The sequence below is a fragment of the Macaca fascicularis genome, chromosome 9 (assembly GCF_037993035.2).
Source record: "Macaca fascicularis isolate 582-1 chromosome 9, T2T-MFA8v1.1".
Classification (NCBI taxonomy): domain Eukaryota; kingdom Metazoa; phylum Chordata; class Mammalia; order Primates; family Cercopithecidae; genus Macaca; species Macaca fascicularis.
In genome coordinates, this window is record NC_088383.1 from 14360553 (window position 1) to 15423626 (window position 1063074).

Here is a 1063074-nt window from a genome sequence, read left to right on the forward strand (position 1 = left end):
TAACCAGTCCGCTCTTGCTGGGCAAAGAGGAGAGAGGGCATCCTGAACATGTTTTCACCAGGGCCTGAAATCTTAACAGCCTGACATCACAAGGCTTAGATTCCAGTGGAAAGATGGGTGATAAACACACACAGAAATAAGCAAGATAATTTCAGCAAGAGGCAAGCGACGTGAAGGGTCAGAGACCGTGACTTGATTGAGCCTGGCTTGGGAAAGTTGCGAATCCTTCTTGGATGATGAAGTGTAGCTGAGACCTGAGTTATGAGGAATGAATGGTGCTTGAAATCCTGGCTGGTTTGGGAGAAAGCTCCTGTTTCAGCTCTCTCTCTGGTAAGATTGTTCAGGAGCACAAGGTGCTGCTCCTTTCAGGGTTCCGCCATCTGTCCGTTTTCTTGTGACATTGTCTGAGGCGAGTTCTGCAAGACTAGGGACTTTGGGTCACCGCTGCACTCCCACCCGGCAGAACAGTGCAGAGCCCACCACAAGTACCTGTGGAATGAATGAATGAATGAATGAATGAATGAATGGAGTAACTCACCTGTCTCCTCCAAATCGTCACACCTTGTGTTCCTTATCTTAGTGACACCCACCCTGGTTCCCCAGCAAGAAACCTGGTGTCAGCTTTGTCACATTCTCCCTCCTCTGGGCTGATTCTTTCTCAGGCGTGACTTTGTGGGTTCATGGGATCCCGTGTCTTCGGCCCGCCCCCTCCTGCGAATGCTCCCTGCTTCAGCCAGGCGGATCGACCTAAGACAGGACTCCCATCAAGACCTTTCCCTTCAGATGCTCCGCGGCTGCCCGCGTCGTCCCAGCCCCTCGGGATGGTGCAAGCCTGGCACAGTTTAGTGCCAGGACGTGCCCCTGCCTCCCCTCTCGCCCTCTTTTCTCTTTTATCCCCAAACCGGTCGCCCTAAACACCCACAGTGTCTGCCCAGTTGGTGTTCAGTAAAATGGTGCAGCTGAACTCGGGTGCTGCTGGGAAATGAGCCAGCTGTGTCCTCAGATCCTTGGGGAGGGGGGTTTGGGGGGTGGAGGATAGGAGCGGTGACAACTGAGGCAGGTGTGCAAGCGTCTTCCAGGGGAGCCTCCTGTGGCGAAATGGGGTCCCCTGGCCATTGGGTTAGAGAGGTCTTCGGGCTGTTCTGCCAGGATATCTACAAAGCACTCATCCCTGCCAGCCCTGTGGGATCAAGGGCATCCCAGAGGCCTTGGGCCAAAAGATATGATGTGGGGGCCTGACACAAGGGACCCCAGGAAGCTGGGGGCATCAGGGCGGAGGCGAGGACTGGAGCCTGACTCCAGCTTCAGAGCAGCGTGGACGCCTGCAAGACGCAGGGGCTGGAGTCCACATGTTTTTGCAACAGCTCTCCCTGAGGCTCCCTGCCCAGGTGCGCGTGCCTTCCTAGGCAGCAGCTCCTGCCCCTACTCACCCGCCTCTCCTCACAGCTGTCCCAGGCCCCTCTAAAAGCAGGCACCCAGAGTCAAGACTCTGAATTGAACCTCTGATGGAGCTGGATTCCAGCCCGCGGGTGAGGCCCGCTCAGAGCAGGGGGCGGAGCACGCCCGCGGGAGGCGGCGGGGGTAAGTGCCCGGCGAGGAGTGGCGCCCCCCTGTGTTCAAAGAGGGGAAACGAACGATTCTGCAGCTGCAGCCGCTCTGCATCGGAGGAGATTGATTTGTCCGTGTGATGTGTTGTTTCCATAGAAGCAGGGCTTAACCTTTTAAGTGAAGATTATAAAGCTACCTAATTCATTTAAAATTAGGCTTCAAGCATCTCAGTACTTAACGCTCAAGTGCTTCTGTGGGACTTGCTGTAGCCATTGATCTAACAGCCAGACACTGCCTTTCCAGCGTCTGAAGGCTTTCACTCTGGCAGCAATCTAGGTGATTTCTTTATTTTTTAAAATTAACTTCATCAGGAGATATAACTTCTGTGGGAGATCATCAGAGTATTAATAATACCTTTTAATTAATGAACAGCACTGACTTCTCTTCATAAACACAGGAAGACCGGCACACAGGCAAGATCAGCACGCATGCTCAATTAAAGTAATTTATTGTATTCTTCCAGATCAGACATAAAGAGCATCTTGGGAATTGATATCACAAGACAATGTTATACACCATTTTCACAACCAGGCTTGCATTGAATTCTTTTTTAAAGAACATAGTAATTTAAAAAAATCTAAATATTTACATATTAATAAAACATATATACAGAAGATTGAGATGTTATCCATAGATATGGATTTTTTTTTTTGCTAAGAAAGCCTATAAAAAGGATTTCTGAATAAAGTCTGAACAGTAGTCACAGTAAGTAAACACAATTTTAATTTACAAAATATGATTTTACTGTTGCAGTTTTGATACGTATTTCCAATGTGTGGATCCATTCATTGCACATATCTTTGGGTTGAACAAGCCCCGCCCGTCCTCAAGTGCTGAATACTCCAAGCCGTGGCCCTCCCTTGGAAGGCAGTGCTTCCGAAGGCTCCCAGCGAATCTCTAACAGACCACATTTGGAAGTTAGCGTTTCTGCCTTTACCAGCAACATACTCATCCTAACAGAGCGAAAGGTCACTAATTAATCTTTTCCCTTCCCTTGGGTAATAGTTCGTTGTGGGAGGCACAGGACAGATTTTAAAACCCATGGTGCAAAAAACACAAGAGCCGCAGTTCGCAGTACATCAGACCACTTGATAAAACAAAGGGGCTGTTTTCAGGAAAGGGATTACTTACGGGCCAGAAGTGGAAAAAGGCTAACGAAAAGGTATGATGGAAATAATTTCTCCAGACCTTCCTTGTAGCTCCGCAAAAAAAGAAAAAGAAACCACACATATACGAGATGTAACTTGTCTAGTAGTTAGACTGACTCCACAAGCCACACTTAAAGCCAGCTTTTTGTCACAGTGCAGGGATGCCTTCTCTCATCTTTGATGACTGGCTGGTCTTTGGTGGAACAGGGATTTTTCCCAGAGCCCCCCTCCTATCTCTAGGTTTAGTGTTTCAGTGTGATGTGACAGGAGTACCTTGGACAGGGTAGTCAGCAAATTTGGGTTCTAGGCAGGGCCCTGGCCACAGAGGGGTTAACAGGCTCTGGGCAACCGCTTACCCTCATTCATCCTCAGTTTCCTCACCGGCAGAATGAGGGGTGGGACTGAATAGCCTCTACAGTAACTTTTAGCTCTTAACATTCTGTGCTTTGCTAAATCCAGGGCTAGGGGAAGGCATTGGAACTGCTGGTGGACAGGTGTGAACCCCGCGTTTGGTCATCTGTAGTCAAAATTGGTTTCATGCCAATTTTTGGCCTTTGGATCAAGTGGCAAAGATTCAATGCAATTTGCTTTATACAATAAATGAAGTGTAGATGCAGTGTTTCTAAATAACATAGTGTTTTAAATTCACCATCTTATTAGAGAAAGAAATCTGGAGGTAAATATTTCTATAAAACAAATACCTTCATGGCAATATATCTTTTTAAAATAAATCTAGATTTTCATATATTAGTTTTATATAAAGCAGAGGGCAACTATACTAGGAACCAGATAAACGATATAATATTAAGTACATTTTTAGCCAGTTGCCACATGGTGCCAAAACCCTGTACCTCTCAGTTAAGACCATCTGTTAAAATGGCTGTTAGGTATCATGTAGATAAATGATTGATTTTCTCACCTTTTAATTAGTTATTTTGTCATTGTGTTGACGCAACTTAGGTGAAAGGTTTTTCTTTCCTAAGAACTCATAGGTCATTGGCACTTACTCAGTTACAAATGGCTATTTGGGGGGTACCGATGTCATGAATGATTTCATCTAATAGGTCAGAGCTATCCTGTCTCCCAAAACAGCTTTTTCATCTTCTAAGACGATGAAGGTCTAATTAATTTTGGCCTTCACAACTGCTCTCTCAGCACTGGAAAGAGCCATGCTCCTTTATAGTTGCATCTAAGCAGTTTACATTAAAATAAATACGTCTCACAGCTCTATATTCACACTGAGGTTTTGAATGAAAACAGGGAAGAGAGAACCACTTCTTTATAATGGACAATGAACTAACTGAATCAAATGCTGGACTTTTAAAGGGTAACAAATCAACCCTAAAAGTGATTTTAAAAATCTTATACCAGATTGGAGGCTTGGTTATCACACATTACAAAGAAAGTATATGAAACTATTCAAACATGACAGGTAAACTTCACAGAACACCCACACTTTGCAGGCACCTGAAATGCTACGTGGATCTTTGTGGAAATTCAAACGGAAGTTACATATGCCACTGAACAATGTCACTAAAATCAAAGTCTAGGCAGTGAAACCTGGTTCTGTATCCTCCGTGTTTCCTCTCCTGGTGTCAAATATATTACCTACAACAGAGACAAGAAAATGAAGGCGGAGAGCCACTTCTTTAAGGAAGAGTTGTACATGTTTCTGTGACATGGCTGGAGGTGGGTGTTCCGGACGAGTAAAGAATTTACTGGGGAGGTGTCTGTGTTTCACAGTTAAGTTGCTAAGTTTTTAGCCAAGGCTTTAGTTGTCCTCCATGAGCAATTGTAGAAATCTGAAATTTGTAATGATTTTTTATGAGAAAGGCCATGAATGTGTATTACCATTAGAGTATATCCACACATTGACCAGTCATAGAAAATGGCCCAAAAGATAATTTACCTGCAAAACAGAATATCATGCAGCTATTAAAAGAATGCATATGAAGATTTGCCATACAGTGGGAAAATGCTTGTTAGGTAAAAATTAAAAAAAAAAAACATAGTAGGAAACAAAATTTTACATGTTTGATCTCCACCGTATAGATAAATAAAATGGAGAACCATTTGAGAAAAATCATCTAATAATGGTTGTCTGTGGGTGGTAAAAGCAATTGAAATGTTCTTCCTTACACTTTTGTTTATTAATTTAAAAGTATGTAAAATGCCAATTTATGACAATTGCTAAGTCTAGATGAACATCCCCATTTCAAATTTGGAAGCTCCATTTTAAATTTTAGAAAGCACTGTTTTGATTTCACTTTCTCTATACTTTTTTTTTTTTTTAATGCAAACTGTCCCCAGCTCCTGGGTGGCTTTTCTTGAGCCCCAGGCCCTCTCCACACTTCTGCGCTGTAGCATTTATGTAATTCCTTCTGCCTCTCACACTAGTCTGAGGGCATTTTATACCAGCATCCAACACAGGGCTGATTCTTGGTAGTTGCTCAAAAAGGATTAGTGAATAGGGTTAAGGGAAAATAAAATGGATGCATTATAGAGGGTGAATCCATTTCTGTTAAAACCTGATGAATAGAAGGTTGCTTAAATGTAATGCATCCAAACAAATGTCATTTGACCTGCCTGTAACCCTACCCTAGTCACTTCTGGTTCATAGAAACACTTAAGGATTTACACCCCTTTCCCTGCCCTTGCCCCAAACACACAAGTTTGGAAGGAAGAAAAAAGACCTTAAAAAAGTAATAAAAGCATTGCTGAATCTTTAAAAAGAACTCATGGTTGCTAGCTCAGATAAATGGGATCGTGAGAGTCTGTATCAGAGCCGTTGGTCGATCCTGTGGTTTTGACCAGTGAGGCTCAAGTTCAAGGATGAAACCACATGTGCAAGAAAGGTGGAGTTCTTAAAGCGCACATGTGAGGAGGGCTGTTAGGAGTAGCACTGCATTCAAAGAAGCCAACCAGAATGGGATTTTACTCTGGAGGCAATCAAGAGACATGCTATCAAGGTGAATATCAACATTACTTAATGTTATTACTGCAAAATTTGAGCACCAATCTGATACTTCTTTTCCTCTTTATTTTTATTTTTATTTTTTGAGACGGAGTCTCGCTCTGTCACCCAGGCTGGAGTGCAGTGGCGTGATCTCAGCTCACTGCAAGTTCCACCTCCCGGGTTCACGCCATTCTCCTGCCTCAACCTCCAGAGTAGATGGGACCACAGGCTCCCGCCACCTCGCCTGGCTAATTTTTTGTATATTTTTTAGTAGAGACGGGGTTCCACCGTGTTAGTCAGGAGGGTCTCGATCTCCTGACCTCGTGATCCGCCCACCTCGGCCTTCCAAAGTGCTGGGATTACAGGCGTGAGCCACCGCGCCCGGCCTCTTTTCTAAATGATAAACGTTTTTATTTATCATGCTGCTTAGCGATTTGTATCAAATATCTATCAACAGTTTAGTGAAAAGACCTGCAGGTGTGTGATACTATTTTCTTCATTATGACCTCAGAGCCTTGGGTAAAGTTTGAGAATAGACTGGAAGGAATGAGTTTCAGCTGCAGTGAACCGGGCTGACGGATGACGAACATTGTAATTGTGAAGACTGAGACAGTGAAGAGGACTCCTAAAGGGATTAGCACATCCATCATCTCTTAGGATCTTTAGGAAACATGCAGAGGAAAGCTGGCTTTGGCTTAGGTGTGAGAAAGCTATACAGTATCATGGCTGGGAGTCGAGGGACCTGGGTTCCCACCAGGCCGTCAACCAGCTGTGAGGCTGTGGGAAAGCCACTTAATGTTTCTGGGCCTCAGGCTTTTTTTCCTGTAAAATAAAAGGACTGGATAAAAAGAAGGGATTGGACTAGAGGATCTCTCAAGTTCCTTCTCATTCTCAGATTCCTTGACATTTTTTTTCAGTTCCATGAGACTCTCCTAGCACCCTGTGGGCTCAGTTTTCTCACTGGAAAGGTATCTCCAACTTCAGATAGGAAAATACAAAGGCATTCCATACTCACCACTTGGAGGTGAATATAAACTTCAAGGGGAGTGGTTTTCAAATAATAAAAGCTCACTGTGTCACATGACGCAGGAGGACAGGCAGTGGAGATGCCCTGGGTGGGAGGGCACTTGGGAAGCACAGCTAGAAAGGCATGGTGCTACCCTGAAGGGCCTTTTGAAGGCTAGGTCTATTATGATTAGGATTTCATGGATCTGCTGGGACTGGCCCGGGTGATAAGAATGAGGCTGATAAGGGTGCCCTGATAGTCAGAGAATGACAAATTGGGAAGGAACAACAGAGATCACGTCTTTCAATTCTCTTAATTCACAAATGTGAAAACACAGCCAAATAAGAGAAATCCCTTTTATATAATGACTCTACATGGGAAGAACTTGATGTAGGCAGGTCTTTTTGCACTATGTAGCTCATTTCATTTATCTGTCCATGGATCTGGTGCTTAGCTATTCAGTGGCAGAGAAAGCAATGTGTCACTTACACCGCTCAATTTTCCTGTTGCTCTGAAGCTCTGAAGTTCACTAGCACAGACCCATCCTACACCTGTGAACGTGGCTTTCCTTGCCATTTTGGGATACGTGCTGTCAATGAATACATGGCCTAGTCTAGTTCCTACACAGCCTAGAGACTCCACTAATGTTTGCTGAATTTAATGAACACAGACCACCCCAAATCTAGAGGAAAAAACATTCGGTTGAGCTTTTTCAGTAACGGGGTTTTTGGGTGTGCCTGGGTTTTGTGGGCAGAGAATCTTCAGGTATCCTTTGGAGGGCAGTCAGTAGAGTCCTGTGACCAATGGAGGGGATAAATTGTTTTCCACAAGGCTCATTGATCAGACACCCGCCCCTCTGGCTCTCAGATATGAACCTATACACAGGTAGGAAGCCAGGGTCAGAAGCATTACTTGAGAGTCAAATAATATGAAGTTAGAATTATGTCTATGGCTCAACACAACAGTGTGCAGCAAATGCTTCCATGGAAGGGGGCCTTCAGCTGATCTGCTCCTGGCGTTAGGAACGTGCCACTCACGCCGGATGGCTGGGCTTGTTCAAATTGCTCAGTTAAAACACAGTGTTCATTGGGTGTCCACTGACTGATTGATTGCTCAAGGCTCCAAGGCCGTTTGGAGGAGGTGGGAGAGGACAGCCTAACCATGAATTTGATCACACAAAATTAGTGGTTCCCGTTTTAAAGTGAAATCTCATTTCATGTTAAAAATAGTTTGTAATGTCCAAAGGTTTGGGGAGGCAAAATGTTGTGATACTTAGTTCTTAGGATTTGCTCTTCTGAGATGCTTATGAAAATAAGAGTATGAGAAAAATGTTTTTCTATTCAATGTGAAAAACATCTCTGAGCACGGGGCCTTGAGCAGCTCCGATGACCAGGGCCTGGGTCCACTGCAGAAGCAGTTTGCTCAAGTGTGTGCATGTCTAATGTCAAAATCATTTTCAATGCAGATATTTTTGTGGGCTGTATTTTCCAGGGGGTGATGAAAATGTAAATGCATTTTATTTACCTGTTGGTGGTAGAGAAATGCCATCCAGTCTTTCATCACTGTCCGTGATCTCTGCTGGTTACAAATATAAAACACAAATCTCATTAGTTTCAGGGAGCACATTCATTCTACTGAAAACAGTGATGTAATCTTAAAAACTCGAGTATGCATAAGTTTTCACCATTCTTTTCCCTTTTCAGCTATCATTGGTTCATATTACAGATGTTAGTATCGTTATTTGAGTATTTTTTGATGATAGTGATCTAAAACCAACTTTCCCGTATTAAAAATTTTAAAAATCTTACCAGCCTCATTCTATTGATCACTGATGATTTCTGTTTATTTTCACTTATTTACAGAGGCTTAAATATCGAACCAGCATGGGGGGTGAATTGTTGAAATAGGGTCATCAGGGGAACGTGTCAGTGAATTCCTGCTGCAGAATTGCACTTGGCATCGCCAGAACTACTCCTGGGGGGCAGCTTAGGAAATCCTGAGAATGAACCTTTCTTTGGAGATGACTGATGCAGATCCTAGAGCTGCCAATCTAACTCTGGCACCAACGTGGTCATGAAGAAGGTATAGGCGTTGCTTCAGAAGATTCTCCATTGCTACGTTTTAAAATGCAAACCTTTGCTCGTCTCTGATAAATGTATCCATCTCCTTGGGAGTTTTCCAAAGGTAGATCCTTCAGTCACAAAAAACCTTCTGTTAAATGCAAAAAAAAAGGTGCTCATGTGTCTCTTGGTAAGGGATGGGTTTGTTAGTTTCCCGTAACACGTGGGGATGGGAAAACATCACATTATGGCCCCTGGGATAGTTTTGGTGGTGCCCTCCGTGGCCCAGGGCCTGTGGTCCCCATAGGAAGGCCCCTGCTGACTGCATAATGTGTGTGGGCAGCCCTTGTGAGGCTGTTGAATGAGGTCAGCCTTGGCACCACGCTGTAACACTGAGTCGGCAGAAGCCTAAACTAGTACTACGTACTTGTTTTTATTGTTGCTTTAAACATAATCAGGGCTTAGCTATGGCTAGAAACATTGTAAGGCTCCCCCATCTCCTTCATCCTCCAGCATCTTGTCCTCAGATGAACACTCACTGGCATTAGTGAAAGACGCCTTGTCTGCTGACCTGCTAGATCCACCACAAACAGCAATCACTGAGAAGGGACGAGATATGCAAGACCAATCTAGGTTGGGGAAGACTAGCAACCACTAAAATGATGTTGTAGATGAATATTTAATAACATAAAAATATTCAGTCAAACCATGGGATACATGGTCTGATTAAAATTCTGGAAACAGGTTTAGAGAAAAAAGACAGCACATGCTAAATGTGAACTGTGTTTCCCTCTGGATGAAAGGCTTTAGGTATTTTCAATTTTGTTCTATGGCTTTTAGAAATTATTTTACATATGAAAAATAACGAACATATGTTATGTTTATATTTAGAAGACATTATTTTCTTCTAATTGGTTTGAGTGAGTTGGAATAGACAGATGGTCTTCATGGTAGTTCTCTCATTGCCTAGGATTTTAAAAATCCTTCAATAATAATAACGATGATAATCTCCAGCATTTATTAAATGCTCACTGGGCACCTGACATGCAATGTGTCAGTGAACCCGTAGGAAACTCTACAAGGTGGGTCTGTTGTTCTGCCCATCTGAACAAACGAGGAAAGTGAGACAGAGGTTAGGAAACTCACTCCAGGTAACACAGCTAGTAAGTAACAATGCCCAGGACATGAAGCAGGTTAATGTCTGGGCTATGCATCTCTTTGCTATTAATAGTCCAAACATACCATAAGCATCATTATGAGCTAATTTCTTAAGTCTTCTAGTTCTAGTTCATTTTATATTTTAGCAACTTTCTTTACATCTATAATTGCTTTTCATTTAGTTATAACAAGGTCAGTTCTGGGTATAAACTGATCTTCCTTTTGTAATTCAGCTATCCTCCCTTTGAAAAACAGGCCTATGCAATTATGTGCTTTAGTAAGAACAGAACACATATAACCAAAAAATATATAGATGATTATATATAAATCAGAACATGCTAGTTGCATGAATAGGGGCTGAGAGTCAAGGATGAAGACACTGTTGTGTTACTCAAATTTAATTATAACATCTATCTGCAACAACAAGCTCACACTCTTTCTTCCCCGGTGACAATCAAGTTGGTAAATTTGGAAAACATTGAGCAAGTCCAATAAACATTTAACAGCAGTGGCATCTTTACTCTGAGATCTAACACGATATATTGTGATTTCAGCTCTGAGAAAATCATGTAATGAAAATGATAAAAATGCACACCAGGAAAGGAATCACTGGAGTTACAGAATAAAAATTATCTCATGTGACGACAGCCCCAAATGAATTTCTATCTGGATTTGCATAACGGCCTTTCAAATCTGTGTGGGGCATTTCTTTTTTTTCTAGAGGCAGTGCAGGCTTCCTTCAGCGGTAGCCAATTAGCTTGTGGAGTCAGAGTCTCTACCTCATTCCAGGAATGGAGCCAGATATGATAAATAAGGTTGAAGTTGTGCAATCTCTATGCGACACTGTTTGTATTATCATTTAGACTGAAAATTATCAAGACAAAAAGCGTGAGAGCGGGTAATATTATTGATCCAGACCCCTCAGTTCCTACTGGCATCATGGAAGGAAATACAAGTGGCTCTAGTTTCGATTTGCTGGAGCCCCACTTCTGTGCCCTAGAGGAGAATGATGTGGAACAGGATTTGACAAAATGGGAAGACAAAACTGCATTTGGCAGGTCATTGCTGCTGTGCTATCATTTGGGTCTGCTTGTCAGGGTTGGTTTTATCTTACAGCCACTTTCTACTTCTCAGTTGCTAGTAGAACCTGCTAGGAACGCAGAAGAGAAGGGCCAAGGGAGCCAATCATAAGTATCTGGGCAGATCATCTAAGCCAGTGGTCAAAAGTTACAATGTCCGACATCAAATATTCTGATGCCTAAGGGGCAGGAATGGGCAAGTGAGTGGAGGCTCCTCGAGGAGGGGAGGGGTGGGGAGCAGGATGTGGCTTGGGCCTCATCCTGTAGAAGTGGGCAAACCTGGGGGGAAAATGGGCGTTTGTGATATGAATTATCAACAGAAATGAGGCATGGTTAGGGGATGTGTTCTCTGTCCAGTCTGCTTGTGGGAAAGAGAAGAGGGATGTGGCGGCACATCTCTACTGGCTGCGTGTCTGCTTGCTGGTGGGACAGGGGAAGGGAAGAGAGACCAGAGCTCATAATAATCGGTCTCAGCATCTGACGATAGAAGGAAAAGAAGGTGTGTTTATGTCTAAAATGTGCAGCATGGGGAAGGCACCAGAACGCCATTTAAACTGTGTTTCTTAGTCACATGATCCACTGCCAGCAAGGCCTTTCTGGGTCCCTGAGAGAAGCCTTCTACAGAATTTCCCCACTTTTTTTTTTTTTTTTTAAAGAAACAGGGTCTCGCTCTGTCACCCAGACTGCAGTGCAGTGGCCAATCACAGCTCACTGCAGCCTCAAACTCCTGGGCTCAAGTGATCCTCCTATCTTAGCCTCCCAAGTCAGTGGGACAACAGGTGCGTGCCATCTTGCCTGGCTAATTTTTAAGGTTTGTGTGTGTGTGTGTGTGTGTGTGTGTGTGTGTAGCTAGGGTCTCCACAAAACATCTGGAGATGTTGCCCAGGCTGGTCTGGAACTCCTGGGCTCAAGCAATCCTCCTGCCTCAGCCTCCCAACTATTTTTAGTTTTTCTGGAACCTCCATACTGCTTTCCATAATGGCTACACTAACATATATGAAATTAAAAAATCTTATCTAGAGATGTGTGGCCTCCTAGAGATAGTTACTCTTATTTGATGGGAGAAAGCTGACTACCCAGGGATTCTTCACTAGGAAATTGGCCCCCACCGTCACCTTGGGCAAGCAGAGACTTCAATGACCAAATCTGAACAGGTGTAATTCTCCTGGTGCTCACTTTTCCTGGAGGAATAATCCCAGAATCTCCAAGCCCAGAATTTAAAACCCACACACACAACCCATGCATGCATGCGTGTGCACACACATCCCCCACTCAAAATCCCTTTTACTTGATGTGGTGTTGCTGGTAGAAGAGTTTTTTTTTTCTTCTTTTTTTTAACATTAAGCAACTTGTACTTTCATAAAGTCACGCAGATCCAAACAAATAAAAATCAACAGGTAAACAGAAGCAAACCATCAAAGAGACCCAGTTTTCATATATAAGAGCATTAGACCACAAATGAGATTAGCAGTCTTTTTCACTTGTACTCTTCAAAGCAAGTGGCCTGACATAATTTTTACTATTTAGTCCGAAGGTAAGTTTCAAAATTCACTCTAATAAGACTTTAAGAGAGCAAATCACAGCAGATTATACACAGTCTCTCCTTCAAAAGACAAGACGCTGAAATAACCTAGAGGCAAGTATTGTACTTTATAAAGTCTAAGAATTCCTAAGCGCTTCTCCAGTTATTTTTTCTGCACCTTAGTCATACCTGAGCCTCTTTTTAACCTTCTTCTGGCCAGTTTAATTTGATCCTGTAGAATCTGTACCCAGTCTCTTGGGCCAGGAAGCTTATCCACATGGTGAGCTGTACAGTACTTTTCTGTGAAGACTGAAAGAAAATGTAAAATCTTGTTGAATACCTTAAGTAACATATGCAGATCTGAAACAGATACATATTCTACAAAGGAAAAAAAGTGTATTTCTTTTTTTTTTTTTTTTTTTTTTGAGGCAGAGTTTCACTCTTGTTGCCCAGGCTGGAGTGCAATGGCACGATCTCAGCTCACCGCAACCTCCGCCTCCCAGGTTCAAGCAATTCTCCTGCCTCAGCCTCCCTAGTAGCTGGGATTATAGGCATGTGCCACCAGGCCCAGCTAATTTTGTATTTTTAGTAGAGACGCGGTTTCTCCATGTTGGTCAGGCTGGTCTCAAACTTCCGACCTCAGGTGATCCGCCTGCCTTGGCCTCCCAAAGTGCTGGGATTACAGGCATGAGCCACTGCGCCTGGTCTAAAAAAAAGTGTATTTCTAAAGGACGTCAGTTCTGTATCTTCAGTATCTGGATTATATTTCTTTGTCAGAGATGGAGATTGACAGGTCCTGGCTAGGTCCAGTGCACTGTGCTTCAAAATGAAACTGGCGATACTCACTAAGTAGTCTGCATGGAAGCTGCTCTTCCTACTGGCTCCACATCCATCTGTATGTATCTTATAGGCAGAGAAGAAAATGCTCCCTAAGGGTCTACTGACCTTATGGCAAGGTTTTGCAAATATATTAAAAGAGTTCAGTTTTTTGTTGTCAATTCAAAATTGAATGCAAAATTAACACGAAAAGATGGTCTCTCTCCTGGTGATTTCTACCAACTCAGTCAGTACTCAAATAATAATGCAGTTGGTGTCATGATGAAAGTTCCAGTTCTACTTCAAGTCAACCCCTTGCACATCACATGAGCGCCCAGGAAAGAACTACCCGATTAAGCACAAAGGGAACTAAGAAGAACCCCAAGGCAGGACACAAGGCAGGCGGGACAGTGATGGTGGGAGGGCTGTGCACAGTGTGTGGCCGCACACGTGGCGCTGGGGTTGACGTTTCCGCCTCACACTCACTCCTGAGCACTTTGAAACTCATCTTTTCAACCTGTCCTTCATAAGGTCAAGATCTGGTAGGCCATGACATCCCATTGCCTCCTTGGTATTTAAAATATTGGTAATTTCGATATTTTGAAAGGTTTCTCTTAAAAAAAAAAGACAAAAAGAAAATATTGACAGATTCAGCTACGGAAAAAGGTAAAATTTCTATTGAATGAAAAATAAGGCATTTCATCAGAATGAGAAAAGCTAGTTGTACTAAATGTGACCGAAAAGGTTCACGATCTACCGTCAGATAAAGAGCTCATTTACATAAACGAGTAACCTCGAAAGTCCCCATAGAGAAATGGGCAAAAAATATTTAACAAAAAATATTAGGAAAAATGTTCAATTAATATGTAAACCAAAGAACTGCAAAACACACTTTATACCTACTAAAATTAGAAAAACAACGTTAGAAAGCTAATACTTGATACTGATAAAACTGGCACATTCAAACATTACTGTTAGTGCAAACAGGGAAAACCCTTTGGAGAAATCAGTAGTATTTAATGGGAGACATAAAACTGTTGTACCTTTGGACTGGTAATCTTACTCCTGGAAATTTATCCTAAGGAAATAATTTGAAAGAGAAAAGCAGCTATATGTGATCTCTACTGTCAACTACATGGCGACAATCCAATTGTGCAGGACGAGATCAATGTCAATAGCATGGTTGACACATTTCAGGGAGCCCAGAGCGAAGCAGGGAGTTCCCCTTCAGGAAGCTACTGCGAAAGCCTGAGCTAGAGACGCATCTAGGGCCTCTCAGAGAACTGCCATTGTTTGGTTCATCACATGATGCGGTAAAAAGAGAAGAAAGGCAACGTGTGTGAGCTGCAAGGACATCACAGGCTTGGTTTGGAGCATGCTGAGTTTGGGGTGTTTGTGGAGCACCCATGTGGAGATGGCAGAGACAGTCCTGGTTCCAGGACCCCCAGCAGATCCCAGAGTCTGCAGATGTTCAGGTCCCTGATATAGGCCAGGCATGGTGGGTCATGCCTGTAATTTCAACACTTTAGGAGGCTAAGGCGGGAGGGTTGCTTGAGGCCAGGAGTTTGAGACCAGCCTGGGCAACACAGTGAGACCCTGTCTCAATCAATCAATCAATCAATCAATCAATCAATAATCCGGGAGTGGTGGTGCAAGCCTGTGGTTCCAGCTACTCAGGAGGCTGAGGCAAGAGGATCACTTGAGTCTAGGAGTTCGAGGCTGCAGCGAGCTATGATCACACCATTACACTCCAGCCTGGACAATCGAGTGAGACCTTAGGCAACTTGTGCAACTGTGCCCTGAGACACCGGAGCATACAACAGCAGTGGAGGGGCACCCAGCCTATTTGCATGATTTTTAATTGTTGCATTGAATTTTTTTTTTTTTCTGAATATTTTCAATCTGTAACTGGTTGAATCTGTGGATGTGGAACCTGCAGACAAGGAGGCCAAGTGTATTTAGACAGAGAAATTTAGACAGTTCAGAGAAGAGGCCAAGCTGAACACACTGGTTTAAGAGGCACAGACATACATGTGGTGGTTAAAACAGTGAGAGAGGCCGGGCATGGTGGCTCATGCCTGTAATCCCAGTACTCTGGGAGGCCAAGGTGGGTGGATCACTTGAGGTTAGGAGTTCGAGACCAGCCTGGCCAACATGGTGAAACCCCATCTTTACTAAAAATAAAAACACTGGCTGGGAATGGTGGCACGTGCCTGCAGTCCCAGCTACTCAGAAGGCAGAGGTAGGAGAATCGCTTGAACCTGACAGACAGAGGTTGCAGTGAGCCGAGATCGCACCACTGTATTCTAGCCTGGGTGACAGAGCAAGACTCTGACTCAAAAACAAACAGACAAAACCGTGAGAGAGAGAGAACGTCCACCAGAGAGAACATGGACAGTGGAAAGGGCACAGGCTGGGTTGGGAGCCCGGGGGAATGCCAGGCTGCCAAAGAGAAGGTGGAGGCAGAAGAGCACAGGAAGGGGCCCAAGCGTGGCTGGACAGGCAGGAGGGATGGGGAGAGTGGTGGGAGGGCCGGTGAGTGGTCCTAATAAAAAGGAGGGACCAGCAGGCTGCAGTGCAGAAGAAGGACAGAAGGGGTGGCTTGGTGCCCTCTGAAGGTCAGCGAGGGCCGGGGAGGGTGGTCACTCTCAGGACACCTGGCCCAGAGGGGAGGGTGGAAGAAGAGGGGAGACAGGAGGGCTGAGGGACAGGGACGTGGGTGTGGTGTGCAGGCTGAGGGAGCAGTGGTGTGGCAGGAGAGAACAGCATTCAGGGAGAAGCAGGAGATAGTCAAAGGCATGACCCTAGGGGGCTGGGGCTGATGGATCTGGAATAGAAATGGAGAGGCTGCCTCCAACAAAAGGAGGGAAACATCCTCTTCGGAACCCATAGGAAGGGAAGATGGTCGATTCAGAAGTGGTTCTAGGCTGGAGCAAACACTCCTGAGCCCTCAGTGAGCTCAGGGGTGAGGGGCTCTGGAGGATGGAGGGTGTAGAGGAGGTGTGGGATCATCTCTCAGAAGAATCAGAGAGGAAGCAGATCGCAGACAACTAATGCCGCTGCCAAGCCGCAGACGGGCTACGTGGTAGGGCTATGCAGCGCGGTGAGAGTCTACAGGCTCTCCACCTCAGTCCCTGCAGCTCCTTTAGAACACCGGATGGTAGGGCTGGTCTAGGCTCAGGGTTTTGCTGGAGAGTTTTGGCAGAACAGGGATATAAGCCCTTGAAGATGCTGAAGGTGTGACCGGGCATGAATGAACTCATCTCTCCACTCCTCCCCTCCCCTTCACCCCCCCAAATCTAGGAAGGACGTGAACACAGAAAAAGGATCATGGGCTTGGAGCTATCTATAGAGATCAGGGAATGCAGATGTCAATGGGTTGGCAAGCAGGAGTCATGGAGCTAGAAGAATTGTTCCCCAAGATACCAGAGAATACAGCAGCAGCTGAGGAGCAGCTGCGTGTGAGGATGCTAAGGTGTGGCCAACAGTACGGGGCTGAAATGCAGTAGAGGTGAATGTCACCGTGGATGAGGTCCAGCCACTACATAGGCTAGGCCATCAGTCATGTGGACAGACAAGTGATCAGGATGACAGTGGGACCAGGGAGCAAGAGGAAGTCTTAGTGGAAAGGTTCCATCAGAGCCCCACCTGGGGAGAGGGGCAGTGATGCTTAGAAAGCACAATTAATGACTGGGGAGAAAATCAACCAGGCTGCCCAATGTATGATATGGGGGGACCGGGAGAGCAAGGTGGGGAGGTGCAGAGGATAGGCTATCCCCGGGGGTGCACATACTTTCAAATCTCTGCCACTAGATTCTAAGCAACTTCAGTGTCTTTATCTCTTTTGTCTCCCTCAAAGCACCTACCATAGTGCGTTTTTCTGAAGAAGAACTCAAGCATTTGATAAATAAGCCAACATGTTTTCCAGTTTTGTTTCTAATGGAAGCAAATACATTAGCTTACAAATTTAGGCTAATTGAGGGAAAATGGTCTATCTGAATTAGCAGGAAGTCTTTAATTAATAGGCTCTATTTAAAGAAGCAAGGTCTTATTGCCTTCAAATACCCACAAGAACATTTACTAATCAGATAATTTCCAAAAGGTTCTTGAAGTCCTGTTTTAATAAATAGAACAAAATATTTCTGTTTAGCATCCTATTCGTTTATGCAAAAATGTGTACTACAAAAATGACTGAATCCACTGTCACAGCAGGTAAACATCTCCCCCCTTGTAATATTATTTATACAGTTAATTTCCATAGCAACCCCTCTTTTCTCGGGTTGTGAAATGCATGTGTCCAAATTAGCACACATTAGAAAGTCATGGCTCCAAATTAACAAAGTGGATTTGGACTACACCACATTGAATGACTCCCATGTGTGCGGACAAGCAAGTTCAAGATAAGCCAAAGGAGACTGTGGACTCTGTTCCCACATCGTGAGTGGGTTCAGATCAGACCCTTCTAGTCCAACCTTGAGCTCAAATATTCTCTCAGTCACTAAAAGGGCAGCTGTGTCTAGTTATTTTTTTCTAGTTTCAATGAAAACTTATTTGGTTTCAATAGAAAGAAGCCAAGAAAATCACTGTCTCCTGGGTCTGTGTCTAAGATCTCTGAAGGTGCAGCAATAGGCTTTTCAAAAAATACCTACACAAATAAATATTTCTACTGGGCACATTATTGACACGCTAGTTCATGGATTACGTCTAAACTTAAAAGAGACTTTTAACTAGAATTTACTTACTGAAGACGAAATCCTATTCTCTCCCTTACGATAGCAGATGAGGCCTCAAGGACAAGGCCAAAAGACTTTGTCATTGCATTGATCTGCAAACAGTCAATACGCTATGTGAATAGAGTTATTGGGGAGACAGAATGCATTTTTGCTCCCTGAATCTATAGCTAAAGGTCAAGCTATTATCCTGGTAACAGTTCCATTAGGAGTAATGATGTGAAAAGGGGTATTGCATTAATGCACTGAGTTTTCTACTATGTTAACAGTGGGTCATTAAGAACCATAGTGGAATCATCTGCATTCATCTTTAGAATGCAATAGGTTCTAAAAAGAAATTTTCCTCCGTTCCTATTTTAATATATGAAGCAGCAGCAAGGGCTACCTTTAAACGAGCCCAGATAATCTGAAAAAGTGAAATAAGATCAACAATTAAAGTAAATAAAAGAGTTAAAGCATCTCTTCTGCTTAATATAATTTGAGTCCCAAGGCACAGGGCATATGTGAAGTCACTAGAGAAATGACAAATGCTCAATCTGATCCGTCCATGAGTAATGCCTTTTCCCAGATGCTAGCATTCATTTGAACCCTGCCCTTTAATTGTATATAAATAATGAATCAGCTGCTGGTGGCCGGGCAGACCCTTCCTTCAGAATGCTGCTCCTCATGTCATCATCAAGTGAAGGCGGCAGCGCGTGGCGTGTCTGACATGCTGAATGCGCCACTCTGTGAACAGGGCAGACTGGCCGTGTTCCCCAAACAGCAATCTATCCACACTGTCGTTCTCCTGAGGGACTTTTAATTTGGGTTTTTCTGGCTGGTTGTGCTGGGAAAAGCAGAATGTGGCATGGACTTTGAAAGGAAGTCACTGTGTCTAGCAGACACTTCAAGAAACAGGGGTCGGTGGGAAGAGCCTTCAGGTCGCTGTGAAATCCTCTAAGAACTCTGGCCAGCAGTCACAGCCCAGCTTCAGATTTGATGACTCAGTTTTAACTTGTGGTCAAATCAAGGTTTATATCATGCAAGGAAATCAAGGTTTACAGCACGCAGAACTGAAAACCGGGTCCTCATTAGATCTGCCAAACTCCTACAGCTTGCAAAGGGGCGAGGGACAACAGTCTCTGCTGTCGGGTCCCAGGGGACAAGCAGAGGGGACCCAAATGGGGACCACTTGCAGCCAGGGATGTACAGAGGGAGAGGGAGTCATGGGAGGCAGCCCGCCGGCACATCTGAGTGAGTGGACCACAACCAGGGTCTCTCCCACTCTCTTTCCTCTCACTGTCTTAAAGCTATCATTTGAGACTCCCCACGTGCGAGGCAGTTTATACACATCTCATTTAATCCTGCAATAACCAGTGGGGATAGGTATTGTGATCCTAAATTACCAATGACAAAATCCAAGTATGGGCAGCTTAAATGACTGGCCTGAGACTGCACAGCTAACAGGAGTTATTTTCCACATAAATGACTTAATGTTTACAGTTGTATCTGAGCACACAGTGACTGTAAAAGAAAAATGGTTGAATGGTAAACAAACAAAGCCATAGCTAAGTGCATCCTCCCATGTTAAACTTGAGAATGCTGGGTGTTACTTTCCACCTCACAAAACAGAAGCATGGTGGCCAGCTGGGGAGAGGAAGAGGGCAGAGGCTGGTGGATTACCTGTCCCCAGGAGGCCAGGTGAGTGCGCAGCAGGGGAGCTGTGCCTGGAAACTGGGCTGTGGGTAAGATGGATATACACATACTTTGAACTCTGAGATCTGATGACTGTGGCTCAAATTTTATCTGGATCTAATAGGGTACATCTTTTCTCCAATAATATTTAGCGCATCATTTTCCATTTTCAAGGAGAAAGTGGAAACATAAAATTGTAGTCTTGATATCCACTGTATTAAAATAACAGTAACTGTGGCATGTAAAACACTATGAGAGGTGGGGAAAGAGCTAGAATCAAGGGTGGCTATTCAGGCAGGGCCTGATGGTCCTCCACATCTTGGTGGAATTGTCTTGGAATGGGTTCTCAGCATGCAGGCTCAGAAATCTGATTTTAGCTGACCACCCAGAAAATTCAGACCTAAACCTAAACTTACACACAATACTTGGTTGATACACCAACTAGAATGACAATTAAGTGATATGCAATGCAGGGGTGAGGGATTCTTTCTGTATCTGAAACATTTGATGTCATAACCCAGTACTTTACTTGTTGGGGTCAAGGGGCTAGAAACGGGGGACCAACCAAACAGAAGATTGACTGGTACACGCGGAGAAAGATCAGGATGTTCACAGGAAACTGCCCACTTCTCGCCCCTGCTGCCCAAATGGGCAGGACTGCTTTGTCCCAGTGCCCTGTAAGCCACAGCTTGGCTGCAGGATGATGCACCCTTGACCTAAGGGGAGCCAAGCCGCAGATATGTCAAGTGATGAGCTGGGCCCTCTCTGTCTTCCTCCTGAGAATGGCAGGCAATGAGGGAACGAGGGGTTCAGCAGGAGCCGGCGATGCCAAAATGTCACAATGCGAGTAGCATGATGCGCCTACTGTGTGCAAACCAGAACTGTGAGGAGCCAGCAAGCAAAAGGAGGAGGTCAGCCAGCAGGGAGGGGAGGATGAAGCGGACGTGCAAAGAGAAGCGGCGACCGGAGACACAGAGACAACGCTCGTGGAGAGGGATGCAGAGTCTAGGCCTTACAGCAGCCCTGTTCCTGGCCACTTCCACCGGCAGCCCCACGAGACATCTTTTCCTTAAGGGAACCGAGTGACATTCCATTCTAGAAACCAAAGAGCGTTCTAGAAGACAGCATTTTATACAGGTTGGAGTAAAGCCTGGCTCTCTCTTTTAAAGACAGGGATCTCGCTGTGTTGCCCAGGCTGGCCTTGGACTCCTGGCCTCAAGCAATTCTTCTGCCTCAGCCTCCTGAGTAGCTGGGATGCCCACCAAGCCTGACTCTTCATGCGCCCTCAATGGCATACGATCCCCGTGTTTGGATGTCCCTCAGCCTCAGCACACTGAGTAGGCAACACTGGCCTCTGTGCACCCACAAATCTTAGAGGCACGTCACGGGACACACAGTTACAAGTGCTCTCTTGAGATGTGATCTATTTCAGCATATGGTTTTTCTCACATTTTTGTTGATTCTTACTAAGTGCAACTATGGTGAAGATGATGTTCTCTGATCCTGTATACAAACTTGGCAGGGGTGGGGGGGGGGGCTTACAAATCTGGGACTTAAACCTCATTGTGACCTTATTACAAAAATAAAATGCATTAATTCAAGACATATTTATCTACCACACATAATGTGCCAGGACTATGCTAGGTGTTACTGAACAAATGGTCTCTTGTCCCCAAAAAGCCTGCAGTGAAGTGGAAGATAAAGGCAGTAAGAAGTAAAGGACTGCCCAGAGCACACCTGTGATTACACAAGCCAGGCACCAGGTATATACCAAGGGGCACCTCACCCATTATTGGGTGGGAGTGGGCAGCAGGGAAGCTTTCAGATAAAGTGATGGCTGAGCTGAAACCAAAGGAAAAGGTGGAGGTGAGCTGAAGAAAGGAGAAAGAAGGTAGAGAATGCTCCAGCCACAAGAAAGGGCATGTGCATTCCAAAGGCACAGCCTGCGACTGTTCTGAGGCAGGCAGGGGAGAGGCAGTCTCACATGAAGCTCAGGTTTCTACACTCACAGGGCAAGGGCAAGGGCAAGGGCAAGGAGGTCTCGGGCCTATGTGAGTGGGGAGCTGGAGCGAAAGCCTCTGGTGAGGCTGTGAAGGGCAAGGGTCTACCCCCGAGTACAGGGAGGCAACGAGCAAGCTCTGTCCAGACTTTGAGGGAGAAAAAGAAAGTTTCTTAGAAAACTCTAAATGCGGCCAGGCATGGTGGCTCTCACCTGTAATCCCAGCATTTAGGGAGGCCGAGGTGGGCAGATTCACTCTAAGTTAGGAGTTTGAGACCAGCCTGGCCAACATGGCCAAACCCCATCTCTACTGAAAATACAAAAATTAGCCAGGCGTGGTGGTGCACACCTGTAATCCCAGCTACTTGGGAGACTGGGGCAGGAAAATCGCTTGAACCTGGGAGGCAGAGGTTGCAATGAGCCAAGATCATGCCACTGCACTCTGGCCTGGGAGACAGAGCGAGACTCCATCTAAAAAAAAAAAAAAAATTAAATGCTTGGCCTGCACCTCACAGAGGTTTGGAATCCGAGGTTGTACCAATGCATAAAACTGTAAGTGAGCAGCAGCATTGCTGTTGACACTCCTGGGCTCCAGAGAGAGGGAAATGCAGAATGAGTTTGAAAGGATGCCTTGAAACCTGGGCCATGACAGATTCTCACAGAAAAAAGAAAAGAAAAGAAAAGAAAAACAGGCCTGCTAGAGATGAGCTCATATTTAAAATAATGAAATACATACAATGACCCAGCAAATACCAGAGGCAGCGGACTCAGGAGCTGCAGGGTGAGACGCCCCTTGCGGATGGCAATGGACAGCAAAGTAAGTGTGCTTAAAATGAACAAGGAAAAATTCAATGCACCAGGAAAGTAACAGGCTGATTTCAAAAAGAACCAAATAGAACTTACAGAAATTAAACAGATAGTATCTTGTATTAGTCTGTTCTCATACTGCTAATAAAGACATACCTGAGACTGGGTAATTTATAAAGGAAACAGGTTTATTGGACTCACAGTTTCACATGGCTGGGGAGGCCTCACAATCATATTTTGGGGCAGGGAAGAGAGAAGAGAGAGAATGGAAGGGAGAGGAACATCTTGATTCTTAAAATAGAGTGGGGGTACGAAGTAAATTATTGATAATAGCTGTTTTAAATCTTAGGGGAAGGCAGAGAAAACAAAATCTTGGCACATGTCTTTACCACATTCAAGATGAAGAGGAACACTATTATTTCAACATTTTAACCTAAAGACTACTGCTAATGGGGACAAATGTCATTCTTCAGTCTGTGAACAAATCAGAAAATCTCTCCTAGGGCTATGCCACAGAAATGTCAATGCTGACTAGATTTCAATTATACTCCTTACACACACACTCTTTTGGGATAAGCACCAAAAGCTATCTTTAAAAGGGAGCTGGCAGAAGACTCAGTAATTTGCCTTCGGGGAATAACAGAGAAGACAGCAGTACATCTCATCCTTCAGGTCTCAACTGAGACGTGACCTTCCCCGATAAGGCCTGCCTGAGTTCGTTAACCAGTGATTTTTTAAAATAATAATGTCCAGTGTTCATCAAGACTGCAAGCTCAAAGCAAGGGCAGAGATCACATCTTCTGTTCACTGCTGGCACATAATAGGCAGGTATGAATGTATGGTTGGTGAAAGAATAAATCTGAGAAAGTTTTTTCTCTGGTCTGTTACTTCACTTGAAGGAACTGAAGGAAGCACTTCTTCAGTAAATAGCCAGAGGTCTCATACTGAGCCCTGAAGTTCATTTCAGATTCAGTTTGACAATCAGAATTTAGCACAGTCCATCAACTAATGCACCTAAAAATGATGCCTTCAAATTAAGGAAAAAAAGTATTGCAGACAAAGTATTTACAGATGAAACGAGAATATCCTACTGAGTTACAGACATGAGACCTTAGCAGGAGCTGGCCTGCGGGGCAGTCAGATGTACAGACACAAAAGTCAAGGACTGCAAAAGCTGGCCGTGAGGACCGTCTCATCTTAGCGCTGACCGCTACTGTATGGGGCTGTTATTTTCAGTTGGCTGATGTAATGAAAAGGGCCCTAGATATCCGCAAAATTGATTCCCAGCCATATTTATCTGGTTCTTCAGGTTTACTTCTGAGAATTTGGACTATCATCTCTGAACCACAGAATCTCTGACCCGGAGGCTTTATTATTTTAACTGGAGACTTTAAAAGTTAGTGAAGCCATACTTTTTTTCTGGAGAAAGTGATGGTTCAAGAGCTTGAATGACAGTCAGGAGTGAACCTACATCCCACAGTGCTCCCTTCATTATCCCCACACTGGTGGGGCTCTGAGGCTTGAAGAGTCTTGTTGAATCCCAGTGATTCTCACCGATTTGAGGCCAGAGCGCGCTCTCTCTCTTTTTCTCTGTGTGTGTGTGTGGTGGCGGGGTGGGGGATAGACAACAATATCCCTTGTCCTCCTTCATTCAGTTTTGCTACTATGACATTTCTGTCCAAAAGGAAGTGCCAAAAAGTGCTGATAGTGGTTTCTCAAATTAAACAAGGTTATTTTTAATTTCTATCAATTTAAGGAGGCACCCATTTATAATACAACTGTTGGGAAACAAGAATTATTCTCCTTTGGTGAGTTGTGCCATGCCTTTGTTTAACATGGCTGGTGTATTTCAATGGTTACATCATATTTACTAAGTATTAAGATCTGGGTAATAACAAGCTTTAGTGTAGTGATGTTTGTTGAATCCATTTTTTTTTTATTAGCAAAGAAAAATGTTTCAAAATTATGGATTTAATAGGCTGGGCGCAGTGGCTCATGCCTGTAATCCCACCACTTTGGGAGGCTGAAGCAGGCGGATCACCTGGGGTCAGGAGTACAAGACCAGCCTGGTCAACATGCCGAAACCCCCTCTCTATTAGAAATTCAAAATTAGCTGGGCGTGGTGGCACACACCTGTAGTCCCAGCTACTCGGGAGGCTGAGACATGAGAATTGCTTGAGCCTGGAAGGCGGAGGTTGCAGTGAGCCAAGATCACACCACTGCACTCCAGCCTGGTTGACAGGTCAGAAACTGTCTCAAAAAATAATAATAATAATAATTAGGGATTTATAGAAATTCTACTTGGAAGGTGCATTATGTTTCATATAACTCGTTTATTTATTTTATAGAATGAATGCTGAGGCTCAAGCAACACAAAATTTAGAAGATTGGCAATCACCAGCTCAGAGGCCTTAGGCAAGTGGCATAAAACACATGCGTTCCCTCCACACATTACTGGGCTTGACCGTTCTTTAGACAAATGAATGAGGAAAAAGTCGTGAGTTTTTCTGTTTCTAAAGTGAAGGTTTCTCAGTATATGAACTTTGAAAGTCATTCCACGAGGTGCTGAGTTTACCCCCTCGCCAGGAGGTATGGAATGAATGCCTCCAGTGTCAGGGTAAATTATAACATGGGCGGGAGGCTCAGGTCAGACCCCAACCCAGAGGTGACAGAGGCTGGGAGAAGGAAGGGTGAGGGGCTGGGGAGGTGGGCGCGGGGCGGGGGTCTCACCCATCAGTGGAGGTTTATGCACTGTCCCACCGTGGACACTGGGGCGTTAGGACAGGGCCTGTGCCTCAGAGGTAGAATTCAATTTCCTGTTCTTTTTTACACGGTGGCAACTCCCTTCTCATTGGGATCAGCTGTAGGAAAATTTGGGGTTTACATTCTGAGGCTGACAGGAGTTCTCAGACTTTTATCTGATCTTCACTCTTTCGGGCACCAAGCTGCGAGGACAAAGGCTAACATATACCTGGAGGGGAAGTATACGGATGCGTCAAGGAGTCTTCAGGGAGGAAAACTAGGAAACGGCACATTTAGCCTAACTATGGATTCCGTTACTAGGTTTACTTAAACCAAAATCCCACAATAAAATGATTACACTTCATCTTTTGAGGATGATTCCCTGTAGTATGAAGGAAAGCGCGACATACCACACTTCCCACGTGGCATCCCGTGGAGGTTTCTCTTCGATATTTAACAGTGATCAATGCTTTCACAGCCCCCATTAAATACAAACTTAGCTTTTTTATTTTAGATTACCTTGATGTTTTTGATCGACAAGATTACACTATCCTTGATTCCTATCCGCCACTTGATCTGTCTGTGGCTGCTGTTTCTTCTAATCTTCAAACTTATACTCCACTTCCTTGAATTTCAGCTGCCCTTTTCCAACTTGTCATGGAGAAGTTGTGTAGTTATCTTGTTATTCATGCCCTGTACGCATCCAATGTGGGAGTACTGTTTTGATTTTTAAGAAACCACCTTTTTCAGAGAAGATAAATGGACTGTTTTGATGTATTCCTTCCCTCTTTCCTTCCTTCCTATATTTATTGATCATTAGTTATGTGAGTGGTGCTGTTTCACGGGACAAGGAATATACAAAGCAAACATAAAACATGATCTCTGCCCACAGGAGCGTATAGTCTTGTTGGGAAGACAAGATGCCCTAATATAAACAGCATGACCGTACATCCCGATCTGCCCAGGAAAGTTCAAGTTTAAAGCGCCTGTTTTCCCAGTGAGATAATTAACAGCACCATACCGACTCTAGAGAGTGTCCCAGTGTGCACAGTAAATGACATGCTCATCCTCCATCGAAGTCATCAACAGCAAGGCAGAGAGTTAAGATGCCCTGCTAAGCCGTCTAAGGCAGTAAGGGCTACTGGTACTCAGAGAAAGGGGCAATCAGTACAGGTTAGGGCATGTGAAAAAGTCTCACGGTACAGGGGATGAGACTTGGGGTAAACCAGGAAGAATGAGTCAGGCTTGTCTATATAGAGAGGGGAGAGAAGGGCACTGCGGCCCTGTGAACAGCATAACAGAGTCCACAATGAATGAGTGGTGCTTGAGGAACAGTGTCGGCGCTGGGCTGGCTCACCTGGGAGGAAGCGCCGGGAAATATGTTCACAAGGAGAGAGAAATTCAAGTTACAGAGTGCTTGGAAAAGGCCAGAGTTTGGATTGAATAGGCCAAGGGGAAGAAAGTAGGAAAACAACATCCTGAGATTTGGTTTTATGGGTGTTACTAGGCTGTTAGGATACAGTAGTATGAACTGGAAGGAGAAAGGAGGGTTAGGGAGGACATTTCAAGAGTGTTTTTGCAGAATTTCAAGGACAGAGTGATGCACAGCTGGACCAGGATGCTGTCAAAGAAGCCAAAGGGCGCTGAATGAGAGAGGAGGGACAAAAGGAGTTGATAGGGCCAGGTAGTTAAGCAGGGTGAGTCGCAAAGAAAAAAAGGCATTCAAGGTGTTTCTGAGTTTTCAAACTTGAAGAGTTAGTTGATGCCTCTGCTAAAAATAATGTAGTCGCAAGCGGGTATCAGTGTTAGGTGGCCCATGCCACCACCAAGGTGACTGCTGTGTGGGTAAGCAGGGCTACCGCTGACTCTTCAGAAAGAGGCCAGCACAGGCCCCATGCCCTGCAGGAAACTTGAATGTCCTATATATCTCCTGGTCTCCACTGTCCTGCCTTCATTTCTAATTGAGATTTGCCCCCATGTAGTTGTACCTGGCTAAGTGGATTCAAAATGGTATGTGCAGTGATAAAGAGGTGTTGGGAGGAAGGTGGTTAAAATAATGAAGATTGGATTTACCCTCTGATCCAAGGGGCAGGGCTGATAGAAGGATACTAGGGTTGAGTATAAAAGGGTTTCTGAGGAATACTATCAGCTGACCATGGAGAGGTGTCAAAATCCAACCAAGAGTAGGATGCAAGAAACATGAGTTGGAAACACAGTCCATACAGCAGAAGACTTGACTGGAGGGAGCAGTCAGAGGGAAGACCTGATTAATTCCAAAAAGGAGCGCCTCTCTCTCTGCTAAGCGTTTTTTACAGACAGGTATAGCCGTGCTTTGCTCTTATACAAAAATGTCTGACAGGCAGCCAAAATCGATTACAGCTTTCCGTTAATTTTAAATGAAGGTTATAGAATTATTATTATTATTATTTTTGAGATGGATTCTCACTCTGTCACCAGGCTGGACAGCAGTGGCGTGATCTCGGCTCACTACAACCTCCACCTCCTGGCTTCTCCTGCCTCAGCCTCCCGGCTTCTCCTGCCTCAGCCTCCCGAGCAGCTGGGACTACAGGCACGTGCCCCCATGGCCAGCTAATTTTTCTATTTTTAGTAGAGACGGGGTTTCACCATGTTGGCCAGGATGGTCTCAATCTCTTGACCTCATGATCTGCCCACCTCAGTCTCCCAAAGTGCTGGGATTACAGGCGTGAGCCACCGTGCCTGGCCAAAATTTATGAATTTTTAAGGGGTTTTCTTATTGTAAGCTTGCATACACTCTTAGTTTTTTTGTGAGTATTCCATGATCATTTGCAATGCACTTTTAGGGCAGAAATACTAGCAAATACCAATTCCTGAGTCTTTCAGATTTTTGATGCACACCTTGTAGGAGATAGTCAATACTTGCTATGGAACCGAATTGAAACATTTGCTAGATTACTGACACCAATTGTAGGTCCAGAAGAAAAGCTACCAGGAATGCGATCTGACTGATTCTGAACTTATTAAGCAATTCTGCTTCCCCACAAGAGGAGAGAAAACAGGAGGATGTGGCATTACCTTAGGATGCTGGTGAGCAACTTCGATGAGCCAAACAATTCAGGGAGTTAAATAAAGAAGAGATGGGCTACGCAGAAAACATTGCTTTCTATTTTCAGGGCCACAGCTGGCCCATGTGGAGGCATTGTTCAGATTAAAAAGGTGTCTTTCCGCAAGACACTGTACTTTCAGCTGCAGGAAAACTGTCACAATAAATATACAAATCGAAAGTGTCCACAACGGCAACGGTGCCCACAATGTTGTGCAATGCACATTCTACTGCAGTGGCCCTGTTTATGCTCCAGAAACATATCTCTTTTGACAGGAGGCTGTTTTTGTCAATCCTAGTGGTGGTGGTAAAATGCCAGGTTTTGTAAGAATTCAGTAACTGGGAGTTGGAGTTGAATCCTTGCAAGAGAATCCACAACTGGTTCCTGCCCATTATCTGACAGGCTGAAGAAAGATCAATAAGAGACACACCCTTCTTAACAAGTTTCTCCACATTTCCATTTGCTCGTTATGTAGTAAACGTATGAATTCACAGTTCTGAGGAGATGAGATCCCTTTTTTGAGCTTATGGAAGGCCGGTGTTGAAGCAGTGGTGAAGCATAGCCTCACTGTGGCCCCAACCGCAGGGATCTGAATTCATCAGGTCTGCGATGGGGCCGAGGTAGCTTTCAGAAGCAACTTTAAGAAGCACAGCTCTGGCTGAAAATGCTTGGAGGTAAACTATATCTGAGTCCATTTCACTGGCATTATATTCATGAAGTCAAACATACTAAGGTAAACAGGTTGCTGAGGACTTAAGATCCACCAGTGAGCATGAGCCTTAAACAGTTCTGGAGGCAAAAGGCTTTCACCCAATGTTTTACTGAATTTAAGTTTCATTAAACATGTTCTGTAGTTAACCTTTTCTATTCTCTCTGCATTTGATATACTTCTCTTCATTCAAGGCCTAGTTCAGACATCATCGATTCTGTGAGGTCTTCCCCTAGTGAGATTTATATCCTCTGTGCTTTCTCCTTCCCCCATCAGGTAACAGACATTTGTCATTTATTTTATTCTGTCTGCAGCATGGCTCTGTTGACATGTCTTACTAGACTGCACATTCCCTAACATCAGGGCCATGCCTTAGTCAGTCACTGGCTTGGGACAGTAAATACATTGTTAGTAGAAATTTCACACCTGCTGATGATTTCTAGGTTTATGATATCAATGAAAATATTGCAAAGATTCTAGTGTTCTCATGACTTAATCTAGTATTTGAAAAGCAGCAAAAATCATGTCTTCTGTAACACACTGTTTGGGGAAATGTCAGCTGAAAAAGTGTTTCAAATATGTAATCAAGGAGACTTTGGCCAAGAGCTTGCCAAGAAGAGATTCTCCATTTTCTTCAAGACTGTCGTCATGACAAAGTCATATGGAAAATGAAATGGCATTTGTTTAGTGATCCGTAAGTAAGATCTATGCTGGAGTCTGGAAGTGCCTTCTTCCACCTTGGTGATGTGGGTGGCTATTCCGTCTAGTCCTGGTGAGGCACTGTAGCCATGTCTGAAACCTGGACCCTTGTGTCACATAACACACAAAAAAAGAGTTAAATGCCCAAGGTTCAAAGAATGAGGGCAGCTGAGACAAGGCTACCTTCCTTCTCACTGATTCCAGGAGAGGTGGAGCAGCCTTCAGAAAACTCGGTGACGGTGAGAAACAGCTGAAGGAGTCCAGGCTTCACAGGGGTTGTTGTGTATAGTTGATACCCATTAACCCCATCATCGCTGTTAGCCTCGGGGCTGACACCCATCATCGCTCCGATACCTGTCATTGCTGTTGGCTTGGGGGCCGACACCCGTCATCGCTGTTAGCCTCGGGGCCGACACCCGTCATCGCTGTTGGCCTCGGGGCCGACACCCGTCATCGCTGTTGGCCTCGGGGCCGACACCCGTCATCGCTGTTGGCCTCGGGGCCGACACCCGTCATCGCTGTTGGCCTCGGGGCCGATACCCGTCATCGCTGTTGGCCTCGGGGCCGATATCCGTCATCGCTGTTGGCCTGGGGGCCGATATCCGTCATCGCTGTTGGCCTGGGGGCCGATATCCGTCATCGCTGTTGGCCTGGGGGCCGATATCCGTCATCGCTGTTGGCCTCGGGGCCGATACCCGTCATCGCTGTTGGCCTCGGGGCCGATACCCGTCATCGCTGTTAGCCTCAGGGCTGATACCTGTCATCGCTGTTAGCCTCGGGGCCGATACCCGTTAGCCTCGGGGCCGATACCCGTCATCACTGTTAGCCTCGGGGCCAATACCCATCATCACTGTAGGGCCGATCCCGTCATCACTGTCAGCCTTGGGGCCGATCCCGTCATCACTGTCAGCCTTGGGGCCGATACCATCATCACTGTCAGCCTTGGGGCCGATACCCATCATCGGTGTTGGGCTCGGGGCCGATACCCGTCATCGCTGTTGGGCTTGGGGCCGATACCCGTCATCGCTGTTGGGCTCGGGTCGATACCCGTCATAGCTGTTGGGCTTGGGTCGATACCCGTCATCCTGTTAGACTCAGGTTGATACCTGTCATCACTGATGGATTCGGGAGCTCTGATTGTAGGGGCTGCTGCTCCCAGGCGCATCTGAAAGCCATCGGAATCCCCTGTGGCTGTGTGTTCAAAATGCAGATTTCTGGGACTACCCTAAACCTACTGAATCTATCTCTGAGCATGGGACCCAGAAGTCTGAATTTCAAACCAACGCTCCAGGAAATTCTGATGCACACTAAAATATGAGAACCACCGTGGAAGGGGCTGGAAGTAGAGGGCTACACACAGAGAACAGCCAAGATTCCACATGACCTCTTTGTCACTGGGCCTTCATAAAACGTGGGAAAATACAAACGACAACAACAACTAGGTGAGAGTTACAAACACAGCCGAGAGGCAAGCAATATTTCTGATGTAATTATACTGATGTTATGTATCATGTAATTATATCCTGTTTTAAGCAGATCAGATGTGAAAATATGAACAAGTAAATTAACAGGTGATTAGTCATCTTCCCAAAGATTCTTTCAGCATCCATCACTTTGGTTCTGACTGCCAAACATTTAAACTAGAATTTGATTTACATACAACTTTGGAACACAAGCTATATCAAATGTTTACTCCCAAACTCTTTCCTTGTGGTTCTATGTACTGAAGAGTCTCAGAAGTATCTCTTTTTTGACGGAAGGGATCAGACTTCTTTTTTCCTCCCAAGCACAATGGAGCTGATTCTCACTATCTTCAAGAAAAGACCTGCCCTGACACTAGTAAAAAAACTGATGTATAGCTATATTTTAAAAAGAAAATCACTTTGAATATGCTTTGCATAAACAACTGACTGGTCATCTGAAATCATTTATATGTCCTAGCGGAATTTATAAAGAATCCAAAATGCTAGAGTTTAAGATAGAAATTAAAAACTGAGAAATCTTTCTTTCCTTTCATATACTCCTTTCAGAAAGACTAAAGTGTTTAGCGTGCTGCAAAATGGCATGGGAGTCAGACAGGCCTTGGGTGAAGTCCTGATTCTACTACTTACTAGCTGTTTAAATTAAATGGGGTTACTTAATTTCCCATGGCCTCAGTGTCCTCTCCTATAAATGGAAATAAAATAATCAACATTGGAGGGGTACTCAAATCCAAGCTAATGTTTTAACCTTGTTCTTATAAGGAGTTCTGAGAACACAGATAAGTTACTATCAAGAAATAAATAAATCGGATGCAAATTCCACCCCAACCATATTAATTTAAATCTACGTGAGATCAAATAGAAAACAGCTATTCACTTTTTTTGATTAAATCCTAATGGAAACAGAGATACTATAAAATGACAAATATGGACCCTACAGGTATCTAGAGTCACAAGAATAAAACAAGAGGTTTTGGTGGTCATTTCTGCAGAGCCTGTGAAAGTGTGACAGCAAAAGTGGCCAGGCACCCACTCTAATCTTGTAAGAGGCACAGTTATTTTTTTGGAGGGCTACCAAGGAGTGCTCCCTCCCAGAGAAGTTTTGATACCTGTGGCTGTCCAGACAGACTATCAAGGCTGGCCTCTCAGGAGAGTGGCAGTTTGTGCTGCGTGTAGTGAACTAAGAACCCCCGGCAAGGTCTTCACTTGACATGCATATGTAATTTCCACTGAATGCAAGAAGATTCAAGACTCCAGGACAGTTTAATAGTAATAAAACTTTCTCAACTCATCACTATGAAGTTGAATTAAAAATCCTACAATGGGGGCTCTAAAAATTGCTTCATTGCAACTGTATTTTCTGAAGATCATTCAGGGATTCAAAGATTCTATCATATTTAGACAACTCTAACCATGTTAATCTGCATGGTCTACTGAGTATATCACAGCAAGAACTAGATGTGGACCAATTCTAGCCTCAGCAGGTAAGGAAAACATACTTGGGTACTAACCTCCACTCTGGCTATAAAATCAATTCTGAATCAAATTCAAGAGCTTTATCCCCAGCACTAAAACCTAAGACGCTACTTAGTAGGATCATAAGTTGTTTCTTCTTAGTTACATTCATAATGCTCAGGTGAACGTTTCTAATTAAAAACTCTTTCATCAGCAATACCTTGAGTCATACTTATCAATACATTTTTAAAAAATTATCATTAAGTGTTAGTCACCATAATACAGATGAGATTATGTAAAAACTATGATCTCTACAAAAGAGGCTTATATTTTATTTTTAAGATACTGTCATGGGGACTATTAATTACCGGTACAAAAAGCTTTGTCAATAATCCCCAAAACAAACTTTTTTTCAGTCCATTTCTGTTCCTACTTATAAGCATTTTATAGATTTTCATTCATCTTTTTTCCCATTGTTGTTTTAACCAATCTAATCATCACTTTTGTTTGAAACAAAATTGAACTCCTACTGTTATTTTCATTTCTGAGATTTTGTAAAATTAACCAGTCTTCATATGTTCCTAGAAAATAGGACTTTTCAAATTAATACACTATTGGGACATTATCCCACAAGAGATCGAGTAAGAAAGACTGTATATTTAATATTTACAAAATCGTTTCCAAGGGGTGGTAGACAGTAATAATAGCAAGGATAGCCTTCGCACTATTATGCCTAAAGAAACCATTTTATCACTTCCTCATAGTACTCAGATTCAAAAGACTCAGGTTAGGGAATTTTTTTTTTTTTTTTTGCTATTGGTAGAGATTTTTTTAAAAAAGAAAAGACGTTCAATTAATAGCTACTTCTGAAAATCACTTTGTATTGTAATATGTGAGTTAACCCACTTTTAACTAAGGAAAATATAGTAAAGAAAAAATGTATTAGGAAGTTAAGAGAGTTGCATTCAAATTTATATTCAATTTTGGTTTCTATGTTTTAGCTTTCATTGGCATTTTATTAACTGGTAGAAATTTACAACAATGTTTCAATGTCAGTCATTCCAGATTAGTTATTCAAGAAGATGTGAGGATGGATGTTTAGTACTAGACCCAGTATGTCAATAAATTAACATCAAAGTCAAGATGAAAAATAAAAACCTATGCCTCTTCACTCATCCCACGTGCATTTATGGAAATCCTGGTCTGTGGGAAGCTCTCAACAATGTGTGCAGGGTAGGGAAGACTTTCCTTCTACCTTCTGAGGGTTCAGTCGAGTCTATGAAATAAAACCAATAGCGGGTAAGTTAACAGGAGAAAAGTACACAGGGGCCCCGCAGGAAAGAAGAGTGAGATCTAGAAGCATACATACCCTCTTTATAGGGAGAGGGGAGGGAGGATGGAGCAGACAAATTAGGGGAGAGTAAATGGTTTTGGGGAATGATGAATGGGCCCTCAGAAGAACAGGTGACAGCCCGTGACAAAGTCTCTCTGGGTGTGGTGTCACCTCCAGTGTCCTCTCCTGTGATGAGAGTTAATTCCCCCTGGTTCATGACACTTCCAGGGAGGGAGTCCACAACTGAGTTCCCTTTGGAGGATCAGTCTTTGGGCAGATAAGGGAGTTCAGAGACAGCCCCTCCCTGCATCTGCTGTTCCCCAGGTGCCTACAATTTGAAATAATCTGCATACCAAAGCAGCATTTCTTAAGGAAGCATCTCCTGAGCTCTTTCAAGAGCAACAGGTAATAGAAATATATTTGAGACAAAGCGTGTCCTTAAGAAACTTACAAAAAATTATCAGAATAAGTCATGTAGAAATGTTGACTAGCCAGAATGAATGGAATGTTTTTATAAAAGAGTCCAATCTGACACCACATTCACATTTGAATAAAAATGGTAAGAATGTACGCCATAATCTTGGAGGAGTGAAATTAGGGTGGCCTTTTTGTTTTCTATACATTTTAAATCATTTCTATTTTAAAATAAATATTATTTTTGTAATCAGGAAAAAAATCAAAATCAAAATATATGTCCATGAATAAACACTGCAAATAAAAACACTGCAAATAAATAAATGTAAACTATTTGTTGATTTAGGTTGTTGGTGGCTTATGGGATTTCCATCTGTTTTAAAGTGACTGGGTTGTTATTACAGAATTTTAATAGATTTAATTCAATAACAAAAGTGTATGGAAATTTTAAGTTCTTCAACTGGAATAATCTACTTTATTATATATTAGGAGCAAAGACCTCATTGCCATTTTTATAGAGTAGAGCAGTGAAGGAAATGAAGGTGTGTCCTCTATTTGTAATATACTTTTTCTTTTTTTTTTGAGACCAAGTCTGGCTCTGTTGCCCAGGCTGGAGTGCAGTGGTACGATCTTGGCTTACTGAAACCTCCGCTTCCCAGGTTCAAGTGATTCTCCTGCCTCAGCTTCCCAAGTAGCTGGGACTACAGGTGTGCACCACCACGCCTGGCTAATTTTTTTATATTCTTAGTAGAGACAGGGTTTCACCATGTTGGCCAGGCTGGTCTTGAACTCCTGACCTGCGGTGATCCACCCGCCTCAGCCTCCCAAAGTGCAGGGATTACAGGTGTGAGCCACCACGCCTGGCCTGTAATACGTTTTTTCAAACTCTTGCATGATGTCCAGTCTAGACGGAAAATGGCAGAAGAAACCCACATCGATCCACTTGTCACGATCTACTTTGTTACCATCTATTATTAGGATAACTCTTCTACCGTCATTAAAATGGACTATGGTCACTTATGGCTCCCTAATTTCCAAATGCTTTCATAATATTAATATGCTGCCCTGGGGGAAAAAAAGAAAATTAAAACAATTCCTGGCTGTATTTCAGAAAAGCATCAGTAGCCTTGACCTTCCTGTTTTGAGAAGGGTCCTTTCTTCACTTCAGGAAGTCCTACTTACATCACTGACCATTTTTCAAATTTTGTCACGTTGTTTATAGTGTCACTTCAGGCTGAATCATTCTTTTTCAGAAATGGCACAGTTTGTCGTATCTCTGTAGCTTTTCGTATTTAATACAACTCAACTGTCACTTTAAGTGAAAAAATTCTGATGGAGCACGAGAAATTCTCTGTTAATGAAGGCTTATGTCCTTCTGGCCACGAACAAAGGGTGCCTGGTACTTGCTAGTTCCATTTAAATACCGTATTATTTTATAAAGTTAATTGTGGATTTTCAAGCATCCTTCAAACACTATTGAATTCATTTACTCATTTTGCCAGATAATGGGGAACAGAAGGGGGCAGAGAAGGCCCCTCTGAGTCAGTCCCACTTCACAACTGAACAATGCAGGAACTGAGCTACGAAGCACAGCACCCCTATCGTTATTCCAGTTTTAAGCAAGGCCTGATTCAGAGTTTCATTTTCATGGAGTTGTGTTTAGATTTGAGACTTGGTTTATGTTCTTTTTGGTAAGAACTAAGTACTTCTATTTCCTAAAGTTATATTCATCCGATTGCTGAATATGGACGTTTTAAAGTTAAGAGAAGTAGGTTTAGGATGTGGCACTGCATATAAAGGCAGAGGTGCTCCCACGTGCCCCTTTTTCTTCCCACATGCGTGGTCACCATAGTGCAGTGGAATACAGACGCATGCTCAAAGGAGGTAAGAGGGAGAGACCCACGGTGGTCTCTGCATGGAGCTGGTATGACTCCATGGCACAAAACAAGAGGGAGAAGAGCAGGTCAAGCACATGTGGGGATGCACAGGGTTTGATGTCACAGTAAGGTCACTTAGATTTAAAATGTCTTTAGAAGCAACAACCTGGTAAACAACTCTAAACTTTGGGGAGAACCATTTTACTTTATCTTTTTTTTTTTTTTTAAAGCATCATAGCTTTATTCTCATAACTAAAAATTGAAGTTGAAGTCATATTTTGAGGAAGCTCTTAGTTAGAAATTACAAATTACCTGCATTTTAAAAGTCAAGAAAAAACTTATTTTTGGTTCTGCAGCAGATCAAACTGGCTCTTAATTATCTTAACAAATTAACATTACCTTGAATAATGAATTCTAGTGGTATTTGGGGTGGTGAATTACAGAGCTCAACCCCGAAAGCCATGTGAATGGCTAAATTGCCAATGGCAAATGAAATTGGCCACTAGTCAGTTTACTACAGTTTCAGCTGCATCGTTATGGAATGAAGGCAAAGCTCAACAAAGAACCCACAAAATGAAATGATGCAGACCAACCTTTTATTGCACCCACAATATTTTGGTCTAGTCCTTTCCGGTTGTCATTGAGTCCTCTTTTCCTCTTCCCATTGGGTAAGGAGTTAGCCAAAGTCTTGTCATCAAAAAACGCACACACCAGTTTTCTAAACAGAAGGCTTCCTGAGCGAGTGTAGTTTGACAATATAGAGTCCAGCTGAGATTTAGGCATAAACACATCAAAGCCTTCAGCAAGTTGTACTTCTGGCTACCAAAAGAACATAAATATTTCATTAAAAGCAAGATTTGAAGCATTTGACTTTGGGTACATGAGCAACAAAAAAACATCACTAGCTACTGAAATGTACATCTCCTACAAATGAAAACACGCTTGGCTTTCTTTGTGTGCCAGTGTCTGCTATTTATAAAACCAAGGACTAGTTATAACTTACAAAACAAGATGCTTTAATTGCAATACTGAGCCTCGTCAAAAGCAATGGAAAGAAAATAGCCACGAGAAGGCTGGAAAACCACAAAATCCTATCATTCTAGAGCTAACAGGGAGTTGAGACTTCTGAATGAAACATCCTCATTTTATAAACAAAGGAACTAAAGCCCAAAGAGATCATAAAAAAATGATTGAGAAATAATTCAAATGCGCTCAGTGCAGTACGGTTATAGATCACTTTCTCATGCACTAAATAATTTCTTTCACCTAAGGACACAAATACGAGGATACCCCAGAAGACCCCTGGTTCCTTCTACTATGCCAGTGGCTTTTAGCTGCGGAGCTATTTTTTTCCCCCAGTGAAAACTTTTGTAAACTAATACATAAAATAAGTAAAAATGATGAGCAGGTTTCCCGGGCCGTTTAAATCCACTCGCCATCCCTAATTTTGGGAGGAAAATGTGACACTATGTCCCAGACCACCCTTGGAAAACCAAGGTGCTAGCACACTGCTTCCCTGGCAGGGACTTCCTGACTGGGATAAGGAAGCAGAAGACATCCAAGGCGCCTTTCAACTTGGACGCTACTGCACACGCTTGGCGCTCAGAACGCCTTCTCCAACAGCATGCCATGAGGTTGACAACTCGCCTTTGAATCTTTCAACCCAGTTCATACCTTTTCCTTTGCAAAGCCTTCCAAATGAACTGATCTCCTAACTCCTTGCTGCCCATGGAGGTGGCTACAACTGTGTTCCTGCTGTTCATTTAGCAGACATATGATTCTATTTCTTACACTGTAGTAGAATTATTTATTAGTTTGCAGCCCTTCCTGATCCCAAAGCTCAGACTTTATAGCTCTAGGATCTGGCATACAGCAGGCACTCAGTAACTTCTTGTGGAATAGACTAAAGTTCATTAGTCATAACCTGCACTACTAAGTCATTTAGTTTATTGTTGGTTATGACCTGGTAGCTGTAAAATAATAACTTTAATATGAAGAAATGCAACTGGTGAACTGTTACTAGGAAAAAAGTCAGACGAAAACCTCACTGAATTAAGATGCTATCGAAGCTGATTCTTAGATCTCCTATTCGTCACTTTACAAAACTGGCCCTGCTTTACAGTTTCTAAATCACATCAGAAATGTGAGGATCCGGGATTAATTTCTCTCCTGGATAGTAAGAATGGTTATCTTTGGTTTTGTCCTATCGCTTTTCAACATGCCACCCCACCTATGGTTAAAGTAAACAGGGCGCAGAGCGTGGCTTAAATTCTTTGGATGACACAGGAAGGAGTTTGGGCCTGGTCCCTCCAAAACAGAACTCTTAACTGGAATATCCAGAAAGTCATCTCACGGCTCTGCTTCACTTTGCCATTCCATGTTTGGTCTCTGAATGTGTGGTGAATATCACTATACGAGCTATGCTGTCAGGCTTTCCCTCGACTTCTGCGTTTTGCTGCTTGCTGGTTCCAGGTCTCCAGAGGAGGTGGTCTGAGCTGGAGGCTACATCCCTAGTTCCCAGAACAGAGGTGGTACATAACAGGCACTCAATAAGTCTTTGTTGAATGATTCAGTGCAGACAATATTAGGATTGAGAGAATTTTACCATCATAATCTAAGATGAAGTTTTATTCATAACCAGAGTTTTATTTTGCATATCCTGTGCTGCATGTAGAATTTTTGTTCTAAGTGAACTCATCTTGGATTTTTGCTAAGTGCTCCTGTATCATTTGAAAGCCATTTAAAAAAAAAATCCAAGTTTATCTTACAGAAGCAGCTACTCACAGCTATTTGAGGGTCTAGGGTGGTTCAGATGCTCTTAATGGCAAGACAGGAAGGGGAAGGACAGTAGTTACTCATATAATCTCAGGTTGATTCTGATACCATTAAACAGGTACTTAAAACGCTGACCTCTGAGACATTCCCTTTGATTCATCCTGTGAACGTGGACCCCAGTTTGAGAAACACTGACCTGAATGAGCTACCAGGCGGCACTGGCCACTCCCTTCTTCACGCGCTCATACTATTTTCTAAGAACTCTGTTTACAGCACTTTTCATGCAGCATTTGCTTAGCTGGGAGTCTGCATTTTTCATTGGGATGAGGACTCTTGTATCTGGAGTGTCAAGCACCCAATGAGTGCCCAATAGATATTTGTCAGAATAAACAAAACAGTATGTAAGAATTCATTTAAAATGACTGGTGTTGATTCAGATATCTTTTATCCCTGTATGAAGAAAGTGGGTTTGAAACTTTGCCATGATGTGCTCAGCACACCCGTGTCTTCTAATCGTTCATGTGGTACCTTCAGGAGTTGGGTGACCTGGATAACACTGACCCAGCTGTTTCAATACCTACTCACTGAGCCCCCTCCATGTGTAGGAATCTGAAGGTTCGCTCTGCAGGCGAGACATATGCACAAATACCTATCCTATAAAGTCGAACGTGGTAAAACATGAGAGAGAACAGAGCAAGCGCTGTCTGAGACAGCATCATGCAGGACTTGGCTGCTAGGGGTGCGGGAGGAAGGGGGCTTTTGGGGCTCAGGAGGGTAAAGGACAGTGTTTTAACAGGACCCTGAAGGTAGGATTCAGGAGACAGGTACAGCCGCTGTTTCTGGTATCTGCCACAACTCCTAACAACTAAGCATCTGGAGGTTTCTGCAGAGCTAAGAGACTTCCAATGCAGACGCTGTCACTGCTTCCCATTCCACTTTCTACTGCCAAATACTGTTATTTTGAACTGTTCTTTCCAGATCAAGGAACATGAACTCACCCCCTTGCAAGCACGTTACAAAGGAGGAAGTAGTCTGACTAGTGGAGGCGGTGGTGGCAGCGGCAGCCAGGGCACAGGTGACTGGGCTCTGTCCTTCCTGTTCTTCTCAGCCTGTCTCCTATTCAGATTTCTGAGCCAGGAGTGAACGAGCACCAAAGCTATCTACGTGTGCCAGGTGCCGCAAGGCAACAACGCCTTAAAAGAACAAAAGAGGGCAGCTTTGTTTTCTGAAACACGAAGAAAAGATGACGTTCACTAATGTCACATTTTCACTATGAAATCTTTCTATTTCCTCCATTTGATAAGTACAACCACAGTGGATTACTATCATATAATGATCCACATCTTTGTACATATATTTAAAAACAGGATAAAGCTCTTTCTTTAATTGTATCATTGAATCTCTTAGTTTACTGGCTCTGGTTTAAATGAGATCTCTCTGCTTACTGATAGCTATGACAGAAACCAACACTCTTCCAAATGAATATCGTTTTGAAAACTACACTTCTCTTGACAGAGTCACAATTTGATACTCAAGCCAAAATAGAAAGCGAGTATGTTAATTTACAGATTTAGTGATTACTGAAGTAACACGATTTTTAAATGATGACGTCTAAACGAACAGTTCAAAATAACAATCTGAAGTTGGGGCAGGATTTATGACACTTACAGTCATCATTTTAGGAGCTGGGAGTCTGAATTCCCACTATAAATGTGGATTTCCATCTATGTCCTGCCTATTTTAGGTACCTTGGCCACTTAGGACAACAACGTATCAAATGCTGACTTTTCCTTTTTCATCTCGCACTGGGTGAAGTTCTGGAGGCAAACACTGCATACACAGTCATCATCACTCTTGAAAATGTCCCAGAGCCAGGCCTGCGGACTTGCACGAATTTGTTTTTTGCATTTCAGCTGTGGTCTCCCTTTGCTTAGACGTAGCTGGGGTTGAGATCTAGTTTGGCTGGATCTCCTAACTAGGTAAATGAAAATGCTCCTTCCCCACCCCTCTGCCCCGTTACGCTCCCAAGTCCCCATGAGCACATCACGGGACTCCCCTGTATAATCGAAAGAATACAAAGACAGACAGTTTTTAGGAGACCATGCTAGTTAACCACCGAGGGAATATTTCTAACATAGGCTACTTTATCTAAGGTATTAGTAAGGTATTAATAAGTAAATTACAGTAAGACACATAAAAAGCTCCATGTGGTCACTGGTTAAAAGAAGCGCACAAATAATCATACTGGGCATTAACCCCAGATGTTCAGTGGCAGATTAATAGGGTGCAGATTCTGTGTATTACATAGGGTCACCTTTGCAGGCACGTGCACAGGGCTGTTTGGACGAGGTCATATGCTGGTGGGGATTTGGGGGGCTGGGCTGGCTGGTCAGTCTCAGGCCGGCTCAGGACCAAAAGCTGAAAGAAAACTGTAGACAAAGAGGCAGGATCCTGCTGAACAAGACTAACTGATTTGGGACTGAAAAGCTTGTAACAGGATTCATAAGAGTGCTTAAAGGATGTGAATTTAGTCTATGTCCACACTACCGTATACAATGATCTTTTGTTCTTGTGTTTATTTTGCAGTATATTAGATGTATTTTGAGGAAAATGTGCTTCAGTTTAAGAAAAGAAATTTTACAACACAAACCTCCCCCATAATTGATTTAATTTTGCTCATAAATGTCATATGCTTCTGTCTGATAAAAACTACATGTTCCTGGGATGGGGGGGGGAGGGATTGCATTGGGAGTTATACCTGATGTAAATGACGAGTTGATGGGTGCTGACGAGTTGATGGGTGCAGCACACCAACATGGCACAAGTATACATATGTAACAAACCTGCACGTTATGCACATGTACCCTAGAACTTAAACTATAATAATAATTAAAAAAATTTTTTTTTCCATCTCCACTTTATTAAAGCTGGAAAATTGGGATTCATGCTTTTGGCATATGATTTATATAAATACAAAAAAAAAAAAAGTAAAAAAAAAAAAACAAAAACCAAACAAACAAAAAACTACATGTTCCTGTAACTCAGGTCTGCCCCAGGTGGACATAGCAAGAATCATTGTTACCATTTATTTTCTATTTTTAAATTTTATTTTTATTTTTTAGAGACAGGATCTCAACCTGGTGCCCAAGGTGGGGTACAAGTGGGGGGATCACAGCTCATTGCAGCCTCCAACTCCTGGGTTGAAATGATTCTCTCACCTCAACCTCCTGAGTAGCTTGGGCTACAAGTGTGTGGCCAGTTAATTTAAATAAAAATTTTTTTTGTAGAGACAGAGTCTCACTACGTTGCCCAGGCTGGTCTTCAATTCCTGGCCTCCAGTGATCCTCCCTCCTCAGTCTCCCAAAGTGCTGAGATTACAGGCATGTGCTACCATGCCCAGCAAATTTTTAAAATGTATGTATTTATGTATTTTGTAGTGAGGGGGGTCTCGCTTTGCTGCCCAGGCTGGTCTCAAACTCTTGGCCTCAAGCAATGCTCCTGCCTTGGCCTCCCAAAGGGATTACAGGCAGGAGCCAACATGCGCAGCCTGTCATTTATTAAATGCTATGCTAAGAACACAGCCCACGAGGAGGGTAGCCACAAGAGCGTGTGGGACTGGTTGCTCACCAGCATGGCTGTTCCTGTTGAGCAGCTCAGAACAGAGGTGGCCTGGGGACGTAGCAGGCCTGAGCCGCAGTGTAGATGGGGCGGAAGCATGCGCATGTCCTACGTCAAGTCTCATAGTGGAAGGTGGCTGCCCTCTTTCCATTAAGCAAAGAATGCTCAGCCAAAAGTCCTATCCAAAAGTAGGCGTAATTTACACGATAGCCTATAGTGAATGTTGAATAGGATAAAAATGACAAGAAGTCATCCAACAGCCAATTCTTTATAGACATTTTTAGTTGACAATATTTTGGTAGAACTAAGCATTTAATTTTAGAAGAGAATACAATTTGGTCCCTTGAAATTTTCTCCATGTACTTGCATAATGAGACATTCCGGTCTTTTAGAGATGCTTTTAGCTTTTTCCTTCTTCGGGTAATAAATTAATGACTCTGAAGACTAGGGCTTGATTTATGCTAAAGATATTTGAGCCAAAATGTACAATATGTAAGAGTCTAACCACTGCAATTTAGCTTCTTCTCTCCTAAGGCCCTGAAATGGCTCCTCCAAGAGGTCCACTCTGAGAGGCTATCCAGGTTCCCAGGTGACCTGACTGCCTGCGCCACAGCTGACGTCCTACGCTATTATAATTACTGTTTGTGAATTTTTCTTCATGTGCCCCTTCAAGGGCAGGGACTGTTTCACATACTTCAGTATTGCCTGGAAAAAAGCGATATAATTAACATTTATTTGGTACTTACTATATTCCAGGCCCTAGGCTAACACATATCACACAGATTTTTTCAAATTTGATTTTCACCCTATGAAATGGCTTCTATTATTATCCCCAATTTGCAGATGCAAAAACTACGGCTCAGAGAATTAAAGTAACTTGTTTAAGATTATCCAGCTAATACATGGTGAAGTGAAGATCTGAACTCCTGCAGCCTGCGCTGGAACTTACACTCCAGGCATACACGGCCTCAATTTCAATGTGTCAATGAGTAAATTTAAAAAATCACTTGCTTGGTTTTACTTTACTTGATCCCAGTGGATCACTTTATCTACTGGGCCAAGAAGGTGTTAAGAAAACAGATTTCAAGGCCAGGCACGGTGGCTTACGCCTGTAATCCTAGCACTTTGGGAGGGTGAGGTGGATGGATCACTTGAGGCCAGGAGTTCGAGACCAGCCTGGCCAACCTGGCGAAACCCTGTCTCTACTTAAAACACAAAAATCATCTGGGCATGGTGGCATGCACCTGTAGTCCCAGCTACTGCGGAGGCTGAGGCAGGAGAATTGCCTGAACTCAGGAGGTGGAAGTTGCAGTGAGCCGAGATCACGCCACTGCACTCCAGCCTGGATGACAGAGCAAGACTCTGTCTCCATAAAAAAAAGAAAGAAAGCAGATTTCCAATACAGATATTCTGATGAGTATCCACAATTTATCTTCTGAAAACTTTTAAACTGGCATAATCTGGGATTATTGGAGACTATTTATTTATAGTAACTACAACAAATAGAAAACATTTCCTATTATTACAAATTATTTTAAAATATTGTTAAAAACTAGTCTGATTGTTTCACCAAAGCTGAAAAACAAGAAACGAAAAGCAACAACAACAAAACAAACTTAGGCCATGTATATCTGCTCTGAAAAACACAAATCAATATATGCAATCTTGAAAAACAGTGACCATAAGAAATTAACAACTGTCTTCTTTCAATATTGGTAGAGTATTAGGTTGTGAACTCATGAAGAAAGAATTAAATACTGTATTTTCTTTCTTTCTTTTTTTTTTTTTTGAGATGGAGTCTCGCTCTGTTGTCAGGCTGGAGTGCAGTGGCGTGATCTCGGCTCACTGCAATCTTCAACTCCCGGGTTCATGCGATTCTCCTGCCTCAGCCTCCCCAGTAGCTGGGATTACAGGCACGCACCACTGTGCCCAGCTAATTTTTAAATTTTTAGTAGAGACAGGGTTTCACCGTGTTGGCCAGTATGGTCTCAATCTCCTGACCTCCTGATCCGCTCGCCTTGGCCTCCCAAAGTGCTGGGATTACAGGCATGAGCCACCAAGCCTGGCCTAAATACTGTATTTAAATCTGAAATTTAGTTTTGGGTTTCTGCTTCTGCTTCTGTGTAATTGAGGTTCGAATTTTATTTAATGTGCTGCTTTTAAAAGGGTCAAATAATCCTGCCCAAAAGAGAAGTATTTCAGGCTATTCCCTTTCTAAGAACACTATTTGTTCACATGTATTTGTTCACTGATAGACAAAGTTTTATTTTAAAATATTTATTCCCATAAAGATACTGAGGTAAGAATGCTAAGGTTAAAAAAAGAACTAATATTTATTGAGTGCTTAAAACGAGCCAGGCCTTGTTCTAAGTGCTCCACGGGGATGACTTCATCTAATTCCTCCCATGGGCCAATTTCAGGAGGGAAGCACTTGCTATCCCCATTCTACAGAGAGAAATGGAGTGGGGAGGGGTCAGGTTCGCTTGCTCAGGGTCACACAGCTGAGAGTCGAACCCAGGCAGTCTGACCTCAGAGCCTGCTCCCTGACCCGTGAAGTTCTCCCCAAGAAACTTCCAAGTAAACAGAATCAACAGCCACAGCTGAAGCTTGCAGTTCTTTCATATGATAATCATCCCCTCAACAGTGACTTAGTCTTCGTCACGCACGGGCATCGGGCTAGAATGGGCACCCACAAGTCCTCTGCACAGCGGACAAGGGCAGATGACAGACCTGGGTTGGGGGACACACTCCACTTTTCTTGGCTGTGTGAACTTGTGCAAGCTGCCCATAGAAAGCGGATAAGAAGAACACCTCAAAGATGGCGCATGATGAATACTATTACTATTACTATTATTCTCAATCATAGTTTCTGCTCTTGAGAAGCTGGGGTGGAAGGATGTATTGACATGTCAATAATTACCAAACAATATAGGAAGTTCTATCCAGGAGGATCGTTCAGATCACAGTAGAGGCCTGAAGGGGAGTGGGTGGGTACAGAGAGGAGGAACAGGAAAAAACAAGTAAACTGCAGTGAAATTGAGGAGGGGGCTCTCCTTAAAGCTAAGTCCTAGACATAATATTTCCTAAGTTTATTTTGTATACTGTGCTTAATGCAAATGCAGATGCTTCCTCCTTCGCAGATTAAACAAATAACATTTATTGAGTACCTTTTATGTGCCAGGCATTGCTACAGGATTTTCCCCTATACTATATCTCATTTGATGCTCACAACACTCTGCCGTTTTGACATTTCGGTTGGTTCTGATTAGAACTTAGTGTTTTTCTGCATCTGAGTAGGGACTATTGTTATCAGTTTGAAGACAGTGGCTGACCTGCCATGATTGACAGCCCCTTGTGGGCCCTTATATTTGTGTTTGTGCCATGGGTATACACATTGGCATTTGGGTGACACTACGAGTCACAATGCAAAAAGGGAACTCTATACACTGCACGTTCTTTATCTTTACAAAAGCGATAAAGCATGGGTTTCCAGTGTCACTTTTCGGCGTTTCTAGTGCTAATCTTTCTCCTGTGCTCGAGGTGTCTAGTGAACGTGTTGAGGATATGAAATTCACTTTTCCTTCCCATCCAGAGCTGAAAGCCTGCGCTGCTCTTGCTCTCCGTATCTCAGTTGAAGTCCCAGCTGCAGCTGTAACCCAGCAAGTTTCCCAGATGGGAATCCAGGGCTCACTTCCCACTCAGTCCCCGCGTCCCTCCTGAACGGCTCTCCCTGCTCCTCCTCTCCAGGCTCACTGTTCCTGTCCAGCCCTCCTGATCTCCTGCCTGGCGGGCTGCATGCATCTTCCTCCCGCTCTCTCTCTCTCTGTCTCTCTGTCAGCCGCATGCTGTTCTAGCTATAGTTCTAAGATACAGGCACAATTCTTCCTTTACTGGAGACTTGCAATGGCTCCCTCCTGCCCACAGATAAAGGCTGAAGGCCTCACCTGGACTTTTCCTCTCTCCCCCCACCCTACTTTTACCAATGCCAGCCAGACAGCTGCTCCAGCAACACTGGGCCACCTGCCCAATCCTGATTTTGTTCTTTTGTTTTTGTTTTTTTTGAGACAGAATCTCCCTGTGTCACCTAGGCTGGAGTGCAGTGGTGTAATCTTAGTTCACTGCAACCTCTGCCTCCTGGGTTCAAGCGATTCTCATGCCTCACCCTCCTGAGTAGCTGGGACTACAGGCATGTGCCACCACGTCTGGCTAATTTTTGTATTTTTAGTAGAGACAGGTTTCGCCATGTTGGCCAGGCTGGTCTCAAGCTCTTGACCTCAGGTGATCTGCCCACCTTGGCCTCTCAAAGTGCTGGGATTACAAGCGTAAGCCACAGTGCCTGGCCTCACTTTTCTTTTACTTTTTTTTTTTTTTTTGAGACGGAGTCTCATTCTGTCACCTAGGCTGGAGTGCAGTGGCACGATCTCAGCTCACTGCAAGCTCCGCCTCCCGGGTTCACGCCATTCTCCTGCCTCAGCCTCCCGAGTAGCTGGGACTACAGGTGCACGTTGCCACACCTGGCTAATTTTTGTATTTTTAGTAGAGACAGGGTTTCACCGTGTTAACCAGGATGGTCTCAATCTCCTGACCTTGGGATCCGCCTGCCTCAGCCTCTCAAAGTGCTGGGATTACAGGCATGAGCCACCGCGACCGGCCCTCACTTTTCTTTAGAAGCATGTTACTCTTCCAAGACAATCAACAGCTAACTGAGTTCTCATTAGCCGGGCGTCATGGCAAGTGCCTGCAATCCCAGCTACTCAGGAGGCTGAGGTATGAGAACTGCTTGAACCCGAGAGGCAGAGGTTGCAGTGAGCGGAGATCATGCCACTACACTCCAGCCTGGGCGACAGAGTGAGACTCTATCTCAAAAAATAGCTTAGAAAATTTAAGGACTGAATGTACTTTGTGTTGAGGAATAATTTACCTCTGTTTCCGAATATGGGGTTTGACTCAGGGCCCTAGTTGCAATAGCAATATGATATCACTGCATGAGCTGACTGGTCCAGAATAGAACATCATCATCATAAATTATGTTTTAAAATTAAATTTTTAGTCTAGAGGAACTTCTTAACAATTGTAGCAAGTGTTTATAGATTTCAAAAAAAAAAAAAAAAAAACCTTTAACATTGAGAATTGGGTAAAAGTTCCAATAACTTTCCAATTTAAAAAAATCACAAGATGATTACTATTGTCCCTTCCCTTTGTTAAAAACCCAATGTGGATATACCCTAGCAAACTGTCTTCCCACAACTTCTTTCAAAAATGTTCAAACACTTTTTAAAAAAGCAATTTGTTTCCCACTTAAAGTTTAAAAGGAACGGCCAACCTCCAGTCCTATACAGGCCTGCGGGAGTTCGCAGCAGGATTCTCATCCTGTGCAATCTGATAGTAACAGATCCCCCATTCTTGTTTAAGAACTCTCCCAAGAAGTTAAGGTTCACAACACAAACATACTCAGAGAAAGGCATTGTAAACAGAAACGCAATTGCAAATATGGTGCAGAATTAAACAAATTCGTTTATGGTCCTATGAATGTAAAACAGCAAGTCAGATGGTTATCTCAGATGTCATCCAACATTCTGGACTGCAGCAACATTCTGGCTATGATATTAAAATAGAAAAACCTTTGCAGAGCGTTAACCTATCATTACACGGAGTAAATGGCATGGCACTGCCACCTAATTAGCAGTGTGGCTTGCATCTATAAAATAGAATTAGCACGACTGCTCCTTTTTTATTATTAGTTTGTGTTTCCAGAAAGGTGTGACCTTATCTGTATGGTTCTGTTCATTTACGCCCATCTACAAAGGATTTAATTATATTCTTTTAGGTCTCGTACACTAAGGAAATTGAAAACTGCCACTGCAAAATTAAAAATGCAAAAGAAATTAGTGAGCAGATTATTTACGCCATCACCCTCCTCCTTTTGGAGACAAAGACTGGAAACCTGTCTAAATAAATAAGACATAAAATTTTCAGAAAAGAAAACTCCAGACAAGAAAATTATTACCATTCTTCTTTTCTTCTTTCCCACATATATTCTGCAAGTTTCTCTAGTTGTCAAAAGGGAGATCTATAAATACTATAAAATTCCTGAAAGTTACATAGCATTAGAGTCAGCAGCCAGAAAATAGCAACTTACATCTGAGGAAGGTGATTCCAGAACAATGCCGAATCCTAGAACGCGGCTCTCCTCCGGGGAGGTGTGCTCGGCTGCCTGGAGAGCAGATACCTCAGAGGCCACCGCTGCCTTCTTCTCCATCTCTGACCCACTGGGCTTCTGTTTCACAGTAAGAGGTTCCACAGTCTTTGGGGGCACTTTTTTCTTTTTATTTCTCTTTCGTGAGACAGCAGTTCGCTGGGAGCATATAAGGGAAATTGGGGGTTGTTGTCTGTTTTGAGTTCCAACTGCGAATAATAAACAAAAATATGGTACAGGCACGTGTGTCTGACTGAGGAAAACTTATTTCCGGTCTATCCATGTGATCTACAACTGAAACCGAAACGAGGAAAACTCCAGGATGAAGCACACTAAATAAATCTCCCACTGGACCTAATGGTTACCAAACACAGGCTCTGAAGCACTTTCAGGTCCTAAAGGCAGAACAATACTCAGGAGAAAGCGTTACTGCAGGTGAATCGTGATTAGCATACTGCTGTTGGGTTCGATGCTGGGAAAGCATCGTGAGCTGTGAGAAAACAGAGAGCATGGCTTTATAAATCATAGGACGGTTTTAAACAAATGAGAACTTCGGAACTTGAATTTAGGTGGCGATGGCTGTGCTTCCTGGTCAGCCTGTTTCAGGACTATTCCAACTGTCGTTTGGGGTTAGACTGATCAATTTCTAATAATCTACAGGTGCCAGAACTGACAAAGATGAGACAGCGATGATCATTTGGGAGAGACTGATCAAAAGTGGCAGTCTGGGATGATTCTACAATAGGGACCAGTAAACATGTGGGAAAAGCCTGTTAGTTACTTAATTAGGACCAGTGAATCCTTCCTCACCAAACAAATATTCTCCACACATCAGCCACCTCCAGAGCACCCTGCTACATGGCCTCAGACCAGGCCACTTCTTTAGACCTCGGTTTCACATAATTGAAGGAGTGATAATATCATTCTGTACAAGTCAAGCAAGTCAGTGAAATCCAGACACAGTTCCAAAGATGAAAAGCACAGTGCAGGAACCAAGTATCCAACCTGATTCTATACTTAAAGAAATCCAGGATGGTAAATTATAGTTCTCACAGGTGCACTCTGAGAAGTAATGTCTGCTAGCCATTTAAACATACTCTCTTGGAAAGTGTCATTGGAAAATATGGAATCATTGTTTAAATCCTCAAGTATTAATATAGCTTCCTAAATATGACCATAGGATGTCTCTGCTTTTCAACAGGAATGAACCTATAAGACAAGTGTAAACTAAAGGTCTTTAAAGGCACATAAACATGGATCACCTCCTCTTATCTCTTATCAGTCCGAAAATGAAGAATATTTACACTTTGATCCTGATATTTTTGTCTCCAAACTCAAAAGCAATTCATAAATATTAGAAGCAAACTAATTGCACTACATAAGAGCACAGAAGCTTTTAAACCGGTAATTAGTCTAGCTCACTGGCCTCTCGACCTTGGCTGTACATTAGAATCACTCGAGTTTAAAAAAACTGAGATGCTGGGCCAGGCATGGTGGCTTACTCCTGTAATCCCAGCACTTTGGGAGGCCAAGGCGGGCGGATCACGAGGTCGAGAGATCGACACCATCCTGGCCAACATGGTGAAACCCCGTCTCTACTAAAACACAAAAATTAGCTGGGCGTGGTGGTGGGTACCTGTAGCCTCAGCTACTCGAGAGGCTGAGGCAGGAGAATCACTTGAACCTGGGAGGTGGAGGTTGCAGTGAGCCGAGATCGCGCCACTGCACTCCAGCCTGGTGACAGAGCGAGACTCCGTCTTAAAACAAAAACAAAAATAAACAAAAAAACTGAAATGCCTCAGCCCCACCCCAAACTAAATGAACTGACACTTCCAGACATGCCGCCTGGGAACCAGCATTGTCTGAAAGGTCTTCCAGTGATTCTGCTGTGCAGCCAGAGTTGGCAACTTCTCTTTGCTCTATTTGCATTCCCCCTCAAGGGTGGGTCTGTACCCTCAGAATAAAAGGGACCCCGAAGAATGATCACGATGGCCTAGGCCCCAGGCCTCGCTGAGCCTCATGATTCTAAATTAAAAATGAAAATGTTTTGGTTTAAGGAACATGGGGACTATCTGAGTTTTTCTTCTTTGGCAAATCTAGACACAGCCCGAGTCTCTGGCATACAGATCTTACCTCTAGGTCTTATTCCTTGTCTTCTTAAAAGAAAGGTGAAACTTTCTAAATGTAATTTAAATCTAAGTCTTCAGGCATTAAACCTTAAGTAAATCTACCCACGACACAGATTTTTAAGTTTAAGAAAATTAAAGGAGAGTAATTTATTCAGTTTATCCTTTGTGCCATCCTACAGCTTTGGAATCGTTTACCTCCCTAATCTGCAAAGGTTCAGGAAAGAAAACACAGCGACAAAGTGGCATTTACTTAATAGATTCTAAAAAGGCTTCCATCAAGGATTTAAATGGTTGCAATTTGTAGTTTGCCATTTCAGTAGTAAGGAGCTTAAGTGACAAAACAAATCATTACAATTTCATATGCATATTTTCTTAAGTGCGAACAAATTCCTCCTTGGAGAAAAGAAACCGAACATCATGAAGTAACCTTTCTTTCTGAGCTCCTTATTTAGGAGATGTTAACCTCTGCCAGGTTAATAAGAACACAGATTATCGTAGTGGAACAAGGTGAGTCCAACGCTTACTGACCTGAGCAAAATGCTTCCTTAGGGTAAAACCAAATTCAGTGCTTAAAAAGATGCTGTTTTTCAGAAAGTAGCTCACATTACTTCAATGTGATCTTGGGTGACTGATAAATCTAAGTATTAAGCTTTTTATATCAAAACCACATCACTGAATATTAAAATTATGTTAGAATTCACTAAATGGCATCCTGAACAGCCTCTGAGTGACGACCTTCCGGACTACCATTCTGAGGAAAGGGCAGGAAAGCTAGTCACGACATGGCTAAGAGCAAGTGGTGATGTCCCTTGACAAGAGGGAAAACTTAATACAATGATTTATTTCTTGTACCTGTGACAAAAACAATTCTGTTTTCCTTCAGTTGTGAAGATCAGAAAATACAGCTGCTATAATGAAGACCTAGACTTCCAGACTTCCATAGAACGCTCCATGGACTTAAAGGCCACGCTAATGAAACAGCTTAGGCTTGTACCATGCCTTATTAAGTTCATTTACAACCACTACATCATTCTATTTTGACAACAGCCCTGTGAGTTCGACATGAATTCTCCATTTACAGACAAGAAACAGGAAGCTCAGACACGCCACACAGCATCAAGAGCAGAAATTGGCGTCCAATCCCAAATTATAAATCCACCGCTCTTCCATCCCTCAACTTGCCTGACGGCAGTGAAAACAAAAAGGAGTAACATAAACAAAGACGACAGAACAGGAGGATCTCTGAGCTTCCACATCCTGAACAGGAGAGAAAAGCCACAAAGCACAGCCTGGGGCTCCACATTTCTTATCTGCTTAGTCCTTGAACACTGAAGCCCATGCTTCCTCCAGGGCTCCTCCATACACAATTGTTCCCAAATTTAATTAACTGACATTTGTGAAATACTAGGAGATCATGGAATGAAGTCTATTGAGTACATACACATAATTATATGAGCTGTATCAGTTGCAAGACAAAATATGTTTGATTTGCTAAAGGAAAAACGGATTGTAGAGAAAGCTGAAAAAACAGATACTTGAAAAGGCACAGCAAGACAGCAAGGTGAGAAGAAGGCTTTAATAAAAGCACAATGAACATTCCAATGGAAGATGTCAGATATGCATTAAAAATCAAAGGACTCATTCCGAGGCCTGATCCTTGTACCTGCTTGAATTTGCATTAATTTCCTCATGGTCTTGAGTTCTTGCAGAATGGCCTGCAACGTTGACTGGCAGTTACAAGTACAGCAGTTTGATCCAGCTGATGAATTCACCACTGGAAGTTCTCCTGAGCATGAAAGAAAAGAATGACTACTCCAAACAAACCAAAAAAAAAAAAAAAAAAAAAAAAAAAAAAAAAAAAAAAAATCATAAAGGGGTGGGGAGAAAAAAGAAAGTCTCTTGGCAGGATTTTGAAGCATGTGCAATTATGATGAAGCTGTGCCTAAGGAAAACGTACCCACTAATTATCACAAGCTAAATCTGGGGGTCTGACTTTATCTAATTATCCAGGCTCCCATACTGTAAGGTGCGTGCTGTGGCGCGGTGTGGGAGCCTGCATGCACACACGCACACAATGAGTGGGCACAGCAGGCCTCCCTGTTGTCAGAGCCGTTCATCTCAAATAACAATACCTCAAAAACTCACTCGAAACACACTCACGCTAGTTCACACAAAAAGCAAGCCCCGAGAACAGCCTTGCAAAAAAAATTTGGTAGCTGTGTTTAAGAGTTCATATTAAAAATTAAAGGAGTTCTATTGAAAATAGTTTTGATATTAAGCACATTATTTCAAAAACAAAGAACTGTGCACCCATGAAAAGTTTTAGAATACTCTCTGGGTGTGGCGTTTGGGGTGGGGAAGCACAGAGGAGCAGGGATGGGAGGATATATTCGAACTGGATGGGTTTGAGGGTACTGGTGGGCTGGCTGGTTTTTCTTCAACTTAATCAAGAAAATCTTTCTACCTCTTTTCTCCATTCCCATGTCTTATCTTTCCCTTGCCATAGCCTCTTTCGCACTGTTTACATTTAATGCCTTTTCCTTAGTAAACCTATCTTATTCTGTTTCTCTCATAGGTAAGCAAGTATCTTCCATTGTCCTTAGAATAAAATGGGACATTTGGACACTGCTCTTACAGTGGGTTCCCTCCAGCACCTGTTCACCTGACCACCATAAAATGGAGCAGTTTAGAGACTTCCAGCGCTTACATTTTCTCACAGGCCAGCAAGGTAAGTTCCATGGTTTTGTTCCAATTATATGTTTTATTATACTTTATATACCTTAAATCCTGTAATAGGCATTATTTGGGAATACTATAGAAAAATTCGCCAGAGCAAAACCATGAAATACTTCAAGATAACTTAGTGACTGTAGTGGTACAATTATTTACATTCAAAATTGTAGCAAGATTGTAATGTTACAACTTTAAAATTGTAAATAATCCCAATTAAATACCAAAGTAGTCACAGTTATATGTAATGTATTTCTTTCTTTTTTTTTTTTTGAGACAGGGTCTCAGTCTGTTGCACAGGCTGGAGTGCAGTGGCATGATCCTGGCTCACTGCAACCTCCCCCTCCCAGGCTCAAGCGATTCTCACGCCTCAGCCTCCCAAGTAGCTGGGACTACAGGCATGCGCTGCCACGCCCGGCTTTGTATTTTTTAGTAGTGATAGGGTTTCGCCACGTTGGCCAGGCTGGTCTTGAACTCCTGGCCTCAAGCAATCCACTCATCTCAGCCTCCCAAAATGTTAGGACTATAGGCGTAAGCCACCACGCCTAGCCATATTTCTACAGAAAACATAAAATCAGTATCTATTTTCAAACTGATATGGGGGAATTTATGTTTGCAACTTTTACTAACTTGATACTTTTCAAGGTAAATCCACTGTTGCTGCTGTATACTGGGAAACTGAACACTGTTTACCCAAAACTTACTGATGTGGGGTTTATTAACTTCACACATACCTAAGGGTATTTTATTTCTCTTATTGTCTCTTCCATGGTAGTAGAGTTAGGAAGGTCTTAAAGAATATTTCTAGTCACTATTCTAAGTACCATCTTCATCATTTTTAGAGGACAAAACCAACCCTTTTCAGCTGGTTATAAATCATTTTCTAATTTTAAAGAGAACTGACTTTTTATTTTTATGGAGGAGACTTTAAAGAGCTGTGTCCCTCTAACCTGGATGCATGCCAGCGTGGGAACTTTGATACTGGCTTATGTAATATTGAGAGAAAGAGAAGACACCCATACATCTCTGGGGTCCTTCGCTGTCTCATCAATGTCTCAGGATGGCTTTTCACGCCTCTGAACCGCAAATTGCGGTTTTAAAAAAAGTCAAAACAGTTCTCTTTTTCTTGAACGATATTGTGAAATGAAAACGAATGGAAAAAAATCCTTAACTTCTTTAGGAAACTGAAAATGCTTTCTTACCTTTTTCTTGTTCTCTTTGTGAAAACAGAGATCTGCACATCTCTACATAGTTTTAGAACAAATATTATAGCATCCAATGTGGCTGGATAGAAAACTAATATGACCACAAAAAGCATCAGGTTTTTTTCTTAAGCTTTGAAAAAAAAAATTGTCATTTGATTCTTTTCTTAACAATTAGGAAACTTAAATTGAGAAAATTTTACTTTAAAGGAATACTTTCCATTGCTAATGAAGCACGTTATAAAATATGGATCACGGGGTTCAGTACTGGTGTGGGATGCTGGATTATCACTGACCCTCCCCCGCCCTTGCCTTTATCTGGGACTCTTCTGATAATGAGAAAGGTGAAGGAGTAACCAAGAGGATATGTTAGTAACACACCATAGGACCAGGAAGCTTCTTTTAAAGACAATGGGGAGCTCTTTCTGCCCTAATGTTTGTTTTTTTTGTGACAGTAATATCTGTATATGGGCACAAAATGATCGCTTTTACTTCTTAAAGGGCTAAAATCTCTACCAGGAAATCTTCACTTATAATATAGAACCCCCTGTCTTTCCTAATTCTCAATTCTGTTTTTTAATAGTCTTCAACTCTTTCCTTTGTGTCTCCCTGTCTTTTAAAGTAACTCAGCAAAGGCAGGTAATTATGGGAGGGTTTAATAAATTGAACTCAACACACTGAATATTTAGAAATAAAACACAATGGTACAAACCCCCATGAGAGCCTTCTGAATGTTTGTTGACAACCATACCATTGGAGCTTGCAGCAGGGTGGGGCTGGCTTTGGAAGGTTCTAGAACGGGTGCCATACTGCCCTGAGAACTGTCCACTCTGGGGCGGTAGCTCATTCCACACACCACGTGAAGACAGGTGGAGGCTCTGTGGGGCCTCAGCAGAGGAGTTCAAACGCGGAGGCCAGACTAAATCCAGGTCCTGGGGCTCTTCTTTTAGTTTCTCTCCTTCTTTGCCAACTCGCTGATAGATCCGCCCAGTGCTGTCGTTCAGCAATCTTCTCATCCCTGTAATTTGCTTTTTTATTTCCATGCTTTCATCTCCTAATGGAAACAGGGCCAAAGTTAGCACTCTAAATTAGTGAAAAAGAAAAACAGTTCACTAACCAAAAACAAGAGAAAGAAAAAACAACCCTTCTTTGGAAATAAGATGACTGATTCGATACACTTAATCTGTAAAATGCAAAGGCAGGAAAACTGACTACGGTCTGAAAAAACCCACCATATTCCTGGTGCCTCTCATTTTAATCTCTGCAAGTCTCCTATGATAAAAGAGGTTTCTTGAGAGTGTGTCATCAGGAACAAACATCACATTCCCTCTTTGGAAGCATTTTCTGAGTGAGAAGGTGATGAGGAAACAGGCTGAGACAGAAGGTCAAGGATAGAACTGGACAGCGGAACCCCTCTACTCTGATGTGCCACAGCCACCCGTGAGGAACGGGCAGGTCACTAACGCGCTCTGCTGTCTTGTCAGCTTCAGCAGGCGGGGCGAGGACAAGGAAGCAAGCCTGGACTGGCAGGGATGCAGGGCTTCACTACTGACACAATGTCCTCCAGGATGACACGCTGCTGCCGCTGGAGACATCACCTTCAGAGAGGATGGCCGAGGAGAGAGAGAGGCGCTGAGTGTGGCAGCATGGCGAGCAAGGGGGCTTTGTCTTTCTGGCACCGATTCCCATCACATCAACCTGGTGATGACCGAGGGGTCCCTGCCACTCGAGGTCACTGGCAGTACCAGCACTGGAAGGGCGGAAGTGCAGCCTCCCCACCCCGCCCTCCCCCCAATGCCAAACGCACTGCCACCTCCCCTGCAGCGTAACTACGTGTGAGAGGTCACAGGCAACTGTGAAATCCCACCTCACCTACACTGACTTCTTTTTTTAAAGATTTTTCTCCCAACTCAGGAATTTTTTTTTAAATTAAAGAACTTCTATATTGCACTGGGAGTACTTAATAAATATTACTTAAAGATGTCTATAATATTGTACAGATAGAAAATATTTTCGGCCGGGCGCGGTGGCTCATGCCTGTAATCCCAGCACTTTGGGAGGCCGAGGCGGGTAGATCACCAGAGGTAGGGAGTTCGAGACCAGCCTAACCAACATGGAGAAACCCTGTCTCTACTAAAAATGGAAAATTAGCCGGGCATGGTGGTGCATGCCTGTAATCTCAGCTACTCAGGAGGCTGAGCCAGGAGAACCCAGCTCACCCTGCGGGGAGGAGGTTGTGGTGAGGTGAGATCGCGCCACTGCACTCCAGCCTGGGCAACAAGAGCAAAACTCCATCTCCAAAAAAAAAAAAAAAAAAAGAAAGAAAATCTTTTCTATCAATAATAATATCAAAGGATAATGATATCTATTAGGAGCTATTTCAAACACATTATCTTCTTAAACTGTGCGTCAGCCAATATCTTCATGAAGATGAAGAGAAAAGGATTTTTTTCCCTCAAACCCAGAAGATAAAATAAAATATTAGGCCACTGCTGGGCATGGTGGCTCACATGTGTGATTCCAGCACTTTGGGAGGCTGAGATGGGCAGATCACTTGAGCTCAGGAGTTTGTGACCAGCCTGGCCAATATGGAGAAACCCCGTCTCTACAAAAAGGACAAAAGTTAGCCCAGCGTGGTGGTGTGTGCCTGCGGTCCCAGCTACTTGGAGGCTGAGACAGAAGGATTGCTTGAGCCCTGGAGGCAGAGGTTGCAGTGAGCCGAGATCATGCCACTGCACTTCAGCCTGGGTGACAGAGGCAGACCCCGTCTCAAAAAAAAAAAAAAAAAAAAAAAATCTTAGGCCAGGGTATGTGCGTGTAAACATTCATGCAGTTACTCTAATAAATGCTTGAAATTTAAACTGTAAGAAAAAGAAAAGGCTAACAGACAGCATCTGTTAAGAAAAATACAGCTCCTACAAATAAATACAGCACATTCAATATAATGATGTTTTAATGCACTTAGGATCATATAAGCGAAGTTTCGCTGTAGAACTGGTAACTGCACAATAACCTAGCCATTTTGTGCTTTCAAGTTAGATATTTAGCTTATTAATACATGTGTTATGTTACTAAATAAGGAAGGTTATTTTGAATTTACTGTTCACCATTTTGAAGTAAATATCTTTAGTTTTTTAAAATGATACTAAAAACATTACAGAATATATTAATTCTGTCTAACTGAACATGGGTAAACACAGAAATAACACAGATTTCCAAATTTACAATATTGCTATGTGTTGTTGGCATATGCTTGAGAGGAGACATATTCTAATTTGAGAAAAAACTATTTCTACTTCAAACCCCTGTGAAATTTACAATATATAAACAATAAATCATATTCCGGACTTTATGAGAATGAATGACCAAGTGAAATTTAAATAATGCAGAGTCAGCAAAATTTACTACTCTCTCAAGAGGCTATGGAACAGGGTGTGTCTGGAAGAGGTCCCAGAGGAATCCTGAAAGATAAGCCCACAGGCAAATGCGGCATTAATTTCAGCAACCAGACACATATATTCCCGGCTAGTTAACACCACAATTCAAGCAAAAGGAGGTATCTTTTCCGTGTGGTTTCCACTCACAGCCCTCCCCATCAGGCCAGGCGCACCTGCATTGAGGGCTGTGCAGAGCCTTCGCTGACACAGGTTGGTGGCCGCCTCCCCCGACCCCAGGTTCCCTGAAAAGAGCAGTCATAGCCAGAACACATGGGGCAGACACCCATCCTGGCTCTCGAGTCCAAGCCAGCTTGCTTCTCCACGCTAACTGACACATCACAGGAGAACGGATGTGTCTCCTGTCAAAGGTCCTGCCTCCGCTCTGTAGATAGAATGCTAGGATACAGTGCTACCATTAGGAACAGGCAGGTGTCATAAAGATTCTGGAACCTTCCGACGGCAAATCTGCTTTGTCATGACCTCAGTTTCAGAGTTCCAGAACTTTTGCCTATGAAAAGTACATGGCTGAAAATACAACCTGAGTTTTCCGTAACTTTGTATTTTCATTTTGACAACCAGCACCCTAAGCTGCAGGTGGTGATGGGGGAGGAAGGAGGCAGGTGTGAGCGGTTCTGACAGTGGGCCGCCCCTGCCGTGTGCAGAAACATGTCTCCCACAGGCAAAACAAAATGAAACAAATACACAAAAAATCAGGACGTGGGGGTACTGAGGAGGAAGAAACAGTGCTGAAAGGAAGAGGGCAGGAGGCCAGAAGCAGGTCCGTCCTCAGAGGAAGTAAGCTCATGGCTTAGCTCACTGTGGCACATTTTAAAGGATGGAACACAGGGCCGGGCACAGTGGCTCATACCTGTAATCCCAGCACTTTGGGAGGCTGAGATGGGCGCATCACCTGAGATCCGGAGTTTGAGACAAGCCTGGCCAACACAGTGAAAGCCCACCTCTACTAAAAATAGAAAAATTAGCCGGGCATGGCAGAGCGCGCCTGTAGTTCCAGCTACTCGGGAGGCTGAGGCAGGAGAATCACTTGAACCTGGGAGGTGGAGGTTGCAGTGAGCCAAGGTTGCACCACTGCACTCCAGCCTGGGCGACAGGGTGAGACTCCATCTCAAAAAACAAACAAACAAAAACCTAACAACAACTAAAAGGATGGAACACAGAAAACTACAGTAACTGCAGAAGTCTGTGCTGAGAGGAGAGCGGAGAGGTGAGCGGAGAGGAGAACTGAGCGGAGAGGAGAACTGAGCGGAGAGAACTGAGCGGAGAGGAGAACTGAGCGGAGAGAACTGAGCGGAGAGGAGAGTTGAGAGGTGAGCGGAGAGGAGAACTGAGAGGAGAGGAGAGCTGAGAGGTGAGCGGAGAGGAGAGTTGAGAGGTGAGCGGAGAGGAGAGTTGAGAGGTGAGCGGAGAGGAGAGTTGAGAGGTGAGCGGAGAGGAGAACTGAGCGGAGAGGAGAGCTGAGAGGTGAGCTGAGAGGTGAGCGGAGAGGAGAGTTGAGAGGTGAGCGGAGAGGAGAGTTGAGAGGTGAGCGGAGAGGAGAGTTAAGAGGTGAGCGGAGAGGTGAGCTGAGAGGTGAGCGGAGAGGAGAGTTGAGAGGTGAGCGGAGAGGAGAGTTGAGAGGTGAGCGGAGAGGTGAGCGGAGAGGAGAGTTGAGAGGTGAGTGGAGAGGTGAGCGGAGAGGAGAGTTGAGAGGTGAGCGGAGAGGAGAGTTGAGAGGTGAGCGGAGAGGAGAGTTGAGAGGTGAGCGGAGAGGTGAGCGGAGAGGAGAGTTGAGAGGTGAGCGGAGAGGAGAGTTGAGAGGTGAGCGGAGAGGAGAGTTGAGAGGTGAGCGGAGAGGAGAGTTGAGAGGTGAGCTGAGAGGTGAGCGGAGAGGAGAGTTGAGAGGTGAGCGGAGAGGTGAGCGGAGAGGAGAGTTGAGAGGTGAGCGGAGAGGAGAGTTGAGAGGTGAGCGGAGAGGTGAGCGGAGAGGTGAGCGGAGAGGTGAGCGGAGAGGAGAGTTGAGAGGTGAGCAGAGAGGTGAGCGGAGAGGTGAGCAGAGAGGTGAGCGGAGAGGAGAGTTGAGAGGTGAGCGGAGAGGAGAGTTGAGAGGTGAGCGGAGAGGAGAGTTGAGAGGTGAGCGGAGAGGAGAGTTGAGAGGTGAGCGGAGAGGTGAGCGGAGAGGAGAGCTGAGAGGTGAGCGGAGAGGAGAGTTGAGAGGTGAGCGGAGAGGTGAGTGGAGAGGAGAGTTGAGAGGTGAGCGGAGAGGTGAGCGGAGAGGAGAGTTGAGAGGTGAGCGGAGAGGTGAGCGGAGAGGAGAGTTGAGAGGTGAGCGGAGAGGAGAGTTGAGAGGTGAGCGGAGAGGAGAGTTGAGAGGTGAGCGGAGAGGAGAGTTGAGAGGTGAGCGGAGAGGAGAGTTGAGAGGTGAGCGGAGAGGTGAGCGGAGAGGTGAGCGGAGAGGAGAGTTGAGAGGTGAGCGGAAAGGAGAGTTGAGAGGTGAGCGGAGAGTTGAGAGGTGAGCGGAGAGGAGAGTTGAGAGGTGAGCGGAGAGGTGAGCGGAGAGGAGAGTTGAGAGGTGAGCGGAGAGGTGAGCGGAGAGGAGAGCGGAGAGGAGAGCGGAGAGGTGAGCGGAGAGGTGAGCGGAGAGGAGAGTTGAGAGGTGAGCGGAGAGGTGAGCGGAGAGGAGAGTTGAGAGGTGAGCGGAGAGGTGAGCGGAGAGGAGAGTTGAGAGGTGAGCGGAGAGGAGAGTTGAGAGGTGAGCGGAGAGGAGAGTTGAGAGGTGAGCGGAGAGGTGAGCGGAGAGGAGAGTTGAGAGGTGAGCGGAGAGGAGAGCGGAGAGGAGAGCTGAGAGGTGAGCGGAGAGGAGAGTTGAGAGGTGAGCGGAGAGGAGAGCGGAGAGGAGAGTTGAGAGGTGAGCGGAGAGGAGAGTTGAGGGGTGAGCGGAGAGGAGAGTTGAGAGGTGAGCGGAGAGGAGAGTTGAGAGGTGAGCGGAGAGGTGAGCGGAGAGGAGAGTTGAGAGGTGAGCGGAGAGAAGAGCGGAGAAGAGAGCTGAGAGGTGAGCGGAGAGGAGAGTTGAGAGGTGAGCGGAGAGGAGAGCGGAGAGGAGAGTTGAGGGGTGAGCAGAGAGGAGAGTTGAGAGGTGAGCGGAGAGGAGAGCGGAGAGGAGAGTTGAGAGTTGAGCGGAGAGGAGAGTTGAGAGGTGAGCGGAGAGGTGAGCGGAGAGGAGAGTTGAGAGGTGAGCGGAGAGGAGCGTTGAGAGGTGAGCGGAGAGGAGAGTTGAGAGGTGAGCGGAGAGGTGAGCGGAGAGGAGAGCGGAGAGGTGAGCGGAGAGGTGAGCGGAGAGGAGAGTTGAGAGGTGAGCGGAGAGGAGAGTTGAGAGGTGAGCGGAGAGGAGAGTTGAGAGGTGAGCGGAGAGGAGAGTTGAGAGGTGAGCGGAGAGGAGAGTTGAGAGGTGAGCGGAGAGGAGGGCGGAGAGGAGAGTTGAGAGGTGAGCGGAGAGGAGAGTTGAGAGGTGAGCGGAGAGGTGAGCGGAGAGGAGAGTTGAGAGGTGAGCGGAGAGGTGAGCGGAGAGGAGAGTTGAGAGGTGAGCGGAGAGGAGAGTTGAGAGGTGAGCGGAGAGGAGAGTTGAGAGGTGAGCGGAGAGGAGAGTTGAGAGGTGAGCGGCGAGGTGAGCGGAGAGGAGAGTTGAGAGGTGAGCGGAGAGGTGAGCGGAGAGGAGAGTTGAGAGGTGAGCGGAGAGGAGAGTTGAGAGGTGAGCGGAGAGGTGAGCGGAGAGGAGAGTTGAGAGGTGAGCGGAGAGGTGAGCAGAGAGGTGAGCGGAGAGGAGAGTTGAGAGGTGAGCGGAGAGGAGAGTTGAGAGGTGAGCGGAGAGGAGAGTTGAGAGGTGAGCGGAGAGGAGAGTTGAGAGGTGAGCGGAGAGGAGAGTTGAGAGGTGAGCGGAGAGGAGAGTTGAGAGGTGAGCGGAGAGGAGAGTTGAGAGGTGAGCGGAGAGGTGAGCGGAGAGGAGAGTTGAGAGGTGAGCGGAGAGGTGAGCGGAGAGGAGAGTTGAGAGGTGAGCGGAGAGGTGAGCGGAGAGGAGAGTTGAGAGGTGAGTGGAGAGGTGAGCGGAGAGGAGAGTTGAGAGGTGAGCGGAGAGGAGAGTTGAGAGGTGAGCGGAGAGGAGAGTTGAGAGGTGAGCGGAGAGGTGAGCGGAGAGGAGAGTTGAGAGGTGAGCGGAGAGGAGAGTTGAGAGGTGAGCGGAGAGGAGAGTTGAGAGGTGAGCGGAGAGGAGAGTTGAGAGGTGAGCGGAGAGGAGAGTTGAGAGGTGAGCGGAGAGGTGAGCGGAGAGGAGAGTTGAGAGGTGAGCGGAGAGGAGAGCGGAGAGGAGAGCTGAGAGGTGAGCGGAGAGGAGAGTTGAGAGGTGAGCGGAGAGGAGAGCGGAGAGGAGAGTTGAGAGGTGAGCGGAGAGGAGAGTTGAGAGGTGAGCGGAGAGGAGAGCGGAGAGGAGAGTTGAGAGGTGAGCGGAGAGGTGAGTGGAGAGGAGAGTTGAGAGGTGAGCGGAGAGGAGAGCTGAGAGGTGAGCGGAGAGGAGAGTTGAGAGGTGATCGGAGAGGAGAGCGGAGAGGAGAGTTGAGAGGTGAGCGGAGAGGAGAGTTGAGAGGTGAGCGGAGAGGTGAGCGGAGAGGAGAGTTGAGAGGTGAGCGGAGAGGTGAGCGGAGAGGTGAGTTGAGAGGTGAGCAGAGAGGTGAGCGGAGAGGAGAGCTGAGAGGTGAGCGGAGAGGTGAGCGGAGAGGAGAGTTGAGAGGTGAGCGGAGAGGAGAGTTGAGAGGTGAGCGGAGAGGTGAGCGGAGAGGAGAGTTGAGAGGTGAGCTGATAGGTGAGCGGAGAGGAGAGTTGAGAGGTGAGCGGAGAGGTGAGCGGAGAGGAGAGTTGAGAGGTGAGCTGATAGGTGAGCGGAGAGGAGAGTTGAGAGGTGAGCGGAGAGGCGGCAGGGGAGGCTGAAGAAGGGCAGAGTGGGGAAAGTTTCTTAGGGGGGATGACAGGACGTTCAGGAATGGTCTCTGGGGTTTACTGAATCGCACTCTCTTCACCAAGCAGCTGGAGCAGCGGAGCAGGTCACCCCTGCAGCTGCTGCCTAGGAGGAGGGAGTCCCAGGGCTCCACCCCACAGCAGGGGATGATGAGTGACAGGCTTTGGCAGACAGGAAGAAAGAGGTTTCCTTGCACATTTGGGGCAGATGGGGTAGAGGATCAGAAACGAGGCCTGAAGACTCAAAGTGCCAATGACAAAAAACCTGAGTCAACCTAAATAAACTGGGGACAGTGGGTGCTGGGAGCAGACGAGCAGGCCGAACTGTGGAAGCTCAGTTGAGTGTGGTGCAGTGTTAGTGGGGGAAAGGACAGGCCGGGCTATTACACCTACACTTGGACTCGCCTCCTAAGTACCCCCACCTTCTACTGGATACGAGACAGGTCGCTGAATATTCTCTAGTTTCCTAAATCCTAAAGCAACGGTCTGAACCATAACCCGGGGGGCACATGGTAGTCCAGGAGGGGCACAGGATTTTCATCGTCACCGAAGTGTTAACCAAGCACTTCGTGGCTCTAGAAGTCACGTGCGTCCTTTTCAGAAGATGGGCTGCTTCTATCATAGTGGAACCCAAGTTCTTTGATAAATTAAAAAAAAAAAAAAAAAAAATTGGTGAGTACATAGGAGATTGAGATTGGAAGTATTCATTGACTTCTATTGGCATTTCCAGTTATAATTAGTCAATGACTTCTCCAGGTACAGATACCAGGAAAAGGAAGCTCTTTGAAGCAATGAGCTCTCTAGCGAAACAGGACGCTATAAGGAAACCCGTGCATTTTTTCCCGATCTCTTTCCAAGAAGCTGAATCCTTTTCAGAAAAACTAACAAAAAGAAATCTGACTAAAATGGATCCATGCCACGTGGCTACCTTACTGGCAACCGGAAATCCTTTGGAGAGTTTAGTAACTATACTTCTTGGACCAGATCTAAAAAGACTATATGCGGGATTCTCCCCCTCACTAAATATCAAGACTCTACTAGATCACGTTTCTTTACACACAGAATTTATGACACACAGTCTTGCAGGATCTGATAAACGTGAGGGCAACACAGAAGTCATCACCCAAGGTCTCCCTTAACTTGGCTAAGAGAGAAGGATCCACTACGTGGAACATGATTATTCACAGGTAATCACGATAAAAGATGGTAACAAACAAACAGAGAGTGCGGCGAATGCTCATAATTTTATGTTGCCTTGGCATTCATTTTAAATATAAGTGGGAGTTTTTCATTCCAGAAGCAAGGCTCTGTCACCTTTGACAGTTTCCAGTTCTATTCGCTGCACCCCCGGTTCCTCAATGTGGTCGATCCAGACATCTGCTTTATACAACTGCTGCCTGGTGACCAACTCCCTATAGGACAGCCAGATGCAGCCTGCTGGCCCTTGCACCCCATGTGGACTGTGCAGATATGCCACAGTGACTCCCTCTCAGTCACTGCATGACCTCCTGCAACCCCTGCCTTCTTGCTTTCAACTCATGAATTACAGCTCCCTACGGGAAACCTGTGTGGGTAACGCTCTGGACCCAATAAAGGTACTGGCCACGGGTTCTTCTCTCTCCACTGCCTGCGCGCTCTGGCCTGCATGTGTGTGGCCTCCAGGGGTGTGCTATATCCCCTGGGGTCTGTAAGTACTAAAACTTCTTAAACTCTCACACTGTGCTAGTGTCATTAAAGGCCCACAATCGGACTCCTGACTGGGAGCCGGCCCCAAAGGGACCCGTGCTTGTAGATCTCTTGCTGGCACTTGTCTGGGCCTCTGGTGGTTGCTGGGGACCATGTGATCAGTTAAGTTAATAATGAAACTCAAAGAGTTCCATCTAAAACAAAGCAGTTGCACGTGTGCCCATCTATATGTCTCCTTATTAGGAAAACTCCTGGTAACAGTCACCCTATCTGTGCCCTACAAATGTACCAGTGCTGATGTACAGCAGGCATTCCATAAATCTTTCTTAAGTAATTGAAAAAAACTGGCTTACTGAAAACAGAATGAAGTCCAGAATGTAACACTAAGGTAGTAAACAAATAACAGGAAAGAATGAGAATGTATCAGAAATAAATTATTTGACAAATATTTATCAAGCACCTCCTAGGCTCCAGAGATACAAAGATCATCGGGTACAAATTGGAAGGTACCCCAACTTTCTCAACATCTCTTACCTGAATCCCTTTATATTGATTTCTTGCTCCCAACAATGGTCCTGGTATTCCTGGCCCGCTGACCTCTGCCTCTTTTAACTGTGTGCCCTGGAACTCTACTTGGTAAACTGCCTCCCTGGTTGCAGACCGCACGCTCTGCTTCCTTGCTAGAGCTAGACCCGCCTCTTTCCTGTGGATCCTGCCTTCCCTGTGGCCCCCACACAAAAATTATTCATTCTCCCTTCCCTTGAGGCTGCGGAGGAGACTCGGCTTTCCTCTTGCTCCCCGAAACATTGCTCTTTTAACCCCTGGAAGAAGCTCACAGAGGTGTATGACCTTGTATCCCTCTTCCCAAGCAGCAGTTCCACGAGACAGGAGTTTAAGATTCATAGGAGATGAGGCAGGCAATGGAGCTGGAGTGCATAGTGAGGCCACCCCACTAGGGCAGCACGTGCAGGGTGAAGGGAGAAGAATTGCACACGGGAGCCAATGGGTTATCAGGCTGGGTAACTTAAGATTCAGGTCTCTTTTCATATAAGGATAGCAAATAATCAGATATATCCTATACAAAAACAATTCTGGCAAAATTATGGTGAAACTGGTATGGTATAGAGGAACCTGGCTAGAATGTTATCACAGAAGGCTCTGTGAATGGCAACATCAGTCTATCAGGATTTTCAGGGTGGAAATGGAGAGAGATGGAGAGAGAGAGAAACACTGAAGAAGTTTAATCAAACGGGCTTGGGATTAGCTGGATTTGCGGGGGGTGGAGGCGGGAAGAATCCATGAACGATAACCCCAAGGTTTCCAGCTTGGGTCACTGAATAGAGATAAACACCAGTAGGAGAACTGGAAAAAGATGCGTGCAAGGGAGTGGGGATATGGAGTCTAGTTTTGATGACAAAAATCTGGACAAAAGCAGGCAACAGGAAACGCAGCTAGCAGGTGCATGAGGTTGAGCATGAAGCCATATTTCGGTTCTATCTATTAGTAGGCTGGCCCCTCTGGACTGAGTAAGCCCCTGAGGGTCACGGATAATTTGGGGGATGGAGGACATCTTATAGAGAGATACTAGATCTTCTACTAACCTAGCATGTAGAGAACTCAAAACATTGATTTATTAGTAAATATTTAAAAAGATATGACTTCCTATGATTCCAAGCTGGTAAGGTGAGTCAAACCTATCCCTCCTGAATTCCCACCCCCTGAGGCAACTGTCCTCTTGATCAGAACTGACTGACTCTCTCTCCCTGCGCCAGTCTCAAACCCATCACTCAGGGGTGCCATGTTCGGCCTCTTACCTGAGCAGAATGGACTGAGGGCATCTGAAAGAAGTGGGGTCCAATCCGACCGCTACACTGAGTATTACACTATCATGTCCCGTTTTGTCCTATGTTAAAGAGGCCATTGAGAAACTTGAGGAGATAATGAAAAAGCCAATTGAACAGATTAAAGGAACAAGGAAAGACAGAGTGGGGGTTGGGTTCTTTCACTAATAAATAAATGACTACTGAGTGACTTAATTATCTCTAAATATACTAGGCAGTATTATGGGTAGGACATTGTTCTTTATCAACAAGAAAAACAATGAACTGAAAATGCAGCTTCCAGCCTGGAGGTGGGGCCACAGATGGTCTTAAAGAGCTGGCCTTTCCAGTTCGTAAATACTAGAAGCAGTGCAGAAGCATCTGCAGGAGAGGTGACAATGAGGATGCGTCTCTGTTTGTGGTGATGAAAAAGCTCTGGAGATGGTTGCACAACACGGTGAACATATTTTAAAGAAAAATACTTTTAAAACTCCTTGCATTTTTTAGGGGAGGGGTAATGGCATGTTAAAGAGAAAAAGCTTATCAGTGAGAAATAATAAGATGACCAGGTTTACACTATATGGTCCAAAATATTTCCTCTTAAAAACTCGTAGAGGTTGGCATGGAGCCATGCTGTGGATAGACTGATGGGCAGCCTGTCAAATGGGAGATGGGTAGGAGCACGGAGCTGGGCCCTTCAGGCCTGCGGGCAGCTCTCCACACAACCTCCACAAGTGAGCTGAAAGAAGAGGAATCTGAAGCGGACCCTGTGCTTTGAGGACCTAAGGCTGGCACCTCTTTCCAGACCCCATTAACATGCAGATGCTATCAAGGTCCCAGCTGGCAGCCTGCAGGGACAATCGCCATGTTTACGAGGGACACACAAGACTGGGAGTCGAACTCAGCAAACCACCACGTGAAAAGCAAGTCTACGGAACAGGGCAACGGTTTTCGGAACAAGCCCTTTTTCTTCCAAGTGCAATCTAAAGTGGAACCCCAATAAATACAGAAGAGCAAAGCTCTGCTGAGGAGACTGTGCCAGAATCCGATTCCTGAAGCCACCCTTGGAGGATGCTCAAGAACTCCAAGGGCTCCACACTGCATAGGCTGAATGCCACAGAAAAGGAAAGGCCAAAGAGTGGCCATAGAATCATTTAATTGGATGAATCCAATACTATGAAAAGGAGTATCTAGACACAAATATATCTACATGTGCTTGAGGGTCCTGTTCAGCTGAGAACTACAGGTAGAAAATAATTAAGCCACCCAATGTATACATGCCATTTACATTTAAAGGATAGCTAAGATCCTTTCAAATCTGTTGAGATACTATCAAGTTTACTCATCCACTTAATAAATATTTACCGTACTACTACTAAATATGAGACACAACGTAACAAAAAAATATATATAATACACAGTCTCTTCCCTTCAGGAGTTGATAGCCTAGCACAGGAGACAAAAGAGTATGTACACAGCTCTAAGAGTACAATGGCACTCTTCTGATGGACAGGCAGGTCTAAGCGGCACAGGGGTCACCCACAGCCAGGGGGCAGGAGCACCTTGTAATCATGGCTGAAGATGTGAAGCCAGGACAGGTACCAAGAAGGAACACCAAGGATCCTAGTTGGAAAACAGGCACTGAAAGCCAAAAAGGCACAAAGGGCTTGAGATGGGCATTTAGGGTCAAAGAGAGCAAAGAAATACCAGGAAATGAAGCAACAAACAGCTGTGCAAAATGAGCTATCACACAGCTTCTCAAACTCTTCCCTCAAAGAACACAGAAAGCCAAAGGAGAGTAAGTATCTATGAGAAGTTTGGGGGCAGAGTCCTAGGAGGGGAATAAGGAACAAACAATTTTCTTAGATGTCCTTATGTTTTCTCTTAAAAAGTAAATGCAAGTCCTGTCCTACACTCTCCGTGTTTTTGCATTTAATTTTAAAACAATCTTCTACCCACCAAGATGTGCAGCTTCCTACGGACCCTGGACCCCAGCACTGGGCACCCACGGTTACATGTTTGCCAGCTGATAAGCAAGGCTAGGGGTGGGTGGGCTGGTCCATCCCAGGGGCAAGGGCTGGTGCCTGCGAGTCAGGCTCTTCAGCATCGCCAGCTGCACCTCCTAGAAGCACAGGTACGGTGTCCATGACTGGACAAAACTAAGGGGACGCATGATCAATGCCTTAGAAATCGTGTAAGTGACAAGTGTTTCAGGAATTACAGAGAGAAACAGATCATTTTACCCTGGGAGGACTACACCTCACAAAGATGGCAAGACTGGAGGTGGTCAATAAACACCACTAGCATTTCCATGGCACTTTGGGGAGGAGAAAAGAGAATGGCACTGAACAAAGCTTGAGGGCAAGAGAGAATTGAAGTGGGCAATGGCGAATCAGCGAACTTAGCTGGAGTTAAGGCAATGAATGGGGCAAAGTCAAAAACAAAAGGATTCTGACACTGACTTTATCCTCAAAGTGACAGGAGATCAATGAAGGTTTTTGTAAGAGCGATAGGACACAGAACTACCCAGTGAATTCAAAGACTTTTGTCTACTTATTTCTCCTCCAAATGTTCTTACATCATGGAAAGCAAAGTTTTATTTTATAATCAATATAGCATGGCTGTCCAGTGTTCCCTGATGAGTGATTGCATATAACATTAAGCAACTAGGTCTGAAACCACCACTTTGAGTAATATTCAAGAATGATCAAGTCAAAGAGTTAAATCTCAAATGCATGGAAGAGGTCTTATAAATCAATAAAGAAGATGATGAATACTAATGATGCTGGGCAAAGGACATGAACGTGTAATTCACATGAGAGAAAATGATCAATAAATATTTTAAGTATCTTATCTCCCTAATTATTAATGTAATGAAAATTAACATAAAATTCTTTTCCTTTTTATGTAATTATAGATTCAAAAAGGCCATTTTTGGTGATAATTTAGGGTCACAGTAACTCTCATATGCTGTTGGTAGGGATGTAATTTGATAAAACCTTTTTGGGGTAGAATATGGCAATTCCACTTACCAAAATTTATCCTACATAAATATTCCAACAAGTACCTGTGAATATTCACTACAGCATCATTTTACAAGGGAAATATTGGGAACAATGTAAACATTTATCAACAGAACATTAGATAAGTGAATTATGGTACAGCAGTAGAATGAAATTGGATCATTTCATATCTGTAAAGAGTGAAACAGACCCTTCCAGAGTCATTTGGAAGTATGTGAAAGACAAATTATTAGCTTCAAGAAAGCTGAGATCACGATCATCTCATTCACTACAGGATAACTTGGGGCTAAATCTGCCTGGCTCCAAATAGGCAGTCAATATGGGTGAAATAAATGAAGATTAGGTTAGGTGAAAAGAGTTGCAACACGTTATATAGCATAATTCTATTTTCTTTTTCTGTGACACACACACATATTTCACACACACCTCTATTGGTAATAGGGGTTACCACTGGAGAGTGTGACTGGGACGAGATTTTTAAAATTTTTAATTAAAAAAAAAATAGTCAAGGGCTGGACAGGGTGGCTCATGCCTACAGTCCCAGCACTTTGGGAGGCCGAGGTGGACGGATCCCTTGAGGTCAGGAATTCAAGGCCAGCCTGGTCAACATGGTGAAACCCCGTCCCTACTAAAAAAATAAGACAATTAGCTGGGTGTGGTGGTGGGCGCCTGTAATCCCAGCCACTCGGGAGGCTGAGGCAGGAGAATCGCTTGAACCCGGAAGGCGGAGGTTGCAGTGAGCTGAGCTCATGCCACTACACTCCAGCCTGGGCAACAGAGTGAGACTCCGTCTCAAAAAAAAAAAAAAAAAAAAAACCCACCCCCAAACCCCAAATAACTAGTCAAGTGTATTAGTGAGAAGGGGGAAACAGTAGAAGGAGTTTGACCTACAACTCACCATGAACAATCAACTGAGGTAACTCGCTCACTTCAGACCAGCTGGGATCTTTTACTTTTTGTTTTCAGCTTTATAAATTGTTTAAAAAATTGTTTCAAAATGAATATATATGACTGTTTTAGAGGAAAAATAATCTAGAATTATTATTTACAAACTTTTCCTTGTGGTATTCCCAAGCTGGGTATAAGGCAACTGGTAGATGCAGCTGTGGACCTGAAAACATCACAGTGAAACTGGGCAGGAACGACTGACCCACCAGCAGCTAGACGGCAGCAAGAAAAGTCAAGCAGGGAGGTGCTGGGGTGTGGTATGTGTTGTAATCCCTGGAATACATGCTAAGGCCACTTTCTCTTGAAATTCATTACAAGTCCCGTATCCTTAAAAGGAATTTGGATGTATTTAAGGGAAAGAGTGTTAAAGCTATTAATATCACTTACAGAGCACTTAGTATGTACCAGGCCTCTGGCAAGCACCCTGTCTACATTGAATCCTGACACCAAGCTAAGAGGTTCGAGCACTGACGTACACATTTTACCCAGGAGACGCAGAGACTGTGAGGTCAGAGATCTGCATTGGATGCATCAGGCTTCTGGGTCCCTATGCTGCACTGCTCTACTAAGCTGCTCAAGGAACTAGCTGAATGGCAGGAAGGGCTCCATTCATGAGACCATCAAGCCAGTGTCCAAGGAGCTGTCACAACAAGCTGTGGGTGCCGTGTGAACTAGCTGGTACCTTAACTACCTAGGAATGTTAGCACACATGGTGGAAACAAGGAAATCACTGGACCAAACCATCTTTACAGATTCTGACTTAGTTGCACTGCTCCAAACTAAGAAGAATGAGGCTGATATTTCCTTTTAAATTGGAAATTCGTACTTGTGAGGCTGAGGCAGGAGATCACTTGAGCCCAGGAGTTTAAGGCTGCAGTATGCTATAACCACACCTGTGAACAGCCTCTGCACTCCAGCCTGGACAACATAGCGAGATCCTGTCTCTTAGAAAAAAACAAACTGGAAACGTGGTCCATGTGAAGCCTGTTAGTTCTACAAAAGCCAAAGATGAAAACTTCAGAAAAGTGAAATAAAAGTTTGTGTTCACGATTCTATGAAACATACAGCAAAAGTCTCCAAAGGCTGACAATACACCTAGGAAAAATAGAACAAGATTGTAGATTAAGAGCTGCTTCTGAATTCCTACAGTAACACAAGTCTTGCCTTCATTTGACAAGAAAATGTTCATAATTTACTATTTGCAAAGACGCGCCCTTTTCAATATAAGTCGAAACACTGATCCTCTGCTCTCCTGTACAGAAAACTTCTAAGAGAGTCTTGACACAGAAATGCAAATATCCCTTCCTTCCTGAGATGTTAATTCCACATCTACCTCATGGATCAGTTAAGTATGAACATCATTAAGTACCGTCTGGATTATATTTCTTCAGTCATTTAAACTTTTAAAATATTCAGAGTTAAACACACATGCTGTTGCACAATTTCATTTTCAATGCAAATATTATTAATAATGATGACAAACAGATCACACTCACAATGGCTTTTTCTTTCAAGGATCTCAAGGGATTTGGATAACTTGGGGCCCAAGGGACCTGGAGAATGGCAGCCTTCCCTGAGTGAGTCTCGTGGGAAATCTCTGGGGCTAAGGCAACAGTAACTTAAATCAGTGGCTTCCAAACTTTTCTGACCATGGTTCATAGCAAGAAATACATTTTTCATGATGACCTAGAACACACATACAGATAGGTATACCATGCACACAACTCTTTTTTTTTTTTTTTTTTTTTTGAGACGGAGTCTCGCTGTGTCTCCCAGGCTGGAGTGCAGTGGCGTGATCTCGGCTCACTGCAAGCTCCGCCTCCGGGGTTCACGCCATTCTCCCGCCTCAGCCTCCCAAGTAGCTGAGACTACAGGCGCCCGCCACCACGCCTGGCTAGTTTTTTGTATTTTTAGTAGAGACGGGGTTTCACCATGTTAGCCAGGATAGAATGCACACAACTCTTAACGACAGTGTCAGGAATTTACCTTCCCTGCATGCAGTATACTTTGATGTTTTCTATTCTACTCTATTTCTCTCTTCTTCTTCTTATTGCTATTGTTACTGTTGTAGTGTCGGTGACAATTCACTAAATTGATATCATGACCTACTTACAGGTCACAACCACTGGTGCGCAAAACATTGCCTTCAGTGCCCAGTTTTAGGACACTGGCCTAGGCAGTCTTCTCGCCCTCCATGCTCTTCCTGGATCCACCCGTCCTCTCTCCTGGCTCCACTGACTATCCGTACAAGAGGACTCCAGCCCAGATTCCACCTCAAGGCTCCAGAGCCATACATCCAATTGCTTACCAGATAGCCTCACTTGGACATCTCAAAAGCAACCTTCACATCATGTCTAAAAAGGTTATTTTATCACGACCATCCCCCAGCCTTAGTAAATGGGCCAACTCAGCTGTCCGAGCCAAAAACCTAGGAGTTATTCCTCTTTCCTTCCCTCCCACAGCCGATTAGTCACCAAGTCCTGCTTCTTACAACTTCTAAATTACTTTAGAATCCTACCGCTTCTCCCCACCACCACCCCATTCTTGGTATCACTCCATGGGGCTACTGCCACAAGCCTTCAGGACTGCTCCCCTCCCATTCTATTCCACCCTGAAGCTAGAGTGATCTTTCAAAAACGCAAATCGAGTTACACTGCGGACCTCCATGGAGTGCCACTATCCCCAGGATGGAGCTGCAGCTCCCTGAGAGGCCGGGCCTCCTTGCCGCTGCTCCAGCCCTGGCTCCTGCCACATTTCTCCTATTCTACGGTGGTGTCTGGCTCTAGGGTCTGGCTGCACGTGAGAACCACTGGGGCAACTTTTAAAAAATAAAAGTGCCCAGGCCTCCCTTCAGAACAATTCAATCGGAATCCAAGAAGCGACTGTCCGTGCAGCTCTGGCCCTGCCCAAGGCCTTTTCCTGTGTCTCACAAGCTGGTCCCCACATGCTGCCCCTTCCGTGTCCTCAGCCCCAACACCAGATTGGCCCTTCAGGTCTCCGTTTCAAGGTCATTTTCTCAAGGGCCGTATTCCTTAATTCCCCAGGCCTGGGAGGACTCATGTTCCCACAGAATCCTTAATTTCTCTTATCACAACCTAGTGGGTTCTATAACCTCCCAGCCTGGCATGGTGGCTTCAATAAATATCTACAATATGAATATATTAACGTCAATTCTAATAACAGATATGACGAGAAGACATGGTTGAGGAAAGCTGATGGAAAAACACCACCACTGATGTGCAAGAGATAAACCCACATCGGAGGCATCTGTGCAGTTCTCCTTCTTTCTGTAGAGTGTGCAGCGGGGTGGCAAGCAGAGGCCATTTGGTGCCGAAATCCGGCCACATATTCCCATGAAAGCCTTCCCCGAGGGACATGTCTCATCTCCATCTTCTTCCTGGTTCATCGCAGATAATGGGTGGGAAATTCAGTTTCCCCTGCCTCAACAAATGGGAAGTAAAAGCTGCCTGTCCAGAATGATCAAGTAAACCAGGGAAGCTAGGTCGGACCTGGGCCACCCTGCTCTACTGTGTGCCGGCACCAGGCTCTCCCTCCCAGTGGAGAGTTGAAAAGAGGAACACTGAACTTGTAGAGAAATGCTAAAGCTAATATTCCTGTAGCAACTCTTCAGCCACATTTCATGCTGTGCATATTAAGGTACCCATTAAAGTCTTGCTAGTAATCGAAAAAATTATCTATGTGCAATGAGAATGAGTTAATGCAACAGAGGAACCTTAACTTTTGCATCTCCTGACTTTTCACCTTTAAGAGGTACCTGAACCTTGCATTTTTGTGGGGTTCTTTACATTTCCTATGTAGGTGTAAAGTCATACTTGAGAGATATAATTCCATTCACCACACAAGCAACTTCATAGTCTATTCTATTGCATCAACTTTTTCTGTAAAAATAAATTGTTAAGGATATTATTCCTGGAACAGAATAAATTCTTGGAATTACTGAGTAACTCATGTAGCGTACCACTGTTCCAAGAACACATCACTTATTTTATCATGACAATGTAAAGGTATTAATCTTTTGGCTTCCATTTCAACAATGAGAAATGCTGCGAGAGACACAGACACCTGCATTACATTTCAGCTCAAGTTTATATCATCCATAAACATCTCTGTTTTGGACACCTCGGCCAAACAAATGCTCACAGAATACTCTATGTAGCATTTGATTTTATGGAACTATAAAAGTTCCTTGCTGTTAATTACAGAGACAAATGTCTCATCACACATTTGGTTACCAGATAGCAGCATAATTAGTTTTCTCCATTAACCTTTCAGATATAAAATTTGATTTCAAGTAAAAAACATTGTAAACCCCTTGGAATCTGAATAACACGGTATATTTCTGCATGTTTGAAAAAAATGCAACACTAAGAAAACAATTTTATGGATTCTTATTTACAAGGATATTGGTTGTATGGAATACTGAAAGAAAATCTGTCTAAACTTTGTGATGATTCGAAAATATATTATCAAATATGCGTGCGATAAGCTATCCTTTGTAGAGAAATGAGGCACAGTCACCTGACCACCAGTGGAATGTGCCCTTTGACCTCTCTCTCCTAACTATGGTCATGCGGCCAAATTGTTCAGCACAGCCTCTCATCTGCTCCCACTTCATCCTGGTATCTGTGAGACAATGGATGAGGGAGGTGCGTTCAGTTGATGGCAATGGAATAGTTTTTTTCCTGTTTAAAGCCAAATTGCCTTCAGAATGACTGATCCCACAACCCTGGCCTGCTAAGGACCATGCTGTAGCTTACATTCGCAGAGGGCGCGTTTGATGGGTTCAATGTGTAGATGGGGTGCTATCAACATTGACGTACGTTTACGCTGCCGATGTGGAGGGTGGGATGAAGACCTCCTGTGTCGCATGGGACAATCCTGCACAAGGAAACGGCCTCACCTCAGTCGTCCCACTCTGACCTACTGATAACTGGAGGCACATTACCTTTTAATATGTTTTAACATGGAACTCATGTATTCAAAAATAGTTACTAAGAGTCTACTCTGTGCCAAGGAATACTACAGTAGGAATACAGCATTGAACACTCAGAGTCTTGCCCTGAAGGAATTCAAGCTGAGACTGGAAGGACAATTAAAAGATCATGGAGGCAAGGGTAGCCGAGGTCACTCCAGGCAAAGAGGCCGGCAGAGCACATGCCAGGGCCCCAGTGTTGCAAGATTCCAGGGGTGCTGTCCCTTGTGCCATGTGAGTCTGCGAGGCCCGGGGAGACGGGTGGCACGGAGACTGGTGACACACAGGGGCACAGAAGGGCATCCTACTTCAGAGTTAGACTTTAAAGGATGGAGACTTTTACCTAATAAAATAGAAAACAGGCTGGGCGTGGTGGCTCATGCCGGTAATTCCAGCAGTTTGGGAAGCCAAGGCGGGCAGATCACTTGAGGTCAGGAGTTCAAGACCTGCCTGGCCAAAATGGTGAAACCCCGTCTCTACTAAAAATACAAAAACTAGCCAGGCGTGGTGGCACGCACCTATAGTGCCAGCTACTCGGCAGGCTGAGGCAGGAGAATCACTTGAATCAGAGGTGAAGGATGCAGTGAGCCGAGATTGCACCACTGTACTCCAGCCTGGGCAACACAGCGAGACTCTAACTCAAAGGAAAAAAAAGTTTATTTAACAAATACTTATGATATTTCCTAGAATGTGCCAGACATTGTTCTGCAAACAAAAATGCAAAGATATCAGGCTAGATGATAGCAGGATACATACAGGCTTGGAAGAGTTGATACCAAAGGAAGCTTTTGGATTTCTAGTGCCAAAGGCCATTATATTTTAGGGTTCAAGTAAAAGACTGTATTTCTCAGTGTCCATTGAAGATATATGTGACCATACAAAAAATAAGTGTTGACTGGAATATCTGGTTATATTCTTTAAGAAGCAAGTGGAACAAATAAATTAAGCAAGCACTTGTTGCCCTATTGGGATTTTCTTGTGGTTTTCTTTTTTTTTTTTGGAGATAGGATCTCACTTGTTGCCCAGGCTGGAGTGCAATGGTGCTCTCTCAGCTCACTGCAACTTCCACCCCTGGGGCTCAACTGATCCTCCCACCTCAGCCTCATGAGTAGTTGGGACTACAGGTATGCACCATTACACCCGGCTACTTTTTGTAATTTTTTGTAGAATTTTTTTTTTTTTTTGCAGAAGAGTGGTAAGCATATCAATGATGTGAGGAAGTGCACAGTCTAAAATGTAAGGAAGGAGAGCTGCTGCAGGAATGAAAAGTGGTGTGGTATGGCTGCTGTACATGGAGGCAAGAGGGGAGTGTCAGGAATCAGCTGGAAGAAGTAGACGGGGGCAGTTCCTGCAGGGTCTCAGCTGTCATGCTAGGGAGTTTGGGTACACTTAGATGACAAAGAATTTCAAGCATCACACCTACAACCCCAGCACTGTGGGAGGCCAAGGCTGGAGGATCGCTTGAGGCCAGGAGTTTAAGACCAACTAGTGCAACAGAGGGAGACGCCGTCTCTACAAAAAATAAAAAAATTAGCTGGGCATGGTGGTACATGCCTGAAGTCCCAGCTACTTGGAAGGCTGAGTAGCTTGAGCCCAGGAGTTGGAGGCTTCAGTGAGCTATGATCATACCATGCACTCCAGCCAGGGCAACAGAGTGAGACCCTGTCTCTGAAAAATGGAAAAGAATTGCAGGCAGAGGGGCAGCCCAAGTTGCACACAATACTCTCAGGACCCGAAAGGCACCATGTGGATCGCAATGGCTGCAGGTTCAGGTTTCTGCCCTTCGCCAACCCCACTCCCCTGCTACTGCTGGGGCACTGCTGTCCAGGTCACTTTCTCTCCGATAATCTGCTACTTATCAGGATAACAGACTTCCTGCGCCAACATCCCAGGTCTATTTTTAACTTTGAGATGCAGAACACACTGGTTCAAAATCCTTACTTCACCGTATAGATGGCCATATGATTTTCCTCCGAAAATAAAATCAGAGAGAGGCTGAATTGTCAACATGTTTCCTTAGATTCTACCCTTCATGACTTTATTATTATTTTTTCAATGATTTGGTCATGACCAGTGTAAGAAAAGTAAAAGACCACAATATATCACACTTTTCATTTACAGGGCAGTTGCTGAACCACAACGAGCCTTCCTGAGAAACAGAAAGAGGTGGTTTTTCCTTAGGACAGCTGCTGCCCCCACGCGGGCCGTGGCGAGCAGGCTGCAGGCTGCATGTTAGCCCCACTGGCCCCTCACAGGGCCCCCTTGGGCAGATACAACTTGGGTGGCTGTGTGCAGGGGCCCAACTCCTTCAGAAACCCGACAGGCACCAAGGTTTGTGGGTGTGATCTTTAATACATGGCTGTATGTCCTTAAATTAAGGTAGAAAAGCTTGCTTCATGTGGAATCTGAGAAGTCAACAATGTCAACATCGGTTTACAGACGGGCCAGTGCTATCTTAAGCACCTTTCTAAAGCTGTACCTGTGTTACAGCAGAATAAGGAACAAGTAGAACAAATGTGATTTTCCAATTTTGGTTTCCAACATGTCACTGGCTTTCATATGTGAGTTCTCCTTTTCAGTTTCTTCTAGATTTGAAAAAAGAAGTTGTATCTCACAAATCAACATCAGAAATCCCAAATTTCTACTCTAGTATGTTACAGAAGCTTAAAGTTAAATGAGGCATCTTTTAGTTTGGCTCACTAAATGTCTCTACAATCTCAATATAGCAGTATACTTTACAATAAATCTTCAGAGTCCTAACGACAGTGTCCAATATATTCATGCATTTAAATCACATATCTGAAGACCTATCAGCAGAGTACCTATTGCGGATACAGCATTGTGCTAGGTTCTCAAAGGATCCAAAATGAATTCAGGTCACACTTGCCCTCTAGGATCTGACAGTTTACATTAGGAGCGATTAGAAGAGTCCTGCAAATAAACAACTCCATTTCAATGTGGCAGCTGTTAAGGTTCGGGGGAGTATCTGCTGGGTGACTTGAGCACAATAAAGCCACACACAAAAATAAGTAAATATTAGGCATCACATGGTGAGTGCCAGAGAAGAGTACTGTTACTACTTAGTGCCCAAGTATCAGAAGAAAAGATAACTTCTAGGCCGGGCGCGGTGGCCCACGCCTGCCATCCCAGCACTTTGGGAGGCCGAGGTGGGCGGATCATGAGGTCAGGAGATCGAGACCATCCTGGCTAACACGGTGAAACCCCGTCTCTACTAAAAATACAAACACATTAGCCGGGTGTGGTGGCGGGCGCCTGGAGTCCCAGCTACTCGGGAGGCTGAGGCAGGAGAATGGCGTGAACCCGGGAGACGGGGCCTGCAGTGAACCGAGATGGCGCCACTGCACTCCAGCCTAGGCGACACAGCGAGACTCTGTCTCAAAAAAATAAAAGGTAATTCCTAAATCTGGGAGAAGGAGGAAGAATGGGGTAATAAAAACACAAACACAGTGTTTTCCAGTTTGAAAAAGCATTTTACCATACAGGATCTCCCATGTGCGTCAGGAGGGCCAACATTATTCTTCTATTACAGAAGATGAGGAAAGCCCTCAAGAGTGTTCTCCAAGGTGTTACAGCTGGAGCCTGAGATTCGAAGCAAGGTTTTCTGACTCTAAATCCGACTTCTCTCTACTATGCTATGTAAACTGAGAAGGCTTACAGGCCAAGGTAATATTTGAATTGGGCTTTAAAAAGCGATGGGAGAGACAGGATTTTAGGGGAAGGAGTTTGGAAATGGGGTAAGGCATGGTAGGAGGCTAGGATGGAGAAGGAGCCACTGTGAAACGGCGGAGATGAGAACGGGAAGGTGCTTTAAGGAGGGAATGATGTGGCCGGTTTGACAACAGCACATGTTTTCAGTGAGGGTGAAGAGCAAGAGAAGGCTGGAAAGGTGGGTTAGAAACAGACAGCGAACTGAACGAGGGGGAGAGCGGGGCCTCACTCCTCCACGGCAGCGTGTTACAGTGAAAGACTGCGGCCAGGCCATGTCCAAATTCCAGATCCAGGCTCTTGTCTCCTAGCTCTATGACCTTACATACACTAACAATTCTAAAGGCCCATTTTTCTCATATAAAAGGAGAAATGACAATACCTTCTCAGAGCTGGTCTCAGTGTTAAATGAGATAAAGTTCGGAAGTGCCTAGCATACACGGGAGACAGTAAACAAGCCCTAGCTCCTTTCTTCCCAGGGGCTTTCCCAGGCCGCAGCTCCTGGCCACCTCATTCCTTCTCTCTGTGGAGCCCCCTCTGCACCTGGAAGTCCTGCTTTAGGAAGCCGGCTGGCTCAACGGACGGTGGTTGCATGAAAGCTGGAGACAGGGAGATGCAGATGCGGTCGGGTCACACTACGCATACTAAACACTCAGTGAAGGGCTTTGCCTTGATTCTAGAACCCATGACAAGGCAGCTGAAGTCTCTAAGCAGGAGAGAGGGTGAGAAGTTACGTATTGAGATCAGCCTATGTGAGCAGATTGGAGCAAGGAGTGGTGGCAGCTCTGACAAGGTGAAGAGCGCAGAAGTGGATGTCAGGAGACCCGAATGCAAAGTGTGGTCAGCTACTAATGACCATGTAGCCTTGGGCAAATCACTTTCACCCCTGAGTTGAGGTTCCCATTTGTAGAACATGAGGCCAACCCAACACCAACCTCACAGTGTAGCTGCAATAAAAACTAAGTGAGAAATGGAGGGCCCGTATGGCCTCAATACAAATGCCTCCCAGACTTCAGGCAACAAGTCATACGTGAGAACGACAAAGTTCTGCATCCACAGCTACTGAAACACATGTATATGTGCACATAAATTGAAAGAAGCTATCAGTATTTAAGTCTTCTCAAGAGGCTCTCCAAACTTTGACTTCGCTTGCAATTGTTTTTGAAGCCATTTTTTGGTCCTAGAGTATAATCAGACATATCAGGTGCTGTATGAAGCCTTGGGAACAGTCTAGACCAGGGGTTTTAAAATAGTGACTGGGGGTGCCCTAACATTCTGCAGAGGCCCACAGAGGAATGTGGAACGCACATAAGGCGCTCTGGGTCTCCTCGACCTTTCTTCAAGCAGCTCTGCTCCCCTTTGATCTGCTGGACACGCCGGGGGTTCCGCTTGGGAGCGCGTTTGAACACAGCCTGCCATGCGGTTAAGGGCTTGCTTTGGAGACAGGCAGACCCTGGCTTGCGTCCTGGCTCTGGCACTGAGTAACTCTGTGAACTCCTCAAATTCTTCATCCATCAAGAGGGAAAAACAACACGTTTCTTGGGACAATTAATGGGATAACATTTACAAAGTCCTTTACATAGTGCCTGGCACACAGCAAGCTCTGGGTAAATGACACTATTACCGGCCACACACTTAACCCCAGGAGACACTCCTGGTTGTCTGTCCCGTTCATTCCACCACCAAAAAAGGAGAGGCCTGACATGAAAGAGCACAGGGACACAAGGACACAGTGGGGCCAGCGTGCTGAAGATGGAGCTTTGACGGGGAGGAACAGAGTCGGGAAGCACTTGCTTCGAAATGCTGGGATTTCGGGGTTCTACTTTTCCCTCTTGGCCCTTCATTTCCCCTAAGTTTGCAACTCCTGCCCCAGATATGGTGACACACTAGATCCTTCTTCCTCTTGGGAGCAGGGGCTCAGCTCCTAAGCCTTTTGAAACCAACCAAGAACCAGGGTGGGACCCAGGCCACCTGACTCCAGGTGAAGACCTCCTCCGTCTTACAAACAGACCTGCCCAGTCCTCCGGGAGGAGAGCGACGTCGTGGCTGGGAGATAACTCTCTAACTTGTAAAAGCGCACAGGAATTTTTCGAGTGTGTCCTCTTTGGGGAGATTCTGGGGACTCTAGTGGGGGCAGCTGTCATCAAGAAAGCCACTGAAAAGAGATTTCAGGGTTTCAGAGATGTCGATCCTGCTCACCTGGCATGGCAGCCACACTGTGTGCTTCATCTATGGAAAGCTGAATAACTGAACTGAATACTAAAAAGAGTAACTAGAACAGGGCTTGGCATGGATGTAAGAGGAGCACAGTGAATTTCTGTTGAATGAATAAACGAATCAGACTGAACACCTGACAAACATGTTTCAAATGTACATACTATGATAAATGTAACCCAAAATCCAATGTGTGAAGAGACTTCATTTTATATTTGTATTAGTGCTATGAATAATAAATTAATTGTCTCATAAAAATCCTTCTATAAGTGCCCTGCTAGCAGCTAAGGCCTCCTCCATGAGCCTTGGCTTTGCCTGGCTCCACAGGGCAGAGGGGAAAGATCTTTGAGAGGAGGCCTGGGTTTACTCTGGTCTCTGCTATTAATGAGCAGGTCAGGTAACTGAGCTTTGGTTCCCATCATGATAGGAATCATTATATCTACCCTAAGTACCCCACAGGTATATGGTAAAAATCCCGAGAAAACAGATGTGAAAGAACTTTCTAAGCCATAAGGTGCAACACTCATGGTCGAGCTATAATGATGCTTACTGCCGGCTCCCTCCCCCTTCCCACCTGGAATCTTCTCCAGGGAGGAGAAATACAGGAGCGAATCTTTCCTGTAGTTCAACATCTCTGCTTTATAGAGTCCTCCTCTCTACCCCTTCCAACTCTGCATCTGCTGTTGCCCTGACCGTTCACATTTGTCGTTTAATTACTGTTCACAGGGAGGCGGTTAAGTACAGTGTTCAAAGCTCAGGCAGACCTGCACTGGAACCCCACCTGTGGCACTTCCTACTTGAGAGACCTTGGGCAGGTCACCTTGACATCTCTAGGCTCATCTACAGAATGGGGATGACGATAACTCGTACAGACATTCTGCGAAGAGCCACTCAGGTCTTTCATGTAAAGTGCTCAATGTGCTGCCTTGCACACAGTAAGTGCTTAAACAACTGCAGCTCTTACGATTGCTGAATACTGCGCCCTGTTTCCTGAATTTGTCCTGTCTCCTCTCCAACTGGATCTGAATCTCCGAGAACAAGGTCCCTGTCTCTATCCATTTCTGTGACTATCTTTGACCCCACTCCCATTCCAGAAAAGTGCTGAGTTCGGAGTATTTTCTCATAAAGACACTGGGTGAATCGACGTAAGGGAACCGTTTTCCTTCAAACAGTGCTTAAATCTTCATTGTAGTCCCATCACAGCCAGCTTGAGAAAGTCAGTGTCCACAGGGTAAAATAACGTCTTCTGACCCTATTATCCAATTAAAAATATGTAATTCCTAAAGCTCTCGGCCAAGCCATTTACACTACTGAGCTACCCGACCATGTGAGATGCACTATGTTTGTTAACAGCCTAAAAATGTTCCACAGAAGGAGACCTGATATGGGAACCTCTGCCACATTCTGGAAGACTCTTTTTCACCTAGGACATAAACTTGGATCTTATAGATGCAGATAGTACTAAAGGGAACACATATGTTTGAATGTAGAAAATCCTATAGAATATCCCTGGGACAGTGTGTCAGTACTTTGTTATAGGAGAAAGAGTTCTAGTATTTTGGTACCAAACCCCCTTGGATGTCATAAGCTTCCCATAGAATTCTACATCTTTATGGACAGGCTTTAGCAACTTATAAAGTAAACATAATTGAAATATTTAAATCTATGTTTTGAAAAGTGTAACTATAAAACTATAAACTATAACACTGTCAACAAAAAATTCCTACTTTCAGATGCCATCAGGAACTATTCTCAATTGTTCCAGAAATCATGTTTTCTGTGACAATTTCTGTTATTTTTTCCGAACTGACCTAGAGATCACAAAATCACAATTTCTGTTATTTTTTCCTAACTGACCTAGAGATCCCAAAGTTGTATTTGGGAACCAACTACATCGTGACCTCAGAATGAACACAAGATTGAGAATAACCCACAGCACATTCCCAGGCTGTTCCATCTTTTGTCTCTTGATATTGAAGGCCTTCTTGAGCAACCACTTTGAAAGTGTATCTATCTCAAGCCTGGTCTTTCATTGGAATTCTTGTATCTTCCTCAACTTGGACCAGGAAGAAGAAAATCAACAACGTCTATCATCTTCGGGAGTTTCCAGCTTACTGAATCCTGGGCACTAGCATCCTGTTGCTCTTCAGCTTCCCCTCTCTTATCCTTACAATTCACTTTCCTCATAGTGACTTTACCACTTTTCTAGTACACAGCAGAAAGCGCGGGAAAGCCTGCCTTGCTGGAGAAGAACTAAATCAAGGACATGATGTTCCATTTGTATGGTGAACGTAAATTTTCTACTAAAGGGCAAATTCGTTATTTCAAATGGCTTATAGAGTGGTACTTTGATAATACAGAATTCCAACTGACCAGCCAGGCGCGGTGGCTCATGCCTGTAATCCCAGCACTTTGGGAGGCCGAGGTGGGTGGATCACCTAAGGTCAGGAGTTCGAGACCAGCCTGGCCAACATGGTGAAACTCTGTCTCCACTAAAAATACAAAAAATTAGCCAGGTGTGGTGGCGGGCGCCTGTAATCCCAGCTACTCGGGAGGCTGAGGCAGGAGAATCACTTGAACCCAGGAGGCAGGGGCTGCAGTGAGCCGAGATCATGCCATTGCACTCCAGCCTGGATAACAAGAGCGAAACTCTGTCTAAAAAACAAAACAAAACAAAACAGAATTCCAACTGACCAAGTTTAGGGGACTGGAAAGACTGAAATCCAAGAATATTCTCTTTCTGGGCCACAGCATTTCACTTGATTATTAACCTTTTGGCTCCTAGCTCTCTTTAACAGTAAACAGGTACTGGGAGCAGTGCTGGCACCAGTGCTATTCTTTCCCTTAGCAAAAAGATCCACGTGCCATCAATGAATGCTCATGTAAGAAATGCTGACATTTCCCTCCTATTTTTCCTCTTAAAGTATATATTAATATTTGACTTCTTCCCAATGCATCCCGACCCACCCTTTCTATTCCTCAAAGCAAAACCAGGGAGATCCCGGTGAGAGCTTCGTTTGAAGGCTGACCCACACTGGGTCTGGGCAGCAGTCCTGCTACCTGAAGTCCCCTTTGATGGGGTAATTGTGGCTTTGATGGTAATCGCTCTCGCTCTGATCCCTCTCATGTTCTGCTTCCTTGCTGTGCAGTGCTGGGCCCTCACCCTGCTACCTGGGATTGCAGAGGTCTCAGATGGGCAAGGTTGAAGCCAAAGGCCACACCATCTACTCTCCACTCTGACCTTATGGGTACTTCACTCTTAGAGGCAAAATCCTACATGGTTGCATTTTTGGCAGATGGTGTGCAAATAAAAAACTGCACATCCAAAGTCTTTCCTGTATAGCATGTGCGCCAACACTGCACATGGAAAAGGTGGCAATGTTTGTGGCTACCCACCCACTCATCATGCAGCTACACTTGCTGGAAAGTCTCGGAGATGCTGCTTTAGCTCTGCTTGTCCCTGATGTGAGCTGGGAACAAGGATGGTAAGAGGAAAGCATGCTGTTCCCCCTGCCCCAAAATGCTGGTGTGAAAGGAGCACAAAGCCAGGAAAATGAGGAGCTCCTTGATGATAACTAGCACTATCAAGAGCTGTTTAGGCAGCCAATCACACTTTTATTTTCCTTATGCTTTTTGACTGTAGATTTAATTTAATTTCGTCATGGCAGGATTAGCAACTGGGCCACAGAGGTGAAGGGACATTATAATAAGACAGCACATTAATCCTCTATCCCACCCAAGGCAGAAGCAAAACCAAACAAATAGCAGCTTCCTGGAAATTGAATTTCTGTTATCCAGATGTCAAAGATGTAATACCCCAATTACACAAACTATTGCCAGTGAAGCATGCCAGCGAATATGCAATGTAAATGGGGTGAGCGCAGAGCCACAAAACTGCACAGTCAGCATCTGGCTCTGTGAGTGAGTGATAATTAGCACTGTGTGTAGACACTAATAAACATTTATGTCTGAAATTACAACTTTTAGCAATGTTAATAAGGGATATATTGGCAATCTGTAAAATAAAAGGTCTTGAAAAGAATGTCATACATTAAGCAATGGCAGACATTTCCCGTTCCTGAACAATTTCCTTTTTCCCCCTAATTGCAAATGGCCATGATGTTTTGCTGAGAAATTAATTGACATAGGAACCTACCTAAAAAAATGGGTTGTGTCTCTTTGGCCTCCCCATTAACATCGTTGCTGAATTCTGGGATCTTATACACCTCATGGTGATAATCTGGCATGAGAAAACAACCAAAAATTAGAATCCTAATGACCTCAACATAGGAATAAGCACTCAAGTCTAGAATCTCATTCTATTTAGTATGTATAATCTATAATTTATAAATAAACTTTTTGAGAACTGAATTAATCACAGAATTTGTAGTCGATAATAATTCCTAAAACTTTGCTTATTCTGGAGTATGCAAACTGGAAAGATTACTTTGGCTTTAGAAGACAGCTTTGCTTGATCACACCATTTTCATGGTAAATTATGCCTACAGGTGCCAATTTTTAGGCTTTTTTTTTTTTTTAATTTGAGGTGGCAAGTACGTTTGCCCAATCATAGAGCAGGAGAGGTTTCCAAATTTCTCTTCACAACCCATTTTCACCAGCATATCAACAGTATGCTTTAAAGTTAGCCAGCACTCTAGTTTTCTCAGTTTACCCAGAAAATCTCAGCCTTTAAGCAGCTTAAAGGCAAGCACACATGAAAAATACTGATTTGTTATTTCAAATGTAGTATGATTTGGATAAGAAAGCAAGATTTTCATCTTTCACACAAGTGACACTTTCGCTTTCAGCTACTGCACTTTATTTAATATGCAAGTTTATTTTCTAAAACTGCACCTGCAGAGAGAGAGAAGAATCAGACCTATAATTAAAAAAAAAAAAAAAAAAGAAAAAAGGAAAAACTTGCTATGTCAGTCAAAGTTTAAAATACAATATTTTACAAGCTTCTCTATGGAGGCTACTGCACTTTGGCTTCTATTTTTGAAAAGTAGGGTCACTTAGGCATGAAGACAGAGGTTCCTCCTTAACACCTACTCCCCTTCCTCTGGCCTTAGATCTCCCAGGACCAAGTCAACAAAACTACTCTCACTTTTAAGATAAAGCAGTTAAGTTCTCTGAGGTCATCAATAAGAAAGCAGCCTACATTCCTGAATGAATCAGATAGCACCATCAGGGCAGTCACCCAGACAGAGACTTTTAAAAGTCCAAGTAACTGAGTAATCAACACGGATGTGGAAAAAAAAATTTACTCAGAAAGTGGGAAGAGCCAAGTATTTTGAATGCGTGAAACTATTTCAGGCCTCTTTCATTAAACAGTGTCCAAACTAAATTAGGGGAGGCAGATAAGAATGGATCTGCAAAATGCCTATAATCAAACTATTTTCAGATGAACCAAATCCACATCTTAGCTAGCTTTGCTCAGTTTGAAAAATTCGATTACTTGTAATTGTCCACGATTTTTCACTAATTTTCATCAGTTTACACGTGACTTCTGCAGGTCGTTGAAGAGTTTCTACCCTGATGCCAATGCTAGAGAAAACGACAGAGGAAAAGCGGACAGGTTCTGTGGTGTGGCTTTGACCTCAACTTGATTAAAAGACGACATTTAAACAGAGCGGGTCTAAACTCAATATGAGGACTTGTGACATTACAATGAACAAAGTCACCTGCCCCTAATTAAAGATGACAATGCATTTTGAGATATATTTTCACGATGGCTCTTACCTTGAGTTATCATTAAAAAAAAAAAAAAAGTCAAATCAGGAAGATAAAGACTCTTAACAAGTAACTGAACACAGATAAGACTGTATTCCACTTTCCCCTCCCTGACCAAATACAAACCCCGAGAGAGTGGTGTACACCTGTTAATTTGTCAGGAACTATCTGGATTTTTTTTTTCTTCCTTTTTTTGTTTTAAAGGATACTTATCTGACTGCTACGTGATCTAGTCTAAAACACCTTTCCAACCCAAATCAGCTAGCTAGAGATGTTGGATGTCAACAATTCCGCCTTGGGCTTGGACACGGCGTGAGCTTCTTTCTCCTTCTTAAAAGGAACAACAACGGTCATCCTTTTTCCTCCTTCTCTCGGCGGGGGGAAGGGGGAAGACCCCAGAAAACAAAAACAGCAAATCTCAGGTCGGATGGTCAACGCTCGGCCTGATGGCCAGGCAGGTCCGCGGCCGCCCCAGCCCAGCCCCGGAGGCGCCCCGAGGAGGGCTCGGGCCCCCCGGTGTCATTGTTTGCTAATTTCCTGAGCTGCCCTCCGACTTGTTTACGTTAAATAACACCCCGGCTCCCCCCGCGCAACTTTCCCCGCCGCCCGGCGTGTGCGGCCGCGGCCCTGCCTGCCAGCCCCGCGGAGGCACCGGGGGACCAGGAAGGACCGGGGGCTCCGGGAGGGCGCGCCCCCCAGCGTGGACCCCCGCGGGCGGCCGAGGGCGCGGCGCCCGCTGCCTGCCCCCGCCGCCCCGGCGGCCGCTTACCTCGGCTCACCAGTTTGAAGCTCTGGGATTTCCTGCTTCTTTTCCTCTCGGAGAACTCCATGGTGCGGGGAAGGCGGCGGCGGGGGCTGAGGAGGCGGCGGCGGCGGCGGCGGCAGCGGCGGCGCGGGCTCGTGTCACCGCCGCGGAGCCGCCGGGACCAAGGTCCGCGCCTGGAGTCGGCGGGGGGAGGCCGCGGGACGAGAGGAACCACCGCGAGCCCGCTCGGGGCTGCAGGCGCGGGGCCCCGCGGCGCGGGCTCCCGGGCGAAGTTGCCCCCGCGCGGCGCCGCCTCCCGGTGCCCTAGGCGCCCCCGCGGCCCCCGCTCATGCCGGCCCGCGGGTTCCAGACGCCGCCCGCCGCAGCCCAACTTTCCGTTGGGAGCGGGCCGGGCGGGGGCGCGGCGGCGGCGGCGGCGGCGGCGGGGGGCGGCTCGGGGCGGCCGGCCCGCCTGGGCTCAGCTGCGGACGCGGCGGCGGCGGCGGTGGCCCCGGAGACACGGCTGGCGGGCGGGCTGCGGGGAGGGCGGCGGCGGGTGCAGAGCCGGCCGGGGCGCTGACCGCCCCCGCGGGAGGAGGGGCGCCGGCGGAGGGGGCGGCGCCGCCGGGACCCCGGGGCCACCTGCTGGCGGAGCCCGGCCGCCGCCATCCCCGGGGGCCGCCGTCGCCGTCGCCGCCGCCGGCCTGGCCGCGCGGCGCCCCGAGGAGGCGCGGAGGCCGCGGCGCAGCGCCCTGGCCCGGGCCCGGCCGGCCTGCCTGCCCCCGGGGACGCCGCCACCCGGGCCTCCGCTCACAGACCCCGCTGGCCGGCCTCCCTCCGCCGCTTGCTGAGCCGAGCTCCTCTTTGCACCTCGCCGTGGGGGCGCGGACCGCCCCGGCGGCCACCTCCCAGCCCTCACATCCAGGGCTCCTCGGGGCCCGACGCGCTGATTTTAGGCAAGTTTTAGGGGGGAAAAAACTTACCCATCTGCGCTCTCTCTACAAGGACAGACAGGAGGTTTTAGAATATTGTGGAGAAGAGTATAGTAGAGAGAGCTCCCATTCCCTAACCCAGGCTGGGCGGACTGTGGGAAGAGCCGAGTCACATTCAAGGAGAGCACTTGGAATGGGGGGCTTGGTGGCCCTGGGGACTCTCAGGAGGCCATGGTCAAGGCAGGTGCAGGGGACTCTGCTTCTCCAGGTCATATGTCGGAATCATGGACCCAAACACAAAGCGCTTACTGGTTTTGTGTAATATTCTTATCGGGGAAGCAGAGAGAGTACTCCAGGCACCATTTCTTTCTCACATCTTTCGAGTGGGCCAGGAAAATAATTCACACCATCTGGGAATGGTAGGACAGGAACGTGATGGGACGTGCGTGAAAGTATCCGCCAAACCCAACCAGGAAGAGGGTAAAGAGTCGGAGGGGCGGGGGTCTACCTCTCCAGCACGGGGCAAAGGCCAGTGGCCCCCAAAGAGAAAGGAAAATGGGGAGGTTGCCAAATGTGATGAGTGTCACGTGGGTCCCACCCAAATGAGGCGGCCGCTGAGGAACCGCTCTTCAGGGACACAGAGTAGGACAAGTGCCGAGGAAGAGGGACGTTGAGGCAGCTTGCAGAAGCACGCATGGAGAAACAGAACCAAAGAGCAGGGTAACCAGCAGACCAGGCAATAGAGGCAGGGATGGTTACCCATCCCAAGGTCTTGGATGGTACCAAAGGCGGCACACCTGGAAGGCTGTCATGGAGGGGAGAGGGAGAACTGTTTCTTCCGTTCGATAAAGCAAACCTTCAACAAGAGGTTGTTAACCTTTTTGGTCACTGTTTCCTTTGAGATTATGTTCAAAGCTCAAGGGCCCTTTTTCCCAGAAAACATGTATGGGACACATAAAATTTAGTATACATTTATTGGAGTTCTTAGACGCGCCTTGCTGCTCTCAGAAAATTAGTGGTAACAGTGATTAAAGCAATACCCTATTTGGGTTTCTTCCTTCCCTGCCACCCTTTCTTTAAAACCAGGCATAAAAACCTGAAGATGTTTTGGATTTTTTTTTTTTTTTTTTTTGAGACAGAGTCTCATTCTGTCGCCCAGGATGGAGTGCAGTGGTGTGATCTCAGCTTACTGCAACCTCCATCTCCTGGGTTCAAGCGATTCTCCTGCCTCAGCCTCCCAAGTAGCTGGGATTACAGGCATGGGCCACCACGCCCAGCTAATTTTTTGTATTTTTAGTAGAGATGGGGCTTTGCCATGTTGGCCGGGCTGGTTTCAAACTCCTGACCTCAAGTGATCAGCCGCCTAGACCTCCCAAAGTGCTGGTGTTACAGGCGTGAGCCACCACGCCCGGCTGTTTTGGATGTTTTTAAAGAAACAAAGCATACAATTTTGTTCCTCAGGCTGGGATCCATTCTTTCTTTATGTAATGCCTTTTAAAATGTTATTCTCAAAGCCGTAAGGCTAAGTTCTACACTGACTAAGGAACTTCCCGGATCCTTCATGCCTTGGAGCATATAATGAGATTTTATTATGCTTAAACTATGATGAAGTCAGTGAAGGTGTCATCCCAAGAAGTAAATCCCTGGAGAAGGTATTAACAACTTAGCATTTTCAGTTCAAGTGGGAATGCAAATTCCATTTACTGAAGAGAATATTTTTGATAGAGTTAAGAATAAAATATTTGAGTAAGAATATTTTTAAATAGTAGTCATTTCTCCTTGACCCTTTTTAACCTGGCTTTCCAGAGATGGTGTATGAGTGAGTTGGCCTGCAGAGGACACAGGCTGGGCCTGTCTTATTAAGTTTTAGAGAAAATAAATGTCTATTTACTCTGCATTTTGTGCAAATCACTATGCTCTTATCTAACAAAAATATATATCACATTTAGTATTAAGATTAATTATAATATTTAATTAAAATGAGATTGCTTGGGGTCAGGTGTGGTGTTTCACACCTGTAATCCCAACATTTTGGGATTCAGAAGGATTGCTTAAGGCCAGGAATTCAAGACCAACCTGGATAACATCATGAGACCCAGTCTCTACCAAAAAATAGAAATATAAAGTAAAACATGAAGTGAGATTGCTTTAAGTGGCAGGTATCCGTATAGTAGCCACTCTTTATCCTTGGGGAATATGTCCAAGACCTTCAGGGGATGTCTGAACCTGAGGATAGTACCGAACCCCGTATGTACTATGTTAGCATCAAACCCCATATATACTGTGTTGTTTTTGTTTTATGTTTCCTAATAACCAACCAACTACCAAGAATACGCTGGGCTAAAGAATGATTCCCATTCCAGGTCAGAAGGAGTGGGTTGGCTAAAGATTTCATCATGCCGCTCAAAATGGGGCACAATTTTAAACTGATGAATTGTTTATTTCTGGAAGTTTGCATTCAATATTTGCAGGCCATAGGTGACTGCAAGTAACCGAAATCATGGATAAAGGGGGACTACTGTATTAGCCTGCTCGGGCTATTGTAACAAATACCACATACTGGGTGACTTAACAGCAATTTCTTTTCTTACCATTCTAAAGGCTGCAAGTTTCAGACCTAGGTGTGGCAGGATCAGTTTCTGGTGAGGGCTCCTTCCTTAGCTTGCGCACCGCTACCCTTACATGGCATAGGGAGACAGCAGTCTTTCTCTCCCTCTTCTTATAAGGCCACCAATCTTATCAAATTAGGGCTCCGCCTTTATGACCTCTTTTAACCTTAGTTACCTTCTATTAAAGGTTCAATCTCCAGATACAGTCACGTTAGGAGTTAGGGATTCAGCATACGAGTTTGTGGGGGACCCAAATCAGTCTGTAGCCATCTTGTTTTCATTCAAACATAGTGTTTGTATTGGGGGTTCCTGGAAAGTTTTCTAGGGGATCTACTGAGGTCATTTCTTTGCCTCATTCTTTCCAATTTTAGTCTATGTGCTGCCGAAGTGAGCACTCTTTGCCTCGTTCCTAAAGGCCCCCTAAAGTTCCAGAACCACAGGTTTATGTGTTACTGGAGATCAGAGATAATCGGTCAAATATTCAATGACATCACACGGGGCAAACATTTTATTATATGGCCATGGTTAAACCCACTTGATTATAAAGATTTCATGTTGGTTTCAATCTTTGACAAAGCCAGATAATTTGGCCAGAAAACATGAAGTAACCTTAACCCTGATACTTAAAATTCTCTTCCTGAAAACTGTCCTAAGAGGAATAGCATTATGAAATGTTTCATCTTTATTTAGAGCTCTGCTGTCGAATAGAAATACAATGCAAGCTATATATGTAATTTCAAATGTCCTATTAGCCACACTGAAAAAAGTAAAAATAAACAGATGAAATTCATTTTAATAATTTATCTTATTTAACTGAATACATTAAAATACTATTATTTTGACACATAATCAATATGAGAATATTATTATTGAGATAGTTTATATGCTTTTTATTGTACAAAGTTTTGAAATTGGTATGCATCTTAACCTTAGATTACAAATCAGTTCAAACTAGCCGAATTTCAAATTGTCCATAGTCACATGTAGTTGGTGGTGACCACATTGGGCATCTCAGATTTAGAAGGAATGTCTGATTTGAATCACGCTATGTACGTAGATGTAGTATGTCTACAACGTGATTGTTGTTTAACTGTTTTATTAATACCCCCTCAGAAAGAAGATGAGCAGAATGGGATTATTGGGTTTCAGTCTTTTTATAATCTTTGATTGGATTTTCTGGAATTGAATATCCTGTCATTAAATAGATTCTGGGAATCCTTCAGGAAGATTTAATACGTATAAATATCCACTTTTCAACATCAGGACAATCACACATCAGACAGTCATGGAAGGAATAGACGCCCTCCTTTTAGCCGCCGGTTCCGAAGTGTTGCTGACCTAATGCAGTTTCTACACTCGTTGACTTCATTGGTTTTGGTGATTGTAATTTAAGAGAAAGGAGGCAGTATTTATAAGAGATTACATAAGTGAAATTGAGAGTTGGAATGTTCCAGAAATAATATTACCTTATATTTATATAGGGCTTCTTTTATAGCTCAAGCATATGTATGCATTATCTAACTCTTAATAGCTCTGTGAGATTGGTATATATTAATATTCCAATTTTGCAAATGAGAAAAATCCATTCTGAAGACCATTTTTGAGTGAAACTAGAATGGTCTGCTGTTTCCTGACTGTTAAATATGATGCATTAACCTTAATTTTTTTTAACTTGGTTCTTTAAAATACATTTTTTTGTTCTTTTTAAGATCTACCTTATATATGATAAATAATACACACCTTAAGTGGATATCTCAATTAATTTGTTTTACTTATATACACATCCATGTATCCCCCACCCTGATGAAGATTTAGATCTTCTCCAGCATACCAGTAGGCTTCCTTGAGGCCCCTCAAAGTAGATACCCCCCCAAGGAAACCACATTTCTAACCTCTCTCACAATAGCTTGGGTTTGCCTGCTCTTGAACTTCATATAAATGGAGGCATACAGTGTGTACTATTTTGTGTCTGACTTCTTTTGCTTAATGTTATGCCTGTGAGATTCATTCATGATGCTGGCTATAGTAGTAGTTCATCACTTTTCATTGCTGCACATTATTTCATTATAAGAATGTAGCACAATTTTAATCTACTGTTGATGGATATTCTTGTACATTTTTGTTCATGCTTTTTGGTGCACATAAGCACACTTTATCTCATATATCCATGAATAGGATTGCTGTATTATAGTATATACATTTGTTTAGATGTAGTAGACTACTATTAAAATAGTTTTTCTAAGTAATTCTTTTTTTTCTTTTTTTGAGACTCAATCTTGTTCTGTCACCCAGGCTGGAGTGCAGTGGTGTGATCTTGGCTCACTGCAGCCTTCACCTCCTGGGTTCAAGCAACTCTCCTGCCTCAGCCTCCCTAGTAGCTGGGATTACAGGTGCGTGCCACCACACCCAGCTAATTTTTTGTATTTTTAGTAGAGACAGGGTTTCACTGTGTTGGCCAGGCTGGTCTTGAACTCCTGGCCTCAAGTGATCCACCCACCTCAGCCTCCCAAAGTGCTGGGATTACAGGCATGAGCCACTGCACCCAGCCATTTTTCTAAGTAATTCTATCCATTTATACGCCCACCTACAGTGTATGAGAGTCCTAGTTATTTCATGTCTTCACCAACACTTGATATTATCAGTCCTGTTAATTTTAGCCATCATGAGAGGGTGTAGTGGTACCTCATCTCACTGGGATTTTAATTTGCATTCCCCAATTGTCCAATGACATTAAGCACATTTTCTTATGCATATTGGTCATTTGGACATCCTCTTTTGTGATAAGCATGTTCAATCTTTTGCCTATTCAAAATTTTTTGAGCTGTTGGTCTTTTGAAAATTATTAGGTTGGGCTGGGCATGGTGGCTAACGCCTGTAATCCCAGCACTTTGGGAGGCTAAGGCAGGCGGATCACCTGAGGTCAGGAGTTCGAGACCAGCCTGGCCAGCATGGTGAGATCCCATCTCCACTAAAAATACAAAAATTAGCCAGGCGTGGTGGCAGGCACCTGTAATCCCAGCTACTTGGGAGGCTGAGGCAGGAGAATCGCTTGAACCCAGGAGGCGGAAGTTATAGTGAGCTGAGACCGTGACATTTGCAATCCAGCCTGGGGAACAAGAGGGAGACTTCATCTCAAAAAAAAAAAAAAAAAAAAAAAAAAAATTAGGTTGGTGCAAAAGTAGTTGCAGTTTTGCCATTTGAAGTTCTTTTTATATTCTAGATATTTGTTTTGGAGGATATTTGTATTACAAAAGTCTTCTCACGATCTGTGGCTCATGCTTTCATCTTAATGTTCTTAATTTTAATGAAGCTGAGTTTACAAATGTTTTTACGTTAAGAAATTGTCTTCTATCTGTATAAACTTTTCTCTTAAGCTTGAATTTGTCAGTGTATCAGTTTGCTGAGGCTGCTATAACAAATGACTACAAACTTGGTGGCTTAAAACAATAAAAATTTGCTATTTCACCATTGTAGAGGCTGGAAGGGTGAAATCAGTAGCACTGGCCTGAAATCAAGGCATCCTCGAGGCTGAGGTCCATCCAGAGGCTCTTGAGGAAAGTTGTGCCTCACCTCTTCTTGTTCTTTCCTCTTCCAGCTTCTGCAGGATGCTGGCATTCCTTGGATTATGGCCGCATCACTCTAATCTCTGCATTGCTCTCTCTGTCTTCACATCACCATCTCCTGTTCCTGCGTGTGCAAGTCTCCTCGTCATCTCTTATAAGGACACTTATAATGACATTTAGGCCGTACTCAGATAATCCAGGATAATCTCCCTTCACAAGATCCTTAACTAATCACACCTGCAAACCACCCTCACCCCCTACCCCTGCTTCCCGCCCCCCCCCCCCCGGCCCCAAATAAGGCACCATTCACAGTTCCAAGGATTAGGATGTAGAGATCTTTCAGAGATTCCTTTCTCCTCCTCCCAGTCAAATTGACTCTGGAGCAACTAACCCCCAAGACAAGACAGTGATATTATAGATGAAATTCTGGCAGGGTTTAGGGAGACTTGCTTACCACTCACCATGCAAGTTTCTATTATTTGTAAGCTTCAGTTTCTTTATCTATAGAAAGAATAACATGTGCCTTATCAACTCCGCCAAGTTGTTTGCAGGTGAAATCCTGCATGTGAAAGTGATTTGAAAAATTCAAATTTAGGGTCATATGGCATTAGTCCATGCCATACCTGAGATGAAATTGAGCACCTTACAATGATATTGCAATTCTCACTGTTGCAATTGAATGAAACTCTTAGGTAAGTAAATACCTCCTGCAGCATTAGAAGTATTCAGACTGCAGGCAGTGTTAACCCGAGTTTTATCCCAAACATTTGTGACAGTATAGCATAGAAGTTTGTGGCATATACTCTGGAGACTTCCTGGGTTTGAAACCCAGGTTTATCACTTCATGGTGGTAGAACCGTGGTCAGTTCTGTATCTGATACGCTGCATTACCCTACCTGTGCTATATCTAGGGAAAATTTAATGTAAATAATTGTTAACTCTTAGAAGATGGTTAGTTACTAAAAGAGGTAATAGAGGCGTCTAGGGGCTACAGAAGTAGCAGGTGCACAGAAGCAGCCACTGTATCTTGCTGAGGGAGAGGGAACGCTAAAGGAAGGAGGGAGGAGGAGGGTCCCTCCACCCCCAGTCAGGGATTCAGTCTTATTTTTTAAGAGCACGCAGCCTGCTGTAGGCAAATGGCTTTCCAGAAGGCGAGGGACAGAGCTAGTCTGCAGAAGCAGCTACCTGTAAGAACACCGTGGCCTGAGCATGCGACTGGAGCTCTGCCAAGCTGGCCCCTGAGCTCCCACACTGGAACAATGGAGGACCAGATCCTGCATGGGAAGGGGCTTCCTGAGGCTGTGGCCCTGCAGTGTCCCTCTGGTGCCCTCTGTTGACAAGACCTAATGTGCCGCCAGCTCCAGGGTCACAAAGTAGGGGGGCTCTGGAGCTGAGAGGCAAGCCATTGAGGACTGGCAGTTCTATATTCTCTTATGCCTTATTTTCTTCACCTGGAAACTGGGATACTAATTGTACCTCTCACATGTCGTGAAGAGTGAATGAACTGATGCATGTTAAGTGCTTACCCCAGGGCCTAGTGTGATCTATGTCAGCTCTTCCAATGGCTCTTCTTCATTCATGATACCAGGCCCGTGTGATGAGCTAATATAAAAAGACAAGCAAGACGCGGCCTATGCCTTCATGGAGCCTCATCTCTAGTGCTTTTAAGAAGATTGTCAGATCTGGCTGGACACAGTGGCTCACGTCTGTAATCCTGGCACTTTGGGAGGCCGAGGCGGGTGGATCACTTGAGGTCAGGAGTTCGAGACCAGCTTGGCTAACGTGGTGAAACCCCACCTCTACCAAAAATACAAAAATTAGCCTTGTATGGTGGTGCATGCCTGTAGTCCCAGCTACTCAGAAGGCTGAGTCCGGAGAATCGCTTGAACCCTGGAGGCAGAAGAAGTTGCAGTGAGCCAAGATCGCACCACTGTACTCCAGCCTGGGTGACAGAGAGAGACCCTGTCTCAAAAAAATTAGGGATTAATACGATCTCAAAGCCTGCCATTAGGAATTTAAATAACTTCTTCCCACAGTATGATAAGTTTTTGTTTTCTTGTCTAGCTCTTAAAAGCAAAGAAGTATGCATATCTTTGATTCCTTAGAGAATCGGTGCCAAGTAAATGAATTCATTCCTTCAGCCAATATCTGTTGACTAGCTGGGATGAGCCAGGCAGTCTTCTACACTTGGGGGGCTCAGAAGTGAACAACACAAAATACGTTTTCTGTCCTCGTGGAGTTTAAATTCTCCACGAGGTGGGAAGCTGGGGGAGATAGACAGTAAATAAACTAAAAATGTGGGATCAGTGATAAATACTGTGAAGAAAAAACTGGGAACAGAGATGGACTTGACTCTTTCCCAAGCCTCGCTGTCACAGGCATGTGAATCAGAGCGACTCCATCTTGAATGGAAGCTGGGTAGAATGAGGCTGAGACCTGCTGGGCTGCATTCCCAGACGGTTAAGGCATTCCAAGTCACAGGATGAGATAGGAGGTCGGCACAAGATAGAGGTCACAAACACCTTGCTGATAACACAGTTTGCAGTAAAGAAACTGGCCCAAGATGGCCCCAAGAGTGACCTCTGGTCACCCTCACTGCTACATTTCAGCCCCAGGACAGTTTACAAATGCCATGGTAACGTCAGGAAGTTACCTTATATGGTCTAAAAAGGGGAGGCATGGCTGGGCGCTGTGGCCCACGCCTGTAATCCCAGCACTTTTGGAGGCCAAGGTGGGCAGATCACGAGGTCAGGAAATTGAGACTATCCTGGCTAACCAGGTGAAACCCCATCTCTACTAAAAATACAAAAAAATTAGCCAGTCGTGGTGGCGGGCGCCTGTAATCCCAGCTACTCAGGAGGCTGAGGCAGGAGAATGGTGTGAACCCAGGAGGTGGGTGGACCTTGTGGTGAGCCGAGATTGCACCATTGCACTACAGCCTGGGTGACTGAGTGAGACTCCGTCTCAAAAGAAAAAAAAAAAGAAAAAAAGAAAAAAAAAGGAGGAGGCATAAATAATCCACCCCTTGTTTAACATATAATTGAGAAATAACCATGAAAATAGGCAACCAGCAGACCCTGGGGCTGCTCTACCTATGGAGTAGCCTTTCTTTTATTCCTTTACTTTCCTAATAAACTTTCACTTTATGGACTCACCCTGAATTCTTCCTTGCGTGAGATCCAAGAACCCTCTTCTGGCGTCTGGATGCAGACCCCTTTCTTGTAACATCATTACGGAAAAAGAATGTGGGGGGGTGGTGGTGGTGGTGGTGGTGGTGGTGATGGTGGTGGTGGTGGTAGTTGTGTGTGTGTGTGTTTCAGTGCCAGCTCCATGTCTGTAATTCTCCATCAGTGTGGAAGTCAGAAATTCCAGAATCCCAGGAGAGCCTGTGCTGGGAAGTTTTTCTTTTGCACATTGAGATTTTGGTTAAATTGGAGGGAGGTTCTCCTTTTTAAAAACCTTTCCTTCATATTATAAACATGTTCAGTCCTTCAGCGTATTCAGATGCATTATCAAATACCTGGTGGGGGATGAAGTCCTCTCCCAATGGACAGTCTTTATTCTCTCCTGACTGCCCAACTAAGGCAATTATATCTGATGCGCTGCTAAACCCACTGCAACCTCCGCCTCCCAGTTCAAACGATTCTCCTGCCTCAGCCTCCTGATAAACCCAATCTTTTTCACCTGTGCCGACATCGCCTTCAATCTGAATAGGTCCTCCATGTTACATTCTCTTTTTAACATTCTTCCTTTTTAAAATGTGAATATATTTATATCAGGAATGGCCAGTCTCCAACCTATGAAGTAAAGTTAGAAGTTTTAGACTAATCTCTTTCATTTAATTCCCCCATTCCAAAGACCTTGGAAACAGGTCTGAAATCATAGGAACCACAAATTTAAAAAGTGTTAGTTTGATATGTCTGAAATTAATGCCTTAATTTATTCACCACAGAATGTCTTCACACATCGCTGTTTTCTGTAATTTATACCATATACTGTCTACTCAAGTTAATGTGGGAAGCACAGTTAAATTATACCTAAAAAGGAATATGAAAATTATCTACAAGACGGTGACGGGAAGAGGGTCTAACTAGGAGTAATGGGGCAACATTTAAATGAGACAAATTGAAATAGAAGTTATTTCAGCCTAACTGGAATAAGCTCCTCGGAAATAGGCTTCCAGACATTTAGAGTACTGGGAATGGAATGGACAGAGTTCTAGAAAATATTTCTGTAGGGAACGTGTAAGTGTCCATGTGGCCTCAAAACCAGAGTAGATAATCAAATAACCTTTTTATTTATTTATTTGTTTTTGAGAGGGAGTCTTGCTCTGTTACCCAGCCTGGAATGCAATGGCATGATCTCGACTCACCGCAACCTCTGCCTCCCGGGTTCAAGTGATTCTCCTGCCTCAGCCTCCAGAGTAACTTGGACTACAGGCATGTGCCACCACCACGCCCAGCTAATTTTGTATTTTTAGTAAAGACTGAGTTTCTCCATGTTGGTCAGGCCGGTCTTGAACTCCCAACCTCAGGTGATCTGCCCGCCTCGGCCTCCCAAAGTGCTGGGATTACAGGTTCAAATGACCCTTTATGTGTCTCATATCTTCAATTTTCAGTCTTTGGTTAATCATGTCAAGGAAGGTTTGGGATAAAGATCAAATGAACAATTCTAGAGAAAAGAGAGACACATTTTGTCAATACGATTTCATTTTGTTCTTTTTCCTGATGTGTATAGCATGCTGGTACTTTGGTTCATTTTCTTATGGCTAATTTAACTCTAGTGGAGGTTGCCAAACTGATAACTCAGGAGACTGAAGTCTATTATACACTTTCCTGACTTTGCACTTCAGTCTCATCCTAAAGGAGTCTGTGTGAGAACCGTCAAGGCAGGAGGATCTCTGTGATTCCATTCTGTTTTATTTTTGAGAGCAAATCATATTATACTAATTAGTATTTTTATTTTTATTTTTTGAGACAGGGTCTTGCTATATTGCCCAGGCTGGGGTGCAGTGGCGTGATCTCCGCAACCTCTGCCTCCCAGGCTCGGGTGATCCTCCTGTCTCAGCCTCCAGAGTAGCTGGCACTACACGCGTGCACCACTATACCTGGCTAATTTTTGTATTTTTAGTAGAGATGGGGTTTCACCATGTTGGCCGGGCTGGTCTCGAACTCCTGACCTCAAGCTATCCGCCCAACTCGGCCTCCCAAAGTGCTAGGATTACAGGTGTGAGCCACCACGCCCAGCCGCTAATTAGTATTTTTAAATGTTAGCAATTTGGAGGTTGCATTCATTAATTCACTCTCAATGCCTACTTATGCCCACAGCACTTTGTTCTAGGTTCCAGCCCCTGTAGGAAATGAGGGTATTTAAGAGACCACTTTGGCATTCAGTGAGTACACAGGTTAGCAGGCTGTTAAGATGAGAAGGACCTGCTGTGTTTCACATCAGACACCACATCAGAAACACTAAAAGCAACACGGAATGGAATTCAGACAGGTCAGTGTTTGAGGGTGGGGAGAGGGGACACGCAGGAAGAGGTTGCCAGGTTGGGTGAGTCTAGGTTTATTTTCCTCGATGACGTTTAACAGACTTGCTTTAACTCCGCAGTCATATTTCAGCAGAATAGCATTCTTTTCAAACAGAGAGTTGAAGATGCGAAATAATTTTTGGAATTCTTCAGTGAAACAGAAGCTGGCTAGTCCCTCACATGCTCCTGCCTGAACCTTCACCCTGAAGCCCCACCCTGCCCCACTTCTCTGAACACACCCGAAATGCCTCTCCTTGTTTCTCTGCTCTGATCTCTGAGATGCTCCGAGTTCACTCAGGCTCCATCTCATCATTGACCCAAACTCCCCGTTGGGGGCCGCATACTATTCAGGCAATGGGGAATGACTGTGCGCTTCCTTGCACCATGGTGACCGCTGTTGAACTGAACAAGCGCACTCCTTAGTCTGGACTCACTGCGGACACCAAACAGTGTCTCATTCTCACTGTGTCACCCAGGCTGGAGTGCGGTGGCACAATCTCAGCTCCCTGCAACCTCCACCTCGCAGGTTCAAGTGATTCTCCTGCCTCAGCCTCCGGAGTAGCTGGAACTACAAGCACGCACCACCACGCCCAGCTAATTTTTGTATTGTTAATAGAGATGGGGTGTCACCATGTTGACCAGGCTGGTCTTGAACTCCTGACCTTAAGTGATCCACCCGCCTCAGCCTCCCAAAGTGCTGGGATTACAGATGTGAGCCACCGTGCCTGGCGAATGTTTTAAAATCGGAAGGAAATCTACATTGCCAAATTGAGAAAACTTAAAGACCAAAGATACTACAATAAAGCAAACTACACTGGCCAGAAAAATTTAAAGAGTGATGGCGGTAGGTATCACAAAAGTGCTCAAAAGCTCATGGTTTTTTTTTTCCTGAAATATCTAATACAGACTGAGTAGAAAAGTGGACATTCAAAGTGATAAATACAGTCTAATGTGGCTAACTCACTTTCTTATCTTCAATCCTGATCATTCTTAGAAAAAAAAGAGAAAAGGACTCTCATCGCAATTCTCAGCAGATATTGAAACTACAGCAGTGTAACTTCATGTGACTAAATCATTATTTAAAAGCTAAATGGGGCTGAGCAAGGTAGCTCACTCCTTTAATCCCAACAGTTTGGGATGCCCGGGTGGGTGGATCATCTGAGGGCAAGAGTTCGAGACCAACCTGGCTAACATGGTGAAGTCTCATCTCTACTAAAAATACAAAAATTAGCCAGTCATGGTGGCATGTGCCTGTAATCCCAGCTATTCAGGAGGCTAAGGCAGGAGAAATCACTTTAACAGGGGAGGCGGAGGTTACCACAAGCCAAGATCGTGCCACTGTACTCCAGCCTGGGCAACAGAGCAAGACTTCATTTCAAAAAATAATTAATAAAATAAAACATTCCTGCAAGTGTTTTGCTTTGAAATTCCCAACGCCTTTTCCAGGAAATGAGAAGAGACTTTGAACTCATCTGTACGAGTAATGCTGACAAGTAAATTTTCACAGGGCTACAACCTCATCTATTCTTTAAGGACAAGCTAACTTGGTCTCCAGTAGTACACCAATAAAACACTTGCAGCTACCTAAGCATCTTCATGCTTCAGACTGCCTCTGTCTGACCTACTGTACTTAGAGGCTGACTTTTAAATAATCTGATGTTTTAGGTATATTTTTATGGGCAACTGAAGAGGCACCATAAACCTGAGAATTCTCATTTTAAGCATTAGGTATTCCTGGTTGATATTCTTTCACCAAATGTCATAAATTAGGGTTACCAGATCTGGGCAGAGGAAGGGGAGAATCAAACAGGAACACCCAGTTAAATTTGAATTCCACACAATGAATACTTTTTAAAAAAGTGTAAGTATGTCTCATGCAACATTTGGTTCATGCTTTATACTAATAAATTATGCATTCAAATTGAACTAGGTGTCTTGGATTTTATTTGACAACCCTATCGTAAATGGGAATTTCTACTCCTGCAGCTTGCTCACCCTTCATTTCCCAGAACTTCACCCAGGGCTCAGAGTTCAGAGTGGGATGGCGTTGGGGAATAGAAGAGAGGATACTTGACATTCATTGCCAGGTCCTTGGCAATTTCCAGGCCTATGAAATTGTTGCTGAGATGTCAGGTCCAACGAGGGGGACCCCAGGAATGAGGTAGCCCCAGTGATGAGATAGCTCTGAATTGGACGAGATACCCATCCATTTAAATCAATACCAGTTTATCCAGATCTGCAGCAATATGTATCAGTGAATAGCTGGTCCCTCAGCTGTTCATCTGGAGTCAGGCCATGGTGTATTTTTTTTTCTTGCTTTGTTGCCCAGGCTAGAGTGCAGTGGTGCCATCATGGCTCACTGCAACCTCCGCCTCCCGGGTTCAAATGATTCTCCTGCCTCAGCCTCCCGAGTAACTGGCACTACAAGTGCACACCACCATGCCCAGCTAATTTTTATATTTTTATACTTTTAGTAGAGATGGAGTTTCACCATGTTGGTAAGGCTGATCTTGAACTCCTGATGTCAAGTGATCTGCCTGCCTCAGCCTCGCAAAGTGCTGGAATTATATGCGTGAGTCACCACACTGGGCCTAAACCATGGTGTATTTTATGATACCCTAACTATAGAGATATAGATGAGGTTACCCATAATCCTACTACTATTTAGGGAAATATAATTCCGTGTGTAAGATGTTGTTATGACAACATATACATATGTATATGTATATGTGCCTAAGGATTCCAGGTTCTCCCACTCGTTGCCTTGAAAAAGAGAATTCTGTTGTCACCCATGCTGTGTTCCTGGGTCCAGAATTGTACAGGACTGGGTTAATGAAAGAAGGAGGGAATTAAATGAAGTCAAGGCCAGATGAGTTGATACAGAAAAGGCAGCAAGCTAGTCATCCAGGAGAAAAGAACAGATTCAGAAGATGAGATGGGTAGCACAGAAAGAAGGACACGGTGGGGTGTATGGGGGAAGGGGCGTGGGCGGGAGAGGGGTAGAGAGAGGGATTATGGAAGAATAGGAAGAGAAAGAAGGGGATGTCCTGCTGGGCTCTGTGCCACATCAGAGAGAAGGCAAAGGTGAAATCAGCTTTTCAAGAACTTCTGCTGTGGGTTGGAAGATTCATCTCCGTTTTGACATTCTTTTCAGAGACTGTGTTTATATTTATTTCAATAACATTTTTTTCTTTTTGCTATCACATTGATGTTTCCTCTGAATGTGAATGACGCTGAGCTGCTCTTACATGCAACCCCCTTCAAGCCCTTGACTTAAAGTGAGGGAGGAGGAAAACAGGGCAGCAAGGGTTTATTAAAGTCGAACCAAACCAATGTTGGGCAGTGAAACTGTAAAAGTAGTGCCTTATTTATTTCATCATTCGAACATTCCCGAGGAAGAGCTAAAGTGGGTGATATGGTTTGGCTATGTTCCCCCCACCAAATCTCAAGATATTACAATCTTGAATTGTAATATCCCCATGTGTCAAGGGCGAGGCCAGGTGGAGATAATTGAACCATGGGGCAGTTTCCTCCAGACTGTTCTGGTGATAGTGAATAAGTCTCAGGAGATCCGATGGTTTTATAAATGGGAGTTCCCCTGTACACGCTGTCTTGCCTGCGGCCATGTAAAACATGCCTTTGCTTCTCTTTTGCCTTGCACCATGACTGTGAGGCCTCCCCAGCCATGTGGAACTGTGAGTCCATTAAACCTCTTTCCTTTATAAATTACCAAGTCTCGGATATGTTTTTATCAGCAGCATGAGAATGGACTAATACAGTAGGTATTCCCAACAGGAACATTAACAAAGAAATTGATGTTATTTATTCGTGCTTTTATGATGTTATGGACTTTCTCTTCATCTCTTTTCCTCCCTTTCTCTTCATAAAGTTAAATGCATGTGTGATATGATATGTGATCATGAGATGAATAAACTTATGTTTTTGTCATGCAACGTAGAATTTGCACTCCAAATTAGTGGGGTTTTTATTTCTTCTAAAGGTGTGTCACCATGGATGCTGAAGTCTTTGTATCAACACCTCATTGCATTACATGGCATTTGAGCACTGCATTGTTAAAAAACAATGCAATCTCCTGTTTTGGAATCACCTTCAGAGTCTATGTAAAATTATTTTTATTATTCTTAGTAATGGAAAAACATTCGTCCTTAATGATGCATTTGATTTTTGGAAACAGCCAAAGATAATTTGGAATATAGTCTGATAGATAAAATACATGATCATAATAGATAATATTTTAGGATAAAAACAAAATAGGAAAGCTAATGAAACTTTCTTATGGTTTATAAACTGAAAATAATTATAAAAATAAGACATTCTAAGTTATTTTTGGGCAATGGACTGAGTTGCATAGACTCTTAAATAATTATTTTGAAATAGTCGCTTGTTTGGAACTGTGTTTTTTCTTTGGTTTACTCTTTCATTAGTTCAACAAACATGCCTTGAGGACCTACTAACTCTTAGACACTGGCTCTGAGAATACCAAGATAAAAAGACTTAGTTCTTGTCTTCAGAAAACTTCTAATTCCACTGAAAAATAGATATACGAATGTATGATTATAGTGTACATGTCTTATCTGAAAACCTTTGGTAGGTTTTGGAATCCAGAATTGTTCACATCTTAAGGTAAGATCATGGTATTCTAGTTACTATGACTGCATAACAATTACCCCAAAACTTAGTGGGTTTTAATAAAACAACAAAGACATTCACTTTTCTCATGAATCTGCATTTTGGGCAGGTCTTGGTGGCACCAGCTTTTTTTTGCTCCATTTGGCCAACAGGTGGGATGCTTGTATGCCCAGGGCAGGGGTCACATTAAGGTTTGTTTGCTGGCATGTCCAGTGGTTGGTGTTGGCTGGTGGTTGAAACCTTAGCAGAGACTGTGGGTCAGAACATCTCCACGTGACCTCACCGTGTGGCCTGGGACATGGTGACCAGGTTTCAAGGGCAGGAAGTTCAAGAGAAAAAGGAAGACAGGCAGAAGCCATATGACCTTCGAAGATCTGGCATTGGAAGTCAAGCAGTGTCTATTCCACTGCTTTTTATTCATCAAGGCAGGCATAAAATCCCATTTTCAACGGGAAGAAGAAACAGGCCTCACGTCTTGATGAGAAGTGAACGTTTTGGAAGAATTTGTGGGATGAGAAGTATTGCAGTGGCCATTTTTGGAGTGGGGCCACAGATACACAAACTCTACGTGTACAAGCTTGTGCATCTGTAGCCCCAGTCCAAAAATGAGCTACGTAATACCATTTGTGGGGCCCGAGGCTCCACTCTGTAATGGAACCCATTAATATATCTGCAACAGAATTAACCAATATTCACACAAAATAGAAGCCATTGAGATTATAAACGTACATATAAATAGTTCAATTCAGGTTTTGCCAGCAAATGAGTTACTCAAAAAATATTTTAGTATTCCCTGGGAAGAGCTAAAAGAGCAATTCCCAACAGCAACATTAAAAAGTAAATTGACATTATCTATCTATGCCTTGATGACATTATGGATTTTCTCTTTATCTCTTTTCCTCCCCTTCTCTTCATAAAGTTAAATATGTGTGCAATATGATGTGTGGCCATCAGATGAATAAACTTATATTTTTGTCATGCAAAAGATACCCAGAGATTTTCTGGATTTCAGAATTTCTCATAAGTGATTTTTGAACTGTTATATAATCCATGCTGATGAAGGCTGTTGGTATCCACAATGTATCTGGAAGAAGAGACTGTAGAAGGACTGGGGAGTAAGAAAACTTCAAAAAAGAGGTAGAAGGGATTAGGAGGGAAGTTCCACCCCAGAGAAACAGTATGTGCAAAAGAATGGAGGTCTGAGAGAGCGTGGAGTGTCTAGAGAAAAGCAAGATTTTCGGAATGGCTGGAATAATACTTAAGAGAGTGTCAGGGGTCAAACCAGGAAGGGTCTTGGATGCCATGTTAAGGAATTTAGAATTTATCCTACAGAAGTAAAATTAGAGTTCCATTAGGCATTTTAAGCACAATAAGGATGTGATCATATTTGTCCTTCAGAGAGATTATTTTGGTGGCAGATAGATGGCAGACTAAGGGGAATGAGAATGGGATTCACTCTTTAGTAGGCAGCTAGAATGGATGATCACCAGAAATTAGAGCTACCATTTTGTTTTGCACTGTAGGTCAGAGTGAATAAAAAAAAAAGTATGATGTGCTGGGCGTGGTGGCTCACGCCTGTAATCTTAGCACTTTGGGAGGCCGAGGTGGATGGATCACAAGGTCAGGAGTTCGAGACCAGCCTGGCCAATATGGTGAAACCCTGTCTCTATTAAAAATATGAAAATTAGCAGGGCGTGGTGGCAGGCGCCTGTAGTTCCAGCTACTCAGAAGGCTGAGGCAGGAGAATGTGAACCCGGGAGGCAGAGGTTGCAGTGAGCTAAGATCGTGCCACTGCACTCCAGCCTGGGTGACAGAGCAAGACTCCATCTCAAAAAACAGAAACAAAACAAAAAGCATGATGTGAAGGCAAGTTGTCGACTTGTCTCTTCTTTAATTTTTTAATCCATGTGGTACATCTTCTTTACAATGTAAAAATAGCACAAGGCATAGAATAACAATGTACCCTGTACCACACCTCCTCACTCCTATTCTGGTTTCCTGAAGGCTACCGGTTTCACCCCTTTAAACCATTCCTTCTGGGATTTACCTCCTTGATCAAAATGAGCCATGTCTGTTACATGTAACAGAAAAAGCAACTGAAAATGACTTAAATAATATTTATTCTCACACAACAAGAAATCTAGGTTGGATAGGTTTCAGCCACTGTGTTTGCCTCCATCTCAGCTAGCTCCTTTCATCATCACAAGAATCATGCTTTTGTTCCAAGAGTCATGCAAAAATAAACAACAACAACGAATTCAGTGGAAGAAGAAGAGGGACTGTTCTTGTGAGTCTTTTTGTATTGTTCAGTTTATTAGCAACTAAGTCTTTTCCAGAATCTCTCCAGCTCCCTTCCCCTCATGTTCCTTTGGCTAATTTGGGTCCCATGCCTTGTGTTGGATTACCTGTTGTCAGTTCAGTATCGACACTACCCCTTCTAAGTTGTCCTCTGCTTTGAAGAGGAGAAGCCTGGAACTATGTTTGCCATAATCCCCTTTGTCATATGGTTCCAGGGTGGAATGTAACAATGAGAGGCACCCTTGAGCCATAGTGATGAAGAGATCATTCTCTAGAGTCAGTTGCGGTCAGAGGTATGAATGGGTGTGATATTGCTAAAAACGTCAAGGTGAGTTCTAAGAACCACTTGCTTTGAGTGCTTCAGGTTGAGAAAGTCAGTGGTAGTGTATTAGTCCGTTCTTGCTATAAAGAACTACCTGAGACTGGGTAATTTATTTTTTTAAAAAAGAGGTTTAATTGGCTCAGAGTTCCACAGGCTATACAGGAAGCTTGGCTGGGGAGGCCTCAGGAGACTTACAATCACGGTGGAAGGGGAAACAGGCACATCTTACATGTCTGGGACAGGAGGAAGAGAGCAAGGGAGAAGTGCTACACACTTTTAAACAACCAGATCTCGTGAGAACAGCAAGGGAAATGTCTGCCCCCATGATCCAGTTACCTCCCACCAGGCCCATTCTCCAACATGGGGATTACAATTGAACATGAAATTTGGGTGGAGAAGCAAATCCAAACCATATCAGGTAGCTTCTGTTACCAATGCTCCCTTAGGTTTTTTTTCAGGGGGAACTATGAGGGGTAAACCACAAATTCCCTATAGTAAAACCCTTAATATCTAGGCTACATAGAGTAGCTTCTGGTTTCCTGATTAATATATGAACCTTCCTAAACATGACTGATGCAAGGGCAATAAATTATAACAACTGACAGCCTAATCACGACCTACCCCCGAAGATATGTGGGAAGATTAACATTTGAGTGAAAACTGATGTTCTAACACAAAGAAAAATTGGGTAGGGGTAGGGGACATGATTCCAGTATGGAGCAAAATATAAGATCAGGAATTTGGCTTCTGGTAATAATTATGTAACTTGGCGGGACTAACCTTCCCACAGATGACAATGATAAAGTCTGGATGAAAGTATTAAAAATCACCTATTGGAAGATACCAGACAGAGACTGAAAGCAGGCAAAAATTGGAGAAAAGTCTACCTTAAAAGGTTGGAACTATATCAGTGTGATTTTTGAGTTTGCAGTGTTTGCCCTAAGATGTTCACTAATCCAGTAGGTGGCTCAGGATGAAGAAAGTTGCAGCCTTACTGGACTGTGGTGTCAGAGTACAGTGTTCAGGATTGAAAAGCAGCTAGGAAGCTGGGGATAAGTCTAAAAGGGAGGGCTGCATAGAGGCAACAAGCCCCAAAATCTGCATATACTTTGCTCAGATTCTTGTCTGAAAACTGAAATACGCAAATTAAAGTTAATTCTCTACTGGAACAGAAATCAATGCTCTTCTTAGCAATGTAACAGAATCCAGAGTCTCTACACTGTATCATTCATTATGTCTAGTATAAGTTAAGAAATGACTAAACACATGAGTAACAAGAAAATATGATACATACCCAAAAGAAGAAAAGAAAAACCCCAGTCAATGAGAACCAAACCTTAGGTGGTACTTAGCAGACAAGAATTTTAAGGCAGCTATTATAAGACTGTTCAAGGACTTACAGGAAAATATGTATAATGAATGAACAGATGGAGAATCTTAGCAACAAAATGGAAACAATGAAAAAACTCAAACGAAAAATTTAGATGAAAAATACAGTAAATAAAATGAAAAATTTACTAGATATATTTAATGGCAGATTGGAGGTGGCACAATAGTCAGTGAATTTGAAAATAATGGAAATTATCCAAATTCAAGAAAAGAGGAGGAAAAGATAGAAGATACATGAATAGATACTTGGGGACTATAATATAATACCAAGCCGTCGAACACATGAAACTGGACTTCTAGAATTAGAGAAGAGGGAGAGAAGAGGGAAGAAAAACAATTTTGAAGAAATAATGGCCAAAGCCTCCCAAATTTAGTAAAAACATAAACTTATGGATCCAAAAGGTTAGTTAACCACAGCAGAAGAAATGCAAGGAAAACTATACTAAGGACGTTGCAGGGGCCTTTGAAAACAGTATGCTGAGAATAGATAGGGCTCAAGGACAGTATCTCCAATTGAACTTTTAATGAACTCCCATAGGCGCCAAGAAGGCAGGCAGATAAGGAAGAGCATAGAAACAAGGAACTGAGTAGAAGGTTACATCTGGGAAAAGAAAGTTTGTTTTGTTTTGCATTGCATTCTTTCTGCTGACGTGGGGTTTATGGGGTATAAATAAAGTGAGGCGGAGGCTCTGAGCACGGCCGCCATGTTCTCTGTGTGTCTTTGTCTTTTGTGTGTTCTTTCATTCTCCACCACCCCCGGCACGGACCCCAACAGGACGTGGCAGACTGCTGAATTCCAAAGACAGAAATAAAGGAGCCAAGAAAAAAAAAAAAACAAAACCTCTAAACACTACATAAGGAGAAACAACAACACAAATGACGGCAGACTTCTCATCAGAAGCAATGGGGCCAGAAGACTATGATGCACACCCAGGAAACCTTCAGTGAAAAACTTGTTGCCCCAACTGTGAAGAGTGGTGTTAGTAGATAACTTTCATCTGTTTGCTTCTTTAAGAATTGCCTCAGTTGTCGAGAATGGCCTCACTCTAGGTCATACCCCTTCCTGAGGTGCCTACAGTCAGGGATCAGTCAATTGAGCCTGACCATCTTGGTCCAAGGCAAGACGTATCCGAAGGGCCCTTCTTGCTCCAGATCTTCCCAGGTGGTCAGCTCAGACCAGATCTTCCCAGGTGGTCAGCTCAGACTGTTTTTTTTTTTTTTTGAGACGGAGTCTCGCTCTGTCACCCAGGCTGGAGTGCAGTGGCCGGATCTCAGCTCACTGCAAGCTCCGCCTCCCGGGTTCACGCCATTCTGCCTCAGCCTCCCGAGTAGCTGGGACTACAGGCACCCGCCACCTCGCCCGGCTAGTTTTTTGTATTTTTTTAGTAGAGACGGAGTTTCACCGTGTTAACCAGGATGGTCTCGATCTCCCAACCTCGTGATCCGCCTGTCTCGGCCTCCCAAAGTGCTGGGATTACAGGCTTGAGCCACCACGCCTGGCCTAGCTCAGACTGTTACAGGGCATGCATCACAGATGAACTTTTACTTCTGACTACTCTTACTTTCTTCTTTTTCCCACAGGTTTTGATGCCAAGGAAATTCCCTCGTAAACATCTATTGGATAAACTCCATCTTGGAGTCTGTCTCCTAGGGAACTGAACCCATGACAACAATTGTATGACATCTTTAAGTACTAAAACCTAAATGCCAACCGAGAATTCTGTATGCAGCAAGATTTTCTTGCAAAAAGGAAAGCAAAATAAAGATATTTTCAGATAAAAGCTGAGAACATGTGTCACCAGCAGACTTGTGCTATAGGAAATGCTAAAGGGAATTTTTCAAGCTGGAAGGGAACAACACTAGATGGTAACTTGGATCCAGTGAAAATAATAAGGACACAGAAAATGGTATTTGGGTAAATATAAGAGGATATATATTTTGATTTTCTGAATTTCTTTAAAAAATCATGGGATTGTTTAATGGAAAATTGTAACACTGTATTATGGGGTTTATAACATAAGTAGATGTACTATGACAAAAATCTCACAAAGTTTGAGGGAGTGGTAAATAAAACTACAGTATTAGAAGGTTCCTATATTTTATGTGAAGTAGTATAGTATAAACCCTTAGCAGATTGTGACAAATTAGAGATCTGTATTGAAATCCTTAAAACAACTACTAAAAAATGTAAAAGGCATAGCAAAAAAGTCAGCAGAAAAATAAAAATGGAATACTACAAAATATTTGAAAAATCCAAAATAAGGCAAGAAAGGAGGAAGAGAGGAACAAAAACTGGAAAAATAGAAGGCAAATAGCAAAATGTACACCCAAATCCAACCCTATAAAGAATTACATTAAATGTACATGGAAGAAAAACTCCAGTTAAAAGGCAGAAATTATCAGACCCACTGAAAAAGCATGACTTAACTCTGTCTACAAGAGGCACACTTTCACACTTTAAGTACAAAGACACCAATAGGTTGAAAGTCAAAGGATGGGCCAGGCACAGTGGCTCATGCCTGTAATCCCAGCACTTTGGGAGGCCAAGGCAGGTGGATCACCTGAGGTCAGGAGTTCGAGACCAGCCCAGCCAACATGGAGAAACCCTGTCTCTACTAAACATACAAAAATTAACTGGGCATGGTAGCATGAACCTGTAGTCTCAGCTACTCGGGAAGCTGAGGCAGGAGAATTTCTTGAACCCAGGAGGCAGAGGTTGCAGTGAGCTGAGATCGCACCACTGTACTCCAGCCTGGGTAACAGAGTAAGACTGCTTCTCAAAAAAATAAATACATAAATTAATTAATTAAAAAAAAAAAAAGAAAGTCAAAGGACGGAAAAATCAATCAGCACAAAAAATCTGGAGTGGCTGTATTTATATCAAACAAAATAGAATTCAAGAAAAGGAGCATTAGCAGAGAAGAAAAGAGACATTTCATAATGACAAGAGTGTAAATACATCAGGAGGACCAAACAATTATGAATGACTATGTGCTAAATAACCAAGCTTCAGAATACATGAAATACCAACTGTCAGGATTACAGCAATAAAAAAATAGACAAATCCACAATCATTGCTGGAGATTTTAATATATCTCTGTCAGTAACTGATAGAACTAGGAGACAAAATCCATAAGGCTATGGAAGATCTAAACCGTACCATTAATCACTTTGACCTAAATGACACCTTTGGAACACTATGCCCAAGTGGAAAATTCACATTTCTTCCAAGTGCGAATAGAATGTTCACTTAGATGGACTAAATGCTGGGTCATCAAACAAGTCTCAGTAAATTGTTGATAAAGATTGGATTCTGAAAGAGTATGTTTTCTGACCACAATGGAATTCAATTAGCAATCAGTAACAGTAAGATAGCTAGGAAATTCCCAAATATTTGAAAATTAAGCAACATACTTTTAAGGAACACACGAGGCAAAAAATAAATCATAAGGGAAATGAGAAAATACTACAAAGTTAATGAAAATACAACATAAAAATTTTGTGGGTTGCATTTACATCTTTAAATGCTAATATGAGACAGCAAGAAAAGCTTAACATAAATTATCTAAGATTCCAGTTTAAGAACCTACAAAAAGACAAGCAAGTTAAACCTAAAGCAAGAAGGAAATAGTAAAAAGCAGATATCAATGGGAAAAAAAAATCCAGAAGCAATCTATAGAGAAAATTATAAGAAAGCCAGAGGTCATTATTTGAAAAGATTAATAAAATAGATAAAATTCTAGCAAGATCTATTAAGAAAAAAAGGGAGAAAACATACATTTTCAGTGTCAGGAATGAAAGAGGGTATGGATTTCACTACAGATCTTATTGGCATTGAAGGATAAGAAAATACTGTCAACTACCACCTTGGGTTGATATATTAACAATTTAGATAAAATGGCCAAGTTCCTTAAAAAATAAAACTTAAGTTGGCACAATATGAAATAAAAAATTGAAACAACGCTTTTTAAATACATTGAATTTATTATGAAAAATATTTTCACAGGCTGAGCATGGTGGCTCATGTCTGAAATCCCAGCACTTTGGGAGGCTGAGGCAGGAAGATCACTTGAAGCCAGGAGTTCAAGACCAGGCTAGGCAATAAAGGCAGACCCTATCTCTAAAATAAAGAAAGGTTGGGCGTGGTGGCTCATGCTGGTAATCCCAGCACTTTGGGAGGCCGAGGTGGATGGATCACTTGAGGTCAGGAGTCCAAGACCAGACCAGCCTGGGCAACATGGTGAAACCTCATCTCTACTAAAAACACAAAAAAAGCCAGGCGTGGTGGTGGGTGCCTGTATTGCCAGCTACTCAGGAGGCTGAGTCAGGAGAATCGCTTGAACCCAGGAGGAATTAATAAATAAGTATATTGGCCGGGTGCAGAGGTTGCAGTGAGCTGAGATCGTGCCACTGCACTCCAGTCTGGGCAACAGAGTGAGGCTCTGTCTCAATACATAAAATAAAGGACAAAGAAAGAATTTCTGATTTTTTCCTTTCTATTCAGTTGGAAGTTCATCACAATAATGCAAGACAAATAAAAGACATAAAAATAGGAGAAGTAGTAAAACTTTCTGTTCACAGACAACATGATTGTTAATGTAAAACTTCTAAGGAATCAATAATAACAGCAAAACTGCTGGAATTAGTGAATGAGTGTACAAAGTCTTAGGATACAAAGTCAGTATGAAAAAATCAATTGCATGTCTATGTACTAACAGCAAACAATTAGAAAATAAAAACAAATTTCGTAAGCTAAGGGGAAAAGTCAAGCTGGGAACTGCTTAGGGCAAACCTACCTCCCATTCTATTCGAAGTCATCTCTCTGCTCACTGAGATAAATGCATATCTCATTGCCTCCCTTGGAAAGGCTGGTCAGAAACTCAAAAGGATGTAACCATTTGTCTCTTATCTACCTATGACCTGGAAGCCCCCTCCCAGCTTTGAGTTGTCCCGCCTTTCTGGACTGAACCAATATTCATCTTATATATGTTGATTGATGACTCATGTCTCCCTAAAATGTATAAAACCAAGCTGTGCTTGGACCACCTTGGGTACATGTCCTCAGGACCTTCTGGGACTGTGTCACATGCACAAGACCTTAACTTTGGCAAAATAAACTTCCTAATTTGACTGAGACCAATCTCAGCTATTTTGTCTTCAGAAAAGCATGCAAAAATATTTACTAATACATTTTTAAAAAGACGTTCAAGATCTTTACACTGAAAATTATTAAATGTTTTGGGAAATATTTAAGAGACTCAAATAAATGCTACAGTTATGGCGGTATGGAGGACGTGGAGAGGACGGTATGGAGAAGGGCAGCAGCAATGGTGACTGGACATTAGCTACATATATGGAGATAAATAAGTATATTGACCAAGCATGGTAGCTGATGCCTGTAATACCAGCACTTCGGGAGGCCAAGGTCACAGGATTGCTTGAACCCAGGAATCTGCGACCAGCCTGGGCCACATCATGGCCTATCTCTACAAAAAATAAAAACTACCCTATCTCTACAAAAAATAAAAACTTAGCCAGCTCTGATGGTGTGCACCCATACTCTCAGCTACCAGGAAGACTGAGGTGGGAGGATCACTGAGCCTGGGAGGTTGAGGCTGCAGTGAGCCATTATCATGTCACTGCACTCCAGCCTGTGCAACAGAGCAAGACCCTGTCTAAATAAATAAATAAGAATATTAATGACAGTGGAGGCCAGCTTTCTCTTTGTCAGAGAAGGGAATTACAAACATGGAAAGCAGAAAGCAAGAGTGAACCAGTAATGCTGGAATTGGTGTGAATTCATGGCTTTATAGAAAGATATATATACGCATACATGTAATTTCTAGTTCTGCTCACTGACAAGACTTGAAAATGTCAACACCCCGTTAGTATTGAGCACACCTAAAGATCCAATCTTGATTTCTGAAAACCATTCTCCACCAAACAACAACAACAACAACAACAAAAAACCCGAGGCTTTTTGTTGAAATTAATAATTTGCAGACTGGGCAGGGGATGTACAAAATGAGCCTGGAAAGTTTTGTGCAAGAAAAGAAGGAAGTCCCCAAAATAATGATGGGGCTCTGTTAAAGGGCATAGAAACCAACTGGAATGGGCTCCCGCTGGTCAAATCTGGGACAAACGACATCAAAATTAGTAGTAATCATAACAAATTATAGCCAAGCACGGTGGCTCATGTCTGTAATCCCAGCACTTTGGGAGGCCAAGGCAGGCAGATCATTTGAGGCCAGGAGGTCGAGACCAGCTTGACCAACATGGTGAAACCCTGTCTCTACTAAAAATACAAAAATTAGCCAGTTGTGGTGGCACATGCCTGTAGTCCCAGCTATTCGGGAGACTGAGGCAGGAGAATCGCTTCAACCTGGGAGGCAGAGATTGGGTGAGCCGAGATTGCACCACTGCACTCCAACCTGGGTGATACGGAGTGAGACTCCTTCTCAAAAAAAAAAGTAATTGTAACAAATTATAACTCATCAAATAAAACAGGAATCTGTGAGTCCACATTTGGTATAAAGAAATGTGTGAATGAATTGTAAGTGAAATGAGGAACAGATATTTACATAGATTTACTTTACCTCTTCAAAAACTAATATTAATTCCAAAGGGAAAGCCACTTTACAGTGGAGAATCATGGCCAACACCTTCTTAATCAAATGAATAAACATAATACTGACGCAGAACAGGCAAGCCCCAACATTGAGGCTTAGCCCAGGAGGGTTCTTGGCTTTGCCTGGAGAAGAATTCAAGGGTGAGCCGGTGGTGTTAAACAGCAACTTGGCAGGTGTACAGCAGCAGGAAAGGTACAGCTCCTTGTGAAGCAGGGTTACCCCAAAGGCAGTGTGCCCAGAGAAGCAGCTCAGAGGTGCTTCTGCACTAATATTTATACCTGTTTTAACTATATGCAAATTAAGGGGTGGTTTATGCAGAAATGTCTAGGATGAGGGTGGTAACTTCCAGGTCATCAGGTCATTGCCATGGAAAGGACTTGTAATGTCCAGGTGTTGCCATGGCAATGGTAAACTGATATGGCATACAGGTGGGTGTGTCTTATGGAAAGCTGCTTCCCCTGGGAACCTGTTTTAGCTAGTCCTCAATTTGGTCCGGAATCTGAGCCCTGTCTCTGGAGTCAAGTTTTGCCTCCTACCTCAGTATCACTGGTAATAGGACAAATAGACATCAGAACCCCCTGATAGAATGCCATGAGAACACAGCATCACTTCCGTGATATTCCTGTCAAAGATTCACAACCCAAATCTAGTCATGAGAAAACACTGGAAAAACCAAAATGGTGGGATATTCATCAAAATAACTGTTCTATAGTCATCAGAATTGTCAAGGTCATGAAAATCAAGGAAAGAGTGAAGAACGATTTCAGACTGAAGGAGTCTAAAGAGATATGACAAATAAATGCAATGTATAATTGTGGACTAGCTCCTTTTGCACTAAAGAGATTATTGGGACAACTGGAAATTTAAATGGGTAAAAGGATTAAGTAGTGGTAATGTATTAATGTCAACTTCCTGGTTTTGATGGCAGTGTTTTGACTGTGCAGGAAATCTGCAGGAAATATACACAAAAGAATTCGCTAACAAAGCTGTAGGTTTTTGGCTTTCTCCTGTCTGCTAAGTAACTTACCACTCCATCATCTCTTTTCCACTTTCCTAAATTTTATTTTATTGATTTATTTATTTTGTTAATAATCCTCATCTGTTATTTCCCTCCCATTCATTCTTTTTATGTTTATGTGTTTTTTAATTACTCAATATCATTTTTGTTTGGTTTCAGGAGTGAGCAAACAAAAATGCTTCTGTTTTATCTACCATGAAAAACTGGAAGTCTCTCCAAGCGATCGTAAATCACATCATTGTGTGATTCATAGAAGTAGAAAGTGAAAGGGAAGGTATCCTAACTGGAAAAAAAGGCAGCAGGTGGAGAGAGGGGACAAATACAAAAGATATTTAGATATCTTTATTTATTTATTGAGATGGACTTTCATTCTTGTTGCCCAGGAGTGAATGCAGTGGCATAGTCTTGGCTCACTGCAACCTCCACCTTCCAGGTTCAAGCGATTCTCCTGCCTCAGCCTCCCAAGTAGCTGGGATTACAGGCATGCCCTATCATGCCCGGCTAATTTTTTTTTGTATTTTTGGTAGAGACAGGGTTTCATCATGTTGGCCAGGCTGGTCTTGAACTCTTGACCTCAGGTGATCTGCTCACCTCGACCTCCCAAAAGTGCTGGGATTACAGGCCTGAACCACTGCTCCCAGTCAGATATCATTATTTAAACAAAACTCTACTATTTTATATTCTTGTATACATAGTCCTAAAGAACATGCTTGTTTAACCATTCTGCTATACAGAGAATGCAAAAAATTGTTTTGCACAAACCCATGTGAATTTTTATAAAATAATATGTTTTATTGCTGCTTAAATGTCAGTCCTCCTCAACAAAATATTAGCAAATCAAATTCAACAATGTATAAAAAAGTATATACTAGGACTAAGAGGGATTTGTTTCAGGTAGGGGAGGCTAGTTCAACATTTGAAAACTGATTGCTGTAATCTATCACATCAACAGGCTAAAGAAGAAGAATCCCATGATCCTATCAGCAGATGCAGAAAAATAATTTGACAAAATCCAACACTCATTTATGAAAAATCTTTCAATAAACTAGAAATAGAAGGGAACTTCTTCAACTTGATAAAGAATATCTATTTAAAAAATCCCTAGAGCTGGCATCATGCTTAGTGGTGAGAAACTAGATGCTTTCTTGCTAAGATCAGGAACATGGCAAGGATGTCTGCTCTCACCACTCCTATTCAACATTGTACTGGAACTCCTAGATAATGCAATAAGACAAGAAAATGACATAAAAGGTGTATAGATTGGTAAGGGAGAAATACAACTGTCTTTGTTTGCAGATGACATGACTGTCCACATAGAAATCCCAAAGAAGCAACAAGAGCTGGCTAATAAGTGATTATAGTAAGGTTGCAGGATACAAGGTTAATATACAAAAGTCAAATGCATTCTTATATAACAGCAATGAACAAATGGAATTTGAAATAAAATACATAAAACCATTGACACTAGTACTCACAAATTAAATACTTAGGTGTAAATCTAACAAAATATATGTAAGAGCTATAAGAAAAACTACAAAACTCTGATGAAAGAAATCAAAGAAGCTCTAAATAAATGGAAAGATATTCCATGCACGAAGATAGGAAAACTCAGTATTGTCAAGCTGTCATTTCTTTCCAATTTGATCTACAGACTCAGTGCATTCCATGTACACAACTGTTCCATAGTGTGTGTGTGTATGCATGGGTTGCTTAATGATGGGAATACATTCTGAAAAATGCTTAATTAGGCCATTTCATGGCTGTGCAAACATCACAGAGTGTACTTACATACGAAGATGGTATAGCCTATTACATACGTAGACTAGATGGTATAGTCTATTGCTCCTAGGCGATAAACCTGTACAGAATTTTACTGTACTAAATACTGTAGGCAATTGTAACACAATGGTATTTGTGTACTTAAGCATACCTAAACATAAAAACTACAGTAAAAACCTGGTATGAAAGATAAAAAACAATATGCCTATGTAAGACACCACGAATAGTGCTGGCAGGACTGGAAATTGCTCTGGGTGGGTCAGTGAGTGAGTGGTGGGTGAATGTGAAGGCCTAGAACGTTACCGTACACTATCACAGACTTTATAAGCCCCATACCCTTAGGCTACACTAAGTTTATTTTTAAAATATGGTAATTGCTCCATGATCTTATGACTTTTTTTTTTTTTTTTTTTTTTTGAGACGGAGTCTCGCTCTGCCGCCCAGGCTGGAGTGCAGTGGCCGGATCTCAGCTCACTGCAAGCTCCGCCTCCCGGGTTCACGCCATTCTCCTGCCTCAGCCTCCCGAGTAGCTGGGACTACAGGCGCCCGCCACCTCGCCCGGCTAGTTTTCTGTATTTTTTAGTAGAGACGGGGTTTCACCGTGTCGGCCAGGATGGTCTCGATCTCCTGACCTCGTGATCCGCCCGTCTCGGCCTCCCAAAGTGCTGGGATTACAGGCTTGAGCCACCGCGCCCGGCCGATCTTATGACATTTACAATGTCATTTGGTGGCAGAAATTTTTCAGCTCCATTATAATCTTATGGGACCACTGTTGCATATGTGGTCTACTGTTGACTGAAACACCATGATGCTGCACATGACTCTCTGTGTGTGTGTGTGTGTGTGTTTGTATGTGTGTGTTTATCCAGAAAAACCTGACTAGTACAGTGGCTAATTGTCTACTACCAGCTCTACTATCCTTCTTGCCTCCTTCTTGTCTTCAACCTGAATCAGCTTTCAGCTAACCTCAATTTACAGAGAAGCAGATAATTAACATTGAGGTATTGTTGTATGAAGTTGATAGGGTCCATATATCTTTTACTTTTTTTTTTTTTTTTTTTTTTGAGACAGAGTCTTGCTCTGTTGCCAGGCTGGAGTGCAGTGACACGATCTTGGCTCACTGCAACCTCCACCTCCTGGGTTCAAGCGATTCTTCTGCCTTAGCCTCCTGAGTAGCAGGGATTAAAGGTGCCCACTACCACACCCAGCTAATTTTTATATTTTTAGTTGAGATGGGGTTTCACCATGTTGGCCAGGCTGGTCTCGAACTCCTGACCTCAGGTAATTTGCCCACCTTGGCCTCCCAAAGTGCTGGGATTACAGGCACGAGCCACCGCACCCAGACCTCTATGTATCTTTTAACAATAATAATGTCTTCCAACCAAAAGAAAGGAATGCTAAAAATAAAAGTTTATTCCACCAGGTTGGTGGACTGTATCATACATACGTATTTGATTCTGTATACATAGATATGTGTTTTTATTTATTTTGGTTTTGGTTGAAGGGTCATAGCTCCAACCAAAAAGATATGTGATTTTATTTATTTTGTTTTTGGTTGGAGGGTCATTCTGGATGTCAGTCTCTGCCTGCTACAGATAGTGGGCACCTACCTTAGCAGGCTGTCTCTTGCAGACTCTGGTTTTTTCTCAGATTAAGAACCCAGGCCCACTAGCTGTAGACTTAGTCTGTGGCCCTAAAACAGACATTTAATATTGATGATTCCTTCCAACCTGACTTTGTATAAGCCTGCTTGCAGCTTGCAGGCTGCGACCTTCCCTAGCTTATACAACCGGGCTTCAGCCCTGGTTCCTTGTTTGCACTTTAGCAATCTGGTAGTTCTGGAGCCATGACACAAGCCTAGGCCCATTTGGCTAGACTGTGATTTCCTGTCTAGCTTTTGCCAGCTTCTGTGCCCAGGGTGTCTGATACTATTCATTCTACTTCTGTTTCAACTTGAATAGACTTCTATTGGACTCTGATTCTGGTTCTGCATGACTAGGTTGCTGCCACTACTCAGTGACTGTGGAAGCTGTGCCCTCACTTAGCAAGAGAGACCTCCTGGGTGGATCCAACTTGAACTGTGCCCAAGTTTCTCTTGCTCTGGTGGATACTGTGACATGCATCCTGGGACTCAATGTTGTTTCTGGGTTGGTTCCAGTCTCCCTGTTTCCAGTTAATTCCCTGGTCCCTGATGGGGAGATTCTGGGGTCCAACATGCAAATAAAATATGCACCCTGATTTAATCAAGTGGTAACAGTAATTGTGTGATAGAATTATGTATGACTTTATTTTCTCTATTTTCTAAATTCTTATAATATGGTTATATTAGTTTTAAACATCCTGTGATTCTAACTTCCTATTTAGAGTAATTCTACCTCTAATTTAAGTGATCATTTTGATAAATTTATTGGTGCCCTCATATATCCTAGGTCCTGGAATGAACTTTGAGAGAGGGTAAACAGCCATTTTGAGAAAGTCATGTTGTTTGTTTGTTTTTTTTCATCAAGGGCCAAGCCAAACCTGCCTTTAGCAGTTGAGGCCCTTGATTAAAACAAACAAACAAACAAAAACAAATAACAAAACATTGTTTTCCAGGCAGCCCACGAAGACCTACTTACTGCAAACTTATGCATTGGATTTATGTTGATTTCTAGCATAGTTGGGTCCCAGCTGCCTCCCAGGCCACTAGGTGCCCATACTCTGTACTCATTTTCCCTTCCTCTGGGGGCTACAATAGGAGCTAATGTTAAGATCAACAAGCCCTAACCACAACTGGCATATTTTTTCCGCTTAATACTGCTTGTTTTCCATCTCTACCTTGAGGCGGTATTAACTTAGTTGATAAGATCATGGACAGACCTGGTTTGAAGTTCTGGGTCTTCTGCTCATAGGTGTGTGATCGTGGGCAAGTTACTTGACCATGTGTGTCTCCATCAGCTCAGGGTATGATATTGCTACCTTGCAGGATTGTGGAATGATTGTAAGGAGGCCCAGGAAGAGCTATCAGTAGAGCTATTTTGCCATCATTCAACCTCACCAAGTTGCTGCTGAGGGAGAAGGGTGCTGGCCTCTGAGTGGATCCTGTATCTCCATTTGGCGGAGGTCAGGACAGGACTGTGCACAAAGACCCTTTATGTTACAACTTGACATGTTCTGAAATGCCGCCTGCATTCATGACTCTCCTGGGACAGTTTGATGTTACTGTCATCAAGCATCTAGATGCTCTTACGCAGCTACAGAATTTATTGAGGTAAATGTACAATGATTTTCAGATGAGGCTGGAAACATAGCATTCTTCGTATGGCAAAGATGAACGTGTCTTAGTCCATTTATGTTGCTATAAAAGACCACCTGACTCTGGATAATTTACAAAGAAAAATTTATTTGGCTCGCAGTTCTCTAGGCTGTACAAGAAGCATGGTGCCAGCATCTGCTTCTGGTGAGGCCTCAGGAAGCTTCCACTTACTGCAGGAGGGGAAGGGGAGCCAGCATGTGGTCACATGGTGAGAGAGAAAGCAGGACAGAGAAGGAGGTGCCAGACACTTTTTAACAACCAGCTCTCATGTGAACCAATAGAGCAAGAACTCTCTCATTACTGGGAGGATGCACCAAGCCGTTCATGAGGGATCCACCCCTGTAACTCAATCACCTCCCATTAGGCCCCACCTCCAATGTTGGGGATCAAATTTCAACGTGAGGTTTGGGCAACAAACATCTAAACCATAGCAAACAGGTAAGTGGGAAGTTCAGAAATAACTATCGAGTTTATAGATAACGGGTCTCTGAGCCCATCTCCCCTGAATACTCCCTTCTGGGAGCCTGTGGCCAGGCTGATCTTGAACTCCTGACCTCGTGATCCACCTGCCTCTGCCTCCCAAAGTGCTGGGATTACAGGTGTGAGCCACCGCACTAGGCCTGGTGCCTGCCTTTTTTTTTTTTTTTAATGAGACGGAGTCTGACTGTCACCCAGGCTGGAGTGCAGTAGCGTGATCTCAGCTCACTGTAACCTCCACCCCCCTGGGTTCAAGCGATTCTCCTGCCTCAGCCTCCCGAGTAGCTGGAATTAGAGGTGCCTGCACCACACCCGGCTAATTTTTGTGTTTTTAGTAGAGACAAGATTTCACCATGTTGGCCAGGCTGGTCTCGATCTCCTGACCTTATGATCCGCCCACCTCAGCCTCCCAAAGTGCTGGGATTATAGGCATGAGCCACTGTGCCTGGCTGGTGCCTGCATTTTTTAACCTGTTTCCCCTCTCTCTGTCACTGACTCTAACATGTCCCCTCTTGGCTGGATCCATGAACTTGCAGGCTATTCTTCTTGGCTTATCTCTTCCACTTGGATTTTTTTTTTTTTTTTTTGAGACAAGGACTCACTTTGCCACCTAGACTAGAGTGCAGTGGTGCAATCATGGCTTACTGCAGCCTTGACCTCCTGGCTCAAGTGATCCTCCCACCTCAGCCTTCCAAGTAGCTGGGACTGCAGACATGCATCACCACACACCTGGTTAACTTTTAAGTATTTTGTAAAGAAGCAGTCTCGCTCTGTTACCCAGGCTGGTCTTGAACTCCTGATCGCATACAGTCCTCTTGCTTCAGTCTCTGAAAGTACTGAGATCACAGGCATGAGTCACTGCACACAGACTGTTTGGCATTTTGACAATGGCCCAAATTCTCTATTGCCTGCCCGTCACTAACCCTCCTTGTGCAGTATGGAAGACACGCATGGGTCTTCCTCCTCACCTTGTCCAGTTCTCACCTGACCACTTCACCAAAGCTGACGAGAAACTGCTCCTCAGCACCCAGCTTCCTCCCACAGGCAATAGAGATCTTTCAACAGGGCTGATATCCACTATGGGAATTCAGAAGAAAGCTGGGCAAGTGATAGGATAAGGGAATGAAGCCAAGAGGTAGTAGAAAGTGGGAAAGTGAAAACATCAGGGAAGGATCATGGAGGGAGAGGAAGAATAGTAAAGTTGTTCAGGTCACTGTTGGTGGATGATATGGTTTGTGGAAGGGTTGAAGAAGGAAGAAAGAAGCACACAAAGTGGCTCAACAGTCAAAGATAAGTTTATTTTAAAGAATAAGCCTGAGAGGGGCTTCTGGCAGAGTTAGGTCAGGAGCACTCTCTCTTACAGACTAAGAGTTTGTAAGACTTCAGAGCAGGAGAGCTTATCACAGGCTGTGTCTCTTTGTCTTGCTTATCTGGGAGGGAGAGTTTTGTGTCTGTTCCCATACATCTTCCTGCAGCTACAGGCATACCCACTGAATCTGCTTTTAGCTTCCCTAGCTTAGTGCATCTAAAGGGAAAAGAATGTGCTTATTAGGGCCACTGTTTTCCTGGGGCCCATTGTATGAGTGTGAAGTTTAGTGGTTACCCAAGAGACTTTCCCCACTCCTTCTGGGCCCGAACTGTCTTATCTGTGTTTTACTATCTGCTCTTTCTGGCTTCTTCTTGTTAGAAGTGATTTCCTTGAAGCGCATGAGGTTAGAAAGGGAGCTAGAACTTAAAATGGCAGTGTTTTTCCAAGATCATGGTGCTCCTGCTCTGTCAGTTTTGATCTGCATCCCTACCAAATCTCATGTTGAATTATAATCCCCAGGGTTGGAGGTGGGGCCTGGTAGGAGGTGACTGTAACATAGGGACAGATTTCTCACGAATACTTTAGCACAATCCCCCTTGATGCTGTCATCAAGATAGTGAGTTCTTGTGAGATCTAGTTGTTTAAAAGTGTGTGGTGCCCACCCCTACCCCCTGCTCCTGCTCAGGCCATTTAAGACTCACCTGCTCCCCCTTTGCCTTCTGCCCTGATTGGAAGCTTCCTGAGGCCTCCCCAGGAGCCGAGCAGATGCCAGCATCATGCTTCCTGTACAGCCTGCAGAACCATAAGCCAATTAAACCTGTTTTCTTCATAAATTACCCAGTCTCAGGTGTTTCTTTATAGTGATGCAAGAACAGTCAAATACAGGGGATAAAACATTAGAAAGAATGAGGATGAATGGTAAATGGAGATCTATGATGAAGAAAAATAAAGCGTGTGGAGGTTACAGTTGAAAATAAAAAAAGAGGCTGGGCGCGGTGGCTCAAGCCTGTAATCCCAGCACTTTGGGAGGCCGAGACGGGCGGATCACAAGGTCAGGAGATCGAGACCATCCTGGTTAACACGGTGAAACCCCGTCTCTGCTAAAAAAATACAAAAAACTAGCCGGCCGAGGTGGCGGACGCCTGTAGTCCCAGCTACTCGGGAGGCGGAGGCAGGAGAATGGTGTGAACCCGGGAGGCGGAGCTTGCAGTGAGCTGAGATCCGGCCACTGCACTCCAGCCTGGGTGACAGCGCGAGACTCCGTCTCAAAAAAAAAAAAAAAAAAAAGAAAAGAAAAAAAGAAAATGGGTGTAATGTTTGGAGGGGAGGCGTGCAGTGGAGGTGAAGGTGGAAAGATGGGCTATGGGGCCATTTCAAGGCAGGATTATAAGGTGGGCACCTGAGACAGTCAGCTAATGACTGCCATTAGAGGGGCTGTAATAGCTCTTGCCTTCAAGAAAGACGGGATTCAAAAGATGGCTTAAATAAATACAAAAATATATAAAATAAAGTAGACTATTGAACACAATAAGAGAAGTACAAATAAAGCATGGAGGGATCACACAAAAAGGATGTCATGGCATTCAACATTCTGTCCCTTATCTCTGAAGAATTTTGCGACTGAAATTTGGGGGGTTCTTTTTCTTTCTTTTCTTTTCTTTCTGTCTTTTTTTTTTTTTTTTCTGAGATGGAGTCTTGCTCTGTCATGCAATGGCGCGATCTCGGCTCACTGCAACCTCTGCCTCCGGGTTCAAGCAATTCTCCTGCCTCAGCCTTCTGAGTAGCTGGGATTACAGGCGCCTGCCACCACGCCTGGCTAATTTTTGTATTTTTAGTAGAGACGGGGTTTCACCACGTTGGACAGGATGGTCTTGAACTCCTGACCTTGTGATCCATCCGCCTCGGCCTCCCAAAGTGCTGGGACTATAGGCATGAGCCACCGCGCCCAGCCTTGGGGGTTCTTTAGTAGAAAGTTACCATGTAAATATATTAAATTACTAAACATCTTCAGCAATCAAAAGGAACTCGTATAATGTTTGATAGCAGAAACTTACCCTGATTTAGGGTCTATTTATAATATTAAATTTATACATTTCGAAACACTTTATCTCATTTTTTTTGCCTCGAAATCTCTGTTGGTTAAGTAAAGTATGATCTTTATTTTGCAAATGACTGGCCTAATATTATACCTCTTTAAATGACAAAGTCATTTTCTATTTCTCTTTTTTTCAGTCTTGTGTGTTTTTCTAAATTATTGTTGGCAGGCTAAAATCTGGTGTTTTCTATGATGAATCAGTAGCTTTTTTTATTGTAAAGAGTAGAAACTCTGGTCTTATTTTAACTAATGTTTTCAGTGGTAGGAGGATGAAACAGAAATAAAATATATTGAGGAGGGTAAGTAGGAATTATAAGGAATTGGCATTTGGCACTGGTCGTTCTAAGGAGATTAAAAAGGCATAAACATTAACGAAATGCAATGAACTATTCAGCTCCTAGCATCGTAAATGCTAAATAAATGTTTGTTGAAATAATGAAAGAACGGATGGATGAACTGTAAAACACAGAAATGAATATAATGATACCTAAAATTATTGAGTATTTACCATATGCCAGGCACTGTTTTAGCCCACTATATGTATCTCATTTTAATCAACACACTAATTCTCTTACGTAGGTACTACTATTATTTCCCATTCTGCAGATGAAGAAACTGAAGTACAGAAAGATTAAGTAATTATAGTACTGAGGCCCTGTCCCATTTATAACACTGCAGCAAGTTCCTGATTTCATAAGAGCCCTGTGGCAAGTTACCTAATTTCATAACGCAATTAGCCAGCCACACTCTTCCTAAGCCAGCCAAGCCCAAGCCCATCAATTGGTTGTTTCTGTTTGTGCTGCCACTTGCGGCTGAAGGGACCTGCTCTTGTTCCCTTACCCTTCCACCATTCTTTCAGCTCTGTTTGTGACTTATTCCAAAGGCTGTTAGCACCACTTGCCAACACACCTCTTCAGCCCTAACTGGAAATAAGAATAGGTGGGAATGGGGCTATTAATTTCAAACATAACATGGAGATCCAGGGCTTGAGTTCCAGGCCTCCAGTTCTGCCTTGACTCTCACCTCTGCTCTCTTACCTTAGAAAGCCAAAGCAAAATTCTCTGCATCTTCTGGCCAGCCATGCCATATTTTATTGACTCTGTGACAGCCATTCATTCGGAGATTCTGATGTAATTGCTCTGGTATATAAAAAAAAGCGCACCCTGCTCACAATAGCAAAGACTTGGAACCAACTCAAATGCCCAACAATGATAGACTGGATTTTAAAAATGTGGCACACATACACCATGGAATACTATGCAGCTATAAAGAAGAGTGAGTTCATGTCCTTTGCAGGGACATGGGTGATGCTGGAAATCATCATTCTCAGCAAACTAACACAAGAACAGAAAACCAAACACCGCATGTTCTCACTCATAAGTGGGAGTTGAACAATGAGAACACATGGACACAGGGAGGGGAACATCATACACCAGGGCCTGTCAGAGGGTGGGGGGCTAGGGGACGGGTAGCATTAGGAGAAATACCTAATGTAGATGACAGGTCGATGGGTGCAGCAACCACCATGGCACGTGTATACCTATGTAACAAACCTGCACGTTCTGCAAATGTACCCCAGAACTTAAAGTATAATAAAAAAAAGTGCATCTTAAAAAAATTCACCACTAAAAAGGAAAACATCATTCCCAATTATAACTGCGTGATGTCATCAATTGAAAAAAAAGTGTCCCCTTTTCAGAGAAGTTAAAATCTGAAAAAAAAAAAAGCCACGTTAAACTGGGTGAAATGTGGTCTATAACGGTGTCTTGATAGATATTTCTAACATTTGGGGGACATTCACAGCCAGTTTTTCCCATGGCCATTACTACTGCCACTTGCAATGGCAGTAGTAATGTTCTGTCCCTCCTTTTGGAAAAGTTTTGTCGAAAGTTCTCAACGTTCTGTCCCTCCTTTTGGAAAGTGCTCTGAGTCGTAGCAGCTGTAGTTATAAACAGTGCTTTTTTTTCTTTTTTGAGATGGGGTCTCTCTCTGTCGCCCAGTCTGGAGTGCAGTGGGATGATCTCGGTTCACTGCAACTTCTGCTTCCTGGGTTCAAGCAATTCTCCTGTCTCAGCCTCCTGAGTAGCTGGGACTACAGGTGCACGCCACCATGCCTAGCTAATTTTTGTATTTTTAGTAGAGACGGGGTTTCACCATATTGGTCAGGCAGGTCTCGAACTCCTGACCTCAGGTGATCCACCCACCTCGGCCTCCCAAAGTGCTGGGATTACAGGCTTGAGCCACTGCACCTGGCCAACAGTGCTCTTTTTGATGCAAACCTGTGAAGATTGTATATTTTGGATGTGATGGCTAACACAGAAGGGTGCAGTGGCAGACGATGCTAAAGTGTGGATACAACAGGAAGAGTATGGAATATATTAGAGGATATGATGTTTAGGGAGGGGGTGCATGTGTCTCTTTAACTACTATGATATAGAAATATTTCCATTTCCCTCTTCCTCCAAAAAATGCTCCTTCATGACCCTCTGCAGTCAATTCCCAGCCCAAGCCCCAGCTCCTGGCAGTCACTAATCTTTCTATCACTGTATTTTTAATGCTTCTAAAATTTCATATAAATGGAATCATGTAATATATAGTATTCTGTGTCTGGAATACTTCACTTGACATACTGTTTTGGGACTTTTCCATGTTGTTGCATATATCAGCTGTTCATTCCTTCTTTATTTCAGAATACAATCCCTTGAATGAATGATGCTACAGTGCATTTATCCATTCATTAGTTGATATATGTATTTGGGTTGTTGCTCCAATGCAACAAGGAAACATTCAGTCTTTCACTATCACATATGATGGTGACTGTAGGTTTTTGGTAAATGCTCTTTCCTACTTTGCTGCAAGTTTTTATCATGAATAAGTGTAGGATTTTTGTCAAATGCTTTTTGTGTGTGTGTCAATTAAGATGGTCACATGTTAGCCAGTTGGTATAGTGGATTACATTGATTAATTTTTAATGAATCAATTTTTGTTTGTTGAACCACTCTTGCATATCTGGAACAAGTTCTACTTTACGTCCCTGAATAACCAAAGCAATTCTAAGCAAAAAGAACAAATCTGAAAGCATTACATTACCTGATTTCAAATTATACTACAAGGCTATGCTAAACATAATGGCATGATACTGGTATGAAGGTAGATACATAGACCAATGGAACAGAGTAGAGAAATCAGAAGCACAGCCAAATTCTTACAACCAACTGGTCTTTAACAAAGTATACAAAAACATAAATTGGGGAAAGGACAACCTATTCAACAGATGGGGCTGGGAAAACTGGATAGCCACATATAGAAGAATAAAACTGGATCCCTGTCTCTCACCATATAAAAAAATCAACTCAAGATGGATCAAAGACTTTAAGACCTGAAACCATAAAAATGCTAGAAGAAAACCTAGGAAAACCCCTTCTGGACATTGGCCTAGGAAAAGAATTTGTGACTAAGACCCCAAAAGCAAATGCAATAAATAAATAAATAAATAAATAAATAAATAAATAAATAGGACCGAATTGAAAAAGCTTCTGCACAGCAAAAGAAATAATCATCAGAGTAAGCAGACAACCCACAGAATGGGAGAAAATATTTGTAAATGATGCATCCAACAGAGGACCAATATCCAGAATCTACAAGGAACTCAAACAAACCAGCCAGAAAAATAAATAATCCCGTCAAAAAGTAGGCAAATGACATGAATAGACATTTCTCAAAAGAAGATATACAAATGGCCAACAAATATATGAAGAAATGCTCAACATTACTAATCATCAGGGAAAAGCAAATTAAAATCACAAAGAGATACCATCTTGCTCCAGCCAGACTGCCATTATTAAAAAGTCAGAAAACAGGCTGGGTGCAGTGGCTCATGCCTATAATCTCAGCACTTTGGGAGGCTGAGGCGGGCAGATCACCTGATGTCAGGGGTTCGAGACTAGCCTGCCCGACATGGCGAAACCCCGTCTGTACTAAAAATACAAAAAATTAGCCAGATGTGGTGGCGGGCACCTGTAATCCCAGCTACTCTGGAGGTTGAGGCAAGAGAATCACTTGAACCCAGGAGGCAGAGATTGCAATGAGCTGAGATTGTGCCACTGCACTCCAGCCTGGGCGACAAGAGCGAAACTCTGTCTCAAAAAAAAAAAAAAAAAAAAAAAAAAAAGCCAAAATCAGAAAACAATAGATGTTGGCACAGATATGCTGAGAAAGGAAGGTGGGAATGTAAGTTAGTACAACCTCTATCAAAAATGGAATGGAGATTTCTTAAGGAACAAAAGTAGATCTACCATGTGATTCAGCAATCCCGCTACTGGGTATCTACCCAAAGGAAAAGAAGTCATTCTCTCAAGAAGACACCTGCATGCATATATTTATCACAGCACAATTCACAATTGCAAAGCTATGGAATCAACCAAAGTGCCCATCAACCGATGAATGGGTAAAGAAAATGTGGTACATATACACCATAGAATCTACTCAGCTGTAAAAAAAAATGAAGTAATGTCTTTTGCAGCAACTTGGATGAAGCTGAAGGCCATTGTTCCAAGGGAAGTAACTCAGGAATGGAAAATCAAATACAGTATATTCTCACTTGTAAGTGGGAGCTAAGCTATAAGTATGCAAAGGCATGCACAGTGGTATAACAGACTTTAGAGATTCAGAAGGAAGGAGGGTGGGAGGGTGGTGAGGGATAAAAAACTACATGTTGAGTACAATGTACAGGACTTGGGTGACAGGTACACTAAAACCTTAGACTTCACCACTCTACAATTCATCTGTGTAACCAAAAACCACTTGTACTCCAAAAGCTATGGAAAGAAAAAAATCCTACCTTTTCATGGTGTATAATGCTTTGTATACATTGTTGGATTCAATTTGCTAACATTTGGTTGAGGAATTTTGTGTCTAAGTTCATAAGTGGTATTGGTGTATTGTTTTATTTTTCTGTAATGTATTTGTTTGGTTTTGGTTTCTGGGAAACTGGCCTCATGAAAATTAGTTGGGAAGTACTCCCTCTTATATTTTCTGGAAGAACTGCAAAATTGGTGTTACTACTTTAAATATATGGTAAGTCTCCAGTGAAACTCTCAGGACCTGGAGATTTTTATTTCCACCCCATAGGGTTTTGTTTGTTTGTTTGAGACGGAGTCTCTCTCTGGTGCCCAGGCTGGAGTACAGTGATGCAATCTCAGCTCACTGAAACCTCCGCCTCCCAGGTTCAAGTGATTCTCCCACCTCAGTCTCCCGAGTAGCTGGGACAAGTGTGTACTACTGTGCTTAGCTTAGTTCAAAATACTTATTAATTTCCAGCCTGGGCAACGTGACAAAACCCTATCTCTACAAAAAATAAAAACAAAATTAGCCGAGTGTGGTGGCACACGCCCGTGGCACCAGCTATTTTGAGGACTAAGGTGTGAGGATCACTTGATCTCAGGAGGTGGAGGCTGCAGCAAGCCATGATCATGCCACTGCACTCCAGCCTTGGTGACAGCAAGACCCTGTCTAAAAAAACGAAACTTACTAATTTCCCTTGTCATTACTTTTTTGACCTTATGGATTATTTATAACCATATTGTTTAATTTCCAAATATGGGAGTTTTCTAGATGTTTTTTGTTATTTCTAGTTTAATTCATTGTCAAAGAACATACCCTGAATACTTTTAATTATTTGAAATTTATTGAGAATTGTTTAATGCTTCAGAATATGATCTTAGTGCTTGTTCCAAATGGACTTTAAAAAGAGTACGTATTCTGATGTTTGGGGCAGAATGTTATATAAATTTTAATTGGGTCATGCTAATTGATAGTGTACACGTCTTATATATCCTTGCTGATTTTCTGTCCACTTGTTCTCTCAATTACTGATAGTGATGTGTGGAAATCTCCACCTATAACTGTAGACTTGTTTACTTGTCCTTTGAGATCGAACTTTTTTGCTTCATGCATTTTGACGCTATGTTATTAGGTGCATACTCATTTGAGATTGTTATGTCCTCTTGGTGCAGTGACATTTTTATCATTTTGAAATGTTCTTCTTTCTCCCTATTAATATTCCTTATTCTGAATTCTGCTTTGTCTAACTAACATAGCCACTGCTATGGTCTGAATGTTGGTAGTCTCTCCAAATTCATATGTTGAAACTTAACCCCTAAAGTGATGGTATTAATAAGGGGGGCCTTTGGGAGGTGATATTTTTTTGTTTGAAAGAACTCTGCCCTCATGAATAGGATCAGTGCCTTTATAAAAGGCTTGATCCTTATAAAAGAGGCCAGGCTTATGCCTTTTGCTATGTGAGGACACAGCACAAAGGTGTCATCTATGAGGAACCGGCTCTCATCAGGCACCAAATCTGCTGGCATCTTGATCTTGGACTTCCCAGCCTCAGAACTATAAACTGTTGTTTGTAAGTCACCCATCCTAAGATCTTTCTTATGGTAACTCAACCAGACTAAGACAGGTAGTCTCATTTGTTTTTATTAATGGTTGCACGGGAATATAATTTCCCATCCTTTAACTTTATACTTAAAGTGAGATTCCTGCAGTGAGCCGAGATTGTGCCACTGCACTCCAGCCTGGGCGAAGAGCAAGACTCTGTTTCAAAAAACCAATGAGACAACATATAGTTGGTTTGTTTTTTAAAATCCAGTCTAATAATTTCTGCCTTTCAGTTGTACTGTTTAGTCAATTTACACTTAATGCAATTATTATTATTATTATTTTATGTATTTGTTTTTTTGAGACGGAGTCTCACTCTGTCACTCAGGCTGGAGTACAGTGGCACAATCTCAGCTCACTGCAATCTCCACCTCCCAGGCTCAAGCGATTCTCCTGCCTCAGCCTCCGGAGTAGCTGGGATTACAGGCGTGTGCCACCACACCCAGCTAACTTTTGTATTTTTAATAGAGACACGGTTTTACCATGTTGACCAGGCTGGTCTTGAATTCCTGACCTCAGGTGATCTGCCCGCTTCGGCCTCCCAAAGTGCTGGGATTACAGGTGTGAGCCACTGTGCCCAGCCACTTAATGCAATTATTGATTTAAATAGTCTATTACTTTTTTAAAAAAAGATATTAAAAATGAGAAGCCTTTCATATTTATCCACATGTTTAGCAATTCTACATTTTTCTTTCCTTTTTATTTTGCATGATTTTTCTTCAGAATGAAGAACTTTCTTTGGTACTCTTTATAGTACAGGTTTACTGGTGATGAATTCTCTCAACCTTTGTCTGAAAAAAACCTTCAGTTTACTTTCATTTTTGATATTTTTGCAGAGTATAGAATCCTAGGTTGACAGTTTTTGTCCCCTAGTACTTAAAAAATGTCACTTCTTTGTCTCTGGCCTGCGTGGTTTCTGACAGGAAATGTGTAGTCATTCTTTTCTTTGTTTTTCTTTATATAATAATTTTTGGGAGCAGCTTTTAACATTTAACACATGTTCTTTAGTCACTGCTTCTCAGAAATTTGATTATGATCTACCTTGGTGCAGTTTTCTGCCGGCGTCCATGAACTTTTGGGATCTGAGTGTCTTCTAGTTTTTGTCAAACTTGAGAAATATTTGGCCGTTAATTATTGACGTTAATTATTCTGGGCTCCATTACAGACACGTTAGACTGCTTGATACTATTCATGGGTCACTGATGCTGGCTTCACGTTAAAAAATCTGTCTCTCTCTTTCTTCAAATCATTTTTACTAAGTACCCAAGTTCACCAATATTTTCTTCTGCTGTGCCTTATCTGCTGTTAATGCTGTCTAGAGTATTCTTTATTTCAGATATTGTGTTTTTCATCTCTAGAGGTTCCATTTGGGTTTTGTTTTCTTCCATCTCTCTCTTAATTATGTTTATGTGTATTCACGTTAAACATAAAACACTATGTGTATCATTTATTATCTAGAGACTGTATTCTCTGCATTCTTTTCTTTCCCTCCCTCCCTCCATTCCTTCCTTCCTTCTTTCCTTCCTTCCTTTCTTCCTTCCTTCCTTCCTTCCTTCCTTCCTTCCTTCCTTCCTTCCTTCCCTCCCTCTCTTTCTCCCTCCCTCCCTCCCTCCCTTCCTTCCTTCCTCCCTCCCTCCCTTCCTTCCTTCTTCCCTCCCTCCCTCCCTCCCTCCCTCCCTCCCTCCCTCCCTCCCTCCCTTCCTTCCTTCCTTCCTTCGTTTCCTCCCTCCCTCTTTCCTTCCTTCCCTCCTTCCTCCCTTCCTCTCTTTCTCTCTTACCTTTTTGAGAAAGTGTCTTGCTTTGTCACCCGGACTGGAGTGCAGGGGCATGATCATGGCTCACTGCAGCCTCAACCTCCCAGGCTTAAGCAATCCTCCCACTTCAACCTCCAGAGTAGCATGCATCACCATGCCTGGCTAATTTCTTTGTACTTTTTGTAGAGATGGGATTTTGCTATGTTGCCTAGACTGGTCTCCAACTCCTGGGCTCAAGTGTTCTCTGCATTCTTGAGCATCTGGAGCACAATAGCTGCTTTAAAGGTTTTTACTATTTCATCGTCTCTGTCATTTCTAGGTTTATTTCTTTTGATTGGCTTTTCTGTTGGGTATAGATTATATTTTCGTGCAGACCTGGTGATTTTGTTTGGGTCTCAGGGTACTATGAATTTTTACATTGTTGGGTGCTACATTCTGCTGTGTTCTTTTAAAAATATTTGCCTTTGGTCTGACATGTAGTTAAGTCACTGGGAATTAGTTTGATCCTTTTGAAGCTTGCCTTTCAACTTTGTTAGGATGAGTTAGAGCAGCAATTTAGTCTAAGGATAATTTAGTCCCATTACTTGGGTAATTCCCTTTGGAGGACTCTGTCCTATGCCTTGTATATGCCCATTCCTAGGTGAGCTCTGGGCACGGTATGTCCCACTGCTGAATTATAGTCCTTGATCTGGTCTTTGGAGTTTCACCCAAACATGTGCATCTCAGGATTCAGTGAATGATTTGAAGGGACCCCACTGGAGATCCCTGGAGATCTTCCTCTGTGCCTCTCTCTCCTTTCCAGTATTCTGCCCCATGGATTTCACCTCTTCAATCTCCCAGAACTGCAATTTCTTTTTCCTTTACTCAATGAGACAAGTGGGTTCTGTTGGGGTTTCTTCTCCCTGTGCTGTATCCTGGAAACAGAATTCCAAGAATCCAGGAATCTGTGAGGTAGGGCTCACCTTATGTGTTTTCTCTTCTCTCTGTGAAGAGAAGAGAAGCCCTTTGCTGCTGGTTATCAAATGTCTGAAAAATAGTTGTTTTACATATTTTGTCTGTTTTGTTTTTTGTAGTTGTTTATGGTAGGAGAGCAGTTATTATAGCAGTTAGCCTTCTAGCTCAGAAGCAAAAACTCACTATGCTTTTCTATAATTTGTATGACTGTCATTGGAAAGGTATACTTCTATATGATCTTGAAGACCAGTTTCTTCTATTACAAAACCCTGTACCATAAGAATTATAAGTGAAACATGGACTCTCTATATTACTTTTTGGAAATTTGACTTTATGTTATTTTGCCTCCTTAGGCAATAATATGTTTTGCTATTCCTTTACTTGGGTGTTGCTTTATATCCTTCAATAACACTTTATAAATCTTTCCCCATGTAGGCTGTGTGCAGTGGCTCATGCCTGTAATCCCAGCACTTTGGGAGGCCGAGGCGGGCAGATCACTTGAGGTCAGGAGTTCGAGACCAGCCTGGCCAACATAGTGAAACCCTGTCTCTACTAAAAATACAAAAATTAGCTGGGCGTGCTGACAGGCACAAGTAATTCCATCTACTCGGGAGGCTGAGGGAGGAGAATCATTTGAACCTGGGAGGCGAAGTTTGCAGTGGGCCGAGATTATGCCACTGCATTCCAGCCTGGGTGACAGAGTGAGAGTCCATCTCAAAAAAAAAAAAGGAATTATAACTGAAACATGGACTGTCTATATTACTTTTTGGAAATTTGACTTTATGTTATTTTGCCTCCTTAGCCAGTAACATATTTTACCGTTCCTTTATCTGGGTGTTGCTTTATGTCCTTCAGTAACGTTTTATAAATCTTTCCCCATGTAATCTGGACTTTTTTGTTCTTTATTTCTAAGATTTTATACTTTTAAAACGTAACATTTTCCTATTTCCACCTCTATCTCATTATTGCATACACAGAAAAAACATCAATTTTAAACTTATTTTGAATACAGCTATATTACATTTCCTTGTTAATTCTAGTTTTTAAAACGTCAATGGCTTGTAGGGGTTTCTTGGAAAATGATTGAATCATTGGCAGAATGCAATAACGTTATCTCCGTTTTTCCAATATTTATACTTACTCTTATTTTTTTCTTATTTCTCTCATAGAACATCCAAAACAAGATTGAATTATTATGGTGACAGTGATGATCCACATCTCATTGTTTTAGTATTTCACCATTTAGAATGGAGTCTACTATTGAATATTATTAAGTAATCTTATCATATTTAAATAATTTCCCTATATTTATTTTACTGAGAGTTTTTATTATTATTATTATTAATGACCCCTAAATTGTATTAAATGCCTTCTCGGGATTTTAAAAAAATATAATTCTTTATTTTTTCTCTAGTAATTTGTTGATATAGTTTTAGGTAGATTTCCTTGGAATAAACCCTACTTAGTGATAGTGTGTGTGTGTGTGTGTGTGTGTGTGTGTGTTTCGAGATGGAGTCTCATTCTGTTGCCCAGGCTGGAGTGCAGTGGTACAATCTCAGCTCACTGCAACCTCTGCCTCCCAGGTTCAAGTGATTCTCCTGCCTCTGCCTCCTGAGTAACTGGGACTACAGGTGCACGCTACCAAGCCCGGGTAATTTTTTGTATTTTTAGTAGAGATGAGGTTTCACTGTGTTAGCCAGGAGGGTCTCGAACTCCTGACCTCAAGTGATCCGCCCGCCTCGGCCTCCCAAAGTGCTGGGATTACAGGTGTGAGCCACCGTGTCCGGCCCATAGTGTGTTTTCCAATGCACTGCTAAATTCTATTTGCTAATATTGTAGGCACAAGTTTTCAATCTATGTTCATAAATGCAATGAGGGTGTACATATGTTTTTTCATTGGTCCTCTATCAGGCTTCAGTGTGAAGTTTATCATGGCTTCATAAAATGCCCTGGAGAGCTTTCCAAATTTTTCTGTAGTCTAGAATAATTTTAGAGCGGCAGTTCTCACAAGTGTGGTCCATTGAGGGGATTGGTGAGGTCAAAGCTATTTTTACAATAACGCTAACATTATTCGCCCTTTTCACTATGTTGACATTTGCACTGGAGATAGAAAAACAACAGCCAGTGTGCTGGTAACATTAGCATGAACCAAAATACCAGCACAAAACCTTACCAGCCATCATAGTCTTCACTGCCATATGACCACGAAAAAAAAAAAAAAAAAAAAAAAAAGGCCAATTTCACTTAAAGATGCTTTCAATAAAGCAGTAGAAATTATTAATTTTATTAAATCTTGACACTTGAATAAGCATCTTTTTAATATTCTATGTGATGAAACAGGAATCACGCAGAAAGCACCCCTGCTGCATACAGAAGTATGATGGTTGGCTTTAGAAAAAGCATTGTGCATTGAATTGCAAACTGAACTAGCTTTTTTTCCCATGGAATATTGCTTTTACTAGAAAGAATAAGCAATAGACAAACTGGTTATTTAGAGTTGGGTATCTGGCGGACATTTTTTTTCTTTTTATGACATCTCACGTGTGTGTGTGTTTTTCTTTTTTTTTTATACTTTAAGTTCTGGGATACATGTGCAGAACGTGCAGGTTTGTTACATAGGTATACACGTGCCATGGTGGTTTGCTGCACCCATCAACCCATCACCTACATTAGGTATTTCTCCTAATGTTATCCCTGCCCCAGCCCCCTACCCCCCGTAGGCTCCGGTGTGTGATGTTCCCCTCCCTGTATCCATGTGTTCTCATTGTTCAACTCCCACTTATGAGTGAGAACATGTGGTGTTTAGTTTTCTGATCTTGTGATAGCTTGCTGAGAATGAGGGTTTCCAGCTTCATCCATGTCCCTGCAAAGGACGTGAACTCATACTTTTTTATGACTGCATAGTATTCCATGGTGTATATGTGCCACATTTTCTTAATCCAGTCTATCATTGATAGGCATTTGGGTTGGTTCCAAGTCTTTGCTATTGTGAACAGTGCTGCAATAAATAGACATGCACATGTGTCTTTATTGTAGAATGATTTATAATCCTTTGGGTATATGCCCAGTAATGGGATTGCTGAGTCAAATGGTATTCCTAGTTCTGGATACTTGAAGAATTGCCACACTGTTTTCCACAATAGTTGAACTACTTTTTACTCTCTGGTGGACATTTTTTTGCAAATGAACAAAGTGAGTCTGTCATTTGAGGAAAACACCAGACAATATTTGTTGCTAGTGATAAAAGTGAGCTTTCAGTAAAAATTAGCATTTTGGAAAGTTGCATCTGTCACCATGAGCTTGATGTCTTCCCAGGGATTAAAAGACTTTTCTGGCCAGGCATGGTGGCTCATGCCTGTAATCCTAGCACTTTGGGAGGCCGAGGCAGGCGGATCACTTGAGGTCAGGAGTTTGAAACCTGTCTAGCCAACATGATGAAACTTGGTCTCTATTAAAAATACAAAAATTAGCTGGGCGTGGTGACATGCACCTGTAATGCCAGCTATTTGGGAGGTTGAGGCAGGAGAATCGCTTGATCCCAAAGGGTGGAGGTTGCAGTGAGCCAGGGTTACTCCAGCCTGATAACAGGGCAAGACTTTGTCTCAAAACAAAACAACAAAAAAGGCGTTTTTTTTGTTTGTTTGTTTGTTTTTTGATGAGACAAAGGAGGCGGTATTAATGAATGTGATTTTTAAAATACTGTGTAATAAAATGTGTCAACATTTGAAAGATCTGTATACAGCACTGAACTCATATTTTCCAAATGACCAATGGATTCTGTTACAAAATCATGTGTGAGTAAAAGATCCATCCAAAATTCAAGATAGACTGGTGGATTTTAATGTTTCAGATTCCACATTGCAACTAATTCTTAAAAATGACTGCTAGTCAAGCTTGGATGTAATATCAAAGAAGAATTTCCATGATAATCTAATTAAGATACTTTTCTCTATTCCATCTACATATCTCTGTGAGGCTAGATTTTCTTTATATACTTCAACCAAAATAATATACCGCAACAGATCGAATGGAGAAGTAGATAGGAGAATCCTGTGTTCTTCCACTAAGCTAGACATTAAGGAAGTTTGCAATAATGTAAAATAATGCCACTTTTCTCATTAAAATTTTTGCAACTAACTATGCTTTTCACAAAAACATGTTGTTTGTATTAATACATAATGTGTTCATTATATGATTTTAAATGAATTAATTTTTTAAAATTTCTGGTTTTATTTCTAGCATGACAAATATCAAGAGCTATAACCCAGGCAAAGCCTTTTTGGGGTCCTCCAGAGTTTTTAAGAATGGAAAGGGGTTCTGAGACCAAAAAGTTTGAGAACAACTTGCTCAAACCATGTTAGAAGTATTTGTTCTTCAAAGGCTGCATAGATCTCAACAGTAAAACATCTGGATCTGGAGCCTTTATAAATGGGGGTCTATAATCACATTGCTTTCTCTCTGTTCTATTTGCTTATTTAAGTTTTCTACTCTTTCTTGGTTAATTGTGATAACTTAGATTTTTGCTAAGAAATCATCCATTTCTTCTAGGGTTTCAAGTTTATTGCCATTGAGTTGTAGGCAGTATTTCTCACATTTCCTTCAAGTACTTTTGCATTCTTGGTTATTTCTTCTTTCTTTCTTTCTTTCTTTCTTTCTTTCTTTTTTTTTTTTTTGAAACAGAGTCTCATTCTATCACCCAGGCTGGAGTGTAGTGGCGCGATCTTGGCTCACTGCAACCTCTGCCTCCTGGGTTCAAGTGATTCTCCTGCCTCAGCCTCCCGAGTAGCTGGGATTACAGGTACGTGCCACCACACCAGCTAATTTTTGTATTTTTAGTAGAGACGTTGGCCAGGATGGTCTCAATCTTCTGTCCTCAAGTGACCTGCCCATCTTGGCCTCCCAAAGTGATGAGATTACAGGTGTGAGCCATGGCACCCAGCCTCCTTTCTTAATCTAATCTCTTTTTATTCTCTTTTTTAATTTATTCTCTTTTTCTCTTGACCTCCCTCTTTACTTTGTTTTATTTCAAATATACCACTAATAAAATGGTATAAAAGATTTGGGAGAAAGAGAATAGAAAGACAGATAACAGCAGATAAGAAATGGCACAGAACAAGAAAAGGGCACTGGCTATGGTATATGGGCTACCCCCCATCTGATCACTGTGAGTGTTCAAGAAAAAACGATGGCACTGGGGGTTGTCAGCTGGTGTCAGTCTCAGCCTGGGCATCATAGGGCTGACTGATATTTGCAGATCTACCAGGATCCAAGATCTTCTCACCTTTAACATTCTTTTCTGTTTTTTTTTTTTTTTTTTTTTTTTGAGATAGTTTCACTCTTGTCACCCAGGCTGGAGTGCAGCAGCGCGATCTCGGCTCACTGCAACCTCCACCTCCTGGGTTCAAGCCATTATCCTGCCTCAGCCTTCCGAGTAGCTGGCATTACAGGTGCCCGTCACCACACCTGGTTAATTTTTGTATTTTTAGTAGAGACGGGGCTTCACCATGTTGGCCAGGCTGGTCTTGAACTCCTGACCTCAGGTGATCCACCCACCTAGGCCTCCCAAAGTATTGGGATTATGGGCATGAGCTACTGTGCCCGGTTCAAATTTTAACATTCTTACATTCAATTCTGTTGGCGTTACCAGACTTGGACCAGGCCAGGGAGTAACTCTCATTAGCTATATCCACAAAAATAACTGATGTAAAAACTAGAATGCCAGTTTAATAATTCCCTACCAAATGGACAAGCATATCCATGAGTCCAGAACAAAGCATTTCTTTATGTTGCGAGCGAACGGTTGTGTTTCTTTGGGAATCCTCTTGGAGATGCATCTGTAAGGAAATGAGGAAGGCTGGGTTTGGCAGAGGGAGAAGCTGGACTGCAAAGAAGTTGCAACTGAGACCTTCTGTCATGCTCCAGGGGCGCTCGCTGGAGCTAGATAGAATGACCCTTTAGAGTAGAGGTGAGGCAGTGGAGTCAGGCTTTTGAATCTCCACATCAGTCATTGGTTGTGGATGCCCCTTGGAGCTGTGGTAACCTTGGCTGAGGTGGGTCCCTGCAGCTGAGACTGGTCCTTGCCGCCTGGGGTCATGCCAGTGCAGGGTGTAGCTGTGTGCCCTCAGCAACCCTTGTTCCCAGCAGATGGGGGACAGGTGCATTGGCCTGAAGAGAATATCTGAATCACTATGGTGGTTGTAACATATTGGTTGTAAGATGCATCCTGAATTCAGAAACATTAAAATATAGAAAAAAAAAAAGAGCACCTTAAAAATGCCAAAATATGGTAGAAGGATTCAGTGGTATTTTTTGGGACCGGGATACAAACCAGACTCTAGGAAGAACCAGATTAGAGAATTGGAGATCCACGGGGGAGGGCCCAGGGATTATTCTTCATGGTTTACTCTTCATGTGTCTTCTTGCAAATCTATTTCACTCTTTTTTCTTGATATTCCAAGTTTCTTTGCTAAACAATTTTCTGGTAACCAACCAATATGGGAGGTGGATCATGGTCAGTGCTGTGCTGGACATATTTAAAATATGGCCTCTTGGGGGAAAAAAAAGGTGTGCACATATATTCATATAATTTTTACTGACATAAAGCATGCAGAGGACACAGTTTATAAATGATAATAAACTGCACAATACTCTTTATTGTAAATTCTGTATAGCCCATTGATTCTCCCAGAACGCTGTCATTGATTTTCACAACACTCCTGCATCCCTAGCCAACCTATGGTTATAACTGATGAACACATCCAGCTCTCTCTGACATGAATGCTGGCTGATATTTTGGCTTCAATCAATGTATAAGACAAAAGTGAAACAACGAAGATGTATGTCAGAACTTCACTTGTTTGTCAATGACAGGAGTGACTCAGTTGAATCAGATGATAGTTTTCAAATACTAGAAGACTATTTCCTCATTTTTTTGGTCCTATTTACTAAGTAATGGCTACAGACACAATACTTTTACATTTAATTTTTCTTTGGGAGACCGAGGCCGACAGATCACTTGAGGCCAGGAATTCAAGACCAGCCTGGCCAACATGGTGAAACCCCATCTCTACTAAAAATATAAAAATTAGCCAGGTGTGGTGGCGCATGCTTGCAGTCCCATCTACTCGGGAGGCTGAGGCACAAGAATCGCTTGAGCCCAGGAGGTGGAGGTTGCAGTGAGCCGAGATTGTGCCACTGCACTGTAGCCTGGGTGACAGAGGGAAACTCTGTCTCAATAAATAAGTAGATAAATTTAATTTTTTATCAGTGGTTCTCCACTAGAGAGAGATTTGGTTTCTCAAAGGACATTTGATGATCTAGAGATTTTTTTTTTTTTTTTTTTTTTTTTGGTTGTCACAACTAGGGAAAGGATGTGACTGGTGTCTAATGACATGAGGCCAGGGGCATCCCTCAGTAAGGAATTATGGGGTCCAAGGTTGAAAAACCCTGATCTGTATTGTGAACATTTTCTCTATAAACTTTAAAGTTTAGACAGCCAGCAAAAAAATAGATCAACAGTTTGCCAGTTTCTGTGGTGTAAATACTGCCAGTGTGATGGTTAACTTTCTGTGTCAACTTGACGGGCCTAAGGGATGTCCACCCAGATGCCCAGTAAAACATTATTTCTGGGTGTGTTTGTGAACGTGTCTCTGGCAGAGATTAGCATTTGAGTTGGTGGACTGAGTAATGAGTGGGCATCATCCAATTTGTTGACGGCCAGGAGAGAAGAAGAAGGGGGAATTCTATCTCTCTTTTATTTATTTATTAATTTTTTTTTTTTAGCGATGGGGTCTTGCTATGTTGCCCAGGCTGGTCTTGAACACCTGGCCTCAACAAAGCCTCCTGCCTTAGCCTCCCAAAGTGTTGGGATTACAGGCATGACCCACCATGCCTGACCTGTCTCTCTCTTCTTGAGCTGGACATAGCCTTTTACTCCCCTTGGACATCAGAATTCCGGTTCTTGGGCCTTCAGACTCTGGGACTTATGCTAGCCCAGTCAGCTCAACCTCCCACCTTCCTGTTCTCAGGCCCTCAGACTCCAACTGAATTATACCCCTGGCCTTCCCAGTTCTTCACCTTGCGGATGGCAGATTGTGGGACTTCACAGCTTCCATAATTGCATGCACCAATTCCCATAATAAATCTCTTCTGATAAATACCTATATATCCTAGTGGCTGTTTCTCTGGAGAACCCTGAGTAATACAGTCACTATGGCTGATTTCCAGCTACCAAGGTGGGGTCCTCAAGCCTGGAACTGGGAGGAGGTTGCAGGAGCCACCATTTTATAGTATTTCAACCACAAAGATACAAGTCATAAATAACTCCAAGAGCATAATAGTAAAAATGTAGTAAAATAAGAATTAGGTTCTGTGTATTTATTACCTTCATTTATATTATCATTTACTTGATTACAAGTAAACTCATTTGATATTTAATAATGGCTATGTTTGACAACTGACACAGAATTCTCAAAAATATAACAATTGGCTCTTGTGGGACAGTAGGCACAAGCCCAGTTGAAGTGAAGTGGCTATCACTCTGGAATTAACATTTTAAATATCCTGAGTCTTGGAAGAATCCACTCCATTGCAATTTTAGTTTTCTGGGGAAGGGACTCTGATTGTCCCAGATTGGATCAGTCATTCTCTGTGGTCTAACCCTACAAAGCAGTTTTGTAGAGGTGGCTGGATCCGGAGGGAGCCTGACCCCTTGCCATTAGGAAATTCCCAGAAGCAGCATTACTGGGAGTGGACGGGCGCCCTCCGAGGTGCCTGTGACCGTGCTGCAGATACCACCCACCCAGCCTTCCTGCTCTGCTCTGATTCTCAAGACTCGTGCAGACTGCATTTCAGACTGCAAATGCACTTTTTCCCCCCCAGGGGATGACAAAATAATGTATTAGGTCAGCAGTTCTCAAAATGAGGTCCCTGGATCAACAGCATCCATGTTCCTTGGGAGTTTGTTCAAAAAGCAAATTCTTGGGTCCTACCCCAAGCCTAGGGAAAGATAGTTTCTGGGGTTGGGGACCAGCTGTCTGTGTTTCAAAAAGTCCTCCAGGTTATCTTGAAGCATGTTAAGGATTGAGAGCCACCGTATTGAATCACAGAGCTTTTCTTTGCTGTTTAAGTTACATTTCATCTTTTAGGGCAACAACAAAACAAATCCAGGTGATCCTGATTCAATCTGGCATTTCCCTCCAGTCTCCAGAAATGACACATAATTTCCTAGGATGAGTTACCTCTACAGAGGAATAGCTCATCAGTCCTATACTGATTTTTACTTTTTTCTTTTAGAAGATGACTGATTTTTAATTTCTGCAATTATAACCACATATACACTATTAAATATTACATAATTTAACTTTTTAACTTTTCAAGATCTATTTCTCGATTCCCCAACTAGCTGGCTATCTCTTTGTGGGCAGGGTCTATGTTTTGGTTTAGGTCACAGAAGCTAATGTAGTACAGAGCTCATATATTAGATATTTAAATATTGGATGGAATAACTATGGAAATTTTAAAAATTCTTTGTCTGATCCTTTGCTTTCTTTTATAGGTATTCTTCAAAATGTACCATATACAATGTTTAAAGTAGACATGCTAGAAAATTTATAAATAGTCTAAATAATAATTAAACAGAAAAAGACTGATACCTGAATTTTCCCCCCCATATTATGAGATTTGTACCAAATTGTGGTATAAAGCAGAAAATAAGAATCTCCAATTGTTCTACTGTCCAGATAAAAACTTGATGTTTTGGTACGTTTCCTTCCAATCAATGTTTTATTATGTCTATATGTTTTTGTTAAAAAGCATATGTGTATGCTTTTGTTAAAAAGCAGAGACTATAAGCTATAAAGTTTCATCATTCTACTTTTGGACTGAATATTGTGTCATGGGCATTCCCACTGAATTTTTAAAAACATGGTTTTTAATGATGCCATGTGATTTGGTTGTATGTATAAACCATATTTTATTTAACTGTTCCTACATTTAGAACACTTGGATTGTTTCTAATTTTTCATTTTTATTTGTTATTTATTTATTTTTGTTTTAGAGATAGTGTCTCACTCTGTCACTCAGGCTGGAGTGCAGCGGTGCGATCAATGCTCACCGTAGCCTTGAACTCCTGGGCTCAAGTGATCTTCCTGCCTCGGCTTCCCAAAGTGCTGGGATTACAAGTGTGAGCCTCTGTACCAAGTTCCAATATTTCACTTTTTAAATAACGATTGTGATGAAATGGGATGCATTTTTTTTTTTTTAAATGAATATGGTCTCTCTTAGGGTCAGGGTGATTTGTTCTTTAAAGTATTTCTTTTCTTTTCTTTTCTTTCTTTCTTTTATTTTTTTTTTGAGACAGAGTCTTACCCTGTTGCCCAGGCTGGAGTGCAGTGGCACGATCTTGGCTCACTGCAACCTCTGCCTCCCAGGTTCAAGCGATTTTCCTGCCTCAGCCTCCTGAGTAGCTGGGACTACAGGCACATGCCAACACGCCCGGCTAATTTTTGTGGTAGTGACAGGGTTTCACCATGTTGGCTAGGATGGTTTCGATCTGCTGATCTTGTGATCTGCCCGCCTTGGCCTCCCAAAGTGCTCAGATTGCAGGCGTGAGCCACTGCGCCCGGCCTCTTTTAAGTATTTCTAAATGCTCCTGGATATCTTTTCCCCTCCCTTTTGAATTGAAAAGCTTGCTTGTCAGTTGCTTGTTCAAGTATTTCTCTCTACCACTCTTTGATCTCAGGCCTTAATCAGGATTGAGTGCACATGTTTACATAAACATAGAAATCAACGAAAGTCTAAAATGTAAGAGGAGGCTGTTAACTGTAGCTGGTACCTTCTCTGGTTTGCACTGATAGTTTCCCAGCTGGCCAGCCATCGTGTTCTCTGTAAACCTCCATTGCTGTTACTGTCATCTGTCCTAACCCTTTAGGTTTTTTTTGTGTCTAAGAATCCCTAATCCCTAAATCAGGAAAATGCTAATAAATTATTATTTGCTCATTGAATTAGTGACCTGGGAAACCCATATTCATACAGGAGTGTTGCCATATTTAGTTCAAGGACATTTTCCTATGTTGGCTTATTTCTGGCAAAAGTCAGGTATATTTTATTTTATTTTGTTTTGTTTTTGAGACGGGGTCTTGCTCTGTTACCCAGGCTGGACTGCAGTGGCACGAGCCCCACGCACTGCAACTTCCACTTCCCCGGTTCAAGCAATTCTCCTGCCTCAGTCTCCTGAGTAGCTGGGACTTCAGGCACCTGCCACCACATCTGGCTAATTTTTGTATTTTTAGTAGAGACGGGGTTTCACCATGTTTGCCAGGCTTGTCTCAAACTCCTGACCTCAGGTGATCTGCCCACCTCGGCCTCCCAAAGTGCTGGGATTATAGGGGTGAGCCACCACATCCGGCCTCAGATATCTTTTAGATGAAGTATCACCGACACCCCCCCACCTCCGCCGCCCCGCAAGACTTTCTAAATTGAAAGGAACAATTCAATTGTTCATTTTTTTTGTTTTGTAAAGCATTTTACCCCTTATCAGTTGACCGAACAGAATGATATTTCTTACCTTTTTTGAGTAAGAAAAACAAAACGTCAAATATTGTTCAATTATGATTTAACAAAAACAATTTTTAAACGTGCTTCAATGACATGAAACAAAAAATAAGTCCACTGTAAACAAATGTTAGGGACTTAAAAAATCTCTGACATAATTTTCCTCTTCAATTTAACTTTTTTTCCCTTGGGTTGGACTTAAAAAAAAAAAAAAGGAATTTCTGATTACCTCTCCAATCATGTCACTGAAAAAAATCTTGATTGCTGAACACGTGACCAAAAAAGTGATTAGTCAGCTTGAGGTAAATGCTCAATTATCACCAAGATTGGTAAGCAATCTAAAACAGAGGGAGTGGAGATAAATTGACTTCCAAACTGCCTTAAATGGATGTAGTCGTTTAAGTTCACAGGAAATTTAACAGGGTAGTAATGAACACTGCTCTTTGACTCTATTGTTACAAGTTAGTATTATTATTAAGATTTTTCTCATCCTTTAGTACACTAATTTTGCAAGCAAGTAACTTCAGAAACCCTAATGTAAATTTCCAGTTAATAAAGATCTTGATTTAACTGGCATTATTGAGGTGTTCTTCGAGAAGGCTTTTGGAACGGAACTAGCAGGTCCAGAGGGTACTATTAAGACCCGGGTTTCAGTCCACGTTCACGTAAACCTCTCTACGAGGGCAAACTACAGGCGCCCTGCCGGAGGGCGCCGCCAGGGGGCACTCACACACAGCCGCTTTGGCCACCACAGGCGCCCCGGGGCGCTCTCTTCCCTCCTCTCGCTCATCCCAACTTCCGCCGGAAGCGGCCCTGTCAGTTGTTGTCTTCAGGTGTTTGGGCTTGTTGTACTGTATACTCAGTGGGTTCGCGGCCGCCGGCCGAGTGAGGCTGGGTTCGAGGAGCTGGAGCGGGAAACTGGAGCTTAAATTCTGGCGGTGAGATGGACATTCTGAAATCAGAGATCCTTCGGAAGCGGCAGCTGGTGGAGGACAGGAACCTGCTGGTGGTGAGGACCCTGTGGTCGTGGGGGTCGGGATGGGAGAGTGAGTGTGTGTGTGTCGGGGTTTTGGGGTGAGGGTGACGATACTCAGAGGATTCGGGGCGGGGAAGGGGCTTAGCGAGTGTCCTGCCACTATCCCTGGGAGGCCCCCTTTAGATCCAACCCTAGGCGTCTCACTCTGAGGCTGGAGAATAGAGTCTGGGGCCAGGGAACTTGAGTCCCATTCGTTCTGACTTCCTAAAGCTGGATCAAAAGGAAAACACCTGGGTCTGGGGGCGGGAACCCGAGGCCAATTAACGCCCACGTCCAAAAGCCAAACCAAGAGGAAAATCCTCATCTTCCCATCACTGAGTAGCAGTAGCTCCAGGCTGCTGCTCTCCCCGCATCCTTCCCTTCCCACCGCCTCCCGGATGGGAACGGAACGTGCCGTGCATTGGCCGCGGACCAAACACGGGCCATCCTTTCATCATAGGGCGCCAATTCACCTGTCTTTAGCCACAGGACCAAACCCTTCATCCGGATAAGGGGTAACTGTTAGGGACCTCAGAAGGAGTACCTAAAACCCAGAAAACTTTGTAACCGGGGCCTCGAGCCGGGCCCACTCGCACCCTATGGAGTGCTATCTCACGTTAATAAGTCCCTGCTTTTGCTGCTTCATTCTTGTGTTTTGTTACTTTCTTTGTGCGTTTTGTCCAATTCTTTGTTCAAAACGCCAAGGACCAGGACAACATACACTCACAGCCTTCCTTCCGGTAACTACTCGGGAGCCTTAGGGATGCAAGTGTGGGAACTGCAGGAAAACCTGAGGCTTTGGCTATTTCCCCCCGAGTGACCCTGTTCCCCTCCAGTTTACCTAATTGACCCCTATCCCCACTCCCACCTGTCAGCATTCTTCGGACGTGCCTCAGTTCTCCTGAGAGTTCCCTTCTGTCGCCTTACGTAGGGTTTGTGCCCAATTGAAGCATGGAACGCTGAAATCCCAGCACTTTGGGAAGCTGAGGTGGGCAGACCACCTGAGGTCAGGAGTTCGAAACCAGCCTGGCAAACATGGTGAAACCCCGTCTCTACTAAAAATTCAAAAATTAACTGGGCGTGGTGGTGCGCGCCTGTAATCCCAGCTACTCAGGAGGCTGAGACAGGAGAATCACTTGAACCTGGGAGGCGGAGGTTGCAGTGAGCCGACATTGCACTACAGCACTCCTGCCTGGGAGACAGAGTGAGATACCGTCTCAAAAAACAAAACAAAACAAAAAAAAACGAACAGAAAACAAAAACATTCCTTCTAGCCAGGTGTGGTGGTGTGCACGTCTAGTCCCAGCTGCTTGGGAGACCAAGTCGGGAGGATCGCTTGAGCCCAGGAGTTCAGGCTGCAGTAAGCTATCATCGTGCCACTGCACTCCAGCCTGGGTGAGAGAGCGAGTCCTTGTCTCAAAAAAAAAAAAAAAAAAAAAAAAAAAAAAAAAAAAAAAATTAAGTAAGTAATAGAAGTTCCTTTCTAATAGTAAATCCCAATTTTTAAATTCTATTTCTCCTTCTTTCCTCTTCTTCAACACATGAAAAGTCTGTAGGCCTGCTCTTCACTGATGGGAATGCTAAGACTCTTTTGAAAAGGTACTAAAAAGGGGGAAAAAGAATTACATGATTTAGGAACTTCCTGAAGATGATCTCCCTTACTTTATGGTGTAACAGTGGCGGTTTAAAGCCACTGCCTTGATTCTTGCTAAGGCTTTAGCAAATTTACCATTGCTTTTCACCTACAGTGCAGATGCGAGCAGCAGGCAGATCCGAGCGAGCAGGCAGATAATGCCTTGCTATAGAAAACAGTTTTGACTTCATGAGTCCTCTCAGAGGGTCTTCAGGACCCATAGAAATCTGTGCATCACAGAACATCTGACTTAGATATTTGGACGTTGTGTACAATTGATGTATATGATGTAGTGTAAGTAAATTAAAGTTCTTAGCTTGGTCGATGGCAAATTTCACGATCATTGGAACTTTAAAAACAATTAGAAAGGTGGAGGTAATAGAATGCTGTTTGGTAGGTATGGGGAAAAGCTTGTTCATATTTGTACATTAATGTTTTTATGTCTACTTTAGGGACCTTTTGCTGAGTGGTTGGGAGTATTTTAGGTATTGGAATGCACAGTTGATGTTAGGAAGGGCCGGGGTGTTGAAATCTAAGTGCTTTAAAGGGAAAAGTGAATCACAAAATATTCAGCCCACCCTCAGGGTTCACAACATGAATATTTGTATAATCATGTTCTTCGTCATTGAAGTGGACCAATCTGTAAAAATGATCATTTAAAAAAAATCCTTATATTCTTCAGGGTCATTTATAATTTATATAAACTTTTCCTGGGTGTGTTTCATTTTTTAATTTGGTAGTTGGTTGAATTATCACATAATTCCAGCCAGAAGATAAGATTGATTTTTCCAAGCACAGAGCAGTTCAGACCAACAAAGGGCGTCATGAAATGGGAATTAAAATACTGACATTCAGCCGGGTGCGGTGGCTCACACCTGTAATCCCAGCACTTTGGGAGGCTGAGATGTGTGGATCACAAGATCCAGACCATCCTGGCTAACACGGTGAAACCCTGTCTCTACCAAAAAAAAAAAAAAAAAAAAATAACTGGGCATGGTGGTGGGTGTCTGTGGTCCCACCTACTTGGGAGGCTGAGGCAGGAGAATGGCGTGAACCCGGGAGGCAGAGCTTGCAGTGAGCTGATATTGTGCCACTGCACTGCAGCCTGGGCGACAGAGCGAGACTCTGTCTCAAAAAAAAAAAAAAAACACGAAAAACTGACATTCGTAGTTTCTATTAACAGTAATGTTAGGCATCATGCAACGAATGTTTTCTAATTTAACTTGTACAACAAGTTACCATTATTCCCATTTACAGATGAGGAAACGAAGCTAAGAGAAGTTACATGACTATGAGATTATGCAGCTAGCAAGAGATAGAGCCTGGATTTGAACCCTGGTCTGTTCCTACTTCAAAGCCTGCTCTGTTATCCTGTACAAATAGAATGGATATTTATTCACCTTACAAACATAGAACTAGTTTTGATAGGGCTAATGTAAGAAAGCAGTGGAAAAAGATTAACATGTGATTTATATTTTTCAAAGTGCTATATGCTATCTAATTTGAGCTTCACAACTGTTAATTAGTGCACAAGGCAATGCTGTTTTCATGGATGATGAAATTGAGACTTAGAGGGTTACATGATCTTCTCATACTCCTTTGGCCTGCCAGGATAGATCTCAAGTCTTAGACCAACTTGAGGGTGAGTGCTCTTGCATGATGTAAGGGAACACACACAACTAGGCATCTTTTCTCTTGTGTCCATGGGAAGACAGTCTTTAGATCTGCAGCTCTATCATTTCATGCAAAATAGTTGCTTCATATCTTTTATCTTTCTGCATCATAGTGCCTGTCAGTAACTTTCAGACTTTTTCACTGCCGCGTTCATGGTAATGCATTTATATATATTGATCTGATACGTATGTGAAAAAAGTTTTATGAAATCTTACCACAACCGCAAATGATTTTATCATGTTTTATTCAGTCCTCCTTTTTTTAATCAGTTATTTAATTAGGTTCTTCTTAAGAAATGTAGAACACCAATTTGTGGGGATAAATTCCATGAGTCAGAGCAAACACAGATCGCAGGTGGCCCTGGAGCTGAGGAATAGCTTTGATTTTTGGTAAAATTTGTGAGTCCACAGCTTTCTGATCAATCTCATATTTCTCTTTTTCTGTACTGAAAATCTCAGCTTCCTTGTGTCTGGGCTTCTGTAGCTGCTGCTGCTTGAATAAGCATCAGTGGGATGTTTTGGGATTTTTACATTGCTGATCACAATTTTGGTTGAGGTGGCAATGACAAATTTCTGGTGTTTTCTTGGTAGAGGAACTCGATTGAGGACCAGAGGTTCAGTCACTAGGAACAAGCCACTAGCCAGCTGCTTCAGGAAAACCACCCTCTTGCCTCTGTGGAATCCAGTGAGGATGGTCAGAATGGTCCTGGTGGTAATGCTGGCTCTCAGTTTTCTCACTTGTCAACTGAGGGTTTTGTTTTTTTTTTTTTTTGCCGTGGCTCAACAACTTTTGAGGCACATTTTCAGTAGGAAAATATCTAGGCATTTTATGAAGTTTAACCACCTGGGTACTACCATTCTTGTCACCACCAACCTGTTTTGTAACAGTTGCAAGAACCTTCTTTTTCTTTTCAACCTTAGGCTTAGCGGCTGAGTACTTCCTCTTATACCCGGCCTTTCTGGAATACATAGCAGATGGGGAATACCTGCCAATTCCTCTGACAAGGACAGGATTGCGCTGCAATGGGGTTTCCCCTTCTTGGGCTTCTTAGCTTTGAGGTGACCGTTTTTCACCTTGCCACCAGCCTCAGCCTTCTTGGCTTCGGGTTTCTTCTCTTTAGTATCTGGCTTCTCAACTTTTTCACCCACCATCTTGCAAGATGGGAAAGAACAAGTCCCTTTAATTTTTTAGAAAACACTGGTTGGGGATCAGTAGATTGTTGTCATTACCGCATCTGCAGCTGGAAAACAGTTGTCTGTGTGGTATTGTTCTTCCAGAAAGAAGAGACACCTCATCTTTGGTCATTTCAAGTGGTGTCCCAGCTTTTTGTGGTTAATCCGTGATAGTTGAAACAATCAGTACTTAGCTTGTGAGTGCCTCTTTGTCAAACTGCAGAGAAGTGACTGAGATATCCTCTTACCACCTGTCCTAAAATGCCCTGCCTGGTATAACCACCCTGAGGTAAATGTGGTATCTGCATTGCTAGAACACCAGTGTTTTGGAGCCTAGAATTGGTGAGTCTTCATTTAATGCAAAAACCTCGTGGAAAACCAGGCTGCTTTAGAAACTTAATGGGGAGTAATTAGTAGTTTTACTAGTTGTAGTTATTAGGATGAGCTATGTGTAGAATTTTAGCTTTTTTTTCCTTCCAGTATTTACTGCATCTTTCCTGTATGCAAGATACTACAGTGTGCTGCAATAATAATGCTACAATAATCAAAACAGCATAGTGCTGGCATAAAGACCAACAATTACATCACTAGAATATAACAGAGCACCCAGAATGGAGCCACCCTTACACAATTGTTTGAGTTTTCACAAAGACACCAAAACCAAATGGAAGGAAAGATATTTTCCATAAATGATGCTGAACAACTGGATATCCATACGGAAAGAATAAGCAATAACCCCTAACCCACATTATACAAAATATTCTGAAATGAAGGACCAACAGAAGGAATGGCAGGAGCCAATATGGGAGACATTGGAAAGTAAAATTAGTAAGGAGAACTATATACTAGTTCTAATACATTGGAAAATCTAAGTGAAGTAAATGGCTAAAAAGTACAAAAAAATACAAGAAATAGAAAATCTGAGCAAACCAGTAAGTGAGGAAGACATAAGAAGAATCTGTCAGCTAAGAGAAGACAGTTACTGAAGAAGGAAGGAATGAGCAGTTAAATTGAAGACTGAATGAGATCAGTCAGAGAAGTCCCTTTGGATTTGTACCTTAGACATTATTTATGATCCCAGGGAGGTTTTTTCAGTGAAACAGACTGGATGGCCATATGCTGTGGGGCTGCAAAGAGAAATAGAGGTAAGGAAGTGGACGCGGATTAAACAGTTTAATGTGGTTCTGCTGTAAATGATACCCAGGGCAGAGTCTTGAGCATACTTAAATGATAATTGTCAAGAGCCAGTAGAGAGGGGAAGGATGAATATGTGAAGGAGAAAACAGCATTGATGATGAGAAGTCCCTGAGGAACTGAGGTCTGGAGTAATTGGGAAGGGATTTGCCCTAGACAAAGGAGGGTTTTCTGTTCCTCTGTGAAATGAAAGGACCAAAGCAGATCCAGGTCAGGACTGGAGTTGGGAGGAATTTGGAGGAGTTCCTGACTGGTCACTTCCGTAAAGTGAGATGGTTTAGTCATCCGCTGAAAATGAGGGGAGAATGAAAGGATGGGAAGTTCATGAGAATGGAGACAGTGGAATGGTCAGTGTAGACAATAGGAAAGAAAATGAAATGGATGAATACCCTAGGACCAATAGGCAATGTTGAGGCCCAAGTGGTTTTTGCCAGCATTGTTTTGAGCATGCTGTAGGCGTGGAGAATGCCAAGTGGACTTAAACTTACTGGTCTCAGGTCTCATTCTCAATTATTGATAGCCCCAGAGAGCTTTTATTTACATAGGATACATTTATTGATAATTACTATATTAGAAATTAAAGCCAGGAAATTAAAAAATGTATGTTCCATGTAGAAATGCAATAAACCCATAGTATGCTAACAAATATTTTTATGACAAGACGATATTTGCAAAAACAAACACTTTAGTGAGAAAAGTGACATTGTTTTAGAAATCTCTGGCATATTAGACAGTTGGATTCTATTTCTTCCTCCAATCTGTTGCTGTATGTTGTTTTTGTTCAAGTACATGAAGAAAATTCATCCACAGATAAGTAGTTGGGAAAAGGAGTATTTTAATAGCCTTTTCAGATTTGTGGATATTCTTCTTGATACGACACCAAAACTACACAAGTGGTTTCTTAAAGGGCACTTACAATGTGGATTCTGAAATCATTTCAATGAATTTTTCATCCATTAAAGCCTGCTGATCTATTTTGCTCTTCGATTGGATCTTTTTACCTACATGTGATTTTGTAACATCTTGATTTTGTAATGTCATGGTTCAGTGAGTTATGCGGATCTTCTTAATGTTGACATTTTCATTAGATAATATTTAAAAATCACATTTATTAATATCACCACTGATTTCATTGGAAAAGGCTTCAAGTATTGGGAAGCTATTAAATAGCTCATGGTGCTGGGTACAAGTTGTCCACTTTTCCAGTTCTCAGTTGACACCTGGAATTTTATCATTGGTGGTAAATTCCATCATTGTTTTCTTTTAACTTTAAGCTTCTTTTGTTCAATTCTGAGAAAATGTCTACCAAACACCCAAATCTGACTAATCAAACGATTGCACAAGTGCTTTTCTTTGAGAAAACCATTCTACTTTAGTAAGTAACAGAAGTGCTTTATACATTTTATTTTTTCATGCTGATTATTAAAAGGCTGTGTACTCAAAGGTTGAGATTTAGGAAAATTACACTTTGTCAAGGACGTTCTTAAGAGAAACTAGACTTTATTTTCTTGCAAGTGCATGTTGGTGAAGAATACAGTGACTACTGGTACAGTTTGAAGGCATCGCCTTTATTTATGCTGATGCCAGTAGTCTGCCTTCCCAAATCCTCCCCCCATGTTGCTTTTGGACTGTCAGTGCAAATCTGAGCGCAATGAAAAAGGGGCACATAATGTCTTAGTATATCATGAAAATAAATTTGACCTTGCAAAACCTTTGAAAGAGCCTCTGTGGACCACATTTTGAGATGTTCTAGGCTTGAGATTTTGTTAGGTGTGTTCAATGGAATTGAGACATGGTCATCACAGGTAACATAGTCAAAAAGACTGGACCATGGCCTCCGGCCTGGAGATTTTTTCCTTTCTTTCTACATATCAGCCTTTTCTGAAAGGATACCAATGTGTGTTTGCCAACTTATTTGAAATATGACAATTATATACTACCTAGTCAAAAACAATTTTAGATGCCGAAATAATATTTTGGGAGTGAAGAACTGTAGGTTGGAAGACTAGATCAGAACCAAGGGTTTAAGGACCAGAGTTCTAGCTGCTACTACTCATTCTTGCTGAGTTCTGGGAATGTCACCTAACCTAATTCTCGGCTTTCTCACCTCTAAAAAGGGGTTAATACTATTTGCCCCCACCGTACTCAGGGTAGTTTTGATGTTCAGATGATACCATCGGTTCCTTACCCCAGATAATATCTTCATCTTTATTTCTGTAAAGCTGTGCTTGTTGTGTGGTAGATAAGTCTGGAAATGTTTATTGAGTTAACGGATGAACTTTTAGAAAAACTTTATCCTGAAAGTTTTAAACATAACACAAAAATAAATAAAATTTTATGATGAGCCTCTGCATATCCTTTCCCTGAAACATGCAGCTCTAGAAAATGACGTGTTCTTTTAAAACCAAAATATGATCACACCCAACAAAATTAAAATTAGTTTGTTAATTTTATCAAATACTCTTCTCACATTCATATATTTTCCAATTGAATTAAAATACCTACATACATTTGCTTTTACAGTTGGTTTTTCAGTCAGGTCAACATGAAGTTCGATCCTTGAATTTGCTTATTATGAATCTTGGTTTCTTTTAATGAAGAACATTGTCATTTTCTCAACTTCGCCGATTTTTTCCATGCCATTGACTTGCCGGAGAAACTGGGGCTAGTTTTGTAAAATGTCTTTGACTTGTCTGATTGCTTCCTGGCATATTGACACCTAGTTAATTCTTCTGTTCCCTACATTTAACAAGAACACTTCCTAGACGATGGCTGGGTAATTCCTGTAGTATAACATAGGTGATACATAATCTCTTACTGATGTCAAGCTTGAACATTGGGTTCAAATGGTGGCAGGCTGATCTTTCCATTGTCACCAGCGGCTTTTTTCATAAGGTTTTAGCATCCATTGATGATCACTGCCTGAGTGAATGAGCTTTGGAACTATGAGGTGCTAAATACTTGTGTGGAGGTAGTACAGAGGTACTATTATATCATTACTGTTAATACAGTAGGGGGCAGTATCTTTATTTGAACAAAGCCATCAGTGGAATAATATCCAAGAGGCAGAGCTGAGATAGCAACAAGCCTCCAAATTATGGACTGTAGATGTAACAATAAGGATAATTTTGTGTATAATGTGGAAAGGACTGACATCTTTTTAGCCACAGAGAAGACTTAGAGCTTGTCTCTTTACATCAAATCATATCAAAACAAATACCTTGTGAGAGGATCATTTGAGCCCAGGGAGTTGAAGTTGTGGCCTTGATTGTGCCACTGCACTCCAGCCTGCGTGACAGAGAGATACCCTGTCTCCAAAACAAACAAAAAACCAGAAAAAGGCACAAAACCCCCAAATATCCTTAAATCATTTTTTTAAATAAAAAGGTTCACCAAGACCACCCTATATCTAGATTATTTTAGGAACTGACTGATACAATAAGGTTCCAGGTAACAAGAAAGAACTTACACTACTGGAATTCCCTTGTTAGGTGGGATTTCAAATGTAGGCTATATATGTCATAATTTTGTTTCTATTAGGAAAAAATAATTGAGATACACCATTTTATGTGGTTCATAATGAATCCATTTGAATAAATTATCATTGAACTCAAACATTAAGAAATCAAAACATTTGGAAAATATTCTTGGTCTCCTCTTTGCGGATGAACCTGCCTACTGATTGATACTGCAAGAAAAATACTTGAACTTATCACACATCGGTGCCCTTAGTCATAGTGGAGGGTTGGTGATGTGTTTGGGGAATCAATGTATTCATCTCTGGAACCAAAAAATATTCATTTTATCAAATTCTTGAAAAACTGAAGAGTGTTTTCAAAAGGTTTCTAAAGGTACTTGTTGACTATGGGACATGAACTTTTGCCCAAGGATTTATTATTGACATAATTTTTTTTTCTTGAATAGGAAAATAAAAAATATTTCAAGCGTAGTGAGCTCGCCAAAAAAGAAGAGGAAGCATATTTTGAAAGATGTGGGTACAAGGTATGAATGTCTGCTTTTATGTTAAATTGTATATTTCTGAGTTTAAATTTATACAGCTGTTGTTAAATGACAATCATTGATCTCTATTCAATTTATCAATGTTATACGTTAGCCTATAAATGAGAAGCCATCTGGAGAGGTATGAGTTTTTGTTTTTGCATTTTAAAAAAAATCTTGAATTCAGGAAAATACATGCATGACTTTTGGCTTGGAATGGTTTGGCTTTTTGTGGATGGCATGAAGTGGCTTGAGATCAAAGCTTGAATTTTTTTTTTTTTTTTTTAAATTAAGTCCTGAATCTGAGACTGCCTTATTTTCAACTCCACCACCACTCCTCTCCCCTACCTCTCCCAATAAAACAGTCCATTTGGAAAGAGTTCAAAACATTTATTCATCTAACCACAGTAATATTAGTGGTGGTAATTTCCCTGCCTTCTCCGGAATATTTTAAGCCATCGATTTTATGTTTGCATTGTTAATACTTACTTTCGGGTCTTAAGAACCTCCGCCTAAAGTATAAAGCTGTATATATTTATATGCCTTTGTGGTAATAAGGTATCACATTTCAAACACTGTTTAGTCTATTGGATAGAAAGTGTCATCTTGAAATATTTCTTAGAAACAAATGAGTTGTCTGGAAGGCTTTGCTTGTATATTTTAGAAGAAATTAGTTGATAATGTGTTGTGGTTTTATTGGGAGGGGTTAAAGGGTATAAGGTGGAGAAGTTATGTTTAAATTATTTTAAAAGAAGACTATATCTAGCTTAATTTTTAACTCAAAGCTCAGAGGTTCTATTGAAATACTTTTGCCAAATCATAAACTTGTAATTAACCTTTTGCTTGTGAAATATCAATATAAGATAATACTTTTGTGCATGTAATGGGGAAAGTTCTGGAAATGGATTTATCCTGCATAGCATTTTTAGAAGGAAGCATGAGGAATGCACATGGTATGTATATGCATTTGGTTTGATTTTGTAGTGCTGGGAGAAGACAAGTATTAAAGAAAAATGTAGTTTTCAAAAGATACCAAGAAGTGACTTAAAAAATATTTTAAAATGTAATTATATTTCTGACATGTTTTTAAAATATGGGAAAGTTTATACTTGTATTTTGATTTTTTTCCGTAAAGGTATTTATTTGCTTAATTAGGAAATGAAAATAAGTTTTAAGTTAATAACCATTGAGTAGATAGATATTCAGAAAGGAACTCTCATTTTTGCCTTGCCCAGTGTTGTCTTACACACACTTGGTCTGGAATAAGAATCACTTACATAGGTTTACTCTGCTGGCTTGTGGCATTCCCAGATTCCTAAATTTGAACGTTTTCAGCTATTTTATAAGGTAGGAAAGTAACTTAATATAGTGGCAGTTTTTACTTTTGTTTAGTGTGCTTTTTTTTTGTTTGTTTGTTTATATAGAGGAAAGCCCTGAAGCAAAAAAATTACTGTAAAGATAATTGTTTATAACTTTGAGTCCAGCTGACGAAATGACTTAGATCTTTTCCCCAGAGCTATTAACTGCCATTGTATAATTAAATGTGTTTTTAATCTTGAGATTTTTAGAGAAATACGTTTTCTTGAAACGTATTTGAAAAGTAAAGCACAGGTGTTTCTTTCTAAAGATTTTTAAAGATTTCCGTCTTGGTAGTAATGACATAGTATTCATTACTTTTATTCTTTTGTAGAAATGAGTTAGCATTTTTTAAGGCTTGATGCTGATTTGACCTGTGAAAATAGAAAGGCTTAGTTTGTTACCTTAATTTTACCTCAATATCAATTAGTTATGGTAAACATAAGCTTGAACTGTAAGCTAAAGAATCATGAATTATGTAATTTTCACCATATTGCCTTTCTTAACGTGAGTTTCTTCCTTAATGTTGATCTTCTTTTATGTTCTTTTGATCTTACTCCCACTTTCAGCATTGTGGATTTATCTTATGGTCAGATGGGAAACCACGTTTCAGTATCTTTTTACAGACTCCACAAAGGGGCTTGTAAATTGCTGAATTCAGTTTTCCTAAACTGAGACTTGAGCAACAAATTTGAGAAAATATGTGAAGAGATTGTTTTTCCTACAGGTTCATATGAACAGGAATGCCCACTCTTTCCCTGGGTGGCATTAATAGAGAGGTGCTTTTTTCCTTACATTTCTACAAGGTTGGTACCTCAGTTTGTGGACCAACTCTGTGTAGCATTAGGAATTTTTCTGTATGTCCAACAGTGATTTTCATACACTTGGAATAATACGTTTTGAAAAGCAGGATAGGAAAAGCTAGAGCTTGAAGCTTCACAGGTTGCTGTTGGAAAGAAATTCTTTTCTTTTGTCTTCACTTTGAAGCTGAGCAAGAATCAAATAACCCTGCAAGACAATTTAAAGAAGAAGAGCAAGTTGATTGTTTTTCAGGAAAAAGTACAGTCTTTAGAATCTGGGGAGAAAGAAAGTGCAAATTTCAGCCCTGTTAAATTTGGATTTTGGAAATCATGACAGTCGTCTCACTCTTTTTTTTTTTTTTTTTTTTTTGAGATGGAGTCCTGCTCATCGCCCAGGCTGGAGTGCAGTGGCGTGATCTTGGCTCACTGCAAGCTCAGCCTCCCGGGTTCACGCCATTCTCCTGTCTCAGCCTCCCAAGTAGCTGGGAGTACAGGCGCCCGCCACTACCCCTGGCTAGTTTTTTTGTATTTTTAGCAGAGACAGGGTTTCACCACGTTAGGCAGGATGGTCTCGATCTCCTGACCTCGTGATCCACCCGCCTCGGCCTCCCAAAGTGCTGGGATTACAGGCGTGAGTCGTGTCACTCTTTTATAGCAAGGATGCTGATTCCTCTGTGCATGCTCTGGACTTGTGATGCCCCTGACGTGAATATGTTTGACTCTCTTTTACAAGCATGCACGTTTATTATGAGCTCTTTGCTCAGAGGAATATTAGAAAATCTTCAGTGTTGAAAACATATTTAATTTCGGTGAATAGCTAAGGTAATAGAATGATAAATATCAACTATATTTTTAAAGCTGAATTTCATTTCTTTTGGCTATTAATATAGATACAGCCAAAAGAGGAGGACCAGAAACCATTAACTTCATCGAATCCAGTGTTAGAACTTGAACTGGCAGAGGAAAAATTACCTATGACGCTTTCTAGGCAAGAGGTAAGTTTATTTGTGATTGTTTCATGAGAATCTGATCTCCACGGTGTTTACATTTATCTCCAGCTTTTCCGATAAGTTAAATGTCATTCTTTCCTGTGTAAAATGACTTACCTAAAAATGCTGTGCAGTTAGTTTTCTTCATGAAGTTCTAAATTACTCACTGCTTCTTTTCTTGATATTATTATCTTTTTTAGAGCTTATCCTTCTGAACTTTAAAAAATAAACATGAATATATTCAAAAATAAGTGTAATTAAATGTACTTATGCTAAATATTTGTACTTAAATTATTTTAATTATTATAGTATTTTGTAACATACTTCCCTTTCCCTTATTTAATAATACATCTCTCCAGATTAAAATATGGAGATCGACATAATTTTGAATGAGTGTGTCATTTCCCATTGCTTGTTTGCTCCATAATGTTTGTTTGTTTATTTATTTATTTTTGAGGCAGAGTCTCACTGTGTCACCCAGGCTGGAGTGCAGTGGTGCAATCTTGGTTCACTGCAATCTCTGCCTCCAGGGTTCAAGCGATTCTCCTGCCTTGGCCTCCTGAGTAACGGATTACAAGCATGCGCCACCACACCAACCTAATTTTTTGTGTGTGTTTTTAGTAGAGATGGGGTTTCATCATGTTGGCCAGGCTGGTCTCAAACTCCTGACCTCAAGTGATCCTCTGCCTCGGTCTCCCAAAGTGTTGGGATTACAGGTGTGAACCCCCGCGCCTGGCCACACCATAATATTTAAAAAATCATCTATTGATGATCATTTAGAATACTTATTATAAATAATACTAAGATGAACATGCTATGTAGACATCATTGCATACATTATAATGTGTGATTATTTCCTTTGGAAACATTTCTAGAAGCATGATTTTTAGGTCAAAGACTATGTGTGTGTGTGTATATATATATTTTAAGACTATGTATATTTTTAAGACTTGATACATATTACCAGATAGCTCTGTAGGTATTAGCCATGTTGTGCCACTTTATACTCCTAGCTGTGGTGTTTATAGTGTCCGTCTATACCTTGATCAGTATCAACTATTATTTTACTTAAAAAAATCATGCAATTTAAAGACATTCATGTGATATAACGAAATCAAATGAATACAGAAGGCTGTAAAACAAACATTTCTTCCCTTTTTCTTATCTTCCATGTTCCCCCACTTCCCCTCTGCCCCCATCAGTCCTTCTCCTACGCATTTCTTCACTTGTACAAGCATCAGTGTGTATGTGTATACCTTTTTTCCCCTTTCACACAAATGAGATTACATGCATTTGTACCTTAGTCTTTTCACTTAAAAATACATTTTGAAGGCCATTTTATGTTGGGGGATGTGTGTGTATGAACATTTTTCACAGTAAATGTGGTTTTGGCAGGTTACCTGGTCTGTTTCTGGATTTCCATATGTCTGAATGAGGGTAACAATTGGGTCTACCTCAGGAGACTTTCATGATAAAATAAGGTAATACATGAAGAGAACAGTACTTAATCATGAGTTACTCAACAAATTTAGGTGTTGTTTTTAGTAGTAGTTCTGCAATTTATTACAATTAGCTCTTTACTGATAAATTACTTCCAGTTGTTTGCCTTTACATACAGTGCTGAGGTGAACTTCCTTATACATATGTCTTGATATTTGTATGAGTTTATCAGTTGGGTAATTTCCTAGGAAAAGAATTTCTGGTCAGAGAGTGTGTCTATGTAATTTTCGATGGTGTGTGGAATTGTCCTACAAAGAAGCTGTGCCAATTTACATTCCAACTGTAAGTATATCAGACTTCCTAGCATTTCTGTCAACTGTTTATTTTAAAAATGTTGCAGCCTTGCCAATCTGAAAGCAGTATTATTCCTTTAAATTTTTGCCAAACTGATGGGTGAAATAGGTACCTTGTGTTAACGTGAAACTTTCTGTTAGTGATGATTAGAATTGAACATGTTGTCATATGTTCAGTGGTCATTAATGTCTCTTCGTTTGTGGAATTGCTGTTTTTATATTGTGAAATTTGTCTTTACTGATTTGCAGATCAACATGTTTATATGTTAAGGGTGTTAACCTGTGTTCACAGTGTGTATGTATCAGATGTACATAGCATATATATATATTTATCAGTGTATCATTTGTTTTTTGCCATGCAGAAGTTTTACATTTTTATGCTGTGACGTCAGTCTTTTTCATTATGGTGTTTTTTTTTTTTTTTTGTCTTGGGCATCATGCTTAGAAAGGTTTCCTCTATTCCTAAGAGTTAAAAAAAGATATGTTAATGTTTTTTTCCCACTACCTTTATGAACTCATTCTTTAGATATAAAAAATATAATTTTCTTTATATTTTAATTTTGTATCTTAAGTGAGCATGTATTAACTTCATAGTCAGAAAAATACTTGAAATTTCATGTCACTTGTATTTTTTAGAATTCTGTTACTTTTTGATTTTTCAAGACAAAGTTTCGCTGTGTCTCCCAGGCTGGAGTGCACTGGCATGATCTAGGCTCACTGCAACCTCCACCTCCTGGGTTCAAGAGATTCTCAAGCCTAAGCCTCCTGAGTAGCTGGGACTACCGGTATGTGCCACCAGGCCTGGCTAATTTTTGTATTTTTGGTAGAGACGAGGTTTTGCCATGTTGGCCGGGCTGGTCTTGAACTCCTGACTCAGGTGATCTGCTCACCTCCACCTCCGAAAGTGCTGGGATTACCGGCAAGGGCCACCGCACCTGGCGTAGAATTTACTTTATCTTTAAACATTGAAAAGCTTGAGTTAAAAGACGAAGTAGTTTTAAGAAGTTGTTCTTTTTGTGAGATCCATCATTATTAAACCATTGTTACTGATTAATAGTGGTACATCAGTTAAGTACTAGACATGATGTGGGGAAGAAGTTCCTGCCTTTGCTCAGGGAGCATGTATTGAAATAGTAAAAGAGGACTCAGAGGCTTAAGTTCTTTCAGTGATGTCCGTTTAGTCTCTGTGTCATTTTTGTGGGGAGGTGGTGGTGGTGGTGGTGTATTTCAGCTTCTTTATTTAAAAAATTTGAATAATAGAATTCTTGCACCGAAAGAAACTTTGAAGTCAGGTAGTTTATTACCTTGCCTTTAGACAGAACCATTGTTATATAATTCCAGATAGATGAGAGTTAGCTATTTAAACTGATAACCAGAAAAATATTATGCACTCCTCACAACGTGGCCTAAGGTATAGCACCCAATCTTAAGCAGTGTTTTGCAGTAATAACTAGCTCACATTCCCTTTCTTTTTTTCTGTTTAGGTTCTTTTTGTCTTTGACTGACTTAGGGTCATCTTTCATCTTTGAGTCCTGAGTAGTCTCTTCCTGTTCTACCTCTGTAGTTGTGGATAGGGCTGAATGTAAGTCATAGAAATGCAGTGTCTAGATCAAAGGCTTATGTATTCTGTCCTTCTCACAGGTTGACATGTTTGCAGTATTATTTTTTAGTTCTACATTACCACATGCTTATGACAGACATTGCACAAGAGGAAACTTTCAGGGGAATGATGACTGACTCTAGAAACCATCATGTGAAGATGAGGTGAAGGAATTGAGAATACTGAGGCTGGAGAGAAGAATTACTAGAGATATCTTTAGAAATCCAATGAAAGTAGCTCTGATTTTGGAAAATCGGAATATTCTCTGTAGTTTCATAAAGTGGAACTGGGATAAATGGGTAGAAGTTTGAGGGAAGTAGGTATCAGTTTTGAGAAGCAAAACATACCTGTCCAAACAATGGGATGGGATGTTTCACGAAGAAATGTGATTCGTGTCGTTTGTCAGACAGGACCTGACAAGGGTGTTTGTGAGGTCATTTCTGCATTGATTGGAGATAGTGCTAGATGACCTGTTAAATTTGTTTTAATATCAAATTTCTGTTAATCCAGTGAGAGCCCTCCCAATGGATTTTGGGTGTGATGCTGTTTATGCTCCCAGGTAAAGCTCTTGGTGTTTCTTATTACTGCTTTTAAAAAAAATTTGGACTAATCTTTATTACATTTTCTGTTTCTTTCTTCCTTTTTAAAATGACATATAGCATGTATATAAAGTGTATGAAACACATTAGGGCAATATATGTTACACATGTATGAATCATTATGAATAATTACAAAATAAATATTCATATAACCATCACCCAAGTTTGGAAATAGATTTTCAGCATCTTAAAAGCTCTGCATATGCAGATTATAACTCTCTCTTTTCTGAGGGAGAAGTTTTTGGTTTGATGGTGGTATTACAATGCGGACTCTCCATTATGGTAGTTATCACCTGGCTTCAGATTTGATTTTCCTTCCTCTATAAATGCTGTCATTCCCTCCTATCTTAGTGTTTTCCTGTGTGTCCTGCTGCACAGATTGGTCCTATCGAAGCACTGAGCTAAACGACTTAAACTTCCTGGTTACTTAAGGTGTGATGATAATACAGTATATCTATTCATGGAAAATTAAAGAATAAACAGCTTACTTTTTGCATCTACATTTCAAAACAAGTGTTTGATCACCAAGAATATGCTGGCGTAGGGATTACTATTTGTCTTTCCATTGTTTTTAAAAGAAGACTAAGAACAGTTACAATGATGTAAAATGAGGGCTACATACATGCCCCTTTTCTTATAAAAAAGAATTTTGTTTTAATCTCACAGTGGAAGAGTTGGTTTATATGAGGGGCAGGTGGTTTATATGAGGGGCTTTCTTTAGACTTGAATTGTAGAGTCAGAGGTCAGATCGCTTTCTAGGAGCTATTTGGTAATAAAATTAATAACAGTGACTTTTGAGTCAAAATAGATTTTTAACTAAAGTACTTGATTTTCTGTTTGATTTGGAAACAACTTTGTTTAGCTTAATTGAAATGATTTAAAATATTCGAAGGAATTTATACTTTACACAGAAGCATGTATTTGGGTAATTAGCTTTGTTAAACACCAGGCTTGGCTTTTAAGGTATAATATACAAATTGTTTTTGAGATGTTTAGTTTTTTCCTCTCTCAAAAGTTAAATAGCTGGATACAGTAGCACATGCCTGTAATCCCAGCACTTTGGGAGCCCGAGGCAGGTGGATCACAAGGGCAGGAGATTGAGACCATCCTGGCCAACATGGTGAAACCCCGTTTCTACTAAAAATACAAAAATAAGCTGGGTGTGCTGGCGTGTGCCTGTAGTCCCAGATACTCGGGAGGCTGAGGCAGGAGAATTGCTTGAACCCGAGAGGTGGAGGTTGCAGTGAGCCAAGATTACGCCACCGCACTCCAGTCTGGGTGGTAAAGTGAGACTGTCTCAAAAAAAAAAAAAAAAGTTAAATAATTTACTGGGTATCTGTTTCACTTTGTAGGTAATCAGAAGATTGAGAGAAAGAGGAGAACCAATCAGACTATTTGGAGAAACTGATTATGATGCTTTTCAGCGTTTAAGGAAAATAGAGATCCTCACACCAGAAGTTAACAAGGTAAGAGGACAGAACAAAGCTAGAAAAATACGACTGTACTGCATTCACTAGAATAGAGTTTGACTAATTGCATTATTGTAGGCAACAATGGGAAAATAAAGTGGGCAGATTATTGCTGCTGAATGGAAGTTTTCATTAATTTTTTGAAAAGCACATATCTTAAGTATAACATTTAATGCATTTTGACAAATACATACAAGCATATAACCACTGCCCTTATAAAGAAATAGAACAATTTTGTCACCAAAGAAATTCCCCCGAAAGCATCAGGAACAATAGCGAATGGATGCTAGGCTTATTACCTGGGTGATGGGACGATCTGTGCAGTAAACCACCATGACACACATTTCCCTATGTAACAAACCTGTTCATCTTGCACCTGTACCCCTGAACTTAAAAGTTGAGAAAAAAGGAAAAAAGGAAATTTCCCCAGTACCCCTTCTCAGCCAATCCCCATATTTCTCCTCGTCCCCTCCTGGGCAGCCACCATTTGAATTTTGGCATCATGGATAAATTTTGCTTGTTCTCATATTTCATACAGATAGACTCATAGATTGTGTGTCTGGCTCCTTATGCTCAGCATAACAGTTTAGGTTCATCCATGTTATTGCAGATACCACTAGTTTCCTTTTCATTTTCCAGTGATACTCAGTTGTATGAATATATCAAACTTTGTTTCCAGCTTTGGGCTATTAGAAATAAAACTGCTGACTGGGCGTGGTGGCACACGCCTATAATCCCAGCACTGTGGGAGGCCGAGGTGGGTGGATCACAAGGTCAAGAGATCGAGACCATCCTGGCCAACATGGTGAAACCCCGCCTCTACTAAAAATACAAAAATTATCTGGGTGTAGTGGCGTGTACCTATAGTCCCAGCTACTCGGGAGGCTGAGGCAAGAGAATCACTTGAACCCACGAGGATGGTGGTTGCAGTGAACTGAGATTGCGCCATTGCACTCCAGCTTGGCGACAGAGCGAGACTCTATCTCAAAAAAAAAAAAAAAAAAAAAAAAGGAATAAAACTGCTAGACCATTCTTATGCAAATCTTTTTTTGGAACTATGTTATTTTTCTTGGGTAAATATGTTACGACTCTTGGGGAGATACCTAGAAGTAGAATTGCTGGATAGTAAGAGTAGATGTATGCTTAACTTCATAAGAATTGCCAGTCATTTCCAAACCCCAGCATGTGGTATTGTTAGTCTTTTTAATTTTAACCATTCTCTTGTGTATCTGGTAGTAGCTCATTGTGGCTTTAATCACATTGCCTGATGACTAAAGATGAGGAGCATCTTTTCATAGACTTGTCTTCATTTGTGTAGTGTCTATTGAAGTCTCTCCTTATTTATTTATTTTTGAGGCAGGGTCTCACTCTGTCACTGCTGGAATGCAGTGGCATAATCATGGCTCATGGCAGCCGCAACCTCCTGGGCTTAAGCAGTCTTCCCACCTCAGCCTCCCAAGTAGCTGGGATTACAAGCGCCTTTTGTTCATTTTAAAAATAAACTTGTCTTTTTGTTAATGGATTATAGGAATTCTTTATATATTCTGGATAGAAGTTCTTTGTCAGATATACGAATATTTTTCTTTTTTCTTTTTTTTTTTTTTTTTGAGAGGGAGTCTCGCGCTGTCGCCCAGGCTGGAGTGCAGTGGATGGATCTCAGCTCACTGCAAGCTCCGCCTCCCGGGTTTGCGCCATTCTCCTGCCTCAGCCTCCCTATAGCTGGGACTACAGGCGCCCGTCACCTCGCCCGGCTATTTTTTTGTATTTTTTAGTAGAGACGGGGTTTCACTGTGTTAGCCAGGATGGTCTTGATCTCCTGACCTCGTGATCCGCCCATCTCGGCCTCCCAAAGTGCTGGGATTACAGGCTTGAGCCACCGCACCCGGCCACGAATGTTTTTCGTGACTAGTTTTTTGTAGTTTATGGCTTACCTGTTCTCTTAATTGAATCTTTTGCTGAACAGAAGGGGCTGTGTGTGTGTGTGTGTGTGTGTGTGTGTGTATATATATACACACACACATGCTTTTTGTTAATGGATTATAGGAATTCTTTATATATTCTGGATAGAAGTTCTTTGTCAGATATACGAATATTTTTCGTGACTAGTTTTTTGTAGTTTATGGCTTACCTGTTCTCTTAATTGAATCTTTTGCTGAACAGAAGGGTGTGTGTGTGTGTGTGTGTGTGTGTGTGTGTACGCACACATGCTTTTTGAGTCAGGGTCTCACTCTCACCCAGGCTGGAGTTCAGCATGGTCATGGCTCATTGCAGCCTCTAGCTCCTGGGCTTAAGCGATCTCCCACCTCAGCCTTCCAAGTACCTGAGACCACAGGTGTGCGCCACTAAGCCCGGCTGATTTTTTAACTTTTGTAGAGGTGGGGCCGCTTCATGTTGCCCAGGCTGATCTTGAACTCCTGGACTCAAGGGATCCTCCCGCCTTGGCCTCCCAAAGTGCCCGGCCCAGAAGTTTTTTATTTTGATGAAGTCCAATTTATTGATTTTTCCTTTTATGGTCATTGCTTTTTGTGTCCTGCTTAAGAAATCTTTGCCTATCCCAAGGTTTCAAATAGATATTCTTTATTTTCTTCTAGAAGCTTAGTATTATAGTTTTTGCTTTTACATTTAAGGCTCTGATCTTGTTTTATGGCTTAGCATATGGTTTATTCCACAGGCTCTTGAAAAAAGTATTGTTTTGCTTTCATGATACAGTTCTACAAATGCCAATGATGATAGTGTTGTGCAGATCTTCTGTGGCCTTGCTAACTTTTTATCTACTTGCTTTCTGAATTATTGAGAAACAGGTGTGGTTATCTATGACTATGTAACAGACTACTCCAAAACTTTCTAGTGTTTGTTTATTGTAAAGAATTTATTATTACAGAATCTGTTTTTGGTGACTAACAAGCCACCCTGAAACCTGGTAGCTTAAGATAATTTCTTATTGTCTTAATTACCAGTTCTGTGGTTTGATTGGGCTGGATTGGATAGTATCTTGCTTGGGGTCTTTCTTGTGATTGCAGGGAGATGAAGGCTGTGGCTGAAGTCATCTGAGGCCTCTCCTGGACTGGTCTTCTAAGCTGATATCTTGCCCCTTTCCTGGCATCTCAGTTGAATGGCGGGAATAGCTGGGGCTGGCCAGGCCCGCTCCCCGACCTGCTCCCTCTTTGCTAGCCTGGGCTGTCTCACTGCTTTCTTCGTTGCCAAACCACTTTCCTGCTTCACTTCCCAGCATTGCCATTCCAGCCCCACAACACTAGCAGTTGCCTTCAGTCCGCTGTGTCTGTAATGATCATTTTTCCTTTGCTTGCTGTGTTTCTGTCTTGTATGCTCTGGTTGAAATCTTGTTTTTATACTTTCACATGCAATTCAATGACCACATCTTTTCTCGGAATCTATTTTTGATCCCAGTCAGAATTAATTGTTTCCTTCTCCATGCGCCTATGAGTAAACCTTTGTTAGGGTACTTACTGTTTTTTTACTATTATTAGAGTTATGTGCATATTTATTTCTTCCTGGTGGGCAAAGGCTGTTTTACCTTTGTATGCCAAGTCTTGTGCCGTGCATCTAGAGGTTTTGAGGAGAAAGCACAGGAGCACAAGGTCTGGATTCCATTCCTGGATTATAATCATCAATTATGTGACCGTTGGCAAGTCTTTTAATCTGTTTGAGCCTTGGAATCCTCATTGGTAAAACAGAGGCAGTGATACTTGGCTCACCGGGATGCGCTGAGAATTCAACGAGGTGACCTCTGGGAACGCCTGGCGTCATACTTTATACACAGCAGGTGATCAGTCAGTGCTTGAGAAATTATAAGTGTTTTGAGTTGAATGTTTCTCTTCTGTGTTTATGAAGGGACAGTAGACAATGATCAGATGCTTTCCGTGTAAGAACGTTAGGAGTTAACATTGGTTGAATGTGCACTGTGCTCCAGTAACTGTTAAAAGCACATCATCCATTTCTTAGTTTACTTATTTGAGTTGATGTTTGCGAGGTTCTGGAACAGCCTCATCACATAGTAACTGTTCACTGAAATAAAAAATAGCATCCTCATGACAGCCCTACATAGTAGATGGTGCCGTTACTCCTATTCTGTAGGTGAGGCTACTGAGGCATACAGGGGTTAAGCAAACTGTTGAAGAGCTGTTTAATAGTATGTGGCAAGGATTTGAACCCAGATAGCCTTCACTCTCAACCTACCCTATAGCCGCCTCACGGCCATGTTTCCTTGGCTCTTAAACCTTGCAGCTGATTCTCATTCATTTTTAGGAAGATGAGGCTTCCATTTTTCATTAAATGGTCATGAACCATACGTGCATAAAATGTGAATTTGCTGGTTTGCTAGAAACATAGCTGAGAACCTGGGATATAGATGAGGCACCAATTTTATTACACTGACATTTCTGAATGTTTTGGGAGTTCACGGTAGTTGAGGTTAGACATTGTAAATGAGCTGGGCAAATGGCTTGGGGACTCTAATGGAGACCTGCCACTTTCACTAAGCCTCATTAGAAAATTACAGCATTTATGAAGATTCTTATTTGGATTCGTCACTCACGTGTATTTTTTTTCTGACCAGCAGACTGGCCATTGTTCATGCATTGTTTTAATTTAAATATGTCCATAAGAATTAACTTTAGGCCGGGCGCGGTGGCTCAAGCCTGTAATCCCAGCACTTTGGGAGGCCGAGGCGGGCGGATCACAAGGTCAGGAGATCGAGACCACAGTGAAACCCCGTCTCTACTAAAAATACAAAAAATTAGCCGGGCGTGGTGGCGGGCGCCTGTAGTCCCAGCTACTCAGGAGGCTGAGGCAGGAGAATGGCGGGAACCCGGGAGGCGGAGCTTGCAGTGAGCCGAGATCGCGCCACTGCACTCCAGCCTGGGCAACAGCGTGAGACTCCGTCTCAAAAAAAAAAAAAAAAAAAAAAAAAAAAAAAAAAAAAAGTTAACTTTAAACGAACAGTAATGATACTTGTGTGATAAATTGATGTCATTTGAGTTCCTGCTTTTGCTGAACTCTTAACTTCTTGTGGGGGGAAAAATACTTGCAGTTATTAATGAAAAATCAAAGGTGAAACAACAGTGAAATTTTGTAACAGTTGTTCTTCCTTTTTTACTTTTCTTAGGGATTGAGGAATGATCTGAAAGCAGCCTTGGACAAGATTGATCAGCAGTACCTCAATGAAATCGTCGGTGGTCAGGAGCCTGGAGAGGAAGACACACAGAATGATCTGAAAGTTCATGAGGAAAATACCACAATTGAAGAGTTAGAGGTAATCTCTATACCAAGCCCAGCACATCGCTGGCACTCTTCTTTCCTGTAGAGCAGATGGCCGAGTCGGGCAGATTGTTGAGTGCAGAGCACACTGTCATCTTTGGTCTTTGTTTATTTACTCCCCTTTTTCTCATCCTCCACTCACATTCCCCTACTTCCTGCCTTCAAAAGGAACCCATTCTAATATGTTGGATGCACATCCTTCTGTTTGTTGCTGCTTTTGTGACCTGCAGTGTTTTGTGAGCATGTATTTTTGATTTACAGAAATGATGTTATGCTGTGACATTCTTTATTCTGTTTTTTACTTGTCTTTTTTTCATTTAGCGCTATGTTTTTAAGAGCCATCCTTGATGCTATATGTACATTGAATCCTTTGCCTTTAATTGCTACATAGGATTCCATGTGTTATGCCATTCACTGCATTTGACTTTTTGTTCTCCTGTAATGATGGACAGCTAGATTGTTCCCAGCTCCCTCCTACCACAGACAGCTTTCTGATGAACAGTCTTGTGCATAACCATGATGGCCTAACAAAATGGGACTGTGGGATTTATATATGTATATTTAACTTGTCGAAGTACTGCCAAGTTGCTCTCTGGAATGGCTGTCCTAGTCTACACCCAGCAGTGTGAGGCCCTCGTGTCTTTTAAGCCCTGCTAATGCTTGGCAATATCTTGCTGTCTAATTTTTGCCACAGTGCTGCTTGTGGAGTGTTAATGTATAATCTTAATGAAAAAGCAATTTTGTATCATGTAAGTGTCTAACATGTAAAATAAATATGGGTTAAAGTTCTTAATGCTTAGGGAAACATAAACTGTTATTTTTATGTTTCCTTTAATTCCTGGCTCTTGCACGTGTAGCTGTCCCTCTGAATGAGATCATAGTTGAGGAAGATGTCATTTTAATCCCCTCCTTCCTCCAATACCTGTCTATGGTCCCTAAATTTTACTAAAATAATTGGTATGGGCAACCAGTTGTGTGCTTTTCCCCCCATTGGTGTATTTATTTATTTTTAAAAAACAGCTTTATTGAGATATTGACATACCATACAATTGACCAATGCAACATATACAAATCAGTGGTTTTTAGTATATTCACATGGTGGTGCAACCATCATCACAATCTAATTTTAGAACATTTTTGTTCCCCCACCCGAAAAGAAATCTCACATTCATTACCACCTCTTGACTTTTCATAAAAGATAACATGCTCTCCAAGTTTAAGTGGCAAATCCATGTTTTTTGGTTTTGATTTCTTATCTAGAAATTCCATCAGGTTTTTAAGTAAAAATTGAACAGCATGTGTGACCAACAGCCATGTTTAGACTGGTGTTGGTAATATATATGTGTAGTTGTTGCTTTGTATTAATGAACAGAAGTATTGTTTGTTTTTCTTCAGGCGCTGGGAGAGTCCTTAGGGAAAGGCGATGATCATAAAGACATGGACATCATCACCAAATTCCTCAAGGTGCGTGTCTTAGGCCAGGGGAGGAGGATGCCTTGGATCCTTACGAACTATTCTTATATTTTTGGATTACCAAGGGTTAAAGGCTGGAACGGGAAAACCTCAATACACATTTCTCGCACATACATGATGTTTATGATATCGCTATGCACTAGATATAGCAGTTAGTGAGAGAAAATGCATATTTACTTGTGGCTTTTTTTTTTTTTTTTTTTTTACACAGAGTCTCGCTCTTGTCTCCCAAGCTGGAGTGCAATAGAGTAATCTCAGCTCACTGCAACCTCCACCTCCTGGGTTCAAGTGATTCTCCTGCCTCAGTCGCCTGAGTAGCTGGGATTACAGGCGCCCACCACCATGCTCGGCTAATTTTTGTATTTTTAGTAGAGATGGGGTTTCACCATGTTGGCCACGCTGGTCTTGAACTCCTGACCTCAGGAGGTCCACCCACCTCAGCCTCCCAAAGTGTTGGGATTACAGGTGTGAGCCACTGTGCCTGGCCTACTTTTCTTGTGGCATGTTTTTTAAAGCTGGCTCATTAATGTAAACACATAGAAAAGAATCACAACAGCAGAATTAATAAGAAGTTGGTAGAGTTTCTTATTTTTTTCTTGAGACAGAATCTTGCTCTGTTGCCCAGGCTGGAATGCAGTGGCACAATCTCGGCTTGCTGCAACCACTGCTCCCCGAATTCAAGCAATTCTCCTGCCTCAGCCTCCCGAGTAGCATGCCACCACACCTGACTAATTTTTGTATGTATATATATATGTTTTTTTCAGTAGAGACAGGGTTTCACCCTATTGGCCAGACTGGTCTTGAACTCCTGACCACAAGTGATCTCCCTGCCTTGGCCTCCCAAAGTCCTGGGATTACAGGTGTGAACCACAGTGTCCAGCTGAATTTCTTATTTTTTTTAGATAACCTAAGGAAGAAGAGGGGTCTAGCTTTTTTTTTTTTTTTTTTTCTTGCGAAAGGGTCTTTCTCTGGTGCCCAGACTGGAGTGCAGTGGTGTCATCATAACTCGCTGTAACCTTGAAATCCTGGGCTCATCAACCTCCCGAGTAGTAGGGCATGTACCACTACGCCCAGCTAATTGTTTAGTTTTTTTTTGTAACCTTTCAGAGAGTGTGCATTTCTTCATTTCTACAGATAACTGCCTGTTTTTGCTATGACTTGCTGATTCCAACTTTCTTCTCAACATTTCTCTCTTTAGTGGTCTAGGTAGAGTGTGAACAAATCCCAGATATTTTAATGTTTATTCACAAACTGTGTTCAGACCAAGAGATTTACATGCAATGAATGCTTTTTCTTGTATGTACAGTTTAGATACAACATATTAGTCATCAAGATTCTGAATATATTGAGGATACGGCATGGAACTCGATAGGGCATAGGAACTAGTATGAACTAGAATTTCCTCTTTGAATGATGGCCTCTTCTTTTATAGGATATGCATAGATGATGTGCCTAGAGGAAAACATCCTCGTCAGGCTTCTCTGTTTCCTACTCCCAGAAAGGGTGCCCTTTATACAGTTAAACCCGAGGGCCACGAGGTAGTTCTCTAGGGGTGGAGGTGGGAATGCTGGGTCTTGGCTTCTGTATTTCTGTTTCTCTTTCTCCTTCCTCTCCTTTAGTCAGGTGCTTGAGTGGTTTTTAAACTTAATCATGGTCTCTACAGCATATGTAGAAAGTCCAGTTTTTTTGTAACTTGTAACTTGTTGAATTTTATGTATGTAATACAAATACAAATACAAGTTTATTTCCTGTCAAATAGTTAACTGTGAAACTTGATAGTTCTTTTTTGAGAGAAGGAAATTACCTTGAGCTGGGAAGAGATGTAGACTAGGGAAATTAGTGACTTGCCAAAGGTACTACTTCAAAGCATTATCATGATGAATAAGCAGAACTAGCTTATTAATTCTATATTGTTTGGTGGCATTTTAATCAAGACATTTACTTTAAGGATGATTGTATTCTGTCTTTGTGTGCTAGAGAGCATTTAAATTTACTGAACCACTGGGTGGCATTGTAGTCTAAACTTACCCATCCTTTCAACAGTTTCTTCTTGGCGTTTGGGCTAAAGAATTGAATGCCAGAGAAGATTATGTGAAACGCAGTGTGCAGGGTAAACTGAACAGTGCGACCCAGAAACAGACCGAGTCCTACCTCAGACCACTTTTCAGAAAGCTACGGAAAAGGGTGAGGTTTCTTGGAAAATACTTTTTTTAACTGACTTAAAAAATACAGTATAAATTGAGAATAAATGCATTCTGTTTTTTCACTATACATAGTAGCTTCTAAAATTTCTTCTTATTTTTTTTTTTCAGAATCTTCCTGCTGATATTAAAGAATCAATAACGGATATTATTAAATTCATGTTGCAGAGAGAATATGTGAAGGTACATTCCCATGCTGTTCTTTGAAATTGTTAAGAGTATATCTAGGTTATGTACATAATATAATGCTCATTTGGGATAGGAGGATTTTACATAGTAGATTTAAGAATAAATATGAGATGAGTTAGTAGTAAAAAGCGTTTTATTTTCTGTTGTATTTGCCAGCTTTACTGTTAGGTATTGAATAACAAACCTGACTAAGGAAATACAGACCTCATCTGTATGCTCTTAGTCATTTTGAAAGTAGGCCTAAAGGTTCTTCGGAGCATGAACTGTATATAGGCAGCGTTCATTTTATGAATGGGATTGAATTTCAAAGTTTTGTAAATGGCTGATTATGTTTTTCCCATAAAAACAACGTTGTATAGATGAGTTTCCCAGGATGGCTATAAAAGCCCCTTTAATCTGTAATATAGCTGAAGTGTTGTACTGATGGTACAGTGGAATTTAACCACTCTTTGTAATTGTTTCTCTGGGGAAATGGTTCAAGCAAGGCTTCCAGGACTCATCTCTCCCATTTCAGTGCTGCAGACCCGTGCAGGGGAAGACTCCCCTCCCTCGCCCCAATGTCTATACTCCTGAATGGGCTCTGGGAGGTGGTGGTGAGGGGAAGGGTGCTGGTGTCCAGGGCTCCCTGAGGTAGAGTTTAGAAAGGGGTGAGAGGAGGACTGTCAGTTGGTACAGGGGAACAAGAAGAGAAGGGCCCAATGCACCAGTAGTGGAGATGAGGAAAGGACAGAGTTTGAGGGAGGCTTCTTGTGGCTGTGCCTCCCAAGACACTAGGAGTAGAGCATTTCAGTGCAGCAACCCCACTGACAGTGCCAGAGTGGTAGGGAACTCGGAATGACATTGCTTATTCGGTGCTGTATCTGTGTACTCACGTAACAGGGGACTTCTGGTGTTCCCGAGTGACCGCATGATTTACTTGATTAGAGCCTTAGTCTAATGAGGTTCCTGCAGTGATTTTACTCTTTTTAAGAGCCAGCCAGTTTTCTTAAAGGAAATATTTTTGCCTTACAGTTATAAATTTCTTCTTAGTTTCTGTCAGTTGCATGATTCTTACTTAGGATGGTTGCATTGGTGTGGATGGATAAGGTCACTGTCACTGCAGGAAGAATGCACATCACTGCCTGCTAGAATGGATGCCTTTCTTCTTACTGCCTTTTCTTGTGATCACATATCAGAACTAAGTGCAAGTGCAAGCTTGTTTCGTATAAACTACAGAAAGAACCAAGAAGCTTTAATAACCTGTTTAGACAATTTCTTTGGAATTTGGGGGAAACTAAATATTGAAATTTTTATCAGTTAAGATCCAATGTTAAAATTTATACACATGAAAATTAGTGATAAAAATGTACATATGCCCTTTTAAAATTAAGCTTTATAAAATCCTTTGAGCAGAGCAAGTTCAAATTTATCTTTAGGGTAGAAAATGATCTTCCAGCTATCCTGTCTGTAGTATCTGATTTAAAAAAATATTAACTCTGCCTATCAATCTCATAGGTGTCTGATTTTTTAAAATTAAAATCTCCTTGAGGCCTGGCTTTATAAGCTTCTCTTAAACCTGGAGGTCTTTTAGAATTTATTTGCTTTCTGTGTTTCTCGTTCTTCCTCACAGCTAGCCAGCTTGGTTAGGAAAAAGAGCCATTTGTCTTCATTGGTTTCTATCTTCATTTTTTGGGGGCTCTTCTTTAAAGGTTCTTGCAGGTGGGAGGTTGGGTGAGGGGCAAAGTGGAGCGATCTCATCTTTCAGCTATTCGACTGGAGGACCAGCGTTTCCTCTCTGTTTACACATGTTATAGACCCGGTGTGGTGGTCCCCACATACCGAGCCCCCACTGCCTTCGGGGAGCCACGATGCTGTGTAGGGAGTGGATATTGTATAGGGTTGGATGATAAAAAAACTACTTAGCCCCTGTCTTCTACATAACCACCTATGGAGAAGACTAAGGAGACCAAAACTAGAATTTTCATCAGTGCATCGAAGTGCCTACTTGGTAATTCCAGATCTGAGATGTATTAATTTCCAGCACACAAAGGTTGCAAAGGAATGTTTGCCTTTTTTTTTTTTACTCACAACGTACCTTTGGTTTCTGTTTTTCCATGGACATTGGTGGTCCTGGGCAGGGCAGTCTGTTACCCTATATTTTAATCTGTTTTGTTTGAATAACAGTAATGGTAATATTTTCGATGTGCCCAAAAGGTGGATGAAAATTACATCATAAAGGGCTGTGAAATACTTTCAATAAGAATTTGAGCCAATACATTTCTGCCTTTCTGATTTCTTCTTACACTTTCCTTTCAGGCAAATGATGCTTATCTTCAGATGGCCATTGGAAATGCGCCTTGGCCCATCGGTGTCACTATGGTTGGTATCCATGCTAGAACTGGCAGAGAAAAGATTTTTTCCAAGCATGTTGCACATGTTTTAAATGACGAAACTCAGCGGAAATATATTCAGGTAAGCAATGTGGAGGGCTGGGAATTGCCCTGGAAGTGAATATTCTCTAATTCCCAAAACTCTAAGTCTGGAAATCAGGCAGAGAATTACAGCAGATAGAACACAGCATGATAGGATGGAAGTCCCCTCTTGATCAGCAGTGACATTGAAGCCACCTTCACTGAATAAAGTAAAAACTTTTCAACTTTCATATATGTTGGAAGACAGGGTGAAGTATTGTGCTTTAATTACCTTAGCGCTGAAATAAAACTATCGCAGTTTGCTTTTTTTTTTTTTTTTTTTAAAAGACATGTATTAGCAAGTAAAAGTTGAGCTCGTCAGCGAAATTTGGGAATATACTGAAGGGCAACAAACTTAGAGTATTTCACAATAAATCCTTCTTTGTTGCTTTCAAGGTAAATCTAACATCTGCTGGGTTCAAAATGTATGGAGAGTAAAGACTTGACTTTAATGCATGTAGCATATAACAACACTTCTCTAGTCATGTGAATAGGTCTAAAGTGCTGATGGTTTATTTTCTTCAAGTTGTACATGCTTCACATAAACTTGTTGGTACTGTTGTTGGGCTAAACTTTTCTCCTTAGTGGGAAGAAAATCAACTATAATGTAGTGTTTGCCAAATTGTCATAAATCCCAGATTGTGTCTGTAAAATGACTTGCTGGGTGATAGTTCTAAAACTTGACAATGATACTCTGGAAGTTTACTTAAAATTTGAAGTTCACTTAAAATGCATAAAGTGCTTTCAGATTTTGTGCCAGAGAACAGTCATTACCATATTCATGAATTATCTTTTTGTTTTTATTTCACTTCCAAGTGCTGAATGTTAATTTGTGTCATCTTTATGCCTTAGTCACATATAATAGCTTTTTAAAATATGATTTCAATCGGACTCCCTCATGAGAACTGTATACTTTACAGAGTTCAAATATACTTCTGGAAATTCAAAAACATTTCCATTTTTTAATAACCACCAGCGAGTGTATTAAAGGCAGAAGCTTTTAGTTGAAAAAAAAAAAAAGTTGCTTAGCTTTAACAATAGCGAACAGGTTCCAAAGATTCAATTTGCTAATTGTGTTCATCTATACTGTGGCCAAAGGTATAGTGTATAAAAGTTCATATGATTAAATCATTTGCCTGAAAGACAACATTTCTTATAAACAGTGATGTGATTTTCACCTCCCCAAAGAGTGATTTTTTTTTTAAGTATACCTAGCATTTATTCAAGAATTCTGGTTTATTTTGGAAGCTATGTAATGACCTGTCCTTACTCCATTGTTCTTCCTTTTTATCTGTTCTCTTCCCATTAAAAAAAATTCTTCTTTTGCCCACTAGGTGATTAGAGAATATCGGTGAGCATACTGTATCTGAAATTTAGCAAGGGGTTTGATGTAGACCCAGTGATATTCTTGTGGATAGGGCAAATCAGGTTGGACTCATAGCTCACTGAGAGAGGGAAGCCACGGAGCATTAAATAATGGACTCATGTCTCTTAGGGTAGATGCTAGAGATGTATGTCAGGGGTCTTAGGGACCTCAGTGCTGTCCTGTTCAACCTTTTAATGACTGACTTGGATGGGTTTATCAGGTTTGCAGACAACAAGAAACTAGAAGGGATAGAGTGTATGTTAAGGTGGAAAAGAAACTGCTATTCTAGAAGTTCTTGACAGACTAGAGAGAAGGGAAGAGTCTAAAAATACAGTGTTTAGTAAGGAAGGATTAGCATTAAGAAAATTGGATCCATATACCCATTTGCTTAAGCTTATAATTTGGGCAGTGGATATAAAAAAGAATTAGAGCCTGAGCATGGTGGCTCACACCTGTAATCCCAACACTTCGAGAGGCTGTGGTGGAAAGATTGCCTGAGGCCAGGAGTTTAAGACCAGCATGGCAACATAGTGAGACCCCGTTTCTACAAAAAATAAAAACTAGCCAGGCATGGTTGTGTGTGCCTGTAGTCCTTGCTACTCGGGAGGTTGAGGCAGGAGGAACTCTTCAGCCTGGGAGTTCAAGGTTGCAGTGAGTTGTGATTGCATCTCTTCAGCATCAGTGGCAGAGCAAGACCCTGTCAAAAAAGAAAAAATAGAATTTAGTGGACTAAATTTAGTGTAATAAAATTGGTAGTATGATATGGCCACCTAATAACTTAGTGTAGGTTCTCCAGGGCAAGAACATAGTTCAGTGTTGTACCCCTAGAATCTAGAACAGTATCTGACTCATGGTGGGTGCTCAGTAAGTATTGGCTAATTGAATGAATTCATGATACAGCAAGAGAGGTGATAATAATTGTTCTTTTTCTAGTCCTTGGGAAAGGAGACTCTTGGTGAGAATCTGGGCAGGAGTTCTAGATCGGCGGTCCCTGACATCTTTGGCACCAGGGACTGGTTTCATGGAAGACAATTTTTCCACGGATCGAGGAGGTCAGGGGGATGGTTTCAGGATGAAACTGTTCCATCTCAGATCATCAGGCGTTAGTTAGTAAGGAGCATGCAACCTGGATCTCTCACATGTGCTGTTCAAAGTAGGGTTTGCGCTCCTGTGAGAATCTGATGCCACATGGATCTGACAGGAGGCAGAGCTCAGGTGCTAATTCTCTCGCCTGCTGCTGTGTGGCCCATTTCCGGACTGGCCACGGACTAGTGCCGGCCTGAGGCCCAGGGATTGGGGACTTCCTGCTATAGAAAATGGCAGAACTTTCTGATGGAAGAGGATTAAACTCGTTTTATGAAACTGGACAGATTTTTAGTCAGTGTAAGACAAAGCTTTTTCAGAAAACATTTTTATTTTGAAATAATTATAGACTCACAAGAAGTTGCAAAAAATAGTAAAAAGCTTTTTAATAGGCAGAATTGTCCCAAGGTGGGAGATAGAGGAAGACACCCACCTCTTGATATCTGGAGGCTTAAACTGTTGCCCTTTTTGGCCCTTCGGGCCAGATTCCTCTCATTCTTTTCTGCCATTTTCCCTAGAGGCCATTGCTTAAATCTCAAGTTTCAACTCATGTGCCTAAGAGTCACTAAGATAAAGAGTGAGCTGAGTGTTAAAGAAATCTCTGCCTCTGTCTGTCTTCCACTTTCCTACTCCTTATGTAGGTGCAACTAGAAGCCGCATTTCATTTTCTTCTCAACTGTGCTGTAAGAGAAATGAATGATGCAGAAGCGATACTGAGTGTCAGTGATGCTTGGCCTCTCTGTTGATGAAGTCACTTGAGCTCATTGTTACCTTGTAGGAATATGATCCCAGTGTTGCTGGATCTTCCATTTATTTTTTTAATGAGAAGCAAAATGTTGGTTTTTGAAAAAAAAAAAAAAAACTCTCCTATTTTTAAATGTTGGCATCAGCTAAAAAAAAAATTAACTTTGTGTAAGTCTAAACAGAATGCCAGTTTGTGATCTGTGTCTTAAACCCATAGTGTAACTCAAGCAGAAGAATGTGGCCACCCTATGTTAGAGTTTTGTAAAATTCTTGGTTGCAATTTACTGAGTAATTTACTAAGCTGTCTAAAGAATCTTCCTCTTGTTACTTTGGTATCTGAATGAGATTAATTTGAATTCTCCTAGAAAAAAGAGAATTTATTATGTGAAGTTTAAGTCAAGGGTTGGCAAAATTTTTCTTAAAGGATCAGATAGTAAATATCTTGGGCTTTGTACTTCTTGCCATCTCTAACTACTCACCCATGCAGCTAAGGCACAAAAGCAGCCGGTGGCTGTGTTCCAGTAAAACTGTGTAGAAAAGAGGCAAATGGGCTGACAACCACAGTTTGCTGCCTAGTAAATGTATGAACCCCAAACCTTTTTTACCTTAAGATATTTGCTGAGGAGGCAATTAGGAAAATCATTTAATAATTATTTCTTTTTAAATTGCGGTATAAAATGCCTCAACAAACATTGTAGTGCTTGAAGTCTACTAACCTTAATGGCATAGCCCAATAATTCTTGATAACATGTCATCTATGTCAAGCTATAAAACAAGATCTGGAGTTAGAGCATTTCCAGCAGGTTCCTTCATGCCTGTTGCCAGCCTGAATCCTCCTCCTCCTATCAGAAGTAAGCATTATTCTAACATGTACCATTATTGGTTAGTTTTGCTTGTTTTTGGACATCATGTAAATGGAAACTTATAATGTGTGAGATAATTTTTTATTTAGAAATACTGGTGAAAAATATGTTTTATGAAATATGATAGAAAATAATTCAAGGGGCTGTTTCACTGGAACATAGATTTCATCTTTTGGTTTTATGCAAACCTTTATGGAACTTAAACAATGAAAGTTATTTGAAGTACTCTATTTCTCACAAAAATTAAATATACCACAGGGAGGGTTCTCTCCAGGCAGATGAAAGGAAAGTTCTATAGCTTATTAGCTTGCTTCAAGTCTAGGGTTAGATAGAAATTGGTGGTAGTAGCTTTAAGGCCTTTGTTCATTCTTCCAAATAGAGATGTAACCGCTGGCCCAGACTTTGGGTAAAGCTTCTTTTATATAGGTTATAGGAAGCTCTTGATTATTTAGAGACTTTAAAATTCAGTCATTCCCAGATAGCTCTTGAAGAAGTTCACATCTTGGGCATTCTTTATTTGTCAAAAATGAGGGCAGGAAGCTAGACAGGAGAAAAAGATGAGGTGAAATGCAAGTCAGAGAGCCGTTGCCCTACCAGAGCCACTCTTATCCTTCCTCACTGTGTTCCCTGCAAACGTGACTTTTACTAGCGACACTGATAGGCACTCTTGCCCTGTGGCTTCTGACTGGAGCAGACGATGAGAGGGACTAGAAGGCATTTTGTTGGTTGGAGAAGAATGAGTTTAGGGTATTGATTTTCCCAGCTTCCTCCCTGGAGGGGCCCCTAGGGTGACTGCATCCCTCTGCCTGAGGCTGTCGCTTCTCTCGGGTGACTGTCTCCGTACAGCTACCCTCCCTAGGTTCCAGTGGCACTCTCCTCCTTTGCTTTCAGAACTCGGGCTAGCCACAGCGTCCCAGGATTGTCAGCACTAGGATGCTGTACTGTGTCTTGTTTGGTCCTAAGTCCAGCCCACTCCTTTGTAACATCCTCAAAACTACTATCATCACATTACCAGTTCTCCTGCTGGCATCCTCCTCGACATGTGTAGATGAATTGATCTGTGCATTGTGTGACAGATTCCTTTGGAGGTTAGAAGATTAAGGAATAATAATCTTCTAAATAATTTCTGTGAAGCTTTTGCTATTACAAAAGGTAAATATCCTATAATATTATTCCCTGGCACGTTGTTTTCAGTAAGCTTACGTTTATACAGTTCCTAGTAAAGACATCATTCCAATATTTTATGTCAGTTATTTCAATCCATATTTCAGGTTTTGGCATATTTCATCTATACTAGCATTTGCCAAATTTATTTGTCCATGGAACATTTGTGAGTTTGTAGTGTGTTCACGTATTACCAAAACTGGTACAACAGAAACATTCATTACTGCAATAAGTGATCACAGCTTGATGTGTATGTTGCACACACTATCATAGCTGTTGGTGAACACTCCCATGCCTTAGTGCTCTAATATATGCCACAGACTTGTGGGTCAAGTGGCTTCATGCCACAGCCTGGCATTCTGGGCTATGATAAGCTGTTTCCCAAAGGCGAGTTGTTGCATGTTGACAGCTGTCTACCTCCTTAATCTTCCTGGCATATTAAAAGAGTACATTTTTAGAGAAAAATACTGCTAGTATTTATGTTTTACATAGTAATACCTTTTAATGTTACAGAACACTAGTGTGTTTTGGAAACAGATTTGGGGAAATGCTGATCTAAACTGGGCCATGCTGCTTTCTAGCTGGCAGCTTAGTTGATGGTAAAGGGGCATTTTATTGTAGGGTATTAAATCTTAAATTTCTCAACCACATCATTGGAAGAAAAGCCAGACCAGTCTCTATTGTGAAAGCCTGTTATGCACATAAATGAAATCTTCCCTCAAATTAATCATTTGGAGTACATTTTTACTTAATTTTTGAGTTGTTGTTTGTAATTTTGTGTTAACTTTCTGCGAAATGAACCTCTGCACTGGAAACTTGTTCTCGTATAGAAAACAAAAATACAGAGAAGTAAAACACAAGAGCAGCAGAGTCTGTTTCTTACCGTAAACTATGCGGGCAGTTTGAGTTAGTCCCAAGCTATCTGTTTCCTTTAGTTTTTTGGTAAGTCCTCCAGATACTGAAGTTTTTGTATGTTTAATACTTACAGTGGGCTTCTTAGAACCAACATACAGTTGCCCTTATCTGCTCTCATTCCCAGTGGCTGAACCCAGATCAGTAACTTAAAAGTCCAGAATGAGTTGTTTGGATGAATTCAATTTTAACAATATATTTGTGTGAAAAGAGTTCCCATAGGCCAAGTACGGTGGCTCACACCTGTAATCCCAGCACTTCGGGAGGCTGAGGCGGGTGGATCACGAGGTCAGGAGATCAAGACCATCCTGGCTAACACGGTGAAACCCCATCTCTACTAAAAAAAAAAAAAAAAAAAAAAAAAAAAAAATTAGCCGGGCATGGTGGTGGGCGCCTGTAGTCCCAGCTACTTGGGAGGCTGAGGCAGGAGAATGGTGTGAACCCGGAAGGCAGAGGTTGCAGTGAGCTGAGGTCACGCCACTGCACTCCAACCAGGGCGACAGAGCAAGACTCTGTCCCAAAAAAAGAAGAAGGGAAAAAAACAAGTTCCCATAGACAGTATTTGAAGTATTGGCCTTTTAATGCATTACTACAGATGTTAGTTGAAATGATAGAAATGTACTTACTAAGTACACATTTTTTGAACATCACATTTCAGGTCAAAAGAGCATTCCTGTAGTATGAAGTTAGGATTAATTTTTAACTTAAGTATTGCATATTAATTTATTACTCTATTAGAACGTTTGCAGTTTATGACAGAATTTTAAATAGCTGGGTGGAAAATGTCACTCATCTTATTTTTATATTCCTCACATTCTTAGGATGCACCACTAAATGGATCTGTGCTTTCCTCTTTAAGTCTTTGTCTCATAGTGTAGACTAGCGAAAGGTACAGAAATAATTGATTTAACAGAATGTCTTTATACTTAAATATAAAGATTACTTATAAACAAAATATCTTCCTCAAGTTCTAATGATATATTAAAGAGGCAAATCAAGGCAAATAATTGTGATTTTAGTTTGGTTTGGTTTAAATAGTTTTTGTTTTCTGCAATAATAAAAAAATTGCTAATCTTTTTATAGTGGGTGCAGGTTCATTGTTTTAATGGTTTATTGATTTCTCTGGATATAAAGAACTTTCATTATCCAGGATATATCCTATATCATACTATGATTAACCAAACTGTATCTGTAGCAGATATTTGTATATCATATCTGGAACATTCTATATTACTTCTATTTAGACTTAAAAATTGTGACATATATGAAATTTACCATCTTAATCATTTTTATGTACAGTTCACCAATTAGACATTTATTTATTTATTTATTTGAGACAGGGTCTTATTCTATCACCCAGGCTGGAATGCAGTGGCATGATCTTGGCTCATTGCAACTTCATCCCCCAGGTTCAAACACTTATCATGCCTCAGCCTCCTGAGTAGCGGGGTGTGTGCCGCCATGCCTGGCTAATTTTTTTTATCTTTTTGTAGGGACAGGGTTTTGCCATGTTGGCCAGGCTGATATTGAACTCCTGACCTCAAGTGATCCGCCCACCTTGGCCTCCCAGAGTGCTGGAATTACAAACGTGAGCCACCGCACCTGGCCTCACCAATTAGGCTTTTAAATGCAGAACATTTTCCTATAAATATAATGATATTTGAAAAATGAATATAGCTAAATATTGTATGGGAGGCAGTCATTAAGGAACCAATCAGTTCCCACTGTAGAAACTAGAAAAGCTCGGGACATGGGGGATATTAGGCACTTCTCAAAGGCCAGGCCATGGGAGAAGGCTGAAAAGAAGGAGTGGTTTTAAATTAGAATAAGTAGTCCAGAGGTTCCCTGCCCAAGTGGAGCTCCCCGCCTTCCTCCCACTCTAGCAGAAAATTGGGTTACTTTTGGATGGATATGTACTGCTCAGGAAGGGTAAGATGCCATACTGAAAACAGGAAAATTAAGTGGAAGTATGTAATATTGACAAATGGCACTTTTAATTCCTGGTTTCCTCTGATGCGGGCAGCCAGGCTTTTACCCCTCAGTAAGTTGGAGGATTCTGCTCTGTGAAACTGACCCAAGAGAAAGGATCTAAGTTACTAACACTTAAGTGTTCCTTCAGTGAAAAAAGCAGCTTGCTGCCCTGTCATCTGAAAATGCAGTCCTATGGGCAAGCCCCACCCATTCAGGGAGTTTTTCCATTCAGCTCTGTAGTGCGTTACTCATCAGCATGAATGTTCACCTAAGATCCATCAGACATTTGGAGAAATTCCCCAACATGAAAACAGAGAAGGCCGGGCGTGGTGATTCAAGCCTGTAATCCCAGCACTTTGGGAGGCCGAGGTGGGTGGATCACGAGGTCAGGAGATCGAGACCATCCTGGCTAACACAGTGAAACCCCGTCTCTACTAAAAATACAAAAAACTAGCGGGGCGTGGTGGCGGGCGCCTGTAGTCCCAGCTACTCGGAGGCTGAGGCGGGAGAATGGCATGAACCCGGGAGGTGGAGCTTGCAGTGAGCCGAGATCGGGCCACTGCACTCCAGCCTGGGCCACACAGTGAGACTCCGTCTCAAAAAAAAAAAAAAAAAAAAAAAAAAGAAAACAGAGAACAAAACACACACACAGAAGAAAAGATCTTCAGAGAAACAGAATTATAGAGAACAGAAAAAAACTTCAATGAGAATAATTAATATCCTTAGAAGTCAAGTGTGGTGGCTCATGCCTGTAATCCCACCACTTTGGGAGGCTGAGGTGGGAGGAGTGCTTGAGACCAGGAGTTCTAGACCAGCCTGTGCAAAATAGTGAGATCGCTTCTCTACAAAAAATAAAAAAGTTAGTGGGGCATGGTGGTGCATGCCTGTTGTCTCAGCTATTCAGGAGGCCGAGGTAGGAGGATTGCTTAGGCTACAAAAAAAAGTCTGAGAATCAAAATGAACTCTTAAAAATCAGCAAAAAATTTTATCAGCAAAAATTTAATAATTAGTGGGTTAGAAGATAAAGTAGAGGAAATATGAAAAGCAGAAAAGATAAGAAAATCAGAGTCAATCTATAAGGTTTGTAGCCATTCCAACAGAAATGGAAAGATAGGAAATAAAGAATTAATGCAAGAAAATGTCCCAGATCTGAAGGACATGAGTTTGTAGAATGAAAAGAATTCACTTAACACAGAGCAAATGAATAGGAAGAGTTCACATCAAGGCACAAAAGAATGCAGTGTCGGAAGGCCAAGGCTAAAGAGAAGACTTCAAAGACTTCAGAGAAAAGGTCACTTACAAAGGTGCAGGGATTAAAATACTATCATACTTCTCACTAATAGCACTAGAAGCTAGAAGACAGTAGAGCAGTATCTTTGCAATAGCTAGGGAAATAATGTCCAACTCAGAATTCTCTCTTTTTTTTTTTTTTTTTTTTGAGATGGAGTCTCACTCTGTCACCAGGCTGGAGTGCAGTGGTGTGATCTCGGCTCACTGCAACCTCTGCTTCCCAGGTTCAAGAGATTCTCCTGCCTTAGCCTCCCAAGTAGCTGGGATTACAGGTGCCCACCACCATACCCAGCTAATTTTTGTTATTTTTAGTAGAGACGGGGTTTCACCATGTTGGTTGGCCAGGATGGTCTTGATCTCTTGACCTTGTGATCTGCCCACCTTGGCCTCCCAAAGTGCTGGGATTACAGGCGTGAGCTACCGCGCCTGGCTGTCTTCCTTTCTGAACCATCAAGTGAAGGATAAGTACAGGCTAATGACATCTCCCATGCACACATTCTCTGCAGTCATTATCGTCATAGCTGACACTTACGTAGTGCTTACTCTCCGCTTCCCTTCAGCACTTTACAGCAACAATATGAGATGGACACTAACATTTCCCTGTTTTGTAAGTGGGGAAGCAGGCATCGAGAAGTGAGTTCTCAAGGTCACACGGCTAGTCAGTGGTAGAATTGGGATTGGAATGTGGGCAGTCTTGACTCTACCTGAGGATGTCCTCCACCCAAACGAAAAGATCCAAGAGCTGAGATGAAGCACAGAGCAAGGCTAGAGGAATCCCCAGGCTGGAGGTGCAGGGATGTCATGCTCCAGGATGGTAGCAGTACAGGTGGGTCCAGGTTAGAGTAGAGGGATGAAGGACTCCGGGAAGAAATGGAAGAGCTTATATTCCCTGGTGTGTCTGATCAGGTACCGAGTGATGTTTGGGCATGTGAGGGTTGGAGAATGGATTAGAAAAGCAAAACAAAAAGAGGAAAAAAACTTATGAGAGGAGAGGTCATCATCATCATATGTTATGTGGGTTTGCTTTGAACGATATTTGTGTAGCCTTTATTAAAAAAAAAAAAAACCAAAAACCTGAATATTGATTTCACTAAGAATTGTGGTTTGGGGAGGATGGGGGAGAAAGTGCTTTTTAGGCGTGTTCGTGCATATGTGAGGCCAGTGGACAATAGTGTAATAGTGAGATCCTCTGCTTCATAGTACGAAGTCAGGAGATATCAATAGTATTTGAGATGGAAAAACCAAGCACTATCAGTATAGTATTTAGAAATATGGCAGTAAATACCAGAGGAAACACTTAAAAGGTTTGAAAAGGGTTGCTGGAGAGCTGGAATTAGGATTTGGAAAGAGTGAGGTAGGGGACTGCTATTATTCAATGCAAGAATTGTGTGATTTATTTATTTTTTCTCAAACAACATACACACAAAACCTGGAATTATCCTTGACTTTTTTCTTCCTATCACAACCCATATCTGATTCATGTCAAAGCTTGATGGTTCTAGATTCAAAGTATGTCTGGAGGCTGATCCCTTCTCACCACCTTTCCTGCTGCCACTGGGTCCAGCCACCACTTCTCATCTGGATTATTCTAGTGTCTTCTCTCTGGTCCCTGAGCTTCTCTTATTGCCCCTCTCCAGTTTCTTAGCAGCAGTCCCCAGACTGATCCCGTTCACATATAGTCAGATTGTGTTGCTCTCTTGTTCAGAGCCCTGCAGTGGCTTCCTAGTTCACAAAGTCCAAGCCAAAGTCCTTCAGGTTGCACCACACATCCACATACCCCATTTCTCTGCTTTATTTTCTCCAAAGCACTTAGCATCGTTGAAATGTTTTTTTTTATGAATTTATTTTGTTTCTTACCTGGCTCCCCTTACCACAATTCAATCTCAGGAGGGTGGGATTTTTTCTGACTTCTTCGCTGCTGTATTTCCAGAGCCTAGAACAGCCTAGAATAGTAGGCACTGAATAAACATTTGTTAGATAAGGGTATTGCCTTTATAAAAATAAAAGCCAGTTAAAAATACCGCGAGTTTTTAAGCCATTTGCCATAAGCTAAGCTAAGCAGCTCATTGTTTTACTGGCTTAAGCATCCATAAGCAGTTTGAAACTGAAATCTTGAGGGGTCTCATTGAAAATATTTGTTTCCATTTGGAAAATAACCATATGCTGTCCTGAGATTACACACCTATCTCTGCCATGCACTCTCAAACTTGTTTACAAAAATTTATCATAGTGCTCTGTGGTAACTACTTATGACTAGAACGATTGATTTTCACAACCTGTGGCAGCTAAGATTTCAAGGAGAACACTAGTATATGTTTTTAAACCATAGAATCTGCTTAGTGGGTATAAATAGGCATCACACATGTCTTCTGTAAGGAGCACACACCTAAGATTCTAATTCTTCTAACATGGGGAAAACCACCTCCAAGGCAAACCATCAGTTTGCCTTCTGCTTGCTCATAACAATCCTTGCCATGCTTTGCTGCTGAGTGCAGCTCTTTGTATTTCATCAGGGTGTTCTCTTGCCTGACTTTGCCCTTCTCCTCACCTATGCCTTCAGGAACCTTAAGATGCCAAATTAGTGCTATCACCTGTATTTCCATGGCTACCAATCACAGTTCTGCAGACACATGATTAGAATTTGTAGCAGGAGAAGCTGGACTATGTGACGGAATGGTCTTTATCCCAAAGCAAATACCTGATTACATAGGGAACAACAACAACAACAACAACAACAAAAGAGCAAAGTGAATTACGTGTGCAAAAACCCTTCTTGTGAATCAGTTAAAAGATAACTCCACACCCCTAATTCCTAAATCTCATAATATGGGCAATCCTTGAATCTACCAAGGACTTTATATACTTCACAGTCCTGTTTCTTTGATGTGGAATCTGTTAGATTATGGCTCCATTCATAGAAGTATGTCAGTTGTCCCTTAATATCCTCAGGGATTGGTTCCAGGACCTTGCAGATACCAAAATCTGGATGCTCAAGTCCCTGATAGAAAATGACGTAGTATTTGCATATAATCTACGTACATCCTCCTGTGTACTTTAAATCATCTCTAGATTACTTACAATACCTAACACAATGTAAATGCTATTTAAATAGTTATTATATGATATTTATTTGTATTATTTTTTATTTTTTTGCTGCCGTTTTTTTCTGAATATTTTTTAGCCAGGGTTGATTGAATCCATGGACACATAACACATGGATACTGACTATGATTAATATTTGTGTTGTCTGCTTACTATGGGACCAATGAGATTTTGCAGGGATTTTTGTGGTGTTGTTTGTTTTGGTGATTTTACTGAGCTTAACAGGTGTTAAGTTACATAGATTTGAGTAAGACCTTTGGCAAAGTCTTTTCTTGTAAACAAGGAAATGTGTGTGTTAATGGATGGCACAGTGAATAGGATTCATTGCTGGTTACAGACTGTTCCCAAGATCGTTTTGGAGAGAGCTCGATCGCGGGGTGTCTCAGGTCTCTGCCCTTGCCCTGGCCTGTTTGTACAGGGTATTGAATATTTGGATAATGACTTAGAGGACATGTTTACTGAGTGGTGGATGAGAAAGCTAAGAAGAATAACTAAAGCTAACTGACCAAGGATTTTAAAAGATCACAGACCGAAGCATGAGTTGAAAGAGACAGGATGAAATTGAATAGTGACAGTTGTTGTCATCAGCTTAAAATATCACTGGAGAACTGGCCAAACTGCTGTAGAGACAGAAGGTACTTGAATTTTGTGAGATCAGTGGGAATTAGGTGTGTGTCTTGTAGTTGTATAAAAACAGCCAAGGGTCTTGGTTACAGTTGCCAAGATACACAACAAAAGTAGTGCAGTCACTGCTTCTAGTGAATCCTGCAAGAATGGCCAGGTCACACTTGGAATGTCGTACTCAGTTTTTACTGACATAATTAAAATGATTTTATTGTGTAATATTTGGTGCATACAAAAGAATACATGTAAAACACGAGTTATGAAGTAAGTAATAAAATGAATGTCTAAAAGCCTTATTCCCAGTTTAAGAACTAGAACATTCTGAAAACCATTGAAACGGTATTTTCCTTCCATACTCCGGAAGTAACCGCTACCTTGCACTTAAGTTTGTCATTTCCTTTCTTGTTGAAAAACGGTTCTACCATGTTACGTGTGTATTTCTAAGCAATACATATTTTTACTTGTTTTGGAATTTTATGAGAAGGGTGTCACTGAACTTAGTAACACTTCATGCCCCTTGCTTTTTACTTTCAATATTGCTTCTAAGATTCATATGCATCAGCCTTTCCCAGCCAGAGCCCCTCATCTTGACCACAGAACACACAAAATAATTTGAGTGTATTTTCTGAGTCCTCCAAACATGATACATAAATAGTCTCCCAAAGTTTAGATGCATAAGGGAGAAGTTCTCATTACATACAATGGATGCCTTAGGCTGGGCAGTTAGAGCTTAATTCTCTATTGGAACCTGGTTGAGACTGGCTGAATTGTTACATGTAGCTAGAGTTAATTCATTTTTACTGCTGTAAGATATCCCATTTGTGAGCACACTAAAGTATTTTTCATATGTCCTTCTATGGGCAGAAATTTGAGTTTCCAGTTTTTCGGTTTTGTTACTATGAACAGTTCTCTGATGAACTTTCTTGTGCAGATCTGCAGGTGCACAGGAAAAATTTCTCTAGGCGTACATCTGAGTGAAATTGCTTTGGTCTGCTGTGCTTTAATGGGGGCATTGACAAACTGATGTGAGTTCAGAGGAAGGCAGGTAAGAATAATTTAACCATGTCATAACCAACCTTTGTTTTCCTTACTTTCTTAGGGATTGAAGAGGTTAATGACCATTTGCCAGAAACACTTTCCTACAGACCCATCCAAATGTGTGGAGTACAATGCACTGTGAGATCTGTGCATGGTGTGTTAATAACAGTAAGAAACGTACAGAAGCAGGCTGTGGACTTCTGGAATTACCAACAGGAATGAGGAAAGAAGAAAACTGGAGTTTCCAATCTCTGAGTTCTCCTTGATGTAACTCTTGATTGGTTTTAAGAACTGTGTTGGCCTTCATTTCATAACTGACTGCAAGCTGATTTTTCTTTCTTGCTTTCATTTAATTAGTCCAAAATTAAGTTTTAAAGACTTTTCCTCACAATTTAAATCTGTAGACAACAGAAGGGGGTTTAAAATGACCTTTTTTTCAGTTGACCCAAAAGTTGTGGTTAGATTAAAAAGAAACATTTGAAGATGGACTTAATTATTTCAGTAAAATACTATAATTTTCATATGTCTTTTGTGTAATATTTATATAAAATATTTTTATATATTTCAAAAACATGGGACCATTAAATGAAACTTTATAGTCCTTAAATGTTGCTGAACTTTTGCTGTCTTGCAATAGAATTTGAATGTAAATATTATTACTGGTATAATTCGAATGTTGTTTCTTTTTTTTTTTATACTTTACGTTCTAGGGTACATGTGCACAACGTGCAAGTTTGTTAAATATGTATACATGTGCCATGTTGGTGTGCTGCACCCATTAACCTGTCATTTACATTAGGTATATCTCCTAATGCTATCCCTCCTCCCCCTCCCACAATAGGACCCGGTGTGTGGTGATCCCCTTCCTGTGTCCAAATGATCTCATTGTTCAATTCCCACCTATGAGTGAGAACATGCGGTATTTGGTTTTCTGTTCTTGAGATAGTTTGCGGAGAATGATGGTTTCTGACTGCATCCATGTCCCTACAAAGGACACGAACTCATCCTTTTTTATGGCTGCATAGTATTCCATGGTGTATATGTGCCACATTTTCTTAATCCAGTCTGTCACTGATGGACATTTGGGTTGATTCCAAGTCTTTGCTATTGTGAATAGTGCCACAATAAACATACGTGTGCATGTGTCTTTATAGGAGCATGACTTATAATCCTTTGGGTATATCCCCAGTAGTGGGATGGCTGGGTCAAATGGTATTTCTAGTTCTAGATCCTTGAGGAATCGCCACACTGTTTTCCACAATGGTTGAACTAGTTTACAGTCCCACCAACAGTGTAAAAGTGTTCTTATTTCTCCACATCCTCTCCAGCACCTGATGTTTCCTGACTTTTTAATGATCGCCATTCTAACTGGTGTGAGATGGTATCTCATTGTGGTTTTGATTTGCATTTCTCTGATGGCGAGTGATGATGAGCATTTTTTCATGTGTCTGTTGACTGTATGAATGTCTTCTTTTGAGAAGTGTCTGTTTGTATCCTTTGCCCACTTTTTGATATGGTTGTTTGTTTTTTTCTTGTAAATTTGATTGAGTTCTTTATAGGTTCTGGATATTGGCCCTTTGTCAGATGAGTAGATTGAAAAAATGTTCTCCCATTCTGTAGGTTGCTTGTTCACTCTGACTGTAGTTTCTTTTGCTGTGCAGAAGCTCTTTAATGAGATCCCATTTGTCAATTTTGGCTTTTGTTGCCATTGCTTTTGGTGTTTTAGACCTGAAGTCCTTGCCCATGCCTATGTCCTGAATGGCATTACCTACGTTTTCTTCTAGGGTTTTTATGGTTTTAGATCTAACATTTAAGTCTCTAATCCCTCTTGAATTACTTTTCGTATAAGGAGTAAGGTAAGGATCCAGTTTCAGCTTTCTACTTATGCCTAGCCAATTTTCCCAGTACCATTTATTAAATAGAGAATCCTTTCCCCATTTCTTGTTTTTGTCAGGTTTGTCAAAGATCAGATGGCTGTAGATGTGTGGTATTATTTCTGAGGGCTCTGTTCTGTTCCATTGGTCTATATCTCTCTTTTGGTACCAGTACCATGCTGTTTTGGTTACTGTAGCCTTGTAGTATAGTTTGAAGTCAGGTAGCGTGATGCCTCCAGCTTTGTTCTTTTGGCTTAGGATTGTCTTGGCAATGCAGGGTCTTTTTTGGTTCCATATGAACTTTAAAGCAGTTTTTTCCAATTCTGTGAAGAAAGTCATTGGTAGCTTAATGGGGATGGCATTGAATCTATAAATTACCTTGGGCAGTATGGCCATTTTCACAATATTGATTCTTCCTATCCACAAGCATGGTATGTTCTTCCATTTGTTTGTGTCCTCTTTTATTTCGCTGAGCAGTGGTTTGTAGTTCTCCTTGAAGAGGTCCTTTACATCCCTTGTTAGTTGGATTCCTAGGTATTTTATTCTCTTTGAAGCTATTGTGAATGGGAGTTCATTCATGATTTGGCTCTCTGTCTGTTACTGGTGTATAAGAATGCTTGTGATTTTTGCACGTTGATTTTGTATCCTGAGACTTTGCTAAAGTTGCTTATCAGCTTAAGGAGATTTTGGGCTGAGACAACGGGGTTTTCTAAATATACAATCATGTCATCTGCAAACAGGGACAATTTGACTTCTTCTTTTCCTAACTGAATACACTTTATTTCTTTCTCTTGCCTGATTGCCCTAGTCAGAACTTCCAACACTATGTTGAATAGGAGTGGTGAGAGAGGGCATCCCTGTCTTGTGCCAGTTTTCAAAGGGAATGCTTCCAGTTTTTGCCCATTCAGTATGATATTGGCTGTGGGTTTGTCATAAATAGCTCTTATGATTTTGAGATACTTTCCATCAATACCGAATTTATTGAGAGTTTTTAGCATGAAGGGCTGTTGAATTTTGTCAAAGGCCTTTTCTGCATCTATTGAGATAATCATGTGATTTTTGTCTTTGGTTCTGTTTATATGCTGGATTACGTTTATTGATTTGCGTATGTTGAACCAGCCTTGCATCCCAGGGATGAAGCCCACTTGATCATGGTGGATAAGCTTTTTGATGTGCTGCTGGATTCGGTTTGCCAGTATTTTATTGAGGATTTTTGCATCAATGTTCATCAGGAATATTGCTCTAAAATTCTTTTTTTGTTGTGTCTCTGTCAGGCTTTGGTATCAGGATGATGTTGGCCTCATAAAATGAGTTAGGGAGGATTCCCTCTTTTTCTATTGACTGGAATAGTTTCAGAAGGAATGGTACCAACTCCTCCTTGTACCTCTGGTAGAATTCGGCTGTGAATCCATCTGGTCCTGGACTTTTTTTGGTTGGTAGGCTATTAATTATTGCCTCAATTTCAGAGCCTGCTATTGGTCTATTCAGGGATTCAACTTCTTCCTGGTTTAGTCTTGGGAGAGTGTAAGTGTCCAGGAAGTTATCCATTTCTTCTAGGTTTGTAGTTTATTTGTGTAGAGGTGTTTATAGTATTCTCTGATGGTAGTTTGTATTTCTGTGGGGTCGGTGGTGATATCCCCTTTATCATTTTTTATTGCGTCTGTTTGATTCTTCTCTCTTTTCTTCTTTATTAGTCTTGCTAGCAGTCTATCGATTTTGTTGATCTTTTCAAAAAACCAGCTCCCGGATTCATTGATTTTTTGGAGGGTTTTTTGTGTCTCTATCTCCTTCAGTTCTGCTCTGATCTTAGTTATTTCTTGCCTTCTGCTAGCTTTTGAATGTGTTGGCTCTTGCTTCTCTAGTTCTTTTAATTGTGATGTTAGAGTGTCAATTTTAGATCTTTCCTGCTTTCTCTTGTGGGCATTTAGTGCTATAAATTTCCCTCTACACACTGCTTTAAATGTGTCCCAGAGATTCTGGTGTGTTGTATCTTTGTTCTCATTGGTTTCAAAGAACACCTTTATTTCTGCCTTCATTTCGTTATGTACCCAGTAGTCATTCAGGAGCAGGTTGTTCAGTTTCCATGTAGTTGAGCAGTTTTGATTGAGTTTCTTAGTCTTGAGTTCTAGTTTGATTACACTGTGGTCTGAGAGACAGTTTGTTATAATTTCTGTTCTTTTACATTTGCTGAGAAGTGCTTTACTTCCAACTATGTGGTCAATTTTGGAATAGGTGCGATGTGGTGCTGAGAAGAATGTATATTCTGTTGCTTTGGGGTGGAGAGTTCTGTAGACGTCTATTAGGTCTGCTTGGTGCAGAGCTGAGTTCAATTCCTGGATATCCTTGTTAACTTTCTGTCTCGTTGATCTATCTAATGTTGACAGTGGGGTGTTAAAGTCTCCCGTTATTATTGTATGGGAGTCTAAGTCTCTTTGTAAGTCTCTAAGGACTTGCTTTATGAATCTGGGTGCTCCTGTATTGGGTGCATATATATTTAGGATAGTTAGCTCTTCTGATGAATTGATCCCTTTACCATTATGTAATGGCCTTCTTTGTCTCTTTTGATCTTTGATGGTTTAAAGTCTGTTTTATCAGAGACTAGGATTGCAACCCCTGCTTTTTTCTGTTTTCCGTTTGCTTGGTAGATCTTCCTCCATCCCTTTATTTTGAGCCTATGTGTGTATCTGCATGTGAGATGGGTCTCCTGAATACAGCAAACTGGTGGGTCTTGACTCTTTATCCAATTTGCCAGTCTGTGTCTTTTAATTGGACCATTTAGTCCATTTACATTTAAGGTTAATATTGTTGTGTGTGAACTTGATCCTGCCATTATGATATTAGCTGGTTATTTTGCTCGCTAGTTGATGCAGTTTCTTCCTAGCATCGATGGACTTTACATTTTGACATGTTTTTGCAATGGCTGGTACCTGTTGTTCCTTTCCATGTTTAGTGCTTCCTTCAGGATCTCTTGTAAGGCAGGCCTGGTGGTGACAAAATCTTTAAGCATTTGCTTATCTGTAAAGGATTTTATTTCTCCTTCACTTATGAAACTTAGTTTGGCTGGATATGAAATTCTGGGTTGAAAATTCTTTTCTTTAAGAATGTTGAATATTGGCCCCCACTCTCTTCTGGCTTGGAGAGTGTCTGCCGAGAGATCTGCTGTTAGTCTGATGGGCTTCCCTTTGTGGGTAACCCGACCTTTCTCTCTGGCTGCCCTTAACAGTTTTTCCTTCATTTCAACTTTGGTGAATCTGACAATTATGTGTCTTGGATTGCTCTTCTCGAGGAGTATCTTTGTGGCGTTCTTGGTATTTCCTGAATTTGAATGTTGGCCCGCCTTACTAGGTTGGGGAAGTTCTCCTGGATGATATCCTGCAGAGTGTTTTCCAACTTGGTTCCATTTTCCCCGTCACTTTCAGGCACACCAATCAGATGTGGATTTGGTCTTTTCACATAATCCCATATTTCTTGGAGGCTTTGTTCATTTCTTGTTATTCTTTTTTCTCTACACTTCTCGCTTCATTTCATTCATTTGATCTTCAATTACTGATATTCTTCCAGTTGATCGAGTCGGTTACTGAAGCTTGTGCATTTGTCATGTAGTTCTCGTGTCATGGTTTTCATCTCTATCAGTTCTTTTAAGGTCTTCTCTGCATTGATTATTCTAGTTATCCATTCATCCATTCTTTTTTCAAGGTTTTTAGTTTCTTTGCACTGGTTATGTAGTTCCTCCTTTAGCTCTGAGAAGTTTGATCGACTGAAGCCTTCTTCTCTCAACTGGTCACAGTCATTCTCCATCCAACTTTGTTCCGTTGCTGGTGATGAGCTGCGTTCCTTTGGAGGGGGAGATGTGCTCTGATTTTTTGAATTTCCAGCTTTTCTGCACTGCTTTTTCCTCATCTTTGTGGTTTTATCTGCCTTTGGTCTTTGATGATGGTGACGTACTGATGGGGTTTTGGTGTGGGTGTCCTTTCTGTTTGTTAGTTTTCCTTCTAACAGTCAGGACCCTCAGCTGTAGGTCTGTTGGAGTTTGCTTGAGGTCCACTCCAGACCCTGTTTGCCTGGGTATCAGCAGTGGAGGCTGCAGAAGATAGAATACTGCTGAACAGGGAGTGTTGCTGTCTGATTCTTGCTCCGGAAGCTTTGTCTCAGGGGTGTGCCCTGCCGTGTGAGGTGTGAGGTGTTGGTCTGTACATAGTGGGGGATGTCTCCCACTTAGGCTACTCAGGGGTTAGGGACCCACTTGAGCAGGCGTGTGTCTGTTCTCAGATCTCAGCCCCCGTGCTGGAAGATCTACTGCTCTCTTCAAAGCTGTCAGACTGGGGCATTTACCTCTGCCAAGGTTTCTGCTGCTTTCTGTTTAGCTATGCCCTGTCTCCAGAGGAGGAGTCTACAGAGGCAGGCCGGCCTCCTTGAGCTGTGGTGGGCTGCACCCAAATCGAGCTTCCTGGTGGCTTTGTTTACCTACTTAAGCCTCTGCAATGGTGGGCGCCCCTCCCCCAGCCTCGCTGCTGCCTTGCAGTTAGAATCTCAGACTGCTGTGCTAGCAATGAGTTAGGCTCCGTGGGCGTGGGACCCTCTGGGCCAGGTGTGGGATATAATCTCCTGGTGTGCCCTTTGCTAAGACCCTTGGTAAAGTGCAGTATTAGGGTGGGAGTTACCCGATTTTCCAGGTGCTGTGTGTCTCAATTTCCTTGGCTAGGAAAAGGAATTCCCTTCCCTCTTGCACTTCCCAGGTGAGGCAATGCCTCGCCCTGCTTCAGCTGTCACTGCTTGGGCTGCACCCGTGGACCAGCGCCAACTGTCCGACATGCCCCAGTGAGATGAACCCAGTACCTCAGATGAAAATGCAGAAATCACCTGTCTTCTGTGTCACTCACGCTGGGAGCTGGAGGCTGGAGCTGTTCCTATTCGGCCGTCTGGGATTCTGTAAAATCCAAATGTTGTTTTTCTTACATTTCAGAGCTTGCTTTTGTCTTCTAAGAGTATAAATTTTAGTATTTGTCATCTCTCAGGACAGATGCAATTAACAGGAAATAGAAGTTTGAAGAAACAGAGATGGCGTATCATAGCAAACTAAGTTCAAAACGAAATAACCCCAGTGCATCAAGGTTAAGTTGGGACAGTGGTTTGTGGTGCCTGGGAGAGTGGGGAAATTGTGATGATGCTGGTAGACCTGGGCGGACTATGTTTCCAGTCACACCCGCCACCAGAGGAGGAAGGTGCTGGTACTGATGTCCCCACCCCAGAGTCTGTGCTGGCCTTGGTTTTCCACAGTGAGGGCTCGTTCTAATGTTGTACAATGTCATACTCGGATATCACTGTGACCTGTTACTATGCTTTAGAACCTGAGAGGCCTCCATTCACGTGGCAGCATGGGTGAGTGGATGCTTCCGGAGCAGGTGGAGTGGTGGTGCTGGATGGAGGTAAGAGCGGGGGCTTCAAAGTCAGAACTTCCAGCTTCAGGTCTCAGCTCAGCACCTGCTCGCTATATGATGTTAGCAAGCAACTAGATCTTTCTAAGCCTCAGCTTCCTCGTCTTTGATGGTAGTTGGTAATAATAGGTTCATGCTTCGTAGCATCACTGTTTTGTTCAAGCAGAATGCTCAGCATACTGGCAAATAATAAGAGCTCATAAATATTAGTTGTGTCACTGTTATCACTAAAGGGGAGCCAGAGTCCCTTTTGGGAGCCTTGTGTTTAGGGGCAATGTGTACTCACAAAACAATAACAGTAATAGTGATGGTGTTAGCAGCAACAGCAGTAATCATGGAAACGTAGATTAAGCATTTACTGTGTCTGAACCCTGTGGCTGTTCCTGCTTTCAGCCAGTTCTGCATTGAGAAGGGCCGGGGATGTGTTGGGGCTAGATGCTGCCAAGTAGGTGGGTGTAGATTCACAGCGGTCTATTCTGGCCCCTCTTGGGAAGGTTCAAAAGCCAGTTTTGGCCACTTGTGGTCTTCTGCTGTGCCTAGACAGGATTGTTTCTGCTGGTTACGTGCATGGTGGTGGCTGAGGTCCATTGTCTGGAATTGAATTGGGGTTCCCTGCCTCCCACTCCCTCATTTGGAAACCTTTTCTTGTTGTTAAATCAGTTAGAGCTGGCCGTGCGTGGTGGCTCACGCCTGTAATCCCAGCACTGTGGGAGGCAGGCAGATCACAAGGTGAGGAGATTGAGACCATCCTGGCTAACACTGTGAAACCCTGTCTCTACTAAAAATACCAAAAATGAGCCAGGCGTGGTGGCGGGCACCTGGAGTCCCAGCTACTCAGGAGGCAGGAGAATGGTGTGGACCCAGGAGGCAGAGCTTGCAGTGAGCCGAGATTGCGCCAGTGCACTCCACCCTGGGCAACAGAGCGAGACTGTGTCCCCCCTCCCCCCCCCAAAAAAAAGATCAGTTAGAGCTTAGTGTAACTTACCAGTACAAGTGAGAGGCAGACTTTCGTAAGATATGACAGCAATCTAGATTTTCGTCTTGTGGTCTTATATGGGACCTATTTATAAATATTGTTGAATAAGTACTCCCCAAATTACTTTTTCTGTATTCACTGTCAGGTCACATAGTAGAGTAGTTCATTAATTTCTTGTTGTTTTCCGTTTTGCAGTTAATGTTCCACATAAAGAAGAAACCGTCATGTGACACCAGTACCTCCTAAAATTGGTCAGTGTGGTTAGATGGTTTAGAGAAAAAAGGAACCTGTTCCACAGGGCTGTGACTGACCATTTTGGGCTGCCATGGAGGGAAGCACATTCAAAGATGTAGATCCCCTCAGAGAAGTTTTCCATTCCCCTGAAATTAAAGATCTTCAGATGACTGCAAATAACATGAGGATATGTAGAAAAATGCCCTTCCCCAGTTTCCAAATCGTGAAAATTTGGCTCAGCAGACACTACATATTTCTGTTTGTAGTTGTTTATAAAACAATAAAGACATACCTTTTAAAATCAATCACAGTCCTTAGATAAATTTCTCCCATTCTTCCTCCCCAGACTCCTATCCATTCAGAGTTATGTCTCTGAATTCAAATTTAATAAAACACTGAGTTCCCCTCAGAAGTAAATAGTGCATTTCCTAGGAGTGTCATTGCCAATTGCAAAGGCAGAGCAGTAGTTTTCAGTGTTGCAACACAGAGCCTGGAGCAATCTGGAGGCTGTGGCTGTGATTTCAGTCTTTGGGGGACAATTAGGAAAGTAAAGCTGAGGCCAAAGATAATTGACACGTAGAAAGAAACAGAGGACTGTCCAGATCTCGTAGGAGGATGGGAGCGGTCCTGAGAGACCAGAGCTAGGCAGGCAGCTGTCGCTGAGAATGGAACTTAGTGATCTGCCTTGGGGCCAGAGTGCTCGGTGAGAACTCAGAGGACTCGGAAACAGGCTTGATAGCAGTATGACTTTTAATGCTAATCTCTGCCTTCTGGTGATTTCCTGACCTACCAGCACTTTAGAGCACTCTAGGGTTTGATCTCAGTAAATAACTTGGAAATGCAACCATCTTTTTGTTAGAAAGTAATTATTATGTATCCGGAAAGAAAGCAGGTTGGAAAACACTAGTGTTTCCACGTCTTTGATAGATTTGAGTTCAGGGATTCATCTCATTGGCTCCTTTTCAGCCACATGTGCCTGCCTTCGCATCTCCACCCCACCCCAGCCCACCCCACCCCGTGAGGTTAATGCTTCACACAGAAGGATGGTAGAACGAAGTGGGGCAGTTTCAATGAAAGGGAGCATTAAGCAGAGCTCTGCCTCTTTCCTTTGTGTACATATCTGGTAGAACATAACTTAATGGATTGTGCCTCCTCCTTCCCTCAGTGTTCTCCCATGAAGTCCCTAAAGAATAAGTTTATCCCATAGCAATCTATGGTATGGTGTCATATTGGGAGTCTTGAGCCGAAAAGCACTTTCTCACGGTGTATTGATGTAAGAGCTTCCAGCTGTCCAGAGCGCAAGAGCCAGCGCCAGTCCCCAGAGGGTTGCTATGGGAACACTGTTATGGCAACTGGTTTTCATCACAGACTCTGCAGTTCCATTGGCTGAACCATAACCACACGCTAGTCCTTTAATGGTTAACAGTAACCTTAAAATCATTTGAAATTTAAAAATAATTTCTGGTGGTGTGGAATAGCTAGGGAGGGCAGTGTGGCCAGCCGTGCAGCTGTGGTGTGAGCTGACCCCATTCAGAATATTAGAAACGTGCTCATTTAAACAAACAATGTATTTTTACGTTGACCAGAACAATTTATCATGAAAGCACTGATTGTTTATTTTCCCCCATTGTAAACTTTATACAGCTTGCTTAAACGAATCCTCGTGTTGCCTCTAATGGTCACTCTCACTGGCCACTTCCTTCTGAGTCTCTTCTTCCCTGTCTGTAAGCACCAACTTCCTCAACTTTTTCTCACAGTGTTCGAGTTTAACACATAATTTTACCGACGAGAGCAGCTGAGAAGTTTCAAGCTGCCTTTTGGTGATCTCAGACTCATTCGCTGAGCTTCAGGCCGGGACAGTCAAGAGTCACTCCTGCAACCGCTGTCCTGGCCTTTCTCAACTCCCAGTTTTACAACTTGCCAAAACTAAATTGCCCTTGCTGTCAACTGCTTTTCCTTTCAGACTTAGGCGATGTTAGGACCCATGAGCGTTGCAGTCTGAGCCTGCGTTTCTAAGTTTGGCCATCCTAGGAAGTAGAAGTGTAAAAGATGTAGAATTTGAAACTTTTGGACCACAACTCAAAACAAGTGTGTGGAGAACCAGTATTACATGTACACAGGCACATCTACCTGAAACAAAGCCTCCGGCCGTACCTTGTGCAAGGCACATTCTTATGTTTTCTAACCTGTTGTGTTTCTTTTAAAAAATATGCTGGTGGTTATCCTCAGAATTGGTTGACAGGTCATTCATGTATGGTGGTCAGCAGTTTGAAAACCACTGATCTTTTTTTTTTAAATTTCAAACTTTTATGTTAATTTCAGGGGTACATGTGCAGGATGTGTGGGTTTATTACATAGGTAAACATATTCCATGGTGGTTTGCTGCACAGATCATCCCATTACCCAGGTATGAAGCCCGGCATCCACTAGCTATTCTTCCTGATCCTCTCCCTCCTCCCACCTGCCATCCTCCAACAGGCCCCAGTGTGTGTTGTTTCCCCTGAGTGTCCACGTGTTCTCATTGTTCAGCTCCTACTTAGAGGTGAGAACACGTGGTATTTGCTTTGCTGTTTCTGCGTTAGTTTGATAATGGCCTCCAGTTCCATCCAAGTCCCTGCAAAGGACATGATCTCATTCCTTTTTACGGCTGTGTAGTATTCCATGGTGTATATGCACCCCATTTTCTTTATCCAGTCTATCATTGGTGGGCATTTGGGTTGATTCCATGTCTTTGCTATTGTGAATTGTGTTGCAGTGAACATACACGTGCATGTGTTTTTATAATAGAGTGATTTATATTCTTTTGGTTGTATAACCGGGAATGGGGTTGTTGGATTGAATGGTATTTCTGTCTCTAGGTCTTTGAAGAATTGCCACACTGTCTTCCACAATGGTTAAACTAATTTACACTCCCACCAATAGTATAAAAGCGTTCCTTTCTTCTCTGCAACCTCGCCAGCGTCTATCACTTTTTAATTCTTTGATGATAGCCATTCTGACTGGTGTGAGATGGTAGCTCATTGTGGTTTTGATGTGCGTTTCTGTAATAATCGGTGATGTTGAGCTTTTTTTCTTACGTTTGTTGGCTGCATGTATGTCTTCTTTTGTGAAGTGTCTGTTCGTGTCCTTTGCCCACTTTTTAATGGAGTTGTTTGAAAAACCACTGATTAAAGCAATTATCAGTAGAATTAAAGAAGGAAATGACCTGTTAGATGAATCTGGGACAAAAGGACTATAGTTCTTTTTTGATTTTTTTTTAATATGGACATAACACTCTCAAGGTTAGTGTGAAATTTAGCAGATTATAGAACCTTAAGTACTTCCAAATGCTCAATACTTCTGCAGTAATATGTAATTCTTAAGTTTAAAATGAGGAGACGTCCATGGAAGAATCGAGAAAAGCAACTCGTAAGCCATCTGTTAGAAAATTGGCAGTATGTATAGGTGATCACTTTGGGTTGGTTGCACATTGTTGGATAAAGCAAGATTAAACGAGGTATTACAAAATAAATGGGAGGTCAGTTAAAGTACAAGATAGGTTTGGCTGGGTGTGGTGGCTCACACCTATAATGTCAGCACTCTGCGAAGCCAAGGTGGGCAGATCGCTTGAGCTCAAGAGTTTGAGGCCAGCCTGGGCAACAGGGTGAGACCTCATCTCTACAAAAAATACAAAAATTAGCCGGGTGTGGTGGCGCGCACGTGTTGTCCCGGCTACTTGGGTTGAAGTGGAAGAATTGTGTGAGCCCAGGAGGTCGAGGCTGTAGTGAGCAGTGATCACACCGCTGCGTTCCAGCCTGAATGACAGACTGAGACCCTGTCCCAAAAATAATTAAGTAATTAATTAAGTATGAGATAGGTTTGGGGCAAGAAGAGTTGCAAGGAGTCTAGTGTTATGCATCAAGTGTCTGTTGAGAGGACAGTGGTTTGGCCCTTTGAAAATTATTTCCTAAGACTCAGTGGTAAATTACATTTCTTTGAATGTAAATTTTCTTATTGGCAGTATAACACACATACAGAAAATCACTAGAGTACCACATCATGATAGGTTTTTCACAAAGTAAACAAAGTAACTAGCACCCAAATCAGAAAAGGTAACTGTTATTAACTTCCCAGAAATCTCTTCATGCCCTCTTCTAGTCACAGCCATGGTCCTAATTTCTAACATCATAATTTAAAAAAAAATCTTTACAGACGTGTAAGTCCCATACCATTAGTTGTACCCATTTAATGTGTACAAAAGTTTTTAGTATATTCAGAGTTATACAACCATCACCACAGTCTTAGGATACTTTCATCATTCCAAAAAAAGAACCTCGTTTGCCTGTGTTTAAAAATTTGCCTGTCTCCCTGTCTCTACTAAAAAATACAAAAAAAAAAACTAGCCGGGTGAGGCGGCGGGCGCCTGTAGTCCCAGCTACTCGGGAGGCTGAGGCAGGAGAATGGCGTAAACCCGGGAGGCGGAGCTTGCAGTGAGCCGAGATCTGGCCACTGCACTCTAGCCTGGGCGGCAGAGCGAGACTCCGTCTCCAAAAAAAAAAAAAATTTGCCTGTCTATAAATGGAATCAAACAGTATGTGCTTGACTTCTTTGACCCAGCGTAGGGGTTCTGATACTTATTCATCCCCACTATGTGTAGTTATGGTCTCTCACAATTTATTCTACTGTTGATGGACACATGAGTTGTTTCTGGTTTTTGCATGTATGTTTTATATGTGTTTCTTGGTGAATATAAATTTCTATATTTCTGTTCACAAGAATATATACCAAGGTATGAAATTTCTGGGACATAGGGTATGTATAAACTTGGCCATTAGAGTTACTGTCAAAGAGTTTTCCAAAGGGCTTATACCAGTATACATAGTCCCACAGCAGGATTTGAGAGTTGCAGTTACTCTGCCTCCTTGCCACACTTGATATATCCTCTGTCATTTTCATTTTAGCCCTTCTGGTAGTCAGAATGCTGTCACATTGTGGCTTAATTTGCATTTCTCTAATGACTAATATAGTCGAGTACCTTCTTTATATGCTTAATGGCCATTTGGATATTATCTTTTGTGAAGTTCCTGTTCAATACTTAACTTTTGTCCATTTTTCCCCTACTGAATTGCCTGCTTTTTTCTCACTGGTATGATACTTTCTGATTTGAATACTTTCTGTATTCTGGCTAGATATCTGTATTGCAAATAAACCTCTCCCTCGGTGGCCTCCCTTTGTGCCAGGTTACTTTTTATGCATTGGAGAAATAATCTTATGACTGACTCAGATACTGACATAACCTTTGCCAACTATCTTTGCCTGATAGATTTTAAAAATCAAATCATATGTCAAGCTTAAATAACAATTCTTTCTCTTGTTCTCTTGTTTAATGATGTCATCATAGTGGCATGTTTAAGAGTGTAAGATTTGTGAGAAGAGGAAATTATGTGAATGTTTGCTCTTTTTTTGTTAAATGTTGTATTGGATTATTTCGTTTGAGACATGGCTACTTTTGTTTTGCTTCTTTTGTTGTGCAAGTTCATGTTCTATATGTGTGGTGTAGACACTGCTAGTTGCTTACCCAACTTTCATTCTCTCTCCTTCTCTACTAACAGAGCCCTAACTTGTTTAGAACTGTAATATGCACAGTTAAAACAACTTGTCCTCCCAGGACCTTTTGCAGTTAGGGTTGGTCATGTGACGTGGTCCTGCCAAGAAGATACAGATACAAGTCAGTGGGTGAGTGGGACTTCCTGGAAACCTGTTGCTTTTCTTTGTTTTTTTTTTTTTTTTTTTTTTTTTTTTTTTTTTTTTGAGACGGAGTCTCGCTACCGCCCAGGCTGGAGTGCAGTGGCCGGATCTCAGCTCACTGCAAGCTCCGCCTCCCGGGTTTACGCCATTCTCCTGCCTCAGCCTCCCGAGCAGTTGGGACTACAGGCGCCTGCCACCGCACCCGGCTAGTTTTTTGTATTTTTTTAGTAGAGACGGGGTTTCACCGTGTTAGCCAGGATGGTCTCGATCTCCTGACCTCGTGATCCGCCCGTCTCGGCCTCCCAAAGTGCTGGGACTACAGGCTTGAGCCACCGCGCCCGGCCACCTGTTGCTTTTCTAAGAGAAAGACTTAGCTGACATACATATTTTGTCCTTTGCCTGTGATCATGATGCGTAGATGCTTGCTGGCCATCCTGCAATCTTGACAGTGAAGACGTGCTAAAGATGGCAGAGCAGAAGATAAAGCTTGTTTTTTTTTTTTTTTTTTTTTTAATGGCATCATGAAATCTTTTTGTATAAAACGTGAACTGCTCTTTTAAGGTTCTACAGAAAAACAGAAGAGATAGGTGATAGGGAGAAAGAAAGTTGTTGTGGGGAAGGGAGAGAGATTTATTATAAGGAATTGGTTGATATAGTTATGGAGGCTGAGAAGTCCAGTGATCTGCACCCTGCAAGCTGGAGACCCAGGAAAGCTTGTGGTGTAGCTCCCATCTGAATCCAAAGGCCTGAGAACCAAGAGAGTCAATGGTGTAAGTTCTAGTCTAAGTCCAAAGGCCTGAGAACCAGGAGATCTGATGGTGTAATTCCAGTCTGCAGGCGGACTGGAGTGTAGAGAGAGCTAATTCTCCTTTACCCCACCTTTTTGATCTATTCAGGCCATCAATGGATTGAATGATGCCGGTGTGCACGAGGAGGGCCGTCTGTTTACTCAGTCTACCAATTCAAATGTTAATCTCATCCAAAAACACCCTCCCAGATACGTTTGGGAGGTTTCACCAAATATTTGGGTACCATATTCCCCAGTCAAGTTGACACAAAATTAACCATCACAGCTGCCTTCCTCTGGGCCTCATGTTATATGAGAACAGTATTGGGTAAGCTCCTACAGTTGGATTTCCCTTATATTTTGCTGAACTCAGTCCCTAAGCAATATATGCATTACTCAAACTTACTGACTTTCAAAATCAGTAAGTCAAACTTACTAACTTTCAAAGTCACTTTCAAAAGTGACTTGTGGCAAGTGTGCCATGGTGCTGAGGTCTTTGTTCATTTCGACTGGAATAAAATCGGACTTTGCCACATCCTCCTAAGATAAAATAGGTATGATAGCATTTACTTGAATTGGTTCTGTGGATGTTGGTACATTGTGATTTCAGTTACAGAAAAGCCACAGATGGAACTGATGTTAAAAGCACCTCAAGGACAACCAGGGACTAGAGCAGATGCCAAAAGGAGTTCTTCTGCTCTGTCATCAAGATTCTGAATCACTCAATTTATTGGACAAAAGCATTTAGCTCTGATTCCTTTTGCGTTCTCTCTAAATCTCCATCAGAATAAGAAGAGACTTTGAGAGAATTAAACTGTCTTCTGAATATCTGTTATAGATGTGAAAGATACTTGAGAAAATACATGACTGTGATTTCATCATTTTGGGAAAAGCAGTTTGATATGCTTTGACTTGTGTTATTACTACAATTCCTTCTGAGATAGCAACTCACGTTACGCTAACATGGGCCAAAAAAAAAGTGCTTGTGTTTTTGTCCTTAGTAGAGTTTTTTAAAAATTAAAAAGCTACAAATTAGTTTGTTTTAAATAGTATAGCAGTAGATTTTAGAGGTCTGAGATTTTAGAGCCTGTTCATCCCTTAATTAGGAATTTCTAGCCAGGACTCAGAGAGGATAAGGGCCCAATTTCTGGTCAGTAGGGGTGCTGGTTGTGAGGCTGTTGTCTCAGCTCCAAACATATCTTCACACTCTGCTTTGTCATGAGACTCTGCAAACCACATCTGTCCTTTGCTGGAGAGCTTTTTGTTAGGGTCCACCAGGATTGGACACGAGGGACTGGAACCTGGAGGCGGGAAGAAGGGAGCTCCCCCTCTCTGTTTGCTTTCTGTTTCTAACAACGATGGCACAGCCGTGGTTCTCCAGAAGCTAAGCAGTGGCTGTTCACTCCTGGAGGAATAGTGGGTTCCAGGGTGCAGTTTTCCACACTCGTAGAACAGCGTCATCGCTCCACTCGAAGATCACAGCACCATCAGCCGGTGCCCCTCCTCAGACGTTTGAATCCGAGCTCTGTGGAGTCCCCACATTTCTGAGGTGCCAGTACCAGGAGAGTGGTGTCCGCTCCTGAGACGTTTCACTCCCAGCTCCTGGAAGAGCTTCCACATTTGAATGATCCCAGACTTGCCTCTGGTTCCCAGCCCTAAGCGTGGTGACTTCCTACTGCGGTTCTCTCTGTGATACCTGAGAGTCCCCTTTTTGCCTCCCACCTCTTGACTATCTGGTTGACGGTTTTTTCAATCATCTCCCTTAGAATAATTGCTGTGGTCTTGGTTCGAGATAGAACAGGCACCCAGATTTATCAGCTCCTGGAAAACAGCCATGAGACCCAGGTCCTCTTCTATGCAATCCCAAGCTCAGGTGAAATTTTCCACTAGCTTTCCTCGACACAACATAGGGATCCCTCCCTAGATGATGTGATTCACCCCCATGGGCATAGCTGCAAGATTAGGGGAAACTAATGTTTTACCTAGACCCTGGTCATAAAGACCTCCCCTTGCTCCCTCCTTCACTCCCACCCTGCTGTTCCTCAGTCTCCTCGAGACCTCTGTCCATTCAGTCTGTTTTCTCCTATTTAATAGCACCTTCTCAGCTTCCCTTTTCTCTTTATAAAGTCAGTCTGGATCTCATTACCATCATTTCAGTCACCCTCCAGTCCCTTTTGCTCTCACATGCTTTTGTTGTCCTGCCACACCCGATGATAGCACCCAAGCCAGAATCATTCCAACCTCTCTCCTCCCGTGCTCTGACATGACGGTAACTGCTCTGGAGAAAATTCACAATCTAAGCGTCCGATGTCAGCCAGATCCTGCCTGCCATAGCTCTCCTGATACCTCTGCTCTCTCCTGATCCTACCCTGCTGCCTCCTTTTCATCTCACTTGGAGGGTGGCCTCACCTACCCTTCTCATACAACTTGAATATGGAGGCAATCTTAAGGGTCTATTTCTACCTCCAAACCTACCAGCATCTTGTCTTACTTGATTTGGAGAAAAAGCTGTTCCTCCTTCTGTCATAGGCTAAATCTTCCACTGGCCTGCTTTCTTATCTATTATGTTATCTAATTTACTCTCTATTGGCCCCCTCCACTTCCAATGTAATTTAAGTCTTATAAGGGCAGGGAATTTGCATCTGTTTTGTTTGTGCAGATGTGAGGTGTGGGGAAAGGAAAGCTGATGAAAAAGAAAGCTTGAATGATTCCAAGAGTTTTGACCTGAGCACTGGAAGGCCTAGAGTTGCCTGTAACTAAGCTGGGGAGGGCCATTCATGGTGAGGTTTGGAGGGGACAGTCAGGAGTTTAGTTCAAGACATGTTAGCACATTAGACATCCACGTGGGGATGTTGTGTAGGCAATGGGATGTGCAACTTTTAGAGAGGTCTAGGATATAGGGATAAATATAGGTGTCATCATTGTAAAGATGGCATTTAAAGCCATGAGACTAGATGGGAACTTTAAGGAGTAGTTGTCAATAATAAAGGGAAGGAGTCTAAGGACTGAGCCCCGGGGACACTCCAATGTTAAGAAGCCAGGGAAGAAAAACTACCAAGGAGATTGAAAAGGAGAGCCCTGGACTGCGAAACCAGGTGGAAAACCAGGACAATGTGGCATCCTGACATCTCAGTGAAGAAAGTGTTTCAATGAAGTGTCCCACTTCTTCACACTCCAGAAAGTGTTGCTGGCAAGTGATATTAAATGAGAACAGCGAGTGAACCATTGGATTTGGCATTGCAGGGAGTTGTCATTGACCTTGGCAAGAGTGGGTTTAGTAGAGTGGGGAGGGGATGAAAACATAATTGGAGTGGGTTTAAGAGAAAATGGATAAATGAAGGAGAAAATAATTAGCTTGTGAGGATAAAAATTTATGAAGATAGAAATGTGTTTCTGGGCCGGGCGCGGTGGCTCAAGCCTGTAATCCCAGCACTTTGGGAGGCCGAGACGGGCGGATCACAAGGTCAGGAGATCGAGACCATCCTGGCTAACACGGTGAAACCCCGTCTCTGCTAAAAAATACAAAAAACTAGCCGGGCGCGGTGGCGGGCGCCTGTAGTCCCAACTACTCGGGAGGCTGAGGCAGGAGAATGGCGTGAACCCGGGAGGCGGAGCTTGCAGTGAGCTGAGATCCGGCCACTGCACTCCAGCCTGGGCGGCAGAGCCAGACTCTGTCTCAAAAAAAAAAAAAAAAAAAAAAAAAGAAATGTGTTTCTGATTTAAAAAATCAATCTTGGTGCCATTATAATCCTATGGACTCTTGAGATTACTCTCCACATTGTTTTATTCTTCCGAATGCAGTGCAGGTTCTTCAGCTGTTGCCGAAGTAGATACTGACTTTGCTGGGAGCATGACTTTGTGCAAGGCATAAAGGTTATACCTCTGCAGCTCTTCTACTTTTTCCCTGCCATCTCTGACCACTCAACTCAGGTAACCAATGAGAGATGCCCTGTTGATCTCTTATCCTTGGGAATAATTTTAATCTCTTCCTCCTGTTTAATGTTAGTGTCCTCCTTTCCCCATATATGTGGTTGTGTGCCTGTTTGTTTCATCCATGAGAGGAAGCTTTTAAGAACTGGAACTCTGCACCAAATGTGCGATGAAATGACTTTGTTGGAGACCCATTGTCTGCCTGCTGGCTCTCTTCAGTGATGACTTCACACTGCCATATTTAGAGAGTTTTACATAGAGCCTTTCTGAACTGGTATTCTGGGAAAATAAAGAGCTGGCTGTTTGCAATATGTTCTACCAGAAGTGGGGTGTTCACTTTGTGTTCTCTAATAATCAACTGTTTGGAATCACTTTTTTTTGGCACAGTGACAGGGGAGCTAGATAAACAGATTGATAGATGAAGAGGTGAAAAGTAGGAAGGAATGGGAAAGAAATGGGAAGAGGATCTTCCTAACTACCAGTTGCTTTCATGTGGTAGAGCTTAATGAGAAGATAATAGGTTAATTTACTGAGCTGTGACATATTTACATGTAAAAGACTTACATGAGGTCCCTTTCCCTTTTTTCAAGTGTAGATGATTTTGAGATGACCTGGTTGCTTCCCCAAGGAGAGGGGCTTCTGGCTCTCCAACGGGCAGTTTTTAGGGTGTAGGAAGTAGAGAACACTCTCTTGGTGGGCTTACATCCAGATGTGATTCTCAGTGGATTGTTTTCCTTTTTGGCAGCATCAACTGGCTCTAGCGGCCAAGGCTTCTGCAAGGCTTCCCATCCAGGAGCTTTTCATCCAGGGATGCTATTGGAGGCCAGACTTCCAGTTTTGCTAGGAAGAGATGCCTATTAAGTTAGGGGGCCAGGGATTTGATTGCAGCAGTCGCTATTCAAGTCAGCCAGTCATCATTTCATCCATAAGTCAGGGACTCTGTACTTGCAGTCCCAGTAGGCCCTTGCTCTGGTGATGTGATTTAGAGAGTCAGTGGCAGGGTTTGAGCTGCAGTGTGAGCGCAGAGGGTTAATTTAGTCACAGAGAGCCTGAGCAGCCTGTGAGAGTGACCCTCTGCATCCTACATGGAACGAGGGACAACACGGAGAGACTAAAGACGATCCCTCAAAGCCTAGCTTCCTTCATTGCTCCTTCTGCTGTGGACTGTCCTGTGGGGACAGTACACATGCTGGAACATATTACAACATGGGCAGCTGTTTGCAGTGAACAGTGATGCAAAAGCTGAGATAGTATCCTCATAAAGACCTCTAACCTCAAGTCTTTTTTTGTAGTAGGAGGAATACATAATTTAGACAATATTATCTTGTACAGTTAACAAAAGGAAACTAGAATAAGAGGGAATTCGCCTCTGCTGAACAAACCAAGCTTCTCTCTATCATCTAGCAAGGCCATAAAAATACCATCTACAGATTGACTTTAGTAAAGGAGCCCACTGAGGACACAAGCACCTGAATTACAGATTCCCGGAGCACACACAGGCATTTATCGCTGACAGACAAACAAAATCTCCAGGAGGCAACTGGGATCTTTTCATTTTGAAAATGCTTTAATAAGTGTTGACAACACTGTTTTGCAAAATGTAAAGGTACTATACAAATTCTTAATACAAAAAGAATAAATTAAAAGCAGATTTCTTTTTTAATTCTGCAACTTTGTCTACAACGTACATCTTTTTCATTGATTACAGTTGAACAGAATCCAGTAAAATCATTTTACATGCTCTACAGTCAGTTTCAGGAGCAACCTAATCTTTTTTCCCCCATTATTAAACTAGACTCCATTTTACACAACTTGTAATAAACTATTGACATTAATGTATATGTAAAACTTTACACCTAGTTAACTAAGCAGTAACTGGTCGTCTGATAGCACCTGGATGGGGTTTGCTATATTTAGAACTAAACTAATAATGAAAACAAATTGGAATTTTAACAGTTTCAACACTCACCTGCATATAATAAAATAAAAAATCAACCTGGCTCACAACATAAGTCTGATGTATGAGTTTTCACCAGTCTTCTGGCTGAAACAGGCCATTTCTTTTACGCATCCGAAGAATCCAATAGGGGCTTTATATCAGACCAGGGACTTCATATTTCACCTTATTTTGTTTTAAAGGAATAGGGATAGAGAGTTTGCAAGTGCTTGTGTACAATAACTACATCATTTCCCACCACACTGATCATTAATCATGTCAGTCTCAAAGGACTAACGTTTTATGTACATTTTGTATTAACTGAACTCAGCTAAACAGTAAAACCTGTTTTACTTAATCTCTGTCTTGACTACCAGACTATCATGATGTTTGCTGGAACTGTAATTCCTGTTCCCACTCCATTTCTCTCTGTCCCCCGAATTGAAAACATAACCCAAGTCTTTAGAATTTTTGCCTCTCATTCTTTGCAACTCAAGTGGGCTAGAATCTTGATCCGGTTTTCTCCAGACTAGATTTCAAGCTACTCTGCATGGTGTAGAACCTGTAACCACATAACCTCATCACCTTCCTTTTCCCTTTTGACTTTTCCTGTTGCACACAGTTCAGTCTGACTCTTCATGAATCTTCTTTGGGAGAAAGAAAAATGGCCCTATGTATCATGTTTCTGAATGGGGAAGGGAGAAAAAAAAATCACTGCTCTTTGTAGCTCTAACCATGAAAATAAAAGCAAAAAAAATATCCCCCAATGAATCCCTAGAATCATTTAATAATATCATAACCGGTTTCTATTTGTCCTGCAGGTGTACACTTAAAGCATTCTGGGAATATTAATCCCTTCTGCATGCTGGAATCACCAGTCTAGCCATGCATGGAGCTGGGGAAAGCAGGCCCTGAATCGTCTACAGAGAGTTGGTGGAGGAGGCCACGGCCCGCCTTGTCCCAGCCAGGTGTGTGCGCCCCAGCTCGACTCTCGGTGGTCTCCAGGCTGCAGCAGCAGGAATACCTTGGTATTTATTTCGTTTTAGTATCCATCCTTACCCTCCTGGTCTGGTACAGCCTATGGTTATTCTTGGATTCCACATACATGAAAAGCGAAGATTTTTCTTTTCTTTTTATGCTTAAGCTAACTTCAGTTCTGCTTTCCCACAAAACTACTCCCACCCTGGCTCCTGTCACTGGCTGTCAATGTCTTTCCAATAGGAAGTCATTAGAGTGAGAAAAAAATTCCACCCCCACCCCCCACCCCCCAACCACTTGCGCCCAAAGCACAGCAACACCACCTCTGCGGAAACCTTTTTGTGCCATCTTGAATAACCCAACTAAAGTTGTGCACTTGTTATTATAAAAGTATTTTTGAGGCCTTTGAAGATTGATGGCTTTCCAGTTGTGTTTGAAGTGTAGCTTAAAACACATGTAAACGTGCAGCTCCCACACATTAATTTTTGTCTTCTTTCCTCTTTTGGTATCTGCACACAAATGTGGTGCATGACAGTAAGTGATGATGTGGACACATGGGCCCTTTGGGAGCTGGTATTTTTTTCAACCCTGCTCTGCCTGTTGGCTAGTAGACACATGAGTCAAATCTTTCTACCTAAGGGCATAGTTGGGTTCTTGGAATAAGTGACACATGGGAGAAGTCGGATCTGAGCTCTTTTGTCACACAAGTGCTAATGAACAGAAAATGAGCCACAACAGTTAAACACTGAATGGATCGCAATGTGCTTTTCCCTTGGTTTCCCATAAAAAAGAAAATGAAACACCTTGTGCAAAAAAATAGGATATGCTTTTACTGGTTTGTTTTAATGAGAGAGAACCACTTTTGGCCATTATCACCTTATGTTACTACAAATCCTGAAAGGAAAGCAGCGTTGAGTCTTGGGCTTGGCTGAACCCCCTGCATGGACCGGGGCTAACAGTGCCCTCCATGACTCCTGCGGGTCTCTCTTCCTTTGTGTCCAGATGGATGGCGGCTGTGAGTCGGCAATGCCAGCCAAGACTCCCTCGTCTTCACCGTGGCATTGGGGCAGTTTCTCAGGCCCTCTACGGAGAGAGACGTGGGCCAGTAAGGGAGAGGGCTAGAGAAAGGACACCAGTTTACACAGGGTTGACTTACACTTATGTGTAGTAGTAGTTCAGAATTTAAACGAAATTTCCTTGCAGAAAGAATGTCTTCCTCTTGGCCCCTCTTAATTTTTTATGTTTTTATTTATTTTTAATCTTTGGCAGCATAGAACTGATCGTGGTCCTCCGATGCATCTCTGGTGTCGAGAGCTTCCTTTCTCATCTTCCCCTTCCCCCACAGCCACTCCCCACAAGCTGTCCCATCGAGGAATATTTCAGGTGTAAACTGAATATGCCACGAGGCCTCTTCTTCATGAAGTGCTTGATTGGCCTACTTACGGGTGGCAGGCTGGACACAGCTGACCGTCTTTCTGGTCACCCTGTAACTCAAGTCCCCTTTCTTGTTCTCTCCCAATGCTACTTGTCCGCAGGAATTGGATGCCAGCCGGCCCCCCTGACGGTTCCTGGCCTAGGGGCTGTCATGACAGAGGGAAGCCACCAAGGTGCCATTGAGGATTGGTGTCTGGCTCTCCATGGGCAAGAGCGCCAGGGGACACACAGTGGGACCGGAACCTTCCAGAGTGTCTCCTCAGTCAGGTTTTCGAGGGGGAGGGAATGCGGAGACAGGAGAAAAAAAGTGCTGAGGGCCGAAGCTGGTGCAGGGTGACGGTGCGTCTGGGTAAGGCAAATGAGAGGCAGTGAGGTGATCTCAGAATGGCGTTGAGGCGGTCAGATTAGGCCGGGCTGGCTCACACGAGGGTCCCGGGCTTGGCTTTTTCCTGCCCGTACCACTGGACATCAGCTAGTTCTGGATAGAGGGAGGAATCCAGGAAACAGCTATCATTGTAGCCCCTGTGGGAGGCCCAAGAAAGGAGATGAGACAGTTAGTGGAGGAGGACGGGCTCAGCCAGGCCTAGACTGAGAAGGATGTGTTCACCTTGACAGGGCCCTGTGCTAATCACGAGTCTTTCCTGTTCAGAGCAGTGAGGCCTGAGACCCTCAACAGTGCTGCGTGTACAGAAGGCCCCAGAATCCACACAAAGGGGCCGCCTGAAACCTAGAGCATTTGTGAAGGAGGAAAACGTAAGGTAACGCTTACTCAGTGCGCTGGTTCTTCAACGTAGCTGCATCCAGGGAGCACCTGGGAACTCTCAGAAATACTCATGCCTGGGCCCCGCCTCGGGAGACAATGGCCTAATTGGTTTGGGGTGTGTTTGAGCGCTGGGAGCTGCCAAAGCTCCCACCAGGTGATCCTCATATGCAGCCGAAGCCAGACCCTCCGGGCTGTCCTCAGGGGACTTTTCCCACGGGACAGCTGCTGGGGTTGTCCTCCGTGAGACCCCAGGGCTAACCAGATGTCACTAGGACATTTTCATTCTGTCCGGAAAGAACATTCGAAATGTGAGGTTTCCCTTTAGTGAAACTGTGGTGGTATTTTGAATTGTGTTTTAAAAGTTTGAAAAAAATGGTGACGTTGCTTTATTCTAAATAACATGTATTGTTTTGTGATTATAAAAGTGTGTTCATTTAAAATATACAGGAAAGTCTATAGAAGAAAATAAAAGGCTTTTTTTTTCTTTTTTTAAGTATTTTAGGTAGGTATCACCATTTAGGTTGGGTAGAAGTAATTCTTAAATCTCGAGAAGCAATCATAGATAGGTGGAAGCCGATAGTCATTACTAGGGATCATGATTAGGAAAAACAGCCTCTCTCCAATGATCCTGAATGAGCCCGTTGAATTCGTCTCCTGCAACTGATCTCCCCGTGGGGAGTGCTAGGGGAGTGGTGAGGGATGGGTGACAGGAGGGGACCCTAACCCAATGTAGTTCGGAGCAGGTGAGTTTTAGGAGCATTTCAGTACCAAACACAGCTTCACGACTGAGAATCAGCAGTCATCCCCAGCTTTGTTTCATTTGCTAACCTCTCTAGGAACAACTGGATGTTGTAAATGTTTCTCATCTGGCCTGAAAATCCACGAAAGCTGGAAAATCCCAAGGCATCTGTGCACATACTGGTGGATTTTAATGAGAGTCCTGTGCTTGGAGCACCAGAAATAAACCAGCTTCAGAAGTAAAGTAAGAAAAGGCCCTTGATTATGACACTGGCCACGGGTATTACTATATGTAGGTGGTAAGTGGACGTTTCTGGGATACCTGTCCTGCAAACTTTCTTTCCACCCTGAGCTGACTTTTGAAATTGTGCCTGACTGAAAAACTTCTAAGGGGAGAGGTGGTTGGGCCCTCCAGGAGTCCTGTGTTTCTCTTAGGGGGACAATCTCTCCCTAATTCCATGTGGTCCTGGTGGTGTTCTCCACCATGCTGCCATCCTCACTCCCGGGGGGACCAGGGGACAAGGAACCCAGTGGGGCCGGGCCAATGAGTCCCCCGATCACAATCCCTGGTTCAAAGATGGCCATGTGCCTGAGCAGCTTTGAAACCACAGAGATGTCATTTCCTCTTGAGAACGAAGTTAACAGGAGGAGGAAGCAGAGCTAGAGATGGAATGAGACCCAGCCAGCCCAGGCTCCAGTGACATCAGCCGGTACATGCTCTTGTTTGCTTACGCTTGTTAAACTGAGTTTTTCATATGTAACTAATGAATACTGGCACATGTAAGTAGTTTCTTAAACTGTTGATGAAATGTTTGTTTCTAACACGAACATGATCTGGCTCTGTTTGGGACAAAACTTCCCTAAGGGGCTTCATGAGATCTAAGGAACCACTGTAGCCAGTGTTTCCCAAAGTAGTCCTGTGAGTTGCTCTGAGGGGAAAAAAAAGGTTCCATGGATAAATACATTTGAGGAGTCTGCCTTTCAGAGGCCTGAAATGTAAATGTATATATTAAAGGTTCTGAGAAGGATTACTGTTTGCCCCAGAACTTCTGGAACAGTATCACCTATGAAGATCCATAGAACACACTTTGAAAAACACTCTTAAATAGGCTAATATTATAAAATGAGGTTGACTTATCTTGTATGTTGGATCCTGAACAGTTTCTGGTTCAAACTATTACTGTTAAAGTTGAGTAATAATTGTGACAATATAACCTGCTTCACAGGGACTAAAAGTCCACTATGTATTGATCATAAAGGCTCAAGGAGAGACCACCGAGTTCAAAGCAGTGACTGGATAAGGCAGTAGATGAGGTTAAGGGTTCCTGTGGTGGTTTATTCGGTATGTGAAGAGCCTAACCCTTAGCCTAACCCTGTGCTGTTCTCCTTCTGGGTCACAGAACCCATACATGACAGGGCATTGGGATCTGGATGATGGGGTGGGAGATGCTGGATCGGTGGTTTGGTTCTCAGGTGGCTCCCCGAGGGGCCACAGTATGGAAACCCTGGCCTGCTCCTGCCTCTGAGGAAACTAGAGCTGGAGGAAAAGAGGTAAAGATGTATTTTTCCAAAATTGTGATGTCTTACACGGAATCTTTCTTAGTGCTTCCCCATCATTACTGAAGTATGTAAGGTAGTTTTAAAGCTATAAATGTTGCTTCATGTATTGGTCTCTTATTCTCAAGTTTATTCTCAAGTTGGGGGAAGAGACCCTTGTTCTGGCTGCTCAGCTAAGCCTTTCAGTACAAATTCAATTTTAGGGTAATAGTCAAGGAATGCCATGTGCTACGAAAGCAAAATTAATGAGAGAGACCATTTAGGAAGCATTTATTCTTCATGAATAATACAAATGGGGCCACTAAATAGTTGCCCTAGTAAAGTCAAGTCAGTCATTCACTGGAATATGAGCTGGGGCAGGATGAAGATGTAGCTGTGCTCTCTAAACTGTGACCCAGCAGAGCAGCTTAGCACTGGGCAGTCTGGGTCACAGAAGTGACAACGTCAGAATCTGTGAGGGCCAGTGCCTGTGGGGGCTTTCCACAGGAAGAATGCGCTTTCCCAGAACTATGCTCAGAGACGTGTGGCCTGCAAAGTGTACTGGCCAGGGGCCCTCTGATACCAGACAGATGGCAAATTCACCCACATCTCACAGGATTGTGTGGTTTTTAAGTGCTTGGCATAGGGAGGTGGGGCTGCTGGGAGGGAGGAATTTCAAACTGAATTATTTTTGTAAATGTATAACTTACAAAACAACTGGTAGCACATACTTGGGTTGTTGAATAGTCCTGCAATTGGGGACCAGGCCCTCTAGAGGCATCCTGTCTCACCTGGTCTGGGAAGGTGCTGTTGCTCAGTATATGTAGGTGTGTCCCTGCATGTGCACACATGTATGCATGTAGATATTTCAAGCAGATGTGCTTACATTTCCACAGCAGCTCTTTCAAACCTGGTTAGTTCTAGTTCTGGCTATCATCCCAACCTCCATCACCTTTAACAGATGAGATGATCGGCCCTTCCATACTGGGGGAGAAAAAGGCCATTCTTCCTACTTCAAAAATACTGCTCTCATGACATCATCCTATCTTAAAATCTCTTCTTTTTTCTGGCACTGGCCAGGGGGTGGTCTACCTTCCTTCCAAAGCCTAAGTCCCTGTCCCCCGATTCCCCATCTGCCAACTTGGCAATATTGTCCGAGCTTGTTCTCTTCAGGAAACAAGACTCTCTGTTAACCACCCCTCACGCTTGTCTGTGCATCCGTGTTTTTGCACTTGGAATGGTCTCTCCCTGTCTCAACCCCCTCCTCCCACTGCAGGCTTCTGAGCCAGGCTCACATAACATCTCTGTGAACTCAAAAGTGACCCTCTCATTTCTGAATCCTCTCAGCGTTTTGTTTCTAAGTCTTAGAGCACTGAATACATAAGTGTGGCAGTTTCTCATGCTCCTCGTATATCTCCTGATAGACTGTAAGGGTCCTGGAGCTAGGAACCAGACCAGGTGTTTTCTGCCCCTGTGCTTTGCAAATTTCGACATGCATTTTATTCACTCAGGAATCTTGTTAAATGCACACTAGGTTCAGTAGGCCAGGGTGGTGCCCAGGAGTCTAACTTTCTAACAAGCTCCCGGGTGATGGTGGTAGCAATAAAAATGCTGGCTTATGGACATTTCGAAAAGCAGTGCTCATAGCCTTTGGTACTCAGCACAGCTGTTAAGAATGCTGGGATGAAATGATGGGGGTGCTTCTGGATCAACTCAGTCTGCCCTTGGTGCTTTGAAACTTACATTGCAGTGATGCTGTTCTTTTCAGGAACAGTAAAATGTCTACAAATATTTGAATATAGGTAGAACATGGTGAGTCTAAAACATACTTTGGGGCCAGGCGCACAGATCACTTAAGGTCAGGAGTTCGAGACTAGCCTGGCCAACATGGCGAAACCCCGTGTCTACTAAAAATACAAAAATTAGCCACGTGTGTACCTGTAGCTACTAGGGAGGCAGGAGAATCGCTTGAACCCGGGAGGCAGAGGTTTCAGTGAGCCAAGATCATGCCACTGCACTCCAGCCTGGGCAACAGAACAAGACTCTGTCTCAAAACATACTCTGGGGGTCTTTTCTGGGAAGCAGTGTTGGGAATATCTAACATCTGATGTAAGAACCTCCATCTAAAAACATATAGTTCGCCACGTATCTGGAAATAAGGCATAAATACAGCACTCAGATGTATCCTTGTGGAAACGGTGACACGGAGAAAAGCAACACACATGCAGCACATGTGGGACCACAGACTCATGGGCAGTAGGAACAAAACTCCTCTTACGGTACCTCTATTCATCAGTACTTTGGTGAGGTGGAGACTCAGACCCATCCAGAATGGGTGAGTTTTCTGTTGCTTCTCTGAACAAAGGAAAGCAGGAGGAGGAAGAGAAGAGAGGTCATGTTACAGAGAGAAACTGACACAGACACGATTAGCAGCTTAGTAATACATCCGAAAGGCCCACCGATTAGATACCTGAGTTAGCAACAGATCATACAAGTCATGCAGTACTTTCAGTCCCCATAATTGAGTCAAAGACGTAATTTGTTAGGAGGGATGGGCCCTCTTTGGCACTTTTTACCCATGGCCTCATTTCGTGTCACATCATAGCAAAGAGTTTACGCAAGAACCAAAATAGCTGTTTTGTTTCAGATTTGTCTTGAGTCCTCACTAGTTGTACATGGTGAAATAGGCAAGATTCAAGACCATCTTATATGCGTAGGACCCTGAGGAGTGCTTGTACATTTCAGAGCCTGTTGCCAAATACAATCATATATTTGGATCGGGTGAGACTGGGCATGATTCAGAAAAGATCTACAGAGGGATCTTAAGTTTCTTGTTTAGTCACTGGAGGTATGTATTATATATATGAAAGATGTGTCATTCTTTTATGAGCTAATCTTGGTGAGACTCTTAGACCCTAAACCTTGCAGAGGCTGCCTGGCCACACAGGTGAGAGCTGGGGTGTGGGTGGTACGTGAGTAGGTGTTAATGATCTAGAGTTAAGGACAGAGGGGCAGCTACTGCCTGACAGACAGCCCAAGAAGTAGGAGTAGACACAGGAACAGCGAGTTGGGGCTCCAGTTTCCCTTATTTTAAAAGGAATTAGAGGCAGCATGGGATTGGTCAGTGATGGTCAAACTTGAGTGTGTGTCAGCATCACCTGGAAGGCTTATCAGAAAGCAGCCTGCTGGGCTCCACCCCCAGAGTTATGGATGTTTTTAGGTTACAGGTGAGCCTGAGAATTTGCATTTCTGATCCTGGGTGAGGCTCTCACGTGCTGCTGCTTTGGGACCACACTTAACTACCGGTATAGTGGGAAAAGACAGGGTTTGGGGTCACAGAGGGCAGAGCTAGGATTCCAGCTCCCTCCAGCTGTCAGACTTTGGGCCAGGCACTTAGTTCCTCTGAGCCTCATCTATGAAACTAAAACGTCTGGGTATTTCTGTTGCCAGGGGACGATAAGGATTATATGAGCTGTGTGTTAGAAGCTGCTCCCAGCCTTTGAGTACACAGCAAGCACTCAGTGTTAGAACCCTTTCTCTCTTACCAAAAATGAAGGCTCCAGAAAACCTTGTGTAAAAAATTACTACAGATAAACCTGCTACAGATAAACCTGAAGGAACAAAAATGCCGGCCAGTGCCTGTAATCCCAGCACTTTGGGAAGCCGAGGTGGGCAGATCACCTAAGGTCAGGAGTTCGAGACCAGCCTGGCCAACGTGGTGAAACCCTGTCTCTACTAGAAATTTGCCAGGTGTGGTGATGCACACTAGTAATGCCAGCTACTAGGGAGGCTGAGGCAGGAGAATCACTTGAACCGTGGAGGTTGCAGAGAGCTGATATTGTACCACTGCACTGCAGTCTGGGCAACAGAGTGAGACTCCATCTCAAAAAAAAAAAAAACGGCCAAGTATGAGAGCCTGAAAGGCAGGCATTAGAGCCAATTCTGGAATTGTGCTTTTCTCATGATTCAACTCACAGCCAGTTGTCAGATTTTCCCAGACATCCCCCTGATGCTCCACCAAACCAGGAACCAGACAAACCGAGGAAGGGGACTCCTTACTCCTCTAACCAACAGATGTTGACAGAACCTAACATCTACTTAGAGTGATGTCTCAGGGGCAACAGAAGAGGCAGGTGCTGTAGGGCCAGGTGGGTTACCTGTGTCTGCCAGACCCTCCACTAGGTCAGAACAGCCTCACTGGCCCCGAGATGATAATGCTGTAGGCGAACTCGTCAGGCTATCAAAAGAGCCGCCTGTCGGTTTCATTTATTTTGCTGTGTACAGCTTCCGCTGAAGGCTTCAGGGCGCCTGATCTCCTTTGTGTGTTGATAAAGAGCAAGTGCTTGGCCACGACATAGCCTTTTTTCTTGCATCCTGAGACATCCTAAGACAGTGGCCGTTTCACCTGCCTCTCAGGGTATTTGCTGTCTTCAGCTCTCTTTCTCCCCCTGACATTCGTGCCTGGGTACAATCCCAACTGAAATCAAATGCTGTCTGGAAATCTGACCAAAGCAGCACAGTCCCACTTCCTGCTTCCATCTCCCCACATCCCAAGGACCACCGTCTACTTTAAGAGAACACAGACAATTCACCTCTATAAAGGCACAGCCAGGGAAAGGAGTAGGCAGAGATGACAGCGGATCATGGGACTTCTCTTGAAGACACTTCCCAGTGACGAACGCTCATCGTCCATTTACTGACTTATCCTTATGTCACTAGGATCTGAATATCTACAACACTCTTTCGAGCTGACACAGTGAAGAACATGGAAGGAGAACTCACCCAGTCTGCCAGGTTAGGATGTGGTGGGGGCTGCTTGGGGGAGTGGCTCCAATTTCACTTGACGGTGTTGAGCTTCTCTGGCTTTGAGGTAAGGCAGCTATATGCAGGTGGTGCAAGAAAGGCAGAGAGCAGACAGGGATCAGACATAGGTGGAGGAGCTTGTGACCTGTTGGCCGACACCAACCCAGTGGCCAGAGGTCACCATTTCCAGGGATACTGGAAAGGACCCCAGGGCAGGGTCTTGGCATCCCTATGGCATGGTCACAGTGGGGAACCATCTCTGCATCCCACCAATTCTATTTTCTCCCCACTACCATGCACCTTCATTCTGAGTCAAGTTGACCTGGGATCCTAGGTCCCCACTTTGCCACCAGGAAGTGGCCATAGGGATGGTGACAGCTTCAACAGCAGCAAAGAACCTGATGTCCACATAGTCCTTTGAGTGAGACCTGAGCAGGGCTCATACAGGGATGACATATTTCTCTGGCCCCAGGGCATTTTCAGTGTAGCCCCATTGTGAAATTGTTTCTCTCCATTGTGAAGAGAGGGCATCCACAAAGGTTCTCAGAGCCTGTTCTCTCTGCTGTTTCAGGCTTATCATTGCTACTGTAGTACAGTTTGAAGGGAGCAGGGCTTTTAGGGCTTTTAATAGCTCATCCAAACCTGAGCACTAGGCATTTATTGATGTAGGCAGTATGGAAGTCCAGTTGGAAAGATTTAGTAGGAAGTCAATCCTACTTAAATGCATCCTTTGCTTTTTTGGTAATGGAATGTTTTCCATCAGTAAACCTCAAATACAGCTTCTTAAAAATTTTAGTCTAAAATATGTTCCAAAAGATCTACCTAATCTCTTTACATAAAGCAAATCTACTAGACAAGTGCTGCAATTTTGATAGAACATGAACCCTCCTGTTTGGAGATATTTACAACACATTGGTTCTTAATCTAATAGGGTCACAGATGATCATACTCAAGATCTTCCTGGGGAGTCAATGGCAAATTTCACTGGGCTATTTTACAGGTGAAGAAGGAGCATAAAGAAGGTTCTAGGACCTTGAAGTCCACGGAACACCCACTATTGCCTGATCTCTGGAGCTTGTCATTTGGCCAATGGACCCTAATAAACATGTCCACCAGGATGTGGGGATAGAATGCCGGAGCCTGGCTCACCTGGGCAGCCAGGTTCTTCCTCTTTGCCCTGCTGTCTCCAGGCACCAAGAATTTCCTCCAGTTCCCCAAAGATGAACCCCCCCATTATCTCAGGTCACTGTTTCCCCTGATCTTTGCCAAATTCCTGACTCAGAGTTCCTCCCATTTGCTTCTGACTCTCATTTTATTCTTACAATGTTTACCATTTCTGTTCTTCTCAGTGTCCCTCTCTGAGTGGTAAGAATATGTTAATAAGCCAGTGCTGTAACCAGAGCACAAGGCAATTGCTCATGTTGGTCAGTGTCACTGTTATTAAATGTAACTTAAAGGAATGGGTGGTTTCTTCCATTTTTTTTTTAAACTTGATTCAATACCACCCAATGCTCTTGACTACAAGAATATGAGGGAAATTTTCAGACATACCATCAAGGATATTAAAGACACTTAACAAAAATATAGTTTGTGGCTGTGGCGTATCATCATCGAAAAGGGAAAGCCAGGAGCAGTCAAGAATTCTGTCAAACGCCCAGCTCTGGCACTCTGGTTATTAGCCAGTCTGCCCCCATCTGGGGAGACACTGGCCAAATCTTTAGACTTGACCCAAGCCCATCCCCAACCCAGTTTCCTTTGCAAGCTGCAGCTGTGGGCTTTCACTGGAATACTCTCCTCACTAGGGTAAAAGACTCACCTTTGGTTGGATAAACCCGGAGACATTACCTAAGTTTCTTAGATTTCTGTCCTTACAAGGAGAAATGGGGGGGCTGGCCCAGTGTACTCTGGAGGATCAAGTGCACCCTTACATGCAAGATTAGGGTAAGAACAGGGCGGGGGCGGGGTGGGGGGTCAACAAAGGCCTGAAAGACCTCAAGTCTCCCGCATCTGACAGCAGGGTTCCCAGAATTAATGACACTCGTTCCTCACTGCACCCAATTCTAAGGGTACCTCCCGGCAGCAGCCCTTGACACCAGCGAGCAGTTCGCCCCCAGGCCTTCCCACGTGCGCCCGGCCGCCCCTTCTCACCTGACGTGGCCTTGCACATCTGGGGCATCCTGGTGACCCTGCTGTGCGCCACGAAGGTGCTCTGGGAGGAGGTGCTGTACTGCGAGCCGCTGTCTGAGGAGGTGGAGCTGGTGTGCGACAGGCGGCTGTGCTCCTTGTGCGAGGCGGTGGAACGCTGGTACCACTGGCGCAGCTCGTCTGAGACGGCAGCACGGCCCGCGCCCTTGTCGTGGGCACCCTCGCGGCCCAGCGACGGAGTCCGCAGGATCTGCGATCGCGACGGCGTCAGGCGGCCCGTGTCGCCTTCGTCGCCGCCGCCGCCACCGCGCCAGCTCTCCTTGAACAGGCCGCCCGCCGTGTAGGAGTTGGAGGTCTTGAACTGAGCCTTGACGCTGTAGTGGCCCTCCTGGTCGCTCTCCAGGCTGCGCACCACCACGGGCGTGGCGCCGCCCTCGATGTACAGCGGGTACTCCTTGATGCGGTACTGCGAGCTGGGCTGGCTCTGGCTGTGCAGGTACACACCGCCCCCGGCGCCCCCTGCGCCCCCCGCGCCCCCGCGTGCCGCCAGGTTGGGCATGCTGCCCGAGCTGGCCGAGCCCAGTGCGCCCGCCGCCCGCTGTCGCTGCCTCTGCCTCTGGCGCGCCTTGGACGGCGAGTCCTCGGCCAGCGTGGAGTAGTTGGCGTTCATCTGCGCCGGGTAGTAGTGCTCCGAGCTCGAGTGGCTGGTGCACGACGAGCAGTCGTCCATGGGGTCTGAGCCATTGCTGCTACGAGTCCGCGGGGTGTAGAAGTCGGGGCTCCCGGTGTCGTTCTCCGAGCCCAGGAGCTTGCCCTGGGACTCCAGGCTGGAGCTCCGGTGCCTAAAGTGCAGTGCAAGGCTGTGCAGTCGCGTGGGGCTGATGTCCACCGACCTGCCAGGAGACGGCCCGGGTTGGTCTGGGGGTGGGGGGTGGGCCCAAGGAGGGGTGCTCCGGGGAGGAGGGGGACCTGAGGAGGGCACTGAGGGCCTCCACCCAGGCTCAGGCCCCAGCCCAGCAAACCAGAGTCTCACTCAGCAGGGCTGCCCCGGGGATCTGGGAACTGCCTGTTGTTTCCAGCGAATGAAACTGCCGGTTGTGACCGGAGGCGAACCTGGCGTCTCCACCTTGATTCCCAGTGGGAAGCGGGACTGAAGCTAGGACTCACAGAAGGGTTTCGATTTTTGTTTTTTGTTTTTTTTTTTTTTAAGTGTAAAATGATTCTATAGACACAAAGAGAACCACAGAATCATTACTCTAGTATTATGGTTAAACCAGATAGGGCTGGGCACGGTGGTCCACGCCTATAATCCCAGTGCTTCAGGAGGCTGAAGAATTGCTTGAGCCTGGGAATTTGAGACCACGCTCTGCAACACAGTTAAGACCTCATCTCTTACAAAAAAATTAGAAAATTAGCTGGGTGTAGTGTTGTACACCCATGGTTCCAGCTAGTCAGGAGGCTGAGGAGGTAGGATCACTTGAGGATGCAGTAAGCTGTGATCAAACCACTGCATTCCAGCCTGGGCAACAGGGCAAGACCCTGTCTCTCTTGGAAAAAAAAAAAAAAAAAAAAAAAAGACAAAACACAAACCAGATGAAATGTCCATATTTACAGATCAGATCAAAAAGCAGTCCTACAGAGGCCCTTCATATAATTTAACCAAATACTATCACATAATCCATATAAATAGACTCCCCTTTCCTGTGAAAACTGGGAAATAGAAGGTTGGTGGCAAATGAGGTAATTAAAGAATGATGCAAATACTCACCACACCATTACTTTATCTATAATTCATTCTGCTCGTGTGAGTCCACTCAGGGCTTAGGGAAGTACGTTTGCGAAACACTATCACATGGCAGATGATGTTGCCTGATGCTGGGACTGCATGTGAAATTCACAGGGGCCCCACTGGCCAAGCACAGGAAGAGGTGAGTCCCACCCACTTCCAACTGCCTCTCAGAAGGGGGTTGAAAGTCTCCATCACGTGGCCCTCTGTGATCTGGTTTGCTTCTTTTTAGAAAAAGAAGGTGTGGCTAGGAGTGGTAGCTCACGCCTCTGATCCCAGCACGTTGGGAGGCCAAGGCGGGTGGATCACCTGAGGTCAGGAGTTCAAGGCCAGCCTGGCCAACACGGTGAAACCCCGTCTCTACTAAAAAATAAAAAAATTAGCCAGGCGTGGTGGTAGGTGCCTATAATTCCATCTACTCAGGAGGCTGAGGCAGGAGAATCGCTTGAACCCAGGAGGCAGAGGTTGCAGTGAGCCGAGATCGCACCACTGTACTCCAGCCGGGGTGACAGCGTGACTCCATTTCAAGAAAAAAAAAAAAAAAAAAACCAAACAAACAAAAAAGAAGGTGTGATTCACTGAAGCCTCATTTATGCCTAGCTCTTTTGCTCTTTATGAATTTACATTTTGAGGCACTAAAGGAAGTCCAGTATAAATTTAGGCCTCAGTAGAAAGATGTAAGAGCTCTTCCCATGCTAACCCAGCCAGCCTCTGCTGCCTCTGCTTCGATGAGGAAACTTTTCATGCTCCCTGTCTCCAGGAGCCCAGGGATTCTCTGGCTGGCTCCAAGTGCCCTCTGCATGGGTCTCATGGCTAATGGGGGTTGACTGCCGCCAGCTTGGTTTTTTTATTCTGCTTCATTTATCCTCCCGGGTTCAGGTCTGACTGTAGCTCCTCCATTATTTGGGCCAGCTTGGGGCTGGCAATGCCCAATTTTAAAAAGGAAGGCCTGGTCTGAGCAGGGAGGTGGCCCAAAGGCCGGGCAGACTCACCTCGTGGAATGGACGTAGTGGGGACTCCGGACCCGCAGGTCTGGTGTGGACGGCATGCTGGACTGGGAGTTCCAGTGCGGGAGGCCGCGGATGGGGCTGTTCTGCAAGGAGTTGCTTCCTCCGCCTGCTTCCGCACAGCTTCCCGTGCTGGGGAAGCGCTTGTGGCTGCTGCAAAGCCAAGGAGGCCATGTAGTCACCGCCAGACAGACAGCACCTTTCCTGGGGGGCTGGCTAGTTCAGGACATCGATCCCAGCATGTGGGGAAGCTCGCCCGTGACTCCCACCTTGCTTGGTCAGACCTCTACTGTGGTTCTCAGGCTTTCCCCAGCAGTGGGTAGAGTCCTGGTCCCTGAACACCCTCCCCACTCCCTACCTAGGCAATACGAGACAAAAATCCTGGTCAGCCTTCTCTGTAGCAGGCAGTGTGACGGTCCTGCCCTTACAGTTTTTGTTTTCCAAGAAACAAATATTTACCTGTCCTGGCACCCCCTTGGAGCTTGGTAGGGTGATTAAAGGAAATGAGAAAAACAGAGCAGCAGACCCAAATGCCTTCCAAAAAAAAACCTCCCTACAAGGTCAGGCCGGTAATGAGCTGATAATACACAGCTTGGATTTCAGCTGCTTGGCTGGAGAATTCTGCTGGATGAGGGGGTGGAGTTCTGAACCACTGCAATTGCTCCGAGTGGACTTTCACTTGCCATTTCAGAATAGCGCTGCCTGAGATTTCCTAATTAATTCCTCTGGAATTTAACAGCATTCAAACCATCTGTCATCACGTGGATTGTGGGCCAAAGCCCCAATTTCTGAGTCACAAAAATGTACCTCAATAGGGTGGGCAGCAGAGGGCGCTGTGAGCACAGCCCCGTGAAAGGCAAACCCCAGGGGGAGGAACTAGGTTGACGTGGGTTTTGTCATCGTGGATGCTACTTGGGACAGCCCTTTGATTGTGGAAGCAATCACAGAGCGTGGACGGTGGCCTCATTTGGCGTCATTCACGACGCAGCTCACCTGGAATGGCTGTGAGAGGAGCGCTTCTTGACCTTCTCATAGGGTTCATCTAAAGAGGACTCACTCCACATTTTGGGCTTGATGGGAGACCTGTCATAGTCGCTGCGGTGACAGTGCGTCTGTCGGAGTCCCTCCAGGGACTGGGGAGGAGGAGGCCTGTTGTGCGACGGTGGCCGAGGAGGGAGTCCCTTGTGAGGAGAATGTAGGGGGGATATTGTGCTGGTAACCTGACAGTCTTCTGCACAAAGACAGGAAGAGAGGAACTGAGCCCCGGCCATCCTTCCCACAGGCTGAGCCAGAGCCCCCACCCCCACCCACCCGCACCTTGGAGCCATGCAGCCAAACCCACACCTTCACCCCTGTAATGAGAAACCCTGAGACTCTTCCCTGGTTGCCAAGACAAGTCAAGACGAGTCAAACCAAACCAGGGCAAGCCAAACCTCCACTGCAGGCGGGACTGCATGGGAAGAGACGCGTCGCTTTGGATGAGACACGAATGGAGTGAAGTCTGACCGTCATTAAATACCACCAACAAATGACTGCTTCACGCCAAACAGCAAAATGTAGTTACTGCTCTAGTGTTGTCTTTCAACAGACGCTAAGCATCTAATTCACTTTGGGAGGGTCTGAGTTCCTGGAGAGTTTTGTCTGTTTCATTTGCTGCTAGATCCTCAGCTAACACATAGTAGCTGCTTGATAAACATTGGTTGGAGAAAAAAAAAATGAATGAGGGTCTATATGTCCATTGTAAATACCTGCTGGGTGGATCGGGTGTCTACTCTTTGCTTTTTTTTCCCCAGAGCTGTGTTTATTCTCTTTTCATTCTGTATATTTTAAGTTTGAAACTGCCTTAACTTCTTTAAGGAGATGAGCTACAAAGATTATGTATTAATAAATGATTCCCTGCCTCCAGGATAGGAATGATCTAACACGTCAGTGTGCTAGGGGACTTTCAGAAAAAGCAAATTCAGTGAGTCTAGGAGGTGCTGTGGGAGAGGCTGGTCTTGAAGGGACTTGGGCAGGCAAAGAGGAGAAGGAAGGAAGGGCTTGAACCAAAGTGTGGAGGCCCTGAGGGCAGGGTACCAGCTGCAGGCACATCTGGCCGGGCAGGGGCTGGTGAGGTGGGGCAGGCGGAGTGAGGGAGGAGCTCTGGTCAGCACAGCCACCTTCTGTGTGCACATGTGAGCCAAGAGCCTGACTGATGGGGGCCTGGAATTCTGAGCTAAGGAGCTGAGATTTTGAAAAGTCACAGGAAAACTTTGCAACATCTTAAGCACGGATGCATCAAGGTGAAAAATCCTGTTTTAGAACTATTCACCTGGCAGCGTTCTAAAACTAGAGACCGAAGAGGGGGATGAATGAAGACTTCAGGCTGGGGCAGGTCAGCATTGAGAAGAGAGAGGAGGGAACGATTCAGGCTTCACGGGGAAGGCAGAGACGGGAGGTGGAGGGGGAAAAAAGCACAGAAGCAAACCTTACAAACAACCAACTACCATTCACTTGCCCCTAAATCCATTTCCAGCCACTCGTTTCACAGCCTAATTCTCAGTCCCCCAGCCATGGACACCCAGTATGTACCCACTCCTCCTTTGCCCTCAAATCAGTGAAGGAAGAGTCCCTAGAAAGACAGCCTGCAGTGGGACCGTGGCATGCAAAACGATGTGCTGACACCTGTGAGGAAGTCCAGGGTCTGCATCTGGAACACGGGGAAGCAGCCGGAATCACAAAAATTACCCACTGATATTACCCACTCAAAATTACCCACTGACATTACCTATTGCTACAGGCACCCCTCTATTACCAAGGAATCTCTCTCAATTTTTCTTGTTCCGTTTCCAGGAGAGACTGGGGTACTCAGAGGCCAACCACAGGGCTGGGATCTCTGATGCTCAAGCCCCCCATTTCCTTGTAGCCCAATGGCCTCCCCCGTGTGTAATGAAGCAGACAAATATATTCCAGTCTGATTTCTAATAGCACAGCCAAGGTGACTGGGTAAATAACCCGCCAGACTTTCCCCACATCAAGAGCAATCATTATTATTATTGCAATTATCATTATTACTATGACTAGTGTGGACCTTTTATGTTTCCCATCTGAACAGCCACTTATCACTGCCTGCCTGAGGTTTCCTTACAGGACAAAAAAATTAACTGCCACTTAATATATTTCCATATAATTAATGCACCCGCCTCCCAGTGTGATGGTTAAACATCCACTGGAGTATTCTCACATGGTTCTGGGTTTGGTATTCTTACTTCCCCTACGTATGATGGTGGTGGGGGTTGGGGGAGGGACGAGTTCTGTTTTTTTAAGAATTTCCCAAGAAAATATCCTGCTAACTACCAGGTTTTAACAGTTCAATGGGAAATAATAAGACAGTTTTCCAGCCTGTGCGTGTGTCTACCAGGATACCTCCCCTCTTGCTTTCACTACTGCCTTGGGAAGCAACAGTAGGTTTGTTCCATTTCTTCTCACGATCTTTAGACTCTCCTAGTGAGTTTCAATCTTTGACTTGTGATCTAAATCAATTTCTACCTTTTCCTCTAGATACTATGAATACTCAAAAGGAAGCTATACCTAGTGTGTAGATTCTCTGTCTAGTTAACAATGTAGTTTTGGACTGGGTATGGTAGCTCCTGCCTATAATCCTCCTAGCACTTTGGGAGGCTGAGGTGGGTGGGTCGTTTGAACCCAGGAACAACATGGCAAACCCAGTCTCTACGAAAAAAATACAAACATTAGCCAGCTGTGGCGGCACACTGTAGTCCCAGCTCCTAGGGAGGCTGAGGTAGAAGAGTCACTTGAGCCTAGGAGGCAGAGGTTGTAGTGAGCCGAGATCATGCCATTGCACTCCAGCCTGGGCAATAGTGTGAGACCCTGCCTTAAAAAAAAAAAAGTTTTTGGTTTCTAAAAAAGTAAAGCACCACTGATGAAAAGCTCTAATACACATGGGTTTATGCAGCACCTACCCACTCCCAACCAAATAGGTGAATACTGGGAAATGAGAGAGCTTGCAGGGAGCCCAGCTGTCTTTTGGCCTGGCTCTTGCCTTTACACAAGGCAATCCCCAGACTACATACAAATTCATCTCTGTTTACTCTGAGCTCCAGGTTTGTAAGCAGGAAATGCATAAACCTACCATCCTCAAGAACAAGGGCATCTGAGAGGGAGCTGTCTTCACTGGCAATGTTTCCATCTGAGAAGACAAAAAGCAATAGCCTATGAGTTCAGCACATTCCTTCAACAAAGCCCTATCTGTAAAAACAGTGTGTCTACCGCCACCTCATACCTTTCTCTTCCTAACCAGAAAGAACCCACCAGATACAATACAAATGCTGCTGGGTGTTTGACAGTCCCTGTGGCGGGTCATTGGCTCAGCTCCCCACCCCGACACTGCCATGTGCCCTAGCCTTTGTTTGTGCCCTGGTTTCATAGAATACTGCAATGCAGAGTGGCTTCATATCGAATATAAAGGCTGCCCCAGCCCGATTAAACCACATCATTGTCCCTGCACAAACCCAGGGCATGTACCAGCGAAACCAAAGGACGCAAACTGCTTTTTATTCTACAAATGTGAAACTAGGGTAGGCACTTTGCTTTGCTTCTGTGGCAATAAACGGCTTCTCAATAAACTTTGTAAGTCATTAGTAGAGAAAACAAGCGTGCTAAATACAGGCTCCATCTCTCCAAAGCTTATTTTTATAGATGCCATTCAATTAACCAGGAGAACACGCCCAAAAGGGAGAGAGTAAAATAATCCTCCCTGTTTCACTGCTGGGGAAACTGAGGGGTAGGAAGGGAAGAGCGGTTTGTCTGAGGTGGTTTTGCTCTCCGGCAACGCAAGCAAAGGTCCTAAGTCTTCAGGTTCCAAGTTTGGTGTTTTACCTCTTAAAATAATATGCTAAGGAACTAGCAAGAACGTTAATCACTCCTCTAGTTCAAGTGCGCCCTTGGATGTTTCTGTAGGAAACATCCTTCTGTTGGGAACCCCTAACTGCCTTGGAGGGCGTAGAGGATCTCAAATGGAGCATCAGAAAGAAGCTGAGGGAGCTTTACTAGGTGGCGGGGGAAAAGTTGTGTGGCCTTGGCCAAGGACAACAGGATGAGATAGGGAAAGATGGTTATTCCAAATTTCCTAGAGCAAAGGAGTTTCTAAAACTTCTCTTTTTAACTAGGAATTCACTTTATTCTTGTTGCATGATGGACTCTGAGCAACCAGGAGCTCTGACTTCAGCATCTTGGAATCTTCAGCACATCATTGCTACCCTAAGATGCCCACGAGTTTAGGCTGCAAATCTGTATCTGTCTATATCCATCTATGTAATTGTAGTGAAATATATATAACATCACATTTGCCATGTTAACATTTTTTTTTTTTTTTTCAGAGATGGAGTCTTACTATATTGCCCAGGCTGGAATGCATGGTTACTCATAGGCATAATCATAGCAGACTACAGTCTCAAACTTCCGGCTCAAGCGATCCTTCTGCCTCAGGCTCCTGAGTAGCTGGGACTACAGGTGCATGCCAACATGCCCAGATTAACTGTTTTTCTTTTTTTTTCTTTTTTGAGACAGAGTATTGCTCTTGCTGCCAAGGCTGGAGTGCAATGGCACGAGCACCATCTCAGCTCACTGCAACCTCCGCCCCCCGTGTTCACGTGATTTTCCTGCCTTGGCCTCCTGAGTAGCTGGGATTACAGGTATGCACCACCACACCTGGCTAATTTTTGTATTTTTAGTAGAGACAGGGTTTCTCCATGTTTGTCAGGCTGGTCTTGAACACCCGACCTCAGGTGATCCGCCCGCCTTGACCTCCTGAAGTGTTGGGATTACAGGTGTGAGCCACTGCGCCCAGCCCCAGCTTAACTATTTTTTTTTTTTTTTTTTTTTGAGACGGAGGCTTGCTCTGTCGCCCAGGCTGGAGTGCAGTGGCCGGATCTCAGCTCACTGCAAGCTCCGCCTCCCGGGTTTACGCCGTTCTCCTGCCTCAGCCTCCCGAGTAGCTGGGACTACAGGCGCCCGCCACCTTGCCCGGTTAGTTTTTTGTATTTTTTAGTAGAGATGGGGTTTCACCATGTTAGCCAGGATGGTCTCGATCTCATGACCTTGTGATCCGCCCGTCTCGGCCTCCCAAAGGGCTGGGATTACAGGCTTCAGCCACTGCGCCCGGCCAACTATTTTTAAGTGTACAGTTCATTGACATTAACTACATTCACACTGTTGTGCAACCATCACCACCATCCATCTTCTGTTTGAATAATATTTTCATTTTTCCAGACTGAAACTCTGTATCCATTAAGCATTAACTCCTCATTCGCCTGTGCCCTCATCCCCATAGTAACCACTATTCAACTTTCTGTCTTTCTAGAGCAAAGGTAGTTTAAATATGCATACACTTGGAGGAAAGCTTGATTTATATTTTCAATAATTCACTGACTTAGACAAGAAGGATTCTAACAGTTTAGGGGATTTGATGCTTTGTGGGTGGATATTGGGGGATTTCCTTCTACAGTTTACCAAAGGTCATCACCCAAATTCCCTGCCCCTGACTGGAGCTCAGGGTTCCAGACAATCAGATGGTCCAGTCTCCCCAAGCCTCAGCTCTTGGGATAGGAGGCCCCTGGAAGTACAGGGGCCAGCGGGTTGGCAGAGGCTGCTCGAAGAGAGGGATCACTGCTGCTGTGCACCCCAGCCCCACCTGTCCTTCCAGATTGAGTAGGGGCGCTCAGGTCCCTGAGTGTCAGAGCCTGGGCTAGCCTAGTCAACTCAGCTCAGTTCACAGTGAGGGCTGAGAAGAATGCTAGCTCCTGGCTGCAGGTTCTCCCAGGGAGGAAGCCAACAGTGATACCAACAGTTTGATTCATACAATCCCTTCATCTGCGTCTGCATCCACTTGGTTTCTCTCACGTGGGATCAGGCCTTACTCGCTTCATTTTATGGATGGACAAATGAAGGCAGTGGGCAGTTAGGTGGCTGCTCAGGTCATGCAGGGGCCACTCGTGGGACCTGGCGTCTGGTTCCCGGGGCCCGGGCGTGGGAGTGGGGTGGGGACAGCCCAGTTGGCACTGACCGTCTATGATCAGCGAAGCCCTCTGGGTGGGTTTCTTTCCAGACTTGATGCGGTTCTCATTGATCGCATTTTCAATCTCTTGCAGTTTCTTCAGTGCATTCAGATATGAGGTTTTCCTTTGTTTCTTCAGTTTTTTGCTGACGTTGGGATCACTGGCTAGGCGGCGGGCAGCCTCTGTAATCTGGGACTGAATGGCAAACTCTCGTTCCAGGCGTTCCAGCTCAGCTTCCTGTGGGAGGGAAAGCACCGGTTTGTGTTACTGGGGATGCTGAGCAGGGAGACACTCATCCTTCCCTCCCCAAGGTCCCTGTCCTCTCCCCAAGGCAAGCTCAGTTCCTTGGGAGACACTCTTAAAAGTAGCTCCACTCCTAAAATCTTCATCCACTGAAGTCCCCAGACACACCCACTGTTATAACCCTTGCTCCTGTTACTTTCCGGAGATAAGTGTTGGTCTGAACACTGTCACCATCACTGAGAACAGAGTTCCCACACGGCAGGTCTAGGGATCGCTTGGCTGTGTTTGACTGTCTCCAGCAAGGTTCATTAAGACAAACCAAAGCCTTTGTGGAGAGTCACAGCCCATGTGGTTGCCACTTCCTTTCCATTTTGGATGTAGGATGCAGCATGATTTTTAGTTTCTTTATGCCATTCTTCTCTGTGGACTTGCTACCAAGGAACTCACACACATGAAGCTAATGCACGGGCCTCTGACTCACACATCTTGTCTTTCCCCGTATCCCCACTCACCCGCGTGTCTTTCGGGAGCTCTTTTTTTTTTAGATGGATCCTGCTCTGTCACCCAGGCTGGAGTGCAGTGGTGCAATCTCTGCTCATTGTAACCTCCACCTCCCAGGTTCAAACGATTCTCCTGCCTCAGCCTCCCAAGTGGATGAGATTACAGGCACCTGCCACCATACCCAGCTAATTTTTCTATTTTTAGTAGAGATGGGGTTTCACCATGTTGGCCAGGCTGGTCTCAAACTCCTGACCTCAGGCTATCCTTCCGCCTTGGCCTCCCAAAGTGCTGGGATTACAGGTGTGAGCCACCACGCCCGGCCTTGGGAGCTCATTTTGCAAGCTCTGACTGTCCCTTCCCCATCTGCCTATTCATGGATACTCTGCTGGGCTACACCTGGGCCCTTCAAGGGGCATGGATGGACAGTGGGTGGTGGTGGTGGCAGTCCCCCTCCCACCCACCCCCACCCCCGCCCAGCTCATTAATGTCCTTCCCCTCTTTTTATTGTAGCTCCCTCCCACCTCCATCCTTCCTTTTGCCAAGAAGTACAGATGGATGAGATTCTCCTCAGAGTTTGGGGACTGGGAAGAATGAAGCTGTGGCTGTCAAAAATGCCTGGTGGACCTAGCGGATGACACCTAGACAGCATGTTTGCTGTTGTCCCCTGTGCTGACCAAGCCTCTCCTCTGCAGATGCATGTACACCAGCTGCTGAGGGATGGGGCGAGGCAGCTCGTGCACGTGTGCGTGAGGATTTGGGGGGTGAATGTAGAATCTCCTGCAAAGTGTCAGATTGTTCATTTTTCTATTTCCTCTCTTCCCTAGTAAAACCCCTCTGGATGACAGCTAGCTCTACACAGCACCTTGTTGGTTGAGATTTTGAGCAGTGAGCTGTCTCACTGACAGGGTCCTGCAAGGTGGGCATACTTGGGAGCCTGCAGGAGAGGTAGAATGTTTGCCTAACCCCACAGCTAGTAAACCCAGGACAAATGCATCGGCAGCTTCTCAAGGCCAGGGAGAGAGCACACATCTTGCCCTAGGAAATTCACAGACACGCTGACATTTGATGGGAACTGATCTAGCCAAATAGGAGGAGATCAACTGTTGGCTAGAATCAACAGATCTTCCTGTTTGGTGGCTCAGTAAAATATCCTTGCCTCCTGGCACAATGCACCATGCTGGAGACTGCCATCAAGGAGAAGTTCTTTGCCTGATCTCATTGACTTTTGAGCACTTTAAGCCTAAAGGGAGTGGGAACAAGCAGCGAGAGGAAAAGGTGAAGGTTAAAGGGAACTATTTTGGAGTTAATAAACTCCTGAATCCTGCCAAGGCTGGCTGCACTGTTCTCTCAGAGGGAGAAGAATATCGACATGGACTCCTGCCTGGGGTCTTGAAATAGGCAAGTCACCAAGGGACAAAGATTGTTCTGTGAGTTTGGGCTCCCCGGGGCAGCTGTTCCTGAGCTGTTACAATGGCCCTGGCGCCAGACACTGATTCAGAGTTTTGTGGGGGAGCCCAGGACAAATTCTCACTATTTAAACTAAGACAAGTCCAAGGCTGAATGCCCTGTCCATGCAAATGTCTGCCTGTTACATGAACAGGGAAGCAAAGTGCATTTCCAGGAGCCGCAGCAGAGACCAGGTGACCGTCTCATGCTTCTCAGAGGAACCTTGCAGAACGCCAGCTGCTCCTGTGCTGGTTCTTTTTACGAACTTAGGAAAGATCATGTGTGGGGACAGGCAAGGAAGCACGTGGCTAGGGCATTCTCAGGGAGCTAAAGTCACGCGGTACTGAGAAGCGTGGAAGGTGTGGTGGGACTCTGGGAAGACCAAGGAGGGTGTTGGGGGAACTACCTAAAAGCGGGGTCCCTTTTTAAAGCTTAAGGGCCAAGTATCTGCCCAGCAACAGGGGGAGCTGAAGTTCCTCCCTAGGGCGGCTCTGATGACCAGCAGGATTTGGAAATGCCTGACCTCAATCCCATCCTCCGTCCCCCACAGTTCCCGCAGCACCCCTCCTTTGAGATTTCATCTCCCCTACAAGCAACTGCTGAGCATCACAAGTGCCAAATCCTGAGCGGCGTGTTTTACATACACTGGCTCATTCAATCCTAGGGACACCCAAAGAAGTAAGGGCTACAAGCTCCATTTTACAGACCAGGAACTGCCTAGCTGAGCTTTAATTTTTTGTTGTTTTTGTTTGTTTTTGAGACAGGGTCTCAGTCTGTCACCCAGGCTGGAGTACAGTGGTGCAACCTTGGCTCACTGCGACCTCCATCTCCTGGGTTCAAGCGATTCTTGCCTAAGCCTCTGAGTAGCTGGGACTACAGGCACACACCACCAAGCCTGGCTAATGTTTGTATTTTTTTGGTAGAGATGGGGTTTGCACCATGTTGGCCAGGCTGGTCTCGAACTCCTGACCTCAAGTGATCTGCCCACCCTGGCCTCCCAAAGTGCTGGAATTTTGCAGCAAAGGGCGTGAGCCACCACGCCCGGCTACAAGACCTTTAGTTTTCATTGAAGCAGACTGGTGTGTCTACCAGTGTCCCAGGGACCTGCCACTGCAGATCTCAGGATATTCCTCTAACACTTAGATGGGGCCACAAGCACTTGGGTCCCTCTCTGATTTCACCCTCACCCTAATCCTACCTACCCCAGGTGTCCGTTTCTCCCAATCACTTTCTCAAAAGACTAAAAATATACAGCATTCCTCTTTCCCCTGGCTTTAAGTCTGACCTTTTAAGGCCTCTGTTCAAGAGCATGTTAATTAGTAACTTCGTTCAGAAGAAATCTGGGAAAGCATTTCCTGGGCAGGGGCCCAGGGCCTGAGGGTATACCTGGCCTTTACTTTCTCTTGGCCTGAGGCTGGATTCTCATTAACCAGCCGGAGATTCAAGTCTTTTTTTTTTTTTTCTGTGACATGTTTTATTTTCTCTTAAAATACTATATATATATATTTTTTATTATTATTATACTTTAAGTTCTAGGGTACATGTGCATAACGTGCACGTTTGTTACATATGTATACTTGTGCCATGTTGCTGTGCTGCACCCATCAACTTGTCAGCACCCATCAACTCGTCAGCACCCATCAACTTGTCAGCACCCATCAACTCGTCATTTACTGTTTTTTTGTTTGTTTGTTTTCTCCCCAAATCTGAAGTCTCCAGCCCCAACTTCGCCCGTGTTCAGTCCAAAGGATGGACGTAGCTTCTCCAAACACAGACAAACAAGGCCAGGGCCGCCCAAGCATCCTGCACACATTCTTGGAGGGACGTGAGTAGCCAGGGGAGGCTACGACCACGGGGCGGTGGACCCTACTGATCTCTCCCCAGTCAACCTACCCTTGCACCTGATGCCATGGCCTAAGTTTTCCTTCTCTTGGCAGCTTTTCTTCCACAGATCAGGCATCAAGCTTGGCTCTGAGTCACTGAGGGCTGAGAGGCCATTACAAAGCCAAATACACGTGAATGCTACTGGAATGTTCTCCCCAAGCTCAACGTGGCTGCTTGCACTAGGCCCACAAGGTCAGACAAGCAACTTCGACAGACACCCAGATGCCTGCGAATGCAAGCAAACTACTCCTAGCAAGGGGAAGCACATACCGACCAGCCAGCTCACTCAAGAAAACATATGAGCGAAAATACTGGCATTGGGCGGAAATGAAGAAATTGTTAGGGAAAACCTGGGAGGCCTCACCAAGGGGAAAAGGAAGGATAACGTGAGAGAATCCAACAACAGAAAGGACGGACGCACCTCTCCTTTGGGCAGGATTTTCTGTTCATCCAGCTTGAAAGCTGTTCCTATTCTTCTCCGAACAATGGGTGGTTCCTCCCCTGGATCCAGGGGATATTCAACTGGCAGCTTGCCCGTGAGCTCCTGCATATGTGACATGGCATTTGGAGTGAGCATAAATCAGAGTGGGGCGGGTCTGTTTTCTAGAACACACACACACACGCGCGCGCTCATACGCACATACCAATGCATGCATGCACTTTGGTACAGGTCAACGCCTATGCTAGAAATATTCACATTAAGCACTTTGCCCAAATAAGATTTCCAGAAATGAAATTTCATTTCTCTAACAATGTCTTTTATGTAGAATAGTTGCACTTCCAAAGTTTTTTCCAAAGTAAGTTTCTGTGAAGTAAACATAATTGCCATTTTGGCTTTCATGATAAAACTTGAATTGCATTCATTCATTAATTGAACAAATATTTCCTGCCTGCTCCTCTGCACCAGGCAAGGTCACCCAGCCAGTGAGGAGCAGCGTCAACGTGAGTTCTCGGGTCTCTCTAACTGCAAATCCCGTGCTCTTGACACTGCGTCAAATACTCCCGCTCAAATACCTAAGTTTAAAGTTTCCTTCAAATGAATTTTCACAAGAGGAGTGGTATCTACATGGCAAATCTCAGAAAAGTGCATATATGAATGATTGAGAAACCAAGTAAGGGTAGTAACCTACTCTGGCCAGATGCTACAGGAATAGGCTGTGTGTAAAAGACATTCAATTGTTTGGTTTAAAAGTTTTAGTAGAATGGCCGGGCATGGTGGCTCATGTCTGTAATCCTAGCACTTTGGGAGGCCGAGGTGGGCAGATCTTTTGAGATCAGGAGTTTGAGATCAGCCTGGCCAACGTGGTGAAACCCTGTCTCTACTAAAAGTAGAAAAATTAGCTGGGCGTGGTGGTGAGCACCTGTAATCCCAGCTATGGGAGGCTGAGGCAGAAGAATCTCTTGAACCCTGGAGGCGGAGGTTGCAGTGAACTGAGATCATGCCACTGCACTCCAGCCTGGGCGACAGATAGAGACTGTTTATTACAAAAAAAAAAAAAAAAGTATAGTAGAAATTGAACATATAATCCAAGTCATTGACAAGGCTACTAAAAAAACCACCTGTTTTGTATATTTTGGGCCCTGGAAATCTAATTGTTGTGGGTAAAAGGACGGTGAATTTAGTTGACAGACTTTCATGGTGACAGTGATCCTGGTGAAAGGCTAAGGATCTGGGGGTGATTTCAAGATTAGAATCAGGCTCTCTGTGCGTGAGTTGTATCAGGGCTGAACAATGATCAAATCAGAGTCAGCGGCTGCCCCGCGCTGCAGAGGCCAGGCATCAAATGCAAGAAGTCACTTCCAGAGACCAGAAAAAGCTGTGGGACCAACTGTGCATCTGTCGCCAGTGGCACAGTGGGCACTTCCAGGCCAAGCCCAGCTCTGGCTTTCTATCCCAAATTAACGCAGAACCTGCACAAAGACTCGAGGCGCTGCTCTGACAAGGAAGTTCAGAAGGCTCTTCTCAGGAATATCCATCATCCACACAGAAAGCTTTTGCGCACGGCAGTCCAGGGCTGAGTGCCCAGCAGGCGGGAAAATCGAAATCATGAGAGTGATTCTGGCCTCTCTTCCCCAACTGCTGTGTGCTGAGTGTGCATGTGTGCATGTGTGCACGCGTGTGTACGTGTGTGCGTCCGTGTGTGTGTGCATGTGACATGAGCATAAGCACGCATACTCCCTCACTCGCCTGCTTCTCCCTCGCTGTGTTCAGATCACCGGGAAATGACCCCGTGGACTATATATTCCTCATTGTAAGCATTTCAGAGCACAATGGCCAACTATTTGAGTATCAAACTCTCTGCAATTTTCTTCCCTGCTTTTTTTCTTTAAAAAAAAAAAAAAATGTGGTTCAAATGTCTCCAAAGTAGGTAAGTGTTTATCCTGCAACTTTTTTTTAATCTGCTTCCCTAAAAGTCTATCTATAAATAACACAACTATTGGGGGTTTTATATTGTCAGGACTTGATTTTTTTTTTTTTTTTTTTAACCTAGAAACTTCCAAAAAGGAGGGAAAAGTTGTTAAAATTGCCATGGATTTATAACTCTAAACTGTTTGTGGTTTTAAAATGTAGTTTAAAAAATGAGGCTACTGATTTTTTTCCACCATCCACTTGAAGGTATTTGAGTCAAAGTCTTGATTCTCCAGATATTTAATCTGATTTCGTGTGTAACCAGAGCTGCATAGCGAAGAAGTAATTTAACACTCTGCAGTGGGGCCTCAGCTTAGTGCCTCCCTATATCCTGCCAAATGCTCTCCCCCTCCCTCATTTTAGCTGCCCCCCTCCCCAGGGGTCAAACAGCGCTTCTTGATACTCTGAGCTGAGGGGAGAGATACAGGAACAGCACAGATTTACCAAGACTTCCCCCCAGCCCTTGACTACACATGCATCAAGAGGCTATGGTGGGACTAACTATAGGGAATGATCACAGGAGAAATCTACCTGCAACTGACTTCTTGTTGGGTTATTTATTCCACTCAATTACATTTTCTGGTGTTAACATTATAAGAAGTGGCAGCTTTGTTTTCCTTCTTTTGCTTTTGTTTTTAAGAGCGATGGTGAGATTTTTTAATAACGCATGCTCATCTTGCCCTGACACGTTCCTTACATTTTCCAAACATGCATTCCCTGCCGGGTTTAGGGACTTTTTATTAGAAACAAAACAAGGCTTTCCAAATTATTAAAGGCAGACATCAAAACTCCTTTTTTCCCAATCCTTCAAGCATCTTCTTTCTAAAAACGTTGCTAATATTAACAGTATCACATAGCACATTCTCCAGCCAGGCCCACTGCTTTCCTAAGATTTGCAATGGATTTGGACTAATGTGGTTCTGCTTTGAGCAGGCTCCAGTCTAAATCAATCCAGACCATAATTAGGCCAAGTTGAAATGTAATGTGATCTCACTCTACAGCCCCTTGTTTCAATCTTCCTGCTGCAAGGCCTTAGTGTTTGGGGGAGGGGTATACGTCTCTTTGACTTACTTTGGGAACCTCTTTTGACTTCCCATTCTCAACTGTTTACCAGCAAAGCTCTTTGTAAGGTTAGGTGGTGCATAGTCACTCCCGCCTTGGAGAGCTCCCACCCCATTGTGCCCATGTGCACAATGCACACACACACGCGCGCGCACACACACACACACACACAGTCAAGTGTGTTGCATTAAAACATGAAGCCTTCAAACACTTCTAACAGTCATGAAATAAACAGAAGAAGGTGGAAATGGATATTTAAATAAATATAGACAGCAGCTTGCAGCAACTTCTGTGAGACTAGCACATACATAGGGTCGAGAAAGCATTGCTTTGCTTTGCTTTTTTTTTTTTTTTTTTTGAGACAAGGTCTTGCTCTGTCATCCAATCTGGAGTGCAATGGCATGATCATCGCTTACTGCAGCCTCAACCTTCCAGGTGCAGGTGATCCTCCTGCCTTACTCTCCTGAGTAGCTGGGACTACAGACACACACCACCACCTCTGGCTATCTGGCTATTTTTTTGTAGAGACAGGGTCTCACTATGTTGCCCAGGCTACTCTCTCGTCTCCACTGATCCTCTTGCCTCAGCCTCCCAAAGTGCTAGTATTACAGTAATGAGTAACTGTGCCCAGCCTGCATAAAATTTAAAAATGTCATTAGGCTAAGATTTCATTTTTTAAAATGAAAAGTTAAACACCAGATCACAGGGTCTAAAGGTGATGATATATCAAGTGAGATCGTGGTTTCCTTGTTGACCACCAGCTGCTCAATAGGATGTCCAAAGACAAGTCTGAAATACCCTTAAGAACAAAAGCCACAACAATAAACTCAGGCACAAAATCTTGGGAAGATGGTGGCCAGCCCTTATAACCAATGAGGCACTGTCATGGGAGGAGATGCTTTATGAACTACCATGCAAGTATGAGGGATCATCATTAGGACTTGTCACTGGGACTCCCATGGGGTCTTATTTGGGATTCATACTGGTTGTCATAGTTCTTCGTCAACTAATTCTTTGATGGGTTTAGGGACTTTTTATTTTATTGAAAACAAAACTAGGTTTTCCAAATAATTAAAGGCAGACACCAAAACCCATATTTTCCCCAACCCTTTAAGCATATTCTTTATAAAAAGTCACTAATATTAACAGTACCACATAGCGCATTCCCCAGCCACGCCAAACTGCTTTCGTAAGATTTGCAATGGATTTGGACTAATGTGGTTCTGCTCCAATTCTTTCTCTGATAAAGCACACGAGAGAGGTTTGGATGTTTCCAACATTTGTGTTTCAGGAGAGTGCTCGCCACCCAGATAGGCTCTCTTTTTATCACTAACCTTGCCTTCCATCAAAACGATCAAATGACATCAGTCAAATGACATCAAAAAGATCAAATGACATCAGAAAGATCAATGACATCACAAGACAACACCAATCTCAATGGGATGAGCTAGGAAAGGCTTACAGCTTCTCGGAGACACAGCTTCTTCAGTTCCTCCAGCCTCTGACGCAGGGTTTCCTCCAGAGCTTCCTGCCTGGACTTCAAGGCAGCCAGCATGTCCTTCTTGGCCGACTGCGAGCTATCTGATTCCTGAGAACCTGTCAATAAACAGTGGGGTTACTTGGCCAGCTGACAGGGGACACACATCTGGACCACTAATGAATTTAACTGGAGCCCACGCTGTGGAGATGGGATTTACCCCAGGAACCAAGGGAGTGTGAAATAAAACAGGTGCTCAGCGCTTTAACTGTGAGAAGCACATTCCAGCACTGCATGGAATTTATAGCTAGTCAGAAGAAATGGCAGGAAGATGGACCCTCCTGAAAAAGAAGTTTATCTTTCTCGATTATCTTAAGATATGTCACATACCTGCTTTAATTTTACTAGCAAATTCTAATAGACTTTACACAAGAAAGGGGGAAAGAAAAGCTCACGCCAGCAATTTTAATACATATTGAGTTATTTATCTTTGTTTTTTTTTCTTTTTTTGATACAGTCTCACTGTCACCCAGGCTAGAGTACAGTGGCATGATCTCGGCTCACTGCAACCTCCGCCTCTCAGCTTCAAGCGATTCTCATGCCTCAGCCTCCCGAGTAGCTGGGGTTACAGGCACCTGCCACCACACCACGCTAGCAGAGATGGGGTTTCGCCACGTTGGCCAGGCTGGTCTCGAACTCCTGACCTCAAGAGATCTGCCTGCCTCGGCCTCCCAAAGTGCTGGGATTCCAGGTGTGAGCCACTGTGCCCAGCCCTAAAACATATTTAATATGTTATTTTGTTCACTTAAAAATACTTATTATTTTTGCTTAATGCAAACATAATGCGTGTTTATCATAAAAACCCTGAAAATGTAGACACATGTAAAAAATAGTCCGTTAACTAATCACCCAGAAATAACCATTGCTGTGCATTTTCTTTTGGCCTCTTTTCCTAAGCACATATATTTAAAAAATAAAACTAGAATGTTATTGTATTTTTTAACTTCATGTTTTGTATTGAGCAAATTCTCCTAATAAAAGTGATACATATTTTAACATGCTTTTCCTGGTTAAAACATGATGATTCAAATAGCAGAGTGCTAGATAGGAAGCCTTTGTGGAAGGCAAACTTCAAACCAAACAAAAGGAAAATAAGCTGAAATGCCAACTGGAGGAATTTAGGTTAGACCAAAGGAGTAATTTCTGGGCTGCCAGTGTTTGGATTCTGAAATAAGTTTCCTGCAGTGAAGCTATTATGCTTTTTCTACCTTGATGGGTTAGAAAAGGAACATTGACTCTCTACAAAGGGAAAAGCTGATTATAACTTTTCTTTGCAAGCCCATCGTGAGCAGAAGTGTTAGAAATGGACAGGTGTTAGTCGGTGTGCATTCAAGGGGCTCACACCATGCCACTGACAACTGCATCAAAGAACTTCAAATACCTAGGGAGATTAATCTAATTAAAGATGAGCAAGATCTCTACTGCAAAAACTATCCCACTCTGCTGAGAAAAATTAAAGACCTAAATAAAGAGAGAGATACACTGTGGTCAAGGATTAGAAGCTTGATGTTGCAAAGACGTCCATTCTCCATGAATTAAACAACAGAATCAATGCAATCCCAGTAAAACCTTGGTAGGACTTTTGGTAGGAAGGAGAAGAAATTGTATTTCCATAGGAAACAATTGAATTTTTGGATAATTTTATAAACGGATGAGAGAATAATCCAATCAGAATTCCCAGAATCAACAGTTCTGTTTCTTCCAATGGTAGAAAAGGCATTGCAGCATCATAAGGCTAGAAAGAACTTTTGTCCCGTGACATCAAACAGCTCTGCTTCACTTAAATTGTCCCCATAAATATACTATTCTTCTATTTAACATCTCTGAGTAGAAAACCCTGTATTTCATCAATTTCCATACGTACAGGCTCTTACAACCCCAATCATCAAGAACTCTCAATGTCTAAGAACATTCTGACTCTGACATGGGTTTTGTTCTTTCCCTTGCTTACTCAGTTCGAGCTTGAAATAGAGAATATATCTGTCACCGCAGAAACATACTATCTTTATGCCTCCAAAGCAGCTAACAAATATTAGCTTGAATGAGCAACCAAATAAATGTTCACAGTCATATACTTGGATGCTGTAATTCAGTTGTATCTCCTCTTCATAACAAAAATCTAACACCTGTAAGTTGTTCCATTATGGAACCTACCTTCCACGCTCTGAATTGTTTGTAGCTCTTCCCTGGATTTTGACATACTTCAGTTGCAGGTCTCCGAATGCAACTGGACACAAGAAAGCTTCATCCATGACCTCATGGTTCTCAAATACTAAATCCATAGAGTGTCACATTCATACAGCACATCGCTGGACATTATTGTAGGTTCCCCTTTTGGAAATGGTTTAGGTTTGCTCCCTCCATAAGCCAATCACCCTGTGCTTACCAATCCTAAATGATCTCCAGTGTATGTCCCTCCAAGGTTACATGGCTAAATCATTGTGACTCTTAATCTGGTTCTGTTAGTAATAGTCGCCAATCACATTTGAAGACTCAGGAACATTTACTGAAGTACTCTCTGTTTCATCATTGAAAGAATTAATAAGAATGTAAAACAATACTGGAAGGAAGGCAGACTTTAGATTTAAAAAACAGGCCTAGAGAAACTTGAGTCCAAGAAGATTAAAGGATTTCTAGCTCAAGTGAAAAATTCGTTGTTTTCCCTGTCACCCCTGCCTAACCTCTCAAAAGGAAATAATGATTTATTAAGTCCAATCTAAGAATTAACTGTGTTCAAGAATGGCACAAATCACAACAATATGAAACTCAAGGGAGGTAAAGCACACCATTTTTAGATGATCATGTTGCTAGTTATGGGATTAGTTAAGATATGGCCCTGAGTTCCAGGGCTCATTAATGCTACCCAAATTATCATCATTTACAATAATTAGCCTAGATACCAAGCCACAGAAAACAGGCAAGAAAGTGTTGGCAGACTCGATGGCTCAAGAGCCCCTCTCTGTATCCGCTAATGCTGGTTGGCTCCGCTAATGCTGGTTGGCTCCGCTAATGCTGGTTGGCTCCGTTTCATGCCATTAACCTGGGAGTTACTTCAGGGCGAAGATGGTGTCTGGGTACCAAGTTAAGTCCCTGCAAAGTCACTGAGCCAGCCTACCCTGGACATGCAGATTTCCACTGTAGTATTAACTGGATGGCGGATAAAGGGTAAAACAGATCTGGGTTAGATAAAGTCAAAACCACTTACTGGATGTGTGGCCTTGGGTGTTACCTGCCCTCCTTAATTCATAAAGGGCTGAATGAGATAACACACCTGCAGCACTTTGTACTGAGCCTGTAACAGGTCAACCCTCAAACTAGGGCAGGTCGAACGTGTGTGTGTGTGTGTGTGTGCGCGCGCACACACCACCCCCCGCGCCCGGTAGAATTAGAAAGACAGAAATCATTGCAACTGCCTGTTCACTGTTGCTCAATGAAGTATCAGTCAAAGAAAAGAGCTTCATACCCAATTCAGTGGAACACTTGAGGTCCAAAGCTTACCTTTAGAAAGGAGCAATACAGAACTAGGCAGTGTTTTCTTTAAAAATTATTTTTAATTGACACATAATAATTGTATGTATTTATGGGGTACACAGTGATGTTTTGGTACATTTCAGGTTAATTAGCATATCCATCATCCAAACATTGATCATTTTTTGGGTTGGAAATACTCAATATCCTCCCTCTAGCTATTTGAAGCTATACAATACCCTGTGGTTAACTATTATCCTACAGTGCTATAGGACACTCAAACACATTCCTCCTACCTCGCTGTAATTTCTGTCCTTCAGCAAATCTCCCCCATCTCCTACTCTCTCTACCTTTCCCAGCCTCTAGAAACTTCTGTTCTACTTTATACTTCTATGAGATCCACTTTTTAAAAATACACAGTGTTATGGCGCGGCCGCGGTGGCTCACGCTTGTAATCCCAGCACTTTGGGAGGTGGAGGCAGGTGGATCATGAGGTCAGGAGATTGAGACCAGCTTGATCAAGATGGTTAAACCCCGTCTCTACTAAAAATACAAAAACAAAATTAGGCATGGTGGTGGGCACCTGTAATCCCAGCCACTCGGGAGGCTGAGGCAGAGAATTGCTTGAACCCAGGAGGCGGAGGTTGCAGTGAGCTGAGATTGGTCCACTGCACCACAGCCTGGGCGACAGAGCGAGATTCTGTCTCAAAAAAACAAACAAACAAAAAAAAACCAAAAAAAACAAACAAACAAAAAACCAGTGTTCACAAATGATGTTTCCTGAGTCCCTGGGTTTGCAGCTATGTCTTTGGGGCAGCTATGGATGGAGGTGGGGTCAAGGTGGTTCCGTGGCTGTTCTTATACTATTGTACTCCACGTTCCTCAAAATAAAGCAGCCCCCTGTGAACCTGCTGCATGAATTCAGGCTGCCGTATTGTAACGAAAAGGGTTCCCACTGCCTTTTTTGTCTTTAAAGGAAATCCACTGTTCTGGGGCAAGGGCTCGGAGCTCTCATGGCTTGTGTGATCTCAGAGCTTGTGTGATCTGAGCCTGTGGGCTGCTACCTGCAACTAGGCAAACGTGGCCACTAAGGCAAGAGGTGGCTGAGTGCCCAGTGACACGGACACACCAGGAACATTCCATGGAAGCAGCTCAAAGGGCATCAGGAGAGGGAGTCCAAAATGCCCTCTGATGTTGATCTGCTTTCCCACCTCCTCCACAAATGCCCACTAGGCATCCCCCAACCCAGCAGGGTGGTTTTAAAAGGGAAGAAAGAAAGAAGCTACAAGACAGGGAGAAATCAGGAGGCGGAGGTTCACTCTCGCTGCCCGCCTTGATGCCCTCAAGTGACAGAATGACTCCAGGAAGAAACTGAGTCAGGGCAGAGGCTTAGGGCTCAGGGAAATGGGACTCTCGAAAACTAAAAGCTGGGCGCGGCGGCTCACACCCGTAATCCCAGCACTTTGGGAGCCAAGGAGGGAGCATCCCTTGAAGTCAGGAGTGTGAGACCAGCCTGGGTAACATGGTGAGACTCCATCTCTACAAAAACAAAACCAGCCGGGCGCGGTGGCTCAAGCCTGTAATCCCAGCACTTTGGGAGGCCGAGACGGGCGGATCACGAGGTCAGGAGATCGAGACCATCCTGGCTACCACGGTGAAACCCCATCTCTACTAAAAATACAAAAAAACTAGCCGGGCGAGGTGGCGGGCGCCTGTAGTCCCAGCTACTCAGGAGGCTGAGGCAGGAGAATGGCGTGAATCCGGGAGGCGGAGCTCGCAGTGAGCTGAGATCCGGTCACTGCACTCCAGCCTGGGCCACAGAGCGAGACTCCGTCTCAAACAAAACAAAACAAAACAAAACAAAACAAAACCTAAAATTCAAATTTCAAATCAGCACCTAGGCTTATGCTGATTTATCCATTTCCAGTTATTTGAACACATACACGCTTTTGCAAGTGCAAACCCCTCTGAGGTTGTGTTTAGCCCCTTAGAAATTTAAAAAAAAGGGCTGGGCGCCGTGGCTCACGCCTGTAATCCCAGCACTTTGGGAGGCCAAGGTGGGCGGATCACGAGGTCAGGAGTTTCACAGCAGCCTGGTCAACATGGCGAAACCTTGTCTCTATGCTTTAAAAGTACAATAATTAGCTGGGCGTTGTGGCACGCGCCTATAATCCCAGCTACTCGGGGGGCTGAGAGAGGAGAATCACTTGAACCTGGAAGGTGGAGGTTGCGGCGAGCTGAGATGGCACCACTGCACTCCAGCCTGGGTGACAGACCGAGACTCCATTTCAAAAAAACAAAATAAATAAATAAATAAAAAGGATATAGGCTGGGCGCAGTGGCTCATACCTGTAATCCCACTGTAATCCCAGCACTTTGGGAGGCTGAGGTGGGAGGGCTGCTTGACGCCAGGAGTTCAAGACCAGCTTGGCCAACATAGTGAGACCTGTTCTCTATTAAAAAAAAATTAAATGATCTAAATCTGCTATCACGGAGAGGGGGGTGACTGGTGGGAAAGACACTGGATTTTCATCACACATCTGCCATTAAATGGTGTAAGCCCTTGAGTTACTAACCTCATGGCCCCGTCTATAAAATGACCAATTGACCAATCTCTAAGATTCCTCAAACTGAAGACACTATTACTCAATAAAGAACTTACTCAGAGTTCCTGTCAGGCCTGTGAGCCCAAGCTAAGCCAACATATCCCCAGTGACCTGCACGTACACATCCAGATGGCCCGAAGCAACTGAAGACCCACAGAAGTGAAAATAGCCTTAACTGATGACATTCCACCACTGTGATTTGTTTCTGCCCCACCCTAACTCATCAATGTACTTTGTAATCTCCTCCACCTTAAAAAGGTTCTTTATAATTCTCCCCACCCTTGAGAATGTACTTTGTGAGATCCACCCCCTGGCCCCAAAACATTGCTCTTAACTCCACCGCGGATCCCAAAACCTATAAGAACTAATGATAATCCACCACCCTTTGCTGACTCCTTTTTCGGACTCAGCCCGCTTGCACCCAGGTGAAATAAACAGCCTTGTTGCTCACACAAAGCTTGTTTGGTGGTCTCTTCACATGGACAGGCGTGAGACAGTTCCCTCTTGCTGCTAGCAGTCACTTTTGCAATTTTTACAACAGAAATCCTATACACAGTGCAATCTTCCCTCCCCCTTTTCTCTACCTTCCCAACTTCTAGCCTTCTGCCAACTCTGCTCTCATTTCATTTACTGCTACAGCCTCTCCCGGGCTAGAAGGGTGTGTCTCATTATTAACCAGGGCCTAAAGGATTTACTGCTTCATCTTATCAACAGACCGAAGCAAATATTTGTAAACTCAAATGCTAAACAGAGTTTAATCTGAGCTGTCTTTGGAATTAATGAAGTAGAAGATGGATGGAACCTCTTTATTCTAGGTAGAAGGGTGAGATTTCAAATTTTATTGATTGAAAAAACAGTAGCTAAGTGCTACCTGGAAAGGGCTGTCCAAGCATAAGAAGTTGGTGTAGGAGTCAAAGGAAAAACAGAGGTGATCTCAACACGTTTTTTAAAAGATACGCGTAATGCACAAATATCTACATATATATACATATATATATAGATACATACATATATATATATATATTTCGGTAAAGTTTCAGACAACACTCAGATTTATGAGTATTCTGAATATTCTTTAGAAAACACAAACTGGTACATAGTCTCCTCTAAAGCAAAAGCCCACACCAGTGGTTTTGAGTTAACAGGCCTGGGTGTGTGTTCCAGCACTGCCGTTTACCAGCTGTGGGGACTTGGGAAGGTTGTGCAATCTCTTGAAGTCTGTTTCCTCCCCTATAAAATGGGAATGGAAATAGCACGTCTTCAAAAGTGGGGAGAATTAAAAGGGATAAACGCTTAGAAGATGTTTAGAAGAGAGGTGAGAATACATTAAGTGTTACGTGAATACTAGTTACTCTTTCTATTAAAAAGTGAGGCTGGGGTGGTGGCTCACACCTAGAGTCCCAGCACTTCTGGGAGGCCAAAATGGGATGACTGCTTCAGGCCAGGAGTTTGAGACCAGCTTGGGCAACAGAGCCAGACCTTGTGTCTACAAAAATTAAAACAACAATTAGTAAGGCAGGGTAGTGCATGCCTGTGGTCTCAGCTACTCTGGAGGCTGAGGTGGGAGAACTGCTCTAGCCGAGGTGTGGAAGCTACTGTGAGCTGTGATTGCACTACTGCACTCCAGCCCGGGCAACAAAGCAACGCCCCATCTGAAACCCACCACTATTTCTAGCCTTTATTAGGAGTCTGCATCCCAATTCGGAGAGCTCCAAAATGTAGATGAGAAAGTCTATTTAGTGGACAAGCAAGGAAACGTGGAATGCTTGCAGACGTACCACCCACCATGGCCACATCAATTCAGGAAGCTCACGAGAAGGGTAAGGAAATGAATTTTTACAGAACTCCTAAACAGGAGCTTCCTACCCACTGTACTTCACCGAATCCTCACAGAGACATTATCCCATTTTCTTTTTCTTTTCTTTTCTTTTTTTTTTTTTTGAGATGGAGTCTTGCTCTGTCACCCAAGCTGGAGTGCAGTGGCATGATCTCGACTCACTGCAACCTCCACCTCCTGGGTTCAAGTGATTCTCCTGCCTCAGCCTCCTGAGTAGCTGGGACTACAGGCGCACGCCACCATGCCTGGCTAATTTTTCTATTTTTAGTAGAGATGGGGTTTCACCATATTGGTCAGGCTGGTCTTGAACTCCTGACCTCGTGATCCACCTGCCTCGGCCTCCCAAAGTGCTGGGATTACAGGCGTGAATCACCGCGCCCGGTCTCCCATTTTCATAGAGAAGGTCAGAGTCAGAGGGAGGCTGAACTGGGAGTCTAATTCTGCTGTTCTGTCTTTTGCCTCTTGCATAAAAGCTCAACACGGGTAGGAGCTTTCTGTCTTGATCGCAGCTGGGTTGCCCTAGTAAACCTGTGTAGAAGGCAGTCACATTGCCTCCCAAGCCGGGGCTCCTTGCATGACAGTGCAAGCATCAAAACCTAAGAGCAGGAAGCAGGGCAGGGGCTCTTTGGATCACCCAGGCTGGAGTGCAGTGGTGTGATCTCAGCTCATTGCAACCTCCGCCTCCTGGGTTCAAGTGATTCTCCTGCCTCAGCCTACCGAGTAGCTGGGATTATAGTATGCCACCACGCCTGACTAATTTTTCTATTTTTAGTAGAGACGAGGTTTCACCATGTTGGCCAGGCTGGTCTCCAACTGCTGACCTCAAGTGATCTGCCCGCCTTGACTCCCAAAGTGCTGGGATTACAGGCGTCAGCCACTGCGCCCAGCTGGGTGAGTTTTTTTATTGTCTCTCTGAGAAGGTTAAGCCTGTCTCTGAAATATTGTCAAGAAAACACAGTGTCAGGTCAGTTCTCCAGCAAAAAATCTTTCCTCCCAGTCATCGGGAGGAAAATATCTACTTGAATGATACTAGATTAAAAATAGAACCTGTTGTTTTCGGCGACCTTACGACATTTCAATCCTAATCCAAAGGATTTTTATTGAACTAGGTCACTAATAATCTGGCCAACGAGGAAGATAAAAAGAGCTGACCCTACAGAGACAATTCCCATCCAAGCAGAGAGAGAGATGGAGTGACTCATGCCAAGTCAGAAAGCCATTTTCGGGGGTATTTGGAAATCTATGGAGTGAATTTCCCAATGCTGTGGACATTGTTTGAGACCCTGGAGACACTGCCTGTGTCACTGTGAGTTTCCCAGCTTCCAGCCGGGGAACTCCAGACTCCAGCTGGGGACAGCTGGGTGTGGAGGGGCGGATGTGGAGGGAATGCCAGCAGCACAAACAGCAGCTCTTCTCCCGGCTGGCGGACACATGGAAGGACAGCCTCATTCAGCCGCGAGCCAGAAATGCTCCGATTGTTCAGAAGACCCCGGGCGACTCAGCACCGGATATGAGCATACATTCTGCCCGGAGGACGCTGTCAGGAGCCACGCGTGGCTCATCTGTTTTTGACACAGAGGAGATATTGACGACCAGCCACTGATTTCAGAAGACAGAGAAGGGGTGCTTTCCTCTCTGGAAGGAGGGGAGAATTCGAAGCCAACGGTGCTCCAAAGAAGAAAGGAATCTGTTGTTCCAGAACTAAAGAAGGGAAATGACAATCCGTCTCTTTAGACCTTTAGAGAAAAAAAAAAAAATGAAGAAGGCATATTCCCAGCAGATCAGTAGAAGCTGTAAGGAAAAGTTTTGGCAGACACCCCAGGAATAAACACGAGGAAGAGGTTAGAATTCTTCTTTATGATAAAAAGATACTTATTTCCTTGACAAATCCTCAGTGATGAATTCCTTACATAAAATATGTCCCAGGAGACCACGGGAAATAATGCCACTTTGCAGACTGCGCGATAAATGTGTCATCTCTGGGGACCGTTATAGAGAATTAAATGTGATTTTTAACATGAAAAAATGCATGCTTGGAGAACTTTTCATCAGGCTTAGAAATTTCAGAAATAAAATAGTTCATTTCAGAGAGCACTGAAATTGAAGCTCTTTGAAAAGCAAGCGCCTTTTGATGGTGGCTGGAAGTCTCTGGAAGAGCTTTGCTTTCTGGCTAGACTCCATGGCTCACTGAACCTTGGTGAAGAGTGCAAATGTAATTTAACAGAGAGAGGAGAGGGAAAAAAAAAACAAAACAAAACTGAACATTCAGTTACAAAAATTAGCAGCATCCAGTAAAATACCCAGTTGAAACTATGGTTTGTAAATCCTACAGTTTCCATTTCTTAGGCTGTGAAATGAGGGAGCTGTCCCATCTTCTGGCTCCAAGCTTGTTAGGCTACTGCAATACCAATGTTTGCAGATTAACTGAATTTCAGTCATCCTTGTTCTGTGCTCCCAGCAAAGGAGTACTGGAACAGAGGGCTGGCCCCAAATGGGAACAGAGAAATGCTTGTGGGAAGTGATAGTGATATCTCTTTTTCAATATTTAAATTTCATCACAGTCCTACCCAGTCAGAAGGCTGAGGCAGGAGGATCCCTTAAGCCCAGGAGTTTGAGGCTGGAGTGAGTTAGCATTGCGCCACTGCACTCAGGGCGACAGAGCGAGACCCTGTCTCAAAAAAAAAAAATTTTATCATTGGAAAGTCATTCATTTAGGTTCCACATTGTCATTCGGTCCTGGTTCTCTTCAGTGGGCAAATATTCCTTTATTAGTAACACCTGAGGGCATACATATAGCTGTGTAAATGACTGTTTTTATTTCCCCCAAAATAAGGGCAGAAAGGGATAACGATTCTGTCTCCCTCTCAATTTTGACTCAGGCCAGTCCTGCTCAAACACGTCCAGAACCATCCATTCCCCAGAAAGAGATTTCGCAGCTCTCCCCGGGCACACAGTCCAGCATAAACAAACTCTGGCACAGTCTGACTTTGGCTGCGCCCTGCGGCAGAGCAGAGGCTATGACCAAAATTAAGGCCCCTGGAATCCTGTCCATTGTTAGACCTAAAAGGAGAGGCCACAGGCCATGGGTAACGGAGAACTTTAAAAGGCCAGGAAGAGAGATATAGGGAGGAGAAGGAGGAAGGGCAAAAGAGAAGGGATGAAGACAAAACTGAAAAATGTCGTGTGATTTATACCAGCGCAAGGCAGTGAACTTTGAGCTGAACACAGCCGCCATCATGATGTTGGCAGAGCCTATCGGCTCCCCTCTCTGTTTGGAGAGATGTCAGATAGCTGGCACCCTCATTGTTACATTAGTTATTAATAAACTTCCTTAACAATGGGAGGAAGTGCTAGCATTCAGAGAATGGGAGTGTGTCAACAGCTGAGGACTGAATGTGGACGGATCCCAGGCAATGCCGGGCCCACGTTTAACACAACCTATTTTCTCCCGGAACGGAAAGTATCAGAGCCAGGGTACAATGACAGACTGCAGGTTTTGGTTCATTTTCTAGTTTTTAAACCCAAGATCCATCATCAGATTCTTCCCAATCTTGCTGACCACACTGCAGATGACTCAATGGACATCTCAGTAATCACATAGCCAAATTCCTATTTGAAAACACAACATATCCCTTAGTTTTGTAGAGAATGGGTCATTTATGGCCCTAGACTTCCAGTCAAGAAGCCGAGAGCAGCCTCATCATCCCATTTAATAAAGGTTGTTGTCCCATTTTTTCGTTTGGGTGGTTAATGCAACAAGCTACACGTCCCTGTAGCACACTGGGTATTTCCTAAGTCGGTTTGTGCTATTTTCTTTAAAAAGCCTGAGAACAAAAACTAACTCTCCTAACCCCCACTGAAACTGGAACTGTTCTCTGATGGCTGGGCCAGGTGTGGTGGCTCACGCCTATAATCCCAGCATTTTGGGAGGCCGAGGCAGGCAGCTCACTTGAGCTGGAGTTCAAGACCATCCTGGTCATCATGAACATTTCTACTAAAAATACAAAAATTAGCCAAATGTGGTGGTGCACACCTGTAGTCTCAGCTACTCAGGAGGCTGAGGCAGGAGAATAGCAGAGAACCTGGGAGGCAGAGGTTGCACCAAGCCGAGATCATGCCACTGCACTCCAGACTGGGCAACAGAGCGAGACTCCGTCTCAAAAAATTGAATGAATGAATGAGCTGTTTTCTGATGGCAAATCCCCAAAACAACACTTAGAACAAATCTTAGGCTCTTTCCCACTTTCAGACAAGCTATGAAGGGGCCATGTGTCTTCACCTACAATGATACACCCAATTATTGCTGCTTTTGTTGTTATTCCTTTTTTTCTCCCCTCCCATATTTTCTGGAATTTCAAGTAATACAAGATGGGAAGGAAGGAATAAACCCATTCAAGTTCCTACAACATGGATTTTGGATTCTTTAAAAAAAAAAAAAAAAAAAAAAAAAAAACCCTGAACATGTCTTAACCAGATGGTTTGAATTCATAGTTGTCCTCCCAAACTGTACCTGAACCTTCTGGAAATGTGTTACCTGAAGACCTAGGAGCAAAAGCAATAGACGCAGCTACAAATGTGGAAGCAATCACGGGACTGTCACAGGGCAGAGTGAATCCAATGCGCCCTGCCTACTCCCCTCCAATGGTCAATAACAGAGGCACTGAGCCCCTGCGCAAATGGATTCAGGACGTGAGTTCCACGACCTTCCTCCCATCTGAATGCCAGTCAGTGCTGGAGGAGGCGGGGATTTCATTCCTTTTCTTCCATCACAGGCTTACAGCTCTGACTCAGATGGTTCACCATCTCTAAGGGTCTCCACTTAAATACAGGTCTAAAGGGTCTCACAGGGGACAGCTCCACCTATCACTACTGCAGGATTCAGGGCCCCGATCTCAAGCCTTAATCAATTGCTTTAAGTTGAAATCATCGCCGTTGAGTCACCTGCAATGTGATCAGCAGGACTGTCAAGAATCTGGTGATGGATCTCGGCTTTAAACAATAAAAATGAAGCAAAATCTACAGTCAACTATGTTGACTTTTTTATTTGAAATGCTAATCCGTGGCTCAGGACATTGGTAGATATGGATATTGGCTTCTTTATTTTTTATTTATTTACTTATTTTTGAGACAGAGTCTTGCTCTGTCTCCCAGGCTGGAATGCAGTGGTGGAATTTCAGCTCGCTGTAACCTCTGCCTCCTAGGCTCAAGCAACTCTCCTGCCTCAGCCTCCCAAGTGTCTGGGATTACGGGTGTGTAATTACACACCCGGCTAATTTTTATATTTTTGGTACAGACGGGGTTTCGCCATGTTGGCCAGGCTAGTCTCCAACTCCTGCCCGCCTTGGCCTCCCAAAGTGCTGGGATTACAGGCCTGAGCCATTGTGGCTGGCCTGGCTTCTTTAATAGGTATCAATGACATTCTTCATTTCTTTAGCATCTGAGGCCTCAGATACCAAGTACTAGACTTCAGTAATTTTAAAGGTAATTATGTGTCCTTAAATAGGCAAACCACCTTCAAAGTTACTAACAGTTTATCAACATTTTATGTCTTTTTTTTTTTTTTCATCAATAAGCAGTACACAAACTCTTTGCAGGGACGGGGGCTGTAACTTCTTAAAATGCTGTGTATAGTACCTGGCAGAGTTGGGAGCTAGCAGAAATGTTTATACCACAGAACTCTTGCAGTGTTGTGACATGGCTCAGACACACTATGATTTGGGTACAGATGAGGGTCGGAGGAATGAAAGATAACAAGGATGGACACTACTGCAGGAGGAGACTGACGCGACACAAACTTTAAAGGTCGCATACTAGTGTGATAAAGGCTTACAGTAGAATTTGGGAAAAAATACTGGAGGCAGATCCTATGGGAGGTACCAGCAAGGCCCAAGGTACTGTACACTCTAGGAACATAGAAGATTAGAAGATTCTTTCTCTCTTTTTTCTTTTTCTTTTCTTTTTTTTTTTTTTTTAGAGACAGGGTCTCACTCTGTCACCTAGGCTTTAGTATAGTGATGCCATCATAGCTCACTACAGCCTTGAACTCCTGGGCTCGCGTGATCCTCCAGCCTCAGCCTCCCAAGTAGTGGGAAATACAAGTACGCACCACCATGTCCAGCCATATTAAAAAGATTTTTTTTTTTTTTGTTACAGATGGGGTCTTGCCATGTTGCCAAGGCTGGTCTAGAACTCCTGGCTTCAAGTGATACCCACATCATCCCTCCCACCACCTCCGCCGGCCTCGGCCTCCCAAATAGGTGTGAGCCGCTGTGCTGGGCTGAAGATTCCTAAAGCACAGCACATGCAGGAGTCTTACTAGTATCCTTCACAATTTATTTTAATTTCATTAACTGTGCATCAAACACAGTTTTTGGTGTTGGGTACTGGGCAAGTGCTAGAAAAGAAAATTCTGAAATGGTGACTAGTTTCTCAAAATGCTTTTAAGGAACAATTATTAGATACTATCTAATGAGGAGGTGAAAGAGAGAAAACAGTTGACCAAACTGGATACTGGGTTATATGTATCACCTTTTCTGAATGAACATCAGAAAATAAAATCCGGCAAGTGCCGTAAGAAGAGTGGTAACAATCAGAGCTGTCCTGGAATTGCAAGCAGTGGGGCTTGTCCCCTTTGTGGGAACACATTCTAGGCAAGAGGGCAGAAAGGTAGGAAGAAGCAGGTGGAGATGAGCCAGCCACCTCGATCTTCAGGCCAACACTGGATTTCCCCATTGCAAGGGATGTGAATCAGCCCCTTCCAGATGGCACTGCCAATGCTTTCATCGGGGAAAGCTTTATCCTCCTGGTGCAGGGAAACACGGGCTGCCGTCAGCCTTCCTAGTGGGAGGGAGAACAAGATCTAGGGGTGCTAGAAATTCCCTTTGTTCCCTGATGGAATGTTTCCCGTTTGCGGTGTGTTCCTCCACTGTCTTGGCTCTCCTAAGTCACAGGAGGTGGGTGTGGGGCACCCCAAGGAGCCTCCACCCTGGCATTAAAGGATGTTTTTCAGGCTCAAACTTGCAGGGCTGGTAAGAGTGGGACCTGCCCTCGGCTTGAGTCATGGGGCTCTCTCACCCTCTCGCCAGGGTTTCTTCTTGCTCAGCTGTGCAGCTGCAGAAAGGGCTGAGGGCACTGAAGCTGACAATGGGAGCCGCTCTGCAAGTGGCCCCAGCTGCTGCTACTAACTTCTAATCACCTTAGCCTGGGGCCCCAGTGCTGAATGATGAAGCGTTTGAAGATCACTTCAATGGCTTGGTATACCCATGCTTATCTATTAGGTGTACAGGTGGATTAGGCAGGAAGATTTTCTTAGGATTTCTCTTCTAGCCCACCAGGTTGATTAGCAATGTCCAGCCTGTGGGCATAGAGACGTACTGCTTTCGAGTCTTAAAGACGCTTGGATTTCATTTCTCTCTTTCTGTGTGTGTGTGTTTGAGGCAGAGTCTCGCTCTGTTGCCCAGGCTGGAGTACAGTGGCATGATCTCAGCTCACTGCAACCTCTGCCTCCCGAGTTCAAGTGATTCTCCTGCCTCAGCCTCGAAAATAACTGGGATTACAGGTGTGCACCACCATGCTGGCTAAGTTTTGTATTTTTAGTAGAGATGGGCTTTCACCATGTTGGCCAGGCTGGTCTCAAACTCCTGGCCTGAAGCGATCCACCTGCCTTGGCCTCCCCAAGTATTGGGATTACAGGCGTGAGCCACCACGCCCAGCCAGATTTCATTTCTGATGAGTGCATGACGTCAATTTCATTTCAGGAGGTTTGGGGCTCCTGTTCACAGCCTCATCTATAGCTGCTATTAAGGTAAATTGTTGCCTTGGTGCCCCCTGGAGTCTGCCAGATACAAGGGGGCCGGTGCAGATGGACCAGGACACGGGCTTAAAACTGGACATACTTGGGTTCTATGATCCTGCACAACACACCCACTTCAAGCCTGTCTCTTCCTCAGCAACAAGAGTCTCTCCAATTCAAGTGTCTAGACCGGCAGCATCAGCCTCACTTGGAAGCTTGTTACAGGTGTAAATTCTCAGGCTCTCGCCAGACCCTCAGAATCAGGAGCTCCAGAGGTGTTTTCACAAGCCCTCTAAGCGTTTCCGATGCACGCCGAAGTTTGAGAACCACTGAGCTTCAAGAATCCAAGCTGAAGTCAGCCGGATTCCCTGTGCTAGGGGGAAGGTGGGCTGAGAGATGCAGCCTCTCTAATCTGACACTGGGTTTTCCCGGGGTTAGGAAAAAACGACTGTAGGTTGTGTTTAAAACACAAACAAGGTGTTGGCTCTGACTCTGCTCTGGGTCATTCAGCAGGAGACTGGGAGCGGCTGTAATTCGAGGTAGGGGTCTTGGGCTTTGAATTTCATTCTCTTTGATCCCTGAGGACAACATTCTCTGCAGTCTTCATGGCAAACTCCCAAGCCTCAGAAAGAATGAGCGTTAAGCCCACTTTTTTGGATGTCACATTTTCGAAGAACCTAAGGCAGGGAGGGGCTGACAGTGAACCCCAGGTGATGTGGCAGAGGCAGATCTAGGTTTATGGGGCTTGAAGCTTATATAATTTTAATGGTTTTTTTTTTTTTTTTTTTTTTTGAGGCAGAGTCTTGCTCTGTCGCCCAGGCTAGAGTGCAGTGGCACAATCTCTGCTCACTGCAACCTCTGCCTCCTGGGTTCAAGTGTTTCTCCTGCCTCAGCCTCCTGAGTAGTGGAATTACAGGTGCGCACCACTGCACTCAGATAATTTTTGTATTTTTAGTAGAGATGAGGTTTCACTATGTTGGCCAGATAGGTCTCTAACTCCTGACCTCAGGTGATCCACCTGCCTCGGCCTCCCAAAGTGCTGAGATTACAGGCGTGAGCCACCGCACCGGCCTTTATCGGTTCTATTTAAGAAAAATAATACAAAATGTATTATGTTCACAGATTTTATGAAAACACATGACTGTGTGAACACACTGCTAAGGTCCCCTCAGGGCCTCAGCCTGTCCAAGGAGGGGCCCTGAACTTAATGCTCCACTCACCAGAACAGTAACCTCGCCTCTCAGTCCAGGAAGGATGTCTGTCCTCTCTCTGGTCCTTTAAACTTTTTCCTGGCTATGATTGGATCACACCAGCCCAGAAGCTAATGAGACAATTTTTAGCTCCTCTCCCTCTCCTGTCTTTTCCTTTTTGTTATTGTTTACAGCCACTATATATAGTAATATAAATTACCAGGGAAGGCTTCTTGCCTTCTTCGCATGGCTCAGAGACAGCTGCACGGTTCCTACATCAATCAGGTTTTTTCTCATGTTGCACTTTTCTTTTTGTTTTGTTTTTTGAGACAGGCTCTCACTCCGTCACCCAGGCTGGAGTGCAGTGCATTGCTCACTGCAGCCTCAACCTCCAGGGCTCAGCGCTCCTCCCTACTTAGCTTCCCAAGCAGCTGGAACTATGGGTGATGTGCCACCACACCTTTTTTTTTTTTTGGTAGAGATGGGGTCTCACTATGTTGCCCAGGCTGGTCTTAAACTCCTTGGCCTCAAGTGATTCTCCAGCGTCGGCCTCCCATAGTGCCCAGATTACAGGTGTGAACCACCATGCCTGGCCACAATGCACTTTTCTAACATTTCTAAACCACAGCTGCCTCCCTCCCTCCCTCCTTCCTTCAAACCCACTCCTCCTCCTGCCATTTCAGTGAATGGCACCCCCCTTTTTAAGTCAGCCAGATCCAGGACCTTGGAACTCCTCTGTCCCTCCCAACATCAAAAGACAAAATGACTTGGCCAAAGCTGGCGGAAGCGGACGGCGGAACCAGATCTCTGACTCGCAATTTCAAAAGGCCCTGAATGGAGAAACCACGCCCTGTGACACGGTGGACAGAGTATTCTGCATTTGTAAAAGCCGGAGAAACCCACCTGGGAGTAGAATGCAGTGTCTCCTGGCACCAGATCCTGAAATTCACAACACACGAGTGGGTACATGAGCGGACTCCACTTGTCCACCCTTGGACCTGACATTCCCGACAGCTTGCCATTGGCATTCTGAAAGGCTCTGGGGGGTACCTGAAGACACTTAAGTGTGACCAGCAGGCCTTCCTGCACTGCGTGGTTCTACTGATTTTTTTTTCCCCCTTCCATTATTTGATGCTTCGGAGCAGTTTTCTCAGATTCGCATTTGGATCCCAACCTTGGTCTGGAAAGCAGAGCCAGCTTTGGAGCAGCTCGTCCAGCAGTCTCCCCTGCTGCAGCTCTCCCCACCTTCCTGGGTCTCCTCTGGGGTCCCAGCCATGCTCAGGGGGGCATCCCTCCAGCTGGCCTCTGCCTACCTGAGGACAGCAAGCTGCCGCTGCTGCCGCTGATGATCTTCCCCTTGCTGCCCATGTTGGCCAGCTTCGAAGTCTTCAGCGTCCCCGTCTCGGTCAGGTCGATGGCGATCTCACTCAGGCTGCGTGCCGCATGGATTTTGGACTGGAATGGAAAGGGAAGCAGGTCAAAGAAGCGACGCTCACCTTGCGGAGGGGACAGTCATCCCTCGCCTGCCCCTGCTCACCGTCTTGACATTCCACAAAGGGACTTATCTCCCTGACTGACGTGCAGCATTTTTGTTTGCGTCCCTTGGCCTAATCATTAATCACCAAAACTCTCTGCAAAGAGCAGAAGCAGCTCGAGAGCTGCACCGAGGGAGGCTGTTCTAAGCCTCTGATTCTGTAGGCTGCACTGCGGTGTGCTTAAGACTATGTCCTGATTTAGGAAAAGTGACAGTCTCATTGAACCTTATTATTCCCAGCCACAAAACAGGGTAGATGCCACACAGCACCCAGGGGTTGGTTCGGGTCAAAGGAGAGAAAGTGTGGGAAGGGTGTTCCTCCCCTCTCAACTCCCCTGTCCTCCCTTCTTCCTCCTTGTCTTCCTGGCACACAGCTCTCAATAAACACCGTGGTTATAATTATTTGGTGCTTAAACGAGGAGGATAAAATGGTTTTCAGTGTTGTGAAAGACATAAACTAAGCCTCTTAAATGGTTTGCCATGTGGTCACAGAAAGTTTAGCTGATGGAGAAGTGACAGTGGTTCTCCAGCTTGGGCAACATAGCAGGATCCCATCTCTACAAAAAATAAAAAAATTAGCCAGGTGTGGTGGTGCATGCCTGTAGTCCCAGCTACTTGGGAGACTGAGACAGGAGGACTGCTTGAGCCCAGGAGTTGGAGGCTGCAGTGAGCTGTGATTGCACCATTGCACCCCAGCCTGGGCAACAAAGTGAGACCCTGTCTCTTAAAAAAAAAGAGAGAGAAATGACAATGACAGCTCTTTAGACTTGCAATCACAGGGTGCATGATTGTGGAAAAACTGCTCATTTGGATTCTGGGGTCCCACCAATGAATGTGTGACATGGTGCTTTGCCTGTATTTTGACACCTAAGTGCGTGTGCCCGACACTCCCTTTAATCCACGTTGATTGGCTCTATTTGGTTAAAAGTCACAGCAGGAGAGAATAATTAGAAAAAAGGTCTGTGTTCGCATTTACATTCCTAAAAGCAGTGGTTTTTAAATTTATTTTATTTTATTTTTGGAGACAGAGTCTCGGTCACCCAGGCTGGAGTGCGGTGGCCCAGTCTTGGCTCACTGCAACCTCCGCCTCCTGGGTTCAAGTGGTTCTCCTGCCTCAGTCTCCTAAGTAGTTGGGATTACAGGTGTCCACCACCACGCCCAGCTAATTTTTGTGTTTTTAGAAGAGACGGGGTTTTGCCGTGTTGGCCAGGTTGGTCTCAAACTCCTGACCTCAAGTGATCTGCCTGCTGCAGCAGCCCAAAGTGCTGGAATTATAGGCATGAGCCACTGCGCCCAGCCAAAGCAGTGGTTAAAGCAGTGGTTTTTATAAGGCTACCTGCTCCAGTTTCCACCTTCGGTAGTGACGACGTGTTTGCATTTCCCACACGTGTGTCAAATGTCTGCTTGTTTTCTTCTTCAGGAAATCAACTTTTTGTGAGTGTGCTTGGGCAACAGGCTTTGCCAGTATGCCGAACTTCATGACAACAACTAGAAATGGTCACTTGCTCATCTGTCCTTTCTGTGGCCACCGTCTACAGCACACGCATGGGTGGAACTGGGTGAGGTTGATCATTGTAGCTTCCTGCCAGGCCTGTGGAACGCAAGGTCGTTCCCACACAGGAGAAAGCAGGTGTGGGGGCAGTAGCGAAGACCATGGAGGGGTGTGGACCCACCGCTCCTAGATGCCCTGTGTACAGCCTTCCTTCCGCGCCCAGGGGCCCTTACTGTCCAGCCAGGGCTGTCTGACTGCCTGCAGCTCTGCGCTTCCTCTGCCCTCGATGTTGCTGTCCACACTGGCAAGGACAACTTCCGACCTCATGTTAACATGATGGAAGTCCGTGGGCGGGAGGAAACGCTGAGACATGGTGCTTGTTTTCTTCACCTAGTGTGAACTGTCTTCTTCCTCCTCCTCCTCCCCACCCCATGAGCCTTTCCTCGACTTATGCTTCCTTCCTAACCTCAACGTTTTTCCTTGCATTCAGACCCAAGACGACTTCCTCAGGTGAGTTTTCTTGTTCATAAAACAATCCTGGCTGCCAGGCCCTTGAAGGATTTTGGCTTGCCGCAGAAGGAAGGAAAAGGGCCTTTGATTTCAATTTGACACAGCCTATCAATTGCACCCATCTGGTTGAGTTTTACCCTCTAAGCAAGCATGGCCAGTACAATCCATGACTTCCTTTCTTACTGCACCACTCTGTTACGGAGACCCAGGTTCTAATAAAAAGTAGCCCACTCCCAAACGGTGATGTAACAATAACTCACGAAGGCCTAGACCAATTCAGCGCTGGGCGAAGGGTCTGGGCTCTGAAGTCAGAATGACCTGAGTTAGAGCCGGGCATGGTGGCTCAAGCCTGTAATCCCAGCACTTTGGGTAGGCCGAGGTGGGTGGATCACTTGAGGCCAGGTATTTGAGACCAGCCTGGCCAATATGGCAAAACGCTGTCTCTACTAAAAATACGAAAATAAGCCGTGCGTGGTGGTGCACGCCTGTAATCCCAGCTACTTGGAAGGCTGAGGCAGAAGAATCTCTTGAACCCAGGAGGCGGAGGTTGCAGTGAGCCGAGATCACGCCACTGCCTGATCTCATTCCAGTTTGGGTGCTAGAGTGAGACTCTGTCTCAAAAAAAGACCTGAATTAGAACCTTGGCTCTTCCCAGTGAATCACTATCGGACTTTGACCCTTCACCTTCCTGATCCTCAGATATGCATTTGTAAAATGGAGGTCTTAAAATCCACATCCCAGAGTTGAGATAACTAAAGTAGATAATTTATGTAAAGGCCATTGCAGTAAGAATAGGATCTGCATTAGGGCCTGGCTGTAATTTGCTAACCGAGGTTAGACTGATAGCCCAACCAGATGTTTTGAGGACTTCATAAATCACATGAAAAACTTGTCCCCCTTGTCATACCAGAACTCTTGCCACACATCATTCTTAAAACAAAAATATGGAAACAAAAGGCATCCTTCCTAAAAGAGACTAGATTCCTGGAAGCTTTAGGAAGCCACTGGATTTTTTTTTTTTTTTTTTTTTTTGAGACAGAGTCTTACTCTGTTGCCCAGCTGGAGTGCAGTGGCGCGATCTCTGCCTCCCGGGTTCAAGCAATTCTCCTGCCTCAGCCTCCCGAGTAGCTGGGACTACACGTGTGGGACACCACGCCTGGCTCATTTTTGTATTTTTAGTAGATACGGGGTTTTGCCATGTTGGCCAGGCTCGTGTCAAACCCCTGACCTCAGGTGATCCGCCCGACTCAGCGTCCCAAAGTGCTGGGATCACAGCCATGAGCCACTGTGCCCGGCCTGGATTCTTTCTAGAATGGAAATATCACAGTGACATAACAGACTCAGGGGAGAGGACCGGGAGGACATGGGCATTGTCGGGGAGAGTCTCTCTTTGCAAAGGCAGGTCTCTGGGCCGACCTTAAGGAGTCCCCAGACTCCAGAACATTTTGCTCTGGAAGTCTTGCCTGATACATGTGACTCAGTCTTCTGACTGACACTGTGGGAACAAAACTTCAATGTCCCTGTCCCCCTTGGACCCTAAATAAAATGGAGAACTGCATCAGGGAGAAACAAAAAAGACTAGGAAGAAGGAAAGACGTTTGGATTGGGGGCCAATTCAAGAAGTCCCCACTCTGAGTTCAGAGGGAAAAGTGTCTAATGTTGACTCTAAACATTTTGAGCTTTCAAATATTTTCCTGCAAAGTCTCTAAGACATTCCTTGGCTCTGGGCTTCAGAGGCTGCTGGGATCTAGCAGACAACATTTCTGATCTCTGGGGTCAGCATAGAAGTTACCAATTACAATTGGTGCCTGTGCAGCTTCTCATTCTGAAGGAGCTACAAATAACCAACCAGCACAGCCTCCCTTCGCCCTGTCTTAGATGGTAGAATGGTTTCTTGATGCATATGCATGGAGAGCTGATGGAGGGAGGAAGGGCGGCGGGGGGAGAGACAGGCAGAGAGAAAGGAGGAGAGATTTCCTTAAATGATTTGCACAGTGACCCTGAAAGAAGAAAATAACCGAGTGTCAGGGAAGCCCCTGAACGCTCATGGCTCCCCACCCTTGCACTGGTCTCTCTGGGGTTGATAAACACCATTTAGGGGGCCTGGGCTTTGCTGAAGCTCTTCAGAGAAAGGAATGGTTGGCACGTCCCAGTATAGTAGAGTGTGAGCAGTGACCAGGATGCCAGCCAGAACTGGCTGCCTAGAAATATTACGAAGCTCTCTGTCCCAGCCCTGTCGGCCATCACTCACCCAGAGGCCGTGCTGCCCATCAGAGATGAATCACATCACTGTTCTATAAAGAACATTCCGGAAACAAAAAGGTGTTGTAATGTAATTCCCAAAGGGTATGTCATCATCTCTGATTTAATTTGCGGACCTTTTAGAGAATTTAAACTTCAAGCAAGTGTTGGCCAGGGATAGTATGCTAGATTAACAATGACATTAGTAAAAGATGGCACGTATTTCCTCAAGCAAGTTCACAAACGTGGTGCCATTTGACCAATCACTAGTTGAGGTCAGGAATTTCCTTTGCTGCTAATTGGGGAAGGAAAGCACCAATGATGAAAGACCCACCCGGGGTCCCAGAGCTGGAAAAGAGGCCTCCAGTTCCCACGTAGAGGGTCGCGATCCTCACCTATCACTACAGGCTGGGGAACCGGGTCCTGTGAGAAGTGTGAGGGCTCTAGGGCATATGTGAGCATGCCAGGCTTCCTGGGAAATGTTCTCCTTGTCCTCCTGGGAGCGTGGGCATTTTCTTCAGTCCCCAAGGGTTACTTTTACAAAAGGGACAGCTGAAACATTCCTGATGCTATGGGCATTTGGTTTTGCCTCCTAAAAGACACGTCTTGTTACTAAGTCATCTACAATAATTATTTTTTCTTTTTTCTTTTTTGAGATGGAGTCTCACTCTGTCAACCAGGCTGGAGTGCAGTATTGTGATCTCAGCTCACTGCAACCTCTGCCTCCCGGGTTCAAGCAATTCTCCTGCCTCAGCCTCCCCAGTAGCTGAGATTACAGGTGCCTGCCACGATGCTCGACTATTTTTTTTTTTTTTTGTACTTTTACTAAAGATGGGGTTTCCTCATGTTTGCCAGGCTGGTCTCGAACTCCTGACCTCAAGTGATCAGCCCTCCTCGGCCTCCCAAAGTACTGGGATTACAGGCATGAGCCATGGCGCCTGGCCAATCATTTCTCTTTAAGATGTACTTGCTGTGTCAGTGAGTTGACCTGTTAGCCTGTTGAATAACAAGGCTTGCCAACTGCAGGAGACCGTCTTCCAGGGTGTGGTGGGAAAGCCATAAAACAAGCTTCTTGAGATGCTCAAGAGACCCCCTATGCAAAAACCAGAGCAGAGGGGAGGAGCTTGAACAGCCAACGCTGTGCTATCCTCAAGGCGAGATATGCGTTTTCCTCCGTCCACACTGTGGTAGTGAGTGGGGGGTCTGCCCTCAAGGGGAATTGGCAGTGGGGTTCAGGAGCATTGCCCAATCCCCTAACCTGCAGCATCCATCACCCAACCACAGAGGATGAAATTAATGTTCTCAGGTGTCCACCTCCAACTCTTGCCCCTGGACAGCAAAACCCTGACACGCACCCACTGTGTCAATATCAAGCATGAGTCAAAAACCTTTGGCCGCATTTCTTTGGATCTAATCGAACTTCAAATTCTTGTGCTAGGACTAGGACCCATCAATGCCAGGAGAGCTGTGGAGAATACTCTCATTATTCCTAACAACAGAAATTCTCTGTCCTGCACTCATTCATCCCAGAAAATGACCAAAAAGGGGGTCAGAAAGAAGTAGAGGACAAAATATTTTACAAAGGAGAAAATGATGGCTGCAGGGGACAGACCCCGATTTAAAACTGAATTATAACTAAAAGGATTGTTTCATTTCTTCCTGTTCTCTTTTTTTTCTTTTAGTAGAGACGAGGGTCTCACTATGTTGCCCAGGCTTGTCTCAAATTCCTGAGCTCAAGTGATCCTCCTGCCTTGGCCTCCCGAAGTGCTGGGACTAGAGATGTGAGCCACTGTGCCCAGCCCTGTCCTCTTTTCTATCTTTCTCTTATCACCTCCCCCTTGATCCCCAACTCGCTCACTCTCCTCTTCCCCAGAAAAAGAGAAACCCCTTAAAATATGGATAAGATGGCAAAAGAGAAAGAACCCGAGAGGGCACCGATGCAGTGACCCTTGTGCCCAGTAAGTGGAGCGTCCTGCCACCTTCTCCCAACAACTCACACAATGGAGGGAAATCCTCAGTAACTGCTAGAAATCACTAGCCCGGGGCCCAGGGTGACCTCAGTCTGTATTCCCCAAGCCAAAGCCAGCAGGATCTTGACAGAAGCTGCAGGGCCATCTTGGCAGGGCTCTTCCCGAGGGAGAATGAATGGGAGCTGCTTGTGGGGGGCTGACAGGGGAGTCTGGGGAGACAGGGCTGGAGGAAGAGGGGGCAGAGTGTTGATATAAGCCCCGTGTGAACCAAGGAGACGTCATCCTCTCACCCACCAGAAAACGCAGCTGCGTGCCCAGAGCCGGGGGTGGTGACATCTCCTTGGAGGAGGACTGTTTACCAAGGCCCCAGGCTCTAGGTCTACCTTAGGGAAACAGGGCGGTTGCTTTTTTTTTTTTTTTTTTAACATTTCCAGTTTTGCATTTAAAAAAAAAAAAAAAAAAAAAGGACTTGGCAGTTGGAACCGCCTGCGGGTTTTCACAGCAATTACCCTAAACAGTTAGGTGGTGTCTATTCCTTGAGAACGATTACTTTTTTCTTTTCAAAACGAAGATAGTACAGCACTGTTTAAACACCAAAAAGGGCTTGCCTTCACACTGCTAGGGGAGTCTCCCGAGGGCCAAAAGCACAGTGGGAATTCCTCAAAAGGGGCCTAGCTGGCTGTAGTCAGCAGCTTGAGCCGCTCGATGGTGGTCAGAGCCCCCTAGACCAAGCTGCATGGAATGTGCCCTCTGGAAGAGCTGGTCTCAACCCTCCCACCTGTAACCCTAAGAGGCAAGCCTGTACCTGTGCAAGGTACGGACCCGGGCAAGGGACATGGTACCTCCCCAACCCGTCCGATTCTCATTCCTAAACCGAGAGAGGCAGACAATGGCCCGGTTGCTCTTAAGCTGGCTGAGGGCTTGGTGAGAGGTCTGGTCACTCACCTTACTCTGCTTCCTGTCCAGATAGAACTGATGTTGGCTTATGGCCATAGCCCAGATGGACTTGATCAATGCTGGACATGCATACCACGTGTGCACTGCAATGCCGCTGTGCCCAAACGTCCTCCTTGTCACTGAAGCCCTGGGGAAGCAAGAATCACAAGGTTCAAACCCATTTCTGTTGAGAGAAACCATTTCTCAGTCAACAGCTTCTGTAGAGAACCCACTGGGTCCTAGAAGCCCTGGCTGAAAGGTGACAGCTGAGCTCTCACACATACCTAGACACGCGCACACACACGCACACACACTCAGGCACACACACTCTCACACACACCTCAGAGACACTGGCTGGCAAAGGCCACCTTCTGATTTTCTGACTCCCTAGAGTTGAGAATTTGGCCAAGTCTTGGCCTTGTCTGGGATAAGATGGGTCATTCTAGGTCACTGGATGGTCCTTTTTCGATCCTGGACGTGGCACTGGGCCCAGACAAACTTCGCAGACAGGAAAACCTTCAGTGATGCTCCCTGTGAGACAGGAAATGTGCCAGCGGTGGGGATGAGTAAATTATTTTCTAATCACCACAGGCTACAGTGTCCCAGGGAATCGGGACTTCTTACATAACTAACCCAATGTTCCTTGAAGATTTGGTGATCAATTTCTAATCTATTCAGAGGGCAGGGAGGGTACAAACAATCAGGAGAGGAAAGGCAGAGAGAAATGTGCCCACCCCGAATTCCCCCAACTTCTGTCTATACTTTTTTTTTTTTCTCTCTCTTCCAGACGGAGTCTTGCTCTGTTGCCCAGGCTGAAGTGTGGTGGCACGATCTCGGCTCACTGCAACCTCCGCCTCCACCTCCCAGGTTCAAGCGATTCTCCTGCCTCCGCCTCCTAAGTAGCTGGGATGACAGGTGTCCACGCCACGCTGGGCTAATTTTTTGTAGTTTTAGTAGAGACAGGGTTTCATCAGGCTGGTCTGGAACTCCTGGCCTCAGGTGATCCACCTGCCTTGGCCTCCCAAAGTGCTCGAATTACAGGCGTGAGCCACTGTGCCTGGCCTTCTCTATACATTTTTAAACCTAAATGGAGTAATCAGACTTTAAAAGTGAAAACAGGAACTGCTGATCTCCATGTAATCCACCACATTCATGGAGTTAGGAGGACTTATATGGTCATGCTCTTAGTGAAGTATATTTTATAGGATAGGCAGATTATTTTGCAAATGAAATCTTAGAATGTGTGTTTGCATGTGTGTGTGTGCGCGCAAATGTGTGACAAGTTGATGGGAAGGTGGGCTGGGATTTGGGGCCTTTTACCTGGACATCAGAAACAAAATGTGTGTTCTCAAGACTAACGTATCTAATTTGGAAGAAACCTGGGGGTGATCAGCACTTGCAAATAGTAACATTTTCTTTCATGGCTAATTTTCCCTTAAAGAAAACAAAGCTGCCAGGCAATATCTTACTTTGGGGGAGCTAAAGATTTAAAGTGGAGTCTTCTTCACCCTCACTTTTAAGGAGAAATTCAAATCTGGTGGGTAATGACACTGAGTCTACACAGGTTTTTTTCTCCCTTCGGTTCAAACAAAAGTGAAGAAAAAAAAAAAGCCAGCACGTGAAAGAGCGCACAGTTGAAAATAATTGAAAAAATGAGCCAGTGAGAGTGAGGGGGGAATCCCTCCCCGGTCTCACTAAATTTAAAAGAAAACAGGGATCTGTGCTCCCAGCTTGGCTTCCATAGCAGTTGCTGCTCTTGGAAATAAATGAATGGCTTTTTTCCCCCTCAGAAAAGCTGAATGAGACAAGAAAAGTATCTTGAAAGGCGGTGCAAGGCTAGGTACCTCCATTTCTCAGGTACCAGGAGGGCAGAAGAGGTAAGTGGCTGGTCAGGTCCGGGTAGTTCCCCAGAGCGTCTAAATCAGATACTCAGAGTTCTTCTCCTGCTCTATTACTACTTTATCTCCTCTCCTCATCTTTCGCTTCAGGCCCTTCCTATTTTGCCCAAACCTTAGAAGTGAAATGTTGGCCCAGCCTGGAGAAGCTCAGGAATGAAGCTAAGCATTGAGTTAGGATGCCCAGGGGGAGAAAGTGCCCAGTGTTTGGTACGCCACAGGGAATGGTGCAATCACACCTGAGCCCATCGGCCCAGAAAGCAGCCTCTGCCCTCAATGATTCCCATCAATTCCATCTTCATTAAATGACTGCATCTGGCGCTGCCCATCCTATTACTGCGGTTCTGACTCCCTGCCTGGCTTGGGGGAGGGGCTGAGCCCGGAACACCAAACTAACATGAGGCCAATCACATTCCTCTTCCCTAACCTCAAATAAGCAAGGCCACAAGCAATAGGACGACACATTCAACTTAAAAAGCACCACAAGTTTCATTTCAAAGTAACTGGAAGAGAGGACGTGCAGTGATACCAACGTAAAAATAGTCAACACTGAGGCGGGCGGATCACAAGGTCAAGAGATCGAGACCATCCTGGCCAACATGGTGAAATCCCGTCTCTACTAAAAATACAAAAATTAGCTGGGCGTGGTGGCGCACACCTGTAGTCTCAGCTACTTGGGAGGCTGAGGAAGGAGAATTGCTTGAACTTGGAAGGTGGAGGGTGCAGTGAACCGAGATCGCACCACTGCACTCCAGCCTGGGGACAGAGTGAGACTCCGTCTCAAAAGAAAAAAAAAAAGTAAACACTCAAGGCCATAGATACCCTACATACCCTGCCTTGATCATTCCATGTTCTATGCGTGTAACACACTCACACGTGGCTCATGAATACGTGAAATACAAGAGAAAATTACCAATACAAGAGAAAAAAGGCACCACTAGGATGTGAAAAAGAGAACTGAGTGCAAGAAAGACCTTACAGCTCATAGCTCTGGCTCTGCCACCATGCCAAGTGACTGACCTGAAGCCATTTCCTTTTCTTGTGTGTCTTTAATGCTGAAGTCATCCTGGGTCTCCACCTCCGGCCTCCCTGGGCCTCTCCCCCATTCCTACCTGTCTGCAGGCTAACTCGGTGTACTCAGAGCGAGTGTGCCTGGGAGGAGACAGATCTGCTCCTTCCTCCAGCCAGACCCTCCCTCATTTCTTTATCCTAATTGAGAAGCTCCCACCTGACATTTATATCACCCTGAGGGCCCACCACATGGCTTTAATCCTAGTTACCCCTCCAGGTCCCACTCAGACCTCTCCTTCCTGGCAAGCCTCTCCCTTCCTGACCAGCCAGGCCTCTGGCGACCCTGTCCTTCACCCTTCATGGCCCACGATAGCTGGCCCTTCTGTACAGTAGAGAAAGTGCATGAGCTCCGGGCCAGACCTCCTAGGTTCAAATCCTGCCTCTCCTGTATACTAGCTACTTGTCCTCTAGAGCAGGTTCCTTTGTTTCTTGTGACATTCCAAGAGTTCCTTCTTCTCGGCAGGTTCCAGGCAGTGGCTCACGCCCATAATCCCAGCACTTTGGGATGCCAAGATGGGAGGATCGTTTTAGCTCAGGAGTTTGAGACCAGCCTGGGCAACACTGTGAGACCCAGTCTCTCAAAAAAAAAAAAAAAAAAAAAAAATGCTGGATATAGTGGTGTGTGGTTGTAGTCCCAGCTATTCGGGAGGCTGAGGTGGGAGAACTGCTTGAGCCTGGGAGGTGGAGGCTGCAGTGAGCTATGATCGCACCACTGCATTCCAGCGTGGGTGACAGAATGAGACCCTGTCTCAACAACAACAGAAAAGTTCCTTCTTCTGCCTGTCTTCTCAGCTATACTAGAAGATCGCTAAGGAAGAAGACCCTGCTTCCGACTTCCTTCCTTCCCTGCCACGGCTGACACAGCGCCTGAACAGGACACAGAAGCTTCGCAAGAAACATGACATTGATCACTGCTGTCTACGAGGCGACAGACCCACTGAAGAGTCACATGTGAGGTCTAGATTCTTTCCTATATCCCTGGGCCTTGGGAAGGAGAATTTAGCAGTGCTCACCGACAGGGTGACAGACGCAGAGAGAACACGAACATACATGCGAAGATAGACGCATGCGTGGTTAAAGGATTTGTCCAAGGTGCCTGGGTGTTCACTGAATTCCCAGCAGAGCACAGGCATGGAGGAGGGTCTATTCCCTGCGCTCAGCCCCTTAGATTACCCAGCCCCTCATTTTCATCCTATGGAGCATCCCCTTTCTGCATCTGACCCATTGTGGCAAAGTTCATTTCACTCTTTTTGTACTTAAATTTCCCCTGCTCTTATATGCCTAAGAAAATGGTCCGATTCAGTTCCCCTGAAAAATGAACAGTGAGTTTCTTCTTGGCTGGAATATTATTTTTGAAATCTCCCTGCCTGCCCTGCTTGGCCTGCACAGATGGATCTGTGCTCTGTGGACTGGGACTTCTGGCCATGAAACCCCTTGCAGGTCCCTGAGAAACACTGGATAAAATATGTTTCTGTTAAAGGCTACCATCTTCACCTGACTGCAGAGATGCAGAGGCTCTCAGCTGCTCTCCACTAACTATTCCTGTAGTAACTGTGGTGCTGAGATAGGCTTTTCCCCTACACAGGAGTGGCTGTTTCAGGAAGATTACCCTGGAGGGCAAGCACGGCTTCATTCCTGCCGGGTTATCATGGGCTGCAGGAACAGGGGCTACTGCACAGGTCCAAGCCCTCGCCCTGGGCGGGGTACTCCCCGTCTCCCTCCTGTCCAGAGCTCATGGGGAGGTACCACGGCTTGTTTTGAGTGTCAGAAGCCATGTGTGAGCTGGAATTGGTGCCAAGTCCTCTTTCCAAGCCCAGAGCTGGAGCGTCAACAGCGCCTAAAATCCACTTTCGTTCCTCTGCAGAGTCTGATGTGTTCTGCGTCTGCCCGGGGCTACCTTCTTATTGTAAATGTTTCTGGCCTCACAGAAAGCGATTTCTTAGTTGTCAGGCCTGGTTTTAGGGAATTATGCTGCTGTTTTTGGGATGCCTATAACTTTAGGTCCAGCGGGAGAAAAAGAGAGGAAAACAGTGGGTATGAGCTGCCCAGACCCCAGTCACTCGGGGCTCCCTGCATTCCAACCTGGGGCCGCACTGTCTCACATCTAAGAGTACAGGGACTTTTTACAACCCTGGTGCTGTCTGGGGTACAATTTTGGGTGGAGGGAAAAATAATTTTATTTCTTTCACATCCACCCATGATACTAACATCCTAAAATTACAGCTCCTGGAATAAAACAATGTAGCACAACTGCTTTGGTGACAGATTCATTTTCACATGGACTGTCCTGCCTGAAACACTTGTAGAAGCTCTAAGGAGTGATTCTTCAGACTCTTCTGTAGCAAAGGTTTCCTATGGGGACTTACTGGTGTGTGTTACAAAGTGCTATAAAGCTTCCCTCCAGTGCAGGTAAAACACACACACTGACACACACACACACACGAGCCAGGGACACATGTGGCCAGATGAGACGGTCAGGGATTGCTACTTACACACACACACACACACACACACACACGTGCGAACCCACTGCATTTATCAAGACATGTAATCCAAAAGAAAGTTTCACTGCCTGATTGGAGCTCCATTCCCCGGGAGACCGCCCCCCTCCACTCCAAACTGACCATGAACAACAAGAGCCCCAAAATAATAAGATCAATAACATGCCCGGCCGAGAGCCACGCCGTCCCGCAAGAAAAGGACTTTTCAAGCTTACCTGCGTGGGTCATGAACTTCCACGGAAAACTTCTTTTCTCTGAAGTACAGGTTTTCCAACTGTCTCCACTGGAATATCTGGACAGAAAACAGCGAAGTTTAAAACTCAGGAGGGGCTGGTTCCTGGGCCATCTTCCCCCGTCTGCTGGTTAACTTTCCACAGCTGGCAGTCTCCTTATCAAAGCAGAGACCGTGGTTTGTGCCTCCTCCGCCTCTTGCTTGACTGACACACACACACACACACACACTCTCGCAGCTCTCCAGTTCAAAACCAGGCAACGTGGGTGTGGATTTTCCTGCAGGTTCCTTAACTGGAACAAAACAAGTTCTTTTCAAGTTCTCTGCCTTTGGTCGGCCTTTGTTGGTTTGGTCGTGGCAGTCCCCAGCTTGGCAGACTTTTCCCTTCCAGGAGAGGGAGGAGAGGTGGAGACGGGGGAGAGGGACCCAGCAGGGAAGGCGGCGGGTGAGGGGAGAGGAGCGAGCGCTCAGGAGGGAGCGGTAGCCATCTGCGTGGAGTGCTGAACTGAGCTTCCTCCCCTCCAGTGCTGAAATGGGAAGGCGTTCAAATTCCCAGCCTCCCATCGGGACTCCACTTCCTGCTCACTAATGTGTAAGAGCCTTGCAAAGGGCGGAGGAGGCTGGGACCTTATTTCGGGGGCAGGCAACTCAAGATCACAGTGTGAGCCTGTCAAGCCCATTCTTCTTGCTGCAGCACAAAGAAAACCAAGAGTTCTGTCGCCCGGAAGGACGCTGCAGCCAGTCTCTCCCTCAGGCTTGGCCAGGGAGGGTGAGAAGTGGAATGAAGGGGCCCTGGCAGTCATTCCTCCTTCGGACCAGTGAGCTCATTAACTAAGAAGCCGACTGTAATGTTTGGAAGTAATTAGGGCTGCATCCACTTGCTGCAGGAAGGGGGTTCCTTTCATTGGATGAAAAAGAAAGTTACTTTAACCCTCTGGGAAATGTCACAGGAGGTTCAACTTGTGTGCACACGCATTTGCATTCATATTTGATGGTTACTGCATCTCCTTCCATATACTTGGAATTTCTGTTTATTTAGCAGAAAGAAGGGGTAAAGCAGGAATCTTGTTCTTGTCTTTTTGCAGGGAACAGCTTCCCTAGACTCCCCTCTTTCTCTGGCCACTGACTTAAATGATTTTCAGGGTCTTGCCCAGAGTCCTTGGACCGGAGGCTCCCGACCCTCTGACCCGCTCATGTTCTGTCCACCTTAGAGACGTGATGGCCATTTTCTGTATCCGACCCACCCTGTCTTCCCGGGCTGGGGACACTGCCAGTCAGCAGTTGGGCCAGTGGACCCAGAACCCCAAATAAAACTGAGCTGGAATAAAAAGTGCTTCTGGAATATCCGCATTCTTTTATCTTCACAATCTACTCTCTGGAATTTTACAATTATTTTCCTGTGTAAATACTGGGAAGCAGAATATCTATTCTCTCTTATTACAGAGCTGCCTCTTTTGTCCCCGGCTCAGAGTGCATTTCACTCTGAAGCCCAAGGAAATTGTATTTTTCTTTCTTGTTAAGCATCAACTCCAGGTGGGTTGAGAGATACTGCAAGGAAAGCAAATGGCCCAAAGGCCTGTGCGGGCTGACAGCTTCGTGTCAGAGACTCAACAGCGCCTTAGTGGAGTCTGTTACTAAAATACACAGACCCAGGTCTCATGCTCCTGTCTGATGCTTGGCCACTATAAATCCATCCATGAAAACACCCAAATTTCCTCTCTGGTCCCCAGGTGTTATATATTCAGATACATTCTACCTGAACTTAGCCAGAGCTACAAAAATACCAGAATGAACAGGTTACACGACCTTGGCCTCATAACCTGGGGGCAGTACACTGAGCAAAGCGGTCAGGCGGGCAGGTTTTGTGGTCTGACTACATCTGTTTGAATCCAAGCTCCACTACCTTTTTTTTTTTTTGAGACAGACTCTCGCTGTGTCCCCCAGGCTGGAGTGGTGTCAAGATCTCGGCTCACTGCAACCTCTGCCTCTCGGGTTCAAGTGATTCTTGTGCCTCAGCCTTCTGAGTGGCTGGGATTACAGGAGTATGCCACCACACCTGGATAATTTTTGTATTTTTTAGTAGAGACGGGGTTTTGCTATGTTGGGCAGGCTGGTCTCCAACTCCTGGCCTCAAGTGATCTGCCCGCCTTGGCCTCCCAAAATTTTGGGATTACAGGCGTGAGCCACCGTGCCCAACTCCGGCTCTAAGCTGCTGGACCCGACACAAGTTACAGCATTTCCTTTAGCCTCAGTTTTCCCCTCTGTAAAATGGCAAAAATGACCACTCTAAGGTAGATCTCAGCAGCCACAGATCGTAGCACAGTACTGGCACAAAGTGACCTTAGATCTTACTATGAATCCCAAATGTTCTTACTTCTCCCAAATCCCGGCAGATTAAAAGAGAGTTACTCCAGAACAACCAGAATCATTCTGTTCTTAGATTTCCTTTTCTTAGATTCCAAGCCCTGACTTTTGGGTTTTAAAAAAATTATGTGTGTGCTGCAAATCCCTAAACACAGAGAATATTTCTCCCAGTGCCCCTCCCTTCCTCTCAAGTAAGGGATGTGGATGGTACTTCAATGAAAGGGTCCTGTTGGCTGTATCCCACGGGGTCCCTCAGCCCCTGTCCTGCACCCGCCTTGCTCAAGCAAAGTGAAGTCTTGAACAGGATCGGCCTTCTGGGTATGCGACCTGAGGGCCCTTTGCTCAGAAGGTCCTTGGCTTGGTTTCATGCTCTGCTGTTGACATCTTGAAATTCCTAATAGGTTTCCTTCCTCCCCTCCCCCTCCTCCTCCCCCTCCTCCTTCTCCTTCTCCTTCTCCTCTCCTTTCCTTTCTTTGTTGCTATATGCTTTTAAAAAATTAATTTCCATAGGTTTTTGGGGAACAGGCGGTATTTGGTTGAGTAAGTTCCTTAGTGGTGATCTGTGAGATTTTGGTGTGCCCATCCCCCGAGCAGTGGACACTGAACCCACCTAATGGGCTTGATCAAGGGGCCCAGCATTTCCATTTTGCACTGGGCCCTGCTCATTGTGGACTTGATCCTGGCCTTAGGTCCTGGCGTGTACTGGTCCTGGCAGGCTCTGTGGGGTAAGGTGCCTACCAGCCTAATGGGCAGGCCCGGGAGGTGGGACCCTCAGGCCCTCCAAGAGAAGGAAAGAAAGCAGAACCAGGTGTGAGCATGCTTGAGAACCCCCCTGTGCCTTTCATGGGAAGCCCCCTCCCCGCCTGATGAAGAACCCCAGAGCAGAACGCTCCGAGGGATTGTTTCCCTGGCAACTCCTCTCTCCCCCATTCCATGCAAAATAAAACACAAACCAAGCTTTGCTTTAAGTGCTCCCTGATGCGGTTCGGCATGGAGAACCATGTGTCTGCCAAAGGGCCCAAACAAAACCATCTGGACTCTGCTGCATGGCCCTGTCTGTGGCTGCTGTGGCTGCTGTGGCTGCTGTAGCTGCCTGAGGTTAGGCCCTGCCTCCAGCTTCTGCCCTTGGCTGTGAACCATGGAGTCCTGGCTCCCAGGCATATCCCCGGGATGATGCATTTTTGTAGCAGGGTGCAGAACAATGGATTCCCCCTGATGCTTGCTTTAAGCATGAATTTTTGTTTTGTAAATGCAATCCTGGGAAGGAAGGGTAAGAGTGAGGTGAAGGGATGGGTGGTTTTTAGGATCAGATTATTGCATTGAGACATTAGAAGGGTCCAGGAACAGGCTGGGAATGGTGGTTTTGCCTGCAATTCCAGCACTTTGGGAGACTGAGGCGGGCAGATGTCTTGAAGTCAGGAGTTCAAGATCAGCCTGGGCCAACATGGCAAAACTCCGTCTCTGCGAAAAATACAAAAATTAGCTGGGTGTAGCGGTGGGCGCCTGTAGTCCCAGCTACTTGGGAGGCTGAGGCAAGAGAATCACTAGAACCCGGGAGGCAGAGGTTGTAGTGAGGCAGGATCGCGCCACTGTACTGCAGCCTGGGCGACAGAGCAAGACACCTTCTTAAACACAAAAGCAAAATGGTCCCGGGAACAGAAGAGGAGGTGTGCATGTCAGAACAGTAGCCTGATCCTTTTCTCTTCACTCAGGAGGGAGGGGGTGAGCTGGGGACAGGAATATGGAGGCAGGAGGGACCAGGAGGGTGGAAGCCACTGCCCCTTGCCCAGTGCCGGGGTGCAGCTGGCTGGAAAGGCATCATGCTATTCATGGGGTCTGAGGCATTTCTGCCCACGTGTCCTTGTGCCCATGGCTTAGAGGCCCCATTAAATACCTCACTCTGAGGCCGGCAGAACAAACACTACAATCAAATCAACAAACAGGAGATGCTCCACCTTGCCTCCCCTTTGTAAACAGGGTAAGGTGGGCTCTGACTGAGCTGGTTTCGGGGCAGCCCCGATGGTCTGTGCCACCTCAGGGGAGCCTCCCGAGCTTGCGCTGGCTCGGTGCAGCCGTCATAACCCCCCCCCCCACGTAAAGCTGCCAACTCCCTCTGCCCCTCCGTCTAAAGACACAGCAGGCACCCATAATGATCATCGGGATGGCTGGGCGGCTTCCCTTCCCATAGTAATGCCTATGGCCAATTATACCCAAGGAGCTAATTAAAAAGCTAAAATACGTAGTTCTACCAATAATCAAAGAATGTATTAATTCATACCTATTAAATCAAGGGGTTTCTAGTGCATGTCATTTAGGCATCTTTAAAAAGCCCTGCACACATCGTTCCTTTGATCTTTTGGCATCCCTCAAGAAGAGTAAGTGGGAAATTTACTTCTTGGGGAAAACAAGGCCCAGAGAAATTAAGGAAAACTGCCTAAGGCCACACAGCAAGTAAGTGAAGGAACCAGAAATAGAAGTCAAGGGCACCTGGGCCATTACACTAACCTCTAACTATGTTGCTTTCCCCAGGAGTCCACCAATTAGTGGGAACAGCTCTTACTGACTAATGGATGGTTAACTTTACAAGTGGAATGATTTTTACAAATGAGCTACAATATGACTGTAGGTAGAAAGTAAAATAGCAAATCTTTTTCGTCCTACACCATGGCCTGGCTTTCCTTTTATATGGTAAATGATAACAAGTATTCTTTCTTTCTATCCTTGGAGTCCTGGCTTCCTCTAGTTTTCTATACAGCAATGCTTCAATACTCAGTAGCTTTCATCCAAAGACTAAAACACAACAATTGTGATGAAGGACAGCCTGGGCCAGGTGTGGTGGCTCACGCCTGTAATCTCGATACTTTGGGAGGCCAATGTTGGGTAATCACTCGAGGTCAAGAGTTCGAGACCAGCCTTGTCAACATGGCGAAATCCTGTCTCTACTAAAAATTAGCCAGGCGTAGTGGCACATGCCTGTAATCCTAGCTACTCGGGAGGCTGAGGCAGGAGAATTGCTTGTACCCAGGAGATAGAGGTTGCAGTGAGCCGAGATCTTACCACTGCACTCCAGCCTGGGTAACACAGTGAGACTCCATTTCAAACAAAACAAAACAAAACAAACAGCCTGGATGATCTGGGCTCGCACGGAACAAAACTTGGAACCACCAAGATGTGGCTTCCTTTAGACTATATCTGTCCCTGTTGTTGGGACTGGCTGATACTGGATGTGGATTCTTAGTTTCTGACCTAGACTTGCTGTGATTCCCAATGCGATCGTAGGTCCTCCACTTTCCCGTTCTGGGACTCAGTATCTTCATGTATGAAAATAGGAGGTGGGAAACATTTATCCACGGAGTGCAAACAAGAGTGGGTCATAAATATTGCCTTTGAGCCCTGAACGCAACAGGGTCCTCTCTAAGTACTTAATGAGCAGGGACGAGTTACTGGTTTCTATTAGCTGGCCTGCTGGATTCCCACTTCCTGTGTTTGGCTGAAGGTTGGGGCAGAGGAAGGGGCTTTGGCTCCACTGGACTTCCTCCCCAGCCAGCATTTATGGAGAGCTGGGACTGCATGTGGAGTAGTGGGCGAGCTCCCAGGACGATGCGGAAATAGACGCTTGAGAGGAAGCTCCGTCTAGTGGCTCTGATGCTTGACCAGGACTTTGGAGAACCTCGTCTTCCCCCGCTGTCCCTGAGGCTGAGTCACCAAGCTTCTTAATGACCTCCCTATGAGTAACTTCCTGCTTCATCCAGGGGGCCTATTACACAGAATCACAGCAGCCATCTGGTCCACCTCCTCCTTGCACAGATAAAGTAACCTCAGGAGAGAGAGGTTAAGGGATTGGCAGAGGTTAAATAAGTAATTGATGTCGGGACCCACATCTTGTGACTTCTGGTCCTGGACTCTTTCTAACACACCATGAAGCTCTGACAATGAATGAGAACAAAGTTGTTTCAAGCTTCTTGTTCTGGGTCTCTATATAAGAAGAATTAGGTCTAATTCTTCTTACATAGAGCATGGACATGAAGAATCTCCAAGCTCAGAAGGAAACATACAAACTGAAAAACTCACTTCCTTATTTCATTTCTGCCCTTTTTACTTTGTGCAGCAGACGGGCACTTGCAAATCTTTGGGTGGATTTACATTTTCAGCAAATACAAATGAGTTGTTACACATCTAGAGGGCTGCAGGGCAACAGAAAGGAGTCACTGAACCTGAATCAGATGGAATTTAAAATGTGAGAGCACCCAGAAAGCCCCAAGCCTGTGCTCTCAGAGGACTGGATCCCATGCGCCCTGGTAAGGTTTTGCTATTGGAGCACAGCCGGTTCTAAGAAGGAACAGAAGTAGGTATATATATATATACACACACACATACACATCTATAATATATACATATATACATATATATTATATATATATATTTGGAGACAGAGTCTCACTGTATCTTCTAGGCTGGAGTGCAGTGGCATGATCTTGGCTCACTGCAACCTCTGCTGCCTCCCGGGTTCAAGCGATTCTCCTGCCTCAGCCTCCCGAGTAGCTAGGGTTACAGGCGCCCGCCCCCATGCCTGGCTAATTTTTGTATTTTTAGTAGAGACGGGGTTTCACCATGTTGGCCAGGCTGGTCTCGAACTCCTGACCTCACATGATCCACCCACCTCAGTCTCCCAAAGTGCTGGGATTATAGGCGTGAGCCACCGCGCCCAGCCCAGGTATATGTTTTTAGTGGGTTGAAATCATGTGTCAGAGGTTTTTTTTTTTCTATCAGTTCTATAGGCATTCAGTATATTTCACTTTTTACAAAAAAAGAAGACAGAGGCAAGGCCCTTGGGTTTTAGGAGCATCAAATTCCCATTCCCTTTCCAACCATTCATGTAGTAGTCATCTACTTTGTACTGGCCTGTTCTAATAGGCAAGAGGAAACACGTGGTGCTTAATACACGTTTATATTTGTAGGGAGCTTACAATCTACTTGGGAAGACAAGACATACCTCAAGTAGCTTGTATTCATGCTACAGGAATCCATGATGGAGCTTAAAACCATCTCTGGTTTCTGTATCAGCCTTTGAAAACTCTACAGAAGTGCTGTGTGTGGTGGCTCACACCTGTAATCCCAGCACCTGGGGAGGCCGAGTGGGGGGGGGCGTCCCATCATGAGGTCAGAAGTTCGAGACCAGGCTGACCAACATGGTGAAACCCCGTCTCTACTAAAAATACAAAACATTAGCCGGGCATGGTGGCACATGCCCGTAATCCCAGCTACTTGGGAGGCTGAGGCAGGAGAATCAGTTGAACCCAGGAGGTGGAGGTTGCAGTGAGCGGAGATGGTGCCACTGCACTCCAGCCTGGGTGACAGAGCAAGACTCTGCCTCAAAAATAAAAAATAAAAAAAATAGTGCCGCGCTGCCTCATTCACATATATCTCATGCTTTTGTCTCAAATAATCAGTACTCATGACTGTTGTTTACTCCTGATTGTTGTGATTTTCATTTTTAGGAGCAAGAACCCTGGGTGGGAGGCCAAGAGCCCTCAGTTCTAGCTATGACTTTGTAAGGCCCTCTCCATCAGGGCTTCATCCTCTCTAAAACGAGGGGGTGTGTGGGCATTCTTACATTCTGTGCATGGGCTGAAGGTCAGCATTGTAAATCCAGAGAATGTCAAGCTGCAATTCTTTGGAATTGAAAAATAAAGTAGCTTGATTTAAACATTTCCTACCGATGGGAGACAATACAGAAGATCATGGATTAGAAGCATGGTTTTCAACGTCATACTGTCTGCTGCTTACCGGCTGTGTATTCTCAGCAATTGAATTTGTGTCTTTGTTTTTTTCATATTTGAAATGACAGGAATAATAGCACTTTTCTCATAGGGCTGCTGTATTAACGAATTAATATATATTAAATGCTTAAAATGGTGCCTGGTACATAGTGCTCGATAAATAATATGAGACTGGTACAGTGGCTCATGCCTGTAATCCCAGCACTTTGGGAGGCTGATGCAGGTGGATCATCTGAGGTCAGGAGTTTGAGACCAACCTGGCCAACATGGTGAAACCCCGTCTCTACCAAAAATACAAAAATTAGCAAGACATGGTGGCATGCGTCTGTAATCCCAGCTATTCAGGAGGCTGAGGCAGCAGAATTGCTTGAATTCGGGAGGCGGAGGTTGCAGTGAGCTGAGATGCGTCACTGCCCTCTGGCCTGGGTGACAGAGAGAGACTCCATCTCAAAAAAAAAAAAAAAAAAAGAAAAAGAAAAAAAAGAAATACTATGATTGTATGCATTCCCCTCCGTCAATTACATGCCAATATTATTCTTAACGTAAAACATAAGTTATGAATACTTTGAACACATATCAGCACAAAGTACAGGTCTGTGTAATTTTTTTTGAAAGACAACTCACATGGTGTCATGAGCATTGCAAAAACTGTTTCCTGTCAAATTGGATTGTTTACAGTGCAAGCACAAGCCGGACCCAGGGCCCCCATTCATTCATGTGTGCTGGAGTTTACTGTATTCTCTTTGGGGTTGTTTATTCCTAATCTTATTGGCCAATTCCTCCATCCACTGCAATCTTGACCAGAGTCAGTTTTGACCATTTTCCTGTGAAGACTTCTAATCTCAAAGCCTTCACCCTGCGAAAGAAGTATCCCACTGTAAGATGACTCGGTCTTATACAGAACAGAGTGGGCTATAATGGGAACGTATCAGGCCCTCCCGAATACCCAAACAAGGACAGCGGATCATTGGCCTCCTAAATGGGTCTGAGGATGTCCTCCATCGCCTGCACTGAAAGAAGCATCTCTTTTCTTCAGAGACGGCCACACACCCAGCACAGCAGACAATGGCTGATTTTTCTCTGCAGCCAGGCCTAATGGAATCAAGATGTTCTTCCGGCCAATTGCGTCTTCCTCCTTGTCAGACAAGCGAGCTCTAAATTGATTTTGTTCCTTCGGTGACAGATACCCAGAGCACCGGGCCTTGACCCCTTAATGGATGGCCTCTTTTTAACCCATCAAAAACCTCTTAGCTTCCTTTGGCTTAAGAGTCATTACTAGGGGAAAAGAGAGAAAGAGGTTAACAAGTACTTAACAAGCCCATTGAGACGCAGGCCATTTTGTTTTTCACCATTGGACTTGATTTCCTCTCCCTAGAGGCCTCTCTCTGTATTATTTTCTTTGTGTGTATTTTGCCTTTTCTTGCAGAAAGACTTTACCATAAAGCTTTGGTGAATGTAAATACTTTCAAGAGAAGCTGGAATTGTTTTTCCTTTCCTATCCTCTGCCCCCTGATGTAATTCCTTCCCTGCTCAGAGTGCCCTGAGGGACTGGCTGGGGTCAGTGGGTTGATAGGCTGAGGTTGCCCAGTGATTTGGAATATCTGGGTCTAGCTTTGGTTTTTCTAGCAATGAGCACTGTGACCCAGTGATGTGTGGCTTAACCTCTCTGTGCTCCAGTCTTTCCTTGAAAAAAAAGCTAAGGCTAATTATGCCTGCTATGACAGACCTCACTGGGATGCTTCAAAGGGGAATAAATCAATCTGAGAAATACTTCGTACATCTGGGGAGAAAACGATGGTAGGCCATTTCACCTGCTTTGGCCAAGACCTCTCTTTCCAGACTGGTGTAAAGTTATCTTTTTAAATTTTTTTATTTTTGAGATGGAGTCTTGCTCTGTTGCCCAGGCTGGAGTGCAGTGGCATAATCTCGGTTCAGAGCAACCTCTACTTCCCGGGTTCAAGCAATTCTCCCGCCTCAGCCTCCCGAGTAGCTGGGATTACAGACATGAGTCACCATGCCTGGCTAATTTTTGTATTTTTAGTAGAGACGGGGTTTTACTATGTTGACCAGGCTGGTCTCGAACTACTGACCTCAAGTGATCTGCCTGCCTCGGCCTCCTAAAGTGCTGGGATTACAGGCGTGGGCCACCATGCCCGGCTCAGGTTTTGACTACTTTGGAGGGCAGGCTTTAGGGAGAAACCTGTTGTTCTTGTTTTGTTTTTTTTTTTCCCAGGGGTGGCGGGGAGGTTGGCAGTTGGCATTTCTCTTATGCCTGGTCCAGAGATGTGGCATCATACAGACATCCGGATTTCCTCTGTGGAGGTCATCGGACTGAATGGAAGGTGGGGATGGGATGAAGAAAATAGACTGGCAACCAGCTCTGCGGGGAAATACAGGCATACACTCACAACTAACACCGTGCTTTATCACGCATAACAAAAAGAAAAATAAATGTCAATACTCTACCCTAGCGATATCTGTGTGAGGCAAAGAAAGAAAAAAGCAAGCAAGCAAACCAGCAAGGGCTTTGGCTTTTGGGAACAATAATTTAAAAGCAGCTTGTTTGCACTTTGGAACACCTTGTGCTTCCAGAGCCGGCCCATCCTGCTGGGGAGGGGAGAGGTCCCAGCGCTGTTGTCTGGCAGACTTTGGTTTCGGTGGGCACCAGAAGCGAGGCAGATCGCCTGGTGCTGTGACTTCATGTGTGAGCTCCAGGTTCCCCTGGTTGGAAGGTGCCAGGGAGTGAGGCGGGTGAGTGGGCATCAGGCCAGGGGTTTGGGGTTTGCTTTTCAAGTCAGGCTGCTGCTGGGAGAAGGAAGGCTTGCGGTCTCGCCAGCTGCTCTGCAATTGTGGCAGCAGCCAGCAGAGATGGGAGGCGGTGGGCCTGCCCCGCTGCAGCCTGGACTTCCGCTTGGAGGGCGTGACTTTTCAGCTTGACCTGAGGCATGCAGGGGGCTGTGGCCGGGCCACGGTATCTGCAGCTGGGGCCTTTCTCTCTATGGATCCTCTTGCGGGAGAATTTGGTATCTGCTCCGCGAGGTCTCCTTCCAGAAAGAAGTGAGGACTTCAGATCTAGACTTTCTGTCTTTCCAGGAGGGCTGGTCCTATTTAGAGCTCTGCTCTTTCCCCCAGAGGGCTTCTGCAGTGCGCAGACTGACTTGGGGAGACTGAATTGCGGGGAAAAGGAGGGGCGGAAGCAGAGGAGGAAGCTGAGGCTTGTACTCCGCGCAGCCTGCCTTAAACAACTTTGTTTTCACCAGGGCTGTCCCAAGCCTCCCAAAATTCCCAGCCCTGGTCTGGGCCAGCTCTCCCAGATATTCATACACATACGTCAGCCAAAGCAATGCTCATTTGGCGCTGTAATGGTTTTTTTTTGCTCTAATGTCTTCCTCAACCAGACTTACATTACATTTCCTTGAGTATGTTTTCCTGGCACCTAGCATGTACCTGGGGGCATATGAGGCACTCAATAGTTGTCTGTTGAGTGAAGGAATGAATGAATGAATGAATGAATGAAGAGCTTTTTGAGATATTAGATATTATGACAACTGAAGTTCAGAGAGATTAAGTCACCTTCTCAAGGTCACACAGATGACACATGGTGGGAGGTGATACTTGAGCCCTCCTCTGTCTGCTCAACTCCATGCTATTCTCACCATGTGAGGAACCTCCAGTGGCTGAACCCAAATATCTTGTTAAAGATACATTTCTAAACTGCGATACACAATAATGGGGAAATGGCAGTTAGGGTGAGCTCAGGGAGGGACGATGGTAAGAGCCACAGCCGAGGAGCCGTAGCCCTTCTTTCTGGCTGCTCTGTTGGAACTCTGCTCTTCCGAGGTGAACTGGGGAAGTCTATGATTCCAGCAGCTCACGATCTCAAACCGGAAGCCTACTCCCAACCTAGAGATCAGATCTTTACAAATCACGTTGCCTAGAAGTTGTCTGTTTGCTTGAGACGGTCAAGAATGACCCCGGGCAGGTAGGACCCTGGCTGTAACACCCTTGAACCCCACCTGCAGGTGCCGATGCAGAGCCCGAGGCGGGCAGGCAGAGTTGGGCACAGCACGTTCTGGCTGTGTAAGGTTTGGTGTTAAACAGATTTACATTTTCCGGAAGGTCAGTCCAGCGTGGGCTTCCCCTCTGAATCAAACTCATTAAGAAGAAGAACGGAAAAAAAAAAAAACCAAAAAAAAGCCTTACACAGCTTCCTAAGTATTGGCTGGTTCAGCAGAAACAAGCTGTTAGGACTGGCCAAGACAAAGAGGTTACTAGAAGTCGACAAGCAGGGTTTCCCAACTGAACAGATCCTTAGAAGAAAGAAGGAAGTCTAGATTAACCAGAATTATTCAAGGGTCTGCAGTACTCCAGCAATTCACTCACGATATCCTCATTATTCTGTGTTTTTTTGGTGCTACAGACAAAAATAAAATCAAAGGAAAGCCCAGATGGGAGCAATTTTTTTATGCTTTTCATTTTTTCGTCAGCAAACCTAAGCTGTTTAAAAAGTCAGTCCCTCTCCTCCATTCTCCTCCCAACTGTCCTGCTCGCTATGTGGAGCTCTCTGCAACCCTTCCTTAGATGAGTTATGTTCTTTTTTGAGACAGAGTCTTGCTCTGTCACCCAGGCTGCAGTACAGTGGTGCGATCTTGGCTCATTGCAACCTCTGCCTTCTGGGTTTAAGCAATTCTCCTGCCTCAGCCTCCCAAGTAGCTCAGACTACAGGTGCGTGCCACCAAGCCCAACTAATTTTTGTATTTTTAGTAGAGACAGGGTTTCACCATGTTGGCCAGACTGGTCTCAAACTCCTGACCTCAGGTGATCCGCCTACCTCAGCCTCCCAAAGTGCTGGGATTACAGGCGCGACCCACTGCACCTGGCCCCAGTTATGTTCTTAATGCATCAACCTATGAGGCCACTATCCACAGACGTATGGAGGAGTCTGTAAAATTAGCAGTGGGTGGCAACAAGTGATTAGATATTCTGCTCCGGTGACTTTTATCCATTCAACAACCACGTGTTGGGTATCTACCATGAACCCGGCACTGCGTCAGGCACTGAGGATACAGCAGTGTATCCTGTACATTCTTATGAAGGGGAGAGGTGGGCAAATAAATAAGAAATAAATAAGAAAACGACATGGTACATACAGTAAGTTAGAGGATAACAGGTTTGAAGCACAAATGTGAACCAGGGAAGGATAGGGCAGGGTTTCTCATTGTTAACAAGGTAGCCAGGGAAGGCCTTGGTAAAGTGACATCGAGTCAATATCAGAAAGAAACCAGGGGCAAAGCTGGGCAGGTATGTGAGGGAAAAGCATGACTGCAGATACAGAAGTCAGGGGCATCATTTGTGCGTCTGTGTTTGCTGTACAAGTGTAGAAAATGCTGAAATAAACATCAGAGGACAATGGAATATTATGCAGCCCTAAAAAAGGAATACAGTACTAATGCATGCTGCAACAGGGATGAACCTTGCAAACGTTTGCTAAGTGAAAGAAGTCAGACATGAATGGCCACATGCTATATGGTTCCATTTCTAGGAAATGTCCAGAATAGGCAAATCCATAGGGACACAGAGTAGATGAGTGGGTGCCTTGGGCTTTGGGGGATGGGGAGAAATGGACAGTGACAAGGTGCTCCTCTTGTGGCCTTCTGCTCTTTTGCCTACTGAATCCTAGTCTAGATTAATCACAGATCACAAGACAGTCTTTGATTAAAACTCAATGAAACTCTGGCTAGGCCCGGTGGCTCATGCCTGTAATCCCAGAAATTTGGGAGGCTTAGGTGGGCAGATCACTTGAGGTCAGGAGTTCGAGACCAGCCTGTCCAACATGGTGAAACCCCATCTCTACTAAAAATACAAAAATTAGCCAGGCGTGGTGGCAGGCACCTGTAGTCCCAGCTACTCAGGGGGCTGAGGCAGGAGAATCACTTGAATTCAGGAGGCAGAGATTGCAGTGAGCCGAGATTGCGCCGCTGCACTCTAGCCTGGGTGATAGAGCGAAACTCTGTCTCAAGAGAAAAAGAACTCAATAAGACTCATTATTTAAAAGGAGCTAGCAGTGCAGGATAAAACAGAGGATCCCTAATTTTTAGTGGCATCCCTTGTCCATGAAAAGCTCCCCCACCCTTGTCAGATGGCTCTCCCACTAGGGCCATCTTCTCACATCTGCTCTGGGGGTCACTACAGAGGGCAACTCACTTCTTCCAGCCTGTCAGCACCAGGGCAGCTGGGGCAGCGGCACCTTAGGGTGCTGTTCTTCTCCCTTGGGGATGGGCAAGCACTCTCTCACAGATCTGGCCAGAGATCCATTTTTTAAATGGGTTTTCAAACCTTAAACATAAACTCAATTATGTACTTAAAAATACACAGGTGCATGCCTAAAAATACACACACACATACAGAGGAAATTCACTCTACTGTGACTTCTAATGCTCATTAAAGGTAGGGCTGGGGTTTGGTTTCCAGTCAAACATGAGGACCGGGAGAGGCTGCAGGGCAGAGCTCCTCTGGCTCTTGACCTTCCTGTTCAAAGGCCAGAGAAGAGACACCCAAGACAAGGCTGTGCTCACTCCAGGGGGTACAGGGACCCCATTCAGTGCAGCAGATGCCAGTGTATACCTTCCAGAAAGATTATAAGCATTGGTGAAGAGATCTGCAAAATCCTGTGCAGCCAGCAGAAACATCTGTTAGAAAAGCTAGAGAGAAAGAATTGGGTGGTTGGATGAACTATTTCACTGGCCAGGGCTTTTTGTTTGTTTTGTTTTCTGACTTGGGGTCTTGTTCTGTTGCCCAGGCTGGCGTGCAGTGATGTGATCACAGCTCACTGCAGCCTCGAATTCGTGGGCTCAAGCAATCCCCCCACCTCTGCCTCACAAGTAGCTGGGACTACAAGCATGCACCACCATACTCAGCTAATTTAAAAAAATTTTCTTTTTTTTTTTGTAGAGTCGAGGGTCTCTCTATGTTGTCCAGGCTGGTCTTGAACTCCTTGCCTCAAGCAATCCTCCTGCCTCAATTTCCCAAAATGTTGAGATTACAGGCATGAGCCACTGTGGCTGGCCTCACTGGGGTTCTTTGAAGTCTCCCCAGTCACTGGTTTGATTCTCACCTGCACAGGTTTGTCATGAATTATGCTGTCTGTGAGTAACTTCACCGCTGCCTAACTAGAGTCACAGGATAACTGGAAGTCCCAGCTGACACTTTATGATGAGCAGTATCACTAGAGAGGGCCATGAGCAGACCATTCCATAGGAGAAGTTTTTTAAAAAGCGAGGGGCCAAGAGCTGGTTAGCTAGGTCACCATGCTGATTAACTAGGTCTCCATGCTGGTTAGATAGATCTCCATGCTGGTTAGCTAGGTCACCATGCTGGTTAGACAGATCTCCATGCTGGTTAGCTAGGTCACCATGCTGGTTAGACAGATCTCCATGCTGGTTAGCTAGGTCACCATGCTGGTTAGCTAGGTCCCTGTGTTGGTTAGCTAGGTCTCCATGCTGGTTAGATAGGTTTTTATGTTGGTTAGCTAGGTCACCATGCTGGTTAGCTACATCCCTATGCTGGTTAGCTAGGTCATCATGTGCCTTTGTTTGCCAGTAACAGCCCTGGTTTGTTTGCTATCATGGGGTAATTATTCACTAATGCCCCTCTTCATTTGTAGTGCTATCTTGGTTTGGATATTAAAACCCTATGGTTACTAAAAGACGAATAACTTTGATTCCACTTACATGAGTGTTCAAACTCACAGAAACAGAAAGTAGAATGATGGTTCCCAGCAGATGGGGGAGAGGAAAGAGGAGTTATTGTTTCATGGGTCAAGTTTCAGCTTTGCAAGATGACAAGAGTTCTGAAGATCTGTTGCACAATGATGGGAATATACCTTACTGAAGTGGCCACTGAAAAATGGTTAAAATGATAGATTTTATGTTGTGTGCATTTTATCACAATTTGAAAAAAATCTTCTGGTTAGATGACCCCAAAAATCCCTTACCCACAATTGGGGCATAAAATGTTTAGGAGGGTGGAAACTGAGAGGTCATTTTTAGAGAGGTTCTTGAGAGGGAGATGTTCTGTGAACTCTCTGCTACCCACAGGGAGAAGGTGGAAGATGGACCGTTCTCCTTGAACCTGGAAAGAGAGGGTTCATTAGGGTTACCTGGAGAGTTTAATAGGTGTCCCCTGACATCAGATGAACCGAAGCGGGGATGGAGCTCAGATGGGAGAACGGAGAGATTTAACTTTACAGCAACTTTACAGCAAGTTTGAAGCTCTGATTGTCATAAAGAACTGGACACTCTAATTTCTTAATAAAAGCTTATTTTGCTATTTAAAATGACTGGTTGACTCTGTAATACCCGGGAGGGATCAGAAAAGTCATCAGACCGCCTGTGTTTTTACCGAGAGACAAGGGAAGAACACGTTCAAAGGAACAGTGGGAGATAAAAGAGATTTGTCTTTCGAGTCCCAGGTGGTCGATGTTCTTATTATACTAGCAAATCTTCTGTTTTTCAGCCAGAGAAACCAGATCTGTTCATAAGTCACGACTGGTTCATGGCTTCTTTTGGAGCGAGTGAGGCTATTGGATGCTCCTCTGCAGTGGTTTGGGATCCAACCATAGCATTTGGTTTTGATTTGCTTCTTCAAATTGCATCCAAGGTCAACGGGGCTCCCTGAGTAGTGGGAATCTGCATCTGTAGAGTTGTTTAGAAGCCAGCCAGTCTCAGGGCAGCTGCTACGTCATCTGACTGGGTGTTTATTTGCATGTTATAAATACTAAGTGTTGTGTTTGACTCCTACTGTCCACACAATCAACGTGGCTGTTTATATGACCTTTCTTAGTGCTGGTCCACGTGCCTTTTCGGGGGCAGGAAGAACAGCAAGTCGAGGAGACCAGGCATTGTGTGGGAAGCAGATGAATCCTGAGAGACCACATATCCCCAAAGGCATATCAGCTGCAGTAGAAAAACTGCTTTCGGTTATTTAATTAGATCTAGCTTGAGCATTGGCTCCACAGGAGCCAAGGACAGACGAGGGGTTACCTACCTAGAAATCGGCATTTTCCCCTCCTACCGCTTTCTTCTGGAAAACTGTTGATTTTCATCCTTTCTTTTATTCATGACTCCCCTCTGGCTTTAAAATGAGCTTGCTTTATTTACCTTGTTTTATTTCTCTTTGTTTCTAGTTTTAAGATTCCTTCAACCTCAAGATTCCTGATCATCCCATCAACCAACTTAAGAAAACTGAGGCCCAGGGAAGTGACTCACAATTGTGTAGAATTGTGAGATGTCTTGACTACTGGGTCAGATATCCTGAAAATAATGGCAGGGGGCAGGGGGCAGGCATGTGGCACCCCAAGGGTATGTCAGGCCTGGAGACTGACCTCAGGGACAACTTGGGGAAATTCTTGGAGCTTGAATGTACCCCTTCCAGGAGGTGCCTCCAAGCAAGTCACCCTGGGAGAGATTTAGACCTGCCCCTCTTTAGGGGATACTTAACATTCCTCCCCTCCTGTAACTTTCCAGATTAATTACTCTCATGCAATAGATGCTCTCTAAGAATTATTCACCTGGACAGGGCAATGCTTTTTTTTTTTTTTTCTGTTCATAGACAGGTCAACCTTCCTCAAAGGTGACAGTCTGACACCAGCATGGGCTTCAACAAGAACACAAGAAGATACAGGCTGGTGCCCTTGGAAGCTTGGCTTACTCAGACCAGGCTCAGGATGGCCTTCCCAGGACCCTGTGGGAACCGAGGAACCCTGGCTTCCCAGATCCAGTGACCAAGAAAAAAATTAACCCTCTTCACAAAGAGGCGTTATTTGCTTTTCAAGGCCATGCCGCCTCTTGTTTTCAGCATAAGCGACTGTAACAATATTTGCGACATCAAGGCCAATGCCACTTCTATCCTGGGGACCGAGAAACTCTGTGACAAGTAAACTTACTCGAGATGGGTAAAATTAGACTACATCCATTCTGTGTCTCTTAGTCCCCACTTCACAGATACAAAAAGAGAGGCACAGAGAGGTTAAATAAATTGCTAATCACGACTTTCTAAAATATGGAAGTGAGTTAGTGTCAAAATTCTTTGGTCAAGAAAATTCTTCTTTGGGGGCCTGGGCAACATGGCAAAACCCTGTCTCTGCAAAAAACTACAAAAATTAGCTGAGTGTGTGGCACACGCCTATAGCCTCAGCTACTAGGGAGGCTGAGGTGGGAGGATTGCTTGGGCCTGGGAGGTCAAGGCTGCAGTGAGGTGTGACTGCACCACTGCATTCCAGCCTGGGAGACAGAGTGAGACCCTCTCCCCCCCCCCCAAAAAAAAAAGAAAAAAGAAAATTCTGCTTTGGGCCTTGGAGTGGATATGGAGGTCATGAATTTATAAAACGTCTCTCTCTTTTTGTTTAAAAGTGTAACTGCTCTAGGAAAGAATTTGATTTTAACTCAGACTAAAATGTCTTCATAACAACAAAACAACGAAGCAGGATCCCATAGAAAGGTCCTCGTTAACTGCCTGTATGCAGAGCAGTGGGCCTTGAGCTTCACTGCCTGTGCTCAAGTCACCTTCAGGGCTTGTGGAATTAGACTGCAGAGTCCCATCCTCAGAGTTTCTGAGTTCATAAGTCTCAGGCGGGAATCCTTAGTTTGCATTTCTTTGTTTTGTTGAGATGGAGTCTTGCTACGTTGCCCAGGCTGGAGTGTAGTGGCGTGATCTTGGCTCACTGCAGCCTCAACCTCCTCAAGGCTCCGGAGTAGCTGGGACTAATCCTTTGTACTTTTGTATTTTGTATGTGTATTATGTGCAGAGATGAGGTCTCGTTATGTTGCCTAGGCTGGTCTCCAACTCCTATCATCCTCCTGCCTCAGCCTTCCAAAGTGCTGGAATTACAGGTGTGAGCCACCTAGCCTGGCCGTTAGTTTGCTTTTTTTTTTTTTTTTTGAGACAGGGTCCCACTCTGTCGCCCAGGCTGGAGTGCAATGGCATGATCTTGGCTCACTGCAACCTCTGCCTCCCAGGTTCAAGTGATTCTACTGCCTCAGCCTCCCTAGTAGCTGGGATTACAGGCGCACGTCACCACGCTCATCTAATTTTGTATTTTTAGTAGAGTTGGGGCTTCACTATGTTGGCCAGGCTGGTCTCGAATTCCTAACCTCAAGTGATCCACCTGCCTCAGCCTCCCAAAGTGCTGGGATTATACGTGTGAGCCACCTCACCTGGCTAGAGTTTGCATTTCTAACGCATTTCCACATGATGAAGATGCTGCTGGTCCAAGGACCACACTGAGAACCACTGCTGTAGAAGATACCATGCAGCACTGACCAGCCTCTTTCTCCCTGCAGGATTAAAGGACATATGCCCTCTCCTGGAATTTGTCTCAGCTACAGAGCTGAGGTCAGCTACAGACCTTGTCCAAGGTTTACACCCTCTCGCCAAGGGGGTCACTTGGATCTAACGATTGGTTAATGCTGAGGGGTAAGGCTTGGCCCCCAGCCTCAACAGCGATGGCAATGGCTCCAAGGGTTGTTCTAGCTTCAGAGTTTCGTCTAGGTTGAGGGATGCCATGTTGGGACTGCATCACAGCTCAGCTTCTCTCTCTGCCTGGTTCTGCTTCCTTTACTTTCCCATTTGTTGTTAGTCCCAGAGCACACCCCAGTAAACTTCCTGCATGCGAGTCCATCTCAGACTGCTTCCCAGGGAATCATATGTACAACGCTTAGGAGTAGAGAGTCACCGAAATGGTCCTAGCTCTGAGAGACCCCTCCTGACCATCCATCACCCCTCCCACTCTTCCTTACTCTGATTTATTGTCTTCATAGCATTCAACTCTCTGGCCTATGGCCATACCACCCTGAATGCACCTGATCTTGTCTGATTTCGGAAGCGAAGCAGGGTCGGGCCTGGTTAGTACTTGGATAAGAGAATTTAGCGCTCGAACACTATTGCTGTCGATTTCTTTAATAAATAAATTTGACCACCTTCCCCACTAGATTATAAGCTCTGTGCATGCAGGGACCTAGTCTCTCTTGTTCACTCTCTACAGTATCTACAGAGCCAAGAGCAGGACCTGGTACCCAACAGGCACTCAGACAACATTTACTGAACAAGTGAATGAACTTCCAGGCAGGAAGAGTCACGCATCCTCACCAACAACTCCTAGAGTTTTAGAGAACTGGGAAGTCTAGGAATACAGAGGATGCTTTCAAAAGTGTTGTCTGCAATTGAAAATGCCTTATGTTTGTTTAGTGCTTCAGTTTTATTTTTTAAAGCAGTTCATTCAATATTGATAGCAACCCATATTATCATAAACCCCCCTGTGGTGGGCGGGATAGAGGGTTGCTTTGAAGCACTGGGAAAAGAGAAACCGGCCTTGGTGCATTGAGTCTCTTGCTCAGCCAGGCCCACAAGGAAATGCTGGTATCCTGCCTCCTGGACTCATGGTCCTGTCTCTGTATCATCAGCAGAGGCAAACTCAAGTCAGTTTCCACTGAAACTCACTAAGTCTGACTTTCCCCCAGGAAAACTCATATGGGGGCCATTTTATTGGAGAGGATTTCATATTCAACACCCTGTACTGAAGTTCTAAGTGCCAGCTCAGGGCTTTCAGGTGATTACCTTTTTTTTTTTTTTTTTTTTTTGATGTGGAGTCTTGCTGTCGCCCAGGCTAGAGTGCACTGGCGTGATCTCGGCTCACTGCAACCTCTGCCTCCTGGGTTCAAGCAATTCTCACATCTCAGCCTCCTGAGTGGCTGGAATTACAGGCATATATCACCACGCCCAGCTAATTTTTGTATTTTTTAGTAGAGACAGGGTTTTGTCATGTTGGCCAGGCTGGTCTTGAACTCCTGACCTTAAGTGATCCACCCGTCTCGGCCTCCTAAAATGCTAGGATTACAGGCGTGAGCCACCATGCCCAGCCGATGACTGTTCTTAAGAGTTTGGGATTACTCTTCCAAATGGAGATGATTCAGCCATGTCTGATATTGGTGATTTGAGAATGGGGATGTCTAGGACTGATGCTTTGAGAAGAAGATCTCAATTTTCTTAGAATATGATTCCTTTTTTCCCTGGAGAGTTATTTTTAAGGAGCAGATTCTGGGAACTCGCCATGCCCTCCACCTCCTACTCCCAAATTTCCCCATCTCTGAGCCCGCCCCGCCCCCCACAAGTAGGCCTGGTCTGCAGCTTTGGGGCCAGTCTCTCTAGATGCCCAAGGCCAGGACCTGTCACCCACAGGCATCGAAAGCTTCCAGATTGACTCAGTGCTGTGCTGCGATCTGAAGGACTGATAACATACCAGGAGAAGGGCCTTTGGTAGTACACCGGGAATGAGTAAGGGGCAGCTGCAAAATGCTAAGAATGCTGAGTGCATTAAGTGAAGTGTTTCTCCCAGGTGTGCACAGGGTGTGGTTTCCAACGGGAATGCAGATGCTGGAATGAGGGAGGCAGCCACCCAGGCTGGCCAAGTCAGAGGCCCAGCAAGGAGAAAGCGAGCCAGGCAGACGCCGACAGAAGAGAACGATAAATCCGCGGCGCACTAGGCAGAACGTCCGCCGCACCGCATAATTTAGCAGGGCAATGCCGCCGGGAGTCCACACCAAGTTAATGGAATATTTCCTGTAAATATTATTTTCCTTTCCTGCCTCATCATCTCATTTCATTCAAAAATCTTTACTAATCCGGGGGAGGGAAAGTAATGCATCAATTCCCAGAGCCAATGCGCCTGCTTCCGAAATACCCTTAGAAATCACAGGAAGCCACACTGGCTGCTTGGGGACAGGGGGCAGGCCATTTACTCTGGTTCCTTCTCCTAATGTCTCAGAGGGGACCCCATAGTGCTCCTAATTGTGCATCTAAGTGTACATAAAAGCCCCCCTAATTGCACATCAAATAAATAAGTAAATGCTGTCTGCTGAATATGTAACAAGGACTGACGTTGCTATTTCTTCCCAGGGGGGAGATGTCATTAAATCTGGGCTGCATTTCTAAGGATGATTTACAGATATTGAATATTCTTTACAAGGGAGGGTTTTTTGGAGTCACATGCTTCACAATATTTGCTGTCTAATGCTTAAAGCCTCAGATACAGCCTGCTGGAGGACTCTTTATTCTAACTCTTAGTGTCCATTTGGAAAGTCTTTTCTGCTTTCATGTGTAATGGCTCCCGATGATCAGATGGCTGGTTTGTCTGCAGGTCTGAGGACTGTGTGAGCCCCTGGTCTCCCCATGCCTCAGTTACTGATGCTGCAAACAAGGGCAGATTGTTTCAGAGATTAGAGCTCTCAGGCTTTCTCGGGCTTCAATCAATCTAAGGAATGTAACGACCCCTCCACTAAAGAGGGAGCCGGATGTGAGACAGATTCTGTCCAGACTTACTTATGTCTGCCCCGTGGGACCCCGATTCTGCAAGATTTAATAAACAATGCCTCAATAGATAGCATTTAATTTTCATTCAAACATTTCCAGGGAAGAAAGAGGTAAAACTCTTGCTTGTACCAGCACAACTGCCCGAAACCCGTGGGATACCTAGTCTGAGACATGTTGCTATTGACGCTCACTTCACACAGCTGGCAGTTTTTTCTTTTTCGATGGCCTGGCTCTCTTTACTCAACCATAAATGCAAACTAAGAGGAAACTTGGGATTTACCTCCAGTGCCTAAATGCCAACCTGACACTGTCTCATTGTCTCCTGAGGTCAGTAGGACCGTAATTTGTGAAATACAGAGCCTCTCACCTCAGCAGCGCTTCTTTCTATTCCCACACATATGCACATGCTAAAATGGGATGCGGTAACTAGCATAAAATAGGGTAAAACAATTGCTGCAAGATTTGTTTTTTTGGCTGGGTGCGGTGGCTCACGTCTGTAATCCCATCACTTTGGGAGGCCGAGGTGGGTGGATCATTTGAGGTCAGGAGTCTGAGATCAGCCTGACCAACATGGTGAAACCCTGTCTCTATTAAAAATACAAAAAAAAAAAAAAAAATTAGCCACGCATGGTGACACACGCCTGTAGTCCCAGATACTCAGGAGGCTGAGGCAGGAGAATTGCTTAAACCCGGGAGGCAGAGGTTGCAGTGAGCCAAGATCATGCCACTGCACCCCAGCCTGGGAGACAGAGCGAGACTCCATCTCAAAAAAAAAAAAAAATTTTTTTTTTTTTTTGCTACTGTGATTTTTCTACTTCTCTCACCATTGCTGAGCCAAGACAGATATGTAACATCCCGTCAGCACTGTACTTGGATGCTACATTCACAACTGTGCAGAAAGACTTCCAACCGTAGCCATGGCAAAGGAGAGAGGAGAGCTACAAAGCACTCAAAGGCATGTCCCCAAGTGTCATGTGGCGTTTGAGTGTGAACAGAAGCTCAGAAGTGGGGAGGAAGGCAAAGAGGGAGGGAGAAACATCACTGTGTGAAGGACTGAAGTAGATTTACTGAGAGCTGATGAGGCGATATTGAATGTCCTATAGAAAATTCTACATCTTGGCTGGACGCAGTGGCTCAGGCCTGTAATCCCAGCACTTTGGGAGGCCAAGGTAGGGGGAATCCCCTGAGGTGAGGAGTTCAAGACCGGCCTGGCTAACATGGTGAAACCCCATCTCTACTAAAAATACAAAAATTAGCCGGGTGTGGTGGCGCATGCCTGTAATCCCAGTTACTCGGGAGGCTGAGGCACGAGAATTGCTTGAACCCGGGAGGTGGAGGCTGCAGTGAGCCAAGATCGCACCACACACCATTGCACTCCAGCCTGGGTGACAGACTGAGAGTTTATCTCAAAAAAAAAAAAAAAAAAAAAAAAAAAAAAAAAAATATATATATATATATATATATATATATTCTACATCCTATCCTTAGATAGTATTTAGGGTTCTGCCTGACCTCTTAAAAAGAACTTATATATGCAAGCAAGGGCTGATACTCTGGGGGATGTGCAGGCATTGTAGATTCTGATTTTTCTTCGTCTTGTTTGCTGCTTTTTAAAGGGTATTCTGGGAGCTGTTCTTCCATCTATGTTGTTCCAAAATACTACCGAAGTTGGCCTTCAGAAGTTCAACATCTGTGAACTCTTCTGAACATGCACAAAAGCCGAAATTCAGTCTGCAGGGTGTCCCCACATGTTTAGCTCTTCCTGACACGTGTACCCTGCAGGCAATGAAGCTGTGATTTTTGGTTTTTTGACAAACTCCAGCAGCTTGCATTGAGGGCTGTGCTTCCGAAGGCCAGGAGGCTGTCTCTTTAGAAGATCCAGGTAGCAGAGTGTGGGGGTTAAATGTCCTCTGCTCTCGGAGCCACCGGTGAGGTCCCGTGCGTTTTACTCCACCCCTCAAGAGCCTCTAAGCTCCAGAGTAGTGATTAAGTGACTGAGGGCAGACTCTGAAACTAGGATGGCAAACTGCTTGCAACTGGAGAATGAGGGATAGGCTACTGTTGTGCTCCTTTGTGGACAGTCATCAGCCACTCTTTCACGATGCCTTTTTTGTTTGGGCTTTTTTGTGGGGGATGAGGGGTAGGTCATATGGAAATACTTAAGTGGATTCTCCAGGCGGCTGCTGAGCTGACGGGTTGATGATGCTGTTGGAGCTGTGCAGGCAGTGGACGCCTCTGAGTTCTGCAAAGGAGAGGGAGCAGACTCACCCCTGCCACTGCCTCTACTTAAACACAGGCTCTTCTTGTGTTGGTGCAACGTGACAGAGCTGCTGGAACTGGGTCAGAGTGTCAGGGAGGGCCTCTGTCTGCCGCCGGGCGGGAGCAGCTGCCTGGGCTGGAGATGCAGCTGTTGTTGCAGAAGCCTCCAGGTGCACAGTGCAGAGTGCCACTCCCTTGCCTGAGCATCCCTGGAGGCTCGAGGTGGCAGAGATGTGCCAGGCACCAGAGCCAGGAGGGAGCGGCATCCCCTAGAGTACTGCCCCTCCCAGATGGCTCACCCAGTCATGAGGCCTGCGTGGGGGACCTCCCCTGCCCTCGGTGTACAGGGACACTACTGGCCACACCAGTGAGCCTGGCTGACCTTCCCCACGTCTGAATTTTCAAAGCACAGAGGGCTGCCAGCGGTGGTCCTTGTCTCCAGGCATACATCAGAATCCCTGTGGGGCTTCTTCTAGGCTCAGTGGCCTGGTCGGAGGTGCAGGTCAGTAGGCCTGCAGGGGGCTGTGGCGAGACATCCCAGTGGCTTCAGATGAGTTCCTGATGTACAGTGGAGGTTAAGAGCTACTGGTCCAGAGGCACTGAAGACAGACTTTTGGCTTAGGTGTGGACTTGCATCGATATGCATTCACATGTGTGTGCATCTTTTTAGATTCTGAGACCTGGGATCAGGGTGTGGGCTTTTTGTAGTCCCAGAAACTGATATGTCCCTTAAACATAACAGAGATGGCCTTTTTACAATGGTGATGAGGTTGGCAATGCAAGAAAAGGAAATAGGCGCCCCGTTTAGGTCTTCTTGTAGTTGAGCCTTCTTACCAATGGCTCCAGTTAGTCCACGGCCTTGCCTTTAAGTTCCATCTGACATCTTAGCGGGGTGGGGTGGCACCCCTAGAAGCTAAGTTAACCGAGCTGTTTTCCTTTCCCTCAGGGCTTTTCAAAGGCCCCCCCCCTTTTTTTTTTTGGAGACGGAGTCTCTTTCTGTTGCCCAGGCTGGAGTGCAGTGGCATAGTCTCAGCTCACTGCAACCTTTGCCTCCCGGGTTCAAGTGATTCTCCTGCCTCAGCCTCCTGAGTAGCTGGGATTGTAGATGCCCCCCCAGCAGGCCTGGCTAATTTTTGTATTTTTAGTAGAGATGGGGTTTCATCATGTTGGCCAGCTGGTCTTGAACCCCTGACCTCAGGTGATCTGTCTGCCTCGGCCTCCCAAATTTCTGGGATTACAGGTGTGAGCCACCTTGCCCGGCCAAACCCCTGTTCTTAATTTTATATTCAGATTGTACATTCATTTCTTAAGGAGGGCCCCAAATTATGTAAGCTTCAGGGCCCGTGCAACGGAAGCTGCCTCTGCATCTCACCGTGATCGTCGTGATTGGGAAATGAACTCTTCACTCCTAGCTCCTGGTGTGCCAACTGCCAATCCAACCTCCTCCCTCTGTCCAGTCTCTAGTTCAGTGATGCTTTGGAAATTCTTGCTACTCCTGAGCTCCAATTGAATGCCCAACGGCCTACTAGTCACAGCCACCTGGATGTCCCATCAAGCCTGCAGCGTTGCATGTCCTGAGCTGCACTCATCCCTCATCTGTCACTCCCAGACCTCCTCTTCTCTCAGCGTCCACACTCTGGTGGATCCTGAAGCCTGGGAGTCATTCTGCATTGCCCCCCTCCTCTCTTGGCCTCCCGCTTCTGCCTACAGGTGATCAGTAACACACGCCTTCTCAACATCTTGGTTCCCCTTCTCCATCCTCAAGCCCCGCCAGGTGTGACCTGCCCTACCCTCATCATGTCCTGGTTTCTCAGTCTTGTCCTGGGTTTTTCCTATCCATCCTCCAAGCAGTTTCCAGAGGGTGCTTCTACAGCAATGGAAATCTGACACTATACTCCTCGGCTTCAAACAGACCGCAGCCACCACTCCCTATAGAGGAGGCAGTCCTCTTCGCAGAGCCTCCAAGCCTCCAGGAGCCTGCGAGCCCCAACCTCCTCGCCAACTCCTTGCTTCTCACTTGATGTTCCAGAATGAAGGGCGCTGTGTCCCCTACCCCTGTCACTGGGATTTCAGGCACACTGGCCTCTCCTGCACGTCTCCCCACCCCATTCCTCCATCTGCAAAACTCTTTGCATCCTTGAAGACCCCACTGACTCTCTGTTTCCTCTGTGAGGACTTCTCTTCTCCTTATGCCTAGTTGACGACTGTCTTCTGGAATCATCCCTGACCCTCACACAGAGTCCTATTACACCAGTCAGACACTGGCTCAATTATCACACATATTGGAGGACAGGATTCATGTCTCATCTCAGTGCCCAGTGATGGGCTTGGCACCTAAGAGGTATGCAATAACTGTTCTGTTTTTGTTTTTGTTTTTGAGACGGAGTCTGGCTCTGTCACCCAGGCTGGAGTGCAATGGCATGATCTCGGCTCACTACAACCTCTGCCTCCCAGGTTCAAGTAATTCTCCTGCCTCAGCCTCCCCAGTAGCTGGGATTACAGGCATGTGCCACCACGGCTGGCTAATTTTGTATTTTTAGTAGAAATGGAGTTTCACCATTTTGGCCAGGCTGGTTTTAAACTCCTGACCTCAAGTGATCCGCCCGCCTCGGGCTCCAAAAGCGCTGGGATTACAGGCATGAGCCACTGTGCCTGGCCGCAATAACTGTTTTTTTTAGCGAATGAATGAATGATGGCTCTGACAGCTTGGTAGTCTGTCCTTAAATTAGGAATGGGCTGGAAAATTCTGACTGTTTCCTCAAAGGCCACAGAAACCCAAGTGATTTTCAATAAAACCCAGTCTGGGTTAGAGCCAATGGCCTGGAAAACTATATTGACCTTTTAACATTTTTAATTCATGGACCTGGATAAGTTCCATTCATTATTGTAAATTCTCTTATTCGATGCCTGATTTTTCATGCCTTTGGCTTCTTACTTTTCCTTATCTTGAAGCCTGTTCTAGCATATTACAATAATAGTTAGAATTGATTGAGCCCTAAATATGCAACCTTTCCTGTGTTTTACATACATCAAGTGCTAGCTCATCACCTCTTCACTCTTCATTAGAGCCTCAATTAGAGAAATAAAGAAAGCTTAAACATTTTAATAAATTGAACCAAACAAGTATGAATGCTTATTAGCATGTCTTCTAAAAATCTTAGAGGGAGAAGAGATTTCAACCGCTGGATTTTAATGATCTCTGCTGTAGATCTCAATTATGCACGTCGGCCTTGGTCTTCTGCCACTGTGGGCAAGAGAGAGCTCAATGTATTGCAGCCAGAATTTTGTTAAAGGCTTTAGGGAGTATTCTTGGCTTTTGCAAGCAGCAAAAACAGTCAGGCAAGTTGAAAAGAGAAAAGTCAGGCCAGGTGCGGTGGCTCATACCTGTAATCCCAGCACTTTGGGAGACTAAGGAGGGCAGATCGCTTGAGGTCAGGAGTTTGAGACAGGCCTGGCCAACATGGTGAAACCCTATCTCTACTAAAAATACAAAAATCAGCCAGGCATGGTGGCAGGTGCCTGTAATCCAGCTACTGGGGAGGCTGAGGCATGAGAATCGCTTGAACCCAGGAAGCAAAGGTTGCAGTGAGCCAAGAGCGTGCCACTGCACTCCAGCCTGGGAGACAGAGCAAGACTCTGTCTCAAACAAACAAACAAATAAACAAACAAACAAACAAAAAAAAACAAAAAGAGAATGGTGGTTCTAAAAAGAAAGAGGGAAGAGAGAACTCAGGAAGAAAAGGCACAGAAAATTAAAAAGGCCACGTGGGAAAAAGGCACAGGGAAAACAGGAAGAAAAATACAGGGAGGAAGAGGTATAGATCCCACAATTGAGGAAAACAAAGTCAGAAAAGGTAAGAACAGAGGATCCAGTTAATTTCTTGTTGCATTTAAATGGATAAGGAAAGGCTTTAGAGATAGCCGCAAAACACTCCCTCCACCCACTAAAGAGCCAGGTTCTTCCTGAGTTGTTCCCAGTCAGTAATTCCCCCACCATTTGCTCAGCATCTTGTCTTAGAACTTAACCACCTTACTGATCAATGGAGTGAAAATCCTCCCAACATGGGAACATTTTTTCTTCTATCAATTTAATAAAGAAGCTGGCCAAGGACAGATGTTAACTGGAGAGCCTACAATCCACTCAGATATGTAGTGTGGGTTTCAATCCTATTCGTAGATAAAACAGCTTGGAAAGCAATCTGGAATGACATAATGGTCCAATATTGCTTTCTCTCTGCTAAAGCAAGTGTGGTTTTCATAGGTTTTTAATATGTATTTCAGGGTTTGAACTGCATACCATCTCTCTGTTACTCTCCGCCAGGGGACCTGAATGACAGCACTCGCCTCTAAGATATTTTTCCATTATAATTTTCCAATTTGTTCAGGTCTGAAAAGTGTGTGTAAATGAAAACAGAGAAAATTCAAATGCTGTATCCCTTTCAAACATTCCATTTTGGGTTTACAAGGACTTTGCAAACCGTTCTCTGTTTCTCTCCCTCTTCAGCAAATAACCTTATTTTCTGATCACCTTTATTGAGCCAGAAAAATATGTGCTGGATTTCCAGGAACCCTTCTCTCTCTTATTTTTCAGCTTTTTCTTTTTTTGTTTTGAGACAGAGTCTTGCTCTGTCAGCCAGGCTGGAGTGCAGCAGGGCAATCTCAGCTCACTACAACCTCCACCTCCCGGGCTCCAGTGATTCTCATGCCTCAGCCTCCCAAGTAGCTGGGATTATAGGCATCCACCACCGTGCCCAGCTAATTTTTGTATTTTTAGTAGAGACAGGGTTCTATCATGTTGGCCAGGCTGGTTAGAACTCCTGGTCTTAAGCGATCCGCCCGCCTCGGGCTCCCAAAATGCTGGGATTGCAGGCGTGAGCCAGCGTGCCCAGCCTTTCAGCTCTTTTTGACCTGCAATCTCTTCTTTCAGCTCTCCCGCCTGCCCTGATTCCTGTCCCAGAAACCTTTGGGAGAACTCAGACTGGCCTCAGGATTCAAGAGAAATGTTACATCATTTTCCCAAAGAACACAGCCCCGCCCGAAATTAAGGAACACGACTGTCCCTCAAAAGTCTCTTTGCCTATCGGCTCTGGGGAGAACTGAGCCAGTCGTCTCACCTTAAGTAATTATAACAGCTTAGGTTTCCTCAGAGACAGGGAGAAAAAAAATGAAAAACGATTTACCCGGGGAACTCAGATGGGATTGCTGTGGAGTAATTTGTATACACTAAAATGGGCAGGGGATTGGGGAGCCTTTAGGCTGCATGGCCTTAGCCAAGTAAAACAGACCTTTACGCCTTTTCCTCTCCGGATCTGAGAGGCGTTAAACCCACACAGGAGACCGCCCTTACCTTTCTTGGCTTCACTTTATCATGGTAGTCATACTGGAAGATCCCTTTGTAGCTCAGGCCCAGCCACCATGGTATGCCCTGCTTGTCCTAGGATATCAAACAAAGTTCGGGTGAATATGGGGCTGGAGGAAGTAAACACACACTAAGTGGAGATTTCCTGGCTCGGGGGCAGATGAGGGAAAGTGCCATTTCCTGGGAAGGGATGGAGCCCACCTGTCTACTTTGTTTATTAACAGATGCGCCCATCATTGAAGGATGCTCTGTTATGTAAAGAGGGTGACATGGGGAATGTTGGGGCTGGGGGCCTGGTTCTGCTAATCAGCTGGACAGCTGAGATCCTTTCCCTTTATATATAAGGAGTGAATGCCCTGATCTCTCTCTTTCTCTCTCTCTCTCTCTTTTTTTTCCTTCTAAGAATTTAGGCATTCCATGCTGGGACACCCTCTCACCACAGCTGAAAATCTGTGAGATGTCACACCTAATGAAAGGATCTTCTGGGCTGAGAAACTGTCATCGATGGTCAGAGCCAGAGGAGCTGTGGAGACTATGGAAAGTGACTCCTCTCCTTTTAACAACAAATCACAGCAAAGAGTTGGTCCAGCTTTACCCAGGACCTTCCCCAGCCCCGGGAAACACAGACCGGAAGGTGTCACCCTGAGGTCCTGCTCACCCAAGATGACAGCTGGGTGCCAGGCAGGGTTTCAGGACTCATGCTGTTGGACAGGGTAGCAAAACGGAAGCCGAAACCGTCTCAGGACTGAATTAGAAATACCAAGTCCGCTTATTGCCTTTTTTTTTTTTTTTTTTGAGATGGAGTCTCACTCTGTTACCCAGGCTGGAATGCACTGGCACAATCTTGGCTCACTGCAACCTCTGCCTCCCAGGTTCACGGAATTCGCCCACCTCAGCCTTCCGAGTAGCTGGGATTACAGGCACGTGCCACCACGTCTGGCTAATTTTTGTATTTTTAGTAGAGATGGGGTTTCACCATGTTGGCCAGGCTGGTCTCAAACTCCTGACCTCAGGTGATCCACCCGTCTCGGCCTCCCAAAGCGCTGGGATTACAGGCATGAGCCACTGCACCTGCCCAGCCCCCCACCATTTATTAACAAAGACTTCTTGTCACCTGAGTGTAAGTTGCAATTCTATATTCAAATAGGATGATTGAGTTAATTAGAGCCCTCAGAAGCTAGGATGTTATAATGAGCATATCAAGCAGCTTTTCCCTAGCTATGCCCTAATTGCCAAGTTTCTAAAAAACCTAATACACCCTCATGGTGGGTGTCTGGAAAACTCGAAACTGGCACATCATGGTTTTGAAATATTTGTGGGGCGTGAGTGATTTCAAGATGAGCAAAAAGATAAAAGGCAAAAGAGATACATTTTGAAATTTATTTTCAAGCTTCAGGGTATATGGTTTCTTAAAAACAAACTTTAAAGGTAGTATAAAATCCTCGTATTAAACCCCTGCCTCTGGGAAGTAGCTGTGCGCACTGCAATGGTTTCAGAGAACAGAACAAGAGGAAACCCAATGCCACTGCAACAGCAGATTGACCAGGTAAGAGCTGTCATCACACCATAAAATGGCATCAGTGAGATCACAAGGCCCCCGGACAGGGAGCCTGATGCAGCTGGGCCAGGCTTCCTGCATTCGTGCTCTTTTCCAAATAAGCAGCTAAGCCATTGCTTATGCTTTGAGGTTCTAAGTGGCAAACACCCATACTTCTTTGGCACTTTGAAAATCCCAAGTCTTTACCACACTGAAATAAAGAGCACAGGTTTGAAGTTTTCTTGGAAGGCAGAAAGCATATATATCAGAGACAGCCTTTCTGTTAAGTTCTAGGGCTGACAAAGAAATGGACCACAGGCTGAAACACATTGAAAGACCGCGTGAAGTTTCCTGTATTGGAAATCGTCTTTCCCCAGCATGCAATCTTCCTGACCAAGTCTTCTGAGACCTCCATTCCCACCAGGAGTTATAAAGAAAAAAATAATGAGGGCCGGGCGCGGTGGCTCACGCCTGTAATCTCAGCACTTTGGGAGGCCGAGGCAGGTAGATCACCTGAGGTCAGGAGTTCAAGACCAGCCTGGTCAACATGGCGAAAACCCGTCTCTACTAAATATACAAAAATGAGATGGGTTTGGTGGCGCATGCCTGTAATCCCAGCTACTCGGGAGGCTGAGGTAGGAGAATTGCTTGAACCCGGGAGGTGGAGGTTGCAGTGAGCCGAGATCGCGCCACTGCACTCCAGCCTGGGCGACAGAGGGAGACTCCATCTCAAAAAGAAAAAAAAAAAAGAAAAGAAAAGAAAAAGAAAAAAATATATAATGAGAAGTTTTAATTTGTTTGTTTAGGGGCGGTTTGGCAATCTTCACCAAATGAGTGCACTCACCTTCACTGCATAATAGTGAACCCCATAGGTTGGGAGAGACTCCACGATGCTCATGTAGCTGGAACGACAAGAAGAAGATACATAAACACACACACACAATGCACACAAGGTTAGTTATTCAGCAGATCTGGTATCTCATATATATATTTGTGTATGTGTATGTGATAAAGTTCTCGGAGTGATTATTTACTTGAAAATTAAATTGCAACATACACCCCCTACTCTCAGATATGTCTTTGGAGAGGAACTGAACAATTCCGACATACGATATATTAACACACACAAACACCGTCCCCACGCAAGCTGGGAAGGGGCCACTTACTTCACGATTGCTTGACCTCTTGTCTGACCGTTCAGTTTCTTGTAGTGCTCAATAACTCTGTCTTCACTGCAATTAGAAGAAAAGAATGCTGTTATCAGAGTCCCTAAGTCAACAGCCAAGCTTCCTGCCAGTAAGATATTTCTCAGCCCCATCTCCTAAGAAGCTCCAGGGCACCAACAGCTCCTGGAAAAATGATTTGTCCTGGAGTGGCATTTCCAAACTCAGTCTGAGTGCTATCTATTTGGATGTAGATTTACTTAAAAAATAGTCTGTTTTCCCCTCAAAGGACTTACATTCTCTTTGTTTTGGATTTTTTTTTGTTTTGTTTTTGAGACAGAGTCTCGCTCTGTCACCCAGGCTAGAGTGCAATAGCGCGATCTTGGTTCACTGCAACCTCCACCTCCCGAGTTCAAGTGATTCTCGTGCCTCAGCCTCCCGAGTAAATGGGACTACAGATGCGTGCCACCATGCCTGACTGATTTTTGTATTTTCAGTAGAGACAGGGTTTCATCATGTTGGCCAGGCTGGTCTCAAACTCCTGACCTCAAGTGATCCACCCACCTTGGCCTCCCAATGTGCTGGGATTACAGGCATGAGCCACCATGACTGGCTTATCTTGGATTTCTAATCAAGAAATATAAGACTGGAGCTCAGGCTGGGTGCAGTGTGTCACCCCTGTAATCTCAATGTTTAGGGAGGCTGAGGTGGGTGGATCGCTTGAGACCAGGAGTTTGAGACCAGCCTGGGCAACACAGTGAGACCCTGTCTCTGCATAAAAATACAAAAATGAGCCAGGCATGGTGGAGTGTGCCTGTAGTCCCAGCTAGTTGGGAGGCTGAGGTGGGAGGATTGCTTGAGTCCAGGAGGTCAAGGTTGCAGTGAGCTAAGATTACACCACTGCATTCCAGCCTGGGTGACCGAGTGAGACCCTGGCTCAAAAACAAAAAACGAACAAAAAGACTGGAGCCCAGGTTTTGGGATCAGCTCCTTGGAAGCAATGGTACCAAGAGAATAAGAGGAAGCAGACAGCAGAGATGATGCGTGGATGCCCAGGCTGAACTCTCTGGGGTCCTTCTTATCCTCATCTTCCCAGTCCTGTCCACACAGGGCCTCATGGGGGGATGGCAGGCATTGACCTTAACCACACGCCCACAGCCTACCTGCTCTGAATGCGTATTCAGGGATGGAAGGCTTTCCAGGAGGATGGAACGTTCTGGAATTTGGGCCTGGTTAATATGAACCATGAGGCAACAAAAGCTCCATAGGAACACTTGGAGAACAACAGCAAACCAGCTACCAGAATTAGAAAGGCGCTCCCTCCCTTTTCGAAATCTTAGTGTTTTTTTTGTTTTTGAGACGCAGTCTCCCTTGTCACCCAGACTGGAGTGCTGTGGCGTGATCTTGGCTCACTGCAACCTCCGCCTCCCAGTTTCAAGCAATCCTTGTGCCTCAGCCTCCTGAGCAGCTGGGATTACAGTTGTGTGTCACCACACCTCGCTAATTTTTGTATTTTTAGTAGAGATGGGGTTTTGCATGTTAGCCAGGCTGGTCTCAAACTCCGGGCCTCAGGTCATCTGCCCACCCCTGCCTCCCCAAGTGCTGGGATTATAGGCATGAGCCGCCGCGCTCAGATGAAATCCTAGTTCTGATATAACAAGAGGTTAGGTGGCTCCTTGGCGGCAGTGGCAAGCCCGCCCCCTGAGAAGTGACTCTGATGCCCATGGGGTAGGAGATATGGCCGCTCCAACCCCTGCCTTCAGATGGGCGGAGCCAACCTTGGGAATCCCAGGGAAGCAGGTGCAGGCAGAAAGCCCCACCCCCACCTGCTGAGGTGTGGAGTCCAGACACCTCCGCCTCCCTGGTCTGGCCCCAGAGCTTTGGAACCTCAGTTCTCACTCTCCTGTCTTACTTCTCTTCACCCTTCCTGTCCTCCGTCAAAGCTCTGTGAGGGGAGGTGATTCCAGGGGTTTACCCTTGAGATCTCAATAGAGGATCTTTATTATCGATTATTATTGTTTTCGAGACAGGGTTTCACTCTCTTGCCCAGGCTGGAGTGCAGTGGCATGATCCTGACTCACTGCAAACTCCATCTCCTGGGTTCAAGTAATTCTCCTGCCTCAGTCTCCTGAGTAGCTGGGATTACAGGTGTGCACCACCACGTCCGGCTAATTTTTGTATTTTTAGTAGAGATGAGGTTTCACCACATTGGCCGGACTGGTCTCAAACTCCTGACCATCTGCCCACCTCGGTCTCCCGAAGTACTAGGATTACAGGTGTGAGCCACTACACGCAGCCCTATTATCTATTATTCATCACCCCAGGATCTACCTAAAGCCTTCTTTTACCCACCTTTTTCTGTTTGCATGTTTAGCACGGCCAGCGTTGGCGGGGTAACAGGTTCTACACATTCGTCACCTAGTCTTTGTGAGTAATTTATTTCTCTTTCAATGACTACCTTAACCTCCAACTAGTATCTTTTAATTTTAATATTCTGGAATTTGATGCATAGAGGACAGTGAGCAGTCTTGATAAAGAAGATCTTTATGAATACCCAGAATGAGGACCAGCCAGCTCCAGGGACCCTTGCCTCAGTTGGAGCGTCACTTCCGTGGGGTCTGGGCATCCTCTATTCAGAAAGGGGCAGACCCAGCCATCTCTCTCCTTGGCTCCCACGTGCCGAGGAAGTTCTATGTCAAGTGTGACAAAGTCATCTCCTGATAAACAATTCTCGAAAAGCATGCTCCCCAAGGGCAGGCCCAGCCTCACGAAACCTGCAGAGCTGTGTCAGGAGGTTCGGCGGCTCCACTTCTTTCCATCCCACTCACTAACTCAACAGCTGCCTTGGCGTGTTTCCTACCATGTGATCTGGGGTTTTGTGAGGTCGACTCCTAGATCCAGGGTCAAGCAACTCGGTGTAGATAGGGGCCTTTTTCCTTTGCAGCTCTAGGGAGAGAGGGTCCCTGGGGTGAGCTGAGGAGGTACAAGTCAACATAGCACTGTAGCCACGAACACACAGAAGGCTCAGGAGAAACACCAGTGAAAGAAAGTCAAAACCACTGTCAGAAAGCCACGCCGCTGTTTAACGACTACATGTCCTGACCACAGGGTTCTGGGTGGCTGACAGCTGCAGAAATCTTCGCCACCCCGTTTGCCCTGTAACTGCTGCTCTCTGAGACCATCTGTGAAGCCACAATAGTTGCCTTCTCCATCCTCAGTTTTTTCCTTCTCGTTTTGCCCCCTTAAACATGGTGGGCTCATCCTGGAATAACAGGCTCAATCCTTACTGAAAACCTATTCTGCTCCCAACCTGTCCCCACCTCTGCTCTGGAACTTTCCAGAGGGCTGACGTGCTCCGAGTTTTGCAGACAATTTTCCCAGACCCTAGATTTGTAGCAGGGACTCGAGGGGGTAACTAGCAGAAATCCAGGAGGCAGAGTAAGCACTGTCTGGATGACTCAGGGTTACATGGAGGAAAAAGGCAAATGACCAAAGCTGCCTGTGCCCGGGTCACTGGCTGGGTCATATTGTTAAGTCAAATGACCTCTCTGCAGACAAGGGGGTACAGAAAATGCATGGGTGATGGAAGGGGAAATAGGGATGGTGATATATGGTTCCCTGTCTCAGAGCAGCTGCTGGCCTGCTGTGCTCAGTGGTTTTGGGGTGAAAAACGATGTCCCTGCATACCTCACTGAGGTGGTAGGGGTGGTCAGGTGGTCCAGCATTTACAAACTGGGCCTGCGAGGGAGAATCCAGGTTAGGGTACTGATCCCTCCTTGTTCTGTGGCCCTGGGCACATCATTCTAACTTTCTGCCTCCATTGCCTCCTCAACAGGGAAATCGCATGGTGTGAAAAGTCCATGCTTGTTAAATGTGCGGGGAGCATTAGCAGAAAGGCTTCTTGCACCATGACTCAGCATTATTATGCTGCTTTCACTGCTTTTTAATGACAGGAGGTGACTATGTATTTCCTCTCTTAATTACTGTCTGAAGTAGGTTGGTGTGTGTCATCCCATTTTGCAGAGGAGAAACTGATGAAAGCTACCTGGCTAGTCACTGCGGAGGCTTGGCTGGGATGCTAAGACCCACTGCCTTGGTCACCAGGCTGCAGCCTGCAGGTTGCCCATCCAAAGTGTGAACTCCAGCGGGGGCAGGAGAGCCCCCGAAGAATGGTGAGTACACCTCCTTAGTTCAGGAATGATTAGGGGAACTGGACACTCTGGGCAACTGTGATGAGAGGGGTAAAAAGGTCTCCCCCACCGGTGAGGGGTCCTGGTTGACCTTGCTGAGTGTTGATTCTGAGACCCAGAGGGAAAAGCAGCGAACAAGCTGTGTGCACCTGCTCTCTCTTCATTCTCTATCTGTATGAAGCAGGGACAGCACTTATCCCTCTTCTTGCAGCTTTGCTTTTTAAAAATCTATCTATACATAGGGGTACAAAAATACAGTTAGATAGAAGGAATATGTTCTAGTATTTGATCATACAGTAGGGAAACTATCGTTAACAATAATTTGTTGCATATGTCAAAGTAGCCACAAGTGAAGATTTGTAATGTTCCCAACACAAAGAAAAGATAAATATTCGAGGCGATGGATAGCCCAGTTACCCTGATTTGATCACCGCACATTATGTACAGATATCAGAGTATATATACATGAAAAATATGTATAACTATTATGTATCAATAAGAATCAAAGTCCATATAAATAAGGTTGAAATATTAGAGCCAACACCAAGTAGCCAACCACGGTGAAATGAGGTGGAAGAATCTGTTGTGGTTGTGATTGTTGTTTTTCAGCAGGGTATTGTCAGGAGGGTCCCTGCCATTGACTTTTATACATCGTCTGGATTGTGATGCTGACTGAGTGGCACATGGCTCCCCCATCCTGCCACGCTCTTGGGACATTTAACACTGGCTTGGGCACTTATGGGTCTGAAGGAGTCTCAGGGAAAGTGCTGGCCTGGTCATGATGGTATGGGATGTTCTGCCAAGCCAGCTATAGGTGAAGATGTTTATACAGAGAAGAGACAGAGAGAGTGTGTGTGAAGGGCGAGGTGCCTGTGGGTTAGTAATCATGTGTGAGCACAGAGCAGATAATGGAGAAGGTGAAGGAAAAATCCAGAGACACAGGAAGGAGAGAAGAAATTCAAAACTCTCAGATGTGTATAGCGGTGTTCTAAGGTTTGGAAAGGAATGAATGGGTGACTGATGGACACAAAACAGGACAAGTCTCAGAGGCGAAGAGATTCCTCCCTGGTCCTCTCTAGTTACGTGCTCACACCCTCGGGGCCTTGACCATTGGAGTTTTGGAAGTGAACAGCCAGGAGGCTACAGAGGGATGAGGCCCAGTGGCACAAGGAATTAGGGAGGTGGGTAATAGGGTCCGTGAACAAGGAAAAGGGACCATCATTTTTGGGCATTCGGATTGCAAGTCTCAACATTTGGAAACTGATGCGTGCAAAATCCCTGCAGGTTAAACAGATTTTGCTCTTTGGGGGCAAGTTATAGTTAGAGAAAGTCATTATCTATTTACATTTATGTTTCCAAAAGAGGAGTGGCAATAAAACAGCTCTGGGAGATGAAATTAGGGATGCCAGACACGGAATGGAGCTCACAGCCTCGGGCCTGGGCGCCAGCTCCCTAGCGATGTGGTCTCTCAGAGAGATGTGATTTATGAGCCAGAGTTGTTTTTTGTTTTGTTTTTTGTTTGAGATGGAGTCTCACTCTGTCGCCAGGCTGGAGTGCAGTGGCACAATCTTGGTTCACTGCAACTTCCAACTCCTGAGTTCAAGGGATTCTCCTGCCTCAGCCTCCCAAGTAGCTGAGACTACAGGCACGTGCCACCATGTCCAGCTAATTTTTTTGTATTTTTAGTAGAGACAGGGTTTCCTCATGTTGGCCAGGATGGTCTCCATCTCCTGACCTCGTGATCTGCCCGCCTCGCCCTTCCAAAGTGCTGGAATTATGAGCCAGAGTTTAATGCTGCTAACGAACCCTGCATCAAGACATGCCCCACCCCAGCCAAAGGAATCTCTTAGCCACCCGAATCAATGAACAACTAGGTCACTGTCTGGATAAGTGTCCAGAGAAGATGAAATGCTCATAATCCGTATTTTTCAGAAACTGTCATCAAAAGCACTGACACAAGTCACGTGTTGTAGTTTATTAGAATTGACTTGGTCTGTGCTTTTTGTTTTGCTTTTAAATAAAAGGAGTTGCAATGATTTCTGTTAGGGAATCAGAAGGAACATCAGAGAGCGGTATTGCAGTTATCAAAGGGCAGTGGCCAGGGCTTAGGAACCCAGTGGGATTTCAAAACATTATCCAGGAATGCAAGCCCTGCTCAACTGTGGCCCAAACCACAATCTGGGAGCCTTTCAAATGCTGGAATCATTCAGAATCAGTCATTTAGGGCCCGACAGATGAGCTAAGGCATAATGTTACATAGTGGCTACATCAGGAGATATAAAACATCGAGGGAAAATAAAAGAATCAATCTCTCTCTTCTGAAAGAAAAAAGTCCTGTGGTTCTCCCACATCTCAAACCTCAACATGCTGTCATCAAATGACAGGTGTTCCAAAATGAAACTCTAGCAGCACACGAAAGGCTCTTCAAGGTGGCAAAGCTTCCAAAGTGAAATTTTAGAAGGTATTCTTTTTGAAAATTGAAAAAAAAAAAAAAAAAGAGAAGAAACAAAAAAGGAGAGGTCTCACGCACAATGCTTCACTTAAGTAAATGCAGAAAACGGGTGGGGTGTGGTGGCTCACACCTGTAATCCCAGCACTTCAGGAGGCCGAGGCGGCCGGATCACCTGAGGCCAGGAGTTCGAGACCAGCCTGGCCAACATGGTGAAAGCCCGTCTCTACTAAAAATACAAAAATTAGCCAGGTGTGGTAGTGTATGCCTGTAATCCCAGCTACTCAGGAGGCCGAGGCAAGAGAATCGCTTGAGGGACAGGTTGCCATGAGCTGAGATCATGCCACTGCATTCTAGCCTGGGTAACAGAGCGAGATCTGTCTCAAAAAAAAAAAAAAAAAAAAAATTAATTAATTAATTTAAAAAATAAATAAATGCAGAAAATGATTTCATGAAGACAGAAGGTACTTCATACAGCTGCGAGTCCAGGCTGGCACGTGGGAGCTGGTGGAGGGAGGGTATATTCAGTTGTCCTGTGTCCCCTCGCACTCCGAGAGGGGCTCGCTCCTGGGGAAGACGCCAGGGGTCTTACCAGTAGGCCAGGGAAGGGTGCTCCTTCAGGGCTTGGGTGGGAAGGGCTGGCAGCTTCTTCAAGTCACTCCTCACAACTTCATTGCTGAAAGAGATAATGGCCAGAAATGCACTCACCCTCTGAGGACATGACCGTACTCTCTGATACCACTTGGGCCGCTGCCTTGTCTGAGAGACCCCACATCTGCTTCCCTGTTAATCAAAAGCAGTGGGAGGAAGGGGCGCTCTCTTTTTACTCCCTTAATACAGATGTAAACGAAGGCAGAACACGCCAAGCCCAGTAACCACCTTTCACCGTGCAGAAAGCAGGACAAAACACCTCCAGATGGCCAGGGGTGTCTTCCCAAACCCTGCTCTCACAGACCGGCACAGAGTGAACGCCCCTGAGCAGCCCTCAGCAGAAATTCGGGGAGAAGAAGGGTCCCCAGGGGTCCCCCAGGGCAGGATCTTAGGAGAAGCTCCCCAGAACCCCGCCGTCAGGCTCACATTGCTCAGAGAATGGGCAATGGCACACTGTCTCCGTAACAGCGTTTGCTCTGCTAATACACAAAGCTGGTTTTCATGGTTTACGTTGACCAAATGCTGGAAACTGTTTTCTGAAATATGACAAATAAATACTGATGGAGTCTCCTTTATCTGAAATGCTCGAGAGCAAAAGCGTTTCCGATTCCAGATTTTTTTTCAGACGTTTGACTAGTTGCATTTATATACTTACTGGTTGAGCCTCACAAAACCTGAGCATCTGAAATCCGAAGGGCTCCAATGAGCATTTCCTTTGAGCATCATGTCGGCACTCAAAAAATTTCAGAGTTTGGAGCATGTTGGAGTTCGGATTTTCAGATTAGGGAGACTCAGCCTGTAACTTTTGCTTTTGAGGAGGCTCAGAAACTACTTAGAAAGTGTGAACTGCATTGTCTGGGCCAGGCTGAGCATCCCATATCCTAAAATCCCAAATCAGAAATGTGCCAAAATCTGAAACATTTTGAGTGCCAACATGACGCTCAAAGGAAATGCTTATTGGAGCACTTTGGATGTTGGATTTTCAGATTTGAGGATGCTCAACCAGTTGGTGTATAACACAAATATTTCAAAACCTGAAAGGAATCTGAAACACTTCTGCTCCCAAGCATTTGGGATGAGGGAGACTCAACCTGTACCATCAGGTGGTTTTATGCATCTGGTCCTGAAATCAGAAATTCTTTTCCCTGTAGACTCACACATGCTTAGGTTTGGAAGATGCTTTAAACTCCCCTAGCTTAACCAGCCTTCTTCAGGTGCCTGACTCCTCCCTAGACACTCAGCAGGTCTGCATCCCCTCTGGGCTGGACCATCTGTGGCGTCTGCACCCACCTACTACCTCCACAGTAACAAGCGGCAGCCACTTTGGGACAGTTTTGATACTGAAAGAGCGTTTCCCTATCCTGGTCCACCAAAGAGCCTTGGAAGCCTTAGCCGGGGTTGCAAAGGCACACATAGGAGAGTTCTGCCTTCGATTCGCAGTCCTGACTTGGGCTACGTGAGCAGCTTCGAGGTTGCTTATACTAACCAAGGCAAATATTGGCCACCAGGATACTGGGCAGTGCCATCTAAAAAGAAATGAAACAGGTACAACTGTTTCGTTTTTAGCAATGTTTTTCATTTTTAGCAATGTTTTTCATTGCTAAAAAGGAATGAAACAAGGTATAACTCTGAAGGAAGGAAGGAATTCCGCAGCCATAAAGGGGAACTCCTCAGGTGCTTGGATGGTGGACACTCCAGCACCCATGCTGTTAACTGGAGGATACAATGTTCCCTATGTCCCTGGCAAGAAATACAGCCAAGGGCAGTGCAATGAGCAGCATCACCAATGGATGCCCAGTACCACTGGGCAAAACCACACCAATACACCACTACATTACGTCTGTGCGTGGTGATAAAGAAACACATGGAGGTTTGGTGACATTACAGCGTTCCCAGAAAAAGCATTTTTCTGTTGCCCTAAGAAAGAACGAGGCCAGGCATGGTGGCTCATGCCTATAATCTCAGCATCTGGCGAGGCCGAAGTGGGAGGTTCACTTCAGTCCAGGAGTTCCAGATCGGCTTGGGCAACATAGTGGGACTCTGTCTCTACAAAAATTTAAAAAATTAGCCATGCACAGTGATGTATGCCTGTAGTCCTAGTTACCCGGGATGAGGCTGCAGTAAGCTGTGATTGCAACACTGCACTCCAGCCTGGGTGACAGAGGGAGACCCTCTCAAGAAAGAAAAGAAAAGAAAAGAGAAAGAGAGAGAGAGAAAGAAAGAGAGAAAGAGAAAGAAAGAGAGAGAGAAAGAGAGAAGGACAGAAGAAGAGAGAGAAAGAGAAGGAAAGGAAAGGAAAGCAAAGGAAAGCAAAAGAAAGGAAGAAAAGGAAGGGAAAGGAAAGAAGGAAGAAGGAAGAAGGAAGGAAGGAAGGAAGGAAAGAAAGAAAGAGAAAGAAAGAAAGAAAGAGAGAGAGAGAGAAAGAGAGAAAGAGAGGAAGAAAGACAATGACGATGGCCAGTGGTGTTGGTGAATCCTGGCTTCATATGACCAACTAGAGGGAAAAGCTCAAAGTGGAACTGTTTGAATCAATCCATCCAAGTACTTGAACTGTTAGAATCTAAATGGTAAGGCCAGGATAGATCAATTGATAATCAATAAGCTGAAGGTGTTTATGAAGCCTCTGCTATTACATGGAAAGAATTGTAGAGGATATAAAAAATGATGAGATATGGTCCTTAACCAGAAGGTGCCCACGATTTAGTTGGGAAGGCGAGAGGAACACCTACAAAGCTTACTGACCACAGGGGTGATGTGTGATCATGTCAATCCAAACAACAGACATGAAAGCTCAGAGGAAATAACGGCCCCCTTGGGCTCTGATGTAAGATTGGCTTTGGGGGAGGCTGTGCATGAATAAAAGGATAGGAATATCACTTTTATCCCGAGTGGAACACAGACAGACATGGGGGCCACATGAGCTGAAGAAATCCATTGTCAGGGGCAATACGCTGAAAAGGGCAGGTCAGGAAGAGAATTGTGAAACTTTAATGCCAGCTAAGAGGGTTCAGCCTCTTCTGGGTTTGATCCAGGAGGCAGACAGCAGGACAGCCCCTGGTGGTTTTCAAACGGGCAAACTCCTAGTGTTCAGGAAAATTCAATTCCAACCCCAAGTACAGTCGGTAATTTTTACGCGCATGCTATAAAGGCATAGTTTCAGCAAATATTCAATTCACCAAACATGTGAGGGCCCACATTGATGAATTTCCGGATCTTCTCTCCCGGCTTCACGGTACGTTCCCTGAGAAAAGGGATTTGATTTATTGGTCCATCAGCACACAGAGGGCTGGCTTCAATGTGAAAGGCACTTTTCTCAGATCAACTTTATTGGATGAAACCATGAGAAAGGCAATTAGTGACTCCCTGAAGGAGTTGAAACTTGAGTTTGGGTTTACTCACACCCATCACATCGAAAGTGTATTTGGGGAAGGAAGGAGCTCCAGGAGGAAGGGATCGTTTTACCCACCAAACCCTTGCTTGTTGGCAAACACGTTGCCCTGATGACAGCCACAGGTTTGATTTCCTCGCTGAAGCCTGCAGTGGGTTCTCTGGCTCTGCTCCAGGGCAAGGTTACACACAAAAAAATCTAACAAGAAATCACCAAGGCGTGAAGCCCGTCTAAATCCATTACATTCTGGAAGGGATCCATGGCCCTTCATCCTTCCCTGAGGACAAATCTGTAGAAATGTTCTGTTTGCTTTTCTGCTGTTTATAAACATCTGCAATAACTTAGGGGTGTCTAGCCCTGTCAATCCAGCCAAACTCTGTGGCTGAAAATCAGAAAGCTCCCCTAACAGGAAACTTGGTCACTCTACCCCCAGAGACTTGCAAGGCTGTGGCCTGACGAATGTTCTAGAAGTTCATACTTCCTCCCTCAATGTCTTCCACTTTGACGTTTTCCCCAGAGTTCATGGCATGTGATAAATGCCAACTTATAAAACAACTTAAGACAGTTCATTGTGGCTGCATTCCATTTTTAGAAAAATGCAAAAAAGAGCTGGATGTGGTGACTCATGCTTGTAATTCCAGCACTTTGGGAGGCCAAGGTGGGAGGACTGCTTGAGTCCAGGAGTTTGAGACCAGCCTGGGCAACATAGCGAGACTCCATCTCTACAAAAATAAAAATATAAAAAAATAGCCAGGTGTAGTGGTTTGCACTTGTAGTCCCAGCTGTTTGGGAGGCTGAAGTGGGAGGACTGCTTGAGCCCAGGAGTTTGACATTACAGTGAGTATGATCATGCCACTGTTCTCCAGCCTGGGCAACAGAGGAAGACCCTGTCTCAAAAACAAAAAGAATAGAAAAGAAAAAGAAAAATGCAAAAAGGTCTCTTGAAGAGCCAGTTGCTAAACTGAGAATAACATTTAAGGCTTCCTATCTTTAATATTAAGCAGCTTTTATTACAAACTCTCCAGCAGGTATGAATGTTGTCAGGACAAATGTGGTGTCCGTGCTGTGCTGGCCTTCGATGTAGTGGTTTTCTTGTTTGTTTGTTTTGTTTTTTCAGATGATGTGCCTGTCTTCTACAGCCTATACGCCTCATAAAACAAGGAAAGTTAGAATGAGCTACTGGGGAAAACCAAAGATTTCTAGCGATATCTCAAATAGAGAATTTGCCGCAGTGAACCACACCAAATTTAACCAAGATACCACAAAATGAAGGGAGCAAAAATTAAAACAGAGAGAAAGATGAGCAAAATCCACAATGTGTTTGCTTTTCTTTAAAAAAACCTGGAAATAACTTTTTCAAGAAACTCTCCTTGGGTCAAATGAGATATATGTAATTTGTGAGAGAAACTTTGGGCGAATCGAGTAGGCTTAGTGTGAAAGAATTCTTCCTAAAACCAGTTGTTTCTGTCTGCACTGGTACAAAAACAGCAGAGCACAAAACCCAGAACGTGATGCTAGCTTAACAGAAAGGAACAGCCTGCAATTCAGAAAGAGTAATATAATGCTAGCGTCGGCCTAACTCCTCCATATTTTATGGGCAGATCATGAAGGTCACGTTCTCGGGGGTGGGGTATTTCATAGGTAGAGTATTGCAGGTCCTTAATCGATTATCACAATTCCAAAATTCAAAAAGCTCTAAGAAACATTTCTTAACCCATCTGGCTGCAAACTTCATCTTTTTGCACGAGGGAACGATGGACCTTTCTATTTGCGCCCACTTGCTGGGCACATCCATGTTTTGTGCGGGAGGTGTCAATGTGTTTAATTCCAGGTGCTGCCTTAGGCCCTGCCCAGGGTGTGGTACAAGCCCTGAATTACCTGCCTAAATCCTGCCAAGTTCCGAATTCATAAACATTGAGATCCTAAAGTTCTAGATATGCATATGTGGCTCTGTGTTCCTTTATTTGATCATACAATGGACCTAGAAAACTGAGACAGATTAATGAGGGAAGTTATAGATTTTTATTCTTTGCTGATCTTTAAGAAAGCATGCAGGAAACAATCTTTCATTTCCCTTTCCTTCCTTCCTCCTCTTTTTTTTTTTTTTTGGTAAACCAAGGTGAAGTAGAGGTTACGACAAAGAAAAGGGAGCACCTGCCCATCTCTGCCTGATCCCATGCTTTTCCCCAAGTGTGTAGGAAAGAAATGTTGCAGGGGTTTTCCACCATTGGTTTGGGCCCCATCTGTCTGAGAAACTTCTTCTGCCATAGTGTGTGACCATTCACAGACAAAGGGAATCACCTGGAGGCCCCAGGAGGTTTCTCCAGCATGGGATTCTGAATTCTGGGCATGTATCATAGATATGTCACATGAATTACCAACTGTTTGTGGGGGGCAACATTTTTTTTTTTTTTTTTTTTTGAGACAGAGTCTCGCTTTGTCGCCCAGGCTGGAGTGCAGTGGTGCGATCTCGGCTCACTGCAAGCTCCGCCTCCCGGGTTCACACCATTCTCCTGCCTCAGCCTCAGAGTAGCTGGGACTATAGGCGCCCGCCACCTCGCCCGGCTAATTTTTTGTATTTTTAGTAGAGACGGGGTTTCACCGTGTTAGCCAGGATGGTCTCGATCTACTGACCTCATGATCTGCCCGCCTCGGCCTCCCAAAGTGCTGGGATTACAGGCGTGAGCCACCACACCCGGCTATGGGAGGCAACATTGTAAACACATTTATGAAATATGTGCCTTTCTATTTTTTATTTTATTTTATTTTGAGACAGGGTCTCGCTTTGTTGCCCAGGCCAGAGTGCAGTTTTGAGATCACGGCTCACTGTAGCCTCCACCTCCCAGGCTCAAGTGAACCACCTGCCTTAGCCTCCAAGCAGCTGTGACTACAGGTGCTTATCACTGCCACCTGGCTAATTTTTAAAATATTTTGTAGAGATGAGGTCTCACTATGTTGCCTAGGCTCGTCTTGAACTCCTGGACTCAAGCAATCCTCCTGCCTCGGCCTCCCAAAGTGCTGGGATTATAGGCATGAGCCACTGTGCCTGGCAGTCCCTTTATTTCTGTTGCTAATTGTTAAGTTATATAAGTAAAGATTTCTTCCTTGATTACTGAGTCTGGTTTTCTGGGGTGAAAGGAAAGTTTTATGAATTTCTAATTTATATTAGGTGTAAACATGTAAAATATAAAAACAAGTTTAAAAATTGTTTCATAAGTCTACAATTTCAGGCAAATAATTTTCTCAAAAAGCCCAAGAAGAAACGATTGATTAACTTATCAGTATCACTCTTTAGTTTGGGAATTTCCACTCTGAAAAACTGACAGAGTACCATAGCCATGAAACGTTTTGCTATTCACAGGTATAACTGAAAATATGATATTTTAATACATTAAATAAGTGCTTAACAAAAGAAGTAAGCTGTCATAATACAAAATTTCCTCCTTACTTGGCTTCTAAGCAATTACCATAGAATTCGAAGAATATCATCCCGCAAAAAAACAACAACAACAACAAAAAAACCACCCTGTCCCTATCCAAATACTTTTTTATGCTTTGAAAATGTGAATTACACACTTGAAAGCTCAATCAAATAGACTTTTGTGCATAAAACAAAGCTTTCTGTAACAATTTATAACTTTTCCACTTGAACATTTTGCTTCAAATTTTCACAGATTCTGTTCCTTTCAAAACTTTTGCTGGTGTGAAAGATTCCATCTGTGCTTCAATTACTCATGGCCCTTAAACTCATTTTTAAATCATGGGAAAATGCCACACACAATTCTTTCGTGTGTGCGTGTGTGTGTGTATGTGTGTGTGTGTAAAACAGTACATAAATAGTATATGAGAATTATATTAATTTCAATTCTTCCCATAGAAACTCTTCTTTGGGCTGTTAGGTGTGTTTCAAGTTTAACAGATTAACTTTTTTTTCCCTAGGATGTTTCCAATAGAAAAATTTGTAAGTTTAGATAGATATTATAGATACTGTTAAGTTACATAAGTTGTATTTCAAATAGTAACTATTTCAAACATAACTGAGTATTTTTTCACTAATTATCTAAAAATCTCAGCAAATCTATTTCTCCTACCATATGATCACATCAGCTGTTTATTTTCAAGCAGCCAGTTTAAAAACTGTAGGGAAATATGCCCCAAATGATCTAATAACGATTTGAAACCGAGCTTGCTTAGAGCTGTAGTAGTAAAACCACTTATGTATGTGCAAGGAAATAGTATTTGTATACTAGGAATTGTGATGTGCAGACTGCTGCTTTAGATTAATCAAGTCTCCATGTTGTAGCTGTCAAGAAAATAACTATGTCATCTTTTTAAAGATCACAATTGATATAAATGTTTATAGTACTAAAAAAAAGTCTTTTAGAAGAAAATGAGTTCTTCGTGTTCTTTTCCTCTTGATCATCTAAAACTCTTCCTTTCACCTATGACTTCCTAAAAGTCACCCTCTGGCCTGGCAAAAAAGACTTAAAAACCTGAAATTTTCTGATACCAGTAAGTTGAGTTCAGTTTATATTAATTCACAAATGGCTCTTTATAAAGGCAGAAGAGATTTCAAAGAAAGAAAGAAAAAAACCAAGGAGGCCCTTTTTTGGGGTCATAAAAATGTCTTTTTCTCCACACTAGTGAGCACACCATCCCATGGTTTATACAAGATAAAATACTAAAAGCTCTTTACATGTTTGCCTCTAATTGCTTTCCTGGGCACCTAATAACATGTGGTTTGTGGAAGTTAATGGGAATTTTTCAGCACTCCAATGCTCCAACTCCTCTTCTAAAATGGAGGGGAAAATCAATTTCCCTTGTTAATGAGGGACTGCTACTATTTGTCTTCATTGATTGGGTGATGCATTGTTCTATTTCTAAAAGCAAGCTGGTTTCCATTTTCTGTTTTAAAGAAACAGAAAGAGTAACTTGCAGATTGACACGGCAGGTGTACACCCAGATTTCTTAGCCGCCACTCACTGAGCTCTGAGAAGCTGATATTCTGGCACTTGGACTGGCATTTCACCTTGCACAGATGTCATATAAACTGACCCCCAAGTACTCAATCAAAACGTGAGTTCTTTTCCTTCGGTGGCTGTGTTTATTTGGAATGGCGAGCCTGTAGACACGGGGTGCCTTCCATCGCCCCTTAAGCATGTAATGGGCCCTGCTGAACAGAGCCAGGTAGGCAAAACGTGGCCCAAGAATCTTTCCACGGAATTTCCTTACTATCTGTCTTTTTCGGGTGCTGTTTGCTTTCTGGTCCTCATAAATCTCATGCTGGGAGAATCCTGTTTTAGTGATTAGCATCAGTATATCCAGTCCTCGGAAACAAAGATATTTCCAGGTCCCAGACGAGGGTCCAGAGTAACACAGCTTTACTGATCTGGTTTCAATAAATCTTGCTAATGAAAAATTCTATAGAACAGATGTTTTTTACTTGTCTCTGTTAATGTATGGACGATTCTTTATTTCAAAGGTAGTGTGATTTTGGCATTTGTGATTTGCGTTGTTTAGTGCAAAACATTTTAAAAGCACTTCAATATTGCAAAATGCTAAAGGTTAGTTTTTATTTTATTTTTGGAGACAGGGTCTCACTCTGTGACTCAGGCTGGAGTACAGTGGTGCAATCTCGACTCACTGCAGTGGCAGCCTCTGCCTCCCGGGATCAAACAATCCTCCCACCTCAGCCTCCCAAGTAGCTGGGACTACAGGCTGGGACTCACCACCATGCCTGGCTAATTGTTTTTGTATTTTTTAGTGGAGATGGGGTTTTGCCATGTTGCCCTGGTTGGTCTCGAACTCCTGGGCTCAAGCAATTCACCCGCCTCGGCCTCCCACCATGCTGAGATTACAGACGTGAGCCACCATGCTTTGCTTAAAATTATTATTTTAAGCAAATTTGCAGCACATTTTTAGAAAGATCAGAAGGGCTGGCAGAGGTGAAGTGATTCTCAAAATCAGGGTAAGGAGATTGGCTGATAAGGTTTTCAGTTAAGGTCCCCTTAGAGACAAAACCCCCAAAATCAAGTTTCTGTATGTAATATCTCCCTTAGTACAGTGTTGCAATAAAACTTCTGTTAAATTAAATTAGAATATAACTAGAGAATTGGATGTCCTATCAGTCGATTAAATGAGGTATTCTCTGCACTGATCTTTTTAAGGAAGAGAATATTAGTTTTTCTACCATCACCCAAGAGTTTTAAAAAAGCTTTGAAATGGAAAACATCAGTATTCCATTCCCAAACCCCTGAGGTGTTTCTGATGAATAAAATATGTAAGAATCATAGAATCATATGTAAGAATCTGTTAGTTAGTTGGCCAGTGGTCAACAGTGATCATCGAAAGATATTTTTTGTTGCTGTTTTTAAACTGCATCAGTTCTCCTCTTCCAAATATTTGGCCCACAGCTGCCTTTGTTAACAGCTCGGAGGCTACTGAATTGTTTTTAAACAGAAATGCCAACTCTACTGACTTCCTGACTGTCGACAGACATGAGGTTTTTTGTTTTACATGTATATACATCAGGAAATGAAACGAGATTACCACATGCTGTGCTAAGGAAAACAATAAAAGTGAAAAAATGTTATTTTTAGATAAGACTATTTCCTAAACCTTTAGAGGCATCGTACAAATTTATCCTCCGTTTGGTAGAATATGAACATGTGTGGTCTGTATCTCTTCCTATGGCAGGCGATACTAATTATCTATCTATATTACAGTCATTTTCTCTCAGCATGCTAAACCTGACATTTCAGCGTAAAGTCCAATAAGACAAGGAAGTGAGCTATTCTGTTAATGGGAAAGAAAAGAGTTATGTAAGAATAAGCCTTCAGGCATCTGCTGAGCAAAACAGAGAGTCCAAAAGAAGAAACGGAAGAGCAAGTGAGTTTCATGAGAAACAGTAGCTACAGTTCAGAGTTGACTTATATAGTTCTCTTTCCATTAAGGTGGATCAGCACTTTTGACTTCGTCTTTATTTTTTTTTTTTTTGTGAGAGGGAGTTTTGCTCTTGTCACCCAGGCTGGAGTGTAATGGCGCCATCTCGGCTCACTGCAACCTCCGCCAACTGGGTTCAAGCAATTCTCCTGCCTCAGCCTCCCGAGTAGCTGGGATCACAGGCGCACGCCACCACACCCGGCTACTTTTTGTATTTTTATTAGAGACAGGGTTTCACCATGTTGGCCAGGTTGGTCTTGAACTCCCGACCTCAGGCGATTTACCTGCCTTGGCCTCCTAAAGTGCTGGGATTACAGGCGTGAGCCAGTGCACCCAGCCCCTGACTTCTCTTTTGTAAAAGCAATCCCCTTTTCTCTTGTACCTCAAGGAAACTGCTCCTATAATTTATGGATTAATACTCATTCCACATAAATGTAATTTGGATATAGTCCCTGAAATGTAAATATCTAGGATAATAGTATCCTGAAGAAAATAGCCTTTTGGGAAGTTATGGATTCAGGACTTCTCAGGCTGTGAAAGAGTTACTTTATCTTTTGTGGATGGCCACTCATTTAAAAGGTTATTGAATCCTCTAGATTTTAGAAGATCTTAGAGTTTAGCCCTGGACCCTGTGTTATATCTAGAAAAGCCTTTTCTAGGGTTCTGTGTGTTCTAAGCTGGCTGGTATTTTATTAATGTTGTTCAGGAAAACTACAGTATGGAAATCAAAGCCATTCCTTTAAATAAAACTGAGGTTATATAGTCATGCATTTAATAACAGTGATAGATGCAGGAGGCATGCAGATGCAGATAAGGAAACCCACACAGGGTCTTGCCCGGGGGTGTGCCTACAAGGGACCGGGGCCCACATGTGCACTGGGAGAAGGGGGTGGAGCCACCAAGAATTCGTGCCTTATGTAGGGGAGAAGACTGATATTCAATCTGTGAGGTGGGAGCCTCTCCTTCTATGCTGAGAGCCTTCTTTTCACTTAATAATCCACTCTCCTCCCCCTTCCATTTGTCTATGTGCCTAATTTTTCCTGGTCGTGAGACAAGAAGCTGGATTTTAGTTGAACTAAGGAGCAAAAAATCCTGCATCAATAGCAAAAACAACTTTCTACAATAAATCACAAATAAGTTTGTTTATATAAATGACATAAGTTATGAGAATGGGACATCTAAAATACCTAATGTTTAGCCGCTGAACCAAGTGTGGTCAATTTTGATGTGCTGGGTATCTTCCCAGAAGTAGATGGGAAGGAATTTAGAATTACTTCTCTTACTCCAAAATGTTAGGCCACTCAAGTATACTAGTTTCTCTGGACCTCTGAAGATGGCTTTACTAGCATGGGCCTGCTACAGAAAAAGAGTGTTTAGCAGAGACTCCAATGTAACAGATCACCCCCACTGTCCATGGTGTAGGTTTTAGGCTGTGAGATAAACTGACCTTTTGGATAAGGTGTCTGACCTCTCCCCTCTCCTGACAGTGATTTCTCTTCCCAGACAGCTGCGCTTACAAACAAACTGCTAGGTAGCAGTAGCACTTTGACAAATGGAGCACAACCCAGATCCTTTGTTTCTTTGAATTCAGCCAACAAGCTAGCATTCCAGAAGCTCATTAGGGGGCCATGAATTACTGTGGAGGCCAAGCCTGCACTTCCTTCTCCCTGGCAATCCATGTGGCCACAGGTTCCCATGATCCATGGGGCCAAATCATGCTATTCCCAGTTCACATTCCATCCTGTCAGGGTACTCTCAAAATAAATAATATTTACAGCAGAGTTCAGAGCTGGCGAAAGAAATGTGGAAGGAAAAATGTGAGTAAGTAGACTAGACACTGGAATCCATTGGATTTGTGGTTTTTAAATCATTTTTTCATGGGACTTCAGAAATCTTTGTAAGTAGTTATGGACTGGCACTTATCAAAACCCCAAATTCCAAGGCCAAATTAATGTCATAAAAAAGTAACAAAGAAAAATTATAACAAGATTTAGTTTCTATAACCTGAAAACATTATGTTTAGCAAATTCAGTCAATGGTTACTGGCCACCTACAAAGTTCAAGGTCTCCAGCCAAAGCTAGTTACAGTCATTATCTATTTAAAAGTTTGACCAGCACTGCTTTATACCAAAAACTTGGAAAACTTAAATAAAAGGGGCCCGGAGGTCTCTTCATGCAAATATTCAAACAGAGCTGAAGAGATGGCATTTGAGATCAGAGTCAGCAACTATAACCCCCTGGACAAATCTAGTCCTCTGCTTATGTATTACTCATGAACTAAGGATGGCTTTGTCATTTTTAAATGATTAGAAAAAGAACTCAAAAGAAGAATATTTTGTGATACATGAACATTTATATGAAATTCAAATTTCTGTATCCATAAATAAAGTTTTATTGGAACATAATCAGGCTCATCCATTTACTTATCCTATTGGGCTGCTTTTGCACTTAGGAAGAGTGGTGTAATTGCAACAGAGATCGTGCTGCGTGCAAAACTCAAGATACTGACAATCTGGCCCTTAACAGAAAAAGCTTGCTCATCCTTGTTTTAGATTGTAAAATAATTTTTTGCTTTTGCTGAGATGTCTGACTGAGAACAGTCAACACAGTGAGAGCTCATATCTACAAAAAAAAAAAAAAAAAAGAAGAATTAGCCCGGTGCAGTGACTTATGCCTGTGGTCCCAGCTACTTGGGAGGCTGAGGCAGGAGGATCACTCGAGCCCAGGAGTTGGAGGTGACAGTGAGCCATGACTGCACTCCAGCCTGGGTAACAGAAGGAGACCCTGCCTCTGAAAAAATTTAAAAAATAATAATAGCAAAAAAGAAAGCCTGAGAAATGTACCAGGAGAGCAAGGAGAAAGCAGTTGAGACCTGAAAAACCGGTGACAAAGACAGCCAAGTACAGGTGGCCACTAACAGAAGTAGTTTTTGCTGCATTTACAGATGAAATCCCTCAAAGCATGGGGAAACAGACAGGTTCTTAGATGGAGCAGAGGTCCGATTTGTGTTTCTTTTTAATACCAATTTGCTAATTTCCTGTTGATGGGCCAGAACCTTATGCCTTCATGCTTTCCTTTCCTGTTCATATGGTTTACTGTTTGCCTCTAAACCTAGATTCTCCAGAACGGGTTACCCTGGCCTTTTCTTTTTTTTTCTTTTTCAGAGGAGCTTAATCAAACAGAATCCCAGGAATAACGTCTGCCTTTGAGCAGACAGCCCTGCTGGTGGCTGGCTACACTTTCTGCCCTGTTCCAGGTCTGGTGATGATCACGAGAGATTTCAGGGCAATTTCAGCCATACTGATCAACACACAGTGAGGATTGAAATAAATGACGAGTTTGCAGTTTTACAAGGCTATTAATGCCATTCACAGATTCCCAGTAGTTGTCTGTTTATGTTTTCTCCAACACAATATCCTAAGACAGAACCAAAGCAGAGGTGCGGTATTTTTATGTTGTAACACTTTCACGAATGAAATTTCCCTAGAAGACAGCATGTTGTCCCTTGAGGGGCAGGGACTACATTGAGAGAAAAAAAGATGTCCACCTACTTGTCAGGACTGACGAGTTATCTGCAACCATATTTACACCACAATGGTGATTCCAGTCTCTATGAGACATCTGAGCAGCCCGTCCAACCTCAGGACAATGGGCATGTGTGACGCCGGGCCCTAATGTCAGCTTTCCAGTAATCTCCGGGCTTTGCATGTAGTGGAGAACATCATCCTTGCTATTACTATGTTTTCTCTACCTGATCTATCTGTTTCAATGGACAAGTTGAGAGTTAGATCTCATCATTAACATACAACATGAATAAATTGTCCACCTGAAAAGGACATCCTGAATAGTTTCTTTTAATAGAGAAGCAAGGGTTTACATTTTAAACAACAACAACAAAAAATTGTAAACTCACCTAGAAAAATCTCCCTTTGCCTCCTGTAGAAGAAAAAATTCAACATCAGCGAAATACACTAAGCCAGTGTTAGAGACTCTAAAGTACATTCTACGATCATGAGAGTTTCTCTACTGAATGAGATGAGTTCAGCTTCCTGCAGTTATCCTATTTGCTGCAGGAATACAATTAAAACAGAATGCATACCTTTGCTATTTGAATATGAGACATGAAATTAAACTCTAGAAAGTTATAGACAAAGAAAGTGATTGATAATGACAAAATGTACATCTCCACCTCAAAGCCCGGGTCTGACATGTTCTAGTTTAAAGATTCTAAATATGAACATGTATCTGGATAGAACTGTCTATTTCTAGGGTCACTTTTTGTTTTGGTTTGTATTTTATGCTAGTCCCCAATTATACTGAAGACTCTGGAGGTAGGGACCAGGGAAACTTTAGTGAATCCAGTATAATGCCTTAAACATAGTAGTTGCTCAATAAATACTTATTGAAGGAATAAAGAAATGATATCATTTTAACTCGTCTTGCCACTATTAAGCTAATATTCTATAACACTTTTTTTTTTTTTTTTTTTTTTTGCATAACCTAAAGGGCTTTTCCTTGTCTTTCCAGGGGGCAGAACATGATTTTTTTGGCCACTAACTCTAGCTATTCACTTGGCTTTCTCCAGGGTGAAAGTACCAAACCCAAAGAAAATGGGGTCAGTAAATGACCTCAGTTTCTCCCAGGCTCAGGTTAAACACACAACTTTGCTTTACAGGGATTTGCTGTCTTACAATTTTGAAATACTACAAGCCCCCGTTTATTGCTCTAGTTTCCATCAGTGTCTCTAATAGCTCTATGCAGCTTATGGCTAAAAAAAGGTAAGATGACAAATAGTGAGTGGACACAGCTCCTGGCTATGCCTGGTCAGTCTTATTTCCTTTCTTCTGTGTATGGCCCTGGGACATACAGAGGAGGAGAAAAACAACTTACCTGTAAAATATAGGAAGCTAATTCAAACACCACTTCACTGTCAACGTCAATAAGCTCCTGAAAGGAAAAAGCAACAAAGGAAGACAAGTTTGGTATTTAACAACCACTTTTTTCTTTTTTTAAAAATGACAGCTCTTCTTCGGGAGGATTACTCAGCCCAGGAGTTTGAGACCAGCCTGGGCAACATAATGAGATCCCATCTCTACAGAAAATTAAAAAATTAGCCAGGCAGGGTGGTGCACGTCTATAGACTCAGGTGTTTTGGAGGCTGAGGTAGGAGGATCTCTTAGCCTGGGAGGTTGAGGTTGTAGTGAGCTGTGATAGCACCACTGCACTCCAGCCTGGGTAATGGGGTGAGACCCCAGCTAAAAAAAAAAAAAAAAAAAAAAAAAAGCTTCCTTTTCTGAAGATTTGCTCAGAATCTCCCATATTCATAGAACGTCTTGAGTCTCTGAGACCACTGCCCTGAATTGTTCAGTCCTAAACACTCCCAACATCCTTTTTGCTGCTCTTAGCTGGGATGGACTAGGGGGCCCGGGCCTACCAGATTATCTCAAAGGCCTCATCTTTAAATCTTTCAAGAAATTAAGAGGTGGACTAGGCCCCAGCATTTTACAAACCTGTTTGTTAATGTTATTAATCACTGGAATAGAGATGCTTGACAACAAAACGCATTTTCTGTATAAACTAAACTCAGAACTTTATTGAAAGAAAGGCTTTATTGAAAGGCTTTGTTTGAAAGGAGTGTTACAGTGGGATTGTGACTCCTTAAAATTAAATACAAGGTAGAAATATAGTTCCTCAGTTGTACTAGCCACATTTCTTTCATGTGCTCTACAGTTCATGTCGCTAGTGACTACCGTGTTGTCAGCTCAGATACAGAACATTTCAACCACTGTAGAAAGTTCTATCGGTCAGCGCTGTTACAGAGTGTAAGTTTCACAATGTTTCCGCCTAGTAGTTCTTCCCCCAAATACTTAATTGTGATCTAGGGACTTGGTCTTCAAAGCACTTAAACTTCTCGTTGGTTTTTGAAAAAATTCCTTTTCTCTCTCTCTCTTTATATTTTTGAAATTTATATTTCAAAATGTATATAGTTCATATTTTTTTAAACAGCCTTTTTCTTTTCTTTTTTTTTTTTGAGACAGAGTCTCGCTGTGTCACCCAAGAGGGAGTACAGTGGTGCAATCTTGGCTCAGTGCAACCTCTACCTCCCGGGTACAAGTGATTCTCCTGCCTCAGCCTCCTGAGTAGCTGGGACTACAGGCATGCACCACCACACCTGGCTAATTTTTTTGTATTTATAGAGATGGGGTTTCACCAGGTTGGCCAGGCTGATCTGGAACTCCTGGCATCAGATGATGTGCCTGCCTTGGCCTCCCAAAGTGTTGGGATGATTACAGGTGTGATCCCCCATACCCAGCCAAAACAGCTTTATTGAAGTATAACTAAAACACCTCAAAAACTGCATGTTTAATGTAAACAATTTTATGAGTTTGGACAGATGCATACACCCATGACACCATTACCACAATCAAGGTAATAAACATATCTATCATATCCAAAGATTTCCGTGTGTGTGTGTGTGTGTGTGTGTGTGCGTGTATGGTACAAACACTTAGCCTGGCATCGTGGCTCACGCCTATAATCCCAGCGCTTTGGGAGGCTGAGGTGGATGGATCACTTGAAGCCAGGAGTTCGAGACCAGCCTGGCCAACATGGCAAAACCCCATCTCTAGTAAAAATACAAAAATTAGCCTGGAATGGTGGTGCATGCCTATAGTCCCAGCTACTTGGGTGGGAGGGTCACCTGAGCCTGGAAAGGTTGAGGCTACAGTGGGTCATAATCATGCTACTACACTCCAGCCTGCTGACAGAGAGACCCTGCCTCAAACAAACAAACAAACAAACAAAACAACAAACCCACTAAACATGAAAACATGACCTACATTAATAAACTTCTTAGTGCACAGCACTGTCTCATTATACATAGCTCACATGTTAAAGACAAAGAGAAGCCTTGAGTTCATCAGCATGTGAGAATAATACACAATTTAATTGATATCCTATGTCTGGTGTCAAGCTTAAGCACAAATGTCCATCTTTATTTTCCTTTCCCTAATATCACTAGATCCCATAGTGGCTGACTGGATGACAGAGAGCTAGAGGTCAAAGAGATTTAGAGACCAGCCAGCTGACCCTGAGAATGGAATCCAAAAACATTCAAGGACTTTGGAAACCCACAGGGCCTTAATGGCACTTAAGGGGCCGGGAACAGACCCCCAACTACTTGTCCAGTATGTGACCTCCCTTAGGACTTACATTTCTCCTAAAATCAATAGAAACCCAGCTTCAGCCAACACATTCTCAGAACAACATTTATAACGCGAGTTCGCTTAGCAAGAGTTTCTATTCACTTGCATTACAAGCCAGACTCTGATTCAAGGATTTTTTTTTTGTTTTTTGTTTTTTTTTGGAGACACAGTCTCATTGTTGTTGCCTGGGCTGGAGTGCAATGGTGTGATCTTGGCTCACTGCAACCTCCGCCTCCCGGGTTCCAGCAATTCTCCTGCCTCAGCCTCCCAAGTAGCTGGGACTACAGGCACACACCACCATGCCTGGCTAATTTTTTTGTATTTTTAGTAGAGATGGGGTTTCACCATGTTGGCCAGGCTGGTCTCGAACTTCTGACCTCAGGTGATCCACCCACCTCGGCCTCCCAAAGTGCTGGGATTACAGGCATGATTCATGGATTTTCTAATTATTTTTTGAGATTCACGGATTTTCTAATTATTTTTTGAGAGGTCCAGAATTGGCTCCTGCAATTTAAAACAATGCATTCAGGCACACCTGGAACTTTTGAAGGAGAGATATCATTCAGGCTCCTTTGGGCCTGGGAATTTCAAAGCTGGATACTAATATTTGCCCTGGAACCACCTGAGAAGTATGGCTTAAAAGAACTCATGAGAGCCTATGGAAGAACTGGGGACAATAATTCCTTACGTTTAACCAGCTGAAAGAGCTTTCTGGCGGTTGGAATTGATAGAGGCTGTCAGTGCTGGGATGTGGAAGAATGTTTGGAATTGCAGTTCTGGGATTAGCAGGTCCCATCAGAATGTAAATCATTTAACAGTGTACAAATGGCTTCACAGAAACACTGTCCAGGGTTACCACAATAGATGGTTTCTACTCTCACTACGTGCATTTCCATTCCCACCTGAATGCCTTGGAGCGCACTTGTTAGTGTGCTGTTGTATGTGTGCTTTTCTGTCAAACATTTACACCTATGTTACAGCCAATGGTCGACTGCGGGCTAATATTTAACATCTGCTAAGGCTTATCTGATGCGCAGCTCAAAACCAACCATCAGAAAATAACACTTTTAAGTGCGAACATAGCTTTCAGTTTGCTGTTTGATTCATCTGATAAACAAAAATGTCTATACCTGCGTGGAGGCAGGGAAAATGAAGGAAGGTCTTTTATTCTATTTTACACAGCCCAGTATGTGGTTCCAGGAGAGTATCACTGGTGAACATTAACTGTAACGTAACTGTTATCCACAGGAAAGCTACCAAAAATGCACCATCGAATATCTAACCTGATTGATTCAACTTCTCTCTCACCATAGTTGTTCTCGGGGTAAGTGAGAACTGGCACCTTTAACTGTGGTGACTTTTCGGGTGAAAAGTCTGACCTTGACCATCTATCTCCCAGTGAAGATACCAAAAACAGGAAGAGTTGAAATGTGGCCAGTGGGAGGGGAAATGATTCAAGAATCAAGCGCCCCCGGCAATGCACATGCTTACACAATCTGATGGAAAGAGCCGTATTATTACTTCTGACCTCGCCTGTTTAACATGCATTGAGTTGAAGGATCATTTCACTGGATGTTCTCGGAGGACTCAACACAAAGACCGAAAGGGTGTGGGTAAGAACCAGTCTAGGGTGGTGGGAAGACATCCTGACAGTCTTTGCCCAATTCCCCAATGTCACTTGTTCATGATGCCTTTTCCCCCTTGTACACCTCACCCTTCCAGGTGGCTTTATCCTTAAGATTCTACTGCAATGGGGCAGAGCTCTAGACTTCTGGCTCACTCTGAAAATTTCCCATGGTACTGCAAAACCTGAAAGCCGGCCAGGCACGGTGGCTTAGGCCTGTAATCCCAGCACTTTGGGAGGCCGAGGCGGGCAGATCATTAGGTCAAGAGATCGAGACCATCCTGGCCAACATGGTGAAACCCCGTCTCTACTAAAAATACAAAAATTAGCTGGGTGTGGTGGCGCATGCCTGTAGTCCCAGCTATTCGGGAGGCTGAGGCAGGAGAATCGCTTGAACCCGGGAGGTGGAGGTTGCAGTGAGCCAAGATAGCGCCACTGCACTCCAGCCTGGTGACAGAGTGAGACTCCATTTCAAAAACAAAACAAAACAAAACAACTCTGAAAGCCAAGTTCCACAGAGAGGAGTTATTAGATGTTCCCAGGGGTCTTCCTAGCAGAAATGTGCTCCCACATAACACTAAGAAAATGATTCTCCCTTTTCCCTATCTGACTTTTACAGTGGTCCAGAGGTGGCTTTTCATTTATTTATTTATTTTTTTTGAGACAGGATCTCACTGTGTCACCCAGACTGGAATGCAGTGGTGCAATCTCGGCTCACTGCAACCTCTGCCTTCTGGGTTCCAGCAATTCTTGTGCCACAGCCTCCCAAGTAGCGAGGATTACAGGTGTGCGTCACCACGCCTGGCCAATTTTTTTTATTTTTAGTGGAAACAGGGTTTCACCATGTTGGCCAGGCTGGTCTCAAACTCCTGACCTTAAGTGATCCACCCACCTTGGCTTCCCAAAGTGCTGGGATTACAGGAGTGAGCCACCGCGCCTGGCCAGAGGCGGCTCCTTTCATGGGTTTCTGCTCAAGCAGAGGAACTACACTGACGGGGAGCACACAGTGTGTAAAAATCCCATTTTTTCCTGGGATTCTGGGCGTTCCCCTTAACTAAGGACAAGATGGGATCATAGGAGGAGCAGAAGACACTTCCAGGAGGCTTGAGGGTGGCGTCCGTCTGCCTTATGCAGGGGTGAGGTGTGACATTCCTCTGTGCTTATGCAATCCGCATCCCCGTGGTGAAGACCCCAGTGCTCTTGCAGCCATTGGAGGAGGGGATTCTGCAGGGTCGTTCACTGAGCCGGAATCTTGCCTGGGAATCTTGGGCTGTCTGGTGGGCATGGAATAACTTTACTCTGAGACTAGAGAAGCCCAGGGGGGCAACGCTGGCAGGAGGGAATGTAAGGTCCTTTGGTGACTGTGGCCACTGGGTGTATACTTTAGGCATCTGCTTTCCTTACTACTGAATAATGCATGCTGCTCCCTTTGATCTTTTGAGAAATGGTATGGAAAGACAAAGCGTGACCATCTGCAGGTGTGTGTGTGTGTGTGTGTGTGTGTGTGTGTGTGTCTGTGTTCGCACGTGCATACGTGCTCTGAGTAGGGGTGGGAAGGGCGGCCCCACTTCCTCCCACATTGTGTTGTTTTATCCCAGGTGACTGAACTGCCGAAGGAAGAGGTCTGAGGTCATTTATCAGCAGCACCATGGCTAACAATATTCTCAGAAAGAGTTCCCTCTGAGGGCCTCCAAGTGTTTCTAATAAGTGGCCATGTGGGAACCCCAAATGGCAGGTGTTACGGATGTTCTCCAAGTGTCCTGAGAGCCGGAGGGCCTCTTTGCTCGGGGGGACTGGGTGGTGGTCTTTACGCTCAACCAAGAATCTTAATGCAAAGCAGCCCACCATGGTCCGGAATTGCAGGAATTCCAACTCTGATGTAAGACAAATGAGATAATTCCATGAGAAAATGTAATTGACAACCATATGGTAGGTCGAGAAGATTTTGTCAAGGAAAATCTTTGCAAAGTCCACTCAGAACCACTTCTAGGGTTAGGAAAGCCACCAAGGGTTTTCCTAATGAATTCTCACCAGTTATCACCACGTTTACTCTTACCCACAAAACATCTAAAGATGATAGATAAGCCATTCTCCTTAAGATTATTTCTACTGTCCCCTGAAAGTCCCATATTCTGGTCTTAACCCCCCAATGCCGTGGGGACATGGACTGAACCACCTGACCTTCAGTTTGATTTTCCTTATCAGTAAAATGGGGATAACAATTTCCTTTCCAATTATTTTACTGGGTTTGGTGCGGCATAAATGGAGAAGTGACTTGGAAACGATAAAACACACTACAATTATTAGGTCTATATTATTTATTTCTGCTGATGAGTATCTATAGATAATCTGAACTCCACAGTTTTGTCTTTGTTCTTTAGTATATCTTAGCATTTATAGGAATCTTTACTAAGATTTTGTTTTAAAAGAGATGGGTAGTGTGTGTGTGTGTGTGTGTGTGTGTGTGTGTGTGTGTGTGTGTATGTATACTGGTCACCATGTCTGTGGTGTATTTTATGTGTCAACTTGACAGGCCAAGGGTTACCCATTATTTACTGATTTTTGAGACAGGGTCTTGCTGTGTCACCCAGGCTAGAGTGCGGTGACACCATCTCAGCTGACTGCAACCTCTGCCTCCTAGGTTCGAGTGATTCTCGTGCCTCAGCTTCCTGAGTAGCTGGGATTACAGGTGCCCATCACCACAACCGGCTAGCTTTTTGTATTTTTAGTAGAGATAGGGTTTCACCATGTTGCCCAGGGTGGTCTCGAACTCCTGGGCTCAAGTGATCCACCCATCTCAGCCTCCCAAAATGCTGGGATTATAGGCGTGAGCCACTGCATCCAGCCCCGAGTCGCACAGATTAAACAGTTTCTGGATGTGTCTATGAGGGTGTTTCTGGATGAGATCAGCATTTGAATCAGTGGACTCAATAGACCACCCTTCGCAGTGAGGGTGGACATCACCCAATCCTGGAAGGTTTGAACAGATCAAAAGATGGAGGATGGAGGAGCTCGCCCCTTTTTTCATTTTTCTTTCTTTCTGTCCCTTGCTTTTTGAGCTGGGACATCACATTTCATCTTCTCTTGTCCTTGGACTGGGACTTATACCACTGGCTCCCTGGTTCTCAGGTCTTTGGACTCAGCCAGTGGACTGACACCACTGGCTTTCCTGGGTCTCCAGCTTGCAGACAGCAGACTGTGGGATTTCTCAGCCCCCATGATCTTGTGAGCCAACTCCTCATAAGAAGTCTCCTTCTGATATCTGTATATCCATATATATCCTATTGGTTCTGTTCCTCTGACTAATACACCGTCTATCATTAAAGTGGGACACAATGCCCATATGTAGCCCAACTTTCTCTCTTCTTGTGGCTCTATGCCTCATTGCACAACTCATCATGACTACGCAAAGTTGCCCCCGGGGCAAACAGGGGCTGTGGTGCAGGATGAGGCTGATGCGATCTTGCACAATTGCTCATTATTAGCCCTCTGCCAGTTTTTCAGCATCAAGTCACTTCATGTTTGTCTAATGATCCAAGAGGTGAATGCCACTCGTGCTTAGCCACAGCCCTAATTCTGCCGCACTGGGATTTCTCACGCTGTCCACTCCACAGCAGACAGCCCATGTCAGGATCTCAAGGAATCACTCTTTATTAAGTTCTATTTTAAAAAATTTTTACTTTTACTTATTTATTTTTGTCGAGACAGGGTCTTGCTCTGTTGCCCAGGATGGAGTGCAGTGGCACCATTATAGTTCACTGCAGCCTTGAACTCCTGGGCTTAAGTGATCCTCCTGCCTCAGCCTCCTGGGTAGCTGGGACCACAGGCACACACCACCATGCTTAGCTAATTTTAATTTTTTTTTTTTTTGTAGAGATGGGGGTCTCACTATGTTTCTCAGGCTGGTCTTCAACTCCTGGGCTCAAGTGATCCTCCTGCCTTGGCCTCCCAAAGTGTTGGGATTACAGGTGTGAGCTACTACACCTGGCCTGTAATCATTCTTTTAGAGGTCATGGGCATAGCCAAGATGACAGATCCATGTAAGTTTGTTTCTTGAAAGTTGAAAAAGAAGGTACCTGTCTATCCTTCTCTCATTCCCCGTCTGTCCTACAAGGGCGCGCTCTAAACCTGCATCAATGAAACTAAGAGGTAAGGATGAGAGCTCTGTGAGTCTGAGGCTGATATTTATGTTGTCCTGTAGAAGGTGATTCTGGGCTTTGGCTTGGTTCTCCCACCTACAGATGAGATGATGTCATCTGATCATTAGCAACGCACGTTGAAGATACTGAATAAAAGACCATTTATTTCAATATCAACAAGAGAGAGAGCATTAAGACCTAAACTGCAAATGTGGCCCAAGGATGATTACCTAAACTACTTTTTTTTTTTTTTTTTTTTAAGAGAAGAGGTCTCTGCCATCCAGGCTGGAGTGCCCTAATGTGATCCTGGCTCACTTCAGCCTCGAACTCATGGGCTCAAGTGATCCTCCCATCTCAGCTTCCCAAGTAGTTGGGAATACAAGTGTGTGCCACCATGCCTGGCTAATTAAATACATCTTTTTTGTAGAGTTGTGGTCTTGCTATGTTGCCCAGGCTGATCTCAAACTCTTGGCCTCCCAAAGTTCTGGGATTATAGGTATGAGCCACCACACAGAGGCTCCTAGACTCATTTGAATAAGACTTGCACCCTCCCAAGAGCACCCAGAAAGCAGATATTTTAAACCTTTTCCTTTATGTCATGATTTGTTCTCAGTGCAATGCAGGCAACAATATTCAGTGATTTCTCAGGAAATATGCAAATCCTTGCTCCCTGGGATTGGAAATTAACCAATTAAAAAATAATTTTCTGAGCATCGGCTATGTGCCTAGAACAGTGATAGGCCATGGAAGATGAGCTTAAAAATCCACTCAGAAAAATGCTGGTACCAACTTCTCCTCCAGCCTAAAGAAGCATATTTCAGCCCATCTCCAGATGACAACCACAGTCCTGTTTCTTTGGTTATCACTGCTGGGGAAGGTTAGTGCTTTTAGACAAAGCATAACTGAAATGTGATGAATGTCCCTAAAGAGTGCATTGCCAGCTGGATGTGGTGACTCACATCTGTAATCTAAGCACTTTAGGAGGCCAAGGAAGGAGGATCACCGGAGCCCAGGAGTTTAAGACCAGCCTGGGCAACATGGTGAGACCCTGTTTCACTTGGAAGCAAAATAAAACAAAACACACGAAAAAAACAAATTAGCTGGGCATGGTGGCGCACGCCTGTAGTAGTCCCAGCTACTTGGGAGGCTGAGGCAAGAGAATTGCTTGAACCTGGGAGGCGGAGGTTGCAGTGAGCTGAGATTGCGTCACCGCACTCCAGCCTGGGCGACAGAGCGAGACTCTGCCTCATAAACAAATAAATAAATAGTTCATAGCCAATCCCTTCGGGCCAGGGCAAAATTATACAGATGAAATATTAGATTCCTGATGTGATCTTAGAGACCAGAATAGATGCCCCTTTATCAACTAGAGTAGACGCTAAGGTTAAGTTACCTACAGGTCGAGGGTTCAGGACAAGCTGGCCTAGCAAATTTCTCAGTTTCTGTGGCTAAACTCTCTACCAATAGGAGCTGTCAACTCTGGTTTACGACCCAGACCATTACAACTCTGCCTGGACAGGGGGCCAGCCTTACAAACATTCTCTTCTGAGGAACTACTGCAGACTTTAGGCTAATTTCAGCAGTTCACAGAGGCTGCACACAAACTGCCTTTGTGTCCTATAGTTGACCTTGTGAGGTAAACAGCCTCAAATTCCACCTCATTTTAGTGCTAAAAGCCACCCAGGAAGGAACCAGAGGTCATGATGTTAAGTAAAATAGGCCAGGCACAGAAAGACAAAGTTCGTGTTTTCTCACTTAATTGTGGAAGCTAAAAATGAAAACCATCAAACTCATAGAGACAGAGAACAGAGGGTGGTTACCAGAGGCGGGGAAGGGTGGGAGGAGTGGGGGAGACGGGGATGGTTAATGGGTTCAAAAAAATAGAAAGAATGAATAAGACCTAGTATTTGATAGCTCAACAGGGAAACTGTAGTCAATAATGATTGAATTGTACATTTTCATATAAGTAAAAGAGTAGAAGTGGATTGTTTATAACACAAAGGATAAATGCTTGAGGGGGTGGATACCCCATTTGCCCTGATGTGGTTATTACACATTGCATGCCTGTATCAAAATATCTCATGTACCCCATAAATATATATACCTGCTATGTACCCACAAAAATTAAAAATTTAAAAAACCAAGACAAAAACCCCATCCTAAAGTGAACATGGGACATATGTCACCTATATGTCTACCTGTGGCACACACACTCGACACTCCTTCATAACTATGCGTATCTTTTCCCCAAATCTGCTGAGTGTGTAGGACTCTATTATGTAATACGAACACCATGAGGCATAAAATCCAACCTGCCCTGCCCCTCTTCAAAAAGAGCACCTTCAGTCCACGCTGGAGACTTCGTCTTCTCAGTTTGCAAACTGGTGCTGCCAATACAGCCCTCCTTTCTCCTAGTTAGCCATCTGGTGGCCTTTCGGATGACACTGACGGTGCATCCAGTCATTCTGACAGCCACACATGCCACCTAACCTCAGTCGAGGAACTATCAAAGTACTTCTCTGAGGAAGTGAATGGAAAGGTCTTTCAATGTGAGCGCCAATTTTCTTTTCTCTCTGAAGGTTTGCATGTGGAGAAGACAGGGAGCTGGTGATTTCTTGATTTCTCTTATAACTGTAAGATGTATCATTTGTGGAAATCTTTCTGATAAAAAACTAAACAGACTCTGTCATTTCATGACCTCTGTTTGCAAAGCTTTCAGACATCACTGTGATGACTCATTTTTGATGGTGGATAATTTTCTTCTGTCAGTGCAGAACCCAGGATAGGCAGGATTCAATCCAGCCTGAAGGTGCGGGAAGAGCTGAGGGTCCACATCCTTGCCTCGCTCCCGTCTCGTGGGATAAGTCCGCTGCCTCCTGCAGGGGCTGATGGATGAACCCCTTCAGTTGGCTGTTGGAAGCCACACCGGAAGAGGGAGAGGAGCAGATGGAAAAGGCTTGGAGGGACAGCTGTGCCGTCTCATCGGTCTCTTTCCAGGGAACATACACCATTCCAGGTAGGCTTCCTGTGGGAGTTTCCCATGGAATGGGACACACATTTCTAAATGAGATGTATCCACGCCCTGGCCAATGTCCTCTCTATCACCCACCTGTCTCCTTAGTGAGTTCAAGCACATCAGAAACACTGTTGGACCATGTGGGAATCTCATTCCACACTTCTTCCCACTCCACCTGAAGCACACAATGACAGCCCCGCTGTCTCATATCCATATTTTAATTTTCTGCAACTTGGATAGATGATGACTACGTTTTCCTGCTCTATTGTATAAAGTAGAGGGGCGGAAGGGAAGAGAAAGTGAGAGGGGTGTCTGCTGTGGCCCTGCCTCCTGCCTGCTGGGAAAGAGAGCGGAAGGTAGGAAGGCAGTGTTCACAATCTGGGAAAAATAGCAAAACAAAGCCAAACACCTTTCCTCACCTTTCTGCTATTAGAGATGAGAGGTTCGTTCTCTGAAGAAGAACAGGAAGCAGGGATGAAGTGGACCGGAAGTGCAGGAATTACACAGAATTCTATACCTAGTATGGAGACTGTTCCCTCCAGATCCCTGGATGTGGGAGGACATGTCCCAGGCAGGAAGGGAAGGTTTTCTCTGGAGAGAATGGAGAGCCAGAGAGGAAAGACGTCCAGATACCAAGACACTGATATTCAGGGTTCCCCAGGGAAAGAACCAGCTTGCGATGGGAGCACGTCACAGGGACACCCACTGGGGGACCATTCCACCCTGAAATGGAGCATCTGCTTAGTTTCCAAGTGTGAAGCGACAGACCAGGGCCAGCAGACAACTGAGGAAGCCTCGTACAGGAAAGAGAGACCAATACAAATAAACTGGAAAAAAAGAGCTGGAAGGAAACACAGAATAATAGTGATAACTAATATTATCAGAGTGATAAGAGAGGATATTATGTTCCTGAAACAATAATAGCATAATATTTTAAAAATCAGATAATATAAAGAAACTCTTAGAAATTAAAACAAACAAACAAAAAACAAAACCATAATGGCAAAGGTGAGAAAGTCCAGAGAAGAGATTAAAGTAAATCCCTACAAAGCCTCCCAGAAAGTAGAATAAAAAGACAGAGACAGACAGCTGGAGAGACAAGGTATCAGAGCGGGAGGCCATGATGAGCACTTGATAAATAGGAATTCTGGAAAGAGAGGACACAGGCAAGAGGGGAGAAGATATCAAAGAAACAATCCAAAAAGAACCCCACAACTAAAAAAGAATGCACGTTGCATCTCCAGACTAAAAGTGCCCATTGAACACAGAGTACGATGGATTTACAAAGACCCACATCAGGGTACCCATCCTGAAATTTTAGATCAAAAGGAGCAAAAAAGAGTTCCCAAAGGATCCCATTGTTGGGGGCCCAAGGGGGTGTCACATACAATGGATAGGATGGTGGGCTTTTCCAGAGCAATGCCTTTGGTATTCCGAGAGAAAAAATTTTTGGTATATTTCTGTATCCAGTCAAACTATTCATTAGATATGAAGCTAGAATAAAGACTTTTTCAGATATGCCAGGATCCAAACATTTTACTTCCCGCGTGTGCTTTCTCTGGATTGACTGCAGGATGTTCTCCAGTGAAACAGTGGTGTAAAACAAAAAATAGGAAGTCTCCGGATCCACAAAACAGAGGACCCAATACACAGCGAGGGAGAAGGAAAGACCCTGATGGGGATGAGGCATCCCGGGTTGAGACTCTGCATGAGACCAAGTCCAGGCTGGAGCAGGAGGATAGAGGAGCGTAAGAGAGAGGTCCTAGAAAAACAACAGCAGTAGCAGCTACCACAGCAACCAAAATCAAACCAAAGAGGAATGAGAACTACCCGATGTAGCTGGAAATTAATATTGGTAGACATCTGGGAATCTGTAGGAACTTTTGGAGAAAAGTGAAGGGTATATAGAAACTAAACAAGTGAAAGCAAGGCAAGTATTCCCTTTGGGTAAAACAATGGGTTGTCTAAAAAAGGAGCTGCAACCACAGGATACTACTTGGATTAGTCACGATAATATCATGCTGATGACTCTCGCTTTAAGCCAGAATTGTGCTATCACCACATTGAGAAAATGGAAAAGGAAATAAAATGTGGGTGGTTATAATCTAAATCTACATCCTTTTTTTTTTTTTTTTTTTTTTTAAGACAAAGTCTCGCTCTATCCACCAGGCTGGAGTGCAGTAGTGTGATCTGGGCTCTTAGATTCACTGCAACCTCTACCTTTGGGGCTCAGATGATCCTCCCACCTCAGCCTCCAGAGAAGCTGGGACTACAGGCATGTGCCACCACACCCGACTAGTTTTTGTGTTTTTTGTAGACATGGAATCTCACTATGTTGCCCAGGCTGGTCTCAAGCTCCTAAGATCAAGTGATCCCCCGACCTCAGCCTCCCAAAGTGCTGGTATTTTACAGGCGTGAGCCACTGTGCCTGGCCATCTCCATCCATCTTAACAGGAATTCAATAAAATGAATCAATCTAGGAATAATACCCTGTGTCAATTATTTAGCTATATGGAGGCAAATACTAGAAGAAACAGCTAAAACTGTTGCAAGTGGCAGGAGTTGCGGGGAGGAGGCTGTTTGTCATAACAAGCCTTGTGGAACCGTTTGAGTTTTAAATGATGTCATATATTACTTTGATAGAAACCAATATTACTATTTTAAAAAGTGAATGAAATTGGCTGGGTGCCGTGGCTCACACCTGTAATCCCAGTGCTTAGGGAGGCCGAGGCGGGCGGATCACGAGGTCAGGAGATGGAGACCATCCTGGCTAACACGGTGAAACCCCGTCTCCACTAAAAATACAAAAAATTAGCCGGGCGTGGTGGTGGGTGTCTGTAGTCCCAGCTACTGGGGAGGCTGAGGCAGGAGAATGGCATGAACCTGGGAGGCAGAGCTTGCAATGAGTCGAGATTGCACCACTGCACTCCAGCCTGGGCGACAGAGCAAGACTCTGTCTCAAAAAAAAAAAAAAAAAAAAGTGAATGAAATTGAACTTTGAAAAAGCAAAATAAGCAGCTTATTTTACCTTGACAACTTAGATTTTAATATATGGTAGGAACCATTCCCCAAGAGACAGGGAGGGAGCAGATATTAAAACCACGCTGGATAAACCCAGGCATTTGTGTATCAGCATCAGGATGGGTTATCTGGGTCTAACACCACCCTCTGGGCTCTTCAAGGTCCCCAAAGCACCAGGGGGCTGTGTGGGTGGCACAAAGAGAATCACAGCCAAGAGAAAAAAACCTCGGGTCTAAATCCAACTAGCTAATCACATGCCTGGCATGAGACTAAGAACTTTGCATGCTTTATCTCACTGAATCTTCCCAAGAAGGTGGTGGTTAGACCTTATAACATCCTTACTCAATTAGAGAGGAAAGGGAAGCTTGGAGACGTTACAGGAGGTGCCCACATTTATTCCTTTTACCAAGGGGCAAGGCTGGGAAAAGATCCTGGGTCTGCCTGACAGCAAAATCTGAACTCTCAATCACTCAGCAGTGCCTATCATGATCTTTACATTGACACAGGTTACACAGGCTATCCAGCCATCCCCCAGTCCTTCGTCTCTGAGTCACTTAGACTCTCTCTCCCTACTTCCTCCTCTGGAAAGCTATTGATTCTCGCTCCATCTCACGCAGAGATGCTGAGGCTCAAATATCATACTATATAAAAGAAATTTAAAAATAAAATTTAAATGGCATTTTATACAAATGAGAAGATTATTCTTGCTCACGGGAAGGAGACAGGGGCCTTGGGATGCAACTTGGTCTCCTATATCAATTTGAAAGAAGCTGTCTCTTGGTCATTTGTGGTCATTTATGTGCCCAAGCCCAAGGAAAGATTTCGAGAAGAGAGAGCTGGGTTCTGGGGTGACATTCAGCATGTGGGCTGATGCTGTCAGGACCTTGATCCTAAATGTGGCTGGCTGCAAAGGTGTCGTCACCTCCACTCAGGGCACCTGTAGTATTCAGTTCTGAAATTTATTCTTTTTAATTTTCCCTGAATCGCAAAGTCCTAGGCGTACACGATGTTCAGAAGCCTTCAGTGCCAGCTCAGCATTTGGGACAAGACAGTACTGAACAACTGCTCTCCCTTTCCCCAAGCATCTGCCCAAGTAGGCTTTGGGTCAATTAATTTTTTTTTTTTTTTTTTTTTTTTTTTGAGACGGAGTCTCGCTCTGTCACCCAGGCTGGAGTGCAATGGTGCAATCTCAGCTTACTGCAACCTCAGCCTCCTGGGTTCGCTCAAGCAATTCTCCTGACTGAGCCTCCTGAGTAGCTGGGATTACAGGCGCCTGCCACCACGACTGGCTAATTTTTGTACTTTTAGTAGAGATGGCGTTTCACCATGTTGGTCAGGCTGGTCTCGAACTCCTGACCTCGTGATGCGCCCGCCTCGGCCTCCCAAAGTGCTGGGATTACAGGCGTGGGCCCGGGACAATTTTTTACTTGCCCTGCTCGAGAATGATTTCGTGGGTTCAGCCTTGCCATTCATTTACTTCGCTGCCCAAGGCTGCCACCTGGTGGAGACCGCTCACCTTTCGTTTCTTAACTTGGTTTCAAAGCGCTTTCACATTCATTTTAAAAAAAACACCAAATACTCTTACAACCTGTATGTAAGGTTAGTATTATTATTTCCACTTTATAATGAGAAAATGGGGTCTTAGAAGAAAGAATTTGAAGGTGCCTGGAACTGCATTTGGTATCTTTTTCCTCCATTCAGCAAAACCCCAAAATGCTGTCCTCTGAGTGTGCTGGGTTTGAGCCCAGTGTAAGTCCTGGCTCAGCAACCGTCCCGAAATGAGGTCTTTTCACAGAACTGAATTTGATCATTACCAGGCCCTCTGTTATTCTGAACATTTGTACTTGGTGGAACTATTCTGTGCAGTGAATGTGTTGAGGTACTTCCAGAAGGAAAGTGATGGCTGATACCATTCCAACTTGTGTGTGTGTGTGTGTGTGTGTGTGTGTGTGTGTGTGTGTGTGTGTTAAGGTTTAATGGGCTTTTGCAATCCCCAAGGCCTGAGCTTAATTAAATTTTAAAATCCAGGCAGCGGTAGCTCCCTAGACTCCTTTGAATCCATCCATTGAACACGTCACAGAGAAGTGTACGAGGAGAGCCTCCCTCCAGGGTGCACCATAGCCTGGCCATTCATTAGGTATGTGATCTCATCTTCATCACTGGGAAAACAGGGATAAAAAGCAACATCTATCTCTCGGGTTGATGGGTGCAGCAAACCATCATGGCACTTGTATACCTATGTAACAAACCTGCACATTCTGCATATGTATCCCGGAACTTAAAGTATAATAATAATAATAAAACTTTTAGAAAATTCAGGACACTCTGGGCTTTACATTTATTTATTTATTTATTTATTTATTTTTAAAAAGAATTGGCTGGGGGCAGTGGCTCATGTCTGTAGTCTCAGCACTTTGGGAGGCCGAGGTGGGCAGATCACGAGGTCAGGAGTTCAAGACCAGCCTGACCAACATGGTGAAACCCCGTCTCTATTAAAAACACAAAAATTAGCCAGGCGTGGTGGCTGGTGCCTGTAATCCCACCTACTCAGGAGGCTGAGGCAGGAGAATCGCTTGAACCCAGGAGGCAGAGGTTGCAGTGAGCTGAGATCTAGCCCGGGCGACAGAGTGAGACTCCATCTCAAGTGGGGGAGGGGGAAGACTTATTTAATCTTCCATCAACATCCTGATAATCTAGTGAAAATTCCTTACTGAGATCATAGGAATGGCTGAACCCATCAAATCTTCGTTGGAAAGTTCTCTGGTTTGTCCATCTGGAATCTGCCCTGACTGAATGCATTACCTTTACATTTCTTAGTAGACCTTTTATTCTAACTAATCCTCACACTTCAGGACTTCAGACGAGTCCCTGACATTTTACCCAGGTAAGAGGTAGAACTTAAGCTGTGAATTCAGAAAAAACATCTGTTAATTTGCTTTCTGTGGCCCTACATTAGTCAGTTGGTGTATACCTCAAACTCTTCTGCACCTTGTTAATTAAATTTTTAGAGTAAGGGGAAATCCTAGGTTTAGAATTATTTGATTTATTTCAAGGTAGAATGCATTTTGGATTCCAAGTTAATTACCATCAATAAACTTATGCAAAATTCACTCTCAAAGCGGTGTCTATCTCAAAAGGTGTTGTGAAGACTCAGACAATTCGCATAAAGCACTCAGCAACAAGCCCCTACATCATGTGAACTTTGAACGTTCTTGTCTATTACTGTTAAAGAGCAGCCCTGAGCGGGTGTGATGGAGGTTGCATTCATGAGACATTCACTGCCTTCATTATGTGCATGCAGGGGGTAGCCAGTGGAGTGGGTGTTTCTTTTTAAAAATGTTCTTTTAGGGCCAGGTGTGGTGGCTTACACTTGTAATCCCAGCACTTTGGGAGGCCAAGGTGACTGGATCACTTGAGGTGAGGAGTTCAAGACCAGCCTGGGCAACATGGCAAAACTCATCTCTACTAAAAATACAAAAACTAGCCGGGCGTGGTGGTGCACACCTGTAACCCCAGTTACTCGGGAGGCTGAGGAGGGAGAATCACTTGAACCTGGGAGGCGGAGGCTGCAGTGAGCCGAGATCGTGCCGTTGCACTCCAGCCTGGGTGACAGAGTGATACTGTGTCTCAAAAAAAAAAAAAAAAGTTCTTTTAGTCGCAGTTCCTAACCTCGGTGATATTCTGCAAGTCCGTCTTCCCAGGCAAGAGGTGTGTGCTGGAAAAGGGTGTAGGCATTTTGGGTTATCCCACAAAAGGAGACACTACAAGCTTATGGAGCAATTGGATACATGACAAGGGGCTGTCGCTCTCAATTAGGAATCATCGCTTGAACAGAATTTTTTCTAAAGAAGATACACAAATGACCAATAGCACATGGAAATAAGCTGAACATCACTAGTCATCAGGGAAATGCAAATCAAACCACCATGAGATACATCCCACACCCACTGGGATGGTTATTAATAAAACAAAATAGAAAATAACAAATGTTGGAGAGGATGTGGAGAAATTGGAACCGTTGGACACTGTTGGTAGAAATGTAAAATGGTACAGCTGCTATGGAAAACAGTAGGGATGGCTCCTAAAAAATTAAAAATAGAAGTACCCTATGATCTGGTAATACCACTTATAGGCATATACCCTGAACAACTGGGAGTCAGGTCTTGAGGAGATATTTAGACATCCATGTTCATAACAGCATTATTCATGATAGGCAAAAGGTGGAAATAACCCATTTTTGATGGGTTATTTCCCATCAAAATAACCCATGGATGAATGGATCAACAAAAGGTGATTTACACATACAATAAAATGTTACTTAGCCTTAAAAAGGAAGGCAGCCAAGCATGGTTGCCCACACCTGTTATCCCAGCATTTTGGAAGGCCAAGGCAGGCAGATCACCTGAGCCCACAAGTTCAAGATCAACCTGGGCAACAGGGCTACAAAAAAATACAAAAATTAGCTGGGTGTGGTGGCACACACCTGTAGTTCCAGCTACTTAGGAGGCTGAGGTGGGAGGATCGCCTGAGTCCGGGACTTGGAGGTTGCAGTAAGCCAAGATTGCACCACTGAACTCCAGCCTGGGTGAGAGAGGGACCCTGTCTTAAAAATGAAAAAAAAAAAAAAAAAAAAAAGGAAGGAAATTCTGACACATGTTACAACATGGGTGAACTTTTTTTTTTTTTTTTAAGATAGAGTCTCACTCTGTCACGCAGGCTGGAGTACAACGGCGCCATCTCAGCTCACTGCAACCTCCACCTCCCGGGTTCAAGCGATTCTTCTGTCTCAGCCTCTTAAGTAGCTGGGATTACAGGTGCACACCACCACACCTGGCTAAGTTTTGTATTTTTAATAGAGACGCGGTTTCACCACATTGGCCAGGCTGGTCTCAAACTCCTGATCTCAGGTGATCTGCCTGCCTTGGCCTCTCAAAGTGCTGAGATTACAGGCATGAGCCACCACACCTGGCCAACATGGATGAACCTTGAGGCCATTATGTTAAGTAAAGTAAGCCAGACACAAAAGGACAAATATGATACGATTCCATTTATGTGAAGTACCAGAGTGGTTAAATTCAGAGAGACAAAAAGTAGTGGTTGCCAGGGGCTGAGGAAAGCGGGGAAGAGTATAAGGTTTCAGTTCTGTAGATGAAAAAGGTTCTTGGGTGAACGATGGTGGTGATGGTTGTACAACCTTGTGAACGTACTTAATGCCACTGAACTGCACACTTAAAAATGGTTGAGACTACAAACTGAGTTCAGTGTATGCTGCTCGAGTGATGGGTGCACCAAATTCTCACACATCACCACTAAAGAACTTACTCATGTAACTAAATACCACCTGTTCCCCAAAAACCTACGGAGATAGAAAAAAATTTTCAAAAATGGTTGAGATAATAAATGTATGTGCATTTTACTACAATGCTTTAAAAAAGAAACTGTCTCACTTAAAGTGACAATAGCATCCCTTTGAAAGATGCTGCTAGACCATCTAAAAATGGTCAAATATACACATATTTGGTTATAAGAAGCTCATGTGTATCTGCAAGACCTGTCTAAGTTGACTAGTGTGTTTGTCATACTTGTTTAGGTTTTTCCCCTTTGTCTAAGTTGACAAAGAAACCTTTAAAATCAGGAAACTTTTAAAATAAGGTTAGGAAACATGTCCACAGAGCAGCCATGGATCAAAGGAATCACATCATTATTATTATTATTATTCCGTTTTTTTGTTTTTGAGATGGAGTCTCCCGCTGTCACCAGGCTGGAGTGCAGTGGTGCAATCTTGGCTCACTGCAACCTCCACCTCCCAGGTTCAAGTGATTCACCTGCCTCACCCTCCCAAGTAGCTGGCACTACAGGCACGCGCCACCACGCCCAGCTAATTTTTATATTTTTAGTAGAGACAGGGTTTCACCATGTTGACCAGGATAGTCTTGATCTCTTGACCTCGTGATCCACCCGCCTTGGCCTCCCGAAGTGTTGGGATTCCAGGCGTGAGCCACCGCGCCCGGTCAGGAATCACATTATTAAATAGTGCCATTAGCTTCATAACATTCCATTTATTTATAGTAATTAACTTATAAATGACTTCTCATCAATAAAATGGCCTAAGGGGCAACACTCTGGAATTTCCAGCTTCAAATGATACTTTCAAGTTTCAGAGGGAAACTGGGGAGAAGGAGTTCCTACCTTGTAGATGCAGGACTTCGCGTTCAGAAAGAAAAGCTCAATGGTAGCATTATCCTTCAGGTACGAAATGCTTTCAATATAAAACCTGAAAGAGAAAAGTGGTGCATGAACCACAGAAACAGCAGGCACAGAAAATAAAGTGGTCTCTTCAGCTACATGATTTGAGACGAAAGCTGGCACTCCCCATCCTAAACAAACAAAGGAGAAAGGCACCATCCATGGTTTTTCTATGACCCTATGGAGGACAAACAGTGTTTCTGCAGTTTGGATAGTGGGTTAGGACTGTCACGCCTAGTGGGCCTCACCATAGCCAAAGAACCGGGTCTGCCACCAACTCGTAAGAACGAATTCTCAAACTGGCCCTCTGCTTTCTTTGTCCTATCTGCTTTCTAATTTTACATAATGTTATTTGTTTTCAACACATTGCTTGTTTGTCCTAAACTGTCATTGAGTTGGATTTTCTTTCTTTCTTTTTTTTTTTTTTTTTTAGAGAGCCAGGGTCTTGCTCTGTTGTCCAGGCTGGAGTGCAGTGGTGTGATCATGGTGGTTCACTGCAGCCTTGACCTCCCAGGCTCAAGCAATCTTCCCATCTCAGCTTCCTGAGTAGCTGAGACTACACTTGCATACCACCACAACCGACTAATGTTTTTTTTTTTTTCGGTAGATGTGCAGTCTTGCTTTGTTGCTCAGGCTGGGCTCAAATTATCTGCCCACCTCAGCCTCCCGAAATGCTGGGGTTATAGATGTGGGCCACCGTGCCCAGCCAAGTTGCATTTTTAAAAGATAATTTCTTCTTCTTAATCACAGCTTTCTTTGAAATGGTTACTACTACTCCCGAAGGTGATAAAGTGTGATTTGATTTCTGCACATTCGGAGAGCTGAGCTAAGTGTTCTTAACACTGCGATATTAATGCATATTAAGCCAAATGAGAATCGGATTTCATCTAGATGGAGCTTATAGATATTTTCAAGATGAAACATGCTGATACTATTTAAGTTTACACTAAATGTGCCTTTATAATATTGACTTTGGAGTTTATTAAATTCTTTAATGAGATAATGTGCTTGTACTGTCTAATGACCAGCCGCACTGAAGGACTAGGAGTTGAAAGGAAGAAGAGAGAACGGTTGAAATGCAGCATCTTAGAGGGAAGAAGGTTCTGAGCAGGTGTGGCAACCCTTACGGTGGACTAGGAGGGTGCTGGGTACCTGGGGGCTCTTGGAAACTGGGTTCACCAAGAAGAGGCAGAAGATGAGGAAGGTGAAATGAGAAGAAACAAGTACTATGGTTTTCTAGAACAGTGTCATCATCTGATGGCCAGAATCCTCTGGAGGGAGTCAGAGAGCAGTGATGGAGTCCCCAGCTCTGTGTGACTCAGGGCAGTCACATCATCCTGCCAGGCTTCTGTTATTCAGACTGTAAAAGAAGAGGTGGTTCTCTACCTAAGAAGCCCACTGGTTTTCAATATTGGAAACTACCTCCCATTTAAATGACAACAACAGCAGCAAAAACGAGAAACCAACATCATATAAAGCAAACAAAATGATGCCCTTAGCTTCAAGAAGTTCTATTTATTTACAGTAATTCATTTAAAAATGACTTCTTCTAATCAACAAAATCACCTGAGGGGCAACAGCTTGGAATTTTCAGCTTCAAATGATACTTTCAGATTCCAGTGGGAAATGGAAGAGGAAGAGAGTTCCTACATTGTAGATACAGGACTTCATGTGTCTTTTCAGAAAGGAAAGCTCAATGGTAGCGTTACCCTTCAGGTATGGTAAAACATAAAAGGATTTATCCATAATTGGTCAGGTGCAGTGGCTCATACCTGTAATCCCAGCACTTTGGGAGGCCGAGGTCGGGGGAATCACCTGAGGTCAGGAGTTCAAAACCAGCCTGGCCAACATGGTGAAATCCCCGTCTCTACTAAAAATACAAAAATTAGCTAGGAGTGGTGGTGGGTGCCTGCAATCCTAGCTACTCGGGAGGCTGAAGTAGGAGAATTGCTTGAATCTAGGAGGGGGAGTTTGCAGTGAACTGAGATGGTGCCACTGCACTCCAGCCTAGACAACAGAGTGAGACTCTATCTCAAAATATATATATATCCTTTACCATCCCTGAAGGATAATGCTACTGTTGGAGAAACACGAAGATAAAAACCCATGTCTATAGGCTACATCAAGCCCATGGCCCACCAGCTTGCAACCTTTTGTCTATACACTAAATAAATAAATAATACTTTCTATCATTTTTCAAATGTGTGCAGAGGCTGCTGTGATGAATACAATTCAAGTTTTTTTAAATTGGTGAGTGAATTCGGAGTAACTTCAGACATAAGATTTTCTCAATCCACAGACATCATTAGTACAATTATTATCATCTCAGGTTCTATAAAATTTGGAGGAATTACACAGTGGTCCTCATACTTGTAAAGCCTGAAAATTAATGGACTGGCTGATCTCTGCCCATAACCCCTGCCCCTGCCAAGCACTTGCCCCCTGCTTCTGGAGCAGGTGTCTTAGATCACAGAGGAGACCTCCATGGTCTCAGAGGCACAGTAAAGTTAAACAACTTTTATTCTTTAAGAATGGGGAGCAGAATGGCAGTAGCAAATTTTACATCTCAAAGCAAAATAAATTTGATTTGATTTGATTTTCAAAAAATAAATCTATACGGTAGCTCATGCCTGTAATCCCAGCACTTTGGGAGGCGGAAGCACATGGATCAACTGAGGTGAGGAGTTCGAGACCAGCCTGGCCAAGGTGGTGAAACCCCGTCTCTACTAAAAATACAAAAATTAGCTGGGCATGGTGGCAGACACCTGTAATCCCAGCTACTCGGGAGGCTGAGGCAGGAGAATTGCTTGAACCTGGGAGGTGGAGGTTGCAGGGAGCTAAGATCGCACCGTTGCACTCCAGCCTGGGCAACAAGAGCGAAACTCTGTCTCAAAAATGAATAAATAAATCCACGTCCTTTGCAAAGGGCCTTTGGCAAAGGGTGGTCAGATTAACAAAAGAAACTAAAGGAAGGAAAATAAGGAAAAGGGAGGAAAGGGAGAGAAAGGGGAGGGAAGGAAGAGAGAAAGAAATCCTAATACTGGAATATTAGCAGAGGCCTCCTGAAGTTGATGGCGGCCTTCGTGCTCTAATAATGATTTTGAGTCTAAATTCGTATAAGGTCTGAAATAACTTAATTTTCAAAGTAATGCCATATGTTTCTTAAAAGAATCTCATTTGCTTTAGTTCTTAAAAATTAAAGAGTAAAGCATCCTGCCTCTTCCTCCCCAATTTTCTCCTGAATAGTGTATTAAGAAAATATAACGCTTCCCTTTTCGTTTCCACTCTCAAATGATGGAAAACAGAATTCAGGTGGCAAATTCTACATCTCCGCGACTGCCTTCATTTCCACCGAGCTCTATGTTGTCTGGCCATAAAAGGGGCAGAGAAGGTACAGGAAATAACACGCATATTCTGAGATGAAGAAAAAAATCACCTCCTCTCGACAGAAGTGGAAAGCAGTTTCCTGTTAACTTTTATCACCAAGACGACAGCCTGGAAAACCCGGTGAGTTCTGGGCCTGTCATATCATTGTTCTATTAGGGGAGGGTATGGAGCTCATCCCAAACTTTCCCTCCACGCCAGTGAACTGCTGAGTCAAAAATGCCGGCAGAGAAAAAGAGCTCAGACCTCTCCACCCACACGCCCAGAGAGGCACGGTGCACACCAGGGACACCAGGGACAAGAGCCTTTTGGGAAGATGGGGAGGGCTGATGGCTTGGATTCAAAGTCAAAATTTTCTTCTTCTTCTTCCTTCTTCTTCTCTCTTCTTCTTCCTCCTCTTCTTTCTTCTTCTTCTTCTTCCTTCTTTCTTCTCCTTCTTTCTTCTTCTCCTTCTTCTTCTTTTGAGATGGGGTCTTGCTCTGTCACTCAGGTTGGAGTGCAGTGTGCAACCACAGTTAACTGCAGCCTCGACCTCCTGAGCTCAAGTGACCGTTCTGCCTAAGCCTCCCAAATAGCTGGGACTACAGATATAAGCCACCATGCTGACTAATTTTTTATTTTCTGTCTAGATGGGGTCTTGCTATGTTGCCCAGGCTGGTTTGAACTCCTAAGCTCAAGTAATCGTCCCACCTTACCCTCCCAAAGTACTGGGATTACAGGCCAGCTTCTTCATTTATTTATTTATTTATTTATTTATTTTTTAAATCCAGTGTTTGGCCGGGCATAGTTTTTGGCCGGGCATGCCTGTAATCCCAGCACTTTGGGAGGCTGAGGCAGGCAGATCTGTCTCAAAAAAAAAAAAAAAAAAAAAAGGTAGGTTCTTTTTCTGATTTTCAGGAGAGCCTCAGCAGTAGGTGGCGATGTTGCATTTCCTTAACTACCAGCGTGGAGCAGGGAGTGCTTCCAAGGTTCACAAAGAACATTCCAGGTCTCTGGGTAACCAGGGAAATGAAGGCTGTTCAGATTCAGAGGGTCTGCATGGACAGTTCCGAGTCTGGCTGTGTACTGACCATGGCTTTGTGATGCTTGGATGTCTGCGGCTTTGCTGGGCCTGGAGGGACTGCTGGTGCCAGCGTTAGCCAATTTCCAGACCCCAAGACTTCCACATGTCACCATGGATCCAGGGTCCACCCCTCCCGCCACCTCTCGGCTCTCACACCCAGGGCCACTATTCCTCCACCCTCACCACCCCAGGGACATGCACCAGACAACCAGGGGCAGCTCCCATGCCACAGAGCCCGCTGAAATTATTTAAACTAGCCAATCCCAAGCCTGCTCTCCCAGCCTTACTTGTTCCTCCCCACAGAAACCACAAAAAATGCTCTTGCCAATTGTTCCCCGGCTCCCCTGCCTCCTGACTAACCCCAGTGCCTCCCACGTGGCCCTGCGTGGCACGGTGTGGCCCCTCCTCCCGGGAACTGAGTGACGATCTTTTCAACGTCTGTCCTCTCCTCATCGGCTGGCCTCGCCACAGCTGAATCATAATCAGACCTACATTTTAAACTGGTTTTTGGGGCACATTTAGCAGGACTGAATCTTGGGGCACATATGTGAGCTGAAAGGAACACTCTAGATGGAGCACAGACCTCGCTAAGAGGTTTCCTGACTCCACAAGCAACCGTCCACCCAAACTAGCTCAGATGATCCAGACCCGAGAATATTTTATCAGAGAGTCTGAAGGAGAAATAAATAGGTGCGCTGTGTTTATGTGTTTGAGCTTATTAAATATTAAACAGCCTCTAAAGCCTCGGGGAGTCCCGTCCCCTTCTTTGACAAGTGAAAGCCTCTGATTGCAACAGACTGAACACTGTCTAGTCAGATGGCAAGGGCCCAGCCAGATGACATCAGCCAGGTCTCTCCTCCATCCCCCCTTCTCTCCCTTTCCCTTCCCCATCCAGCCCTGGGCACTTGGGAATCACTGAATATTTACAGCAAGTGTTAATTAAATGGACCAGTGATTTCATTTTGTAATGAACACAAATGTCACATTTGAAATGCCTACTCTTGGTGGCAAATAAGAGCCATGATAATGAGAGCAATAAACTGTGAGTTTCTGTAGCCAAGCCTCTGATGCTTAGAATCTCAATGCCTCTAAAATCTTAACTGGGACACCTAGCTGAAATATAGCAAGCTCTGGTTAGCAGGAACCTCATTTTAGATCCACGCCATCATTGTTATTGCGAGTGACAGGAAGTAGCAGCTGCTGTCTCCATCAGCCAGAGAAGACACCAAGAATCCGGCCTGTGGACTTGGCTGTAAAATCCTTCCTCCCCGATCAGGCTTCTCCTCTCTTATTTTTTTTGCTGCTTGCTTCAGTTTATTGTCTGTGAAACTCAAAGTTTGAAGAGGCAAATCTAATCTCTGTTTATTTTCTTACAAGGAGTTTAGATGATCAGAGCTACAGTGATACTTGGTAGAAGGATATGTAATTAAAGAATAATCCAGATATGTAGGCTTCATTCTGAGCACAAGGTTGTGCCTATAAAAAGACTACACACACACACACACACACACACACACAACACACACACACACAACACAGACTTCCTTAGGTGTGTATATTTTCCTTATATTTTTTCTTTACCTATTTCTAAAGCTTGCCTGGTGAACAATATCAGAGAGCCATTGTTCCCAAGCCTTCTGGAACTAAACAATGGTTTGCAGTTGAAGGTGCTCCTGGTCATATATGGACCACTGCTGGCTGCTTATAACGTGTGTGTGTGTGTGTGTGTGTGTGTGTGTGTGTTATGTGGTGAGGGGAGTGAGAAGAGGTGGACAGTTAAGCAGAAGTCACATCATACAAGTCACGCTAAAGATGTCCTCTTCTGAGGATAATGGAAAGCTGAAAAAAAATTATGAGCAAGGATCAGAAGAGAATTCTAGAAAGATGCTCAGTGTCTTCATATAGGGGAGTTTGGAAGGGATCAAGACAACATGCAGAGATGAACAAGGAGATCTTGAGTCCAGGAGAGGTTTATGGAAGCTCTAATTACGATTAGGCTGTGTATGGAGAGTAAGGGATGGATAGGGAGCTGTTTAAGATGCAGGAATAACAGGGAGTAGTGACTGAGGGAACAGGAGGAGGCAGGTGGGAGGGAGCGGTGAGGTCAAGGTTGATTCCCAAGTCTCTGGTTTTGGGGGCCGCATGGGTAGTGGTGCCTATCACAAAGACAAGGAGGTGACACCGAAAGGGGAGCACATTTGGAGGCAGAAAGATGACAATGTCATTAGATTCCAGCTGCATCTGTGCGGAAATGCCAATCAGCGGAGACGGCCTGGAGCTCGGAAGAGAGGTCGGGACTGGGGCAGAGGATGGAGAGTCTCCAGCAAAGAGGCTGCACTGGCAGCTGTGGATGGGGGTGAAATCACACGAGGGGAAGGTGCAGGGAGAGAAGACAAGCAAGACGTGACCTCATGGACACCAGGGCTCGAGGGACAGCACAGCAGAACACGGAACCTGCCCTGAGCCAGGGACAGAGGGGACAAAGAGGAGGTGGCCCAGGAGAATGTAGTGCCACAGAGCAAGGGGGAACTGAAAGGCAGCATGTTCAAATGAGCCCAGAGCCACAGAGGCCACGTCGGAGCAGGGCAGAAGCACGCCTGTGGAGCCAGGGGCGAGAGACCTCCAGTGACCGGGGGTATGATAGCACTAGAAGCTGGACGGCCACAGAATGAGGAACGAGAGGCCTGTGGGGAAGGGGTGACAGCAAGGGCAGACCCATCTCTCGTGGCTGCTGCGTGCAGAGCAGAAGGGGTAGCAGAGGGCACTGGCTGGAGGTGGCTGTGCATCAGAGAGGGCGTTTTCTTCAGTTAGATTGGGACGTGGTCACGAAGGGGAGGAATCCACGGAGGAGATGCTTAAGATAGAGAAAAACAGAGGAAAGGCTCAAGGGAGAAGCTCTGTGAGGTGACAGAAGGGGCTAGGATTGAGGTACACATGGATCAGTGAGTGCTGGATGATGGGCTAAGGGTCTTCCTCTGAGATGCTCATGCATTTGCGTGTGTGCAGTGAGTGGGTTGGGAGGCCTCAAAAACCCCATTAAAGATACAATTTAGTTTGTGGGTAAAGAAGTAGGACTAGGAGCTCCCTGGTGCTGGCTTTGTTTTCTCTGCAGAAACATAAGCAGCAGCATCTTCTTAGAGCAAAAGCCTTGACTATCCAGGACCTGAAGCAAGAGGTAAAACCACAGTGGGGCACAGAGACCCTGAGCAGGCACCCCTGGCAGAACTGGCTAGAAATACTGAAGATCTGTGTGGGATTCATCACAATAACCATGAACCAACCTGAAGTTGCATGAACCTTTTCCTGACCACACCCAGAAGCTCGGGGGTAGAAATAAAAGGTGTGTGTGTGGTAGGACCAGTCCAACCCTGGGGGTGGGTGTGTGCATGAGAGAAAGGGAGAGACAGAGAAAGCGTGAGCAGCCAAGGGAGGTGTGGCCCAGGGTCAGGAAGTAGTTGGAAGGGTGCACAATGGATTTGCATTGAATTGGTAAAAAAAATAGGACAGGCAGGGCTGATAGGACCTCAGAAGCTGGAGCAAATGGACATGAAATTGCCTGAGGACAGGGTCTATCAGTTTTGTTCACTGCTCTGTCCTTGGCTCCTAGAGCAGTGCTTACGCCAAGGGACATCTCAAGGGACATCTGTGAGCCCATAAATGAAGGCGTGGCTGATGGCGCAGAAACAGCACAGGAGGAGCAGTGAGAAAGCTGCTGCATGCTACAGCTGGGATGATGGTGGACTTGGGCTTGTAAGTCTCGGGAGTGACACAGCTCAGGGTGATGACAAGGTGCGAGTGGACCCTGAAGTTTTCTCTCTAGGAGACAGAAAAGCACAATGCAACAAAGAACCCTTTTCCGCGGGTGTCCACGGTGTCAGAAAATGCAGAAAATGGCAAGACCTTCTCTAGTGGGACCAACAGCAAATGTCTCAGGTCCTGAAAATTCTTGCTTTACCATTTGAGACGGCTCTTCCTCCTCCAATGTGGCATTTCCAAGATATCCAGCGTATCCCTTCAGAGTGGCAGCCTGCCACTCGTGGTGGTATGCACCTGTCCTGAACACCATCTTTACAGGTGGACGCTGGTTCTGCAAACATGGCCGAGAGTGGGTCACAAGGAGGGCTGGGGTCACCGCCTTTGACTTGGCTGCTCCGGGCTCTGCCTACACAGGGAGCAGTGGAGAACTCTGGCCACAGGTCTTGGCAGGCTACCACACTGAAGGGATACACAGGATCTCCTGGAAATGCCACATGGGAGGAGGGTGTCACTTTTCCCCTGTGGAGACGGACGGCCTGCTGTAGGGGAGGACAGACACAAGGCTTGGAGTCACACCTGACCGAACAGATGAGATACCCATCTTGCCTTTGTAACTTGTGAGCCATGCTGGGGAAGAATTTACAGACCATCCTGGGCCCCCATCTCCCTCTCTTTAATTAGGAATAATCAGACTTGCTTCCAGGGTTGCTGCGAAGATTAACAATCAGCCTTAGCAATGGACAGGTGCTGAATAATGGATAGTTCCTGTCTCTCTGACCTTTATCCTTTTTGGGTAATTATATTGAGACCCTGAAGCCACCAGGGATCACTCCTGGTGATTTGTTGGATGAAAAACTGGAGGGACCAGGCCCCTCTTAGGCCGAATGACAGGTCAATGAAGGCAGGATCTGAGTCTTCCCTTCCACCATCCTGACAACGTCCTGCAACCTGATACTGGCCTCAGGGCCTCTGCAGAGGAAATGCTTATAGAAGAGACGCTGTCTGGCCTAGCGGATGGAGAGGGATTCTGAGTTCCAATTCGCATTATTTAATATATTTGGGTCTTATATTTCCTAATCTGTTGAATGGAGGGGATGATTCAGCCTGGTGTTTTGCATATGTATTATATCAGAATAATATATAAATCCCAAATAATAGCCCATCCTGGGGTACTCAGCCATACAGTGTTAATACCTCCATTCTCTGACTTTCTAAAACGTACCTTTGGGTACTTAGTTATCTTTTCCATGACCCTCTGTTTCTTTGTGTGTGTGTGTGAGATGGGGTCTTGCTCTGTTGCCCAGGCTGGAGTGCAGTGGCGCAATCTCCGCTCACTGCAACCTCTGCCTCCCAGGTTCAAGTGATTCTCCTGCCTCAGCCTTCCAACTAGCTGGGACTACAGGCACGCACCACCATGCCTGGCTAATTTTTGTATTTTTAGTAGAGATGGGGTTTCACCATGTTGGCCGGGCTGGTCTTGACCTCCTAACTTCAGGTGACCCGCCCACCTTGCCCTCCCAAAGTACAGGCATGCACCACCATGCCCAGCCTACCGTGGCCCTCTTTTATCAGGTGGTTCGATTCTGCTTTGCCACGAAGGCTACCTAGACATGTGGTATGCAGATGTAATATACAGACATTTATACCGAAGGAGAAAGGATGTGAGGAACCTGGGAGTCAGACTGCATCAAGATATGCAGGTGTCACGGCTGGAGGCTGGAGGCTGCTCAGAGTCCAACCGTGCTTCTGTTCAGAAACACACTGGAAAGGTACCCAGCTGGAGAGAAGCTCTTTTACGGACTCAAGCCTATTCCAAGTTCTGGGCTTTTGATGAAGCTGATTCTCTTACCACTCCTTTGCAGAAAACCGCCTGTGAGCATCGCTAGGCAGATGTCAGGTTATAAATAGAGGATTCTTCCCAGGATGAAAAGCAAGGTAAAGAGATGGAATTCACCTGTATCGAGAATCTGCCTCCTCTCTTGGAGAAAACAAATGATTGGTGTTTTGTTACTGCACTTCTCGGCCAGCTAAGAAGTGGGAACTCAGGGTGGTGAGGGTGCTGGTGACACCCCCCACCCCACCCTTGGAGGCTGCTGCAATAGGTCAACTGACTGGTGAGGGCCTGAGTTCAGGCAATGAGGAGGAGAGGGCAGTGCAGAGGGAGATTTTGGAAGCAGCAGCAGAGAATTAATGCACATAAAAATTCTAGGTTGGGAGGCCGAGGTGGATGGATCACCGGAGGTCAGGAATTCCAGAAAAGCCTGACCAACATGGTGAAACACCGTCTCTACTAAAAATACAAAAATTAGCTGGGTGTGGTGGTGGGTGCCTATAATCCCAGCTGCTCAGGAGGCTGAGGCAGGAGAATCTCTTGAACTTGGGAGGTGGAGGTTGCAGTGAGCCGAGATCATGCCATTGCAGTCCAGCCTGGGCGCCAGAGAGAGAATCCATCTCAAAATAAATAAATAAATAAATAAATAATTCCAGGAAGAGGACAGAAGACTTCAAGATGTGTAGCCTATGTGACTGAGTAGATGACGATGCCACAGATTTGATGGGACCATGGAAGGTTAAGGGAGGAGAGAGAAGGTCATAAATTTGGCTTTGGACCTGCTGAGTTTGGAGTACTCAGGTGGGGCTGCAGGAGGCAATTGGAATGTGACATTTCCAGAAAGATTCGCTTCCATAGGAGCTGGAGAAGGAGGAGCGCATTCTGCTAGGTGGCGTGTATAAAGACATAGTGGAGAATGGCGGTCCCTAAATGTGGATTTGGAAATTTTTCTCTCGAATGAATGTTCTTTGAGGTTCCTGCTTTGGCCGACTAGAAAAACAGGTGGTGATGGTGGAAGTGTCTGTCATGGCTGTGGATCAGAAGTGGATGTTATATCTCGGTCTTCAGCCATCCCATTCCCCAATTCTCTCTATTGCTAGCAACTATTTCACTTCTGCAATGCTGGGTTACCTGCTTTTATGCAGAGAAGACAGGCTTGGAGTGATTTGGAAAGACCTGTGTATCTTAGAGAATGACACATCCAGCATCAATGTCAAGGTGCCCCAAGCTCTCCTGCAAGGACCCCCACAAATTGGAATAAAACACTTACTAGGCAGCCAAGCCCAAGATTTTCTCCTCTTGGCTAACGTTGGTGAACATCACCAGGGAGGTGGGGAGAGCCTGATATATGGTAAATGCACTCATCCACCTGCGATGACAGGTTAATGACCTGCTTCCATGAAACTGGAGTCCTGCCTGATACCACCTGCCCCTCCCAGAGGAATTGTTACTATTTGCTTTATATGGTTGCTTTGCCATAAATCTGAGAAACTGTATATACCATTAAAGAGAATATGGCATTGAAATCATTCCCACCAATAATAGAAATAACTAAGATGAGCTTGGATATGTTCACAGCTGTTAAACAAATCAAAAACGCATTAAGCGCAAGTTGAAATTTACTCTGCCAGCTAAGGAAAAGTCATACACTCGAGCCTGCTAAGTGGACCCTTTAACTCTTGTTTGAAGCTCTTCTAATGCCTTGTGCAGCTTAAGGATGTCTATGTCTGAAACTGCATTCCTGATCGTGCTCTTTAGGAACGACAGAATTGCATATCATTTGTGTCTCGCTCCTGAATTTCTGTTAGTATATTTTAAAAGAACAGAGTGTATGGCCTGGGTGTTTAGTGTTAGTGTCCATGTAAAGACTGAGGCATCAGGACTTAATGCTTCTGTACTTGTGTTAGTCAAGGTTCTGGAGAGAAAGAACCTGGTGGCTCCACAGACTGAGTGTTTAGGAGCTGCTGGATTGGGGGCTCAGATTCTGACTTTGCTACCAATTCAGACTTTGCCCCTGAACCCCTGACCTGCCCAGCCTCCGGCTTCTCAGAACCTTTTGCAAACAGAAGTAGTAAGTCCTGTTGTCTTCATAAGACTGCTGCAAATATTAACTATTTAAATCACTATAGCCCACAAATAGTTCCCTTTGCAAGCACAAAACAAAATTTCTGAGACTAGATTTATGAATAGAAAAATGCCTATTGTTTCTGATATGTTATTAAACTATATCCTCCCTTGGCAGGAAATGCAGATGGGCCTGTGGTTTGCTGCTGGGTTTCGACTACTCCTATTTGGGATAAACTACCCAAGTTTCACGAGATTCAAGTGGCATCCCTTCTGAAAGGAAAGGATACAAAGGCTTTTGTTATGTAGTTTCAAATTGCACCCAAGAAAGAATCCCACGGCCTGTGCTATAAGAGACTCATTGTTTGAGATATATGACCCTCCCCAAAAAGGCAGAAAAAAGTTTTTCTCATCATTCCACACAAGCATCCTAGTGCAAATGCATAACACACATGTCCTTGCACACTCACGGGCACACTCACAGGCACGCCCTGCACCCTCGCACCCCGTATTTCCATCTATGAGGCACGCAGCTCTACTACAACTTTTATCCCTGGCGATGAACCAAGACAAACTTGAGCTCTCATTCCACGGAATCACTCTGCCCTCCCAGACTTTTCTGATAAAGAACACAAAGAAGCAAAAGTATAGACACCAGGTGTACATACCTGACACAAAAGTATAAAACCACAGGTCCCGACTTTTTAGGGAAGTCATGTTCCAATACTCTTCGATCTAGTTGAAGCCAGTTTAAGTGTCCCCTGAGGAAAATAGAGACAAATTGGTTAGGGATTTGCATTTTGCAGAATTTTCTTTTTTGGGTTGAAGGTATATATGGAGCAGATGTGCTGGATCGTAGATAAACTTCAATCTTCACCTTATTTTTAAATTTCTTTGTTTAAGTTTTATTTTTTATTTTTTTGAGACAAAGTCTTGCTCTGTGACCCAGGCTGGAGTGCAATGGCACGATCTTGGCTCACTGCAACCTCCGCCTCCTGGGTTCAAGCGATTCCCTGCCTCAGCCTTCTGAATAGCTAGGATTACAAGCATGAGCCACCACACCAGGTTAATTTTTGTATTTTTAGTAGAGACGGGGTTTCACCATGTTGGTCAGGCTGGTCTCAACTCCTGACCTCACATGATCCGCCCGCCTAAGCCTCCCAAAGCGCCGGGATTATAGGCGCGAGCCACTGTACCCGGCCACCTTCACCTTATTACTAGCTTTTCAGTACTGAAGAACCCAGTGGGATTATGTAGGGGATACCGAGTCAGCAGTGGATACTGTGTAGTGTGAGGGGGGAAAATAGGAACTGGAAAGTGAAGGGATTGAGACCTGCTGTTTCTCAGGGAAACACTGAAACGAAAATGTAATCAGAACTCTCCTTCTTGTCCTGAACTGCCTTTCCACCACACTCCCAACTGTCTTTTGTCCTGAAAGACTGAAAGCACACTTGAGAACATGTTAGCAATCCTCACCACATCTTGCTGGAGTGAAAAGCAAACCACACACAGTGTCTTAAAATGTTAAACTTACTGCCGGGGGCAGTGGCTCATGCCTTTAATCCCAGCACTTTGGAAGGCTGAGGCAAGAGATCCTCAGAAGGGAACCACTTTCCAGGCAGAAAGACCAGCCTGTGCAAAGGCCCTGTGGTGAGGGAGGACCCCAGCATCTTAGTGTCCTGTGAGTGGAAAGCCATGAGGCTAGGGAGAGCCCTGGGGGCCACGTCTGGGAGGTTGGTGTTGGAAGAGTGGGGCAAAGCCATGGAAAACCAAGCTGAAGAATTTACTCTTTCCTTTCCCTGCTCTCTGTATCCAACATCAGCCCATCGTCCTGGAGAAGACAGTCCTAGAATCACTTTATGGAGTAAATTCACATGGAACAGACCCAACTGACCCCACTGCATGTCCCTGGTGGCTGATGCCGTGTGACATGTGTGCTAAGGACTGTGGATAATGAGAAACAAAATCTGTATGCATCATTGTCTAAAAACGCTTGCTCCTCTCAGTACATGCTTAAACCCCCAACAAAGGAAAGAGAAAACACACAAGTGGCTTCCAACCCCTTTTTGAGGCTTCACTCAAACTGCACCTTTTGCACAAGAAAAAAAAAAAACCAAAAAAAATCTCTCTCCACAAAACCCACACCTGTGGCTACAGGGAAGCCTTTTGGACCTGCCTTAGAATAGTGACCACCTGAAGAACTTTGGCCTGTTTTTCCTCTTTCTAAGAATCTCCAGTTGGAAAAAAAATTGCATGAACTTTATCTTTTTATTACCTTGCTCTGAATATAGGAAAAGTAAAAAAAATAAAGGGTTGGGCGCAGTGGCTCAAGCCTGTAATCCCAGCACTTTGGGAGGTGAAGGCAAGCAGATCACTTGAGGTCTGGAGTTCCAAATCAGCCTCGCCAGCGTGGTGAAACTCCGTCTCTACGAAAAATACAAAAAATTAGCCAGACGCGGTGGCAGGTGTCTGTAATCCCAGCTACTCGGGAGGCTGAGGCAGGAGAATCGCTTGAACTCGGAAGGTGGAGGTTGCAGTGAGCTGAAATCGCACCATTGCCCTCCAGCCTAGGTGACAGAGAGAAACTCTGTCTCAAGAAAAAATAAACAAATAGGGCAGGCGTGGTGGCTCATGCCTGTAATCCCAGCACTTTGGGAGGCCAAGGTGGGCGGATCACAAGGTCAGGAAATCAAGACCATCCTGGCTAACACGGTGAAACCCCGTCTCTACTAAAAAATACGAAAAATTAGCCGGGCGTGGTGGCGGGAGCCTGTAGTCCCAGCTACTCAGGAGGCTGAGGCAGGAGAATGGCAGGAACCCAGGAGGCGGAGCTTGCAGTGAGCCGAGATCGTGCCACTGCACTCCAGCCTGGGCAACAGAGTGAGACTCCGTCTCACAAATAAGTAAATAAATAAAGGGAAGAGAGTATTGTAAGTAAAATAACAGGAGCAACTTCTTCCAGAAAGCTGGGATAAATTCTGTTCTGACTAGAACACAAGATCGGGAAACAGAAGGTCTGGGTGCCAATGTCATCTCTGCCCATGCCTGATAATGCCCCACAGGTACCACGATGTTTCAAACCTCTGTTCCTTGCTCATGCTGTTCCTTTGTCCCAGTATGTCCTTCCCTTCCTTCTTCCCCAGCCCATCCTGCAGGACTCAGTTCTCATGTCTCTACTCCAGAAAGTCTTCCCACACCACACACCAGGTAGGACGGGGGGTCCTCCTCCAACCCTTACGGCACCCACCCTGGGGGCTCACCCATGTCTGCACTTCCCAGTCTACAGAACTGGCTCTCTATGCATTCATTTTCCCCAGCTGACTTTCTTTTTTTTTTTTTTTTTTTGAGACAGAGTGTCACTCTGTCGCCCAGGCTGGAGTGCAGTGGTGTGATCTTGGCTCACTGCAACCTCCGCGCTCAGGGTTCAAGCAATTCTCCTGCTTCAGCCTCCTGAGTAGCTGGGACTACAGGCACATGCTGCCACGCCCAGCTATTCTTTTGTATTTTAGTAGAGACGGCATTTCACTGTGTTGCTCAGGCTGGTCACAAACTCCTGAACTCAGGCAATCCACCTGCCTCAGCCTTCCAAAGTCCTGGGATGACAGGCGTGAGCCACTGTGCCCGACACCAGTTGACTTTTTATATCTGGAAAATGCCACAAGATCTACCTCATGAGGAGAATGTGTGCATGTCTGGTCAACTGGAATGTGTCCAATTATCTTAAGCTGTAACCACTTCCTTCCTGCCTCTGAAAATGCCCCCAAACTCTGTGGGTCTTCTCTTGGGGCTCAGCCTCCTGCAAGCACACCATGTGTATGGCGTGTGCCTGGCCTTCACTCATGCTGCCTCTCCTCCTTGGAACTAGAGAACCCTCTCTCCATCCCTTTGTCTGAATGTTCAGCCATTGTCCAAGGCGGAGTTCAAGTCTTATTTTTGTGAAGTCTTCCTTGATTGCCTAAGTCTGGGGTTTCTTTCAAACTTCTCCAGGGCTTCTGGTTTATATCATCTTCAAAGCATCTGGCATAATCTTATACAATTAGTTATTTTTAAAAAACGTGACCTGGGCTGGGTGAGGTGGCTCACCGCCTGAAATCCTAGCACTTTGGGAGGCCGAGGCGGGCGGATCACGAGGTCAGGAGTTCGAGACCAGCCTGACCAACATGGTGAAACCCCATCCCTACTAAAAAAAATACAAAAATTAGCCAGGCGTGGTGGCACATGCCTGTAATCCCAGCTACTCAGGAGGCTGAGGCAGAAGAATTGCTTGAACCCAGGAGGCGGAGGTTGCAGTGAGCTGAGATGGCACGACTGCACTCCAGCCTGGGTGACAGAGTGAGACTCCATCTCAAAAAACAAAGCAAGCAAACAAAAAACATGACCTGTCTCTCAATAATCAGTTTTCAACATTTATAGAAATTATCCCCCAAAACCTAGCAGTGTCTAGCAACTGTTAGGTGCTCAAAAGAAGTATTTGCTCATTGATCTGAATGAATACCTATAAGAGCAAGCCATCCAATGACAATGTAGACTTAAATATTCATCTTTTTCCTTACCATATTTCATGATAAATAGTCTTATGGGGAAAAACCTTTTCATTATTCTTACAAGATAAGGCTTTGAATCACCCACAGACTGGAATGATACAAAAATACAGTGATTCTTCTCCAGCCACCAGCTCAAAGAATAAGGAGGACCTGAGAGAGAGAATATTCCACCTGTGGAATATTCAAGATTAGCCAATGGTCCAGGCTTGAGATATCCTCATCCCAACCCATTGGCACACGAGTGACCACACATGCTGCAAGAGATTAGACTTAGGTCCCTGGGGGTCACCATTCACATGTGATGAACTTCAAGGTGGGGACATGTCTCGTGAAGGGACGCAGATAGATGTCATTTGGATTCCAGTCTGTTGGGTTTACGCACTGCCAATTCTTCTTCATCCACAGAGGACAAACCGATGGATTCCCCTTCTAGAAACCTTTATTCCCCACATTAAACTTTTTAAAAGAATGACTTTTTAAGCAATGAATTTGACTGGCAATTCCTTTGTTCCCAGCCATCTATTGGTTTAACAATTATCAAGCAATTAAATAGACTAGAAAGGAAAGTAAGAAAATGGGCCAGGTGCAGTGGCTCACGCCTGTAATCCCAGCACTTTGGGAGGCCATGGTGGGTGGATCATGAGGTCAGATTGAGATTAACCTGGCCAAAATGCTGAAACCCCGTCTCTACCAAAAATACAAAAATTAGCCAGGTATGGTGGTGCATGCCTGTAGTCCCAGCTACTTGGGAGGCTGAGGCAGGAGAATCGCTTGAACCGGGGAGGCAGAGATTGCAGTGAGCCAAGAATGCACCACTGCACTCCAGCCTGACAACACAGTGGGGCTCTGTCTCAAAAAAGAAAAAAAAAAAAAAGGTCAGGAAGCAAAGAGAACATGGAAGCTGGAATGACTTCTACAAGATCCTACACAGAATAGTTGGCCTCTGAGGACAAATGACATTCCTTCCTCCACTTTCCCTGCTTGAACTCAAACACTCCAGTCCTGTGAGGGGATCACGATGTGTGGCCTTGCATGGCTCCAGTGGCCGGTGGAGAGGCAGACTGGAGTCCTCGGACCCTCAGGAGGAAGGAGGTCAGCTGCCTCCATTTTAAGGGCTTGTAAAAGTCTCTCACTGAAGGCTGCTTATAAAGGCAGACTGAAGGGACATGTGACCCATCCAAGGCCCTTATGAAAACTGCCCACTATTTGGGCAAAAACTGAAAGATGGATTAAAAAGTGAACTGGAAACCATAGTTCTGAGGCCACCACTTTTGGCTGCAGCACTTGTTAAAATGTTGTTTTCGGCCGGGCGCGGTGGCTCACGCCTGTAATCCCAGCACTTTGGGAGGCCGAGATGGGCGGATCATGAGGTCAGGAGATCAAGACCATCCTGGCTAACACGGTGAAACCCCGTCTCTACTAAAAATACAAAAAATTAGCCGGGCGAGGTGGCGGGCGCCTGTAGTTCCAGCTACTCGGGAGGCTGAGGCAGGAGAATGGCGTGAACCCAGGAGGTGAAGTTTGCAGTGAGCTGAGATCTCGCCAATGCACTCCAGCCTGGGTGACAGATGAGACTCTGTCACACACACATACAAAATGTTGTTTTCTGCTCATCTCGAAGTCACATTTCCTGTACTCTACAGGGTCAAGAATTCCACACTGCAAAAGCTTTTGCTTTCCTATTAAACCTTTCACAATCCTGACATCAAGTGCTTTCCTCAAACCTTTTATGATTCTTTTGCATTAGGATGGGATGGAACGCAAAGTGGTAAAGAGGCATTTCCTTTATTCAGTTTAACTAAGAGATGCCTGATAGCTTGGTTTTCATGATTCTCATTGATTTTTCATTTGAGAACTCACTTCATTGCCTTTGCCAATAATAACATACACACACACACACACACACACACACACACACACACACACACACACACACACACACAAAAGCATCCCAGCAGCCACTCAGAGTATTTTTGTTATTATGTGACTGATAACTATCTTTAAAGCTGAGCAAGATAACGCTCATTTGGTTTATGGTTGCAGTAGGTCAAACTGTCAGGTCAGTAATAAATATGCAATTGCTTCTGGGCAATAGAAATTGGATGCATTCATTTAACAGATTGCTTTTAGCTTCTACATATAAAACAAATAGATTTTTGGTTCAAGTGTTGGCACCTTCAATAGTGATGGCCTCAGGGAGAGCTTTGTTTATAGTTACTGGAGGGTGGAGGTGTGTGATAAGTCTATCTGAATCCGTCACTTTCCAGATCCAGGGAGAGAATGATACTGCCTGGCTTCTAGATGTTTTTATTGTAACAGGCAATTTCATATGGAATGATTTCTACAGAAAGCCAAAGAGAGAGTTCTTATATGTTTATCTATTTAGAGACAGGGTCTCACTCTGTTGCCCAGGTTGGAGGGCAGTGGCGCAATCATAGCTCACGGCAGCCTTGAACTCCTGGGCTCAGGTGATCCTCCTGCCTCAGCCTCTGGAATAGCTGGAACTACAGCCACATGCCACTGCACCTGGGTAATTTTAAAAAAGTTGTGTGTGTGGTTTTTTTTTTTTTTTTTTTTTTTGTAGAGACAGGGTCTCGCTATGTTGTCCAGGTTGGTCTCAAACTCCTGGCTTCAAGCAATCCTCCCACTTCAGCCTTCCGAAGTGCTGGGATCACAGGTGTTAGCCACCACACCTGGCCAAGTATATGAAATGCTTATAGATGTTGCTGGATGGAGGTGGGGAGAGGAGTTCTTCAAATGGAAGAATGTTGATGTATTTAGTATCCTTGTCTTGTAGTGTGTGTGTTCATCAAGGACAGACCAGGCACTTTGGGAGGTCGAGGTGGGCGCATCACCTGAAGCCAGGAGTTTGAGACCAGCCTGGCCAATATGGTGAAACCCTGTCTCTACTAAAAATACAAAAAATTAGCTGGGTGTGGTGGCAGATGCCTGTAATCCCAGCTACTAGGGAAGCTGAGGGATGAGAATCACTTGAACCTGGGAGACAGAGAATGCAGTGAACTGAGACTGTGCCACTGCACTCCAGCCTGGGTGACAGAACAAGACTCCATCTCAAAAAAAAAAAAAAAAAAGGACCCGACCAGTGATACTGATTTCACTATAAACCCTTAACAACACAGGAAGGTTAAAGTAGGGTGTATACTGGAGACACCAGATTACTAAATCCGGGGCTCTCTAGCCCAGGAGAAATTGTTGGCTCCACTAAGTTTTCTTAAGTCTATTCCAAATTTTCTTTTTAAAAATATTTTATTTTAGTTTTTTAGAGACAGAATCTCATTCTGTTGCCCAGGCTGGAGTGCAATGGTGCAGTCATAGCTCACTGCAGCCTTGAACCCCTGGGCTCAAGTGATCTTCCCATCTCAGCCTCCTGAATAGCTGGGACTACAGGTGCACACCACCACTCCTGGCTAATTAAAAACAATTTTTTTTTGTAAAGTAGGGGTTTTGCCATGATGCCCAGGTTGGCCTCAAACTTCTGGCCTCAAGCAATCTTCCCACCTCTGCCTCCCAAAGCACTGGGATGGCAGGCATGAGTCACTATACCCAGACCCCAATTTTCTTTTCTAGCAGCTTCTACACCATGTTTTGTGAATCACTTCCTAATCTACAAACACAAGCTCAACAAGGCGTCAAGGACCTGTGCTTTCTGGATCTCCAGTGGTCAACAGAAGATGCTAAATAAATATTTGTTAAGAGAACGAATATAGCAGCTTCACAATATGCCCCACAGATCCATATTCTTGTAGGTTCAGGGACTGCTGTATAGACACAGCTCCCATCCTAAGTAAACAGTCTCCATATTAAGAATTCACTCTGCTCACCTGTGCCAGGTTCCCAGCTCCCTCTGGTCATTTGCATCGGAAAGGAAAGGCGGGAGAAAGCCGCATCCCTAAGCTCTCCTTGGAGGGCACCGTTCTTTTTTTATTTATCTTACCTGTACACAGAAAGAGCTATATGCTCAAGCACTTCTCTGGTCACTAAATGTAAGGTACTGTTGTGTGTTTGCCGTTGTTTCCGACAACACAGCGTGGGTCGTCTGAGAGGTGGTAATGAACACTGAATGCTGTGCTCCCAGAAGCAGTTATTACAAGCCAGGCACGGAGGCTGCAGCCACTGACTTTCTCCTCTCTCACCATCCAGCAGATAATACGTGGAAATCCCAAACCTATTTCTAAATAAATTCCTTTCCCAGAGCTGTGTCTTGCGGTTGTTTCTTCTGCAACTGGAAAATTGCTTTTCTATTTTGTTTATTTTTAAATTGTAGATAAGCTTGTGGCCAGGAATACTGAACAACTGAACCCTTTTCAGAGGCCCTAGCCAATGCCAGTCACGGGTGAAGCAAACGCAAGGATGCAAGGACAGCACGGACCCGAGCTCACTCCCGTGCACCAGCGTTCCTGGCACTGGTTCTAAAGTTGCGTCTTCAATGAGTCAGGCCTTTTTCTTTTTCTTTCTTTCTTTTTTTTTTTTTTTTTTTGTTGAGACGGAGTCTTGCTCTGTTGCCAGGTGGGAGTGCGGTGGCACGATCTTGGTTCACTGCAATCTACTGCCTCAGCCTCCCAACTAGCTGGGATTACAGGCGCCTGCCACCAAGCCCAGCTAATTTTTTGTTTGTTTTTTGAGTAGAAATGGGGTTTCACCATGTTGGCCAGGATGGTCTTGATCTCTTGACCTTGTGATTTGCCCGTCTCGGCCTCCCAAAGTGTTAGGATTATAGGCATGAGCCACCGTGCCCAGCCAGGCCATTTTAACTTTAACAGTTTGAGTAAATCAGACTCCACAGACAGCACCAATCAGGTGATTCAATTAATTAGGATACAGTCTGCTGAAAGAAAAGATCCTTAATTGTTTGCCATCTAGGTTCTTAAACTAACATCCTGGCTACAGGATGTCTGTGAGCACTCTAAAATTTAAGCAAAAATTTATTTTGTATGTAAACTTTTATGAAGGAAAGGGAATATAACTTCAAATTTCTTTTTTTTTTTTTTTTTTTGAGACGGAGTCTCACTCTGTCGCCCGGGCTGGAGTGCAGTGGCCAGATCTCAGCTCACTGCAAGCTCTGCCCCCCGGGTTCACGCCATTCTCCTGCCTCAGCTGCCCGAGTAGCTGAGACTACAGGTGTCCGCCACCTCGCCCAGCCAGTTTTTTGTATTTTTTTAGTAGAGACGGGGTTTCACTGTGTTAGGCAGGATGGTCTCGATAACTTCAAATTTCAAAGGGGGCCGTGATGAAATGAGAGGTTAAAAGCTGCTTGTTTTCTTTTTTTTTTTTTTTTTTTTAAGAGATGGGGTCTGGGGTCTTGCTCTGTTGCCCAGGCAGGAGAGCAGTGGTGCAGTCATAGCTTGCTGTAGCCTCTAACTCTCGGGCTCAAGCAACTCTCCTGCCTCAGCCTCCCAACGTGTTGGGATTACAGGTGTGAGTCTCAAGCCCAGCCCATATTATTAACTGGTATGTGAAAATAAATTCTAACTATAACTGTCTTTTAAATTTGGAGTAATGGCTAACCAAGTTTCTTCTCTTTCTTCCTCATATTTCTAAACACTTTTTAAAGGCATTTAAAAAAAAACCCAAAACAAAAATCAACAACAAAAGACACTTAATTACAGCATTCAACAAGCAATTCTTAAAATTTATGACAGGAGATTCAAACTAAAATTTAAACAGATTATGACAATCATTACTTCAACTTGGGTGTGTTTGATTATTTCTGCTGAATAGCATAAAAGTTGTTTAGTTACAGGCTATAGCTTCTGATAATGGGATCTTCCATTCCCACCTCACCCCATAGCCCATAAGTTACTTCTTGATTTTAATTAGTTTTGTTGTTTTTGAGATGAGGTCTCACTCTGTCACCTGGGCTGGAGGGCGGTGGTACAATAGTAGGTCACTGCAGTCTTGAACTCCTGGGCTCAAGTGATCCTCCTGCCTCAGCCTCCTGAGTAGCTGGGACTACAAGTGCACCACCAAGGCTTGCTAATTTTTATTTATTTATTGTTAGACAGATTCTCACTCTGTCACCCAAGCTAGAGTGCGTGGTGTGATCTCGGCTCACTGCAACCGTGACCTCCTGGGTTCAAGCAATACTCGTGTGTCAGCCTCCCGAGTAGCTGGAATTACAGGCACACACCACCACACCCACTTAATTTCTATATTTTTAGTAGAGATGGGGTTTTACCATGTTGGGAAGGCTGGTCTCGAACTCCTGACATCAAGTGATCTGCCACCTTAACCTCCCAAAGTGCTGGGATTACAAGCGTGAGCAACAATTTTTTTTTTTTTTTTTTTGGTAGAGATGGGGTCTTGCTATTGCCCTGGCTGGTCTTGAACTCCTCCCAGCTTCAAGGAATCCTCCCACCTTGGACTCCCAAATTGCTGAAATTATAGGCATGAGCCACTGCACTCAACCCACAAGTGAAAAAAAAAAATTGAAATGTGGGTCTTAAAACAGCAATAGAAATATTTCAAAAATAAAATGTAAAAATGAGTTTCTCTAAGGGATGGATGCCAGTGTTTGATAAATGAAAATCTCAGTTACCCTATTTGTACACCTGGAAACATTAAACCTGAACTTCCGAGCTGGTTCTCATACTGTTAGGAATGGAAGTTAGAAGGGAGATAGTCTGTAACTTTACAGGCTCCTGGGATGAGTCGTTGCTAGCTCTCAACATTCAATGCTGAAGTACAATCAGCTTTTCTTCTTTGCTCTGGAGGGAGAGAGCAAAAGAAATACTGCAACATTCCCACTGTCTAGAATAGGGGTTTTCAAATTTGCCTGTACACTAGAATCAACTGAAGAAGCTTTGAAAATTAATGCTCAGGTCACACCCAGGCCGATTCCACTGGAATTTCTGGGGGGTAGGTCCTAGGCACTGGTATTTTATAAAGTGTCCCAGGTAATTCCAATGTGTAGCTAAGGTTGAGATCCATAACTCCAGCAAAATATAATTTTTTTTTTTTTATTTTTTGAGACAGAGTCTTGCTCTGTTGCCCAGGCTGGAGTGCAGTGGCATGATTTCGGCTCACTGCAACCTCTGCCTCCTGCATTCAGGTTCAGATTCTCCTGCCTCAACCTCCCAAGTCACTGGGATTACAGGCGTGTGACACCACGCCTGGATAATTTTTTGTATTTTTAGTAGAGACGGTTGGGGGCGGTTTCACTGTGTTAGCCAGGATGGTCTCGATCTCCTGACCTCGTGATCTGCCCACCTTGGCCTCCCAAGGTGCTGGGATTACAGGCATGAGCCATCGTGCCCAGCCAATAATTATTTTAACATCAGATTTATACCTGGCTCTTGGTTAGTTTCAGGATGTTTTAAAGGCTGCCAAAATGTCATTGTTTGCATATGTCACCATGATTCAGATAATTTATATAGATGACCACCTGTATCTCTTTTTATGAGGACAGAGTTAGTAAAAGTAAAAGGAGGCCAAATGCAAATGAATCCTGGTACAGAAGACAGCATTTGTAAAAAAAAAAACAAACAAACAAAAAAAAAACTGGGGAAATTGGAATCAGGTCTGTAGTTTAGTTAGTAATATAATACCAATGTTCATTTCTTAGTTTTGATTAAAGTAACATCATTTGCAAGATGTTGACATCTGTTGAAGTTGGGCGGAGGGTGTAAAGGAACTCTCTAATGATTGCAATTCTTCTTTAAGTCTATTTCAAAATTAAAGTTAAAAGATTAAAAAAAGAGAAAGCAGGCCTAGTATTAATGCTGCAAAACTGTTGACTGCTAACAATATTAAACATTCTTGGGCATAAGTTCTTCTACTGTGACTTAGATGCTTTATTAATGAATACAACTTATGGGGTGAGAGAAGCTTAGAGAAGTTTCCAATTTCCTGTCTACATTCTGCTTCATATATATTTTCTCCAGTTTCATCTGGATCCCACAAAATGTCAAAAGCAGTTAATTCTGAAAACGTCTGACAATATATGGCCTAGAGTCACACATTCTACTATTTAGAAATTCTTTTTTTTTTTTGGAGACAGAGTCTCACTGTGTTGGACTGGAGTGGAGGCTGGAAGTGCAGTGGAACAATCTCAGCTCACTGCAACTTCTGCCTCCCAGGTTCAAGCGATTCTCCTGCCTCAGTCTCCCAAAGAGCTAGGATTACGGGTGCATGCCACCACGCCTGACTGATTTTTGTATTTTTAGTAGAGATGGGGTTTCACCATGTTGGCCAGGCTGGTCTTGAACTCCTGACCTCAGGTGATCTTCTCGCCTCGGCCTCCCAAAGTGCTGGGATTACAGGTGTGAGCCACCGCGCCCAGCCCACTATTAGAAATTCTACTCTTAGTAATGATCATGCTGCTGGTAAGAGTATCGTGCACATATATGGCACTTTACAGTTTATAAGTGCTTTCCACGTGTTAGTCTTGTTTTATTTGCATTAGGAAATAGACAAGTACATGTGATACACCACAGGCTGTCACAAAGAATGGAACTACGATTGCATTTTACTATAAAACACACAGTGTAGCACCTGTATAAAGCAGACACACACACGCTCACAATACACATGTAGAATTAGAAAACACGATCATAAAACAATCTTGCTGTAGTGTCCCGTGATACAGAGCAAGGCTGGGGGAGGTAGTACTGTTAGGCTAGCGCTTACTACCTAGGAATCACCAAGCCAGAGCAGGTGACACCCAAGGGCACTATTTTGCAGGGGAAGTTTTTATTCTTCTTTCCTACCAGGTAAAGGAGAAAAGTTCAGACAACCAAAGAGACACTCACAATGTCTGTTGGCCCTGGCATTGTCCCGCCAGGACTGACAGCCCCTGAGTCGTGGCCTCCCTACTGCCCAGCCTTGAAGGCGCTAGCTCTTCACCTCCTCTGGGCTCCTGACACCTGCCCTTTCCCCTGATGCACCAGGCACATCTGCCAGTTCTTTTTCAGAAATATTTTGCCAGCTCCAGCGATTTTCCAGTGACCTCCTGCTGGCTGGCTGCCACTCCTTCTATGGCCGGAGAGACCCTCCCACCTAGACTCTGGGGCAGGTGATCGAAGTGGCTGCACTTTCTCTGGATCATGCCAGAAGGATGGCTCACTCCTTTTCATCACTGCCCCCCACAGAGCCTCCATGAAGCCAGCTCCACTACTAGACAGGGCAAGATACTTTTATCCAGCCTGGCTTCTATGCACGCATGCATGCACGCATGCACGCACGCACGCACGCACGCACATGCTTTCCTGGTCAGCACGGAGAGCCAGGAGAGCTGAGACCTGGAGTGTACCGGCTTAGCTGGATGGGGAAGCTGGACTTGGCTGTGTGCGGCCCCTGCTGTGATGTGTGGCTTTGGTGCTCTCAACCCTCCTGGGAGATGAGTGACTTTCTACCTAGGTCCATTCCTACCCATCAGTGCTGTTAGGGCAGTGATCCGAAATGTTCTGCAGACGCACATCATCTTCCCCTTCAGCCCAGGATCATGCGCTCATTTTTCAGTTCTTGTTTACTCAAAAGGAAAGCCTAATCGGGGCTCCTCTAGAGTTCACGGGATCTTTTAGTAAAAACTTACATGGGAAATGTGAACAATGGGGCTATGATTAATTGAAACTTAGGGTTTCCTTCTGATTAGTGAAAACAGTCTCAACAGCAATTTAAGTGGTTTACAGTGATTCTCAGGAGAAAGGGGAGAGAATAATCTACATTTGTAAAAGTAATTGTTCTACATGGGCATTTGTTGAAAAGCTTTTAAAAAATTGTAGTGCTGAGTCCTTCCCCTCACAGCCCTGAACTTTTCCCAGCTGGGCTTACTTGGCCCTGCCTGCGATTCCTCCTGCCCACTGACGGTCACTCACACCTGCGTTCCAGTTCCCTGCAGGCTCCAGGACAAGGGGCTGACCTTGCTCCTCCCAGCTTTCTTGAGGACGATATGGCTTTGCTCCTGCTGCCTGCTCTCTGAACACACCACAGCCTGAAATGTCCCTGATTGACAGGGTGACCAGATGGTCCAGCTTGCCCAAGACAGTCCCAATGACACCCCCTTTTGTTCAGTGTTTCAATTTGGATAATAAGTCATAGGACCACCCTGTCCACCTGCAGCTCGCCAAGGTCAAGTATAGCCACGTGCAGGGACATCTGGTCGCCTCCCTCACTGGCCCATGTGGATGCCCACCTGTTCTTGCTTCAATGGCACCACCTGATTCCCGGGGCCTGGGCTCCCCTGTACTGTCTTGCCCGGCCACTAACCTAACACTGATCTATTAATAGTTTAGGAAATCATCTCTGTAATTCTGAAGATCTGGAAGAGAGTGAGAGAGAGAGAGTGTGTGTGAGTGTGTGTGTGTGTGTGTGTGTGTGTGACTGTGTGTGTGTGCACAGAGGAAAGAGAATTATGAACTATTTTCTTAGAATACCTCATTTTTATCTAGAAATCTATACAGGTATCCACCATACTCTTTTGATAACAGTACACGAAAAAGAAAATGGAAATTTTAGTAAGGATTTTCCTTACTTGTATTACAAAACACCACTTTATAGAGCCAAACTGAAAAGACCCTTGAAAGCAAATATTCTTCTCATCAGATAAGTGATCTGAATTTTTAATTTTCATAGTTGCTCTATTTCAGTTTAGACACTGAAACTGCACAGCTTATTTTCATTTTGAATTTATCATCAAATTCACTTCCTGTTATTGTTATCCCAACAGTAGAGAGCAATGTTTCATTTCCAGAAGTTTTCATTTAACTTAAACAAAAAGCAAACCCACATAGATCCACTTAAAAAAATAAACATTTCAGTCTGAACACAAACCTGCTTGATTAGAAGAACCAGTTTACCTAATAATTTTATAATATTAGCATCACCCTAATTATATCCTTTGGCTGTACCAGGCATGACCACAAGGCCTTTGAAATTCGGATGATGAACTTGGACTGACCCCAGACCATGGGACCCAAGTGGCCTGCAGCTGATTCCGCCACTGATAGCTGGAGTGGAGGAGTTTCGGGTTCTGCACTGACTTCCCCTTCGGGCTGTGGGGGCTCAAGGCAGTACTTACGTTTCATCTGTGAATGCTATTCCAAAGTACTCCTTTTCCTTCAGATTGAAGTGAGAAGCCACAAGGTCAAGAAGCTCCTTGGCCAACAGCTTGGGCTGCAAGGAGAATACAATGGAATAAGGGTAAATGATGAGAAACTGCTTTTCCTAAAATATGCAATCTCAGGTTTCCATAATTTTTTCAATGAAATGTCCCAAAGCTCAAGTATTTTGAAGCAAATGATTTTTATAAACCCAAACAAATAGACAATGACACTGATGAGCACACAGCCAAGTCAAGGGTTATCAACAGATAGAGATCTTCTGTTTTATTATTTCCTAGAAGGTTTTTATATAAATATATTTATTTATTTACTTATTTATTTATTTATTTTTTAATTGAGATGCAGTCTTGCTCTGTCATCCAGGCTGGGGCGCAGTGGCATGATCTTTGCTCACTGCAACGTCTGCCTCCTGGATTCAAGCAATTCTCATGTCTCCACCTCTGAGATTATAGGCATATGCCAACACGCATGGCTAATTTCTTTTTTTTTTAATTTTTTTTTATTTTTAGGAAAGATGGGGTTTCACCATGTTAGCCTGGCTTCAAGTGATCCACCTGCCTCAGCCTCCCAAAGTGCTATGATTACAGACGTGTGCCACCATGCCTGGCTAATTTTTGTATTTTTAGTAATCCCAGCTACTTGGGAGGCTGAGGAAGGAGAATCGCTTGAACCCATGAGGCAGAGGTTGCAGTGAGCCAAGATCACGCCACTGCACGCCAACCTGGATGACAGAGCAAGACTCTGTCTCAAAAAAAAAAAAAAAAAGGTATCTGCCAGTCTAAAGAAGTACACCAGAGCATTAGGCATAAAGTCATGGTAGATGTTTGTATTGTTAACATGTTATTCACCTTGGTCTGTCACTACCGAAATGACCACAGAACACCAGGCACTGAAGTGTGGGAGGGAGGGAAAGGCTGTCTGATAGGGATACAGGGCTAGAAGAGAAGAGTTATTTCTATACTAGCTTCCAGGTCATGATTTGAAAATACATTGCCTTTATGAAAATTACTCCATTCCAAGCATACTCACCAGATATTAGGAAAGTTATTTCAGTATCTGTTGGGTTTTTTTTTTGTTTGGTTTTTTGTTTGTTTTTGTTTGTTTGTTTGTTTTGAGACGGAGTCTCGCTGTGTCACCAGGCTGGAGTGCAGTGGTGTGATCTTGGCTCATTGCAACCTCTGCCTCCCGGGTTCAAGTGATTCTCTTGCCTCAGCCTCTCGAGTAGCTGGGACCACAGGTGCACGCCATCATGCCCAACTAATCTTTGTATTTTTAGTAGAGACAGGGTTTCACCGTGTTGGCCAGGATGGTCTTGATCTCTTGACCTCGTGATCCACCTGCCTCAGCCTCCCAGTGTTGGAATTACAGGCGTGAGACACTGTACCTGGCCGACAGCTGGTTTCTTATTTCACTTTTTGGGTACTGCTATGGACGGAATTGTATCTCCCCAAAATACATGTGTTGAAGTCCTGGCATCCAGTGGCATCTGGAAATGGGACCTTTGGGGGCCAATTAGGTTTCAATGAGGTTATGAGGGTGGGCCCCCCCAAGAGGGGATTTGTGTCCTTATAAGAAGAGACACCAGAGAGCCTGCTTCCTCTCTCTGCCATGTGGGGCCAAAGTGAGAAGGCGGCCCTTACCAGGAGCTAACCATGCTGGCACCCTGATCTTGAAATGACTGTTTAATATAACAGACATTTATTTATTGAGTGCCTACTATGTACAGGGGGCACTGCCCACACGCTGTAGGAGACAGAAGAATAAGCAAGACACAGCACAGGCCCATAAGGACCTTAGACTTTGATCAGGGACACGGAGTATGAGCTAGCGCTAAGTTAAAAAAGCCAAAGAAGGTGCTCCACCCTTTTCTGCCTCACTCCTGGGCTCCTGGGTGGCAGCCTCAGGGCCTAGACGACCATCAATTCACTGATGAAAACCACTTAAACTGGAAGAGTGGGTTTGAAGCTTCCTCCCCAGCAGACAGGAATCGACAGGAGAATCCAACGTGATAAATCAACACCACCTCATAGTCTGTACTTCCATTCACACTGAACTTTGAAAACGTGAAAAAGCAATCTCTATAACCAACAGGGAATTCAAGGTGATACGTCAGACCCTCCTTCACTCCTGGTGGAACGTCTACTCTGGGAGAACGCAGTAGAGTAAACGCGGCACATCTCAGAACGTCGCTGATCAATTACAAAGTAGAATGCAAGACAGGTGCTCTTGAAGCTTCCAGTAAATGCTGCGTTTGCCATGGGCTGTGGCCAGCACTAGCTCCACCCCCAGTAAGTATTCGGCTGCCCAATAACAGAGGCTTTGCTGGATCACTTGTGACTATGAGGTAGTGCGGCTGCTTTTCAAATTGCAATGTATTGGCCGGGCGCCATGGCTCACGCCTGTAATCCCAACACTTCGGGAGGCCGAGGTGGGCAGATTGCGTGAGGTCAGGAGTTTGAGACCAGCCCAGCCAACATGGCAAAACCCTGTCTCTACTAAAAATAAAACAATTAGCCAGGCGTGGTGGCGCGTGCCTGTAATCCCAGCTACTCGGGAGGCGGAGGCAGGAGAACTCTTGAACCTGGGAGACAGAGGTTGCAGTGAGTAGAGATCATGTCACTGCACTCCAGCTTCAGCAACAGAGTGAGGCTGTCTCAAAATAAAAATAAATAAATGAATAATAAATAGCAATGTAGAGATGCTCCTTGACTTATGGTGGGGTTACATCGTGGTAAGCCCACTGGAAGTTGAAAATACTGTAAATCGAAAATACATTCAATACACCGCACCCAGCAAACATCATAGCTTAGCCTACCTACCTGAAAGGTGCTCTAAACACTGCCATTAGCCTCCTGTTGGGCAAAATCATCTAATGTCAAGCCTGTTTCATCATAGAGTGTTGAAGGGCTCATGTACTTTATTTAATTCAGTACACTGCAGACTAACAGCTGTTTACTCTTGTGACTGTACAGCTGAGCAGCCCTGCCAGAGCGTATTGTACCGCATACTGCTAGCCTGGGAAAAGATCAACATTCAAAATTGGAAGTTCAGTTTCCGCTAAAAGGGCATTGCTTTTGCACCAGCGTAAAGTAGAAAAATCGTAAGTCAGACCATCGTAGGTCAGGGACAGTCTGTGATATAATTTACCTGTCCAAATGATTGCTACCTCTTTCAAAGTAGTCGCCGTATTTATCTGATGCTTGCCATTTCTTAAAACATTTTTGATAATCTTTTGGGTTTGCCCTTGAAGCTTGTGTCAGATTTGTCAACGCGTTTTCACTGGTGATAAATCTTCTTGTGCTCGAGAATGGATTTGATTTTTTTTTCCAAATGCCAAAAGTCACTTAAAGTCAAGTTTAGTGAACACAGATAGAGGACAAGGAATGGGTGATTATGCCTGGCCAACCCAGTTTCATAAAATGAAGTGTAACTACCAAGTAATTATTGTGGGTTCTTGGGGATTATGGTGAGAGGTCTGGTCCAAACTTGAAAACAATAAAACTAAGATTTCGTTCTCTTTGATTTTAACTTTAAGACTGGGCACAGTGGCTCTTGCCTATAATCCCAGCACTTTGGGAGGCTGAGGCAAGAGGATGCCTTAGGCCCAGAGGTTTGATACCAGCCTGGGCAATATAGCAAGACCCCATCTCTACAAAAAAATTTTAAAAATTAGCCAGGCATAATGGCATGCACTTGGGACTAGTCTTAGCTATCCAGGAGGCTCGGACAGGAGGATCGCTTGAATCCAGGAAATTGAGGCTGCAGTGAGCTATGATCATGCCACTGCACTCCAGTCTGGGCAATAAAAAGAAAAAAGAAAGGGAAAGAGAGAGAGAGAGAGAGAGAGGGAGAGAGAGAAAGAAAGAGAGAGGAAAGAGAGAAAGAAAAAAAGAAAAGAGAGTTAAACTTTAAAGCCAACATCTCAACAGATTTGATCAGAGATACATAAATTTGCCCAGGAAGAGAGTGATTCCCAGTGCTGGTATGGTTTATCTAGAACATATATTCATCACTCTACAGAATGATTGGGCCTGAATGGAAGGGGGTGAGTGGAGGCAGGGTGGGAGGGGCAGTTGGGGAAGGGAGATGAACCCAGGAAGCAAACATGATCTTAGCCAATAGGTGTTGAATATTTGGGTCCCTTACCAGGTGGTTAGGCCTTTTACGTGGCAGAAATGGAGGCCTGGGGTTACTTTAGCTGATCATGTTACTTTGAACTCTCCTAATTCCATGCCTCCCAAGGAATAGCTACATCCTGGATATGTCCCTCATATATGATCTCATTATCAACCAGAATAGAGATTATTATTCTTTTGCCAAAGAAGATTCTGAGACTGAGAGATACCAGGCAGGCTGTCCTGGGTCTCACAGCCAAGCTGGGATTCAAAACAAGGTTCAGATACACCGCATGGAATATTATTTAGCCCTAAAAAGGAATGAAATTCTGACGTGGGTGGAACCTGAAGACATTATGCTAAGTGAAAGAAGTCAGACACAAAAGGACAAATATTGTATGATTGCACTTAGATGGGGTAATGAAACAGGCAAATTCATAGAGACAATAGAATAGAGGTTGCCACGGGCTGAGGTGGTGGCAGATGGGGGGTTATTGCTTAATGGTTACAGCATTTCTGTACTGGATGATGAAAAAGTTTTGGAAATATTAGTGACTGTTACATGACACTGTGGATGCATTTGATGCCACTGAATTGCACATACAAAAATGGTTAAAATGGTAAGTTTTACGTTACATACATTTTGACACAATTAAAAGGACAAATGGGGAAGAGAGGTCTGATAGTTTCAAAGCCCACATGCGTAATCCCTCTGCCACCCTACCTCTGTTGACCCTGCTTCCAGGGTGAGAGCCTAAGGATCATGCCTCAAGGGCCCTGGTTGAGTGAGGGCTATATGACTCACTTGAAACCAGTGCACAGACATTATGGATTTATACATCAGTACTTTGAACTTGGTTAATGTGAGTCTTCCCCTGAGAATGAAAAATCAGGTTTCTGAGTCTGCAGAATAAAGAGATAGCTTAACACACTGAAGAATCCACCAGAGTAATGGATCCCACCATGGAAGCCTTGTGGAGACTGAGTTTTTGCCTTACCATGGTGATATGTCTCTCTGGTTTAGCCTGTCACATTACAATAAGAAAACAACTTTTCTTGGTGACTCATAAACTGAAGTCAAGGAAAAGGCTCTGGGCAGTAGCTGCCTGGCTGGAACAAACTTCATTCTTTCAAATAAACTTTTTCAACAATTTTACCTTTCTGGATGTATATCTTTTGTTTAAAAATTTAAAAGGTCAGTCCCATTACTTTACACAACAGTTATTATAGACCATATGTATCAATTTCCAGGAAGAAAAGCCTACATTTATTACTTGCAATTTACAAATGGAGAAATAAAGGCCCTGAAGAGGGAGAAAATAGATCCCAGAAGATGTTGAGGTTACAACTCCTGAATCTTAGCTGCTTTTAAAGTCACACACTTTTTTTCTGCTGTTATGGTGGCGGGCAACAGCCCAGAAGGTGTATGCTCTGTCAATGAGAGTGAGAGCTGACGGATGGGCATGTAGTGGGAGTGAGAAATACATGTCATTGTTTCATTGTTTAAGTCACAGAGACTTTGGGGGTTGTTTGTCATTGCAGCATAACCTAGCCTATCCTGATTGATTCAGGCACTGAGTCTCATTTTCTGTACAGTTGATTTAAAACAATTTGTGCCATCAGCCCCTTGATTTCCTGATCTTGCAAATGAAGACAATATCCCCCTGCGATGTGACAGTGATTAATATACTACATTGTTCTGAAAGTTTGTTAAACTCCTTTAGAGAAAGTTGCTGGGCAAGCAGAAAGCAATCTGCTCTTATGTGCTTTGAAGGGATGTTTACAGAATCCCGCTGAGTATAATTTGCCAATTACTGGTGCTGTAAACATTTGTGGAGCTTTGCAGGGATGGGACTGGGAGCAAGGCCAGAAAGGCAGTTTGTAGCCCAATCACGTTCTATCGGACAACCTGGGCAGGAGCCCAAAGGCCACGTGAGCAAGGCAGCCCTGTGCTCCTTGGGTTTGCCAGAATTAGCCTCTTGTGGGCCATCAGCCGTCCTGGTCCTAAGAGGTCATTACATCTAAGACTGACTTTCTCTTAGCCCATAATTAACTTTGTTCACTCAAATAGTTCCTCTCTTTTCTTTTTCTTTTTGTATCTCAGACTCTTTTTCCATTGTCCCTCTAAGCTTTTATTTCTCCTGATACCTGACAAATAAAATCTCCTTGCAAACATCCCTCCTTAACATATACTTCTCAGGGCACCACTCACAGAGCTAATAGGATAGTCTTTCCAACACCAACTGGGCTTAGAAATCTGGGCTTCAGCCACGTGCTTTAGCAAGGAGAGGAAAGCACTGGTTCTAAATAATTAGGGAAGAAAGGAGAGGATCTCTCAGTCAGTGCTTTGTGGCTCCAGCACCCAGATCTGAGTTCTTGAGAATGCTGGATGATTCCAGTGGGAACTGTTCACATTGCCAGCATGTTACAGGGTTCCAGATCAGGTCCTGACTACTTCTTGGCCTGCCTTCTTCCAGGCGGGACACGACCAACTAGAAAGATCAAAACAGCACTTAACATGTTGCAGGGCTGTAAGGTGCTCTAGGCACACTGATATGGTTTGGCTGTGTCCTCACCCAAATCTCACCTTGAATTGTAATAATCTCCAGGTGTCAAGGGTGAGGCCAGGTGGAGATAACTGAATTGTGGGTGTGGGTCCCCCATCTGTTCTCATGGTAATGAATAAGTCTCACAAGATCTGATGGTTTTATAAACGGGAGTTCCCCTGCACAAGCTCTCTTGCTCACTGCCATGTAAGATGTGCCTTTGCTTCTCCTTCGCCTTCTGCCATGATTGTGAGAGGCCATGCAGAACTATGAGTTCACTAAACCTCTTTCCTTTATAAATTACCCAGTCTCAGGTACGTCTTTATTAGCAGCATGAGAACAGACTAATATACACAGCCACATGACAACATCCTTTCAGGAGACTTCCACGAGCCCTTCAGGTAAATTCTGGGGAAAGGAATTCAAGGATGAGGTAGTACCCAGGCACCTCACCAATTCCTCACAGACTAATATATTCCACAGTATACTATACCACAGTATACTATACTCCATATAGCATCAAGCTGTAAATGCTAGCCTGGTATTTACCATCACTTATATATTATGCCACCAACTTAAACTTGACATGTGTATATCCAGATGGATGATCTTGGACAAATTGTGCAAGCTCTCTGGGCCTCAGTTTTCTCATCTGTACAACGATGAACTACCGTAGATAAAATGAGTTCCTATCCTAAGACATTATTTATGTTATTATTATTATTATTTTTAGAGACAGGGACTTACTCTGTTGCCCAGGCTGGAGTGCGGTGGTGCCATCATATCTCATTGCACCCTCCAACTCCTGGGCACCAGTGATCCTCCAGCTTCAGCCTGCTGAGGAGGGGGGACTACAGGCATGTATCACCATGCCTGGCTAATTTTAAAAAAAGGTTTTTTTTGTAAAGATGGATTCTTGCTGTGTTGCCCAGGCTGGTCTTGAACTCCTGGCCTCAAGTGACCCTTTTTCTCTGGCTTCCCAAAGAGCTGGGGTGACAAGTGTGACCCACTGCACCCAGCCTTTATTCTTTATGTTATTATTAAATTTAGCTTCTTCCTTTCCTACAAACGATCCTGCCTTCCCAAGAGTCTTATTGACCCATTCGAAAAAAGTTAAACATCATCTGCATCCTTCCTGATCTCTTGAATCTAGTCAGTTAATATATCCTGTCTTTCTTATGTAATTTCAGGTAAGTTACTAAACCTCTCAGTGCCTTGGTTTCCTCTCAGGTATAAAATGAGGATAATGACTATACTCAGGTCACAGGGCTGTTTTGAGAATTAAATAAATTAGTCTGATCTATATGAAGTACTTAGAAGTACTTAGAACACTTAGATCTATACGAAGTACTGTATGAAGTACTGGCATGGAATGTTACATGTGTTCATGATTTCAGATCTTAATCATAAATTATTTAAAACATTCCATGTATGGCCAGGCACAGTGGCTCATACCTATAATCCCAGCACTTTTGGAGGCTGAGGCAGGCAGATCACCAGAGGCCGGGAGTTCGAGACTAGCCTGGCCAACGTGGTGAAACCCCGTCTCTACTAAAATTACAAAAAAATTAGTTGGGCGTGGTGGCACATGCCTGTAATCCCAGCTATTCGAGACACTGAGGCACGAGAATCGCTTGAATCTAGGAGATGGAGGTTGCAGTGAGCCAAGATCCCATCACTGCATTCCAGCCTGGGCGACAGAGTGAGACTCTGTCTCAAACAAAACAAAACAAAACAAAACCAAATTGGCACTCCATATAGCATCAAGTTCTAAATGCTAGCCTGGTATTTAACATCACCCTTTGAACCCAGCCCCAGTTTACCCATCCAACCTCACTTTTCCCCAGTTTCCTATAAAAATATCCATTTCTGTTCAATCTATTTGATTGAACTAAAGAAAACACCGATCTCATTTTTATTTCCAAATCTTTGTACATGCCATTCTCTCCTTCCCCCTTCCCATTTAAATTTTATCCTGCTCGAAGCCCACTTCCTCCATGAAGCCCACCCTGACCATCCTGCCTACAAATACTCTCTCCCTCCTTTGGATTCCTACAGCATTCAACACAGGCACCTCAGTCACACTTTGCACGTGTGCTCTTGTGTTGCGGTAAATTTTGTGTGATATGATTTGTTACACTCTATGGCGGGCTGAATGGTGGTCCCCAACAACGTATGTACCCATCCCAGTCCCTGGAGCCTGTGAGTATTACCTTTCATCACAAAAGACGTGATTCTTGGGAGGAGGAACTGATCCTAGTGGGCCCTAAATGCCATTATATTGTCTCTTTTTTTTTTTTTTTTTTCCTGAGACGGGGTCTGGAGTGCAGGCTGGAATACAGTGGCACGGTCTCAGGCTGGAGTGCAGTGGCATGATCTCAGCTCACTGCAACCTCCGCCTCCCAGGTTCAAGCGATTCTCACGCCTCAGTCACCCAAGTAGCTGGGATTATAGGCATGTGCCACCACACCCAGCTAATTTTTTTGTGTTTTTAGTAGAGATGACGTTTCACCATGTTGGCCAGGCTGGTCTCAAAGTCCTGAGCTCAAGGGATCCACCTGCCTCGGCCTCCCAAAGTACTGGGATATATTGTCTCCTTATAAGAGAGATACAGAGAGATTTTTTTAAACAGACATACAGGAGAGAAGACAGAGCCAGAGACCCGAGAGATGGGTGATGAAGACACAGGTGAGGAACCCCAGTCACTAGAAGCTGGAAGAGGTGGGGAAGCAATTCTCCCTTTCAGCTACCTCCAGAACCGTGGGAGAGTCAGTTTCTGTTATTTTCCAGCCATCAAGTTTGTGGTTATTTGTTACAGCAGAGACAGGAAACTCATACACCCTCAGATGGAAACCCTGAAGACCTCATTTCCCTGTAATTGAAGGGAACTCAGCCCTGGTTGGTTGTGATAGGAACGATCTCAGTGCGAAGCCTGCATTGGTATTGGTGTTCTCTCTCCACGGTCCCTGTGGCACTCTGGGCGGGGAAGGCGGGCAGGCCTGGGTCTCAGCCGACCCTGGGTCACTCCATGGTGAAGCGGGCCCCTCAGGTTTCTTCTTGCTATCCTCACAGATCCTCAGTCATCTCACAGATTCTAAGTCAAAGGAATTGCCACTTCTGAGTTAATAGCATCCAAAAATAAATAAATAAACAGCAAACAAACAGCAACCATCAAGTGACTCCCATCTGTGCTTTGGGAGGAATCACAGTCTCCTCTGAAGAGCGACCTTCTCAGCTCTTGCTCTTCACCAAGGGTGTTTTTGACAATTCCTTTGTCACCACAGAGCCCCCAGTGACCGCTGGGCTGCCAGGGTTTGGGCACACATGGCCGGATAGCACAGCCACAGCCGCTGCTCTGTGCCCAGCCCCGCCTGCCCATCCACTCTGCCTGGGACCCCGTGACCCGCTGGATGGGTGGCTCCCTGCCCTTTAGGAGTGGGTGCAGCTGTGGGAGGGCAGACAGGGGCTGTCTGGGAGTGAGTGTAAAACGTGGCCCGACTGCCCCCATCTCTCTGGACCGGAGGGGCTGGGGTTAGCTTTTCTGAAAACCCAGAGGCAGAGAGTGGGGAAAGGAGGGCCACTTTGAATAAATGAGCCTGAGCAAGCTGCCGGGTCTGAAGCCTGGGCTGTCACTGTGTGTCCCTCCCCATCCCCACGGGGGCTCTGAGCCCAGCAAGGGCTCAGCGGCTGCTCATTATTCCTGGGGAGGAGGAGCTGCTGCGGGGGGAGCATGAGGTGACTCTGTGCAGCTCTGTCCACTGTGTGGCCAGCAGGTCTGGGCGGAGACTCCCCTCCCCGTCACCCTGCTGATTAGCCGGGAAGGCCGGTTTCCTTCCTGCCTCTCCAGCACAGCCCTGGGTTCTGTGGCAGGGGACACAGGGGGGCTACTTCCTGTAGGCAGACGGGTGTGAAGAACAATGGAGTTGTACCGTCTTGGCTCTCAGGCACCCAGCACAGGTAGGGGAGACCCCAAAGCCAAGATCAGAGACCCACCTGCCAGAGGGGCCATCTCTACCCAGAGGTCCCTGCCCAGCCTGAACCGGGACCCATTGGTGCACATGAGGCAAATCCTTTACCTCTAGTCTAGGAGTGACAGTGGCATCACGTCGCTGCAGCAGAACAGCAAAGCTGCCAACAACAGTGCCACCTGTCCCTGCCGGCAGCTGCTGCTTCACACGAATTCACGCAGCCAGCCCTAGAAGCCAGAAACATCTGAAGTAGACACCAGGTTTGCCCCCATGTGACAGAGGGAACTGAGACACAGCCAGAGAAGCAACTTGTCAAATTCACACAGCGAATCAGTGGGAGAACTGAACCACAGCACACAGGTGGGCATGGGTCATCCGGGCTTAGAGAAAGAGGCAGACAGACCGTCTGCCGCGCCCTCTTCATTACAGCAGCAGAAAGGAAAGCCTAGGGGAGGCCAGAAACCTGTCCAGGACGAGGGCGGGCACCTTGGTTACACCAGCAAAGGTGAGGTGGCTCCCAAGTGCCCGCCACACCTCCGTCCTTTGTTCCCGCTAATGTTACACTTAGGGGACAGAGCAGGTCTCAAAGCTCTGAAGCAGGAAGGGAAGATACAAAAGTACATCAACGAAAGGGGTAAAAGTGGTCACTGACAGAAATGGAAACGAAGCTTGGGTCTAGATTTGCAGGTGCCCCTCTCGCAGTGCCAGCATCTTCTGCACAGCACCTGCGCTATAAGCTTTGCTTACATCATCTCATTTAATCTTCAAAGCAACCCTGCAACGGTCTGTTGATGGGACACTGAGGTTCTGAAATGTTACATGGTATGTCCGAGGTTCTAACCACAATGGGTGTGGGGCCTACGAGGGCTTCCTTCCAGTGCTGACTATAAAGCCTTGTTTTTTATTCAGCTAGATTAAATGCATTCATCAATTTATTTTTATTCTTAAAGTTTTAAAAAATTGACACAAAAAATATATTTCTTGTGCTGATTTTAAATACATAAATATCTGGCCGGGCACGGTGGCTCACACCTATAATCCCAGCACTTTGGGAGGCTGAGGCGGGTGGATCACCTGAGGTCAGAAGTTTGAAACCAGCCTGGCCAACATGGCGAAACCCTGTGTCTACTAAAAACTACAAAGAAATTAGTCCAGTATGGTGGTGCGCACCTGTAGTCCCAGCTACCTGGAAGGCTGAGGCAAGAGAATCGCTTGAACCTGGGAGGCAGAGGTTGCAGTGAGCTGAGATTGCATCACTGCACTCCAGCCTGAGTGATAGAGCAAGACTCCGTCTCAAAAAAAAAAAAAAAAAAAATATATATACACACACACACACACACACACACACACATATACACACACATAGATATATATGTATGTATCTACTTGTGATGTACGACATGATGTTTTCAGGTATATACACATGTGGGTTGACCAATCAAGCTAATAAATATACCCATCACCTATCATACTTACGATTTTTGTAGTGAGAACATTTCAAAACTACTCTCTTAGCAATTTTCAAGCATTTAAGACATTGTTATTAGCTACAATCACCACGATGTACAATAGGTCTCCTAAACAAAGCTTTGCTTGCTTTTAAACGCTGGGGTTCAGATCTAGCAAGTAACAGCCTCTCCTAAAGTCAAAAGCTAAGCCACCTTTTCTAAATGCAATCGAATTTTGCCAGACAGTAAGTTCCTGGAAGAGAGGGATCACATTTGATTGATATTTGTGGACCTACACCCCAATACAGTCCCTGACACACAGTAGGTGCCCCTAATGAAAGCTTCCTATTGGTAGAACAGGATAGAATAAAGGGTGGCGTATGCAGTTGTTCTAGCATGAGACAGGATGGAACCTGGATACCCTCTTGAGCTGGTTTGAAGGAGAGATCTGCCAGGCAGAGACTGCGGTGCTGCTCAGAGCCAGATGGGACCAGGTGTCGCGTGCTCACTGATGCCAGAAAGCTACTGGGTTTCAATCAGATCACACACCTCCAGGCAGCCATGAAGGGGCCTGTGACAGATACTTGTGTCCCCAGGAAAGGATATGTCATGTCCCTATTCCCAAACCCTATATCTGTACCCTCTTCTTCCTCACCCAGCTTCTCCCCAAACCAACGAGGTCACAGCTCCCTTTAATAGCTCCTTCTCTCTGCCCTGCTTCTCTCTCTCCTTCCAAGTGACTCCGCCATTTAACCCAAGGATGAGGTCTCCCTGGGAGCAATGCTTTTAGTTTCCCCATTTGTCCCTCTCCTTCCCCTCTATGCTTTTATTCCCTGGGTGTCGTCTTCTTATTTCCACATAGTTTCTTCCATATTTTCCTAAGATGCCGTCTGGTCCCTGTGTTGTCTGAAAAGTTGGGACTGATACCCATGTGGGAGGGAGGCTTTTCTCATCCATGCATTTGAATGATGCCCAATGGGAAGGCTTTGACAGGCGTACATAATGATTGCTCCTCTAGAAATGCAAAGTGCTTGCAAGTCAGCCAGCCGGCTGGGGAGCCTGCTCTATTCAGGATCCCTGGGGACTCTGGGAGGCGGGCAGGTGTTCATTAGGGAGGCTTCCTGATGAATAAAGCAACCCCAGACTCCAGCCTGCTCAGGGCAATGTCACCAGGACCGTGAGCCCAGTGTGGCTCCCCCTGGCAAGCCTCTCTGCATTAATGAAATGATAACTGTTTCGGTGAGGAGAAAACACAAAAAGACAGGCAGTGCTCAACTTGCCTCTGCCAGATAGGACTGCCAATTCCGCAGCCCAAATACTGAGATATTTATAGCAAATATGGGGATGATAAACGAAGCAACATCTCGGGATTCCAAGCTCCATCTTCCATGGCCATCTGGTCTGCCACTTCCATTTTCTTTTTGTTGTTGTTGTTAAAAAAAAAAAAAAAAAGGCCTGCCCTACAGACTCTGTGATGACCCCATCTTGTCCTGCAGTGACTAATAAATCACTATTTCAGATACAAACTGCCCGTGCATTCACTGGGAGGTGAGGTATGTTCTACAAGATCACATGACACATTGGCAGATTGGTACCTTTCACGGGGCCAAATGACACCAGGACCAGCTCAAACTAGGTATCTTCATGACACTGCACACTGAATTATTCCATTGGCTCAATGTTCAAGGAAGAGCAGAGAAGAGTGTCTGTCAACCAAGAACACAGGGATCAGCCACTTGCTACCTTTCCAGTGTAATGGACGGAAGAGGTGGCTCGTAGGACATCTGCTATCCTCGGCTGTGGCTGGCATTCGAAGACTGTGTCTCTATTGCCATCAGATTGGAAAGGGAAAGCTTGCCTTTTAGCAGGATGGTAGTGAGAGCCAAGTTCAGAGGGGGTTAAAAAATAATAATGTATCACTTCTAAGATTAAGTCACAGAAAAAATAATAGTATAGTCAACCCTTCGTATCCACAGGTTCTGCATCTGTAGATTCAACCAACCATGGATCAAAAAATACTTAAAAACAAAAAACAAAAAAACCAGGCTGAGTGTGGTGGCTCCTGCCTGTAATCCCAGCACTATGGTAGACTGAGGTGGGTGAATCATGAGGTCAGGAGTTCAAGATCAGCCTGGCCAACATGGTGAAACCCCATCTGTACTAAAAATACAACAACAACAAAAAATTAGCTGAGCATAGTGGCGTGCGCCTGTAATCCCAGCTACTTGGGAGGCTGAGGCAGGAGAATTGCTTGAACCCGGGAGGCGGAGGTTGCGGTGAGCTGAGATTGTGCCACTGCACTCCAGACTGGGTGACAGAGTAAGACTCTATCTCAAAACAAAAAATAATAAATACAAATAAAAATAAGAACCAATACACCAATAATAACACAAAAATATAGTATAACAACTATATAGCATTACATCACACTAAGTATTAAGAGTAATTGGCCGAGTGTGGTGGCTCACACCTGTAATCCCAGCCCTTTGGGAGGCCAAGGTATGTGCAACACTTGAGGTCATGAGTTTGAGACCAGCCTGGTCCGAATGGTGAAACCCCGTCTCTACTAAAAATACAAAAAAATTAGGCAGGCCTGGTGGTGCACACCTGTAATCCCAGCTACTCAGGAGGCTGAGGCAGGAGAATCGCTTGAACCCGGGAGGCAGAGGTTGTAGTGAGCTGAGACTGTGCCACTGCACTCCAGCCTGGGCAACAAAGCAAGACTCCGTTTCAAATAAAAAAAAAAGTAATCAAGAGATGATTTCAAGTATACAAGAGGATGTGTCTGGGTTACATGCAAATAACATCACACTTTGCAGTCGTTTTCCCCATATTCCTGGGGGATACATTCCAGGGACTCCCAGTAGATACCTGAAACCATGGGTAATACCAAACTCTATATATATTGGGTTTTTTTTTTCCTATACATACATACCTATGATAAAGTGTAATTTTTAAATTAGGCAGAATAAGAGATTAACAACCATAACTAATAATAAAATACAACAATTCTAACAAACACCAGCATCACTACACTTGCACTTGGAGACCATTATGAAATCAAATAAGGTTGACTTGAACACAAGTGCTGCCATCCTGAGACAGTTGATCAGATCACCGAGATGGCTACTAACTGACTAAAGGTGGGGAGTGTCTACACTAGGGGTCCCCCATCCCTGGGCTGTAGACCAGTACTGGTCCGTGGCCTGTTAGAAACCGGGCCGCACAGCAGTGGGCGAGCGAGCATTATCACCTGAGCTCTGCCTCCTATCAGGTAAGCAGCGGTATTAGGTTCTCCCAGGAACCCGAACCCTATTGTGAACTGCGCATGTGCGGGATCTAGGGTGTGCACTCCTTATGAGAATCTAACTAGTGCCTGATGATGTGAGGTGGAACAGACTCATCCTGAAACCAGCCTTGCCCCTCCCCACCCTGGTCCATGGAAAAACTGTCTTCCACAAAACTGGTCCCTTGTGCCAAAAAGCTTGGGGACTATCGGTCTATACAGTGTGGCAATGCCAGACAAAGGGATGATTCTTGTCCTGGGCAGGGTGGAGCAGGACAGCACAAGATCTCCTCACGCTACTCAGAACGGCACCCAATTTAAAACCTACAGATGGTTTAATTCTGGAATCCTGTATTGAATCATTTCAGGCTGTGGATAACTGATACGTGGAAAGTGGCACCACAGATAAGAAGGAACTACTGCATCGAAGGCACTTGAGCATCCGATGATTTTGGTATCGTAGCAGGGTCCTGCAACCAATGCCCTGTGGATGCCAAGGGATGACTGTGCTGTGACTTTCCTAAAACCTAAGTGCCTCTTTCATGGAATCTGGGTGGTGAATTTGTAGTCAGCCTTCAGGGCTCTGAAAGCCAGTTCTAGCCGACGTGTACCTTGATCAGCATCTGCCTCACTTTGAACATTGCAACAATAACCTCTACCCCCCCAAAGCTGTCGTTGAGGACTCAATAAATGATCATTCACAAGGGACCTGGTGCATGAGAGGTGCTCAGCAAAAGAGGGTTCCCCCTTTCTCCTTAATCAGTAACTGAATCCCTATTAAAATTATCCCCTCCTCACTTTGACAAAGACCTTCTCTGATCAGAATCTAAATACCCTTCGGGGTGAGCTGTCATCCTTCATCTCGGGAACCATGAATAAATCATCACTACATGGTGAGGGGAATAGAATGCAGGCCACTTCCCTTGGAATTAAACTTATTTGAGCAGCCCTACCCTACACAGCACACTTTCTTACTCTCCGTGTCCGCTCAGAAATACCCGCTGCATTCACTATAGGAGTTTTCCTCCTTGCACCTGTCCCTGCCTATTGGTTCTTTGGGGTTAAAATTGCATTTATTGGCCAGAAGTAAAAGAAGTCCCTCTCCAGCCCCAGTGATATGCCCGGAGACACGAAACTGGCTTTTCATTTCATTTGGAAGTTCCCTAAGTGCTCTCCCCTGGGAGTCCTCTCTCTAAAGCATTACCTCCCCATGGCTCTTGCGGATGACTGGCAGGTGCATGCTAGAAAGATACATTTTGCTCAGCTGATGATGTCATTTTCGATACAATTAAAAAGACACCCTCACTGGGCTAGGAGAGTAATGAAAAAGTACAGTGTAGCTACTGCTCTCCCGGGAGGCTAAAGAGGGAAGATCAACTCTGGGCTGAAAAATATTTATTCCTAAACAGCATTTTCATGAAAGTCAGGCGAGCAAGGATGTAAAAGCCACACAGCCCCCTCCCTCCTGGCATGTAATTAATGGATGAAAACAGACACGTGTCCTTGGGTCCAAAGAAAATTTGAGTCTGTAACATCATCCTGGACTGAAAATATTAATTTGTTCTATATTCTACGTACTTCTAAACGTTTAGCAGAGGTTTACAGAATTCAACATAGCACCAAATAGGGGGATTAGGAACTTAAGTAAGACAAAGTCCATTGAAGAGGGTGGGGCATTTATGAGACAAATGAATTTCTACTGCTGGGCACAAAATTGGACTCTGCAGAGGGAGATCTTGCGAGGTTACACAAGCTTCTTTAGCAGATAAAAGAAACGGTTCAGCCTTTTCCAAGAAGTACACATAAGGGATATTACACGGCTTCAACACAGTTTCTGAGAAAACCAGAGATGTGACTGGCATGAACTGTCTCATGGTCTAGCCCCAAAAAAGTCCAGCACACAAGCACGACGTGCGCCATTCCCACAGCCTGGAGAAGATTTCAAGCCCAACTCCTGAAACCCGACAGGATATTCTGGGTGAGACCTGATGCTAGATATTGACATAAGTGGATTTGGCCTGAAATTTTGGAGGCGATGTTTTATTAGGTTTTTAACGCATGCGAATGTTGGCCATTAGGCAGCTTGGCACTGACATCTTGTCTTGATTCTGAAGCCAAACCACATAATAAATATGAAGTCAGTCTCAATTCAGGCAAAGCGAAACAGCCTCCTGCAGACTGATAAGCCAAGAGGTAGGAATGTTCAGAAAATCACGGTCAAGAAAGCAAAAGCAGATGAGCTGAGCCAAGGGCCCTGGGATCTGAAAGATGGGTTTGGAGGTTCCGGCACAGTCTGAAAGTCTGCCAGGAATCAAGGAATGGGCTAGATCTCCAAGCACACCCCCAGGAGATTGCAGGGTGAGGCCTGCACACCAGGAGGGGTGGGAGACGAGGAGGGAAAAGGGGCCCCTCTGCTCCTGCCTGCTTCAGGGAGCCCTGCTCTTCAATGCTAGGCTCAACCACTGCCTGGCTGCTCCGAGTCCCTTGGCCTCAAAGCCCCTCCCCTGTCTCTACTGCCCAAATACCATTTATGCAAGACCCCGCTCTGTAGCCCCTCTGCAGAGAGAGCTGCCTTGCTCAGCAGCTCATGACGGGACTCTCAGAGTGCTCCAAGCTCCAGCAGGCCTCATCTGAGGCACTGTCCTACCACACTTCCATATTTGTTCCTAAATCCATGCGTTTTCAAGGATGACAGCATCTTGAAAGCAGGGACTGTATTATCCACATCTCTTTGTTTCTTATTTCTATACATTGAAGGGGTACAAGTGCAGTTCTGTTACATGGATATACTGTGCAGTGGCAGTCTGGGTTTTTAGTGTGTCCGTCACCCAAATAGCATCCATTCTACCCATTAGATAATTTATCATCCCTCACTCCCTCCCACACTTTCATGTCTCCAATGTCCATTATTCCACACTCCATGTCCACGTGTGTACTTTAAGCGAGAACATGTGTATTTGACTTTTTGTTTTTGAGCTATTTCACTTAAGATAATGACTTCCAGTTCCATCCATGTTGCACAAAAAACATCACTTCACTCTTTTTGATGGCTGAATACTATTCCATTGTATATGTATACCACATTTTCTTTTCTTTTCTTCTTTTTCGTTTTTTGTTTTTGAGACGGAGTTTCACTCTTGTTGCCCAGGCTGGAGAGCAATGGCACCATCTCGGCTCACTGCAACCTCCGCCTCCTGGGTTCAAGCGATTCTCCTGCCTCAGCCTCTTGAGTAGCTGGGATTATAGGTGTGTGCCACCACACCCGGCTGATTTTGTATTCTTAGTAGAGACAGGGTTTCTCCATGTTGGTCAGGCTGGTCTTGAACTTTTGACCTCTGGTGATCTGCCCGCCTTGGCCTCCCAAAGTGCTGGGATTACAGGTATGAGCCACTGCACCAGGTCACCACGTTTTCTTCATCCAAGTGTCCATTGATGGACACTTAAGTGGATTCCGTGTCTTAGCTATTGTGAATAGTACTGTGATAAACATACAAGTGCAGGTACCTTTTTGATATAATGATTTATCTCTCTTGGAGTAGATACCCAGTAGTGGGACTGCTGGGTCAAATGGTTCTTCGGTTTTCAGTTCTCTGAGAAATCTCCATACTGTTTTCCATAGACGTTGCATGAATTTGCATTCCCACCAACAGTGTATAACTATTCCCCTTTCTCCACATCCAAGCTTGACCCAGATGGTCAGTGTTAAATGACGGCCTGGATGGATCAATGAATGAAGGAGTGAATGGTGAGGTGGAATAGGATTTTAGCAGGAGAAGTTTTCACATTGATAAACAAAACCAAACCAAACAAAACAAAAAAACAGTGTTCCAGCAGGGCATGGTGGCTCACACCTGTAATCCCAGCACTTTGGGAGGCCGAGGCAGGAAGACTGCCTGAGGCCAGGAGTTCGAGACCAGCCTGGGCAACAAAGTGAGACCCCATCTCCACAAAAAATTAAAAAATTAGCTGGGTGTGGGTGCCATGTGCCTGTGGTCCCAGCACAGGAGTTTGAGGCTGCTGTGAACCATGATTGTGCCGCTGCACTCCAGCCTGGGCAACAGAGTGAGATCCCATCTCAAAAAAATGCAAAAAACAAAAACCACTGTTCCCCTGAGTTCTCTTCGCACGTCCAAGCCCTTCTCAATCTTCACAGGAGCCTGCAGTGACTTCATATGTCCTGCTGGTTCTAACTCCTGCTCAATTCAATGCCTCCTAATGCTAGGGATGCCTTCTCTCTCAGCAGATTTCAGGGCTGTCTTTCAAACCACTGGAGACCTGCACTTGTAGATATGGGTGCAGCCTAAGTCCATCACCGTCAGCCCCAACCACCCTTAGCAAGTGGAGCTGAGCAGGGAAGACCCATCCGTGGGAATTCAGGAGAGCCAGGAGAAAGCCATGGATCCCAGTCTTTGCTTCTGTCACCTGCCTGTCTGTTCTTGCCAAAAGTGTTTCATCAAAATAAATTGGGGGCCTGGCTGGGCCACTGGAAACACTGACCTTGAAGACTTTTCAGGAGATGATGTGCATGCAGTGCAGAGGACCTCTGACTCCTTCCTGTCGCTGGTACCTGATCAGATCCTGGCAGTGACCTCATCCGGGGATTTGACTGTGCTTCCCCACATGCCCTAGCTCACTCGCACGCTCTCTCTCTCTTTCTCTCTCTCTCTCTCTCTCAGCCTTACATGTTCTCTCTGGAGGAGTTAATGCACTTTCCATTCCTAATAGTGTGTCAGTCTACAGAGAGAGAAATCATCTAAGGCCACGACCCCACAGCAGCAAGTGTCACTGACTGCCAGGCGGAGCGTCCATTGGGCAGGGCGCTGTCCCTCCGCGCCCCTCCTTCCCTCCATTTGCAGGAGGAAGGGTCACTACCGTCCAGGTCACAGGCACAAAAGAGATTTTGTTGTCTGGGCTACTGCCTTTCCAGCCTCTCTGACAGACTCCGGAAGAAATCAAGGAATTGGGAGGGTGACAGCGTTAGAACAAGAAGGTGAAAAAATAGTAAGCATGCATCTTCCTCTCAGAGCTTCTCCCAGACCAAACTATAGACTCGGAATAAGCCCTGAGCCAAGATGAGAGGTCAAGGTTCTTGTCCTGACTCTATGGGCCACAGAATTCTATGGTTGTAACAGAAAGTGGGATCCATAGCCCGCTTCCAGTGGCTCCCTTTAACCAGTGCTGCCCCCTGCAGAACGAGCAGGAGGGAACACATTAATGTAACCCCAGTACTGCCATCGAAGGCTTTAAGGGAGGCCTTGCTCTACTTACCAGAGAAAGCAAAGCAGGAGGTGTAGAGAAATGGGAAGCTTGACCATGTATGTTCATGTTCCACGTCATGCAGCATCCCTGTGTCTGTGTATGTGTGCTCAGGAGTACATGGTATTGTAAGTTTTGCTTATTATTATTATTATTAGAGACAGAGTGTCGCTGTGTCACCCAGGCTAGAGTTCAATGGCACATTTTCGGCTCACTGCAGCCTCCACCTTCCGGGTAGGAGGTAGGATGCTCACTTCTACAGTCCCTGCGGGGTTTTAGACCAAACACAACGTCTCTGACCTTCTTTGGATGACATCAACCTTACTGGTCATCGTCTGCGGACCTGGGCAGCAAATCCCAGCCTGAAGAACCCAGCATTGGCCAGGTATGGTGGTGCATACCTGAGGTCTCAGCACTTTGGGAAGCTGAGGCAGGAGGATTGCTTGAGCCTAGAAGTTTGAGAGAAGTTTGAGAGCTGCAGTGAGCTATAACTGCACCACTGCACTCCAGCCTAGGTGACAGAGCAAGATCCTGTCTCTAAAACACATAAAATAAGAACCTAAGATTGCTGCTAGGAAACAAGAAGGCTTTGAAGTCACAGACTTGGATTGGCATTCAGGTTTCCTGAACTGTTGGGGGGTCAGGACCCAGTAGCTTCACTTCCCAGAGCTTCAGCTTCTTTTCTGTAAAGTGGACACAATATCTCCAACTTTCTGCACACCACAGAGTTAAAGAAGATGGTGTATGGGGCATGTAACTCAGCTCTTGACACATAGTTATTACTTACTGCTCGTTAATTCCTTCCACACGTCCACTGTGCATTTCCCTTCCCCATGCCAACCTCTTAACAACATCCTCATTACATCCTTATCCTGCTTCCTTTCTGGGTAGGAGATCTCCCAGCTGCCACTGTCTGGGAACACCCAGGCATTCACTGGGGGAGAGGCTGAGCTACTCCGGGACGGAGACTGTGCTGGGTGGACTCCTGCCTCTATCAAAATTCATCCAGGCCAAGAGCTCAGGGTTTTTGTAGCCAAACAACAGCAATCTCCTGTTGGCACGTAATCTTCAAGACTTTCACTTCCTCTGTCAGAGTGGAGGGAAAAATCAAACAGAACAAAAGCAAAATGAAAACCCTGGCCTGGACTTCCATGCTAATGCATATGAGTGAGGTGGGTTCTGATGATCAAGTACACAGGTAGAATCAATGAATTACACCGAGTTGCTGGCCCAGCTCCCTGGGGGTGAACTCAGACACGGCTTTTACTGCCTGCTTTCGGCTGCTCCCTCTCGGCAGCTCTTCCAAGCTGCATCCCAAGCTGTCCTTTCTAGCTGCTTGATTGAAGTGTCCTCCCTGCCTGTCCACAGCAATACCTGCATCAAGGATCATCCACTGTACTCTTTAGGATTCCTTCCTCCAAACAGACCCTCATGCTTTGTCCAGAGTGAGAGGTTTCAGAACAGGAAGCAGGAGGTCTGTGTAGAAATGTCACCTGGATCTTCTAAATTAGTGATTTCAGCCCTGGGAGCACATTAGAATCAGCAGGGCAGTTTAAAAAGCCAGAGATGACTGGGGCACCCTTGGGATTCTGACTTGATTGGTCTTGGGTGGGTCAAGGAATCTGTGGATTCTTTTTTCTTTATCTTTATTTAGAGAAAGGGTCTCACTCTGTCACTCAGGCTGGAGTACAGTGTGACAATTATAGCTCACAGCAACCTTGAACTCCTGGGCTCCTGCCAGGAAGCTGGGAATGGCCTAGGTCTCCAAGCACACCCCTAGGGACTGGTCTGCAGGCCAAGGGGTAGGTGGGAGTGATCCTCCCACTTCAGTCTCCCAAGTGGCTGGGACTAGAGGTGCAAGCCACCACACCTGGCTAATTTTTAAAATTTTTTGTAGAGACAGGGTCTTGCTATGTTGCCCAGGTTGGTCTTGAACTCCTGGCCTTAAGCAATCCTCCCGCCTCAGCCTCCCAAAGTGGGAATCTGTTGATTCTAATGAGTGCAACTAGGACTGAGCATCTGGAAAGAAAGAATCACTGTGTGGTGGGGGAAATGCGTATTTGTGAGGTAATTAGAATTCTGATGCCTTTCCATGTACAGTCTGCCTTCACACATATGTCTCCCTGGATTCAGAATAGTATTTATCGAGCACCCACTATGTGCTGGGTAGGGTGACGGGTGCATGGATCTGCCATAGGAAGCCACGGTCCCTGACTGTACTAGACTGTTCTCACACGGCCAATAAAGACATACCTGAGACTGACTAATTTATAAAGAAAAAGAGGTTTAATGAATTCACAGTTCCATATGGCTGGGGAGGCCTCACAATCATGGTGGAAGGGCAAGGGACGTCTTACATGGCGGCAGGCAAGAGAGAGGTTGTGCAGGGGAACTCCCATTTCTAAAAACCATCAGATCTCATGAGATTTACTTACTACTATAAGAACAGTATGGGGGAAACCGCCCCCTATGATTCAATTATCTCCACCTAGCCCTGTCTTTGACACGTGGGGATTATTACAATTCAAGGTGGGACTTGAGTGGGAACACAGCCAAACCATATCACCAACCTTCAGGAGCTCACAGAGTGGCCACACAACTCCTGACATTCATGGGGCACCTGCCCTGTGCCCGGTGGTTAAGAGCCCAGATTTGGGAGCTCCTTACTGGCTGTGTGGCTTCAGGCAGGTTAAATGAACCTGTCAATACAATACCAGTACCTGTCTCATTGGAGTGTTGTGAGGATCAAAGACCTTCTAACAGAGAAAGCCCTTAGAACGATGCCTAGCATCTCACAAGTCTTTACAAGAGCCCACTAATCGATACAGGACTGCAGTTAACCATCTCAACAACCCTATGAGGCATATGTTCTTGTTATGATCATTCCCACATTAAAAGTCACCTGGCTATGACATGGTGGAGCTGGGCCTCAAAGCCAGGTAGTCTGACCCAGAGGCAGGCTCTGGGTGCTTAAAAGTTAAATCCAAAGTGGGTGCAGAAGGAAAAGTCCTCCTCCCTGGGAATGTATAAGCTGATTTGAACAATACCAAGCAGGCCAGGACTTTGGGATGCCTAGGCGGGTGGATCATCTGAGATCAGGTATTCAAAACCAGCCTGGCCAACATGGCAAAACCCTGTCTCTACTAAAAATATAAAAAATAGCTGGGTACAGTGGTGTGTGCCTGTAATCCCAGCCACTCAGGAGGCTGAGGCAGGAGAATCGCTTGAACTTGAGAGGTGGAGGTTGCAGTGAGCTGAGATTACACCATTGTACTCTAGCCTGGGCGACAGAGTGAGACTCCGTCTCAGAAAACAACAAAACAAAACAAAGCAAAACAAAACAAAACAAAACAAAAACAAGCATCCAGGCAGCTTAATCAGTTCTCCTAAGAAACCAGTCTCCGGACACAAATTAGTCCCATCTTCCCTAAAATATAACCCGGCCTGCAGACACGAGCACAGTCCTTTGTGCTCTTCTCTGGGAGGAGGAAAAATGGGGAGGCATCAAGCCCCTGCCCCCGGAGGCTTCTTCCAGTTCCTCTAAGGATTAATCTCTGAATAGTCAAAGGATACCAGAATTTGAAAGCCTGACATTAGAAAGAAAACTTTTTGAAGAACTGACTTCACCCCTCGGGGCAGAGGGAAGACGAAATTGATGTGTCTGAAATTTCTGGTCCAGAGAGTCATCGTCAGCATTACAAAGCACACCCGGAGAACAAGGCATGGGGGCCCACAGGGGGTGAACAGGGAACTGAGATCAGCCTGTGTTACCATGGGACACGCTTCCAGGAAGGCTATTAACGGCAGGTGATTTAAATGAGCGAGAGACAGAGGCAAATGGCTTGTTAAGCTGACAGGGTTAACACTTCCCCTCTTGACTACACAAGACCTCATTCTTACCTCCGAAATTCTTCTCTGCCCAGTTTTTCCCTTTGTCCCACTTTAGCAAATGGACTTCCAGACAATCAGATAATTCCCCGTGATAGCAGCGTGCACAGAAAACATGTCATGATGATATCATCTATCTAAGACCCAAGAGTCAGGCTGCCAGGGGGCGGCCGGAGATGGAGGTCATTAGGATGCATAGAAAGAAATATGCTTTCTTATCCTTTTCAGAATGCATTCATTCAGCACAGCGGCAAGTGTAATGGTTAAGAGGAGGGCTTTGATAGCTGCCGAACTTGGCTTTGAGCCCAGTTACTTCACTCGTGGAGCTGTGTGAACCTCAGCAACCTACTTAACTCTTTGTGCCTCAGTTTCCTCAACAGTAGCAGGGAGATAACAACAGTTTATCCTACAGTTGTCCTCAAGAATTAGTGAAAACCTACAAGGGTAATGGTAGTACGCCCGGCATGTAAACAGTCATCATTTTACATGTGGTTATATACTTTTACATATAGTTCTATAGTCCTTATGTATTATTACTGGAATCAGCAACCCCCAGGGCCACAGACCAGTACAGGAACCGGGTCCCACGGCAGGAGGTGAGTGGCAGGAGAGTGAGTGAAGCTTAATCTGTATTTACAGCCGCTCCCCATCTCTTATTATCGCCTGAGTTCCACCTCCCATCAGATCAGTGGTGGCATTAGATAGTCATAGGAGCGTGAACCCTATTGTGAACTGTGCACGCGAGGGATCTAGGGTTGTGTGCTCCCTCAGGCGTCTAATGCCTGGTGATCTGTCACTGTCTCCCATCACCCCCAGATGGGACAGTCTAGTTGCAAGAAAATAAGCTCAGGGCTCCCATTGATATGACATTACGGTGAGTTGTAGAATTATTTCATCAGATACTACAATGTAATAATAGAAATAAAGTGCACAAGAAATGCAATGTGCTTGAATCATCCCCAAAACATCCCCTCTCCCCCTTCCACTGGTCTGGAAAAATTGTCTTCCATGAAACCGGTCCCTGGTGCCAAAAAGGTTGGGGACCATCGTATTATTATTTTTATTCATTAATTCACTATGTATTTAGAGAGTGCCTACTATGAGCCTGGCACTACACAGCTCAGTAGAGAATTCAAGATTTTGTTTTCGTTTTTGTTTTTGAGATGGAGTCTCACTCTGTTGCCCAGGCGGGAGTGCAGTGGCACGATCTCAGCTCACTGCAGCCTCCACCTCCCGGGTTCAAGGGATTCTCCTGCTTCAGCCTCCTGAGTAGCTGGGACTACATATGTGAGCCACCACACCCGGCTAATTTCTGTATTTGTAGTAAAGACAGGGTTTTGCCATGTTGGCCAGGCTGGTCTTGAACTCCTGACCTCAGGTGATCCACCTGCCTCGGCCTCCCAAAGTGCTGGGATTACAGGTGTGAGCCAATGTACTGGGCCAAGATTTTGGTTATTCTTTAGGGAATGGGCATCAGTCTGTCTTGGAAGAAACTCTTACAGCACTCGTCTGACATTTTGGTCACATCATAGCCCAAAGCATTTTTCTGTCATTTCCTTGATCTTGGTAGCTTTCCTGGGAAGGAAAAAGAGGTGGTATAGAAATTGACAATTTTTGGGGGGGCACGGGGGAGGAAACAGTGAAACGGAAACGTAAAGTGGCTTGTTTGGAGCCACCCGTTACCCCTAGTAGAGGTAGAAAAGGTCTCACATGGTCTTGGCAGAGTCCGTTATAGCACTTCCCAGAGCGTTAGTTGCATTGGGCCCTGGTTCCACCAAAACTGAAGAAGTCACAAACCCCAAAATAAGTTTATGGTCTAGGAGGGAGGGTTTTTCATGGCAAGCGGGGCCTGGAAAGACGGACTAACCAGGGGTCTTCACTCCAGGGTTCCTCAGTGGTTCTTAAGCAAATGTGCCCACATCTCACATGGGAATGCATCGCGAGGCATTTCCCAAACTTACTTGACACAGACCCCTCTCCAGCACATTTTTGGAAATATTGGCTCCAGAAATGCTTTCCTCAAGGGGGTTGCTCTTTGAGAGAACCACCCAAAATCACAAATACCAGTTTAAACTGCCCTAACTGCTGCCTTTCTCCCTCCCTTAATATGGTCAGTGAGCTGGAAAGAAACTTCTCCCAAAGCATATTGGGCTGAGCCCAGCAAGGTTCAGGGGTCCTGGCACTTGGATTCTGGAGTCCTGATTGGGCCTCGAGTGCTGGCCTCTCCCATGACAAGCCCTGAGAAGCCAAGAATTCCAGCCAAGATTCCTGACCTTGTTTAATGAAACTGTTTAGAGCTTTCCGCAGATCAGAAAGCTGGCAGTGGGGGAGCCTACAGCAGTTACAAAAGATCACAGGGTCACATTTGCAGCCACTGTACTTTTTCTAACAGTCGGCCAGATGAGGCAGCTTCTAATTTCTTATCCACTCAGGCAATGTCATTACTCAAGGTCCATCTCATCTCTTTGTAGGCACCAATATGTTCACAGGTATGTTGACTGACAGTGCAACCTTGCATTCGACAAGAAGATGCCCAGCTTTCCTCCATCCAATCCCAATCCCACTCCTCTTCTGCAAGTTGCACCCTTAACACACACGTCTGTGTGTGTTGGGAACTGTTAGGTTGGATATGTTCTATCTTCCCTTCATTTCCTCACTCTCTTCTTCCTGCTTCTTGTTCTGACGACATGACAGCAATCAGGAATCTGGTGGCGTCTATGGTGACCTGCCCTGTGAAGACCTCTTAAGGGGATGGAGGAAGAAAGCAGACTTAGCTCCTCTAGAACCTGCCTTTCCATGAAAAACAGGGCACACCTTTTCTTTTCTAATCATCTCCCTATTTAGCACATCACAGGAAAGATTGCTGAATTACAATGGGCTATCTATTTATTTAAAGTTATTTAGAGATAGGATCTTGCTCTGTTGCCCAGGCTGGAGTGCAGTGGCGTGATTGTAGCTCACGGAAGCCTCTACCTCCTGGGCTCAAGCAATCCTGCCTCAGGCTTCCCAGTAGCTGAGACTACATACATGCACCACCATGTAGAGCTAATTTTTTTTTTTTGAAACAGGGATCTCCCTGTGTTACCCAGGCTGGTCGCAAACTCATGGGCTCAAATGTTCCTCCTGCCTCGCCCTCCCAAAGTGTTGGGATTACAGGCATGAACTACCACGCCCAGCCACAAGGTGCCATTTCTGATCTCCTTTTGTAAACTCATCTCTTGCTGCTCTGCTTCTCAGCTGCATTGCTTCCTCTCTGTTCTGTTTTCTTTCCCTTTTTTTTTTTTTTTTTGAGACTGAGTCTCGCTCTGTTGCCCAGGCTGGAATGCAGAGGCACGATCTTGCCTTGCTGCAACCTCTGCCTCATGGGTTCAAGCAATTCTGGTGCCTCAGCCTCCCAAGTAGCTGGGATTACAGGCATGTGCCACCACACCCAGCTAATTTTTGTATTTGCAGTAGAGATGGGGTTTCACCACGTTGGCCAGGCTAGCCTCAGACTTCTAACCTCACGTGATATGCCCGCCCCAACCTCCCAACATGCTGAGATTACAGGCGTGAGCCACCGTGCCTGCCTCTGTTTTGTTTGCTACATACCTTACAACATGGCCCTTAGACTGGGAGATGTGGACGTTGCCTGTTTTCTTTATTATACAGTCTAAAATACTGACCTTAACCAGGACATTGAACAAAAACCATCCAATTATGATTAAGATAAATGCAATGATTAATGTAACTTTAGGCCTTGGCTGGAAAAATCATTTCCTTTTTTTTTTTTTTAGAGATAGGGTCTTGCTCCGTCATTCAGGCTGGAGTACAGTGGTGGATCTTGGTTTACTACAGCCTTGAACTCTTGAGCTCAAGTGATCCTCCTGCCTCAGTCTTCTTAGCAGCTGGGACTACAGGTGCACGCCACCACACCTAGCTAATTAAAATTTTTATTTGTTCATTTTTTTAGAGATGGGGTCTTGCTGTGCTGCCCAGGCTGCCCTTGAATTCTTGGCCTTCAGCAATCCTCCCACCTTGGCCTCCCAAAGTTCTAGAATTACAGGTGTGAGCCACCGCATCCAGCCAGACTCACCATTTCTAAAGGCATTTTGGGAAAATCACCATTTATTTAATCATCCACCTGAACAGGAGACTAAGGAAATTATAGTTTTTGAGTAAATGCTTTCTGAGTGACCCTCCTCTGTGGTCATCTCTGCCAATGGGATTCCTGCCATAAAATGTGCACCAGACTAATGCAGAGGGCATCTGTAGATGTAGTTGTAAAGTCCTAAGGTTCTCACTGAGACTCCAGTTAAGTTGGCTTTGGGTACCATTGGCGTCCTCCTGTTTTCTTTCTCCTTTAAGCTTGTACAACACTGACAGCTTAAGACACATGGCCTTTTCCAGATTGCCACATGGTCATGTGAAAGACGCTGGCTCCAGGCTCAGCAAACCAGGCCCACATCATAGCTCATGGCAGACAGGCTCCTGGTTCAGGAAAGGAAGGGGGCCTTGAGCCACTAGCCATGTCCCACAGCACTTGAGATTGGGAGGAGTGGACTCGTAACATCAGAGTGATGACTCAGGTCTGAGCTGGCATGTGCTGTCCCAGCCGGAGGCCTGACTTCCCCTGGAGAAACGCTGAGCCTGCTGTCTTCAGAGAAAGAGCAGAGCAGACCATTCCTGTGAAGCACGGACTTGCCAGGTGCAGAAAGCAGAGGCTCATCCCAGGCAGCACAGGGTGTCCCTACAAAAATGATGCAGTGAGGCCCATGGCTGTCTCAGGATGCTCTGTGGTGGGTGGCTTTGCACACATTGCTGCCTTAATACCTCACAATTGCTTAAAGAGGTCATTTGTTCAAGGTCACTGTTAGGGACTGAACTAGGTGCCTTCCTAAAATTCATTCCTAAAGTCCTAACCCCCAGCACACCTCAGAATGTGCTGCATTTGGAGACAGGGCCTTTGGGAGGATATTCAGGTTACCTGAGGTCATACGGGTGGGGCTGGGTCCTTATAGGACTGGGTCCTTCTGGGAAGAGGAAGAGAACCAGGGATACTTCAGCACAGACGAAAGGTCAAGTGAGGACACAGGGAGAAGGCGGATGTCTGCAAGCCAAGGAGAGAGGTCTCAGGAGACACCAAACCTGCTGAGACTCTGATCCTGGACTTCTAGCCTCAAGAACTGTGAGGAATAAATGTTGGTGTTTAAGCCACCCAGGCTATGAAATTTTGTTCTGGCAGCAGGAGCTGCCTAATATGGTGATAGTTGGCCTGGCGCGGTGGCTCACGCCTGTAATCCCAGCACTTTGGGAGGCCGAGGAGGGTGGATCACGAGGTCAGGAGATCGAGACCATCCCGGCTAACACAGTGAAACCCCGTCTCTACCAAAAATACAAAAAATTAGCCAGGCATGGTGGCGGGTGCCTGTAGTCCCAGCTACTCGGGAGGCTGAGGCAGGAGAATGGCATGAACCCGGGAGGCAGAGCTTGCAGTGAGCCGAGATGGCGCCACAGCACTCCAGCCTGGGAGACAGAGCCAGACTCTGTCTTAAAAAAAAAAAAAAATGATGATAGTTAAAAAGTAGTCTAAGGACCATGTGTGGTGGCTCACGTCTGCAATCCCAGCACTTTGGGAGGCTGAGGTGGGTGGATCACTTGAAGTCAGGAGTTCAAAACCAGCCTGACCAACATGGTAAAACCCATCTCTAGTAAAAATATGAAAATTAGCTGGTGTGGTGGCACATGCCTGTAATCCCAGCTACTAGGGAGGCTGAGGCATGGGAATCACTTGAACCCAGGAGGCGGAGGTTGCAGTGAGCTCAGATTACACCACTGCAATCCAGCCTGGGCAAAAAGAGTCAGACTCTGTCTCAAAAAAAAAAGGTGGTCTAGGGCCAGGTGCAGTGGCTCATGCCTATAATCCCAGCACTTTGGGAGGCCAGGGTGGGAGGATCACTTGAGCCAAGAGTTCAAGACGAGCCTGAGCAACACAGTGAGACCTCGTCTCTACAGAAAACAAAAAGTTAGCCAGGCATGGTGGTGCATGTCTGCAGTCCAAGCTACTAGGGAGGCTGAGGTGGGAGGATGGCTGGAGCCCAGGAGGTTGAGCCTGCAGTGAGCTGTGATCATGCCATTGCATTCTAGCCTGGGTGACAGAGTGAGACCCCCATCTAAATAAGTAAGTAAAGAGATGAAATTAAAAAGTGGTCTAATGTTACAGTTCATGCTTGGGAGCAGTAGAGACTTCATACATTGACTTTCATCTTGTTTCAACAATCTCAGGCCAAGGTTTAAGACTCTGGATGCCTGCATCATTAGCTACTATTGTAAAATAAATAATTTGATTGGCTTTTGTCCCTGATTTCGGAGAGGGAGACAGGAAATCCTTGGAATTTCCTGAGTAAAAGGATTATCTGTGTTATTCACGAGCCCTTTGGATCACCCCTGAGTTTACGCTAATGAGAATGACTTGGAATGGGGACTGATCAGCAGAAAGACCAAACATGTGATTGTACACTGGGCTTTGAGCCATGTGTGACCAGCTTGACCTCTTAACCTCTAGGGAGGAGAAGGAGACTGAAGATTGGGTCCAATCACATGGCCAAGGATTCAGTCAATCAAGCCTACATAATGAAACCCCAATAAAAACTCAGGATCCTGAGGTTCAGTGGAGTCTTTTCATTGGTGAAAAGAATCAATGTGCCAGGAGAGTGTTGGACTGTAACTCCATGAAGAGACAGCACAGATGCTCTGCATGTGGGACCCTCCCAGGCCTTATCCAATATGTCTCCTCATTTGGTGGGTCCTGGCTAGCCTCCTTTAAAATAAAACCTTTATCATGAGTATGGCACTTTCCTGAGTTCTGGTGAGTCATTCTAATAAATTATTGAGCTGGAGGAGGTCACAGGAACCCTCACATTTGCAGCTGGTTGGTCAAAGTAAAGGTAGTCTGGGGACCCCCAACCTCGTAGCTGGCATATACAGTGAGAGCTACCTTGTTGGGGACTGTGCTCTTAAACCTGTGAAGTCTGCATTAACTCCAGGTGGTTAGGGTCAGAATTGCATTGCAATATTACAACTATCCTTCCTCTTGCCCACCCACTCAGCACGTAACACTGCAATACCTTGTTCCTCTCACAAAAGGGCTTTGTCAGTCCCAGAGAGGCTATTATGCAGCTGGAGTCATTTTTGAATGATTCCAAACACTTCAAGGCAGAGGTGTTTGGGGTCAACAAACCCCCAAGCTTGGTTGAACTTTAGGAATCCAAACAATTATCCCAAGAACAATTTGGTAACCTTGTGATCCATTTCTACACTCTCCTTCCTGTCTTCTGGGTGTCATCTAGTCCATACACGTGTGTTTACTTAAAAATAGTCCAGCTGTCCCTTTCATCTCAAATAAATGAGGAAACAGATCATGAACTTTTGTCTCTGCTAGCCATTCATTCGTTCATGAGCCCAGTCAATGACACTGAGCCAGTCTTCTGATGGTCCCAGCCACCACTGATTGGACACCCATCTTCCAGAGATCAGGTGCTTGGTTTCCTTATCTCTAAATCTCACCAAAATCCTGCAAGGTAGTTATTATAATTCCCATTTTAGTAACAAGAAAGCTGAGGTTCATAAAGGTAAAGACATTTCCCAAGGCTACAGACCATCTATAAGAGAAGAGACAGACACAATTCAAACCATATCTGACTTTGCCCAAAGTGTGAGCTTTTCCCGCATTGGTGACTTTTAAGAGCTGGCACATTTTCCGTTGGTCGGTGGCGAAATGAGAAAAATAGGATAAATGTTACGTAAACTTTCAATAAAGCTAAATGTGTCTTATTTAAAAGACTGTCCTTATTCAAGGCTGCAGGGAGCTGTGATTGTGCCACTGCACTCTAGCCTGGGTGACGGAGCAAAACCCTGTCTCTGAAAATGAAAATAAAAATAAAAATAAAAGACAGCCCTTTATCCTGATTTCATATCCTTTTTGGTGTGGTTTTTCTTATGTAAACGAAGGCTAAAGTAGATGATTATATTTTTTCATATACTGACTTGGCAAATACAAAAAATGATGGCAACCCCACCTGCCTTTTATCTGTACATTTTCTGGTCCCTGAAATCAAAAAGTCTGGGAACCGCTGCATCACGCTGCCTCTACCTGGGAGCCTCCGAGGTAAGCTCCAGAAAGGTGTACAATCTGCATTCTCCTCTCTGTTCAATTGCTACAGCCTTAACCCACCGTGCAGTACCAAGTATGCAGGCTCCAGGCAGCCTGCGCTGCATCGGATTCTGGCTCCATCGCGGGGACCCACTCCCAGACTCCGACTCTGTGTATTGGGGGTGCCGACTGGGAACTTGCATTTCCACATCCCAAGTGATGCTGAGGCTGTTTGTCTAGGACCACACTTTGAGAACCACTGATTTCAATCAGTCACCTTGATTCTGCTCCCTGTGTGAGTGTGAGTGACTGCTTCAGACATGGGAATAATATGGACCAGCTGTAGTCTGGGGTGGAGTCCGGAATCGAGGAGCGGGGAGGGGCATCTGGGGAGCAATTTCCTCTATGATAAAAAGAGTCATGATGGGGAGAAACTCCCTTTTCTGCTTTTGTTTTGGAGATGGAGTCTCGCTCTGTCACCCAGGCTGGAGTTCAGTGGCATGATCTTGGCTCACTGCAACCTCCGCCTCCCGGGTTCAAGCAACTCTCCTGCTTCAGATTCCCGAATGGCTGGAATTAGAGTCAACCACCACCATGCCTGGCCAATTTTTGTATTTTTAGTAGAGACAGGATTTCACCATGTTGGCCAGGATGGTCTCGAACTCATGACCTCAGGTGATCCACCTGTCTCAACCTCCCAAAGTGCTGGGATTACAGGCATGAGCCACTGCGTCCAGCCCCTTTACTGCTTTTGAACATTATCGTGCAAGGAGGTGGTGCCTGGGCTGCTGGGGCATCCCAAGACCCGTGTAACCACTCCCTGCAGAGAGGACACAAGTCAAGGAGCCTCTAGAACTTACTTCAAATTAACTGCATTTAATTCCATCAATTAAAGTGAAACTGTGTGGAAAGGTTATCATTTTTTTCTTGCTCATGAATGTAATTTGGTGAGAATACTGTAGTTGACTAAGGGCTAAGGATTTAGAAATCTTTGTGAGATTTATGTATTTAATGTAGGAGCGTGTGTGTGTGTGTGTGTTATATGAATGTGTGAGTGTGTACGCAAGTGTGTGCATGTTTGCACATGTGTATGTGTGTACATGAGTATATGTATGTGAGTGTGTGTGCGTGTGTGTGGGTGAATATGTGAGTGTGTGTGGTTGCCAGACCCACTAAACTTAACATTGAAGGCTTTAGACATCACAGCAGTCATTAGTTTATATGTTATTAATCTCCAAAAGGTGAGTCAAAGTCAGTGATTTACCCACACTTCTCTAACTCTGTTACTCATCTGTAGTTAAATGAAATGGAGTACTGAGGTCATTATCCTTTTGGAGAATTACTACAGTTTTAAAACACCTTTGTATGAAATACGTATATGTTGGTCTATTGATATTTCTTGTTATTTATAAAAGATTGACACTATTTTAAGAAGAAGAAGGGCCAAAGTAAAGGAAGGCTGATAAAGAATTTTGATAATACCAACATCTGGCTCACTTTATTGTGGTAACATATCTTAGTATCTATCAACAACTTAAAATTTAAGAATCATTGTATTTACTGATCTATTGCTACCCTAAAAGGACTGCATGTGATATTTTAAAATCCTTTTCCCTAAAAGAAAGAAGTTCTTGATCAGTTTGAAGTGGCACTTAGGCATTTCCTGGAGAAAGTGGTTCTCCAGGGAATGGTCAAAGATCACTGGGATTCCAGCTGGCCCTGCTAGTTGCGTGCTCTTCTGAGCCTTGCATAGTTGACGAGAATATGCTTGAATGCCCCTAAACATGTGTCCCACCGTGCACTACAAAATCACACACTGCAATCTCTAGGAAGGATACAGCCCCTATTGGGAAGCAACAGTTAATACATGAACTTGTGGCAATTTCGTTTGTGAGCAATGGACTGGAAAGACCAATCACTGTCTTGTTGATAAGGGATAGAGTATGACTTCAGTACATACCTTCCCACAGATCAAAGCCAATATGATCCATTTGGATGTAATTGTGCTTCAGTATCATTTTCATGTGAAGCATTAAGGATGGGATCATTTATATGATACTGGGACGCAATCATTGAAATCATGTTTTCTATTTTATCCTCAAGAACAATGACTGATTTGACATCATTGGAGCACAAAACCTAGTCCACTCATTTAGATGGTAATCTGAACTCAGTATGAATACATGTGCATATATATTCTGCCTGTCATCCTATGACCTTGACATGTGAGTTATATATGGCGTTGGAGCGATGAGCAGTAATCACCAGTGTTCATGAAAAGATCGGGGAATGACGTGTTGGAAATCTGGAAGGTCGGGCAGTTAAGACATTTTCTGATGGACTGTCAACCAATCACTTGTCAAGTGAACTGATACTGAACTCTATGAATACTCCATGAAGCCTTGCACTAAACCGTATGGAAGACCAAATTATTAGGGATAATAGCATCATAAATTATGGAGCACTTAATACTCTCCTAAATGCTTTCCTCAAAAGCCAAGGTAGTTAACGTTCCCATTTTACACACAAGGTAGCAAAGGCCAGTGACTTGCCTGGGTTACCATAGCTACTAAGCGGTCTGGCCGAGGCCTGTGATCCTAGCCTAAGAGATGCCTGTGCTGTGCCAGACAGTCTTGGGGGCACTTCAGATGTTCTAGTGAATTTAACCCTAATCACAAGTCTATAAGGCAGGTACTAGTTTCAATTTACAGAGAAAATTAGAACAGGAAGACCAGAGGCAGCCAGTGTCCTCCATTTACAGATGAAGAAGCTGAAGGTTAAGGAGGTTGTGCAAATGGCCAAGGTCACGAAGCTGCCAGGCATCAGAGTCAGGTTTTGAAGTGAGCCCAACTGGCCCTAGAGCCTGTGCTCTCAGTGTGCTGGAACCTGCTGGTCCTCCGCAGCCAGGTGGCCTGGTTTTGAATCAGCTCTCTCCCATTTGCTGTGCAACTCTGAATAAGTTACTTAACTTCTCTGTGCCCCAATTTCCTCATCTGAAAAATGGGAATAATAACAGTTACCTACCTCATAGAGTTGTAGGGCTGAAAAGATGACTCGGCACATATTAAACGCTTAGAACAGAGCCTGGTACAGAAACAGGTGTTCAATTAGCTAATGTGATGATTAATCACTAAGCTATATAATTTCCCAAAGCGTTTGAAATATGGTGTATAAAATTCAGGCTCAATCTATTAGGTTGGTGCCAAAGTAATTGTGGTTTTTGCCATTACTTTTAATGCAATTATTTTTGCACCAACTAACTTTTCAGGAATGCTGTTTGCTTATTAGTATAAAGGATGCTTACCTTTTCTTTCATCTGGTTTCTACCTAAAGCAGAGATTTGCAAATCCATAGGAGTCTGCTGGGACCCTTCCAGAGCCTCCCTGTCAGTGAGCTTGGGGGGCAAGGTGATGGGGTTCAGACCCTCTCCATGTGCTTATATTGGACAAAGAATGTTGCAGCAAAAAGAAGTTTGAGAATCGTTGGTCTACAAAACTATGTAGTAGGGTCACATGGTGGCTTCTGTCCATTACTACGGACGCAACTCCCTGCAACTGTACAGTTCAAGGCCCCAGCTCTGCTGGGCAGACTGTGGCGACTGTAATGACATAGGGCTTGCCCAGAGAGTAGGTGGTTTGGGCACAACTGTACTCCTCACCTCTCTGATACACTGTCTCTCGTAAACAGCTCGCAGTCATATCATGCAAGAACTCGAGAGTCAAGAAGAGCAATTCAATAGGATGGGCTGTTGATGGCTCGTGAGCAGGGGTAAGTCACGAAGGAGCCTGGAAGGATGGATAATCTGGTTGTGTCATATAGGACAAATGGGGATGGCCAGGAACATGGAACTAGGCAGGGCGGTGAGGAGCTGCTCTGGTGACAAAGGGCACACAGAGGATGCTGAGTCCAGGGTGGCAAATGTCTACACTGGGGTAAGTATGTGAGAGGAGAAGGAAAGTTGTTCCCTTACCAGGGAAAAAACAGGCAAGACTTAAGGATGTCATTGAGGGGCACAGAAGAAAACTGCCTGGCTCCTACAGCCGGGCCGATTTAGAGAATTGTGGGCTTGCTTTCCAAGCAGGTGCAAGAACAAGATGACCCGTGCTGGAGGAGGAGTGGGAATGACGGGCTTCAGTTGCCATGAAGTGCTGGGGCCACCACCGAGGTGTTCAGTCACCTAGCGGGCAGCCTCAGGGGCGGGACAGGGGCTCTGTCTGGCAAGATATGGAAATCTTCCATATGGCTTTGACAGCTGAACTCTCAGCTCTGTGCTGGGCAAGCCAGGAAGCCAGAAACAGACATTCAAGGGCTATAGGGAAGGCCCGCTGGGGTAGAAGACTCAGAGAAAAATACAGAGCAGCTGAGACTTTCCCAGACCATTGGCTTCCTCCCTCCACCACCAGGGATACCTGGCCAGGCTGCGCTTCTCTCTCAGGGGAGGGGCTCCCTCCCTCTCTCCCTTCCTCCCTCCCTTCCTCCCTTCCACTGGATGGGACAAGTTTGCAGCAGAGGTTGCCAGATGAGTAAATCTGCCTCCTCGTGTCCTCCTGGATCCCCTTACAAGAAAGGACAGGGTCCAGTGGGTGGGATGTGTAGAGAAGGGAAGCCGTCCAAGGCACAGCAGAGCTGAGGAATAACACTCAGCCCGTTTTAGGAAATGGAAGAAGCAGCCACTCCTGGACTTGTAAAAAGTTCTGCAACCAAAATAATCATTCGCCACCTCTAGACAGGAACTCCTAACCCAAATAAAGGGATGCTTAGATCTGTGTAGCACGGTGGTAGACAAATAATAAATATTTACCAAACAAGCAAGTACTTGAATTAAGCAATGTGCCCAAAATCAAACTGTGAGTTATGGATTAATAAAAATGATGATAGCCACAGATTTGTTACCCCTCAGGTCCCTGTTACCCCATCCTTATACTCTACATAGAGGTGTGTGCACACGTGTGTGCCTTTCCCCTGTAAATACAATTGTTTGCATTTTGCTGAACTGCATTGTGAGTTGAGTTTGTTTTAATCTCCCCAATCCCTTCTTATCCCCCCTTGGCAGAGAGATAGAAACTAGGAGCATGTAGTTTAATGTCCTATCCTGAGACTCCCATCTGCACAGTCTCCTCTGGGGCTACCATAGGGAAGATGTGGAAAGGATTTTGTAAAGATATTACAGAACAACATAACTCAGTAGTAAAACGAACAACCCCCTGCAATGTTCTGGAGGGCTAAGTCTTCCCTCCCTTTTTTTCTCTCTCTCTTCACATTTGCTTTGAGCCACATGAAGCTGTCCTCTTAGTAGGACAAAGTCTGCCAAATATTGGCAATTTCAAATGGTTCCAATGAATACATTTTACGACAGGTTAAAATTGGCATCAAAGGGACAAGGGGGCACAGACATGCAGGTGGTCCAGGAAGAAGGGGGAGGGGGGCAGTGGTGCAAAGAAGGGGTGTTGCCAGGCAACCGGCAGCATGGACCCATTAAGCTGGGGAGATGGGGATGGTCTCTTCTCCTCTCCTCAACAAGCACGTGTGTGTGTGTGTGTGTGTGTGTGTGTGTGTGTGTGTGTGTGTATACGGGGTCGGGGGTTCCCTAGATGATCGCATCAATCTGCTGTATCCTGATGCTCAGCCTTCTCTCATAGCCTCTCAGTGAGACTGGAATTCCCCTTTGTTCTAACCAGGGCAAAAAGAGAGCTCACCAACTTTCCCACAAAGGCCTTGGCTGAAGAAGGAAGATGGGTCGTGTCTCCTCCCTCCTCACCAAGGGGGAAACAACTTACCTGCTTGTGCTTCCCAAGAGTCTATTTTATGGACTATTTCTTATTCCTCTACATCACCCAATGCGTTTTTGATTACAGATAGATTTACCATTGCGTTATCTGTCTGGGCTCTACATCTTAACACGTCTTTCTTCACCATGTGCTTTTCAAATGTTAAATATTATCAGCCACCCCCGGGGCCTGGGAAGACATCTGTTTTGCTCATTTGGTGAAGTGCCCAGCTTTGCAGAGAGGAGCCTAATAAATGATGATGGGATCACAGTGAGGTGTGAGGTCAGCCCAAAGTGGGGCTGCCTGAACCCCTTTGGCTCTTGTTTCAGGAGGTGGCCTGGTGGCCTGGGAGGTCCCGGACAGAAGGTTCATAACACCGAGTCCCTCCGTCTGCTCCCAGCTTCTGCATATGCCTTCCCAGCCCTTGGCTGTGACAGTAACTCCTGGTGGATTCAGACCAGACAGGAGCAGATGGCAGACCTGGAGCACGCCTTAGTAGATGGCCCAGCAGGCAGACCACATGAGCCCACCTGCCCACACTGCTCCGTTGGGAAGATATGGAATCAACTGTGTATTCTCTGCTTGGCAACATGCACTTTGGGGGGGATTCCCGCTTTACTTGGTAGAAAACAATCTCTTGCATTTTTTCTTTTTTTGAGATGGTGTTTCGCTCTTGTTGCCCAGCCTAGAGTGCAACGGTGCAATCTCGGCTCACTGCAACCTCCATCACCCAGGTTCAAGCGATTCTCCTGCCTCAGCCTCCTGAGTAGCTGGGATTACAGGCATGCACCACCATGCCTGGCTAATTTTGTATTTTTAGTAGACATGGGCTTTCACAGTTGGTCAGGCTGGTCTCGAACTCCCGACCTCAGGTGACCCACCCGCCTCAGCCTCCCAAAGTGTTGGGATTACAGGCATGAGCCACAGCACCTGGCCATCTCTTGCATTTTTGCAGAAGAATATCATTAACCACAGAAGTCGCTAAGGCTGGTTTATGAGGGTGAATATAAACATGGGTGTGCACCTGTGCATAGAGAATCCAAGTTTAGGCCTGTCGCGGTGGCTCATGCCTGTAATCCTAGCACTTTGGGAGGCCAAGGTGGGTAGATCACCTGAAGTCAGGAGATCGAGACCAGCCTGGCCAACATGGTAAAATCCTGCCTCTACTAAAAATAAAAAAAATAAACTGGGTGTGGTGGCAGGCACCTGTAATCCCAGCTACTCAGGAGGCTGAGGCAGGAGAATCGCTTGAACCCAGGAGGCTGAGGCAAAAGAATCGCTTGAATCCAGGAGGCAGAGGTTACAATAAGTCAAGTAAGCCGAGATCACACCACTGCACCCCAGCCTCAGTGACAGAACGAGACTCCATCTCAAAAAAAAAAGAGAGAACCCAAGTTTATTCATCTATTTTAGGTAGCACTATTACAGTTCTAGATTTTTAAAAAATCATACATGTTTTTTTTCTAGCCCATAATAGCCAGGCTATTTACTTGCCCTCAATGTTATTTTACTGACAGCCCATATTAATGTACTTGACCTTTGAGACGGGATATTACCCGCATTGCTGTCAGACAGAGGAAAGTGACAGGAAGGCAACCATTATTTCATCCACTGCTGTGGAAGTTTCTTTCGCACCCGCTAGCCCGAGGCTTATGCATGACACGGAAGTCCTTCATGACAATGTGTCACATGTTTCAGGCTTTGCCAGATAGGTTAGGTACTGAGTTCCAAGGAATGAAATGACCTGGGTAAGCCCATCTTCAGTTGCAGACCTGAGATAAGGTTCGAAGTCTTTAGTTGCCATCATGTATGGCTCTGGTGTCAGGGGCTGGCGGAGCAGCCATGTTCCAGGTGAACTACTAATAGATCATGTCTCGGGTTTTTATTACATATAGTGGTTACGGTGCAGTGAAAAGAGAATGGGCTATACTATCAGAGGATCTACACTCAAGCTACATATACTTAACTGGCTATGTGACCTTGAGCAAGTTATTTAATCTTTCTGAATTTCTGTTTGCTTGGCACCTACTTTACACAGTTACTGCGAGGATTAAATAAGATATGCTCCATATAAATTCTATAAAGAATTGTAGGCCAGGTGTAGTGGCTCACGCCTGTAATCCCAGCACTTTGGGAGGCCAAGGCGCGTGGATCACCTGAGATCAGAAGTTTAAGAGAAGCCTGGCCAACACACTGAAACCTCATCTCTACAAAAACACAAAAATTAGCCGGGCATGATGGCAGGTGCCTGTAATCCCAGCAACTCTGGAGGCTGAGGTGGGAGAATCACTTGAACCCGGAGGCTGCAGTGAGCCGAGATCACGTCACTGCACTCCAGCCTGGGTGACAGAGCGAGGCTCTGTCTCAAAACAAAACAAAACAAAACAAAACAAAAAGAAAAGGAAAAGAAAAAGAATTGTAAAACATAGTCGTTATTGTGCCAAACATCCAGTATTATATCCATGTAACCCCAAACAATTCTATTGCCTTCATAATATTTTCTCTAGCTTAAATTGTTTTCTATCTTCTATAGCAGGAATCCCCAATCCCTGGGCCATGGACTGATACCAGTCTATGGCCTGTCAGGAATGGGCCACACAGCAGGAGATGAACTGTGAGAGAAGTTTCAGCTGTATTTATAACCTCTCCCCATTGCTTGCATTACTGCCTGAGCCCCGCCTCCTGTCAGATTAGCAGCAGCTTTAGATTCTCGCAGGAGTGCAAACTCTACTGTGAACTATGCATGTGAGGGGTCTAGGTTGCACACTCCTTATAAGAATCTAGGCCAGGTGCGCTGGCTCACGCCTGTAATCCCAGCACTTTGGGAGGCCAAGGCGGGTGGATCATGAGGTCAGGAGATCAAGACCATCCTGGCCAACATGGTGAAACCCTGTCTCTACTAAAAATACAAAAAATTAGTCAGGCGTGTGGTGGCACGTGCCTGTAATCCCAGCCACTCAGGAGGCTGAGGCAGGAGAATCACTTGAACCCAGGAGGCAAAGGTTGCAGTGAGCTGAGATTGCACCACTGCACTGCAGACTGGTGACAAAGCAAGACTTTGTCTCAAATATTTACAAAAAAAAAAAAAAAAAAAAAAAGATTCTAATGCCTGATGCTCTGTCACTGTCTCCAGTCACTCACAGGTGGAATCATGTAGTTGCAGGAAAACAAGCTCAGGGCTCCCACTGATTTGACATTGTGGTGAGCTGTAGAATTATCTCATGATATGTCATAATGTGGTAATCATGGAAATAAAGTACACAATAAATGTAATATATTTGAATCATTCTGAAACCACCCCTACACCCCGTCTGTGGAAAAATTGTCTTTCATGAAACCAGTCCCTGGTGCCAAAAAGGAACATGAGCCACAAAAGTGAGCCCAATATAAGATATTAATTTTTTTTTTTTTTTAAGATGGAGTCTTGCTCTGGTGCCAGGCTGGAGTCCAGTGGCATGATCTCGACTCACTGCAACTTCCACCTCCTGGATTCAAACGATTCTCCTGCCTCAACCTCCTGAGTAGCTGGGACTACAGCCACACACCACCACGCCCGGCTAATTTTTTGTATTTTGGTACAAAAAATTTCACCATGTTGGCCAGGATGGTCTTGATCTCCTGACCTCATGATCTGCCCTCCTTGGCCTCCCAAAGTGCTGGGATTACAGGCATGAGCCACCACACCTGGCCAAGATTTTAATTTTTTAGCCATATTTAAAAGGTTAAAAGGTGAAATTTATTTTATTATATATTTATTTTATCTTAATATATCCAAAATATTATTTTAACATGGACTCACCAAGGCAAAAATCATTTACAAGACATTTTACTTAAGTTTCATAGGAAGTCTTCACAAGCCGGCATGTGATTTATACTTGCCCATAGCTGGCGTGTGATTTATGCTCGCACACATCTCAATTTGCACTGGCCACATTTTGCTCAATGGTCACATGTGGCTGGTGGCTACTGTACCATAAGGTGCAGCTTAGATCTTTCCAAGTGCTTCTGTCTTGGTTGCTTTTTCAGGATTCTGAGCCCAATACACAGCAATAATCTAACTGCTATCTTTAATTCCCTTAGAAAACACGGACTTGGCCGGGCGCGGTGGCTCACGCCTGTAATCCCAGCACTTTGGGAGGCCGAGACGGGCGGATCACGAGGTCAGGAGATCGAGACCATCCTGGCTAACACGGTGAAACCCCGTCTCTACTAAAAAATACAAAAAACTAGCCGGGCGAGGTGGCGGGCGCCTATAGTCCCAGCTACTCGGGAGGCTGAGGCAGGAGAATGGCGTGAACCCGGGAGGCGGAGCTTGCAGTGAGCTGAGATCCGGCCACCGCACTCCAGCCTGGGTGACAGAACGAGCCTCCGTCTCAAAAAAAAAAAAAAGAAAACACGGACTAGTCACAGTTTGCTCCACTTCTCAGAATCATAGGGACACTTTGTGCCTCTGTTTGCACACAGGGGACAGTTGTAAATGTCTTGCCAATGGCCACTAAGGGACTGGGTCAGAGGGGAGAGATGTGGAAATCCTAGGGCAGCTTGGAACTTGGAAAGGAGACGCACACCATGGGGCAGATCCCCTAGAGAAAGCAAGGCGCGAGGTTCATTGTGGCAGAATTGAGGGGATGGAGAGGACTCCTATGTGTAAAGCTCTATCATCAAAGGGAAGAAGGGCCGGGCGTGGTGGCTGTGGCTCACGCCTGCCATCTTAACACTTTGAGAAGGACTATGGCAGGAGGATCACTTGGGCTCTGGAGTTCGAGACCAGCCTGGGCCGCATAGGGAGGCCCTGTCTCTCTAAAAAATTTAAAAAATTAGCAGGGCGTGGTAATGCACATCTGTCAGCCCAGCTACTGGAGAGGCCGAGTTGGGAGGATCACTTCATCCCAGAAGGTTGAGGTTGCAGTGAGCTGTAATCGCGCCACTGCACCACAGCCTGGTTGATGGAGTGAGACCCTGCCTCAAAAAAAAGTGGGGGCCAGGTGCGGTTCGCTCATGCCTGTTATCTCAGCACTTTGCAGGAGGCTGCAGTGGGTAGGTCACCTGAGGTCAGCAATTCGAGACCAGCCTGGTCAACATGGCGAAACCCTGTCTCTACTAAAAATACAAAATTAGCCGGGCGTGGTGGTGCAGGCCTGTAGTCCCAGCCACTCGGGAGGCTGAGACAGGAGAATCATTTGAACCCAGGAAGCAGAGGTTGCAGTGAGCCAAGACTGCAACACTGCACTCCAGACTGGGTGATAGAGCAAGACTCTGTCTCAGAAAAAAAAAAAAAAAAAAAAAAAAAAAAAATGAGTGGGGGTGGGGAAGAAATTCAGCCAACCACTCATCTAAAGTGATGGGGAGAAGCACTGAAACGAAGCCTGCCTAGCAGTAGAAGGTCAGGTCAGTTTTTCTGGCGTTGGGCTGGCTCCCTGTGAGACAGGATATCTACAGTCTCACAAGCCTCAAGTGAACCAAATAAGGAAGGGCCACACCTCAGCCATTCCATTCTAGTGAAAATCCACTCTATTTTTATGAAGGTCAAGAGAAAGAGTCCAGAATTTTTCCTACTAACGGCTTCCTGTACCCCATCTAGCAACTCTCACTGTTCGGAAATTCTTACTTAAATCATTCTCACTATGGCTAAAGCACACGTCCCTTTCTCTGCTGTCAAAATGCTCCCCCAAATATACATTCGGGTCAGAAAATAAATGAAGAAAATAATTGTCGAGTAGCAAGGATATGACAACGAGACTTGGGGAGTTCAGCTGACCACAAAACATGCTCTGCCCCCCATATCTGGTTATAGCATCCTCCAGAAGAGGCAGCTCCAAGACTGAGATGAGGATGTCTCCTCTCATTTTGATGAAGGCTTTTTTTCTTTTTGAGACAAAGTCTTGCTCTGTTGTCCAGGCTGGCGTGCAGTGGTGTGATCTTGGCTCACTGCAACCTCCGCCTCCCAGGTTCAAGTGATTCTCCTACCTCATCTTCCCGAGGAGCTGGGATTACAGGTGTGCACCACCATACCGAGCTAAATTTTTTTTGTATTTTTAGTAGAGGCGGGGTTTCACCATGTTGGCCAGGCTGATCTCGAACTCCTGACCTCAAGTGATCCACTCTCGTTGGCCTCTGAAAGTGCTGGGATTACAGGTGTGCGTCACCGCATCTGGCCTGATGAAGGCTTTTTTAAAAGTACATTTCCAACTGGTGGAAACAATTTTGGAAGACAGAGCAGAAGATGCTCTCTGCGGGCTGAACTGGAGGGCAATCTGTCTATGCAACCTGCATGTATCCATAGCCAAGGCTGCAGGTATGCTCTCTGCCTAAATGCTCACGTCATCTTCTAGCTGCTTTTAAGTGGAATTTCAGGACTTAAGGAGCTACCTGGTAAAGATGTGGGTGTCAGGAAATTGCCTGTGCATTTAGGGATGAGCCTCTCGAATATTAATTCCTAGTACGTCACTCTTGACTGCCCTCCCCTACTGTGAGTAACGTGTGATATTCTCAGAGCAACAGAGGATTTGGAAGCACAGATTTCACTTGGTAATTTCAAAATGCTATATGGAATAAGCATGAAACATTAGGATGACAGTCATTTTTTTCTCTGCAACCCAGAGGAGGGAAATATGACGCTTGGAGTGGCCGAGTTTACAGTGCTGCCTGAAATTATCTGTGTGGTTGTCTGCTACTGCATCCTCCTGGCAAGAGGCAACTGGGGAGTCGGTTTGGATGCCATCAGCTTTCTTGACGAACATTGATGCCACAGAAGCTCCCCTGCTGCTGAAGATCTGAGGTGTAGCCTTTGATGAGCCTCCTATCCTAACAGTGGCTAAAAACTAACCTCCCCCATCCGCTCCATCTTATTAATACCTTTCAGTCAGTCACCCTCATGCAAACCCTTTTACTTATCTGGGGGAGAGAAACACTTGCTCTAAACCTGACTCGCCATGTTACAAACCTTGTCAGGTCAATGTAAGTGCCTTTTCCATCCATCCCCTCCCCCTACAGCTCCAGGTCAAAAGATCAGGAAAGGCATTACTTTGTCTAAGGCTTACTACAAATATTCTGAAATTATTCTTAACAATATTGGTCTCAGTGTTTAATATATTTTGATGACTAAAGTATAAATGAACCTGAAGGCTACCACTCTCTGAATGTACAATATGAAAGAGTTTAGGTCAAACATTTTATTAAAAACTTAGAGCTGGGTCCAAAAGAGCTACAGAATCCAGATTCCCTTTAGAGAGGATACCGCCCAACAGATAGAATCCCGGGCAACAGAATTTTGCAGAGGAGAAAAAAAGAGTGATAGATTCAAGCTGCCTTTCATTCACTAGTTTTAATGTTGTTTCTCCAAGTTTTGCTAAAGCCCATTCTGCAATTAAATTATAATCTTTCCATATATATAAATATAAATATATATATATGTATTTAGCTTAACACACATGAACACTATCTATCTATCTATCTATCTATCTATCTATCTATCTATCTATCTATACATAGATACACATACTATCAATACCTAGCCAAATAGTGTGTGTATCTATGTATAGGTAGTGTGTATATCTCTCAATGTACAGATAGTATGTGTATCTACAGATAGACAGGTGTGTGTGTGTGTGTGTGTGTGTGTGTGTGCATGAAGCTACATTCCCTATGAAGCAACTGGTACTCTGGCAAGAAGTCTTTGGGGGAAGTAGTGCCAAGGCATCTTAGGGTTTATCCATTCTTTCATTCAACAAGTCTTTACTTAGTGACGTTACGTGCCTGACCCTGGGCTAGGTACTGGGGATACACCATGATGCAGACACAGACCTAGCCCTCAAACTGTCGGGGGCTCCAGGAAGTGGTAACAAGTACACAACCAATGACAGCGAGGCGTGGCCATCTCATAAGAAAGGAACTCAGGACAGACTAGTCGGAGGGGGTCAGGGAAAGCATTGGTGGGGGGTATCTTCCAAGTTGTGAAATAAAGACCTAAGAGACACCAGCCAGGTCCAGGATGTGGGGGTGTTGGAAGGAGCATGTTCCAGGAAGAGAGAATAACACGGGAAGTCTGTTCTATAAAGCGGTGGGAAAAACATGAACTTCTCTCGTTTGTCTAATTCAACATTTTCTTGATTTTATAGGGTTGAGGGTAACTGTTCCCAAACTGCGCACATCAGTAATTAAATCTATTTCTTTCTCAAAGCAGGCTGGCCAAGAGATAGTTTTTGAACTGCCATTTGAGATCTCATTTCCTATCCCAGAAGGTGGCTTCTTTCTAAACCTCCAAGCTTCGATTCAGGAAAAGCATGTAAAATACAACAGACCACTCGCCTATAAACTCTTTACACTGACTCTTGGCAATTTGAAGCTTCGAATGTTTCTCAGTTAACGATTCTGCTAATTAATGAGATCTCACTCAATTTGATGGTTTCCCTTTATTGCCTCACTCTTCCAAATTCAAACCACAAATTTGACTTTTAATGACTTTAGGCCATGGAATCGAGCCTAAAACGGCCATAATCTAAAATGCAGGAGAACCCTGTATATAGGGATACGTTAATCACAGCATTTATTTGTAATAGTGGGAAAATTATTTTTTTAATCCCTTAAATATACTCAAATGGGGACATGATTAGATAATAATTGTATATCAATTTCTAGAATTTATGCAGCTGTTCCTGAAAATGACAATTTACAGTCACTTAGAAAATGTTAGTGAAAGACAATGGTAAGTGGAAAAATAAGATATGCAGAATTATACATATACATTTCTTGTATGATTACAGTCATGTGTAATAACAGTCATGACTGTAATCATACAAGAAATATAAATATGAAAAATGCTGGAAAGAAATCCACCAAAATGAGAACAGCACTTGAATTATTAGTGTTATGTGCTTATGAGCCTTTTTCCTATTTTCTGTTTCCTATATTGCATTTATAAAGCCTTTATCATTTGAATCCTATTAAAAGTATTAACGCAAAGTCCGCAGTTTGAACACTTTCAATTCCAAGCAGCATGTACAAGGTGACACGAGACAAAAGTGTCTACATGTGAATTTCCCCTTTGAAGTATCATCACTTCCCCCATGAGCAGGTGGCATCCTCTCAACCCACTGATAAATTGCAGCTCCTTCACAACTAAATGTGATCGAAAGTGAGACACAATGCCCTAGGACCCGGAGATAGACATCTAAGAACAAACAGCAAGCAAATGTAATAAAAATTGGCATTGAACAACAGATCTGGAATGGTAAACTTTTTAAGTCAGAGTTGGAGACACCATTCTTTAGAGCTTTGGGTCAAACAATGGTCTGTTTAAGAACAAGTTGAAAAAGACGAGGGTGTGTGATTCCAATTACTTCTCCAACTTTGCTGACACTGATGTGTTCTTAGTTGGAATTAATTGATTGATTTCCTGCATCTCAGTTTCTCCAGATGCTCACAAGTGATGCCAATGTCAACCTATGGGATGGGGTAAGAAGGGGGTTGCTTAGCACTTAGAAAGAGGACAGAGATTTTTCCTCTTTAATCTCAACTGGAAAAGAAAAGAAAAGAACAAATCTTTATGCCAGGCACGGTGGCTCACATCTATAATCCCAGCACTTTGGGAAGTCAAGGTGGGCAGATCACCTGAGGTCAGGAGTTCAAGACCAGCCTGACCAGCATGGAGAAACCCCGTCTCAACTAAAAATACAAAAAATTAGCAGGGCATGGTGACATATGCCTGTAATCCCAGCTACTCGGGAGGCTGACGCAGGAGAATCACTTGAACCCGGGAGGCGGAGGTTGCCGTGAGCCAAGATCGCCCCACTGTACTTCAGCCTGGGCAACAAGAGCGACACTCTGTCTCAAAACAAAACAAAACAAAACAAAAAAACAAAAAGAGCCAAACCTTTTTCTATTCCCTCTGAGCAAGGAAGACTAAATCAATTTTAGTTACAGCAAGAGCTATTTAGGTTACATTGTAGTTAACTCCTTCCAGGCAGAAAGAATAGCTAATGGCATTGTGGAATTTCCTTTTCTAGAAATTTGTAACAATAGGCTAGATGTACATCTGGCCTTGGATGCCTTAGGCTGGTGTACAGACACACCAAAATAGCACACACACAAAACACCCTGGTGTGTCCTAGTCATTCTCTCACAGATATTAACAGACAGAGATTTAAAAGCAGTTTACCATATCCCCCTTCATCCCCTGCTGGATCAAGGTCTGAAACCACATCAGTTGCCAAAGAAACTCAGAAAATTGACCAAAAGTGATTTACCTGTACTAGGAGTTCCAGCTTCCTGTCATCAAGAAGATGTACTTGACATCGGCGGCCCTCCGTCATCTAAGAGGGAAGAGAAATGGTAATCACTGAGAGTCTAGCAGCCAGACAAAGGGTTAGAGGGTTGCCGACGCTGCGCTCTGCTAGGCATATTCCTCCGGACAAAACTTCTTATGGGAGTCGGCACTGTATAATGCCAGGAATTGGAAATATCAGTTCGTTCAATCATTCCAGAATATCTATTGAGGCCGGGCGCGGTGGCTCATGCCTGTAATCCCAGTGGGTGGATCACCTGAGGTCGGGAGTTTGAGACCAGCCTGACCGACATGGAGAAACCCTGTCTCTACTAAAAATACAAAATAAGCCGGGCGTGGTGGTGGGCACCTGTAGTCCCAGCTACTCGGGAGGCTGAGGCAGGAGAATTGCTTGAACCCAGGAGGTGGAGGTTGCAGTGAGCTGAGATCATGCCACTGCACTCCAGCCTGGGCAACAAGAGTGAAACTCCGTCTCAAAAAAAAAAAAAAAAAAAAAAGAAGAAGAAGAAAATATCTATTGAGCACAGCCAGGCACTTTTCTGGGAGCTAGGTGTACTGCGGCACACGAGACAAAGTTCCCATCCTCATGAAGCTTATATTCTAATAAGGGAGATGTAAAACAAACTAGCAAATACATATATAACATATTCTCAGGGGTGGTAGGTGTTGTTCATTCTTTACTTAGTCTTCCATTCAATAATTGTACCCGCATGCATTAGGGACGGAGCTCAGGATCCAATCTCTGCCTCCTCCTCATTTATCCCACTTGCTGGTATCCAGAAAGCAGATGACCACCCACCTGGCAATGAATTTGATGTCTGTGTTAGTTAATCAGCCCCCTTCTTGCGCATGACCTGATTCCCTACAGTGCTGTCACCAATAACAGAAAAGCACTGGAGACAAGAGCCCACAGGCAAATCCAACCCCTGTCCCTTGTGCCTTTCAGGACTGAAATCTCTGAGTGGTATAACAGAAAGCCTGGGAGACCCAAGTCTAGTCTTGGCCCTGCTGGTTACAAGGGGCTGCAGGACTCCGGACAAGTCACCGTTCATCTCCATGCCCCTGTCTCATATACAAAAATAAATGGGCCGAGTCCAGTGGGGTACTGGTGAATGTTTAACAACTGGCTTTCTGGAAGGCAAAAGCCTGATTTGCAGCATTTGCTGGAGCCTGGCATCACCCTCCAAGGAAATCCTTTGAAGAACAAGGCTTCTCATGGATATCAACTGGTGACCGTTGTAACCATAAATTGTCTTGCTGCACTCTAAATACCTTCCCCATGTCTGATTTCAAGCTACTGTCATGACAACACTGCTAGGAATTCCAACATACAGATACAACAGACAAATATAACCTCAGCTCATAGAAAACAGGTAAGTGCCGTAAAAACAATTAGGAAGGGATAGTTTTTTTGTTTTTTGTTTTGTTTTGTTTTTTTGAGACAGAGTCTCGCTCTGTCGCCCAGGCTGGAGTTCAGTGGCGCGATCTCGGCTCACTGCAAGCTCTGCCTCCCAGGTTCACGCCATTCTCCTGCCTCAGCCTCCCGAGTAGCTGGGACTACAGGCGCCCGCCACCACGCCTGGCTCATTTTTTGTATTTTAATAGAGACAGGGTTTCACAGTGTTTGCCAGGATGGTCTCGATCTCCTGGCCTCGTGATCCGCCCGCCTCAGCCTCCCAAAGTGCTGGGATTACAGGCTTGAGCCACCACGCCTGGCCGGGATAGATTTTTATTACCTTTGTTTGTTAGTGCCATGTGTTTAAGCCTGTGTATAGAATTTCATTTTAACAATGGCTATGCTTTACAATTGGCACCCTGCATTCCTGAAAATGCAGCAGTTGGCTCTCACAGACTAGTATGAAATAGCTCCAACACGACTGTCTGGACCAGATGACACGTAAGTTTCCTTCCTTGTACTTCTTTAGAGGAAATCCTTTAGAGAACTCAACGCCTATTTTATATGACTCTAGAGTCCCCACTAAATACAAGTTCTTTTCCCCAGCTAACTGGCCACTTTAAGCAGATCTAAAGAAAGGATGCGCATGAGCAGATCCTGGCCTTGTCTCCTTGTCCAGCCACGAGGGTCCTTCTCATAAACCTTTCCTCCAGGAAAGATAAAAAAGACAGTCTCAGATGAGACACAGTCTTGCCTTTACACACTTAGCACAGTGCCTGGCCCTAAGGGAGCTCTTATTTTAATTTTTTTTTTAGACAGAGTCTTGCTCTGTTGTCTAGGTTGGGGTGCAGTGATGCAATCTCAACTCACTGTAACTTCCACTTCCCAGACTCAAGTGATACTCCCACCTCAGCCTCCTGAGTAGCTGGGACTACAGAACAGTCTCGTTTCTCTCATGCGCCACGGGACGTACCAACTCTCCAGGCTAAAAATAACCCTGACATTTCTCAAGGCCTGTTAGGTCTGGAGCTGCTATCCCGACGAAAATGAGCGTCTCTGCAAATGGAAGCAGGTGGCGGCACAGTCGCGGGCCGAGGGTGCCTACTGCACTCACCGCTCAGTCCCACCCAGTGGCCAGCCGGCCTGCGTCCTTCATGACCCTCTCCTTGACCCTCAGCTCCTGGTGACCGGGAGTTATGGACTGGATTGTGTTCCCCTAAAACTCATATGGTGAAGCCCTAACCCCCAATGTATTTGCAGGCAGGGCAAGATTAAATAAACAACAAAAAAAGACAGTCTCTTTTCTTCTGGTTCAACAGGGATTATTCACTAATTGTCAACATATCCAAAGCTGTCATGAAATCCTATGAGAAAATTATCTTATTCCCTCCTCTAAAGAAGTCATCCCATATTCCCATCAAGTCAGGTTACCCTTGTTTTGGGATCTAACTCAACACAGCATGTCCTGCTTACACGGGGGCTAATCTCAACGTCTCTTGATTCTGAGTTACAACAATTACTCAGCAGCCCCCAGCTCTGAGAAAAATCAAGAAAAGTTTCACATATTCATAAGCCCTCCAACGAACAGATTAAAAACAGAGGAAAAACTTCAACCCAAAGCCTTGCCATTCTGCACATATAAGTCAAAGCAGGCCACTGTGGACATTTGATGGGTCTATGCAAAGTCCTTACTCACCTGTTGAACCCTTAACTGCAGGTGTTAATTGCCTTAGCAGGAAAACGGGCTCAAGTCCTGTTAGAATCCATCAGCCTTGCACAGAGTAAGCATCTTCACTGATTGACTTAATTTTTAAAAACCCATCAGCTTCCTTTCAATCATTCCCTAAGTTCAATGAAAGCCATTACAATTTTAAATTAGACTGAAATAGGTGCTGCTATACCAACATGTATAAATGATTCCTTCTTCAAAAAAGTACATCAGAAATGTTAATTTCAAGTTTCAATAGGGCAGATAATAGCAATTGCACAGGTACTTTAGATAAAGTTTTCGAGCTACACTGATTCAGTTCTCATTAGAAAGAACCTAAGGTTAATAGAGTAAAAGTTTTAAGAAGGAAAATGGTATCACATCCAGAAAGTTCCATGAAATTCTTTTAAAACTTTAGTCATAGATTTGAGAAAAGTCTCGACTGAGAATAGGGCAGAGTTTTAAGGAAGAAATGCTGTTTGTTTTCTGCATTATAAAACAGTTTTGAGCTTCATTTTATCATAAAAGGTTAAGGGTGTAAACATGCTCTTGAGTTACTTAATCACAGTCTAATAAATTTTATGAAAACAAACTGGTATCTGAAAGACATTATTGGCTCAAATAAAGTTTTAATCGCAGTAATAAAGAAGATGAAACGTATCATTTTCTCGAAATATTTCCAAACTCACAAAGTTCACACTCACACTTAAAGGTCTTCCCTGAGGTTCTCATTTTCATCTGAAAAAAATAATCCTCATTACGTAAAACAATCTCACCTCATCTGCTCAGCAATTTAAGGAAGTAACTATGTATCATGATGTTGGTATCCACCCTAGGTCTTCCAATTTCTTTCCTCTTCCCAACAGTCATTCCTGGGAAATTTACAAACATACTCCATATTTTAATGCCTCCCTGTAGAAAGCAAAATGTCTCTGCAAAGAGTCAGCACAGAGAAGTGTCTCAACAGACTCACCTTTGAATCATCATGTTTTTGAAGGTACAACTTTCTTTTGACAGCACTGCTGCGGTTTATTTTTCAAAAGCGAGCACCTGCCTGTTGTTCCATACTCAAGTAAGGTTCGAGTATCTTGTTCTTATCATCAGTTCAGAGAAGCTTCACCATTCTGGGTGTGCACAAAGAATTGACATCTGTAGCTTTGTCTGACTTGCCAGGTACACTGAAATTTTCTTTTCAATACTAACAATTCTGAAATAATACTGCTTTCCCTTGTTTTGTTTTGTTTTGATTTTTTCCTTTCCAGCTGTTCAGACACTACTGGAGCCCTGGCATCACCCTCAAAGGAAATCCTTTAGAGAACAAGGTTTCTCATAGTTGTCAACTGGCGACCATTCCAATAACCAATTGCCTTGCTACAATACAATTCTAGCCCACGCAAAGGCCTGCCAAGTGCCCTGTGATTCTAAAGGAAATATGAAAAAGTGTTATTTTGAAAGTGAAGTGTCTGCCCCAATCTATCCAACTTTGCTGCTCAGGTACACTCTGACATGAAGACTGTGCAGAAACATGTAAACACATTTATGATACTAGCTTCAGTGACCGCAGCAGACTATCATTGATACGTATCCTGGCCCGGCGCGGTGGCTCATGCCTATAATCCTAGTCCTTTGGGAGGCCGAGGCAGGTGGATTACCTGAGCTCAGGAGTTAGAGACCAACCTAGGCAACATGGCAAAACCCCGTCTCTACTAAAAATACACACACACACACACACACACACACACACACACACACAAATTAGCCAGGCATGGTGGCACACACCTGTAGTCCCAGCTACTCGGGAGGCTGAGGCACGAGAATTGCTTGAACCCAGGAGGTGGCGGTTGCAGTGAGCCAAGATTGTGCCACTGTATTCTAGCCTGGGTGACAGAGTGAGACTCTGTCTCAAAAAAAATAAATAAATAAATAAATAAAAAAAATATATTTATGTATCCTAATTGTCATGCACGTGGACAGGGATTAAGAGGCAAAAACAAAAATATGGGAGTAGACATGCAACAGTATTAGGCTTCTGGGTGGTTTAGCCTACTCCACCTCATCCAAATATGACTTAACATGTTACTTTTATTTTTTTTTTCAGTTAAAAAAGTGTAAAAAAGAAATTTATCTAGAAAGATGAATGACCCTATTTGAGGTCAGGCATAGGAAATGGAGCACAAGCAGTTTCTTTCCCAGTAAATTTTGGATTGCCTATCTTTTTAACAAATAAAATTAAATGTTAACAGATAAATGAGAATGAGTTGTCATGTAAGCCAGAATACTTAAGATTGAACCCCTGACATATTCTCACACTGCAGACAGAATTAATGGTAAGCCAGGCCAGGCTCAGTGACTCATGACTGTCATCTCAACTCTTCGAGAGGCCAAGGAGGGAGGATCATTTGAGGCTAGGAGTTTGAGACCAGCCTGGGCAACAGAGCAAGACCCCATCTCTACAAAAAAATTAAAAAATGAGCCAGGCATGGGGTGCACACTTGTAGCCCCATCTACTCCAGAGGCTGAAACAGGAGGACTCCATGAGCCCAGGAGTTGGAGGCTGCAGTGAGCTATGATCCTGCCACTGCTCTCCAGCTTGGGCGACAGAGTGAGACCGTATCTCTAAAAAAAAAAAAAAAAAAGAATGGAAAGTCCATTTTGATCAGAAGTACTTTTGAGAGTGCAGATTTTGGAAAGAGGGATTTATAAATACATATTTTTGAGGGTATTGTCTGCAATAGCCTGATATATCATTAATGGCAGAAGGAATAATTGTTCATACGTACCAGGGGAGTCTCTGCTATGAGGCCTCACTAAAATAACTAACCAGCAATAACAAATGGTGATTTCAGGATGTCTTGTAATATGGAGAGGTGAAGGGTACCCAGAGCAGAGGTGAAATTGAATTTTTCTGGTTTAGGTTTAAATTGGAAACAGTCATAAAACAGCAACTTCGGAACATTCTGCTGCCCACACCACAACGGGACGTGGAAAGTAACAGAATTCAAGGTTTGGCAAAGTCTTCTCTCTCTCTCTTTCTCTCTCTTTGTGAGATGGAGCCTCATTTTATTGCTCAGGCTGGAGTGCAGTGGCGCGATCTCTGCTCACTGCAACCTCCGCCTCCTGGGTTCAAGCGATTCTCCTGCCTCAGCCTCCCAAGTAGCTGGGATTACAGGTGACCGCCACCACGCCTGGCTAATTTTTTGTATTTTTAGTAGAGATGGGGTTTCACCATGTTGGCCAGGCTGGTCTCGAACTCCTGACCTCAGGTGATCCACCCGCCCTGGCCTCCCAAAATGCTGGGATTACAGGCGTGAGCCACCGCACCTGGCCTGCAAAATAATTTCTATGCCATGGTATATGCCTGTGCAGGAGTTGCTGAGAAGAAAGAATCCTAGTTCCACTGTTTAGAAGGTTTTTGTTTCATTTTGGTTTTTATTTATTTTTTTAAGACAGGGTCTTGCTCTGTTGCCCAGGCTGGTGTGCAATGGTGTGATCTTGACTCACTGCAGCCTCAACCTCCTAGGCTCAATTGATCCTCCTGCCTTGGCCTCCCAGACAAATGCTGGAATTACAGGAGTGATCCACCACTCCCAGCTTACTTCATCTTTTTAAGCCTTGTTCCTTGTCTGTAGAAGAGGGATAGAATAGCTTCTACCTCATAGGAACTCTGCAATTATTAAATTAACTAATGTTTGGAAATTTCTTAGTGCTGTATCTGGTACAAAGTATATACTCATCACAATGTTAGCTGTTAATTATTATCAGTTGTATGGTTTTGGAAATACTTACTATGTGTTGAACCCATAGTCCTCGTACGACAAGAGGTAGGTATTATCAGGCTCATCTTGTTTTATGTTATTTTTATAGACAGGGTCTTGCTCTGTCTCCTAGGCTGGAGTATAGGGGCGCTATCATAGCTCACTGGAGCTTTAACCTCCCAGGCTCAAGCGATCCTCCCACCTCAGCCTCCTGAGTATCTGGGACTACAGGCTCGCACCAGCATGCCCAGCTAACTGTGTTTATTTTTTGTAGAGACACGTCTCACTATGTAAATTCTTGGACTTCAGTGACCTCCCCACCTTAGCCTCCCAAAGTGCTGGGATTACAAGCATAAGCCACCATGCCTGGCCTAAAGCATTTTTATAGAAATGTAATGCAGTTGTGCAAATTGATCCTGAACCCAGGAAAAAACATGTGTTTTTTAAAACAAAAACTAAAAAATAGTCAATTGACACATGTATTCTCTTAGTTTCCTGAGGCTAATTTACACTGAAACTATTACAGGGAAGACACTGTGGTGTGGGGCTGAAGGAGGGGATGGTGAGGGAGCAGAGCTGTTTAGTGAGATGTTCACAGACCTGCCAAAAAATTTTTTTAGTCTAGTTACCAATTGCCTACTCGTTGACGTCCCTGTGAAAAGCAAGCCATCAAGTTGTTTCTCATATTCATTCTTGAGACAATACATTTACAAGACAATAAAATAAGCAATATTAATGACTCACTAGAATTGCACAAAACAAAGAATTAACCTTCCAAGACACACTTCATTTAGGAAAATTACCAATACTCCCCAAACCACCTGAGATGCTATCCTTTAAAACTTAGTCATCAGACAGAAAATGTAGATTTCAAAAGCCAAGGCCCTACCAGTGACTTACTGCTGACAGCACGTCTTCCCCGAGTACAGTCCCTTAAACTTCAACCACAAGACACCCTGAGGATGTCGGATGCAGGACAGCAGCCCCTCGTGATCTGACCTCTGACCCAGGCCGTTGTGTGGCTCAGAAGGAAATTCCAAGGCCATGACTACAACTTCCCGGCATAAGTCATTGTTGGTGCCCCCGGGTACTGGGTCACCTCAAGAGCCACATCTTTCTCTCTACTTCAGTTTCCTTCACAGAAAAATGAAGACTCAAAGTCCAATCTAGGTACCCAAATGTTGCAAGACCACAAAATCTCAATAATCATAAAGCACATCTCTGCCAGGAGGAGAGGAATGAATGCCACGCGGCTACAGCAACCTCAAGAAATTCACAGGAAATATACACATGGAAAGAAAGGACTTCAGGCAATTTAAAATTTGTTAAAAATATTAATCCCTGCACTGTAATCACAACACTTTGGGAGGCCGAGGTGGGCAGATCACTTGAGGTCAAGACAGCCCAGCCAACATGGTGAAACCTGGTCTCTACTAAAAATACAAAAATTAGCCAGGTGTGTTGGCATGCACTCGTAATCCCAACTACTGGGGAGGATGAGGCAGGAGAATCACTGGAACCCGAGAGGCGGAGGTTGCAGTGAGCGGAGATCACGCCACTGCACTCCAGCCTGGGCAACAGAGCGAAACTCTGTCTCAAAAAACAAACAATCAAAAATATTAGATACATACAGATAGTGTAATGGTTACTACCGTGAAGTTGGTTAATATATCTATCATCTCACATGGTTACCTTTTTTGTGGGATGAGAGCAGCTAAACTCTATTTATGTAACAAAAAATCCTAACAATACAATTTTAACTTTAGTCCTCATGTTGTACATTACATCTCTAGACTCGTTCATCCTCCTTATCTACTGTGGTTCTGTATATATCTACACATCTATAGGTATCCAAGAGCATTATGATGTAAAGTTCGAATATATACAGTCATATATATTTTTTTGTTTGTTTTGTGTTTTTGAGACAGGGTCTCATTCTGTGGTCCCGGCTAGAGTTCAGTGGCACGATCACAGCTCACTGCAACCTCTGCCTTCCTGGGACTCAAGAGATTCTCCCACCTCAGCCTCCCGAGTAGCTGGGATTACAGACATGCACCTTCACACAGGGCTAATTTTTGTATTTTTGTAGATATGGGGACTTGCCATGTTGTCTGGGCTGGTCTTGAACTCCTGGGCTCAAGTAATCTTCCCACAACAGCCTCCCAAAATTCTGGGATTACAGATGCGAGCCACCACTTGCAGCCCATATTGGTATATATGTAATATATATATAATATATAATATGTTATATAATATAATATATAATATGTTATATAATATATAACATTATATAATATATAACAAATAATATACAATAAATAATATGTAACATATAATACACAATGAATATATAATATACAATTAACATATAATAAATAATATATGTTTATTAATTCATCTATCTGGGCATGGCGGCTCATCCCTGTAATCCCAGCTACCTAGGAGGCTAAGGCAGAAGGACTGCTTGAGCCCAGGAGTTCGAGACCAGCCTGGGCAACATAGTGAGACTCCATCTCAAAAATAAAATTCATCAATTCCCTGTCCACTCTTCACCTGCACCAGGAAAATAACACATATTACAACAGTGGGCAAGTGGGGGATCTGCCCAGAAACTTTAAAGGCCAAAGGCTAATTGTAATTTTTTAATAAAATGTTTAATACAAATTTTTATTTTATAAAAATTTTATATAATCATTTTTATTATCATTGTAATATGATTTTTATGATAATTATTCCCTCTGGTTTATCTGAAGCTTACTTTCGCTTGGTTCTCAAGTGATATCATACTGAAAGAAGATGACAATGCAAGGAAAGGAGACACAGGCACGAGACACCAGAAGTCTCATTCAGAGAGGATGACCTTGTTCCTGTGTTGCTCTATAACCTCTGGCAAATGATTCCACCTGTCTCTATTGTGACTCTCCTGGATCTAAAAGAACATACGCAGGTGTGGCCAGGCACGGAGGCTCACTCCTGTAATGCCAGCACTTTGGGAAGCAGAGGCAGGAGGATCCTTTGAGCTCAGGAGTTTGAGACCTGCCTGGGCAACACGGCAAAACCCAAAAACAAAAATATGAAAATTAGCAGGGCATGGTGGTGTGTGCCTGTAGTCCCAGCTACTTGGGAGGCTGAGGTGGGAGGATTGCCTGAGCCCAGGAAGCAGAAGTTGCAGTGAGCTGAAATCAGGCCTCTGCACTCTGGCCTGGGCAACCGAGTGAGATCCTGTCTCAAAAAACAAAAAACAAAACACAGGCAGGTGGGTCCTTCAGGCTCTTGGCTGCTGGATACAGTTGCAGCTCATACACCACATGGAAGTTATTAAGTGAGTGGCTCTATCAGAAACAAGTAAACATGACAATGTTGATGTAATAGAAGATGGAAATAGCGATGCATTCTTCAAAGCTCAACCCTCTGCGGGTTTGCACTTGAAGTTATAACCCAGGCTGGCGTTTTACTTCCGGATCTTTGAAAAGCAAATCCTAGTGACTCTGCTGCTGCTCCTGCAGAAAAAGGAAATTCGGTTTTCTCTGATAATGCAAAAGACAAGTCCTGGTATGGGGACCCAGTGGTCTATGTGATTCAAGCCGCAAGTCCTCCAGGCCGAGCAATTAGCCATCTCCACATGACGCTACAGGGCAGCGTGTCAGAAAATATTAATCATCAGTATCCGGGCCTAAAGTGTAGATGACGAGGCATGGACCCAGGCAGGTAAGAGGCTGGTACAACAGGGAGCTCTCCTGGGGGCGCTATGGCATCCTGCTGAAGAGGAACTCCTACCCACAGCTCAGTTGTGTGCTGTGGGGAGGTGGGGTGCTCCTTCCACCTGCCAATCAAACAAGCTAATGGTGCGGACAATGGACAGGTGCGATGGATGTGGAAGGCCAAGATTCTGCTGGGGCGGGTCCACAATCACCCTCCTCATGCCTGGCAGCCAACACTCTGACTACAATGACAAGGGCAGATGGACGCTGAAAGACGCAATGGCATGGGCCCCAGAGTTAGGTCCTGCACCATGGACACCATACTGGGGAGCACAGGGCAGAAGCCGCTCACAGGTGGCGGGCAGGTGCACAAAGTCGTACAGGCTCCTGGTGGGCGGCAGCGCTTTCTGGGTGACATCCAACTAGCTGGACCCCTAAAATTTGGAGGAACCTGTTTCCTCCTATGTTCTGCCACTGCTAGAGTGTCTTCTGAAAACAGGATTTTCTTTACCTCCATTTTGAGTACATGATCAGGATTTTAACCCACTATTCTACTGGAAATACATACACTTATGAAGACTTACTAGCAAGGCCTCATTTACAACACACCTGCAGATGTGTACTTTTCACTCAAGCCTGGAAATACAAGATATCTTTGGTTCTGCAACTGCAGCAACCAGAGTCTCTGAAGAGCCTCAGAGCCTTAATCCTACTGAGCACTGGATTGTATTGCTATTATTATTCATTATTATTAGGAGAGGGGCTGGGGAAGGGAATAGAGCCTAATCTTTACAAAGGAAAGGGAGCTGGAAATCTGGATCAGAGAGGGAGTGCTGTGCAGTCTGAACAGAGGCAGAGGCTAACGGAAACAGAGATGGGAGGCAGAGAGCAGCCCTTGAGCAGATCTGCACAGAGGCCTGAAGGCCTCGGAGGCCAGTCCTGATGTGGGTGCAGAGTGAGATTCTTTCTTCTTTACGTATTGCTGCTAGCATCTGTGAAAGGCAACTGTCTGAACATGGATAACAGGCTCTCTGACATTGGCCTCACCTCACCAGATCCCTTTTTTTTTCAAATACTCTCCTTCCCACTACTCCTCTCAGTTTCAAGACTGGGCCATCTGGGACTTCTAGAGTCTGTTCCTCCGAGGGCCACCCTCTCCCTGGCCATGGGGCCTGGCCTGTGCTGTTTCCTTTGCCTGGAGGCACATTTTTCACGCAAAGTCCAAAGCCCATCGCTGTGTCTCCTCTACGCCATGCATTCAGCCCGGTGCTGGGGACACAGGTGACCCAAGGAGCTGTGGTCCTGTTTCTTGCTGATTACTGGCTTGAGAGAAAAATGCCACAGACTCAGTGCCCTGCTGGGGATGCCAAGGGTGGGGAGGAGGCTCCAGGTACACATCCCACTCCTGTCCTCCAGCGACCTGGGGACCCAGAGGACTGAGCCACACACTGTGCCTCCCTCACTGCCCTCCCTGGACCACATCACCGGGGCTTACAGTGGGTCAGAGCCGAGCACCAGAGCTTGGCCACCCGGGGTTGTGGCTTATCCTGGTTTCACGACTTCCTAGCTGAATGTGATCCTCCAGAAGTTCACCAACTTGGCCTCCTTCCCTAATCTATAAAACGGAGATGACAGCAATACCTACCTCGTAGAGTTGTGAAGAGGAACAAGTAAGTAAAAACACATAAAAAGTGCAGAACGCTGAATGCTGAACCACTGACAGCTGCCTACACACAGTGGAGTCAGGCCCTGATCCAACGCGCTGCTCCCTGTTCCTATAGGAAGGCCCGGGGGCGCTGCAGGTCTCTGTCCCTTCATACCAGGTCCCCTGTGGCTCTGGATGGGTGAGGAGGCTAATTCTGGGCAGGTGGCATTGGGATGGCTGTCCTCAGGGACTGAGCCAGTGCCAGGCCTTCACAAAATGAAGCTCTGGCGGCACTGGTCATTTGTAGAGGAGGGCACTTCGTTCAAACAGGCGGCTTGGAAGCCCAGCTCTTTTTCCCAGTAACTGTGGTTCCCAGGGCCATCCTATGCCACCCGGCAATCATCGACAGAGAGCAAATGTAGGGAATACAGGAACTGGCCTAAGAAAGGAGGTTTAGGAATACCCATGTACGATGTGTGGGAAAATGTCCAGGTTCTTACACACGCACGTAATTCTTATTCATGTGTTCACAGCACATGTGTTCACACAGACGTTCTGCAAGGGCAGCTGGGTGAGGTGTAAACCCCAAAGAAACAGAACATGCAAGAAGCGGCCAGAACGTACACACCCACCTAACTAACATCCAACTGTTCCCTGGGGGAACCGTGAGGAAAGATGGAAAATAACACCTGTTCTCTGCCACGTGGAGCTCTGGCTTCAGTATGAGTGACAGAGGTTGTTTATATGTTTGTCTGTTTGTTTGGAGTAGAATGAGAGGCTTTTTTCAAAGGGAAAGGCAAATATCTACCTTTTCTTTTGTTTTGATGATTGTACTTGGAATTTTTAGAGTAGAAAAGGATAGTTAGATGGAGCCTGGATGCAGTGACTCACACCTGTAATCCCAGCACTTTGGGAGGTGGAGAGGGGCAGATCAGCTGAGGCCAGGAGTTCAAGACCAGCCCAGTCAACAGGGGAACGTCATCTCTATTAAAAATACAAAAATCAGCCGAGCATGGTGGTGAACACCTATAGTCCTAGCTACTTTGGAGGCTGAGGCAGAAGAATCACTTGAACCCAGGAGGTGGAAGTTGCAGTGAGCCTAGATCATGCCACTGCACTCCAGCCTGGGCAAAAAGAAAAGAGCGAGACTCTGTCTCAAAAAAAAAAAAAAGAAAAGAAAAGAAAGAAAGAACAAAAATAGAATAGTGAGATGGAGACCCCAGAAATACAGTTTTTAAAAGCCTAAAAAAAAGATAAGGCTGAAAAAAAGAAAAGATAAGTTTGACTCTCTGGAGTCAAACTTATATACTTATATACAAACATATAGTTTGTATGGGATGGTGACTTTAAATGGAAAATTTTGATCACATGATAAAAATAAAATTAAATGAGGAAGTGAAGATTGAGACGTGAAGAGCACGGGGAGTGTACTGGAGAACTTGCAAAGGAGGCTAGATTGTAGTAGAACAAAGTGTGGAGGGCACACAACGTAGGAGGAATATTTCCAGCATTTTTCTTGCACTGCAAGTTTACAGGGAGAGAGTAGGAAAGCTGACGTTGATATTTATTTATTTAAATTAATTTATTTATTTTTGAGACGGAGTCTTGCTCTGTCGCCCAGGCTGGAGTGCAGTGGTGCGATCTCAGCTCACTGCAACCTCTGTCTCCCAGGTTCAAGTGATTCTCGTGCCTCAGCCTCCCGAGTAGCTGGGATTACAGGCACCAGCCACCATGCCCCACTAATTTTTGTATTTTTAGTAGAGACGGAGTTCCACCATGTTGGCCAGGCTGGTCTAAAACTCCTGACCTCTGGTGATCTGTCCACCTTGGCCTCCCAAAGTGCTGAGATTACAGGCTGAGCCACTGTGCCTAGTCATGACACTGATATTTAAAACAAGGATAGTCTAAGGACAATAAAAGAACCTTTAAAGATATGTAGATGCTGGCTGGGTGTGGTGGCTCATGCCTGTAATCCTAGCACTGTGGGAGGCCAAGGCAGACAGATCACCAGAGGTCAGGAGTTTGAGACCAGCCTGGCCAACACGGTGAAACCCCGTCTCTACTAAAAATACAAAAATTAGCTGGGCTTGTTGGCACACTCCTGTAGTCCCAGCTGCTTGGGAGGTTGAGGCAGGAGAATCGCTTGAACCCACCAGGCAGAGGTTGTGGTGAGCCGAGATTGCACCACTGCATTCCAGCCTGGGCGACAGAGCAAGACGCTGTCTCAAAAAAAAACAAAAAACAAAAAACAAAAAACAACTCAGCTTCTGTTTGTTTCACTCTTCTCAATCAAGAGGGAAATGAAAGGAATATAAATGAACTGTACCCTTTCCCCAAAATAAATCCCAGGTGGTTTATAAAGTTAAATTTTAAAACCAGGTAGATGATTATCTATCATGCTTCTCTAAGCCTAAAAGCAATGAATGAGCCAAAAAGGAAAAAATGATAGATTTGACTACCATAAAAATCATTCTAAAAAATAAGTTATACTCCACAAGGCCCCATAAGCAAAAGTAAAAAGTTAATGTAAACTTCAGGAAGGCATTGTAACAACTATAATGGGAATTACTATATTAAAGATAAAACAGTTTAATTAGTAGATTATTACAGCTTAATGAAAAGACCACTAACAACTTCCAGGAAACAGCTAAAAAGTTCAGATCCTTGGGCTCTGTCATGTCTCTTCCAGGAATTTTCCCCATTGAAACAAGAGAAATAGAATAAAGAATTATTCGTAGTAATGTTCACCACAATGTGTTCACTCAAGTGCTAATGGCATCTTTATTCTGTGCCAGGGATCTTATTCGATATACAATGATGAATGTGATTTTGCTCCTATACTTCAGGAATTTCTATGTCCCATAGAGGAAATACCCAAGTTAACAGGCAGTTGCAGAGTGATCAGTGTGACTACAGGGGTGAGTATAAGATGCTATGGGATGGGCATGTGGGGACACCTTAACTCACACCTGGTGGATCCATCAATACCCCAGGGAAGGAGTGATATCTGCAGAACACAGCAACATGAGGTAAGAAGGGATGAAATGGGAGAGAACACAGAATGTTCTGGAAATGTCACCCAGGCAATGAGCTGAAGGACACAGTGGTGGATGAGGAGGAAGTAGTGAGAAATACAGCTGGACACCATCTTTATGAAGACAAAGAAGCGGGAGCCAATGGTCTGAGTGAGAATGGCTAAATTGTTTGAAATAGGAAATAGCCACTGAGCACTGTTTTCAAGTCAATTTCATCATGAGGCCAAAATGAGGGAGTCTGGAGATAGGGTTGCAACGGCAAAATCTGCAAGCACTTGGAAAACTGCAAAGTGATATTAAAGTAGAACTCGTCTTCCTCAATCCATGTATTCCCCCGAGTGATTGGTGAATGGACACAGAAGGCATGCATATCAAATTTACAGATGGCAAAGAGGTTCGGATGGAAGCTTCAAAATGTAAAAGTTGGGGTCATATTGTTTATGGTTTTGTGTCCTACTCCTCACACACGTGCTAGAAGCACAGCATCAGAATAAGGGAATTAAGAGGTGCCCTGCATCCTACGGTGGTTAAACCACTTTTGGAAATCTGTATTCACTTGTGGGTACCATATTTTACATAAGAAATGAAAGAAACAGGAGAAAGACCAAAGAAGGATAACTAGACCGGGTGAAGGTCCAGAAACCAGTACTTCCCAGGACTGAGGGAAAAGCTGCATCCGTGGTCTACATATCAAAAGCTCCAGTGGTAGTGTGACCATACAATCTACTGGCCATACCAGACACTTGTGAGTCAAAAGGGAGGCTATTATTGATTATATAGAGAGAACAGGTATAAACTAGGACTGTCCTGGGCTTACTCAAATGGAGGTTCAGGGGGACTTGCTAATCTCATATGTATAAAGTGAAGGCGGGTTAACTTTGCTTTGGTGGGCAAAAAGTAGAACCAATGAGTGGAAATTCCAGAAGATACATTCGGATTCAATAGAAGGAAGAACTTTTGAATGAGCATCATTGTTCAAAATGGAATGGGTTGCCCCGTTATCACTGCAAATCGTTAAGAAGGGACCAGAGACATTAGCAAGGGAAGTTATAGAAAGGATTACAGAACTCAGGAACAGACGGACTCTAAGATCCCTTCCCTCCCTCTCCAATAAGTTGTGACGTATAAGACATGGATATACAGGCACAGCTAGAAACAAAGAGTTCCAAGAAAATATATTCATTCTGATAGCTGATGCATTTACTTGTGATGTTTTCTTGGTACAATATTACATGTGGTTTGGTGCAACAAATTTTTACAACATTCACTCAGCGCTTCAGAGGGCTTACAAAAATTTCAGTACAGACTGACAGGCACAAACACATTTTTTTACTTTTTGATCCTACCAATTTTTCTCGTATAAACGTGCATTCGAACATCCTCTATTTAAAATGTAATTCTGTGCAGAAGAGTTACAGGCATCTGTTGCTGCTTTGGTAAAGAATTCATGTGCTCAGTAACCAAGAACCTTCATAACATTTTCTGGTAACATGAATTTGCCTACTTTGTTTCAGTGTCCAGTTTAATCTGTCGTTTTAAATGGAATTTTAAAAATTTTTGCTTATGTTGTGATCAATGGAAGGAAACACAATATTATTTACAACTATGGGTCTTATACAGTAAGTTTGCACAGTTGTAAACATTTTATTGATACTAAAACGATAATGTGCAATTAAAGTAGAATGATGTGACTGCCATAATAGGCACACAATAAGTATTTTATATGAATAATAAATATATATTTAAATAGCATATGTCTTTATATATCTATAATTTCAAGGGCAATTATGTAATATAGGTATTATACAACTTAATTTGCATTCAGTGAAATATGTTTTAATTTGCCTATTCTGTAGAAACATGCCCCCAAAGCCAGTCTCAGGAACACATGCATTATTTGTCATTCACATACCTATGTGACAAGCAGAATCAATGTCGATCTGCCCTCAGTGATGGGTGAAGCCACGTAGATAAGAGTTGGGGAATGGGCTCTCCTTGTGATAAACAATCTTCTTTGTGTATTACTATAGTCGTAATCTCCTTTGCCTCCCAGGGAGGTGTGGAGCAGAAAATAGCATTTTACACCGTCTGCAAGTTTTCCAAATTCCACCCTCGGGTCTTTGATGGCTCTTGACATGCAGTGGGAAAATGGCCACCTGTGAAGTGGGTATGGCCTGCCGGGCCACCCGCTTTGCTAAATCTGTGTTGGATACAAAGCACTCCTATACTAAGTGCCTGAGTCCAAGGGCCACATGCTCAGATGCCAAGTCCTGCCACGATTAGCAGGAAGCACCCCAGCTGACAGCTGACTCCAGCGACACCCTTAAATCAGATCACACTTCTAGTGGCATCACAGCAACAGGGACGCTCCAAAACTGGAGAACCACCAGTCCTACATGGAGGTCCCAGCTCCAGGAGGTCAAAAAGAAGTCCCCAACCCTCCCCATCCCAACGCAGAGCTGCAGGGAGAGCCTGGGGACCCGTAGTGCTTCCATGGGGGGAAGTTTCCACAGCGACTTTGACACCCACACTGGGCAGTCCATCTGGGCTGGAGGCTGCGCCTTTCTGTTTACATAACCAAGTACTTTGGAAAGGGTTCCGCTGGAATGTCGCTGGCAGGGACTTCTTGCTCTTGCATGAGCTGTGCTGGCAGATCCCTCCTTCCATTCTTCTTGGGGGAGGTTTTGACACTGGCTGGCTGCCCCATGAACTATCTCAGACACTTTATGGAGATCTGCCCCTGGACACCTGGTCTGGTGTCAGGACCTCCCAGGAGGGGGCAAGTCCTAGAGCTGCTCCCCATGTAAGCCTGGGTATGGAAGGTCAGGCCTGAGAGGGGTGGAAAGGGCGAGGGAGAGGACTCCCAAACCCAAAAGGCTCCCCACCCCCGTCCTCGTCAAGCCTCTTGGTGGAAATGCTGTCACAGACAATAACGTAGCACCTTACAATGCAATGGCCCCGGCAAATGAGAGTCTAAATATATCCAGGGTGCATATCATTAGTGAGTAGTTACAGAAATAAAGATGTTATGTTGTATCTGTTAGTCAAATCAAAAATTCTAATTGGACACAGAACAATTTCTCAAAGCTTTCAGCAGGAGGTAATTACTGTGTTGACTACTTGTAGCAAAAAAAAAAAAAAAAAAAAAAAAAAAAAAAAGGCTGACATGGAGCCTAGTGTTTGGGCTGTTTCCATGAAAGAAGGAAGGAGAAAGATGTTTTTGCCTGGATCTGAGCTGATTAAAAGCTGGCTGGGCTCCTGATCTTTGCACCTTCCTGGTTTAACCAGTGACACTGGTGGCAAGCAGCTCACCATGTCACACCAAACCCTTTGATAACCAAAGTGCAGTGTATTTTTAGCATAACCTTCAGAAAAGACCTGGAAATAAGGCTGGGAACGGTGGCTCACGCCTGTAATCCCAGCACTTTGGGAGGCCGAGGCAGGCAGATCACCTGAGGTCAGGAGTTTGAGACCAGCCTAGCCCACATGGCAAAACCTTGTCTCTACTAAAAACACAAAAATTAGCCAGGCAGGCTGGTGAGCACCTGTAATCCCAGCTACTCAGTAGGCTGAGGCAGAAGAATCGCTTGAACCTGGGAGACGGAGGTTGCAGTGAGCCGAGATCATGCTACTGTACTCCAGCCTGGGTGACAGAGCAAGACTCCATCATAAAAGGTAGAAAGAAAGAGAGAGAGAGAGAAAGGAAGGAGAAGGAAGGAAGGAAGGATGGAAGGGAGGGAGGGAGGAAAGGAAGAAAGGAAGGAAGGAAGGAAGGAAGGAAGGAAGGAAGGAAGGAAGGAAGGAAGGAAGGAAGGGAGGGAGGGAGGGAGGGAGGGAGGGAGGAAAAGAACGAACAGACCTGGAAATGAGTCTGTGACTAGATAACAGTATTGGAAAGCTAGAATTTTAAATCAGGACAGACAGATGAGGCAGGGACAGTGATGGCATTTTATATCCTTCCTCGTGTCTAGCCCTGAGCATCACATAAATGATTGACTAAAAGTATAAAAGTACAGAGTCACAATTCCTGATTGTGGTGATGGTTTCCCAGGTGTAGTCATATATCAAGATATATCCAACAGTATATTTTAAATATGTATAGTCTATTGTGTGTCAATGATATATTAATAAATCTATTTAAATATGAGAGTTAGCACTTTGTGAGGCCAAGGCTGGAGGACTGCTTGAAGCCAAGAGTTTGAGACCAGCCTGGGCAACACAGTGAGACCCCATCTCTAAAAAAAATACAAAAATTAGCCGGGTGTGGTGGTTCACGTCTGTAATCCCAGTGCTTTGGCCTGGAGTTCAAAACCAGCCTAGGTAACACAGCAAGACCCCATCTCTCCAGAAAAAAAAAAAAAAAAAAGCTTAAAACAAAATTAGCCAGGCATGGCGGCATGTGCCTGTAGTCCCTAAGCACTCAGTAGACTGAGTTGGGAGAACCACTTGCGCCCAGGAGTTTGAGTCTGCAGTGAGCCATGATGGCACCACTGTACTCCATCCTGGACAGCAGGGTGAAACCCCATCTCTCCACAAGTAAATAAAATAAAATAAGAGAGAGACATTTCTTTCACGTTATCAAAAACAGACCATCAGGAGCATGACATTAAGGGTTCAATTTGTACAACGGCACATCTCAACAGAATTCTTCACACATTGAGGAATTCTTTCTTTTCTTTCCTTCTTCCTCCTCCTCCTTTCTCTTTCTTTTGCTGCGCCTCCTCTTCCTTCCTCCTCCCTTCTCCCTCCTCCTCCTCCTCCTTCTCCTCCTCCTTCTCCGCCTCCTCCTCGTTCTTCTTCTCACTGTTACCCAGGCTGCTCTCAAACTCCTGGCCTCAAGCGATTCTCCCACCTCAGCCACCCAAGTTGCTGGGATTACAGGTGTGAGCCACCACGCTTGGCCATTCTTCTTTTTATTTGAAGTTTGGTGCTTACACGTTTTCCCAGATGTCATCATACTCAGTATTGAACCCTGGAGTTGGCGGTCTTTTGTGCTTTAAGTATCATTTGTACATGGGTGAGCTTCAACTCCGTGTCTCCACCATGGTGTCCCCTGACCCAGGTTGGTAGAGAATTACGCACAAAACTGCCCTCTCCACACCTCACTCGGTCCCTTGTGAAACATCCCAAGCTCAGCGAGCCCCAGATGGAATTCCTGATCTCACTTTTCCCCAAACCACAGCTTCCCCTCCCAAGTAACGGTAGCTCTGCCTTGTCATCTCCATTTTCTGCTCTTTTGGCCCCAAATCCCGGACTCTTCTCTTTATCACATATCCCACATTCGAACCCCCAGAAAATCCTGTTGTTTCTGTCTTCAAAATATCCAGAACCTGAATGCTTTTCATCACCACCATCATCATCATCACTTGTCTGGATTCTTGCAAATGTGCTTCTAACTCTGCCCACCTTGTAATCTCACCCACATGGCACCCAAACCATTTCTGCATGGCCTCCGTGGGACCAGGGGCTCCCCAGCTCCACACTGCCCCCCAGGGTAGAGCCTTAAAGGCCCGTGTGACTCCCACCAGTCCTCACTCTGCACCACACGGCTCTGCGACCTCTCCTGGGTGCAACCTCTCCTGTTCCCTGCCACACTGCTGCCACAGTGCCTTTGAAGAACTCTGCCCTCTGCTTGGAACACTCACCACCTCCAGACACCCACCTGGCTCACCTCCTCACGTATTTCAGTCTTTGCTCAATGATCACCATTCCTAAGGTCTACAAGACCCCTGCGTTTAAAAGAGCAACTTATCACACTACCCTTCCTCTGCTTTGTTTTTCTTTGTAGCAACTGCCAGCTTCTAGCATCCTCTGTCACTTAATTATTGATCATGTAGACTGTCTGCCCCTTCCTCTTCGAATGCAAGCTCCCCAGGGCAAGATTTGATTGGTTTTTCTCACTGCATTCCTGGAATGTACAAGGCATACCAATAGGTATGTGTTGAATGACTGAATGAATGAATGGATGAACTTGTGGCACTCAGATACTTTCTGCCATTTGCCAGCTGGGGTTTGCAGGGTAGCATTTTTATACTAAAAAAAAAAAAGAGGGCTGGGTATATGATGGCTCACACCTGTAATCCCAGAGCTTTGAGAGGCTGAAGTGGGAGGATCGCTTGAGGTCAGAGTTCAAGAGCAGCCAAGGCAATCTAGTGAGACCCCCATCTCTTAAATTAGCTGGGCATGGTGGTGCATGCTTGTAGTTCCAGGTACTGGGGAGGCCAAGGTGGGAGGATCACTTGAACTCAGGAGTTCGAGGCTGCAGTGAGCTTTGATTGTACCATTGTATTTCAGTCTGAGTGAAGAGCGAGAATGGGCCAGAGAGAGAGAGAGAAAGAGAGTTCTATCCTTATTCTCTTCCCCTTTGACATAGAAACAGGCAGAGAGACAAAGCAGAGCTGCCTAGCAGAGAGAAAAACTGACTGCAGGTAGGGGCCCTGGGCTGCAGCAAGAAATAGTCCCTAGAGATCTGTGCAGACAAGTCAAGAAAGGAGGAATCACAACATGACAATGAGTTCCTCAGTTACATTTCTGAGCACCACCAAATGCCAGGGATAACGCTGGGTGCTGTGCAGTCAACGATAAAGAAGATACGGTCCTACCCCTAAAAAGCGACAGTGGGAGGCATGTGAACAGGTCACTACTGTCCATAGGATCAAACTGCAACTGCCTTCCAGCATGGATGCTTCCGGAGAATAGAGGAGGGGAACTTGGCGCTGCTTGGAGGAACAGAAGCAGGGAACGCTGGAGGCTCCAAGTAAAGAATGAGTAGGTGTGTCCCAGGCAGGAAAGGGATGGGAGGCGAATGGTAATGTGAAGGGAGCAATTGCAAAGGCTGAAGTCCAGATGAGGTCAAATATGCTTGGGGAGAGGCAAGGGTGTGTGTGTGTGTGTGTGTGTGTGTGTGTGTGTGTGTGTGTGTGTGTGTGTGATGGTTAACATAAGAAAAGATGTTTAAGAAACAAGAAACCTCTAGATTGTGACGGGCTTTTTCTTCCACGCTAAGGACTGTGGTCTACAAAGAATGCAGGGCGCAGAGGTGGGGGCTATGGATGTGGTCAGGGGTATAGGAAGCTAGACAAAGGATAAGCTGTGATGATTTTATAATGACTCAGGAAAGAAAGCCCCTAAACTGTGACAATGGCAGTCAGCACCTCACCCTAAAAGAATGTGGGAAGACAACGTATGGACCGAGGCATTGGAGAAATTTGATTGGAAAGATTAGCTGCAGAAGAGCTGACTCCTAGCAACGTAGAAAGAGGAAGCTCGAGGCAGGCATGGTGAGTCACATCACGGGACAATGAGGTCTGAGCCTTGGAGGAAGAGGAAGAGGAGTAATGAGAAAACCACAGGTGGGACCAGTAATCACAAAGGGAAACAGCAAAGCATTTGTAAGCTCTGGAATCCTACCCAGTGAGGCTGCTTTGGGGAATAGTATTTAGGGAACACTGGTAAGTAGCCAAACCCAGAATCAGCCATTTCAAAGCCAGATGGACGGACAGGCTCCTTCAGGAAAGGTCTGCTGGGAAGGCACAGGGCAGATGCCATGTGCTCTCTTCATCCTCACTGCCCAGCCAGCAGGGCAAGCCACAGTGCTTGAGTTCCTCCACCCCATCTCTCCTACAAATGAACACTCGCATACTGACTTTTATCTACATCCAACACAAAACCAAAAGCCACAGTATAAAACTTACAGTTTATAGACTCTTTTTTTTTTTGGAGACATACTCTCACTGTCACCCAGGCTGGAGTGCAGTGGCTCTATCACTCTATCACGGCTCATGGCAACCTCTGCCTTCTGGGCTCAAGCGATCCTCCCACCTCAGTCTCCTGAGTAGCTGGGACTATGGGTGAACGCCACCACAATGGCTAATTTTTTAATTTTTTGTAGAGAAAATAAAACACGGGGTTTTGCCGTGTTGGCCAGGCTGGTCTCGAACTCCTGACCTCAAGTGATCCTCTTGCCTCGGTCGCCTAAAGTGCTGGGATTACAGGCATAAGCCACTGCACCCAGCCAGTTTATGGACTATTTTAGTTGAGTTTTGTCAGTTCTCTAGGAGCATGGTCAGTTTCACTGGCAAGAAGCAAAGGAGGATCTAGCTGCTTAAGAAACTAGCACTGGCCAGGCGTGGTGGCTCACGGCTGTAATCCTAGCACTTTGGGAGGCTGAGGCAGGCGGATAACCTGAGGTCAGGAGTTCAAGACCAGCCTGGCCAACATAGTGAAACCCCATCTTTACTAAAAATACAAAAAAATTAGCTGGGTGTAGTAGTGTGCAGCCGTAATCCCAGCTACTCAGGAGGCTAAGGCAGGAGAATTGCTTGAACCTGGGAGGAGAAGGTTGTGGGGAGTTGAGATTGCACCCCTGCACTCCATCCTGGGTGACAGAGCAAGACTTTGTCTCAAACAAAAACCAAACCAAAACAAAACAAAACAAAAAACCAAGAAACAAATCACTGTGTTTTTGGATAGTATTCTTGTATTCTCTGAGTATTTGGATATCTTTCCCACTTGGAAGTTGCAGATCTCTGTATGGTACAGAATCTCTATCGACTAGTTTACAACTTTAGGAACAGGAAGGTAAATGAACTAAATTGTTGTGGATGACAAAAGCCATATTTTCCACAATAAAGTAAGGAAGGAACCACAAACAAATACCAGCTTATAATTTCTCCATCAAATGACAGACACACTCCACCCTGTCTAGGCAAAAGACGGCCATAAGCTGTCCCTTAGGGCTCACCGAAAATATATCCTAGTCTTGGATGCAGATATAATGTTCTATAAATACTCTCCCTGTTTGCACATTTGCTTAATGTTTTTCTTCTGCTGTCTGTGTGTGCCTGTTTAATCAGTCTCCAGAAGACAGATGATCTCTCATTCTGACTTTATTTAACATTTAGAAGGTTATTAAATGCTTAAAATTTTTTTGATGAACATTATGCAAATTGACACCTTGACTTCTCGAACTACAAGGAAAACTATCCCAGTATTTTCACAGTGGTTGAGTGGTTGAGGCAATGGAAAAGAAAAAGAAAAACAAAACAAAACAAAACAAAAACACCAAAAGGCATCCCGTATACTCAGGATCTAGGCTTCTTTCTGCCATTAACTTGTTGCATTAATGACTTGGGTGGAGTATGACAAATAAATAGGAGTTGAAAATCTTCCCAATTAACGGCAATAAATGGGCAGTAGACAAAGAACATTATGGAGTGATTATCGTGTTGCCCTTTTTGTTCTGAAAAGGATGCAATTGCCATTCACTGACATAATCTTGGTAATTCTTACATCTTTTCTAGAATTTGTTCAAGATAAAAGCTTTCTATGATCATTTTTGAAAATTAAAGAATTTTAGAAATTCTTAGAAATTGGTGATATAATCCAATGGGTCAAAGGCAAAGTCATCTGTCTTTTCTTCCTTCGCCTCCCCCAACCGACCTTCTCTACCTTAATGTTCCAGGACTCCCTGGAGACTCAGATGTAGTAGAGCCCCTGGGCTCTCTCATCTGCTCCCAGTGATAGACCCTAATCCCTGTTCACAGCTAGAAGACTCAATTACATCCTGCCACCTGCCATTCTTCACAAACCTTCCCTGTTCCCAACAAGGTAAGAATGGCTAGGGTCATGACTTTATCTGCAGAACCCTTTCTGAAAGGCTAGGTAACACGAAATATCAGAGCTAACATTTGTCCACTTATACTACTTTATGTCTATAAAATTCATTTCAGTATTATAAGTGAGGATGCACCACTTATTTGAGCAGCACCTCCACTTCCATAGCCAGCTGGCTTCTTGCACCTTGATGGGATCACATCCCCGCAAAGTTAGCATCATTGAGCCTTCCAGTAATATAATTAAGCAAAGTTGGAGAGGGGGAAATACAAAGACAAAATCTCTTATTCTAGAAAAGTCTCCTTGCCAAATGCAGTAGTTTATGCCTATAATCCCAGGGCTTGGGGAGGCCAAGGCAGGAGGATCGTTTGAGACCAGGAGTTCGAGACCAGCCTGGGAAACATAGCAAGATCTCATCTCTTCAGAAAAAAGAGTCTCCCATACGTTTTGAGAGTAGGTGCTTCACAGATATTAACTAGTTTGCCACTCTGAATGTCAGTTATAAATAAAGCAACCAAGGTTCAGAGAGACTCAGTAATTCACCCAAGGCCACATAAGCAGTAGCAGAGCTGGTTAGACGACCAAACCCAGGGCAAGATGGCGCCCCCCTCCCCTCTCTGTTGGCCATACCAGGTTGCACCACGCAGATCCACGTCAGGAGGCAGGGACTCCAGCCTTGGTGCAGCAGCTGAGACCAGGGCGAGGTCCCTCAATGCCTGTAAGCTCTTCCTTATTTGCAAAAATGATCTAGATACTCCCTTTGATTCCTAAAGCACCATTTCTCTAAAATGTTTGATTGGCTGGATAACCCCCAGATCACACATGCATGTGGTTTGTAGACTGCACCAGGCATTGACTGTGATGGGCAGCCCTGCAGCCATGGCTGCAGCCCTTGCTAACAGTAGCCCTTGCTACAACTGCCTTCTGTACATGGTTCTCCCCTCCTGCCAAGACCTGCAGGCTACATCTGTGCTACTGGTCACTCTGCAGTTCTTCTGTTACAAAACACTCAAGCAGCCCAATAAAAGGGGATTGAGAAGGCCGAACACTGCTCCCCATTGTGCTCCATCAGTGTCTGCTTCATGTCCTCATCACCCTCCCCTCTCTCCTTCTCTCTCTCTTTGGGCAACAGAGAAATAAATATCAGATACTTATAGGGGCTGGCCAGTGGGAGTAGGGAGATGGGCAAGCCGGAGCTAGACTCTCCAGCTATTGGTAGGTATGTCGCCTAGCTCTGGAGGACCCACACTGTCTGGCTTCCTAGTTTGGGTTTGTCACATCTATATACTTCATCTATATACTTCTTCCCAGGCATGTGGCGAGAGCATAATTGTGCAGTTTCTGGTTATGAATGGCACAGCCCGGCAACTCGCCGATTATTATTTCCATTCCCTGTCACGCATTATCAATCTAATTCCCCATTACATGCCGTTTTTTCTTTTTTTCCCATGCATTACCCATACAGCAAGGACAAAGAAAGGCAAAAGCTCTGCAAAGAAGGCTGCATCACCAAAGAACAGGCTAATCCCACAGGAAATTGTGGAGTGATAGCTTCAAATGTGCAGGGAGAGGTTTTGGCTAATTTGAAGTGAAAAATATCATTAAAAGGTTTGGGATTCTGCATTAGGACCAGGACTCCAGACTTTAAGGTTGGTAATGTATTGCTAACTGAGGAAGAGGAGCCACACCACAGTACAGACTACGAAAAGTTTTGACACAGGTGGGCTTAACAAGTGACACTGCTTTAGACCACTGGGGTTTTCCAGATTTCTTTCTTTTTATCCTTTCCTTTTATTTTTTAGAGACAGGGTCTCCCTCTGTTGCCCAGGCTGGAGTGCAATGGTGCAATCATAGCTCACTGCAACCTTCAATTCCTGGACTCAAGCAATCCTCCCGTTTTAGCCTCCTGGAGTAGCTGGGACCACAGGCACGTGTCACCATGCTTGGCTGGTTTTTCAGGTTTCTGAAGTCTAAACAGATCCATGTTGAAATGTGGTCTGATACATTCACTTAGCGATTTGCTTATACAACCAGGGTCCGGGGAGTGCTCAACACGAGCAGCGGGTTAATGTAGTGAGTGTATGCAAACAAAACGTATGCAGTAGCCATGGATCGGCAGATAATTGCTGAGAAGGCAGGAGCAAAAAGGAACATGTGAATGTAAGTCGGAGTTTGAGGCAAAGAGTATGGATGTACCAACACTCTTGACCACAGACAGTAAGTTTTTTCTTGTATTGCATCATTGAATGGCCGGAGCTCCACCTTTAAAACAAAAAGCCAGAAAATACCACACAGCATAGAGATCGCCCTTCCTAAGAAGCTAGAGCCTACGAGCAACTTCTCTGATTTAGAATTAATTATGCTTGTACATCTGTAGGGAGGTTACTCATTTGGTTCAAACTGAGACTACCACTCATTTCTTCTTGATTATTTGGTAGTTAATAAGGCCACTGAACAGAACCCGATCCCCCATAGTCCTCCATTACTTTCCAACAATTGTGGCTTTTATTCTTAGCAGTGATTTCCATCTTCAAGTGGAATATGAAAAATGTTTATCTTTGGGAAGAAAATGCCCAATTTCCACTGATATAGTTAAGAACTGAGGCCGGGTGCAGTGGCTGATGCCTGTAATCCCAGCACTTTGGGAGGCTGAGGCAGGCGGATCACATGGTCAGGAGATCGAGACCATCCTGGCCAACATGGTGAAATCCTGTCTCTACTAAAAATACAAAAATTAGCTGGGCATAGTGGCACGTGCCTGTCATCCCAGCTACTCAGGAGGCTGAGGCAGGAGAATGGCTTGAACCAGGGAGGCGGGGGTTGCAGTGAGCCGAGATCGCACCACTGCACTCCAGCCTGGGTGACAGAGCAAGACTCCATCTCAAAACAAAACAAAAACAAAAAACAAACAAAAAAAAAGTGAACACACCCTCACACTCATTAGCTCCCCAAATAAGCATTAGTGCAGTGTACTAAACAGTAGCACCAGCTCTGATCATCTTCTGTAAAAGTAAGGAGGAACAGCGATAGGGATTTTTAGAATAATGCCACTGGCGGTAGAGCTGGTTACTTCCAATGTAAGGGTGTGTCTGAATCATTCCTTATAAGAGAAGGACGTGCTGATTCCATGGGACATCAGAAAGAGTGGCAGCTGATGGATTTAGGGAACTAAAATGAAACTGCTGTGGAGGGAATTTTTGATAAGCTGGATTTATGCTGATTCGGAAAACTTCTTGCAGAAGAGAGGGGTGAAACCGTCTGGCCTTTGTGTGCAATCATGACTCCGAAGCCCAAAGTTCCAAGGGCTATTGTACCACCTCTGGAGATGAAATGTTCTGGGAAAAACAAAAACTAAACAATGGAAAATACTACTGACGTACTCCAGCCTGATTACGGCTGGAATGAACACCTCAAGATAAAATCCAGCACGCCTTTCCCCACAAGATGAGATTTTTACTAGCCACTTTTCCAACATTCTCTGACTCTGATTTTGCTATTGGAGGAAAACCCCAGATGTCTACATACCCTCCACAACTGATGCGATGATCCCTTTACTTCCTTTTCTTAGTCAATGCCTAACTTTTCAGAGATGTCCAACATCTTTTTTTTTGTTGTTGTTCCTTTCACGGCATTTCCAGAGAGAAGCGGACAGTGCAGAATCAGAAATGGGCAAGGTGGGTGAACGGATAAAAATGCAGTGTCCTTGGGAGGTCATGAGGGCACATGGGCCTGAGTTACCTGCTGATCCTGTTAAGGTAAGAAAGCTCCCATTTTAGCTCAAGAGGAATATAGTTTAGCTCAAGAGGAATTAGGGCTTAGACTGAAGAATCATTAGAAGATCATTACTCTATTGCTGTCTTATTAGGTCCCAGAAATTGCTTCTAAGATGCTGAGATTTTTCACAACAAATAAACCAAACAAGAGAAATTCTGCCACAAATGTTATCATATCAGGTGCTATCCAAAAAATAAGACATATGAATGGAAGTCACTGCTGACCCCAGACTCAGACATTCTAATACTCTATGGAGAGTAGTTTAAAAGAACTTCATAAGCTGGTTAATTGTTAGTATGTCTATTTCTCATTTTGACATATTGAACTAGGAATTCTCCAAAAGGTACACTGTTCCTTTTTTTTAAATATGCAAAAATATCTAAGTACAAAGCTTTAGATTGTACATTGCCCATTATCCTTTCATTCAGTGTGATGCATCAGGCTAAACGCAAGTCTTATGAGGGGTAAGTATATGGCTTGCTGGACACGTGAATTGAACTACAAGCATGCTGCACGCACGTGCGGATGCAAACACACACACACACACACACCAGCATAAACAATGTGAACCCAGGTGATATATTTGTGCAGTAAAGGCAGTAACGATCTTTGATGCTGGTCTCACCTAACACTTACTTAAAGACAAAGGTAGCCTGGCAAGTCCCCTCAATGTGAGATCTCCTGAACCTTCCATATCCCTTTCTTTCACATCACAAACCAATTCCACTTTTTCCATCCACTCCTTAAGGTTAACTCAGGAGCTCTCTCCTTGGCAACTCTTGCATAACTGCTGTTCCACAGAGCTCTTTCCCCAAGTTCCAGAACCAAGCAAAGAATCACTGGGTGTCTTTGCCTTTGACCTCAGGCTATAACTTTGCTGTGACAATAACATCGAGCGCTGTGCACATCTGGGATGCTGTTCTCATGGATTATGAAAGCAGCAACTCACTGAACCTCAAGGGGGTCTCAGTTTCCCCAAATGACAAGATCATGCTAATGACACCAGCCACCTGCCAGGCTATCAGGGGACTTGATAACAATGTCTACAAATTACAAGGAGACTCTGTGCCATAAATATAAAGTCTTATTAATAAAATGACTTCAAGACAAATGCCAAAAACAATACAGCAACAGCAGCGGCAGATCACACTCGGTCAGAACAAAAGAGGGTGGAGAGATTTTCTGATCCTTATTCCTACTAAAACAATTCCCCTTTAATGAAAGAATAAAATTTAATTTTTCCTTCTACCCACACAACTTTATACACCAGTCATTACTTCTTTCCAACTTATCTGGAGGCAACATTGTATTCACTGGCTGGGTAATATAATGTTGATTGCAAAGCATGTCCAAATACTGCCTCCAATTTAATTAATTGCAGCTATTTAACTTCTGGGGACCAAGTGGATTCAAACCTATTTGCCACAGGGCCCTCATTCCTGCTGTATCCTAACTAAACCCAAACTTCATTTGCAACAGAATGGATCTAACAGAAGACAATGTACAAATTGGCTCATCTCCTAACCTTCTAGGTTGCAAGAGACAACACTTTGAGAACCAAACCAGATTTCTGTTGATTCCAGGCTTTGGTCTTCTGGCCCTGTCCAAGTCACACTTCAACAGAAATAGGGCTTAATGCTATGAATGGGCTTGATGCAATTTAAAGACCAAAAACAAAACAATGAAATGTGTCTTCCTCTCCCCAACTGCTGTCCCCCATGCAAAAGCACTTTGCTGCACATTTGAAGGATGGCATACACAGCGAAGTTTCATGAAGTCTAAGGGACAGGTTACTGTATCCAGTTCCTAAGGGACTTCCCCTAGGGCCAGCAGTGGCTTCCCGGGATGAAGTCAGCAGTTTGTCCCGGGCTGTCTGAGCGGTGCTTTCCCACAGATCAGTCATGCTGGTGAAGAGGACGACTTACGGATGTGGAGGTGGAAGGGGGGTACTGGCAGTTGAACCCTCAATCAGGTCAAGGCAGATGTATTCCCAATAGAACAGGCTGTCACCACTGACCGGCTCAGACTTAGAAATGTGCCTATCTAGGTTTTCAGAGCAAGCCCTTTCATCGCTATCTGTGAGGATTCAAACTGAAAGAAGCCAGAAACAGCAGTAGCAGCGTCTCCATTGGGATGCTCCATTCATAGGGGAGCCAGAGCCGCATCCATTCATGGTGGGGTCAGGGAGTCCTTTGCGGGCATTGGTTCTCATTTCTCAGCAAGCTGCACTTCCCGGGGGGGCTGCCATGGCTGCATCGTTCAGAATGAGGATGTCTATTAAGAAGCCACCGCCAGAGCCATTATTAGCACAGCCATCCCTTGGAAATTTCGCAGAATACGCCTGAATCTACGAGCACTTACTCTGTTAACAGGATACTGGAGAAAAAGGCACCAAGTCGCTCCTTACACACAGGCAGCCCACACAGCTTTCTCCGTGCAGCACCGGGAATCTTTTCTGAATTCAACGTGCACCAACATTTGAGCAGCTGCTTCCAATGTAGAAGCACTGCGCTTAGCCAATTTTAAATGAGCACGTACTAAAGGGGGTTCCCTTCTGTTCTCCTCCCCTTCCCAGCGTCCGTTTTCTCTGCATCAAACTTGCTGCAGCCATTTGGAACGTAAAAAGCAGTCCATCTCAGCAGCCCCGGGCAGCGGCAATCGGCTGCCGGCCCCCGCCACTCTTGTCTGAAACGCCCTGTCCTGCACCCAAAGGAAAGGGCTCCCCTGTCACTCTCAAAAAATGGTTTAAAAAAAAGCCCACCCAGCTCTGCCTAAAGCCATGTCCTTTCCTATCTCCCCGGGTAGATTCAGACAGCGTGGGACTGAGGTGTCTAAGGAAAGTATGTGTGTGCGCCGGGGGGAGGGTGGCAGAAGAACGCACAGTATGTGCCCCACGTGGGGTTTGTATTTAAAAACTGTAACATACGCGAAATAAACGATTCCAGGCCCCCAGTAAAGCAGCAGCGGCGCGTCCCTTTTCCCTGGCCCAATGTGAAAACACGGAAGGCGAAGGGCTGCCGTCAGTCGCCTCCCTGCCACCGCGACCGGGAAACAAAGACACATTACCTTTTATTTTTTGCGCTTCCAAGGGAGCCGAGGAACTTCAGGCTGGAAGCGGCTGGTCCCCCGGATCGGGCGTCCCATTCGCCCGGGCGCAGGCCCTTGGCCTACTAGGCGGCCTTGGCGCCCACAGCTGGCGCGCCCCCGCCCCGTCCCCGCCGCCGCCCCCGCCGCGGGGCCTCGGCGTCAGCCCATCGCCCGCTCGCGCCTCTCGCGCCGAGCCTGGCTGGGCGCCAGGGAGCCCCGCCGCCGGCCCGCCCCTCGCCCGCGCCCGGCCCGCCGCATGGTGCGCCCCGCGCGCCCCGGGCCAGCCCCCTGCGCGCCGCTAGGTCGGGTGCAAAGCGGGCACCGCTCGCCACCGCCGCGGCCACTGCCCGCCGCGGGGCCTCCGAGCGCCGCCCGATCCTGGACAACAATGCGCGCCCCCGCCCCCGTAGAAAGCCGGGGACGCCCTCAGTCGCCCCCAGAGCTGGCTCGGCTTCCCAGTCCGTCTCCGCGGCACCCGCAGGTGAGACAAAGTTCGCTCCCGGATGAGGCTACGCGCGTCCGAAGCGTGCGGGATGCCCAGCACGGAGGTCCCCAAGCGGGGGACCCCTGGTTACCCCACAAAACCCACCCAAAGCCAACGCGCGAGGCCCTTTCCTACCCTGAGAGCCCGGAGACAGCAGCTCCCTTGGCTGAAGGCGCAGCTCTTACCCCTCGATCTAGTCCAATTGTATTGAATTTTAATCTCCCCTCAACTCTTCAATGGAAGTTGCTGCAGGATAACCGAGGCATGGGGCTATTGTCAAGGCTTCGCGACAATGACTGGGAGAGGGAGACTTCCACTGGGAGAGACCCGGGGGAGGAAAACGGGCTGACACGTTCTCTTTCCAAAAAAAGAGAAACAAACTCTGGGAAGATTCCCCACCCAGAACAATAAGTCAATTCACAGGATATGTCTAAATGTTCATTGCTTGAGGAGCTCTATTTGCTCCTAGACACATTCTTTTTTTTTTTTTTTCTTCATGAATTGTCAAAACATGGTGATAAAATAAAAGGGGATGCTGGCAAGAGCCTCCACTTAGCAAAAGCCGACTTGTTTCTGGGGTAAAATCTTTCTCCAGAACCCGTGCGTCTCTAGAATTTCCAACCTGCACCCATCCTCTCTTCAGGGGAGAGACCACTTTTCCTCCCACCATGGTCGATCTAGTACTTGGTAGATCTAGAAACATCATTTCCAGGAGACCGGTCAGCTCTGAGGACTTACAAACTTTGTAATAAAAAGAAATTGCTCCCATCCTATCTTCCAGCTGACAGAAAATTTTACCTTTTTACTGTCATAGGTCCTGTGTTGTTTTCTAAACAACACTGGTAAAAATTTTTATCAGTTCAAAAGGCCTCACAATCAATAGAAAGGGAATTGGGCATACAGTTAGCATTGAAGAAAAAGTTGAACGCTGGTGTTAAGGAGTACCTGTGTTGTGTTTGTTTGTTTGTTATACAGACAGAGTTTCACTCTGTCACCCGGGCTGGAGTGTGGTAGTGTGATCACGGCTCATTGCAACCTCCCCCTCCTGGGCTCAAGTGATCCTCCTGCCTCAGCCTCCTAAGTAACTGGGACCACAGGCACACCCCACCACGCCCTGCTAATTTTTGTATTTTTTGTAGAGACAGGATTTTGTCATGTTGCCCAGGCTGGTCTTAACTACCTGTCTTATTTCAAGCTGACTGGAGACTTGATGCTCTGAAGCCAGGTTTGAATGGGATTCTCAGGTACCTCTCTCTAAAGTCTGTGAGGCTTATTCCAGTGCAAAACCCCATTTTTTGGTAATGCAATTGGAGCCCATCTCCTTGTGTTCTGAGGTCCTCAGAGGGAATATTGTTTCTTTGCACGCAGACTAGTTCTAGTCCTGATTTGTTTTGACTGCAATACTTAGTAATGGACAATGAGGAAATGTTCAGACCTACAACATTTTTTTTTGTTTGTTTTTTTGAGACAGAGTCCATCTCTGTCACTCAGGCTGCAGTGCAGTGGCACAATCTCGTCTCACTGCAACCTCCCCTCCTGGGTTCAAGCGATTCTTCTGCCTCAGCCTCCTGAGTAACTGGGATTACAGGCACCCGCCACCATGCCCAGCTAATTTTTTAGTATTTTTTAGTACAGGCAGGGTTTTGCCATGTTGGCCAGGCTGGTCTTGAACTCCTCACCTCAGGTGATCCACCCGCCTGGCCAAAGTGTTGGGATTATAGGCATGAGCCACCAACTCAGACATATATTTCTCTTCCAATATTTTGTTTTCAACCTTACAGAAGTGTTGAATTGTATCCACATCTACACCTACTGCTTTCTGCCTAGGCCACTTACATCTTCTGTATGTCCTGAACTGAACTTGCCTCACTGGCCAATCCTGCCTCTAGGCTCCCACTCTTAGTAAACAGCAGGCTCCCTCCTCCTCCCCAAAGCCAGAAACAGGGATAGAGATTTCCCTCCCTCCTTTCTCTCATTCCTCACGTTCACCAGATCACGAAGCCTGTCCTCATAACTACCTCTTGAAAGGTCATGAGGGCAGCCCCTTATCCCAACAGTGCCTGGAGCTGAGTGAGCAACTGCTGTCCCCAGGCACGCTCAGGCCACATCATCTTTCACCAGGATGTCTCTAGTAGCCTTGTGAATGGGTGCTGATCTTATCTCTCTCAGACGCATTCTCCACTCCAGCTGGAGCAATTCTCCTAAATCCCAGGTCTGATCCCGTAACTTCTGTTTCAAATCCGTTCAGGGCTTCCCTGGCTTTAGGGACAAAAAGCCCATATTCTGTCTGATGGCTATAAGGTCCTGAGTATCAGGCCACCCTGGCCATCCAGTCTTATCTTTCGCCACCCGGCCCCACCCAAAACCATGTCAGCCCCTACCCTCTGCCTACAGAACCTTCTTCCAGGGCTCTGTATGTTCCAGGTCACGCATCCACCCGTCACCCAGCAGCCCAGGCTGGAGAAGAGCTCAGATCACGTCACTGCTCTGCCTAACGACTGCGGGTGGCTTCTCACTGCTCCTGCCACATCCTCTTTGTCTTCATCACGTATTATTCACATTTCCTGCTTCCCCTGTCTGGAAGGCCAGGCCTTGCTCCCTACCCCACTCTTTGGGTAGCTGGCTCCTGGTCGTCTTTCAGGTTCTAGCAAAAACGCTGCCTCTTAGATAACCTTCGGTGATCAGCACATGGGGAGTGGTTTTCCCCCAGGTGCTTAAGGTATCACCATCCTCTATTTTTTTCTTAACACTTAGCCACCATCAGGATTCACTGCCCTGTGTGATGGACACAGACTGAGGTCATTCTGCCTGGGCTTGAATCTTGCCCGGGCCACCTACTAGCTGTGCAAGCTTAGGCAAGTTTCTTGACCTGTCTGTGCCTCAGTTGAGAACATTCATCTATGAAATGGGGACAATAATATTGCCTACCTTGTAGGGCCGTTATGAGGATTAAATAAGTTAATATATGTAAAGCACTTAGAACAGGGTCTGGCTGAATAAGAATAATCCCTGTGGGACTTTTTTTTTTTCACTTTTATTTAAGTTCAGGGGTACACGTGCAGGTTTGTTGCATAGGTAAACTAGTGTCATGGAGGTTTGTTGTACAAATTATTTTGTCATTGAGGTATTACCCATTAGTTATTTTTCCAGATCCTGTCCCTCCTCTTACCCTCCACCCTGTGATAAGCTGCATTGTGTGTTGTTCCCCTCTATGTGTCCATGTGTTCTCATCGTTTAGCTCCCACTTATAAATGAGAACATGCATAATTTGGTTTCCTCCTGTGTTAGTCTGCTAAGGATAATGGCCTCCAGCTCCATCCATGTCCCTGCAAAGGACATGATCTCATTCTTTTTTAAGGCTGCATAGTATTCTATGGTGTGTACGTGCCATGTTTTCACTGTATCCCCACAACCAGAACTAGTACCTGGCACGAGATCTCTTTACCCCTCCCAAAACCTTTTGTACTTGGGGGCCTGCACTGGAAATAAATAAGAATTGAGGGAAGAAAAGCTGTATTCGAAGAATTTGAAGTACTAACAGAAATATGTCATGGTGACTAAAACACCAAAAGCAACTGCAACAAAAGTCAAAATTGAGAAATGGGATCTAATTAAACTAAAGAACTTCTGCACAGCAAAAGAAACTGTCATCAGACTGAACAGGCAACCTACAGAATGGGAGAACATTTTTGCAATCTACCCATCTGACAAAGGTCCAATATCCAAAATCTACAAGGAACTTAAACAAATTTACAAGAAAAGAAACAAGTCCATCGGAAAGTGGGCAAAGGATATGAACAGACACTTTTCAAAAGAAGACATTTGTGCGGCCAAGAAACATGAAAAAAAAACTCATCATCACTGGTCATTAGAGAAATGCGAATCAAAACCACAATGAGATATCATCTCACACCAGTTAGAATGGCAATCATTAAAAAGTCAGGAAACAACAGGTGCTGGCGAGGCTGTGGAGAAATAGGAATGCTTTTACACTGTTGGTGGGGCTGTAAACTAGTTCAACCATTGTGGAAGACAGTGTGGTGATTCCTTAAGGATCTAGAACCAGAAATCCCGTTTGACCCAGCAATCCCATTACTGGGTATATACCCAAAGGATTATAAATCATTTTACTATAAAGATGCATACACATATATGTTTATTGCAGCACTATTTATAATAGCAAAGACTTGGAACCAACCCAAATGCCCATTGATGATAGACTGGATAAGGAAAATGTGGCACATATACACCATGGAATACTATGCAGCCATAAAAAAGAATGAGTTCATGTCCTTTGCAGGGACATGGATGAAGCTAGAAGCCATCACTCTCAGGAAACTAACACAGGAACAGAAAACCAAACACCGCATGTTCTCACTCAGAAGTGGGAGTTGAACAATGAGAACACATGGACACAGGGAGGGGAATGTCACACACTGCGGCCTGTCAGGGGCTGGTGGTCAAGGAGAGGGAGAGCATTAGGACAAATACCTAATGCATATGGGGCTTAAAACCTAGATGGTGGGTTAATAGGTGCAGCAAACCACCATGGCACATGTATACCTATGTAACAAACCTGCACGTTCTGCACATATGTCTCAGAACTTGAAGTTAAAAAAAAAAAAAAAAAAAAAAGAAATAGGTCATGGTAAAACTTGGTGAATAAAATAAAACTGAAACTTAAGTTACCTGGAAATGAAAACATAAAAGAAATAGATTCCCTGTTTCACCAGTGGTTATCCTTGGAATTGACATAAAAAGCTTTGCCAGTCAAAACTCCACAATGGTCTGTTCACCGAAGAGTGAACAGATTCTACTACTGAAAATTCAGGCAGCTACTTGCAAAGGTTTAACTCGTTTATGCCTGAGGTTGCAAATTTTTGAATTTGCGTGAAATTCATGTATATTACCTAGAAAAATTCAAGGAACAAGAATTTGAAGAGAGAAAAATGTTATTATGTCCTATTGTTGAGTTACATGGCATTCCAAAAACGGAACACTAGGCATAAGTGGCTATGAATCAAAGAATCTTTTGCAAAGTGTTGGTTCGCTGACCAGCCCTAACATGTAGTCGTGGCAAAGAATTTAGAGTGCTTCCATTTTCAGCTTGAGTTTAATACTTTTCGAAGAGTCTTTCTGAAAAGAGAAACATGGCAGGCTGGTTTACAGGCCTTTGCCTTGTGTTTTGCTGTCCTTGCTGGAGAAGAGGGAAGCAGTAGAAATACTTTTCTTTTTGTTCTTTCAGTGGGTCAGCAGGATTTGGAGAGATGAACACGTGGGGTAACTCTTGTTTCTTTTACACAGACTAAAGGAGCTTTATTTTGGAAAGGACCGAACTCTTAAAGAGAGGAGAGGTGCTCTGAGGTTTGGAAATGGAGGAGGTAGGAAGGAATGGAAAAGGGCTATAGCACTCCCAAAAGAAGCAATAGAGAACATCCGTACACGATGGGAAGATAACACGAGACCCTATGCCTGCTGAGTGCCTCAAGAAGGGGCAGACCACCTGATGGGACAGTGCATGGCCTGTGAGTTGCGGGCTAGATTCTAAGATATGTGCCTTACAATTTAAACACATAGGTGCAGTGGCTCATACCTGTAATCCCAGCACTTTGGGACGCCAAGGTGGGTGGATCACCTGAGGCCAGGAGTTCAAGACCAGCCTGGTTAACATGGTGAAACCCTGTCTCTACTAAAAATACAAAAAATTAGCCGGGTGTGGTGGCAGGTGTCTGTGATCCCAGCTATTTGGCAGGTTGAGGCAGGAGAATTGCTTGAACCCAGGAGGCAGAGGCTGCAGTGAGCCGAGATCCGCCATTGCACTCCAGCCTGGGTGACAGACAGAGACTCCAACTTGGAAAAAAAAAAAAGCTAAAAATGTGTCCCAGGCACAGCAAAGGATCCTGGAGTTCAGTCAAGAGGGTTGGAGTCTGGCTTCGAAAGGGACTGGCAGTCATTTTGCCCCAAGCACCTTAGTAACAGCTCTATTAGACTGATGACAAGAGGCTGGACATGGTGGCTCATGCCTGTAATCCCAGCACTTTGGGGGGCCGAGGTGGACGGATCACCTGAGGTCAGGAGTTTGAGACCAGCCTGGTCAACACAGTGAAAAACTGTCTCTACTAAAAATGTAAAAGTCAGCTGGGTGTGGTGGGGTGTGCCTGTAGTCCCAGCTGCTCGGGAGGCTGAGACAGAAGAATTGCTTGAACCCAGGAAGTGGAGGTTGTGGTGAGCCAAGACTGTGCCGCTGTACTCCAATCTGGGTGACAGAGCGACAGAGCGAGACTCCATCTCAAAAAAAAAAAAAAAATTGATGACAAGAGACCACTTCCCTGTTTGGAGGTCCAAGGTGACCTGAGAGAGGGAAGAGGACACAAATTCTTGTCATTCCAATGAGTGAGGATGTAGTCAAATTTAATTGGGTTTAGAGAAATAAATTAATGTGATTTTTTTGTGTGTATGCCCAAAGTGAGGGAGCAAAAATTCCGCCTTCTCCACTAATAACAAGTGCCAGGTTCTTAACTCCAGGATTGGAAGTCACGGCTTCTCTGACCAGGATACGGGGGAAAATTAAGAGATGATGGTTCAGCTCTGATCTTTGCTAGGGTCTCCCTGTTGGTGGAAAAGGTCTCTCTCACTCAAGCCTTTGTGTACCTGCTGAGCTGAGGACACGAGACAAGGTAAGGGAGGACCTGAGGCTGGGTTGTGTAATCGTGTCCTTGGAGCTAATCCCACTGGGCAGTCTCAGACTCCTTTTCCAGGGTAACCTTGAATGAGCCTTTTATTGAAGCTGTTTCGCACCTTTAAAATGAGCCTGGGAGCTGGGCACCATGGCTCACACCTGTAATCCCAGCTCTTTGGAGGGCCGAGGTGGGAGGATCACTTGAGGTTAGGAATTTGAGACCAGCCTGGGCTACGTAGGAAGACCCCTGTCTCTACAAAAAAATTTTAAAAATTAGCTGGGTTTAGTGGCATGCACCTGTAGTCTCAGCTACTTGGGGGGATGCAGTGGGAGGATCACTTGAGCCCAGAAGTTTGTGATTGCACCACTGCACTCCAACCTGGGTGACACAGCAATACCCTGTCTATAACATAAAATAAAATGAGCCTAATAATATCTATTTCCAGCCTTATGAAGACTATGGGTTCAACACATATTGTTTCCAAAACCACACAACTGATAATAATAAACAGCTCACATTGTGGTGAGTATGTACTCTGTATTAGGCAGTGCTAGAGCTTTCCAAACTTTAGTTAATTTAATCATCATGGGATTCCTATGAGGTAGAAACTGTTCTATCCCTTTTCTACAGACAAGGCACTTGGGATTTAAAAAGGTGAAGTGGGCCAGGTGTGGTGGCTCACACCTGTAATTCCAGCACTTTTTCTGGCAGGCTGAGGTGGGAGGATCGCTTCAGTCCAGCAGTTTTAAGGCTGCAGTGAGCTATGATCACACCACTACATTCCAGCCTGGGTGACAGACCTGTCTCTATAACAAAAAAGAAGATGAAGCCACGTGCCTGAGACGACTCTGCTGATCAGATTTGAACCCAGAGTCGTCCTTCGGAGGCTTGAGCTCTTATTGTCCATGCTTGCCTGCCACAGGCTGTACACATGAAATACACTGGCGGCCGCAGGCAGCATGGCCGCAGAATTACTTTGTATTCACTATTAACTGTGGATGGAGTTGCCAGTTACAGCGGAAGACACCTGGGAATTGATAGTCTCCTGTGTCGTTCCATCAGTTCCTAACCTGCACCATATGGACATAGGTTTACATTCCATTGTCTGTATTTCTAGTGAATAACACTGGCAACTTTTCCTTTCATACGTCAACCGGGTTTTAAAAATGGAGAGAGACCCCTCTGGGGCAGGTTAAAGTGCCTGGCTGGTTTCAAGTGAACCCCATTATATTTTTATACCCAATCCTCTTTGCTTCCTACTCCCAGGTCAATTAGAGGCCAATTCTGAACCACTTCAATCAAAAAGGAATAATTCTATCTCCTCTCATGCATGGCCTGCGATCAAGTACTTAAAACCAGCGTCCTCGGGGTGTAGGAAGAAATTATCCAATGGCTGTGTTTTATTTTGTTATTTTTTCACAAACAGCTCTGTCATTTTGAAATAACTAAGTTTTATAGTTTAGTTGGGTTCTCATTACATTAGATAGTTGTTTATTATTTTTCCTGGCTGGGAATCATGATTTAGACTGCAACTCATGGCAACCAAAACCCAGAGCAAGGCTTTCTGAAACACAGACAAGAGTCAATCAAAACATCACAAGCTAATTAATGTACCTTGGAGCCCCTGGGAGTACCTGCATTCCAGCGAGTACCATGGTGCAATATTGGTTAACATTCTAAGTACACTCGAGTACCTTTGGCTAGCTCTCTCCCAAGCCTTTTCTGTTTATTTACTCAGAAATATGTACTAATAAGAATAGGGCCAGGAGTTGTGGCTCATGCCTGTAATCCCAGGACTTTGGGAGGTTGAGGTGGGTGGATCAACTGAGGTCAGGAGTTTGAGACCAGCCTGGCCAACATGGTGAAACCCCATCTCTACTAAAAATACAAAAATTAGCCAGGCATGGTGGCAGGTGCCTGTAATCCCTGTTACTAAGGAGGCTGAGGCAGGAGAATCACTTGAGCATGGGAGGCAGAGGTTGCAGTGAGCCGAGATCACGCCACTGCACCCCAGCCTAAGCGACACAGTGAGACCCTGTCTCAAAAAAAAAGAAAGAAAGAAAGAGAAGAGAAATACCTATTAATAAGAAAGGTTGGCCAGGTGCAGTGGCTTATGCCTGTAATCCCAGCACTCTGGGAGGCGAGGCAGGCGGATCACGAGTTCAGGAGATTGAGACCATCGTGGCTAACATGGTGAAACCCTGTCTCTACTAAAAATACAAAAATAAAAAATTAGCCAGGCATGGTGGCAGGCGCCTGTAGTCCCAGCTACTCGGGAGGCTGATGCAGGAGAATGGCGTGAACCCAGGAGGTGGAGCTTTCAGTGAGCCGAGATCACGCCACTGCACTCCAGCCTGGGTGACAGAGCAAGACTCTGTCTCAAAAATAAAATAAAATAAAATAAAATAAAATAAAATAAAATAAAATAAAATAAAATAAAATAAAATAAAACAAAACAAAATAAAATAAGAAAGATTAAAACTCAGTTGGCATTTACCAAATGCCAGGTACTGATTATGTGCTTTACGTATAATAACTCAGTCTTTGCCCTCTGAGATGGGCACTATTGTTAACCGCATTTATAGGTGAGGGAATGGAAACACAGGGAGAGGTGTGATAAGCCATCTCAGATCCAACAGACAAGAAGCCGGCCACTGCCAGTTACCAAACTCAGGCAGTCTGATTCCGGAGCTGGTGTTCTCAACCCTCAGGTGTGTTCCTTAACCCTCAGGTGTGGTCGAGTACTAGGTGGTATTGCGTCCCTTCTCGTGCCTAGGACAAATAATTATAATTTATTTATTGGCCCATTGCTTCACTGCAAAAAGCAGCTAAGGCAGAAATATTTGTAAAATTGAATGGAGGCTGGGTGCGCTGGCTCACGCCTGTAATCCCAGCACTTTGGGAAGCCAAGGCAGGTGGATCTGCCTTAAACCTGAGGTCAGGAGTTTGAGACCAGCCTGGCCAACATGGTGAAACGTGTCTCTACAAAAAATACAAAAATTAGCTGGGCATGGTGGCGGGTGCCTGTAATTCCAGCTACTCAGGAGGCTGAGGCAGGAGAATCTCTTGAGCCGGAGATTGCAGTGAGCTGAGTTCATGCCACTGCACTCCAGCCTGAGCAACAGAGCGAGACTTCATCTTTTAAAAAAAAAGAATGGAAAAGATTTTCAGCAAATATTCCTTTTCCTATTGTAACATCGATTATTGTGAAGGTTTATGTACAAGTGACATGAATCTGCTAATGTCTCAAGTGAGCAACAGGACTGTATTGAAAGGATGGGCCAGAGCAGGAAGTAAGAGCCCCAGTACCTCCAGGCCCCAGGGAGAACAGGCAAGTCCGTTTCTCAGAGCTGGGACAGGGCAGGAAACTGGCCCCCAGTGATGACTTGGGAAGCGATGATTTCTCCTGCCACCCCATAAAAGTCAGGCCTACTCCAAATTATAATAGCAAATAATGTGTTATAAAGAATAATATGGTTCAGGCTATCAAATTTCTAGGATTCTGATTTCACTAAATAAGAAGATAGGCGATTTAATTTTTTGTTTGTTTTAGAGACAGGGTCTCACACTGTCATCCAGGCTGGAGTCCAGTGGTGTGATCATAGCTCACTGTAACCTTTAACTCCTGGGCTCAAGGGATCCTCCCATCTCAGCCTCCTGAGTAGCTGGGGCTACAGGCATGTACCACTACACCTGGCTAATTTTTATTTTAAATTTTTTTTGTAAAGATGGGGTCTTGCTATGTGGCCCAGGCTGGTCTTGAACTCAAGTAATCCTCATGTCTTGGCCTCCCAAAGTGTTGGGATCACAGGCATGAGCCACTGTGCCGACCTAGGCTTATTTGTTGAGATGGGATTGGGTACAAAGTTAAAATTTAAAGAGCTCTCTTTGAATGGAAAATAAAAAAGTTGGAGATATCTATTCATGGAGGGCATTTAGACTTATGGAAATTGATGGTTAGGCAAAATACTGGAGAGAGAGAAAGAGAGAGAGAGAGAGAAAAGTCAACTAAGCTAACATGAGAATCCCCTGGAAGACCAGTCAAAATAGATTCCTGGGCCGGGCACAGTGGCTCCCACCTGTAATCCCCGCACCTTGGGAGACTGAAGCAGGCGGATCACTTGAGGTCAGGAGTTCAAGACCAGCCTGGCCAACATGGCGAAATCACATCTTTACTAAAATACAAAAAGTAGCTGGGTGTGGTGGCACACACTTGTAATCCCAGCTACTTGGGAGGCTGAGGCAGGAGGACTGCTTGAACCCAGGAGGCGGAGATTGCAGTGAGCCAAGATCACGCCACTGCACTCCAGCCTGGGTGACAGAGTGAGATGCAGTCTCCAAAAAAAAAAAAATATTCTTGAGTGTTACCCCCACTCCCATTTCCAATCCAGGTCTCTGATTCTTAGCTTGGGTTAGGGTGTAATAATTTACATTTTTAACAGATTCCAAAGATATTGATCCTGCTGATTGGAGGCTACGCTCAGCACAATTTTCCTACCTCTTGGCTTTTACACTCTGCTCTGGGCACCCTGTTGTCTTCAGGCTTGTGCTAGCCCCAGGGCCTTTGCACTTCCCTCTGCTTGGAAGGTCCTCCTCCAGATACCAGCAGGAATCAAGCTCTCACCTTTTCAGGTCCCTGCTCAGATGTACCCTTATTAGTGAGATCTTTTCTAACCACCTTTCTTAAAAATAGCAACTCCTCCCACCTGCCCACCTCCTGTTCCCCCTGTTCCTAATCCCTTCCCTAGTTTATTTGTCTCCATTCTTTCTTTTGCCTTCTAACGGACTGTACAATTTATTTACTTAGCTGCTTGTTTTATTACCTGTCCTTCCCACGAGTGCAGGGATTTACGTCCATTTGGCTTTTTGCTAAATCTTCTGAGCCTAGAACAGTCTTTGGAACATACTAAACATTCAATAGATATTTGTTGAGTCCTCACATGGTGGCTTATGCCTGTAATTCCAGCACTTTGGAAGGCAAAGGCAGGAGGATCACTCTAGGCCAGGAGTTTGAGACCAGCCTGGACAACATAGCAAGACTCCAATTCTCCAAAAAATTTTTTAAAATAAAAATTAGCCAGGTGTTGTGATGCATGCCTGTAGTCTCAGCTACTCAGGAGGCTGAGGCATGAGGATCACTTGAGGCCAAGAGTTTGAGACCAGCCTGGGCAACATAGCAAAATCCTCATCTCTAAAAAAAAAAAAAGAAAAAAATAATTAGCCAGGTGTGGTAGTGACATGTGCCTGTGGTCCCAACTACTCTAGAGTGAGATAAGATCACGCCACTACACGCCAGCCTGGGTGACAGAGCAACAGCCTGTCTCTTAAAAAAAAAATTGTCTAATATGTGAATAAAATGAATGAATGAATATTCTTGGATGTAGAATTATAGTTTTAAGAACTTAATTCTGATGGAAATGCTTCCTAACTGATTGCCTCCCTATCTAAAGTGAAATATAATCATGTCGCTCTGCTTCTAAAATATCTAAATATCTCTCACACCCAGAGTGACGCCAAAGCTCCCTGGTATTTGTTCATCACCAGGCACTGGTGGGGGTTGGGACACGACAGTGAACAGATGCGGAAGTGGCCTTTGTCCCCTTTTGCCTGCAGTCCAGTTGAAAACAGGGCCCGCCTGTCTGGCTGGCCTCACCGACCACTATTTCCTGCTGGCGTTTCGCCTCCCAGCCAAGGAGAAGCTCCTACAGGCCCCTGTGCTTCTTGCCTTCTTGCTTTGGCACGGCTGTACATCTGCGCAGAAAACCCTCCCATCCTCCCTGACACCTGGTTAACTCCCACTCACTCTTCCAGCTCCGCTCAGACACCTCATTCCCCGGGAAGCCTTCCCCGAGGTTCCCCTCTCCCGTGCCCTAAATAACCCAGGCACATCTCTATGCTCCGCACGTTTTCATCCACCTTTGCGTATGTCTTTATACTGCTCTCCGTCAAGAATTCTTCAAAGGTAGGCATCACAGCAGTGCTTTTTGTTTTAATAATTTTATTGTATTCCAGATCCTCAAAATGTGTTCACCTGTACGCGGTGTACAGAATTTAATTTCACTTTATCACTTTCTTTTAGCCAAGCATTATGATCATAATCCAATATATTTTTTATAGTTAAATCCATCCTGCTAATAAAAAGCAGGGGAGTCAGTGATGGCAGAAAGCAGCATTTGTAATCCCAGCACTCTGGGAGGCCGAGGCAGGAGGATCACCTGAGGTCAGGAGTTTGAGACCAACCTGGCCAACATGGCGAAAACCCGTCTCTACTGAAAAATACAAAAATTAGCTGGCGTGGTGGTGGATGCCTACAATCCCAGCTACTCAGGAGGCTGAGGCAGGAGAATCACTTGAACCCGGGAGGCAGAGGTTGCAGTGAGCCGAGATCGTGCCACTGCACTCCAGCCTGGGTGACAGAGCGAGACTCTGTATCAAAAAACAAAACAAAACAAAACAAAACAAAACAAAAAACAGCATTTGACCAGTGTTAATAAGCAACTCCCGAAAACTGCTTTAAGGAAGGCAGCCTTCCTTAAAGTCTGGAACTGTGACGGCTTTTTCTTATAAATGAACAGGAACCAGTCGCAACACTGGCCCCAACACCGGCCCCAACACCAAAGCCCACTTTTTTGGGGATACCTGCAATGCATTTTGAAGACTCCTGAAAGCTTTTGAGGGGGCCTAATAAAAGGTCTTAATAATAGAGCAGGTCTAGTTTCTATCAGATCTTGAAATAAACATGCTTCCATCTCTCCCTAGTCTCGCTTTCATAAACTCTGAATTGTTTTCATGTTGGCTCTTAGAGATCTAAGGTTCTGCCTTTGTTTATATACTTTCAACTTCTTTGTGTGGTTTTGGGAAGGTAGGCACAGATTTTTTTCTCAAAAGTGAAATCAAGTTCTCAGCAGAAGAGGAAGTACGCAGTGAAGAGAAAGGAAAGTACCTTTCAAATCTTCAGAGAAAGGCTCTTGTGCTCTTTACAAAGGAAATTCCCTTGGAAATGGTTATAACCTAAACTGTTAATATGATCGGCTAATAATAACAGTGATAAGAATAATAATATCTATTACTTGTTCAGTGGTGCTGTGTATATTACATGCATTATCTGTAATCTTTGCAGCAACACCGTACAGTAGGTCTTGTTAATTACCATTGTATAGATTCAGAAATCGAGGCTCAGAAACACTAAGTAACTTGCCAAAAGTCTATACTTAGAAGGAGGCAGATTTGAATCCAAGTCAATTTTTAAGACCTCCAAAGTACATTCCGTTTTTTCCATCATGGTTTAATTTTGAGCAAAAGGAGGCATGGGTTGATAAAGGGCTTGCAGTGGGAAGAGTCTCAGACTGGTTTCTGGTAAAGCGGAGGGGAACCTTGAGGAAAGAATTGGAAGTTTAAGCACCAAAAATCATGTCCAGCCACAGAACATTTCTGCTACCCCTTGAAATCAGAATCACGGCCCTCCAGCACAGCTCTGCAGACACCTGGAGATGTTCCAGGTCAACAGGGCCGAGCCCCATGGTGGGGCATAGGCTGAGTCACTGCAGCCCCCAGTCTGTGACCCCGACATCCTTCTTGGTGTGTATTAGAATGCAGCTACTTATGGATTCTGTTGATTTTCAACGTAACCCTCATGGCAATCACAGTCACATCTCTGATTCTGCTCCTGCTCCCTGTGTGACTTTGAACAGGTCAGCCTGAATCTTCCAGAAGGGCCTTTTTTATCTGTCTACATAGCACGCTGAAACTGGTGTTTAATCCACTTTCCTGTCCAAAGACACAGGGGTGCAATAACACAGTGATCAGCAGTCAGGCTATGGTAGCCGACTCCTGAGGTCTGAACTACCGACCAACAGCTTACTAGTGGTGTAATCTTAGGCTAATGAGTTCTAAACTTTTCTTCATCTCAGTTCCATACTCACAGGCATGCTATGAGGATTGCATTGTGTAATGTATAAAGAGGGAGTTTTTGGCACAGAGTACATGTTAAATAAAATATATGCTATGGTATTATTTCCATTATCAGCATCTACTAAGGGTGTGAAATCTGTCAGCTTTTGTCTGTATACAATACTGTCTTCTCCACTGTGTTAGACGTCAATCCTTGGTTTAAGCCTCATAGGTAACCGCTGTGAGCTTTAATGAGACCCCGGGTGAATTACGTCTTTTAAGTTAATCATAGGAAACAGTCTTGTCCTAAATAATTGTGCCCTACATTCCAACTCCATCCCTGTCCTCCGAGTGCACCAAGTATACGATCCTTGCAGAGATGCTCACCCTGCTCATGCGTGAATAACTTAGGAGTGAATTCAAATGCATTTAAACAGCCCACAACCTTTCAGCAATTGAGGGTGCACTGTTTGCCTTCCCATGGGAATGTCCGTCAGTCACATCTAAAGGTGCTTGCTCTGAACTTCAGCATTGACCCCTGAGGTGTTGCTGTGTCTCATCCTCAACTGTGTGGCACAATATTATCCATGCGCATAGGTCAACTTCTGGTTCCTTCTACCTTCTCAGGCCCTTGCAGCCCTATGTCACTCAGTAAGTCAGTGACAACACTGCCGAAAAGTGATGGAGAGCCCGCTTCTTCCCATTTTTTTTGGAGTTAGGACTAAAATTCTATGTTACATCAGAAGGTAGTCTGTAGAAAGAAATAGAAAACGAGTCTGAGTTGTCTAAGTGTGTTCTTACAAAGGAAATTCTTTTGGAAATGGTTATAACCTAAACTATGATCAGCTAATAATAAGACTAAAAATAAGAATAATAATATCTATTATTTGTTGAGCGGTGCTGTGAATATTATGCACATAGTCTATAATTTTTGCAGCATGACTGCACAGTAGGTCTTGTTAATTTCCATTGTATAGATCCAGATACCGAGGCTCAGGAACATTAAGTAACTGCCAAAAGTCTATACCTAGAAAGTTGCAATGTTCAGTTCAAAGGGAAACCCACGGTGGATTCCAGATCAGACAAAATGAACTGCCACAGCCACTCATCCTTACAATACTTACAGGCACTATGTGGCTGCTGTCTTATTTATTGAGGGTTGAAAGCTTGTGTTAACACCTCCATCTGACAGATGAGGAAACAGGCAGTAAGTTCCTGGCCTGCCCAGTGGCTCCTGGTGACTCCGAGGGACATTCACAATGAATATAGACAACTTCTCACTTTAGGTTATGAGTGCTGTTCACTGAGAGCTGTCACCTGCCAGGATCAGTGGAAAATTGCTACTAGATCAAATATTTACACACTCATAAGTTGCTTCCTACTGTAGTGAGTTCCTCATAACACAAAAGTACCTAAAATTCTGGGTTTTTAAATTTTGAAGTCATAAAAAAAAAGCACAGATAAGTCAGGTGCAGTGACTCATGCCTGTAATCTCAGCACTTAGGCAGGCTGAGGCAGGCGGATCACCTGAGGTGAGGAGTTGGAGACCAGCCTGGCCAACATGGTAAAACCCCGTCTCTACTAACAATACAAAATTAACCAGGCGTGGTGGCATGTGCCTGTAATCCCAGCTACTCAGGGGGCTAAGGCAGGAGAATAGCTTGAACCCTGGAGGCAGAGGCTGCAGTGAGCCAAGATCGCACCACTGCACTCCAGCCTGGGCAAGAAGAGTGAAACTCCATCTCAAAAAAAAAAAAAAAAGCACAGATAATATATTAGACTGCTATATAACTACCATTAAGGTTAAACACTTTACCTCATTCGCTTATTGAAAGGCAAGAGAGAGAGAGGGAGAGAGAGAATGCTAAAGCCATGCCTCTTCCCCTTTTTCCTTCCCTCCCCAGAAGTTGACAGTCTCCTAAAGTAGGTCTCTAGCATTCCCTATTTGCTTTTGTCCTTGGCGTATGAATATAGCATCAGTGGTGTACACTGTTTTGTGTGTTTTTCAACCTGACAGAAATGCAGTCAGAACAGATTTATCTTTTCTCGACTTATTTTCCGTTCAACATCGTGTTTTTGGGTTTTATCAATATGAGTGTTTTTGGATTTCATCCATTTACTGGATTCCGTGGTGCAAATATACCACAGGATAAGTCTATGTTCTCCTGCTGAGGGACAAGTTACGTCTAAGTGTTCACTGTTTGCAAACAGCCAGGGTCTTTGCTCCTAGCGGTTCCTCTGCCTGCTGAGCTCCTCTTCCAGGAATTCATTCATTTGATGACCTTCTCAACATGTCCACTTAATTTGCTCCCTCTTCTTCCCATGTTTTTTCTCGGTTATCAGTAGCATTGCCAGAGAAAAGACAGGACATGCCGTTACATTTGAATTTCAGATCAAGTTCATGTGAAGTACAAGTATACCTGAAGTACTAAATGGGCTATACTTACCCTAACAAAAAAATCCACTGATTATCTAAAATTTATGTAGGAATCTTATATTTGTATTTATTAAATCGGTAACTCTAATTGTGACATTCTCAGTGAGGCCATCGCTGTACAGCCTATTTAAATTTTTAACCTCCTCCCCGACACTTCCTATTCTTTTTTACTCTTATTTTTTTCCACAGCCCTTATCATCAGTTTACCTGCAATATGTTTCCTTATTTATTTTGCTCATTATATGTCTTTTTCCTCTGGAATGTAAGCCCTTTGCAGGCAGGATTTTTGTTTTGTCTTCTGCTATGTGAGACACAGTATGTGCTTAATAAATACTTGCTGAGTAACTGAATAAATAAATGAAAGAGTGCAAGGACTGTCTTTGTACATGTCTCCTTTGTAGTGTGTGAGATTTTCTCTAGAATAAACATTTGGAAATAAAATTGCTTTTTTGTAGGGTGTGTATCTTTACTAGGTATTGCCAATTTGCTGTCTGAAGTAATTGAACTAATTTCCACTCCCATCAGTAATGTATAAAAGTTCCCATTTCTTAACACTTACGGGACTTTTCTTTCTTTACCTTTGAAAGTGCAATAATTTTGATTTTTGAGTCAACGGTTGAAACCAGCATGGAAACATGAGATAACCACAAGTGAATTCAAAATAACAGTAATTATTAATCCAAAAGGTGTCAGATGTTCTTAGGTGCTTATTTAAAAGACGAGTTAATTATTATGGATGTACGAACAATTCTAAACCATGGTGTCTCTTGTGTAATAAACAGAAATTGCCCAAACTTAACACTGTCTCAATGCCATCTAAAAACTCATAATAAAAAATTTTGAAGAAAAACCATTTTATTTATTTTGCAACTAAAAAGGAGGAAGTCTTGCCTAAGAAAAATAAAATGAAAACCCAAACACGAGTTGTGGTGTGTTCTTTAAGATCTGCTTCAGAATTGCCAGAAACATGCAACTCATGTCGAAAGAGAAAATTTGAAAAAGTCCTTTGTTATAGATATGGCCAGTCTTTTTTAAGTCCAAAAGACGAATTTGAGGTATATAAAAAAGCACTGTAATTAAGGGATACAACGACATGCCCTATTTTAATGTGTTATTAATACATTCTTGGCCATCCATGAAATAGGTTGTGAAACATTGCAAAAATGGCCACTATCTCTCACTCCTTCCTGTTTCACAGCTTTGTAATGTGACTATGAAGTGATATCTAGAAGTGAAATCTATTTTTCTTCCACTTGAATCTGGGCTGGTCTTCTGGTTTGTCTTGGCCAATAAAATGCAGGAGTGATAATATGCTAGTTCAAAATTTAGGTCTCCGAAGGACTTTCATGATTCAATTTGATCTCTTGGAACACTGCCTGGCTGCCATGTGAACAAGCCTGGGCTAACCTGCTGGAAGATGAGAGCAGGTGGATCAAAGCTGAGGCAGCCTAGTTATCTCAGCCCAGGCCTCAGAGAGGGGAGAGAGCCCAGCTGACATCAGCAATGTCATCCACTTGACTTGCAACTGACCACAGATGCATGAGGGAGAGCAGAACTGCCCCACCTGAATTACCAACATATGCAATCATGAGCTACATAAATGCTGGTTATTTTAAGCTATTATATTTTGCAATGGTTTGTTACTTAGCAATGGTTAACTGGGACACAGGCTAACTTGGTTCTTCACCCCACAGAAAGCAGATCTGTTAATTTCTTCATTTACTTCTCTTTTGCTAAATGTATGCTGATGAAAATTGTTGAATATGTTTTAATTTGCAAAGGATTTGATGGGAAAATAACTGATAAAGTTTTTTTTTTCCCACAAATATGTGAGTGTTTTATTGAGCACAATATCAACTGGAACCAATAAACAATTATGTACACAGCTGGCACCCAGCAATGACACACAGCTGCATCAGAACGTCTTGCCCCGTCCTGTGCATGTACCAGAAACCACGGCATCATTCACCAACACCATCCTGTTAAACCTCTGGGAGTTTCATGAAAAAAAAATCTAATGGTTTGAAAACTTGTCTTTTAAGGGAAATTATTAAGAAAATGAAAACTGCCTCTGAAATTTGACTTAAAAATCATATTCTGGGCATGTCCTTTTCCCTCTCAGCCAGGGAAAGTGCCATGTGGAGTTTTCAAATTCATAGATGAATTACTAGTTTTCTTCAAGGAGAACAAAGGTAAACAAACAAAAATCCTGACTACAGCTTTGAAAAATCCAAATAACATTAATCATGAAGAGTGGCTCACAAATTTTTTTTTAAAGCTGAATTTCCACAGTTAACCAGGGCAAAGGAAAGATAGGAATGTTTTTTCCTGCACATGGTAAGATCATTTCCAAAAAAGTAAAGCTCTGCAAATGAATGCAAATGTTGATGGTGAGCAATTAATCTTTTGTAACCCCAAGTTCAGTTCATGTTATGAAATTTATAGTGTTGGGGTATAAATATAGAAAAACAGCCTCCATTATCTCACTTCACTAAAATGGTTTTAGATTCCCAAGAATTTAAAAGAGATTGACTAGCAAGTCAGAGTTCATTCAGTTCACCACCTGCAAGAAAATGCATTTTTTTACATTTTCACCTGCAGAAGCCTAAAGGTGGGCCACAGTTTTGTTGCATCTCAAGGAATCTCTTTTTATTTTGGAGACAGAGTCTTGCTCTGTTGCCCAGGCTGGAATGCATGGCACAATCTCAGCTCACTGCAACCTCTGCCTCCTGGGTTCAAGCGATTCTCACGCCTCAGCCTCCTGAGTAGCTGGGACTACAGGTGTGAGCCACCTCACTAATTTTTTGTATTTTAGTAGAGACTGGGTTTCACTATGTTACCCAGGGTGGCCTCGAACTCCTGAGCTCAGGTAATCCGTCTGCCTCGGCCTCCCAAACTGCTAGGATTACAGGTATGAGTCACTGTGCCTGGCCTCAAGGAATCTCTTTAGTGATTCTGCTGGACAAGCATATAAACCAAAGAGAGAATCCTTTTACTCTGTGCCCACATATTTATGCAGTCTAGGTCCTCAAAATACTGAAGCGCCAAAACAGAGAAGAGAAAGTTTCTAGAAACTGAATCTGATAGCTCCAGCTTTCTTCCCTTTTCTTTAATGCTACCCAGTTTCCCAAAATGAATATGCACAATCCAAATGCTTCTCATTTTTGTCTTTCCTTTATTTTTCCTAACAGTAAATATTTTAACTTTGACAATGAACCCTTTATATTATAGAAAAGAATGCAAAGTTTACAAGGAATGTAAGATAAACAATGAGACTAAAAAGCAGCTTCCTACAGTAGCAGCACTGGGGACAACGGCAGGGATCTGGGCCCTTGTGCGCGGCCTGTGGGACTGTGACATGGTGCAGCTACTTTGGAAAACAGCCTGGCAGTTCCTCAAAATGTTAAACACAGAGGGACCATGTGGCCCATGCCTGGGTGTATAACCAAGAGAAATGAAAACATATATCCACAGAAACTTACATATGAAAGTTCATAGTAACATTACACATAATAGGCAAAAGGAGGAAGAAACTAAATGTCCATCTGCTGATGAACAGATGAGCAAAATGTGATGTATCCATATAATAGAATATTATTCCGCTGGGCGTGGTAGCTCACACCTGTAATCCCAGCGCCTTGGGAGGCCAAGACCGGTAGATCACCTGAGGTTGGGAGTTCGAGACCAGCCTGACCAACATGGTGAAACCCCGTCTCTACTAAAAATACAAAATTAGCTGGGTGTGGTGGTGTGTGCCTGTAATCCCAGCTACTCCGGAGGTTGAGGCAGGAGAACTGCTTGAACCCAGGAGGTGAAGTTTGTAGTGAGTTGAAGTCACACTATTGCACTGCAGCCTGGGTAACAAGAGCAAAACTCCGTTTCAAAAAAAAAAAAAAAAAGAATATTATTCAGAAAAGGCATGAAGTACTGATACATGCCACAACATGGATGAACTTTGAACACATTATGCTAACTGAAACAAATCACTTAGACCACATATTGTCTGAGTTTACTGACACAAAATGTGCAGAATAGACAAATCTACACATAGAAAAAGTAAATCAGTATTTTCATAGGGACAAAGGGATGGAGTTAATGTGTGTGGGGATGATAGCTTATGAGTACAGGATTTCTTTCTGGGGTGGCGAAAATGTAGTAAAACTGGGGCAATGGTTGCATGACTTGTGAATATACTGCAAATCACTGAATTGCATACTTTAATGGATGAATTGTATGGTATGTGAATTAGATCTCAACAATAACAATCAACGTAAGCATCCTGCTTTCATTAGGCCACCATCCTCAGGCTCCAGGCCACATCTTTTGATCTTCTCTGCCATTGGTGCTAAAGGGATTGGAGACATTCAAATAAGGGTCCAGCCACATCTCCTGAGGCACATGATCCCCCTTCATTCATATGACAAGTATCTACTGAGGTCCTGTGACATACCAGGACCTCAGTAGATGAGATATCCTTAATAACTGTATCCTTAGTACTAGTAGATGGGGTATCCTTAGTAAATGCGGTATCCTTAGTAACTATATCCTTAGTACTAGTAGACGGGTAGATGAGACATCCTTAGTAAATGAGGTATCCTTAAGTAACTGTATCCTTAGTACTAGTCCTAGTCCTTAGTACTAGTCCTAGTACTAAGGATACAGTGAGTGAAAAAAATAGACTCCCAAAGTCCCTGTCCCGCTGAAGTTGGCATTCTAGTGGGGGAGTTTGACAATGAACAAATAATAAATAAGTACATAGAATATTAGGTGGATACGAGCTGTAGCTCAGGACGGAGGAAGGGGAGAGGCAGAGGCCTCTAAGAGACAACCATAGTGACTGGGGGAGGAGCTGGGAGGTGAGCTTGGCTGGCAGGTGAGGCTTGACCGCCTGTGGACCAACACGCCTCCGCCTCCCTGGAAGGGAAGCAGCTGAGGTCAAAGCCCTGGGCAGTCACTCAGCTGTGGTCTCTGCTCAAGAAGAGGAAGGCGCAGGCAGACGACTTCTGTTGTCTAAAGCCAGGGGTGCATGTTGGCCTAATTTCCTTTTTGGGAGCATTACTGGGCAGAGTAAGCTGTGGTTTCAGCGAAACATTTTACAAAGTTTCTCATGATCTACTCAAGGTCAAGATGAAAATGTATACCCTTATCATAGGCAGACTTATAATGGGTAAAATAACCATATACAAAGAATGTCAATTTCTGAAATAATATATCAAGTTATGAATAACGTGTCCAATATGCTGCTGATGAGAACTAGCAGTAATACTACAACCAACACTATGATAAATTAATATTATTGATGAACAAGGTCAATAATCAGTGGCATTCAATATTATTAACAATAACAACAGCTGTAATCTAATAAGAGCTTCATCGATCTCTGTGACCCACGGCCTTTTATTTTTATGTACTGATAACTACTTTTATTATCCCTTGGTTGAATTTATAAAATCCAATTTTTAAAATGACAAAAACTTAGCTTAAAAGCAAGATTCAAACAGGTCAAAGTGAGACTGATGGATTTAACAATGTGGAATGAAGATTTAAACAAACCAACTACTTACATGTAGGAGGAGAAAAGCAGTTAGTATTAACAAAACAAAACGCGTACAACCTGAATGTTATTGACAGCAACCTGAATAGGAGGCTGAAGTGTGCTGTGGTGGACCCCAAAGCTCTTGCAATATTAGTATATGAAACAAACCACGAGACTGGGCAACAGAGCAAGACCCCGTCTCTACAAAAAATAAAAAAAAATTGGCTGTGCATGGCAGCCTGTGCCTGTAATCACAGCTATTCACGAAGCTGAGGCAGGAGGACTGCATGAGCCCATGAGTTGGAGGCTGCAGTGAGCTGGGAATGCACCACTGCACTCCAGCCTGGGTGACAGAGCGGGACCTGGCCTCAAAAACAAAAATAACAACAGCAACGACAGCAAACCACACACCACAGTGTTCTCACTGGGAGTTAATAGGACTGACATATTAACAACATTATATGGAGTACTATGTTCTGTTTCATGGCTACATTTTAAGACAGATGTTTGCAAATTTCATTAGTTCAGGTGAGAGCATTTAGGATGAGGAAGTGTTCAGGTCCGACTTCAATGACTGAAGGGAACGGTGATGTCTAGTCCCCAAAAGAACAGCTCTAGCAGTGGGAAGGCAGAGGCCAGTGACCTGGAGCATGGTTTTCTGTGAGATTATATGTGTTAAGTGCTGGTGCATGGAAGGAGGACCGCTAGGTGGAAAGGGTCAGGAAGGGGGGATTAAAAGCCGGCAAATTTTGCAGTGACTGCACAAAGGGCTTTGTGCCACTCAGAGCTACCACCCAAGGAGGTGGCTTTCTGGAAGCCGTGGGTGGGTGTCCTGTCCCTGGAGTGTTCCTACAGCGGCACGGCACCACCTGTGCTCCTGCTGCAGAGGGAATCCCTGCTGCCTGTGGGCGGTTGGCCTCCTGACCTCCAAGGTCCCTCTGGCTCTCAGAGTCAGGGACCAGGCACGGCGAACAAAGAGCTCCAGTTGGGGGGTTGGCTCAGGCACTGTGGTTTCCCAACACTAGTAATTTGTATTCAGAGAACAAACACAACATTGTCTGAATTCACCACTGCTGAAGGCACAGACTTGGAGAAGTAGCGATGATCTGCAATGGCACTGACGGCAGGTCAACTGGAACTGCAAAATCTCTCAAGATGGAAGCCAGCATTTCCTCTACGAGCCCTGCTATACACCCTGTGGCTGCCTGACTGTGGCTCTGGCTGTGAAGTCTGTAAGTTTCTTCCCCTGTTCCCCACCAGAGGTGGGTCTCAGGGAGCCCCTCTCAGCTTCATCATCTGCCGAGTCACCACTGCAGATTGCCGACTTTGGCTTTGCCTCCCATCCTCTTCCTTGAGTCTATGGCTGGTCCTCACACTCCGAGGCTCCTGGATCTCACTTTTCCTTTGCCTCCACATCTACGCTTGAGGCCCAGCCCTGCCCATTCCCCTTCTGGATTTTGGGGATCCCAGCTCAGGTCAAGGCCTTTATTGCCCTTCAGGGAAGGTCCAACTAGTGTGTAGTAACAGTGCCATTTATTGACTAATATATGCCAGATGTTGAACAGTCTCTATTTCACCTGGTTCCATGATGACATTTCAGAGCAGGTGTTATGCCCATTTTACAGAAGAGGAACCTGAGGCTCCAAGGCTCAGTAACTTGCCTGCGGCTCCCCAGTATGTGGTAGAGCTAGAATTCAAATCTCTCTTTGTAGATTCAATGTACAATGTAGAATTCAAATCTCTCTGTAGATTCAAATCTACGTTTTTCTCTAGTGTCTCATGTGATCATGCTGACGTCAGCACCTTACTAAAACCATGCCATATTTTCAGTAATTATGTATTGATTATTTCTTTTGTATTTGTTTTTTGTTTTTAGGAGAAGAAGGAAAACATTCTACTCATTTCCCCCCCCCCCAAAAAAAGAAAGAAACAGAAGAAAAAAATAATCTCACACGGCTTTGAAATAAACAGTGACTGAGCACATTTAAAACGAAAGCTTTGTGTGAGAGAAATCTGCTTTGAGGTTTTATACGTGGATTGTTCTAAGTAGGAAAAGAATTGTCTCTGTGTGCTCAATGAAGTTTTGGCTCTCGAAACAGAGTGTTAAAAACTTTCAGTACACCAGGGATGACGTACTTCCTGATAAAGACTCTCATCACCAAGAAGTGGCTTTAGTGTGATGAATACCGAGTCAGGTGCCAAATTATGCGGCTCCCTAGCTAGGGTGTGATTCGGATTGACAAACACAGGAGGGATAAGCATGTGGATATTAACATTGTTGGGAGAGTCTTTAATTCTACTCAATTCTTCTATGTGGTTCTATCTTAATACCCATCACAGATTTTTTTTTTTTTTTTTTTTTTTTTTGAGATGGAGTCTTGCTTTGTCGCCCAGTCTGGAGTGTAATGGTGCAATCTTGGCTCACTGCAACTGCAGCCTCCACCTCCTGGGTTCAAGCGATTCTCCTGCCTCAGCCTCCTGAGTAGCTGGGATTACAGTCGTGCACCACCATGCCCGATTAATTTTTATATTTTCAGTAGAGATGGGATTTCACCACGTTGGCCAGGCTGGTCTTGAACTCCTAGCCTCAAGCAATCCACCTGCCTTGGCCTCCCAAAGTGCTGGGATTACAGGCGTGAGCCACCGTGCCCGGCCCACAGATTTTATTTAATAATATACACACACTGTACTTTCATTCTCTCTAGGGGGTAAACAAACAAATCAAGGACTGTAAATATCAAACTCCAGAAAAGAGTAACCAAGCAGGACACAAACCCAGCAGCTCACCCTTTCTCATTCCCCAGTTGGCAGGGCTGGCACCGAAGGTCCCTCTCTTTGCAACACTCGGCAAAGGCGACAGGAAATCTGAGCCACAGGCGGGCACTGGCACTCATGAGGTGCACAGCCTTGGATGAACCCTTTAACCAGTTTCTGCTCCTCAGTTTTGTTGCTGATAGCATGGGGAGTATTAGGATCTCAAAGAGCTGCAGGAAAGTTCAGAGGAGGTGGTGCAGACAAGCGCACTGCCAACTGTAAAGCACTCTGCAAAAGGTGATCAGTATTACCCTAGTCAACAGGCATTTCCCAATGGGGAAAATTCAGCTGACCTGATGTTGAAAAGGAGATACTCCACCTAAAACTGCCTCCAACGCTTTCTCTTCCCCAGCCCTGATTTATTCTTCTCCTTTTTTATTACTGCCTATACTGTATGTTTATTTATTTGTCCATTGTCTGTTTCCCTGTATTAGAATGTGGGTTTCTTGCAGGCCTGGCTTTGTCTGTTTAGTTCTCTGTTGTAGCCCCAGAGCCTTGAACGGTGCCTGGAACATACTACGCTCAATACATCTTTGTTGGATTAATGAATGCTAAATGACGTCTCTAGACTAAATGACCCGCATCTTAGCCCCCAGCTCTGATATTGTGAACAAGCAGTAAAAAGTCATGTAGAATTTTAGAAACTTGAACTTTCAAATCAGGATGTTAGAGTGGTTCATTTATCTATTTATTCATTCCCTTAACTAATTTTCAGTCAAGTACTATGTGCAAAGCTCTGGACTCCGCTACATGTCTGTTATGAATATCAGTCAATACAATTTTTTTTTTTTTTTTTTGTCTCACTCTGTTGCCCAGGCTGGAGTGCAGTGGTATGATCTCAGCTCACTGCAACCTCTGCCTCCTGGATTCAAGTGATTCTCCTGCCTCAGCCTCCTGAGTAGCTGGAATTACAGGTGTGCACCACCACACCTGGCTAATTTTTGTATTTTTAGTAGAGATGGGGTTTTGCCACGTTGGTCAGGCTGGTCTGACCTCAGTGATCTGCCTTTCTCAGCCTGTTAAAGTGTTGGGATTACAGGCATGAGCCATCATGCCCGGCCAGTCAATACTATTAAAAAACAAAGCAAAATGGTTTTTTGTAAAAAAAAAAAAAAATTGCAGATACGTATTTAAATGACAAATGCCCCCCTAATTTCCTATTCATGCCTCAATCATTCTATCTGATGTCGTCACAGCTGATGTACAGGCATCTGTGCTCTGGTGGCTTCTTTCTAGAATTAGGAAGCTCATCTTAATTTCCAAAGTGACATCTAGTTGGATGCCTAGGGGAAGGTATTGTATGGTCCAATTTCTTCCACACTTGTTTCTAAACTCATTGTAAATGCTGGAGATGTGGGCTTCAGAGAGGGCATGAACGAGTACAGTGGATGTGCAGGAAAAAAAAAAACAAAAGTCCCTTAGCAGAAAAGGTGAAAAAGAAAACTCCTGCTCAAGCGCGATGAGTTTTAAACAAGCCAGTTGTCTGTGACTTTGTTTATACTGCAGTTGGGTATTGTTTTACTTAGGAAGCTGTTCAGTTATCGCGGTACTAATGAGTTAATAAGTAAGTAGACGCCTATGTTTTCCAATTACATGCCCCACTTTATTTCTGGGTAGTAACAGCGTGAACAATTTGGCAGGGCGGGTCCAAGAGAGAAAGAAAGCTTAGAAAAATCTTCAAATCTTCAGAAACATCACTGGACTTAGAGTGTAGAAAATAAAATGTATTTTATTTTATATATATGTACATATATAAATTAAAATGAACTTAATGTATATAAAATTAAATTATTTTTATTAATTTATATAGGATTAATTTTATATAAATTAAAATGCAGCAATTAAGTGGAAGAATCCCTATGTCAACATTCTAAGTAATTCAAAAAATTGGATTGAGGCCAGGCACGGTGGCTCAAACCTGTAATCCTAGCACTTTGGGAGGCCGAGGCGGGCAGAGCACTTGAGGTTAGGAGTTTGAGACCAGCCTGACCAACATGGTGAAACCCTGTCCTTACTAAAAGTACAAAAATTAGCCAGGCATGTGCCTGTAATCCCAGCTACTTGGGAGGCTGAGGCAGGAGGATTGCTTGAACCTAGGAGAGAGAGGTTGCAGTGAGCAGAGACTGCACCATTGTACTCCAGCCTGGGTGACAGAGTGAGACCCTGTCTCAATAAAAAAAAAAAAAAAAATTGCCTGTGCACCTGACCCAGCATACATAACACAGTAGGGATCATCAAAGAAGCCAATGAGAACTTCAGAAACTATCCCCAACCACAGCCTACATCTTTCCTGTCTCTTAGAAGGGGAGCAAGATTTTTAAAGTACTACAGGGTCTACGGCAATTGAGAAAAGCCATCAGGTGTAAAGCAATCACAGAGCCACTCCAAATCTTTATGAAACCAGTTAGATGGAACAAAAGGGTCCAGCAATCAACATTCCTCTGGCATGTAGGCACTTTTTTGGCAGAAGCATACCTTTGGAGGTACTGACTCAATGCCATCCTCCCCATCTCAGTGTTTTTGTTTCCTCAGTGTTTTGTTTCCTCAGTGTTTTTGTTTCCTTCTGCCTGTTCTCAAAAGCTATGATGAGGTTCTTGAACTGAATGCCTTTAAGGTGTCCTCTACATTCTGCCTGTCTTCACCCAATCCTCCCTGTGTATTTTGAGAGTGTATTAAATGCTTTCATCTAGAATGCAGACTTTTAAGGTGATCATAGGAATTCTTTCTAGGTAGTAAGAACCTACATTACCATACAACCTTTGGTCGCATACAAATTTGGGCATTGTGTTTTTGCAACCAAAATCCACAGCGTTTGAATTCCACTACAAACTTATAAGTGATTAGTGGAAAACCACTTATGTCTAAAGGGTATTTCTCTGTAATTACTGGGGTGTCAGAAATTTAACACTGTGTTCTCCCATGGGAGCATTCTTTTAAGACATGTGTCTTGCACTTGGCTTATAAAATCATTCACTATTATTCCAAAATTTTGCACACACGTCATGTTTGTTTGGGCTTGAAAGTCAATTTTTGTATTCAAATCTTTGCTTTTATTATTGTTTTTTAAATCCTTCCACTTAGCACGTGAGCGGTTATACACAGGTGCTTCAATAGTAGGGTGGTAACTAACATTGAATCAATTCTCAGTGTGCACCGGGCACTGCACCACACATGTTACCTATCTTAATTCACTTAATCCTATGACATTCCCATTTTACAGATGTCTTAGTCTGTTCAGGCTGTATAGCAAAATACCGTAGACTGGGTGCTATTATGAACAATAGCAATTTATTTTTCACAGTTCTGGAAGCTCAAGATCAGGGCACCAGCACCGTTGGGTTTTGGTGAGGGCTCCTCTTTCCCCTTGCAGACGGCTGCCTTCTGGTTGTGTGCTCACATGGTAGAAAGGACAAGGGACCTCTCTGGGGCTTCTTATTTTTCTCTCCCTCCCTTCCTTCCTTCCTTCCTTCCTTCCTTCCTTCCTTCCTTCCTTCCTTCCTTCCTTCCTTCCTTCCTATTTTTAAATTTTATTTATTTATTCATTTATTTTTTGAGACAGAGTCTCACTCTGTCACCCAGGCTGGAGTGGAGTGTGCAATCATGGCTCACTGAAGACTCGACCTCCTGGGCTCAAGTGATCTTCCCACTTCAGCCTCCTAAGTAGCTGGGACCACAGGCATGTGCCACCATGTTTGGCTAATTTTTGTATTTTTGTAGAGATCAGGTCTCAGAATATTGCCCAGGCTGATCTCAAACTCCTGGGCTAAAGTGATCCTCCTGCCTTGGCCTCCCAAAGTGTTGGAATTATAGGCGTGAGCCACCATGTCTGGCCTGGTGCCTCTTTTATAAGGGTACTAATACCATTCATGAGGGCTCAGAACATCCTCATAACCTACTGGCCTGTCCAAGGCTCCACCTTCTAATATCAGGACCTTGGGGGCTAGGTTTCAACAGATGAATTTTGGGGAACACAAACATTCAGGCCATAGCAGCAGATAAGGAATGGAGTCTTGGAATTAGTGAGAGACAGAACTGAAATTCAAACCCAGACAGTGTGGTTTCAGTGCTCTTACATTATAAGAAGCTCATACATGGCTTGTTGTGGCAAATTTTCTCTCCTTGTATATTAAGAATTTAGAAATGTTATATGGTGACTGCTAGGGACTAAATTATATTTCCCTCCCCCAAATTTGTATGTTGAAGTCCTAACCTCCAGTGTGATGGTTTTTGGAGATGAGGCCTTTGGTAGGTGATTAGGTGTAGGTAAGGTCTAAGGGTGGAGCCCACATGTTGGGACTAGTGCCCTTAGAAGAGGAAGAAGAGAGATCAGAGCTTTCTCTCTCTGCCACTTGAGGACACAGCAAGAAGGTGGCCGTCTGCAAGCCAGGAAGAGAGCCCTCACCAGGAATGGAATCTGCTGGCATCTTGATCTTGGACTTCCAGCCTGCAGCACAGTGAGAAATAAATGTCTGTTTGTTAAGCCACTCAGTCTATGGTATTTGTTATTACAGCCCCAGCTCATGATGACAGTGACAATTCATCTGTCTATCCCTTACATTGGTGATAATCAGTGAAGAATTTAAAAAAAAAAAAAAAAAAAGAAGAAGGTACTACGCAAATAAAGACAGGCAATGGTCTTTAAGATCAATGTCAGTACATGTATTATAGCAAGTATTAATTGATCTTATAGAGCTAGAAAATATATGTGGTCTAACCCTTTTATTTTATAGAAGAAAGTAAAACACAGAGAGGTTAAATGACTTGTTTAAGGTCATGTAGAAGTACATACAAGTAGTAGTCAGGTGGTTTATTTTATTAGATTAGAGGTGATTATTTTCTAGCTACAAGGTAAGTGGAATCTGCTCTAAAAATAAAAAGCTCTCATCCTACTCAAGCCTCTACTTAAACTAGAGGGCAAAATTCCTGCTTTATTATTCTAATGACAAGGTCATACTGCTTCTGACTAGAAAACGCCAAAACAGGAGACAAAACTAGCATCGTATAGTGCCAGTTAAAAATTATTTAGAAACCCACAAGTTCTGTGCTTTGTAAATTTTTTTCTCTCTCTCTAGGACATAGTAGAACTGAATCATTACAACGAGGCATGTGACAGAAATGTTGACTCTTTCTGCCATGTCTGTCTATTTATGACTTCTTCAGACTACAGGAATTGTCAGCAATAAATAGACTGTATTCAAACAGCAGGATTGATTTGCCATTCAGTATTATAACCAACTGAGAGTAGTTCACTCTTTGGTTAAATTATGCTTGTAAGAAGTGAGAAAACGGGAAGAGAAAAAAATGCACTCAGTCCATAATGATAACCTTGGGTAACCGTGTATTTTCCTGAAGGAAGTAATAAGGAACACACACATTGGACACACAACAAACAGCATGGTGGGAAACCCTAGAGTGGATGGTCTGTATTGAGTGAGGTTTTCCAGGGCAATTTTACTCAAAAATCTCTGTCTCTTTGTTCGAATTTTAGAAGCATCCATATATGTTTCCTTGAAGATGATGTTTAAGGCCATCCCTTTCATCTAAGGAGAATCTACAGTGTACATGTAAATAAACAGCTTTCTTCTTCAGGTGTCAACAAAACCCATGACCAAGTTATGATGTCAAGGAACCAAAGCACCCAGCCTCCATACAAGTGTTTCTGAGTGTGACATTTTCTATTTCCAAACTACTAGTACCACAACTTTAGACTTAGGCTCTGTGGGCCTAAGGAAACAATGCTTCTGCTCACACATGTGTGCACATACATACTCACACATAAGCCAGGTATGCCAGCACAGCATCATGTATACCATATGATGCATTTATTCTAATCGGCGAATGGCCCAAACCCATGTTGACCATAAGATTTCATTACTTTTTTAAAAAAATGGCTATATCACACTTAATGCCTCACACTGAGTTCAAGGTCTGCTAAAAATCAGACTTTTTTTTTTTTTAAAACCTGGACTACTGTAAAAGTAGGCCATGTTTATCTTACACATAAGCAGTTGATGTTTAAGATATTTCATCTTATTGGTGCTAGCTAGTCCTAACAGATTGGTAGACAATTCACTGATGCAAAGAAGCGCTGTTGAATCTCTATAACCTGCACGCCCTGGGGAGGAATGGTGAGGTGAATACGCCACCACTCTGTTTTCAAGGTTGGCACAGTATTGAAGGGGAGATAGATAAAGTAAACCTGCAAGTCACAAAGCAATGTAATGATAGAGGCAGCATGTGCCACATGTCAATGCCAGACCACGTGGGAAGGACCAACCATCAGGTTGGGGTGGGCTGCAGCTGGGGGAGAGGCAGTGGAGGCTGCAATTCAGCTGGGCATCAAAAGTTAAGAGGAAGCTTTTTAAGATCTTGAAGCTGTTATTCCCCAGTTGTATATTATCTGCACATCTCATGGACATGCTGTCTTGGTTGCACAATGAGGGAATGGCTAAAAACGACTCAGGCTGTGGAATGTGGCCTCCTTTAGTCTATTGTCTATGCCGTGGCCCGAGTAATCCTTTAAAATCACAAGCCAGATCACATTATGCTCCAGCTGAAGTTCCTCCAATGACTTCCCATCTAATTAAGAGTAAAAGCCAAAGTACATGGGCCAGCCTAAGAAATCAACATTATTTGGAAATCTCCTTTCTACCCCATCTCATCTCATTCCACTTTTCTTCTCTTTCCTTTCCTTGTTTCCAGTCATCAGACAAGCCATGCTTCCAGCTCCAGCCCACCACACTATGGTTCACCTCTGCCTGGGACTCTCTTCCCCCAGGTAGCATCTCTTGCCATAAAGGACTTCTCTCAGGGAGAAGCAGTCCCCAGCCACTCAGCTGAAACCACATTCTTTTCCCTGCCATTACTCTCCATCCTCCTAGATGACTTTATTTTTCTTTATGGTGTTGCTCGTCATCTGATATAGCACAGATTTATATTTGTTTATTTCCTGTCTACCCTGAGTCCTCTTAAAACGGAACTTCCCTGAGTGTGGGCACGGGCACGTTTTATTCTTGGTGTTATCCCTGATGTTTAGAGGAGTACCTGTCATAGTGTGTTCAGCAGACATCTGTTGAAAGAATGACTTTCAGCACTTTGGGAGGCTGAAGCGGGTGGATCACGAGGTCAGGAGTTCGAGACCAGCCTGGCCAACATGGTGAAACCCCGTCTCTACTAAAAATACGAAAAATTAGCTGGGTGTGGTGGCAGGCACCTGTAATCTCAGCTACTCGGGAGGCTGAGGCAGGAGAATCGCTTGAACCCAGAAGGCTGAGGTTGCAGTGAGCCGAGACTGCACCCCTGCACTCCAGCCTGGGCAACACAGCAAGACTCCATCTCAAAAAAAAAAAAAAAAGAATGACTTAATAGAGAATGCAACTGGAGTATTTCTTCATTAATACAGGCTGCAATTGTGGTGGCACGATAGGCAAGATCTGCAGTTACTTCTTTCAAGGAAGAGATATCACAGGGATGGTGGGGTCATCCCGTGCCTGATCAGAATTTAGATTCACTGACTACACCAAAGGTGGGACTTGATCCTGACCACTGGGACAAAACAGATGGAGATATACGTTAAACAAAGAATTCCTTCTAATCACCATTTCTATTATCAATCAAAAGTATTTGTATGTTTACTTTTATGTACAAAAATTCAGCCTCCTGAATCTGATCACTTTATCTTCTGCTCTTGGTCATTCAAACCATTTCCCCAGAAAAGTTTATTTGCACAAAAGGTAGCATGCAAATGCTCTTTTAGTTTCTGTTCCTTCTTTAAAATCCATTTTCAGTGTAACAGTGTCAGGCCCAGTGAAACTTTCTATTGCAGTGAAAGGCTTTTTTGTTGTTGTTTGTTTTTTTTGAGATGGAGTCTTGCTCTGTTGCCCAGGCTGGAGTGCAGTGGCGTGATCTCAGCTCACTGCAACCTCCACCTCCCAGGTTCAAGCAATTCTCCTGCCTCAGCCTCCTGAGTAGCTGGGACTACAGGCACGTGCCACCAAGCCTGACTAATTTTTTGTAATTTTAGTAGAGACGGGGTTTCACTGAGTTAGCCAGGATGGTCTCGATCTCCTGACCTTGTGATCTGCCCACCCCGGCCCCCCAAAGTGCTGAGATTACAGGGGTGAGCCACTGCACCTGAGTCTTTTTTTTTTTTAAGTATAAAATTTCCCTTTACCTCGTGCAATTTCATGTTATCAATCAGTGCATTTAAATAATTGATTGAATTTGGTGTGTACTAAAAATTTGCTGCTCAAGGAAATCAACTTTTTAATTCTCCTATTAGGTGTCTGTTCGTGGTGTGTGGTTCAAAGAGGAAATTCTAGGCTGCAGAGATTTGAAAACCACAGAGGAGGGGAATATATTCAACCCAATTTTGACCTGTTTCTGCTTCCGGATATTGTGCATTAACTAGAAGTGATGTGAAGAAATGGAACAGAAGAGAAAATGAGGCTGTGTATTGGAAAACATTTGTCAGCCTGCTGGCTGACTGTGAACACAGATTCGTAGAAGAACCAGTGAAAATCTCATCATTGGGGTCACTTGCAGCCAGACTGGCCCAGATATTTGAAATTTCACTGTAGGGAGTGATTGTTTCTGGACCCCTTAAGGCCTGGGAAAAGGAGGAGTGATGATGATCTCATTGTCTATTCCCTTTTGTGATGGGTATTGATTAGCGCCAAGCCAATACCCAAAGCAATTCCAGTCCATAATAAAAAGCAACACAACAGCAGTCCCCATGATCAGTCAGCGATTTGGAAGCCAAAGACAAAGATAAGAAGCCTGCTAGATATTTACATCTCCTTCAAACACTAGCAGAAAGCATGACATTTCCTTGGTCCATCACCTGCTGTTGAAAGAGAGTTTTGACTGTAGTAAGAGGGGACATTTGTCTCACTCAGGGCTCACTGACCATGCTGGTCTTCGTGTCTTCTACTTAGACAGTGTCCTTATACAAGCAAATAAGAAAAATGTGCCCTACATGACAATGTACAATACACAGAATGAGGAGAGCCAAGACACCCAAAAGACCCAGATACTTTTGGAGCAGAGAAATAAATTCCACCGAGGGTCACTTCTGGAATTTCTATCTTTATTCCTACTGATTGGATTTCCCACCTTTCCAAAGAAAGTAACATGGTCAAGTTCTTCCAAGTTCTAAGAGTTCAACCCAAACCTTCATTTAAGATTTTGGTTTAGAGGCCGGGTGTGTGGTGGCTCAAGTCTGTAATCCCAGCCCTTTGGGAGGCCGAGGTGGCTGGATCACTTGAGGTCAGGACTTCAAGACCAGCCTGGCCTGCATGGTGAAACCTCATCTCTACTAAAAATACAGAAAAAATTAGCTGGGGTTGGTGGCACACACCTGTAATCCCAGCTACTGGGGAGGCGGAGGCAGGAGAATCACTTGAACCCGGGAGGCAGAGGTTGGAGCCAAGATCATGCCACTGCACTATAGCCTGAGCGACAAAACAAGACTTCATCTCAAAAAAAAAAAAAAAAAAAAATTATGTTCAGAATGAAGCCCAGTGTCATCATTCACTCCCCTAACATGTAAAACCATCTATGTAGAAAAACTGATTCTACTATAATAGAAATGTTTCTAGAACCTAGACTTCCTCTAAACTCATGGCTGCCCATGAATTTCTGCTTGAAGATTGATTTTTACAGCTTACTGAATCAAATATTGGTATCTGATTTTTCTCACAGCACTCAAGAAGTTAAGAATTTTCTATTTCAATTGGATTCAAGTGGTTTCTGCCTTTTCTCTAGATACAAGTTCTACAAGGAGCCGGGAGATAATTTTAAAATAGCCAAAAAATACCCTTTGGGTGAGGAAATGATCAGAACAAGGGTCTAGTTATTTCCATTAGGCTGTTCTCTTCTACAAGTGATGCTACCATGATAGTAAATGCCAGAACCATAAATTCTATAAATGTGTAGAGACTGTCCATACAGAAGAGAAGGCCATAATTTCATAACAACATATGGAAAGTAAACACAACTTGATCGTTAGATTTTAAAGTAGTTGGCAGTGCTGGAAATTCAAGAAACTTGAGTTTATTTCGAGCATGTAAGTTAAGATGGAGCTCATAAGAAATGTAACAGATTTTTTTTCCTTGATATTATTTTTAGAGTCCATTTTCAGAATTCAACTGAATTGTAGTTAGAATTTAAAATTATAGCTCAATGATCCATTTTTAAAAAGCGAAATTGAGCTAGGAGGAAAAGGACGGTTATACTTAACATATCTTTTTAAAAATGTTTTATTTTTATTGTTATTATTTTTTGAACAGGGTCTCACTCTACTTCCAAGGCTGGAGTGCAGTAGTGCAATCTTGGCTCCTTGCAGTCTTGACCTCCCAGGCTCAAGCAATCCTCCTACCTCAGCCTCCCAAGTAGTTGGCACTACAGGTGCGTTCCACCATGCACAGCCAACTTTTTAAATTTTTTGTAGAGAAGAAGTCATGCTATGTTGCCTAGGCTCGTCTCAAACTCCCGGACTGAAGCAACATGCCCACCTCAGTCTCCCAAAGTGCTGAAAGGCCCAGCCTTACTTAACGTATCTTTAGCTGGATTTTTTTTTTTTTTAAGTGGAAGAGAAAAACAAACTCTGAACAAACCAAGTTTGTTTTTCTCTTCTATTTAAAGAAAAAATCCTAAACTCTGAATTCTAATCAATGAAAATAAAATTATTTGCACAAGTACTTGGATTGGCATTTATATCCTGGCAAATGGTCTAAATGCACATTTTTTAAAGCCGTGGGATTAAAAAGATAAAGACCCTTACTGGGAGACCAGCAGTTGGTTTTTTATTTTAGTGGATCCGTTTCATTTCTTTTTACACTCTGTGATAAATGGAGGTCATATATTCTCCTTAATGGCCTGTTCGTGATTTGGCATCGTGCTGAGGCTGGCTGGCGGTGGCTTTGAGGATATGAGGGGGTGCCCCTGGGCAGGAGAGGAGATACTGCTGAAAGTCATGCCCCATCCCCTTTCCCTCTGCCCCAGTGCTAGGGGCTGGCTGGGACACTCAGTCAGCACAGACGGCCCAGTGGACACAAGTTATGGCGGACTTCCTCCAGCTTCCTTTTTCCTCTCCCTTTCCGCCTGTTCAGAGACGTGCAACAGAATAATGAGAAGCAGGGGGCCTCCCTGGAATAATGTCACATGGAATTCTCGATTTAATAAGGCCTCCAGTTTGTTCCAGACATGCTTGAGCATTTGGTGGCATTTCAGAAATTGATCTGAAAGTAACCGGACATGCTTGGCACCCTTTTCTTCTTGTGCCAGACCATTTTGCTATTCTCACGTTTTATTTCCTTATTATTTGTAAGCGTGTTTGGCTGCACAGCAAGCCACACATTAGTTGTGGGATGGCAGCCTGCAGCGGTTTTTTATTTTTAAATTAAGTTGCCACTTGACATATAAAATGTAAATTTTCTATAATCATACCATCACAGTGACAGTTCTGTGTTTCATAAGTTGTGCAGGCCCCAATCTCTTTCCGCATGGGATACTTAGCAGCCAGTCTGGAGGACTTGCCATGTGTTTTCCAGACTGAGTTCTTGCTGAAGACCAGCCTGAGCTGGAGGTACAGCGTGCTGCCTGGACACCCTTCGTGCCCGCTTGGCAGGTGCACAGCTGCCTGCCTATGTGTTGGGTCACCTGCTCACCTGAGTGCTGCACCTTGAAGGTTTGCCGTGGTGGAGCCTGGTGGGGGAGCAGTGTTGTCCCTTCCAGAGTGAGAAACAACTTACGAAGATAACAACCAACATCACCTCTGGAAGGAAAATCCAAAACAACTGGTTTAACGCCTGGGATTTAGGCTTATTTTGCCACCTGAAAAAACTGGGGGGCAGTGGGGAGGGAATAGCACTCCCCAAAGCTGGAGGCCTAGTTTCTATTATTGGTTCTAAGTCATTCCCGAGTATTAGGCAAAATATTTATAACTTTCAGTTCTTCCATTCTCAGCAGGCAACAGGGCAGTAGGCTGTAGTGGTAGAGAAGGGATCTGGGGTCAGACTCTGTTGTGAGTTCAAATCTTGGCTGTGCTACTTACTGGCGCCATGATGGAGGCAAATTAACTTGAACTTCCTTTGTGTCAGTTTGCTCATCTATTAAATGGGCATAAATACTCTCATAGGGTCGTTGTGAAGATTACATTAGATATTCCATGCAAATCATACAGCAAAGAGCCAGGTATGTAATAAACATGCAATAAATATTAACCAAAAGGATTATAATCATTGTTATTCAGGACAGGGAGTGAGAATTAACCATTTCTCTCCAAGAAAAAAATACATTTAATTTCCAGACAGAAGGGATACATAACAATAACCCTCTATTTCAAACTTGGTGAGAAGATGGAGATGACTTCACTCATGCAGAGAACTATGTATTTGTGGAGCCCTTCCAGCTTACGATCCCCATAGGCTCAGCCAGGTCTGCACAGGACTGAATGAGGCTCTACCTTGTTCACTCACTACGCCCTGCTTTCATCAAAGGCATTCACTGCATTTGGTGGCTTGTGTGGTTTTGGCTCAGAACTGTAACAGAGAGGTGACGAGTGACAAGAGAGGGCTCCTGCTACTCTCTGGCTTCTCTGTTAAGCGTCTGATAATGCTGGTCTCTGCTACATAAGCCGCAGGGGTTACTTGTCCCGTGTGAGCCTTCCAAGGAATCAGAAAGGAAACCTCAGCTCTGCAGACCCACTGATGGCCGCGGAGGCTCAGGGACAGTCCTAGGGATTGTTTTTGAATGAGATATGGTTTGTTCCTGTGGTGTTGAAAATGATTCTCTCTAATCTACTGTAAAACCCAGTCCTATGCAAAGAGTGTCACTGCCAGACATTCCCGAAGGGTCTGGGGGGAAACAGACAGATACAGGGTTTGCAGCTTTAGGAGAAAACGTTGTTGAGGGAAAGAATGCTTAAATAGGAATATAACAGTGCAGCATTAAGAATAAAAAGGCAAAAGAACATTTAATTGCTATAGAATCCCAGAGCAGTGGTTCTTAACCTAAATTATACTGTTATTTGGAAAGATTTATACAATTTTAGCTTATTTGTTAATTTCTTTTTAGAGTTGGTGTCTTGCTCTGTTGCCCAGTTTGGAGTGCAGTGGTGCCATCACAGCTCACTGCAGCCCCCAAATCCTGGACTCAGAAGATCCTTCTCCCTCAGCCTCCTGCGTAGCTGGGACTACAGGTGCACACCACTATACCCAGCTAATGTTTAGAAACTTTCTGTATAGACGGGATCTCTCTATGTTGCCCAGGCTGGTCTCAAACTCCTAGCCTCAAACAATCCTCTCACCTCAGCCTCCCAAAGCCCTCAGCCTAAAATGTTAACTTCAGATCCCAGGTGTGATGGAGCCATAAAGAGGGCAGGGGGAAGAGGAGATTAGAGATGATTCAACCCACCAATATGTTTCCTGGAAAGGAAGCTGATTCTAAAGAGACTCGGTGAGTTGCCCAAACCCCCAGAGCTAAGTCAAGGCCAAGGCAGAACCAGAATCCACTGGCCTCCAGCTCTAGGGCTGTTATGTATCCCCCCACTTACCCCTTCTGGACTGTATGACTCTAGTCAGCGAGAGCTGCAGTTTTAGCACTGGCCAAATCCATTTTTTTCTAGGTCTCATCCATTGCTGTGCCCCCGAGGACCCTTGTACCAACGACCACGGTTTCTGAGGAGTTCCTTTGCATCCTCCATGTCTCAGAGTGGAGATTTCACTGTGTTCATTCCCCAGGAAAGGCCTTCCTGACTCCCAGGGGTAGGTTGGCTGCTCTTGCCCTGTGCTGTAAATCCTTTGCCCTATCCCCTATCCCTGCACATCTCACATGGGGTATAACTACCTTTTCTTGAGGGAGTTAAAAAACATGCAATTAAGGCTGGGTGTGACGGCTCATGCTTGTAATCCCAGCACTTTGGGAGGCCACGGTGGGCAGATCACCTAAGGTCAGGAGTTTAAGACCAGCCTGGCCAACATGGCAAAATCCCATCTTTACTAAAAAAAAAAAAAAAAATGGCCTGGTGTGGCTGTGTGTGCCTATAATCCCAGCTGCTTGGGAGGCTGAGGCAGGAGAATCGCTTGAACCCAGGAGGTGGAGGTTGCAATGAGCCACTATCACACCACTGCACTACAGCCTGGGCAATAGAGCAAGACTCTGTCTCAAAAACTAACCAACCAACCAACCAACCAACCAACCAACCAACCAACCCCCTTCTACACAATTAAATAGAAACATTAAGATGATGAATTAATAAACGATAAGGCAAATGGCCTCTTTTATTCCCACAGAATTGTAGAGATGTATTCCCAACCCAAATTCTATCGTTCCCTGAGAAAACGTTTTTGTCCAGACTCATTGACCAAGTCTAAGTTTTGCAGAAGCAATAACCTGGTCCTCTACTTTGTCCTTGGTTCCTTTAGAATCTAGCACAGTAAGTGGCTCATAGAAGGTGCTCAACAAATGTTTGTTCAATGAAAGTTGAATGAATACCTTAATGTTAGCTAACTGACATTAACATGGGGCATGTCCTCTCTGTGTCTTCTTCAGCTAAACATCTCCATTTTTTCTGTTTCTCATAGACAGTGTCTAGAGTCTTCATCTTCTGAAAGCCCCTCCCGGACAAACTCCAGGTTTCCAGATCTGTTCAGTGGCGACTTTGCAGATGCCACACCTTGTTCCATGAGGAGAAGGTGGGGCAGTCTCACTTGCTCCTCCTAGGAGTTGGTCTTTGTGTTTCTGAGGAAGTGACTTACAATTGTGTTGCCTTCCTTAATCACTGGCCAATACTCTTGGTTCATTTTCAACTTATACCCATTCAAGGCTACCCAGTATGTTTAGAAGGGACTACTCCCTGGGACTTACAGTCTGTTTGAGTAAGTTATAACAGTAATAACACCCATAATATGATAATGAATAATATGTCTTAATATACAGGTGTGTGATTACCCCAAAAAGTAATTGATTTTATTCATTGTAATTAAAAAATAGCCCAAGCCCAATAACCCAATGTGGGTTATTGTTGAGCTGATCAACATTTTCTTCCCCCTACAACCATGCTTGACTAGCTTAAAAAATATTTCTAAAAGGCTGGGTGCAGTGGCTCACACCTGTAATCCCAGCACAATGGGAGGCTGAGGCGGGCAGATCACCTGAGGTCAGGAGTTCGAGGCCATCCTGGCCAACATGGTGAAACCCGGTCTCTACTAAATATATAAAAATTAGCCGGGCGTGGTGGCAGGTGCCTGTAATCCCAGCTGCTCGGGAGGCTGAGGCAGGAGAATTGCTTGATCTCAGGAGGCAGAGGTTGCAGTGAACTGAGATCGTGCTATTGCACTATAGCCTGTATAACAAGAACGACACTCTGTCTCAGAAAAAAAAAAAAAAAAAAAATTCTTACTAAGGCAGGAAAATAGGGTCTGGAGGCAGGGAACATAAGGCAGATGAACACTTCAGCTATGACAGGAAATGTCCCTTTCATAGGGTGTACACTGAGTAAATGACTTTGTAATTTTACTTCATCCTCTTCATGTACATAGGGCATACACCAAGTAACCAATGGAATCCTCTAGAGGGTACTTAAACCCCTGCAAATTCTGTAACGAGGCCCTTGAGCTCCTATGCTTGTGCTGCTCCCACACTGTAGAGTATAATTTCATTTTCAATAAATCCCTTCATTCCTTCCTTGCTTATTAATGCATTTTGTCCCATTCTTTGTTCAAGATGCCAAGAACCTGGACATCCTCCACCAGTAACATTACTACAGTTGAAAGAGTGAAGGCTTTCAAAATTTTGTCCATGACAGGGGTCACTCTATCCCACTGGCATAGCAAGTGTGTCAGTAGAGGAACCAGATGTGTTTTACAGTCAGATTAATCCACATTCAAGCATTTCTTTTCCAGATTTTCAATGTAAGAAGTTTTGTTGCATTTTTCTTGATATTTTGGGTAGTGGTGGCCAATGTCTGTTGCCTCTCTCCTGTGTCTCTGCCCCTAGAGTCCCCTGAGACACAGATAAAAAGGAAGCAGCTTCCCCAAGGACTTGGACAGCAGACAAGCTGGCTAGGGAGTGGGGGGCAGGTGGTGAAACGGGGGAAAAGTTCATTTCTATGAACCATCAGGGAAGCTGAACTCTGGGCAAAATCTAGAAACATCCCCAGGATAACTGTAGGGAGATACAGCATCCTTGACAGCTCTGTGACTATTATGCAGAAAATAGCAACAGCCAGAATCAACTAAGGTTGTAAAGGAACATGAAAATCATTATGAATGGAAATCTAAAAGAAGCGATCAGAAAAGCACTACAGGATTTGGCAAGCACCTGCATGTGGGGTTAATTAAATTTTCACACTCTGGAAAAAATATAGGAGCTCTATGCCTAAAACACATTGACTATGACAGCCTTAAGGGTGGCGAGGAACATGGAAGGAGTCTTGGAAAGGGCAAGAAAGTGCTTTGTTTTAGGGACATATTTTTCTTAATTCTTACCATACCTCGCTCAAATGATGACTAGAACAGGAAACAGATTCTAGTAAGGTGTAGACAATCTAGTTTCTAATTGTTCTAGCCAGGAGAACAGACAGAACTATTCTTTTTCACATGAGGACATCAGAAATTAGAGAAAAGTCTGAATCTTTCCCTCCACAAATATCTAGGGATCCACTTTATTCATTGAATTCCTGCATAGACAAGCTTAATTTTATAGCTGGAAAAACAGAAGCTGAAAGTGTCCTAGTCATTCATTTTAAAACTTTTCCTTTCACATTCATTAACCAAAAGAAAAACAGAAGCAAACTTTGCAGGGCAATCCCACTTATATCTGTGTCGACAAAGACTGAAGGTTCCTTAGGGCCTAAGCTTTTTCACTCCACAATTGCTGCAGTAAAAATGGCTGGTCCTTTTGCTCTCAATCTCTTGCAGGGAGAGCAACATTTTTACGTAAATAGCATTACGTTAGAATGCTAAATCATATTTTGATTTTGTTTCCGATAAACTAGAAATGGAACACATGATAATACCTCGTAAAAAATTCAATATCAGGTTATGAAGAGAACCATGTGTTGTAGTCCCTTTAGACTTCGAAAAAACCTACCTTCAACTGGGTAATTTATAAACATTAGAAATCTGTTGCTATCAGTTCTGGGGGCTGGGAAGTCCAAGATCAAGGTGCTGGTAGATTTGGCATCTGGTGAGGCCTCTGTCTGCTTCATAAATGGCACCTTCTTGTATTCTTAAATGGTATAAGGGCAAGGTGGCTCTATAGGGCTCTCTTTTACAAGGGCACTCATCTCATTCATGAGGGCAGAATCTCATTCATGAATTTTGGGGGGACACAAACATTCAGGCCATAAAACCATGAAAATCCAAGATTAGAGCAGCAGCCCTCATTTTAGAAGTGACAACAAATGGGCTGGGCATGGTGGTTCATGCCTGTAATCCCAGCACTTTGGTAGGCCGAGCAGGCAGATCACCTCAGGTCAGGAGTTTGAGACCAGCCTGGCCAACATGATGAAACCCTGTCTCTACTAAAAATACAAAAACTAGCCAGGTATGGTGGTACACATCTGTAATCCCAGCTACTCAGGAGGCTGAGGCAGGAGAATTGCTTGAATCCGGGAGGAGGAGGTTGCAGTGTGCCAAGATTGTGCTATTACACTCTAGCCTGTGCAACAAGAGTGAAACTCTATCTCAAAAAAAAGAAAGAAAAAAAAAAAGGTGATACCAAATGATCAAGGATTTTCCAAAAATTCCCTGGACAATCTGCACCCAATATGTTAGGTAAAAATATTGTTGTATATGGTGTGCCCTGTGTTCCAGAAAATTGATAAAGACAAGTTTGTCATCTCTGATATTTATTTTTCAGTGATGACATGAAGCAAGGCTAGAAAGCAGGGAACAGCCTTTAGGAGCCCTTTTCTAAGCACCTGCTATGTGCCAGGGCTGTGTTGTGCTCTTTCCACTTATTCTCATGTTGGAGTCTCCTATCAGCCTTGGCAGCTTAGATACTCCTATCCTCCTTCCTACCAACAAGAAACTGAGGCTCAAAAAGCTACATTAATTCCCTCAAGACATGCCTTCTGCAAGTAGAAAAAGCAAGACTCAAACCCAAGCCTGTCTAACTGTAGAATCTGTGTGCTTTCCATTGCACCAGCTTGCCCTGACCAGGATGTGTCTCTCTCCTTTGTCCCCTTTCAGTTGCCAGGGGAGATTTGTGTAAGTAAAGGGAAATGTGTTTGGCACAAGAGGCATTTCTTTAGATTCTCCTTTGTCCCAGCCACTGAATCAGATATGGACTCAGTTACACTGAACAAGATATAAGACCGTATATTGAATAAAAGAAAGGAAAGTGGATATAATTCTTACCCTTTAGGTGCTGGCACACAAGTAACCATAAAACAGATGTGTATAATCCAGGAAAGCTTCCTGGAAGAGTTAGTGAATGATCTTAGGGGAAAGTAAAGAGCTTCAGCTGGACTCCTGGTTTCATGCAGCACAGTAGTCATCATTCTAAGTCATCAAGAGGTACTGGAGTGGCAAAAACGGCTAGAGTCTGAGCACCCCGTTCTGCTACCAAACTCTTCAGACCAGTCTCCTATTCATGTTGGGTGGACTGAAAAGAATGGCTCTTTGCTATAGGCTGAATGTGCTCCTCCAAAATTCCTATGTTGGAATCCGCAACCCCAAGGTGATGGTGTTAGGTGGAGAGACTTTGGGAGGTGATTAGATCATGAGGGTGAAGCCTCATGAATGAGATTGGTATCCTCATAAGATACAGACCCCAGAAATCTCCCTCACCCCTTCCGCCATGTGAGGACACAAAGAGAAGACTGCTGTCTATGAACCAAGAAGTGAGTCCCTTTCAGACACCAAACCTACCACCACCTTGATCTTGGACTTCACAGGCCCTGGAGCGGTAGGGAATGCATTTCTGTTGTTTATGAGGCATCTAGTCTATGGGATTCTATTATAGCAGCCTGAACAGATGAAGACTCTCTTCCTTGCAAATGAAGGGGTGAACCAAGGATGCTTGGGTTGCTTTGTGTCTCAGAGATTTCAGATTCTATATTCTACGTTGATTTTTTTTCTAAACGCTTCTCATTTTGTTACACTTTCATCACTTACACGGCACACTCGTGTTAACTAAGCTTTTCCCCTTAAATAAATTGTCTTGATATTTCTTTCTTTCACTTCTGATCCACTTAATAGAAGCTGCTGAGGTCTCGGCTGCCAGGAACAAGGCAGGCATGCATTGCCCTTCTGGCAGGGCTCGCCAAAGGAGCCGTGAGTTCTCAGCAACACGGAAACACTCCCAACGGAAAATGGAGGGTTGCAAAGGTTCTCTGGGAGTGACATTTCTGCAACCTTTTGTTGGGTAACCCCTTTTCTCCCCACAAAGCATCAAATGCATGCTATCCCCAGAAGCTACATGTCTTTGGAAAGAGGAAAGAATAACACTCATTCAATAACAGCAACTCTCAGGTGGGTGGCGAAGGACCTCACCCTCTAATTACAGAGGTGCTTCCTGGGAGACCTGAAATAACCGTCCCCATGGAGAAGTACTCAGAGAAGCAGAAAGGGATGAGGTAAGTCAGCAGATGAATTAAAAAACAACTTTATGAGCAGATACCTAAGAGTTAACACTTCATGCAGTAAAAGTCAAAACTACAACCCCCGTCACCAACCCAACGCCCAGCTTTTAAATGTTCTACCTATACTTAGAGGGTTGTTCCTTTAAATATGATCACTGATAAAGAGGGGTGCCTTTTAGGTTTAGACCTGCCTCAAATTGAGTAACAAATCAGCTGTTTCACACTCAGGCTGTGTTTTGGTTAACTGCAGCAGTGATGTTCATTATCCTTTGTGAGTGAGCCCTGAGGCTCTTTGGGCATTGGTGCTCATAAATTAATATTTATGATGGAGATTAATAAAACTGAAATGAAAAAAGGGGACTTAAAATTAAAATTTAAAAAGCTCTTCAATCTCTAAATCCATTTCCAGTGAGAGGGATGGAAGAACAGTTAGTACCACGTGTGTTCTCAAGCATTTATCAGTAGACAAATCTCTTAATTGTAACCATCATATTATGAATGATCCACTAATCCTTCAATTTCATTCTTCACTGTTTCTCATTTAAGCATATTCTTGCATTTTTTTCTATGCCTAGTTCTTCAGTTAAAGAAGGAAAATAAACTTCCTGAGAAACAAATTTACTTTTCCTTTGTATTCTTATATACCCACATGTTTTTCTGTTTATCCTTCGTGTTAAATATGAAAGAAACCAACAAAAAAGTCTGAAAAAGGAATTTAAGAGAAGTCTTTGCTATTTACTTGCCCCTAAACCACCACTACAGATAATCTTCTAATTTTTAAAGACCTTCAAAGAATAGAATAGCATTGAATGCATTTCATTATTAAGCACTCTCAGTATTAGAAGTTTTTCTTGTGTCCAGAAAGCACTCTTGTTGTGTTTTTGTTGTTGTTGTTGTTGTTTGTTTGTTTTGAGACAGTCTCACTCTGTCGCCCAGGCTGGAGTACAGTAGCATGATCTCAGCTCACTGTAACCTCTGCCCCCTGGGTTCAAGCAATTCTCATGCCTCAGCCTCCCATGTAGCTAGGACTATGAGTGCACACCACCATGCCTGGCTAATTTTTTGTATTTTTAGTAGAGATGGGGTTTTGCTATGTTGCCCAGGGTGGTCTCAAACTCCTGAGCTCAGGCAATCCATCTAACTCGGCCTCCCAAAGTGCTAGGACTATAGGCATGAGCCACCGTGCCCAGCCTCTTATTGTGGTTTTAATGAATTACTTTTTGCTCTGTTCTTATATTGCCTCAAGAGAGCATACTATTACATTTTTATCCAGCACAAATTTTAGGTTAAGTCCTGGCAAAGCTTTATACAGGGCGTGGAAGGGTTAATAGTAATCCTCCACTAGGGGTGATTTTGCACCCCTACTCTCCAGCCCACGGGGGACATTTGGCAACATCAGGAGATACCTTTGATTGCCACAACCTGGAAGGTGCTACCAGCATCGGTTGGTAGAGGCCAGGGATGCTGTTAAACATCCTAGAATTCCCAGAATAGCACCATCCTCCCCACCCTCCAGCAGAGAACAACCTGGCCCTAAATGTCAATAGTACCAAGATTGAGAAACCCATGGGTTAAGAGGAAGTGGCAGCTACACAGTAAGGCAAGACCACTGAAACAGCTGCAGGGAATTCAACGCCAGTACCAACCGTATGGTTCTCATTGTTCTGAGTCGCCTAGGATTAATCAATGTAGGGTGAGATTAGGGAGTGAAACCAACCTGGAGAGCATTTAAGGTTTTGAAAATTGTTAACCACATGATTTTAGTTCTATTTTGGATCTACTTTTTATTCTATGGTGAGATTACCAACGCAATTTGCCTCTATTTTTCATAAGGTAAAAGCTGTAATGCATTATTTGGGAATTCTAATTTTTCAGGAAGCATTTTAGCTTGGCCAGCATAACTGTCAATGCTTGACATGCTTCCCTGGCATAATGAGTGGGATTTATCTGTAATATAAACTTCTGGTTGGTTAGTTCCTGGCTCTTTAGAAACTGCCACATTTTTGAGGGTTGTACTTTCCCAACATTAATATGAGAGTTTGAAAGTTATTTTTTCCTCCAGAAAAATGTCCATATGTCAAAGGTCAATGATATAAAAGCATTCTAATTTAATAGCAGGCATGACTAAATATAGAATGGAACAAAATCCTGGAATTACTTTGCAGAGCCAACAACAACAAGAATAATCAGTACTGCACAGTGACCCCCTCTCGGACAACTTCTGGATGTGCCACATTTCTTTTCAACAGGGCGGCCACAGGGGAAGTCAGTATCTAGTCTTTGTTAAATCAGGTTTCCCATTCTGGCAGCAAAAAGGTTTTCCCATCTCATCACCTTAGTTGGAAAACAAAGCTCACTGTCCTGATAGTTGAAGTTGCTTTCTAAAGCACAAGGGGATACACATTTGTAGAGTATTTTAAGGTGTTAGTTTCCAATTATTTGGCCATGAAAACAGAGCAGCTCTTTGATTGAAATAAATGTGGGAAAACAACTTAATACTTGTTGAAGTCTGGTCCACCATGAGCCAATCGGCTTTATGCGTTAGGAAATGAGAAACATCGTTACAGCCCAGGGATATTTGGGGAAACTGAAGGAGTTTGTGCCCTTCAGTTTCCCCAAGTACCCATGGGGTGAAGTCATGTTTCTCAGCACGTGCTTTCTTGGGGGTCTGACAATGCTTCACTCAGAGCAGCGTCAACTTAGTCCAAGGTCATGGGTTGGCTTCTTCAAGGTCACAGGTTGACTTTTCCCATGGGCGGTCGACTTCTTGAAGGCCTGTGGCCAAAGCCAGCCCTCCTTTTCTTTCCTCACTCTCCATTTAGGAATATGTCAATTGTTGCGGTGTAAGGCGCTAGAGTCTGAGGTCTTTCCTACTGTCTACTTCCATGAGAGGACAGCAGTCAATGTAGTGTTGATTTCATACTCAAAAGACAGGAGTCTACATTTAATTAGATGCCATACATGTTATCATTTCTTGTGCTATTAAAAATATGATTTTGTATTAAAATTAGATTTCTGCATAATGCCTATGTAAAGGCCTGAGGGTATTTCTCCATCTCAACCTCCATGCTATGAGCCTGGAACAGGAATGGCTCTATCTCTGCTTCTTCACACAAAGTTAAGTCTCTTACTAAGTGGATTCTGAAAGGATTGAGGAATTGAGGCTGACCTGGGTAGTGATGGGATGAGAATGTCAAGAGAGGATGTCCTTGGGAGGACAACAGCATCTTGACAGAGTTTCCATTTTATCTTTCCAAGCAGCCCGATCCTGTTTTCTCATCTATAGACTCATGGAAAGTTACAGCTCAGAAATGTCTTTATGATTTCCTAGTCCAATCCTCCAGTAAACCATGGGCCAGAGTGGTTGTGTCAACCAATGATCACACAGCTGGTCAGTGACCAGGATGGAATTCGTTCTCTCCTCTCTGGTGCTACTGACTATAAAGGAAGAAGCAAGATGGGAGGATTCTAATGAACTCACAAGGAGGATGGGGAAAGAGAGCAAGGATGTGAAATTCCAGTATCCGAGAACCATGGTACTCAAAAGGGTCCAATTTAGTTAAATGCAAATCATGTGATATGGTTTGACTGTGTCCCCACCCAAATCTCATCTTGAATTGCAGCTCCCATAATTCCCAGGTGTCATGGGAGGGACCTGGTGGGAGATAATGGACTCATGGGGGCAGTTTCCCCCATACTATTCTCATGGTAGTGAATAAGTCTCACAAGATCTGATGGTTTTATAAGGGGAAACCCCTTTCGCTTGGCTCCCATTCTCTCTTGTCTGCTGCCATGTAAGACATGCCTTTTGCCTTCCACCATGATTGTGAGGTGTCCTCAGCCACTTGGAACTATGAGTCCATTAAACCTCTTTTTCTTTATAAGTTACCCAGTCTCAGATATGTCTTCATCAGCAGTGTGTAAACGGACTAATACAGCGTGTATGCAAAGCCAAACGTATAACCTTACTTTGTCAAAAAATGGCATCCCAAGGAACTATGAAGGCTCAAAAACTGAAGCAAAACAAAACAGGGTAAGAGAAGAATCTCAGATCGTAGACACCAGGCAGGTTAACTAGAGGAGCTTTGGTGCTACGTGGAGACTTGAGTTGATGGAATTACAGTTAGGATTTGTGCTTGCCCTTAGAGAGAAGGGCAGGCCAGGCCTGACTGGATTCCTATCATTTCAACAGTCTACAGGACACATGGCTGGCATTTTACTAAATAAGACTCCTAAAAAAAGGTGTGAATGGCTTTACATGAATCTCTGAATTTTGCCTAAAAACAGGAAGTCTTAGAGAGAAGGTGGTCACAAGCGCCTAGCTGACCCTGGAATAGAGCAAGGCCTCTCTTTTCTACTATATTGGTAAGATCAGTTTTATGTTATACCCTGGTCTGGAACTGCCCTGAGTCTGGGAGGTACCCATATGAGGGGGGTACATGCTGGACCACAGCAGAAAAGCCACAGGGTCTTCCAGAGCGGTCACTCCAGCTACCTCCCTTCGTGAGGGAAGGTGTGGTTTTCTGAAGACACCACACCCTGTTCCAGGCCCTTAATGGTATCAAGTTTTCATGGAGGTTTCTTTGTGATGGAGGAACCCTATCCTTTCTCATGTCTGAAAACTGCTCTGCCACAGGGTAAATGATTCAGATAGTTTGTGATTCAGCCACAAATGAAACTGGGGAATCCTCATTAAAGGCACTAATGAGCGCTCTCTTTCATCCCAGGCACTGTCTTGACATCTCCATAGATGTGTCTGCATGATGGGCCCTCCCTGTGCACTGCCCGGGAGAGCAGCCAGGGCGAACCTGCAATGGGGGTTGAGCTCTGGGAACAAAGGGAGCCTCTCTTCTGAAAGGCAAGCCCAAGTTGAAGTTGTCAGACAGAGATAACTGAGCTATGGGCCCCCAAGGCTACACCAGGGCAGGTCTGAGTCCAGCCTGGACTCTTGTCATTAGAACAGTCTACAGGACACATGGCTGGCATTTTGCTGACCAAGCCCCTAGAAAAGGTATGAATGAATTGTTTTACATAATTTTAAAAGGATCTGTGGATATTATGCAAAAACAGAAAGCCTTCTTTGCAATTAGCAAAGAAAAGTTTTAAAAAAAAGATCTGGCCAGGTGTGGTGGCTCATGCCTGTAATCCTAGTACTTTGGGAGGCCAAGGTGGGTGGATCACAAGGTCAAGAGATTGAGACCATCCTGGTCAATATGGTGAAACCCTGTCTGTACAAAAAATACAAAAATTAGCTGGGTGTGGTGGCACACATCTGTAGTCCCAGCTACTCAGGAGGCTGAGGCAGGAGAATCCCTTGAACCTGGGAGGTGGAGGTTGCAGTAAGCCGAGATTGTGCCACTGCACTCCGGCCTGGCGATAGAGCGAAACTCCATCTCAAAAAAGAAAAAATCCGTGTCTTTTGATTCTATTTTCCTTGAGAGAAGCAAGACGTCTTGTGGGTTGTGTCATAAAATATCTGATCATACAAAGGGGGAGGTGGTTCATGGATTATAAAATGCTGTCATTCTAAAACTGTGAGTTATACATTTCATATCACACATTTCAATTAGATTTGGGAAGAACCATGCTTTCTCACATGGCAAGATGTCCAGGACAAGAACACAAGAGGAACCTTAGGCAAGTCTGCCTAAGGTTCAAGGTGGGCATCTCCCATTCCAGTGGTAACCCCTCCGGCCTCTCCATCAGCAACGGTGCAGTGAGAGTAACAGAGAAATAGACCCAGGCCTGGAGGGAGGTTGGAAGGCAGCAAGTATAGATAATTGAGCAAAAATAGATAATTCGTTGAAAAGGAGACCCATATCGGCCTGGTCTGGGGACTCACACCTGTAATCTCAGTACTTTGAGAGGCTGAGGTGGATGGATCACAAGGTCAAAAGATCTAGACCATCCTGGTTAACATGGTGAAACCCCATCTCTACTAAAAATACAAAAATTAGCTGGGCGTGGTGGCACATGCCTGTAGTCCCAGCTACTTGGGAGGCTGAGACAGGAGAATCACTTGAACCCAGGAGGTGGAGGTTGCAGTGAGGTGAGATCACACCACTGCACTCCAGCCTGGCGACAGAGCAAGACTCTGTCTCAAAAAAAAAAAAAAAAAACGAGAAAAGAAAGAAACAAAAGTAGACCAACATCAAAGAGTGGTATCTTGCATGCAACTTTAAAGCACATGATTTTCCTTCTGTTTAGATAATGCAGAAACCAAATATTGATTATATCTTTAAAAATACTTGGTATGGAAATAGGTTGGTGTGGATTGGATAAATTGCTTTGGAAAGTCTGACTCAGATGAACTGGAGCAGAGTGACCCTGCTCAATGAGAAGAAAGGCACCCTCAAGGTGACAGTGTAAAAGATGAGACCATAAATAACTCAGGTCATCAGTAAGGGCACTCACTATGTTCCTACCATTCACAGACAACAGAATTAAAGAGTTGAACAAACCAAAAGAGACCATCTGTCCAGGCCTCTTCTCAGGCAGGTGAATACCAAAACCATCAGAGCTGTGTCTTTATTTCTTGGGGATCTTATATAACAGGGGTCCCCAAGCCCTGGGCCATGGACTGGCCGCACAGCAGGAGGCGAGCCGTGAGAGAGTGAAGCTTCATCTGTATTTACAGCCACTCCCTATTGCTCACATTACCACCTGAGCTCCGCCTCCCATCAGATCAGCAGCAGAATTAGATTCTCATAGGAGCATGAATGCTGTTCGTGAACTGTGCGTGCCAGGGATCTAGGTTGTATTCTCCTTATGAGAGAGAATTCAATGCCTGATGATCTGTCACTGATGATCCATCACCCTCAGATGCCTGATGATCCATCACCCTCAGATGGGACCGTCTAATAGCAGGAAAACAAGCTCAGGGTTCCCACGGATTCTACATTGTGGTGAACTGTAGAATTATTTCATTATATATTTCAATGTAATAATAATGAAATAAAGTGCACAATAAATGTAATGTGCTTAAATCTTCCCGAAACCATCCTCCCTACCTCAGTCCTGGGAAAAATTGTCTTCCATGAATCAGGGCCCTGGTGCCAAAAAAGTTGGGGACCACTGGGACCACGCACCCTTCAACAGAATATGACAGGTCTTTATAAGGTTCAAGGCATTTTCCCTGACGTTAGATAGAAAACTCTTCTGATTATATATTTGTAGCTATTTCTGCAGACTAATACTGCCTCATTTGCTGACTCATCGTTCTGAAAATTCCTTCCATAAAAAAGAAAGGCTTAAAAAATGCATTCTAGGCCGGGCGCGCTGGCTCAAGCCTGTAATCCCAGCACTTTGGGAGGCCGAGACGGGCGGATCACGAGGTCAGGAGATCGAGACCATCCTGGCTAACACGGTGAAACCCCGTCTCTACTAAAAAAATACAAAAAACTAGCCGGGCGAGGTGGCGGGCGCCTGTAGTCCCAGCTACTCGGGAGGCTGAGGCGGGAGAATGGCGTGAACCCGGGAGGCGGAGCTTGCAATGAGCTGAGATCCGGCCACTGCACTCCAGCCCGGGCGACAGAGCGAGACTCCGTCTCAAAAAAAAAAAAAAAAAAAAAAAATTCTAATGATACGTACCTTCTCTGTATACACAGCATCAAATAGAAAGCAATCTCTTATCCTTCCAATGAAGAACACTGAATAGCTGCGTCTTTGCCAGACACAGCCTGATGGGAACCCTGTGGGATGGCCCTCCTCAAGGGGAGTTAAGTGTGATCAGGTTGAGCCATGTTTATGTGATGTCACCTGGGCAGGAATTAACACTGGCTTTACGTGAGCATCTCCTATTCCAGTGGTCGCCCCTCCAGCCTCTCCACCAGCAACAGTGCAGTCGGAGTAACAGGGAAATAGACCCAGGCCTGGTGGGAGGTTGGAAGGCAGTAAGCCAGCCCGACTAGTGCCAAACTAAGAAACAAAAGGGAAGAAGTTGAGTGAATGAACAGGGGCATAAAAAGGAAGGAATTTCTTTGGTAGGTATGACAAAAACAGCCAAGTCCATATCTTAAATATTTTCTCTCCAGTGAAATTTTAATCTGTCACTTTGGGATAGGGTCTGTATGGTTAGTCTTCTTCTAAACCCGGGTCCAGCTGCTTGGTTTTGTCATGTGATTTTTTTTTTTTTTTTTTTTTTTTTTTAAGTAATGGTGAATTTTTAATAGGTTTCTTTCTTCTCTTTCTCTCCTATGACAGACCTGGAAAAGGGACTTACAACCAGAATGCTATCAAATCCTTTATGAAACATTTGGGGCTAATTACCCTCCTGGAAATCTCAGGATTTTTTTCCTTGCAGTTTTTTTTTTCCATTTTAATGGAACACAGTTCAAGTCTCATAAATGCTTAAATATGTAGTCGTAAAGTTTCAGATGTCTCATGGGTACTGCTGTCTGCAAATCTACCAGGCAGGGCTCTGCAGAGGTTCAAATTCGAACCAGTTTCTGCCTTTCACAAAGTGTGTTGTATAAGCTGGGCTGGGAGAATTTACATGCTCCATGCGGCCATTTAATAAAGCTTGCTCAATGATAGAGTCAGGGTCACCCCAGGAAATCTTGCCACCTCCCCATTTAAACAGTGAGAGGGAACTCTGCATTTGGCTGTTGTTGCTTTCTCCTGATCCAGTTATCCCCAGGAAGTGATCTTTCATTTCTTTGCTCACGACTCCAGGCTTTAAGGAAGAAGCCAGACCAGGCCAGGGTCAGAGACCCCAGTTTCACCTTCCTCTGGCTGCAAACAAAGCCATCAATCAGAGCCCAAGCGTTATTTACACATCCCCTAGGAGTTGCCTTCTTGTGTCTCAGAGCAATGCACCAGCACGTAGTTAGGGAAGTAAAACACAGGACTGCCCCTGTGTGGAATAATTATGGACTTCACAACTATGAGTTGGGATCAAAAGGGGGACAATCAAGGGACTCCACTGGTTTATGTCCCTTCCCTGACCCAGATGCCTGGGGAGAGCCAGTGAAGTCAGAGGCACATGCAAGTTCTTCCTGTACCTCACAGTTAGGAGAATGAACTCCGCTGGACTTTTTAGGCAGATGCTTCCCTGAACCCAGGAATCTTTCTGATGGGCTGAGGGCTAAGGCTAGAACCAGGAAGTTGAGAGGGGTGGTCGTTACTCAGAATCCCTGTCCTTACCTCAGCCGTCTTGTCAACCAAGTCAGCGAATGCTAGAGGCTTCGGGAGGAGGAGGGAGTGTTTACTCACCACAAAAAAACATTCTACGTGCTCCTGTGTCATCGTCACTTGTTTATTTACCTAACACAACTTTCCCAAGTCACGTACATGTGTCTTTTAGACACTGAACACATCCCACTCCCTTGGGTCAGTCTGGAAACTCTGGTGTAGACTCACATGTTAGTGGTCCTTTACCATGGGAAAATTGCCCAGTCTCTTCTTTTTTTCTCATCTTTGCTTTCACATCTTCCAAATTCCACTTCTGTTCTTTAACTCACCTTCTCCTTGCCAAGTGATTGATCCACTAATGGCCAGCCTATAAAGGTTGTAAAGATAGAACTGGCAAGGTAAGGTGTGTGTCAAATGGATGGTGTGTTCTGTCTGTCTGTGTGTGTGTGTCTGTCTGTCTCCATGTGTCTACCTCTCGATTCCCTTCCTATACCTGACTCAGTGCTCTGAGCTGGAGATGCTGCAGTAAACAGCAGGCCTGACCTCAGGGAGCTTATGGCACAAAGAGGAGGAAGACAGACATGAGACAAATGATTACAGACAAGAGGAGTGCTCATATGGGAAGCTTGGGAGGCTTCAGGAAGGCACCTGAGCTGTGGGACTTCAGAGAGGAGACTGTTATGGGTTATGTAGGGTCATCACAGAAGACTTCCATCAAGGCATCTGAAAGGCTGGGTAGGAATCTAACCACCTGAAAGGAAGAATTGCATTAGGCTCCAGCCTTCCAGGCTACAGACCATTCAGGGAGGAAAGCAGAGACCTGAGTGTCCCAGGGGTTTTGGGGACAAGGAATAGAGGAGTTGACTACGTGGACACTATGGATGCTCTAGGAGAAAGAGGCAAGTTTGGAGATATTAGCACTCCCTATGTACACTTCATCTTCACCAGACTGTTATCATCCCTAATTAAACAGACAAAGAAACTGAGGCACAGAAGCTGAATTAAGCAAAATCTCACAAACACTAAATAATTGAGTGGGATTTTAACCAAGGGGAGCTTGTTCCAGAGTCCACTGACTGAAAACCAGGGCACTCAGTTACCCCTCTTTGTGGTAAGATGGAATGGAGTTGGGAAGGTCTTGGATGACCAAACCAAGATCTGTGGTCATACAGGATGCCTAGGGGGTTCTGTCAAAACTGGATTTAGTCATCATTTTAAAAAGAGACACACATGCAACATGCACACACACACACGCACACACACACACACACACACACACTCTATCTATCTATCTATCTATCTATCTATCTATCTATCTGTCTATACCATGTCTACCATTTTCACTCAAATACGTGCCATAGCACAGCAGAGGCCTCGAGTGTTTAATCTGTGCTGCTCATCCTGCATGTCTTGGTAAACAACATAGATCCTTCTGCCATCACTTTGGATCTGTTTGAAACTTTCCCAAATGCCTCATTGGTTAGTTATTCTCCATGTCATCCAGAGTCAACAAGAGTAACTCTGTCCCGTCCTTTTCAAATATTCTGGCCTGTGCATGTCCACTCAAAAAAAACAAAAAATAAACAAAAAATAAAACAAACTTATCCGGCTGGGCATAGTGGCTGATACCTGTAATCCCAGCACTTTGAGAGGCCAAGGCGGGAAGATTACTTGAGGCCAGGGATTCAAGACCAGCCTGGGCAAAAATAGGGAGATCTTGCCTCTATAAAAAATAAAAAGTAAATTGAAAAAAAAAAAAGCCTTATCAGTGTGTTCCAGGATTTTCTTGTTATTGTGCAACCAAATATGGTTCTCATTAAATGGACTTGTAATAAATGTTATTCAGTTATGCTACTAAAATGTCATGTTGAAATATATATATATATATATTTAAGATACAGGATTCTCACTGTTGCCCAGGTTGGAGCGCAGTGGTGCAATCATAGCTTAATGCAGTGGTAGACACCTGGGCTCAAGCGATCCTCCTTAGCCTCCCAAAACTCTGGGATTACTGGTGTGAGCCACTGTGCCCAGCCTGAAATGTATTTTATATATTGGGAGTTCAGTATAGAATTCTGGCAAAGGTCTTTGCTGCTGAAATCTTTGGCCCTAAAATAGGTAACTAAGAGCCACTAAAGGCATTGATATCTTAGCAGACGAGTGACTTGTACAATGATAGATGAATGGACTGAAGGTGAAGATGACTGGATGAAGATGGGGAGGAGTTAGGAGCATTTTGCAGGCAGCTCTAAGGTACAGGATGGGCAAAAATTCCGAGCAGGGAGCAGGTGGTGGGGATGAGGAGAACTGATAAGCCCATGGAAGAGAGGATTTTTTTTTTTTTTTTTTTGAGGACAGAGTCTCACTCTGTCACCCAGGCTGGAGTGCAGTGGTGCAATCTCGGCTCACTGCAACCTCCGCCTCCTGGGTTCAAGCGATTCTCCTGCCTCAGCCTCCCGAGTAGCTGGGACGACAGGTGCGCACCACCACACCCAGCTAATTTTTGTATTTTTAGTAGAGACAGGGTTTCACTATGTTGGTCAGGATGGTCTCGATCTCTTGATATCGTGATCTGTTCACCTCAGCCTCCCAAAGTGTTGGGATTACAGGCGTGAACCACCGCACCCGGCTGAGAGGATTTTTAATAAGTTAAAAATGCAAACGATTTATTTGATCATTCAAATATTATGGCATTTGCAATCATGTTCAAGCCACCTAAAGTATGGGCAGTTGTGAGTGCTTAGGAACTGGAGTTTGTTTATTTTCATTGTTGATTAAATCTTTTATGGAATAAATACAATTCAGCACATGCCACTGGATGCTCTTCAGTGACTATGTAACCACTTGTAAAGGCCTTTCACTTTCAAGATCGATAAACTCAGTAAAGGCAGGTTCTACTATTGATAATCAGGGTGAAAGACGTTGTTGGCCCTGGTGTGGGTGAATTTGTGAGAGGAGCTCCCAAGTTCTAGGTTCTAGTGATTAAAAAAAAAAAATAGGATGGGGTAATGAGAGGTTTTCTACTTGCATTTTCTAAAAGTTAACTTTTCAAGTACAGCTTTGCTTACTTACACGAAGTTTAGTTCACACGGGAATTTAAACATGACTTCAAGTTGAGTTTTCTTTTAGTATTCATCTTCCAGATTTGGGAAATACATCATGGGTCTGAAAAACTCACATCTAGGGCCATATTTAATCAAATAGAACTCTGGGAATATTATGTTCTTATAGTTCCACATATTGAAGAACAGTATTGATATTGCCAAGACTTTTCAAAAGCTTGAGATTACTTGCATTTTGTAAGACCCTTTACGACTTACAAAGCAATTCCAAAAACTTTTAGTCTTCACATCAATACTATTGGAGAGATTTTATAAATCCTTACTTTATAGATGAGGACACTAAGACCCAGAGTGTGTAAGGGACATCACAAGTCACACAGTTAATAAATGCTACCAAGCTGACACTGGAACCTAGCTTTTCTGTCAAGGCTCAAGCTGCACCCTAAAGCATGGAGATTTCTCAGCGTCTTGCTTCAGAAGCACTGGGGTATGGAAAGAAGCACTCACATCTGTGTGTTTTTCTTTTTGGAATGCATGAAATAAGATGTTAGTCATTTTCCGTGTCATCAAGAATCAACACTTCTTATGAGAGATCACAACATCTCAGAAAATGTTTCTTTCATTAGCCACGTTACCGACTTACTTCACAACTCTTTGCTGGGGAAGGAGTCTTTGGGGTTAATTGGGTCTGACCTTAGCCAATGTTAGAATTCTCCTCCACCCACAGCTGGTCCTGTGGAGATGGAAAACATGCACACACCCTAAAATCCTGTCCCAGATGAGTAGCTTTAGGGGATGCTAAATTCCCAGGCAGGCGGAGGCAAAAAAGAAAGGGACATTTGGCCTTTGCCATGGTGACTAAATTTTACTGATGTTTCAGTGTGATGTTATTTTTGGCATCGTCTTGATCTGTAACTCAATACTAGTTTTAACTTGGGAATGTCTGAATCTTCATAGATTTCATTTCTGTCTTATCTCCTCCACTGACATTCAACTAATTTAACACTGTGTTGATCTAGCACTGGAGGGGATAGAAAAATAAGTAAGGCCTGATCTTCCCACTAAAGGTGCCTACGATAGGGTAGGAGATACAAGACATAATGTAAATAATTGTAAAAAAAAAATGCCATGACAAGGCAGAATGGACCAGGTAGGATAATAGAGGGAGCAAGTGAGGTGGGGACTTAACATTTCCTGGAGGAATCTGCCTTTCCAACCTCTCTCTCTTCCACTCTCCCCTTTACTCGCTATTCCCTAGCCACACTGTCTTCCCTCTCTTCCTACCATGTGTCACATTCGTTTCTGCCTCACAACATTTGCATGCTCTCTTCCCTTTTCCCTGTGTTCTTTCCAGAGAATTTTGCTTGGCTCATTCTTTTTCCTCATTTGGGTTTCAGCTCAGATGTCATCATGTCAAGAAGTTCTTCCCGATGACCTTATCCTGCTTATTTGTTTATCTTCTCCCTTGCCCAGGAGAATGGAAGCTTCCCTTGTGTTTGGGAGTTGTAGATAAGCTAAGACAAGAACATAACGCTGCTCAAAAAACACTGAGATTCGAAGGGAGTAGAGAGAGAGAAGAGGACAAGACTGAGAATTCCTGTTTGGGTTTATCCATTTAGGTGGGATGAAGAGCAAGAGACACTAGCAATGGGAAGGCTCAGAGAAGCAGGAAGAGGGGCAGGCTAGGGCAGGGAGAGAGAAGCCAAGGGTACTGGGAGATTCCACAGAAGGAGGTGATCAAAGCAACAGAAACATTGAGGCAGATGGGGCAATGGCACTGGGTGTGACAACGGAATGGCCATTGGTGATCTTTCAGGGAAGAAGGGACAGCAGGAGCAGAAGTCAAGGTTATGAGGCATATGGAGTCGGTGGTGAGCATGTGGGGCTCCAGGAAGAGTGTGTTGCACCTGACAGCCAGCAGGGAAGGAAGGAGAGAGGTAGTGCGCCATCTTGGGATCGTAGCAGGCTTGAAAGAACATATTTTCTAAGATTGATGGGAAGATCTAAGTTTGAATGCAGACTCAGAGGAAAACTACAGAGGGAGATACTGAAGATGAAGGAAGTGGGGAAAGTTGAAAGAGAAAGCTACTGAAAGAGGTGGAGCAGAAAGGATGGAGAGTACAGATGAAGGGATCCAACCAGCCATGTTTCAGGGAGGTGTGCTGATTGACAGGACAAATGTTAACATAATCAGGTATTACAATCTAAAATTTTGGCTGGGCATGGTGGCTCACACCTGTAATCCCAGCACTTTGGGAGGCTGAGGTGGGTGGATCACTTGAGGTCTGAAGTTCAAGATGAGCCTGGCCAACATGGTGAAACCCCATCTCTACTGAAAATACAAAGTTAGCTGGGCCTGGTGGTGGGCGCCTGTAATCCCAGCTACTTGGGTGGCTGAGGCAGGAGAATCGCTTGAACCCGGGAGGCGGAGTTTGCAGTGAGCTGAGATTGCATTACTGCACTGCAGCCTGGGCTACAGAGTGAGATTCCATCTCTAATAATAATAATAATAATAATAAAATAAATAAAACAATCTAAAATTTTACAGAGAAGTGGTTGGCGCAAAGTATCTGTTCTCTTTGCTTTTTCAAGTTTTGAAGTTCTTTTCTTAAGAAGTTCTTTAAGATATTCATCTTAAATTGGGAAGTGGTTTGCTTTAGAGCCAATTAAATCCAGTTTAATTTAAAATCTCCAAGATGAAGGAAGTGTGACTTTTTTCATGATGTGTGTGTGGTTTTTTTTTTTCCTTTTTATGCTCTTTCTTCTGATTTTTCTAGTAATATATGCTCATTTTTTTCCTTTTTTTTTTTAATGGAGTGGCTGGCTGGGCACAGTGACTCATGTCTGTAATCTCAGCCCTTTGGGAGACTGAGGCAGGACAACTGTTTGAGGCTAGAAGTTCAAGACTAGCCTGGGATACACAGCAAGACCCTATCTCTACAAAAAAATTTTAAAAAACGAGCCAGGTGTGGTCCCAGTAGCTTGGGAGGCTGAGGATAGAGGATCACTTGAGCCCAGGAGTTGGAGGCTGCAGTGAGCTAAGATGGCACCACTACATTCCAGCCCGGGTGACAGAGTGAGACCCTGTGGCTAAAAAAGAAAACAACAACAAAAAAGGAAACACCAAAAAGTGAAAGGAATTTAAAATGTTCCTGTAATTCCTACCCCAAAATAACTGCTATACGGCAAAGAGCACAAATTCTAGAAGCATGATGGTCCAAATCTGGCTCTGTCAGTTCTTACTGAGGGGTAGTTGCAAATTACGTAAACCTTATTTTTTAATTTTTATTTACTTATTTATTTTTAAAGATGGAGTCTCACTCTGTTACCCAGGCTGGAGTGCAGTGGCATAATCTCAGCTCATTGCAACCTCTGCCTCCCGGGCTCAAGCGATTCTCCTGCGTCAGCCTCCCAAGTAGCTGGGACTACAGGTGCCCACCACCAGGCCTGGCTAAATTTTTTTGTATTTTTAGTAGAGACGGGGTTTTACCATGTTGGCCAGGCTGGTCTACAAACTCCTGACCTCGGGTGATCCACCCACCTCAGCCTCCCGAAGTGCTGGGATTACAAGGTGTGAGCTACCCCACCCGACCCAAATTATGGAAACTTTAAAACTCAGGAGTTCTCTTCTGTAGGATGAGGATGGTGGTCATAGCTACTGCCTCACACCAGGTGATGTGAGGACTAAATTATCTCCAGAACCTGTAGCCCCTATGGAAGTACTCAAAGGCCCCTGCTTCTACGAGAATGCTGTTTTCCCCCCAGGCTCTTCCGTATAGATGCTCTTCCCCTTGTGAAACTGAGGCTGCTTTGTATGAACAGTTTTGTGTCCTGTTTTTGTTCTCACCTACCCTTAGCTCGTGAACATTTTCCCATAACGTCTACATTTTCCTTTTTATTCTAAAGGGAGCTATGGCATGATGCCCCCAAGAAAGTGATAACCACATACCACAGTCCCCCATTATCTAGAGTTTTGCTTTCCAAGGCGTTAGTTAACCATGGTTAACAGAAGTCCAAAGATGGTCAATGGGAAATTCCAGAAATAATAATTCATAAGTTTTAAATTGCATATCATTCTGAATAGCGTGAAAATATCTCACACCCTCCCACTCCATCCCTCCTGGGACATGGAGCCTCCCTTTGTCTAGCTTCTGCTGTCCACATTTCTCACCCACTAGTCACCTGGTAGCCATCTTGGTTCCCAGATCGACTGTCTTGAGATCATAGTGCTTGTATTCAAGTCACTCTTATTTTACTTAATAGTCTGAAGCACAAAAGCGATGAACCTGGCATATTGTTAGAATTGTTGTATTAGTTATAAGGGTCAATCTCTTACTATGCCTAATTTATAAATGAGACTTTATCCAAAGTAATGTATATATAGTATAGTATATATAGGGTTTGGTACTATTCAAGGTTTCAGGCACCCACTGAGGGTCTTGGAAGGGATTCCCCAAGGATAAGGGTGGACAACTGCATATTGTCATTACTCTTGCAGTATCAATTATTTTTACCTTTTTTCAAGTTTAAGAAGTCAGCATCATCATCATCATATTGGAAGTTCACTTTACAAAGAACCACCATAGGATAGCAGCCAGTACTTATTCCTTCTCTACAAAAACAAATCACAAGCAAAAACCAGGATCCAGCCCTGTGCTAGGACATCAAGGCAGAAACAGACCAAAGCCTGCACAGTGTTCACTGCTCCATTTAGTCTCTGCTGCTTCTCTACAGGTTGGGTTGTGTTTGTAAAGAAATAAACAAAAGGAGAGTCCCTCTTTCTAATCAGTTTCCTATTGCACTCGGTGACTATATTAGTCTATTCTCACACTGCTGATAAAGACATACCTGGGACTGGGTAATTTATAAAGAAAAAGAGGTTTAATGGACTCACAGTTTCACGTGGCTGGGGAGGCCTCACAATCATGGTGGAAGGCAAAAGGCATGTCTTACATGGCGGCAGGCAAGAGAGAGTGTGTGCAGGGGAACTCCCCTTTATAAAACCATCAGATCTCCTGAAACTTATCCACTATGATGAGAACAGCATGGGAAAGACCTTTCCCCATGATTCAGTAACCTCCCACCGGGTCCCTCTCATGACATATGGGAATTGTGGGAGCTACAATTCAAGATGAGATTTGGATGGGGACACAGCCAAACCCAATCAGTGGCTCCAGTGGCCCAAGTCATGGGAAGGGGAATTGAGATGAGAAATTCCCCTTCCAGCACCATCAGAGCCCTGCAGACCCTGGTGTCACCATCCATGCATGGCAGCACTGCTCCATGTTCTGTGGCTGGCAGCCTGTGTGAGTTATTGGGATCATCATAGCTCTGCCAAGGCAGTACCTGGAGTTCATCTCAGATCCACTGGCTTGGGTTCAAAATCCCATACCAAACCCTTTCAGAGTGCCGGTGTTCAATGCAAGGTCTTCCCTCAAACCCCTCTCTCGTTACACTTTTAACTTGCAATAGATTGTAAGTGGGCTGGAAATCATCGGTACATTATCTTTAAAAGCAATTTGGATTTTCTTCTAATGAAAGACATTCACTTCATTTATTTTAGCCATGGACACAATTTTCTTTCTTAGGGCCAATTTTTCAAATGTCACAGACTACTAACAAAGCATACATCATATTCAATTGTCTATGGTAAGGTAGTCTTCCAACTCTTCCAACCCCATGTTAATAATTCCGCTTTTTTTTTTTTTTTTTTTTTTGAGACAGAGTGTCACTCTGTCACCCAGGCTGGAGTGCAGTGGCTCAATCTCAGCTCACTGTAGCCTCCGACTCCTGGGTTCAAGCGATTCTTGTACCTCAGCCTCCGCAGTAGCTGGGACTACAGGTGCTCACCATCATGCCCAGCTAATTTTTGTATTTTTAGTAGAGACAGGATTTTGCCATGTTGGCCAGGCTGGTCTTGAACTCCTGACCTCAAGTTATCCGCCTGCCTCAGCCTCCCAAAGTGTTGGGATTACAGGCGTTAGCCACTACGCTTGGCCTAATTCTGCTCTTAAATGCCATTTGATGATGGGTGATCCATCGTACTCCTAATCCAAGTCACTGAAGTATCTGGTGGCTACGTGGACTACCAATACAGCGGGGTGGAGAAGATTCCCTCTGGCCCTGGGCACTTCTTTTCTGCAGATGAGCTGCAATACTAGTCCTCAGGCCTTTGCATGTGGCTAGAAACCAACCCTTGAAGTCTGGGGCTACAGTTCCCTCCTTAATTAAAAACACATTGTAATACCAGAAGTGGCGCCTGATGGCAAACTTATTTGCCAACGTGGAGCCAGTGTCCTGCCGGGGTCTACTTTGTTTTGGAATTTCTAGCATATTAAAGGCCCTAAAGGGAAACTGTGTTCCATATGTGGAGATAACCAGCCTTCCAGAAAAACACAATGAGAAGGAAGGTGGGGCTGAGGGGAAGAGAAGGACATTATTAGAATACATAAAGCAGCATGTACGAGGAATATTCCGGTATTTTCCGGTTTCTCCCATTCTTGGCTTGAAATTGGTTATGCATGTGAAAAACATCCAGGTGGCTTTTATTTTACCCCCTTTCAAATTCATCTCTAAAGTTGTTGCAAAGGGATCTTCCAAGAAAGGCGGATTCCCAGGAGTACTTCAATAGTGAGTGAAATATTAATAACGAAATACTACCATTATGGAGCATCTTGTTTGTGCTATACAGTGTGCTGAGTGATTTAGGTAGAATTTTTTTTTTTTTGACAGTCTCACTCTGTTACTGTGTCACCTTGGTTCACTGCAACTCTGCCTCCCAGGTTCAAGCAATTCTTGTGCCTCAGCCTCCTGAGTAGCTGGGACTACAGGCATGAGCCACCACACCCAGCTAATTTTGTATTTTTAGTAGAGATGGGGTTTTGCCATGTTGGCCAGGCTGGTCTTGGACCCCTGACCTCAAGTGATCTGCCTGCCTTGGCCTCCCAAAGTGCTGGGATTACAGGCATGAGTCACTGTGTCCAACCTTATGTAGGTTCTTCATCTTTAAGACAACCCTAGAAGAAACTGATTTTGACCCTGTTTAACAGAAGACAAAACTGAGGCTCAGGACAAGAAAGTTGCTTGCCAAGTCCATGCACGGGCAAATGGTGGAGCTGGAGTATGGACCTGTGTCAGTCTGACACTGAAGTCACCAAAGCTCATCTTGCGTACGCCATGATGCTAATCTAAAATTTCTAGCAAAGGAAAAATAAAATAATCATGGATGTACGACTGTGTATTTTTCTGAGCGGCAGAGAAAACTGTTAGTTTACTAGACAATTAGCAGTGAGTACTAAGATTCAAATGAATCAACTTGAATTTTCCAGCAGCATTAAGATTTCGTAAAACAGCAAGAGGTTGGATGAGAAAACCAAACAAATGGGCTACTCCCTGGTGTTGGCCCTTAGCAAAATCCTGGGAAGGGGGAAAGTGTAGACGTTGAGCATTTTTGAAAACTGAGATTCACAATAAGTTCCACATTTGTTCTGATCCTCCCTCCAGCCCCCACACTGGGCAATTCCTCAAGGCCTGAGAACTGGGTGTCTGCTTGTCCAGAACATTCTTGTTAAATAATTGGCTTAGAAAGTCGTGAAAGGCGTCAGTGGCTCTGAACCACAGGGAAACCCAAACAGTTTATGAAGAACAAGATCAGCCCGCCTTCTAGTGGATGGCCCTGACTCAGCAGAGCTGTGTGTGAAAAGGCAAAGCCGGCCTTGAAGCTGAAACTTTCAACAAACAGGCAGATACCTTAGGGAGGCTACAGTGCCCCAGTGTTTATGTTTCTGCATCTAACCCCTCCTTTTTGTTTTTTTTTCTGAGACAGAGTTTCACTCTCTTAGCCCAGACTAGAGTGCAGTGGTGCAATCTGGGCTCACTGCAATCTCTGCCTCCCAGGTTCAAACAAGTCTCTTGCCTCAGCCTCCCGTCTAGCTGGGACTACAGGCATGCGCCACCATGCCCGGCTAAATTTTGTATTTTTAATAGAGATGGGGTTTCACCATGTTGACCAGGCTGGTCTCGAACTTCTGACCTCAGGTGATCCGCCTGCCTCAGCCTCCCAAAGTGCTGGGATTATAGCCGTGAGCCACCGTGCCTGGCCATACCCCTCCTCTGTGATTAGCACTGTATCATAAACAGAGTCCAGAGAAAAAGGAGGAAGAGTAAAAATCCTCCTTCTCTGGGGAAAGCACATTGTCTCAAGATTTAGAATCTAGCTGGGAACTGGGAATCTTTGGTGTTATTTCTGCAAGCAATATGAATTCATAGGGTTGAACAAATTGCTAGCCCTTTTTGCATTTTCAGTTTTCCGTTCCATTTATTCTTTATTGTGTTCTTGTATCTTTTTGGCCCCTAAAACTTGCTCACTCACTCCTTTTCTTTCTCTCTGTTTGACTGTAAGCCACTTAGAAAGTTGATTACATATGGCGACTAGGAATCCACCGTTCTTTTCCCTACACCTTTCGTTTTGCTTGCCTTTTTTTCTTTTTCTGAAAACCCTCCCCTCTGTAAGAGCCTATATAAAGCCTGCCTGTTCTTCAACTTCCTCCCTAGATCCTGCTCTCAGCACAGCTTGCTTCTTCCTCTGAAATCCAGTGGTATTTCTTGTCAGAATTTCTCACCCAGCCTCTATACGCTACTGCAGTACATTGCTAGTTATCTCTTCCCTACTTACGTGACTGATTTACCTAGCTATTCTGAAAGTTACAGCAAAGACTGTATCCTATCCTTTTGTGTTTCTCTCTCGGTATCAGCATACCAACTGGCTTCTAACTCATTAAAGGTTGCATGATTGGAATGTAAAACAGTCGCGTGAACAACAGCCATGACCACCTTTTACGGAATGCTTACTTTTTTTTTTTTTTTTTCACTCTTATTCACTGGGCTGGAGTGCAGTGGCACGATCTTGGCTCACTGCAACCTCTACCTCCCGGGTTCAAACGATTCTCCGGCCTCAGCCTCCTGAGCAGCTGGGATTACAGGCGCCCACCACCACGCCTGGCTAATTTCATATTTTTAGTAGAGATGGGGTTTTTCCATGTTGGTCAGGCTGGTCTCGAACTCCTGACCTCAGGTGATCCACCTGCCTCGGCCTCCCACAATGCTGGGATTACAGGCGTGAGCCTCCGTGTCCGGCCCAGAATGCTTATTGTCTGTCAGAATGATGCTAAGAGTTTTACGTACAATATCCCATTCATCACAACAAAATGTTGAGGTCTTATTATCCCCATTTTACAGCAAAGGAAGCTGAAGTTACATAGCAGGATCGTGAACACACAGCTAGTAGCTGCTGAAACTAAGATTCACCTTCTGTGGACTGTGGTAGCTCATGCCTATAATCTCAGGACTTTGGGAGGCCAAGGCGGGCGGATCACTTGAGGCCAGGAGTTTGAGACCAGCCTGGTCAACATGATGAAACCCTGTCTCTACTAAAAATACAAAAATTAGCCGGACGTGGTGGTGCACACCTGTGGTCCCAGCCACTCAGGAGGCTGAGGCAGGAGAATCACTTGAACCTGGGAGGTGGAGGTTGCAGTAAGCTGAGATCAAACCACTGCACTCCAGCCTGGGTGACAGAGCAAGACTCTGACTCAAAAACAAAACAAAACAAACAATAACAAAACAAAAAACAGAGAAAGATTCAGTTCCAGAGCTATGGTATTCCAGTCACCATGCCTCCCCGTCCCCAATCGATTTGATGATTAAAATACCAATGAAATGAAAGGAGGATATTTGAAGTTCTGAGGAACATGACTGTAGAAATGGTGAGCAAGCAATGTCAGCCGAAAGAGGAAGGAGACGATGTGAGGATTCCACAAAAATATCTTGGTAGTCAGCAGGTTTCTCATACTGACCCCCTAGTATGGACAATATTGCCTGGTGCTTGAAACCCTGGACTCTGAAGTCAAACTGGGTTTGAATTCTTCTCTACAATCACTAGTTGAGTGATCTTCGGCAAATGATTTAAAGCTCCCTGTGACTCAGTTTCCTCATGTATAAAATTGGACAGTAAGGTTCCCCCTTATCTGGTTGCCTTGAGGATGAAACCTGTACATGTGAAGTGCGTGTGCATTGAGCATTAAATAAACGTCCGCTGTTATTCATCAAGAACTTCTTAGTCCAAAGCCATAGAATCTGATCTGAAAGGCTAAATGGGCTATTTCACAAGACTTCAGTGAGTGAGCAAGAGCTGTTTTTATCTTTCAATCCCAAACACGACAAAGAAACTGAAGATAGACAGTTTTAAACGACAAAAGAAGGCAACCAGCTGACTGTGTTTTAAGCATTATCAAATGCGCCAACACTATGCTGACCTCATCAGGACTGGACCGACACTGAGAGAGTCTTTGCCCAAATGGCTGCAAGGGTAAGGGAGGGAAAAAGGAAGGAACTCTGGTGGGAGGTGGTTAACACTATGGTAGGTGAATCAGTGTTTTGTACAATTACTACACACAGTGATTAACAGCCGGCTCAGATCTGGCCTCTCTGTGATCTTGGGGTGTGTGACCAAGCCTCCATTTTCCTATCCATAAAATGGGGTAATTAATCAGTTAATTGTGAATATTTACATACATACTAATTGGGAGAATGATTATGTATGTAAAGCACCTGAAACAGAACTAAATAAACACCATTTGTTTATTCTGCTTTTATTTGTTTGTTTTTGAGACGGAGCCTTGCTCTGTCGCCCAGGCTGGAGTGCAGTGGCGTGATCTTGGCTCCCTGCAACCTCCCCTTCCTGGGTTCAAGTGATTCTCCTGCCTCAGTCTCCCAAGTAGCTGGGATTACAGGCACACACCACCATGCCCAGCTAATTTTTTTGCATTTTTAGTAGAGACGAGGTTTCGCCATGTTGGCCAGGCTGGTCTTGAACTCCTGACCTCAGGTGATCCACCCACCTCGGCCTCCCAAAGTGCTGGGATTACAGGCACATGCCATTGTGCCCGGCCTGTTCTGCTTTTTACAATTATAACCAGTCTAGACTGGTAGTTTATTTGGATGGTTGAGATGTAGCCTTGATGGAAGAGAAGGGATTGCACTGGACTAAGTTAACAATTTTCCCCAGCACTCTATTTTATTCTATGAAATGGCTTAAAGGTGGGAATTTTATTGGACAGCCTTGGCTGGGATTCTCAGCAATGGGCACTTGCAATTATGAGAATCCCTTCTCAATAAAAGTCCCCTCTCCCTGCAACAATGATAATTAGAGAATGTCTATCCATACTCAAAAGCTGTGAGTGGGCTGTGTGCGGTGGCTCACATCTGTAATCCCAGCACTTTGGGAGGCTGAGGCAGGCGAATCTGAGGTCAGAAGTTCGAGAATAGCCCGGCCAATATGGTGAAACCCCGTGTCTACTATAAAATATAAAAATTAGCCGGGCAGGGTGGCATGCACCTGTAGCTCCAGCTACTTGGGAGGCTGAGGTAGAAGAATTGCTTGAACCTGGGAGGCAGAGGTTGCAGTGAGCTGAGATCATGCCATTGCACTCCACTCCAGGTGACAGAACAAGACTCTGTCTCACAAAAAAAAAAAAAAAAAAAAAAGCTGTGATTTTTTTTTTTTTTTTTTTTTTTTAGATTCGTAATCATCAGGTAACAGGTTCACTATTCTTCAAAGACCTTTTAGAGGAGGGTATTTTAGATAATGGCCAGGTTGTGTCATGATAGCTGAGCTCATTTTTTCATGGGTTTACCCGCTTCATGAGCTTGGGAGACAAACCAGATATAACACAGTCGTGAAAATGAGGCCACGCCAAGTTCATGCATGTACTCAGTTTCCACCCGGGGGCACTGTGGGAGCTGGCACTTACTGCCCTTCCGCTGCCATTCCTGGATCAGAGCCCTGCAATACTGGGTCAGCTGCAATTTGCCCCCCAGGGCTGAGTATCAACAGGCACTTCCCCTCGCTCTGCAAATGCTTGGGGGCGTCCTCGTGCTCTCTATTTGGCCAAGAGAGAACTTGAACCGCAGGTTATTTGGCCCAGACCAGTAGATGCTGTGGAAAAGGCACTGTGGCTGCCCCAGAACAGGGAAATCACAAAATGCTTGCCTTGGGAAGCATAAACAAAGCCGCATGGTGTAGGAGGGGCAGCCCCCGCCTTTGGATCCAGGACTGGAGGGAGGAGAGAATAGAGGCCTTTTTAGATTTCTAGGAACCACTAACAGTGTGAACTTCACTCTTCTATGAGCCCCAGGAGGTATCTGCTACCCAAGACGCCAACATTGCCTGCCTAGAATCTTTGGTGGCAGCTTGTTTCCTGACAAAATTGTTTGTCAAAAGCCTTCATTGAATTTCCCCTGGAAACTTAAAGGAAACTCACCACAGTTATGATAATAGTAAAAATCCTACACTTATTTTGGAAATGGACGCTTTTTTTGAGACATTAAGGAATATTGTTCTGTACTCATCATTTCTCAGGTGACACAGAAAGATCAAGCATCTCGAGATTTGCTTTGATTTGGTAGCCCGGGAATAAATTGATAACTGTGGCTAAACATTGATTGGACCTGTACTATTTCTCAGGTTCGGTCTACGTACTTTATATATATAGTCAGTCTCATTCATTCCTGAGGATAACACTATGTGGCAAATAATGTTATTGCCATGTTATAGATGAGATGATTTGGGCTTCAAAGGGGAAGTGATTTGTACTCAGACTTACCCTCTTGGAGTAGGGACTTATATATAATTCATGGACCTCAGGACATGTGCTTCTAACATCATGCTAGGCTGACTGTCTGGGATGGGCTGACTGGCAGCCCAACCCACCTGCACTTCCCAGTCTGTGTGGTAGTTGGGTATGTGGTCATGTGACCAAGTTCTGGCCAATGAGAAGAAGGGGAGCTCCACTTCTTCTTGGTCTGACCCGTAAAAATCTCTCACCAGAGCTCTTCCATTCTCTGCCCTCATTTTTTTTTTTTTTTAAGTGAAGAGGACACTGAGACCCAAAGGAGGGCAGAGTCACAAGATGACATCGAATGATCCTATGGAAGGCTGTCTACCTACCAGAGCACGTTTAACTTTTTATGAGTAAGAAATACATTTCTCTTGTGTTAAATCACTGAGATTTCCAAGTTATCCACTGCAGAAGCTAAGTTACTTTAACTGATGACCGCTATGGTAAAAATGGATTGAGCACAGTTAAAACATGATTGTAAGTGGATCCTTAGCCAGAATTTATGTCTCCTTCCAAAAGGTATGCTCTCTCTCAATCTGTAGAGGACATGGCCACAACTAGGAAATTCTCCTCCAACTTACAAAGATGAGAAAGACACCCCCATATCCTCTTTCCATTTTTCAAAGGGAGTTAACACGACATGAAAATACTCAGATTGCAGGACAGTCATTCACTGGAAACCCATCTGGTGTGGTGATGAGCTCATACTCTTGAGAATGAAGACAATTTGCATCTGAGGCTGGGTGGTGAGCCTTCCAAAACAGACCAGCTGGTTTTCAAAAGGGCCAGTGGTGGGTACGACAGTGCTTAGTAGAGAGGGCCAGTGGCCAAGCTGTATAGGCAACATCATTGTAAATGATTTTAAACACATGATGCTTATTAAATAAGGCCACCTGATGGTTCAGAGCTCTTGTCCTCCCATCTGTCATAGCAACTTAGGTTTGATACCAAATGTGACTTCTGCCTGTTCACCTCCCACCACCTCAGCCTAGTTAATTCCTACTTATCTTTAAGACCTCTGACCAAATAGTGCCCCTCAAATAGCTTTCCCCAACATCACAGAAAAGGCAAGGTCCCTCTTAGGTTACCAGGTGCCTTGTCCTCAAAGCATTGACCTCCAATTTTAATTTGACTTGAAACTGTCTAATCATTATATTAATGCTGCTGAGTAAATGATGTCAGATTTCCACCTTTATAAGAGTATGCAATCATATTTTTTTTCTTTTGGTTTACCATTATATCTCCAGAGCTTAGCTCAATGTCTGGCACATAGAGGGTGTTCATTAGTTATTTGTTAGATGACTGAACAAAGACATGAATGAATGAATGAATGAATGAATGAATGAATGAATGAATTTACCATTCTACCTCCAGAACTAAGCTCAATGTCTGGTACATAGAGGGTGTTCATTAATTATTTGTTACATGAATGAACAAACACATGAATGAATGAATGAATGAATGAATGAATCTTCATTTAATTAATGGAGAAGTAGAGGAACTTAGCCACTCAGCTTCTGCAGCCGCTACTAGCCATCTTCTTCCAAATGACTTTGTTGAAAGAGGCTACGCCAAATACACCATTTCTTCTGTAGCTGATCATTGCCCCAGAACAAATGTCTACAGTGTGGCTGTTGAGATCTCTCCCCAGAGGAGACCAGCCACTAACTTCTCTGAGTCTCGTTACGATACCGTTATTTATAAAAATGAAGATGACAGTACTTACCCGCAAGGGTATTGAGAATCAAAAATAATAAAATGCATTTGGAAATATACTCTGAACATTTCAAAAAGATATGCATCTATATAGTTTTTTTGGTGTCAAAACTTGTCTCTTACATGATGAAATTTTGAAAAGACACCCATTTGTGAAGACTAGAACCTTTTGAGAATGGTAAGCAAATAGACTCTCTATTTAGTGAAATATGCATTTTTTTCAAGGGAATAGCTTAGATTCCTGATCATCTCCATCAGTTCTACCACAGGAGACTCCAAAACAAACACAATTTAAGTAAAACCCTGGCTGTTCTCCTTTCAGTGGGATTACTATTCCTGAGCTCCACCTAAGTGGACCTTTAGAAGCCCTCAGTGTTCAAAGGTAGTTGGCTATTGATCAAAAGCTCAAATTTTGAGTTGATTCCCACAATGCTTTGGTGGTGGATTAGCATACGGCGGGAGAGACAGAACCCAAATTACTGGTGGCTGATGCAAAAACTGGCAGCTAATTGTAAACCCCCAAACAAAGTATTATTTACTCACTGGAACAAAGAAAAGTGCTTTCAAGGAGAATGAAAATATCCCCCATGTCATGTCAGATTCAAGAATATTTTATAAACAAAGTAAAAATTGAGCTGCTAGGTTGTTTGCAAATACTGTCCATATCAAGGAAGAACAATTTGCAAATGTAAGAAGTGAGAGTTTTGCTTTCCATCCTATTGCAAAAATATGTTTCTGTGTCAATTTAAGAAAGTACGCTTGCAAACGACAGGGTGAGTGAAATGGAAGCACACCGGTAGAAATGCAAACACATCTTCCTTTACTGACAGGCACCTAGGGCCTTAATGAATGCCTGAAAAAAACTAAAAACAAACAAATGTGCAGACTTGACAGAGAAATTTAATAGATTTGCTAAGGTGCAAGCCTCTTTTTTTTTTAACCACACATGTAGATCATCAGACAAAAGGCCAAGCCCACACCATATGTAGGCATTAAATAATATGCAGGGCATCACTCTTTAAAACATACATTGCCATAACGGAATGATGAAAGGGGAACAGCAAAAACAGCAAATTGAGAATCAAAGTCCAACTTTCCACATGTGGAAACGTTTGGTTGGGTCATGACAGATTCCATCAGTCCCAGATTGGTTGTATGAGTTGTTTGTGAAGATAAAAACGAATCATTGAAAACCCAATCTCATTTTAGAGGAATTGTTCTTTATTAGGAGAATGGATCATTGATGTCACTATAAGTAATCATGTGGACATTTAGAGATGCATTTTCAAAATCATTATTCTAGAATTTCTCAGTTTCAGAAGCATATTTTCTACAAAGAAGAAAACACACAAAGTGTTCTACGTAATTACAAACCCTACTCTAGGTTGGTAGGTGATCTCACATATTAGCTCACTTGTTTTTCTTACAGAGTGTGTGAGAAATTCAGTATCTCTAGGTCATTGCAGGCCTGGCTCTGTGGTCTCCAGACAGCCAGTGTTAAAGCATTAGGTTAGAACTGCTATGCAGATTAGGAAAAGGACCCTTCTCAAATTCCTAACACATGGATGTTCACTCTAGACACTGGTCCATATTTCCTTTCTAGAAGCAGCAGTGACGGGTAAACCACTGATAACTGTAAAACCATGTAACATTCAAGGGCATTCATGCTTGGAGGAAGGTGGGATGTACCCTGTGACCCTCAACACAGCCATCCCAGAACCAGGGAGAGGAGAGGACCAGGCGTGATATCTTGTTGGTGCTTTGTCAACAGGCATTAGAAAATAAAAAAACAGGAACAAAGTCCACAACTCTGATGACTCTGATGAAGGATGCAGTTTCTACAAATAGACCAAAAAAAAAAAAAAAAAAAAAAAAGCAAAACAAAACAAAAAACACCAAAAAAAAAAAAAAAAATGCAATCCACCTCCCCGTCAACCAACGAATGACTTCCAACTTAAAAAGAAAAATGTAAAACAGGTTTACATATGCCATACATATGTGTTTTACATCTTTGGGGCCAGAAGCAATTTATGGTAAGCCAATAATTCAGATTGTTGGTCTTATTTATTTTATTTTTCCTATAGTTTTACTGCACAGCCAGGAGCGGTGTGGAGCTGGAGGCAGGGTGGGGGTGGGTGGGGAGGCAATAGAGAGGACAGAACTCGATTTGTCATGAAACTAATGAAGCTTAAACTTCAGGGCTCCTCGTTTCATGGGATCTTGCAAGTCTCTGGGACGATTTCTAGCAAGATGTTCATGCATTCATTGTTTGCAAAACTGAGGTATTTTAATTGTCATCAGTTACAACTAATGCCTCTTTTTTTTTTTTTTTTTTTTTTGGAATTCAGCTAAGGAGAATGGTCAGGATAAATTCAGTTTGGGAGTCAGGAATATATGCGAGGTCCAGACACTGCCATCTGTAATCAAGTTACGGTGAGCTGCACCAGCGTAGAAATGGCTTCCAGCAAGAACCCTCACCCCTAAAAGCCGAATCACCCACCTTGTTCATGAAGGACTAGAGATCTTATCAAGATATGGCTGCATCTTATGGCGCCAGGCTGTGAAGGTATGTGGCTAGCAGAAGAGAAAGAAGATTTAAAATGCCAAGAGCCAGAAACCTATCTGTAGAGGAATCTTCCAATCCTCAGACTGATAAGATAGTAAGTGGAGAGTTCCATTCTCATACTTCCTGGTCACAGGCGGAAGTGTTTCCACTGTCAGGAGTATGTTTAATATATAGGACACAGAATTACAAAAGCCCCATACAATGTTTTCTTTACTGAAGGAACTAGAATATAATTGGATGTTCCTGCAATCCCTGTGTTTAGATGACATATACCTATAATCTTACTCTCAACAGCATGCTCTGCAATCGATCATATACAAAGAAACTTGTAAGAAGTTTTCCCACGTTCTTCAATAATTCTAAAACTCTGCACAGTGTTTCCAATGACAAGTTACGAATTGGAAAAAACCCGTTCTTTCTTTCAGTAATGAAAGGACAGATTTTGATCAGCCATAGCATGGGAAAGACAGACTTAGCTTTCTCTTCTCTCTCTGTAGAAGATGTTATAAAATCATTACCTTGTGAAGAAGAGATCAAAGAGTAGGCGACCAAAATAGGTAGGAAGAAGAGGATAATAGGGATGTTGGTAGGTTAATTAATAAACACACATTCCTTTTCTGAATTTTGTAATGCTCCTCATGATTGTCAGCCTTCTTACATTTATAACTTGTGATTTTTTCTTTCATATCTTGTATAATTTTTTTTTTGAGACACAGTTAAGTTCTTGTTGCCCAGATTGGAGTACAGTGGTGCCATCTCGGCTCACTGCAACCTCTCGAACTCCTGACCCCCTGGGTTCAAGCGATTCTCCTGCCTCAGCCTCCTCAGTAGCTGGGATTACAGGTGCCCGCCACCATGCCCGGCTAATTTTTTTTTTGTATTTTTAGTAGACACAGGGTTTCACCATGTCGGCCAAGCTGGTCTCGAACTCCTGACCTCAGGTGATCTGCCCATCTTGGCCTCCCAAAGTGTAAGTTTGTATAATTTTTAATGATTTTCCTTTTAAGTCTCCCTTACCCCAAATTAGGTTGGTGCAAAAGTAATTGCAGTTTTTGCTGTAATTAAAAGTAATGGCAAAAACTGCAATGCCTTTTGTACTAACCTAATAGAAGCTGCAGGCCCTACCATTAACCCTGGTTTGGGAGGGTAACGTGATAAAGAAGTCATATGTAAAAGACACTTGGAAAAACAACAGTCCCTGTTGAGAAGAGACTGGAGATGTGCAGGGGGCTGCCACTCACCCACAGCCATGGTTCTGGGAGTGAGATGGAAATCTGGATGGGACAGAAGTTTCCCTCCAGGGTTGGGGCTGAGTGCTGTTCAGAGAAGGGGACCCCTGTGCTGAGTAGCACACCACAGCCACATCCTGCCTCTGCGTGTGACCTGGAGTGATCACATTCTTTCTCATGATAATAAAAACAGAAGTCATTACACGAAAAATATACTTGCACACGCATGTTTATAGCAGCACAATTTGCAATTGTGAAAATGTGGAACCCACCCAAATGCCCATCAATCAATGAGTGGATAAAGAAACTGTGGTATATACATACGATGGAATGTTACTTAGCCATAAAAAGGAATGAATTAACGGCATTCTCAGCGATCTGGATGAGACTGGAGACTATTATTCTAAGTGAAGTAACTCAGGAATGGAAAACCAAACATGGTATGTTCTCACTCATGAGTGGGAGCTAAGCTATGAGTATGTGAAGGCATAAGAATGACCAATGGACTTTGGGGACTTGGGGAAATGGTGGGAAGTAGGTGAAGGATAATAGACTACAAATTGGGTGCAGTGTATACTGCTTGGGTGAGGGGTGCACCGAAATCTCACAAACCACCAGTAAAGAACTTACTCATGTAACTAACACCACGTGTTCCCCAATAACCTATGGAAATAAGAAATTAAAACAAAACAAAACAAACAAACAAACAAACAAAAGCTAACATGGATTGGTTGCCTCGGATAGGCCAAGCCATGGGCTTAATTTGAATGATCTGAGTCAGTCCTCATGGTCATCTTGTCAAGTCATTGCCACACCCTCGTTTGTCAGGTGCCACATACGACTTTTTGTCCTCTGTCATTAGTTCCTGCTAATATCAGGAATCACGTGTTAAGAATACACATTGTGTAGGCTGAGCGCAGTGGCTCACAGCTATAATCCCAGCACTTTGGGAGGATGGCACCGGCTGATGGCTTGAGCTCAGGAGTTTGACACCAGTCTGGACAACATGGCGAAACCCCATCTCTACAAAAAATAGGAAAATTAGCTGGGCTTGGTGGCGCATGCCTGTGGCCCCAACTCTTTGGGAGGCTGAGGTGGAAGATCCCCAGAGCCCAGGAGGTTGAGGCTGCAGTGAGCCACGATTGCACCACTGCACTTCAGCGGGGGTGCTTATGACGTTTTATACATATTTATAGCGTCTCCCCAGTGATCCTGATGCTGCCTTGTACTGTGTCCAGAATGAGGCCCCTTCAGCTCAGTCACTCCAGGTGGACAGCACGTTAGAATCCAAAACCCTTAGACCATCCCAACAACTAAGCCCCGGATCAACTAAATCAGAACAGCTGGGAGTCAGGACTGAGTATGGGTGTGTTTAAAAAGTGCCCCAGCTGAACTCATCCAGAGCCATCAGCCATCAGCCTTAGCCAATGGAGATACCGCAAACTGCAAAAAAGTACTGCTTAAAAAAATACATTAAAATGGCCATTAATCACCATATCACTAATAAATAAATACACTCAAGATGAGTCTTTCCCAAGATCAAAAACAGCAAAAATACAATATTTCAACAAAAGCAACAACATTTCACATTTGTATGTTTTTTAGTCTTTGCGACACACTTTCACATCCATCGCATTTTATTTATTTTATTTTATTTCATTTTATTTTATTTTTAAGATGGAGTCTCGCTCTTCTCACCCAGGCTGCAGTGCAATGGCCCGATCTCAGCTCACCACAACCTCCACCTCCCGGGTTCAAGCGAGTCTCCTGCCTCAGCTTCCCGAGTACCTGGGATTACAAGCATGTGCCACTATGCCCGACTAATTTTTTGTATTTTTAGTAGAGATGGGGTTTCTCCATGTTGGTCAGGCTGGTTTTGAACTCACGACCTCAGGTGATCCGCCCGCCTTGGCCTCCCAAACTGCTAGGATTACAGGCGTGAGCCACTGCACCCGGCTCCATCGCTTGTTTGAGCCCTACAACGCTATGAAGCTATCATTCCCATTCTGTAATGGAGAAAGCAAAGGCTAGGATGAACTGACAGATTTTTTTTTTTTTTTTTTTGAGGGGGCAGTGAAGTTTTTCCTGAGCAAAGGTAGCTGCTCTCTGCACTTTTCTCAAAGCCTCTATTTGTTGAATGCAATTCTTGTGTTCTTGGCTCTTTCCTGTGAGACCATCAAGAATGGGAAATGGCCCGTGTATCATTGCAGATGTGCCTCTAAAGCCGCCCTGCTTGACAGTAGAAAGGAGGGCTGGAGAAGGTGAATGCTGACCGTGGGCTGGTAATCTTGGACCTCCTGCAGACCACCCCAGCCTGGTCTTGCTCTGGGCCGCCTCTTCTTTTCCCAGCCCCCTCGGCCTGGCTCTGCAGGCTGCTAACCGGTCCTTGTCCACCGAGCCTCCCAGGTTGGTGAAGTGGTTTAGACTTGCCATCCTGGCTGCCTTCCAGACCCACCTGTGGGGATTACCTCCCAGCTGCCTGGGTTGGACATATCTGCCCCCAAGGGCCTGGCTTGGCCAGAGACCACAGAGAAGCACCAGGCGTGGTTAGCCTTTTAGTCCCAAACACCCACGACAGGGCCAGGCACCTATCTGCTGCTCAGGACCTGTCTGCGGAGTTGAACTGAGTCATGCTTGAGCAGGAAATGTATTCTTTCTCCAGGCCTGGTGGCCAATGATTCAGCACTCTCTTCAGTATACTTAGGATGTTAATGGAAATCCTGAAAAAGGCCCCTGAGGCGGGGCTAGCCCACCCTGCTTAGTTGATTTAAAAGACAAAGAGTGCCAGGTATGGGGGCTGACACCTGTAATCTCATTGCTTTGGGAGGCTTAGGCAGGAGGATCACTTGAGGACAGGAGTTCAAGACTGGCCTGGCCAACATAGTGAGACCCCTGTCTCTACAAACATTTTTTAAAAATTAGCTGGTCATGGTGACATGGTCCCAGCTACTTGGGAGGCTGAGGTGGGAGGATCGCCTGAGCCCAGGGAGGTCGAGGCTGCAGTGAGTTGTGGTTGCACCGCTTCACTCCAGCCTGGGTGACAGAGCAATACCCTGTTCCCTCCCCCACCAAAAAAAGAAAGAGATGAAAAGAAAGTGAGAGGTGGAGGCCGGAAGCCAGGGCTTCAAAACTCATTTGTAATCACTGCAAAGACAGCATCATCTTGACTAAGTAATTACCCCCACATACCCAGCTTGGGGACTTTGACTGTAAATCGCAGTTTCAGCAAAGCTTCAGATGGACAAACCAGCCACATTACTGCTTGAACCTCCCAGCTGGGGATTTCCCTCCCCCCAGGATTCTTTCAGATTCACAACATGTCATGGGAAATCTTATGTAAATTTTTCAGATGCTTGTCAAATTTGGAAGGAGTTCTCTGTAAGTTTCTTTTACATATGATCTATGACAGACACACTTGATGTTTAGAGTAAAGTTTTTAGGTACGTGTCCTTCAAGCACAAGAATTCTAGAAAAGTCTTCAGAAGCCATGTAAAGGGGTCTACCCCTCGCCTGCCCAGGGGCAGGTGAAGAAGCAGGAGCAGGGGTCCTGGGGGGCTGTTCCCACCTGACACCCTCGGGCACATCTTCCAGGGAGCCTCCCTTCCCTGAAAGTCCAGACATTCCAGGAGGAGGGGTGGAGCGAGGGGACGGGTGGTTTAGCCAGTGCGTTTTGTTAAGGGATTATAGACCACCAAATTACACCTAAAAATACGAAGGCCAGCTGTTACAAGTATTGTCATGAACCAGCTCATAGAGGGAGGGCCAAAACCACTCAAGTCGACTTAGTGAAATAAACTGGGTTACAAACACCCGTCAGAGGAGGAAAAACAAGCGACATCCCCCTTCAAGAGCCAGGCCAAGGGACATTCTTTCACTTGCTACACTGCCTGCACCCTCCACTCCCCGTGCAATCTGGGTTCTCTCAGGCAGGGCTGGGGCTGTCAGGACTGAAGTCTCCATGGCCAGCAGGGACATGGCTTAATGCCACCTAACTGGACTGATAGCTGGAGAAGGCAGACACTCTCGTCTCCCCTTTTTGAAGTGCTCTGCACCCACCGCCAGTTAACTGACTCAGAAGTGCCACTCTCCCTCAGGAAAGTTTCTCTCCTTTTCTCATATTTGGGTTGAGAGATGTGTGTGTGAATCCAGAGGCCACTATGTAAAGGAAAGCAGGCTCCGTGGTGGTGCCTGAGGATCTTCTCGTCTTGCCTCCTGTCCCACACACCACACTCCCCTTATCAGCTTGTCACCACCCCCAACACACAGTTTTACACACATAGGTACACTCACATACACACGCATGCACACATGCACACACATGCTCACACACATGCATACTCACAGGCACAGAGATGCACGCGCACATACACACACCGCATGCACGCACAGTTTGATAAATCATCCGTTGTGAGAGGAGCATGGACTTATGGAAAGAATATCCTTTGTCTTTGCGGCCAGGAAAACTTTGGTTGAAATCACCAGGCTCTGTCTGGGTGACTTTGAACAACTTACATCCTTCTCTGAGTTTCAATAACCCCATCTCAAAATGGTGACAATAATCATCAAGATGGTGACATGGGCACTTCCTCAATCGGGTGGCTTTGAAAGCTGAATTAAATCATGTCTACAGTGCACTTCACGCGGTGCCCCGTATGGCACGCTTGACACCTAGAAGATGAGGCTCTGTTCATGTTAACTGCTCCCTGTTAAATGTAACATGCTTCAGAGTCCCGAACTCATGTGACAATAGCTCATGCCCCCTCCCCCACCATTCACCGCCACTTTCCCATGCTTCAAAGAAACGCAAGAGGAGCTTCTGGTCCCACCTGATAGACGGCCCTGGAGATGCACCATGGTGTTAGCATCAGCTGCAGAACTCGAAGGTTACCCCCTTGGCAGGTCCTCAGCGCCCGGCAAGTCAGATTCCAGCTCCAAGGCGGGTCCTCAGAGCCAAGCAGCCCAGTGGCCATGCCAGTCCCAGACTCTGCCGCCACCCCTCTGGTCCCTGGCCCCACATCCAGGGCTGTGTTCTTTTAGTGACACAAAGTGCCAGTGTCAGTTAAGATTTAATCAGGCAAGGAAAAAATGCAGTCCAAATAACTCTGATTCCTCTGACTCTCCTCCCCCTACCTTCCCTCACCACCACCCTCGCTAATCCTCAGAGACTGCTTTCCTTCAAGGATAAGCAAAAGGCTCCGAACTCCCTCCTAAAATGCTTTCTCCCTGTCTCTGGGGACTCTCCGCGGCCAAGGTAAAAATAAACCTCAGCATGCGGATAACGGCACATCCCTGTTTCTCAGCGCACTGAGGCTGGCTCTTCCGCAGATCAAACAGAACCTAGGGAAGACCTCAGACCCAGAAGCATCACCGAGTCCGGGATCCCCTCCAGGGTAAGAAAGCTAAGAGCAGAGGGCTGCAGCCTTCCATGCACCATTCCCCAGACATGCCATCTCTTTTCTTAACTCTTTACAACTTGGAGAACCCACAAGCTTCCACATGGTCAAGCAAAAAGTCCCATTCTGTAGCAGCACTGGAGAAATTGCTACTTCTGTGGGCAATTTGTAAAAAGCCAGGCATTTTCTTTGGAAGCGTCCCAAGTTTAGATTGGGATTGAAATGGCTGGAAAGAATACTTATCTGATGGATTTCACACCAACATCCAAGATTTGGAGGAAAGCAGGGAAAAGGAGGTAAAGTCAAGCTATCCCATTTTGCTTTTTTTTCTCATGATGGGTTACTTCCTATAAACGGTCTTGCTACATTGGGTAAGCTACATGCATGCACGCATGTTGGGTAAGCTACAGGTAGAAATTAGCCCAAGGAAAGTCCTTCAATTAAACATGTCATAACCATTGGAATTTCATACATTGTTTTGATTGTTGATTATTTTAGAAGGGCATCTGCATCCTAATTCAATAAATTATATACCAAAAGGTGAGATTCCAAAGCTGGAAGGGAAAGAAGGGGGAGGGGAGAATGCAGCCACAGCCTAGCTGTACAATTAAGAGAAGAAGCATGTTTAATCTTTAATGTCATTTTGATTGTACAGTCCTGAAAAATCATGGTAAGTTACAAGGCATGTTTGCCTTCTCCGCATTCCATTTGTTTATTTATTATCTGTCTCTTCAATCCTAACTAATACCATCAGAAAAGTAGCAATGTAAAATGTACTAATCTACTAGAGCATCCTGCAGTCCCATGTAACCTCAGTTTGAATTTGGCTGTCATTTTCTGTGTGGCCTCGGACAAATTAATTAACTCCTCTGACTTATTTCTTGATCTGTCAGATGGAAATAGTACCTACCTCCCTAGGTTGTGAGGATTAAATGAGGTGACATACTTAAAGTGGATAATAAAGAGCATGGCATGTGGCTGATGTTTTTCCCTCTACTTATTATGATCTGGTAATTCAAAGACATTATCTACCACTGATAATATGAAACCCTTAGGATAAAAATTTGTGTTTCTCTAAACTATGTTCTTTTAATACCTTTTCTCCTTTTGCTTTGAATTTATGCATTGATTTGTTTAATTAATATAAGGCAGCCTTTATTTATTTATTTTTAGGGGAGTCTCTCTATATTGCCCAGGCTGATCTCAAGCTCCTGGCCTCCTGTGATCATCCTGCCTTGGCCTCCCAAAGTGCTGGGATTACAGGCATGAGCCACCTCACCTGGCCCATTTTAATTTAAACTCTTTTTTGAATAGCTCTATCATTTTTCCATGAATAATGACCCTAAGGCAAAACACGATGCATAATTTTATTCCTGTATACTATTTCTTTATTTTTACACCCCAGTAATGAAAAGCAGATGGGTACTACAGAATCTTGCCTTTCTGCAAAAACCCCATCACCAGAAAGTTTTATCTAAGAGGGAAGAGAAGGGAGGGGAGGGGAAGGAAGGTAGGATGATAGGAAGATAAGGAGAAAGAAAGGAAGGGAGGAAGGAAAGAGGGAGGCAGGGAGGGAGGATGAAAGCGAGGGAGAGTGAAAGGGAGGGAGGGTGAAGAAGAAATTAAATTAAAAAGCAAACAGTATGCAGAAAATGATGCTCCCAGACACATTAGCTAACTGCATCAGTATTTTCATGAAAAAACAAATGCAAGATATACCATAGTTAGTTTCAGTGTGTGTGCCCTGAACTAATGCTCTCCATCCTCTGGGGACTTTGGCTGTGAAACAGACTCTTATCCAAAGCATGTAATTATGGACTAGATAGGGACAGTTCTAAAGGCATTGTTTTATTCTATGATGAAATAATGTGACTTTAAAAATTAAAAAAGTTAAATATATATATTTAGCTTATGGTCTGGGAATCTTTTGAATATAAAGGTGCCATAATAAGCTCTTTTGAAAAATGACTGAATATAAACAAGAATTCATGAGAACAGCAGGACCTACTCAAGCTGCCCTGATATCTTTACCATTTGCGGGCACGAGTGGTGTTCCTTAGGGGGGCTTGCTCTGGAGTCTGGAATCGGAGCCTGGTGACACCAGTAGCAGACGCCTCTCTCTGTGCCCATGGAAGCTCTGTGCCCAGTGCTGTTGGACAGTGCTGCCTGATTTTGCTGGCCCTATATCTTCAATCATCTACATGATTCTGCCCTAGCCTTTATTGATTGACTGACTGATAGATGGATTGAGGCAATCTCGCTCTGTCACCCAGGCTGGAGTGCAATGACATGATCTCGGCTCACTGCAACCTCCACCTCTTGGGTTCAAATGATTCTCCTGCCTCAGCCTCCCGAGTATCTGGGATTACAGGTGCCCACCACCATGCCCGACTAATTTTTGTATTTTTAGTAGAGTTGGGGTTTCACCATGTTGGCCAGGCTAGTCTCGAACTCCTGACCTCAGGTGATCCACCCGCCTCGCTCTCCCAAAGTGCTGGGATTACAGGTGTGAGCCACTGTGCCTGGCTCTTCCCTAGCCTTTAAATCACTAATTCAGAGTTTCACAAGGCAGCTCCCCCATGGCCTCTGAGAGGCCATGCATGCAAGTGGCATGGCTGCCACTGAACACGATGCCCTTGCTTTTCAAAGGGATTTAGAAACCTCAGAGCAATTCACCATAGGTATGTGTGTGTCTGTGTGAGTGCATGTCTGTGTGTCTGTGTCTCTGAGTCTCTGTGTGTGTATGTATGTCCATGTGTGCCTGTGTGCACGTGTATGCCCGGCTCTGTCTCTATGTATGTGCCTGTGTGTGTGTGTCTACTGCGTGTCTGTGAATCTGTCTTTGTGAGTCTCTGTGTCTGTGTGGATATCTATCATATGTTAATGTGTGTGTGTGTATGTGTGTGCCTATCTCTGAGCCTCTGTGTGTCTGTGTGTGTCTACTGTGTATGTCTGTCTCTGTGTGTCTGTGCATATGTGTCTGTGCGTATGTGTGTCTCGTGTCTATGTGTCTGTTTATTATGTGTCTGTGTGTCATTGTGTGTCTGTGTGTGCATCTATGTGTGTGCTGTGTCTGTGTGTTTGTGTGGGTCATTATGTATCTATGTGTGCGTCTGTGTGTCTCTGTGAATCTCTGTGAATCTCTATGTGTGTGTCTGTCTCTTGTGTTTCTCTCTGTGTGTGTACACACCTTCATCTTACAGAAGAGGAGGTCCCAGCACAGCAGCCAGCCAGACCCCCTGCACACTGTGACGTAGCTGGAGCAAGTCACCAGAGCTCACCAGGCGAACATGTGACCTGGACTGGTCTAACTCCCAGCCTCTCTCCATCACTTTCCTTATTCTTTTCTCAAGAATTATAGAAAATAAGCATCTTCTAGGCAGTTTACCACTTAAACAGTTGATCGCAAAACCTAAAGAGTAATGGATGAGGACAGTGACCTCTTGGTGTCTAAAGGATAGGGAATACCACGTTAGACACCAGGAAGACAAAGTGAGGAACAGTCACTCTCTCACTCCTCCTTCCACGAGACTTTTGCTACTATGAGGGGTGAAAAGTGTCAAGTATTGAGTTGCTGGCCAGATGGGGTGAGTTGCTGAGTGTTTGCGTATTGTAAGTCCTGGGGAAACATCCCAAGGAGAAGCTGAGGTCTTGGTCCTGGGATTGCACATTGGGGAAGGGAACTTGGGCTGGAAGCCCTAACTCACTGGCTGACCTGAGGGGGAGGCAGGCATTGCTGGTGCCAGGAGTTCCCCTGCCCAAAGACAGAACAGAAGAGGAGGTGGGACCTTGGCATGGCAGGGATGACTGCTGGCCACGGACTCTCAGCCGCATCCCCTGCAGCTCCCACCTCCGTCCCGCTGGTTCATTATCTTCCCCGTCTCAGAGTTTCTGTGTTTTCTATCTCTGCTACCAGACCCTCGCTCACTGCTTCTGTAAAGACAGAGGAATTTTTTTTTTTTTTTTTTTTAAGCAACAAATGCATGTGTCTGGCTCTGGGAATGTTTTAAGATATAATTACTGCCTTGAAAAGGAATAGGAAAAACTCAGTTGCAAGTAATGTTAGTGCAATTATGAACAAAATTTGCAAATACGTAAATACACAGAAAACAGCGTACACATGGAGAAGTATATTTATAGCGACTAAAGAAATGTGTTCAGAAGTGCAAGCTAATGGAACTCATTTTAATCATTCAGGGATTATTTATCGCTATCTATTTGTAAAAATGTCAGCCATGAGATTGACTGAAGAACTCCTATCTCAGGTCAAAGTCAGCTACTAGTGTAAGTAGCATTTTAAAAAAGATTCTCTTGGAGGTATTTCGTTATCTTTTACTGATCTGATCTCAAGGTAAAGGACAATTTCTCCAATAGCAAAGCCCAGTACATTTGAGGCCTAATATCAAGAAACTTCAAGGAATTAATGCCTTAGCATAAGTCAAATCTGTTCTCTTGGAAGAACAAAGGAAGATCAACAGCCGATTTATTCCAAAGTGAGAAGGTGATAGGAAAGTAAATAAATCCACACGAGTGACAGGGAAAGGCAGAGATGCACTCAGAAATGCCCATCAACCATATTTTCTGGTTTTGTAGAAAACTGATTTCTTTTGTGCTTTGTGAGCACTTAGCTCTACTTCTGTGTCACATAAGGACTTTTCCAGGTCTTAACTACTAATCCGTGTTTTAATTCCACATTCCTTTCCTGCCTTCCAACACAAGACTCAACAAAATTCAAACTGAGGTTTAAATTTACTGCATATTTCTTTCTTTCCATCCACTGAATGCCGTTAAGCAATCTCCATGTATAATCAAAATGCTGGACAGGAGTAGTGTTGGAAGCTTTGTTCTTTAAATGAAGGTGGCCTATCACTCTTTGTCAGTGAAATGTAAAAATACCTCACTGAGATATAATTGATATACCATACACTTCAGTCATTTAAAATGTACGATTCAGTGGTTTGTTTGTTTAATCATAGGATTGTACAACCATTGCCACAATCTAATTTTAGAACGTTTTCATCCCCCAAAACAAAACCATACCCATTAGCTGTCATTGTCATTCCCCATTTCTCTTCACTCCCCCTAGCTACAGGCAGACTTTGATCTCCTTTCTGTCTCCAAAGATTTGCCTATTTTGGACATTTTATGTTAATGGGGTCTTTGCGCCTGACTTCTTTCACTTAGTGTAATGTTTTCAAGATTCATCCATATTGTAGCATGTGCCAGTACATTTTTTTTTCTTTGCTGAATAATATTTGATTATGTGGATAGCCCATATTTTATTTATCCATGCATCAGTTGATGGACATGTGGGTTGTTCCCACTTTCTGGCTATTATGAATGATGCTGCTATAAACACTTGTGTAAGCGTTTTTGTGAGGTGTATGTTTTTCTTGTCTCTTGGGCACATACCTAGGAGTGGAATTGCTGGGTCAGATAGTCATTCTTTGTTGAACCATTTGAGGAGTTGCCAGACAGTTTTCCAAAGCAGCTGTACCATTTTACATTTCCACTAGCAGTGTGTGAAGGTTCCAATTTCTCTACCTCCTTGCCAATCTTGTTTCTGATTACAGCCATCCTAGTGAGTGTGAAGTGGTGGCGTTCTTTGTTTTCTAGCTAGATTCTATGACATGGCCTTTGGGTAGGATAGGGTGGAGGCAGCAACAGAAAGGGCTGCTTTTAGGGGGCTGGTCTGTTGCCCCCCATGCTTTAGCCCCCAGCAGGCTGCAGCAGATGGAATCTGGGGAAAAGAGGCTGGAGTACAGAAGAGCCCAGAATGTTCTCTTCCTCTCTCAACAGCCCCTCCATACCACCTTCTTCTGCTCCTGACTCTCTCACACCCACCATGGGGGCAAAAGTCCAAATATTTTTGGAAGTTACCATTTGTCATTTTCTAATCCGGGTTCCAGTTCTTTGGGGGAAAAAAAAATGCTATTTAAAAATAGCACTGGTATGGCTAAGTGAGTGGGTGATATGCAAAACTCAAACCCAAACAGTCTTTCGAAATCCCAAGGCGTTTCAGGATTGCTCACTAACACATTTAATCCCATATTTGGGTCTGGAAAACGTCCCAGCTCCAACCAAGAGTCATCATGGCGTCATCGTTTCTCAACCTGAGAACCCAAAAAACCCATTTATATAAATGCTAGGAAACTCACTATGTTCATTTTGGGGACTGGAGAATAACCTTTTAAAAATGCTTTGCTGCGTATACAAAAATACTTTGGGTCCCTGGGAAAGTCCAGGAGAGGCAGGAGCTGCCCTCTGACTTCAGCACTCCCGAGCAGCAAGCCAAGAGCTATGTTTAGACATATTCCCCGCAAGCTCCACACATGATTATACGAGTGATCCTATGGCCATAAAAGTGATGTCATCTATCAATTGCCCGTTAGGAAAGTAAGTTCCCATATGCACACCAGGCCCCAGTAGAAATAAAATCAGAGCCGCCTGAATTAAATCAGTCCAGGCCATGAGTCGGAAATTAAATGCCCTCAGACCTTCTTTTCTTAATCTCCTGTTATTTGGTTTCCATGAAATTCATCCTTTCCCAAGGATGATTGTTGAGTAGGTACTTCGCAAGCATGCGTATGTGTAATCAAAGCCTTATGTGAAAAGAATACATATTTTGTTTTGTTTAGGGGTTACACACACTCAAAAGAACAATGGTCTGGGGCCTGGTGGGAGTGAAGTTGTAAAGTGGGGGTCCTGTTCATAATAAAAGGGGGTCTGCTTGCTTGAGAAAGGGGTCTCCAGAGAGAAGGGCAGGTGGGCCTAGAGTCACTTCCTTTTTGCAGAGGACGATTAAGCTGACTTAATGCTCATAGGAGGGTTGTTCTGGGAGATAATGAACACTTCCTTTCCAAAGAGGAATTAAGAGGTTAGAAAATGTGTTCTAGAAGCTGGGAAGAGGTTGGAGGATTGCTCAGTGAGGAGAAAGTCAGTGTCTTTTTCAGATATAAAGGAAGTCAAGTAGAATTTATAAGAGGCAAATAGAGCTAAGAACACTTTGTTTTAATCTATAACTTAAATTCCTTTGAACTCTTGACTCGTTGGGGGTATTATATTGTTCATAATAGCTATTAGAAGGGTTTTCAGTTTTCAATGCACTATTCATTTCTCATAAAATCTCTTTCCTCTCTAAAACTGGTCTTTCTAAATTAGCAGTCTTTCTTTTTTAAAAGTCTCTAGTGTCTTGTGTGTAATGGGCATGAAACGACTACAGAATGAATGAAACTATGTACGTTCTGTTAAAACACAGGCTGCGGCTTCTCTTGCTGCTCTTAGGTGGCCATGCCTACATAAAATCCACCCTGGTGCAGTTGAAACTCTCTAACAGGCAGGGCCATTGTTCTTCTCACGTTGGCTTCTCAAGAGCGGGTCTATGAGCACCCCATTCCCTTTCCTATTTGGAAAGAAAACAACACTCACCACGGCATTCACAATGCTAGGGACCTGATGAGTGGAAATGGAGAGGCCGCACTAAAGTAAGTGGGGTCAACATCCCTGCTGGAGGGCAGATGCAATTTTGGCAAGCTAATGACTGTGGGAATCCATTTTCTAGACTGCATTTTTCTCTTGCTTTCTTGGAATGCTTTTCTCAAGGGGAAAAAGAAAGCAGAGGTGTAAATGGTTATCTGGCCATTGGAAGAGCCTAGTCGGGAGACTGTCTGCTGACACGGCACTGTCTCTCCCCAGGGCCCAGTCCCACGGTGTCACTGAGTCCAGAGGTCGGGACTCCAACAAGACCTCCACATTCCAACATGACTGTGGTAAAAACAAACAAACAAACATCTGTTTTATTCTAGCCCATCACATTTTCTATATTTGCTAGATAAATCTCGATCGCTCTATAAATGATCGGTTAAAATTAAAAATATAGGCTGGGTACAGCAGCTTATGCCTGTAATCCCGATGCTTTGGGAGAGTGAGGCTGGAAGATCACTTGAGGCCAGGAGTTCAAGACCAGCCTGGGAAAAACAGAAAGACCCCATCTCTACAAAAATAAAAAAAATTATCTGGGGACCTAAGTCCCAGCTATTTGGGAAGCTGAGGCCAGAAGATTGCTGGACCCTGGGAATGGGAGGCTATAGTGAGCTATGATTGTACCACTGCACTCCAGCTTGGGCAACAGACTGAGACCCTGTCTCTAAAAATCAAATGAAATCAAATATTTAAAAAATTAAACAGGCCGGGCGCGGTGGCTCACGCCTGTAATCCCAGCACTTTGGGAGGCCGAGGCGGGCGGATCACAAGGTCAGGAGATCGAGACCACGGTGAAACCCCATCTCTACTAAAAATACAAAAAATGAGCCGGGTGCAGTGGCGGGCGCCTGTAGTCCCAGCTACTCGGGAGGCTGGGGCAGGAGAATGGCGTGAACCCAGGAGGCGGAGCTTGCAGTGAGCCAGGATCGCGCCACTGCACTCCAGCTTGGGCGACAGAGCGAGACTCCGTCTCAAAAAAAAAAAAAAAAAAAAAAAAAAAAAAATTAAACAAAAAAATTGTTATTTTAACAAAAGTCTTCTCATGAAACCACACCCAGACCAACGACAGTAGAAAACTCCAATGCAAATAAAACAAAACAAAAAGCTACCATGAATGATCTGTCTTGAGTTGGTCAATGGAGATTGGATTAGTCAATGAATCAGACTTTCATATTCAGACTCTGAGTAAGAAAAAAATGAATCCTTTGATAGATGCAAAATCAGGCCTGTTTTAGGATAATCTCATTAATTTAGTGAGTTGCCCAGACTACTGCTGAATAATTTAGGCTGTCCTTTCTCATGAAGATCTCTTGTAGATAAAAATGTATGCATTTGGAGCTCTGCTTCTTGGAACCATTCAAATGAGACTACACAGGTGGTGTGGTGTGTTCTTTATCTGTGTTTGACTGAGGATGGTAGATATGGGTTATGATTTGGTAACAGAGCTTAGAAAACCAAGAACCCTCATGGGTTGGAGGTCCAGGGAAGTTGTGAAGTCAGCACAGTGGCACAGGCAACCAGAGTCATCCAGGATTTAAATGTCAAGGTGAATCAATTTAAAGCAGTCAATCAAAGTACCTGTGAATAATGAATCGAGAGTTCAGGTTGACCAGGAGACCAGAAACTAGGTATGCTGAGAGCAAACAGACTGAAAGGTGTATGAAAACACAAGCTACGGTGGATAGAACACTTAAGGGAGGCCAGGCCAGATGTGGTGGCTCACGCCTGTAATCCCAGCACTTTGGGAGGCTGAGGCAGGCGGATCATGAGGTCCGGAGTTCAAGACCAGCCTGGCCAACATGGTGAAACCCTGTCTCTAGTACAAATACAAAAATTAGCTGGGTGTGGTGGCGGGTGCCTGTAATTCCAGCTACTCAGGAAGCTGAGGCAGGAGAATCGTTTGAACTCGGGAGGTGGAGGTTGTAGTGAGCCAAGATCACACCATTGCGCTCTAGCCTGGGCGACAGTGCAAGACTCCATGTTAAAAAAAAAAAAAAAAAAAGGGAGGCCAAAGCGGGTTTGAGACTGTACCATCTCCCTGTGCCAGCAATTTCCTGTTCTTCCTGTTAGGACAGGGGTCACGCTCCCAGTGGGGCTCCAGTCACCCGCAGGTGGAAGCAGGTAGGTGTGCAGGTGAGGAGAAACTGAGGCCACGTTACCTGCCAGATTATATGTATTGGGGGCTCAGAAAATGTTACCCCAAAATGAAGGTCTTCGAAGAAGCTCTCTCTGACCTTTTCCCATCTCTGGCCCTCCCGTCTCTGGCCCCTCATGCTCCTCCAAGCCTAGCCATACAAACTAGAATCCCTCTTCCCCAAGGCAGTTTCTAGAAACCAGAACCCCCTTTTCCCAAAGCCAGCCATAAAACCTAAAAATGTCACTTAAAATTTCCCCTTTTACATCTTTCTATGTGAAAACTAGCCACAAAGAAATTCTCAGCTGGGCATAGTAGTTCACGCCTGTAATCCCAGCACTTTGGGAGGCCAAGGCAGGAAGATTGCTTGAGCCCAGGAGTTCAAGGCCACGCTGGGCAACATAGGAGGACCCCATCTCTACAAAAAAAAAAAAAAAAAAAAATTAGCTGGGCATGGTGGTATGCACCAGTAATCCCAACACTTAGAGAGGCTGAGGTAGGAGAATCACTTGAGCCCAGCAGGTTGAAGGAGGTCGAGGCTACAGTGAGCTGTGATTGCACCACTGTACTCCAGCCTGGGAAGGGAAGTGGAGGGGAGGGGAGGGGACGGAAGGGATCCTCTGACCTACCTTGTTTGACCGTAGGTCATAAGACCCCCATTCCAGAGAGGGTCCTACCCTATACCCAGAAGGAAGGAACGCTGCGCATAGAGGCCAAGAAGAATCTAGACAGACAGGCCTTACTGGCTCTCCCTACTCAGTCCATTAGCATTAGCTCAGACACATTTTGTCCAGTTGTATTATCTACATGGCTGCCCATACTTCATTGAACCTAAGCATAAAAATAGACAGTTTGCCTGTATCTTTGGGTCTTCATTTGGAAGGCTCCTGTGTCGCATAAAAGTATGATCATACAAATTTGTATGCCTTTTCCTCTATGCATCTGCTGGTTTCGTCAGCGAATTTTCAGCGAACTTTCGGAGGGCAAAGGCCAAGATTTCTCCTCACCCTACAGATACTTCAGCCAACAAGAAGTCCCTCTTTTTGCACCTCCTCTTTGTCCTGCCAATTTCTTTTTTTAAATTTCTTTTTCTTCCTTTTTTATTTTTATTTTATTTTATTTTTTTGAGACAGGGTCTGGCTGTGTCGTGCAGTGGCGAGATGTTGGCTCACTGCAACTTCTGCCTCCTGGTTCAAGTGATTCTGGATTCTCCTGCCTCTGCTTCCCAACTAGCTGGGGCTACATGCCTGAGCCACTACACCTGGCTAATTTTTGTATTTTTAGTAGAGACAGGGTTTCACCATGTCCGCCAGGCTGGTCGCCAATTTCTGACAGAGGCCAAGTGTCCCATATAAGTGAAATATTTACTTAACCCAAGGCTCAATGTGTTCCTGAATTTGCAAGCAGTCCTCTTTCTCATTTGCAATAAAGCAAAGTTCATCCTCCCCTGAGCCGAGGCAACCGTGAAATTGACAAGCCAGGAGGGGCCGGGAAACGACCGATGCAAAGAAGAGCAATGCCCTTTAACGCTTCCATAGAAAAAAAACATAATTACATCCTCATAGGCCGTGAAGGCATTGAAAATCTGTAAGGGCAATGAGCTTAGATTTGATTGTTTGATTCATCAAAAAAACAGATTTTTTTTTTCCGCCAGAAAAACGTCTCTGGGTGGTATAATTTCAGGTAAATTATATTAAAATATAATTCCCTAGAGAAGGAAATTGGTTTGAGGTATTGGTTATTTCCCTCTTGTAGAAAGAAAGGTGGCGATTTAAAATTCAGAGACCAGGAGATGCCTAGGAGGTGAGAGCCATCGGTTAGTGTTTCTTAAACTGGGGGCCGGGTGCGGTGGCTCACACCTGTAATCCCAGCACTTTGGGAGGCCGAGGCGGGCGGATCACCTTAGGTCAGGAGCTCGAGACCAGCCTCGCCAATATGGCGAAACCTCGTCTCTACTGAAAAAAAAAAAAAATAGCCAGGTATGATGGTGGGCGCCTGTAATCCCAGCTATTCTGGAGGCTGCGGCAGGAGAATCGCTTGAACCTGGGAGGCAGAGGTTGCAGCGAGCCGAGACTGTGCCACTGTACTCCAGCCTGGGTGGCAGAGGGAGACTCCGTCTCAACAAAAAACAAAAAAAACAACTGGGAACCACGGCTCGTCACTCAGCTGGAACTAGGCATCTTTGTAGTGAGCCACCCATGAGGGGCAAGTCTGAGGACCCCTTCCTGAGTCTGACGATGGTGAAGTGTCCTGGGGTGCTCTCTGCAGAGGGCAAAAACCCAGGGCAGATTTCATAGTGTTAAAACTAGAGCGACCCACATGGCGGGGTTCCAAGAAGTCAAATGTGCGTCCAGAGCCCAGGGGTGAAGTTCCCCCTTGTGGCCAGACCAACAGTCCCTTCCTCATTCCACGTGTGACGAATAGAAGCACCTACCTGCGGGCATCCAACCCCCAACCCTCTCAGTTCCAGATACTGATCTATTTTTATTGCGGTAAAATATGCATAATACAGACTTTACAATTTTAACCATTTTTAAATGTGCAGTTCAGTGGCATTAAGTATATTCACAGCGTTGTGCAGCTGTCTCCAGAAGTTTTTCGGATTGCAAAACTGACCTCTGTACTCATTAAACAGTAACTTCCCATTCCTCCCCTCTCCATCTTCTGGTAACTCTATTTTGCTTTCTGTCCCTATGGGTTTGACAATTCTTCATAACTTGTATAAGAGGAACCATATATTAATAGTATTTGTTTTTTGTGACTGGCTTATTTCACTCAGCATAAGGTGCTCAGGGTTCATCCGTGGTATAGCATGTGTCAGAATTCGCTTCCTTTTCAAGGCTGAGTAATGTTCCATTGTATGGGGAGACCACATTCATCCATCAGTGAGCACTTGGGCTGTTTCTACCTTTTGGCTACTGTGACTAAAGTTGCTATGACTAAGAGTGTGTAAATATCTCCCCAAGTCCCTGCTTCCCATTCCTTTGGGGATTTACCCAGGAGTCACACTGCTGAATCCCATGGCGATCCTGTGTGTAATTTGGGGGAAGCTTTGTGCTGTTAGATACTGTTAGATAATGATCTTTCCCACCTACTATTTCTGCTGCAGGCAGCGCTTGCTCCGCTCCTGAGGCAGGCACGGACGCTGCCCACAGACATGCCTGCTGACATCTAGGACTCGCTTAGCCTTATGAGCCCTGCTGGGGTGGGTTTCAGGTAACCCTGTGCTCCTTTGACTCCCCAGGTGGCCGGCTCACCCTGACCTTTCCTCTGTCTGCTTGGTTTGCATTCGTCCAGGCTGGAGTGGCAGCCCGGCTCTGAAGCCAGGCTCATATGTTTGGCCCCTAGGCCCCAGCCTCGCCCTCAGGTGTCCCTCCACCTGCACACTGGGGGCTGGCTGATCTGTTCATCGGGACCCTGGGGCCTTGGTGGTAAGGTCAGCTGGGCTCTCTACTCAGGGCCAGGGGACAGGGAAGGAGGCTGGAATGGAGGGTGCCTGCTGAGCACACCCCTCTGGCCTCGGGTGGTTTGAGGGGTGGGTGGCTGCAGGCTGATTCTGGCTCTAGATTCATTGAAATCTTCTTGAACGTAGGTGGCCTTCAGGGAGTGGGTGTGATTTCAGGTTAGGCCTAAGAGCCTGGAAACCCAGGCATATGTTAAGGCTGGGATGCTGGAGAGAGAATAGGATCCTTTTAGATGTGAAGAAGGGCCCCGAGCTGGGAGCAGGACTAGCAAGAGCCAGCACCGCAGTCCTGGCAGGCTCCAGTCTCCAAACAGGTCCAGGCTGAAGGCACGAGCCCACTGGCTTGGTGTGGGTTTGGGAAGAAACCACCACAGCCTAGGGCACAGGAAGGCCCCTGGCCCATCGTAAGCCATTGACACAAGCTTTAGAGCAGGTAGATGCTGCTGGCTGGATACAGCCACCCTCTAGAAGTCTGCCTGCCCTGACCTGACCGATGCTAATTTAGGAACTGAGCAAGCTGGCAGCTTTTCACACCTGCAGCTGGGAGGGATGGGGAAGTGCAGTCTGGCAGGACACCACCAACTGGCTCCAAACGAAGCCCCTCCCAAGTCCCACTGTTCCGACACTGCAGCCACCTGTGGCTTTGGTCATCTCTGTTGTCTAGAACTGAGAGTTTCTAGGGGCTGCTTGGATTCTGCACAGTGACTGCAGGCTCCCTTCCGTGGGCATAGACATTACACCCAGGGCAGCAACCCTCTCCCACCTGGGTCTTCCCTTCCTATGGTCCCAGGGTATCACATGGGGGTCCTGTGGGAAGTTTCATGAAAAGCTTTTCCTTGCACCCCACCCCTAGGGATTCTGATTTTATTGCCCTGAGGGAGGCACTCAGTATTGTTCTTTTTGAGAAGCATCTCAGGGTTTCTAGGGTACAGCCAAGGAGAAGAACCGCTGCTATAGACCCCTAGATCACCAGGTCTCGGCGGCTTGCAGATGAGTTCTTCAATTCACAATGGAACCTAGGGGTTTCGGTCAGTGGTTCTCATACCTGCATCAGAATCACCTGCAGGGCATGGAAAAACATATGTCTGCAGGGCCTGGGAATTTGCATTTCAAACAGGTTACCAGGAGAGGCTGATGTTCTGGCTCTGTGACCACACTTTGAGAGCCATAGATCTAGGCTCTCAGATCTCATAGATCTCATAGATCTAGGCTCGTAGATCAACCTTAATTCTTGGACTTAGGGTGATTGAGAGAAATAGAATCAAGCTGTGTCCATCACTGTACTTAATGTTTAGAGCTTCATATTTTCACACGGCTTCAAAAGCTCTGCCACTTTACCTCTGAATTATCATGGGATAGAAATCCCAGCAAAGGGCCGGGCGCGGTGGCTCATGCCTGTAATCCCAGCACTTTGGGAGGCCGAGATGGGCGGATCACGAGGTCAGGAGATCGAGACCATCCTGGCTAACATGGTGAAACCCCGTCTCTACTAAAATACAAAAAAAAAAAAAAAAATTAGCGGGGCGAGGTGGTGGGCGCCTGTAGTCCCAGCTACTCGGGAGGCTGAGGCAGGAGAATGGCGTGAACCTGGGAGGCAGAGCTTGCAGTGAGCTGAGCTCCGGCCACTGCACTCCAGCCTGGGTGACAGAGCGAGACTCCATCTCAAAAAAAAAAAAAAAAAAAAAAAAGGAAAAGACACCCCAGCAAAGCAACTGTCCCATGGAAGGGGTTAATAAATGATCCTTTCCCCATATGCAGAATGGAAAATCGACACTTAAGAAACGTCCACCCAACTTTTTCCCACCCCTCCCCTGAAAAAGTTAAATAGTGAAAAGAAATATTTTGTTTAAAGTAACAGGATGTCTCTTTCCACCATGAGGGCCTGGTTACAGACTTGAAACGCCTGAATATTAGTAGCATGCATTTATTTCTACATTAAAGTCGTTTCTTTTTTTTTTTTTTTTTTTTTGAGACCGAGTCTCGCTCTGTCGCCCAGGCTGGATGGAGTGCAGTGGCCGGATCTCAGCTCACTGCAAGCTCCGCCTCCCGGGTTCACGCCATTCTCCTGCCTCAGCCTCCCGAGTAGCTGGGACTACAGGCGCCCACCACCTCGCCCGGCTAGTTTTTTGTATTTTTTAGTAGAGACGGGGTTTCACTGTGTTAGCCAGGATGGTCTCGATCTCCTGACCTCGTGATCCGCCCGTCTCGGCCTCCCAAAGTGCTGGGATTACAGGCTTGAGCCACCGCGCCTGGCCTAAAGTCGTTTCTTAATGATGTGATATTTCAGTACTTGAGTTTGCCCAACGTCAGGAACCAGCAGCCAAGCCGAGACCCTGATCACTCCCTCCTTTGTCTCTGGATGGGAGACCAGAATATTCAGAGGTTACGGTCTGCAGCCAACAGAGAGCATTTCTACTCTTTTTAGAAATGAGTGACTCATCCATGGGTCATTTACTCATCCATCTCTCCTCCCCGACCACGAGGAAACTGCAGGGGACACACTTTTCTTTAGCTCGATGCACAAAGCACAAAAATTTGCTGATCCTGAGACCTGACTTGGTGTTATTAAAGAAGACATCCTACAATTTAAAAGAACAAGATTTCTAAGCAAAGCAGAAAGCCTAATGATTTCAGAGTTTGCTTCCCACCTACAATTAACTAGGTCACAACTGTAAAGGAAGAGAAAAAAATAAATCACTCTAAACCAGGAGCACTCGACATCTGTGGCCAAAAAATAAACACTTCAGTTTTTCTTTTTTAAAAGACTCTCAATCTAACAGAAACAAGCACATTTGATATATGCTAGAAAATTAAAAAAAGTCTGATCAGACAGTAAGCAAAAGCAGTGTCTCAGGCCCACTTATTTAATAGTTATACACAACAGAGGAGGAGTGAATTGATGGATAGATACAGATCGATGGTTAGATAGATAGACAGATCTCTATAGATGAACAGAAGGATGGATAGATGGATGACAGAAAGATCTCTATATAGATTTATATAGAGATCTATCTGCCTTTCCATCTGTCTATCTATCTACCTACCTACCTATCTGAAACAAAGATGAAAAAGAAAAATAACGTATGAGCATGGACATCAGAGAGGATACTTTAGATCCTTGACCTCAAAATGCCCTTTATGGGCTCCAGCATCAGCAACTACATGGGAACTTGGAGGAATGCAGACTGCATCTGCATTTGACAAAACCCCAGGTGATTCCATTATAAACTGACGTTTTAGAAGGTGTGCTTTAGAACAGTGATTTTCAATAACTTCTTTTTGTGTGTGTCAGTTATGGAAACCTTTTCCCAATGAAATATTTGGTGGGGACATAGGAAATATCTTAGAAGCAGAACTCTGGTTGACCAGAGGGGGTCTCAGTCTTCCAGCCCCCTAGTGGCACCTCCTATCCCACACTGTGTCTTAGTGGTAGTGACTTCTGCCTCTGAGTGGGTATCAGGGGTCCCCGGTGCTTTTGATTATGTTGCACCCTAACACCTACCAGCCCAGAGGCTACCATGTTGATTCTTCTGAACGAACAAGCCCTGCATATTATGGATGCTCAGGTGATATTAGATGATCATTAGTAATTGATTTTTTTTTTTTTTTGAGACAGAGTCTCTCTCTGTCGCCAGGTTGGAGTGTAGTGGCGCGATCTCGGCTCATTGCAACCTCCACCTCCCGGGTTCAAGAGATTCTCCTGACTCATCCTCCTACCATGTCCAACTAATTTTTGTATTTTTAGTAGAGACAGGGTTTCACCATGTTGGCCAAGATGGTCTCAATTTCTTTCCCTCGTGATCTACCCGCTTTGGGCTCCCAAAGTGCTGGGATTACAGGTGTGAGCCACCGCGCCCGGCCAATAATTGATTTTAAATAAGAATACATGGACAGGTGCAGCTCAGACATCCCAGAGATGGGCATCAGAGGGGAAATGGAAGAAAGCAGGGAAACAGCCTGTTGACGATGAGAGGAAGACAAGACAGAGGGCAGAGAGAGGGAGTGGCCCTATAGTTAAGATTTGCCAGATAAAATACAGGACACCCAGTTACATTTGAATTTCAGACAAATTCCATGGAACATGCTCAGAGGAAAGAATGATGCGTTGTTTATTGAAATTCGATGTAACCGGGCATCCTGTATTTTCATTTGCTGAATCTGGCAACCTGACCTAGAGTTCCTTTCTAAAAGGACACTTTTCTCAGCCGCTTGGATTCCAAGGGTCTCACTCTAGGTTAGACCCCCATTTAGATTCCCTCCGGGGAGTTTTCTGGGGTCAGACTACCTGGGTTCAAATCCTGGATCTACCACTGCTGGCTGCGTAACCCTGGACAAATGACTTAATCTCTCTCTATCCTCTGTTTTCCTCTTCTAGAAAGTGGGGTTAGGAATAAGAGCCAACCTCAAAGGGCTGCTCCCAGCAAGGATCAGAGGAGAAAGTATCTGCATAGATTAAGCACACAGAAAGAGCTCATTAAAGGTACTTTCTATTCTTGGCTGTGCTTCTGGGCCTTCTGGGTCTCGGTAACTTCCGTCTCTGCCTGGATTTGCTCCTGGCCATTTTCTTGGAGAGTGAGACCCATCCGGAGGGGAATGTGGGAGAAGGAAGGAGGAGGAAGTGGGGACTGAGAAGGCCCAGGGACGTGCCTTCCTCTTCTTTCCAGGGTCCTGGCCTGGCTTGTCTGTTGGTCGGGAGCGCTTCCTTCCTGGCCTTCCTTGTGGGGCACCTCTGGGGGTGTGCTAGGAAAGGAGGGAGGAAAATGTGTAACTTGATATCTGCTCCTTGACCCTGGCTGACCCGGTTAACTCACTCCAGGATGGAAGCGAAGCCTGCCCGGGAAACCTTCCGTTGCAGGAACATCTCGGCCTGAGGCTGTCATGAGGGAGCCCGATCTGCTTCCTGGACTCTGAGCAGAACAACAGGAGCCCCAGCAGCCTGGCGAGGCTGACAAGCCCTAGGACGGTGACCTCTCAGATCTCCAGATCGGAAACTCTCAGAAACGTGTGAGTGCCAGCATCCGCATTTGGGAATCTGTTATTTCTGCCTCTGTGAGTCAACCTGACCCACCCCGGAAACCTCACTGTCTCTCAGCTCTTGTTCCCGTTTTTCTTTCCATGAACACCACAATCAGATACAAGGTTCCAGTAACGACGGTTCTTGAAAATTAAACAAATCAAACAGAAAGCCAGCCAAGGTATGGAACGGGGACCTCTAAGTTCCCCTGGAGGAGACACCGGGGCCAGGTTCTGAGGTGGATTCGGAGCCAGAATCCCTAATGGAATTGAACAATTATCCCGAAGCTGCTCTCTGAAAGTTGCGGTTTTCCTCAAACAGTGTTCTTGGCGTGCCTGGGCTTCTTGGCACTGGGCCATGGCCCTCAGCAGCAAATCGTTCCCAGGAAGCTATTGTTATTTGTGCATCTGATAGCGTTCAGCTGAGTCCACTGACAGCAACATTTAGAAACGAAAAGAAAAAAAGAAGCAAAATGAAAAGGACAAAAAGGAGGCTTCCAACATCCTGGTGGGAACAGAAAACCAGCAAAGCCTCTTTTCCAGCCCTTATCCTTGTGAGTTTGGACTCTGCAGAACTGTCATCCCCCAGTCATAGCTGCAGCTTGTATGAAGGTCAGCGTCAGGCGCGGAGATTCCGAAGGACAGTGTGCACCTGCTTTCCTCCAACAGGGACCCCCGCTCTGCTCTTCCCAGGAATGCCTGTAAACTACCACTGCCTCTAGGGACTGCACCAAGTCCCTGGGTACTCCCAGGACACAATGGGGTGGAATGGAGTGGCTCTGTTCTGTCAGGGCCTGACATTCCAAATGAATTCATTTCCTTCTGGGAAAAAAAGAACCACCTTGTTCAGAGCACAATGTTCCTATGTCTTGGCTTACCTTGAAGCATTTTTGATACACCTGTTGGGACAATGCATTCTGCCAAGAGAAGGGAAGTAGCATACTTTGTTCTATTTTTCACTCTCAATGGGCTACATTTCCATTGTGTTGGTTTCCCTTACAGAAAATAACACACACAGAAGAGAAAGTTATAGGATTCCATGCTGCTTGGCAGGGGCACGACATATGTGCACATATTTACATGGAACATGAGGGTAAACTAGAAAATTAAGGGTAATCTAAAACAGAAAAAAAGAAGGAAAAAAATAAAAGTATGAAAAGGCATCCAGAATGAGCAAGTTACTGAGGTTGCCTCAACTTTAGCTTTGAGTTTCCTGGCAGCAAAGGTAAAAAGGTAAGTACATTGAATCACATACTTCTTATTATCTTCTGAAAGGAATTAATGGAGTGGAATATATAAAAAGCACTGAGTAACATAAGGAGCAAGATCTTCAATGGTCATTTTGAAAAAGCCTCAGAAGCGTGTTTATAGATGTTTCTTCTGCTGGCTTTCTCAGCAAGATGATACTAAGATACCATCCTATCCACCTAATCTCTGCCAATAGCCCAGGCTATGCCTAGACATGCCTGGAGCTATGCCAGTGGTTCAAGGGGTTTCTACAAACACTTTCTTCTACCTCTGCTTTACATTGGTTTCTTCTCCTCTGATTTCTCTGGTCTCCACCTGTTTCTTTGTTGATTCTCCAGCTACATTTGACACAACTAACCGGACTCATGAGTCTTTAGCCTGTCCGGGGGCTCACTTTCAGGCTCATTGCCTCCAGCAAACTCCCATGCCTGGCCATGGGTGCTGCCCACCCACCTCCATGTCCTGCCTAAGTCTCAGGTCACATGGCCAGACCCAGTCCAGGTCGGGAATAGGTCGCAGCGCATTCAAAACAAAATGATACTAAACATCAGCCCTCAATAGAAAGGAATTAAATCTTAACTTTGTAAAATAATTTCAGCAGGGCGTTGAGAAAATGCAGCCGAAGTATATTGATATTTGATTATTTAACTTAATAAGGATTTGGTGTAGGCCGGGCGTGGTGGCTCGCGCCTGTAATCCCAGCACTTTGGGAGGCCGAGGTGCGCGGATCACCCGAGGTCAGGAGTTCAAGACCAGCTTGACCAACGTAGTGAAACTCTACTAAAAATATGAAAATTAGCCAGGCATGGTGGTGCATGCCTGTAATCCCATCTACTCAGGAGGCTGACGCAGGAGAACTGCTTGAGCCCGGGAGGCGGAGGTTGCAGTGTGCCAAGATTGTGCCATTGCACCCCAACCTGGGCAACAGAGTGAGACTCTATCTCAAAAAAGAAAAAAAAAAAAATCTAATGTAAAGGGATTAAAGTAATGACTAGCCAACATATCCACTGATCTGCTTCTGTTGGGTGTCCAACGTCCCTACGGGACTTTTGGCTAAGTGCTAGAAGGTAGTGAATTCATAGTTGCCTTATCCAGCAAGAGACAGCAGTGAGGACATCCTGAGTTTAAAACTGAAGAGCTGCATCTCTGCTGTGGACGTGACAAGTGTGAGCTGCTGTTTAGGAAGGACACTGGAGAAGCCTGACTTGCCTCCTCCCCCGGCAGGGACATCATTCTATTTGACATCGTGGTGAGATCCAGAGTTCCTCAGGGTTTAAGAAAGAGTTTCAATCAGAAAAGGAGCTGTGAATCCGTTCAAGTTCTTGCTCAAGGACTTGGCTGGGACCCCAGAATTCCACTCCATCTAGCATGAAAGAGATGATTTAGAACTGAAAGGTTTTAGTTCAGCTGTTACCAGTCAGCCACCTTGATCATAAAACAACCTCTGTTTGGCTCTTGTGCAATCTCTAGTTTTCAGTAGGACCACACACTGCTGGTCTGCAAATTTGAGTTAGCAAAATGTACCTCTAGGTGGTAGGGTGATTGTTCTACTGGCTGAAATTGCTTGATTTGTTCTGCTTTAACACCATCAATGGAGAATATCTTCCCAAAACAAAAGAATGTTGCTGATGCTATTAGTAAGTTGTTCTCTCAGGCAGTAATTAGGCCAGAGGTTCAGTTGCTTCTGAAGTTCTAGTCCTCTTGCTTAGTAATAAAACCATGCTCTCAGCAAAGAGAATGTCATCTTCCTGTTTCCTCTAGCTGGAGGACGTGTATTCAATGTATTCAAATGTATTTTAAAAATTTGCATTTGACCTGTCAGAAGAGGTTTTTTTTAAAAAAATAATATTCCGATTTAGCACTAGGATTATGCTGCAGCTGGAGGGCCTGAGGATATATTTTAAGATTAGTTTTTTTTGTAGCAAGATGTTTCCTTTTTGTGAAAATCAAGCCTGGGGCAGGGGAGAATATGTAGATATTTAGGGTGGGACAGTCCTTTTTTTTTTTAGATGGAGTCTTGCTTCGTTGCCCAGGCTGGAGTGCAGTGATGCGATCTTGGCTCACTGTAACCTCTACCTCCTGGGTTCAGCAATTCTCCCCAGTAGCTGGGATTACAGGAGTGTGCCACCATGCCCAGCTATTTTTTTGTTTGCTTGTTTGTTTGAGACAGAGTCTTACTCTGTCACCAGGCTGGAGTGCAGTGATGCAATCTTGGCTCACTGCAATCTCTTCCTCCCAGGTTCAAGCGATTCCCCTGTCTCAGTCTCCTGAGTAGCTGGGACTACAGGTGTGCCCACCACCATACCCAGCTAAGTTTTTGTATTTTAGTAGAGGTGGGGTTTCACCATGTTGGCCAGGATGGTCTCAATCTCCTGACCATGATCTGCCTGCCTCGGCCTCCCAAAGTACTGGGATTACAGGTGTGAGCCACCACACCTGGCTAATGCCCAGTTAATTTTTTTGTACTTTCATAGAAACACGGTTTCACCATGTTGGTCAGGCTGGTCTCGAACTCCTGACCTCAGGTCATCTGCCTGCCTCAGGACAGTGCTCTTTTTCTTATAGGAATTGAAAACTGGCATCTTATGCAATGTTATTTTTTAAAGTTGAATTATAAAAATGGAGATATTTCATATCTCTCACTCTCTCACATACACACATACAGACATATGCATTTTTTCCTTAAATATAAGAACAATGCATACATTTTCTTTTGAAAAGTTAGAAGATCCAGCAACGCCAGCCTCGGTTTTCCCGTGGCACAGCTGAGTAGTAGCTGGCCTCACTTGCTGGGGCAGGAGTTTTCCAGTTTGCAATGTGCCTCTTTCCGTATTTTCCTGCTACATTTCTTTTCCCTGCCTGGCTCTTATACACATTTGAGTTTCTAATGCCTCTATGAGGTTGTATTTTCTAAGATAACTGGAGTGAACAGAAGCACAGCCCCAGGAGATAAGATAAAGGATTAGGTCTTGCGGGTACCATCTGAGATAGAAATCAACTCTCAAACATAGCCAATTTCTGACTGCTGGATCTCGTAAGGACAGAATTTTCCTTGCCCTGCACGGGCACTGCTCTAAGATACATGAGACAGGTTTCTCTTATGCCACCTTAAGGCCACTGACAGAAGAAAAAAGGAAGTCACAGAGTCCTGAAGATATTTTTGTTTGCTATTAGGTATGTTGGTTTAATGCCATCAAGGAGAACACAGAACACCCAACCAGAGATTCTACTAGAAATGAAGGGCAAATAAGATGATCTGGGCTGGGTGTGGTGGCTCACACCTGTAATCCCAGCACTTTGGGAGGCCTAGGCAGGTGGATTGCTTGAGGCCAAGAGTTTTGAGACCAGCCTGGCCAACATAATGAAACTCTGTCTCTACTAAAAATACAAAAATTAACTGGGTGTGGTGGTGCACACCTGTAATCTCAGCTGCTTGGGAGGCTGAGGCACAAGAATCACTAGAACCTGGGAGGTGGAAGTTGTAGTGAGCTGAGATTGTGCCACTGCACTCCAGCCTGGGCAACAGAGCAAGATTCTGTCTCAAACAAACACAAGATGATCTGTAGATGGACGCTATGGCTGAACCAAAAGCCATAGGATCTAGGTATTGCCCCCTGAGAGTAATGTTGAATGGCACAGCACATGGCCTTGGGAGCCGGGGTTCTGCTCGTTGGGCATTGGTCTTCAGGAAGCCAAGTTGACCAGCAGGCTGACATGAGCACACCATTCTATGTTGTTGATTTCAAATCGACAAGTGCCCGTATGAATTTCCAGACTGCTTTTTTTTCTTAATGAGCTCCTCTCCCTAAATGCTCTGCTACTTGACAACCCAAAGCTGGGGCTCAGCAGGGGGGGAAGCTCCCTCTCCTTGTCCTCCTTTTAAGGATGGCATCTTAGCCTCTCCAGGCTGCTGTAACAAATCCCATAAACTGGGGAGCTTACAAACAACAGAAGTTCATTGCTCATAGTTCTGGAAGCTGGAAAGTCTAATATCAAGGCAGATTCGGTGCCTGGGGAGCGCTCACTTTCTGGCTTACAGGCAAACGTTTCTTCCTGTGTCCTCACATGGTGGAAGGGACTACTGAGCTCTTTAGAGCCTCTTTCATAAGGGCACTAACTGTCTCCCAAAGGCCCCATCTCTTAATGTCATTACTTTAGGGGATAGGATTTCAATATATTAATTTCAGAGGAACAAAAACATTCAGACCATAGCATATGGGAGTAACATCTTAATGACAGTCATTCCAGAAGGTGATACCCGCATTGCTGCCTACATGGGTGGACCCAGCACCTATGCACCAGGCCAGTGACAAAGCAAGGCTGTCACTGCCCCTGCAGAGGAAGAGCTTTTGCAGAGCCCTGGTGACTCTGCTCATCTACACCCAGGCACACAAATTTCACTTTGGTAACAAAATAGGCAAATTCACAAGCATCGGCACAGACTCGTGGGAGGGCCCCTGTACACTTGTCTGCTTTTAAAACCTCTCTTTCACTGATGTGAATTTCATGTGTCAGGGGTACCTTCTTACTTAAAGGAAAACTAAGAGGCTGGGGAAGGGGAACTAGGCATAATGTGACTGGGTGAACCCCACATAGAAAGCCTTTTCTGGATGGGATCTACACGGAAGACTTCATTCCTAGTGTCAGTGGCTGTTACTTACTTTCCTTCAGCCTAATTGGCAGAGAATAGCAGGATTTTCTTCTATAAGAACTCCACGAGGCCGGGCGCGGTGGCTCAAGCCTGTAATCCCAGCACTTTGGGAGGCCGAGACGGGCGGATCACGAGGTCAAGAGATCGAGACCATCCTGGTTAACACGGTGAATCCCCGTCTCTACTAAAAAATACAAAAGCTAGCCGGGCAAGGTGGCGGGCGCCTGTAGTCCCAGCTGCTCGGGAGGCTGAGGCAGGAGAATGGCGTAAACCCGGGAGGCGGAGCTTGCAGTGAGCTGAGATCCGGCCACTGCACTCCAGCCTGGGCGACAGAGCGAGACTCCGTCTCAAAAAAAAAAAAAAAAAAAAAGAACTCCACGAGATCTTAGATGTGATTTCTTCCAATTTGATCCAAATCCATTTGCTTTTACAGAATAGATGTCGATCCCCACATTCAGAGTTCAAATTAGGACTTGCTCATTTCGGGCAGTTGATGGCTGGCTCCAGCCTAAGTTATACTTTCTAAATCTATTCTGGGACTCAGCTGGCTTATGAAGCCCTGACCCATGATTACATCAAGCCATTGAAAAAAAAATTCAGAGGCAAAACAAAACAAAACAAAACAGGTTTTCCTTTCCTTAGGTCTTAGGACACCTAAGACTTAGGACACCTAAGACACCTAAGGGTAGAGTGCTGGCTTTTGACATGGGTGACCAATAGATGATACTGAAATTGGTCTTTCATCTTCTCTCTTGCCTTTATTTTGCAGGGGTCGTGGGAGCTGGAAAAGACCTAAGAGACAATTGCAGTTCCATTTTTCTGACATAGTGGCTGAAGGGAGGGACATTTAAAATAGGAACATGCTATTTCTTCAGTGCTATAGGGAGGAAACTCACTCTTGGCCTTAGTGGTAATAATCTTCACCCCCTGAGTCTCCACCACGGTCTCTAACTGCTCTCTCTGTCCAGGACCGACCTTACGGTGAGTAAAAATTGTTCTAAGAGTTTCTCTTTTTTCCCCATCTGCATTATTCCTCACTTCCTCTGCTGTGTTCTTTTTTCTACCCCACTGTGCCTGTTTTTCTGGAACACTATATATTAAGGCACTGCTTCTCAAACTGTCTTCTCTGTTATATGCCCCAGAGAATTAGGTTTAGGATATCTGAGGTGGAGACCAGGCATCTGATCCGTGTACTGTACTTAGAAACACATGCCAATTCTTTTTGTTTTGTTTTGTTTTTTGAGATAAGATCTTCTTCTGTCACCCAGGCTGGACTGCAGTGGTGTAATCTTGGCTCACTGCAACCTCGACCTCTTGGGTTCAAACAAGTCTTCCATCTCAGCCTCCTGAGTAGCTGGGACTACATGTGAGTGCCAGCATGCCTGGCTAATTTTTTTGTAGAAACGGTGTTTTGCCATGTTGCCCAGTCTGTTCTCAAAACTCCTGACCTCAAGTGATCCGCCCACCTCTGCTTCCCAAAGTGCTGGAATTACAGGCATGAGCCACCATGCCTGGCCAACACAAAGCAATTTTGATGCATGCAGTTTGTGCAATCTTTTATGACAATGCTGCAATAAGGCAATTTCTTAGTCCTTATCTCACTTGACTATCAGCAGCATTTGAAAATCCATCATGGCCTTCTGGGATCCTCTTTCTGCCTCATTGGCTGCTCCCTGTTCGTCTCCAGTGCTGGTTCCACCACATGGAGCCCATCTCTAAGCTTTCGAGTGGCTTCGGGTCCAGTCTGCTGACATTTTTTCTTTCCATCCACGCACATTCCCCAGATGTTATCATACAGTCCTCTAGCTTTAAATGCCAATTTCCAGTGGTATACTGGAGACCGTGTAACTGTTATCAACTCTCTAGGGGCCGAAAAGCCCTGCTTTGTAATGTTTGCCAATTTACATGGTGTAAATTTCCTGCCATGGCCCATTTCAAGAGGATCATGTGTCATCACTGAATGTAGAGTTGAGAAGAAATCACATAATTGGCTCTGGAGAGCCTGTCAAGCCAGCTCCAGGGAACCCCTGATAATGTCCACACCTTATCTCCAGTACAGACCTCTCGTCCAAACACAGAACATATGTTTTTAACATCCTACTGTATATCTCCATTTGAATTTTTACTCATTATCTCAAGTTTAGCACATCAGGAATAGAACCCGGTCTCTCCCGCCCAGGCTGTCATCGCTGACCAGCTCTTCCTTCAGTGGTTCCGGTCTTGGTAAGCATCAGCTCCAGTCTACAGCTGCTCGGGGGGCCATTCTTGACTCTTGTCTTCCTCTCTCCCTTGACACCCAATCCATCAGGAAATCCCTCCAGCTCTCCCTTCCAGATAAATTCAGAGTCCATTCACTTCTCACCACCTCCAGGGTATCCGCTGGCCTAAACCATCATCATCTCTCACTAAGATGATTGTAGTAGTGACCTCATGCATCACCCTGATTCCAGCCTTCTTCTCTATCAACCTAGTAGCTAACGTCATCCTTCAGCCCCTGACCCACTGATCTTTTTCAGTCTTATCCGGAGTAAAACCCAGAGGTCATTCTCATGGTCTGTGCAGCCTGTGCCAGCTGGGCTCCTAACTCGTCTCTGAGTCTTTATCATCACTTCTGCCCACCCCCATCTCACCCCTTCACTCTGCTCCAGCTACCCGCTTGCCATCTCTCAAGTACATCAAGTCCACTCCTGCCTCTGGCCTGTTGTACTTGCTGTGCCCTCTGCGTGGGATGTTCTTTCCCCACATGGCTGCATGGCTTACTCCCAGCTCCCTCCCTGTCCTTCCTTGAGAGCCACATTATATAACCATGCTGCACGCTCCGTCTCCCCCTGCTCGTTACTCTGCTTTATTTCTCTTTAGAGAACTTATCACCACTTGACATATTACCAGTTCACAAAAGTGCAGACAGACTTAGCTGTGTCTCTTGGGCCTAGAACACTGTCTGGCATGTAGTCGATGTTAAATAAAAAACTGTGAAATTAATAAATAAAACGTTACGTCCTAGGTATTCCATTCCCAGGGATATCTGTATTCTGGGACTGATTCTGTGTGGTTGGACTAGGACTGCATTTTCTAGCAATGATCAATATACTTCTAACCCTTAATGGTTTTCCTCATTAATGTTCCAATAGAGTGATTGGAGAAATTGTATCTAAATGATCCCTCCAATCCCTCCAATCACTCTATGGGAACGTTAATGAGGAAAGCCAGCCAGGCTTGGAAGCCTTTGGCATTTTTGAGAAAAGTCAGCAAGCAATGTAGGAAAATGATCAGAAGCATATTTCTGTCCTATCTCAAAATATCCCCACAAGGGTTCTGATTGGGAAGAAAAGGGATTGCCCATGAACCCAAAGGTGTTAATTGTGTAGTAGGATTTTAGGAAGTTTTTCATGATCCAGTTCACCAAGAAGAGCTAGCATCTTGAAATAAGTCACTGTTGGCCGGGCGCGGTGGCTCAAGCCTGTAATCCCAGCACTTTGGGAGGCCGAGACGGGTGGATCACGAGGTCAGGAGATCGAGACCATCCTGGCTAACATGGTGAAACCCCGTCTCTACTAAAAAATACAAAAAACTAGCGGGGCGAAGTGGCGGGCGCCTGTGGTCCCAGCTACTCAGGAGGCTGAGGCAGGAGAATGGCGTGAACCCGGGAGGTGGAGCTTGCAGTGAGCTGAGATCCGGCCACTGCACTCCAGCCTGGGCGACAGAGCCAGACTCAGTCTCAAAAAAAAAAAAAAAAAAAAAAAAGAAATAAGTCACTGTTAGGACTGATGATGACACAGATGTTCATCTGCCTACAAGCACAGGCACACTACAACCCTGGCCCTTGAAGGACAATTCTGTTTTATTAAAGGCTTGAATTTATAACCACAAAGGGATTCTTTTTGTTCAGGTAGTCACCATTCACTCAATGAATATTTGTTTATGCTATCTTTATCCCAGGCATTGTGTTAGGCTCTGAGACCTAGTACAAAAACTGACCAGGTCCTTTGAAGTATTAGTTATTGAGTGACCAGTAAGAGAAGACAAAAAAGAAGTTAAAATCCATAGATGTGGTTCATCCACTCCCAGATTAGAATAAAGATCCATGGCAGTTTCTTCTATATTGTTTTATGGATGTAGGATAGATAATATTATCCTCTGAGGCTCATTGATGAGTAAATACAAATAAAAGTGGATTGCTTTCAACTATGTGTTCAAAGAAAGTCTTATATTACACAGGTGGATAATATTCATTATGTTAGAGCAGTTTCTAAGAGATCTGTTTCAAAGCATGTAAAGAAAGCGATCTCCCCCTGGGCGGGCATGGTGGCCACACCTGTAATTCCAGCAGTTTGGGAGGCGGAAGAGGGTAGATCACTTGAGGTCAGGAGTTCAAGACCAGCCTGGCCAACGTGGTGAAACCCTCTCTCTACTAAAAATACAAAAATTAGCCAGGCATGGTGATGGGTGCCTTTCATCTCAGCCACTCAAGAGGCTGAGGCAGGAGAACCACCTGAACCCAGGAAGGGGAGGTTGCAGTAAGCTAAAATCATGCCACTGCACTCCAGCCTGGGTGACAGAGCAAGACTCCACCTAAAAAAAAAATAAAAATAAAAATAAAAGAGAGAGGGAGAAGAAAGCTATCTTCTGCTTCTCCTGAGAACACGATTGACTTTGTGTACAATACGGCAGATTGAAAGACACACAAAAGGGATTTTGTCCATGCACCAGTCAAGAAAAGAAGCATACGGGAGAAGCTAGATTGGGTGTTTTTGATCTTAAATAGCCTGGAAGGAAGTCATGCACAATTCTAGACTCTATGACTTCAGAAGGCCTCACTCAGGTAACTATCCAGAGACTCTCCTCAATGTGCTGGGCACTGCATAGGATGTCCCAGGAATATGGACCCCACTTTCAAGGAGCCTAAATAGTTTTTTCCCCCTATTGAGAATGACACGACCCAAAAACCCAACGCAACCAACCCATTTATTTCTCTTTTATGTGACGCCACCAGAAAACACAAAAACTAGCTGATTTCCTTCTGCTAGCATCTTGCCCAAATCATTGATCTAGGTAATATTATTTCCTTGGGTCAGTTGTTCCTGGTATTGGCTACATGTTGGAATTACCTGCGGATTTAAATACTGATGCCTGGATTTTATCCCCAGAGATTGTGATGTACATGGTCTAGGGTACAGATAGGTTTTTAAAAGCTCCTTGAGTGTTTCCAAGGCAACAATAAAGTTGAAAAGCACTGCTTTAACATGACCCATGGCATAATGGCAAGGCATGAGGAGGGGACAAACTATTCAAAGAGGAGAACCATAGCTGAGTTTCAGGCCCAGCCTGAGAGCTGTCCTTTTGCATAGGATGCTGAAATGCCTGAGAGTCCTAACCATTTGCATAGTGATTTGTAATCCTGCTTTCCACACCAGCTTGAGGAATGAAAACTCTGGAGTGGTACCCATAGAGACAGCCTTTCCTTCCCCACACTGAGCCAATAAGCAATGTCATTCTGCCCAAGATGAGAAGTCAATGGCTTAACATGACATAAGCTGCTATACGAAATAAAATAAATATTGGTTCACCAAGTTTGGGTCACTTAAAATTGCACGGGACTAACCAATGCAGGGAAAATGGCCTTCAATGTATTCTGTGAACCAGAGAATTGGAGTCCCCAATAGTCCGTGTTCTTTTTCTCCAGAGAGGCGTATATTTATAGAAGGAACAAAACCCCATACAGGATGAGGGGGCTGGCTAATAATATGTGTGAATACACTGATCTGTCTGAACAGTTCTTGGCTGCCTGTGCTCAATGGTAATAAATATCCACTGAAAGCCGTCTGCTGTATGTGTTTTTGGTAATGTCTCACACTTCCCTGCATGAATACATTCAGAATGTAAGCACCACACACTCAACTATAGAGACTCTGTTGTATTCCGAATTCTTAAGTTATGCAGCTTAGCAGCTGTGATAATGTAATGGTTTGCAAAATAATAGACTGGCAAGACGTCAACCTGGAATAACACATCATATAATGAATGATGTGGGTACAAAAAGGTTTAATTTATGCTGTGTTAAAAATATCGCTCCAGAAATATCCCACCATTTCAGTCTTTCCTAGACACACAAAAACCCTTTCACCTAAAATATTGGAATAATTGTGGTAAAAGAGAATGCTTTCTTGTCTCATTTTCCCCCCAATAAAACCATCGAATTTGTACTACTTTGTGAAGAGACCTATGATTTGAGTCTGATTGGCTGTTCGCGCATTAACTTTGTTCCACTTAAAGATGTACGGCATGGTCTTAGAGTTCCCAATAAACAAGAAAAGAGCATTTTGCTTTCTCCGCTTGTACTGACACGTAAGAGCGAACACATTTTCCACCAAAGATAATGGGACTTGTGGTAGGTTGGCATGGGGATGGAGGCTGTTCCAGTGTAGGTCTTAATTCTGATCCTCTTCTCGAATTTGCTCACTGAGAGTTTATATGAACTTTTAGATTTCATTCATTCTGTTATCTAGTGGATCTTTATTGCACTCCTGTTACGAACCAGGAACCCAGGGGTGTTCCCTGACCTCAAGATGCCTGCATTGTATGGAGGATTATGACTGATGCAAACCAGAGGTTTCAATGCAGTGTGATTTGTGCTATGGTAAGGGAATTCTAGAGTGCTATGAGAGCCTGCAGGGAGAGCACTTACTCAGACTTGGGGAGGGGATGGGGTGCCTGGAAGAGCTTCCTGTAGAATTGCCTTTAGGCTGAAAGAAGTAAAGGGGGTGGAGGGAGGAGGCAGAAAGTGCCAGGAATATGAAAACACACACAAAGGCCCTAGGGCAAGAGCAATCTCAGTAGTTTAGAGGAACTGCAAACACGTCCTAGTTGGAATATAACACTCCCAGAGTAAGGCGTGGGAAGAGGTGAAGCTGGAGGGCTGTGATTAGGAAAGGCCTTGTGATTTGTCCTTATCCTGAGGCAGAGAGCCACTTAAGGGTTTCAGTAGACAAGTGGCACAATCACCCCTCGGTTTTAGAAAGAGCACGGTGGCTGCAGCACAGAGCATGAATTGAGGGGAGCAAGACCTGACATGGTGAGAAGGCAATATGCAGGCGAGTGATGGTGGCGGGCTGCACCAGGGAACAAAGGAGCAGGACGGGGGAGACACGTCTCAGAGCTGGAATGGACAGTGCCTTGTGGCTGTGAGAAGGAGACGATGGAAAGAGAGGAGGCGGGAAGACGCCAGGATCTAGTTTGGGTTTTAGGAAGCTGGGGGTGTTAGAGGAGAAGCAGGATTATTAGGAGAGATGATGAAGTTCAACATGGACATGCTGGATTTGAGGTGTTGAGATGTTCAAGAGAACAGTGATGTCCAGTCCACCTGGGGGGTCTGTGGGTGGGGATATTAGAGAGGATAAGTCAACGGGGCAGAGGAACAATCCAATAAATGCGGGAAATTATGCTCCCACTTCAACAGATGATCTTACGGCTGGGAAATCAGTGGGTGAAAACAGAGATACAGCAACTCGGTAAATATTTGCTTGACTGAGTCCAAGCCCTCATAGGTGGGCATCTCAGGGTGTGAAGACATACACATTTCTCAGCTTCCTGGAGCCCAAACTAGAGCAGAGAATATAGACAGCAGCCTAGCAGATTTCACCTCCACTTAAAACCATAAACTAAAACAACGTGGGATGGGCTACATAAAAGGTTCACTCACTCATTCTTAGGCTTTGCATCTATAAAGGTAATCTCCAACATAAAACCATTTCCTCGTATTGCAAAGTTATACTAGTTTAATAAAAACTTTCCCCCTGCCCCAAGGCAAACTCCCAGAAAAAAATTTCCACATTTTCTCTTTCCTTAATTCACTTATATGTTTTGTTCTTACATTTATTAGAATTTTCCATGAAGTTCATTTTTACTTTGCTTCTGGAATAAAAAACATCTGGCTTTGAGGGAAGAAACCATACAGAAGGATTTGGGCTTGAGTAAGTCGAGTTACTTGGGATTCACGTGTAGTCAGTTTGAAAGACTTTGTTTTCCATGTGTCTTACATAAAATTGGGAGTTCCAGAAAAGTTATCACCATGACACAATATACTGCTTTTCTTGGCTTTAGCAAGTGAATAGCCCTAAAGGACGGCTCCAGGAGACAGGGAAGTGTGTCTAAATATAAAAAATTGCCATCTGTTATTAAAAATACAAGACTGGGTGCGGTGGCTCGTGCCTGTAATCCCAGCACTTTGGGAGGCTGAGGCAGGTGGATCACTTGAGGTCAGGAGTTTGAGAGCAGCCTGGTCAACACCGTGAAACCCTGTCTCTACTAAAAATACAAAATCATCCAGGTGTGGTAGCACACGCCTGTAATACCAGTTGCTCTGGAGGCTGAGGCAGGAGAATTGCTTGAACCCAGGAGGTGGAGGTTGCAGTGAGCCAAGATCGTGCCACTGCGCTCCAGCCTGGGCAACACAGCGAGACTCTGTCTCAAGGGAAAAAAAAAAAAAAAGATACAAGCCAAGTGTTCTTATACACAAAGACAGGCAATCTTAAAAACGATGCCTATCATTATGGACTGCATTTTATGTGATTGCCAGGTACTGTGTTAGGTCCTTGCATACATTTTTGGTGATCCTTTACAAGCACTGAAAAGGCGTGGGTATTGTGGATGGACAAACCAAAGCTGAGAAAGTTCGAGTCACTCTGTCAACGCCATATGACTCATAAATAGTCAATAGTCAAACAGCAAATAGTCAATAGTCAAACAGTAAATAGTAAAACTCGTAAATAGCAAATAGACAAGCCTTACCCTTGTCATCCCACCGTGCTGCTTTCTGTAGCACCTAAATTGTCTCTGTTACTTATTTTGCAGCTTAATTCTAGCCTGTATTACATTGACTTCTAATTGTTTTATTTATATAAACTTTACAGGCCTAATCTCTCCTCCCAAACCAAACATGGCATTTTATATTTCTTTCTTTCTTTTCTTTTCTTTTTTTTTTTTTTTTTTTGAGACGGAGTCTTGCTTTGTCACTAGGCTGGAGTGCAGTGGCTCCATCTCGGCTCACGGCAACCTCCACCTTCTGGGTTCAAGCAATTCCCCTGCCACAGCCTCCTGAGTAGCTGGGATTACAGGCACACATCACCACGCCCGGCTAATTTTTTGTATTTTAGTAGAGACAGGGTCTCACCATGTTGGCCAAGATGGTCTCCATCTCCTGACCTCATGATCCGACCACTTCATCCTCCCAAAGTGCTGGGATTACAGGTGTTAGCCATCACACCAAGCCCATTTCATATTTCTTTCATGTTTCCACCCTCCCTAGCACAGTGATGGGCTCATGGCAGTCTGAAGAAGCATGAACCAGAACTAAGTCTGGTCTCTCAGGATTTGGTGGATGTCTAAGTTGCAGGGTTAAAAAGTTGCAATTCCTTCTTTCAACTCAACCTCTAGGCAGTTGGATACAGAAGCAATTGTTGAACCCTGGGCACCTAAGGGGACAGGACTGTTAGTGTCCTGGAAATCATGTTCTTCTATTTGGTTTTCACCAACTCTGAATGGCATGTCTTCTATATTACCTTTAATGTGAATACAGGTGACGAAGTGGTTATAACCCTTTTCTCAGGGCTAGGCTGCCATGCCATTGCTCCTCCAGAGAGCAAAGGTGAAACATGATCCCATGGGTAAGGACATGCAATGCCAGGTCCCTGGATTTAGGTCCCACTCTGTCATTGACTGTATATTCCTATAGAGAAGATTAAACCTCTCCATACCTTGGTTTCCCTATTTATACAGGACAAGGGTAGTAACCCCTGGGCTCTGTGCCTTGTTAGTAACTTGCGATGGTAAAGCAGGGGAATGGACTGAAAGCCTTATAGAAATGTAAGGTCTTCCACGTCATTAGATACTGTGAGACAATGGAAACCGCTGACGGAACTGAACAAACTGCTGTTGCTTTACACTCCCAATGGAAGAGTGCCGGCTCTCAGCGTTTGCCCTTTCCTCTCCTCCTCTTCTATGAACACGGGACTCCATTCTGAAAATTGTCACAGAATTGTCAATTCCACTGACCCACGGTGTAAGATGTCCAGTGGAATTGACAGGAAATCGTACATTTCAATTAGTTCCACTTCCCATTGCTGTGGAGGGTGAGGTGCTACCTTACCTTCACGGGGAAGACCCAGTGCTCCAAGGCTGTGCTGCACGGGAGGGCCCCAGAGAGCTCAGACCATACTCACATTAAGGCCGGTGTAACAATGGGGTGTGCTCAAGGGCAGAAAATAGCCCTGTGTGCTTTGAAGGCAAGTGTGTGCAAACATATCCAATAACAGATATGTTTTGTGTAAGATACTATATCCCCATATTGTCAATTTTTCTAAAATTGGTAAACAATGACTAACAGAAGTGGTAACTGCATATATTTGAATTTATGCAAACATACATGATTTATTAAGCACTTTATCTGGAGATCATAATGGTATAAATGGAGGTTTCCCGGTGACTGGATTTGTGTGTGTGTGTGTGTGTGCGCGCGTCTATAAAGGATAAGTATCTGCTCAATATTGCCATTCGCAGAGCCCTAAGGCACACAATTCACATTTCCATGTTAGTATTTGTGAATCAATATCTTAATAATAGAACACATGATAAAAATTTAGTTACCATACAGACCAAAGAGTTTTCACTAACACCTAACATCACACTCAATAGCAGCCTGATCCATGCGTAAATTTTGCTATCACTGATGGCCTAAGCTCTAAGCTATTGGTATAACACGAAATACACAGTAAGTATTTAGTACATATTAGTTGATGATCTTGACATTCAGAACAAGAAATAAGTCTCAAAATCAAGACCTACACACAACTAGAATGGAAAGCGAAGTTTTTTTTCATTATTCAAATGGCAGAAAAATGTAACTCATCAAAACTCAGGAAATCAACCTTGCCTAAGTATTTAGTTAGCCCCTCATATTTTTAAACCTTTAGTTGTTTTTTTTAAAAATTAAACATCACTGAGTAGTAAGTATACCAACCAGAAAAAGTCACTTGAATTCAATTCTGATCTTTATAAGATGCTGCATATTGCTGATCTGGCGAGAGAGCGTCATGTGAGGCTGTTCGCTTTATCAGGTCTTGGACTACACCGTAACTGAAGACGTCTATGTAGGTGACGAAAACTCATGCAAGGGCTTGCCACGATTCAAACACGGGCTTTTGGGATTCCTGAGACCAACAGAACTGCTGTACGCTTTGTGGGTGTAGGGATTCCTCCTGCATGTTGAGCCTGTCACCCCAACGACAACCAGCTTTGCATTAACTACAGTCAGCCTCAAACTGCATCTGTTACTCCAGAGAAGGACAAATCCTTATTATTATTTTATAGGATCTTCTCTGCTAGAGACTTCCAAAGTAAACATGCTTTCAGGAAATTAACAGAGTAATTTTAAGCCAAAATCCATAGTATTAAAAACAAATAAACCCCAAATGATAGCAATGTATTTGGGGACAAAAAAAAAGCTTTTAATCAACTGCCTGCATAATTTAAACCACCAAGGCTTTGAAGCTCCTTCACATCACCATCACCTCCCTTTTAGACACTGTCACCCAGCAGAAGGAATTCACAGCCCTGCTGCACTAATCAGTATGTTTCAATAAACACAGAAGAAATCAGTTTCGCAACCCCCATGCATTTCTCAGCAAGCACTCAAATCTTTCAAACCCATTCCGGGGGAAGTTCCCGACCCAATCTTATCCCTCGTATTTCATCTCTAAGAGCACCCCTCCCCCATCCGAGATCCACAAGTTACAAAAATTACTGTTTCAGGTTTCTCATCGTTATCTGTTAAAAAACTAAAATTACAGATCAGATAGTATTCTACAGTCCCAGGAACTCCAACTGTTTGGGAACGTGAGTGACAGAAGTAACGCGGTATACAATGAGAAAAACATCTCCCTGTCTTTGGAGCAATTGAGAAGCAAACAGCCCGCCACGTAGCTTACCCTTTCAACGCTGCGCCTTCTCAGAGATCCATAAGGAATTTTCAGTAAAAGTCTTTGGGATCTATTCGGAGCCACTGCAGCCTGAACCACCATGGTGTACAGCTGTGTCTCTCTCTCTCTCTGTGTGTGTGTGTGTGTGTGTGTGTGTGTGTGTTCCCAGCAAAGGGAGAGAAGGAGCCTCCCTCAAAAATAAGTTATGGTCTCCTGGAGGGTTCCCAAATATCAAATAACTGAAAGAGTTTTTCTTTCGACCATCTGAGTCAAGATGTGGTTTGTCAGGAGGAGGGGGGATGGGAAGAAAGAAAACCAGCCCAAGTTCTGCAACTTCAGCGCTCACGAAGCAACATCTCTAGCTTTCTTCCATCTGTCCCTCTGCACAGCTGGTTCAGCGAGACTGCGGTGTCCCGCTCGTGGGCAAGTAACGCTCCTGGGGAGACTGATCCAGAAATGTCAACTTTGCTTCTTGTGGCTGCAGATGGTAACCAGGTCAGTTGTCTAATCAAAGCTCTATCAGACGTATTATTCATTCCATCACGTGACTCCCAAGCCCCTCGGCTGTACAGTAGGTCACATGCTCACCTTAAAAAGACTATTTGGAATATCACCATCTGGAATGGAGATTAATGCAGAATCCTACATTCTGATTTCACTCTCTTCTGAACGGAGGAACGATATTTGACGACCAGAGACAGAACACATCAGGGACCTCTTTGCAGTCATAAATTCTATCTATAAAACCGAGCATCAGACATGTATATCTGTTTTCCCTTCCTGCTTTCTAACACATAAAAATAAACACACGGGTATTACTCACTGTATATGTGAATACAGTCCACGGAGAGAAAGTATGAGGGAAAGAAGAAGAAACTGCTTCAATCATATGATTCAGATGAATCGAATCAAATCGAGCAGACTTGCGTTTGGCACCTTGTCATTTAAATGTTTGTGTTATAGAACATTTATTTTTATGCATGCCAGTAAACGTGAAGAAACTATGTTTCATTTTACAAGGTTGTGTCTTGTGTCGAAGCAGACTCATCCATCAAGTCTGTCAATTATTTTCTGATCACATTGTGTAATTTCAGATCAGACAGCTTTCTTTGACGGATGGCATAAATGGTTTCAAACGTTAATTTTTCCGTAATATTTTCCTCTACCTGCCCCATCTCTACTCCTCCCTAAATCGGCTTATTTCCATAGCAGAAAAAATTACTACAAAGAAAATCAAGTAAGGGGCTTCCAGGATATGGGGTATGTTCGGATTTTTTTTCTTTTTCTTTTTAAAGCATTTCTACATACACTGCTTCTGTCTGTTCTGAGTTTTACGAAAGGAATGGCCATTTCCTTTGTAGTCATCCCCTGGTTTTTGGTGTTAGCCTCATACACTCTGGGCACCAGCTTTGAGACACTGTCTGCAGACTAGTGCTGAGTTTATTGAAAATGACGGAAAAGAAGGTTCTGTTTATTCAAACAAACCTAATAGGAAATGGGGGTGGGGTGCGAAGGGAAGAAGCAGAGTTTTACACTATGAGAAAATGAATCAGAAGAAACAGGAGAGGGGTGCCATAGCGGCGGCGGCAGCGTGCAGACTGGAAACCTGGGTTCAGCCCTCCAACGCAGACACACATCGCAAGTCAGTTAAAGAAAGCATCGAGTTGATGTGGGAAGTTCCAAATATACAACAATTGGGTTTTGTTCGTAATTGGTTCCATGTGTGCAGTGGGAGAGTCAGTGAGAGGGTGAGAGAGACAGGGGGAGATGGAAACCTCTTCACCACGGCTCACACGGCGTCTTTGGCGAGGTGGTTTAGGTTTACATCTCTTTCTTCCCTCTTTCTTGCTTCTTGCCTGCACTGCCTGGTTTCAGAGTACTGGCGGGGGGTGGGAAAAAATCTGGAACGATACCCGATGATTGAGCCAAAGCAAGAGAAACTCATTTCTTTGTAAAACTGCACTTGACGTTGTAACGGTTTTGAACAAAGGATAGGCACATTTTCAGAACACTTTATCTGTTCAGAGTCAAGGCATGTCATTCTTCCAGCTCAGTTTTGGAGTTGGTGGAGGGGACAATGATGAGATGGACTGAGAAGCCACTGCCTCTTCTGTGACCCAGGCCAGGGCAAAGCCCCGGGGAGCTGAATTTATTTACATTTGACTAAATGCAACTTCCTGTTTCCCAGGGGTATTAATGAGTGTTTCACTGGGGGGCTTAGGCTTATGGCATAGTTCAGACCATAAGGGACATTTTGATGAACTAAGTGCAAATAAAACAAAAACACATGCATTTGATTAAGGTTAAAATACATATAGAAGAGAATGTTAATGGAAACAAAAATAACCCTGGGCCAGACTCCCACACATCTGAGTCTCACACATTCCACATCCTTCCCTTGGGAGGCGGGGAGAAGGATCACTTTTCATATTAGCACAAGAGTCTCCTCCCAGATAATGGAGCCCTCCCCAGTCCCTGCGGAGTAGGTGACCACCTCCTTGGAGTGATTTAAAGGCTCTCAAAGGTTGGCTTGTCCAAAATTATCTTTCTGCTTGTCTTGCCATGTGTGTTGGAGACTTACACATTCAAAATTAATTGTTGAGTTAAGGTCTTTAAAAAAAAAAATAGAGACAGGGTCTCACTATATTGCTCAGGCTGGTCTTCAACTCCTGGACTCAAGCAATCTTCTCGCTTCGGCCCCCCCAAACTGCTAGGATTACAGGCATGAGCCACCATGCCTGGCCAAGTATTTCTTTCCATTGTTAGAATACAAATGTGTTTCACCGGAAGGGATATGCATTCATACTCTCACAGTTACGACCACTTTAGGAGAAGCGAGGGGAGCGAATGTTCACTGAGCACCCACCCATTGCCAGGCCACATGCTGTGAGGTTATCAAAGGTTACTTCCAGGGAAGAAATGAGTTTCATTATCCCTGTTTTAGAGGTGAAGACACTGGTGCTCAGAGGGGTTTAACAAGTTGGCCATGGCAGCACAGCTAGAAATGTCAGAGCTAGGATGAAAACCAAAGTCAACTGGTGTGATTTCAGGGTCCAGCTTGCTGTCCCACGGGACTTTATCAGACTACAGCAGTTTGGAAATCCCAAAGGAAGATACATCTGTTGAATCCAACAGGAAAATGGAAAACTCTGTCTTTGAAAAGAAGAGAATGTCAATACAGGAAACTGTTAGATTGAGCAATTTTAGAGTTTCTGGAGCTGCTGCTTTGATGTCACCAGGAGTAAGGCACAGGGGATGGAGGGGCTAAGAAGCACAAAGGGGAGGCGGGGAGGCTGGCCTAAGTGGTCAAGGAAGGAGCCGAGTTATTAGAGCTGGGAGAGCCAGGGTCACCTACTAGAGGCTGGAAACTTGGAGACCCATCCAGTGGGAGATTCAGCCACTGCTGGAGCCTTCATTCATGGTCAAGGGGAGGTGAGGAGAAATTCCTGGCCCTTCCTTTCCATCCGACTTCCAGTCTCCTGGCAGCATCTTCCAGCTAGTTGAAAGGGAACTCTGGAAATAGCCATGTAGGCAGGGCAGGGAAAGGGTGAGCCATAAATCTGAGTATATGCGGCTCCAGGCCAGCCCTGAGGGACTGAGACATTGGACCAAAGGACTGGGAAACAGTAAATTAAGGGTGAACTGAAAAGAACAGCAAGAGGAGGTGGTACACGGTGGCTGACGCCGGTAATCCCAGCACTTTGGGAGGCAGAGGTGGGTGGATCACCTGAGGTCAGGAGTTTAAGACCAGCCTGGCCAACATGGTGAAACCCCGTCTCTACTAAGAACACAAACATTAGCTGGGCATGGTGGTGGGTGCCTGTCATCCCAGCTACTTGGGAGGCTGAGGCAGGAGAATGGCTTGAACCCAGGAGGTGGAGGTTGCAGTGAGCTGAGATCTCACCACTGCACTCCAGCCTGGTAGGCAGACAGCACGAGACTCTGTCTCAAAAAAAAAAAAAAAAAAAAAAGAACAGCAAGAGGAAAACCTACGAAAAAATATTACATAGAAAGAGCAGGTTGTTTTCAGGATGGCAGATGACACGGTACTCTCAGCATCCAGGAAGGGCCTAATGGCTGCTGGATGTGGGGTGGGAGTCATGGGGGGAAAGATGCCTCAGGGATAGGGGGCAGTCAACAAACTGTGTGCAGGAGAGGGAGATGTAGAAGACACTCCGGTTCTAGACTCTCTGAAGCTGCTGCTTTTGATGCCTCAGGGAGCAGCGCACTTAAGGCTGGCAAAGCCTTTTGTTTGTTTGTTTTGAACATTTCCTTCCAGTCTTGGTGAAAATGTTTGCATTAAAATCCTGGAAGGAAAATACATAGAAATCCGTTGAGCCAGGTTTCAGGAAAGTCACTGATCTTGACATGCCACAGCAAGATGTATCAAAGCAAATGGGTGTTCTTGGTCATGAATAGCAGGGCGTGAAAGGGGTGGGGGGAATGGGGGGGAATATTCCATCACAGAGAGAGCATTTTGCAATGCTGGTGATAATAGAGGCAGCAGCAGGACGGGGAAGAGTCTGCTGGGCCAACGTGTATGCGCGGTCACAGGAGGGGCCTCACAGATGAAGTCAGTGCCCGTGTGGATGCATGCTGAAAAGCCACGTGAAGGTTAAATGATCTCCTGATGGAATCCTGGGCCCTGGCACGGACATGCGGCCTGATCATCGCAGCCCAGGGTGATCCTGATGAGCCGGCCTCAACTATTTGTCCAACCGTTTGCCCAATGCCTGAAATCACCACTAGTGAGGCTGACCTGTCTGTCCCCTGGAAGTCCACTCACATGTGTGTCTGACCTCAGAACTGCCACTTGCTGGCACTAAGTAAACTCATTTGCATTGCTTTATTTTGTTCATTTGGCAGAATACTGAAAGGACAGGTCACAGGACAGAGAGGTTTCAGCTGTCATGACACTCCCAGGGCAGAAGGCAGGCTGAAGCCAGCATGAGCCCCAGCAGAAGGGGCAAAGGATGGTGACCTGGAGGAAGAGATGGGAAGGTGACCTGAGGGGCCACTCTGATTTTGTTCCTTATCATTCTTTCCCTTGTAAAAGGTGAAATACCACTTACATGAAGGAAACGGAAACAATCCAAAGCTGACCGTGTAAATATCTGTCCTAGCTTCCATCTTGAGCCATACTTCCTTGTAACATCTTGCAGGCTGTTAAAAGCGGGCTCTTTCTCAGTGTCGTTTGAGGTCTCCAGGCAATAGGTGGCAACTATTCCCACCTTCTCCCACATGCCAATCAAGAAGTTAGGCCTCTAAGCAGGACATGCACAAGGGGTGTCTGAGAAGCAGGTTTGAAACCCCTCAATGACCTCACCTACAGGCTGTAGGAGGAGGGAGAGGGAGACAAAAGAGGAGTGTGGGGCTCAGGGAAAGAGAGGCGCCTGAAATGGCTCATTGGAAGAGAGGCATCATTTGGACCAGGGAATCGCAGGGATAAGTCCCCAGAGATTCCCAGCAAAAAACCCACAAGGCACCCTGCAAGAACAAGAGGTGGGTTTAAACACCCATCAGTCCCAGAGAAAGCCAAGGCCAGCCCAGCCAGGCATGGTGGCTCAAGCCTATAATCCCAGCACTTTGGGAGGCCAAGGCAGACGGATCCCCTGAGGTCAGCAGTTCAAGACCAACCTGACCAACATGGAGAAATCTCGTCTCTACTAAAAATACAAAATTAGCCAGGAGTGGTGGCGCGTCCCTGTAATCCCAGCTCCTTGGGAGGCTGAGGCAGGAGAATCGCTTGAGCATGGGAGACGGAGGTTGCGGTGAGCCGAGATTGTGCCATTGTACTCCAGCCTGGGCAACAAGAGCGGAACTCTGTCTCAAAACAAAGCAAAAACAAAAACAAACAAAAACCCCAAAACCCAAGGCCAGCCCATGACAGCTCAGGCACATAAAGCTCTCTGCTGGGCCCTGGCCTTTGGTCCACCTCAGCTCTGGAGGGGTGAAGACAGGGCAGTGAGTATCAGGGAGGTGGGTGGGATGCAGGGGAGGGATTTGGAGGTGGAGCCACACACTCAGGGCTCCCACTGCAGCCATCGCCCAAACCTGCCCCCAGCTGGGGGATGGGAGAAACCATCACTTTGATGGAAGCTGATGTTGTAATTATTGTCATGTGAAGCAGGGAAGAGGAGCAGTAGGATGAAATTGAACCAACACATATGCAGGAAGAAAATATATTCTTCCTAATACCCTGCCTCGATCATTACACATTCTATGCATATAACGAAATATCACATGTCCCCCATAAATATATATGTGTATTATGTATCAATACAAAAATGAAACATAGCTAAATCTTCAAAAAGTACATTCTTAAAAGACTTGGAAAATTCCTAGAGCAGGAGGGGGAAGTTTGGAAGGGAAACTCTGTGTTTCTTCAACATTCCACCCCCATCCCATTACCTCCCGACCCAGCTATAGCCTAGGTAATTCATGTCATGTCTCATTAGAGGAAGCTGAGACTGAGGTTAGACAAACAGAAAGGCTGCCTACATCCATAATTTTCTGTTTGAAAACTGGCTGGAATTTAGGTCAAACATGAAACCCAATATCCGTAAGAACAGGACCAAGACATCAAGCAACACTCCTGTCACCAGACCTCACAGGCCCAGGGCCTGCGAGATTATCTCCAGCTCACCAGTGTGGGAAAGTGTAGCTTTTTCTTGGTTTCACCTACGGTTTGCTCTAACACAATGCACTGTTTGCAGTATCTGTCTTTGGACAGACTTTTCCTCCTCCTGTGCCATTTGGAAGACTCTGGGTAGAACTGTACCTAGCTAGGGTGGGCAGATACATTTTTCCCTCCCTCCCTCCCTCCCTCCCTCCCTCCCTCCCTCCCTCCCTCCCTCCCTCCCTTCCTTCCTTCCTTCCTTCCTTCCTTCCTTCCTTCCTTCCTTCCTTCCTTCCTTCCTTCCTTCCTTCCTTCCTTCCTTCCTTCCTGCCCTCCCTTCCTTTCTTCCTTCCTTTCCTTCCTTTTTCCTTTCTTCTTCCTTCCTTCCCTCCCTCCCTTCCTTTCATTCTTTCTTCCTTTTTTCTTCTCTACCTCCTTCATCCCTCCCTTCCTTCCTTCCTTCCTCCCTCACTAACTTCCTTCCTTTTCTTCTGTCCTTCCTTCTCTCCCTCCCTCCCACCCTTCCTTTCATCCTTTCTTCTCTTCCCTTTCTCCTTCCTTCCTTTTCTTCTTTCCTTTCTTTTCTTCTGTCCTTCCTTCTCTCTCTCCCTCCCACCCTTCCTTTCATCTTTTCTTCCCTTTCTCCTTCCTTCCCTCCCTTCCTTCCTTACGTTTCCTTCCTTCCTTCCTTTCTTCCTTCCATTCCTTCCTTGTTTCCTTCCTTTCTTCCTTCCCTTCCTCCCTCCCTTTCATCCGTTCTTCCCTTCCTCTTCTCTCCTTGCTTCCTCTCTTTCTTCTCTTCTCTTTTCTCCTTCCTTCTTTTTTCCCTTCCCCTCCCCTCCTTTCCCTTCCCTTCCCTGCCTCTCCCTTCTTTCCCTTGCCTTGCTGGACTGCAGTCTAGGCTTCATTTAATACTTCATTTAATACTTATCCTCCATGAGCAGCCAGGCAAATGAGATAAAAGATGTTTAGACTGAATTGTGCAGTTTGACTCCTGCTTATCCTTGCTGGGAGAGGGTGTGGTGTTCTAGAATAAACGGTCAATTCCTTGCTTCTGCCATGACACTGTCCATGCTCTTCTTGTATACTGTACTAAGCTCTATCATACTGGCTTCATCCTTGTCTAAATGGATTATACTATTTTCATTTATTGCTTATGTTACTTCATTCATTCAACCACTATTTTATTGAGTGTTTAATAAAATAAGGCAACTTCCTTATATGGCATATTCTATTACAGGCACTATTCTAAAGTTTTAAAATATTTAATTTATTTAGTTCTCATTACACTTTATCAAATAGGTACTCTTATTCTCCCTGGATGAAGACAAAAGGACTGAGGCACAGAGATTGAAGTAACTCACTCAGGGTCGCAATGAGAGGCTCCAGAGTCCATTGACTGCCTCCCTTTTCTGTGTTACTACAACGGATCAAGTGCTGAGCCAAGAACCGGGGATGCAAGGGAACTTTTGCTTATTGGAAGAGTTTTCTTTTGTTCCTCAAACTCAGCTCCTCTCTGTGATGAGGTGTCTGTGGTGAAGTGAAAGACTGCTGGCCTTAGCCCTGAGTCTGCATGTGAAAATGTCATCACAAGGGGAAGCAGACCTGGCCCTCTTCCAGGGCAGAGAGGAAAATGCAGCCTATGTTGCATGGGAACTTCACGTGCTAATCGCACATCCCAGAATCTCACTCAATCTTTATCATAGCAAGCATCAATCACTCAATCTTTATCATAGCAAGCACCAATCATAGAAAATGTCAAGTCTACCGAACACCCACCCAACAGGATGAAACAATGTTTGTGAAAGTTCTTTGTAAACAAGACGTGTGCACCTTCCCTTTTCTTCCAGTCTCAATTCTGCACATGGTTTTCCTGTTGTCTCATTTGCCACAACAGCCTCCTGTACTTCACCATCTAGCCTTCTGCCTCTTCCTGTCTGTTCTGCTATAAGGTCCATGTTTCATCTGCCTGAATTCCTAAAAGGCCATCCGGCTTAGCCACATATTTTGAGTGGTAAAGAGACTTCTTCCTGAACCTTTGAGAGCTCCCTGTTTAGTAGATTTCATTTGAGTAACTATGAGTACAGAATTAATTCACCCAGGTTAAGAACCCCTATCCCCATCAACTAAAAATCACACATCACAAAGGAAGCTAGACCTTATCCTCTTGCAGGGCAGGGAGAAAAATGCACCATCTGCAGCCTGGAAACCTCACGTGAGAATCAGCCATCCCAGGATCTCACTCGATCTTTCTGGCAAGGATCTAGCCATAGAGAATGTCAAATGTGAATGACCCATGTGGAAGATGAGTCAGCATCTGTGTTAGAAGGCCTTGCTTTATGGACATCAAGGACGAGGCCCATCAGCATGCTTGCAGGTTGTTCAGCTCTTCATCCGCAGACAGAGATCTTACTCACAAGCTGCAGATGGATTTTATGCCTCCACGTGAAGGTCCTTCACATCTGGTCTTGATATGATTTGTCCCCATGAGAACTCCACTTGCTCTTCCCAGCATGAGACCAAATCAGGTCATCAGTGGCTATAGCCTGGCTAAGGGCTATTCTACATGGTAGTAATGGCTTATTGTGTGTGCTATTAGGAGTGATGTTATGCCCAGGGTCCGAGGAATCAACGCTCTTGCAAGATGGCTATGTGATTAAGCGGGTAATAAGCTGACCTCTATGAAGCTGGCTGTGTCGATTGGCTTTCAAGATCATTTTGCAAAACCCTTTTTCATGTGCTGTCAGTTGTGGACAGATTTTGATAACTAGCATTGATTTGTCATATTTAGGAAGCGCAGTTTCACAGGGTAAACTGTGTAATTGCACCTGGAATGGCAATATAAATAATGTTCTTATCTATGGTATTGACTGCCCAGGATTCGCTAAATATATATGGCATACCTCCAAACAGAGCCAATAGCTGTTGACTCGATTTTTACTAGGCTTAGCTCTCAAATTTCAGGTGTCTTAATAAGCATTGGGTGGCGAATGATCAACTTTTACATCTGTTTCTAATTTCCGTGCTTCCTTTTTCCAGGAGGAGAAATTTAACAAGCAATTTTCTTCAACAGGGGAATAGTTCATCTTGGTTCAAGTAATCCCTCTGGTGCTGCAAAGGACAATGGCTTTCTTTAGGGCCATCAGATTGCTTTCGCTCCTGTGCCCAGGGTCATATCACTCCCAGGGTCAACTGTCCATTTGCTCATGGACATCTGGGATGAGTCACATGTATATTTTCCCAAAGTGAGGAAGGAAGAAAAGAAAGCATGTTGAATCTGCTTTTGTGATATACTGTTGCTTTGAAGCCTCATGTCATAGGAATATGGTTTATCTTGAATGTGTTCTAGAGTATACCCAACATCCTGTAAATCAAAACACCGAAATGCAAGCTTTGACCAGAATGGGTAAAACACCTCCAGTGCACAAATCCTTGTAGGTAGATGAGGATGACTAGGGGATTCTAACTGTTCTTGCTTGCTGGGGGTACTCTATTCTATGAATTTTAAACCTCTATGGCACAAATGCAGTTAATAGACTGTTGACATGAAAATTACATGAGATAGCACAGTTCTGCCTATGAGAACAAGGGTAGTAAGAAATGACATTAAGGCAGCTGGGAGCAGTGGCTCACGCCTGTAATCCCAGCACTTTGGGAGGCCTAGGCGGGCGGATCATGAGGTCAGGAGATCATAGACCATCCTGGCTAACATGGTGAAACCCTGTCTCTACTAAAAATACAAACAAACAAACAAAAACGGTTGTAGTGGCAGGCGCCTGTAGTCCCAGCTACTCAGGAGGTTGAGACAGGAGAATGGCATGAACCCAGGAGGCGGAGCTTGCAGTAAGCTGAGATCGTGCCACTGCACTCCAGCCTGGGTGACAGTTCGAGACTCTGTCTCAAAAAAAAAAATAAATAAATAAAAAGAAAAAGAAAAAAGAAAAAAGAAAAAAAAATGACATTAAGGCTATATTCTGATTTGCATACTATAGAACAATGTATTTTAGACCTCATTCCATGAGCAAGGGGGAGCCATTTAAAGTTACTTTTAGGAAGGAAGTGACACCGTCCAATCTGAGTTTTGGGGACTTGATTGATAAAAGATGAATGGCAGAACAAAGAACCAGGGTTTATTGGAGGCTGAGAGAGCAGTTACAAGATTATTGCAATTGTCCAAATGAGAAATGATTAAGTGCAGAACTAGGACATTGTTCTTTTACAATTTCTATTCTGATAGACTAGAGGAAGGATGGTCCTATTAGTCAAAATAAATGCACAGGAGGAAGGGAAGGTTTGGGGAGATGATAATGAGTAGCTTGGGGAAGACAGAGCTACTAATGCCTGAACATTTTGACCTGGAACTTAGCAGAGGAGTCAAGTCTGTAAATGCAGCTTTGGATTTCAACAGCAGACTACCAATCACTAAATAAGTTATCAGTTAAGTGTGAGGGCAGACGTTCAGTAACACACAAATTTACTTCTCATGCACCTTTACTGGAAGATGTCTCCAGCAGAAGAATGTTAGAAGGGAATATGAATTCCAAGAAAAGAACTGATCACAGGAGAGGTACCAAGGGAGTTTCCAGAATAATAGAAAAGAGGATCCTCAAGAAGACAGTCATGCAGGAGACCAAGAGAAGAGCTAATCCAATTGATGCAGGAGGAAGGAGGGCTTCAGAAAGAATGTCTCAAAAAAATAAAAAGAAAAAAAGGAGTGGGTTAAGAATCTGATGAATTTACCAAATTGAGAGGAGTTACACAGCTCTATTGAAAATCTTAGATAAAAATGATTGATAAATACATAGAACATAAAACAAACACTGAAATAAGGCAATTATCAACTCCAGGAGAAACATAAAGTTGTAAAATCCAAGACATGCCATCATAATGTGTAATATTTCTCAGATGTAAACAAGATTTTAATATTCATAATAAAACTGAATTTTGATTTAAATTGCGATGTCAATATATTCAGAAGACAGAGGGGGAAGAGATATGTGTGTTTGTAGGGAAACAGACTCAGAAGTCGGGAGGAAAGGACTGGAGCCTGGGGTTTTTCTTTCTAAGCCTTCTAGTACTCTTCAGCTTTCAAAGGTTATGAATATTGCCATGTACACATATTATTTTGATAAAAATAAAAATTAAATTATAAACAGAAGGATCAATGTTACAGGGGATTTGAGCCAACTAAGGACGGACAGTGATGGGGCTGATACCTTTGAGAACGTGCTCATGCAATGTCAGTAGCAGAAGTAGGGCTGTGGAGGGTGAGCTAGAACCACAGGCCTCTTCCTGAAAGGACAGATTTGAGTCTGATACTGGGTTATTTAATCCAATGAGAAATGTTTCAGGAACACCTGCTTGATTTCCTCTGTTTCTCTTTTTCCTTTGGGGTATGTTGTGGGTCTCCTCATCTACGGATTTGCTGTTGGAATGACTGCTGAATGCAAAGCCTCCAAGGTATGCCTCTGAGAGAAGCATTTTAAATCTTCTGAAACAAGATGCAGACAGACAAAATGAAACAGGACAAAGGTGTCACTGAGAGCACTGCCAACACTTCTGGAGCTAGTCCTGAAGAGCCATTCGTGCTCTTGGACTGATCTCCCATCTTGTGCTCCTGGAGTGGTTGCAGGATCCTGCGTGTGCATTTGCAAGTGCGAGCTTGTGCACGTAAACACGTGTGCTGCTTTCTCTCATGAACCCAGCAGCATAGCAGCAGCTAGAGACGCCCCAGAGTGATGACAACTAATTATAAAACACCATTCTGATATGTCCCTTTTATCTCATCTTGCAGAAGCCTTGCATTCCCCCAAAGCCCCCCAGTGGCCCTTTGTAATCCCAGAAAAGAAGTGTCAATATGGAAACAGCTGTTCTTGAGATAGTGGGATGACATCCTAATGAGCATGCCATCAGCTACAGAGGAAACCCAAGGCTAATGGGCGTCTGATGCAAATATTCTTTCTAGATCATCTAACTCACACGAGAAAGGCTACAGTCCCCAGCAAGGCTGGGAGAGGACACACTGGCCTATAGATGTCAAGTCCTCTTTTGTTCTTATTTAGGTTTTTAGCTTCTCAAACCCCGTGGGGCATCCGGCAATCTCGCTGGCTCCTCTGGAAGGTGACTCTGGAATAAGGCAGCCCAGAGGTTTTGTTTTGTTTTTTTTTTTTTGTTTGTTTGTTTTGTTTTTTTAGCTTAGAGGCCATGCTAGGGAAGCCAGCAGGAGCACAGGGCTCCTGCAATTTTGGTAGCAGGAGAAACAGCCACAGGTTGCTGTAGTTCAGGCAGGGAGTGAAGGCTGTGCTTAGAAAGAATCTGAATTCCCAAACATTCAAGGGGGGAAGGTTAGGGAGTAATAGTGAGAGACAGCTTTAGAGGTGGAGGAAAGGGAAATGATGGATTGCAGCAAGCGACCTAAAACAGATGCCCTTTTTAGGGGCAAGGCAAGGGATGAAAAGAACTGACCTACCACGTGCCTCGTTGGCATCAGACACACCCCTGGACATTTGCTCTATGTCACCTCTTCTGAATCTTCACCATGATCCTGTAAGCTGGGTAGCGTTAGCTGCACTTTATTGATAAGGAAACTGAAGCTCACAAAGAGGAAACACTTGCCAACAATCTCACATCGAGGAAGTGGAACTAAGCTGGGACTGAGACTTGAGCCCATGAGACTTCAAAGCTCCTCCTCAATTTTCTTTGAGTAGGGAAGCTATACACAAAATAAAGAAAAATCTTTATAAAAAACAGGGGGGCCCAGATATGGTAGTTTACACCTGGAATAATCCTAGCAGTTTGGGAGGCTGAAGCAAAATGATTGCGTGAACCCAGACATTCAAGACAAGCCTGGGCAACATAACAAGACCTCATCTCTACAAAAATTAAAAAAAAAACAAAAACAAAAACAAAACACCCAGGCAAGGTGGCTTACACCTATAGTCCCACCTACTTGGGAGGCTGAGGTATGAGGATAGTTTGAGTCCAGGAGGTCAAGTCTGCAGTGAGCCATGATCATGTCACCGCACTTCAGCCTGAGGGATAGAGGGAGACCCTGTCTCAAATAAATAAATAAATAAATAAATAAATAAATAAATAAATGCAAGCAAGCAAACTGGGGAAAGGTTGTGTTTCCCCCTGGGGGAAGGAGATAATCTTAATCTAGAGGGGATACCCAGAGACTCCTGGAGTCCTCACTCACAGTATTTCATTTTTAATCTGGATGGTGGTTACACTGGGTGTTCATGTTGTAAATAATCCTTTAGACTATATACACATGTTTTATGGGCTTTTGTGCACCTCACCGATATCTTACAATAACATATTACAAACAAAAAAGAGAGTCCCTATTCTTTTTACATCCAATGATTTCTTCAGTATATCACAGGATGGCATCTGAAATGACTGTGTCAGACACCAGATTACAACCTGGTAAGAAATGCATGCAATCATGAGATTTCTGTTTTTTGCATTTTATTGCCCCCACCAAAAGTTAAATTTTACAATGACAGTAAAAATACACTAATTAAAAATCAAGTGATTGATATGTATCGTTGAGGTCCCTGTATACAATATTCTAGGTGCCACGGAGGTTACAAAGACATTCTTGCCTTTTGGATCTCAGGATCACCTTGAGGAGGAGGCAAGATAGAGACACAGAATGAGATAATTAACCAAACAAGGTCAATGAATAATGAGTGGTACAGAGAGAAAGTGCGATGGAAATCCACGTGTCTAAACTTCGCAGAGGAGAGAGAATTTCATTGAGGCTTGAAGGATGTATGAACTTCAGACAGGTCAAGAGGAAGCAGAATTACAAGCACAAAGACATAGTAATGAGAAGAGGCTCGCTGCCTCACAGAGACTGATGTGGATCAGTGTGGAGTGGGACACTCACAGTGGGAAATTATAGGAGATAGGCTTAAAAGAGAACTTGACCTCCAAAACCTTGTGTGATCTGGCCCAAACCTTTGTCTAGCTGCCTGAATTTGTTGGAATCATATGATTTAATATAAACATTGCATAATGCTAAATGTGATTTAAATGCTTCTTAAGGGAGAAGCAGGGGCACAAAAATGTTGCTACAGAGGGCAGGCAAATGCTATGTAAATAAGGGGTAAAAATTAAGTGTGGGGAGGTTGGGCTAGAGATGATAATGGGTGGAAGAACTGGAGAAGTACTGGCTGCGAGAGGATGAGAAGGTGAGTTCAAGTGAGAAGTCAAGGACGCAAACTGGGACTATGAAAAGATGGGTTGTATTTAGAGAAAAGGATGGAGTGTCTGACTCCATTCTCTCTCAAGGGGGAGTGCATCTTGGAGCTTTGAAACGAGACAAAGGTGGTAGAAGTATTAGGAGAGGAGCCTGCGGGTAGGGGAAGTTAAGGAGAGAAGAAGAATGTATTAATAACTTTGTGGTATTTAAATAAAACAGTTCCCTGATTAATTAGTTTCCTCCAATACGACCAAACTCACACCAACCCTTTGGCATGCCACAGATCACCCCCAAGAGTGACTCCACAGCCACCAGCCACTGTCCCGGGCAGGGTGGCCAGGCAGAGGAAGTCAGTGGTCCAAGAAAGCTCCCTGTCTGCAGCTCAGTTTCTGTTCATACTTCTCATAAAGTCATGACCCTGGTCATGAATCTCCCATCCCTGGAAACCCAGAAGGATGCTCTCCCTGCTGGACACATTCTTCCTCCAGGCGTAACTTCCAACACTAAGGGCGGAATGAATGCGAGTCGCCCAGAGCCCCACACCCAGCCCTGGGAAGGGCGAGTCCCTCTGGGAATTCTGCCAGCACAATGTTGCCTCAATTTGAAGACAAATTTTAAATTAATAAAGAAAAAAAAAAAAAAAAAAGCCTCAGACTCTCACGCCTGCCAAAACACACCATTCCCTGAAAGGTTCCTGAAAAGGACTCACTGATGTACTATAAAGAAAGCGCCAACCTTCCATAGCCTTCTCCAGATGCGAGACGCAGACTGGCGGGTCCTGGAAAGGTAACACAGCTCACAGCCGCCTTCCCGTGGGCAGCCCAATGTTGTTCTTGGATCGAGAAGACCTTTCAGCTGCCATACCACCTGTGCATTTCACAGTCTGCAGCTCCCTAAACCCCTATGAATAACACAGGACGAACAGACCCATGGCCAACAGAAAACCCCGAGAAAAGTACTGGAAGAAAGAGTGTGGTTGGTTTAAGATAGAAACGATGTGAAAGTTGCAATGCGTGCCCTGGAGTTTTGGAAGACTGCATCGCTAAGACCATCACAGGAATAGAAGTGTCCTTGTCAGCTGCTCTTTTCTTCAGCAGCAACTCTCTCAAACAGCCTCAGGCCATAAAATCACTTTCCGAGGAACTCTTGGTAACTGAATGCCTCTCCAAGTAGCAGGGATCCAGACACTAGAATTCTGGGGACAGTGAAGTTCATGCCTCTATCCTACATGCAGCATTCTCTACAAAAAAATTAGTATGTTGAGCACCCTCCTCCCTTGTTTTTCTGGAATGGTCACTTCATAAACAAACAAATCTGGTTCTTTCAGGGAATAGCCATTGAAGCTGCTTTGATCTCTTCTGGCAAATGTTTTCTATTTCTTCAGCCTATTCATTCAGATTTCTGCAAGTGACTTGATTCTAAACCCACATCTCTGCTATTTGATCTGCACGGACTATTCTATGCCACTCAGGCATTGAGGAACTTTATGGTTTTCTCCCCCGACCGCACGTAAGAATAAATCATGAGGACTTGGGAATTGCACAGTTGCAGATTAGAATGCGATTGTGTAATGGGGACAGGGTCCCAAGGATTTTCAGAGTGGCAGGGGAGACTCTCTTGTGCCTGGAATAGGAAAAGCCTTTACTTACAAACACGTCCATGAGCAGGTGCTCCAGTGTCAGCTCAAAGTCTTCCAGCTTGGCAGCCAAAGTCATGATGAATGTCCCGATTTGCTCTCAGTCCCCGCTGACAGATCAGACCTGCAAACTCCCCAGCTCAGGAAACACCGTCGGCGTCAAATTTGATCACAAGGCAGGGTTGCCACTAATGGGAAGTAGAAACCCTTAAAAGAAAGCAGAACATCGCAGGCTGGACTGCTAGAGCGCTGTAGCCAGAAACTGTAAAAGGATATTTTGAAAAACACAAACACCAGACTCTAATAATGGTGCTATGGGACCAGACTGGGCATAAAGTGAGGTGCCCAGATGAAGACTGCAGCCACTGCCTTCTCTGTGTAACTTCACAGTCCGAGGTGCTGGCCAAGTGCAGAGAACCTCACCAGTGAGTGAAAGAGAGAAGTGAGATGGGGTGAAAGCAAGAGTGGGGAAAATGGAATAGACCGTCTGACTCTGATATTTATAGGGCCACATGTTTTTGACTCTAGCCCATTTCTCAGTTGATTTCTGACCTTTCATAAATGGCTAAACACACTGGAGTGTATTGTCGAACGGGGGCAGTGGGTTCTACAGAAGTTGGCTGTGACCAATGCTAGGGCAATTCACACAGACACACCATCAATAGTTCTTTGTAGAGAACGTATCAGACCTTGTTTTGTACACGATGACTGAAAAGCACATAGTCTTGTGAAAAACAAGGAAACGAAAGTTGTGCGGGTACTAAATTTTTCCTCAGAATATTATTAGATCCCTCACACTCTCTTCCTTCTCCATCCTCCGCACCCCCTCTGCTGCAAGAGTAACTAAACATCTAGGAAAAAATTTAATATCTCCTGTCAACTCCTCAAGCTTCTGCCAGTCACAGAATATCCACGAATCTTGCAAATGTGGTTTCTCCTTTTCCGCTTTCAGAGTTTTTTCTTTCTTTTTTTTTTTTTTAACTTAAAAATGTTTGGAAATTGTGGTAAAATATACTTCACACAAATTTGCCATGTTAACTATTTTTAAGTGTATAGTTCCATAGTGTTAAGTACACTTACCTTGTACTTGGTTCACAATGTACTGGAATAAACAAGATAGACTTGTTTATTTCATCAATGCTCTTCCTGGGATGGACAAGGGATCAGACCGCGGATAACAGCTAGTGTTTCTTATTTAAGGCAGTCTGCTAGTCTCAACAATGACTTTACATGATTATTGCCTAAGAAAAATTTGGAGGCCTTAAGGATAGTCACTATCACAACCACGTCCATCTCCAGAACTCTTTTCATTTTGCAAAACAGAAACACTGTAGCCATTAAAAAATAACCCCATTTCTCCCCTCCCACAGCTGCCTGGCCATCACCATTCTTCTTTCTGCCTCTATCAATCTGACCACTCTAGGAACCTCGCATAAGTGAGATCGTATAGTGTTCGTCCTTTGGTGACTGGCTTATTTCACTCAGTGTAACATCCTCAAGGTTCACCCACGGGGTAGCCTGCGTCGGACTCTCTTCCCTTTTTAAGGCTGAAATCATATATCCTAAGAAAGATACTGCTTTGGACAGTTTTTCAGGCCTGAGAAAATCTCTCAGGGACACTTCGTTGTCAAGACGCTAATGGCCTTCCTTGCTGTGACTGTAGTCACAAAAACAGCCTTGGTCTAGCAAGCCAGTGCCCAGTTCTGTCCTCTTAGTACCCTAAACGCTTTCTATTAAACTCTAGTCTCCTGACTGCAAACAGAGCGTGACCACTTAACAGTCGATGTTGATGTCAAAGAAGGTGGCCCTCATGAGATCGAGAGGGAAATATAAATAGAACGTTTCTGCTTTACAGCAAAACTCCCCTCCCTGCACACCAGAGCTCTCTTAGGTATGAGCAGTGAAAACTCTCCATTTTAGTATCTCTCTGTGAATTTTCATTTCCCAAAGGAGATACACACAGACTTAATTCAACATTTCACACTGAAACAAAGCTACCATAAAATTAAGGGCAAAGATAAAGAAATGGACAAAAAGCATATTATTTTAAAAGCAGATTTGGAGTCTGCCAGACGAGTTTAGCTTGCAGTTGGTCCGAAATTGTACATACATGTTCTTCGAGTTACGGTTTCTATTTTGTTTTCAGGCCTCTAATGGAAGAATGAGAGTGGGTCCCACAGCAGGTGTCTCTTGTTAGGAACGGCACCAGGAAGGGGCGGACAGTGCTGTGATGAGTGTCTTCAACAGCCAAGAATGCGCAGAAAATCTGTTTCCCTGATGGGCTAACTGAGCTACAGACCTTCCTGGTGGCTCATGGGTTTGCTACGTTTGAAATTGATTCAATAACCAGCTGCATCACATCAGCCACAGTCTCAACACAAGAGGACTTCTTGCCACAGAGTTGCCATCTTTTGTTAAAACCATAGCTGCCCTAAAGGTCCTCAAAAAGCCAAGTGCCTTCTCTCACCAAGCAAGAGAGCCTGATGCTCATGAGGGACTCTATGATCAGGAGACCCTGAAGGAGGGTACGTATCTGCATATGTGCAACATTGTTCTAGTTTCCCAGCCATCTCAGAGGAGTGTTCAACACCAAGTTTTCTCTCTTTTTTTAAAAAAATTACTTTTAATTTTTGAGGGTACATAGTAGGTGTATATATTTATGGGTTACATGAGATATTTTGATCCAGGCATATAATGCGCATAATCACACCATGGAAAATGGGGGTGTCCATCCCCTCAAGCATTTATCCTTTGAAAATCAAGTCCTCTTGGCCCCTTTCCTTATGAATTAAATTTGGACAAAATGTTTTTAATAGCTGGAATTTCATAAGAGATATACTACTTGTTTGTTTCATCAATCCTCTTCCTGGGATGGACAAGGGATCAGACCATGGAGAAGAGCTATTGTTTCTCATTTAAAGCAGTTGCCAAGAGGCAGTGGAGTCTCCCAGTCTCAACTGTGACTTTACATGACTATTTTCTAAGACAATTTTTGGGGGGACTTTAAAAACTGTCAATGTGGCCAGGCATGGTGGCTCACGCCTGTAATCCCAGCACTTTGGGAGGCCGAGGCGGGCGGACAGCCTGACCAATATGATGAAATCCCGTCTCTACTAAAAACACGAAAATTAGCTGGGCATGGTGGCATGTGCCTGTAATCCCAGCAACTTGGGAGGCTGAGACAGGAGAATCGCTTGAACCCGGGAGACGGAGATTGCAGTGAGCTGAGATCACGCCATTGCACTCCAGCCTGGACAACAAGAACTAAATTCTGTCTCAAACAAAAACAAAAACAAAAACAAAACAAAAAACAAACAGTCAGTGCATTGGCTTCTCTTAGGTGTAAATAGCAAACTTCAGGGATAAGATACTGTACATGATTTGGGCAGAGTGTGTGGTTCTTACTCTCGCACTGGGGCTCTAGGAAGAACGTATTCAGAACATCCTGTTCTTCCAACAAAAGTCACTTTAATAGTTTCCAAAGGAGAGAAACTGACCAGAAGGGAGTTAGCCTGAAAAATGCACAGGAAATTAGTGTATGTGGATGTCACCCCGAGGAGACATTGATCATGAATTCAGATTTTAGTGAATGATATGAGCCACTTGGAGTAATTGGGTACCAGGGAGGAAGTAGAACCACACCAGTGTTAAGACAGAGAAACTTGAAGATTCATTCATACAAGCAAGTTCACGGGCGTCAGTGCTTATCGGTTTATGAGAACATGGTGAAGGCTGGCTTGGGCAGATCGATTGTGGATGTTTTCTTAGTAACTATATTCTAGCTACCTGATATATATTTTTGATAATTATGGGGACATTTTATTGATGCTTATATCAAATGTGAACAATCATTTGTTCATTCATTAATGCATCCTTTGGACAAATATTTATTTACTAACTGGGGCATATACTGGCATAGGTGCTGGTGCCTACAAAGGTGAATAAGATATAGTTTCTTCTTCTAGACCTTACAGTCGAGAAAAGAGGAGGCCTGATGTGACTGATGTAATCTTATTTTTTCTTGGGAAATACGAATGTAGAGTATAATTCCTTATCAGGAGACTCTCTCTGGGACTTGGGGATGAGGGCGAGTCACTGACAAAGGGGGAGAAGAGGTTGTTGCCCTAACTGAGAAACATTAACTCTTCTCCATGCTCTGATCCCTCATCCACCCCAGGAAGAGGGTCGATGAAATAAACAAGTAGTATATCTCTTATGAAAATCCAGATATTACAAACATTTTGTCCGAATTTAATTCATAAGGAAAGGGACTAAGAAAACTTGATTTTGAAAGGATACATTGCTTGAGGGGATGGAGACTCCCATTTTCCATGGTGTGGTTATTAGGCATTGCATGCTTGTATCAATATTCGTACTCCCATTCTATAGGAAGGGCAATGAGTGAGAATGAAGGAGGGACACGGTACACCTCCCGAGGTTGCGATTTGCAGCACTAAGTGTCAGGGACATCAGGGCAGTGATGGATCTCAGGGATGAGCTCAGGGATCATTGGATTTGAAGAGTTGACAACCAAGGTCTCAATGCTGACAGCACAGGATCCTGCTACCGTTTATAGACATCCCTTGATGGTGTAAATCTCCGTTGGAAAAAGATCCACTTTAACCATTGATCACAGCTTGGTGGCCACCTACGAACGATCTGACATGAACCACCCTGCTGGGCTGGCTGGTTGAGAACAATTAATCAGTGACACACTCTATATGGTCTTCTTCCCAAACCTGGAGGATATTATGCTAAGTGAAAAGTGTCAGACACAGGAAGAAACACACTGCATCATCTCACTTCTATGTAGAAGCTAAAATAGTCAGACTCACAGGGGAACAGGGTAGAATGTGGTTTCCAGGAGCTGGGGGAGGGGGAAATGGGGAGATATTGGTCAAGGGATACAAACTTTCAGTTATTCCGGAGGAATAAGTTCTGGGGTCCCAATGCACAGCAATGTGACTGAGTTAACAATGCTGTACTGTATACTTGAAATTTGCTGAGAGGATAGATCTTAAGTGTTCCCATCATAAAATGTTTTTTAGAAAAAGAAAGCAAAAAAGAAAATGGTAACTATATGAGGTGATGGAGACGTGAATTAGCTTGATCCTGGTGATTATTTCACAGTGTATACCTGCATAGGAACATTACATCATATGCCTTAAATGCATACAATTTTTTTCAGTAATACCTCCATAAAGATGGAAAAGAAAATTCAATGATATGTGTAAAAGCAACTGATATTAATGTCCTATTGACGTACTTGTCTGTCAAGCCTCTGCCTTACCTTCAAACTAGAAAGAGAGAGGCTCTTAAAGATAGTTTGCTTGTTTAAGTAAAATAAGCCCTTTTGATGGCCGTATAGACAGCAAGCTGCCTGTCTGGGTCTAGTTAAAGGCTGGCCTGTCTCCTCTGCTATCTCTTGGAGAACAGACATGTTAATTTAAAGGTTTGCTTGTATAGGGCCCCTGGCAGCCTGGCACTGGCCAGGGATCAGGCAGTGGTTCTCAGAAGACTACACTCTTAGCATCTGCCCTTATTCTTCCATGTTCGTGTAGATGGCTTACACAACCAACCTTGTCTTTCCCACTCAGGATGCGTTTTCCATTTTGACAGCCTCTCCAATGAGTACAAAGCCTCTATTCCTCTTCATCCATCCCCAGCCCCACGGCAGTCCCTGCCTCGTGCATCCACAACCCCTGACCAGTCACAAGGATGAATTTCAAGACTTTCAAAACTTACAAGCAGGGAAATGAATGTCAGGCACACCCGGCAGTACCCTGAACTTATGATGGGACGAAACATAATAACTCATCTTTTCTCCGTCTTGCCATCTGCCACTTACTGTACCATTTGGAGTCAAAAGGCTTGCAGGGATTCCGAGGTCACCACCAGAAGTGCGCAATTGGAATGTGCCAGGAATGATCGCCTGGGCTTCACCACGTGGTCTTTCTAAGGCACTTGTTTTCTAGGGTTTAAATACACATTGTGGAGACACTAATCCTTACTGCGTCCTCCTGAATCTTTATAGAATTTTTTTTTTTTTTTGAGATGGAGTTTCACTCTTGTTGCCCAGGCTGGAGTGCAATGGCACGAACTCAGCTCACTGCAACCTCCTCCTCCTGGGTTCAACTGATTCTCCTGCCTCAGCCTCCTGAGTAGCTGAGATTACAGGCACCAACCACCACACCTGGCTAATTGTTGTATTTTCAGTAGAGACGGCGTTTCACCATGTTGGTCAGGCTGGTCTCGAACTCCTGACCTCAAGTGATCCACCCACCTCAGCCTCCCAAAGTGCTGGTATTATAGGTACGCCCAGCCTTACAGGTGTTTTTTAATGGCTCTTTCCCATCTGTAACAGACACACAGGATTTAAAGATTTCCATGCCTTCCGGAGTTGTTTAGAGAATAATGAAGACATGAGCTCTAGGCAAGCTCTTAGAGCTGATCTGAAATAAGAAGTTGCGGAACAGGAGCTGGAGCTGTGTGAAGACTGCTACCATTGCATGTTCTGCACTTTGGGCATCTTTGAGTGAGGCATTTTGATCATTAACATCACTGCCAAATCCAGGAAATCTGCTGGTTGTAAAACAATCTTGAGGGAGAACCACCATCCATTTCACCCAACTCTGACTTAGATTTTTTTTTTCTTCCCCCATTGCCTTTCCCGTGGGCCTTAGAATGATCAATGACATTTAATGCCTTTAGAATCAGCAGCCTTGGTTATAAGAAATATTCTAAGTTTTTAATTTTTTGAGATGGGGTCTTGCTATGTTGCCCAGGCTAACCCTGAACTCCCAGACTCAAGCAATCCTCAGGCCTCAGCCTCTTGAGCAACTGGGACTTCAGGCATTCTGCCACTCCTGCTCTAACAAGTATTTAAAAGTACCCCTTACTATCCTCAAATAAAATCCATGGATAGTGCAACCTGCTTACACATATTGTTGAAAAAATATTAGCACAATTATCTGTTATGTAAACAAAAGATAGTAGGAAAGTAATCTGCCAGCAAATAACGTATATTACAATATGTAAATGTTTGCAGATAATGCAACTACAACCAGAAATCATGAGGAAGTGATCGATTTCTTAATTACTGTGAGGCCAGAGCTACAAATGCTAACTGCCAATGGCCTGTTGTGTTGGACACTCAAATGCCACTGGGGTATTGCCATTAGTGAAGCGCTTTTCCTGAAACATGAATAGTTCTTGGTGAAGTTCCAGCTAAAAGAAAGCATTATCACACCTTGACTTGCATGAGAGTTGTACTTGGGAGAGTCTGTAAACGGTGAACTGCAAATGCCACAATCCACAACCGCCACCCCTCCCTCACTATTGCTGCCTGGGAACTATGTTGCCACCACTTCCAGTGAAGGCCACCAGGGGGCGCCAGCAACAGGGAGCTGCTGGCAGACACCACCCTGAGACGCCCATCCTTTGGTTGATGTGGTGTTCTGTGCCATGTCCACCATCACCCCTCAGACACCAGCATGGCATCCCCTCACCCCATCTGTTGCTAGGAGCCAGCATCCCTGGACTGCAGTAGTGATAAAAGGCAGGGGACATCCTGCAAAAGGAAATGGGGCTGAGTGTGTTTGTGTCTTGGAGCAGGAGACAGTGGGGGTTGGAAATCATGTACAGTCTGTTTCCCAGTCTTGGTAACTTTGCCTGGTATTCCCAGATAAACCCAAGAGCAATTCAGGTGGCTGCAGTAGTCACCAGGTAGGTCTGGAATGAACCTGAATATCTGCGAGGCTCCACTGCATTCTTTTAAGATAATTATATTGGCTGGGCATGGTGGCTCATGCCTGTAATCCCAGCACTTTGGGAGGCCATGGTGGGCGGATTACCTGAGGTCAGACGTTCAAGACCAGCCTGGCCAACGTGGTGAAACCCTGTCTCTACTAAAAAATTAGCCAGGCATGGTGGCACATGCTTGTAATCCCAGCTACTCAGGGGGCTGAGGCAGGAGCATCGCTTGAGCCTGGGAGGTGGAGGTTGCAGTGAGCCGAGATGGTGCTACTGCACTCCAGCCTGGCCAACAGAGCGAGACTCTGTCTCAAAAAAAAGAAAAAGATAATTTTATTTTAGATTTAGGGGCACATGTGCTTGTTACATGGATATTATTAATACATGCAGGTGTGGGCTTCTAGCGTAACCATTACCCAAATATTGAGCATTGTACCCAATAGCTAAAGTCATGGAACCAACCTAAGTGTCCACCAATGACTGATTGGATAAAGAAAATGTGATAGGCTGGGCATGGTGGCTCACGCCTACAATCTCAGCACTTTGGGAGGCTGAGGCGAGTGGATAACTTGAGCTCAGGAGTTCAAGACCAGCCTGGCCAACATGGCAAAACCCCATCTCTACTAAAAGTACAAAAATTAGCTGGGCATGGTGGCATGCGCCTGAAATCCCAGTTACGCGGGAGGCTGAGGCAGGAGGATTGTGTGAATCCACGAGGCTGAGGTTACAGTGAGCCAAGATTGTGCCATTACACTCCAGCCTGGGCAACAAAGCAAGACTCCATCTCAAACAAACAAAAAAACAAAACAAAGAAAAAAAAACAAGAAAAAAATGAAACAAGTCAAATATAATCCGCTGTCTCCATGATTTTATTAAAGAAAAGACATTTTAACACACACTGAAAATAGGAGAGATAAAAATCTTGGGTTTTAAAGTGGGATAAATTTAGCTTGATGGAAAACTCCTTCTGCTGTCTGTATTTTTCTCCTGGGCTGCATACCCACGAGGATTTTATTATAATGGAGATCACGAACGCGCTCTGGGACCGGAGCACAAGAGGATCCCAGCCTCGATCCAGTTGTATTTTTATCTCTAGTTTTTCTCTCTAGTTTTTAATACATCCTCACACTGTTCCTATGAAATAGACTAAAGATATGCAAGAAACAAACTAGTAAGCAAATCTCTGGAAACAGAATCCTCCACTTTGCTTTCCATGTGTTTTGCTTCTCTGACCATCTCAATGCCAACTCACAGAAGAGAACATCAGCAAGGCGGAAAGGAAAGCTAGAAAAATAAACACCCCGCCTTCCTTTTCTGGGGCTGCCAAAAAGGAACAAAGCTAGGCTGAGGGCAGCGGAGTATGGTGATCCTTGTTTCACTTCTTAATCAACCCGGATTGCTTACATTTGTACTTTCTGGGTGATGCTACCCACTTCCTACCATGATGGAATCACTGATTTTTACCTCTTCTCCAAGCACATGCTTGAGAGGGAGAAACTTAATTTTTTGAGATGGAGTCTTGCTCTGTTGCCCAGGCTAGAGTGCAGTGGTGCATTCTAGGCTCACTGCAACCTCTGCCTCCCAGGCTCAAGCGATTCTCCTGCCTCAGCCTCCTGAGTAGCTGGTATTACAGATGTGCACCACCGTGCCCACCTAATTTTTGTATTTTTAGTAGAGACGGGGGTTTGCCATACTGGCCAGGCTGGTCTTGAACTCCTGACCTCATGTGATCCCCCAACGTTAGCCTCTGAAAGTGCTGGGATTACAGGTGTGAGCCACCATGCCACACAGCAGTGAGACTCTTGAACTCCTGACCTCATGTAATTCCCCAACCTTAGCCTCTGAAAATGCTGGGATTACAGGTGTGAGCCACTGTGCCACTCAGCAGTGAGACACCATGCACTGTCTGGAATACTTCATTGAACCAGTCCTCTATTGATGGATATCTGAATATGTCACTAATTCAGTGTGAAAATGTCTTTGTACCTCTGTCAATGTATCTCTAAGGTAGACTTCTAGGAGTAGAATTGTTGACTCAAAAGTCATGTGTATTTTTAAAAAATTAGACATCGTCAGTTTTGCTCCCCATGGAGTTTATACCAATTTATATCCCCCGTATAGAGAGTGTCTGACTCCCTACACACACACACACACACACACACACACACACACACACACACACAGAGTAGGGTGTGTACTAGAAAACTTTCAAATCTTGGGCACTGTGATGGGTAAAAAATGGCATCTCATGTTTATTTCAATTGATTATCTCCTTTCATAAGCCAAAATGCTGTTTCACAAAATTTCCCCAGACCAATTCCCTTTTTTAAACCAAGCTTTCATTGATCCAAATGGATCCAGCTTTGTCTCATAAACATCCCAATAATGGACACAAGCTAATAATCAAGAGAAAGATGTTAGAACCATCTACCCACTGAAGTCCACATTTAAAGGCAATTTACAAGAATCTTTATTAATGGTTCCCTTATGTATCTCTGTATTGTATATGCCACGCATACCTGTTAGAGGAGATGAAAATAAAAACGACGCTAAGCACAAAGGGCGATTGATCCAAATATTCCCCTTAGTCCAATTTCCCCTTTGCCTTGAAAACAGATAACCAAGTCCCCAAAAGATTGAATCTTGAAAGACTCTGGACCATGATACCTGATCAGATGTGGATTGCATAAAAATGATAACATTTTTGGGAGGCTGAGGCGGGTGGATCACAAGGTCAGGAGATCGAGACCATACTGGCTAATATGGTGAAACCCCATCTCTACTAAAAATACAAAAAAATAGCTGGGCGTGGTGGCAGGCATCTGTAGTCCCAGCTACTCAGGAGGCTGAGGCAGGAGAATGGTGTGAACCCGGGAAGCAGAGCTTGCAGTGAGCCAAGATCACACCACTGCACTCCAGCCTGGGTGACAGAGCGAAAAAAAAAGGTTGATAACATTTGTCAGCTACTCAAGCTCAAATCTACCAAGCTCAGAAACTAATCTCATAAATGATCAGCAGGGCAGGCAATAAAGGTCCTCAGAATTTCCACTGTGTACGAAGATATATGAGAGCATCAACTACTCCAAGTAAGGCTGAAGGTTCCCCGATGACTTTGGTGAGCTAAAACTTGTTACCCATGACTTTTATCAGTCAAGCTGATCCCAGCACCTCACTAAATGTCTGATTGGCACCTCTGTTACTCTACTGAGAATCTGATTAGGTTTCTACATATTCTCAAGGTCACTAGCTGTGTTTGGACAAAACAATAATAATATCAACCTTCAGGACACCATTTCTTGAGCATTTTTGAAAGGGCCAGTGTGGATACCATTAATTCTCAGGCAAATAAGAAAATCATTATAGAACAGCAGCCAAAGAACTTGAATAATTTAATTAAGTTAACATATTCAATATTTACCAAGCTTGTTGCTTTCTATTGAATTAGCATTGTGGTTGTAGTGATTTTTGTCAGGTACTGCAGGCATTGGGCTATTGATACTATGGCTGAAATGCTTAGACTCATGAATTGTTAGCCATGTTTTAGAATGTGAGTTGTACTTAGACTATTTACTTGTATTGTTATTTAATTATATCCTTTTGCTTACAATAGGGTAGGTGCCATACTATATGATGTATATACCCTTTGATACATACTATATCAAAGGTCTTTCACATCTAAAAATTTGCATTTCTAAGTAAGATCTTTTTCTTGCTCACTTTCTGATCTATCTGTCTGTCTGTCCATCATCCATCCATCCATCCATCCACCCACCCACCCACATCCACCTATCTATCTGTCTGTCTATCTATCCTGGAACCCCAAAATCACTAAGCTAAAGGGAAAAGTCATGCTGGGAACAGCTTAGGCCAAAGCTGCCTCCCATTCTATTCAAAGTCACCCGTCTGCTCACTGAGATAAATGCGTATCTGATTTCTTCCTTTGGAAAGGCTGGTCAGAAACTCAAAAGAATGCGACCATTTGTCTCTCATCTACCTATGACCTGGAAGCCCTCCTCCTCACTTTGAGTTGTCCTGGCTTTCTGGCCTGAACTAATGTGCATCTTACATATACTGATTTATGTCTCACGTCTCCTTAAAACGTGTAACACCAAGCTGTACTCCCACCACCATGTCGTCAGGAGCTCCCGAGGCTGTGTCATGGGCATGCATCCTTAACTTTGGCAAAATAAATTTTCTAATTTGAGACTTGTCTCAGATATTTGGGGTTCACATTCGTATGTACATGAGTATGTATTTATGTTTCTATCCATTTATCTATCATCTCATCTAATCTGTGCTCTGTGCTAGGCTCTGTTCCAAGTGTCTTAGAAATATGAACTTATTTAATCTTCACAACAGTCCATATGGTGCTTAATTATTTTTACCATCCTCTTTTTACAGATGGAGAAACTCAGGAACAGAGAGGTTAAGTCACTGGCTCATAGTCACACAGCCAGTCAAATGGCAGAGCCTGAATAGGAATGCAAGCCTCTGGCTCCAGAATCAGTGATAATCACCGCTACACTGGGCCTGTGTGTGTACAACATTCTAATTTTTGTGAACAGTCACTTGCTCCCTGTCACCGAGAGAAAATCCTTTTTCTGTTGAACGAAACAGAGAGTTCTTGTGGGGAAGCAAAGCTGGGTAAGAAGTGTGTGGAGCAGGGTGGTTTCTGGAAAATGTTTGGTATTCATTTACAAGATAATCTTAATAGCATCTCCATTGTGTAATGGAGAGACTCAATAATGGTACTGAAGGAATTTAGCTGAAGTTAATGTTCTTGCAAAAAAACAGAGAATGATGCAATTCTTTAACTCTGGGAGGAGTGTAACATTCATCTGAGACTAACTGCATTTTGGAGATGAAGGAACAGGCCCCAGGGACTTTGGCCTTACTTGGCCTGTTTGCTGAAGGTCATGCATGGTGCCTGCGACCAGAATCCAGACTTTGCACCTGCAGTTAGGGTTCTCCTTCTTATTCACTTCTCATTGACAGGATGGGTACTCTTCAGAAACCATACACTGTCTCATGTTTCTCCTTTCCTCTCTGCAAATGTGTTCTCCAGAGGAAATAAGACGGAGACGCCAGCTCAGCCCTACAGTGGATACAGTGGTTTCAGCTTCATGTACACAGGTGTTCCATTTAATGAGGTGTGGAAGAGAAGGTGGTTGAAAGAGAAATATACAGGGTGTGAGAAGAAGGAAGGCAAAATGTCTATTACCCACAAGCCCAGAGAAATCTATTTCTCCAGGCTGCAAAGTAGCGAGTGCCAGGAGTGGAATAACTGTTCTACTTCCTCTTAATCAAAGGAATTATATAACTCCCCTGCGAGAAAGCAAAATGACTTATTTTATCATAATGAAGCTTTTAAAATGGCAACTTGCAGTACTTTGAAAAAGTCATGGAGTATATGGGGTTAGACTCATTTCTTCTTGTTTTGTTTTTTAGCTTTCGTGCTGAAATTGGACAATCAGAACACATGTCAAACCCTTCCGCTTTCTTCAAATAAAACAGACTCTTTCTGTGCCTCAAATTCTTCTGAGCTGCTTTTAAGGGAGTCTAACCTAGCTCCTTAACACTTTTTTCAAAAGGCGTTTCTTATGACATTCTTCAAAAAACTTTGCTTTGTTGTAGTTTCCAATATTTCAACATTTTTATTTTACAGCTTAACTTGTTATCATGAAAATTCTGACCAATGTCCTTTTGTCTGTTTACAAATTAGTTTCGTTTTCTGCCACCAAACGGGAAACATACTGTGATCTCCATACTTGAGCTATTTTGTCAAACAAGAGTTAAAATCAGGAAACATTTACAAGTAAGTTCTGTGTCTAGGCATATACCCAAAACAAATGAGTCCATATGAGCCCCAAAAGGTGTGACCAGGGATTGTCAGAGCAGGACTATTCATAACAGCTCCAAAATGAAATGATCCAAGTGTTCATTAGAGGTAGAACAAATAAATGTGTAGTCTACACATAAGGTAGAATCGTACAATGGGATAAAACACAGCAATGGAAAGGAATGGACCACAGTAGAGTTTAACAACATAGGTCAATCTTATAAGCATTTTTGAGTAAAAGAAGCTAGACACAAACAAATATGAATTGTGTCGTTATGTTTATATAATGTTCGAAAACAGAGAAAACTCAACTATGCTGGTAGAAGTCAGAACAGGGGCTGGAGGGAGGGAGACAGTGATTGAAGTGAGTACAGGGAGCTTGCAGGGTGCTGGTGATACTCTACTGCAAGATCCTTACTCCGGTATGTTCACTTTGTAAAAAGTAAAGTAGAGGTTCCTCTTCAAAAACTTTCCTCCCGTCTAATTAGGAATAAATAGAAACTTCTCTTAAAAGCAAAATGTATTCAAAGACCTATGTTAACATTTTAAAATATCTGCTAGCCGTAATAAAGAAACCGATGTACTTTCTGTTCTTAGCTCCTACCATGTAGCCTCAATATTTGCCCTGGTTTGCTTATACTGGTTCAAGCAAGCATTAGGTCATTGCCTGTTCCTCTTCCTTATTTGAAGCTATTTGTACCTTTCTCAGTATTCCACAAGTTACTTCCTCCTTCCTTTGTTCTCCTCTGTCTTTGCATCTTTTAAAAAGTTCTAAGTTACAGGCCTATCAGGACAAATACAGAATGTGAGGTCCCGCTCCAGCCAATAGAAACTGGACACAGCAGTAAAGTGGACGCATCAAGTTATAAATGACCCTGCCTCCTTTGCTCAGTGTACTCTCGTGGCACACTGCTGGCAAGCGTACCCTTTCTGCAGAAAGTATAAAAATGGCCTTGCTGAGGAAATTAAATTTACGTTCAATTGCTATTTCTTTACAGCACTGAAGAACAGGCATTTCAAACAACTTTGTGGTTATTTACGAAGGTGTACTTGTGATTTGCGCTCCTTCCGGAGCACAGGAATAAGAAATTTATTTGAAAACAGGCCGGTGCTGTGGCTCACGCCTGTAATTACAGCACTTTGGGAGGTCGAGTGGGTGGATCACTTGAGGCTAGGAGTTCGAGACCAGCTTAGTCAATATGGTGAAACTCCATCTCTACTAAAAGTACAAAAAAACTTAGGTGGATGTGGGAGTGCAAACCTGTAATCCTAGCTACTCGGGAGGCTGTGAGCCAAGATCATGCCACTGCACTGCAGCCTGGGTGAGAGAGCAAGACTCAATCTCAAAACAAACAAACAAACAAACAAACAAACAAACAAACAAACGCAGTAATGAATTGTCCCTGGTGCAGAAAGAGAAAATCAACCTGTACAATCCTCATGACAAAAATCTGTATATTTTCACCAGACACTTGGAAAATGTTCACATCTTCCAGGTGTAGAGATGGGACAGGAGAGAGAGAAAAAATTTTTAAAGCATCCTTTTACTTCCAGAAGGTTACTATGTTATCTATGTGTTGACAAAAACATTTTCTTCACCAAAAAGTGTGCACATTTAACATTAAAGTTGCTGAGAATTCAGTACAAATATATTTCTGAGGGATTTTTTAATGAGAAATTCTAGCCATATGTCCCATGTTAGTTCTGAAGGAATCCCAAAATTTGATGTGTGTTGTGTGGATGTAAAGGTGACACTCAAAGGAAATGTCTGAGAATGTGTATTTATATTTTATACAGGATTAAATCACATGATTTATCCACAAATTTGTTCCTTCCTCTACCAGCCTCACTCCCTGCCTTGAATTCTCCCATTTCATCTCCTCTATTCTTCTCTGATGTTCAGTTGAGGTGTTTGTCAAAGTTCTCCCTTCTCCCCTCTCCTGTCCTCTCGCTGTCTGGAATTTTATCCAGTCTGATGAGGATTTCTCTGTTTCCTTTGGCTGGATGACTTCTCACTCCCCAGCACCTGCTTTAACTTCTGTCCATCACTCCAGCCTTGACTACACAGCTGCCTGGACAGGCGCAGACGACGACACCATCCATCAGCATTACAATAGAAGACACAAAATCAAACTGACTTCTCACCAAACTAGCTGCAGCTTTCCACTGCCTTACCTAGGTTAGTGGTACCATCATTCAACTAGGTGTCCAATCCCAGATCTCTGGGTCATTTTTTTTTTTTTTTTCTTAAGACAAGGTCTTGCTCTGTTGCCCAGACTGCAGTGAAGTGGGGCAATCACAGCTCACTATAACCTCAAACTGTGGGACTCAAGCATTCTTCCTACTTCATCCTCCTGAATAGCTGGCACTACAGTCACATGCTACCAGGCCTGGCTATTTTTTAAACTTATTTGTAGACATGGGGTCTCACTGTGTTGCCCACGCTGATCTCCAATTCCTGGCCTCAAGTGATCCTTCTGCCTTAGCCTCCCTAGGTGCTGGGATTACAGGTATGAACCACTGTGTCCCTGCCCTTTGGGTCATCTTTAACTTCTCTGCTCTCCAATTTCAAATCAGTTGTCCAACCCAGTGGATTCTACCTTTTACATCCTCTCTCCTATCGCCCCTTTACTTCCCATAGTGTTGTTACTGTTGTTTGAGCTCTCATTGTTTTAGCTGTGTGGCTCTTTGCTCATCTCTCTATTGCCATCTTTTCCTTCTCTAATTCTTTCTGCGTTTGGCTGCTTCACACAGAATAGTGTCCCCGCACCCCCCATTCCTGTCTGGTGAAACCTGTGAATGTGACCTTATTTGGAAATAGGGTCTTTGTACATGTCAAGTTAACATGAGATCATCCTGGATTAGGGTGGACTCTAAGTCCAATATGACTGTCCTTCTAAGGACACAGCCTCCTGGGTAGCTGGGACTACAGGCACCCACAACCGTGCTTGGGTAATTTTGCTTATTTTTGTAGTGACAGGGTCTAGCTGTGTTGCCCCGGCTGGTCTTGAACTCCTGGACTTGAATGATCCTCCTGAAGTGCTGGGATTACAAGAGTGAGCCACTGTGCCTGGCCATTCTCTGGTCCTTCTGCCATCATAACTTCATGTGACTTATGCTGTGGCCTAGCAAAACTGCTTGCTCCTCCTTCAGCATGTCTTTGCCTTTCCACCTGGTGTGGAACATCTGGTGTGTTCTCACTTTGACCTCTTCCCACTACCACTGTACCGCTTTTTCAAGGTGTTCAGATGCTACTGTCTTTATGAAGCTTTCCCTAGGTTCAGCAAGGTGTGGGTACTCCCTCTCTTAATGTCCACTGCTGACATCTCTATTACACATGCACTTTGTCCTCTTTTATGGTGAGTTATATATTTTAAACACATTTATTATAAAACATTTAAGACATAACCATAAATATGTATGCTTATTGAATATGTATGTGAATACATATTACTATTACGTATTTTTATATATAATAAAATATATTATTATAATTATAAGATATGATATATAATTATAATCATATATATGTGTCATATTTATAATATTATATATGATATAATTATATTATAATATTTATAATATATTATATATGATATTATATTGTAATATTTATATTATATATAATTATCTATCAGACATATATAATACACATCTATAATTATATTATATATGATTATGTATAATAGATATATTACATATAACTGCCTATAAATATATATAATTATATCACAGATAATATATTTATATATCATATTATATATGGTATAATTATAATAAAACTATATTGTTATAATTATCATAATGTATTCAATACATATTCAATTTTATACATATGTATTCATATTCAACACACACATATTATTCAATATTATACTTCTGTATTCATATTATACATGTTACGTATTATCAATATGTATGTATTGAAAAGTATATTTCAATGGTCAAATGTACTAAAACAGAATTTATTTAAATAAATACATATGATTATTGAAATATACTTTCACATTTACTAATCAAATACAATAGACCTTTTGGGATCATCAGCTTTGATATAGTCTATCATGCTCATAAATTCTGACTCACTTTCCTCAACATTTGTTAAATAATTTGTTAAAATTATTCAAGTACTTATTGAAAACACAATGGACCTTACAATGCCTACTGCGCTAAAGTGATTTACAGTGATAAGGAGTTGTGACACTTTTCTCTGTATAAAACCTTGGGCTGAAAGTTTGTTAATGTAATAAGAGGAGCCACTATTTTCCTCTTTTCCACTCATGTATATACTGTAGGAATGTTCTATAATATAAAAAACCACATGGCAAGATACAAAGCTGTTCCACAACTTTTTTTTTTTTTGAAAACTAATTTTCAGGTCAACTGAACCCAAAGCACCTAATTTGATGACATTTTAAGAAAATGAAAGGTAGAATTATTTTAATATTTCTTAATGCCAAGGTAGAGGTCATTTTCAACTCTACTTTTTTGCTGGTGATCTTATCCCTGTTTTCAGCCTTTCTGGTTCCTGACTTCATAGAGAAAATCATTTCTGTTTGCTCAGAATGATGATCAAACCCTTGACATGACGGTGCTCACAGCTGTAATGCTTTGATGGACAGGGATTTAGTATTCTGCCTGGCTTTACCCTGGAGCAGCCTGAAGATTGGGTAATGAAATGGTTTTGTGGCTCCTCTAATGAGGAAAATCCAAGTTAATGCATACATGAGGATATAAAATTCCCATCCAATGCTAACTCCCACCATTATGAGGCATGGGAGTTGCTATTCCCTCTCAGGGCTGGTCGCTGGACATCATCTGGACAAGAGAAAGGGTAGGGTCTTTATCGTGTGTGGAGTTACATCCTGGGGCCGTGTTGTCCACAGTCCTGATTTGTCAGGAGATGGGGTGGTCGGGCCTCCACCTCCAATATAACTATCAGAATGTGGTAGAATGACTCTCTGTGAGGCATAGTGACAATTTTGATGACTCTTGTGCCACAATGGAAATTCCATGAAATAGATTCACTGAGTGAAGAATAGACTGTGATGGAAATTCACCGATGCAAATTCCTTCATTTTACCCTCTCTATCCTATGGAATCTTGCTTTTATTGATGGTCTTGCTTGGTGGAAAAGAAGAACCAAGAAGGTTACGTGGGTGTGAAACTGCCCACAGCACCTGATGTGCTCTGGTTTTAATAGGCTGGCATCTCACAGTGAATCTCCCAAACAATAATACAGTTGCTATGGTCTGGGTATGAAAAGAAGGTGCAAGAAAGGTCTTCAAAGGCCTACCTACTGGTATGTGATCCACACACATTTTCTGTCTCTCCTCTTGTCCCCTGATGGGAATGTGTACCTTCAAGGAACTCTAGAGGAACCAGCCTTTGTAAAGGTTCCCGGAGTGATGGCTAAATGTGTTCACGGAGGCAAAGGGTGCAAGCCCTGAATACTGCAGCTCACACTGGAACGTGGCTCAGAGCGTGGTGCCCCATCTGCCCGGGACAAAGTGATAGGTTGCCTTGGCTGTTGGCATGAACCTTCTGGAGCCTAGGCCTGAAGTGACTAATCTGATGTTGCTTTTCAGATGCCTAGGAGGCAAAGGAGAGGGTCTCAGAGCTCGAGCCACACCATGTCCACTACCTGAGCCTGAGCTTGAGCACTTGATTGCTTTAGGAGAAACACCTTTTAAAAATTGTGGAATCCCAGCTACTCAGGAGAGATGGGAGACGGGAGAATGGCATGAACCCGGGAGGTGGAGCTTGCAGCAAGCAGAGATTGCACCACTACACTCCTGGGCGACAGGGTGAAACTCCGTCTCAAAAAAAAAAAAAAATTTGGAGTCAGGTCAGGAGAGGTGGCTCACACCTGTAATCCCGTAATCCCAACTCTTTGGGAGGCTGAGGTGGGTGGATCACAAGGTCAGGAGATCGAGACCATCATGGCTAACATAGTGAAGCCCCATCTTTACTAAAAATACAAAAAAATTAGCCGGGAGTGGTGGCGGACACCTGTAATCCCAGCTACTTGTGAGGCTGAGGCAGGAGAATCGCTTGAACCTTGGAAGTGGAAATTGCAGTGAGATGAGATTGTGCCACTAGGCTCAGCCTGGCAACAGAGTGAGTCTTCATTTCAAAAAAAAAAAAAAAAAAAGATTGAAGAGTCATTGTTGATTGTGTTTCCAGGGATTCTTCCTTTGGGCCTAACCTCAAGACTGGGAGCCCTCAAAAACTATAAACAAACTGTGTGTAAAATAAATATGTGTGTACGGTTCTAGGTGGAGGGACTATGGATTTATCAACTTATTAACAGGGCTCTTGACCCCAAGAAGGAGAGCATCATCAAAACAACAAAATAAAAACAAAAGAAAGAAAGAAAGAAAGAAAGAAAGAAAGAAAGAAAGAAAGAAAGAGAAAGAAAGAAAGAAAATAGAAGTAAGCAAACAAGGTAGGTCAGAAGCAGGACATAGACTCCACTGTGTTAATTTCAGTTTATCAAACTGGAGCTCAGTCAGTTTTCCATCATTTTCAGTCATTTAAGAGGCCAGAGGATGATGGAGGATTGATAGGAGCCCTAGGCAATCTTTAATCTGTACGATCTTTAATGCTCACCAGCTGATTATCAGTTGATGGGGAAGGTAACTCTAATATTCTTGTAAATTTCTCTCCTCACCCTGTTCCCAAAACCCAAAGAAGAGCGCCATTGTACTAGTCCTCAATAATCCAGGAAGCAAAACTGACTGCAGAGTGAAAAGTGAAACTTTACGGCTGAAAAGTACTTTTCGTCTTAGAAATACTTTCTTTTGAGGGACTTCCAAGTCCAGGAAGTATGGGAGAATGGAACCCTTTGGGGATTTAACCCCAGTGAGTGGCAAAGTGGTGACGTGGAATAGGAGGCAGCCCTGGAATTATTCAGAGTGGAGTCGGAATTGTGGCATTGCGTTTCCCCACTGCAGGGCCTGGGTAGACTATGGAAGTTAGACCTTGGCTTTCTTCACCACCAAATAGGGACAACAATTCTGACTGCATAGAGCCGTTTTGACCATTTAATAACAAATGTATAAGGCATTTAGTGCACAGTCTAGCACATAGTCACTCAATCAAAAATAGATATTGCCTGTTTTGTTAGTCAGTAAAAACCCACGACAAGGTGGGAGGGGGTGGACATCTTGTGGAGAAGAAAGCAGAGTGGAAATAAAGGGGGTTGCTCTGAACTAGGGTAAAGAAGGCAACACCCTACCAAGATATTACTACAACTGATTCCACCTCCCTGAAGGTCCCAGCCAGTGGCAGGACCTAGAATGGTCCCCATGGATATTCAAGCCAGAGCACATGACTGCTGGGCTGGAATGGATTTGGACCAGGAAGCAGGGACTTTGCAAAATCTGGCCAGCAAACTTTGTAACTGCCTATTTGCTTCATTTTCCTCTTAATAGTACATCCTCTCTTTTGTGGGACTGATTTTTGGGAACCCCCACTACATTCCAACATTATGCCAGAATTTCATAGTAGTAAAAACAGTAATTTTTGTAAACAGAATAGGGCTCTCCCTGGTTGTCACTAAGACAATGCTATTTCTTTTCTGCTGGTTCTGGAGACTTCCATTCACTGACTGTGCCTCCACGTGCCTTCAGTTTGCTCAGAAATGTGGTGGGTAGGCCGGGTGTGGTGGCTCATGCCTGTAATCACAGCACTTTGGGAGGCCAAGGCGGGTGGATCGCTTGAGGTCAGGAGTACAAGACCAGCCTGGCCAACATGGTGAAACCCTGTCTCTACTAAAAATACAAAAATTAGCTGGGCGTGGTGCCAGGCACCTGTAGTCCCAGCTACTTGGGAGGCTGAGGCAGGATAATCGCTTGAACCTGGGAGGTGGAGGTTGCAGTGAGCTGAGATCACACCACCGCACTCCAGCCTGGGTGACAGAGCGAGACTCTGTCTCAAATAAAATAAAATAAAACAAAAAATGGGAGTAGGATGTGCCTATAACAACAAAGTGTCTTATTGACAAAATATAGAAAACCCATGTGTAGCTCAAAAAGCAGGACGCTTGGCAGGATCGCAGCTACCAGGGTTCTGTGTTCAGGAACTCCAGGGGCTTGGGGAATCATGTGATAAGAAGTTGAGAAGCAAGTCATTGTGGGAAAGAAGTCTTGGCTGTGTCTACTGCTGTACTCCTGATGTAGGGATATGGCCTGTTCAGTTCATTACAGAACCAGGCTAAGAGCAGCTGAGACTTTTCTCGTACCTTTCTCAGATAAAGATGAAGATAGTAAACAGAGCAATTAAACCGATTATAATTACATATGCACAATGGGGATTTGGGGGATAAGGAGATCATTGTCCGTGTAAGTAATTAATGGTGAGGCATAGAATTTCACACTAGGTGGGGTCTTCCAAACAGGTTAAGAACAGGAAGTCAGGAGCAACGCACTGGCAAGTATTCAAGATCTTCAGGGACCAGAGGTACACTCTGACCTTTTAAAAACTGGAATTCCCCACAGTATGGGTTTCGGTGCATTAAGAAAGAGGTCAGCCCAACTGTGTCCTTCCATGGCTGCATAATTCATAATGTCATAAATATTTTTTTCCTCTCAAATTTCCTTAGAGGCAGTTGGATTTTATCTGTTTCAGAGTTGAGTCTTACTGTGGAAAGAGTTGATTAAAATAAGGAAAATGGTCAGGAGTTTGAGACCAGCCTGGCCACCATGGCAAAATCCTGTCTCTACTAAAAATACAAAAATTAGCCAGGCATAGTGGCAGTCGCCTAGAATCGCAGCTACTCGGGAGGCTGAGGCAGTAGAATCACTTGAACCGGGGAAGTGGAGGTTGCAGTGAGCCAAGATCATGCCACTGCACTCCAGCCTGGGCAACGGAGTGAGACTCCATCTCAAATAAAACAAAATAAAATGAAGTAAAATAAGGAAAATTTCGGCTTTCACGAGTTGACTGTCTTTTTGCAGTTGTCCGATCCTGCACACTTGCCGCACTTTCGTCTAGTTCATGTTCTCACATCAACAATATTTACTGAGCACCTATGACACGGAGGCAAGATTTGCCTTTGAGTGTAGGCTTTGGCGCCATCACTTACACACTTCATGATGTTAAGCAGTTTCCTACCTTTGCTATGCCTCAGTTTTTTCCATCTGTAAAATGGGGCTAATGACATTCTTCTCACTGAGTTATTGTGAGGATTAAATGAATTAATACGCATAAAGCACTCAGGACAGTGCCTGGCAGAAAGCAAAGACACATTAAGCAGTGACTGCTCTCACTCACCAAACTGTTTCCCTGTGCCAGGCGCTGTTGTTCTGAGAACTTTCCGTGAATTAACTCATTTAATTCCCATAGGACCCTCTGAAGTAGGTACGATTACTACCCCATTTTTGCAGATGGTAAAACTGAGGCTTAGAAATGGTAAGTGATGCTCTGGTTATTGTAAAGACTAATAGAGATGATGAAAGACATAATAAAATACAAATTACTATTGTGGTATAATAAAAAATAAATATTTGGTCTTTGTACCTAGTTCCTGGGTACACAGGGCTCCTGTCTTTTGTATACTAGTGAGATTGGCTCATAAGATTGTTAAGGGAGGCCCCAGGTAGCTTGGGGATGGGGGCTGGTCACCAGAAGGACCAAGGTGTAATTAGAGGGTTGGGAGTTTCAGTCCCACTCCCTGACCCCAGGGAGGGCAGGGGGGCTACAGATGGAGCCCCTCACTTATGGCCAATGATTTAACCAACCACGCCTATGTAATGAAACCTCAATAAAACCCCTAATCGACAGACTTTGGAGAGCTTCCAGGTGGGTGAACCCATGGAGGTCCTTGCAAGGGGGTACACCCAGAAAACACCTGGAACCTCCATGCCCTCTCCCATGCCCTGCCCAGTGCATCTCTTCCATTTGGCTGCTTCTTTATAATAAACTGGTAAACATAAGCAAAGCATTTTCCTGAGTTCTGCAAGTCATTCTAGCAAATGATTGAAACTGAGACGGGGATGTGGGACCCCCTGATTTATTGTCAGTTTGAAGTACAGGAGGCCCAGGCTTGCCATTGGCAGTCTTGCGGCCTGAGCCCTTTACTGGGGGGATCTGACACAGATTCCAGATAGAAGGTGTCAGGATTGCAAAGGCATTGCTGGACACCCAGCTGGTGTCAGAGAATTGTAGAATCGAGAAGCATTTAATAGCCTAACCAAAATGAAGTATCTAGCCTTTCGATGCTCTGTCTCTTTCTCTGTGCTTTAACTAATGTTTTATCTTTCCACCTTGGGGCACCCTCTCCTTACTGAGTATCACACCCCATCCCTTCTCTGAAGCTACACTCACAGGTCATGCTTGGATGCTTAGCCACAGGAATATTCCATCCGTATCTCTAGTGTTCATCCTGGGGTTTAGATCTATCTGAGCATGCTTGAGAGTATCTATGGCACAACCCTGCCAGGTGTCCTGAAAATAATTCCAAAGGAGGAAAGAATCACGTTCTGCAAGAGAAAACCAAGGAGGCAGGTCTGAGCACAAGGATAAGCCTGCCACTCAACTTGTTCTCTGTACTCTGTCCCAACAACGCCTACTTGGATTGCAGGAAGAGGAGCTGGAAATGAAACGCACAGAACACAGTGAAGAGCTGCTTCCCTGAAACCTCCATGGTTGACAGTGGCAGATTCAGCAGCCTGGGGAGCAGCAGTGACAGGTGACAGGCTCTTTCATGGTGGGGTTGGCTCTGGGAGAGAGAGGTGATGCTGCAGTTCCAGTGTCCCATGGGTAGCCTAGGCTTGCACAGAGCACCAGTTGCTTTCATGGCACCTCGGCAGCCTATGCAGTATGCATCTCTCCAGGAAAGGGCCCTGAGCAGGGCAGGAGGAGATTACAGATGCCAGGTAGCTGCTGAGAGATCCATGGCATTGCATTTGCATGGCATCCTGAGTTGAATAGTGTCCCCCTCCTACCCTTAATTTACGTCCTTCCCAGAATCTCAGAATGTGAGCTTATTTGGAAATAGGGTGGTTGCAGATATAATTAAGGTAACATGAGGTCACACTGGAGTAGGGTAAGCCCTTAATACAGTATAGCTGGTATTCTTGTAAGAGGAGACTCAGAGACAGACACAGAGAGGAGAACACCATGGGACAATGGAAGCAGAGATGGCAGTGAAGTGTCTACAAGCCAATGGATGCCAAGGATGCCTGGCAACCACCAGAACTAGGAAAGGGGCATGGAACACACTCTCCCTTGAGGTCTCCAGAGGGAACCAACCCTGAGGAGACCTTGACTTTGGACTTCCAGCCTCCAGAACTGTGAAAGAATGAATTTCTGTTGTCTTAAGCTGCCTGGTTTGCGGTGTTTTGTTATGGCAGCCATGAGAAGCTCATACTCACAGCTGTATCTGTCTGTTTTGCATTGCTATAAAGGAATACCTGAAACTGGGTAATTTATAAAGAAAAGAGGTTGATTTGACTCACAGTTCTGCAGGCTGTACAATCATGGCATCAGCATCTACTTGGCTTCTGGTGAGGCCTCAGGAAGCTTTTACTCATGGCAGAAAAGAAGGGGAGCCAGCATGTGACATGGTGAGAGAGGAAGCAAGAGAGAGGGGAGGAGGTGCCAGGCTCTTTTGTTTTTGTTTTTCGAGACAGGGTCTCACTCTGGTCGCCCAGGCTGGAGTGCAATGGCACAGTCTTGATTCATTGCAACCTCTGCCTCCCAGGTTGAAGTGATTTTCCTGCCTCAGCCTCCTGAGTAGCTGGGATTTCAGGTGCCTACCACCATACCTGGCTTTTCTTTTCTTCTTCTTCTTCTTCTTTTTTTTTTTTTTTTTTGGTATTTTTAGTAGACACGAGGTTTTACCATGTTGGTTAGGCTGGTCTTGAACTCCTGACCTCAAGTGATCCAACTGCCTCAGCTTCCCAAACTGCTGGGATTATAGGTGTGAGCCACCACGCCTGGCCACCAGGTTCTTTTTAACTCTCAGATCTTGCCATAACTCATAGAGTGATAACTCATTCTTTACTGTAAGGAGGGTGCCAAGCCATGCATGAGGGATTTATCCCCATGACCCGAACATCTCCCACCAGTCCCCATCTCCAACACTGGGGATCATATTTCAATAAGATATTTGAAGGGAACAAACCTCCAAGTCACATCCACACCTTAGACATCTTCCTAAGCACCCCCAGATTATGTGAGCAAACGTTTTGAAGGGTTTCTATAGAGATGGTGGGGCCAGGACCACAAAAACACTGTGCTGTGATTTGTTTTCTCTCTCAGGTTAATAACTACAAGGAAAAGAGGTCATACACCTGTTGTCTCTACAGAACGGTGTATTGGCAGAGACCCTTGGCACTGATCCCTGATGGTGGAGCATGGCTGATGTTCTGTGCAAAGGAGGGTGAGACCCCTGTGAATAATTCTGCTTCCCTGTAAACAAACACCTCTCACAACATGAGGATTATGGAGCAAGGCTGTGCAGGGGACACCTTATGCAGCCTGAATACCATGTGAATCTTATAGCTTTACTATCAGCACAGCACAGCCCTGCTGATCTACCCCCGGTAGAAGCTGGAATGCTCTTATTTCCCATGCTGTTCACCTCCCTAGAACTCAGCTTCCAATGTACCTTTCCCATTTTTCCTTGCCTACCTATCCTCTGTCAACTCAGGTAAGTGCCTCACTTTACTTTCCCTGAGAACTCGGTTTTACTTATTAATTTTTCACCCCTATGGCCCAGGAGCCACCCATCTTTGACTTGAAAGGAAGGTTACACTTGCTTTTTACACACAGATTGTTATGGCCCCCATCCACCTCCATCAAAAAGACCCTGGTGGCTGGGCATGGTGGCTCACACCTGTAATGCAAATGTTTTGGGAGGCCGAGGTGAGGTAAGAGGATTGCTTGAGGCAAGGAGTTGGAGACAAGCCTGGGCAATATGGCAAGATCCCATCTCTACAAAAAAGTGAAAAAACTAGTGGAGTGTGGTGGTGCAGGAGACCCAGTTGTGCAGGAGGATCGCTTGAGCCCAGTAGCTCCAGGCTGCAGTGAGTTATGAGTACACCACTGCACTCCAGCCTCAGCAATAGAGTGAGACCCTGTGGCTAGAAACTTTTTTTTTTTTTTTAATTAGCTAGGTACCTGTAGTTTTAGCTAATTGGGAGGCTGAGGTGGGAGGATTTCTTGAGTCAAGGAATTCAAGGCTGCAGTGAGCTCTGATCGCACTACTGCACTCCAGCCTCCATGACAGAGTAAGACTCTGTCTCTTAACAAAAAAGACCCCTGTGGTTTCTCATCGCTTCTGGAGGCCCTATCTTCAGCATGTTCTGGAACAAACCATCTCGGTTCTTTGTCTCTGGCCTTTATATCTCACTGTTGTGGCCTTGCCACCTCTTCTGTGGCTGCTGACCCTGGAGAGGTCACCTCCCCTGCCCCAGCACTGTGACTTTCCCAGTGTGGATTCAGGAAAACGGACTTTGCTTTTTCTCCCCCGCATGACTCTGTCCTAAGAGTCCACAGCCTTGTCCTAATTTCCCAAAACACAGCTGAGGCCAGTGGAAAACTTTTCATATGGCTAAACTGCAGGTTCAACGATACTGCAAAGAAAAATCAAAATTCCTCTATGAGTGTGGATCCAAGCTAGAGTCTTCTACACACCCAGCATCCTATTTGGTACCTGGGCAGTGTCCAGTGAACAGGGGCAGGCCACCCACACCCAGCACCCTTGAGGCTCAGAGCTCCCTGTGCCTCAGTGTCAGGAGAAACTGTCCCCTCCAATGCCGAGTGATATGGTTTCACTGTGTCCCCACCCAAATCTCATCTTGAATTGTAGCTCCCATAGTCCCCACATATTGTGGGAGGTACCTGGTGGGAGGTAACTGAATCATGGGCGCAGGGTTTTCCCCATGCTGTTCTTGTGATAGTGAATAAGTCTCATGAGATCTGATGGCTTTATAAAGGGCAGTTTCCTTTGCTCTTGCCTGCCGCCATGTAAGGTGTGACTTTGCTCCTCCTTTGCCTTCCTCCATGATTGTGAGGCCTTTCCAGCTACATGGAACTATGACTCCATTAAACTGCTCTCCTTTATAAATTACCCAGTCTCAGGTATGTCCTTATAGCAGTGTGAGAATGGACCCAAGAGAAGGAGTTTTCTCCCCACCTGTATCTCAAAGCCACTTTGTTGAATCTTCAATTTTTGCCTTTCCCCAGGAAGATGGGAGGTGAGAGTACTGATGTACTTCAGAGAAGATCCCAGGTCTCTATTCCCTGAACCTCTGTCCCCAGTACTCAACCATGGTCATTTTGTTAATGAATTAGTGAATAGATCAATGTTCCATCGTCTTCCAAAGGAGATTCAAAGAACCAAGATTTTCAGGCTACTCTGTATGGATATGCATTGGTGGATCTGGTCTTTCCAGACACAGTCTTCATCCTCACGTCTTGATGATGTTTCCCATCAAGGCAGTAAGATGTGCAGTAATAGAAGGTAAGGCTTGTGTTCCCTCTCTTCTGATTTCCCTGCACTCTATCCCTATGGTGGTCCAGCTACACACACACACACACACACACACACACACACACACACACTCAAGACCTAAGACAGTGAATTGCACATAGCACAAGCTATATGATAACTAGATTCATTTTTCTCACAAGGACTCTGAACAAATGAAAGGTTAAAAACTGTACATTATACCTGCCCTCAGGTTACAGATATTTGCTCTTTTCAGTTTTAAAACACCAACTTTATTTCCTTTATGTAACTGAAAACTGTTTCAACTTTTTATGTTTGTGGGTTCATAGTAGGTGTATATATTTATGTGGTACATGAGACGTTCTGACACAGGCATGCAATGTGTAACGATCACATCATGAAGAATGGGGTGTCTACCCCCTCAAGCATTTGTCCTTAGTGTTATAAACAATGCAATTATAGTCTTTTCATTATTTTAACATGTACAGCGAAATTATCATTGACTATAGTCACCCCGTTGTGCTATCAAACAATAGTGGGTCTTATTCATTCTCTTTTTTTTAGAGATGTAGTCTCACTCTGTCACCCAGGCTGGAGTGCAATGATACAATCTCAACTTACAGAAAACTCTACCTCCCAGGTTCAAGTGATTCTTCTGCCTCAGCCTCCCGAGTAGCTGGGATTACAGGCACGTGCCACCATGCCTGGCTAGTTTTTCTATTTTTAATAGAGAGAGGATTTCTCCATGTTGGCCAGGCTTGTCTTGAACTCCTGACCTCAAGTGATACACCTGCCTCGGCCTCCCAAACTGCTGGGCTCACAGGTGTCAGCCACTGGATCTGACCTTATTCACTCTTTATAACTATGTTTTTGTGCTGCTTAAACATCTCCACCTCCCCTCAACCCCTCTGTGATTGAAAAAAAAATTTAAAGTTTTTTTACCCCAGTAATTTTTTTTTTTTTTTGACACAGAGTCTCGCTCTATCACCCAGGCTGGAGTGCAGTGGTGAGATCTCGGCTCACTGCAAGCTCCGCCTCCTGGGTTCACACCATTCTCCTGCCTCAGCCTCCCAAGTAGCTGGGACTACAGGCGCCCGCCACCATGCCTGGCTAATGTTTTTTATTTTGTTTAGTAGAGACGGGGTTTCACTGTATGAGCCATGATGGTCTCGATCTCCTGACCCCATGATCTGCCCACCTCGGCCTCCCAAAGTGCTGGGATTCCAGGCGTGAGCCACCGCGCCTGCCCCTGCAGTATTCTTCAGTTGCAGCCTCTGTCCCAGAGAATGACTTCCTTGGACCTCTGAATAAGTAGGTCTAATTCATTCTTTCTAACTATATTTTTTGTACCCAAAAAACATTCTCACTTCCCCCCTCAACCCTCTGTAATTGAAAAAAGAAAATTTAAGTTTTGGCCCCAGTATTTCTCCAGTCGCATCCTCTGTCCCCGCTAACCGCTTCCTTGGGCCTCTGTGGTGTCCGTGGCGTTGCTTGTTTGCTACTCGCTTTCTAAACTGCTGCACAGCCATCTTTCCCCCTATGGAAACCTCCTCACCATCTGCTGCAGCTCATTCATGTGCAAATAGTCAGGCATTTCACATCCAAGTTCTTTGCTGCTTCTTTGTTTCTTCTAGGGAGAGAAACAAGCTTGTGTTATAGTTCTTGTTCTCTGTCCTTCATAAGTTCAAAAAATAAATAAATAAAAGGTATTGTTGTGAGATATTTGGAAAAATTCTTGTTCCTGGCATCTCCCCAGTTAACAAGTGAGTCTTTTGTGGCTCTCTTTAGCCTTGCTAGGTCTGGCAGGCTATGTTTTTGTCACAATACCTTGAAGCCTGAGTCAGTGGCAACGTTCTGTATCTCTTCTGGCTTCTCACAGCTGAGCAACGCATGAGAAAAATGCTAGTCTTCTTCACTCAGGCTTAGGGAATGAGGCTCAAAGGGTTTTGCAATTGAAGGCATTTTGCTTATGGGTAACCGGATATTATGTAATGTAATATTGTCAATATAGTTCCTAGGCTCTTAATTATTTGCCTCTTGGTTGTGGCAACACAAACAGAGAACACACAGTCACCTGACTACTCAAATTCCAATAAATACAGGGACATCGTTCACTCAACAAAAGCAATAAAAGAGAGATGTGCCCCCTGTTCAGCACAAGCTGAATATAGTATCTTCACACATTGTCTTCACCCTAGAGCTGGGGTTATGGGACTAGGTCATGTTGACAAACACAACAAAATAATGTCAGGCTCCGTGGCTATTTTGTGTTACTCCTTCAATTCCAGAAATTTCAAGGAAAAGGCAACACGAGTCAAGCAAGACAAAAGTCAATGCATGCTGCAGCCAGTTTTGAAACCAAAGGCCCCCCTTCCCATCTACTGTGTGAATTTATAATCTTTTTTTTTTTTTTTTTGAGATGGAGATTCACTCTTGTTGTCCAGGCTGGAGTGCAATGGCGCAATCTCGGCTCACCACAAAGTCCGCCTCCCGGGTTCAAGTGATTCTCCTGCCTCAGCCTCCCGAGTAGCTGGGATTACAGGCATGGACCACCATGCCCAGCTAATTTTGTATTTTTAGTAGAGACAGGGTTCTACCATATTGGTCAGTCTGGTCTCAAACTCCTGACCTCAGGTGATCCACCCGTCTCAGCCTCACAAAGTGCTGGGATTACAGGCGTGAGCCACCGCACCTGGCCTATAATCTTAACGCTCATTGGATGTGTTGGTTTCTCTTGGAGCCAAATTCAGTTTGCATGTCTGCGTTAGTGGACATGATTTTGTTTGAAGTAACAAAACTCACTCAGTAATAAAAAGAAGCTCTGGTCAGGAAGTAATACATAGTTACATGCAAGTAAAACCATTCATTAAGTCCCACCTAGGCCTTCCAGTGACGCTGGCATAGATGTGTGTATTTTCTGGTTCCTCCAGTGGGTAGAACTGGAGAAAAATGATTAGGAAAGTCCAGGCTTGGTTAAAGGAGGTGACAGTCCCCAAATGCTAGCTTCCCAAACCCATAGGGACAAGAAAGCAGAGGGGATTTTGGCTATCTTTATACTGAATTCATCCTCCCATAAAATTCATTTAGGGTCAATCTGAAGTTTGAGCTTACACACCTATTGCTTTTTTTCAAAGATAAATTATCATATGCTATATGTCTGAGATGCATACTTTTACTTTCAAAATATTCATTTCTCACCCTAGAATCTTTTTCCCAATTACGTTTTAGGTACGTTGTCTAGTCTAGATCAACAAATCACTGGCATGCAACGGGAGAGTCTGGGAGAGAAGAAATGTAAATGATGCATTTTTTATAACATCTATGTTACCATTCATATCCAAGACTCCATTTTCCATATTGTGGTAAAAACTAGAAAAAAATGACTACATTTCATAAGAAGGATAAAGATAGAAATTCACTGTTGATTGGGAACCTAATCTAGGGAGGCACAGATTGGATTCTCAAGGTCCTTTCTCTGCTTCTTACATGACCAGAGGGAGGTTGGCTGGTGGGAACACTGAACACATCCCTGTAGGGTGGTCTTTGAGGTTACATGAGGTCCTTTGGTGGAGGATCATATGCCACAGGGTCCCAGTGACTACGGGGTTTCCAAAGAGTTGATTGGCTGGGCATGATTACACATATCCACCTGCTAAATCATAGCTCCAGATGCAACATCCAGCACTCAGAGGCCACATGTGGACTTCTAGGTCACCATGATCACGCATAGTATCTACCCTTGTTTAGAAGGTGGTGGGGGGATCAAGGGAAAAAAATGCCCTGGTCGAACTAAAAATGATTTTCATTATCAAGACAATGACAATGCATCTGGATATAACTGAGGAGAAAACGAAATGCAAAGCATACCTTCTTTATCCAGCCATTTTGATTAAAAAACAGCTAGAAGACAAAGAGCTTACTCCAAATCATATCAGAATTGAAAGGGAGTGCCAACCTGGTCCAAACTGAATTCAGCTTTGTGAATGTCATTGTGAAGTCTAATACTTGTGTGTAAATAAAATCACATGGTTACTGTTAGCTCCTCCCTCCTCTGGAATTCCAGTGCTGTTACCTCCTAAACAAAGAATAATGTACACGCTAGAGGTAGGATGTCTTAGAGACTATCTGCTCCTTCAATACAATTCCTATACTGAAGCCCCAACCACCAGGGTGGCAGTATCTGGAGAGGGTGCCTCTAAGGATGTAATTAAAAATAAATAGTATCATATGGGTAGGGCCCTGATTGGATAGGATTAGTGTCCTTACACGAAGAGATGTCAGAGAGCCCTCTCTCTTTCTCTTTCTCTCCCTGTGTGAACCGAGGAAAGGCTATGTCAGCAGACAGCGAGAAGGTGGCCACCTTAAGCCAGGAAGAGAGCTTTCACTGGGAACTGGGTAAGTGGGAACATTGACCTTGAGCTCCCCAGCATCCAGAACTGTGAGAAATACATTTCTATTGTTTAGGCCACCCAGTCTGCTTCATTTTGTTATAGCAGCCCCAGCAGACTAAGACGCCATTCCTCTGCCTGTTCAGTTGTTTGATTCAATAACAGAAGCTTCTCATGAGCATCTCAAAATTGTTCTCCATCCTCCTCGAATCAACAGGCAGGATCTGACAATTGTTTGAAATCAAGCAATGATATCCTTTGAATAGTCAAAATAGCTATCACAAATTTTGTATTTTCTATGTGCCAGGCACCCTTCCAGGCATGAATATATTTAATAATTACAACAATCCTATGAACTAGATGCTATTATTACACCATTTTATAGAAAAGGAAACTGAGGCATAGTGGTGCTAACTCAAGATTACTCAACTAGTAAGTGTTGGGAGAAGGATTCCAACCCATACAGTCTAGTTCCACAGTCTGTACTTTAACTACTCTACCTCTAAGTTTAGGCATTTACTGCATCCTCCGTTTGAGCATGACGCTAAACATTGTATGTCAATTCACTTATTTAATTATCATATCCAAGACTTTCCATTTTCGATAGTGTGGTAAAAACTAGAAAAAAATGACTACGTTTCTTTTTTTTTTTTTTGAGACGGAGTCTCGCTCTGTTGCCCAGGCGGGCGTGCAGTGACGCGATTTCCACTCACTGCAACCTCTGCCTCCCGGGTTCATGTCATTCTCCTGCCTCAGCCTCCTGAGGAGCTGGGACTACGGGCGCCCGCCATCATGCTCAGCTAATTTTTGTATTTTTAGTAGAGACAGAGTTTCACCATGTTAGCCAGGATGGTCTAGATCTCCTGACCTCGTGATCCACCCGCCTCGGCCTCCCAAAGTGCTGGGATTACAGGCGTGAGCCACCGCGCCCAGCCGGAAAAAATGACTACATTTCATAAGAAGGATAAAGACAGAAATTCACTGTTGACTGGGAACCTAGTCTAGGGAGGCAGAGATTAGATTCTCAAGGTCGTTTCTTTGCTTCTTACACAACCACAGGGAGGTTGGCTGGTGGGAACACTGAACACATCCTTGTAGGGGATATCAACTCTATGAAATAGGTACTATTATTACAATCGTATTTTGCATAAGAGAAAAATGGAAGCACAGAGAGGGGAATAATGTGCTTAAGGTTATCTAAGGTGATCTTTTTTACAAGTGGACTGCTTGGGAAGCCAGCCAGGCACTCTTGCTTCGAAGCCTGCCCTCTTCAGTAGAAGGCATTTTCATGTTCAAAGACAAGCACTGGGCCTATTTTATTTCTGCTTCTACTTTGAACCTCAAGAAAAGTGCTTTCAACATTGAAAAAATCAATAATGTGTCGAATGCCTCACTTTCAAAAGATAAAGTACACAAATCATTTCCATAGATGTGAATTTGGTGGGTGATCAAAGCGACACTCCAATTAATGGGAAGAAGATGGATTATTTGATTCACGTTTTTTGGAACAAATGGCTAGCCACTTATATGGAGAGGAAATATAGGTGAATGTTTTTTGATCTTTGGGTCCGCATGGACTTCTAAGCATGGTAACAAAGCCAAAAATAATATAAAAAATTTAAAATTCTGTAAAGCAAAACCTACCATGAATAATGTTAATAGCCTGACTCACTAGTGGAAAAATTAGCAACAGCTTTGATTCTTATATATAAGATTTCCTTTTCCTAATATACTCAGAGCACTTACAAACCAATATGGCAAAAAAATGAGCAAAGGGCAGAGGATGTAATCAAGTAGTTTTACAAAACAAGAGCCAAAATTGCCAACATTTTGGCTATAAATGTGCAATATTTAAAAACACATTCTGGTTATCAATATGCATTTTTAAAAGCACATTTAGGTCAGGCACGATGGCTTATGCCTTTAATTCCACAATTTGGGAGGCCGAAGCAGGTGGATCACCTGAGGTCAGGAGTTCAAGACCAGCCTGACCAACATGGCGAAACCCCGTCTCTACTAAAAATACAAAAATTATCCAGGTGTGGTGGTATGCACCTGCAATCCCAGCTACTTGGGAAGCAGGAGGAGAATCGCTTGAACCCGGAGACGGAGGTTGCAGTGAGCCAAGATCACGCCAATGCACTCCAGTCTGAGTGACAGAGTGAGACTCCATCTCGAGAAAAGGCACATTTAAAGAATGGAAATTATAAAAAGCTATCATTTAAAATGTATTATTGATTGACAAAGGGTAGAAAACCAGGTGCTCATGATGTAAACATAAGTGGGTCCCATCTTTCCAGAGACTGGTTTGTCAATTTCCTCTGTATCCTGAGACTTTTCTATCTAACAGATGACTGATTTCTGATTTCTGTTCAGTGTCCAGCCCATTCTAGCTAAATGAAACAAGGGGAACTGGCAGGGAACTTATGACAAACATTGTCCTTATGATCCAAAGAGATGCATAGGAGGAAATACCCCTCTTCTTCCCATGGACGTTGCCACGTGGTACCTGGAACTGTGATACCACTGAATGATCACGAAGCCCAAGTCAGTATGTTGAAGACACCACATGAGCCACAGGAGAAAAGACCTTATGTTTGGTGACATTATTGAGTTGCTGACTTAGGACTACAATGCCCCAACTTCCAAAATCTCATTATGTGACAGTCAATTCCTTACTTACAAAATTTCCTTAATTGGATCTCTTGTTCCTTGCAGCTAAAGGAATTCTGACAAAATAAATCAAAACTCAAAATGCACATACCCTTTGAACACAAAATGTAATTTCTAGAGCTTTGACTCAAGGAAATATTCAGACAAGTCAACAGAGGTATATATAACATGCTATTTATAGTACTGAAAAACTAGAAAGCCACGTAAATGCCCTTCAAAAAGAAATTGGTTGAATACGTGGTTAAGTATTTCACTTTTCCATGGCCAATAAGATGTGATATGGATTAATATTTACAGACAAAAATGCTTATTTGAGATCTATTGTTCAGGGGGGAAAAGAAGATTACAAAAGGGCACATACAAGTGGGATTACATTTATGTAAAATTATGTTTATGTGATTACAGAGCTGCATGGAAGGACATTCGCCAAGCTGGGAGTGGGGTGGAATTGATCAGCCATGGATGTGTAGAAAGGAAACTCCCAGAGATAAACATGGTCGGGGCCTGTGCGATCAATGCTGAAGGGAAAGAAAGTCTTAGCCATTGAACTTCAAGCATTTTTATACTAATGGGGAAACTGACTCTAAGAAGGCAATAAAAATAAAGCATTGTAACCAATGAGCTTCAAGTATTTCTGGTCTCATTGGCAAGATCATCTCTTGTAAGATGGTGCATCCATCTAAGTAGGTGTCACTTGTTTTCGTTTGGATGCCTTCCGCTGTAAGTTACAGAATTCCCAACTTTCAACAGCGAGGGAATTCTTGTCTCACATAACTGAAGTCATGAGTCAGAGCAGACTTCAGGCGTGATTGATTCAGGTGCCACTGATTCATCAAAGACCCAGTCCTGGCCAGGCACAGTGGCTCACGCGTGTAATTCCAGCACTTTGGGAGGTTGCAGTGAGATAGTGCCATTGCACTCCAGCAAAAGGGGAAGATACATGGATGGTGGGTGAGCAACCTACAGTGTCCATTAATTCACACCAGTTGTCATTTTATTCCTCCAGCTCTCGTGTTTTAAATCCTAGTGGTTTTGCCTATAGAGACAAAATGTGCTGATCCTATAGACGTTGAATGTTTCCTGTATTATTGACAGTGCTTCTCATGATAACTCCAATTACACTACTTAGTTATGACTTACAAAACACTTAATATGGTCCAGACATGATTTTAAGAGCTCTACACTTAAGAAGCAGAGAATGTATTTTGCAGACATGACTATTTCCATTTCAAGGAATAAATCTGCTTTTTTTTTTTTTCTTTTTAAGATTAACAGCATGTTGGTGCCAGCTCAGACTCCCAGAAGTTACGGTTAGTGTGTGTTCAGTTCCAGCTTGAATGACTCCCAGATGTTGATGAGAGTCAGTCTCTGACTCTTCAAAAGAGGCAAGATTCAGATTCTTCCTCTAGCTTCAGCCCTGATTTGGCTCATCGAAATGAGCCAGACATTGCTGTGCCATTTACATTTATTATGTTATTGTTCTCTTGACAACACTAAGATGAATTTTATTATCTCTGAAAATTTTATAGAAAATTGAGGTTCAGAGAGTTCAAGGAACATAGCCCAAATTAAAGAGCTGGAAAGTGTGATAAAAACCAGACGTCTTACCATTATTTTACCTTTTCTCATTAAAAAAAAAAAAAAAAATTACGTCATATACTCGAATTGTACAACCTTAGACACACTCCCTGTAATTCCGTTGAAACCCACTAGGGTTTAACTGGATATTGGGCACACAGTTATCTCTTAATAACTATCTGGCCATTATCCAATCAAGGAAGGATAGACAGGGGATCACCGTTTTAAACCACACAATCTTGTATGTGGATTTAGCTAACTCCCATCTGGTGTGCATTCTAAACTCCTTAAGATTTCTATCTGCCTCAGTCAGAAAGATACCACAGTCAAAACATGAGAATTAACTCTACTTGTTATATATGTGTCACTAAAAAACCGCCCCGGGAGTTTTCAGTGCACTAAAAATTAAGAATCTGAAAATAGAAATTTTACAGCTTCCCTGAGACTTCTGAGCCCCACTGAACGGTTCAAAAGCTTAAGAGCAGCATCATATCAACCAGGGATTTGAAAAATCAAGTCACGTTCTTCCCGCTCCTTAAGTCAATACCAAGGGTAAAGATTTTGCAATCAGAAGCTCACTAGCAATTTTGCTGGGAAGTGCTCACCAATGGAATTCCACTTAATTCCTCTCCAGCTGGGTGAGAGCTACAGCCCAACAGTGGCCAAGTGTGTTGCCCTTGCAAAATATGACTCAGAAGCATTCCAAGAACTGAGATATTGAGGTCCTGAAAATAGGCTATTTTTGTATTGATGTTTTCCGTAACTACAGCCTTGCTGAAAGAATGCATGTGTTCCCAGTTCCACTTTTCCTTCTGTAGTGCTTTTAAATTGTATGTCGTTAAGGCCACTTCCAGTAGTCTCAGAAATATTTCTCCTTCTAAAACAGTGCCCTGTGAAAACTACCATCAAATTCTTCCACTCCACATTGCCGTGGCCACCTGAGGGGAAGGCCTTGGGAAAGAATAATGCTTATTCTTGGGAAATTCTGATTTCTTCTGCGTGAACTTTTCCAGGCTCTTTGGTTATTCTCATTACTGTGGTCCTCCTGGTGAACTTCAGCAATTAGTGTATTTTGCTTATTATTTATTTATTTATTTATTTTGAGACAGAGTCTTGTTCTGTTGTCCAGGCTGGAGTACAGTGATGCGATCTCGGCTCACTGCAACCTCCGCCACCCAGGTTCAAGCGATTCTCCTGCCTCAGCTTCCTGAGTACCTGGGACTACATGTGCTCACCATCATGCCCAGCTAATTTTTGTATTTTTAGTAGAGACATGGTTTCACCATGTTGGCCAGGATGGCCTCGATCTCTTGACCTCAGGTAATCCACCTGCCTCGACCTCCCAAAGTGCTGGGAGTAAAGGCATGAGCCACTGTGCCCAGCCTTCTCTGCTTATTTTTAACAGTGAAGCAATGGATCATTCATTGAAATGGCAGCAGAGGCAATATTAGAATGCAAAACTGCAGTGGTACTAGTATATTAGAGTGTTGCCGCCACACATTTATTGACTACCATACTGTTTTTAAGCATTTCCATGTATACTGTTGAATTTGAGTGGTAGGGAGTGCTAAATCCATGTTGTGGGCTCTTGGGGTCCTTCTTCACACCCACATTGATGATCATTATATCAGCAACAGGAGGAAACAGATAGAGAATAGCCTCGCCTATTCACTGGGATTTTTTTTTTTTTTTTTTTTTTTTTTGAGAGAGGATCTCTCTCTGTCACCCAGGCTGGAGTACAGTAGCATGATCTCAGCTCACTGCAACCTCTGCCTCCTGGGTTGAAGCAATTCTCATGCCTCAGCCTCCCAAGTAGCTGGGACTACAGGCATTCGCTACCATATCTGGATAATTTTTTGTATTTTTAGTTGAGACAGGGTTTCACCATGTTTGCCAGACTGGTTTCAAACTCCTGAACTCAGGTGATCTGCCCATCTTGGCCTCCCAAAGTGCTGGGCTTGCAGGCGTGAGCCACCGTACCCGGCCCTAATTCAGTGGAACTTTGTCTTTCTAGTTCTCCTTTGAGGTAGCATCCAGGTGGTGGTCACAATGAAGCCTCCTCCAATTCCCTGAAATATCTAAGACCCAGAAATCACTCACTCAAGCCCTGAAAACTTGGGTAAAATCTTACTCAAGCCCCCAAAACTGAAATATCAAGAAACAGAGTTTAGAGAAATGTCCCCTATCAGACGGGCTGATGAAACTAAAATTAAATAAACAGTGGCCCAATCATGCTTAATTTTATAAAACAAAGAAGCCCCACTCTCATGAAAGAAGACAGGAACGCTCTTTGTTCCTCTTCTGTGTGCCCCTCGCTCAGTGATTCAGGATCTGAATATACCAGGAATAAACCAGGAAAGGGAGTCGCAACATTCTTCTCTGCATGTACCAGGTTGGAGATGTCCAGGGTCCTAGCCCCCTGTTATCCTTGCTGACATCATTCCACTGCCATCAGCATACTACAACTTCCAGAAAACAACATATGAGGTAGTATGAAGTGGGGGGTATGTATCTGTGTGTGTGTGTGTGTGTGTGTGTGTGTGTGTCGGTGAGGGGAGTGGGATGACGATAGAGAATGGTGGTAGCTCAGTGCCTGCAGTATTCCCTTTGGACACGAAATATAATAGCAGCACATACGAGGGAACAAATATTCAGAAACACTTCATTGATTTAGAGTTGTAGAAACCTGCACACCTGAGGAGGAGAAGATCCACCTTAGTATGACAGACCTGCACCAGGAGTTGGCCAGAAGCTATTTACTGTAGCCTGCGGCCAAGCCAAAGTCACATACCTCCTCTGACAACTTCCTCTTTGTGGGGGAGCTCCCTGCCTGTCCACACAGGAAAGGGATGGGTATGGATCTGTTTCCTCAGTGCAGTGCCTTAAGATTAGGAACCTGGCTGACGGTAGCTTAGGCAGGCATTTCATATTTGTTGAAGAAACAAGCAAATGCTTTGAGTCTGGATAGACAGGATGAGTAGGGAAGATAGAGTGTGAAGTTGTATGTGTGTGTGTGTCTGTGTGTGTATGTGTGTGTGTGCTGGAAGTGGGAAGATAACTGTATAAAATGCACACAGAAGAACAAGAAAAGGGAACATATAGCATCCAAAGGATTCAGACGTGGAGCCTATATGCCTGAGTGCTACACTCTGAATTCATGGCGGAAAGGCTCCCAAAGGACTAAGAAGGTCAAAGCAGATTGAAAAGGGATGCAGAATCGACAATGGTAATAAAAGTCATGAAATTTTATGTAGCAAATAACCTAGCATAAAAATATGCAAAGCAAAATGTATCAAAAAACAGAAAGAGAAATTGAGAGGAACATGATCGTTATTGTTACGAGAGACTTAAATGTACTTATTTCCGTTCCGACTGATGGAATAGAAAAACCCAATCATAATGTGGAAAAATGTTAACTATCATGAGGTGTTATCAGTAGATGTACATTTAACCTTCTATCCTTCAGGAAATAAACTCTTTCATGAGAGCTCATACACAAACTTATAATGCAGTAAGTCAAATGGAAACTTTTAGTATGTCTCGGCTGGGTGCAGTGGCTCACACCTGTAATCCCAATACTTTCGGAGGCCAAGGTGGGTGGATCACGAGGTCAGGAATTCGAGACCAGCCTGGCCAACATGGTGAAATCCTGTCTCTACTAAAAATATAAAAATTAGCTGGGCGTGGTGGCCAGTGCCTGTAATCCAAGCTACTGGGGAAGCTGAGGCAGGAAAATCGCTTGAACCCAGGAGGCAGGGGTTGCAGTAAGCCTAGACCATGCCATTGCACTCCAGCCTAGGTGACAGAGAGAGACTCCCTCTCAAAAAAAATTAGTATGTCTCTCATTGATATTAATAACAAGTATTTAGACAATAATAACCAGTATAGAGGGCAATAGGAAAGATTTACTAGCAACGACACTTAAAGAAAAAGAAAGCTAAATATAGAACAATCAGTCAGCTTTATTTATGACAGCAGAACTAGGAAATAATGCCAATATATCAGGTCCCTTGCCCACTGCCTTATTAATAACACTGTCATGAGGCCAGGCACAGTGACTCACGCCTGTAATCCCAGCACTTTGGGAGGCCGAGGTGGGTGGATCATGAGGTCAGAAGTTCGAGACCAGCCTGGCTAATATGGTGAATCTCCGTCTCTACTAAAAATACAAAAATCAGCTGAGCATGGTGGTGCACACCTGTAGTCCCAGCAACTCGGGAGGCTGAGGCAGAAGAATTGCTTGAACCCAGGAGGTGGAGGTTGCAGTGAGCAGAGATCGTGCTACTGCACTCCAGCCTGGGTGACAGAGCGAGACTCTGTCTGAAAAAACAAACAAACAAACAAACAAACAAAAACACTGTCATGAACACACAACCAAATGTATACACACAAACAGAGTCATTTCAGTAGCAGTAGTAGTAGTAGAAGTACCAGGGCTATTTCTAGGCATCAAAAATAACTAGCAGAGTAAGACAACTAGCACTGGATAAGTCTTCTTCCACTGCAAATAGCTTCTCCATCAAAATGTCGTTCTATCTGAAATTCCACCATTAGAAGTGCATTTTATTAATTAATCAATGTGTTTCCTTGGATCATCTTTCGAAGTATAAAAATGCCCAAGAGCAGTTACATCTTCAATCACTAACACCTTAGCAGGAATTATGGGTTATGCTATGAAGTCAATCTTTTCCAGGCTCAGGGCCGGGCTGGGGGCGCAGGGGTTGGGGGCAGAGGCTCAGCTGGAATCAGTCGTTGGAAACAGGCATCATCTCTTTCAGCGTCTCTGGGCTGTGATTGTATCGCGTATCTGAACAGTGTTCTGGAGAGTGAAACGGGTTATGCCTAAGAACTGCTAATACATATCAGATCCCCAATATGTATTTGCTTTCCTGTGAATTTCATGTTTTATAATCTAAGTGTGATGTAGAAAGATTCTAGTTCAATAAAGCTTTGATTACTTTTAAACTGGTAAATCTTTATATTGCTGTATTTTGTTCATTACATTTGTATTTAAAACTAACTTTGGACTATATTAAGTAGCTGTACTTGGAGTTCTTAGCTTTGGTATCTGAAAAAGGTTATGGGGATTGGGAGGAAACTTCTCCTTTCCTCAGTGAAATTAATTAAATTCTACAGAAACAAATTTTACATTTGACATCACTTACATATGTGTGAGTTCAAAGTTCCCACACATATATCATCATAGACTGCTGTGCAGGAGCCAGGCTCAAGATATTCACATATTAGGACACTTCCAATATTAGGTTTAACTGGAGTAGTTTCCTGTTTGTTTGTTTGTTTTCCACTTAGGCTAAGTGAGATGAAGGAAGAAAACTGTCTTATTTCGTGAGTTCATATTCTCTCTCTCTCTCTCTGTCTTTCTCCCTCTCTCCCCCTCTCCCTCTCCCTCTTCCTCTCCCTCTCTTTCTCTCTCTTAAATATGTCTCGAATGATTTGTGGGCATATTATTCTCTCATGTTAAAGTGCCTGGTTTTTGTTTTCTCTCCTCAGTGGCTATTTCCAATACCTCCACCCCCACCCCCAATCCCAGCTTTTGCCGCCAGGGTAGGAAGAGGGTAGATCTGGTGATTTACTTTTCTGTAGCATTAGGGAAATATCATTGCCTTCTGTGTTATATTCTCAGAGTGTTAAGTAGTTTGGCTAAGTCAATGTTGGACTTGTGACTTGGGTCACGTAAATTTTATTTCTTGGTCTGCCACTAATTCATATGGTGATAGACTATAAGTTATTGAAGTGCCATACCTCAATATACATAGCTATAAAAAATGACTGAGTAGCCATGGCATGTTTCATTCAAATGACCAGTCTCTGTCAACACAATGGGTCCTCCGCAGCATAGGTGCTTGCCTTAGAGATGGACTCCTTGGATTTCTTTATGGAAGCTTGCGTACATGTGCATATTTGGGGGTTGGGGAGAGGGTTCATAAGTTTGATCAGAGTTTACTGTGAGCTGTGTGCCTTGGAGCCTCAAAAATAGCTGTTCCCAAACATTGCTCTGGGGAGCCATTCAGAATTTTTCATTGACAGCATGCAAAAAATACTGTAAGAACAATTTAAGGGGATATTCACACAAAGCTAAATTTATTAAGTTTTAAAATTATTTAAAATGTATTAAGCTTTTTATTTAAAAATATACATTTTCTGATTTTTTTTGGTGGTTAAATTTACTGTTACATGATACTGTCAATGTAGGTTAGTTCTCCCTGCCCCTGCCCCAGTGGGGCTTCCCTTAGCAAAATTTAAAAGTTAGTTTCAAAAAGCTTTTTAATATTTGCGTGGCCCATGGAACCAAATATTTGGGAATTACAGCTTTTATAGAGAATTCTCCTGGCCTTTTATTTGCCTTTCTAACTTTTGCTGTCTGTCTTTGGCTATTTCAAGAATAATGTTAACGAAGTGTCATTGAGCTGCCTGTGGGGCCAATCCGTCCAGCACAAATCAATTGCCTTTGACCTTAAAGAACAAGTAGATCTTCACCTGGATGCTCTTGAAGGGACAGCTTACGCAGCACCTTGCTGCATGTAGACTTTCTCTTCCCTCAAATCACACATTTAGCAGAGCTGCTCGGTGTCTGTCTCTCTGTCCCCACACTGCCGCATTGCCCCAGCATCCTCTGCCTCTCTCTGAGTGCTATGACATGCCCAACCTTTGGAAGCCTCCTCATTTGGGCCCTTCCACCCTGCACGGACCCTGTGAGGTGTAATCCAGCACCTTCTCTATCCACACTTCCTCCTCTCAGCAGTCTTCCTAGGATTTTGGGAGATAAACTCTTGCAAATTGTAATGGAATTTACAGCTCTGATAAGTGACACTCCAAAATGACAACTCTCAACTACAATCCTCGTCCTTCATCTTCATGTGTCTCCCTCCCCTCCCAATATCTTTCACTATCAATATTTTGTTATCGGTTTAGAAAGTCAGCCCATTGGAAAATGATTGAATGGAGGTAAAATGACCAAGGTAAGTATTGAAGAGATGGGGAATTAGAAGAGCTGGCAGAAGAAGGGACATGATGATGGAATGAGCACCTTCTGCTTTGGACCCCTCATTCACCTTAGGGCTCTGAAGCTTCTTTGGTCTGTTATCTAGGTTGTAGTACCATTCTTTGTTATAGTGTGGTTCATTTGTTTATTTATCATCTTTCTATTAAGTGCCGGTTGTGTGCTAGACATCATGCTAGGCACTGGGATTATGACAGTATACAAATGTAGACATGGTTACTGCAAACACTGTTCATACTGATCCTGAATCATCAGGATTGGGGAGAAAGGTATATTTAAAGATCCCTGACTTGTTTTTGACAGATTCAATGCTCAAGGAAGTTTCCTTAGCCCATTAAAAGAAGATTCAAAGATTTCAGGACGCAATTGATGCATCCAATCAAAGGGAACAAACGGATTGCAAGACAAAATTCATGCCAGTGAATCTTCAGTAACTATTCTCTGGAAAAAGGCTTACACAAAGATCACTGATGTACCAAGGCAAATGCCCCTTACGAGGGAAAGAGCCCGGATCCCTGAACACATGAGTCCCTCTTACTTTCTTGATTTGCCTTTCTGATGCCTATGTGGCTGTTCCATGCATGAAGACTTTTAGATCTCAGAAGCCAGTAAAGAGTGAATAAGATTCCAAGGCTAAGTCCCCCCTGAAACTACATGCCACATTCAGAAAGGACACTAATTTTCTAAGAGACCAAGATTAAATCAGGCTGGCATCTTGGATCTGCTGGGGAGGAAGTCTGTTTAATGCGATTGACCTCTAAACAGAGTTCATATTAACAGTGACCACTGTGTACATCCTGCTTTTTTAGCTGAAAGATAAACTGTATGCCCATGTTAGAGAGACACATGAGAAAACATTGGTTTAGGATGAATTACATTTAAAAATTGAAATGGAAAGATCTTTGTAAATGACCTGGTAATTTTCTATCATCTGAAAACATTTTATATAAAGAAACAATTTAGGAAGAAAAAAAAGACCTACTTTAGATTAGAAAATATTTTTAAATTAGGAGAGAAAGGGGTGGAGATAGTGTGGAAAAAGAAGTTAACATACAAATTATTACTGTCTTTAAACTCAGTTTTTAGGAGGTAAGTGGACTGGGCTTGGGTGTCCTTGGTGGCTTAGAATATGGATGCTAATGGGGCAGAGAGGACCAGATATATGTGCAGAAAGATATGCACTTAGTGGGATCTTCTCCAAGTAAGTGTTGTATGTAGAAGAATTAGACTTGATGAGAACACTTGGTGAGGGTGGACTCTTAGGTGGATCCTTGGATGAGGTAGGAGCCCGTGACTGAGAGGGTGAAATAAGGAGGTGGTAGGAAGGGTGTCCTTCCCTGTGTTGCAAGGCTGCTTCTCTTAATTTTGTGACTTTACCACAAAGCACAGAGGACTGTAACCAACATTTAATAAGCCTTCAATAAATGTTGATATTGATACCTAAAATTCCACCCATTAGACATTGATTTATATTAACAACTTCCTTCTTAAAGTAAAAGTTCTCTTGGGAAGGTTCAAGTCAATTGACCATTCACTCTTTATGATGAATGTTTAATAAGACTGCTTTCTTCTGGATATCTAGTTGAGATTAGCTGAACAACGAGAGTTTTATGGCTAAATGGATACGAAAACATGAGGCAATTTAGGGTCACGGAGATGCTGGGCCGAGTTCAGGCACAAATGGGGCCTTGGGAAGTCAGAAGTTCTTACTTCTCTAGATAATATCCTCAAAAAGCCAAGTGAAGAAGATATTAAGAAGAATGAGCCAAAAATAACAACCGTGACTATACCATTTTGGGTACAGAGTTGGATTCACATATCCTCCATCCTTCTGCTTTGTAAACATTATTTGGAAAACTAAAAGTCAAAAATATTATAAGATTAAAATTCGGTGAGTTGGAGTCAACTTGTCTTCCAAAGCCTAATGCTTTCTGAGCCTCAGTTGCGTTACCACAAGAAGCAAGCCACTAGATTTGCCATCCAGAACTGTGATGCATGCTCTCATATCCAGCAAGATGTAAAGCAGGCTTTTCACAACAGTTGAAGCTGCATCACAACCATCTCCACAAAGGACCATTTATCAGTTATTTTGGGAAAGGGGAGGGGTTTTTTAGAAAAGAGGAAACCACGCTAATAAGCTTTTTGTCTGCAATCATTTCCCACTGAGATTCCATATCAGTACATCTCCATTTGCTACGTATTTAGCTTTAAAGGACAATGAGGTGAGATGGAGATATTTGAGTCATAAAAGCAATAAAACATGCTTCTGGAAAATAGCTTTTCTTCCAGTCCCCAGACCTGCACTTTCCAGATATAAAGTTTGTTTCTTTAACAAAAGTCTTGGTCAAGTATAGCCAGGGATACTGATTATTAGAAAAAAATATATATATATGTTTATAATTCATATGAAGGGAAAGAAAGAGCCAAAAAGAGGGGATAAAAAATAATAGCATTAGAAAAAGAGAAAAGAAACAAAAACAAGACATACACTATGAGGACCCTTTGTAACCTGCACCCTTACCAGCTGTCCAGGCAACCCAGGGCACCTCCATCTCTCGGCTCAGAGGTTGGTGACAGGTGGTATCTTTCATTCATATGCCCTCCCTGGAGCTCTTAATGATTGGTGTATTTCTTATAGTCCCTGTAGTAGGCTGGGGGCAGTAGTGGGAGTGAGGGTGAGTTAGATGCTGACTTGTTAATGGAGTTGAAGGGAGGGCTACGAGTTGACTGATGGGATGAAGATGGAAGCCTCTTTGGTGGGAAGGGAGGGTGTTCTAGGTCATGAAGAATTAGATCCATTGAGTTGCTGCAAGAAATGTCCCATTCGTCGAGTTCCTAGGTGATTGACTTAATCTGCCCATCAGTCTGTGTGTGGTTGGTTTTGTGATTGTGTGGATGAATCTAGACATCAAGGACCCTGGATATACCCTCCCAAAGCAAAATAACACTGGGGGCTTGGGTCACTTATTACTTGGCTGGTATCCATGATGGCAATGATCTCAGGGATGATGGCTGATGTGGTTGGCATTGTCTTTGCTTGCCCAAGGGCTGCTGTAGAAGAAGCGAACAGAGTGAGGGGAAGTCCAGGGGGAGGAGTGTGTCGTGTTCATGGGTTTTTCACCACCACCAGGATCCTGTTGTGACCCACTCGCTGGTCAAGATGAAATCCCTAATAACTTCAGTGTTAAAAGGCTGGAGGTTGCCCTGTATAAATTGGGTCACCAAAAGTTCCCTTTAAATTTTGCATAGGGCGGTGGCCCATGCCTGTAATCCCAGCACTTTGGAAGGCTGAGGTGGGCAGATGACTTGAGGGCAGGAGTTCAAGACCAGACTGGACAACACAGTGAAACTCTGGTTCTACTAAAATACAAAAATTAGCCAGGCGTAGTGGTGTGTGCCTGTAATCCCAGCTACTCGGGAGGCTGAGGCAAGATAATTGCTTGAACCCTGAATGTGGAGATTGAAGTGGGCTGAGATCAATGTCACTGCACTCCAGCCTGGATGACAGAGCGAGACTGTCTCAAAAAAAAAAATTTATTTTTATTTTTATTTTTTGCATACGTAGTACCATAGCACCAAGGAAGTGCTTAGGTGGTAAGTACAAAGGTGGCCAAGTTGAGTTCTAAGGGTGCAGAATGGGGTCTCCGTGGAGACGGCAAATGATGAAGCAGCAGATAGGGAAGGGGGATGTATGCTCCAAGGTTGTGCCCACTCTGCACAATCCAGCTTCCATGCTCCAGGCCTCTACTTGTCCAGAGCTGAGGGTCAGATTCAGATGGTGCAAATGTTTAAGACCTGGGTCTTCAACAAGACGAATTTCATATTTCATAGCTGCAGTGTTGGATATGCCCAGATGACAAAAGCAACAGCAATCAGAATCAACAGCTGAAATGACACGGCAGACACTGTGAATGCTGTGAGCTGCTGTGCTGAGCAGCAGGATTCTTGTGTCCTGGCACAATGCCCATGGGGATTCATGCTTTCAGAGGGTCACGCCTCAGGAACACGCAGAAGGGCAAGCATCTCATCCGGCGGGGCACTGATTTGATCTGTACGCATGTTTGGCTGTAAAACTAGCTCCTCCCCCTTACCATTTTTGAGTCGCTGCCGGACTCACATTCCACAGATTCTGGAAAGTGTCCAGGAACTCGTTGATTAAACTTATGGCTACACACAGCTGGAATGGAGACTCCACTGAGGAGACTCACACAGGATAGGAGGGAATTTTAAGAGGATAACCCTGGTAAGCCACGGTGGACTGAGTGATGGAAGGCTGTGTAAGAAAAGCTCTCTGACCTTGACTTCTAGGAATTTACTCTTCGATTGTTTAATCTAGGTACTACCAGAGCTTGTAATACAGCAAATCCTGCAGGTGGGGAGAAGAGATTACCCAGAATTAGTTGATGGTCTATATTGTATAGAGCAGAGTCAAAGAAAGATATCCTTATGAATTAAAAAAACAAGCAAACTATGGTAACTTGAACCAGTTTCCAGTGCTAACACAGCACTGCCAAGAAGGGATGCTGTAAGGTCACTGCTGGTCACTAGATACAGCTTATTTTAAGTTATAATCATATTTACATACAAACAATACATGGTCTACATTGCCTTGAAAAATGGTTTTTCCCTCCAGTCATAAGCACTTTATGTCCTGATGAAATGCTGCTCATCTGGTTATTTTACTATATTGAGAAGAGGAAAGGGGAGGATATATTACCTTCTTAACACCTAATGAATCCAGGCACATATTAAATGCTTGACCTCCATAACCACGTTTAACCGTTAGAGCAACATGAAGTGTGTGTGGTTTATTATTTCTGTTTTCCAAATCAGGAGACCAAGGTCTAAAGAGATTACGTAGCCTTCCTGGGCACTAGGAACAGGGACAGAACTGGAACCTGTGTCTATCTGCTTCTGTCATTGCTCCTTCCAACATATCAGGTTGCTTCTCAAAACCAACAGTGAAAAAGTATTCTTTAGCCTAACCTGAGCTGAAATGGCCTAGGTATGAATGAGTAAAGTTTCACTGGCTATGCATGATGCAAATTTCTTAAATATAGGCCAAATATAAGCATGTGTGTGTATAACTTCTATATTATGTGCATACCTTTATATCCATATGCTATATAGTATGTGTGTATCCATATAGTGTGTGTATAGTTTATATTTATACACACACATATATATATGCACACACACACACATATATATACACCATTAATCTAGGAATCAACAAACCACATTTGATGACATTTCTGTATTGTTACAAAGCCAGAGAGAGAAGCTTCCCCCAGTTACAGGAAGAGATTGTGTGATTGTGTCTGTGCTTGCTTTTTCATAATGTCTGCATGTTGGACAGAACTTGGTCTAACTCTAATATTCACGGTAATATAGCATCTATTTTGAATCACAGGAGGATGGAACATTTACCAGAAGAACTTGACCTTAGTTGATGGCAACTCTGTTTTATTTCCACAGCTCACCTGGGCCTCTGAATAACCGGGCCTCGTTACTGCAAGGCTGGCTCACTATGCACCGCTTCACCTGTTCATTCACCCAGCATGTGTCTAACCCAGCCATTCACAGCTGTGTAGTGAAGACCTGTGTGTGGACCCCCACCTGTCTTTCCCAGGTCACCCGCGAGCTTACCAAAGACTTGGGATTTTTTCAGCATGGTGAAAGATGAAAATGTGCTTGGGTTTACTTTGTCATTTCCAGAGCTGGGTTAAAGCCATCATGTAATGAAGCCAGATTCATATTTTACTGTGGATCAATTTTAGATGCATTACTATGAACTTTGGGGTGGGGGAAAGGGTCAACATGGAAAAAAATCCAGGCATTTCCCTTTTTCTACACTTGTCTGTATCTCTCCCCAATAATGCATTATTTGATTACTTTCCTCAAATATTCGTTCACTCCACAAACATTCCCTGGCCATTGAAATGGACTACTCGTCTCAGAATACAAAGCTGCATGAGATGTGGTCCTTGTCCTCAATAAGCACACAAGTCAGGGAGATGGAGGGGAGATTATGAGTAAGGAAGAGATATAGACGTAAAGAGGGGAGGTGTCCAAGCTGGAGGGATCTCAAGGGAGAGGCAAGAGTCTGGAGGCTTATGGAGAAGATAGCTCTTGGCGGTTTTGCCCTTTGAGCCTCTCACAGAGGTTCTGGGCCAAGGAGGACTTTGCAGCTTTCATCAGGGCCAGCCTGGTGTCACCCAAACACCTATAGGAGTGAGGAGATGCCAGAAATCCCAGGCTGTGATAGCACCTGGGTAGGCACTGCAAAGGACTACAGATGCTACTTGGAACGAAGGATGATCCCCAAGACAAAAAATATGCGTTATAAGAATTATATTTTGGTCCTCAAACTTCTGGTTATATAAACGCTGTTCTCACTGTCTGGGAAGTTAAGATTGGAACCTGGCCAGTGGAGATTCAGTTTCTTCATTTGTCACTTAATGCCTGTGAAACCTTTGCCAAAAGCCTGACTTCTTGGAACTTTGGTTTTCTCACCCATCAAGTGAGAATAATAATAATAATAACAATAATGCCTACCCCACTGATCTGTTAGGGTTGTTATGAGACTTAAAGGGTGCTGTGCAAAGTCTGAAACTGTGCCGTAACTCTTTGCAGTCATTATTATTAGTATTGGCAAAAATGTCCATTTCTGCACCCCCTTCCATTTGAGTGGTGAGCGTTTTCCTCGCCCTGTTATTAGGAGGTCATTTGTGTCAGTGCTGAGAGGCCCGTGGCAGCCTGACAGTTTGATGTTGCATCTGTGAGATGTGATTCATTGGAGCAATCTCTCCTTAAGGTTTGATTAATGCATTAATTTTTAGAAGCAAACCTGTTTGAATTGTGGCTTGATGTCTAATGCTTGCAGGATTATATAATTGAATTGTAGATGCTAAATTGCATGTTCTGAAATACTGAGAAATAGTCCCATTCTCATATAGGCTTAACATCCATGTAGAATATTCCAATTGCTTGTTGCTAGGAGATACATGTGTTACATGGCAAACATGTGCTCATGTGGGCTCACCCACCCATGAGGATGGCATAGGTGAGAAAAGAAGAAGATGAGAAAGGTTTTATGAGATAAACTCAATTGTGAAAACTATTACATGATGGTGGACAATTTCAGCTTCAATTCACCTGATGATGACCCTGGCTTCAATAATTAATGACTCTGTTATTAGATTTCTGATGCAGACAGCATCTCATTGCAAGAGACCATTTTGATGAATGAATAATCATAATAAATACAAACCACTGGCCAGAGGGCCAACTTCTACTGTCTGCTTAGCTGGAACATAAATGAACCCAGCCCTGGTTACAACATTCTTATGGCCATTCTTTTGGAATCCCAAGTCGGGGAAGAATCTGGACGGTCATTATGATGTGTCCTTTGTCTTCAGGCAAGATTATCTCCAAACCAACCCATTGGGGTAGGATCCACATTGATACTCTCCTGGTAACAGGCTCAAGGCTATCGGGAAATCTTCCAACTTGTGTCAAATCTAACATTTGTCTTTCATTTGGTTGAGACCAATCTACATATGTCCAGGTTAAAGGGAAGCTCCTTCCCGCCCTCCAGAAGACACAGGCAGTGGCTCAGGTGACCTGCTAACATGGAACCTCTCTCTCAACAATAAGTTACTGATCACCTACTACGTGTGAGGTGCTCTCCTGGACGTGTTTCATTTTATGGTATTTGACATCTGTTTTCTCATGTGACCCTCACATGAGATTTTATGTGTTTAGGTCATGGTGTGGGGTGTGACCATTATAGGATGGATGAAAAAAAACCAAGCTTGAAGAAGTTATATGAATTGCCTGAAGTCCAGAGATGGCAAAGTTCAAACTCAGGTCTCCTGGCTCCAAGCCCATGTGTTTCCTCTTCTACTACATCAGCCTCTCCCCCTGGGCTGCCTTGTGGCACTGTCCCTTTCTGTGGAGACTGGTACATCTGCCTTAGTGTCTTCCAGCTGGGTGATGCTTGTGTTAAGGCTCCATATTCTGGAGGTGTCCTGGGAATTCTCCACTGGAAAAGGGAAACAGGACTAACCCTAGGTCTTGAAGGGTTTCCCTTAGAGCTTGGGAAAGTCAGAGGAAAGGACTGAGTGTCCAGGGTTTGGTCATCTTTAAGTGCTCTTTTGCTTTTGAAATAGAAATAGATCTGCATCTGTTGGGCCTGTAGTACTAGCTCCTTCTCTAGGTGATTTTAGGGGCACTGCATGTTGAATCCTCACATCAACCTCATGAGGTTTGTGCTGTTGTTACCCCCAAGTTGTGGATGGGGAAAGTGAACTGTGGGGAGTTTATATACAGAGGTGGCAAATGGCTAAACTGGGATTTGAACCCATCTGCTCTTAGCCTCTCTACCATGTTAAGGGGCCTGGGATCCAGCACCCCCTCCTTCTGTCTGCTGCCCTTGGTCCATAGAAGGAAAAGCCCAGACCTCCTGGTGTCCGGGACACTCAGAGATAATCAAAGCCTGGAAACTCAGCCTTTCCACCTGAAAAGTGAGGGAAAAGTGAAACAAAGAAAAATGACAGAAGTGTTTTCTAATATTTTCATTAATTAAAATTTTGGTTCCTGATTTCATCTTTTTGACATCCAATACCAATGTACCAATGAATAATCAAGCCCCTGGAATAATGGTGTTTAATAAAAAGGGTGAAACCTGCAATGCTTTTAGGCAACACATTTACCGTGGCTGGAGAGTAGTGGGATGTGTTGGTGTGATTCTGTGTGTCCCTTGATACCTCAAACACCCACGACACTTAGTAAGACTGTGTGACAACAGCACTGAGCAGTTTAAGTACTGGAAATCCGCTGCCTGGGACCAGGCTGAGACTCAGAACTGGGTGTTCTTGCTTTTTTGCATTTGCTGCTGATTATGTTGAGGAATTAGATGTGAAGGTGGGCCAGGGATGGGGCAGATGGGCATATTGAATGTGTACCCAGAAACACAGTGAGGGTCCGTGGTCAGTGATGTGGAGTTTCTACCCACTTGGCAGGGGGTAGGGAGGGTGAGTCTATACAATTTAGTCACTCCCTGGGTCCATCGTGTCTGACACCAAGCACAACATGAGCAGCTCCAGTTAGCAGGAAAAGGCCAAAACCTTCCCTTGGACCTTCTGCCTGGACCTCCCTGCTCTGAAGCAGGAACTGAATGTAAAATGCTGTGTGGGCCAGCCCTGCTGGGTCTGCGAAAGGAGAGGTGCCTGCAGCGGCAGCTAGTGGGCCAGCCCCTGGCAGCACATGAAGCCACAATGATGCCCCAGTTGCTGGGCTTGTCACCCACAAAGGCCCCCGCTCCAGCCTGCCCCCTACCCTGCACCTGGAGTGTCTCTGGAGAGGTATTTCCAAATAGCCCATTCCCTGCCCCTCTTCATTTTTGTGTTAATTATGTGCCACCTGAAGGTCTTTATGATGTTCTATATCCCTGCTTCTTCTCCCATGTTGTTTTGCCTCCCGTGACACTGGAACTGGCTCCTGAACAAGGGGTTAGTCTAGGAAGGGTGCCCCACCTGCCATAATGGGAGCCCCCCAGCACCTCAGGCTCTTTCTCATCCAATGCATGGGGAGCAGTGACTGGACAAGCAGGACATGCTCCATCCTCAGGCCATGTGAGTGCTCCAGCCAAGATGATTGAACCTCTTCTGGGGTGGGGACTGTTTGCCAATGGTTTGCTGCATCAGATGGCCTTTTGGATCCCGGGCACAGCTCCAGTCATGGAAAGGATCTTGGAAGCCACTGAGCCAGCCCTGTCATTTTGCAGATGAGGAAACTGAAGACTGGGAGGGAGGATATTCAGCTTGAATTTAGGGTCAGCAAGAGGATGCATTGAGGAAAGAGCCCAAGGTGGTCAGTGTCCAGTTGGTATCTCTATACCTCATGGTTCTGTCCCCCTGCCTCATTGCCCCAGGCTTGGATCCTCAAAATAAGGAACTGATCTCCAGGAGATAAATGTGTCAAGTCAAAGACAGGCTTCAAGAAAAGAAAGGCATTCTGTTTTGCAGCAGGGAGCACTCTGCTGGGGGCCCATGCGGCTCAGATGTTGATGGAGCCGTCATCACTGTAAGTGGAGATAGTAAGCACTGTCCTAAGTAAATCACAGCTCTTTGCTGCTTTTGTATGAAGATTATTCATGTTGTAATAATAGCCCATAAATTAATAAGAACCATTAAGTTTATGGGCTTCTCCTAGTCAGAGTCCTTTCTAGCTATCAATTTGGTTTTTAATAAACTCTCTGTGACTTATAAAACCACGGTGGTCAAGTTTTGGTCTGACTGAGTGGCATTTCTGATACTGAGTTCCTTCTCTACATGTGCGGCAATGAAGGTAAAAGGACCCATAACAAAACAATTAGATTGCAAAACATGTGTCAAGTTGTCACATTAGGCAGCTGCATTAAGGCCAATGTACTTCCTTCAGAGTCTGGGTGCCTGCAACCCCTGGGGGTCTTGCAAGCATCTAGTAGGATAGGAGAACAGCTCAGATGGAAGAACAGACAAAAAACCCACTTCCCATTGAGATCCTGTGAAGGACGAACCCCTGTGCAGTGGCAGAATTGAGTGGGAACCATGTCTGCCCCAGCAAGGAACTTAACTTCTCATCTAAAAATCATACCAGTCCTGCATACCTCATAGGAGCGATTGAAGGTGAAAATAAGTCAAGGTTCAGTACAAGCTCCATCTCATGGAAAATATGAAAGTGCCATCATCTGATAATCATAATACAGAGCTATGATACGCAAAATGCCTTTCATCATTCTAAGCCCTGTGCCAAGCACTAGACATTCATTCTTGTTTTTGATCCCTGCTGCACCCCTAGCAGGCAAGAAATCTTGCTTTCCCAAGGCTAAGAGCGGATGGCAACTTGCTTAAGGCGACACAGTCAGCCTACTGTGGCAAATTCAGACTTCCGTTGCAGGTCATTGGCTCCAAAGACCACAGGCCTACACTGCCCCAGACCATTTAACGTGTCATTTTTATTAGGTTATATTTGTCCTAATTCATTCCATACTTCTTAAATATTTTCTATCAATTGTCAAAAATACAAATACAGGCCAGGCGTGGTGGCTCACACCTGTAATCCCAGCATTTTGGGAGGCCGAGGCAGGTGGATCACAAAGTCAGGAGATCAAGACCATCCTGGCTAATATGGTGAAACCTCATCTCTACTAGAAATACAAAAAATGAGCTGGGTATGGTGACACGTGCCTGTAGTCCCAGCTACTCAGGAGGCTGAGGCAGGAGAATCGCTTGAACCTGGGAGGTGGAGGTTGCAGTGAGCCGAGATCGTGCCATGCACTTCAGCCTGGGCAACAGAGTAAGACTCCAAATCAAAAAATAAATGAATAAATAAATAAATACAATCTAAGGTATTTTTATTAATAGCCCAGACTTGGATTCTGCAAAAGATGTGCAATCTCTGTTAATAACCAACACAAGTAATTTCAGATAGAACTACTACCAAAATAGGTATCAGACTACTTAAATAGGTTGATGCAACTTAACCTCTCTTTCCTAGGAGTAGCTAGAAGCCCTACAGACTTGGAAGGTAGGGGATGAGGGGTAGACATTGAGGATCCTGGAAATGAATTAGTGCTCTTTCCTCCATGCTATGGTATCTCTTAGGCTGGATGGTAGAATTAGTGGCCCATGGTTCTGCATTTCATTGCAATCCAAGCTGCAGTGAGGTGGAGCTGAGGCCCCAGCATTGAAGTTGAGTGAGGAAAAGGCACCTGAAACTCTTCTGCATTTCAGTTGGTGATTAGTCTTCATGGGAACTGCTAAAATGTAAAGAGAATGGCTTTGTGGCCCATAACATGGAGTCTGCAATCATCCCTCCCATGGCATTTTTGGAGCTACCCATGACCTTGATAAGCTGCCATTAACAGGGATGGATTTGGTTGTGTCTGATCTGCAGTGCCTTCCAAAGGTCTGACAAAGAGCTGAGCAAATAGATTTTATGAGAATGTTCACTATTTTGTTCCTAGTACCTAACAGAGTATCTTATACATAGCACACACTGATACATGTTTGCCGAACAAGACAGATATTAATGTCTTAATTTACTGAAACAAAGACTCCAAGAAGCTAAATGCATTAACTTGCTGCACATCACACAGATCCAACTAAGGTACAAGGTAAGATTTGAAGTTGGGTCTGTCTGAATGTAGAGTCCCTGCCTCGATCACTAAAACACTTCTGGAACCTTCTGGGGAGACTGAATCTGTAAGATCCTTGTCACAAGCACCTCAGGTAATTTTGGTGCAAGTGGATCACACTTGAGAAAAGGCCATTTTAGTGATATTTGAATGACAGCTGACATGTTTGAGCTCTTACTCTGCCCTCAGCACACTTGTATAATCTTCTCATCAACCCTAGGATGTAGGTTCTATGACTCTTGCATTCTAGAGATTGAAAACATCAAACCAAACCTGAAGCACTGAGGGGCTGGGTAACCAGCTCTGGTCCCTGAGTTGGTGAGGGATGGATTCAGAAGAGGTCTCCAATTGTGACACCGCAGAGGACCTGCTCTTGGCCACCACACTCCGCCAGCTCTGCAAGAAGGGGAGGGAGGGAGGGAGGGAGGGTGGAGCGTGATGGGCTCTTACTGTCTCCATTCGGTTGTGTCTTAGCATAATGGGAACTGAGTCCTTAGGCCCCTCCAGCAGGAAAGGCTCACAGCAGCAGCCCCTCCGGCCCTGGGAGTCAATCTGTATTCACACCTAAGGGCGGAGCTAAATTGTGAATTTGACAAAGGACTTGCACAGTGTCTCTAGTTGCCCCGGTTACAGCTGTTGTTAGTGTCCACCAATGGATGAGGAGGTGCTTCCGGCAGATTGCTCTCTTAGCCACAATTCCCTCATTTATGGCAGCAAAGCAAGCCAGTGATTGCAAAAGACAGAAATAAAACAGAAAATCTTGGAATGAGCATCATCCTATAAAAAGCGTAGAGTGACATCAATAACAGTTAGACACCTTCTCCCCACCTTCGCACAACTGTAACTTTTTGGTTGTTAAAGGAGCAGATGATCGTATTTCTAAAGAAAGAATGCCATGATTCAAGCCCTGGAGTGAATAAAGACTCATTTATGGGAGGTTATACCCAGAGGAAAATAGTAAACGGGCACGTGTTTTAGCCCTTTTAGACTTGTAAATGGTCCACATGTGGTGTGCTCCAAAAATGGTGAAATCATCCTGTAAAGCACTCACAGCACTGACTGCTACTTGTGGCATCACGGGGAAAAGTAAAAAGGCCCACGCACAGAGGGTTTTTTTTAACTTTTCCTCGAGGCAGAGTCTCGCCCTGTTGCCCAGGCTGGAGTGCAGTGGCGTGATCCTGGCTCACTGCAACCCCCGCCTCCCGAGTTCAAGGGATTCTCCCACCTCAGCCTCCTGAGTAGCTGGGATTACAGGCACGCGCCACCACGCCCAGCTAATTTTTATATTTTTAGTAGAGACGGAGTTTCACCATGTTGGTCAGGCTGGTTTTGAACTCCTGACCTCAAGTGATCCACCCACCTTGGCCCCCCAAAGTGCTGGGATTACAGGCACTAGCCACAGCGCCCAGCCGGGTTTTTAAATTAATATATGCCCTCCTGTATTAACTACATTTTAAATTTTCTATGTTTTTGTGATGTTTTGACATCTCGGGTCTTACAAACTGGAGGAGAGATGTCCTTTCCTGGGGTTAGCTAATTCCTAGAGATCCCAGGCAACTTGCTCATAAGCACAGTTTTGATATGCAAACCAACCAATTCAGAGTTCATACTCCTACCCGCCTCCTTTATCAGGGTGCTGCCATCTGAGACACAACCCTTCTGCCCTAAATCGCCCCAGGGCCAGCGACCAGACAACTAGAACCCCCCATATAACCCAGAGCCCACTGAACATATTCAAACTCGTTTGAACCAACCCTAAGCCTGCTCAACCCCTTACTCTGCCTCGACTGCTCCTTCTCCTGAAAACCACCATAAAGCTGCCTCTCCATGCTTCTTCCTCGCTTCTTCTGCCTCCTGGCTGACACTGGTGCTTCCCTGCATGGCTCTGTGTGGGGTGGCTTGCCCCCTACTCTTGGGAACTATGAGTAACAAACTGTCTTTTTGATGGTAATGATCCTCTGATCTGTTGACCTCGCCACACCTGAATAAAAACAAACTCCTCGGTAAGCTCTGAATCACTTCCTTAAGGAAAACCACAATACATTCTTCTAATTCTTACAAAGGGAATCCCGCCTCCATCTGTTTATAAATCAAGAAGGGTTCATCACATGCTCTGAAAACTTTCATACAAAGTAGGTTGCTCGTGCCATCGTAGAAGCACGGTTAAGAGTAGGGATGTTTGGAGATGAAGACACGTGATTGACTCCTGACTCCTGTTTACTTCACTGTGTGGCCTTGTGCAGGTTATTCCCTTTAAGTCTCAGCTTTGTCATCTGAAAATGCCACAGCGGACGTGCGCCTCACTTGGTGGCGGGGTTTCCATGAGACGATGGATGTAAAGAACCCAGCAGGCCATTGGCTTTCAGTTAGTACGGCACAAATAGTAGCTTTTCAGCAGTTCTTTTCTCTCCAGTCCACAGCCTTGGTACAGTCACTCCACAGCCCCTGGATGAGGCTCTGACACTTTGCAGGGAGGACGCATTCTCATCAGAAAGAGACGGAACAGGTCTCAGAAGCTCGCTTTCAGAGGGCTTGCCTTTCAACTCAAAGCCCGTGGGGATGCTGGGGACACAGCCTGCCTGCCACGTGAGACACCACCATGTGCCAGAGAGCTCAGCCTGTGGAACACACAGCAAAACTGCAACTATCTCCCCATCTATTCATTTGCGCTCACTGTCCTGTGAAAACCTCCTCTCTGTGAAATTGGTGGAGTCACGATTTTGGGGCTGGACCATCTGCCTGGTCCCAAATGTAATTCATGAACTTGGAGGGATCTACATTAACTGTTCATTTCAGCAGGAAGAATGATCAATTCATTTCACAGCTTTGAGAATCTGCACCTTTTTTCTGGACTGTGGCAGGCATATATGGTTCTGGCATTCTGATTAGCAAAGCGGCCAAATTTTCCCTTTTTTTTGCAAAATCCTCTGTCTTCCACTTTAATATGAGTGCCAGTACATATTTTATGCCGAGGTCTTTTCAGAGCACGGTATCCTATTTAAAGGCATAGACTTCCACCCTAGATACATATTTCTTTAGTAAATGTACACACGTAACACACATATACAATAAAGGAAAGTAGTATACTTTTCTAGTTATCTCCAAAGAAGTAAAACTAATTAGATAGAATGAAGAATGGGCTATGCTGATGAATTTAATTATCTGTTTAACTAAAGGCTAAACAGAAAGCTTATTGAGGTTTCTACCCTGGTAATAAAAAAAATCTTTCAAATGTACAAGACCACTTGTATGCCTTTCATAGACTGAACATGTAATTAATTTTGAGAATTCAGCTCTGAGCCTCAAGTTCACTAGTGTTGACATCAAGTTTGTTGATATAAAGGATTTGATTTGATTGGATTTTCATGTGTTCTAAAGAAATGTTAGAAAAAAATTATGTAAAAAAAATCTTCATAGCTTTTTTTTTTTTTTATCATTTGCATCTTATGCCTGGTAAGTGGAAAGCAGGATTATTTCCCACTAACAGAATTTGGGATAATCAAGTTTAATTAAAAAGTATTTATCCTAAACTCTTCACATCTCCAGCGCAGAAGATAATGGCTCTTTCCAACAATGGCTATATTACCATTTTTGGGCAAAGTTTACTGCCCTCCTTAACCAGGGTATGGTTTAACATCCCAAAGAAAGCCTATCTTGAAAACCTTTTATGCATCAATCTCTTATGAGAGCTTATTTATATAATGTATGGGTTTTTTTCTTTAAGAATTATGAGTGATCACCATAACATAAAGAGCAGACTCATTCTTGGTCTTCTTTCTGATTCCGGGAGATCCAGAGCTCTGGCTCTACCACTAACAGCAGGGAGTTGGAGAAACAATTTTGCTGCTCTGGAGCTCAGCTTCCTGATTTTGGAGGCGGGGATGTCTTGGAGGTTCTCCCCACATCTGGAATTCTGCGATTATATGGTGCCTTAGGCTAGTGGTAGGGGGTGTGTATTGATAACCAAACATCCTGGTTTACCCAGCATTGAGAGAGGGTTCCTGGGACTTGGGAATTGGAGTGTGAACACTGGAAACCGCCAGGGTAAATTGGAACCAGTTGGCTACCCTGGTTGCAGGGGGTGGGCATGTGGTTTAGTGTGTGTGGGCACAGTCTCTGATTTATAGAATTATAAATTATAGATCAATTATATAATATATAAATTATATTTATATATTTACAGGATTATAAATTATATATGAATTATATAATAGATAAATATTTACAAAATTATAAATTAATATAGAATATATACATTTTATTATATATTTATAGAATTATAAACTATACATTAATTTTATAAATATATAAACCTTATATATTCACAGAATTATAAATTTATATTTATTTATTTATGGAATTATAAATATAAAAATATATTTATAGAATTATAAAATATATATTAATTATATTTAATTCCAAGCATTGGGGTGAGAAGGAAGATCCACAGGCAAAGTACTTTGTATATTTTCTGGCACAGAAGCACTAAGTAAACATTACCTATGATGATGATTATTGTTTTTCTCAAGTGTTTCCATACTTGTCGTCTCAGAGCCACAGCACCTGTGTGTGTGGCTGAGGTGCTCAGACTGACAGGTGAAATGACTTCATTAGTGCCCTGGCTCCTGGTGGGATGACAGTGGAAACCCAGCCTTCTGAGTTGAAGAACTGGAACAAACATTAGCCCTGACACATTGATCTCAGTTTACCTTTGTGAGAAACAGGAATGAAATGTGAACATCTATTTCAGGTGACGTCATAAGGCCCGACTAGGAAGATGGCTATGATTTCAACAGCCTGTCGGCAGCACGGATTTCAGAGTAACTTACAATCAATAATTAATCTAAACAACAGTGCCGTGTGCACCCCATTATTAAAACAGAAGGGGAAACAAAAGGAGGATTGCTTTTGAAGGCTCCTGTTGCAGGGGCTTCTGCTGGATACTAAAAAGCAAATGATAGTTGGGGATTGTTTGTCATTCACAGGAGGAATCGGATTTCTTTATGTTTATAAAATCACCTTGGTATCTGGAAGGAGAGCAGAAGCTATCAGAGCCTACTTTACTTAGCAGTCTAGGATGCTAATTTATTTGCCTTTTTCTTATATTAATATCCTTATCTGTAAAAAGGGGGAAGAAAATAAGGCTGTTTTGAGGAGATGTGGCTGAGACAATGGAAAAAGAGAATTACACTCCTGAAATCCCAGCACTCTGGGAGGCTGAGGTAAGAGCAACGCTTGATTCCAGGGATTTGAGACCAGTCTGGGCAACATGATGAAACCCTGTCTCTATAAAAAAAAAAATGACATTTAACTGGGTGTGGTGGTATGTATCTGTGGTCCCAGCTACTCAGGAGGCTGAGTTGGGAGGACTGCCTGAGCGTGGTGGCTGAGGCTGCAGTGAGCCATGATTGTGCCACTACTCCAGCCTGGGTGACAGAACAAGACTCTTTCTTAAAAAAAAACAACAACAAAGGAAAGATGAATCAGGCCAAGCATGGTGGCTCAAGCCTGTAATCCCTAATCCTAGAACTTTGGTAGGCTGAGGCTGGTGGATCACCTGAGGTCAAGGGTTCAAGACAAGCCTGGCCTGCATGGCAAAACCCCATCTCTACCAAAAAATGCAAAAACTAGCTGGACGTAGTGGCACATGCCTGTGGTCCCAGGTACTTGGGAGGCTGATGCAGGAGAATTGCTTGAACCCGGGAGGTGGAGGTTGCAGTGAGCCGAGATTGCACCACTGCACTCCAGTCTGTGTGAGAGTCCGTCTCAATCTCTCCATATAGATATATCTATATATCTCCATATATATACATATATACTATATATGTGTATATACATGTGTATATATATGTGTGTGTGTATACACACACACACACACACACACACACACAAACACAATAGTCCTGATTGCCCATGTTCCTGGGGGCAGCGGCAGGAGCTGCTCAGAAGATTCCCGAGAGGGCTGGGCAAGCTTGGAGTGGGATGGAACAGCTCCTTGTAGTGCTCAAAAAATGATGGTCCCCTAGGAGGAGCCAAAGTCTGTATTGAGGTTTATGATGGTTTCCACTATGTGTGGACTCATGCCGGGTTCATCCTTAGCTAAGTCTTCTGTGCCATTCCCCTGAAGATGGTTGTACAGGCAAGGGTGGATACGTTTTCTCTCCCATGCTCATTCCACTGTCAGACTATATTGTCCCTCTCCATGCTCCTTCTGTCACCAACAGGTTTCCCATTCCCCCAGCCTTATGTCACCTGCCCAATCACCCAACTGAGGAGCGAGCCTGTGAGTGGATAGTCCCTGGAACGCTGCCACCAAAACAGTATGTTTGAAAACGTACTGATAAGATAGAACCAGGCTGGGCCTGTTCCCAGCATGCTGGGTAAGAGGTTGCGGAGAATGAGCATGACACTGTGCACACCTGGAAATTGCTCCTGGAAATGTACAATGTGGACTGGTGTAGGTGGGCGCCTTGTAGGTACACACTCACTTAGTCCTCACATCAACGGTACACATAGGTACTGGGCTCTCCTGGTGTCACAGACCCCTCTGCAGTGGCCACAGCTCAATGGCCTCTGTCTGCCTGCCTATCCTCCAGCTTCTGTGTGCTTTGCTGCTAACAGCTCCCACCTGCTTCCCGCTTCAGAGGATGGCCTTTGGGCTCCTGATGCTGTTTGGGTCAAAGGAACAGAGCCAGGGGTACACTGGATTTAAGTCCACGCTGCCACCCTTGCCGTGACTCAACTGGTGAGAAGGTCTGAAAGCTGAGCTCTCTTTCCCGAAGAGGCAGCAAACTCTGAGATGCAATTTGCACTCCAGACTCCCATGGGGTGGGAACAGGGAGCAGCTGGGACTTCACCTGAGCTTGCACCGCTACGCGGTTGCTTCTTCCATCTATCTTGCTTGTCTTACACCTCTACTGGTTTTCCTGGGAGCAATTCCTTGCCGGACATGGTGGCACACGCCTGTAGTCCCAGCTACTCGGGAGGCTGAGGCAGGAGAATGGCGTGAACCCGGGAGGTGGAGCTTGCAGTGAGCCGAGATCGCTCCGCTGCACTCCAGCCTGGGCTACAGAGCGAGACTCTGTCTCAAAACAAAACAAAACAAAACAAAAACAAAAACAAAAAAAGTAAAATAATAATCACTTCCACTCAAATCCTGGGTTCACACCCAGTTTTCCCCAGGAGGGATTAGAGGTCCATAAAGAGGCAGTCACGGTCCAGGCTCACACAGCTAAGACATGGAGGAGCAAGGGCGGGGAGCAGAGGTGTGGCTGGAGGCTGGGTGCTTGTCAGTTCTCCAGCTGCCTATAATAATGAGCCTGATGCTAGCTTACCCAGAAGGGGCGAAGATAAGCGCAGGGGTGGGATGGGGGCTGCTGGGCAGAGCCTGGAAGATGAGTTCTCATTGATGAGGAAGCCCGTGGAGTTGGTCCAGTGATGATAAAATCAGCTGGGAAAGTCGATGGACTTTCCCAGCTGATGTTACCAAAGCTTCCTTCTGACTGTACCTGTTTTCCCACAGGCCCCTGGCACTGGTTCTCTCCAGAGGCTGAGTTTCCGTGGGGAGAGAGGAGTGTCCAGCGTGACCACCGTTGGCTGACTTCCCATCCATTATTCCTTGTTTCCCCCGCTGGGGCCCAGCCCACCAGCCCCACAGTGCATGATGCCACTTATCATCACGGTTCCCAGAGAGGACGGGCTGGCCCAAGTCTGCATTGTCACCTGCTCTGGGGAAAACAAAGCCCCTCCCCCCAACTCCCCGCCCTCCCCGCAGCACGCTGGGCACAGGGCCAGCCTGTTCTATGTTTTCAGTACATTTTCAAACACGCTGGTTTTGGTGGCAGCTTTCACAGTGATTATCTCATTAGGGGCTTGGCCCTGAAACACCTTATTTATTGTGGATTGAAAAAAGTTCACCTTTTCAACCATTAAAACAAAACAAAACAAAAAAATCAGAAGAAATAAAAGAACCAGGCTATAGTTTTCCTGGAAAATTTTTGCTTGTGGGAAAATACCTCCCTGGCCCAAGAGAGATACCGTCACCAACAGTGTGGAGTTATCAGATGGGACTGGTCCGGCTTCGTTGGGGCCGGTATCAATGTCCAGGTAGTTTCCAGACCTTGTTTTGTTTCCTCTGTCCTCTTTATAAATCCATGGATTGAACCTCACGGGCCCACAAGTTCCTGATTGCTTCGTATATATTGTACAGATTTTTCCAGGAAAATAAAATAGATCTTGCTCTATTCTGACAGAGCAGGGCCAATATTCTCTAGGAGAGGGGAGAACTCTAGAATGGATGGCAGCGCTGTGAGTGTGTAACCCAAACAGCACGCTGAAATAGTAAAACTCTGCCACACAGGCAGATGGCTGCCGGGAGAATATTTATAGCAGGGATCTAGAAATAACTGTAAGGGAAAAGCCTTCTGAGGAGGAATGGAACAAGAGTCTTCAGGGTGGCACTTGGAGACACTCTTGCTCTTGCCTGAGGTCCTGGAGGGCTGCAGGCTGACCGCTGCGTGGGAGAGAATATACGTGGTATTCTCAGGGTACACAGAAGTCGTAATACTTCGTGTAGATCTGTGCCACACAGATATGAGAGCTAGGACTTGGAAACAGGAAAAGAAGTGGGAGGATGATTAGGAGCATAATTGGTAAATGTTGTACACTCAAGGCAGAACCCGTGCAAGGACCGGGCCCTGCAGAGCTCCAGGACAAGAGCTTGGGGACACGACAATCAGCCAGCCCATAGGCATCATGGAAACAGCACTTTGCAGGCATCTGAGTGCAGCACAGGAAGGAAATGCAGACACAGGTCCAGGAGCACGGGGTCGGGTTAGAATCAGGCAGCATCCCTCCAGCCGCTCCGTGCTAAAGCTTTCATCAATTGCCCAGAGACTGGGGGTTCAGTTAACGTTGGAACCGTACTGCAATGAGGCCTGGGTACTACTTGTAATTTTCTGTTTATTTCTAACTTTATGAACCGCATCAAGCATTCTTCATAGCATGGATTCAGTACTTTGCAACAAATCTCTTTGCCATGGGTAGAAATTCATGAGTTTCAGGTTTCATTAAAGAGAAGTACCCAAATGAAGTACCCAGACTTAACATTTGAAAATTTAGTTTTATTTATGTTTATTTTTATTTTTTAAGAGACAGGGTTTCACTATGCTCAGGCTGGACTCAAACTCCTGGGCACAAGTGATCTCCTGCCTCAGCCTCCTGAGGAGCTGGGACTATAGGCACACACTGCCACGCCCAGTTCAAACTAACATTTTACTACCTTGTGAAATATTGCCTAGTCACTCTCCCAGGTCCCTGACAATATAGACCAGCACAACATCAGAATGACACCAAACCTGTTATAACTGCAAGGTATGCACAGGATTTCAAGAAAAGAGATAGAAGAATGTTTAGATTCCTAAAAATCTTCTTAAAAGAGAACTCCTAGCTTTCCACAAAATTCACTTAATTTCTTAAGTGATTTTTATCTTTTAAAAGCACATTAAAAAGCAATCAGATGTTGTGTGTGTGTGCATCTGTATAGCAGTAAAGGTAATCTCCCACATGGCATTAAAAAAAGGCAAACAAACCGAACACACCATTAGAACTCAATTTTGGAGAAAATTGCTGCATGAAAAAATTGCACTGCAGAAAGATTTTTTTAAAGAGTGTCTTTTCCTGAACTGACATTTTCGGTCTTCGTTTTTTTGTTTTGTTTTGTTACTGTTTTGAGATGGAGTTTCACTCTGTCACCAGGCTGAACTGCAGTGGCGTGATCTCAGCTCACTGCAACCTCCACCTCCCAGGTTCAAGCGATCCTTCTCTGCCTCAGCCTCCTGAGTACCTGGGGTTACAGGCACGGGCCACCATGCCCAGCTAAGTTTTTGTATTTTTAATAGAGACAGGGTTTCACCATGTTGGCCAGGATGGTCTCGATCTCTTGACCTCGGGATCCACCTGCCTTGGCCTTCCAAAGTGCTGGGATTACAGGTGTGAGCCACTGTGCCTGGCCCATTCTTAGTTTTTTTACTTGGGTGTTTTTCCCTGTCTGCCTCATTTCAATAGGGAAACCAAGAAAAGCTTGGCATTTATTTGCTTTTCAGTTAGTATATCATGTGATTTATTAAATGTATCTTTAAGTCTCCAGCTGGAATCACCAATGTTCTTAACAACTTAGGTTACACAGTTTCAAGATACTGAACATATTATTACAAACACAGCCATTCTGGAAAATACAACTGTCCACTACATACAGAAACTTGGCCTCAGATGACTGTCTTCTTAGCAAGGGACAATTTCTATCCCCCTGAACCCCACCTCGCAGCTCTTGATGACATGACTGAAGCTAAGGCAAGGTCATTTTCTACTCCTGACTTGAATCTTTCTTATAGCAAGTTAACCAGGTGGGGCTTGAGTGGTCCCAAGCTTCACACTCTGAGCCAGGCAGGTTTCTCAGGTCTGCTCCTGGATTGTACTGGCTACTGGGGGCACCTGACTGTGTAGAACCCAGTAAACAGTGACCGGGTAAATACTCAGCACTCGGGTTCCATGCTCTGGTTGAATAAAGACAGCATCAACCTGCCTGTGGACAGTGATTGAAAGCATTTCACTCCAAATTGAGCTGCACACTGGTGTCTTCAGGCCCAGCCAGGCATAGCCAGGACAGTTGGTTGCAACAGGACTGGGCCGACTGGGAACCGAGTGAGGCGGGGCTGGGAATAGACTCTGTTGCTGGCCTTAGGAGAACACGCAAGGGCAAAATGAGAATCTGGAGGTAGCTGTAAGCTCTCTGATGGCAGGGACTGTGTCTTGCTTCCACTGTGTCTCCAGTGCCCAGGTCAGAGTCTAGCACATAGTAACCTTCATCAATGTTCGTTTAGTATAGACATCAGAGAAAGCTGGGGTTTGCAGGGGTGATCCTCATCGAAGGGACGCATCGTGGTGTCCCATTTAGTGGAGGACACTGTTGGGGACCTGGAGGTGATAACATTCAGCAATTCACAGGCATGTGACTAGCACTCAAGGTGGGAGTCTGTCATCACATGGGAGGGTCCCAGGACCAGGCTGGGATACAAAGGTGGGACTTTAGGCCTTGGAGACTCTGGCCACAGCAAGGTAGGACTACATGAGGTCAACTGTTCACCAGAATGGAACTCAGGCCTAGGAGATAGCAGAGACCTAGGTATAGAGAAAGAGCCAGGAATGCGGAGAAATCCAGTTGTGAGGACTGAAGTATAAAGTCAATACGTTCGGCCCAGTGATGCTGCTGTGCCCAAGAGCATTTGGCTGGAACTAGAGCTCCTTGCATCACTTCTGTTAAGGATCCAAGACCAAGGTCAGGGTAGGGGGCATGGACGAGCATCACATGGGAGGGGGGAGGTACAGAGGCCGTGGGATGACTGTGCCTGCCTTCCTGATCCCAGCAAGGTTGGTCTTTGCAGGCTGCCTGTATGGCTCAGCAGTTTCTGGAAACTGCCGTTTGAGTTTATTTACGATTGTTTTCTTCCCCTCTGAACAAAGCGCATTTAGGTTAAAAACCAGGCAGCACATAAATAAACTAATTGGAAGTGTGTGCACTAAGATTTTAGTGTCTTTTAATAAATTCAAAATTTTAGAGTCTTCGCAAAGCAGAAGTAATATAAGATCCTAAGCTTTACCTGCTAGGAAAATGTTAACACTGAGTTTAAAAGGAAGAAAAGGTATTCTTCCTGATTGAGAAAGGGAGATGGTTGTTATATGGAGAAATTAACCGAAGGATAATGACACTTAAATCCTTGACAAAATCATGAGGTTCACTCGTCATCTAAAGAAAACACACACTCATAATGCTCACACCCACTCAAACATAATAAAAGCTTCGACGGGATGAGTGGGACCTGCTTGTACGCACTATTTTCTGCAAAGAAACTATGTTTATAGGCAATAAACAAATGTCTTTGATTTCAACCATATTATGAATAAAATAATCAGCAGAGTGCTAAGAGGAGGTTCTATAATAAATCTTGGCATTTCGTCATTTAATAGCGACTAGATATCCTGCTTAAAGCTGCAGTTTGTCTCTTATTAGTTACAAATGTCACAGCCCATGACTCTTAGAAGGATGCTTACGACCCACAATTAGATATCCTAGAATGTTTAATTCTGCTTGCCTTTGAATTTCTTTTCAAAAGCAGTCCTCTTTCCCTCACTGTTCACTGCCACCTAGTGAATTTAGCTGGGAAAGAAACCATAGCTGGAAAGAAAATGCTTTTTTAAAAGGCAACAGCTTTCACCAGTGACTTACCTTGTCAAATGATAATGCAGCAGGAGGATGGAGGCTTTTGCCAAACAGGCCGTGGCAAAGACAATGAAATTCAACCCATCAGAGCAGAACGCATTAACAAAGCCCCATGTCCAGGGGAAGCTTCTGGAAGGAGCAGCTCAGGTGAGCAACTCATGACAGCTCTGGGCTTCTGATCTGACAGTCTGGTTCAAAAGAATCAAAGTCTGTTCCCTTTGATTCCCCTTCGATTGAACCCAAATGCCAGGCAACATGGCGCATTGCCCATCCTGGGCAGACGTTAGGGGCTTGGTACAGAGAAAGGGTGCGTGCAATGATGAGGCCTGTGCAGGAGCCCCAGTCTACATGGGAGGCATCAAAACCATGTTAACGAGACCCCCTGGGGGATGATCACAGAACTGAAGCAAGTGGTAATCAGAATGGAAATGTAATGATGTGCCGCTATCCTGCTATCCTGCTATCCTGCTTCCCAACTCTGCTGTGGGCCGGTCTCCTCTCACTGTGAACACAAAGGCTGTAGTCTCCTTTCAAACGGAGAGCAGCTTCTACCCAGGGTCATCCGTGCTGTTCCTCCAACACCCAAACAGAAAACTGCAAGAGAGAGGTGGGCATGGTACTGATTCAGTGAGCCCTGCATGGCTCCACGCGGCCCTACTAGAAAAATCCTATCGCTTCAGAAAGCACCTTGCCTCTCTCTATTGGGCATGAGGTTGGCAAGAGTGATCTTTGGTGACTCTGCTCTGTCCAGGTTCTTTGCAAGAGCTGGAGAAGTAGATTGCTCAGGTTAGAGGTGTAATTAATACCCCTGCAGTGCCCCAGAAAGATGCATTGAAGATTTGCAGTGGCTACTGCCATTGGCCCATGTGTGTGTGCGCATGCCAAGTGTGCATGTGTGGACATATGTGCATGTATGTATATCTATGCCTATGCATGAAGGTATATGCTTGTGTGTGCACATGTGTATGTATGTGGGTGTGTGTGAACCAAGAGTGTGTGGGGGAACCAAGAGATCCATACATCCATATGCATGGATGTATATCTGTGTGTATGTACACATGTGCATGTGTGTGTGTGAACATGAAGGAACTGAAGATTTTGAGTCTCTTATTGATGCAAACTGCCTCTGAAGGGTGAGTTTTAATGACTGTGACAGTTAAGGGGAAACCAAGACAAAGAAACCAACTATTTTAATAATTAAATGAGACCAAAATAAAACTCTAAGATTTATTTTTTTCACTCAGGAGACCACTGGCCATTCAGCTCATGACACTTCTCCCCGTCAGCATTCTCCAGAGTAAGTGCTTCTTTCCCCGGGAACTAGTTCAAGTTTTAAAGGATTCTGCATGGGACTGCCTGGATGCTTCCTGCTAGCCATCACTTTCATGCTCAGAATAGATTTGCCCCATTGCAAAAGTGGCGCTGTCACTTGGCACTGGGCCACTCACTGATTTGATGCCATTCGTATCGTAATTTACAGTTGTCGATTGAATTGGAAGCCTTGAACTATCCGTGGGGACATAAGCTATTAATAGAACAATGCATAAAGAGCCGAAGCACCTCGCCGGGACACTGCAGTTTGAATTATTTTACATACACACTTCTAAATGCACTCTCAACCTTAGCACTTTGCAGCAGCCTGTGGGCCAGTGTGGCTCCCTGCATCCATTTCTCCAAAATCATCGTTCCTCTCCAGCACGCTGGATTGGATCCCTGTTCAGTACCAAGCAATGAAACAAAGACCACATGTGCCAGTTTTAGCCCATATATGATGTGGTTTATAGATAAGCATAGCTAACATGCTTTCCAAAACACGACCCACTTCTCCAGAGTTTAATCATGCTGGGGCCTCTTCCAGAGGGTGGGGGTCCCTCTCCAGGGCAAGTCCACACCAATAGAAATAGCCAGAGCACTCACTGTCCACGAATCAATAAAACCAGAAGATGAACAGGAAGACATAAGGAGCGCAAGTGGAAAACTGGAACGCTACAGTAATGCGCTGAATTTGGATCATATGTGCCCAATTGTGAGAGGCTGCAAAAATAACCCTCACCATCCTGTTCTTGGGGAAAAAAAGGCACCGAGCCTTCTGCTGTGATCAGGTTGTTCCCCTCCAAAATTCATATGTTGAAATCTAATTCTCAACGCGTGGGTATTAAGAAGTGAGACTTTCGGGGATGATTAGATCATGAAAGTGGAATCTTCATGAATGGGATTAGTGTCCTTATAAAACAGGCTGGAGGGAACCTGTTTGCCCCTTCTGTCATGTGAGGACACATAGAAGGGACATCTGTGAGAAATGGGCCCTCGCCAGACAGCAGATCTGGTGTTGCCTTGATCTTGAACTTCCCAGCCTCCAAAACTGTGAGCGATCAATTTCTGTTGCTTATAAACTACCCAGTCCAAGGTATTTTGTTACAGCAGCCTGAACTGACTAAGCCACCTGCTGACTTGACTTCTTTCCCTGGCAACAATTATGGAGAGAGACTTCTGATCTCAGAAGCCCACTAGATGTAGGGAGCTCAGATGTGAGTTCCTAACAGAAATCTAGGCAACTTTGGGGCAAATAATTACTTCTTAACCCAACTCTGCAAATAAATAAGGTTTTCAATATTAGATAATTCACGCCAACGTTACAAAACATAAATCACCTAAAGAGGGAAAGGTTGAAGCAGCTAATTTTGCAGGGGACTCACTTTGCTTGGCCAAGAAGATAATTGGGCAGACCTGAACTCTGCTCTGCAGGAGTTGATGACTCAGGAGAGACACCTGAGCACAAGCTGCAGCGGCAGTGAAATGGGAACATTACGACAGTGCATTCTTTCCCACCCACATTATGTTTAGCTGCATTGCATCTTATTTATTCATTAAAGAACAAAAAACGCAGGCCGGATGTGGTGGCTCACGCCCGTAATCCCAGCACTTTGGGAGGCCAATGCAGGTCGATCACCTGAGGTCAGGAGTTTAAGACCAGCCTAGCCAACATGGTGAAACCCCATCCCCACTAAAAATACAAAAATTAGCCGGTGGTGGTGGTGGGCGCCTGTAACCCCAGCTACCCAGGAGGATGAGGCAGGAGAATCACTTGAACCCGGAGGAGGCGGAGATTAGAGATTGCAGTGAGCCGAGATCGTGCCATTGTACTCCAGCCTGGGCAACACAGTGAGACTCCGTCTCAAAAAAAAAAAAAAAAAAAAAAGACGTCATTTGTGGATGGAAGACATCCTGGTACATGCCATGGATTCTCTATCTATAGGAAATTTTAGAAATAGAATTTTAGAAAAATTGTAATTGCTTAAATGAGTCACAATGAGGTTTTAAAAATTTCATTCTCATCGCAGACTTTTGTTCTCTGGCTAACAGGAAGGATTAAGGGAGTAAGAAATAATAATAATTATTATGATAATAAAGTAGCTTGTATTTCATGAGCACTATGTTCTAGGCAACTGTACTAAATGCTGTTTTTTTGGGGTTTTTTTTGAGACAGAGTCTCACTCTGTTGCCCAGGCTGGAGTGCAGTGGCCGGATCTCAGCTCACTGCAAGCTCCGCCTCCCGGGTTCATGCCATTCTCCTGCCTCAGCCTCCTGAGTAGCTGGGACTACAGGCGCCCGCCACCACGCCTGGCTAGTTTTTTGTGTTTTTTTAGTAGAGACGGGGTTTCACCATGTTAGCCAGGATGGTCTCGATCACCTGACCTCGTGATCCGCCTGTCTCGGCCTCCCAAAGTGCTCGGATTACAGGTTTGAGCCACCGCGCCCGGCCTACTAAATGCTTTTAAGTGAATCATCTGTTTAATCTTAATTTTCACAGTGTTCTTTAAGATAGTCTTACCTGTCTGCCTTACAGAGGAGGAAGCTGAATTGCCCGAGGTTCAACAGCTAACATAGAACAGAACTGAGATAAAAACTTTGGATTGTTAGATTCCAAATTTAGTGCTCTTAATTATTATCTTATACTTGTAGATATATTATGTGTTAGGTATTTAGTTTTATATATACTGGTTAGTTTTAGTTTTAGCTTATATATAAACTATTTAGTTTTAGTTTTATATATTTTAGTGTGTCCAGTAAAACACTCATTATAGTCTAAATTTATAGGGCAGAGTTAGCAAATAGATGAGAGAGAAAAGAGAAAAAAATCAGAAAACTTCCAAGATAATTGTGAAAGAATACCTATGACTTCTTGAACACATATATGTAAATTATAATTTATAAATTATAGATTATATAATTTACAATATACATTATATAAAATATAAATTATGTATAAACACAGATGTAAATTATAATTTATAAATTATAGATTATATAATTTGCAATATACATTATATGAAATATAAATTATATATAAAAATGATATATTATATATAATTTATTTTCTAAATCCAGGAAGTTCTCACTGGATTATTGTGGCAGCCTTCAAACTGGTCACCCCTAATTCCTGTCTCTGTTCTAGTAAATCCATTCCTGTAAATTTCCATTAGAGTTGCGGTCCTAAAATGCAGGTCATATCATTCTCTCCGATATTCTATTTATTTATTTGTTTTTTGAGACGGAGTCTCACTCTGTCACCCAGGCTGGAGAGTAATGGCATGATCTCAGCTCACTGCAAGCTCCGCCCCCCGGGCTCACGCCATTCTCCTGCTTCAGCCTCAGTAGTGGCTGGGACTACAGGCGCCCACCACCACGCCTGGCTAATCTTTTTTGTATTTTTAGTAGACACGAGGTTTCACTGTGTTTGCCAGGATGGTCTGGATCTCCTGACCTCGTGATCTGCCCGCCTTGGCCTCCCAAAGTGCTGGAATTACAGGCGTGAGCCACCGTGCCTGGCTCTCCGATATTCTCAACCCAACATTTTTCAATCATTCCTTTTGTTTGACTGATAAAGGAAATACTTCTGAATATGGTTCTCAAGAATGCCCCAGTCTAGTCTCTTACGCTAGTGCCTCCCTAGCACCCATGTGGATAAGTTTGTTCAATGGTTACAAGGTCTGAGGCCTTCACTCACACCATGGACCCGACCTGTCCTGCTTTCCTGGCACAGTACAACATAGTGGGCGTGCATATGAGCTTTGGAGTCAATGGAACCTGGATTGGAACTCCAGCTCTGCCACTTTTCAGTGGTAGGACCTTGGACTACCTGTTTAGCTTTCCTAAGCCTTCTGTTCTTCATCTGAAAACGTGCATTGTTGAGAGTATCCAGTGAAATCACAGGAGCACTCCACTTTGCACACAGTATTCAGGAAATGGAAGCTGTTTTTATTTGCCTTGGGGAACTCTATGCCCTTTCTCAGATCTGGTTTTGGAGGACATCCTGGTATACAGGCCTCACCCCATCTCAGTCAAGCCTCAGACTCCATCAATGTCACACTCAGCCTTGACATGTGGCCTAAGCCCATGGTTCAGCTTTCCTCTTACTCCTAGTCCTGATATAATTCCAATCACCTCTTCCTAATGTGTCCAGTAAAATGCTCAATATAGTCTCAATTTATAGGGCAGAGTTAGCAAAGAGATGAGAGACAGAAGAGAAAAAAAATCAGAAAACTTCCAAGATAATTATGATCAGAATAGCTATGACTTCTCGAACACTATGTGGCAAATCCTGCTTTAAGTATTTATGTGCACAGCCATCCCTCGGGGTATGGAGAGGATTGATTCCAGGACCCCTGCCTATGTCCAAATCCAGGAATACCCAACTCCTACAGCCAGCCCTGCAGAACTCCTATACGAAAGTTGGCCCTGTTTATATGTGGTTTTCACAACCCATGAATATGATATTTTTGATCCTCGTTTGGTTGATTAAGAAAAGCCACGTGTAAGTGGACCTGTGTAGTTCAAATCCATGTTGCTCAAGGGTCAGCTATATTTACTTAATAAATTTTCAAGAGTGGTATAATTTTTAATGGTCTCTTTTACATCTACTACCTAGAGAGATTAAATAACTTATAAAATGATGGAGCCCAATACTTTTTTAAACTTTTTTTATTTTTGGAGACATGGTCTCCCTCTGTCGTCCAGGCTGGCCTCAAACTCTTGGGCTCCAGCGGTCTTCCAGGCTCGGCTTACCAAGTAGCTGGAGCCTGGTTTGAACCAAGGCAACCTGACTTGAGGGTCTGGGTTCTGAGCAAGTACTTTCTCCCCCCATTCCCTGTCTGGCTCTTTCCTCAGTTCTCTGTCCCTGCCATTTATACAAACTCTCAGGTAGAGCACAGATCTCTGGTTTTCACCCCCATGTGCCGGACAGGCGGCTCATCCACTCCTTGTTTTGCAGTCAGCTCAGCAAACCCAGTTGCGGTGCCTGGCTGGCTCTGTCATTTATGTCAACTTCATTTCCACTGTCGTCTCGATTCACCTGAACTTATGAATTTAAAATCACTTATCGCATGTGGTGAAAGGAAACGTTTCCATTTTCTATCAGTTTTTTATTTGAAGTAGCATCCATGCTAGAGCTTCAAAGAATTCATTAGAAATACTGGACTGCAGCCAGAGCTTGAGACTCTTGGATGCTTGGAAAAAATATCTAGAAAAATTCCTTGTGAAAAATATTTCCAAATTACTCTATCATTATAATTATTCTATCATTATCCGCAAGGATAGGCTGGGTTTGGGTCCTGGGAAACTTAGAGAGGTTTTAGGAAGAGTTATTTCAAAATGGCTTTTCCACCGTATTTCCCCCCTGCCCCGCTAAAAGTGTGAATAAATGAAAGACGTCAACCTTTCTATATGCGGTTACAGTCTAGGATCTGTGGTATTTTATTTTATATACTTGCTGCGTCTTAGGATAAGCTGCACAGTGAGTCAATATGAGAAAAGCCGATCTGTTCAAGATTGTTGAAGTTAAGATTATCGAAGATTATTTCATGCTGAAAATAGAATATATATATATTTCTGATTGATAGGATTTTAGGTGGATTTCATTTCCCCCCATGCTACTACCTATACTTTTTAGGTTTTCTAATAACAGAAAAAAGTAAATATCTAAGGGAAAATCAATCACTTGATGACTTTACTGGGAAAACTCTGAACTAGAAGTTTGGAGTGTTAAATACAGTTTTAACTCTGTGTTAACTTTGTACAAGTCTTTCGGCATCTCAGAGCCCAAGCTTTTGTGTCCTGCCAATGTGTGGGTTGGATGGAGCTGTGATGTTTAGACTTTAGGCCCCAAACCCTAGGGTTCCCACAAGAACCTCTGACATTCCCTAACCCCTTACCCCTGAACCACCCCAGGGTTCTACCAAAACAGCTCTGTGTTATCTATTATACGTTTTACCTTTTAATATTCCCTATACTATTTCTATTTGAAAACATTTGACTTATAACCAAAAAGTTTGAAAATCTCTGGGCTAAGTGGCTTCTCACCTGTGATTTCATAATCCTCTTGTCAATCCTATATCTCATGACAACTGCAGGATCTCCCAGAACTTTCTACAGTGATCCTTCTTGGAGGCAATGAAACTCATGAAATTGGTCTGCAATAATTAACTTTGTTAGACACTTCCCAAACTTTTTTCTTAAAATCATTACTTGCTGCGGGGTTAGTCTTATGAGTAGATAAAATAGGACTAGGTAGTCTGCTCCTCAAAAGACCCTCAGATACTCACAATTGGCTGAAATTCCAAGGACACTCATTTATGCTCTATTCCAATGTAGATGTGAATTAGTTTCAACATATCTTTTGAGACAGGAGGAGAGAGGGAAAAATAACAGTGGGAACCTAGAGAGATAGCACATCAGATGATGGACAAAGTGGTGAAGAAAGGAGATGAAAAGAAAATTGATGACACTTTCTACTTATGTCATATCTTATCCATATTTGGACCTGGTCTTCATGGTCACCATCTCCAGGCTTATGAGCTTCTACCTTCACATATGCCTGGCTTCTAACATAACACAACACAACACATCTCTCCTTGTGAATAGTGCCCATAAACTCTTCACAGAGCAAAGCACAGAGGTAAATTCTCTTCCTCTTCCCTTACTCTTCATTTTGGGATACCCTTTCAAGAGCATCTTGTCTAATTTTAGACATATCCCCCATCAATTATTGGATGAGCATCATTACTCAGCTATTTGTAGAACTTAATGAAAAAAAATTAAGCTGCTTTTACTGGATTTAAGTCCAACCCATAGATGACCATGCTTTTAGGGAATAGAAGATGCACATTTCCTTCCAGTTAAACATCTTTTGGGCAAACAAAGGATGCAAAGGAGCTCAGAAAAAGTTACAAGAAAAGAACACGAGTGAGGTGGTCCATAGATTGGAAGATTCTTTCCTAAGTGACAGAGCCTAAGGTTCCCGTACCAGCTGTAAGTCTCCTGGAATACCTTCACAGCACGCAGCTTAATCACCTTCAACAGATGTACTGGGCCGGACATGGTGACTCATGCCTGTAATCCCAGCACCTCAGGAGGCCGAGGCAGGCAGATAACTTGAGGACAGGACTTTGAGACCAGCCTGGCCAACACAGTGAAACCCCATCTCTACTAAAATATGAAAACTAGCTGGGTGTGGTGGCGCAGGCCTATAGTCCCAGCTACTCGGGAGGCTGAGGCAGGAGAATCACTTAAATCTGGAAGGCAGACACACTGAGTAATTCCCTGCTTATTTCTCATTCACCCAGCTCTTCATTGCACAGGTATGTCAGGGTGCTCTGACCACAGAGGACCAAGACCCAATCCACTCTCCCACAATGCATTGGTTATCTCACAACCCACAGTTTGAAACGTTCTGGAAATTAAGGGACTTTTAGTGGGAAGGGATACTTTAGAGAAGCTTTTCCCTGTAAATTTTCTCAATTTTATCCACAGCAAATATCTGAACTTCAAAAGCTTACTCAAATTAGATGGATTTGGCTTCTAGTACAACTTTCTTGAGTCTTGAAGATAGTGAGAAAAAAAAAAAGTCCTGCAGAAATGAATTGCGAAGAGAAGGGCTTGGGTGTTCTCATTTTGGCATGTAGCCCTTAAAGAGATCTGACAGCTCAATTTTCCAATATGATATGCAGGAAATACGAAACTAGCTCTCAATTATATCTGGTGCAGTGATTCTGTGCATGGGAGGTTTCACGTGGGGCAACCTGTCACAGCCACTTTCTGAAGCTTTATTTTCCTAGAATTCAAAACCCAGCCAGTAAGAAACTGAAAGCACTTAGAAGCAAGTTGGAAGGAGGAAAAGATTTACTTTTTGTTCTATGTGGGTGTCATTCCTATCTAATTTCATAACAGAAGCCTCTCCTCCACACAGGTGCCTTGGCCAACAGCAGGCCCTACTGCTGAAGTGAAGAGATGGCCAGCATCCACCCCTACACGCTTCATCTTCTCCATGTAAGAAAACATTCATTTTAATCAGATCAGCAACATGCCCATCTAATCTAAAATATTATACAAATACATCCTCACTCACATGTGTTCCGTGACTAAGCTTTGCCTAATGGGGTGTTAATAGAAATCTCCTGAAACAGGTGGGGAATAACCTTCTCTCTCTTTTTCCTACTGCAGCCTGGAATACAGATGTGATGCCTGGATCTCAAGTAGCCACTTGGGGCCATGAGGTGATCCACTGAGGATGGTGGAGGAGCAAAATACCAGAGGCCTGGGTCTCTGTTGACTACAGAACTTCCAAAACAGCCCTGGATTAACTACCTGCAGGCTGTTTTTTTCACAAAAGAGAAATAAATATCCTGTTTAAGCCACTATTCATAGATCTAGTAAGCATTAGTTTTTCTATTATATGAAGCTGACTGTAAAATGAATCGATATCATTAGTGTATTTCAAATATCAGGTTCTCATTAGTACAAAATTGCTAAGATAAGGCAGCACACTCTACGGGGCACCTTATTTCACCTGCCCACCCTATGGCCAGAGTCATTATTGGAATAATTAGTTGGAAGGTCACTGAGATAGTTTTCTTCCCTCCCTTCCTATCATCTGCCTTTTTTCTATGATAATTCATAGAATTTTTAAGGATCTAAATTCCATAAAGATCACATTGAAATGATGAATTTAAAATGGCTGAACCTATCCTCAGCTAAAAGAATTACGTTCAGTCAACGATTCCTACTAAGCTGAAGTCGGCCAACTACAGACAAGGTATGGTATGGTACCAGTTCCTCCTTGCTGTGACTTGGAGCAAATGCTGGCTTAGAGAAAGGTCTTCTCTCATCTTTTCCCCTATGTTTCATGTGCTTCCCACAGTCCTCCTGCCATGGAGGTCTACACTGCCATCGAGGTCTACACTGCCATTGAGGTTACACTGCCATTGAGGGTACGCTGCCATCGAGGTCACACTGCCATCGAGGTCTACACTGCCATCGAGGTTACACTGCCATTGAGGTTACGCGCCATCGAGTTCTACACTGCCATCAAGGTTACACTGCCATTGAGGTCTACACTGTGGTACTCATTTCCCTGCTCTAGATCTCTTACTTTGACTTACACCAGACCTCAGTCTCTGCCCATATAATTGCTCAAGTCTAGAACCCCAATCTTCTTCTCTAAGTGGGTTTCCTTTCTTCCCAGATGCTCTACTCCCCAGAAAGGGAAGGCGAGGCCACACAGAGCCCATCTATGCCTTCCTGTCCCCGAGGCTCTTCAGTGGCCTTGCTCAGTGCCCCTAGCCCCATCTGTGCTGTAACCACAGCCTGGCCTGAGTAGAAAGGCCAGGGAGACACAAAGCCAAGAGAATTTCCCCAGCCACTCTGGTCCCAATGAGCCAGTCCCGGCACTCAGAATGCTGAGGTTAGAGCATGGGAAATTGCCAAACTTCGGCCACTGTGGGCCCATGAAGCTGGCGATTTCATGTGGTTCAACTTAGTCCTAGAGCTCTCACTGTGTCTGGCTCTCCTATCCAGGGAAAACCAAACCATCTCAGGCAAGCCTGACAGAGAGCTGCCTTTAAAAGATTCTGAGTTGAGTCTGGTATGGGAGCAGGCCTGATAAGTGTGTCCTTAGATGCCTTCAAGGGCTCTGGGCAGTGTTTGAGGGATCCAACTGAACTCAGTTACACCAAGCTCTCCCTCATTGTGGCAGGACTTCTGGTCATGGGGTCCCCTCCCTGTAGGGCCCTTCCATCATCCCAGATCCTTACACAGTGGAATCTCTCTCATCCTCACAAGCTCAGCTCACGTGTTCCACTTAATCATCACTGCATCTCTGGCACCGAGCCTGGCCCATAAGAGATGGGTCATTTGAAGAGCTATATGTCATAGCTCTTTTCATGGTCACTTGTTTTCTTTGGGCCTCCTGACATACAAGAAATGTATTGTCATTTATAAGCTTGAAAGCCAGTTTAAGCAATAAAATAAAGTTTGTTAGATGGCTGGGCATGGTGCATCATGCCTGTAATCCCAGCACTTTGGGTGGCCAAGACCAGACTATCACTTGAGCCCAGGAGTTTGAGAGCAGCCTGGGCAACATAGCAAGACCCCATCTCCACAAAAACAAAATTAAAAAATAAAAAAAAAGTTTGTTAGATATGCACATCCATATCTTCTCTCTATAAAATTATAATAGAGTTACTAATTTTAATGGACTATTACATAAATTAATACATTGTCACTTATAACATTGTAGTTTACATCTCTAAAAGACAGAAATTTAAAGAAAACGACCATAATGCCATTCTTATACTTATACAATAATTTCTTAATATTCTTAAATGGTGCTTAGACTTCCTCAATTGTGTGTGTTGTTTGAAGCAGGATCCAAATAAGGTCCAGAAATAGCGATTGACTAGTATGTCTCAGTTCTCTTTTAATCTATAGATTTCTCAATTTCTTTCTTTTTTCTTGCAAATCTTGTTGAACACACTGGGTCATTTGCTTTTACAGTTTCCTGTAATCTGGATTTTACTAATTGAATCTCTGTGGTGTTGTTTATCATGTTCCTCTGTTTCCTGTATTTCTTGTACATTTGGCAAGAATACATCATCGGTGGTGGCATCTCCTTCCACCCAGTGTTATATAATGTCTGATTTTCTCTCTTTTTGTGATATCATCATATGTTGATCTCTGCCTAACTCCGTTAATTCTTTAGGGATTGTAAATGTTGTCATTTTTATTCTATCATTCCTACATCATTGATTAGTTAGAATATATCCACAACAGGAAACACCCCTTTATTCACCAATTTTTAAAATTCACTAATTTTTACCATGCCTAGCATCATCCAAATGTGACTGATGAATTTATTTAAAGTATCATTATTCATTTATGGAGTCAAACAAATTTGATATGTTTCAATTCATCCATTACAGTTTTATCCTAATTTGGAATCAAATTGTCTGACCCCAGGAATAAGAACTATTCAGTTGCTCCTGAATCTGTTTGAAACACCCTTGGTAGTCATTTAATTTCTTTGCTTCCTGGTGTGACCAATTATTTAAGGAGGTTGGTTCTCTTTAGTGGGAAATAGAATCTAGATCCACCATTGGGGAACGAGGAATACTAATTACTACTGGATTGGTTGTTTCTAGGACTTTACAGGGTACAAAATTGGGGCATTTTAAGTATTTTCTTTTAAGTATAAATTAAGTCATACATTTATGCTGGTATTTCCATTTCAAAATCAGGACTACAGTTTTACACAGTCTCATCAATTTCTTTTTTCTCACATGACAAAAATCTGGATCTCAATGATGCCAACACCATTTCTCACTTGCTTTATCCATACTACTCACATGATAGCCTCAGAAAAACAAAATCACCACTGCCAACACCAAAGTGACTGGTAATCATTTCAGATTTTTTTTAAAGTTCTTTCTGTCCTTTGGGATATATAATGAAATCGCTATGACATAAAAGTTGCTTTGCAATTTGGAGATTTCTGAAGGAACTTAAAACCAAGCTTCCATTGGACCCAGCAATCCCATTAGTGGGAATATACCCAAAATAAAGAAATCATTCTAGCAAAAAGACACCCACACTCGTATGTTCATCACAGCACATTTACAACAGCAAAGAATCAATAATATACCACTCAACCTAAGTGCCCAGCAATGGTGGGTTGGATAAAGAAAATGTGGTACATATACACCATGGAATACTATGTAGCCATGAAAAAGACTGAAATCATGTTCTTTACAGCAACATGGATACAGCTGGAGGTCATTATCCTGAGCAAATTAATGCAGGAACAGAAAACCAAATACTACATGTTCTCACTTATAAATGGAAGCTAAACACTGCATACTCACAGACATAAAGATGGGAACAATAGATGCTGGAGACTACTTAGAGAGGGGAGAGAGGGAAGGGACAAGGGCTGAAAAACTACCTATTGGGTACTATGCTCACTATCTGGCTGACAGGATCATTTATAACCCAAACCTCAGTGTTACATGATGTACCTGGGTAACAAGCCTGCATGTGAACCCCCATATCTAAAATAAAAGTTGAAATCGTAATAAAGTAAACTAAAAGTTGCTTTAAATAGTTCCTCCCTGTGTGTTTATGCCATCAACCAGATGTATATGTAAGTTTATTTTTTAATATTTAGGAGTTGCTTAAAGTTAACTTAATATTTATGCAACATGTTTATATCATTCTAAATCTCTAAAACAAGATATAGCCAAAGCTCATAGCTTCTATCATTATCTTATTCGCTTTGTTGCCTCATTTTTCTTGTAGGTACCAGTTAGCCATTCTGTGTGTGTGTTTAGTGATCTTTGCTCTATTTTAAAAACATAAATAAATGTGTGTATATATTCATATCTTCCCTTTTCTAGAAAACAGCATACACTTTCTCACCTCACTTTTGCGTATAATAATATACCTTGAAAATCGCTCTATGGTTTATATAGAAGAGTTACTCATTTCTTTATAGAGCTACGAGATATTCTTTCATGTGGCTGGACCACAATTTATTTACCCAGACACCAATGGATAGACATTTGGGTTATTTCAGGTTGCTTTTCTTTTACTATGACAAATAATGCTGCAAGGAGTAGCCTTAGGAATAAGTGTTTTTGTATTTTTGGCAATCCATCTTAGGGGTGGGTCTCCAGAAGACGACCAAAGAGTAAATGTGTATATGATTTTGCTATACATGTTGTCAAATTCCCTTTCATAGAAGCTGTACCTTCTTGCATTCCCACCAGTATTCTCTGCAAGTGCCTCACTCTTCACAGTCGCTCCAATAGAATTCACTGCCAAACTGTGGGCTTTTTGTCCCTCTGTAGAGAGAAATGGCATTTTCATGTCGCTTTAATTGGCATTTCTCTTACTATTAGTGGGACTAGCATCTTTCTCAGGTTTCAGCTCTATTTTCAGAGAAATGCATTTTAAAACATCTCGTAAGCTATGCATTATTATTTGGCCTTAATTTATGGGTGATATTTTGTGATACTAATTAAGTGCATTTGAGCTGGCTATTCAGCAGATCTTTGTAAGCACGGATCACCAAATCTGTCTGAAGTTTCTGAAATCTCTTCTACTTTAGAACAGCACATTTGAGAAGTAGTGTTATCAGGACTGAGGTTTAAACTCTTTGGCATATCTGGGGTATGTGATTGGAAATGTGTCTGAATTGGAATGTTGCCTTAACGAACACGTGTATAGAGCTTCACTATACATTCTAATGAGAATTCTGTACCAACACAAACCAGGTACTTCTTCATCAAGAACTTAACCTGATTAGACTAGCGAACAATACAGTCAGGATGGCTAAAGGTGACCCCAAGAAACCAAAGGGCAAGATGTCTGCTTATGCCTTCTTTGTGCAGACGTGCAGAGAAGAACATAAGAAGAAAAACCCAGAGGTCTCTGTCAATTTTGCAGAATTTTCCAAGAAGTGCTCTGAGAGATGGAAGACGATGCCCGGGAAAGAGAAATCTAAATTTGATGAAATGGCAAAGGCAGATAAAGTGCACTATGATTGGGAAATGCAGGATTACGGACCAGCTAAGGGAGGCAAGAAGAAGAAGCATCTTAATGCTCCCAAAAGGCCACTGTCTGGATTATTCCTGTTCTGTTCAGAATTCCGTCCCAAGATCAAATCCACAAACCCCGGCATCTCTATTGGAGACGTGGCAAAAAAGCTGGGTGAGATGTGGAATAATTTAAATGACAGTGAAAAGCAGCCTTACATCACTAAGGCAGCAAAGCTGAAGGAGAAGTATGAGAAGGATGTTGCTGACTATAAGTCAAAAGGAAAGTTTGATGGTGCAAAGGGTCCTGCTAAAGTTGCCCGGAAAAAGGTGGAAGAGGAAGATGAAGAAGAGGAGGAGGAAGAAGAAGAGGAGGAATAAAGAAACTGTTTATCTGTTAAAAAAAAAAAAAAAAAAAAAAAAAGAACTTAACCCGATTAGACAGTCCTGTTTAGCAAAAAGAAGGACTGGGGAAATGGTTTGTTTAAAATAGCCTTGGAGAAAGAACACACTTACAGGCTGGGTTTTTGCATAGGAAAAATAAGACAGGGAATTGAAGAATCAATAATATGCCCCTCATATTTGCTAAAGAAATGAAATAGAATGAATTTCTGAAGGGCAGGGATAAAATGAAAAAGGACCGATAGAAGAAAATTACTCCATAGAAACAAAAACAAATTCAATGGGGAAAAGTAGAAAGAGTCAAGAGCCAATTTCCTATGGACTCCTACAATCTCGAAGTCTCTGGCTGCCGTGAGACCTTCCCAGATCTTTGTAGTTCATGTAATTTTTCACACTTTTCTGACTTATTGATAAGATCAGCCATTTTTGCACTTTCTTGATTACATTCAATTTAGCACCTTATTGCTCATATCCTATCTTGTATTACTCTCTATTTGTTTCACTTACATGAAAGGCTCTCAAAGGGTTGAAGAGCCCAAGAGATTCCAAGCTCCTCAGCCTCTAGAAGATTAGACATTTATGAAGTTTCTTGACTGAGAAATAAATATGGACTGGGGAGATACTGGTTGAAAAAAAAGCACCTCAGAAAAAAAAAAAAAAAGCCTCCAAAGAAACTTCTCAGAAGCAGCAATGGGTGAGATATTGTACCCTGCAAAGGCTGAACAGGAATCATTCATTTCTTCTCTTCCACAGTCAGTTCCTTAGTAGACCATAATTTCCAGTTTGTTTCACTGTTGGATGAAAGTTACAAAGAAAGTGAAAGTTCTGCAAAGAAGAAGAGAGTAACAAAAGAATGTAAAATGAGTGTTACACGAGAAAGTCAATAGATATATACTTGTTTCTTTTAAAGAACATAAAAATCAAGTGTCCCAATTACTGTCATCACCTGCACTTAAATTTGAACATATTCTCCTGCTGCAAAACAAAATACATAATCCAGTGTGTTTCCCTTTGTGTCTAAGCTGCCGGAAAAAATGGAGCAAAATTCATCAAGAATTTCTGTCAACTACTCAATGTAATGCCTAGAAGTTTACATTAGTTCCAGTTCTTAAAAAATGCTTTGGCCAGGTTTGGGGGCTCACGCCTGTAATCTCAGCACTTTGGGAGTCTGAGGTGGGCAGATCACTTGAGGTCAGGAGTTTAAAACCAGCCTGGCCAACATGTAGAAACCCTGTCTCTACTAAAACTACAAAAATTAGCCGGGTGTGGTGGCGGGCACCTGTAATCCCAGCTACTAAGGTGGTTGAGGCAGGAGAATCGCTTGAACCAGGAGGCAGAGGTTGCAGTGAGCTCAGATCATGACACTGCACTCCAGCCTGGGCCACACAGCAAGACTCCATCTTCCCCCGGCCCCCCACCCCAAAAAAAAGGTTTTCTACTCGGGAGGCTGAGGTAGTAGGATCACTTGAGCTCAGGAGGTCAAGGCTGCAGTGAGCTGAGATTGCGCCACTGCACTCCAGGCTGGGCAACAAAGCGAGACGCTGGCAAAACAAAAAACAAAAAACTCTTTTCTTTATTTCTAAGTGTTTTATCCCTGAGCCATTGAACATATCACAGATGTGGTTAAAAAATAAAAATATGCATACATAAACATTGCTTTCCTATATAGAAGAAGGACTTTATAAAAAGGTCATCCAAAACCTTGTGTCTAGTTTAGAAGATCAAACAAGGACAAACTGGTTCACGAAAAGAAAAAAAGGAATTCACTCAAAAGAAAAAAAATTCCTTCTTGCCCATGATCAAATGTGGAAATGGGGGTGCTGACGCAGACATCCCTGTCTTTGAAAACAGCAAACTTGAGAGATTTTATAAATTGTGAAGTGATCTGTAAGGCTATTCTCTTTTATAATTATTCAAGATGAGAACGCAGAAATAAACATTCCGGACAACGGAGGCATTCATCGATTTATTAAGGTGGCAAGATCGGAAGATACTCCAAAGAATGGTCCATCTAGTTACTTGAAATATATTAGAGCAGCTTTCTTGCTAAAACAAACAAACAAACAAACAAACAAACACCTGTAAATTCCTTTGTTATCTGAAAACCACTGCAGAGCCATTTTTCTTTTGCCATGATTGAAATGATTTTAATCTGCCAAACATACCTCAGAATTCTTTCACAAGCAGTTACTTTTTTCTTTTTAACGGTTATGTAAATTTTTTAGTTCTGTGTATTTTATTATTATTATTATTATTTGTTTTAGAGACAGTGTCTCCTGTCACCTAGGCTGGGGTGCAGTGGTGCAGTCATAGGTCACTGCAGTCTTGGATCCTTGGGCTCAAGCTATCCTCCTGCCTCAGCCTCCCAAGTAGCTGGGACTAAAGGCATGCTAAAAAATTTTAAGACCTGTGAGAAAGTACACATATCATAAAATTTACCATCTTTATTTTTAGGTTCAGTAGTGTCAATTACATTTATGTTATTGTACAAGTAATGGCCTAAACATTTTCATCTTGCAAAACGGAAACTTTGTATCTATTAAACAATTACCTCTCTACCCTAGCTTAGCCTCCGGTAACTACCACTCTGTTTTCTGTCTCTACAAATTTGACTATTCTAGGAAGTCACGTAAGTGGAATCCTACATTATTTCTTTTTATGACTGGCTTATTTCACTTAGCATAATGTCCTCCAGGTGCACAGGCAATATTTTACCCTCGATTTATTTATTCTGCTTTTTAAAATCACGAGCCTCTCTATGCCATGGGTTTCCCTGAGGCATGGATCCACTAAGAATGATGAAATAACATCCCACGCTGTGATTTGGCTCAAGGCTTTATTATTGCCATTGGACAGTTATAAAATGCCCAGATGTCTAGCTCAAGAATTACTTCACCTTACACAGTCCTCTACCCTGCAGGGATATCTAAGCTTGCAGCACTATGGTTAGGGAAAGATCAAAGTACAGAAGTCATTAAGACTGAATTTTAATACAATTAATCTATCAATTCATTGTGGATTAATTCATCCACAATGAATTCATACATATAAGAAATGTCTCTGAAACATACCTACTACAGGCAATGCATGATGTCATGCACCAAAAACAATAAGCCATGATCCTGGCAGGGAGAAATCTTATTGCGAGATAAAGCAAATATATTTTTGAATAACATAAGAGGTGGTTACAGGATTTTATGACTAATTGACAAACTAATGACAAAACATTAAGTGGTGTGTGCTGTGGACGGGGGAAGACATCCTGCAGGGCAGGTGGAGGAGGGAGCAGGATTCACCCACAGCTCCTAATCCATTGTAGATACTCCATGATTAAGGAAGGAAAGAAGGAAGGAAGGAAGGAAGGTAGGAAGGAAGGAAGGGAGGGAGGGAGGGAGGGAGGGAGGGAAACAGAATGATGAAAGAGCTTTATGGCCCAGGGAATAGAGTGAGCAAATGCTTGGTGTTGAGAAAATGCACAATTAATTTGAGAAATGGTGATCAGACTAATTTGTCAGAAGGAAGGGTAGAAACACAGAAAGACATTGGTAAGAGGACCAGCCATGGAATGTGGCCCAGCTGGGGAGGGCCCAGAGCAGTCAAGTCCATGTTCGAATTTAATTCTCTAAGTAATGAGGAGCTATGAAGATCAGTGAGCAGCAGTAACATGATTAATGTGGCATTTTAGGAGGATTAATCTGGCAGGTGTGCCTGATGGAGGAGCACAGAGGAGAGGGTAGAGAGCAGTCTGCAGTGGTCTCGATGTGGTTGTGTCTGTGTTTTCTTGCCTTTGATTTCAAAAGAATAAAATAGCTTTTAAGAGATAACAATAGCTCCACCAGGACCTCACCCATCTTCACACTGGGCTTTGCTTATAGGAGGAAATGATTAAACTTTCTTTCTTTTTTTGAGATGGAGTCTCACCCTGTAGCCCAGGCTGGAGCGCAGTGATGCCATTTTGGCTCACTGTAACCTCTGCCTCCCGGGTTCAAACGATTCTCCTGCCTCAGCCTCCGGAGTAGCTGGGATTATAGGCGTCTGCCATGATGCCTGGCTAATTTTTGTGTTTTTGGTACAGTTGGGGTTTCATCATGTTGGCCAGGGTGGCCTTGAACTCCTGACCTCAGGTCATCTGCCTTCCTCAGCCTCTCAAAGTGCTGGGATTACAGGCATAAGCCACTGTGCCCCGCCCCCTGATTAAACTTTTTTTCTTTCCAAATTCAAAAGGAAACTATGCTTACTATGCTTCCATCTCTCCCTTCCCTCGATGTGTATAGTTATTACAATTACGGAGACAGACAAAGAGGTTGTTAAATAGTGGCTCTGTGTAAGTGCGGGCTAAGGGTGAAACACTCGCCGAGAGAGCAGCCCTGAGCAGCCTGGAGGGGAAGGAGCTTGGGCACCTTGTACAGATTCGGACTGGAATCCCTTTTAATGACAGAGTTGTATTCTGCGGACTTAGGAGAAAACCAGCTCAAAGAATCCTGCCTGGTGTGCTGATTTTCATTTCATTTGTCATCATTATTATTGTATTTTCAAAACGAGGTCCGCATGGATACATCGTTTAAAAGTTATACAGTTGACTCTTAAACAACGCAGCTGAGCTGCCGGGGTCCACTTACAGGTGAATTTTCTTCTGTCTCTGCCACTTCTGAGACAGCAAAACCAACCCCTCCTCTTCCTCCTCAGCCCGCTCAATGTAAAGATGAGAAGGATAAAGGCCTTTATGATGATCCAGATCCAATCCCACCTAATGAATAGAAAATATATTTTCTCCTCCTTGCGATTTTCTTAGTAACATTTTCTTTTCTCTAGCTGACTTTATTGTGAGGATACAGTACAGAATGCATAGAACACACAAAATATGTGGTAAGTGGCTGTTTGTGTTATTGATAAGGCTTCTGGTCAAGATCAACAGTAGACTATTAGTAGTTAAATTTTCGGGGAGTCAGGAGTTATACCCAGATTTCTGACTGAAAGGGGTATCAACGCCCCTAACTCCTATGTTGTTCAAGGATCGATTGTACATTAAAAAAGCCATTTTCAGAAATTATTTGTTGCTTATTTCTTCAAGTTATCCAAATCAAAGGCTATTTAGTAATACTCAAATTGGTCAAAGGCTATTGTAAAGCCCTAATTGGAAATGCATACGTGTGTGTGTGTATGTGTATGTGTGTATGTGTGCTGCCATTGTTCTCTTCTTCTTTCTCCTCCTTCTCCTCCAGCAGGGTCGTATTATTGAAAAGCACACCTTTATCTGCTACCTGAATAATATAGGAGTCACATCTCCGAGCCTCTGCTGCTCTGCATCCCACCTCACCCCCAGCCCCTCCTATCACCAAGGATGCTGAGAGCTACTGTGAGTTGGCCAGACTCCAGCAGGGCGTGGCCTTGGCCTGCAGTCTCAGTGGGGCATGCTTTCAAAGGCTCAAGCACACATACATGTGAGTATGGCTGCTTTTGGAAATTTTGTCTTCTCCCTGTGGCTTCTCTGAAAGGTCACTCACTGCCCACTGTGTGCGCCAACAAAGGTTCTGGGAAGATGCCTTGGGCTGGTTTCCTGCAGACTTGGGTGGATTCATTCCCAATTCCTTTTGGTTATTTTTCTCAGGCTCTCTTCTCTCTGGGTGAGCTCTGGCCTTTCCACCAGCCAGGTCCTACTTCAGAGACACAGGTAAGGCTTAAGGAGCCTCATTTGAGCCAGCTGGGGTCCCAGGGCTCACTTCCATTGATTTCAAAAACCCCAGGAAGAGCCAGTGGAAAGGGCATATACCCATGCTCCAAAGCTTCTGTCCATCATTTGGAGGATGATGCTTCAAGTCTTCACTTGGAATGGATTTATTCCTATTTTTAGACACAATCTAATAAGCCCATTTTTCTGTTTCCTCAATTCTCATTCACTTACCGCCTGTAATTTAGGAGAGGAAGACCCAAAGAGAGCAGAAAGGAATGACCGCTGCAAACCTGACAATGAGAGAGGGGTGCAAAGGAAGACTCAATACAGAGATGGCAGCCGGAGAACCATTCCCTAAAACCCCAGCTATCAGATGAAAGAGAGAATGGCCAAATGCCTCTTTGGGGTCAGCTGACGTTGTTTGGAGAAATGTGAGAGGTAACAAACAGGGAGGAAATCTGAGTGTCTAGGGTTAAGCCCCTTGCAGAGAGTTTCAGAATCCTGCAGATCCGCTGGTAGGCATCTCAGCCTGCAAAATCCCATTTAAGCTACCGGGATTAGCACATGCTGAAGGGTTCAGCACTGGATCCATGCCGGCCCTCTGCATATTGGATGCCAAAGAGCAAGTTCTGAGTGGATGTGGAAGAAGGTACTGAAGTACTGTAGGAGGAGAAAGAATGGGATAGAAAGAGTGGGCACACGGTGACATAAGACATGACTGCCTACCTGCTACCCATACACTCACTGACTCACCCCCCCGCCAACCCCCAGCAAGCCTCTTAGACCACCTAGTACATTCCAGGGTGGTCTAAGAGGAATGTACCACCTAGTACATTCCTAGTACTGTGCTGTGTTCTAAGGATACCAAATGAGAGCCTGTCCCCTGGAAGCTTGCAGTCTAGAGCAGCTCACCTTCAAAATCCAATGCGTGTTTTATAGTAACAGCACACCTCAAATCTGAGTCACTCTGCAAGTGGCAAGAGACACCTGTGCTGATGGCTACTGCATTGCACACTGCAGGTGTAGGCAAATCTGGCTGTTCCTTGATCACTACTAATGCAAAAGTCCCAGTCCATCTGTGGTTGGCCCCTTATCACTTATTTCATAGCTCTCACAAAATCACAAATATATAGGAAAAATAATAATTACTCTTCCCTAGTTAGCTATACTATGACCAGTCTTACAGTCTTCTTCCCAGAGATGAGGATATTGCTTATGTAATTGTTCTCATCTCCCTTACTCATAGACATTGATAAAGTTTGGAAATTTGTCCCCTTCTAATCTCATGTGGAAATGTGACTCCCAGTGTTGGAGGGAGGGCCTGGTGGGAGATGTTGGGATCACGGGAAAGGATCCTTCATGAGTGGTTTGGTGCTGTCCTTGTGGTAACGAGTGAGTTTTCACTCTATTCGTTTGCACAAGAACTGATGCTTAAAAAGAGCCTGGTACCTCCCTCTCTGCTGTCTCTTGCCACGTGACATCCCTGCCCTCTCTCCACCTTCCACCATGATTGGAAACTTCCTGAGGTCTGCACCAGAAGCAGATGCCAGTGCCATGGTTCTTGTCTGCAGAACCAGAATCAACCTCCTTTCTTATAAATTACTCAGCCTCAGATATCTCTTCATAGCAATACAAATAGACTAAGACATACATCAATGTAAAACTCCACTGAGCTCCTTGAAAGCCCACACCTTAACGATCAGCATTGCTGACTGTATAGCATTCTCTGAAAGAAAAGTTGCCTATAATAGACCCTCAATAAATAGTTTTGAGTGAATGGTTGAAGAAGTAGTTTGCAAGTGTCATTTTCAAGGCACTAGGAAAACAGGACCAATATTCAGAAACACATCAGATCATGCATGCCTTAGTTGTTTTTCTCCTCGGGCTATTGCAGCTTCTGTGCATGCAAATGGAGGGGTTGGCTATGAAAATTGCATGCCCTGCATCATTACTCTGTTCTATTAGGAACCAGGCCCGACAGAAACACAGGGACATGTTTCACTTCAGAAACGTGTGTAGCATCTGTTAGGAAAGCCTGAAAACCGCCACGACAGCTTATTGTTCACCTCAGATTCAAGCAAAGAATGCACACTGGTAGGTGGTTTTTGCACGTTCATTCCTCTGTTAAGATCACATTGGGCCCATTGCAATGGGTGGATTGAACAGAAATAGCGCAATGTTTTACCTCTTGTGTTTTCTTGGCTGAAAGTAGATAAGGAGAGTTACCCCCAACCCTTGCTTGTCTTGGGATCCACCAAGTTCCGATGCTACAAATGAAAAAGGCTTGACATCCGAGATGGCCAGAGGGGTGGAGGAAGGCTTATGATCACAGGGTCTGGGGACTAAAAGGAGCCTCAGTGGGTTACAGAACTCAGCTTTCTCACCACGGAGAGACCCTGTTTATAGCAGCTTTAAAAACAAGCAGTAAACTAATGCCATGTTATAAAAATACTTGCCCAGTCCCCTAGCCCTCCATAAATAAGACAGTGAACTCAAACTGCACCTGACATAATTTATCTTCACCTGCCATAATTTTTCCTTGCTTCCAGAACAGGGGAAATGGCTATCAGCCTAGCAAACCTACACCATCCAAAGAAGAGGTATCTAACTTCCGGTTATGTTACATCTGTCCTGGTGCTGACATTTACTTGTGCTTTCTTGGTTTATTTTCGGTTAAAAGCATGGCTCTGCGGCCATCGGGAGAATGTCCCTAGCAGACCTCCTGCAGCAGACTTCACTGGTTGAGGACCCAGTGCTATGCATTGAAATGCATCTCTGTGCTTGCACTGAGGCCTTGCCTCCTGTAGGCTGTTCCATGTCAGTGACTGAGTACAGAAGAGAGAGCTGATTCCTGGAAGACACTGGCATTTCCCCAGTACAATCCTTGCATGAGGAAGTTTGTCCTGGTGTCTTCTTGGAGGACCCAGACTAACATGGACTCTTCCACTGATCCAGAAGAAGGCAAGAGTCCATTACAAGGCAGGGCCTGAACAGCGCCTAGCATGTGACAGGCACTCAAGAAATATTTACTGAATGAATGAGAGAGCCTCCAACAGCTAATAAGATGGCCCTAGCAAGGAGGATGGATCTTTTTATGAAACTGTTCAAGCAACAGCCTGCTGGCCTCCCATCATTGAGACCAGTGCCCTCTACTTCTGAGCTAGCAGGAATCCCATTTTCTAGAAGTTGATGGGGGTTTCTCATGTCACGGAGATGCAGACTCTGGGTCTTTGAGATTCTCAGTTAGCATTTAGCAGGCTGCTTCATTGAGCTCAGCGTTCCCAAAGCATCGGACAATGAGAAGAGAAAGGAGTCCCCAACCAAATGGCAGCATTGCTAGGTGAAGGCTGAAGGTCACTAGAAGCAAGACAGGCTGGTCACCTGTGGGAGAGAGAAGGTGGAAGGAGAGTAGAAGTAGAGTTTGAAAAGCTGGCTACATTCATTCATTCAGTCAATATTTCTTGAGTACCTGTCGTGCTAGGTGCCTTTCAGGCCTGCCTTTTGATGGACTTTTGCCTTCTTCTGGGTGAGCAGAAAGGAGTCCTTGTGAGTGTAGGTCCTCCAAGAAGAAATGAATCGCAGCAAAATTTCAACATGGGCAATGTGGGCACCTCCATACGCAGAGAGGTCTTTATCTGTCCCCAGAAAGTACCCTCGTGCCTCATGGGTACACATTTAGGGTCATTTGGAAGCTTAGGACAGTTGTCTTTTCCTGGCTATGTATGTGTGACACTGTTTAGAGGATGGTTGTGAGGCCTGGATGCCAAAATTACCCAAGCAGTCAGCACAGACCCTGCCACATGGTGATATTTTAAGAGACTGTGAAACTGTCAAAGAATTTAAATGCCAAACTTCCATATGAGTTTGACCAAACACCTACTAAACTCTAATCTCTGGAGCTGAGGCCCAGGAATATGAATTTTAACAAGCATCTTGGAGATTCCGGCCTCTCAATGTTGCCTCCACAGCCAGAGTTAAAGATACCATGGTCGGCAAACTTAGGCGAGACAGAGCCATTCTTGGTAGCACACTAAAAAGGTGGTAGGTCACAGAGAGTCTTGGAGGACTCAGACTTTATAAATGTCTGCAGAAATTTGATGGAAGGAACTTCAGCCACTGGCCAAATAGAATCAGAAACCCCAGGATCTTCTTCCCCTGAATGCCCAGGGACTTGACTTACAAACTTTTGTTTTCTGGTACAGGCATTCAGTGGTGGGACTTTGGCATCATTCCTGACTGTATTAGGGTGTTCTCATGCTGCTAATAAAGACAAACCCGAGGCTGGGTAATTTGTAAAGAAAAGAGGTTTAATGGACTCACAGTTCCACATGGCTGTGGAGGCCTCACAGTCATGGTGGAAGACGAAGGAAGAGCAAAGGCATGTCTTACATGGTGGCAGGCAAGAGAGCTTGTGCAGGGGAACTCCTGTTTATAAAACCATCAGATCTCATAAGACTTATTTACTACAATGAGAACAGTATGGGGAAACTGCTCTCATGATTCAATTACCTCCTCTTGGCCCCACCCTTGACATGGGGGGATTATTACAATTCAAGGTGAGATTTGGGTAGGGACCCACCCAAACTGTATCACTGACCATATAATCCTGAATCCCCACAACTCTCTGGCTCTCTTGGAAATTCCATGACCTCCTGAGTGACCAACCTTTTAATGAGTTTCCTTCCTGCACATCCAGCCAGATGTGTTTCTCCAGGGATGAGCTAAGAACCCCAGTGGCCTGAGTAGGCCTTTGTTGGAGGAGGTCTTGGTTTCCAATTGAGCATGCAGATCAAGAGGTGGCCATGAGTGGTTCCAAGGAACACAAGAGTCACCTGTAAGCACTCAGGGCAGGGCAAATGAGCCCTCAATGTCAGAGGGTGACAGACACAGCAGAGGGTGACTCATTTCCACCCCTGTTGGCACTTGGGCTGAAGCTTCCGTGAATGAAGAGGTGCTAGAAAAGCACCTATCAGGAGCGTCCTTAGGACAGAATGAAGAGGTGCAAAGTGAGGGGTTTATCCACTCAAACAAGCTTAAAACTCCACCCGCAGGACAAGAACCCGTGATCAGCAGGAGACAGAACTGTGGGGCCAAATCCCGGGGACCTGAAGGAGGAGAAGAGACAGAGCGAGATTCCTTGATGTGCAGATATAACGTTCCCCTTCCTAAGATGTTCATCTAGGAATGAAGCCTGGGCTGGTGACGGTGATGTTTGCTCTAACACATTGGCAGCATTTGGAAGCAGATCAGGGAGCAGTAGTGAGGTTATCGCAACACCAAGCTTCAAATCCACCTGTCTCTTTTGCATGCAGAATGTTAGGACGTGTGATTAATGGGGGCCTGTAGCCCAACAAATGGGAGGAGGTGACATTGTGTGGGCTATCTGCTCTGATTAAATAATTAATCACTCCCTAATTATGAAGGACAGAACTTTGCATCCTGCCCTACCGATCTTCCAAGGGACTTATTTAGGGGGGTAACAATTTGGAGGAGATGTGATTTCCAGCTTCTCAGAAAGCCCATGGCCAAGCAAGGCTGAGGGAATATGTGGAATGTGCATATCCCTCTGTTAGGTAATGAATTCCCCAGGGCAGAGCAGGTGACAGCTGTTCCAGGACTATAAAATATGGGTTAATTTGAAGCAGCTTGCCCCTTGATTCTTGCAGACTTACAAAGGGCACTTTAGGGAGGAAGTTCAATGTCATTTGCTTTTTTTTTTTTTTTTCCTGGGCAACTAGGCATGAGGATGACAGGTAAGTGTGTGGACAGAGCTATTTGCATCTTTTCTTGCCCGGATGGGCCTGAAAGAGGGTCCACTTTCCCCCGTCTCCCAGGAGACAGGCAAATCAGCCATTTTTGAATTATATTCCTTTATACCTCCATCATCCCTGACACCACCATTCAGCCTACCAACATCTGTTTCCCAAGCCGAGTTCCTCCATCCTTTACACACACTGCTTTTTCTCTCCTGAAGTCTTAGTCTTCATATGTCCCTCTGCCTAGTTTATTTCTTTCTTAGGTCTAAACTCAGTTCAGTGTCACTTCCTTCAGGAAGCCTTCCTTGAGTTCCCTGCCTGATACCAATACCCTCTCCCGTATTCCCAGGGCACTCATGCAGGTTGCTTCCCTCTAGATGCCAAGTTTCTTGGTATTTCAAGCTCCTCCCTACAGCAGCTGCTAGCAAATGTTTGCTGAATGAATAAATGAATGCATGGATGTATAAGTCGATCTTATTCACTACTCAGTAGATTATTAATTCATTGAATGAATAAATGAACAATGTGAGCTAAATGTTTCCAGTGAACTACAGTAGAGACTGGTGACTGTTCCCCAAACCTTCTTCCTGAGCATGGCTTTTCCACCTTTCCTTGCAGTTAGTGGAGGGTGAGGGGGAAAAACTGGGATCACTTCTAGTTTTTTGGGGAGCAGAGCCCTCCCTGCTGCTTTGATTTTACATGAGTGAGAAATAAACATCTATGACATGAAGACACTGAGATGTAGTGGGTCTATCCATTACAGCTGCTACTCTTGCCTTAACCAGCACACAACCTGCTAGCTGCAAAGTGTGTCTCCTGGCTGATGTCCCTTCACATGGCACTGAGTGTGGGCACCTTGACTGGCTGTCGGACAGCAGCTTTCCTCTCCTCCCTGACTGAGAAGCAACGGGATTTAAGAGCAGTCTTCCGGGTGTGATCTCACCCTGCTGTAACCTAGATCAGTGTGCCTCACCCTGTCATGTACCTTATCCCTGTAATGTGCATATGAATCACCTGGGGACTTCATTAAACCACAGATTCTGGCCAGGCATGGTGGTTCACGCCTGTAATCCCAGCACTTTGAAAGGCTGAGGTGGGTGGATTACCTGAGGTCAGAAGTTTGAGACCAGCCTGGCCAGCCTGGTGAAACCCTTGTCTCTAGTAAACATACAAAAATTAGCTGGGCATGGTGGCGTGCAACTGTAGTCCTAGCTACTTGGAAGGCTGAGACAGGAGAATTGCTTGAACCTGGGAGGTGGAGATTGCAGTGAGCCAAGATCACACCACTGCCCTCCAGCCTGGGCAACAGAGCGAGACTCTGTCTCAAAACAGAACAAAAAACAAAAAACACAGATTCTGATTCAGTGGGCCTGAAATGGGGCCTGGAAACTTTGCATTTCTAACAATCCAACAGGTGATGCTAATGTTGCTTATATTTACACACCAGGCTTTGAGGAGTAAGATTTTAAGAGAAAGGCTATGAGCTACAGTCACCTGTTATCTGGAGTGAATGCCACTGAGAGGTGTGAAAGGACAAAGCAACATCCCTGGAGCAGGTCTCAGAATCTCAGAAGGCCCAGGTTGCTCCCTCCTCCCCTGGAACTTCTGATTTTACTGGTCAGGCCTGAAAACCTGTATCTCTAACAAGCCTAAGAGCATGGTTATGCTAGCATTCCAGGGACTCCTTGCTGAAAACCACTGGCTTCAGGGTTGACAGTGTGCACTTGGGGGCCATTCCAGCTGGCTTTGAACCTAGGCTTTCCCACCCACAACTCTGGAAACTAACAAGTTACTTATACTCCTCATGCCTCCATTTTCTCGTTGGTTAAATGGAGAGGATGCTAGTGATGAGAAGGTTGCTAGTGATGAGAAGGATGCTAGTGATGCAACCTGAGAAGGTTGCAGTAAGGATTATGCCAAGGTATGGAAAGGCTGTGTCTGGCACAGAATAGTTTTCTACTAGCATTAGCTAGTACTGTTATACTATTAGAAAGTGCACCTGTAGACATTAGAGAGACCTAGCTTCTAACCTTAGCTCATCCCCTAACAACGCTGTCCCTGAGCAAATTACCTAACCTCTCTAAGCTGCATTGTCTCCATTTGTTAAATGGAAATCAAAGCCTTTGCTTTGTAAAGATGTTGTGTGGATTAAACGAGATAATGCATATAAAGCATCACATGACTCAAAAGTAGCCATTGCTAAAATCAATTACAAGACTGACTTGTGGCAGATTGACACATGTTCTTGCCCTGCCATAAAAAGCCACCAAGCTTACATGGTTTTTTTTAATACTTAAAAAACATTTTTAATTGACAAATAATTGTACATACTCATGGGGTGTGTATTAGTCTAGTCTCGCGTCGCTATAAAGAAATACCTGAGATTGGGTAATTTATAAAGAAAAGAGGTTTAATTGGTTTCTGAGTCTGCAGGCTGTGCAGGAAGCATAATGCTGGCATCTGCTTTGCTTCTGGGGAGGCCTCAGGAAACTTACAATCATGGCAGAGTGTGAAGGGGGAGCAGGCATATCACACGGGTAGAGAAGGAGCAAGTGGGATGGGGGGTGAGAGAGGGTGGCTACACACTTTTAAATGACCAGTTCTTACGAGACCTCACTTACTGTCATGACCAAGCGGGATGGTGCTAAGCCATTCATGAGAAACCACCCCCATGAACCAATCACCTCCCACCAGGACCCACCTCCAACACTGGGGATTACAATTGAACACAGGATTTGGGTGGGGACACAGATCCAAACCATTTCAGGCTTTATAGTGATATTTCAATACATATACTGTATAGCAATCAGATGGGGGCAATTAACATATCCATTATCTCAAACATTTATCATTTCCTTGTGTTGGGAACATTCAGTATCTTCCTTCTAGCCATTTGCAACTATTTAATATATTATTGTTAACTATCATCATCCTACAGTGGTACAGAACATTGGTACTTATTTGATGCTTAGAGAAGCTGGGGAATGAATATAAGGAACTTCATTATACTATTCTATTTTTGAATCTATTTGGAAATTTCAATATAAAAAAACCTTTTAAACTGTTTGCAAAACAAAAACAAAAACAAACCAGAAAACCACCAAGGCTGCAAGACCCTTGGAAGTTGCTGAGGTAGGCAGTCAACTGGAGTGAAACTGTTGCAACATTTCTTGTATACTGAGAGGTTGTGAGTTCGAGCCAGTCTTGTGAGTTCGAGCCAGTCCTGTTCCCAGAGACCCCCTGCAGGCACAGGCTTGGCCATCATTCCAGCTCTGCCCCAGAAGTTTTCCTTCGTGCCAGCATCTTTGGGTTTCTGGATGAAGTTTTCAGCAACTGCATGAAATTCCATTTCTCTTTCCAGCTGGGAGGGATAGCTTCATGAAAACAAAGCCAGAACACACGGGGCCAGAAAACTCCTAGCTTTCTTCCTGTATAGGAAAACTGGATTTCTCCAGAAGGCTCAAGCTCCTGGCTAAATCTCTAGGGCCACTTAATTGGGCAGTCCCCCATCTTTATTTCTGGTAGTGAAGGTGCAAAGCTTGGTCTCCTTTCTAAGCCTCTATACACAAAGCCCTTCTTCAGTGGAAAAGTCTTGACATATACTAGAAATCTCATTCACCTTTCAGAGCCTTCAAGAATCCTGATGTGCTTTGACTCCTGTTCCTGGGAGAGGCCACAGAACTGTTCTGGAGGTTAAATTCAAGTTCAAATATCCATCACTGTTACTAAGCCTTTACATAGCATGTTATTTGTTTCCAGCAGGCTCAGTGGTCACTCAAGTTTGCTTGTATCTATCTAAATAGAGTGGTTTGCACCCTCATTTAGGTAACATCTTGAACCTTTCATGCTGAGATTGGCCATTTTATTTGCAACTCACTGTGCAAACCATTTGCTTCTCCAATGTCCCGTAGAAGGATGCAGAGGGTTCCATAGAATGCTGTAGAAACCTGGGTTTAGGGCAAATATTTGACCAAAAGTCCACCAATTCACATGAGTAATACTTCTGGCAACCTGTGCAATGCTAGTCTCTGGGTACAAAGTAAATGAAACTGTCCTGAGCAGGTGTTACAAACGCCCTCCCTGAGAGTCTCCAGGGACTCTGTATTCAAGCACAGCACTGTGGTCCAACCAGATCAGAGTCAGGAGACACAAGTTTTAATTCCAGCTTCCTCAAAATCTCGTTTTGTGAGCTTAGAGATAATTACAGCACCTGGGTACTAAACACCTGTGTTCCAGGTGCCATGATCACTGCCTGAGTTGTAATTCTCACAACAGCCCTGCAGGATACCTGCTATTACCCCCATTTCACAGAATAAGCAAACTGAGGCACAAATGAATTTCAGTAGGCTGGACATGGTGGCTGATGCCCGTAATCCCAGCACTTTGGGAGGCCGAGGTGGGTAGATCAGCTGAGGTCAGGAGTTCGAGACCAGCCTGGCCAACATGGTGAAACCCCATCTCTACTAAAAATACAAAGATTAGCCAGGCACGGTGGTGGGTGCCTGTAATCCCAGCTACTCAGAAGGCTGAGGCAGGAGAAATCTCTTGAACCTAGGAGGCAGAGGTTGCAGTGAGTCAAGATCACGCCACTGCATTCCAGTCTGGGTAACAGAGCAAAGCTCTGTCTCAACAACAACAACAACAACAACAACAACAACAACAACAAAACAAAAATAAGAAATTAAGTGGCTCAATCTGTAACAAGCTTTACAATCGAGATTTGAACCCAAGGGTGACTGATCACCAAAAGGGATTGTATCCAATACGACATTACCTTTCCTGGCCTAATTTTTCTCACCTGTAAAAAGGCATGTTTAGAATGTGTGTAATTTTTCACTTCTGGTTAAGCCCTTCCTTGGTGACCCATGATAACATCCATGAGCGACTGAATATGATTATAGACAGCATTTGGAAAAGGACAGAAAGAGAGAAGAGAGTGCGTCCTTTGATAATGTCAGTTTTTCAGTGCATGAAGCCCTGTGTAGTGCTGTTTTCTAGCTTCTCCTTTACAAATGAGGTAGACGAAAGTAAAGTTAATGAAGCAACTCAGCTATCACAGGAATGCAGCAGAAGTAATCAAGTCCGGGACTAAGGGACAGTTGCCATGACATTCCAACGCATGCACGGTGATCACCGTCGATGACTATGCCATTCTCTGATTGATGGTAGCTTGCCTCTCTGCTCTTGTAAGCAAATGTGATAACAATATTAAACAATTACAAGTAATGTCCCCAGCTGCTTCTCCACTGCCTTTGAAATATGATTTTAGATCTGCCAAAATAATTGCAAACCCATTAACAAGGAAGGGGGTGCGTGTATCCCTGCCTTCCTGAGGGGTACATTCACCCAAAGACAAGAGGAGGACAAGCCGCCTTCCAGGACATTCAGAGACACAGTCACCCTGCCAAGCAGACTGAGACTTGCAAAGGTCCAATATCCATTTAAAGAACCTTGCTGGATGACCTCTTTAAACATACCAGCATGAAGAAGAGGCACAATCTGGGTGAGAGGGGCGTTTCGCCTGCTCTAAGGTTAGAATGCAACTGGTCCACCAAAATTTGGTTATCTGACCCCCACAATGCTGGAGCCCAGCTAAATCCTGCAAGTATTTATCTACCACTGACTATGGAATAAACAATAATGTGCTGTGGGGAATCCAGTCTCTCTCTCTCTCTCTCTCTCTCTCTCTCACACACACACACACACACACACACACACACACACACACACACACACACACACACACACGGCTCCTGCTATCTCAGAACTTCCGGGCTGATAAGGAGAAAGTGCAAGCATTAGTAGGTAAGTCTGCTACCAGGAGGAATGTGATAAAAAACAAACAAACAGGGTACAACACAGTATGACAGAAGCAAACAAGAGGCTGAGATGAACTCTAACTCCATTTCATTTATTAAACCGATGATGAAACAGTGCATGAAAGACTTGCCTGGATGAATCTTATTTTTTCCAGTGTTTTCTATCACAGTGATTGGAACTTCCATCCATCCGTCCATCCATACAATTGTCCAAAAGGGAAAATTAGAGATTTCTCTAAGACCATCTTCTCTCTTATCCTTTATGTCCCCACACATCACCAAACCTTGCCCACGATTTTTTTTTTTTTTTTTTTGAGGTGGAGTCTCATTCTGTTGCCCAGGCCGGAGTGCAGTGGTGTGATCTTGGCTCATTGCAACCTCTGCCTCAAGGGTTCAAGCAATTCTCTTCCCTCAGCCTCCTGAATAGCTGGGACTACAGGCGCATGCCACGACACTCAGCCAAGTTTTGTATTTTTAGTAGAGACGGGGTTTCACCCTGTTGGCCAGGATGGTCTTGATCTTTTGACCTTGTGATCAGCCCGCCTCAGCCTCCCAAAGTGCTGGTGTTATAGGTGTGAGCCACCATGCCTGGCCTGCCTTGCCCACTTTTACCTACTCAGTTTCTCTCCAGTCCCTCTGCTTTCTCCATAGGCACTAGCAATACCTTGGCTACATGATGACCACCAGCAGCAGCTGGGGAAACCAGCACCCTGCTAACCTCCAACCACCTTCTTCCAACTGCATAGAATACGTCTTCCCTTTCATTAGCTTGCATCACCTCAGATCCTGGACCACCCCTGGGCTGATAGCAATTTCTAGTGAAATGCCTCAAGGTAGAAGTATAATCTGAATCACCTTGCAGAGGGGATTGGGCGACTATCTGAACAAAATGTGGGTTTTATAGGAAGGAGGAAGGAGAATAGTTCTTGGGGGTACAAAATCAATAGGAATGTGCCTCAGGGAAAAATGTGCACCAGAGGAGAAAGAATCACAATGAGTTGTCTGCAATGTGGCATGTTTATTGTGGCTCGGGTTCCTTGGCCCTGCACAGAGCTGTCATTCACTCACTTCACAGATATTTGAGTGGCAGACTCTAGGATTGCAATAGTGAGCAAGAATGCACAGTTCCTGCCCTCATGGAGCTTAGAGTCTAACAGGGAGGGCTGACATTAACTGCAGCATCATGTAATAAAGGAAAGTGCAGCAAACCCAGGTGTGATCCAACAGCTGGGAAAACGGACTGACCGCAGGAGGGAGGCAGGAAAGGCTGCCCCTGGGAAGCGTTACTTGAACTGAAATCAGGGAAGAAACTAGGCAAAGGCTCAGCATTCAGGTGGAGGTGGAGGAGGGTGGCCTGGAGAGGTGGGAAAATGCCCAGGTCCTTGGAGCTCCTGCTGAGCTGCTGAATTAGCCAGTGCTGGCTCTCACCTGACCTCTGCACTTCTTGCTTTGCAAGGTCATACATCTTCTTTTATAAAAACTAGTTTGAGTTGGCGTTAGTGTTCTGAGTCCCCATCCTGCGAGGTAGACAGGAGGCCTCGCTGTACTCCGGGGAAGCGAAAGATGGAGAAGGTTTTCAGAGCCTGGAGAAGAGGTCCTTTAAGAGAGCATTGAAGAAGATGGCACTAGAGCCAGATGGCCTAGATTCGCTTTCTGGCTTTCTGACATTGTCCTCTCTGTGCCTCAGTTTTCCCATCTGAAAAACGGAATAATGATAGTGTCTGCCTGTGCGTATAAGACCCGTCACTGTGGGAATGGCTATCTTTTTAGCCTTTTCACTCAGAGCTCTCTTCCTGACTCTATGTCCCGACTGAACCACTCATTAACACTTAAAATGGGCATGTTTTCTCTGCAAGATTGTGCTCAAGATATTTCCCTCCTCAAAACAACTTTGGTCCATATCCTCCTCTCGGAATCCATCCTTCAGAAATCAGTTCAAATTCCATCACGATAAAGCCTTCCTCAATTATCCCCAGCCTCTTTTACGGTTTGAGCCATTTTCCCCATCATATTTATATTTTGTTTTCTTTCTTTCTTTTCTTTTCTTGAGACAGGGTCTCACTCTGTCACTCAGACTGGAGTGCAGTGGCGTAATCTCAGCTCATTGCAACATCCACTTCCAGAGTTCAAGCAATCTTCCCACCTCAGCCTGCTGAGTAGCTGGGACTACAGATGCATGCTACCAAACCTGGCTAATTTTTGTATATTTTGTAGAGATAGGGTTTCATCATTTTGCTCAGGTTGGTCGCAAACTCCCGGGCTCAAGTAATCTGTGCACCTCAGCCCCCTAGAGTGCTGGGATTAGAGGCATGAGCCACCCCGCCCAGCATATTTTGCTTTCTGGTTACATAAAATTATAGGTATACATGGTCTCCCTTCCACTCAAATGTGAAGGTCTTGAGGGCAAGCCCTATTAGCATAGCCATATTTCAGGAGTCCTGGGCACTCAAATCTGATGCAAAATTTGCCATACTTTTCCTGTGACAATACAATACATTTGCTTGTTTGTGCATGGATTTACGTATCATACTTCAGCAAATCTAAGATCTAAGCTTTTCTGCCTCCCAACTCAGTGGGCCGTATGTTACTGCAGGCAAGTCTCCTAGTTTTGTAACAAGAAAATGCACATGCCAACATCTTGTAGGTTGCAAAGCACCACATGCATATTAAATACCTTCATCATTACCACCACCATTATCATCATCACTATCATACTTGACACCACTTTCAGCATGGCCTCAGCGCTCCTTTAACCTCACTTCCTCCCATCTACCCCTACACTCTCACCCGTGAGTTGTGACAGTCAGACGAGGTAAAGAACCTGAAAAAATGCTGGGTGCATGGATGGGTGCCTGGATGGAAGGCACGCTGGTCCTGGAGACAGACTCAACCATGTATGATGTGTTTTGTTTTCTAGCTGAGAAAATAAGCTTCCCTTGCAAGCTTATGCAAATTTGCATAGCAACAGTGCAGGTGTGGCCCCCCCCGCAAATACCATATTTCCTCTTCCCCTCCCCACATCTTCTCCAAATCCATGACTTGCCTGATGAGAATCAACCTTTCCACGAACAGTGGCTTCCATATCAATAGCCTCTAATCATCCTCTCTTTCTCCTTCACGGTGAACCATAGTGAAGTACCTTATTACAGTATATCTAGTTGGCAATTCAAGGAGCAAAGGCAGAGAAACATTTTTTTCTTTATTCATTAGAAAAACAATGAAACAAAAAAATCTCTCTGAGGTTGCTCACTGATTAAAAATCACTAATTATTTAAAACAACACAATTATAATTCATATATATATACGAATCATATATGAGCTTATATATATGTGTGTATATATATGTGTATATATATGAGCTGTAGAACATATTTAGAATCACTGATTTAGAAACCAGCTTAAGGTCAGAGATCACAGAGAGGGTCAATACCAGGGCAGCACCCAGGACAGAAGCCAGACTTTAGACAATGCCCTGCTGGGAATGGAGGCCCATCTGCTGGGTGGGAGACCCGCCCCTGGAAACAGAGGTATCAAGGCACCAGCACCCTGGGAAGAAAGGTCATTCTAACATGCCTGTCAGTGGAGTCTTGCATGAGTCGCCTTGGGTAATTAGTTCTGTGTGCTATTTTCCTGGGTTTATGTATTTCTATTCCCTAATCTTTCAGGACTCCTGGGAAATATCTGAAATATAAGACAGGAACTCTGACCTTTGGGTGATATTAATAGCTTTAATTAACACTCAACAACGAGAAGTCAATGGTTGATATTTGAAACTGGCAAACTTCCTTACCCGCAAGCTGCCAGATTTTCCATCTGTGGGCACCTGGCACCTGGCTTTCCATGGCTGGAGCTGGGGCGAGATGTTCTGTTCCCTCTTCCCTGTGGTGGCCCTGTTGGTTGTCTTGCTATAGTCCTAGGCTTGTTCTCACTCCCTGCCTCCCAGGGTGTGACTTACTGGATTCTGGCTGCCGCAGTGCTTGTGGGCCTGCCTTGCTCTCCGGCCCAAGGTTCCCAGCCTCCTGAGTCCCTAGTGATGTTCACAGATGGAGGGAGCCCACAGATACCTTCCATTCTTCCCTTTGCTTTAGCCAGAGACCTTTTGTCCTCCACCAAACCAGGGACTCCTTACTCCATGACGCTGGCCACAGCAAATATCCTTTGTAAATTTTTTTATTATTTTTAAAAACTAATTTGTTAATTTTTGTAGAGATGGTCTCACTCTGTTGCCCAGGCTGGAGTGGACTGGTGTGATCATAGCTCACTGTAACCTTGATCTCCTGGGCTCAAGTGATTCTCCCACCTCTGCCTCTCAAGTAACTGAGACTGCAGGTGCGTGCCACCATGTCAGGCTAATTACAAATTTTTTATATAGAGATGAAGTCTCGCTATGATGCCCAGGCTCCCGGCCATACACAATCCTCACACCCCGGCCTCCCAAAGTGCTGGGATTACAGGCATGAGCCATCAGACTCAGCCCACAGTAAACCTTTTTAAGTTTCTTTTTAGGATTTGTTGCCATGTTTGGTGTGTAAAAAGCAGTGCCCGGTGATATTGTTAAGTGCAGACTGACACATGGTTGGTAGTTTCTTATTCAAATTTGAAAAGTGATGTGATAATCATAGTACCTAAAAACTGCATGTAAGCTGTACAAGCTAAGCATAGGCATTGCTCCCTATCTGCGTGCCTGTGTCGGTAAATACGAGTTTATTTATTTGACATAGGAAATAAGGCTTTGTACATTTATCTCAAAACTTTGTAGCTCCTGGCTCTCATTAGGCCCAAGCTGTTTGGCTTGGGATTAAGCCTCCATACAATTTAAAAATTCTCCAAAGTGAGATTCAACTTGTAGCCCAAGTCAGAGCTCAAACTTCAGTCTGAGTATAATGCACCGTGGTGGAAACTTAGTATCCTTGGTTTGCACGCCTGACACCGAAGGAGAAAGCAAGGACTACTGTTCTTTCAGAAAAGGTTAGCAGCACCTGAGTGTGGAATTCCCATGTAACACCTCCATGTTCTCCTCTAATTGGCCCTATTACACCATAAGCTCCCAACTGCAGCATTTGTAGTAGAGAATGTAACCACGCAAATCCCCAAATTATATTTTTGCTAGAAAAAAAGGAACCAATGAATCGCAGAATTCACAAATCTCTCCTCTAATGACAACACACCTAAAATACAAGGATGGGCGAAACCACCAGCAAGAAGAGAGGCTCAGGCGACGCAGAAGTTTCGTTTAAGGGAGGAACTCTAGAATGAACGGAAGATGGCAGAGGTAGAAGTGAAGCCAACCTTCTGATTGCTTTAGCTCCTTAGCCCAACTCACTGTGACCCCTTGGCCACTCTATTGTTTCTAGGTGCTGTCTTCCCTGAGTCACTTGGTTCAATACCCAGTCTTGAAGACAAAATCCAGTTGTGTGTGACTGTTCTGGAGACTGTCGGGAAAGACACAAATTCCAAACATGAACAACACAGACAGCATAACTTAGTTAAGTGCCTGTGGCTCCATGATGTGACTGCCCCAACTCCCGTGACGAATGTCAGGCTTCCCTCTGAGGCTTCTGATCCACTTGTCAGTCAATTAAAAGATATTTGGGCATAGACAAAAACATATTTTAAAATCTTGACTCAGGAAACAGAGGCAGACAAGATATCACGCCACAAGATGAATGAGGTTATTTTCTGTACTCAGCTGACTCAAGACGCCTGGCCCTTCCTTTCCTTCCACTCCTGCTAGAAGCTGTCCTGGCTGGGAGCTGGACTGCTGAAATCACGCACCTCTGGCCTTTTCTTTTAACCATACAAGGACCTCTTCATCCTGATCAAAACACCTGCACTTCCCTTGCCCTGACTGAAGACCCCTGCTTTGTTCACAGTTACTCTGGTCCACAGTCACACCAGCAATTTCTAATTTCTTCTCCCTGACCAAAAGGCATAAAACTCAAACATAAGGCCAGGTGCGGTGGCTCACCTCTGTAATCCTAGCACTTCGGGAGGCCAAGGCGGGCAAATTACCGGAGGTCAGGAGTTCGAGACCAGCCTGGCCAACATGGTGAAACCCCTTCTCTACTAAAAATACAAAAATTAGCTAGGTGTGGTGGCACATACAGCTGTAGTCCCAGCTACTTGGGAGGCTGATACAGGAGAATCGCTTGAGCCTGGGAGGAGGAGGTTGCAGTGAGCCGAGATCATGCCACTGTACTCCAGCCTGGGTGATAGAGCTAGACTACATCTGAAAAACAAAAACAAAACAAAACAAAACAAACAAAAACTAAACATCTTAAACATCCAATCAGGTGGAGCTCCCAGAGCCGCAGTTTTCTCCTAAAGTTATCTAACAACCAGAATGAGAAATATTGAGGGGAAAAGAGGGCAGAGCAAGTGTAGAGAGGGCTGCCTGGGGTCTCCTGGGAGCAGACAGCAAGCTATGTTTCCCTTTTAGTGTCTGTGACTCCGCAGAAGTTGTTGCCAATCTGGCTGGCCCCTGTTTGTTCTCTACGTGCATGTGGGAAAGTGATGGGACTCTCAATCATGGAAAGGGGAGGAGGAGGAGAGCAGAGACAGCAGATCTGGAGTATTTCCCACCACCCCCAATTCTTCCTCTCTGAATCCTTTCATTTGATGTACGGAGTTTTATTTGCACATGGCAGGTGGGCAGCCCAGGGCTGTATGGGAAATTGAAGATCAGGACACCTCATGGCCACTGTGGGGTTCCCTGCAGGCCCAGCTGCTGGAGGGCCTGCTAGTGGGAAGCCCTGCCCTCTGGGAGTCACATGATGAATGGAGGGAAACTATTTTATCCTGCCTTAGGCATGGTCTGGCTCTATGGTGAGCTACTCAACAGGAGTGCATTTCAAGCAGATTCAGCAACAATATTTCCCGGTACCATTAGAATTCTAAAGACAAGTCAGCCATCCTGATTCTCTATTTTATGAAGAGCTAATCCTATTTTATCCTCACGTCCTCATCAGTAAGATCAGAATAAGGATAATATCAGTGAAATAAGAGTAAGTTAGTTTTTTTACCAAACTTCAGGAACATTTGGTTCAAGATTTCATGGTGGAAGGAAGTGCATTTTTGATAAAAATGATTTCAATTTAGCACATGATAGGGGTGAATGAAGTTGAATTAGCAGGATTAGATGACGTTTTGCTAAAGAGCACTTGAGACATTGCTATTTGGGTCATGAAGCCTTCAAGCAAATACCACTTTGTTAAAGCCTGAAGGCTTTAAATGTAAAACTGGTATCAAGTAAATAATGAAACAATTTGCTTTTAAGCACCAAAGTGATGTTGAGAATGTATTAGGTTGGGGTAAAAGTACCAACCTAATTACTTTTACACCATTCTGGTGTCTGGCCATATGTTTTGAAGGCATTTGTGGGTCCCTTATGCATGGCAGCACCCTCTCTAGATGCTTGGGCATCTCAACAAGAAGCAGGACTGCATCCAGTTGGTCACCGTGGGGAGGTCCTGATGGCCTTGGCTGGGAACAGTTTAAGCCTGCAGGACCTCAGAGTTCCAGCAGTTGCTGAGTCTGGGCTGCAAACACACTGGTCCTTTGCTGGCTGGAGGAGGAAGGACCAAGCTCTCTTAGAGAACCACTCTGTTCCCTGTTCTCATTCCCACGTGCCATATCCTGCATGGAGAGGGAGGAGTAATCAACCTTCACTACCCTTTTTGTCTAGGATCTGCCTGTTTCTTCTCCACAAAGACTTGGAGAACCATATCTTATGAGTCTGTATTCTCTGAGTAAAAGCCCATCATTTAGAGGACAAGGGGTCAACCTCTAACTCTAACTCCACCTCTGGAATGAAAAGTTAGTCCCACCTATGATGAATTCAGATGAGAAAATAGAGTTTGGTGGGGGCATGTGGTGATGGACAGGAAGAGGGAGAAATAAGGTGAAGTTTGAAGAACTTGTTTCTTGGTATCTGACTAGAGTTTATCTTGTGAAGCCTCTGAGTCTTTGCCAGGCTGGTTTCTCCTATTTGCTTTGACTGCTAGAAAAGGTAGAGCCATATCTGTGATTTACATTTTGATGATTTCTACAAGCCTTCTGGTAAATAGTCTTGTGGACTGACTTTATCTTGGGCTTCATTTTACCATTTTCTCTTAGTCTTTTTTTATTTATTCCCATTCTGCTATATAGCATATATTTTGTAACATGTCTTGAAATCTTTTTGGAACAAGAGTTGGAAATAATGAATGGATGGATAGGTAGATAAATGGGTGAATGGGTGAATGTGTGGATAGATGTATGGATAGATGGGTGGATGAATTGATGGATGGATGGGTAGACGGATGGATAAATGGGTGAATGGGTAGATGGATGGGGGATAGGTGGATGAATGGATAGATATGTGGATGGATGGGAGACAGGTGGATGAATGGATAGATATGTGGATATATGGGGGAATGGATGGATGGATGAGTGAATGGGTGGATGGCTGGTGAAAAAAATGGGCAGATGGATGGGTAGGAGGGTAGATGGATGGATGGGTGGATAGACGGATGAATGAGGGAGGGATGGATGAGTGCATGGGTGGATGGATGGATGAGTGGATAGATGGGGGTACAAATGAATGGATGGATGGGTGGGTCAATAGATGGGTGGATAGATGGATGGGTGGATAAGTGGGTGGGTGAGTGGATGGATGGAAAGTCATAGAGACAGAAAGATAAATGAAGTTGGGAGGTGTGGAGACCCAGGGAATGACTGGAAAAGCATGAAACACCATTATCTGGCTGTTAACAAGTGTGACAAAAGAAAAACAGAAGGTTTACCAAAGATAAAGACTCATCCAAGGTTAAAAACACATGACCACAAACCCTGTTATAGTTGACATCAGAGTAAAATGCCCTTCTCCATTACATAAAAGGGAAATTGAGGAGATGTTGAAGGACTAATTTTCTTTTGAGGACTAGAGGTTGCACATGTAATCTACAATTCTATTTCCATAATTGTTTCATGAAGAAATATTTTAAAAGTAAGAAAACAAGCATGCTGTCCATCAGCAGTATTGAACTGGAAATTCTGTTTTCAGATTCACTTTTTCAAGTTTTCAGAGTGTTAAAGCAAACTTAATATGGCCTGAGAAAGGACTCCATACTTCTATATTTGAGTCCTTGTGGATGAACTGTAACCTAGCTTAATAGTTCAGACAAGATCGAAAACCTAACTTAGGAGTATGTGCCTGTAACCATAACTGAGTCTTAACCAATCCCAGCAGCCATACTTGAACCACTCATAGACTGCCAAGTGTTCAAACTGTGTTCAAATAAGGCAAATGCCATCCTGTAACCAATCCAGCTGTTTCCATACCTTACTGCCAGTTTCTGTACATCGCTTCCCTTTTTTGTGTATAAATCTTCTTCCACCATGTGGCTGCGTTGGAGTCTCTGTGAATCTGCTGCGATTCTGGGGGCTGCCTGATTTCGCGAATTATTCATTGCTCAATTAAACTCTTTTAAATGTAATTCAGCTGAAGTTTTTCTGTTATCAAGAGGCACAGGGGTTCAGAGATGAACTCTCACAAAGACATGAGGAAGATTCAGGTTTGTGCAAGCACAGAAAAACATATATGACTATGAAGATATATCACAGACGCAAAGGGGAACACCAGATGATATTTTCTATGAAAATATTTATCAAAAACCAAATTGAACTATGATGTCTGATTCCACCTATGGAATATAAAGTGCTTTAGTTTATTTTGTGGGATATACTTCCTCAAGCCCTGCATCTATCTGCTGTAGCCAAGAGATAGGTTATTCTGTCTGGAGTAACTTGTATAGCATAGCATCTAGTTGAGTTAAATAAGGAAAACTGAACACAAATAGAACATTGGACTGAAAACAATGGTCATGGAAAACATAGAAATTATTCCTAGCATTGTGAGAAACTGTATATTCTAACAATCACACAAATAAAGATGCTATATTGAAATGCATGTTCAAATTATTCTGAACACACTGTGGTTCCCCCTAACACTGACTGTTGCTTATTACCAAGGTTGGCCCTGACTCTGGCTGCCATGTCTAGCCAGGCTGTTTAAGGTTTTCCTATCATCTTGTTAATCAATCCCTAGGAACCAGTAGGTTCCAAGTGCTCATAATTAGTGTTATGCATTTTACAGGAATGAGACAGTGAGAGAAACTCAGGTGCTGCCAGTGGAGTAAGTGAGAGGAAAATGAATCTCGGGACCCCATGATCACTAAGCCAAAGGGAAAAGTCAGGCTGTGAACTGCATCAGACAAACCTGCCTCCCAGTTTACTCCTAAATATGACAACCACAAAGATAAAAAGGCTACATATCTCCCTCACAATTTGCCCACAAGCAAAGTCCTTGTGGACCTGGTTATGTTAACCCCAAAACAGTTCTGTTAAATTTCACCCTTGAAATGTAAATGGTAGCTTATCTTCACAGGGACAGAAAGTTATCCCTCTGCTCACCTGAGGCAAATACATGTCTGATGGCTTCCTCTGCGCTATTGTTTATGTAAAAATGCAGATTTACTGAGCCAGACTGAGGCAGAAGTGACTATTCCGCTACCCACCCCCCGCATCTCATCTGTAAACTGTGTACTCAGTGAAAGGTTGATCAAAGACCCAAAAGCATGCCATCATTTGTCTCTTATCTACCCATGACCTGGAACCTACCCCACCCCTGCCCATCCCCACCCCCGCTTCCAGTTGTCTCTCCTTTTCTGGCTGAACCAATGTACATCAATGTACATCTTACACATATCGATTGATGGCTCTTGTCCTCCTAAAATGCATAAAAGCAAGCTGTACCCCGACCACTTTGGGCACATGTCTTCAGGATCTCCTGAGGCTGTGTCACAGCTGCATTCTTAACTCTGGCAAAATAAACCTGTCAGGTCTCTGAGCCCAAGCCAAGCCATAGCATCCCCTGTGACTTGCACCTATACGCCCAGATGGCCTGAAGTAACTGAAGAATCACAAAAGAAGTGAAAATGCCCTGCCCTGCCTTAACTGATGACATTCCACCACAAGAGAAGTGAAAATGGCCAGTGCTTGCCTTAAGTGATGACATTATCTTGTGAATTTCCTTTTCCTGGCTCATCCTGGCTCAAAAACTGAGCACATTGTGATTCCACTCCTGGCTACCAGAGAAAAAAACCCCCTTTGACTGTAATTTTCCTTTATCTACCCAAATCCTATAAAATGACCCCACCCTTATCTTCCTTCACTGACTCTCTTTTTGGACTCAGCCCACGTGCACCCAGGTGATTAAAAAGCTTTATTGTTCACACAAAGCCCATTTGGTGGTCTCTTCACACTGACGCACATGATAAAACTTAAATGGACTGAGACCTGTCTCAAATATTTTTGAGTTCACAGGTAATTAATACCAAATTATGGTATACCTCCTGTGGATACACGTTTTTGTCCACATCATACTGCCAGGTAACTTTCTTACGATTCATATCACTCCCCTGCTCCTCATCAATTATTGTCATTTGCTGATTATTCCAATTCAACAAGAGCCCTGCCATGAGGCAAAGCCACCAAGAGTCCTGCTTTCCTGATCTCTGGTGATCCAGCAGACATGGGCAAATGTTCGTAAGGCCTTGCCTTTACAGGAGTCTCTCCACTTCAGCCTTGCTTCCCTTCCACTGGAATGGGATGCACATAATTTAGACCTTTGTTCATTACAAATCATCTTTCTGTGTAGGAATAACTCCCCTTTGCCCAGTAGAAGGATGCATCCTGACTCTGAAACAAGATTTGCAGTCTACACACAAGCACATAGAGCTATTTGATCTGTGCTTTTAATTCTGCCTGGCAATGTGCGTGTTTTGAAGCCAAGAGTGACAAAAAGGTGTTGCATTTGACTGAACGAAAGCTTTGAGTTGGTCTGGCGTCTTCCTCTCTTTCTTCCTTTCCCATTCAGATCCCCATCCTTTGAATTTTGCCTTCTGACTTGAATGCTATCAGCACATACTGATTTCAACATCAAGTAATTGTTGGCTAATATGAGCGAAGTGATTGAAGTTGAGTAGAGAAGGTAAGAGGCATGATGAAAATTCATGCTACGTAGCCCAGGAGAACCTGTTCTTGTTGAATGTAAACACCTCCCCCACCCCAGTTTCCTTGGGTGAATCTCTCTCTTGTTCATACCCCACAACATCTCTCTTCATTACCCATCAATTGCATATATGTTTTTCCCACCTCCTAACATGCAACGGCATTCCCTGCCCCCCTTCCCTATGTCCTAATTTAATTTTAATTCTACCTGAAAGCATTTTTTTACCTGCCTCTCCTCTTTCCCCTTCTTTCTTTCTTTTACTTTCATGAGATGAGATTATGTAAGCCCCCAGTGCTTTTACTCTGGGAAGAATTTTGGAGACAGGTATCCCAGCATACTTTGAACAGAGCTGCTCTGCAATCACCTGGCCAGTAAGCAAGTGTGTGCCTGCCCTTCACAATAGGAAGGCAGTTGTTACATACAAAAATCACCTCGGCATCCTATTGGGCAAGCCAATGGGGCCAAAGTGCTTAGAACATATTTACCTAAAATAAATGGAAAATGGGTCATTGCATTTACTACCAGTGCTGGACCTTAAAGAAATCGAGAATAAACTTGTTCATTCATTCACAAACATTGATTGATCACTTTCTATGTGCCTGGCCCAGTGTCAAGTATTGGAAACACCAAGGTGACCAAGACGTGCCTTTGCTCTCAAGGACTCACAATATGGCGGGCAGGAGGAAGCAGCTGAGTCCTACTGGGTCCAGCTGACAAAGCCTCTCTACAGACTCTTCCTACAAAGATAATGATCTATTTCTAGTTATGAAGTAAAGGTTTGATGGCAATGATAGCAAAATAAATAAATTCAACCTGCTTTACTAACTTCCTAATGCTGTTGGGATAATAGACCAGTAGAAAATTGGGGACCAAGGGCCAGGCATGGTGGCTCATGCCTGTAATCTCAGCACTTTGGGAGACCGAAGCAGGCAGATCATGAGGTCAAGAGATCGAGACCAGCCTGGCCAACATGGTGAAACTCCGTGTCTACTAAAAATACAAAAATTAGCTAGGCCGTGATGGTATGCGCCTGTAATCCCAGCTACTCAGGAGGCTGAGGCAGGAGAATCACTTGAACCCAGGAGGCAGAGGTTGCAGTGAGCTGAGATCACACCATTGCACTCCAGCCTGGGCGACAGAGAGAGACTCCGTCTCGGAAAAAAAAAAAAAAAAAAAAAAAAAATTGGGGGCCAAGTAATTTTAACCTACTGCTGGCATCAGTAATATTCAGGTAGTGCAATCACTGAGATAGGTTGTTAAAATATAGGAACACTTTTCTACTGGTTTGTAGATAGCCATTGTCCTTAAGCCCTGAGTGTCCTGGTCCGCATACCCTGGAATGACTGGCTACCCTTGCCCCTTCCCTGAGACCTCTTGACCTCCAAGTGATCCATCGTGGCTAGGAATGTCAATGATTTTGCTCTAATGCAATGAGTTGCATTCTTTCTGAGTGCAAGTATCTGTGTCCTATTGTTTGTTAACATTTTTTGTAATCATTCTTGTTTGTATTGTTACTACATAAAAATAGCAGAAGCAGGAAGAAATGTGCATGGCAAATAAAGCCAATTATATTTTTGGAATTTGGCAGTCAAACGATGGTTATAACAATGGTATGATGTCAGATATATAATGGCTATGAAATAAGAAGCATCTTATGAGTATAACTTAGTTTACAATGTCTGTATTTGAGTCAACTGTATCATTCCACTTCTTAAATGGTCCACACTAAAGATTGAAGTCATGGACTAAGTAATGTCCTTTTACCTATTGAACATAGAAGTTAATAAATCCTATCAAAAACATATTTCTTTTTTTTTTTTGAATTTTTTTTTTTTTTTTTTTTTTTGAGACAGGGTCTCATTCTGTCACCAAGGCTGGAATACTGTGGCTCAACCATGGCTCTCTGCAACCTTGACTTCCTGGGCTCTGGGGATCCTCGTACCTCAGCCTCCCAAGTAGCTGGGACCACAGGTGCATGCCACCACACTGGCTAATTTTTTTGTGATTTGTAGCGATGGGATCACGCCATGTTACCTGGGCTAGTCTTAAATGCCGGGGCTCAAGCAATCCTCCCTCTTTAGCCTCTCAAACTGTTGAGATTACAGACATGAGTCACAGAACCTAGCCAAATACGTTTCCTATAAGAGATATTGTTCCTCTTGGACTTCCTGGACAGCAGATTTGGTTCCATTATCTTTCTAGAAACCCCTCTATATTAATCTCTACGAATTTTCTACATATAATTTTTTTCTTTACCTTTGTGTATATCCACACATTACTAGACAATTTAGAAACACTATAACTAGAAGATGGGCTTTCACAAATGCATTGTGTATTTTCTTTATAATTCATATTAAATCATATACACATATATTTTGAAGGCTACCTAAATCCAAGTCTCCAGAATAGCAGGAGGAAAATGCATTTTATTTACTTTACTTATTTTATTTTGTTTTATTTTATTTTTATTTTTATTTTGAGATGAGGAGTCTCACTCTGTTACTCAGGCTGGAGTGCAGGGGCATGATCTCAGCTCACTGCAACCTCTGCCTCCCAGGTTCAAACGATTCTTCTACCTCAGCCTCCTGAGTAGCTGGGACTACAGGCACGCACCACCACACATGGCTAATTTTTGTATTTTTAGCAGAGACGGGGTTTCACCATGTTGACCAGGCTGCTGTTGAACCCCTGACCTCAAGTGATCCACCTGCCTTAGCCTCCCAAAGTGATGGAATTACAGATGTGAGCCACCGCACTTGGCCGGAAAATGCGTTTTAAACAAGGATTTCAGTACCTGGCATATGTCAGGAAATGTCTCGAGCATTTTGTACATATTATTGAATACTCACTTCCAACCCATTGAGATGGTGTTATTTTCCCTCTTATCATTTGGGAGGACTTTGAAGATGTGAGATGTTAAGTTGTGTACCACCTTTCCACTTAACCTCTGAGGCCGGGCATCAGCCCCTTCTCCTTGAAACTCTTTCTTCCCCCATTTCCTTGGCATCATTCCTGGTTCTTCTCCACTCAATTATTCATGTGCGTTCTTCTGAAATGTTGGTGGTTCCAAAGTTTTCTCCTTAGACCTGTTCTCTCTATGGATCCATCTTCCCTCTATAGGCTTGTAACTCAAAATCTATGGGAATGGGGAGGAATATCATTCATATGTAGGTACATATATCTCACACCATTGCTCCACTCAACATTTTCAAATCCCCCATTTGTTACTGAATAAGGACTGAACTCTTCAGGGAACTAGGGAGTTTGTCACCACCTCTCCCAGATAAAACGGGCTCAGGGAGGCTGAAGTCTGGCTTAAGAGCCTGGATTAGGCAAAAGTGGCAGGGACCAGCCAGCAATTGTACAAGGAGAGATTCAGCCACAGGGCAGTGGCAGTCCCTCCCTAGGGACACCATCCAGGGAGCTCAGCTGAGAGCTGGAGCACAGGCCTGGTAAGAGGACACATGCCCAGGAGAGGGAAGGTTTCAAGAAGCAGGAGATGGAGAAAGGACAAGTTCATGGGAGTCAGAGGCAGTACCAATCTGGTGCTTTATCAGGTACCTGTAGCCTTGGAAATAGGTAGAGAAAGGGTCTTCAAAGTCTCCACTCAGAAGACACAAAGCAAGGCACAAGTATCTATGGAGCACCCTGGATGTGCCCACAGGATCCGAGTCACTGAGGTATTGCCTAAATCTCACAATAGGCATTTTTATCACCAATTTTACAGGTCACAAAGTGAGGCTCTGACAGCAGGGCACACAACCTCTTCACCATCTGCCCGATGCTATCCATGCACTCTGGCCTCCTGTGGTTCCCTGCCTGTTGTATGATGTTATAGGATGTATGTGACATCATGCAATGTCATGTCATGAGACATCATGAAACATCATGTGACAGTCTCGCCCCAGGGGACACATCCTGAAACACACTGAGCATGTACATCACACTGCTCCACCTTCTGTCCCTAACACCCTTCTCTACCCCCTGCCATTCCCTTCACCTAGTGAGATCCTATTTCTCCTTTAAGAGACATCTCAGAGGCCTTTTCCCCTGTCCTTCGATGATCACTCCAGCCTCATCCACTTCTCACCTGGGGTGAAATTAACTGCATGTTTCCTTGCACTGCACCTGGTGGTTGCTTCTACTTTCTTTTCTCCAGCACTTCTCACCACGCGGTCTTTCCGATTTAGGGTTAGAGGTGTATGTGTGCACATGTGTGTGTGTGCCTGCTTGTGTCTGTGCATGTGTGTTTCACCCACAACATTAGAGCTGCTTGTATCTTTGACTCCTCTGATGCCTGGCGTAGTGACTGAATTCAATAAAGGTCGATTCTCATTTCCCTTTAGGCATCCAAAAATGTGTATTTGCTCTAACAGGCTATATTGCCACAAAGAAAGGTTCATGAGAAAGGCAGGGTTTAAGTGACTGGTTTTTATTAGGATCAATAATATATGACAAAACTCTAATACAGAGACATTGTAAGACACAGAAAAACATTTTTATTTTTTAAAAAAGCTGTTACAAACAAGAAAGTGTTTTTTTTCCTAGAAAGTTCCAGCTTTTTTTTTTTTTTTTTTTTTTTTTTTGAGACGGAGTCTTGCTCTGTCGCCCAGCTTTCTTAATTCTCTGAATATGTTTCTTCTCTGTCATGCAATCATGGTTATTCAATATATGTGCATCATTTATATACATGTTCTGGTGACAGTCTCTAAATTGTTGAGCACAGGTTTTCTAAGTGTACTGTTCTGCTATTAAGGGAAACTGTCGGGCAATTTAAGCAAAAAATTTGATCTAGTAAAATGCTGACCCTTTAAAAGCTGTAGTCTCATGGTGACTGCTTCTTAGAGTCTAAATACTGTCAAAAATTCATCATACACCCTAAGAGATTTAAGAGAAACAGAAGCACTGAGCTATGCTTATATCCTTAATTGGAAATCTGGCGCTAAGACACAGATTTGAAGAGTTAGTGTAGAATAAGCATTTCAAAGCTAACGTTTGAATCACTACTACCATCCAGGACTTTATAACATGGAAGAGACCTTGAAAAATTATATAATCCAATGCAGTCATTTATAGATGAGGGAAACTGAGTCCAGATGGGTAAAGAGAAGTACTTAAAGCCAGACAATATTTCAATGGGTAGAATGAAAACCCAAGCTTTTTAGAATATCTGAACTCGGATCTTTCCTCTACATTTGGCTGCCTAGGCAATTTTGTTCATATACTAAAAATGGAATCCAATTAAAAAATGGGCAAAGGACTTGAATAGATATTTCTCCAAAGAAGAAGTATGAGTGGCCAATAAATACATGAAAAGATGCTCAACATCACTAATCATTAGGAAAATACAAATCAAACCATAGTGAGATGCCACCTCACCTTATTAGGATGGCTATGAAGAAAAAAAATAACAAGTGTTGGCAGGGATGTGGAGAAGTTGGAATCCTTGTACACTGTTGGTGGGAATGCAACATGGTGCAACTGCTATGGAAAACAGTATGGTGGTTTCTCAAAAAAAAAAAAAGATAGAATTATCATATGATTCAGCAATTCCACTTCTGGGTATGACCCAAAAAAACTGAAAGCAAGGACTTGAAGAGATAGTTGTACATCCATCATTGCAGCATTATTTGCAATAAACAAGAATTGGAAGCAGTCCAAGTATCCACCAACAGATGAATGAATAAACAAAACATGGTATATACATACAATTAAATATTATCTTGCCTTAAAAAGGAAGGAAATCCTGAGATAGGCTACCACATGGGTGAAACTTGAGGACATCATGCTAAGTGAAATAAGCTGGTCACAAAAGGACAAATACTAGATGATTTCTCTTAAATGAGTGTACCATTATAGTTAAATTCATAGACACAGCAAGTTAAATGGTGGTTGGGGAGACGGAATTGGGAATTCTTATTTAATAGGGACAGAGCTTCAGTTGTGCTAAATGGATGGATGAGGTGATAGTAGCACAATGTGAATGTATTTAATGCCACTGAATTATGCATTTAAAATGGTTACAATGGTAATTTTTTTTTTTTGAGACAAGAGTCTCGTTCTGTCACCCAGGCTGGAGTGCAACGGTGGGATCTGAGCTCACTGCAACCTCCACCTCCTGGGTTCAGGTGATTCTCCTGCCTCAGTCCCCTTAGTAGCTAGGATTACAGGAACTCACCATCATGCCTGGCTAATTTTTGTATTTTTGTAGAGAGAGGGTTTCGTTGACCAGGCTGGTCTTGAACTCCTGACCTCAGGTGATCTGTGTGCCTCAGCCTCCCAAAGTGCTGGGATTACAGGCATAAGCCACTACGCCTGGCTAATGGTAAATTTTATGTTAAATATATTCTGTCACAATTAAAATGTTTTTACATTGAGAAATGGAGCAAAACGTTGAGGTTATAAGAGAATAAAAAGCTTAAATCAAGGAGATGCTAACATGTGGGGCAGTGCACATGAGGGGAAGGAAGGCTGTCTACACGCTCTTGGGGATGGGGCGGTGTCCCCCAGATTCCTCCCCACCTGTGGGCTGACCTTCAAAACTTTTTCTTGAAGTTTAGTTATTTTTTGACAGGAGATTGGGTTAAAATGCAAATCAGTGTCACTCTTAGGAGCTGCAGCCCAGTCATGCCTGTTACCTGAGCCCTTAGGAACCCCTCGGAGAACTGGTTCTGAGGCGAGAAAGGGGAGAGGGGAGGGGAGTAGAGAGGAGGGGAACTGAAAAAGGAATCTACGCATCCAAAGAATTCTTTCTTATTTCTCTCCCTCCTGTTTACTGTTGTTGTTTAAATCTACAGTGTGGTCAGGTGAATCTTTCAAGCAGTGCAAATAATTATCTTTGCTCTGCATCGTACGCAAGTTTCATTACACAAACTGAAAATTCGAAAACCCTGATGGGTCTCTGCTTGAAACCACCTCACTGACAACAGGGTGTCTTAGCAGCCCTTTTCCACTTACTGTCTGTGGCACTATTCTATGTGTGATCATTGCCTCAGCACAATTCGTGTCACTCAGAAGGGTGCTCGCATGCTGGGGTGTCATCTGGGAGTTTGTTCTGGTGGAGATGGGATAGTCATCCAGGAGCTGGCAAGAGACACGGTGATTTCCCAAGCCTCGGGCCAAATAGGGAGTAGCTTTGGAAGCAGAAACATCTAGATGGTTCATATGATGCTTGGTTCTGGGGCAGGTGATGAAAAGCAGCAGACGAGATGGTGAAACCGCAGAGAAGGACTTGGGGTCAAGAAGAATTTTGGAGGCAGCAAGGATTGGATTTAGGCAAAGATGTGGAAAGAAACTCTCAGCTGAGAGGTCCTTAGAAATCATCCACTGCTGCTTCTTCATTTGACTGATGCCTGGTGGAACTGTGGGTGGTTGATTAGATTGTGGTGGGAGCAAAAATAAAGTAAGCCAAAGTCATTTCAAGGTTTTCTGGGTGACTTGGAGAATGGCGTTACCATGAGCTTACATAGAAACAGAACGGCAGAACAAACACAGACAGATAAGGACGTATGCGGAGCCATCAATAATACCCACAAGGAAGGTGACAGCACAGAGCAGAATCACTACGTAAGCAAGAAAGCCCCAGGAACCTCGAATTCTAATCCTAACTCTACCGCTGATTTATTGAATCACTTTGGAAAAGTCACTTAATTAACCTCCCCCAGATCAAACTCACCATTCTCTTCTCCATATCAAGATAATGTATACAATTAACCAATACAGATTTTTAAAACGAGTTCTATTTATAGGTCATTAAGAGACTCAGTGTCTAAGAACCACGTCTGAGCACTGCTTCTTTAAGAGGGTTGTGGACAATGACAAATGACCGCATATGTCCAGAAGATAGACCCAGGCTGGGGTGAATGGGTGAAAATCACACATCTACTGTTACTATGCCAGGCTCTGTTTTACATATGAAAAGGTGATTTTGCAGATATTATTACCAGTTTAGTAATGCTATCTGCAAAAATTATATTTATCATCACTGGATATAGAAACCGAGGCACAGAGAGGTTAAGCGACATGTCCTGTGTCACAAAACTGATGGCTGGCAGCAGTGGGATTTGAACTTGTGCTGCCTAGACCCAGAAGACAGGATCTTAATTTCTCACTATGCTGCCTGAGAAAGAGAGAGAGAGAGAGGGAAACTGACCAAAAAAAAGTTGGGGGCATGTTCAACTTCTTTGTAAGCAAGAACGTAAATCTCTGATCTAGGGTTGCAATCATTTCCATTTAGAAGAATGTACTTATTTTGTTCTGAAATGATGATAATTAGGATCAGTGGATCACAGGCACTTGAAGGCAGATTTCAGACGAAGCTTAAAACATTTTCCTAACGATACCATCAAGAAATGAAAGAATCATTGCAAAAGGCTTAGTGGTTAAAAGCTCTGCCCTTCACTGGCTGTGTGACCTTGAGGAAATTACTTAACATCTCTGTGGCTCAATTTCCTCATCTCTGTAATGAGGGGAGTAACAGGACTCTAAGAGTCATTGTAAGGATTAAGAAAGTTGATACATGGGAAATACTTAAAAGGTGGCTCACAGTAAGTTACAATAAACATCTGCTCTTGTCTTTGTCATCACTTCTCTGCTGCACTGAATGTAGCAGCTAGATTATGTGACAGGACTGTTACAGGGAAAAAAGTGATTCCTACACGACGTGGAAAATAGCCAGGATGTCCATTTTCTCCTAATGGCTGTGTGAGTTCAGAAACATTAAAATAGGATAAGATATGATATAGTCTGATACAGTATAATTCAACACAACACAACACAACACAACTTAATGCTCTACATAGCAAAATAATACCTAGCATTTTGATCCCCCCTCTGTTCATCTTACAACTGTTGACCCCCATCTTGGCTATTATCAATAGTCAATATGTGGAGAGGAAACTGATGCCTATTAGAAGAGGCATCTGATGCCTATAGAATCATGAGTCTAGAGATTTGCCCTCCCAGAACTGCCTGAATTTTTACTTTCAGAATCCTTACTTATAATATTAATGACTCAACACGGCACTAAGTTTCATATAATCTAGTTCTCAGCTGTTTCTCCACCTGTACCGGACTTTCTCCATGGCTAGCTGTCGGCTTAAGGGACAGGGACAACCATGAATTAAGTACCTTTGTCTCACCAAGAGCACATAACACTCGCCAGGCACATGAGTCAACTGATGGACTGAAAATAAATATGCAGTTCTGCACATAATCAGTTGAGGCAAATGACAGAGCAATAACTAAATGTAATGCTTAATTACAGCAAATATCATCATCTATTTGCTTCATTTCCTTCTCACATTTGCAATTTTCTATTTTTGTTTTAATAAATGTAGATATGCATGTCTTTATTTTAAGTTGCTTCAACTCCTTTTTGGATGCAAGGTATAAATTAGAAATAAATAAACAAATGCCAGACAGGCAGGTTCATTGAAAGATGACCTGGATCTTACAGATTTGGTAGCCTAGGGCATATTATCTTTTCAAAAAGGAACACATTTTCCTTTCCTCATGCCAACCTGCAGCAGAAGGAAAGCTGATGAGTCAGATCAGGTAGGAGTCTGAAGGTCAGGGAGAGGGTCAGACAATTCAGAGCCAACCCTGGTGATCACTATGTTCCTAAGAGTGGGACAGTTGTCTCCAGATGCTGGGGCCAAACAGTATCTACAGGCCAGAGATACAGATACTGTTAATCAGTGGTCCCCAACCATTCTGGCATCAGGGACTGGTTCTGTGGAAGATACTTTTTCCATGGACTGGGGAGGGGGGTATCGTTTCAGGATGATTCAAACACATTACATTTATTGTACATTTTATTCCTATTATTATTACATTATAATATCTAATGAAACAATTCTACAACTCGCCATAATGTAGAATCAGTGGGAGCCTGAGCTTGTTTTCCTGCAACTAGATGGTCCTATTTGGGGGTGATGGGAGACAGTGACAGATCATCAGGCATTAGATTCTCATAAGGAGCCTGTGACCTAGTCCCTGGCATGCACAGTTCACAATAGGGTTTGTGCTCCTATGAGAATCTAATGCCGCTGCTGATCAGACAGGAGGTGGAGCTCAGGTGGTAATGCTCCCTTGCCCGCCACTGACCTCCTGCTGTGTGGCCTGTTTCCTAACAGGTCACAGACAGGTACTGGTCCACAGCCCAGGGGTTAGGGATCCCTGCTGTAGAGTGCTGTTGGGCCAGTGGGCCCTGGAACCACATACCACCTAGATTCAAATCCCAGATCTTCCACTTACTATGTGATCTTGGGACAGTCACTTTATGTTTCTGTGCCTCTATTTCCTTGTCTGTAAAGGAGTAGATTAACAATCCCTACCTCAAGGTGTTCAAGGATAATTCAATTTCGGTAATATTCTTAGATCTCTGTCTGGGAAAATAAACTCAGTAACACTGGCTGTTCTCATTCCCTTAAGAGGAACACCCTCCATTAATGTGTATTGTGCAATTCGTACAATGTCACGAGGTGTTGGAGAAAATTCAGACCCACCACCAAGCATTTGATGTGCACCCACACCCTCTTCCTACTCTGGAGTCCACAAGATGCAATCTGATGTTGAAAGGAAATAAAAGTATTTTAATTATCCTCCTTTAGTATCCAGGTTAATGAGCTCTATGGAGTTTATATGTCATGACTGTTTTAATCTTTTCTCTTTAATAGAAACTATCATTGCATCTTTCAACATGGTTGACTAAAACAGGGCCACCATCATCTCAACCAGGAACTTGCCTTTGCAAACAGTGAATGAACGGAGAAGACATTCTCAAAGGGATTAAGAATCAAGAGAAAACCTTTTTGATTGTTGTTTAAGAAACAATGAGAATGGCTGGGCACAGTGGCTCACGCCTGTAATCCCAGCACTTTGGGAGGCTGAGGTGGGCAGATCACAAGGTCAGGAGTTCGAGACCAGCCTGACCAACATGGTGAAACCCCCGTCTCTACTAAAAATACAAAAAATTCGCTAGGCGTGGTGGCACATGCCTGTAATCCCAGCTACTCAGGAGGCTGAGCAGGAGAATCGCTTGAACCCAGGAGGCAGATGTTGCAGTGAGCCGAGAAGGTGCCACTGCACTCCAGCCTGGGCGATAGAGCGAGACTCTGTCTCAAAAAAAAAAAAAAAAAAAAAAAGAAACAATGAGAATAATCTCCTCCACCCTATTTCTAGGAGGACTTATACATCTAGAAACATTTAGCTTTAAGATCTTGGGCAAGACCTTCTAGTGTTAATGTGATTTGTCGGTTATTAGGGGTTTACACTAAGATTTTACTTCCCACATACATACCCAGAAAAATGTGGGTGCTCACACACTTGTAATTACAAATGAGCTATAATATGTAATTATATACACATCACTGAAAACAAACCTAATTCACATACCAGAGCACAGGAATTAAAAAAAATATTGATACGGATGTTTCTAGGAACTCATAAACATCACGAATGAGGCAGAAGCCAAGTTCTTAAAACTTTCTGGGCTGTACCTATTTACAGTCCAAATACATACTTTCATAGACCATCGTTTTTATAGAAAACCCATGCCATGTAAGTATTTCCATGAAAAATAAGTTTTAAGATTCATCAGGCAACCACATGCCTCCTTTTATATGCCTAATATTTAAATATTAGTTATAATGGAGACACGGAAATATGTAGTGAGATTGATGAAAATGTCTTTTAAATGCTCCCTGCTCATCTTTTATTTATGTATTTATTTTTAGAGACAGTGTCCCACCTTGTCACCCAGGCTGGAGTGCAGTGGCATGATCATAGCTCACTGTGGTCTTAAACTCCTGGGCTCAAGTGATCCACGTGCCTCAGCCTCTAAAGTAGCTGGAACTAGAGGTATGTGCCACCATGCCTGGGTAGTTTTTGTATTTTTTGTAGAGATGGGTCCCACTCCGTCATCCAGGCTGGAGTGCAGTGGTGCCATCACAGCTCACTACAGCCTGGAACTCCTGGGTTTGAGTTATCCTCCTGCCTCAGCCTCCCAAAGCACTGGAATTAGAGGCATGAGCCGCCACACCTGGCAACTACTTGTCATTTTAAACACGTTGTTGATTCATTAGTCCATCAACACCATATTTCCCACCCTCAGGAAAAGTGAGAGATGGGTTATGACTATCAGAGGTGTATATGGGCAGTTAAGTGAGTATGCTCCATGTCCCAAGGTGGCACCCCTCATCCTGGCCAACTCTCCTTCCTATAGGTCCTGTATTAGTCCATTCTCACGTTGCTATAAAGAACTACCTGAGTTTGGGTTATTTACAAAGAAAAGGTTTAGTTGACTCTCAGTTCCACAGGCTGTACAGGAGACATGTTTAGGGAGGCCTCAGGAAGCTTATAATCATGATGGAAGGTGAAGGGGGAACAAGCACATCTTCACACAGTGGCAAGAGAGAGCATGAAGAAGGAAATGCTACATGCTTTTAAACAACCAGATCTCATGAAAACTCTCTCACTCTCACGAGAACAGAAAGGGGGGAAATCCATCCCCGTGATCCAATCACCTCCCACCAGGTCCCTCCCTCAACACTGGGGATTACAATTCAACATGAGATTTGGGTGGGGACACAGAGCCAAACCATATCAGGTCCTGGTGCACAGCATTGATCCTAAAAGGAAGGAGATGAAAGAGCGTGGACAGAGAAGTGCGTATTTCATATGTGGCCTCCATCGGTAAAACAAATCAGAGCCTGTGAACTGCTGATAAGTAGTATCGGCTTCATTCTCAGAGGATAATTAGATCATTATTTCCATTTATAATGCAAGGCTGAAATGGAGATAATGTTATTATTTCATCTGTACATTGCTTAATTTTTTGCATATTAATGGGGCTGAGCTGTTCTAGATTGCATTCCTGTTCAGCCAATGGATCTGCTTGTACTTCTCCTACCCTCTCCCAGCCTCCCCCAACCCCACCTCTATCTTATCAGCAGTTTCTAAAGATTTTGCTCAGAATGGAGTATTTTCTTTATTAATTAAAGACCTAGGGGCTCTGCCAGTGATTTATTTTTTCCTTTCTCTGTGCATATTCACTTTCATATTTCTCCCTCCTCTCACCCTTCAGAGAGCCTGCTGCACTCAATCCCAGGTGGTTTCCTAGGAAACACGCTCACAGCCAGGAACCCCAAACCACACATTTCCATTTTCCTCCCGCTCCTCTCCCAATAAGCATTAGCTAATGAAACAAGGTGAAAACACATCAGTGCTTTTAGAAATTACTCCACCAAGGCAGGTTACCAATTTCATATTCATTCAAAGAAAGATGAAGGAATTTGCAGACTCTGGGCTTTTTCTGGAGAAATCTCAGTTTAGCATCATAGCTAATATCCTAAGCAGTGGATTTGTCACACGCCTAGGAATTGCACATGTGCTCAGACGCTAAGATTGAGGTTGTTAAAATTCCTTGACTTCTTGATTCCAAGCTCCAAAAGAAAGTTGCGGTAGTTCCTATTTACTGATCTCTCCTGAGTCTGAGTCTGGTAGGGTGTCTGTCCACTGCAGGGACAGCAACCCCACTACTGCGTATCTACCCAAAGGAAAATAAATCATTATATCAGAAAGTCACATACACTCCTATGTTCATTGCAATAGTGTTTACAATGGCAAAGTCATGGAAGCAACCTGAGTGTCCACCAATGGTTGATTCGATAAAGAAAATGTGGTACACAGACACCATAGAATACTATGCAGCCATGAAAAATGAAATTGGGTTATTTGCAGCAACACGGACGGAGCTGGAGGCCATTATCTTAAGTGAACTAATGGGAAGCACAAAATAAAATATTGCATATTCTTGCTTTTAAGTGGGAGCTAAATAAAGGGTACACATGAACATAAAGATGAAGAAAATAGATTCTAGTGACTCCTAAGGGACCAGGACAGGAGAGGAGAGGGTTGAAAAATTACCTACTAGGTGCAATGTCTAATATTTGAGTGATGAGTACACTAGGAGTCCAATCGCCCCTTTATACATGTAGTACCCATGTAATAAGCAAGCACATGTACCCTCTGAATCAAAAATAAAATTCATATATATGTGTATATATGTGTGTGTGTGTATATATATATATACATATATATATATATGAAAAAACAGAACCTTCTGCAATGAGAGCAGCCCTTCCTTCCTGCAGCCCTTTCTACCTTCCTCCCTCCCTCCCATCCCCAGGGTACATTTCTGGGAAATGCTGTAGGCTAAGTTTTGGAGATGTTTAACTAATTTATTTTCTCCCTTTTTCTCTCCTTTGTTTTTAAAGGGCAGCAGGTCCCTGTCCCCTTCACTTAAGAAGAGTTCCCTTGAGCCCAAAGGCAGAAACTGCTTGCAGGACACTTTCTACTCCAGGTTCTAGTTTCTGAGAACTAAACTCATTCAAAAGATGTTGCCAGGCTTCCTGAGGCAGAGGGCAGAGAGGGGAGGGGACGTCACACAGTATGAAGGGAGGGTGATGTAATGCGTTCGTATCAGCTGTCTCAATACACTACAATTTGCTGGAAAATAAATAAATACATAGCCAAACCAGGATATGTTTGTGTAGTTCTTTTTTTTGGGGGGGGATGGAGTCTTGCTCTGTCGCCCAGGCTGGAGTGCAGTGGTGCGATCTCAGCTCACTGCAAGTTCCGCCTCCTAGGTTCACGCCATTGTCCTGCCTCAGCCTCCCGAGTAGCTGGGACTACAGGCACCCGCCACCACCCTCAGCTAATTTTTTGTATTTTTAGTACAGACGGGCTTTCACTTTGTTAGCCAGGATGGTCTCGATCTCCTGACCTCGTGATCCACCTGCCTCGGCCTCCCAAAGTGCTGGGATTACAGGTGTGAGCCCCTGTGCTACTATATGTTTGTGTAGTTCTATTGGAAAAGTCTAAAGACAGTTACTCCATAAGTATAACATTAAAAGTAAATATGTGACCAGCATGTTGTTTGCACTGACCCAGAGGACAATGGGGAACCAATAATGTCCTCATTCTGACCTCCACTGTGAGGCCTGTGCATTAAGAATAGAGAGAAGTTGGGTGCAGTGGCTAACCCCCATAATCTCAGCACTTTGGGAAGCTGAGGTGGGAGGATCGCTTGAGGCCAGGAGTTCAAAAATACCTGGGCAACATAGCAAGATCCCGTCTCTACAAACAAAATTTTTACAATTAGCTGGGTGTGGTGGTATGTGTCTGTAGTTCCACCTACTCAGGAGGCTGAGGAGGGAGGATTGCTTAAGCCTAGGAGGTTGAGGCTGCTGTGAGCTATGATTGCACCACTGCACTCCAGCCTAGATGACAGAGCAAGACCTTGCCTCTGAAAAGTAAAAAAAAAAAAATGCAGAGAAGAGAGACTCCTTCGGCTGGGAAGAGGGGGAACCCAGGCATCCATGAGCAGTAGAAATCTTTACCGTAGTCTCTGGCAGAGCCCCAGGAAGGAGGCAAGACTCAAGGGGCTCCCGGGAATGCTGGATCCTGAGCACTAGTGCCCCAGGCCTGGGCAGAGACTCGTGGACTCCACATAAGGCAGGGGGGCTGAGAGTTACCCTACTGCCCTACTGTGGTCTTTCCAATGAGCTGTCAGCAGGGACAATGACGTATTGCAGTGCAGAGGGCTTTTCCCATTTTCCACGAAAATAAAAAGAGTGACAAGATAGAAATTCCTGTCTATCCAGAGAGGTGAGGGCTTAGATTCAAATGAATTCAATTTAATAAAATAAAGATATTGATATTCTTGTACACCCAGGTTTGCAGATACATTAAGGTTCACACTTGCTCCACATGGATGCTAACTTTTGTGTTGTCTTCTGTATGATTTTTCTGATGAAGACAGGATACAGGGATGGTCTATACCAAATGATGCCTGTACTCCCCTTCTGTACTCACAGCAGACATTATTAATCAATATATCATTCTTTCCTGACTACACACGCACAGATGGAGCCACAGGAACCTCGGCACAGGGCTCCAGCCAACCACAGCAACCAATCAGAACTGGTATAAAACTGGAATCCTATTTGCCTTTCCTGCTATAAGATGAGGCTACACCAGTGTGTAGAGTATGGGGTCATCTATAGATGGTCATTCCCAGCATGAGTTTTCTGAGAAGAGTGAAGGGTCAAGCGAAAAGGAAACCGAGCTTGGGGGGCTTGTCTCCATGCACCTGCTCCCCTCCCATTTCCAGCTCTGCTCTGCATCACAGGAAGTGCATTCCCTAGGTCCCCTGGCCAATCATCTTTGGCACTGGGAAGCGCTGGCAGAAGGTCGGAGGGCAGAATAAGAGAGAATCTTCTCTTTCCTTCTCATAGCATGGTCTCCCCTCCCAGACATTATTAATCAATCAACCGTTCTTTCCTAACTATGCAGGCACTGATGGAGCTGTCCCTGCTGTAATTCTCACTCCTGGCAGATGGCTCTGCCTCTGCCCTCCAGTAGCCTCCTTTCCTGGCTGTGTCCCTGCAGCCATGACGGTGTCACAGCTTCCTGCTGTCGCCTCACTATCCCCTGCTTGGCCTCTTAGCTCTTCCAGCATCTGGGTGATCCATTCCCTATCTTAAACCATCTGTGTTTGAAATACTTGACTGGAAATTATCTGGCAATGACCCTCGATAGGTTAGGCAGGGAGCTTCTGTCTTTCTCTCGACTTCAAGGTCTAGGGTATGGATTTTGAAAACCTGCATCAGCTTTGAGGGAGCTGCAGGGTGTTGAAGACCAAGGAAGGGGGCAAATGGTAGACCAGCTGAGGAGCCAAAGCTGAAGACGAGTGAATTACCCCCTTGTAATCAAGATTAGCATTGCAAATCTGTCTGTTTCCATTTTTTGATATCATTGAGATTTTAGAAAGCCTGATTTAAATGCTCCAGCTGGGTCTCGGCTATATAGAGAGGTTTGATTTCACTTTAAATGTATGATGTATGGATCCCTTTCAAAAAACAACCTACTTCTAGACCCCCAGTGCTGGCTTAACTTATTTTTATCTTAACTTTAGTTCCTTAAATATGTCTAAAACAATTAAAAATACAATCTTCTCATGCTAAAGAGTTCTTACGTAACTAGAAAGTCAAACAAAATTTTACATTAAATCCAAAAATACGTAACATTAACAAAGTTCAAATGTATTGCTTTACCCTGGTATTGATATTTTTTGACTGAAATGAAATTGCAGCTTTTAGCATGAACATGTTTCTGACTCCTCTTCTGTGGATTCTTTTGAATTTGGCATGTCTATATTGCCCCGTGCTGGATTAGGAGTCAATCCTCCTATCATTTTTTTTCCTACTCAACCTTCTGCAAAACTTGAGCAAAACAGTGAGAGGCCCTTAGTTTACATTTGGCAGAACCACATCATTTGTTACTAAGTAAATCTTTAGTCTTTCTTTGTTGGTCTGAAAGAAATATGGCAGACAAAACAATCCTGGGCCAGTACTCAACTATGAAGTAGTCATCAGGTGGTCCCCAATCCTCTTATACTCTTTGTGTCTTTAAGATTATTGTGGACTGCATGTGGTGGCTCACACTTGTCATGCCAGCACTTTGGGAGGCCAAAGCAGGAGGATCGCAAGCCAGCAATTTGAGACCAGCCTGGGCAACCCAGTGAGATCTCATCTCTACAAACATATTTTTTAAAAAATGTAGTCACGTGTGGTGGCGCATGTCTATCATCCCAGCTACTCAGGAGGCTGAGGCAGGAGGATCACTTGAGCCCAGGAGTTGGAGGCTACAGTGAGCTATGATGGTACCACTGCACTCCAGCCTGGGAGACAGAGCAAGACTGTATCTCTAAATAAATAAATGAATAGATTCTTGTGTTGAAAATATAGAATAAAAATTCTTATGGAGGCCCTCTGCGAGATGGTACTAATAAGAGTCACCTTGAGCCCAGCCCAGCACTCGGGGCAATAAATAATGAGTAATTCCTGGGGAAGCCAGGCCTCAAAAGAAAGGAATTAAAACTCCAGGGCTTAGCATCTGTCCCTTCCCACATGGCGATTCTCCATCCTCAATAGCCATAAAGGATGTGGGCTTGTTTTCAGTCACAGAGTCTAGCAGGTTTCCTTACATTGTTATGAATTTTATGTACAGAAAATAAAATCACATCACCTCTGATCAGATTATATGGATTAATGCCACATACAATGCAATGCCACTGGAGAGGGCTCTGAGATATTGGGATAATAAAATTGAAGTTAGAAAATTTAAAAAATGAAAGTAAATGTTAGGAAAGAGTGAGGGTGGATGGAGATTTTGGAGGAAAGCAATCAAGTAATCTCTCTTTACTCGCATTTTCAGAACACAGTAAAACAAGCATAATAAGTGCGCCACATGTAGACAGAAACACACTCTTTTTTGACATCATCCTTAATTATATATAGATGCACATGTCACATAACAGCGTGAAGATATAGGTGTCATTTAGGGAAATAGAACACATTTTAATGGTCACCATCTTTGGAGAGCAATATAGTAAATGTTAGGACACCTGAACCTCACAGCCCAGTAATTCCCCTCCCAGGTGCAGACACTAGGAAACTTTTTCCCATGAGCTCAAGGAGATGTATATATAGATGGTCATAGCAGTATTGTCTGTAATGATTAAAAAAATGGGAAATGTCCACTCACAAGACAACGGATACATGACTTGTGGTATACTCACACAATGTTGTATTGATCAATTCATTCAGTAGGGAAAATGAATGAACTACAAGAATACACACCCATGATGAGTGAATTACAAAAATACACACCCATGATGAATGAATTACAACAATACACTTCCATGTTGAATGAATTACAACAATACACACCCATGATGAATGAGTTATAACAATACACACTCATGTTGGTGACTCTCGCACTAAAACTGTTGAGTGAAATAAATCACAGATGATTCATACACTTAGATAACATCTCTTGAGAGCACCAAAATATACTCACAATATTATTTATTTTTATTACGAACATGTTTGTAATATAAATATCAATAATGATATCAGATAATAAATACCAAATTTAGGGTAGCAGTTACACCTGGGAGGAGAGAGGGATGGAGATAATGAGGGAAGGTACATGGGGACCTCTACTCTACTAGTGATGTTTTAGTTCTTAAGCTACAAAGAGATCTACGTGGGTTTATATCCTTTGGATGTTTCTGGATACCTGGACTAAGTCATGATTTTAACAAATCAGCCATTTTACATACAACTCAACTCTACTTGGAAAACACTTTAATGGGAACCTTAGACACTTCCACAGACTCCTGGCTCTTCCTGGAACACAGCTTATAAACCTGAGCACACATCCTGCTCAATGACCTCATTGGGTTTCTCTATCAAAGAGGTTTCTTTATCTGTTGTTAGTCTATCAAGACTCTTCATGAAAACATTAGTCAGTACAGCAAAATAGACTTGCCAGCAATCTAGATAGTTTCTTTAAGCTGATATACCATTGTTTAAAGCAGTTGCTTTTATTGTTGTGCTGGTTCATTTGCTTGATAGAGGAAAAGCTCCTTGGAGCAGAGCAGAGGAACATGTTTTCAACTCCCCACTCCACGGAGCCTGGGGGTTCAGGTCTGAAAGCTGCAGCAAAAGTCTAGACTGAATCTAAAACTAAGTTACAAAATGACTCTTCCTGTGCTCCTTAGGGGAATAGCCCATACATCAGACCAACCAGAGGTCACATGCTGTTTGCCCTAAGGCTGTGGGACCTGAACTTACACAGTCTTCATATCTGCTCCTAACTGCTCTTTGTCTATCTCTGCACCTAAGTGGACCCCATGACTACAGCTCTCTGGCTCCTCCCACGCTCTTTCTTCCTGATGAATTAGGTCATCATCGCCTCTATATCATACTCTGAATACCAATAACCACAACACGAGTTTAGGAAGTATTTGGTAGAGTGGAAGTGGAGTGGGACTGGCAGCCAAATATCCCTTAGTGGCTATTGAGCCTTGGGCAAGCGATTTCACTTTTTGAGTCTTCATTTTAGAACGGAGATGGTAACATCTAACTCATGCACTGATCACAGTGGCTGGAACTTGGCAAATATCATCATTGTCCCCATCACCCCGGAGTCAGGCCAACACAGCCCTTGCTGTGGGTGAGCCTCACTGCTCTGGCTGAGGTAAGGGCGACCTGCTGTTAGCATCTTGCACCCACACATCTGTAGGTGAATCTTAGTTTTCTATTTGCATAGCACACACAGCACACGAGACGGATTTCTAACAAATGAAAATTTGACTCTGCATCTGACCAAATTTACTACAAATGTAGGACAAGCCTGAGAACTTAATCTTTAGGGATGGTTTTACTTTTTTCAAAAAGTATTAGAATCATTGAATATCTGCATAGTAGGTATCATATGTATACAGAGAGTGGAGATGTAGGAAGAGAAGACCCTAAGTCTGAGCTTCAAGTCAGGAAAGGATTCATAGAAAAAGCTGAGTTAACTTTTGGGGACTATAGAATTTTCAGGCAGACAAGGAAAAGAGCAGAACCCAGGCACGAAGCTCAGCATGGACAGAGACATAAGGGCCAGGGAAACCATTACCTTCTGATGAAGCATCAGCAATACTAGAGCAAAACTTCCTGAAGAAGGAGCAAATGTTCAGGCTGAAAAGACCTGCAGGGGCCTAATCATAAAAAGCCTTGAATATCATATAAGGGTGGGGGGTAGGGGAAATCTCCTTGTGTAGGCAATGGGAGCAGCTGGAGAAGAATTTGGAGAAGAAAAATGGCACAATTAGATTTGTGTTTCAGAGTAGCAGCTCTACCAGTAAGAAAGTGACTGACTACAGGAAGTGAGTGTTGGAGATGAGAAACTTGGCTAGGAGACTAGTGCAAGAATTCTGTCAGAAGATGGCCTCTGTGGTCAAGAGTAGTGGCTCATGCCTATAATCCTAGTGCTTTGGGAGGCTGAGGCAGGAGGATTGCTTTAAGCCAGGAGCTCAAGACAAGCCTGGGCAACACAGCAAGACCCCACCTCTACAAAAAATAATTAAAAATTTGCTGAGTATGGTGGTGTGAGTCTGTGGCCCCAGCTACTTGGGAGCTGAGACAGGAGGATTGCTTGAGCCCAGGAGTTAGAGGCTACAGTGAGCAATAATCATGCCATAGCTCTCTGGTCTGGATGACAGACAGGGTGAGACCCCATCTCAAAAATAAAGAAAAAAAATAAAGAGGAGAAGGAAGAGGATGAGGGGGGCAAGAGGGAGGAGGAGGAGGAGGAGAAAGACAAGCAGGAGGAGGAAGAGGAAAAGGAGGAGGAGGAGGAGGATGAAGGAGAAGAGGAAGAGAAGCAGGTGGAAGAGGAGGAGGAGAAAGAGGAGGAGGTGGAGGAGGCAGGCTTCTATTCCAGAAGCATGTCCACCATGTGAATGAAGAGGAAGAAACAAATACATGATATCTTGAAGAAAGGAAGTAACAGGATATGGAAACTGACTGAATGTGAAAAGGAAGAAAAGGAGAGTATATAAAGGCAAGTCGTTGGCTTGGGTGCCTGGATGGAATGGACTGCCATTTAATGAGACAAGGGAAAGAGAGAGGGGAGCAGCCCAGGGAGGATTATGATGAGGTCCCAATTATAGTACATTAAAAATGTCTCTGGAACAATCAGGGATTGCTAGAAAATATAAAAACAAATAAAAAAACTACTTGGGCATATAGCCATTAAACTTGAGGAAATAAATGTTCTCTAGCTCAAGGCTGTGCAATACAATTATGATTTGAGCCACATTTCTAATTTTAGATTTTCTAATAGCTACATTCAACAGCATTTCTATATGCCAATAATGAAGTAGCTGAAAAAGAAATCAAGAAAGAAATCTCATTTACAATTGCTACCAAAAAATAAAATACTGAGGAAGAAATTTAACCAAAGGGGTGAAAGACCTCTAAAAGAAAACTATAAAATGCTGATGAAAAACTGAAGAAGACAGGATACACAAACAAATTAAGATATCCCATGCTTTATGGATCAGAAGAATTAATATTATTAAAATCATCATGATCCTATTACCCAAAGCAACCTACAGATTCAATGCAATCCCTATCAAAATACCAATGACATTCTTTACAAAAACAGAAACAAAATCCTAAAGTTTATATGAAATCACAAAAGAACCTGAATAGCCAAAGCAATGCTGACAAAAAAACAAAAAAGAAAAAACAAAAACAACAACAACAGAAAGCTAGAGGTATCACCTGATGGAACTTCAAAATATACCAAATGCTGGCTGGGCGTGGTGGATCCCTCCTGTAATCCTATCACTTTGGGAAGCCAAGGTAGGTGGATTGCCTGAACTCAGGAGCTTGAGACCAGCCTGGGCAATATGGTGAAACCCTGTCTCTACTAAAATATAAAAAATTAGCCAGGCATAGTGGTGGGTGCATATAATCCCAGCTACTCGGGAGGCTGAGGCAGGAGAATTGCTTGAACCTGGGAGGCAGAGGTTGTAGTGAGCCAAGATCATGCCACTGCACTCCAGCCTGGGCAACAGAGCAAAACTCTATCTCCAAAAAAAAAAAAAAAAAAAAAGTACCAAATGCTATAATGATCTAAACATCATGATATTGGTATAAAAACAGACACATATATCAATGGAATGGAATAGAGAACCCAGATAAAAATAAATCTATGTATTTATAGTGAACTGATCTTTGGAAAAGGTGCTAGGCACATACATTGAGGAACGAATATCCTCTTCGATAAATGGCACTGGGAAAACTGGATACCCTGTCTCTCACCATATAAAAAATATCAACGCAAAATGGATTAAAAGCTAAAATGTAAGACCTGAAATTATAAAATTACTAGAAGAAAACAGGGGAAACAATTCAGGACATCGGTCTCAGCAAAGGTTTTGTGGCTCAGACCTTAAAAGTACAGGCAACAACACAAAAATAAACAAATGGGACTACATTAAACTAAAAAGCTACTGCCCAGAAAAAGAAACACTCAACAGAGTGGAGAGACGCCTGTTGAATGGGAGAAAATGTTTGTAAACTATTCATCTGACAAGGAACTAATATCCAGAATGTTCAAGGAACTCAAACAATTCAACAGCAAATAACAATAATAATAATCCCATTAAAATGTGGGCAAAGGATCTGAGTAATTATTTATCAAAAGAAGACATACAAATGGTCAACAGATATATGAAAAAATGCTCAACATCACTAATCATCAGGGAAATGCAATCAAAACCACAAGAAACAATAATTTTACCCCAGTTAAAATGGTGGTTATCAAAGAGACAAAAAATAACAAATGCTGGCAAGGATGTGGAGAAAAGGGAATTCATACACTGTTTGGAGGAATGTAGATTAGCATAGCCATTATGGAAAATGAAGATTTTTTTTTCTCTTGAGACCGGAGTTTCACTCTTGTTGCCCAGGCTGGAATGCAGTGGCACAACCTTGGCTCACTGTAGTCTCTGTCTCCCGGGTTCAAGTGATTCTCCTGCTCAGTCTCCCAAGTAGCTGGGATTACAGGCACCTGCCACCATGCCTGGCTAATTTTTTATAGTTTTAGTAGAGACAGGGTTTACCCGTGTTGGCCAGGCTAGTCTTGAACTCCTGACTTCAAGTAATCCACCTGCCTCGGTCTCCCAAAGTGCTGGGATTACAGGCATGAGCCACCATGCCCAGCTGGTATGAAGATTTCTTAAACTAAAAACAGAGCTACCATATAATCCAACAATTCCACTATTGGGTATTTATCCAAAGGAAAGGAAATCAGTATATCAAAGAGATACCTGCACCCCCATGTTTATTGCAGCATGATTTACAATGGCCACGATATGAAATCAACCTGAGTGTCCATCAGTGGATGAATATATAAAGAAAACGTGACATATATACACAATGGAATACTCTTTGGCCATAAAAAAGAATGAAATCCCGCCATTTGCAGCAATATGGATGGAAACAGAGGTCATTATGAAATAAGCCAGGCACAGAAAGACAAACATCACATGTTCTCACTCATATGTGGGAACTAAAATAGTTGATCTCGTAGAGACAGAGAGTAGCATAATAGTTACCAGAAGCTTGGAGAGGTATGTTGGAGAGGGGACATGAGAAGAGATTGGTTAATGGGTACAAACCTACAGCTGAATAGAAGAAATACGTTCTAATATTTGATAGCACAGTAGGGTGATGATAGCCAACAACGTTATATTTTTCAAAACAGCTAGATTTGAAATGTTCCCAACACAAAGAAATGATAAATGTTCAAGGTGATGGACCCTCTAAATGTCCTGATATGATCATTACACATTGTATGTATGTATCAAAATATCACATGTATACCATGAATATGTACAAATATTATGTATCACTGTGAAAAGGCAAAAAAAGAAATAGTTAAAAGTGATTCTAATAATATATTTATATTAAATTATATTTAAGTTATATATATTAGATATTTTATGTAATTTATTTAGACAAATATATCTAATATATTTTCATGTCACCATGTAATAAATATAAAAATTAAGGTATTTTTTATATATACATATTTTTTGCATGAGGCCTCCAAAATCTAGTGTGCATTTTATGCTTATTGCACATCTCAAGGCAGACTGGTCACATTTCAAGGGCTCAACAGTCACATGTGGTTACTGACCACCACACTAGACAAAGCATCTCTGATTCATTGGCCCCACCCTAGAAGCCATAAGGCTGGGATGTGTATACTACTGGTAAACTGTGATTGCTGCTTTAACAGCTTATTTTGACAAGGTAGTTGCTCCCAGTGCTATGTTGTCATTGGGATTTTGGCATATCCTAGGACCTATGGTACAAGTGTATTTGACGGCATGAATGCCTGAAGTGCTTTGACCTCTGCAGTGAAAGCTGATGGTCATGCACAAGGAAGGAATGAGTTCAGCACTCTTATTGTACAGAAGGAACATGGGGTCTGGTTGAAGGGGATGTGTGAGGCACAGAAAAACCAAGCTGAACTAACCGGTTAACTGGTCCTATACCCCACTCTCCTCCCAGCCAACTGAACATGAGTCCTGAGGTTCTCTGGGCTTTTTTTTTTTTTTTTTTTTTTTTTTTGCCTTTTGAGATATTGCATCAGATCTTCTCTTTATATTTAACTGGATTCCTGTTGGGATTTTCGTTAGCTGGTTGCTGCAGGTACCAGGACACTAGGTTGAACTATGCTCAGCATAGAGTAAATGTTAATATCTTTCAAATCTACCCAGCATGACATGCCCAAGAGCCTTACCCAAGAGCTATGCATGATTTACTCAACCTGTAAAATAATTTAAAAGTTGCTTTAAAGCCTGTATGGTAATATGTAAATCCTGCTCCATTGCTTCCACACACACCGGCATGTCCATTAGAATCTCTTTTACATTAAGTATGAAAGTGAATGACAGCTGCGCACACAGGCTAACTAGGAATCTCCAGCCAAAAATCTACAGAGACCAAAGAATAATAGAAAGTTTGTGGATATAATTGGGGGTTATTTGAGTTCTCAATGCTAATTTAAACGAAACAAAAAAAAAAGCCCTGATGAAGTAAGACTTTAATCTTTGTTGAGTTTCATGGTATCCTACATTGTATTTTTAAAACTGGTTTCTCTAGTGTGAAAGACATTGTTTTACCTGGAAATTTTAGGAGAAATGTCTAAATTTCAGTTTCCCCGTTTATAAAATATGTTCAGGTTCATGTTGTTTGTGTAAGATAAAGGAGACCTTCTGAGACTTAATAGGATCCCCCTGAAGGCATTTTTATCCCTTTGAAGATACTAAGTTATTATCATTAACGTAATCCCCTTTGAATATCAATGTGGAAATTATCCAATTGCTATCATCCACTTGTATTAAAAGCATCACACTCTGAAAAGTAACACGGCTTCGAAAAAAATCATCTGCCTCGAGCTTGCGAAGAGCTGTGTTCCGATTTGTCGCATTTCTGACAGAAGGAAACGTGTTTATTGCCTGACACTCGATAGGAGCACTTAATAACTCCTTGTTGGATGAATAAGTAAACGAGATTCCAGAACGGCCAGGGTACCTTTCCCTTCCCAGCAGCTTCCAAGCTTCTCCCCCTGCCTGAGAAATAGCAGACAGGTCTGGCCTGAAAAGGAACAGAATTACTACAAATAAACAAACACCTACATGTTTGAGGCATCAGAAATCCCCAGAAATCTTCTTCTCACCCCTCTCGCTTCCTGAGTCATCTTCCCTTCTTCCTACTACACTCAGATTCCAGCGTGAGGTCACTGGCTTGCGGCCTCTCGGAGGTCTTTTTCGCAGTCGCATGAGTATCTCCCTGGGCAAGTGCCTTGTGGGCCACCAGCGCCGGGGTGTGGCTACCCAGGGCCCTGTGATTCCCTCTGATGAGACCAATGGCCCGTGTATTTTTTCATTCCTCAGGGCCATCCAGACGGCTCCCACAGAGGCTTCCTAATGTCTCCTGGGCCAACAGGATTTTTGTTGGCACGTGATGGAAAAGGCTGCAAACCAACCATGGCTTTGAAAGCCCAGCAGCGACACAGCTGGTGTATGTGGTCTGTTTCTAGGTGTTTCATCTACTTTCTGGGGCATGCGTTTCCATCCTGTATTTGCCCAGGCCTCATCTTCAGGCACAAAAGCCTTCACTGTTGAGAAATAGGCAAGCTGCTCTGGCTGGGAGAATGGCAGGGGCGACCTGCGCCTGGTCCCTGTCCCTGTGCCTGTGCCTGAGACCTGCTCCTGGTCCCTCTCCCTGTGCTTATGCCTGAGCCCTGTGCCGGGTCCTTGTGCTCTCCTCTTATGCAGCTGGCAATAGGCCCCAGGTCCTGCATCCCAGGCAACCTCGAAACTGGTTTCTACAGTGTCTACAGTAAGGCTAATAATGAATCAAGCTGTTTCAGAATTCGCATGGTTAAAAATACATGAACTTGTGGGTTAAACACTAAGCTAGCCCATCCAGTGATTCCCTGTGCACAGTAACTTGAGGTGGGACTCAGCCTCTTCTCCTCCCTAGTCTTCATTTCTATGTTGGGAACAGGGAGCAGGTGGTATTGGGAAGAAGATGGAGCCAGTGAATGGTAGGTTCAAAGCCCTGATTTCTCCACTCAACATTTCCATAGATCTGAGGAACTCAACCTCTTGGAGCTATAGTTTCTCATCTATAAAATGAGGTTAAGAATGTCTGCTTTCCAAAATTCTTGTAAGGATTAGGTCAAGTTTGTCCAACCTGCAGCCCACAATGGCTTTGAATGCAGCCTGACACAAATTCATAAACTTCCTTAAAACATGAGATTATGCATGGACCTTCTTTTTTCTTTCTTTCTTTCTTTCTTTTTTTTTTTTTTTTCTCATCACCTATTGTTGGTGTTAGTGTATTTTGTGTGTGGCCCAAGAAAATTCTCCTTTCAGTGTGGTCCAGGGAAGCCAAAAGATTGGACACCCCTAGATTAGATATTTCTAAAAAATTATCATTATCTTTATAGTACAGCTTCTGAACAGCAAAGAAACTATCAACAGAGTAAGCAGACAACTTATTTAATGGGAGAAAATATTTGTAAACTATGCATCTAAAAAAGGACTAATATCCAGAATCCATAAAGGACTTAAATCAATAAGGAAAAACAACAACAACAAATAATCTCATTAAGAAGTGGGCAAAGGACAGGAACAGACATTTTTCAAAAGAAGACAGAGCCATCAACAAACATGAAAACATGCTCAGCATCACTGATCATCGGAGAAGCACAAATCAAAACCACAGAGAAAGCCACCCACACCAATCAGAATGGTTACGACTAAAAAGCCAAAAAATCACAGATGTTGGTGAAGTTGCAGAAAAAAATGGAACGCCTATACACTGTTAGTGGGAAGGTGTATTAGTTCAGCCCCTGTTTAAAGCAGTTTGGAGTTTTCTCAGAGAACTAAAAACAGAACTACTATTCGACCCAGCAATCCCATTACTGGGCATATACCCAAAGGAAAAGAAATCATTCTACCAAAAAGACACCTGCATTTCTGTATTTATCACAGCACTATTCATAAGAGCCAAAGCATGGAATCAACCTAGCTGCTCATCAACAATGACCGGATAAAGAAAATGTGGTAATATACCCCATGGAATACTACACAGCCATAAAAAGAATGAATCATGTCCTTTGCAGCAACATGGATGGAGCTGGAGCCCATTATCTTAAGCAAATTAATGCAGGAAGAGAAAACCAAATACCACATGTTCTCGCTTGTAAGTGGGAGATAAACATTGAGTACTCACGGACATAAAGATGGGTACAATAGACACTGGGGACTCCAAAAGAGGGGAGGGAAAGGATGGGGCAAGGACTGAAAATCTTTCTATTGGGTCCTATGTTCACTCTTTGAGTGACAGGCTCAACAGAAGCTCAAATCTTAGCATCATGCAATATACCCTTGTAACGAACCTGCCCATGTGCCCCCTGAATCTGAAGTAAAAAAAAAAAAAAAACTGTCTTCCTAGTAATTGCTCAATAAATGGCAATAACTATTGCACTCACTATTAAAATATTATCTTAAAATATATATTATATTTTATAACTAAAATGTAAACATATTTTATTAACATACTATACTGTATAATCAATGCCAATGTTGTATAAATAATATATTAGCATGTTTTATAAATATGTGAATATATACTAAAATATATTACAATATTATATTAAGTTTCAATACATTATGACTATTAGAATAATTCTTTATGTATTGCTATATTGTACTAATATATTATTGTTCATGCATCATTACTTCAAATATTAATATGGTTTCATAATGATACAAGAAACTAATTTGTTTTACTGTTTCTAGCAAGTTTACTCTCTCTAGAGATACACTGGAAGTAAGTGAAAATAAAGTCAGCATGTTTTCCTGTTTGCCTAAAGTCAGCACAGCTTTGTTTTATCTGGAAAATAATCATTTGCTTTTCAACAAAAGTAAAGTCACTGAAACATTTTGGAATCTCAAGTTCCAAATGGAAGTTAGGGATAACAAATGGACCCAAACCAAAGTCAGCGTTCAACTCCAGCTATGGCGTCTTCACTGGTAGAGCCCCCTTTACACCTGCAGCTATTCAAACAGTCAGTCAATGATGGTTATTATTACTCACCCAAATAACAGGATAGGAAAAGGGCAACAAAATGGCCTGCCCATTACTCACCCCCAAATATTCTGCCTGATTGCCTTCAATCTGTGGAATTTGCCCATATTGTTTCATGGAGATAGTTCTACCCTGGTTCTAACCAGCTACTTTGGCCTTCATGCCGTTTATCAAACCCCATGAGCCCTTACAGAGCCTATGGGTGCTCCTTGTTCATTTACTGAACCAATAAATACGAATGAAGGCCCTATATTTCTGTCCCATGCTATGTACTAGGCTTAAAAGGATGAACAAGATACAATGGGACACATATACACTTAGAAGAAATAAGCCCTGGTGTCATACATCAACAGGGTGATGATAGTTAACATGAATCAATAGTCTATTCCAAAATAGCCAGAAGAGAATAATTAGAATGTTCCAAGCTCAAAAAAAGATAAGTATTTAAGGTGATGGATATCCCAGTGACCCTGATTTGATTATATGAATGTATGAAATTATCATATCTCCCCAGAAAATAAGTACATCATATATATGCCAATAAAGTTAAATAAAGACATAAGAACAGGGCCAGGCATGGTGGTTCACACCTGTAATCCCAGCACTTTGGGAGGCCGAGGTGGGTGGATCACTTAAGGTCAGGAATTCAAGACCAGCCTGGCCAACATGGGGAAACCCCGTCTGTACTAAAAGTGCAAAAATCATCCGGGTGCACACTTGTAATCCCAGCTACTCAGGAGGCTGAGGTGGGAGGATTTCTTGAACCCAGGAGGCAGAGGTTGCAGTGAGCTGAGATCATGCCACTGCATTCCAGCCTGGGTGACAGAACAAGACTCCATCTCGGGAAGGGAAGGGAAGGGGAGGGGAGGGGAGGGGAGGGGAGGGGAGGGGAGGGGGGAGGGGAGGGGAGGGGGGAGGAGGGGAGGGGAGGGGGGAGGAGAGGGGGGAGGGAGGAGGGGAGGGGGGAGGGGAGGGGGGAGGGGAGGGGAGGGGGGAGGGGAGGGGGGAGGGGAGGGGGGAGGGGAGGGGGAGGGGGGAACGGAGGGGGGAGGGGAGGGGGAGGGGGGAGGGGGGGAGGGAGTGGGGAGGGGGAGGGGGGGTGGGGAGGGGAGGGGGGAGGGGAGGGGAGGGGGGAGGAGAGGGGGAGGGGGGGGGAGGAGAGGAGGAGGGGGGAGGGGAGGGGGGAGGAGAGGGGGAGGGGGAGGAGGAGGAGAGGGGGGAGGGGGGAAGGGAGGGGGGAGGGGAGGGGGGAGGGGAGGGGGGAGGGGAGGGGGAGGGGAGGGGGAGGGGAGGGGGGAGGGAGGAAGGGGAAGGGAAAGGAAAAGAAAAGAGAACACAGTATAGTAGAGAGGCTCATGGTCCATTGCAAAAGGCAATGGATAAATACGTGGGGGTATAGTGTGAGGAAGGCTAGGAATAAGGTAAGCGGAGCATGTGATGGAAACCTAGCCCGGTCCTGGGGCTCAAAGATTTCCCAGAAGATGTGACATCCATGCTGCCACGTGAAGGTGGCCTTAGAGTCAGCAGGGTAGACAGACAGGGCAGGATGGGAAAGGAGATGTCCCCAGAGAGGAGAGTGTGCTGTAAGATTTAGAAGGAGGGAAGTACACCAGGTTCAGGGAGCTGTAGGGCATCCTGGTGGATAGACAGAGGGTAGACCCAGTGTTTCTTCAACACATGGTGGGAGGATCACCTGCATCAGAGTCCTCTAGCCTTTTGGCACAAATGCATGGTTCTTGGATTCAGTGAGTCGGGATATCTGGAAGAGAGGGCCGAGAATCTTCACTTTTAAATACAATCTCAGGTGACTGGAATTCTAGCTGAAGCCTGAATTTCTAATACAGAAGAGAGACGAGGCAGAATGGGTGGCTGAGCGCCAAGTCATGAAAAACCTAGAAGTGCAGAGGAGACTCCTGGACTTTCTTGCGAGGGTCCCAGGCAGTGGTGTGCTGGTAAACGACTAACAACCGGTTCTGGGGTGGGAGTGGAAGTGGCTAATTCACAGCTTGTTGATTTCTGGGTTGTAATTACTATAAAGATCACATGAGATCATCTGTGTCCAACTTTGTAAGAGCTAAAGCACGGAAGAAAGAAAAATTGTTATTACCTTATTCACAGGATACCTTTTGGCTTTGCTGAATCCACAATCTCTTCTTCTACACAATTCACCTATCACAATTATTTGTCACGAGAGCCCTTATTGTCATGAGAGTTGATTTACTCTTCAAAGGAATCTGTTTTGTTCTGACCTCTTTGAGCACACTTGACAGGAGTTTTGCACCCTGACCTCCCAGGAATCTTGCAAGCATCACCCAGAAGACAGGTCATCTGCTATTCCCACTTGTATTCATGACAATGACAATTTATTCCAGGCACTGGTCATGAGATTTGCGCTTCTTCACATATTCATTCATATATTTGTTTACACATTCGTACTAGTAAGAGCTAACGTTTATTATGAGGTGCCAAGACCTTTCAGGCATGAATGTATTAACTTCTGAAAGTGATCTATAAGTCCCATTACTACATACATTTTATATACAAAAAAACTGAGACTCAAAAAACGTACACCCTAGTAAGTATCAGAGCTACAATCTGAATGTAGGTAGTCTGTCTAGAGATAAGCCATGGTGCCTTTCACATTTCCTTTTCATTAACTAAATTGTCCTATAGCCCTCGACAGTCTTCCCACAACTCACAGATGCCTTGAAGGGGGTTGTTCTGAAAAAGAGTAAAGTTATTTCCTGTTTGCACCCAACTGAGGTCAGCAGTTTAATAAACGCATCATAGTAGCTCTTTGTAAGAGAATCTGATGTGTACATCATACACAAACCTATTTCTGGTTTTATTGGCTTTATGGTAAAAATTTAATAGCATCATTAAACTATACAATGTCTGCATCAGCTCCTCCTGCGTTCTCAGGTGGAAGAATCCCTTTTCTGGTAAGATTATCCCTTGCCTATTTGAGGAGTGACTCCGAGATGAAGTGACTCCATCTTGGATGCTAATCTGCCACTTTGTCTTCTGATTAGCCCCAGTTCCGTGAATGCCTCCTGGTTCCTACTTTCTTTACCATCCCTAGTGTAAGAACATGTCAATCTTGATGTCATCACACAAATTATAGGCTGTGACATGCATAGCATTCTTGCCTATTCTGTAGGCTTGCCTTTAATTGTCCTGCCCAGAGTACACACACTCTTTTCCTATGGTAGATAAGTCCTGGGTCTGGGGGTGACATAACATTATGGAGATCTCCCTGTCTTTCTGCTGCCAAAGACCATGCTTCCATTTGTAAGTTCCCCAAATAAATCACCCTTTACCAAAAAACTGGATTTTGTCCTCATTCTTTGGTTTCTTGTCTCCTCTTGTATTTGGGGGTCGCTTTGTGTATGTGGCCCTTTCTTGGAACACTATCTCAGAAGCCCCTTCAGATTAGAAACTGTCTTAAACTTTCTTAGGAAAACATTTTGATGTCAGCAAATATTTCCTTGAATTTAATCTAAACCTGTCATTCTTCAGCTCCAACAAATCTCCTCTTACTCAAGTCTCCATTAAGATAAAGTATAGGCTGTCATTGGCTTGGGCAAAATCTTGTGTGATATTTAGTGTATTTGCAAGTAATTGTCAAGCCTTCCACAGTCATCCCACTCAGGCTAACCATTCCGTAACCCTTAGTGATTTCTGGTTCACAGAGTTCTTTACATTAGAAATTCCAGTGTTTGATCTGAATTCATGTACAGGCAGGTGGAACACAGTGGATCATTCCAGGCACTATCATGGAGTCCTGGCAAAGTTTCAAGCAGATGTTGAATAATTCCAAGTGACTTTAAGGGTTTCACATACTCTATAATAATTGCCCTAAAGAGCCATAGAGCTTTGACTGTACATATTTTATTCTCCTTTTGATTCTATATTGTGTGCAATTTTAGAATTTTGACATCTTACCTCTGTATCTAATCTGTTTCCAAAAATATAGCATGATCAGGAAAGACAATTCTTGAACTAACTCTAGCTATGTGTGGCTGACTATTATCCCCGGATACAAAAGAGTGGGACTCGCCGGACATGATTCCTGTGCTAATTTCAAATGCTCATTCTTTAAAAGATCTGCTTCCATTTCCCTTTAATTGCCCCTTTCATTACATGACCAGATCCTCTCAGAAGACTTCCTTTAGAAAGTTACTTTATGCCACAAATCAGAAGCATTCCTTTAAAAAAGTATCTGAAGTACAGTGTAGGACATGTCTTTGTAGGAAAAATAAGACAAGGTCAGACAGACAAAAGGACACCATCTCTGGGCAGTTAGGTGATTGTAAACTGAAAGCAAATATTAAAGGAAACCATATTGGAGTATTTAGAAAAACTCAAATTAGCACATGAAATAGTTAATCAACTTTTTAAAAGTTACGACTCTCCTTTCTAGGGTTAATTTCCATCCACTCTCTATTCACTGCACAAACATTTGGTAAAAACATAGCTATAATCTTATTTGGATATAAAAAAGGGCTCCAATCAAGCCATCTTCCCTCCCTTCCCCTCCCCTACCTCTCTTCCCTGGCCTCTTCTCCCCTGTCTTGTCCTCTCCTCTTTTCTTCCCCTCCCTTCCTCTCCATCTTCTTTTGATGCTGCAGTTTCTTCAAAATACACTCCTCACAGTCATGAAAAGTCAAGACTTGGCCTGATTTCATGTGGCCTTACCAAAGTGCTCCCTGCAAATTTTGCAGCCACCATGAATCACAAGACACTGAATATGAGGGGAGTTTTTTTTTTTATTGTTTGTGTGTTTGTTTTTTGCCAGCCTCATTCACTGGAAGCAGTGCTCAGAAGATCAGAGGCAATTATGAAGTTTGGAGGATTAAAAATTGAACTAAAAGGACATATTAAAAATAGGCACAGAGATGATTGATTATAAAATGATTTCCTTTACTCTCATAGAAGAAACCACTCAATCACCTTCTCTCTCTCTCTTTTTTCTTCTTGCTTTCTTCACCCCTGCCTCTGCAAACATCATTTGCTATGGTTGGAATCCTGAGACCTGTGTCAGGGCCTGCCAGAAGGCCAATTAGAAGTGTATCCACCAGACTCCTTTAGATTGCATTATATATAAAAAGAAGAATAAGCAGTGTGCCCAAGTGAATCCAGCCAAAAGTCAAAGCTGTGCAATGGCCGTGTATCACTGACAATACACTAACTGTGATTAGGGAAGGCCAGCTGCCACCCTGTCTGTTTCTAGGTATGTCAACTGTGGCTGCCCACCCAGGAGACAGAGTATGTTCAGGTGCCCTCTTTGCAACTGCCTTAATTTCAATGCTCATGAACGTTTTCTCACCCTGTTTTGCCATTTCCAGTTAATCTCATGCATATTTATGTGCCAATTATGCAAATCCCAAGACAAAAATGCATTAAGCACCCATGATTTAGACTGGTTAACTCCATTACATGGCATAATGAAATTATTGCATGATGTCCAATTTACCTCAATGCTTGCTTTAAACTGTCCATAAGTTATTGAGTAACCATAACATGCCAAAATTTAGCTCTAGGAGGCTTCCTTTGTCTACCTATCATGATACCAGGAAATCAGAAACTTCAAGCTAAATCCTCACCAAAGGGAGAAAATATTTCAGAACAGACTTAAGGAGGCATAATGTGATCAAAGTTTAAGTATGGCAACCACGTTGTCACGGATATGTCTTTGGATAAATTAAAAATATCACTGGGTAATTTCAACAACATTTGGACAGAGCAACTTAGGATCTAAAACCAAGCTTATCAATGGGATTCTCCTCTTGCCAGTTGGGTCTTGTTCCCTGAGTCATGATGATATTGTAGGTCACTGAATTCAAATGCAATTTGAATTTTCAATATGGAAATATCCATTTCCAGCATCAGAAATAAAAAGACTAAAAAAGAATTCACAGAAGCAATTTAAAAACACACGCATACACAAATCCCTTGAAACCTAAAAACTGAAGGGCTTGAATGAGAATCTATTTGCTATGTAGAGATTTTATGTTTAAACTTTGGTAGGAACCAAACCCCACAGTTTCATGTTTATTAGACAATATGATGATCAAGGAACAAGCCATGATGTGAGTGATACTGATAAATATAATACGTGAGCAGCCTGACCCACTGGCGTCCATTTCTCCCCCGACTATCACATGTCATTTTAATCAGCTCATAGTGTGATTTACACAGAGCCTGGGTCCTGATTATTTGCATAGGGAACTCCCTTCCAAGTCTATGAGAGTTGTCCTCGCTTGAGGTTAGGAGCTCGGATCCACAGATCTGTTACGCACCGGAAACTGCACAATACTGTGATAGTTTGCAATTTGAAAACCTGGTCAAATGAACAGATTACGATGCCATTCCCCAAAGCATTCAAACCTCATCCTGTCAATCAAGTGAGCTAGGATGCCAGTGTCATTTGCCATTTTCTTTGCTGTGGTAGGGGATCATGAAACAGGACCTGATGTTTCTACGGTACCTTGGATTAAAGTGTACTGCCTGTAAGCAACAGGACTCCAGCTACAAGCCCAGAGAGAAAAAATGGGTCACCAACGGGATCTCAAAGAAGGTCTGCCAGCCCATTGAAGGGCTGGAGTTAGAGCCTTTGTAACAAACGCTCACTTGAGACTATCCTTCTAATGAATGACTCTCAGCCATGGGTGAACATAACAGAGATGGGAAATTCTCGCAAAGGGTGGGGGTGTCTTCGTGCACAAGACCTACTTCTAACATTCCCTGAAAACATCGTGGTCAGGCTCATTAACCAGCAGGGGAAAAAAAAATGTTCAATGACAAAAGAGTCTATTTGTGTCTGAATCATTAAACCGGGCATCAAACAGATGAGGTAAATCAAAGCCTTGTCCTATTAACTTTAACTCTGCTGTGTGCTTAGAGAGCTATTTGCCCCTTGATTTGTTTTGAAATTTCTGGTTAAGAAAAGTAATATTTCTAGCATTATTGAAAACTTTTGACCTATCCTTTCAGAGTTATAGGTAAATATAGCAGATATGAAGTAGCACCTTCATCGTCTAAGCTTATAATGGAAAACCCCACGTTCAAAGCATCTCTTGAAAGTGAAAAAACAAACTCCAGTCAAGAAGAACAAGTGCTTAGAGTCTTCAGGAGACTAAAACCAGTTCCCCGTGAACATTTCTAAATGTTAAGGGACCAAGTTCAAGATGTCAGGCTAGAGCAGTGCCCTGAAATCTTTTCTGCAGGTCTGCTAGTTTTCCGAGAACACATTGGCCTCCAGAATGCATTAACCTACTTTCCACAGAGAGGATTCCCTGGTCCTCCTGCTCCGAAGAAGAGGAGGAGGAAGAGGAAAGAGGATATTTCAAGCGGGAGCTGGGCACACTCTTTGCCTTAAACGTGTTACTCCTCCTGCTAAACAGCAATACGGTCTGAGACATTGGTACTTCCTGCAAACGAACAGCTCCGAGGGCTGCACGGCTCCAAAGCAAGAGTGATTGGAAATCCTGCTAAAATATGGCTGTCTAATCAACCGAGAGGCGAACTCATTTACTGAGGTTCCCATTGTCCACGCTGACAGATGGCTCGCTCCCCTCGGCTCTCCCCTTCCCCTCAGATCGCGCTGCCGTGCAGGCAAGCCTATTCTTTGAGAGATCCAGTTGCAATCGCCAGCCTAGTTCTGAAATAAGACAAAAGCTCCGTGAGCCTCCTCCCATGCACAGAGCCTTTTCTGTCCCTCCAAGCAGAAGGAAAAGAAATCCAGATCCACTCCCCTTACCTTCGTCCTCATCGGAGACAGGAGCCCTTCCATGGTGGCAGAATCCTCATGCCAGTTTCTGTCTCCTGCAAGTTACTCTCCCTGTGTGCTGTGCTTAAGCATCCCACATGAAAAGAGCCATGTCTGGAGCCGTGGTGGCTCCCCTCTCCGGGTGGCGCCTCTGCACCACCACCCGGCCTAACTTGAATCCCCAGCGCCGGCAAAGCGCCGTTCCTGGAGAAGCCTGCTCCGCTCCTCGCCCTGGTCCCCTCTCTCTTTCTCCTTCTCCCGCGCTCTCTCTCCTCCCTCTCTCTCCTCCCTCTCTCTTTCCATAATCTGCCTACAGCTCTCTGTGTACCCTGCTCACTTGACAAACGATCTCTGTCTTAGGTAACGCGTTTGAGCCAGGAAAAGTGATCTGAACCAACCCACAGGGCAGCTCACCCAGGGCAGGAGGCGAGGGGGGCTGAGCGGGAGCATCCAGCCGCTTTGGGCTCTGTAGCTTGCTCTCTCTAGAGCTGAGAGTACTGTTGCATTTGTTCGTTCGTTCATTCATTTATTCATCATTCATTCCTCTCTTAAGAAGTGGGACCCCCACAAGAATGGATCTAGTCGACACCATTACTGAGCTGCTTTTCTAGTTTGTGTACAGAAAGCTGAAAAAGAAATCCCACTGCGTGGGTACTTCTAAAAACCCATGTTCAGCCCAGTGTGAATTTCACATCTGGATAGTTAACTGGGTTTTTTTGCAGTTTGGCCAGATGTTTAGAGGCATATAACTGTAGCCTCTTTTTAGAGAAAGTTTCAAAAACAGATTTATGGACTCTGTTCCTGAATAGCCGAGAATTAAAAAAATAAGTGTGTATGTGTGTGTGTGTGTGTGTGTGTGTGTGTGTGTGTGGACGTGTGCGTGCGGGCATACTGTCCAGGAGTCCACATAAATCAGGACTGACTGTTTCATTCAGCATTGCTGGTCACTTGGAAAAAATAGACAATGAAAGAAAAATGGCAAAGACCGAGGTCAGGGCATAATGCAATTGAAAAGATGAGATTTTCCTGAACTTCTTTAGGCTTGAGGAATTTTCTCTGTGAGAATAATTCAATATCTCTACTTCAACTGGTGACTCCTTAAATGTGACTACACACATCTATGCCATCACCAAGGTGCCAGGACACTTTTGCATCATAAATGCAACACATGTGCACCATATATGAACCTGTCAATGCGATTTAAGGAAGATGTCACATCCCTTGCCCTTCTTTCCATCTGCAGTTCTTGTATTCACAAGACATCCCCCAAGACAGGGCGAGCCACTCTGCCCTCCAGATGGAATCACATGTTGGTCCACTGCCCCTGCCTCTTCCTTCATTGATGATTTTCATCCCTAATTAATATCCTTCTCCCTTCCAGTTCATACATCAGCATTCTAAAGAACTCAGTATCTACACCAACTCTATCACCTCTTGATCACCTCCTTGGTAGTCTCCAGTTCTTTCTTTTCTTTTCTTTCCTTTTCTTTTCTTTTCTTTTCTTTCTCTCTCTCTCTTTCTTTCTTTCATTTTCTTTTCTTTTTCTTTTTTTTTTGACAAAGTCTCTGTCTGTTGCTCAGGCTGGAGTATGGTGGTACAGTTATGGCTCACTGCAGCCTTGAACTCCCGAGTTCAAGAGATCCTCCCGCCTCAGCCTCCTGAATATCTGGGACTGTAGGCATGCACCACCATGCCCAGCTAATTTTTAACTTGTTTTATGCAGAAAGGGCCTTGCTATGTTACCCAGGTTGGTCTTGAACTCCTGGCCTCAATAAATCCTCCTCAGCCTCCCAAACTGTTGGGATTACAGATGTGAGCCACTGCACGGGGTCCAAGTTTCTATTCTTAACTCTTTCTCTACGTCACCTTAGGTGCAGGCTGCAACCTAATTCTCACTTAACCAGACATGTACATCCTTTGTCCAGAGTCTTAGCATTCTGACACATCTTTAGACCCAACATATTGATTGCAACTCGCTGTCCTTATATAAAAGATTATTGCCATTTCTGGGGGACTCTGGACCTTCTTTCTTTGGTACTGACTTAAATAATACTTCTCATTTTGTATTACAGTGTTTAGGTTCCCTAATCATTTCTTCTATTCACGTAGTCATTCAACAAATAGCTGTAAGGCACCTACTATGTGCTGGAAGCTGTTCCTGTTCTGATGATACGGTGGAGAATACGGTAGACACAGTCCTTGTTCCAAGGCCCTATATTTATAGCAGGTTTGACACAAAACTCAACCAACTCCTCGAGCCCTTCCGTCTATCATTGCATTATTCATACTAATCTCTCCCCATGTTTTCAGGTTTCTCTGTAGGTTTGTAAACCTTCTGATGTGACTTCCATTTCCAGTCTAGTGCCATTCTCTTTGTGACTCTTCTCCTATCTGGATATACATGATCAACTTTCTCCTAGGAAATAAAAAACTAAATTGTCTCCATGAGAATCTCATTCCTTCACCTCCATCTTTTTTTTTTTTTTGTGGTTGGGGGGAGGTGCGGAGTCTTGCTCTGTCACCCAGGCTGGAGTGCAGTGGTGCGATCTTGGCTCACTGCAATCTCTGCCTCCCAGGTTCAAGTGATTCTCTTGCCTCAACCTCCCAAGTAGCTGGGATTACAGGCATGCGCCATCACACCCAGCTAATTTTTGTATTTTTAGTGGAGATGGGGTTTCACCATGTTGGCCAGGATGGTCTCAATCTCCTGACCCCGTGATCTACCCCCTCGGCCTCCCAAAGTGCTGGGATTACGGGCATGAGCCACTGCGCCTAGCCTCACTTCCATCTTTAATTCTATTCTCTCTCCTCTTCCCCAGACCCTTCCTCTATTTCCTCAAAGGCTTCATTTTTCAGTGTCAGGGAAGGAAATCACTCTTGTTTACTCAAAACAGAGATGCCATTCCTCATCCTCCCCTGTTATTAGTCCCTGAATCATGAAAAAGACTTGTTATCCCACTTGCTATTGAGACATTGCCCATGCCATGTGCCACATCTAGCTTCCATCCTGTTGGATTCTTCAATAACTAGAATAAGCTGCATCCATCATTTGCTTTTTTACTTTCAACAACTCTTTCCTGAAGCATTCTGCCCTGTTCGTGGCATGAACAGGTTCACGGACAGGTTTGCGCTGTTTGCGCCCTTTCTAACCCCAGAAACCCCCTCATCAGAATTTCCAATCATGTATCCTTCTCTTTTTTTTTTTTTTTTTGAGACAAAGTCTTGCTCTGTTGCACAGGCTGGAGTGCAGTGGCATGATCTTGGCTCACTGCGATCTCTGCCTCCTGGGTTCAAGTGATTCTCATGCCTCAGCCTCCACCATGCCCAGCTAGTTTTTTGTATTTTTAGTAGAGATGGGGTTTCACTATGTTGGCCAGGCTGGTCTTAAACTCCTGGCCACAAGTGATCCGCCCACCCTGGCCTCCCAAAGTGCTGGGATTATAGGTGTCAGCCACTGTGCCTGGCCCCAATCATGTCCCCTTCTCAAGAGTTTTATCCTTGATATTAAAAGAAAAAAAATCTCTGGTACAATTGATTACCTGCATCCCTGCCTCCTGGCCTTCTGTACTCTCTCTGGCTCTCAATCTCCCTAAAGGTTTGTTTAAAGTATATATAACGGAGGGGGGACTATGCCAAAGTTAAACAAAACTAGACTGACTGCATGTTTAAGGCTGGTTGTTTTCTGAAAAACTCCAACCATAGATTTTGGAACCAGAACAGCTTTCCTGAGCCAAAGGAAAGGACTTTCAGAAGGAATTTGGAATATTCTGTATAAGTGCACCACTTAGGGAAGGTAGAACTTTTCTGGTTGTTTATACACCAGCCCTTTAGCCCTGGAGCCTGGGGTTGTTCACCATATTTTTATAATGGTCTGAGAGGTCCTTGACTAAACCCCTGAAATCAACAGGACTTGGAACCTATCAATTAGTTCCTGAGATGATGCAGCTGTTGATGGTAAAAATGAGAATGGCAATAGCTGTTGAATGCTTACCTGCTGGCAGGCACTAGGCTAAGTGATTTCATGCAGCAGTTCATACAATTCCCTTACCCCCTGCCCCATGAGGGAGGTACTATTCTTACTGCTCTATTGCAGAAGCTTCAGCTAAGTAATTCACGCACACAGCATTCAGTTCAATGAAGCCACCACTAGTGCACTATATCCACCTTGTCTTATTTCATTAAAAGTAATCCCCACCAACATAAGACATATAAAGACTTAAAAGTACATTTTAAATTTCTGTTCTTTATTAGTCAGGGGCTGCAAAGTAAGCATTTGAAAATATTTTATTTTAGACTATTAAGGTATTACATTGAGTGCCTCGTTCACTTATGTATTCAGGAAACCAATATTCATTGAACATCCACTTCAAGCCAGGTTCTGTGTTAGACACTTAAAAGCACAGAGTCTTGTGTTTATCAAAGATAAACATTTATAAAACGGAGCACACTAGTCCATTTATCATTTATCATTTCCAAGTCCTTTAAATACTGATGACTGCACCTTTTATGTCTTGTGTGAAGTGGTTGGATTGTTGCAGGGTGAAGAGGGCAGGAGGAGAGAGATGGTGGTGGGGATTAGAAAATATTTTATCCTGGGCAATAAATGTCAGTGAAGAATAATTGTCAGATCATTAGACACCCTAACAGCCTTGACATTGATCAATGTTACCAAAGTATTCAGAAGCAAGAACAATTTGCATTTTTGCCTCCTTGATATTAAAAGATTTCTTTGGATTAGGGCACTCTCTGCTTGCAGTTTACCATCTGGGAGTAACCTAAACTTAGAAAAAAAGTCAATAAATATCAAATATGTAGACACTGGTGAAATATCAATTAAGTTTACACCACAAGAGAAAGGGAGTTTTCTCTGAAATCTGACTTAAGGAATTTCTACTCTGTGGTAGGTGGGCTTCTCACCTGCAGAGGAAAACTCCCTGCACCAAGGAACCTCTCTTAGCAAATGCCTTTGCCCTTTGAGCCACCCTTCTTTCATATTTTGATGTTAAAAAAGAGAGGGAAATAATAACTTTACAATAAACTTCTCTAGACTAGCAGCACTTGTAAATGTCACAAAGGGTATTGGGTATGTCATGGTTGGAGGCTCAGGTTTTCCATCTCTTGCACTTAAACACTGACCCTTTCTTCCCCACATCTTTGCCATTTTTGAGGTTAATTTCTTTAGGCCCCTTAGAGTCTCTGGGGATCATAGCTAGCCAAACAATTAGGGTTTATTATCTGGGATTGCATCGCCTGCTTCCTAAACAGTTGATGATTTATTAAGGTGAGGGGATTGTGACCTGAGCACCATCAAGGCTTTACCCTCTGTGACCTGCTCATCACTCTTTACTATTTAGAAACATCTTCATCAAGTTGTAGGCTTTGGGATGATAACGGATAGAAAAGGTCTTCTTCCTGGATCAGTTCCAAATATCTTGGGTAACACTGAAGGAGTTACGTAACCAACATGACAAATCTCCTTCCCCCTTTTTCTCTCTGCCTCAACCCTTCTCAGTCACACATATTTGCTTTGATTTATAATATAAATATCCACTTGCTACATACTACAGTGCTCAGTGAAAATTGTGATTTGATATTAAGTGCTTGAAAGTATTCATGTCTAGGTAAGAGTAAACATTCTACATGTCCTTGCAATACAAAAATTATATAGCCATTAACATTCTTTCAAATTGTTTTTACATGTGTTTGCCTTTTTAAAAACCTCAGAATGGGCTGGGCATGGTGGCTCACGCCTATAATCCTAGCACTTTGGGAGGCTGAGGTGGGCAGATCGCTTGAGTTCAGGAATTCAAGATCAGCCTGATCGATATGACAAAACCCTATCTCAACTAAAAGTATACAAATTAGCTGGGCGTGGTGGTGCACATTTGTAGTCCCAGCTACTCAGGAGGCTGATGCAGGAGAATCACTTGAACCCAGGAGGTGGAGGTTGCAGTGGCTGAGATTGTGCCACTGCACTCCAGCCTGGGTGACAGAGAGCAAGACTCCATCAAAAAAACAAAACAAACAAACAAACAAAAATCAAACCTCACGATGATCCCATGAGACGTGGCAGGTATTCATTTTCATTTTACAAGATTGGAGAGGTGAATAGGAGAAAGGTAATATTTACTGAGCATCAGCTCTGTTCCAGGGCTTGAGCTAGATACTCTTCAGTGTCAGCTCACTTAATTTTCACAGGTGTATTATTATTCCCATTTAACAGATGATGACCTGAGATTGAGAGAATTAAGTACAGTAGTAGATAGCATCATTTCGTCCTGATTATGCATACATTTTGTTATCCATGCAATTCGCTATGTAACTTTGCCACCCTCTCTTTTTCCCCAAGTATGGATAGAAGGCTAGCAAAGGCAGTACAAGCAGAAGTTTGAAATGCCCATGGGGAAGATACACCCACGCCAGTCTGCTGATTCCAGCAGGAGGATAAAAGAAGACCCAGCCTCCATTACAGACGTATGAGCAAGCCAGAGAATCACAAATGAGTGAGACTAGCCAAGATCAGCTGATCCCAGCCTACATCAGCAAAACTCTACAGCCTTCTGAAAAACCAATGCCTATCACTGTGTGGCACCAGGCATTGCACTTGTTATGCAGCCAATGGATATGATTCCTAATCTGAGATGAGAGTTCCTAAACAGTGGAGTAGAGGTGACTAGAACCCCAAAGGCAGGTTTTCTTACTCCAAAAATTTCAAGTTCTTCCAACGCTATCACATTTCTGCTGCTCACCCATGCACAGCGATGGATTGTATGACTACTAAAGTATTTTCCAGACCCCCAGATCAATGTCTAAGCTCCAAGACACATATAACGACAATTCTATGTTATTGAATGTCAAATATAGGATCTACTGTATTTTATTTACAATTCTTTAAAATTGTGACACACTGAGGAAAATGTGGTATGAGGTTCTATGCCTTGGTTGATCAGTCATCTCGTCTTTATGATCTTTTAGACTCTCTGTCCCATTTTCTAAAGAACAGTGATTGCCTAAAGTTATCAGCAATTGGTATAGAAGTTAATTGGAATCTAGCCCTTGGAGACTTTTTCCTTCAGCAGTTCTTGCCTTTCCGAAAAAGTGTCTCACAGTGGGAAAAATAAAAGTGCTTTTTTTCATTATCATAAACACTTCAGCTGGAAATGGTTCTCTATCTGCCCCGATGTTTTACAAAAACATCTAAAGAGCAGAGTGACATGATTTTGCAGTGTTTGAAAAGAGGTATTTCCACTTTTTTTCTCTGTTTTGTTTTGTTTTGTTTTTTTCCCTTAAGGTTTGTGGTTTGAGTACTTTTGTCAAGAGGGAGAAGAAAACCAACAGCTGCTTTGGCCCCAAATCGCTGCTCCTGTGTTTGCTCAGAAGACCTCTGGGAGCCCAGATAAGGAGAAAGCCGAGACACAGGCATCTGGGTGGAAGCAATGCCTCCTCCTTCCCGTCCTCACAGTGGGGAAGCAGTTGGATGTTCCTGCAAGGTTAGCGTGCAGGGTAGCATTTTTACCTCCCGCTTTTGTTGGGTTATTTCCAAGCTCCAAACTAAAGAATTGTGCTGACAGAAATTATGTAGGGAAACATTTTAATATTTGACAAATAAAAATTGTATATATTTCTGGTATAAAACAGAATGTTGGGATATATGTATGCATTGTGAAATGATTACCATGGAATTTTTTCTTTTTTTTTTTTTTGAGATAGGGTCTCACTCTGTTGTCCAGGCTGGAGTGCGGGGGCACAGTCACAGCTCACTGCAACTTCCACTTCCTGAGCTCAAGCGATCCTCCTGCCTCAGCCTCCCCAGCAGCTGGGACTACAGATGTGCGCCACCACGCCCAGCTAATTTGTGTACTTTTAGTTGAGATGGGGTTTTGCCATATTGATCAGGCTGGTCTTGAATTCCTGAACTCGAGTGATCTGCCTACCTCGGCCTCCCAAAGTGCCAGGATCACAGGTGTGAGACACGGTGCCTGGACTACACGTTTTCTTGATATTTCTGTCAAAATGTTTTGGATTGTCAGTACTTAGACAAACCACTTTCAAAAGCTTTATTTGTGGCTTTTTCTTTATAAGAGGCAACTCCAACACTACTACCAAATTGCCCTATAATTGCTTATCAAACCTGGACTGGGGAGGGGACAAAAATGATAGTTATCAATGGAGATGGGAATTGACACAGTTTCTGCTTCTGAGACTTCTTTGAACTCTCAAGCTGTATTTTTAAAAAGAGAGAGAGATAGACTGGGTGCAGTAGCACGTGCCTGGACTCCCAGTGCTTTCAGAGGCTGAGGCAGTAGGATTGCTTGGGGCCAGTATTTCAAGACCAGCTTGGGTAACAAAAGAAGACACTGTCTCTAAAATAAAAAAAAATAAAAAAATAAAAAATTAGCCAGGCAAGGTGGCACATGCCTGTAGTTTCAGCTACTTGGAAGGCTGAGGCAGGAGGAGAGTTTGAGCCCAGGAGTTTGAGGCTGCAGTGATCTCTGATCTTGCCACTGCACTCCAGCCTGGACAACAGAGCAAGACAAGTGAGACAAGACAAAATTTTGTTTTTCTCTAATTGGCCCATCCTGCATGGTAGGGGTGTGAAAGAGACCCCCATCGTCTACCCTAAAAGTAACTCATGAACCCCTTGGTACAGGGATGCTCCTAGGTTCCTTCAAGGTGGACACATGTGCTGAGAACCTCCTTTAAGGCAGGCTCAACCAGTGGCTCTGCCCCGAGGTTACTAGGGTGAAGAGTACAGGTGAAGGCTGCTGAAGAATTGAAGAATGCCAAGGATTAGAGAACAATCACGGAAACCTTCTGAATTCTACTGAGTGAGAACTAGCAGGAGGGTTGAACAACTCAAGTGGAAGCAAAGGTTGGGAGAAGTACTCATTTCACCTGGGATTGTCTATTAGGCTGCTTCGAGGGAAATCCTATTCTTGAAGCTGGCTTTGACCATCTGGAGGAGGTTAGGATGTTGGTGCGTGGGACTGTCCTAAGCAGGATGGGATGGAGACGTGTAGGAGGTGAGGGAGGACTTCAGACAGAGAGACTGACCCATGCCGAAAAAGCACAGGGCTAGACAGTAACATATTTGAAGAGAAAAACAAGAACACTGAAGTTTACAGAGTGCTGATAAGTGATCTCCAGATTATACGGTCTAGACTCGATTTTTCTTAATTTGAAACTTAATTTACACCTCACTTTATTTGAAAACAGTTGTGTGCCATGCACAAATGAAATAATGTGCAGACAGAGTTCACTTTACATCATTAGTGATGTTGGAAAGTTGCACATTCATTTATTTAGAAATCTGCAGAAAATGCCTTTATGTTATAAAAGCTCATTCTTCTAAGTTATTCTAATTTTACAAGTTGGAATGCGCCATACCTGCGTAGTGTGTGATGGTCCCTTTAACAGTACTGGGATCGCCTAATAATGGAATTATGTTTACAGTGTGACCTTTCAAACAATAAATGTGCCTCAATGTGCATTATTTTCATAGCTCTAAGGAGTTTTTTTCTTTTTCAAATCACTCCCGTGTCTTAAATTTCCTTGACCAGCTTCAACCTGAGGCACAAAGGAAAGTAATTGCTTGATTCAATTTCTCACTATGTCAAAATAATGAAATTAATGATAGATATTGATTGGCATCTTTTACCCCCAAACCTGGAAATGCATTGTTTTGCAAATTGAATCTTAACCATGATATCTAAATATGTTCATTAAAAGCAAAACTACTGTCTTTTAAAAATGTTCATAAACAGAGACACTCGTGCCTGAAGTCATAAAGTCAGTTGGCATTTTGATCAGGTGTGACGAATATTTCTACCTCGATTTTAATAAGACATGATTTTTCTGACTCAGTGCCTCAGCATAACCTAAGAAACCAAATTTTATGAATAGTATTGACTTTAAACATCATAGTAATCATAAGAACCAAGAGAAATTATGAGGTATGGAAAACAGCTCCAGAAATAAAGGCTTAATTTGAAAACTTTGCTATGGTTTCCAAGCATGTTTTTACCTGGTCATGGTTTGGAGAAAGGGGTTGGACCATCTAAAAGCAGATCACCAAAGCACTTATACCTAAACCCACTCACTCTTTCTTCCTTCCTTCCTTCCTTCCTTCCCTCCCTCCCTCCCTCCCTCCCTCCCTCCCTCCCTCCCTCCTTCCTTCCTTCCTTCCTTCCTTCCTTCCTTCCTTCCTTCCTTCCTTCCTTCCTTCCTTCCTTTCTTTCTTTCCTTCCTCCCTTCCTCTCTCTCTCTCTCTCTCTCTCTCTCTCTCTCTTTCTTTCTTTCTTTCTTTCTTTCTTTCTGACAAATCTTACTCTCTGTCGCCCAGGCTGGAGTGCAGTGGCGCGATCTCGGCTCACTGCAGGCTCTGCCTCCTGGGTTCAAGCGATTCTCCTGCCTCAGCCTCCAGAGTTGCTGGGATTACAGGTGCCTGCCACCACACCCGGTTAATTTTTTTTTATTTTTAGTAGAGACGGGATTTCACCATGTTGGCCAGGCTGGTCTTGAACTCCCGACCTCAAGTGATCGCCTGCCTCAGCCTCCCAAAGTGCTGGGATGGATTACAGGCATGAGCCACTACACCTGGCCCCTGAACCCATTTTCTATACCTAGCTTGTTGAGTAATCTCAGTTATTTATCTAGCTTATGTTAGCCAACTTTCTATTCTATTATGTTAAAAAAAAAATGGGGAAATTACTACTTCTCCAATGTTAAAAAAGGAATTTTTTTTTTTTCCAATTTAAGGGAATTTGTTTGCTCAACAAAGGCTGAAGTGCTTTATTCCAGGCACCGTGCCCATCTCCTGAGGAGCCTCTGAACGTTCCCAGAAGCACGTGCCCAGGCCGGGCAAAGCATGGCTTCTGTTTCACCTCTCAGTGAAAACAATCCCCATAAAGCAGCCCAGATGTATGGCTCATGGGCTATAAGTCAGAAATGAAAGAAGAGAAGTTAGGAGAAGAAAGGCGCATTTTCTTATTTATTTATTTTTTATTTTTTAAGGAAATGATAGATTTCCTTACCACATCCTCATGCATGGCCTGCCCGGATACAACTGTGTGGGTACCACGATGGAGCATAAATGCGACCACTAAAGTCGTGTCGGGGGTTTCCCTTTCATGTCTGAATTTGTTTAGACAGTTACACAATCAGAGAGCACAGAATGAGAGAAAACAAAGCCCAGGAGAAAGGAATGCTTTGAATCTAAGTCCCTGGGCCTTGATAGTTTCTCTTTGTTAAATCCACCCAAGGCCCCTCCATATGCTGACCATCTTTTGCCAATGTCTGTGTCTGAACAGGTTTTCCCAGGCATGGAGCTCAGAAAGAACCTTTCATCCTCCTTTTCCTGTTATGTGTATAATGTGGTGTAGCCCAAAGCCACTGTGGGTTCTAATTTGCATGTCTATTTCAAGAAGCCCGGAAACTATTTGCATAAGACTGTTGCTTCCTGAGAGATCCCAGCAGAAGGATGTAGAGATGGAGTCTTTCATTTTTTTCATTTTGTTCTAGATACTCACAGTGAGAGATCTGTGTGCCTAAACCCCAACATCAGTAGAATGCCTGTGAAAAAATCTACCACCATAAGCGAAAGGAGAGCTACTACAGATGAAAAGAGTGTGGCAGAGGGCAATATAACAATTTGAGGGAAATCCCATAGTTTTCCCAATTCAAGTCAATTTGTGGAGGTTTGTGTTAGAGCTATGGAAGAGTAGAATAAGATCACCATTAAGACTCAACATCTTATAGGGGAGAGAAATAGGTATGATGACAGGGAGCTGCATCATACCTATTTGGTTAGGGAGCTGCAGGGACAGTTGTTAGCCTTATAGATAAGCAGAAGAGAAGATAGCAGCAGCGGGAGAGTGGCATGTGCATCTTCAGCAGTTCTAGAGGGAAGGGATGGCAGCAGCAGTAGAGAAGGCTAGAACCAGTCAAAGCAACAGAGAAGTGCAATCCAGACTAGTCCAGGGGGAATGGGGTAGACAGCGCAGGGCCCAGCAGAAGCAGCCATGGCCAGGTTTTCTATAGAGTGAGATAGAGTGGCAATGGCAACAGGGCAGAGAGAGACTTGGCAGCTGCAAAGATGGCAGCTGGAGCAGAATGAGGCGCATCGAGTGAGATGCAAAGCACAAGGCCAGAGGATCAGCTGTGCAGGGTCCATGGTGATGGAGCACAGGAGTGGGCAGAAGTGCCGGCTGGGACTTACCCCGTAAAGAAGACACTGAAACCACCGTCCAAAGAGATAAAGACACCAATGGCTAACATAATTTCTTGAGCTTACAAATACACAGATTAAAAACAAAACAAACAACTGGCCAAAATGCTAAAACTCCCTCCTCTTATGGGATAACAAAACAGGCTACAATTGGTTGGAACCAACATGACCAACTAGAGCCTGTACAGAACCAGCTTGTGGTGTCGCAGTCTGCACTTCCACCACACGTTTCATACTAACACACCCTGAATTTCCGCATGGGACCCACGAGGAGGCATGAAGAGATAACTGCTCATGCCCAACACTTTCTAGGTTTCCCCTTTCCTTCCACCAATCACCCACTAATCCTAGAATCCATCCCCTAAACCTTTTCTAATAAAACGATTCCCTTGAAGCCAGCAGAGGGAGACAGATCTGAGCTGGACTCCTGTCTCCTTGGGAATAATAAAAGTTTTGCTTTTCTCACAAACCTGCTGTCATAGTCTTGGCACATTGGGCAGTGAGCCCTTTGGTTCCATGACGAACATGATGGTCTAGGTACCCTGCTTCTCTCCTGTTCAGTCTCAGGTGACCCAAGGACTAGACCATGCCTCCTCTTCCTTCTTACCTATATTCACATCCTCATGAGAGAAGGGAGGGCTATCAGCCTCTGAGGATGCAAATGTTGTGCTCAGCCCTAGGATTCCCAGGAGATCTGGCAAAGAAGATCATAGCTTTGACTGTTCAGGGTGGCCCTGGACACAAGTTGTACCCTTAAAGAATGCCCTTCTCTGCATGGTGGTTCATGCCTATAATCACAGCACTTTGGGAGGCCAGGGAGGGAAGACTGCTTGAGCCCAGGAGTTCTGAGACCAGCTTGGGCAACATACTGAGACCCCGTCTCTACAAAAAATAACAAAATTAGCCAGGTGTGGTGGTGCACATTTCTAGCTACTAATCAGGTTGAGGCAAGAGGATTGCTTGAGCAGTCTTCTTGAGTTTGGGGAGTCAGTGAGTTAGGATCATGCCTTTGCACTCCAGCTTGGATGACAGAGCAAGGCTCTGTCTTGAAATCAAGAAAGGGAAAGGGAAAGGGAAAGGGAAAGAGAAAAGGAAAGGAAAAGGGAGGGAAAGGAAGGCAAGGCAAGGCAAGGGAAGGGAAGGGAAGGGAAGGGAAGGGAAGGGAAGGGAAGGGAAGAGGACACTCTTCCTTACAACAAGAAACAGCTTGCATTCTATAAATGCAATGATGCAATTTCTTAAAGGCATTATGAGCCTAACTCCATGATATAAGATCATAGGATATTATAGTCAAATTATATGTCAACTAGTCCATCATTTCACAGATAAGTAAATTGAGTCCCAGAGAGTTCAGTGACTTTCCTAAGATTACAGAAGTCCTCAGCCTTCCTAATTTGATGTTCTTTCTTTTTCAACATACTGTTGGCTATACATGTCCTTTGTAAATAAAGGAACTGAGCCATTATGGTGGAATGACTGACTTAGAGAATGCTCCATGGACATTTGCTTCGACCTATATCTCATGCCTTTCTCCATTTACCCCCAAATTGACATAGAAAAAGATCAGCCAGAAACAGTGGCTGGGAGGGATACAGAGAATCCTGTCACAGAGAAGGAACTCAATAAATACTTGGTAAAATATGTATTTTGGGGGTTAGAAATAGACTTGGGGAATTTGGTTTTATTTGCTTCCATAATTCACTAAGGGGAAAGAGAGATATGAAACAGAGATAAAACATGCCATTAGCTTTATGGGCCTTGGGACTGTGGGGTTCCCAGTTTTCCCGGGAGATGGCGATGGGATGCATTCAGGCAGCTCCCACAGTACAATTTTCCCATCTCTAGTGTCCTGTTGGGAAGGCGTCTCCACCTGCTTGTAGCTTCTCCATGCTGAATACATTGAAAACTTCCCTCTAACCTCCTTTCCCCCAAAGGAGCTCCTTCCTTAGACTCTCCAGGTGCTGTCCTTGATGTAATCTTTCATCTAGTCAACCTTTTGTTTTTGATGTAAAAATGACTTATTTCACTATTTACTGGACCTTTTCCACAAAATGCCTGGAACCAAATAAAAAATTACTGGATTCTCAAGTCAATGTTTCTGGACTCCTGCCTCTCCCCCTGTGCCGAGGACCCATGACCTGCTGCCTGGTCTCTTTCTGTGGTCTGGTTGCTTTTCTCAGACTTCAGTGCTTCCCTTTGAAATTCTACAATTGGGCACACAGTATTCCCTATTGAAAATGTGTAATGACTTCTCAGTACACCAGCTCTTTACTTTGGCTTTTAGAATCATCTGCCATCTCCTTTCCTATTTACCTCCCCTCCTGCCAAACTCGTTATCTAATCATTTCCTCTTCAATCAGTCCCACCTTTCTACCTTTGTGTCCTTATCCAGAATCCAACCTTTAATCAAAGAGATAAAGCAGGCTAAGGCCCAATGTCCATTACTTAATAAGCCCTCAATAGACATTAGCTTTCTTCAAAGTCCTCATCAACTCATTTTCTTGGCTGGTCACAGTGGCTCGCACCTATAATTCCAACACTTTGGGAGGCTGAGGTGGAAGGCTCACTCGAGCCCAGGAGTTTGAGACCAACCTGAGCAACATAATCACACTCCATCTCTATGAAAAATCAGAAAATTAGCTGAGCACCAGTAGCATGTGCCTGTGGTCCCAGCAACTTGGTAGGCCAAGGTGGGGGGATTGCCTGAGCCTGGGAGGTTAAGGCAGCAATGAGCAGTGATTGCAGCACTGCCCTCCAGTCTGGGCAACACAGCGAGACTTTGTCTCAAAAACAAAACAAAACAAAATCCCCCCAAAAAACAATTCCTTTATGGGAAGCTTTCCCTGAGCAACCCAGCTCACCTCTGCTTGTTTTCACTGCCTGTTTGACATTTAGCTTGTTACCTTGTGCTGTTATCTTTTAACCCTGAACTGATTTTAACTCTCAAGTACAAGGTCTCATGGCTGTGTATTTCCACCTCTGGGTATGGTGTCCTGTAGATAGTAAGAGTTTAGCATCTTGCATCAGTGATGCTGCTGCAGCAGTGCTACAATGTCACCCTCAGCTCCAAACAATCCTACATCACTGGCTCACCTTTGAAATTCCAATAGCAAAATGCCAGAAATGCAAGAATTTGAGGTGGAAAAGGGGATAACAGGAGGAAGAGAACGGGCTGGGCATGGTCGCTCACGCCTGTAATCCCAGCACTTTGGCAGGCAGAGGTGGGTGGATCACCTGAGGTCAGGAGTTCAAGACCAGCCTGACCAATATGACAAAACCTTGTCGCTACTAAAAATACAAAAATTAGCCAGGTGTGGTGGCAGGCACCTGTAATCCCAGCTACTCTGGAGGCTGAGACAGGAGAATTGCTAGAACCCAGGAGGCAGAGGTTGCAGTGAGCCGAGATTGCACCATTGCACTCCAGCCTGGGCAACAAGAGCGAAACTCCATTTAAAAAAAAAAAAAAAAAAGGAGGAAGATAATGAATATTTACAGACTGCCTTCTCTGTACCAAGTAACATTCTTTGTTCTTATATAAATGTCCTCTCCTATAAAGAAAAAAATAAATGAAAAGAGGGAATTGATTCAGTCAGGGTAACAGATGTTAGTGTCATCACTTAGGACTAGAGCCCATAAACTTCTGACTCCCACTGAAAAACAGCCAATGTCAAGGTGAGTTTAGACAGATCTTAACTCAGCCTGATGCTCATTAATGAGAAGGAAGGCAAAAGTGTTAGGAACTTGAGTCGGCCTCAGTAGGAAAACCCTTGTAAATTTAATGAGAGCTCAGGAGAGATTTCTATCTGTCTTAATTATGCTTGCAAACTTCATAGCACCCTCTCTGACTCCAGGCTAAAACATGAAGCACCTTGATACCTCTCATACATAAGCCTAAGGCAGTAAGTCGGGTTCTGCACACACGTACACCACTTTCCAAAATATATTTGACAAAACTTGTCTAAACATTTCATGGACATTACCCTGTGAGTAAGAAGAGGGTTTTGGTTATCACTCCCATTTCACAGACAGGAAAACTGTGGAATAGATTCTGATGCAACAGTATGCCCTTGTCCTAGCAGATGAGCTTCTTGCTCATCCTGAAGTGAAAATAGTGTTTTCTTCATAGCAAATGACCACCCCTCTCACGTTGGTAGTTCTACCATCTTCAAGACAACTGTATTACCAGAAAAAAGGGCTCACTACTGGATGCGCTAGAAGCCAATACTATGACACCTGGTTTTTTGTTTGTTTGCTTGTTGTTTGTTCATTTTTCAGAGTCAGGGTCTTGCTCTGTTGCCCAGGCTGGAGTGCAGTGGCACCATCATAGCTCATGGCAACCTCAACCTCCAAGGCTCTAGTGATCCTGCCTCCCGAGTAGCTGAGACCACCTCTGCCTCCCAAGTATTTGAAACCACAGGCGTGTGCTACCACGCCTGGCTAATAAATTTTTTGTAGAGCTGGAGTTTCCTTGTTGTCCAGTCTGGCCTCAAATTCCTGGCCTCCAGTAATCCTTCCACCTTGGTCCCCCAAAGTGCTGGGATTACCGGTGTGAGCCCCGGCACCCGGTCAACACTGGATTTTTGAAAAGAAAAGCTTTGTATTGCAAGTCTACTCACAAGGAGACAGGAGTCAAACTCAAATCTGTCTGTCTGCGCTGGCTCCAAGGCAGTACTTTTTATTGGAAAAGGTTCGGGGCGTGGATTTGGGGATAAGCAAGTGACTGGTGGAAGGAAGCGGGAGAGCTGGCAAGTCTGTGGGCATGCGCAGTTATCTCTTCGTGATGCCTCCTGGGGCTGTTGTGTGCAAATTTGGAGGAAGTTAGTGCGAAACATGGGTGGAAATTTAGGCTGTGACGTCAGCAACCTGGTTCTGCGCAGACCCCAGTCAGCCATATTGATTCCCACCGACTTTAGCCAGTTCTCTTATCTCATAGGTGGAGAGTTTTAGTGGTGTAGTAAGAGGTTTCTTTTCTTATGCGTTAACCTGCACCCTCAATAATATTTGTTAGTTACTGGTTGCACTCTTGGGGGCATAGTCTCAGTTTCAGCTTTTCAGCAAGTTTTTGCTTTTCTTATGGATTATCCTGTAAGCCCAAGAAGTTAGCCATTGGCTTCTTTAACTCTTTGGGGCATGGTTTCAGTTGGGAATCCCAAATAGAAAGGGTCTTCTGCTTTGAGAGAATTTTATCTAAATGGACACGCAACTCATAAAACAACAGTAGTTGAGAGAAAGCAGAGGCTAATAGGGTCAAAGGTGAACAGCCAGTGGAAGTGCCAGCTCCTGAGAGAAAGGCTATCAAGGGACAGCCCTAGTTTACCAGACCCAGGACCAATCCCAGTAAAAGTCCTGTCCCATGATCCCTGATCTCTGTGTCACTAATTAAGAAATACAATCAACCGCTCCCCTCTGTTTTCTATGCAGTGCATCCAGCATCACGTGACTACACAAGAGAACAAAAAGTAGTATCGGGCTGTTGCTATGGAGACTTAAGAACCATGTGAATTGCTATGGCATCATAAAAGCAAAATTCCAATCATCAGTCTTTAACTATAGGGCTGTTGAAATCTATCTCATATTTTTAGAATGTGTGACATTTAACACATTGATGAATATTTCCAGCCTCAGAATATATTCCCTGCTTTCATATTTAGATAGGATTTTTCAGCTCAACTGGCTGAGGTTTTTTTTTTTTTTTTTTCCTCTCTCTCCTGGCAAATGCTTCATCTCCTCATAAGTGGTTACAACTCTTTCTATACTTTCCTAGATGTTTTTTCATTCTTGCTTCCTGTTTTCTCTTTATTCTAGAATTTGAATTATTTTCTCACTCACTGTCTGTCTCCACTTCCACCAGACCACTTTTTCACATCCCCGGTTGACATTTCAACCAGGTTTTAATCTCCACTGGTCTTAGCTGACCACACTTTAAGCCAGAGTTGCTAATAATCAACAATTCTGAGCCCCAGCCAAAGGTGCACAGCTATCTCCTTGGTGGTTTTTTATCCCTAAAATCACCATCCCCTTATCATCCAAGGGAATTCCAATTCACTGACTTTTCCAGGCTTTATATGAAATCATTCTTTTGGATGGAGAATAACATACCTCATTCTCCACTTTTTCTTTGTGAGAATTGCTAACTGGGTTTTGTGTAGCTGTATACACAGCAACATTTTGAATATCAGTGTGTATCTACACACACCTGTTTTGTTTATCTTATTTGAAAGATGTTAAAAGAGATTGATTAACTTGTTTAAAATAACAGCTCTTATAACCTAATTAGCTTAGAAGCAAAAATGGGAAAGTGGAAATATATATATCAGGAAATATAAATTCACATAACAAAACTCTGCTAAAAGAAACCTGTTATAGTAGTGTGTACTATTGTGTGATAAATTTCCTCCATATTCCTTTTATTCTTGCAGCATCAGCCTCTTCAAATCTTCATGTGTATTAAGAACCTTCTTCTTTTAACCTCTTTCCTTAAGAGAGCTTCAGGATCTCTTGGACTTATGTATTTTTGTCTTTAAACCTCTCCAAATAAGAGCCTTCTTGTTCCCTCCGCAGTATGAGACAATAAGCTCAAGTACATCAGTGAGCATGGTATTACCAAGGTGTGATTTTATTCTGTGAGTTTCCAGGAATGAACATCTCCCCTCTAGGTTACTGAATTCTAAAATTTAATGAATTCCTTCAAAGAGTTTTTAAGCATTTTTGCATCAACTTTTTCTGCCAGGGGTCACCAAAGGATGATTTATTTATTCACTGTTGCATTTATAATCACCCCAATAGGCTGCAGTTGTCACTGCTGTGTACATAGCAACGTGAACTAAATATATTTGCACAGACAGTAACACCACAAAAAGAAATAAAGAGTAACAGCCTGTATTTGCTGACTCCAACATCAAGGACTGCACTGTTATCCTTGTCATTATCTAGGTCAAGTTAAATATTGTTTTCAGAAATTCTACTCTGGGCCATCCATGGCTAATTTTATTTTTTGTTTGAATGGGATTTCTGATAATCATGATCTTGGGAATAACACAGTCTTACTCTTGATGATTTCTAAACACATTAGACTGTCTGTAAACCATTGAACAGTACTTTACCTTGCTTTTTCCCTGATAGGTTGCCTCTTAATTAATCAATCCGTCAACTGAGAATAATGCACCAAGTGACGTGCCTCATGTTGGGAACTGTGCAATGGAAGCATGAGTGAGCCTTTGCTGATATTTTTACTTAACACTTTCGGGTCCAGAGACCTTGTCTTATCAATCAGAAACCAAACTTCCAGAAAACAGAAATATCACATTTCATTGCTTTTTAATTCTTGGTGTTTTACCACACACACACACACACACACACACACAGACACAGACACACGTAAACAGACAAACACCCTCCCCCACAAGTGTGCAATGGAAACTTGTAGAGTGAATGAAAAACCAGAGGGATTAATTCAGAACAAGACCCAGTCTGGCCTTTGAAGAACATGCAATTTAGTTGGGTAGAGAAGAGACCAGAAACATCCATAAACAATAAAAGACGGTCTGGAAACTCATGCAAAAGGTTGCAGCAGGGACCAGCAGTGCTGGTCTACAAATTAAAAAAAACTACAGATAATATGTATTATATAACAAATACATATGCCTAGAGATACTGCTTTAATGTTCTATGTCAGCTCCAGGTTCCTCTCGCTAAGACACTGGCTCACTTCTTAGTTTGATGAGATTGATAGAAATGCGTTGCTCCTTTCCTAGACTTCTCAGTCTCTAGAAGGTTCTGTTGTGAACACTGATCCATTCCAACCCATGTCCCCTGCTTCTCACACAAACTATGGAAATTCCCTTTCTTTTTTAATTCCATGAAGATCAGACTTTAAGACACAGAATTTCTATGCATTAAATTTACATAACTAGCTATGTATGTTGGCAAAAGCACAAACCTGTAAATGAAGACCCCAGGGGATTTCCTCTGTGATTTTAATTTTCGTTTTTATACTTATCTTCATTTTGCAAATCCCCTACAATCAGCTGCTATAACCACAAAAGTAAAAGCAAACAACAAAGCACTCTAGCGATGTGAGAACATTCACTTAGTCCTTCGTTGACTCATCCATCTCTGCGTTTCTTCATTCACTCATCAACCCTACTACTTCTCACAGCACTATGCTGGCATTGTGGGGAAAGGGTGTTAAAAAACAAAGAGGGTTGCTGCCTCAGGAGCTGTTCATTTCTGCGGTGTCAAGCGGATAAAGTTTCTGAAATCTCTTATTTTATGGTTCTCTCTCTTTTATCTCCTTAAAACACGTAAAAGCTTCTTTCGGTTTTAAGAAATATTATTCTATTTGTAGTATTATTAATCTATATTATTATCTATCATATCATCAATATTATTCATCTGTGTAAAATCTATTATTAATCTGTTAGTAACATTATATTATTCTCTTCCAAATGCCCTTTGAAAAATAGCTTGGCTGATTTTTCAGATACTGTTAGCTTGAAATTACGAACTATATCCAGGTCTTAGAGAAGTGTCCCTATTTCATTTCAGATTGATCAAAGTATTAAATCATCATCTCTCTGTTTCCTTCCATTTTTCTTTCATTCCTTAAAAGTGAAATAGCAATTCTTATTCTCAGGGCAGGCTCACATAGAACAAAATGAGAATTATTATTAGTAGTAGATGCTATTTCTTTCTCCCAAACATCAAAAATAATCCACCAGATTCCCTTGGCATTCCTTTTTAGGTAGGCGAGATGTCCTAATTCTTATTTTTGCTTGAGTGGAAACAGGCTCAGCGTGTTTAAGGATATTACCTGTTATAATCCAGCAAGTTAGAAACGGGGCAAGAACCAGAAACCGAAGTTCCAGAATCTGTTTTAGGAATTCGGTGGAATGCAAAAAGAAAAAACCATACCTGGGAGGGAATCACATCTGCACGAGATAGTACATCTTTCTGACAAAAGTAAATTGTCTCCCCTGTGTTTTCTTTCATAAAAAAAAGATCGGTTGCCATCAGAAAATAGCAGAGGGAACTCAGGCTGCAGTTAGAGACTGAAAACTACCTGTAAAAATTATTTCCCTAAGGTTCCCCACTTATTCCATTCTCTCTTCGGATAACAAATAAACTTGCTCAGTTTTGAACATCAAGTCTGACTCTTCGTGCAGTGAGCTCTCCAGGCATCCCCTGTTGCAGGGGGAGTCAAGCTGGGGCTAATCAGTTTCTTACATGATTGCCAGCAGGAAGGTGGTAATATTCATGACTGCAGAGACCAGAATGAAACCAGCTTCTTTTCTGAGGACAGAGACCAGGATAAAATTAAGAGTAGCAACTCCTTGGATCCAGTGCACTGTGGCCTCCTGCGTGCAAACAGCTCAGGAAAGGTTATACAGAAGGTGCCTATTGTATGTGCTGTCACAGTTCTTCGCTTACATTGAACACATACAAACTATGAATCTAAGCCTGGTAGTTTCTTACCACTTCATGACACTCTGAAATGTTTTGTTCAGCATATTTACAGATCAGCTATTATGTCTCTGTATCAGCTTTTTGTGAAAGATCGCTGGAGGCAGGGCATGAATAAAGGCTTTTCCAGGGAAGGCGAGTCAATTAAAATGGACAGAGACTGCAAAAACACATTCTGATTCCCATGCTAAAACCCTTCCAGCTTGACCATAAACAGACAGGTGTGCACAAAAACAAATATACTTACATGCACACACATACATGCACACACACACACATCCTTGCACAAGTAGTCATGGAAATATGGCAGGAATCCCATCACGAGGAGGCTGAGAGCTGAGGCTGGGTAAGAGCAGCTATTCAGCTCAACTCAACCTTGAGCTACTCAAACTTGACCCACCCTCCAAGGACTGATCCCAGAGTCCCTGCCAGGCTGACCTTCACCCATGGACCTAATAGCCCAAGCTGCAAGAGTTCCAAACAGGCTGTGAAACATTAAAAGGTTCCTGTTATCAAACAGCTTTGGGGCACCTGAAGGACATAAATGATTCAAATCAAAGGCTAATGTTCAATTTAAATGAAAACCTGAAGGCTTTGTTTTTACACAAGAAAAAAATAATAATTTTTATATTTTCATAATTTTTAAGCAAAAATAAGGTTCGAACCAAAACGACACTTTCTATGTAATTCTTAGGTATGGATAAACATGGACGCCTATGTGGTTGTATAAAACTCTATTACAACAGAGTCTAAAGTGTACTCTATGTTGTTTGATGTTGGATTAGAAATGCCATTCTTAATGTAAATTGCTAGCCCATAGAAATCATTCAATAAATGTTAACTAGTATTGGGATTACTAGTGTTAACTGTGATTGCTTGAATCCAAATATAAAGCGCTAGTCAATTCATTCCCATCTTTATGTCTAGTCCTAGTTCTCTAAATGGTTTGGGCTAAAGTTCTTACCCTGGGGAGGAATGACAGAGAAGGGAGGTCAAGGCCAGGCAGGGGAAGGAAGGCAACCCTGTCTAGGGTCCATCCAATCTCAATAGTCTCTGAGGCCAATCTCCATGAATTTGAAACCAACGAATTGGGTGAATTCTAGAATTGCTATCACTGTTCTCAAAACCCCTGCCAGCCTGAAGACCCAGAACCATCCCGATGGATAATTAAGCCAGTTCAGAAAGCTGCCACCAGGGGGCGCGACAACAAGGCTGGGACCAGCAAGCAGCTCAACCCAGAAACTCCCTGGTGTGGTACCTCACTTGTTGAATTCATTAACCTCACAATAAGGGAAACCCACATTTTATACAATTTTATACAGGCAAGTCTGGACCCCATTTATTGTGTGACAGCCAGGGGACCCACGTGATAACTTTTAAGGGCAAAAGGAGACCCTATGAATAATAATGTTGGTGTATAAGACATAAAACAAAATTGTTCAGGACAAGCAGGATATACGATCACTCTAGTTTATTTTTATTTTTTACTTTTTGAGATGGAGTCTAACTCGTGGTGCGATCTCAGCTCACTGCAATCTCCTCCCGTGTTCAAGCAATTCTCCTGCCTCAGCCTCCTGAGTAGCTGGGGTTACAGGCGTCCGCCATCATGCCCAGCTAATTTTTGTATTTTTAGTAGATATGGGGTTTCATTACATTGACTAAGCTGGTCTCGAACTGCTGACTTCAAGTGATCCGCCCACCTCCGCCTCTCAAAGTGCTGGGATTACAGGCGTGAGCCACCATGCCTGGCCAGGATCGCTCTAGTTATGACAAAATCCACTGTCCTATTAAATGATTATTTTATTCAATTGTATTGCCTGGCAACTGTTCTACATGTAAGCATACATGTAAACTTTGGCACTCAAAATGCCAGCTTCACACTAGTGCCTAGACATTTGTCCATAATTATTAAATCCTAGAAAATGAGCACATCATGTATGCAATCCTTGAAAAATAAATCCCACAGTCATTTCCACAAGACATAATAGTCCACTTATTCATCACTGACCGTGTGTCTTACCAGCCCTAACTGCTTGCCTGGAGTTTCTGCTCTGGCTCTTTGGTGAGCTGGGAGTCTGCAGGACAAACTTGGCCAATGTGGTCCTTTCCAATGCTCATCCTCCATCCAGCAAAGCACATCCTACTAGGAAACAAGCCTGCAGTTTCCCGGGCTGCCCAGACCTTCAAACTATTCTCCCAGAGCATACGAGTTGAGATGGCAGCACGAATCAAAGCAATCGATACCAGTGGGGGGTAGCTGCTCGGGCTCATAGATCATTTATTTGGGGTTGTCAGATATAACTAAGGAACAGATCTCCTCAAGGACTGCATTTCTTGTGTGAGCACAGGGTCTTGGAAGGAGAGTGATGGGGGTGTTCCCGTCCACGTGACCTCACTGGGACGTCAGGCTGGAGAGACCTGGGATGTTGAGGCAACTGCCATGCAATTGCTACCAGGCGGCGGTGCGTGGTTCTTGGCCAGGCAGAATGGAAACAAGGTCTACTGAAGGGGCCTAGGCAATTTCATGCAGGGGGAAACAAAGGCAGAGGAAATGTCCAGGGGGCCAGGAGGCTGCATCCCAGGGAAAGTGAGAGCTTTGAGGAGCAAGCCTATTTCACAGGGGCCTTGTCTGATTCCCTGGGTCCTTGAGTTTTGCAGTTTGTTTCCTCCCATTTCCTCCTTACTCTCTTTTCTGATTTTGCCCTCATTGTCCTCTTATCACAGATATGTTTTGTTGAATAAATCAGTATTTCAGTATTACTTTGGGATCTCATTGACATCACATGTACTGATTACCTTGGATTTGTCTCTTCCTGCATCCACGGTGCATTACCTTGTAGCTTTCCTACAACATTCCAGCTCTGCATCTAGAGAGAACTGGCTGAGTTAAATTCCAACTCCGCAATTTTATGAGCTGTGAGATTGCTCTAAGTCTCAGTTTTCTCATCTATAAAATCTGAAGATGACAATAGCATTTGCCTTACAGAGCTGTTGTGAGGTTTAAATGAAACACTACATTCAAAGTACTTAATAGAGGGCTTGTCATTCATTCTTTAAATGCTTAGTACATGATAATTATTATTATTTATGGTTACATCTAAGCTGTTTGTTTCTATCTTACCTTTCCATGTTTTCTCTGATCTTAAAATTAATTATCTTTTCTTATCCCATCAATTTTGCTTTCTTATCCAAAAAGCAAAGTAATTCAGTTTTACTGGTTTTATAGTTTTACTGGTTGGTTTTAAATTATTTTATGTTGTTTACATTTCATTTTAAAAAGTTTTAATCTCATTTGCTTTCTAGCTATCATTTTAATGCTTCTTTGGTACTTATTCTTTACCATTTTGCATTAATTCTACTGCTTGATTTTTAAGTGTCTTATTTTATTTATTATTATTTTTTGAGACAGAGTCTCACTCTGTCACCCAGGCTGGAGTGCAGTGGCGTGATCTCGACTCACTGCCTCACTGCAGTCTCCACCTCCTGGTCTCAAGCGAGTCTCCTGTCTCAGCCTCCCAAATAGCTGGGATTACAGGCACCCACCACCACGCCTGGCTAATTTTTGTATTTTTAGTACAGACAGGGTTTTGCCATGTTGGCCAGGCTGGTCTCAAACTCCTGACCTCAGGTGATCTACCTGCCTTGGCCTCCCAAAGTGCTGGAAGTACAGGTGTGAGCCACCATGCCTGTTATTTTAGATATTTATCTTTTATTTCTTTTAATTTCTAAATTGAAATTTGTCTCATCACAATATTTAGTTTTAATCTTAATTTTTCATTATGTTTTATATTGATGTGAATAAAAGGTATTAATTTTGACATAATATGTACTTTGTTATTTCCCCTACCTTTAAGGAAGACATGAATAATTTTAAAAGTTTTACTAAAATTTTACAAATTATATTTTTGTTGACAAATAATTGTATATTATATATTTACGGGACACATGTGATATTTCAGTATGTGTTTACATTATGCAATGATTACATCAAGCTTAACACATCCATCACCTTACTTATTTATTCACTAGTTTGGTTTTTAATTTTTTTGGAGACAGGGTCTTGCTTTGTTGCCCAGGCTGGAGTGCAGTGCAGTGGTGCAATCACAGCTCACTGCAGCCATGAACTCCTGGGCTCAAGTGATCCTCCTGCCTCAGCCTCCCACAGCGTTGGGATTACATGCGTAAGCCACTGTGCCAGGCCTTATATTTTTGTGTTGAAAATATTTAAAATCTGCTTTGACACAACTTTTACTGATGGGGATGGACTCAGGGTTGGAAGATTAGCACTGATAGCTTAATATCATTTCTTTTTTTTTTTCTTTTTTTAAGACACACTCTCACTCTGTTGCCCAGGGTGGAGTGCAGTGGTGCAATCTCAGCTCACTGCAACCTCTGCCTCCCAGGTTCAAGTGATTCTCCCACCTCTGTTTCCAGAGTAGCTGGGATTACAGGCACCCCCACCTCGCCAGGCTAATTTTTGTATTTTTAGTAGAGATGGGGTTTCACCATGTTGGCCGGGCTGGTTTCAAACTCCTGACTTCAGTTGATATCATTTTGTAAAGGAAAGAGAGCTATAGACAGGGATGTGGAGAAGATACACTAAGGGAGAGAAGTTCAATGGGAGTTTATTTTGCAGGGAAGGGAATCATAAAACGCTGAGCACTGTGCAGGGTAAGCAGCCTCCTCAGCCTCCTCTCTGGAACCTCCATATAATCTGCGTCGTTCACTGTCCCAGTGGCAAACTATGGCTCTTGCTTTTCAAATCAGCCCTTGCGGGCGCTTCTTTCTAGTGCTTGGACTGAGCTTACAGGAAAGCGTGGCTCCAGCGTCTCTTCTAGGTTCTGCCGGCAGGGGGCGCGGGAGGGAGACCGCAAGGCTGGAGGGCTCATGTATTCCAGTTTACCTCCTGTTCAGTCCCCATGAAGCCATTCTGGCTGCTCCTACCTGCCAGGAGCGTTTCATTCCAGCAATGCCAGCTGCAGGAACAGCTGAATCCAGCTTGCAGTTTTTCCAGTGCTGGCAGAGCCAGCTTCGTCGTACTTCCTTGGACTCCAGCCGTAGCTGCCAGAGCCCTTTCCTCAGAGCTCAGTGTCCAGCCCGGCAGACCCCTCCTCTCAGCTCAGAGATACCAGCACCTGACAACAGCCCCGACCCCAGAGGTCTGAGTTACAGCTCACCGGGCTCTTCCTCCAAGCTTCTCCCTTTTGAAAATTCCAGCTCTCCTCTTGCTCGCCAGTCCTTGGAGTAGCTGCTTCCTGCAACAGCGGCCTCTTTGATTTCCTACCGCCCTTCTCTTTGCCTTTCAAGTTACCTAGTTAGCAATGATTTATATCAAATTCTCCTGGTTAGAATAACGGGTGCGGGTTCCATCTCCTAACTGGATCTGACTGATATGCTTACGAATGCCTGAAAAGTGGATTCTCTTCTGGGGGCATTGCAAAGAGAACTCCTAAGTATTACTCCAGGAATAACTTGGGGGAAAATAATACGGGCTCCCGTCTCACAAAAACACAGCTATGTCTGAGTTGTACTAATATTGCCTTCCATCTCCCATTTGCTTTAGTTTCTGCTTTATAATTTATTTTTCATAATGTCCAGCAAAAAACGTGTGGTCTGAGAGGAGAGAACCCCCCTCTCCAAACTGAGAAAGCTGTTGCTCTTGGCTTCAGCTGTTGCCAAACCCATCCTTCAAAATGCCTCTCTGAGAAACCAGGGAGACCTATGGTTGGTGCTTCTCTGGAGCTGTGGCCCTCTTTGGACACGTAGCAAATGACTCTATTGCAGGGGGCTGCTTCCTGGCCGATCACATAAACCATTTCATAAGTGATGACCTTCGTGTCTTTAAAATTCACGTGGAGGCCAGGCGTGGTGGCTTATGCCTGTAATCCCAGAACTTTGGGAGGCTGAGGTGGGCGGATCACAAGGTCAGGAGTTTGAGACCAGCCTGGCCAACATGGTGAAACCCCGTTCCTACTAAAAAACAAACAAACAAACATACAAAATTAGCTGGGCATGGTGGTGTGTGCACCTGTAATCCCAGCTACTCAGGAGGCTAAGGCAGGAAAATTGCTTGACCCCGGGACGGGGAGGTTGCAGTGAGCCGAGATCGTGCCGCTGTACTCCAACCTGGGCGACAGAGCAAGAATCCGTCTCATAAATAAATAAATAAATAAATAAATAAATAAATAAATAAAACAAAACAAAATTCACGTGCAGAGCCATTGGATTCTGGCAAACCAAATCAGGGGTGTGCTGCAAGACAGCGGCAGGCAGGAGCGCAGAGCCAGGCAGAAGCCTTCGTGTCTGTGCCCCGGCCTGACTTTGTGATGACACAGAAGGTGATGATGTCCCCTCAGATGGAAAAAGACACAGGAAAGCCTCTTTGGAGGGTCTGAATAGAAATAGTTGTCCTCATCTCAAACACCTGGTTAGTTTATTTATTTATTTATTTACTTATTTATTTATTTACTTATTTATTTATTTATATTTGAGATGGAGTCTCGCTCTGTTGCCCAGGCTGGAGTGCAGTGGCACTTTCTTGGCTCACTGCAACCTGCGCCTCCTGGGTTCAAGCGATTCTCCTGCCTCAACCTCCCGAGTACTGGGATTACAGGCAAGCAACACCACCCCCGGCTAATTTTTGTATTTTTAGTAGAGATGACGTTTCACCATATCGGCCAGGCTGGTCTCGAACTCCTGACCTCAAGTGATCCACCTGCCTCGACCTCCCAAAGTGCTGGGATTACAGGCGTGAGCCACTGCAACTGGCCACACCTGGTTTTGACTTTGGGGTCACTATACGTCTCATAACTGGATGTTCTCTCTTTGCCGTGGCTGCTGAATATTTTAGTTTTTTGAAACAAGATCTCTCTCTGTCACCCAGGCTGGAGTGCAGTGGTGCAATCATGGCTGAATGCAGCCTTGACCTCCCAGGCTCAAGTGATCCTCACACTTTAGCCTCCCCAGTAGCTGGGACTATAAGGCAGGCACCACCATGCCCGGCTAATTTTTGTATTTTTCCTAGAGACAGGGTTTTTCCATGTTGCCTAGGGTGGTCTCCAATTCCTGGGCTCAAGTGGTCCGCCTGCCTCGGCCTCCCAAAGTGCTGAGATTACAGGTGTGAGCCACCGTGTCTGGCCACATGCTCAATATTTTAGACTCAAGTTTATGTCTGACGCTTCCGGGGCTGTGTAGAAATCTGGTGGTAAACTACACATTTACTATCCTTTTGCCTCTGTTTCTTCACTTTTTTAATTTAGATTTTTATTGCAGCATATATAGATTTTTAAAATAAATAATCAGTCTTCGAATGTTTGACGTGACCTAGAAGAACTGACTACAACGTCATTTTCCCGTTTTCCATCTCAACATTTGGTAGAGATGGACTCCCCCCAAGTGAGCCGAATTTACATCGCCGTTTTGCTGTGGTTAATGTAGAAGGTTTTTGCAATATCATACACATGACAGGGCACATCCAATAAACATTAGACTGAAGATAACACTAGATTCCATAAAGTATCGAGACACTAGAAAGCAGGCGGTGATGATGGTAGTTAATTAACAATAACAATGTCAAGTGTCTGGCTTTTGCCCTTCTCTAATAAACATAAAGAACACATATTAACTCGGCTGAATGTGTTCTTGTTTTCTTATACTGCTCATTATTTGGGTTTTGAATCAGTAAGCGCTTTCCACGGGGGTCACCTTGTTTGTCATCTTGTCATTTGGCTGTGTCCTATCGTCATTAGAGGTTCCTGCAATTTCCCCTTTCTCCCATTTCTGCATTTATTGGGAGAATTATGCTAATGGGGAAGTTCTCTCCTGACTTGCTATCTGATTAGAACTTCCCTTGACTTTTAAAATGCTCCTCCTCGAAAAGCATTCATTTGAGTTGTGTCTAAAGTTATTCCAACTGTCCTGAGGTATTATCTCAGCCAGTCGTTCTTCCTCTGGAGCAGGATCTCAGCCAGTCGTTCTTCCTCCGAAGCAGTGTCTATTTGTCTATCGTAGTTTGACCCACAGTTCCTAACAAATTGTCAGTCACAACAGCCCAGGAACATCTCTGAAGGGCTTTCATTGAAATCACAGAAGTTCTTTAGTTCTTCACTTCATTAGTAGGCATTAGAAAAACTAGTCAACTTTCTTATTTAATCAGGTGCCTGTTGCTTTGAAAAAGTACTGAACAGAAGAAAGGAGAGACTCATTTAGATATCACTATAGGCTGGGTGTGGTGGCTCATGCCTGTAATCCTAACACTTTGGGAGGCCGAGGTGGGAGCATTGCTTGAGCCCAGGAGTTCAAGACCAGCCTGGGCAACATGGCAAAACCCTGTCTCTACAAAAAAAAATACAAAAATTAGCCAGACGTGATGGTGCATGCCTGTAATCCCAGCTACTCGGGAAGCTGAAGTAGGAGAATCACTGAGCCCAGGGAGGTTCAGCCTGCACCGAATTGTGATCAGCCACTGTATTCCAGCCCAAATGACAGTGAGACTCAGTCAAAAAAAAAAAAAATCACTATATCATCCATAACTAATCATTAATTAGGATAACTAAGTTTTACCTAAGAGTGAAAATTCCTAGCAAACTAAATTATCACACGTCAAGGTGAATTGCCATAGTCAGGGTTCATTCTTTTTCTCGGAACTACGAAATGAATGGATACAGACCCACTTCAGCAAGGAATATGAAAGGTAAACAGCATGTGGGGCCCTTAGCTGCCTTTTGCAGGACCCTCTCTTTTTCTTTCTAAAGTTGCAATTCATTTATTTCTCTAGGTGGGCACATCACGGAAACTGTCATACCTAATCGGAGCCTGGAGAGACGGATGCAAGCATCCCGCTCACATCTGCATAGCAGGAAGGAACAGAGAGAAATCGAGAAGATTAAGCAGAGAGCTTTCATACCCGAGATAACCCAGCTGTGTGCAAAATCAAGCCTATTGAACGTGAAAGCACTGCACCACCAAAATAACTGCTTTAACCAGGAAGGAGAAGAACCAATGCCCCAACACAGCCCAGAGAGCCACACAGACACAAGTTGCATTTCAAAGTCACTGCTGTTGTCCCCACCCCGAGTGTCTCTGCCTTAACCCTTCCTTCCCAAAGTTCTGCTTGATCATCTTTTTTTTTTTTTTCTTTACTTCTTTGAGACGATGTAAACCAAAATCTTACCTAAAAACAAGATTTGGGCTTTTGACAACGTTAACCATAAGGAAAAAAAATCTATTTTTTTGTAATCTCAGGTGACTAAGTTAAAAGTTAATTCGAATAAAACAAAATGTAACATTTAAGTACTTAGTGGTACTAGCCACGTTTCAACCACTCAATCGCCGCATGTGGCTGGTGGCTACTGAATTGGCCAGCACGGATGCAGAACGTGTCCATCATCATAGAAAGTTCTGTAGGCCATGGGAGGATTACAGAACTCAGCTTCAAGTATGCACGTCAAGTTCTGACGCTGATAGGACGCCTAACCAGCTTCCCGACTGACCTTCTGACATTACTGTAAATGTGAACTAAGAAACCAGGATTCCCCGGGGTGACTCAGGTTATGTAGAAAGTATGGGCCAGGTGCAGGGGCTCATGCCTGTCATCTCAGCACTTTGGGAGGCCGAGGTGGGTGGATCACTTGAGGCCAGGAGTTCGAGACCAGCATGATCAACATGGTGGATCCCTGTCTCTACAAAATAATACAAAAATTAGCCGGCTGCGGTGGCGGGTGCCTGTAGTCCCAGCTACTCGGGAGGCTGAGGTGAGAGAGTCACTTGAACCTGAGAGGCAGTGGCTGCAGTGAGGTGAGGTTGTGCCACTGCACTTTAGCCTGGGCAACAGAGCGAAACTCTGTCTCAAAAAAAAAAAAAACAAAAAACAAAAAAACGGGGGGGTAATTATGTTTACTCTTTTTTTTTTTTTTTTTTGAGACGGAGTCTTGCTCTGTCACCCAGGCTGGAGTGCAGTGGCCGGATCTCAGCTCACTGCAAGCTCCCCCTCCCGGGTTTACGCCGTTCTCCTGCCTCAGACTCCCGAGTAGCTGGGACTACAGGCGCCCGCCACCTCGCCCGGCTAGTTTTTTTTGTATTTTTTAGTAGAGACGGGGTTTCACTGTGTTAGCCGGGATCGTCTCTCGATCTCCTGGCCTCGTGATCCGCCCGTCTCGGCCTCCCAAAGTGCTGGGATTACAGGCTTGAGCCACCGCGCCCGGCCATTATGTTTACTCTTGCAGGCCTCCAGGCCTCTGCTTGATTTGGGATGTAAAAGGAGACTTATCTGCCTAACCTTTAACGTAGCCTCTCAAGGTCGCCTTCTTATCATGGTATGAGCCTCATTTCTTGAGACTCTTATTTCTTTCCAGGGTTTATGGCATATTCTGGAGGGAGAGGATTCAGACAGAAAGGCTGGCTGTCTGCTAGTTTCCCCATGGGCCAGCCCCCTTGTCAGGGACCAGTCTACCTCTCTACGTGATGGACAGCGTGTCCCACCACTGGTAATAGAAACCCAGCAATTGATTGGTCGGTAGGTTATTTTCAAGCTCAATATTCAGAATAATCTAACAGACGCCACATAATCACAAGGACACACAAGGTTCTCATAACCCTCTCAACACAAGGCATACGTTTCTTCTTGCCATCCCAGCAACAAACTGACAACCCAGTCAGCACTTAAGTCAGGGGAAAAATTAATTAAAAGAAGAATCTACCACCTATAGGTTAAAACAAAAAAACCGCTATTGCAGCTGTCTTCTTCATGCCAGAGGCCTGGGGTTTGACTTTTAATATCTTCATCTACTTTCTGTTCTGTGGTTCCTTTTATTCTTTATTTCTTGTCACTATCTCTTATTTGTAGACACAAATGTTCCATATTAACACGCTATTTCAAAACCTAATCTTTAAAAAGAGAAACAAAGACTGGGCTCAATGGCTCGTGTCTGTAATCCCAACACTTTGGGAGGCCGAGGCAGGAGGATCACTTGAGGTCAGGAGTTAGTGACCAGCCTGGGCAACATGGCGAAATCCCGTTTCTACTAAAAAAAAATACAAAAAAAATTAGCCGGGCGTGGTGGCGTGCTCCCGTAATCCCAGCTACTTGGGAGGCTGAGGCTCGAGAATCACTTGAACCTGGGAATCAGAGGTTGCAGTGAGCCGAGATCGCGCCACTGCACTCCAGCAGCCTGGGTGGTGACAGAGTGAGATTCTATTTCCAAAAAAAAAAAAAAAAAAAAAGAGAGAGAAACAAAATATATTTTTAATCACATAAAATCTTACAGGTGAGATCCACAGGCTCATGCCCCACTGATTAGAATGCAAAATGGTACAATACCTCTGGAAGTAATCTCATCCAGACCAATCAGTGACTTTAAAATAATTTGTAACCTTGGCCCTAATACCTCTACTATTAGGGAACTGGCCTACGAAGACTTCTGCCCAGTGATGGTCACCATTATTATGTTAGCATTAATATTTATAATGCTAACAAGCTGAAGAGAAGACCTGAAATATTCCAAAGAGGGAAATGGTTAGATAAACAAGATATTTGTGGAATACTCTGGAATGTCATACAAACATTCCAGGTCATGTTTTAGAAGAACAATTAATACTACAAAAGATGCTCATATTATTATGTTAAGTGTCTACATCAGCGGTCCCCAATCTTTTTGGCACCAGGGACTGGTTTCATGGAAGACAGTTTTTCCACGGATGGGGGTGGGGTGATGGTTTCGGGATGATTCAAGCACATTACATTTATTGTGCACTTAATTTCTGTTATTATTACATTGTAATATATAATGAAATAATTCTACAACTCACCATCATGTAGAATCAGCAGAGCCCTGAGCTTGTTCCCTGCAACTAGGCAGTCCCATCCGGGGGTGATGGGAGACAGTGACAGATCATCAGGCATTGGACTCTCGTAAGGAGCGTGCACCCTAGATCCCTGGCACGCACAGTTCACAATAGGGTTCTTGCTCCTATGAGAATCTAATGCCACCGCTGATCTGACGGGAGGCGGAGCTTAGGTGGTGATATGAGTGATGGGAAGCGGCTATAAATAGAGGTGAAGCTTTGCTTGCTCACCCACCACTCACCTCCTGCTGCGAGACCCAGGGGGCCTGGGGACCTCCTGGTCTACAGCACAATATAACCCTCTATATAAAATGTGATTTCAGCTCAGGCCCCAGTCTTTTTGTCTGTAAAATGCTGTTAATTACATTGTCCTTCCCCTTTTAAGGTTTTCTGTAAGAGTTAAAGAAAATACACCTCATCAATTGAAGGCTCACCACTGGTAGGACAGCTATAAATGTCAGCTATCATCCTATGTAACAACACACACATACACACACACACACGGAGGGAGAGAGAAGGAAGATTAGGAAGCAACACACAATGTATTAGTAGGCAGTGGGGTTACTAGTGCTTTTTATATTCTTTTTTATTTCCCTCTTTATACTGTTTACATTTTCAGTGTTATACAATAAGCATTTATTACTTCTGTAATCAGAAGAAGGCAGTTTAAACCTCACCTCAATATAATAAAACAAAATTGTTGGCTGGGTGCAGTGGCTCACACCTGTAATCCTAACACTTTGGGAGGCTGAGGCCAGTAGATCACTTGAAATTAGGAGTTCAAGACCAGGGCAACATAGTGAGACTTCATCTCTACAAAAAATGCAACTTAGCCAGGCATGGTGGTGTGCACCTGTTCTCCCAGCTACTTGAGAGGCTGAGGTGAAGGATGGCCTGAGCCAAGTAGGTGGAGGTTGTAGTGAGCTGTGATCACACCACTGGACTCCAGCCTGAGCAACAGAGCCAGATGCAGTCTCAAAACAAACAAATGAACAAACAAACAAAACCAAGCAGAAAACAAAAACCAAAGCTATTGCTTAAATCCTACATGCTGCCTTGAAGCTACTGTAGGCCAGAGTTCTGGATGTAACTGCTGAGGGATAAAGTGTGTAGTTCAGGGTGTCCATGGCTCTGGGCTCCCCGGGTCTCTGGGGAGGGCTGTCCCCTCCGTCACAGAAAATGTCATTAGCACAATCACCCACTCCCAGCCTTACTCGTATGCTCTCATGTTATCTACCGCGTGGATGCTGCAGGGGGTGACATCCTAGTTAGTCCCAAGAGCCAGACTGCCCAAAGCTCACTCTAGCAAGCCCTGCCTTGGGGAAGGAGGAGGGGACTCCGCGAACCTCCTACCTGGGCTGAAGGAAGGCCACTAGCTCCCGCACCCCTCCCAACCTCAGCTCTCTGTGCTCCTGGTAGACCACCCACCCCCTGCCTACAGGCTTGGAATGTCAAGGCCATGATGACCTCTGGCCTCCCCTGAACCCAGAGCTTTCCCTTTACAAGGGAGGGGAGACTGAGACCTGGAACAGGGCTAAGAAAGGCACGGTTTGGGACTCTGTCCTCTTCTCATGCACCTGTACCTGTCCCATGCCTGGTTCCCATTCCCGGATACTTGGAAGATCCATATTGATGAAACAGTAAAGGTTGATGGGCACTGAAAGGCCACTAAGTTGCTCCCTGAACATTTTCCCCTCCCAAACTCTCCTGTGGTCGTCAGTATTTAACAGCAACCTCTTGACAGTCTGGAGGGGTGAGCTTCTCATGGAAGGCCCGTGGTAGGGAGGCTGTGGGAGAGGTCAGGCCCTGTGTACCTCCCCACCATCTGCAAATGGTTCCATTTCCAAGGCCACAATAAATGCAGGGTTGAAGGATTCATCCTGGAATCCTTCCTTTCCTCTTCCTTACTTTCCTTGCCTTGTGGCCTCATCACTCCAGTCTCTGCTGCCATCTTCACATGGCCTCCTCCTCTGTGTGTCTCTCCTGACACTTTTCTTCTCCTGACACTTGATAATCTTGTCAAGTTATTTGACAAAATAATTGCATTTCTGGGTGCCTCTATCCATGCTGGCATTTTAACACTCCTGTGGCGGATTGCACAGGCTCCCTCCAAAGATGTCTACCTGGGACTTGTGAAAGTGCTGTTATTTGGAAAAATAAATCTATACACGCAATTAAATCCAGCACCTCAAGATGAGATCATCTTGGATTAGGGTGGGCCATAAATCCAATGACAAGAGTCCTCATAAAGAAAGTATCATGGTACGCATGGTGGCTCAGGCCTGTAATCCTGGCACTTTGGGAGGCCAAGTGGGGAGGATCATTTGAGCCCAGGAGTTTGAGACCCACCTGGGCAACATGGCAAGACCCAATCTCTCCAAAATATATTAAAAGTAGGCCAGACATGGTGGCTCATGCCTGTAATCCCAGCACTTCGGGAGGCCAAGACAGGCGGATCATGAGGTCAGGAGATCGAGACCATCCTGGCTAACACAATGAAACCCCGTCTCTACTAAAAATACAAAAAATTAGCCAGGTGTGGTGGTGGGCACCTGTAGTCCCAGCTACTCAGGAGGCTGAGGCAGGAGAACGGTGTGAACCCGGGAGGTGGAGCAGTGAGCCGAGATCGTGCCACTGCACTCCAGCCTGGGCAACAGAGCGAGACTCCATCTCAAAAAAAAAAAAAAAAAAGCTGGACATGGTGGTACATGCCTGCAGTCCCAGCTAATCCCAGGAGACTGAGGTGACAGGACCACTTGAGCCTGGGAGGTCACAGCTGCAGTGAGCTGTGATCATGCCATTGCCCTCCAACCTGGGTGACAGAGTGAGACCCTGTCTCAAAAGAAGAGGGCCAGGAGAGACACACAGAGGAGGAGGCCATGTGAAGATGGAAGCAGAGATTGGAGTGATGAGGCCACAAGGCAAGGAGAGTGAGGAAGAGGGAAGGAAGGATTCCAGGAGGAACCAAGCCTGCAGGCATCTCAATTTCAACTTCTGGACTTCAGAAAAGTGAGAGAAGAAATTTCCATTGTTTGAAGCCACCAAGCTTGTGATACTTTGTGCCAGCCTGCTATAGCCTGAATGATTGTATCTCCCCAAAATTATTACATTGAAATCCTAACTCCCAAAGTGATGGAATTAGGCGATAAGGCCTTTGGAAACTGATTAGTCCTATTGTGAAATAGGCCTAAGGGAAGTCTTTTGCTCGTTTCACCATGTGAGGATGGAGTGACAAGGTACCATCTATGAACCAGAAAGTGAGCCCCAGGCACCAAATCTGTTGGCACCTTGGTCTTGGACTTCCCAGCCCCAGAACTGGGAGACATTCCTGCTCTTTATAGGCTACTTAGCTTATGGTGTTTTGTTGCAGCAGCCCAAACAGACTAAGATGTAACAAACTAATATAACCCCTGAATTCCAGAGGTCCTTGAATGAGGTCGCTGAACACACACTCTGCAATGTCCTGGCTACTTATATTTGCTCAAACTCAACCACACAGCATGCTTCAGTATCATTTACTGAGCGCCTATTATGTGCCAACCAGGAGTAGGTGCTAAAGATCACAGATGGATAAGTCAGGGTCCTGGCCCCTAAGGAGTCAGTCGTATGCATCTCCAATAGCCCCACCGTATCATGTGGGACTTGACTGTGGATTTCCGTTTTTGTTTGTTGTTGTTTGTTTGTTTGTTTTTGAGACAGAGTCTTGCTCTGTCGCCCATGCTGGAGTGCAGTGGTGCGATCTTGGCTCACTGCAACCTCTGTCTCCTGGGTTCATATGATTCTTCTGCCTCAGCCCACCAAGTAGCTGGCAGGTGCACGCCACCATGCCCGGCTAGCTTTTTGTAATTTTAGTACAGATGGTGTTTCACCATATTGGCCAGGCTGGTCTCAAACTCCTGACCTTGTGATCTGCCTGCATTGGCTTCCCAAAGTGCTGGGATTACAGGTGTGAGCCACTGCGCCCAGGCAGATATTCATTTTTTAAGGAAGTGTTATCATATGGGGGAAGGAAAATGAAATTTTTAGTTTAGAAGAACTAGGTTCCTATCCCCCCATCTCACTTTTCCGGCATAACAGTACTAGTCAAATAAATTAATGTATAATGTTTGAGAATATAAGCAACATTATTAGCTAATTTTTTTGAGAGCTTACACTGTATTTGATCTATTCTAAGCATGCCAATCACTTAATAGTCTCAAAAACCCTGTGTGGCAGGTACTGTCATAAACCCCAGTGAACAGGTAGGAGAAAACTGAAGCTTGGAAAAGTGAGACTGCTTGCTCAGCGTTCCTGATTCAGTGAGAGGCAGATCCCGGGTTTGAAGTCACGTGGGTCTGGTTTGAGGGCCTAAGCTTTGAATTACTGTGTTCCACAATAGCCCCTTAAGGCACCCATCACTATTGCATGGACCAGAAGACAGAGGTTCAGGTACTTCTACAGAGCTGCCTTAGGAATCAAACCATATCATGCATGCTGTCTGTCAAGAGCCAGTTCCTGTTTCTCTTAAATCCTATCCTCCTTTCTCCTGCCATGATAAGATCTTTAGGGTCACAGATTGTATTCTACTTATCTTGTGCTCTCCTCCAGCTTAGCCTGCTATCCCAGACAGAGCAAATGACAATTGTGTGTCTACCACAGGCCAGGCTGGATCATGATGTATTTCAACGTTCCAAAGTCCTCGAAGTGTTTGACGCTGGCAACTAACAGTTAAGTAAGAATCACAAGAATGATTCCAATTAGTGTGAAAAACTGTCATGCATTATAGCACATTATAAATCCATTTCCTAATGGAAGTTGCAGAGGGGCTGCCATGAGAGAGATTTAAGTTTGAAGGGCTTAAAAGCCCGACTATCTCTTGGTGATGCCTCAGCGCTGGGGAAGGGGCTGCCTGGTGTTTCTCTCTGTGATGGAGACCTGTGTGGTGCAATGAAGCAGCACTGAGCTCCGAGATGATGCCTGGGGTACAGATAGGTATCCCCTGTGATGCTTCCAGCAGTAAGTCTTTGTTGGGGCTGCAGAAAAAGTGCCCCAGGATAGCTCCAAATTGCATCTCCTCTCCCAGGGAGAGGAGGTGAGCTGCGCCCTTCTACCCAGCACCACACCCCTCATCTTCCCTATGGGATCCCCACTAACAAAGGGCTGCCTGCAGCCACCACCGATATCCAGTGGCACTGAGGACTGCAGGAGCAGCATGGGAGGAGATGCTTTGGGAGAATATGAATGACAAGAAGTGGCACATCACTAGCCTTGGCCTACTTAGACCTTTTGTTTCTAGGGAGAGGTGGGACAGCTCCCATTATCCTTTCAGTTTCATCTAAATGACCTCCACCCCACCCCCGCCTTGTCAGAGGACAAAGGGGTGGGTCAGATGTCTGCTCTGAGCTCCTAGCATCCAGGGATCTCATTTCCCTCTTAATGGAAAAGCAGATCGACTCTCCCGATACTGAATAAAACTCCTTAGCCTCTGTGATGTCTGCTGCCAGCTCAGCTCTCCCGCTCTAGATGCTGGATACCAGGAAAGAAAACCAATATACATACAGTAGATCCTTAATGTGCATGAAGATGTCTTGAAACCAGAGTAGGAAACCAGGAGGATGACTGGTACTTGTTGTGGGCAATAAGTGAGTTTTTAGAGAAGGGATTTCAAACTTTGAAAACTGTAACTGCCTTCATGCCTTTGGAATGAACTGCTTAGCACCTGCGGTGGCTGGGCAGGAGATGCTGGGATGGTTTACTTAGGAATGCATTTTTCACGATGGTCCAGGTACGTGTTTGCTGTATCTTTTTTCTCTCTGCCTTTAACCCTGCTGCCATGAAGAAGAAAGTGGAGTAGATTTCCCCCAAGGCTGTGAAGTCCTCAGAGGAGTCACTTACGGCAAACCACATGCTGGGTCCAGAAATCTAGGGTGGGTCAGATGCAGTGGCTCATGCCTGTAATCCCAGCACTTTGGGAGGCTGAGGCAGGAGCATCTTTTGAGGCCAGGAGTTTGAGACCAGCCATGGCAACATAGCAAGATCCCATCTTTAAAAAAAATTTAAAAATTAGCCAGGTGTCACCACACCTGGTATGTGCTTGTAGTCCCAGCTACTTAGGAGGCTGAGGCAGGAGGATTGGTTGAGCCTGGGAATTGGAGGCTGCAGTGAGCTAGGATTGTGCCACCACACTCCAGCCTGAGTGACAGAGAAAGACCCTGTCTCTAAATAAATAAATAAATAAATATAGGGTACATCAGAACCCTCATGGTTGAAATGATGAGTATTTATTTCACATGTACCATGGACCAGGTACTCTGGTGATTGCTCTAAAAGCATGATCTTGTTTAATTTTCTTAACATCCCTGTGAGGTAGGTGCTGCTATTATTTTTGCGCTCAGAGAGGGTAAGTAGCTTGTCTGAGGCCACACAGTCAGTCATCAGTAAAGCCAGTATTCAAGTTCTGGTCCAGAACTTTACCACCACCAAAGATTCTCAAAGTGACCAGTCCCGATGGGACTAGATCATCCCTCAGGTTGCCCCGGGCTAGGATGGTCTGCACAAACAATAGGAGAGTCAGAGGGAGGTAGAGCATGGCAGTATGCCAGCCCATCATGTTCTCTGTCTGTATAAATCCCACCCTGGATTGGAGAGTCTCCCCACTAGGGGTGGTGATATGGTTTGGCTGTATCCCACCCAAATCTCATCTTGAATTGTAGCTTCCATAATCCTCAGTGTTGCAGGAGGGACTTGAAGAGAAGTAATTGAATCATGGGGGTGGTTTCCCCCATAAAGTTCTCATGGTAGTGAATAAGTCTCCTGAGATATGATGGTTTTATAAGGGGAAACCCCTTTTGCTTGGGTTTCATTCTCTCTTATCTGCCCCCATGTAAGACGTGCCTTTCACTTTCTGCCATGCTGTTCTCGTGATAGTAAGTCAGTCTCATGAGATCTGATGGTTTTATAAAGGGCAGTTCCCTTGCACAAGCTCTCTTGCCAGCCGCCATGTAAGACAAGACTTTGCTCTTCCTTCGCCTTCTGCCATGACTGTGAGGCCTCCCCAGCCATGTGGAACTGTGAGTCCATTAAACCTCTTCTTCTTTTTCAATGACCTAGTCTCAGGCATTTCTTCATAGCAATCTGGAAATGGACTAATACAGGTGGTCCTCAGAGTCCTTGGAAATGACACCTCCTAGAGATGGACAGAGCCCAGCCTGCAGAACTCTACCTGGAGGCCCTGAACGCAGATCTTCAAACCTCAACCCACATCCCATGTCTGGGCAGTCATGCTACATGAAGTCCCAGGCTGGGAGTTGGTTGACATTGGATCTAGCTTTGACTCTGCCACATATGAGCTGAACGACCTTAGACAAGTAACTTAACCTCTCTGAACCTCAGTTTTCTCTCTGGAAAATAAAGGAGTAAGTTTAAAGTTCTGGCTAGATCTAATGTCCTATAACCTGTCTCATTTGAACCCAAAATATTTATACCTTAGTACTTAATACACATTATCTTGTACAACATTGTTATTTCCATAGATCTCTATTTCTATCATATTTTTCTAAAAATTATGAATTTTTCTTATGTAAAAACTCTAGATCCTCAGTTAATGCTTACTGAGTTTTGAATGTTTATAGTCCTGTTTTCCACAGATAATCTTGTGTTTGATATATTCCCCATGTGCCTAGAAGTCTACCATCATGGACCCTCATGGGTAGAACAAAAATTGTAGCGTTCTATGAAATACAGAAAGGAAGGAAGGCAACTGTGATTTTTTTTTTTTTGAGACGGAGTCTTGCTCTGTTGCCCATGCTGGAGTGCAGTGGCACGATCTCGGTTCACTGCAAGCTCCGCCTCCTGGGTTCGCACCATTCTCCTGCCTCAGACTCCCAAGTAGCTGGGACTACAGGCACCCACCACCACCACGCCTGGTTAATTTTTTTTTTTTTTTTTTTTGTATTTTTTAGTGGAGACAGGGTTTCACCATGTTAACCAGGATGGTCTCGATCTCCTGAACTCCTGATCCGCCCACGTTGGTCTCCCAAAATGCTGGGATTACAGGCATGAGCCACTGCGCCCAGCTGCCAACTGTGATTTTTAAAAACCTGCTTTGTATTGTACCTACATGTAAACAAAGAACTATCTACATAATAGCCTCCATACTAATGTACACTTTAACATCATAATCTGTAGGAATGAATTGCACCAATAAATCTAACAGGCATGGACCAAAAAGAAACATTGTTCCAGTTTTTTTTGCAACTTATTATTGAGGCTGAATTAGAGAAAGCATGATGAACTGGGTCACTTAATCAGATTAGATTTAAGATAAAACAGATACAGTTTTACAATGCCAACAGCTGGACTATTGACATGGCATGAGAGTAGTCAGTTAAGTTGGGAAAAGGTAGATACCATCAACTAGAGGAGCCATTGTCTGCAAAAAGCCATTGTCTTAACGAAAAAGCCGTGGAAAATAAATATATTCCAGTGGCTCCAAAGTTATTTTAAATTCCATGTGTACAGTTCAGCGAAAAACAAGCCGAGCCTTAAAATAATGAAAGCCATCAATATGTACCACTCGAGTTTGAAAGGACCCAATATTTCTCACTCATAAAAAATGAAATAATGTGTGCAATTTGGTTTCTTTGCCATCTGCTACTTGAATTGCAAGGTATTGTTAAAAAGTTAATTGAACACCCAAATATAATTATTAGGACTATAGCATGCCTAATCTTTGCCAAAGCATTCAAGAATGGCTTCCTTTTTTACTGTAATTTTAAACTTCATAAACTAAAATAACAAAAGTAATTTTATACTTTGCAGGCTCTCCCTCTTTTAGAGCAAAAGACCATTAAGGAAGCAGGGGGAAAAGCAAATTTAATAAAAATGTGTGTAATGACACAATTCCCCAGAGAATACGGTGGCAAGGTGTTCAGCTGTTTCTCCCACTCATTTTGAAAGCTTTTCTTAGAGGTTCTATTTGAGGATCCTGGAGGAAGCCTAGAGAGAATAGTGCCGGCATATGAGCGAAGGTCTACATTAACTAATCAGTCAGTAAACTCACCAAGTTTAACCCAAGAATGAGGAAAGCCTACCGTGAAATTAACTATTTTACACTTTTTAAGAACTTTGTCATGGGAGTCTCAGTTGCTACCGTCCTTACTTCGTAGCTGCCCCTGCATGTCGAATGGGAAATAATCTTTACTATCCTGCTCAGGTCCTTCGATTTTCTTCTTGGAAGGAATGAAAAATAACAATAACATTTTGTTTTCCTCTTGAAAATCCTGTGAGCTGAGATTGCAATCTCCATGGGGGAAACAAGTTCAACTACACGTTCTGAAGTGACACCTAAGGTCACGTTGTGCTGCTTTTGGATGGGAACTCTATGTCTGGATGTTCGAAACCCCACCAGCTGTGATTATTCCAAAATTCCCTCCCGGGGTCTGAGATTTACTGAATAAATGTGACTCACCCCATCCTCACCATTCCTGATTGAACTGACTTCCAACCTACTCAAACTCAGTTCCATTTTCTCTCCTCTCTAAGCAATATTTGAGGGCTCCTTCTTGGTTTCTTTGTATTTTCAAGGTAAATTAACAGGAATCACATTTGCACTTCCAATAGTTACAGGAGCTGTATTTGCTCAAAAGTGGAAGAGAAGGCCGGGCACAATGACTCATGCTTGTAATCCCAGTACTTTGGGAGGCTGAGGAGGGTGAATTACTTGAGCTCAGGAGTTCAAGACCAGCCTGACCAACATGGTGACACCCTGTCTCTAAAAATAAAGACAATTTAAAAAATGTTTTTAAAAGTGGAAAAGACTTGATTTTGTCTGAAATATCCTTGGTCACCGGAAAAGCCTATGTCTTCAAAAGAGGATGCAAATTGCCAGTCTTGTCCAAGCCACCCCTTCGCCAGCAAGTCCTTCTCCTTGATTTTCAGACTCACAAGACAGGAACCACATCGTTAAACTCTTTGTCTCCAGAACCTCTCTTTGTTGTTCTCCTTTTCCCTACTTCCCATGCTTCCTCTAGTTTTCTGACGTATATTTCCTAGGTGTCTATCACGTGCCTGAAACATGACTGTGTAGGCAAGGAGGGTCTCCACCAGGATAATGATCCTTCATTTCTACTCTCTTCTTTTGCAGTCTATATCTAGACACTTCCCAATTCCACAATGATTCGCTTTGTTTACGTTGGTCTGAAATGCAATTGAGGATTTTCCTAAATATTATACACACTGATCCCGAGGACAAGGGAACATGCTGGGAAGTCCTCCTGACAGCTGGTCACCGAACGGGGGGCATGGCCTCCGTGGGACTGACTCAAGGTCACCTTCACTTCTCTGTCACTATCCTTGATTCAGATATCTTTTTAGTTTAAACATTTTACTGTACAGAATATTTCCAAATAAATATGCACATTCACCCAGAGATAATTTTAAATGATGTCAAATAAAATCGTCCCAAACATCAATCCCTAGGGGAGCCCGTGATTTCTACATTGGACCACTGAAATCGTTTGGCCGTGTCCCCACCCAAATCTCATCTTGAATTGTAGCTCCCATAATTCCCACATGTTGAGGAAGGGACCTGGTGGGAGATGATTGAATCATGGGCACGGTTCCCCCATGCTGTTTTCAAGGTAGTGAGTAAGTCGCACGAGATGTGATGGTTTTATAAGGGAAACCTCTTTCATTTGGGTTTCACTCTCCCTTGTCTGCTGCCATGAAAGATGTGCCTTTCACCTTCCACCATGATTGTGAGGCCTCCCCCACAGTGTGGAACTGTGAGTCCACTAAACCTCTTTTTCTTTATAAATTACCCAGTCCTGGTTATGTCTTTATCAGCAGCATGAAAACAGACGAATTCAACCACCCAGCAGGGTCAGGAGGTGGTGGCCTAGTCAAAGGGCATCGGGGCTGAAATCCAGCCGGCTCTCTGCAACCTAGGCCCTGGCTCCCAGACAGGTCTCTTTCCACTGATAGTGAAGACCACCTTTTGAAAATTCTCACACAGGTGCTGTGTCGGCTGACAGGGTCTCCACCAAGACAGTGATCATTTATTTCTACTCTCTCTCTCTCTTTTCTTTTTGGCTTTGAGACAGGGTCTCGTTCTGTCATCCAGGATGGAGTGCAGTAGTGTGATCTCAGCTCACTGCCACCTTCACCTCCTGGGTTCAAGTGATCCTCGTTGCCTCAGCCTCCCAAGTTGCTGGGATTACAGGCATGCACCACCATGCCTGGCTAGTTTTTGTATTTTCAGTAGAGATGGGGTTTCATCATGTTGGCCAGGCTGGTCTCGAACTCCTGACCTCAAGTGATCCGCCTGCCTGGGCCTCCCAAAGTGCTGGGGTTACAGGCGTGAGCCACGGTGCCCAGCCTATTTCTACTCTGTTCTTTTGCAATATATATCCAGATACTTCCCAATTCTACCAGGATTCAGTTTGTTTCAATTGGTATGAAATGCAGTTGAAGATTTTCCTGAAGATTATACACAATGATCTCCTTCTTACCCATATGCCCATTCACACCAGCAGAGAATGTAACTGAGAAATTGGACTAACTTGTTCTTTTATCCAGTGGGTGTAGTTGTTTAAATGTTCATTCTCTGCCACAGATTAGAACTCAAAACAGCTGAGGTATCTTCCTTCGGATTAACCCTTTAGCTTTCAGTCATAGTTACATGGAAATCATCATAACCCCTTACATTTGTATAAGATTTTACAGTTTATGAAGTTCTTTGTATTTACGGTCTCATGTCATTTCATGTGATTCGCTTAAATTGCAGGAGGTCACAGGGCTGAATTAAGGTGTGTCTTAGCTGCTAGGCGCAGTGTCTCATGCCTGTAATCCCAGCACTTTGGGAGGCCCAGGTCAGGGGAGTGCCTGCGGTCAGGTCCCTCCCACAACATGTGGGAATTATGGGAGCTATAAGATCAGATTTGGGTGAGGACACAGAGCCAGACTATATCATTCCACCCCGACCCTTCCGAAATGAGCCTGGCCAACATGGTGAAACTCTATCTCTACTAAAAATGCAAAAATTAGGAGGGTGTGGTGGCAGACGCCTGTAATCTCAGCTATTTTGGAGGCTGAGGCAGAATTGCTTGAACCTGGGAGGCAGAGGTTGCAGTGAGCCAAGATTGCACAATTGCACTCCAGCCTGGGTGACAAGAGTGAGACTTTGTCTCAAAAAAAAAAAAAAAAAAAAGATGTGTTTTAGCTATACACTTGCTAATCACAGTAAGAAGGGGATAAGAGGAGGGGCTAGGAACATAGGAAGTAAGAGGAAGGCAAGGGAGAGGGATACCTGTGAGAAAGCCAGATACACAAGGCTCTTTAGTTTGACAAAGAGAGAGAGAGAAATACAACAAAGACATCTCAAAAGCCAGTGCTTCCAGTTTGCTTTGCATTGTCTGAGCACTAGGGTGGGTTCCCTTTGTGACCACAGGCATCTTGAGTCTCAGGATCCCTGTCTTAATGGACAACCATTCTTCTCTGTTGGAGGACACCCATTGTGCCCCCTCTGCCCAATGCTTTTAATAAGGGCCTGGGTATCCTGGAACCTATGTCAGGACTGACATGTGAAATTAGGTAATCCACAACCTCCCACAAATATTCACTGAGCACCTACTTTGTGCCAGCACATTCTGATACCACCATAAATTTGCAAAGTAATATAACTCTTCCTATTCACAAATGAGGGACCCTTGCTTGGAGATGGCCAGACAGCTCTCTGAGGTCATGGTACAAGGTGGAAGCTGACCTCAAATTCCATCACCTCTGAGGCTGCAAACCTTTGCATTTTCTACTGAGTCACAGTGCTCGGTGTCATCCTGACTGTTCCCAAGAACTGTTTCTTTTGTCAAGACATGAGAGTACACAGAGAAAGCTGAGCCCCATGGAACACCTTCAGAGAAGGGACTGGGGAACTTCAGAAGTGCCCAGGGCAAACTGGGAGGCTGCCTGTGGGCATCCTCAGTCCAGACTCATTTAGGGAACATCGTCTGCTGGCGGGGAGGAGAAATGACATTTTTGGTCAAGACTTGATTTTTTTCAGATGTTTAATCACAAGCGATGCTAGTCCTGCCTGAAACCCTGAATTACTTGCTATTGAGAGTGATGAAAGTACATTTCCCCCTAATTCAAGAGAAGAGAAGAGGGTGGAGATTCCTAGAATGTATGTTTCCCTAGGTTTTGCGAATGGCGTCTAGAGCCTATCTGTGAAATGACAAAGCCGTTTTCACGCCAGGTGTCTAGTGTCCATGATGACCACGTGGTCCTGACAATTCTGGGTCTGGGTTGTCCTCTGCTGTCATCCCAGAACTTACGTTCTAGTGATTAGCATCCATTTGCCCTTGCCCTTCTAAATGACAAACCCGTTCAGCACTAATGAACTGCAACACATAATTGTACTCAAAGGGGCCCCCAAACACCAAGTCAGTGGTCAGTGTGAGTCACCACCACCAAGTCAAGCCTCAAAGTGCCTTCTTTATATGGCCCCACTTTGGGAAACAACTCTGGCTTTATTTGGTGGCAATATTACTAATTTGTCATTCTCATTCAAAAATAAAATTGGCTGTCAACATAAACTCCTTTAAGCACTTTGTGGTCAGAGCAGGTGAGTTTGACTTTTAGGGAGGTGATGTTCACCATTAGTCAACACCCTCCATGCCCCAAAGGGGGTGCCAGGATAACTCTATCTCTATCCCCTGCCTTCAGGCCAATAATTGGATTTTTTGTATGTGGGTTCTCCTACATGAAATTCGTTACATTGCCATACTCTCTGAAATCCCACCGATAAGAGGAAATTCACATATCTTGAAAGCCTTCTGATTCTGCAGTAAGTGACTCTTCATTTCGTTGACCTCAGTGCAGTAGTGGGAGTGTCAGAGACCACAGTCATTCAACAGAGGACCAGCAGAGGAGGGGTGCCTGCATGGAGGCTTGGCAGCCCTGGCATGCAAGAGGTAACCAGAGGAGTTAGCTGAGTTGCCTCTGTGTGTGTGTGTGTGTGTGTGTGTACTGGAGGCTCCCAGAGCTCAGAGGCAGGTGGTACCAGGGAGCAGGAACTCTATTGTATTGATTGGAGTGAAGGGCAGAACCCTACCATATTGGCTGGATTGAGGAGCGGGGACCCTACCATATTGGCTGGATTGAGGAGCAGGAACTCTACCATAATAATCTGGATCAAGGAGCAGGAACCCTGCTGTATTGGCTGGATTGAGGAGCAAAGAGATTGAGGAAAGACTTCCTGAATAAACCGGAGAACATGCAGCAAATGGTGGCAAGACTTGGGCACAGGAGAAGCAAGGTGTAAACTCAGGTTCCTCCTTCACAGGGTGGAGCAGAAGCAAGATGATCTGATGCTGCAGGGGCTGCCCTACTGCCCTGAGGCCCCTTAACTTTTCTTACCTGGATCAGCACAGTTGCCAGAGCTTAGTTCCAGGCTTGCTGTCCACAGGTCAGGGATAACTGCTCCATCTGTGGAGGGCAGAGAGACTTTGGGGAAGGGAGCCAAGGGGAGAGCTTTGGTGGAGATGGAGCCTAATTTCATAGCCTGGAGAACCAAGGAAAAGGAAGCCTGGGAGTTATACCAAACACAGGCTCTCTTATCCCAGTGTGATACGGCCAACCCTGAATGGTGTGATCTGGAGAGAGGAATCGCAACATTTTGTCTTTTTCAAAACTAAATTGGTTTGCTCTAGCCCTAATATCATTACTTTTAATCTTAGGGAAAAGTCTGACTATATCTGTATTTCTTAATCTGCAGACTGCGTATGTCGATGATTTTTTTTTTTTTTTTTTTTTTTTTTTTTGAGACGCGGTCTTGCTCTGTTGCCCAGGTTGGAGTGCAGTGGTGTGATCACAGCTAACTCCAGCCTCCAACTCCTGGGCTCAAGTGATCCTCCCACCTCTGCCTCCCAAGTAGCTGGAACACAGTACCATGCCAGATATTTTCGTTTGTTTGCAGAGACGGGGTCTCAGTACCCAGGCTGATCTCAAACTCCTGGGCTTAAGCAATCCTCCTGCCTCACCCTCCCAAAGTGCTGGGGTTACAGATGGGAGCCAGTGTCCGGCTAGTGATTTTGTTTCTGAGGCCGTGTGTGTTATTGAAGGGGCTGCGGCTGAATATTGGATAGTGAGGCCGCAGTTTGTTTTTCTGGATAACAGGCTTAAAAATGATTGCTGCTTCCCAGGAAGGTAGGTAATTACTTCTTGTAGGTTTTGCTGTCCCTGTCTTTTTAAAGGGAAAAAATGATCGTTCATTTGCCCACTACCACATACATGCCATATGTGTCCAATGTCTCAATTTTAGTTCATCAGTGAAGTATGAAATTATTTTAAAATGACATATCTTTCGATATTCAAATGAGACTCAATCTGGCATGGAAAATTACATGATGTTAATTATTCTTTGTGCATATAAATCAGCTGTGAAATCACTTGAAACTCCTGTGTGTTTGGGTTCTTTATCAACAGGGCCGAATAATTATCAACAAACCTCAGTGAGCCCCACTTGGCAAAAGGTCTCTTTATTCAATGTGAGTGCAGCTTTGAACGTGGAAGCAGAGGTACTTTCTAGCATGTGAAATGCGTAGCCAAACTTGGCCCCTGCGGAGCGTACCTGAAAAAGGTAAGTGGTGTCTATCCAGTTGCCTAATAATCAGAATCATCTTTGGAGAGCAGAAGATGTGAGAAACTTGACTTGATTTGAGCGAGAGAGAGAGAGAAATAGATAAACCAGGCCATCTGTAACAGCAGATATTCTAAATCAAGAGTAGGAACAGATACTTAGAAATTAGAAGCTACATCGTATAATGATATTCAAAGTGTGATTCTCATCACATATGACCCCTTCCCACTCAAATTGTGCCTCTCTCCATCCCTCTCCCTCCCCACTGCAGAATCAGGCCATGGCATTGAGTAGAAGAGGACTGGAGTGAACTCTCTTTGAAAAGATAAACATTATTTATTGTTTTCTTGCTGATTTCAAGTGGCACTGTGGCTTTGGTGACTGCAAGAAGCTCTGAAAATACACTAGTAGGTCAGGCGCGGTGACTCATGCCTGTAATCCCAGCACTTTTGGAGGTTTACCTGAAGGCAGGCAGATCACCTGAGGTCAGGAGTTCGAGACCAGCCTAGCCAACATGGCAAAACCCTGTCTCTACTAATAATACAAAAATTAACCTGGCATAGTGGCTCATACCTATAATCCCAGCTACTCTGGAGACTGAGGCATGAGAATTGCTTGAACCTGGGAGTCAGAGGTTGCAGTGCACTGAGATTGCACCACTGCACTCCAGCCTGGGCAACAGAGTGAGATTCTGTCTCAAAAACAACAACAACAACAACAAAATACCAGTGACAGCCACTGGCCTAGTGATTCTCACCTCCCCTGAGACAGAGACTTCCAGGATCCACATCTCTGGATGGAGCAGACACAACTGCTTGGCAAAGTCATCATGGTGCCCTCTCCCCAGAACCACCTTTTCTCCATTGGGACCAGGAATGCCTGTTCCCTCACAGTGTGAGCAAGGAGAAAATTCTTCCTTTCTTCCCCCATATCTAGAGTGGAGGTCAAATCTAGGCTTATCTCTTGGAAGAGCTGCTCTCTGGAAGGCAACAGACTACACTGCCGTTGGCTCCCCTGCATTTTCTTTGGAATTCTTGGCTCAAAAAGAGCCAAATAGGGGCTGGGTATGGTGGCTCATACCTGTAATCCCAGCACTTTTGGAGGCCAAGGCAGGAGGATCACTTGAGCTAAGAGTTCGAGACCAGCTTGGACAACGTAGGGAAACCCTGTCTCTACAAAATATCAAAAAATTAGCCAGGCATGGTGGCACACACCTGCAGTCCCAGCTGCTTGGGAGGCTGAGGTGAGAGGATCACTTCTGACTGGGAGGTTGAGTCTGCAGTGAGCTATGATTGCACTACTGTACTCCAGCCTGGGTGACAGACCAAGACCATGTCTCAAAATGAAAAAAAAAAAAAAAAAAAAAAGAAAAAGAAAAAGAAAAAAAGAGAGAGAGAAAGAGAGAATAGAGCCAAATGCAACATACGGCTAGAAGAGGAAATTCTAGCAACCCCACACCTCCCTGTTGTTGGACTCTCCTCTGCAACCCATGGGCACCTGTGGGATGGATACTCCATTTCTCTACCCTCATTAACTCTTTCCTGCTAAGCAACAAACTGAAAAGATTTTAGAGGACACTTCTTTAAAATGGATCGTCTTCATCAGGGAGCTTTGCCCTGCATTCCCTCAAATCACTTCCTTTGAAAAGGGACATACATTGTCCATTGCTCTGCTCAGGGGAGAAGTCCTGTGGACCTCACAAACAGGACGGGGCTGCTTTGCCCCATCTGACGGAAAGAACTAGCTCCTCTTTCAAATCCATGCCTCTTCACTGCCAAAAGAAAAAAAAAAATGTGCAGAAAGCCAGCTCTGTAAAAATAGCCCAGTTTCTGAGGAACATCTCAAAGAATCAAGGTCCTTGTTTCTAAAAGTGCTGCAGACACCTGCAGATCCGCCTCTGTTCTCCAAGATGTCCAAGATGCTTTCTCTGCCATCCTCGTTCTTCTGCAGCACTTTGTAGCTTTCCTAGAACACTTGCCACAGTGACCTGCATATGTGTCCACCTCCCCATCAAAGGAGGGCCCTGTGAGAGCACAGCTGTAGTTTATCTCACTTTGTCTTTTTTCCCTCATTTCCACTCCTACTCAGACTAGGGAGAAAAACTTTGTTCCCAGCCAATAAAAAGGCCAGTTAATCTATTTACCAGGGAAGCATTTTGGACAGTCAAAATTGTTTGCACCTTGATTAAATTTTGAACTTTTTTTTTTTTTTTCTGCAAAGAGTTTCAAAGTATTAGCATCTGGCAAGTCAGTCTATGTGGATAAAATCTCAACTCTAAGTGTTAATCATTCAGGGCCCCACCTAGATTCCAATCCCAAAGCAGCAAAAGATAAGAGAGGACGCTTAAAAGAGACTCTCATTTATCTCCTTGGAGTGCATGAATTTTTGTGACAGGCTGTGTTAAGAGGAGAGAATTGACTAATTTCATTTCACTGGCCTGAAGCAATGGGGAGAGAGGCCTCAAGTTTTGTCAACTTTTTGTAAGTCTAACTTGTAACTGATGTAGAGCAGGTCCAGAGGAAGCTGTTATTCACCTACTGAATAAGGTAGAAAGAAAATATCCAAGAGGGCTCAAAGAAATACAATCACAAATCTTCAACAAATGTGCTCTGCCCCCTCTCATCATGATGTACATCATCTGAACTCTAAAAAGCCCTAAAAATGCAAGTGTCCCCATAGTAAGAGAGTCACCTGACTGCAAATAAGCTTGATATTCTTGTTAGAATTAGCAGGAAGAGAGAATAAATATACACCAGATGGCGATAAGTTAATAATATTTTACAAATTAACATAAAACATCGCTGAAAAACATTTAGCCTAAAATCATCATTACTAAAATCATCGTTTTGAACATATTAAATTTATAAATTGTAAATGAGAAGTACGGTGAAACCTCATCCCCAACCCTCAATTCCAACCCCATGACCAAGAATGTGGAAATGAAAGAAGAAAATCTTTAAAATCAACACCGAATGGATTAAAGTAGAGAGATACCAAATTGTTTCAAAGAAGGCAAGAGGTCCTAGGGTAGCAAGAAAAGTCTTCAATCTGATCGAAGACATTAATATTCCCAGGGGAAACCATGCCTTCATTTACATGGAGTGGGTCATCTATGGAAACATAGTAAAAATAACAAAAGGAAATTATTTTAGAAGAGATTTGGCCCGGCTTCCAAGCACTGTCAAGGGCAGAGGGCAGCCAGCTGACAGCTGATGGGACAGAGGGATGTACAGTCTGCTCGGCAATCCCCTCCCGACTGTGGGGAGTGTGACATCAGGCTATTGTAGCTTGATCTCATTACAAATCCACACCATTAACTTCCTTGTTCTGACTGCATGTGCACCAAACAACCTTCTGATTATTTGCTTCCCTCTGTAGCTCTTCTGTAAGTGAAAGCAGCAGCTGGTTAGACAGACACGTGTATCTGTTCTACCCACCAGTTCGATTTCTCCTGATACATGAATAAACTGGTGTTTGGGTTCTAGATACTGTTGCTCATAAGTTTTGTAAAAGTCAGAATCTCCCAGTGTGTTCTAGGGCCATCTCAAAGGGGCCATTTTTTGGCCAAAGCTGGCCTCTGGGTGGCTGGACATTCTACTGATAAGGGGCTGGTCTTGCTAGTTCCTACAAGTAAATTTTCTAAAAGCAATGCGTAACAGAGCCTTTTTCATCGATTTGATATGTGAAGAAAGTGTCCAACATTAAAGTTACAGTAGTGTTCTCTCTCAGGTCACATCCCTGCAGGTTTTTAAAAAATTTTTGAATATTTTACTTTAAGTTCTTGATACACGTGCAGAACAGGCATGTTTATTACGTAGGCATACATGTGCCATGGTGGTTTGCTGCACCAGTCAACTTATCATCTAGGTTTTAAGCCTCGCATGTTTTCCCTGGGTGTGAGTTATGTGCAGAGGACTCTCCAGTCAGTAACTCCATGTCCAGCTCTCTCTCCCAAGCCTAGACCATTCAACAGCTCACTGCACGTCTCTCCTTGGAGATCACACAGACACCCAAAGTCGACATGTTAAAAATTACGTTATCATCATATACATCAGTGTGTTTCAGTTCTTTTGTGCCTGTTCCAGAGACCAGGTGGCTTAAACTATAGAAATGTACAGTCTCACAGTTCTGGAAGCAAGAAATGCAAAAGCAAGGTTTTGGCAGGGTTGGTTCCTGCCGGGCGCCATACTGGAAGGATCCCTGCTAGGCCTCTCTCCTGGGCTGGTAGATGTTCGTCTTCTCCCTGTGTCTTTACATCTTCCCACGGTCCATGTCTGTGTCTGAACTTCCCCGTGTTCTGAGGACATGGCAGGTTAGGACTCCGACATATAAATGTGAGGAGAACACAGTTCAACCCAAAGCACCATCCTTCATTCGTCACCACATCAAATCCACGGACCTGCCTGCAAGGCTCCACCTCACGAGGGTCTCTCAGTCACTATCACTGTCCTCTGTTGGCATTCATCATTCCTTCTTGCTTGTCTCCTGGTCCGCTTTACTGCCCTCTTGCTTCCCGCTGCCTCCCAAGACCCCAATAGACTCTTCACACCTAGACTAAGAGGTCTTTCTTTAAAACACCTGCCATTGCCTTTAAAGTACTTCAACGGAGCCAAATAACCCTCCTATAAAGTCAAAATTCCTTGTCACAGCTCTTCAGGCCTGCCACAATCTAGTATCCACACACCCAGCCTCATGGCTGACCACTCCCCACCAGGGCTGCACATGCCTGCAAGATAGATCTACTTCCAGTTCCCTGAAGGTGCCAAGTTTTCTCTTGCATCCAGGTGCTTGGGCATGCTCTTCCCTTAGCCTGAAGCACTCTGGTTCATCTCTTTACTTGTCTTCTTCTTTCTTCTTTCCTCTTCCTCCTCTTCCTCCTTTCTTCTTCTTCTTTTTTTTTTTTTTTTTTTTGAGGCAGAGTCTCACTCTGTCACTCACGCTGGAGTGCAGTGGCATGATGTCGACTCACTGCAATCCCTATCTCCTGGGTTCAAGCGATTCTCCTGCCTCAGCCTCCCGAGTAGCTGAGATTACGGACATGTACCCCCAAACGCGGCTAATGTTTGTATTTTTAGTAGAGACAAGGTTTCGCCTTGTTGGCCAGGCTGGTCTCGAACTCCTGACCTCAAGTGATCTGCCCGCCTCGGCCTCCCAAAGTGCTGGAATTACAAGAGTGAGCAAATTGCGCCTGGCCCTCTCTTTAGTCTTCTAGCTTCCCCATTCCTATACTCTCAGCTTGGGTGTCACTTACACCAAGGCTGCATGAGGTGTCCTCTTTTTGTTTTCTCATAACCTCCTTTCTTTTACTCATAAAATACTTAAATAGCCCATTTCTGCATCCACATTCTTCACTAGACTGGAAGCTCTAGGATGTGTGAGATGCTATTGGTCATGCAGTCTCATCTCTAGACCCCAGAACAGGCTCCTGGCTCATAGTAGGTGTTGACCAGCATTGCTAAGAATATGTTGAAAATGATTAACTTCATAACTATTTTGCTTTCCAACAAAGTTTTCTGGCCAGAATTTTTATTTTTATTTTTATTTTTTTTAACAGAGTCTTGCTTTGTCACCAGGCTGGAGTGCAGTGGTGTGATCTCGGCTCACTGCAACTTCCGCCTCCCTGTTTCAAGCCATTCTCCTGCCTCAGCCTCCCAAGGAGCTGCGACTACAGGTGCACACCACCATGCCCAGCTAATTTTTGTGTTTTTAGTAGAGATAGGGTTTCACCGTGTTGGCCAGGATAGTCTCGATCTCTTCACCTCGTGATCCACCCATCTCAGCCTCCCAAAGTGTTGGGATTACAGGCATGAGCCACCACACCCGGCACAGAAATTTTAATCAAATCATTTTAGATTCAAAGTTGTTGATAATGTTGGAAGACTTGTGTCATTGTTCTTGTTGCAAAACTCACACCCAGGAATTCAAATCCAATTTATATTCTCACAGAGCGTATACAATGACAATATATTCACAAAATACAGTGATCATATGTCCCTGCTTGATTAGGACCATCCAGCTTAAGTTTATTGTCTGAGTGTAATTATTAATAATGTTCCCATTGACTCTCCTAAGGGCTCTGGCTTGGGTGATTAATTACCTACTCATAAGCCAATTCACAAATGTTTAATTTTGTAGGTGAAAATAGTGTTTTGCTAATCCTGTTTTCTTCAAAGAAAGCAAAAAGTTATTGTCCAAAATGCAGAATGCAGTTTATTTGAGAAAATCTTGTTTAGAAACAAGAGGGTGATGTAGTCAGGGTTTGTAAGATGAAGACTTCTAACCGGCAGCAAAAGTAAAACAATGAATTTGAGTCAACTTGAAACCAACCCAACAGGAGATTCATACATCTGGAGTAACTGAGTTAAAGCAGATTAGGTTCTAGATTAGTACAAATCACTAATTTCTATTTGTTTGCTTTTTTTTAGTAATTGAAAAATACAGGCAATTAATTTCTGACACGAAGAAAAATTACAATCAATCGCTCACTGTTCAAAAGCAGAATTCTGGGAGTTAGACAGGTCAGTTGTCTAGAACTTCTGGATCAGATGATCCAAGGTCGCTTTGTTATTTAGTTTTAAACACTGAGTATTCTCACAATAGCAGTTTAAGCACGGTATGATAGTAGCATTAAAATACACCCCACGGTCTAACACTGTGGAATGATCTGTTCATGTGGACTTTTCTTATCTTTGCTCCCCTTCAGCAGTGCTAATGTTGGAGAAATGTATTTTTTTTTTTAAAAAAGATGCTAAAATCAGGCTTTTTGAATGGTGGGAGGGGAAGAGACCCTGAATTCATTTCCAGGATAAGACAACTTTCTCATTTGACTAGTTCAAACTTTTTAAAACCTACTTAAGAAAATATATTCTAATAGAGGTAATAAAATGAAGCACTGACCACATAAGCATTGACCTAGGATTTAAACACATTATTTAAAACCAAGTTGGTTGCATGGGTGGATATGTGGGTTGCATATATCCTATCATTTAAACTTGTGCTACTCAAAATATTACATTTCTTTAAGTAGCCCCACTTTCGAAACTAAAAGCAGCTATGGAAATATGGCAACCAGAGAAACTTAAGTACTCTTACAAAATAAATTATGTACTCTTATGATTTGAGCAATTGTAGCTCACTGCAGCCTCAACCTCCCATGCTCAAGAGATCCTCCCACCACAGCCTCCCAAGTAGCTGGGACTATGGGTGTGCACCACAATGCTTGGCTAATTAACAACAACAACAAAAATATTGTAGAGACAGAGTCTCAGTAAGTTGCCCAGGCTGGTCTTGAACTCATGGGTGCAAGCAGTCCTCCCACCTCAGCCTCTCAAAGTGTTGGGATTACAGGCGCGAGCTACTGCACCCAACAACCCACACGTGCATTTTTATTTTTAAAAACCAAGCCATTTAACATCAACACATCCTACATAAAACATAAAACTAAAATTCTGACTCCCTAGAGCTATCACATTGTAACAAAGTGGAACGCTCATACAATCTAGCTAGCCTGTCCTCTCTACATGGGGTCATTCTGCCCCAAATCAAAACATGAATTGTCCTATGAACTATAAAAGTTGAGTTCATGCCCTCTGAGAATTGGTGGAAAATCCAATTTGCTTCTTTCCATCTCTGTCTACAGAGGAAGGCTGATCTAATTGTGAGAGAGGTTTTCAGAGCTCAACTGTGCAGGGAGCTTCTGGTAAATAGTCACTGCCCCTCTTTCTAATGACAGCCATGTATACACATTTCTGAATAAAACACAAGCAAAGGTGCATACCTCTTCTTTACAGTCTATAGGGGTTCACCATCATTGCTCATTTCCCAAATCAGAAATGTGGGACCCTCTCCCCCCTAGCATCTTGGGACAAAAACACCGAATTTAGATACCATTTTGCCAGTTGTTGTCATCACTGAAGAATGGTTAAGAAGGTGGAATATGGATCCTGTAGACCTGGGTTTGAAGTTTAACTCCATTAAGTACAAATATGTGTCCTGTGCAAATTTCTTTAGCTATTCTAGGGTTCACTTCGTCTGTTTTTGAAATAGAAATAAAAATAGTCTCTAAATCACAAAATGATTGTGAGGATTACGAAGACCATGCGCATAAAGATCCTGGCCCTTGGTAGACGCTCAGTCCATCTTAGTTGTCATTATTGTCATTTGTTTTGGCTGTGGCTGTACAATTGCTACTCACAGGAGCTATCACTGGTACTCCTAATTCCTGACAAGAATTTTTAAAAATTTATTATGATTTTTTCTTTACAACTTTTATTTTAGGTTCAGGGGATACGTTTGCAAGTGTGTTACATGGATAATTTGATGTTGCATAGGTTTGGAGTACAGACTATTTTGTCACCCAGGTAATGAGCACAGTACCCAATAGGTAGTTTTTCAGTTGTCACCCTCCTTCCATCTTCCAGCTTCAAGTAGGCTCTGGTGTCTGTTGTTCCCTTCCTTGTGACCATGTTTGTTCAATGTTTGACTTCCATTTATAAGTGAGAACATGTGGTATTTGATTTTGCTGTTTCTGTTTTAGTTCACTTAGGATAATGGCCTCCAGCTGCATCCATGTTGCTGCGAAGAACATGATTTTATTCTTTTTTATGGCTCCATAGTATTCCATGGTGTAGATGCACCACATTTCTTTATCCAGATGAGCACTAAGGTTGCTTTCATGTCTTTGCTATTGTGAAAGGTGCTTCAGTGAACATATGAGTGTATGTGTCTTTATGGTAGAATGATTTATATTCCTTTGGATGTATATCCAGTAACAGGATTGCTGGGTCAAATGGTAGTTTTAAGTTCTTTGAGAAATCTCCAAACTGCTTTCCATAGTAGCTGAACTAATTTACATTCCCACCAACAGTGCATGAGTGCTCCCTTTTCTCTGAAGCCTCACCAGCATCTGTTGTTTTTTGACTTTTTCATAATAGCCATTCTGACTGGTATGAGATGATATCTCATTGTAGTCAACATCACATCTATTAGTGATGTGGAGCATTTTTTTTCTTATGTGTGTTGGCCACATGTATGTCTTCTTCTAAGAAGTGTTTGTTAATGTTTTTTGCCCATTTTTAATGGGGTGGGTTGTGTTTTGCTTGTTGATTTGTTTACATTTCTTATAGTTGCTGGATATTAGACCTTTGTCAGATGCATAGTTTGCAAATATTTTCTCCCATTCTTTAGGTTGTCTGTTTACTCCGTTGATAGTTTCTTTTTCTCTGCAGAAGCTCTTTAGTTTAATAAGGTCCCACTTGTCAATTTTGTTTTCACTGTAATTGCTTTTAGAGTCTTTGTCATGAAATCTTTGCCAGGGCTGATCTCCTGAATGGTACTTCCTGGGTTTTCTTCTGTGATTTTTTTTAGCTTTAGGTTTTACTTTTAAGTCTTGAATTGATTTTTGTATATGGAGAAAGGAAGGGGTCCAGTTTCAATCTTCTGCATACGGCTAGCCAGTCATCCCAGCACCCGTTATTGAATAGGGAATCCTTTTTCCACTTTTTGTTATTGTTGGCTTTGTCAAAGATTGGATGGTTGTACATTTGCAGCTTTATTTCTTGGTTCGTTAACCTGCTCCATTGGTCCATGTATTTGTTTTTGTCCCAGTGCCATGCTGTTTTGGTAACTGTAGCCCTTCAGTATAGTTTGAAGTTGGGTAATGTGATGCCTCCAGCTTTGTTCCTTTTGCTTAGAATTGCTTTTGCTATTTGGGCTCCTTTTTGGTTCCATATGAATTTTAGAATAGTTTTTTCTAACTCTGTGAAGAATGCCATGTGTAGTTTGATAAAAATAGCTACTGAATCTAGAAATTGCTTTGGGTAGTATGGCCATTTTAACAACATTGATTCTTCCTATCCATGAATATGGAATGTTTTTCCATTTGTTTGTGTCATCTCTGATTTCTTCAGCAGTGTTGTGTAATTCTCATTGTAGAGATCTTTCAGCCTCCCTGGTTATCTGTATTGCTAGGTTTTTTATTCTTTTATTGTAATTGTGAATGGGATTGTGTTCTTGACTTGGCTCTGAGCTTGGATGTTATTGGTGTATAGAAGTGTTACTAATTTGTGTACCCAGATTTAGAATCCTGAAACTTTGCTGAAGTTTGTTATCAGATATAAAAGCCTTTGGGCAGAGACTTTAGGGTTTTCTAGGTACAGAATCATATTACCTGCAAAGAGAGATAGTTTGGCTTCCTCTCTTCCTATTTGGATGTCTTTTATTTCACAGTCTTGCCTGATTGCTCTGGCTAGGTCTTCCAATAATTTTAGTTCTACAGATAGAGTTGTATAGTAGGAAAAAAAATACAGACTTTATGAGACAGGTATTTCAACTCAGTCTGACATATAGTAGTTGCATGCCTCTCTGGCATTTTCTTAATCCTCTGAGACTCAGTTTCCTTATCTGCAAGATGGGAATAATGTCAACAGGATTATTGTGAACTAAAGGTAATGCATATGAAAGTAACTGACATGGTGTAAGTAGTCATTAAATGGTTGCTCTTAATATGATATAATTATTCTACCTCCATTGGAGAGCAAAAATACATATCCTCAGGACCATCTGATTCCACGAAATTATCCTCACACAAAACTCAGTCATCTGGTTAGGAGCAGTGGCTAACACCTATAATCCCAGCACTTCAGGAGGCCGAGGCGGGCAGATCACCTGAGGTCAGGAGTTCAAGACCAGCCTGGCCAACATGGTGAAACCCCATCTGTACTAAAAATACAAAAAATTATCAGGCACGGTGGCACACACCTATAATCCCAGCTACTCAGGAGTCTGAGGCAGGAGAATTGCTTGAACTCAGGGGGTGGAGGTTGCAGTGAGCCGAGATTCCCCCACTGCACTCCAGCCTCAGCGACAGAGCGAGACTCCACCTCAAAGCAAGCAAACAAACAAACAAACAAACACCTCAGTCATCCTGAGTGCTTTTGTGGCCCTAGTTAGTATAGGATGTAAGAGCTTGGAAATTCACAAGAATCAGAACAGACTGGAAAATAATAAAAACAGGCACGCTGAAAAAGACTCACTGCTTTTGCTTCCCTACAAAAGAATGCGCTCAGCACAGTTGGGAGGGGGGAGAAGGAGGGGCAGCTGCAATGAGGGTGCACAGCCATGCAGTTGATTGGCTTTTGCAATTTCAAGAGCTAAAGTCAGAATCAGAATCTGCTTCAGATTTTAATCCAGCATTTAAAAGGCTGGAGAGTCGTTTCTGAAAGTGAGTCGGCAATAATACGTCAATGTGACACAGGGAAAATATTCTAAATAGGCAACATTTTGCCGTTGCTGAAATTTAAATATCTCTTCCTTTCTGCTGTGCCAAGATAAAGGGCTAAGAAAGAAATCCCAAGCTAATGGCACAGAAAACTAATGTATTCCCTCCCAAGACTAAGCACAGAACACACGCTCTCACTCTGCTCAGCCGCAGACAGGCAGATAAATGAAAATGCATCTTTTTTTGTCTGAACTCTTGACATAGCATCTCTGAAGATAAGCATCTCGTAATATTGATTCCCTGTTCAGTAGGACTTCAGGGAAGAAGAAAACAAAAATCCAGCAGTGGCTGAACCAACCACTGCAACCCTATGTTTCTGGTTTGGTTTGTTTGAGTCCCTGGCGAAATGTCTATAAGTTCTGAGGCTGCCCATCACACTGATCAAAACATCAGAGACTGACTCTGTTTATATCGTTGTGCATTCAGTAAAGTTCTTATCAGCAACTTCCTCTTCTCCATTGGTCCCCTGGATCTCAGAGGGATCCTGGGGTTCGTATGAAATTAGGCATGAGGGAATTCCTCTCAGGGAGCAGCCAGCCCATGTTACTCTGGGATGCCAGATACAAGCCTGTGGCTCCATTCGGGGACACCATCGCAGGGCTGGAATTCGGCATTCTGAAGGCACATTTAATGTCAAAGCTGATCTTCTGTGACTATGGTCTATGGATTCATTATGTGGGTCCCAATTAAAAGAGCCCTGGCTTTGTTCTACAAACAGAACCTGATAACCACAGTGTGAGCTCGATGCTAAAATCCAATTATCCCATATTAAGATGGCTGACACTTTCAGCCAGAGCACTGGAGAAGTGTCTCTACGGTGGGCATTCAGACCTTCCCCTTTCATCATCAGAGGCACATCCTCACGGTCCCACCTCTACTAACAGCCCCTGTGGCTCTACCTTAGACCAGTTGCTACTGTGTCTCATGTAGGATCCACGAATTACAGGGAATTTTTAGCATCGCACTAAAATTGCTTCAAGCATTTATCTTTAGCAACTGTACTTTTGTAGTGCTCGTTACTTTTTTCTTATTTGTTGCTATATAGGTATGTGCAGAGGCAGAAGGGGTAGTTCCCTTCCAGTCCTGTAATTAGTTCACCTGTGGTTGTTTGGGCCGGCACAACAGGGTATTTTCTGGGTCTGTGTTATGTCAAAGGCAGGGCCTTACAGGTAACCTAACCTGTCTTTTGACAGTACCCAACACTATCTTTTTTTTTTTTTTTTTTTTTTGAGGCGGAGTCTCGCTCTGTCACCCAGGCTGGTGTGCCACTGCATGGCACAATCTCGGTTCACTGCAAGCTCTGCGTCCTGGGTTCACGCCATTCTCCTGCCTCAGCCTCCCAAGTAGCTGAGTCCCGGGTGCCTGCCACCACACCCAGCTAATTTTTCGTATTTTTAGTACAGACGGGGTTTCACCATGTTAGCCAGGATGGTCTTGATCTCCTGACCTCGTGATCCGCCCACCTCAGCTTCCCAAAGTGCTGGGATTACAGGCGTGAGCTAACGCACCTGGCCACCACCACCATTTTTTCATACATACTCCCCTCTGCATTGCCAGGAAGTGCTCTATTTTGTGGTTGTTCCTGGTTTACACTATAATGCATCTTCCAGAGCAATGTTAACACCTATCCATTTGTTACTTCAATGGGGTGTTTGTTACTGAACCCTTGTTATGCCTGTTAACACGTGTATAACACAATTCACCACTGCCACGGGTTCAGTGGGTGGGTTTCCCACCAGTGACTCTCCAGCGGCTTAAGACAGCTGCACTGTTGCAGCCTTCACAAAAATCAGCAGAGGATCCCAGAGTACAGCAGAGTATCTTCTGTCCTTGATATATTTGCTGGTGTTGCCATCTGGCCAGGAAAGGACATAATTAGACTTGATCTGCCATGATTTTCTAAGTACTATATAGAATTAGCACCGACCACGATCCCTGTGCCAAACCATGTTCACCCATGATTCTTCCAAGAATCAGGCAGCAAATCCAAACTTTGACATTTAAAGATGCAGCAACCTAGGCCAAAAGAGAGAGTGTCTAAGTCTCACTAAATCCTGGAGCAAGAATTTGGCAGGTCCCGGCAGAAGGTGAAACAGAGACGGCTTCCTCTAGCTTCATGCATGTGATCATCTGCCAGGGAGTCTCTTTGAGCCTTTCTTTCCCATTCTCGAGGATTTTCTAAAAGGGATGCCCTTTGCGCACTTGCCTTCAACCCAATGGCAAAAGACATCAGAGTAAAAACCCTTTTCCTCAGTCCCATTTCATTCTCAGCCTTGCCCCTGTTTATAGGTCTTTAGGAGGACTTGGATCCTGGGCAGACCAACCACCCCATCAGTAGAATGTACGCATGAAGTGTGGATGAAAAGCTCTCGGTTGTCATCCAAGAAGGAAATGCAAGCTGATCCAAGGAAAGAGGTGTGATTGGAAGGATTTGAAGAACTCATTGAACTGGGAGTGAGACTACAGAATTACAGGCAGAGGATGAGCAGGAGCCGAGGTCTAGGTGGCAGAAGAGACAGGTGAGGTCCCACAGTCACAGCCAGGACACTGCTGCTGGCCCCATACCACTGGACGCTTGCTGCTGCTGCTGGAGCCTGGGGCCAGCTTTGTGGATCTTCACCTACCCTGCCAGGGTGCACTGCCTCTGTGGATGCCCAGGACCAGACAAGGGCTTCCAATCAGCCGAGTCTAGGTCATGATACTGTGCCTTGCTGCCCAAGGGCAAGAGAGGGAACATTTGGCCCTGCTCAGGTGTCATACTGCCTTATCTACTGGATGGGACAGTGCCCAAATCAGCAAGGGGTTCAGAGGACGGCCAGCCAACAGATAAACAAACAAATAATCCAACAACTGGCAAACATCCAGAACAGATGCTATTTAAGAATGAGGACAGCTAATGTTTCAAGGAGGTTCCACCTTGCTCCTGCTTGACCATGGTTCTGTGTTTGGGTCTGGGTCTGATCATCTATAAAGTACAGCTAATGAAACCTATATTTTAAGAGTTTCTGTGAGAATTAGAGATACTGTAGATAAATTACCCTGAGAAGGAACTCAAACAGGTCAGAAAAAAAAGTCATTTTTTAAAACATTTTAACACTTTTTTTGGTAGAGACGGGGTCTTGCTATGCTGCCCATGCTTGTCTTGAACTCCTGGCCTTAAGCAATCCTCTTGCCTCAGCCTCCCAAAGTGTAGGAATTACAGGAATGAACCACAGTGAGCAGCCTTGGTTACTGTTATTCAAACGTGAAAAACGACTTCCCCAAAGAACGTTTTTGTAAGAACAGGGTCAACGCCTGTCTGGCTCCTTTTTTTCTACAGGACTTAGAAGCAAAATTACACAACTGAAGACGTGAAAAGGTAGCAAATGCTATAATAGGGAGGAACCGGGAAGGGAAGGAGGAAGAAGGGACTGAGGGGCCTGTAGCAAGTTTCTGATATGGTTGTGTGTGTAAAAGAGACACCTTGTTAAGTTGGGAGAAGAGAGAGGAGGGTTGAGGAGGAGGAGAGGCGTTTGTGAGCCCTGGAAAGGGAGACAGACTTTCCGAGCAGATTTCCCAACCCTGGGCCACTTTGGTGTTGAAGAGCTAGGCCAGGCAAGAGCTCCAAAGCCCTGAAGGGTGGGGTAGGGCTGGGGGCCACAACCACAGCCAGACAATGGAGTTCAGGGCTCAGGTCCTGGCCGGGGATGTACAGACCCAGGAACAACTTAGAGAATGGCAGAAATTACTTTCTGGGTTTCCTCCCAGACTGTAGATGGCCAGCAGTCCCAGCTTGTCCACGATTGAGTGGGTTCTTCAGAACAGTCTCTGGAGTGCTTCAGATGACTCTGTTTACTGGAGCAGTCGCAGAGTAAGACCCAGGGTATGCCAACCCTGCTGGTCCTGGCGTGAACTCTTAACGATGCTCCCATTGGAGCGATGCCAACTGCTGTGTTTGGTAACCACCCTCCCTGGACCAGACCAAATTCTGCAGCTGGTTTCTTGCTAGTTGAAGAGTAGCCCTGTGTCCCTTGGGCAGAGAGCACCAGAGCACCTGCTGAATGTTGCAATACCTCTTTGAGACTCCCTTCTTCTCTAGCTATACTCCAGAACTCATTGCATCCAGCACATGGCTCTGAAGAGCACAGGCCTGCTGGCATTGCCCAGATTCATTTCTCCATCCCAGGCCTCTCTCCTAAGGGCAGGATGCAAACAGCCAACGGCATGCGTCACCACCACTTACATGTGCTTAGTCAGGCTAAGCCGCATTTAGGACTTGGAGCCCTCACAAGCTTTAGCAATACGCATTGACTGTAATTTGACAGCAACTGCATCAAAGACCTCACACCTTTCATATTCTTTGTTACTTAGTTTGGCAGGAAAGATCAATAGCTATCACTGCACGATTAGTAGTACTTCTCACGCTTATTACAGCCAAGATGGGCTACAAATGTGAAAGCTCAAGGAAACTTACATGTGTGTTAAATCACTACAGAGATGGCTACTGGACTGTAACTTCACTGAGCATGACTTCCCCTAAAGAAAATTTGGTGAAAAGATTAGACACTAAGTACAGAGCGGTCAAATTTCTGACACTTAAATGTTAAGGTATTTTAAAAAACATGTACATTACGTAAAGGTCAAAGTTTCCCAAGATTCTGTCTATTGTTTTGTTGTTATAATGCTTATTGTGATATTTAGCACTAAATAAAGACAACTATTTCTTCCATTAAGTGAAATTAGATGGGGTAGGAACTTATTTTTTGCAGTTTCCTATATATAATACGTTGATAAGATGAGCTGTTGATGGCATTTATTTTGCAAACTGACATATTTTCAATGGGCAGTGATATGGTTTGGCCATGTCCCCACCCAAATCTCATCTTGAATTGTAGCTCCCATAATTCCCATGTGTTGAGGGAGGGACCCTGTGGGAGATCATTGAATCATGGGGGCCGTTTCCCTCATACTGTTTTCAGGGTAGTGAGTAAGTCTCATGAGAGCTGATGGTTTTTTTTTTTTTTTGAGACAGAGTCTCGCTCTGTCTCCCAGGCTGGAGTGCAGTGGTGCACGGTCTCTGCTCACTGCAAGCTCCGCCTCCTGGGTTCATGCCATTCTCCTGCCTCAGCCTCCCGGATCTGATGGTTTTATAACAGGTTTCCCCTTCTGCTTGCCTCTCATTCTCTCTTGCCTGCTGTCATGATTGTGAGGCCTCCCCAGCTACATGGAACTGTGCGTCCCTTAAACCCCTTTTTCTTTATAAATTACCCAGTCTCGGGTATGTCTTTATCAGCAGGGTGAAAACGGACTAGTACAGGCAGATTTTATACTATAGATCAAGTCTCTGTGAGTGCAATATTCAGAGCTTCCTCGCCTTCAGAGGAAACTCTGTGCCCACCAATACATATTGTATTCCTCTACTAGAAAAACATTCTATCCAGTGGTTTGTGCCTTCTGATGTTTTGGTAACGATAGCATTTGATTACTAATGAGGTTTAAGCAACTCAGAACAAGTACATTAAATCTGAAAATTCTTACTATGGAGTGATTTAAGGAACACAGCCATGCATGCATTAGTCATTTATCAACTTTTTGTTTTTTTGAGCCAGAGTATTGCCCTATTGTCCAAGCTGAAGTGCAGTGGTGCCATCATAGCTCATTGCAGCCTCTATCTCCTAGGCTCAAGCAATCCTACCACCTCAGTCTCCCTACCTTCTGAGTAGCTGGAACTACAGACATGAACCAACACACCCAATTTTTAAAATTATTATATTGTAAAGATGAGTCTCCCTATGTTGTCCAGACTGGCCTTGAATTCCTGAGCTTAAGGGATCCTCCCACTTTGGCCTTTCAAAGTGCTGGGATTACAGGCATGACCCACCATGCCTGACCTTACCAACTGTTTTAAGCTCACACTATGCACTCAGCGCTGTGTCAGGTACTGAAATGCTGTTGTGATGAGGGCATTGCGTTTGTGGTGCTGTAGAAAATGCGGACAAATCACATGCAACTACAGCACCATGTGGGAGGAAGGGCTCTGACAGGATGAGTTCAAGGAGGCAGGAGGTCACAGAGATACCTGTCAGAGACTTAGTGGAGGGATGGTCAGAGCAGGCTTCCTGGAGGAGGTGACCTCTAAGCTGAGACCTGAAAGGAGAGAGCAGTGAGCCAGGCAATGAGGGCATGGAGGCAGAGGGAGATGTGAGTGCTCAGGCAGAGGTGGCAGCAGCCTCAGAGGATGGGATTTCCTGGCAGGAGACTTGTTATATTTCCTCTTCCCTCTTTTTCTCCTATCTCCCTTCTCTGTCTTCTAAAACTTAATGACTAACAGGAGTTTTATTCCTTGGTTTTCCAAGCCTTTCACATCTATCTCCACATTTGTGCCTGCAACAACTGCCTGAGGTCTATGTCTTCCATGTCATAGCTTCTCCTTTGCAAAGGAGCACTAGCTGGAACCTCAGAGGGTGGAAGTGACTTGCCCATGTCCACACAGCAACCAAAAAGAAGAGTCTGAGCTCCAGCCCGGGAGTTCTCTCCTGATAGCCCCTGCCCATCCCACTGGGTAACGAGCCAAGGAGACATGGTCAAATCTAGGAGCGCAGCCTGCCCTGACCCAGCCATTCTGACCTCCCACTCCATGCTTTGTGTTGGGATTTTCAAGGGTGAAAGAGAGGGAAAGACTTGCCCTTTACATTGCTGTGAAAATCCAGCAAAGGGAATGGACTCCATGGGAGTACAAAGGGGCCCTGAACCGCGCTCCAGCACACCCTGTATGTGGGCAGGACCACAGTTCAGGGACAGCATATCCACAGGGACACAGCCCGCCTGGCCCCACAGAAGGCAAACCCATGAACCATCCCCAGCAATGGCACATCTTCCTTTTGTTCTGTTGAATGCTGGATCCCAATGGAATACGTTATTTTTTTTTTTCTTACAAAATCTACAAGCTGAGCGTCTTTGAATATTAAACTGGCACCTTCCTAACGATTTGGCCTCTGTTCTTCCTGGTTATAGAGGCCTTATGTTGTTTTTAGAGCTTCTTTGTTAAAGGTTTACAAAGCAGTCTTAGTTTGGGTTCCCCTGGATGCAGGGTGTGAGAGGAAATCCTAAGAATTAGGTGTGAGAGGGAAGGAAGGTGAGACAGAGAAAGAGAAAGCCACAAAGGTTCATTGCTGAACTCAGAACCGCAGTGCACTGGTGGGCTCCGGTGTGCTGGGGACCCTCTAGGCAACCTGGTAGAATGACCTCAGAACTGTCCCTCCAAGAATGGGAAGCTGGCCCATTTATCTACCACCCCCCATCCCTCCTGGTTCATGGCTGCCCCCAAGGGTGTTAACTTTCTACTTTAGGGTCAAAGACTTCTGGGGAAATCCTGGAAGCAGAAAACAAGGATAGCAAGACACTGATAAATCAAGATACTGTTGTTTTTGAATTCTTGACCATATGTAGGGTGCCCACAGCCGCACAGAAGTCAGATGGGATGAGGAGATAGAACCTGGAGCAACGAGCATTGCCATGGTAAGCCAAGACTCTAGAATATGGGATGTGGGGTTAGGAGATGTGTGCTAGGTGCTGTTTCTTATACTTTTTCAGTTGATGCATTTAATCAGGGACAAGTCACACACATGCGGCATCAATTTCCCTTTTGTTGTTGTTGTTTTGAGGTGGAATCACACTCTGTCACCCAGGCTGGAGTGCAATGGCGCAATCACGACTCACTGCAAACTCTGCCTCCTTTAGGTTCAAGTGATTCTCCTACTTCAGCCTCCTGAGTAGTTGGGATTACAGGCCCATGCCACAATGCCTAGCTAATTTTTGTGTTTTTAGTAGAAATGGGGTTTCACAATGTTGGCCAGCCTGGTCTCGAACTCCTGACCTCAACTGATCCACCCGCCCCGGACTCCTAAAGTGCTGGGATTACAACCACACCTGGCTGCATCATTTTCGCTGCTCTTGAGAGAGAGACACACACAAAGAGAGAGAATTCCAGCTCTGTTCATGCTATACAGCTGTTGCTAAGACAAAATAGAATATGAGGAACTACCAACTGGTAGGCAAATGCTCTTCATTATGTTGACCACTTAAGGTCCCTTCTGAGAATCCATTGTTGACTCTGGGTCTACGGAACGCTGACTATGATGAGGGTGCTAAGGCTGCTGGCGAGGGTCCTCCTCTGCCAGGTTCTCCTAGCAGCAAGGCACACGCAGCCCTGTTTTCTCACCTGCTTTCAGTAGCATTTGTCTCCTACTCCACTCAGGTCACTCAAGGGTCCCACAATAGATCTGTGCGATCACGGGACCCCTCCCACCTCCCTCTCTGCTCAGTGTCTCTGTTGGGACAGGCAGCAAGTGCTTAAATCCCAGCCACTGCTCCGCACTGGAATTCACCTGAAAACTTTCCCAACAATTTAACAGAACAACAAGGCACCAGTTACACTTCTCTATCATCTACTGCCAAGCTACAATGGACCAGTCACCGTACTAAGCACCTCATATGTGGGGTATTATCTCATTCTCATGATAATTCTGCAAGGCGGATAGAATTATGTTCCCAAGTTTCTAGGAGTAGAGACTTATTTAGATTAAATAACTTGTCTAAAATGTTCCGGCGCTAAATGCTGAAACAGTAAATGAGTCCAGGCCTGAGTCTTAACCACTGTGTGATGTTCCGCCAAGAAATTCGATAGTCACCAACTTCATTTCTGCCTTAGGAAAATAATTCCATACTGTGTCCCATCATTTCTCCAAAGGATCTTTTAACATACCTTTTTCCTTTCCCCCTTCCTTTTTGAACAAGAGGCGCTTTTTAATTTTATTTAATTATTTATTTATATTTTACTTTAAGTTCTGGGATACATGTGCAGAGCGTGCAGGTTTGTTACATAGGTATACATGTGCCATGGTGGTTTGCTGCACCCATCAACCCATCATCTAGGTTTTAAGCCCCACATGCATTAGGTACTCGTCCTAATGCTCTCCTTCCCCTTATGCCCCACCCCCCGACAGGCTCCTGTGTGTGATGTTCCCCTCCCTGCGTCCATGTGTTCTCATTGTTCAACTCTCATTTATGAGTGAGAACATGTGGTGTTTCGTTTTCTGTTCCTGTGTTAGTTTGCTGAGAATGATGGTTTCCAGCTTCATCCATGTGCCTGCAAAGGACATGAACTCATTCTTTTTTATGGCTGCAAAGTATTCCATGGTGTATCTGTGCCACATTTTCTTTATCTAGTCTATCATTGATGGGTATTTGGGTTGGTTCCAAGTCTCTGCTATTGTAAATAGGAGGTGCCTTTTTAATGATTGATTTCTACTCTTATTTCCTCATGACCTATAAAAATGTGTGTCAATATTGAGAACACAGAAAGTTAGGCTTGACATTTCACCTTGAAACTGCTGTCATTTTAATTATCTGGCACATTCATAGAAAAACATCCCAGAGATGCCTGACTTTACTTTTCATCTGTGGAGATACTGTTGGATTGTTTAAGATTTAAAATCACAGAAATAGGAATGCTACTTAGGTTGTATGACCCTACATGGCTTAATAGATTCATGGATCTCCTTAATTTGCTCTAATTAATAGTGCCTTTTAAATTGATAAAAACAAAAAGTTTTGTTGAGAATTATTCTTTTAAAACTGGCAAAAGCCGGCCATGAAGCCTGTAATCCCAGCACTTTGGGAGGCCAAGGCGGGTGGATTACAAGGTCAGGAGATCGAGACCATCCTGGCTAACATGGTGAAGCTATGTCTCTACTAAAAACACAAAAAATTAGCCTGGCATGGTGGAGGGCTCCTGTAGTCCCAGTTATTCGGGAGGCTGAGGCAGGAGAATGGCGTGAACCTGAGAGGGGAAGCTTGCAGTGAGCCGAGATCGCACCACTGCATTCCAGCCTGGGCGACAGAGCGAGACTCCGTCTCAAGGGAAAAAGAAAACAAACAACAACAACAACAACAACAAGAAAAAAATTGGCAAAAGCCAGCTGGGGTAGACAGGTTTCTACTGATCTAAAATGTAACTACTGAAATTACCTGAATTCCAGCCTGACTGTTGAGATTGCACAGACTGGCCAAGTGGAACAGAGAATAGGAGAGGGAGGGAGGGAGGGGGGGAGAGAGAGAGAGAGAGAGAGAGAGAGAGAGAGAGAGAGAAAGAAAGAGAGAGAGAGAGAAAGATAGAGAGAAAAGAAGAAGAAGAGGAGGAGGAAGAAGAAGAAGAAGGAGGAGGAGGAGGAGGAGGAGAAGAGAGGAGAGGAGAGGAAAAGAAAACAAAAGAAAAGAGAAGAAAAGATGCTTTCTGAGTGAGTGCTCAACTCAAAGCATGGTGTGATTTTTGGAAATATTCATTCACGCTAGTATTAACTTTTAGCCAATCTGTTCAAAGAACAGTGGTGTTTATGCTGGAATTGATGTAACACCTTTAGAAAAGTAAATAACAGGGTCCTTTGCACCTCAGAAAGTGCATTACATCATGAGATATTTGGTGAACTGTAAATCAAATCATGTATTGATTTACAGGATGCTCCGAATGCATGCTCACCTGGGCCACCTATTGATAACAGATTCTATGTTGATGTTTGCTAGAGTCACCATCCCAATACTGATGGAGTATGACCTCTTCATTATTCTCGCTCACACTCTCTTCCCTTCCCCTCCGAACCATCCCCCAAAGAGGAAGGATAGTTACACAGTACATCTAACGCTGTCACACAACCGAAACGCCCGGTTGGGAAGTTTCAGACAGAAATCACACAGGCAGCTGCATGACAACCATTTACGATTTCTCAGACTTTCCTCCAATGCTTTCTTTTCCTGGTGTGTGTGTGACATTTCTATCATGTGGCATTCTCAGCACATGTGTCAGGCTTCACCCTAAACAAGCCTGCTGGTGTATGATGATAAATAGTGGCATGATCTGCAGCGATTCCCACCCCTCCACATCCTGGCAAAGGTCGCCTAGCAACTGTTGTTATGGGCAACACCAGCACAGTTAGTTCAATTCAGTGGCTACGGGCCATCTTTGGTCTCCTGATAGAGGTTCAAGTCTATGCCCTGGAGATTTGGATCCCCTCACAAATCCACATGCCCGTTGTAACTTCCCTTGCACCTGCATAACATTTAACTGTTATTATTAAATTTGTCCATTTAGCAAGATTGAAACTGCCATTCGGAAGCCTGCACCTTCCACACAGGCAGTGAAAAAGGACTAACATCTGAATTTTACTACAAGGTAACAACTTGGCTTCATCCTCTTCCCTGTTTAATACTCACAACCTTGACTTTAAAATGGTTTCCAAACTCTAGAGTGTGGAATAAAAACAAAAAGTAAGAACAGAAGAAAAAAGTCCTTTATTAAGCCCCTACTGGGATCTCTCTTTAATGCACTTCAAAAAAAAAAAAAAAAAATTCCGGGCAATTTTGTATTCAGATGCATCCACAGAACCAGGCGGGAAATGACTGCATTGGTGGATTACATCACCCCCTACTGATTGATCCTCTTAATGGCTCAGCATTTTGCAAATGAAGAAGCAGTTACCTCTATTCTGTTGCCTATTAATTCTATCTACATAGGTTTCTGCTGGTTTAATGAGCATTGAATATCTTCCACCAAAATGCAGTGTTTTCAAGGGATGTAATAAAATAGCCTATGTTAAAACTGGCCTATAAAAGTGACTTGTAATAAAATAGCCCAGCTAATGTAAAATTTAATTTCTTCACTATATTTATGAAATAGGCAATCAGTCCTCATGCAGAGAAAACAGAATGCACACCAAGCAAAATCAGCTTTGATCTGATCTCTTTAATCTCAATAGTAACTCAGTTGGAACCATCTGAACTTGTTTTTTGAAAAAGCTTCTAGAACCTTTTTGCAATTGTCAGCATTTTCAGAACAACTTTGTATTCAGGTGAGCCTGATTATTCAACCCTAAGATTTCCATTTGGCATGCAAGAGATGCTTAAATTATAAATTTATTTTTAATTCTTGGTTAAAAAGTAGCCTTCTATTCTTGGAAAGCAGTACAATGGCTTGAAGGACAACTGTGCACTCAGACATTGATCTTCCGGGTTTACACTTTATTAGCCAATACCGAATTCCACAGTGATTCTAATCCCCTTCTACAGAGTATTGGAGGGGGATTTGTTTTTCCTTCCTAAAAAAAAAAAAAAAAAAAAAAAAAAAAAAAAAAAAAAAAAAAAAAGCCAACTGAGAATTACACAGAGGTGTTGCCAAGAACAGACATTACAAACATAAAATGAATAGAACAGAAGAGCTGTCAAGGTGTTTTTTTGTCCATCTGCCCTGCAGGATGGTAAGAGTGGCTTTCTGAGGACCCTAAGGCCATGCATGCTGGGATTTCTGGGGTGATTTAGGAAGAGTGAGACCATCCTGAGGATATCTTTTGTTTTCCTAAGCTGTCACCACCACACCGCTTTGACTATAACATTGAGCACAGGAGGAGGAGGAAACCGCTGTTTTCTAAGACAGTGCTGATGATCTAGTGGATATCAGCCTGGAGGAGGACCTGTTGCCTAGCTCCATACTCACTCCTCGAGGTACTTGTACCTGTTGTCTCAGGCTAAGTACACAAGGCTTGAGACCTCAGACATGTAGGAAAAAAATAACCACTTCAAAAGAGAAAAGGGATAGCCAATTCTGAGAAAGCAGACTTGAGAAAGATATTTATCACCATCAGGGGTCGTATGGAGCGTGGGGAGGGGAAGGAGACAGTCCAAAGATGATGCTTTCTTTATTCCCCAAGTGTTCTTTTCCAATGTGTCGTTAGATCTATCTAGTACACCTGAAAGTCAGACGCTAACTCAAATCAGAAGCATTCCTCAAGCTAATTTTATTCTCACAAATCTCTAAGGCACTGCATTATTGTATTAGATTTTGCAGGTATTTCTTACATGTCGTTGCTAAGGATGTTGGAGAAATTCAGTGACAGATAGCCCACAGGTATACGTAGTATATTAATGGTAATAAAAAATGACAAAAGTCCAATAAAGACATATAAAGGATAACTTTTGTGTTCACATTGTTCTTTGTAAGGATTTAAAGTGTCACCTATGCCTCTAGCGCATGACCTCTGAACAAAATTACAAAGTAAAACAAGGATAAGGAGGCAATAAATGCCAAATTAAGTCATGATAGATGGAACACAGGAGGGACCCTGTCCTTTGTACAAATAATCTGAAACAAAACAACTGATACTCCAAGACTCTTCATGGGGAGGTCAGACACGGAGTTAGAAGTCAAAGAGATGCTGCTGGTGAGACTGAAAATGGTGCATTCACTGTGGAAAAGAGTATGAAGTTTCCTCAGAAAATTAAAAATAGAATTACAGTATGATCTCACAATTCCACTTCTGGATATAGATCAAGAGGAATTAAAAACAATGTCTCCAACAGATATTTTGAGACACCCATGCTCATGGAAGCGTTATTTATAAAGGGCTGAAAGGTGGAAGTAAACTTTGTACCCATTATAGATGAATGGATAAATAAAATATGGTATCTATCTATCTATCTATCTATCTATCTATCTATCTATCTATCTGTCTGTCTGTCTGTCTATCCATCCGTCCGTCCATCCATTCATCCATCCATCCATGCACACACACATGCTGGAATATTATTCAGCCTTAAAAAGGAAGGAAATCCTAACCTATGCTACAACACAAATAAACCTTGAGAACATTATACTGAATGACATAAGCCAGTGATATAGTTTGGCTCTGTGCCCCCACCCAAAGTGTAATCCCCATAATCCTCACATGTCGAGGGAGACACCTGGTGGGAGGTGCTTGGATCACCGTTTCCCCTGTGTTGTTCTTGTGATAGTGAGTTCTCATGAGGTCTGATGATTTTATAAGTGTTTGACAGTTCCTCCTTCACACGCTCTTTCTCGCCTGCCACCACGTAAGATGTGCCTGCTTCCGCTTCTGCCGTGGTTTCCTGAGGCCTCCCCAGCCATGCAGAACTGTGAGTCAATCAAACCTTTTTTTTAAAATAAATGACCCAGTCTCAGGTAGTTCTTTATAGCATGTGAAAATAAACTCATACAACCAGTCACAAAAAGACAAATATTATATGAGTCCTTGTATATGAGGTGCCTAGAATACGGTGGTCAAATTCATAGAGACAGAATGTAGAATGGTGGTTGCTGGGGACTAGGGGAGGGGAAATGGGGAGTTCTTGTTAAACGGATACAGAGTTTCAGTTTGGGAAGACAGAAAAAAAGAAAACTTCTGGAGATGGTGGTTGCACAACTATGGATGCACATTCACACTGCCATTAAACTGAGCACTTAAAAATGGTTCAAATGATACATTTTTTTGTTATGTATATATTACCACAATAAAAAAAATAGCCGCAGAACTGCAATCTAATAACATTCAGGTAGGCATTAAGAAGAAATGGGAACCTCAGTTGTGTATCTAAAATAAAAGTGATCATCAGAATCTCCTTCTCTACCTGTGGTCAAAGGCCTTCTTCTTTATCAATGAATCTACACAACTCCACCTTGAAAGCTCAGAGAATAACAATTGACTTTGGGATATTAATGGCTAATTTTCCGCAAAGGTGAGGGAGTAAGAAGACATGCGACCAAATCAATTAGCCCCCTTAATTAGTATGAATTAAGTCTTGCTTGAAAGAAAGCAAATAGAACAGGACACAATCGCTTTAAGAAAAGGCAGGAGGAGTTGTAATGATTGCTACCATTCACTGAACACCTCAGATGCTACCCTGTGCTAGGGGAGCATCCTCACTGATGTTCACCAGCCTTGCCAGACTTCCACCTTCCAGGCATCAGAATGCCTTCCCTCTGGCCCCCTCGTGGTTAGGTGGAATCCAGTGACTAGGGTCTAATGAGCTGTAAGCAGAAGCAACAAATGTCATTTCCAAATTGAAGCATCTCATTGCTGGTGCAAGATCCCAGCAATTTCTGTGGATTACATTGCCTGAGACGGGGTCTCTTGTATCAGCATGAGGAGTCATGGTAGACATTTGACATTTAAATATGACATTTACATTATATTATAATTTGATGTGATATTTAAAGGTAGTTATAAACCACTAAGATCGGGGATAATTTGCTGCCATGTTTTAGGCTAGCCTATTTCTACTATAAAACAAAATGAAAAACTAACCTGAACTGGGCACATTACCTATATAATCTAAAATCCTACAATGACCCTGCAAGGAAATATTACACACCCATTTTCCAGATGAAGCAACTGAATCTAAAACATCACACCCAGGAAGGCAGCACTTACAATCAAATACAAATGCATCTGACTCTAAAACCTGTCCTCTTTCCGCAGTAATACTGAGTTCTCTTTAATGTTCAGGCTTGCTTTGACCATTAAGATGCACCATGAGTCACTTCCTGTCACCTCTAAATGGCTATAATGCTCTTTCTCCTCAAGCAATAAAAGATGGTTTCTCTGCCTCACTTTATTAGCCTCTAGATAGGCACAATCTTTCTGGGAGTACAATCTCCTTTGGTCAGCAAAGGCCTTCTGAGCTCTTACATCCCTTGAATATGGAATCTTGCACAAAAGACTCAGGCTCTTAGTTTTCAAGCTATGAAATGGGAGTACTAATGACTCATCACAAGCTTGTTCACGGACATCGCACAACCACACTTACGCTTGGGTCCCCAGGAGCAAGTGAAGCCATGGACCTTTCTTAGGCTGCTTGGGCTGGGATCAGTGGCACTGGAGGACATGGGCCTCAGGTCAGCATGGGAGGAGAGCATGGGCACTGGCCTTAGGTCTCCGGGTTCGTTGGTCAGGTATCAACTCTGAGGTATGGGCATGTTATTTGTCCTTTCTATAGTTACCGTAAAATGCGGATGACCAAGGGATTGCTTTGTGAAGGAAATTAGTTCAAACAAATAAAACACCCAGGGAGTAAGGTAGAGAGGAACATCTAGAGTATCTGCAGCATTCCAAGAGAGGAAAACACTTTCCAGAAGCTGCTCGAGTCCTGTTGTAAGCTGAATTCTATCTCCCTTACCCCCCAAACTCACCTGTTGAAGTTCTAACCCCCGCTACCTCAGAACGTGAATGTATTTGGAGACAGGGTTGTTAAAGAGGTAATTAAGTTAAAGGAGGTTATTAGGGTGGCCCTAATCCAGTATGGCTGATGTCTCTATAAGAGGAGGAAATTTGGACAGACATAGCAAGACCATGTGAAGACCCAGGGGGAAGACAGCATCTACTAGCCAAGGAGAGAGGCCTCAGAAGGAACGAACCCTGCCAACACCTTAATCTCGGACTGCTGGTCTCCAGAACTGTAATAAAGTTTGGTTGTTTGACACTCCCAGTCTGTGGTGCTTTATTATGGCAGCCCAAGCAAACCCGTACAAGCTCCTTCCAGTGCCAAGAGCCAGATCAACTCTGAAAACCCTCATTGGAAGCTGAGGCTGGGCCAGTTAGCTGGCTGTGTCTGAAAGAGGACACAGCAGCACATCAGCCACACAGAACCTCCCTCTGTCGTCTGCCTTTGCTGTCGTCATTCCAAACACTGAGGCAAACGACACTCAAAGGCTGTCTGTCCTGCTACTGCGAGGGGCTCCTCAGATGCTGCCATCCCCAAAGACTGATGTGGTCCCAGATTCAGCAGGAGCCCGCTAGAGAAACTCCATGTCAATGCTTGGTTTCCTGTTGAATCAACCCAGACTTCTCAGGTCCAATTAAAGAATTAGGTCTTCAATTTAGGAGGGTTACAGAGAGATGGGGGCAAAATCAATTTATCAAGAAGAACCTTTATATCACAACTAAGCACAAAACCTAATGTCACTAGCATCAGGAAAGTACTTTATGAGCACCTACACAGATTCAAGAAGTGCTAGTTCAGAAACAAGTAAGAAAACACACATACACACACACACACAATTGCATACATACACACATTCATGCACTCATATACAATCACACACATGTATATACATGCACACACACATGCACACATGCACACACACACGCATGCACTCACATGCACATGTGTACATATATGCACACACGTATTCATCCATGTAATCACACGTGTCCACACATGCATGCTCATACATATACACACATATGTGTGCACACACACGCACATACAGCCTTAATGCCACTGGTATAATAATGAGCTGTAAATAACTGTTACTTTGACTAAACACCAGGTCCACCAGGAAAAAGTGTTTAATGCCATCCCCAAAGGACGTTATGGTACCGAAAAGCAAGAAAGGGAGGTTATGTCCCGCCTGGAGGGAAATACAAAAGAGAGAAAACACGGAGACAGTGAGAGACTAAACACAGGAGAAAAAAGCTGTGCTCCAGGCGGAAGGGGAGGGAGTGTGCGACAGGAAGTGAAGGGGCACCCAGGGACCCAGGCAGGGAAGGGGTAGTCACCGGGTAGTGCAGCTGCGTTGTGTGAACATGGGCACGGTTAGAGGGAGTGGGCTTCCCTGAGGGGTATATCAAGTTCTAGAATATTTTTTCTTCACAGGAGGCTTTTAAAGATGACCCAGATAGTTCTCCAGTTCCCTTTCTGTACAGGTGGGACTCGCAAGCTCTTTTAGCGCATGCACCGATCTGGGTTGGAGCATCACGTAAACCACCTCTCATCTCAACCTTGCCGATCCCCGCTGGCCACACAGAGAGACTAGTGGCCCAAAGACCAGTAGGGGACTGTGATGGCCATGACCAGAGTCACCCCGCTTCCATCCTGGTGGAAGTCAGTTTGCCAGCTATACGACTAGAGAGCGACATTCAGTTACAGCCCAGACAGTCCCCACTGCTAAAGCACTGCGCCTGAAGAACTAGATTCAAACCTCAGGCCCTGGAATATAGACATTTACAAGGTGCCCAGAACAATGACAAATTGAAAATGCAGCTCATAGCACCTGTCAAAAGAAATAAGATCGCATTAAAATTCTTGCCATTTCCTTTTTCTGCTAAACTAGGTAGGTTAACATACAGATAGGCACCCCCCCCAACTCTCTCTCTCTCTCTCTCTCTCACTTTCTCTCTTTCTTGTTCTTTCTCTCTCTCTCTTCACTCCACAGTCAGTTTTCTGGAGTGTGGCCCAAAGATCCATATGTCAAAACCTGGCAGAGGAAACTGATACCAAAACCACACTTATTCTCTTCCTTTCAAAATAGCTTGGGGATTAGCCCCTATATTTAGGGCAGTCCAAGTGAAGAAGAGGGAAGACAGGAGAAGGCCTTAAGGGGGCACAGGACCCACTCTGATTGTTGGAAGTCTCAGCCTTGGCCCAAAGCCCAGCCTCTGCCCTCTGCTTAGATTGAGTGTGGGGAACAGGATTATCTTGGTTGTAATTTTAAAAATGCTTCCAAGCATTGTATAAAAGAGAGCTCTGTTGGACCTTCACACGAAACGGCATTTTCATAAGTTAAAAAAAAAATTGGAAACAAACGACCCTACATGGCCAAACCTCATCCTAAGCCAAATGATAAAATAAGTAAAGTTTGCCTTCTGTTCCCTCTGTTCTAAAACCTTACTGCTGTCCCCACCCCTGGCACCTCAGTGGGTGCTTCTCTGTTGCTTCCCTCAGCTGCCCAATTCCCCACGTAACATGAGCCAGCATTAATTGGGCACCTGCTGTATGGTAGGCAGAGGCATAAGTGCCTTGTAAACATCACATTTTTATTCCCTCACAACGTTATGAGTTAGAAAACTAATGCATCTGCCCAAATATAAGGAGACCCATCTTCCCAATGAGAAGCTCTCCCATCAACACTTTAAAAAATCCAGTTGACTATATGAACTCAAGGATATAAATAAAACAAATATGACTTAGATAATTTAATTCTGAGGCCGGGTGCAGTGGTTCATGCCTGTAATCCCAGCACTTTGGGAGGCTGAGGCGGGTGGATCACAAGGTCAGGAGATCGAGACCATCCTGGCTACACAGGTGAAACCCCGCCTCTACTAAAAATACAAAAAATTAGCCGGGCGTGGTGGCGGGCACCTGTAGTCTGCGGAGGCAGGAGAATGGCGTGAACCCAGGAGGTGGAGCTTGCAGTGAGCCAAGACCGCGCCACTGCACTCCAGCCTAGGTGACAGAGCGAGACTCGTCTCAAAAAAAAAAAGAAAATTTAATTCTGTTGCACATGCATATTTAAAACCACATACTATTTAAATAATACATTAATGTAGAAATAGTGCCTTTTTCCAGTCTTACATATTATATAACTTTATTCATCAATGTGTTCGTTATCTCTAGAGCCAATTTTAGAGTCATTCAATTCATTTTTTTACAGGACACATCACCTTCATTTCTATCTCAATTGTTTGAGATGTGGCACACTGTCACTGAAAATTTTTTCCCAAGCTGTAAATGAATACACATTAATATCACATTAGGACAGCTGTTTTATTTATTCACACTATTGGTGTACATCAAGGAGTGCCACAACATAACTATTTACCTTATCGTTTTTTAAAGGAATCTTCACAAGGCTTGTTTACAATGGCCTCCGATACTTGCATTCATGAGGCCATATTCCAAGGAATAATTGCTAAATGGGCTGAATTCATTTGCCTCCTTTCTCTTCACTGATTCTGTCAGAAAGCCTCAGTAAGCACTGATGGAAGTCCTTTCAGGTCAGCGTTTTTTCCTTAAACAATTCCATGTTTGTCAAGTTAAGCTAAATGAGACAGCATCCCAAGGTTTGAAACAATTGGTAAGGATTCTTTTATTTGGAAATGCCTTCTTTTCTAAGGTAGAATTTCGGTAAAATCACTTGGACCTACATTTTGACATACATGAGGACTTTAAGTCCATTTTACAGATGACAAAACTGAGGTTCAGATATTAAAATAACTGGCCAGGCGCAGTGGCTCATGCCTGTCATCCCAGCACTTTGGGAGGCCAAGGCGGCCAGATCACCTGAGGTCAGGAGTTCGAGACCAGCCTGGCCAATATCGTGAAACCTCATCTCTACTAAAAATAGAAAAATGAGCTAGGTGTCGTGGTGGGCACCTGTAATCTCAGCTACTCAGGAGGCTGAGGCAGGAGAATCATTTGAACCCGGGAGGCAGAGTTTGCAGCAAGCCAAGATCCTGCCACTGCACTCCAGCCTGGGTGACAGAGCAAGACTCTATCTTAAAAAAAGAAGAAAAAGAAAGCAATAGATATTGAAATAACTTTCCTAAAATCAAAGAACTAGTGTTTGTGTGAAATGAAGCTGGGGCCAGAGGCCAGGACTGTCTTACTCTAAGGCCCACGTGCTGAAGCGCCAGTCTGCACTGCCCATGCCACCTCAGTGCCCGTCACCTCATGTACACTTCTGCAGCCATTTCCCTTTCCAGAACCTCACTGCTGCTCTCAGCATCCATAACAATGTCCATATCTTCTACCAACCAAGAAATTTCACTTACAGGAATGTCACTGAAGGAAATCCTCATAGATATGCAAAATAATTTAGCACAAGGATATTGACGATAACATTGTTCTTAAGGGAAAGAACTTGGAAACAAAGTAAACACTCCCGATGAGGGGTGCATCAAACTAAGCTATAAGCACAGGATGGAAGACAAAGCAGTCATGCTTAACATTCATGAAATTGTAAGTGGAAAAAACGAGAGGTTGAGTAAAATAATTCTAGTTTTACTTTTCAATAAAAGTATATATGTGTCAAAAAACAGGAAAGAAGCACAACAACATATTAATGTAGTTACTCTTTGGGTGATGGAACTAAATAAGATTATTCTCTTGTTTTTACTTTATTTATGAAGATGGAGTTTTGTTCTTGTTGCCCAGGCTGGAGTGCAATGGTGTGATCTCGGCTCACTGTATCCTCCACCTCCTGGATTCAAGTGATTCTCCTGCCTCAGCCTCCCGAGTAGCTGAGATTACAGGTGCGTGCTACCATGCCTGGCTAAGTTTTGTATTTTTAGTAGAGATGGGATTTCACTATGTTGGCCAGGTTGGTCTCGAACTCCTGACCTCAGGTGTTTCACCCGCCTCGGCCTCCCGAAGTGCTGGGATTACAGGTGTGAGCCACCACGCCTGGCCTGTTTTTACTTTTCTATTCCTCCTCATAAAAGCTGTGCCCATTTCAAAGGAATAACTTCAACAATGAGAATTTGGGAGCAAAGAAAGAGGAAGCATAGAATAGCAGGAGAAATACCTGGTGAAACTGGCATCTTGGTTTATAAGCTGTTGCCTCCTCTACTTTTTACAAAGGTGTTGCCCTATAAAAGGATTTTCCAATTAAGAAGAAAAGATTAAGGCTGTAATCCTGGGATGTAATCAAGTCTATAATCTGTTTGGTCTCTCTATTACAACTGCCCAGGTATAAAAACCTGTCTTGTAGAACCAACAAAGTGTGTAAACCACTCAACCATATGTCAGACCCTCTGTGGGGCCAAAAATCAAGCAAGCTCTTCTAGAGAATTAGCTAGTTATCTTTTAAGTCAGTCCTTGGCTTCAGGGCTGTGCTAGTGGGAAACAACAGATTTAGCAAAAATGACACATTTCCTACCCTCAGGGAGTCCAGCATGGGTTGCTGATGAAGACATGGGCACAGTGAGCAGAGAGGGAATGGGCAGTCTCAGGGGGAGGCCCAGGAGTCACGGCCAGGCACTTGCTGGTCTCTGGGAGTGATGTCCAGCACCTACAGGGCTAATAGTATCAGAATGAAAAACATAATACAAGGCCAATTTGTATTCATTGCCAGGAAGAAGCAAAGCTGCCTCTTAGAAATTTAGCATTCCATGCCCCAGTTGCATAGTTTCTAGCTGTATTTGAAATCTGGCCTCTTTCAAGAGATCACAGTGCCCAAAGGGAACAGCCAAAAATATGTTCCCAGCCAGTACCTAAACTCTGTAGTAGTCAGCCTCAAGACAGCCCCCAATGATCCCCACCTCTTGGTAGTTACTCCCAGTGTAACCCATCTCTTTCAAAGTGGGATAAACTTACTGCTTTGTTTCTAACTATTCAATAGACTATTAATTAGAAACAAATCAATCAGCAGAAGTGAAGGAGTATCACTTCTGGGATTTGATTATAAAAAGACTGTAGTTTCTGTCTGGGGTGTGCTCTCTTTCCTTCCTTCTTGCTTTGCTAACCCAGGGGAGGCCAGCTGCTATGTCATGAGGCACCTCTGTGGGAGGTCCACATAATGCTGAACATAGGTGTACCAATGATGACAAGGATGATCTTGGAAGCAAATATCCCCCAGTTGAGCCTTCAGATGAAACTGCAACCCCAGTCAAATGCTTCACTACAGCCTCAGGAAAGATCTTGAAGCAGAGGTGTTTTTCTAAGCTGCACCCAAATTCCCATCCACAGAAACTGAGATGCGAAATGTCTGTCATCTCAAGCCACTAAGTTTTGGAATAATATGTGAGGCATAAACAGATAACTAATACAGACTCCAAATAAACACTTTAAAAGAGGAGTTCCAGGTAGTATTAAGGAGTTTTGAAATAAGAAGGCTCTTTGATTGGCTCAGGGTTTACATGGGCCCTGGAGCCAGATTCCTGGGAGTTCATATCCCAGCTCCAGCACTGATTAGGTTGAACCCAGAGGCAAATTACTTAACCTCCCTGTCCCTTCATTTTCTGGTGGGAAAATGGGAATAATATTGCTAAGTTTATGGGAGAAGATCAAATGAATATGTGTACACACATGTGCACACACGCATGTACACACACACAATTTAAAACAGAGCCTGGCAGAGGGTAAGTGCTGTATATATGCTTATTATGATGATTATTAAAGCATAAGAATAGAAAAGAAGACATTAGTATTATACTATGTATTTTTAAGTTTTAAAATGTTATTGCAACAAACTTTATATTTAAACAAACTTTATATTTATAGAAAAGTTTATATTTATAGAAAAGTTTCAAGAATAGAAAAACGAATTACCAGTGCCCTTATCCTAGATTCCTCAAGTGTTAACATTTTATTATGTTTTTTCAGCCTTCTCTTTCTCTTTTCCTCTCCTAGTTTGTTTTCAGGTTGATTTAAAGTAAAATATATCCGTAAATACTCCAGGGTGTCTTTCCAAAGAGTAAGAAATTTTCTTACCTAACTACAGGAAATTATCAAAATGAGCATATTAACATTGAAGCAATATTATCATCTAATCTACATATCTTGAGATTTTTGTCAACTGGACCAAAGGACATTATTAAGAATGTCCTTTACAGGAAAAGAAAATCTAAAAATCATCGGCTACATTTAGGTTTCACGTCTCTTTAGTAACAGTTCTTGACTTTTTGGGGGTGCTTTATGATATTGATACTACTGAAGAGCACAGGCCAGGCATTTTGGAGAATATTCCTCAATTTCGGGTTGTTCAGTGTTTCCTCAGAATTAGACTAAGGTTATGGCCCTCGGGCAGGAGTACACTCTGGAAATGATGGTGAGTTCTCAGGTCACTCAAATCAGGTGGCCCATGCTGTTGATTTATGCCATTTCTGGCAATGTTAACTTTGATCATTGGTTAAGGTAGTATATGCCACATATCTCTACCATAATATTACTTTTTATCCTTTGTAGCAAGAAGTGCCTTAAGGGAATATACTTTGAGACCATGTAAATATTCTTTTATTCCTCAAACTTTGATCCACTATGTTAGAACCCATTATTACTATGATAGTTAGAAAGTGGTATTTTTCTAATTCCATCATTCATTCTATATTTATCTGTTAGTATTCTACTAACTATAAGGAAGAGCTTTCCCTTCTGCTTCATTCATTCATTCGTTCATTCATTCATTCTTCATTTATTTACACAGTATAGACTCATGGACTCCCATCTTATTAGATAGGTTATAACCTTTTATTATACATAATTTACATTAAACCCAAATATAAATCTGAATAGCTTTGAGTCAAATAGATTCTTTTGACATTTATTGACCAAGAAAAGATATATTTATGTCTAAAAGACACAGGTATATTTTCTTTTATTAGAACAGAGATTCTGCTCATGTTAAAAATTGTTGTTTGTTTTTGTCCATGCTCTGGTCAAGGTTAGCACCGCTGAAGACCGAGAAACTGTGTTAGCATCATTATTAATCATCCCTGCAGAATCTGACAGTGAGAAACTTCAAGATAAATAGTGAATGTCTCTCCTATGAATTTAAGAAACCTGGTTTTATCCCCATATTTTGCCAGCAGCTTGGCAAAGAATTCCCACGTGACTAACTTTTTATATAGGTTTTTTTGTGAAAGTGTAATTGCTATAGCAAGTGGACTGATTTCATAGGGTGGAATATGGGAAACTAACTTTTTTTTTAAAAAAAACACTTTCTTTAGATAAATTCTATCTGATTCTTTATCACAGTCCTGGACAGACCACTATAGCTTTAGTAATTCTTTCTGGTATCAGAAGAACTTCATTACAAAGCACCCAAAAGTCCTGCTCAATAGAAATAAATGCTTCAGTTGCTCATTCATTTAAAACTCTCCCCTTCCCCAGCTCTGGATAAAGATTCTTCAGTGGAGTGTGGCAGCGACAGGCAGAGGGAATAGAGAACAAAGGTCCGTTTGCTGTTCTTTCACCTTGTTCTTCTTTTCCTTCTCCCTCCACTTATTGTTTTGCTCTTGGTTTATCTAGGAACAATGACGAGGTGAAGTGTTGATTAGGGAAGCTAGGTAAGACAGTAAGAAATTGCTTGGTGGGTAATGGTGCAATTCGGTTTATGTATCCTCTGTGGGTCAATTGGCCAAATGCCAACTTTCTCTCTCTCTCATAGGGTGCTTTCGTGGGCCCAGCAGAGACAGCCAGCTCTCCAACACCTCCAGCTTGCAGTTCCCTTTTGCAGACAATACACTAACCTCTCATGACTCTCCCGACACCAGGTTCCTCTATTGGCTTCTGTGATGCTCACTGGCTCAAGGGAATATGCTATGCTGCAGGCCACCCCTCCCCACCTCAGCCCTCCATTGATCTCCAATCAGCATTTCACCCCTAGACATTCTTCCAGGTAAAAATCCATGGAACATGATGGCACCTTCCTCCTACTCAACTCCAGGAACCAAGGTCAATTTCTTCCAGAAACTTATCACTATTCACCCTTAGGTGGGCCTATAGGATTTCTCCAGTTCTGTATCCATCTATTGAGGATGATATGTCAGGTTCTCTTTCTGAAAATTAACCCTACTCTCTACAAGTAATTCTTTTTAAATTACTTTGCTTGGTCTGAGGTGGAAGAAGTACATCCTTCAGGAGGGAGAACACAGGACACCTGACAACTCTCTCCAAGGAAATCTTGACTCTTCCTCACCAGCACAATCCCTCTTTCTCTTATGTACTGGGCTTGAAGTGGGAGCCAGCTAATGGTGGAAGATCCAGTTTGGATCACAGGGTTTCCTGTGGATACGCCTAGCACCTTTCTTTAGAATGTGGGGTTCTCGCCAACTTCTTAACTTCAAATATTTTAAAAATCCTAATATTTGCAAAAGAAATGCTTTGCAAATTGTATTACTTCTCATCTATCATAAAAATAATAGCCTAGGTTTTAAGGGGAAGAGTAGATAAGGCAGTAATGCAGAGCTTGTACAAATGTTCAAGAAAAATTCCTCTTTCCATAAAGGCTTCTGAGCTTTGATGGAGAATTCCAATCAATCAGTCCCAGTCCCTAAAGTCTTAACTTCATTTGCGGCCAAACTGCTCAACTTCCTATTTAGAATGGCATCTGGCTTGTAACCCACCAAGCAAACTCTACCAGCTTTCCACTGAAATGCCTATGGAGTATAAGAAAAGGTTAAGAATGTGCAACTATCTCAAAATCAACAGTGGCTATCTGTTTGTTGCTAAAATCTGGAAGAATTTCCATTACCTGCAAAAATTACAGCAAATGCCAGCAAATGAACTAAACCATCTGCCAAAAAGTGAAAGAAAAATCGTTCCTGCCTCTCACATTGTCTTCTTTCTCTGTTCATAAATCTGGACCAAGCTGAAAGCCAGACAACTTCCTCTGTGGCCTAGTCGCTGCCTTCTAATGTAACCACAGTGCTACCCATATCAGCTGTCTTCCACATGTGGACAGAGTAATTCTCAGGAAAACATACAAGAGATGAACTAGGACAGAAACTGGTAACAGGACATTGTATTAAAATATGACATCAAAAGGAAAGACCTGTTGATGGGGACACAAGAAGAGCCCTGGTTGTACCGCATACTTGGAATTGTACATTTTAATGCATCACTATGTTCATAGTTTCAGAGACCAATGCACAAGGGGAGATAATCAGATTAGCACAATTGCCCTTGCCAGATGCTAGGAATTAAGCTATGGCTGAAGACATAGACCTGCCCTCGAAGTGCAGCTCTGAAAATGAGCTTAGTCCAGCCACCAGAAAACAAATCAGTTAGAAGACTAGAAGAAAACAAAATGAGTTTAAATTTTGCTTGTCAGGCTGGGCATGGTGGCTCATCCCTGTAATCCCAGCACTTTGGGAGGCTGAGGCAGGTGGATCTCTTGAGGTCAGGAGTTCAAGACCAGCCTGACCAACATGGTGAAACCCAGTCTTTACTAAAAGTACAAAACTTAGCTGGACGTGGTGGCGTGCACATGTAATCTCAGCTACTCAGGAGGTTGAGGCACAAGAAATACTCGAACCCAGAAAGTGGAGGTTGCAATGAATCAAGATCATGCCACTGCACTCCACCCTGGGTGACAAAGCAAGCCTCCACCTAAAAAAAGAAAAAAAAAATTGGTTGCCAAAAGGAAATAAAAGCAATTTTTAAAACTATAGAATTAATAAGTAATTTTAGTAACTGATCGTATAAAAGACAAATGTACCAAAAACATTTCTATCTACCAGCAAAAACTGATTTTTAAAATATAATAGGAAAATATTTATAATAGATGACAATAATTGAAAAATATCTAAGAATGCATTGCTAAGAAGAAATATGTAATAGAAACACAGATGATGAAAACTACAAAACTTTAATGAAAGACATAAAAGACTTACAAAAAATAAGTTCTATACAAATTTCTCTATGGCATGACTGTAATTGAAAAAGTGACAGTTCTCCCTCAAATCATGTATTGGTAAAGTGCTATTCCACTAGAAATTACGACAGACTGGACTCTAACAATTTCAAAATAATTATTTTAAAGCTCATCTTGAAGAATAAGCAGAGAAAACATGAAAGTGATGGAAAATTTTTCTAAATTTTTCATGGCAATTATAATGTTACAAAGAATATAAGAGTGTAGTGTTGGTACAAATCTCAACAGAGTAATAGAATAAAATGGTCATTGAATTGGCCCTAACATATATGCTTATAAAACCTTATTATATTGTAAAGGAAATAACTCAAAAAAGTGCACAAATTATTCCACAAACAGAATGTTTGTTAAAGTATATGTGGGCTGGGTGCAGTGGCTCATGCCTATAATCCCAACACTTTGGATGGCCGAGGTGTAAGTATTGCTTGAGGCCAGAAGTTTGAGACCAGTCTGGGCAACACAGCAAGACTCTGTCTCTTCAAAAAATTTTTTAAAATAAAAATTAAAAATAAATGTATATGTAATAACATATACATACTTATGTAAAGTTATAAACATGCATGCATGTGTAGAGAAATTTAAGAAAATAAAATAAATACTAGGCAGTAGGAGAAGAAAGGGATATTGTTTATTTTGGATGAAAAAACTTACAGAGTAACTGGATACCATACTCCAAAATTTACTCTCAATTTTTGAAAGTTAATTAACTGGTTGGGTGTGGTGGCTCACGCCTGTAATCCCAGCACTTTGGGAGGCCGAGGAGGGGTGGATCACCTGAGGTCAGGAGTTCAAGACTAGCCTGGCCAACCTGGTGAAACCCCATCTTTACTAAAAATACAAAAATTAGCTGGGCATGGCAGCCAGTGCCCATAATCCCAGCTACCCGGGAGGCTGAGGCACAATCACTTGAACCTGGGAGGTGGAGGTTGCAGTGAGCCGAGATCATGACACTGCACTCCAGCCTGGGTGACAGAGCAATACCCTGTCTCAAATAAAAAGAAAGTTAACAAACTGGAACAAAACAGAGGTTAATATATAAACTGATCTCAGTATGAACAAGGACCTTAAAAGCATAAAAGCAATGAACCAAATCACAGATTATAAGCTATGTATATGGTCAGTGGATTTTTAGCAAAGGTGCCCAAGTAATTTTTGTATTGAGTTGAATGGTACCCCCCCCAAAATGCATGTGTACCTGGTGCCTTGAACGTGATCTTATTTGAAAACTGGATATTTGCAGATGTAATTAGTTAAGATGAGGTCATATTGGATTTAGTGTGGGCCCTAATCCAATGACTGGTGTCCTTACAAAAAAACAAGAGACACGGAAACATACATAGAGGAAAGGCTGTCATGTGAAGATGGAAGCAGAAATTGGAGTGAAGTGCCTGCAAGCCAAAGAATGCTGAGGAGCACCACCCACCACCAGAAGCTAGAAGAGAAAAGAAAGCATCCAAACCTAGAGTCTTCAGAGAGCTTGGACTTGCCAACTTGATTTCAGACTTCCAGCTTCCAGAACTGTAAGAAAACAACTGTCTGTTGTGTAAAGCCACCCAGTTTGTAGTCATCTGTTAAAACAGCCTTTGAAAACTAATACAAGGTTCAATGGAGAAAGGAAATCTTTTGTATATATGGTGCTAATACTGGATAGCCAGACACAAAGGTAAAACTTGACTGTTATCTTACACTACCAACAAAAATTAACTCAAAATGTGTCATATTCTGGAACACTTTTAGAATACAATGAAGATAAAAATCTTAGTGACCTTGGGTTTGGAAAAGATTTCTAAAATAGGACACGGGAGCACAGACACCAAAAAAAGAAATACATTTTACTTCAAAAAATATAAAACTTGTACTCTTCAAAAAACATATTACATAATAAAAGGCAAGTCACGGACTGGGAGAAAATATTTATAAAATGTATATTTGATAAAGGGGTTTTAACTAAAAAAATAAAGAACTCTCAAAATTATATAAGACAAACAACCCAAACAAAAAAATGAACAGATGATTTTAACAGACACTTCATCAAAGAAGATACAAGGATGGCAAATAAGCACATGAAAAAATCCTCAGCACCACTCATTACTAGGAAAAAGCAAATTAAAACCACAATGAGATACTACCACAAATCTATTAGAATTGTTAAAATTGAACAAACTGATCATACCTAGTGTTGGCGATTATGTGGAGAAACTGGAACTCTCATGCACCAGAGGTGGAAATGTAAAATGGTACAATAACATTGGAAACCATTTGGGCAGATGACCCAATAATTTTATACCTAGGTATTTACTTAAAAATGAAAGTGCATGTTCACACAAAGACTTGAGCAGGAACCTTCATAGTTGTTTTATTTGTGATAGTCAAAAATCAGAAAACAACTCTAATTTCCATCAATGGTTGAACAGATAAACAAAACCATGCAATGAAATACTACTTAGCCATAAAAATAAATATTGACACATGTGACAACATGCATGAATTTCAAAACAATTATGCTGAATGAAAGAAGTCAGCAAAAAAGTGTACATGTTGCATGAATCTATTCATAAAAATATTAAGTAGTGGAAACTACTATATAAAGTCAGAAATCAGATCAGCAGTTACTGGGGATCATGAGGGTTGTGAGGAAGGGATTACAAAGGGGCAAAAGGAAACTTTTGGGAACAAGGGATATGTTCATTCTTTTTATTACAGTGATGGTCTAATACATATGCCAAAACTCTTCAAAAACTGTACACTTCAAAAATGTTCAGCTTACTGTACGTTAATTATGCCTTGACAAACCTGTAAACAGTAATACAATCATAAAAATGTAAAAGGCAAACAAAAAGAAGTACTTGTAATAATGATGACATGTAAATGGTAACTTACAAAATGTATAAAATGGCCTTACAAATTAATAAGAATACAAAACCATCTCAAAAAAGTCAAAAGTGTAAACCTATCATTCACTATTGAAGAATATACAAACCTTCAATAATTCTATTAATGAAATATTATTTAAACCAATAATTTTCCTGTCAGTTCTCATTTATAAAGATGGCATTTTTTTCAATTTTAACAATAAATGCCGATGATGCAGTGAGATCAGTAATATGCAAAATGTAATATGATTTAAAAAGCTTCTCAGAGAAGCCATCTGCCAATATCATTAAAATCTTCGTATCTCTAGGTATTGAAATCTGGGGCTATTTTAATTTTTTTCTTTATAATTTCTTCTATCTACTTTTTAAACATCAACTACAATTTTTTTAGTCAGAGAAAATATTCTTAAAAAAGAAAATGTTTGACTTCACTTCATTTTACAAATTTTAAATGCACAAAGAGTTGCTTGCACCTTCCAGGTCTCCTTCTCTATTGACTGCTATTTTTCCACACAGGGCAGGGGACACGACTCATTGTCATCATGGAATCCTCTTTGTCATGGCTTTTAGGATGGACACCATGACAACCACATTGCCCACAGCTACATGGCTCCAGCTGATTCTCTCACTTATGCCTGTACCTCTTCCTAACACCATGGAGACTGTTGTCAGGGATGTTAAGTCTTTGAAGAATGCAATACTCACGTCTTCAGAAAAAAATAATCTCAAAGGATCTCTGTGTCATAGATATAGTCTACAAATGGCAAACAAAACAAAACAAAACATCCCATCTCCTTTTTTATTTTTTGGTAGCTAACCCAGACTTAAAGGGAAGGCTATCACTTGACATTGTGCAGGAGGGAGAACATCATAGAAAGAAGAAGACATGATGTGTGCTAGAGCCCTTGGCAGGTCCAGTTTGGCTCCAGACCCCAGCATGCCATGATCCAGCTTCCAACTGCTGCATTCTCTCCCTTCTGCACTGCACAGACTCTCATGTGCTTTAGGAGGAATTGGAGTTTGGCATGAGGATCTATTTATCCTTGAGTAAACTAGCAGAGAAGTTTTAGTTCCCACAAGCAAAACCATCCAGCAGAGACAGACTGTCCAGTCTGCAAATACTGACACCACATGGTGGCTGTGTCAACAGGTCAAGCCACAGAACAGCTGCAATGATGCAGGGAAGGCATGAAATGTCCTCTCGGGCCCAGAGTTCACACACAGCCAATCAAAGGCATATAAGTCATCCTACATGCTCATTAAATCACAAGTAAAGAGTGTTTCCTTTCATGGCATGGCACCTCAAGGACAGTGTTGAATAATTTTTAAGATTAGAACTGAGCCCTGAGCAATCACTATTCAAAGCACATTCTGATCTTCACCACTTCAAATTGGCCACTCCCGGCTATCTCCCATCAGTAGACACAAATGTTCACAACCACACAGCCAGAACCTTTGCCTTTGTTCTTAACAGAAACACCCAGAGATGAGGAAACAGGGATTTTGTTAAGGCAAACTATTTCCTTAACTATAAAAGTGTATTAAAAATAAAACATGAATATTGGTAAAAACCTGGATGCTTCCCCAAGGACCAAAGCAAACAGAGTGGCATAAAGTTTAGAATGTTGGATTCTGAGTAGAGACCTGGGGTCAGGCTTGGCCACTAACTCCATTGGGTACGTCGTTCACCTAACTGGGTCTCAGTTTTTTCTCTGGTAAAATGAGTGTGTGGAGGTGATCTCTAAAATCTTTGTACCTAACCATCTAGGGAGGATTCAGATACAAAATGGGATCTGGTCAATAAACACATGGGACTGAGAGGGGTTAGAGTTTGGCTTTGAGCCATAAAGCAGTCTATGATGTCTTTGCTCCAGGCGGTGCCTAATCCTTCCTTCCCTGGGTCGGTCCGCCTCATGGTTCAGCCTTGGAGAGAGTGGCTGTGTGGAACCATGATTTAGGAGGATGTCAAAACATCATGATTAAACATTTGCAGATATGATCACCATTATATTTGCTTATGTGCTTGATTATAAATTTCCTATTCATGATGGGTTAAATACCTATTTGGAGAGTGAATGAATGAATGAGTGAATGAATGAAGTGTGCAGAATTCTGTGGGCCATGTTTTAATATAGCTAACCTGACTGCTGTTGTCTACTTGGGTATTCAGTTTCCCTGAACTGAAAACTGACCTGCTCACCAATGGCTCTAACGCTTCTTCTTCTCTGAGGACTCAAATTAAAGCTGCCACTTCTGTCAATGAAACAGCTGTCAGAGAAGCAACTTCCCAACAGCTGCTATCCCCAATAATGCTCTTCCAAGGAGTATGCCATTGCAATGCCATCCTATCTGATTTCAACCTGGTCTCTACAACCCTGAGGGAGGCAGGCGGTGGGTATCAGCCTAGAGAAGACCTGGGCTCTCATTCCAGCTCTGCCTGTGGTTAGTTGTGCAGCTTTTGGTCCATCATTTAATTTCTCTGGACCTTGGTGTCTTTGTCTATAACCTGAGAGGGAGAGGCAGGAGGGATTGTTTTTCCTTCCCAACACTAATGTAGAAACTGTAAAGGTCTCTTAAAACTTACTCTAGGTTCTTTGGTGCCAATCTGTGTCTAAAACATAGTAACTTAGGTGCTCCAACCCAACCTCTGTTATTTCAATATGGCTTGTTAACCAGCCACGGGCTGCTGAGAGGCAGATATTCAGACTCCATTTCTCACCGCACCAAACACACCCACCCCGCCACACACCCAACACCTCAGTTTCCCTCGTTCCCCTCTCTCTGCTTCTCTGTCTCCCTCTCCACCTCTTTTTAACTGTCTTCAGCATACCTCCTCTCCCTCTGTGCAATTCCTAAATTTGAAGAGCAATCTTTGATTGATAAATGTAAAGATTTTGGGGAAAACCCATCTTTGAGTGGCAAAACCACACACTGCGGAGAGATTTCACACTTCAGTCCATGCCTTTCTCCAAATTTCTAGATAAAAAATGGGCCAGGAGATCACTTTCCATTACCTATTTAGCCCGGTTATCTCTCCTGTTGGCCCCTGACACGAACTAGGTAACCCTGGGAGAGTCACCCACCATCTCAGAATCCTGGTTCTGTACCATGGGGATGGCGATGCCAACCTCATGAGGTTATTGTGCATGTTAAAATCCCAGTGCTTGGCAAAGGGTAAATTCTTGGTAGTTACTATATAGAAATATTAGTAATGATATCATTGACCTCTCTTATGTGTCGAGGCTTATCTAGAAGGCTCCAGAATGCAAGTATATATGGTTCTGTCAGCTCAGTCTGGCTGGCCTAAGTCCAGAGCTGGATCTTCTCCTTCCTGGGGCTAAACTGCGCTCACCTCATTCTCCTGACTCAGTCCCTTGCCAGAGCTCATGAGTTAGACACACACAAAAGGCTGCTGGGCGGTGAGGAGCAGAAAGAATTTGAAATGAGCCTCTTTTCTTTCTTGCAGAGCTTCAGAAAAATGATAAAGCTCCAGTAATGGGGGAAAACACCGACAGAATCCTTAGACCTCAGAGTGGTCATCTTGAGGCCTCAAACCACCATGCTGGTTCATGAAGACGTAGGTGCACTTGGCATCAGCACAATTTAAATCTGTCTTAAAGCACATTTTCTTTGACAAGTAAATTAAACAAGTCAGCATGCTGAATAGTTCTCCTACTCGCCAGGAGAACCGGAGGGCAAGCCGTGAAAGAAGCAAACAACAAATGCAGCCCGTGCTGTTCTCATTCTGTCTGTCAGCGCAGGCGAGAGGCGGAAATATACCAGGCCAGTGTTCCCCTGGCCGGGATCCTTTCCCATCCTTGCTCAGAAATTTTCTTTCGGGACAAATGGCCTACGGAGGGGAACCGTGTGCTATTTTCCAATGACAGTTTTAATGGAAATACAGCCATAAGGTTTGGACTGACTTGATTCTAGAAAGCAGGAAACAAATGCCCACTTTTAGGAGCTGGCATGAAAGCCTGGTGGCCCAGCTTGGTTCCCTCCCCGCCAGCCCCGTCTGGGTGAAGCTCCTGCTTGGTAGAGCTCAGGCCTCTGCACAGAAACAGGGCATATGGCTTTGACTTCAGCCAGCGCAGGAGGGGGAAGGGGACGGGCCCCATAAATCACTTGCCAGGCTGCCGGCCAGACTTGCTGCTAAGAATCACCCCAAATTTCCATAGTCTTCCTTTGTTTTGGGAGCTGTTTTTTTAATTTCAAGAAGTGCATCCATTCCACAAGCTCTGGGAACTCAAAATATCAACATTGCTCGTTGTCGATTGCCTTCACCCCTCACCAGAAAGTTACCCTTGCCCACCATCAGCTCTGAGTCTCCTGAATCTCTTCTCCCATCACAAACTGACTGTCCTGAAAGATGCTGCTGGCACTGTAATAGAGGTGAAGGCATCAAGGATGAAACCTTTGGATCCCAGAGATGAGTCCTCTAAGCTCCTTCGTATTGCAGGGTTAGGGCACAAGCAGAGTACAGACAATGTTCAAGGAGGCCCCTGGAGTCACCAAAAGATAACTATCAGGTTCTCGGTTTTCACTGAGATGGGCGCCCACCCTTGATAACCCAAAGGCAAACGCAGTTGAGACATTCCAGCAGCCAGGTCAGTTGTCAGCAAAGGCATCACAGAGGAAGGCATTTGGGGCAGATTGGAGCTGGGGAATAAGCAGTCAACGAGAATCGAAGGGAAGTAACCAGTGGAAGCAGCACCAAGCTCTCCTCCAGTGAGCGAGCATTGCACCAACCACAAAGAGCTGCTGCATTAATTACAAGTCTCCCTGCTCAGATTCGCTCCCAGAGTGTCTACGAAAACTAATGACTGCAATCACAGCACCTCTCAAGAACTTTTCACCTGCCAAGCGTTTTACAAGATTAGCTCATTAATCCACTCTGCCCTCCTGTGAAGCTCGTAATTATCATTATGCCCAGTTCAGAGATGGGGCAATTGGGCAGACATGAAGCAACCGCCTGAAATCCCTGGGCACATCACAGCCCTTCTTGTTCCACAAAGCAGAGCACAGGTCTTTGAGCCATCTTATTTCTGTTTTATCTTTTTATCCCAGGTTCCCCATTGATACAAGCAGCCCAGAAGAGGGTAGAAAATAGATGAGCTAGATCTTAATTCCATGCAACTGCTGATTAATTCCCCTTTAAAGCAATCATTACTAAAAACAACAAAAAAAGTGACTGTGTTATAAATGAGGTATTGCTGGACACTAGCCAATGACCCATTTATTGCCAAAACAATGAATGAAGTCAATCAACAGATACTTATCAAATACCTTCCATATTTCAAACACTATACCATGTACTATATACAGTAACTTAGGGTAAAAAAGTAATACAGATGCACGTTTGATTTTGTGGTAATGTTATGTAACCCAAATATAGGGAATTCCTACGGACTATTTAATTAAAAATATCTATTGTTTTAAAATTCCGTTTGACCTTAACTTTTGCTTCCTCTAGATTTCATTGATACAAGAAAGAACTAATTGTTTAACACTGTAATCCATTAACATTATCCCAAGTCTTAGAAAAGAAACACGACTTTTTTTTTTAGACAGAGTCTTGCTCTTTTGCCCAGGCTGGAGTGCAGTGGTGTGATCGCAGCTCACTGCAACCTCTGCCTCCTAGGTTCCAGTGATTCTCCTGCTGCAGCCTCCTGAGTAGCTGGGACTGCAGGTGCGCACCACCACGCCTGCCTAATTTTTGTATTTTTTGTAGAGACGGGATTTCACCATATTGAACAGACTGGTCTCGAACTCCTGACCCCGTGATCTGCCCGCCTCGGCCTCCCAAAGTGCTGGGATTACAGGCGTGAGACACTGCGCCTAGTCTAAGAAACATGACTTTTGCCCATTAATGGCTCTGAACTTTTTCTTCAGTGACTTCTGTTAACTGATAGAATAAGTAGGTATTTCTCCTCTTAGTACCCAAAGTAGAGCAGGCAGCCTTCCTCATGCCCAGGTGATAGGAAAACCTAGAGTGTCAAAGATTTAGGGTGTTAATTTTCATTATTATCATCGTTCTTTTTTTTTTTAAAACCTCTCCTTCAATGCCCTCATTTTAAGGTTCTGCGAGATTAAAATGAGTTGAGGTTTTATCCTTGCCTATGTCTCTAATATCATAGTAACAAGATTTTTGTTTTGGTTTGTTTTGTAACCTGAAAGTTTCCATAAAGATCCAATTCTGACACCTTTGTATTTATGTAATATTAAATATATGCTATTACTTCTTGGATTAAAATTTAAAAAGTAAATCATATGAGTTTTGAAACAAGGACCCATGTACACAATTTGTAGAGGTTAGAAACTATAAGAATACAGCTTGTAAAAACTCAGTGCATTCTGAGGATAGAAAAGCAAAACTGATGATTTCTCTACTGATTTCTGATTATCCCAACTGGGATTAAAACCAAGTGGCCCATGTATTAACATGAGAAGGATAGAGGAATGGTTCTAGGTCATAGAATGCAGCTATGGAATTCTAGGAAATATAGTTCAGATCTGCATATTAAAATCCCAAATCAGTTCCTTCCAGAAAGGTCTGAAATGTGACTGCCCCTGTATGTACTGTTGGTTGCCAGAGCAGCTGGGAAGGAAGAGGAAACCATTTATCATAGATCCCTCCTGGGGTGCCTCATCACACCCTCCTTGTGTTGAGCAAATGCTTCACCTCTACCAGCCCCAAAGGCATGGTAAAGACCTTATCACAGAGAATGAATGATCAAGGTGTCAACTGAGCCAACATTTGCAGTTTGAAGGAGGAAGACTCAAGACTTGGAAGCAACGAACACGCATACTGTGGGGCGACTAGAACCAGTGAGCTGAATGGGTGTGGGTTTCAAGCAGCTTTCCCAGCCTTCGCACTATTGACTTTCTGGGCTGGTGAATTCTTTGTCCTGGGGGTTTGGGGTGGGGCTGTCCCGAGCATTGTAAGATGTTAAGCAGCATCCCCCATCTCTACCGACGAAAAGCCAATAGTGTCCCCGAATTGTGACAACCAAAAATCTCCAGTCAATGACAAATGTCCTGGGGGTGGGAGGAGTGAACAAAATAGCCCCCAGTTAAGAACCACTGTTTATCCCTCAAGTACTTTTTTCCACAGTTAGATAAAATTTGGGGAGATGCTGTAAGATTATAAATAATATTTTCTGTTAAAGTGCCATTGAACTACTGGATGAAGTAAATCTCATTTCTGCTTCATTTGATGCTTAGGATCCCTAGTAGATGTTGTGCTCTGTGTGTGTGTGAGTATATGTGTGTGGCTATGTAGGGTTGTTTCACACAAACACTCAGCAAAGTATAAAGCAGAAAAATCTGTTTGAAAAACGTTTCCCCAAAAGATTCACGATATAAAAAGAACACATTCATAAAATAAAATTTTTTTAAAAATGGGAGGAGAAAAATCATGTTTTTATACTTCAGAGTATGCACTAATTGAACTGCCTTTATTTTCTTTCTTATCATAAAGAGACTCCAAGAAATATAATTGCATATGTAGTTTAAAGTCAATTATACTATTATAAATTATATCCTTTTACTACTTTCTGGGGAACACTAGGAATTTTAGGGTGAATAGATGTATATAAAAATACATACAGTAGTCAATATATGACTTTGAGCTAGCATAAATACAATGCTAGCATAAATACAATGGACTCCCACAATGTGTCATGGAAATAAACAAGAACAAGACTCTTTCTTCTTTGGAATTTCTAAGAAGCATTTAAGTTTTAGTGTCGCTAGTGCTGTGCATTGACAAAACACATTTTTATTTGAGAGACTCCGCCTGGGGCAGGCAGATAGGTGCAGTTAACAGAGTTAGAACAAATGTACATAAAGAAGATATAATGGGCTTGAATTCTACAAATAGAGTCTATGGCTGAAGAGAAAAAGTGAGGTTAAGAAAGGTATGAGGTCAAGACCTTGGGATATTTAAAGTTATTTTATAAATTACATGTCTCTTTCAGACACATGAGGCTCTGTATGTGGTGGAGTTCTTAGGAACACGCATCTGTCTGGAGGTTTACAATAAGGAAGAGAAGAAATAAGGAAAAAATAGAAGCAGCTCAAAGGGATGTCTTCATATATCATCTCATTTAATTCTTATAATATCCCTGGTAAGTAGGTATTGTTGCTCCATTTTAAAGATCAGGAAACTAGAGGCCTGGAAGTAACCCGTCATGTCAAGGAGAAAGCAAAGATGCCAGATGCCACAGCCTAAGCTCAGGTCTGTCCAATTTCAAGGCCCTTCTTTTACTCATATGCCATTTGGCAGTAGCCTTGCTGGTTGGAATATCTATTTTTATATCTAGAATGGACTCCACTCTTCATTTTCTTTCAACATCTACAATTTAAGCAATTAGGAATTCATTTAGAATAAATGAATTTAAAACTACAAATAAGTCTTGGTTCAAAATGTACAAGTCAGGTATGCGTTTGGATAAATAAATATAAAGAGATGAGCACATTTCTCTGAATTTTAAATCTGGGACCTGGCTCCTTTGTTTACTAACTAGGTGTCCTGGAGAATATCACTTAGCCTTGGGAAAATTCAAATGCCATATTATGACATAAGACCTAATCTAGATACCTAATCACTTGGTAGGATTGTTTTATAGGAAATAATGCATTCTAGAATCTAAATCACTGAATTACAAATGTTAGAATACAGCCTAACATTAAACAGAAGACATCCATATCTTAAATCTAGCTTTGGTCTAGTCATTTATTAGTAGGTAACTAATCTGGGTTTATAATTTGTAAAATAATACTTATGCCACCTATGTCATGATTGTGTTGCAGGCATCAAACGGGATAATAATATATGCCAGAGTGCTCTGGAACATGATCAAAAGTGTAATTATCGCCATTATTATTACTTAAATGTGTGTGTATGTGTGTCTAGTTTCAACTAAAAAAAGGAAAAATAATTACTGTGTTCTCTATCATCTATCTGCATATATATATTTTTTTTTTGTTCTGCTTCAAATCTAAAATACAATGGTCAACTCATGGCACAGCTGTAAACTACAAAACAAATAAAACCTTTCAATATAAATGTTACATAGCAAAAGGCAGTCTCTCCCAACATGATAGGCCACTTGTGCCATCCACAACAATGCCCACGACAGATCATTGAACATGATTTCTTTTTATAAATGTCATCAGTCTAATCAATGCATACCTTACACGCTCTTTATCCATATTGCTTCAGCCTGAGATCTATTTATTTCTGCAAATAGCCCTAAACAGTGCAAATGTAATATATTGTAAGACTCCCTCGACTTATTTACTTTTTCATTCATCTTCATAAGAAAACTACAGCAACAAAAGAGCTGCAGTTCTTCACGTGCTACCTACCTGCCAAGGACTCCGACAAACTAGTGAAGATTAACTAATATTTTGAGAAAGCTGTTTTAAGCCTAAAATATTTGATGCATGATGAAATCTACAACATGTCTCTATGGAAATACAAAGCTTGGGGACTCTCTATTTGCAATTCATGTGTATGCATGAGACAATCAGAGGCAATGTTCTGCCCAGGCTAAGCCAATAGCCAATAGAGGTAAGTCAGCATTTCCTGCTATGTGAAAACTCCGAGGAAGCCAGGCTAATTTTTCCAGAGTTTCTAAATATTTTGTGCTTCTAAACACTCCAAAGCAAATGGTAGTTGGGTTAAAAAAATCTCCCCGTATTTCAAGCAATAATTGGGTAATGATTGCCCACTAAGCGTATGATATTAGGATGAAAGCCAATGACAGGCAGCCAGTGACAAAAATTTCTGAGGTTTGGGTAAAATAATTAGGGGCAGAAATGGGGAACCTCAGATATATTTCTACTTCTAGTCGATTGCATACACAGCTTGTGAAGTCCCATGACAAAAGGTCTGGGATGCCACTGGATTGGCAAGGCTGTGGGATGGGGTGGTGGCTATTCCTGGAGTAGTAAAGGCAACTATATAGGCAGCATCAGTAATGCATCTATTCACAGGCTCAGTACAAAATACGCTCAACACAGCAACTGTAGTATAGGTTAGTTGTGTTTGAAACTGGCTGCTTTATGTGTAGCCTGAAAATCATCCATGGTCGTATTCATTGTCTACTGCTGCTGTAAAAAATTAGTACAAGTGTAGCAGCTTAAACAACCTGACTGTATTATGTTACGGTTCTGCAGGTCAAGGTCTCATGGGGCTAAAATCAAGGTGTTCACAGGACTGTGTTCCTTTTGGAGGCCCTAGAAAAGAACCCATTTCCTTGCCTTTCCCAGCTTCTAGAGGCCACCTGCATTCCTTGGCTTGTAGCCCCTTCCTCTGCCTTCAGAGCCAGTGGCGTAGCATCTCTCTGACCCTACTCCATCATCACATCTCTTTCTCTGACCCCAACAGAGAAAAGTTCTCTGCATCTACAGGATGCCATGCAATTAAGGGACTGATTGCCATGATTAGACCGGGTCCACCTGTATAATTAGGATACTCTCCCCATCTCAAAGCCCTTAACCTTAATCCCTTTTGTGAGGTCCCTGTGATGGCTGATTTTGGGTGTCAATGCGACGAATTAAGTGATAATAATTAATGGATGGTGATTAAGGGAATTAATTATTTATTTTGAATCATTGTGTTAATTATGCTCAATGCTTCAGCAGGACTGAACCAGCCCCTCTCCTGCAGAAGGAGAAACCCAGATGCTTTGGCATTTGATTAGAATGTTTGAGCTTCCCCAGGGGTGGGAAGATCTGCCCTCAGTGGTGCTCAGATGGAATGAAAATGCTGAAGAAGGATGGATTCTTGCTCTTTCTCCTGAAGCTGGGGCACCCATCTTCTCCTGTCCTTGGATGTCAGAATTCTAGGTTCCCTGGCTTTGGGACTTCAAGAGGAAACCCAGTGCCCCCCCAGGCTCTTGGACCTTTGGCCTCAGACTGACTGAGAGAGATACCACCATCTTTTCTGGTTCTGAAGCCTCTGGACTTAGATTGAGCCATGTTATGGGTTTTTGCTGATTCTCCAGCTTGCAGACGGCCCATCACGGGACTTCTCACTGAACAGTTGAATGAGCCAATTCCCCTAATAAACTCCTTCTCATCACTCTCCCTAAATATGTATCATGTCACTTCTGTCTCTCTGGAAAACCCTGACTCAACAGTCTCTTTTGCAATATAAGGTAACATTTTCACAGGTTCTGGGGATTAGGACAGGGGCATCTTTGGGAGGCTGTTATCCTATCTACCACCGTGGTCTATTATCTGGAGACTTCCAAATTCTTCACCTATCCATCTACTTAGTGGGAAATTCCTGCCACCCTCTGCAGAGAGCCATCTGGAGTTAGGCCAACCATAGCTGCAGAAGTCAGTCGGCCTGCTGCATATTAACCCTGAGAATCCATTACTGCTATTAATCATTTATACAGCCAATGCTCCAAGCTTCTCGTGATAGGTGCCATTATGACAACTGTTAGAGCACAGGAAATTCTCACCTCACATTGTCAATAGGCTCTTGGAAACTGCGACTTTAAGTGAAACGACATAAAACAGAATGATTTTCCCACGGGCTAATTGATATACATAAGAGTGACGTTCCCAGGGTATGTTTCGGGTCATAAAAACATCACCAAACTTCTAAGTAAAGACCAAATCACTCCTAATACTAAACATTGAGATAGATGTGAACTACATGTATTAGGCCATTCTTAAAGTGCTGTAAAGATACACCTGAGACTAGGTAATTTATAAGAAAAGGGATTTAATTGGCTCATGGTTCTGCAGGCTGTACAGGAGGTGTAACGCCGGCATCTGCTTCTGGGGAGGCCTCAGGAAGCTACCAATCATGGTGGAAGGCAAAGGAGAGCAAGTGTAACACATGGCGGGCCCAAGGACAAGATTGGCGGTGCCACACACTTTTAGATGGCCAGATCTCAGGTGAACTCAGAGTAATGGCTCACCTATCACGAAAGGGACAGCCCCCATGATCCAAACACCTCCCACCAATCTCCACCTCCAACACTGGGGATCACATTTCAACGTGAGATTCAGGCAGGGACAAATATCCACAGTACATCACTATACATACATTTTTTAAAAAATTAGTTAAAATTATTTACCCCATTATTCCAGGTCAGGGTTGCAGGTGGCTGGAGTGCATCCCACAGCTCAGGGTGCAAGGCAGGGTCCAGTCCTACATAGGATGCTATCCCTTTGCAGAGCACTCACATATACACCCACAGTCACACTGGGACATGAACCTCACATGCACATCTTTGGGATGTGTGGGAAAACAGGAGGACCTGAAGAAACCCCTTGCAGACGGGTGGGAGAGTAGGCTCACTCCACACAGAGAGTGGCCTCCACCAGGAAGTGATTTTTTTTTTTTCTCATCAATGTTACAAAAGAAATGCTGTTGAGTGAAAAGTCATCATTCAAGGACCCACTGTCTAGCTGTGTTCTATTATTGCCTTCTTCTTTGTTCATCTTCTTATAATGTTGGATCTGGGACAACTTTGCATTAATATCTTTCTAATTTAATGGCCGGCATCTATAAAAATGTAAAGCTCACTGGGAAGGCAGGGAAGCATTTTTCTGCTGACCTGAGATATGATTTGCATTTTTAAAAACACACGTCATAAGCACTTAGTTGGAGTGAAATAAACTTGCAGTGCGCAGAAACTGCAGTGTGGCTGATGTCACGGCATTAATGAAGTCTTATCAGTGGAACTCTTATGGCTGTTACCTGATAATTAGCTTACTCGGTACATTATAATTAACTTTTATAATAATTTAATTTAGTTAATAATTAATTTTGTGGTTCTTTCACCCAACCATGCTGGCAAAGAAAATCAGAAAAAAAACCTCAATGATCAGGTTAGGATAGGCCACGCAGCAGCATGAACAAATCCCGATATCCCAAAAACATCTAATAAAATAAAGGTTTATTTTTTTTCTCATGTAAAGCTCGATGCAGCTCAGGTAACCTTACCCTAGCTTGCAGTTATGCCATCAGGAAAGCATAGTTGCCAAGCTGGGAGGAAAGAGCTGGAATGCCATGCTGACTCTGAACCCCTCAGCTAGAAAGGGACACACGTCACTTCCCCCCACAACCATTGGCCAGAAGAAATCACATGACCGTAACCTGCATCCAGAGGAGACCAGGTAATCCAGGGGTGCATATGGTCATGGGGTGAGGGCTATTTGTCTCTGCCAATCTATGACCATCATCCCTTTCATTTACTTCATTGACCGTATTGTGAAAGAGGATGAAGTGGAGGTCAAGGTGATCTGTAGCCAAACCGACCAAGACGCTCTCCATCCTAACACCTCCATTAGCATCCTGACATTTTGCTTCTCTAGAATTTCCTACAGGTAGGATCACTTTCTCTCTCTAAGACCCCTTCTGTCAAGAATTTATAAGAAAAGAGGTTTAATTGGCTCATGGTTCTGCAGGCTATACAGGAAGCACAACATAGTGCAACTAAATTCCATTAAAGTCGTGGCAATTTCAGTGAGTGACACTTTGAAGCCACATCATTTGTCTTTCTCTGGCTGACTTTCCTTGAAGGTGGTCAGGAATATTGAATTGCCTTAATCTCTTACTTCAAAATGGGGCTTGAATTCCACTTTCTCAGATATGCTTGAGGTTAGTATTTGAATCATTTTGATTTATGAATATTTTACTCAAATAGACATCTTGGTCTTTGAAATATCTTCCTGTTGCCTTTGAAAAACATATCTTGGCTGGACACAGTGGCTCACAACTATAGTTGAGCACTTTGGGAACCCGAGGCAGACACATTGCCTGAGCTCAGGAGTTCAAGACCAGCCTGGGAAATATGGCCAAACTCTGTCTTTACCAAAAATGCGCACACGCGTGCGCGCGCGCACACACACACACACACACAAATAGGCATGGTGGTGCATATCTGTGGTCTCATATACTCAGGAAGTTGAGGTGGGAAGATTGTTTGAGCCTGGGAGGTGGAGGTTGCAGTGAGCCAAGATTGCACCACTGCACTCCAGCCTGGGTGACAAAGTGAGAGCCCGGCTCAGAAAAAGAAAAATGTTTATCTTTTTAGGGAGCAATGAAATAACCAATTCTGCCACCTTAGAGAGCTTGGGTGATTTGAAGTTACATGACCAGATTAAGAAAGGGAAAGACGCCCCTTTACTCTGTTGATCTATGTTCAAACATTCATCTTTCATCTCCTACTCGTAACACTTACTTCTTACAACATTGCAAAAAATTATTTTTCCAAATGAAATATTAAAATTAGTAATATTAATGTGTCGGCTCATGTAAGCTGATGATTTTTTTTAAGTGAATGAAATTAACGGTCTTCCCTGCTCATCTTTTCAGATTGGAACAGAGTCTGGATTAAGATAGAAATGAATTCTAACCTCTTCATAGACTCTTCTAGATTCAAGCACTAGACACAGACATGGCCAGAGATGTGATGAGCTCTAATCTCCACACACCTATGGCTCAAGGTCCTAGGTGGTCAATGGAGTCTCCAGGGTTCTTGTTTGCAATGGGGCTCCAGGTCCTCCACGAAGAGTTGAGAGGAGGACTTTGGGTCCTTTGATAAAAATTGATGGATATTGAGAGTCAGGCTGTCTCATAAAGAAGTTGAGATTTATTTAGTCATTCAACAAACACTTTGAAGCACTTACTAGTGCCAGGCACTGTGCTGGAATCTCTCATAGAACAATCAGTTACCTGAAGAAGAAAACATCAACCCTGACCCTTGAAGGCTGGAGACTGGCAAGAAAGAGGATGCTGAGGGAGATGGTGCGGGGGAGAAATGAACTCCAAAAAATAATTATGAAGAATGCTCAATTCCATGAGGAAAATAAAAAGGGTGTTCGTGTAGAGAATCCCAAAAGGAGGTGCTGTGTACAGACAAGGAACGTGCCTTGAAGCAAGGCCTGGAGGAAGGGCTGGGTCCTGCCCTGAATGCAGTCAGAGAGGTGCCAGGCAGGCCACCACTGGCCATTAGCTCAGGCCTGGGGCAGCCACCCATGTAAGTCGATCCTTGGAGGGATGGTAGAACTTGATGACAACTCTCTGCCCTATCTCTTTGCACATTATGATCCCCATGAACATTGTTGAGGACGACCCCAGTTCTAAGCTCTTCCCATGCATGACGCAGTTAAGGAAATGGAGAGGTGAGGTAACTCACCTCAGGTCACACAGTGGTGGATCCAGGGCCCACACTCTTATCCACTCTGCCATTTCACCAGTAGAGAAGTATGGTTTGCTCTGAGGAAAGGAAAAGCTTGTAGGAGATCTCAAAACTTGGGGACAGGAGGAAGGAGTTCCAGCCAGTTCCTGGAAAGCTGTGAGAGCTGCCGCCCCAATGTGGCTGCAGACAAAGATTCTCACTGAACCAGGGCTCTTGATATTTCTCCAAGGCTGGAAACACAGAGGCTGAACCTCAACCAGGGATGCTGAAGGGAGGATTTGGAAAAAGGAAGGGACAAAAGAGGAGAATCCTCTCCCACGTCTTAGAAACATGATAATTAATGTATTGCTCAGTCAGGGTGTATTTTTCAAGTGCCTCCTGTCCAGCCCAGTTCCACATCTTGGTAGCACCTGGCAAGTCCCTGACCTAGCCAGCCAGACAGGGCTGCACCAGGGCTGCTCCCAGGAGTCACCTGACCCTTCCTCTTCCAGGTCCTCACCCTTCTGCTATTTCGGTTTGGCATCTGAATTCTGAATCAGTTCTTACTCCTGTCCTTGAGTCTTCACATTGAAATTTCAGTTTTCAGGTTGACTTCTGTCTTTTCCTCAAGTGTGATCTTAGACTATTCTAGCAGGTCTGCCCTGTTTGCAATCTGGTGCACACTTCCTGCCCTGGTGAATCCTTCAAAACCCAAACTGTGACTCCAGCTGCTGGTCAGTACCAGTCTATTCCCCCTGAATTCTGCTGGGTGTCAACCTCTCCGTCCCATCCCAGAGGCATGGAGGTGCTGTGTACAGACAAGGAACACACAGGAAGCCTCCCTTGACTCTAACCTCCCAGGATTTATAGTCAAGTCATAGCAATTAGACTGACTGAAGGCCAGTAACAGCTATTGCCAGAATCCCAGCTGCTCCCAAACAGAATTAGACACTTAAAAATCCACTTAAAGTTTATAAGAAGAGTCTAAACACTGGACAGTGTTACATGGTGGAGATGGGCAAAACACATCGGGGTGAGTGTATCATAACCTTATCTTTCTTTTAAACCAAAATGTCCAGACACAACTTGTGTTTCCATAAGCACCCACATGGTTGGTGGCTATTTGAATATTTTAAGGCTAGGCACAGATGTCAGGCAGTGCAAAGACAGGGAGAAAGCATAAGGAAAAACATCCAAGGGCAGAGAAAAAAGCCAGTTTACACTTTCAGATGGCATTTCTTAAGTTCAGTTTGTTTTAAAAGTTTTTTCCTTTTTTTATGTATAACCGGACTTCCACGAGATGGTCAAGGTGATTAACTGCAAGCATCTCTGAATTTAGGTAAAGTGTTAAGCCTTTTTTCTCAAGAGTCCACCCCTGTCTTCAAAAATACAAAATGGAGAGTGGCCAGGAGTGGCGGCTCACACCTGTAATCCTAGCACTTTGGGAGGCTGAGGCAGGAGGATCACTTGAGTCCAGGAGTTCAAGACCAGCCTGGGCAACATATTGAGACCTCCATCTCTACAAAAAACACAAAAATTAGCCAGGAGTAGTGATGCATGCCTGCAGTCTCAGCTACTCGGGAGGCTGAGGTAGGAGGATCACTTGAGTCTGGAGGTAGAGGCTTCAGTGAGCTATGACTGCACCGCTGCTCTCCAGCCTGGACAACAGGGAAAGACCTTGTCTCAAAAAACAACAACAAACAAAATGGTAGAGTGAATCAGGAGACCTGGCTCTGGTCCTGGCCTTGCTGATGCTTGACATTCATCAAATCACATGACCTCTGGGGGATAGTTTTTTTTTTTTTTTTTTTTTGAGATGGCGTCTCACTCTGTTGCCCAGGCTGGAGTGCAGTGGTGCGATCTCGGCTCACCACAAGCTCCGCCTCCTGGGTTCACACCATTCTCCTGCCTCAGCCTCCCATATAGCTGGGACTACAGGCGCCTGTCACCACGCCCGGCTGATTTTTTGTATTTTTGGTAGAGACGGGGTTTCACTGTGCTAGCCAGGATGGTCTCGATCTCCTGACCTTGTGATCCGCCCACTTCAGCCTCCCAAAGTGCTGAGATTACAGGCATGAGCCCCTGCGCCCGGCCCTCTGGGGGATAGTGTTTTCCAACTGGAAGACAGTATTTATATTAGTCAACCTTCAAGGACCCTTTTCATTCTAAAATCCCTGCCTCACTGTCATGCCTGCCAGACACTGCCTGTGACACTGGCCATGCGAGGGCATGCGGCGCTCACGCAAACTGTGGAAGAAGAGTTGGAAAGAAGCTACATGTGACCAGCTTCATGAACTGGTACAGTTTTGACTCAACCTGGCAACTTCCTCTGTGTTGCCTCCCAAGACGGGCCACAAGAGCCACTTGGCGCAAACCTCACCACACGTCTTTTGCTTTACTCCTGCCTCTTGGGAAACCTATTCAGGAGGAAACTCCCTTGAGAATCTCTTAATGAAAAGGCCCCAGTCATGCGGCCTTTTGGCTCAGGAACGCTGTGTCCCCATTTTAAGGTACAATTTGCCACTTTGGCCCTCTGCCTCTGGCTTCCGTTCCTGCCCAGGGAAGCCCAAAGTTGGGTAAAGTTGAGTGAGAAGAGACAGCCTATATGCCAGGCCCCCATGGGCAGAGGAAACAGGTGAGAAGATCCTCACATCTCCAGAGCCAGCCAGGGCCTCACTGTCCTTCTGTTGGTTTGTTTCCTTCTCTGTGGTGTGAAGCCTGACCTTCCCATCGGCCCCCTCTGTCCTTTATGCCCCACACTACTCACATTTGTGGGGACATTGCAGGCATGATCTCAACCCCAGGCTTGGATTTTATTATTATTTAAATATTTATTTGAGACAGGGTCTCATTCTGTCTCCCAGGCTAGAGTGCAGTGGTGCAATCTTGGCTCACTGCAACCTCCACCTCCCAGGTTCAAGCAATTCTCTTGCCTCAGCCTCCCAAGTAGCTGGGATTACAGGTGTCCGCCACCACACCTAGCTAATTTGTGTATATTTTGCTGAGACAAGGTTTTGCCATCTTTCCCAGGCTGGTCTCAAACTCCTAGATTTAAGCAATCCTCCTGCCTCGGCCTCCTAAAGTGCTGGGATTATAGGTGTGAGCCACCATGCCTGGCCCCAGGCTGGGATCTGAATGTTGACCACATGAGATTCTCAGAAGAAGCCCTCACAGTAACAGGAACAAAGGTTCAAATCTGAATCTGAGCCCCGGAAAGGATGAAAGAGGCTCTGGTCTGAATAACTGTGTCCTCCCAAATTTACGTGTTGAAATCCTCACCTGCAAGGTGATGGTATTAGGAAGGGGGGTGGTTAGGTTATGAGGGTGGAACTATTATGAATGGGATTAGTGTGCTTATAACAGGGACCCCAGCGAGCTGCCTCACCCCTTCCAACCCATGAGGATGCGGAGAGAAGGTGCCACCTATGAGTCAAAAAAATCCCAGATTCCAAATCCGCCAGTACCTTGATCTTGGACTTCCCAGCCTCCAGAACTGTGAGCAATAATTGCTTGTTGTTAAACCACTCGGTTCATGGTATTAGTACTTGTTTTGTTATAGCAACCTGAACAAACCAAGACAGAGAAGTCAGGGTTCAAGACTGACGATAAGCACCTCAGTGAACCAGGAAGCAATGCCTCCCCACAGTTATTTTCCCCTCCCTCGTCTTCCTTCCAGTGTCTCCACTCCTCACACCGAGTTGCCTACTGGAGACACTCTGTGCTGATTCTTAAGTTCTTTGCCTGCTGGGGAAGGGGGCCCAGTTCAGCAGGGCCCAGGGAGAGGGGAGCTCAGGCATTCTCTGACTTCTCAAGGTCATGTCCTCCCAATGACCTGAGCTCCCTCCTGTAATGAACACTATAGTTGGTTGTAAATATGCCTGCTGAAATTCAGCACGAGGGAGAGGGCCATGCCTTGCCATGTTTTGAACGGTTGAATGGTGCTCAGTTCACCCAGTGCCTTCTTCCCAACTGACATCTGGGCTGAGCTGCCCACCCAGCTCCCAGCACAATGTCAATCACTTTTCCCAACATTCTGGACTGCTTTGGCAGGTTGGGGCTCTACATTTCTAATCTGCTGGGAGTCCTTCTGGGTTTGAAACCGGGGGTTTCTCTGGACAGAGCTCTACCCTGTTGGTTTTCAGGTCACTCAGTAACTGAGTCCAAGGAATAGCCTGTCTTTGAAACTGCGTTTGCAAAGATATAACAGCTGAGGGCATAACTTATTTCTAAATTTCCTTTTTCCACCCTACCTTTGTTCCCCTAACTTACAAATAGTTTCCAAAATCAAGATTGTACTTCTTCACCACACTACCATCTCCAAGTTCCCCAGCTGGGCAATTGAGGCTCAGGCTCTGGCTGTGGCTTGAAATGCCATCAGTGATTTATTTCTTGTTAGTATTTTGAAAATACTTATCAAAGGTCCCCATAATTTAGCATGAAAATTCAATAATTCCCCCACATCCCCAGAAGTCTTCCTTTCAGCAACTCCTCCAAGCAGCTTTGAAACATTTGTTCTTACAACCCTTTGTTGAAATAAATAAATAGGGCCAGACTACACTTTCTTAACAGAAACAAAAGCCCAAAGAAGTGGCACGTGTTAGGCGGTTTTATGGGTAAAATGAGGAAAAGAATCTCGCTTGCCTGAGCCCGGAATTTGAATGGGGACATGCGTTTTCCAACTGACCACGAGAAACAGGCTGTGCACGCTTTACATCTCCCGAGCTCTGTGCCTGGCCTAATGAAGCCATCGATTTCTTCTTGTCTGACAAATGTTAAAAGGAGACCGGCAGCTAGGAGAATGAGAGAGCAATCTTTTTATTTTCTGCTCTTTTGCTTTTAATTTTGTGTGCTCAGGAAGAAATGTATGGATTTCCTTCTTCCAGCTAATCATAGCGGCACGGATATAACTGCCTCCCTTTCCCTTTAGTGCTTTGCTTTCCTGGATTCATCACCTGAGGAAGGTATGGACGTTTCTTTTCTCTAATGCATCTAACAGGGTTGTGGCCATTTCAGGGAATGTTGAGCACCTGTGTTGGATTCCATTGCAGTGAACCTGCTGGCCTTCATCCATGGGTATTTAGAAAGTGAGAGGTGGATTCACCCCAAACCTATTATCAAAGTAAACTATGCCCCTGAGGAAGTGGGATTTTTTTTTTTAATTTTTTATTTTTTTTTTTGAGACAGAGTGTTGCTCTGTCACCCAGGCTGGAGTAGAGTGGTGCCATCCTGACTCACTACAACCTCCGCCTCTCAGGTTCATGCAATTCTTGTGCCTCAGCCTCCCCAGTAGCTGGGATTACAGGTGCCCACCACCACACCTGGCAAATTTATTTTTTAATTTTTGTATTTTTAGTAGAGATGGAGTTTCACCAGGTTGGCCAAGCTGGTCTCAAACTTCTGACCTCAAGTGATCCACCCACCTCGACCTCCCAAAGTGCTGCAATTATAGGTATGAGCCACCGGGCCCAGCTGGAAGTGGGATTTTTTTTTTCAACTTTCATAAAACTCAGGCAAAGAGTCTATATTTACTACTATAAATTTCTCTCTTTATACTTCTTCCAAGAAAGATAGTTACTGCTTTAATCAGATCAAATTCCCTTAATTGTGATTTGGAATCATCGAACCAGGAGTTTGAAGTGTTCTAAATGTCAAGTGAAAGTTGGAACCTGGAGAGATGTTGACAATAACAATGTGTCCTAACTCTATGTGGAGTCACATAGCGTGCATGTAGTCCATTCTAAAACTCTATGTGCATGATCTCATTTGAGCCTCACCACTCCATGAGAAGCAGTCTATCATTTGCTGCATCTCAAAGAGATGGAAGTCCAAAAGAAGTTACTTATTCAAGATGACAAGTCTTCTGGGTCTCTCTAATTCAAGCCTACGGTCATAACCACTCCACATTATTGCTGTCTTCACAGGTCCCACATTTTACAAATGAGGAAACCCAGGTCAGAGAGGCGGGGCTATTCAATAGTTAGAATGAGCAGACCCACCCAGGGCTCCTGACTGCAACTTCCATCCTTCCACTTTGCCATGTTGCAGGACGTGATGATTGATGAAGACTTGGGTTAAGGAGCAACTCTTTACCTACCTTGAGTGGAATGTGACTCACCCAGGACAGAACTGACCATTTATTTTGTAAGGACGATGCTGGCTAAGGCAGGACAGTGCGATGTGGCAGTAGAGCAAAGTGGATGGGGGCAGAGCGGGAGCAGCTCCCCGCCCTGGAACCTTGGCTTGGTGGGAAAGCATCTTGGTGAACCCCTTCCTGCAGGGTGGTCTTATTCCACTCTGACCCTGGCCATCAACATCAGAAAATTCTTTTTTTTTTTTTTAATTTAGGGTCTCACTATGTTACCCAGACTGGCCTAAAACTCTTGAGCTCAAGAGATCCTCCTGCTTCAGCCCCCTGATTAGCTGGTACTACAGCTGCCTCTGGCTCACACTGTAAAATTCTTTCTCTCTTAGACCTACCAAGGGCAAATCACCATGTAAGTGATTCATGTGTAGAAACAACATAATTTACCTCCATACAAGTCAATTTAAAAAAATTAAACACAATCATCATTCTCAGATTCCAATAACAAATAGCCCTAGTTTTAGCTATAAAAGGGACTGGATTCTATCCTTCTATCTTGCCAGACTTTGCTCTCAGAGAGGTATTTGAAAATACCTTGGTTTTTGTATGGAGATTCTAGAAGTCTCTAGGTATGTGGATTTCTAAAATGCTTGCAGGAAACTCTTGTGCTTCCTTGATGAACCTGAGTGAAAAGTTTGAAGTTTTGGGCTCCCTCTGATAACCAAGTACGATCTTCTCTACTGTTACTGTTGTAATAGGCTCAATGGTGTTCCCTCAATATCTATACATTGAAGCCCCAGTCCCTGTACTCAAAATGTGACTGTATTTAAAATAGGGCCTTTAAAAGATGAAATTAAAATGGGTCATATAGGTGAGCCCTGATCCAATCTGACTGGTTTCGCTTTTTTTTTTTTTTTTTTGAGATGGAGTTTCACTCTTGTTGCCCAGGCTGGAGTGCAATGGTGTGATCTTGGCTCGCCACAACCTCTTCCTCCTGGGTTCAAGTGATTCTCCTGCCTCAGCCTCCCCAGTAGCTGAGATTACAGGAGCGCACCACCATGCCTGGCTAATTTTGTATTTTTAGTAGAAACAGGGTTTCTCCATGTTGGTCAGGCTGGTCTCAAGCTCCTAACCTCAGGTGGTCTTCCCACCTCGGCCTCCTAAAGTGCTGGGATTACAGGTGTGAGCTACCGCGCCCGGCCTGGTTTTGCTTTAAGAAGAAGAAATTAGGGCACAGACTGGTACAGCAGGAACACTGCATAAAGACACAGGGAAGACAGTCATCTATTAGGTTGGCGCAAAAGTAGTTGCAGTTTTTGCTGCAAGCCAAGGATCAAGGCCGTGGAAGAAACCAACCCCGCCGACACATTGATCTCAGACTTGCAGCCTCCAGGACTGTGAGAACATGAATTCCTGTTGTTTAAGCCCTTATTATGGCAGCCCTAGCAAACTAACACAATTGTGGTAAAAAATACACATCATAAAATTGACCACTGTAACCATTTTTAAGTGTAAAGTTCAGTGGCATTAAGTACATTCACACTGTTGTACAATCATTGCCACCATCCAACTCCAGAACCGTTTCCTCTCTCCCAGCTGAAACTCTGCACCCATCAAACATTTCCTCCCCATTTTAACTTAGTCATAAACCATATGCAGTGCAACTGTCTGCCTTCTGAGCCAAAACTACCTTTTCCCACTTGATTCCAATGCAGGTGGGGTAAACTCACACAAGGATGTGTAGTAACAAGTTGATCTATACATTAGAGGGACGATGTGTGGAAATATCTGAATTACTCAATTTTTACACTGCTGATAAAGATGCACCCAGAGATTGGTTGATTTATAAAGAAAAAGAGGTTTAATGGACTCACAGTTCCACATGGTGGGGGAGGCCTAGGTAAAAAGCACGTCTTACATGGCAGCAGACAATAGAAATAATGAGAACCAAGCGTAAGGGGTTTTTCCTTGTGAAACCATCAGATCTAATGAGACTTATTCACCACCATGAGAACAATATGGGGGAAACTGCTCCCATAATTCAATTATCTCCCACTGGGTCCCTCCCACAACATGTGGGAATTAGGGGAGCTACAATTCAAGATGAAGTTTGGGTGGGGACACAGCCAAAACATATCAATATCCATTAGGGACCAGCAAGTGACCCTCCTAAAGGTACTGGGGCTTGATTTAGACTCCGATCCAGACCAAGAAGTTTCACAGTTTACTAAGTCAACTCCTCTGCTTGCAGACAAGATAAACTAGCAATTGTGATTCATCTATCCTTTCAGAAGGCTTAGTAGTCTCCAGGCAAGTGCTCTAATAAAATGAGTAATCACCTTTGCTCTAGCCATGAGGAAGCAACAACAACTCAGCAGCTTAAGTAAAGGTAGGAGGGATGGGGAAGCTAATAAATTCTAATACAGCCCTGTCACAAGCTCCCAAGGAAATTCTTTTCCGTTACCCTCACTGCTAACAGGAGCCAACCACCCTCTGAAAAAATGTGGGGATCTTCCAGGATTTAAAGCAAAATAAACTATGTAAGGAAACTGAGAAATCAATGGAGCTCAGACCACAGGTCATAGTAGATGCAGGTTTAATGAGAACACATCTACAAAGGGACCTGTACAAGTTTGTTCACCATTTGACTGATCATTTAGCTGTGGTGAAAATTTAAAATCAGTGTTCTCCAAGCAAAAATTTATACAAACAACCTTCTTCCTTGTGCCTACTGCTCTGAGGGACACCTTATTACCTAGTCTGATATGTTCTCCATAGATTATTGAGTCAGGAGACACCACTTAAGCCTTAGCCACAACCAGAAAAAGTGGTTTCGTAGGATTTGCCATATCATTAAGTGCATCCCTCCAGAAAGCATTGTGAAAGCTAAAGTCCAAATAACATTGCCACTGGACATTTAAGAGCTATGTCTTCAAGGGAGGTCAGTGTCTCTTATGAGTTCCAGGCATCAGCCTGAAGCTTAAACTCACAAATTTGAAGGGATTATCAAACAACAGTGTCAACAGAAAACAGCACTTGCTAAATGTCATTCACAAGCTTCTCCTTCAACCATAATTCTCAGCTAAATCGCCCAACCTCGGATTTGGATTCCTTATAGAAGCTAACTTTAGTAAGATTTCCAGAGTTAAAATGGTTTTGAATTTGAATGACCTCTGCCAATTTTGTGGTTGTTAAGTAGCAGTGTTCAAATTGGCAATAGTTGAAAAACCGATCATTGAAAAGACAGCGAAATGTAAAAGAAACTACATAACAGACCTAATTATAAGCTTATTTTATTATTTTACCCTATATATCCCTATATTCATGGTAAAGATGAAAAGACCAAGGTAAACAACCCAGACAAAGCAGACTATGAAAAAGATAAAACCTAGATAAAAGAGACTATGAAAAATAAATCCAAGAAGGGGAAATTTGTGGATCAGCTCTGTGTATTGATATTCAAAATTCTGGAGTATTTATTTTCTCCTGTGTTCAGACCCATTTACTCACCACCTCATAATTACAAGGATTCCTCTGATAGTGTGTAATGTTGTCCTTCACTTGTTTGTTTATAATATGTGTCATTTCAATAACTTTGTTATTTTGCAAGTTTGCCTGTAGGTCATTGAATCTGAGCTCTAGTTTTAAAATAGTTTTAAAATACTCAATTGTGAGCAAGTTTCTCAACCCTTGTGAGAATAATAATAATTAAAAATATCTATCCTTCATTCAGATTTATAATGGAATCAGGCCTGGGCCAAGGGTCAAACATAGATCATCTCAACTGATCCTTTGACAAACCTTTGAGGAGTGTGCCAATATTACTTTCAATTTGCTAATGAGGAAATTGATACTCGAAGAGGTAAGTAACTTGCTCATGGTCAAATGAATAGCTGGTAAGTAAAGAGTTGGTGTCTCCACCCAAACAGTCCAACTATCTTATTTTACTTCTTAGTTATCTCAACTACAAAATATGGGTAAAAATATTCAGTGTATAGGGTTGTTGTAAAATTTAAATGATTACTTATGTAATCAGTTCCACAGAGGCTGGTACATAGCAAGAACTCAAGAAGTATTAGATTATTAATACTGTTCACTCTCCTACAGTGGCCAAAATTGTCACAATGCCCATAACCATCAAATAAGCTCTACCAACATGTACTTAATGGAAGTATGCCAAATCACACTTTTAGATAGCGATGGTGGTAACTGAAATTTATACCAACAAAACTCAATTTAAAATATTGTTGCAGGCAGCTGGGTGCAGTGGCTCATGCCTATAATCCCAGCACTTTGGGAGGCCAAGGTGGATGGATCATGAGGTCAGGAGATCAAGACCATCCTGACTAACACAGTGAAACCCTGTCTCTACTAAAAATACAAAAAAAAAAAAAAAAAAAAAAAAAAAAATTAGCCAGGCGTGGTGGCACATGCCTGTAGTCCCAGCTACTTGGGAGGCTGAGGCAGATGAATCACCTGAACCCAGGAAGCAGAGGTTGCAGTGAGCGGAGATCACGCCACTGCATTCCAGCCTGAGCGACAGAGGGAAACTCTGTCAAAAAAAAAAAAAAAATTGTTGCACTCTAAAAACATTAATCAGGATCTCTCAGCAATAAAATATAAGTGTAGTGACTGTAAAACTTGCGTGGTACTATATGCATTGGTGTACTACTTATGCTATATGCTTCTATGGTGGTAATACAGCGCCAGTCCTCATTCTTGTCTTCCCTTCCTGGAAAACTCCTATTCATTCTTCAAGGTACCACTCAAATGCTTCTTCCTCTGGGAAGTCTTCTCTTATACCCACAGGAGGAGGGAGCTGCCTGCTCCTCTGTTTTACTACAAAATTGCACTGGATGGTAGTCTAGAACAGGGACCACATCCTAGAATATATCTGATACCCAGGTCCAACACAGAGCCTGATACAAAGAAGGTATACAGCCTTTGTTTATTTAATGAAGGAGAACTTTCAACTTGCTGATATTGAATTTTTAATAATCTGAGTATCTAAGATTGTATAGAGTAGGGCTTAATGTGTAAGTATTGCAAAGTCCTTCAACACTCATTAGACTTTTCATATTAGAGTAAGTGACATGGCTTCCCAGCATGATAAGAGTGAGGGTCAGGCAAGCAAAGCAGGGCTCCTCTAACTCACCTTTCCTAGTTTCCATATTCACATTCTTGGGTCCAAGCCCAATTATTGCCTTCACAAAGCCCTGTCTAGGGTTCCTAGTTGTGCTGGGGTTACAGGCATCAACCTGTATTTCATAGGCAAGAGAAAAGATGCAGGTGAAAAACACGAGCTTGAACAGCAAGGTTCAACGGGGGCACCATTGGAGGCATTGGGGTAGGCTCTCTCTTTAACCTAAATGGAGTTTTACAAGATTTCACTAGCAGAACAGCTCCTGCCCATGGTGGCATGTGGAAAGCAAAATCCTAATATCCCTTGTTGCTCCAATCACTGCCTTCATGTTGTGGAAAGAGAGCAGCTTCAGAGTGACACTCGTCTGTTCCCTGGTTCTACCACATGCTGTGAGACTATAAGTGATTGAGTGAACTCATCTGACCATCTGTAAAACGGGTATAATAATACCTCTCAAAGTTGTGAGGTTTATATGAAATACCAGGTGTTAAGTACTTTTTGTAGAACTGAAGACTGAATATGCTGAATATGCTCAATAAATATTAACTCCCTTGTTGACTTCCTTCCCCCTTCACTTTTTCCACTGAAGTAATCTAACTCATGGTCTGACATTACAGATCAGCTGACTGGCAATCAATACATCACGTTCTCAATTGCCTCAACATCCAGTAAACGAATCAAACTATAATGATGATGTTTTGGGCTGAACAGGTAGAGTTGGGAAACACTCTTCTGCTACCCATTTAGTCAAAAATGCAAGATGGCGGATCCATATAATACAAAATGGTGGATCCATGAAAGAACTTCTGAGTTCCCAAAATATCACAGCAGTGCAACATGTGGATCATTAGAATTCTCCTCATGTATTATGGTGCTAATTTAAGATCAGAAATTGCCCTTACTTATTCTGATTTCCAAAGTGTTGGCATTCTCATTTAAGCTGCTGTTCTTCTTGGACTCAGAAAATGAATTTGAGTTTGGCTGACTGAGAAAAGGAATTGCAAATGCTTGGTAGAACTTTCTTCTCTCATCCTCTCAACACTAAGAAACTCAAAAAGAGAAAGAAAGGATATGGTAGGTTTTCATTCTATTCTCGCTCAACTATTTCTTAGACTGCCTCTTGAATGGAAGCATGGGAAGGACAAGACCCTCCCGTGACCCTCGGCAGTACTGCCAAACCTCCTGGCTGAGTGAGCCTCTGCATCTTGGCCTCTTGCCTTTCCAAGTTTTTGCTCAAATTGCACTTTTTATATTCATGCTGCTCTCTCTTAAGTAATGGCTTGAGAAACAATGTGCTGGGAAAATCAAAATTTTGATGATAGAAAAGAGGTATATGAAGAGAAATAAAACCATCTCCCACTCCTCAGTGAGTCTGAATATCTAATAACACCCCGGAAGTCAAACAGCTGTGTTTTCCAGCAAGATGCAAGAGTCCTGATGTACACCTGTCCCCAGTGCCAGAAGTCACTTTCACTGTTGCAGACGTGCCCTTTGGAGGCCATAATCTTTCCCCAGCATGAGAAGTATAAAAATCCTTCATCTGCCCTTTGTAAAGCAAGTCTAAACAAATTCACCCTTCAAAAAGTCCATTTGGTTTGAAGGCAGAGATGAGACTAAGGGAGGGGATGGAGGGAGACAGAGTCCATATTGGGAAGCTTCCTGGATGGGGCAAACTATCAAACATTAGGAATGTCGTTGCCCCCGCTGCTGAGGCCACCAAAAGAAGTGAAACGGCAACGGTCATATGGTCTCCTGTTAAGTGATTGGAACAACACATTTGCATTCTCACATAGACTATATTTCACGTCACTCATGGTGTTCTGCACTGTTAAGGTCAATCTAATAAAATTGTAAAGCAGTCAAAGTCTATCTTCTGACTTCACCCACCAGTGTCCCAATATTCCTTCTTGCTGCCATCTGGCTCTTTGACAGGGCCCCCTGTGATGCTCTCAGGTGGTCATCAGGCATGGACCTGCTGAGGCATAGACTGGCCATTATGCTGTTCCTCTTCTGTGTTTCTATAGAAATTTTATGTGTGTATATTTGTGTAAGGAAACTGATCCCATTGCTACAATTACAGCTTTCTTTCATGTACTGCACTAGCCTGCAAGTTCCCTAAGGGAAGAGGCTCTGTTTCCTTCCTTTTTGTATCTTCTCACATTAGCACTGATTTTTACGCTTAGTAGCTATAGAATGCATTTTTTAAAAAATGAATTGAATGAAGTGATTAGGATATTAGTTAATAACACCTTAAGTGTATTTTCTCTGAGCCATATAAATATTTCAAAAGATAACCAAGGAGCACAAAATCTTTAGGATCTGAAGAGTAAGATGTCAATCAGTGGGGGAAGGAGACTACACCCAACAACTTCTCAGACCCAACTGTACTGATAGTCACCACCAACACTTATAAATGAGACAGTTTCTATTGTGAAGATATTTCTTTTTTCAATAGTTAGGAAATAAGGTGCCTCTCCACCGCCACATCAAAAAGAATACTTAGAAGTAAACCTACCTTGCTACTCACCACTCACCCTACTGAAACAGTACATTTTACCTTCTTAAGACTGCTCTCTCTGCCAGTTCTTGAGGCCTTTGTTGCAAAGACCTGGCAGACAAAATGAATGACAAATACCAGTTTTTAGATAAATAGGATGTTAAAACCATAATTATTTAACTTCAGAATTGACAAAACAGCTCTTATCCAAAAAGCTCAAAATGGCTTACACGCTAACCATATGAATTCTTCCTAGACTCCCATCAAGAAACAAGATGTTTATTCTTCATTTTCAGAGGAAATTGATTCTCTAGATGAAATGACTTTCTACGGTGAAGAGATGGTGATGAAAAGACACTGACCCTGCGAAGAAAGACTTATGCCAACCTATCCCCTCTCATCACCCTTTTCATCTTTTCCATTCCTTTTTTCAAGAAATGCGAGTATGACTTGCAGAGTTTAATCAGGTGAGTTAAGAACAGGTGGATTCATAACAAAGCTCACAGTGGAATTTCCCAACAGTAAAGCAGTAGCATGCCCCATTTCTCCCAAATCAAAATTGTGAAATCTCTAAAGCCCTCTTAGAATGTACTGATATGGTTTGCCTGCAGTTGGAGGTGGTAGAGGGTGGAGGTAAGGGAAGGAGACACAGGTTTGCTCAAAATAAAATGCAAGTTAACATACGAAGGGAACTATGTGCAACTGTACACAAGGAATTTAGATTTACCGTGGTCTAAAGAAGTCATCACCATGTGTTAATAGTACCCCAGTAGGCTAAGGGATGCTGCATTATGGTATGGAAGAAGAATGATTTTGCATGGCTTAATCTTGTAAGATTTTAAGATATGCAATCTTTTAAAAAATATTTATTTTTAAAATTTTTATTGTGCTAAGAACACTTAACATGAGATCTACTCTGATAAATTTTTAAGTGCACAATATTTTTAATTGTTAACAATATAGCTATTTTTACCTATAGACACAATGTTACATAGCATATCTCTAGAATTTTTTCTTGTATAAATATAACTTTATGTTCATTGTAGTATTATTTATAATAGTCCAGATATAGAAACAACCTAAATGTCCATTGAAAGATGAAGAAAATGCAGTATATACATACAATGGAATATTATTCATTATTAAGAAAAAGAAGAAATCCTGTCATATGTAACAACATGGATGAACCTGGAGGACATTATGTTAAGTGAAATCAAGATCTTGATTTCAGTTCTTTTGGATATATGCCCAGAGGTGGGATTGCTGGTTTATATGATAATTCCATTTTTAATTTTTGAGGACTTGTCATACTGTTTTGTATAGTGGCTGCACAATTTTCTATTCCCACCAATGGTGTTCAGGGGTTCCAATTTCTTCATATCTCACCAATATTTGTTGTCTTTTGGGTTTTTTAAAGTAAAATAACAGCCATCATAACAAACGTGACGTGATATCATGCTGTTGTTTCATATGCATTTTCCTGATGATGAGTGATGTTGAACACCTTTTTATATACCTGTTGGCTATTTATATGTCTTCTTTGGAGAAACATCTATTCAAATCCTTTGTCCAGTTTTTAATTGGGTTATCATCATTATTTATTTGCAATTCAGCTGTAGGAGTTCCTTGTATATTTTGGCTTTTAATCTCTTGTCAGATACATGTTTTGCAAATATTTTCTCCAACTCTGTAGATTGCCTTTTTACAAGAAAGTAAGTATAAAAGTAATTTACCTCAACACAATAAAGTCCATATATGAAAATCCCCCAGCTAAGACCATCATCAATGATGAAAACTTCTAACAATGAGAACAAAGCAAGGATGCCTACTTTCACCACTTTTATTAAATGCAATACAGGAAGTCCTAGTCAGAGTAATTAGGTAAGCAAAAGAAATAAAATGTGTCCAAATCAGAAAGGAAGTAGTTAAATTACTACTGTTTCCAGATGATATGCTCTTATATACAGAAAATCCTAAAGACTCCACACACAAAATAACTCTTAGGACAAACAAATGCATAGAGTAAAGCTGCAAGACACAAGTCAACATACAAAAATCAGTTTTCTTTCTATACATTAATGATGAACTATATAAAAAGGAAATTAAGAAAACAATCCTATTTATAATTACATCAAATCAAATAAAATACTAAGAAATAAGCTTAACTAAAGAGATAAAAGACTTGCACACTGAAAACTATAAATCAAGATACAGATAAATGGAAAGACATCTTGTGTTTATGGCTAGAAGACTTAATATTGTCCAAATGTCCATATTGCCAAAAGCCAACTATGAATTTATTGCAATCCCTATCAAAATCCTAATGGCATTTTTTATAGAAATAGGAAAAAGTCCTAAAAGTCATATGGAACCACAAATGACCCTGAATAACCAAAGCAATCTCGAGAAAGAAGAACAAAACTGAATGCATCAGACTTTCTGATCTCAAAGTATAATACAAAGGTATAATAACTAAAACAGTAGGGTGCTGGCATTAAAAACAGACATACATACCAATGGGACAGAAAAGAGAGCTCAGAAATCAATGCATTTTATATACAGTCAACTGATCTTTGACAATGGTGCCAAGAATGCATACTGGGGAAGGGACAATCTTTTCAACAAATGGTGTTGTGAAAATTGAACAACCACATGCAAAAGAATAAAATTGGACCCTTATTTTACAGCATACACACATATAAATCAAATCAAAATTGAGAAAAAACTTAAGCACAAGACCTAGAACTATAAAACTTTTAGAAGGAACAGCATCATTGGGCTTGGCAGTAATTTCGTGGATGTGATACCAAAAGAACAAGCAACAAAGGCAAAATTAGACAAGTGGGATGACTACAAACTAAAAAACTCTGCATAGCAAAGGTTACTCAAACTCTTTTAAACTCACTCTCCTCATCTGTAAAATGGGAATAATGGTACCTACCTCACATATCTTCAGTTCCAAAATAAGTAAAATATATGATAAATGACTTAGCACAATGGCTGGCAAATAGGAACTCAATAAAAGGTGTCTATTATCACTAGTGAAATTGGGTTTTTACTCCAGCGTAATTAATGGACACTTCAGGAAAGTGGGAGTTACCCACAGCAAGTTGAAAAGAGAAATGAAAAAATCCAAACAGTGATATTTTTACTCAATCATTACTTCCTGAGAGTGATACTATGAAGAGAGGGAAGATTCAAGTTAAACCAGGGAATTCCTTCCTATTTTCAACTTTTTTTTTTTTTTTTTTTTTTTTTTGAGATGGAGTCTCGCTCTGTCGCCCAGGCTGGAGTGCAGTAGCGTGATCTCGGCTCACTGCAAGCTCTGCCTCCCGGGTTCATGCCATTCTCCTGCCTCAGCCTCCTGAGTAGCTGGGACTACAGGCGCCCGCCACAGCACCAGGCTAATTTTTTGTATTTTTTAGTAGAGACAGGGTTTCACTGTGTTAGCCAGGATGGTCTCGATCTCCTGACCTCGTGATCTGCCTGCCTCGGCCTCCCAAAGTGCTGGGATTACAGGCATGAGCCACCGCGCCCGGCTATTTTCAACTTTTATAAAGATAGATAGAATGAAGAACATTTGCTTTTTTCTGGATATAGATCCACAACACTGGAAATAACAAAGATGTCACAAATTCATACAGTTGTAATACCATCTAAAATTTGTAATGACTTTCCAATTGTCTCACAAAAGAGAAAACTGAAAATAAAAGATTGACTAATAAGAAAATTAGTGCTATTTCAATTAAAATCAGGTAGCCTGACAACAGCACATGGGTTTTATTATGAAAAGTGTAAGCAGGAGGAAGACTTAAATATAGATATTCTGACTCAGTGTCCAGACCTTTCTACTACACTACCATGTATAAAAATGGCTAGTCATCATGTTTTCTTGGTTTTATGCCAAGAATGCAAGGTTGGCTTAATAGAGTAATATAATTTACCTCATTAACAGCTTAAAGGATAAATACCATCAGATCATTTCTGCAGATGTCAAAATAATAATTCAACAAAATATAACATCTATTCATGATAAAAATAAACTAAACAAATTAGGAATGGAAAGAAACTTCATTTTCCAGATATCTTTAAAAAGTATATTTATACAAAAACCTTTAGAAAATAACACATTCAATGCCAAAATATTAAAAGCATTACACTTAAGAGTAGGAACAAGCTAAAAATTCCCACCATTACTACTCCTACTGGAGTAGCACAGTAAGATTAAAAAACTATATATATATATATATATAGGAATTGGAATTATATTATTATTAATATAAAACTCAAAAGAATTAGTGAATAAACTATTAATAGGTGAGCTTAAAAGATTAAATAATTTATTAAATTTAGTCATTTTAGAATGTGATATGTTAAAGCTACCATCATAATAGTTATACATACATATATATTTCTTAGGAATAAATCTAAGTACATGTAGTTGCTTTATAAAGAATATGAGAAAACTTTAATGAAAGACTTCAGAGACCTAAATAGATATCTAAATAATTCATGAATAAGAAGATTTGAAATGTTAATTTCCCCAAAGTAATCCATGTATTCAATGCAATTCCATTGAAAATTCCAAAAGGAATATTTATGAAACTGGATGAGATGATTCTGCAGTTTATATGGAAACATAACTTGGAAGGAGGATTTGTCTTGCAGATGTCACATGTTTTATGAAGCTATAGTAGTTAAGACAGTGAGATATTGGTATGTGTATGAGAAATAAGCCAATGGAAGAGAAAAGAATGCTCAGAAATAAGCCCATGCTTATATGGAGATTTATCACAGAAGGACATTGAAGACCGTCAGGAAAATGATAGACAATTCAATCAATGATGCAGAGACATCATTCCAAATGCAAAAAACTTAAATGGCATATCATCCTCACATGCTATACAAAATACATCCCTGGTGAATTTTATTACATTTAACAAGAAAAATGGGCTGGGCATGGTGGCTCAGGCCTGTAATCCCAGCACTTTGGTAGGCCAAGGCGGGTGGATCACAAGGTCAGGAGATCGAGACCATCCTGGCTAACACAGTGAAACCCTGTCTCTACTAAAAAATATAAAAAATTAGCCAGGCATGGTGGCAGGCACCTGTAGTCCCAGCTACTTGGGAGGCTGAGGCAGGAGAATGGTGTGAACCTGGGAGGCAGAACTTGCAGTGAACTGAGATAATGCCACTGCACTCCAGCCTGGGCAACAGAGCAAGACTCTGCCTCAAAAAATAAAACAAACAAACAAAAAAAACAAAAAACATTTTTTAGAAGAAATAGGAGTTTATGACCTTCAGGTAGAATATCTTAAACAAAACATTAACACATAATCCATTAAAGAAGATTTGTAAATTTGATTACATTAAAATAAAAAAATTCTGTTCACCAAAAGCTATTAAGAAGAGTGAATACATAAGCCACCAAATGGAGATATTATGTTTATAAATGACAAAGAATAAGTATCATGAACGTGTAACAAACTGATAAAAATTGAGAAAAAGACAAACAAGTGATAGAAAAATGTGCAAAAGATATTGCTATGGTTTGAATGTGTTCCCCAAAATTCATGTGTTAGAAACTTAATCTCCAATGCAACAGTGTTGAGATGTGTTGCCTAATAAGAGGTGATTAGAGCATGAGAGCAAAGCCTAATAAATTAATATTGTTATCATGGGTGTGGGTTGGTTATCACAAGAGTGGGCTTTTTGGATGCTCTCTGCTCTCTTACACTTGCACTCTCTTGCCCTTCCACCTTCCACCATAGGATGATGCAACACAAAGGCCCTCACCAGATGCTGGTGCCATGCTCTTGGACTTCCCAGCCTCCAGAACTGTGAGCCAGATAAATTTGTATTGCTTATACCCAGTCTTATTTATTCTGTTATAGTAACACAAAATGGACTAAGATATACAACAAACTGCGATTTCACAAAAAAGTAAATGCAAATGTCCTATGAACAAAAACGATGTACTTCACTGATAATCAGGCAAATAACAAAAATCATATAACACTTAGCATTGTATTATCACTTCACACTATCAGGTTGGCAATTCTAAGTTTTGATGAAGATAGAGAAAAGAAACAAGCAATGCCCTTTGACCAGTGGTTAGAGATTAAAGTAACACAACCTCTTGGGAAACATTTTGACATGACTCAAGTTTTGTTTATTCTAAGATCCAACAATTCCACTTCTTGGTATAAACCCTGGAGAAACTCTTGCACAGGAAACATAATTCAAGAATGTATACACAGCATTGTCACACTCATGAAAATATGGAAACAACCCAGATGTTTATCAACAGTAGAATGAATCAATAAATGTGTTATATTCACAATTGAACATTATATCAATGTATATAACCTCAAAGAATAAGGAACCTCAAAGAATAAGGTAAAGTTAAAGAAGAAAGAGAGAATATGTGCAGGATGATTCCAGTTATATAGAGTTAGGCAAAACTAAATGTATTACTTGGGAATAATTACACAGTACAACTACCAAGAAAAGCAATGAAATTATTCACACAAAAATACAGGCTGGTTGATACCTCCAGGTGGGGTGGGGGAGTGTGCAGTCAAGCAGCGGCAACCAGAGGATTCCTAAGTGCCACTAATGTTATTTCCCAACCATACTGGTAGTTATATTGATGTTTATTTTATTCTTCTTCTTTACACTAGCCATATGTTTGATATATTATTTTGTGCATATGATGTGTTTTCTGATTTTTAATACAAGAAATAGGCATATTTTGCTTTAAGCCATTGCGATGCTAAAAGTCAAGGTCTCACAGGCCAGAGGTCCAAGCAGCTTAGTGTGGAATAATAAAACAGAAAGAGGTAAACAAACATATTAGGTGTCCCCCACGTTCACAAGGCTTGAGGTAGATAAAATAATAAGGCCATGTGCTTTGCAGTAAATGCAATATCTCTGCAAAGTATTGCAATCCATAGTTCACTGACCCTCGCTACAGGCATGATTATTATGCTCTCTTCATGCGTAGCGTAAACTGGCCCCCAATTCAGGCAGATTCAAATGGACAAACCAGTGAAATGGAAGCCTGCAGTATTCTTTTAAAAAAAAGACTAATAAAGACATAAAGGCTTTTTCTCTACAACAGTGAGCACATTTTGCATTGCGTTAACCTGCTGACACTATTTGTAATGGCATAGAAAGGTCACTAAAGCCTAAATCCGCTCAGCAAGATTCGCTATCACGATCTTCTAAAAAACACGAGCTTTATTAAATATCAGCTCTCATCTTATTTCCAAGAAGGCAATCCAAAGGTTATGGTGGGCTCAGGTGTGAGGAGCATGGCTATTATTGCATCTTGCATTTGCATAGCATCTGCCCTCAGAATCATTCAGCACGTCTCCTTTACAGTCGCACGTTAATCGGCGATCTATCCTGGTAACACGGGGATGGGATAAGCTGGGATTCCCTGCTTTTTTGTAAATAGGGAAACTAAAGTCAGACAAGACGACAAAGTATTTTTAGTAATGAGATTAATTCTCTCCCTGGTTAAAGCGGTAACTCCAAAGGATGTCAGCCTCTATGAACACAGGCCTTGGCATAGTTTTACATGGAGTGGAAGAAATGAGAGGGTCCAACATCAACAGGCTTGGGTGCTTTGCAACCTTCCAGATTACCCCAGTGGGTGAGCCCCTTAGCACGGCATCAGGTACGTGGGAAAGCCACCTCCTGATTTCACTCCTGCCTCTATGTGATGCCCTGGTTTTACTGGGAGGATTTACTTGGGGTAATGAATACCCAACTTCCACTAAAGACCTAATTCACTCTGATTTGATTTTTTTCAAAAGTGAAGTGATTCACAAACTTCAAATCAAGAGAAAACGACGAGCTGGTTTTGTTTCTGTTTTGCTTGTTGAGATGCAAAGAGGAGAGATGTTGTAGTCACCCTGGTCCCATTTCTTGAGCTTTCCATTTCAGCTTCTGCTGCCTCAGTCTCTCATGTCTCCCAATTCCAGACCAAGGAAACTGCTGCGCTCAGCTCATATTTTGTGGCAGGTCCATTAGAGTCACACGCTGAGGGCACTGTCTGGACTGTGGGCTACCCCTTCTCCAGCGGGGCCATGGTGAGAGGAGATGAGGAGGGGATGGCACTTACAAAATCCAGCTGCAGCACATGGTCTGTGGGTGGCTGGCTCTCCCTTAGGTGGAGTTTGGGAGAGGCGGAGTGGGCAGAAATAAAGTTTCTTGTTTAATTCACATTTTAATGATATTTACTACTTAATGAGAAAAAGCCTCTGCACATACTAACATGTACATAAATTCAACATAATAAGCCTTGAAAATAGAACCGCTAGGTTACCTCAAAAACAGTTTTAGAAAATGAAATGCAGCAGTTTAAACGGGGTCAACATAAACAAGTGAAATGATCTTTTTCAAAGTGCTGTGACATGTTACGACTCTCTTTGCCTAGGCGCTTTATTAAGAATTTTTTTTCCTATGACTATTTCTATGTTTAAATTACTTAACAAGAAGTGACTTCACGGCTGTGGGACAAAATGCAAAAATAATCACCTGGCCTGGCAGGGAGGGGCTCTGGTAATAACTCACTTCCTGCTCCCACCAGAAGGAAAGTAGAGCCAAGGGAGACTGGGCGATGTGTGCAAAAGTGTAAGCACTTTATCAGGTGAGAATATTTCCTGCAGAGGCCTTTGGCTAAAGTAATAAAATTCTAGCCTGGCTGCTCATGGCCAGGAACATGCAGATGGAAACCCCAGGCCAGGACTCCGTAGAAAGAGCTAATATTTGACCTCCCGCTCTGAGATGTGGAGGGCAGAATCCTTTGCCCTGCAGTAGAATTCTCTGCTCAACCTCATTCCCCTGGCTGTCTCCTGAGAACGGCCTTCCTGCCCTTGCCTCTCTCCAGCCTCTGGGCCTGTCCTTCCAGTGGTCGTGTTTCTGATCCCCATGCCTTTGTGACTCGTCTCCAAACTGCCCCCAGGTATCAGCTGGCTCCATCTCCCTGGAGTGTCTGCAACGCTCAGATGATCCCAGGCGTACCAGTGAAATGGGTTAGTTAGTATCTCTGATTCCTTAATATAAAAATGCTAATGTGGAAACCAAATGAGAAAAAGATCAAACACTTAATGCCAAAAGGGAATTCATGAATTCCTATTTTCTCATTTATATTCTTGAGTCATTACCATAAATTACAACCACTCTCTCCCCCAATCCCTGCCCACTTGGGGCATTTCTCCATCATAGGATCCTCATTTTTTGCAGCTCTGTCTTCATTATCATCTCAGGGAAGAAGAATAAAGGGAAACGAAGCTCATACAACTCCCGTTCCCCCCAGTTCTCATCCTGTCCTAACTTAGTGAAAGGAAATATGTGGCCTTCGTGCTCCAGTCCTTCCTTCTGCACCAGGGCAGACATCACCAGTAAATCACAGAACTCTCTGAGCCCAGACATAGCTTCTCAATACTTCTCATCATAGTGCTGCATGTGTCAGGGGCAACTGAACACAAATACCTCACAAGATGAAACCTACTTGTCATCTCCCACCAACAACAGTCTTGCCAGATCCAGAGAATGCCAGCTCTCCATAGGTTCTTTTCGGATGTTCTCTTTCTCGCTTTTTTTTTTTTCTTAGAAAGGTCAAGAAGATATAGAAGAAGAACATGCCTATCACTCAGGCTGCCATTTTAGGAAATCATACTTGGAACAAAAGTGATAGGTGTTGTACTTTTAAGGCACAAGACAGGTCATTAGAGACAAACAAGGGGGAACAGCCCCTTGTCACATGCTTTGCTAAACTTCCACCCTTATTCCTGCAGTTCCAATCATATCACAGTGTCCAGAAGATTGGGGGTAAAATCCAAGGATGGAAGCAGACCCAGGAGTGAAGTCAGACCGTGAGAACCAGGGTCAGAAAGGCAGAGAGAGAACTGTGTAAGGAAGTATGGATGGCTCATCATTATCAGAATCACTCCAGGAAACTTCATTTTTGAGGTGAACAAATATTGTCTTGAATGCTTCCTACCTCCCCAACACCCACTAGAACCTATTCTGGGTATCCTGGGTCCTCCTGACTAGACCCAGGCCCTTACCAAGTTCCTGCTTGTGTTTAATAAGCACCTATTCTACGTTAACCACTTTTTGTAAAGCACTGTGTGTGTAGAAAACATATGAGGCAGAGGACCTGTAACCGGGCCACAGATGTAAGATGTTCAAGATAGTCGATGATTGAGGGCCCAGGTAAGCGGCTCTGGGGTGAGCTCCTGGGAGTCCAGGGAGGCAGAGCCTTATGGTGACTGGAGACTATAGCGGCTATGAATGGCGACATGAAGTGGTTGTATTTCTGTTAGGCTTTTAGGAGGTGAAAAGCCAAGATCTTAGCATCAGTTCTGCCACAGACCAGCAATTAATGTTATCTCTCTGGGTTTTTTTCAGCTGTTACACGAGGGAAATAAACTAGATCAGGAACCAGCATGACCTGAGGGCCAAATCCAACCCAATGCCTGTTTTTGTAAATAAAGTTTTATTGGAACACAGCCATGTTTGCTTCTTTATCTAAGTCTGCTTTCATACTACCAAGACAAAGGTGAGCAGTTGCGACAATAACTGTATGTCCCACAAGTCCTAAAATATTTACTACCTGGCCCTTTGTAGAAAAAAATTGGCATCCTCTGCACCATATCAAAAACTCCCAAGATCCAATGTCTACATGAATCTGACAGGTAACATACACCAGTAAAGTAGGGAAGATATAAGAAAAATCACTGAATCCTCTTGGTCTAGTTTTCATCTTCTCAGTTTCGAGTAGAAACATAACATACAGAGGGCTATTTCTCCACTGGAAGAGAAGCACAATGAAAAAACAATGCAACTGGCCCTCAGTCTCTGTGTGGGATGGCATCTGTGGCAAACCAGGCAGGACACCCATACCCTGCCTGAGGGAAACCCCTACTCAGCTGCAAGAAAATACACACCCACTGTTGCCTGCATCTGTATGTTTTCTACAGAAGCTGCAAGTGTAGATTTTTACGTGACATCTCTCCACTTAAAAAAATTAATTTTCAGTCTAGGAACAAGTCAAGCTCTCTGCACATCACCCTTGCCTTGTGACGGCCACTTTTTGACCTGGGGATCAACAGGTTGCTGATTGGCTGGATCTGTGTTACTGGCCTTTCTAGGGAAGAGCCCTACAGAACACAGGGAAGAACAGGAAAACGAAGACCTCCCAAAGGGAAAGCACTGAGAAGGATGGAGGGAGCTGTTACGAGGAATGAGTAGGGGAGGAGGACACTCGAGTGAGGCAGGAGGGAAACGGAGTCATCTTGGGAGGGGCTCCATTTCCAGATCGAAGCAGGAGGTAGTATCTGGATTACTCAGAGGACGAAACGGTGTTTTGAGATCAAATTTTATGGTGGAGTTACCTAAAGAATTGGGGAAAAAGACTTTGCCGAAGGATGATCAAAGTTTCCCATTTCCCTGGGACTGAGCCATTTCTTTGGTCACTGGACATTCAGTGATCAAACTGGGATAGTTCTGGGACAATGGACATTTGGTCAGCCTTGTAGAGATAAGATGAGCTTTCAGAAGGCTACCCCAGTAGTCCAGAAAGAAGGTGACAAGATTCCTGAGCTAAGGATATCCCATTCTCTTCTGATGGAAATCTCCTTGTCAAAGTATCCATAAAAAAGAACGGCCTGCTTTGTTTTGTTCCAGGTGCATTTTACCCATAGCCTCTGGCTGCAAAAACTTACCCCAGTGGACTGATTCAGTGGCAGGAACATGGCCACATGGGCTGGCCAGTGGAGAAGCTATTGGGTAGGAGCCATCGGGTGCAGGAAGGAAAGCTTGCTGCAACTAATACTAATAAAGGCTCCCATGGAGGGGTACGTGCTGTAGCCTGTTACTTCACTTAATATTTATAAGGACCCATACAATGCAAAAATTGTTTTCACCCCATTTAGCAAGTGAAGCAGCTGAAAAGGTTGAGTAATTTGTCTGTTGTCATCTGGCAACAAACGTGGGAGCCAGAATGTAAATCAAGCATCATTCCAACCTCCGTTCCCCAGCACGCCTCACCTCTCCCCACTCCACAGTCCTCGCCTCCTCTGTCCTTTTGGGGGCTCTGACCATAAGCACAGAATCCCACCTCCTGGGAACTCAATGAGCTGCCTCAGACAAGACACATCAACCACCAGAAAGGAGCCAGTAGCCTGAAGGGAATTCAGAGGAGAGCCACATGAATAATTAAGAGCCTAGAAGGATTGATCTGTCAGGGAAGATTAGAAGAATACAGTATGTGTAGTTTGACTAAGCTGAGACCGAAGGAGGAGGCGTCTGGGAGTGGGGAGGGGCTAGAGCGCAGAGTCCTTGCAGAATGGGTGGGCTGTCCCATGTTACAACAAGAGGAAGCAAAGCTGGGAAGAAGACATGAGAAACATTAAGTGCAAAGGGAAGGCTGAAGAATGACCTCCGAAGGAACAAATTTCTCCCCAGACTCCACAGAGAACTCAGTCTAGTTCCTCTAGAACTAGAACATTTATACCTTCGTATAGGAGCCCTACACGAAGGTATAAAAACCCAATAGCTCTGTTTTCCGTCTTTCCATGTGGAATGTATTTCCCTAGCAAAATAATAAATTTCAGTTCCTTGCCATATCTCTCCAGCCCCCAGGTCTTCCCCAGGTCTCTGACCTCTGACATTAAACTGCTTTATTCTGTAACAGTCAACTCTCAATTACCCAGGAGAGAGAAGGCTTGGAGGTGTGATGGGCTGATCTGAGCACTGATTTTGCCATGCCCTGCACCAAGCATTGCATAAACATCTCATCCTGTATTCCCTTGCCCAAGGTCACATGAGTGGTTTAGACAGTCTGCAATTTTTAAAAAATTCCAGGCCCCACTCTATACTTATTTGTTTCTTAAGGCAATTTAGCATCAGTTCTGCCACAAAACTAGCAATTGATGTTATCTCTCTGGGTTTTCTCATCTGTAAAGTGAGGGAAATAAGCACTTGGCCAAAAACTGGGTCTGTAGTGGCAACCAAGGCAGGGTTGGTCCTTACTTTCATGGGATGTTTAATCCAGTGAGGAAGATGGACATTAAAGTAATACTTACACAGGTCATTGATATAAACTGGTGAAAGTAAATAATGCAATGTTTATGATTATGTAAAACAAGAAGACAGTTCCATCTAAGGAGACAGAAGGGCTTCTCCTCCAAGGAAAGTTAAGAAACTAAGGCCAGAATGTTAAGTAGGAGGGGAGGTGTTATGCACTGAAGAATTAACATTACCTAAAGAGAGATCTCACCTTTTCCCTTTGCTATTGGGAGGTGACTTCTAGGGCCCCTGGAATGTCATGTTTCATAAGTGTATTTCTGTTTGCCTGAGAATTTTGGTCAATAAATGGTCTAGCAATGTGATTTACAATGGGAGCTTTGGGCCATGTTGTATTAGTTATCTAACCTCCAGGAGGGATGGAGAATAAAGGTCAGCCAGGTGAAAAGTCTCACATTCTGCTCATGTGACCAAGCCCCCTGTAAAAACTCTAGATAGTAAAGCTCAAGTGAGATTCTCTGGTTGACATATTGTCACTCATAAACACCAGAAAAGTAAACACTGTCCTGACTTCATGGAGAGGGCAATGGGAGCCTCATATTTTGTACTTTCCCAGGTATTCACTGTATGTGCTTCTTTTGTTGGCTGCCATTAATCTGTATCCTTCCCCTGTAATAAACTCTAACCATGGACATAATAGATGTTACTGAGTTCTGTGAGCCCTTCTACAAACTAATGAACCTGAGGGTGGTTTTGAGAACCCCTCAAACTTGCAATTGGTGTCAGAAGTGGGATGGTCTCTTGGGGGACTGTCCCTTTAAACTCTCACAGGTGCTGATAGAGGAAACATCTCCTAGGCAGAGGGCAGGGTGTGAGACAGATGCCTCTATTTTACTTTTGACATTACACTTGTTTTCTCTTAATAGAAATAATTGTTTTCTGAATGTGCCCCAAACTCATTCTCTTTTATTCGATTGACTAAATATTGGCCATTACAAAAAACACTCTGCATCTAATGATTTCTGTTGGATTTTTTTTCATTTGCATTATCTTCTTTCTATAATCTCAAACCCTATTCATAAAACTATGTTCCATATATAGTTCTTCTTTTTCTATAAGAAAACATGTTTTCCAATGTCATGGAAGGCTTCAGAAATGCTAAATTCACAAAGCACCAGAAAAGATTCATGGGCAGTAAAATTTGACACTGCAATTCAAGAAGGGGAAATTGAGCCTGTTATTTTTTTCAAAAGTAAATAGAAATTGCCTTAAGAGTAGGCTGTATAACCCTGGATGGTTGGGTGCAGGTTGGAGGAATTTAGTGAGCAGGAGAGTTGAGTGGTCCAGGGACACCAGATAGGAAGGGATTGAGAGAGGAAAGTCATTCCCAGGGAGTTTTTCAGACAAATCTGGGGAAAAAAAACTCTGAAACAATCATCTCAAGGTCCAAATAGCTATGGAATAAACTCCATCGTAGTGGAAAGGGTTTGATTTTTGTACAATGCATTTGATGGTCATTCTTCTTAAGTCCCTTTGTGGATGTCTCATTTTTTCAAATCCTGTCCTTAAATGCCAGTTTCCCTCCAGGGTTCTTTTCTCTACCCACATGCCTGAAGCCAATTCCAAGACATCACAAATATTGACCACTAGAGGCTGATCTAGTTGGTTTGGAGAAAAAGTACAAGTTGTTGTAACTGTTAAGAACCAAACTTAAATGTCAAGCAGGGCCAAACTGGACTCAGCAAAAGAGCTACACAGTAAAACACATTGCCTCCATATAATGTATTGATTCAGGTCTTCTCACTTTGTATTAAAGGAACTTTGTTCAAAAATAGCATCATGGTTAAAAGTATGGTCTCTGGAGTCAGACTCCAGATTCCAACTTTGCCACGAACCAGCTATGGCACTTTGAGCAAGTTACTAAACTTCTCTTCACTTCAACTTCCTTCAATACACAATGGAAATAAATACGCTTTTATGAGGATTAAATCAGCTAGCACATATGGACTTCTAAGAATAGTGCCTAGCACATAATAATTGCACTAAAGATAGAGAATGGTAGGCTAAAGGCACCATTTTCTATACAGTCAGAGGCTGGAGTCATTTTAGTGTCCAAATATACAGCACAACAGTTCAAATCCTAATTCCAAAAATTAATACTAGGATATCTCATTAGATGGGCAGGAACTGTATACTTGTACATCCTGACTGCTGATGGTCAGGTGGTCACCAGCCAAGAACATTGTCCACAGGGACAGAATTTGATTAGGAGTTAAGCCCTATATCAAGGCAGAGGTCCAGAGAGAGGGACTCTCAAAAGCAGCATTAGACAGCAGGACTCTTCAGAAAAAAATGACTTTGATCTTGAAGGAGCAAGGGGTAGGGAAACAAGACATTGAAAAGAAGGGTATCTCAGGCAGGAATCCTATTATTCAAACAATGTCAACACAAGGTACCAAAACTTGCCCTATAGCAGCAGATCCTGGCCTCAGCTGCATTGTGGAATTCCCTAGAGAGCTTTTGGAAAATGCCAATGGCCATACTCCATTTCAAGGCAACCCAATCAGAATCTGAGTATTGGCAATTTTTAGAAAGCCTCCTGTGGTTTTAGAAAACCACAGCTCTGGAGTCTACCCAACTGCTTCTCAAATTTTAACATGCACAGGAATCACCAAGGGCCCTTGCTGAAATGCAGGCTCTGATTGAATGGGTCAGGGGTGAGACCCAAGATTCTGCATTTCCCACAAACTCGCTGGTGATGCCACTGCCACTGGTCAGTGGGCTGTGGGCTCTAGGGCCTGGCAGCACAGGCAGTGTTTGGGGAGAAGCCCAAAGGGGGAGCTAAATAAGTATAATTTGGTTACCAAGTCCTTGGATTGGAGAATGTGTTCAATCCTAAGCCCTACTGGACAAGAAGGATGGAAAATCCATCAGGTTTTTCTCATGCCCTGGGGTAGGCAGAAGATTACACATATGGGCAGTTGGTGAATTCAGCTGTGCAGGACTGGGGAAGCAGGGGACAGGGCCTGACACAGGCAGCATTTATAGCCAGGATGAAGGGGTCTAAGACTTCAAAGTAAAAAGAGGTAGAGGAGTTAGGGGAGTCTGGTATATGACAGCAGTAGCTTTTCCCCGCTCTTCATTCCCCCTTACTTCTCACCCTTGGCAACCATCATTCTGATTTCTGTCTTTATGGTTATATTATGGTTTATTATTCTCTGTAATAATACATTCTATTTCCTCTTATAAGTAGAACCATACACTATTTGTCCTTTTGTGTCTGGCTTATTTCCCTAAGCATAATGTCGTCAAGGTTCATGTCATGTAGCACATGTAAGAGTTGTCTTTCTTTTTAAGGTTGAATAATATTCCATTTTACATATGCAGCACATCTTTTTTTATCCATTTATCTACTGATAGACACTTGAGTTGCTCCCACCTTTTGGCCACTATGAATAATGCTGATATGAACATGGATATAAAAATATCTCAATACCCTGCTTTCAATTCTGCTGGCTATATACCCAGAAGTGGAATTGCTGGATCGTATGGTAATTCTATTTTTGAATTTTTGAGGAACTGCCATACCATTTTCCAAATAGCAGCTGCACCATGCTACATTCTCACCAACAGTGCGCAAGGACTCCAGCTTCCTCAGATCCTTGCCAATACCTGCTATTTTCTGTGGATTCCTGTTATCATTGCCATCCTGATGGGTGTGAAGTGGCATCTCATTTTGGCTTTGATTTGCATTTCCCTAATGATGAGTGATGTTGAGAGCAGCCGTTTTGGTGAAAACGGAAACATCTCACTCTTGGCTTTATAGGCAGCATCTCCTGATTTCTTGCTTCATCATATGCTTGCTCATGTTACATGCCCAGTCAGATGAATGCTAGTTTTAGTCCCAATCCAGATTAAAGAACGCTTGGATCAAGGAGGTGCCATTTCTCTCCCGTGGCCTGGGAGCACAGAATCTGGCCAAGCTCATGGTGACTTCTCTGTTCATTGATACTGTGAAAGGGACTGTCTGTGTCCCACCAGATCTCCCCCTCAATCATGCTACCATTTTAAAACTGTCTGCCCGAGGGCTCTGGGACCAGGCAATGGGAAAACTTTCTTTCCCCACAGAGCATATTACAAGTACCAAATCAGAAGTGCTGGAGAATGAATGGCCCCAGAACTCATTCCCCCAGTGGTGATGGGAAGCTGGTGGATAAATATCCAGGCTCCATCTCCCTTGAGCTGGGATAACTCTGAAGTGTGTTCTGGGCTGTTTCCCAGAGTGGCCTGAATGTATGGCAGATGCTCACAGTGGAAACGGGTTTGATGAAGCCTCCCTTTTCGGTTTCCCTGCATTGCTTCCCTACTTTCATACAAGGGTTTGCTGGGATCGCTGCCTTAATAAACAGCCTAAGCTTGAATCCTCACCTTAGGGTCCGCGTCTGTGGGAAACCAACTCAATATAGATAATATTGTGCCTCTTTCAGCTACCAATACCTGTGACTAGCGTGTGTCCTGTCTTGGCCAATGTGAAAAGCAGTTAGTGAAAGATTTTTAGTTCCACAGAAATCCTCAGGGGAACCTATGCTTTTTCCTTGAACTATTTACCAGGTTCCATTATTCACATTTCCCCAAAATACACGTGTGCCTAAGGGAGATTGCTGTGTCCCATATCCTCACCGCTAGTTACAAAATACACTAAAGGTAGCATACTGCATACAGGAAATTGCTGGAAAAAAAATGAATACATTATATATCTAAGAAATACGGTTTGTACTCTCTCTCATTAAATATACTTGTGTCCCCAGTATAACAATGTAACATATATTGGAATCCACAAAGCTCTCATGCCAAGGAAACATCTTTGAAGAGTTTAATGCTGGTAATAAAATAATACATTTGCTAATCAAGGCAATCTTTAATGCCAGATGGTGTCTTTGTTGGGCTCTTCTTGGTGGTTTTCTATACCTCCATAAACCTGGTTCTTGACTGTTCTATAGAGAGTGAGACTCTATAAAAATTCTCTTATAAACATATATGCACACATATGTTCATTACAGCACTATTCACAATAGCAAAGACATGGAATCAACCTAAATGCCTGTCAATGACAGACTGGATAAAGAAAATGTGGTACATACACACCACATATGTACCATATTATGCAGTCATAAAAAAGAAAGAGATCGTGTCCTTTGCAGGGACATGAATGGAGCTAGAAGTCATTATCCTCTGCAAATGGAGGAACAGAAAATCAAATACTGCATATTCTCACTTATAAGTGGGGGCTGAATTATGAGAACACATGGACACACAGGGAGAAACAAAACACATTGGGACCTATTGGAGGATGGGGGTGGGAGGAAGGAGAGCATCAGGAAGAATAGTTAATGGATACTAAGGCTTAATACCTAGGTGATAGGATGATCTGTGCAGCAAACCACCATGACACACATTTATATAACAAACAGGCACATCCTGCACATGTACCCCTGAACTTTTAAAATAAAATACAAGTTAGAAATTTAAAATGGGGAAATCTCTTTTAAAAAGAAAGAAATTCTCTGTTCACACAACTGTTAGACGAGAAACATAAAAGTTTCTCCTGTAGGAAATTATATATATGTTTTAAAGCAGAAGAGTAAAAATTCATATTAGCCAAGTTCAAAATGGAAAAGAGGAAGGAACGGTGAAATGCCTGTTCCCAACACAAACAGGTCATCAGAACTATCATCGTGGGAAAGTAAAAGTTTACCCAAGAGAAGCCCACAGATGCTCCAAAATGGAGCCAGAAATAGTAACCAGATAATGCTTATGATACAGCAAACGGCTGAGCAAACTGAGATGACACATAATCTTTTTAATGCTCGTTTCAAGGTTATGGACATTATCCTAGCAGGTCCTAAGCAACTCTGAATTTCAATATATGAAAACAGAGGCTCTCCCCACCAGGCATCTGCTCATTTTCTCCATGGAAAAGAGTTTTGGGAGTCTGTTCTGATATCTTATGAAGTTCATTGTTTGATCCTATGCCCCTGTAAGGGGAATGCACTAGTTATAAAAAAGAAGAAAGGTGGAGATAATGACTTAGTGGACATTCAGTGGAGGTTTCTCTGTTTAAGGGGTAATGGCTGAAAATTTTATTTTAAATATCTCTAGCTCTTGAAAAGGTAAAATGATTTGTCCAGGATTTTAAAGCCATAATTTTACTTATATATTTGAATCTCTGAACCTAAAGCAATTTTAGTATGTATTGGGGGGATGGGGAGAGAAGGCAGAGGAACCAAGCATCCTTATAAAGGATCCTATAAGAATCCTTTATAGGATTCTTCATAATCCTATAAAGAAAACATTTTTAGCTTCCAATAAGACCACACTCCTACTCCTAACATAGGAACCAGGAAAATGCAAAACATGTGAAATGCAACCATGTTGATGACAGGCAAATGCTTCTGCTGTTTACAAATCCATTCACATTTATTAGCCATGAATATTGCTTATTTATTTTCTTTGATTCATGGTTTCTGACTTCTGATACTTTTTTTGAGAAAACATTTGCATTCATTTGTCATTAGAAACAAAATATGCATTAGTAAAGCTAACTAATTTAGAATCCAAGAATGAATTCAAGAAAAGTATACAGAGAAGAAAATTGACACTGCAGGAGGGATCAAGGTCTTGCACGAAGCCCTGTTAGCCAATCAGGGAGAAGGTCCACAAGTGAGAAATCACTCCCCCCAAAAATTAGCCATCCAAAAAAAAAAAAAAAGAGGATGAGCACATGACAGATCTTATTTGTCCTGGCTTGAGGTTGTCATTAGTGACATTCACACAGCATGTTTGAAATCTATCTTGAAGAGCAAATGCTAAGCCTCTGTTTATTCTCTTTTTAATTCCACACCATCCAGAGCCAGAACTACAAGCTCAAACTCTGTCCCTCTGATTGGAGCATTTCTCTTAACTGCTACACATGTTCAGCTAACTGCAGAAGGAAACCTACAGGCAAGAACAAAGTGGTCCTTCCTAGGGTGACAACTTGTGTGATAGGAATAGCCCAACTCCACTGGGGGGCTTTCAGAAATAAGGAGAAGAGATTGGGAAACCCCACAGACAGTTTCTGTCAAGTTACATTTACTTACTTTTTCAAGCATCCCCTCTCACCGAGTTCCACGGAAGATACGGGAATTGGTCTTAAAGAAGTCGTGAGTTACAGGCACACCTGAGAGAAAGAGATGTTTGCTTCCACCTTAGAACTGACTCAAGCCCTGGGTCCTAGTTCTTTACTGGGGTCCTTACTTCAATTTCTCACTCTCTACCTTCTCATTCTTTTCCTTTCTCCACTGGTTTCATTATGAGATGAGTTGTTGAAGGTTGGTGGCAAAATCTGTGTGGCAAATATGCTAAGGTACATAGATACAGCTTCTCCCTGCTGAATCAACAACTACAATAAAGGGAAATACTAATTTTCAGGGTTTGGAAGCTCAGTCTTTCAAACAAAGGAGGACTTGCTCAATGAAGTTTCATTTCTAATCCTTTAGCTGTAGTCAAATGGAGCCATTTTTGAAGAGCATTTCAAAACCTATTGATGGCCAAATTGCACTATTGATTGATACCAACTGTAAACTCGCGACTCCTCATCCACATCCCTTTAATTGGTCTCGAATGACACTGTTTTAAATGGCTTTGGGAAGTGAAGGGGAAGAAATGTGCCAACGATAATTTGCACAAAGAAAATTTACATCTCGTCTTTGTTTCATTTTTCTGGCATAGATACTGACTACCAATTTATCATTTTTTTTTTTTCCTTGAGGAAAGTAGTGAGAATAAGAACAGCAGTCTGGATTTTTCTTGTTCTGTTTCCATAATTAGAAAAATAGACTAAAATTATGCAGGAGCAGATTGAGGGAAAAATACAACCTGCTTTCCTATGATATAGTGAACTCTTTTTTAAATTCAAAGATCTCCCCTCCCTCCACTGGTCCCTATACACATCTTTTTATCTCTGAGTAGCTACTGTGCCTCTTTTAAGTTTATTTGCAGGTTTAATAACAAGAGCATTCTTCAAAAAACTTTAAGCCATGAAGTGTGTTCATGATCATACCACTATTTGTTTGAAAACAACGTGCTAACACCCTGCTGTCTTCCCGGTAGACCCAGGTAATAAAAACCAGCACCCATAATCACAGGGTACTTACAAAATCAGGTTGGGCTTGAAGAAACTAGTCAAATTGTCTTCGCATAAGTTGAAAATGTGACCTACCAAATAACCCATTGGTTAGTTATCCTACAAGGCACAGCTAATATGGGGAACAACTATGAAAATTCATTCAGTGCATGTATTTTTAAATGTACCTGAAGAGTATTCAAAGATTCAATGGTATTTCCACTTTGACACCTGCCTTTTCTTCCATCTCCTTTTTTGTTGAAAAAATAAAAAGCACTTTATGCAAGCCTAGATTCAAACCACAGTCAGCTCACAGATAAATATGTTAGGGGACAGAGTATTTCTCAACACGCAAGCACTTGCAATAGCAGTGCCTGTTAAAAATCATACATGTAAACTGGGCATGGTGGCTCACGTCTATAATCCCAGCTACACAGGAGACCAAGGTAAGGGGATTACTTGAGCTCAGGAATTTAAGACTAGCTTGGGCAACATAGTGAGACCTCACTCTACAAAAATTTTAAAAATTAGCTCGGTATAATGGCTCACATCCGTAATCCCAGCTACTCAGGTGGCTGAGGCAGGACAATCGCTCGAGCCAAGGAGGTCAAGGCTGCAGTGAGCTGTCATCATGCCACTGCACTCCGGCCTGGGCCACAGAGAGGGAGACCCTGTCGCAAAAACAAAAACAAAACAAACAACAACAACAAAACCATATAGAGCCACCAAAGACTCAGAGAATTAGAACCTCAGAGGTTAAGGCTCTGAAACGTGGATTTTATATAAACTTCCAAGGCAGTTCTGGGTCCATTTAAGTTCTGAGAACCCCCCGAGGTAGCCACCAGTCATTAAGGCTTCACTGAGCAACATTCGAACCCCAGCCTCCAGGGCCACCTCCTGCCTCCGTATCTAGCAGTGGGTCCAGTGTTTTCACCGCTCAGTCTCCGTATGCCTCCCTGAAGACTTGCAGTCATTTCCTAACTGATCAGCCCACGACCATCTCCTCTTCCCAACGTAGCCTTCTTATCGCATAACTCCCTGCTCAAGAATCTGTTGTGAATCCTCGTGTCCTTCCTCTTTCAAAATCTATTCTTCAGCTTTAAATGTAAAGGCTGAAAGAAAATCCCTTTTGGCCTAAGTCCCTCCCCATCCCCTGCACCCTCCCTGCATTCCCTCCTTCTGAACCCCTAGCAGGACTGGCCGTTCTTCCAGCACCTGTGATGTCCTTCGCCCTCGTGAATCTCGGTGCTGGGGTGCTGCTCTCCCAGCTTCTCCAGCCCTATGAGTTGAACCCCAGTGCATCTTCGAGGATCCTACCTTGGATATGGCCTTGCCTCCCCAGCTGGCTGGGATCTGCCTCGTCTTTGGCCCTCTGCAGCATTTTGCTTTGCCTTCTCTTGAGCTCTCACCTTACTGGGTTTTGTTGTTCATTTCTTTACACACTCAATTTGCCCTTCACTGCCCTTCCACTTGCCCACATCCTAACTCCCTAAATGAAGGAGCTCCTCTGGTTGGCTTTTCACTCCCCTCCAGCAACTAATGATACATGAACTAGAAAGAAATTATTTAGGCAGATAATGAGAGTCACAGAGTCATCGGCAGAATTTCCCTTTTAACAAAAAGCAGCCCCAAAGTAATTTCTTTTCTAACAAAGAGCCGCCTGAAAAATTGAGCTGCAAACACAGATGAGCAAGCTGAAAGCTTGCACGGTTGAATGCCGGCAGCTGGGCCAATAGGAAAAAGGCTACCTGGAAGACAGGTATGTTCAACACGGAGGCTCTATCCTCCCTTTTCTTTGTCACCACGTGTATAGTAAAGAAACAGGCACACGGCAGGCCAGGTAGCAAACACATCTGCATAATAAACAATTAGGGTGGGGGCTACCAGAAATTTGTGCCCAATGCAAACAGCACACCTAGCCCTAACCACTTTTTTGCGCCCTATGCAAATAGCACCCCTTGTCCAACCAATCTTATGTGTTCTATGTAAATCAGACACGGCCTCCTAAGGCTCAGCTATAAAACCCCTTGCATTTCACCATGGACCAAAAACCCATTCAGGACCTCTCTTCTCTTTTCTTTCCCTGTTAAACTTTCTGCTCTTAAGCTCACTCCTTGTGTGTCTATGTCTTAGTTTTCTGTGGCTGTGAGACAACAAATCTTGAGTATTTACCCCAGACGAAGGACACCGCTTCACTAGCATCGAGTTCAAACATAGCAGACCCTCAACGGGGGCTTACTAGATTGTTTCACAGACTCTCCTGTCACCTTCTTCACATGTCACCAAGGTGGTGGTTCCCGGCTTGGAAACTCCTCTTGCATCGCTGTGTGTGTCCATGGCCACCAGTGCACCAGCAACAGAGCCCTTTGTGGTCCCACACTTGGAATCCCACACAAGCCTCCCCACGTGTCTTCTGAATTTCCACCACCTCCTGCCCCGACCACTGCAGTCCCTAATTGAAGAAGAGCTTCTTGAACATCTCCCTGAGTCCTGGAAAACAGCTATCTCGACCTTTGTAGAACTGACAAATTTAGATAAATTCACAAAGCTTTGGAACATAAGGGTCACATTTTCTAAGAAAGTTTCAATGCCAATTCAACTGACTGAGTGTGAGATCCCAGAACATGAGCCATCTGGTTCTACAGGACCATGCTGCATACACTACACGTCCCCTCTCCCCACAAATGCCCTTTCCAGTATGTCCAATTCATTTTATATTATTTCTTACATGTTTCCTACCAAGTAAGGCCTTCTGCTACATGGTACCCTCCACCTTCCCACCTACACCCATTTCTGCCATCTCTCACACTCTCTCTCCCCTCTCTGTCTTTGCTCACCCTCCAGTTCATGCCTTACTCAGTTCCAGGTGGTCATGGCAGCCACGTCTTGCTCTCCAGGGCTGTTTCATCTTCTCCCTCCTGCCCCACAAAACCAAGCCAACCCCCATCTGTCTCTCAGAGGTTCCTGACAGCTCCTATGCAAAGTGATTTCTTCCTTGTTTGTATTTCCAAGCATGAATAAACTATGTAGTTTAGCACTTACATATTCCATTTCATCTGGCCTTTTGTTACTTAAGTTTTAGAGAGTATGTTGATTTTTCAACCCAGATCATAAGGTCATTGAAGTTAGGGACCATGTCTTAAAATTTTTCTTATATGGAACTCCCTGGTGTTAAACAATTACCAGGGCCCAGTATGTATTCATAGATGAAATTTCAATCTTAGATATCTGTTCAGTAAAATGTGCGAGGTTTCTTTGTGCGTTAGGTTAAAATTAATTTGATCTTTGAAAAGCGTAATAAACCATTTCCTCAGTGAAAGTAAGAAAGAGCGCAGCGCATTTTGAGAATGGGAATGAAATTTGGGTATAATTCTTGGGATACAAAATTAAAAGGCCATCTGCCTTTGAGAGGCAGCAGATGTGTAATTGATATTCACTGCTCATTTGCCACTTGAATTCTGCAGACATTTAATGCTGTAATTGTTTATACAGTAAGATTCTTAACACCCTTTGGAGAATAGCTCACTTTTTCCTATAGTCCCCATACTTCTGATCAGCCTATAAGAATCAGTTCTAGTTTTCCTGGAGCTTCAAAAGTAGAATTAAAAAATAATTTGCATGATGTCCCTTTGAAGATGATAATTTTACAATATCTACAAGAATTTAAAATGATATACCTTTGATCTAGCATCATCTATTTAGGAATCTATCCTACATTATACACAAGCCATATGCACAAAGATGTATGCACATAAATGTTCACTGCAGGATAGTTTATAATTATAAAATATTAAAAATAGCCTAAATGTCCATCAATGAGGGATTGATTAAATAAATTATGAGTCATTCATACAATATAATACTAGGCAGCACTTACAAAGAATGAGGTAGCAAAATCCCATCTCTATAAAAAAACAAAATACAAAAAATTAGCCAGGTGTGGTGGTGGGCACCTGTAGTTCCAGCTAATCAGGAGGCAGAGGTGGGAGGATCACCTGAGCCTGGGAGACAGAGGCTGCAGTGAGCTGAGAGTATGCCACTGCACTCTAGCTTGGGCAACAGAGTGAGACCTTGTCACAAAAAATGAAAATAAAAATAGAAAAGAATGAGTTAGCACTATTGGAATTCACAAAGGAAGATGTTGCATATATGCAGATAATTTCTAGAAGGATACACAAGAAACTAAAGTATTAAGAATCTGAAGTAGTAGGGAAACCTGGTTTTATTGTATAACCCTTTGTATATTTTTTTAACTTGTGAAAGCATTTTCATTTTTATAAATGAAGTCCAGGAGTGGTGGCTCACACCTGTAATCCCAATATTTTGGGAGGCCAACATGGTAGAACCTCTTGAGCTCAGGAATTACTGATCAGCTTGGGCAACATAGTGAGACCTCATTTCTATCAAAAAAAATTTTTTTTTTTATTAACCAGGTGTGGTGGTACATGTCTGTATTCCCAGCTACTCGGGAGGCGGATGTGGGAGAATCACTTGAGCCCAGGATCTTGAGGCTGCAGTGAGCTATGATTGCACCACTGCACTCCACCGTGGGTAACAGAGCAAGACTCTGTCTCAGAAATAAATAAATAAAAACTAATTTAAAAATTAATTTTCAAAAAATGGTATTGGTAGTTAAAAGGATTTGGAACCAATATTGGAATGGTTAATTATCTACCAAGAGTTTCAGAAACATCTTTGTCATATTGCCTCTTTGTCTACACAATCATAACTGAAATTATAATGCTTACGAAAGAGAAAATGTTTTTTCTTTTTCTATTTTCTTTTTGCTCATTAGAGTCCAGCTATTTGGTGACTGTTATCTCTCAGATTTGGACAGGAATCTGACTGGTGTCAGCTATGTGAAGAGAGATGCAACAGGGACAGATGTTTGTATGAACAACTCTTTCACGTAGATCAGTTTCATGAAATGATGACTGTATTTTCAATATTTTGAAATCCCCCTAAGAAACTCATGTAACAAATAAAAGAAAGCATCTATCTCATCTATTCTATTCACAGACCTATGTATATCCACACTTATCTAGAAGATTCTTTTGGTTGTCTGCACAGTAGCCATTACTCTGAATATTCTTCCCTAAAGGAAGCGCCTAAAAATGCAGCTATTCTTTTCCTCAGCCTCCATGATAACTGCCTTGTGTATTTTTCAGGATGGTTAGTTGCAGACAACAAAGTCCACCCTAATTAGGTTAAGCAGAAGGGGATTTACTACTGGATATTGAACAGTTTAAGAACATATGGGAAAACCAGATAGCCAATCATATTTGCCAGAAAGCCAAAAGAAATGCCCAACCACAGCTCAAGACTGTTACAGCAAAGATGCCACTATTATCATTCAGCCACCACCTCTGACACTAGGGACCAGACACTGGTACTTCCACAGGAGCTGGTCCAAAATAATCTAACACTTTTGCCACCTTGCTTGCAAGAAAATCTGATCCACAACAGCTCCTTCAAGTTACTCACTTCCCCTCACCTCTCCATGGCTGGCACCAGTGAGCTGGCATGGTGGAAGTCAGGCCACATGCAGGATCCTAGCTGTAAGGAAGGCAAGGAAACGCATCTTTTAAGATCCCCAGCCTCTATAGTTTAGGAAGGCATTCTGGTGAGGGATTATGGGAGGAGGCTGTGTGAGCTAACTTGCCCTATTTTGGCCAGTGATAAATAAGGGGAAGTGTTCTGGGGAGCTTCTGGGAGAGATTTTCCTCCCTGATAAAAAAGAAACACAAGGAGAGCTCTCTTTACTTCTCTTTCTGCTTTTGGACACAGGTGCAAGGGATACGATGCTTAGAGCTGCTGCAGCCATCTTGGAACCATGAGGGAAAGCACTATCAACATCTACACCCACTCATGTTTTTCATTTTGCAATCTCTCTGAGCTTCCTTCCTTGAGTTTATAACAATATTCACCGTTTTCCCATCTCTAAAATCTCTCCCTAGTTTCCTCCGACTCTTCAGGCTACCATCCAATGTCTTTCCTCCCCATTGTCTACAAATTTATTCTATGTTTACTCATTCACCTTCTATTTCCTCCTCATTCACCTGCAGCCTGGCTCTGAGTCTATTATACTCATCTCACTATAAGGTCACCACTGCCATGTGATTGGCGAATCTTATACACACTTTTTTTTCTTTTTTAGTTTTTACTTTCCTTAATCTCTCTGCTGTACTTAATTCTTCATCACTTCTCTTTTGTCTTTCTTGAAAGTCTCTACCCTCTTTATACCAAGAAAGTATATTTTCCTGGAATTCTCGTTACTTTTCTTACTGTTCCTTTCTTTGCCCTTTTTATGGACTCTCCTTCCACTCCCTCCCCTTTCAATGCCTCATCCATGGATCCTGGTTATTCTCTGTCTATTCTCCCCAGGTGTTTTTCATCCTTTCTAAGCATCACTTGAATATTGATGACCCTGAATATGCATATACAACCTACAATCTTTTTAAACTTCACATACATACATCTAACCATGGCTACATACCTCCACTAGAATGTCTTATGGATCCCTGAAATGAACGTGCCCAAAACAAAGGTATCATTAGTCCTTAGCAACCTGTTTCTTCTGTGATCTCCACCTTCTTCCTCACCCAACATAAAGATCTGAGGTCATCCTTGCCTCCTCCCTCTGTCTCATGTATGCGAGTAAAAGCTAATCAACTGCTGATTTCACCTAATCAATTCTTAACTGTGTTCCTACAGCACTTTTCTGCATATCACTGGCAGAATGATCCAGTCAAAATGCAAATCTGATTATTTTGTTCTCTTGCCTAAAGTTTTTCTAATGTTTTCCATTGTTTACAAGATAGGGATCAAGCTCCTCAGCAGACGATTGTGCTTCATCTTTTGATTTTTCCTGCCTTATATTTTTGTTTTAGAACCCCTAAACTCCTTGACTTTTCGAAAGGTATCATGCAACTATATGATCCCCTACTCTTCCTTATATTTTAAATTTGTCTTAAACTATTCCCCTATTGCATCACCTGGTCTGTACCTTCAAGTTCAGATACTAGCTCTTCTTACATGCCGTTACTCATGTGACAGATGTTTACTGAACCCTTACTATGTGCCAGACACTGAGCTAGGAGCTAAAGAATCAATGGTGGATGACACATAGTCCCTGTTCTCAAGAAATTTATGGTCCACATACTGATCTCCAATTCTACTAGGTGGGCTGGGTGCCCTGCTCTGTGCTGTAGTCATAGACACTGTTGATTGCCTATGCAGCAACCACATCCACCTTCCTTTCTCCCTTGTATGTGAGACCATGGGAATCCACCCCATTCCCAGCTTTAGCAGTAGATTTTGATATATCTAATCCAAGCATAGTGATTCCATGCTTGTTGGCTAATGTCCATTTGAAGATCCCAGGTGTTGTGGTTTGAGTATTTGTTCCCTCAGAAACTCATGTTGACATTTAATTGTCATTGTAACAACATTAAGAGGTAGTGTTTTCAAGAGGGGATTAGGTCATAAAGATTCCACCTTCATGGGTGGAATCAGTGCCTTTACAAAAGGGTGAGTTCAGCCCCCTCTTGCTCTTTCTTGTCCCTCTGCCTTTGCCGTGGAATGATGTAGCAAGAAGGGCCTCCCCAGATGCCTGTTCCTTGATCTTGGATTTCTCTGTCCAGCAGAACTGTGAAAAAATAGATTTCTGTTCATTATAAATTTCCCAGTCTATAGTATTTTGTGATAGCAGCAAAAAAAAAAAAAAAAAAAAAAAAGACCTAAGATACCAGGCGTAAGCCAATCAGTGCTTGAGTCTTTTTCCTGGGGAGGGAAACTGACCTGAGTTGGCCCTCTCAGAAGGAAAGAAAGAATTTATTGTTCCCATTTTGAAGAGAGATGTTTCTTCTTTCCCCCAAGCTTGAACAAGGAAGCATATTGAATGGTTGCTGCAGGCAGTGATCTGGTGACCTCATGAGGAATATCAGGATGAAGACAAAGCTTACAGATAAGAGCAGAGCCAAAAGATCTAGTGGTGGCAGGGGATGGGTGGAACCAGAGCCACAGCCTAGGAACAACTCCACCCTGGACTTAATATGTGAAGTAAAGAAGTGTCCTGTTTTAAAGCCAGTTTAAGAAGGTTTTAATTTCGTTATTGAGAGTCAATATGCACCATCCACTGGAAGTTCCCATGTGAAACTCAAGAATCCACACTCTCTCCCATTTTCGCTTTTCCTGGCATTAGTTCAAGTCCACTTTATCACTCAACTGTATGACTTTAATATCTCCTCGTCCAGATTCCTTTGCCTCAGGTTCACCTCTTCTTTCAATTTATTCTCCACATCATTTCCAGCATGATATTTCTATATCTCCACTCTGATCATGTCTTTCCCTGCTTAAAATCATTGACGACTATTTGTAGAATTCAAGATAAAGTTGAAACTCCTTGCCATTTATTCAGAAGACATTTCGTGTCTGCCCCCAGCCAGGATCTTGACTTCTCCTCCTCTATTCTTTTTTGCCTTCCTCATACCCAAATGTCACATAGTTACTGGGACGTGTGATTCTCCCATTTGCATTCGTAAATGCTGTTCCCTGTACCCGGAACTACTGTCCACTGCCACCCACCTCACCCACCTCTAATCCTCCAAAAACTTTAGCTCTACTTTAGAAGTCTCTGCACTGTGTTCCTATGCTTTGTAGCATTTTGGCTGTTTCTCTGCCATCACATTTATCTCACTGTGTTGCAATTATTTGTTTATTGGCCTTTCAAACTAAACTCTAAACTTCCTGAGAGCAGGGACTAGGTGGTATTTACACATATATCCACATATCCTCAGCACATACCACAATATCTCTGACTGAGACCCTCCAAAAATCTTTTTACAAAGAGAAGGGATGGAAAGAGAAGAGAATAGGAAGGGAACAGGAAGGGAGGGAAGAGGAGGGGAGGGAAGGAGAAAGGAGAAGAGAAGACAAGATAAGAGATGGAAAATAAAAAAGGAAGAAAACCAGTTCTTTCTTCTTGGGAAAAAAGAAGGCCAAAGAAGTCCAAAAAATAGTCACAGATTTTACTCTGAACAGCACAAATAACTAATTGTCCTGTCTAGATACAGAATCTGAGTTTTAAAGCATTTTCTTGCTAGAAAATTCAAAATATATAAAAGGATATGCACTCAAAGGACCTCCGCTTCAAACTTTCCCTGCCGTTGGTGCTTCATGCCTATGGGATGTGTATTAAAGAGGCTGCCTCACTCAGTAATTGTAGAGAATGGAGGGAAAACAAATAGTTGTTGATACAGGTAATGTTCATGTTTCCCCATTGTAGCAGCATATGGCACTAGTTGTAATGGCCTAACGTAAAGCATTCCTGGACAATATTAATGACCAACTAGGTTAATGACCAAAGACTCAGCCTCAGGCACCAAACATATTCTCCTCTTCATTAATCCCTAGGAAATGACCTCAGCCATGTTCATTATGGCTCAATTACACTCACACTCCCTCATGAGAAAAGAAAGCATTGCAGTCCTAATACAAAGCTATATTCCTTTTTTTTTTTTTTCGACTTGACACATGGGCAATAAAGACACAAAACAAGTTATTAGTCCCAAGGTCAAGCATGTAAAGGAAGAAACGCTATTGCCTTATCAGCTCCCAATCATCAATAAGAACTGAATTTGGGACTTCAGAGGTCACAGAGCAGGCAGACCAGGATTTACGCATCCTATGAGTGTTCTTTGAAGGTGTGACATGCACTAAGCACATGTTAGCCCCAGATGTTCTGAGTTTGGATGAAAATCTAAACACTCAAAAGGCAGCTCTTTGCTAGTATGCAAAAAAAAATGACTTCTTCAGATATCAACCTATCATTCAATTAATCAATATTTATACAATGTTTCCTCTGAGTAAAGTCCCACAGACTTTGCTTGTGAGTAATTCAGAAAGGAGCATCAGGGAGCATAAAATCAAGTTACATAGAATGAACATACCCCGTGGTGGCTTGAAACATGTCCTGAACCACACTGACACCTCCTTCATCAAGAGGCAGTCTATATCCTCTCACCTTGGATCTAGCCTTAATGACTTGTTTGTAACCGAGAAAATGCAACAGGAGCAGGTCTGCATGACTTCTGAGACTAGGTTATGAGCAATCATGTGGCTCTGCCTGGTTAGCTCAGATACTCAGTTTTGAACCCTGGGTCACTCTGCAAATCCACCTACCTTGAAGCAGCCACATTTTGAGGAAGCCCACATCATGTGGGGAGGCTGTAATGTTATGGTTCACAGAACCAGCTGTGGTCCAGCTGACAGTAGCATCCACCACCATACATATGAGTGAAGACTTATCTCCAGAAGATTCCAGGACCAGTTGTTGAATCACCCCAGCCATCAGTTCTTCCTAGATGAGGCTCCAGTGTGGAGGAGAGACAAGCCATTCTCACTGTCTCCTGTTGGAACTCCCGACCCATAAAATTTATGAGTGTAAAAAAATTGTTGTTTTGTGTTGAATTTTGTACAAAAATTACAAAGTGTGGGATAATTTGTTATGCAGCAGTAGTAACTGAATATCTCTCTCTACACACACACACACACACACACACAGAGAGAGAGAGACACACACACACAATAAATACATACAGCTGCCTTGTGAGGTTTAGTAATTTGTATGTGTATGTTCCTAGTTTGGCCACCCCAAACTTCTGTCTTTGGGGAAGTGCCATCATCTAACGGAACTGCATTTAACCTGCATCTATTAATAGCAAAAATCACCAAGACTTCTTCAATGGGGCCATGTGGCACATTCAGTGTGAAGAAAATAAATTCCAAAGTCAAGGGAACATTGATCAGGTACAAACACTGTCTTGCATCACAAGGTGATTAAACTCCTTCTGACTGTCCATTAGAATGCACCTCTCTCAGGCTTGGCCTCCTGTTATGTCCTTTCTATAATATATTTAGGATTTCTGAGCTTCAGTGTCACTGCCAGATCTGCCTCCCATACCAAATCTAATCCAGGACCTAGCCCAGCCTGTACCTCCAACTGCCACCCTCAATCTCTACTGGCAAATCTCATTATTTCCTGAGCACCTTCACCTGTGTAGTCCTCAGTCAATAGAAAGCTATTCTTATCCAAATGGTATTTCCCACTCCAGAGTGGCTTGTATGTGTCATGGTTCCTGCACCTCCAGGAGTCACAGAATGGTCCCAGCTGGCTCCTCCCTGTGCATGTCCCCTGTCATCCATCTCCCATCCAATGCTGATGGCTCTTCTTTCAGAGTGTTCCAGAATTCATTCACCTTCCTCTTTTCTTACTGTCAGCTCCGTGCCACTTCTTTACCTCCCACCCAAATTCACACACTTGCCTCTAAACTGGCCTTCTCCCTCCAGTGTCTCCAGCACACCCTGACTTTCACCGCTAGATTAAACATCCCAATTCCCACGCCTGCCCATTAAGTCAGTCCAATACAAGAACCTGGAGAGGCTTCAGTGCCCGCAGCTCCAATCCAGATGCTCCCGAGAGCATTTGCAATGTCTTTTCTTATTCTTTAGCTAGCAGTCCATCTCCTCCATGACACAGACCCTCTAGCAAAATATCAATCCTCTCCCTTCATATTCCCACATCTGCCCTCCCTAACCCCACCCTTGGTGGTTTAGCATTTCCTCCTGAATTTCCTGACGATTTTGTTCCCTCTGCTGGGAAGCTACTCTTTCCCTTCCTTCTCCAGTCAACATGATATACACTCTTCAAAATAGTGCAATGCTATTTTCTACAAACCATGTAGATCTCACACCACTGTCCCTGACCCTGCCTCTGATTTCTTCAAACACCTTGTTAGTAAATACCATACCTTCCTTCCACGTGGGGCCATTTCTCATCATGCGATGTGACCTAAGCATTTTCAGTACTTCTTATTTCTCTAATGAGATATAACTTCCCAGGCAAGGGCCATGCACTGTACTCATCAAAATTCCTCCAAGAGCCTGGGGTGGTGCTAAGCTGCCAGGAAGCAGCCAATTGATACCTTCATTTACCAAATACATTGAGAAGAGTGCATGATGCTGGAGTCTGCTAAACTCCTTCCTACCCCGGAACATGGCCCAGGTTGGAACGCCCCACCCATGACTTTTCACCCTTGCCTGCTTCTTGTAACTCACCTCTTCTAAGAAGGCGTCCTCAATCGCTCCTCTAAAGCTGACATCCAAGCACTGTCTCCAAATAACCATTTTTAATTCTCCATAGGGCACATATAGTTCTTCTATGTATTTTCAATGTGTTATTTATTTTTATTTTTTAATCTTTTCCCAGGAGAGCATAAGCTTGATGACAGCAGAAAGACTTTCTGTCTGGTTCACCGCTGTATCCCTCCTACTAAAACAGTGTCCAGAAGAGAGTATGTGATGGGTTAAATGGATGAATGAATGAAACGAGTGAGTAAAGTATAGAGAAATACTCTATACTTATGAGGCACTCACAATCTATTAAGAAAAACAGATACGAAAGTCAAATATCACCTAGTGATAAGTAAAATTATATATATATGAATTATATATATGAATGAATATATATATTTTTCATATATATATATGAAATAAAGGAGAAATTGAGGAAGGTAGAATAGCATTCCAAATAATAGGAAGTGTACACTCAGAAGTGCACAGGCTTAATCCTGCATGTCATTTGTGGCGGAAGGAAATGTCCAACACTGTGAGAGTATGAATTTTGAGGGGTGGGGGAAGGGACCCTTGGACATGAGGCTGGACAGATTGGCAGAGAGCAGATCTCTAAGGGAGTAATGTGGTATATTAAAAAGCTAGAGCCTTATCCAATGTAAAATCAGGTACAACTGGAGAATTTTAGGCAGAGAAATTAGACCTTTGTTTCATAACTATCACTTTAGTAAAAGTACGGAAGACAGAAAACAGTGATAAGAGACTAGAAGCAGGAAGACCAGGTAAGAGGCCCTGCAGGTAGCCCAGGTGATATGGTTTGCATCTGTGTCCCCACCTAAATCTCAAGTCTGAATTGGAATCCCCAATTTTAGGGGAGGGACCTGGTGTGAGGTGACTGGATTGTGGGGATGGACTTCTCCCTTGCTGTTCTTGTGATAGTGAGTGAGTTCTCATGAGAGCTGGTTGTTTAAAAGTGTGTAGCACTTCCCCCTTTGCTCCCTCTTCCTCCTGCTCCCACCATGCAAGATGTGCCTCCTTCCTCTTCATCTTCTGCCATGATTGTAAGTTTCCTGAGGCTTCTCCAGCCAGCTTTCTGTACAGCCTGTGAAACTGTAAGTCAATTAAACCTCTTTTCTTTATAAATTACCCAGTCTCAGGTAGTTCTTTATAGCAATGTGAGAATGAACTAGTACACTAGGTATGAGAGAGTACAGGCCTGGACTAAGGCAGGGGAGGTGAGGCCAGATTTAAGAGAAATTAAGGCAGCAGAAGCAGCATGGCCCATGACTAGCTGAACCAGGTAGATGAGAGAGAGCAAAGACTTAAAGGCTAATCCCAGGATAACAAGCACAAAGGTGCCTCCACCAACTAAGATCATAAATTCTGCATTTGAGCTGGGCTGAGGTGTTCTGAGTTTCACATCCCTGTGGAATAAGCAGGAGAATAAATCTGATAAGCATTTGGACTTGCAGTTACTAGGAGCTTGGGGCAAGGCCTGAGAGAAAGACATGATTTGGGAGCCATTGGTGTACAGATGACAGTGAAAACCATGGGTGTGCATGATGTGCTTGGAAAGATGAATTGGATCTACCACTCAGGAAATTGCTTCTCCAGGTCCAGACTCTAAGGCTAAGATTTCAATATCCAGGATTACAAAAAGCACTCATCACAACGCAACAGAAGTTGCAGGCCAGTGTCTCCTTGACATTGGAATTCACTCTGCCCACTTGATACGAACCACATGGTCTTGGTAGTACGTGTTTCTAGGACCTTTGATTACTACCAGGCTGAATACCGTATGTTCCATTAAGCTTCATATTCTGGCATAGAAGTCAATGAGAAACTGCTACCTGCACCAGTAACATATGTTCTCCAAACCACTATTAACACTTTGCAAAGCTGCTGTACAATTAATTTTTAGCAGAGATGCACTCATAGCTGCCCCATCATGTGTAAAATGCATGCATTTTGCCTTTGCCAGAGAGAACATATTGCAGCCCATATTTTAGTCATCTCCCTTCAAAGGGTAAGAAAATTTTGTGGTTATTCAAGATAGGAATGCAAATTCAAATTTGCTCATGACTAGAATGGCTCACATGGCCACAGGAACATCTGTTTTTCTAAAAGCATTAGCTGACTGTCCAGAGGTGGTCACTCATTGTCCAGAGACTGGGATGCAGAAAGAGAGACTTGGGCAACTTGTTTTTTAGACTGATTTTGTCTCATGCAAGAGTTGCATGAGATGAATTCAGGTAGACAATCATTTCATATCTTTTTAAGATAAAGGAAGGGACTACTAGTATATACTGTGCTATTTGCTTTGGGCCATAAATAGCACTACGAACTTTACATGCATATCTGGTTAAATTATCCCACATCTTACATGGTAGCTATTATTATCTTATTTTTACAGATGGTGAGACTTGTTCAATCTAGCATAAAATATTTAGACAATTGTGCTTCTCCATTTATATTTATTTTGAGGAAAACTGAAGCCATGATTTGGGATTCACTGATGTTTTACCTCCCTGACTAGTTTTGCAAATTACCTATCATAGTATACAAGATGTACAGACCACTAAAATGGATATATATTGTTTTTGCCTTCCTAGCATCCCCTTATGATAAAATAGCATCCTCCCTTCTGATAAAATAGCATCCTTCCTGCTGATAACATAGCTCTTCCTTTTTTGGAACCTGCTTTTCCCACCCCATGTGATTCAGGCAGTTATCAGCCAGTTGACTACTTCCTTCCTTTCAATAGGTCTAGACACATTAGCCAGCCTGATCAGTCAGAAAGTTCCATCTCTGTGCCCAGTAATTGGCCTGCGAAGAGCCTATTATTCAAGAGATCCAAAGACAGTTTGTACGAGATGACCATGAAAGAGAGTCCTGCTCGTTTACCTGCATTCACTAACTCTAAGAACAAGTAACCCTAGAGCTGCTGGGGGAAGAATCTACCAGCAAATGAAGTCCACACAAAGAAAAACAGAGCCAAGACATGGCAGGGCCAGAGAAACAGGGTTCAGATGCCATCATGCAAAGTCCTTGATCCAGCTTGTCCTGGAGCTGTTTTATTCCTGAGACTCCCTGGTCATATCAGTCAATAAATTTCCCTTTCTGCCAATGCTAGCAGTTTGAGCTAGTCTCTGTCAATTAGACTAACAGAAACAGGTCTGGCAGAAAATGAAATAAAAATATATTTAGCAAAAAATTATCTGAGTTAGTTTTACAGTCATGGATTTCAAATTTCACCATTTGAAACAGAGAAATTTGTATACTAAATAGTAACTTAAAAATATTAATGGCAAGATCTCAAAGATACCCACTGGGAAATTTTACCTTGGGTGCAATAATTTAAGCTTAAGAAGAATTTTCACTACTGACTTGGATATAACAATGACATGACCATTTCTCAGAGACTTTTTGACAACTGTCTTACTTATGAATAAACCAGAAAGATAGATGATACTAAGTATTAGTTTCACCCTAAGACCCAAATATCTATGACCTCTCCCCTGGGCCCCATGCCTGGATGGCCCCACTCTGTATACAGTGCTTGAGGTGGCTTTACTGTATTATCATGTCATTATTATTCTCCAAATTTCCATAAAAGTTGTCAATATCACTTTTTCTCAAACGTATGCATGAACCATCATGAAAACTTGAGTACTATCTCAGTGTTATTTATTTGTTTATTTATTTATTTATTTATTTATTTATTTATTTATTTATTTTATTTTGAGATGGAGTCCCGCTCTGTCACCCAGGCTGGAGTGCAATGGCACGATCTCGGCTCACTGCAACCTCTGCCTCCTTGGTTCAAGTGATTCTCCTGCCTCAGCCTCCCAAGCAGGTGGGACTACAGGTGTGCCCCACCACGCCTAGCTAATTTTTGTATTTTTAGTAGAGATGGGGTTTCACCATGTTGGCCAGGCTAGTCTCGAACTCCTGACCTCGGGTGATCTGCCCGCCTCAGCTTCCCAGAGTGCTGGGATTACACGTATGAGCCATTGCACCTGGCCTGTATCTAAATTTTATCACAAATTATCTGAGTCATCTTGGGCAAGCCCTTTGACTTCTCTGGACCCCAACTTCACCGTATAATAGAAAGATGTTGTGCCTAACCTGCCTGGAGTGTTGAGGACGTGCGGTGGGACAACAGATGCAAAAGCACTTTGAAAAACATAAGGATTATTAATTTAAGAGCAAGAGTCCTTAAAACAGAACTCAATTTTATTCTATGCTTTTTGCCAATTGGGATCTGTGGAAAAGCCATAGATTTATTACAAATTCTGAATCTCTTTTCAGGATCTAATCTGAATCTGTCAGATCAGACCTGTCACAGGTCAAATGTAGAGAAGGATTAGATTATAGTAATAGAACTCGGACCTTGATCACATCTCCAACCTGCCTTTCTGATCTTGCAACCCTTTGTCACCTACAGGAAATATGCCCAAACCAGTCTACTCCCAATCTCCCAAACACGATCTAGACTTTGTTGTAATTCAACCATTCCCCTCACCTCAAATCTGCTGTCTTAACTCATCCATCACTCAACATCTTACTTGAACTTCAAGAACAAGTTCCTCCTCCACTCTGACAACCAGCGCCCCCTAGGGCTCCCTTGGTGATGAGTTATGCACTGTTTTGTTATAGTTCTTATGTGATTCTCTGAAGATGTCCTGTAAATTTCTCATTGTTATAGTTCCTGTATATCTCCAACCTGTCTTGACAATTAGACTGTAAGTATGCCAAAGCCAGTCACTGCCTTGTACTCTTCTTGCTCCAAGTAGATACTCAGCAAATATTTGTTGGTTAGTTAAAAAGGAAATTGTCCAAAGGAGGAAAATGGCTAAGAAAAGAACTTATGATGAAATGAAATGAGGGAGATGAAGTCATAGAACATCAGGTTATCCACTGAAATCTGTTCAACATAGACAAGGGAGCTGGTCTATTCAAAAGAAACCCACAAATCTGAAATCAAATTTTTAGAATGGAAAGAAACTTCAGGATAATCTAATTGACATTCTTCATTCATTGTGGATAATCACCCACTAACTTCTCTGACTTTTGAATTGAGTTTTTACATATTAAATTTTTTATGTTATAAAATATGACTCTTGGTAATTTCCTAGAAACAGAGTCTGAAAGAATAGAACTTTGAAAAATGGCAGCTATTTCATCGATATAAAAAATACTTCTTTTTATTTTATTTTATTTTTATTTATTTTTTAAATTTACTTATTATTATTATACTTTAAGTTGTAGGGTACATGTGCATAACGTGCAGGTTTGTTACATATGTATACTTGTGCCATGTTGGTGTGCTGCACCCATCAACTCGTCATTTACATCAGGTATAACTCCCAATGCAATCCCTCCCCGCCCCCCCCCATGATAGGCCCCTGTGTGTGATGTTCCCCTTCCTGAGTCCAAGTGATCTCATTGTTCAGTTCCCACCTATGAGTGAGAACATGCGGTGTTTGGTTTTCTGTTCTTGTGATAGTTTGCTAAGAATGATGGTTTCCAGCTGCATCCATGTCCCTACAAAGGACACAAACTCATCCTTTTGATGGCTGCATAGTATTCCATGGTGTGTATGTGCCACATTTTCTTAATCCAATCTGTCACTGATGGACATTTGGGTTGATTCCAAGTCTTTGCTATTGTGAATAGTGCTGCAATAAACTATTCACAAAAAATACTTCTTCTTGCTAGAGTCAAGCCAGACATCTTGAGCCAGATTTGTGGTATCACTTTTTTATTTTATACTTCAATATGGAAAAGAACAGATGATTAACAGAAAGACAGGATTCCCCACCTAGAAACACAGAAAATGCTGACTGGTTCAGAGGGGAGCTCCCTTCAGGAGCAAATCCAAAGTGTTAGAAGGTCCTAGAAGTCAAATTGTTGAACTTTGATATGCTGCCAGAGAAAGCACTGGCTTGGGACTCAGAGGACCTAGATTTTGAGAACTTGTTTCATCAATTTCACTTGACAGTTTCCCAAATTCTAATTATCAGGAGGTTTTTCTTGTCTTAAAAATAGGGTTGTGGATGGAATTAAATGAGATAATGTATTTAAAGACACTTCATTTATAGAAAAGCATAATTTGCATTATTTTTTATCCATTTAATTTACATTAAAAACTATTTTCATCTAGCTGTCCCAAAGGTGTGAGCCTTTAGAATCTAAGAACCAAAATGGCATCATAACACCCCTGAAGCCCCTTGGTTACGCATCTTTACCCTGGCTGTAAAGAAATGATCAACTAATCCTCAGCTCTAGCATGTTCCAGCCCTTGCAACTTTCCCTGAACTCACACGCCCTCAACAAATGACACATAGCCCAGAGCTTCCCGCTCTACAATTAGTCACATCAATCTGAAGCCTCCTCACAGTTTAGTGAACACAGCAGTATCTTCTTTCGCTGCCTGAGATTCTTGCAAAGATGGGAGAGGCAGCTTTTCAACAGCCTGAAAGGCCATCTCCACCACAAGAACATGTCTTCTCTCCAAGTCCACCCTTCCATGGTCACTTGAGTGGCTCTGTCTTGCGTGGAGAGTCATCACTGCTCTCTGTGAGATCTCCGTTGAAAGAATCGGTGAGGTCCTCCCACCTCAGGATGGTCCAGGCATGCTCACCACCTGGGACCCCTCCCAGCTGACCACAACCCAGCCCCAACTTGAAAAGGCCTCTGAGATACTGTTCAAAAGTCATTGGCTTTTGTCCAATAGACAACCTTAGGTTCCTGTGGGGTAGACTCCTGACGGCAGAGTATGAATGAACACTAATGATCATCCGTGTCAGCTAATAATATGAAACATATCTGCCCTGGCATAAAAGCCAGAGTGGGAACACACTGCACCATTCTCAAAGCAATACTGCTCATGTGCAAGGTTGGAAATAGAGACATAATGCTAAATAAAGCCCTCGAACTGGCTATCCTGGAACTTCATCTGTACACTGTTTCTTAGAGATCTTAAATTGTGTTTAACAGAACAGAAGGGACCCTGGACATCAGACAGCACTCTCAGTTAGCAAATGGCATCACTAAGGCACACAGAGAGGAAGTGACATCCCCAGGATGACTCAATGAGTGGCAAGGCTAGAATGGAGCACAGGGCTGTCCAACCCTCCAGACTCTGCGGCCGCTTCGGTAATCAATTAAACATGCTCTGCCCTGAAGCCTTTAGCGTATAAGCTGAATGTAACCTCTGGGTATCTTCTTATCCAAAGCAAGGAGTATGGCCAGATCATCTCCCCAGCTACCCTTTAGCCCCGATGACTCCATAGCACAAAATCAGAACTGCAATCTACCAACCTGGTATTAACCTCCCACAGACAGTGAGTATATGAGCTCTGGCTCTTGCTTTTATGCCAGGCTACTTTCCTCAGTGAGCAGACACTCGATAAATACTGACAACTGATTGGCTGATGAATGAGCTCATAAATAATAATGTTTACAGCTTCCTTCCTAAACTCACAGCCAAAGCAACTCCTCTAAATGGCCTCTTTTCCTCCTTTTTTCCCCCTTGGCTTGCTTATAAATTTTAAGATGCATCATGCAAAATGTCAGAGAAGCAATTACCTTGGGGTTTACCCTTAAAAAGGAAAAAAAAATAGCACCAAAGTCCATAGGGGAAAATTTCCCTGAACTAAACATGAACCAGAAAATGTACACTGACTTTGATTACACACGGTGCTCCAGGGTTCTTTAATCAAACGGTCCATCAGGGTGTCAAGAGCTCTTTCCCCTGGTTTCTGAGAGATGAGAACACGATCCTTTATTCCGGTCAGGAGGTGAGTGCCAGGGACAGATCTAAGGGCAGAGGCCACTGACAAATGGAAGGTAAAGTCTGAGATGTAGACACTGCCATGACAGCAGCCATAATATGTGGGAGACCCAGGAACAGAACAGAAAAGCGTGTGTGTGTGTGTGTGTGTGTGTGTGTGTGTGTGTGTGTGTGTGTGTGTTGTGTATAACAGCAGAAATTTATGCTATTCATTTAATTTGGATACCAAGGATTTATGCGTAGGGGCTTGGAATAAAGCAGATACACATCTTTCTTCTAAGCATAGAAGAAAGGTCCAAGTGGAAGGCTGAGACAAGCGGGTCTAACTCTCCCTGAAGCTATTTTTCAAGAAAACTTTTCTCCTCTATATTAACATGATGCAGGATTTATTTCTGTTAAGTATGCTAGATAATATAATATACATATGCATATGTGTGTGCATGTGTGTGCCTATTTTTCAGTGCATGTAACCCAGGCTCCCAGGTTCCCAGAAGTCTCCTAGACCCCACAGATACTGCATTGTAGTGCCAGCCACCATCACGAATACTCAGTGATGGAATGAAAATTCCCATCCAATTTATTTGACCATAGGTAGACAATGGAGGATAAAGTATTATCAGACGATAGAATTAGTAAGGGAAAGAAGTCAGGTAAAGGGTAGTTTCTCTGGAAACTGACAATTTCATTTCTTCTAGTCCTTCTCCCCCAGTGAAATCAGAAGTCAGCAGAGGTCCATGAGATAGATTTCAGGCAATTCAACTAAATCTGTGGACCCAATGCCATTTTGAGCAACAAGGAACCAAGATATCTGTTCCTTTTAACGTGACCTGGCTTACCACCCAGGGGGCAGGCTTGCCACTGACGGCTCTTCCAAGTCACCGCCATAAACTCATCAGGGCTTGCAAAGTTGCATTTCCCCTCCTCATTCAGAAGACACAAATCAATATACACAGAAGCACTTATGCTTGGTTCATAAAATCTCCTGTGTAAATGCTGGAAACATTTCCACGCCAAGCCTGATGCAGGCTACTTCCGACAACAGCTAGTATTACCGTGGTGTGTGGGAACCCTGGGAAAGAGAAATGCAAAATGCAAAACCATGGCAAAAGCCAATGCTGAACCTAGTGTCAAGCCAAAAGCCAATTGGGTTGGAACAGAACAGTGCCCATGTCCTGGTGTGCTTTAATATGGTAAGAGCAAGGGCTTTCTTAATATAGTGAAAATTCCAGAGGGGCGTAAGGTGAGTCAGCTGCTCACACAGATAAACGCCTGGACAAGGCCTGCCAAGGTTTGCCATCCATGGTAGATAGGAAACAAGCTGCTCCCAACTCAGTAGCCCAAGTGTCACTGAGGCCACAGCGAACCTCCTCCACCACCTCTACAGGAAAATATGAGCAGATACGTGGGCGCCTAGAAAGAAGACCCCATTCCATCACCCCATGGACAACAGATTCCACAGTTGCCATGAGAAGATATCCAAAAACAAACACAATCGGCTCAATTTAGATACAAAAGACAAGGGGGAAAGGACGCTGGGAGCTGGAGGAGGCATCCTAGCAATCTATTTCGAGGGGCTCTTAGCACCTGTTTGCAAGCACAGCTCTCAAAATAGCATTCAGCAACAAGTTTCTGAAATGGCAAATCTACAGCTTCTTTTCCTTTCCCTGCAAGTGCTTTGTCATGCTGATACTCTGACCCGAGAAAGCATTTCCAAAGAGCCTGCGGGATAAAGCAGAGCAACATGGAACATGTCTGCAGCCACTGCAGCGGCAGCAGCAGCCCACGGTGCAGGGGAGGCGAGAGTGGACGCTGCCTGGGCCCCACCTCCTGTCCGAACACTCACCATCAGCAGGCCGAGAGCTGAGTCGGGTACCAGCTGTACTGCCATGGTCTCCGATTCCCATGCACGAATCCTGCTGCCGAGTCAGTCCGCCTGGGCCCCAGGTGGCTACAGAGCATCCAAAAGCACCTGCAGAAAAAGCAGCCAAAATCCGGACTTAAGGAGCAAAAGGCTCAAGGGGAAGATAGGCCACCTTTCACACAGGGTGGGGAGGAGGTCAGAGAAGACAGGGTGGGAACTGTGCTTAGGGAGAAAAAAAAAAAAAAAAGAAGAAGGAAAATAGGAAGCTGCAGGTTATTTAAAGGTGAGCCCTTCCTAGCTTGGCAAAGCGGCGCAGACACAGAGACCGCATCAAACACAAATGTGAAAGCTTAGAACACGGAATGTTTAACTGCTACCTTCGCCCTGGCAGCAATTCTTCCTTTAACTGACGATTAAAATAAAACATTCCCTATTGCAGATAAATCAAGCAGCCCGAGCCACCCCCTCTCTCTGCATCTCTCAGCAATTCTGCTGCATAAACATGCCGAATGTCACAACATACCGCTCGCAATCTGGTCAGTGTCTTCTTTGCTGCAGATAGGTGTGTCTCTTTTTGCAAAATCAGATATCTGGGAGTGAGACAGCCGAGTCTGACCATGAGGCACCAGGCAGTCACTGGAGATCAGCAAATGCCCTTACCATCCCTGAGGAGGAAGTCACTTAGGAACCGACCCTTCCACCTTCCCCAAATCTACTTTTCCTCTCCAAGTAGACTGGCCAGCTCAGCTCCCGGTAGGGCTAACATACTTAGGAGGGATATGGAATTGCACTGCCTGTTCTGTGAGCGTTCTGATCTCCCTGGCTGTACCACATGTACGCCGCATACAGACACACTCTACCTCTCTCTCCCTCCCTTCCTCCCGCCCTTCCTCCCTCCCATCCCTTCCCTCCCATCTCTCCACAGGGCTGCCTGTTAGGAATTTTGAAGGAGCCTCCCTAGCTCAGGGAGGCACAGGGGGCGAATTTGTCACAAGGGACACTGCTTAAGAGAAAAAGGCAAGTTAGCCTTGAAAATCATATCATGCAGTATTTTCCCTGGAGGATGTCAATGAAAGGAAAAAAGAAAATAAAACTGCCGAATCTTGTTATATAATGGGTAACTCAGAGGGCTTTCCGGAGTCGAAGATTTAAGAAAATTAGACATCTTTTCATGAGCACCGTCAAGCTTGTATCTTCCTCTGGAGTCCATGTATTCAACTACAAACGGTGATTCCTGATACTTCTAGTATGTCCTTTTCTGATTTCTTCCTTTACTCACCTCCTGTAATGGCCCAAAAATCCTTAAAATTCACTAGACAGTGTGAAATGTAGAAACATAGAGACCAGTTTTCGAAATGAGAAACTAGGGGGAATAAATTAATGGTCTTTAATATTCCTGTGCATGAGCGCAGCTATTGTTCCCATATTACTTATACTTTCAAAAGTATTGATTTGGGCCAGGCATGGGAGCTCACATCTGTATTCCCAGCACTTTGGGGGATCGAGGCAGAAAGATAGCTTTAGCCCCCAAATTCAGGGTGAGCCTAGGCAACACAGCAAGACTTCATCTCTACAAAAAGAAAAAAAAATAGAAATAAAAAAATTAGCCAAGCATGGTAGTGTGTGCCTAGAGTCTCACCCGCTTTCCTCTCTCAGCACTTCGCTCATGGTTCCTTTGCCTGGAAAAGCCTCATCCCCTGTCTGCTTGAATTGCAGCCCAGATTTCCTGGAAAATAGCCTGCAGCAAATCTTCTGCAAGAAGACATCTTTGGGAGGTGCAATTTCAGGGTGGATAGAATGAGGGTGTGGGGAAGGTGAGGCAGGGATGGAATGAGAGCAGGTACAAGGTGGGGTTGACTGAGCTGGACACAGGACAGTTACTCACTCCTGAGGAAGAGCTTCCAGACAGGTATGGAACTTCCACTTGTTGGCATAACCCATCAAGGAGAGGAAGGGAGAGGGAGCTAAAAACCTAGTGCTGTCCATCTATTGAGTCTTTTTGCTCAAATTGATTCCATTAGACATTAACCTCCTTGCACTTCAGGGTTATGTTACCAACTCCTGCAGGTAGCCATGAAAGGCACTGCATCTGAGCGCAAAATGAAAGGAAGAAACCGTAGCCTGTGTGGGTCAGTCAGACAGGACCTGGGTCCTGGAGTGGTGAGGCTCCTCCCTCAGTGCATGTGATGGAAATCCTCCCCGTTCCGTCCTGGGAGGCTAGGACAGCTGGCAGAGCCAGGAGTTGAAATGACAATGGCAGCAGCTGGGATTCCCAACAAGCAAGTGGTTCAATTTGCCCAGGGAGGACAGGAGGAGCCAAGCAAATCTGGGAAATACATACACTGAGTCTGGTAACAGCATATAAGTTTATACAACATTCAGTGTCAAAAGTTGCATACTTCATGAAATTCTTCCTGATTCTTCTATTTGGGCATTCCTAGTTGCTTTGTTTGTACAACTTTTAAATTCCTTCTTTAAAAAAATTGACAGTGACTTGCTTTTCTCTAGTATCCCCCTACTAGAGAGGAACAAACTAATGTCAGAACTGAGTATTGTTCTCTGTTTACTTCTACAGCTCCAAGCATCGAGCTCGAACAGCAGTCTGTGCTCAATAATATTAAATTGGGCACCAATGGAGATATCAAAATGTAAAGCGCAAAGAGGAAGAGGCAACGGCAAGACCTCAGGGGAGGGTAGGACGTGGGGAGTTTGTGAGGACAGGTCACAGGCTGATGGAGAGGGAGTGGTCAAAGGAGGAAAAAGAGAAGAGAGCCCCCAAATTCGAGTGGCAATGGTCATTCCACAAAGATGCCTGGGTGGGGTGGAAGGGTGTTTCAGTGCAGTTTCAGACACAGAAATCAAACTGCAAGGGGTTGTCGAGCAGTTTGTGAGGAAGAGGAGTCAATTCATATTAAATAGACCCTCACCAAAAAGCAGTGGAATATGAGCTATCCGGGTCCTTCCAAGAACTAGTTCAAGGTCACAGAAGGAAGAAGGTGTGGGGATGGCAATCCCCTCCTCTAAGTCACTAAATTCTATTCTTAGTTAATCTTACCTCCCAAGAAAGCTATATGTATATAATCCATTTCAATGTATCCTCCTCCTAAAAGCTTCTCAAATGAAGCACAGTTCAACGTCACACCTATCAAAAGCCATTGCAAAAAATCAGCTCTTCATAAACCTCTTCTGGGCCAGGTGCAGTGGCTTACGCCTGTGATCCCAGCACTTTGGGACGCTGAGGTGGGTGGATCACCTGAGGTCAGGAGTTCGAAACCAACCTGGCCAACATGGCGAAACCCCTTCTCTACCAAAAACACAAAAATTAGCTGGGCATGGCAGCATGTGCCTGTAGTCCCAGCTACTTGGGAAGCTGAGGCAGGAGAATCCTTTGGAAGAAGGTGGGTGGTGGAGGTTGCAGGGAGCCAAGATCGCACCAATGCACTCCAGCCTGGGCCACAGAATGAGACTGCATCTCAAAACAAACAAACAAACAAACAAACAAACAAACAAACAAAAACTCTTCTGTATTTAGCACGAAGCTGTTGTTGTTCAGACACTGGTCATGAGACCACCTACTGCCATCTATATAAATTGCCCCAGGTGAGCAATTCCTCTCAGAATCCAACACAAAGGAAAACGTCATTATCCTGAGAGAGCCTGTGGTGTGGGTTGCTTTGACCCTGGAAAACCTGCCGGGCCGTCTTCCTCTCAGGAATCTGAAGGCTTATTCTGTCATTTTCTCTAGGATCCAGAGCAAGAATAACAAGGGTGAGGTGAGACTCAAAGAAAATATTATTTATTAGACCTTTTCTTAAGTTGCACATAGTAGACATTCAATAACTGTGAGTTCTCTTTTGGTCCCCTTTTAATTCTGATAATGAGAATAGTGTAGCTAATCACACTTGGCACACTGGACTTCCAGAATGCCCAAAATCTAATTTTACTTTCAATTATAGCAGATATTATCATAGCTGGCATTATTACTTCCTTCGCTTTTCATAATCTTATTTTTCCTTCTAATTCATACTGTATTACTCTTATTGAGTAGGCCTTTTTGTCAGTAAGCCATCTGAAATTCATTTTTAGAAAGAGATGGGACATAAATCACTCATTAATGTATAAACTCTGCTCAAGTAGATTTGGCACACTGTGAAATATTTTGCAGCTATTAAAATGGCAATTATGAAACTATTTAGAAGTATTGCAAATGTCTGAGATATGTTTATTTGCAAGTAATATGAGACATATTCTCTAATTGCAACCATGTAAATATTGGTATTTTAAGAATATATGAAGAACTCCTGCTTATATCCAAGATAGAATTAGAGGGAGCAAGTCTACACTTCAAATGAAACAAGCAAAAAATGTAAAATATATGGAACAATACTTTTCAAGACAATGGACATAAGACAACAAAAGACAGTGATCCACAAAAGATAAGAAACAAATGAGAGAAGTCTTACAATTGTCCCAGGTTATTGAATTAAGAGTCTTTCCAGGCCACAGAACAGAGTGGAGCTACGTGGAATCAAGTGTCCTCCCAGAGTCATGGAGACAGAGCTGAGAGTCAGGCAAGATTGGGATGAACACAGTTCACAAGACAGAACACCAAAGAGGAGAAAGGTGTAGAGAGAAAGAGAGCTTCTGAGATCTTCAAAGAGTCCCCGCGAGTACTCTGTTGAATGCTGATCACCACATACATGTGGGGAAACCACTCAAGGCTGTGGAAAGAATCACATAAAAAGATTGGAAGGAATGGTGACCAGTGCTCACCCGGGGCGAGGAACAGTGCCTGCTCACACCCACCAGACTGGAGAACTTCATAATTCCTGATACATTATTAGAACACTCGGAGGGCTCTTGCCTCAACAGTGAGAAATAATTGGCCATAGAATGATCACTGTCCTGAATCTGCCTAACCATTCTGAAAAGTGAGACCCAAAAGGATTAAACTATTTCCACATAACTTAACTGGATTCCTAACAAACTTAAAGAACATTTATAAAATTATGAAAACATCCATCTCTCAATGAGGTTAAATCTACAATGTAAATTTACATTGTATATAATTTACATGTAGATTTACAAACTAGAATGTCATCTGATAAAAATTACCAGGTATGAAAAAAGTAGGAAAATATGGTCACTAAATAGAAAAAAAATCAATCAAAATCATCCAGAATGAAAACAGATGTTAGAGTCAGCAAAAAATATTAAAACAATTATTATTGTTTAAATAACATTAAAACAATTATTAAAACAATTTTGAATATATTGTATTCAATATATTCAAAAAGTTAATTAGAAACATGGAAAATATTTAAAAATTCAAAGAACAAAATAAGCATCAGTCAGCTATAGGACATCTTCAAGTAGCCTAATAGATATGTCATTTCTATCCTTGAAAACAAGAGAGACATAGAAAATATAGTTGAAGAAACAAGAGCCAATATGTCCCCAGATTTTATGCTGAACAAAAGTATTAGAAACATGAAGAAAACTAGGCCAAGGCACTTCATAATCAAATTGCTCGGTATCAGTGATAAAGAGATTATATTGAAAGCAACCAGGAGTGGAAAAACATGTATCGAGTACACAGGGACAAAGATAAGGGTAACAGTAGATTTCTTTTTTGGAAACAATGCAAGGAAGAATCCAGAAGAGCAGCATTCTTCTAAAAATCTAAAGAAAAATTATCAGTATAAAATTCTATACCTACAAAACTGTCTTTCAAAAATGAAAGCCAAATAGAGATTATTTTTAGACACACAAAGTAAATAAAAGGCAAAGCAATTGGGAAAGAAGTAAGATTCTCACAAAGAAAACCCCAGGCCCAGAGAGATTTACTGGTGGATTCTAGCAAAGATTTAAGGAAGATTATACCAAATCTACATACATTCTTTGGGAACATTGAAGAGAAGTCAATATTTATGAACTCATTTTTGTGACACCAACATTACCCTGTTATCAAAATCAAAGACAATAAAATAAAAGAAAGCAATAGCTCCTTGTGCCCCATAAGCAAGGATGCAAAAATTTTAAACAAAATGACACCATATAGAATCCAACAATATATTAAAAAGATAATGCATTGTGACCAACTCCAGGCCACATTCCAGGATTGCAAGATTAGTTTTCATTCTAAAAGCAGTCAGTGTAATTTACCATATGAACTAACTGAAAAAGAAAAGCCATATGATTAGCTAAATGGATGAATAAAAAGCATTTGATAAAATGCAACATCTATTCCTGATTTTTTTTAAATTCAGCAAACAAGGAATAGAAGGGAACTTCCTTAATCTGATAAATAACATGTACAAAAATGTATAGCTGTCTTCATAATTAATTCAAAAGATTGAATGTCTTTCCCCTAAAATCAGAAACAAGGCAAGGACGACCATTCTCAGCACCTTTCCTCAACATTACACTGGAAATTCTAGACATTGCAGTAAGCCAAGAAATGAAGATAAAAGCTATCGAGATTGAAAAAGAAAGTAAAACTGTCTATAGTCATAGCCAATATGATCGTTCATATAAAAAATCTCATGGAATCTATTAAATACTAATAAGCAAGTTTGGCAAAGTTGAAGGATGCAAGATCAGTTCAAAAATCTATTGTGTTTTTATATACCAAGCAACAAATAATTGGAAATGTAAATTTAAAACACAATACAAGTCACAGAAACTTGTACATGAACATTTGTGTCAGCTTTATTTGCCATAGTCAAAACTTGGAAACAACCCAAATATCCATCAATGGATAAATATATAAACAAATTGTGTATCCATATAATGAAATGAAAGGGAATGAAGTACTGATATGCTACGATACAGATGAACTCAAAAAATATTATGTAAATGAAAAAGCTAGATGCAAAAGACCACACTTTGCTTATGAAATTTACATGAAATATATATATATATAAAAAACCAAACCCATGGAGGTAGGTGATAGTTCCTGAATCCACAGGGGGAAGTAGGGAGTGGCTGCAAGTGAGCACAAAAGATTGTTAAAAGTGTTGTAAAATCGCACTGTGGTGATGGTTGCAGAGTTCTGGAAATTTACTAGAAGTAACTGAATGGTACATTTGCAATAGGTGAATTTTATGATGTGTAAATTATATCTTTAAAAAGCTGGAGTTTTCAACAAAAATGAATGGGTTATTAATACAGTCAACAATGTGAATGAATCTCAAAATAATTATACTGAGTGAAAGAAGTCAGACAAAAAAGAATTCATACTGTGTGGTTCCACTTACGTAAAATTCTAGATCACTCACACTAATGCATAGTGACAAAGAGCAGATCAGATGCCTGGGGAGCAGGAACAGCATAGGAGAAACAAGGTAGCAAGGGGCAGAGGGGAGAAATTACAAAGGGGAAACTTTGGGGCGGTGGATATATTCACTATCATGATTATGGTGATGGTTTCATGGCTATATAAATGTGTCAAAACCGATTTAAATATGTGCAGATGACTGTATGCCCATTCTACCTCAGAAAAGTGGTTCTTTAATGACATGAATGGTATGATAACTGCAAAAAATACAATTAGTTCTGTTAGAATGCTGGGAGTAAGAGTGATTTTCTTTCTTTCTTTTTCTTTCCTGTTTTTTTTGATGGAGTCTCGCTGTATCGGCCAGCCTGGAGTGCAGTGGTACAATCTTGGCTCAGTGCAACCTCCGCCTCTCAGATTCAAGCGATTCTCCTGCCTCAACCTCCTGAGTAGCTGGGATTACAAGCATGCGTCACCAAGCCCAGCTAATTTTTATATTTTTAATAGAGGCAGGGTTTTGCCATGTTGGCCAGGCTGGTCATGAACTCCTTTCTTCAGGTGATCTGCCCACCTCAGCCAAAGTGCTGGGATTACAGGGCTGAGCCACCGTGCCTGACCAAGAATGATATTCTCATTTCAAATTGTTTAACTTGTCATTACATTTTCACTAATTAAAATAGCAATGTTTTTAGAAATAGTTTATTATTTAAATAAGAGGGAAGGCTTGGAAAACCAGTAGAGTCAAGGGAAAATGCTGTTGTCATTGCTATTGCTGTTATGGACAGAAGAGCCCTGGGTGTGTTTTAAGGCACATCACCAGAAGCCTGTAAGACGAAAAGAAAACGGTTCTGTAAGGAGAATTCTGAAGGAGAATAGAATCCTAAGCAGAGGAATTATTTTTCCTAGGGAAGAGTTTTGTCTGTTCCCATGAGATGAAAAGAAAGAAAAATAAAGGTAAAAATGCAAGAACTGTTGATAAATGTGAAAGGGTGTAAACAGAGAATTTTTTTTTTTTTTTTTTTTTTTGAGACCAAGTCTCTCACTGTTGCCCAGGCTGCGGTACAGTGGCGCAATCTTGGTTTACTGCATCCTCCGCCTCCCAGTTCAAGAGATTTTCCTGCCTCAGCCTTCTGAGTAGCTGGGATTACAGGCGCCCGTCACCACACCCAGCTGATTTTTTGCAGTTTTAGTAGAGATGGGGTTTCACTATGTTGGCCAGGCTGGTCTCGAACTCCTGACCTCGTGATCCGCTTGCCTAGGCCTCCCAAAGTGCTGGGATTACAGGCGTGAGCCATCACACCTGGCCCCTTGTAAACAGAGGTTTTAATCTGGTAAGAACTTGCAGGTCCCTTCATTCAACAGTCTTGATCTCATCAGAGGCTCTGTATGTTTCTGCTGCCATCTTCTTCTGCCTTGACCATGATAATGGTACACCCTTGTAGCTGCTGGCCCCAGGTTGATGGCTTGTGCCCTCCAGCATCCTCTCCCATGCCAGGCCCTTCACTCAGAGTTGCTGCCTAACCTGACTGCAGAAGATTCCAGAGCGGATGCAGAAAAAGCCCCCAAGATGCAAGTCGGAATCCGCTCTACACGCCCAGAGCTCTGGGGACTGAGAGGAAACTGACTAGGGAAGATCTGACCACCCAGTACAAAGCCTGGTTGGGCCAAGTTTCTCTGGGCACTCTCCCTATTGCTGTCTCAGAGCCCTCAGGCCAGGGCCGGACCCGTCCCCCTGCAGCCCAGCCCCGGCTGAAACACCTGCCCCTCTGAAGTAGAGCTGTCCATGGTAGCCCCACTCTGGTCTCTGCGGGGACTCCTAGGGGGGTCAGGGATGCCTGTGGCCAGCAGACTCTCAGCTGCCTCAGATCAGAGTCAATGTAAACCAGAGCGAGGAACTCACTGGTATCCGGCATTGTCCCAGGGGGACCTGGTATTTGCAGCCTTCACCAACCACATCCTTGTTGTGGCAGCTGGACTCATAGCTACTTCTGCCCATGTCCTCTGCCAAGCATTCCAGTCTCACCCGACTCCCACACTGGCCCCAAAGCCTAGGTCATGTGGCTGTGATCCAAAAACCCTAGCGAACTCTTGACTCTTCTGGCAGGCTGCATCCTCTTCTGTCCTCATATTCTCCAGCCCCTTGTCCAGCTACTGACCACTGTCCTGCTGGCCAACAACCTGTCTTCAGATGGCAACATCTGCTGGGGGCAACTCAGCTTGACAGCTACCCCAAGACCTAGAGTCTTGCAGCTCAGGTGCCTCCATGCAGCGCGACAACCTGGGTCAACTTCTCTAGCCCCACACGTCCCATAACTCCCTGCCTCAAGAACCCATAGAACAAAGGTGTCAATAGCCTTGAAGTTTATGCCCATCCCAAGTCTGAAAAAAAAAAGAAAGAAAAAAAGAGTGATACTGTCTAAGAAAGTCAAAGCATAGAAAATGCTCCTTCAATACATTTTTTTGCAACACCCAAACATCTCCTACCAATCCGCTAATACAGTACATCGATGTTTACATGAGTTCTTCAATGTTAACTTTTGAAATGTTACACAAATTACAATCCAGGTTTCTTCATCTAGACTCAACTACCTTTCTTGATGACATGTTCCGTATTCACCCATAGGTAAACATTTTCCTATATTTGGATATGGGGAAAACGTCATGTTCTATTTCTTCTATTTTTCTCCTTTCCTGCTACCTCGGATTCACAGTAAGCATGAATCTGATTAATACATCAGATTACTAAACTATGGATTACTTCATCATCACTCTCCAGTTTTTAAACATGTATTTGCTTTCTAGTTATTGTTCATGATCACAGGCAACCCAGAGCTAATATGATGCGTCTTTGTACAAGTAGTACTTATCTCCTTTTAAATTATTTTCATATAAAAACTTTGCTACAATGGGTTTCCCAAAATAAAGCTAAAAATATTTTATCTGTATTTTTTATTATTATTATTATTTTGAGAAGGAGTCTCGCTTCTTCTAAAAAAAAAAAAAGCCTGTGTCACCCAGGCTGAAGTGCAATGGCACAATCCCAGCTCACGGCAACCTCCATCTCCCAGGTTGAAGCGATTCTCTTGCCTCAGCCTCCTGAGTACCTGAGACCACAGGCGTGCACCATCACACGCAACTAATTTTTGTATTTTTAATAGAGACAGAGTATCACCATGTTGGCCAGGCTGGTCTTGAACTCCTGGCCTCAAATGATCCACCTACCTCAGCCTCCCAGTGCTGGGATTACAGGCGTGAGCCACTGTACCTGGTAGCTAAAAATATTTTAATGCTGCCTAAAACATTGCTCTACCAAAGGACTGAACTCATTAATAATCTCATTTCCAGTGCAGAAGGCACCTTTCCTTCAAGATTCACCAATGCTTCCCCTAGATTTGGGCTTATTTAATAGATATGAAATTTACTTCAGAAATTATTTAATGTCTGTTTCTTTCCTTATAAATGAAGTGAAGTAATTTCTCTTTTGTGTGACTTATTTGTGTATATGTGAGTATATTTGTCTATTGAAGACTGGGGGGTAATTTTAGAAATTTTATGAGCTCTATATATTTCATGTTCTAAGTCTCCATCTGTTGCAAGGAGATTTGAAAAATGTCAGAAACTCTGAAGAACATTTGGTGGCACTGCCCAGATGATACTTGGACTTCCTGCAGTTACTTAAAATATTTTATTTTGCTACTATTTTGTCTTTATTTTAATTGTGCAGATGTTTAGATTTTACTTGAACATCTTTGTCCATTTTTTCTTCAAAACATCTTCAATAATGTAACCTGGTTTCTCCATTTGGTTAAATTAACTATTTCTTTGTGTAAGATTAAATTTTTATTGTAATTCTTTGAATTTTCGCCATACTGAAACAAAGTTATTCCAGCAGCACGCACAAAATAATTACGTTCTTTATGATGTTACTATACTCATTTGCCATGTTTTCATATGTACTTAAAATTATTAATGCATACTCTATTATATTTCAATGGTCTATATTTCTCCTTCTAATCCAGTGTTACACTGGTTCAGTTACTGTTGTTTTTTAAAACGGTCTATTTTGTGAGATAATTATTATTCTTTCATTAGCCCTCTAATATTCTTATCTTTCCCAGCACACTGCAGAATCAATTATTCTGAATTCTATAAAATGCCAATGATATCATTGTTATTTTAACTGAAGTTATATTAAACCTACAAATTAAACCAGAAATAATGGCAACTTCCATTTGATCTCGCTACCCAGGAGAAGAACATATTTCTCTGTTTTCAAGCCTTTTTTCCCCATTAAAATTTTGCAGACTCCTCTGATACATATTATATACCCTTACATAAGTTTAATTAATACATAATTCAATTTTGTGGCTATTACAAAACAGAAGTCTCTTATTACTATAGTTTTGGTTGGCTAATAAAGGCATTTGAGTATTGAACTGATTTGTTATTGTATCTTTTGAACAGCAGTTTTTCTTTGCTGTTCTATTATCTCTAATAGCTTTTTGGTTGATTCCTTTAGCTCGTCTAGGTGTATAATCACATAGGATTCTAATAGTGTTCCTTTTAAATCTCATTTCTTTCCTGCACTTTATTATGCTGCCAAGAATACATAAATCTCTATACAATAATCATTGTGAAAGTTCTCCCTCCATTCTTCCTGTTATTCAGGCTAAAAAGAAACTTTCATTCCATATTTGACCTGTCAGTAAAACCTGCTGGCACCCCCTTCAAAATAGCTCTGTAATCCAGCTCCTTCTCTCCATCTCCCCTCTACCACCCTGCGCTCAGCCACCCACCCTCTCACACGGATGATTGCGCTGGCCTTCTAATTCTAAGTCAAAGATTGCTAGAGGATCTCTGAGAACTTGTCAGATACTGTCACGCTTCTGCTCAAAGCCCTCCAAACTCCTTTCAGTCCCTTGCAAAGTCCTGTATACTCTGCCTCCTCCACCTGTCTGACTTTACTTCCTACTGCTCAGCATCAGGAGACATTTCTTTCCAGCCACAGGAGACTCCTTATTATTCCCCGAGCACAGCAGATATGCTCCTGCCTCAGAGCCTTTGCACTAGTTGGTTACTCTGCCTGGAAAACCCTTCCCTGGGTATCTGCACAGCCTCCCCACTTACCTCCTCCAGGTGTTTGCTCAAATGTCAGAGTTTCAGTGAGGCCTTCCCTGACTCCTTTATTTAAATTTGCATCATCTTCTTCTTTGTTCCCTAAGCCCTTCCTCTTCTAGTTTTTTCCATTGTACTTTTCACTCTCTGACATTCTATATATTTATTTCTCATCTCCCTATCTTTTTTCCATATACATACTACCAAACTAAAATGCAAGCTTCATAGAGTAAGAGTTTCTACCTGTTTTTCTCATTACTATCTCCTTGGTATTACAACATAGATGCTCAATAAATAATTGTACTGACTGAAAGCACACCGATGTTTTCATCAGGTTGCGGGTGAGCTGCTCTGAAATATCTAAATTCACTGTGATTTTTATCTGTGATATTAAATGGACCTTTTTATATATTGATGAAGAATATTTTTACCCCTAATTTTCATGGGTGAGGTTAGGAATAGGTGCTGAATTTCACTAAACACTCAACAGGCAGATGTCATTTTATGTATCATGGCATTTTACAGAGGGGTAAATAGGTCACTAAAGAGCTTCTTCCTTCACTAATTACATAAAGTGTGTCTCCAGGGATATACCTAAAAATATTGGATGTATTATTCAGCTGGGCTTATTTCCTTCTCATGGTCATAGGCCAACGGTTGATACACCAGAGAGCAAGAAGAGGAAATTCTAATGATTTAACCAACATGAAAACTAAGCAAGATGAGAAGATGCTTTGTTGACATATTTCCAATTGACCCCTATGAATATGTTCCATCTATTCATGTCTATAGCATTGATTAATGGTTGTGTCTGGATTCATTGATGGAAGTTCTAATTATCAACAATGACTTTTATGCAGACAATGTTTCATTGTCATATTATATAGCCTAGAGTTGTCATTTCTTTTAACCTCTTTGATTACCTGATTGTTTTACTAACATCTGGAAGTTTCTCTATTCCGTATCTTCTTACAAATAATAAACACACAGGTAAGAAAAGCAAAAAGTAAAATTATTCATTTGGGTTTTAATTCTAACATGTATCTGTGATTCTAGCATGGAGAACATACAAATATTTTAATAAATAAATTACATTAACATTTGTCTTTCAGTGGTAAAAGTCTGCGGTTTACCATAAGATTCTGAAGACTTAGTATTTTTGTATTGTTTTTATACTTTCAATATTCAAAAGCCAATTGACATTTTAACCATCAGAAATTCAAATATTTTGCCAATTTTAGGTAGTTTGGATTCATTTCATGTTAATACAGTCTTTCACTATCCAAAGTTAACATTATGACCATAATTTGTTTCAAGTTAAAGCTGTGTTCACAATAGGTAGCACACAAACAAACTTCTTTATCATCTTTTAAGTATCCAATGGAAATTTGCCATTTAAAGAAAGGCTAAGCCTGGCAAACACTACCTCAGCTGGGTGTGATCAAGGTCAAACCAAAAGCAATAAGTCACACTGGCATTACATACCTTTAATACAATGTGATGAAAATGGCACCCCACATCTGTGATCTTCCTCCCCAGAACCCACAACCCCAGTCTAAGAATGAGAAGAGCATCAGGCAAATCCCAGTTGAGGGACATTCTACAAAACACCTGGGCAGTATTCCTCAAAGCTGCCAAGGTCATCAAACACAAAGAAAGTCTGAGAAAGTGTTACAGCCAAGAGGAAGCTAAGGAGACACGACGACTAAATGTAATAAGGTATCCTGGACAGGATCCCAGAACAGAAAAAAGACATTAGGAAAAGAGTATGGACTTCAGTTAATAATTACACATTAATATTGCTTCATTAATTGTGATGACCATACCTTAAGCTGTAAGACACTAAATATAAAGGAAACTTTATGTAGACTATATGGGAGCTCTCTGTAATATCTTTGTAATTTTTCTGTAAATTTAACATTGCTCTAAAATAAAAAGCTTATTTTAAAAACTAGAGTTGTTAGGCTGGGCTCAGTGGCTCATGCCTGTAATCCCAGCACTTTGGGAGGCCGAGACCTCACGAGGTCAGGAGATCGAGACCATCCTGGCTAACACGATGAAACCCCGTCTCTCCTAAAAAATATAAAAAGTTAGCCAGGCTTGATGGTGGGCTCCTGTAGTCCCAGCTACTCAGGAGGCTGAGGCAGGAGAATGGTGTGAACCCGGGAGGCAGAGCTTGCAGTGAACCGAGATGGCGCCATTGCACTCCAGCCTGGGCGACAGAGCGAGACTCCATCTCAAAAAAAAAAAAACAAAAAAAAAACTAGAGTTGTTAACACAGCTGAAACTTGGCCAACTTTTTAATTATTCTGGTGATTGGTTTTCATAACTGATGATGAAAATAGTTTGAAACCTGTATGTGAATATTTGAATATGACATTTTATAGTACATAAAAATATGCATTCAGGTAAATGACAATATGCATTCAGGTGACTTTTCCTTCAATTTTGTAGGGATTTCGCAGTAATCTTTGGCTTGAATTATCTAGATGATTGTCTCAATATTCCATGCTGCTTATATTTTGAAAATAACCTATCTTTATAAAAACTTGAACAAAGAGATGGCAAATCAAAAAAAGTAAGAGAGCAACATTGGTTTTAACTGATAAGTGGAATAAAGAACAGATATGAATCCTACTCAAAAGAAAAAAGAATGCTGTGATAAATATTTTTGAAAACTGATAATCTCCTTATAACATATACAACCACTGGATTTTTTCTCTTCATAAATACTGACTTTTGTGCACTATGTTTATTTAAGGCAATGTGTATCTCTACAAACAGAAAACTGTGAAGTATATCCACTGGTATCAAACCAAAAATCACCATAGAAAGCAGGGGTCACCAGCCAAATAATCACAAAGATCAGAGAGCTCTGGGCCTATTTACTGACCAGAAACAGAGCACCAGCCAGAAGGAAAATGTCCTGCACCTGAGAATTGATGATAAATCCATCATCATCCCACAGGAGCTAATGCAGTTGGGCCCAATCAGAGCAACAGGCTGAACACACATGACCTTATACATGAAGTCAGCCTTTTTACTCATCACCCTAGCTAGTGACAAGGCAGAAAGGTCAAGCAAAGAGCTGGGAGCAAAGAAATTTTGGGGTGTCTATCTCAGCATTGCTACGAACTTGAGAGAACAAATCCTCAAACTGTGACTCTTCATAACTATCCTGCAGGGTGTACAGAACCTCAAGGAGCATTGTATTTGTCTGTTTTCATGCTGCTGATAAACACATACCCAAGACCAGACAATTTACAAAAGAAAGAGATTTAATGGACTTACAGTTCCATGTGGCTGGAGAGGCTTCACAATCATGGTGGAAGGTGAAAGGCATGTCTTACATGGTGGCAGACAAGAGAAGAGGGCTTGTGCAGGGAAACTCCCCCTTATAAAACCATCAGATCTCGTGAGACTTATTCACTATCATGAGAACCGCATGGGAAAGACCTGCCCCCATGGTTCAATTACCTCCCACTGGGCCCCTCCCACAACATCTGGGAATTCAAGATGAGATTTGGGTGAAGACATAACCAAACCGTAACAAGCATCAATACCAACACTCCCTAGCAAGTTGTTTTAATATAAAAGACAGTTCAGGGGAAGGAACAAACCTCAGGAGTTATTTCCAGAGGTCTAGCTTCTATGACTATGAGCAAATCCATCACTGACTTGCTATGTTTTAAAGCATTTTTATATTTTCAATATGTACAATATTGACTGGGATTGGAGGCTCATGCCTGCAATCTCAACACTTTGAGAGGCCAAGGCAGGAGGATCACTTGAGCCCAGGAGTTCAAGATAAGCCTGGTAAACATAGTGAGACCACGTCTATACCAAAAATAAAATTAGCCAGATGTGGTGGTGCACAGTTGGTTCTAGCTACTAGGGGCCTGAGGTGGGAGATCACTGGTTTGTGAGTTCCAGGCTGCAGTGAGCTGTAATCGTGCCATTGCACTCAAGTTTGGGCAAAAGAGTGAGATCCTGTCTCGAAATATATGTATGTGTGTACACATATATGTATATGATGTGTGTGCATACACACATATACATGCACACATATACACATATATGTACATACACATATACATATATACACACATATATACCCACAATATTTACTAATGTAAAAAAGAATAATATTAGCATTTCATAGGGATATCCTAAATGTGATATTTCTACTAAAGTCCTCAGGAAGACATTTACCTACAAATACTAAAAATATTGAAGGAGAAACTGTCAATAAATTAACCATATGTGATATAGGAAAATTTTCCATTCCATATTATTTTTAAACACAAAATTATCCAAGTTACATGGTTTAAATACTGAGGGTTTTGGGGATAGGGTGGGAATTAACCTAAAAATATAAATAATCCAAGAGAAAAAAAGTGTAGCATAGCTTTCCCCATTCTCTCCTAAATATTACGACACCATCTCATGAAATAGTTGCCATAAGTGTTTTATTTCCACTTTTGTCACTTGTACTTTCATCTCCATTAATTCTCATCTTAGTAATGATTTCTTCCAGGGCTGCCCATGGGCAGGCCTAGTGTTAGCATGGAATTTAAATGCTGTGTTTCTGCTTGAGAAATAGTCTAACCAGCCGCTGGCAGCCAGCACCTCACTCCATCTCTTAGTTTGCAAGAAGAGGGGCCTAGGAGACCTTGAGCCTGTCCCAAGGCAAGAACAAAAGAGAGTTGAAGAAATAACTGCTAGAATAAGAGCTAAAACAGAATTTATTACAGAATGGCCAAAGATAAATCCTCCCTGTCCCCTCATTAGGTTTCCCAAAAGAAAACACAAATGCAGCCTCATTAGACCCTGAAAAAAAAAAAAAAAAGCAGAGAATGTTTGACATAAAATAATTAATGCCAAACGCTACAAAGGTCAATGACTTAGATGGTAACATTCAGGTTCCTCCATTGGTTTACTGTGAAACAGTCTTAACCACACGGTTATGTTAAATATTCATGTTCCTATAAACCATGTGTTAATATACAACAAGAGAAAATACACAAATGCTGGAAGTTCTACTTTAATTACCAGGGTTTTGCCCATTTAGTTTATAGCTGCTGTTGGGGATACATGTTGAGTACGTGGATAGAATGTGATTAAGATAAAGACTAATTTTACATAATATCTAAGTACTCCTCTCATTTTTCCACCAAAGTGGCCAAACACATCTCATTATGTCCCAATTATCTGCTTATAAAGGCGCTATAAAGCCTTTCCCAGGTTCACACACTTGCTAAACAGTTTTATAAATAAGATTAGCCCTCCTTTTAGAATCTGCAAAGTGACAGCTTCTCCAAGTCTCAAAAGTCCATTGCAAGAACTTCATTTCCATACTGGGTCATGCAACTGCTTCTTCCCAGGAACACTATGGCTATTCTGTATGGGAGAGAGCTGAAGAACTCGGGGCAGGGGCCGCTGCCCGTCAGGGGGTGTGCTGGCTCCTTGCCCAGGACAAATCCTTTGTGACAGCCTCTAATGGGAGGCAGGAGGCAGGGCTGCCAGCAGGGAGTTGCATCCACAATGGTTTCCTGCATTTAAACGTTGGAAAAACAGGGGACTAATAGCCTCTATCAGAAAGGGGAAAAAAAGGATGCTGAGTCCTCAGTCCTGGCCAGGAGTGTGGAAATTCGAGCAGCACCCCTTTTGCTGCTGCAGCAACCACTGCTATGTATCTGACCCCTTCTAGCCTCAGTATCCAAATCCAATACCTTACCCCAAATATAGAAACAAACACTGGCCCAAAGGTCCAGAATTTAAAACCCACTGATATCCTGGTAGACATTTGGCAATGGCTTATTATTAGAAATGCAATGTAATGGATTTTTAAAAATTTGCTCCATTCCCCTCCACTTTTTTTGTATGGGCTCCTGCAGCTACAGGGTAATTTTAAGAGCATATGTGGTAGACAGAAGATGAAGTTAGTTGGAATATCTGTAAATGGGATTGGGATCAATGCACTAAAATGAAGCTGTCTGTGAGGTGGCTCAGCTTTCTCAAGCTTGTAGCTGGTCAGTCCATTGATGTCTTAGATGGTGTATTAGTTCTCTAGAGGGACAGAACTAATAGGACAGATGTATATATATAAAGGGGAATTTATTAGGGAATATTGACACATGTGATTGCAAAGTGAGGTCCCACAATAGGTCATCTGCAAGCTGAGGAGCAAGGAAGCTAGTCCAAGTCCTAAAACTTCAAAGTAGGGAAGCCAACAGTGCAGACTTCAGTCTGTGGTCGAGGGGCCACAAGTTCCAAAGTTGAAGAATTTGGAGTCTGATGTTCAAGGGCAGGAAGCATTCAGCACGGGAGAAAGATGGAGGCTGGAAGACTCACGCAGCCCAGTTTTTCCATGTTCCTCTGTCTGCTTTTATCCTGGCCACACTGGCAGCTGGTTAGATGGTGGCCACCGACATTGAAGGTAGACCTGCCTCTCCCAGTGCACTGACTCAAATGTTAATCTCCTTTGGCAACACCCTGACAGACACTTTGCATCCTTCAATCCAATCAAGTTGACACTCGATATTAACCATCACAGATGGGGAGAATGAGTCTAAGAGGAAGGGCAAGAGGGTGTCCTCAAGGTAAATTTAAAAGGTCCTTAAAGAAAGAAAGAGGGCCCCTAGAGCAAGAGAGGCAGTGGAGCAAACTGCCAGTTGAACAAGTTAGACTGCCTGCTTGTACCCCATTTCTGGACTCTGACACTCAAAACACAGAAGTTCCCCAAAAGAACATCTGAGTAGGTCTGCTTTAAAACACCAGGGCATGTGCTTACATACATATTCCTGGCTGATATTCCATTGGCTGATATTCCATTTGTGATTTGGTAAACAGGGTGTGATAATTGTTTTTCTGTGTCAACTTGACTGGCCTAAGGGATGCCCAGATAGCTGGTGAAACATTAATTCTGGGTGTTTCTGGAAGAGATCAGCATTTGACTCAGGAGGCTGAGGAGAGATCCACTGTCACCAAGGAGGGTAGGCATTATCTAATCTGTTGAGGGTCAGAACACAACAAAAAAATCGAAGGAGAGGCAAGTTCTCTCTACTTGACCTGGGACTTCCCTTGGACATCTGAGCTTCCGATTCTCAGACATTAGTGAAGTGGTGTCATGGTCTAGAGTAATACCCAAGTTTCGTTGTCTGGTGCCAAGGAAATCGAGTAGGCGGACACAAGAATTGGGTTTAGGAGTGGAGGTTTAATAAGCAAAAGAAAGAGAAGGGAAAACAGCACTCTCTCTTCCGAGAGAGAAGGGCACACAAGCGGAACTTCCAGGCCACCCCAGGGTGCACTGGATTTTATAGACTGGCTTCAGGAGGCAGTGTCTGATTCACATAGGGCCCACAGATTGGCTGGAGCTTCCCCAAGCTCCCTCCTTCACCTCTTACATCACGTAGCCTATGTTGCCGTGCATAGTTACTTATTAACCTGCCTACGGAGCCCACCACGTTGCACATGCTTTAGCAGAATCAAGCTTTCTATATCTTTACATTCCCTGCAGTGCCCTGACGATGTTGATTTCAATAAAGGTTTGCCGAGTTAACAAACACATGCATAAAATGGACAGACACTACTTGGGAAGTTGAGGTGGGAGGATCACTGGACTCCAGGAGTTCAAGGCTGCAGTGAGCTATGATCATACCTCTGCACTCCAGCCTAAGTGACAGAGCGAGATCCTGTCTCTTAAAAATCAAAAGGACAGACAATACATAACCATAACCCAAAAGAACGAAAAGAATGATCTCTAATGGGATTTCAATTTCAATGACACCTGAGTCCTGTAAAGAAGGACTTTTTATTTGTTTGAACATAGAAGTATTTTCTTGTGGATCTCATCAGTTTCTGCAGACATGCATAAATTTTTAACATTCTTTTTTTTTTTTTTTTTGAAACGGAGTCTTGCTCTGTCGCCCAGGCTGGAGTGCAGTGGCCGGATCTTGGCTCACTGCAAGCTCCGCCTCCCGGGTTTACGCCATTCTCCTGCCTCAGCCTCCAGAGTAGCTGGGACTACAGGCGCCCGCCACCTCGCCCGGCTATTTTTTTATATTTTTTACTAGAGACGGGGTTTCACTGTGTTAGCCAGGATGGTCTTGATCTCCTGACCTCGTGATCCGCCCGTCTCGGCCTCCCAAAGTGCTGGGATTACAGGCTTGAGCCACCGTGTCCGGCCAATTTTTAACATTCTTTGAAAGGGACTTGAGGGACATAAACAACAAAAATACTGAAATCACTCTTTGCTTTCTGGGGTATAAAACATAAATATAACTGATTGTCTCTGTTCTTCTTTTATGTTGAAATTTGACATTTTATGATCCGCAATCACAAATCACAGTACAGCATAATTTGTCTTATTCTACCAGTAACTTGAATTGCCAGCAATGCAAGAAATTTCCCAACCATCCAGCCTACCAGAATTATTATAAACTTTTATGACATGACCGGGTGCGGTGGCTCACGCTTGTAATCCCAGCACTTTGGGAGGCTGAGGCGGGCAGATCACAAGGTCAGGAGATCGAGACCATCCTGGCTAACACGGTGAAACCCCATCTCTACTAAAAAAAAAAAAATATATATATATATATATACAAAAAATACAAAAAAATTAGCTGGGCCTCGTGGCACATGCCTGCAGTCCCAGCTACTTTGGAGGCTGAGGCAAGAGAATGGTGTGAACCTGGGAGGCAGAGCTTACAGTGAGCCGAGATGGCGCCACTGTACTCCAGCCTGGGTGACAGAGTGAGACTCCATCTCAAAATAAACAAATAAATACATAAATAATAAAAAATAAAATAAAAAATTTTTATGACAGAAAATTCTCTCTAGATCAACTTTTGTCCCTTCATGATTGCCTCGTCAATATATAGTCTTAATCTGTTACCATTACATTGTTATAGATGGCTTCAAATCCTTATTCTAAAAAATAAAAAAATAAAAAATTAGAGAAAATTATTCCTGTTTGTCCAAAACTTTATAAATGCAAATTGGCACATTAAGTACAGAGATTTTTTTCTTTTCTTGAGAAGGCTCCTTCTGCTTTATATACACATGGGATCTCATTCATAATTAGGTTTTAGCACATGAACAAATTTTCTACTTATGTAAACAAAGTTAATAGATGATAGATAGATCAGACAGGTAGAGAAACAAACACACATGTGTGGAAGAGAGGATTAACATGAATTTTGATTCAGTGTATGTTCATTATATCAAGGCAAAATTCCAATCAATCTAGGAAAATGCCTTACAAGTGGTGAGATATAACTTAGGCATGAAAAAAATGGAAGGCAAAAGGCTGACCAGATGGAAGTTATCCAGGCAAAAAGAAAGGCTTTCTTGAAGGGTCAAGGAGGAAAGAGTGACGAGCTCTGAAGCCAGGTGAGTGAGCGATGACACGGGTACCACAAGGGAAAGCAAGCCAAACAGTTTTAGTCTTAATCATTTTAACTCAATTATGTTTATTAAGATCATTAAAGATTCACGCCAGTAGGTAAGGATTCAATTACTATAGACATTATGTCATTCATTTTGCTAGCACTTTCAGTAGAAATAATGTTTATATATCATGACATATGTGCAATTATGGACAAATATAATTTATTCACATACAAAAATCCTTATAGCTTAGTAGTAAATTGTATTCATGATTTAGCTATCATAATCATGAATGTAACTATATACACACACACACACACACGCACACACACACACAGACAGGTGAGGGCTGTGGGGAGATCCCACAGACACCCATGCGGGGTAGGTTGAGATCCCTTCTGTCAAAAGATATAGAAGGTCATGTTACAGGTAATTCGTAAGAAATTAACTATGTTTTGGTTTTGTTTGGTTGGATTCTTATACTGAAGTTTCCTCACAACAGCATGATGTATTTTCCCAACACTTCACCATTTAAGAAGACGGTCCAAAGCCTTTGAGCCTTAGAAATCAGGACTTATCTTATCTGAAAGGAAAGAACAGATTCTGTTTTCAAGAGTGTAGGCTACCAAGGGGAGAGAAGAGACTTGCTGAAACAGAGGAGAGCTCTGATATTGGAAGACAGGAAACTGGCCCAGCCCAGGAGATGGTAGGAATTCCTCAAGACAGGGAGGAGGGAAAGGGGTAGTGCAGCCCACAAGTGCTAGGGACTTGCCCTCTGTCTCCACAAGGCTGCCTGGAGATGGGATGGCAGGGGGGCTGGACGCTAAACCCATAGCACTATGAGCTGCAGCAAGGGTCCCCTATTGCCTGGCCCAGGCAAGATCTCAGTGAGGAGCTTCCTGCAACCAGTGCAGCTGTCTGGAGATCACAACAGCAAGGGCTCCACGTGCCAGACGCAGCCATGGCAACACTGGTGTACCTGTCAGGGTGCTTTGACTGTAAGCAAATAATGCTGGCCACCAAAAAAGGATAAATAAGGAGTATTTCACAGAATCAAGGAGAAAACTGGAAACCAGGCTTCAGAAAAGAAATAATAAGAGCAGTTCAGGAGATCTAGATAACCGGCCATCTCCACTCTCCTGGGGACTCCACTGTGACAAAGCATCGGGTTCCACTCGTTTTCTGTCCAGATGTCAAGAACACAGCTCCAGGTCAAACTCCCAGAAAACTGAGCGTGATTGGCTTGGCTGGGTTGGTCACCCACCTATTGGCCCAGTAGAACAGGAGACTTAATTGACAATCTCACTAAGCTATATACAACCATGGAGGAATCATTTCCCAAATGAACACGAGGAGCTGCTGGCTAAAGGAAGGGAGCATGCTGGCAAAAACGAAACCAATTTTTCCCATACTCACACAAGATCCAGGATTTTTATATAACCCATTGTCAAATAGGAGAGCCTCTGAGGACAGTTATTTGTGATCTATGATAATAATGGCACCTTGAGCCAGTTTTATCCTGATTTCATAAAACAATGAGGCATTTCTTGTGCTTGGGCATAGTGGGGAAAATTCATTCCTACTGTAGCTGCTAGTGATCTGTTTGTTTCTTCACATCCACTTTCTACCCTTCATTGATACCCAGAGGCAGACCTGTGGGGAGTACACACAGGTTCCCTGGTCCTCTGCTTTCTGACTGGGTTGGCTTCTTCAGGGGAGGTATCAGCTTCATCTTATTGAAGAGGACTTCAATGCCTCTTGTTGGTATCCCTAACCTCCCCTCCAACCCCCACCATCCCACTTTATAAAAAGTCCCTCTGGGAGTTTAACTTGGTCGTACTCCCTTACTACAAAACCCCAGTGCAGTAGCCTCCCTTGAATAGTCTTCCTTTCTAGATTGAACAGGTGTCATGAGAAGTTTTATTTAACAGTTATGGCACCTGCCATTTGGACAGATCAGATTCATCGCTGGATTCCCAGCCCGCTCTTACAGAACCCCAAATAGGCACCTTCGAAGCCTTTGGTGAACTCCTGGCCAATTGACTGGAAATCCATTTGTGAGTCCGACTGCTGAGCCAGTACTCTCGATGGCAGCCCACTGAAGTACAAGATTCCCATCATAAAACACCTGACAGCTCACACTATTCACCAAATATCCTCTTCTATCAAGTCCCAACAGATGGGCTGCCTGATCCATAATCAATGAACCACAATTGAATGAGAAAATGGACTTACATTGTTCAAAGTAAAGAAGACTGTCTCTTCTTGAATGAGAAGGAGGACTGGGGACAAAAAAAGACTATCCTTTTGACCTAACTCTAGTCAGGCTCCTCTAAGCCCTCAGGGACCCTGAACTGGGACTCTGTCCTTGTCCTGTCATTTGTTCAGGTTTAGCAAGAATCCTGCTGTATTTGTTTAGCAGAAATCTCCATAGTTGGTATCTGATCAATTGCTTAGCTCCCACCCTCAATAATGGATCACACTGGCCCATCTTCAGCAAGAATCCTGTTGAGTGGATTTAGGAAGAATCCCCTATTCTTGACTGACCCCATCCTGCTCCTTGGCTGGAAATATCCAGTTGTCCTTGATGTATTTGGAGTTGAGTTTGATTTTCTACCTACTACAAAATGCCATTGTAGTAGACCCTCTTGACTTGAATAAAATCTTCCTTGCCATCTTAAAAATACGTAAGTCCTTTTGATTAACACTCTGTAATTACTCCATTGGAGTATTCCATCTATTTCTTGCCAGGACCCTGATTGATACAGTAAAAAGCAAATTCAGGTTGTAATCAGAAAACCAATGACCAGTGTGACTCAACCAATCACACCCTGTTGTCCAAGTATATGCCCCTCCCTCCTTCTCCCAAGATTAAATATGATCTGGGCAGCTGTGAATCTGTGTTTAGCAAAGAGCTCAGGAAGGCCAGGCAGCAGCTTTCACTGCAGCTTGTCCTCAGGAGAGCCTGGAGCCCTAAAACTCCCCAGCTCCTTACATCAAAACAATGAAAGTGCAGGGTAAGCTCAGCTCACCTGACACCCCAAAAAGGGCAAGATGGCTGCTGGGTTTGGGCACCACTGCACCTTCATGCTCTTCCCCACCACATCACAAGGGGCCAACGCTAGAGCCCATTCTCACCCCACTGGCTGCCAAGAGCTGTGTCAGGGCCACCTTGGAAGGTTTGTGCCCAGTTGCAATAGTGGAAGAGGGTGGTGAGGCCACACACATTACATATGTGAGAGTCTGTGCTATTGCCAATTAGCAGCATGTGTTGTTGACCCTCTTTCAAAGTATGCAACAATCAGTGGCATCAGGAGAGAGAAGGTGGAGCCAATCAGAGGTAGATTCAGACACAGAATATCGTGCAGTGTTATTGTTAGACAGAACTGCAGCCTGCCCCAGGAATAGAACCATGAGAACAAAAGCCATCATAGAGGGATGTGGTGCTTAGAGGTTTAAAGAATCGCCTTTTGCCTCTAATATGCTGGGAAGACAGATGCAACAGCTGTCTGGTAGCTTCTCCTACAGGTTGGAAAAAATAGCTGCTATAAATTGCCACAGCCTTTTAAGTCAGAGCTCTAATGTAACCTTCATAGCCTTCACAAAGAAAAGAGCATGAAAGAGTTAAATCTCAAACTCCAAAACTGCTAAACAAAGAGAGAGAGAGAGAGAGAGAGAGAGAGGCAGAACTTAACAGTATGCCAAAAGTAGAAACTACGGAGAACTCTAAGGACATGAGGGTGTCTAAACTCACCTGGAGGGTTTTCTCCTCTAGACAAAGGCCAGGGCAGGAGAGAAATGTCCTTCCACCTCTGGCAGATGCTAAGGCTGGCAGACTTGACATCCAATCCTGCTGCTTTGTGTGCCTTGCTCTATTGCAGAGACTCAAATGTCAAAAACGACTTCATTCCTCAGACTTTCCTGTATCTAGAGTCCTGCATGTGATGTAGGTTCAACCAATTCAGGGCATCCATAACAGACATAAACGCAGTGCTAGTTACAAGGAGAGATGGGAGGTGGGGAGCACCCACGGTGCTGGCTCAGACCATGGCAGAGGCAGGATGGCTCTGCAGTTAGGAGTTTCCTGGGTTGTGTTTATCCTGTGGCAGAGGCAGCGATGTCCTCAGTCTCCCAGGATTTACATATATGTGTAAGGGTGGGGCATGGTGGGTAGTGTATCAGGCTTAGGTGCAGAAAACAAACTTTTCTAACTAGTTTAAGTAGAAAGAGATTTGACATCAGATTATAAGTGGCTCACAAAAAATATGTGGGAGGAGTAGAGGAGCAAATCCCAGGTCAAGTTCTCAGGACATTTTCCTGATTCATAAAACCACACATTGTGATAAATGACATGGAAAATATAGCACAGGACCTACAGAGAAATAAGAGACAAGAAAAGACCCAAGAGCTCCACATCATATAGTCCTTGTATTGGTTTCTCATGGTGGCGGTAATGAAGTACTACAGACTGGGCAGTTTAAAAAAAAAGATATCTGGTCAGGCGCGGTGGCTCACGCCTATAATCCCAGCACTTTGGGAGGCCAAGGCAGACGGATCACGAGCTCAGGAGATCGAGACCATCCTGGCTAACACGGTGAAACCCTGTCTCTACTAAAAATATAAAAGAATTAGCCAGGCATGGTGGCACATGCCTGTAGTCTCAGCTACTCAGGAGACTGAGGCAAGAGAATTGCTTGAACCTGGGAGGGAGCGGTTGCAGTGAGCTGAGATCATGCCACTGCACTCCAGCCTGGGCAACAGAGTGAGACAAAAAATACAAAAATTAGCCGGGTGTGGTGGTGCTTGCCTGTAATACCAGCTGCTCCAGAAGCTGAGGCAGGAGAATTGCTTGAACCTGGGAGGCAGAGGATGCGGTGAGCTGAGATTGTGCCACTGCACTCCAGCCTGGGTGACAGAGTAAGATTCCATCTAAACAAAACAAAACAAAACAAAACAAAACAGCTGGGCACAGTGGTTCATGCCTATAATCCCAGCACTTTGGGAGGCCAAGGTGGGCAGATACGAGATCAGGAGATCAAGACTATCCTAGCTAACATGGTGAAACCCCGTCTGTACTAAAAATACGAAAATTAGCCAGGCGTGGTGGCATGTGCCTGTAATCCCAGTTACTCAGGAGGCTGAGGCAGGAGAATCACTTGAATACGGGAGGCGGAGGTTGCAGTGAGCCAAGATCGCATCACTGCACTCCAGCCCGGGCAACAGAGACTCCATTCCCCCCTACCCCCCCAAAAAAAAAATTGATGTCACAAAAGATAAAGAAAGGTTATGGAAATGTTCTGTTAATAGATGGAAGGAGACTTGACAATATCTTATCCTAGAGCAGCTGCTATACTGGAGGGAGAACGTAAGTTATAAATAATATTTTGGGATAATTAAGACTGTTGAAATACCAGTGATAGAACAGATACAATACTGGGTTAATGTTAAATTTCCTGAGGTTAATTATACCGTTTTGTAGATAATCTGTTTATTCTTAGCAAACACACACTGCAGCATCTGAGGATAAACAACCATGATATATGCAACCTACTCCCAGATGATTCAGGAAAAAATAATATTAGGAATATAGAAAAAGGGAGAAAGTGATATAAAAAAAAAAGCACGTGCAAAGAAAATGTCAACAAACAATAGTGAATCTGAGTCAAGTATATACAGGTGCTCCCTTTACTTTTCCTTGCATCTGTTCTTCAAGTTTGAATTTCCAAATAAAAGATTTTTTAAGTTCTAATTGAGTTCAGCAAACAAAATACTCACAGAGAACTTACTAGGCACCAAGCCTTGTGGACACAAGTGTGACAAAGACCTGGCCTCTGTCTTTTAGGAGCCCTGGTCTAGTGTAGAAGGAGGAACAGCCCCTAAATTAAGACAATCTGTTGCATTCATTTTCTCCAGGACTAAAATTTCTTTTGGACCCATAGGAACGAATAATCACCTCTCCCACTTTACGAACTCCTTCTGCTCACTGGTCTAACTGCCCATCAAATGATTCTTTTAGCATGTGTGCAACAAAACATCCCATATGCCACCATCCCGTGTACACCACACAGCCTGGGCTCTGCACAAAGGAGCCAAGTATGGAGCGCTGGTTTGAGATCCACGGCCCATATAGCCTCTGTCACCTGTTTCCCTTCTAGGCTACCCGAAAACCAGAACTGAAAGCCATAGGGGAGAACTGATTCACCCTAGAGTGTCAGGGACCTCCAGAGGCTGAGTTGCCTACAGGAAAGCTGGGCTGCCCCCAGGAAGGCCGACTACCTCATTTGGGTCACTGGGCTAGTTTTTTGGGAGAACTTTGCTTGCCCTCAAATTCTAATTGCAAAAGAACTGCTCCGAGCTCCCACTCAAGTCATCTGCATCCGCGAGAGGAGCCAACCTTCTGGGCCAGACTAATTGGATTTGTCTTTATTGCAGTCATTATCAAAGGCTATTGGAAGATACATAAGTCAACACGTTCCAACTTGCTATATCCACCTCCAGCTCAGAGCAGGTGTTTTAAAAAGCAACTGTCTGAAATTATGTGCAACGAATGAATGAATCCTTTCTCTCTGCAACACAGTTGCTGTGGACTAAGGCAGTGAGTGATAGGACCAGACTTGCAACCTGAAATACACGATTTTCAAAAAAAAAAAAAACTTTTAAAATGGGATTCACCATAACCATGCTGTTGGCACTGAGCTTCCCATTGCGATTCAAGTTGTACTCTACTTTTCAAACAGCATGCTTATTCTGAAAGGAGAGTCTGACCTATTTTACAGGAGAGGTGGGCCACTGCACCAGCCACCTTGCTTGTAGTCAGGTTCGAAGCCATCTGGATCTCATGGGGTTTCATCAATGCTGGCAGAGCCTGAGCTCTGCCAGATGTCCATAGTATCTTACTTCTTTTTTTTTTTTTTTCTGAAGAAGTTCACTTTCTATACCACCTGCCTTTGGTAGAATACATTGTGACTCTCCACTAAAATGTCAAACTATTTCAGACTCCTATTTTTTCACTGTCTTAGTCCATTTTGTGCCACTGAAACTGGGTAATTTATAGAGAACAGAGATGTATTTATTTCTTACAGTTCTGGAGGCTGGTCAAGGGGCTGGCATCTGGTGAGAACCTTCTTGCTACATCAACTCATGGCAGAAGGTGGAAGGGCAAGAGGGCACATATGCCCAAGAAAATGTGTGCACACACAAGACAGTGGGAGAGAGAAAGAGAGACAGACAACTAGAGAGGGGAAAAGGGGGCCAAGCTCATCCTTTTATCAGGAACCCATTCCAATGATCTATTATGATAACAGCATTAATCCATGATAAGTGCAGAGCCCTCATGACCTAATCCCCTCTTTAAAGTCCCACCTCTCAACGCCATTGCATTGGGGATTAAGTTTCCAACACATAAACTTTGGGAAATCCATACAAACCATAGGTGCTCTCACCCAATCTTGGCTCTTCAATGTCAAGGTATGTTGGTTGTGAAGGGAATATAAATGCACTTATAGTACGAACACAGGAAAACATGTATCTCATTTCAGTCCAAGACTTACTGGAATTGTGTCAAGCTTCTTGTGGTCAGAGATGATGACTTCTCATTATTTTGTCATTCTTCTGCTCCCATAAGCCCAAATAACAGTGAAATGTTAAGAACCTAGACAGCTTCCAATAAATGCCCACTGACTGTCTTGCTCTCAGCAATGGCTGGTTTCTCTGCTGGTCTTCAGCTGGGTCCCACCCAGTTTGGGAGATGCCAGAAGCATGGCTGCAGAAAAGCAATCTCCCTCCACAGTGACTGTCACACTGCTGCTGCTGTCACCATTTATATTTGTATCACCACCATCACGGCTGGGGAGCTGACATGCCAGATGATGTCAGAGCACTTCACAAACATGCCCCATTTACACCTTAGGGTATGCAGACACATTCCCAAACGTTTTTTAATCTCAGTATGAAAACCTGAAGATTTTCCTTCATAGAAATTAAAACTGATAATTTTTTAAATAGTTACTTATTAATTTAACATAACAAAACCTTACATTATCCAAATAACTATAATTCTTAATCCAAGCACACTTCAGTGAAAAGGGTGGCATGGTTTTACATTTTTGCAGAAACTCTTAAATGTCTGGCTGAAAAGAAAACAGCTGGCATTCTCATATCTGCTTCTACATTCAATCAGTTGAGTTATCGCACATCATGTAGCCTCTGGAAAATTCCACCATACGCTTGTGGGAGAATGAGAATGACGAGAATGACAAAGGAAAATATGTCTTGTATGATTGTCCAGAATAGTTCTGGCCTTTCAGATCTCCTAAGAATAGCCAGTATAGGGTGGTAGTTATGACTAAAGCACGGTGGTTGATTTCTGGCTCCGATATCTCACTGCCCTGGCTCGAAATGTACCATTCACTAGCTATGTACCTCTTCCTCTCTACCTCAATTTCTCCATTCATTCTTTCAATCAGAAAATGTGTATTGAGCACCCATTGTGGGTCCCATCTAGTTCTAGGTGCTGGGAATATACCATTGAGTGTTTCTGTCTCTGTAAAATTCCTGTGTTGAGGTTTCAACCCCCAATGTGATGGTATTTGGAGCTGGGCCTTTGAGAGATATATAGGTCATGAAGGTAGAGCCCTCACAAATGGGATTAGCCCCTTAAAAAAATGGACTTCAGAGAGCGTTCTTGCTGTCCTTCCACCAAGTGAAGATACAGGAAGATGATCAACTGCCCTCTCCAGAACCCAACCATGCTGGCACCCTGATCTTAGACTTCCAGTCTCTAGAACCATGAAAAATAAATCCACCCAGTCTACAGTACTTTATTATAGCAGCCTAAACGGGCTACAGCACTGAGCAAAGCAGACAGCCCTTGTTCTGAGGGAGCTGATCTTCTAGAGGAGGGATAATAAAAGTTCCTAAATCATTGCAAAGACTCACCAAGGAGTTCACGTAAAGTATTTTGTATATAATCATGCTAGCTATCACGACTATACCTATTTTATAGATGAAGAAATTCAGACAGAGAAGTTAAACAACATGTCCAGGGTCACAGCGATACAAAGCGACAGTCAGGATTTGAACCCAAGTCTTAACCACAAGACCTACTACCGGTTTCCAGTCCCTGATCCTCTTGGCTGTCATGAGGTACAAATGTGAGGACAAGACAATGTGGCTAAGGAAGGATGATCTTTGCAAGAGCACCCTCATAGAAGGGCAGATGGCTGGTGCCTTCTTGAACGAAACTAAGAAAACATGACGAATGCATCAATGTTACATTGTAAGATCCACTCTCCCCCAAAAGCTGCGATTGCACCCAAATCTTAGGATACTCAAACTGCAAAAGGTCTTAGACATAATCACACTGCATTCAAATGTAACAGATGAGTCAGAGGAGGCTCCAACTGAGATACTTTCAAACAATTAGATGTGCATGCTTTCCACATATTTGCTTTTCCCGCAAAACCCAGTAGCTACTCAAGGGGCTACCAAGAACCCAACAGAAGCGAAGGCAGGGCCCAGCAGACAGCATGCATCTAAGAGTCTGACGTCATAACAGATTGGAAGCTCCCATCTCTCTGCAGCAGCCAAGGTTGGCCCCTCGTGCGCTCTTAAAACATTCTCACCCTCTCTTCTGGTAGCTTCCCTCCCACCTTTCTGGTCTTTCTTTTCAATGTCCTCTTCATGGACACTTACATGAAGTATTCATGTGTCATTTAAAAATTTTTCATAGAGACAGGGCCTCACTCTGTCACCCAGGCCGGAGTGCAGTGCTTTAATCACTGCTCACTGCAGCCTTGACCTCCCAGGCTCAAGTGATCCTTACGTCTCAGCCTCCTGAGCAGCTGGGACTATAAGTGGCACATGCCACCATGCCTGGCTAATGTTTTTATTTTTTGTAGAGACAGGATCTCACTATGTTTCCCAAGCTGATCTCAAACTCCTGGGTTCAAATCATCCTCCTGCCTCTGTCTCCAAAACTGTTAGTATTACAGGCATGAGCCACTGTGCCTGGCCCACACAGAGCTTTCACATTATATCTGATGACTCCAAGCCTCTCTCTGCAGCCTCAACCTCTCCATGCACTTGAGGTTTGAGTAGCCAACAGGTGACACATATTTCCTCTTGGGTGCCCCACAGGCATCTGGTGATAGCCAAGGTCCCTCATAAATCACTCAGGTGTCAAGGCCAGAGAAATGTCACCTCCTCAATATCGTTCAAATCTGTCCAGATGCCTGAAACTACCCTCCAGTTTGGGGCTTCTCCACTCACATGAACTATCTTGATTGCCTTCTAACTGCACCCCCTGACCAATCACTCTTTGTTGTATGAACACCTAACAAGGGCCTACTATATGCCAGGCAAGAGGCTCAGGGCACAAAAGTATCCAATCTTGTCTCCTTTAAATTCACCATTCACACCATAAGCAGAGGTTTGTAGTCTCAGCCCTTTTCTACTTAGGGAGTATAAGAAACTGGCTCGGTGTGTGGGTTTTTGATACAGACCTGGGTAAGCATTCTGCTTGTTCTATTTGCCACCTGTATAACTTGGAGAAACTTGGTTTCTTGATACTTTGGTTTTCTCCCTTGTAAAATGGAGAACAATAATTCCTAACTATAAGGTTATTTCCAAAATTCAGTAGGTCTGTGAAGCATCCAGTGCACTGGATAGCACAGAGCAAGTTCTCATTGAGCGGAAATTACTGATGACTATGTAAAGCACTTGCAGAGCATGCCAACATCGACAGAAAGTCTTTGGTGTGCCCCACAGTGGCATCCAAGGCTGCTGCTGCTGCGCTCTGAGCCTCAGTGCCTCACTCCCATCCCCTGTTAATCGTAGTTCCCGCTCAACTCCATGGCACTGCCTCGGCAGTCTCTCCTCCTGGAACACGCTCACCTCTTCTTTGTCATCCGTCGGCTGTCTCCCAGGAAGCCTCCTCCAGTGCCCCAGGTGGGCCAGACGCTGCTCCCTGGCAATGTTGAGCCTGCACACGAGGTACAGCTTCAACAAACGGGGTCAAAGACAAAAGGCCAACACACCTACGCTTTCACCTTGGTACAGAGCTGCTGCCCAGGCCCATTGTGTGCCCCCATTCTAACCACTCTGGGCTTCTTTTCCCCACAAGGTCTATTCAGCTGGAGTGGGCTGGATAGTGGGAGGAAGAGGACTGCCCTGGTGACAGTTCTGGCACCCTGGTAGGCAAATGCCCAGTGCCCCCACGGCTCCTGAGGACATGACCACCCGCTGCCAGCCAGGGCTGCCCCAGTGTCGCCTCTACCTGTCTCCTCATGGGAATGACAGTCTCCGCAGAATACCGCACAGGCTGATATATGTCTGGGTTGCCATCGCCTAGGGCTCCAGAGCTCATCATTAAGTCATCAAAGCTTTCTCTGCCAAAACTCATATACCTAAATGCTGAAATATTTCCTGTTTTAATAACTCCAGTCAACAGCTGATTTTCCCCAGAGTCGACATTCAGCCAATGATATGCCCCATGGCCTAGCTGATCCGCTGTCCCGGGGCACACTGTCACCTGCAGAGGCCCACGTTCGCAACCAGGGCTGCTGTCAACAATCACTACCATCGCCATCTATACCTCTCCACTAATGGCTCTATCCAGTCACTGCTTGTCACCCTGAATTTGCCTGTTCGCTGTCCTCTGACACACCATTCTATAGGAGGGTCCAAGATGAGGAGGGTGTTTAATGCATCTTCATACCCCCAGCCCCAAGCCCAGCCTGGCACATCGCAGCACCAGGTGAAACGCTGAGTTCTCTGCAGATGGGCCCAGTTCTCCTCCCGACCTCAGGAAGTGGAGAGTTGGCTGTAGAGATTCCAGAGGCAGATTAGGAAATGCCACTCAGAGCTGAGGGGGTCAGATGGAGCTGCTAATGACCCCAGCTTCTCTTCTGACACTTTCTAAAGACAGAAGACCCTGCTAGAGAGGCTGACAGCCACCTCCGGTCAAAGGAGCCTTCAGGAGGTACCATTCACACAGCCAGACTACGGACTGAACAGACCTGGCACTGTATCACTAATCCTAAATAGAAATAAAAGCCATCATCTGGCTGGCACGGTGGGCTCATGCCTGTAATCCCAGTACTTTGGTAGACCAAGGTGGGAAGATCATTTGAGGTCAGGAGTTCAAGACCAGCCTGGCAAAATTGGTGAAACCCCATCTCTACTAAAAACACAAATAAATTAGCCAGGTGTGGTGGTGTGTGCCTGTAATCCCAGCAACTCGGGAGGCTGAGGCAGGAGAACTGCTTGAACTGGGGACATGGAGGTTGCAGTGAGCTGAGATTGCACCACTGCACTCCAGCCTGGGCAACAGAGCAAGACTCCATCTCAAAAAAAAAAAAAAAAACAAAAAACAAAAAAAGAAAGAAAAAGAAAAAAAAGAAAAAAAAAAAGAAAGAAAAGCCATCATCTGTCACTGAACATCCTCTATCCCATCCAATTTAAATAATACTGGCTCCAGGCTTGTTGGCGTACTCCATTGGAATAGCTCAGCCTGCTATTTTAGTTGTAGATAGAGATATCTGCTGTTTTCAAATTAGCCTACAGCACTCATCATTAAGTCATCAAGTCTTTCGCTGCCAAAACTCATATGCCCAAATGCTGAAATATTTCCTGTTTTATTATCTCCAGTAAACAGCTGATGTTCCCCAGAGTCGACGTTCAGCTGATGACGTGCCCCATGGCCTAGCTGATCCGCTGTCCCAGGGCGCATTGTCACCTGCAGAGGCCCACGTTCCCACCTATGTCAACAACTGCTGTTTCCCATGGGCAACCTGCGTCTGGCAAAAGAATCCTTGGGGAGAGTGTAACAGACACGTTGTTTGCTGTTCACTTGGCCTTTGCTGTAACACAGCAGGGAGGAAAGGCTTTGGCTCCAGAAATCCCAGGGTTCAACTCCCAGCCCTATTATTTACCATCTGTGTGACCTCAGGCAAGTTGGTTAACCTCTCTGAACTTGTTTTCTCTTCTGCAAAACCTGGGCTAATCATACCCACATCACCGAGTTTGGGATATGAACACTGAAGGAGTTAATATGTACTAAGTGCTTGGTGTCTAATCAGCCTTAGATAAATGCTAGCTCCCTTTCCATTCCTTTGTCTCTCAACTAGAGTGGTATTCATTGGTGTTTCATGTTTCATGAACAAATGAGAAGATTAGAACTGGAAGAAAACTTACCTGAGAGTTTTTGGTGTGAGCTGCTCAGTTTACAGGTGATAAAGACGAGGCCTAAAGACCAAACCCCTCCTAAAAAACATAAGAATTTGTGGGTGTGCAAACTCTCCCCTTCTTTCTTGCCTAAATTGTCACCTTGCTCCTCAGTAGGGTTGAAAACTCTTCACATCCACCAGAAAGAAGCTCTGCTTGAAGCTTCAGCACTGACACGGTTGCACAAGCTGTGCACTGCACAATTAAGGAACTGCATTCACACAATGACGGGAATGGCATCCCCAAATTTTGACCCACAGATCCTTGGATGTCCTATAAAGCAAGAGATACCCCTTCTCCTCTGAGATGGAGCCAACCAAAGGCATAGCATCTCACACCTGGCTTCTGGTGTAGAGTTTATAGAGCTCAAGAGGGCTGACTGGGACCTTGACCTCAGAGAATGAAGTGGAAACTCTGGTTTCTGACAGCTCCTCAGTTTGGAAAAGGGGCCAGATTATAAACACTCAAGTGGTACACAGTCCTGAAAACTCTATGGGGGGGCTACGGCACTCTACGTCAGGAATGGCCCCAATTTGCTCCCACCTCCTGGCATCCATGCCTGCAGCTGTCTCCTCCCACGCTGACTCTGGGCTTGGCCTGTGACTTGCTTGGGTTGATAGGACAGTGGACAAACATGATGGAAGTGGGGACTTGAAGAGCGCTTGCAACTTACAGCTTGCCCTGTCTTGGCGCTCTTGGACTCCGCAGCCAGCGCATCAGCTGGTCCCAGCCAGGCTGCTGGAGGACAAAGGGCCTCCAGCCATCCAGCATCCAAGATAAGGCCCTGACAAGCCAGCCCTCCCCATCTGGCCTCCAGCTGACCAGACACAGGAGCCAGCCCAGCTGAGATCTGCAGAGCCCAGCCAAGACCAGAATTGCCCAGCCATGCCCAGTCCAAATTGCCAGTGTACAAAATGACTAAGTGTTCAGCGGGTTTGTTACACAGCAAAGACAAACTGATACAGGCTTTGCAGGGGAGTCTTGAGATTCATAAAAGAAGAAAGAAAGAAACTATAGGACCCATAATCTACTTGCACAGAAAGACTGTGTGCATAGGAAGAAACACATGAATTAAAGCTAACAGTCGAATGGGGCTAAGTACCCAGAGAAGCCCTCATGGAGGAGAAACCATAGCTGTCCTTGAAGGATGCCACTTATTCCCTCCAGCACACATTTATCACTTTTTTTTTTTTTTTTTTTTTTTTTTTTTGAGACTGAGTCTTGCTCAATTGCCAGGCTAGAGTGCAGTGGCATGATCTCGGCTCGCTGCAGCCTCTGAGTCCCTGGTTCAAGCAATTCTCCTGCCTCAGCCTCCCCAGCAGCTGGGATTACAGGCATGCACCACCACATTCAGCTAATTTTTATATGTTTAGTAGAGACAGGGTTTCACCATGTTGGCCAGGATGGTCTCGATCTCCTGACCTCATGATCCACTCGCCTCAGCTTCCCAAAGTGCTGGGATTATCATGTTTATCACATAGTAATGGACGCTATGCCGAGCGCATACCTCAGGTACAGCACCTCACCTGCAGTCTCATGTCCTATGTGAGGACGCGGTTGTTATCCGCATGTGCAGATGAGGTTCTTGCCCAAATTCACACAGAAACAAAGTGACAGTCCAGGAATTTGAATCCAGACAGTCTCACTCCACAACTCAACATCTTTATTACATCGTTTTGCCAAGTTCAGGGGTAAATGATGCAATATCCAATGTGTATCTTCTATTAGAGTCGTTCTTGAGCCCTGCATGTTAGCTCCGAGACATATCCACATGGAGCAGCCATACAATTCCATACTGAATATTTTATTCTCACCTCATTCTTTTTCTTTTCTTCTCTTTTTCTTTTCTTTTTTTTTTTTTTTTTTTGAGATAGGATCTCACTCTGTCACCCAGGCTGGAGTGCAGTGGCGGCGCCATTCACAGCTCACTGCAGCCTCAACCTCCCCAGTCTCAAGCAATCATCTCACCCTCAGCCTCCTGAGTAGCTGGGACTACAGGTGCACAGCACCTTGCCTAGCTAATTTTTTTTTGTAGAGATGGGGTTTCACCATGTTGCCCAGGCTGGTCTCAAACTCCTAGGCTCAAGCAGTCTGCCCATCTCAGCCTCCCAAAGTGCTGGGATTACAGGTGTGAGCTGCTGCACCAGGCCTCATTTCATTTTTTTGTTTTTAACCGAAGAGAGTAAATGACTGAAGTGACAATTTTCCACATTTGTTGTACCAATCTTGGGTGGAGGTAACTTGGTGTCTGATGATGATGGCAGCCAGTGGAGAGAGAACCTTGCCGGCTCTCCGCTAATGCTTGACATCCAGTGGGGTCAGATAGGAAGGGAGTAGATTATAACAGAAACACAAGAGGTAAAGCCAAACATTCCAGTGGCTGCCTGTTACCAGGTAGATGAAACCAGGAAAAGGGAATAACACCAAGATCTTGCCTTTATAAATCTTGCAATAACCAACACCATCTTTTCACATGTATTATATTTAATATGGGAATGTCAGTAGATCTGGTTCTACTTAAATTTATGTTTTGTGGGAGTTACAATTTCACTTGTTTGTATGTATAAATAGAGAGGAAATTACTTACTTACAAGATTCTGGGCAGGGATTATTATGATGTTGATAAGACTGTGTTAGCATGTGCTTAGAAATTCTCAAAAATGGAAGACACATATAGACCCTAGATTGAACAGTAGTTAATATTTATTGCACAGTTACTAAGCACCAGACACTGTGTTAATTGCTTTCCATGCTCTATATCAGTTGATACTCTCAACAAGGCTGTGAAGAAAGGGCTATTAGTGTTTCCATTTTAAGGATGAGGAAATTGAGACTTATCAGGAATAACTAATTTGTCTGGGGTCACACAGCTGGTAAGTGAAAGAGACAGAATTTAATCCTGGCAATTTGGTATTAGAGCCCTTGCTTTGAGTCACTTTGCCATTCTGTCTCAATTTAAACCCATGATATCAAGCTCAAAGGAGATGACTTTTCAGGGATTCAAAATATATGTAACAAACAGAAAGAATAAGATATTCACTCAAAAACATTGTACGGACCAAAAATATTTATAGACAAACTCAAGATTCCCAGCTTGAGATAGAGCTACTAAAGGAAAGTTGGATAAACTAGAAACATAACCCTAAGCTGCTTAGGATAATAAATAGGGGAAATTCAAAATACAGGCTAGTTAGTATTGAATTTAACTGCCAAGAACAAAAGAACTCTCATAGTGACTTATAGTAGGTAAGAAATTTATTTCTCTCTTATGTAAATGTAGGCACTTAGGTCTTATTGCTCTTCCCACCTCTACAAGTGTCTTTGATCTGGTTCAAGAGGGCTGCTGTAGCTCCAGCCATTATATCTGTATTCCAGCTAGCAGGAGAGGGGAAAGGAAGAGACAGACACACCCTCTCCCTGAAGGACGCTTCCTGAAAACTGTACACATCATTTCCATTTACAGCCCATTGGCCAGGATTTCATCACATGGGCCATACCCATTTGCAAGGGAGGCAGAGATACGTGGCTTTTCTTCTAAGAGGCCATATACAGAGCAAAACAGAGAGATTGGGTAGAGAGAATGGATATTGGTAGCACGATGAGCAGCATGTCACAGAATAACAAGACTTTACAGTCAGGTCACTTCTCTTCTGTCTTTGAAAACGTCAACACCCATCCCCTCCATTTCAACCATGTTTAACTACTTGCATTTACCTAAGCACACTAGACCCTGCTCATACTAGGGGCCTTTTCTCTCTGCCTGGTTGAGCTTCTGTGCCTCCCTTCTCTTCTCCAGCTTCTTCCCTCCTACCTCTTTGTCAATCCCCATTCTCCTGTGGATTGCTCTGATGATCCTCTTCTCCCCTTTCCCCAGCAGCTGCCTCTTCTCTGAGATCCACAGCCTCTGTGTTTCCCTCTTATGTGGCTCTCAATACATCATCACCAGCTGCTATGGTTGGAATGAGTCCCCCAAAATTCATGTGCTGGGAACTTAATCTCCAATGCCACACTGTTGGAACGTGGGGCCTTTGTGGAGGTGTTTAGGTCACGAGGGCTCTGATTTCATGAATGGACTAATGCCACTACAAAAAAAAAAAAAAAAAAGCTCAATATTTATTGCACAGTTACTCAACACCAGACCCTGTGCTAATTGCTTTCCATGCACTATATTGGTTGATACTCTCAAAAGACTGTGAAGAAAGGGCTATTAGAGGGGAAACAGAGGGAACTCATCCTTCTTGTCCTTCCACCTTCCACCATGTGAGGACATAGTGCTCCCGTCCTCCAAAGGATCCAGCAACAAGATGTCATCTTAAAAACAGACACTGGACCCTTACCAGACAGCAAACATGCTGTTGCCTTGATCTTGGACTTCCCAGCCTCCAGAACTGTGAGAAATAAATTTCTATTCTTTATAAATTACCTAGTCTCAGGGTTTCTGTTATAGTGGCAAAAAAATGAACTAACATACCAATGGTTTGCTCACTAGTCTCCTCCACTAGGCTGCAAGCACCTTTGGGTAGGTCCTGGGTCTCTATCTCTCCCTCTGCAGCCCCTTCTCAGCTCCTATCTAACACAGGGAGGTGCCGAAAAATTCCCTGATTCTCAAAACTCTTTTCACCACTGTCAGAAGGCAAGCTGTGATCACTGAGGTCTAGACATAGTTGAGTATGTCTTTCCATTTTGTAAAATTAAAAAAAAAGTGCTGGGAGAATATATTTGCATGACTAATACCAAAACTCTAATAAATGAATACACAGAGGGTCTTGCACCCATGTTTTCATCCACTCCATTTCTGTCTCCCAAAGGAACTATTTTTATTAGTTTTTTCTACCTTCCAGTGTTTCTTTATACATATGCAAGCAAATATGAATATATGCATATTTTCCTCTATTTCTGCTTCTTGCTTTTTTCCCACTGAACATATCCTAGCAATCTTACTACGTCAGTAAAAAGAGACTGTTCCGATTCCTTTTTCCAGGGGCGTAGTTTGCCGTTTCGCAAATGCGGCCACTGCTTTTCTTAACTAGTCCTTTGTCATTACCAACAATGATGCAGATGACATTCCATATGTATGAAAGTGAATCTGTAAAATAAACTCCGAAAGTGGGATTTCTGCATGAAAGTGTAAACAACTTTGTCATTTGGGTAGCTATTGTGGCATGGCATTCCTAAACTTAAAAAAAGAAAAATGAAAAAAGTACTAAACCTGAAGAAAGTTCTTTGGTGAGCATTGGAAAAATAATTTTCTCGCAGGTAATCGACCATGAGATAGGGAAAATTACCTCATTGTCATTGGGATGTTTTCTCACATCCACAGCAGGTTAGGGTGGGCACCAGGTGTGAGAAATCACCCTGGCTTTGCTCCTTTCTACAAACACAGGGCATCTCGACCCAGTATTTCCTTGGCATTTATGAAACGGCCATTTCTGTCTGGGGTTTGTGCTGCTACAAAGCTTGTAATGGATCTAGAGACAAAATGACAAATTTTCCACATTGGGGGCACTTTCCTGGAAGCATGCAATTCAGGTTCACGTCCCACTCTGGGAGCTTTGGAAACACTGCAACGTATCAAATTGCTGGGCCATCTGTGGTTTCCCATTCACGGGTAGGGAGAGGGGACAGACAGAAGCTGCCTTTCTGGATCTCAGCAAATGTGCTGGCCTGAGGCCACAGACCAGAGCACCAGGACCCTTCTGTGCCCAACAGATGCCATTTGTGAGTTCAGAGCTTCTGCCACCTGTCTGAACAGGCACCAAAACTAGCAGCTGAAACATCCTCCATTCCACAAAAGCCAGTGCTTATATATTTAGCAGCTTATCCATAGTCACACAGAAACTAGAGCTGTGAAGGACTAGAAAGGGCTAAGGAGAGTCAGTGCCTCCAACCTGCTGCAAATAAGCCCGAAGCACCATCTTCCCTCTGCAAGAGGCAGTGAGGTCCCTGCAAGTCACGGCTGCTGCACAAGTGCACACAGTGTGGAGAGGTAGTCTGGCCCGTGACCCAGGGCCTGGTACAGCAGGGTGAGTAGTGGGTGACCCCTTCCATGGACTTGCAGGTGGTTCTGGAGTCAGATGCATCTTAAGGAGGCAGAGCGATTTGGGGCAAAATAGGGAATAGACAAAGTTATGAAGATGGCAGCACTTCTTGGCTTCCGGGTCCTTGAGTCCGAATCCTCCTTTGCATGTTTCCCTTTGCTGCATCCCCACTGTCATTGTCACCTGAATTATGGCCACAGGCTCCCCGCTGACCCTACCATTTTCCCGCACCCTTCCTGCGCCATCCTAAACCCAGTGGCTACAGTGATAAAGAGTCTCAGTTTAATCTATGTGGATACTCTGCTCAAAGCCTGTAACAGCCCCTGTTCCATTGAGAGCATGATCTGACCTCCCTGGGCCCCCTGGCCTCCTCCGTTGTCACTCTCCCTGGGCCCTGTGCCCCCACCACGCCAGCCCTTCGCTGCTCCTCCATCATCATCAGAGACCTACCTCCGGGTTTTTGCGCTCCCTGTGCCTAGGACTAGGACAACTCTCAGCCTCCTAATCACACAGCTCTCCTCTTTCAGGTCTTTGGTTTCTCCCTGGCCATCTGCACTTTCCTGTCCATGGGCTGGAATAGTGACAGACAGAAGCTGCCTTTCTGGACCTCAGCAAATGTGCTGGGGCAAGGCCATGGACTAGGGCACCAGGATCCTTCTGTGCCCCCAACAGATGCCTTTCATGAGCTCAGTGTCTCTGCCACCTGTCTGAGCAGGCACCTAAATTAGTAGCTCAAACTGCCTCCACCAACAAAAGCCAGTCTGTGCATTCTGTTCAGACAGTGGCTCTTTCCCGACCATCCTTCTTTAAAAAGGCACCACTAATCCCTTCTCATTGGAAACCTTTACCTCCCTCTGTTTTATCTCCAAAATTCTCAGCACAATCTACATAAATTGTTCATTTTATATATTTATGTCTTTGTCATCCCCTCCCCACGCTATACTAGAAGGTCCGTGGGGGCACAGACTTGCATCTGTTTTGATTACCACCATATCCCCCACATCTAAAGCAGTGCCAGGGCACACAGTAGGCCCCTGAATATCTGCTGAATGAATGAACACAGAAATGAGGAAGGTATTTCCTGCAAACAACCTCATCTCAATCGTCACAGAAGAAGCTGCCGCTGTCTAGAGACCCACGCACAAGAAGGGGCTATCACTGCCCCACTCCTGTCTGTCCTTGCTACCATCAAGGGTGCCTTGCCATTGCTGCATTTTAAATGAGAAAAGCCAGTATCTAACATGAAGGGAAGGAGCTCTATCGTGGATGTTTTAGGCCGGGGTGGGTGGGGGAGATCATTTTGAGCAGAGAACTTTCCTGGGTGTCCAGGGACCCACCTCCGTCATCTGCTGCAGCCTCTGGCAGTAACAGTGTGAAAGCTCTCACAGGCTGTCTTGCATGCCAGCATAGAGGTCATGGAGCTGCATCACACACCTGGAGGTAAACTCGTCGGCTGGGTGTGACCAGAGCACCTGGCCACTACAGCTCAACTGGTGAGCAAATAAATAGCACGCCATGGTTCCTCTTCCACCAAAGCCATGCTTTCCTGGTTAGTTTGTATTTGACATCAAGGTCAAATGACAATATTTTTTTTTTTTTCAAACTGGGTCTCACTCTGTCACCCAGGCTGGAGTGCAGTGGCGCAACCTCAGCTCACTGCAGCCTTGACCTTCCCTGCTCACATGATCCTCCCACTTCAACCTCCCAAGTAGCTGGGGCTACAGGCGCATTCCACCATGCCATCTAATTCTTGTTTTTTTTTTTTTTTTTTTTTTTTTTTGGTAGCAATAGGGTTTCACCATGTTGCCCAGGGCTGATCTCAAACTCCCGGGCTCAAGCAATCTGCCAGCCTCAGTCTTCCAAAGTTCTGGGATTACAAGTGTGAGCCACGCAGCCTTGGCCTCAACAGTCACTTTCAAATTATTTAACTTCTCTAGTGACCTAATGGTTGATCCTTTTATTTGATCACGCTTTTTCATATAAATATATATATATGAAATATATATGTATGCATACATATATTTATATAATACATATTATGTAATGTATGTATATATGTATGTTATATAATATACATATGCACAGATATATATGTATATATAGATGGTCTATATTTCTATATACACACATATACACATATATAGGGTCTATATGCACACACTTTATTATGTACTTTTGATGGTAACCACTATGTGGTCTTTCTAGAAAGTGATAGGCTATAGAGTAATAAACTGTCTCTCTAGTCTTAGGTATAATTTATCGGCAGGGCATGTTGTCGTAGTAAAAGGAAGACAGTAAGAAGATGACAATGGCCGTGAGCACTATTGTGAAGCCCCACGGTGGTGCTGGTAAAGGAAATCCCAATAAGTAGTTCAGGGTCTGCAGGTGGAGCACGACAAGCCGGGACTGCAGGTCCTGAGTCCTCATGATTTCCTCCCACGGTAGCTGTGAGGCTTAGGGAGGTCATGCCGCTCTCCGAGCACCCAAATTCTTGGCTGGTAATACTAGTGTTACGCTAGAGGCAGTCTGATGTCTTTCAAAATGCACAGGTCTCATCAGGACCAAAGCAGATTATCTCTCAGGCAATGTAGGAACGTGGAAAGAGGCAATTGAAAGACGGCATATGTAACAAACCTGCACGTTGTACGCATGTGTCCTAGAACATAAAGTATAATAAAAATCAATCAATCAATCAATAAAGACAACTCTAAGGCAGGGTGCGATGGCTCACGCCTGTAATCCCAGCACTTTGGGGGGCCAAGGCAGGTGGATTGCCTGAGGTCAGGAGTGGGAGATAAGCCTGGCCAACATGGTAAAACCCCATTTCTACTAAAAATGCAAAAAAAAAAAAATAGCCAGGCATGGTGGTAGGCATTTGTAATCCCAGCTACTATGGAAGCTGAGGCAGGAGACTCACTTGAACCAGGAGGTGGAGGTTGCAGTAGCTGAGATCGTGCCACTGCACTCCAGCCTGGGCAACAGAGTGAGACTCCATCTCATAAATAAATAAATAAATAAATAAATAAATAAATAACTCTATGAACCCTGATGGTACTCTAAATCAAAGTTCCTGAAGCCTGGAACACCAGAACTTCCATATAAGCTTTCCATGGTTTGACCCAAATTAATAGTTAGATCTGAAGTGTCATTTAGATGAACCTGGCAGCAGCTCTCTGGGAACGCCCCCTGAAGTCAGATTTCATTGCCTGTTCTGAAGCTTGTTTCAAGAAAGGAAATTGACAGTAAAATCCCCTATCCACTTCCTGATGATATAGACAACTAGTCAGGCTCAGCTTTTACTGCAATCATTGCTGTTGAATCATTTACACCAATCTTCTCAGTGGCCCAGGGAGATTGGAGTGCCATCATTAATTTGAAACATAATGAAAGTTCTAGATTGAGCCATTTCCTGCATTCTTAAAACAAGGAATGTCTATATCTAACCTTCTACTTCCCAAGGTCAACGTCACCAACTCTCTCCGGGTTATGTCCAGTGATCAGTCTCCGTCCCCCTCCTCTTCCTAGTGACCTATCCTTTGTCACTTGCATCTGCTCCCATCATTACAGAGTTTGAGAACCACAGCACTTCCCTCTTTGGGCTTCTGTCATCAGCGAGGCCCTGGCTGTCCCACCAAGTATTTCCCTAGAGGCCATTCTTGAAATCGCCTTTGCAGAGTTATGACTGAGACAGTGAAAGACATATAACAAATGACTCCATCTTCCTTCTAACCTCCAAGCTGTCCTTGTTCATTCCTGGGTGTAGGCTGAACTAACTTTGGGAGAAACTTTATAACTTATAGTTTAAAACAAAGATGATAACAGCCCTTTCCCAAAGCAGACCTCCTTCTTGCCTGCAGACTAGATTGCCTTTGTAGGACTAACATTAGCCACAAGATTAGAAATTATGGTTTAGGAGTCATGCAGCTTGAGGTACAAGATTTAACGCTCCATAAACTGCTCCTAAGATCAGTGCTCGAGATATTTTGCAGACCCCGCACTTGAGAGATCAGCCGGCACCACCCAGATCAATAAACTGGCTCATCTGATCTTCTGGTCCCCACCCAGGAACTGACTCAGCACGAGAAGACAGCTCCAACTACATATGATTTCATCTCTGACCAGTCAGCACTCCTCCTGGCTCACTGGTTCCCCCCATCCACCAAGTTATCCTTAAAAACTCTGCTCCCCAGATGCTCAAGGAAACTGATTTGAGTAATAATAAAACTACAGTCAGTCTCCTGCACAGCCGGCTCTGCATGAATCACTCTTTCTCTACTGCAGTTCCCCTGTCTTGATGAACCAGCTCTGAACCCACTGGGCAGTTACATTCTTGGCTACTTGCATGTGCTTTCTTGGGATTTCATTTCCTTCTCCCTCTCCAACTCTGCCGCGAGCCTGAATCTGGGCTTTCGAAATTGCCTCCTAACTGGTCTTCCTGCCTCTGGTACCTCATCTACATACATCTAGAATGATCTTCCTGTAGGACAAATGGGATCACTTCAATCACCTTAGTTCACTTTAACGCTTATTAAGACAGGTCTGGTGGATATAAAAAGGGGAACCAGAGTGGCTGTGGTAGCTCATGCATGTAATCCCAGCACTTTGGGAGGCCAAGGTGGGTGGATCACGTGAGGTCGGGAGTTTGAGACCAGCCTGACCAACATGGAGAAACCCTGTCTCTATTAAAAATACAAAATTAGTTGGGTATGGTGGCACATCCCTGTAATCCCTGCTACTCAGGAGGCTGAGAGAGGAGAATCACTTGAATCCGGGAGGAAGAGGTTGTGGTGAGCTGAGATCGTGCCATTGCACTCCAGCCTGGACAAGAGCGAAATTCCGTCTCAAAAAAAAAAAACACGAAAGGCTGGGGAGGGGAACCAGAGACATCCCTACTGTGATGGTTAATTTGAGTGTCAACCTGATTGGACTGAAGGATACAAAGTATTGATCCTGGGTGTGTCTGAGAGGGGGTTGCCGAAGGAGATTCACATTTGAGTCAGTGGGCTGGGAAACGCAGACCCACCCTCAATCCAGGTGGGCACCATCTAATCAGCCACCAGCGCAGCTAGGATACAAGCAGGCCGAGGAATGTAGAAGGTCTAGACTGGCTGAGTCTCCCAGTCTTCATCTTTCTCCCATGCTGGATGCTTCCTGCCCTCGAATATTGAACTCCAAGTTCTTCAGCTTTTGGACTCTTGGGCTTATGCCAGGGGCTCTCGGGCCTTTGGCCACAGACTGAAGGCTGCACTGTCGGCTTCCCTACTTTTGAGATTTTGGGACTCGGACTGGCTTCCTTACTCCTCAGCTTGCAGATGGCCTACGGTGGGACTTCACTTTGTGATCGTGTGAGTCAATACTCCTTAATAAACTCCCTTTCGTATATGCATTTATACTATTAGTCCTGTCCCTCTAGAGAATCCTAATACACCTGTCTTCAAAAAAAAGCAGCTCTAGAAGTTTGATGACTCCCCACAATTGCAGGCTTTTCATTCTGCAAACATGCTCTTTCACCAGCTGCCCCTGCTTGTTTCTCCAGCTTGTTTCCAGCCATTTTCTCATGTGCATTCTCCACTCTAGCCATGCCTACTACCCAGACCACTGGAGTATTCCGAACCTCTTCCCGCTCGCTTTCCGTGTTTCCTTAACATCTCAATCCAAACTTCTTCTCCTGGCTACATTGAATTTTTAGTCTGGAATAAGCTACATTCCTTCTCTGATGTACGGTTGTCCTGGGCAAAATGCTATTAAAGTTTTTTTTTTTAATTTGCTTTAATTTTGCATTTTATTTGAATTGTTTATTTTCTTGCCCATCTCTCCCAGTAGGTTATGCTGTTATAGGGCATGTCAATGTCAGAGGCATTTTAACCAGAGCAACTTCATCTTGAATAGGGGCTGGGTAAGGTAAGGCTGAGACCTGCTGGTCTGCATTCCCAGGCATTAGGTATTCAAAGTCACAGAATGAGATAGGAGGTCAGCACAAGGTACAGGTCATAAAAACCTTGCTAATTAAACAGGTTGCAGTAAAGAAGTTAACGAATCCTACCAAAACCGAGATGGCAACAAGAGTGACCTGGTCATCCTCACTGCTCATTATATGCTAATTATAATGCATTAGCATACTAAAAGACACTCCCACCGGCTCCATGACAGTTTACAGATGCCACGGCAACAGTGAAGAAGTTCCCCTATATAGTCTAAAAAGGGGAGGAAACCTCAGCTCTAGAAATTGCCCATGCCTCTCTGGAAAACTCATGAATAATCCACCCCCTGTTTAGCATAACATCAAGAAATAACTATAAGTATCCTCAGTCCAGCAGCCCATGCTGCTGCTCTGCCTATGGAGTAGCCATTTCTAATTCTTTACTTTGTTCGTTAACTTGTTTTCACTTTACTTTATGGACTCGCTCCAAATTCTTTCTTGCACCAGATCCAAGAACCGTCTCCTGGGGTCTGGATTAGGACCCCTTTCCAGTAACATTAATATTTTATTCATGTTCTATCCATAGCCTTGCACAGTGTCTGGCACAAGTAGGCAATCAATAAAACTTTTGTTCAATAAATAAGAACTCTGTGACATGAGCTCATTATTTGTTCCCTTGTGTAGATGAGGTAGACCCGCAGCCAGGTTTGACTTCTTGCACTGTTACCAAGCAATCGAATGGCTCATTTCCTGACGTGCATAGAAGCCAGTACCACAGCACCAGCTTTTGAGAAAAGAAAAGCTTTATTGGAAGTTGACTAGAAAGGAGACCAAAGGAAATGCTCAAATCTGTCTCCCTGAGCTTGGGGCTGTGGGGTTTTATAAGCACAGGGTAATAAGGCAAGATCTGATGGGGTCTTGCAATGACATGATGCTGGGAGGCATGATCTGATTGGATCCTGCCATGGAGTGACACCAGGGCTCAATCTGATTGGATCTTGGATCCTGTCATGTGGTGTCCGCTTCTGAATTCAGTCCTGCTCCTCCGCCAAAGCACTTAGGTTCTGCCTGTGGGTGGATGCTTGGTCCATAGGCGCATGCACAGGGTATGTGACCTTCAACCTGGGGGCAGCCCATGGCAACTGAAAAACAACTGGCAACTTTGTTACATAAAAGCCGAGCCAGGGGGCCGGGCGCGGTGGCTCAAGCCTGTAATCCCAGCACTTTGGGAGGCCGAGACGGGCGGATCACGAGGTCAGGAGATCGAGACCATCCCGGCTAACACGGTGAAACCCCGTCTCTACTAAAAAATACAAAAAACTAGCCGGGCGAGGTGGCGGGCGCCTGTAGTCCCAGCTACTCGGGAGGCTGAGGCGGGAGAATGGCGTGAACCCGGGAGGCGGAGCTTGCAGTGAGCTGAGATCCGGCCACTGCACTCCAGCCTGGGCGACAGAGCGAGACTCTGTCTCAAAAAAAAAAAAAAAAAAAAGCCGAGCCAGATTGGTCTGGTACAGTTACAGCATTACTTAAAGCATGTGTCCAAGCATGCACGGTTCTGGGTCCCTGTTCAGTGACAGATGACACTATCATTCCAGCAGCCCTTTCATTTCCTTCCTCCTGTGTCTTCCCAATAAAAGACACTGTGTATTCGTTCTAGGCCCATCCATCGATTCTAATGCAAGTTAATCTTCTCATTGCAGTGTGATCTTAATTCCAAGAAAAGTATCTGTATTCTAAATACAAACAGGCCCCCAACCTACTCCGCACCTGCAAAAACCATCCCAATGGCATCACAGGTATCAGAGGAGGTGGGCTTTGCCCTGAGCATAGCACAAAGAACCTCTTCTATCATCTCCCTGGCCTCCATCTCCTCCTTCCCACAAGTCCTTGAACCCGAGTCCAGCCAGGTCCCCGGCCACCACTTTACCCACAGAAGGTGAGCGTGACACCAGCCACCAGGTCCCAATTTAGAAAGAGAAAGGAAAGGAGTAGAACTGCTCTGCATACAAAAGTAGGGCACATTTGAGATTCTTTTGTGGAGAGAAACAATTAAGAAGCAGAAAAATGGGGGAGAGGAGGAGAGCAGGGAGAAGGTCACAGGGAGGAGAGAGAAGCTTGAGAAAACTGTGGTAAGTAAGACATGGCCGAGGAACAACTGGGAATGATGCAGGGAACGCTTTTGAAAGACAGTCGTCTTGCTATCCCAGCCTTATGCCATAGTTAGCACTGTACTCGAATTCCATGCCGTGCCTGTAAACACTCCAGCAAGTGGAGCAATGCAGCAGCCCAACGTTAGTGCTTCTTATGGGGACGAACAGTCACAGGGGCCACCGCTTGGCAACCTTGGCAGGGAAGGAAGACAGCGGCCCCAGGAGCAAGGGCCAGGAGCAGCTGCATTCTGTGAACCTGTACAAAACTGCCTTTATGGTTCAACAAGAAGACGTGGCATTGAGAAACCGTATTCTCAAAAATTACAGACCTCCTGACAGTTTCCTCTTCAAAATCCTATCAGTAAGAATGGAAGATCCCATTCCTGCCTGAAAGATCTGGGGTCTCTTTGACACAGAGAAGCAGCCTACATTTCCAAGGCAAGTGCAGTGCTTCAGATAAGGGATTTGGGGGCACAACATTCTACATTTCTATTAACCCTGTAGTTTCCAAGGAAACGGAACCCTGAGTCAGCTCCCCAGCTCAGCCTGATGTTAATTACACACAGCCCTACTTTGCGCTCATCGAAACACTGCTTCATTTGAATTTTAGCTAAATCCCATCATTTCCCCAAATCCTAAAATAACCTCCTGCTTGCTTTGTTTGATAAGGCCCTCTATGGCTTTCTGGGGGCACTTGCCCTTTTTGCAACATGGTATTAATAATAAACTTTGGCTGGGCGCAGTGGTTCACACCTGTAATCCCAGCATTTTGGGAGGCAGAGGTGGGTGGATCACCTGAGACCAGGAGTTTGAGACCAGCCTGGCAGACATGGTGAAACCCCATCTCTACTGAAAAAATAAAATAAAATAAATTAGCTGGGCGTGGTGGTGCACACCTGTAATTTGAGCTACTCGGGAGGCTGATGCATGGGAATCACTTGAACCTGGAAGGCGGAGGTTTCAGTAAGCCAAGGTCGCACTGCTGCACTCCAGCCTGGGTGACAGAGTGAGATGCCATCTTTATAATAATAATAATAAATTTCATTCTGGAAAGTGCATGTTTACTTCTGGTCTTTATTATTTCAGATGGGCCAGGGAACGTCTGTCATCCCTGAACTTGTGAGACACTGCGGAAGGTGAGACATGATCCCCTAAACTGTAAGAGTTAGAGATCTCTGGGCAATGTGGAGATTTGAAAAATATTAATAATGCCAAGGCATGTAGCACAGTAGGAAAGTAGGAAACAACCAGGAGTTTCAGAGTGAGAGAGTCCCAGGTAAAATTCCAGCTCCCTGACTTACTAGTGGGGTGTTACCTAACCTGTCTACACTTCTGTCATCTTTATCCTGGGCTGTTGCCAGGATTCGATGACATAATGTGTGTTAAATGCCTTTCACTGTGCCTGTCACATATTAACCACTCCACATTGTTCATTATTACTATTTGTAAAATATGAATGGAGATGAATAAGGAATGGAAAGAGTTGTGAAAATACTAAGAGACAAACATCAGCTCTGCTGATGTTGTAGGACTGAGTGATTTTCTTTTGTATCCTACAACATCGCTTTCCTTTCCTCCTTGTATTTCCTTTTTCTCTTGGGCATGCAGCGAGAACCACAGGCCTGCTGCTTCTCCCAACTTCCCTGTCTTGGGTAAATGGTAACTCCATTCTTCCAGGTCCTCAGGTCAAATAACCTGGAGTCAACCTTGATCCCTTATCTCCTGCCTCCCATCCAAAATTTCCTAAACGCTGTTGGCTCTTCCTTCAACATAGCTCCAAAATTCTATCCCTTGTCACCACCTTCGATGCTACATCCTCAAACCAAGTTTCACCTTGGTTATTGAAACTGCAGCCTAACGAGGCTTCCCGATTCCACTATTACGGCCTTATGTTCACCCTCCACTCAGCAGCAGGAATATCCTTCCAATGTGTAAACACGCTTCTAAGGCTTAGTATTCTCCAGTGACTCCCACTAAGTCCTTACAATAGCTTACGAGGTCTTACACAATCTGGCCCTGATCACCCGTTTGAACTCATCTCTCCCATCTCCTCTTTTTCATGATCCTACACCAGCCATACTAACCTCTTGGCTATTCCGGAAATGCCAAGAATTCTCTTGCCTCAGGGCTTTTGCACTTGCTTGCTGTTCTCTCTGCCTGGAGCACTCTTCCTCCAGATTTCCACGTGGCTTCTTTCCTCAGTTGCTTCAAGCCTATGCTCAAGTGTCACCTTGTTGCAGATAATTCCCTGACCACTACGCATGCATGCACGCACACACACACACATATACACACACAGAGTCATTCCCCCCATAGCATCAATCGGCCATGGACATACAACACATTTACTTTTCTCTCTGTTTCTTTCTTATCCCTGCCACCAGAAAAAAAAGGTTCCACTTGATCAGGAACTTACTCTGTTTTGTTCACCGCTTTGTATCCAGCGCACGAAACAGAGTGGCATAAAGTAGATGTTCAATTAAGATGTATTTAATGAACTGAATGAAGTCACATGCTTTAAGGAGTGCTAATTCTCATGCACCCCTGAGTAAGAGAAACAATCTCATTTTTCCTTTTGATCACATGAGAGAAACAATAGAAAAACAATAAGTGGTTTTCCCCCAGCTGTAACAGTGCCAGGGACTGCCCACCTGCTGCTTCTGTTTAGAAAAGCAGTGGTATTTGAAGAATTCTCGGAGGTTATGAGCTCACTGTCTGTGTTGACACATACACCCCCACACACCCTTGCACACTGCAGTACAGAAGGAAACCCTACTGAGAGAGGTAGGCAGTCTATGTCCAGGCTGTAGAAACAGTGGCTGCAATCACCGCTATATTACAGATCCTAAATTAGCTTGTTTCATGACCCCACAGAGTGACACTGATTGTTTTCATGCAGTGTTTCTCAAAGAGTGGGCCAGAGCAGAAGCAGCAGCACCTGGGAACTTGCTGGAAATTTGAATTCTTCAACCCACCCCAGACCCACTGAATAGAAGCTTTGGAGGGTTCAGCCCAGCACTCTGTGTTTTAATGGGCCCTTTGGGTATCCTGACGCAGTGAAGTTTGAGAACTTCTGCCTCAGTGGACAAACAAGAATGTCTGGAAGGAAGAAAAAATATCCACAAAACTGACAAAAATTTTTAAATGCCATGTTAAGGCTGGGTGCAGTGGCTCATGCCTATAATCCCAGTACTTTGGGAGGTGGAGGCAAGAGGATTGCCCGAGCCCAGGAGTTTGAGACCAGCCTGGGCAACATAGGGAGAGTCTATCTCTACAAAACAAATAAAAGTTAGCCAGGCATGGTGACATGTGCCTGTAGTCCCAGCTACTTGGGAGGGTGAGATGGGAGGATCACTTGAGACCAGGAGATGGAGGCTGCAGTGAGCCATGGTCCTGTCACAGCACTCTAGTCTAGGTAACAGAGCAAGACCCTGTCTCCAAAAATAAAAATAAAAAAATAAAAAGGCCATGTTAATCCTAATACTGAGTTCCAGCTTTACTTATCCAGCTGTATGAAACTGAAATAAGAACATCAGGGTGAGGGAACTGGCTCTCTCGGGAGAGGGGAAATCCTGTTTCTTCTTCATCACTGACCACTTGCTTCAATCTGGCTGTTCCTGTCAGGCTGGTGTGAAATGAATTAGCAATGTCACCAGCTTTCCAAGGAGCAGGTGTCTCTGCCATACCTCCGGCAACCCGTACCATGACTTTCACTAATTGGTCTGCCCTCGTCAGGCCCTTTGAGGATCACAGGGACTAAGTGGGCCCTGGAGATGAAGTGACCCTTTACCTGCTCCGAGCTGCCTTTAATCCCAGCCACATGCCCCCATCCCAGTGGAGCCCCAGAGCACGGGAAATACGAGGCACCACAGTAGCAATGTAGAAGCATGAGTCATTGCTGAAGCTTGTGGGAGGAAAACTAGAATTCAGGCCTTCTGCTCTAATGACACTTGATTTTTGCCCATTGTGAACAAGGACTCTTATGGTCGATGGTATCCTCGGCATCTGCCCACTCTGCTGCGGGATCCAGTAGCTGGTATTGCTGGAGAAATTCACACAGAAGGGGAATCACTTCTTCTTAAAATGAAAATTTGGGCCAGGTGCAGTGTCTCACGCCTGTAATGACAGCACTTTGGGAGGCCGAGGCGGGCAGATCATGAGGTCAGGAGATCGAGACCATCCTGGCTAACATGGTGAAACCCTATCTCTGCTAAAAATAAAAAAAAATTAGCCAGGCGTGGTGGTGGGCACCTGTAGTCCCAGCTACTTGGGAGGCTGAGGCAGGAAAATGGTGTGAACCCGGGAGGCAGAGCTTGCAGTGAGCCGAGATCGTGCTACTGCACTCCAGCCTGGGTGACAGAGTGAGACTCCATCTCAAAAAAAAAAAAAAAATTAGCCAGGTATGGTGATGCACATCTGTAATTCCAGCCACTGGGGAGGCTGAGGCATGAGAATTGCTTGAACCCAGGAGGCAGAAGTTGCAGTGAGTCAAGATAGTGCCACTGTACTCCAGCATGAGCAAAAGAGTGAGACTCTGTCTCAAAAAAAAAAACAAAAAACGAAAAGAAAAGAAAATTGGCTCATGTCACTCCTCTGCTTGAGTGACATCTGCATTGATTGACAATGCCTTTCCATTGAACTTAGAATAAAATCTCAAACCCCTCAATAACAACAACAACAAAATTTTAAACTATGGGCAAAAGACTTGAATAGACATTTCTCCCAAGAAGACACACAAATACCCATTAAGCACATGGAGAGAGGTTCAATATCACTAACCATTAGAGAAATGCAAATCAAAACCACAATGAGATGAGACTTCACATCCACTGGGATGCTATTAAAAAACACACACATTCAGAAAATTGTGAGTGTTGGCAAAGATGTGGCGAAGCTGGAAGACTTGTGAAAAGCTAGTGGAAATGTAAAATGGTGCAGTCACTGTGGAAAACTGTATGGCAGCTCCTCAAAAACCAAAACATAGAATTACCATAGGATCCAGCAATTCCATTCCTGGATATAGTCTTAAATTGAAAGCAAGGACTCAAACAGGTATTTGTACACCCATGTTCATTGCAGCATTGTTCACAACAGCCAAGAGGTAGAAACAACTAAAATGTCTATCAGTGGATGAATCAACAAAATGTCACATAGCCACACAATGGAGTATTATTCAGCCTAAAAAAGAAAGGAAATTCTAACACATGCTACAACAGGGATGAATCTTGAAGACATTACGCTAAGTGAAATAAGCCAGACATAAAAGGACAAATATTGTATGATTCCTCTTTTGAGGTTCGTAGAGTAGCCAATTCAGAGAAACAGAAAGTAGAATAGAGGTTACCAGGGGCTGCAGGGAGAGAGGAATGGGGAGTTGGTGTTTTAATGGGTACGGAGTTGCAGTTTGAGATGATGAAAAAGTTAGAGATAGATGGTGGTGATGGTTGCACTATAATGTGAATGTACTTAGTGCCACTTAAACATAATTAAGATGGTAACTTTGGTATTATGTATATTTTTCAACAACAAGAAATTTTCAGATCCCAAACCCTTCTCCTATATGGCCCCTTCTCATTTGTCCACCACTCTCTGACATTTCTTGATCTCTTGCGTCTGTGCTTCAGACGTCCTGTTTTCACTTCAGTTTCTCAAAAAAGCCAAGCTTGTTCTCAACCTCAGAGCCTTTGCACGTATCACTTCCTCTGTGGGGAACATTTTTTCTCTCTATTCTTTATAGGGACAAATCCTTTTAATGCTTTGTATGTGTGGCAGGGACTAGCTAGATGCTCACACCGAGATGTCTCCTCTTCCGCCTGGGCATGCCTATCTCACCGGGCATACCTGTTCTTCCTGGGCTACACCTGACTTACCAGCCTCCCTTGCAGTTAGGTGTGTCAAGTGATGGTGAGAACGAAAATCACCAGCATCACTTGCAGGCTTCCTACCCACTCCGGAGAAAGCCCTGATGCAGAAGAGCGTGGAGCTTATGGAAGGGAAGTGTTAAAAATTGAGGAGCCACAGATGGAGGGGGCCAGGGTCCCTGAATCACCGCATGGAAGAGAGGCACCTGCTGATCAAGCCATGTTCATTTTGGATTGTATGTGGGTGGGAAGAAAATTATTTGTCTTTGAGCCATGATACATTTGAGGGTGTTTCTATTATGCTTAAAACAGCTAGTCTTACTGTAATATGAACCCCAAACAGGGGTCTTCTCTGTTCACCAGTGTCAAATATCTTACCCCCGTTCATCATTCTCTGCCCCATTATGTTGTTTCTTGTCCTAGCTTCAGAGTTTGTAACTTGTTTATTCATTTTAATACATTGAGTTTGAGATGTTTTCCCCTCTAGATGGCAACCTTCTTTGATACACAAACTGTATATCTTGTTTGACACTGCATTTCCCTAACATGCCTAACACGAGCTCAATAAACGTTTATTGCATGAAGGAATCAAGATCTGAATTTCAGTCTGGTCGCCAGTGGTGCTTGTCCATTCTGTTAGACTCTCCGACTCTCCTCTGCACTCCTGCCATTTCATATAATGTGCCTTTAGTCACAGTCCCTTCATTGATGGCCTCAGAGCTATTTGAAACCTGTGCACACTCTGGTTACACCTTTTAACACAGTATTTGGTGATTCTGCAATGAATGCCGAATGCTGGTTTGTCTCCCACAGACTGACTCTCTCTAAGGTGGATTGGCATTCCTAGTGTCTAACAGGTAGTAGGCTGGCAGATGAATCGATGAGCCGGTGAATTAATGAATTTGTCTGAAGAAGTTGAGACTGATCCTATCTCAATTCAGAGGCAGAGCACAGAATGCAGTATCGTCAGAGACTGACATGTTCCTCATCTAGACAAGTGCTGTGAGTCCTGCCCACAGTCTGGTTGGGAAAGAGCCCTGGCTGGGCTGCAGGAGATGTGAACTCAGAGCCTGTGCTGTGCCCAGCTCACTGTGCACTCTGGCAAGCCACCTTCTCTTTCCCTGACTCAATTATCTCATCCATGAAACGCGGGATTTGGGCTAAACAATGCCGAAACTGTGTTAACCTTACAGTGACATTATTTAAACCCAGGCAGCCAAACAGAAATTAGAGAACAATGCTTTATATCTGTGCTGTCTAATTCAGAAGCCACTGACCACATGTGGCTACCCAGCACTTGAAATGTGGCCCATCCAAATTCAGATGTGTTGTAAGTACAAAATGCACACTGGATTTCAGAGACTTAGTATAAAAAATGTACATTTCTCATTAATAATTTTTATACTGATTTCATGTTGAAATAATATTTTGGATATTTGGTTAAATGAAATATTAATATTTGGTTAAATGAAACACCTTATTAGTCATTTTGCCCATTTCTGTTTACTTGTCTTCAGTGTGACTACTAGAAATTTTAAAATTACACATGTGCCTTGCATTTTGGACAGCACCACTCTATGCCATTATTAGTACTGAAATTTAGCTACATACTTCAGACTATAATGCATAAATCATTGATTCTAATTCCTTTCCTGAGTTATCCAAACTCATTGTCAAATGAATCCAGGAAAGGTTCACTAAAGTTGATCTAGCTACAATGAAACCACTATGAATGGATGCCCATGTAGACATTATGCAATTTTGTTTCATAACCACTGGGTTTTAGGTTAAAAGTATTTCTGAGAAAGAAAACAATCCCAACACTGGAAAATGATAAGGCTAAAAAAACTCAATAGAGACCAGAAAGACATAAAAAGAAAGGGGACAGGCGTGGTGGCTCACGTATGTAATCCCAGCACTTTGCGAGGCCGAGGCAAGCGGATCGCGAAGTCAGGAGATGGAGACCATCCTGACCAACATGGTGAAACCCTGTCTCTAGTAAAAATACAAAAATTACCTGGGCATGGTGGCACACGCCTGTAATCCCAGCTACTTGGGAGGCTGAGGCAGGAGAATCACTAGAACCAGGGAGGTGGAGGTTGCAGTGAGCTGAGATCGCACCTCTGCACTCCAGCACTCCAGTCTGGCAACAGAGCGAGACTCTGTCTCAAAAAAAAAAAAAGAAAAAGAAAAAGAAACAAAAAAGAGAGGATATCTCTTCTATCATAGATACTGGGTAGCCCCACATGCTCCTCTAAGCCCCGGATAGAATATCTGTGCTATGGGGAAAGCAAAAAGCATATATTTTCTTTGTTTCGTTCATTTTGTTTTTTTAAATTTTGTTTATTTATTTTTTTTGAGATGGAGTCTCAGTCTGTCACCCAGGCTGGAGTGCCGTGGAGCTACCTTGGCTCACTGCTACCTCCACCTCCCACATTCAAGTGATTCTCGTGCCTCAGCATCCTGAGTAGCTGGGATTACAGGAGCCTGCCAGCAGGCCTGGCTAATTTTTCTATTTTTAATAGAGACAAGGTTTCACCATGTTGGCCAGGCTGGTCTCAAGCTATTGACCTCAGGTGATCCACCTGCCTCAGCTGTGGAGGAAAAATATTAGATTTGAACTCAATTGAACATGGACACAAACAGTGGTCACCGAGTCCCAGAACAGGTTGTATGAGCCCCTTGGGGCTTTCATCCAGCGCTGTTTCAGAAAAATCTCTATTTCAATCTATTCCTACATATTAGTTATTGAAAAACAATAGACACTCACAAGAGTAAGCTGACCTTTTTGTGTTCCTTGAGCCCAGTCATGAAGAGCCCTGGTGACTGGACCTCATGCCAAACAACTCGCTACAAAAGAGCTGGGGTCCCAGACTGTGTCGAAGCCTCATGAGCCCTCTCCCCATCTATGCACAGATGAGTGGCCAACGCTGGAGCCCAGGCCATTGCTTCCCGGTCTGGTGGTGAATCCTCCATAGTCTGGTGAGTGCAAATATCTTTTCCCTTCTCCCCTTCCCGTTGCAATTTGCTTATTATATCATTTGCCTATTATATCATTTGCTTATTATATCATTTGCTTATTACATCGTTTGCTTATTATATCTGCATTGCCATTTACATGGATAAAGGTTATTCACCCTTAAAGGTATTGTGTGTGTGTCTTTTCTTCTCCTCTTGTGTGTTTCCCACACAGAACATCGGCCTCCCGAAGTGCTGGGATTACAGGCATGAGCCACTGCTCCCGGCCTGTTTCATTCATTTCAGAAATGACCAAATTGTAAGCTGAGATGGAGGTTGGGGTCTGGGAGATTTGTAGAAAGGAGAAAGAGTGATAAGAAGTGTGGGTAAAAATAAGTGTCCATATGAGAAGTGAGAAATTTGAGGTAAGCAGAGAGAAACCAGGAGAGAAACCACAGAGGTCGCTTGCAGAGTGAGCAGCATCAACATCACTCGGGAACTTGATGGAAATACAGATTCTGGGGCCCATCCCAAAGGGTTAATATAGTGGCACTCAGCTGCCATCCAGGACTTTTTCCTGTTCATGGTGTCTTGGAAAAATACTCCTCTAGGGCTGGGGTTTCCAAGGTGTAGATCTCAAAGCTTTTCTTGAGAAATCCTGAAAGAAGCCAGTTGTCATTCTCACCTCTACATCAACGTCCCACCTCCATAGGTCACCTGGAATTATTAGACTGATGCAAACGTAATTGCGGTTTTTGCATTGTGGGAATCTTCCCATTTGATATTGGATACATTCTTAAATAAATGTGGTTATCTTATATATCATTTTAATGGGCATTTCTTGCTTTAGATTTTTTGGCTAATGACTTATTACTTGCTGTTTATTTTATGTTTGTTTTAGACTATGAAAATGATATTAGACAAAAAGCAAATTCAAGCGCTTTTCTTATCCGAGTTCAAAATGGGTCATAAAGCAGCGGCGACAACTTGCGACATCAACAATGCATTTGGCCCACGGTACTAACAAACATACAGTGCAGTGGTGGTTCAAGAAATTTTGCAAAAAAGACGAGAGCCTTGAAGATGAGGAGTGTAGTGGCTGGCCATCGGAAGTTGACAAAGACCAATGGAGAGCAATCATTGAAGCTGATCCTCTTACAACTACATGAGAAGTTGCTGATAACTCAATGACCTCCATTCCACAGACATTCAGCATTTAAAAAAAATTGGAAAGGTGAAAAAGTTCAGGAAGTGGGTACCTCAGGAGCTGAGCAAAAATCAAACAAATCATTCATTATTTCGAAGTGTCATCTTTTCTTATTCTACGCAACAACAAGGAGACATTTCTTGATCAGATTGTGACAGGCAAGAAAAGTGGATCTTATATGACAACCAGTGACAAGCAGCTCAGAGGTTGAGCCAAGAAGAAGCTGCAAAGCACTTCCCAAAGCCAAGCTGGCACCAAAAAAAGGTCCTGGTCACTGTTTGGTGGTCTACTGCTGGCCTGATCCACTACAGCTTTCTGAGTCCCAGTGAAACCATTATATCTGAGAAGGATGCTCAGCAAATCAATGAGATGCACAGAAAACCACAATGCCTGCAGCCAGCACCAGTCAACAGAAATGGCCCAATTCTTCCCCAGGACAACGCCAGACCACAGGGCCTACAACCAGTGCTTCAAAAGTTGAACCAATTGGACTACAAAGTTTTGCCTCATCCGCCATATTCACGTGACCTCTCACCCACCAACTACCACCTCTTCAGGCACCTTGACAACTTTCTGCAGGGAAAACACTTCCACAACCAGCAGGGTGCAGAAAATGCTTTCCAAGAGTTCATCAAATTCCAAAGCATGGATTTTTACACTACAAGAATAAACAAACTTATTTCTCATTGGCAAAAATTTGTTGAATGTAATGGTCCCTATTTTTATTAATAAAGATGTTTGTGAACCTAGTTATAACGATTTAAAATTCATGGTTCAAAACCACAATTACCTTTCCACCAACATGGGGGGACGGTCCTCTACTTTGGCCTCATGGCCTTATTGTCAGCAAAGCGTTCCTCCCACCAAACTACCCATCCTACTCCCTCACCAGCAACTTCACCACCTTTGTAGAAAAGGCTCATCTGTAGAATTATGAATCTGGCACTTTCCAAATGAATTACACAGACACTGAAAACAGGTTAGGAGATAACTCATCTCTAGATGTTTTGTGGTTCCTTGGTTTCAATTATCAAAGCACTGAAACAGAAAGGAATAGTCACACCCAGGCAAATTTGTTTTGAAAACCCACAAGAGTTGTTGTTGTTGTTGCTGTCTTAATTCTCAATCATGCCCTTAATGAAAGTGGAATCTAAACATAAGGGAGGAATAATGCCTTTAGGCTGAAAGTCACCTCCTCCAGGAAGCCCTCCATCTCAGTCAGTTTCCCAGTTTTAATCTTTCATTACACTTCCCTTTATAACACTTATTGCAACTGGAAAATATGTGTGTACATATAGTTGTTAGCGTAATTTCAGTTCTTTCACTCAACCGTATGGTCTGTGGAGGCAAAAACCTTTTCTGTCTTTTTCACCTCTGTATCCTTGGGACCTACCAGCGTGCGGGTGCCTATTGGACACTTGGGAAATATTTGCTGGAGGGATAAGTGTCCAAGAAGTACTTTGTAATTATGAAATAACTCTGAGACTTTGTACTTCCATTTCTTTCTGAAAAGAAAACTGGGTCTGTAGAAGGGTTGTGGCCAAGAGCAGCAAACAGGCCAACGAAGGGGTCAGGACCCTGAGAGCTTTGGGCTCATTTTGTCCATGACAGCTCTCAACATGGCTCAAAAAGCCTGAGGGCCAACACTCACCTGGCATGAAAGGGAAGGAAAGTGATTCCGAGGGACGAAACCTTCTAGGTGTTGCTAACCCATAACCAACAAGGAGATGAGAAAATACTATAGAAGTTGAATTAAAAATAAAAATGGCCGGTGTTTATAGTGAGATTTTCCAAAGACAAATTAAGGAACTGATGTCTTCCTGAACTAGGTCTAACTTGGGTCAATTCCCAAATGAGTCTCTTAAGTATTTATTTGATCTCATTTCCACAGTTGAGTAGACAACTCTTGCCCATCACTCTTCCTTCTACACAGTGTTGCTAGTGATTCCTCCTACTCCACTTCTTCTAGAACCTTCTCAACAGAAGATGCCAGAGGAGGGGGCCTAAGAAGATACATGGCAGGAAGTCCCCAGCGAACCATTTATCTATTTTCTCCACAGATCTACAATCCCAAATTGTTCAGTTGGAAACACTAGTAGGTTACGTCGCTTGCCCTAAATAAGCTTTGCAGAAATGAACAGATGGAGGAAAATTTCAAAGCAGCATGTGGGCGTTTCAGGCCCAAATCCCATTAACAGATAACAGGATTTATAACAGCAGTTCCCACGCAAAGCTTTGGAAATTTTGAATTTGTGTGTAATAGATTGGACTCCCTCTCCCCTAAATTATCTGCACGTTGTACCTGCATCTGGGCCAAGCCCCTTTCTCCAAGCTAAGGCACCCACATTGTCAGGTAAGAAGTATGTGTGGTGGCTGGGCGTGGTGGCTCACGCCTGTAATCCCAGCACTTTGGGAGGCTGAGGCAGGCTGATCACTTGAGGTCAGGAGTTCGAGACCAGCCTGGCCAACATGATGAAACCCCATCTCTACTAAAAATACAAAAATTAGCCAGGTGTGGTGGTGAACATCTGCAATCCTAGCTACTCAGGAGGCTGAGGCAGGAGAATCACTTGAACCTGGGAGGTGGAGGTTGCAGTGAACTGAGATTGTGCAACTCTACTCCAGCCTGGGCAGCAGAGTGAGACTCTGCCTCTTACAAAAAAAAAAAAAAAATTAAAAAAAAAAAGTATGTGTATTGGGAATAGCAGGAATGGGGCACAGGCCCATAGATGAGTAGCACCAAGTGGTCTTGCTTATATTGCTTCTTAATTATCTCCTTCTGCAGAAGAGTTGCGACAAGTTCTGGAGGGGTGGTGGCAGGGTTGTGGCAATCTGGAATTTTGTTTCAAAGGAAAGACAACTAGAAGATTGGTTGCTGTCAGGAACCCAAAGCACATGACTGCCAAAACAAGAGCAAGAGCACCTACACCCAAGTTAATGTCAGCATACTGGGGTGCACCTCCTGGCACTATTGCAAAGGTATTGACACAGTGACTGAAACAGGGGGATCCCTCAGAAGCAGCCTGGAAAGAATTTCTCATAGCTACTCAGAAGCAGATGTAAGAAACCCCAAGTATTCCTCGATGGGTTGGGGAAGATTTGTGGGCTGAACTCCCAGAGGGAGCTGATGACTGGATGCCATTGCTAGTGAGATCCATAGTTGCTTTATGTTGCCCTTCAGTCTGATAGGGGCGTGAAAACCCGAATTACCCTATAGGACTAGAGTAGAAAGGAAGGTTCTTAATAAGGTCATTGACTACCCTGAAACTGTTTTAAATAAAAATCCATAAACAGCAGTGGCTCAAGGTTGAAGAAAGTCTGTAAGTTTTCCCTGCTCCAGCAACCGACCTGGGTGCAGGTCTCCTATTTTCATGCATGTCCCATTGAATCACTGTCCTCCAGAAATGCAGGGACACATGAAACAGCTTTATGACTAATTCAAGTGGCCACAGAATACAGTATCAGTGAGTTGGGGTCCCTGGCACATCTTAAAACCTAGTCAAAATAGCATCCACACTATACACTGATATGCAAATACTTCCAACCTATTTCTGCTTTGACTTCTGCAAGGAAGCCTTCCTGACTTCCCTGGCTCCCTCTTAAATGTGCCCATGACATCCAGTTCTTCCTTACTGCATTTCCCCTTCCTGTCATTAGGCATTTAATGAGTTTCCATTACATGCTTAATGTCTGTCTTCTTTGCTAGACTGTGAGAGGGGAAAACATGTCTATTTGCCTCACCATTTTAACCCCAGAGCTTAGAAAGTATATGTTAACTAACTCCCAACTAATGGCCTAGAATAGTTCAGGCATTATTTAATAAACAAAGAACTGAGTGAATAAATGACTGAATCAGTTAATCAACAGCATTCAATAAAGTGCGGGGGATTTTACAACATTCCTTCAAATAGGGGGGCATACTGCATGAAGAGTAATAACACCAAGGGCTAGTCATATACCATAAGATCAAAATCACTATTAAGAGGACTTGGTTGGGCTGGATGGGGACATTGACCTTCAAAAGATTCAATGAGAACCCTCGGTTGAAGGAGATAAGCCAAAACCTCAACTTCAATGCTTGTCAAATGCATATTTCTCCAATCTGGTATATTTTCAGCTGCCCAGGCAAGCAAGGAGTATCTTGATATATTTGCTTTGCTAAACCGGATCCCCTAAGAAAATTATGATATCATTTATAGCGACGATCACTTATGGGTAACCAGATAGGCATTATTGGAGAACTCAGAATGTCCACTCAAATCACGTACATGACACTGAATCCTAGAGGAGTCTTTGCTCACTTTACCCGCTTCTCTTGAACATATACATATACACTATTTACTAGACTATATTTATGCCAACAATCTAGAACACGGTAGCCCTAAGTGTGTCAGGTGATTATAGAGAATGCCCTATATTCATTACATAACTTTGGCTGCCTACTTTTATTTATGTAAAATAAATCAGACTCCTAGTTGAATACAGATGGACTAATGGCCCACTGCATATATTACTCTTATTGAGTTCAGTGAGGCTTCTGTGTCTGATTTAAGAGGGACTATATGCATTTTCTCAGTCCCCCACATCTGATCAATGGCAGTCATAAGACTAGGCATCAAAGTCTTGGGTTTTGGAAGTATAGCATGCTCATGTAAGCTGAAGAACGAAGGTTGGCAGAGCTCATTTTAGACTATGTGAGCTTTCTGGTTGTGATGGTTAATTTTTTGTGTCAACTTGACTGGGCTAAGGGATACCCAGATAGCTGGTAAAGTTATTATTATTATTTCTGCATGTATGTTTTCAGAAGAGGTTAACATTTGAATTGGGCAGGCTGAGCAAAGATCACCTCACCAATGTGACAAGCATCATCCAATCTATTGAGGCCAGAAGAGAATTTTAAAAGTGGAGGAAGGACAAATTTGCATTTTTTTTTTTTTTTTTTTTAAGAGGTGAGGTCTTGCTTCGTTACCCAGGCAGGATGGTCTGGAATCACTGGCCTCAAGTGTTCCTCCTGCCTCAGCTTCCCAAAGTGCTGGGATTACCAGTGTGACCACTGTGCCCAGCCACCTCTCCTCGAGCTGACTGAGAAATGCATCTTCTCCTGCCTGCAGACATTAGAGCTCCTGGTTCTTGGGCCTTTGGACTCTGAGATATAATGTGAGTGGCCTCCCAATTTCTTAGGTCTTTGGACTCAGACTGACAGTTGCACCATTGGCTGCCCTGGTTCTCAAGTCTTCAGACTGGGTCTGAATCACTCCATCGGCTCCTTCAGGTCTTCAGTTTGAAGACGCCATATCGTGGGACTTTGTGGCCTCCATCATTATGTGAAGGAACTCCCATAATCAATCAATCAGTCAATCAATCAATCAATCTCCTTCTCCCCTGCCCCTTTTCCCCACACCCAACGGTATCTTCCTTTGGTGGAAGGTTGTTGTACAATTGTATTCTATTGATCACCAAATATGAATACTGCTTAATTTAACTTTTCTTTTTTTTTCTTTTTTTTTTTTTTTGAGGTTAGGAAGTGCTTAGTCCTGCACTTTGAGTTTTTGTTTTTGTTTTTTCTGAGATGGAGTCTCACTCTGTTGTCCAGGCTGGAGTGCAGGAGTAAGATCTCAGCTCACTGCAACCTCTACCTCCCAGGTTCAAGCCATTCTCATGCCTCAGCCTCCTGAATAGCTGGGATTACAGGCATGTGCCACCACACCTGGATAAGCTTTGTATTTTTAGTAGAAACAAAGTTTCACCATGTTGGCCAGGCTGGCCTCAAACTCCTGACCTCAAGTGATCTACCCACCTTTGCCTCCCGAAGTGTTAGGATCAGAGCATGAGCTACTGCACCCAACCACTTTGAGTTCTTGAACTCGCTTTACAAATAAAGTTTATTTCAAGATTTGATCCTATCAAAGCCATTATTACCTTATTTTTTCTAGTTTTTACTAAGACTATCATAATATGATTCTAACTTTATCATTTTTTATTTTCACAGGGGTCAACCAATCTTAATTTGGGATAATAAAGGAAACACAGGAATATTTACACTCCAAGGGCTATAGGACTATTTATGGCTCTTATTTTTAATATAGGTACAATATTGTATTTTTAATGACTTGACCCTCTTAGCATGATTTTGTGGAAAGCTCTTGTATTTTCAAATGGTGTCATGAGAGCTGAAACAAGGGGCCATGGACTATGAAATGCTTTGTTGGAGCGGGAGGAGTAGGGAGAGGGAAAATATATAAAAACGTATTAGGCTATGCGTTTAACATGCAGGAAAAGTTCTATAAGACAGGCCTCTGGACCTTACTCAATGCACTGCAGTGCTATAAGGTACAGGCTGGGTTGTTCCCTGTCTCTCTCTGTGAGAGCAGAATTCTAACCATGCCTTTGTTCCTATCACTAATAGGTTGGTGCCATTACTTCTAGTGGCAAAAACTGCAATTACTTTTGCACGAACCTAATATCATCTATGATGTCTTGATTTTCCATCATTCTGTTCCTTAACAGTGCCAGGCCTAGGAAAATGGGTACAGTGAGCCCCCCTTTCTTTACTCTCCTCTCTCTGACAGCCCCTCTCATGATTCGTCCCACCACTCAGTTCAGTGCCTTATTCTTTCGCTTTTTTTTTCTCTTTTTTTTTTTTTGAGACTGAGTCTCGCTCTGTCATCTAGGCTGGAGTGCAATGGCATGATCTCGGCTCACTGCAACCTCTGCCTCCTGGGTTCAAGCAATTCTCCCTATCTCAGCCTCCCGAGTAGCTGCTTTTACGGGTGCCTGCCATCATGCCCGGTTAATTTTTGTATTTTCAGTAGTGTTGGAGTTTTACTATGTTGGCCAGGCTGGTCTCGAACTCCTGACCTCAGGTGATCCACCCACCTCGGCCTCCCAAAGTGCTGGGATTACAGGCATGTACCCAGCCCTTTCTTTCACTTTTTGAGCTCTCCAACAAAATCTAACCTCAGGAAGTGACCTGATAAACTCATGCACATTTAGGCATTCATGTCTGAAAAGAGACAAATTGGCAATCCCTTCCAGGAAAACTTGGCTTGCCAATAAAACACACTTAAGTCAGAAGAATTATTTTCTGTTGGCAAAATTTCAGGACTCATTGACCTGGTGGCCATGAGTGGAATCACACTTTAGGAGGCCCCATATTCTACCACCTTTCTGTTGCATGCCCGGTATCCATCTCCCCCACCACTCCAGGTCAGTTTTATTAGTTGTTTCTGCTTTGAAATTCCCTCTCTGATCCAGAGCACACCAACTTCCAGTATCATAAGAAGAATAGGGTGTAAAAGTCAGCTCCAAACATTTCTTGGACTCTAATTACAGTACAATCAGTCCCAGAACTGATGGTATCCATGGTCCATCTAATTCCAGAAAGGAATTAAAGGTATGGGTCTGGGGAGAATTGTGACTGTTAAAAGAAAAGCATCAAAAGCTCACAAAACGTGATTGTCATCTTAAAGGTTAGGGACCAAATAAATTAAGACATCTCCTGGGGTGTTGTAATCCCCGGCAATATGACAGTGATTAAAAAAAAAAAAAAAAAAAATGGCAGCTACTAACCACATGCAGTGTGGTTTAAATCTGACTCATCTGCTAGGCATCCCATCCTAATCAAAAGCTATTCAGGGGCTGGAAGGCAACCACCAAGCTCCAGCAGCAACGTGCCAGGGCCCACAGCTGCACGGCTGAAAATGTCACGCCAGGGGTTGGCTGCCTCCCTTGCCCTGAGGACTGCATCCCGGCAGCTGAGTGGGGGCTGGCAGAGCTGCCCAGCCAGCTGTGTCTCATGTTGCAGTTGTCCATGGGCTTCACCTTCCTTTTTCCTTGAACCATGGAGTTTGGGGGGAAAAAATCTGCAAAGTCAAACAATGAAGAGGCCAGGGAATTGAACACCATTTCCTGCCCAAATCAAATAACATCCTCTCCTGCAGGGACTCTAGCAAACCTTGTGGTTCATTTTTCTGAAGGTGTGCAACTGGACCTTCTTTTCTCTATCTAAGGCATGAAATCGAGGTTGCTTTGTTTATGAGTACTTGGAAGCAGGTACTATAAGGAAGAGAAAATCAGTAATGAAACAAAGGGAGTATATTTAATTTTTTTAATTTTCAAGCAAACCATCTTTGAGGGCCATTGTATTCCTTAACAACATGGGAATTCAAAGTGGCCCCTAGCCTCTACATGTGTAGAATTTCATAATTAGGAAAGGGGGTTTCTGAAGAAAGCATCAATGATGTATTGAGCACCTAAGCATACCCAAGAGACCAGTGCAGGTCTTACATCTGTAAACAGAGACTTGGGGTTCCCTGAGATTTACTCAAAATCATAGAGTTTATCACTTATATCACTAAGTTTATAACCTAGGTTCTCTTACTCTCTTTTCAGGATTTTCTACCATATCATGTTGGCTTTTCCAATGATTTTTAGATCTGGCAAAAAGGAAAAGAAGTACAAAAAACAAAAAACAAAAACAAAACAAAAAAAACTAATGCATAGTATTACATAAAATGTGCCTCGTGGTCTCAGAAAGACATACTTCACTTGTTCTCACTTATTTGTGGAAGCTAAAAATTAAAACAGTTGAACTCATGGAGATAGAGAGAATGATGGTTACCAGCGGCTGAGAAGGTTAGTGAGGTGGTAGGGTAGTAGGTGGAGCATGGTTAATAGGTACAAATAAATAGTTAGAAATAATGAGTAATATCTAGTATTTGATAGAACAATAGGGTAACTATAGTCAATAAGAATGTAATTGTACTTTTATTTTTGGGACGGAGTCTCACTCTGTTGACAGGATGGAGTGCAGTGGCGCAGTCTCAGCTCACAGCAACCTCTGCCTCCTGGGTTCAAGTGATTCTCGTCCCTCAACCTCCTGAGTAGCTGGGACTACAGGTACCTGCCTCCATGCCCGGCTCATTTTTTTTTTGTATTTTTAGTAGAGACAGGGTTTCACCATGTTGGCCAGGATGGTCTCAATCTCCTGACCCTGTGATCCACCCAGCTCAGCCTCCCAAAGTGCTGGGATAACAGGCGTCAGCCACCACATCCAGCCAATTGTACATTTTAAAATAGCTAAAAGAGTATAATTGAATTGTTTGTAATACAAAGGATAAATGCCTGAGGATCTCCATTTACCCTGGTGTGATTTTTATGCATTGCATGACTGTACCCAAATATCTCACGTATAACAGAAATATATACACTATGTACCCACAAAATTAAAAGTAAAAATATTGAAAAATAAAATATGCTCCATCAACAGTATGGTTAATAAAAGCCAAAGGAAGTCACTAGAAAACAAAAAGTTGGTAAAAGGCTAAAATGGTAGAAGAATTTAAAGAGATATAGGACATAACTGGTAGCTTGAGAATATAAGGACTAAGTAGAGTGGGGGAGAAGAAGTAGATTATTCAAGTATATAAGAATATTATTACAGTAGTTTTGAAGGGGAAAGAAATGGCTTGGGTCATTCTGGCTGTAAAGGACAACTTGTAGGAGAATAATGTGAGAAAGCTAACAGGAAGTCAGATAACAGAGGCTAAGAATATAGATTTCACCTTGTAGAAAATGGGAAGTCACAAAGAGTTTTGTATGGGAGAAATGCATAGCAACTTTCTGGTTGGGAGTGGATACTCATGTCCATAATTCCAGCACTTTGGGAGGCCAAGGCAGGAGGATCACTTGAGTCCAGAAGTTTGAGAATAGCCTGGGCAACATAGTGAGATCCCAACTCTACAAAAATCAGTTGGCGTGGTAGCACATGCCTGTAGTCCTAACTACTTCGAAGGTTCATAACAGGGAAAATTGCTTAGTGTGTCTTACAAAGTCCTAGTCTACATCTGAAAAGGATTCTTACTCTTTTATTCACGGCTGGCCAGCACACTTTTCCATCAATGACAATTCCAAATTATCTCTCTCCTACTAACAAACTTGACAATGTCCACTGCCATCCTCCTCCTGAAACTGTCCATTTCCATTTCTGTGATGCAGCCTCTCCTAGTTCTGCCAGACTCTTCTCTCCTTCATCTATGGCTCCTCTGTCTTCACTAGCTCCAAATGTTGGTGTTTTGTCCTCAACTCTTTACCCCTGTCTTGAACATGCTCATAATCCCATTGTTTTAAATACCACTTATATATTGTATTGGGTAGAACAGGGTCCCCTCCCAAAAATCTGTGTCCTTCCTGGAGCCTCAGAACGTGAACTGATTTGTAAATGGGGTCTCTCTAGATATGATTCATTATGGCGAGGTCATGTGGAATAGGATGGGCCCTAAACAAGTATGACTAGAGTCTCTATAAGAGGAGGAGAGACACAGGGACAGACATAGGGAGAATGCCTTGTGAAGACAGCGGCAGAGATGGGAGTGATAGGTCTACAAGCCAATGGACTCCAGGAATTGTGAGCAGCCATCAGAAGCCAGGATGGAAACATGGAGCAGATTCTCCCTAGAGCTTCCAGTAGGAACCAACCCTGATGACACCTTGATTTCAGACTTCCGGCCTCCAGAAACAGTGAGAGAATGAATTTCCATTGTTTTAAGTCACCCAGTCTATGGTTCTCCATAATGGCAGCCACTGGAAACCAATACACGTGCTGATGACTTGCAAATAGATACCACCAGCTTTGCCTCCTCCCCAAGCCCTAAACTCATGTTTCCAAGTCCTGTTCCCACCTGGCCTCTCTTCCTAGACTTCCTGACTGTGGACCACAGCAGAAATCATGCTCTTCCCTTCAAATTCCGCTCCTCCCTGTACTTACCACCACTCTTCTATGCCGGAGATATAGAAGGCATTTTTTGGTCTCTCCCTCTCTCTCACAATACCCAGTAACTAAGTCCAGGTCTTGATCCTCTGTTGACTGAGTTTCTGCAAAATCTTCCTTCACTGATCTCCTGCTCGACTTCCACCCTCCAGACTCTTCTACACAGCCTAGAGTGTGTCTTCTACAAGGCAAATCTCTCTACAAATGCTTAAAATACAAACACTGAAAGGTTTTCTATCCATTAAAAGCCATGCTCTATGCTTAGCATGGTGTACAGGGCTCCCAGAATCTTCCCTGTCTAGCTCTGTGGACTCATCACACATTCCCTCCTCCCTCTCCATGCTCGGAAAACCCTGTGTTGCCTCCAGGACCCCCCATTTGTTGATTGCCCCTGTGCCTGTGCTCCTGTGGCCAGTCTTCTTTTCCTCTTCCTATCCCCTCCTTCCATGTGTGACTTGACTCCTCTTTTCAGATATGACTCACTGTCACCTCCCTCGGGAAGCCTGCCCTGATACACCACTCACCCTCTCTCTCTCTGAACCCCAACCCTAAGCACATTGCATGCTTCCTCTCTGCACTTGTAATCCTTTGAGAATAGCTCAAGTTTTGTGCTCACCATATTGTATTGTAATCTTTTTTTATATTTTACTTTAAGTAAAACAAGAAATTTACTTAACTTCTGGGATACATGTGCAGAACATGCAGGTTTGTTACGTAGGTATACATGTGCCACATTGGTTTGCTGCACCTATCAACCCATCATGCATTAGGTATTTGTCCTAATGCTCTCCCTGCCCTTGCCCCCCACCCCTAACAGGCCCTGGTGGGTGATATTTCCTTCCCTGTGTTCGTGCGTTCTCATTTTTCAACTCCCACTTATGAGTGAGAACATGCAGTGTTTGGTTTTCTGTTCCTGTATTAGTTTGCTGAGAATGATGGTTTCTAGCTTCATCCATGCCCCTGCAAAGGACATGAACTTATTCTTTTTATGGCTGCATAGTATTCCATGGTATATATGTGCTGCATTTTCTTTACCCAGTCTGCCATTGATGGGCACTTGGGTTGGTTTCAAGTCTTTGATTGACATATGTGTTCCTCCCTAGACTATTGGCTTTATGAGGACAGGACAAATATCCTGGCATGTACTATATGGTAGCACCAGGGACACCAGAGGCTCTCGATCAGTGTTTGCTGAATAAGTGAATGAATGAATGGAGAATGAATGAATGAGGGTCTACCTTCTTTACCAGTCACAATCCATGTTTCTTTATTATCAGTTGAATGATAACTCCAGTCTCATTTCTCTATTTCTACCACTGGTGCCCCTCTAAGTACCAGAGAATATGGCCGCTTAGGACAAAGTTCAACCAAAGCCAGATCAACGGCTTTAATTCCTTCTATTGTAGTTCGATTTCCAACACCCACCTCTCATCTCCATAATGACCAGCTGAGATGTGTTAAACGGTGGCCCCAAGAAAGGTTTTTCCATGCCTTGGAACTGTGAATGTGACCTCATTTGGAAAAAACATATTTGCAGATACAACTAAATGAAGGACCTCAGGATGAGATCAGAGATGAAATCCTGCATTATCTGGGTGGGTCCTAAATCTAGTGATAAGTGTCCTCATAAGAGAGATATAGGGGACAGACACACGGAGAAGTGGGGAAGGCCATGTGGAGATAGGGGCAGAGGGTGAGGTGATGAGGGAAAAAGACAAGAAGCTGGAGGAGGCAAAGGACCATCCTCCTCTTGACACTTTGGAGGGGGCATGGCCCAGGTGATACCTTGACTTTGGACTTCTTGCCTCCCAAGCTGTGCAAGAATAAACATCTATGGTTGAAACCCACCAATTTGGGGGTAATTTGTTACAACAGGCCTAAAAGATAAATACCCTGTCTCTCTTAGAACGGCATGCCATTGCCCGCAAGAGACCACCATTAAGGATCCAGGTAATCCCTGAGTGTCTCTATTCCTGGAAAAACTATTCTGAGCAAACATTGGGTCAATAATAAAAATGGGTAATTTTTACTAGTACAGCAACAAAAATAGTTTAGGTGTACTGAGCTCTTACCAAGTGCCAGGTACAGTCCAAATCATTTCACATCTAGTAACTCATTTAATCCTCCTGACACCCTAAGAGAGAGTTACTGTTATTATCTCCATTTTTCAAACAAGCAAACTGAGCTCGGAGTGGTCTTCTCAATTTCCCAGGCTCTCATAGAATTAAGCAGCAGGTACCACTCAGCCACGTCTTTGTGTAAAGCACAGTGAAATGCAGAAGAGTGAGTACCCGCTCTGAGCCTGAGGGCCTGGCGCTAGTTCCAGATGTCCTTGGGCAGGTTGCCTGACCTCTCTGAGCTGGACTGAAGCTCTGGCTCATCTCCCCAGTTCTGACATTCTGGAGTCTCTCAAATCTGTCCTAGCTCTAAACTGTCATGATTTGCAAACCAGGTTTGTCCTATTCACAGTGATTGTCTTTTACATTTGCACAGAGCTCTCCTGCCAGTATCTAGACACCTGGTCTGCTTTGCCATTCAGTCATGGAAAATAACCAGAAGTACCACAGAATCAGCAGATTCCCCGAGCCATACTGAGGGGTGGTGAGGAATGTGCCTCATATTTTAAAATGTCCTCTTCCTCCTGCAGCCAGGCCTCACTGACAAAGCAGGCCCCAGGGCTGCCAGGGAACCAAGCTGCCTCTCGTTCTTATATTTAAATTTAATTTAACCGTAGTGTTACCCTACATGTCAACAGTTCAGGACAAATTGATGGATTCCAGTTTAACTATTTAGCTGTGCCAGTGGTAATGTGTGCAACCATGCATTAAATTAAAAATGACACTTGGAAATATGTATATCCTGGACCTCAGTTCTGTGCACCAAATAGGAAAAAGATTTAAAATGCTGTCTAGTGGAGGATTACCACTGAAGAAGCATGAATCTCATTACCGCAGGCTGCACAGAACACATTTGCAAAGCTCCGTTTAAAAGCTCTCTGATGGTAGCAACCTGGTTATCTGGCTGAATAAACATGACATTTCCTTTCCATAACAGAAAGCCCAGTTGCTGCCAAAGCAAAGATGTTGTCAGGATCTTCAACCTCCTCACACCCACCTTGATTCCTGGGCACCCTTGCTCAGCTTATGTGTCACCCATGCCAGCTGTCCTCTCCTACTAAGACGACAGTCCTACCCTCACACAGATGTTCATGAACTTATCCACAGACAAATCACTAGAAAATTATCATCGTTATCATTTATTATGTACCTACTATGTGCCAGCCGTATTGCCAGACACTTCTTACAGTATCTCATTGAACAGTCCTATGACGTCACTGTTATTACTTCATTTTGGCATATACAGAAATTGACGCTCACAGGTGAAGTACATTTTTCAAGATCGCACAGTGATGAAGGGCAGAGCCACGGCCTGTCTAATTCCAAAGCTTGGTCTCTTTAACCACAGGTAGCAGTGCTACTGGAACCATTACTCCTAAATATGCCCAGTTAACCGAGTTTCTGTTCATATTCTGCATTCACCCATGAAATCAAAGGAGCCTAAGGCTCATCCTAGGTAAGAACTGCAAACTAAATGCCTTTGCTTAGAATTCTCCTACTCCCATTGCTGTGTGCTATCCCCCTGCAGGCAGGCAAGTCCTTCTACTATGAACTCCTTATGGGCAGGGATCAGGCTTCTTTATCTCATATACCCAACACTCTGCCCCGTGCCCAGCCTAGAGCAGGTACACGTGGTCATTTGTCCAGGTTCAGTGAACTGGGTGCTGGGAACAAGATGGGAGAGAAGATGTAGGGGTGCCAGCGAGGTCCAGGAAGAGCATGGGGAGAGGACGTTCCCACTGGAGAAACACAGTCAGCAGGAATGTAATGGTAGGACAGGGAAAGCTCATCACCCTCCTTCTCACGCTAACAGAAAGGCATTTTCCCCAGGAGTCAAGCCATCGTTATCATGCAAATAGCAGCCTTCAAATTCTTTCATCTTCCTGAAATGAAACTTCAGATCATTTGACTCTGAATCACAAGAGAAAGCCTAACAGCAAATTTTCTCCACACTAAGTACAAATTTGGGTAAATAAGAAAGCAGAACAGCATGCAGGGAAAGAAGATAAAGACAAATGATCTAAAACCGAACTGCGGTCATCTGGCGGGTGATTGCACAGCCCGGCACTGTCTTCCTGTTTCTCCACGTAGACAGGCACTACCATCGCGACGGCAAAATGCAAATCAACCTTATTGTTTCATAAAAAAGTCCAATCACATAACCCAATTAAGTCCACTGTTCCTGAAACAATTGGATCTTCTAGGAAATGAACACAGATCAAGTCGAAGACGTTTTCCTATTCACCCGACTCCAGTTCTGCTCATTTGTCTCCTGTTTTCCATGCTCTATCCCACTTCCATCTCCTAATGATAGGCTAGCAATTTCTTTTCTAAAAAGAGCCTCAATGGCCACCCAGTTTTGCATTTATTCAGCACATTCCCCGCTGAGAAACGTCCATTAGCGGGAGTTTTACCATGACCTAACCTTGTAGAGTTCTGGGTCGAGTTGGCACGGGCTGGGGAGAGGACGGGAGCAGGAGGCAGCTGAAATTAACCTGATTTCAGCAGTTGGCTCCTGAGTGTGTTTGCGTCTGTTGTCTTAATGGACTGTAAGAGACGCCAGGTTGTCTGCCAGAACCTACTGTCAAGGTCAAGGGACACAGGCAGGCAGCCCGAGGGAGCCTGCAGCCTGGGCACTTGGCAGCAGCTACCCTTGGACGGTCACCTCGCACTGCCAGGTTGGTCTACCTGGAAGCCTTCAGTTTCTCCTGTTGTTGTTGTTGTTTTGAGACAGAGTCTCACTTTGTCACCCAGGCCAGAGTGCAATGGCGCAATCTCGGCCCACTGCAACCTCCACTTCCAGGGTTCAAGTTATTCTCATGCCTCAGCCTCCTCAGTAGCTGTTTTATTATTTTCTAAAACACAAGCTATTATTTTTTGAATACAAACTGCCTTCCAAGCTGTATGGTAAACACCTTGAATAGCCTAGTTATTGTCCCCACGTCACAGATGAGAACACTGAGGTAAACAGAGGCCATGGACTCGGGCCAGAAGACGCCTTACAGAGTTGGAAGCGGGGAACAGGGCTGAAATTCAAACTCAAGCCATTCGGTTCCACATTCTATCCTTGCTGGTTTCTGTAAGGGGACGGGTTCTACTCCTAGGAACCAGATAAAGTGATGGAGTCTCTAGAGAGGAATGTGCTTTTCTGAGGCTCATTCTGCTCTATTTCCATCCTTTTCCAATATTAAAATCCCTTTATGCTTTTTCTTTTTTCTTATTTTGTATTTTTATTTGAGACGGAGTCTCACTCTGTTGCCCAGGCTGGAGTGCAATGACGCAATCTTAGCTCACTGCAACCTCCACCTCCCGGGTTCAAGTGATTCTCCTGCCTCAGCCTCCCGAGTAGCTGGGATTACAGGCGCCCACCACCATGCCTGGCTAATTTTTGTATTTTTAGTAGAGACGGGGTTTCTGCCATGTTGGCCAGGCTGGTCTTGAACTCCTGACCCCAGGTGATCTGTTTGTCTCGGCCTCCCAAAGTGCTAGGATGACAGACATGAGCCACCGCGCCCAGCCTCCTTTGTGCTTTTCAAAACAGTATCATGATAATCACTACACCTTCAGTCCACATTGAATAAGGCAAGAGGCTACTGTGAATTTAATGATGTTTATAAACAAATGTGTATCTTATTCACGACAATCAAATCCACAAACATCTCATACGTGGGTAAGTCATGTTATCCAGGCAATGCACACACCTCAAAGCACATGGGCATTCTTGGATTCCATGAATCAATTTAGAAATCCACAGCCAGCATTGATTTCTGACTCTGCTCCCTGTCTCATGGGTGGGTGCCCAAATTAGATGATGTAAAGACCGATAAGAATTCCGGGTTAAAAATAATAGCACACCAACGATAACAAATGAAATACATCTAAATGCTTCAATAAAGCGGGAATCTACGAAGATATTGAACTTACTGTCAATGTTCTTTTATTCTTAGGGTCTGACATGAAGTCAGCCTGCAGAAGGATTAAAGGTTGTACACCTAGGAAAGGAATGATCCTTGTAAAGAGAGCTTCCAGAGCCTTGAAGAAAGGGCCTGATTGCAATGGATTTCTTGTCACATGAGGACAAAATGCCCAGGACTGCCCACTCACTGCCTGGGGTCTCACCAGGATTGTGTGTTGTATTATTTTATTTTGCCAGAATGCCAGGGTCTTCTCTCTCCTGTTTGCTTATGCTACCACACAGCAAAAAACACAACCAGGCAATCTGTCCCTTCCTTTGGATCTGATCAGCCATGGATCAGCTCTAACAACAAAAAAAAAAAAACAAGGGAGCTTCTTTCAAATTGCTATTTACTCTCTGGATGGAGTTGTCAGAGGCATGTGAACCAGAGCAACTCCATCTTGAATAAGAGCTGAGCAAAATGAGGCTGAAACCTAGTGGGCTGCATTCCCAGACAGTTAAGGCATTCGAAGTCACAGGAGGAGATAGGCGGTCGGCACAAGAAACGGGTCATAAAGACCTTGCTGATCAAATAGGTTGCAGTAAAGAAGCCGGCCCAAATCCACCAAAACCAAGACAGTGATGAGAGTGACCTCTGGTTGTCCTCACTGCTACATTCCCACCGGTACCAAGACAGTATACAGATGCCATGGCAACGTCAGAAGTTACCCCATGTGGTCTAAAAAGGGGAGGCATGAATAATCCACCCGTTGTTTAGCATATAATCCAGAAAGAACCATAAAAATGGGCAAACAGTGGGCTGTTCTGTCTATGGAGTAGCCACTCTTTAATCCTTTACTTTCCTAATAAACTTGCTTTCACTTTATGGACTCACCCTAAGTTTTTTTCTTGTACAAGATCCAAGAGACCTCTCTTGGGGTCTGGATCGGGACTGCTTTTCTGTAACAGTGACCTGACTGTCTGAGTTTCTTGGTCTCAGATGGCTACAGGAAAGCCAGGCAATCTACCATCGCAATGCTGCCTGACCACAAAGACAAAACAAGATCTGGTGTCCTTACCACTATCAAATAGTTTCACTTCTCTTATTCTTAAGATGAATTTTGAATAATTCCTGGCATCAAAGGAATAACCACCCTCCCAGAATTACAGGGAGGCTCTCGATGCTGGATGTGTGTTTATTCTGAAATCAATACGGGAAAGACGGTTCATTCTGAATGTATTGGATTAGAGGCCTAGACTTTAAATCCATATGACTGCCATTGCCATTTATCCCAGGCAGAGGAAGCTAGCAAAGGATTACTTGTGTCTATGGTGTAAGAGGTGTCCCTGTGGAGTCCCATCGATTCCTGCATCTCTGGTTGGATAGGGTTTACTCCACAGGGTCTGACACTCTAGTTCACACATCACAGTGCTCACTCGAACAACTTTTTCTGAGGTGTAGACATCTAGGAGAGAATTTCTGACTCCAGCCCGTCTCACCTCCATTTCTTACCCAGCCAAAGTGCAACTCAGATTCTGAGCTCTGCCTCAGTCAGGGAACCAGAATCCCCATCAATTTGTGATTTGCCAAGGAATTCATTTGCAACAGGAACTGGAAGACCATGGTACAGTATGACCAGGGGAAGGACATTGATTCTTGTTGATTCTTAAGTGGGGTTTTGTGGTTTTTATCTTTTAAGAGATGGGGTCTTGCTCTGTTAGCCAGGCTGGAGCACAGCAGCATGATCATAGCTCACTACAGTCTCAAATTCCTGGGCTCATATAATCTTCCCACCTTAGTCTCCCAAGTAACTGGGATTACAGTGCATGCCACCATGTTCAGCTAATTTGTTATCTTTTTAATTTTCTGTACAGAAGGGGTTGAATGAAGGGGTCTCTGTTGCTCAGGCTGGTCTTGAATTCCTGGGCCCAAGTGATCCTCCTGCCTCAGCTTCCTAAAGTGCTGGGACTATAGGTGTGAACCACTGTGCTCAGCTTCCAAAGGGGTTTTATAACAGCCTTGACTTGTCAATCTTCAAAATTATCTGTGAGGCGAATCACATTTTGATTGCATTTTTTCCCTTAGGAAGGTCTGAGACAGGGATCTTAAGCTGTGTGAGGTCAAAAAACTCAGTCGGCAAAGCCATACGACTGGCATTCCATTACTCACCTTTCTACTAACATCACTGGGGCACAAGGAAAAGACTTGTCATCGGGGCCCCAAATTGAATGAATAAAGAAATTGACATGAAACCAAAAGGGTTTTCAGAAAGCAAGGAAAGCAGTGGCTCACATCTGTAATCCCAGCACTTTGAGAGACCAAGGCAGGTGGATCACTTGAAGTCAGGAGTTCGAGAACAGCCTGGCCAATGTGGTGAAACTTCATTCTCTATTAAAAATACAAAAATTAGCCAGGTGTGGTGGTGACTGTCTGTAATCCCAGGCACTTCAGGAAGCTGAGGCAGGAGAGTTGCTTGAACCCAAGAGGCAGAGGTTGGAGTGAGCTGAGATCTTGCTACTGTACTCCAGCCTGGGTGACAGAGTGAGGCTCCATCTGAGGAAAGAAAAAGAAAAAGAAGTTAGAGGGGAGGAAGAGAAAGAAAGAGATAAAGAGAGAAAGAAAGAGAGAGAGAAAGAAAAGAAAAAAGAAAAGAAAAGAAAAAAGGAAGGAAGGAAGGAGAAAGAAGGAAAGAAAGAGAGAGAGAAAGAGGGGAGAGGAAGCGGGGTAGGAAGGGGGGAGGAAGGAGGGAGGAGGGGGGAGGAAGGAGGGAAGAGGGGGGTGGAAGGGGGGAGGAAGGGGAGGAAAGGGAGGAAAGGGAGGAAAGGGAGGAAGGGGAGTTTGTAGTGGTATCACACTATGGTTTTAATTTGCATCTTACTCGTAATGAATGATATTGCATATCTTTTCATGTGCTAGTTTGCCATCTGTATATCTTCTTTGGTGAAGTGTCTGTTCAACTCTTTTGCAAAGGGAAGGGAAGGGAAAGGAAGGGAAGGGAAGGGAAAAAAAGCGAGAAAGGGAGGAGGGGAGGAGGGGAGGAAGGGAGGAAAGAAGGAAGGGAAGAAGGGAGGAGGGGAGGAAGGGGAGGAAGGAAAAGGGGGAAGGGACATAAAGAGAGAAAGAAAAGAAAAGAAAGGAAAAGAAAAGGAAGGAAGGAAGGAAGGAAAAGGGAAGGGAAAAGGAAGGGAAAGGAAGGGAAAGGAAGGGAGGAAAGGGCTTAGAACATAGGTGAACCTGGCTTTGGATATTGGATATGAGATCTTAGCTGTCAGCACGTGGTCAACTGTGCAACCATCTAAGTATCAGTTTCCTTGGCTGTCAATGGGATTAAATAGCGGTCACATTATATAGGTGTTATGAGGATTAGTGAAGATAATGTATGTAAAGCTTGGAACAAGCAGGTTTTTGTCCTCCAACATGGATTTAGCTCAGGGTGGAGTTAGTCTCACACACATTGCTTTCACAGTCCTTATATAACCCTGAGCCTCACTGTGTGGTTGTGGATCAGGGTCACACAAAAGAAAAACAATCCAGATGGAAATTTCAATCACAGCTTCTCACTCAAATGTTTAAGGCAGGTCAGAAACTACATCCATACTACTGGTATTAAGATCTCCTTTCCTGGCCGGGTGCGGTGGCTCATGCCTGTAATCCCAGGACTCTGGGAGGCTGAGGCGGGTGGATCGCCTGAGGTCAGGAGTTCGAGACCAGCCTAGCCAACATGGTGAAACCCTGTCTCTACTAAATATACAAAAAAAAAAAAAATTATCTGGGTGTGGTGGCACGTGCCTGTAATCCCAGCTACTCAGGAGGCTGAGGCTGGAGAATCACTTGAACTCGGGAGGCGGAGGTTGCAGTGAGCCAAGATAGCTCCACTGCACTCCAGCCTGGACGACAGAGCAAGACTCTGTCTCAAAAAAAAAAAGATATCCTCTCCTTTCTATTTATCTGGTCCCTCCATCTCTCAATCTCCTGGGATTTGTTCCTCTATTACTCAAATCAAATGCCTCATCCACTCCATCCTGATCTCATCTCTGCCCCCAGTTCCTTTGCTTTTCCATGCAACACGCTACATACACCTTAGCACATTGTCTCAACTCTACCTCCAAGAAATATATATTTATATTTTTATAAGAACCTGATCATGTAGTGTATTCCTTTTTTCTTCCAATAAAGCAGGGTTGGAGACGATGCCAAGACAAAGGGAATTAGGGAGCTGTGAATTCCCACACATAAATAATTTTTATACCATATCATAGAATTAAAACACAAGATTCTTTATTTCCTCAAGTAGTATCTTGGTATATATAGTTTTGAAATTTCCCACGAGTTTAAATAAAATATTTTATATGGTCCATAAATTGTGATATTAGCCCGTGGATGGCATGGGAAACGCTATAATTTTTTCCTGGCCAAAAAATTATTACCAGCATCATTGCCAACTCAGTACAGTTTATAACCCTCTGTGGATTTTTTTCATTCCAATACGTATTTATATTTTAACAGTCATTTGACCAAAGACTCCGTTTTTTATAAACTTAACTGAAAACATATTTTTCACTCTTGACATAGCCACACTGAATTCTAAAGTGGCGCCTGTTTCCACACACTATTGTAAAATGAGAATGTTTACTATTCAATATACTTACTTCGTAGGGAACAAGCTTGAAGACTATAGAAAGTCATAGAAAATTTAGATTTGTTCTTTATAAATGCTAATTGATGGGACAGATGACAATAGACTGTCTTTGGTGTGTCTAAGTAAAATAGAAGAAATAGTTCAATAAAAACCAACACCCTACTACTATTTTTAAATTGTGAAACTAAATGGAAGAAATGCCTTGACCTGAATTTCCTGGAGCCCAGTCACTCTGATTTGGCTTCTTGATCCTTCTGTTTCAGGGTGTGGGTCATTTCCTAGATTTCTGCCCTCACATCACCCCTGTGAATGCTGGCCAGCCCCCACTCGCCCTGACTGTGGCCTTCAATCTATCTGACCTCCAATGGGTGACTCTCTTCTTTGTTAGCCTCTTTAGCTCTTGTCCTCTCCAATGGCCCCTACCTCCTGCCCTTGTTACTATGAGAATTAAGCTAAAATGGAGGCTAAAAGCGAAGATAAAAACACTAGTTACCGCTTCACCTAGAACTCTTTGCTTATATCACCAGAGACCTACAGGAGAGGTGCCCAGGAAGAAAACCCATTCATCTGAGGACCTGTGACAAGAAACAAGAAAGTGGCTGCTTGAGATGAAGACAAAGATCACACCAAGTTGGGGAAGATGTCATTGCCAAAATTTCTGGCATCTACCAGGAGGGTGGAGTTGTCCAAATTAAAAATCAGAACAATTGAAAATGGAAAGCCTCAATCTTGGGCTTTACCCCAACTTTGCCCTTGACTTGTGGTGTAACTTTACAGGAAACAGCTTATCCCTCACTGAATTAGATTGGTAAGTCCTAGTGCACTGTGTTATTCTCATTTATAGTTGGTAAATGAGAAGTCCCAATGCATTGTATTATTCTCATATCTTTTCCTACCATTTGGCCAAAAATGGTACAACCATCCCACCTTCAGTAGGAAGACTGTTAGAAGTGACTAGAAATCAGGACAACCTCCTGACTAGCAATAGTAATTACACGAAGCAGAATCACACAGTCACTAATTGGTGTCAGAAAACACAGATGTCCTTGGAAATAAAACCATGAAAAACAACCACCACCCATGAGTCTGTATGAGTCATGGCACTATGGACAATTCCATATTCTTGTTTACTTGAATTTTTCTAATTTTTTTCTACAGAAACCTATGTGACTTGAATAGTAAGAAAACTGTAAATAATTCTATGATAGTTTTTACCTTATTTTTTGGATGAATTTGTGATTTTTTAATCACTCTTCTATTCTAAACTATATGCTATTTTATGTAAATTAGTAACGTCATTATTACAACTATGGATAGATGACCTGCTAAGGGCTACTTAATCTTCAGAAATCCAGTAGGTGCATTACCGTGTAACTCAGAAATACAATTATGATTTTTAGTAAGAGTTTTTGGAGGGCCTTCTTGTTTGCTACAATTAAAGGCTTGTGTGTGTAAGTTCCATTTACGGCAATGATTCTTCCTTGCCAGTAATTCAGGTGTCAAGCAGGGAGCTGAGATGTAATGGTTTCCTTCAGATTTCTCCTAAATGACCTGATTTACTCAAAGAATGAAAATATCTGAGAATCCTTCCTTTTCCTTTGAAAAGTTTTTAGTTAGAAGTTTTTTAAAAAAAAAATTTCATTGTTTAAAAATCATCATTGTAATTAAAACAAATATTAACAAATCAAAAGGAATCTACAATGAGACAGTTGTCTTAGATTTTAATAGACAATGTACCCATTGACCCAAAAGTATCACTGCAAATCAAATTTTATAGTGACAATGAACTGAAAAAGCTGTTGACCTTACTGCTGTCAGATTTCTGTGAGTTTTAGCTGTAACATGCAGATTTAGAGGACTATGTGCAACTCTGCTCACAACAGCCAAGACGTGGAAACAGCTAAGCGTCAGTTGATGTGCATGCACACAGACAAACACACAGAATATTATTCAGCCTTTAAAAAGAAGGAAATCCTCTCATTTGCAACAACCTGGATGGCCCTGGAAGACATTGTGCTAAGTGAAATAAGCCAGGCACAGAAAGACAAATACTGCATGACCTCACTTATACATGGAATTTTAAAAAGTGAAACTTGTAGAAGAAGAGAGCAGATTGGTGGTTACCAGCAGCTGAGGATTTGGAAAATGGGGAGAAGTTGGTCAAAGGACACAACACTTCAGTTCTAAGAGGAAGAAGTTTTGGATACCTAAGGTACAGTATGCTGACTATGGTTCATACTACCAAGTTGTATACTTGAGATTTGTTCAAAGGGCAGATCTTAAATGTTCCAGAAAGAAAGAAAGAACGAAAGAGAAAGAAAGAAAGAAAGAAAGAAAGAAAGAAAGAAAGAAAGAAAGAAAGAAAGAAAGAAAGAAAGAAAGAAAGAAAGAAAGAAGGAAGAAAGGGAGCGAAGGAAGGCAGGAAGATCTGGTACTTGATAGCACAACAGGGTGACTATAGTCAATAATAATTGGTGCATTTTTAAATAACTAAAAGAGTATAACTGGATTGCTTATAACACAAAGGTTATTGCTTGAGGGGACAGATTCTCCATTTACCCTGATGTGATTATTACACATTGTGTGCCTGTATCAATGTATCTCATCTACCCCATCAACATATATACCTACTATGTACCCACAAAAATAAAAATTAAAAATTGAAAGAATGAAAAAGAAAAAAAGAAAAAGAGAAAAAGAGAGAAAGAGAAAGAGAGAGAGAGAAAGGAAGGAAGACTATGTTAGGTGATGGATAAGTTAATTAGCTGGTTTGTGGTAACCATTTCACAATATATATGTATATGAAATCATCACGTTGTACATCTTGAACATATACAATTTTTATTTGTCAATTATACCTCAGGAAAGCTAGGAAACAGATTAGGGCAGTATGAAAGCTGCTGCCCGCCTAAGACTCTGCACTGGGGATCATAACAACACAGCAGATTCCCAATTAATATCTTCGATAGGTTCTTGGAAACTGCAACTTTAAGAAAAACGATGTAAAATGAAACCAATTTTTTTCCTCTATCAACAAAACAATGTTGAAGGAAATAGCATTATTCCAGGACCAGCTATATACCGTTTGACCTAAAGTCACAGTTTCAAAGAATCTACCAAGAATGTTAAATGAGGACCTATTGTACACATCTCACAGGGTCACAGGGAGGATTAATTGCATAATTATACACATAAGAGCCTAGAAAAATGATCGTTATGCCCTACAAACGCTATATGAGTAATAGTCACTGTCCTCTTGGGATCACAAAGCTCTGTGAATCTATATCCTCATAACCTCAACATCCTCTTCTCACCCTCCCAGCTCAGGCTTAAACCCTAGAAATATGTGTTACAGTGAAGCTGGATAACCCTAACCTCAGAATTCTGTGGCCTTAGGCTAACTCACCCATCCTAAAATCTGTTAGGGCAATCAGGTCCAAGTTTGAACCACAGTCTTATTGCTTTATATTGTAAGCCTAGTATATCTGTAAAATGAGCAGTCCCTGGCCTGCAAGAGTGCTTTAAGGCTCCAAGGCAATTTGTGTAAGGATAATAGTGTAAAATTTGGTACATCACAGGCGCTCCATGCATGGTAAATAATAGCATTTTTTTGTTTGTTTGTTTGTTTTTGTTTGTTTTGAGAAGGAGCCTTACTCTCTCACCAGGCTGGAGTACAGTGGCACGATCTCAGCTCTCTGCAACCTCCGCCTCTCGGGTTCAAGTGATTCTTTTGTCTCAGCCTCCCAAGTAGGGACTATAGGCACACGTCACCATGCCCAGTTAAACACCCAGTTAGTTTTTGTGTTTTTAGTAGAGATGGGGTTTCATCATGTTGGCCAAGATGGTCTAGATCTCTTGACCTCGTGATCTGCCCATCTTTGCCTCCCAAAGTGCTGGAATTACAGGCATAAGCCATCGCGCCCAGCCAATAATAGCATTGTTATTACGATTTCTAAAAGCTAAAGAAGGCACTGAGTTAATTGGGGGTTCTTTTGTTTCCAGGATTTCCTGCCCTTGATATAGCCATGGAGAGAAAGTGAGAAAAGGGCTCTGAAAACCTTCCAGTTCTTCCCTAGAAGAAATAGCCAGTGAGGATGTCAGAGGTGTCTGAACCAGAGCAATTCCATCTTGAATAGGAGCTGGGTAAAATAAGGCTCGAACCTACTGGGCTGCATTCCCAGGTGTTTAAGGCATTCTAAGTCACAGGATAAGATAGGAGGTCAGCACAAAATACAGGTCATAAAGACCTTGCTGATCAAACAGGTTGCAGTAAGGAAACCAGCCAAAATCCACCAAAACCAAGATGGCGACAAGAGTGACCTCTGGTCACTCCCACCAGCGCCATGACAGTTTACAAATGCCATGACAATGTCAGGAAGTTACCCTATATGGCCTAAAAAGGGAGGAATGAATCATCTACCCCTTGTTTAGCATATCGCCAAAAAATAACCATAAAAATGGGCAACCAGCAGCCCCCAGGGCTGCTTGGTCTATGGAGTAGCCATTCTTTTATTTCTCTACTTTCTTAATAAACTTGCTTTCACTTTACTCTATCAACTTGCCCTGAATTCCTTCTTGTGTAAGATCCAAGAACCCTCTCTTGGGGTCTGGATTGGGACCCCTTTCCAGTAAGAAGGACTCCCCACAGAAACAGCTAACACTGTAGGAATGTGAGGTGTGTATGGTGATGTCAGCTTTCTTGTCTGAGTCCTGGCAGGTTCAGAGACAGGAATGCCCCTGGGGAAGGAGCAACTCGCTACACGTGACCTTTTCACTGTAGTGGGGGAATTGAGACAAATACCCAGTTATAGGCTGTGATGTGTGTATTACTACGCATTCCCAGATCTCAAAGCTACCACTACAAGCTAAATCCCAGGCTTGGAGTCTAGCAAAATAAACTGTACCCACTGAAGTGCCCCTGGGAAGTTACTTGATATGCAATGGTCAGCCTACCTTGTCTAGGCTTCATCGGACTTAATTATTTGATTTATGAATGGTCAATGTTATTGACCATCCAGCCGCCCATAAACTCTTCCACTTAATAAAACAGTGGCCTATTAGCCCACACGTTCAATAAACAAGCATCGAAGGGAAGCGGAATCCATGGGGACAGCCAACAAGAGGCAACCAGACTCTCCTGGCTCTGTAAGGAACCTCCCAAAAAGGGTAAGCTTTCACTTTAAATTTATAGATGCCTTGTTGGATTTTGCATAAAGGAATTACTGGAGTCACTGAACCCTAACTAAGTTCTAAATAGCGGTGAATATTTGAAAGCTTCAGGGACACTGCTGGAAACTTTACCAAGTATACACATACCTAGGTAAGAAGAGCATATTCATCCTATAGACTACACAGCATCCCAGCCATACTCCAAATATTATACATGTCAACAGAAAGAGTCAAACTCTGTAAAATATTTGAAGAGATTTATTCTGAGCCAAATATGAGTGACCATGGCCCACGACACAGCCCTCTGGAGGTCCTGAGAACATGCTCCCAAGGTGGCTGGGGTGTAGCTGGGCTTTATACATTTTAGGGAGGCATGAGAGATCAAAGACATCTGAGAAATACACTGGTTTGGTCAAGAAAGGCTGGACAATTCAAAGTGGGAAGTTTCCAGGTTATAGGTAAATTTAAACATTTCCTGGTTGACAATTGGTTAAGTTTGTCTAAAGACCTGGGATCAATAGAAAGGAAATGTTCGAATTAAGATAAAAGATTGTGGAGGTTCTTTTGAAGTCTCATAGTGGCTGCCCTTAGAGAAAAAACAAGACAAATGTTTTCCTTTCAGACCTTCAAAAGGTATTCATCTCTTCAGGATTGGGACGGCCTGCAAAAAAAAAAGATCTAGCTGTGTTAATAGAGATTCTTTACAGATGCAAATTTTTCCCCACAAAGGACGGCTTTGCAGGGCCATTTCAAAATATGGCAAAGAAACATGTTTTGGGGTAAAATATTTTGATTTTCTTCTTTGTCACATATTGTTATGCCAGAGTCAGATTGGAAAGTAAATCAATGATACATACAAAACACATCTGATGAGAATTTATGGCTTGTAGGGCATGACTCCCCAGACCCCTCAGATAATTGGGCAAGATAAGAAAAAAATCAGAGCTTAGTTCTCACAAAACAATTAATTAATTCCTGTGCTGCTGGATTTGCAACTCCCATTAAAAACAACATGGTTGGAAGGGACGCCTTTTGCAAGGCAATAATATTCAGTCCATAGTAAGGAAACTAGGGGTTAAGATGGTAACCCCATGATGAGCACAAGGTCTCTGTGGGTCTACTTTCTTTGAAGATTTGCTGGATCTCACGTCTGACAAAAAGATACAACCCTGGGCCATCATCATAATGAAGTGTTCCTCTAGTCTGGCAGGTTTCTGCATGCTCATCCCTTCCACTGTAATCGAACTATAACCTAGGAGTTCTCATTTTGAGCACATACAGCCAAGATCAGAGTGTAATACTTGTCTCTTGCTGTCTCTGAACAGATTGTGAGTTCGGTCTTGCAATATAAGAGCACACTAAGAATTCCAAGACACTTACATTCCTCATTGGAAGCAATGCTGGAGACTTGCTTTACAAACCCTACAACAACAGGCAAGCAGAAATCCCATTCTACGTCACTCTGCATGTGGTTCTGAAGAAAGCTCTTTACAAATGGCACCCTGAGAATGTTAGAGGTGTGTGAACCAGAGCGACTCCATCTTGAATAGGGGCTGGGTAAAACAAGGCTGAGACCTACTGGGCTGCGTTACCAGATGGTGAAGTCCTTCTAAGTCAAAGGATGAGACAGGAGGTTAGCACAAGATACAGGTCATAAAGACCTTGCTAATAAAACAGGTTGCAGTAAAGAAGCCAGCCCAAATCCACCAAAACCAAGATGGTGACGAGAGTGACCTCTGGTTGTTCTAACTGCTACACTCCCACCAGCACTGCCATGCCAGTTTACAGATGACATGGTAATGTCAGGAAGTTACCCTAGATGATCTAAAAAGGAAAGACATGAATAGCATAGAATCAAGAAATAACCATAAAAATGGGCAACCAGCAGCCCTCAGGGCTACTCTGTCTATGGAGTAGCCATTCTTTTATTCCTTTACTTTCCCAATAAACTTCCTTTCACTTTAATCAGAGAATTTGCTCTGAATTCGTTCTAGCACGAGATCCAAGAACCTCCTCTTAGGGTCTGGATCGGGACCCCTTTCCAGTAACAAAAGCATTCTATTGAACTATGTTAACCACCCATGTTGGTAAGTACTAGCTTTTTAAAGTTTATTCAAATCTCTCATTTAAGCCCCTGTGTCGACACAGGTACATATTAGGGTTGGAAGAATCTGGAAGGAAACAGTTATTAGCAAACAAATCCTGGAGTGGGCCAGGCCGTGGTTGCTCCAGAGTTTGTGTGGCCCCAACCCAGGGCTGAACTGATCTTTAAATGTTACAATCACCTAGGAGAATTTGATGATCTGTAAGCCATTGAGACATGTAAGAGAACTGAGAACTTCTGAGAATGTTTTTTTCCATTTTGCTAAATATTTTAAAAATAAGTTTATTATTTATGAATTCAATACTCTTCGGTCAATAATATTCACTGTTTGCCATGAATTATCATTTAAACACATAAATAACTGTACCTTAATTTGGTTTGCCTGGTATTGCATAGTTGTTATTCATGGAAAAACTGAGAAAAAATTACAATGCATGCCCACTCAAATGTAAAACTTTTGTAACAAGGAGAGGAAGTGGAAGCCATCATATAGATATGTGAAGGGCAACATCTATATACTTCCATGTTATGAAAAGAAAGATTATTAAAATTGCTAGAAAGTATATTTTTATATTTAGCTATGCAACTCTTCAATTTATTAAAACACAAATGAAATCTCAGGCAACTGGAAGGTTGCTGCATTTCACTTTTGAAAGAAAAAGGCAAATGAAAACAAAGCAATCTTATGTCAAGGATTGATATTATAACACTTATTGTAACATCCAGAAGTGTATGTAGATGACACACTCTGCATACATGGAACTGTCAGCTATATAAGATGGTCTTCAAATATTAAATAATGACTGACACAGACCCTTTCAGATTCCCAGGAGTTCCATTAATTTTTTGACACCCTGTCAGAGCATTAATTAGTCAAGGTATCGATACCAGTGAATGCCATCAGTACATGTGTGCCTCAGGTATGACCCGCCGAGCTCTACAGATCAATCTGGAAAGGAATAATCCCTCATGTTCAATAGATGCCATATGCTATCATCAAAAGCTGTGGAAGAAGATGCTTCAGTCTATAGCCAATAAAAATCAATCAACCAAAAGGCAGAAATTCATCAATGTATATAAAAATAAGTAGGTGAAATTGTAATAAAGAACCAGATACTTATGTAAGTCTCATGGTATTGCCCAACAAACTACTTACTCACTCCAAAGGGAGCAATGGTAACTTTATAATGGAGAGAGCTGGTAGACATCATCTTAACCATGTGAGCAAAGCTACAATCACCAATACTGGGACAAACAGACACATCCTCCCTGATATGATGCACAAAGAAGGACACAATATCCACGTGTTCTCTTCCTACCAAAAATACAGAACCTAAATCTACTTAGGAGGATATATCAGACAAGACAAATAGGCATTCCAAAAAATAAATGGCCTCTACTTTTCAAAAATGTCAAGATCAAGATGAAGACAGGCTGAAAAACAGTTCTAGATTAAAGCAAAACAGGCTGTGACAAGTAAAGACAATATGTGGTCTTGGATCAGATCATAGACTGAAGAAAAACATGCCTATAAAGAACATTATTGTCACCACTGGAAAAATTGAGTATGGTTGGATTGTGGATTAAGTAATAATAGTACTGTATTGTGTCAATGTTAAATTTCCTGATTTTTTTTATCATGATAGCATGATTGTATCAGAGAACATTCATGTTTTATAAAAATATATACTGAAGTATTTAGTGGTAAAGAGGCATGATATTTTCAATTATCTCATATAACTCAGAAAAAAATTAAATGCATATGCACATATAAGTATGTATGTGTGAGCATACACAGACACGTACACACATAGAGTAGGCTAAAATGTAAACAATTGGTGATTCTGGGTAAAGGGTATCCAGGAGTTCCTTGTACCAATCTTGACACTTTTCTGTAAGTTTAAAATGTTATTAAAATAATATCAAGAAAAAATCATTCCTGGAAAAATTTAATCCACAAATATTTATTTGTATCACAGTGTGTCAGCTGGGTAGAATTTTACAATTTCTCTAGTCTGCTCTATCTCTTTCAAAGGATACTGGCTGCCATCTTACTATATTTGGACATAATCACTTGAGTTGCTACTCTTAGCCAAGTCAGTGAGGGTATAGCCTTGAAAGGGTGCTTTTCTTGGAGGTCTCAACAAAGACACACCTCAAGAAACATGAAGAAGTAAACAGTTTACTGGGAGGGAAGGACCAATAACTATTCCAGAAAGGTTATAGACTATGAAACATTTTGTTGTATGAATTGTATGTCCTATTTCAATACATTTGGAAAATTCCCTCCAAAAAAATGCAGCACATTTTTTAATAATGTGCATCCATGAGCTGCCATCACATCATCATTGATTTAAAAAATCAGACTAGTTTAAAGCAAGATAGTTCAATGGTAGCATTAATTTCTTTTCAGATATGTATATTTTTTCAGATGCAAACAGAGAGAAATGCTTTTCCCAATGTCAACAAGAGCAAAGCGGAAGGTCTCACCTTCAGATTTGTCCACTCGTTTATTCAGTGAGCATGTTATAATAATCTGCTGCAGGCTCAGCAGACAAGGAAAAAAAAATCACACCGGGAAAACATTCTTCAAGCCCTTCTATGTGCCACTACTTGGCCTTGAACATCCAGTAAATGGCTCTCAAAAAGGCATGTGAAATCCACACGCACAGATCAAACTTTTGATTGATTCCCACACCCTCCCCCAAACCTGCTCCTCCTTCTGTCTTTCCCATCTCAGAAAATGGTGACTTCATTTTTCTAGTTGTTCAGGCCCAAAACTCTGCAGACAGTCTTCACTCCATTCTTTTTTATTTATTTATTTTTTATTTTTTATTTATTTATTATTATTATACTTTAAGTTGTAGGGTACATGTGCATAACGTGCAGGTTTGTTACATATGTATACTTGTGCCATGTTGGTGTGCTGCACCCATCAACTTGTCATTTACATCACACCCAGCATCTATTTTGAGAGCAAATTGTCCATTCTACCTTCAACATATGTCCCAAATCTGACCATTTCTTACCACCCCTACTTCTAACTCTCAGAACTAAGCACCATCCAATCTTACCTGGATTATCAAAATCACCTCTGCCTGGTCTCCCAGCTGTGACCATCCACCCCACACCTTTGCTCACACAGAGGCTATAAAGATTTATTTTCAAGGGGAGGTCAGTGCATTAGTGTGCTAGGGATGCCCTCACAAAGTACTACATTCTGGGTGACTTAAACAACAGAAATTTATTTTCTCACAGCTCTGGAGGCTGGAAGTCCAACATGAAGGTGTTGACAAAGTTGATTCCACTCTGAAGCTTCTCTTCCTGGGTGTGTAGATGGCCACCTTCTCCCTGAGTCTTCACCTGATTTTTCCTCTGTGTGTGCATACCTATGTATCCTAATCTCCTCTTATTACAAGGACACCAGTCTTACTGGATTAGAGTCCACCCATAGGACTCTATTTTACCTAAATTACCTCTTTAAAGGCCATATCTCCAAATATAGTCACATTCCAAAGTACTGGGGGATAGGACCTCAGCATATAAATTTTGGGGAGATACAGTTCACTCTATAATAGACCACACACTCCTCTTGACAGCTTTCAGTGGTTCCTCTTAATACTCAGAAAAAAAGCCAAAGTTCCTAGAGTGACCTACTAGGTCCAACCTAATCTAACCTCCAAGACCACTCTGACCTGTATCCCATTATTCTCCCCCTTGCTCCCACAACTCCATCTACGCTTGTCTCTTTACTTTCCCAAAATTGTGTGATGCACATCCCAGGCCAAGGTTTTTGCACTGCTGGCTCCTTCTGCCTGGATCCCTCTTTTTCCTAGATATTCACATGATTTCGACGTGATTTCCTCTTGGTCTCTGCACATATTATGGTAAGGCTGTCTCCAGTCACTCTCTATACAAGAGCAAACAAGCCCCAATGCTTCTGAGACAGCCAGGTGGGAAGGGTTCCCTGGCAGAACCTCTGACTGACCTGCGCCCTGGGGTGGAGCCTTTGGAAGTTCTTTTGCAGCGGGAGGAGCTCGACCCCTCCTCTTCCTGGGTGGTACCTGGAATTCAATCTACGAGGCAGGAAGCGCATTAGCAGGACTCTGGCTTTGTGGACGGTCCATGTTTCCCTTCCTTCCCTTTTTGCCCAATCAATTCCATTTTTTCTCACCCTTCAAAGCATCTGCAAGCCTAATCTTTCATGGCCACGTGACAAGAACCCAGCTCTTAGCTGAACTAAGGAAAAAGTCATAACACTCCCTACCTGTTTCCTAGTATATATATATACTTTTCCATGGCACTTAACACCATCTGACATTATATACATTTGCTCATTTACTTCCTTATAATCTCCTTTCCCTACTCAAATGCAAGTTTCTTATGGCTGAAAAAACGGTCTATTTTGCTGACCACTTTATCCCCAGCACTTAGAACTCTGCTTGGCTCAGAGTAGGCACTTGGTCAACGTTTATTATGAAACTAAATCAATGTGTTTATTTGATTGGCTTGAACTCCAGGCTTTGGGATAAATACAAAAATAAGTAGCATATTTCTGCCTTCAAGTAGAGGAGGTTTTTTTTGTCCCAAGTATTAGTTACCATGGTTTTCTTCTTTTAAAGAAATGCCAAGAAATATTGGAGAAAAGCAAAATTTTCTTTAGTTCTGCAAGGTGACCAAAGAATATATTCTAGGCTATTAATTCCCTCAAGATATGGAACAAGTTCTATGACAGCATGTACTTCTTTTTTTAAAAAAAAACTGTTTAGCCAGGTGCGGTGGCTCATGCCTGTAATCCCAGCACTTTGGGAGGTTGAGGTGGGTGGATCACCTGAGGTCGGGAGTTCAAGACCAACCTGACCAACATGGAGAAACCCCATCTCTACTAAAAATACAAAATTAGACAGGCATGGTGGCACACACCTGTAATCCCAGCTACTTGGGAGGCTGAGGCAGGAGAATCACTTGAACCTGGGAGGTGGAGGTTGCAGTGAGCCAAGATCACACCACTGCATTCCAGCCTGGGCAACGAGTGAAACTCCATCCCAAAAAAAAAAAAAAAAAATTTGTAAACATAACTTTTAAGTTTTTTTTTTTTTAATAAAGTACACATATACATAAAGAGTCAAATAATTTCACAATGTTGTTACTACAATAGCAGTCCCTTACCACCCTCACCACCCCGTCTACGTAGCATCTCAGAGGCAGCCATTTTGAACTCCTTCAGCTGATTGGTATTGACCGCATTTCATTAAATCAACAATGCTTGTAATTCTATGATGCAACAAATGCTGCCAGTTAAACTATGGTACACCATGAGTTGAGACATATCCTGATTATGGAGATGTTGAAATGTTAAAAAAAAAAAAAAATGCATCTCAGAATTGATGAAATGTGGTATTTTCATTTCTTCGAATAACAGACAGCACATACTTCATTATTATAAAGTCTGTGAGCCATAGAGAAGACATTTTAAAAACAATTATGCCTGGTAAGTGGTGTAATTCTCCCTCTCTACAGAACTAAATCAATGACAAAATATGTCACTGCTCTGAGGGTATTTTTAGGTTTCCTTTTTTAGACTATAAATATACACAACTCAAATGGCCTCCGCCCACTCCTGTTAATTCTGCCTGGATAATTTCTATTTACACCACTGATTCCAAAGTTTTAATCTCTCAAAAGAGACCTCTGTGGGCCCAGAGGGAATAGACTGAAAGACCCTAATTGGTTATATCACTTCATTTAATGGTATTTAGTGACAGTAAGGACTAAAAGCCTGAATTGGAAAGGAAACCCTTAATTCTACCCCTAATTATCATGATTAAGTAGATGCTCTGACATTTGATTTTCTTCTTTTACTTAAAACTCTTGCTGTCTTTCACCATCCACAGTCAGCATGCTCGAAAGGCTTTCTGCTGTAATGAGCTGAACTCTTGGCCTGACAAAAGCCATTCTCTCAGCCACACATTCTACTCGCAGCCAAAGGAATCCAGGCATGATTCCCCCAGCACATCAGGCCATTGAAGCCCCTCCACCCCCAGCTTTGGCCCAGCATGTTTCCACTACAATGAAGCCTCTTACTTGCATATCTGCATAGCTAACTCAATTCTCATGACCCAGCTCGAGCATCACCTTCAAAGTCTTCTTTCTTTTTGACTCCTTTTATCTGTGAGTTGCTACTTTCCCAAGGTTCCTATACCACTTAGCTAATACCTAAATATTAGTGTTGAGCACTATATTAGTCAGTTTAGGTTTTGCTACAGTAAGAATCAACACTTCAAATCTTAATTATTGTGTAAACAAAGGCTTGTTTCTATTTCAAGCGAAGCCTGCTCAGGTAATGGTGATCCTCTGGGACACCATCCTCCATGCAGACACTGAGATTCAGCCTGGTAAGTTGTAGCCTGGACCAATGGGAATGTGGGGCCCATTCACTCAGAACAGCAGGGGAGGAGAATGCTGGCCTAGAATTTACACTGTCACTTCCATGCACAGTCCATTGGCCAGAAATAGTCACTTTGGTCGTGCCTAACTGCAAGGGGAAATCTGTGCCCAGGAAATAGCTTAAGATATGAGTGAGCACTACAAATCTGACTATAACTAATTTCAATGTATCCAGTCAAAGGCAGTGTCTCCGAAGAGAGGGTGTGAGCATCTTAATCAGTGGAATATGGCTATTCATCTCACCGCTGTATCCCTGGTTCCAGAAACAGTGCCTTGAACTGAAAACATAGCCAGTAAATATTGCATGTATGAATTAATGGTTTAGGCTAATTGAGATCAGCTGCCTGGGACTGAGGGAGAGTTTAGCGTCTCCAAAAGTATATGGCTGCCCAATAACAGAAAGAAATCATGGTTTGTTGGAAAAATAAAGGAGATAAAATGGCTGCTGAGGAAGTACTGGTGTTGGCTGCAGCACTTCAAAGATCCTGATTATGGAGATGTTGAAATGTTAAAAAAAAAAAAATGCATCTCAGAATTGATGAAATGTGGTATTTTCATTTCTTCGAATAACAGACAGCACATACTTCATTATTATAAAGATTGAGTGAAGGGATGGATCGGTGGATGGGTGGATGGGGGCTGTGGGGGATGGTAGGTACATTATTTCCCTGTCCCTATTGCCACTGCTCCTGCTTTTGCACAGACCACCATGATTATCACTTGATTATTAAAATGGCTCTACATGCATATCAAGGTCTACCACCATTTTTCTCCTTCTCAATATACTATCTACAATGATGTGAAAATCCCTCCTAAAACTCAGATTGAATCATGGCATCAGCCTCTTGTCTTTTAAAAAAATTATTCCATAATTAAAAAAAAAAAAACCAAATCCTTCATATGATATTCAAGATCCTTCACAATTTGATTAGAATGTGTGCACCTCTACCTTCCTCCACCTACATGGTCTTTCCACACACACCCAATTAGCTTTAGCTACACTGTGCAATTAAAGAGTGTATGTCTCCTCGCTTGTGGTCCTCTGCTTAGTCTTTCCTTTTTGTTTCTATCAGACATCTAGGTCAACTAGTGCTTCCTCCCTGAACCCTTCCTAGAACTCTTCAGACAGAATTTATCACTCCCTTTTGTAGTTCTCCAATTATACTTGCTGTATACTTCTGGGGGAAAAAAAAAAAAAAAAAAAACCTCTTCACTTAGAATAATCTGCTTTGTATTTGTATTTAAACTATTAGAGCTGGGAAAAGGATTCTCTAGGTTTGTATATGTATCTGTTGTATTGTGGTTTTGTCAGAAGCATTTGAACCGGAGCAACTCCATCTTGAATCGGGGCCGGGTAAAATGAGGCTGAGATCTGCTGGGCTGCATTCCCAGATGGTTAAGGCATTCTAAGTTACAGGATGAGATAGGAAGTCAGCACAAGATACAGGTCATAAAGACCTTGCTGATAAAAACAGGTATCAGTAAAGAAGCCGGCCAAAACCTGCCAAAACCAAGATGGCCAGAAGAGTGTCCTCTGGTCGTCCTCACAGCTACACTCCCACCAGCGCCATGACAGTTTACAAATACCATGGCAACATCAAGAAGTCACCCTATATGGTCTAGAAAGGAGAGGCATGAATAATCCACCCCTTGTTTAGTATATAATCAAGAAATAACCATAAAAATGGGCAACCAGCGCCTTGGGTCTGCTCTGCCTATGCAGTAGCCGTTCTTTTGTTCCTTTACTTTCCTAATTAGCTTGCTTTCACTTTACTCTCTGGACTCGCCCTGAATTATCTCTTGCGTGAGATCCTAGAACCCTCTCTTGGGGTCTGGATCCAGACCTCTTTCCTGTAACAGTTTATTGAGACCGACAGCCATATTTAACTCTCTTGGTTAGAATAATGCATTGCATATTATAAGCAGTCATTCATGCTTTCATTCAACAAATGCTATGGAGTGCCAAATATGTGCCAGACTATGGACAAGACAATTAACATTCATAGAAATGAATTAAATCCTAAGTAGAGTTTCTTTCACCCAGAGCCCTTTGTCATTTTCACAGAGTACATAATGCCAAGTGATGGTTAATTCATTAATTAAGCTGGTTTCCAATTTAGTGTAAACTTCATTATCTTGTCCAAATGCCTATAGCACTCGATACACAGTCTTAGAACAAAACAGAGACCCTCACTGTGAAATACTTCCCAGATAATATCTCATATTCATTTCCCAAGAGATTAGGTTGCCACTCTCTGAATTTTATGGAACTTTTTATTGGCCCACCTGACCTTTTGGAGACACACTTGTATTGGTGACAAGATGCAGAAGCTGGGCAACCTGTGTTTATTGCTGCTTATACCCCATTACTCAACACGAAATGTTTGTGATGTTTTTAAGATGATCCTTAATCTTTTCAATGCTCACATAAAACTGTTCTTGTGTACACTGGGGCTTCCTTTTACTTCTTTGTAAGGCACTGATAGAGAAAAATGTAAATGTTTTCAAACAGCTCCTATTTTCTTCACAGAGCAGAGGTTGGACATAAAAATGAACACTGTATTTCCTTTCTATGGTTTTAATAGCACAGAGCTAACACTCCACGGTAAGCCATCATTCCTATTTCAGATCCAGCCCCCCGAACCCCCATTAAAGCTAATGGAGACAATTATGTCCACAAACCAAAGAGAAAAGAAACCCCTTCATTTGTAAATTAGCCCAATTCCAGTAGATTTTCTATGTCAAACCAGGAAAGAATAACGTGAAAACATGTCAATCATGAGTCCCTCTATTTAATTGTCTGAAATAAGTGTTGATCTGGGAAGCTTACCACTGATTCTCTCAGAAGAAAGAGAATAGCAAACTCCAGCAACTACTTGGGACACTGGTCTGCAAGCTCTCCCTATTTTCTTCCTAAATCTTTTTGGTAAATGCTAAATGGCCAGTCTGGTGATTGCTTTTGCTGCCCCCATAAACTCTTGTAGACCAAGTCCCACTTTCCAGAAGCCATTCCTTATGGAGATAGATTGGCTTTCTATCCTTTGTGCCCATTGTTTATTAGAATGAATGAGAGTAGACATCTCTTTAAGATGGTACAATACTGAAAGGTACTTTTCTCCTTTCTATGAATGGCATCTAAGAACAACTGCATCTAAGTTTGGTTCTCATTTTTTTTTTGAATTACAGATTTTATTTTATTTATTTATTTATTTATTTATTTATTATTATTATTCTACTTTAAGTTCTAGGGTACATGTGCATAACGTGCAGGTTTGTTACATATGTATACTTGTGCCATGTTGCTGTGCTGCACCCATCAACTCGTCAGCACCCAACAACTCGTCATTTACATCAGGTATAACTCCCAATGCAATCCCTCCCCCCTCCCCCCTCCCCATGATAGGCCCCGGTGTGTGATGTCCCCCTTCCCAAGTCCAAGTGATCTCATTGTTCAATTCCCACCTATGAGTGAGAATATGCGGTGTTTGGTTTTCTGTTCTTGTGATAGTTTGCTAAGAATGATGGTTTCCAGCTGCATCCATGTCCCTACAAAGGACACAAACTCATCCTTTTTTATGGCTGCATAGTATTCCATGGTGTATATGTGCCAAATTTTCTTAATCCAGTCTGTCACTGATGGACATTTGGGTTGATTCCAAGTCTTTGCTATTGTGAATAGTGCCACAATGAACATACGTGTGCATGTGTCTTTATAGCAGCATGATTTATAATCCTTTGGGTATATCCCCAGTAATGGGATGGCTGGTTCTCATTTAAGAAAGTCGTATGTTGACCTCCTATGATAGGACTGAAATCTCCAAGAGCACGGGCCCAGAGGAGTATTTGGAATTTACAGTTATCTTAGGAATTTCTTCCTTTCTGGGGGAAGACACTCAGCAAGCATCCCATTGTCATTGAGATGTGGGGACTGCAGAGAAGCTTCTGACACAACAGCCAAGATTCACCTCCTACTTCTCCCTTAGGAGAAAACCTGTGTATTTCAAAAATGAAATGAGGTGTGGAGATTTATTTCCACCTACAGAAGCTATCATCCATGCAGCATTCCCCTATGACATTCCATCTTCATCTTCTTACCACCTTCTTTGACTATTCTCCTCTTGCACCACAGTCACTAATAATATAACTCACAACAAGAACATGCATTCTTTTCAGTCTGGGCACTTTGCCTTCAGCAGGGACATGCTGCTCCTGGTTAATAATTGCACTATAGCTAAGGCTGCTTGGTCCTGACAGCCAGAGATCCCAGCAGGTTAAGAGAGGAACAGTTACCTTCCCTTGTTCTCATTAATTCTGTCTACATTCAAAGTCAAGCCCATTATACCTCAAGAAAATTATTTCAAACCCAATATTAAAGCTATAGAAAGAAAATATACATGGATATTTACAAGATATTTTACAAAGATACAGGATTAGGACAAAATTGAAGGAAATTAAGACTTTCAAAATGTTCATAAGGATGGTTGCAGCATTACTGATAATAATGAGAAATTATTTCTGTTGTATTCACTACCGAGTAGCCAGGGCCTGTGTAGTTTATTATAGAGCAATCATTAAACACTTGTTAAGTTGACGAATGGTAAATAAGTTATTAGACTTTCCTAGTTTAAAACTTCAATTCCTTTTAGACCAGAAATATAATTATCCAGTGATGCTACCTGTCAGAACTGAACAATACCTGCAGGTATTGGGTAGAGCAGGGACAACTCCATGGGATACTGCAGGTATTGGGTAGAGTAGGGACAACTCCATGGGATACTGCAGGTATTGATGTGGGTAGTGGTTGCATGAAAACACACACACACACTCACATACTCATCCAGATGAACATTTATGATTAGTGCATTTTATCTATTTTATTGTTTCTATGACATCCTCAATTTTTAAGAAAGTAGATAGCTACGGTATGATGCTTCTAATCTATGTGAAAATCTGTTTTGTTCTCCACTGAAAAGGCCCTTTCTCCACTTTTGCTTTTTGGGGATCCTTTATTCCTGGGTCTATTTGTCTGCTATTTGATTAGTATATATCTATTGGCCCTATTTTCCATTAACTCTTTCTTAAATGACTTATAGTGACAGATAACTGTCTGAACTCGTTTTGCTTTTCTGAAAAACAAAACCCACAAAACTTGAAACCATAAAAGAAAAACCTAAAAAAATAACAAATACACAAATTGTCAAACACATTTGGACACACTAGAATACGATTTTACAAAAATAACGGAAAGTTGATCACTATTCACCGTTCTTAGAACCCTAAGACTTCTAATTAAGGAAGCACCAAAAATAACATGGAAACCACCTCTCTAGTTTGCAATGATTGGGCCTCTCTTGCCAAGCAACTTTCTACTCCACTTAGAGAGCACTTAACAACTTTAGACCACAGTCACCAGTGAATGTGCTATTATGAGTGGAGACCCCCTTACAATGTGACTTTGAACTGGCCCTATAGCCCCTTTATCCAGGCTTCAATCTCCCCAAAACACAAATGGCTGCAATTCGATCTAAGGTCACAGTCAATGCTATCTTTCTCTGTTTCAATAAAAGATGAGTTTTAGTTATATTAGCAGAATTTCTGAAGTCTTCAATTTGATTGAATAACTAGATATTATACCACTATTTACAACAGCCAAAATACGGAATCAATCTGAGTGCCCATCAATGGATGAACAAGATGAATAAAATGTGGAATACTGTTCAGCCATAAAAAAAAAATGAAATCCTGCCATTTGCTGCAGCATGGATGAAACTGGAGGTCATTAAGTGAAATGAGCCAAGCACAGATAGACAAATATCACATGTTCTCACTCAGCAGTGGGAGCAAAAAAGTGGATTTAATCAATATACGAAGTAGGTTGGTGGTTACCAGAGGCAAGGAAGGGGTGGGGAAAGGAGATAATGAAGAGAAATTGGTTAATGGGTACAAATACATCATTGGCTAGAAGAAATAAGACCTAATGTTAGGTAGATCAGTATGGTGACTATAGTTTACAATATGCTATTATATATGTCAAAATAGCTGGAAGATAAGAATTCAAATAGTTGGGTGGGCACAGTGACTCATGCCTGTAATCCCAGCACTTTGGGAGGCCGAGGTGGGTGGATCATGAGGTCAGGAGATCGAGACCATCCTGGCTAACATGGTGAAACCCCGTCTCTACTAAAAATACAAAAAATTAGCAGGGTATGGTGGCGGGCGCCTGTAGTCCCAGCTATTTGGGAGGCTGAGGCAGGAGAATGGCATGAACCTGGGAGGTGGAGCTTGCAGTGAGCCAAGATCACACCACTCCACTCCAGCCTTGGCGACAAAGTGAGATTCCGTCTCAAAAAAAAAAAAAAAGAATTCAAATAGTTCTAGCATGAAGAAAAGACAAATATTTGAGGTGACAGGTATCCCAGGTACACTGATCTGATCCTTACAAATTATATGAATGTATTAAATTATCACATGAAATTATATACATCTTCTATGCATCAGTTTATAAAAAGAATAACTATAATTTATTTTCTTTCACTGTCTACACAAAAATAATTTAGGTTTTATTTCCCAAGTCAATAATGCAAATGATTGCTGTCTCATGTAAGAAAGGTTTAACAAATGCTAGTTAGAGGCAAGGAATTTGATTCTTTGTTACCTGGCACCAAACTGAGTATACTTCACTGTCTCTCCATAAATATTAATTAATGACTTTGTAGCTATTAAAATTATTATTTTCAGTGCCCCAGAGTTAACGCACTACTACTAAGTAAGCAACTCATCTCCATTTTAGAAGTCTGGACTATCCTTAGAATTTTCATAGAGTTTATAATCAGACCACCCTTGATGTTATAAGTATTAATATTTTGACCAAACTGGGTGAAAACCAGGAAAAGTCAAAAATGAAGGTTAAAACTCAGCTTTGTACTTGTTCTAGGAACATAAAAGGCCAGAAATGAATAAGGCATATCACATTAAGCTTCTCTGCACTTCTGTACTAATCTGCTGGCAGGATTAGTTTGGTTGTTTAAAAGGAATAATGAGCTCAAGATATTGTCTTAACCTTAAGCTGGAATTTCTTAGTATTGATTTAGTGTCACCATGAACTAAGTGGACTTGTGCTGCTGAGCTGAAGATATCTGTTATTTCTTCATCATCACCATCCCTTGTTCAAGAATCCGCCTCACCCACAGCTCAGAAGGGGCAACCCCACCCATGACAGCTGCTAGGATTGGGGAAGGTGGCGCCCAATCTAAACCGGACCATGAGATCCTCCCACACAGGAATTCGAAAGTGAGAAACAAACTGTGAATTCATCAGATGGTGTTGAATTGAAATCAGGGCCACATAAAGTCGGGTGCCACTTGGCACGTAAAAACCAAACACAAGGTAAAGTCATGGTGATCAGGAACCAGGAAGCTGGCTGAGAAAACCGGTAACTGAGCGGGGAATATCACAGATCATAGAGGAAATATTTACCCCAAAAAGAACAGGTTAGAGATAACGCATGCCTTATGGTGTCCTGGTTGCTGTGATACACTGCTATACTCCTGGCCATTGGGTTTTTGTGTGTGTTAGTACATTTAAAAGTGACACATAATAATTATACGTATTTATGGAATATAGTGTGATGTGTCAATGCATATCTGCATTGCATAGTGAATGCTACTGGGTTTTAAAAGATTGCCTGTAGTCTTAATCTCCACTTAGCTGTGTCATTATAAAAGTGATAAATATGAGTATTTATAGCCTCATCCTGTCTCTCACACTCAGTCACATTCACGTTTACACACACTCATATAATTGGTACATATAGCCAGTACAGAATTAAAGAAGGCAGAATGATTAGACTTGATGTGTATTCGAAGAGAAAACTACTCAAGATGGGAACCTACGCTGGAGAAATATACCCAGGACAGACTGTTTGGGGAGAAGTTTGAGATCTTTTGAGAGAATAAAATAAGACTAAAGGCAGTTAGGATAATGAATGAGACATTAGAAAAGAGTTTTAGAAGTTTTTACCATTTGTTTAAATGGAATTCTTTTTTGGAACTCTTCAGGTTGTTTTGGTAAAGATTTTATTTTCCAAAGTCTTCTTAGGAAACCATCTTGCATTTCTTTCTTAATGAGAGCCTGCGCCGAGACTGGACAGAAGGCGACCCAGTGTTATTTGGGTTATGGCAAATCCCAATCTCTTTCAGAGACGAGTGTTTCTCAACAGAATTCTAATAGCATTTTTAATGGGACCATTCCTCATTGTGTAGGACCATCCATTAGCTTGCAGTACGTTAGCATCACTAGCCCCTGGGCACTAAATGACAGAGCACTTCTCAGTCACTGTGACAACCAAACACAGTCTGCACCCATTTCCACATACCCCCAGGCTAGGAGAATACTGCCCGTGGTGGGACACCACTGATCGAGACGTTAATAAATTGGTTTCCATTCATTGCAATGAAACAATTCCTGATGAAGACAGTGGCTCATAAATAAGAATATCAGAATCATTTTAATTCTTCCCTAAAGCACTCAACTCAAAGATACGTGGGATCCTAGATAGCAAACATGATGCTATTTGCTTCATAATGCACAAGGATTGCAAATGCAGCATAAGATATTATCCTCCTAGTCTAACACAAAATCCTGAAACTGAAAGTGGGTAATGACAACTAACGTCAATGGGAAGATAGCAGAGTAGGCCTTTCCCAAAAAAATTATGGCAGACAGCAAGAAGAAAATGGGTCTCAGTCTGGAGATGAGGTTAAGAAAGTTCATGACCTCAGAAAGACAAAATTAGAGTAAATCCATATGCTATTGTTTAGATGTTTGTCCCATCAAAATTCGTGCAGAAATTTGATCTGCGGTCTTGGAGGTAGGGGCCTAATGAGAAGTGCTTGGGTCAGAGGGATGGATTCCTTATAAATAGATTAATGCCTTCCCTATAGGGGAGAGTCATTTCCGCAAGAACTGGTTATTATAAGCAGCCTGGTGCCTCTCTCTCTCTTGCTTCCTTTCTCACTATGTGATATCTGCACACCTTGGCTCCCCTTCCCCTTCCACCACAAGTGGTAACAGCCTGAGGATCTCACTAGAAGCAGATGCTGGGGCCATGCTTCCTGTAGAGCCTGCAGGACCAGGAGCCAGATAAACCCCTTTTCTTTATGAATTACCCAGCTGCAGATATTTCCTTATAGCAACAAAAAATGGATTAAAACAACATACTTTTATATCAAATCCCGTAGTACTGAGGCTAAAAGCATGAATGGAAGTTAACAATTTGAGCACACCTTGTACTAGGCACTAGTTAGAAAACGCTACCATTCTTACACAAATAAAGGCAAGTACTGCTTCATAAGATGAGGTTCTTAAAAACTGTAGTTCAGCAAAAGTGCATTTTAAAAATAAGATTTGTGCACTTGTTTCTCCCTCTACCCTCTAGAGTGTTCTTCTCCAAGATAATCAATCACATGAGCCACTTGTCCACCATTTTCATGGCTGTGCGAAAATATCAGCTTCTCAGTGAGGTCACCTGACCATCCAGTTTGAAACAGCAACCTCCACTCTGGGCTCATCACTGTCTATCTTCTCTTATATGTTCTTTTCCACAGCTCTTCTCACCATTCAATATATTGTGCATTCACTTTCTTGTTTTTTTTTTTTAATCTAGGTGGAAGGCAGTCCCTTCACTGGGATACAAAGAATTTTTAAAAATCTAGGTTGAAGGCAGTATCCCTTCATTGTGATGGAAAGAATTTAAAACTTCCTAGTTGGGAAGACAAATGAAAAGGCTAGTAATGAGGTTAAAGTCAAGGCTGTAAAAGAAACCTACCACCACGACCACATAAATGGCAAAATAATGTGTGTGTGTTGCCTCAGACACCACAGTGACTATCTTTGTATGAAGTATAAAGCAGATAAATTCAGACAAAAATGAAAATGTACCAGAAAAAAAATAATTTGGACCCTGTTGAAAAATGAAATCTATTTCAAAAGCTTCAATCCTCTCTTTACGGCATTTGTCTATAAGTGACTATGAATTTAAGAAGTTGTGTTTCATTGTTAATTGCAATATTTTTCAAAGTTATTATTCTCTAGGTCTGGAAACCACACTTGACCTAGGTTTGGTGGTCTGCTACAGAGGGAGATTTCTTTTTTGAAGGTTTTTTTTTTTGTTTTTTTGTTTTTTTTTTTTTTGGTTGGGGGTTGAGGGGAATGAGGGCAAAAGGGGATTAAAATAGTTGGCAAATCATAGCTTTCATCCTTAGTAAAAAGTCATGGCTTCTAGAAATGTCTACTATCTGATAGTCATTCGACAAATGTCTGGTAAGCACCCATATATGCCAGGCACTGTTCTAGACCCTTGGGATACATCAACAATCAAAACAGAGAAGCAGCCGGTCCTCCTGCAGCTTCCTTTCTGAGAAAATTCTAAAATATGACTTTAGATGCTCTTCGATTATTTGACCTATCTATTTTTGTTTAGCAGAAAATTTTGTGACAGTATTGAGGGTTAGGAAAGAGTTTTCAGACCAGGTGTGGTGGCTCACACCTGTAATCCCAGCACTTCGGGAGACCGAAGTGGGGAGATCACCTGAGGTCAGAAGTTCGCGACCAGCCTGGCCAACATGGCAAAACCCTATTTGTACTAAAAATACAAAACAAAATTAGCCAGGAGTGGTAGTGCATGCCTGTGATCCCAACTACTTGGGAGGCTGAGGCAGGAGAATCGCTTGAACCCAGGAAGTGGAGGTTGCAGTGAGCAGAAATCGGGTCATTGCACTTCAGCCTGGGTAACAACAAGACTGTCTAAGAGAGAGAGAGAGAGAGAGAGAGAGAGAGAGAGAGAGAAGAGGAGAGGAGAGGAGAGGAGAGGAGAGGAGAGGAGAGGAGAGGAGAGGAGAGGAGAGGAGAGGAGAGGAGAGGAGAGAAAAAGTTTTCAAAAATTTTCTGGGGCTCCCTTAGAAACTATCACTAAAAATTTCATCTTTGCTTCTGCTTATGGTCCAAAAATTTTCTGGGGCTCCCTTAGAAACCATCACTAAAAATTTCATCTTTGCTTCTGCTTATGGCATTGAAAGCTGTTTGTTCATATCAGAAATATATATGCAGAGTTTTCTGTGGTAAAGAATTGTGCTAGGAAGCAGGAGGGGATATAAACATATGTGAGACACGTCTGTCACTTTACCCTTTGATGGGTTCCACCCATACCACGGTTTCAAAGGAAAATACTATCATCTCTGTGTTGCAATGGCCAGGCAACATCATTCTGCCCATGGTACCTCCAGTAAATACAGAACAGAGCTGGGACTCTACCTTTCACTCAATTAAAGCCCCTTGTGGTTCAAATGTTTATACCATAGAAACCAACAAAGGAACCAAAGGCCAAACAGGAGTGGATGGGGCAGAAGGGTCTTTCAATCCTGGGTCTGAGGATCAATGTTCTAAAGGGATAAAAACCCACCCAATGTCACCAGAGGCAGAAATAGGATGCACACTGCCTGTCATCTGATGATAAGAGACCATATATTATTCTCTCTGTTCAGATCCATCACTGAGGTTTTTATGACAGAAGGCTATCTTGAAGGATTGCTTTATCTTGATTTGCACACACTGCAAGTCAACCAGAGTTAGAGGGAGATGCCATGTTTGTGCTGGAAGTGATAGAGCTGGGCTGCAGGCAGGTTGAGATGTGGGGGATGTAGGAGAGCAGACGTCTATTGATTTGATGTTTTAGCTAATTGACCTACGGTTTGGGACTCAGGATGTGGTCAAGTGTTGTCAAGGCATGTTCGGCGATAATACTTGACCACATTTTGAATCCCAAACCACATTGTACAACCTTTTTCACGTAGTTGGTGTAATCCTCCATTTTCTATTTTTAAGTTTGACAAAAAGGGGTCAAGAATATATAAATGCATTTTGAGAGTTTTTTAGACCTCCAAGGGTCTTAAAGAATAATATTTTGAGGAGTTAGGTACAAATAATTCAGAAACACATGGATAGAATTTACTTCTATATATCAGAATTTAACACAAAGTAAGGAGAGAAATACTCGGCTCTACTCTGCTTGGTAGGGGTCCAGCGTTTGAAAGAAGGGCAGCCGCGTGAACCATTCTGGGCTGCTTCCTGTCCCGCTTTTGTACGCATCTCTCTCCTCTTTTTCTCTTCCTTTCAAGCTGCCTGAACATGTACTAGACTTCAGGTATATTGTAAGGAATAACAGCCGGTAGCTTGAGGGACCCCCACATCCATTTCCCGGCCAGCATCGAGATTCCCCAGAGATGTTATGTTCAGCAAATATGAACAAACAGCAAAAATCCATGCTGCGCTCTCAGCCACATCGATACAGGCTTTTCTAGCGTTCCATCCAATTCCAGCCTTCTGCTTGTCTGAGAAATGGACGGGGGTCAGGGGTGTGACAGGAGTGGCTTCATAAATCGAGGAACTCAGTTCAAAATGAAAATGTGGGCCCCGTGTTCAGTAAGTATTAAGAATGTTAGGATGGCAACAGCAGAGCGTTCTAAGAAGGCTGGGGAGTTTGGCCCAGGAAGCCGGCACTGCCTGGTGATGCCTTAAAGCATTTTTTCCCCTTTAACATTTCTTCTTTCTTTCTTTCTCTCTTTCTTTCTTTCTCTTTCAAATCTATTTCAAAAGCTTCAATCCTCTCCTTACTGCATTTATCTATAAGTGACTATGAATTTAAGAAGTTGTGTTTCATTGTTAATTGCAATATTTTTCAAAGCTATTATTCTGTAGGTGTGGAGACCACACTTGACCTAGGTTTGTGGTCTTTCTCTCTTTCTCTCTCTCTCTCTCTCTCCTTCTTTTTCTTTCTTTTTTTTTTTTTTTTTTTTTTTTTTGAGATGGAGTCTCGCTCTGTTGCCCAGGCTGGAGTGCAGTGGTGCAATCTCAACTCACTGCAACCTCTGCCTCCCTGGTTCAAGTGATTCTCCTGCCTCAGTGGCCTGAGTAGCTAGGATTACAGGCGTCTGCCACCACCACCTGGCTAATGTTTGTATTTTTAGTAGAAACAGGGTTTTGCCACGTTACTTACACTGGTCTTCAACTCCTGACCTCAAGTGATCCTCCCGCCTCGGCCTCCCAGAGTACTGGAATTACAGGCGTGAGCCACCGCACCCAGCCTCCCTTTAACATTTCTTTTGGCAAATAAAAACAAGATGATGGCAGAATAATAAACGTGAACACAGATTTAAAATGTAGTATGGCCCGAGGTTGTAATGGAAGGATTTGGATTTCCCAAGCACTGCTAACTAAAATCAAGAGACGGGACCAGATATCAGCAAACATTTCAAAAGGAATCACCATATGGTGAAAAGAGCTGAAGCTGTAGACGGAACCAGCTGAGTTCTAATTAGCAAAGAAGTAAGCAATTCAGAAGACTGGTGAGGCTACAGTTCTTGAGGCCATTGTGCTATTTCTTTCTTTCTTTTTTTCAATAGAGACTCTAAGGAAAGCCATTAATGCAAAGAAAGGAATTCTCTTTAAACCTGATGGTGCTGTGCTGCATTAGGTTGATACAAAAGTAATTGCAGTTTTTGCCATTAAAAGTAATAATAATATGGCCTGTAACCCCAGCACTTTGGGAGGCCAAGGTGGGCAGATCACCTAAGGTCAGGAGTTTGAGACCAACCTCATGCTTGACAATGAGCCAGGATTGTGCCACTGCACTCCAGCCTGGGTGACAGAGTGAGACTCCATCTCAAAAAAATTTTTTAAAAAGGTTATAATAATAACACCAAGGAAAGTTTTAAAAGAAATATTGAATCACTTCTGGGATGTTTAATATGTGGGCAAGTCTTTGTTTTTGCAATTTTTTATTTTTTACTTTTCTGAGACAAAGTCTTATTCTGTCACCCAGGCTGGAGCACAGTGGCGTTATCTCAGTTCACTGCAACCTCCACCTCCTGGGTTCAAGTGATTCTCCTGCCTCAGTCTCCCAAGTAGCTGGGATTACAGGCATGCACCACCATGCCTGGCTTTTTTTTTTTTTTTTTTTTTTTTTTTTTTTTTTGTATTTTTAGTAGAGACGGGTTTCGCCATGTTGGCCAGGCTCATCTCTAACTCCTGGCCTCAAGTGATCCATCCGCCTCAGCCTCCCAAAGTGCTGAGATTACAGACATGAGCCACCGCGCCTGAATGCTTTTGCAATGTTTTATGTTACCACATGCTTTACTCAATGTTGCCTCAGTAGAGATCTCTACTTCTTCCCTCACAGTTGCCAGAGATGAATAAATGTGCAAAGCAACAACTCCTGCACTCTGAAGTCACCTTACAACAATCTCTTTCAAGACGAGTCTTGAGAATGAGTTCACTGAATCTAAATGTAGGTATTGCCCATAACACATGTTTCTAGAAATTTTGTACATGGCAAGTATTTATTTTTAAAAGAACTATTTTTTCTGTTGATAAAAATTTGAGCGATGATAGAGAAGTACGTAGAGTACAAAACTGAAATCCCTTGGTTATTTCCATCCCTTTTGGGAGAAGCCTGTTCATATCCTTTGAAATTCTTCTACAAGCTTTGTCATATTATATTATAAAGAGCACTTTATAAGTTCAGTGTTTTTTGTAGTTTCTCATTCATCTTTTTTGTTGGTTTGCCCGTGGGGTCGATTAAGACTTGCTTTTAGAAAAAACAGGGAGACAAAAACAGCATGGGTCACATTCTTTACACAGAGTTCACTCTCATTTTTTAAAAAGAATTGATTCTATTTTTCAGCTGGTCTGCATAAAGTGCTTTATTAAGCATTCACTTGTACCATGTACTTTATCTTATTTATTTAAGATGGATGAATCTGTTTTATGCATACATTTAAAAATTATCAAAAAAGCAACACCCAGTGCTTCATATATTACAGATAATAAGTGTTAATTCAATAAACAAACCAGAAATTCTTCAGTATGCCAAAGACTTGGCTTTAGATGAACTATTAATTTAATTGCATTCAGCAAACATCTATTAAGCATCTGCTGGTGATACCTTTACTGAGCAAGCTACTTCCTGCAGATCGAAGGATGAGCTGGACTAGGTTCTGACCCGGGGCAAGTCCGCTCCATCTGACTTCTTATAAGTGGTAAAATGCACAAATACTACAGGCTAAACGAAGTATTACAATGAAAGAAGTCTTTCCTGGCAAAGTGGACCACATGACTTAATAAGTCTTTCATTTCAAATCTATGTCATCTCATAAATAGCAGAGCAATGTGTGACAACACAAAGACTTTATTCCCTTCATAGACTCCACTAGGGGACACTTCCCAGAAGACTGGAAAGTATTTCAAACAACAGAACTCACACTTCTCAGATGGAGTCAGCAAAGGGCATCTGAGGACACATTTATTTTCCCTGACTTTCTTTTCTGGAGCTTTTTCAATTCCTTGCAAATTTTCAAGATTTGGTAGTTGGTGACTGATCCCAGAGCAGCAGCAATGAATCAGGCGGGTGCAATGGCAAGGACCACTGGGACAGCCTACGAAGACAAACCATCCTAAGCAAGCCAAGCTGAGGAAAGTGAGGTTGTGTATGAATTCCTACTGAGCCAGGCATGGTGGCTCACACCTGTAATCCCAGCACTTTGGGAGACCGAGGTGTGTGGATCGCTTGAGGTCAGGAGTTTGTGAATTCCTGCAGAGAAAACATTAAATTGGAAAGAAAAGTTCTGTCTGAGCTGATCCTCATTTCTTTATATTTTAATAAGTTGAGGTGACACGAATGGAAGAGACTTCCTTTCTCACCACTGCATCTATTGTATTTGAAGGTTTGTTTGCACAGCTGGAAATATGCATGGGTGTATGTGTGCATGTGTGTATCTGTCTTCAGGAAAGGGTGATGATGAGAAGTTAGGGTGAGAGAGGCGGCACCACACGGTCCTGTGGAAGCAAGGTAGAAGAGATGGGGATGTCCACAGGAAGCCAGGCAGCAGATTGCTTCAGCCCTAGGTACTACTCTTTCCTGCTCAAGCTGTCTGAGGCCTCCTTTGGCCTTGCCTTTGCTGTGCCGGGCGGGGCAGCCCCAGGGCAGACACTGGTCTGGGGAGGATTGAGTAGAGTGAATGGAGCAGAAGTCACTTGACTCCACTCCTTCTTCCCAGATATTCCCCCATTTTTCCTCAGGCCACTGAAGCCTCCTGACCACCTAGATTTAACTGGACACATATTATCAACCTCACCCTTTCACTAAGCACCAGCCTTCCCCAGACTACCTCTAAGACACTTCCAGATACTATAGGTTAATGCAAAGGTAATTGTGGCTTTTGCCATTGAAAGTAATGGTACATTTACACCAACCTAATAGAGAAGCCAGCTGAGGCTAGTGTCATCAAAAAAGGTGGAAAGGAGAATTTATTAGAAGACTACAAGTGTGGCCGGGCGCAGCGGCTCACGCCTGTAATCCCAGCACTTTGGGAGGCCAAGGCGGGCGGATCACGAGGTCAGGAGATCAAGACCATCCTGGCTAACATAGTGAAACCCCGTCTCTACCAAATGTACAAAAAATTAGCTGGGTGTGGTGGTGGACACCTGTAGTCTCAACTACTCAGGAGGCTGAGGCAGCAGAATGGCGTGAACCCGGGAAGTGGGTTTTGAGACTCCGTCTCAAAAAAAAAAAAGAAGACTACAGGTGTATCTCATGGGACAGGAATGCATTCATTCATTCATTCATTCATTCATTCATTCATTCACTCACAAAAATAAGTACTGAGTAACTAATACGTGCCAGGTAGAGAGACAGACGCTGTGGATTCATTAGTGAAAGAGACAGACATGCTCTTTGCTTCTACCTTGGGAAAGAGACAGACAGTAAACAAATCATCACACAAATATGCATATCATTATAAATTGTGTTGCGTGCTCTGGGGAAAAGCCATAGGATGTCTTAGAAAGTATAACAGGGGACCTAACTCAGATGTAGATTGTTGGTTCAGGGAAGACTTTGCTGAGGAGTGGTAGGTGGCTTCAGGGATGAACTCTGCCAAGCAATTAAGAGAGAAATTTTACCGCCAGGTGTGGTGGTTCATGCCTGTAATCCCAGCAGTTTGGGAGGCCAAGGCAGGCAGATCACTTGAGATCAGGAGTTCAAGACTACCCAACCCAACATGGTAAAACTCCATCTCTACTATAAAATACAAAAATTAGCCAGGCATGGTGGTGCATGCCTGTAGTCCCAGGCACTCAGGAGGCTGAGGCAGGAGAATTGCTTGAACTGGGGAGGTGGAGATTTCAGTGAGAATCGCTTGAATCTGGGAGAAGGAGATTGAGATCGCGCTACTGCACTCCAGCCTCGGTGACAGAGCGAGACTCTGTCTCAAAAACAACAACAACAACAACAACAACAAAAAAGAAACAAAGAAAGAAAGAAAGAAAAATAAAACAAAAAAAACCCCAGAAATTGCACCAGTTCTACATACACACTTCGAGAAAATAGGAGACCACTTCTCAACTAGTTTTATGAGGTCAACATTACCATGATACCAAAACTATGTAAAACCTTACAAGACAAGTAGAGAGCTCATGAACATATGTGGTAGGTAGAATAAATGCCCCCCACCCCAGAGTATGTCTGCATTCTACTTGGTGGAAACCTGTAAGTGTTACCTTACTCCTTATATTGCAGATGTGAGTAAAGTAAGGATTTTTGAGATGGGTTATCCAGTTACAACTGATGAAACCACAACAGTTCTTATAAGAGGGAAGCAGGAGGAGTCGGAATTAGAAGATAAGGCAATGTGATGGCAAGAGCAGAGATTAGAGGGACATGCTTTGAGGATGAAGGAAGGGGCCACAAGACTTGAAAAAGTAAAGGAAATATTCTCCCCTCTGAGCTCCAGAAGAGCCAGCCTGGTCAATACCTTGACTTTATCCCACTGAAATGGCATTTGGACTTCTGACCTCCAGAACTATATGAGAAAAAAAATTGTTTTGTTTCAAGCCACTCAATGCACTATGGTAACTTGTTACAGGAGCAGCAGAAAAGCAATGCAGTACAATTGTATGAGTCTGTAACAACATTTTAGCAAATGATGTCAAGCAATTTATAAAAATTATAATATATCATCAATAAGTGAGGTTTTCTCAAGAATTAAAGATTGGTTTAACATTTTTGAAAAACAAAATCAAAGTAATTGACCATATTAACAAGTTTATAAAGAAAAGCTTTTTGATCATCTCAAATAGATACAGAATAAGCATTTGACAAAATTTAGCACCTGTTCCTGGAAAGAAAACAAACCTCTGCCAAATGGGAAAAGAAGGAAATCTCTTCACTTTAATAAAATACATCTACTAAAAATCTGCAGCTAACATTATAGCTCATTATAAAAGAAGGAATGTGTTTTAGAAATAACATAAGAATGTCTATTCTCACCACTTCTATTCAATATTGTACCTAGCCAGAGTAACAAAACAAGAAAAAAAATCAATAGAATTGAAGGAAAAAAAGCTCTTCTTTTAAAAAATGGTACAATCTAATTCTAAAAAATCATTTTTAAAAAAGGCTACTAGAACAAATAAGGGAGTTTATAGCAAGGCCACGAGATACAAGATCAACATAGAAAAATTCATCACGCTTCTATATAGTAGCAATAAAGAATGGAAAATTGGGAAGTGAATTATACTAACATCTGAAACATTCTGCTGAGAAACAAAAAAAGAAAACATAAATAAACGGAGAGATGTATCATTCCATGGATGGAAAGACAATATGGTTAAAATCCTAGCAGGCATTTTTGGTTGAAATTTTCAAGCTAATTCTGAAAGTTACATGGAAATGTGGAGATCTACTATAGCTAAAATAACTTTGAGAAGAAAAAAATGTGGGAAGGCTTAATATGATTTCAAAACTTACTATAAGACTATGGTAATTAAATTTTCTGTTCATTCAAAGAGCATATATGTATTTATCAATAAAACAATAGAAACAGACCCATGCATATATGATCAATTAATTTTCAACAAAGAAACTGAAGTCATTCAACGGGGGAAAGATGTCCTTTTCAACAAACGGAGCTCAAACAATTGGATATTCATATGAGAAAAAAATGAATCTCAACCTCATACTCTATTACAAAATAATTCAAGATGGATCTCATATATATACATACACACACACATATATATATGAGATATACATGTATGTATATATACATATATTATATATAGTATATGACATCATAAATATATATTAATTATATATGTCTTATATATAGAAATACATGTTATATATATTCCATATATATATATATATCAGAGCACAGAAACATAAACCTTCAAAGGGAAATTTGATAATTTGATTCGATAAATCAAAAGATTTTATTTTGTCCTTGAAAAACATTGCTGGAAAATAAGGGCCAGGTGCAGTAGCTCGTGCCTGTAATCCCAGCACATTAGAAGGCCAAGATGGGAAGATCACTTGAGGTCAGGAGTTTGAGATCAGCCTGGGCAATACAGTGAGATCATGTCTCTACAGAAAAACTTTAAAAAGAAAAAATTATTCAGTTTCTGCACCAGAGGGCAAAAAAAGAGAGAGGGAAAAGAAAAAAAGAAAAAAAGAAGCAAGCATGGTGGTGCATGCCTACAGTCCTAGCTACTCAGGAGACTGAGGTGAGAGGATTTCTTGAGCCCAGGAAGCCAAGGCTGTAGTGAGCTGTGATTGCACCGCTGCACTCCAGCCTGGGGTGACAGAGAAAAACCCTGTCTCTAAAATAAATAGAAATAGGCAAGTCATGTATTTTGAGAAAATATTTACAAAACATATATGGGATTAAAGACTTTTAGCAGAATATATATGAATATTTACAATTTATTAAGAAAAAAGAAAAGCAACTGATAAAAACCCAAATGGCAAAAGATATGAACAAACACCTTATAACTGTAAGAATGGCCAGCACAGCCTATGAAAAATATTCAACATTAGCAGCCATCAAGGAAAAGCAAATTAAAACTGTTAAAAGATATAACACACCACTAGAATCACAAAAATTAAAAAGATTGAAAATACTTTTATCGGCGAGGTTGAAAAGAAACTGGACTCCTCATTCTTTGCTATACATTATATAGCTGCTTTGTAGAACATGTTGATAATTTTTTTTTCTTTGAGATGGAGTCTTGTTTTGTTGCCCTCTTGTTTTGTTGCCCAGGCTGGAGTACAGTGGCACCATCTCGGCTCACTGCAACTTCCAACTTCAAGTGATTCTCCTGCCTCAGCCTCCCAAGTAGCTGGGATTACAGGCACGCACCACCATGCCCAGCTAATTTTTGCATTTTTAGTAGAGACAGGGTTTCACTGTGTTGGCCAGGATGGTCTCGATCTCCTGACCTTGTGATCTACCTGTCTCGGCCTCCCAAAGTACTGGGATTATAGGCGTGAGCCACTGCGCCTGGCCTGTTGACAATTTTTAATAAAGTTAAATATATTCTTATTTTATAACCACAAATTCCCCCTTGTTCTAGTAGTCTTTTTTAAAATGATTTTTTAGAATTAGATCATGCCATTTTGTGAAAAGAAGAGCTTTCTTTCTTTTTCCCCAATTGTATTCCTTTTTTTTTCTTGTTTTATTACTCTGGCTAGATACAATATTGAATAGAGGTGGTAAGAATAGACATTCTTATGTTATTTCTAAAACACATACCATCTTTTATAATGAGCTATAAGTGAATGGATTTTATTATATGTAAATTATGGCTCCAAAAAGCTGATTATTTATGTATAAATATGTGTGTGTGTGTGTGTGTGTGTGTGTGTGTAAAGAACACATACCAAATAAAGCAAAAGGATATACATTAGATACTTAAGGAAGATTGCCTATTGGAAACAGAGGAAAATTGTATTGGGAAATAGAAGTAAAAGGACAAAAGAGATAAGAAGACATTTTCCTAGAAATGAAAACACAAATGAGTAATAGCTGAGGATGAAGAGATACTCAGTTTCAATTGTGAGACACAAAATGCTAACTAACACCACAACATGAGAGAGACAAAACTTTTTAAAGTTAAAAAAAATACTAAGTGTTGGTGAGGTTGTGGCTTAAGGGGAGCTCTTAAATGCTAAATTTACCTAAAATACTGATGCTGTATGGCCACATAAAGTTGTAGATGCACATCTTCATGACTCTGCAATTCCACTCTCAGAGAACACTCTCAAGAAAATCTTGCACTAGAGTGCCAGGGAGCATGCTCAAGAATGTTCATGACCACACTATTTAAAATGCAAAAAAAAAAAAAAAAAAACCAAACACAATAAAGTCAGAATGAAAACAGGTAAATAAACATATGGCCCAATAAGTCTATGGACAGAACAATTAAAAGTCACTAATTACAATTACATACACTAATAGATTTTATTAAGAATACATTTCTGAAACATGATTTTTGTTTTGTTTTGTTTTGTTTTGTTTTGAGACGGAGTCTTGCTCTGTCGCCCAGGCTGGAGTGCAGTGGCGCGATCTCGGCTCTCTGCAACCTCTACCTCCAGGGTTTAAGCAATTCTCCTGCCTCAGCCTCCCGAGTAGCTGGGACTACAGGTACACAGCACCACAACCGGCTAATTTTTGTATTTTTAGTGGAGACGGGGTTTCATTATGTTGGCTAGGATGGTCTGGATCTCTTGACCTTGTGATCCGCCCACCTCAGCCTCCCAAAGTGCTGGGTTTACAGGTGTGACCCACTGCACCTGGCCAAAGCATGAAAATTGTTTTAAGTCACAGAATAAGAGCAGTATACTATGAATACAAGCATCGAAAATACACAAAAACTAAACTAAGGATTTATACTTACATATTAAAACTATATTAAAAAGCAAGGGAATGATGAGCACAAAAATTAGAATATTGTTTTTCTCTGGGGATAAAGGAAGAGAGTATGAACATAAAGTACTAGCAATATTCTTAAACTGAATAGTAAGTATATGGCTGTCACTCATTCTTCGTACCTTAAATATAAATATATAATATAAATCTTTTTTACATACAAATTAGGTCATCATCATTTTAAAATTAAGAAAGAAAAATACAAAAATGAAGAAATAAATAGCCAGGGAATTTAGGTACATGCATCAAAAATTTTTACTTCTGTGAAAAATATACCAGCAAATGTTGTGTTATAAAGTGACAGGGGGCTTGGGGGCTTTTTCTGGGCACTACTTTTAATTTCTTATTGTATCAACCTTTGCTTTAGGGCTACTGGCCGCAGTCAAGAAGAAAGCCCAGTATTTCCCCTTGTTGACATTTTATTTTAATCAAAGTATATATTTTACGCCTTCTTACAAGAGCGGACACTGTTTGGGCACCCCTTTGGGTTGGAAAGGCAGTTTATTTCTCAGTGGTAAACAAATTTGTCAGGCAATCTGGCAGCACAAAATGTCAACGTGCCCATGTGGAAAGGAAGAGGGAGAGAGGAGGCTGCTGCAGTATTTATTCCATGATGCCGTTTAATTATTGATATGTGGGAGACCCAGATGTACACGGGCTTTTTAAAAATAATGTGACTGTGCTAGAGAAAAATGTGTTCTTGGAGCTAGGCTATTACTATGCAGAAATCAGCTATTTAGAAGCGTCTTGCTTCTTTCTTCCAAAAACTAAACACTGTTTTGTCCGTTGTTACTGTACCTGTGAGAAAGAAGAAATGAGTATATAATAACTTGTTCATAAAAGTATTCTGAATAGATAGACAGCTAGGCAAGCTGTTAATTATTGTTACCCTTCTTCCCCAGATAAAATACAGGAGGCAGTAATAAGGAATTGATTTGCCACAGGTTAGACTTTGAACTGGGGTTAGACAATCACATTGACCTCCCACCTAATCAGAGGCTGTTTCAGTAGGACAGTGGGCTTTTAATTGTTTTAACCATAAAACTCTGCACAATGAAGTCTCACAAATTGTTAACTAATAAAACGATTAGAAGTTGAATAACTATGCCCTGAACATAAGGATCTGGGGACAATCAGCTCAGCCCCTTGCCTGGCAAGCGGGGAAAGATGGCCACATCCACAGCCCTGGCAGCCCGAAGACCACTCCTGACCTTGAAGCTGCCGAAGGTCAGAAGGAGGGAGCCAGGAGCTTTCCAAGTAATCAGTCTGGACCCCAAATGGTACAGTCTTTTGTTGGCCCCCAACAGGAAGTCACTTTCTCCAAGGCCAGTTGGCAATGCCCAGGTGGCTGAGTCAGGGGGAGTCAAGGGTCCTCGGCAGCTAGAACAGCGCCTGCCACCCAGTAGGCACTGAGGGACCATCTACCGTGAATAAGCAAATGAAACAGGGCGTACACATTGAAGGAGTAATGTTGGCTCACTCCATCACGCATTATGGCATCCGAGCCTGAGGCCCTCTTGTGCCAGTCTGTCCTGTTACTGCTGAAAGAAAGGACATCAGAACTGGATGCCCCAGCCATCTCTCTCACACTGTGGTGTTGAAGCAGGTGTCCTCTCATTTGTCCCCACCATGGTCTGCTGCAGGCGACACCTTCAGGGAGGTCCGAGGCCACCACAGCAGCAGGGTCTTGCTGGGCAAGCCCCTGCCCACAGCCGTCCTCAACAGGTCCCAAGTCCCTGTGCTTGGGCCATGGTGCCATGTTGCAGGTGCTCCTGAGGGCCCTCTCTGACAGCCGCCCTCTCTGCCCTTCCCCGTGAGGACAGTGGAGGTGCTCATTGTCTTGTATCGCCATTTGTCACCCACTTTCTCCTGTGCATTTGGCTTTTAATGACAGGTTTAGAAGCAAGAGAGGGAAGGGGATCAGGGAGGCCTGGGGTTCCCTACTGGGTTTCCCATTCTGGGCAAAGGAAATAGGATGTGAGCTGAGCACAGAGTGGGGACGTGTGACAGAAGCTGGCTTTAAAGCTAGGAACAGTTAGCTACAAAGAAATCCAGTCGCAGCCAGGGCTGGAGAGGGGAAAGACAGTGAGAGAAAGCAGCACCTGCGAGGAGGGAGGAGAAGGAGGGAGGCAGAAAGGAGAGGGGAGGAGCAGGAAGGGCAGGGGAGGCGGCTTTCTCCTTTTGATGGCTGAGAGCCATCTGGGCAGTGGTACAAATGCTGGGATGTGAAAGGATCATGACACCAGCTTTTAACTCAGTCCCAGCTGTGGGAGCTGCCTCGCTCAGGAAGTCCATGTTTCTCTTCTGCCTTTAAACTCTCCATGTTTGTTGGTTACCTTCACCTTCCACCCTGACATGCCACCTCCAACATGCACATACACATGCATATACATAAAATCACATACACATACACATGTGCACGCAATAGACACATGCACACATACCCATGTGGGCACATATACAACCATATACATACAGAACCACACATACACACACATGCACACAATAGACACATGCACACACATACACGTGTGGGCACACATTCAACCATGTATACAACTACATATACACATGTACACACAATAGATACATACATGCATATGTGGGCACCCATACAACCATGTACACACACCACACACACATATGCACACAATAGACACATGCACATTCATACACATGTGGGCACACATACAACCACATACACAACCACACATACACACACAGACAAGATACACATGCACATACATGTGTGCACACATACAATTACATGCAACCACACATACACATGTGCATACAATACACATGTACATGCATACACACACCTACACACATGCACACACATAAACATGCACACAGTTGCATACAACATACTCATGTACATGCATACACACACATGCATACACACGTGCACACACACATGCATGTGCACACACAATATACACATATAATTGCATGAGCACACACATAAACACACAAACGCATACACACATACACACACTTGTACACAATATACACATGTACCTGCCTGCACAAATACAAATATGTACACACATGCACACACAGGTAAAACATACATGCAAACATGTGAATGCACGTTCATGCAGATACACATACACACACACACATGCATAGTACACACACAGAAATACATGAATACACACACATATACATCCACATATACATATGCACAAACACATACATATATACACACCATGACATTTAATGATCAAATGGTCACACTTCACTCCAGTAAAGGAATAGAAAAGAAAGTGGAATTCAGAGGTGTTTCTGGATTTGACATTCTGACCACGTGAACAGAAATCGGTCCCTCTGATTCAGCTGAGGCCTCCGTGGAAGAGCGGTGTGGAAATTCTTCAGAAAGGAATGAGACTTTCCACTCTCCAGCAAGCAGAGCCACTCTCCTGCCTGGCAGGACGGGCGGTGCTTCTCCCTCAGTCAGGACTGGCCCCGCCCACCATGAGAAGGATCACAGAGGTCCTCAGGTCCTGCTGGCACTGTCAGGGTCACAAGTCAAGGGCCTGTCAAAGTCTGTTCCTTGAATGCCTTTCCAGGCTGAGAGAGGGCAGCTGGCAGGGTCCCAGGCCAGCCTGGCATTTAAAAATACAGTCCACTTTTGGTTATCTGCAGTACTTACGTTCTACAAAGACACCACAACTGCTGAATTAGTAAAGAATGAATCCGTGCTTCTAGACCAGGCATGCAGATGCTGCATGTTGACCACTTGCAATTCTAAAGGAAACTGATGCCAGGGGATGCTGCCCGAGGCCTCACAGGGAGTTGGTGGCTCTGCTGGGACAAACACGAGACCCCTGGCTTCCAGCTCAGGTACTTCTACTCTGCTGAGCTACTTTCTGTGTCATGAGGCGAGGGGAAAATGAACTTCAAATCAAGGCACTGAGTTCCCCTGTCTGAGCTCTGCCGCATCCTCTGCTGGGAGACCTTGACAAAGCCTTTGCTTTGTAAATCACTCATCTATGAAAGGTCAAAGCTTCAGGCTGGGGCCTCCTGGGAAAGATGGCCACAGTGACTTCAGAATCAGAGGAAGTCCTCCTGCCACCATGTTGGCCAATGAGCTGGAGAGGCAACCTGAAGAGGAGGCACCCGTGTGCCCAGGACTTTCCAAATTACTCCCACTATGAATGAAGGTCCACGTCTAGAGAGCCTCCCTCTGTTTTTGCCTTCCTCACAATAGAGACGCTCTTTGGATATACACAGCCAACAAGCATATGCAAAAATGTTCAACATCACTGATCATTAGAGAAATACAAACCAAAACCACAATAAGACACCATCTCACACCAGTCAGAATGGCAATTGTGAAAAAGTCAAAAAATAACAGATGTTGGAAAGGTTGTGGAGAAAGGACAGTCTCTTCAATAAATGATGCTGGGAAAACTGGATATTCACATACAGAAGAATGAAAGTAAATCCCTATCTCTCAACATATACAAGCATCAAATCAAAATGGACTAATGACTCAAATGCAAGACCCAAAACTATAAAATGACTAGAAGAAAACAGAAGAAAAAGCTTTTTGACTTCAGTCTTGGCAATAATTTTTTTGGATATGGCACCAAAAACACTGGCAACAAAAGTACAAATAGAAAACTGAGGCTACATGAAATGAGAAAACTTTTACACAGCAAAGGAAACTATCAACAGAGTGAAAAGGCAACCTAGAGAATGGGAGAGAAGATTTGCAAGCCACATATCTGATAAGGGGTTGATATGGTCTGGCTGTATCCCCATCAAAATCTTCACTTGAATTGTATCTCCCAAAATTCCCACATGTTATGAGAGGGACTCAGGGGGAGGTAATTGAATCATAGGGGCAGGCCTTTCCTGTGCTATTCTCGTGAGAGTGGATAAGTCTCATGAGATCTGATGGGTTTATCAGAGGTTTCTGCTTTTACCTCCTCTCCTCCTCTTTCTCTCTTGCTGCCACCATGTTAAGAAGTGCCTTCTGCCTTCGGCCATGATTCTGAGGCCTCCCCATCCACATGGAACTATAAGTCCAAATAAACCTCTTTTTCTTCCCAGTCTCAGGTATGTCTTTATCAGCATTGTGAAAACAGATTAATGTAAGGTTAATATTTAAAATATAAGGCTCCCTGGAAGAGCTGCATGGAAATTCTTACACAACTCAATTGCAAAAAATTCTCATACAACTCAAATTCTGATACAACTCAATGGCAAAAAAAAAAAAAAAAAAAAAAAGAAACCAAAAAAAAAACCACCTACAAATAGCCAAATTAAAAAACGAATGAAGTTCCTCTAAAAACTAAAAAAACAGTTACCATATGATTAAGCAATCCCACAACTGAGTATACACCCAAAAGAAAGGAAATCAATATATAAAAGAGATCTCTGCACTCCCATGTTTGTTGCAGCTCTGTGGACGATCGCCAAGATTTGGAAGCAACTGTTATTGATTCATCTATTAACGATGAACAAATAAAGAAACTATACATAATGGAGTACTATTCAACCATAAAAAAGAAGAATGAGATTCAGTCATTTGCAACAACATGAATGGAACCAGAGGTCATGATGTTAAGTGAAATAGGCCCGGCACAGAAAGACAAACATCGCACGTTCTCACTTATTTGTGGAATTTAAAAATCAAAACAACTGAACATGTGGAGCTGGAGAGTAGAAGGATGGTTACCAGGGGCTGGGAAGGGTAATGAGGACGGGGGAGGTGGGGATGGTTAATGGGTACGGAAAAAAATAGAATCAATAAGACCTAGTGTTTGATAGCACAACAGGGTAGCTATAGTCAATAATAAGTTAATTGTACATTTTATTAAAATAACTAAAAGAGCATAATTGGGTTGTCTGTAATAAACAAAGGATAAATGCTTGAGGGAATGAACGCCCACCCTCCATGACGTGATTCTTATGCATTGAATGCCTGTATCAAAACATCTCACACACCCCATAAATATATACTCGTACTATGCACCCACAAAAATTAAAGATTAGAACTTTTTTAAAAAGTCCATCAACAATAGACCAGTTAAAGAAAATGCAGCACATATACATCATGGAATACTATGCAGCCATAAAAAAATAATGAATTCATGTCCTTTGCAAGGATACAGATGAAGCTGGAAACCATCACTCTCAGCAAACTAACACAGGAACAGAAAACCAAATACCACATGTTCTCACTCCTAAGTGGGAGCTGAACAGTGAGAACGCATGGACACGGAGGGGAACAACACACACCGGGGTTGGGGGCAAGGCGAGAGAGAGCATTAGGACAAATACCTAATACACGTGGGGCTTAAAACCTAGATGACAGGTTGATAGGTGCAGCAAACCACTATGGCATATGTATACCTATGTATCAAACCTGCATGTTCTGCACACCTATCCCAGAACTTAAAGTAAAATAAAATTTTAAAAAAAAAAGAAGAAAAGTGAAAAAAAAAAATGAGTAAAGGACCAGACATTTCTGAAAAGGAGGAAAATAAATGGCCAAGAGAGTAACTTCATTTTTGCAAGAGCTTCTTCCTTCTCACAGATAACAGATTACCTCTTCCACTTCGGAGGTGCAGCTGAAAGAGAAGTAAGGACGTCCTTCTTTCGTGAGCTGGGATCCAGCGACTGTTCAGGGAAACGGTGGGTGGCAGATAGGCGCCACTGCAGAGCACAGAGTGCCCCATGCACCCCAGTCCCACAAGGAGAGAGCAGACTGCAGCCATTAGCTGGCCTGGGCCTGGGGGCGTGATCGTAACAAATCATCCCACTAGATTCACTCGAAAAATACTTCCTTACGTTTCCAATCCACAGGTGTTTAAGGAAAGATTCCTTGTTTCACGCCCGACCCCGTGCCTGGCATATCATGGGCAGGTGACAACTATTTGTTAAATAAGCATAATAAAAGATAGGAATTCCGTCACCAGTTCTCCTGAGAAACAGTAGCCTTGGGAAACGTATGGTCATTAGCTCCAAACTGAATCCCAAAGGAGAGTGGATGTATCCAAGGATAAAGTCACAGTTGATTTGAAAACTCCCTTTCTGGGTCTGAAATTCCACCCCTCCCTACTTAGGATTCTGTAAATGTCTCAGATCGATAAGCAGCAGCTGGGGAGAGGGGAAACCTGGAAGCCCTAACCCACCTGTGCCTGAAAAGTAAGATACCCAAAGGACACTTGCTTTTAAAATTACATTTTAATCCTCCTTGCATAGTTAATTGAGAGCCAATTATTTCTCTGTCCAGAGGAGTGAATGCATTCTCTGAAACCCTACAAAGGAAAAGTATTCATGTCATGCCCTTTCATTTCCAACAAAAGATAATTTGCACATGTTCTTTCCACAGGAGCATGTCATTTCAACTAAAACCAGCTTCCTTTAAAAATATCAAAACAGGAAAATGAAAGGAAAAAATTAATGAGACACTCAGAAAAAAAAAAAAAACCCATCACCCAGAAAATGTACCAATCCATGTCAAAATGACCATATCCACGCAAACTCTCCACAGAGGACCATTACTGTATTCCCCTCGCCCATCACTCTTACGTCTTAGAAGACTTAATAAAAAGCACTCATCAGACGCTCGTAGTAATCACCACGGGCTGAGTTTACATCCACATTTGAGTCTCAGATGGGAAACAGTCCTGTAAGCCTACAGCGGCATGTTGGTTTATTTATGGCGCCGGGCTTCTTAATGGAATGGATTATTTCCTTGGCGTGATTATGATCAGCTGCCTCTGGCACCGCATTTATTCAGTCCACACAGCCTGACTAGGAAAGAAACTCTCCTAGAGACTACATTTCCTCCCTGCTTCAATATCCGAATTATTAAAAGAAAATTGCTGACTTTGTGGGTGTAAAGAGTTGGCTTAAGTGAAAAATGAATATGGGATATCAAAAGTCAGCTTTCATGAAACTGTAACACGAAAGCAAAATGACATCCTTTCTCATGAAACTGTAACACGGAAGGTAAGAACCGGCACGTCAGTATCTTCACAGCAAGAAGTAACTCTAATGCTGCCACCAACATGGTGAGACCGGTTTGCCCCTTTCAAAGCCTTCCGCAGCTCCACTTCCAAAACCTGACCCAAGCCGCCATCGCTCTCACCTGGGCTGCGGGAGAGGCCTTTCACCAACCTCCCCTCCCCTGCAGGCCAGAGCTAGTAAGGTGCTCACCTCACATGCAAAATATAAAAGGTTTCAAAACCACTCAGCAATCAAGATAAATAATATTTTAATGCAATAGTTTTTTTAATCTAAGCACAAATATATCCATGATAAACAAAACAAAAATTTTACATAAAGACAGACACAACAGTACCATGCCAAGTTACAATGTTTCCAGAGACTAAAGGAAAACTGTGCACATCTATATAGAGGAATTTTTTTTTTTTTTTTTTTTTTTTTTTTTTTTTTTTTGAGACAGAGTCTTGCTGTGTCCCCCAGGCTGGAGTGCAGTGGCATGATCTCAGCTCACTGCAACCTCCACCTCCCAGGTTCAAGCAATTCTCCCACCTTATCATTCCAAGTAGCTGGAATTACAGGCTTGCACCACCACACCTGGCTAATTTTAGTATTTTTAGTGGAGATGAGGTTTTGGCCAGGCTGGTCTTGAACTCCTGGTCTCAGGTAATTCGCCTCCCAAAGTGCTGGATTACAGGCGTGAATCACTGTGCCCAGCCTATATACAGCGTTTTAACATATATTTTTAAAGTTTTTTATAACATTAAAAATAGCTCAAATTATTTAAACAATTGAGCAGTCGATGTACTAAAAATCACAATGTTATTTTAAGTGTAAATATTTTATTGATACCCCCAAAAGAATTTGCTATAATTTTACTTTCCTGTATATAATGAAAGCAAACACATTAATAATATATTCAAATCTACTTCTTTGCGTATCTTCTTTTTAATTGAAAGTTGTAAGTTGTAATGCAGAATACCAAGTAATTGAAAGTGTGTTTGATGGATGTTAAACTTGAGAAGAGAAATGGATACGTTATCTGAGTATTTTGATGTAATTACATGAGTTTTAATACACCTACTCTCCCATTTCCCCAAATTTTTCAATTACTTTAATGTTCTAAAAAAAAACCATTAAAAATATATAATAACAAATATATAAAAACAATTATAGCATGGCACTGTTGTGTCTGGTTTCTGCTGAGTTTCTGCCACTCTCTCTTCCTCTCCCACCTCTCCCTCTTTATTTTAACCTTCTTTGTTCCTTCACAGAACCTAAAAGTAATGCCATTAAATATAATGGCAAAAACTACAATTACTTTTGCACCAACCTAATACATAGGATGTAATTAAGGTATTCAGTGGTTTTAGCTGGGGGGTATGGGTTAGTTTCGTGGCTGTTTTAATGTTCTATATCTGTGGCACTGTTACCTGGGTTGCCTCAGAGGCCAGCATTTTCCATGCTTCTGAGCCAGGCTGTGCCAGGAACTGGGGTTCAGAGATGGACAGGACAAATACAGTTTCTGGCTAGTATCTTCTCCAGCCAGCAGTCACACAGAGCCCATTAAAACACTATTGGGTCCCATCGTTCCCTTGTCCTGACACCCTCCAATGGTGTTTCCATTTGGAACAGTAAGACTCAAATTCCTTACAACGGCCCTCAAGGCACCACACTCTACCATCTGTGATTTGGTTTGATTGTGTCCCCACCCAAACCTCATCTTGAATTGTAGCTCCCACAATTCCCATGTGTGGTGGGAGGGTCCCCGTGGGAGGCAATTGAATCACAGGGGTGGGTCTTTGTTCTCATGATAGTAAGTCTCATGAGATCTGATGATTTTATATGGGGAAGTTTCCCTGCACATGCTCTCTCTGTCTTTGCCTGCTGCCATCCATGTAAGATGTGATTTGCTCCTCCTTGTCTCCCACCAGGATTGTGAAGCCTCCCCAGCCATATGGAACTGTAAGTCCATTAAATCTCTTTTTCTTCCCTGTATTGGATATGTCTTTATCAGCAGCATGAAAACAGACTAATACCATCTGACTCCCTTAAGCTTGTCCTCTCCCTCCCCTCATCTTGCTCCAAGCCTATCAGCTACCCTTCAGGACCTCTCCAAGCATGCCCCTGCCTCAGGCCTCATCTGGAACACTCTCCCTGCTGACACACCTGCACTGCCTTCCTCACTTCCACCCAGTCTTTGTTCATATGTGCCTGTATCAGAGAGCTCTTCCCTAACCACCCATATAAAATGCCAATCCGCCATTGCTCCCTCTCTCCATAAGCCTACCATGTATTTAAAGAACATTGACCACCTTCCTTCACATGCATTTTTTTGGCCAGTCTCTCCTACTTAAAGCTAAATTCCATGAAGTGGGAAGTGTTTTGCCTGCTTCTGCATCTCCAGCACGCAGCACTGTGCCTGACACATTGTAGGTGCTCGGTGGATGTTTGTTGAATGAAGAAAGGAAAATTGGTCTCAGTACCTGGTGTGAGGCTATGCCTGACTTCCAGACAGATAGTGGAAGCTGGGGAGTAGATAGAAGATGACATTGGCAGTATACCTGTCCTGGGAACAGATTACACTTAGGTCAACTAATAATTAGAGAACAAGATGCAAACCACCAAGACATGGAAGCAGTACTGAAGTCCCAGGCCTGGATGTGGAGGAACAGGCACTGAGGCAGCATTGGAAAAGCTCCCCAGTGGTCTCTATTTCCATCACCATGTCATTAAGGCTGGCTCCACCCTGCACAGTGTACCCCACACTGAAAACTACCCCCCAGTCTGGCACAAAGGCAAGCAAGCACTCGCCAGTCCACACAGAGAGCAAAGTGTGGGCCGGAGCAATATAACCCTTCAAACCTCCTCTCACCACACTTCCCCAGCCATGGCTAAGCCTCTCCATCCACTCTCTATACTCTCATGTTTCACTTGGTAATTTCTAGCTGAATATATATCATCTTTAAAAAAAAGGAAAAAATGCAATTGCACTTTTTTTTTGAGGTAGGTTCTGGCTCTGTTGCCCAGGCTGGAGTGCAGTGGTACTATTATAGCTCACTATATTCTTGAACTCCTGGACTCAGGCAATCCTCCTGTCTCAGTCTCCTGAGTAGCTAAGACTACAGGTGCACACCATTATATTAGGCTAATTTTTTTTTTTTTATTTTTGTAGAGATGGGGCCTCCCTGTTTCCCAGGCTGGTCTCAAACTTCTGGCCTCAAGTGATCCTCATTCCTCAGTTTCCTAAAGCCCTGGGATTACAGGCATGTACCACTGCATCCAGCCCCACTCTAACTTTTATTTTCTTCCTTTCATTTCCATTGACGTTTTTGTCAACCTGATATTTTACCAAACACAAGTGAAAACAAGAAGTCAGGCTGGATAGCCTAAATTCAAATACAGTTCTGCTCTCTAGGGCCCTAACATTTGGGAATTCATGGCTAAGATATCACCAGTGTGGTTTTCTGGGACATGCTCTGTGCTGCCCCCAGGAACAAAAAGCAACAATGAAACTTGAGCTCCCATGGTTCCTTGACAGAGCACGTCTCTGTCAGTGTGAAGGTCAGACTTGGCTGGTATACAGGAAAATAAAGCAGTGGTATTTTAAGGATCTGAAACAAATCAGAACTGAGACCAGCCATGGTTGTAACTGGCTTTGATCCTGGAAGCAGTGATTTGGACTTCACCCTTTCTGCTTTGTGTTATCTTAGGTTATTTCCTGGTACTCTTTCCTTAATAAATATGAGACCAGAGAAGGACCCAGCCAGAATTTTTCTCCACCACTTAAAGCAGATCTGGCAAAGATAGATGCATCAAGATTCTGCCATCGAGAATTGCATGGCACTGGGTTTGATTTTAAGGCATAAAATAAATAAAAGTTGAAGGCTGGGCATGGTGTCTCACGCCTGTACTCCCAGCACTTTGGGAGGCTGAGGTGGATGAATAACCTCAGATCAGGAGTTCGAGACCAGCCTGGCCAACATGCCAAAACCCCATCTCTACTAAAACTACAAAAATGAGCCGGGTGTGGTGGTGGGCAACTGTAATCCCAGCTACTCAGGAGGCTGAGGCAGGAGAATTGCTTGAACCCAGGAGGTGGAGGTTGTGGTGAGCCAAGGTCACGCAACTATACTCCAGCCTGGGCAACAAGAGCGAAACTCTGTCTCAAAAAAAAAAAAAAAAAGAAAAGAAAAAGGAAAAAGAGACAAACAAACGAGTGGTTCAAGAAGTAGCAACTTCAGCAGAGAGGAATTTTGTGTTTGTTAAAGCAACGTAAGAGATGAAAGGAAGGAGCAGTGGATGATGTCATTATTTTAGACACACACCTGGAATAAAACTCTGAACAGTTGGATCGGTGGTCACCTGATGAAATCCAGTTTCAAGCAAGTGGTAGAAACAGATCCAGAGTTCAGTGGGTTAGGAGGAAATGGGTGTTCAGAAATAGAGAGGAGTATCCATGGGTTTGTTGCCTCTAGATAGGATATAAAAGCTCATGTTGGATCAACACACCTACTAAAGTGACTGGGAGAAAATAGATATGTTAAAATATCACTTATTTTTAAAAGACCTTGGATTTCTATGGGTGCAAAGAGGTCTAAAGGAACTAAATGTTGGGCCCTTCCTGGGTGACCAGAGACCAGCAGCTACTTTCCTACCTGGGGCATCTGCTAAGTCTAGAAATAGGCAGATAGAGGATCTGGCAAGCCAGAGTTAAAAACTTTGTTGGCAAATGGAGAAAACAGAGGAGGTTTGCATAGCCCCCAGGGAGTGGCAAGATTGATTGGAATCTGTAGGAAAGCTAATTCTCTCCACTCACTGTTCTCCCCCATGGGATGTTTTGTGGATTACACAGCAGCAGCAATCATAGCTGCGTGTTAGGGTGTGAACTAGGCTAGAAAACAGAAAGATCTCCACAGCTTCACTGTGCCTAGACAAGAATCCTGCTAAAGGAAACCTGTAATTCAAACAGCATATACTACACTCAAGATGTTTGAGAAACAGACTCAGAGGTAAATTAAATCTAGCTAAAGCTGCAACCCAGTCCTGACCCAGTTCAGTTCTTAGATAGACTTCACAGAAAAAAGAATCAATACACTTGAAGAAGACAGGTCAGCAGAAATTGTCAGAACTAAAACACGAGATGAGACCAAAAACATGAAAGAGATAGAAAGGAGTAAGAGAGACATATGGGATAACATCAACAGGTCTAAGATACATGTAATTGGCATCCCAGAAGGAGCGAGACAATAGGGCATAATAAACGCTCAAAGAGGTAATGGCTTAGAAGTTTCCCAAACTGGTGAAATACATAAGCCAACAGATTCAAGAAGCTCAGATGATCCCAACCAGGATAAATACAAAGAAAACCATACCAAGGCACATTGTAGTCAAACTGATGAAAGTCAGTGATAAAAAGACAGAAAGCATCGATTCATTGTTTTAAAAGTGTATTATTGAAAGGAAAGTGAAACAAAGGGGTGGAGTTTATTTAAAAACATTGTTTTAGTTTTTTCTTTAAGACGGGAAATACTGAGTGTGTATATAAGCAAAGGGAAAGAAGAAAGTAGAAGAGGAAATACTTAAGCAGTATGGTATGGAAGTTAGGATCTGTGGGGTTGGAGTGTTGTATTAGTCTGTTTGCAAACTGCTAATAAAGACATACCTGAGACTGGGTAATTTATAAAGAAAAATAGGCTTACTGGACTCACAGCTTCAAGTGGCTGGGGAGACCTCACAATCATGGCAGCAGGCAAAGGGGGAGCAAAGTCATGTCTCACGTGGCAGCAGGCAAGAGAGAGAACATGTGTAGAGGAATGCTCCTTTATAAAACTATCAGATCTCGTGGGACTTACTCACTATCTTGAGAACAGCATGGGAAAGACCCGCCCTCATGATTCAATTACTTCCTACCAGGTCCCTCCCATGACACTTGAGAACTATGGGAGCTATAATTTGAGATTTGGGTGGAGACACAGCCAAACCATATCAAGTGAGATCAACGTGGGTATGAATCTCTACTCTGACTTATCACTAACTATGGAACCCTTGGCAGATAACACCAACTCTAACAATCTGTTTTATTAATTTTAAATGGGGCTGGTGATGATAGTAACTACGTCTTACAGTTGTTGTGATGCTTAATTTAAATAATTCATATATTGTGATTGTAGAGCATCTAGTTCATAGAAGGTATATCACTCCGTTCTCACACTGCTATAAAGAAATACCTGAGACTGGGTAATTTATAAAGAAAAGAGGTCTAATTGGCTCATGGTTCTGCAGGCTGTGCAGGAAGCATAGCAGCTTCTGCTTCTGGGGAGGCCTCAGGAAACTTACAACCATGGTGGAAGGCGAAGGGGAAACAGGCATGTTACATGGCCAAAGCAGGAGCAAAAGAGAGAGGGATGGGGGAGGTACTGCCTACTTTTAAACAACCAGATCTTGCAATAACTCATTCACTATTAGAAGAATGGCACAATGAAGATGGTGCTAAACCATTCATGAAGCATCCACCCCCATGATCAAATCAGCTCCTGCTACACCCCACCTCCAACATTGGGGATTACAATTTGACATGAGATTTGGGTGGAAACACAGATCCAAACCATATCAGAAGGTATTCAGTAAATGTTAGCCAGTAGTGCTGCTAGTAGAAGTAGCACTTACCTAAGTACAAGTTGGCAAGCTGCAGGAGAGGAGAAGGGGAAGCATTAACAAAGAAAGGTCTTAAAGGAGGCAATAAAAGATAGAGGAATACCATGGATCAAGAAACCAATCTTGAAAAGTTACTAATATTAAGATAAAAATCATGGCAAACTAAGTAATTCAGACCAGCTTTCTCAAGGAAGACACCTAGAAAATCTGAACAAAATATAAAACTCTTGGCAACAGAGAGACGAGCAAGATAGTGAAGAATTTACTGGGCAAGGATATACAGAGGTCAGGGGAAGTCAGCTGGTAATTAGGACTGATTTCCTCTAAAAGTGTTTGCCAATTTCTAAAGCCAGCTAAGAGACTGACTGCTGCTTTTGACAGAGCAATAGGTTTAGAGTCCAGAGTTAAGAAGGGGGAAGTCCTGTGAATGCTCCTTTCTTTGAGTTTGGACATTAAAGTGCTGCATCCTAGGAGTAAAGTAAAGGGAGACATATCTAGATACTGCCACTTGACTGAACGATGGTTTTTTTTGAAATGTAATTTCACTTTTCTTGCCCAGGCTGAAGTGCAATGGCATGATCTCAGCTCACCGCAACCTCCACCTCCCAGGTTCAAACGATTCTCCTGCCTCAGCCTCCTGAGTAGCTGGGATTACAGGCATGCACTACCATGTCCAGCTAATTTTTTTGTATTTTTAGTAGAGGCGTGGTTTCTCCATGTTGGTCAGTCTGGTCTGGAACTCCCGACTTCAGGTGATCTGCCTGCCTCGGCCTCCTAAAGTGGGCTGAATGACCTTAATCCCTAAAATTGTTACTGAGGAAATCTCTGATGGTTAGTGCCACCCACACTACTGGCAGAGGAAAATAAAATCATCCTAGGCCTGATATTATGTCTACAATTTTTTTTTTTTCTTTTTTGAGACAGAGTTTTGCTCTTGTTGCCCAGGCTGGAGTGCAATGGCCCAATCTCAGCTCACTGCAACCTCCGCTTCCCAGGGTCAAGTGATTTTCCTATCTCAGCCTCTCAAGTAGCTGGGATTATAGGCACATTCCACCATGCCCAGCTAATTTTTGTATTTTTAGTAGAGACAGTGTTTCACCATGTTGGCCAGAATGGTCTCAATCTCTTGATCTCGTGATCCAATCTCCTCAGCCTCCCAAAGCGCTTGGATTGCAGGCGTGAGTCATGGTGCCCAGCCTACAAATGATTTTGTAAATGCACAATAAAAAATAACCAGCACACATGAATATATAAGACAACATAATGAAGATGAGCAGAAATAATAGTCAAGAGAAACAGACCTGCAGGATTCCAGATATTGTATTATGAAACACAGACTTTATGGTCACAAGGCTCAAGGAGATCAACAAAATTGAGAATTTCAACAGAAAACTTGAAAACAAGAAAATGAAGTAACTGTCAACTATAACGAAAGTATGCATCAATAATTAATGTGAGATAGATAGAGATATTTTCAAACAGGCAAAAGCAGAGAATTTATCACTAGCAACTTGCTCTACAAGAAACACAAAGACAAAATCTTTTTCAGACCAGAGGCCCACTGAAAACGGAAAGTATTTAGGCAAATATTAATAACTTTTTTTTTGAGACAGGGTCTTGCTCTGTTGCCCAGGCTGGAGTGCAGTGGCACCATCACAGCTCACTGTAGCCTTGACTTCCTGGGTTCAATTCATCCTCCTACCTCAGCCTCCCGAGTAGCTGGGACTAGAGGCACAGAAAACCACACTCAGCTAATTTTTGTAGAAACAGGGTTTTGCCATGTTGCCCAGGCCAGTCTTGAACTCCTGGGCTCAAGCAATCCACCTACCTCAGCCTCCCAAAGGGCTGGGATTACAGGCGTAAACCACTGCATACAGCCATGAAAAAGTTTTGACTACTTAAAACAAAAGAAAAGGTGTTATAGTATATAAAATAGAGAATTCAAATACTCAGAAATGGATGGCACATGAGTTGGAAAGGGGTTAAACTTAGAAAAGTGCTATAAGGACCTTGCATTATCCAAAAAGAGCTGAAAGTAGCAGTTGTAAATTAGACTTTGAAAAGTCAGGGGTTATGATGTAAAATTGAAGAAAACAATTGAAAGTATGATTTTTTAAAAAGTCAGCATTTAGGCCAGGCGCAGTGGCTCACGCCTGTAATCCCAGCACTTTGGGAGGCTGAGGTGGGTGGATCACCAGGTCAGGAGTTCAAGACCAGCCTGGCCAAGATGGTGAAACCCCATCTCTACTAAAAATACAAAAAATTAGCTGGGCGTGGTGGCACGCACCTGTAATCCCAACTACTTCAGAGGCTGAGGCAGAGAACTGCTTAAACCTGGAGGGGTGGAGGTTGCAGTGAGCCAAGATTGCACCACTGCACTCTAGCCTGGGTGACAGAGCGAGACTCCATCTCAAAAAAAAAAAAAAAAAGTAAAAGTCAGCATTTAAGCTAATAGCACACTGCCTTTATGTCTTCTAAGAATATTTCCTAAATACCTGAAACTCAAGCAAAGATGAATGTACAAACTTGTTCACTGTAGTGATATTGATGATGATAAACATTGGAATGAAATATTAGGATTGGAAAATCTTTGTTGGTGTGATGAAATATTATACAGCCATTTAAAATGATGCCTTCATGGCCAGGCACAGTGGCTCATGCTTGTAATCCCAGCACTTTGGGAGGCCCAGGCGGGTAGATTATTGGAAGTCAGGAGTTCGAGAACAGCCTGGCCAACATGGTGAAACTCCGTCTCTACTAAAAATACAAAAAAAAATTATCTGGGCGTGGGGGTGCACATCTGTCATCCCAGCTACTCAGGAGGCTGAGCCAGGAGAATTGCTCGAACCTGGGAGGTGGAAGTTGCAGTGAGCCAAGATCATGCCACTGCACTCCAGCCTGGGTGACAGAGTGAGACTCTATCTCAAAAATTAATAGTAATAAAACAAAAATAAGTAAAACTAAAATGAACCTCCAAATAATATTTAGTGACATTGAGGAAACACTGTGGTAATAACAATAAGTGAAAAGGGCCAGAAATAAACATCGTTAGGAGAGTATCACCAAATTTAGTTTTTAAAGTCCACATTCACAGAGAAGACATCTTATAAACAAAATATAACTGTCATGCCTGGGGAGAAAATTACAAGTGATTTTTATTTTCTTCTCCTTATTTTTACTGATTTTGTATCAAAGTGTATATTACTTTATAATCAGAAAAAAGTTCTCAGCAATAAACTGATTGTTTTTCTTTAAAAGTAAAAGAAATTATGATACCTCTTTCTCTTAGACAAAAGAAAACTCAGGATGTGTGAAAATAGATCTTTTCCATGTTGTTTTTTTATATCTCTTTGAATAAATGAGGATATCTGCTATACAGCTTTTTACCCAACTAGCTCTACTTATGTCTATGTATAGCCACACGATTTAGCACATTCATTGATTCAAAGTCTCAAATTCCTTTTCTTTCTACTTTTTTTTTTTTTCTTATACATGAACACAGGAAAAATAAAATATGTACTGTACTGGGACATTGGGATTCTGGGTGCTTTAAAAAAAAATCCCTGTTACTGCTATTATAACATGGTTCATGTGATTTTTTTTTTTTTTTAAGCTTGGCTTGGTTTAGCCGGCTCCATGGTAACTTCTGGAAAGGTTAAGTGCAGTCTTCCCTAACCACCTATCAATCATCCTCCCGGAGTGAGATCTTGGAGCTTGGAAGCATTACTCACGATGACCAGCCATCTGTGACCTGGACTTATGTCCTTCATGGCTTATGAAAGCCAATGGTGTGACATGAAGTCATCCTGGAAGAAGACAGAGGGAGTGCTAAAGTCCTGGAACAATGCCCAAACTCTAGAAGGAAATAGGCATCCGTTTAGCTTGATGCTAATGTCTTCTCCATTTTCAATCTGTTTTGAGTTTATTTTCAGGGAGGGCTACTGAGGATTATAAGAAAGATACCCTGGCATGGCTCACGGTTTTTAGACTTCCTAGATTTTTTTCCCTCAATTTCCCTATTTATATTTATTTTTTAAAAGGCTGTTTGTTGATGTTAGATACATAAATGAAGTTAATTAAAAAGCAATATAAAAATCAGGATGCCAAACAGGTATTCTGCTCTCACATTTCCTCAGAATTCCCTGCAGGAACATTACATTTGTGATAGATCAGAGTGGCTTTTCCTAAGAACAGATGCCACTCCTAACAGAGCTAGTGGGAGAGGAGGGGACACGGGGGTCAGCTCTCTACCGGGCAGGCCGAGCAACACAGCCAGGACCAAGGTCTCACCGGAGCCAGCCTAGGAGTAAGTGCCACAACACCTCTGTCTCCAGGCAGCTCATTTCTTCACCTTCCAAGAAGGGATTCCTAGGTCACCATGAAAACCTTTGCCTAAGGACTATGCATCTTTCATTAAAAATAAAAAGTTAGCGCAAGTCCCAGGTTGAGCCTCCGCCGGTACTTGTACAGGGGACTAAGGCGTTTCCTGGGAGAGAATCATTCTAGGGGGAGAAGGAGCGAGCCTGGAACACAGGGGCTGTAAGTGGAGCACATGGACTCCTCTTTGGGTCTGAGAGAGAGAGAGAAGGAAGGCTATAAGTGAACATAGAAAGGCTGTTTCATTAAAATACTTACAGGAGGCCAACACTTTCGGAGGCCAATGCAGGTGGATCACCTGAGGTCAGGAGTTCGAGACCAGCCTGGCCAACATGGTGAAACCCCATCTCTGGTAAAAATACAAAAATTAGCTGGGCATGGTGGCAGGCGCCTGTAATCCCAGCTACTCGGGAGGCTAAGGCAGGAGAATTGCTTGAACCCAGGAGGCAGAGGTTGCAGTGAGCCGAGATTGCGTCCTTACACTCCAGCTTAAGTAACAGAGCAAAACTCCATCTCAAAAAAAAAAAAAAAAAAAAAAAAAAAAATGAATGTCATGTCATGGTAGGACTTCATGGTGCATGTGTCACAGGTTGCATACCTGTACACACACAGACACACACAAACACACACGTGTACCTGTGCACACTCACAGCATAGAGCAACACACAGAGAAGTGTTGGTTCTCCTTCATCCTGCCCCAGACCACCACACAGTGTTGGCACCAGGAGGGCCCAGTGAATGAGGAGCAATGCCCAGAGGAAGATGTGAAGGTATCTGTGGAAGACCATAGGGCCCAGCAAAAGATAGGGGGACATTAAATGTGCCCAGGGGGACCCCACACGCTCACTGCAGGGACAGCACTCCAAGGAGCCACTTACTCAAGGGCAAGGAAGTCTCCCCCCGGGGAGATTCTGAGAGGCACTGAAATGGAGGTCACTGGGGTGAACAGAGGGGCAAGGGGGCATTGGTAAGAGACAATAAAATTTGAGTTACGACTCATAATGTGACCCCATTAGACGCACAGGCTGGCGAAGCACAGGGAAATGCAGGCTCCAAGAATGTCTGAGACTGTAATTATCAGCCCATTTATTTTCACTGGCGACAGGGGCAGAAGCTCGGTAATTGGAGGAGAGCTGTGCAGTGGCTCAGACAAATTGTGTTCCCTTCTATTCCATATTTTACAGAGATCGCGTACAACCACCTGAACTCTGGAACAGACCATGGCTCGTTACTTTTGACAAGTTGTGCCAGAAAACACGTATCGCCAAGTGATTCATCACTGCTTCTATCCAGATCGTAAATCTTTATTTTCTGAAAGCCGTGCTTTGGATTCGGGGCAGAATGCAGTGTTGATTCTCTTTGGTAGGCAGTCGGAAGAATCACCTCCTGATGCCCTGTCTTACGGATTCTATCGGCTTTCTGGGAACCATTCTACTCTCTGGCTTGTGATTTGTTTTCCAATCAATGAAAAAATTTAAAAATAGAGTTTCAGTAAAGGTAGAAGGGGTTTTCATAAGCCAGTGTTCAAATACCTTTGGGGTGATTGTGTTGGCTTAACCCCCATTAAACTGTAGTTCATTGGTTCATCTATAATACAGAATTATAAACTGTGCCTAAACCTAAAATAAACTTTCTAAAATTGCTAAGGTTGTGAAATTACTCTTTTTAAATTCTTACTTTTTTAAAGAAATGATGTTAAGATTATAAACAAAAAGCATGAAGGGACTGGTTTATCACTCACCAGGTACCAGGCCCTTTATAGAAATACAACAAGCCTCATTTAATCCTCCCGCAAACCCTGCCAAATGGTCATTGTTAGAGTGCCAAGACACTTTTCTCCATCGCAGGAGACCTCTGGGATCCTGGGGTAATTTAAAGGTTAACATTGATCTGGCTCCAAGGGTTCCAAGAAGATTTTGTTGATGTGATGTCAGCTAGGCATCATGGGAACCATACCACAGATATCTACATCCCTGGGGAAATTCTGGTCAAGGATTGTCCATGAAAAGCAAACCGTACTCACATTTCAAAATGCTCTCATGGTTTTAGCCCTACCCCATATGAGCAGCCCATATCTGCGTAGAAGAGGGTTGAAGAACACAATTAGGGAGATTCAGGATACATGAGCTTTCTTCCAGAACCTTCCCTCAACCCAGAGACATTGGTCCGGGAAGAGGCCTTCTATTTCCCTGCAAGAGTTCCTGTCACCTGGCCACATTCAGGTAGACATTTGGTGCTTAGGACCCTCCTTTACTTTCCAAATCAGGCGACACAGAGATCCTTCGTGTCATTTATTGGGAACGTAAAGGCAAAATACCCAAAGACAGAGTGTATTGTAGGTTACCATGAGGGGTGTCTGTTTTAAAGATAAGAAAATGCGGGTGTCCAGGCAGCAACAGGGAAGAAATACTAAGGAAAGTTGCTCGTCCTCCAATGTTACTTCCTCTACTGAAGTGATAGAAAATGCACAGTATTCCCCCAATTCAGATAGTGATTCAGGCAGTGATTCCCCCAATTCAGATGTGATACCCCAACTCACATACCCTCAAGGTTATGCCTATCTTATTTTAAAGAGAAGAAAACTGACCAGGGAAGTCAAGTAATGATACAGGAGGTAGAAAGAAATTATTTAGGCAGATAGTGAGGGCAAAGGAGTCCTCTGGAGAGCTTCTTTTATAACGAAAGGCAGCCCCCAAAATTGTTTCTTTTCTGAAAAAGAGCAGCCTAAAAAATTGAACTACAAACATAAATAAGAAAGCTAGAAGCTAGCATGGGGGAAAGTTGGCAGCTGCACCAATAGAAAAGGGCTACCTGGGAGCCAGGCATGTCCAACACGGAGACTCCATTTTCCCCTTTTTTTTGTTGCCACATGTACAGTAACAAAGAAATGGGCAACAAGGCACAGCTCAGGTACAGAATCCTCCTGCATAATAGAAGACTAGAGTGAGGGCTACCAGAAATTCACGCCCTATGCAAATGGCACACCTAGTCTAGCCAGTTTTTCACGCTCTATGTAAATCAGACACCTCCTCCTCACCAGATCATCTATATGACCCCCTGCATTTCACCATGGATCTGGCAACCCATTTTTTCGGTACCCCTCTCTGCTGCAGAGGACTATTCTCTTTCTTTTGGCTATCAAACTTCTGCTCTCAACCTCACTCTTTGTGTGTCCCCGTCCTTGTTCTCTGTGACCATATGACAATGAACCTTGGGTGTTACTGCAAACAACCAGGCCGTTTCAATAATTTGTTCCACATCACACAGCAACAAATGGAGAGGCCAGGATTTGAAGCCAGGTTTGACAGCAAGATTCGTGATCTGTGCATTGTGCTGCATTGTGTCCATGGAGGTAGCCAACATGACTCTGTGGCTGATGATGAGCTCAATTGATGCTATAATTGCCCTGAATTTGCTTAATACTTCACTTATGCACTTACGGCTGCATGAGTGACAATGGGCACCAAACTCAGCCCAGAAGTCCAATGGACAGAAGAACACACATCCTGCATTTTAAAATTCATACATTAAAAACCCTGTACCACTTCGAAAAAAAATCTAGCAAAACAAGGGAGAAAGAATAACTATACCATGGAGACTCCTGGCAAGCACCTCCTGACCCAAGGATTGAAGTCCACATCATCAATAATGCCCCGTGGATGCCACGTGCCCTGGTAAGATGGGAGCAGAACAAAACTTCACCTCTGCGGTCTTCCTCCCAAAGATCCATAACCCCAGTCTAACGAGAAAAACATCAGACAAACTCAAACTGAGGGGCCTTCTACAGATAACTGACCGATACTCATCAAAACTACACAGGTCATAAACAACAAGGAAAGACTAAGAAATCATCCCAGGCAAGAAGAAACTAAGGAATTAGAACAACTGAGCACATTTTCAGGGGGCTAGATTGGGCCCTGGATCGGGAAAGGACGGTAAAGGCAAAAAACAGGTGAAATCCAAATAGAGCCTGGAATTGAGTTGGCAGTAACAAACCCACGTGGATCTCCTGTCTTTGAAAAACATACCACAGTCATGTAAGATAGCACCGGAGGAAAGCAAAAACAGGTGAGGGATATATGGAAATGCTCTACACTGACTTTGCAACTTGACTGTAAATCTAAAATTACTCTAAAATAAAAGGGATATTTTTGTTTTTGTTTTGTTTTTTGAGGCAGAGTCTCTCCCTGTTGTCCAGGCTGGAGTACAATGGTGCCATCTCAGCTCACTGCAACCTCCACCTTCCAGGTTCAAGCGATTCTCCTGCCTCAGCCTCCTAAGAAGCTGGGATTACAGGTGCCTGCCACCATGCCCAGCTAATTTTTTGTATCTTTAGTAGAGATGGTGTTTCACCATGTTGGCGGAGCTGGTCTCCAACTCCTGACCTCGTGATCCACCCACCTTGGCCTCCCAAAGTGCTGGGATTATAGGCGTGAGCCACCACGCCCGGCCTAAAAAGGATATTTTTAAAAAATAAAATGGCAATAAAAACTCTTGCTCTTTAAAAAAATTGAATGAATTTTCTCTCTCACAAAAAAAAAAAAAAAAAAAAAAAACCTTCATTCACAAACACACAAAAACACAGTCACACCCCACATAATGTTTGGTCAGCAACAGACCATCTACAGGACTATATGACCATGATCCCATAAGATTATTATATGGGATTTTTCCTGTGCCTTTTCTATGTTTAGATACAATGTGTTTAGATATACAGATACTTCCCATTGTGCTACAGATGCCTACAGTATTCAGTACAGTCACATGCTGTGTAGGTGTGCAGCCCGGGAGCAATAGGCTATTATTCCATCTAGCCTAGGTGTGCAGTAGGCTGTACATCTGGATTTGGGTAAGTACGGTCAGTACTTGTGACGTTCACACGATGAAGAAATCGCTTAATGATGCTTTTCTCAGAACATATCCTGTGGTTAAAGTAATGCATGACTATAATTGTAAATTATGTACCACCAAGTGGCTGATTAAATGAGTGGGGACCTTGGGTCAAGACGGACTTTTTGTTAAGGGGATCTGTCTCACCTCCCTGTTGCACTGGGATAGATGTCTGGCAGAAGGAAGGTTGCAATAGAGGGGGAGAGCATGGCAGCCTGGGACAGAGGGACCCTAGCAGAAAGAGAGTCAAGTTTAAGAAGATAGCAACTGCAGTGGGAAGGACAAACACAGGAAAAATTTGGCTGCAGAGGGAAAACAGCTGCATCCTAGAACAGCATGTCCCCTGACCCTCACACCACACACACACACACTCACACACACACACCACTCCTCACCCTCAAGCCAGCAGCCAAGCCCTGCCAATTTTAACTCTAAACCCCTCCACAGGTCCTTCCCTTCTCCCCATTGCCATGACTGCTGCCCTCATTCAGCCTTCATGGGATCTCCTGAACTCTTGCAAGAGTCTCCCTACAGAGTCCGCTGCCGCTGGGCTCTCCTTCCAGCCCCTCCACTCAAACCCAGAGCAATATATAGAAAAGCAAAAACAACCATTTCACATCTCTTCTAAAAATTCTTCGGTGGCTCCTGTCCTCAGACGCCCTTCGCTGTCCATAGCCAGCCTCTGGGTCCTCTGCAGGCTGGACATCACCCCCTCTCCTTCCAGAACGCTAGCAGCCTGTCCTCTCCTAGACAGCCACACCCCGATACCTAAACTCTTCCCCAGGGCAGCTAGATCTTCCCTGCATTCTTTGCCCAGCTGACTCTACCCAGCCCTAGGGATCTGGTCCTTGGAACCTTCCCTTGATTCCCCTCCTGTCCACCAGGGCCCTTGACTAATCTGTTGAAACCCTCTGTTTCTCGGTCTGTCTCCTCCACTCCTGGACCCTGAGTTCTCCTAAAACAGAAATCATTCAGACATCCTGGCACCCAGCACCATGCCTGGCCTGGGATGGTTATCCCAGAAAAGTTGGCTGAACTGACTTGAAGTAGGTGGAGATGCACTGAGAAATAGGACATCCCGGAGCCAGTCACGAGGAGCGAGATTTGTGGCACCTGGTGGGAATTGTCCAGAAAAGCCGGCAAAGCCAAAAAAGGAGTGGAGAAGATGGTGATAGATTCTGGAACAGAAATGACTCGATAAACCAAGCAAGAGAAGATAAGGGTTGTGGCTAAGGGTGTGAGGAAGATGAGAAAGGGGATGATATGAGCAGGTGACCCCATGCCAGGCTGACACCATGTCACAAGCCTCCATGGACTTTTTTGTTTTTTTGAAAAAGAACTGTTGTAAAATATATGTAACATAAAATGTAGCATTTTAGCTATTTTTAAGCGCACAGTGACTTGACATACATTCACATGGCCATGATTTTGTAAAGCTAACAGAAATACTGGGAAAATGACAGAAAAAAACAAATATGTACAAAAATGAACTCACATTTTTAAATGTTAAGTTTGGCCGGGTGCAGTGGCTCATGCCTCTAATCTCAGCACTTTGGGAGGCCAAAGTGGGCGGATCTCTTGAGGCCAGGAGTTCGAGACCAGTCTGGCCAACATAGTGAAATCCTGTCTCTACTAAAAATACAAATATTAGCTGGGTGTGGTGGCTCATGCCTGTGATCCCAGCTACTAGGGAAGCCGAGGCAGGAGAATCGCCTGAACTCAGGAGGCGGAGGTTGCAGTGAGCTGAGATTGTGCCACTGCACTCCAGCCTGGGCAACAACAGAGCATGACTCTGTCTCTAAATAAATAAATAAATAAATAAATATATTAAGTTCGGCAGATCTAAAGTACCCTGTCCAATTCCAAACGATATTTCTGAACTCATCTCACCCTGATAATACACATTTGCAGGGCCCTGCGGGAGCGCCTCTGCTCTAACTTTCTTGTTCTCCTGCCCCCACCCCCCTGGGGTAGATGCTGCTTTAAGGGTCTCGGTCCATGTTTCTTATTGTAATCCCTCTTCCAAACCCCTGAAGGTGAGAACTTGTCCCTGGAGGTGAAGAGACAGCCCGTGGAGGCATGTGAGCTGAGAAATCCTCAGGTCCTCACCATTCTGTAAGCAGAGTGGCTTGGAATTAGCACCAGGCACAAACTGTCCCCTTTTGGGCTTGTGTGTCAGGCTCATGTTCTCCCCTGGGGTAGCCAGCCTCCAAGGTGTCCCTCAAGGGTCCTGACCTCCCCATATTCACACGCTTACTACGTCACTCCCATACTGAATCACTGCGGGCCCTGTTCGACCCATAGGATAAAGAGGGAGAGGCCGGGCACGGTGGCTCACACCTGTAATCCCAGCACTTTGGGAAGATGAGGTGGGCAGATTACCTGAGGTCAGGAGTTCGAGACCAACCTGGCCAACATGGCGAAACCCTGTCTCTACTAAAAATACAAAAATTAGCCGGGAGTGGTGGCTCGTGCCTGTAATCCCAGCTACTAAGGAGGCTGAGGCAGGAGAATCGCTTGAACTCAGGAGGTGGAGGTTGTGGTGAGTTGAGATCACACCACCGCACTCTAGTCTGGGCGACAGAGTAAGACTCCATCTCAAAACATAAAAAATAATAATAATAATAAAATAAAGGGGGATGGACAATGATGAGTCCTAAGGCTGGGCAACAAAAGTCTTGCAGCTTCTGCCCAAGTTTCTTGAATCCCTGACCCCACACGTTAAGAGGTCCAGTTGCCCTAAAGCAGCCAACACCGGAGACTGAACCCACCAAGACCACAGAGTGAGAGAGAGCAAGAGACAGGGAGAGAGTGAGCATGAGAGCAAGGGGGGCAGGTGCAGCCCCAGCTGGTCCAGCCTCCAGCTGTTCTAATCATTGCAGCTGTGGTCCCAGATACTGTGGAGCAAAAATGAGTCATCCCTGCTGAGCTCTGTCGAAATTGTAGACCCATGACTTTTATGGTCAAAATTGTGATGCTGAAGTCCCAATCCACACTACCTCAGGATGTGACTGTACAGGGCTGTTAAACAGGAAATTAAGTTAAATGCAGGTCATTAGGGTGTGTCCTAATTCAATAGGACTGGTGGTCCTTATAACAGTAGGAGATTGGGACATAGGTACCGAGGGAAGACCACATGGAGACACAAGGAGGAGGCAGCTATCCACAGGCCAAGGAGAGAGGCCTCAGGAGAAATCCACCCTGCCAACACCTTGACCTCAGACTTCCAGCCTCGGGAACTATAGGAAAATTAATCTCTGTTGTTTAAGCCAGGGGTCCTCAAACCCGGGCCACAGACCGGAACCGGTCCATGACCTGTTAGGAACCTGGCCGCGCAGCAGGAGGTGAGCGAGTGAATCGTCTTCTGTACTTACAGCCGCTCCCCATCGCTGGCGTTACTGCCTGAGCTCAGCCTCCTGTCAGATCAGCGGTAGCAACAGATTCTCATAGGAGAATGAACCCTACTGTGAACTGTGCATGTGAGGGATCTCAGCTGCATGTTCCTTACGAGAATCTAATGCCTGATGATCTGTCACTGTCTCCCATCACCCCCAGATGAAACCATCTAGTTACAAGAAAACAAGCTCAGGGTTCCCACTGATTCTGCATTACGGTGAGTTGTAGAATTGTTTCATTAGATATTATAATGTAATAATAACAGAAATAAAGTGCACAATAAATGTAATACACTTGAATCATCCTGAAACCACCGCACTCCCCTACCCCTGCCATTGATAGAACAATTGTCTTCCATGAAACCAGTCCTTGGTGCCAAAAAGGTTGGGCACCCTGGTTTAAGCCACCCAGTCTGTGATACTTTCTTACAGCAACCTGAGCAAACTAATGCAACGACAATAGACGAATATTGTTGTTTTAAGCCACTAGAGTTTTACGGTAATTTGCTACACAGCAATGTATAACCAGCATACCCCAATCTCCCAGAAATGTGTATTTTTAAATTACTGGCACAAAAGAGGTTCTACAACTTCCATAGAAATGTATTTCATACACAAAATTGATCGTAATGTTTTGAAACCTCCATTCTTCTTCCTGACACTTAATTGTTATTTTGCTCTGTCTCACTGAGGAAAGAATATTGAGGCGGTGGGCTTTGCAGGCACCTGCAGAACAAACACACACCACAGCCCAGAAGAAAGGGAAGCCGAGACAGAAAACCCTGCCCGCAAGATTCCAGCCTCCCAGGCTGCTATAAAAATGGAGAAGTTAATTGCCGGGCTATAAAAATGCAATGACTATTAGGTCTCTCAATGTGTGAACATCTATTAGCATCATGACAACTGCGGAATTAGGTGAAACAAATGTGCTTCCCAGCCTCCCAGCTGAAACACTGTTAAAGGTTAATTGGATTTCATTTCAAACTCTGTGCACTTCCTAGGCAGTTGCACGGGTTCATAGCAAAACAAGGTGCAGGATGGTGAGAGAGTTCCATTCCCCTGAGGTCCGAAATTGCACGTTGTCTATCCCTAAATTGACAAGAATGCCACTGCCAGATTTTGAGCTTTTTTCCCCCAAAGTTTCAAGTCACTAGCGATGAACAGGTGTTCCTGCTCCTCGACTCGAACATCGACAAAGACCTCTGAGTTGTGTCTCTTTGTAGAGAAAAGAAAAGCAGTAAGGAGTCAGCTAAGGAATTTCCGGAGTCATTTCACTGCTGTGGGTGGGTCCAGCGTTGCCAATAACATGTGAAATGCATTAATTTCCTCCCAATTTGTGGTTATGTCACAGCCAGCTAAAAAGACTCCGCCAAAACCTCAAGTAGAATTCCAGGGCGGCAAACTAACATGGCCATGATCTGATGTGCAGCTTTTAAACTGAGGTGTCACGAATTTCTATGGTACCATTCCCAACACAAAGATGTGCCTGGGGCAGCACTCCAAGCCCCTTTTTTCTTTGGGGTCTCCACACTCCTAGCAAGGAGGAAACGTGGCAGTCGTCATTCAGCCTCATGATTGTAAAACCCACTCAAAAAGCTCTCAGTGAGCATCCCAAAATGTGTGTGATGTCATCTCTTTCTCTGTGTAATTGACTTTGGAATGAGCTGGGGCACCTGGAAGGAATGTTGAATTGCACTGATAACTTGTACAGTTGTAAGCCACTTCCAAACTAGCTTCAAACTCTCTATGAGAAGACAGGGCCAGGTGCAGTGGCTCACGCTTGTAATCCCAGCACTTTGGGAGGCTAAGGTGGAAGGATCACTTGAGCTAAGGAGTTCAAGACCAGCCTGGGAAACATAGTGATGCCCCATCTCTACAAAAAATTAAAAAATCAGCCGGGTGTGGTGGCATGGGGCATGTGTCTGTAGTCCCAGCTACTTGGGAGGCTGAGATGGGAGGATTGCTTGGCCTGGGCAACAGAGTGAGATGCTTTATCAGAAAAAAAGAAAAACAAAAACAAAAAAAGAAGACAGCACTTGTTGACCAAGCATCTGGTCCTTACATTTTCTTTGCTACACACAGTTTTTTTCCAAGTGCAAAGCCACAGGATTTGGCAAAAATCCCAAAGGATGTAGCCACTGGATGTGAGAAAAGAAACTTTAGTTGGGTTAGTCAGGGTATATCCTTATCCTGAGTTTGAGAAGGCTGTAACCCAAGGAGCTCCAGAAAGGAAACTGGAAGACAAAGGAAGTGAGAATGGAGACTTTGGGAACACCCAGTACTGCTCTTAAACCTGGGCAGCCAGGGCCCTACCCTCAGCCCTTAATTGCGCCTTCTCCCCGCCGAGACAGTCCTCATGGAGAGAGGGGTTCCAAGGCCAAGGGAATACCCCAATCTCCAAGCTCGTGCCTCTGCTTCTAGCCCCTGGATTTCTCTGATTAAATTGTCTGGTGATCCCCCCCCAGGGCTGCCACTGCCCTCATCTCCATTCTGTGGTCTGCAGAGTGGCCCGAGGTATCTAAGCGCACCACGGATGAAGAGCACCCAGTGGTGGGTGTGTGCAGGGGAAGTGGATGGAGGCCCTGTGATGTGGATGGGTGAGAGACAGGCCATGTTCTGAGCTCTGCCTTGCCTCTTCCAGGAGTTCACCATCGAGGAAGCCTTTAACCACAAGGAGGCCATGGGAGAACCCGCCCCATTTCTCTCCCCTTCTTCCCTACTCCATCACCTGCAGGACAACAGGCTGAAACTTCATGTTCTCATTTCATCCTTCTATTCTTTATTGTCTAACACAAGTGAAAAGTTCCGCGTCTCATTTTGAAAGCAAACTTTACCCTTCTCCTGCGTCCCTGGACTGATTTCTGTTCTTACGAGTTATCAACCCTTGGTGGAAAGCATAGCACATCCCACCAGGGGCTCTCGTCTCTCGTACTGGCTAGTTGCGTGTGACTAATGAAAGTGCTTCACGGCTGGGAGGAGCCCTGTCCCTAGAGGGGTGAAACCAGACCTGGATAAGTCACAGCTGAGCCACAGCAACTCGAGTAACTGGAGTTTATATTCCCGTATCCCTCACAACCTTCGGAGGGACAGGGGGACTCCATGACTTGCTCATATTCTGCAGATATTGCAGAGTAAAACTAGTAACCCAACCCAGATTGCTTCCCAGATGGGAATAAGAGGAAAAGATTTGAATAAAATCGCATGGCTAATTCAAGAACCAGATCGAAATAGAATAAAATTAAACTGGAACTAGGATTCGGGAGAAGAAAATAGTATTTTTCATGTGTCTGTGCCAGAGCCTCAGCAGGGCAGGCTTGAGGTATGAGATTTAATTTGCAAAGCCACAAAGAATCCGCTAGTTCAAATTTCCTCTACTCCTCACTTTTTGTTCCAAGTCAGAAGCCACCAAAGCTGGCAGCCATCCCCAGGCAGGTCCACTGGATGCTATGGAGAGAGGGGCCTCTAGTGTTCAGATACTTTTCTATCATCCAGCAGCACAATCTGCTTTGGTCATTTTCTATTTATCTGTGATTTTTACAATACTGTTCCTCTGAGAAAAACCTCTACTTAAATGTCTAAAACGAGCGGTTTTCTTTCACTTCTGAGAAAACTTTAAGAAATATAGGAATGGCAACATATAGGCTGTAACAAGATTAAGGAAAGTCTTAAGTAACCAAAAAATATGTGTGAAGGGCATGTTAGTGTGTGCCTGTAGTCCCAGCTACTCAGGAGGCTGAGGCAGGGCGATCACTTGAGGAGGAGAGTTCGAGGCTCAAATGAGCTGTGATCACACCACTGCACTCCACTCTGGGTGAAAGACCCCATCTCAAAATAAATAAATAAATAAATAAATAAATAAATAAATAAATAAATAAAAGGTGGGGAGCCTATTAAATCTTCACCCCTGGAATAGGTGCTGTGTTAGTCTGTTTTCACACTGGTATAAAGACACTATCCAAGACTGGATAATTCATAAAGGAAAGAGGTTTAATTGACTCTCAGTTCCACATGGCTGAGGAGGCCTCAGGAATCTTACAATCATGGCAGAAGCTGAAGGAGAAGCAAGCACCTTCTTTACATGGAGGCAGGAGAGAGAAGTGCAAGCAGAGAAATATCAGACACTTTTTAAAAAAATCAGATCTTGGCCAGGTGCGGTGGCTAATGCCTGTAATCCCAGCACTTTCGGAGGTTGAGGTGGGCAGATCACTTGAGGTGAGGAGTTCAAGACCAGCCTGGCCAACAGGGTGAAACCCTGTCTCTACTAAAAATACAAAACAATAATAATAATAATGGCTGGGTGTGTTAGTGCATACCTGTAGTCCCAGCTACTCAGGAGACTGAGGCAGGAGAATCACTTGAACCCAGAGGCAGAAGTTACAGTGAGCCAAGATCGCACTACTGCACTCTAGCCTGGCAACAGAGCAAGGCTTCATCTCAAAACACAAAAACAAAAAACCATCACATCTCATGAGAACTCACTCACTATCATGAGGCCTGACCTCTGCAAGCTCTACTGTAACTGACCCATCCCATCTGACCAGAGTCCAGCTAAGGAGACTGGGGTCTCTCTTGAAGGCAAATGAGAACCATGGAACTAGGGAGGACCAAGACAGGATGTCCTTAGGATCCCCCATAGGGAGATCAAGAGGCATTTTTTTCAGGACTTTGGAGGACAAGACAGGAAGTAAGGTGATAAGATTTTCATTTTTTAAATACTAACAGGTGATTGTATGAAAGATGGACTGAAGGGGCACAGCAGACTTCTTTGCATAATTGCAATCACACACCACTGACTCTTGAATTCGATTTGGGGGAACTCTATCAGCCAGAAAAGACCTGGAGTATTGTTTTGGTTATCATTCTTCCCATTACTCTCTAGAATTAATGATAATACTATTAACCATCAAATCACGAATATTTATTGTGCATGTAGAATATGTAAGGCCTGGTTCTAAGAGATTTACATGGAAACCATTATGAGAGAGACTCCCCATTTAGCGATAAAGAAATCAAAGCTCCCAGAAGCTAGGTAATTAGCTAGAGTTCATGTAGCTACCCAGTAGGGGATCTCGGATTTTTCGGACCCTCAAGCCCACTTTTTTAACCCTATATTATCTTCCATTTTCTTACTATTAATCAGGGCCCCTTGTTGATGATGAACACTCTTGCTAGAATGCAGGCCACTGTGTTGTCTAAGAGATTATACTACTGGGCACGGGGCCCGAGGAAGAGTCAGTGATATCTTTGTTGCCAACGTGTCCAGTGAAATCTGGAAAGTGTTCAGTGTTAACCGGACAGTGTTATCTGTCTCATAATATGTTGAGCATGAATCAGAAGAACATAAAAAGACAACTTCCCAGCACTTTGAGAGGCTGAGGCGGGAAGATCACGAGGTCAGGAGATCGAGACCATCCTGGCTAACATGGTGAAACCCTGTCTCTACCGAAAATACAAAAAATTAGCTGGGCGTGGTGGTGGGCACCTGTAGTCCCAGCTACTCGGGAGGCTGAGGCGGGAGAATGGCGTGAACCCGGGAGGCGGAGCTTGCAGGGAGCCGAGATGGTGCCACTGCACTCCAGCCTGGGCCACAGAGCAAGACTCCATCTCAAAAAAAAAAAAAAAAAAAAAAAAAAAAAAAAGACAACTTCAAGGCCAAATGGAGGCAAAACTTACAAGATCCCTCCTACCCTCCCCAATTATCCTATCAGTGATCCTCTTCGTGATCAGAGCATCCGGTTTGGGTGTCAGCAGGAGGCGCTAAACCAGGGGGGAATAATGAAAGGGTCAAAGAGAAAAGGGATTGTTCTTCAACAGAGCTTTCATGAGAAGTTCTCTTTGAGCTAGTCTTCAACCCTATCTATAATCTGCTCCAACATGGCAGCTGGTGTGAGGAGTTCTGTAAAACATCCTAGTCATTCTGGAAGCCAGGGAAGTCTCTGGTTTCTTGACAATAACTCAGGACTCTGAATTACTACACGCCAAGGAGGAATTCTGGGAGTAGCAAGCAGAACATTCATTAAGTCTGCCCGTGGGTAACAGCTTCACTTTGGAATTGGAAGCCTCTCAAAGTCCTGAAATGCTCCTCAAGAGCTGACAACGTCCAGGGCAATTGGGGCAACACCAAAGCACTTTGCGGCCATTCTGCAGAAGTCAAATGGCAAAGCGAGAACAGATTCTTGCCCTGCTTACTAAGTATTCTACATAGAAGACCTTGTCGTGAGACCCGTGAGCACAGTTCTATTGCTGTGACACTCTGTTACTTCCAAACAAAACACATTCTTCTCTTTTTTTTTTTTTCTCCTCTCTGTCTTTTCTGTTACCTCATTCCTTCCTCACAAGCTTTTTTTCTGGGGGAGTCCAGGGGCCTAACGCGTCTTCCCTGGAGGAATTCCAGTACCAGTAGTACCAGCATGCTGATCACCCGCAACGCTAGCAAGATGGCTAACCCTTGGCGTTGCCCAAATGCTGTTTCAGAAGGTCAGCCTTCATATGCTGGTGCGCTCAGCCTGCCTTGGAACCTTCTTTCCCACTTTAACACTCCTTGGTACTTAAATTCTCTGTGGAGCAATTCTTTCCACCTTGAGCAGTTCGTTTCTACTTGAATAGGCAGCTGGAGGTAGTCAAAGGAGAGCTGAAATGATCATTTACTATTGTAAAGCTCCCTTCATCCATACACTTACCATTCATCACACTGGAAAATAACAGAATGGCAAAGAGTGATTGCTGGTATTAATAGAATCATGTCAGCCGAGGACAGACCCAACCAAACACAGCCATTGGGAACTATTGTATCGCCTTATTATCTTTGAAGGATTGTCCAGCTGGTAGATTGGAGCAATGTGCTCATAAACAAAAGCCTGTACTCAGAGAGGCACTGCAGACACCAAGAAGCCTGACCATTGACCGCAGGGCTTTGCCTTCTGACATGCTGACATCTCCAATTTTTTTTTTTTTTTTTTTTTTTTTTTGAGACAGAGTCTCACTCTACTGCCCAGGCTGGAGTGCAATGTCATGATCTCAGATCACTGCAACCTCCGCCTCCGAGGTTCAAAGGATTCTCATGCCTCGGCCTCCCAAGTAGCTGGGATTACAGGTGTGCCCCACCATACCTGGCTTTTTTTTTTTTTTTTTTAGTTATTTATTTTTTTTCCTCCAAGGCAGAGTCTTGCTCTGTCGCCCAGGCTAGAGTACAGTGGCACGATCTCAGCTCACCGTCATCTCTGCCTCCTGGGTTCAAGCAATTCTCCTGCCTCAGACTCCTGAGTAGCTGGGATTACAGGCATGCACTACACCATACCCAGCTGATTTTTGTATTTTTAGTAGAGACAGCGTTTCACCATCTTAGCCAGGCTGGTCTCTGAACTCCTGACCTCAGGTGATCCGCCCACCTCGGCCTCCCAAAGTGTTGGGATTACAGGCGTGAGCCACCATGCCAAGCCTATTTTTAGTAGAGATGGAGTTTCACTATGTTGGCCAGGCTGGTCTCTAACTCCTGACCTCAAGTGATCTGCCTGCCTCAGCCTCCCAAAGTGCTGGGAATACAGGTGTGAGCCACCATGCTCGACCCATCTCTAGGTTTTTTAGAGGGCTGATTTGTTAACTAGAAGGTTGATTGAGTGCCATGCGATAAAATGCAAGGTCATTTTAATTCAGTGATGAACATCTATTAAAATTACAAGAAAGTTGTTTTGTGAATCCAGCACTAAAGAAGGGGAAGGGAAGAATGTGGTTAACTCAGCTTAACTAGTTACCCGTCTCAGCGATCACAGATGATAAATGAAAAGGGAATCAAGTTCATATATTCAGCAAATTTTTTAAAGAGACAGCGTCTTCCTCTGTTGCCCAGGCTGGAGTGCAGTGGTGTGATCACAGCTCACAGCAGCCTCAACTTCTAGCCTCAAGCGATCCTCCCACCTCAGCCTCCAAGTAGCTACGACTACAGGTGCATGCCACCACACCCAGACAACTTTTTTTTTTTACTTTTTGTAGCAACAGAGCCTCACTATGTTGCTCAGGCTGGTCTCAAACTGCTGGGCTCAAGCATTGGCCTCCCAAAGCCCTGGGGTTACAGGCATGAGCCGCCATGCCCAGCCACATTCAGCAAATATTGATCGAGGGCTTCTGCATGCCAAATGTTGTTCTAGGTGCTGAGGAGAAAGAAGTTACCAAACAAAGCCCCTGCCTGCCCTCTTGGAGTTTATTGACATTGAGGGGAAAGACAAAAAGAAAATATATAAATATGTAATACAATGTCAACGAGTGACAAGTGCCAAGAAAAAAAAAATAAAATAAAGCAAGGAAAGTAAGCGTGGGTAATGGTGGGAAGATGAGACACGGGAATGGTCCCTCTCAGGAGGGGACATGTGAGCAGAGACCTGAGTGAAGCGAGGAGATGAGCTGTGTGAGTACCTGGGGGAGGAGCCAGCCCTGCAGTGGGAAGGGTCGTGCAAAGGCCCCGGGGCAGCATGCTTGGCATGCTCAAAGGAATGGGCTTGGTTTCTTAACAAACATATGGTAGCAGACTTGGTGCAGCCAGACGAGTGCTTTACCCTCCAAGTAATGAGAGTGCACATATTATAATGAGGCTGCCGCTTTTGGAATCCCCTTTTTAGAATCAACCTTCAATTACTATTCACATCTCCCTCTTCCCCAACGCCACTCAAATAACCAAAGATCATAAAAAGAAACAAAAATAAATAGTCCCGGGAAATAGCAGAGAAGGCCATCAGCAGGCCAGAAACTTTGAGAAAATGTTGGATAGTGTGAGGTAGATGGGATCAAATTGACAGAAAAATTGATCAGGGCTGACTGACTGGAAATTCAGAGTCGGCCAGGGAGGCTCGCTGAGAAACGAAAGAACATCCCCGACAGAGCCCTGAGGAACCCCCAACTCAGCCCTGACTGGAGGTCAGAGTGAGCCGAAGACACATTTAGAAAGGGATCAACAGGAAAAACGTCTCTAATTGCACAGGTGGCCAGTCCACGTCCTCGGCTGCAGGTGGGGTGGAGGTAAAAGGTCATGTCCTAATGTCAGTGGTGGGTGGGGAAGTAAGAGAAGGTGGTACCCTGGCTAGCCTGTGTGTGCCACTGCAAATGGAAAAGAGAACATGATTTGTAACAGCTTAGTATCTGTGTTCACTTGGTGAACGTTGATTACATGAATTGGGTCACTCTTGTCATGCCCAACTCAAACAGAGTTGAGAAGCCAGGGCGTATATATCTCAACTCTATAAACAGAGTTGAGAACCAATTAATTGGTTAAGCCAATAACATAAAGGGTTGCCCCAAGAATGTCATTCTCTGCAGGCTCAGCTGCTGAAACTGCCTGCTGGGTCCTATTAAAACCAATTGTTTCTAATGGCTACGAAACAACCTGCTGGGACTCTGAAACTAGTTGTACCTGCTGCCACCACTTGCCAATCAGAAAGTTCCAGCTACCCAAAACTTTACTAGAGCCAGTGAACGTCCTCGAAGGACAATACATGACATCTCTCTCTTTTTTTAAAAAAAAAGATAAAACCTCTAACCTTCTCTTAGTTCTTTGGACATACCAAAGACCACCCGGTCTATATGTATGCCCCAAATTTCAATCTTTGCTTCCCCAATAAAATGTCTTAAATGTGGAGATTCATCTCTATATTTTATTTGACTTTGACCATTTCTTCCCTATTTCCTACCCCTAACCACATCCAGAAGATCTCAAGTAGATAGATGGGATGGGGATGAAACAGGTTTTGTCATCTTCCTGAGTCCGCCATCCCGGGAGCAGCCAACTGCCCTCCAAACTGCCTTGGGTAAAAGAGAGCTTGTCCCCAAAGGAATCCCTGCCTGCACCCTAGGCACACAAATACCAGCCGCCAGTCTGTCCCCAGGCCACATGCTCCTACAGGAAGCCCCATGCAGCCTTCTCCTGCTCCCTCAGCAGACCCAGAACCACCCTGTCATTCAGTAGGAGAATCTGTCTTTGTCCTGGTAGCTTTAATGGTGCCAACTCCTTTTATGTTTTCTACTTGTGTTTTCTTTGTGTTTTTCTTTTCCTTTCCTAACATATATGGGGTTCATTACATTTTTCATTGTTCTTTTCCATATTCATTGTGAAGTTCTACATCCTATTTCTATTCTGCTAGAATTTTACTAAATTTTTAGCTAACTTAATTCAACAATATGTTTTTGCATCATTAATAATTAAATAATATGTATAACCTCCCTTTCAACAAGTCTAACAAGATAAAGTGTTAGCAACCTTTTGTATCCCCTCCTCTTAATGGCTCCTTGAATTTAATTCCAAGATTATAATTATTACGGGGCTTGTTTTATTTTGCATTGTATACCTTTTTTATGTTCTAGTAGACTTTATGCTTTCTAGCAGTTTTAGGAACACAGTAAAATTGAGCAGAAAGTACAGAAAGTTCCCATATACCCCCATCCCCACATATACACAGCTTTCTTCATCATCAACATCCTGCACCAAAATGGTACATCTGTTATCATAGATGAACTTACATTAACACATCATTATCATCCAAAGTCCATAGACTACATCGGGGATCACTCTTGACGTTGTACATTCTATGACTTTTGATAAATGTATAATGACATATATCTACCCTTATAGCATCATACAAAATAGTTTCACTGTCCCCAAATCTTCTATGTTCCATCTGTTTATCCTTTCTTTTCCCCAACCCCTGGCAACCACTGATCTATTTACTCTCTTCTATAGTTTTGCCTTTTCCTGAATGTCATATAGTTGTAATCACACAGTATGTATGTAGCCTTTTCAAATTGGCTTTTTCACTTTGTAATATACATTTGAGGTTCCACCATGCCTTTGTTGGCTTGATAGCACCTTTGCTTTTCAACACTGAATAATATCCCATTGACTGGACATACCACAGTTTATCCATTCATCTATGGAAGAACATCTTGGTTGCTTGCAAACTTTGTCAATGATGAAGACAGCTGCCAGAAACATCTGTGCATTGGGTTTTGCGTGGACATATGCTTTCAGTTCCTTTGGGTAAATACCAAGGAGCGTGAATGCTGGATCATATAGTAAGAGTATGTTTCATTTTGTAAGAAACTGCCAAACTGTCTTCCTAAGTGGTTGTGCCATTTTTGCATTCCTCCAGCATGAGTGAGAATTGCCGTTGTTCCACATCTTCACCAGCATTTGGTGTTAGTGTTTTGGATTCTGGCCATTTTAATAGGTGTGTAATAGTATTTCATTTTTTGAATTTACAGTTCCCTAATGACATATACTGCTTATTCTTTCAAATATTTTTTAAATGTGTTAAACCTCGCAAACTATATTATCAACAACATTCAAATGTATTAATGGTTTTATTGCTTACTATATAACATAGCATTTATTTCTCTGTTAAAAGTTTATTCCTTTATTCCACAAACATCGACTGAGTGTCTGGTGTGTGCCCTGCATGAAAATTTACAGTTACAAACTGAGAAAACCTCTGTCTTCAAGGAACTTTCCTCCCCATAAAAGCTTTAAATTATTTTGTGTTTGGTTAAAGTATACCCTTACGTAATTTGTTTGTGGAATTTTTTTGTTTGTTTGGTTGTTGCTGCTGTTCTTCCTGAAACACTCTATTTTAGAAGGAAGCATGGCTCATCCCCTGGACGCCTTTAGGTCTTTGCTCAAACATCACCTTCTCAGTGAGGACTTCCATGGTCACACCATTTAAAATTACATCCTCCTCCCCACAGTGCCCCCCGTTTCATCTCCTCCATAATATTTCTAACACACAACACATCATATTTCACGTAAGACATCAATTTCGACGCACACTATTACGTTTCATGTCAACAAAAGAGAAGGGCTGCCAACTGAGTCACGGCCTTGACATTAGGTCACACTGATGCAGGGCAGCTGAGCCCCACCATGGAGCTTAACCCACAGGGCTTCTTGGCTTTGCCCAGGAAAGAATTCAAGGGCAAGCCAAAAGTAAAAGAAAACAGTTTTAGTGTTACAGCTATATGACTGCCCCTGGAGAGCAGGGCTACCCAGCAGGCAGAGAGTAGCAGCTCAGGGCAGGGCAATTTTGCAGTCATATTTATACCCACGTTTAGCTGCATGCAGATTAAGGAGTGGTTTATGCAGGGGAGGGGTAACAGCTTTTGGATCATTGGGTGCCATGGAAAGGGGCAGTAACGCCTGAGTGTTGCCATGGCAACAGTAAATTGACCTGGCACACCGGTGGGTGGGTCTGATTGAAAGCTGCTTTCACCCTGGCCCTGTTTTAGCTAGTCCTCAATCTGATCCTAGTGTCCGAGCTCCACCTCTGGAGGTGAGTCCTGCCTGTTACCTCAACACCTCACCAATTTTTTTACTAATTTAGAGATTTTAAGAGACTTCTCCTGCCTTGAAAACCTTTGCTTGTGATAGGCAGTCCTTTTGCAAACATAGCTCAGTAATAAGACATGACACAGCTTCACCCTCTTGCGCGTATCTTCTTTTCTTATGGTGTCAAAACATGACTGGTTGTCTACAAGGAAACACAGAATTGTGGTCACTCTCCCAAAGATATTTGCTTTTGGGTTTCCATGCCTCTCCACGTACATAACAACTTTTTGTTTCAACACCAGATCATCATGGAATGTTTCTGAAGACATTTGAATGGCAAACTAAATCCTTTACGCATACTACCAACAAAGAGCCCAAATGACTTGAAGCAGGAATACCATGAGCAGCTTTTCTCAGGTTTGCACCTTCGGAACAAATGGCGATTCCTTAAAGGCAGCTGCCTGGCCAGCAGCAATGGTAAGATGCCAGCAATCATAGAATGCACCCCAATTTCAGAGTTGCTCATGTGAAACATCTTGCTTCCAAGAATCAACAAAATATAGTAACATACTCACTTTGTCTATTATCTAGCTGCCCTCTGTGATGACAGTAAACTTTGTGTATCTGCTGATACCTCACCAGTGCCTATAACAGGACTTGGCCTACAGTACCAAGAATTGGAGAATGACCACAATTCTGTGTTTTCTGATAAACAGCCAGTCATGTTTTAACACTGGAAGAAAAGAAGAGACCTCCAACCAAGTGAAAGGAGGAAGGAGGGAAGGAAGGAAGGAAGGAAGGGAGGGAGGGAGGGAGGGAGGGAGGGAGGGAGGGAGGGAGGGAGGGAGGGAGGGAGGGAAAAGTTTACTACCTATGCACAGTAAGAAGTCCACTCGCTGATGCAGTTGGATCTTGGTGTCCGTGCTTCACCTTTTGATGAATAGGGTCTAACTTGAATACACTTAAATGTTAAGTCTCCACCCCAAAGTGAACATGGAATACATGTAACATGCATGTTTGCTTATCATGCATGTGCCCTCGCTCTGTGATAATGCTTAGCTTTTCCTGTAATCTGTTGAATATATATACTTGACCAACTCATTCAACATAAATTCCTGTTTCACTTTTTCCAAGTACTTGTCTTTGGGTTGATAATGTTATTTTTCAGTCTAATATGCTATTTTCACTGAATAGCATATTAGACTGTGCTTTCCAGTCAGTCAAGATGGCCACCTTGCAGGCTGTAACCTTTTATAATAAATAAGGTCTCCTTTCCAAATGTATAGATTGGGTGATTTTTAAGTTGACAGCATGCATTCGAGTGTTTATTAAGCGAATGCACAGATGAGACAGGATCTTACACCTGCTCTGTTTAGCTGGGAAGCCATCATCTCCTACTGCCTCCGTGGCACATGGCGTTTCTCTTAAGATTGGAAGGCAATTGCATGTCACAATCACTCTGCTTTGCTCCCTGACCCTTTGGCTGGCTGGAAGCCTCTTTTCCAGTAAAAGAGGGAACAGTGGCCTGACACATGTCATCCAAAAGATGATTGATTATTTTCTAGGCTACTATGGGGTTTTTAGCAAATTCTTGGACAATCAAGTGTGAGGGCCACAGAAGCTTCAACCACAACACTCGTGTCTTTATAAATCAAGACAAGAGCAGAAGAAGGAATTAAAAGACAAAGGAAAAGGAAAGAGAGAATGAAGGAAGAAAGGAAGGGAAGGAATAGTTGCTACCTACACACAGTAAGAAGTCCACTTGCTGATGCAATTGGATATTGGTCTGATGGGTTCGTGAGGTAGCAAAGATGTTGATTCTCAGGGCACTTCAATGTTTCAGAAGCCAAGGAAGTTCTCGCAACCCAGGAAGAGCTGTAACCCTCATCAGGAAAAATGATCCAGGCTCTTAACCTCCTGTGCTTCCGAGGCATATATCTATGCCTGCCTGCCCCCAAATGGTATGCCTGGAGTGTGGGAAGACAGGCTTCAGAATTATTCAACTTAATAAACAGCTAAACAAAAAGGAAAAAGGAAAAAATATATTCCTCACTGGCTGCACATTGCTTTAAATCCTTGTTCTTGTGGTTTTATTTTAAGGCAATCTGTGGTTGGGAAACACAAGGAGTGTCTTCCATGAACAGATACTGTTTTTCTTCTATACCTGTGACACAAAAATTTGTTTCTACAGCCATCATGGGAGGTGCTCCTAGTACCTCCTTCAGATCTAATGCAGGTGTTTGAAGCCTAATGACGCAAGACATCTGTTTTAATTACCTTTACAGCCGTCCAAACTCACTTGTTATATAGTAGGTACATTTCACTTTAATAATGATATGTTTGATGTGCTATTTCACGTTAATTAGCACAACTCAGCTTTTCATTTCAGATGCCAACAGAATCTTGAGTCTTTAAGGTCTTAATCTCAACCAACTCAAGCCTAAGGTTATTTATGACTTTATCGCTTTGTGCCTTCATTACTTTTTCCCACTCAAAATTCACAAATTAGCAAGCTAAATAAAAAGTCTCTTCATTCAGGAATTCTGAAAGTGTGGTTGGGACAAACCGATAATCAAAGCCTGGACACTTGCCCTTACATTTGTCTCATTCAACAAGATTCAGTGAGCCTCTGCTAGAGGCTATGACTGAGTACCATGCCAGGCACTGGGGCTGTAAAATGCATGAGGCATGACCCGTGTCTTGGGAGGGAGGAGGGACTTA

The 1063074-nt window shown here is 43.6% G+C and overlaps 3 protein-coding genes, 4 long non-coding RNA genes and 2 pseudogenes across 80 annotated transcripts; 6 read left to right on the top strand and 3 right to left on the bottom strand.

Moving 5' to 3' along the window:
- Window positions 1-289: 289 nt before the first annotated feature.
- On the bottom strand, window positions 290-88920 carry BEND7 (BEN domain containing 7). Of its 46 annotated transcripts, none has more exons than XM_045399579.3 (9): window positions 88357-88920; window positions 86011-86094; window positions 55719-56060; window positions 52738-52860; window positions 48889-49154; window positions 36950-37175; window positions 12727-12846; window positions 8243-8296; window positions 292-489 (listed from the first exon to the last, which is right to left on the bottom strand). In XM_045399579.3, exons 1-9 carry the CDS (start codon window positions 88415-88417, stop codon window positions 425-427), a joined length of 1341 nt encoding a protein of 446 aa, XP_045255514.1. In that variant the 5' UTR covers window positions 88418-88920; the 3' UTR covers window positions 292-424. The 46 variants fall into 46 exon arrangements, 35 of the variants coding, with proteins under 35 accessions (XP_073857159.1, XP_045255514.1, XP_045255515.1 ...); XM_045399580.3 differs by having other exon boundaries at window positions 8243-8293; window positions 88357-88557; XR_012417472.1 differs by lacking the exon at window positions 292-489 and adding an exon at window positions 2040-4558 and having other exon boundaries at window positions 36950-37171; window positions 88357-88557.
- A 58815-nt stretch (window positions 88921-147735) lies between these two features.
- On the top strand, window positions 147736-193121 carry PRPF18 (pre-mRNA processing factor 18). Of its 2 annotated transcripts, XM_005564654.5 has the most exons (11): window positions 147736-147941; window positions 157545-157622; window positions 157735-157761; window positions 160666-160770; window positions 166109-166222; window positions 171351-171497; window positions 172898-172966; window positions 175019-175159; window positions 175288-175359; window positions 177661-177816; window positions 192034-193121. In XM_005564654.5, the coding sequence occupies exons 1-11, from the start codon at window positions 147876-147878 to the stop codon at window positions 192112-192114; spliced, it is 1056 nt and encodes a 351-aa protein (XP_005564711.1). In that variant the 5' UTR covers window positions 147736-147875; the 3' UTR covers window positions 192115-193121. The 2 variants fall into 2 exon arrangements, with proteins under 2 accessions (XP_005564711.1, XP_005564712.1); XM_005564655.5 differs by lacking the exon at window positions 157735-157761.
- LOC102128644 (large ribosomal subunit protein eL6 pseudogene) lies at window positions 151543-152423 on the bottom strand (annotated as a pseudogene).
- A 19362-nt stretch (window positions 193122-212483) lies between the features above and the next one.
- On the bottom strand, window positions 212484-905538 carry FRMD4A (FERM domain containing 4A). 27 transcript variants are annotated; one of them, XM_065520301.1, is made up of 25 exons: window positions 905195-905538; window positions 904654-904779; window positions 427542-427607; window positions 378849-378943; window positions 363938-364030; window positions 351115-351199; window positions 330811-330867; window positions 329834-329856; window positions 315532-315615; window positions 308304-308369; window positions 307982-308039; window positions 305589-305675; window positions 275458-275534; window positions 269785-269923; window positions 262406-262547; window positions 244125-244258; window positions 239612-239734; window positions 235125-235353; window positions 232194-232250; window positions 229055-229292; window positions 228047-228214; window positions 225272-226161; window positions 223103-223199; window positions 220604-220675; window positions 212484-215805 (listed from the first exon to the last, which is right to left on the bottom strand). In XM_065520301.1, the coding sequence occupies exons 2-24, from the start codon at window positions 904696-904698 to the stop codon at window positions 220606-220608; spliced, it is 3123 nt and encodes a 1040-aa protein (XP_065376373.1). In that variant the 5' UTR covers window positions 904699-904779; window positions 905195-905538; the 3' UTR covers window positions 212484-215805; window positions 220604-220605. The 27 variants fall into 27 exon arrangements, with proteins under 27 accessions (XP_065376373.1, XP_015311061.2, XP_065376372.1 ...); XM_015455575.3 differs by lacking the exon at window positions 220604-220675 and adding an exon at window positions 261996-262031; XM_065520300.1 differs by lacking the exons at window positions 220604-220675; window positions 904654-904779; window positions 905195-905538 and adding exons at window positions 261996-262031; window positions 592943-593136; window positions 742517-742878.
- On the top strand, window positions 215805-224583 carry LOC102133876 (uncharacterized). Of its 2 annotated transcripts, XR_012417484.1 has the most exons (4): window positions 215805-216041; window positions 216883-217028; window positions 223040-223114; window positions 224124-224583. It is a non-coding gene; the product is annotated as an uncharacterized lncRNA (long non-coding RNA). The 2 variants fall into 2 exon arrangements; XR_012417483.1 differs by lacking the exons at window positions 223040-223114; window positions 224124-224583 and having other exon boundaries at window positions 216883-217192.
- LOC141407651 (uncharacterized) lies at window positions 286262-291953 on the top strand. Its single transcript, XR_012417486.1, has 2 exons — window positions 286262-286369; window positions 291715-291953. It is a non-coding gene; the product is annotated as an uncharacterized lncRNA (long non-coding RNA).
- Window positions 334637-343851, top strand: LOC135965020 (uncharacterized). The gene is made up of 3 exons (XR_010577841.2): window positions 334637-334738; window positions 341658-341904; window positions 343478-343851. It is a non-coding gene; the product is annotated as an uncharacterized lncRNA (long non-coding RNA).
- Window positions 483376-484317, top strand: LOC141407650 (uncharacterized). Its single transcript, XR_012417485.1, has 2 exons — window positions 483376-483554; window positions 484199-484317. It is a non-coding gene; the product is annotated as an uncharacterized lncRNA (long non-coding RNA).
- LOC102129660 (high mobility group protein B3 pseudogene) lies at window positions 672879-677023 on the top strand (annotated as a pseudogene).
- Window positions 905539-1063074: the final 157536 nt, after the last annotated feature.

What these genes read in the sequence shown, in the direction of transcription:
- BEND7 (XM_045399579.3), bottom strand. Translation starts at nt 88,417, where the DNA reads ATGGAGTTCTCCGAGAGGAAAAGAAGCAGGAAATCCCAGAGCTTCAAA. An exon ending in AAGGTTAAAAAGAGGCTCAG is followed by an intron (nt 8,297 to 12,726) that starts GTATGACTAAGG and finishes ATTTGTAACCAG; the next exon opens with CAGAGATCACGGACAGTGAT. An exon ending in CATTTCTCTACCACCAACAG is followed by an intron (nt 490 to 8,242) that starts GTAAATAAAATG and finishes TTCATTCCACAG; the next exon opens with GTACTTGTGGTGGGCTCTGC.
- PRPF18 (XM_005564654.5), top strand. Translation starts at nt 147,876, where the DNA reads ATGGACATTCTGAAATCAGAGATCCTTCGGAAGCGGCAGCTGGTGGAG. An exon ending in AGGACAGGAACCTGCTGGTG is followed by an intron (nt 147,942 to 157,544) that starts GTGAGGACCCTG and finishes TTTCTTGAATAG; the next exon opens with GAAAATAAAAAATATTTCAA. An exon ending in TCATCACCAAATTCCTCAAG is followed by an intron (nt 172,967 to 175,018) that starts GTGCGTGTCTTA and finishes TCCTTTCAACAG; the next exon opens with TTTCTTCTTGGCGTTTGGGC.
- FRMD4A (XM_065520294.1), bottom strand. Translation starts at nt 540,079, where the DNA reads ATGGCCACTGGGCTGCTTGGCTCTGAGGACCCGCCTTGGAGCTGGAAT. An exon ending in GCAAAGGGAGATTTTTCTAG is followed by an intron (nt 315,616 to 329,833) that starts GTGAGTTTACAA and finishes TATCTCTTTCAG; the next exon opens with CAATGAAGTTGTGAGGAGTG. An exon ending in GAAGTTCATGACCCACGCAG is followed by an intron (nt 269,924 to 275,457) that starts GTAAGCTTGAAA and finishes TTGCTTCCCCAG; the next exon opens with GGCTTCAGTGACAAGGAGGA.